The 1,051,755-nt window shown below is 45.6% G+C and overlaps 3 protein-coding genes and 1 pseudogene across 8 annotated transcripts; 2 read left to right on the top strand and 2 right to left on the bottom strand.

Annotated features, from left to right (window-relative positions):
- Window positions 1-94,910: 94,910 nt before the first annotated feature.
- On the bottom strand, window positions 94,911-591,926 carry SPATA6L (spermatogenesis associated 6 like). 5 transcript variants are annotated; one of them, XM_085632931.1, is made up of 15 exons: window positions 591,761-591,926; window positions 538,731-538,868; window positions 524,044-524,092; window positions 473,613-473,654; window positions 395,669-395,793; window positions 325,508-325,585; window positions 252,979-253,230; window positions 248,087-248,350; window positions 172,911-173,180; window positions 169,166-169,277; window positions 167,969-168,012; window positions 141,333-141,526; window positions 128,430-128,523; window positions 115,892-115,995; window positions 94,911-95,079 (listed from the first exon to the last, which is right to left on the bottom strand). In XM_085632931.1, the coding sequence occupies exons 1-14, from the start codon at window positions 591,797-591,799 to the stop codon at window positions 115,912-115,914; spliced, it is 1,785 nt and encodes a 594-aa protein (XP_085489057.1). In that variant the 5' UTR covers window positions 591,800-591,926; the 3' UTR covers window positions 94,911-95,079; window positions 115,892-115,911. The 5 variants fall into 5 exon arrangements, with proteins under 5 accessions (XP_085489057.1, XP_085489058.1, XP_085489066.1 ...); XM_085632932.1 differs by lacking the exon at window positions 591,761-591,926 and adding an exon at window positions 581,838-581,926; XM_085632934.1 differs by lacking the exons at window positions 248,087-248,350; window positions 252,979-253,230 and adding an exon at window positions 274,145-274,414 and having other exon boundaries at window positions 94,916-95,079.
- A 595-nt stretch (window positions 591,927-592,521) lies between these two features.
- On the top strand, window positions 592,522-853,061 carry CDC37L1 (cell division cycle 37 like 1, HSP90 cochaperone). Of its 2 annotated transcripts, XM_085632930.1 has the most exons (8): window positions 592,522-592,660; window positions 666,166-666,447; window positions 693,573-693,666; window positions 737,488-737,603; window positions 751,636-751,758; window positions 783,904-784,068; window positions 850,354-850,422; window positions 851,940-853,061. In XM_085632930.1, exons 1-7 carry the CDS (start codon window positions 592,583-592,585, stop codon window positions 850,417-850,419), a joined length of 924 nt encoding a protein of 307 aa, XP_085489056.1. In that variant the 5' UTR covers window positions 592,522-592,582; the 3' UTR covers window positions 850,420-850,422; window positions 851,940-853,061. The 2 variants fall into 2 exon arrangements, with proteins under 2 accessions (XP_085489056.1, XP_085489055.1); XM_085632929.1 differs by lacking the exon at window positions 850,354-850,422.
- Window positions 853,062-918,560: 65,499 nt separating this feature from the next.
- AK3 (adenylate kinase 3) lies at window positions 918,561-1,019,071 on the bottom strand. Its single transcript, XM_085632928.1, has 5 exons — window positions 1,018,430-1,019,071; window positions 983,787-983,906; window positions 954,753-954,925; window positions 929,991-930,109; window positions 918,561-921,487 (listed from the first exon to the last, which is right to left on the bottom strand). The coding sequence occupies exons 1-5, from the start codon at window positions 1,018,575-1,018,577 to the stop codon at window positions 921,364-921,366; spliced, it is 684 nt and encodes a 227-aa protein (XP_085489054.1). The 5' UTR covers window positions 1,018,578-1,019,071; the 3' UTR covers window positions 918,561-921,363.
- On the top strand, window positions 985,180-985,741 carry LOC146865959 (serine/arginine-rich splicing factor 9 pseudogene; annotated as a pseudogene).
- Window positions 1,019,072-1,051,755: the final 32,684 nt, after the last annotated feature.

Here is a 1,051,755-nt window from a genome sequence, read left to right as displayed (position 1 = left end):
GCCAGGGGCGAAGCAGGTGCCCACTGCCGTTCCTCTTAGCTGTTGAAACAGGTCCACGCCAAATAGGAAGATGTTGTTTTTCAGACACCATTTAAGCATGTCTACCAGCGTTTCTGTGTGCCTATACAATTAGAGCGAGCGTGAATTCAGATAATACTGCACCGACCTTAACCCTCCTCATGAACAATGCTGGTTTATAGGGAGGAGACATCTAATATTATCATAATAAAATTGCCCTCCCGATTGATGTCATACACTTTTAAAAAAAGAAATCTCCTGTAACCTTTGTGTAAGATGGCAAATTCCTCACATAATCCTGCAGAAAAAAGTCTAAAAACCTACATGTGTTCTCAAGTAGACTTCCAATTACCGTAATTATCGGATGGCCTGGTGGTTTGCACACATTTTTATGTACCTTCGGTATGAGATATAAAACCGGTGTTACTGGTGAATCTAAACAAACTTTATTGAGTACCATAAGGTACTAGCAAATTATCTTATCAAGAACAGTATGGTATTTTCATTTTTGTTTTTCAATCATATACAAATATCAACTTTGTACAGACTAAAAATCAGGTTGCACATCTCAATGTACCATAATACAGTTAATACGATCATGAGACATTTAGTAGATGCATATAAAATACAATTAGAACACTTGAGACGGTTGTATTCTGTAATTTGAACAATTCTAATAACGTAAACCCCCCCTCACTCCCTCCACCCTGCCTAGTGGTCTGCCATTTCGTGTGTGATTGTCAGCCTAGACCACCTATTAAGATATCAGTTGCTACCAGTTGCTGCTGGTGCGCAGTTGAATTATATATAGGGCCTCTACAGGCCCTGCTGCCTGTGCGTTTTGTTTAGAATTGGGTATGTTATGGTGTAGGGTTGATGTGTGTAGGTAGGAGATCCAGCTGTTTAAAATCTTCTAACATGAGGTCCCATTCCATAGATATGGTGTTTTTCCGTAACCCTCGCGCTTCCTCTCGCCTAAGTGCCGCACTTTCGGCACTGCACTATTGAATCACGGCTTCTTGCCACATGGGTAATGGAGTGCCTCTAGGGGATTTCCATCTCATTGTGATCGCTCTTATGGCCAATATAAGGGTAAGGTCTAAAAAGCGCAATTGGACCTTCAGGGCACTGGTGCGCTTGCGGAGACCCAGCAGGCACTCCAAAATGTTATCATGTATTGTTAGGTGCGTGACTTCCCCCAGTGCATTCTGGATCTTCCCCCAATAGTCTTGGAGATGAGGGCAGGCCCATAGCATGTGGATGAAGCCCGCCTCTTCTACTTTGCATCGTGGGCAGCAGTGTTAGGCTTCTGGGAACATGCGCTGTATTCTCTTTGGGGTTAAATGGGATCTGTGTAGAACCATATTTTGTATAAATTTAAGTTTGGCCTTGCGGGAAACCCGTTTGGGATGTTCTAGGATGCTCGCACATGCTTTATCAGTTAGTGCCGCATCAGCAGCCCCAGTCCATTTCGTGTGAAGGTCAGTGAGTGTAATAGAAGCTTGCGTCCGAATGCCTGTGTATAACCATTTAACTAACTGGCAGCCCCCCATGCAATAAAGTAAATGTACTAATTCATGTTGCGGAGGTTCATTGCGTTGAGGCGCCCATGTTACCCTAATGTGGTGAGCAATTGTTGTGTGAATTAAATAGAGGCGATCCGGTGCGCCAGTGGCTTGTACAAAAGAGTCATGGTCTAATAGGGTGCCATCCCCAAATAGTGACCCAACCTCCTCCACGCCAGCTTCCGCCCAGTCATGTAGTCTGGTCTTCGTGAGCCTGCCCTGGGGAATGGTATTCCTAATAATGGGATATTACACGCGTATGGGATCGCACCTGAGGTGTAGAGGAAGGCCTTCTTCCAACAATGAAGTGCAGTTATAAGCAATGGGGGCCCATCCGGAGGAATTTTTATTTTTGGGAGGAGCATGTGGTGTAAGGTTCCACGTTCTAAGTCGCGGGTTTGATAGCCTATTTCCTGCAGGTTCCTACCTGCCATCTACTGGGACAGCCACTGAAGCCGACATGCATAGTAGTAGGCCCTGAAGTCGGGGACTCCCAGTCTGCCTTTATTGGGTTCTAATTGTAATTTCTTGAGGCTAACCCTACATCGGCCTTTCCCCCAGATGAGCTCCAAGAGGAGTGTGTCTAGGGCATGAAAGGTAGTTTGTGGAACTATCAGGGGTAGATTTAAAAAAATATATAAAAGACGGGGTAGCATCACCATCTAGGAGATGGCAATCCGCCTCATTATTGATAATGGTAGGGATGTCCAGAAAGACACGCTCGAGCGTATTGCAGTGATTGGTTACCGTCAAGTTGATCAGTCTGTGCCCTGTATACTTGAATTCCCAAATATTTAAATGTATTATGTGCTATAGGCAACCTGTAGGTGCCGAACTGAAGCACATCAGTGTGGGGTCCGTCCCAAAAGTAGAAGGTGTTAGATTTTCCCTCGTTAATGGCCAGGCCCAAGAAGCGCTCAAAGGTGGCGAAAATGTTGGGAAGGGGTTCCGCCCGGGCTGTCAGGTCGCGTAAGTAAATGTTACTGGTAAATCTATTTTCAGGAACATATGCTCTGCCTGGGATATGAGACCCACAGATCTCCAATGGTCTAGCTGTAGATGGAAATTGGTGGTAGTGGTCTTTAGTGTGCCTTCACCAACCTTCTGATAGCACTGTCTATCCTTAAGTTGTGACCTCGCTTCTTTTTGGTACATGGCAAGGGTCCCAAGGACCATATTGCCACCTTTGTTCGCCTGTCTGACCACTATGTCCGGCCTGGCTTGTAGCTTCTTCACTAGTTTCCCATAACCCATATCCCTTGCATAGGTGGTACTCTAGGCCTGCTGATCTGTATATAGCTGCTTCAAATCATGATTAACCAACTCATTGAAGGAATCTATAGAATCTTTAGGGACCATGGGTATTAATTCCTCTTCAATCCTGAGGGTCCCTGGGGGCCAACTAGCCCACCAGGTACCTCCAGTAAGCGCCACAGAGCTGCGTTGCAGAGTGGTGTAAAAAGGGCCGTGGCCTCTGAACACTTCTCTGCAACACAGCTCCCTGGCACATACAGGAGGTACCTGGCGGGCTAGTTGGCCCACAGGGACCCTCAGGATTGAAGAGGAATTAATTCCCCAACTTAAAACATGCCACAGGGCGTGTTTGCACACATGTCACCTCAGGCCCCGCCCTCTTCCTTCACCAGTGTGCAAACGCGCCCACTGGCGAGTTGTACGTTGGGGAATTAATTCCCCTTGAATACTGAGGGTCCCTGGGGGCCAACTAGCCCACCAGGTACCTCCAGTATGTGCCAGGGAGCTGCGTTGCAGAGAGGTGTTCAGAGGCCACGCCCCTTTTTACACCTCTCTGCAACGCAGCTCTGTGGCACTTACTGGAGGTACCTCGTGGGATAGTTGGACCCCAGGAACCCTCAGGATTCAAGGGGACTTTATCCCCCAACTCAAAACGCGCCATGGGGTGCGTTTGCACAGTGAAGGGAGGGGGCGAGCCTGAGGTGACATGTGTGCAAACACACCCTGTGGCGCATTTTAAGTTGGGGAATTAATTCCTCTTCAATCCTGAGGGTCCCTGGGGGCTAACTAGCCCACCACTTACCTCCAGTAAGCGCCACTGCACTGCGTTGCAGAGAGGAGGCGCAGGCCATGCCCCTTTTTACACCACTCTGCAATGCAGCTCTGTGGTGCTTACTGGAGGTAAGTGGTGGGCTACTTGGCTCCCGGGGACCCTCAGGACTCAAGGGGACTTAATACCCCAATTTCCAATGCACCAGGAGGTGCGTTTGCGCAGTGGTGCAGGGAGGGTGTGTGGCCTGATGTCACAAGTGTGGAAACGCGCTCTGTGGCGCGTTTTAAGTTGGGGAATTAAGTCCCCTTGAATCCTGAGGGTCCCTGGGGGCAACTAACCCACCAGGTATGCTTTGAAGGTGTCTGGGCGAGATTTTTAAATCTTAAATTTCTAAGGAAGAAATTTCCATAACCGCGTTAAGCCGAAGAAACTCACCGAATCTGGCATTAGCCGAGACTTGAGAATCCCTGGTTAACAAACCCGTTTTTTAGGTCTCGCCTGAGCCAGCGCTTTAGCGCTGCTCTGGCGAGACTTTTAGTAAGCGAGTTTTGGAAGTGCAAACAGTGGCTTTTCAGGCCTCCAGCTTGCGTTCCCGATGGTTGTGCACGCGCACAGCTGCAAGCCTGAAGCTCTCGCATGGCAGACTTTCCTCTCCCTCTCCCACTCGCTCCTCCCTCTCTCTCGCATGGCAGCCTTTCCTCCCCCTCTCCTACCCGCTCTCCCCCCTCCTTGAAATTCCTCTTTGCGCGATTTAAAAGTACTCTTTCATTGTTATGCACTCTTTTTCCCCGTTTCTTTATGAAATCCTTGTCCAGGACACGTCATGGGTCTCACACATTTTTTGCATCACACACTTTTGTTGGCATTCAGTAGAAATTCCGCTTTGCGCGCTTTCTAAGTAATCTTTCATTGTTTGTCATGCACTCTTTCTCCCCGTTTCTTTATGAAATCCTTGTCCAGGACACGTCATGGGTCTCACACATTTTTTGCATCACACACTTTTGTTGGCATTCAGTAGAAATTCCGCTTTGCGCCCTTTCTAAGTAATCTTTCATTGTTTGTCATGCACTCTTTCTCCCCGTTTCTTTATGAAATCCTTGTCCAGGACACGTCATGGGTCTCACACATTTTTTGCATCACACACTTTAGTTGGCATTCAGTAGAAATTCCGCTTTGCGCCCTTTCTAAGTACTCTTTCATTGTTTGTCATGCACTCTTTGTCCCTGTTTCTTGATGAAATCCTTGTCCAGGACACGTCATGGGTCTCACACATTTTTTGCATCACACACTTTTGTTGGCATTCAGTAGAAATTCAGCTTTGCGCGCTTTCTAAGTAATCTTTCATTGTTTGTCATGCACTCTTCCTCCCCGTTTCTTTATGAAATCCTTGTCCAGGACACGTCATGGGTCTCACACATTTTTTGCATCACACACTTTAGTTGGCATTCAGTAGAAATTCCGCTTTGCGCGCTTTCTAAGTACTCTTTCATTGTTTGTCATGCACTCTTTGTCCCCGTTTCTTAATGAAATCCTTGTCCAGGACAAGTCATGGGTGACACACATTTTTTGCATCACACACTATTGTTGTCATTCAGTAGAAATTCCGCTTTGCGCGCTTTCTAAGTAATCTTTCATTGTTTGTCATCCACTCTTTCTCCCCGTTTCTTGATGAAATCCTTGTCCAGGACACGTCATGGGTCTCACACATTTTTTGCATCACACACTTTTGTTGGCATTCAGTAGAAATTCCGCTTTGCGCACTTTCTAAGTAATCTTTCATTGTTTGCCATGCACTCTTTCTCCCCATTTCTTTATGAAATCCTTGTCCAGGACACGTCATGGGTCTCACACATTTTTTGCATCACGCACTTTTGTTGGCATTCAGTAGAAATTCCGCTTTGCGTGCTTTCTAAGGACTCTTTCATTGTTTGTCATGCACTCTTTCTCCCTGTTTCTTTTTGAAATCCTTGTCCAGGACAAGTCATGGGTGACACACATTTTTTGCATCACACACTATTGTTGGCATTCAGTAGAAATTCCACTTTCCGCACTTTATAAGTATTCTTTCATTGCTTGTCATGCACTTTCTCCCCTTATCGTTTTTAAACCCTTAGCCAGGCAGCGCCAAAGATACCCCGTGCACCTCTCCCACACAGCATTTCTCGACTCAATCACAAACACAAAAGACAAGATGGGCACCGGCGCTCGCCATCAAGGCACTTTCATATGACCCATCTTTGATTTTTTTCTAAATTGAGGTCAAAGTATATGCTTACAATGAGGACCAAGTGCCACACACACATTTTTTGCAATCAGTAGCTATACATTTAACGTCACATTTTTAGCAGTCAGTACTTATACCTTTAACGTCAGCAGGCAATAAAAGCGCAAAATAGGATGGTTTGTTTTAGGGTTTTAAAGCTGGCCTCGCATGGCAGTCTTTCCTCCCCCCCTCTCTCACATGCTCCTACCCCTCCCTTACTGCACGGAAAAGTTCTATCACACAACAGACAACAGGCGCCACTGAGATCGAAACCAGACCGAGCCTTCAGGCTTGGTTAATGGGCCATTCGCAAGTGTTACAATTACAGACAACGTGGGCGCCAGGAGAAAACAATGCCAGACATCCTTCCGATTTGTAGGTGCTAAGCCGTTTCCTGTTCTGCTTATAACACAGGATACAGTGGCCAGATTGAAGGATTTACAAAACTATATTACCGCTAGGACAAATTTGCAATGCAATAGGTCTCGCATTTACGCGATTTTGAGCTATTAATGTTGCAAATAATAATGTCTTTTTATTAATTATTATTTTTATTAACATAATTAAAAGGCATTGTTATTTACAATGTCAATAGCGGAAACTCTCATAACCGCGAGACCTATTGCATTGAAAATGCTTGTCTTCATTGAAACCTCTTTACGAAACTACCCGCCCTGAGGAAGCCCCAGGCCTGATGGCCTTTTAGGGGGCAAAACACGTGTTGGCTGTGCCATCTCTTCCTTTATTCACACTTGACGAATAAAGTACGAATATATGACTAAACATCATCGGATCTATCTGCATTGATTTGGAAATTTCTTCCTTAGAAATCTAAGATTTAAAACTCTTGCCCAGACACACCTTCAAAGCTCTCCTTCAAATTAGGGGGATAGGGGCCTCTCCCCCTGTTTCTGGGCCAGAACCAGCACGAGAAGGATCTATGCTTATTATATGATTAGTAAGGGATTATGACCTTCTTCCCCTCACTCACATGAAATAACCCACCAGGTATGTCCAGTAAGTGCCACAGATTTGCATTGTAGAGAGGTGGTCCAGGCCACGCCCCTTTTTACACCTCTGTGCAACGCAGCTCTGTGGCGCTTACTATAGGTACCTGGTGGGCTAGTTGGACCCCAGGGACCTTCAGGATTCAAGGGGACTTTACCCCCCAACCTAAAACAGCCCAGGACGTGTTTGCACACATGTAACCTCGGGGCCCCCCTCCCTTCACCAGTGTGCAAATGCACCCCGTGGCGTGTTTTAAGAGGTAGTTTTAAACCCCCTGCCCTATTATGTACTAGGGTCTTACAGAGGAGTTCATGCTAATCACAGGGGTACCCCAACGCATAGTGTTCCCTAGTGTATGTAGGTGTTTTCACTGTATTCTAAGTGTCTTTTAGAATAGCACTGGCTCTAGGCCTGGTTAGTCAGAGTCAGTTACCACCAGTACCCGTCTGAAAAAGTTGTGGGCACAGGAGGACTTTCTGCTCCTCTGTTGGTTCTTTCTGCACATCTCTTCTTCTTCCTGCACTTTTCTTCGTCTTTGTGCACTTCTGTTGCTTCTTTCGGCATTTCTTTTTTTTTTCTTTCTGTGCGTTATTTCTTCTTTCATCACATGTCCTACATCTGTAGGCATAGTTAGAAACTAGCATTTAGAAAACCTTTGAAATTCACTGAAAAAACCATAGGTTTTAGGGAAAGTTATAGTTAGTTGGACATTTCACCGCGCCCCCGCAATGCACTGCTGATGACGTCACATATTACATCACTCTTGACATGGTCAGTGACATCACTGATGACATCTCAAATGACATCACTGATGACATCATCCACGTGATAATTTGATGCTTCTTCTCACACCCTAATATAACCTTTGATACACCCACTCTAAATTACAGACTGCCATTCTCAAAACTATAGACACTCCAACACCAATAACTACATACCCACTCACTGATTCTTAGGTTTACACACACATCTACTCACTCATCCGTACAGTCACTCATACTTATGGTCACTCAGTACAGGACTATCATATGTACTCATACACCTATATAGACACTCACACATCACCACACATTCATAGAGGTACTCACACACCTAGTCAGTCATGCAAATAATTAATCACACTGCCATTTACTCATCTATACAGTTATACGCACACCAGCTCACTTACTCATACAAATACTAGCACATTCTTATGCTCTTATACAATCACTGATACAAGCACACACTCATCCATACAGCCACTCTCACAATTACACACTCTCACTTATAGCCATTTATATACTCCAACACACATATACACTGCCTTTCACATATGTAGTTACTCACACATGTACCACTGAGATATACATTGACTCACTAACACACCCATACACACACACTCACTTACCCATACAGTCCATCACAGATGCACTCTTGAAACCATGCACCCAGTGAATCACCCACTCACACATCACTGCACAGAGTCACACACACCCCACCCACACAAACACTCAGGCACCCATACAGATACTCAGACAACCAATCAATAACCCATATAGACACTCATGTAGCTATTCGCAAACCCATGCAGCCGCTTACACACCAACAGACAGACGGATACAGACATTCACACAGTTTAGTCACTAACCCATGCATTCAGTAAGATACGTTTAATCACTCACTTACAGAGTCAGGCACCTACTAAATCATCCATTCAGACACTTATACACCCACTCGTTCTTCAATACGCCTTCCCTATATATATTAAACATATTTAAACTTTACAGAAACACACAGTCACTCAGTGATGTCATCAGTGATGTCACTGACCATGTCATGAGTGATGTAATATGTGACGTCATCAGCAGTGGATTGCGGTGGTGCGAGTTATAGTTAGCTGAACTAACTATAACGGGGGAATTTCTCTGGTTTTGTACGAGTGAAATGTCCAACTAACTATAACTTTCCCTAAAACCTATGTTTTTTCAGTGAATATATATATTGATGTGATCAAGACTGCCGTGGGGCAGTCGAAACGCGTCAGGCTGGGCACTTGCTTGTTAAGACTTTTTGCACAGGCACGTTTTTAATCAACAATAATAAAAGAAAACCCTTTGTTTTTGCGCCCGTGACTGGGATTGCTTCAGGATTGTGACTTTTATATATATATATTGATTACATAGCGCCATGCAGCACTGTGAATTTATAGTTAGTACGCAGTTTCCATGGGAAGAGCATTTTTTGTTTCACTAATTACATTGATTTTGTTTCACGAATCTTCATGAAACCTTTATATTTAAAATACACCTCAGCTCCTTCATGGAAAGTTTTACACTGATCCATAAAGCGGGGACCAGGAAAAAGGGGGTCCCAAAACGCCTGTTTCCTATTCCCAAGGGAAAATTAGCTCTCTGACACAGAAAAACAGCAGACCATCAAATTTGGCAATAAGTTAGAACTTGAATATTAAAGTGTGCTTTTTGTGATTTGGTGCAAATCTGTTCAGCTGTTTTTGAGGAATTTGAAGAGGTGCTCGGTTGTTCATGAAAGGGTTAAAAAGTTAAGCATATCTAGACAGTTGGTCACTATTACAGCCACTATTACAGGACTTGGGTACTCAGTCCTTGTGTCCTACAAAACATTCAAAAATAGAGTATAAGGGACAAGATAAGGGCACCCACTCCATGTGGGTGGGGGCCTGGTGAGACCTCCACTCTCAGGTGCCAAAAAATAAAAAAACAAATCTTCCCGTGGGTACTGCAGTACTCCCATGGGAGACACTGCCAAGCTTCACCCCAATGGTACTGTGGTTCCCTGACGATGTTTGCATGGCACAGCAGTGCCAAGGGGGTAAAGCTTGAGTGACAAATACCATGAGCATACTGCAGTACCCTTAAAAACTATTTTAAAAAAATTAAAAAGCAAAATGTTGGTAGAGCACCCTCAGGGGGTTGGACATCTAAGAGTGGGTGGGAATCCATGGGTGGGTAATCGCCTGGAATAAAGCTTGAGCCGTGTGGCCAACCATATGCTGCCCATGGCAGAAGGCCAAACACAGGTTGGTGTTGCCCACCCATTCAGCTTGGGCACAGGACCTGGCCAGACACCAGGACTTGTCCCAACTGTCCACTGTGCACGGCCAAAGGTTAGCAGCCTTGCACAGCGTGGGGTTGGGTGCCTCGAGTGAGAGATGGGCACAGAGCCTGTAGGAGTGTTGGGCATAGGGCCTGACCAGAGGTTAGCCTGCAGCCAAACCCCTGCTGCACACAACCAAAAGCAATACACAGTGAGGTGGCCTGACTATGATTAATACAAAATAGAAATTCACTGAAAAAACTAAGTTTAAAGTGATGTTACAGTTAGTTATGGTAATAAGATCATAGCTTACGTAAAAAAAAACATTAGAAATTCACTGACAAAATCAAAATTCACCAGTTTCACGACTGATATGCATATGGCCAGGTCTAAACTGGGGTGGCATGGTGAGCAAAAGAATGATGGATTTAACCCAGATCTCTTGACTGGGGGTGAATGTTTTGATTTGTTCTGCATTCCATCCATCAATTGTGTGTCTTTTGCTTTCTCGCCCTAAGTGCGCCAGATATGCCCAGACGTGGGTCCTGGGCTCACTGTGCCACTGGAATCAAGCTATCCTGGCTGAAGAGGGGTGAAACCCCGAAACCGGTCCTAGGATTCTTATTTTTGGTCCAGGGAGGACCGGGCTTGGCAGTTCGGGCTGGACTGTTCCCATGAGGCACAGGGTCAAGACTGATTTGCATAAGGCCAGGTCTAAACTGGGGTGGCATGGTGAGCAAAATAATGATGGATTTAACCCAGATCACTTGACTAGGGGTGAATGTTTTGATTTGTTCTGCATTCTGTCCATCAATTGTGTGTCTTTTGCTTTCTCGCCCTAAGTGCGCCAGGTATGCCCAGATGTGGGTCCTGGGCTCACTGTGCCACTGGAATCAAGCCATCCTGGCTGAAGAGGAGTGAAACCCCGAAACCGGTCCTAGGAGGCTTTTTACCAGTCCAGGGAGGACCTGGCTTGGCAGTTCAGGCTGGACTGTTCCCATGAGGCACAGGGTCAAGACTGATTTGCAAATAGCCAGGTCTAAACTGGGGTGGCATCGTTTGCAAAAGAATGAGGGATTTAACCCAGATATCTTGACTGGGGGTGAATGTTTTGATTTGTTCTGCATTCCCTCCATCAATTATGTGTCTTTTTCTTCCAGTGAGTGCTGGGCACAGAGCCTGTAGGAGTGTTGGGCATAGAGCCTGACCAGAGGCTAGGCCCTGCAGCCAAACCCCTACTGCACACAATCAAAAGCAATACACAGTGAGGTGGCCTGACTTTGATAAATAAAAAGTATAAATTCACTGAAAAAACTAAGTTTAAAGTGATGTTACTGTTAGTTATGGTAATAAGATCATAGCTTACGTAAACAAAAAACATTAGAAATTCACTGACAAAATCTAAATTCACCAGTTTTAGTTTACTGAGCTAACTATAACTTGCACCCTAACAATGCACTGCTTAATACCTCACATATCACATCACTAATGAAATCATTGATGACATGTCAAATTACATCATTGATGGCATCACTAATAGCACTCTAGTCATATACAGCATAGTTACTGTGTGAGCACGTGTGGGTGCTTAGCATGGAAATAGTGTAAGTTCTGGAAGCAAGTCTGGGTGCCCATGTTCAAAGTTCTATGGTGCCCCATTTACAAATCCCTCAAATTTAAGGTACAAGTAGTACTTCATTATAAACAAGGTAGAGGCTGAGCGAACCTGATGTGGGTTGCACCAATGTTTCAAAACAGTTTGTGGCTTAAAGCCAAAGCCCAGTGCAAAAAATCTGTGAGTAAGGCTACAAGCTTCTGCTGACGATAGATTATCCATCAGTGGATATATAGGCATGTGTCCATGGTAAGAAAATTCTATGTAACAAGGCCATTTATAAGGTGGGATGTTTATTTCTAGAACTTTGCTGATGATTTTGAGGCATCATAGATTGTTGAATAAAGTAGAATATAGGGGTGCCCCACTTAGAGGTGTTTCACCTCACACTTGTGTTATAAACATGTCTGCCAAGTTGTAAGCCATTGGGCACATCTTGGGAATGTGTGTAGTGTATTTTACCAAATTACGGAGGGCTGTCTAAAGGGCCTGGCAGCAGGTGTCTTTTCAGTGAAAAATGCTTATCTGTCAACCTCGTGACTTAAAATTGAAGGTCTTTAGAAGCTTTTAAGAGGGTAATCATGTTAAGGTGAATAGAGTACGAACTCTTTTTGGGAGGGTGGTCAAGGTTTAAAAAGGGCAAGAGCCCATTAAGTCTATGGAGGCAATTTGCTTGTTAAGTGGGTGAATTCTAGTAAAAATTAGGGTAACCCACCAAATGTGACTGACTTGACAGATCTGCTATTTGTCCAGGATGTGGTCAAAGGTTATATCCTGAAGTAAAGTCCCTAAGATCTGACTCCATCTTATGTAGGCTCGAACTCCATCTTGACTAAAGGTGGTCACCATCTTCCTCTCTCACACAATCTTTCCTGCATTATGCAGGATCATTGTCATGTCTGTCATTCAACGCAGATGTCGCAAGACCTTATCTTTGCAAGAGCTGCAAAAGCATCCACACATTTTATTAATGACATAGATACGACCATCAATGCAACATTTCTCTGGGTCAAATGTCTACTTTCCACCATGTCTATATCAGATCAGAAGTACTTTATTTTCAAGAATTAAATTCTTATAAAAATATTACACACAGTTTTAGTCCATAAAAAGCATAAAAAGAACACAATTTTAGTAATCTAAAACAAGAATTTCTAGGATATTTAGGAACACCTACAGAACATATAACCATCAATAGTGTAGTCTGAATTGATGTCCTTTTACCTTTCATGTTCATAAGGAAACATCTAGGACGCATACCTTGATGCACATAATCTATGTCAGACATTCTTAAACTTATGTCAGAAATTCCAGTTTCTGATATGTTTTAGTCTATAAGGACTGCCACTTGACCACTTGTTAGGAGAGGACCTTCGCCCGATTATCGCTCAAGATTTTGCCAGACGGCCTCACCTACTGCCGGCACACTTCTCACTTCACAGATACTACATCTCCCCTGAAGCCTAAAGATGATAACACTGAGTCCCAGAGGAAGACCGACTGACTGCTACAGCAGTGTGTGTTTGCCCTTCGTGGGGAATGCTGTCTTCTCATCTTCGCTGATAAAGACAGCCTTTGTTTTCAACAAGGTATGCAGTGTATCTCTTCTCCCTACAAAACTCTAGATTGCACATTAGTCTGCCTTCCATGATTTCTTAGTATAGCGCATAGCAGTAAAACATTAGGGTGTTAGGTTCTAGATGACATTCTAACAATGATAGCAATATTCAATGTATTCTTATTTGTAACATGCCTTCTTGCTGCTTTTTATAATATTCAGTGTAGTTGTTTTAGATGTACTGAGCAACAGATTGTTCTTGAAATAATAATACTTTTAACTTAAAAGTGTTCATTCTTCTAATAACAGTGTGTGTGATGCTGTCAATAATGTTATAGAGTTTGTTGCTATTTCCACAGTGCCCCTGATTCCTTTATGGGATTGTAAGTAACCCAGAAGCAATACGTTTATGTCAATTACTCATTGAATAGTGCCTTGCGGAGCTGCAATAACTTGTTTTTCACATTAATCGCTGGTGCATTGAAACAAGTTCACCCATGTCACTCGTTGGTGAGAAAGCAAACCCTGTAGATTTACGGCAAAGTCATACTTACAGCAACAGTTGGTGCCCAATGTGGAGCTCTTATTTTATGGTTACGCCTTGAGTAGTTTACACTTATCACACACATCTGAACCATTATTACGTCATTATGGAGACGTCCATAGTAATCATGGGCATGACCTATTGGGGATAAGTTAGCACCTATTTCCGTAGATTTGTTGAGCTTGACTCAATGTTTCCCATTCTGTGGGTGTTAAAATTCTTTGGTTCCAAATATAAAATGTAATCCATTCATTGGTAAAAAGACAAAATATTGAGTTAAAAGTATCGACCTACCAGAATATCGATGTTGGAATATCGTCATGCCAGAATATCGACAGTCAGAATATCGTTGACAAGAATATCAAGTTGAAGGTAAGAAATATTGTTTTTTAAAATATCGATGTTAAAAATATTGTTTTTTTAGTTGTTATGTATGTGAGTATTTAATTTAAATGTATGTGTTCTATATTTTTGTGTAAGTATTGCTTTTGTGTTTTAATATATGTGTTACATTTTTATAATTAATTAATTTCTTTTAACAACATTTTGCTTTTTAGTTCAGTAGCAGGTTGTGGGCTTATAGGGGAATGGGGTGGGAAGTAATTTAATTATAATACATTTATTAATAATTTTTAGAAGTTATTAATTATTTCTTAATAACATTTTGCGTTTTATTTCTGTAGCGGGTCATGGGTTTATAGGGGAATAGGGTGGGAAGTAATTTAATTATTATTAATTAATAATTAATTTTGATTAGTTAATATTTATGTATTTAATAATTTATATTGTTAATTGTGGTACTTAATTTAATATTGATGATTTATTAATTGGTTATTAATAATTATTAATTAATTGTTAAATATGTTAATTGTCTAATTTTTTAGGAGTGGGTTGTGGTTTTATAGGGGAATAGGGTGGGAAGTAATTTAATTATTAATTAATTAATAATTTTGTATGGATTAATATTTATGTATTTAATATTTCTGGAGTGGGACTACTAAATGATTCCCCTCCGCTATCCATACTTTACCTACTGTTGCATTTGCTGGAGTGGGACTAGTAAATTATTCCCCTCTGCTATCCAACACTTTCTCTACTGTAGCACTCACTGGAATGGCAATAGTAATTTTTACCCTTCTCCCCACTATCCAACACTTTCCCTACTGTTGCACTTGCTGGAGTCGGAATAGTAATTTTTTACCTACCCGCTATCCAACACTTTCCCTACTGTTGCACTCACTGGAGTGGGAAAAGTAATTTTTACCCACCGACCCCCCACTATCCAACACTTTCCCTACTGTTGCACTTACTGGAGTGGGAATAGTAGTTTTTACTCTTCCGCTATCCAACACTTTCCCTACTGTTACACTCGTTGGAGTGGGAATATTTATTATTACTTCCCCACTATCCAACACTTTCCCTACTGTTGCACTCACTGGAATGGGAATAGTAATTGTTACCCCCCGCTATCCAACACTTTCCCGACTGTTGCACTTACTGGAGTGGGAATAGTAATTTTTACCCCTCCGCTATCCAACATTTTCCCTTCTGTTACACTCGTTGGAGTGTAAATGTTTATTTTTACTTCCCCGCTATCCAACACTTTCCCTACTGTTGCACTCATTGGAGTGGGAATAGTAATTTTTACCCACCCGCTATCCTACAATTTCCCTACTGTTGCACTCGCTGGAGTGGCAATAGTAATTTTTACCCACCCGCTATACAACACTTTCCCTACTGTTGCACTTACTGGAGTGGGAATAGTAATTTCTACCCCTCCGCTATCCAACAGTTTCCCTACTGTTACACTCATTGGAGTGGGAATATTTATTTTTAGTTCCCCGCTATCAAACACTTTCCCTACTGTTCCACTCATTTGAGTGGGAATAGTAATGTTTACCCACCCACTATCCAACACTTTCCTTACTGTTGCATTCACTGGAGTGGGAATAGTAATTTTTACCCACCCTCTATCCAACATTTTCCCTACTGTTGCACTCACTGGAGTGGGAATAGTAATTTTTACCCTTCCGCTATCCAACACTTTCCTTACTGTTGCACTTACTGGAGTGGGAAAAGTAATTTTAACCCCTGCACTATCCAACACTTTCCCTACTGTTACACTGGGACCCAGACGACCCGAAGAACTACCGGCCGATCTCCCTCCTCCCCTTCCCGGCCAAGGTCATCGAAAAAGTCGTCAACACCCAGCTCTCCCGCTTCCTAGAAGACAGCAAGGCGCTCGACACCTCCCAATCCGGATTCCGAAAAAATCACAGCACCGAGACCGCACTCATCGCTGCCACAGACGACACAAGGATCATGCTCGACAAAGGAGAAACCACAGCACTCATCCTGCTGGACCTCTCTGCTGCATTCGACATGGTATGCCATCACACCCTCCGCACACGACTCCACAACGCCGGAATCCGCGACAAGGCTCTCAACTGGATCTCATCATTTCTCACCGGCAGAACCCAGAGAGTCCGCCTTCCGCCATTCCTGTCTGAGGCCTCCAAGATCATCTGTGGCATCCCTCAAGGATCCTCCCTCAGCCCAACGCTCTTCAATGTCTACATGGCTCCTCTCGCCAACATCGCTCGGACACACCACATCAACATAGTATCATACGCAGACGACACCCAGCTGATCCTCTCCCTCACGAAAGACCCCACTACTGCCAAAAACAACCTACACATCGGACTACATGCCATCTCTAACTGGATAGAATCAAGCCGCCTCAAGCTAAACACCGATAAAACAGAGATCGTCATCTTCGGCTCCAACCCCTCAGCATGGAACGACTCCTGGTGGCCCAACTCCCTAGGCACCGCACCCTCACCCACCACCCAGTCTCGCAACCTGGGCTTCATCTTGGACTCCACTCTCAGCATGACTCAGCAGGTCAACGCAATCTCCTCCTCCTGCTACAACATTCTCCGCATGCTCCGCAAGATCTTCAAGTGGATCCCCGTCAAGACCAGAAAAACCGTCACCCACGCCCTGGTCAGCAGCAGATTGGATTACGGCAACGCCCTATATGCAGGAACAACGGCCAAGCTACAAACCAAGCTACAACGTATCCAGAACGCATCCGCCCGCCTCATCCTTGACGTCCCACGCCGCAACCACATCTCCCCCCACCTCAGAGACCTACACTGGCTACCCGTACCAAAAAGGATCACCTTCAAGCTCCTGACCCACGCACACAAGGCTCTCTACAACACCGGTCCAGCCTACCTCAACAACAGACTTTCCTTCCACGCTCCCACATGCCATCTCCGCTCCGCCAACCATGCTCTCGCCACCATCCCCTGCATCCGCTGCACCACCGCCAGAGGAAGATCCTTCTCACACCTCGCCGCCAAAACCTGGAACTCTCTACCACTCCAGCTACGCCAGACCCAGGACCTCCTGACTTTCAGGAAACGCCTCAAGACATGGCTTTTCGACCAGTGGCATCCCCCCTCCCCAGCGCCTTGAGACCCTAACGGGTGAGTAGTGCACTTTATATGTATATTGATTGATTGATTGATTGACTTCTTGGAGTGGGATAGTAATTTTTACCTCCCCGCTATCCAACACTTTCCCCACTGTTGCACTCACTGGAGTGGGAATAGTAATTTTTACCCCTCCGCTATCCAACACTTTCCCTACTTTTGTACTAAATTATTATTTCAAATGTAATTAATATTTTATATATTAAAATTATAATATATATTTTTTTATTCATAATATCTATGTTACAGGTGTTTGTGTATATATATATTTAATTGTATTTTTTGATATATTTTTAATATGTTATAATTAAATAAAAATATTATTTATTAATTATTTTAAAGTAAATATATATATTAAATTGTAAATATGTATGTTTATTTTTTAAATTACATTTAATATTCATACATTTTTACATTTACAAATAAATTAAAATACTTTCTTTTTAAGTTAATAGTGTTTTTTCCTTATTTTACAATATTTTTTAACATTAAAAAAACCTGATATATTCAACCATGTTGTAGATAGTATGCCGATATTTCGGACATCGATATTCTTGACACGATATTCTGGTAGGTTGATATTGTTGTCTTCGATATTATGTCAGTGATCACCATTCTTTGTTATAGGGACCAATTCCAGGGAAGCAGTTACTCAACACTTCAAAGCTAGTGGTGTCCCCGATAGGGGGAGGCAGTTATTTTTGCAATAGCTGCATTTCCAGCGTATGCCTTTGAGATGTTTTACTCCTGGGTAGAGTTCAAGGGCAGCTTCAAGAATATACAGCACATTATATTGCTTACCAAAATTTGGAAATCCCTTTGACTTATCAGCAAAACCTAAATTGGTTTGGTGGTCAATTGCCGCAGACATGTCCATTTGGGGTCTCTGAGAAATGGTGAATATATGTGGCAAGTCATGGCTGGTTACATTCCCATTCATCCCACAAAGCACCCACACCAAACTCTTAGGTGATAGTACTGCACAACATTCACAAATACATGCCCTGCTACTTCCATTACAAAAGACTGACTCATCAATTCCCGCACTCATTGTGAGCTTTTTGTGTGCACGGCTACAATGTTGATTTGCAGCATTAGAGATTGGATGGATTCAAAGGGAAAAACCTATAAAAAATAGCTTTGAGGAAACATATTTGTCTTACAAGACAAGCGTCTAATGGTCAATATGAGGCACACTTTGGAGGGTCAGGGCAGTGGCATTCATGCTAACGGGAACTGTGCAGCTGACCTAGTGGCAAAAGCTGCAATTCAGACTGTCTGGGTAGCAGTCCTAACCAGATTTTAAATGAAGATTGACACAGATATTTTAACAGCCATAAATGCAACCAAGCAAGCTGGAAAACCTCCTGCAAGGTTTACTCCCAAATACACCTACACCTTTTATTCAGAACATTCCTGTAGTTACGATACCAAGGGTGGGATAAAAAAATAAGACCTAATAGTCTGTACACATGCAGGAATTAATGCAGCTCCAGCAATGCTACAGCAATGCTACTGGTGGCCCAGTTTATAAAAAAACAGACTAGGGACTATGTTAGACAGTGGAACATTTGTTAACAAATCAAACCCTTCACTGTAAAAAGACCCTTGCCAATTCCCCATACGATTTGAAATTTCCCCTCCTGGGTGATTTACTTGGACCATATCAATCCCCTAATTCAGCTAACTGATATATGTACATATTGGTAATTATTGATTCATGTTCTTGATTCCTATGAGTTTAGCCACAGAGAAAGCAGGCCCTTCAGCAGTAGTAAAAGATTTGCATTGCCTATTGATGTTGAGGCTGCTGGATTCACTGCAGGCATTGCTAAGTTAGCATAGGTTAGCACAAACTTGGCTGCCATTTTGCTGCTGTTGCACACGTTACCAAATGACTTTGTTTTCCCAAAAACCTCTACTTGTGCTTGTTCACATAAGAACGGTCTGCGTCTCACGTTCCTGGCTGTACTCTGTGGTTTTTGTCTGCACATGATGTTCAAGGTCGAAAACCAATTTCCCTTGTTACTCTGCTTTGGTCAGTCCTCCGCGCAGACATAATACAATAACACAGCTGCACTGCTGAAAATCGAGTGCTTTTAATATTTGCATGCATGCATGTTAGACACACTCGGAGAAAACCTTTCCAGTTAGAAAAGCTGTGCTTGTCCGGAGATGTAAACCTTTGCATCTAGACTTTGAGGTATGGGGTTCCCCCTGACAAAGCCCAGAGGTCTTTTTTTATAATAAACTAGTTCCTAGTACGGGGAGGGTGGTAAGGTACAATAGGTCTTTTTCCACTGTCTTTATAAAATGACATCCCCGTTTATTTTCTATGGAATTGTAACAATGCGGACTATATTTTGTTTATGCATTATGCTGATAGTCCTGGCACATGTACAGCATTTTAGAACACGTTAGTTAAAATAAACATTTTAAACTATACTGTGTCTCTGATTACTCATGTTGTGGACAAGTATGAGTGAGTGAGCGAAAGAGTATTCTTGCTCCCTCGATTCCTGAGAGAGTCGGAGTGACATGTTATAGGATGTCTAATCATTGGTAGCTTCGCTGTAGTACGGAGAACAAATGAGACACTATAGCGAGTCGGATTGGGGTTCTGGACACTAAGGTGGGTAGTTGGTTCACCCCTATCCACCTAGGTCCTGGTTTCCTGCGCATAGTTCTGTATATGGGCAGAATCCCTGCAACATGGCGTCACCAACGGTTTTTGGTCTGCTTTTTATCTGCGAGAAGCTTGAGTAGTGCTTGTCCACAATACCCTCACTTCTGCTTCCGGAAACAGTTGTGACGGTGTAACCTCCTATATTGATGTTTTTATAGGTTTTTCCAAGCTTTATATTATTAAAAGGTGTTTACTCTTAATTGTTAACCCTTTATTGCGCTGCCACGCATTTGGTTGTGTTATGTCCTTTGTCTACATGGCTGATATAGATATTGCAGCACATAGCCGTGCAGCACTCCGTCGACATTTGACCGCGTATGGAGTGCCAGACGCGGGTGTAGATCTTATCTTTGTAGTGGAAGCTGATCCAGCTCAACACTTTGAAGTATTTTACTCTTGGGTCACTTTCCCGGGAGTGAATGGAGACGATGATTTGTTCCACACTTACACTGTCTAGCCCCTTCCTAATGTTTATCGACCTTATAGAACTCTTGAAGTTCCGCTAACGGCATGGCAACACCTGAATTGGTTTAATGGCGCCCTCCCCTACCCAGTGACTCCGATCCGTTTAGGCCCTTTATCAATTGATGGGGCCACTTCGCCAGTTTTGGCTGGGTACATCCCACACCCATGTTATCTGCCAATTCCAGTGGATGAGGTCCGCGTGATGCACACCTCTTTGATACGGGTGCATAGAGCTGTTGTACGATACGTCCTGCGCAACGTTCAAGTGGGACCACCTGGGGTTGCTGGTCAACCGGTTGTACCTGGCCGTGTGACTATCAGTCCTGTCATGGTTAATTCGGTAATGGGCAAGCGTCCTCAGAATAAGGATGATTTACCTTATTGGCTTGCTGAGAAATTTGACAAGCTGGAGGCAGTATTTCCGAATACTTCTCCTGTGGAGAAACACAGGATTTTTTACTGTTAGTTTGTAGAAGGACTTAATCCCCGAGTTAACCGATTGTAACAATTGGGTTAAGGTGTTAGAGGCAGTATATGTGAAGTGTTTCGGCACTCCATCAATGACCGTACTCCCCTCCGTGATTAAGCGTGTTCAAGATGAGCACGGCCCTGAAGCGGCAGTTGAATTGGGGAAGAGGTTGGTGGGGGTGTTTGACGTAGTTGCTGATCTCATCCTTGCAAACGTGAAGGGAGATGCAGTGAACTTTCAAGTAGCTAATGCTTTGTTTCACGTCCCCGAGTGTGAGAAGCCATGCAAATTGCCAAACATTATTGCACAGGCTTATAAAACCATTGGCCGCAATAGTTTGGGTGTTGAACCTTTTGATAAAATACCACCTCAAATGCAAACACAACAGAAGTCTCAGTCTGATAAAGACAAGAGTCCAATATTTTCCAATAAAAATTGGAGAACTAAAAAACAGGGAAAGCAACAACAGAAACAGGGGTCGCGTGCTGCGTCACCGACTCCCGTGTCTTCTGAGTGCACCTGTGATTTGCCCTACCGCACGAGAATTAAGTTTCCTGATAGGTTTCAGGTTCCTGATCAGCTTTCTCCTCGTTCTTTGCAGGAAACATCAGGCTCACTAGCCAGTGGAGGGGAACGCCAGGATCACGGCAGAGGTCGGGGTGCACCAGAAGGACGTGAGCAGCCTCGTCAGACTGACGGAAAGGGAAAACAAGACGAATTTCCTCATCAGCGCCCTCCGTTTCAGAAATAGAAAGTTGCGGCTTTAACAGCAAGATATGCCACAGACAGTGAGAACCCGCCTCGTGAATTTAACATGGGCAGTGATTTTGCTCGACAGCGCTGCGGAAGGTACCATAATGCGGCAAGCACTACGTCCATTTCTGGAGGCAACAGCAACTGAAACTTTCATTACAGTTGAAACAGCTGACACTCGAGTGGCTCCCCCTGACAGACTATATGACATAGTTCTTTTAATTGAAGGTGACATACAGCGTGGGATTAAAGGGATTTTTTGGGAGAATGTATCATCTTCTTACGACATTATTTTGGCGGAGGCTGATTGGCCCCCACCTTTTATTTTGAACGCTCCAAAAGGGAAGTAGGTAATACTTCCGAGTTTTTCACATAACGCCTCCAAGGAGCATGCTGAAGCTTTTGCAGAAGAATAGGCTTTGATGCTTGCACCGGCTGTGTACCATACTCATGTGGGCTGGGATAAGGATTCTCCACCCCATGAAATACCATTGCGGTCCATGCCACAGCCTCAACCCCAATATCCCTCCGGCGGGAAGCTAAAGGTCCAGTTTCTGAGATTCTAACCCAGTTAGAGTGTCAAGGAGTGATTGAGACATGTGTGTCACCTATGAATAATCCTCCTTTTACCGTTACCAAACCTGATGGGTCGTACCGCATTGTTTTGGATTACCGGCATTTGAACTCTCATTGTCAAACTTTTGCGGTACAGAATACTCATAGTTCTGCTCTTGCAGACAGTCTTGTTCATAAAAAATACATTTCCAATGGCTTCTTCAGTCACAATCTGTCCCCTGCATGCAGTCAATGGACCGCTTACACTTCCGGCGGAAAACAAAAGCAATTTAGGCGTTTAACTATGGGCTATAAAAACAGCCCCGGAGCTTTCGCCGTCCGTGTTGTCTCTTTGCTAGACAGCATAGACTCAGATGCGTACTTGTACGTTGATGACATTTATCTCACGGACGACGAATTATGGCTGCATCTTTGCTGAGTCGACCGCATTATTATTTTGTTTCCGGACTACGGTTACAAATTTAACTTTGCTAAATCACACATTGCAGAGTACACAGTGTTGTTTTTGGGCTATGAGCTCAATAATGAAGGTAGAGGCTTGGTGCCTCACTTCCTGGAGAAATGCACAGGTTTGCGACCTCCAAAAACCCTGGAAAAACTTCAATCATTGCTGGGATTTTTAAACTTTGGGCGTTCTTACATTCCTGAATTTGCCCAGCGTATCAAGCCTCTTTATGCTTTGATACAACCTACATTCTCAAAAGCCTGCTGGCTTCCAGAACATTCAGCTATCCTGAAATCTTTGCAGTCTGATCTTCTTGAATCGAAATACTTGTTAACCCGTGATAACCACACAAACCTGGTGATTCGAATCGTGCCAGGCTCAGTGGGTTTCACTTACTTGACGTTTAATGAAGGTGACACAGTACCTATTGCTTACAAATTACATTTATACACTTCTGCCGAGTTGCGGTTTTCCACTGTTGAAAAGGTCTTAACTGCTATACAGATGGCGATCCTGAAGGATCGTGCACTGGCACAGGGGAAGGCATTCTGGTGGTTACACCATACCCTGCACTTGAGGCAGTGACAAAGGCAAGTTTACCAGACTCTAAGGCTTTGCATCCTCGTTGGATACAATGGGCGACTTCTTTGACGTCTCCGGATGTCCCGTTTATCTTTGACCCCTCTCTTCAGACTCAGGAGTTCTTGCAGTATGAGTTTGTTCATCCTCCTCCTCTGTCAATGCGCCCGCTTGAAGAGTACGATTGTATCATTTACACCAATGGTTTGGCGCCACCGGGTCTAAGCATGCTTATTTGGAGGCTTGTGTTATTGTGGCAGGTTACCAAAGAAAGGGGGGAAATAGAGGTTTAAAGGTTAGGTTCACCCTCCATCTTGTACATAGATCAAAAATAACCTGAATGATCAGGTAAAAAGAACCTAACCTGGGGGTGTCAGAACAACAATTGGATTCCGAAGGTCACCCAAACAAGGAAGAAAAGGGGCAAAACTTTGCCTTTCTTGAGTCCCCTCACTCACCAGGGTTTCCCCACGGTGACATGCTTCATCATTGGGGTCCTCTCAGTCCTCTACGGACTGAGGCGTGATGCGACTTGCGGATTACGTAGGAGCACTTAAAACAGATTATGTGTAGTGAAAGTGTCGTGAAATGGAGTGGGACAAAGTGAGTTAAAATAATCAACTAGTGGGCCAAATATATTTTATTCTTCCTCCTAGTTAATTGGTTAAAAACGGGGTAATATGCTAAAAGGCCCCAACTATAATGGATAGGTGTACCTAGCATATGGTCAACTAGTTTCGAGCTTCCCCAGCTCTTCTTCAGGACTACACCGGGACCAGCCCAGTGCAAGAAACCACTCCTAGTAGACCTAAATACGGTGAAGAAAGTGAGACGCTGCAGCTAATAGGCATGCGTTAAAATTAATACATACGTAAGTAAGTATACGTCTGATAATATATTTTTAGAAGCAACAATATGCCTCATGGTCAACGGAGGGGGTATGGAGATCTCGTACTTGGGCTCCAGTAGGTGTATCCGAGTGTGGTTTTCAACGTACAAGTGTACGAGATCTCCACACCTTACGTATGTATTAATTTTAACGCATGCCTATTAGCTGCAACGTCTCACTTTCTTCACCGTATTTGAGAGGACCCCAATGATGAAGCATGTCACCGTGGGGAAACCCTGGTGAGTGAGGGGACTCAAGAAAGGCAAAGTTTTGCCCCTTTTCTTCCTTGTTTGGGTGACCTTCGGAATCCAATTGTTGTTCTGACACCCCCAGGTTAGGTTCTTTTTACCTGATCATTCAGGTTATTTTTGATCTATTGTGGCAGGTACCATAGTGAATGGTGAGTTGAAGTCCAGTGTTGTTCAAATGCAGGCGCTAGGTGACTGTACCACCCAATTGGCCGAGCTGCACGCTTTGGTGCTTGCTCTCAAGTTTGCAGATCCTAATGTGACTACTCTCATTGTAAGTGAATCTTATTACTGTGTTCAGTCTTTCAATGACAACTTGTTCTTTTGGTCTCAGAATGACTATTGTGATTCGAAAGGCAGTGCAATTAAGCATAAAATGCTTTGGGTTTGAGTGGCAAATCTTAAAGACAACTGCCTCTCACATATGTGATTCACACTCCTGGCCACCAGCATGTGGGGGCACACACTGTCCGTAACAGTTTGGCTGATGAAGCAGCCAAAATCAGCAGTAACCACGTGTTTAGTTGCAGCCGTTACAAGATCCATGACTCAGATTGATAATGACATTTTGGCAGCTGCTGCTGTCACAGACAAGGGTGGAAATTACCCTCAAGGGTTCCCTTCAAAGTACTCCTATCATTTAAGTCCCGACAAGTTTCCGTATGTAAGAATTAATTTCGTTGGTGAAAAGTTGATTCCCAATGCGGACCGCAGACTCTCTTTGCTAACAGCCGCACATGAAGGCTTTGCTTCAGCCCATGCTAGCGTGTCTGCAACAGTTTCTATCTTGCAGCAACGTTACTGGTGGCGTGGTTTATATAAACAGACTCGTAATTATGTACTATCTTGTGACATTTGTCAGCAGATTAAACCTTCTACAGTTACACGTTCACCACAAACACAGCTATGCATTTCTAATAAGCGTTTTGGCTGTGTATATCTTGATCACTGCGGTCCATTTTCTTCAGATACTTCTTATAAGTACATTTTAGTTGCCGTTGATTTGTGCACACGTTTCATTTGGGTTTGGCCACAACGAAGTGCTGACGCTCAAAATGTCATCAGGGATTTTCGTGTCTGTGTGGGAATTTTTGCCTGTGGCACCTTCCATTCTGTCCAAGGTCCATCGTTCACTTCTAAGGCTAGATAAGGATGCGATAAAGTCTTTGGGGGTGCTGGTGCTGGTGCAGTTTTCGTCTCCATACAGGCCTGAGGGCAACTCAGTTGTGGAGCGAATGAACCGTGACTTAAAGCAATCCTTGACAGCTAGAGTTTTAGGTGCTGGCAGGAACTGGTTGGCACACTTGTATGGTGTGCAACATGCACTTAATAACCTCCCTAGAAGATCTCTGGGAGGGCGGACCCCATACGAAATGCTCTTTGGCATAAAAATGTTTGTGTCAGACCTTGATGGTCTAGACATGGCGGCGGAAGCCGCAACCTTTGACGTAGATAATCATTCTACTATGTTACAGGACTTACAAGAGATCTGTGACAGTCTTGCAAATGAACATTTACCCTCTGCCACTGACGCTGTACTGCAGATTCCCGTAGTTGGCTGGCTACTCAAAGTTGGAGATCTGGTCTGAGAGAAGGTGGAGAACAAAAAGGAGTTTGGCCCCTCTTATTGTGCACCGGTTCCACTGCTTGGCGTGAAAAGTACTTGTACAGTCATTTTACCACCACTTCCTGGTAGCAAAGACAACAGATACATCTCAGTGGGCAATGTCAAGCTACAACATCTGGCCGATTCTGTATAGTATAACACCGGCTGCATCATGTCCAACAATTTCAAGGAATCCTGTGATTGGCGCATCTGACACCGCGCAAAACGACACTGTCATCGAGAGGGACTCTGTTACTAATCCCTTGCTAATCCCCCCAGCTTCCCCCTGTAATGAGGAAACTGAATATGCTTATCCCACAAGCGAGTCTTTGCTTGGCTTGCAAACAACTACACCCAACCAGTCACGTTTTTCTTTTGACTCGAACTTCACCTCATCATTTGGCCCTACAAAATACAGTATTTTTGTCTCCTGGTTTAAACAGACTTCTTTGGTCCCATCTTTGACATACATCTGGTTGGTGCTGATCCTAATTTTTTTGTTCATGTCCATTGGTTTTGTCAATGGTCACTACTTGCCAGAACGCTCTGCTGTTCAGTTGGTTACTGGAACTTTGGCTCCACACTCGTCTTCTCACATCATGAAACAAGACCAGACTCTTGTTAACATTTCTGCTTTTCCAGTGGCTGGTGGCATCGTCTGGGTTGCAGTGAATTTCCAAATTCATGGTCCAACAGAGATTATTAATGTACCAAATGTACTTTGTGTTTCAATGGGAGATGTAGTGAAACAGAACATACGTTCAGATGATTGGGATGTGCAGACAATACAATCTTTGATTTCTGATTTAAAGTAGTATGCTGCCTTTGATGCTGAAGATCTGTATTTAAATACTGCTAATTATGCCGATTTATATTGTTACAAGCATGTTGGGTACCATTACCTGCATAAAGCTAATACATTTAGAAATGTTTTAATTACACACAGTGGGAACATTGCCCAACTCCATTAGAAAGCAGCTTGAATACTCTGTTAAAGAAATTTACATATTTTACAGATTTTGATATGTCCAACCCGGAGTCCTATTATTTTAAATTAAACATTTCATCTACTCCCAAGGTAATGTTAACCCACACAAAACTATTATATTCCAATTTGTTTATTCATAAATTGTCAGTTGGTGGCTATGAGCATTGGAAGGCCACCGTTGATTTAAAATCTGTTTGGGATTCTAGATCCTTGCAGGTTCGCGGCACTAAAGCTTTACATCGCTTGTGCCTCATTCTTACACAAATTCTATTTTTAAATGATTTGATTTATCAAACAACTTGTTTTGGATTGGCGACTGCCAAACAGATGAATGCCACTACCATCCCTACTCTGGCTACATATAATAACTGGAGCTTGCATACCAATTATTCCATTAAGAAACTGCAAGCTTTATTTCAAAATATGACATTTAATGTCTCTAGTTTAGACCCACTTGGATGGTTAGTTTGGCAGACAACTTCTGATGCCTGCCAATTATGTTTCCATAACGCAGTCCCTGGTTACAAACAGGTTAGACCTGATCCACGCTTTGCAAATACACGTTCGGTTACTACGTATTCTGTGGGTAAGTTATGTCAAAATTGGCTACAGCACTCATCCCCATCATCCGTGAAACAACATTTATCATTGTTATCCAATAACATTGATTTGGCTGACTTTATCAAGGGACATCCTGGTCCTAGAACAAAAAGATTTATTTACGCAGCTAACAATGAAATATGGAAGCTATCTCAAATTGAAGCTGCATCACATTTAAGAGAAATAGATCAGGCAAATCTAGAAAAAGTACTTGCTGTTGTTGACAATAGTATTAACACACTGTCTTCCCGCATTTACACCTTAGATAATATTGTTTCATCTGTTGTTGATATTGTTCAAGATGATGTGTCTGTGTTATATCATGATCAAAATCAATTGCGTTTAGTAATGCAGTTAGACTCTGCAGACTCTAAAAATGGGTAAAGTACCATGGGATTATTTAAACACATCTGCTTTGTTTTTGCCTTTTAATTTGACAGAGAAACAGCAGTTTATGTCCATGACAGATGCAACATACACTCTTGGCTCCGTGGCTGAAACTGGCTCTGCTGTTTGGCTCATCCACGGGGTTATCTCTTTACCATTCTCTTTGTTTAAATTGAGCTCCTGCATGTAGCATTACCCGCTAGGTCGCTATGAACCCTTAGGTAGCGCTTTCCTGCATGAAGTGTGGTCCTTGCCTTTCACTTACAGATGCCTGCGAGATGAGAAGGAGGTATACCTAACTGGGGAATCCTGTGATTCTACAATGGGTCGTTCCCTTGTTTGCAAAAATATACAGTTACACGGGCCTGCAGTCTTACTGTCCCGAACCTTGCATGTGTTTTAAAAGGTATTCCAGTCCCAGCTATAAAACCCACTTTCACCCTGCTTACTAGCGGTAGCTATCTTCTTTTAAATAACGAAGAATGTTGCGGTTTGCTGGCTGGCATACCCTACATTTTGACAGTTTCATAGCATTTAGTTTTCTGTAAAAATTAGCTTTTTCCGCCCCTGCATGGGAAGCTCGATAACTCGATTTGGCCTTCCATTCCAACAGTGAAAGCAGACTTCAATAAGTTGAGCAGAATAAGAGTGCTATTATTCCAAAAGGAAGTCCCCCTTACTTCTGCGCATGAGACATTCGTGCTCCAGGTGGCGAGCACCAATTCTGAGATTCAAGTCCTTCTAAATACTAACCTCCCACTACATTTTGGTGAATTGATTCATCGTATTTTCAATGCGTCTGATACACACGGCCTGGCACATTTTTTTAAAGTTGTGGGCTCCGGCCTTGTGGCCTCCTATCAGACTATATTTGGTGTGGTACAAGTCTTTATTCATTCAATTTTTTCCAGCGTCTTTGGTGGCTTACCTCTGTTAATTGCCATAGCCAATGGAATAATTCTATTGATTTGCCTGCTACGCAATGGCTGCACCGTTTGTGGTCCTACACAGCCCAGACTAGCTGCAAATGCTGCATAACCGTGTGCTTGAATGCTCTTGGACACTGAACTTGGCTACACTCAGCGTGGGATTGTGTTCCCATTTTGCGTACTACACTTGCGTGCAACCCGTCTTCTCATGTCTACAATGCTCCTTCTCATGGGCGCTGGATGTCTGCCTCTCCAATACAACATGTTCGGACCCGGCTTGTTAATGGGTGCTTTAATGGCCCATGAACAAGAATGTTCCGGAGTTGCCCAAATGGCACGTGCGGCTGCACTTGCAGTGTTGGCACAATGGAATGTCTGTGTAGCTGCGCAGAATCTCCTACAACACAGCTACATTGCATATCACGCAAGTTGTCCTACGATGGACATGGAACATACATGCTCATTCAGCTTGCTGAATTGGATGGCATCACTTTTTGCTACTGATGACAATGATTTCCTTTTGGAGGTTGTTGTGGTTTATTGCGCATACACTCTGCTGGATTAAGATGGCTGACTCACCGTGCACTACTGTGCCAGATTTATTTTTTGGGGGGTATTTTTTAGCGAAATATTATTTTTTTGGCCTGGCCCCTATTTACAATTTTTTTTTCTCTAAAAAATTCAACAAATTCTAGACGCTTTTGAACTCTGCTCTCACTTGTCGAACTCTGTTTTCATCCTATGTCTACATCCAATGGACTTACCAGGGGAGGGTGTAGTGAGGCTGCTGCATTCACTGCGGACATTGCTAATTTAGCATAGGTTAGCACAAACTTGGCTGCCATTTTGCTGCTGTTGCACACATTACCAAATTACTTTGTTTTCGAAAAACCTCTGCTTGTGCTTGTTCACATAAGAACGGTCTGTGTCTCACGTTCCTGGCTGTACTCTGTGGTTTTCGTCTGCACATGATGTTCAAGGTCGAAAAACAATGTCCTTGTTAGTCTGCTTTGGTCAGTCCTCCGCACTTAGACATAATACAATAACACAGCTGCACTGCTGAAAATCGAGTGCTTTTAATATTTGCATGCATGCATGTTAGACATACTCAGAGAGAACCTTGCCAGAGAGAAGAGCTGTGCTTGTCCTGAGCTGTAAACCTTTGCATCTAGACTTTGAGGTATAGGGTTCCCCCTGACAAAGCCCAGAGGACTTATTTTTTATAATAAACTAGTTCCTAGCACGGGGAGGGTGGTAAGGTACAATAGGCCTTTTTCCACTGTCTTTATAAAATGATATCCCTGTTTATTTTCTATGGAATTTCAACAATGCTGACTATATTGTGTTTATGCCTTATGCTGATAGTACTGGCCGTGTACTGCATTGTAGAGCACGTTAGTTAAATTAAACATTTTCAACTATACCGTGTCTCTGATTACACATGTTGTGGACAAGTATGAGTAAGTGATCGAAAGAGTGTTCTTGCTCCCGCGATTCCTGAGAGAGTCCGAGTGACAAGTTGTTTTTATGTTCAATGGGGGTGCGCAGCTCACAAAGTCCAGTAGTCAAAAGGTAGATGAAAAAATAGTTTCTTTATTTCAGATTGTGTTAAAATCATCAAACATAGACACTCCAGCCAACGCGTTTCATTCCCATACTGGGAACTTCATCAGGGTTGAAAGAGTAACAAACAACATGAATATTACATTCAAATAGTGAGACACAGGACTTAACAAAACTACACATATATGCACATAATTACATATAACCCTAATATACACACTCTTATTTGTGATAAATTAAGACTCAAATACTCACAAAGGACTTAACACATTGAGCACGTAAAAATTCCATGTAATATAAAACGAATTCTAAACTTAGAAAAGACCTAGTCCTTGACACAAGACACTTCAACATCATTTGATGACACGTTTTAACATAGATCGACAGTAATTCCAGAGGTACATAGGATCAGTACCAATTGATGGACTGAAATGCGCCAGTAACCAATTTAGACAGCCCTATAAAACAAGAGAGAGGTGTAAAGGCACAATTCTTACCAAATGAAAAAAGTAGTGCAAAGAGGCTTGTGTCTACCGCCTCACATTGGCAGGTTTTCGAATACCACAATCCTAACTGAGGTAAATTCTCTCAAGTTGAATGTGCATCTTTTAATATGCCTAACGGGTGAAATGCAGGATTTCAAAACAGGGCAATGCAAGTTAAGTTATGCTTCGTCCGTGTTTAGGAGAGGGCTAAAAAATATGCAGAAATACGCAGAGAGGTTTAAAATGCACAAATCTTACCAAATAAAAAGAGTAGTCTGAGACGGCTTGTATCTACAATCTCACATTGGCAGGTTTTCGTGTACCACAATTTTAACTGAGGTAGATTCTCACAGGGTGAATGTGCATCTATTAGTACGCCTGGTGGGTGAAATAAAGGATTTTAAAACAAAGTAAAGCAAGTTTATCTTATACTCTGTCGGTGTTATAGATGGGCTAGAGATATGAAGAGAACAAACGGAGGAGGAGAACACATGGGGAAAGTAAAACCAATCGTATCATGTTGCGCCAGCTCAGTTATTACACAATAAAGTTATATACCAGGAAAGAGAAATACTGTGTTTATATAGCCACATATCTTTATATCCCCCAATCAGACTAAACCAACATATCAAAGTCCATAACTTGAATGCAATATATTTAATAAAGACATACCTAATTGGCCACTTGGTCCAAGTAGGCGTAATGTGGATTAAGTTGAGACCCAACCAAAAGGAGTAAGTGGTCAGGCTAGATCTGTAATCGAAGGAATAGGGTTGAGGATAATAACGCTCCTAAGTGAACATGTCAATAAGTCAGACTGGCATGTGGTCTTTCCCCAAATAGTCACAAAACAAAAGTCCCCACCCCCAAGCCTCTTGTCAACCACCTTATGTAACCGGACAATAACATGAAGGATCGTACCTCATAAAACGTCCAATTTATTAGACGCTGTCCATAAATTATTATCTTACACGGTCCCGTGTGTTGCACTGGTGCCCAGCACTGTGGTCACAGGTATGATAAATCCTGTAAAGAGGGAGAAAAAGGAACCCGTTATGATGCTCAGATAGGCATCAACCCCACTGACAATATTCACAAGCCAATTCCCTATTATTCCAAGACCGATTCTACCGGTATATACAATGCTGTGCAGAAGGACCCTGCACTGCGCAAGAATTACCTACAATGCTTTCTAATAAACGTATCACGTAAGTCCTAAAACGTATCCTCCTGTCTGCCGGCCCTCTCCCTATTCGGGAATGATGGAACTGTCCCTGCGCATTTCACGTTCAAAATACTGGTCTATAAGTCTGCTCCATATGCAAGCAACATGATGGGTTGCCAAGTTCCCAAGTTAGTAGCTAGGTAAGAAAAAGTGTGCTCCAGGCAGAAAAAAATTATTAACAGATGAGACGCTCCAGCATTCTCAGACTAATTACCATAGCTCAAAGCTTACTACACCCTTCAAAGATAGCCCACATTGTATATTTAGCCTTCGCAATACCAGCCTCCTACTTCCTATCCATACTTTGGAACCAGAGAGCCACTTCCCACAATGTAAAGACCAAAGATAAAAAGCGCTTCCCTGCCTAGACCCTCTGACCTCGAAGCGGTACGGGTAGTCCTCCCTCTTCGTGCACAAAATCGAAGTTCCCACCACCACTGTAAATACACGGGGCTCCACCCTCATCCAATTACCAGCATCCAATCTGCGACTGCCATTCCCGGAACTAGAATTTCACCCATGTAGGTTTCCGAAAGAAGGTGGAAAACACCGTTGCCATTTCTTAGTGGTATACTACGCCCTTAGGTCGGTTAAAATCAACACTCACGCCCGAATATTAAATAAAACAAACAAATTGCCATTAATGTAACAACTCCTTATGACTGAATCAATCCAGTGCTTAAAGAGATACCAAAAAATGACGCGACGGAGTGTACAACATAATGCTCCACTGTGAGATTAAGAAAGCGAGTGGTCGCCAAACACAAGCGATCTAACTCCTCCTCAAGTTGAATTCATTTCCAAACACGTATTGGAAACCGAATGAGGAAAAAACAACTGTTGTTATATATCAGAGAGCGATATATCCCAAAGTCAATCAAAGATTTACTAAAGTGTGGCGACATGCCATTCATAACAATAGACCTCCACGAAAATAAGGAGGAATGTCCGCCATAGATGAGCGGTCTGACAACTTCTCGAAATAAATGAATTACCAATCATATATTGGAACCGATGGGGGGAAAAAAGACATCACTATTATCATAATTGAGATCAAGTCAGCCCCCAGATCTGTAGGTATACATGCACACATTTGAGACCCTTATATTAAAGTGGCGGAAAAAGAGGGGCCGGGTAGGTGGTGCAGCGTGGAAAGTATGATAGTGGATGATCCCAGGTGGCTAAAAAAAGGGGATGCTACAGTGAATGCACAGTTATAATCTATCTCACAAATAACTGGCGATATACCAACAGCATTAAGCCAGTGTTTCAATGCAATCGCATCTCCGGCACATCCTGGAATGGCATTTCGGAAAAAGTCAATGTTCAATTGAACCTGGTGCATTTCTCATATGCTAAAGGTACAAACAAAATAATCTCTAGGAGGTCACAGTCCAGCGGAGGTTACGTATCCCAGGCTAAACACAATAAATGTCAACATTAGACACCGCTAAATGATAATTGTTATCAGAATCTACTCGATGGCTACTTCCCATACTACAGTAACACAACATTTGATAAGAAGGAACATTTAAACCATTTCCTAGAAAAAAATGCATTTCATGATCAGTGTTAAACCCCTTATTGATGCTCCTAAGTCACACTCTCTTAAGTTAATTTCTCTATCTCCACCTATTGCTCCCATCTCAACATGTTCATTGGCATGGAACCAGAAAGTGGCTAGGCCATTATGGTTTTTAGCAAAATGGTCTGTCATTGGGTATCGCAAATCTCCTTTGAGAATGTCCCTTCAGTGTTTCTGAATAAGAAGTTTAAAACTACATTTGGTGCTGCCCAAATAGATAAGCCCACATGGACACCCAATTACATATACCACAAAGGTGGTGTAGCAGTTAATACATTTTGTGATATGGAAATTTGTAGAACCATTATAGGTGAAATTCTTAGTCTTATTTATACCCAAATTGTAGATATTGCACGAACTGCACATGTAAAAACCCTTTGGTTTTGTTGGTAACCATGTTGCCCCCTTTCCAGTGACAGTAGCCACGTAGCTTGGACAAAGTTTGTTTCTTAGTGTGTTACCTCTTCTATACGTAACAGATGGATTGTTCCTGATTGCATTACAGAGGCTGGGGATTTCATCCAGCAAGTGTCAATTCTGTTTCAATAATTTGAAAATTGCGTCACTGTACGTGGTATACTGTGTCACGAATCTAATGTCTAGATTTTCCTTCTTGTTTCTGGCCCTCCTACCTTTCGTCAATGGGGATTCTCTAGTCAGTGTGTGTGCTCTGCTTTCAGCTACGTCCAGGACCCCCTTTTCGTATCCTCTAGCTAGAAATCTGCTCTTTACTTGTTGGATGTTATTGTCAAAACTGTCATCTCCGCTACAGTTGTGCCTCATGCGGACCATCTCCCCATATGGGATATTCCTGATGGTTGAACTTGCATGTGCGCTACTGGCGTGTAGTATCGCGTTGCAAGCAATCTCTTTGCGATGCAACGTACTTTGTATCAGCCCATCCTTAACATAGAAATGTAAATCTAAAAAGTCAATGCTCTCCTTGTGATACTCCATTGTAAATTGGACATTGCAAGGATTGGTGTATAAAAACTGGGAATATTCCAGGAGCAGTGTCTCAGTTCCCGACCATAGGCAGATGATATCGTCGATGTACCTCCCCCAGAACACAATGTGTTCTGTCCAGGGGGAGGCACACTGTTCCAGGCATGCTCCCTCTCATACCACCCCATGAAGAGGCAAGCATAAGAGGGAGCAAACCTGGAGCCCATGGCCGTGCCCCCTCTTCTGATGGTACCATGTGCCATCATGTAGGAAGTAATTCCTGGTGAGGATTAGCTTCATCATCTCGAGGACCATCTGATTTTTTTCATAGTGGTCAGCCTCCTTTCTATCCAGATAAAACCTGGCAGCCATGAGTCCAAAGTCATGTTGTATGCACGTATACAGACTTGTTACACCAAACGTCACAAAAAAAAGCTCGTCAGACCAAATGAAGTCCTTAAATTTGGATAAAATATCCTTACTATCTTGGATATATGACGGTAAGTCAAGGACATGTTTGCGCAACCTGAGGTTAATGAATTCTGAAAGCCTTTCCGTGGGTGAGCCCAACCCTGAAATGATCGGTCTCCCAGGGGGAAAGCCCCCTTTCTTGTGTAATATGGGAAGAATATAGATGCAAGGGAACCTGGGGTTGTCAACTCACAGATATCTATATTCCTGATCACTCAGTAGACCAACACTCTGTTAGTTTCACATTAATATCCATAGTCAATTCGTTTGTGGGATTGAAACTCAATTTGTCATAGCACTGGACATCACCCAGTTGTCATTCCATTTCCCCAAAATAGTCCACTCTATTCATTACAACAACGTTTCCGCCCTTGTCAGCTTTCCTTATGACAATTTCTTTGTCATTTTTAAGCCTTTTAAGTGCTTCTCTCTCTCCCAGTGTCAGATTGTGCTGTGACCTCTGTTGTGGTCTGCCTTGCTTCTCTAGTTTGTATAGGCCCTCACTTACTCGTTCAGTGAATATATCAATGTTGTGATGGTACATATTTGATGTGAATTTGGATGTAGGTCTTAGCCCACTTTCCCCTGCAACATTCTCACTTATGCTTAGTTCCTCCAAAACGGATTGTATGTCCACTTCTACCCCACCACACAAAGGCATCAAGCATTGCAGGTTCCTAACCTCAGCTATGGTATAATCAGTTTGTTCAGCATTGTTACTAGAAACATTACTGTGCAGCAATTTATCATTGAAAAAATCTTTTAATTGTAAGGTTCTTGAAAATTTAAAGAGGTCCACATGTACATTAGCAAAATGCCCAGCCTCGGTCAGGCAGAAGCCCAAACCCTTACAAAGTAAACTTCTTTCATCAGAGTCCAATATTTTACATGAGAGGTTAATAATTTCCAATTCTAAGTTGCCCTTGTCTCCTCCCTGTGTGGAGTGACATGTTCTAGGATGTTTAATTATTGGTAGCTTCGCTGTAGTAAGGAGAACGAGTGAGACACTATAGCTAGTTGGATTAGAGTTCTGGGCACTAAGGTGGGTAGTTGGTACACCACAATACACCGAGGTCCTGGTTTCCTGTGCATAGTTCTGTATATGGGCAGAATCCCTGCAACACTCTGTTAGTTTCACATTAATATCCATAGTCAATTCGTTTGTGGGATTGAAACTCAATTTGTCATAGCACTGGACATCACCCAGTTGTCATTCCATTTCCCCAAAATAGTCCACTCTATTCATTACAACAACGTTTCCGCCCTTGTCAGCTTTCCTTATGACAATTTCTTTGTCATTTTTAAGCCTTTTAAGTGCTTCTCTCTCTCCCAGTGTCAGATTGTGCTGTGACCTATGTTGTGGTCTGCCTTGCTTCTCTAGTTTGTATAGGCCCTCACTTACTCGTTCAGTGAATATATCAATGTTGTGATGGTACATATTTGATGTGAATTTGGATGTAGGTCTTAGCCCACTTTCCCCTGCAACATTCTCACTTATGCTTAGTTCCTCCAAAACGGATTGTATGTCCACTTCTACCCCACCACACAAAGGCATCAAGCATTGCAGGTTCCTAACCTCAGCTATGGAATAATCAGTTTGTTCAGCATTGTTACTAGAAACATTACTGTGCAGCAATTTATCATTGAAAAAATCTTTTAATTGTAAGGTTCTTGAAAATTTAAAGAGGTCCACATGTACATTAGCAAAATGCCCAGCCTCGGTCGGGCAGAAGCCCAAACCCTTACAAAGTAAACTTCTTTCATCAGAGTCCAATATTTTACATGAATGGTTAATAATTTCCAATTCTAAGTTGCCCTTGTCTCCTCCCTGTGTGGAGTGACATGTTCTAGGATGTTTAATTATTGGTAGCTTCGCTGTAGTAAGGAGAACGAGTGAGACACTATAGCTAGTTGGATTAGAGTTCTGGGCACTAAGGTGGGTAGTTGGTACACCACAATACACCGAGGTCCTGGTTTCCTGTGCATAGTTCTGTATATGGGCAGAATCCCTGCAACAATATCAATCCCCTAATTCAGCTAACCGATATAAGTACATATTGGTAATTATTGATTCATGTTCTTGATTCCTGTGGGTTTAGCTACAGAGAAATGCAGGCACTTCAAGCAGTAGTAAAAGATTTGCATTGCCTAGTGTCAATGGGGGCAGTTCATTCATTTCATTCAGAAAACGGTCCAGCATTCACCTCCAAGGCTTACAGGGATTCAATGTCTGCTCCGGGAATTTGTCTGCAATTGAGCAACCCGTTCAAAGCTGATTCAAACAGCATTGTAGAGATGGCCAATGGCATGTTTAAACAAACTTTGACTGCTAGGGTGCTATGTTCAGGACTTTGTTGGTACCATAATCTGTATGGAGTTCATAGAGCATTAAATAACTTGCCTAGACAAGTATAGGGAGGGGACACTCCATATGAGGTACTCTTCGGAGATCCTACGTATGTGCATGGCTTAGTTAATTCTGGGAAGGTGGCGGCTGACGATAAATTTGACTTGGAGAAACGTTTCAATGTTTTACAGAGTATCCAAGAAGTCAGAGACAAGGTATCTAAAACAAACCACTTTGATGCCACCACCTTTGAAGAGAGGTTATTTCTGCTGCTGACAGGTGGGTTCCCACAGCTGGGGACATAGTTTGGGATAAAATCCACAATAAGCAAACATTTGAACCATCTTACAGCCCTTAGTGTCTAGTGAGTTAGAGATGATGAGACCCTTTCGGTTCCTGACGCACTCCGTATAACAGTGACATAAGTGCGTGGGTGATGAAATTCATATTGTAGAATGGTCAGTTAATGTTACATGCTGAGGACGTGTAATACCAAGCTCCGTGTGTGGTGCGATCATAAAATATGTACCTGGGCTGGGTAGGATGAGACAGAGGATTATGTAAACCCTGTGACCTGAGGAACCAAGAGTGCTCCCCTGGAGAGTTTGCTGTGGTCCAGCAAACTGCTCATGCCTGCCACATGGGCCTCAGTCAAAGTGAAAATCGACAGTTGACGTATGTGGAGTCAAAGTGCCAATCCAGCCAGCGCTCGGTCAATGAAGAAATTAAAGGCCTTACAGAAAGTTTCTTTACCGTTGGCTAGAGATTTTCTGATAAAGTTCAAACAAGAGGTACTGCACCATGGCACGACACAGAGCCATCATTCATACAGTACAGAGAAGTGCTAAAGGCAGTAACAACCAGGTACGAAAAGCACAACGAGCGACCACAACCAGATGCAAGAGAATGCTGTGAGCAAAAGCAAGCAAACTCAAGGAAACGCAGAAGGCAGTAGAAACCTGATACAATGCAAAGAGGTGAGAAGGGTGACGAACCCATGCAAGAAACAAAGCCACTACTTACCACCAAGAAGAAGACAGCACCGTACAACCGGAGAGCGGCTGCGACGACCCAAATGTCAGCGTGTGGCTAGTGCATGACGAAGGTGACAAGTACAAGCAGGCAACAGGCACCGCAGGAGCAAGTTCTGCTCCTGGTAGTAAGTAGCACCACAGGTTATGATGCTGCCGCATTCCTAAACCCACCTCTTCCCTTCGACACTGCCATAAAGCAAAATACTTATGACAGATGGACCACCTGGATCGAAACCTTTGATGATTTCATTGATGTGCTGGGAGAAGCAAATGACAAAAAGATCATTAAATATCTAAAGTATTTAGCTGGGGACAGTGTAAAAGAATTGATAAAAGAAAATACCACAATATGATGATGTGACTTACCATCAAATCAAAGAGGCGTTAAATATCAAGTTCAATCCCATGCCGAATGTTGACTATGAAAGGTACATTGTTAGTCGGGAAAGGCAGAGAGCTGGTGAAACGATGGATCAGTTTGTAGAAAAACTTGATTCGCTCATAAAGCATTGCAAGTTCAAAGAGTTCAATGATGAAGAGGCCATGCATCTTAGGGTAATAGAGGGTTGCCTCTCTGATTCCGTCAGATGACAAATGCTGAAATAGAGGCACTCAGCTTGAAGCAAGTACTCATGGCTGCCAAAGCGGAATAAAGAGCTGACAGACAAGCCGCTAACATGGAGACTGGAACGGGCCAAAATAAATCAGCGCTGAGTTTGAAAAGTAAGGCAAAAGATAAGGCCATAAAGTAATGTCTGCAAAGAAAAAGAAGTTGTGTTTTCTTTGTGGATTTTCCTATCCACATGCGGATAGATTTCCCACCATTGGACAGGTATGGAAAGGCTGACGTTAAGCCAACCACAGCAAGGAGGTCATGTCGAGTAAGTTCCAGCAGGCTATGTGAGACAATGTCACCACTGAGTCGAGAACAGGCCCCAAACTGAAGAAAGAATTTTCCTTGGATGTCAAGTTAAGCTTCTTTTTACCAAGAGCCAGTGTACTGCCAGACGACAGAATAGAAACTGCAAAAGCTAGCTCAGTCGGGAACGGCAGGGAACCGTAGAGACTGGTGGACTCCAAAGGGAGTCGAAGACGAGACAGGAGCATCGTGAATGGAACCACAGGGTGCTAAGAAGCCAGGAGGTCACAGTCACCACGAATCGCCCCACCACTCTCCTGGAGGAGCGTGGCTTGCTCGTATCCTGGGCCCTTACGAGAGGAGGGGAAGGAAGCAGCGAGAAACAGAGCACTTAGCTCTCCATACTGCATTACGGAATACTAGCATTGTGCTTATTTGATCGAGTTGGTTCTTTTTGAGTTGCTTTCACAAGCTTAATTGAGACTAATTCCCCTTGCAAGAGTATTCAATGCAGCACCCACTTGGTAATGGGAGCACTATTTGATGGCATGTAGGCACTAGTGAAAATTCCTCACATTCCACAAGCTTGGTATCATTCATACCATTATAGAAAATCTTACCTGAGCCTTTTGTCTTCGTCTGAGGGGCATTCTTTGGATCGGTGGTCTCAACTTCCCTGCATCCAAAAGAAAGAGGAACTGACGTCTTCAAATCTCCAAGATTTTTCCTCTGACCCCATAAAGCTACAGTGAATACATAAATGACACCTGATTGAAAGCTTGTTGCCGGTGGTGGGGGCAGGCTTCAGGCCCCAGTTCTCCCTGCGGCAGGAAGCCATCTACGCTACTGCAAGTGCCCAGAGTCACATACTTATTCCTGAGCAAAGACTGGGCCAAGTACGGGCCCGTCTGCACCCGTCCACGGCTGTTCGAGGCTGGGCTAGTCCTTCCCTCTTTCATTCATTTTTTCCCCACTGCAGTCTATCTGGTGAGTGTTTTTATCCTACGCTGACAATGGGTAAGCGGAAAGGAGCAGGGGGTCCCAAAGTACACCGGCCGGTCAAACCACCACCATTGACAGTATGATGGAAAGGGCAATGGGGATTGTGGAAAAGGATATTACATTAACAGAAAGCAGGTCATCCTTGGATTATGGTTTCAATCAAGGATCCCAACTGGCTGAAAAACCTCTGCCTGAGGGCACTCCTGTACTATGTCTAACCAACGATTCACTGTAACAGGAGATCCCACCCATTTTGGAGGAACCAACAGTAGGCAAAATTGGTAACCGTTCATCACCCTTAAATTCTGGCAGCTCTATAAGTACTTTACCTGATCGGGGATCCAGCCGTAATAAAAAATGTCATGCCATAAAGTCATCAAAGGGTACTGGGACAGGGAGTGCTAAATCCACATGCCAGGGGCAGTTGACCAATTGGTGTTTAAAACCGCCCTTGTCACAATCAACAAAGACTGTAGACAGTTCTTTTATGGAGTCGTCAAATGTTAATCTATTGTATGAAAAATTGGGTGTTGTCATTAATGAAAACCTTCAACCAATTAGGGCTCAACTGTCTAGTATTGAGAAATGTCTGCTTGATATTGCGTCAAGGCTATCCATCCTTGATTCATCTAGATTGTTATCCGTGTCCGCACTCAAATCTCAATCGCTCATAAAAGTGAATAACTATGCCCAAACTGATCACCCAGTTGATGTTTTAGACTCTTCTACAACATCAACTGCCACTACAATACAGGAGAAATTGATGGCGTCTGCGAGCCTAGGAATATGTAAAACTCAGAAGGAAAAATGCGTAGGCCATCTGACGGATGGGCTAGTTAATCCACCCAAACATGAACCTGCCCAGTTAGCGGTTAACCTAATTAAGCCTAATCAGAACACTCTTTCTGTCCTTCCTAACAAGGACAAACTGGCTTTACCTCCAGCCTCATGCCCATATGTTCTAGTTCTTTCTGGAATCCCCACTTAAGGACTCCCAGAATGGCCAGAGATACGTAATAAATGTCTCAATTGGCTACGGAAGCATAAACACTTTAACAGCTCACATTTTCATGAAATCTTGATGGCCAGAAGGGTAGGGTGGGCTGCACAATCTAGGAAGGACATTGCAGGAGACTGCATCATTATAAACTTTCGTATACCAGCTATAGGAAGATATCTGCTGGGTTTGAAGAAGGACAGAAGCTTGTTCCACACCAACATATGCGCTCTCCCATTAGGCTACTTTAATAAGCCAACTGGGCAAGAAATCTCCTCTGGAAGCACCACTTTACATAATCCTGGGCCTCAGTTTGTCTTTCAAAATAGATATGCTCCGTTAAATGAATTTGAAAACCTAGACTGAATGGGGGATAAAAAGAACAAAATATCCTTAACTGCCCAATTAAGACCTCATTCCCAACCTTAAGTCTAATGTGCGATTATCCCTCTGGTTCCCCTCTCCCCTCCTTCAACATTATTGAGACCAACGAGGACGATAGGTGTCCAAAGCCATCTGAAGCTGATAAGTGTCCAAAACTGCATATTTTAAGTTGGAATGTGACCGTCCTTGCATCAAAATTATTGTTACCCGAGTGGGTAATGTTTATAAAATAATTTAACATATTATTGTTCCAGGAAACATGGCTTGTGAACGATATTCATGTTGATGGCTTTGATTGTTACTATGTTCCAGCTATATCATCGCCCAGCCTACATATAAATAGGTTGCTTTAAGATTGAAATGGAGAGATATTGACCAAGTCCAACTCTTCCACACTATAGTCATAGAAAATACAGCCCTGGTTGAAGTATGCTTGAGCAATAATGGTGTGAGTCAAGGGGTGGTTCCAACCTTAACTCAATTATGCCTAAATATTAAAAGCAAATTGCTACGCCCCACTCTAAACATTCTAAATCAAGGTGGTTTGATCATGAATGCTCAATGGCTAATCGTAATTTAGGGAAGGCACTCAAATCTATCCCTAGGGATCCTTTAGAAGTGGATACAAACAATAAGATATATAAAACACAACAGCAAGTGGAAAATGGGTAATGCTACAAAATCAAGATTCACTTGCAATACTCATGGCATCAAAAAATAGTAATTCGTTTTGGAGTGAGGTATCTGCACAAAGGAGAGGGATACAATTGGAAACCCCGTTAAGTTGTTATATTGCTATTGCAACTTGGTAGGCACATTTTTCTAAAATCTATGCTTCTGTTGATGATCCAAGTACAGAAAAGGTGAAGGGCCATTGCAATGAATTTTGTATCTCTATAGATGAAGAGGAGGAAGGAAATGCTCAAAGTCTGGGTGGGAAGGCTCCCGTACCAGATGGAGTTCCAATAGATCTTTTAAAATATTCCATTGAGTTCTGGGCACCTCTGTTAGTGAATGTTTTTAATGGTTTGACTCACTCCCCTCTACCTGAATCTTGGTCAATGTATATCATCATGCCGCTTTACAAAAAGGGAAACAACACCCAACCTAGTTGCTATAGACCGATCCCCCTTATCGACACTACAGAAAAGATTCTAGGGAGAATCTTATACAACCGTATTACGAACTGGGTAGAAGCAACGTCAGTTTTATATCCCTGTCAATCTGAGTATAGGAGTAATGTTGGCACGGACGAACAATGCTCAAACTTGACACTGATGATAGGAAAATATACAATTGCAATAAGTCACCAATGTATTTAGCATTCAAGAATCTATCCCAAGTTTTTGACTGTGAAAAATCTGTCTAAGCGTTAGACAAACCTTTTAGCGCAGGGACTGGACGAGGCACTAGTGCCCTTTCTCATATATTTGCACAGACATGAAGGACAAGGTTAGGATCACCACAGATGGTGAGGTTTCATTTCCAATAAATGTTTCTTGAGGAGTGACGCAAGGTTGAATACTGGCACCACTGTTATTCATATTATATATTAATAACCTTAACCCGTTTTTAAGGATCATGACCACAGACGTACCTCTAATCAATGGCTCCCCTTTACCTACACTTTTATATGCAGATGATGCAGTTTTAATGGATTGCACGCCGAATGCTGTACGACGCCTGGTACAGGGCTTTGTTGATTTTATGTTCACCTTAGATTTACAAATTTTAACAAATCTTTTATTATGGCCTATGACCCAAAGAGACATCATGTATCCTCTATATTTGAAGGCAACAAAAACAAGCTATACAAATTAGTACTTTTTCCTATTTCGGAATATCATTTGCAGCCACAGGCTCATGGGGCCCACAGGTTGTGCAAAGCAGGCAAAAACTAACAAAATCAATTTGCGCACTATTTTCCGTACTGCAACCAAAGGGTGGGGGTGCACTACCCCCTTTATTGCAAATATATAAAACAGAATGTTTGCCTGCAGCCACGTATGGCGCTGGTGTCTGGGGATTTCAGAATTGCAACCCAGTTCAATTGGAAGAGAACAGACTTTGTAGAAAGGCCCTTATTGCTCCTGTTTCGTCTTCTACTTACATTTGCCCTAGAGAAATAGGCATCCCATACATCGAGGATTACATAAAGTCCTGACCGCTGTTATTATGGCTTGGCATCTGGAAAAATGAAAAAGCTTGTTTAACCAGGAACATCATTAAGGATTGCTTCAGTTGTGAGAAGGGGATTGAAATTCCACAGCTAGCCAGTGTAAGATCCATACTATGCTCCATCAATCTTGAACAGATTTTTAATGATCCATTTAACAACTTAAATATTAATTTAAAAAACTGTTAGGGCAGGCACTATACGACCAGGCAATTTCCAATCGACTGCGTAAGGAAACTGTGAAGGAGAGCGTTTCAAATTACATGTTGCTCAGCCCCTGAGATAACATGGCAATGTACTTAACTAGAGTAAGAGGGCGGTGGGAACGAAGCCTTCTATTTCTGTATAGGGCTGGTACAGCAAAATATCTGTAATGTTTTCTGCTGGGTTTTAACATTAATTTGGATTTTACCCCATGTCCTTGTGATGCAACTTAGGACAGTCGACGTCACATTTTATGTTTTTCTTATTCAATCCAAACATTCTCTGGTGCCTTTTTTAAAGAAATTAGGAGTTACACATTTAATAGAGGAACGTGAATTGTTTCTTCACCTGAATGATGAAGCTGAGACAACTTGTTTGGATGCCTTTTTGAAAGCTGCTGTAAGAGTACAATTGCTCCATGAATACTGTATAGCTCTGATGCACGATTTTGCCCTTTATGTACTTTTAAGGGGACAGGATCTCTAAACTTTTTTATTCATTATACGTCATATTTATGTATGTTTATGGTTTTTTATGTAATTAATTGGATGTATTTGTATTGTTGTGCTTTTATGGCTACAGCATGTATTCAAATAAAGTTATATTGAATTTGAATTTGACAACCATTTTGTGACAGTCTGCAAAGTAAAGGAAAGATCAATTGCGTCATGTAGAAAAAGCACAATGGAGGCAAGATCAACTGCGTCGCGTCAAGAAAATAAAATGGATGCCAGAACGTTCCAGGTGCGATGTTCTTCGCACATCCACAAGGCAACATCAGGTGAGTCAATTAAAAACTGAGGGACATTAATTGCCATCAAATTCTTCATCTAAAAGTTTGTCACCATCATTGTCAAGCGACAGTGAGGAAGATGGGTGTGCGATGTCAATGTTGACTGCTGGATGATGTGCACATGTAGGATAAGCTTCTTGCAAGAAAGAATGCAGTCAAAGCTAGGCCGAAAAGTGAAAGTGTGAAATTCATTTGGACACTGTCCCAAGATCACACTGAAAGTGATAAGGTGTTCCATACCTTTTATCATAGACAGTGGTGCATCGATAAACATTATGCCAGTGGAAATGTACAATGAGCTGTCTCCAGTGCCCCGCTTAATTCTGTCGAAAACCACAGTGTACACGTGGGCTGTTTCGACGCCACTGCAAAGTCAAGGTTCATTCATAACAATTATAAAACATAAAAATTCAAAAGTACAAGTGCCAATTCATGGCTTGCCAGGCACTTCATTGAGCGCATGTTTACTCAGTTTCAGTACTGCTGCTGCTGACATGGAGCTGATTTCTGTACACCACAATGTCAATAGTGAATCCATTTCCATCTTTCTTTCATGGATTAGGGAAACTTGAGACCATGCAAGTGCAACTTCACATAAATGAGGACATCGGTCCTGTTGCTCAAAGACATGGTTTAGTTGCATTCCATTTACAAGAGGCTGTTGAGAAATAACTTGATACCTTACTAAAACATGACATCATTGAGCGATCCATTGGTCAAGCGCCATAGGTCTCACCCATAGTGGTACTGCCAAAAAAGGATAGTGCTGTGTGCATCTGCATTGATATGCGTCAAGCGAACAAGGCGATTGAAAGAGAATAACATCCAGGTCCACACAGCGCCGTCATGATTACACAACTGAATGGAGCTAAAGTCTTTTCCTTCCTTGATTTGAACAAAGGGTGTCATTAGCTCGAACTGGCAGAGAATTGCAAGTACATTGCTACCTTTTTGACTCATGTTGGTTTATTTAGATACAAAAGGCTAAGTTTTGGAGTGCCATCAGCTGGCAAACGTTTTCAGGATGTCATTCATCGCATAATACAGCCAGTCACAAATGCTTTCAATTACAGTGATGACATCGTTTTTGGGGCCACTGGCCACACCAAAGTTACATGATAAAGCTCTTACACAAGTGTGTTGTATACTTGCTGATATAGGTCTCACTTTAACTGCAGCAAAGTGAGAGTTTCATCAAACCAAACTCAAGTTCTTTGGTCATATCTTTTCTAATGGGGGAATGACTCTGGATCCACATAAAGTACAGGCCTTGTCATCAGGTTCTACTCTCCAAGATGTAACTATCCTGAAATTCTTCTTTGGTATGGCCAGTTACTGTTCAAGAGATATACTTGACTTTGTCACTGTAAGTGCCCTATTGAAAGACTTAACAAAACAAAATGTCCCATGTCAACGGTCGAGTGAATGTAGAAAAAGCTTCAAGAAAATCAAGAATGAAACTGAGAATGCAATTGAAATGTCATACTTTGATCTGAAATTGTAGACAGAGGTTGTTGTTGATGCGAGCCCAGTGGGTTGGATGCCATCCTTGCTCAGCACACTGGACATCCCAAAGACCCACAACGCATTGTGGCTTATGCTAGGCAAAGTTTGTCGACAACAGGACATGCCTTTTCATAACCTGAAAAAGAAAGCCTCACTGTGTTGTGGGTTTGTGAATATTTTCACATGTTCCTATATGGAAAATATTTCACAGTTGTCACTGATCACCAAGCATTGCTCAACTTTTTTGGCAATGATAAAGCCAAGATTCTCCCTCCCATTGAGAGATCGGGCTGCGATTGCAGGAGTATGATTATAAGATTTGCATTTTCCAGGAACTGATCAAAATCCTGCTGACTACTTCTCACATGTGCCAATACAGTGACATGGCACTACTTCTAAAGCGGCTGATGCCTATGTTATCTTCATTGTGAAGTCCAGTACCCCTGCAGCCACATTGGGAGAACAAATCATTGCTGCCCGTGTACTGACAGGAATTTGCTAATACTCAAAGACATTATTACACACCAATCGTGGTAAACACATACTTGACTGCTTCATGATGACCTTGAATACCAGAAATTTAAAAAAGTGCAAGAAGAACTTTGATTTACCCCAGAAGGTATCATCTTATGAGGGTCGAGGATTGTCTTACCAGAAAGTCTGAGACAACAACTTATTGAACTGGCCCATGAGGGACACTGTGGAGTTGTTGCTGTGAAACAAGCTTAACAGGACCAAGTGTGGTTTCCCCGTCTTGATGAAAGAGTTGAAAAAAAAGTGAAAGGCATGTCATTTGTGCAACTGCTTGTAATTGAAGACAACCCCACATCTGTTAAACATGTCTAATTTCCCAAAGCATGCATGGGAGAAGATTGCAATTCATTTCTTTGGTCCCCTCGACAATGGATATCATCTACTAGTAATTGTTGATGAATATTCCCACTTTGGGCATGGAGGTAGTCTCCCCATGCCCTGCCATGTTAACTTAATGTTTGGGAGAGCCATGGGAACCAAACTACCACAATGGACCACTGAGAGATCTATTGACATTAATAAACTTTGAATCACTGATTCGTCTCGCAAATGCAAAATCAAGACCTATGCGGACAGATGTTGCTGTGCTTGAAGCGCTATGTTCAACAGAGGAGGTTATCGCCAGGCAGAAACGGAAATGCAAGTCCGATGCTCCTTTTGATTCTGACCCTCTGAGGGTTGTTACTAGTAAAAGATACATGGTGACTGCTCACCGTCCTGGAAAGTCCAATACATGAGATTCTTTGCATTTCAAGCACCTTCGTCGATCTTCACCAACGCCAGATGCCAGGAGTGAGACTTGTTCATCTGAGAATCCAGAAAGCCCTAGTACTGTACTGATGTCTCCAATGCCAGTCATGGACACTTCTCTGGAATATTCGCAGCCTCACACGACCAGATCGGGACAACTGATTCAAGCACCAAAATGCATTATTAAAGAGTTGTAATGTATATATTTATTATTGGAACTTTTTATTTAACAAAGGGGGAGATGTAGTGTCTTGTGAGTTTGAGATGATGGGAGCCTTTTGGTTCCTGAGAGACTCCATAGAACAGCGACCTAAATGCGTGGGTGTGGGGGATGGAATTAATTATGTAGAATGTTCAGTTAACGGTTACACATTGAGGAATAAGAACATGTAATACCAAGCTCCATGTGGCGTGATCATTCACATGTACCCGGGCTGGGTAGGACGTTACACAGCCAAACCGTCACTGTTCTTGGGATAAAAGGCAACAGAGCTGTTATTCTGCCTGGCTTTAGGAGAAACAGACAGTGTCAATCAACCACATCAAAAGCACTATGTGACCAGTCCTCTACAGTCAACATCTGCAGACCCTGTTGCAGGGATTTTTTGCAGGGATTCTGTTTGGGAACAGAATTTTGCCTGGGATCACAGGATGTCAGTATGTAGAGACCATACCACATCAGTACCTATGGGTTCAAATCCTGACTAGCTCATCATGCTTTACCTGCCCTCCTAACCTTTCCAGAGTAACAGGCAAGTTAGCACCCCAGAATAAAACACTCTGGTCCCCTCAGGTAACTGATGTAGCAGGTCATCACCTTGCATTCTCTCACTCATGCATGTTCATAATAAACAGAAAAGAGATCCGAGAACAGTTTACAATATTTATTGAACCTAATGTGCTCTATTATGAAGCAACTGTGCTGCAACTAGAAAACATACAAAACTAAGTAATGAAAATAGCATCACTAATAAACTGTACCCAATGAAAAGCCCTATCATGGTCAATGGTATACCTGCCCATAGCCTAGCCTCACAATAATATAATAAAGATCTCTGGGATGGTACCGGGCTCCAAACTTGGCATTTACCGGTAGCCGGTCTGCATCCCAGATGGCGCAAAGTTGGTGCTCCCGTCCCGTGACCTTTCCTCTGCTAGAAATCTCTCTTCTCTGTTTTCAAAATAGCAAGGCTTATACTGTAAAAAATGCTCTACTCGAAAACAGCAGTTCAGCTGGATCTTTTTATTGTGTCAAGGTGTTAGTGTCCGACCACAGAGAAAAACAGGGTACAATACTGTTTGATCTTGTACTGAATGTTCAGTCTGAATCCCAGCAGAAGAGCTGAAAAATAAAACATATGCTGTCTATTTCTACAATAATATCTTGTCTCAAAAACAAGCATGTTACGTCGTAATGTGAGCAAAGTGAAAGCAGCCTACAACTTGTGCAGTTAGGCTTACATAGAGGAAAACTACAGTGGGCCCTACAGGGGAGCCACAACATCCCTACTCTGAATACCTTACCCATCCAACAAAGCAGTGACTTTTCTAGCTCAAGTTCCCCCTTGGAAATATCAGAGCTTATCACTCTACTCTATAGTGAGTGCAACATACAAAGCTGATTCTGCCACTATGAAAGTGGCTACTGTCCAACGCAATTCCATGGTTTACAATGTAATTCCACCTGACGCTACGCCATTTGAATGGGTACGCTTTCGAGAATCTTGAGAGACCAACGATGGTGAAAATGATTCTGAATATTTCACAGGAGACTTTTCAACCCCTTCTACAGTCACTCGCCATAAGAGACTGCTTGGTGCTAGTCAGTAGTTTCATGACAAGTACTTGATTCCTCTGTGGTCCAATGCCTGGATCATTTAGGAAACTTTTCCTCTCATCAAGTGGTTGTCAACTATATTTGTTGTTCTACTGCTACTGCACCTGTAGTTCATCAAATGCAACCATACTCCTCATCCCAAGGAATCTGAAGAGGTCTCTGTACTGTGAATATTACAGCTTATCCTGCGCCTGAAGGCATAACCTGGGAAAGGATTCCCTATCAGATTATGGGGCCCACTGAGACTCTGCAATTGCCTTATGTGATAAACATTTCAATGACTGATATTATAATACCAGGTTCTATTTCAGATGATTGGGATAAGACTGTTAAAAGAATGATGTCTGATTTACAGGCATATGCTACGTTAAATAATGAAGATCCTTATTTAAACTCGGCAAACTACAAAGAAATGTATTGCTATCACATTATTTCAGAAATAGGACTAGTTATCCTAGAGAAATTCCCAATTATACATAATAATTTTACTTTTTGAGTGCTTATAGAGTATACCCCTCAGCCTTCTATTTTTCACAGAAGCCAAAGCAGCTTTCCAATTCACTACCAGCAAGATGAATTACCCCACTGAGATTAGTCAAAATCTAGCTATTCAAGGATATGAGTATTGGAAAGTAAATGTTGATAAAAACAGCATTTGGGGAACCAAATTCTGGCAGATTCAAGGCAAAGAAGCCTTATTTCAAGCCGGCATAATACCGAAAGAAATGGCCTTTCTAAACAAAACCATCCAGCCGACTACTTGCCTGGGATTCTGAATGATGAAGGACTTAAAGAAACCTTCTAAAAAGTCAACCTCATCATATTCAGCAATTGGCAATTTCACATTAATATGTCTGAATTAGACATTAATAATATGATACAGAATAAACTTATAATTCCATTCAATGTCCTGTTAAAGGTTTGACCTTATGCCCTATGATTTTGATACCCTCATTCAGCGTTTCCTTTCCAACACTCCATTACCTAAAATGAATTGTCTTGATCCAAAGTATAATACACAAACACCTGTAATAGTTACCACATATAGCGTAGGCAAGCTATGCCAATGATGGCCAGAACATTCTAGGCTCTCAGCAGTAAAAGAATACTTTTCTTCTATTAATTAAAACATGGATGTTTCTGATTTTCTACTGGGTCCACATCCTAAGAGATATAAAGAGTTCCTAGCTATGGGAATATATGCTATTTATGATTAACTAAATAAATGTTCAGAGAAAGAAGTTGCAGAAAGAATTAGACAAATAGGTCAAGAAAACATGCAAACAGTTTTCAAAGTTATTGACAATGTAATGCACATACTTTCTAAAAGAGAGCACTCATTAAATCACATTTTGTCCTCAGTCCTAGACCTGAATCTATGACAACACAGGTGGCTCAATTACAGCGGCAGTCGGCTTGGCTCATGGGTGGCGAGGGGGTAGATCACAGGTGGCAATGGGGTAGGTCATGTGGGGGTCATGCATATTTTAATATTTAAATAATAAATAAAATAAACTTACCGTTGCGCCGGGTGCCACGTCTCCGCTCTGGCTCTTCTCTGTCTCGGATGGAAGCACAGCCAGGTCCCACTGACCACTCACAATGCTGCAATGCAGAGTTGTGATTGGTTTTGAGCGTCCTGGTTGGACGCTCAACCAGGGAATGGGAGCTTGGGCTTGTTCTCCATGCAGGCATTAATGCAGCCTGCATGGAGAATGGAGAATGGGGAAAGTGCGCATGACTGGTTTCGGCATCCCGAGAGGGCCAACCAAACAGTCATTTAGCACTTAGGAGTGGGCAAACCACTCCTCCCCTGCCCTGCTCCGAGAGCAGAGCAGCCCCGTGCAAAGCAGCAGGAAGCATAAAATGATAATAATTTGAACTTATTATCATTTTATGCTTCTTCTTCGCACTGCTTAACAGCAGTGGGGCGACGCTCCTCCGCCACTGCTCAGTTAAGAGCAATCAAACAACTAAATTGGGCATTACTAAGTTGTTACTTAGGCATTAATCCATTTTCACATAATTTGTGAGAGAAAATTGGCCACAGGCAGCCCATGTTGAGCATGGTTGGACCAGCCTTCTATTCCATCTGGCATTTCCCGGGTGGATTGCAGCCCAGTTTTGAAAGCCCAAGGCCAATTCTGGTGCAAATCACTTTCCTCAGCTCGCACTGTTAAATTGCAGCAGGCACTGGGAGCTTAAAGTGTGAGAGAGAGAGAAAGAGGGGGAGAAAGAGCTGGATAGGCAGTGAGCAATCAAAGAGAGAGTAGAGAAGGAATGAGATGGAGAGAGAATTGATGGATGGATAGAAAGAGAGGGATGTAGGTAGAAGTGGAAGGGAGTAGGACTGGCTTAAGCATTTTTGCCCAGGGTTGTTTTAGGTTTGCCAGCCGGCCCTGATGTTGAATTACTTCAAGACCGCAAACCCTATAGGACACTGTCACTATGTCTGGGTGATGTTTTCAGTGATATCATCAATGATGTTGTTTCAGATGTCATCAGTGATGTCATTTAACATGTCATTAGTGATGTGATATGTGAGGCCATAAGGAGTGCATGGCCCGTGGGGTAGGTATAGTTATCTGTAAACTGTAACTCAAGAATGTCAGTGTGTTTTTTAAACATTTATTTCAACAGTTCACCATAAAATGAATTTAACCTTTGGTTTCTCCAATGAATTTCTAGGCTTTTTTAACATAGCAAAGGGCTTTTTATCATACCTAACTATAACATCACTCTGACCTTTATTGTTTTCAGTGAATATATATATATATATATATATATAAACGTATGTATGTAAACACACACATTTTTGGGTCAATGGAAAGCATTTGAAGGCATTTTAGTAGTTTTGAGGACGAATATGAGTCCAAAGAGTGACTCTTTGCAAATGAGGGTCACTAGTAAGGTCTCTGTGTGAAGAGGACTGACATGCACATTTAATTGTGAAATTAAATCTGGCCACACACTGGACAACTCCTTAAACTGCTCGTCAAAATACTACCATCCCAGCACCTTGTTGCATTGCAAAAAGGCCAGACCTCATGGAACTCTGGTGTCTGCTGATCTGTGCACCGGTGGGGGCGTGGCGTTCTGCCCTCCACCTCGAATCAAGGTCAACCAACAAGTGTCTGGGAAATAAATGAAGCCTGCAGAGCGCGTGGCTGTGCGCCGTGGAGCATCGAAGAGAACATAAAGAGTTCTGCTTTTGTAATAACATCTTCATTTCTATAAATCACTCCCTGCAGCAGGCTGATGCGGGCAATCATTCAAAGCAGCAATTTTCCAGGGAGATTACTTTGATCTTTCGCCGAGAGTCCCGACGTAACTTTCACTTAATGATTTTTGGAGTCTCGTAGTGGAAGATTCCAAGGTCAAAATGCCTTATCTGCGCTGAAGCAATAAAGGGCCGTGACAAGGTCTGAGCCGGCCACTAAAAATATAACTCTGCTCCCAAATAAATTCCTGCGACAAGTCTTAAAGAACCGAGCCTTCTGCATTCTCGCCGCTGTAACGCGTCCTGTTGTTCCGCTGACTCATGCAGGGACGTGACTGACGGCCGAGCACTCAGGGGGGAAGATAATAAGCGGAGCCCCTGTTGCTACCGCATCTCTCTCTGACGTATAGGAGAGCATAACAGAATGTGTGAAAATGAAGCATTTTTCTCGTGCGTTGTTTTTTAATCTTTTGCTTAGGTTCTTGCACCTTCTCTCGAACAAAAAGGAATTTGTGATTCAAAAATGAGTTGAAGAGGAATTGATGACTTCGTACGTTATCAGAACTGTTCACAAGCTCGCTGGTAACACGGCTCCTGTTAAGAGTGCATTAAACGATAATTTAGACAATTCCCTATAACAGCCCTTGGAGAAGCTTAAGCGTTTAAGATGTAGAGGGCCGGTCCAGTCCTTCTCACTTTCAGGCAAGAAGCAGCAGGCAGCAGCCAAAGCAGGTAGCAACGTGTTAGTCCCTCCTACAGCACTTTCAGGGAGGAGTTCAGCTCCTCCCCCTTATCCTGCTCAGGCACACCTACCCTTCCTTTGTGTGTGGTTGTCTAGAGGGAATGCAGGAAGCCAGCTGTCACCCACCCCAGATGGGCATTACAGGAAGACAGCACCAAACGATTTAAGTAAGAAAATTCCAACTTTCTGAAAGTGTTTTTTTCAGAACTGCAATCTAATTAAACAAATTCACTAAAAGATGTAGCCCAGAGCCAGCAAATTTGGTTTTCCTATCTTTTGCCAATTGGAAGCTACACTTATAAAATGTTACTAGGCAGCTTCAATGTTATCCTAGGGAAGAAATAGGCCTTGCAATAGTTAAGCACACATTTAAGAGTATTTTACAACCAGGACATGTAAAACTTCAAAGTACTGTTCTAACCTTTAAGTACACTGTACCTGCCCATGAGCTGTCCATGGCCTACTCTAGGGTTTACTTATATGTAATAAAAACGAAGGTTTGGGGAGCGCTAGGTGGCGCCTGACCGGCATGGCTGCTCTGCCGTGAGGCTCCGGCTGTAAGACCCCGCCGATCCTTTCTTCCTCGCCTGATCCTGCCCTGGCCGGCTGATTTCAGCAGTTTTGGGGCCCGGGCCCGCCTGGCTGTTCCTGGTGCGAGTTTGGGGCGCGACCGCCCCCCCGGAGCTGTGATTGCTGCCTGTTATCGGCGCCCGGCGGGAGGCGGCTTTGATCCCTGACGCTGGGTGCGGGCGCGCAGCTACTCGAGACCGCGGCGCCCACGAGGGTGCTGGGCCTGGGAATCCTGGAGGCCCGGTGAGATCGTCGCTGCGGCAGTGGCGGCCCCCCCTCGGTGGGGCCCCGACCTGGGATCCTGTGGCTGGCGGCGAGGTGCTGTGGGGCCCATTCCGGGCTGTGGTGCTGGACGGAAGGCCGGGCGGTGAGTGGGGCACTCCCTGGTGGGACGACCTGAGCTGCTGTGGGGCTGGAGGTGGTGGGGGCCCTCCCCTTCGGGCCGGGTGTCGACGGCCGGGGCCCGGTCTCCCCCCACTCTCCCCCACCAACGCTGCTGGACCTGCCCTGGTGTCCCAAGACCTGCGGCGGCGAGTTGGTGCACCGGCTGGGTGCTGTCCTGCCTCGCAGCTGCAGCCTGAGGCCCCCTGGCATGCTGTGCTGGGACCCCCCCCGAGCGGAGCCTGAGAGCAGGAATAGGCGGTGAGTGCGGCGGCGGAGGATCGCTTCACCGGGGCGGCTGCGGGGGTCGGGGGCGGAGGGGAGACCCCCCCATCGGGCCGTGCGTCGGCGGCCGGGGAGACCCGTACCCCCGCTCCCCCCCCTCCCTCTCTACAACCTCTCCTCCTGGCTGCGGCGCTGCCCCGGCCCCGCGGCTCAGAGACTGGCCTCCGGTCCCGGGGGTGGAGGGGTCCTCACTGCTTCGGGCCGCACATCGGCGGTAGGGGGGTGTCGCTGCTGTTTCCCCCCCCCCCTCCCCCCCCTCATCGTCGTTTGGGGCCCCGGATCCGGCAAGTCGACAGGCGACACCGTGCCCCCCCCTGGGGGTGGTGGAGGGACCGCTCGGGCGAGGTGTCCCCCCTGGAGAGGTGGGCTATGCCCCGGAGGGCTGGCCCTGGCGATTCCCGGCGGCGGTGCCCTTGAGGAACGACCCGCCGCCCGGGGACTGTGGGCTGCGCTGCTGGACCTTGCTTCGCTGAGAGAGGCTCGCGGCCACGACTGAGGCGAGGGATCGGACTCGTTGCCCCGCTGGGGACCCCGCCGGAGGCTGACCGCTGGGCCTGGCCGTGTCGGACCCTGTCCGGCCGCGGGTTCCCCCCGCCGCCCCCGTGCTGGGCTCCTGTCCGCCCGAGCACCCCCTGACGCTCTGCGGGTGTGACGTTCGCTCGTTGCCCTGATTCACGGACGGCCGCCACAGATATGGGCAAAGACAAAGCCAACAAGCCAGCGTCCGGGGCCACCCAAACCAGGATGGACAAATTTACGACTACCGACAAGGGGCCCGGCTCCACGGCCGCGCCGGCCCCGGCCCCTGCCACGGACCTTGCTGCCATCCTGCAGGCCATCAACTCCTCCCGCGCCTCCCTCGAGGGCATGGTGGGAGAGGTCAAAGTGGACGTTGCTCTTCTCCGACAGGATCTGCGGAATGCCACCGCCCGCATTTCCGAGGCCGAATCCCGGATCTCCACCGCCGAGGACGACATCCGCCACCTACAGGACCAGGTTCGGGAGTTGACCACCCACTCTAAGGAACTACACCGCCGGGTCGAGGATGCAGAAAATCGCGCCCGGCGCAACAACCTGCGCTTAGTGGGATTTCCGGAGGGAGTTGAATCGGGCCGAGCGGACGACTTCATGGAGCGATGGTTCCGGTCCTGGATGCCGGCGGACAGCCTATCTCCCTCGTTCGTGGTGGAGAGAGCCCACCGCTCCCTGGCCCCCAGGCCCCCAGGTGCGCCTCCCCGGCCGTTCATCCTCAAACTTTTGAACTTCCGCGACCGGGACGCCATCCTCCGCGAGGCCCGCTGCCAGGGCGCCCTCCATTACCAGAACCACAAAATCATGATATTTCCGGACTACACCCGCGAAGTCCAAGAGCAACGCCGCTCCTACACGGAAGTGAAACAAAAGATGCGCTCTCTGGGACTCCAGTATCAGCTCCAGTTCCCGGCCCGCCTCCGGGTCGTCTTCCAGCACAAGACTTTGTTCTTCGATACCCCGCGGGCGGCCTGGGCCTGGTTGACGGAGGAGCACCCCCTGCAGTGCTCTGGACGCGGCTCGCCTATGGGTATGCGGGGGGGACGAGAAAGGCCCCGGACATCGAAGACCCGTCGGCAGCACCGCACGTTACCCCGGGAGCGCACAGCGGAGGAGGTGATCACCACGCGCTCTGGGAGAAGGTCACGCCGAGGGTCGAGAGCCTCCTCTGCCTCCTCGGCCGCACACGCCAGTCCCGGGGCAGATGGACGGCGGACCGTGCCGCCCCGGCCCACGGGCCCTGCAACTCAGCCGGTCGAATTGGTGGACTCTTCGGACCTCTCTCGCAGCCCCAACATTTGACTCTCTTTGCTTCCTTTGGGGGAGGGGGGGCTGGGGATGCCTGGACGGGGATGGGATGCTCCGTTATCAGTGTTGCTCTTGGCCAGGGCAGGTAACTCAGGTTTGAATTTATCGGTATCAGGGGTCCACTAGCGCTCAAGCCCAAGCGTTTTAGCTTGGTGGTTCTTCCATTTGGTTCGGGCGACAGATGCTTCCGTTTTCGAAGTGTAGGGTGGGGGGGGGGTTTGGGGTTGGTTTGGGGTTGTTTCTTCCCCGTTGGGAAGACTTTGTTGGTGGGGGATGACTCCCTCTTAATTGTTGTACTAATGCATCATGTGCTGTTTGGCTTGCTCTCCTGCCCGATGTCCCGTTGTCCTACCTCTCTGGGGGCCTGCTCAGCCGCGCCCCTACTGGCCCCCTCTCCTGTCCTAGACCATGGCTGACCCGCCTGTCCCTAGGGCCACCATGCGCATACTATCCTGGAACGTCAATGGTCTTCTGGACCGTTTTAAACGTATGGCGGTCCTCAAATACGCGCAACGCGCTGAGATCGATGTACTCCTCCTCCAGGAGACTCACCTGTTGGGTAACAACTGCCCCTTCCTTGGCCGCTACGGTTATGACAGGGTATGGCATTCCGGTTTTGCGCGGGGATCCCGAGGGGTCGCCATTTTGCTCCGCAAGTCCTTCCCCTTTGTCCTGTCCCGGGTGCATTTGGACCCCCAAGGTATGGTAGTGGTGGTTTCTGGCAATCTGGAGGGGCGACCCCTTACCCTGATGTCCCTTTATGCGGCGCCATCCCTCTTGCAGTCGGCCCTCTCCCACGCGGCGGGTCTCCTCCCGACACTTCCGGCGGGCTCCCTCATTCTCGGCGGAGATTTCAACGCTGTCTACTCGCCTCCCCTGGACTCGACGGGCCCGGTCTCCCTGTCCCGCGTCGCCCGCGCAAAACAGCTCTCATCCTGGGCTGAATCGCAGGGCCTCTGCGATGTCTGGCGGATCTGGCACCCACAGGCACGCCAATACACCCACACATCGGCGGCCCATCACTCCCATGCCCGGATCGACTTCATCTTCGTACCATCCACCGACTGCGCGGGGGTGCGAGATGTATGCATTCTTCCGAGGGGCCTTTCGGACCACTCGCCTGTGCTCCTCGCTCTTGGTCCCCCACCCCTCTCTGCCCGTCCGATGTGGCGTCTGAACGCCTGGTTCCTCCACGACAAGGCTTTCCGGAAGGCGGTCGGGGGCGAAATCGCCGACTACTACTCCCATAACGAGGGCTCTGTCACCTCCCCTGCCGTCTTGTGGGAGGCCGGCAAGGCGACTGTCCGGGGCGCCGCTAAGGGGCATCTGCAGCGCCAACGGCGGGCCCACTCCCAGAAGCTCGCGGAATGCGAAGCCCAAGCCGTGGAATTAGAGCGCGGTCTGGGGGAGTTGGACGATGCCGCCCGATCTCGTCGATTGGCCTTCCTGCGGGAAGAGATTCGCCTCCATTCCCTGGAGGCGGCGAAGATTCTATGGCGCTCCTCGGTGGCCCGGGTCTACGGGTGGGGAGACAAAAACGGCACTCTTCTCCACCGGCTGGCGACCTATCCCCGGGCGGGACGGATCATTCCGGCCATCGCGGACCCAGCGGGTGGTACTCACGCAGCCTCGGTGGCAATAGCCCAGGCGTTCGCTGACTATTACTCCCAGCTATACCGCCACAGGCCGTCCACGCTCTCCCTTGAGGAATTGCTGGGGACGACCGCGGTGACACTTACGCGGTTGCAGCCCGAGGTTTCCGAGACCCTTGATTCGCCGATCGAGCTGGGAAGACCCCGGGACCCGACGGGTTCCCCCAGGAGTACTACGCTCACTATCGTGAGATGCTGGCCCCGAGGCTTCGGGACCTTTTTGCAGCCGTGGTGGAAACGGGCTCGTTCCGGCCCGAGACGGACACGGCAACCATAGTTGCCCTCCCCAAGACTCAGCCTCCCTCGCGGTCCTGCTCCGACTATCGGCCGATATCCCTTATCAACACCGAACTCAAAATCTATGCTACGGTCCTGGCACAGCGGTTGCGCCCGTCACTTGCCTCCTTGGTCCACCCGGATCAATGCGGCTTTATGCCGGAGTGGGGGACCAGACACTGCCTGCGGCGCCTGCATCTTGCGATGGCGCACCGCGGCCGCCTTTCTCCCTATCTGGCCCTCCTCCTGGTTGACTTTGAAAAGGCCTTCGACTCCGTGGGATGGGCGTACTTGGCCGACGTCCTGGAACGCATGGGTTTCGGCCCCCGGTTCCGTGCCATGGTAGCGGTCCTGTACGCGCACCCGCGGGCCCGGGTGTTGGTCAACGGGGCTCTCTCTCGCCCGTTTCCCATAGGTCGGGGGACGCGCCAGGGTTGTCCGCTCTCGCCCCTCCTTTTTGCGTTGGCCATGGAACCCCTGGCAATGCTGATTCGCGCGGATCCCGTTCTTCGCGGATGGGAATGGCCAGCTGTGGCCCCCGATAAGATTGCCCTATACGCGGACGATGTCCTCCTCTATCTTTCCGACCCAGCGACCTCGGGGCCCCGGGTCCGCCGGATCCTCCATCGGTTTGGCCAGGCGTCGGGTCTCCATCTGAACCCCAAAAAATCTGTTCTAGTCCCGCTACACCCGTCGCGGGAATGTTTCGACTGGCAATCAGATATTCCCCTCCGGAGACTCTCCTTTAAGTACCTGGGGATCTGGGTCACCCTCCTCCCGGAACTCTGCTGGGCACTCAATGTGGCTCCAGTAGTAAACAAAGCCAGATCAGATATGCTCCGGTGGCAGGCCCTCCCTTTGAATCCGCTAGGGAGAGTCGCCTTATATAAGATGATGATCCTCCCCAAGTTTCTTTACATGCTGCAGAACACTCCATGCCCCTTTCCGCGCCCGTGGTTCCGGGACCTGGATAAGACGGTGACCAAATTCCTTTGGGGCGGTGGTCGACCTCGGCTGGCCTTAGACCGCTGCAGGGTCCCCTCCTACGACGGCGGCCTAAGCATGACCAACCTCTACCTCTACTATCTGGCCACCCAACTACTGGTGGTCCACGATTGGTTCTCAGGGGGCTGGGGCGACCCGGCTTATCGACTCGAGGTGAACTGCCTCGGGTTCTCCTCCATCCAAAACATGCTCTATGGCACAACGATCCCCCTGTCGCTCCCCGGCGTCGTGCGGGCTCCCTTTCTCGCGTGGCGCGCGGCCTTGCGACACACCAGATGGTCGGGGACGTCCACGCAACTCACTCCGCTTTGGCACGGGACGTGGCTGCGGGAGGTGGTGGGACTAACGGGCTTTCGGCAGTGGGATCTTCTCGGTATCTCCTGTCTGGGCGATATATGGCGTGGAAGCCGCATGTGTTCCTTCCAGGAGCTTCGGACCCGCTTCTCGCTGCAGCCTTCTCAATTCTACCGCTACCTTCAATTGCGCCACGCGGTTCGGGCTCACGTCCCTCTAGATTCCAGACTGCCTTCCCATAGTGCGCCTGAGGCCCAGGTGATGTTGGGGTATCTTGGGAGGGGGGGCATATCCCGCATTTATAAATCCCTAATTAACAATACACCGGTGGATTGGAGCGGGCTAAAGCAGCGATGGGAGGCTTGGGTGGGACCCCTGGATGAGGCGGACTGGAGGGACGCCCTTATGGGCCCTCGATCGCTTACCACCTCCGCTAGGCTGCGGCTTATCCAACTTTATTACCTCCACACTGCCTATTTGACCCCGGACCGCCTGTATCGTGCGGGCCTCCGCGCGGACGCCTCTTGCACTCGCTGTGGGGAGGTTCCGGCAGATTTTTTCCACATGGTGTGGTCTTGCCCTCGTCTGGGGGACTACTGGGCAGCGATCGAGGCCGATCTAGCGGAGGTCCTGGGTTGGGAGGTCCCCCACGAGCCTAGAATGGCCCTGCTGGGCATCATGGATGGGATGGACGGGTCCCGTAATGAGAAGTACTTCCTCACCACTGCCCTTCTGGTGGCTAAGAGAGACATAGCGGCAGTGTGGTCACAGCCAGACCCGCCCAGAGTGGCTACCTGGAGTAGAGGGGTGGATTGGTGTGCGGCTCAGGAGCGGTCGCTATACGCTGCACGGGGCTGCCCAAAAAATTTCGCAAGATATGGGGGAAATGGTTGGGGGGCCTGTTTTGAAGGGTGGGTGCACAGGGGGGGGACGGGGGATGGGAGGGGGCGGGAGGGTTTTTGCACTTGCCTGTTGATGCTTTCCTGATTGCAGATACTGATGCCTTGTTCACTGCACTGCTGTATATTATTCCTGATCTTGTTCTTTATGCCGCAAAACACAATAAAAAGACGTTTATCAAAAAAAACGAAGGTTTGGGCCTGGCAAGTAGATTAGCTTGCCTTGTCGACCTGGCAGTTTAAAACTGCACATACAGCCTCTGCAGTGACAGGGATGAGACATGTTTAAAGGGCTACTTATGTGGGTTGCACAATCAGTGCTACAGGCCCACCAAGAGCATTTGATTTATAGGCCCTGGGCACACGTAGTGCACTGTACTAGGGACTTGTTGGCAAATCAAATATGCAAATCAGGGATAAACCTTTAAGTACACTGTACCTGCCCATGAGCTGTCCATGGCCTACTCTAGGGTTTACTTATATGTAATAAAAACGAAGGTTTGGGCCTGGCAAGTAGATTAGCTTGCCTTGTCGACCTGGCAGTTTAAAACTGCACATACAGCCTCTGCAGTGACAGGGATGAGACATGTTTAAAGGGCTACTTATGTGGGTTGCACAATCAGTGCTACAGGCCCACCAAGAGCATTTGATTTATAGGCCCTGGGCACACGTAGTGCACTGTACTAGGGACTTGTTGGCAAATCAAATATGCAAATCAGGGATAAACCAATTGTTATCACATTTTAGAAATAGAGCACATGCACTTTATCACTGGACAGCAGTGAAAAAGTGCACAGAGTTCTACAATCAGTAAAAACGTAGTTCTGTAAAACAGTCAAAAACAGGAGGTCAGAAGGCAAAATGTTAGGGGAAACCATGACAAGGATGCCAGGTTTAACAGACCGGAACTGGACAGTCCCTTCAAAAGACGCGCTACTAAACTATCCTTATCCAACAAATTCTTCCAAGGACCTTTGAATATTTGGATTGCTGCCCCTGTACTCTCAAAGTGGCCACTGTCAAACCCAATTTGGAACCATCATGCAAGAGTTCCATCACATCAGCAAACTCACATTAGTAGGATCAAAGCCCCGGACCCCACACCATTTGGAAAAAGACCTCCAATGACTGTTATAAGAGCATTGATGAGACCACTTTCTATATGCTTATACGGTTGCCAGAAAGACATCCCAAAAATCCTGACTTTTTAATTCCCTGCTTTCCACCTCCAAGCCATCTAACGGAGCATCCATAGACTTTCAACCTTCAAACTGGGGAAATCCTAAGGGGACTGAACCATAGGGAGAAGCCACTCCGGAGACCTCTGCATCTTCAGCAACAGGGGAAACCTATTGGCACACAGCCACCGGAGAGCCATCAGAAATACCTCAGCTCTCATCCTCCCCACTCTTACCAAAAACAGCTTGATGAGAGAAAACGAAGGAAAGGCATACACTAGGCCCTTGGGCCATTGACATGACACAGCCTCGATCACCCATCCCAAGCCTGTCTCTCCTTGGCACAGAACCTTGGAAGCTTGGCATTGCTCTGTGATGCAAAAAGATGCACCAATGGAAGACCCCACCGGTGAGCCAAGTGAGAAAACGCCCTCTGATCCTGAGAAAATTCCCTCAAGGAGGGGATGTCCCTACTGAGCAAATCATCTGTAACATTTGATAACCCCTGAATGTGAATGTCTCTCAGAGGGAGCAGAGACTCCTGAGCCCATGAAAACATTTTGCGAAACATCTTGCCCAGACTTCTGGAACTAGTCCCCATTTATCTGTTCACATAGGCTTTTGCTATGACATTGTCCATTGTCACCCCTCCGTTCCCCCTATAAGTGGGAACTGAACACAAGAAGAGCCTTTCTTACTGCCTACAGATTTATAGAAAATGTCTCCCAATGGTTGAGGAACCCATAAGAATGCAGAACTGCCAGCACCCTTTCTGTATGAGACAACATCACCTCCACCGAGAGATCCTGCACAAACCAGCCCTCTAGATTCGGGTGCACAAACATATCCTCTGAATGTAGAAGCACCACCAAAGGGGCAATCACTTTGGTGAACACCTGCGGGGATGACTTGAACCCGAAAGAAAGGAACCAGAACTGATAATGAGTGTCCCCTAGGGCAAACCATAGGAACTTTTGATGAGAAGGCTTGATGGAAACATGGAGACAAGCATCCTCCACGTCTTTGGATGCTAACTAGATTACTGTCCTTATCAGAATAATAATCAACTGCAGTGTTACCATCCAAAAGTGAATAGTCTGGGCCCAAGTATTGACCCATTTCAAATCCAGCACCGGCCTTTATGCTCCCGACACCTTCTGGACAAGAAAAAGAATGGAATAAGTGCCCGTGCCTCTTTCTCCTGGAAGAACATGAATGATCACCTTCTTCTGAAGCAGCAGGTCTACCCCTGGAGAAGTGCAAGACGTTTCAGACCCCGTGCTGGCAGATGGGTTACTATGTTGCCTGTGCATGGAGGAGGCCTTTTGAACTGCACTGCATAGCAATCACTGGCCACACTGAGAACCCACTTGTCTGTGATGTCTTGATGCCAACCCTCCACAAAATGAAGCAGTCTCATCTATCTGTGAATCCACTATAATTGTCAAGAGAGCTTCTGCATTGGGCCCTTCTTATTGAAATCCTTCTTTGGTGTAAAACATTTTGGCTGAAACTTGTGCTTGTTTCTGTGCTGGAAGGGGGACCTGCCTGTACATAAACAATCTTTCCCTACTCGCAGACAACCTTGGACTATGGTGCAAGGGTGCCTGCGTTAGCGCTAGGCTGCTAAGTGTAGCGCCACCGCAGTAGAAAACGTAGGGCTGCAGCATATTCTTGTAAATATGGTGCAGCCCTGCATTTCTGAAGTGGAGGAGTGAAGCGTTAAGCCTGGAAGGCTAACGCCTCATTCCGCCACTTCCCTTGTAAATATGCCCCTAAAAGCCTAAAGAAGAACATGACACTTGTCGTTTGGCCCAAATTAATTGTCTTTTTCCAGTAGCATAGCAAACATGCCATGGGCCCAGAGGCAAGTTAGGAAAATTACCCCTTTGACCGCTGTTGGGAAAGTAAAATACAACAATTATCTCGTTTTTTCGGAGCAGAATTGCCAAAAATAGTCAACCTAACACATTTGACGTTAGTCTTGTTGTCATCTCTCCACTACTAATTGTCCCCAGAAAGAAAAATACAATGGTAAGTAACAATAGTCAAGGAAAAAGAGGATAATAATAAAATGAAAAACAGAACTTCCCCAGTTAGCAAATCTAAGCATGCCCACTGTTTTATGTCCTCTTTAAAGTCGCTGCTTAACCAACACCGCTACAGCACAGAATCAACTATTCCTTTTCAAAGGGAGTTTCCTTTCTTTTTTCTGGGTCAGGATTCCCCCTTTTAGTTGTGCAGATATGCCCTACTCTGATAGAAAACCATCTTTGCCCTTTCCCAACCAGCTTCTGTGACTGAGGCAAACAAATGAATATGAGAATAGAAAAAAACTCTACTCCTTGCCAAATATCCCTGCTCCCCCAACTTTTCTTGTCTCGGTGGACTCTGAGCCATGCACCTGGATAAGCAATGACCCTCTGGGGTTAAGGCAGGATGGAGAGTCTCAAAAGTGTTTAGCTGATAAGAGGACATTCTGGTTGGTGTAAGCCACCTCTACATCTTCGTGACTGTCTGCTCTCCTCTGCTCTGCTCTGCCATCTTCCTTCTCTCACTGGAAAACAGTCCCATTGAGCACGAATCCTGGCGTCTCTTGTTTCTTTTAATGCAGGTGAGGTTCTTCCAAGAGTGTTGCAAGAGCCTGTCCCCAGTCCAGCATCCAACTTGCATGTGTCAGTGTCCACAGCCTCTCAGTCCAAATCCTCCTGTTGAGAGTGATGTAGTCTGTTATCTCTCTTTTGTCCTGCTCCTCCCTCTCATCTTTTCTTGCCCCTCCTTATCCATACTCTAAGTCTTGCTTCCCTCTCTCTCTGTTTTAAAGATAGTCCTCTCTAACCTGTCCCTGGTTCTTACAGGTGTTGCATTTTCCCTGAGGAAAGTGCATTGTGGGAACCCGTTCCAAGCTACGTTTCTGCCCACCCCGCCACAGGAACTTGAGATTAGGATTTGAGCTTGTATGTGAACGTACCTCTCCTGAACCACTTACATTTGATCAAAAACATGGACAGCAGTTTCAGTTATACTAATCGTAGTTGCCCTCTTCAACTCATACTGCCAACATTGGAAAGGCATTTTGGTTTCTAGGGATGAGGAGGCAACCATCTTTAATTCAGTCTTTGCCTCTTATGAAGTTACAAGTGCAATGATGATTTAATTTTAATGTTACAATCTTGGGATTGCCCATGCTACATGGTTGTGGGCCTTTTGTAGCTTGCATATGTTTTTTGCTGGTCACCAAACATAGATATATTTACAATCATCCAACCTTAAAGTCCCAGCAACCAGGAACATGATGATAAGGATCAGTAGAACCAACAAGGGGATGATCACAGGTTGTGTAAGGAATTCTCAGCCACAATTTTTACTTAGGGCATGAAGGACAATTGTAGGAAAGTCATCCTTTTTGCCCTGAGCACCCCTGTTTTTTGACTGACACTGGTGGTTACGGACTCTGAAAGTGCCCTGGGCTTGGCTAACCAGGACCATGATCAGTGCTCTGTCCTTAAAAGGTATATGGCAATTGGTATCATTCTAAACGGCCAAAACAACCTACCTGTAAGCCCCTAGTATATAGTAGGGGATGTAGGTTTGGAGACCTCAGTGAACGTAATGCACTTACATGTGCACTGCTGTAGTATCTGATGTCATTTTAAAGCCAGGCTTGCCTTGCAGATTGGTTTTAACATAAAACAATGTCCACATTCGACTTTGAAATTGTAAGTACTTCCAAAGTCGAAAACTACATTTTTGTTACATATAATTCACCCCTAGGGTCTGCCTTAGGTGCCCCAAGGGTAGGATGCTTTGTTATAAACAGCAGGAACATTATAAAATATGTTTTATATGCCCTAGTGGGGAAAACAGCCAATGTCGTTTTTCCCCATTGTAGTGTTGCTAGCTCCATTGGCTAACATGAGACAGGTCTATTAAATTTTAATAAAGTATAACTTTTTATTGGAGTTAGCTAGCAACATAATTAAAAGTATCAAAATAATAGTCACAATAAATCCAACTACTTGCCAAGGTCAGATTTATTATAACTATTAAAGTAGTTTGAGAAATTACTATTCTGAAGTTAACTAAAACAGCAGTGTAGCAGCCTCTTCTGATTGGCCAGTCTTTGACAGCCTGAGCAAAGCTGCTCCCTGAGTAAATATGAAGAGGCCTGGGGTTGAAACAATACAGCCATTTGGTAGGACAGACAGGAAGGTAGCTGGGGAGATAAGCTGGACTTCAAATGCAGGAAAACAGATGTCAGAGGACCAACCCCCATTTTCTTGATCCCCAGCCAGATGGGAGCCCCCCTAATTAGATTAGGAGAGGGGCTGGAAGAGAAGTGAAGTGATTTGTTAGCCACACCTGTGGGTGGGGTTAGCAAGACACACACTACAAGGAGAGAATTTCTCCATCTTGATTTTTGGGGAACAGTGCATTCTGGATCACAAATATGCCACACTCCCCAGGAGATAGTCATAGCAGAGGGTGGCAACTTGAGCCCTATTGGTTGGGGTCCCTCTCTTGCCAGCCCAGATTGGGGAGTAAATACAGGAGAACTGCAGGAGCCCCTCAGATCGCTGCCTGGAGCATCTGGAGAAGAAAGACTGCCCTGCTGGACCCTTGGACTGTACCACAGAAGGCTTGCACTCAGAAGGACTCCTACTGCTGCACTCTCAAGGCTGCACAAAAGACAGTGCATGTTTCAAGGAAAGGGAGTGGACTCCCCAAGCAGCAATGGGTACAAAAGTGCTAGAAGAAGCCACCTGCAACACGCACTATGAGGATTATTCCAGCTGACCAGCTACAACTGGGCTTTCTGGGACAGATCATGTGCACTGTGAGAAATTGAGTCCCAGATTCCCAGAGACAATCAAGAGCTTCTGAACCCTTGGCTGGTGCTGCTAGACACTTTTTAACCCAAAGGAAACTACTCTGAAGAAGTTCTGAAAGTTAGAGAACTTTTTGCAAAATTATGATAAAAACCTCCAGAAGAAGACCGGCTTACCGTCGAGAGTCAAGCCGAATTGGCCTAACTGCACTGGTTTGTGCCTATGAACGCTCCAGAGCTCCCCGTCATCGATGTCGAGGCCAAAGACCTCAGGAGGCTCACCGAGGCATTGCGCTGCAGCAGGCCGCTGTTGTCAAATTGAACTTCGGATCCGAGAGGCACAAGAACCCACTGATGAGTCCATCGATGAGAGAAAAGCTCCAAAAATGTGTGTAAGCGCAAAGGTAAAATCTTGCTGACACCTAGTTCTCAACCAATCCAATCCACGCTCCATCGCAGTTGACCTAATACTTTGACTTTGTTCCGGTCCAGTGCAACCAGATAGTTGCGAGTGGCGCTGTAAGCTCTTTGGAGCTAGAATGCACATTTTTATATTTAATCTTTAATATTAAATCTTTAAAAATTCATATCTTCGGTCATTTGAAAGGCAAAGCTATTCTCCACTTTAATAAATTTGTGTTGGATTTTTATTGTGTTGTGTGTTTTGCTTATTTACTGTCTTGGTGATATTAAATACTTTACACATCTGTCCCCTAATTGAAGCCTGACTGCTCGTCTGCTAAGCTACCAAGGGTTAGTTTATTGAGACTGGACTGGACCATATTAGAGATTGTGGTATTATTACTAGCTGAAGGTACCTGCCTCCACCTACTAATAACCCACCTTCCTATATATGGTTTGAAGAGGTGGGATCCAGAACTTCTTTTTGATAACACCGTCCGGTACTTAAGTGAGGCAATTAAAGAGCCTCTAAATTGACCTAGTGCAAAAACTGTTTTTTATTTTTTTAAGTTAGACCAATATTACTTAATCCCTTATTTGGATTTTTCTATATTGCTTTAACCTCGATTTTTGCAACATTTTGTGTGTGACCCACAACTAGGGGATACCATGGAATTTGGTCAGGCTATCCTACTCACTCTTACAGTAGCAGAGCTAATGGACCTGTGTAATGCTTGGGGATTACCAGCACCCTCCAATTCCAGAAAGACAGAGCTGATAAAGCCACTTACAGCCTAGGTAGAGTCCCAGCTAGAAGATTAGGCCTCTGATACAGAGGAGGCCCCGGAGATAGAAGACCAGGGAGAGGAAGACCCCCTAAACCTCAGTGATAAGGAAGATCAATGCCTCTCCACAAACACAGTGACCAGCGCCCAACCTGGAGCTAGTGGGGCAAGAGGATCCACCAATGGAGAAGCAGGACTGTCCCTCAAAGAAAGAGAGCTTGGGGCCCAGTTAGCTTACATTGCACTAGAGGCAAAGAAGTTGGCCCTGGCCAAAAAGAAGTGAGGAGAGGAGAACCACAGGAAGTGGTAGAGAGGAAGATGCTGGCAGAAAAGAAGAGCAAGAGGTGTCTAGAGGTGGTGGGTCCGACCCAAGGCTGCCCAAGGGGATTGTCCATAGGTACTAGGAGGGTGAAAACATAAATGGCTGACAGCTTTTTAAAGGGCCCTTACAATGAGGAGGTCCACACCTGGGGAAGCTGATACCTGTGGCAGGGAGAGACAGGCTCTTGGCCCTGGAAGGAGAGGACACAGGGTCCTACCCCCACATGAAACAGAGCTTAGTCAGAAGGCTTGGTCTCACCCCTGAGCAGTACAGGATGAAGTTTAGGGACACCCAGAAAGTCAGTACCCAATCCTGGGTTGACATTGTAGACCTATCTGTGAAGGCACTAGAGGGCTCGATACAGGGTAACAAGGTAGGTACCATTGAGGGGTTAAACAATTTGTTCATGAAGGAACACGTATTGGCCAACTGTCCCTCAGAGTAGTTACACCAGTATCTAGTGGTCTCTAAGTTGTCTAGTCCCAGGGAACTGGGTGAGACACCAGATGAGTGGGTTTGCACCAACAAGAACCAGGGAGGTGATCAGAAGAAAGGAGGACAGGTCCCCTCCCAGGGCAAAGCCCTGTGTAATCCAAATAAAAAACAGAAGGAGTCCTCAAAAGGCCCCCAAACCCCTGCCCAAGGAGGGGGTTCCTAAAGCCATTCCACTTTCAAGGCGAATGGGGGTACCCAGGGAGGTTTTCTGACCCTACAAAGGCAGGGAAGTGACACAAAAGAGGAGATGCAGTTTGCTCAAAGAAGCACCCCACTGGTGGACAGTCCCAGGGGATTGTTAGTGTGAGTGTGGGGCTGTTAGTTGGCCCAGAGATGGGGAAAGGGTATATAGAGGTGACCTTAGTTTCCATAGGTGGGGTGGAAGTTGCAACCCTAGAAGCATTACCTCCAAGCATGGTAAAGTGTTGGCAAAAGACTGAGATCACCAGGACTGAGGTTGAGGCTCTGAGGGATACAGGAGTCAGTGTTACCATGGTGTCGGACAAACTGTTTCCCCAGAGCAGTTCCTACCTGGTGAATTCCACCAGGTTACCTATGCAGACAGCAGAGCCATGGCAATGGTGAACTTGGAATGGGGAGGTGTGACTGGCCCTAAGAAGGTAGTTGTGCCTCCTGCCCTCCCAGTAGAGTCTCTGCTGAAAATGACTTTGAAGCTTCTGAATGGGCAGGGGTTTGAAAGGCAAGTCCATGCTCAGATGCTGGACCACCCTGAGTGGGTGTGTACCTATGACCAGGTCACAGGCTGCACATCAGGTAAGTACTGGACACTTGGTTCCTCATACAATGGGCCAAGCTTCCAGAAACTAGAGACAGGGCAAAGGGTCCAGTGAGCCAGCCCAAACAGCTCACGAGGTCCAGGAAGAATCCAACCCTGAGGGGGGGAGGATCTGGCCCTTGAAAAAGGGACTCCAACCCTGCAAAATCTGTCAGAATTGAAAGGAGCTGGTGGACCCACCAGACAGAAGCTGTGCCAGGGGCAAAGAGATTGTCCCACTTAAGGGTCCTCAGGTAAACAGCCTCCAGGCAAGAGAAGAGCGGTGTCAGCGGTTTTCACTCGGTCTATTATGAGGATGGAGTCCTCTATACTGAGGCCAGGGCCCTCAAACCAGGGGCAACCAGGAGAGGGGTGGTCCCTCAAAAGTATAGAGAGTTCCTCCTCATCTTGGCCCAGGACATCCCCTTGGCAGGTAATTTGGGACAGGGCAAGTCCTGGAACAGGCTGGTCAACCTTTTCTATTGGCCCCATACGTCTGCCAAAATGAAGGAATTTTGCAGCTCCTGTGTCACCTGTCAAGCCATTGGCAAGACAGGGGGCAATACAGAGGCTCCCTTGATACCACTGCCAGATGGTTGGGACTCCCTTAGAGAGGATGGAGTCAACATTGTTGATCCCCCTAGACCCACCAACTGCCTCTGGGAACAGATGTATCTTGGTGGTTGTAAACCATGCCACCAGATATCCAGAGGCAATACCCTTCAGAATGGCCACTGCTCTCACAGTGGCCAGAGCCCTACTTGGCATTTTAAACAGAGAGGGCTTTCCACAGGAGGTGGTCTCAGACAGGGGGGACTAACTTTATGTCTGCCTGTCTGATGTGGGATGAATGTGGTGTTACCTACAAGTTCACCACCCCATATCATCCCAGACCACTGCTCTGGCAGAAAGATTCAATAAGATCCCGAAGGGCATGATTTTGAGCTTAACTGACAAGCTAAGGAGGAGATGGGATGTTCTCTTCCCATGCCTGCTATTTGCTTACAGAGAGGTGCCACAGAAGGGGATTGGTTTTAGCCCCTTTGAGTTACTGTTGGCCACCGTGTCAGAGGGCCATTGCGTTTGGTGAGAGAAGCTTGGGAGAAGCCTCACAAGGAACTAAAACGATGTGCTGTACTATGTGCTAGGCCTGCAATCCCGCATATCAGAAAACATAAGTAGAGCAAGCAACAATCTGGAGGCCAGCCAAGAGTTTATTAAGCTCTGGTATGACCAGAAGGCTACTATGCCTAAGTACCATCAGTCAATCAATCAATCATTCAGGGATATTAAATTAAAGCGCGCTACTCACCTGTAAGGGTCTCAAGGCGCTAGGGGGGGGGGGGTGAAGCTCCGGATCAGCCGAAGAACCAGGTCTTGAGGCTCTTCCTGAAGGTGTGCAGGGTAGGGGAGCGTCTGATGTTGACTGGGAGCTCGTTCCAGGCCTTTGCCATGACGTGGGAAAAGGCTCTTCCCCCTGCTCTGGTTCTGCGGATGCATGGTGTTTCTGCAAGGGCGAGGTTGGCGAAGCGGAGGTTTCTTTTGGGTACATGGAAAGATACTCTTCTGTTGAGGTATTTGGGTCCGATGTTGTGGAGGGATTTGTAGGCGTGGGTGAGTAGCTTGAAGGTTACTCTCTTTTCGATGGGGAGCCAGTTAAGGTCTTGCAGGTGTTGGGTCATGTGCTTGTGTCGTGGAGTTCCGAGGATGAGTCAGGCCGCGCTGTTCTGGATGGTCTGGAGTTTGTGAAGGAGGGATTTGTTGATTCCTGTGTTGAGGGCATTACCGTAGTCCAGTATGCTGGTTATGAGTGCGTGAGTGACAACTTTTCTGGCTTCGGGGGGGATCCACTTGAAAGTATTGCGGAGGATGCATAGGGAGTTGAAACAGTTGGGAGTCGACAGCGTTGATCTGGCAGGTCATGGTGAGGGAGGAGCTTAAGAAGATGCAGAGGTTCTGGGTGTGGTCCGTCGGGTGGGTGGGTTTCCGAGGGCAGAGGGCCACCAGGTGTTGTCCCAAGCAGAGGGGGCGGGTCCAAGGACGAGGACCTCTGTCTTCCCCGAGTTAAGCTTTAGGCAGCTGTTGCTCATCCAGGCTGCAGCGTCCTTAATTCCTACCTGGAAGCTGAGTCTGGTGTCTTCAGGGTTCTTAGTGAAGGAGAGGATGAGCTGGGTGTCGTCGGCGTAGGATACTATCCTAAGCCCATGTAGTCTGACGATGGCGGGGAGTGGGGCCATGTAAATGTTGAAGAGCGTGGGGCTGAGCAATGATCCTTGGGGCACTCCACAGTTGATCTCTGTAGGTTCGGAGAAGAAGGGTGGGAGTCTGATCCTTTGGGTTCTGTCGGCGAGAAAGGAGCGGATCCAGTCGAGGGCGGTACCATGTATGCCCGCGTCATGTAGTCTGGCTGCAATAGTGCGGTGGGAGACAGTGTTGAAGGCTGCGGAGATGTCTAGCAGGATGAGGGCCGCGTTATGGCCCTGGTTGAGCAGCATGCAGATGTCGTCTGTGGCGGCAAGGAGGGCGGTCTAGGTGCTGTGGTTGCTACGGAATCCGGACAGGGAGGAGTCGAGGATGGCATTCTCTTTGATACAGGCGGTCAGCTGGGCATTGACGAATCTCTCGGTGACTTTGGCTGCGAAGGGAAGAAGAGAGATGGGTCGGTAGTTTTTCAGGTCCATCGGTTCCGCCAAGGGTTTCTTGAGAAGGGGTTTGACCTCTGCCCAATTCCAGTTGTCGGGAAAAATGCCAGATTCGAAGGAGGCGTTGATGGTGTGGCAAAGTTCGGGTGCTATGGCGGCGGCTCTGTGGTAGATGTGCGGCAGGCAGGGGTCCGTGGGGGGCTCCTGAGTGGGTGCTCTTCATGGTCGTGGTGGTATCTTCGGTGGAGACCGGAGTCCAGGTGCTGATGGTGGGATGGCTGTCATTGCTGGGGATGGCGGTGGTTTCAGGAGTCTGTTTGCTGAAGTTGTCGTAGAGGGCTTTGATTTTCAGGTAGAAGTAGGAGCTGAGCTTGTTGCAGAGGTTTGGGAACGGTGTGACGTCTCTGGCATCGCTAGGGGATCTGGTGAACTGCTGGATGACGTTGAAGAGTTCCTTTGAGTTACTGGCGTTGGTGTGGATTTTGTTTCGGATGAAGGTTCTCTTGGCGGCTCTTATGCGTTGGTGGTATTCAGTCATGGCGTTCTTGTAGGTGTTCAAGTCTCCAGTGGTTTTGCTGTTTCTCCAATGTTTTTCGAGACACCTGCAGGCGCGTCTGGCTTTTTAGAGGTCAGTGGTGAACCAGGCTGCCTTCCGGGGGCATTGTCTGTCGGGGTGGCGGAGGGGTGCAAGCTTATCTGCGCAGCTGGTGATCCAGCGGTGTAGTTCTTTGGCTGCGGAGTTGGCATCGGTTGCGGTGGTGGGGGGTCATGGAGGAGGGCGGATTTGAAGTGCTCCTCTGTGACCTTGCTCCAGTTCCTAAGTGGCTGGCGCGGGGCAGGCTTGGGTGCGGTGGTGGGGTTGAAGGAGAAATGTACGCAGTGATGGTCTGTCCTGAGGGGCTGCAAGGTGTGGCTTAAATGGATGTTGAACCATCCTGCGAAGATGGGGTCGAGGATGTGTCCAGCCTTGTGGGTAGGGGTGGTGATGAGCTGCTTCAGTCTGAGGTTGGTGAGGTTGTCCAGGAGGGCAGTGGAGTCGGGGGTCGCTGCGGTTGTCGAGGTGGAAGTTAAGGTCTCTGATGAGAGCATAGTCCGTGGAGGCGATGGCGTGGGGTGCAATGAGGTCAGCGATGGTGGTGGCAAAAGAGGCGCGGGCCCTGGAGATCTGTAGGGTAGTGTGCTGCATAGCGTGGTTCTGGGGCTGGTCTGGATCTGGTTCTCGGTGTTGGAGAGGGTGATGCTAGTGCTGGAGGTGGAGAGTCGGAGGGAGCTCTTGTGTGCGATGGTGAGTCCTCCTCCTGGGCAATGTGGGTGGTCCTTCCTCTGGATCTTGTGTTCGTCAGGAATGGCGGTGGCGATGTGGGGGCGGAGGTGGTGTTGGTCCACTTTTCCGTGAAACAGGCGACGTCTGGCGAGAGGGTGTCGAGGAGGTCCCAGATCTCTATGGCGTGTCTGTGCAGGGAGCACCTGTTGAGGGGGATGCACTTCAAGGTTTCCGTGGTGCGGGCGTCGGGCGTGTGTGCGGCGGTCATGGGGGTGCTGTCAATGCTGAAGGATTGTCGGCAGTATCGGCAGGAGAACTGGCCGTGGGTGGTGGTTGATGTCGACCGTTGGCAGTTGTTGTTCCTTCCGGGGTTGAGTGCGAGGAGGACAGCGACTTGTAACGGTGAATGGTTGTAGATCCAGGATCCCTGGCGCTGGTCGAGGACGGGCGCAGACGGGCTTGCCTTTGGTGTGCCTTCGTCACGCTATCGGCCGCCATTAAGAAGGGAGGGGCTCAGAGGCGGGAGCAGGGAATCGGCAGGGGGGGAACGGGGGCAGCAGAAGCGGGAAGGCTGGGAAGACAAAAAACAAGTAAAAAAAGGCAGAAAAAAGGTCGGGGGGAACAGATAACAGGCACAGTCAAAACAGCACAGCACAATACAGTGGATACAGCAATAAAAAGGCAGAGAGAAACCTGAGCAGCGAAAACGGGTACAACACAGGGCCACAGGCAGCAGCACTTAACAGGGGAGCTGCAGGGGGAGAGAGCAGGTCCCTGGAGGTCAGAGGTCTTGCTCGTGCTCCCTCACAGCTGCCGCCATTAAGTCATTAAGTAGGGAAGGGGGAGGGACTCCTAGCTGGGAGGCGGGAGCTGGGAATCGTCAGGGGAGGGGCTGCAGGGGCAGCAGTGGCGGGAAGGCTGGGAAGAGAAAAAACAAGTGAAAAAAAGCCACAAAAAACGGGGGAAAAACAGATAACACGCACAGTCAAAACAGCACAGCACAGTACAGTGGATACAGTAATAAAAAGGCAGAGAAAAACCTGAGCAGCAAAACGGGTACAACACAGGGCCTCAAATCCCTGTCACGACAGAGCATGGTACTGCATGGCACCGGAGTTGCAGGGGAAGAAAGCAGGTCCCTGACCAGGAGGTCCGTCCATCCAGGACAGTTGGTGTGGGTGTTGGTAGCTATTGTTCCCAGTGCCCTCCAGGACAAATGGATTGGGCCCTGTCCCATTCTGGTGAAAAAGGGTGAGGACACCCACTTGGTGGACCTTGGCACCCCCAGGAACACTCACAGGGTACTTAATTTCTAAACTAAAACCTCACCATGACAGGGCAGACATGACCATGCTGATGGTCACAGATGAAGGAGGGGAGGAGGAGAGTGACCCTCTGCCCGACCTCCTTTCCACTAATGTGCAAGATGGGTCCATGGAGAAAGTAGTACTCTCTCCCAAGTTGACAGACCAGCAGCAGAAAGACTGCAGACACATATTGGAACAGTTTGCTGGGCTGTTCTCTCTGATCCCTGGACTTAACACTTGGTGTGTCCATGATGTTGACACTGGTGACAGCCTATCTGTTAAAACAAGTTGTACAGGTTGTCTGACCAGGTAAGAGCCAGCATTAAGGTTTAAGTAGCCAAGATGCTGGAGTTGGGGGATAATGAAGTCCTCCGAAAGGCCATGGGCTAGTCCAGTGGTACTGGTGCTCAAACCTAATCCCCAAGGGTGAGGAAAAGAGTGAGGTTTTGTGTGGACCACAGAGGTTTGAATGCCGTCACCAAGACTGACGCTGACCCCCTAGAGCTGATGAGCTCATCGACAAGTTTGGGACTGCAAAGTATCTTAGTATATTTGATCTGACCTCAGGTTACTGGCAGATTGCCCTCAGTCCAAGAGCACATGAAGGGTCAGCGTTTGCCACCCTAGAGGGACACTTTCAGTTAACAGTGATGACCTTTGGCTTGAAGAATGCCCCTACCACCTTCCTAGCATTGGTGAACATAGTCCTGTCTGGGTTGAACATTTTCAGTGTAGGGTATCTAAATGACATAGCTGTATTAAGTTCCACCTTAGGGAGCACCTGGTCCACCTGAAGAAAGTGCTTCAGGCCCTGCAGCAGGTGGGCCTGACTATCAAGGCAAACAATGCCAGATAGGGCAGAGATCAGTGGTGTACTTGGGCCACCTTGTAGGCGACTTAATGCACTTAGATGTACACTGCTGTGGAGTAGATCACAATTGTGGACTCTGACAAGGCGAATGCGACGGGCCTGTCCCAACTCACCGCTCCTGTTCCCTTTGGCAATAGAGCCTTTGGTGGTTTTGGGTCAGCGATATTTGGCAGATTGGGGAATACGACTGGGAGGGATTTTGCCACACAATATCGCTATATGCAGATGATGCGCTTTTATACATTTCATTACCACGTGAAGACATGCCCAAATTACTGCAACTATGATAGGAATTCAGAAAACTTTCTGGCCTTCGACTGAATCGTGCCAAGTCCCTGATTTACACCCTGGCATCCCTGGCTATCACACCGTTGGGGCACCTCCCAAACCTAGGTTTACGTTGGGAACAAGCACATTGTAGGTATTTAGGTATATAGGTGGCATGCACTGAAGCATAATAATTACATTTAAACATACTCACATTTGGAATTCTATTACGGCTGGAGTACTCTCCGAGATACGAAATTTATATATACTATACGTTCCTTGCTGGAACAGACCTAACCACAAGGACCAACTCTGACTGTTTGAATGACCCTGTTTCTGCAACTGTATACGACAATTTTTCTTCTGGAAATAAAAGTCCCACTGAGACCCATGCTGAATGGGACCCTGAAAAGGTTCTGCCTGGATGTTGGTGGGACCACTTTGTAATTATTAGCTGCCCTGAGGAAGTCGATGGGCGATATACCCAGGACAAAACACGTGTTGGCTACATTTTGGCTATATCAGCTTTGCACTGTGATGACTAAGAGCCACCTGTAAAAAACCTACGGCTCTGAGCGAAATGAGAGAATAAAGAAGATCTTGAATATTTAAGATATGGACTGATATTGTCTTGGAGAAATTGTTGGAAATAACAATTGCGTTGTGATCGGGGATGGGACTTTGTTCTTGTAATTTGCTCTTTGTGTGCCTTTTGGACGCAGGGGCCTTTGGGATACGTGGGTGGCCGTTCCCCTACTGTTCCCTTTGAGCACTTACTAGATACTGACACTGTAACTATTATTAATGGCTTTGCGCAAGGTTTGACCTAGCCACGCTTCTTTATTGTACTTAACATAGACAGGGATCCAACAGCACTATGAAAGTCAGCGGCCGTCTGAAACACACTACCACTCTTGTTGAGGAGCATGCTTATATGTTTTGCAGAACTCACTCTGTTCCAATCCAAGGAGGATTTTCAAGTAGTTAAACTCTGCACTAATTTCATCGGGCTGGACACCGCAGTAGGGTAACCTTAACTGCATTGATGTTCAGGTATGAGGAGGGAGGGTTGACGGTAACAAGACTGGACTTTTATTATTACGCTGCACATCTGCAGCATGGGGACAGATGGGTAGATGAGGGGGACCAATGGGAGAAACGTCTATTTGAGGGGGTTTAATGATTACAGAACACTTGCCAGTAGCTCAGATGGAGGGTTTAGGGGCTGAGGGGGACTTGCCCTATATTGTGCGACATGCCACTCATATATGGCAGCAATTTGTAGAGATGGTCCTTGGACATGCCCCCTTCCATTGTGAATTACCTATATGGGCGTTGGCGCCAGTAGGACTGTCAATGAAGAATATGTCCGTTCAGACATGGAGAGAAGGCGGTTGTACCCAGCTGGGAGATTTGTACCCGAGAGAGTATTTCCTCACATATGAATAGGCTTGCAAAACCTTTACCCTGGGACAAGGTCAATTTTTGCAATACGCTGGCTTGAATGTGACTTGGCCACCCTATCCCACCGCATCACGGGCTACGCAGACCTTAGATATCCTGCTGACATTCGGAGCTGGGCAACGACTACTCAGATATACAGAGCAATGAGGGAAGATGCGATGGGTTTAACGCCCCAGAAGCGTGAGGCGTGGGGGATGGATCTTGGGACTCCCTTAGATGACAAAACTTGGACCACTATTGGTGGGCTTATACACATGGTCTCTTGCAATGCTCACTTTAAGCTAGTGCACTACAGCTTCCTCCATAGAACTTATATAACACCCAAGAATTTACACAGCATATCTCCCTCATGGCCAGAAGACTGCCCACGCTGCAATGCAGGCGGGCAGATTTTTTACATCTTACATGACATTGTCCCAGGGTGCAGACCGTCTGGACACAGGTGGTGATTGAGTTGCAGAGGGCTACACATATGGGGATTGATTGCCAGCCCCTTTAATGCCTGCTGGGGTATATGAAGAGGGCAAAGGGGTGCAAGGTGAGATACAAATTCCTGCAATTGGCTTTCATACTAGCCCGATGTATGGTAGCCATCATGTGGATGGGACAGCGTGCTCATGAGTTGGAAAACTGGCATAGAGATTTGCAGGAGTGGTCTCTAGCTGAGGAATTCCATAAGAAATTACATAGACAGAATGAGAAATTGGAGGACGATATGCAAATGTGGAGATGTATGTGATGCGCTCTTAGAACCTGAAGCATATACGGGGTCCTCTGATGATCCCCACACAGATGTGAGTGTGGAGGATGGTGTAAATGTCAAGGGCACTGGGATGTCGATGTGAGGACAGCGGAATGGTGGGTACACAGGCATGAAGTGTATGTAGGTAACCTGGCACACTATGCGTTGTTATTGCTTGTGTAGTTGCTAATTGGAAAGCAATGATCCTATCCCTGTAATGTAAAGTGCTATGTGCTATTTCAATGCCACTGCTATTTGTTGTTTCTCAAAACTAAAAATTAAAGGTTATATAAAAAAAAGTGTGCACTGTTGTGTTGTCTGGTGCCATTTTTTTTTTTTTTTTTTTTTTTTTGAAAAACCTTTATTGATATTTCAATCGTTAACAAGTATGGGCCTACAACCCCCCGGGGCCGGCCGCTAAGCAATCAGAGCAATAAGAGCAAATGTAAACACAGGCGGCACCTCGGAGAGCAGGATCTTCAGTCCAATATAGTCCGGCCAGTGAGCCGCGCAGGTAGGACACCAGGAGAAAAAGGGGTTTTCCATTTTATAATGAAACAAGACAGTAGGATCAGGTGCCAAACAATTTCCCAACAGCGATAAGGGGCAAGAATAATAGACGTAAGCAATAAGCAGCAATCTATTGGATCAATGGCGCAGACACAGGAAAGTCCGGATGGGGAAGAATATCAAAAACAGTTGCGCCTGCAGGCCCCGGTACCTAACGCCCAGAGAACACCCCGGAAACTGTGGCACACATGAAGAGGCGACGATTCACAACAAAGGAGATGTACCGCGCTGATCCCAGAAAAGAAGAAACAAGAAGAAGCGGAGAAGAAAAAGGAGGCCATGGAAAAAGAGATAAAGACTAAAGAGTCCCCTCCCCCAACCCCCACCCTGCACCTCTGCAAATGAGTATGGCCCCCCCCCCCCAGCAGTGTGCCTGTCGCCCTGGAACTAGACCCGAAATATAGAAGAAACAGGGAAAAAGGAGTAAGAAAGAACCCCACCAGACGGGGGGGTGGAGAAAGTATAATAAATTCAAAACATACCCCCGGCTTCTCCCTCCCGCACGGTGAAGTCTCCCCACAGCAAACAATAAGCAGCACCAAATCGACCATATCAAAAAAGGGAAATGGGGAGCATTATGCACCAACTATGCTAAGAACCATGAGAGTACGCAACCATGAGTCCGCCCGTCTACTAGATGACCACCCCCGAAGGATCAGCCTCATCCTTGACCACTCTTTGCAATTCTGCCCATGCCTACCCCTCGACCCAGCACCATGTCCGATGTTCCAAGGTAAAGGAGTGTCCAAAAACAACCGGGAAGCGACGCACACAGGTGGGGTGGAAGTCTCTGAGTACCAACACAGTCCGCATCATGGAGGGACGTCTTTCCCAGTGCTGCCCCAGGATCTGCACTGCACACAAGGTCCAGGAAGGCTAAATCAGCCAAAGTAGACAAACTTTGCTGGAATTGTCCCTGGGTCGCTGGAGGCCGTGCGCGGGACAAGGCCACCACCTTCCACTCAGGTCCAGTACCTCCGGAACAGATCAAACCCTCAGTTAGCAGATCACACGGTAGCATATTGTCCGGAGTGTCCGGCTGTGCACTAATCGCAGGGGTGGCCGCAACATTATCCTCCTGTGTGCAGTGTGGGAAGCCCCTATGTACCTGTGGACCAGCATGCCGCCACTGTCCCAACGCTGATGCCACACCATCGAGCTTGCTCCCCAAGACCCCGGCGCCACGAGCCAAGGAGAAATGAAGGGCACCAAGGGCCTCTAGGAGGTCGCCGTACCCCAGCACAGCTCTCTGCGATCGCTCCGCCACACTCCCAAAAGTCACACACTCCCAATCCTGCTGCGACCCAGTGGACAGGATGGTAGGCTGCATAGCCACAAGATGGCCGCCAGGAAGGCCCGACTCGTATTGGGGCCGGGACCCAGGGACAAGCGCCTCGAGGTCCACGTCGCTGAAGACAGGGGTCCGGGGGCAGGCACAAATTCCGCCGTTGCGTGGTCACGGGCAACAGTTGTCCCCGCCACGGACCAGCTCCCGCGAAAAGCCGGGAGCAGCCCGCAAGGATCAGGGCAAGCTAGGGGCGGCGTCCGGGCAGCTCACCGTCAAAGGCAGGGGCAAGCACCGAAGAATCTGAGAATTGCACCCCCGGGCATGTCCTCGGTCCGCTACTCTTAGCAGTGGGAGCGACTACGGCAAAATGCGGGCCGAGGGCAGCACCGCTCCGGTGGACCGGCTCCACCAAGTCACCACAGGCCGCTGTTGTTAAACTGCCACCCGGCCAAGGCGTCCACTCGAGGTCCCGGCTCCGGGGCTGCACGGGCCGCAAAGTTCAACTGCAGATTTCTCCGGCGGTACGGCAGCCAGAAACCTCGGAGTCACACAATCGGTTGCCACTCTCATTCACAAACACGATCTCATGGCGCAGACTGAGGATCTCGTGCAGGATATCCGTGCGGGATGCGGAGGTTCACGGAGCCGGGAATCTACGCTGCCGTCCCGGTCGCCATCTTGGCTCCTCCCGTCTGGTGCCATTTTAGCCGGGCCTGCCTTGCAGGCTGGTTTTAAAATAAAACTATGTCCAGATTCTACTTTGGAATGAAAAGTAATCCCAAAGACAAAAACTACCTTTTTATTACAAATAAGTCACCCCTAAGGTCTGCCCTAGGTGCCTCATGAGTAGGGTGCCTTGGTATAAAAAGCGGGGACATTATAAACGATGTTTCATATGCCCAGGTGGGGGAAAACAGCCAAAGTTGTTTCTACCCATTGTAGTGCTGCTAGCTCCCTAGGCTAACATGGGAAGGCTTAATTAAATTTGAATAAGGTCTAACTTTTGATTGTAGCTAGCCAGCAACATAATTCAAACCATAAAAATAATAGTTGCAATAAGTCCAACAGCTTGTCAAGGTCGGATTTATTATTACTATTACAGGAAAGTAGTATTAGAAAGTACTATTGTTAAGTTACCTAAAACAGCCCTGTAGCAGCGCTTCTGATTGGCCCGCCTTTGACAGCATGAGCCAAGCTGCTTCCTGAGTAGGTGTGAAGAGGCCAGGGGCTGAAACAATTCAGTCATTTGGTGTGAGGTGATTTGCTTCATGGAGAAGCCAGGGACAAGAAGGGGGTTTGAAAGATAAGCTGGACTTCAAAGGCAGGAAAACAGATGTCACAGGACCTAGGACAGCCCCCAAATTCCTTGATCCCCAGCCAGATAGGAGCCCCCCTAATTAGATTAGAAGAGGGGCTGGAAGGGGAGTGTAGTGATTTATTAGCCACACTTGTGGGTGGGGTTAGCCAGGCATGCACTCGAGGGAGAGAATTTCTCCATCTCGATTTTTGGAGAACAGTGCCACACTTCCCAAAAAGAGGTCATAGCAGAGGGTGGATCCTTGAACCCTATTAGTTGGGTTGTCCCCCCACTTGGCAGCCCAGAATGGGGAATAAATAGGGGAGATCTGCAGGAGCCCGTCAGATCCCTGCCCGAAACATTTAGAGAAGAAGGCCTGCCCTGCTATACCCTTGGACTGCACCACAGAAGATTTGTACTCAAAAAGACTCCATCTGCTGCACTCTCAAGGCTCCACAAGAAAAGGACTGTGGCCGATTCAAGGAAAAGGAGTGGACTCCATGAGCAGCAACAAGTTCAAAAGTGGTGGAAGAAGCCGTCTGCAACATCCACTGAAAGGATTACTCCAGCTGACCAGGCACAACTGGGTTTTCCTGAACTGACCAGGTTCATTGTGGGAGATTAAGTCCCAAACCCCAAGAGGCAATTCAGAACTTCTGAACCCTTGTCTGGTGCTGCTGGACACTTGTCAACACAAAGGAAACTACTCAGAGGATGTTCTGAATGTTTGGGCACTTTTTGCAAAGTTTTGGTGATAAGCTACAGAACAAGACTAGCTCGACGTTGAGAGACGGGCCCCGGTCATCAACTCAAGAATCGTCCAGACCATGCTGTTTGCCTCAAGAAAGCTCCAGAGCTTCCCTTCATGGAGGCCAAAGACCTCCAGAGACCCTCCAAGGCATTGCGCTGCAGCAGGCCATTGTCATCAAATTCAACTTTGATTTCTGAGATGCCCAAGAACCTGCCAATGAGCCCGTCTGTGAAAGAAAAGCTCCAAAAAAGTGACTATGTGCAAAGGTAACATCTTGATCAGGACATAGAACTCAACCTACCCGATCCGTGCTCCATCGTGGTCAGCCTAAAACGTTAGCTTTATCCCGTTCCAGTGTGACCAGATAGTCGCGAGTGGTGTTTTAAGCTTTCAAAATTCCTAGCTCTAGTTCCCTGCATAAGATTTTTGTCATTTTGGTGTAATTTAAAAGATAAATATATTCTCTGTTGTATAAATTGGTATTGGATTTTTATTGTGCTGTGTCTTTTACTTATTTACGGTTTTGGTGATATTAAATGCTTTACACACGTCTCCTAAATTAAGCCTGACTGCTCGCCTGCCAAGCTACCACGGGTTGAGCAAGGAAACATTTATTGAGACTTGACTGGACCTTATTTGTGATTGCGGTATTATCACAAGCTTACGGTACCTACCTCCACCTCTTAATAACCCACCTTCTGACAACAATTCAGAATCGAAGATCACCATGTTTCTCATCACCTTCTAAGAGGACTGGAAAGTTGGACAACTGGATGTTGGTTAGCTGAGATGGAAGCCTTGGTGGATGGCTGGACGAAGAATCGGGTATTCCATATTTAATCTGATTAGGTTTTTTTTTTAATTATGTAAATGTTCCAAGTCATCAGTTCTGTTTTGGCAAAGGTTCTCTGAGTACCTAAGTACTGCACCAAATTTCCAACACATCCATAAGGACAGGAATTTATGGGTTCATGTCCACAGATTTAACTAATATTTCATGAACATACATACTTGTCTTAAATCCTTCAGACATACTTTAATCAAGAGATCCTTAACATGACAGTCTGAGACTCAAACTACGTGCAAAAGCTGGTGACTGTGCTGCCAGGGATTTGCATCAAAATCCATGGGTGGTTGTGTAAGACATCTTTTTCTAATTAACAAATAATGTTTCCTTAGTTTTGTGAATGCTTTGCATTAAAAACAATTTCATTGTATTTCACAGAACTAAGTTTTTCTAATCTTGATCAAATGAAGCTCTTGTCCAAATTACGCCAGACCAGGCACTACTCCATCTGGATATTAAAAATGTCTGTGTTTTCATTTTCTCCTACCTCCACATGCAGCAAAAGGTGCACTTATGAAATATTTTGTTATGATGCTATTCTTGGTGAGTCTCAAAGGAAACTTTCCTTCCAGGCCGCAACTGTTCATGGTCCTTCCTGTCCAATCTCAGTGGGCCTGTCATTGTTTTATTTGCAACTAGATTTGTACTGTCACATGCAATGACATTAGGTCATGAGGGGACTAATTAATATTCATTTTGATTGCTTGTATTAGGATGGTGTTATGTTTTGTTGCATTTATCCAACATTGTGCTTAGCTGATTCAATGTAACATTTTTCTCACCTTATCCTGACTCTGTGATTTTTACTGCGTAATTTCCTATAAAAGAAGGCTCATTTGGAGGAGGACCAGGAGTTGGTTTTTCCGAATCCTATAGATAAGACCCTTGCCAGTCTATCTCATTCTTAGGACTTTAAATATTTTTAATATTCTCTGAGGCTTGATTCTATGTCACACCTCCTGCTGCAATCAATTGAGCTTTATGCTGATTCCCTACTTGCCAATGATTAACTGTATTTTATCTTCTGTAATGACTTCAGAACAATTAGTAAACCTTCATGGTTTTTAATTTATATAGGACTTAAGAACTCGTATATAACTGCCTGTGCTACTTGATCTGTTGCTAAAATTGATCTTCTCAGAGGCAGAGGCACATTGCAGCATACATTCTTGAGGCTAGTAACGGTCCGATCCACCTAGCACCGGCCGGATCCTCCCCAGGCACTTTATCTTATTTCTTATCAGATTATCAAAGATAGTGTCAAATGTTTCATGGGAATGCTAATGTACCACCCACCCATGGAAATCACCCTTGAGGCAAGTAGTGCATAGTGCAACTTTGCGTTACTTTCAAACACAAATCCTAGTTTGCGTTGTATAGTAAATTCCACCTCAATGCTCTGAGCCGTGTGAGTGTCAGAAACGTGACGCCAACCCAGTGCAAAGCCTTAGTAAATCTGGGTCCCAATGATACGTTCATGTATATTTTCATATTTAGTGCAGATTAAAGTTCTTGTATTTAACTGGATTTCCATGGACCACATCAGCTCCCACAAGTAACCTCAAATGAAACCGTTCTAGGTTTTCTCTTCATTGCCTAAGTGATCTACAAACGCAAAAGTGTTACAAAAACTGTCATTGAGCTATGACTCATAATAAATATTACTAATCCTCATGAACGAAATCTGGTTGACATCCACCCAATGTTTTGGTAGGAACATTGGGAACATAATGAATAGTCTAAATCATTTGTAACAACAGGACAATAGTTCATTCTTGCCTTGCAAGAGGGTGGGGGCATTTTCATAAATGAACAAAGTAGCCTAGAGGGGGCCCGACGCAGATTTGTTGACATTACTTATGTTGGAGATGGCCCTTTTTGCGGGGTTATCCCTAAACTTTTTGCTTCTTCCTCCTATTTTGTCCTGACCTGGTGCTGTTGGTTTTAGGACTCTGGGCACTTTACCACTGCCAATCAGTGCTAAAGTGCATTGGCTCTCTGTGTAAAATGTGTTATGGATTGGTGTTTCCATAATTGGCCTATTTGATTTATGTATCAGTCCCTAGTAAAGTGCACTGCGTGTGCCAGGTCCCATAAATCAAATGCTGTTGGTGGGCTACAGCACTGGATTGTGCCATACACGCAAACAGCCCGTAAAGTGTAACTCTGGCCTGCCATTGCAGAGCCTGTGTGCAGTCTGGGACTGCCATGTCGACTTGGCAAGTGCACCCACTTGCCAGTCCCTAAACCTTCCCTTTTCTACACGTTAGCCACCCCTAAGATAGGCCCAAGGTACCCCTGTGGGCAGGGTGCATTGTACGTGAAAGGTAGAACATGCCCTGGTGTGTATGGCATGTCTTGATAGTGAATTACAGCCAATTCCGTTTTTCACTATTGCAAGGCTACCTGTTCCCATAGGCCAGAATGGGCAGTTTGATTATAACACCTTATAATCCTAACTGACCCAGGGAACATGGTAGAAATTCAAGTTTAGTATGCCTGAACTCAGAATGATAAAATACCTCTTTTAGTGAAGTTGGTTTTAACATTTTAGAAAGTTGGTATTTTCTTACCTAACCATCCAGCCTGCCTCTGCTAGCTTGTGTATTGTCTGTCTGGTTTGATAGTGACAGGGGCTGGGGAGACTCCAGGAGACAGGGTGAGTCAGCACAGGGCTGAATAGACTTATCTGCATGTAAAGTGGTGAGAGGAGTAGCACCTGGGTCTGAATAGGGCTGTACCTGCCTTCCACAATGCTGGCTCCACCTCCTGTGGTGCGCCTGAGGACCCTGGCCCACACTGACAAAGGAAGAAGGTGTACACTGGCAGAATGCACCCAGAACTGGTTTGGACTAAGTACAGGACTCTCTGCCTTCAGAGAACAAATGATTTGGTGGTATTAATATCAGAGCCCAAACCCCAGAACTTTAGAACTCTTTTGGATCAAGAAGACTGCCAAGAAGAAGAGCTGGAGAAGCTGTGAGGAGGAACTACCAATTTGCTGTGTGCTTTGCTGTGTTGGCCTGCAGTAGCTGCTTCTGTCTTGGGCAGTGAAAGGACTGGACTGAACTTTCTGCAATCTACTTTTGTGAGTATCTCCAAAGGCTTGAGGTAGAGCTTGTCCCCTGTTCAAGAAGTCACAGGAACAGCAAAGACTTCAAGCTCGACGCCGTCTACAACGCCGCTGCCAACTCCAAGTCCTGAAGGCACCGCAGAGGGCACCACCGCAATGCCGCACCACGACCCTGGTCTCACCGACGACGCCTGCTGACGCCACCACCGAGACGCTGCTCGCACCGCGACCTGTGGGCACTGCACTCCGCACCGCCTTGCTTCACGACGACGCCTTGGTATCCCTGCCGACATCGCTCCATGCCGGAATCGGCCCCGCTGCTTGCACCATGGTTCGAGGGCACCGCTCGTAAAGTTACACGACGCACTGCCCTCATCCCACACCGCAGCCTTGGCCTACCGACACCGGTGCCATCGACTCCAGTTCGTCAGCCGACGACAGAGCTTCAGCAACGATGACGATGCTGCTTGCACCGTGACCTGCCAGCACCGTGACGAGCACCGCTTTCATCTCGCTCCGTGACCCTGGTCTCACCCACAACGCCATCTGACGCCACCATCAAGCTGCTACTCGCACCGCGATCTGAGGACACCGCACAGCTGCACTTCGTACCACAGCACCCGACGCCTGCCGACGTCAGCGCTCCTGACTCCATCAGAGAGGAGATCGACCTGCAACGCATGTAACTTCGAGGGCCCCGACGACTCCTGCACCGACCTCCGGAACCGACACCTGTGGATGCCGTGCTTTCGGAAGCTCAACGAGAGGTCGCCGACGCCCTGCATTTCTAAAAGGTACTGTTTGCGAGTCCTCCCAACACCGTAGCTGGCCCGCGATGCCGCAGTCAGCCAGAACTGTTTGGATTTGTTTGCTCACAACGCCGTGATAGCCCCGGATGGAGCTATCGACGTCAGGGAACTGTTTTTCAAGAATATTTTTGATAACTGAAGATTTTTAAGTGCTGTATTGTGGATTTTTATCATTTTTGGTCTTGTCTTAAGTATATGAAAATATTGGATATTTTTTTTAACTGGTGTGGTGTCCTTTTGTAGTGCTTACACTGTATTACTGTTGGTTAAGTGCAAATGCTTTACACACTGCCTCCAAGATAAGCCTGACTGCTCGTGCCAAGCTACCAAGGGGGTGAGCAGGGGTTATTTTAGGAGTGTAACTCCCTTATCCTGACTAGAAAGAAGGGTCCCTATTTGGACAAAGGTGCTAGCCTTTGCCAACTAGAGTCCCCCATTTCTAACAACTTATAGAACTCAAGCTTTACAGTATACAGATCATCCATATTTCTGTTAGCTACATTTTTGATTGTAGAGTCCATCTCTATTTGGGAGATTATGGGACACGATAGGCCTTAATTTGTTGCTGTGACCTAAGAAGAGTGAAAAGGTTTGAATAATAGATTTGCCCTAGAATTAAAGGTTTCTGCATAAATGTCAGTATAATTTCTGGACATATTTTCCAATCTCCTTCTGTTCAGTGAATACTGTTTAAAAGGATATTTTATTTTTCCATTATTAGTTATATTTTGCTTGTGAGATGGTTTTATAACAAGACGTTTGCCACACACTTCTTCAGACATAACACAGTTAGACACAAGGAGAAAAGGCAAATGTTTTCACTTTCAAAAGAATTATTGTTTAGGAATTGTACTTTTCTCTTTTGAGCAAAAAACATTAACTATCATGCTATAGAGTTTGCTTTGCATTCACACGGAACTGTAGAAAGTTAAAGAACCAGGCCATATGCAAATCAGTCTTTACCCTGTGTCCAATGGGAACAGTCCAGCCCAAATTGCCAGGCCAGGTCCTCCCTGGACTGGAAACAAGCATTCTAGGACTGATTTCAGGGTTTCACCCCTCATCAGCCAGAATAGCTTGACTCCAGAGGCATGAAGAGCACGAGACCCACGTCTAGGCATACCTGTCCCACTCGGGTGACAAATGCAAAAAAAACAATCGATGGACAGAATGCAGGGCAATGTAATACATTCACGTCAGTACAGAGATCTGGGCCTAAATCCATCGTTTTTTTGCTCCCTATGCCATTCCAGTTTGAACACGGCCATATGCAAATCAGTCTTGACCCTGCACCCAATGGGAACAGTCCATCCCGAACTGCCAGGCCAGGTCCTCCCTGGACTGGAAACAAGCATCCTAGGACCGGTTTTGGGGCTTCCCCCCTCATCAGCCAGGATACCTTGTCTCTAGTGGCATGGAGAGCGCGTGATTTAACCCAGATCTATTGACTGGGGGTGAATGTTTGATGCATTCCATCCATCATCTGTGTGTCTTTTGCTTTCTCCCCCTACGTGCGCCGGGTATGCCAAGACGTGGGTCCCGGGCTCACTGTGCCGCTGGATTCAAGCTACCTGGATGATGAGGGGTAATGCCCTGAAACCGGCCCCAGGATGCTTGTTTTGGTCCAGGGAGGACCTGGCTTGGCAGTTCGGTCTGGACTGTTCCCATGAAGCACAGGGTCAAGACTGATTTGCATATGGCTGGGTATAAACTGGGGTGTCGTGGTGAGTAAAAGAACGATGGATTTAACCCAGATCTATTAGGTGCGGGGGAATGTTTGATTTGCTCTGCATTCCGTCCATCATCTGTGTGTCTTTTGCATTCTTGCCATAAGTATGCCAGGTATGCCCAGACGTGGGTCCCGGGCTCACTGTGCCACTAGATTCAAGCTCGCCTGGCTGATATGAGGTGATGCCCCAAAACCGGTCCCAGGATCCTTGTTTCCGGTCCAGGGAGGACCTGGCTTGGCAGTTCGGTCTGGACTGTTCGCATGAAGCACAGGGTCAAGACTGATTTGCATATGGCTGCGTCAAAACTAGGGTGTCATGGTGAGCAAAAGAACGATGGATTTAACCCAGATCTACTGACTGGGGGTGAATGATTGATTTGCTCTACATTCTGTCCATCATATGTGTGTCCTTTGCTTTCCCGCCCTAAATGTATTTTACAGCAGGAGCGGTAGCCAGGAAAATGTAGTGGGGGGGTTACAAAAAGATAATAAGAAAAGAAAAGCTCACTTACCCGCCAGCCGTTGCCTCTCACCCGACCTCCTCTTTAGTCTCTAGAAAGCACACAGGCTCCCAGACTCCCCTAGCCAATCATGACCCTGCTGTCACCAGCATGACCAGCACTTTCGGCTGAGAACCTGGGCGCTTCACTCGTCCGTCACGAATTACTGGGTGGCGGCAGTCTTTCCGCTAGCCTCCCGATCCAATCTCTTTCACTCTGGCTAGCCTGACTCTCCGCATCCAGGTGCTGCTTGCCTCCTGAACCATCGGATCCCCACTTGGACTACCGCAATCCACGGATTCAGGTCCCAGTACCACTTTACCTACAATCTCCGAACATCGACTTCCCCTGTTGGAGCGCACACAGTGGTCCCTCTTGGATCCCCTACTTTGCCAGAGCCTTACGGCCATTCCCCCCTGACGTCTGGATTGTTGCAGTACTACCATCTCAACACTATACTGGATTTAGAGACCATTGTCCTGATGATGACCTGGAATTGAACAGGTCGAAACGCCGTCGACTATAAAGCGCAAACCGTGGTGTTAATGTGGTCAATCAATTCAGTCCAAATCGAAATACTTACCTTGTATGTATCTGCATTGTACTATTGACCACATCATTACTCGCTTTTACTGTTTTTTGCCATTCACACTGTTTCCTCACCCCTGTGTCACTGCGCCAATCACCGTCACTAGCACGTTCAGTGCACACTTGTGTGTTATGGTTACTTTATGTAAAATTGTACTGTAGTGCTGATACAACTACTTACAAATTCTACTACTTTATACTCTATGAAACCTTTTTGTGGTCTCCCTTTCTTCTCCTCCTTTAAGTGATTTATACAATCTTTGTAATTGTCCTCGCTAATGATTACCGGTTGAGACTCTGTTGTTTTGTTACCTCCTCCACCTGGTCTCACCATGGTTAACGGATTTACTCCTGTACTTTGAATTCCCTTCACCAGCATGACAGCAGCGTTGTGATTGGTCAGAGCACCCTGGTTCAGTGCTCAGACAGGGGAATGGGAGGCTGTGCATGTTCTCCCCCCAGCCTTGAAATACAGCCGGGTGGAGAACATGCTAAGTGTGCATGACAGTTTGGCTGGCCCTAGACGGCCGGACAAACCATCATGCAGACTTATGGTGCAGTAGCCACTCCTTCTCCCTGTGAGGACAGCCAAGCCCCACCCCACACTAAGATGGCTCAGGATCCGTACAAAAAATAAAATGATAATAACGTAACATTATTAATGTTGTGTTATCATTTTATTTTTCCTTTAAACTCAGTGGGGCGATGCTCCTCTACTTTAGAGGAGGAGCCGTTGCTGCTTTACAGTGTATGCAAAGAACAAAGATCAGGTCGTCACCACTACGAGACAATCAGTCAATACTACCCCAAATGAAGAATATTAGAAAAGCTGCATCTTTAAGTTTACTAGCTCACCAATTAAAAACAAGCTCTGGAAAAGCATTGTGTTTTGTCTTTTGGCCACCAATGTGGACCTATTGGCTCTGCCAATACTGCAAAGAATCAGTAAAAAAAGAAAGAAGTACAATGATGTTTACGGTAGCATGCATCAATCATACGTATGTTTCATAATCCTACAGTAGTCCTGCGTGATTACGTGTACAAGCACATGCGTCAACACGCATGGTTGCTCACTTGCCATGACGTAGCCACCATTTTTTAATTTATCGGTCCAAAGATGGCAGACGGTAGTCTTGTAGGGATAAATAAAAAAAATTATTGAAATATGCATGAAAACGAGTTTTGAAAAAAGGAGCAGTCAGTTAGAAAATGGCAGCTGTCAGGCCTTCCAAAACAGTTTTTAAAAAGCTTTTTTTTAAAGAACTTTAAGATCATGTGTGAAGGGCAGGTAACCAACAGAAAAGCAGGCTATGCGAGAAGTAAATGCGGGTAAAGGGCAAAGGGTAGTAGGGTGGGGGCAGGGAGCAACAGAGCCACTTGAAGTGGAGAGGGAGGAAAAATGAGTCTGGCAGGGAGAGCCAGAAGAAGTAAAGGACAAGATGGGAAACTGAATGAGAGAGCACCATGGAGTCTGGGGCAGGCATCTGAGGGGGGAAGCAGCACAAAAGGGAAAGAGCAAAAGAAAGCACATGCACTCCCATGGAGGGCTGAAGAAAAGGTAGTGAATGTGATAAATGGAAGGATACAAGTCACTGAAATAAAAGAATGACAAAGAAGCTGTTTTCCTGGAGTAGGATAAACACATGAAGAAGCAGGAAAACCATCGATCAGAAGTAAGAAAATGAGACTGACAGGAAAGCCAACCAATAGTAAGCAATGGGCTGACCCAAAGCCCAGTGTAAAGATAGATATTATCCACAATAGGTTTTCAATAACGGAGAGCTAAAAGCTTTCTGTATGAGAGACTTAAAAGGCACTTTTGATCCACCTATTATTATCTCACTCCACCGCACTACCTTCAAGAATGGAGTTTTCAATGCAAGGTGTATGTATGTTTACATTGTATTGAGCACTGTACGGAGTCAGAGGCAAAGATACAGACAAAGAGTAATTGGTGGAGTGTTCGTTTTTTTAAAAATAAATATATGTAGTATTAGTATAGAATGAAAATACAATAATTTCAGAAATAAACCACAGATGGTTTCACGTGATTTCATTTATTGCTTAAAAATGTTTTTACAAATAAACATAATTAGAAAACACACATAATAAAATAATTCATTCATCAAAGGTTATAAAAACACACCGTATATTTTCTCACATTCAGAGAAGCCTTCAAGCACCACTTTGTAAACGAGGCACACGTTATACTCCATTATTATCTTCTACATGTCACTCTTCGATCAAACAAATGTATTCAGTAGGTGAACTATGAAACACCTCACTGTCTACTGCCAAAGGAATATTACAAGATGTTGTCAAGAGTGTCAAGCCTTTTAGAGAGCTTCACTTGCAGACAGCATGTGATTTGCAGTATTCAGGAAGTTAATAAAAAGTATGTACTGTGTGGTATCACCTATTTGTATGTTAATATGGTCATTGGGGGGGTTTGGGGGGCTCCATGTCTTCTTGTGCAGAAAGCATCAGAAAGCTTCCTTTTGGCTATAACTTTGAGGACAGATACAAAGTTATCATTAGAACACTGGAATATTGAGAGCCACATTGAACAAAATGGTGTTGTTCTGGGCCAATAATGGCTTGTACAGACTATCTGTTCCCACATTCCAATGTTTGTCTTTCTGTTTTTCCCTTTCTGAAATAGAGCTTAATTAATATTCAACACATGTATCTTGCTTGATACAGACAGGGCCGGCTTTAGCGCTGCTGGCACCTGGTGCGACAATCATTTTTGGGGCCCCACAGCTCATCACTGCCTCCTCGGATTCTCTGACTACCACGGGGCAAAAGTGCCCCTCATCTCTCCTATCATAAGACATTGCTAAACACAGCGCCCCCTAAGTCACAGCGCCCCCTCCACAGGTCAGCGCCCAGTGCAGCCGCACCAGTCGCACTGCCCTAAAGCCGGCCCTGGATACAGATGCCCTCTATTCAGGGCTTTAAGTGGGCCGGGTCCTGCCGGTGCTCAGCATTGGAAGTTCTGAAAAGCAGGTGCTGAGACGGGTCCCTACCTGGCCCTCCATTTTGCCATCACCTCATGGTGAAAAATAATCTTAACTCTGCAGCAGGCCCACTCTTCCCTGCCTTTGATGTAACTTCAAAGAGACTTGTTATAGTTCTTTCACAGTCTCATTTCCGAACGGAAGCATTTTCAATAATATATACAACGAAGCCACAGTTGTTGCTTATTTATCTTATGCAACTAACAACCATTGACAAAGCCAATAGTTCTGGCTTGTTGTAGGTGGATTGTTACTTGTTGTATTATATGTCTGGGTGCAATGACAGAAACAGCAAAATACCAGTGGGACAGGACACTAAGCTCAGCTAAGATTTTTAGCTTAGGTGTTTTTAAGCAAAGCCCTTAATTATATCGACCATGCCCCTTTGAGAGACCCCCCCCCCCTCCCAGTTAAAGCCCTGCCTCTATTAAAAAAGAACACGATGACAGGAGGCAGCCGTTGGTGACCTAATTAAAAACAGCTGGATTGCAACCAATGCACAAGGACTACCGAACAAAAAAAACACAGCCCGACCCCTATTCCGTCGTCGTCCGTTGTTTCTTGTCCTTCTGCCCTCAGTGATCTCCAAATCACTCCAAGCATGGGCAACGGCTACCTGATACTCCAAGCTCTAGCCTTGTTTCACTGTCTGCCAGATATTCGGATTAATGTCCAAGAAGACATCCCAGCTCGTGTAAGCGCTGCGAAATGCTGCGCTTTGAACAGCAAGGCCACACTAGGTCTAGTTCTAACTCCTCATCTTCAGAGCTACGCTTCTTGGGCAAGAATACTTCAATGCCCAGCCAACTGGAGCATGCCTTTGTGTGTGGAAGGGGAAAGCACAAGGAATGAAGAAAAAGGCGCTTAAATAAATGTTATCAAGCGCAGGAAGCTCAGTTCAGCTCCACAGGTTTGACCGGCCGACCTTTGGGGATTCTTATAGCAACAGAATGTATTAATCTGGCCAGGCACGTTAGGAATGACAAGAAAAGCCTAGGTCAGGCAGGATTACTTAAAGGACGCAGCTGGGAGAGGCCACGGTAACAAAGGCAAATTATCTGAGAATCCAGACCAGGGTACAAGTTCAGATCACATGCCGGTGAGGGAAGGACAAGAATGTCCCAGCTAATAACCAGGAGAAAAAACGTCACTTATTTTATAAATGAAGCAAATCAAAGCCTGGAGGAATATCCAAGTGACCAGTTACAAATATTTGTTATTGATTTTAGTGGAGACATGTAGGGTTTTTGCTATTTATTTATGTATTTTATAATTTTATATAGCGCTGAATTCTATTGGCATATATATACTTTTCCAGCAGAAAAAAAAACCAAGGAAAATTCTATTGGTTAACTAAAAATGGCAACGGAAACCGATATACAGAATTACAAGAAAATAACCCATACACGGTGTAATTGGAATTAGCTGGGATTTTCTCCACAGCCGTTCAGTAATATCTAAAAACGTATGACTGCAACTGGATCTAAACGAAACCATTTGTAACTGGTCTATTGGAATTTCAAACAGGGGAAAGAATAGAGCCTCAACAATGCTCAGCAAACAATGTTAGGCAGGCAAATTTAAAGCCAGTTCTCCATGTCATTAAATGCTGGTCGATTAATAGTAATTTGAGGAATCCCTTAAATGTGCGGGCTGATTCGCCAAGGCCTTAGTTAAGATGTGAAGTGTGCATAATTTATGTTTATGTATGTCTGCAATTTCCTGATTTCAAGTATTCTAATACATTCCATTGAGACTCGAAATGATGCACGTCAAACCGTGCCTTATGCCTGTGATATTTAAGTAAAGTTATGCCTGGTATTTACAAATAGTGTACATAATGCATACATTTTGCACACTGGGAGTGGCGAAACGTAAAATGTACTTTCCTTTGTACAGTAAGATCAGGTTCCTTCTTGTTACAATTTTCTCACGGCCAAAAAAACTGCATAAATATAGCAATTTGAGACCTGCAGACCTGCAGGCGAGCTACGCCAGATACGTCTGGTTGTAACTTAGGTGCTCACATAAGTGAGGGATGAGGATTTATGTAGGTCCGCGAATATCCAAAAAGTTACATTTGCGAATGGAATCCGAACTTGAAGTCCCCTGACAGGCCCCTGAGAACGGCAGCTTTTGCACACCCGTGAGGAAATGACATGTTCTGCATACAGCACAGAAGTCGAATAAACGGAGGGATCCGTGCGCTTTGTGACACACACATACTTACACATCCGCACAGTATTACTTTTTCCAGCCTCGTGTCAGATGTACGCCAGGAAAAACGCTGAGAATTGGGCCCACAGCGTTGGTACTCCTGACTACATCCCTCATGCCTGTTTGGAAATGTGCGCCAAGGACCCAGGTAACTGCGCTACCACTTGCCTGTCAAGACTGTATTAGATCGCAAAAATGTGAGCTTTAATTTGCACCCTTTTTGGTAAATAACTGACTGAGCACGGCATCGTTTCACAAAGTCTTGTAATGATTAAAAACACAAAAAGCAAAACAATCCAACCCAAGTACAAGAGGGGAGATGCATGTTTCACCCTTTCAGCACAGCACACAAGACTTTGATTGCAGGTCACTTGATGGTTCTTCAAAATGGCGGTCAGAAGTCCGGACGTTTTCCTCCTGAAAGAGAAATGGTACCAGTTGGTAACCGATGATGGCAAGAGAATACATCATAGTGGTATACCCACACTCTAGTTCAGCATCAAGCCTTCACAAACTAATTTCCAGTTATTGAGAGGCAGATGGAAGAAGCGGGGGCAGGACAGGAGCTGCCAGGCTCCTGGTCCTGGGGTCATCCCCCACCTTTCATTTTCGACCTGAAAGTCTATCTGGTGGCGAGTGGTGGGGGCCTTAATGTGCATTTCAAGCTGGCCCCCGTAGATTAGATTACAAATAAGGCTTCATTTTTTCCGTTTTTACAGATAAATACAGACAGAAAACAATGTGTTTTTTGACTGCATATACTTTAAAAGTGAATAAATACAGAAAATTGTGCTTCTTTTCATGGACTCTCCGTACTGTCTTTCATGAATTGTAGCCCAATAGCTGAGCAGATGGACAGCATGGGAAATTTAAAAAAGGCTGAATTTTTAAAAACAAATTGGCACATTTCAACATATATTCGTGGTATAATGCTAATATTTAGTGGATGTATCATTACGTAATATTTGGCAGCTTCAATAGCTAAACCATGACAGACATCAGAGTGCGTGTCGATCAGTTAAATATATATGGAAATGTACAGTTTTACAACTTCCTTTATACACAAAACACAAAATAAATATGTAAGAATGCAGATAAAATGGGCCCCAAAAAAATATGGATAAATACAGACGGAAATATTACAAAAATAAATACCATAACACCGGGAGCCCTAATTACAACCCTGGGAAGTGGTGGAAAATCATTACCTAGATACGATTTTGTTGGTGTTGTGCATGAAAAAAGTGACTTAAAAACAATACATTTATTTAAAACAAAATCATCTCCTACGCTGGGAGGAGCACCTGCAGCAGCGACCACCTCCTTGAGAAGCAGCAGAGGAAACACTGGAGGAAATAAGAACGCGCAGCTTTTGAGGCGGAGCCAGTGGGAGTGGCAGGCTGGAACAGGATAGCCAGTTCCACTAAGAGAAGGGACTGAGACTTGGCGCTCAGAAAAGTGTTTGAAAAAGAGGATTTCAGGGTTGTAAATGATGGAGAGCAGTAAGTAGGAACTGCTTTGTAATCATGCTAGCTGTCGGTGCCGGGGAGTACTGGAAACACATTTGGCAAAAAAGTTTCAAGCGTCCCCACAATGAAGGAGGACGCGACTAGAATTCAGGAAGGGGAAGGAACATGGAAGGATCTTTGCAAGGTATCCAGCTCTGAAAGAAGGATCCAAGCTGCAGACCACCAGGGAGATGCCAGAGTGGCAAAATGGCCAGTTGCGCTGTGTGTAGGTGCCTGACTTAGGGAAGCATATGCAGGGTTGAGGGTTCATACCAGAGAACACAACAAACAGGACAACGTATGCTTGTACGTTCAACATGCTGTTTGAACCCATCAAAGGCGATGTTTTAGGGGCCGGCCCCAAAGTGGCTTTAATGGTACAAGCCACATGTGCACTAAACAATAAACTTGTAAAATAGCATTTGACTTAAACTTTAAACAATGTGGCATGGCTGTCCTCAGAGCATTCATAGAAGGGTTGGGATATAGAAAGTGCCACTGGTATGATGCATACAAAAAAGTGATGGGTGGAATGCTTGAATTAATCTCAGCCACTAATAATTGCTAGGGCCGCATCCCACTCCATTGTTTCTGTGCATGTCATGCCACCTCAGAATGGACCCAGCTATGTGCAAAGCATTCTTAACCATGCTCCAATTGAAATAGTCCAGCCCAAACTGCCAAGTCAGGTCCTTCCTGAATTGGAACACAAGCAATTCATCACCGGTTGTTGCCCTAAGTGGGACGGGTATGACCAGATGTGGGTCCAGTGCACACTGTGTCAGTGGGACCATGCTGTCACCCAGCTGATGAGATCATAACTGGAGCGAAACCGGTCCTGGGTTGCTTGTGTTCTGGTTCAAGGAGGACCTGGTTTGGCAGTTTGGGCTGGACTATTTCAACTGGAGCATGGTCAAGACAGATTTGCATATAGCTGGGTCCAAACTGAGGTGGCATGGTGTGCAAAATAATGATGGACTGGGATGTGGCCCAAGTAATTACCAGTGTCTGAGATTAATTGAAGCATTCTATTCATCACTTTTTTGTATACTTTAGTTTGCTCCCCTAAGTGGAATGGGTATGACCAGACATGGATCACGTGCACTCTGTGTCACTAGAACCAAGCGGTTCCCAGCTAAGCCCATAACCAGGGCGAAACCGGTCCTGGGTCTCTTGCTTTCTGGTTCAGGGAGGACCTGGCTTGACAGTTCGGGCTGGACTGTTCCAACTGGAGTAGGGTCAAATGTATATAGCTGGGTCCAAACTGTGCTGGCATGATGGACACATAAATGATGGACTGGGGATGCGGCCCGAGTAACTTTCAGTGGCTGGGATTAATTCAAGTATTGCATTTATCACTTTTTTGTATACTGGTAAAACGCAGCAATGAAAGACCAAATTATGAAGCAGAGTTAAATAAATGCATTAAGAAAAGGTAAAATATGCAGCATAATGCAGCACAATATGTATTTTGTAAATTTAACTAACATTGATTCTGTGTGGGTAAAAGTTTCGCCTCCTTAGCACAAGTTCAACATATGAATACAGCAACCATCACCTGAAAGGTGAGGGGAGCGATTAACTTTTGCAAAGGGTCTGTGTAGCATCCCGTTGCATCTTTTTAGTACTTTTTCTTCCAACTTAGCAAGAAACATATTTTTTGCTAATATCTGCAAATTATACAACAGATGGTGGATTATGTGATAAATGTAGTAAATCCATGATGATCCGAAAAATGCAGGAGCCACAGAATCACATAATTCTAATGGTCCTGGAAATAGAGGTACTGAATGCTGCAGAACAACTCCAATGGTAAAACGCTCAGGGTTGTCAAAAGGCAAGGGTGTAGAAAGGGCATTATACCACAGTACTGCACTTTCCAGGGACCTGTACTCCTTCAGTAAAGTTATTTATACATTTTTAGTTGCAAGCAAGCCTTCTTTCCTCATTAATAATGAGGCAGCTCACATGGTCATTAGATGAAGCCATAATCCATGTTTTCTCTTCACCCGGAGAACATTAATTCCTAAAACATAGAAACAGGTGCCTATGGCACCTTTCCTCCAGGTGGACCCCCATCAAGTTTTGGTCTAGGCCTCACAAAAGCTTCTGACAAGCCTGAAAATACTCCAGCATTTGTGGGAGCGCTCACACAAAGCAGCAGATAACCTTTCATGGGTCTGCACCTTCGATCTTGTCCCATAATATTGTGGTAGAAGGAATTCTTGCATCTTGCATTCCTTTTTTCATTCCTAATATTGGTAGTAAAATACAGATCAATTTGCCATGAAGTAATCACCCTTCATTTAATCAATTTGTATAATTAAAGCAGACGACATGCAGCTATATACCTTCTTCCACACAAACTTGTGCAACTAGGAGAACTAACAGAAGAGTCCTGGAGGAAACCAAGAGGTACTATTGCATTTCCAAGGAAAAAGTCAACTGGACACAAGGACACCCAGATGGGTGCAGGAAGGCATCACTAAGTAACAATGAACCAAAAAAGAACAAAGGAGTCAAATATGACATAGCATCTTTGTGAACATGGGACAAGTGCAGTACAGAGATTGCTTATAGTAAAAGTTGGGGAGAGGATGTGGCCTAACAGCTCGGGCAGTCGACTTCAAATCTGGGGAACCGGGTTTGAGTCTCAGCCCGACGCTCAATATCCTGTGATTCTGGGCAAATCTCTTAATCTCCCTGTGCCTAAAAAAAAAAAAAAAAATGATTGTGTAAAGCAACTGGTGCTCATGTAAAGCGCTCTGATACCTTCAGGTTAAGTTCACGCTATATAAAACTCCAAAAAACAAACCAAAAAAGTTGATAGACATAGTAGCTCTCCCTCTAGGATTACAATAAGCTTTTCTTCCATGACAAATAAAAACAAGCATTGAAAATGCAATAGGTCTCGCCTTTGATTAAGTTAAAGCCATTTGCTTTGCTAATGGTATTGTATAGCAAAGCAAATGGCTTTAACTTAATAAAAGGCGAGACCTATTGCATTTTAAATGCTTGTTTGTATAGCGCTTTATACCGCCATAAGAACGCTGACAGCGCTAAGTGGAACAAGCCATACGGGAATGTAACCGTATTTCATAACTGTTGTCATTAATGCAAAATTAAACTGCTGTTTTACCTTTGATCCTACAGCCAGAGCAACAATGCCTGCTCTGCGGTTGCAGCAAGAGTCCACATGGTGCCCTCTTTAAACCTTTGTGAATGGTACACTCTACCCTGGAGGGGTAAACGCTGCACCGCTGAACTTTTTTTCTTTTGAACTTTTAATTCAACATTGACCATATAAACAAGCGGGGTACCGCAAAGGCAGCCGTGTGTTTATGTTCGCATCGCGCTTTCACTTTAAGTGAAAACGCGATGCGAAAATAAACACGCTGCTGACTTTGCCAAAGCCGAGGGAGAAGAAAAAAGTGCGTGGGGACTAATGCAGGAGAGAGTGTCACGCCGCCGGTAAATGAATCAATCCCGGTAGGCGGGGCCAAAAGGAGACAAGGCGGCAACAAGGAGGGACTAAGAAGCCTCCTTTACAATCAGAAGACAGCGTTTTGCATGTAAGATGAGGCTAGCCAATTAAAAAGATGGTCCGTTGCATCCCTCACAAAACAATATGGCATGATGGACACTGAATACTACCGGTACCTCCAGATCCGCCATGCGTTATTAGCGCAGGTCCCTAGGGACGCGACGCTGCCAGAGGCTTCTCCACTGGAAGCCAGAGTGTTGGACGGGCATATCCCAGAGAAAACCATTTCCCTTATTTACAGGAAGTTAATTAACAATATGGAGGATCCGCTGGTGATCCTTAAGGGCAAGTGGAACAGTGACGGCCTCGAACTGGATGATGAAGACTGGCAGGAGGCGGTCTCCTCCCCGAGGGTGGTAGCAACCCAGGCCAGGCTTAGGCTAGTGCAGCTTAACATACTACATAGGACATATGTAACGGGACCCGGACTGGTTCGCATGGGGCGGGTGGAAAGCGAAGAGTGTAGGCGGGGGTGTGGAGACTCAGGGACCTTCATACATATATTGTGGAGCTGTCAGCGGATAGAAGCGTACTGGAGAGGCATACATCGCATCATTCGGGCTGTAATGGGGGTCGACATTCACCCAGAGGCGCGGAGGTGCCTGCTAAATGTCTGGGAGCCTACTGACCTCAACACATACACTAAGCAGTAGGCTACGCTGGCGTTCATGATTGCAAAAAGGAACATCGCGCAGTTGTGGGGCGCTGCTCAGCCACCCTGTTTGGGGAGGTGGAGAGAGGATTTAGATTGGTGCATGTGGAGGGAAAAGTCGGTGTTTGTAGCCAGGGTATGCCCTGGGAAGTGGAGCAAGGTATGGGGAGCCTGGAACCATTATAGAGGTGATATATGCCCCCCACCTTGTAGGCGAACTGATGACGAGGCTCATGAAACCCCCTAACCACTAGGGAACTATGCTTGTAACATATATTGAAATGTGTAAATTGCTGCTGATGGGAACTGAAGTCGCCTGCCAATGTGTAATTGCTGTATGTCAGTCGAATTGGTTTAATAAAAAAAAAAAAAAAAAGAATAAAAAAAAATAAAAAAAGATGGTCCGGGCTTCAACTCCGCCTCCGAGAGCTTTGGAATCTGTATTGATTCCAAGAAGCCCTCGTATGACGAGAGCAGCGCATGCGCGCTGCTTTCGCCAGCCGAGACCTAAAAATAGTAATGTCTAACATAAAGAGTTAGAGACCTGCGGTATCACTCATGGGAGTAAAATATTTATATTCTCTTTAGCAGCTATTAAAACTGAGGGATTAGTGAAAAGGAATAGAAACGAAAAAATGCACCCCAGTCCATTTGCCATTGCTGGGAATTTTTAAATCAGTCTGAGAAGACAGGTTAGCCCTGTGGCCTAAAGTCATAAATCACGACAAAAAAACATAGACTGGTGGAATGTGATGCTGCTGTGCAATAGAGAAATTACTTGTGTTACGGGAATTCATATGCACTGTGATCATAATATGCGAAAATTTAAAGTTTTTTCATGAGAAAATCTGGATATAGATCATGATTTTACAGTGTGTTTGTGAAAAATTTGGTAGTTCTGTTTCAAAAATGAGGCTATTTTAACAGTGAGCAGCAATGAGGCAAGATGAGAGTAGGCGATGGTGAGAAAAGATGCAACCGGTGCCATTCGCAGGGGTGTACCCAGAGACGTTTTAAGGCATGGGAAAGGTGGGCTCTGGCCCAGGGCCCCAGCCTTACAGGAGGCCCCGATACAGTCATCTCCCTTCTGCAGAGTCTTGCCCTGATGACCTTGAATAATGCTCAAACAGATGTCGTTTTCCTTGAATTTGTTAATGTAGGTGATGTGTGAGGATCCATTACAGACAATTTGCAGACAAATGTGTTTGTTTCATGCAACATCCATGAAGAAAAGTTTCTTTTAGATCACAACAGGATATCACATATAAGAAATGGGAGGATGTCACAAAGATTATTTGCAGTAATATTAGTGAGCTGCTGCTATGCTACAATATTGAAAACACACACCACAATCCCCGAATATTAGATGTAAACACATTAAGAATTTGACCAAGTGTGCTAGTGCGCTGTCCAAAGAGGGCATGCAAGTGCTGACACTGGATCATAAATTCAAAGCTGTTCCTAACAGGGGCCCCCAAATCTGTTTGGCCCAGGGCCTCCAAAATCCTTAAGATGTCCCCGGGTGTACCTGGGGAGCAAGTAGGGGCAGGGGACACAAACATTGCCAATATATATATTTTTTTAAAACACATTTTATTGATTTTATACATCAAATTCACAAATAAGAAAACGGCATCCAATTAGCATAGTATTTATACAGTGCGTGTCATATGAGTTTTCATCATATATAAGCTGATCTAGGCATTATCTCTGAACACCTCCCAAAGTTCTTAAATAACTTTGCGACATTTCTTGGGTACATTAGCATGGGTCCATGATTGTAAAACAGTGTGCGCTCTTATGACTCACGCGCATCCATCAGAAATCAGCCAAGTTATACCATTTTAGATAAACAAAATCAAGTTTTCTCATTTTATATCGCATCAAACTTGTAAAGAATTATCATATACTCAAAAAAGGAAACCAAAACATGCTGGTAACACTTCATATTATCCATAATCTCGTCACATATAGTATTGGTTATTTACACAGGTAATTTCTTATAGGGAGCTACAGTAATTCACCTCTCAAATTGTCAAAGTGCCAGGACCCTCAAACCAGGGCACGTATCCGGCCCTTAACTGGTCCTTATGGGTTAGTCGCTTAGGTCCGGATCGGATTCTTCTGCCGGGGGGGGGGTACAAATATTGCCACGGAAAGAGTTCCACTTGCCCCACACCCGCTCCCACTTTTTAGGGCACCCTCTGTGTGTGAAGACTGCTTTTTCAGCCACCATTGCTCTATCCATGTCTTGACACCAGTGTCGCTTCAGGGGGGCCGTGGGCGCACCCCAGTGGTGTGCGATGTTGCGCTTAGCTAACATGATCCCCAGGGTTGCCCAGTCCTGTGTAGCGTGATTAAGGTCGGTTGGCTCTCATATATTAAGGAGGCATCTTTTTGGCTCAGGGGAAACTTCAAAGCCACACACCCGGGTAATGGTTTCCATGACCGTCTCCCAGTATTGTGCTATGTGAGGACAATCCCAAATCGTGTGGAAAAAGGTGCCCCGTGTCCTGCATCCCCGCAGGCAGAACGGCGTCTCAGCCCGACTGATTTTGTGAAGCATGGTTTTGGTATAGTATGTCCTATGCAGGATCTTCAATTGCACCAACTGTAGTCGGGACGGGATTGCCACCTCACGCGGGGACGCCAATGCCTCCTGCCAGTCCTGGTCATCCATGTCCCCTAACTCAGCCTGCCATTTTTCTCTTAAAGCTTGTGTGGGATCTTTCTGATTATTAATGAGCTTACGGTAGGTGAGAGAAATGGCTTTTTTGGTTAGATGATCGGTAAGGAGGCGGTCCTCGAGTGGTGAGGATTCGGGGAGAGCGGTGCCTCTGGGTATGCTCCTTGTAAGTGCATGCTTGATTTGCGTGTAGCGAAACTGTTCTGAGTCAGCCATTTGATATGTTGTTTGTAGTTGGGCGAACGTCACCAATTCTCCCTTTTTCCAGGGGTCCCCAATTTTCGAAATACCAATATGGTCCCATCGTGCAAAGCCTTTGCTGTAACGGAACATGCCTAGCTTAGGCGTGTCCCAAAGTGGTGTGAGTTGGGTGAGGACTCCCTCCCAGCCGAGCGTTCGTTGCGCAATAAACCATATGCTTATTGTGTGTGCAGTGGGGCCGATCCATGTGTCCTTTTTGTTTTTGCGGTAAAGTGCCACTAGGGGTCCGTCGGCCCCGTGAGCGTGCCAGTCAAGCCGAAGAGCCGGCTCCCCCTGCGGGGCATGGAGCCACTGGTTCACTATGATGAGTTGCGAGGCCCAGTAGTACAATTGTACGCTGGGCAAGGCGATTCTGCCATCGTACCAGCTTCTAGTGAGCTTGGCCAGGGCTATGCGGGGGGTTTTTCCACCCCAAAAGAGCAGTCCCACCTCAGCCTCAATGGCTTTGAAATAGGTGTTTGGGACCAAGGTAGGTGTATTTTGCAGAGCATATAAAAACTGCAGGAGAGCCATCATTTTGAACTAGGCTGCGCGGCCCAGGAGAGTCAGGGGTAGTGCATGCCAGTGTTTTACATAATTTTTAAGTCTCAGGAGGGGGGGCACAAGATTACGCTCATAGAATTGATCGTGGTCTGGGGTAAAATGGATGCCCAGGTATTTAAAACCACCTTTCCCAAGCTGTATCGTCACTCCCCTGGGTAGGCGTGGGGGGGGGGGACCGTGGAGGACAAACAGAACCGATTTCGCCCAGTTAATCATGTAGCCCGAGTATCTGCCATATGATGCACAGATATCTAGTAGACAATTAATGGAGCGGCTGGGGGAGGACATGTATAGTAATATATCATCTGCGTACAGTGATATACGATCTTCCCACCCTTCCGTCCATTTCAGACCCCGAATCACTGGGTCGCAACGAATCCAGGTCGCGAGGGGCTCAAGCACCTGGGCAAACAGGAGTGGGGACAAGGGGCATCCCTGTCTGGTCCCTCGCCCTAAAGGAAAGTCCTCGGATATGCGACCATTGACCACCACGTGTTCCACGGGTTGTGTATATAGCAATTGGACCCATGCACGGAATTTGGGCACAAAGTCAAAGTGTTGTAACACTGCGAACATAAAGGGCCATTCCACCTGATCAAAGGCCATGCTTGTGTCCACTGATAGAATGACTGCCTCTTCCTGAATGAGGGACTTTCAGGCCATCACTCCGTGGAGCCGTCTTAGGTTCATTGCCGTATTGCGCCCAGGCATAAAGCCGGACTGATCCGGGTGTATAAGAGATGTGAGTTATGGTTGAAGCCTAGAGGCTAATACCTTCGCTAGGATTTTCGCCTCCGCATGGAGAAGTGAAATTGGGCGGTAGGAGGTGCAGTCCTGAGGGGGCTTGCCCGGTTTTCTGATTGTTACAATAGTCGCTATCCTCTGATCTCTGGGAAGTATTCCCTTATCTAGACTATCCTCATACATTGTTAACAGATGAGGCACCACCCTTTCCGCTTCTGCTTTGTAGAGTTCTACTGGAATCCCATTGGGACCCAGTGCTTTGCCTGCTTGTAGCCCCCTAAGTGCAGCAGCAATCTCGTCCACCATGTGCAGCTCGTCTAGTGTGGCGGCGTCTTGAGATGTCAGGGTTGGAAAATGGATGTCTTTGAGAAAGCCCAAGTTCTCTTCTACTGTGGCATTTGTGGTGGGCGTATAAATTGCCTCATAGTGCCGTGCGAAGGCTGTTACTATGTCTTGTGGGTATGTTACGTCCTCCCCAGAGGGCATGTGTAGGTGAGCCACCCAGCGACTGGCGCGCTCTTTTTTGTTGAGCCAGGCTAGCAACTTACCGGCCTTGTCTCCTATCTCATATACCGTGTGTTGCGTTTTTTGGGCTTTTGCCTTTGCGTCCTCCCATGTGTAGTCCTTGTATGCTTGCTTTGCCAAGTCCAGGTTATGCGTCGTCTCATCTGTCTGCGCTCTTGTGTGTTCTTCTTTGGCTAGGCTAACTGCGCTCTCAAGTTCCTGCACTTGTAGCGCCTTGTTGCATTTGTGTGAGGTTATTATGGATATTGCCTGCCCTCGCAGAACCGTCTTCTATGCCTCCCATAGAGTACCAGGAGAAGCAACGGAGTGTGTGTTTTCTTGGAAGTACTGTGTCGTGGTTTTACGCAGGTGTTTCCTGATATTCGGGACTTTTAAGTACCCAGGATAAATTGGATAGATACGTTTACGTCCTGTGTATTGTGATGTGTAAGTTACTGACAAGGGAGAGTGATCCGATATACCTCTAGGGAGGTGTGTGATCTCTGCGATGGCTGCAAGGCTAGTCGGGGATGAAAGGATATAATCTATCCTTGACAAACTATTGTGTGCCCCTGAGTGATACGTATATTGGCGCGTCATGGGGTGTCATGTACGCCAAACATCTACCAGACCCATAGCTTCCGTGAAGTCATGTAGATATGCGGGGGCGCTCCCCTGGTCTCGTGGTGGCAACCTATCCCAGGAGGTGTCCAGAACAGCGTTAAAATCGCCTTCCACAACCAACTCCCAAGGTGGCAATGTGAGCAGGAACTTACCAAGAGCCGGGAGGGCCAAGCTATGGAGCGCAGGGGGGACATATACGGCTACTAGGTTATAGGCCCGTCCCTCCCACTGACAGGACAGTGCCACAAATCGCCCCTGATCATCCGTCTGGGAGCTATTGATTATAAGGGGGCAGCTCTTTCGTAACAATATACCCACCCCTCTTGATCCCGTAGTGAATTCAGAGTGTACTATCATTTTGAACCCCCACCTATCCAGTGCCTTAGTGGCGGTTCCCACCAAATGAGTTTCCTGTAAGAAGACTACGGATGGAGTTTGTCTCTTAAAATACTGCAATACCAGCCCTCTCTTAATTTTGTTACCTAGTCCGTTAACATTCCAAGAGAGGAGGGTGAGGGGGGGGACAGGGCTTGCGAATGTCGTCCGGACTTAATTGTGAGGGGTCAGGAACTGTGTCATTCAAGGCATTGAGACAACTTTGCGACATTTGAATCGTGTGTGTAGGTTGATGGGTTCCCTGTGTGTAACCTTGAAGTGTGTGGTACCAGTGTACAAACAAACATCACTAAACAAAAAAGGCATGTACAAACTCTAACCATACACAAAGCAAAAACCCCCCCTTACACCCCCCTCCCTGCCTCCCTGCTAGGCGGATTTCCAACTACCCGCCACCCCAACTTGGCAGAGCGCTTTAATCCCATGAACAGTACTTGCGTGTGGGGGGGAGAGGACCTCCGGAGCACTCCGAACATTCCATCACTCCAAGACGTTGAAGAAGCCAGGATATTTCGCTAATTATGACATCGAAGTTAAATGTTCAATCGTAATAGTAGGCCTTCGAGATGTTCCTGTCTGCACGGCCACAGGCGACCCGAGCCGCAGCCACACCCCCCAACCCAGGGCGAAGGAAGGGTTAGTCTACAAAGTCCCACCGTTGCCAAGTCGGCGATTGCCATCCATAGCTTGTCAGTCTTATGTGTCCGCTTGGCGTTGCTCTTCTCCTCTTTCCATGTGTCTCCGTCCCTGTGATGTCGCTTCCGTAGAGTGGTGTTGTTGTCGTCCATTGCCATTTTTAACTCTATTGATCTGTCGCCATCCCTCCAGCCAGTCGTGAGCGTCCTCCGGCCTCTCGAAGAACCAAGTCTTACCGTCCACTACCACTCGCAGCTTCGCGGGAAAGAGCATGGAGTATGTAAGTTCCCTACGTTGGAGTTCTTTCTTGATCTCAAGGAAACTTCTTCTCTGCTTGGTGACCGCCGCCGTATAATCTGGGAAGAAGGAGATGACGGAGTTTCCTATACGAAGAGGAGGAGCCACTCTTGCCGTTTGGAGGATGGCGTCCCAGTCTCTAAAATTGAAGATCCTGGCCAGGATCGGTCGAGGGGGCGCTCCCAGCTTTGGCTTACCCCCGGGTATTCTGTGCGCCCGTGCCACTGAAAAGAAGCCAGAGAGACCCCTTGGCTGGAGGTGATTCTTGATGAGGTCCTCTACGTAAAAATCCATGGCTGGCATCCCCTCGGACTCCGGGACTCCCGTAATACTGACGTTGTTGCGTCTCAATCTACCTTCTTGGTCATCCAGTTTGGCTGCCATTTGGCGGTTTTGAGCTTCCAATTGTTGGACCTGGCGCTGGAGGCTGGTTGTGTCCTTCGTGAGAGATGCCGTCGTAGTTTCCACCTCTGTCATTCTAGAGGCCATTTTCTGGAAGTCAGCTCGGAGGAATGAGACATCTGAAGAAATGGACCCCACTGTTGTTTGGACATTCGTCAGGGCGGACATTATATCAAGCAATGTAACTTCTGGCTGGCCTTCTGGCGTGGCACCGACCTCCGCGTGCATCCGCTGGGAGGTCGTGTCTGTCATGTCTTTGGAAAAGGCATACTTATCTAATTTGGCTTGCTGGGTCGTTTGCTGGCCTCGGACCCCCATTGGGCCCTCGTCGCGAAAATGCAGGTATGTCGCAGTACTCACCGCCGCCTGCCACATGACCGCGGGTCACTGTGCGGCCTGTCGGGTTTCCTGCACGATTATGCGGGGGCCTCCGATCCCGACGTGAGTTGAGTTATTCTCTAAACAGTAGAGCCAATGTCCGTTGCCTGCAGTATTTTGCAACGCGCTCAAGCCACACACAAGGGGCCCCTAAAGGCACGCGGGCCACGAGGCTTCCCCATGTGTATCGGCGCAGTATTGATATGAGGCAGCGGGCAGCCTGGAATTGCGCTGGGAGATTCCGGTCTCTCTCACCCGTGCCCACTTGGCCTTTCTTTGGGGGTGCGGGAGCTCCGCAGTGAACAACGACGCTAGGCTGCCTGGTATTCTATACCTTCCAAGTGGAATTGGTCAGCGTGGCCAGGTTATGCGGGGCCCCTCAGCACCTCAGGAATTGCACCGGAGCTCGCCCCGGGGTACGGACCCCTCACTTGGGCGTCGTAACGTTGGAGGCTGTGCCCCTTTTCTGTCAGTTGTGTGGCTCACTATTTATATCACCAAGATAGTCCCCCGGGGGCCTCCGGCGCTTCGTATCTCACTGCCTCGTCATCCTCAATGTCAACTGGAGGCCTTAGTCATTTAGCATCTCGGCTTGGCTGAGGAGGGGGCACCGCCAGCTCTGGAACTCAACCGGTTCCCTCCCACTCGTAGATGAGAGGGCCTGTCAGGCGGGGACTGCAGATCTTAGCCGGGCGTCTCCCAGTGTCCAGTACCCTCGTTGTGTTGGCGTGGCCCGCGAGGCCCCTCCTGGCGTCTAAAGGCCGTATACAAAGCAGCCGCTCACGCGCTACCCTTCCAGCAATGCAGCACCTCCTGTCTCCTACCGCCACCCCGCCGTAGCTTCGGGCCAGACGGGCCGTGGCTCGTCTGATCACGCGAGGCCGCGGCTCCGTGCATGGCTGCAGGCCGCTCTTCTCCTCGCGCCCGCAGATTGGCAGCACAGCGTCGGATTTGTTCCAAATTAAATCCGTGCAGTCCTTCAGCGCTCCGATGTCAGACAAGGGTCTTGGGTGCAAGTTTTGCATCGGATAAATGTCCGGATTCATGCGGGATGTTCTTGCGCTAGCCGGAGCTTAACTAGGTTGTGGCCATTAATCTGGGCTGCAAGCCATGCCCCCGCCAATTGCCAATATTGATTTCCCCATCAGTCTGCAAGGGTGCTCCCAGGGCCCCATACGTAATGTTATTTGTAAACGGTGCTATAGTTGTTATAATGTGGTGACTTTGGAGTTTCACCAGCAATGCACGCCTCACCTTGTACACAGTTGTTTCTCTCAGTCTGGCTCTGATCCTTTCCTTCACTCCTTGTCAGCAGTGAAACTGTATTAGCACAGGTGAACTTTGCGCACCCTGTGCAGCATTCCAGCTCACTTCTTGGCAATTATCCACAAGGTCAGTGACATTCCCTGAGAGTGCTCCCGAGCCTACGTAGCTCAAGCCCCATGAATGGCATGCGGAGAAGTGATGAAACTGCTGGCCTCTGCCACTGGGTGGGGTTCCCAAATCGCCCCATGTTGACACTGCACCATGCCTTCAGTGCTGGGCTTGCATTTAACATTTAACAACCCGATGCACTCTGGGAGTTCTAGTCTTTGGATTCTTGTGCAATGAGTTGTGATCAGTGTGCCAGTGAAGTTCAAGCGTGGTCTGCTGTCACTTGTTAGTGAAGCTAATATTTAGCCATTCCGTTTTTGGCCTGACGTGCGTTTTGGTCCCGTTAATGCTTTTATAGAGTCAGCCAATGGCTGCTTTGCTGTGAAAAAGCCCACAGGGATTATGTTTTAGGTGCCGATTAGCTACCTAGTCATAGTGTTAAACCCACTGGATTAAATTAAGCACGCTGTGACTTGCACACTAACGTGTTTAATAGGAAAGTGAAACTACAGCTGCCAGTAAGCCCACAGCCGTTTGTGAACCAACTACTATCAAAAAGTCTACCTGATAACAGCAGTGTGATGTTGGACAAGTTAGTGTTTCTTATCGTGGCTGTGCTGCTGTACAGTCAGTATCTAGGTGTCTGAGTTGGTTGTGCACTCAGCGCTTGTCACTGTTGTTCACTTGTCACTGTTGGATATATAAACCCCGTCCTATAATCCTCACCACATAATGGTCTCTCACCAGTGTTCCGGCTACCAGACACCCGAACATGCCTGCAGCTGATTTTGCAAGAATGGGCTTAGCTGTCGAGCCAGAGATCGACCGGAGGTGCCACATAAGTTTCCAGAAGGGGCAGGAATGCAAGTCCACCCGCACCATCAGCAGTAAACCGTGGCATTACAACCACAAACGCTCCAGCTGGTTGGCAATGTAGAAACATGATTGGCATATAAGAGTAGTTAATTGGTCTCCAATGTTCAAGGCTAACCTTGATTGTGCAAGCAGACCTTTGTGTACCTATCAAAGGGGCGGGGTCAGAACCTCGTAGTGGGTAAGCAAACGCTTGTGTGTAGGGGTTTCATTTACCTGATGGTCCCGGTGAGCGCTGGAGGCAGTCGGCACCTCTAAAGAACACTATTGAAAGAGTAAAAAAAAAAAAAGGAAATCGCAGCAAGGCATTGTTGCTTTTCAACATAAGCCTGTGGCACTCACTAGGGAGTTCATCATTTTATGGAGCTCCGTCTATAAATTTGTAGGAGCAAAAGAAAAATATGTGAATACCCACTAGCAATGTTCTTGGCACACAAAGCGCAAAGAAGAACTGTCTTAATGAACTGACTCACACAAAAATTACCTGTTCGCGAATGACCCAGCAAACAAATGGTTATAAGCAGGTGCTGTGCATACTTTATGCCTGTTGTCCTCCAGTCTCCTCCTCCGGGTTCCCTCGTCGAGCTGACATTGCCACAAATCCAGTGAATAACAGTGGCCAGGCGCACTGGCGTAGCTAGGGGGGGGCGGAGGGGGCGGTCCGCCCCAGGCGGCACTATTATGGAGGCGGCGGGCACATGTGCGGCGGCTGTTGCTGAGCAGCCAGTACACCACACGAGTAGAAAGTGCAAGCGCACCTGCTTGGAGGCCAATCCTGCACCACCTAGTGTAGTGGTGGTGTGGCACCGGTGCGCCGCCCAGCGTACCATGCATGTGGGTCCCAGGGCCGTCAATCTTGTAGCGCGCGAAAGCGCTACCAATGACGGCCCTGGGCATCTGTTTTTGGCCAGCCCATGCGCTGCTGAAGTGACGCCTCGAGTCAACTCTCGAGTCAAAGAGAGACACTGCTTTCACTTTCGTGAGCTCATGGGCAGCAGCTGAAGTCGGAAATGGCTCGTAGCTTCTGTTAATGAGCTCACAGCCAGTGAGGTAATGAATCCGGTGGACCGCTGCATGACGCGCACCCGACGACCCAGCCTGTCCCACCATAATGGCCCGTGTAGCTGAACCAGCCTGTCAGAACGAGCCTGATGTGGGCGGCAGGTCACAACAGGGAGAGAGAGGCGAGCCAGGCGGACGGCATCTCATGAAAACGGAGCTGCTCTCGAGATGTCACGTCTGCAATTTCTTTTCAAGTAAGTGTGTGCTTAGCTGCCCTGGAAGTTAGAGAGGGGCGTAAGATAAGAGTCCTTGCTGGCAAGAATGTTCCAAATGATCTGTGCTCCCGGCACATCATTAAAACAATTATGATTGGTAATGCCAAAGTGTGTAAAAGGTGCAAGAGGGCAGTACAATGGACCTAAATAAGCTTTACCAAATTAATGTGAAAATATGTGAATGAAAAAAATGTAAAGCACTTTGACGTTGAAGGCCAGTAGGAGGGAATGCTATTGGAACATGGAGGCGAGGGTTGTGTTATGGAGACTAAAAAAGGGTGTGTTACATCCTACCCACCCAAAAAGTAGTAATTTGTGATTTCGGTCTTTTGGATTTTAAGACTGTTATTTCACAGCACGGCATGCTTCCCTTTTCCGAGTTGAATGAAACCCCTGACGCCACGGCGCCTGGGACCTCCACAAGGCTAGCGTTATTGTCGAGGTGCCAAGGCTCCTCTGTAAAACACGAGAAAGCACTTAATGCTCTTTACATAATGAAACCAAACAAAAACATATGACCGGCTGGCACCGCGAACTGAAACCAGAAAGGCCTTTACCGCGTCATAATTGTCATACCGTGTTGAGCATACAATATATTTTTTCATTAGGACACCTCAGACTTGTATTTGCGATGGCAGGACACTGATTATTATAAGCACGCACAGACTCGAGGCAATTTTAGACGTTTTCGATGAGCAGGATTATGTGAAATGTGCAAGGGGTTATTTAATGCAATGTATCCGCGACGGCACAATGCATCTGTTGGGCGACTGTAACAACACACCAGCACGAACAATCAGAACGGGCCCATCCTTCCGAATACATCTTTTTATTTTAACAGACCGTAATCCGACACTCCGTCCCCTTCTGATACAGTCGAAGCATGCCTTTGGAGTGCCTTGACAATCGCTGCCGCGGCGGCCTCATTACTAAACTTTGAATTTTAGAACCTAGTGGAGGCACAGTGGGAAACTATGCGGTCTCAGACTATGGGATAACATCCGATTTAGTCGGCGAACTGCAAATATTTAGGCAGGATTAAATGGATTTGACAAAACGTATATCCTCTTGCAGAAGGTTCTTCATCCTCACAGCGTGGGCTGGCATCGGAGAAGATATGACGGAGGGCAGACGTTTGTGATCGTATTGCACATTGTACTCTTGTCCCTGTGTGCCATGTTTGGAGCTTGTGACAGACGAAGACTAAAACTAGGCCTTTTTTGCCAAAGTGATGGCAAATGGTGAGCTATCGCCAGCGTGAGGTTTGCTTTCAAGCAGTGCTTAATTTGTAAACAAAATAAGTGGCAGGGCTCTCATCAGGAGGCCACTGCAGCTTGCACCACACATTGCCCCTGCTGTGCTGCCAATGAAAGTGCTGTGAATGATAATGACCATCACACTCCTACAAGTGTGACAATTCAGACTAATTCAGGCCCCAAAGCCATAAAAATGGCTTGGGCGGCAGGTAAAAGTCATTTTAATGTATATTGATTTAATAATTAACTGTTGTTGTGGTCATCTCTAAATTATCCAGACAGCACCAAATTGTGGCAGGCTGTCACAAGCACCGTGTTGACAGTTAAGCCAGCACCGGAAACCACCTGCTCAAATTAAGCACTGCTTTCAAGCAGATGCTGGAAACTCTGGAGTTACATTTCTAAGAGCACACATAGAGGGTCTACTGCTCATAACCATTTGAGAGTGTACAGGATTTGAAATCTGATGGTATATGCTGTATTGATGGGTAAGGATTCTACCATACAAGAGCCATGATGGACTACATTAAACGGTTGGCCCCCTTTCTATTTATTTAAAAAATATATATATTTATTTGTTTTTATTGATTTCACATAACAGTGAGCCAGACATCGTATAGCGGTATATGGACATAGAAGTACATGGCATAGTTCACATGTTTTCAACCAATTTAGGATAACACATATTAAGAGTGTCAGACATCCATGATGATCCCTGTATGACGTCACTCAGTGGTCTAATATCGTGAATATGCATTTCAACGGCTATCAAATACGTTAAGTTTTCAGCATTTTCGTCTACACCAGGAGTCCAGCCAAACATGTAATAATTAGTCAAATCTATCAGGATCTAATACAGTTATAATATTCTAACAAAAACTCTTACCCAAGCCCCCCCCCTCCCCTTCCCGCATGCTTGCCCATAAATATCTAACAGTAGTATTTGCACATTTTCTATATCTGCAGTTGTGTGTGTCTTAATTCCAAAGACTAACATAGGCAACTATACAGTCCTGCTAACTTACACAGTATAACCCACAAGGATTGTGAGGAGCCCATGTGTCCCACAGCTGTTGAGCAAACCCCCATGCAATATTCCGAGCCCGCCTCAGTAAGACAAAATGTCTATTGCAGCGTATTCCTCTATCATTGCATTCCAGCTCAACAAAATCAGTGTTTTTTCGTAGGCCTCTATATTCCTCTAGTTTTAGTTCAGCCCCCTCCGCCTTACCCCACCTCAACAATTCCGTGTGCCAGTCCTGTAGGGACGGGGCCCTAGTAGCTTTCCATCTTGTGGTTATTGCTCTCTTGGCCAGAAGGAGCGCAATGACACCGGGACAAGTTCAGCATATTTCTGTGTGGCCGAACTTCTTGGCAGGGTGGACGGCGTTCGCCCTGTGAAAATAGTGGGTAGACCCACGCAGCACCTCCGCTCCGACCTTTGCTTTCACCTGCAGTGGAGTAGAGAGTTGCTCTTGTAACTTAGACCCTGCCAATCCACCCCCGCTGCTCGCTGTCCTTTTTCCCCAGTCCCCAGCAATGGGCGGCAATCTGAGGGATAGTCCCGGGCGCCAGAAGCTCTAGCTACGCCACTGGCCAGGCGGAAGAACCACCCTGCGCCAGCGGCAAACTGAAAACATTAAACAACTGGCCAGTTTTCCCCCTGACGTCCACTGTCAGTGACGTGGAATCCCTGCTATTGGCAAACAAGAAAGGCAAGTATGTCAGGAAAACAACGCACAGGAACTTCCTGGCGCCTGCGTCCAAGGTAAACAAAACTGTGGCCAGTAAAAACCTGAAGGGTACGGATTGGGGGATATCAGGGAGGAGCACGTTTCAATCAATTGCTGTAACTTTGTGCAGTAATGTGAGGAAGTTAATTCATGAAGATTCAAAGAAACTTCACCAGCAGATTATCCACAGTTTTTAATAACAGTAAGTGCATGAACCTACTAAGCTCTTACCAGTATTATAGGATGCTTGCTGGATATGCATACGTAGAACCAGTATTAAGAAAACAAATCTTTTTTATGAAGGACGTATGGGCAGGCGGAAAGCAAAACAGCTGCACCTGAAGTCGTGGCGCTCAAGCTGTCGGAGCACAGGTGTGCGTCCCGCCGCAGCAGCCACCACCATGTGCGCTGCTGCTCAATCCCGTGGCAAAATTCCAAGGGAGTGAACTCTAAAAAAAAAAAGGTGGGACTTGCGCCCACCATTAGCCATTTGCAGGCTACGATTTTTTAGGGACACAGACAAAACCCAATCCAAAGCCTGGGAGGAGTCGAGTCCCCACAAAGTACCTATAACAGATCACCTGACAGCGCAAGCCCGGTATAGGCTCGACCTAAAAACGAGGAGTAATAAAGACATTTCTCCTTGTTACACCTCCCCTGGAAAAGGTTAGCATTTCGATGCATTCACAGGTCTACCACTAACTGTAAATCTGGGAATGTCCCAAAATCCATGGGTGTATGCGTGGGAACACTCACGCTCTACCCATAGATCGCCTACCGGGGCAGAGTAATGGAAGGCAGCGACTTGTGCTGCCTTGTGTTACTCCAGATTTACCAAGTTACGCAGGTCCACGCAAGGCGGCCTGGTGTGGTTTGGTAAATCTCATTCTAGGTTTTGCGTTGCCCTTTGCGCGGTGCAAGGGAGACACAAAACCTTTGAAAAATATGCCCCCACCTCTCTTCTTCTGACCACCCGTAGGCTTCGGAGTAAGGTCCAAAAGCAGCAAAAACCTCACGTAGTGCCAATTAAAGTTAATATCAGTGGGACTTCACGCAGACATGGCACGGCTCTCAGCGTGCATGCCTGCTTTGTCGCAGCACTGGTACAGACCATTCGCCTCTGGGTGCTGAGACCGTTCAAAGCTGTTAGCAATTGACAACTTATTCCGATTAGAAATACTTCACGGGGACGAGGCTCCTCGTTAAAAAGAAAATAAAGACTGCTGGAGATTTTAATTCATACATCCAAATATTACCTGTTTTCGTGTGTGATTCTTATTGAACTACCAGTGCGCACTTGGGCCCGGAGTGTAAGTGGACTATGCAAATACTGCACTGATCCCTTGACTTTACAAACTCGCCCACATATTTCTCTATTGTAGAACTCATGCTGCACAGGTAGTCAAGTCCAATTGCTTTCATTTATATCACAACACATACTTGTCATTTCTTTTTACAGTAAACGTTTTGAAAGTCGAATCATTACCACGACAACATAAACAAACACATAAGGGTATTCAGGGCTGGTACATGTCACTCACCACAGCAAGGCAGGCTGGAGTTAGCCTATGGTGGGGTTGGTGGATCTTCTTAACTCAATGGACCTCCTCTTGAGCACATCATCAACTTCAGAACTTGAGGCCCCCTAAAGAAAGCGAGATTCATTATTTTCCATCTTTGATTGTTCATGAAAGCATGACATTCTGATGTGTTTGAATTTATAATCTTTGTTGTGTGTGTATCCTTGGTACAGTTCGCAGCCATTGCTTCCATAACACAGCAAATCGACCCCCACAAGTGCATCCACACTCTCCGCTCTGACAACCAGACACTCCTGTTGGGACCCCAGAGTTTCCTCTTCACCTTTCACTCTTGGTGCTACGAATGCTGCCCGGTCAGGTCTTTTGTGCCGGAATGCACTTCTGACAATCTTGGGACAAGGACAGGCTTTTCAGGTCCATGCCCAAGTAGCTCATCCAATCCAGGCTTCTTCTTTTAAATCTGGTACTAGTGGTCCAGTCGATCCCATTATAAATTCAGGACTACAAGTACCATAATGCAAAGAAGAAAACCTGAAATGGATGACCGACTTACGTTTGGACCCTGGGAGCTTCAAAGCTCAGCAAAGCTCGACTATCCCCCGAATAGAAAATGCGGATTTTGTGCAGGCATTTTTCCAGACATCCTTCTGTAGGAAATATAGATAAGCCATTGTCATGATGTGAGCCCCCTCACTGCCCAACTGGTTAGTCCCCAGCGGTAATAAGGTTTCACCAAGGGTACTTTTGCTGACCTCTGGTAGCAAGACAAAGCACTAAGGACATCCCTGAAGAAAATGTGTGCAGTGTGTGCAACAAGCTACCACACAGCAATTGAATGGCAGGACCAAAGAATTTTGAATGTTCGCATCTAGTAAGTAAAAAGATAAATAGTTAATTTAGGAAAATAGCACAAATAATGAACAAAGCACTGGGTATAGCATTCAAAAAGTGAATTCCATTGGAAATAATGCAGGGCGTTGGAAAGCCATTTTTTATAGCAAATGTCAAGAATGTCAGTCAATCAAAAAGCTGCAACTTCGAGGACGGAAGAGCGCTACAGATGTTCACCAGCAACTCTTGGGGGCCCCATTGCCTCCCGCAGGATAGTGGTCCAGGGGAGAGTCAGACCTTGATAACTGCAGAGTGTCCACCAGTGCACATGTGTGGTGAATGTTCTTTTTAATTTGAATTCATCAAGATTGTTTCCTCCAGATACCAGCTCAGTGTTCTAACATTTCCCACGTGGTTCTCTCCTTTGACCTCGAGATGATTTCAGCACACCGGCTGCCAGACTCAGAGCTGCCTACTTGATTCCCCGTGGCAATCTCTTCTCAGCCTTAGACTCTAGCTCCTTAAAGGAAAGGTCTCCCTCTGCGTAGCTGTCCTTAGCACACCGAGTATCTTCACACAGCCGGCTCAAGAAAGCCCTGTGTTCCTTGCAAATCCTGCCTACTCAGACCAATGCTTCCACTAGGTGCTACACCTTCTGAGACCCTCTGCACTTGCAGCTCCTGCAGAGATCAGTTTCTCTCCTCAGCAGACAACTGTTCTCCTCAGGGCTGTAGGCTTCGAAGGTGAAGGTGGCTACGGTCTGGGAACTGGTGTGACCAGTTTTGCATACGTCTTTGGAGCAGGGATTTACAGGAGGCAGGTGCAATCTTCCTCTCCGCTTTTAAAATCAAAACTTTTGCCAAAGAGGGTGGTAAGATCAGGCCCTAAATTTGTACTCACCTACTGCCTGGGCTTAATATCAAATTCAGAGGCAGCTAATTTATTGCAATTTATTTTTCATCCCTGTCCGTAACAGAGTGTCAGGATGGGGGCAGGCTGCTGTTGCTGCTGAGTGACAGCAGTAGGGAGGGTGGGCTGTCTATGCACTTGTTTAAGGTGTGCATGTCTTTTTGGCCGACTGTCTTCCGACGGCCAGCCATACTTGCACACTTTAAACATCTCTAACCCAGCTTAAGGCAGCTTGGTTACAGCAAGTGCAGGCCTCCAGAGCGCTGTGGAGCGCCGAGTGAATGTGCCTCCCTCCAATCAGGGTGCTGCTCTCATGCTGCAAGAGAGCAGCACCATGATTGGTCAAGGGAGTTGCACAAATTCAGTTACGGTGGTGAGAAGAGGACAGGAGCGGAGGACGTTGCGTTCAGGTACGTTTTTATAAATTTTTATTTTATTTTGTGCATGCGCATCTCCCCGTAGATGCCAGCCGTCACTGATCTAATCCTTTTGTAATTCCTTAGCAGGACAACCGCAGGGATGGTCAAGGAGTGGTGAGAGAATATGCGAGTACAGGAGCAATGTGAAGTGCAAGAAAAGTACTACTAAAATGAGTAGTCACTTCCTGGAAAAAAGACATACAGTCCCCGATCTACAATGGGTAATCCTAGAGACCTTGACGACTAAAAACCACAATGTATAACAGGTACTCTTTGAGAAAGAGCAGAGATGGGTCCACCGTCTAAAAATAAATGTACACCGGCTGAATGATAATATTCCGTGGCTCAGTATCAAACAATAAATCAGTAACTGTGCCACGGTTATTTGAGATCTGAAAATACAACATCTATGAGGCATACATACATGATACATATATCTTATAATTCCATTCCTTCCTTAATGCAGAATTCTTCATTTACATCCCGCATTTACTGATTATAGATATCTTTTAGCCTCACTCAAGAATAAGGAAAATATGACCCCAGAGTTAGTCCTCTTTCTCTCTCCATGAATACTCTATTTTAACCCCACTAAGCTGCACCCGGAATAGAACCGGGTCACAAGAGGAAGAGCCAGCACAAGTCGTGCCACAATGCCACAGAGGTATACGAGCAGAACACGAGGACGCCGACTAAACCGTACCGTATCACTGAATAATGCTTTTTACGAGTACTTTCTCCCATTATTCCAAGAGCGGAGATGGCTTCCGTAATACCCGATGAAGCCCGAAACCGGGTATTAAAGGTACAGCTGACTTTGAAGATTGGCTGCTGAAGTATATATTACGCATCATTACTAGCATGCCGCACTTATGTGTATTCACAAACGCGTTATGACTAATATTTCCTCACTGCATCGCACGCCATATGAATTCCTAAACAGTTAAGCCTATATAGAGCATAACGGCTTCCGTAATACCCCACTATAACACGCTAACTGAGATGGGTATTACTATTTGTAGTGAATAGGGGGCTGCAATAAAATACATTACGCATCATTGCTAATATGCCATTTGTATCTATTTTGCAATAACACGCTGTGACTAACCATATTTCACGGTACCGCACGCCGTACAAACTCCAGAATTAATGGCAGACAAGAGACAATGAAGCCTACGCATAGTCGTATTAACGCATTTTTTGATGACTATGTCACAGACTACATCGTAAATCTTTCACCATATGCTAACTAACATTATTGTATCTGGTGTCTACATATCGACATTGCCACTATTATTAGGGAAAGAGGCGGGGAACTGCAACCATAACCCCAGTTTGAACCCTTTATCCCTATGAATTATCACTATGCCATCACGCTCTTTTCTAATTCTGTGAGACGCTGATCTCTCTGTAACTAACTGCCACAATGTTAAACTGTACGTGGCCACATACTTATGGCCACGTTACCATAATCATTTCGATTAATATTCTCGAAGATGATGATTTTTTTCAGGATGTAACACCGCAAATACTCGTACATAGTTATCTCCCTGGGCACTCGCCTCAATATGACAAAATGGATTTAACTGTTATATCTGAACTTGCAAAATGAGGGTATAGTTTGCCATAACAGAGTGAAAATAACTGCTGTAAAAGAATTGCCATTTTTTAGTTGTTGCATTGTTTGATGCTTTTATCCTATTAGCATTAACATAGCATAACTAAGAACATAACAAGGAATGTTTTCTTCTTTCTTTTTACTTTTCCCTCCCCCTTTTTCTATTAATATAGGTTCTAATTGAACAAATACAGGTGGAGTAACCTATTTCCACCTTTTCACTGGAGACCCTAATAACAGAGGGCCCCCCATCACTTTTTAGGTCCTGAAGAAAGCCCATGTGACCCCTAGGGGCAACTCAAAGGGCTGAAACATGTCGACCTTTTTACGGACACCCCACAGTGCATTAGACCATAATTAGTCTTCCTGTGCACACCAAGACAATTTAATCATCTCGAATCCAGTCTGATTAAAAAGCACGTTCTGGCTATACGAGATTTTTAGAACATTTCACTTCACTTCACCGAACACAATCACTTATCTCTAGATCACTACTGAAATAACCAGTGGGTCAACCTCCAGGTGGAGGAAGCACATAACTAACCCTATGATGATGCTGTCACGTTGTTAACAACAGAGCGGAGAATCAAGATATACCGCTTTTTCCAACCTGTTAAGGTGAAGGAGGGTTTTTTATCGGTACATTGTACGAATATTGCAAACCCTGGCTTTTCAGGTCAAGTGACCCACTCCCCATTTGATTTTTTTGATTGGACTTTAGATCTAGACATGAAAATACATGGCCTTCTAGTCCAGGGACACCATCTTCTCTTTGATATCCAAGACCTGCAGAACCTGAACAAGCTTTTCATCTTCTCTTTCTTGAATAAGAACATCTGGAGTCAAATGTTTAAAATTAATCTTAGACCCTATCATTCACAGGTGGCAGGAAGTCCACTATCACTGCCTCTTGTACAATATTGATCACACACCAGTTCTCAACCTTAGACTGGAGGGTGAACTAAAGAGGTTCACAACAGTGCCTGCATAACAGAAGGATGGAAAGTGTTGCTGCTATTCTTGGCTTCATCCTTTGGAACCTCACTTACCTCCACCACCAGGAAAAGTCTCTTTGGGTTGCTAAATAGGCTGAGAGGATTGTCAGTGGCGATATGCAGGACCCCTTGAGTATCCACTGTACTTACTGTGTAGTAGATAGAGCTGGTAAAGAAGGGAAACACCCACAGTGGGTTGTAGCTCTGCAGTCTATAAATATCTCCAAGGCATATCAGTATTCTCACCAAATAGCCCATGTCCATCAAATGGCATATCCCGGACTCGATGACTCATGAGAATCCAGTGAAATGCATGCAAGCATATAATTTAAGGATGGCATTGGTTCCAATGTAAGGAGTGCTTGATGTATGTATGGTAAATTCACCAGTTATATCAGCATTATGGAATAGGTAGAGCAGGTGTAGATTGTGGTAGTATATTCAGTCCTGATGAAAGCCACGAGCATTTGGGAACATAAAAGGCAGACACTTGTTGACCCAAAGAGGATGTAGTGGTAACTCGAACCTGGGACTTCCTAACTTTTCCAGTTTTTAATCATGCTGGCTGCCACCCAGATTAAAACGTTAGAGCTATCAGGCAGGTATTTTTAAAGAATAACTCTAACCCCACTCACTACCCTATTCTTTTTCCAATAAAGTGATCCAGTGCATCTCATAGGTTGTAGCACACCCTGTTCAGCAACGGAACGAGAAGGAACTCTATGAGGAAGCATGCCACCAAGGGGTACCCCTGGTGAGTGAGATTTCTTTAAGGCAAAAGTATTCTTTTTTCCTTAGGTCAACGGGAGGGTACTTAGATTGATCCAATTGAGTTGGGCGCTATGGTGTGTGTAAAGTTCTGTGTCAGAGGAGGGTCAGCTCATGCTCTACAGCACCTTTCCACTCCCCTTAATTTGTTTGTGGACACTTATAAGGGGATCCGGTAAGAAGGAAGAAGCCAACTCTATATACAAGAGCAGTGTCTGAATTGAGCGTTTTGGCTGGCAGAGCTTGACACTGACCTGACTCACTTCTCTTGAAACATCTTGTGCACAGTTGCACTGGAGCCACATATAGGAACCGTGCTGTCTAACCAATGGTAGTCAGCAATGGCTGAGCTGTCTGAGACTGCTGGCTGCCGGGGAAGAAGCAGAAGCTCCAGGTTGCAGTGGGAAGTTCGTAAGTGGTAGTGCTGATATGTATGGACCTTGCTGCACAAGACCAGTGTTCACAGGGAAATGTTCACAGCGGGAAGGCTGGTGGTGCGGAATCAAGGTCGCACAAGGGCACTACTGTCAGATCAAGACAAGTTGCATGGCCATGCAGAGGACAGGCCCACATAAATAATTGCGGATATCTATGGTACTTGAAGACATTTTTTTGACACAATTGCAAGGTGCAGGCACTCGGCCTCACAGGGACACAAATGCCACCAAAGGAAGGCACATTGCAATGAAGGCTGAAGGCACACAGATCTGAAACAGATATCAGTGCAAAAGAAAGATGAATAGCAAAGTAGGGTGCAGACACACAACCTTCACCTGGATATCAGCACCACACAAAGCAAGGCACATGGTAATACAGGATGTAGACCTCAAAACACATTGATTTCTCACATAGAAAAGCATAAAGCGATGTGGCACATAGGTCTCACACAGTCATCAACACTACCTGAAAGAAGCTGTATGGTAATACAGAGTACCAGTATATTTTCCTCGCATGGACATCAGTTTTCACTGCTCTGCTTTTTTGCAGCAACAGCAGAGTAAATCAATGGGCTTTGGGTCGCTTGCAAGGAGAATGCACATTGAGTTGTGCAGCAATTGCAGGTTCCCAGACTCCTCAAACTTCCTCACAATAAGGTTATAAACTCTGACTCATGCTCACAACAGAACAGTACAAAATATTATACTCGAAGGAGATTTACTAAGACTTTACTCCACAGTTGTGTCAAAAGTGATGCGAATAGGAGCAAAATAATTTTTTCCTTCTTACTTACAAGCGCTAAACTTGTTTAAAGCTGGAAATAACATGAAAATAACACGAAGCAGCACATATTGCTGCTTTGCATTACTTAGCACCAAGGGGTCATACCATGGGTGGAGTATGGGAGTCCCCATGCAACCACTCAAGATTTCTGACACTAAAACCTATTTGCTAAATAAAGTAGACCGGGTTTAGCATCAGTAAACTGTGCCCTTTTGAAGAAGGCGCAACGAAGGAGAAACGCTTTAATTTCTCCTTCCTTTTCCGACTGTACGTGTGCTACACTTTACAGCACACATACAAAGTCAGTCTATGCATAGGATTTGTACTGGAAGTGTAACCTCCGAGTACAAAACCAATACTAGACGCACAGAGACATCCTTGCACTATGCGCAAAGGTGTCTCTGTGGCACACGGCGGCTGATTTCAGCGCAGGCGCAAGGGAAGGGAAGGAGAGAGTCATATGGCACTCTCCTCCTCTCTCCTTTTCACGCAGCGCAGCATTTGTGGCTGTAGCACTGCGAGCGATGAGTAAGTGCTAAAATTGACCTGAAGTGTCTAGTCAAATTCAGTGTTGGTCCTAAACCTTTGAAGGGACTATTGAGGAAAAACTGCACTTTCTCTCAGAGTCCCACATCTCCATAGCAACTAGCTACATTTAAAACTACCATTTTCACTTTCTGTGCTGCTCCTAGTCAACTACTCTGGCCAGCAGCGCAAAGCACAGTATGTAAGGGATGGGCAGGTAACTAACTTCTCTCTATGTTTTGTGTTGTTGTGGGTCTGCCTCTGGACCGCTGCACTATTTATGTGTTGCTCTTGTCAGGCCACAGGCCTCATATGCTAGAACTGCCATTATTCAGGTCCTATGAGAAATACAAAAACCTTTCAGCTTCTTTCTCTAGGATAATGATTAATGCTAGACATTTGCACATGGCTTTAGATAGCATTCTTTAGGCTATGTGTGATTGGAGAAACAGCGTAGAGGGTCATGCAATGAGGAGAGACAGCAGCATTAACCCTATACAGTATGGAACACAACACAACCTTGGTGACTACATACAACTGCGGGGCCTAAACATGTGCATACCACCGTTCGTGCACGTCAATGGACCAGTCATCCTCATCATTTTTTCCATGGAGGGCCAGCTGTAAAGGCAGATACCCCACTACAATTATCAGCTGCCTCCGACAGTACTATCAAGGGCTAGTCATGGGGACAATGGACACCCACCAAAAAGGAGTAACATTTTTGGGGAACTGCTGTGACCCAACAGAGTTTTGCAATCTGTTGGTGTGTAACATAATCATGTTAAGATCTTCTCAAGAGACTCATGGCACAGGTATCCTGCAGTAGAAAACATACTGAGTCTGCCACAATGACAAAATAGGGAGCAGGTTGCCACACTGGCCATACAGTCAGGGACCTTCAAAAATACAGCCATGGGACAGGGCATAGTCCCCCATCCTACAAGATTTATCAGGGGCTTTGCAACCTCTATAATAAACAGAACAGGCCTTTTCAGTGCATAAACTGGTCGACTACTGCAGTGTTGGTGCTGGAATAGTGCCACCAGCTTGTTTCAGAAACAGAAAAAAACAATACAACACACAATAATGACCAATCTGCTTAAGCTTGAATATAATAGACATTATTTTACAGATATTCTCAACATAGTTACATCAATTGCAACATGCAGGGTTCCCTTTTGTCTAGTATGATTCTCAATTAAAGTCCCACAGAAAGAGTAGGAATTCCAATAAAAAAAAACACACTAGTGGTGAATCATACATTTTTTTGTAGCAGACCCCAGTGTCCTCTAGCCAGGCTGTTGAGGATGACAATGGTCTAGGTGTTTTTCATCTATCGGAAGGGTCTCTGGAACTAGATGGGCTCAAGAAAGCTATTCTTAAATCTCACATCCCATCTTCAAAAGGTTTGCTATCCCAAACCTAACCAGTTTCACCCTTAAAGAGGGAGGCCTCATAGACCACAACCACAATGTTGCATTATATTATGTTATTTTGTGTTATGTTAAACCATACATAGTACATGTACACCAAAAAGTCTCATCACGTTAACATGTACTGAATTCACAACACTGCCAGTTGTACCTTAGGAACAGGCCTATGGGTAATTTATTCTAAAGGCAGCGAAAGCAAGTGCATCTACACATCTGGCAGCCAAGTACTATACAAATTAAGAAACATAGCAATTCCTCTAGGAGTTACATTAAACCTTCATACTAGTTTAGCATGTGGGTACTAAAGAGCATGGACTGAAGAGCGGTGATCGCTGTCATACGCCTCATGAAGATGATTCCACTGAGCCAATTCTTATCTTTTGAGTTTTGTTAGAAAATAAGGATTAGACCCAAGCTAAGGCAGTTCCAAAACATGCCTGCCCAATTTTTCAGCCCTACCAGGAGGATTTTGTGGTCCTCAGTTTCATAGGCATTAGAGGGGGTAAGAAGAATAAAGGCTGTTTTTTTCGTCCTCTTCCAAGGAAAGGATGAGAGCTTCTATGATAGTGGCTGCAGCAAATTGTGTGCCCCTGGTAGGACAAAATCCTGACTAGAGATCATGGAGGCAATGGTTCTGTTCCACATACTCTTAGAATTGTAAAGAATTTCCCTTTCATAACCTTGGTGAGGGAAAATATGTTGGAGATAGCTTCATTATTTGCCAAGATCTTTAGATCTGTGGAATGTTTGTTACAAGAGCGGATCATTGCGGCATATTTTACAAGGACAATAATGACTTCATGGGACAGTGATGTGTTATCAAGTTTATAACACCACTAAGGAGCAAGGCGAGAATTGTTTAACACATGAAGGCTGGACTTGGTTACATAGCCAAGGTAAATCTGTTTGCCTTAGAGGCCAGTTTCAGCTCCTCATCAGCCTCCAACAGTCTGGGGCTCATGAAAATGGATTGAGGCATAGAGGGAAGTGTGGAGAATGACAGTTAGATGGTACAGGGTTGTGAAGAATCACAGATGGTGCTAATTTTGAACAAAAAAAATCCAGAAGTTTGTCACAATATTGTTGTGATGCACAGGGGTTGTTCTTCTGGGCATCTGGGTTAGACAGTTCTTGAAAAATGCTGAAGATTTCTCTTATTCTGTCAGACCTTGAGGATGAATTTTGTAAATGAAGATGTTTTGGCTCTCTTTGTGGCACTATGGAGGCCTTACTGGTATTTCTTAGAGAGGGGCTATCTTCAGTTAAAATAGACTTGTGTAACTTGCATTAAAGGTTGAGACTAGTTTGTTTCAGCAACACTGGCACCACACTGAGCCATTTTTAGTGGATTTAATGCCAAATTTTGTGTTTCTTGTTTTGGCTGGGGCCAACTCGCAGAGAGCGGTGGATGTATTGTGGTACGGATTATCCAGTAAGGCTTCAGAGTCATCCGAGTTGAAAAAGTTAGTTACTTGTTACCTCAATCTCTTCTGTGCTGACATATCTGTAACACCTGGATGGCATGATTTCATATCTCTTTCTTTCAACCAAACGCAAAGCAATTCTACAAACCGGTCTCCTAGTCCATTCATGTATATCATATGGATTAATCTGGCATGAATGGTGCAAGTGTCATCAAGTCAAACCTAAAAAGGTAGCTGACTTAAGATGTGCTGAATGCTAATCGTTGTGTAAATGACATTTATGTTTTTCAAAGGCAGATAGGAGCTTGGTGGATTGAGGTCAAAGATGACAAAATGATTATAAATGTAACACAATATGCACTTACTGGCTCCCTCCATGGTCATTATTTGCAGCCCAACACAAGATGGCATCAAAGTTCGATTGCCATGAAATATATGATCCAATTTAACTTCAGCACATAGTATTTGAATCAACTGAATATTTGAATCCAGGACTGGAAATGTTCCCTGGCGTTACATCGGGTGTTACAACATCAGCATTGGTTGTTATTAGCACACCAGACTTTACATTTAACCACATAAGGCTGATTCATGAAGGGGTTTTATGGTCACAAAGGTTATAGTTTTCTAAATTACAGGCTTTGAAATTAAAAACAAAAGTTGAGCATCACAGTATACACTTAACGTCTCATAATAAATCATAAAAAGGGGGTGTGAAATGGACATCCTCCTTCCCAGCGATTAGCAATGTAATGTATCAATGGTTTTTGATCTTAACTGTAGTTGACAACGAAGACTTGGACACCAACCATGAAAGGATGTGCTATCCATTGGCAAGGTAGATTCTGTCCAGTGCAAGGTCCCACAATGTGAATGTTGGCATTGGGGTTAGCACAAAGTGGTCCAGATGGCAGCTGCATACCCTCCCTAATACCCTTCACACTGTGTCATTCTTATTTTTTGATTAAAGTTAATTTTAATTCAAGGGGAATATTACCAAAGTAAAACAGATTTGAGGTACTTATGACATTTTTCTCAAAATGATAGCCGCCAAAGTCCCACTTAAGCAAGCAGTCTGCATTCCAGAATCTGTTCAGTTGTGTTTCTACATCTAGATGATTACGATTGCATAATTGAGGTTTTGTATTTACATTGCAAAATAATACACTTCTTTTCCATCAGTAACATTTCATAAAATTCTCACTAGGCAATAGGCTGCCAGGATTGCTTCTATGTATAGGTCAGCTGCCCCCCTCCACCCCCAACGCACAGAAAATACATCTGCCTCGAACGCCACTTTGTGAATTTTATATAGAACATGGGTAGGCTATATAGAACAGGATTACCTGTCAGATAAGATCTTGAACGTTTCTACCGTGAAAATCCTGTCCTATTAAAGGGATAAGCAGACCAGAGCACACCCAGCATGACTATTCAGTGTAAAAACAGGAATGATGTAAAAACTAGATGAAGCAATTAAAGGGGTAGATGTCGCCCTGTGGGCCTGCTCATCCCTTTGATCAGCACAGCTCCTACCAATCACAGAGGGGAAACAGAAAGGTAGAAGAGACTTTTCCTTATTTATTCGCCGCTTTGCAGAATATCTTACCTCTTCCGAACTGTCGTTACTCATCGTTTTCAAGAAAAATCTCCCAACTTTTCATCCAGATAGTTTTTGATCCTGGGAGTCATTATTTCCTCTCCAACACTGTTCCAGTAAGCTAATCAGTCCATTTAGCAACAAGAACGTATATGGCTATTTCATGGTGCAAAATTGGGTAAGCACTTGACTGTTTGAAAATGACCTATTCACAGTGTGCATGTCGACCAATAGACATTTATGAAGCACAGAGTATTGCACACACTAGACAAATGGGAGCGTGGCTGCCCACAGCAGGCCATGTCTTTGTATCGCCCCTTACAGTCCAACTAGGGCATGCACAAATCACCACAACTCAGCAAGAGCCCCTGGAGGACACCTACCTCCCCTTGTACAAACTACAAGTCCCCAAACAACTGCAAATGGTGCAGTAACTGAGTCCCCGCAGTGGTGTAACGAAACTTGAGGGGGCCACCTTGCAAAGTGCATGGAGGGGGGCCTCAAGCTCCTGACCCAGTCAGGAGGTCTGAGGCCTGCCCGTGCACGGTACTCGGAGGGGGCCCCCTGGAGCACACCCTCCCCTTGCTCAGCGTGGGCTGCGGGGGTTATTGTTACATCACTGAGCCCCCGAAAAGGAAATGTGCACTGAAATGTAGGTGCTCTCAGAAAAAGGGAACCTTGACATTAAGGAATCCATGAACATGCACATTCAGTGACCAATAAACATATATACACTCCAGTGAGAAATACGCATTCTTAGGGGTACAGTTCCAGTTTATTTCCATTACTCACGCTTAGAAGTCGCTGCTTTGCACGGCTGGACGTTAAAAGATTCCTCACTCTCTCATGAATGGACTCCCACGTGTTTGATTGATCTGTCTGAACCCTATTGATGGACTCACAAATAGTTTTGTTTTAGATTAAAGTTTGTATGCAAGCCATGACACAGTGCAAGCATATTAACAAAGGAACACAATACAAAGAAAATAGCATTTTGTTGAGTTACCTACATCTGATGGTGCACAAAAGCAAAGAAGCACATGCAGTTCATATTCTTTAAACATATCTACAGGAGGCCAACCATACCTTGTTGACAATTCCTAAACTTCAGCCAAATGCAATGCAAACGCTTGGCTAACTTTTGTCTTGCAGACTTGTCGAATTTGTCCTAAAAGTATCCATTTCAGCAGGCCTTCTGCAGTGCATCCGTGGCTTCATGGAAGGCACTGAAACTTTGCTGAGGGGTGTCATGTTTAATGCTCTACACAGCAAAGTTTTTGTTCTTCAAAAGCAATTGTCCAGAGTGGGAGTTATTTTATTGGAAAAAAAAAAAATGTTTCTAACACAGTTGGAGTTTTCCAAGCGTGTGGGGGTAATTTTGTTGGTTTCTTGGTCAGGATCACCAGGCTTTTCCATGAAGTCCCAAACACCCAAAAAGTATGTCAGAACATCTGTCCTAAATATGGTGAACGGTTTGAGATGCTTTGGCTGACGACTCAATATTTGATGAGCCATCTCTCAAATGTTTCTGCCAGCATAGGCATCGCCACCGAAGATATAGCAGTTCCTGCCACTCTAGATACAGCGGTGGAAACATGACTTTGGCAGATAGGATATCTACCAATTTTTGACAAAGTATCCCACCTGTACAACTCTACAGGGGCCCACAGTAATTATTCAGCAAAAAAAACAAACACAGACAAAATTATATTAAAATCACTGCCACATTGGCCATTATCCAGCGAGAAAGAGAAAGGGAGGCTGGAAACAAAAGATAACGGTGGGGCAGGCAGTTTAGCACTTGTAGATAATATGCTCCATAACAACACCACAGATAACATAGGAGGTGATTTTACTAATCAGATTTGGAAATTTCAAGGTGTTTGATTCATGCCTGTATGGTTGTTTTTGTGTCACTGCATGGCTTTACTACCAGAGGATTTAAGTTTTAAATTTCAACATGCAAAAAAATCATGACAAGAATACGGACTACCAGAATATTGAGCATATAATATTGAGCATATATGTACCTTGACGTGATATACGTCTTCAAGGTACATAGATGTGGAGTTACAAATAATACATCTATAGTTACCAGCATATACTTGCCTTCACAATATTCTGGTAATCAATTTTTTGGCCAGGATGTTTTGCATGTCAATTTTTTTGTACTCTATATTCTGACATAAAACCATTGAATGTGTAGTACAAAACATTTTTTTGAGCCCAGCTGCCAAAGTTACCCAGATATTCCTCACAGAAACCAGCTTAACCTTTATGAGTTACATTGATTGTGCTTTGTATGAGCTCAATCACAGCTCACAAAGACTACGACCTTTCCCTCAGATAGCTTAACCATTATACTGTTACTATACTGTTCAGTAGGCTCAGAATATCTGCTGCTCAAATCTGAGTCCACCATGCAAGCAAACGTTTCTAATATCAGAACCTTCAGGCTTTCATATTTAAGTTTTCAAAAATCTCTTGTCATTTGCTCGTGCTTTTTCCTTTTTTCTGAATTTTTTGTTACAATCTTGGCTGCACTTGGCTTATCTTACACCACCTTAAAATGCCTATCAGTTATTTGCTTTAGCTTCTTTGGACCACTACTGAAACTAGTTTTGTACAAGTACACCGTGTTGATAGTCCAGGTACATGGAAATAGCCAAGAGAAATCATACATATACTGGCTTTAGCAGCCTTTTGGATTGCATAAAACATACACTTCACTTTGAGGGTAGACTTCACAGCCCACTTGACTGGAAATCTTGGTGGACAAGCATTGATTGGGTCATCTATCGATATTAAATGTGACACTCTCAAATGTAATCTCTACTACAATGGCAAAATGATGTTTCTGAAAATAACACTATTCTGGTATTTAATGGCTGCATAGGGTCAAAGTAGCCCCTGCTATAATAAAGTGCCAGACAGTTATATCCGCTCCTCCTAAGATGGATTCTCACAACCACTGCCATTGATCACCTTCAAGACTGTCCTCCATGCCTTCTACTTGGACTTAGAAATTCTCACTTATAATGGCCACCCGAAGAATCTCCAGCAATGTCCCTGGTAGTTTTTCCAAAAGCTTTTCCACTGTACATCAAGATCTCCTCCATTGAAGAGATAAAGACAATGAATCTAGCTCTGAAAAGACCGTCCAATGGCTAACGACCAACTTCCTCAAGCTAAACTCACAAAAAAACAGAATTTCTTTTAATCTCCCCACCTAATAACACCACGGTGACAAAGGCGTGGATCAAAATGATCACTGCTCTGAAACTACACGCCGACTCTGGTGGACTCCACCTTATCACTTGGAATCACACTGGATAAGAACCTTAACATGCAAAGTCATATCAACCTGTTGGATAAAAATGCCCACTTGCACCTCAGCTATCTCAGAAAAATGAAGCCATTCGTCGAGAAATCGGATCTCAAAACTGCAGTTCAGTCCTTAGTCATCTTGAGGCTGGAATACGGATGCACAACCCTCTCAGGCTTCCCAAAATCTCAACCGCCCCTCTAAAAGCCTTTCTCGGTGCAGCAAGACTCATAACAGGATCTAGGAAATATGACCACATATCACCACACCTGAAAAGGCACTCAACTGGCTACCCTATGAAGCTCGAATCCACCTAAAGATGGCTTGCATCACTCACAAGGCGCTACACCACAACACCCCCCAGTACTTGCCCAAAAACTTACCTTATCGGGAGGAAACCGACACTCTAGGAGCGCAGACAATCTACTTCTGAAACCCTCACGTTTCAACAAGACTAAAACCTCCAACAGAGCATTTTCCAGAGCAGCAACATGAATATGGAACTTGCTTCTGCCATACATCAGAAAAATCTCCTCTACGCCTCTCTTCAAAAAGGAAGCATATTATTCTTGATGAGCAAATTCCTACCTTAAATCTGCACAATTACGACCCCAGCTATACAACCTCCTAAATTCCTCTACTCTCGAGTTACTGAGACCGCGAAGTGAAGACCAACACAAACTCGATCTTGTTTTTATAGTTTCAGAACAATTCCCACTGCTGCTATTCACCCGGACCCTTTTCCTATATGCTGCTACTTTTGTGCTATTTTTTTTGTATACAATGTGTTTCACTAATTTGTTTTACACCTTGCTCTTTATGTAAAGCGCTCGGATACCCTACTTTGGGTCTGGTTCGCGCTATAGAAATCTCTAAAAATAAATAAATAAAAGAACTAGTTGAGCGCCTGCTCATCCAACTATACCATAAAAACCAGACCAGCAGATGATACCAGCTGCACCCTTGAGACCTGCAAAACATAGTTCTCTTCCTGCATATCCTCCACCTGCCACTACAAAACCCCTTGAATCCATAGGAAAACGTAGGAGTACACCACTTATGTATGCTACTCGAGGCACTGATGGTACCCTCTGAGGGATTTTGCTAAATGCTCAGTCTCATTGAACATGATCAACACTATCTATGATATTACCACTGACTAGTTTACTTCCTAGATATCACATCAACCTGGTTCTCCTATGAACATGCTCCTATCCACAGTGATCTTCTATCACCTTGCTACAATATCCTTTAAAAAAAATAGAGAAATGGGTAAGTGCTGAAAAGTTGCTACCGACTTTCAGCACATCATGATGTAGTTTACAACCAGTCCTACCACTTCCCTCTTAGAAGGAATCATTTATCATCAGGTGTAGAGCAAAATTAAAGGTAGAGCTCGAAGAACTACTGCATCCCATGCTACTGATCTCTAATCATTCTTGCATTTCTTTGGAAGCATATCATCTTGCCTAAAGACTCGTTAAACTCTACTACACAAAAAGAGATCGCAGACTTGGGCTCAATAGGCTTAATACATCTTGTTTATTAACTTGCTCATCACATTAGCCATAACCTTTAACTGTCATTTTAATGAATACTGATGGAAATTTCTCAAACTATCAGTCTCAAACTAAATGCCTCTCTCCCAGTAGGCCATTCCCTCATTCCCTATAAAATGACAAATGAACCCCAGTGGAAGACCCGTTTGATTGGGATTCACTAAGGCAGTTCTATCTTGTAACCATTAAAAAACTGATTCGGCTTCAACAATTTAGACCAAAAGAATTTCCACACTCCACTCCTACTGATGGCAAAATAGAGAGTGTAGAAGCATGCTAGGAATCACTGATGAGGGCATTTCTTCCATAAAAGGAGAGATTCCTTAGAGTGTAGTTTGGTTTCTCATCAATCTTTATGTATGTGATACTGAAGTTAGGGAGGGTGGTTGATGAATAATTATCTCTCACCTCCTTTCGTTTTAGAGAAGTTGTTTCATTTCTTGCATTTTCAGAAGCGTTTTGGGTGGTTCTCTTTTTAAGTGTCCTCTCCAAGTTGCTCTCCAGGCACAGCCTTTGTGTAGAGTGATGCTCCTTAATGCAGGGTGGTCTCCAGCTTGGAGAATCCACAACAGAGGCACAGAAAGGTGTGCATTCCTACACTTGGTTGTCATCAGCCACATGAAGAGTAATCAGGGGAAAGATAAAAGGCTGGCCTCATTTAAGAGGTTCATTTCAACTGAACAACAGAAACAGCAGTTCAATCTTTCATCCCCACTATTTACTAAATAGGAATCTTCCAGGAAGACTAATCAGCATTACTCTCAGCAAAAGTCCTAATATAATTTCTAAAGGAGTCTTCTTTCCTCTTTTGCCACTTCAATGTCTAGGTTCCTCCCTCCAGCTTCAGGAATGTCAGAAGGACACATCCACCTAACCTTCATCTTGTACACAAGGCCTGGCTAGGGGTATCCACGCTTGATCCCTCAGGCCTCCATTACTCTACCTCACTCATAAACAGCATTCATGTACCATGCAGGTGGCATACACAAATTACACTTGTAATATTAGCACTAGGATCTGGATTATACCTGTATCTGCCTCTTCATTGGTGCTGGGGTCAAATGTCACGCTCCTCCTTGTTGGTTCTATTGCAGGGAGGTGCCTTGCAGGCAGGTCCCCAGAGGAATCAGTCATCTCAAAAGGGCTACCTGGCAAATACGGTGTCAGGTGGCAAAGTTAGTGTCAGGAGTTGCACTGGGGGCAGTAGGATCTGCAATGGGGACAGCGGGAACTGCAAAAAGAAGTTGAGAACTGCACTTGCAGAGGTGGAAGCTGCACCAGGACTTTGGTCACAGGTGTCACTTTGAGCTTCAACTTTGAGCTCAGAGTTTTCAGAAATTATCAAGGACAGTATGGAGGCAAATCCTGCAGCAAAATCTACAGGAGGCTTGAACGGATGTGGGATCACTCTAGCTGGTCATGGCTAATAGAAATAGACAAGTCTCATTATAAACCAAGTAATCCACAATTTCAACGGGATTTTAGTGGGGAATGAACATCGGACAGACAGATTACCACTGGTACCGAAACAGACTTTGGGCAGAGGCAAATGGTTGTGAGGGTGGCCGACTGCACAAGGAACACACCCAACACCCACCGACCAAGCACGCAACCTAGGTGTCATCCTCGACTCTACCCTCTCCATGACGACGCAGGTCAATGCCGTCTCCTCTTCCTGCTTCAACACCCTCCGCATGCTTCGCAGGATCTTCAAGTGGATCCCCACCGAAACAAGAAGGACGGTCACCCAGGCCCTCGTCAGCAGTAGACTGGACTACGGAAACGCACTCTACGCAGGAGCCCCGGCCAAACTCCTGAAACGGCTTCAACGCATCCAGAACGCCACCGCACGCCTGGTCCTCGACATCCCGCACCGCAGCCACATCACACCCCACCTGAGAGACCTGCACTGGCTCCTTGTCAACAAGAGGATAACCTTCAAACTCCTCACCCACGCACACAAGGCACTCCACAACACCGGACCAACGTATCTCAACAGCTGACTCAGCCTCTACACCCCCACCCGCCAGCTCCGCTCCGCAGACCGCGCCCTCGCCACTGTCCCCTGCATCTGAAGAGTGACCGCCGGTGGCAGATCATTCTCCCACCTAGCCGCAAAGACATGGAACACCCTCTCCATCCGCCTACGGCAGACCGAAGACCTTCTGTCCTTCAGAAGACTTCTCAAGACCTGGCTCTTCGAACAATAGAAGATCACCCCCCCCCCCCCAAACCTTGAGACCCTCGCGGGTATGTAGTGCGCTTTACAAATGCGATGATTGATTGATTGTTGTCAGGTCCTGCTCCTGATGTAAATAGACTAGCAAAACAGGATCATGACCTCCTTGGTATGGTACACCATTGGTGTTAAAGTGATCTCTTATCTGGTGCAGGAAGGTTTCCAGGGTAGCTACCTTGATAGAAACCAATACTTCCTGTGTATTTGCTTCTTTTTTTGCTTTTTGTGCTACTCAAAGAACTTTGGGTGCTGAAGAGCAAGAACAGTGATCAGCCACCTGCCCTTCTTCCTGTGCTAAGGCTTGCTGCTTGGTAACTGGTAGGCACTCCCTTCTCAACAGCCACTTGCACAGTGGGTGAGCAGAACTCAATCCTGGAGTGGCGGCCCAGTAAGGAGACAAGAACAATGTCAGAAGCAGCCCAAACGAAGAGCCGGACTCAACTCTCCAGTGAAAGAATCTGCAGTCACCGGAACAGACAGTCAGAGTCCCAAATCTTCACCAAAGGAATGAGATAACCTCAACCTTTCACTGCTACATGCCCTTAAGGAGAGACTGGCTTATTATTAGAGTGCACTTGCAACTTCAGGAGCTTGGAGACTCCATGCCCAGAGGTGGGACTAGGCTTGACTCAAAGGTGTAACACCACCCCCCAAAGAGGAGGTGTTTCTCCTGAAGGATTCTTTTCTCCCTATTCTTTGTGGTCTTCCATTGGACTGTGGTAAGAGTACAAGCTGAAAGTAGAGTTTGAGACCAGTGGTCAGGCAGGTCAGCTGATGCCAACTGGAAGTGTGGACTGCCACGACATAAACTGTCGAATCAGCAAAAACAGACTCATAACACTCAATAACAGGTGATAGGCATGGCATAAGGAAGTTGCTCTATGTGAGAGAAGCTGGTGCCAACCCACCCAATGAGTGGACAATGTAAGCAGGAGAAGCTATGCATATGTTCTGGGATGAAGTTATCAGTGCTCTGATATATGCATGCAAAAGCTGCACTGATGCACAAAGCTCTGTGTCTGAATAGCTCTAAAGGCAGTTCTCGTCCCACCTTTAGGTGGAAGGGTCATTCACACGTTAACAATGGGAATGAGACAGGATGTTAGGGTATAGTAGTTTTACTTCTGCAAAGCTTCGAACATAAATACGTGTTTTTTTGTATTTGAGTTGAAATCTTGATAACCAGGAGTCATATTAATAACAGTACACTAGGATCGCAATGGGCAATTGTGAAAATTCATGCAGCTTCTGTGTGAGTAAATATCCTGTGGGTGGAGAGGAGGCTTTAGAAAGTAGAAATGCCGTGGGGTTTCAGAATAACCACTTATACACAAATTTCTGGATACTTAAAAACAATTTTCTCAAAATATTTTACAATCATTTCCCTTAGAATTGGCACTGGAGATTTACTCGCAGAACTGCATCGCTTTCCAAGGTGGAAAGAGGAAGGGGCCACTTCCAAAACTAGTGGGAGCTTAGAAAAAGCCTCACCCCAAAAATATTTTGCCAGTGGGGAGAAAAAAAGATACAAATGTTAGTAAGAAGGTTTCCACTTCCTCTGCTACTTTTTCACTTACACAAACAAGAGTCTGTGTATGTGAAAAAAGAATTCCCAAACCTCTTTCAGGATTATGCCTGCAAGCTGAGATTGACCTCTAAGCCCATCCAGGAAAAATGCCCCCATGCAAGGTCGAAACCTTCAGGTGCAGCTACTGTTTGTAGCTGGGACCTCAGAACTGGAGTTATCAAACTGGCCTTCCAGCATTGTAGGGTAAAAGGCTTCACCCTATAATACCGAGTTGGGAGGACTGGAGATATAGATCTGAAAATTGCAGAATTAATACTGGAGCTCTCAGGGCTGGAGCTTGAAAGAAGGATTGGAAGTGAATAATGTAAGAGCTCAAAAGAACAGGGGGCACGAGTTGTGCTGCAATGAAGCATGATCACAGAGTGGCTATAAATGACTGAAATTATTGGAACTGGGAGCTCGAGGTGAAAAGAGGAAGAGCTTCAAAGTAGTCGAACTGGCCAAAGCTCCTGTTCAAGTGTGAGTCTCATGGCAAACAGAGTACCAGCAAGGAATGAAGGGAGAAGGAATCATTTAGAATGGTTGGGACCATGTACAGGTAAGACAAAACGACCCATCAGCAATCCAACAATCACAGTAGCAAGGGCCAATACTAGGAACAATCCTGGTAAGCCTAAAATAATAGAGTCCGTGAGTAGTTTGAGCATCTACCGGTGGACAATTGCAAGGATAAAAGTAACAGAAAGGTTCTGAGAAGATATGAGAGTGAAAGACAGAAAGAAACGTTGGGAGACCCACGCTCCATAGAATCGGTCTTCCAATTCCAGAGAGCCACAATCTGCTGCAGAAAGACAGCAAGCTGTGGGAAGCAAGAGGTGAGTAGCAAGAGGTGAGTGGTATCTGTGAAATTTTGGCAAATGCTACATTGCCACCCACCAATAAATGCAGTCTTTAGTTCCAAAATCATAGTTACCAGCCATCACATGCAGAACTCGAAGTATGGGGCACAAACTGTCTATAGGTCTATCATGTGACCCTCCCATTTAATGTGTTTGTTGTATTTATTTTGACCAATCACAAATCAGCAAAGTTGTATTAAGTTGCAATCATCTACTTTGGCTTGTTTCTCATGTTGGCATGTAATGCTATGTACTGAATGTGGAACTGATATACAAAGTCATTTTACGATCTCACACCCTGCCATTCGGAAAATCAGAGGGTTTGTAATCGCAAAACGTCTCTTCTATTTACTAATCCAATTTTGTGAGTCGGAAATGCCTTGTTGACTTGCAAACCACATTTCGTGACTGTAAGAAAGTGGTTCTGTATATACTGCACCAGGGTAAGGTACAGTGTGTACAGAGTCCAACAGTCCCCAGAGGTTTGGCAGAGGCTAAAGTTAGATATAACCTTACTCTCTAAAGTGGTAGCTTGGTCGAGCAGTAAGGCAGTATCAGAGGACAGTGTAAAGCATTTGTTGTACACACTCAGTCAGAAAATGGTCTCACACACTCAAGAACTGAACTCTAGGCCAATTGTTTTGTATATAAAAATATATAGTTGTTTTATTTTAGAACCACAAGTAGGTATCAAAATATTTTCTCACAATGAAATGCTCTAGTTGTGTACTTTCAATAAGCAATAGACTTTTAAATGCAATAGTTACAGTTGTTGCAATAGGCAACACAAGTTAAATACAATTATAACATTGAGCTCAATGGGAATTTTTAAGTAAAGGCAATATCAATTACTTTGCATAGGTTTTTCTTACTCAGGGCTGGATCCTGGATTCAGCCCTGGTGCATCTCCTGTAAACAGTTGAAAGAAATCGTTTTTGTTACACAGGCGATTTTTAAGGAATATTTGTAAGTTTCAAAAATCGACAGAAGAATTTCTGGCAAAAACCTGGCAATGTTATCCTATGGAGGAAAGTTTGGTTATCAGAAAATCACAGTTGTAATTACTTTACAGGGTCAGTGCTGGGCACCAAGATCCAGGACTGGGAGCTCTTCTGGTAACAGGTGAGTAATTTCGTTTTCGTTGATCGGGTGATTTTTAGTGAATATTTTAAAGTTTCAAAACTCGACACTTAGAAGAATTTCCAAGTGAAACCAGTCAATGTTACCCTATGGAGAAAATGTAGGTTATCGGCTTTCAGGTAAGTACTCGACTGGCAGAGTTAAGGTTCGGGGCATAGACTCAGGGGTCTCCCAGGGTCAGGTAGGTACAGTTGTTACACCCTCAGTGGCACAGGGGCAGCCGGGTGCAGACAGAGTTAGGCCCAATATTAGCCTATGGTGGGCAGGGGGCCTTTGGTTGGTGGCTGCTAGCAGGCAGGCCACGCGGCTGTGGGAGCTGGGCTCCTGGTCACTTACACAGGGCAAGTGGGGAAGTAGATTAGGACAGATGCTGCATTTCCAGGTACACTCGGGTGGCTGGGTGCAGGGTGCTTTTGAGCCGTCGGGCGCTCAATGGGTTTTAATAGAGAAGCTGCAAGATGAACAAAGGCTGCAAGCTCGGGGACAGAGATTCTTCAGGTGCGACCACCACAAAGTTGGGAAGCTGTAGGTTAGATAGGCACCCAAGAGTTGGGCACAGGGGGCCGCAGGGCGCCGGGTGCAGGGGTGTCTTTTGGCGTCGGGAAATCTTACTCTCTGCTGGTCGCAGTTGGGGGGGTCTCTGGAGTTGAGGCTGCAGGCGTCGTCGGGAGCTTTGAGGAGGGTACTTGGGTGCTGGATTCTTGGTCACAGTCGCCGGGGGGACGTTCTCGTGGTCTTTGTTCACTCAGGCACAGGCCGGGCTCGGCGGGTGCAGTGTGTGCTGGATTTGCGGTTCCTGGCTGGCACCAGGGGTTGTTGCTGTTTGAGCAGAACCACTGCTCGTGGGAGTCCCAGTCTTTAGATGAGCAAGGCAGTCAGGTCCTCCGGGGTTTTCGAGGTTGCTGACCGCTGGAGACGCCGGGGTTTAGCAGGAGCAGGTTCGAGGGTCGACAGGCCTGTAGGGCTGGGCCCAAGCCAGTTGGTGTTGTCCTATTGTTAGCAGCTGCACGGCAGGTCTTTTTTCTTCTTGTTCTTCTACTTGTTTCGGAATCGGGATCTGAGGAAGGAAGGTTCAGGGTGCCCCTAAATACTAAATTTAGGGGCGTTACAGGTAGGTAAAGGTCAGGGACCAATGGGTCCCTTCCCTGGGGTGGGTACACCCCCTAGCCTGCCACTCTCCAGTGGGAGGGGGGCAGGAGCCTAGTTCTGATTGGGTATGGCTCCCCATCCTCAAGATAGCGAAAGCCCAGAGTTGTGCTTCATCTCGCCTCCCCCACCTGAGGGGTGGGGTTGGCAGAGGCTGACACACCCCCTTTCCTCACTTAGGCTTTCCCGCCGACCTTCCCGCCAGAGTGGGGGGCAGAACCGATGGGGGCCAGTTGCTGAGTACAGCAAGTGGCCTGGAGAAGCTCACAAAGACGGCATGCCTTTGAAGCTTCCCCTGCCCATCCTGGGGGAGGAGACCTAGCACCTCGCCCAGGATGTGCATTGTTGCAGGCCCACGAGAGCGGATGGCTCCCTACCCAGGGGTCCAGCAACATGTCTGCTGGGTGGCAGCCTAGGCAGCCTCTCAGTCAGGACGCTGGTTGTTGGTTAGTTTCAGGGGGCATCTCTAAGATGCCCTCTGTCGTGCATTCTACATTAAATCCCGCACTGGCATCAGTGTGGGTTTAATGTGTGGAAAAGTTTGATACCAAACTTCTCAGTCTTCAGTGTAGCCATCATGGTGCTGTGGAGTTTGTGATGACGACCTCCCAGCACCATATAATCTTAATGGCAGCACTACACTTACAGTGCCCAGGAAAGGACCTGGGTACTGGAGGGGTACAAGGCTCATGCACCTGTACCCACACCACTGGCATAGGGCACCCAGCTAGAAGGGTGACTGAGGTATGCCAGGGCAGTGTGTTGTGGGCATGGCACACAGGGATGTGTGCCATGTCGACTCTTTGTTTTGTTTTGTGCCAAGACACTCAGTCTGCAAAGGCAGTGTGTGTGTGTCAGGGTACAGGGCCTCTAAGGGTGGCACAATAAGTGCTGCAGCCCTTAGGGACCTTCTCTGGTCACAGTGCCCTGGGTACCTATGGTACCATTTACCAGGGACTGACATGTGGCCAGAGATGCCAATTGGGTTAGGCTTCAATACAGTATTTAGGGAAGGAACACAGGCCCTGGGCACCTGATTGGCAGGAGCCCAGGGCACACTCAGTCAAAGTACATCAGCAATTCAGCAAAAAGTGGGGGCCTACCATGCAAGAAAGATGGCACTTTCTCACAGTGATCCATTCTGAATTGCAATTAGGTGGGGATGTTAAAGGGGCATCTCCTCCTAATTATGATTGCAATGGTATGTATCAATGGTTTGTGACTACAATTACTCCTGCAAATCAGTGCTCTGTTAACGATATTTCAAAGCAGTAACTGATTGGCAAAGAGGAAGGTATTCCTAGGATATATATCCTCTTATGAATGCTGTCTGCAGCCGTAGGTGAGAAGTCAGCTGCCCAGGGTGACCAACCCCCAGAGTGGCCTAAGGATGCTTGTAGAAAAAAAGGCAGGCACGTCTTGGTGCCTAGGTAGTCTAATGGCTTGCAATGGGCAGTTCTTCCACTCGTTGTTTCGAAGCCTTTCGTTTTCATGGAACCTAATACCTCCTGAAATCATGATTTCCTTTATTGCCAAATTTGCTTATTAAAAGTGAGAGCTGGAGGTCCTTTGTTCAACGAATACCAGTAATTGGCCACGAAAGAGTGATCATTTATATGCCATTGGATGTTGGTTTCTGTAACCCATTCCTGTTTAGCGTGTCCTCATCTTTCTTGACAATTGTGTACTTACTTCCTCAGAGACTGTGCGATGCTGATCAGCTGCAGAGCCCTTACACAAAGAAGTTAAAACAGATTACAGAGGGGAAGAAACAACACCAGCCAATCAACATGACCAGCTCAAATGACCCAAGACACTCCTAATTCAGCTTGTCAACATACTTCAGATACACTGCTAACCTTGTGGACAGAGCAGAACGGCTCAGAATTGGACTTCTTGTCTTCTCCCACTTCAAGTCGGAAGGTGAAGATGTGAGTTGGCACTCTGGTGCTTCTCCAGTGCTGGTATTTCCCGGAAAATTCATAAATTCAAACGAATCAAGATATGAGGACCCATATTCTGATGAACTCAATTCTCTTGAGTCACCTAGAACCTGCAAATCAGGGGAAAATGTTCAAGAAGTTAGGCACAGCAAGGTTTGCAGTAGCAGAAACATACCTTACATGGGTTGCAGAGCAAGCGACAGAAAGAGGTGATTGTTCTAGTAGTATAGATGTCCATGATCATGTTGACTTCCCGCAGAGAACCATACCCAAGATCATACAAGTGTTTCTAGGTTAAATCAGTGAAATAGAGGGTCAGAGTATCACTGTACCTATGCCTAGAGAGGAACAGCAACCTAAAACAAGCATTTGGAATGCAATAGGTCTCGCATTATTGAAAGTTAGAGCTATTGGCGTATTACAAATGAATCACGGCACCCCGCATGAGAAGCCAATAGCCTTTGGTAAAAGGAGAGACAGAATGACGAAGAGGCAGCCAACCTGTGATGAGCAGTTGGGAGAGTGTGAGATGGGTGGGGAGAATGAAAGCGTAAGATGAAAGGAGGGATGGGAAGCGGAAGGGAAGCAAGAAGTCTTGTGGTGAATTAAGAGAGCTTAGGGTAAGGAGAAGCAAAGAGCTCGCACAGATTGGATGGACAGGACGAGGGAAGGCAGAGAGTGCCTTTGGAGAATGGAGGGGTAGTGAAAGACGGACAGAATGAATGTACACAGTAAAGGGACACGGTGAAAGATGATGAAGGCCTTCAACGTCGCGTCCGTGGTACTATGTGCTATACAGATGCAATTTGAACCTAAGTAATAGAGGGGCAGAGTGAGGAGGGCAGATTTGGAGAGTGAATGGGCAGGGAGGACAGAATAACAGCCTGCAATAAATGACGCAACAGAGTGAGGAGCAGAAACGCGTGGTGAGTGTGGGCACAGGGAGGTTGTGTTGAATGGAGAGTTGGGGAGGAGGAGAGACTGAGGCTCTGTTTTGGTGGACAGACATAATAAGAATGACATGAGAGGGAGAGAGTTCATTGTTGATGAGTATCAAGCAAGAAAGAGATGGTCTGCAGCGTGGAAAGAGACATGGTACGAGTGGAGAGATCACCTGCAAGAGAGTACAAGAAAGAGAGACAGGGTCATTATTGGGCACAGGTTATGGTGAGCAGGAAAGAGCGCCACCCAGCGGCGGATGGAGAGACAGTGTGAGAAGAAACTGATGACAGCCCCAGCCTCAGGGGCGCACTCCCTCGATAAAGCTGCAGGGGGCAGGGCCATGGCGTTCATCCCTAGGAATGTTTCATCTAGCGTTATGGGCGCCTGACAGACCACGCAGGGCACACGCACATGCACCGCACCTTGGCTGCTCTGCTGAGACTGTTGACGTGGCCCAACCTACAAGGGCAAAAGGTTTTGCAGGGTTGGGAGGGATGGGACTCTCTGGACCCTGTGCCTGGCACCTGCTGAACACACAAAACCAAGGGGCAGCCAGTGTGTCATGTGGCCTAGAGCAAAGTAGGATGTGGCTCCCTGGCTGTTGTTTAGACTGTGAAATACAGCAGTAGTCAGGGTTCAGTGGGCCCCTGCCACTGTACCTGCGGTACCACTGGAAGCTACTTCCCTGGGGGTGGGATGTAAAACTAACAACCAAAGAAAGCACAGAAAATGCATAAGGTGCACCAATATTAGTCATATTGTTAAAAATATATAAAATTCACACAAAAGAAGCTGTAGTAAACATGCTTTTCAACTGCGACAGCATTAAACACAAAAAACATGGAAAGCTTGAAGACGGCATTAAGTACAGGCTAAAGAGAACAAGTAACAGAAAGCGGCTCACAACACGCCAAAGCACATCATTGCCTGCAGCATGTAGGGGAATGGAACTGAAAATGAATCAACAAAAGGATAGCGTAAAGCATCCACTACATTTAACCATGTCATACATTTTCCTTTTGTGAGGGGAAGAAATGTCTAAGAGGAGTTAGTTATAACAGCAGGTTCAGTCGCAGTGGGGACAGAAGCTCGGTCCTGCTGGGCTCCCTTGTTAAAAAACGTTCAAAGTCTGATCAGCAGCAGCGGAAGACGTGCAATGCCAGGAAGGGGATCTGCAGCGCCGCTGCTGCTTTTTTTTTAAGTTGGACCAAGAGGGACTACATGAAAGCGGGTGCCATGCTGAAACAAAGCACAGCACCCGTGCACATTAAAGGTATTACGTGTTAGTGGCAGTGGGGATAAAAGCGCATTCTTGCAGAGCTCCCTCCCACCTCACCCAGCTCTTAAAATGTATAAAGTGTGATCGGCAGCAGCGAAAGACGTGCAGAACCAGGAGGGTGATCGGCTGCGTCGCTGCTGCTTTTTGTGAGGTGGACCAAGAGAGATATTAATGACAGCCGGTGCCGTGCTGAAACAAGGCGCCTCAGCAACATCGGCATCCAGGACAAGGCGCTGGAATGGATCATCTCCTTCCTCGACGGAAGAACACAGAGAGTCCGCCTTCCACCGTACAAGTCAGAGGCCTCCGAAGTCATCTGCGGCGTCCCCCAAGGATCATCTCTGAGCCCCACCCTCTTCAACGTCTACATGAGCCCCCTCGCGGCCATCGTACGCAAACACAACCTCAGCATAATCTCCTACGCCGACGACACCCAGCTGATCCTCTCCCTGACCAACGACCCCGCCGCCGCCAGAGCCAACCTGCACGAAGGGATGAAAGAGGTAGCCGAGTGGATGACAACCAGCCGCCTGAAACTGAACTCGGACAAGACGGAGGTCCTCATCCTGGGCTCCTCACCCTCCGCCTGGGACGACTTCTGGTGGCCTCCTGCCCTGGGCACCGCACCCAAACCGACAGACCATGCACGAAACCTGGGCTTCATCCTGGACTCCTCCCTCTCCATGACCAGGCAAGTCAACAACGTCTCCTCGGCGTGCTTCAACATCCTACGCATGCTACGGAAGATCTTCTGGTGGATCCCCACCGAGACCAGGAAGACCGTCACCCAGGCCCTCGTCACCAGCCGACTGGACTACGGCAACGCCCTCTACGCCGGTACCACCGCCAAGCTCCAGAAGAGACTCCAGCGGATCCAGAACGCCTCAGCCAGACTCATCCTCGACATCCCACGAACCAGCCACATCTCCGGACATCTGAGAGACCTTCACTGGCTCCCCGTCAACAAAAGAATCACCTTCCGCCTCCTCACCCACGCACACAAGGCCCTACACGACCAAGGCCCGAGCTACCTCAACAGCCGAGTCAACTTCTACGCTCCCAAACGCCACCTCCGATCAGCCAACGACGCCCTCGCCGCCGTCCCCCGCATCCGAAGAGCGACTACAGGAGGAAGGTCCTTCTCCCACCTGGCCGCCAAGACCTGGAACTCCCTCCCGACCGACCTGCGCCTGACCCAAGACCACCTCTCCTTCAGGAAGAAGCTGAAGACCTGGCTGTTCGAGCAGTAGCGGCACCCCCCCCCCCCATCCCCCCAGCGCCTTGAGACCCTACGGGTATGTAGCGCGCTTTATAAGTGTCACTGATTGATTGATTGATTGATGGTTGCAAGTGAAGCGGGTGCCATGTTACTAAATAGTCGGCGCCCGTGCACATTAAAGGTATTGGGTGGCTGCGAGTGAAGCAGGCACCATGTTGGTAATTAGTCGGCGTCCGTGCACATTAAAGGTATTAAGTGGCAGCTGAGTGAAGCGGGCGCCATGTTCATAAATAAGTAGTCCCCAATAAAATACATTAAGACCTACAGTGTAAGGAAGCTTTAGTTGGCCGGTGCTCCTCGCCTAAAAACGGAAGTGATGTATGGGGAGCACCAACCAATAAGGAGCCAGGAAATAAAAGCGATACACAAGTGAACCAATGGCAAATGGCAGGAGGGATTACACTCCGTGCGAGTGATTACAGCAGGTCTTGCAGTTAGCGCATGTGTACTGATGCTCGACCTATAAACAGCAAATGTCAAAAGGGGTGAGGAAAATGGTAAATTAATGTTTCTAATGACCTTATTAGAGACATTACACAGCTAACAGAAGTTGGTTCCAATGAGACAAAACATTTCTTTATTACCATCTTGCATGAAATGCTATAATAGGTCATGGTCAGGAAAACTCATACTTTTGAGTCACAACCAGTGCTTTATATGGAAATTTAGAAGTGCAGGTACTCACTATTTAGAGTACCTGTTAGCTTCTGAGAAGTGCTGGTACTCTATATAATTAAATGTAGTGCAGCAGAGCTGAAAAATGCAGATACTCTCCCTTTGAAATTAAAGAAGTGCATATGTACCGGGTAATACAGAACATAATGATTTTTAAAAATATACTACTTAAAGAAAATGTGTTTCTAAAAGACATTTGTGGTTTAGTCCGACCTTCCTTTTACTGTCCCATTCAGAATATTATCAAATGTTTATATTACATTTTACATTCCAGTCATCTCAGATGTATCAATGTATGTTTGAATTTGAATCACTATAGTTAACGGATATGGAGACATTCATTGCTGCCTCTCAAAAACAAGCAATGGCAAAGCTAATAGATTTGGCTTGTAACTGAGAGTGTCTCCTTACTGATTTGATGGCTATGTTTATCCATGATCTTGCACATCCATCCATGAATGTAATCAATCGCTTATCTATAGTCACTCATGGGTACATTCAATATAGCCATTAATCCACATTACATAATGTTAGACTTGGGGGTCTCTAGTTGGCACAGGTATGCACTTGTAACAAATAGGGACCCTCGCCTCTAGTCAGGGTAAGAGGGTACACTCCTAAAATAACCCCTGCTCACCCCTTTGGTAGCTTGGCACGAGCAGACAGGCTTATCTCAGAGGCAGTGTGTAAAGCATTTGTGAACACATACAGTAATCAAGTGACAACACTACAGATGGACACCACAAAGATTTTATATCAAAAATAAGTATTCTTTATATAGATTTACCACAAGACCATTAAACGACAAAAATACACAATACTGTTACTTCAGATGGTAGAATATTGCTTAGTTCTCTTTAGTTCTTAAATGTGACACTTTAAGTCAATGTACCTTTTAGATGCGACACACAGGGTAACAAAAGTATAGCAACGATGCTGATGCGTTGAAGATTTTGGTGCAAAGAAATAAAGACGTAAAGATCCTCCAGATGCGGTAAGCTTCCCCGATGTTGCGAGAAGACTCGATTCGATGCTCAAGCTGCAGCGGCGACACACTTTACGCGATGCGACGACAGCGGCCTTGGCAGCAACACTCTTCTCCGACATTGCGAGACGCTTCCGCTCAATGCGATGCTGCAGTGGAGACACCCCTTTACGCGATGCGACGACAACAGCTCCGACGGCGGCACGCTTCTCCGTGGATGCGAGGCGCTTTTCTTGATGCGGTGCAATGCGACAACAACGATGGTTGCGATGGCGACACGCTTCTTCCTCGATGCAAGACTCTTCTCTTGATGCGGTGCAATGCGTCAGCTGCGATGGCGACACGCTTCTTCCGCGTTGCGAGACACTTCCTGGATGATGAGAGATGCTTCCGCTCGATGCGACAGCTGCAGCGGCGACACACTTTATGCGATGACAACAGCTCCGACGGCGGCACACTTCCCCTTCTTGAGTCGCGCTTCCAGCTCCTTGCGACATGCAGTCCCTCAGAAGGCCCAAAGACAGCAGCAGGCACTTCCAAAAAACTCTGGGGAGCTGGGGGTTGAAGTCTGTTATTCCTGAGACTTCAGCAGGAGGCAAGCTCTTTTCCAAGCCCTTGGAGATCCTTCACAAGTTGAGCAAAAGTACACACAAAGTTCCTTTCTCCTCTCTTTTGCAGTAGGCAACCCCTGCAGGCCAATCCCCCAGTTTCAGGGATAGTCTCTCCTCAGTTCCTTCTTGGTTCCTCTCCTCAGCAGAGTTTCTTCTTGTTTCCCAAAGTGATCTAAATTCTTGGGATCAGGGTCCCAATATTTATACTCCAAAATCCTTTGTCCTCTGAGGGCAGAGGGGCCTTTGCCTTGTTCAAACCGGTTCTGGTCAGTCCTGGAGCACTTTGTTTACCTGACTCCTTCTTTTCTTTCAGAGTGCAGGGCAGAGACATCAGACGCACCACAGGAGGTGGAGCCAGCATTGTGGAGGGAAGGCACAGCCCTATTCAGGTCCCAGGTGCAACTCCTCCCACCCATCTAGATGCAGATCCCTCTATTCACCACTGGGACACCTCACCCTGTCTCCTGGAATTCCCCAGCCCTGTCACTCAAACTCCAGACAAGGAATACACAGCCTAGCAGAGGCAGGTTTGAATGGTTAGACAAGAAAATACCTACTTTCTAAAAGTGGTATTTTCAAACACAGAATGTTAAAACCAACTTCACTAAAAGATGTATTTTATCATTCTGAGTTCAGGCATACTAAATTCGAATTTCTACCACGTTCCCTGAGTCAGTTAAGATTTGCTTCCAGGCGTCCACAGAGGGAGGGTGAGTGTTGTTTGCTCCGGTGGGGCGGCGGGGGCCTTTTGGAGTGTATTGAGGCATCGGGGGAGAGGAAAGAGTATTTCCTCTCCCCTGATGTCTCAATACAGGGCATTCCTGCTCCACGATCGCGCACAGCGTCGCGATCGTGGAGCAGGGATGCCCCACTAGACACCAGGGATGTGTGTTTTGTTTATTTTGGAAGCGACCCCTTGGGTAAGGGTCGCTTCCTGGGCACATAAAGTATTTGAAGACTTTTCTGCCCCCTCTGGGGGCAGATCGGTGTTTTTTTTTCGCCGTTTCTGCTCCCAGGGGGGGCAGAAAAGCCCACTAGACACCAGGGATTTAAATATTATTGTAGGAAGCGACCCCTTGGGCAAGGGTCGCTTCCTTTGGCCCATTAATTATTTGAAGACTTTTCTGCCCCCTCTGGGGACAGATCGGTGTTATTTTTTCACCATTTCTGCTCCCAGGGGGGGCAGAAAAGCCCACTAGACACCAGGGATCTAATTATTATTGTAGGAAGCGACCCCTTGGGCAAGGGTCGCTTCCTTGGGTCCCTAATTTATTTGTAGACTTTTCTGCCCCCTCTGGGGGCAGATCGGTTTTATTTTTTCGCCGTTTCTGCTCCCGGGGGGGCAGAAAAGCCCACTAGACACCAGGGATCTGATTGTCATTGTAGGAAGCGACCCCTTGGGCAAGGGTCGCTTCCTGGGCCCCCTAATTCTTTTGAAGACTTTTCTGCCCCCTCTGGGGGCAGATCGGTTTTATTTTTTCGCCGTTTCTGCTCCCAGGGGGGGGCAGAAAAGCCCACTAGACACCAGGGAATTAGTTCAATTAAAAATAGAAGTGACCCCTCGCTTCCAGGGTGCAATTTGTTATATGTATTTGGCTCACCCGCCCTGGGACTGAGTAGCCTTTTTTTCCCTGCTGTTTTCTGCCCCACCTGGCACACAACCCGATTGACCATTTGGGTAGTGATATAGCATGTTCTAATGTTTATTGTTATATTTTTTGTGAATTGCAATTGTAATGTTTTTTTTTTTACTTTTTTGTTCTAGGTGAAGGCTTTTCCTCTTTTCAGTTTGCCGTTTTGTTACTGGTGGTTCTGCTGTTTGTGTAGTTTGGTAAGAGACTTTTTTTTGTACAATGTAAATGTGTTTGATTTCTCTGCCTGTTTTTTTTTTGCAAATGGTGTAATAATAGCAGTATGTTTGGTTTTTGAGTGTCAAAAACTTTTTGCATTGGTGCTGTGTATTTTGTTGTCTTGTGAGTAATTTTTTTTTTTTCTTCTTTCTAGTTTGATATCGTTGGTTTTTGCTGTGTCACTGCAGACTTGGTTTCTGGTGAGTGCAGCTGTCTCTTGTAATTGGATTGTATAGTTTTTGAGTACATTGATCTTTGTGATAAAGGTACACATTTCTTTACTTACTTGGTTTGCACATTGTTGGTTGTTGTTGACTTGTTTGTGCAGTCTTCTATCTTAGTAAGTATAATGGCTAGCCGCAGGATTACTGCTCAGCAGGTTGTTGGTTTGCTGTTTGAGTCTTCCTCTGAGGTACAAAAGGGGGTGGTACAAAAGGGGGTGGTGATGGACGGAGCATTAGAACCAATCAAACACTCACACCCAGTCAGCAGATCTGGGTTTGATCCATCACCGTTCTTTAGCCCACTCTGCCACCCCAGTTCAGACAAGGCCATATGCAAATCAGTCTGACCCTGTGCCTCATGGGAACAGTCCAGCCCGAACTGCCAAGCCATGCCTTTCCTGGACCGGAAACAAGCTTCCTGGGACCGGTAAGACTGACTCTGCATCTGAGGGAGAGGAGGCAGGGGACGATTCTGGCAGTGAGTTTTCTCTCCGTATGGGGTCATCGGATGATGAAGATACTCTTCGTGCGGATGAAGTGCCTGTGTTAGAGGAGGAGACTGATGTGCCGATAGTGCGGCAAGAGACATCTGGGCTGCAGCCTGGGGCTGCAAGGCTTCCCGTTGGTGTAGTGCGGCAAGAGGCTTCTGGGCTGCAGCCTGCGGCTGCAAGGCTTCCCGTTGGTGTAGTGCGGCAAGAGGCATCTGGGCTGCAGCCTGGGGCTGCAAGGCTTCCCGTTGGTGTAGTGCGGCAAGAGGCTTCTGGGCTGCAGCCTGCGGCTGCAAGGCTTCCCGTTGGTGTAGTGCGGCAAGAGGCATCTGGGCTGCAGGCTGGGGCTGCAAGGCTTCCCGTTGGTGTAGTGCGGCAAGAGGCATCTGGGCTGCAGGCTGGAGCTGCAAGGCTTCCCTTTGAAAGTGATGACCTCTGGGTTGCCCCTGGCATGGTGCAGCCGGCATTGCCAGAGTTTACTGGTGTTTCGGGGTCTAGAGTGAATACTGAAAACTTTTTGCCGGTAAATTTTTTTCAGTTGTTTATGGACGATGTGTTTTTGGCAGAGATTGTTGAGCAGACTAATTTGTATGCCGAACAGTTTTTGAGGGACAACAGTGCCAGTCTTAAGCCACACTCTAGAGCTACCCGGTGGACTCCCACAAATGTTGAAGAGATGAAGAAGTTCTTGGGTTTAACTTTTTTGATGGGCTTGCTAAGGAAGCCATCACTGTCTTCATATTGGTCTAGCAGTCCCTTGATGGCAACGTCTATTTTTCCGGCAGTCATGAGTCGTGACAGGTATTTGCTTCTGCTTCGGATGATGCATTTTGTTGATAATGGTTTAGCGTTGCCACGAGATCACCCTGACTGTGACCGTCTTTTTAAGATTAGGCCTGTCCTTGATCACTTTGTTGATCGATTTTCTGAGATTTATGCCCCTGGGAAAGAAATTGCAGTGGATGAGTCTTTGGTGTTGTTCAAGGGCCGCTTGGTTTTTAGGCAATACATTCCTAGTAAGAGGGCACGCTATGGAATAAAGCTGTATATGCTGTGTGACAGTAGGACTGGATATGTCTCTAATTTCAGGGTGTACACCAGTAAGGAATCTAGGATTAACCCCCCTGGTTGCCCGTCCACTTTTGGAGTGACTGAGAAAATTGTTTGGGAACTTGGTAGAGGATTTTTTAACAAAGGCCACCATTTATATGTAGATAACTTCTACACTGGTGTGCGGTTGTTCAGGGAATTGGCCAAAGTGGACACTCTTGCTTGTGGCACAATCCGCTCTAACCGTAAAGGTTTCCCGAAAGAACTTGTTTGTCAAAAGCTTGGGCGGGGACAGTGCAGTGCGTTGCGTTGCCAGGAGCTTCTTGCTGTGAAGTTTACAGACAGGAGAGAAGTCTACATGCTGACTACCATCCATGATGAAAGCACTGCACCTGTGACTGTTTGGGGTCAGGTCGCTGAAGCGCGCAAACCTGTGTGCATTTTAGACTATAATAGGCACATGGGTGGTGTTGACAGAGTAGATCAGAGGTTGGAACCTTACACTGCTCTTCGTAAGACTTACATTTGGTACAAGAAGTTGGCTATCCATCTTTTCCACTTGGCAATGTTTAATGCTTTTGTTGTGTTCCAGGATCTTGCCCTGAGTCAAAGATGACTTTTGCTAAGTTTCAGGAGTCTGTAATAGGCAGCCTTGTTGTAGTGGAACAGGCAAGTGTTCCTAGAGTTGGAGTGGTGGAGGATGTTGCTAGATTGAAAGAACGCCACTTTCCAGATCACATTCCTCCCACACCCGCAAAAGATTTTCCCAGTAGGAGATGTAGAGTCTGTTGGCGAAGAGGTTCGCGGAAGGAGAGTCGTATGTACTTCCCCGACTGTCCCTCTCATCCTGCACTGTGTCTCCCTGCTTGTTTCAGAGCGTACCACACGCGAAAGAATTTTTGGGAGCATTCATGAGTGGTAAAGTGAACTGCCTGGTCTGTATTCTTTGGATAATTTGATTCTGTTTCAAGGTTGGTGTTAGTGCAATGTATTTAGTTGCTGATTTTCTGTTAGAAGATTTGTATCTATTTGCGATTTGTTTTTGTTTTTATTTTTTTCTAAAAAAATCCTAAATGTGATGGCGGTGTGTGTAGGCTTGCGCTTGGCTGTTGGTGTGTGCGGACTGGCACTTGGTTGGTGGTGTGCGTGGAATGGTGCTTGGCTGGCGGTGTGCGTGGTCTGGCGGTGTGCATGGACTGGTGGTCTGCGTGGACTGGTGCGTGGCTGGTGGTGTGCGTGGACTGGAGCTTGGCTGGCGGTGTGCGTGGAATGGTGCTTGGCTGGCGGTGTGCGTGGACTGGTACTTGGCTGGCGGTGTGCGTGGACTGGTGGTGTGTGTGGACTGGTGCTTGGCTGGTGGTGTCCGTGGACTGGAGCTTGGCTGGTGGTGTGCGTGGACTGGAGCTTGGCTGGCGGTGTGCATGGAATGGTGCTTGGCTGGCGGTGTGCGTGGACTGGTACTTGGCTGGCGGTGTGCGTGGACTGGTGGTGTGTGCGGACTGGTGCTTGGCTGGTGGTGTCCGTGGACTGGAGCTTGGCTGGCGGTGTGCGTGGACTGGCGATTGGCTGGCGGTGTGCCTGGACTGGCGATTGGCTGGTGGTGTGCCTGGACTGGCGCTTGGCTAGCGGTGTGCGTGGACTGGTGTTTGCCTAGCGGTGTGTGTGGACTGGTGCTCGGCTGGCTGTGTGTGAGTAGTGACTTTCTGCTGGTCACTACACACACTGCTAGCTGAGTGCCACTCCACGCAATCCATCAGCCTGTGTAGTTGCTGTGTCTGGATTGTGGGCGTGTGAAAGTGATGGGCCCTTGAATGGCGCTGTGTGCTGGTGTGAGTTTTGTTATGTGATGGGCCCGCGGCTGGCGGTGTGAATGGTTTTGTATGTCTCACACGTATGAAAGGTGTATGAATGGCCTGTAAAGAGGTTGGTGCCTTGTCGTCGCTTTACAGCTCACGAGCTGTGAGTCAATGGTTCCGTTTTTCGCCCTTTCAATTATTACCAGTGCATTTCATTTATGTGAAATCACTTTCTAATACAATTGTATCTACTGAACCATCACTCACCCTCCTGCCAAATCCAACCAGTATGTGTGTGTGCTTGCGGATTAGATGGCTGTGCAGTAATATTTGTCTTTCTGAAGCAGGGTGTACCTTGTCCCTTTTTGGTGAATTTTGTAATGTGTTGCTTTTGTGCCTAGTGGTGCGAATGGTCTTGTTTGTACACGTATGAAAGGTGTGTGAATGGCCTGTAAAGTGGTTGGTGCCTTGACGTGGCTTTACAGCTCACGAGCTGCGAGTCATTGGTTTGGTTTTTTGTGAATTTAATTATTGACAGTGCATTTCATTTTTGTGAAATCTCTTGTTAATAAAATTTAATACACTGAACCATGACTCGCCCTCGTGCCAAATCCAACCAGTATGTGTGTGTGTTTGAGAAATAGATGGTTGTGCAGGAATCTTTGTCTTTAGTTTCTCTGCCAAGGTACACTTTCCATGCAAGAATAACCCACCAACTGTAGATATTGTCGAAAACCCATGGGAGTTCATGGTGATGTCTCTCTTGTGAATTCCCAAAAATGTTTTATCCCCAATGTCCTGCAAACCTCAAAATGTCTGCCACATTTTCTTTGCAATATTATTCCAAAATTCTCACGCTGTAGGAACAATAGTTAATCTGGTTTTGCAAGGGGGGTCACTTTGGTTTTTGGCCCGGTGCTCGGCGGCCATCTAGGGAAACCTACCAAACCCACACATTTCTGAAAACTAGACACCCGGCGGCTTCCAAGGAAGTATGGCTTGCGTGGATCCCCCAACGTTTCCTTACCCAGAATCCCCTGAAAACCTCAATTTTAGCTGCAAAAATCACTTTTTTCACACATTTTGGGGTGGGAAAGTTGTGGCATCACCGGGCTCACACAAATTTACCACCACCCAGCGTTCCCCCAGGTCTCCCGGTAAAAATGGTGCCTCACTTGTGTGGGAGGCCCAAGTACCCGCGGCAGGCAAGGGCCCAAAACGTAGTGAGGCGACATCAAAATGGCCTATCGCAAAACCACCTGGTTTTGCAAGGGGGGTCACTTTGGTTTTTGGCCCGGTGCTCGGCGGCCATCTAGGGAAACCTACCAAACCCAGACATTTCTTAAAACTAGACACCCGGGGGCTTCCAGGGAGGTATGGCTTGCGTGGATCCCCCCACGTTTCCTTACCCAGAATCCCCTGCAAACCTCAATTTTAGCTGAAAAAATCACTTTTTCACACATTTTGGGGTGGGAAAGTTGTGGCATCAGATGTCGCCTCACTACGTTTTGGGCCCTTGCCTGCCGCGGGTACTTGGGCCTCCCACACAAGTGAGGCACCATTTTTACCGGGAGACCTGGGGGAACGCTAGGTGGTGGTAAATTTGTGTGAGCCCGGTGATGCCACAACTTTCCCACCCCAAAATGTGTGAAAAAAGTGATTTTTTCAGCTAAAATTGAGGTTTGCAGGGGATTCTGGGTAAGGAAACGTTGGCGGATCCACGCAAGCCATAACTCCCTGGAAGTCGCCGGGTGTCTAGTTTTCAGAAATGTCTGGGTTTGGTAGGTTTCCCTAGCTGCCGGCAGGGCTAGGGTTAAAAAACTACAGCTAGTCACTTTGCCAAAAAAGGGTCATTTTTCACTGCAAAATTGAGGTGTGACCACGTTGCGTTTTGCGCCGTTTCCTGTCGCGGGCACTAGGCCGACCCGCACAAGTGAGGTACCATTTTTCTCGTAGGACTTTGGGGAACGCGGGGTGGGTGGAAATTTGTGGATCCACGCAGATTCCATAACTTTCCATCCCAGAAATGTGGGGAAAATGTGTTTTTTTTGTCATTTTTATATGTTTGCAAGGGATTCTGGGTAACAGACCATGGTGGGAGGCAGTCAAGTCACCCCATCCTGGATTCCCCTGGGTGTCTAGTTTCCAAAAATGTATAGGTTTGCTAGGTTTCCCTAGGTGCCGGCAGGGCTAGGGTTCAAAAACTACAGCTGGTCACTTTGCCAAAAAGGGTCATTTTTCACTGCAAAATTGAGGTGTGACCACGTTGCGTTTTGCGCCGTTTCCTGTCGCGGGCACTAGGTCGACCCGCACAAGTGAGGTACCATTTTTCTCGTAGGACTTAGGGGAACGCGGGGTGGGTGGAAATTTGTGGATCCACGCAGATTCCAGAACTTTCCATCACAAAAATGTTGGGAAAATGTGTTTTTTTTGTCATTTTTTTACGTTTGCAAGGGATTCTGGGTAACAGACCATGGTGGGAGGCAGTCAAGTCACCCCATCCTGGATTCCCCTGGGTGTCTAGTTTTCAAAAATGTATAGGTTTGCTAGGTTTCCCTAGGTGCCAGCAGGGCTAGGGTTCATAAACTACAGCTAGTCACTTTGCCAAAAAAGGGTAATTTTTGACTGCAAAATTGAGATGTGACCACGTTGCGTTTTGCGCCGTTTCCTGTCGCGGGCACTAGGCCGACCCGCACAAGTGAGGTACCATTTTTCTCGTAGGACTTTGGGGAACGCGGGGTGGGTGGAAATTTGTGGATCCACGCAGATTCCAGAACTTTCCATCCCAGAAATGTGGGGAAAATGTGTTTTTTTTGTCATTTTTTTTACGTTTGCAAGGGATTCTGGGTAACAGACCATGGTGGGAGGCAGTCAAGTCACCCAATCCTTGATTCCCCTGGGTGTCTAGTTTTCAAAAATGTATAGGTTTGCTAGGTTTCCCTAGGTGCCGGCAGAGCTAGGGTTCAAAAACTACAGCTAGTCACTTTGCCAAAAAAGGGTCATTTTTCACTGCAAAATTGAGGTGTGACCACGTTGCGTTTTGCGCCATTTCCTGTCGCGGGCACTAGGCCGACCCGCACAAGTGAGGTACCATTTTTCTCGTAGGACTTTGGGGAATGCGGGGTGGGTGGAAATTTGTGGATCCACGCAGATTCCGGAACTTTCCATTCCAGAAATGTGGGGAAAATGTGTTTTTTTTGTCATTTTTATATGTTTGCAAGGGATTCTGGGTAACAGACCATGGTGGGAGGCAGTCAAGTCACCCCATCCTGGATTCCCCTGGGTGTCTAGTTTCCAAAAATGTATAGGTTTGCTAGGTTTCCCTAGGTGCCGGCAGGGCTAGGGTTCAAAAACTACAGCTAGTCACTTTGCCAAAAAAGGGTCATTTTTCACTGCAAAATTGAGGTGTGACCACGTTGCGTTTTGCGCCGTTTCCTGTCGCGGGCACTAGGTCGACCCGCACAAGTGAGGTACCATTTTTCTCGTAGGACTTAGGGGAACGCGGGGTGGGTGGAAATTTGTGGATCCACGCAGATTCCAGAACTTTCCATCACAAAAATGTTGGGAAAATGTGTTTTTTTTGTCATTTTTTTACGTTTGCAAGGGATTCTGGGTAACAGACCATGGTGGGAGGCAGTCAAGTCACCCCATCCTGGATTCCCCTGGGTGTCTAGTTTTCAAAATTGCATAGTTTTGCTAGGTTTCCCTAGGTGCCAGCAGGGCTAGGGTTCATAAACTACAGCTAGTCACTTTGCCAAAAAAGGGTAATTTTTGACTGCAAAATTGAGATGTGACCACGTTGCGTTTTGCGCCGTTTCCTGTCGCGGGCACTAGGCCGACCCGCACAAGTGAGGTACCATTTTTCTCGTAGGACTTTGGGGAACGCGGGGTGGGTGGAAATTTGTGGATCCACGCAGATTCCAGAACTTTCCATCCCAGAAATGTGGGGAAAATGTGTTTTTTTTGTCATTTTTTTTACGTTTGCAAGGGATTCTGGGTAACAGACCATGGTGGGAGGCAGTCAAGTCACCCAATCCTTGATTCCCCTGGGTGTCTAGTTTTCAAAAATGTATAGGTTTGCTAGGTTTCCCTAGGTGCCGGCAGGGCTAGGGTTCAAAAACTACAGCTAGTCACTTTGCCAAAAAAGGGTCATTTTTCACTGCAAAATTGAGGTGTGACCACGTTGCGTTTTGCGCCATTTCCTGTCGCGGGCACTAGGCCGACCCGCACAAGTGAGGTACCATTTTTCTCGTAGGACTTTGGGGAATGCGGGGTGGGTGGAAATTTGTGGATCCACGCAGATTCCGGAACTTTCCATTCCAGAAATGTGGGGAAAATGTGTTTTTTTTGTCATTTCTTTTACGTTTGCAAGGGATTCTGGGTAACAGACCATGGTGGGAGGCAGTCAAGTCACCCCATCCTGGATTCCCCTGGGTGTCTAGTTTTCAAAAATGTATAGGTTTGCTAGGTTTCCCTAGGTGCCGGCAGGGCTAGGGTTCAAAAACTACAGCTGGTCACTTTGCCAAAAAAGGGTCATTTTTCACTGCAAAATTGAGGTGTGACCACGTTGCGTTTTGCACCGTTTCCTGTCGCGGGCACTAGGCCGACCCGCACAAGTGAGGTACCATTTTTCTCGTAGGACTTTGGGGAACGCGGGGTGGGTGGAAATTTGTGGATCCACGCAGATTCCGGAACTTTCCATCCCAGAAATGTGGGGAAAATGTGTTTTTTTTGTCATTTTTTTACGTTTGCAAGGGATTCTGGGTAACAGTCCATGGTGGGAGGCAGTCAAGTCACCCCATCCTGGATTCCCCTGGGTGTCTAGTTTTCAAAAATGTATAGGTTTGCTAGGTTTCCCTAGGTGCCGGCAGGGCTAGGGTTCAAAAACTACAGCTAGTCACTTTGCCAAAAAAGGGTCATTTTTCACTGCAAAATTGAGGTGTGACCACGTTGCGTTTTGCGCCGTTTCCTGTCGCGGGCACTAGGCCGACCCGCACAAGTGAGGTACCATTTTTCTCGTAGGTCTTTGGGGAACGCGGGGTGGGTGGAAATTTGTGGATCCACGCAGATTCCAGAACTTTCCATCCCAGAAATGTGGGGAAAATGTGTTTTTTTTGTCATTTTTTTATGTTTGCAAGGGATTCTGGGTAACAGACCATGGTGGGAGGCCGTCAAGTCACCCCATCCTGGATTCCCCTGGGTGTCTAGTTTTAAAAAATGTATAGGTTTGCTAGGTTTCCCTAGGTGCCGGCAGGGCTAGGGTTCAAAAACTACAGCTAGTCACTTTGCCAAAAAAGGGTCATTTTTCACTGCAAAATTGAGGTGTGACCATGTTGCGTTTTGCGCCGTTTCCTGTCGTGGGCACTAGGCCGACCCGCACAAGTGAGGTACCATTTTTCTCGTAGGACTTTGGGGAACGCGGGGTGGGTGGAAATTTGTGGATCCACGCAGATTCCAGAACTTTCCATCCCAGAAATGTGGGGAAAATGTGTTTTTTTTGTCATTTTTTTACGTTTGCAAGGGATTCTGGGTAACAGACCATGGTGGGAGGCAGTCAAGTCACCCCATCCTGGATTCCCCTGGGTGTCTAGTTTTAAAAAATGTATAGGTTTGCTAGGTTTCCCTAGGTGCCGGCAGGGCTAGGGTTCAAAAACTACAGCTAGTCACTTTGCCAAAAAGGGGTCATTTTTCACTGCAAAATTGAGGTGTGACCACGTTGCGTTTTGCGCCGTTTCCTGTCGCGGGCACTAGGCCGACCCACACAAGTGAGGTACCATTTTTCTCGTAGGACTTTGGGGAACGCGGGGTGGGAGGAAATTTGTGGATCCACGCAGATTCCAGAACTTTCCATCCCAGAAATGTGGGAAAAATGTGTTTTTTTTGTCATTTTTTTACGTTTGCAAGGGATTCTGGGTAACAGACCATGGTGGGAGGCAGTCAAGTCACCCCATCCTGGATTCCCGTGGGTGTCTAGTTTTCAAAAATGTATAGGTTTGCTAGGTTTCCCTAGGTGCCGGCAGGGCTAGGGTTCAAAAACTACAGCTAGTCACTTTGCCAAAAAGGGTCATTTTTCACTGCAAAATTGAGGTGTGACCACGTTGCGTTTTGCGCCATTTCCTGTCGCGGGCACTAGGCCGACCCGCACAAGTGAGGTACCATTTTTCTCGTAGGACTTTGGGGAACGCGGGATGGGTGGAAATTTGTGGATCCACACAGATTCCAGAACTTTCCATCCCAGAAATGTGGGGAAAATGTGTTTTTTTTGTCATTTTTTTACGTTTGCAAGGGATTCTGGGTAACAGACCATGGTGGGAGGCAGTTAAGTCACCCCATCCTGGATTCCCCTGGGTGTCTAGTTTTCAAAAATGTATAGGTTTGCTAGGTTTCCCTAGATGCCGGCAGGGCTAGGGTTCAAAAAGTACAGCTAGACTCTTCGCAAAAAAGTGTAAATTTTCAGTGTGAAAATGTGGTGTGTTCAGCTTAGGTTTTGAGCCACTTTCTGTCGTGGGCACTATGCCTACCCACACAAGTGAGGTACCATTTTTATCGGGAGACTTAGGGTAGTTCAGATTTGTAAAGCAACTGTTATTACCTATTGATTTTGGATGCATTTCTCCCTTCCAAATGAAAGACATTGTGTAAAAAAAAAGTCATTTTGAAAAATGACCAATAATTGTCATGCAAGTATGAGTATTCCCAATTTCGAAAATGTGCAAATATGCACTGTTTCTAAACTCTGTAATTTGTTCCCATTTCAGAAATACATAGGTGTCTTTCATACCGATTTTTCCATGTATACATTTTCCCACAATAATTGCATATACCCGGAACAAAAAAAAAACATTACAAAATGCTGCTCAGTTTTTCACTCTGGGTTCGTTGGGCTCTTGGTGAACCTACAAGTCCTATATATCCCCACAACCAGGAAGGTCCAGTGGATGTAACGGTACATTGCTTTCTAAGAGATGTGATAATTAGAAGAAGTTACAGGTGAAAACGTTGACTCAAAAGGTTGCTTTTTTCAACTAATTTTTAATTTTTCCTATATTTAACTGGTAGTTTCTATAAAGAAACCTTGATGGATCTACACAAATGACCCCTTGCTGAATTCAGAATTTTGTCTACTTTTCAAAAATGTATAGCTTTCCAGGATCCATTATTGTTTTTGTACCCATTTCTACCATTAACTGGAAGGAGGTTGAAAGCACAAAAAATAGCAAAAATAGGGTATGTCCCAGAAAAATGCCAAAACTGTGTAAAAAATGTTGGTTTTCTAACAAAATTCTGTCTTTCCCTAAAAGCTGGAGAAATGGTGATGTCAGCCCCACAAACCCTTTTTTGATAACATTTGCAGAGAAAAACCCAGAAGCTTTCATTTGCAGCCCGTTTTTCCCATTTTTCACAAAAAAAACAAAATTTTGCTGTATTTTGACTAATTTCTGGGAACCCTCTAGGAGAATCCACAAACCCTGGGTACCTTTAGAATCCCCAAGATGTTGGAAGAAAAGGACGCAAATTTGGCGTGGATACCTAATGTGGTCAAAAAGTTACAGGGGCCTAAGCGCGCACTACCCCAAATAGCCCAAAAAAGGCTTAGCACAGGAGGGGAAAAGGCCTAGCAGCGAAGGGGTTAAGAAACATTTGCAAAGGCCAAGTTTTGTTTTGTTTTGTTATTTGTCAATTGATTCGTGAGATTTTGAAGCTTTGGCCAATGCAAAACAGAAGTGTACCATGTCAGAAGGGTCAGATACAAATACATCGGAAGCAAATCTGACAGAGTAAGTGCTTCAAGTTCTTGTCAAAGCTGACTGAGGCCCGACCAAGATGGCGTCATGTCATTTATAACAAGATGGCCTATGATAAAAACTAAACGTGCGTCACTCGAGGTGCAGCGTCGGCCACAATACAGGGCACAGTAATGAATTTTAAAAGCAGACTGTGCATCGATATGTTCATACAGAGACAGAAAAATTTGGAGCCAGCAAGAATGACGATTGCTAAATTCACTTAAAACACAGAGAGTGGGATATGAAAAAACACAAAGCATTCTGGAGTTGAAGTAGGTTAACTGCGAAGAAACAGGAGAATGGACAGAGTAAGAACTGCAAAATCCGGGCCTACTTGCCCTGCTCAGGTATAAAGCAAGACGCACATTAACAAAAACAAGAACCAATAATTCCGAATGTATAGCAGCCACATGCAATGATTTTGTGCTGGGATGGTATTGCTTTTGTTGTTTTGTTCTTTTATGACAGAATATACGTTCAGTTGACCACTGGCGTAGCTAGGGGGGGGCGGAGGGGGCGGTCCGCCCCAGGCGGCACTATTATGGAGGCGGCGGGCACATGTGCGGCGGCTGTTGCTGAGCAGCCAGTACACCACACGAGTAGAAAGTGCAAGCGCACCTGCTTGGAGGCCAATCCTGCACCACCTAGTGTAGTGGTGGTGTGGCACCGGTGCGCCGCCCAGCGTACCATGCATGTGGGTCCCAGGGCCGTCAATCTTGTAGCGCGCGAAAGCGCTACCAATGACGGCCCTGGGCATCTGTTTTTGGCCAGCCCATGCGCTGCTGAAGTGACGCCTCGAGTCAACTCTCGAGTCAAAGAGAGACACTGCTTTCACTTTCGTGAGCTCATGGGCAGCAGCTGAAGTCGGAAATGGCTCGTAGCTTCTGTTAATGAGCTCACAGCCAGTGAGGTAATGAATCCGGTGGACCGCTGCATGACGCGCACCCGACGACCCAGCCTGTCCCACCATAATGGCCCGTGTAGCTGAACCAGCCTGTCAGAACGAGCCTGATGTGGGCGGCAGGTCACAACAGGGAGAGAGAGGCGAGCCAGGCGGACGGCATCTCATGAAAACGGAGCTGCTCTCGAGATGTCACGTCTGCAATTTCTTTTCAAGTAAGTGTGTGCTTAGCTGCCCTGGAAGTTAGAGAGGGGCGTAAGATAAGAGTCCTTGCTGGCAAGAATGTTCCAAATGATCTGTGCTCCCGGCACATCATTAAAACAATTATGATTGGTAATGCCAAAGTGTGTAAAAGGTGCAAGAGGGCAGTACAATGGACCTAAATAAGCTTTACCAAATTAATGTGAAAATATGTGAATGAAAAAAATGTAAAGCACTTTGACGTTGAAGGCCAGTAGGAGGGAATGCTATTGGAACATGGAGGCGAGGGTTGTGTTATGGAGACTAAAAAAGGGTGTGTTACATCCTACCCACCCAAAAAGTAGTAATTTGTGATTTCGGTCTTTTGGATTTTAAGACTGTTATTTCACAGCACGGCATGCTTCCCTTTTCCGAGTTGAATGAAACCCCTGACGCCACGGCGCCTGGGACCTCCACAAGGCTAGCGTTATTGTCGAGGTGCCAAGGCTCCTCTGTAAAACACGAGAAAGCACTTAATGCTCTTTACATAATGAAACCAAACAAAAACATATGACCGGCTGGCACCGCGAACTGAAACCAGAAAGGCCTTTACCGCGTCATAATTGTCATACCGTGTTGAGCATACAATATATTTTTTCATTAGGACACCTCAGACTTGTATTTGCGATGGCAGGACACTGATTATTATAAGCACGCACAGACTCGAGGCCATTTTAGACGTTTTCGATGAGCAGGATTATGTGAAATGTGCAAGGGGTTATTTAATGCAATGTATCCGCGACGGCACAATGCATCTGTTGGGCGACTGTAACAACACACCAGCACGAACAATCAGAACGGGCCCATCCTTCCGAATACATCTTTTTATTTTAACAGACCGTAATCCGACACTCCGTCCCCTTCTGATACAGTCGAAGCATGCCTTTGGAGTGCCTTGACAATCGCTGCCGCGGCGGCCTCATTACTAAACTTTGAATTTTAGAACCTAGTGGAGGCACAGTGGGAAACTATGCGGTCTCAGACTATGGGATAACATCCGATTTAGTCGGCGAACTGCAAATATTTAGGCAGGATTAAATGGATTTGACAAAACGTATATCCTCTTGCAGAAGGTTCTTCATCCTCACAGCGTGGGCTGGCATCGGAGAAGATATGACGGAGGGCAGACGTTTGTGATCGTATTGCACATTGTACTCTTGTCCCTGTGTGCCATGTTTGGAGCTTGTGACAGACGAAGACTAAAACTAGGCCTTTTTTGCCAAAGTGATGGCAAATGGTGAGCTATCGCCAGCGTGAGGTTTGCTTTCAAGCAGTGCTTAATTTGTAAACAAAATAAGTGGCAGGGCTCTCATCAGGAGGCCACTGCAGCTTGCACCACACATTGCCCCTGCTGTGCTGCCAATGAAAGTGCTGTGAATGATAATGACCATCACACTCCTACAAGTGTGACAATTCAGACTAATTCAGGCCCCAAAGCCATAAAAATGGCTTGGGCGGCAGGTAAAAGTCATTTTAATGTATATTGATTTAATAATTAACTGTTGTTGTGGTCATCTCTAAATTATCCAGACAGCACCAAATTGTGGCAGGCTGTCACAAGCACCGTGTTGACAGTTAAGCCAGCACCGGAAACCACCTGCTCAAATTAAGCACTGCTTTCAAGCAGATGCTGGAAACTCTGGAGTTACATTTCTAAGAGCACACATAGAGGGTCTACTGCTCATAACCATTTGAGAGTGTACAGGATTTGAAATCTGATGGTATATGCTGTATTAATGGGTAAGGATTCTACCATACAAGAGCCATGATGGACTACATTAAACGGTTGGCCCCCTTTCTATTTATTTAAAAAATATATATATTTATTTGTTTTTATTGATTTCACATAACAGTGAGCCAGACATCGTATAGCGGTATATGGACATAGAAGTACATGGCATAGTTCACATGTTTTCAACCAATTTAGGATAACACATATTAAGAGTGTCAGACATCCATGATGATCCCTGTATGACGTCACTCAGTGGTCTAATATCGTGAATATGCATTTCAACGGCTATCAAATACGTTAAGTTTTCAGCATTTTCGTCTACACCAGGAGTCCAGCCAAACATGTAATAATTAGTCAAATCTATCAGGATCTAATACAGTTATAATATTCTAACAAAAACTCTTACCCAAGCCCCCCCCCTCCCCTTCCCGCATGCTTGCCCATAAATATCTAACAGTAGTATTTGCACATTTTCTATATCTGCAGTTGTGTGTGTCTTAATTCCAAAGACTAACATAGGCAACTATACAGTCCTGCTAACTTACACAGTATAACCCACAAGGATTGTGAGGAGCCCATGTGTCCCACAGCTGTTGAGCAAACCCCCATGCAATATTCCGAGCCCGCCTCAGTAAGACAAAATGTCTATTGCAGCGTATTCCTCTATCATTGCATTCCAGCTCAACAAAATCAGTGTTTTTTCGTAGGCCTCTATATTCCTCTAGTTTTAGTTCAGCCCCCTCCGCCTTACCCCACCTCAACAATTCCGTGTGCCAGTCCTGTAGGGACGGGGCCCTAGTAGCTTTCCATCTTGTGGTTATTGCTCTCTTGGCCAGAAGGAGCGCAATGACACCGGGACAAGTTCAGCATATTTCTGTGTGGCCGAACTTCTTGGCAGGGTGGACGGCGTTCGCCCTGTGAAAATAGTGGGTAGACCCACGCAGCACCTCCGCTCCGACCTTTGCTTTCACCTGCAGTGGAGTAGAGAGTTGCTCTTGTAACTTAGACCCTGCCAATCCACCCCCGCTGCTCGCTGTCCTTTTTCCCCAGTCCCCAGCAATGGGCGGCAATCTGAGGGATAGCCCCGGGCGCCAGAAGCTCTAGCTACGCCACTGCAGTTGACAGAAAACGTTACCGACACTTTAATTCAAGGAACGGCTCATGGGTCTGCATCTGTGTATTGTTCACAAGGGGTGTCTGGATTAAGCCAGACAGAAACAAATGTCCTAATCATTGTACGCTGTAACTATACAGCCTACAAGCCAGGTAACATTTTATATAGGACAACTAGGCGAGGGTCGGAGCATGAACTGCTTTCAGAAGCATATTTTCTAGTTGTATTGACGTTTTAGAAGCAACATGTTCTTCTTTTGGTCAGCATTGAAGGAGCCCTGTGGCTCATGAGTGTGGCTTCTCAGGACAATGATCTTTCATTTACACATTTACAAATTTTTAATTTATAATAATATATAATTTATAAAATAATTATCTCTATGCCTTCGTGTCCGAATGTGTTTTTTTACGTCTGAAAATTCAAAACTTTCAAAATGATGGCCTAAACTAGTTGTATTTGCCTGCATTTGCTCAGCAATTACAAGGTGGACACGATGCAGTGTATTGTTCAATTTTATTGTGTACCCTACATTCAAAATCAATAGAACTATTTTAAAAGCAGAGATGAGGAATCAAAATAGCAGCAGAGTAACCTTCTGAATTTGTAACATTGTTTATCTTATGTTTGATTTTGCTGGGAGGGGCGCCAGGTGATATCTGGCTCTAGAATGAGGTCTGGCATCCAGCATGTAAACGCAGCAGCTCATTACCGCCTGTTGCGCAAACAAAAAGTACATGGGGCCAGTGCCGGACAGGCCGTAGTGGGCACCAGGCATTTTCCCAGTGGGATGGAAGGGTGGGCGGCGTTTTTTGACCCATGGGGGCCGGTTTTGTTACAGGGGGCCGGTTTTGCAGCACTGCTGCAATATCTGCCCCCGTAACAAAAGCGGCAGTGGTGCTTGACACTAGCACCTCCCCCTCACCACCCCACTCCCATGGGCTGCGCATCTCAGTAGCATCACCCCCCCAAGGCTGGTCGGGTGGAATTGCCAGGACTGTTTTCTGTTTCCAGTCGAGCCGTGTTGAGGGCTGTGCTGTCAATGGATGTTAACTGGCATGCACTATTGCAACCAAAACTGGTTGGAAAAAGGGGCAGAATACAGGTGAAATGACCATCCGAACAGGAATTGCTCTTCCCGTGCAGTAACGGATGCATGGAATGAGGAATTCTTATGCCGTCCTGCACTGTCAGGGGCCAGACACTGCCATTACCTTAATGGCAGTTAAATGAGTTCATTACATTTACCTGTGTTCTGCAGAAATAGGGTTGGATTATATTTTTGGCTACATTAAATTATGCCCACTCCTTTAATGGCTAATGTTTTGGGGCAAAGCAGCAGACCAGTTGTAACCGCTTTTGCGGCCATATTACAAATAGGGTGCATTTGTTCTGTTTTACCACAGCACTTCTTTAAACAGGTGCACTGGGACAGGGACAGTGTATCCTATTGCGATTAATGTGCCGCCCTCTGGGCAGCCGAGAACACGCACTGTTCAGGCTCAGTGAAATAGGGAGCAACTGATCTATGTTTCTCTATGTACACTTTGAAGAGGGAAGACAGGGGCAGCTCCTCCCTTATGGAGGGGAGAAACGTCGCCCCACTGAAAACTAAAATGATAATAAAACCGGTTTATTAACATCTTATTTTTCTTGCTGAGCCAATTGCCAGCCTTAGGGCAGAGGCAGGCCATTCTGAGGAGGGTCACTACTGAGCTGCAGGGTGGAGGAGAGTGGTGCACTGTAAGTGTGCATGTCGGTTTTGCCGGCTGTCTTAGGACGGCCAATCCGACATGCACACTTACATTTTTCCACCCAGCTGTGTTGCACAGCCAGGAGGAGAAAAGGCACAGACTCCCAGTGACTGAGTGAGCGTTAGTTCAGCCCTCTCAGGCCAATCACAACACTTCTCTCACGCTGGTATTACCAGTAGGAGAGCAGTGCCGCAATTGGCCCCTGGGAGCTGTGCAGTGTGCCCAGTGTCAGAAGAGGAGCAACAAGGCGGAGACCGCATCCGCAGGTAAGTGCTTATAATTTTGTTAATTCCCCCTCACCCCTGCCCCCCCCCCCCCCACCATGGTGTTCGCGTTGCCACACTGCTAAGAGGAAAGAGCAGCCATCCCTGAGGGAAAAGAGATGCCGTCGCAGTCAGGTGCAGTGAGTGCCTTCACAGGCAGGTGCAGGAGAATTGCGAGGGAGTCCATGGGACTCGCTACAAGTCCTCCAGGTGGCTGCCCTCACAGGACGCAACAATAGTGCACCATCTTTTTGTGTTGCACCCTCAGTGCGCCTCCAAAGGGCCTGTAATATGGTGTGGGCACAAAGGCAAAAATGATTCCATCATTTGACTGGGGCCATGCCCCTTGCAAATGAAAAATGCCCACTGAAAGAGCTGACGCTACATGTGCACCAGCACTCTCAGTATTACAGAAGGGGTCGTACAAGCGTCTGCTGCCCCTTCTGTAATACCAAAGTGCCCCGGGGGTGTCCAAAGCAAACGCACAAGCTTGTTAGGCCCCCGGGGCACTTTCCAACAAAATCACAGGTACTATCGGATTGCATCAAACTGGATAATGAAATGAAAATCCCATACAAGGAATGCAAGCTATTGTCTACATATAACAGAATTGTTTGTTAACCCAGGGGATCTGTCTCCACTTACAAAAATGGATTGTAGGCTTGGTTTTGGCCATGTGCAAGAATGCTAGAGATCAGATTGGATTCACAAAGCACACACTAATAATTTACAGACTAATTATACAGACACGCTATGGTCTTCATCCAATCACCCTGAATTTATGGCTGCAGCTACATTCATTCAGAATGCAATCAAAAGGAGAAATGCACTATGAAATGTTTTTCATTGCCGATATTTGTCCGTTTATCGATTGCATTATTTGTACTTTTTTGTACAAAACATGTTTATATGGGCTATTAATATTGTATCCACAGTTGAATACATTTTTCTCTTGACTGTATATATTTAAATCAATTTTAACTGACATTTCAGTTATGAATTGTTTATTTTGACGCATTATTGTGTCTTTTATTGTCACTCTTGACAGAATAAAGAAATTTGATGATGATGATGATAGTTAATTACACTGCCCGGCCTATGAAAGTGTCTCCAAAGCAACTTTCCCAGCAGGGGAGCCTATGCTTGGTGCTTGCTTGCCAGGGCTCCAGAAGGGCCTTGCTGGTAGGCTTGGAACGCAGAGGTCCCTGCTGGGGAACTTGCTTCGAAACGCTCAGCCCCTCACAGTGCTTCTAAAAGGAACTGTGCTTTGGGTCTGGGCTTTTTTTTTGCATTTTATTTTTACCTTACCACGGAGCAAGGGATCACCATCCATCAATTGCATAATTGCACTACACGGGTGAAAAAACGACAAGAATTTCGCTTGTTTTGGGAAATCGTCCAAAATTTTCATCGACCCTTACATCTAAGGATATACATCGGGTTATTATGCACGAAAGCAGGTATATGATTTCCATTAAAGCACGTTTGCTTGGGCTTTCATAGGTGTCTTGATATGTAACAAAGTCACCGAATATCAAAGGAATACATGTAAGATAAAAGCAGCATTTTGAAAAGATTAATGTACCTTTCTTGAATCGTTTGAGTTTTCAATACTCTCAAATGATAATGCTGGAAAGACAAAAAATGGAAAACTGTAAGTTTTTTCAGTTTTGTGATATAAAGTTACCATTTCAACAGTAGATCCAAAATAGAAATGAGATGACTTTTGATAACTTCTGGATTTCAACTTCACATACTCAGCACCAGACAGCACAATCGGCAATACTCTTTCACCGGTACCACACAGGATCCTATTCCAATAGACCTTTCCTATGCCTTCTTTAGAAGCTGTTTCTGTGCATGTGAACATACATTTATGCAAAACACTATGTGCTATTTAAGTGACCGTAAACAGACATGTTCCTTTCTCTCTTCATAGAAACGATTAATTCATCCGTTACTTTCTAGACTGGAACAAACTTTCATACCCTATCAAATTGTCTGCACTTTCCAGTTTGACTGAGGTCTTGCTGAAAAAGCCTGCAGTCACACCGCATGAATTCTTTTACTTGTATTAGTGTTTGGTAGGATATCTTTTTTTCCTATAAACTTACCCTCTAACAATCCCTTTCAAGGATGTACACTGAAACAGATAAGCCTATTTTCATACTCTTTCCCTTAGTCAATTAGCATCACTTTTTTTGTTACCATTAGTGACTTGGTTTAGGGCTTTTCTTATTTTTGTAAAATGTTATCATATGATTTGTTGATCCTTGCGCCCCGAACACCTCTCCTAGAGCAAGTCTTTCGCATGACCCATACCACCGAAGACTTTTGCGAGCATACATTCAAGAATCCTTTGGTTTGTGTGATCGACCTGAAATAGCGTTATGGGAGCTTTCCTATAGCATAAAGTAAATGTGTTAATGTATTTGACCCCTTACCTGCCACATCCGTATCTGTCTGCACCTACCAGGATTGCTCATGCTGCTACCTTGCCTACTGTGGAAGACTCTAGATTGACCCTCCGGTAAGGTTTCTTGCACACCCATCTAAGGATGCTCTGATCGCAAACTGTCTAACCCCATATACTTTAAGAGGATTCACACTAACCCTAGTTGATGGCAGTCGACCACATACTGTGTTTTATGGTACTCACAAAAGGTTTTAGCAATGTTTGGCTCCCACAAACACTGATTTTGTGAATTATCTTTTATAAGTAACCAAAAGAAACGCACAATAATTCAGTCTAATCAACGTATTAATTCAACATTCAACATACCTCTCTTTACTGGTCCTTCAAATGAGTTGCTCCTAGACCTAGAGCGGTTTCTGGAACTATGCGGCCGCAATTGTGATGAAGATTTCTCCCCAACTGGTTTAGAACTGTCTACCTAAAATAATTAAATTGCACACACTTACTATATAAGCTCTATTCCAAAGAAGTAATACTATTTTGCAAATAAGCCATAACAAAATATGTACTGACAAATGCATATTGAATGAAAATTGGAATCTTGTGAAATGGTTTATTTGGAAGTACCATAAATATTAAAAATAACTATTAAGCAGAACCAATTACAATTTATCCCTTACGTCACATTAGTTTACATGGTAATATCATGTTTACTGTCTGTAACTGTCCTTAGACTTGCAGAGTATGCAGTTTACAACATTTTAAACCTGTTCCACTAACAGGAGTATAACTGTTCTATTAGCTATTAACATGGACGTAAACTGTAGTCAATGGAAAACTGGTCAGTCAAGTGGCTCGTAATGGACCAACAACAATGTGAAGTGCATGCCTGCGTAATGCATTACAGCAGTTTGTTCCAAATAAATGAACATGCACTGCGTATAATGTAAGGATTGCGCTCCAGTTCTAGAGGTATGAATTCCAACGAGATTTCATAACTGTCATGTTGTAAAGCACTCCAGTGCTTGGTGTGGAAGTCTGATCCTGATCTAATGTACATATCAACCACAGGTATAATGTATGCAGGGTGGGCGTTCTCCTGTAAAAAAGGCTTGTAGAAGTGGTGCAGTAAAATCTATGAGATTTCACTGCGTCACTTCTACGAGTTCACTGCGCCAAATCCTTACGACTGCTTCACAGCAGGCGTAAGGACTGATGCAGGCCCTTTTACATTGGTCTCGCCCATGTGTAATGACACATTGCTGGAGTTGCGTTTGTTTTGCGACACACTCACGCAATGCATCATTACTGCGCCTCCAGATAAGTCAGGATTCCTGACGTATCTGGTCAATCCTTGCAACATGGAGCACCATACTGTAAATACGGCGCATCCAATGTGTCACAAGGAGGGCGCAATGAAAAGTTTTGCATCGTGTTTTCAACCAGCGGTGCAACACATTTTATAAACAAGGCCCTAAAGGTTGTAGGGACTGTTATCCTAGACTGAATTCATGTGTACAGCTCCAGTGGAAGCAGGGACAATAATTATAGCATGTATGGATGTAACATGTGCCAGGAAGAACAGCTATAAAATCACACTGTTCCAAAACCACCGGATCAATGATAAAGCTCTGCATGCATGAGCTTTGTGCAGGGATGAAACCATGGCCTCACACTAATCCAGCTCACTGAGTGCACTGCTAAAGCTCTGTATCAAAGAGACGGATTGCTGTCGCTCTCGTGGAATACAATCCCTCCAGACCTTTACATTGTGAAGAGCACTTTGCTGCTGTGGAGTCTGTCCTTCTGACTGGTGTTACTAACAATGGACTCACAAAGCAATATGAAGTTCTTATAAACATCTAGGACCAAATAAAACGAGTGACCACCTTAATGATGCTGCATTCCCACTAAGCCCAGGTTATTCTTCTCAGGTAAGTGGGGAACGTAAAAGCAAGCAAGCCATTGGCTCTCCCTCTAATTTATGGAAACCAATTCATTTAAACCAGAAAGAAATATTCATGGTCTGGGGACACAATGAATTGACACTGCAAGTAGAAGCGGGAGTTGTTGTTAAATGAGCAACTCATCAAAGGAGAAGAACTAGTGGTGCTTTTAAAAGAATAATTCTTGATATAGAAAATGTCTCTTTGATGTGACCAAAGAATTAAAAGATCCACTTTAAGTGATACATTAGAACCTAAGACGTATTGGAAAGAGGGGTCAGAAACTAAGTAATATTTTAAACAAGTACAAGAAAAACAATACAAGTACAAGCTAAAACAAAAAAACAGATCAGAATGTAACTAGATACATCTCCACACTATCATAAGAATCTTTAAAAAAACACAGTAGAGCAATCTGTTAAAAGCTGTCTTTAAAAGAGAAGCTAAAAAGCACCTTAAATAAGCATTGTTTATCATGTGCTGTCTACTGCAATAAAAGTCACAGCACATGATGAGATGAATGCCCTTCCACTTTCCTCGGTTCATTTCTGCTAGAAATGTGGTCAACCTTTCCAACAGCTACACAATGGTTCCCAAAGAACAAGGCATAAAACAATCTTCAATTGCTTCATTCTCTGATGGTTCATCATATTGATCTTAACAAATGCCTGTGAGCTGGTATTAGAACTTCACACATGAACATGAGTTGAGCAGCATCATGATTCCTAGATTACGTGAAATACTTGTTTTTAAACACTCTTTAGGGTAATTTTGCTGACACAAATAGACCACTGTATCACAGGGTTTTCAAAGTTTTCTTCAGGTTGACCCTCCCAACAATCACTTGGAGAATCGAGTTTGCTTGGTACACCATGAAGGCAGCAAACACATTTGTGTCCCTTTAGAACCGCCTCTAAGAGAAATTGCTTTGTAGCCAACTTATTTTAAACTCATTCCTAGCTAATGTGTTTCAGCTATGCACTTACGCTGCTTATAAAATGGATTTATCTGTAAAGACTTTTGTTGGATTTTAATGTCTACGAGTTTCAAGTCAGAATTTCTCTTTGGCACACATGGCCATGTACTGTCAAGAAAAAGACGCGACACCTTTGTATATAACTCGTGTGTTAGAAGAAAGAGACACTGGGTTATCGAGCTTTAGTTGTAAATGGATAAGTATTTTTCATTTTTAAGGCTAATTAAATAACTGGAACTGGCCTCCTAAAATTAGGTCATCTCATGATAATTATTTTTTGTTTTAAAGAACACAAGATCATTTTGTTGTTGGGGAGCACTTGAAAGTTGAAGTTAGCCCTTTTAATTCTGGTATTCAATCGGGTAATTGAATTCCTGCACTTAAAGGCTCCAGATTTTAACACAACACGCGTTTAAAGTTCAAATCAACACATAGTCTTCTACGGTAATTGAAGGGAAAGCTGCAGGCAATGTCTCTGTAGCCATAAAGTGATATGTATGCCTTGCTTTTTCTCTTCTGACAATATTACCACAATACTCCCACAGATAGACCAAACATTCTTTGTTCCCTCCAGATGACTAGATGGCTATGCTTGCAACCGTTGTTTACAATCATGATCTATTGATTGCTATTAAAAATGTAAAAAAACAAGTAGCTTAAATGCCTCCTTTCTAAGCAGAAAGGCAGGGGGATGCATTAACAAGTGAGAATGGAGAAAAGAGGGAGGTGAAGTAGAGGAGTTATTATTAAATCAGCATTAATATATCAGAATGTAACAATTCCAGACTCCTATAAATTGTAGTATCCTTTAACTTGATTCAACTCATTCTTGCTACAGCCAAAGGAGAAAATACAGAGTCATTTTTCCAGGATTCAAACTTATTACTTAATGACTACACTTACAGCACTACAGAAAGATCATTAAACAACAGCAATTTTGTTGGCTAATTAAGGGGAGTCTCTTCACAAATGGGTGATGGACTAGCAACACAGGTTGCTAATTTATAGAAAGAATTTCATCTCAATTACTGGATGAGGAATCTCAAAAGAACTTTACAATTAAGGTTATCAAAAGAAGTCACTTGCCAAAATAAGACTATTTGGACAAGTTGTATTTGATTGATTTCTTCTCATTCAATGTACTTCTGCATTTACAGGATAGGCACTGAAAAACGAATAAAAAACTTACATGTCTGACTACAAATGGAGGCCTTGCATCTATATCAGACTTGAACTCAAAGTTCCCCACACTCAACTGAGAGAGCCGTTGCTGGTTATCATTGCTAAGTTCACACATCCGCCTTCGGGTGTACGGCGAGGGAGACCGGGATTTTGAGGATTTTGTAGCCTTGGAAAAATGTTTGTCTTTAGTTTTTGTTGTGCTGTGTTTTCTGGGAGAACTACTTTTTTTTCTTCTCGACGATGATGCATCTCTTCGGCAGTGTATTTTGCTTTCCTCCTATTATAAAAAGGCAGAAAGAGAAATATTGTTAGGAGGCCTCTCCACAAGTTGCAATTCTCAAGGGTAGTCGTAAGGATCACGCTACTTGAGGTTGATTCACAACAGAATACTAAGAGATAAATTAATTACAGATATTGGTTTAATTGAATACCATTCTTAAGAGTGGACGTGAATAGCAATTTTACAATCAATTTTCTGAATTAACTAGAGAGCTTATAAATATTCTTCTTAAAAATGTACACTGCTACTGAAAGAGCTTAACAATTCACCCAGTAAGGAGCTGCTGCTTGGTATATTTGACATTTCGATGGTCCACTGGTTAATTTGTGGTAAGGCAGCTTCATTGTGGTATAGGTGATGGCAACCGTAATTTGAAAAAAAACTGAAACAACTGTACTGTGGTAAATGTTATTCTACAACAGGATTTCTCATTGAATTCACTGAGTTTTCCTTTCATGACCCATGCTGCACAGAGTAGTGCCCATGCAACCTTATTTTCCAAAGTTATGAATTTGGTAATGAAAGAGTATTGATTATCCAGTGGCTTCTGGACAAGAAGATCACAGAATGCAGACAATAAAAGCATTGCATCCAAGCAGTAGAAAAGCCTCAATCTAGGCCAATAAAGGTACCTGAAGTCAGTGGCGGCCTCTACAAAATCAAAGTGGGGGGGCAAATGGGAGGACTGCTCTTCTCTGGCTCTCCTCCCAACAGTCACTGGGGCACAAGCACATGCTCCCCACCCAATCCCGGCGCTGCTCTCATGCTATACTTAGCATGACAGCAGCACCAGTATTGGCCTGAGTGGCCTGGTTTGTTGCTCAGGCAGTGCCTGGGAGCCTGTGGCTTTTCTCCAACCTGGCTGTGCAACACAGCTGGGTTAGAGAAATGTAAGTGTGCATGTCTGTTTGGCCAGCCTAAGACGGCCAGCCTAACTGACATGTGCACTTTACAATACCCATCACTCTTCCTCCTTGCCATGGTCCAGCCCTGCTCGACAGAGCAATTGGCAGTCCGTCAGCGGAAAATAAAATGATAATATTGTTTTATTATCATTTTACTCTTCACTAACTGACTGACAAGTGGGGCAATGCTCCTCCGCTATTACAGAGAAGCAACCCCTGCTGAAACTTTAGAAGTCACACATGCCTTGAGATGTTGTAGTAATGGGCATCTAATTGACAAAAGCAGAGGTACATAATTTAAATGTCTCTTTGAGGCACACGGGGAGCCCGTTTTTAAAGGGTCTCATGCACATGACAACCACTTTTACCAAACATCTGTTACAAAGCTATAGAAGAGGTTATGGGGTAACAGACAGCGAGATATTTCACCAGTGTGTCTCAATCTAGTCTATGCAACCCCTATCCAGTCGTCTTCTTTATCCTCAGTATAGCATAATCAATCCCAGAGAACTGCCTTACAACATCTATGAAGGTTCCAAGAACACTCTGTTTTGTACTTTTTGTCATCCGAGTTGTGTGTCTCAATCTAGTCTATGCAACCCCTATCCAGTCGTCCTCTTTATCCTCAGTATAGCATAATCAATCCCAGAGAACTGCCTTACAACATCTATGAAGGTTCCAAGAACGCTCTGTTTTGTAATTTTTTTCATCCGAGTTTACAACCCTCATCCAAGATGATACCTAGAAACATATAACCATTCAAATCTCAATCTAAGGTAGGCTTTTTGAAATAGAATTATATTTATCCTCTGTTTTATGAATTCTTGTATACACCGTCAAAATGAATGTATTATTAGTTGCCTCTTTAGCTGTCACCACTTGCAATTTATGATGATGGGACACTTTTACCATTGTAAATTCTCATGAGTGATCTAGAATAGAATCCCCCATAAATCATATTAAACTTCAAGAGACCCATAGATTTAGTGAGTGTCTCAAGCTATATTGTGGCCAAATTAGACTTATAGTCAAGTGTTGATAGTAATATAACTGTAACGGCTGCATCTCTTCATTTATATATGCATTCCTAGTCTTGTGGAACAAATGGAAGGTATTCATCAAGGTGAACATTCCCTGTGGCTATGCTTGTAAGTGCATAGAAATGCTTTGCAGAATGTATCAACAGGTAGCTTTAATATAAATGTTTACAGTGCATACAGTAATTCATGCTGTATCATTTTACTGTGTAGCTGACTAGCCATTTTGTTTTCATTTTGGTGACAGCCTTCAGAGATGGCTTTAACTAGCAGTCTGCTGCTTGTTCATCAAATCTTTTTCCAATGAGGCATAAGCATACAACCCTTTATAGCTATCTGATTGTAATTTGTTTTGTATATAGTGCAGTCAGCTTCTTTCTAGCCTGCTAAAGGAGTTGCAGCATTACAATGTGGTAAATAATTTAATTACCGGAACTTAATTTGATGCGGAAAATCTATAACAATAGCTCAGTAAAATAAGAGGCAGAATCCGTGGTATTAGAGGTTCGGAACGGGCTTTATTCCATAATCAATTTAAATCGATGAGCTCCAGATTCCATCACCACGAAGGTTCAGGAAGTGAAGACCGTACTTTATTGATAGGTAATCATTTTTATACAATAGGCATTACAGTGAAACAAATGCAGGAGGCGTAACAATTGATAGTAAAGATAAAACATTCATGCGTAGCAAAAGTGGGTGTAACTGGGCGTAACTTAAAGAACGTCATCAGGTATGATGTCATAATAGGGTGGTTCCATGAAAGAATTTCGCAATGTCAGCAGAAATACTTGGCAGAAATGCGCGCGCAGCAGCATGACGTGTGATTGACGTGCAACTAGGGGGTGAAGGGGACTTGACATTTAGCTCTACATGTGGCGACAGAAGTCTGGAGGGTCAAGTCAACCTAATCCCAAATCATATCTAACATCCTATGTTTAAAGAACTATGTTATCCAAAAGAGAGGCCTTCTTGGAGTAGAATCTTATTCTATACTGACTATACTGACTGTGAGTGCGTGTACAAGCGTCTAAGTGTCTACACTAGATGCGAGGGCAGGAATCTTCCATAGTAACAGGGCTATGAATTACTTGCATAATGACAGAGAAGCCGGGTCCTTTGCTCGGTAGCTGGAAGAATGTTTACTTAAACTACTAGACAGGAATGCATTGGGTAGGGAGCGGAGCAGATAATTTCGAAGGTGAAATACAGTTTTTGGCAGGCAACAGGCTGATGTCAGGCACCGTTAGCTGCGCAGAGAATGAGGACAAAGTTCATGGATACAGATGCGAGCTCAGACTGAAGCTTTCAGAGGCAGAAGGCAGGAAAAGCTTGATGGCAGAATCAGGGCCTACTTGCCTGGACTGTAAAATGGCATGAGTGAACCATATAGAGCCGGTGGCCTTTCATACTTAGGAATGGAATATCCGGCCCATTCATGGCGAATCTGAAAGAGGACATGTTGGCGGTGGACACACATGTGTTTGCGTCTTCATAACTGGAACTGGAGGGAACATACATGTACTTGTGATTTATACATGAAACCGTTGGGGTCCAAGATAGGGGACATAACTGACCAGAAAAATCCCTATTTCCACAACAAGCTAACCTTTTACCTTTCTCATAGGAGTCTTCTCTCTGTTAACCAAGAAAATAGGAGCTTGAGTAAGAACTACTGTAGACAGAAACTATGGTGGTAAGACGAACAACGCACTTTTTTACTTTTTTTGTGTGGAATATTTCTTTACTAGTTTTTAGATCAACAGCAAAGTCAGTAGCAAACATTGCAATTATGATAATGAACAATAGGAGAATAAATGTGTGCCTTCTGTACATGATTTCCAGAAGGCTATGCAAGCCATCCCTTCGGAACGGGAAGCCCAAGGCCTCGGAGAAAATTTCCATTACACCATCCCAGTAAGTAGCAAGCTGGGGACATGCCCTTACCACGTGGTTAAAATTAGCCGTATTGTCTTGGCAGTGGAGGCAAGAGTTAGGGGTCCCTGGGTACATACCCGCCGGTCTCTTGGGGGTGAGGTAAGTGTGGGGGAGATAGTTGAACTGTATATATTTGAGGCAAGAATTCCAGCAAACATGTTTTGGAACCCCCAGGCACCATGCACATTGCTTGCCTGTGAGTGTGGTGGCAGGTGCTGTGTCCTAATAAGCACGGAGGGAATGAAGTAGTGTCCCCCTTTCCATGCGTAGGGAACTGTACAAGCGTGTGATTGCATGATGGTCCAACTGTGTGTCACAATCACATGAAAGCATATCATGGTTTCCAGTTCATCGTATGTACTGTCCCAGACCCTGTGCAAATGCCTAGTAAGTGAAGCATAGGTAAGGAAGGATCCCGGCGATATTCCATAGTCGTCCACTAAGCTCTCAAACAAGCGTACGCTCTTATTTTCAAACATGTCGCCCCAAATTGTAAGTACAAACATAAAAGAAGTAGGTTGCCTTCACCAACACAGTGAGCAAGAACCCAACGGTTGGATACGGATGCTTTCTACTGCATGTCACGTGGGGTCTTTTAGACCAAGGAGGCCATCTTTAATGGCAGAGACACAATATTGTGTCATGTTTCATCATAGGCATTCTCTCCCCACTCTGGTAAGATGGTACTACCAGAGAGGACTCAACCTCCACGAAGACTTGGCGGAAGGAAGGAGTTCTTACATAAAACTTGCAGGACAAAATCGGGATCCAATAAAAATAAAAATACCTTCAGGAACCTCGGTTATCGCCTTTATTATTGAGGACCTGAGGTACACTAAAAACAAATCAAATGATGTAACCATAAGAGAGTAATGTCACTAGTCCATCTTACTGTCTGCCAACATGTTTCTGCCCATATGGATAGCCTAATAGGTCTGGGACATTCGTCAGGGCTGTCGGATCCCTATAACATTATTGGGTGTCCCCTGTGTCCCAACATGCCAGTGTGGGGGAATACACCTAATAAATAACCCAAGTAAATCCTCCTTGGGATACTCCTATGCTCAATTCGTCGTACACCTGCACATGGGAAATCATAATACAGAGAGAAAGGTAAATGAACATATACTGGTGTGCTAAACACAGATATGTCAGAGAGCACAACTTAGTGAACCACATGTCTTTAGTCGCAGGCATCCTTCTCATGCTTATTTGCCCCACCCAATATGTGCACTTAATTGAGAACTTCTCGTGAGCGCGGGTGGATCATAAAACAAGGGTCCCCCCTCTCTAGTAAGATGGGGTATCACAAAATTATAATATATGTAGTAAAAGCTCCAAAAGTCCACACAATGCATGCTAACCATAGAACCTTCTATGTGGATTTCGGGGTTCGGTATCCAGCACTATGAACTATGTCAGCTAAGATCATTAGTGACAGTAAAGGATTTCGGGGTTCGGTATCCAGCACTATGAACTATGTCAACTAAGACCATTAGTGACAGTAAATGTAAAACGCCTACTCTTACCCTAGACTTTAGGGGATAACAGAGACTCGGTCAAAGGAGGGGTGATGGCCTTCATAGTCGCACACTAATGTAGCAGGGGTACATAAAAAAGGAAGGAGATCATAAATTGAACAAACATGATAAACAGAGCAACTTACAAGGTACACAGTCACCAGGTAAGGATTTTTCCATTCAAGGCACGACTATGGCTGCTGTATAAGAATACAACTATAACAGAATTTTAAATAGGGGTTTCAAGCAATCACATGGTTGACGGCAAAGGCTCCATCTGCCAACATTATATGCATACATAGACCCTGAGCTAAAAGCTCATAAAGGACCCCTTGCACATGGTAGCCCCTCAGCCATTCAAAGGTACTGCAAAGTAAAGGTTCATAATTAAAAGTTGTAACACAAGGTACCATTATGCATTGTGTTAGACTGTGCCAGCTCTAGAGGTAAGATGGCAGAAACACCAACAGTTTCTCAGGTAGAGAGCCAAACTGCCCCGTTGCAACAGTTCTGTGACGATTGTTTGTTTGGGGTGATTATCCCTTGATTTAATAGATCGGCTGTTTGCAACTGCAGAGCAATATCATTCATACATGTTAAGTATAGTAGATTAATGGTCTGCATGGTATTTTATTTGATCATATGCAATCCTGAACCGTAAGATGGCCGGTGGGTCCCTCGTGTGTCGTGTATATGCCTTGTGACTATCATTATATTTTCTGAACTGTTGCAAAGGGGCAGTTTGGCTCTCTACCAGAGAAACTGTCTATTGTCTCAAAGATATACTAGGACGTCATCTTCGTACATAGACATTATATGCCAGTGGTTGTCATCTTCGTACATAGACATTATATGCCAGTGGTCGCCGGCGCAGATTCCCAATATCGAGGCATGCATCTAGGTGCGAACACGCAAGTGGCTCCATAGCTAGTGTAAAAATAATTGGGGACAGGGGACAACTCTGACGTGTGCCACGTTCGATTTAGATAGGGTGTCTGTTTTCACCCAGGCAAGAGGCAAGTTATACAGTAAAGCTATCTATTTGAGGAATTTGTTTCCTATCCCGAACCTACCAAGGACCGCCATCAAATACTCCCACCCCAGGGTATTGAATGCCTTCACAATGTCGAATGAAACAACCCAGGGGTGAGTGCCCGATGTTCAAGCCCAGGCCAGAAACATAAAAAGGAGACGTAGATTTAGAAACGTGTTCCTGCCGGGTATAAACCCCTTTTGATCAAGGTGTATTACATGTTGCACATTGGCAATCAGGTGGTTGGCCAGCAACTTGCCAAGAATCATATAATCTATATTTAGTAATGAGAGAGGGCAGTACGACCCCAGGAACAATGGATCTCTATCAGACTTGAGCAGTACTACCAGCACTGCCTCTCGTAGGGTGGGGTGAGTATACCCGCAGTATAGGCCGCGGCATCGACCTTGAGTAGCAATGGGGCAAGTTGTGATTAAAAAGCAAAATAGAACTCGGCAGGCCAGCCATCTGCACAAGTGTCCTACCGCGCGTCTTTTGTTTGATCATGTTGGAGATTTCGGTTTCCGTAAGGGGAGCCTCCAAACCTGTATGCGTGGGAGAGTTAAGTTATCCAGGAAGGATACAATCTGTGTTGGGTCTATCGACTGTGGGGCCATCTATAGTTTTCCACAATACATACGATAAGCGGTGTTTATGGTATCTTGAGAGTTAAGGATAAGGCCTATATCATCTCGTATGGCAGTGATTGGGTTCCTGGGCGAATCTTAGCACAGAAGCCTCGCCAAAAGCCTACCCGCCTTGTTGCCCTCTGCATGTTTCCTTGCCAAATATTCTCTGTAGTCTAGTGTGCACAGCCTCTCTAGTGTGGACCTGTATGTAAGACTTGCCTGAGCCAGCAGAGCAGTAGATGTCTGATTCCAGGGCACTAATTGCTTGTATCGCTGGATATCTGTTTCTAGTGTGTGGAGTTCTCTGTGTAAATTCTGCTTGGCTCGGTATACTCCTTTGATAGTATGGCCACAGAGCACAGCTCTGAACGTGTCACATTCGATACCAGTACTCGTGACTGAGCCCTCGTTGTCCTGGAAATACGATGGGATTTTATCGGTCAGGTCAGAATGAAATGCCACATCACGCATTGCTTCCGAGGGAAGGCACCAGGTGGGTATACGTGAGCGACTACACCCCAACACAGCTGAAGCTGCAGAGGACAGTGATCTGAAAGGGTGTACCCGAGGTATTCAGCACGTTTAACCTTAGAGAGAGCGTCAGGACTTCAATATCAAGATCAATCCTAGTAGGCAGGTCATGGAGACCCGAAACGTAGGGTACTCCCTGGTCATGGAGTATAAGCTGTGCCAGGCATCCATAATGGCCCGATGTTGTAAGTGATGAGTTAGGGAAATGGATTGCGCCTCAAGTTGTGGGGGCAGGAGCGGTCAAGAACCTTGTCTGGTATACAGTGAATGTCTCCTCCCCAGTATCAGGGTGCCAGTGAATCATGTAATAGTACCAGAGAAAGAGAATGTAAGAAAGGTGCCTGGTTGGTATTGGGTGCATTTAGAGAGATGAGGGACAATGGAAGTCCGTCTCACAGTCCCTCCAGTAGGATGTACCTCCGTTCTGGGTCGATTGTAGTCGACAACACCTCAAGAGACACCTCTGGTGCCACCCATATGAGGACCCCTTGGCATACCTAGAATATGTGGTTCCCTCCAATGTGGCCCTCCAGCACCTACACAAAACTGAGATCAAGGGCAGTAAGGTGGGCATCCTGGAGGAGAGCTACCTGGATTTTACGTCAACGTAAGTATTGGTAGACACAGTATCTTTTCGCAAAGCTAGACAAATCACGCATGTTCCAGGTCATGAGGAGAAGGGGGTCCCCGCTAATGTAACATTAGTACCCATTGTAGCCTATGTGAGTTGTCAATCTCGCATCACCCCCCCAAGGTGACCCCCCCCCACCCGCAGTCCACCTCTGCCCCATTTCACGTCACACACTCCAAAATAATAAAAGAAAGAACATTGCAATAAACAAAATATAAAAACAGGAAACACCAAACTCGCTCTCCCAAACCAGTACGCCAATGAACGACTGGCCATTAATACTGTAATGCAGCGGCGAACAACTATATGCACCAACCTACATTTGTTTTACTGCTGAAAGTGGGGGGGCAATGGTTGTGCATTAATAACAGTAATAAAGAGTGTGTGCCCGTCATCCACAGCCATCGTAACAGTATATCCGTACATCCCACCCATATCTTCATATATTCAAGTACATTCAGTAATATAATGTTACGAGACTAAAACTAACAAATTATATCAAGTCTTCGACTGATTGAGGGGTGACAAGTGGTCCACCCCCTAGCAGTGCGTCAACCAGCGAATCAGCCGCTTCCGATGGTCTATCGACGAGGCTCTCAGTTTCTGACCCTGCGGATGAGAGAGTAGCAACATGTTGCTCCACGTCTGAGACCACGTGGTCCCTTTCTTTGGCAGCCTGTTCCCTGGAAGGTCCAATAGTGATGCGTCTTTTGCAAGGTCTGCAGCGTCTCTGCATTTTCCAGTCAGTGGAGGGAGTCTAACCCCGGTAGAGGGAGTTGTGATGCCTCTGATGTCCAGCCAATCAGGCATCCTCAGGTGTTGGGTAAAAAGGAGTGGTGTCCTCATGTATGATCCTGAGGGTAGCATGGAATTGCAGTGCATATTTAATGCCATGGTAGCGCAGGCACCTTTTCACAGCCAAGGAGGAGGATCTGGGTCATTGAACTTCCATAGTAAAGTCAGAGAAAATGAGGACATGGGAATTATTAGCCATCCACGGACCCCCAGCACATGTCACCTGTGGTAGATGATCTGTCTCTATGATTAAAGAGGCAGGCAACCACTAAGCGTGGAGGGGTTCCTGGGTGGGAGGAATCAGACCAGCACCCTGTGGGCATGCTCAATAGAGAAGAAGGTGGAGTGTTTACCCTGTAAAATCGTAGTTAAAATCATTCCTCAAGGTACAGTTCCATGTTTGGACCTTCCATGTGTCCTGGGAGGCCCACAATCCTCAAAATGTTACGTCTGAATCTACCTTCCTGGTAATCCACCCTTCTCCTGAGGTAATTAATCTCATCATGCAGAGCTTGAAGGTGTTTCTCGGCATCTGTGACCGTGTCCCCGATGGTGGCTAGTGCGGATTCCGTATTACCGACTGGCTCCTTCAGTTTCCTATGATCCTCCTGCATGTGGCCCATAGCAATCCGTAGGGCATCAATCTTTGTTTCTAGTGTGGATTTGATGTCTAATACAGTGGTCAAGAGTTCATTGAATCAATGTGAGTGCTCCAATAGCGTAGTTGCCAGGGACATGTCTGCAGTGCATGTATTGCCTTCAGCTCTCCCGCAGACCCGCTTCCCAGACATCACTGCCGGGGCCTTATCGTTCTTCGTGCGCACCATTTTAAACAAGCCATGCGGTAGACCACTGTGCGCGTAGCAGAAGCCAGGTGGAGCAGATCTGATCTTCCAACAGGGACACAGGCTGTGAGGAGGTCAGCAAGTGGCAACACGTGGGGGGTCAGAGGGGGTAAGAGTCCCCCACCTATTCTTCAGTGGCTCAAAGCAGACCCATCCACTTGCTCCCTACTCCATAGTCACCATTCCAGGACATGTTCCTCAAAGCGGGCTGCAGGCAATTGAGGAATGCAGGATGGCCCAGTGCAATGCACCAGCAAAACAATAAGTCACTATAAGCTATGGGAGGAGGGGGGAGAAGAATTCTAGCAGTCAAGAGTGCCTCCGGTAGTGCAGGTACGTCACTGGATACCAGGGTGGGGCCTCCATGACTCAGTTTGGCCCAACATGCATGCCCCGATGTCCGCTCGCCAGTGCAGGGTAAATCGCCAAAGCGGTCGCAGCGAGGCTGGGAAGAAGCAGTCTAGATGAAATGCGCTGGGCGTGCCCAGCTGCCAAGGGGGCGCTTGATGTCAGACACTCGCCACTCCTCCTACAAGTCTGTTTAAGTTTACCTCTGGCACTGGTGTGAGGCCGCAGGCTGTGCAGTCTAGCGTGCATCCCACAATGACAGTCCGTGTGCAGGGATTATCTTTCATGGTGCCGGGGCCCGTACGGAAGCCGGCACAGCAGGTCACAAGTTAATCCTCCCCAGAGCTGCCCAAATACGAAGTGAGCAATAGCTGGGTCCCGATGGGCCCCCGCACCTCAGCTGTGGCCGGTCTAAGCGAGTAGGTGCTCTGATGGGTCGGCCAAGTAGGCAGATGCGGTCTAGTGCCACAGCCTGGTAGGGGAATGATAGGCCACGACGGGGAAACAGCCATAAAAACGCATGCCTTACATTGCATGACTTTACAACGTGGTTGTTACAATGACTGCATTGTTACAACGCGAACCATTACATCGCAAGTCGTTTCAACAACTTGCTGTAGGGGGCGCACTGGTGTTGGATTTACAATCCAACACCTTCCCTGCTGTTGCACTAACTGGAGTAGGTGTGAGAAGTTGGCCTGGTATATGCTGCCCACTAGTTATAGTGGGCACCTTGCACCAGTCCAAACAAACCCTTATTGATGATGGGTTAAAGACAACCTTTATTGAAAGCTATCCTAGTGGTAGCTATGGAGAGCCGCCTTCAGACTAAGTCTTGAAGGAATGTAAAGCAGCTTGTTTTACCAGTCTATAATCTCATGAGTGACCAAATGAAAGGCAACCACACCAGGTATATATATAAAATATATGTATTTATTTCTAAACACACTCTACTAGACTCTTTATGAGGCTAGAGGTCCAAACACATAAGTTACACTTCAAATATTACAGTAAAATAGCACAAATAAACGTTAGGCCCTAGGGGCGAGCCAAACCATATACTAAAATAGTGGTATAAGAACCACGATTTAACTAGACACAAGGCCTAGAGCCTGCAGAACTGCTGGGACCCCAAGGAACCACCCAAGGTAGTGACACAGGGGACCCACAGGGGCCGTGTGCAGTGTGAGAACACAGCTGTGAGCTCCCGTTAGCTTCTATGGGGAAAGTCGCAGTTAGATTTTTAAAGATTAGGGACACTTAGAATTGAGTCAGGACCAAACCCTTTGGGACTTAGGAAGTTCTAGGGTCCACACCCATGGGAGCACCGGAGTACTCAAGTTACCTTACCCAGGGAAGCCGGGTGCATAGGTGTCAAATGGTGTCGGGTCGTGTCGTCGTTTTCAATGGGGGCCGGCAAAGAGGTACTGCTGCCGGGAAGATGCGAAGTGTCCAAAGAGATCCAAGCCTGGATCGAAGTCGAGAAGAACCTGAAAGCAGAGGGGACAGAGTCTCGGTCACTAGCCAGTGACCAGGAAGGCGATAGGCAGATGCCCACCGATGTCGGGTGATTTCAGGTGAAGAAGGTGAAGCTTGACTCTTCAGCCACGAGGACCAGGAGGCGTCGAGGACGACCAGGAGCTGGATTCAAGCTGTCCCACAAAGGATGTCGAGTGCTGCAGCGTCGGTGCCCGGATTGGACACTACAAGCCTTGGCAACAGCAACCCAAGCAGAAACGAGAAAGATGCTTTGGTGCAGACCAGCAAGGTCTGAGGGACTCACCACTTGGTAGGGAGTCAGGGCATGCCTGGAGCAACCAGGGAAGCCCAAGGAGATTCAAAGTTACCCCCTCAGGGACCCACCAGTTGATGGACCAGGGATCGCGAAGGGACCTCGAGACGAAACACAAAATGGCGGCCCACAGGTCACTCGGGGTGTCTAGGCCAACAATCTTGGCTGGATTCTGTGCTCGAGGTGTGGGCTGCAAGTCAGCCCAAGCACGAATTCAGGAGACATCGAAAAGTCAATGCACTTGCAAAAGTGCACGGTGACCAGGAGTTCCGGTTCCACGTTACTCACGAGGGCTGTGGGTCTCAGCTTTGCTGGGGACTCAGGTCGACCTCTGAGATGTCTGGAAATCCTCTTCCTGGGCTGCAAATACTTCGGAGTCCGGCGGGAGCTTCGGAAATGCAGACAGGCAAATTGCTTCATTGGTGCCTGCCAAGCAGGGGAGTCACTCCTTAACCCCAAGGGAGATTTCTTCAGTCCTCTAGTCTTGAGTAGAGCTTTGAAGTTCCAGGATTCAGCTTCAGAGTTTCATCCAGGGATATCTAAAATTCTGGTTACGGAGGTTCCTTACTTATACCTAAGGAAGGGGTTGGACTAGCTCTGGGGACCCACCTTTGGGAGGGTTTGGAAAGAGGGGTGGCTACACCCATTTTCTTTGTCCAGTTTCACACCAGAGCAGGGGCTGGAAGCCCCTGAACCGGTTTAAGCTGGACTAAGCACAGGGACACCAAATGTGCCCCTAGTGCAGGACTTCCAAGCACTCTGAGAGTGCCCCACCCAGCCCCAATACACATAAGCCTGTCTGGGAGGTGGTTACACCTCCCTGTGACAGGAAACCTATTGTCCAGGCCTCCCCTGCTGGAGTTTCGGTCCGCAGCAGGAGGCCAGACCCGTGTCTGTGGCTGCAGCATCCATTTTGTGATGCCAGGGCTCTATTAGATTTCTACCGGGTATACCAGTACTGCCATGTCTCTCCCTCTAGAAGGGTGGGATCATATCCTCACATCAAGAACTGATGGGGGGGTATGATTCCAAGGTGTTTGACACCAAACACAACATGTTTCCGTGCAGCCAGTCCAAAGTTAGCATTAACCGTTTAAGATATAATGCACTTAAGAGTATATGGTCAGGCTGCACCACTGACAACCCCGGAGAAGAGATTCCGAAGGCTGCAGAGGGGCTCAGCTCATGCCTGGGCACCATCTCACATATATCCAAGCACCCTGCCTTCAGGATTGATAAGGCCTGCCATAGGGGTGATTTACTATGTGCAGTGATAGGTGAGGTATAGTGAACCTATACCTCCGTAAGGGGTGCATGCACCACCTTACCCAGGCTGCAGTAGCAGACCTGTGGTGTCATTTTGCATGGCTTTCCAGGGATGACACAATACATGCTTTAGCCCCTGGTAGGCCTCTGGGGTACCTATGCCCTGGATACATAGTATACCATATACAAAGGACTCAAAAGGGTACCTCAGGATCCAATCTGTGGTGTACCTAAAGTACAGGCAATCAATTTATAAGAGAATGCAGATAGGCTGGGGACCTGAACAGCAGGTTCCCAGCCAAACTAAGTCAAAAACCTTCAAAACACCAGGAAAAAAGTGGGGGCAACCATGCAGTCAGATTCCACCTTCCTACAGGAAGAAAGGGGTTATCCCAGTGGCGTAGCTAGCCCTTTGGCCGTCCGTGGCAGTCCCCGTGTTTGCTGCCCCGCTGTGACTGCATCAAAGAGTGGGGGTGGGTGCTGGTGAGGTTTTTTCCATTTGCCACCCCCTAGAGGCTGATTGAAGTGCGGGGTGTCTACCGCCCCCAAAACCCATGCCGCCTGGGGCGCACCCCCCCTTGCTACGCCACTGGGTTATCCTGGCAGGGTTTCTTTACCAGCCCCCACTCCAGTTACATGTACTCTTATTAGAGAATCAGGTGCATATACAACCATACTTACATCTAAAAACAGATATTCACTTAGGCCTGTTAAGCAGAAGGCTCCTGCAATTTTCTCAGAGTCAACTTTCCAAAGAGTCACCTTACCTCAGTCACACCAGGCTATATTAGCCTGCAAATCAGGATCCCCTCTTGATCCTTGCTCCCCTTGTACACATCATAAAGTTATTTACTGCGTAAACCCAGTGATCAATGAAATCTTGAACACTTTATTAGCCACTGCTAAGGTCCAGAACGACTGGAAATTAGCAGTTGTTAAACCACTACAGAAAAAACAACTGGCAGATCCCACTACTCTTTCAAACCTCTGCCTGATTTCACTACTTCCTATTTTAAGTAAAATCATCGAAAAATTGGTTAATGATCACCTAACGGTTTTCTGGAAGAGGCTTAAATCTAACATCCATGGCAGTCAGGTTTCCGTCCAAGACACTCCACAGGATCAGCTCTGAAGGAAGTTTCAGCTACATTAAAGTTAATGTTGGATGCAGGAAAAAATGCAGTGCTGATTTTATTAGACCTATCAGCTGCATTTGATACCATCTCCCATGACATCCTGCTGCAACGTATCATGGATTGTGGAATCTCTCATCTGGCACTGTCTTGGATTAAATCCTTCCTTTCAAATCGTAGACAAACAGTTATGTTAGGATCTTTTCTATCCCTCGAAAAGACTGTCACTTCAGAGGTACATCAGGGCTCATCACTTTGCCCGCATTATTTAACATCTACATGGCCCCCTTGATCTCGTTGATAATTTCTTTTGGTATTGAAGCCACATCTTATGCCGACGACACACAGCTGAACTTGTCATTGGATAAAGATTCTATTTGCTCTGAGTTCAACTTTAAAAACTGTTTAACCGAAGTCATCCGGTGGATGCAATAAATAATCCTAACTGCAATACCAACAAAACGGAGATTATGACACTCTGGAAATTTAATTCCTTTCATCTGGCCCTTGGTGGCTTAATGCCACTCCCCCCCCCCACCCCCCCTCCCCCCCACTCCCTGCCCCACCACTGGCCATAGTCAAGGTCACAGAAAACCTCAGAGTCAAATTGGATGCCTCTCTGTAATTACGCCCACAAGCGATAGCAGTAGCAGGAACGTGTTTTAGTCTCATAATATCATTGCAAAAGTTCTTTGAGTACCTCCCACTAGCGGCAAGAAAGACAGTGACCTTTGCATTAATAACATCTAGACTGGACTACTGTATGCAGGTTCATTTAAACAAACTATTCAGAAATTACAGGTGGTTCAACATTCCGCTGCTAGACTGGTACTAAACCTCCCCCGACGTTCCTCTGTATCAGCAGCCCAGAAAGCTTTACACTGGCTGCCAGTGCACAAATGGTTCTTTTTTAAAATCCTTCTATTCACTTTCAGAGCTTATAGAGTGCTGGGGGCAAAATTATTAACCTCCAAAGTCACTCACCATAAAACTCTACGGACGTTTAGGTCCTCACAAGCAAACTTGCTTAAACCTTCTACCTTCAGACTTAAAACGCGAGGAGGACAATTCCCTTACAGTCTTGGGTACAAAGGCTTGGATTCATCTCCCTAGCTATTTGAGATTTCTTCAAATTAGAAGGCAGCTCAAGACATGGCTTTTAGGCATTTGTGATGCACTGTTATTCGCTCATCCTCTGATGTTCACTTCCCTCAGGTCACTTCAGATTATGTAGCCACACTCATAGCCTCTCAGCGCCAGGGTGCTCCTTTGGGAGTGGCAGTGCGCTCTATAAGTGGACCCTTCAATTCAATTCAAATCAAGGTCTGTGAGGTAAGTGTTGTCACTAAAGTCTGTCCAAAGAAAAAGCCTAAATGGAATTCTTTAAATATTCAATCCAAATTGGGGGGCACAAAAGATTTGAGGCATGAACTGTAATTTAAATATTTCCAAAAGAGGCCCTCTCCCTCATTAAACTCCTTTTTTTTAAATTGTGGAAAATAAAGGCAAAAGCTCATTGCATCAAGTGGTTCAGTTAGCTGGCCGAGATGTAGATATCATTTCCTACTGTCCCTGTAATTAACACATTCAAAGTGCTGGCTGGTGTCATTTGCATGGAGCAGTGTTTCAAGCTTGACATCAACCAAATCCCAGAAACAATAGGCCTCTGGACACACTGAGGATACTCTGCTATCTGGCCACTATGAGCCTCAGGCCAGTGACAGTACCTCTGTAGCGAAACTTCTTTTAGACCTGAAATCTAAGATTATGCAAAAATTTGAGACCGCAGACCAAATCAAAGAGAGATTCAGGGTATGTATCAAGCGCTGGGGGAAAACCTGACAATCTAGCAGAGTGCACAAAACTCTTATAGGAGAGGATGGATCAGGTGAGTCAGGGGTTGTCTAAAAATGCACAAGAAATCGATGAGCTGAGGCAGCAGGGCAGAAAACTAAGGGAGGATATGGAGAGACTTGAGATCCCATCTAGGAGGAACAATTTGAGGATCTTAAATATTCTAGAAGGAGCTGAAGCATCCAATCTAAAGGGATTCATCATTAGTAATCTAAGAAAAGGACTTTTAAAGAACAGACCAGATATCAATCTGGAGGGCAAAATTCAGAGGATCGATAGAGACTGCGTCAAGTGTAATGCTAATCGTAAGGTACCTTGGAAGATACTGGTGAATTTTCAGATCCATTTAGGATCAGATCCTTTCTACTGCTTTAAAATCGAGATTGTCATCCCATGACTCCTTTCCTTACCAGATTAGGTCAGATGTAGAATCACAGCGCAGCAACAATGGAAGTTGGGGGGGAAAGGGGGGGTCTTAGAGGCCTGAGAGCTACTGTTCAGTTTAAGTTTCCGGCTATATTGAAACTGATATGGAGGAAGCAGATGATCTCATTAAAAAAAAAATGTCATCCTCGTAGGTGCCTTCGCCATACAAGTGTCAGGTGGGGATGGAGTTGGACTTTGGTGTACAGGTGTTCAGATGCGAGCAGTCTATCAATGCTGATGATTTTGTATTCTTGTTCTTTCTATGTTTTTTTCCCTATGTTTTCTCTCTTTTTCTTTTCACCTCTTTTCACTTTTATTATTAAAAAAAACTTTAGTCTTGTAGGCACATAGGAATCACTCCTGGGGAAGCCCTTAAGGCGAGACGATGGCACCATATATAGTTGGGAGGATTCCTTAGAGTGGGTACATTAGAGTGGGGAGCAGATGGGGAAAAAATGTATAAATCATCATTGTTTGCCGAAGATGGAGGCGATGTCTGAGATGTACAAGCCTCTGAGCCTATGAGGGGTGCAAAGGGGGGGGCATCTTTAAATAAAAAATGGGTACCTTGGTAGAGATGATAACATGGAATGTTAACAGCTTAAGAACAAGAAAGCAGCAAAGATTGATTCTCTAATAATTAAGAGACATAAAAGCTCAGATTACCATGCTGCAGGAAACACATCTAGAAAGGTTAGACTATAAATCATGTTTTAAAAACTGCACCTGGGTACAAGAGGTATTCAGTTCAATACAAAGGGAGGGTCTCTATAATTATTAAGAGGAACTTTGGGATAAGTGTAGTTAATTATAAAACTGATAGTTCAGGGAGATGGATAATTGTTGTTCTAAGTATTGGCTCTTTTGATTGGACCAGTGGAGGCTATTGATCCGGATTGCCTTGTTGATCCAAAAAGAGTCTTGAATATGAGAGAGGGTCGATTTTATATCATAGCGTGTCCCAGGCCCGTTCTATTCACACCTGAGGTATGAGACCCTTGTCCTTGCCCTGCCAGCCTAATTTGTAGGCCGTGTTAAATTGACCAGAGGGTCCTGTGTTACTATATAACAAATACCCTGGGACATCCTTACCACTCAGCCAGCATGAAGCCCCTGTGTAGGCCCTTCTATTCAATATGTAGGCCTCTTTGTTAAATTGACCATAGTTCTGCCATTTTCCTGTATAGCAGGCTGAAGGCAGGTCTGACCCAAATCATATCCAGCTCCTCTTTCTGCGAGGCCTCCTGCTCCAAACTAGGAGACCCTACCCATGTGCTAAGTTCACTGTCTCAAAGTTCAACAACCCCCTGAATCTTTCGACATTCAGTGGGCTGCATCCTGCGCTGGTACATACTTCCTGGGCTGGTACATATTTTAAGGAAGTAGCCACCGCAGATGTGTCAAGCTAAGGAACACAGGAGATTTATATATGTATATATAGAATCCCTTTACAATACCCATTTTTCTGCTTGCCCTATGCAATTTACGACGAGCGCTTGGCCTGAGAAACTGACCTTTTCACCTAGTCTAGATGTCTGATAAAAGTTGCAGACCAAGCTTTTTAGGGTAGACTGACGTAGGTAGAAGTGGCGTGAGATGACGTTATTGTAGGCGCTTCTCATAACCTAAAACCATACAAAAGGGGAGCTCACACAGTCCTCGGGGGACTACCCCACCCGTCTGTTAGTAGATGGCAGGCGGGTCTGGGTGGTTCCCAAAAGCTTTTGCTTTTTGTTTTTAAGATACAATTTAACTTGCCAATATATTTGCTGTATATGCTATGTATTCTATTTTTCTATGCTATTTTGTCCCTAAATTGGTGTTTTCTTATTGAGCATTCCAAACTTATATTACATTTGCAAAGTTGCTTTCTTTTAGGTAGGTACGTAAGTATTCTCAGTATTTTAGATCAAGTGTGTTTTACATTCTGATAATATTTTCCTTGATGTAACTCATGTTTCTCATAATGCATTTATAAATGTGTCTTTGAGGTTTAGTCTTTCTCTCTCTCTCAGACATTGCAATAGTTTTAATACAGAAATGCCATCCTATCCATGTGAATATCTGGATTCTGTATTTTGTATTTGTATGCCTTTGTCTTGCAGTTTTTGAAGTTGTACCTTCTTAATTAAACTGCTAGACCTCTCAGTATCAGTTTCCATGGCTCACATGTCTGTTTCCTTCATTTTTAGAGCAAGCGTTCCCAGACACCCCGGCTCAAATTAAGGAGCCCTTTTTGTCCCTAACTCACTACCTCGATCACTCCGTGGAGGCTCCAACAGCTCTGTGCTCAGCCCCCTGCCCTCTTGACCCTTAATAAAGCTCCCTCCAACAAATACAGCAGAGGAAATTAAATCTGAGATGTTCGGCAACCTTAGCACAGTGTATAGAAAAAACATTGATCCTGACACATTTAAGATCTAAGAATGGCTCTTGGATAAAAACTTCTGCACCTTTCAGATGAACAAATTGCAGACCTTAATGCAGAAATTACAGAGGAAAGGATTAGAAATCAGGTTGAAGGGCTGAAAAATGGGAAAGCAGCAGGTCCAGATGGCATTCCTGCAGAGTTTAATGAACAGTTGATTAATTATTTGGTTCCTGTTAGAAGGTAGTTCTGACACTATGGGCCGCCCGGATTTTTTGATTTTTGAGCACCTAATTGTTGAGCTTTTACTGTGGGGGAGCCTCATAAGTTGGGACTCACCCACAGTGAACTCAGGATGTAAGAGACTGCATGGGTATTTTACTGGTGTTCCCCTGGCTTGACCAGGCCACTGCGCAGCAGCTGGAGTAAGGGACACCGGTCTGATTACATGCAGACACATGTGTACATGCGTGTGCACACGTGTACGGGCAGCTCAGGGGAGATTCCTAGCGTGTGCAGTCCAGGAGCAGCTACAAAGTGAATGGTGTGGCAGGACTTATGCAGTATTGGGTGGAGTAGGCTTTATACACTGGAAACATGCCAGGGAAAGTCAGTGTGTCTTACTGTGTTTTCACTTCATTATTTCCCTAAGGGAATGTGGGGCCCATGGCTAAATTAACTTCCACAAGGCCTACAGTTTCCAGACATGCACTAAAGTCCATTGTATTGGAGGTGAAAAGAAGTATTCTGCAGAGTCCAAAGTCATATTTGTACTGCTTTTGGGTCATCCAGAACTGTCATATTTCTGTGAGCCAGCCAGGACCAGACCAAGGCTGAGGGCTGACCTCAGCTGGATGGATTGATAACCTTTCTTCCACAAGCTAGGGCCTCCTCTCCACGAAGAGAAGATGGGAGGGGAAACAGGTTCATCAATTAGCAGCTGTCACTGGGTGCCAGGCACCAGGCTGCACTAAGGAGGGAAGGCAGAGTGGGGGATGAGGCTTCAGACATGTGGCCAGAAACCCTGGACGACCCCATTTTGAACAAGCTCAGAGGCTGGACACGAAGGAGGGAGCAGGGGCAGGGACGTGATGTGTCGCTGTTTGATAGGACCAACAGAGACTTTATGCCAGCCCCCTACTCAACTTTTAAAAAGTGCTTGCACAGGAAGAGAAGGGCTCTCTGGGGTGTGGTCTGCTGAGGGTGAAGGTGCTGGAGCCTGGCGCAATGGGCAGTTGGAAGGAGAGACCCCCTGACTGCCCCCAGGACCCTATCAGCACCAGAAGAAGATCCCAGGACTGGTGCACAGAAGCAGGGGCCTGTGTGCAGGAGAACAGGGTCCCAGAAGGAGAGCCTGGCGAGAGGCGGGCGCAGGGAGCCAGTGAAGACAGCACCCTGCTGAATCAGAGACCCTGAGGGAAGAGGAGAGTGTTTCCAGTGGCGGGGGCTGGTGAGTCCCAGAAGGAGAACCTGGCAAGAGGCTTGCGCAGGGAGCCAGTGAAGACAGCACCCTGCTGAATCAGAGACCCTAAGGGAAGAGGAGAGTGTTCCCAGTGGCGGGGGCTGGTAAAGAGGAGCATGAAGTGCCCCATAATGCCTCGCCAGGAATTTGGAAATCTGCTGTTTTGGTGCTTTGTGGCCCCCAGAGGAGAGGGGCCACCCTCACTTGTGAAAAGGTGCTGGGGGAGCGGCTGGGGGAGCACAGTCCTTCCCCCCCCCCAGCACGAAGAAATCTGCAATTTTTGTGCCTGGTGGCCTCCAGAGGAGGGGGTCAACCTCATCTGTGAAAAGGGGTGCAGGGGGGCAGCAGGAGCACCGCAGTCTCCCCCAGCATAAAGAAGAACAGTCCACCCCTAAGTTTCACGGGGCATCTGAAAGAATAACCCCTCAAGGGCTCAGCAGAAGGGCTGAGTTGGGGATGTCTGGAGAAGGGCATCCCCTGGAGGTGAAGTGGTGTAATTGCACCGAAATGCATTTACTATTGGTTATTTCTTTTTAGGTGGACTGAAAGTCACATGTGTAAAGTGAAGTACCTGTGTAAGGTGATGTTAAGCTAAATGGAGTTATGTTGCTGGACCCTCCTGCTAGGGGGTCTGGCTGTATTTACGTAATCCCATGCTTTTGTGATTCCTTTTAAAGTGAAGAGGCACACTGCAGGAGAAGTGTAGTTGACAGGAGTACTTCTTTTGAAGGGACTGTAAGTCACATGAGTAAGGAGATGTCATAGGCCAAGTGGGGCTATGTGGCCAGACAGTCCTGCTAGGGTGTCTGGCTGGATATGCGCAATCCTGTGATTTCATCTGTGATGCCCTTAGGGGCTGTAATTGCAATGCATTCAAATGATCAACCAAGGTGATGAGTACTGTCATTCTAAAGTGTGCGTAAACATGGATTCTTGCTGCTGTGCTTAGGTGAAGACCCCAGACTGCTAGCCCTTAAGATATAGAGGTGCATACTTTATGGTCAGTAGGAGATGCTCAGTCAGGGTCATGTGTCACCAAGGCAGGTTTACCCCTTTTTAATGCTTGTTGAGGTAATGGGGTGGGTCGCCACTGGGATGGTGTCAGTGCGCAGGGCCCTCGCTCCAGGTTATGTTCAACTAACTGCATTGGGGGCAAGTTGATGTGCATACATGGGAGTGGTGGTACTAGACCCCACCCCCCCTGCGGGAGGGGTGGAGATGTTATGCAATGTCACAAAGTAATTCCAACAGCTTATGTATATTTGTAAATTGGTGCATAGTATTGAGTGGTGTGTGTGTTTAATAAATGTACTCTTACTTTTATAATGCAAAGTACAGACTGGACAATCAATTATTGAGTGTTATTTTTGTGCACCTGCCAATGGCGATTACTAGCCCACACCACCTCCCTTGAGTAAGCCTCAGACTGCTCTGCAACGCTACCCTCTGAGAGTCAGGCGCTACAATTGGGTGTTTGGTTCCCAGTGAAGGACAAATGTAGTCATGTTATTTGTGCAGGCCTCACAGATGCTGCCTCGTTTTCCAACATTGGTGGCAGCGGTGGGATACATAGTATCCCATTCTGGTGTGCATTTATAGCATTTGATAAGTCCAGTTTTGCCACACATTACCTATGCAGCAATGAGCAAATGGAAGAGCGCAAGGCTCTGAGAAAGGTTCAACGTTTTGGTTATGTGAACTAAAGGTATGGGAAAGGAAAGCCCCGCGCCCATATGTGTCATGTGAAGTTATTATGGTTTAAATGTAAGCTGTATTGATATGACCGTGCTATGTTGATTATAATGTGCTAGCGGGATGGTGCTTTCCAGGAAATGATTGCATACAAATGTTCTGAGCCATATTGTACACCTTTGAACCCTAACACTACATACACTACACCTGCATGAGGAGGGTGTCTCCTCAAGAGATAGGGACAGCAACTGATACCTACATCCCAGGTGGGGGTGTAGGAGTGGATTGACCTTCAAGGGGGACAGGAGAAGTAGGGGTCCTGGGAGGTTCCCGCGCTTTTTAAGGGCAGGGAGGGTTTCCACAGGAGGGCCCCAGATATCCTTCCCCCACCTGAAGTTTCTTGCTAATGGCGCAGGCCAAAACCACTGGAAGGGTGGGGCAGGAGGTTTCTTTACCCCAGGTAGTAGCGCCCCAGTGGTTCCCATGGTGGGGGCCCCCAAGAACCTTTTCCCACAGTGGGAGGAGGGTGTGGTAGAGTTGAGTGTCCGGCAGGTCCCCCCAGGTTAACTGGTGGGGAGGTGAGCAACCCAGGGGTGGACCCTGGTAGTGGGTGGCCCCAAGGAGGGTAGTTCTTGAGTGATGGTGTGTAGTGGTAGCCCCTAGGTACCCTAGGTGGGCTAAGTAACTGACCCAGTGGAGATCTGAGTGGGGGCGATGTGCTCCCTAGTTCAACGTGGAGGGTTAGTGGTGGACCCTGAGGTGTCAGGGTCGGGTGGCTGGTGACCAGTCAGGTAGGCCCTGTGGGTCTTGAACCCCAGGACCAGGAGCATGGGGGTGTTCCTTAGCTCGAGGCAGGAGGTGGACTTCTGCAAGGTAGTACCACCCTGGACACAGGTGGGACCCAGCTTAAGTGAAGGGACCCTGTGTTTCCCCAAAGGGGTGGTGCAGGCCTAGCCGGGATCTTTAGGGTCCCTGGCTGATGGAGGTAGTACCGCCCTGAAGCCAGGTGGGGCCTATCTTAAGTGAAGGGACCCTGTGTTTCGTGAAGGGGTGGTGCAGGCCTAGCCGGGATCTTTAGGGTCCCTGGCTGAGAGTGGTAGTACTACCCTGAAGGCAGGTGGGGCCTATCTTAAGTGAAGGGACCCTGCTCTTCATAAGGGGTGGTGCAGGCCATCCAGGGACCATGTAGGTCCCTGGGCGGTCTCCCAAGGCGCTGCAGGGAGACCAGGGAGAGCCATGAGAGGTGGGCCTGGGTCTAGCTAACTCGGGGCCCACAGGCTCTCTAAGGGTACTCCGGGAGGAGAGCGCACCTCTCGGAGGGAAGGGTACATAGGCCCTGTTCTCACAGCGGAGAACAAGGAAGGGGTCTAGGTTCCCGGGGTAGTTTCCGGGTGGAGCTACTGACGGGGGGAATGAGCTGTAGGATGTCTGATGAGGCACCCTCAGTGTTCCTCCCTGGCACTGCCAGTGTGGTGGTGAGGCCGGTCTGAGGTCCTATCAGGGAGCCAGGCCAGTGGCCAAAGGGTGCTTTTCTGTGTGGGGAAGCACAAGTGGCTGTGCTTTCTTTAGGGAAGACAGTCATCCCGAAAGGGTGGTGGCAGCAGAATGACCTCAGCGGCAGGCTGAGGGTGAGGGTCCAGAGAGATTGCATCTTTGGGGTGCAAGGACCAAACGGAGAGAGGGTACTGGTTGGAACAAACTCTGGAAGGGAGACCAGCTAGTGACCCAGGGGATGGGATTTAGACCTATCCCAGAAGACCGCATCGGTGCTGAAGCACTGGACCCTTGTCCAGAGAAGTGGTAGGCATAGTGTTGCATGCCCAAGGGCAAAGGTGAGCATAGTTAGGCTGAGTCCATGTAGACCAGGAGTGACCTAGAGGTATCTAACCTAGAGCCCGGAGGGTTCTTAGGGTAGTCTGGGATCCCTGTCATGGGTGGAGATTTCATGGATGGGAGGAGTAGGTGGTCTAAGCGGATAACTGGTCAGTAAGGGGGGTCTGGTCAGAACCCCTTATAACTAGTTATCGCTGACTACGGGAAGTGTACCCATGTAGAGTGGCTACTTCTTCCCTGTAGGAATCAGCTGGGCGCGGCGTGTGTTAGAAGGTAGTTCTGACACTATGGGCCGCCCGGATTTTTTGATTTTTGAGCACCTAATTGTTGAGCTTTTGCTGTGGGGGAGCCTCATAAGTTGGGACTCACCCACAGTGAACTCAGGATGTAAGAGACTGCATGGGTATTTTACTGGTGTTCCCCTGGCTTGACCAGGCCACTGCGCAGCAGCTGGAGTAAGGGACACCGGTCTGATTACATGCAGACACATGTGTACATGCGTGTGCACACGTGTAAGGGCAGCTCAGGGGAGATTCCTAGCGTGTGCAGTCCAGGAGCAGCTACAAAGTGAATGGTGTGGCAGGACTTATGCAGTATTGGGTGGAGTAGGCTTTATACACTGGAAACATGCCAGGGAAAGTCAGTGTGTCTTACTGTGTTTTCACTTCATTATTTCCCTAAGGGAATGTGGGGCCCATGGCTAAATTAACTTCCACAAGGCCTACAGTTTCCAGACATGCACTAAAGTCCATTGTATTGGAGGTGAAAAGAAGTATTCTGCAGAGTCCAAAGTCATATTTGTACTGCTTTTGGGTCATCCAGAACTGTCATATTTCTGTGAGCCAGCCAGGACCAGACCAAGGCTGAGGGCTGACCTCAGCTGGATGGATTGATAACCTTTCTTCCACAAGCTAGGGCCTCCTCTCCACGAAGAGAAGATGGGAGGGGATACAGGTTCATCAATTAGCAGCTGTCACTGGGTGCCAGGCACCAGGCTGCACTAAGGAGGGAAGGCAGAGTGGGGGATGAGGCTTCAGACATGTGGCCAGAAACCCTGGACGACCCCATTTTGAACAAGCTCAGAGGCTGGACACGAAGGAGGGAGCAGGGGCAGGGACGTGATGTGTCGCTGTTTGATAGGACCAACAGAGACTTTATGCCAGCCCCCTACTCAACTTTTAAAAAGTGCTTGCACAGGAAGAGAAGGGCTCTCTGGGGTGTGGTCTGCTGAGGGTGAAGGTGCTGGAGCCTGGCGCAATGGGCAGTTGGAAGGAGAGACCCCCTGACTGCCCCCAGGACCCTATCAGCACCAGAAGAAGATCCCAGGACTGGTGCACAGAAGCAGGGGCCTGTGTGCAGGAGAACAGGGTCCCAGAAGGAGAGCCTGGCGAGAGGCGGGCGCAGGGAGCCAGTGAAGACAGCACCCTGCTGAATCAGAGACCCTGAGGGAAGAGGAGAGTGTTTCCAGTGGCGGGGGCTGGTGAGTCCCAGAAGGAGAACCTGGCGAGAGGCTTGCGCAGGGAGCCAGTGAAGACAGCACCCTGCTGAATCAGAGACCCTAAGGGAAGAGGAGAGTGTTCCCAGTGGCGGGGGCTGGTAAAGAGGAGCATGAAGTGCCCCATAATGCCTCGCCAGGAATTTGGAAATCTGCTGTTTTGGTGCTTTGTGGCCCCCAGAGGAGAGGGGCCACCCTCACTTGTGAAAAGGTGCTGGGGGAGCGGCTGGGGGAGCACAGTCCTTCCCGCCCCCCCCCCCCCCCAGCACGAATAAATCTGCAATTTTTGTGCCTGGTGGCCTCCAGAGGAGGGGGTCAACCTCATCTGTGAAAAGGGGTGCAGGGGGGCAGCAGGAGCACCGCAGTCTCCCCCAGCATAAAGAAGAACAGTCCACCCCTAAGTTTCACGGGGCATCTGAAAGAATAACCCCTCAAGGGCTCAGCAGAAGGGCTGAGTTGGGGATGTCTGGAGAAGGGCATCCCCTGGAGGTGAAGTGGTGTAATTGCACCGAAATGCATTTACTATTGGTTATTTCTTTTTAGGTGGACTGAAAGTCACATGTGTAAAGTGAAGTACCTGTGTAAGGTGATGTTAAGCTAAATGGAGTTATGTTGCTGGACCCTCCTGCTAGGGGGTCTGGCTGTATTTACGTAATCCCATGCTTTTGTGATTCCTTTTAAAGTGAAGAGGCACACTGCAGGAGAAGTGTAGTTGACAGGAGTACTTCTTTTGAAGGGACTGTAAGTCACATGAGTAAGGAGATGTCATAGGCCAAGTGGGGCTATGTGGCCAGACAGTCCTGCTAGGGTGTCTGGCTGGATATGCGCAATCCTGTGATTTCATCTGTGATGCCCTTAGGGGCTGTAATTGCAATGCATTCAAATGATCAACCAAAGTGATGAGAACTGTCATTCTAAAGTGTGCGTAAACATGGATTCTTGCTGCTGCGCTTAGGTGAAGACCCCAGACTGCTAGCCCTTAAGATATAGAGGTGCATACTTTATGGTCAGTAGGAGATGCTCAGTCAGGGTCATGTGTCACCAAGGCAGGTTTACCCCTTTTTAATGCTTGTTGAGGTAATGGGGTGGGTCGCCACTGGGATGGTGCCAGTGCGCAGGGCCCTCGCTCCAGGTTATGTTCAACTAACTGCATTGGGGGCAAGTTGATGTGCATACATGGGAGTGGTGGTACTAGACCCCACCCCCCCTGCGGGAGGGGTGGAGATGTTATGCAATGTCACAAAGTAATTCCAACAGCTTATGAATATTTGTAAATTGGTGCATAGTATTGAGTGGTGTGTGTGTTTAATAAATGTACTCTTACTTTTATAATGCAAAGTACAGACTGGACAATCAATTATTGAGTGTTATTTTTGTGCACCTGCCAATGGCGATTACTAGCCCACACCACCTCCCTTGAGTAAGCCTCAGACTGCTCTGCAACGCTACCCTCTGAGAGTCAGGCGCTACAATTGGGTGTTTGGTTCCCAGTGAAGGACAAATGTAGTCATGTTATTTGTGCAGGCCTCACAGATGCTGCCTCGTTTTCCAACAGTTCCACTATGAAAAAACCTTATTTAATACAATCTATTTGGACAACAATGAAATTCCCCTTTCCTGGTATGGAGCTATAGCTCTTATGATTTTGAACCCAGCAAGGATGCGAAGAAGGCAGATTCTTATAGGTCTAACTCTTTATTAAACTGGGACTATAAAACATTTCCGGGCATTTTAGATAAAAGGTTGTTGAATATTATATATACAATCATCCATCCTGACCAGAAGGGATTTAACCATGGTAGGCAGCTCCATGGGTTGGCCCATCTTCCCATAGGAGACATAGACACATGACTAACACTTTCAAACTCTCCCTGACGATCATAACTGTGTATGCCGTAAAGACATTCAAAGGGGTAAATTCAGTCTATCTATGGGAAGTATTGCGGAACTATGGCTTTAACAGCAATGTCATCAAGACAATACAATCGTTTATGAGGTGCCTATAGCCAAGATACTGATTAATAGTGATTTTACCGCAACCTTCCTGATATCTAGAGGCACCAGGCAGGGGTGTCTGCTCTCTCAGTACACTTTGATCTATATATTGAACCTTTTGCTCAGATGATTCAGCTAGATAAGTCCATGTTCCCGTTTAAAGTTTCTGATCTACCAATTAAAATTGCATCGTTTGCAGATTACATCATTTTGTATACTTCTAACCCAGGGCATTCCATTCGAAGACTGAAATAGCACACTGAACAGTTTGGGAGAATATCTGTCTATGCAATAAATAGGGAGAAAACGGAGGTTATGACATGAGCAAGCGAGAATGTTGCATATCAGGTCAAAAATCAAATTTGAGATCTAAGTGTCCTGATAACACAGAATCTCAAAGATCTACTGGGAAAAAGACCTGCCTAAGATTTGCAAAGATACAGAAGCCCTTCTCAGAAGATGGGAGAATGCCATTAGTTATCTATGGGAGGGTAAATATCGTTAAGATGTTTGGATTCTTCCCAAAATTACCTTTTGTTTAATACCATACCATTGACATTCCCCCCAAGAAAACAGATCCAGAAACTCCAACGGAGGGTAAGTCGTTTTATAGGGGCAACTAAAAGGGCTAGGATATTCTGGAAAAAGCTAAGCAAGAAGGGGGCTTGGCTCGTTCAGATTTCCAGATATACTGTTATGCTTTCCAGTTCAAGAACGTTCAGGTCCTAGGTAGGAAACCAGATAAATCTTATTTGGGGCGATTGTATATGGCTCTGCTTGCAAATGTCGGATCTGAAAAGTTTCTATTTAAGTTCAGGGACCTGACATTTTTCAACTGAGCAAGAATGAAGGTACTTCTCACAGCTCTTAAGTTGTGGGTTTATTTCGGTAAGAATCTTTGAGATACCCTGTTATGTAGACCCAACACCTATTTGGGATTCTCATAGGACACCAGAGTGGCTTAAAAGCAAGCTCAACGGAACTTCAAGTAATGCATATGGACGATAAGTAGCCGTAACAGCAGCTCTCATAAATTCATGTAACAAATTATCATTTCAATATACTGCTGGAAATGTAACCCAAGAATAGAAAACCTCCAAAGCGAAAAGCAGGGTCCGATTTCACAACAAAAATAATGTTAGCCCCAGCATTGGGGACCCCGTGTTGAGTCAGGAAAGCTGTAATGACCGCGCGGTTATGTGCCGCAATAGCGACTGGTTGCGCCATATTAGAAATGGGACAAAGAAACTGAGAAAACTGTAGTGCAAAATAGGGTAAAGAAAAACTTTTTAAACTTCAAGCTTGAAAAACCTATAAATATACAAATATAGGAGGATAAGCCCCCCCACCACAGACGTCTCCGGAAATCTGTGAGAGGGTATTGTGGACAATCACGAGCGCTACTCAGGGGTGTCGTGATGGTGCCATTTTGCAGGGAATCTGCCCAAAAACAGAACTATGCGCAGGATTATAGGACCTTGGTGTATAGGGACTGAGTCATCCTACCACCTTAGTACCCATAAGCCCAGGACCGACTAGCTAAAGTGTCTCACTTGCTCTCCTACTCACTCACAGAGAAACTAATGATTAGACACCCCAGAAAAAAACACTCGGAAATCTGTGAGAGGGTATTGTGGACAAGCACGAGCGCTACTCAGGGGTCTCGTGATGGCGCCATTTTGCAGGGATTCTGCCCAAAAACAGAACTATGCGCAGGATTATAGGACCTTGGTGTATAGGGACTGAGTCATCCTACCACCTTAGTACCCATAAGCCCAGGACCGACTAGCTATAGTGTCTCACTTGCTCTCCTACTCACTCACAGAGAAACTAATGATTAGACACCTGTACTGCTCGATTTTTCCGGCCTTTTCTTGCGTTAAAGAATAACTAGTGTGACTTCAGTCTCTTTCCATCCAAGTCTAAGGGTTAGAGTAGTGTATAGAGCCTATTTATTAGGCACTTCGACATGATCCTGTGTCCTTCCCCATAGATTAGGGCTTGCACACATATCCTAGGGGATAGATTCGTTAGTCTTAGGGATAGCCTGCCCTGTAGTGAGGGTATTTCATGGAGCCGTGCTGAATTCAGGCCTGGTAGGCCTCAAACGGGGGAGACTCCATCTTTCTTTCTGCTCCAGCAGCTTGAGATGCTTCTAGGTTAAAGGGGATGTTTTAGTTATGAGGTGTTATTCGCTTGGAGAGAACCGGTTCAGACCGGCCCTTATCGAAGGATTGTATTTTTCTTCATGCCGAAGACGCTACATCAGGCCGGCCGGCTGGGAAAGTGTCCTTGGCACGGGGAGGTACAAGAATTTGGTGGGCGGCAGGTTACGGGCTGGAATTTTCCATGAGAAAATGCACCTCTATATTAGTGAAAGTCTGAGGCAGATACTGGCACTTATTCTTTCAATCCATAGGCGGCACCTAGCCGTTAGCAGAAAAGCTACTACTTATTCCAGGGAAGACAGATGACAAACTTGAGGGCGGAGAAAGACCAAGAGACAGATACTCTTCTAGCAGAATTGCCAGAGAGGAGAGAGTAGCCGATGAGGAAGAGGTCCCAGTGACTCGGAGAAGGGAGCTACGGAGGTGTGATCTCCAGGCGAGCCGAGGCACAGACGAGAAGGGAACCTAGATGACCATTGAGTGCAGGCTACACACGACTAAGGTGATGTCGACCCCTTTCTTATTAGAGTGTACAACCTAATCTTTCACTTTTCTTTACAGGTTATGTGTTACACAGTAATGTTATGTGCTTGCGTATATGATATATAATAAAGTCAGTTTGTAGTGAATCAACATGTGCTGCGTGTTCTTGTATAAGAGGGTAGCCTATTCTTCTAGTCAGCTGTGACTTGACATGAACAGATGTTAACCCTGATCAGGTAAGTGGTAACTGAATAAGGGAGAGAGGAGCCCCTCGAACCAGAGAACAGGTTGTGCTCAAACTGGCGGTTCTTGTGTGATCTGATAAATAGTAACACTGATTCCCTTGTTGTATGTTATGGTGATCATAGGATGAACTCGTGCTAAGGCTGCCGTCTGGGTAGGAAGTCCTGGGTCCGTTTGAGACCGCGAGGCTAAGGCTGCTGTCTAGGCAGGAAGTCCTGGGTCCGTTTGGGACCGCGAGGCTAAGGCTGCCGTCTGGGTAGGAAGTCCTGGGTCCGTTTGGGACCGCGAGGCTAAGGCTGCCGTCTAGGCAGGAAGTCCTGGGTCCGTTTGGGACCGCGAGGCTAAGGCTGCCGTCTGGGTAGGAAGTCCTGGGTCCGTTTGGGACCGCGAGGCTAAGGCTGCCGTCTGGGTAGGAAGTCCTGGGTCCGTTTGGGACCGCGAGGCTAAGGCTGCCGTCTGGGCAGGAAGTCCTGGGTCCGTTTGGGACCGCAAGGCTAAGGCTGCCGTCTGGGCAGGAAGTCCTGGGTCCGTTTGGGACCGCGAGGCTAAGGCTGCCGTCTGGGCAGGAAGTCCTGGGTCCGTTTGGGACCGCGAGGCTAAGGCTGCCGTCTGGGTAGGAAGTCCTGGGTCCGTTTGGGACCGCGAGGCTAAGGCTGCCGTCTGGGTAGGAAGTCCTGGGTCCGTTTGGGACCGCGAGGCTAAGGCTGCCGTCTGGGCAGGAAGTCCTGGGTCCGTTTGGGACCGCGAGGCTAAGGCTGCCGTCTGGGTAGGAAGCCCTGGGTCCGTCTGGGACCGCGAGGCTAAGGCTGCCGTCTGGGTAGGAAGTCCTGGGTCCGTCTGGGATCGCGAGGCCGCCACTTGTATTATAAGAGGTCTTGGTATATATATATAGTAGGAATTCCCTGTCCTTAGGTGGTATAGATATATGTGGTTACTTATTGTGAATAGGCCCTAGGGAGGGGGTAACGTTCTGGCTGGGTTAGAAAGGCTCTGTTGAGCGGGTTCTATCTGATCCGACAACCCAAGCAGAACATTTGGCGTCACGAACCGTTTTCGAAACCTGTGTGCGTCGTGTTGTCTCGTGTTTGCTTTCGGCGTGTGCGTGGTTTTGTTTGTATATTATTTGTAGTATAATTGTGTGTATAGTTTTTCTTCTTCTTTCTTTTCTTTTTCTTTCTTTTCTTCTTTCTTTTTCACAATGTTTTCTAGAAAGTCAAAATCTACTTTTAAGTTGCCCGTTGATATTCCCGGATGGGATTCAACGCCTTATGAAGCCTTAGCACGTGAGTGGGCTGATTCTACTGGTTTGAGTGAGAATTGGAATTCTTCTTTGGAGCTGGCGGAGCCGGCTAATGTGATTACTTGTTTACAGAAGGCACCCATCTCGAAGGGTGAGGAGATTCCCATTTTGGGGCGCAGAGGTTGGATTGTTCTGTCTGCGTACAGGATTCTGTATGAGAGGTTGTTGAAGCTACAAATCTCTCTTAAGGATGTTGAAGCGCACTTTGTTGAGATTCAGAATTCTCATACTTTGTTGCGGTGTCAAAATAAGTTGCTTGCTGACAAACTTGAGACTTACCAGACTATTGCCGAGAGGGCGGCTGTGCGAATTGCCCGTTATAAATACAAAAATGGGCGCGGCCGGGTTTCGACGCGAAAGGTGCGTCTGGTCGTGGCGAAAGCCGGACTGGATTGGAATCCTGATGAATGGGATGGTAATATCTGGAATTCGAGTGATTCTTGTTCCTCGGGTGAGGAATCTGTTAAGTGCGAGTCCTCCCGCTCCCGCCATGATTGTAAGCCTGCTTCTCGCACCCCTGATGGTGCACCCCGTGATTGCGCTCGTCCTTCGAGTGGGGTTGATGCTTCTTCCACTGGTTGTTCCTCTACGTGTACTGGTCGAGCTCCTTGTGATGCTCACCCCGCGGTCTCGGTGCATCCAGTTTTTCGTCGGAAATTGCAGCAGTCTCCTGCTGCTCCGCAGGGTATTTCTTTAGACTCTTTAGAGGACTTTACTCAACAGGAAATTAGTGATATTTTGCAGCGATTTCGGCAGCGAGCTGGTGAGACATTACTCACATGGATGGTGCGCCTTTATGAACTGGGCGCTGCTGGCATTATGTTGGATAATGGTGATTGTTTGAAGTTTTGTTCCTTGAGCTCGGATTCTACTGTACAGGATCATTTTCGTAACTATAATGGTGGTGGTCAAATTTCTTTACTTCAATTGGCGACTGAGGGTTGTAATATAAAGTACCCTACTGAGTCTGATTGGCCTGTGAATGACAAACAGTGGTATACTTTGCGCGACGCTGCACAACGTCTCAAAGAAGAGGTGATGAAAACGACGATTTTTCTAGGTACTGCTGACAGGTTGCTTGATGGTTCGTTGACATCTTCTGTGCGGAATCGTATTATTCGTTCTTCCCCTGTTGCTTATAAGCAGGTCATGATGACTTTATTGATTAATCAAACTGGTAACGTGTTATCTACAGTACTGGAATCGGTACGTCAACTCGGTGAGTTAGGCGAGTGGTTTAAACCTGAACGTCAGTCCCGGCCTGACACTCGTACTCCTGGTGACAATAAACTTACTAGACGTGATATCTTTTCTGGTCTTCTGGCCGATGGTGTGCGGAGGGAGGACATTGACGGTGAGACAACTACTCGTTTGTGGGAGTTGTTTCGCAAACGTGGCTTGGATCGGAAGGAGGGTGCCCGGCGTGTTCGGATGTCTGAGTGTGATCGCGGTGGTTCTGACGGTAGCGGTGATGACGACCGCCGTGGGCGCTCTGTTCGTCGTGATGACCGACGTTATGTACGTGATATGTGCCCCCGTCGAGAGAGAGACAGAGAGAGAGAAGAGGAAAGAGAGAGGGGAAAAAATGATTATATTTACAGCAGACGTAGAGATGATAGGGATCAATCCCCTGAGTTGAGGAGGAGAGAGGATCGTCATAATCTGGCCGATCGAAACCAGCACTGTACTGCAGAAGACACAAATCCATTTCGTACTGGGAATGGATATGAACAGGAGGTACCGATACCTAAGAAGCGTGAGAGTCTTTATCCTGATTTATCCTGGTACACAGAATGCAGTAAACATGACTAGGAAATAGGTCAAGCTCCAGTACACAGATGGGCTCACAGAGATAATAGACCCTATGTAGATATTGAAATTTATTGGAGACATCGTAATATCCAAAGGGCCCGAGCATTGGTAGATACAGGAGCGGAGGCCACTCTTATTCATGGTAAATCAAAGAAGTTTAAAGGTCAGCCTTTTACAATTACCGGATTAGGTGGAAAGGAAACTCCCGCAATTCAAACATTACTTGAAATGAGAATAGGTAGAATTCCTAGAAAAGAATACTCTGTACTAGTGGTGCCTCTCTTGGAATTCATAATTGGAATAGATATTTTGAAAGGAATGACTTTGCATTTAGATGATGGATGTTACCAATTTGGAACTACGCATTATATATCGTCCAGGCCTATACGGGTTGGTCGTTTACGAATGCCCCCCATAACAGTTCCTCAGGCGACAAAAGTGGTTTGTCAGAAGCAGTATCGTATTCCGGGTGGTCATGAGGAGATTAGTACCACTATTCAGGAGTTGGTGGATGCAGGTGTTATAGCCCCAGTTACTTCTGCTTGGAATAATCCTGTTTGGCCTGTACGTAAAAGTGATAATTCTTGGCGTATGACTGTTGATTATCGAGAATTGAACAAACACACACCCTCTTTGACCGTTGCAGTACCGGATGTTATTACCCTAATTGAAAGAATCCAAAAACATCCGGGTACATGGTATGCGTCAATTGATATTGCTAATGCTTTCTTTTCGATTCCGATTGCCCCTGAGTGTCAGGAACAGTTCAGTTTTACGTGGAATGGGCGTCAAATGACGTTTAGGAGTCTTCCTCAGGGCTATGTGCATAGCCCTACTATATGTCACCGGCTGGTGGCAGAGCATTTGGCTGAGGTACCGGTTCATCCACAGGTTCAGATGTGTCATTATATTGATGATGTTTTGATCCAAGGCGAAACACAAGAGGAAGTTCAGACCCAATTGGACAGAGTCATTGGGTGCCTGCGTGAGAAAGGTTGGGAAATCAATCCGGATAAACTACAAGGCCCGTCCCAGGCTGTGAAATTTTTGGGTATTAATTGGCATGAAGGGCACCGTGAAGTGATCCCTCAGGTTAAACAGAAAATTCTTGATTTTGCAGTTCCAAGGAATAGGAAAGAAGCCCAAAGCTTCATTGGTTTATTTGGTTTTTGGCGTCAGCATATTCCTCATTTGAGTCAAATATTGGCCCCCTTGTACCGTGTCACCCGTAAAAAGAATGCGTTTGATTGGGATACACCACAGCAAGATGCGTTCGACCTAGCAAAAGAGGCAATTCAACATGCTTTGGATTTATGGCCCGTACGTGATGGGGAGGTAGATTTAAATGTGTCTGTACAGGGCCTTTATGCGAATTGGAGTTTGTGGCAGAAGCAAGGCAGGAGTAGAGTGCCGTTGGGTTTCTGGACCAAAAAGTTACCTGATGCTAGTGAGCGTTATACACCCTTTGAGAAACAGTTACTTGCATGTTATTGGGCTCTGGTGGATACCGAGCAATTGACTTTGGGACATGATATAGTTTTGCGACCTGAGATTCCTATTATGCAGTGGGTTATGAGTTCGCCAAAAACTCACCGCATTGGACACGCTCAAGAGGCGAGTGTGATTAAATGGAAATGGTATATACAAGACAGGGCACGTGTGGGACAGAAAGGAGTTGCATCTTTACATGAGCAGGTGGCGCGAGCGCCATCGACTGAGACTGAGAGTGTATGTTCCGTACCTTTAGTACAGGAGTCTCCTGTCAAGTGGGGTAGACCCTTTGATGATTTGTCCGCGGAGGACAGGAACCATGTCTGGTTTACGGATGGTTCAGCAAGGTTCATAGGGCCGAAACGGCACTGGAAAGCGGTGTCCTATAATCCGGTCACACAGAAACTGCTGAGCACAACTGGTGAAGGTAAGAGCAGCCAATTTGCTGAATTGTATGCTGTTTATCAAGTCCTGAAACAAGAATTACCCGGCACATGTCATATTTTCACCGACTCTTGGTCTACTGCCAATGTACTGGCAGTTTGGTTACCGACTTGGCATTCCCATAATTGGGAATTGCATTCAAAACAGTTGTGGGGAAAAGAGTTATGGCAAGAGATTTGGGAGATGCTCCCACAGAGTACTGTTACAATCTTCCATGTGGATGCTCACACCCCTATAGATTCTCTTGACAAATTTTTTCATAACATTGCAGATGAGAAATCTAAAATTGCTGAGGCAGTGGTGGACAGGCAAGATTCTGATATGGCGGGATTGGCGAAATGGGCCCACCAGAAGGCAGGACATTTTGGAGAGAAAGCCACTAGCAGGTGGGCTGCTGATCGAGGAATTTATATTCCCTTAGATTTGATCAAGAATGTTATTTTACATTGTCCCATTTGTCAGCATATCAGACAGCGCAAAGTGCCCCAAATTGTTAAAGGTCATTTACATCGCGGGAAACTGCCCGCTCAAATTTGGCAAATTGATTACATTGGTCCACTTCCCATGAGCAGGAATTGTCAATATGTTTGCACTATTGTTGATACATACAGTGGCTTGTTGGTAGCCCTTCCCTGTAAGCAAGCTACCCAATTGAATACCATTAAAACATTGGAATTGATTATCATGTATTATGGTGTGCCATTCCAAATTCAATCTGATAATGCATCCCATTTTCGTGGAAGATTGGTACAGGAATTCTGTGTGGAAAACAATATTGACTGGGTGTTTCATGTCCCGTACTATCCACAGGCCTCAGGTCTTGTGGAGAGATTGAATGGTCTGCTGAAGGGGCAGCTGCGTAAACTAACTGATGACAAATATAAGAATTGGCGAGACTTTTTGTCCCAAGCACTATTAATTTTGAATAATCGTCCTTTTCTAAATGCTGAATCTCCACTTATGCGTTTGTTCCCTCCGAATGTTAATGCTCAGCCAAATGAAATCAGAGAGACTGTGATGTACTGGGAGATTACTCCCGGAGCTTAGGCTCCATGTAGAGCGACCCCAGGGTCGGCAGGTTTAGACTTGCATGCCATGGATGACACCGTTCTAAAAGGTAAAGATCGGGTCATCATCGCGACCGGTGTTGGTGTTCATATACCACCCGGGAATTTGGGATTAATCGCCCCTAGATCGGGGCTGGCTGTAAAAGGCATTCAGGTACTTGGAGGGGTCATTGACAGCGATTATCAGGGAGAGATTAAGGTGCTCCTGCTAAATAGCAGTGAGGCTGATTTGCTGATCCATCGAACTGACCGAGTGGCTCAATTACTGATAATGCCTGTCTTCAGTGGTGGGATGGTAAAAGGCACTGCCCCAACTTTGCTAACTGTACGAGGCCAGAAAGGTTTTGGCTCCACAGATAACCCTGGGGCCAGGGTTTGGGTGCAGTCGCCTAAGACTCCCCCTGAACAGGCAGAGGTCATCGCCACCGGTCATGATAATACCATTTTAGTTATGAGACCAGGGAAAGATAGCTGGGAAGCGGTCCCGGCTGACAAATGTTACTTACGAGAATGATTAATGCCTGTATTTGATTCTCTTTCAGATCATTCTTTGGACTGTCGCTGCAGGATGTGTCGTCGCAGGACTATTTTCGGGTTGGTTCGACGAGAGAGGAGGACTCCCGTCAACCCCGGATGAGCTACGCGCCAGAGTGTCGCGTTCCTTCGCTGTGTGGGATTCGTCATCGAACTTTTGGACACTACTGGCGAAAAGGGTGACCGATGCCCCTCACTTTTGTTTGACGCCGATGAGATCTGTACATGACATCCTAGCGACCTGTCTGGTTGCTGTCCCTGCTTCACTGGAAACCCTAACTAATATTTTCAACATTTCGAAGGCTCGCCCCAATGTTCTTCTGGGCGATTTTGCCACCCATACGTATTGCCCCTTATGTACTGAACTACCGGACAGGATACCCCCCGTCCAATCCCAAATAGTTACCTATAATATCACACAAGGTGATATATGCTTTTTTCTTACATGTAATCCTAGTGCAATTTCTGAATGTCTACATTTGAAATTGAAAGGTGCTACTTCCTTCACCTTTCATGAGCGAACTTTGTGCTTTCAAAGGACACCGAAAACATGTGCTTCGGTCATGAACAATATGACTTGCAAGAGTTTGGTAGTTACCCCTAGTCATTATCGCACGATGTTGCTACCTGCCGGATGGCTTTTCTCATGTGGTAATACTTCTTGGCCATATGTCCCCGCGAATATTTCTGGTGGCCCCTGTGCTATTACAAGACTCAGCTTACTAATGTTCTCGTCACATCCGAATGCCAATTCTCGTGTGATTCGAGATGCAGTGATGTTACAGGAGGATTGTGACTCATCTTTGCATTTATATTCCAAGTCTGAATACCTTAGCCTGGCTATTTCAATTATTGGTGTTCCTGCTTTGGCGGTTTATAATGCTAAATCTATTGAGAAAATGGCCTGCTGGATGGTAAAATCCATTAATCATACTTCTACAGTCCTATCTGACATGCTGTTAGACGCCCAGGGTGAACGAAGAGCCATCTTGCAAAATAGAGCGGCCATTGATTATCTTTTGCTTAAACATGGACATGACTGCTCTGATTTTGAGGGTCTTTGTTGTTTTAACTTGTTTGATCATACACAATCTATTCGCGCCCACATTGACAGGTTACATGATTTGACGGAGGAAGTTAGAAAACACATTGACCAGGGCTGGTTTGACTGGCTCTTTAATTGGTTACCTGACCTGTATCTGTTACGTCGAATATTAGGAGGTATTCTAATTACCATCGCTGTTTTGATTTCTATTTGTTGCTTTATTCAGTGTATCCCTTCACTACTTCAATTCTGCACACTTGGTACTAGACATAGATCAGTTAGTTTTGTTTCATATTATTCTTCCACCGATGTTAGTTCTGTTTAATGAATGTATAATAGACTGAAGTCAAGGGTGAAATGTACTGCTCGATTTTTCCGGCCTTTTCTTGCGTTAAAGAATAACTAGTGTGACTTCAGTCTCTTTCCATCCAAGTCTAAGGGTTAGAGTAGTGTATAGAGCCTATTTATTAGGCACTTCGACATGATCCTGTGTCCTTCCCCATAGATTAGGGCTTGCACACATATCCTAGGGGATAGATTCGTTAGTCTTAGGGATAGCCTGCCCTGTAGTGAGGGTATTTCATGGAGCCGTGCTGAATTCAGGCCTGGTAGGCCTCAAACGGGGGAGACTCCATCTTTCTTTCTGCTCCAGCAGCTTGAGATGCTTCTAGGTTAAAGGGGATGTTTTAGTTATGAGGTGTTATTCGCTTGGAGAGAACCGGTTCAGACCGGCCCTTATCGAAGGATTGTATTTTTCTTCATGCCGAAGACGCTACATCAGGCCGGCCGGCTGGGAAAGTGTCCTTGGCACGGGGAGGTACAAGAATTTGGTGGGCGGCAGGTTACGGGCTGGAATTTTCCATGAGAAAATGCACCTCTATATTAGTGAAAGTCTGAGGCAGATACTGGCACTTATTCTTTCAATCCATAGGCGGCACCTAGCCGTTAGCAGAAAAGCTACTACTTATTCCAGGGAAGACAAATGACAAACTTGAGGGCGGAGAAAGACCAAGAGACAGATACTCTTCTAGCAGAATTGCCAGAGAGGAGAGAGTAGCCGATGAGGAAGAGGTCCCAGTGACTCGGAGAAGGGAGCTACGGAGGTGTGATCTCCAGGCGAGCCGAGGCACAGACGAGAAGGGAACCTAGATGACCATTGAGTGCAGGCTACACACGACTAAGGTGATGTCGACCCCTTTCTTATTAGAGTGTACAACCTAATCTTTCACTTTTCTTTACAGGTTATGTGTTACACAGTAATGTTATGTGCTTGCGTATATGATATATAATAAAGTCAGTTTGTAGTGAATCAACATGTGCTGCGTGTTCTTGTATAAGAGGGTAGCCTATTCTTCTAGTCAGCTGTGACTTGACATGAACAGATGTTAACCCTGATCAGGTAAGTGGTAACTGAATAAGGGAGAGAGGAGCCCCTCGAACCAGAGAACAGGTTGTGCTCAAACTGGCGGTTCTTGTGTGATCTGATAAATAGTAACACTGATTCCCTTGTTGTATGTTATGGTGATCATAGGATGAACTCGTGCTAAGGCTGCCGTCTGGGTAGGAAGTCCTGGGTCCGTTTGAGACCGCGAGGCTAAGGCTGCCGTCTAGGCAGGAAGTCCTGGGTCCGTTTGGGACCGCGAGGCTAAGGCTGCCGTCTGGGTAGGAAGTCCTGGGTCCGTTTGGGACCGCGAGGCTAAGGCTGCCGTCTGGGTAGGAAGTCCTGGGTCCGTTTGGGACCGCGAGGCTAAGGCTGCCGTCTAGGCAGGAAGTCCTGGGTCCGTTTGGGACCGCGAGGCTAAGGCTGCCGTCTGGGTAGGAAGTCCTGGGTCCGTTTGGGACCGCGAGGCTAAGGCTGCCGTCTGGGTAGGAAGTCCTGGGTCCGTTTGGGACCGCGAGGCTAAGGCTGCCGTCTGGGCAGGAAGTCCTGGGTCCGTTTGGGACCGCGAGGCTAAGGCTGCCGTCTGGGCAGGAAGTCCTGGGTCCGTTTGGGACCGCGAGGCTAAGGCTGCCGTCTGGGCAGGAAGTCCTGGGTCCGTTTGGGACCGCGAGGCTAAGGCTGCCGTCTGGGTAGGAAGTCCTGGGTCCGTTTGGGACCGCGAGGCTAAGGCTGCCGTCTGGGTAGGAAGTCCTGGGTCCGTTTGGGACCGCGAGGCTAAGGCTGCCGTCTGGGCAGGAAGTCCTGGGTCCGTTTGGGACCGCGAGGCTAAGGCTGCCGTCTGGGTAGGAAGCCCTGGGTCCGTCTGGGACCGCAAGGCTAAGGCTGCCGTCTGGGTAGGAAGTCCTGGGTCCGTCTGGGATCGCGAGGCCGCCACTTGTATTATAAGAGGTCTTGGTATATATATATATAGTAGGAATTCCCTGTCCTTAGGTGGTATAGATATATGTGGTTACTTATTGTGAATAGGCCCTAGGGAGGGGGTAACGTTCTGGCTGGGTTAGAAAGGATCTGTTGAGCGGGTTCTATCTGATCCGACAACCCAAGCAGAACAACACCCCAGAAAAAAACACTCGCAGATCTCTCAGAAGTCGCGGTAACAAGACGCACCCTTTCGCTCGCACTCTTGTACTTGTCCACTATAAGATCCGACAGAGACACGAAACAGTTTAGAATATTTATTTCAACTAACGTGCCATAACATGCAGTATACGTGCCACAACAAGCAAGAAAATGCATAATACAAACACAGTCAGCATAGCAGCTAGTCCATAAATCATGAAGGGAGATGTCATCATGGAAAGAGAATAGAGCCTAACCTCCCTCCCCTTGCTAAGAAGTAGTAGTATTTTATATTAGAAGATCTCTGGCCTTTGTCAGCAGACCGCATTCCTTAGCCTATAGATGGTAGATCTACATCATAGGTGCTGTCTCGCTCTCTCTCCAAATGTGTCCCACCTATACGTGTATCCCCATAAAACTAAAGTACCTTGTCCAAACAACAGCGACAACGGTATGTTTTGTCTAGGTGCTAAGGTCTGGCCAGAACAACATAACAAGTGGCATTGTTGCTTGACCTTCTCATAATGGTCAGTCTAAATCCCAGGAACATGCAGAGAATGAACACAGAGATGAGTTCTCATGTGAAAATAGCCATAGAAATTATTGCAAAAAATAAAGATGTGTAGTAACGTGTGCAAAGTAGCAGGCAAGCTGCATCGTGCTCATGCTAAGTTAGTGAAGAGGACAATGTCCCTAGGGGCCATGTGACACTCTCTCTCTCGTGTAATATATTTGCTTAATAGCTCTTCTCATAACAGTGTGGGGTGTCTGAGCTTTTTACATCACACACATATACAAAGACAATGAATCTGCATGTGTAAATCAATATATAAGAAATGTTACATAAGGCAAAGGGAGTACAAGGTGTAGGATTAACATGCCATCCCTACTGGTAGGCACTTTTTAGAGTGCTCTGTCTGGAGAAGCAAAAACTCAGGATACAGAACATAACATAGTGGTTAGGGTTAGTAATACGAATTTATTTCGACCCAAACAAAACTTTTTTTAGCAACAGTAGGAAAATGAAAGACTGGGAAAAAAACATAACTTTCTAACCTGTACCATGCAGCCTGCATGCAGCTCTTTGACGGCAGTTCATAACTCACTGTGCTACATTGCGATTGTAACTTATGAACTACACAGTAACAAAAGAATCTCTGTGACAAAAGCAGTAATCCGTTTAGCTATGCACATAAAATATTGTTCTTAGATATGCATCGTACATGTTCTTTGCAGCAGGCATATTAACCCTCTGCGCTTTCCTAGATGAGTCAAATGTGCCACTAGACAACACTCCCATCTCTCTCCAGCTGGAAAATTAATCACCAGAGTTAACCTGACACTTTTATTGTTGCCCAAAAACTGCTGATTATACAAGGAACCATACACTGCTTTTAAAACTGCTGCACTGCTACAAAACCGGCCCCAACTAACAAAACCGGCCACAACCCTTTCAACATCCCGGGGAAACACCCAATGCTCGGTACAGCCAGTCCAGCCTTGCCCACATAGAGAATGGCTGCAAGCAAGGCCATTTCTCCTTTAAAAATTTATCCTTTCATATTTTCTACCTTTTCTCTTTTCACTCCCTTCTTCCAGCACTCACTTCCTCTAACCTCCCTTTTCATCACTCATCCCCCTTCCTCCTTCCCACGTCTCCTTTCTCCTTATATCTCTTTCTTCCCTCTTCCATTTACACCCCTTCCCTCCAATGTTTGTCATACACCCCTTTCTTTTCACCTCTCTCCTGCCTGCCCCCTTCCTAATACTACTACCCCTTCTGTCTTGCCCAATCTCTCACTTCCAAACACACATTTGCCCCTCTTCTCCTCTCCCATCCATATTTCTATTCCATTTCTGTTCCATTTTTTCTCTTCCCTTTTCTCACCTGTAACGCTTCTCCCCATTTGTCCCTTTCTCTCCATCACACCCCTCCATTTAGCCCTGTTTTTCCCTCTTATTCTTCGGCTTTCCTTTATCTCTACCTCTTTCCTCTCCCTTTTGGACTGTTGAAATAATAAACATGTTTTGGTCAGTGTGGTGCCCTTGATTTGTGCCATATGTTTACAAATTTAGACTAAAAAGTAATGCGGTTGATCAAATAAAAGCAAGTTAGACAAAATAATGGCATGTTTGGTATGTTTCATACATAAAGGGGAAGTGTTATATAAATATTAAATACGAAAGATTAGTCTTGACAGGTACAAATGAAGTTCCAGCACGTTCTACAGTAAGCTATAGGCATTTCTGGTGTTATAAAAAAGTGAGTGATATAGTTTCTACAGTCCTAAAATCCTGGTAGTGAAAGAAGTTTTCCGTCTTATTCTCTGTTCTCATTTTCAACTTACTAATTACGTAAGTATACTTTTAGTGCTTACAAAGAGCAGAAATATTTTTGAGCCTAAAGGAAACAGGTTAAGTATGTAGGTCAATCTTCCCACATGGAAAAACACTCCCGTTGATACACATCATTAAAGGAGTGGAGGGAGAAAAAGGCATCTATAGTCTCTCTTTCTCACTCCTTAAAAAACAAAACTTCTTTCAAACAGTGGTGCTAGAACAATTTTCAGAGTGGGGCTGCTGCCATCAATGTTACATCACTAAACTCATGCAGATTGTGAATGATTCAAGTGTCACACAAAGACCAAGGGGTCCATTAGAATGTCGGGCGGATCGCCACCGCCCGCATGTCCGTGGCGATCCGCCCAACATTCTCCTCCGCCGGCATGCCATTTCCTCCCCGCCATATTAGTATGGCGGGGGGACCCCGGCGGAGAGAAAGACCGCCCGCCGGTTTCCCGGCAGTCACACAGGTGACCGGGCGGAAAAGGGGCCTGATATGGTGGCGGTATCTGCTAGACACCGCCATCCATATTATGATTGCAGCGGGAAGCAGCCTTTCCGTGGCGGAAAGGCATGCAGTTTCTTCAGTTGGGGGTGTGGGTGGGGGCATATGGGGGGTACCATATAGGTACCCTCCTGCCTTGGCACGGACAAAGTGGCAGGCACTGCGCAGTGCCTGTCACCTTGTGCATGCCAAGGCACGACGTGCATTCCCAGCATTGTGGCGGGCGGTGCTCACAGCACCGCCGGCAACAATGCTGGGAATAGAGGATGCCACCGCCACAATGGCGGTGGCATCCTAATTGCCGGTGCGGGACCACTGGCGGCCGGTCCCAGCACCGCTAGGGTGGCCCGCCATCCTACTCGGTTCCCAAGTGTAGAAAATGAGCCACATCTATTCAGCTAAAAAGTGGTATGGGTCTGCTATGTAGCTGGCAGTGTGTTTAGGATCATACTGTCACACATATATTATTACACCATAGTGTGGTAGCACACTGTCATTTATGGACAGCACATTCTCCATTGAAATAACCACTTATTTGCTAAAACTATATAGCGCACAAATGATAATGTGTGGAATTGGGTTTCGGCAAAAAATGGTCATAAGCGCAAAACAACACCAAACTACAGCCTTCCATTTCACACCAGGAAAATTGCAATGTGCTTCAATTTTCAAAATCCTCCAGCTTTGCAGTCAAAGAAAAGTAAATGCCAAACTGCCTGTTCAAAGAATAAACATCAATTTGTCAAAATTGCCCGACATTTGACTTCTGTCTTCTGTACAGCAAACATGAAAGGAGAAAACTAACATCTGCCAGCTTGTTCATTGCTCATTCACCTTCGGAACGCAAGCATGATTGTTTAGGGCGTGCTACGGGATCGTCCTACCTTCCAGTGCTTATGGTATTAAAATAAAGCAAAACGTTGGTGACGCAAGCCGAGACAGTTTTGGCTGTCATGGAATTTGTATTGTGGTTTCTCTAGGGAGACGAGCCAGTACTTATCTGGTGGTTGTAGTTCTACACAGGCAACCCTCCAAGGAGAAATATGGGCCTGTACACTAAGCTCCCCATAAACCTCACTCACTGCAACGAGCGACCAAGCAGGAGCTTTCGGTCAGTGAGTAGTTCCTCTCAGCAGGGGCGTAACACAGGCCCCCGCAGTTTTGTTACGCCACTGCCTCTCAGTTGGGCGCAAAGTGCTTCTGTGGGTCCAGTAAGAAAGAGCAACAATTCTCAACAGGTATTATTACGCTAGACAATTAAAATTGTATGTCCAAGACATCAGACCGGAAGGAAAAAGGAAGACTCTTTGAAGAATTTTAAAGAATGTATTTAAGTCAAAACATCATTTAAGCGTCATTCGTGGAAACATGAGAAAGTAATTTTACAGTTGTATCAGCACTGTAGAAATGCATATTTGAAAAAACACAATAACAACCCAAATTGCACTTGGTGCTGGATGTGAAGGTGAAAGTGGCGACACAAGTGACAATTGTGAAAAACAGCGACGGCGGCGCAAGAGAAGTGACAAATAATGTACAGTGAGAACAATTTATATAAAATATACTGTGGTCGAGGAAATAAATTGATTATTTTGGTAGTTCAAGACAATCGTTTGAAAGGAGAAAACCACAGGAGAAATGTTGCGCGATTAATGGCGCTGAACGGTCGACGGCGTTTCGATCCTCTAGGTTAGGATCATCTTCAGGACCGGGTTGTTTGATTTACAAACGGTGCTGTACAGGGGGCAAGAACAGGAGGACGTAAGGACAGAGAGGGGGAAGGTATGAGAAGAGGGAAAGGACCACAGTGGGCCCGAGTGCAAGGCGAGTTGTATTTGAAAAAAGCGAGGTAAAAAGGGAGAAAAAGAGGAAAGGGCATGGTGGAGTAAGGAAGTAATGAATTAACCTGAGGGGGCGTCGGACAATAACGTAGGAGGGTCCGCATCAGAAGGAGAACGTTGTGTGCTGCAATTAAAGGGGGACAGAGGATAAGGTTAGGGTGAAGGAAGGATGAACGGGGGACGAGGTTCAAGCGAACCGGAGTGAGGGTTACCTGGTGGTGGTCGTCAAGTTAATCTAGAGACGCGGGGCGCGTCTGTGGATGAACGTCGCCGGGCGGTCAAAGGATCTTCGGGGTTTAGCCAGGTCCCGTCAGGGGTACTCCTAAATACAAAGGCCAATGAGAAGCGATCCAGGGACAGGAAGTGGTGAACCAAATTGGAGGCCATCCACAAGTAACGAAGCACTTACTGGAAATGCGGAATGAATCCGGAGCATATCGGGGGTGCAGCTTGTCTTCGTGTGGCAATTCGAATGAGGAGGCCTTAGCGGGGAAGTGTTGAAGTCAAAGCCGGTGGGATCACGTGAGCGCGACTAGGGGGCGGGGCTTACTGGCTGAGTTAGCCCGGTGGAAGACTAGAGAGCGGAAAAAGGGAAGAGGGGCGCGCGGGAAGAAAAGGTACAACTCAGAGAAGACAGACTAAGGTAGAAAGATAGGTCATGTGTAAAAAACATTTGGAGATGATAATACATTTGGAGACAATAATTTTATAACACAATGCACTATATTAATGAGAGTAATTCTACATTGTGATTAGTAAAGGGAGGAGAAAAAAGGAAAGAGGAGGGGGGGGGGGGGAAAAAGGGGAAAGGAACGGGTGGAAGAAGGGGGGGAAAAAAGCAACAATGAACACAATATCTCAGTTATGGAAGTTAGTCACAGGGGTGCGAAGGGTCAGGACAAGGTTCAGAGTAGAATGGTGCTATTCCATTCATCAAGTGTGTTCAGGCCAGCATGGACTGAGTTACAAGTGGAAATCCATTTACATTCGCATTTATTGAGGAGTGCTTTGATGTCGCCCCCTCTCAGCGGTAGTGTGGGTTGCTCTATTACTTGCCAAATCATATCAGTCTCGCAGTGGTTTTTGAGAATGTAATGTGCAACCAGGGGCGCAGTAAGGACCTTGCAGTGGATTCTACTTTTGTGTTGGATAATCCTTTGTTTGACCATTTGGGTGGTTTGTCCGATATAAATGAGGTTGCAAGGGCAGCGGATGGCATAAATCACATTTTGAGATTTGCAGTTGGTGAATGCTTTGAGTTTGTAGGTGAGATTGTCGGTTTTAAACTCTTTAGTATTGACTGTAAGGTCGCAGACACTGCAAGACGAACATTTATAGTGTCCGATGGCAGGAGGTAGGCCCCACATGGACGAGATGGTGTTTATTTTGGGGTCTGTAGTGGGCCATGTAATAGCATGTACCAGATGGGTAGCCAAATTACTCCCTCGTTGGTATGAAAACAGTGGAGGTTGGTCAAAGGTTTCAAAGGGTTGAAGTAACTTCCAATTACGCTTGATGATCTTATTGACTTCGTTACTGCAGGGACTGAACTTAGAAACAAATGGAATCCTCGTCATAGTTTTTTTGGGTTGTGGCATGAGTAAATGTTCTCGGTGGCAGTACCAAGCTCTCTTGCGGGCTCTGGTAACGAGGCGTTTAGGGTAACCCCTATCGAGAAGTTTCTGGATGAGAATGTCTGATTCTCTGAAGTAATCTTTGCGCCACTTACAGTTCCGGCGGATCCGTAGGAATTGCCCATATGGGAGGCCATCTCGGAGACTGCGGGGATGATAGCTGGAATATTGAAGTAAAGTATTTCTTTCAGTCGGTTTCCTGTATAGACTTGTGCCAATTTTGTCATCTTCCGCGTGTATTAGGACATCCAAGAAGGGCAGGTCATTGGATTTGGACTCATGGGTGAATGTGAGATGGGCCTGAGAGTGATTTAGCCATTGAACAAAGTTCTCAAGAGTCTGGGTTGAACCTTTCCAGAGGAGGAGGACATCATCAATGTAGCGACGCCATAGGCTAATTTGGGTGATAAATGGGTTTTTTGTGTTGAGAATGAGGGTCATTTCCAGATTGTGGACGAACAGGATGGCAAAATTAGGAGCAAAACAAGCACCCATAGAAACTCCCTTAATTTGGAGGTAGAATGTATCACGATACAGAAAATAGTTATTTTCTAAAGCCACTTGAAGTAGATCCATGATGAATTCCGTGGGTCCAGTAGCATCCTCCCCTCCCCTGCTTAAGCTGCTGGAGCGGGGGGTTCACCAGACCAGTGTCTATCACTATCATGTAATAAGCTGCGCAAAAATTATGAGGCATTGATTTTTTTCCTGATGTTCCTGGCAAGAAAGGAAATCTGTAGGAAATGGATCGCATCAGATTCACTTTTGATGTTAGACTGGCTCAAGTCTGTTTGCTATGTCAACTAATCATATTTGGCTTGTAAGGTGATCTCAGTCGAGAGAAGATGGAATCTCTTCTTAGTCTGGCAAGCAAACGATAAATGCCCTATCATTTCACCTTAGTACTGCTGAAATAAGTGCCGGTCCCCAGAACAGTACGAAACATTCAGCAAGTATAGGCATCAATTTCTCAGTGCAGGAGTGCATATAGATAATTGTTTGAGTTGGATATAAACTGATGGTGGAATGAGGGAAAAGAATATATAAATAAAAAACAGACATACAACCAGACTTGCTCTTCATGGTTGGGGATGACATGGCTCCAGTGTTGCATGAAGATGTTCCTCCAGGCTATCAAACTCTCACACATAATTTCATTGGAAAAAAAGGAGGCGAAATAGCTGTTATATTCAAGGAAACAATTAATCTCACCACAGCTGGGGATGTTTCCATACAAGGTTTAAGGCCCTCACCACCTGGTGCAACCCTACACCAACTTTCTCCTGTAACAGGACATGTTGGATTACTATTTAAACCAAAGGAAAGCCACTAATGACAAACCTTTTCCAAACCTCCCCCCCCCAAGGGTAGGTTAGCCCACCCTCTGTATTCCTTCAAACCACTATCAGAAACTGAATTTATGTATCTTGTTAAAACACGCAGGCCAACCAGCTGAACCTCTGACCACTGTCCACCACAAATCTTCAAGAACATCCTTTTAACAACCTCTTCTGCCACCCCAGTCAGAAAAATCATCACTAATTTCTTGACAACAGAAATCCCCGAAGTCTTAAAAAAGACATACATATGCCCATTATTAAAGAAAACAAACTTGGACCATTAAGACCTAAACTAAAGACCTCTTGCAAATGGACCAGTCTTCGGCAAACTAATAGAAAGAGCAGAATTCACCCAGATCTTTCAATTCATTGCCGATAACGCCATACTTTGTGACTTCCAAACAGGATTCCATCCAGGAAGAGTCACAGAATCTGCCCTAATCGCCATCTGGGAAAACCATAAAAACACATTAGACCACAACTGGGCTGCACTGCTTCTCTTGGACCTTTCAGCTGCCTTCAACACAGTTGATCATGACACTCTAATTTAAAGACTTCGCAAATTCAGCATAAAGGGGACTGCTCTCAATTGGATCACATCCTTACTTCTAAACCGGACAAAGGTCATCCATACTCCTTATTTCTCATCCAAACTCTACATCATAAAAGCAGGGGTCCCTCAAGGCTCTATCATCTTGCCCATGGTTTACAACATCTACATGAAGCCATTACCGGCACTGATCAATGGATTTCAGCTCACCTGCTATACCTACATAGATGGCACACAAATAGTTCCCAAACTGGAAAGCCCTAAAAAGACAGTAAAAACTCAAAAATCTTCAGTTGACTCCAAGCCATTGTTCAGTGGAAGACATGGAGCCATCTCAAATTAAATGCATCCAAAAATGAAATACTCGCCTGTGGCGACTGAAAAAATTATGACCCACTCTCTGCCTGGCCTGACGATCTGGAGCCAATCCTAAAGTATCCAGGAAGTAAGAAACCTATTGATTATGATTACACATTCCACAACATATAATCATGATTATACAGAACGTATGTGTATAGGTGAATTATTCAATACACCTATTTAAAAAAATCATAAATACATAAATCTAAAATAATTCAATTATAAAAACAAATAATGCTAATTAACTGATTCATGGAAATAAAATCCAACCAACAATAATGATATGAGTATGTATCCATATATATCTTTATGCAAACTTCTTACCATCTTTACCACTGTATTATTAAGCCTTGAAAAAGTCGTCGACACGACGAAACACGTGTCGGCAGTCTTCAACAACACTTCATACTTCATGTCAACACAACCAAGATCATTTGTGTTTTTGCCTTTTGTACTCATATGGTTACATATTTCATATTATTGCATGGTGCGGTGCTCATAAAAATGTAACTGACAACAAGGTCGGTTGACTAACTTGTGGTTCTGCTCCGTAATCAATATTTTATATATATATTTATAATTACAAGAGAAATAAAAAAAATCAATTTGAAAAATCATAAATAAAAGAATGAATAAAAATATTATATAAATATATATATATGTGTATATATTACCTACTGGCGGTCGCCAGTAGGTAGTTATAGTTAGGACCACGTTTCCATAGGAAATCCGCAACATTCTATTTTGAATAACTTTGGCGCCGGTCGACGAATCCTCGCGAATTTTTCAAAATAGGTGGGGCGCTACGCTCCGCTCCTACCCTGAAAGTCTCGGGGGGGATTCGTCAAGTGGGGGCTGAGATAAAAGGGGGGTCCCAAAACGCGTTTTTCCCATGCATTTTTCCATAGGACCTTTAGACACAGCTACAGCCCGAACGGCTGAACAGAATTACTAGAAATTTGGCAGAGAGGTAGTCCTCAGGTCAAGGAAGTGCCTTTTGTAGGTTTGGTGTAAATCTGTTCAGTAGATTCTGAGAAAATAGCCTTTAAATCAATATATATATCTGAGCCAGCTTACGGTGCGCTTACGGTACGCTTACCGTACGCGTACGGTGGCGTGCACGAGCGCGATTCTGATTGGCTCTTAGATCTTAGTAAACATTCGAATCGGCCGAAACCAGGAAGCGGCGGCCGCCATTTTCTCTCTCGCACTGAGAGTGTGGAATAAAATACAAAGCAGAAAAACATGTAAAGGGGCTGTTTGGACAGCTCCAAAACACCTAGCCTTATTGTGGGAGTCCCCAATGATCCCCCAAGGCCAAAAACCGAATTTTTATTTTTTCGCTAATTTCGCCGATTACGCTTACCGTACGCGTACGGTAAAAAAATATTACAAAAAAAAAATTATCCACACTCTCCCCACCCCGTGTGCAAATGGTGCCCGAAGGGCACCATTTGTGCATGGCTTATAAGTGGTGTGAAAAATTTAAATATAACCTTTCAAAACGAAGTGCATCATATGTCCTCAAGGTGCGAACGGTGCGCGAAGCGCATCGTGCGTACATGGCCCATCTAGCGTAACGTGGGCACGCGGTGCGCGTAGCGCACCGCGTGCCCACCGTGCGTGCACGGCACTAACTGCGTAAAGTGGGCGCGCGGTGTGCGAAGCGCACCGAGCGCGCACGGAATGAACTGCGTTAAGTGGGCGCACACGCCACGAATGGCGTAAAGTAACTTAGCATTTAAAAAACCGTACAAATTCACTGAAAAAACCATAGGTTTCACACACGTTATAGTTAGGAATTAGCATTTAAAAAACCTTGCAAATTCACTGAAAAAACCATAGGTTTCACACATGTTATAGTTAGCGGAAATTTTACTGATAAAAAACCAATGAAATTCCCCCGTTATAGTTAGTGCAGGCAACTATAACTCACGCGACCGCAATCTTCTGCTGATGACATATGTGTCTTTATGAAAAAAAAATATTTGTAATATATGTATAGCTAAAAATTTATGGAAGAAGACATGGGCAAATAAGTGTCTAAATACAGTATTAGCATCAGCAGAGGATTGCGGTCGCGTGAGTTATAGTTGCCTGCACTAACTATAACGGGGGAATTTCATTGGTTTTTTATCAGTAAAATTTCCGCTAACTATAACATGTGTGAAACCTATGGTTTTTTCAGTGAATATATATATACACATATATATATTCACTGAAAAAACCATAGGTTTCAGGGACGTTATAGTTAGTTGGACCTTTCACTTGAATAAAACCAGAGAAGTTCGGCTGTTATAGTTAGTAGAGCTAACTATAACTCGCGCCCCCGCAATGCACTGCTGATGACGTCACATATTACATCACTCATGACATGCTCAGTGACATCACTGATGACATCTCAAATGACATGACTGATGACATCATCCAGTGACTGAGTGTTTCTAAAAATTTCAAGAATGTTATATCTATATATGCCAAGGTATATTGAAGAATGATGGGTTCTGAGAACCTGTATGGGTGCCCGAGTGCCTGTGGGTGGGGGGGGGGGGTGACTCCCTGCATGGATGTGTGAGTGGGTGATTCACTGGGTGTGTGTGTGTGTGTGTGTGTGTGTGTGTGTGTGTGTGTGTGTGTGTGTGTGTGTGTGTGTGTGTGTGTGTGTGTGTGTGTGTGTGTGTGTGTGTGTGTGTGTGTGTGTGTGTGTGTGTGTGTGTGTGTGTGTGTGTGTGTGTGTGTGTGTGTGTGTGTGTGTGTGTGTGTGTGTGTGTGTGTGTGTGTGTGTGTGTGTGTGTGTGTGTGTGTGTGTGTGTGTGTGTGTGTGTGTGTGTGTTAGGGAGTGTATGGGTGAGTGTACGTATAGCTGTGTTGGTGAGTGAAAGGATGTTAGTGGTATATGTGTACATAACTACATATGTGAAAGGAGTGTTGGAGTATATAAGTGAGTATATGTGACAGTGAGTGATTGTGACAGTGGCTGCATGGATAAGTGTGTGCTTATGTCAGTAATTGTTGAAGACACTACGTATCTGTATGAATAAGTGCCGTGGTGTGTGTATAGCTGTATAGGAGAGTAAATGGCAGTGTAATTAATTCTTTGGGTGACTGACTAGGTTTTTGAGTAACTCTTTGGGTGAGTGGCAGTGTGTGAGTGTCTATATGGGTGTATGAGTGGATATATCAGTGGCTGTATTGATGAATGACTGCGTAAATCAGTGGCTGTATTGATGAATGACTGTGTGTATGAGTGACTGTATAGGTTAGTGGGTAGATGTGTGTGTAGACATATGAATCACGAGCGGGTATGTACTAACTGCTATTGGTGTGTCTAGGATGTCGATATTGGTAGTCTGTATTGTAGAGTGGGCGTATGAAAGGCTTTATTAGGGTGTGAGGAGGTGCATCAGATTATCACGTGGATTATGTCATCAGTGATGTCATTCGAGCCCCCCCACACAGAATTGAGGATTGCCCCCGGGACCTGGCCCACCCGGAGGTTTAAAAACGAAGCGCGGGAGTCCACGCTTCATTTTTTTTCACTTTCGGCGGGGTTCGTTCACCCAGCGCGACCTGACCGAAAATGTAAAAAGAAGGATTTTTTGGGGCCTGGGGGTCCGGGTGTTCCTACCCTGCCTCCTTTTTTAATTTTTTTATGTTTCTGTCAACTTTTTCCCTCTCCCTTGGTCCGAGGCACAAGATGGCTGCCAACAGTTCCTGGTTGAAGTGTTGGCAGCCAATCAGAGGCAAGCTCGTGCTCCGGAGGGCTCAGCCAATCAGATCTCACAATTCTCAAATATCGATATCTGTAAATCTTGAAATATCTCAAAAACTACTGAACGGATTTACACCATTTAAAAAAAACGTGCTTTCTGGACCAAGAGCTATCTGTCTGCTACATTTGGTGTCATTCTGTTCAGCAGTTCAGGCTGTAGCTGTGTCTAACGTTTCCTATGGAAATTAACGTGGACAAAACATGTTTTTGTACCCCCCTTTTTTCTCGGTCCCCCCTTGATGAATCACCCCGGAACTTTCAAGACAGGAGCTGATCTGAGTGAAGAATTAGTTTTGAAACTTTTGTGAAGATTCGTCAAACGGCGCCAAAGTTGTTAGGAAATCAAAAAACGCTTTTCCTATAGAAACTAGGTTCTAACTATAACTACCTACTAGTTATATCATCCATATATATCCCCTACGCCAGTAGGGGATATATGGATGGATGGATGGATGGATGGATGGATGGATATATATATATATATATATATATATATATATATATATATATATATATATCCAATCCATCCATCCATCCATATATATATACTGCTCCAAGGTTCACCAACTTGCCCCGCCAATCTGTTGTGGCGTAGTGGTGAAACCATAACAAACACAAACAATGCAGAAAGAAATACGCAGCACTCGCTGGGTCTCTAAATCCTCATTTTATTCTGCAAGTAACGCATTTCAGCGCTTGCCTTTATCAAACTTGCTCTATACAGCGTCTCAACATAAATTCCTATTGGATCAATGTTCATGATACAATTTAAAAGAGAACTGCTGCGTTATGTTCTTAATTTGATGTCCATTGTCTTAAAAAATGAATGTGATGTAAATGATCCCAACTTAACAGCATGCGTTCCATGTAAGTACACCATTCAATTCAAACTCTTCAATGAGTCGATGAAAAATTAAACCGCAATGGTGACACGGCAGCACAATGCTGATCCAATATGATTGAATTACTTGGCTCAGTCTCTTCTGGATTGTTGTTTCACATGGGCTGTCATTCACTGTTCATGATGATTTCTTCAATGAGCCGGCCCCTCGTCTGCCATGTATGCCATGTATGCCCTGTATGTATGCAGGAGTTGGTCAAATGGCCATACTACCAGCAGTTTGTATAACTGCTAAACTTTGTCAATGGGTGCGTCTCCTCAATCCCCACATGGCGATTCTGGCAAAATGGGCTCTTACATTCTGCTCCAAGGTTCACCAAATTGCCCTGCCGAACTCAACTATGGGTGCTGTCATTGTGTGGTGGTGAAACCACGACAAACACAAACAATGCAGACCTTGTGAGCGGCTCCAGAGGCAGGCCCCGGGGGACAAATTTAAAAAAACATATTATTTTGGTTTTCCGTAATCCCATAGAAGCCAGCACAGCTTCCTGGACTCCCACTGGAGTCCCACAGGAGCACAAGGGCTGGGCTGTCTATTGCGAGATTCTCTTGGGATCTGAATTCGGTTTTCTTTTTTTTTTAAAGGGAGGGGTAGGGGGATGACTTCCTGCGGTGGGTTGCTGTCAATGGGTAAAGACAGTGAGCAACTGGGGGATTGGCTGCTCGCAGGGGTTGGACGCAGTGTGGTTGGCTGCCCACAGGATTTTGAACCTGGCCGGAGGCTGGAATTGGGTCTTACATATGGTAATAAAATATTACTTTACCTTAAAAAAACATAGAAATTCACTGAAGAAAACAAAGGCTAAACTGCCATTATTGTTAGGTATGAACATAATATCTTACTTCGCATTACAAAAACTAGAAATGCACTGAAAAAACAAAGGTTAAAGTAACGTTATAGTTAGGTAAAAATGGCAGTTTAAAGAAACGTTTTAAACTACTGAAAGTTAATAGTTATATTTATTTCAAGTAATTATAACTCACACCCTCGCCATGGGCTGCTTATGACCTCTCTTATTACAACACTCATGACGTGGTCTGTGACATCATTGATAACATTACTGATAACAAATGAACTGACATCATTAACACTGTGCATGGTTTTGTTTTTTTAAAACAAATAAAGCTGCCTTACAGTAGCTTCAAACAGAAAAACAAGACACAGCACTTACTGCATCTGCGTACATGCTACTCCATGCTTGGATGCATACATCATGTCTTTATTGAGACATGCAAGGACAAGTTATAAGATTTAAGTATTGATAGGAAAATGTTTTGCCACCAATTTGAAAATATTCCCAAGAGTGAAATTCCGGGATGCTTACATGTAATCACTGAGTGTCGTGTCGTCTCATTGGTTATTAAACCGATAGTCACTTCACCTCTTACCAGTTCTCTCAAACTTTAAAGGCTTACCAGGATAGACAGGTTTCCAAAACAAAGCACCCAAACAGTTGTAGGACAAAGCAGCAGATTTTGAAAGAAGCGCAAGGTCTCTGATTCTTTTACTTCTTAGAATGGAATCTACTTGATTAACTTTAGGATGTAAATGTTCCTCGTTTCATTAATAAGCATGCAGCCATGATTAAAAATTCATGGACACTATTAACACATGATTCTAAGGTCCTAAGGATGATTCTAAGAAGTTATTCCTTTCATTTTCCTCTGGAGCTGCCTTCACCTCCCCAGAATATCAAAACTGCATGTCAAAGTTTCTCCAGAATATTCAAAAACATCTACTTCTCAAATCTAAAGAGTTGGTTCAGAATGAGCAAAAAGGCAATGGCTTTAACTACTAGAATACCATAGTCCCTAAGAAATTCTGGGGGGGGGGGGGGTGAAATCTCAGTAGATTGAAACCTCGCAGTGCCCTTATCAGCTCCCCAACCCTTTGTGCAGTGCACCCCTGATATATTTTTCATACTCCATGTGGCGATAAAGGCTCGCCAAGCATTCACCCCTCACATACACATGATGGAGCGGGTCAGCTTTTTCCCTCACTTTGCACATGTACAGCAAGCCACTGCAGATCTTTAGTTTTTCCACTTGTGTATGCACACACCTGCTGGTGCTCTTTCATTGCATTGTGAGCTGTTTTAAAATTTCCATGAGGGTTTATAGATCACAGCAACAGGAAATGGCTGAAATTAAAGCCTTGAAGTGTGATTGAAGGGACGTCATGAAATTCCTATTAAGCCTCAGGATAACCTGAGAGTCGTCATCTAAGCGAAAAAAGTGACATTAAAGAAGTGAATCAAGAAAGCTAGGGAGACATATAAAGATTAAATAGCATTGTACTAAGTGAAGACAGTAGCAGCTGCTACCGACCTGGGGTGGTGATGCGGAGAGGCTGGGGGACGGAACGAGGGAGGGGGGCAATCATTTTTTTAAAAAGCACATACCTTTTTACCGCTGATGGCCATCTCTTCTTTCTCCGTCCCCCTCTCGGCACAGCAGGAAGCACAGAGCCTCCCAGAATCCCCTAGCCAATCACAACACTGCCTTAGCAGCGTTGTGAGTGCCATGGTTCGGCGCTCAGAAAGGAGCTGGCAGGCTGTGCATGTTCTCCACGCAGGCTGTAATACAGCCAATCTGGCACGTTTAGGGAACAGTAACTGGTCACCACCACCTGTGATCTCTTTCAATCCACTGGCGTAATGCAAAGGCTGAATGCTGTTCCTTTCAGGTCAAGATATTCACCTCTGGGAATTTCCAAAATAAGTAAAGACCTCTAGCTTAACATAGGCTGTAATTGCGCATATGCCCCATCAAATCCTGAGGAGGAGTCGCTTGTCACTGATATTGTGCCACTTACTTGCAGCAGGTTTAAATAAAATTGGAGAAAAGTTCTTGACGTTCTTGTGTATCTCTGTAAGCTTTGGTAACTGGATGTGGGCTCCCTGGATTAGGACGACTTGGGGGGAAGTGCATATGGCACTCATAAGTGGTAGTATCCACAAACTTACATCTCTCACTGTTCAGTTACCTGCATAGTCTATTATACTCCAGAGAAATTACAGAAAATGGGGAGAAGCCCATCTCCCAACTGTTTGAGTTACATGGAGATAGCTGGACGTTTTACACATATGGTCTGGTGTGGGACTGTCCTAAGATATAGATTAGAAGGGCAAACAGCACACTCTGATAAAGATTTTGGGTAGCCCCATTGAATGGAGCTCCATGACGGCGATTCTGGGGCTAAAGGTAGTTGATGGGAAGATCCCAGGAGTTCTGCAAGCTGGTGGCCCTTCTCCCGGCTAAACATGTCGTCGCTCACCACTAGAGAGCAGAGCATGTCCCGCCTCCCTCCGATGGCTGAGTGGCTGCAGTGCCTGGACGATTTCTCAAACAGAGGAAACAGTGTGTAGGGAAGCATAATAAAACATAGAGTCCATGATGGGATCACTTCCATTGCCTGGCTCCTTAACGGGTGTTGTCAATACATTTCTTCGTCATTTGTTTGCCAAAACAGACCTCACATAAATGAAACACTTGTGTGACATAAATCTTTGTATGCTCACTTTATAAAATTGTAATGACTTGCCTTCTCTTTTGTTATATGCATTAAGGAGCAGTAAATTGGTTTATTAAAAAAGTAAAATTCATGGAGAAAATGTATGGCCTCCAAGGGTTGTCACTAAGATGAGGGATAAATAGGCTCATTTCAGGGTAGGCCTCCTCCAAAGGGGGTGGGGCAGAGCATTGGGCAAACACTTATTAGGGAAGGGGCAGGATTCGAGGTGTGAGTGTGTGCTGCAGACCATAAACTGACACTGATGTGTCTTTCCCTCCTCATAATGATGCATGGGCAGAACAGAGCACATTTCTGTGGCAGCAGCACACATTCCAACAGCTGCCTCAGCCATTTACTGACAGTGAGTGTCGTCACCCTACACACAGTCAATAAATACCCCATATCCCCAAGCAAGTGCGGAGAACTACTCTAAGCCAGTCAGGTAGTCACTGTGACTGTAACAGATTCCACCCACCTCCAAATGTACTATTGCACCATCTACTGGACAATATGGCCCCGGTTGCTTAGGCATGTTAATCCAGATAGAAACTGAAACGCATGATCAAGTCAGGCATATAAATAGGATGTAAAGCGGGCCGCACGACTCCCTTCAAATGGTGTGTGGGGCTCAATCAGATTTACAGTCTGGGGGCTAGGCTAAATCAGGTTTGTAATCTGATACGAAGATTATGGCTGTTCCTTTCATTTTCTTTGTTGTCTCTCTCCTGAATTAGGGAAACTCTAAAATAGGGTGACCTTATGTATGGCTCTGGAACAGACTTTACTGTGCATTCCACACTGCACTTCACATGCAGGCAATGTAAGTTATAACTGCCATAAGGCATACCACAGATGCAGAAAATAAAACTGCATAAAAGAGACCTAATGAACAAGTTACTTACCTTAGGTAACGCTTTATCTGGTAGAGACTCTATTTAGCCGCAGATTCCTTGCCTTAGAATTATCCCCAGGCATCAGACTGGATCTGGAAATTTCTCCTGAGCAGTTCCCCTGCGCCCCGGTAGGTGGCAGCACCCCAGCGAGTTGATGTCAGTTACTTTTTGTGACTTTTCACAGCAGGACCGCAGAGCCTCGAAGTACACTACCCATGGTGTGGAATAATAAGACCCTGAAAGAGGAAAGCTCTGTCCCTTGAAATCTGTTCGTTGAGAGGGGAGGATGGGTAGATTGGCAAGGAATCTACAGCTAGACAGAGTCTCTACCAGATAAGTCGTAACCAAAGGATAGATACCCAAGCAATACCCCAGGGGAGGTGGGTCTACAGACCAATTTAACATGAGGAAGTCCTACAGGACTGAAAGGGAAAAGTGCCCATCCATACGGACATGGCTGTCCAGGCAGTAGCGTTTGGTAAACGTGTGCAAGGAAGCCCACTTTGCTGCCTGACATGTCCAGGACGGGAACTCTGCATGCTAATGCAGTGGTTGCAGCTTTAGTTCTCGTAGAATGAGCACGCAAACCCTCAAGGAGCTGCTTCTTAGCCAATGCATACAAGATTTTGATACAGAGCATGATCCTGCGTGAGATGGTCCTCTTCTGTATGGTCCTTCCTTTCTTCATTCTAACATACCCCACAAAGAGTTGGTCATCCACCTGGAACTCTCATGTGCAGTCAAGGTAGAATGACAATGCTCTTTTGGGGTCCAGATGGTGACGTCGTTCCTCTTTCTTGGAGGGATGCGGCAGAAAATAAAAAGTAGCCAGATTGATGGATTGGCCTACGTGAAAGGGAGGAACCACTTTTGGAAAAAGGAAACTCCCATACGGAGAACTAGTTTGTCTGGGTAGATGTTCAGATAAGGGCACTTGGATGACAATGCCTGAAACTCACTGACTCTCCAGGCAGATGTGATAGCCACGAGCAAAGGCCGTCTTTATGGTATGGAGTCTGAATGAACAATTGTGCAGGGGCTCAAAGGGACCGCACATAAGGAAAGTAAGGACGAGATTTAGTTCCATTGGGGCATAATGAAAGAAGAAGATGGAAACAAGTGTTGTAAACATTTCAGAAACCTGGTCAGGCAACCGCAGAAAAGCTGATAGTCCTTCCGAGTGCCCAGAGCAGAGCCCTGCTGGTCAAGAGAAAGGGTGAAAAGGAGAACATGAGCAAAAAAGGGGATTAATCTGTCTTTCTGTACACCCTGCCACACATTTTCCCCAATGGAAGGAATAAACCATTTTGATGGATGGACTTCTGGCTGCCAAGATAACATTACAGACTTCGGGAGGAAGGTTGAAAACTGTCAACTGTCGTAGCTCAATCTCCAAGCAAGAAGGCGGAGCATTGACAGGTTTGGGTGGAGAACCCGCCACTGCTGCTGCAACAGAAGATCCTTCCGAAGAGGCGGTCCGATTGGAGGGCCAATAGCCGTGCTTAACAGCTCAGGATACCAGACTCTCCTTGCCCAGTCCAGCGCCATAAGGATGACTAGGCCCCGGTCGATCCTGATCTTCTTGAGAACTCTGGACAGGAGTGGTATGGGCAGAAAGGCGCACAGGAGTCTAATCTCCACTCAAGACGAAAAGCTACTCCGATCGAGAGCCGCCTTGGTGCTAGTGCACAGACCTGCTGACATTGCGCATTCTGAGTGCCGGTGAACTGATCTAACTAAGGTGTTCTACATTGCTGAAAGAGACCTTGCACCACCCCCAGATGGAGACGCCATTTGTGATCTGCTAGGCATCTTCGGCTGAGTTCATCCATTCTGGCATTCAGAAAGCCCCCCAGGTGTTGAACCATCAGCGAAATGCCCTAACATTCCAGCCATGTCCAGAAACACAGAGCTTCTTGACAAAGGATCCACGACCCCATCCGCCCCGTTTGTTGCAGTACAATATGAAGGTGGTGTTGTCTATGAACACCTGCCTTAACCTTCCCTTGATAGAGGGTAGAAAGGCTTTCAATGCCAGCCTGATTGCCTGGAACTCCAACAGATTGATTTGGAGTCTGGATTCCACCGGAGACCATAGGCCTCTGACCTTCACCTCTCCCAGATCGCCACCCCATCACAGGAGTGATGCATCTGTCACTACTGTCAGATCTGGTTGGGGAAGGCAGAGGGGTCTGCCACTGACCCAATTGTGATTTGTTAACCCCCAATGCAGATATTTTGCAGTTCGGATTCCCTTGAAGTTGTGCCCACTGGAACTTCAGAGCCTGAACATGCCAAAGGGCATGCTTCACCAGCAGGACACAGGCGGCCATGCAGCCCAGCAGCTTCAGAGTCAGTCTTACAGAAATAGAGGATAGAGGCTGAAACAGCGGTATCATAGCATGAATATGCTGGACTCGTCATTCGGGAGGATAGACCCAAAACTGCACCGTGTCCATAACAGCTGAGCTGAAAAAGAGCACCTGAGAGGGAGTCAGGTTTGACTTTGGCACGTTGACAGGGAACCCCAGTGAATGTAGGGGGTCTGCCATATACTGAAGGTGGGAGATGGCAGCCTGGGGTGAGCCCGCCTTCAACAGCCAGTCGTCGAGATAGGGGAAGACTGACACCTCTGATTTTCACAGATGAGCTGCAACTACTGCCTTCACCTTAGTGAACACCTAAAGGGTGCTGGTAAAGCTAAAAGGAAGCACAGTGAACTGAAAGTGCTTGTGCCCTACCGCGAACTGTAGGTAATGTCTGTAGGCAGGCAGGACGGGGATGTGAAAATATACCTCCTGCAAGTCCAATGTTACCATCTAGTCTACTGGGTCCAGGGCAGACAGGACCTGAGCAAGAGTGAGCATCTTGAACTTCTACTTCTTGAGGAAGAAATTGAGAGTGCAGGTCGAAGATAGGACGAAAGCCTCCATCTTTTTTAGGCACCAGGAATAGCAGCCAAGACCCACTTCTGGCATCGGCACTCTCTCTATGGTTCCCTTGGCCAAGACAGCCATCAATTCCTGGGGGAGAGGGGATAGGTGGTCGTCTGCAAGCCTAAGCAGGTTGCATGGAGGGAGGGATAATCTCGAAGGGGAGGGAGTAGCCCCTTTGGATGATCTGCAAAACCCACTGGTCTGATGTTATAGACCACCAGTGAGGGAGCTGATGGCGGATCCTGCTCCCACTGGATGCCCATGTTGATAAAAAGGGAGACTATAAGGGCTTGGAGACTGTGGCTGCCAGAGGACTGGTGGGATGGCCCGACCTCTGGCTGCCCAAACCACGTATTCTGTGGGTAACGCAGCCACCCAGAGGCTGGAAAGCTTGCGCACCCCGGTGGCTGGGCGGGTAAAGACATAGCTGGTAGCCCCTTCCTTGGCCACGAAAGGAGTGATCGAGGGATTGGGGGTGACGAGAGGCCATGAAAAGGTGCCAGGACCAGGCCATAGTCCTGCTGTCCTTAAAGTGCTTCAGCAAAGAATCCACCTTGCCTCCGAAGAGACAGGAGCCATCAAAGGGCATAACCATTAGTGATGAATAGATATATCCAGAAAAGCCAGTAGTCCTCAACCAGACGTAGCATCGTAGGGCCACTGTCGGCAAAACTGCTCTGCCCTGTGAGTTGGTGGTGCCCAGTCTACATAGAATGGAGAACTTGACTGCATCCCTCACATCAGCAACAGCCTCAGAGAGAACGGGCCAAGCCTCCTCCGGAACTGTTTGCAGCACCTGCACAACAGTATCCCAAAGAGCATGGGAGTAGCCCAAAAGGTATGCAGTGTTCACAGACTGCAATGCCAGGCTGGTGGAAGAAAACATTTTCTTACCTATATTGTCTAGCTTCTTGGTTTCCCGATCCGTTGGTCCAGTTGGGAATGTGGAAGGATTTACATGGGAAGTGGCGGCTTGGACAACCAAGCTCTCCAGGGTAGGGTGTTCTGTGAGGAATTTGGGCTTCCCTGTAGCGGGGAGGTGTTGGAGGGCAATTATTCTGTTCACAGGAGTCCCTGTGTTGGGCTTGGACCAAGTCCCAAGCAGGACATCAGTAAGTACTTTGTTAAATGGGAGAAGAGGTTCTGAAGCAGACACTCCCGGTTCAAGCACTTCCATCAAGACATTAGTCTCCACTGCCACCAAGGGCAAGCAAAGGTCAAGGACCTCAGCCACCCTTTGCACAACCACTGCAGATGAAGCTCCCACCTCCATAGCCAAATTGGGGGGAGAGAGCATGGCAGTATCTGGAGAGGTATCCAGTCTGCTGGCGTCCGCCAAATGCTTACACCAGTCCATGGTGGTATCATAAGGCTGGTATTCTTCTGGGTTTAGTGACCTCTGACATTCCTCCCCAAGTCCTAGCCCGTAAGAAAAAGGCTCAGGCTCTGGCCTCAAGGCATGGCTCCAGTCTGAGCTGGAGTCAGCCTCAGGCGACGCCTCTCTGGCACCGTGACGGAGTCAGGGATGTAAATGGGAAAGGCATCAATGGTGAGCGCACGCAGCATTGGCCTGGGGACCGGTGCTGGGGAAGGTTGACATGGCATGACTAGCGCCAATACGGATCTATCTGTGGATCTCTGGGGCCGGAGCCACAGTGTAGATCTAGTAGGGGCCCAACAGAACCCATGGCGCCCAAAGGCACACCAGAGGGAATGGGCCACCCAAATATGAGATGCATAGCCTCATAAAACTCTCTCAATTGGGCGGGGGTCACTCTTGCTCCCAGACACTCAAGGAGGCGTGGAGCCAGCCTTGGTGTTGGCTCAACCGGGGAGCCAGGCCTTGAATGATGCTTTCTCGTCTCGTCGCCCCATGGATGAGGTGAACTCAAAGCACGCTTCCACTTCTTCTTCTTCTTGTGGTGGGACTTATCTGAATGGCCCAACGACTTCAAGTGCGACTAGCTTCTCGGACTACGTGACCACTCCCTAGACCTTCCAGGAACTGGATCGTCATGGCGTTGCATGGCGAGCTGCCAAGAGCCTCAGTGATTGCTCACTTAAGGCCTACGGGTGTATGATGGGGCAACCATAGCAGGCCTTTGGGTTGTGGTAATGCTTGAGGCACCAAAGAAATACAAGGTGTGGGTCTGTCACAGACATCGAGTGGTCACAGGCCCCGCAGGGCATGAAGCCAGCCTTTGTAGATGATATTCCTGCAATAGAAGGTGGATAAAACCTCAAAATACTTCGAAAAAACTGACCTCGGAGCACTGAGGTGGCTCCTATATAGGTACTGTGCACGTTACTTCCGATGGGGGACAACGCCACTCGGAGCCGAATGACGCCACCTACCAGAGACCTGGGGCACTACTCAAGAAAAATTTCCAGGTGCGGCCTGACGCCTGGGGATAATTCTTTTTTTAATGTTTTTTTAATGTTTGTTATTGATTACCCAGAGAAGTCCAAATTAACGGTAATTCAGAGATATATGACAATCGTACATATAAATCCAGATAAGATATAAATACATGCCACTTATAAACTTATGGTAAGAACACCGTATATATAAAAAAAATTCATCATTATTTACATTAATGCAAATACATATATTTCTAAAAGGAAGCTGGGTTGAGCCACCCCCTCTTGACTGCCTTATGATGGATTGGAGTCTTATTTAATAAATTAATACTACAATAGGTACAGACAGCCGGCTATCAGAGTAGTGGGGCAGTCAGTATCATTTTTCCAGTTTATGATTGGCGACCAGAATTCCCCCCCCCCCACCCCCCCCAACTTCTTGGCCTACCTGCCCCTACATGCATATAGAGCAGCCTCTTGATTGTATACACCAAGCGGCCATGTTAACCATATCTGAAACGTGGGGGCTCTTGGCCCTTACATCTAGCGGCAATTATTATCCTAAAAACAGCTACACAGGCAAATACAAAACACATCTGGGCAGTGTTCAGGCCACTACAGCGATCATAGCCCAAAATCATCAGAGTGGAGCCCAAGTTAATCTTGCGCCCAAACAAACCTTCCCGCAAACACACCAGCCCATTCTCTGGGGGAAGTAGTCTGTCACAGATGTAAAATTTTTCGGCTCCACGCTACTGCCTGTACTACATCAATGTTTTTACCGAGATTATCAAGATGGGTATAGTCACCCCCACAATGACGGAATCCACTATAACCTTGATTCTGAAGCCCTAGTGACTGTAGGTCGTGTAGGCCACTCTCCCTTCTCAACACGCACACTAAAATCCTCACCAAATAGCTTCTCTGAGACTCATGCCCCTAATGGAAAATCTGATCCATCCCAATCAATCAGGCTTTATACCGGCATGACAAGCAGGCAACTATACAAAGAAGACCCTCCACTTGCTGGACATCTGCTCCAGGAGAGCCAAGCAGTCTGGTATGGTTACCCTGGATGCAGAAAAAGCATTTGACAGAGTGGACTGGGCCTTCATGATAGACATGTTGAGAAAGATGGGGCATACATTTATGTCCACGCAGGATATCAAGCCGACAGGGCAAGACTTGGGTTAATGGGCGACTCCCCCATTGGGTCAACATAAGGTGAGCCAAACATCAGGGCTGCCATCTTTTACTCCCTTGTTTGCCCTTACATTAGAACCAATGGCACAACTCATTTGCAATAACCCCCAGATCAAATGCATTTTGTTCCGCCAGCAGGGACTAAAACAAACAATGTTTGCTGACGATATTATTTTTTTTATTTTTTATAAATCTTTTTATTAACATACATCGGTATCAGACATATAAAACAGAGGAATCAACAAAATTGTGCACGGTGATGACATATGCGAAAATTGTTTACAGCATTACATAATGAGGGGATGCTACGGGATGAGGAGATCATCTTGTTCAATACTACGAGGTGGTTGACATATCTCTCCACAATATATGTTCCAAGGGCTCCAAATGCGGGACCACTTTTGGGGCAGCCCCTAGCCAAATACACCGTCTTTTCCCAGTGCATGCATCGATCAAGGTCTTTCTTCCAGGCTTCTATCGTGGGTGTTTGAGCTGTGCCCCATAGCTGTGCGATATATCTTTTGGCAAGCATGAACCCCCCGCGACCCATTGTGCCTGATGAGTGTTCAGGTCTGTAGGTTCCCATACATTCAGGAGGCACCTCCGTGCCTATGGGTGAAGACAGACCGGGAGCACTACATTGATTGTGTAGTGTACTTTGTGCCAGAAGGGACTGATGTGTTCACACTCCCACATGACGTGCATGAACGTTCCTATGTGGCCGCATCGTCTCTTGCACTCCCCTCCGTCAGCCCTCCCCGTTTGTATTAGAAGGGGTCCTGTGATACATACCCTGTGGAGGATTTTGAGCTGTACTAGTCTAAGGCGCACTGGAATGGCGACCACTCTAGGGGAGGATACAGCTTCCTGCCAGTCCTCGTCATCCATTTCGATAGCATGCCTTATCCATTCCTCCCGTAATAATTGAAGGGGATCCCCATGTTATTTATCAATTTCTTGTATATTAAGGAAATCGTTTTTTCGAGTAAGTGGCCGTCTAATATTCTGTTCTCCAATGGTGAAGATTCTGGAGGAGTAGAACCCCTTGGTAGAAGGGACCGAAGTGAGTGTAGAACCTGTGCACACCGAAAATGTTCAGTGTCGGCCAACTCATATTGTGTTTGCAGTGTGGTGAAGGACTTAGACTCTCCCTCCCCCCAATGTCTTTGATCTGTAAAATCCCGATGAATTCCCACTTGTCGAACCCCTTTGACCTCCATAGGTTACCCAGTTTCTCATAGTCCCACAGTGGAGTCGCTAATGTCAGTTTATGTCCCCATCCAAGACATTTAGTGGCATCATGCCATACTTGGACTGAGTGCTTAGTGGGGCCTGTTAATGTGTATCGCCTAGGTCTTGAGTATAGAGCTGTTACAGTTCCCTCCAGGAAGGAGCCACCTATCCATGTTATAGCCAGGGTCGTCGGGGCACCCACAGGTGCCATGATTGATGGCTGCTAAATGCGCCGCCCAATAGTATTTTTTGATGTTGGGGAGGCTAATGCCCCCATCGTACCAGTTTAATGTCAGCTTATTCAGGGCGATGCGTGGTCGTCCATCCCATAGCAAGCCTCTCTGGAGGCCCTCGACTCCTCTAAAGTATGTCATTGGAACAGGGTGCAGGGAGTTCTGCAGGGGGTAGAGGAAACGAGGCAAAGACATCATTTTAAACAGGGCCGCTCTACCCAAGAGAGAGAGGGGAAGTGACTTCCAGCTGGTTATGTCCCTTTTGAGCTTGTGCAAAGGTGGGAGGAGGTTGCGGGCATATCAGAGTGAGGGGTCAAGGGAGCTAATATCCCTAAGTACTTAAAACCCACTGCGTTAACTTGTATTGGACAGTCTCTCGGCAGGATGGATGGGTCCCCTTTGAGGACGTACAAGAGGGACTTGCTCCAGTTGACAATGAATCCAGAAAATCTACTGAATACTGCCAGGATATCTAGTACAGCCACCAAGGATTTCCTAGGGTAGGCGAGGTAAAGCAATCTGTCGCCCGCATAAAGTGAGATGCGGTCTTCCCAATCTGGGGACCATCGCATTCCTCGCATCATTGGATCTCTCCGGATCCAAGCTGCTAATGGTTCTAAGGCTAGGGCAAAAAGGAGAGGTGAAAGTGGGCACCCCTGATGGCTCCCACGGCTGAGCATGAACGTGGCTGACTGTTTGTTATTGACTACCTCTTGCACCAAGGGCTCGTAGTACAAGAGGCGTACCCATTGGATATATTTTGGCCCAAATCCCATCTTTGCCAATACTGCACAGAGATAAAGCCATTCAATAGTATTGAATGCCATGGTCGCGTCCAAGGATACGATCATAGCTGGCTCTTGGATGGTGGTTGCTCTACCCAGCGATCCATGGACTCTGCGCAAATTCAAGGCTGTATTTCTATGGGGCATAAAGCCGGATTGGTCTGGGTGAACTAGGCCCCCAATTATTTTGGCCAGGCGATTGGCCAAGAGCTTGGCCAGAATTTTGGGCTCGGCATTCAGGAGGGAAATCGGCCAGTACGAGGCACAGTCAGTCTTAGTTTTACCTTCTTTATGTATAGTGACTATGGTGGCAATCCTCTGTTTCTTGGGTAGTGTCCCACCCTCCCTGCATTCCTCAAACATAGATTTTAAATATGGTGCCAGTTTATCAGGTTGAAGCTTGTACAACTTGATGGGGATTCCATTGGGACCAAGGGCTTTCCCAGAGTTTAAAGATCGGATTGCTTGCGCTATCTCATCTGTTGGCAAGGTACTTTCCATAAAATTACTTTCTTCAAAGAGAGTTTGGGGAGCCTAATGTCATGTAGTAATTCAAGAGAGTCCTCTTCAGTGTGAGGGTCTACAGCTGTATAAACAGTACTGAAATGACTGGCGAATTTATCTACTATTTCCTGCAGACCAGTGAGGGGAATGTCTCCATCATCTCTGAGCTCAGGAACCAGTCTGCTCACCCACTCTTTTTTATCATGCCACGCTATGAGTTTCCCTCCTTTATCTCCAAGGTCATATATTCTGCCCAGTCTTTCCTTACCCAGAGTTTTAGCTCTATCAGTCACAAGTTTCTTATATTCGTGCTGTTGTAGGCTCAGTAAGTGGAGCTTCTCTGGCGTAATTCCAGTTTCTAGGTCGCTTTCTAATCGGTAGATCTCGGCCTCGATGTCCGAGACTTCTTTTTGTTTATCTTTCTTCATTCCAGAGATCAAAGACAAAGCCTGACCCCGGATTACAGTTTTAAAAGCTTCCCATAACATCTGGGGTGAGGACATGGACCCTTCATTTTCTAAGAAGTAGTTATCCATGGCTTTGATGAGGTCTTTACAGATTTTCGGATCCCGGAGGTACCATGGATTAATTGGGGAGAGTCTTCCTACTCTAATCTGGTTGAGGACTATGTGGATCCATACCGGCGAGTGGTCGGAGATGCCCCTGGCTAAGTGCTTGATTTCATGGATGTGGGTAACTTGTGAGGCGGGGACTAGGTAGTAATCTATATGGGAAAGGCTATGGTGCACCCCGGAGTGAAAGGTGTGCTGTACCCTATCTGGGTGATATGTTCTCTACCCATCTGCTAACCCCATGGCATCAGGAAAATCAGGCAGCCAGCGGGAAGATGGCCCCACATCCCACGGGGATGTCGGTCCAGTGTGCCCGAGACCACCAAGTTGAAATTGCCCCCGAGGACTAACAGGCCTTCTGGTATGGAGAGTAGAATAGCGCCTAGAACTTTAAAGGTGGTGCTTTGCAAACCTGGTGGAACGTAAACGGTCATGAGTGTTATAGACCGCCCCTCCCATGTGCCCGTCACCCCTATGTATCTGCCCCGATCGTTCGTCCATGTGGAACTTACAGCAAGGGGGAGTGAGTTTTTCATCATGATACCAACACCCCGCGAGCTGGAGGTAAACTCTGCATGTGCTACCATTTTATATCCCCATCTGTGCATCGCTGTACACAAATTTCCGACCAGGTGTGTTTCCTGAAGCATGACAATATCAGGGGTCTGCCGTTTAATATATTGGAGAACCACGCTGCGTTTGATCTTGTCTCCAAGCCCGTTAACATTCCAGCTCAATATTTTAAAATTTTTGTCCCCCTGTGCACTAATTGGATAATGCGTAAGTCTCAGCGTCCTCTGCGATACAATCAAAACAAATTGCTGATGTTAAAACCATAACAACAAACTAACATAAACCCCCAACCCAACAACCCCCCCCCACCCTGCTGCCCGGCACTCTGGGCATAGAACTGCCAATTTGAAAACCTGCAGAGTGCCTTATTGGTGAACTAAAAGTAGAAAGTGTAGGGACACAGCATACCGTTTTCCTGTCCTCCCCCTCCCAGACTGTAACCATGAAGTCACCAAAGAGAGTCACGCACCACAGTTCTGGGTGTCAACCACTGGGGGGAGCCCCCCCCGGAGATCGGCCACAGCGTGGCCAGTTACCTGTCTCAGTATATCCCAGGAGTCAGTCCATTCAGCGGAGTAACAACGTCGATTCCAACCTCATCAGCCGTGGGGCTGAGAGGTTGTCTCATCACCATCACTGCGGTTACGTGGGGCGTGATCCGTCCGGCGCTCAACCCAGTCAGCCGCTTCCTCCGGTTGTTCGAAGAACCAGGTTCGTCCCTCTGCCTCAACACAAAGACACGCCGGGAACAGCATGGAGTACTTCAAGCCTCTCTCCCTGAGTTTCTTTTTCACCATAATTAATGTCCGTCTCTGCCTCTGCACTCTTTGCGTGAAGTCCAGGAAGAAGGAGATGTCCGCTTTGTCGTAACGGAGAGCAGCCCCCAGTCTGGCATTCTGAAGGATCACATCCCTATCCCGGAAATTCAGTACTCTCGCTAGTATCGGGTGCAGGGGGCCCCTGACTTTGGACAACCCCCCGGGACCCTATGCGCCCTTTCGATGACAAAGAATTTACTGAGGTCCTTGGGCTGTAAGTGATTTAGGATAAGGTCTTCCACAAAGAGATCAGGGGTCTGCCCCTTGGCTTTTTCCGGCACCCCTAAAATACGTAGGTTATTGCGCCGTAGGCGCCCCTCATAATCGTTCAACTTGAGCTCGGTGAATTTACAGAAGGTCTGTATGTCTTGGATCTCCCCCTGGAGCTGGGCGACATCTCCCACCAAGCTAGCTGCGGTGATTTCCACCTGTTTGACTATTCATTAAGTTTGGTGAGGCCCGCTCGAATCAGGATTACATCAATAGCAATGGTATCCATTTTGTGCTCCAAGGAGGTCTGCGTCCATTACATCCTTTAGCGACAACTCCTGATCTTCTCCTCCCTGTTCACTGGTGGAGTTGCCCCTGGATTGGCAGCCCTATAGCAGGTCTTTGGGGAGGGCATAGCGGTCCAGTTTATTGGATTGGACTGTTTTGGGCCCTTTCGCGCCTGTGGATTTGCCCTTTTCCATTACTGCTCCGTTGTATCTTCAGGACCTCCCAGATTGGCATGCTTCTTTTCATGGCTTCAGCAGCAACCCACGCGGCACGGTGTTGTGTCCCAATCTCAGGTCATCGGTCACCAGGCGAACCCGAGGCAAGGGAGCAAGAAGGAATGATGGTGCAGCCACCCGTTGCACAAGCGCTCAACCTCCCTCATGGTAGACAAACCTGGTGCACGGATCCGGTCACACCTAACTCGGTGTGAGATGGACACACCACAGTGTAGCACACGATCGTGGCTTTCAGATGCAGGCGAGTCGCCGCCCGGCTGCCTAGGAGACCCCCAGCCCCACACAAAGGGTCCAAAATGCAATGCACTATTCGCGGCCTCTACCGCTCACTGCTTTACTACTACGTCCCTGGGAAGGTGGGGGAGGGGCGGGCTCCGCATTTTCAGCCTCTCGCTCTCGATGAATTGAGGCAGTTCGAAGAGGAAGGGAAATGGGGGGCATGGGGGCGAGTCCCGCGCCTCCAGCCACAACACTGGGGGCCCCCCGCCACCTCACCGCATCTCTCGGCGTGCACAGCCAGCCGGAGTACCGTAGCAACAGGTTGCGGCCTCCGCTCCTCCCCTCTGACTCGGTAGTCGCTGGCGGATCTTGCTGGGGCCTCCAGTGTAGTCACAAATCTCCCGGTGAGCTCCGCTATGCTTTGGGTGCCTAATGTGGGTACCTGCACCGGACGCGCTAGTCACCAGAGTCTATGGAGGACTTGGAGCTCACACGTAGCACTGGCCGAACCTCCTTGTCCCCACAGCGGCTGTGGGTGGAAACTTAGCCCCGGCTTCGGCACATCTGCAGGCCCTCGGCGAGCGGGACCCGCAACTTTGGATACAGGCAATCCTCGATGTCAGGAGTTGGTGGAAATTGCCTGGTTCACTTTCTGGTGTGTTTCCCTACCGCGGAGAACTGGATTATTGCGTCCAATGGATGTGGGGAAGACAGTTGTTACAGAGCTAGTAGATTAGGCGGCCATCTCGCTCCGGTGCTTAGCCATGCCCCCGACGATATTCTCTTATTTCTGATAGACCCCCATAGTTTCCCACCCCCAAGTACTCACAGGGCTTAGCAGATTCCATGGCATCCCAGGGAAAAGTCAATATCCCCAAATCTGTAATCTTGAGTATCTCCACCCCCATATAGTAGTACAACAAGTACAAGCAGTCACTTCTCTGAGTTGGGCCAACACGCACATAGAATACTTGGGCTTGGCTCTGCCCCTCCACTCTAGCTAGACCTAAGTACATAAACCTTAAACGGCTGAAACAAGGTATTAGTTGGGAACTCAATAGTTGGAAACATAAATCATTCTAACTCCTTGGTACGATTGCGGCATATAAAATGGAAATACCACTAAAAATATTATACCTCTTTCAGATCCTCATGATGGGACGAAAGCACTCTATGTCTTCCAGGTCACAAGTGCCATGCTGAAGGTTTGAGTCAAAGGGGGGGTCAGGCTGGGTCTTACTACATGGCCCTTCCCTTTTACGCCCCTTTGGGGTAATCGTACACTCAAACCCAGACTGACCAGGGCCCAATGCCATAAATGGCTGGAGAGAAGGTGTAAAACATTGAGGGACATACATTTGGAAGGCTCCATCAGAACGTTTGAACACATAAAGGAGGAGTACCATATTCCTGAGACAGAACAGTATCGCTATCTCCAGCTACGCCACTGGCTCCTCCACCCCTGGATTAAGCTTGGAGGGTCAAGGGCCCTTACCCCATTTGAAAAGTATCTCCTACATTGTACTGATGACAACCACGCCATATCCGCCATATATAACATTCTGAATACTTCATGCAGCCCCATCAAACATACTTTTCAGAGGGAGTTGGAGAGGGAACATGGCATTACCTTGGACCACAATCATTGGGGGAGATCTTGATTCAGTCAAACAACTACACATCACACTTGGGAGAAGAGAAACTACACTCAAGATACTGTACCGCTGGCACTATACCCCAGCATGCATAGACAAAATGCAGAACATGGGGCACATCTTTTTGCTGGAGGAGGGTGCATGAAAAAGGGAACCCTTACTCAAATTCTATGTAACTGCCCCAAACTCTAACCCCTTTGGACCACAATACAATCTACAATCAAGCAAATCACTGGGTCGGACCTGGCCAGAGGTGCTGAGGTGGCCCTGCTGAGATGCCCCATACCAGATGTTTACCCACAATATGGCATGCTAGGTAAAATGATCTCCCACCTCATACTTGCGGAGAAACAAACTATTATAAGCCTCTGTGGACAACAAACTCTACCATCGGAACATAAATTGATTGATCGCTTGTGGTGGATTCTCGGCATGGAGAAACTGTAGAATCTAGCACAGGGGAGGAAAGGGCTTTCACCAAACACTGGTCTCGCCTTTTAGACTACTTTAGAAGAGACTTTAGAGAGCTAACATGCCCAAGGTGGCTGCGAGCTCTACAACTCTCACTTCACTCAAAGCTAGAGGATTACTACACTACCATTCGTGAACATTACGGACAGCTATGAGACCCAAATGGGGCTGCCTGTGGAACTCAAGAACACTATAACTTGGTCACTGCAATATCTGGATTAACTGAGGGAGCCAGGTGGGATGTGGGGGGAGAAAGGATGGCTAGAAAGGGGAGGGGTGTGTCAGGGGTAGATAGAACGTTGTTCATCGCAAAGCTTGTCATATCTGCATACGATGTACACAGGATAATTGACTGCGGTAATGAAATATGAATGAAAACGCACTCAAACCGAAGTATAAACGAAGGACAAATGTCTGTAGTATTATAGAACTACAAATCAGTTTCAGCTGAGGATGCGATAAATACATGATGGAATGGGGCAAGGGTGGAATTCAGAAATGGTGAGAGAGTTGAGGAGAAAAAAAACAAGAAAGAGGAACGTGTAAGTATAGAGGTGTGAATTGAGGTGTATGGAGACAAAGGGGTTGAAAAAGTTATGGGGTAATGGCAGAAAAGGTTGAAGAGGTGGGAATATGGTATATTAAAGAAGGGGGTGTCAGGACAAGAGTGGCCAGCAGGTGCAGTGAAAGAGGCCCTCGACTGTGTGGGGCACTCTGCACCCAGTTAGGACTGTCTTTTATTGGCAAATTTAAGGAGTGAGAGTCCATTCTCTTTGCTTGCACAAGGGCCCATGACACCTTTGCTGCACCACTGGTCATAATGGAGATGGGGATATGAAGGAGAGAAGTCAGAAAGTCAGATGGTGGGAGGATGAAAGGTGGGAGAGTGAGGATAGGGGGAGCAGAGAGGAGGAATATTTGCACAAGAGTGAAGATCAGATGCAGGTATGAAAGAAAGAATGCCAGGGAACAATGTGGAAAAACTGTAGGTAGAAAGGAACTCAGGTAGAATAATAACTTACTGGACAGACCATATCTTGTAGAAGGGCACTGATCTTTTGTAATACACCACTGATGAATCCTACTCTGCAGCACAAAGTCCAACCTTTAATTCAGACCATTTATGAAGTCTGCAGCTCAAACAAGGAACTTGAAGCCTTCCAACTCTTTCCTATTTCAAAAGGGTTGACAGGATGATTTCACAGAGCCCACGCATGTAACAGAATCAGGGCCGCGCCACTGGCTCAGAGCCAGCAGCTCAAATATAAAATGGTATTTTAACATTGTTTTATTTTTCAGCTGCTGGCTCTGAGCCAGCGCTGTAGGGAGGGGCAGGGCCAGGGCTTGGGCCATGGGATGAGTGGTTGGTGCACATATAAGTGCACATGTGTGTTTGGCTGGCCGTCTTAGACCGCCCAAATACACATGTGCACTTAGGTTTCTCCAACCAGGCTGCATTGCACAGCTGTGTTTAAGAAAAAGCACAGACCCACTTTCCTGAACGAGTCAAATGAGCTCACTCAGGCCAATCCCTGCGCTGCTCTCATAGAATGAGAGCAGTGCGAGGGTTACACAGGGAGTCAGAAATGCTGTCCCATGGGGTGCTGGGACCAGGAAGACCACGGTGTGACACAGGAGGCGGACGGCAGCTTCAGCCAGGTAGGTCTCTTTTTTTATTATTATTATTAAATCTCCCTCCCCGTGTTTCCCCCGGACGCCCTCCAGCCGCCTCACCACTGTTTGTTTGTGGTGGCCGCCACTGAACAGCATGAACTTTTGTCAGGATTTGATTGTTCCTTGTATTATGATTAAAAAAAAATTGCTGGAGACTGCCCAACGCCAGAGTGGGTCAATCAGTAACGGAAGTATGTGGCATTCTTGGATAGGCGCTGATTTATGAAATCATCTATTTCACAGATACCAGTGCCAAGATCTCATGTGATCTATATCACTGCTGTCTAATGTACACCTGTTAGCTGTGCTGGGTCCAGCTGGAGCATTTCCTTAGATTTAGAACTATATTTAGCCGCTTCCTCATAAGCTGTAAAGAATGTCTAAGATGGCAGAAGGCCTAAATATTTTATTCTATGGACAGTTCACTTTATTTTTCAGCTTTATGGCCTTTAATCCGAAGTTAGTGAAAACAGAACTACAAAGTGGGTAACATTTTTCAATTATTTTGATAATTCGGATTTTAGTCAGTGACAAACCCCAGATATCCAGAGTAAGGAAAATAAAAGGATGAGTATTACATGATTTCTTCTTTCAGACACAACTTGTTATTGCCAATGGACAGCTATATATTTGAAAAACCATATTAACAAAAAGAACTTACATCTCTCACTACCAGTGGAAGCTTGGAATCTATATCTGACTTGAGCACACAGTCTCCCTGGCTCACCCGAGACAGCCGTTGGTGGTTGAGAATGTTTGGCTCACACACGCTCCTCTGGGTGCATGGTGATGGGGATCGAGATCTAGAAGATTCTGCAGCCTTCTCAAAATGTTTCTCCTTGGTTTTGGTGGTGCAACTGTTATCAAGTGAAGAATTTCTTTTTCCTATTGATGTAGACCTTATGGGAAGCTCTTTATTTTCTCCCTGCAATAAAAAATTCAGTTCGGAAAAACATTACTAGACAAGAAGAGCTGTCCAACCAAAAGGGAAAGTTATATAGGCATGTGTTAGATATATATATATATATATATATATATATATATATATATATATATATATATCCCAAAGGAACACTCTCAGGTCTGCAACATTTCCATCACTTTAAATCTGGCAAACGTGTTTCGGCGTCAGTGCCTTTCTCAATGTCAAATGATTAATGAACATCCATGTACATTTAACACTGCTTAAGAATGTGCAAGAAAAACACACCGGATGGTGGACTACCCTTCCTGCACCTCTATACCAGTTTGCTGTTTTGTAAATTTCCCACGCTACAAACCCAGACACCAACCACCCTATGGTGCCACTGTTATCCAGATCATAGAGCAATGCTTAAATGGTGTGCGCAGGGATATACAAAATGTCCAGGAATTTGCTCTGAGAATATCCAACGTTTCTTTATTGTTCAAATATAAATGGTTCACAGGAAAACAGGGAATTTCAGCCAACGCGTTTCGTTCTCGTGGAGAACTTCATCAGGGCTTCTCAGGGGAATACCCTTCTTGAAGGAGAGAACATGTAAGCTCTCATAGATTGCAAGGACACAATAATGTTGTACAATGGACCTGGCGAAACCTGAAAAACAGCAGTATTCCAACTGTAATTGTACTCCTGGACTTATGTGAGGTGATCAAAAAACAGTATCTTCCATCAACAAGGTTATGACCACTCTATATTCAATGGGATAATTGGATAACTGCCACTGTCCACGTTGCTTTAAAAAGTGAGATCAACAACCGCTCTGTATAACGGAAAGTGGCAGATCCCAACATCAACCCGTATGAAGACACCTTTCTGTTATAGGGCATCCAAATGAGGAATCCTTGTTCAAATTAAATTAATCTGCTAGCAACTCTCGCGTAACAACAATTATTTCAGACGACTCCAGGTATTATCGCGGAAGCTAATAGGGAACTACCCCAATGGCCACGACCAGGCCTGCTAATACATCTCACGTAAAAACAATATTTTCGAGACGACTCCAGGTATTACCTCTGCAGCTTTGAAAGGGAACTAACCCAATAGCCACGATCAGGCCTGACAACACCCAGGACAGCGTTCGAATTGTCGAACATCCATGTACATTTCACACTGCTTAAGAATGTGTCCTGGGAGGGTTCCCACAGGTGGGTGATGTGTGGACACATGTTTTAAGGAAGCTATAATACAGCTGCCTGAACCACAACAGGAGATGGTATGATTCTGACTGGCGCCGAACAGGCGAAGATTATTCAGTCTGAGGACTAGGGGGTTATTGAGCCTACCACTCCGGGAATTTTCTACGTCTTTAATTACAGCCATTGCGGCATGGGCAAAGAACGACGTTCCATCTCGGATACAGCATGTGAGGTTATGTGCAGGGAAGAGTAGGATGAAATACGTCTTCCCTGACACAGTGGAGCGAAGCCCCCCGAATGGGTGAGGGACAACTCATACAGAGGTTTACGAGCCAAATCATATGGAGCACTGCATAGGTCATAATAATGTACTGTCCACCTGGGCACCATTGGGACATCATTTAACATAGCAACCATTGAATGCAATACAAATCATTTAAAGATGGCGGCTGCAATACAGCACTGAGGAGATTGGAACAAATAGTCCTTTCCTTATGTCCACACATCACCCACCTGTGGGGACGCTCCCAGGGCATATTCTTAATCAGTGTTAAACGTACATGGATGTTCATTAATCATTTAATATTGATAAAGGCAGTTACGCCGAAACGCGTTTGGCAGATTAAAAGAGATGGAATTGTTGCAGACCTGAGAGTGCTCGTCTCTTCCCTTGGGGCGTTTTTTGATGTAGTGTGAATTTCACCTTCACAGGCGGTGCACCCGCCCAGAGTGCGGCAGCTTTGGTGAAAAAACATGTAAGGATTTTTTTTTGCCCAGGTGATGGTGTAAATTACCAAATAGCTAAATTTGAACTTTCAATGGGTAAATCAGGGCACAGGAATATATCAAGTTGGCATGATGTAATTTCCTTTTTAAATGACAATATTGCTAATTTATTTTTATGGATATTGTTCATGGGTAGACATGACGTAGATGTTTACTCCATACAAATACTTGTCGCTAGTGAAAACATTCCAAGAAGCCAACAGTAACGGTTAACCTTTTAGCGTACACAATGATTGTCTTTAATAGCTCCATTGCAAATTAATGGAGTTTTACATACTCTATGTATTTAGACTGTTTAGTTTCAAACCTATCTGACTCTTTTAGAGGAATGTGATGTGACACAAATGTATGTCTCTTATTCAGACAATCTTTAATATCTGCAACTCAAAACTGTACCTGAACCTATGGGCGTCATTACGATGACGGTGGGAACGCTACCGACAACCCGTTGGTGGCGGCCCCACCACCACCGTAATACTGATTACTGCCCGCCACATTAGGATGGCGGGCGGATGGTTGGCGGGCGGAAAGACCAACCGCCACGCATGGGCCCCTGGGGGGCACCTATGGTGCCACCCAATATATCCCTACACCATGTGCCATGCACCGAATGTTGCCTGCCACATGGTGCAGGGATATGCACGGGGTGCATATTTTGTACTGCGGCGTGTGCTGCAGCACCGCAGGACCCGCAGCAATACAAAAAAACACTTTGCGACCGCCTTGAAGGCTGTCTCATCATGATTCAGGGTGCAGGCTGCCAACAGCTTGTCGGACGGTCCAGTTTCCACGTTTGACCGCCATTCTAATCAGGGCCCTTTGTCACGGCCAGGTTGATTTGAGAGAAGTTGACCGAATTTTTCAGGTTCCACAAAGACAAGTTTATTTTTGTTTATTCCTGCCATGTCTACTCTCCCCTGTTGATTAATCAAAAATTTCAGAAGCAGACTTATCGTCATGGCAGGGATTGCACCAACAGAGGACACGTGATATGTTTGATGAGACCACGTTCTCTTCTGCTGTTAAAGGAAGCACATGGTGGCAGAAGTATGTAAAGACGGTCCCAAAACATGATTACATATTGTTCAAAATGATTTGGACCAGTGTTTACGTTTGCAATGGGCTTATGCACTAAACGTTCGCATTTCAAAATCTCCAGTTACAGGGGGCAGCAGAATGACCTGCCTAAAGAATATTAATTAGGCAAGTCACTATTTGGACCCCCTGTGATTGGCTGCTAAAACAAGGTTGATGACCTGAAAGGCAGAGCAAAGCACTATAACTATGCTTGCATTCCCAAATGAGAAACGATTTTAGCAGTCTGTGTTTTTTAAAGGAACTGCCACTCCTTAAAAAAAAGTTCCAGTTTGATTATATATTAGGGGAGCAACAAGTGATCACTTTGACTGCTGCCTAATCGCCCCCCTAGGAATGGAATGTGGTTGTAAATCCCCTCAACCATACCATTCTGAATCACAGTTCGCACCCCTTCCTAATTGCGAATCGGAATGGGTCAATATTTTTGACTCGCTAAATGAGTTTAATAAGGAGCACAAAAGAATTTTGCGGTTGCAAACTCTGGGCTAGATGTGAGAAGCATTTTCACTTTCGCAAACAGCCCGATTAGCAGAACTGGGCCGTATGTGACAGGAAAAATGCTTTTTGGTATGTACAAACCCAAATTGGAATTCGTTAACTTGTTATTGAATCTCAATTTGGGTTTTATGATTTGATATTAGTAAGGGGCATGTTGAGGGCACCCCTTCCCTAATATGGAATCGGAATAGTATTTTCAAATGTTTGCGAACTAAATGAGGTTGCAAAACTTTCGCAATTTACCTCCAATTGAAAGTCGATTGTAACCTATTTGCAAATCATAAGGGGTTCCCAAGGCACCCTTTCCCCTTTGAGCAGAGTTGAAAAAATATTTTTTAAGAGCAGGCAGTGGTCCCACGTACCCCTGCCTACTCTTAAGACATAAAACTTCCAAGTTTCATTCTCTTCTTTTTAAATGAATGCTTTTTTTTCTTTTAAGATAAATGGACCGCGTTTTTTTAAAAAAAATTGCTTTATTTAAAAGCAATCACAGACATGTCTGATGACCCCAACAGGCCACATTCCCTGTGATGGCTGTGATTCCTAACAGGTCGCAAACCTACCTCATTAATATTTATGAGGTAGTCTATTTGCCACCCACTAGGAATCCCTAATGAAACTCAAAATAGTTTCACAGATTAGAAATCGCTATTTAGGACCTTTGTACATCGAGCCCTCTGTGATTTATTGAATCTTAGGGTTTGCCACTGCACGTTTGTACACCTGACCCATAATTCTTGGTCTTCATAAACACCCCCAGTTGACCCAGTTCTTTATACTTGTGTTAGACTTAACTTTTGTTTTACAACAGAATGTAAATCAAGGGCCTCCCAAGACTATATTCTATCCCCCTTTACTGGGAAATACATTCACGTGGTGTCATTTTTTTCCAAGCAGCCCTTTGAAAATGTGAATGTTGACGCGTCATCAGTGGTGGGAGTAACCTGCAGTCTGGAGAGTTGGAAGAACTCGGGACTGCAGAGTGTCGTATGGCAACACTGTAGGCACTAACTGGCTTATCAACAGTAGCTTCGAAAAATAAAGAGAACTTACACGCCACGCCTCTATATCTGACTTCACCATATTGGATTCCTGACTCAACTGCTCCAGCCGCTGCTGGATGCCGCTGCAGCGCTCGCACATGCCCGGCCGTGTGCACGGGGAGGGTGATCGGCGCCCAGAAAGTGCTGTAGCCTTCTCGAAAGGTTTATCTTTTGTGCTTTCTGTCCTACTGTTTGCCGGCGAAGAACTTTTTTTTCTTATTGATACTGGTGTGGGTCCTGTTAAATGCTCGTTATTTTCTTCCTGAAATAAAAATGCAGTTCAAGACAACAGTATTAGAAGAGTTTTTAAAGGGTTGCCATTATGTATTTCCAGAGTATGGCTCCAGCATTGACCACTAGGTGTAGCTCATGAGCAACATGTTCCTACTGCACCCTAAAATGTTGCCTCCCTATTCCATTTTTTGTTACTACTCACCCAGAGCTTCCTGCTTTGCCTGATGGACTGCTGGGCTCTGCCCCATCAGGCTCGCAGCAGGAAGATGGTACCCTAATTCCTTAATGAACCAAGCGACTGGACTCCCATTTGTGCATATGAGCATCTGTGGTCCTGCACTGGCCCTCAGCAGGCAACAGGGAAAGATGTTTGCGCTACACTCCTGTCCTCAATGGAGCCCACTGATCTCTTTCCGCTGAGGTCACCTGCCTTGCTTGATGCAAGATGGGGCCAGACCATGGCCTCAACTGCCTGATTTTCACATTCAGGAGTGAGTGGCTGTCTCTGTACTTGAGTGAGCAGAAGTAGATGCCATCCAGGGTCCATAGTACGTAGTAGAAGAACTAGACTAGTCAAAGCGGAGGCCATCACTTATACCGGCAGCTGCTGGCTTTAACACCACCATTTGCAACATCAGCAAACCGAGGTCGGTTTGTTGTGAATGAGCCAGACTCAAACAGTCAACATACCTCAGATCTGCTGCAGCATAGACATAGTGTATTAGCCAGCAGACAGCTGGGCTGTACGACTCCCCAGCATATACTTAAAGTTTCTTATTTCTTATTCGCAAAACGTAAGTTTGTACTGATAAATGAACCAACTCCACTTAAAAATACACTATCGTGATGTAATTTATGTTTGAGAAAAGCTTGCACTAGGCACAGGTTGTAGGTGTTCCAGGGACAGATGCTTAAGTAGGTGTGACACACACACAATCTTTGATGTTTGTGGGTGCTAACAAACATTTGAAAGGCACACTTACACCTTCAATGTGGTTAGAAATGTACTATTGTAAAAAAATAAAAAATCCCATCCAGGGTGGGAATGTGAAGGGAACACCTTAAATTTATGAGGGTGTCTCTGTCGGGAGAAATGTCTTGTGAAGAAAGGTAAAACAAACAATGTTTAGCTAATGCAAATGTGCCGCACTTCTAAACATGTGCAGAGGTACACTCGATACATCTAAACATGCCAAAATGCATTTGATTGGGAAAAACCTTGGAATACACAAAGAATTCCAGTCCTACTACTTGCAATCAAATATTGTTGCAGATTCCTTGGAGGAGCACTGGAACGCTCTGAGACTTCCACATAGTGGATTTGTTTCTACTGTATATCTGTTTCGACCTACAGAAGTCGCATTTCTGATCACGTTTTGTAAACCAGAACCCTAATGGTGCAGCTAATGTGCTAAACTGGGTCAATCAGCAATGGATGCAATTGCAGCACTTAATGGAAACCTCTGAAGAGAAGATGGCTACTTGTTTCAGGCATTTTACAATCAGTGAAAAGGTAATAATTGAGGTTGGCATTTTTTATATTGAGAAATGTGTTGACTAAGGTTAAATCGGCCAATATATAAAATTGCAAAGTGCGAAAAGTGGGGCACTATGGAATCTTGGCCAGTATGCTAACTGAGAAGTCATCAGACATTGTAAAATATTGGAAATTAAATAATTTGGTTAATGTTTTCCCATATCAATAAGATTTCAAGTGGAACCGTGATTAGCACATTTAGGGTGTCTCTGGTTCATTTAAGAGTGAGAAGCCCTTGAAAATAGTTTTCCACAATTTGCCATTATCTTTCCTAGTACGATCTGGAAGAACTACAACCCCTTCGGTAAAGTTATTTTTTAAATATTACAAAGTTTGCAACAATGTTATTAACGAATTTTGCCTAATAATGTCACATTTGGCATTACATTTTAAAAATATTTCTTGAGGAGGACCTCTCTGTAATCCATAAAGTGGACTTTAAAACCTATTGAAAACTGACCAATGTTTTTGGCCTAACATGCTTACAATTGCAGGATGTGTCAGCATATTTCCTAGAATAATTCCTTGTGGAGAACACTTCTATTATGTTTTATTTTAAATCAACCAGATTTAGGCAAATATAACTAGTCGAGTGTGCTTAAAATGCGCCAGTTTCATAAAATTCCCCTTTCTTGTGGTAAAACTCTAACCCTGCCTGGGAAACAACTTTCAAAGCTTGCTACATGTTGGTCAACGTTACTACACAAATTTGCTCAGAAATGGAGTAATAATTACCCTGTAAGATGGTAGCCCTTGTTTAATGACCAGGGCCGGACTGCTCATTCTGCCACTCAGAGCAAACACAAAGGAGATGATGGACGGAGCACTGAAACTTTTTAGGCACTCACCCCCAGTCACAGATCTGGGTTGAATTTATCATCATTCTTTAGCTCACTTCGCCACCCCAGTTCAGACCCAGCTAAATACAACTCAGTCTTGACCTTGTGCCTCATAGGAACAGTCCAGTTCGAGCTGCAAAGCCAGGTCTTCCCTGGACCAGAAACAAGCCTCCTGGGATCGGTTTTGGGGTAACACCCTTCATCAGCCAGGCTAGAATTAATCCAGTGGCAAAGTGAGCAAGGGACCCACATCCGGGATTACCCTGCCTACTTAGGGCAAACAAAGCAAATACAAGGAGATGATGGACAGAGAACTGAAACTTTTCAGACACTCACCCCAGTCACAGATCTGGGTTGAATCCATCATCATTCTTTAGCTCACTTCGCCACCCCAGTTCAGATCCTGCTATATGCAAATCAGTCTTGACGCTCTGCCTCATGGGAATAGTCCACCCCGAACTGCTAAACCAGGTCTTCCCTGGACCGGAAACAAGCATCCTGGGACTGGTTTCGGGGTAACACCCCTTATCAGCCAGGCTACCTTGAATTTAGTGGCAAAGTGAGCAAGGGACCCACGTCTGGGCATACCCTGCCAACTTAGGGCGAACAAAGCAGACACAAGGAGATGATGAACGGAGCACTGAAAGGTTTCAGACACTCACGCCCAGTCACAGATCTGGGTTGAATCCATCATCGTTCTTTAGCTCACTTCGTCACTCCAGTTGAGGCCCAGCTTTATGCAGATCAGTCTTGACCCTGTGTATCATGAGAACAGTCCAGCCCGAACTGCCAAGCCAGGTCTTTCCTGGTCCGGAAACAAGCATCCTGGGACCGGTTTCGGGGTAACACCCCTTCTCAGCCAGGCTAGCTTGAATCCAGTGGCAAAGTGAGCAAGGGACCCACGTCTGGGCGTACCCAGCCAACTTAGGGCAAACAAAGTAAACACAAGGAGATGATGGACGGAGTACTGAAACTTTTCAGACACTCACGCCTAGTCACAGATCTGGGTTGAATCCATCATCGTTTTTGAGCTCAGTTCGCCACCCAAGTTGACTTCAGACTCGGCTATATGCAAATCAATCTTGACCCTGTGCCTCATGGGAACAGTCCAGCCCGAACTGCCAAGCCAGGTATTCCCTGGACCAGAAACAAGCATCCTAGGACCGGTTTTGGGGTAACACCCCTTCTCAGCCAGGTTAGCTTGAATCCAGTGGCAAAGTGAGCAAGGGACCCACGTCTAGGCATACCCAGCCAACTTAGGGCAAACAAAGTAAACACAAGGAGATGATGGACGGGTGGTCTTCGACACATCGTATTCAGCTCCCATTAAGAAGACTATCGTAGGAGGCAAGATGGCGGCCGATGCTTCGGTCGAGTGAGCTGGGCTGAAACTCTCCCTGCTGCTGGTGTTCCCCCACTGATACTGCTACAGAGAGGACTGACTTTTGGCAGGACGATGCGGATTCTATTGATTACCAGTGTTTAGGAGGTGATACTGTTCGCAGCTCCTTGGTGATGATCTGGCTCGCAGCTGCATCCCTTCTGATTCCGACGCACAGAAGCAACTAGCGTCTCGGAGCTGTCGGTGCTTTCCACCTCTCCGCTCAACGTTTTTTCACCGCTTCTGTCTCCGTGGCTTTTGGCAATCTTCAGGAGACCTGTGGAAAGATGCCGCCTAAACCGATCGTCAAGGCTTCTGCCAGGAGTAGTAAGCTTCATAACGCTCAGTCGGCAACTGGTATTGACATTCCTGGAAATCCCGGGGGGCTCCCAAAGACGCAGAAATCTCCCTCTGGAAATGGCCTAACAGATTCTACGAAGACATCGGCTGGTAAGACTCCCTTTGCTCCTGCAAACGTAGCAAAGAATACCGCCCCCCTGTTTGTAAAACGCTCTCTGAAGAGCTCGATGCAAAGTGTATCGAAAACTGCCAGTAACTGGGCCCCCCCTTGAGGCGTCCTCAGACCCTCCCCTGATTGGCAATCAATTGAACCAACTGAATCATTCTCTCGGCCAAGCTTCTGAGCTAACGGCAGATTGTCAACCTGCAGGATGCATTATGGGATCCGTAGTCCCTTCTATCCCTACTATCCTTTCTTCCCTGGCCGGTGGGGCTATAGAGGCGCCAGTTGATGTCCTTGAGGTTGAGCCCCTGACGGGGGCTAGTGGGGGAGGTCCAGTGGTTAATGACACTGGAAGAGCTGAGCCCAATCACGATAATGACGCGCTGGATAACTTCTTTTCTCTCTCAGATGCATCATCGACCACTGATGATGATGATGACGATGACGCTACTAGCAGAGACTGGGCTGAGTATGAGGCTAGGTCTGCGAGCCAGGGCGAGATCGATGATTGCTTGATGGGTGGTTATATGAACTCGGCTGCACTTGATGGTACTGTCCGGAAAATCAAGTCATCAAGCAGACAGGAATTACCTGAAAGCTCCGCACCAGTCAACAACACCTCTGACCCTCTGGTGGAGAATCTGGCCTGGGACTATTCGTTTTCAACCACACACCCACTGGGAATCGGCAATGACGGGATGGAGGGGATCTCAGCTACCGCCAACTCTTCAGATCCTATAAAACCGATCACCTTGGAAATGATTTATGACACAATGCTTTCACACAGGGCTGAGTCTAGACTTGAGAATGTCAGAATGCAGGCGGCTTGCCGCAAGCTGCAAAACGCAATTAGACGCATAAGCAAGACATGCTCTGAAATCGGCACTGGAGTAGGGGAGACAGAATCTCGCATACCTATCCTGGAGAATGAAGTAGCAACACAGAGAGGAGTAGTCAACGAGCTAAGGACCCAAAAAGAAGATGTCTCCTGGAAATTATCCGAATTGGAAAACCGGATGAGACGTAATAACCTACGGGTTTTGGGTATTCCAGAGGGGGCGGAAGGGGGCGATACGAGACAATTTGTCATCCAGCTGTTTGTAGAGGCCTTCCCTGAACTCTCCCACTGGGACTGGGAGGTTGAGATTCAGAGAGCTCACCGCTTTCCCTTTCATAGCAAATCGCAAGCTACTCGTCCTGGTCTAGAGACCCCATACTCCCGTGCCATTCTGATCTCTATAAATAATTGTCTTGCACGAGAAGCCGTCTATGATCTAGCTAGACCTAATCAGAAGAGATCTGCCAAAGGGGTCAATTTTTTTGTTAGGCCTGACTTTTGCCACGAGACAGTTGTTCGGAGGTGGCAGCTCCGCCAACTAATACCTCTCTTTCAAGCTAAGGGAGGGCAAGCTTTTCTTCTTAATTCCGCAAAGTTAAAAATTGTGTATCAGGGCCAGAATAAGGTTTTTTTTTTCTGAAATTCAGGCTAAAGAGTACTTACTTAAGGCTGGCTCTTGAAAGTAGGAATGGCATAAGCTGGGCATACAAATAGGTTCTCTCTGTAGGCTATCTCTCTTTTGTATGCTATGCTGATTTTTTTTGGGGGGGCACCGCAGGGAGCGTCACCAGCTACCATCACAGGGAGGGGTGGGGGTGGTCGAAGGGGGAGGGTTCAGGGGGGTATATGAACAAAAAATGTGTTCCACAGTACATTTTCAGATTTTTATTCTTTTTCTGTTTTTGTTTATCAGGCTTACTTGTGAAAAGGCTTAAATTTATTGGTAACTTAATACACGTTGGATTATGGCTAACACGAGGATAAGAATAGGTACATATAATGTCTGTGGCCTCAATAACTATGATAAGCGCAAGAAGATTCAGGCTGAAATTTTTTTTATCAATCCTATTATCTGTATGCAGGAGACGCATATCTCTTGGTCTTACAGGCAGAAATTAGCTGATCTGAGATATACTACACTTGCTACCTCCAAACAATCTGATAGGACGCGAGGGGTGGCTATTTTAGCACGACCCTCTCTAGTCCTTTCAGGGCGCTCTTTGGTAGATATTCATGGCCGGTGGGCAATTCTCGAATGTTTAGTGGGGGAGACAAGATTTACTCTTTGTACTATATACGGCTCCAATTTAGACGAACCGGACATTTTTAATTACCTAAATGGGGAACATGCTCTTTGGCCCACTCCATTAATACTCTGCGGAGATTTGAATATTCACTTATCTGGTGATTGGGCTTGCTCTTCCTCGTATGTCTATAAGGGTCGTAAACCCAAAGTTTTTCAAGCTCTTCATAATTTAATGGGCGACCATGGGTTAGCGGATGTCTGGAATACGATTCATCCGCAAGATCCTGGGTATACTTTTTTCTCTCCACCTCATAGTAAACTATTTCGCTTAGATTACTTTTTTGTACCGGTTGCTTGGGCTCCTAGCACTCAAATTCAAATCTTCTCGAGATTACTGTCTGACCATGCCCCCTTAGTCATTTCCCTTCATAATGTTACTATTTCTAGAGGTGTTAAGCCCTTCTCCTTTGACAGGAAATTGTTATATGACCCTCTTTTTTTGGGTCATATGAAAAAATGGATTCAGAATATTTTTTTTGTGTAATCGTGGCTCTGCCTCCCCCGCGGGTGTATGGGATGCCTTTAAGGTCTGTTTTAGGGGTGAGGTTCTCAGTTATGGATTATTTGTTCAAAAGTCACTTAAACAAAAAATGCTAGAGCTTTTTTCTCATCTACGGAACGCTGAATTGGACCTCGCTACCCAGCTACGGGCAGCAGTGGATCCTAAGGAAAGCCTAGCAAAGCTTGCCCAGTGCAAAGCTAATATTAACCTTGTATGGGCCCAGGAGATCGCACTTAAGCACCATCTTTACCGGAGACAGCTTTATGAATTTGGAGAATCCTCAGGGAGATTTTTAGCCCAAACAATACGTGCTAAAAGTCAGGCTTCAAAGATTAACGCTATCTATGATGCTCAAGGTACACTAGTTCATGATCCCCAGACTATTATGAAGGTGCTTCACCACTTTTATTCTGAGTTATATAGCCAACCGAATATTGGTGACCTTCCTCTTGATCTGGGGTTACCCGCATTGACTTGGGAACAGCTGGATCCGGTAGATGTAGAGAAAATGGATATGCCGTTCACTTTTGAGGAAATTGATCAGGCATTACTTAAAATGCCTTTGGGTAAGGCTGCTGGGCCAGATACTCTCCCTATGGAGGTTTCTAAGGTATTTTTCCATGAACTGCGAGATGATATGTTGAACACTTTTAAGGCGGCTAGACTAGGATCCCCTCCTCAATCTTGGGACGAAGCGCACATCGTTATATTTCCTAAAAAAGGGAAGCCTCTTGATCAGCCGGGATCCTATCGTCCCATCTCTCTGGTTAACTGCGACGGTAAATTGTATGCCAAATTCCTTGCCAATCGAATGGCCCCACTTGTCGCTGGATTGGTTTCATTGCAGCAGCATGGGTTTGTTCCTGGTCGGGGTACAGTTGACCATGTTAGCCGGGTTGTTGCTCTTCTCGACGTCGCACAGGTCGAGTCCAGGTCTCTGGGTCTCGTCCTGCTCGACGCCGAGAAGGCTTTTGACCGGGTCGCATGGAGTTTTCTCTGGGAGATAATGGTGCGTATGGGGTTTGGGGGTGGTTTCATTCGCGCTCTTCAGGTCTTCTATCAGGCTCCTACTGCGAAGATATGTTCAATGGGAATTAAATCGGAACCGGTTCAGATCTGCAGGGGGACCCGTCAGGGTTGTCCCTGCTCTCCTCTTCTTTTTGCGTTGTATATTAATCCCTTTGTGAAAATGTTGGAATTAAATACCCAGATCCCCCCTTTTGTTGTTCAGAATTTGCCCTATATTGTTTTTGCTTATGCTGACGATATCACAGTGGTTACCTCCAACCTTGATACCGCCTTGCCGGTCATTGAACAGCTTGCCGACTCTTTTGGTAGATATTCTGGTTATAAGTTGAATACTGCCAAGACTCAATGCCTTTGTACAAATCCAGCCACAGTATTTGATCCTAGGGAAGTGGAGGAAGTAGTGTACCTTGGCATCAAGATTAGATCTAATTTGGATGACATGATTTCAGTTAACTGGAATGATATCTTGGATAAAACTAAGTCTACCTTGGATTCTTGGCAGAGTCTCCATCTTACTCTTGTGGGCAGATCCAACCTGCTAAAAATGGTTATTTTACCAAGAGTACTTTATTTTTTTCGCGCAGTTCCCTTATTAGTCAAAAAACCTCAGATTCGGCAGCTTCAGTCAGTATGCGAAAAGTATTTGTGGGCTCCTGGAAAGATTCGAAGAGCCTCCCGTTTGATGACGCTACCTCTTGCTCGTGGTGGATGGGCTGTCCCTGATTTTGCGTTATATCAAATGTCATATCTACTCTTGAAGATGCGCATCCTTCTCACAGGGGAAGAAGTTGGTAATCCTGCAGAAGCCCCTACTATCTACCAGATGGCTCTTGGTTGTTTTGCTAAGAATTGTTTGCAAATTGAAGTTGAAGGCAGTTATTATAAACGCACACGTTTTAAAATTATTGCCTCAGCTTTCTCTGTTTGGAAAAGCCTCAAAAAGATGTTTCAGATTCCCAAATACACAGTTTATACTCCTCTTGCTGCTCCTCATTTGTTACCTCCAATTTTTTGTGACTCAATAGTGCGCCAATGGCATACTGAAGGGATTATTCGGCTAGGGGCTTTTGTTTCCACAGAGGGTGTCTGTCTTTCTTTTGATGAACTTAAAAAGAAATTTGATTTAGTTAACATCCAATTTTTTAAATTCCTTCAGATTTGGGATTTTTTGCAGAAACACACCTCTCACCTTGTTCCCATTCTTATTATAGATGCTATAAGATCTCAATTACGAATAGGTTCCATCTACCACATATTATTGGATTCTAGATTAGATGACCTCGATAAAACAAATGCGAAGTGGAGGACTTGGCTCTCTTCTCCCTCTATCCATATTGAAGATTCTATTAGTATTGCTCTTAAGATCTTTTATTCGGCTTTGTTAAAAGCCCAGCACTTTAAAACTGTATTTAATTTATATCACACTCCTGCGGTTATCATGAAATGGGGCAATGCCTCACAAGCTTCAAAATCTGGGGAGTGTTTTCGTTGTCAAGAAGGCAATGCCGATATAGTACATATTTTCTTTTGCTGCCCTTCATTACGTCCTCTTTTTAACCAAATTGAAAGTTTTCTGTTGCACATCTTAGGTAAACCTATCTCTGTTTCCTCAAGTATGATCTTACTAGGGATCGATGGCGTTTTTTCTGTGGGACAACCTCCTTGTAAATTTCGATATTTTTTGTTCATTATTGCTGCTGTAACGCGACTTTCTATTGCTACTGCTTGGTTACAACCTGAGGCCCCGAGTTTTGATCTATGGCGGGCCAAATTATTTAATCTTTATAATCTAGAAATTAGTATGTATTTGCTGAAAAAAACGCGTAAAAGGAAATTTGGTATGGCTATTTGGCAACCATTAACTGATTATTTTTCTGATTAGTTTTTTCTCTTTTTATTTTTTCTTAGTCGCTGTTGGAAAAGTCAACCGTATTGTATGTTTTCTCTGTTTTTGTATATTTGTACATGTGGAACATCAAAAATAAAGATTAAAAAAGAAAAAAAAAAAAAGGAGATGGTGGACGGAGTACTGAAACTTTTCAGACACTCACGCCCAGTCACAGATCTGGGTTGAATCCATCATCGTTATTTAGCTCACTTCGCCACCCAAGTTCAGACTACGCTATTTGCAAATCAGTCTTGACCCTGTGCCTCATGGGAACAGTCCAGCCTGAGCTGCCAAGCCAGGTTTTCCCTGGACTGGAAACAAGGATCCTGGGACCAGTTTCGGGGTAACACCCCTTATCAGCCAGGCTAGCTTGAATCCAGTGACAAAGTGAGCAAGCGACCCACATCTGGGCATACCCTGCCAACTTAGGGCATTTCCTATGTGGGCTTTGGCTTGGGGGCTGCTTTCTGAGCTAGATGGGTTGCCATAACCCAGCCAGGACTGATTTTGAATTACAGTGTGGCCCTGCTATTGAACTGCAATATCTCCTTCTATTCAATCTTTTGATTTTTCATTGGATTAGATGACCCACTGAGTCTATTGAGGTTTATCAGCACAACAGTGTGAGAACCTACAAATGGTAGTTCATTGAACCCGAGTGCTCCCCAATACTACTCTGCGATACACCACAACCAGCCTCACCCCTAGAAGACCCTGATCTAGCCTCCTCGTTGAGCCACTTCACATTACCTACAAAACCTCAGATTTCCATAAGGAAAACTAAAGTGTATCATGTGAGCTCAACCCTCCAGTGCAAATCAGTTCTCATACAAAACTGGTCTTCATCAATACTCATCCTCAACAACAACCTTAGAAGATGATACAAAATCATCCACAGAGTGAAAGAGAATGGGGGGGTGGCTATAGCCCATAGCGCTGATGCATCTAAGGTGGACTACCTTGACCTAAACTTTCCAATTAGTGAGTGCTTACTCACATCCTACACAGTCAGAACAATGCAATCACCACCATGTCGCTCTACCACTCTGGGTTATCACTACTCATTCCTGGCCCAAGTTCTGCAAAAGACCACTCTCTTATTTTTCTCCACCTCTCAAATGTGCTTTTGAGTGTATCAACCATAGCATGTCAGTCAGACACTATACAAATGTACATGTTCAAGAGTTCAAGGCATCCTACTGTACTATAAATTCTAACTCTCAGAATGCATCCCATTTAATACAAATCCAGAAATCAGCTACAATACATCAATCACACTAGACAAAAATGATACGCTCAGATCTAGATAATAAAGGACCTTCATCAAATTCACCAAGCGGTACAAAAGGAATATCCACAAACTGAGTGCAGTTGCCATAACTTTGAATGGCAATGGTGCATATTAATGGTGGAGGGTACCAAAATCTGCAGCAAGAGGCACAGGAGGACCTATAACAAGGCAATGAAAATAGCCAAAAAGACTTACCACGTGCAGAACTACGGTGATTTTAAAGAACAGTGAGGAGATGGCATACCCAGATACTTTGAAAGATTTTGCCTGTGTGGCCCAACAACCCTACAAGGGCCTTCTAATGTTTTGGACCTAAATGTAACCAAAATTCACAGGTCCTTTGTAGTAACTGAAAATCTTTCCCTTAACCATTGGTTGACCCAACTTCGCTTCATTAGCTACTTATGTTCTGGAAAGCTACTTATCATGTTGACTGACTAAGAGGGAAATATCTAAGCTGGCTCAAAAAATTAAAGTGTCCAACCTGCCTGCAAAGCACTAGAAGCCAATTCATCCTTGATCTAGAAGAGGCCCTCACCCCATGATTATACCTCCCTATTAAATTAATTTGTTTCCACTTCGCTGAATGACTCTTTTGGGGAAATCAAAGGCTGACCTGAAGTATTAGCTAACTACCAATGCCCAACCTTCAATACCCAGGCAAAATCTAGGAAAGGTAGGTTGCAAGACAGTTTTAGGATTACATGGAAATTAAATACATCCTGCATGATCATCAATCTAGTTCAGGTCAGCATGTGTCACTACATCTGTCCAGTCACTATCAGAGAAGAGCTCTTACTCTTGCTTGATGACATCAAGAAATAAGCCCTCATACTAGAACTTTCAGCAATGCATGACATGGTGGGCCACAACACGTTGCTAAGTAATCTGAGAAATGGGCTGGGTATTCTGAGCTGGCCAAGGAACGATCCATTGTGTCCAGTCCAACAACATCCATTAAGTCCAGTTCGGGTCACTACAGCACAGAGGTCACCACTTTTCTGCCTGCTCTTCAACACTCACACATTTCCACAGTACCTGGTGACCCCCACTCTAACTGTACAGTGAGCAGGCCCAATTCCATGTACCAGTTAAAAAAGAGGTTAGCAAACTAGGAAAAAACATCACCCGTGTGAACCAGATGCTTCACTAAATTAAATACAACTTCTTATGCATGAACTGAGTTCAAATTGGGAGCCTGGTGATAGGACGAGGACCCTGCTGTTTCTTAATTGGCTAGCTAATCCTAATCTTTGGGGATATGTTGGGTAACTGAATCCTTATTTTGATATTTGCTACACTTCCCAATTCAATGTGCTGTTATAGGGCATCAGGATGTAACGTTACGTTGGAAATTAAATTTTCACCGAACTATTACGTCACTTTCATCTCTGTTTTTTTCCAATGGATTTCTAAGGTTTAAACAATAAAAAAAGATATATCACACTTAAACCTTTGTTTTTTTTCAGTGACGTTTTTAAGGTTGTTTTTAATGTAAATTAAGATATATTGCTATTGTTTTTGTCAATTAATTTTAAGGGTTTAAAAAAATGGAGAATAAAATATACTGACAATTCCTAACTATAGTGTCTCTCTAACCTTTGCTTTTTTCGGTGAATTTCTAGATTTTGTTTTATGTAAAGGAATATTTTGTTACAGTACATAAAGCCAACCCCCGCCACACTTGCCATTTAGTTGTGTGTGTGCCATGCGCAAGGTGTGTGGCCAGGACCTGACACCAACCCCCCCAGCCCTAGAGGCAGATAACCCCATGCCACACATAGCCTTGGGGATACAAAGTTTCAGGGAGGGGTGCCCTATTTTATGACTTATAAATATATTTTAAAATGGCAAGCCACCATTTTGTTTATTGTTGCTTTTTCAGCAATCCTGTGGGATTGCGACAAACATTCCAGATTTTTTATATTTTGGCCCCAGGGTGATCCCTCTGGGTCCCCTCCCCCCTGCCCCGATAGAGCCTAAGGCAGCCGGGTATCCCTACCCCCTTGTATTATTACTTTCTTTTAACTTCAGGACAGGGGACTAAGTCCCTGACTCCTTTAAAGGCAGCCAGCAACATTTTTCTCAAGTTGCTGGCAGCCAATCAGAGCGCTCGCTACTGTGGAGAGCAAATTGCATCAAGGGAAAAAAAGCTCCCCAGGCCAATCACTCTCTATTTTTGAATTGGCTCCCTCGTTCTCGTAGAAGTCCCTTGGACCCAACTGCCTATATATTCATATATTTGTAAACCTTAATTTCTCAAAAACAACTGAACGGATTTACATAAAATCGCACACTTTCTGGATCCAGATCTAGCTTCCTGCCAAATTAGGTGTAATTCCGTTAAAAAGTTTTTTGCATTAGCACTGTCTAAAAAAAAGGTAATAGAAATAGCATGGGGATTTTGTGTTTTGGTTCCCCATCCCCTTTTTCTACCCTCCCTCCCTACACCTGACGGATCATCATGAAACTTTCCATACACACAGTAGTCAAAAATGAGCACTTTTTTGGAGCGTTTTATGAAGATTCATCAAATGGCATCAAAGTTATTAGCAAATCAAAAAATGCATTTCCTATGTAAACCCTGACCAATCTATCTATCTATCTATCTATCTATCTATCTATCTATCTATCTATCTATCTATCTTATATATTTTACCCGTTATGCATTCTTCATATTACATTTTTATTTTAGAGTAGTTCACTTTTAAAAGGGTGATGTTCAATTAGAAAAATGTTTATTGAAAATATTAAGAAACATAGTGTACCATGCTGTTTGGTTAGCTGCAGTAACAAGAGAAAAATAACCCAAATATCCATTTCAAAATGGACCATTTTAGAAACATAAATTGCGTTGTTATAATGCACATTATGTCTGTAGGAGGGAGAGAATATAGAGCAGTTGCCTTGAAAGTACAACTAACAATTAACACTGACTGAAATTTGAATGTTTAGGTTTTGTTCACCTTTAATAAATCAGTTGTTGATAAAACAATGGTCAATAGTTCATGCCAGCGTAATTATGTGATTCTGTGGTGGGGGTGTTTTTCCGTTTAGTTATCGATTTACAGCACTCACTACATATTTCACCTTACTTACAAACTTCCCATTTAAATCAAAACTCGCACTCCAAATGCAATGCTTGTGACCTAGATTAATACCAGAAAGGCTCTTTACAAGTTGCCCAGATTCATGTATGAAGTCGCTGGGTGCCTGGAGTCTCCGATTTCAGACGGCATGCCCACACCTGCATCCGGCCATTATTAGTTGCTGGTCCCATAATGGGGACAAACCACATAGGCCGAGAATTACTGGGTTCTTTTCTGCTGGGTTTCCACGTTCCTGGAACAAACAGCTGACATTTACTAGCTCCTTTGTGCAAGTTGTATATGTCAGTGGGGAGGCCGGTGAGGCTTCTGGGGTGGGGACAGTGGGAGTCTCGAGCAGGGGGAGGATGTGACCTAGTTGGAGAGAGTGTTGTCTGCTCCCCTTTGGTCTGGTTGGTGAGGCAGGGGTCATACTATGCCTCTGCCCCCAACCTTTCCCCTTTTCCAGCCATTGTTTTACAGAGTGCAGACCCGCACCCAGTAAAACTGGGTCCAGTGCTTTCAGACCAAGTAATTTTGACCCTGGAAACAATTGATCATTTGTAGAATCACAGAGCAGTAAACCTTGCCTCAAGCCATTAATTAAGATTCAACTGTGGCATCACAAAAGATTTGGGAGGGAACATTTGTGTCAAAACTTTAATAAACTGCATCACAACAGGCTGTTTGGTATGGCAAACTTAAAAAGGCCAAAAGGACTGGCAAATAACCTTTAATGGTATCAACTGCAAGACCTTGCTGGGGCAAGGATAAAACAACAGTAAAACACCCAACAGTTTAACTTGTAGGGGGTCTGTGTTGCGGATTTATTACCAGGGCACACATTTTTCCCAGTGTCCTGTGTAAATAGATTTTGTAAAGAGACGCCTGGTCAGGAGAAGGACATCCACAACATCCAGAGGTAACTCGCAAGCAGTCAACTTGCACCGCTCAATCTCCACGCATGGAGGTTTAGATTGCACAGGGTTGGGTGCAAAACCCTGCAATAATGCAGCAACAGAAGATCCTCCCACAGCTGTAGTCTTATAAGAGGAGAGATGCTCACACCCAGAAGTTTTAGTTATCACCTTCTCATGGCCCAATCCAGAGCCACTAGAATGACTTGGACCCAGTCATTCCAGATCTTCTTTAGAACTCTGGGCAGGAAAAACAGTGGAAAAAAAGGCATACAGGAGTCCCCTGCTGCACTTTAGCCTGAATGCTTCTCCAGGACAGAGAGCTTTTAGGAACCGCGACATGCAAATGTTTTTGCACTGCAAATTCTCTATGCTGGTGAAAAGATCCAGTCAAGGCTTTCCACACTATTGGAAGCTGTCCTGAGCCACATCAGGATGCAACTGCCATTTGTGATCAGTTAGGTGCCGCCATCTGAGCTCATCCGCACTGAAGTTTAAAGATCCCATCAGATGGTTCACAATCAGGGAAATGCCCTAACACTCCAGCCAGCTCCAGAGGTACACTGCCTCTTGGCACAGGACCCATGGACCTCACTCCACACTGCCTGTAGCATAACCACATGTAGTGGTGTTGTCCATGGGAAAGCCAGGTGGCTGTTGAACAGATCCAACAGATTAATGTGCAGCCGGGTTTCCAACAGAGACCAAAGTCCTCTGATCTTCATCTCTCACAGATGTCCCTATCCAGCAGGAATGCATCCATCACCATTGCCAGCACTGGAAGGGAAAGGTGAGGGGTCAGCTGCTGGTCAGGTTAAGGTCTAGTAGCCCAGTGAAACACTTCAGATCCCACTGCAGAGCCTACATATGCCACTTGGTGGAGTGGGCAAGCAGGATGTATGACAGCATCAGGCCAATTAACTTCATAGCTGTTCTCACCAAGATCCAGGATAGAGGCTGAAACATCGGGATCATAGGCTGAATGTCCTGGACTAGTGGCGAGTGAGAAAAGGCTTGTAACTGCAGTATTTCTAGAAGAGCTCCTATAAAAAGAAGCCTCAAGCAAAGGAGTCAAGTCTGACTTCGGGTCGTTAATTGAGCACCTCAAAGATATCAAAAGGTTTGCAGATGTTTGTTGGTGGTCTATGACTGACTGTGAAGAGCCTGCCTTCAACAGATAGTTGTCACGAAAACCAGTCTCCCCCACCTCCAAAGATGTGTTGCGACCACCACCACCATCACTTTCAAGAACACAGAAAGGGTTCTTCTAAGGCTAAAGGGGAACACAGTAAACTGAAAATGTGGCTGGCCAACCTTGAACTGCATGTGACATCTGTGGGACTGCAAGATAGGCACATGAAAGTATTTGTCCTGCAGTGCAGGCAATCATCCAGTTTCCCATATCCAGGGCAGACAAAACTTGGGCTAGAGTGAGCATTTTGAATTTGTTTTTCCATATTAAGGCATTAAGAGGGAGAAGATCTGAAATAGGACAAAAGGCTCTATCCTTCTTCAGCATGAGAAAATGGCAGGGTAACAACCTATCCCTACCTAGAGCCAGCACTTCTTGCAGCATGATACACAGTTGCTCCTCTGAAAGACACTGTGATGCGGGAGGAAGTTGAGGAGGGTAGGAAAGGATTGGAAGGACATAGCCCTGACGAAGAATTTGGAGTACCCATCTCCCAGATGTGATGGCCTGCTACTCTGGAAGAAAATGTCTGATTCTGCTTCTCACAGGGTGGCTGTGTGCTGCTATCGTCAAACTAAAGTGGCTTGGCGGCTGATACTGCAGGGGCGGGGGATTCAGTGGGACGGTGTCCATGGTGACCTACAAAATGTCTGCTTGATCCCCATCCCAGCCACAAAAGATCTGGGGTGACTACCGTGGTGGTAGCAAAGCCTGGTGGTGTCTACATTTCAGCCCTCTGGAGTAACCTCAAAACGATTGAGACTCCTGAGGAAAATGACAGGTAGAAGGCTCAAGGAACGTATTGTGGTTTTACCTTCTTTAAAGTGTCTGAGGGCAGAATCTGCCTTTTCACCAAAGAGGCGTGACTCATGAAAAGGAATATCCATTAGAGACGCATGCACATCCCCAAAAAAGACAATGGATTCAATTGACGAAAGACAGTGGAGCACCACCCAGGTGTAAACTGCACACACCAAGAAGCCAGTAGTATCCGAGCCATCCTTAATGATTTATTCTGCTACATCCTCACCATCCTCAATGGTATGAGCCAAAGGTCCCAAAACTCCCCTGGAACTACAAGGAAGAGCTCACTGGCCATGTCCCAGAGGGCATGCACATAACAGCCCAACAGGCAGACTGCACTGGATGACATGAATGCCAAGCTGGCAAAAGAGAACATTTGTTTCCCGAACACTTCAATCCTTTTTGACTCCCTGTTTGGAAAGGTGATGAGAAACACACTTGGGTTGAGTTTCCTGATCAAAGCTTGGACCACCAAACTCTTAGGAGTTGGGCGCAGTGTAAGAAAGTCTGGCACCTGGTCATCTGCCTGTTCACTAGTTGGCAAGAGCAAGATGATGCCCAGCTGTCTATAAAGGGGTCAGTCAGGGCGTCATTAAATGGAAATAAGTGATCAGAAGAGACTGGCCCAGTGTGCAAAACCTCAATAAGGACATTTATCTTGACTTCAACTGAATGGAACTGTAGGTTCAAGACCTCAGCTGCATAACTTACCACAAAGGCAAAAGATGCACTCTCATTCCTTGGGGATGCAAGGGGCAAAACTAACCCTTTACAGGGGAGGTGTCTAGTCCACTGGCCATCTGCAAGTCATGAAGATATCAACATAATCCCAGTATTTGGGAGAATTATCCCAATCATCACCATTGTCATTATCAGGTTGATCAGAATCCAAGCCAAAAAGGTGATGAAGCTTCTGAGGAAGGCCTCGTGGAAGAGGAAGTGTTTTGTCTCAAGGCATGACCTTGGTTAGGGTCAAAGCTCATTTGCTTCAAGCAATGGTGGAAAAAGGGACCAGCGTAGATTTTGGAACAAGAATAGAAGTGGCCACTGGAGTCAGTGCGGATCCTGAGGTGGGCTCTAATGGCACTAAGGGCAGATTTGCCAGTGGTAACCTAACTAAAGGGCCCTGCGGATCCTTGGAGGTTGAAGGCCAGCCAGTAGGAACTGGAAGAGTGCCAAAAATATGCAGCATGACTTCCCTAAAGGCCTCGACCTGCTGAATCATTGTATTTGGCTTGGGATATTTTGGGGTGCAATGGGACCAGTTGTGTAATTGGCTGCACAGTTTGGATCAGATCGATTGGCACACTCCTGAATTCTCTATGTACAGAGACTTGCAGAATAGGGTTGAGTCACACTTCAACTTCTTATGATTCTTCTTAGATTTGGACTTTGATTTACAGGACAACTTCAATATCGAAGATGACCAGTTGTGGGAGCGGCCAGTCACAAGAGTGGGAACAAGTATCCACCCTCGAGTTGGAGCAAGACTTATGTGAGGTCTGCAACTTTTTTCGGTGCTCGCCGACTTACAAGTTTGCTTCATGGCCCCGTATCGCCTGCGGGTGAATGAGAGCACATTTTCTTTGTGACTTGGCATTATGCTCGAGTCAAAACACCAGAGGTACACCTTGCGTGGGTCCGTCACTGACATTTGTTTTAGCCCTTCCCAGCCTGGTGTTTGACCGTCAATGAGGATATCGTTCCCCCTGCACACTGGAATAGAATTTGGAAAGAATTTGTCAACCAAGAAAAAAGGAGCAGAGCTCCGGATCCTCGTTCGAAGGAGCGGAAAGAAAGGAATTGACTTTGGTGTCGGAGTGGCGCTGATGTGTGACTCCACTCTGTTACTTCCCGGGCCTACGGAGGTCATCATGGAGCTGCATGATGCCTCCTAGTGGTGCGATGGGAGCACTGCTGTGAATACATCGGGATCCAGTCTGGTGCCTGGGGAATATTTTACTGGTGAAGAATCAACATCATCAGACAAAACACTGACATCACTGGTACCCACAGTGACAAACCCCACATATCCGATCTTGGTACTACTATCAGTCACTCACTATCAAATTTCTAGTAAACAAAATGAAGTCCTAAAAATTCAACATCTATGTTTGATTTCAAAATATTTGCTTTAATCATGAACTCGCGTAACTCAATGTCTTCAAACATCTGCTTAAATTACTAAAAAAACTTTCTATTCACTGGTACTTATCTATCCTCCCTAAAAATGGTCTAAACCTTCCTTAGGATATGCAAGCATGACCTTGACAACATCTACCAGTGTCACCAATTCACTTGTTTACCCTCCCTTGGAAAACGTTTTGAACACTATCATCAGCCAGCTCTAGGAGCTTGATTGGGATCAGCTACTCCACAGAACTATTAATCTAGGGGTTGGCACTGAGGATAACATAGTTCAGATGAGTAACCTTCCCCTTGCCCCAGCCTGGAATTCCAAGTACTGGGAGGCAGCACTAAATACCCCCGGCCCTATTAGCGACCTTAGGTTCAACATACATGCCAAATAAATCTATTCACAAGGGTATAATTGCAATCCCGATTTACAGGCTCAGGAATGGTGACATTTTCCTCTTGCAAATGAGAATTGAAAGTGCAGAAGTTCCACTACTTTTATGAAATTGATGCATTCAGACATATATATGGATATTCTTGGGTGGGCCTACCTGCAAAAGTAAGTGAACACCTACAAACTTGCAAATTTGTGGGTGTTCACAGTAAGGATCAAGACAGATACTTTATTTTTAAAACACAGCTAGTTTCTTCTAAAGCTTTGGTTTAGCAGGTATTCCTTTTAATGTTGTTAGTGTTTTACAAGAAAGGCTTCCAGGCTTAGCCTCTTATAAAATGCAAGCAAAACATCTCAGTATATCCAGGAAAATAGGCTGATGCACAGCTCAATTGCCTGTAGGGCTTGCCATACCTTTAAAAATTTCCCAGTTAGCTTAAACCGTTGTAATCTCATGAAAACATGGAACTTTATTCATAAAAAAGTTCAGAATGTTGTGCAAAACTAGTATTGAATCCAGATGCAGAACTATTGTTAATGGACATCTCCTCGTTGTTTTATAAAGTACTCTGCTACGCAATTGGGCTGAGTATGCAGTATAAAAATTCACCCAATAAAATAAATAATCATTATCTGTTACAGGAAAAGTTACAGAAAATTATACTTCTGTGAACTTCAAGATATTTATGAAATGCTTGAGGTCAATTGAAAACTTTAGAAAAGATCAATGACAAACGGCTGTTAAAGGTGGGAAACATACCCTATGTGGCCGAGCCTTTTACCAAAAACTCTGAGTTGCGAGACATTGAGAATACAACTTTAATCTGAAACACCACATCATAGTCTAAACTGATGCTGCTGGGAAACAAGTTGGTTATGTTTTGTGAATGTATATGACTTTCGAGATAACTTATTTTTTCAGAAACGACATTGAACATCTCATTCATACATGGCTGAAGGCCCTGTCGTTGGTAATATCCCCTAATACAGCAGCTGAATCGATTTTTATATTTTCCGCTGTCCTAACTTGTATTCCAGTTGTCTAATTACAAATAATTTTAGGATGAAAAAGATTCTAGGGAGTCAAATGAATGCTGTGTTTACATACTTGCACTCAGTATATTCCTAATTTTGAAGGAGCTTACAATCATAATAGGAGTTAGCCGCTAGAAAGCCTATGTGCAAAGTGGAAAAGTGTTATTGAGAGCAGATATGATGAGGAACAACTGAGCCAACCAAAGATTAAACTGTATTTGGACAGGTTTCATTATATTGCAGGTGTCTTGCTTATTTCTGCATCTCAATAACTGTACATTTGAAAAGCAAATCATTAACTTACGTGTCTGGCTATTACTTGAGGCCTGGAGTCAATATCTGACTTGAAGTTCAATGTTCCCTGACTCAATTGAGACAGCCATTGATGATTATCTTTGATACGCTTGTGAATGGATTTCTGGCTATATGCTGAAGGAGACCTGTGTCTAGAAGATTCAGTAGCCTTCTCAACATGTTTTTCCTTATCTAATGCTATTTGACTCTTTGTAGGCGAACAGCTTTGTCTTTTAGGTGACAGTGAAGTGGATTTTCTGCGACACACTTTACTTTCTTCCTGCAATACAAATACAGTTGAGGATAACGTTACCATTACACTTACTCAACATTTATGAAACGCTATTGCTGTATTTCCAATGGAAGGCCTAAAATCGGGGTAATCCAGTGAAGGTCAGCAAGGGCTAGATCAGTTCCAGATTTTCAGAATAACCCTTTTGATGCATATAGTTGCCAGTGGAAGTGAAGTTTACGTGGATATCCAGAAAATCGTTCCTGGTTCTAGCCATTGCGGAGCAACGTTGGAGACCTCTGACCAAAACGATCACAGTGCTAGACATCCCCTTGGGATAGGATCCTTCTAAACAGTCTCTTAACAGTACAATGCTATCAATGTTCCCAATGAGTATAATATGTTTCTCTAAATGTATACTTACTTGGCCTGCATGTGTGATATACTGTTTGGAATTTCATGTTATAAACGTAGCAAAACATGGTACTCCAGCAGTGTTATCATTCTACCATCTATTGACATGAAGAAGTACACTTTGCACTTACAAAATTGAGTGATAGATGCCTAATGGAGTATGCCATAGGGCACCACATGTTAAACATCTGATCCAGACACATAAGGACACCCAGTGAACAATTCTTGCAGTCTTGTTTTTCTTATTAAATGTAATTTGTTCTAACACCTGTTGGCAACCCACCATCATATCCAGATGGAGTGTCTGCATTCACCTACGGCTGAAGCCACCCAACAGAATCAGGCCCTTATATGAATTTCGTGATTTGTAATCCACAAAGGGTTGGCCTTGATCCCCTTACAGTAGCAATGTTTCCCTATGACACTTTAAAGTTCTTCAGGCAAAGAGATTCCTAAATATTCTCTTACTGGAGAAAGTCAGATTAAATCAGATAATGTTTGGAATAAACGTTGACTTTGCATGTAAAACATACAATAAAATGCAAATTTGATCAGCTAAAAAGGCTCAACCTGTACTAAAAATTGTAGAACAGACGGTCACAAAAGAAGCCGTTTTGAAAGTTCATATTTAATGATAGTCACTACGAGGAAATTTAAATATGAATGAGTAGGGAGTTCTCAATAAACACCGGAGCACACCAGGGACGAGTAACAGCTCCCGTATTGTTCAGTGTGCTCATAAACGATCTGGGGCACATTTAGCACTGTTTGGAATATAGATGCCTCAAAAATAGGAGACAATAAGGTTGCCATACTTCTATTTGTTGAGGACGCGGTGCTACTAACAGATAACCTGATGGATTACTTACTCAAGGGCTTAGAGACTGGGGGAGGGGCTACCGAGGTTAACAGCCTCTAAGCTATTACTAAAAACAACACAAGGTTACCTGGGGTCTTTTTAGGAGATGTGGAGATTTCTTAGGAATTTCCAGTGGCCAGGTAATCACTTACATTAATTCATATGTCAGGTCATTAATAACAATTTAAGGCAAACCCTCACACACTAACCTAGGTGTCATGCATCATCATAGGGTTGCCTTACACTCCCATCAGTCTGATAGGGGGGTGGACGGGCTCATCAGATTGATCAAGAGTTCTTTGGTGGTCATGTTGTGCTTATCTGTCAATGAGGGCAGAGATCAGTGTAATGTTAAAAATCTCTTCCAGTGAAACCTTTCTTCCATATTTTAGTAAGGGATTTTTTACTGTGGGATATTAAAAACAAGGTATATGGGCTCATACGGGTTGTCACAGTTTCCTTGTCCCTGTAGTCAATGTGTTTCAGATATCGCTATGTCCCATAGAGGGTCCAAAGCCTTCCTCAGGATTGAGATCCCTGATAATGCAACTCTCATTCACACTCATGAATTCATATTATAAATATATATATATATTATCTACTGGCGGTCGCCAGTAGATAGTTATAGTTAGGATCGTGTTTCCATAGGAAATCTGAAAATTCTATTTTGAATAACTTTGGCGCCGGTTGACGAATCCTCGCGAAATTTTCAAAACTAATGGGGCGCTCCGCTCAGCTCCTACCCTGAAAGTCTCGGGGTGATTCGTCAAGCGGGGACTGAGAAAAAGGGGGGTCCCAAAACGCGTTTCCCCATGCATTTTCCCATAGGACCTTTAGTCGAAGGTACAGCCCGAACGGCTCAACAGAATTACTTGAAATTTGGCAAAGAGGTAGTCCTCAGGTCAGGGATGTGCCTTTTGCATATATGGAGTCAATCTGTTCAGTAGTTCCTGAGAAAATTGCAGTTAAAAGTACATAAATATCTATAGGCGCGCACCGTGCGCGCACGGTGCGCGCACCCTAACGTGCGCGAGCGCAATTCTGATTGGTGGTTACATGTCAGTCAACATTCGAATCGGTCGAAATCAGGAAGTGTCGGCCGCCATTTTGTGTGTTTAGTGTGTGACAGTAAAAAAGAAAGGTGGAGAACGTGAAAAGGGGGCAGGGTAGAGAGTTCCTGACCCCCTAGCCTTTGTCAGGGGGTCCCTGAAGGACCCCGAAGGGTGAAAAAAACATTTTATTTTTTTTTCAAAAATTCGCAGGGTGCACGCACGGTGAAAAACCTTTAAAAAAAAAAAAAACATTTTAAACTAGCCATTCCATATTACAGGATACAGTCGATCTATAACTATATACATAGGTAGTTTATTGAAAAATAAATATATAAAAAATATAATAATACATACATAACTTAGCATTTAAAAAACCTTACAAATTCACTTAAAAAACCATAGGTTTCACACACGTTATAGTTAGGAATTAGCATTTAAAAAACCTTGCAAATTCACTTAAAAAACCATAGGTTTCACACATGTTATAGTTAGCTGGACATTTCACTCGTAAAAAACCAATGAAATTCCCCCGTTATAGTTAGTTCAGATAACTATGACTCGCGCGACTGCCACTCTATCACAAGGATGATGTCATGAGTGATGCCATTGACCATGTCATGAGTGATGTAATATGTGACGTCATGAGCAGTGGATTGCGGGCGCGCGAGTTATAGTTATCTGAACTAACTATAACGGGGGAATTTCATTGGTTTTTTACGAGTGAAAGGTCCAGCTAACTATAACATGTGTGAAACCTATGGTTTTTTAAGTGAATTTGCAAGGTTTTTTAAATGCTAATCCCTAACTATAATGTGTGTGAAACCTATGGTTTTTTAAGTGAATATATATATATATATATATATATATATATATATATATATATATATATATATATATATATATATATATATATATATATATATTCATGCTCGTGCTTGCCCCCTCCTCGTTAGAAGCACTCGAACACCATCACGAGCTTTCAAGCCACAAACTCATTTATTAGGTATGGAAGTCATCATCTCGCTGATCTCTTTCACAACCAATCACCAGTATTGCCTGACGCGTTTCGAAGTCTTTCTTTTTCAAAGGCTGCTGGTGAAACGAAGCACAGTCCGGCACTGCCTCTTAAATACACGTGATTGTGCGCACTTAATGGGCTGCTCCTGATTAGACTGCGCAGTGTGTCCTGGTAGTTGCAGTGCCAGAGAAAATACGTTCCCTAAAAAGTGCGATAATGGTCCTGCTGACATGTAAAAACCCGCAAATGGGCCTCAACAGATAGACACTTCCTCAATTCTGTGATAGTGCCCCACAATAGGAGGCCGGTAATTACCAACCCCCGTGGCCCCATCCATATGGGGTGGTGCATTCCTGGCGGCTGGGTCACCGCCAATATATTCATGCTCGTGCTTGCACCCTCCTCGTTAGAAGCACTCGAACACCATCATGAGCTTCCAAGACACAAGCTCATTTATTAGGTACGGAAGTCATCATCTCGCTGATCTCTTTCACAGCCGAACACCAGTATTGCCTGACGAGTTTCGAAGTCTTTCTTTTTCAAAGGCTGCTCGTGAAACGAAGCCCAGTCCGGCACTGCCTCTTAAACACACATGATTGCGCGCCCTCAATGGGCTGCTCCTGATCAGACTGCGCAGTGTGTCCTGGTATTTGCAGTGCCAGAGAAAATATGTTCCCTAAAAAGTGCGATAATGGTCCTGCTGACATGTAAAAGCTCGCAAATGGGCCTCAATGGATAGACGCTTCCTCAATCCTGTGATAGTGCCCCACAATAGGAGGCCGGTAATTACCAACCCCCTTGGCCCCCTCCATATGGGGTGGTGAATTCCTGGCGGGTGTGTCACCGACAATATATTCATGCTCGTGCTTGCACCCTACTCGTTAGAAGCACTCGAACACCATCACGAGCTTCCAAGCCACAAGCTCATTGGAGCTTTGATTTACATGCGGCCTCCCAGCCGCGGGAGATGCACCACCCGGAAATTCGGGGCCACGGAGCTCAGTATCACAGAGTCTCAATGTGGAGGCATCCATGGAGGATTGAAAAGCCGGATGTGCAAGTGAAGGCCCATTGGTGGGCTTAAAAGGTCTCAGACAGCGGCACATAACTGAGGTACACACCACAAGACCCACAAACCAACGCGCCACTGAAGAGTGTAATGAGCACAAAACGCGTCAGGCGTGAATCGACAGGCATGCTGTAAACTTGATCCACCCGCCGATCCAGCTTTTACCTCATGAAGGTTGCTGCAGTGGATGTCAGAGTGCGTCTCCACAGGTGGGAACCTTGGAGCTTTGATTTACACGCGGCCTCCCAGCCGCGGGAGATGCACGACCCAGAAATCTGGGGCCACGGAGTCTCAATGTGGAGGCATCCATAGAGGATTGACAAGCCGGATGTGCGAGTGGAGGCCCATTGGTGGGCTTGAAATGTCTCAGACAGCGGCACATAAATGAGGCACACACTACAAGACCAACAAACCAACGCGGACTCATTCGAGTCGCCCATTGGAGGGCTCATATTTCTAATGGGAGGTGTGGTCTCTATGCCAAAATGACTGTCGCACCTCTGAAGAGTGCAATGAGCACGAAATGCGTCAGGCATGAATCGACAGGCATGCTGTAAACTGGATCCGCCCACCGATCCGGCTTTTACCTCATGAAGGTTGCTGCAGTGGATGTCAGAGTGCGTCTCCACAGGTTCGTTGTTTTCTCTCTCTCTCTCTCTTGATTACTACCTACATCCATAACATAAAGGCAGATCACCAGCTCTCTACGGAGCAGGTTGGTGAGATTTGGGCTGATAAAGAAACAGAAAAATCAATTTTTGGGACGTTTCTTGCAATAAAGTTGGGTCACAACATTACATTTTTCAAGGTTTGGGCTGGGCCTTCATTGCATATAGGCCAAGATTTTATTATGTCATGCTTTAATTTTGGTAAGGCTCCAGAGGGGCCACTGAGCAAATGTATACCTGAGGACAGCTTTAGGAAGTGTCTCTGGCTAGGTCACCCGGAGAGCAATTTAAAATGGATGAATCCCACATTAATAAATTACCTAATCACTAAGCAAATTATGAACATATATTGGCAATCCAAACTAGAGGCAGTTCTGAGTTGGGTTTGGGTAGCTCTTTATTATCTGGATCTCTTGCAAGCAAACCCAGTGTGGCTTCAAATTATATCTTGATGAGATAGGGCCCAAAATCCACTGTACATGGCATGTAAAGTTTAGACTTGGGGTTCTTCCTGTGAGGGCATCTACCACAAAACGGTATCAAAAAGAGAACAAAGACAAACTCAGTAACTTCAAATGTTGTGGAATTTAAACAGTCACACACTTTTTTTTTAACATCCTTTTTTGCACAAAACAACTGGTACGCACAAGAAAGAAATGCTAATCTGTTCAGGGCTCAACGTATCTTAACCTACAAGGAAACTACAGAATTGATCCAACAAACACTGCCAGTTGTGGGGAGGGAGCCTAAGGGATGGTGGCTTATCTCACTAAATGGTTGGTCTAGGATAACTGGAAGTACAACCAGAAAAGGTGGCTGGACCAAGACTGTAAATTCAGTGACGGGGGTGGGTGGAGGGGGGGGTGTTACGTTAATGGCTCAGGGGGTGCTATGACAATACCAAAGGAAAGGAGCAATAGTGACTTTCCTGGTCTTCAGTTTGGCACTTAAGATATCCAGAAATTACTATAAACTGAGGTAGGATGAAATCAGGCTGGCAAGTATTGACCTTAGACCTGGGGTCAATAAAGTTAATGGTTTGGCTGTACATGTACCAATTGGTCAGAACAAGTCGACCTGTTTGACAAACAGCCTATCATTCCAGAGAGGAAAACAACCAGAAGTTCTGAGGAAACGAACAGCTGGAACCAAATGTGACACCCAAGGGGCAGGGAATTTGGGTTTCCTCTGAGAACACTTGGCACATTTCCTTACTCTCTAGAATTTGTTGCAAGATGGAGCAATGTAGTCTTTTGTAGTTCTGGGGAGTCAGGCTTCTACTTTCTTTGTGACATGGTCACTAGCTCATTGGCTTTCTCCTTCTCAACAACCTCCTTCACGGAGTTTGATCAAGTCACAACAGCATGGGAGGAGGAGATGTCAGGAACTGTCGGGCATCGTAACACTGGGACTGTAACAGAGGGAACCCACAGGAGGGGCATGGATCTACTCCTCAGTCTAATCCTTAAAAGTCACTGAAGTGAACTGAGATGGAGTCCCCTAACGTGTGCCCTGGGTAGATGACATGCTCAAACACTTGATTCAACTAGTCAGTAACACTTCCCCTAGAAGGGGAGACCAGATTGATCCAGTTCAGCAACTGCATGGCAAAGACATCTCTGCAGTAGGTAAGGGGCTGGTTGAACACTCTGCTCCCAGACACTTGGTACTCCACTGATGGATCTGGATTTGGCTGAAACAAGAAAGAAAGACGGTCAGACTTGCCGGTGCATGTGACCCCTACATGGGAAGAGAATGGCCTTTGGATGAGCCCTTGTACTTACCACGACTAGGTGGAATAGGAAACGCATCCCCTTTAGTGCCCAACTCCTTCCCTAAATTTATTTAGATTGGTGTTGGAGTAGTAAATGTGATCCCTTTAGTGTCCAACACCGTCACCAAAATGGTTTTGACTGGAGTTAGAACAGTAAGTGTGACTCCTTTAGTCTCTACCACCTTCTCCAAATTAATTTTGATTCCAGTTGGAATAGTAAATGTGACCTCTTCAGTGTCCAACACCTTCCCCAAAATGGTTTAGGTGGGAGTGGGAATAGTAAATGTGACCCCTTTAGGTGTCCAATGCCTGCTCCAAATTGGGTTTGATTGGAGATTAAAATGAAATTGTAAATGTGGCCCCCCCTTTAGTGTCCAAAACCTTCTTAAAATGGTTTCAATTGGAGTAGGAATAGTAAGTGTGACCCCCTTTAGTATCCAACACCTTCTTCCAAATGGTTTAGATTGGAGTGGGAATAGTAAGTATGATCCCATTTAGTGTCCAATGCCTTTCCCATATTGATTTAGATTGAAGTTGGATTAGTAAGTGTGACCCCTTTACATTCAACCAACACTTTTACCGTAATATGTTATATTACAGTGCGAGTAGTAGATGTAAAGTTTTTAGTTCTCAACATTTCCCCCCAAATTCTTGTTTTCTAAAGTCAATATTATGTTATTTATATTAAAATGTATTTATATTTTTTATATTTAATTTATATGTTTACATTTATTTAAACACATACATACCTTTCTTTAAGATCTAATATAAAACTTTTGTTATGATTTTGGTACAAAATGTATTAGATTTTTTTTTAATCAAAAATAACAAACGTAATGTCTTTCTTTAACATTTTAAACATATTTATGTTTTTAACTATTTTAAAAAAAATTACATAATTATTTTTCACATATACATTTGTTACATGTTTTTGTTTATACAGGTTTTATATACTTTTTTTTAGAATATAATGAATAGTCCCATATTATATGAATATTAATTTTTCATAATCTAGTTTGATGATATATTTATGTTTAGCTTAATTTTGTTTATTGTACAATATAAATGAGATTTTTATTTTATTTCATAAAATTTTGGGCAATTGTACTGATATTATTGTAGTCAATATTGTGTTTTTTGATATTTTGGTTATTTTATATACTTATTTAAAGGCAACAATATTTTTGTTTCAGATATTTGTGTTTTCGATATTGTTAAAAAGCTATATTTGATAAGAGTGATATTTTGGTCATCAATACTTGTGTTTTTGTTAATTACATATTGGATGGCGATATTTTCATAACCACTATGTTTTAGCTATATTTTTGAGTTGATATTGTTTTCCACAATGATATTGAATGATCCAAAATGACATATCCAATTGCCATAATTCTCTGTTATTACACCCATCGCCCCTGATATTTGGCAAAGGGGATTCAGCTCAATGATCTAGTGAAGCCCCTTTGTGTAACCTTCTCTCAAGGAAGATGTTCAGATAAGGAACAGCTTTGTCACTGCTCAGCCGTTTCAGAAATGGAGATACTGAGGCATTCTCTTGAAGACATGCCTTATGCTCCACCTTGTGCCCAGACACCTGACTCATATGCTTAACAGCTTCCCAAATTTGAGTATAGATCTATTTGGCATTAGATAGCTGCTTTTGGAGAAGCACTGTTTGGTCAATTCATTACATTGAAGTGCAAAAGCATTGGAGCCTTCTGAATCTTCTAACAGGCCCTTACACCACACAACATATAGCTCTCCAGAATACAAGAACCTAAGACCCTGAATCTATACCAACAAATCCCCAAAAGAGCTGCTTTTTTCATCTACAAACCTTGTCTCACGGAATTGGCGGCAGCTCCACCCAGGCACATCTTTCAAGTGCCAATTAACTTAAATTCCTAAAACTCTGCCCCATAAAGTGCCTGTGATATTACTTTCTCTCTAAGTGACCTTAAATTGGAGTGAAGGAGAGGCCTCCAAAACAGTTAACTAACTGATGAAGCCATTAAAGGAAAGTGTATTGACTGTTATTGCAACAATATGTTCATCCCACTTCAAGCTATACAAACATAAGAGGCTTAGGTATTTTTACTGGGATATCTGTGCAAGCTTGGATCCGCCTACTCACAATCTGAGTTCAAAATAATTACGTGAAAAAGTCAAAGTCTTTGGTTTATCAGTGAAGATGAGCAGCTTGTTTAAAATCCAATACTTGTGAAGGATAACCAATTTACACAGAAAGCCAAAGGGGCATGTAGAAAGGGGAGTAATTCTTTTTGAAATCATTTCTTTTAAAAATTGTGTACCTTATGTCACAACCACAAACTAAATGCCATTCAAAGAAAGGAAAAGGAGAGTGGAGGAGTCATCTTTTTTCTTCCTGAAGTGGCCAATACAATGTAACTTTGCTATGCAAGCTAGCAGCAAAAAAGACTGGGCTAACATTATTCTGCTTAAGTTTTGTTGTTTATGGATGTCACTAAAATATTGTTTGTTCTTCCTTATGCTTTATTCAGTTTGTTGGTCTTTGATCTAAAGATACAGGGTTTAGAAGCATGTTTAGGTCTTGTTTAATTATTTTATAAACCACAGAGAATCAGGAAATGTCAAAATTATACTTGATATTTTGGCTGCGTTTGATTCTTTCACTGATAGGTAAAATGGCTGGTTTCATAAGAATCTTTCCCAATATGTACTATCACATTTACCCACAGAGAATGGGTAAAACCCTTGATACATCAGCCCCCAGTTTCTAGTGAGTCAGTATTGATAGTAGGTGAATTGCCAACACCTCAGGCTTTAAACATTTAATGCAAGGTATAGTGACTAGTATATGTGAAAAGAGTGCTATCACAAAGCATCTGGGATATTGGTAAAAACATGACACCAGACTTTTGGAAAACATGGAACTCAATTTCACTTGGAATGCTGCTGCAAAAAAGGTTCTTTCCAAGTTCAACAAAGATTGGAGTGATATTGTTTGTATTTGCAGTGATTCAGCTACATTTAGGAAAAATTTGTGTGATGGCCTGTCAAACTCAATACCTGAGCTGAAGTGCTTCGCTGTAAGAGATCCTTGCCACTTGTTAGATGGTATGCTGAAAGCATTTTTACAGTCTTCAGTTAATGAAGAATGCATTTGACTTTTTAGTCCATTCTGATGCACGGTTTTGTTATGTGCGGGAACTAAAACGCAAATATTTCTCATTTTGTGCTTTGTGTGGCATCAAAGAAAGAGTCATCCCAACTGTGTCACTTAGCTGATGGTTCTCAGTACAAGGGGCTGTGAATACTATCTTATCCATTTGTTAACCGTTTACAGAACGTTTGCTGAGTAATGATGCCAAAGGCAAGAAATGTGAGGATCTTTAGTCGCATATTGATAGTGATGTGAAAGAAAATACACTCTACTGCATGCTTAGATTTTTACAAGAAAACATAACTGCTGTAGTGGACATAATAAAAACACTGGAGTCTGCCAACACCCTTTCCTGACAAGTGTTCAGCATAATTAGTGTAGATGTGAAACATCTCCTTGAGAGTGGACCTCATATACACTGTACATACAAGGTCTATATACTATGCACTATCAGTGCAGAAAGCAAGCAATAATAAAAGCAAAATGTTCCATAAACACCGGAAAAACACTGTTTCTGTTGTTTTTAATGGTGCGAAAATGTGTAACCACTGATAACCACTGTTTTCTTAAGGTATTAAAATCACTTGAAAACACTGAAAAAACCCCACCAGAATTTACCAAAAATAGAAACTGAAAACAGGAAAGCCTACTTATGTGTGTACATTAAGCAATGATTTAAGTATGTTTGCTCTAAAATCTAGGTATTGAATGTGAGATTTTGGTGCCGATTACAATGTGGCTCTGAAGGCTCCGACCAATGATCGGAGTCTTCCGAGCCGCTTCGTAATGGGCCAGTCGGATTCCTTTCCGGCCACCTTATTTTGATGAAGGCGGTGGGAAAGGAATTCGACCAGTCATTCCGGCTGGCTTCCGACGGGCTCAGAGAGCCCGTCTGCCAGTCGGAATGCTGCAAGTAATCTCAAGGGTGGATCTTTCCGCCCTTAAGATTACAATGACTGTTTCCGACAGGGTTTCCATGCCGGTCTGTCTGACATGGAAACAATGTCAGAAAGCGTCTTTGGGGGGGCCACAGCAAGGCCCTCTTGGGTGCACGGCCTCTAGTTGGAGGCCCGAGGGGGCACCTATGGTGCTTCCCGTTGATCCCTGCATGGGGTGCAGGGAAAAACCCCATCTCGCATTTTACTATGGGAGCATGCATTACGGCCGGAATGCATGCTTCCATAGTAAAATATAAGAATGTGACCAAACAGTGTTCGGTCGCATCCTCATGGGGCAGTCGGGACCTCCGACCACGTGTCGGTCGGTCCCATGTCCGATGAGGTGTCAGGTGGAAGTGATTCCGCCTGAAATCATAATATCAAACTTTGTGCTTACGTGTTGTTAATGATAACTGTAAAAAGTTTCAAGAAAATGAAGAGTCTTAGTTTTTTCCAAGAACTTAGCATGTTAGTTGTTGACATTTTGAGAAATAAACAGTGTTGTCTTAGGACGGTATATGTGGACAGTGTGTTAATACTTCACCATTTACTTTGACAAGAGACTGATTAATGACATAAATACATCAACCACACTAGAAGCTCAGGAAAATTAAGTTACCTAGTCTATCCTGCACCTGTTTACCCTGACATCTTTTCTGTACCCCCACCCTGGCTACCTGGATGTGGGCTTATATCACGGTCAAGGTTTATATGTAAGCCCCATCTTATGAACAGGCAACAGGCTATAAAAACCTTGCACACAACTTCTGGAGAGTACACCAGCTAGGTTAAGATATCTAAATTGCTACTTGGGGGCACCAGAAGTACATTTAATAATGGCGCATGTGTGCCCTATTTTACCTCTGTTGAGGGAGTGTGATTTGACATCTGTAGGGCCTGAGGAGATGTGGAGAGAGAGCATACCCGGCATCACATGCAATAAATATATGACAAGTTTTTAAATGGGTCTCTATGTTACAAGTAATACATCATGCCTACTAACATGCAGTGGATGTGAGGGTAATGTGTGTGTATTGTGTTGTTGTAATGATAGAATATATCAGGGATACCATCCCCAAATGCACATGTAGGCCCTATGTGAGGTGTTATTCCTCACCAATTGCCATATATCACCGAAATCCCCAGAAACTAAGCGACATGCAAGAGGTGACTGTTAGAAGACGTGGCTATCGTGTGCACATAAAGAAAAGGCAGCATACTCGAGTGAAGCAGCTCGTGGTATCGCAAATAGAGAGCACATTAATGGAGTGCCTGCAGTGTGTGTTATGGTAAAGATGTACTGTGTGGTAAGGGGGCTAACGTGCCACATAGGTGCACTCAGTGACATCTACCCCATAAGGGAAGTGGGCAAATGCTCATCATTTCCTTGCCACCCTTTGGCTTTCTGCAAGTGAGTGTGGCATGGTGATAAAATGGTGCACTCTTCTGTTGATGCATGTTAGTACCTGATGCAAGAATTGAGCTTGTGAGATAAGAGGATGTCTGAACTGACACACTGGAAAGATCCAGAGGCCATGAAATGGAATGCAGATAGTATTTTGAGGTGAGTAGCTGTATCAGGCAATTACAGGTTACTTAGTCATGCCAAGCATGTAGTTCCTTTACCGAAAAACCCTCTCTTTCTTCCTCCTGCTATTGCCCCATCAGGGTAGAGATATCTATGTCTTAAAGTATAGGGAACTAATCCTTATACTTTAACATTACTTTAGGGAAAAGTGAAAAGTTTTATTAAATTGCTTAACTGGTAAATCTGCAAATGTAAAGGCTGCTTGGGAGCCACCACAAGCATTCATTGATGGAGTGACTTGAAGCTTCCTGATGGTAAAGACATTTTCTTTTGAGAGGTACTGTAAGGGTGTTACAAACTGGGCTGTGGAGTGCATGCTTTTAATGGACAGTCATACAAATGTTCGCACTAGGCATAATCTACATATTACTGAAATCTATACATTGGAAGCACTTTTACTTTAAGCTAAATGTATATGCGCATTTTGTGGCAGCCTATAATATACTGTGCAATGCATGTTTAAAATAATGCCTTACACATTCACAGTGCTTTCAGGGAACTGGCAGCACTTAAATACACAAGTCACTTCTCCCTACTGCACCAAACAGGATTCAATTCTATTGGTTTCTGGTTGCACACAGACGTCCCTAGCAATCACATTAACCAATAGAGATTTCAATACATAAAATAGTGCATTTTCCACTGATTAGTTTAACTTTAATTTATTTTTAATATGTGCGTTATTTTATATGTAGTTACTTGATGGTGAAATAGTAACAGAATAGTTATAGAATATTTTGTTCTTTTTAGCCACGCCTTTGATTCTGCTTCCACGCTTACTGACCCCATCCCCAATGCAGTATCCATATGGTTTTTAAGACACTTTGACAGCTGCAATGAATAGCTATGTAATGTCTGAAATAGTCAGTGATATTAGAATTTGGTGTCCTGCCTTTCCTTCATTTTGTACCTTCATCTTTTTTAGATATTGTGTCATATTAACCTTTTGATTCTTATTTATTTAGCACAGTGCACTAGTCATCTTCCAGAATTGTACAAAAACACCGTCTTCTGGTTTTAAAAGAGATTGAGAAAAATAAATTAACCTAGTCAGTCGCTTAAGTGCACGATGTCTGACAGGGAAGCCTGGGTTCAAATCCTCGATTCAAGTCAAGTTACTTCATGTGTCTAATTTACTCGATAGTGACATATGAGAGCACTTTCATGTAATTCAGTTTAAAATGGACTATGTACAAATATTCTAAATGTACTTTGGCACTTAGGGATGAGCCAAATCACTGGTTCGGTACCTTGGCTTGACTGCAGAACCATTTTAAGACATGGACAGAGTGGGCAATTGCCCAGGGCGCAACCTCCCAAGGGATCTGGAACTCCTCACCCTTCACAAGCATGACCAGCTCTATTGCGCAAGAAGAGTTTGCCAGGGTGCGTGGGTGCTGCTTGTTCAACCACTTGACAGTGCCTCTTCTGTTTCTCTCCTCTGCTGAGACAACTCCCCATGTATGCAATACTTTATGATAATCATGGCGAGCCCATCTTGTCTGATTTTAGGAATTGTACCAGCTTGTTCTTCTCTTCCTTATTTGTCAAGCTCTTAGCAACAATTAGTTGTTGTGGATCTCCCATCTGATCTAAATTTCATCCTCCTCTTTCATCGGTAGTCCGGGCTCCCAGTTCTGAGATGAATGTAGAGTCCAGGATGCACACTCTAGTGCTACGAGACTACAGCCAAGTTGTGGGTACCTCACATCCTGGCATTAGGTGTAAGACTGTTGCCAACACCATCTGCTCTGCCTCATTAATTATTTTTAAGTTTGAAATCCACTGGAGATTGAGGTAAACTAGATGTTTTTGTTCAACTTGTCCAAATTAGCAGAAGGTCACTCACCTTAATGTTTAGAAACATAATCAGAATGTTGCTGTTGCTTTCTCTCCAAGAAAGAGTAGGTACATTTGGGGAGGGGTGATGGCTTGACACCAAGCTCAAGGGCATTAATTTACTAATGATCAAGGACATAATTTGCCACCTGTATAGCATACTTAGAGGCAACCATAAAAAGGCCATAGTTAATAAATAGTGTGATGTACAAAAACAGTAAATGAATTCAGTGATAAAGTAGTGGGGTACGGCCTCCCCTTGGATGTGTCCGTAAAACTGACCTTTCGTCCTGTATTTTGACGCTTTTTCCTGAATTTTGACCCTTTGTCCTTTTTTTTTTTTTTATGGTCATGTCCAGAATATGCCTCCATGTCAGGTTGTCACTTTAGTAGAAAATGAAAACTGACCATCTTCGCCTTTTAGACTTATTATGCCAGAAGGTTAATCAGTGTAATGCTCAGCATCAGAAAAGATAATCAGTGAAGAAAAGAAAAAGAATAATCATTTGTGTCAAAGACTGGTAACAAATTTGCATGATGGACTTCTCCTACCCAATGCACGCAGAGTCTACTCACAAGTGTACCGCTCGGACAGGCTTATTAATGAGCTGGGATTGGTTTCGTCATGGGTCAATAAAACTAGTGCCTCTCACAATAGGAGAATCACCAGGAACTGTCATCATCCTACCAGCACACATCCCTAATTACCCACAATTGCTTGAGGAGGTCAAATTATAGTGTAAGCCCAGTAGTATGTTCACTACTAGAACGGCTTGTGTACTGCTTGTTATAATTTTGTGTTCAGTGTTAAATGGCTGTGCTGTGTTATATCCACTCCAGAAGCTACACTGGCTTAAGATGGTAGACAAGTCCAGCACACCAACACAGATAACTACCAAGGATCGCTGTCAAAATAAAGTGAGAATCTTTGGTGCAGCGCTTACAACCATCATACCTGCTAGCCCCTAGTCCTTCCGGTCATGTTTTGCACTAAACAACCTACTCATTATCAGGTACACTAAGAATCTTTTTTAAAAGGTGAAGCCATGTACTGGAATCTTGTACCCTGCATTATGTGTTATTTATGGCTAGCTTTCTTTTACCGAATAAGAGAACAGTTCGCTCTACCCGCCTAGTCACCTGGAAAATGTCCTCAATCAAACAGGACTGCAACGATCAGCACCAGCAAAGAACAAATGCGACGCTCATCACAAAACCACTCACTGTGTGCACAAGAAGGCAGAACATTAGTCGTTCTCTACAGCTGACTGACTGTGGGTGTTTCTGTTTGAATACCCGCAAGCTTTTGAAAATGTATGAGTCGTGAGTGCCATTAAAGGTAGCCACTGCTAGCCCTATGTTGCTGCTTTCAAGCCCTTCGATAGGACCAATCTTGTTGCCTCTCTTTAACAAGGAAATATGTATCGTACTTGTTCTAGTTCTAGTAGCCATGCGAGTGTCGGTCATCAATCAATGTTTATTTAACACGCAGCAAGCTCAACTTTTCAATAAGGTAAGAAGGCCTACCTCACCTCATCATGGTCACAGGTGCTATGTCATTTCTTTCGGTGTCATCTGGGAGTTAATTGACAATTAATGTCATTTCTGGGGCTACATAAGCGGGTAACTTGCCAAGAGCAGGGAGTGTACAATAAATCTTTAAAACACCCCGACCCGTGCCCTGCTTAAAGGTGTTGCTACTACGCGCGTTTCGACAAAAGGCCTTCACCAGGAAGCCGTCCAGAAGGATATCTGAGTGGAATCACTGATGTTACCAATTATGGCTCAATTCCACGTTGGGGTCACACATGAAGTCAAGCCAAAATATGAGGACAAGAGCACGCAGCGCAGAAAGAATGTTAGCCAGTGCCTGTGGGTGCACGACTTGGATCAACTGGATGGCTTGTTTATTAATAGAGCAAACGCAAGGAGATGATGGACGGTGCGCTGAAACTTTTCAAACACTCACCGCCAATCACAGATCCGGGTTGAATCGTTATTTCACTCACTTCGCCACCCCAGTTCAGACACAGCTATATGCAAATCAGTCTTGACCCTGTGCCTTATGGAAATAGACCAGCCTGAACTGCCAAGCCATGTCTTCCCTGGACCGGAAACAAGCATCCTAGGACTGGTTTCAGGCTAACAGCCCTCATCAGTCAGGGTTGCTTGAAGCCAGTGGCAAAGTGAGCAAGGGACCCACGTCTGGGCATACCCTGCCAACTTAGGGCAAACAAGGGGATGATGGACAGAGCGCTGAAACCTTTTAGACACTCACCCCCAGTCACAGATCTGGGTTGAATCCATCATCGTTCTTTAGCTCACTTGTTTATTAATAAGTCAGTGTGAAAAAAAGAGGCCGCAGAAACAAAAGTACTAGTTTAATAAGTAAGAATAGGCACTTCCTGGAGTGGATAAGGCCTCAACGAGGAGGGATTTTTCGTATTTGGGGTGAAACACGGGGTCAAATTCAACAATAAGTTTCGGCATTCAGCCTTACAACTCGAACAGGAGCAATCCTGGTAGGTGGTCCAGCGGCATGGCAGCACTCCCGCCTCCTAGTACAATATTGTATGGTGATTATCCACCTATGAATCAATACCATTCTATATAGGGGATTCAATGTCTAGTGGTTAATATTATGTTCAGCTGTTAGCAATTTAATTATATATTTTCTTGGTGCTACAGCAAGTATCCTAAAAATGCTGCAGCTTCTTGATACACCCTTTTTCCTAACAAATGTAAACTCAATGTTGTCCTTTTCCCCAGTCCTCACGTATATTCACATCTGCGCCAACAGCAAGTATGTAAGATTAGCAGTGAGCTCTGGTTCACTCCAACAGAAGCGTCTTACAGTACGAGAGCCGCACAATAGCAAACACATGTGCATCATGTGCGTGAGGGAGAGTGGCGCGAGTGTGCACGTGCATGTGTTCAGGCAAGAGTTAATTGCAGACGTCAGATCGGCGCCACATCCCTTCTCTTGCTGAACCTTACAGAAGTTCACACAAAAAAAGAAGATGGTGTGATAATGGGTGGGAATATGAGTGTATGGTAGGTAGCCATTACTGTGTGCACCTGTATCAACCCTCTCTACTTCCTCCTCTCTAACAACAGCCACTCATGTCTTACCTTCCTCAGCTTGCTTGGAGTCTAATACACAGCCCTTCAAAGGACTGAGGTAAAAGAGAGTTGCTGCACCTCTCTGTCCTAAGCCTTGGACAGCGCTCGCATCATGCAGTGTGGCTGAGCAGACCCTGACGGACTATATTGGCTTCTCCACCAAGTCTCTTCCATCTTCAAGACCAGCTGCAAGTCCATTAGAAATGTCACCCCTCAGGGGCGTGGCTTATGTGCCTAAACAAGATGCAACAATTTTCTGAGCTCCGTATTTCACGGAGATAACGAAGATAATTTCAGCCGTGTCGAGACCTCTTTTACTGCTTGCTCAGCTGGTTTCATGCCTGGGAATGTAACGGCACACCATTGAATCGGCAGGTGAGCTCACGAACCCGCTCTTTCTGTGACTTTGCTGCGACGGTGTTTTCATCTCATATGCGAGCGGCTGCCATTTTGCTAGCACGCTGCTCGTAATACTTCTCGTGAGAAAACCACAGACGCTGAAAGAGTCCATGCCGCCTACTTGTTAATTGTGACCAATAATGAGCAAAACTAGAGAAGTGCACATCAGCAAAACCGTCACAGGCTCAATGAAGAACTTGTTGCTGCGATCAGAAATGCATGGAGTTGCTGGGGTTATTCAAGCACTCGTCTACACACGTTCTTTTGTATTGAACATTAAATGAGGTCAAAATGTGTATAATTCATCTGTTCTCTCGTAGAATACAATAAGAGAGAGCTCAAACATGTAACTGTAAACCGAGCCGCTCTTCCTCCTGCACACAGCGGATGGCAGCGGAATGACACCAAGGGGTATGCAGGAGATGCCTCTTGGCAAGGTAAAGAGGCATTTCTGAGACCTCAGAGCGAGCATTTATTTTAAGCTTCTCAGACCATTTGTTAGAAAAACAGAAAATGGGCATGAGTCTGATGAGATTTGGCCTCTGTTTAAGTTAAGTACTTTAGTTTCACTCTCCCTCGCTGTGGATTACCAGGAGCAAAAGGGCAATGCATAGGGAGTGACTTGTGCGCCTAAACAAGATAGCAGTGATTTGGTGAGCTCCGTATTTCAGAGATAACGAAGATAATTTCAGCCGCGTCGAGATCTCTTTTACCGCACCCTAAGCTGGTTTCATGCCTAGGAATGTAACGGCACACTATTGAATCAGCAGGTGAGCTCACGGACCAGCTCTTTCTGTGACTTTGACGTAACAATGTTTTCCTCTCACATGCAAGCGGCTGCCATTTTGCTAGCGCACCACTCGTAATACTTCTTCTCAAGTTCTTCATGCTGCAAACAACGCTTGGTGCGCTCATTTCCAACTTTCTTCATCAACCATTTCCTCTATGGGAGCTAACATAAATTTCTATATTCTCACCTGAATGTCCTTACGAGACAACACAAGTAGGTTGACCTCTTCAGAAGATACTTCTTGCTGCGCAAATGCCATAATTTTACTGATAATAAGAATTATTTACACAACTTTGCAGATGTTCCTGGAACACCTTTCATAGTGTAAGCAGCAGTGCCTGTCCGCTGTATAATAAACATGGGAGGTCAAAACTCCAAGCTTTCCATTTGCCTATGATGGTCAACTGAAATGTCAGTGTTCTCTATGAAAGAAGCACCATTTTGCTGAAGTACTGCCCATACTGCTTCTCCTTTCTATCTAAGGTGGCAACCAGTACATGAGTTTTCTGGAAAGCAGTATACATATTATATTTTTGTCACATTTTTTCGTCATGACGGCACTACTGTTTCAATCCCACTCTTTCCTTCATGTGCTCGAGTCTGAAGGATTGTGAATGCGATCTTACCAAGTTTTTGAAGCAATATTTTGAGGGTCATCCTTCAACTTATCTACTTATGGACTTGCAAGCCGGTGGAACTTCCTACAATCTTCTGCTTTATTGCCCAAGAAGTTGTGTCACACGCTCGCCACAGATAACTGATTGGCTCTCATTACTATAGTGTGTGTATCACTGCATAAATATATTGAACCTTTGTCTTATTCATCACCTATTGCATGGGTAGGCTTACCACTATTAAAAAATTACCTCATCGACAGGTACATATCATCAAGATGGCTAGTGACTCTCTTTACCTCACAAAAGCGTCTTCATCCAGCACCAAACCCAAAAAAGTCAAAAATGATCCTCCATCTCCAGTCCAGTCATTTCTAACCCAGTCCTGGATTCTATTCTTGATGAACTTCGTGCACTAAAACCGTGCATGAACACTACTAATGAAAAATTACAACAGATTGAAGACTGATGGATCAATATGGAAGGATAAATATTTGAAATGGAACAGCGTATGGGTCAATTGCAGGACATTGCCACTAAGGTACCTTTGCTGGAACAAGAAATTCATAAACTTAAAATTCATACTGAAGATATCGAAAATCGCAACAGGAGGAACAATCTTCGACTTTATGGTTTGCCTGAAAATGTTGAAGGTACTGATCTTCTTTCCTTCCTAAATAAATTTCTGCCTGATCTTCTCAATATTCAGTCTTCTACTCCTCTTAATATCCAGCAGGCACATCGTCCTAGTGGTCTTCAACCTCAATCTACTAGACCACGTGGTATTATAATGCTCTTCTTAGAGTTTACTGACCTGATGCGTGTATTAAAATCTGCCAGAGTGAAACGTCATCTTACCTGGTCTGGCCATAACATTTTTATCGTGCAGGATCTCTTCAACGCAACTAATGCTAGACGTGAAGAATTCCTAGCACTTCGTCCTCAACTAAGATCTATGAACATTCATTATGGTATATTACATCCTTGTTTATGAAAAATTACTTACGATGGCATCTCCCACTTGTTTGAAGACCGGTCTAAACTAAAAATGTTTTTGCAAACCATCATTAGGATACCTATGGACACTAATACTCATTGTCCTTAAACTGTTTAATTGTTATTGCTTCCTGTTTTCTTGTTTCCGGTTGTAACCTCCAACTTTTACTTTTCAATATGAGATATGCGGCCTGAATTTCTTCATTCTTTATCCTTTTAATTTGCTATTTCTCTCTCTGTTGCTCTTTTTGTTTCTGGGTGCTTACATACCCGGTTCATGTTTCTTACTCTTTTTACTTCAGATCTGGCTTTATGTCCTTAATCGGGCCCTTTTTTTCTTTATCTCCTTTATTCTTATTTCATTCTCTCTTTTCCTATACTCTCCTTTTCATTCTTTTGTTCTTTTTCTAGTCCCCTTCTCCTTTTTCTATATTCGAGTGCCTATTTGTTTTACCCTTTTATGTTTACATGAATTTTATCATGTTACCTGATTTTTTATGACTGGTGTCTTTGTTTTAACTGTTGTCTTTGCAGTTTGTCATCATTGTGCCTGTACCCTTATTTCTAAACACCAACATGTTTAATGTTGTACCGTGGAACGTCCATGGTTCGGTCATCCTGTTAAGTGTCAAAAGGTAATTTCTCATTTATCAAAACTTAATAGTCAGATTGCCCTTTTCCAAGAAACCCACTGTAATCACGTTGAATCACTCAAACTCAAACGTCAATGGGTGGGTCAGGTTGTTTTTTCTCCAGCTGTCAACCGTAAGGGTGGTGTTTCCATCCTATGTCATAAATCTCAAAAACTACAAATTTTGTCAACTGAATGTGATACAAGTGGACGATGGGTAATACTTAATGCTTTGATCTTTAATAAACTGATTACCTTCTTTAATATCACTAGGCCAGTTAAATCTGATCCGGATCTTTGGCATACTATCAAATTCAAATTATCTTCCATTACTAATCCTAATATTATTGTTGCGGGGGATTTTAACAATTGGTTGGATCCTTTTTCTGGTAGAAAATCAAATTGTAAATTTAAACCAGATAAATCACATCAAGCATTTCAATCTGCTATTGCCTCTCGCCCCCTCTATCACGCATCACACCACGTCTCGCATTGATTACATTTTGATTTCAAAACCTTTACTCCCTTCCCTCCAATCTTCTGAAATTGGTTCCATTTTTATTTCTGATCATGCCCCTGTTTCAGTCTCCTTTGATTTGTCCCTTGTCTCCCCTAAACATGCTAATTGGAGAGTTAACAATTCTTTATTATCTGACCAAACTTATATCTTAGAAGCTACCTCCTTTATAAATGATTTTTTTCAGTTCAACAAATCAAATGATACCTTTGTTCACAATAATTGGGATGCTTTTAAAGCCTCCTTTAGAGCCTTTACTATTTCTTACACTGCCAGAAAGAAAACGTTATTAAATTCCCAATACCTCTCCACCCTTCAACATATTAAGACTCTTGAACACTTCAATTACACCTCTAAATCCCCTGTTCATCTCCGAGACCTTATTAAGGCTAAATCTGACTTGAAAAAATTAGCCACAGTTGATGCTTGTAACATCCTACTTAAAATAAAATCCAAATACCACGGGAGACAGAACAAAGCTGGCAGAATGCTGGCCAATTATCTAAAAGGCAAATCAGAAAAGAAAACTATTGGACCTATTCGTAATGTCCTTACTAATACTTTATTACACTCCGACTTAGACATTGTTAATGCTTTCCAGTCCTACTATCACTCACTATATATGGAAGACACCCATCCTCCTGAACATGATATTAAGACATTCTTTGATGGTCTCCCCTCTCTCCATACTGGATGATATGGCTCTCCTTGAAAAAGATATAGCTCTTCAAAAGATTTTGGATGCCCTTAAATCTCTGAAGCGGTATAAAGCTACTGGTCCCGATGGTTTTTCCAACAAACTCACCTCTTTCTTTTTCATCTACCTTTGTTCCACACTCACTTCAGCTTTTCACTTCTTTTCTATCTAACTCCAAACCTGACGGCTCCTTCCTTGATGCTCTTATTGTGATTATTTCTAAACCTGCTAAAGATCATTCCCTTTCTCAAAATTACCGCCCAATATCATTAATCAATTATGATTGCAAAATGTTTGCAAAAATCCTTGCCTCTAGGCTAGATGATATACCTTTACTTATTAAACCTAATCAATCTGGTTTCATAAAAGGTAGGCTTACTTCAAATAATGCTAGGATGTTTTCCAATACCCTTGCATTGGGAAAGGGATATCCTGATCCTCTGGCTGCATTATCCCTTGACGCTGAAAAAGTGTTTTATCGTATAAATTGGCAATTTATGTTTAAAACTCTACACTGGTTTGGTTTCGGCCCCAAATTCATTTAGTTAATCAAACTATTGTATTCAGAACCACGTGCTTGTGTCTCTGCTAATGGTTTTTTATCCCCTTAATTTAATTTGCACAGAGGCACCAGACAAGGCTGTCCCCTCTCTCCTCTTTTTTCTTTTATGTCTCAAGCCCTTTCTTGAAAACATCCGTCGTAACCCCTTGATAACTGGCTTCCATTACAATTCCCATGAAACTAAACTATCTGCCTATGCACATGATATTCTGATCTACCTCTCCAAACCCTTAACCTCCCCGTCTCCCTTCTTACAAGAGATTGATTTATACTCTAAAATATCTGGCTGCAAATTGAATTTCTCTAAAACTGAGATTTTACCCTTAAATTCTTCATGCTATCAATTCATGTTTTCTGACACTAACTTTAAATGGCGCCCATCTAAAATTAAATACTTAGGTGTTTGTTTTTCTCCTATCATTCCTCAAACTCTTGCTCACATTTCTCAGCATTAAAACTTAAGATGCAATAATCTCTCTCTTATTGGTCTCCCCTCCATTTATCCTGGTGGGGTAGACTAGATACCATCAAAATCATGATTGTACCGCTCATTTTATTCTTGCTTTCTATGTTACCTTTTTGAAAACTCTGATTACTATTTTAACACAATTAATTCTCTTTGCATTAAATTTCTCTCGAATAACATGCCTGCCCGTATTGCTCTATCTAAATTGTTTAGACTAAAAAATGAGGGGGGTGTTCGATTTCCTAGCTTTAAATTTTATCATACTGCTTTCCTAATCAGACAAGCTTATGCATTAAACAGGCAATATCAAGACACACCGATACCTAGCTGGATCAATATGAACACAAAAGAAAGAGGGCAGAGGCTATAGAAATCCGCACCCAACAAATGACAGGTGTCTTTGAGTCCACACGATAGCGCAACGAACCAAGGAGTACTCCCCTCTATACTCCTTATTTAGGAACAAGTCCTATCATAAGCACAAGATACACAAAGGGTTCAGCGCTATATAATGTACATTTGTTATTCCAGGTTCATGTTTCCAATCAAAGAATAAAATATTCAAGAGTCTTCATTTCTTGATAAAATAAATTTCTTCTTTATTTTTCTTTAAAATGTTTTCTTTATTTTCAAGAAGCCAGAGATCATAGCCAACGCGTTTCGTCTCACATCGAGACTTCTTCAGGGCTATTCAGATTAAAATGAAAGAAATACATTACAAATCCAAAATTTGAAATTTTACATCTTTCACATACAAAAAACAAATGCAACACATTCAGGATCACAAACAGTACAGATTTACAATATAAGGGTCATGATTTGATAATTACACCTTAAGGCATAAATTGCTTTTAGATTCCATTGTAACAGTTTTTCAAAGACAAGAATCAAAAATTATTTTTAAACTCAATCGTAATAAAAAGGTTTTTTTTATCAAAGACAAAGATCGAGAAAATATATGTGCAAAAGGTTATAGGCATACCTTGGCAGTGAAATATTGCGTGATCTCGTCAAATATATAATTGTTTCATGTGTTCTAGACTTCTTCAGAAATTCAGAAACTCTATGCGGTACACAGTATCTATAATGATTGATATATATAATCAAATTAGGAATTCCTGTCAGCTATTTATGTATACATTATGAGCATGAGAAACCATCACACATTTCTAATATCTATCTTGTTATACCAATAGAACATTATGCCAAGGTATGCCTATAACCTTTTGCACATATATTTTCTCGATCTTTGTCTTTGATAAAAAAAACCTTTTTATTACGATTGAGTTTAAAAATAATTTTTGATTCTTGTCTTTGAAAAACTGTTACAATGGAATCTAAAAGCAATTTATGCCTTAAGGTGTAATTATCAAATCATGACCCTTATATTGTAAATCTGTACTGTTTGTGATCCTGAATGTGTTGCATTTGTTTTTTGTATGTGAAAGATGTAAAATTTCAAATTTTGGATTTGTAATGTATTTCTTTCATTTTAATCTGAATAGCCCTGAAGAAGTCTCGATGTGAGACGAAACGCGTTGGCTATGATCTCTGGCTTCTTGAAAATAAAGAAAACATTTTAAAGAAAAATAAAGAAGAAATTTATTTTATCAAGAAATGAAGACTCTTGAATATTTTATTCTTTGATTGGAAACATGAACCTGGAATAACAAATGTACATTATATAGCGCTGAACCCTTTGTGTATCTTGTACCTAGCTGGATCAACTTTGAACGCTCCTTATTACATGAATGTTCTTTTTTTGACATTTGTTATATGGCGAATTGTACTTTAATTTCCAAGCATCCTATCTTAAAATATTCTCAACACCTGATACATTCACAGTTCACAGACGGTTTTAACTTCTATCAATCTTTTCTTAGCTCCTCTATCTGGCACAATAAATATATTAAGCTCCGTCATAAATCATTCTATTTAAAACACTGGAAAGAGAAGAATATTATATATGTTCACCAACTTGTATCCAATAACTTTGTTACACCCTTTAATGATTAAAGGAACGCTATGATTTACCCTCTTCCTGTTTACTCCAATATTCCCAATTATCACAAGAGCTTCAATCATTTGTATTAACTAAAATCTTTCATGCCAGTGCTAGTTTACCTACTCACTTAACTTCTTTGTACAATATTCCCTCCGATTCTAACCCTAAAGCTTCTTTTATTTATAAACTTTTATCTGTTCCTATTTCTGAAAGATAAAAATCCAAAATAGAATTAGATCTCTCACTGACCCTTTTGGTTAAAAAATGGGATAAATTATGGCAAACAATCTTTGTTACCTCTAGAGCTGCCGACATCACTCAATCCCTATTTTTCCTTTACAATAAAGCAGTTTGAACACCCATTTTTATCCACAAAATGAATCTCTCTGCTTCTCCCCTTTGTTGGTCGTGTCTCTCTTCCAATGGTACACTACTTCTTTTGTTATATTACTGTCCTAATGTTTTTAAATTTTGGAAATTTATCTGGTTCAAATGTGCTAAGATATTTCACTGTTGTATTCCATTATCATTTCAAAATGTATTTCTTGATTCAATGTCTGTTGATTTTCATGACACCTCGTCGAAGTCGAAATTATTTGATCTTTTTATTGCCCTTGCTTTTGAAGTTATTCTTACTTGCTGGAATGATCATTCCAAAATATGTACGTTAACTTGGTGGAATCTTATTTGAGACAAACACAGAATCTCTATTGTTTCAACTTCATTGTTATCTCAAAAAATTTAATCTGATTTACTGTGGTTGCCTTTTACTACTTTCTTATCTACACACTCATCTTCACACGAATAACTATTTACTTACCTTCCCTTCCCTTCTCCTCTTCTTTTCCTTTCCTTCCTTTTTCTTATTCCAAAACTATTTATATTAGCGAATATATTTAACAGGTACCCCAACTTCTTTCCTTTTAGTCTATAGCACAAGGTTGTATTTTATAGTCTTTTTACACCTTACATAATATCATATAATTTCATTGCGATATCTTTTGTTCTTGCTAATTGTTTTTTATCATGATGTTTCTTTTCCTTATGCTGATTTGTATTTTATATATGCCATGGTAAACATTATTTTAAAATTTGTTTTTGAAAAAAGAAATGGCACCCCTCAGTGGCGTAGCATGGGTGCCACAGGCCCTTAGCCAAGCAGTGAAATTCTATCATTACAGACTGTTAGCAAAATACAGCCCTAATTGGGGGGGTCACAACCCTGAGCCCAGGTGCCACTCCATCTGTTGCACTATTGAGCACTACGCCCCATTAAACTCTTCATACTTGGCTGAGAAATTATGCATTTCAGACAGATAGCCCCAATCAAGAGCCAGGAGATTGGCAAATTGCTTTTTCAACTTCAGAAAAGCCCTCCCTTTCTTCAACGAGTACCAAACGAGCACACAATAGGAACCTGTGTATACCCTGCCTTGTGTAATAATCTTGAACTATGCCCTAGCGATCACGTCCGGTCTTTAGCACTCAGCCTAGTATGTGCACTGGAAGTACCTTTATATACACGCTCAAACAGGTGGAGTGCCCACCCAGCCTCTACTAGGAATGAGCAACGTGCTGTGGTGGTGCTATCATGTCTGCGGGAAGCACCGTGAAGCCATCAGCAGCTGCTGCAAAAGTATATATGAGTTGGGACTGGGAGTGAAAGGGCGTTGAGTGGCAAAGTATCTTGAGTATGCACATGCGTAAGCTTGTGTGCGCTGAGGAGTGAGTGTGACTGTGTGGTTTTGTGTGTGAGTATGGACTGATTGATGTATGTCTATCTGCATGGGGAGATGCCCAGCCCTAATGGTGTTCCAGTTGTACTGTAACCATCCTTAGCAGTGGTATAAAGGTTACCCTGGCATACTGTGGACACCCTTGGCATTTTGGAGGCTGTCTTGGCACTCTGTGAAGATGTCCTGGCAAGACAGGAGTAATTTTTGCATAATGATGGGGGCCATCCCAGGCATAGTGCTTGCTATCTCTAGCAAAGTGGTGGTGGGAAAACGGATTACGTAGCTGAAAGGTCACTGCTTACAAATGTGGTGTTCAGGAGGTATGATCTTGAATCCAGGCAAGCCAGATCCTGCCTTCCATGCTTCTGAAGTGGATAAATTGAGAACGATAAACTGGCTTATAGTACTGTTTTTTATTTAGAGCACTTAAAAATAACAGAAGTATGCAATTTAGAAGTATATATAAATACGTTACCATTATTATTATTTTTGGGAATATTGTGATCCAGGCATGGGGCATCTAGCCTTGGTACTTTGTGACCCTTCTTGGTATTATAGTGACCACTCCTCTGTATAATGGTGGTGCTGGCCAGGGCTGGACTGGAAACTCAAAGCAGCCCTGGCAAATGTGGTCAGACCAGCCCCGTACAGTGTGTTGTGAAGGAGCATAGTGAGCCGCCTGACCCTGCAAGTGGGTTTGGGTGGGGTTTCCCCGCAAGAAAATGTGGGGAAAAAATAGTTTAAAAAGTGCATTTTCCAACACATTTTTTAGTATATATTCAAATGTATTAACTTTTAAAACATAGCAAATGATAACCCTACAGTGCACCAGGATACCCAGTCGTATCCACAGATATTCTTACAGAGAACAAAAAAGAAAAAAAATGCAGACCTTGGTACATTATGGCACTTCTTGGTATTGTAGTGACCTCTCCTTGTATAATGGTGGCACTGGCCAGGACCGGACAGGGAACTCAAAGCAGCCCTGGCATATTTTGCAAGATCAGCCCCATACGGTGCGTAGCGAGCAAGCGCTGCGAGCGAGAATGACCCTTGTGAGAGGGACTGGGGGGGTGTTTCTCTCCCCCCACCCAAGAAAGGGGAAGCTACTCGCCCCAAGAGCATTTGGAAAAGATGGTGCATTTTACAACCTATACTTCATTATATATTCAAATGTATTAACTTTTAAAGTTTAGTAAAAGATGACCTTACACTGCACCAGAATACCCAGTCATAGCGATAGACATTCTAACAGAGAACACCAAAAATAATATAGACCAGTCTCCATACAGTGTGTAGCGAGCCAGTGCAGCAAGTGAGCCTGACCCCTGCACAGGAGGTTTGGGGTGGTTCTCCCCCTAAGAAAAATTGGGAAAAAATGGCAAAATGGTGCATCTGAAGACACATTTCTCTTTATGTATTGAAATGTATTAACTTTTAAAGTATATTAAAAGATGGTTTTACAGAGCACCAAGATACCCAGTCATACCCACAGGCATTCTTATAGTAAAGGAATACTGTCATTCTGTGCCACGCAGCACCCACACAATTCATGCGAGGACATCCCGTATGCCCATGACGGAAAGGCCTTGAATGGAAATCCCCTCTGCTAACTTAAAATAAACAAATCAACAGTGAGCTAAGAGCGCCTCGTATGGCTAACTATAGCAGAGGTGAGTATGCGGTTTAATTCTGCTTCGAGAAGGGGTGCGTGGCCTGACTAATGGCCGACTCTAACGCAGATCCAGCGAGCTCGCAACGTAGCATTTCATCTGTGCATAATACTGCAGCTCCCTGCATCATCAAGTGCCACGAAGGATCCCCCTGAGTGGCGGAAACGCTTCCTCTTAAATAGGAGCAAAGAAAAGCAGCTAAATCAGTGAAGTCGTAAATAGAAACCGGGCGAGCACAACATCCAAGATGGTGGCCCGGCGTGCTTGAGGCTCTTCCGTTCGCCAGAGATCACAAGAGAGTGGGCCGACAGCAGAACAAAGATCTGGGCAACACCGGCAACCCGCGGTAGGACGAAACCCCGGGAGCTCCCTCCTCTGACAACGCGGTACAGCCGGCGGGCGGAAAGAGAAGACCGAGCGACGTTGGGGAGCAGCAGGCCCCCACAGAAGCAGGACTAGACAGGCTGCTACGGAAGGCGGAAGGCAGGGCCTGACCCGGGACAGTCCAAACCATGAAAACGGAAAGTCGGAGACAAGAAAGCTGGGCTGCAAGGACCCCCGAGTCGGCTGAGTGGTGTCTATCCAGGGTAAGAACAGGAGACTTGGGAGACGGGTCGCGACTCGGGGAGGAGACCGCAAGCCTATGGGGAGACCAAGCAGCCGCCGGTGGGCCCTGCTGTAGATACGGGCTGCGGGGGAGGGCCAAAGCCGGGACCTCTCTCTCCCCCTCCCCCCTGCCCACGAGCGTGGTTCTGTAGAAGGCCGGGCATGAGACCCTAAACGGAGGACCCAAAGGGAGGAGAAAGAGAGGAGAACCAAGCCAGGAGCAGGGAGAAAAACCTGATAACTGCCTCACAGCGTCAACCGCAGTAGTGATTCGGAGACCAGAGACCATTAGAAGTGCCGAAGAAAAGAGGCATAAGTCTGCAGCGGTATGCCACATAAGTCGCCACTAGCAAAACACAGGCCGTAAACTGCGGCAATGGGGTGGAGAGGGACAGGTGGGAATGTACACCAATGGAAGAGATGGGCAGGCCCGATACAGTAACTGGTCTGGGTCTTTAGGAAGTGACAAGAACTGGCCAGGATCGAAGAGGCAGCAAGGCATCACTGGCCTCGAATAAGCATAACACAGGCCTGCCCCACGAAACGAAAGTACCCGAAAAAAAGGCCCAGGATAGGAGAACTTTAACCTGTACCCCACCCCCTTGCAACTACAGACCACAGAAAGACGAGGCCCCGAGAGCCCTGGTGCGTTCTAGCCCTCTAGGGCCTGAGAAAAATGGAGAAAATAGAGTCCTGTGCCACTACACCTGGAGGGCAAAAGGCGGAGGCAATTACACAGGATGATGGCCAAGGACAAAGATCCAAACACCCAATGCAAGGGAAAATAGACTGTTACACGAAAATACTGACAACACAGGCGGAGCTGGTTGAGTACGCAACCTCCATCAGACACTGCTGTACTCCTTCAAGTGATACAAAGTTCCAGCGAATCCCTGGAGGGTAAGATCGGAGAGAGTTCTGCTTCGAAGTGACACTCCTCTGTCAAGACTTGTGCAAGATGTCTGAAAGAGTGACCGAGGTAGAGACCTGAGTCTCAGAAGTGGAAGACGCAGTGAAAGACCTCCAGAAAGGGATGAAAGAATTGCCTAGCACTACCATGGACATACTGTGGTGAATTGATGACGCAGAAAATAGGGCCAGGAGAAATAATCTCTGCTTCGGTGGCTTTCCGGAAGGGGCGGAGGGGACCAATACACCAGCATTCCTAGCGACCTGGCTCAGAGACATCATCCCAGCAGAACACTTCTCCACCTATTTCGTCATGGAGCGGGCACACCACGCACTGAGCGCAAAACCTCCCCCTGGAGCAGCGCCAAGACCGATCATTGCAAAGCTACTTAATTTTATGGACAGAGACATAATCCTATGCGAAATGCGTTGCAAAGGAGAGGTCAGATATGAAAGCTCAAAGATAATGACCTTCCCAGGCTACAGTCGCAAAGTGCAAAGACAGCTTTGAACATTCGATTCAGTTAAGTCTAAATTCAGGGCCCTTCATATTCAATATATGTTTCTTTTTCCGGCAAAACTAACAGTGATTTATCTGGCAAAATCATATTTTTTTCAAACCCCAGAAGAGGCCTGGGTAGAAGGGAGACCAACCCTCCGGCCCACGAGAGAACTGACAATGGACAAACACAAGGACCGGAATATGGAAGAGAGACACCTGAAACCACACCGAAATAAATCGAATGCCGGACAAGACGAATAGGGGACTGGTGATGCAACTCATCAAAATGCTCCACCCAGATATAGCAATGCTCCAAGAAACACACCTTAAGGGCACACATTGTAAATTTCTCGACCAGGGCGCATACACGGTGTTGGCACATGCGGGATGCACCACAGGGTCGATAGGAGTAGCCATATTGATCAAGAAAACCATTCCTTTCCAAACAACACACCTTTGGCAGGACCCTATGGGAAGATATGTGGGAGTTACTTGAAAATGGGGAAGAAAATAGGTAACACTGATAAGTGCATATGCACCGGCCAGACTCCAAGCAACGACCATGAGCAAAGTTGTAGGATACTGCTTGAGTCGCCCTCTACCATTCATATAGTGAGGGGGGGTTTTATTGACCTAATGGATGCCGCAGTAGACCATTCGGGGTGGGGATGAGCCTACCAAATCCACACCCCTGTCGAGGTTCACCAGCATCATGGGTTTGGTGGATACGTGATGCCACAAACATCCACAGACAAAACAATTGTCATACCACTTTGGAGCACACAACGCATATTCCAGATTAGGCTACGTCTTTATTCCCGGGGACAAACTAAATGAGATTGGGCAGGCTTAATACGCGGCGAGGGGTCTTTCTAACCACTCCCCACTTTTTGTACAAATAGGAGTATGAGGCCCGGACGGTGATCAGGGAAGGCGTCTTAACGCCTGGGAACTATAGGTCAGTAAAGTTTTGGGAGGTATTCGGACGGACACAGATATATATATTTCCAAGAAAATGCGACCTCGGTCTCTTCCAGGGTGATAATGTGGGAGGCATACAAGACAGTGCTGTGGGACAGAGCCCAAAGTTGTACCGCCTGGGAAAAGAAAAAGAGGAGTAAACGTTTAGAAGACATGGAACACAAGATATTAGTGCTTGAGGAACAAGCGATTCTAGGGAAAGACTCCACACTAACCCGTAAACTGAACACCTTGAAACAGGAATACAGGGATATGGCCATGGACAATGCGAGAAAACAAAGCCACACTCCATCACCTCTATGTGGGAGGCAGGTAAGTTACTGGCCTGGATAAGCAAGAAAGAAATGCAAGCTAGATGGGTAGGAGAAATTGTTGATAGCCAGGGTATCACTCATACCACTTATCAAAAAAGGTACCCCTTATGTGTACTTTGAGGTCCAAGCGCAAGGGGAAAAAAACAACAATTACTATAGAAATACTCTTGTCAGACCTATATTGCTTTTCTAGTGGCCTACAAAAGGCTCTTCACCCAGGGACTTCCACAGCATAAAGTCTTTCCAACATGAATTATGCAAAATTCATTAATTGTTTATAAAAGATTTTATCATATATAATCAGCATTTTCTAATTTTTTTTTATAAGTTTTTTTACTTTTCTTAAGAGATCAATCTGTGCAGACATATACAATTAATTGCAAATATCGAGTTGGTAGAAAACATTTCATATTTCACAGAAACAAAGTTATATTATTTCCAGATAAAATAAATAAGAAGAACATGAAAAATCACTATGTGGAGTCATGCATATGACCCCACAAGCAACCATCAAGCAGTCACTCTCACCAATCAATACACTCTCACACAGGCAACACACTCGCACACAGAGAGCAATCCTAGGGAAACTTCTGTTTCTTCATATGACATACACTGTTAGTAATTCTGTGGATTGATTCAATCTCAAAAATGTCCACTATTATGTTGTCTTTAGAAGGTTTTCCCTATATGGTCAATGTACGTTTCGGTGGATAAACACTACTACCACCTTCCTCAGGACCACTCTTGGTAGACAGCAATTGAAATGGGTGGCATTGGCATTGGCTGTGGCATATGCTGACTACTATCAGGACTTTTACACAGCCCGCCACCTAAGTTCCCACACAGAAATAGAGGAATACCTATTGTCAGTCAAGACCCTGACATTGGCGGTGGGGGGGGAGACACAAGAACTGGAGGCTGACTTGACTTTGACAGAAATTCAGCAGGCAGTGGCAAAACTACGTCCGGGGAAGACACCCTGGCCCTAATGGGTTATCGGCCGAACTCTATAAGAGCTGAATTGACCTTCTAGACACCCACGCATGACAGCACTACACAGATGCACATGAGGAAGGCATCCTACCCCCAGATCTCAGATTGGCAACTATAGTTGTCATACACAAGGTAGGCAAACCCCATGGCCAATGTGGCTCATACAGACCTATCTCATTAAACACCGAAGTGAAGATACTGGCCACAATCCTAGCAACACGCCTCCTCAAGCACATCACATCACATCACTAGTCCATGACGATCAATCAGGTTTTATGCTGGGTCGGGCCACCCGACTGAACCTCTGAAGGACACGCAATTGGTTGATGAAGGCAAAAGACAGAGACACACCCCACATTTTCCTATCACTAGACGCAGAAAAAGCATTCAACGCGGTACATTTGCCTTTTCTAGAACATACTCTGGCCAAATTTGGGATAGGTCCAAAATTCTGTAGTTGGGTAGCACTCCTCTACAATCAACCCAAAGCCACAGTGAGAGTAAACGGAGTACGATTAGCAACATTGCCCATAGGACAGGGGACGAGACAGGGATGTCCCATCTCACCACTTCTCTTTGCGCTTACCATCGGATCCCTCAACCTGTAGTATCCAAGGCCAACCAGGGCTTACAAATGGTTCCTACTGATGAAGAGGAGGAAAAGATTTCCCTTTCTGCTGACGACATTCTCCTATATGTCCCCAACCCAGAGATGGTAATTCCACCTCTATTCAATACCATAGTAGAATATGGCACTCTGGGTACAAAATTAAGTGGAACAAGTCCACACTCTACTGTCCTAACAACACTCAGATATTCTGGCAGTTGCCCGGCGACCTGAGAGTCATTCAGGAGGGCTTCCAATACCTAGGAATCTTTATAACCCACAAAGAGAGAAATGTAGGCTTATAAACCTTGTAAAGGTCCTACAAAACTTTAAACTAGACACGGATGAGGGAAAGACCTCTCCCTGCTCGGATAACAGCCATCTTTAAAATGATCACCTTGGGGGCGTGGCCAAGATGGCGACCTGCTAGGATGTTCCGAGCTGCCTCTCCCGCTGGCCAACAGCTAAAGCACTAGCTTCCGCTACCATCGGCAGCCGGAGGGCCGTAATCCAGGGTCTGGCGACAGCGGAGGACGCAGCGGTGGCAGCGGAGAGGTGAAACTGCGGCGCTCCTAGCACTGGAGAGCCCACGCGGTGGCAACGCCGGACGTGGCTTGGGGCCGGAGTGGCCTACTTCTGCGGCGGCCCGCGAGGAGGTGCGGGCGGCCGCGGGAGAGACCCGAGAGGCGACACGGCAGAGGGGGCGCCGATCGGGGATCCAAGCTTCCCGAGCGAAGCGATCGCTCCCTACCTGCATGACACCGCGGAGGAGATTGGCGGCCTCCAGCGATGACTGCTCCGCCCGCTATATTGAGGTCAGGCGCAGCAAGGCCGGGGCCGAGTGCTGACACCACCGGACAGCAGGCAAGTGACCGCCCCACCACAAAGTCGCAGTGCGGTCTCGGCACTGGGTGTATGAGGGGGGAGACGGCAGGTGCCACTGGCTGGCTTGCGCACCCATTGAGGAGTGTCGATCTGTCATAGACTGCGCAGGCCATGAGTGACTGCTGGACGGGCCTGAGGCGGTTCTCGTGGACCTCCTGATGCCTAACTGAGGTCTGGGACAGTGTACTGGTGGGGTGCGGCGGCCGGGGTCGGCCAGATCCTGTGGCGACTTTCTTGATGGCGCGGCCCCGGCGCCGGTGTGACCTGGCCTGCCGTGGGGCCCCGCGGGCAGAAGCAGCGGTTGCCCCGGGACCACTGGGATCCTTCCACACCCCCCCAGCAATGCAGTAGGGCCCGTCTTGCGCCCGCAGCAGCGATCCTCGCATTGGCTTGGTGGCCCATCCGCCATCCTTGGAGGTGCTCCGGAGTCGGCCGGGTGTCCCTCTGTGGGCCGGGCCGTCGCCCCTTTTATTGGGCCCCGGGCGCAGCCCTACCCAGACAGTGAAAGTCGCAGCGCACAATCGGCACTGGGGGAGAGTGCAGCGGGGGCGCCGGGGGGCCGGGCCTGGGTCGAAGACCGCCTGAGGCTTGGAGAAGGATCTGCCGTTCACCAGGGAGGACCCACCGACGATACTTGAAGCCAGCGTGGGGCCTGGGATTCCGCGGTGGGAGTCGCCCGGCGCCCGGGGAGAGTCTGGCGGCCTTCACTGCTACACCGGCCCGGGGCTGCTGGACGGCTGGCGTCGGGGGTGTGACCCCATTAGCGCCGAACCGGAACCCGCTCCTGTACGCGGGACCCGCTACCCCTGGACCCCATCTCGGGACACACCATGGCGTCCTCCTCCCGTGGGAAACGGGAAAAAAACCTAAAGGACTTATTTGCCCACGTACCGTGCGGTAAACAGATGGGAGACACCCCGAAGGGTGGCAAACCAACTACCCCAGCGACCGCCGACGGCGAAGAGACCATCTTGAAGGCCTTCTTGGAATCCTTGTTCACGGCCTTGAGAGAGGACCTGCAGACGCTCAAAAGAGACCTCACAGCCGAAATCAAGGAGGTCCGGAGGGATGTGGACAGCATTGGGGAGCGGGTTGCAGTACTGGAAGAGAAAAGTGATGGGAGAGACACAGAATTTTCGGCACTTCAATAAGAGATCATCCACCTCCAAGATCAACAGGTGGACCTGCAGTCCCACCTCGAGGACTTGGAGAACAGCTCGCAGCGCCACAACATTAGAATCCGGGGGGTGAAGACCGGCGAAGAGGCGGATGACATCTTCCAATATACACAAGACCTCTTTAATCATGTCCTGGGCAACCCTCCGGACTTCAAATTGAAATTGGACAGGGCGCACAGAGTGGGCCCTCCACGCCCCAACACAGCTACGCCAGCCAACATCCTGGTCTGTGTTTAGGACTTCTGAGCCAAAGAAAACATCTTGCAGAAGGCTCAGCAGATGCATCCTCTGGAATTCCGTGGGCAGACTCCTGTCCCTTATCAAGACCTAGCGGCCCTCACCCTCCATAAGGGGAAGATTTTCAAACCTGTCACCTCACACCTCCGTCAATGGGGCATTTCTTACAGCTGGGGCCAAACATTCCGCCTGGTTTTTCGCATGGACGGCAAACTTTTTCAGCTCCGCTCTCTTTCGGAGGCCTGCCGCCTACTGGACATTGACCCCCCTGCGGAGGACAGCGGGTGGAGAACCCGGCGACCGACGGGGACAACGGGAGACCCCGCTGGAGACAGCAACGACGTCAGAGACAGATCCGGCGCCCCAATCCCACTGAAATCTCCAGGGGGCGGTGGGAGGCTCTCGAGACCTTGTCCGCAGAACTAACAAAACCGTTGCCGCGCTGAGGCATCCGAATCTGATTGAGCTCCTGGGGGGCCCTTCTACTCCACGGCCGGCTGGCGGGGGGGAGGGGGGAGCGACCACGATACCTACCCCATGGACTTTCCTTCCCGATCGTCCCAGGATGACGGACTATCCCATATCTTCTATGGTTTTTCTCTACTATGCCTGCTTGCTGCTGAAGGACTCTCTATGTTGATTTGTTTGGGGTTGATTTTGAGGGGTTTTGGGGTTTCTTGTCCATCCTTTTTAACACACACGCGAGTGCACACGGGAGACATCCCTGCGGGTCACTTCCCTCTCACGACACTCACAACCCTGGATCCACGCCTCTGCTTTAGCTTGCATCCTCTCCGGCCTGACTGAATGTCCCCTACCATGCTTAAAAATCCTCACCCTGAACGTACAGGGCCTTAACAACCCGGTGAAACGTAAAGCGGTGCTGTCATATTTAGAAAATGCCCAAGCAGACCTGTCTTTTACAGGAGACACACTTGCTACCTAAAGATTGCCAATGCCTTAAATCCAGCTGGTTCCCAACCCAACTATTCTCTTCTGGCCCCACTAAATCAGCAGGAGTAGTCATTCTAGTTGTCCAGAGGTTCCCGCGGGAGGTTCTACACAAGGAGGCCGAAATCAAGGTCAGGCTCTTTTCTTATCGTTTTGCGGTGGGGGGGTTGACATTCACCGTAGGCACGCTATATGCTCCTAATGAGGGGCAAGAAAGATTTCTCCACACCGCACCCACCGAGGCGACAGCCACAGCGGAGCGCAGGATTCTTCTGGGGGGGACTTGAACCTTGTACTTGATAATGATACAGACAGATCATGTCAGCGTAGCACACAGGCGGGGCGCTCTATCCGCTTGCATGAGTTAGATCTTAGAGACATGTGGCGCTGTTTCCACCCCCACAGCCGCGAATACTCGTTCTACTCTAGTACACACAAGACATACGCTAGGCTTGATTACATGCTGGCGTCAACTCCTCTGCATGCACTGACTACCGGGGTGGAGATTGCACTGGGCTCAGCTATACGAAATATATTAACGCTTTGGCGCACACCACACACGCCCACCATCACGAGATGGTTTCATCGTTTATGGCACGTCCTGGGGATGGAGAAGATGACACTGACACTAGAGGGAAAGGGGTCGCTGTTGAATGAGCTTTGGCAACTGTTCTTATCCCTTATCTCCTCTAAATTTAGGGAGGTCACCTGTCCCCGCTATCTACGTTTTTTACGACTATCGGACTCACCACGCGCCGGAGAGTAGCTATTAAGGTAACACGGCGGGACATGGGCGACCCTTGAGGCGTTTAGTGGGCGGACAAGAAACGGGGTGGGGGATGGCGGGGAGGGATTATTCTGGTTTCCTTTTTGGATATGTTATTTCATGTCTTGTTCTCCACTTTGACATGTTCTCTATTCACTTTGCCATGTCCAATGCCACATCTGCGCACTATTGAACATGTTATATGTTTAAAACCTTCAATAAAAGATTTAAACCATAAAATTATCACCTTACTCCAATTGCTATACGCCCTCCAGAATACATATCATCCACTCCCACGGGGAGCATTTCCCGAACTGGAAAGTGGACTCAGATCCCTACTATGGCAAGGGGGTCAACCCAGAATTGCACTTAAAACATTGCAGCGAAACCCCTATAATGAGGGGATTGCGCTACCAGATGTAGAAGCCTAATATTGGACCTCCCACCTCGTTCCCATAAAAGAATGGTTACATAGAGCCAGAGGCCACCCAACATACCGCCTGGCGAAGGAATCAATGGCACCGCATACACATTACACTATCGTTACGGGGTAAGGGAATCTCCCACTTACTGCCCGCAACACAAGTCGCTTTAGAGGCATGGGCAAGAGCAACAAAAACTATAGGCTGGGCGAGCCGGGTTACAAAGACCACACCGATCTGGGATGGGGGAGGATTCAAGGAGCTATGCAAACTAAAGGGGTTTGAGACCTTGGACCTCTTGGGCATTTCCACGATAAAGGATGTAATGGACAAAGGGCAACTCAAAACCTGAACTATGCTTAGTAAGGAATATGGCCTACACAAATCTCAAATCATCAAATTTACGCAGCTGCGCCATTCATGGTGGGCAGAGGGTATACAGTGGACGAACTTGCTGGAGTGTACCCTATTAGAGGGAAGATTACTACAGGAAGAGCTTATAGAAAAGGCTGTCTCTCTCACATACAAAACTATTAACAATAACATGCCAGACAGATTAGGGGGATTGCAAGGAAGGTGGGAAAAGGATATTGGGCCCCATAGACTAGGAGGCGGCACTAATGCACCCCAGAGAGGCATATATCAAGGCAAGGTTGTGCCACATACAGTATAAGATACTGCATAGAATGTATTATGATAAAGAAAAATGACACAAGATGGGAGGTTCAGAAACGCCATATTGCCCCACCTGTAAAACTGTCAAAGGCGACTTTTTCCGCAGGATATGGGCCTGCCCTGTGATACAGGCATATTGGGAGGCCATAATTGAGACATTGGGGACAATATTGGAAACGACACTGCCGGTCGAACCTGGATTCGCCCTAATGGGAATCCCAGGTGAGGTAGACATTAACAGGGCCCAACTACTTTTCGCCTCCCTAGGACTGGCAGTAGCCAAGAAAGATGTGGCCAGGCGATGGGGAGTAGTAGAGAATTCTATGATTCAGGAATGGACAAGAGGGATGGACCTCTACATTGTGGTAAATTTTAATTACCTAGACTTAATTTATGCGGTAAAATACAATATGAATAACTCAGTAAAAATAAGAGGCAGAATCCGTGGTATTCGAGGGTATAATAGGGAATTTATTCCTTACAAAGGAATGATGGTTCGAACCAGGCAATCGAGTTCCGTCACCACGAAGGTTCAGGAAGGGATCAGCAATACATTATTGACAAGTTGTCATATTTATATTAAAGTGCATTACAGTAAAGACATATGCAGGAGGCGTTACAGCTGATAAGAATACACATACGTAATAAAAAGGCGTTACAATAGGCGTGCATAGAGGCGTATACTAAAAACGTCATTATGATGATGACACAAGTGGGTGGATCCATAAGAGAATCCTGCAAAGTCAGCAGAAATACATGGCAGAGATGCGCGCGCAGCCGCATGACGTGTGATTGACGTGTAACTAGAGGGTGAAGGGAACTTGACATTTAGCCCTACATGAGGAGACAGAAGTCTGGGGTGTCAGGACAACCTAGTCCTAAATCATATCTAATATCTTGTGTTTAAGGAACTATATTATCTGGAAGAAAAGGTCTTCTCGGACAGATCCTATTCTATACTGACTGCTAGTGCGTGTACAAGCGTCTAAGTGTCTACATGAGATGCGAGGGGGCATGGGCCTACCATGGTAACGAGAGTCATGAATTACTTGCACGGAGACAGTAAGGCCGGGCCCTTTGCTCTGCAGCTGGAGGGATGTTTACCTAAGCTACTAGACAGGAATGCATTTCTTGAAGAGCGGAGCAGATAACTTGAAGGCTGAATACAGTTTTGGCAGGCAACAGGCCGGGCTAGGCACCGTTAGCCGCGCAGGAAGTAAGACAAAGTTCATGGATACAGATGCAGGTCCAGGCTGGAGCATTCAGAGGCAGAAGCAGGAAAAAGCTCGATGGCAGAATTCAGGGCCTACCTTGCCAGAGCTGGAAAACGTGAAAAGTATACCATATAAAGACGGTGGCAAGGCACACTTAGGAACGGAATATCTGGCCCATTCATGGCAGATATGAAAGAGGACATATTAACGTTGGACACAATTGTATTTGCGTCTTCATAGCTTGAAGTGGAGGGAACATACATGTACTTGTAGCATGTACATGGAGCCGTTGGGGTCTAGATAGGGGACACAATTGACCATAAAAATTCATATTTCCTCATTCCCTCCTTGTCCCCTATGGACCCTCATGAAATATCGATCTTCAGGAATCCATCAATCTGTTCATGTAACATCATTTGCTCTTCTTTCTTCTTCCGGGATCTTGAATGAAAACTTGAACGTGGAATACACGATGTGGCACACAGGCCGCAAATCGCTGGTCCACATTGTAGACATAGGCAGCAACTGAATATTATTAGAAGGCCAATACCTAGGAAGGATAGGACTTTCCATCCCCAGGCTGACAACACGCTCCAGAACCAACCGGACCATGTCCAGGTGCCTGCATTCTGATGTATCTGGTTTGCAATCTTGTGAAGACGAGTTATAGCTTTATATACGGATGGCGCGTTTTCTGGGATGAAAACACAGCAACTTGATCCAATGACCCTACAAGCTCCGCCCCTATCTGCTAGGATGACGTCAAGGACAAGACGATTTTGAAGAACAACAATCCGCATCGCAGACTGCTCCTCGGTTAAGTTGCCTAGGGCAGAGGTAGTTTCATTCACTACTGCTTCAAGGGTTCTGGTTAATCTACGTATCAGTTTACTATTTGAGACCACACCTATGTAAGGAAAGAGACCTTTATTGAAGTCTGTATATTGTTCCCATGCTGTTTCAGTGTAGTCAACAATCGGGATATCTCTCTGGGGTCTATGGTGTACTAGATTGGTATTTCTATGATAATCAGGAGGGGCTAGGAAAACAGGTGGCAGAAGGAATGCAATGTAACAGGTACCATCCCAGTCTGGAGGTAGGCGTATATATGCGGTATGACCACATATGAAGTAGGAATGACGGGAAGCTCTAAATGTAGACTTGCCTTTATCACTGAATTCGATCACAGTAGTACATTTACTATGACCCAGGTGTACTGAACCATTCTTTCTTACACAGAATTCACCTTTGACTGGTAATACGGACATAGCAGGCAAGACTAGTGCAGCTTCAGATTCAACATTTAGAATCATGAGGTTAAGTGTAAAATTACCTAATCCATATACTTCATTTTCTAGGTCAGTTCCTGTTCTTTTGGGAAGTCCCTCCTTGTTAGGATAACAAGCTTTAAGCAAAACTAAGTTCAGGTTTCCCCATACCCAGTTGCTCTGGTAAACTACAGTGTTTGAATCTAAAGAGTTAATCAAACTAAACCATGCTCCACAGGAACCATTGTGTGTAAACGGGTACGGAAAGAGAGGCAGAACTCCTTTGTACTTCTGATAGGGAGGGAGTCGGCCACATATCCAACAATTTGTAGCATTGCTGGTCTGATGGGAATGATGTAACATACTAATGAATGTGTTGTTGCGCAGCGCAAATCTATAGGACAACTCATGTGGAGGTAGTTCACTAAAAGAATGTTCGGCTGTAACATTGTAAGCACGCTTGAAAATAGGATAGTACATGTGCAACAGTATACTTGCAGCAATAATAAAAAGACTTAGAAAAAACATAATCAACAATGTCACTATACAGTGACTATGAAGTGATTTACAGTATGCATGTTTCTTGAGCTGTTTCTGTCTATTTCTCTCTCTCATTCGGTCTAGATGATACATGTCAAAGACTTAATTCAACCGATTCACCTTGGAGAGGACTTAAACAATCGAATTGTCTGACTTGCTAGACCTTAGTTTCAGTTTGTATTCCTGTGATTCGGTCTTTTCAACCAGGGGGAGTTTTGAATCAGTCTCTGGAAGGGGGCAGGGCTGAGAGTTCAAATCCGATAGTAGTCCATGAAATTTCTTGATATGACTCGAGTGTAACCAACCCTTGCGACCCTCGACCTTCACTGCTGTCCTCGTCGTTAGAAGAACCAGCTTTGGTTGTTGCCAGCGAGGCTCCAACGGGCTCCTCCGGTCGAAGTTTCTGATGAAAACTAGATCTCCAGGAACCACTTCATGGGGCTTTACCTCGGTGTTGTCGGGAAAGGCTGCAGCTACCTGTGAACGGCAAGATTGTAGTGCAGACATCAAGGAAGCAAGGTAATCTGTCAGCATATTACAATCAACATCAGTTATTTTACGAGGTATAGGCGTCCCCCACATATTTGGTGGCCTACCGAAGACCACCTCGTACGGGGATAGCCCTGTGCGAGAATGTGCTACCATTCTCATGTAAAATAGTGCAACCGGTAAGGCTACTATCCAGTCGACACCTTTCTCTCTACAGATTTTAGAAAGTCGTATTTTCAGGGTCTGATTATAACGTTCCACGAGACCTGCTGCCTCGGGATGTCGGACACAGTGGAATTTCCATTGATAGCCTAACAAGAGTGAAATGTGTTTCATTAGCTCGGATGAGAACGGCTGGCCATTATCTGAGTACACGATACGGGGCAAACCATACCGTGGGAAGAATTCACGAACTAATTGTTTGGCAGTAGTCGGGGCAGTGTAATCTGAGACGGGATACGCCTCTGTCCAACGGGAAAGAGCGCATACAACTACGAGGACATATTTGAATCCTCGACATCGTTCCATCTGGATATAATCCATCTGGAGGACTTCAAAAGGATGATCGGGAGGTTGAAATCCACCCTGCTCTACAGGTACGCCTTTACCTGGATTGAACTGACAACAAATCATACAAGTTCGGACTTTCTGTTTAGCTGCAGCTCGTAAGTGTTTGTTGAACCAAAAGTGTTGAATACTGTCTAACATAGCTTTTTCTCCTAGATGTGCTGGACTATGTATTGTGTTAATGATAACTTGAACCATTGAGTCGGGGAGAAACCATATAGATTTTCCCTTCGTCATCCATCCCTTATCTGTTTGGATCCCTCCTAATTCAGTCCATTTCTTTATTTCCTCTGGTGTAGCATGTGTTTGTATGTCAATTACATCAATGGCGGGATCCTTAACTGTCATGCAGTGTGTTGGCGTCGGAACTATTGTCTTTGTCAAGTCAGTTGCATGAGTCCGATTCTGTGCTGTTTGCTTAGCTGTTCGGTCTGCTAGGTCGTTACCCTGAGAAATGATATCGGTGACCTTTGTATGGGCTTTACACTTCATGATAGATATTGAAGTAGGCAGATGTATTGCATCTAATAGAGCTTGAATGAGGGGACCGTGTTGAATGTTGGCGCCGTGAGAAGTCAAATAACCTCTCTCTCGCCAAAGGACTCCGAAGTCGTGTACAACTCCGAAAGCATAACGTGAATCTGTGTATATGTTAACTTTTCTATTCTTGGCTTGAATACAGGCTTGTGTCAGAGCAATAAGTTCTGCTGCTTGAGCTGATAATGTGTCAATACAATTTGTTTCAATGACTTCGGTGTCTGTCGTGACTGCATAAGCAGCCACTAACTCTCCTGTACTTGTTCTCATACATGAACCATCTACATAAAGTGTCAGGTCTGGGTCTGGTAATGGGACGTCTGTCAAGTCTTGTCTGGGTTTCGTCGTAATAGTAATGACTTCAATACAATCATGTGCCAGTGGGTCTGTTCCACTTAATGGCAAAAGTGTGGCAGGATTTAATGTACTACAACGTCTGATTTCTATGTGTGGCTGAAACAATGTGAGTTCGTAACCTGTCAGTCGTGCTATAGTCAAGTGTTGTGTTTGTGTCCGGTTCAAGAGAACCTCTACTGCGTGTGGTACTTGTACTGTCAATTGATGTCCTAATACTATGGAATCACTTTGTCTGATCGCTAAAGCTGTTGCTGCAACTGATTTCAGACACGCAGGAAGAGCTTGAGCTACGGGATCTAATGTGCTAGAAAAGTAAGCACATGGCTTGTGTGATCCTGCTTGTTCCTGCGTGAGTACTGACAAGGCAGTACCTTCACGTTCTGTAACAAAGAGTGTAAAAGGCTTACTGTAACATGGTGTCGCTAAAACAGGTGCTTGGCATAAAGCTCTCTTTAAGTCTTCAAATGCTTGTGTATGTTCTGGAGTCCAAGGGAGGACAGTCGATGTCGCTGCCTCCTGGGTTGTCAACTGAATGAGTGGTTTTGCTAAAAATGCATATTGGGGAATCCACTGCCTGCAGTACGAAGTGAGGCCTATAAAGGCCCGTACCTCCTTTTGGGTCTTGGGTGGTGGCATGTTTACAATTAACTGGATGCGGTCAGGTGTGAGCTGTCTCCCCCATTTGGACAGCAAGTGCCCTAGGTACACAACTTGCTGGGCACAAAATTGCAGCTTTGAAGGGGACACCTTGTGCCCCTTGTCGGCTAGGAAATGTAAAACCGTCAGTGATGCTTTTTCACATTCGGGTTCGCTTCGGGCGGTGATCAGCAGATCATCGACATACTGAAGCAGTGCAGTGTTAACTGGCATGTGGATACTGTCAAGTTGTCTTTTCAGTGCTTGGCTGTAGATGCTAGGACTTTCTGTAAATCCTTGAGGCGCGCGTGTGAATTTAAAACTTCGTCCATTTAAACTAAATCCGAACAAATCCTTTCCGGATCGATTGGGACGCTGAAGAAGGCGTTCTTGAGGTCAATTACAGTAAAGAACGTTGCCTCTGAATCAATAGCTGTCAGTAATGAGGAGATATCTGGGACCACGGGATATTGTGGTACAATGCATTTGTTCAATTCGCGCAGATCAATAACTAATCGATATACTGGGGGTGCTTTTGGATCAGTTCGTTTAAGAATCGGAATGATCGGAGAATTACATATATTGGAGTCGGTTTCTACAACCACTCCTTGTGCAATGAGCTCGTCAATGATTTGCAGTAAAGCTACTACAGCATCTGGAGGTAACTTATATTGTCGCATTCGTGGTAATACCACTCCTGTTTTGAGTGTAACTCGATATGGTGTAATGTGCATACAACCTACATCAGTGGGGCCTTGTGCCCATAAATGTGCAGGTAGATTCTGTAACCGGTGATCCAACGGCTCCATGTCTCTTGACACGTAGTGACCTTTAAAGTCACGCACAAATAGTCGTACTCCGTCCGGAGAACAACATATTATAGCTCCTAGAGCTTTCAATGTTTTTATACCTAACAAGTTTTCTGGGCATGATTTCGTAAGCAATAGATCTGTAGTCCGTGTCAATGGACCAACTGTAAATGCAAGTGGTTGCGATACTTCGTTAATAGTAGGCTTTCCTGAAAAACCAAGGGAAATATTTTGTGAGCCTGAGAGGGGTGCCCCTGGGACTTCGTCGTGACTTATAGTTGTTCTGCTTGCCCCTGTATCAAGTAGAAACTTTCTGTCTTTCCCTAATACTTGACTCTGTACATAGGGACCCTCTTGATCTACAGGAACCTCAATAAGGGGTAAGCCAACTTCCCTCTCTAGGCTATTTCATGTGTATCGCTGATACTCTGGATAGTCATTTTGTGCATACTGGTACATCTGTTGTGTCGTGTTTTGTGTTGCAGCAAAAGGCTGTGGCTGTGGTTGTGGTACCACTACGGTCTGTTGTGGAACCGGCATAGGCTGTACATGTTGAGGTGCTTGTTGTTGGATCTGATCCTGTCTAGGCGGACGTGGTCTCTCCTTTGTTTTACCCGTGGAGATATTATGTTTCAGAACTGCACAGTCGTTTATATAATGACCTGGCTGTTTACAATAGTTGCATGTCCCTTTAACGGGAACCGCTGAATTACTGGACTGTGTCGCACCCTTTTTATGACCGTCAGCTGGAACTGACTGAGCGACGAGCATTTTCATTTTCGTGTCTTTCATACGTCTTTGTTCGTGTTCTTGTTCTTCTCTAATTCTATTCTGGTGATACTGTAACATTTGTAACATTTGTGAAGGAGTGTTAGCTTGCCAAGTGCTTTCAACTTTCAATACTCTGTTTTTAACCTGTGGCAGGGAATTCTCGACTAGTTTTGTTACAAAAAGATGTGGATATGAATCACTACTTGCTTTCAGGCCGCTATTAATACCAAAACATTTTTCAAATCGGGAATAAAAATCACTAGTGTCTTCATCAGGTTTCTGTTTACAAGCTGAGATTGCTCCCCAATCTTCCTTTTTCGTAGTTAATAAACGTGGCAATACTTGTACTAATAATCCTGGCAATGCTTTTGTTTTGGCCCCAAGCCCTACGCCTGCAGTTCTGTTATTTTCTTCGGTTTCTAATGCGGTCCAATCAATCTTTTGGTCACCCACTTCCCATTCTTTTTCTTTGAGTTTCTCGTAAATACCGGCAGGCAATAATACTTTCAATATTTTCATAATGTCGGGATAGGTATAGTCACCCATGAGTAACATGTCCTTTAGTTCACGGTGAAAACCTGCTGGATCTTTGTCATGGCTGGGCACTAATTTTTTCATTTCCAATACTTCTATTTTAGTTATGGGCGTGTACACAAACACGCGTCTAAATGTATTGTCATCATTTCTGACTGGGTGCACCTCGCGTAAGGGATTCTGTCTGTCTATGTAATACGTTTTTCTCTCCATGGAAGGAGCTGAATCATGTTCTGGACACAAAAAGGCACTATATCTATGTCGGTATTCTAGAATTACTTTAATTAGATCGGTACCTAGACCTCTCCATTTATTCATGAGTAGTTCTATCAATATATCAGGTAGGGGACCAGGATCGGAGTGTTGGCCTTTATATAATATAAGGAGATGTTGTATCATGTATATACTAGCTAAACGCTGTTCGTCTGGGGCGAGATTCAGAAACGTGTGTGCTAGCGCATCATCACTGTATTTTTCAGAGCTGTCAGCCCATTGTACTGCTGACCTGGCTAATTCTTGTTCATCCATAGAATCGAGCACATGGTACCCCCTTCGTTCTCGAAGTAATTTATCAGTAGCCTGGAATAAGTGTTCAGGGGTCCTAGGATTTGAGATAACTGTTTGAAAAATTCTGTTACATTCTGGACGTATCGGACGTATTGTTTTATTAAAGGATCTTCCTTTTCCTACATAAGCTATCATTTGTTTAGCTGGTAATTCAAATTGTCCTGTGTTCATTTCTGACTGTTCCTCCTCCTCTTCCTCTGATTCAGTTTTATCTGCTTCTACTCTTCTTTCATGTATTCGTTCTACTTCTTTTCTGATCCTTCGGCACATGACTTCTATACACTTCTGTTTATCATGACTCCCGTCTGTTATATTCTGACCCCATTTGGTAAGTACTTGCATTTCCTCCGAATCTACCTCAGGCCTATCTCTGTTTCTGATCAAGCAGTTTATGAAAAAGCGTAACAATAATTTTTGCATGTCTACTTTCTGGTATTCCATGGCTTCGGCAATACTTTCAGGACCTTGCCCTGTTTGGATAAAGCAATATATTTTGTCTAGATGTTCAACCATTCCTGGTAACGTCATTAAATAGTTTGCAGCTCGTCGTAAACGTACTGAAGATAGCAACATTCTGTCGTGTTTACCTGGCACTGGATCATATCTACAATCTGTAAGAGGTTCATTTAATATATTGTCATTAGCTCTTTGGGGTGTACGTTGGTATGCTAAATCCCTATAAGTCAATCTAGTTGTTGGCGGTGGCGTGGAAAAACCTCCTGTCGCACCTCCTGAGGTGCCAAGTCCAAAAGGATTTGTTGGGTGTAGGGTAGAGAGTGTGGGTGCAGGAAGGACTGTAGAAACAGATGGAATATTTAGAACGTGAGGAGTTTGTTGCTGCGGAGGTGGGTGCAGCTGATCTTGGGGTTGAGCGTCGTTAACAGGTGGTGTGCGTGGCTGCGCACCATTAGCATATTCGGGGGCTGCATCATCTAAATAGGAAGAAAGGAAAATGTCCTTTGCGGTCTTGGGATGTACTTTAATCGGGAGTAATGGAGGTGGCAGATCCTTTGGTACCTCCAAGGTGGCCTTAGGCAAACCCTCGGCCAGAAGAGGATACATACCATTCATAAGAGTGTTTCGTTGTCTGTCTACTTGTTCTGTTTTTACTCGGATACCTTCGTCAATTAATATGTTTTCTCGGGCTTTTTCTGAATCTTCCCTACTTTTCTCTTCCTTTCTGAGCGCTTTCTCTGTGCGCCTATGCGATTCTTTACGCCATAGTTCAATGGCATCTTTCTGTGACTGTCTGGCTTTCTTTTTCCATAAGGCTTCTTCTACTCTCATGATGCAATCTGCATCCCATGTTCCAGCAGCGGGCCATCTCTGACTCTCTGCTAAATCCTTGGTGTAGTCCACCCATAGATCAAGATATAATACGGCATCTAGGCCATGTTTATGGTACATAAAGTACCCTGGAGTGTCCCTAGGTGGGATGGGAACAGCTTCCTCGAGTATCCCTTTTCTAGTTTTTATCTGTCTTAATTTTGAAAATAACGGCATCTTGAACCTTGCTACTTAATTCTTACTCGGTTTTGAACACAATAATTACAATAAACACAATAATGAAGATCGAACAATCACTCATACCACGATATTTAAAACATATCAAAACATTTAGAACGAACAATGATAATTAGAATAAAACTAGTTAACTGCATAATACTAAATATACTGTATGTACTGCTAAACAGTACAGATACACTGCTAAAACAGTGCAGACCAGGTCTGTGTACCCAGACCCGTATTGACCGGCACAAACTAATGTGCACGTCTAGATGCGTCCCCAGCAACGGTACTCACCGGGAAGCACGGAACGGAAGGCCTCGGAAGTCTGGACTGGACTAGACCAAACTGGACTCGACTCGACTCGTGACTTAGATACTTCGGAACTTCGGAATCTGGTGGGCCTCTGTATACCTCGGATCTTGCTCTCTCAGCTAGGCTCTGGTCGGGATTCTCCGCACTCCTCACCGCCTCGTCTGGGTGTTGATCGCAGCCTCAGTCGCCCCCGTTGGCCTGAGGGAGATACAGGAAATCCTGCGGGTACGCGTAATTGTCCGTCCGGCTGTGGCAGGAGACCGGGTCTGCAACGCACCTCCGGCGCGTGGGGTGTGAGAGGTGTCCCTATTCGGGCGCCAATTATGTGGTACATTTTAATTACCTAGACTTAATTTATGCGGTAAAATACAATACGAATAACTCAGTAAAAATAAGAGGCAGAATCCGTGGTATTCGAGGGTATAATAGGGAATTTATTCCTTACAAAGGAATGATGGTTCGAACCAGGCAATCGAGTTCCGTCACCACGAAGGTTCAGGAAGGGATCAGCAATACATTATTGACAAGTTGTCATATTTATATTAAAGTGCATTACAGTAAAGACATATGCAGGAGGCGTTACAGCTGATAAGAATACATATACGTAATAAAAAGGCGTTACAATAGGCGTGCATAGAGGCGTATACTAAAAACGTCATTATGATGATGACACAAGTGGGTGGATCCATAAGAGAATCCTGCAAAGTCAGCAGAAATACATGGCAGAGATGCGCGCGCAGCCGCATGACGTGTGATTGACGTGTAACTAGAGGGTGAAGGGAACTTGACATTTAGCCCTACATGAGGAGACAGAAGTCTGGGGTGTCAGGACAACCTAGTCCTAAATCATATCTAATATCTTGTGTTTAAGGAACTATATTATCTGGAAGAAAAGGTCTTCTCGGACAGATCCTATTCTATACTGACTGCTAGTGCGTGTACAAGCGTCTAAGTGTCTACATGAGATGCGAGGGGGCATGGGCCTACCATGGTAACGAGAGTCATGAATTACTTGCACGGAGACAGTAAGGCCGGGCCCTTTGCTCTGCAGCTGGAGGGATGTTTACCTAAGCTACTAGACAGGAATGCATTTCTTGAAGAGCGGAGCAGATAACTTGAAGGCTGAATACAGTTTTGGCAGGCAACAGGCCGGGCTAGGCACCGTTAGCCGCGCAGGAAGTAAGACAAAGTTCATGGATACAGATGCAGGTCCAGGCTGGAGCATTCAGAGGCAGAAGCAGGAAAAAGCTCGATGGCAGAATTCAGGGCCTACCTTGCCAGAGCTGGAAAACGTGAAAAGTATACCATATAAAGACGGTGGCAAGGCACACTTAGGAACGGAATATCTGGCCCATTCATGGCAGATATGAAAGAGGACATATTAACGTTGGACACAATTGTATTTGCGTCTTCATAGCTTGAAGTGGAGGGAACATACATGTACTTGTAGCATGTACATGGAGCCGTTGGGGTCTAGATAGGGGACACAATTGACCATAAAAATTCATATTTCCTCAACATGACCGCTGAACACACTACATAACTAAGCTGGGGCTGCCCCAGAAATTTCAGCAAAATATGGGGTCTGTGGAGACGACCCTTTGGGATTGATCTATGGGAAGACACGCAACAGCTCATGTCACAATCCACAGGGGGTGCCCTTATAGTTAGAAATGGAGAACTGCCCAAGTACAGAATGTACCTTGTTGTACCTCACTGCCGGGCCCAGAGGGGAGATTGGATGTCATGAAAGAGCAACAGTACTGATTAAAACTAATGCGATGGTATAGGAATGGGGGGATTCTGTCGAAGATGGCTGGGTTTTTATGCGACCAACAGTTGTAGTATTGTCTGTTGAATGTATTGAACATATACAAATAAAGAGATTTTTAAAAAAAATGAATTCTGCTGCCAGAAAGTTCTCAGGAAGCCATTTTATAATTATCCCTTTAAAACTATATGGAGGAACTAATAATTTACAAAGGGAAAAGGTTGAGTAGGAGTTTAACACCCAAAGAACGTATTTGTATCAATTTTCTACCACTGTAGAAAAATGTGTACTGTTAAAAGAATTGCTTGCTTAGTGAATAACCAAGCTAAGATAGAATCAATAAAAATGAAACTAACAGTAAAAAAAAAATGCTCACTGTTCACAATACGACCACTTTCAAGAGGTTTCTAAGTTGGGTGGGTTGAAATTTCTAACACAAACTAGTGTTCTATAGCAAATCGTAACACATTTAATTTCAAGTCTCGTTAGCTTAACGGAACTTAAAGTGAGTACCACGCACAGAAGAAAGCTTGAACAGGGTCGGAGTCACACAAAAACTGCTGCAGTAATTGGCCTCTGCACAGAAAATTCAATTACAAAGTGGTTTTAGATCACAAAATGCATCATAATAATACATTCTCTTTAATTGCAATGTACTTACACGTGACCTTTTCATCCGATCAGCTGAAAACTCTTTTATGGCTGTTCGTGTAGAGAATTCTATCTTTGGTGCAATCCCCTTAAAAATTAAACACAAGTGCAGTAAGAAGAGGCCGTTGTCCACTGTTAAAAGCTAGTCGACTTGAAAAATATGTCAAGCATAGTGAATCTAAAACTAACGGTATGATGACACATTAACTCTAGCTACTTTGCAATACCAACCCCATATCATAATCTATGGTAAGCAAACACTGGCAACGCTAATAGGACTGGCTTTAATCTGTGGTAAACAAACACTGGCAAAACTAATAAAATCTGGCTTAAATCTGTGGTAAACAAACACTGGCAAAGCTAACAGGACTGGCCTTGAATGCTAAGAAACACAAACAGCATTTGTGCATACCTGTGTTTGCATTTTGCCAATCACTGACACAGTCAATAAACCTGAGCTGAGAGCTTGGACTGTGGGTGAAATTATGAATTATGAATTTATTTAAATGTTTTGCTGAGAACATGTCTGGCCACTTTCTGGAATCGGAATGCTTTTTGTCCCTCGAACACTTGGGGTAAGATGAAAGAACATGATGAAAGAGGAGGTCCCGATCTAAAGAGCCTCCGCAGTCGTGGCGGAGGCTCTGCAGTTGTGGCGGAGTCCCCACACTCGTGGAGGAATCTCCCCAATGAGAATTGCAGTGCAGAGATTCCTCACGGCTGTGGAGCCTCTGTGACAACTCTTTGTGAATCAGGCCCTCAGTGGGAAGATACACCATAGCCCGCTACAGGCAAATGATGATGCTTCCTGAATATAACATACAAAAAACGAACTGGAGGCTTACATACCCAACTCACTGCTTTCTAATAAACACAAAGCAAACTAGGGAAAGAGTACTCTCCACAAGACCGGTCTTGCAGGACCTTCTCAGAAGGAGAATAGGGTTGGTATTTACCCAATTGCCTAGGAGGAGGTTGGCTTGCCAACTAGAAGAGCCATTGAGTAACATGTATTCAAATGTAAGCGGAATACATTAGATGTCATCACTTCCACACCTCCCCTTACTGCTGAAAGAGTCTAAACCTGTTTTTTCAGGGAGGTCACCGCTGAAGAGACTGTGCACGTGTCTTTGGAAAAACCCAGAGGAGCTGCCAGCATGCCACTTTTGGGAAATATAAACATTTGGCGCTATCAGCAGGATGTCTACCATGTCTACAACATCAGCAAGGGAGCACTCCATGTCAAATTGTGCATCATCTTTGAGCGTTTATCAGCTGGGTAAGGAGGCCCTGCTCAGTCCTGCATTTAGTTTTCAATATCCTACCAGTCACTGGTCTTCTCCGAGACCCCAATTATTTGGGACCGGGGAAAATATTGAGCCTTCTCATTTAAGGGAGGCAGATTGAAATAAAGCACCCATTGCTTGGTCACTCACTTTAACAATGAGAGACCCCGACAGCTTCTTGCTGCTGCCGCCATCTCTGTAAGAAGCATAGGCGAGTATCTGTGTGCAGGCACACCCACAGCAGCAACCAGATCACACACACTGGGAAAGAGAACAAGCATTTGCAATGCAGTAGGTCTCGCCCTTGTGAGAGTTTGAGCTATTGGCGTTGTAAATGACAATGCCTTTTATTTATATTTTAAAAACCAAAACATATATAAAAGGTATTGTTATTTACAATGTCAATAGCTTAAAGTCGCGTAAATGCGAGACCAATTGCATTGCAAATACTTGTTATTGTTCCAGCATTTTCTGAACCCCAAACCTTATTTTTGTGGTGCTGCAGCCACCCTACTTCCTTTGCCCATACCTAGTGTACGTAGCTTAAGTCTGATCTGGAGGTGCCCTCTTCTTCACAGTAACACGCAGCAGGCACCTCTCTTTGCTGTCACGTTAGAGTGTTACACGGGTCCTCCGCTCTCTCTTCCTTGAGGCTACTCCACGCTGTCTCCCGCTCAGATACATACTGACTTTGCTTTCCTGCCTCAGTGCCGTGACGGTCACTGTCTCAAAACCGTTTAGCTTGGCGGCACGCTCTACTCTGTGTTCTTCAGCACTCAAGCAATCAATCAATCAGACATTTATAAAGCGCACTACTCACCCGTGAGGATCTCAAGGCGCTGGGGGGGGGGGGGGGGGGGAGCAGCTACTGATCAAACAGCCAGGTCTTGAGGAGTCTCCTGAAGGTCAACAGGTCCTGGGTCTGTCATAGGTGGATGGGGAGGGTGTTCCATGTCTTGGCGACGAGGTGGGAGAAGGATCTGCCGCCGGTGGTTATTCGGTGGATGGGTGGAACGGTGGCGAGATCAGCGGAGCGGAGCTGGCAGTTGGGGGTGTAGAAGGTGAGTCGCTTGTTGAGGTATGCTGGTCCTGCATTGTGGAGTGCTTTGTGAGCGTGGGTGAGGAGCTTGAAGCTGATCCTCTTGTTGACGGGAAGCCAGTGCAGGTCCTTCAGGTGGGCGGTGATGTGGCTGTGGCGGGGGATGTCGAGGATGAGGCGTGCGGAGGCGTTTTGTTTGCGTTGGAGTCTCTTCTGGAGTTTGGCCATGGCTCCCATGCAGAGGGCGTTGCCGTAGTCCAGCCTGCTGGTGACTAGGGCCTGGGTGACCGTCCTTCTGGTTTCGGTGGAGATCCATCTGTAGATCTTGCGAAGCATACGGAGGGTGTTGAAGCAGGAGCAGGAGACGGCTTTGACTTGTTGGGTCATTGAGAGCGTTGAGTCCAGGATGAATCCCAGATTGCGTGCGTTGTCGGTGGGTGTCGGCCCAGTTCCCAGCGAGGCTGGCCACCAGGAGTCGTCCCAGGCAGAAGGGGTGGAGCCGAGGATGAGGACCTCCGTCTTGTCCGAATACAGTTTCAGGCAACTGCTCTTCATCCATTCGGAGACAGTCTTCATCCCTGCGTGGAAGTTGGTTTTGGTGGTGGCGGGGTCTTTGGTGAGGGAGAGGATCAGCTGGGTGTCGTCGGCGTATGAGACTATGTTGAGGTCGTGTGATCGGACGATGTTGGCGAGCGGTGTCATGTAGACGTTGAAGAGGGCCGGGCTGAGGGATGATCCTTGGGGTACGCCGCAGGTGATCCTGGTGGCTTCGGATCGGAATGGAGGGAGGCGGACTCTCTGGGTTCTGTCGGTGAGGAAGGAGATGATCCAGTCCAGGGCTTTGTCGCGGATCCCCGCGTTGTAGAGTTGTGTGCGCAGGGTGTGGTGGCAGACAGCGTCGAAGGCGGCCGAGAGGTCCAGGAGGATGACGGCCGCTGTTTTGCCATTGTCCAGCAGGGCCCTGATGTCGGCAATGAGGGCGATTCTGGTGCTGTGGTTGCTGCGGAATCCAGATTGGGACGAGTCCAGGGTGTTGTTCTCTTCGAGGAATTGGGTCAGTTGCCTGATGACGATCTTCTCAATGACTTTCGCCGGGAACGGGAGCAGGGAGATGGGCCGAAAGTTCTTGAGGTCCTTTGGGTCTGCCTTGGGTTTTTTGAGTATGGCGTTGATCTCTGTGTGTTTCCAGCTTTCCGGGAAGGTGGCGGTCTCAAATTAGCTGTTGAAATCTTACGGAGTTGGGGTGCGATAATGGAGCCTGCTTTATTGAAGATGTGGTGGGGGCAGGGGTCTGATAGTGAACCGGAGTGGATGGTGTTCATGGTCTTGATGGTGTCTTTGACGTTGAGGTGGTTCCAGGAGGTCAGGCGTCCGGTGTGACTGTGGGGCGGTGAGTCTGGGGTGTCGGTGGCTGTCGGAGAGGTCTGGGTGTTGAAGCTGTTGTGGATGTCTGCGATCTTGCGGTGGAAGAAGGTAGCTAGAGAGTCGCAGAGGTCTTGTGACGGCGGGATGGCGTTGGAGCTGGAGCTGGGGTTGGCGAGTTCCTTCACGATGTTGAAGAGCTCTTTGCTATTGTGTGCACTGTTGTCGATGCGTTCCTTGAAGGAGGTCCTTTTGGCCATTCGAATGAGTTGGTGTTGTCTGCGACTGGCGTTCTTGAGGGCTGCATGGTTGTCCAGTGTTTGCTCGTGGCGCCATTTCTTCTCTAGTCTCCGGCAGGTCTGCTTGGATGTCTGGAGGTCGGCGGTGAACCAGATGGATCTTCTGTCGGTGCGTCTGTTTGTGGGTATCTTGATCGGGGCGAGAGTGTTGGCGCAGTCCTCTATCCATCGATTGAGGTTGCGGACGGCTGTGTCGGTGTGGTCGGTTGGTGGGTCTTTGGGCGAGGGTGGTGGTAAGCTGGTCTTCGGTTACCTTGTTCCAGCTGCGGTGGGGGATTCTTTGCTGGTGATTGTGTACGGTGGTTTTCTTGAAGGAGAAGTGAATGCAGCGGTGGTCGGTCCAGTGGAGTTCAGTGGTGTGGCTGATGGAGACGTGGCTGCTGGCGGAGAAAATGGGGTAGAGCGCGTGTCCGGCGGAGTGGGTGGGTGTCGTGACAAGCTGTTTGAGGCCGAGGTTGGCGAGGTTGTCCAGTAGTGTGGTGGAGTTGCTGTCATTGGTGTTCTCGAGGTGGAGGTTCAGGTCTCCGAGGAGGATGTAGTCTGTGGAGGCCAGGGCATGCGCGCTGACGGCGTCTGTGATGGAGTCGATGAACAGTGGCCGAGGTCCGGGGGGTCTGTACACGAGGGTTCCTCTGAGGGTGGTGGTGGGATCGATGTGGATCTGGAAGTGCAGGTGTTCGGTGCTGCAGAGGGTATCTTCGGTGGTGGTCAAGATTCTGTGGGTATTTCTGTGGACAATGGCGATTCCTCCTCCGGGTCTGTTGGTGCCGTCCCTGTGGGTGATCTTGGAGCCATCTGGGATGGCTATGGCAACATCGGGTGCCGATGAGGAGTTCATCCAGGTCTCCGTCAGGAAAGCGACGTCCAGGGAGGATGAGTCGAGTAGGTCCCAGAGTTCAACGGCGTGCTTGTGGACGGAGCGGGTGTTGAGCAGTATGCATCTGAGGTGGTTGTGATCCGCTTTGGTGTGGTGGGCAGGATGTACAGGTGTGCGCTGGCAGGTGTAGCTGCAGTTTCGGCAAGTGAAGGGTCCGTGGGTGAGCTTCGGGGTGGCCCGGAAGCAGGTGGAGGATCGGCCGGCGTTGCGTGAGTGGAGGGTGTTGGCGTCGTAGCGGCGTCGTGGTGCTCGTGGGGGCCAGGGGGTCTGGTGCTGGGCACGGTCCAGGCATGGACGGGCGCAGACAGGCTTGCCTTAGGTGCACCCGCTGCGCGCACCCGCTGCACAACCGCGCAGCAGTCACTATGATCTAGGGGAGGGGGGAGGTACGAGGAGGCGGGAGCGGGGCGGTAGGGGGAGGGTCAGTGGCAGCGGAAAAATGGAGGGGAGACAAGGGGGGACACCAGCCCACAGCAAGGGCTGAGGGGAAACAGAAAAACAGAACAGAAAATGGAGCGAAAATCAGCCAAGGACACTACAATACACTGGAAGGAACACCAAAAATTAAAACACAGTCACAATCACTATGCGCCTGATGGAAAGCTGGACCGGGGCAGTCTTGAACCCTGCCGAGGAGAGAGGCTGGCTTCAAGGCGGAGCGGAGCACCGCAGAGCTGCTGCGAAGAGTGCGTGCCTTAGACCGAGGTCTGAGGACTCGCATGCGCTCCCCCGCAGCGGTCGCCATGATGTAGGGGAGGGGGTAGGGACGAGGAGCTGGGAGGCAGGAGCGGGGCGGTAGGAGGAGGGTCAGTGGCGGCAGGAAAATGGAGGGGAGACAAGGGGGGACACCAGCCCACAGCAAGGGCTGAAGGGAAACAGAACAAGCATTTGCAATGCAATAGGTCTCGCATTTACGTGAGTTTAAACTGTTGGCATTGTTAATGACAATGCCTTTTATTTATGTTTTAAAAACGAAAACAAAAATAAAAGGCATTGTTATTTGCAATGTCAATAGCTGAAACTTGCGTAAGTGCAAGACCTATTGCATTGCAAATGCTTGTAGCTCAGTGGGCTATGGTGCCTGCTGCAGAAATCCGCACTTAACCTCAAGGCCACACCTCTTGAAGTTATTTAAATGAGTTCCATTGTTAACGTCAGAAAACTCAGACCTCTCTCTTGCACCTGAAACGTACCACACTGCCAGGGTTGCCACCTTCCCAAAGGAAACATACCAGTCAGGTGTTGTTGTGTTAAGAGTCTGTGAAAGGCCCGGGCATGATACTAAATGTGACTTTAAACAAAATCGTATATATTAATTAATAGCATCACTTTACTGTCTCTGTTTTCTTTAATTATTAGCCCGGGACCGTTAGCGGCTCCCTCGAACACATACAAAAAAGTGCTTTCTACTCATGTTTGCTGTTTCAAGTATGTACAGGCAATGGGGAAAATACCTGCTTTGGTTATTTTGCTTATTTTTGTACCTTCCAAGGCGTTAAACTACCGTCGGTGCCAATAGAAAACCGGACGTGGGCAGCCCTACATGCTGCCCGCTTTGATCAGGTGAGGGCGGCTCCATAGCCCGTGTCAGAACCGCTCCGTATGTCTTAGGCTGTCCTCGAAGCTATCACCGCTGGAATAAGTAATATCAAACCCTGGCTTTAATATGTGGGAAAAGGGCAGCATTGAGGTTTGGGTGGACAATTTCTTACTGCGAGTGAAACGGCGGGCCCCCAAATATAAAATCACAATTAACGGCTAAGACTTCGAAGATGAAAACAAGTAAACCGCGTGTATGTTTTTTTAATTTTTACTTTTGAGTTTGTTCGCGTTTCACTTTTCTAGTTATTTTTTATTTTTACAGATTATTATAGAATTCTTTTAATGTTCCTCTGGTCTTTCTCGAACACGCGACATCGAGAGGTAAGGAGGGGGTGAGGGCAGGAAAGCGAGGGAGTGAGTGGAAGGGGACTGTTTAGGGTGGGAGAGCAATCAAGACAAGAGTGAGTAGGTTAATGAGAGCGGTGCGGGAGAGACAGGGAGAGGTGAAGAGACAATGTGGGCGACAACGGAAGGGAGAAAGATTAATAGACAGAGAAGCACAGAAAGGACCCAGGAGAGGAAGCGAGGATTACAGGATAAAGAAAGATAATTATGGTGTGTGTGCGAGAGAGTTGAGAGCGAAAGATACAGGAAGAGAGAGAGCGGAACACACAGATGTTGAGAGATTGAGGGGTGACAACGAAAGATTGCGTGAGAGACAGAAAGAGGAAACGTGAAGATGAGAGAGAGTCTAGAGAAAGAGAATGGGAGAAGGAATCAAGGGGGTAAGAATCCAATGAGATAGAGAACAAGCGCTAGTAATGTTGCCAATTGTGGGTGTGCCGGCAGAGGAGGATGGGTCTGCGCAGCAAAAGAAAGTGATCGCGATCGCGATCAAAGCGAAAGTGATCGCTTGGACGGGAGCGCTGCGTGTGGCAACTGCAAGCACGTGAGTGGTGCGCGCGCAGCAGTGATTGGCGGCTGCGCGCGTGCACGCTCACGTGCACTGTAGCTTTAGGCCACGGCAGCACTTTGAAAAGCCCAGTTATAAAATGTCTCTTCGAGCCTTTGGCACTCGTGGTGTGTGTGTGGGGGGGGGGGGGGGGGGGGGGGCACGGTCTGCTAACAAGATCTAATCTGCAAGATTCCCCGAATACTCGGAGAATAATGCAGGATTGTTGTAGGGGCAGGAAACAGTGTTTACTTTGTGCAAGAAAACACCGGTGTTTATTTTTGGGACTCAGGCTTAATTTCTCACCAGACTTTGATTCAGAGTAAGCGATAGAAAGGCAGAAAAGAGAAAGAGAGATTAAGAGAAACCCAACATGACAGAAAGTGGGAAGATAGTGATGAACGTGAACATGAAAGAGATAAAGAGTGCGTAGAGAGGTGTAAAACAAAGGCATAAGGTGAAATAAAAGAAGAAAACTAGGCAGCTTTAGTATTCGGCAACCCTGGCATTCAGTAGCCCCGAGATTGGGCTCCTTGGAAAAACATTTCGCCCCAGCACTTGCTTTATTATTGTGTTCATTTGTCTGGCAGCAAGAGGGGCGGGTGCGTGGGCAGAGCGCCGAGATGCCAACAGATCCACGGGCTTGGCTTCCGCTCCTCTGGTGCTTCCCACCCAGAAACACCCGAGGTGAAGTACCATTTTGAGTGGGACAGAGGGCATCAGAAATATGAAGTTGCTACATAAATTTGAGATCACGTAGGCAAAACCAGCAACAGGGTGCAATATGACCCGTGGGAAGGCAAGGTGGGGGCATAACCAGTATCTTCTGTCACTATGGTAACTAATTATGTTTTATAAACAAAATGTGACCGTTTTAAAATAGCACTTAGTAACAGATGCTTATCTACTGATGTTTAGTAGGTTTAGAGTACCAATCTTAGAGGTAGGAAAGGCTTCGTCGGTTCTGTCAGGAACCTGAGATTATCGTGCGTCGTGTTAGAAGCGAGCCCTTAACCGGCCCAGCCCAGGAAGCAGGTGACAATGTCCATGCCTTCCCGGGCAGGTCAAAGGGCAGCACAAAGAAGTGTGTGATTCCAAGCGAGAACTGGCAGCTCTGACTGAATTTTAGTGACATGGCTGCCCTGCTGTGGAAGGATCGCGATCCCCCAAAAAGAACACAAGACATTTCAGAACAGAGACACAATCCACCCATTTTGCGCTAGATGCACTTTGCTCGTTTTCCTTCAGCTTGTTTCCAATTCGTGACGCTTGTGTGCAATGGCAAGTATAGAAATAAAAAACAGTCAAATGCTTCCACGCTCGCTTTCAAGTCAAAATTCCCACACAGTTGATACTAGGTTTTATTTAAGGACTAGTGCTATAAACTGGAAAATCATCCCGTGCCTCAAGTCCACAGATTCGTGGGCACCAGTGCCCGCACCAAGTGTGCAACAGAGCGATGCAGCTGCAAAATGCTCCTTCCCAAATATAAACGCGGGAGGCGTTTTCCAGCTCAAACTGCAGCACTCTTAACCGTGCTAAGTCTGCCGAGGATCAAACCACGGCGTATACAGGCAGCACGAAAGACTTAAAAGAAACAGCATCTGTTTTGAATTTGTCATTTGGAAAACGAAGTTCGTTCACACTAGCTTCTGTTTCCCCGGAGCAACACAGGAACAGGTTCAGACTGCTGCACAGAGGTTCTTATAGACAGAAAGGTTGCTGTGGAGTCGGCGGATTTAAGAAGGGGCGCAGGCCTCGTCGCCATCCAGCAGAACACATGGTGAGGTTTTACCGACACAACTGAACCACAACTGCCGACAAAAAACAGAGAGGTGGCACGAGTGCAGGTTCGGACGTCCATGTCCGAAGTGATGGAGTCGGGTTAGATGGACGCCGGTCACAAGTAAGGGGCCGCAGTTCACAATTTGCTAATGTAGTGTTGAACAACCGATGAATGAGTGAATTAACACGTGCCAGTAACTTGTGAGCGGCGACGAACCGACAGCGTTTTAACCAGGGTTTGCGCTACACTGGTTAAAGGTTCGTTGTAACATTGTATCCATTCACTTCATTAAAGGCAAGGCGGGGCCACGACCACAGTGTCTGTTTTGTGGATGGTCTGCACAGCAGCACGAAGAAATGCAAGAACCAGACGTGCAAAAGCCAGCGTCACAACTTGTCACTAATTCGACTAACACAGATTCCACGTGTGGCTGTACTGTCGGTGTACACAAGGTACTTTCCTGTTTAGCGCCCTCTTGAAAGTCCCCCTGTCACGCGTTATACTGGGCGCTTTCCATGTAAAATCCATTGTTAAACCTTTAACGCACGTGCGCACCTTTGTTGCCCCTTCCCGGGATGCCTCACACGAGCCTTCCAGACGGGCAGCGTCTGTAATGTTGAAAGTTTGCGTCCAAGAGCCGTGGGAGAGGTGGGCGTGGTGCGTGCGGCAAATTACTCATTAATCTGTTAGAAACATTATGCAGATGCACTTAAACAAGGGCCGTCCATCTGGGCATTCATTTTAACACAAACAAACTCTCACACACAATAATCGCAATGAAAGACATGAGATATCTGACAACAAGTGAGCTCAGCTGTCACACTGTCACCCACCAGCAGCAAAAGAAAGTGATCGCGATCAAAGCGAAAGTGATCGCTTGGACGGGAGCGCTGCGTGTGGCAACTGCAAGCACGTGAGTGGTGCGCGCGCAGCAGTGATTGGCGGCTGCGCGCGTGCACGCTCACGTGCACGCTCACGTGCACTGTAGCTTTAGGCCACGGCAGCACTTTGAAAAGCCCAGTTATAAAATGTCTCTTCGAGCCTTTGGCTCGCGAGACCTAAAAACGGAACAGAAAACGGAGCGAAAATCAGCCAAGAACACTACAATAAACTGGAAGGAACACCAAAAATTAAAACACAGTCACAATCACTATGCGGCTGATGGAATGCTGGACCGGGGCAGTCTTGAACCCTGCCGAGGAGAGAGGTGGCTTCAAGGCGGAGCACCGCGGAGCTGCTGCGAAGAGTGCGTGCCTTAGACCGAGGTCTGAGGACTCACATGCGCTCCCCCGCAGCGGTCGCCATGATGTAGGGGAGGGGGTAGGGACGAGGAGCTGGGAGGCCGGGGCGGTAGGGGGAGGGTCAGTGGCGGCAGGAAAATGGAGGGGAGACGAGGGGGGACACCAGCCCACAGCAAGGGCTGAAGGGAAACCGAAAAACGGAACAGAAAACGGAGCGAAAATCAGCCAAGAACACTACAATACACTGGAAGGAACACCAAAAATTAAAACACAGTCACAATCACTATGCGGCTGATGGAATGCTGGACCGGGGCAGTCTTGAACCCTGCCGAGGAGAGAGGTGGCTTCAAGGCGGAGCACCGCGGAGCTGCTGGGGAGAGTGCGTGCCTTAGACCACACACTCACAGGCAAGCACACTGCTCTCGTCTCGTTGGTGCAGCACTCCCATTCCATTCCATGAGCCTCACTTTCCTGGCCCTTGGCTGTCTCGTCAGCTCCTCTCTGTGACTAGGACCCCGTGGGGAGCTTCTGCTGATGCGTTAATCGCATTCAGCAAAGATGCTGCTTGAAATGTTTCAACCATTGAAAAGTAAAGAGTGGTAGATTGAAGAGTCAATAGCGTGGGCCTAATATGTGCAATATAGAAAGGTGGTCAATATATCAAACTGCAAAATTCAAAGCAAAGCAATGAGGAATAACTGATTAGCTTGAACCTCCACCCTATTTTCTTCTTCCCGCCACCTCTTATTCCCCTCCCCCAAACCATGGCCTGAGCACCCGTGCCTGTACTGCGAACTTCTCTTTTGCAAGCTCAGCTTTTTATTTTATAGATCATAACGTGCCACTTTCCCACAGCTGCATCACTAGCGATTGCTATTGAAACAACCTGAGTAAACGTCGTTGTTCGCGGCCAAAACACTTTTCACATTGTGGGCCGAGCCCAGTTCCAGGCTAAAAATCTGAGGGCACTTATGAGGCACAATCGCCGAGGATGGATTGGCCATTTATATCAGCAGGCATTTCCCGGCAGGCGTGGTGTGAGTGGGGTGGAGTCTGGGTCACTGGAGGCCAGTTTTTGAAGGTCGACGACCGGTGCCTCTGTCCACAGATCCCCGGGGTATATGGCAGCCGGCAAAAAGAGAAAGCGTAGAAAAGACATATGAAGAGAGAAAAAGAGACAGGAACAGAGAGAAAGACAGGAATAGAGCGGAAAGACAGAAATAGAGAGAGAAAGACAGGAAAAGAGAGAGAGAAAGACAGGAAAAGAGAGAGAAAAAGACAGGAATAGAGAGAGAAAAATGCAGGAACAGAGAGAGAAACACAGGAACAGAGAGAGAAAGGCAGGAACAGAGAGAGAAAGGCAGGAACAGAGAGAGAAAGGCAGGACAGGAACAGAGAGAGAAAGACAGGAGAGAGAGAAAAGCAGGGAAAGAGACAGGAAGGCAGCGTCGCAGAGCTGTAGTGCCAAGTGTTTGAATTTGGAAGCCACTATTGGAAAACAGACTCTTATTGCGAGTGTCCACACATGAGCGTGGCACTACAGAGCTGTAAAAGGAGCAGAGAGTGAGGGCCCACGGAAATGAATTCCCACATACTTAAAAGACATGCTCGTGATCACTGCAGGGGCGTGCACCACAGAAACAAAACATACCCGATTCTGATAATGTCTAAGGGGGAAGAGCAATGCACTGAAAAAACACATTCCCGCGTTGGACCCCAAAACTGCGGAATGTTCTAACGGAGGAAATAACACTCAATAATAACTCACTGCCATTCAGGACACACTTGACGGCACTCATCTTAGGCAGATATTGCCAAGGCAGGTCAATAATTATGACATATACACGGTAACCCTTCTCCCCTATGCTGCGAATACCCGGCACTTTCCAAACAGTCGCAGTGTAATGCACTGTGCTTGTTATCCCACCTTACCAGGCTGTAGCCCGTCTGAAGCTCACGTGGCGCGGCCTGAGGAACAGTAATACATTTAATACATAAATACATTTAAAAAAAGATTGTGTGTGGGGACTCATGACAACTCAGATGGACAAGCATGGCATCACTATCGGCGCTCTCATGGGAGCACCATCTGGGCTCGCTCGGTGCAACCTGCAGTTAGCAGAAGCTTTTCCAGATCTCCATTTCACTTCCAGTGCAGCTCCACCGCCACTTTATAAGTTAACTTTCCAGACACATTTTGTTCCCCTGACGTAGGAAGCAGTTTTCTAGATGTATCCTTGATTTCAAGCAGTTTCCCAACAAACTAACGATTTCCAAGTCGGAGTAAAGTGTTCAGTGGTGAGTAAGGCATCTCATCTGCACCTACGGAGAGCGATAACCACAAAAAAACTGCCGCGAACGGCTCCAGATTGGCTGGCTTGGTGATTGTTTTCTAAATAGCAATCTACGAGCTTGCACAGTAAAACTAATTACGAACTGGCTTGTGGTGGTACTTGAGCCAAGATGGGCGCGGCGGTGTGTGGAGAGCTAGCAGGCTGCCTTTTAATTTATTTGGTTAAAGCCCAGGCCTACCTGACGGACAGGCAGGAAGAGGCGCTACAGGGACGGCCGCCTCGGCCCAAGCAAGAGACCAGTGACGTGGTGCCAGTAGAAGCATCGATCTCCTGTCTTTATGGGGCCATGTGTTTCTAATTAGAAACACATGGTCCCATAAAGATTAAGAAAGTGCTTTGCGACAGCAGCAAAGCAGGGGACCCAGTCCGGATCGGATTCGAAGGGGCGTCAACAAAAAACCCTCATTTCCAATGGCAAGCCACCGTTTAGCATATACAGTGATGCCAGCCAACGGAAATGAGGGGTGGGGCTTCTAGTCCCCTTCTCAAATCTACTCTCCTACAAAATCTCTCACCCAGTCATCCCTGCATTTAGCATATTAGATCTGATTCACATAGACATTTGTGCATTTAAAGTCAACGTACGTGCACAAATTATTTGAGTTAAACGTGCAAGCAATTCACAAATGGTTAATTTACGCTTTTACACTGATTTACCCACATACAATATTATCCTGCGATGGATTAATTTTGCGTTTGGGAAAATCCTACGGCAGGCAGTAGGTGTTCCAGTAGAGGGATGTGCTAGAAGTTTAAGAGCACACACACACACTTAATCATTTATTGGAATTTAAAGCATGTTCTACCTATTCCCCACCTTGGCAACTGTCAATAATTTACTCTTGACTACAGCAGGAGTAAATCCCTTTGAAGGCAGAGAATGGGTTAAGAGCACCCAGTAAATTGCTGGGGTTCTAAAGAAAAAGATTTCCACTTTGAGGAAAATATTGTCACTGTGGAGAATACTAACCCCCAAAAATTGCAATTGCACAAATGTGAAGGATTATTCATGTTCTCATTTGCTCGTTAAGGAAAACTACAAAGCCCTTCACAGTCACAGAAATTTACAACGGATTTCCACAAGCACTCTTGGAAACCTGCAAATGGGAATTCCCTAAAAAATCTGAAATCTGCACTCTTTCATGGCTGATATAGGGCAACTAATAATTAAATAAATCATCATAGAGTAAATTAGTCAAATACATTCAGAGGTAGTGTAGAGAGATGCCCACATAAATCCTAGTAAACTGAAGAAAATGTACAATGTTACTTATTCTGACAAGTGATAATCGTAGCAAATCAAGAGTTAGAAAGAACTTAGCTCATATAATAATCAATGGACAACAGTTCACCTAAAACACAACCAGGTCATGTGATCATTAGTTCATACAGAATCATTCAGGAGTTTTTAACTAGTTTATTTCAGTCAGGTTGGTCCATCTTTGCATGTACTCCCTTATTTTGAGCACTGGGCAGCAAGGAACGATCTCCCAAGAGGAAAAAGGATACAATATAATTTAGAAAGAATCTTCTTAAAACATCCAAAGGGGTGAAGGGGAACAGGGAAATAATACAATTCCAGTCTTAACGTTACCAAGTATTACTCTGATCATGGGGCAGATGTGCAAACAGGACAAAAGCATAACTGCAATAACAAAGAGGTGACAAAGTCCATGGGTTTGGGTTTTGAATGAATATTTTTCCTGTGCTAGTGAATAAAGATTTTGTATTCAGTGCCAAAAAACTCTTTGGGATGGATTTGAGCTTTACAAATAGACATGGAATGTTGAGGCCAGTATACAAAAGAGGATCCAAGTCAAAAAATGTTTTGGGGGGCACAAAACATGCCATCTGTTATTCATGGCAAATTTTCTTACGGTATTAACTTATATGTGTTGTTAATGTGGGTGCTCCCAGGGGAAGAGAAAGTATGAGGGCATTCAGCAGGTAGGCAAAACCCTCAAAGTGGTAGCTATGTGGTTGTTCATAGATCTTTTCAATTGTTACCCCCACCCAATTCCTCGAGAAATTTCCTGAAGAAAATTGTGCAGTCAAAAAAACACCTAGTACAATTTGCTTAGAATCTGTGATTTAAAATTGAGAACAAACAGGGTTTAGGGACAACTGAAAGTCAATCTCCAATCAGAAGGATGCTGTAAATGTTTACAGAATCACTACAGGAGAGACAGACTCCGAGGCGTGATCAGCACAGATCAAAGAGTCTGAGTGAATCTGGTAACAATGTAGTGTAAAGTCCGAGTCCACAAGACAGAGTGGAAAGATAACTGACTGGGTTCACCTGACAAGGAGAAGATAGGGAACAAGCAAGATGTCTCAGCCGGGGTTCCACCTTTGCAGGCTAGGGCCATGAAATTAACTTTCAACACAGTGGATGGCAAAGCTATGGAGGACATGAGGATTTTGTTCCTTGCAACTTCTCCCTCAGATTGGTGGACTGCATACGCTGCATGAGGTTAGAATCTGGGTGAAGACGGACATACGTGGATCTGTGTGATGAGTTGCGGGACTCTGAAACAAGGATGGTGTGTGTCCTCTCCCAAGTTATCCAATGTGATGGCCACCTAAAATCAACCATACTTTGCTCATTCTTGATGGTTGCTTATCAGCCACTGGTATTCTAGATGTTCTGATGTTTATACTATGTAAGTGTATAGCTTCAATCTGTGTAAATAATTATATAACCGCCATTCCAAAGACACAACAGTCGCTCAGAGGACATTCCAAAGTAATGAAACCTCACAGCACATAACCTTTAAAAGAATGAAGGCAGATATTATAAATGCACAAATTATAATGCAAAAGCCAGAAATTAGACTACTAATTGAAATACTGAGGAATGTATATATGCAAGCATGTATGTAGTTGCTATGAAATAAAGATTTGATTGTATTAGGAAAACAGGCTCCATGGTTTCATACCTCTCTAACTCATAATTTGAAACAGACACAAGACTTCGGCCCAACCTAGAGTTTGCAGAAAGGGTACTCTGTCTCAATAGTAGCGAAGTATCCTCTCTGCCAAACCTCCGATCTGATTTAGTGTTGGGCTGATCACCATGTTTCCGCTGACGAAGCAAAACATACTTTGTCAGTGTAAACCTTCCTCTGATAGCCCTACGGAGTGTGGGATGTTGGAGGAAGCATGTAACACCATCTGCCCTGTTTAAGCTGAATGGCGTTATGTGTTTTTTTCCTGTCTGTCTCCACAAGGTTTTACATCGCTGAGAGGGATAGGAAAAAACAATTGTTGATCCCCACACCAATGGAGAAAACTCAGATGGTGTGAGGGTCAGAAGACTTTTACAAATTTTCAAGAATAAACTCCCACTTTGGAAATTTGATTTTGAAAATAAAGTTTGATGGCTGGCCATCATGTTTGGGGGTGCAGTCCATCAAACGTTTCCAATAATGACAGGAACTGCCGTGACGGCTGCACCTGCCAATGTATAGCAATGTTTGTGGGGCCTATGAACATCTCTACATTTGGCAGACACAGTAAAAGCAGGGACGGAGTTGAAGTCTCCGCCACCCTATCTGCTCACCAAACCCTCAATCAGGCTCTTAATTTTGAGTAGGTTTTACTGCGTACTAGACTTATTGCTTACAATGCGTGGTAAGAAACCCAGGAGCACAGTGACCCCTTTGTATTCATTGCTACAATGTACGCCAAAATAATGATTGCACTCAAATGGCAAAATTGTAGTGCACAAGACTTTGCTTAATGGTGTCAGGAGATGGTGAAAACTAACAGTTTTGAAAGGTGGGTTGATTTCTCAAGATTGTATGAAAAAATATTATGATATTTGGGAGCTCATGTACAAATACTGTACTTCATTTTAAGGTCTACTAAGAAAAAGTACTTTCATACTGAAAAATATTTTTATATGACCAACGTCCTTAACATTCTGATACTCGATATGTACAGTTTATGTGATTCAATGACAAAATAAAACAGACAAGACCCTATGGCTCTGATTACAAGTCAGGTGGAGCAGAATTAACTCATGGAATTCTGTTCTGCCTGTAAGATCACTGTAGCTGACACAGAAGATGCACTTATAAATAGGAGGTGGTCATATGTGCTTATGCATATGTTCTAATGCCAGATATTGGGTGCCCACGCCCTGTTCTGATGATGAGCTCAGATTGCCAGAGGTCAAAACCGATCATCTGATTTGCAGACCAGCCCTTGTACAGGTACCTGCTGATTAAATCATTTCCCTCCTAGAAATAGCTCTAATAAAAAACTATTTTCTATTTGAGGGTAATACTACAGTCAACACAAAGGTACATCCATGGGAGCGGTTTTCGCACCGAACTTTGCCTTACTGTTTGTTGACGCCGTGGAGACAAAATATGTCCAAAACAGTACCAATCAATTGTTTCTTAAAATACGCCTATGGAATAGATACCCCAGAAGGCTTGGAAAACACTATCTATAATGTGTCAGGTATTCCCACAGGCAATTACTGTTACAACGCAAAGACAAAACATCTTGAATAAAATCAGCTGTGTCTCCATCTTTTGCCCCATAAGCAACAAACTGACTTAGAGTATTAGAAATCACTGGAACGTTTTACCCACAACAACTATCGATAGAGCCACCTCTGTTCTCATTCAAACGAGGACGTAACATCAGAGACCATCTTGTTAGGGCACACAAACCCAAACAAATTGACAACACCCTACATCCTCTACTGAACCTTCAGCCAGGGTCATTATAAATGTGGAAACTGCATAGTGTGAAATTTGACCACAAACACGAAAACATTCCACCATGAGAACATTCTTCAAGATCTGAATTTCTTTTTAAACTGTAACTCATGCAATATAATTTACTTTATTTGTTGCTTTTGTGATTTGATCTACATTGGTCATGAAACCAGAAAGTGAAAGTGAGGATTTCCAAACACAAAAGCAGAATCCGATGCAAAGTCACCACGGCTCCTTTGATAGAAAAAAAAATTCTACAAGGCCACATTGAGAACGACTTCTTGTGGCAAGTGATCGAGATCATCAAACTCCAGCCCAGCGGGAGCAACACTCAACAGCTGTTCAACAGAATGGAATTTAAATGAATTTTCAAATGCCAGTCAGTATCCAATAGATTGAAAACACAAGATGAATGGAACGGCATTTTACAGACTTATCCTTGATCTGCCCCCCATGATAGATTGCCTTGATGAACATTAAAACATAATTTGTCTATGTGTGTCTATCACTCTGTGTGCCCATATGCACTCTCCCTTGATTCTTATGCATACTTTTTAAGTCCAGATATCGGGTGCTCACCCCAATCCTGATGATGACCTCACATTGCCAGAGGTCGAAACGCCGTTGACAATAGACCTATAAAGACTCCATATATACGAAGGATAAGGAAAAAAATTATAATAAGTCATATGGCTTTTTATGTGTGATGCACGTTTCTTTCACCTTTCTATCACCTATCACTGCACCGCTCTTCACTTAAGTGTGAGCACTGGATTTTTCTTAAGTAAAAGAAAATGCATAAAAGGTGTAAAAGTATGCAATGAATGAATACATTGCTATACATATATATTGATTACCTGCCTTCTTCTTCCTTGCCTTCGGTAATTGGTGTTAAAATGTCTCTAATACTGAAGACATATTGTTCTTTTATTGTGATTGATGCCCCCAGCGAACCAATATATAAAAATAAGGCACCCTACATGTTGCAGCAAGTGTGCTCTCATAGTGAAATAAAACCCAAAAGCTATGTCATTGTGTAGGCCTTGCTTGACCTTTTACTGAACAGGCCTAGATGGGATTATAATGTTTATTTGCTATCTTCGCCTGAGTAAATACGAGAAAAATGCTTCAAAATGATTATTTACTGAATTAATAAGCTCTGATTTAATGGTGAAATCTGATTTTTGATAACTTTTTTTTTTTTTTTTTTTTTGAAACCTTTATTACAGAAGTCAAAAGAGTTACAAAAATGGGCCTACAACCTTCGGGCCGGCCGCTAGCAAACGATAAGAGCATAGAATACAAGTGGGAAACACACGCTGCGGCGTGAGAGAGATCACAGGAGTTGGAAAGAAAAAACATTGGCGGCCACACCGTCCGGACCCCCCAGATGGCAGTTCCATTTTTATGTAAGAAATAACAAACAAATCCACAAGGCAGCAAAAAAATCGAAGCAGCAGTATGCGCTCCCCCGGGGAGGACCCTACCGATACACAGGAGAAGCGGGGGGGACAGGCCAGAGCGGAGACAAAGTGGACTCCGTACCCAGAACCAAGGAGACTAGGGAGACGGGGCCAGTGCCAGTTCAGGCGTCAGCGGCGGGGTACAAATTCCGCCACGGTAGGAGTTCCAGGGGCCCCACACTTTCACCCATTTCCCAGGCTTACCTCTCGCAACATACACCACTTTTTCCCGAAACATACACCAATCCATGTTGTCTTTCCATGCCGAGATCGTTGGCGACCTCTGGGAGCCCCACAGTTGCGCTATGTCACGCTTTGCCACCATATAGCCCAGAGTCACCCACCACGTCTGCGGCACTGAGTAATCAGTCGGCTCCCACACATTTAGCAGACACCTCCTCGCCTCAGGAAGCAGCGGCACATGTGTGACCGCCTGCAACACCGCATGCACACCACGCCAGAATCGCGCCACCTCCGGACATTCCCACAAAATATGGACGAAGGTCCCCAATGATCCGCACCCACGCTTACACAACCCATCCACGGAATATCCCATACGGAGCAAACCCGGCCCCGTAACATAGACCCTATGGAGTATTTTGAGCTCGACGAAGCGAAGGCGGGCCGGTATGGCCACCTCTTTCGGGGAGGCCACCGCAGACACCCAGTCCTCGTCGTCCAGCTCCAATCCATCGGCGACCCACGCCTCACGAAGGCTAGTCAACAGTCCCGAGCGATCATTGATGAGCTTTTTGTAAATCAAGGAAATCGTGCCATCCGGCACATGCCCATCTAGCACTCTATCTTCCAGAGGGGAGTACTCCGGAATGGAGGCAACATCCGGGAATACGGAGACCAGCGCGTGACGGACCTGTAGATATCGAAAGTACTCCCTGTCATGCAACTGGAATTCCGTCTGCAGCACATCGAATGTTTTGAATCCCCCCCTCGTCCAGAGATCGCCCACCCTGCTGATGCCTATCATGTCCTACTTCTCAAAGCCCTTCGAGGTCCACAGGGAGCCCAGCCGCTCAGAGGCATACAGTGGCGTCACCCGGGTCAATCGATCCTTCCACCCCATCGCCAAGTTTGCCGCGTGCCACACCCGTACCATGACCCGCGTAGGGCCCGTCAGACGCGCGTCGAGCGATCGAGAATAAAGCGCCCGATTGTAGTCACCACCCGGCAGTAATAGTTTATCCATCTCAAAGGCCGGGTTTAAAGCAGGCCCGTAAAGGCCGTGGTTTATCGCGGCCAGCTGGGAGGCCCAGTAGTACCGTTTGATGTCTGGGAGGGCGACCCCCCCGTCATACCACGGGAGTGTCAGCTTCGCAAGGGCGATACGCGGCCTCCCATCCCAGAATAGTTGGCGCTGCAAACTCTCTACCTCGCGAAAGTAGCCCGCCGGGACAACATCCATCGTGTTCTGTAAAGCATATAGGAAACGTGGCAGCGACATCATCTTAAACAATGCCGCACGGCCAAGCGACGAGAGCGGCAGGCGCCTCCAACGCGCCACGTCCTCCTTCAGGCGCTGGAGGGGGGGGAGCAAATTTTGTTTATATCGGGCCTCAGCATCCAGGGTAATAAAGATACCCAGGTATTTAAATCCCTGCGAGGCGACCTGGATAGGGCAGCCCCGCGGTAGGATAGGAGTCTCCCCGGAGAGGACACACACACAGGATTTAGCCCAGTTGATGACTAGGCCAGAATTACGGCCAAAGGAATGCAAAACATCCACTAATACAATCAGCGATTTACGCGGGGAAGCAAGGTATAAAAGGATATCATCTGCGTAAAGAGATACGCGATCCTCATACTCAGGGGTCCAACGGAGACCACGAATGGAAGGCTCCCACCGCAGCCACTCCGCCAGGGGCTCCAAGGCAAGCGCGCAGAGGAGCGGCGACAGCGGGCAGCCCTGCCGCGTACCCCTGCCCAGCTCAAACGGAGCCGACACTCTACCGTTCACCACCACCTGCGCCAGAGGTCCGGAGTATAACAGTTTCACCCAGCCAATGAATCCCGGGCCAAAACCAAACTTCGCCAGCATCGCCCAAATATATGGCCATTCAAGCGTGTCGAACGCCATAGTGGCGTCCAAGGACGCCAAAATGGCTGGCTCTCCTATGAACGGGACTCGCGCGAGCACCCCGTGCAGACGCCGCAGATTAAGCGCGGTGTTGCGATGAGGGATAAAACCGGACTGGTCCTGGTGAATCAGATCGCACACCACGCCAACCAGCCGATTTTTGATAACTTAAGTGAAAAACTAACTTGATAAAAAATGCACTTAAGGAGGTCTGAACCACAAATGGCTTAAAATTAGTTCTTGAAAGAGAAGGGAGGGTGGTACCGGGAGCCGATCTTTAAGTAGGTCCTGCACACAGGGCTCCTAGAGAACTGTGTTATGAAAGGGTATGCAGTTCCTAGAGTGGGAAGGGAGGGGTAAAGACAGGTCTTTCTTCATGATGCCCTCACACACCCCGAGAGGTGTCATGCTTCATCACTGGGCTTTGCTCCTCGTCGGGCCGGCGCTGCAATGCCCAACAGGCTCGCCGTAAACGGGGCTCTTTGCCGGAGATCTTTTTGAAGAAGCCGTGGGGTGCATGCAGGTAAGAGGGCAAGGGGAGTGTAGTGCATGTGAAGTGAAACTTAAAATAAGTCTGGATCCGTCCTATTCATAAGCAGTTTTAATGATTTAGGTAGATCCAGCCTAATTAAAAATGAGTGGACGCCCTATGGGGATATAATGTTCCTAATGGGCAGTCACAGTGTGTAGGGTCGACATGTTTCGTGCCTTGTTGCTCTTAAAGAGTCGTGTGGCACTTCTTCAGGACCTACGTGATGGTGTGGTGCACAACTAATGACAGGTTCCTAATATTTGGGATGGTAGCCTGGCATGGGGCCCTAGTAGATCTGTACTGGGCGGTTGAAGACCTGTGGAGATAAAGAAGACAAGAAAAAACGGGGTATTTTTAAGGGGGGCTACAGAGCGCATAAAACGCGGTATTGTTTAAAGGGGGTGACGACGTCCAATTGAGGCTTACATAAAAGGTGTCATGTGCCAGTGGTTATTTAAGTAAAGTATGCCTATGGGAAGGGCCGTGCTGTTGGCACTGGAATTGGTGGTCAGCCTCTTAGTACTGTGATTTAAAAAACGATGAGTGAGATGGTTAGGTCAGGTTTGACAGCAGTGGAACCCTCTTTAACCAAAGGCTATGGGAAATGGAATGGCCTATATTTATAGTGCGGTTTACAGCGTGGTGGGCTTACCATCCTATCGTAGGGTATTTTACATGGCTAACCACTTGCCTGATACCAGACGGTCGTGGGGGCGGTTAGAGTGTTGTTGGGATTATGAACAAACCAGGTGCCCAACACGTGATGTGGAGCGGTAATGTGGTCATAAGCTTGCGGACATAGAGGCCTTGCCAGGGCTAAAAGGGGATGATATAGTAGCCCGTTTTGGGATGCAGGCTACCCCGTACTGAGGCAGGGTCCAATCGCCACTAGGAATGCAGGTGGGAATTGCCTTTGAGTGTCGGGCATAGCTGCGGCATGCACAATAATAAGACCGGTATTGTCAATGCATCGACAGAACACTACAACAATCAAGGTAGGTTTGCGGACATGCAACTCTTGTGGGTACTGACTTCCTGGGCTCCAGGCATATCGGCGGCATGCACAGTGAAATAGAACGATATTGTGAGAGGCGGCATAAACACCTAGATTACACCCAAAAATCAACGATCAATCTGCGGATAGGCGACTCACCCCCAGTACAAAGTCTACAGCCCGACGGGAATGCGACAGAGCACGATGTTGCTCCGATCCTTAAAAAGAAGAGAGCCGGTCTAAACATCAAAGCCCACACATGGAATTACTCCTGTGGCTAAAATTAGTTCTGCCACTCATCACACTTCTAGAGATGAATTACACATTCTTGGTTGGAGGACAACAGCCAACACTGAAACCAAGAAGGGCGAATGGGTGTTAACTGCTGATCACTGAGCAGGGATTAATTACCTGGTAGTGCTCACAAACAATTCGTAGAACCATGGGTGGCTTCAGCACCACATCATTTGACTTGGAGATGCAAGGAAGATCTTCTCCTACTCATTCCATGGACCTCCCAGACACAATGATTCCAGTCAGAGTAAGGGGGAGAACTAGTTCCGACCATATCAGATTGGAAGAGGAGTCCCCTATATAGGAGAGCGATTAAAGAGCTGAAGATAGGACTGCCTGAGGGCAGCTGGGTCATACAAGCTTAAAACAGTGGCTCCACTGTAATTTTACAGTAAGGGAAATACCAAGTGTTCCAAAAGGGGGTGGGGGACTATTAGAATATAATTTGGATTGAGTGGTAGAATTTCTCCAATCACTGGCTAGTGCACATGATACATTTGGCACCTCAACTACCACCTGTCAGGAATAAGGGGGTTACATGGACTCTGGCTTTCACTTTTAGGACTGGTCACTATATAGTCTGAATAGAAAAATCATCAAATCAAAATCACTTTATATCAGTTACAAAAAGTAGCCATAAAATCACATAAATACAAGACAAGTGCAAATCCATATCATGAAAAAGAAACGGCAGGCAGAGTCGCGTGCAACATAGTCATGGCTAACAGGACTAATTCACATTGAGGCAAAACCTCTATTCCACCCTATACCAATAAAGCAAATATATCAATGTCTGTCCTTCTTGCCTAGACACTGGTTACAGTAAAAATTAAAAAAATCAAATAGCAAAAAAATAATAAGAAACAACCCATAAGGGAAAACACATACTCAACCAAATCACAATTCATCTGAGATTATCAGTCACCACAGATCCCTTATTAAAACCAAGATTTTGAACCCCTAGAATATTCAATTTTAGTAAAGCATTAAAGATTTCCTTCTATTGAGGGCACATTTAAGAAAGGAACAAATATTGAAACATTTTTTATGAGGAATCCAGTTGCTGCAGACAGACCAAGGCTAGTCGAGAACTTCTGATTCCATGCAACTTGATAATAGGAATTAAAAACTTTTAAGTGAAAACAAGATAAAATTGGTAGAAGAAAGTAGAATGCAACAGGCTTTGTAGGGGGATTCATCAGAGGCACAAATTAAAACTTTAGATGAATCAAATTGGCCAAGGGGAAACCTGAGGTGCCACCTCATGAATCCCAGCCTAAACCTGGTTAGTAGTGATCTGTCCCACGAACCATCGATCCAAACCAAATATGGTTCCAAGGTTAATGAGCTGTGCAAATCCAAATACTCCATAATAGTTGGTTTACTTAATTCTAATTCCTCACTACTGACTCATATTTGTCCTGAAAGCAGTTTTAACCCAGATCAAGGGCCGGCCATCCCAGCTTCACCAGTCCTGACTTAACATAACTAAACCAGGAGATTTTCAGGGCTCTCTTGCACAAAAGACAATCCTCAATAACATCCTTATTAAGTGAGGTGTGTGGATTTTCCAAAAGTGAACACCACAGAAGTATGGAGGCCAGCTTGATAATATTCTCAACGTAATCCATCCCCAGCACCAAATGCGTAAAATAGGTAAAGCAGGCAGGGGGAACACCCAGAATTTGCCTAAGTACCCTAAGGGGAGCTTGCATTAGAGTATCCCCAGATACCTGAACCATATGTAAGAACTGGGAGACACTTTCTCCTGTAGATCTCCAAAAGGGGGGCATCAGGTTTTTTTTACAATGCGTTTGGCCAAGTTCCAAATATTCCCCACTGAGCTTAAAAATTTCAGCTGCACACTGGCAGTGTAGGGTCCTCAATTACCCTTAGCGTCCATGACTACCCCTAAGTAGGAGAAATACTGGGTCTGCGCAATGGTTTGGCCTTGTAGAAATAATACCCGCCTCTTATGCTGTCTAGGCTTGCAGTCCATAATATAGGTTTTTGCTTGATTAGTGACCAAATCCAATTACCCCATAAAGGAAATAAAGTCTTGAAATAGAGCATTTAGGCCATTATGAGTTCTCGAAAGTAAAACTGCATTGTCTGCATATAAAATTACTGGTACTTTTTACCTACCAATTGAGGGTGCGTCGGAGACAACCTTGGATAGGGCTGTGCCTCAGCCATTAATATACAAAAGGAACAATAGAGAGCCAGGACATAGCCCTGACGAGCCCTCTCCCCAGCCTAAAGCAGTCCGTTCACCTGAAGCGCTGTACCTGGCTGAGGCTGATGGGTCATAATGTAGGGCTCTCAAAAACTGTGCCAAATCATTCTCAGCATCTAAACCAGCTAAGATCTCTCAAAGTTTGGACCTAACTACACTATTAAAAGCTCAGGAAAGATCCATTAAGGCCAGACAGACACTACCCTGCTTAGCAGTGGTGTACTTAGAGACTAACAGGTGTAGGTTTCAAACATTGTTCCAGCATGCCTAGTCCCTTCCGGAACCCATACTGCACTCCTGAAAGCGTGTTACTCTCACTCACCCAGGTTAGACTTAGAAGATGCTCCAATACGGCTCTCCCTGCCAACTTAGCTGGGGAATCCAGCAAGGATATTGAGTGATAAAACTCCGGAAGATAAGGGTTGCCCTTCTTAAAGATCGGCACAATAACAGCAGTATGCCATTATTGTGGAAGTCCCACCTTGCAAACGGTGCTCAAGCAATTATTTAAGAGAGGGGCCCATAATTCAGGTGAAGCTTCATACAAATCCATTGTCACACCATCAGGTCTGGGTGCCTTGTGGGAGGAGCTCCTACCAATTGCCTACGTGACCTCTTCAATGGTAAATTCCAAATCTATGGGGAATGACCTCTCCTTCTCAACATGTTGTTTAGATGCGCTATGTCCGTAAAGTGTTTTTAAATGGTTAACCCAAGCTTCTGGGCTAATAGTAGTTTGAACCGTGTTGGATTTGGTACTCAGAGATTTGGTATTATTGGCTTTCAGCCAAAAGGCCCTAGAATCTTTCAACCTACAAGCACTGACCAGCTTCCCACAGGATTCATTTTGTAGTTCTTTTTCCCTGTACCTTAGAGCAGCCTTATACTCTGCTCTGCGCAATTTTAATTTACTAATATCACTGGGTATCTCCTTTAAAGCTTTATGTAATTAGACCGAGACCTTCCTACAATGCTGGTCGAGACACTCAGCCTTGTTTGACCATGATTTACTAGGTTTCATAAGCTCACCACTGATAATTACATTCAGCTAGGCAAATTGATTAGCCACCACCCGGGGGTCGTCATTAATGGTGAGACATTTTAACATCATGGACAGATGGTTGATCAAAGTTTTGAAAAAAAAGGTCATATCAACATTTCTCCATGCCAAGCACAGGCATTGTGACTTGACCATTAATGAATTTGTGGCCTCGTACTTAGCCCCCCTGCTCCTAGGTAGACATACGTCTAGGCTTACGGGGTTGTGGTCATTGTGTGCACTAATAACAATGGCAACCCTATGAATCCTGGGCAACAAATCACAAGTTACAAAAATATAATCAATAGTAGAGGAATATTCCGCCCTTTCAAAAGTGGCCTTACAGTGAAAAGTAGGATCCCTAAATTCAGTCACATTAGTCAGATCAAAAGCCTTAATCAAATGAATAAGAGCTTTCCCACTCTAGTGACTAGGGAAATAATCGTGTCCCGTACCATTGTTGTTGAACATGTTGCACTCAATATCTGGCTGTGAGATCCCAAGTTTGGCATTAAAACCACCCTCCCCCCCTAAAATTATTTTACATCCTTTATGCAAATTAACAAATTGAACTTCCAGATCACAGATAAAATCATGTAAACTTTTAAAATTGGCAGTAATATCCGTATCAAAATACCCATTATAGAAATTATTAAAACCAAAATGTAATCCATTGGGTCACATAAGTAAAAGTGCTTGACATAAATTGCAACTCTTCCTGTCTAAGATTGTGAATGGGAGCTTCCTAAAACTATTTCAGAAACATACAACACAGTGGGCCAGGATACTTTAGGTTTTTGAGCTGCAAAACCGTAACAAAACAAAACATGAGTCTGAAGTTCCGGTAAGGAAAGATTCTAAGAAAAAACAGAAAGCTAAAAAGAAAATCAGGACTGGATCTTCTCCACAGCAGGAGTCTTGTAAGGGTGGACGAGTATGAGGAATCCTGATTCAATTAACAAGCCAGATTGGTATCAGTATTCCGATAGCTGTTCTTACCAACCCCTGCAGGATTTTATGTCAAGTCAGGAGGCTAGCATTATGCATTAACTTTTATTTCCCACTTCTGAGCAGCACCATTAAAAGCTCATGGAACCTTAAATCATCACAATCAACAAAGAATCTTCAAGTCCATAAATATCATGCGACCACCATCTTCTTCTTTTGTTTGCTGCTTCTGAGCAGATAAGTATTGGTCAATTTTATTGTTATTATTATGAGTGTTTATGTTGCATGGCTGTATTTGAGATGTACTGTGTAATACCCAATTTCGAGGTTATGAATCAGTATTGTTTATATGGGTTAACCGCAGGCCTGGGCGGTAAATTCCGTTTCGCTCGCGGAATTTGGGTAATGTTGCGTTCCGCGGAGAAAGCGGAATTGCCAATAATTCTGCGATCCGCGGCTTCGCGGAATTCTTTGCTTGTTCGCGCTTTCAAAATGCGTGTTTGCAAGATATTTCTCCCCGAGCACGCAAACAGCATTCGCGAACAGGAAAAAAGTATTGCAAACAGGTGGAACAAGCAATTCCGCGTGTTTGCGAAACTTTTGCGTGCTCGCAGAGATTTTTTACCGTTTCGCGGAGCTTTGCGCAGTTAACTGTAATTAGAATGACATTTTATATAGTTGGAAATTCGATTTTGTTTTGAATTTAGGATACCTGGTAGTCGAATTAAGTGGTTTTAAGTATTTTAGCACTGCGCAACGCATTTTGGGTCGCGAACGGGTTTAAAATGAATTTTAACATAGTATTTTGCTTAGCACAAGCGCGTGATGCTGTGTGAGCTAAACTGTACTATTTTTATTTGAATGAGGATCGCGCTTACCGTGTTCTTGTCTGCGTTAGTAATAGGGAGAGCAAGCTGCATGACGCGCGCGCGTCGAGCAGGCTCTCAGATTGGCTGACGCTGGGACCTTTTTCAAGAGGAATTGGAGCTTGTTTTCAAACAATCAAAATATTTTCTAAAGTGAGAAGCTCTGCGAGGCCGTTCCCTTGACAACGAGCCATAGTTTATGCTTCGTGTCAGAGGGATGGCAGTTGATAGTTGGTGCAGAGCGTTTAGGTGAAATTAAAGGAGTTTAAGTAAAATATATTTAAGACAAGTTGTTATAAGAAGGAGTCTAGATAAAGTGAGGTATTTTTAAGCAAAAGAAAGATATTTTTGAATGAGAAAATGGAGAGTAGTAATGAAGGACAGGAGAAAATGATAAGGGAGATTATAAATAAAGAGATGAAGGAGGCTATTTAGGAGTCAGTTAAACAGGCACTAGGGAAGAAAAAATAATGAGGAAGAAGAGTATTTCTCTGTTTCAGAGGAAGACAATGAAAGAGGGCCAGGAGGTAAATGTTTGACAAAAAGGAAACATTTAAATGAGAAACAGGGTCAGAGTGGAGTTCCAAGCGGCTCGCAATGGAAAGGTATCCAACTCGATTCAGAAGGAAGCCATTTTAACACTGGGAAGCATGGTAAAGCATCGGGTGATGCAAATAACAGTGATGATGAGGTGGATGAATACATATTGGATTTGAAGTATAAAGATGGATTAGGAGAGGAGATTGAGGATAGTGGTAGAGAGAGAAGCAAGGAATCAGTGGTGGATCCTTTCGGGGAGCTATTGTTCAGTCCCAGGGACATTAGACATCCGAGGGGTAAGGACTGGTGGCCACTGGACCATGTGGCAGCATACATTAAGTCAAGAATTAGGAAGCCTTTAGAGAAGCAAGAAAGGAACATTATGAGAGCAGAGAGCTCAAGGCCTGTCATTGAAGACAAAGTGACTATGACTCCTAATATAGGTCCGGAGCTCATTACTTACCGATTTAAAATGAGTAAGGAGCCGAGAAAGGGCTTGGATAGGTCATTAAAGCAGTGCCAAGACAAGCTACTTGACATTGTGGGGCCATTGGCCAAGATTTGTGATGCCATTGAGGAGGTTTACCTAAAGAATTTGGAATTGGATCTATCTTTATTATGTGGTTGGTGCCAAAGGGCAAGATGCTTTTTAGATAATGCTAATGCTGACATTCTATCAGAGAGAAGGAAGACTATCCTAATGCAAATTAACCCAAAATTGGGTGATTTGGCAAATAAGGAGTCCAGGGATGAAGCTCTCTGACTTTTGTTTGGTGAAGGGATGCTGAAATCCTTAACCAAGTACATTCGTACTTTCACCTGTCTGGATAAGGCTCATTATTCTATGCGCAGAGTCTTTAGCAGCAGTAGTTTTTATGGATGGGCCGGTAGAAGGGGGCAAGCTATCCGCCAAGCAAATTTCAGAGCCTTATATCAGGACCAAGGAAGTGGGTATTCCAGCGGTCAAGGAAGTTATAATTGCTTTCCACAAAGAGGTAGAAGTCGGGTTCGCACCAACAAAGGAAGAGGACAAAATCAGGGACAAGATCAGAACCAGGGTGAGTATGAAGACGTGTTCTTTTTCTATCCCCAAAAGTGATGGAGGAAGATTGAGGTATTTCAAGGAAAAATGGAAGGAGATAACCCAGGATGCATGGGTTCTAGAAACTATAGCAGGTTTTCAAATAGATTTGGACTCAGTCCCAGTTCAGAGAAAAGAACCACACAAGTTGGTTTTTCAGGAAGAGTTATTACTAATAGTAGAAAATGAAGTGTGTTTGATGTTAGAGAAAAACGCAATAGTGCGAGTGGGGGAGGAAGACCAAGGCTTTGTAAGTACTTTGTTCCTTGTAGAAAAGAAGGACAAAGGATGGAGACCTGTAATAAATATGAGGAGTTTGAATCAATTTGTGTTTGCTTGTTTGTTTTATTAAATTAGCACAGTTAAATAAAACCATTGCAATAAAAAGTAATCGTAGCATTGTTACCACATTAAAAACAAAGCGAACCAAACCATTAAATTCATACACATATTTCTGACGAGGCAGTTTTGTAATTACTGTTGTACACACGTTACAGGCTTCAAAAACCAAGGATAAAATAATTTGATGCAGAGACATTAGGGTAAAGTGCAAAAATAGTCTGTGATGAGTTTTTTGGGGAGGAGGAGCCAGTTGGACAGGGGCAGGAGAGGGAGAAAGCAGGTTGTCTAAGAGTCTCACATATTTTCCGGACCTTGCAAGCGCTGGAATATCTGAGGAAGTGAAACAGAGAGCAGATGCCTCCCAACATGTGCTGATGCCCCTTTATAGATATAAGGGTTTTAAGAAAAGTCTTCTGGGAGCGTCAAGGGCGGGACAACAGCAAAGAAGTTGCAGCCATGATTCGGACCTGTAATTGCACAGTCTACAAGCTCCCTCCTCACTAGTTGGAGCCCGTCGGTTGAAGGCAGTGGAGCCCAGCCCTAGGAGACGCATAAACATTACATTTTTGCAGGCCACTGCGTTCAGACTATCTAGAAGGTAAGGTTGTGGTACTCCAGGGAGGTATGAATCGTTCAAGGGGAGCAGGATAGTTGATGTTTTTAAGACCCGAATGTCCATCTGGTAGGAAATTTGTCTAACCTGCTTGTTGATAATCCTTTTCCAGACTGTGTATGAAATAGAGTCTGCAGTTAGTGATGTTTCGTCAATATGTAGCATTCTTATGGCTTTTACAATTTGACGGTTCAATGGATTCCCAGAGCTGGCAAGAGTTTCTGTTAACCGGGCTTTAAGCATATTATCTGTGGCTTTTAGTGCCCTTATAGAGTACTTCAGGGTGTCAGCCTCACAGAAAATCGATTGTCTTTGAAGGCCCAGCTCCAGTCGTAGTCTTTCCCTGTGAATGTAATTCGGGAGACAAAATATTTTTTTTTATAAATGGTGAACTGGGCATGGTCGGAAAGGCCTGGTGCCGGTAACTTAAGGCAGGAAGAAGGGTAGCTTTAATCACCTTCAGAATGGGTTCAGCAGAAGGACTACTCAGGGACTGGTTAAGTCGAGTCAGGCTGTATGTTGTTGCTCCAGCTCTCTTTTTCAAGGCAGCCAAGTGGACTGATGGTCTGGAAGACTCGCTAAGCCAGACCCCCAGGTAGTTGTATTTTGATGTTGTTTTAATCTTTGCGGGCCCAATGTTCCACGTTAGACTTTTATTTTTCTTGCAACGGCCAAAAATCAAGACCTTGGTCTTATCCTGCTTAATTTTAAGAGCATTAGCTGTGTTGTATTTGTGGAGCAAATACAAGGCTCTTTGGAGGCCAGAGTCGGCCTAGTCCATTATGACAATATCATCAGCGTATTGCAGAATGTGCAAGTTCGTTTTTGCGAGGCCAAGTTTTGGCGGAAGGAGACAGCTTTTCTCCAGGAATCTCCCCAGGTCAGCGGTGTAGAGGTTGAATAAGAGGGGAGCAAGAACACATCCTTGCTTTAGGCCGTCTGAAGTTGGAATTTTTGCAGAGACTGTTGTGGGGCCAGTTCTAACTCGTACCCATGTGTTCTTATGCAAGGAGATAAGGGCTCCGAGCAGGCTCTGTGGGATCCCCCACTTATCCAATTTCCTCCATAAAGTGTTACGAGAAACTTTATCGAAGGCAGCGCTGTAGTCTATAAAGCAGCAATAGAGGTTGAGTTGATTTTTTTGCGCTGCTTGTTGACTCAGGATGGCTAGGGCAGTGATGTTGTCAATTGTGGAGGCAGAAATTCGGAACCCAGTTTGAAAGTATGGTAAAGGAGTAGTTTCTTACCTGTAACTCCAGTTCTGTAGTAGGGGTATCTCTGTTATAGTCATAATCTATGAATAATCCCCGCCCATGTGCGGGGACCCCGGAGCAATCAAAGATATCTCTTAAGCTGTCCCGCATTTGCAAACCTGCAAAGACACTTAAGAGACAGACAAAATAATACAGCCTAATCACCACAAGGCTGCACTGGCCAGCACTTCCTCTGAAGTGAACACAAAAGCCAAAATAAAGTTGAAATGTCATTTTTTATTCACATTTGACATGTTCCTTTATTATCACACACTCCCTTCACCAAAATCCCTTTAAACAATAGAGAGGAAGGGGTGGACAGACAAGCCCTATAGGCTGTCATTATGTGTCTGCTAAAGGGATACCGTGCCTTTAAGAAACTCTCCAGAGACCCCCGGTATCCCAGGATGCACAGCCAACACAAGTTACTTTCAGTTCTTTTTGAAGGTGTATAACAACAGGCCTGATACCGTCAGGTTACTCCACCGGGGAGGAGGGAGGGTCGCTTATGACTACAACAGAGATACCCCTACTACAGAACTGGAGTTACAGGTAAGAAACTACTCCTTCTGTAGTAGGGGATCTCTGTGTATAGTCATAATCTATGAATAGAATGGCAAGCCCATCCCAACCAACAAGAAGCGGTGGAGTAAGACCAACCACCAACAAATCACTGTGCAAACAAATTCCTTAGCGAAGCCTGTCCAACCTGCGCATCTGCCCTAGCATCAGAGTCCAGGCAGTAATGCTTTGTAAACGTATGGACTGACTTCCAGGTGGCAGCCTTACAAATGTCAGCAATGGGAACATTCCTAAGCAAAGCGGTGGTAGCCGCCTTTCCTCTAGTCGAATGTGCTGTAGGCTTACCCCCTAATGTTTTATTAGCTTTTTGGAAACAAAGCTGAATACAGGAAACAATCTATCTGGAAATGGACTGCTTTGAGGTAGCTAAACCAGTTCTTACCGAACCATAATTAACAAACAGTTGATCCGACCTGCGGATATCTTTTGTCTTATCCAGGTAGAATTTCAACACCCTACGCACATCAAGTGAATGCAGAGACCTCTCCGCCGGAGAGGAAGGATGCTGAAAAAACGTAGGCAAAGTTATCATCTGATTCACATGGAAATCTGATATCACCTTAGGCAAAAATTTAGGATGGGTACGCATCACTACTTTAGAAGCATGGAAAACAGTATACGGCTCTTGGCAACACAGAGCCTGAATCTCACTCACCCTCCTGGCCGATGTAATGGCTACAAGGAAGGCCGCCTTCCAAGACAAATGCTGCAACGAAGCCTTATGGATAGGTTCAAAAGGCTCCCTCATCAATCTAGATAACACCACATTCAATTCCCAAGGTGGAGAAGGCCTTCTAACAGGGGGAAACACCTTACGCAAACCCTCCAAAAAATCCTTAATCACAGGGATTTGAAAAAATGAGGTTTGAGAAGGGCCCTTCCTATACGCAGTCAGAGCTGCGAGATGAACCTTAATAGATTGAAAATTAAGCCCAGACTGAGCTAACTGCAGCAGATAAGGCAAAATAACGTCTTCTTTACAGGATGTAGGGTCAAAGTCCTTCGCCTTGCACCATAAGCAGAATCTCTTCCACTTATAGGCGTAGGAAGTCCTCGTAGACGGTCTCTTTGCCTCTTTCAAGATCTCCATACAGTCCTGAGGCAGGTTCAAGTGTCCATACTGCACTAGCTCAGGAGCCATGCTGCCAAACTCAAGGACGAGAGATTGGGGTGAACCATCTGCCCTCCGAACTTCGTGAGGAGGTCCGGCCAGCACGGCAGGCGCCGGTGTGGCAGAACAGACCGGTGAAGAAGGTCGGTGAACCACCATTGTCTCGGCCACTCCGGAGCAATCAGGATCATTCTGGCTCTGGATTGCGACAGCTTGATCAGCACCGCCGGAATCAGGGGAATGGGTGGAAAGGCGTAGAGAAAGCTGTTGGACCAGCTGATCCATAGTGCATTCCCCAGCGTCCCTGGTTGGTAGTACCTGGACGCGAAGTCGCGGCATTTGCTGTTTTCTGCCGTAGCGAACAGATCTATATCCGGAGTGCCCCATTCTGCGAAGACGTCTCTTAGCACGTCGTCGTTTAGCACCCACTCGTGGTTCTCTTGGACGAGTCTGCTGAGCGCGTCTGCTTGGGCATTCTGCACTCCCGGCAGGTGGGTCGCCGTGATCGTCAGATTCCTGGCCACCAGCCAGTTCCAGATCGCCTGTGCCTCCCGAGACAGGGTGCGTGACGGGAGCCCCCCTGCTTGTTGAGGTAATACATGGTCGTAGTATTGTCCGTCTGAACCAGCAGGGAGGACGTCCTGAAGGAGGGATGGAACGCCTTCAAGGCCAAGTGTACTGCTCTGAGTTCCAAAAAGTTGATATGGTAGGTAGTCTCCATCTGCGACCATATCCCCTGAATCTGAAGAGGGCCCGAATGCGCTCCCCAGCCCTGGAGAGACGCATCGGTCACTATGGTCTGGGCCGGAATGTCCTTGTGAAAAGGAGTCCCCTTGCAGACATTCTCTGGGGAACACCACCATTTCAGAGACTGCCGAGCGTGCTGAGACAACTGGATCTTGTCCTCCCAACGCCCCCTCCTCTGGTCCCATTGATCCTCCAGACATTCCTGCAGGGGCCTCATATGCAGACGTGCATTGGGGGTGAGGAAGATGCAAGAAGCCATCGACCCCAGTAATGAAGACACCGTCCTCACCGTAGGAGAGCGGGCTGAGATGAGATGCAGAGCCTTCCCACGGATCGATAAGCGTCTCTCCTCCGAAGGACACACGCTTGCGGTCAAGGTATTGACTGAAGCCCCCAAGTACTGGAGACACTGCACAGGGATCGGCACTGACTTCGTCATGTTGATGTGCAGCCCCAGACGGTGAAGCAAAGCCGCCGTCCTGTTGAAATGGCACTGGGCTTCCTGATAAGTGGACGCTTTGATCAACCAGTCGTCCAGGTAAGGGTACACAAACACCTTGGTCTTCCGCAGGTGTGCCGCGACCACTGCCATGCACTTGGAGAACGTCCGTGGTGCAGACTTCAGGCCAAACGGGAGTACGGAATACTGGTAATGGTTGTTGCCTACCAGAAACCTCAGGAACTTGCGATGCTTTGGTGCGATCGGCACATGAAAGTAAGCGTCCTGCAGATCTATGGCGCACAGCCAGTCTCCTCGATGCAACTGAGGGTAAATCTGATGCAGGGACAACATACGGAACTTTTCTCGGCGGATCCACCTGTTTGCTTGACGCAGATCCAGAATAGGCCTGAACTCGTTCTTGTCTTTTTTTCTTACGAGAAAGAACCGTGAGTAGAGACCTTTTCCTTTTTGCTTCAAAGGAACAGCTTCTATCGCCTTCTTTTTTAACAGAACGTCCGCCTCCCGCTGGAGCTCCCGCACCATGGTGGAAGAGTGCACTGGTGGAATCTGTGGAGGCGAACTGGTGAAACGAAGACAGTAGCCATTGCAAACAATATTCAGCACCCACTTGTCCAGTGTTATTGTCCTCCACTCTGCCAGGTAGTGTTGAATACTTCCCCCCACCGGAGCGGGTAACGGATGAGGGGGAAGTAACTTTTCAGGGCTTCGACCCGGACGGGCCTTTGTTCCCCGCCGAGGACTGATGCTGGCCTCTGCCCCTCTGGCGCTTCTGAAAGGGCTGCCTCTGGTACTGCTGCTGTTGCTGGGGCTGTTGCTGGGGGCCCGACTGACGCCCTTGGCCCCTCTGCTTGGTGTAGCGCCTGCCCGAGGAACGGAAGGACCTCCTCTGCTCCTTAGGCCGCTCCAGCCCCACCGCCTTCAGAGTTTCCGCCTCAGCCTTCATGCGGGCCATCTCGTCATCCGCATGCCACCCGAATAGCGTCGTGCCAGAGAATGGTAGATTGGCGATCTTCTGCTGCGCTTCCGGCTTGAGCGGAGTCAGCCGCAGCCAGGAATGCCTCCTCATATGTATGCCGTGGCAGTACCCATGGGCCGCCAGCAGCGACACGTCCCCCGCCGCACTGATGATCTGATTAGAGACCATCATGCCCTCGTTCAGCACCTCTTGAAAATCCTCCCTCTTGTCTCTGGGCAGGGAGGCCGCGAACTGTTGCAGGGAGTCCCAAAGAGACCTGTCATAGCGCCCCAACAGAGCGGAGGCGCTAGCGGCCTTCATCGTAGTAGCCGACGTGGAGCACATCCTCCTCCCCAAGGAGTCCATTTTGCGACTCTCCTTATCCGGGGGAGCCGTGGAGGAAGGCGTCGTAGAGTGTTGCTTACGAGCCGCCGCCACGATAACAGAATCCGGTGGGGGGTCCACTCTGAGGAACGCCGGATCCGAGTCAGGAGCCCTGTACTTCTTTGACAGTCTCGAGGGCGCCGGCTTCACCACGGCCGGCGTTAAGAACACCTCCATCGCAGGTTCCTCCAGTCCTGGGACCAGCGGGAGGAGGGGGCGCGACAGATGTACTTTATGCAAAGTCTCAAAAATCACAGAAGTAGTGGGAATAGGGGTAGTCACTGATATCCCCAACTTCGCAGCCCCTCTCAGCAACACCTCCTGGAACGTGGCAATGTCATCCACTGGAGAGACGCGGGTAGGAGGCGTCTCCGACAGCGAGGGCGAATACTTGCCAGCCCCCGAAGAGTACGTGCCCCTCGACCCTCTGGAACGAGACCGATACCTCCGTCGACCATGTCCAGAGCGAGTGGAGGATCTGCGCCTACTCCGTGATCGCCTGCGAGGGCGAGAGCGAGATCTCTGCCGGCGAGGAACCCTCGGGGGAGGAGGCGGTGGCTGCGGTGGTGAAGCAGGCAGCTGAGGCACGGGCAGAGGCAGCGGAGGAGGTGGAGGAGGAGGAAGAGGAGGAGGAGGAGGAGGAAGAGGAGGAGGAGGAAGAGGAGGAGACGGAGGAGGAGGAGGCAGTGCAGGCACCGGTGGAGGCGCCGGTGGAAGGTCGGGCACCGGAGGCAAAGGCGGCCGCTGGGTACGCAGCGGGGTCAGATGGTCTGAAGCCCCATCACTTCTAGCCGGAGAGCCCCCATCATCATTGTCCGGGCTCGCGGCTACTCTCCTCTTCTTGGCGGGCCTGTCCCGCGGGGAAGCCACCGAAGGCGAACGTCCACGCCTCCCCGATCCCCGACTGGAGATCGTAATCACCGAGGACGTATTCCCCGATGTCTGGGACATCGAACTGTACGTCGACCTCGAACGGCGTCTCTTCGCCCTCGACGACGAGTGCCGCCCCGCAGTTGATCGTCCTCTCGACGTCGAACCAAGTCTCCTCGATGTCGACCCATGCCTCCTCGGCGTCGAGCCCCGCCTTGATCGCCGTCGCCGGGGTGTTTGCCTCGACGTCGACTGTCTCCTCGACGTCGACTTCTGGCGTCTCGACGTCGACCGCCGGTGCCTCGGCGTCGACCGCTGCGATCTTGACGTCGATCGTTGGTATCTCGACGTCGATCGTTGATGTCTCGACGTCGATCGTTGATGTCTCGACGTCGATCGTTGCTGTCTCGACGTCGATCGTTGGTGTCTCGACGTCGACCTGCGTCTCGGCGTCGACCGCCTCCGCCTCGACGGCGGGCGCCGGGATCTCGGCGTCGACTCCGTCAGCGTCGAGCCGTGGGTAGACGGCGGCGAGTGAAGTCCATGGGGCTCGGTACGACGTCGATGTGTTGTGGACGTCGACCGTGACACCTGCGACGGCGACCCGGTCCCGGGTCTCGCCGGCCCCTCCCTCGACGTCGAACGCCGAGGCTGCCGTGACCCAGAGCCCTGGATCGACGGCGAACATACCGGTGCCTTCTCTCTCGCCGTCGACGTCGTCGCCTTCGACGTCGAACGCGACCTACCAGCCGGTAGGCGCCGTCTCTGCTCCTTGCTCTGCCCGGAGGTCCCTCCAGGGGCTGAAGCATGGGCGGAGGAGGGGGAATGGGACCCTCCACGCCCTGAAGTCTCACCGGTCCTCTGCTTCTCCTGTCCCTGAAGGCGAGTCTTCTCCCTGTCCCTCAGGGTCCTTTTCGAAAAGGTGCTGCAGATGTCACAGGCAGCTGGGACATGTGAGGGCGACAAGCAGAGGATACACACCTCATGTGGGTCCGTCTTAGCCTTCTTCCTCCCACACTCAGGGCATTTATCGAATAAAGCCATGCTGAGAGTGGGCCAAAACTGCTCCAGATTGCAGGCAGTAGTAGACAAAGGCTTTAGACGTCGAATGAAACCACTTTCATTTTATCCAAAAAAATCCGATTTTAATCAATTAAACCACCCAAAAGGGTAGAGCTCAAGCTCCAGGGTCCTGCTAGCAGGAGCCGGAAAAAAGAACTGAAAGTAACTTGTGTTGGCTGTGCATCCTGGGATACCGGGGGTCTCTGGAGAGTTTCTTAAAGGCACGGTATCCCTTTAGCAGACACATAATGACAGCCTATAGGGCTTGTCTGTCCACCCCTTCCTCTCCATTGTTTAAAGGGATTTTGGTGAAGGGAGTGTGTGATAATAAAGGAACATGTCAAATGTGAATAAAAAATGACATTTCAACTTTATTTTGGCTTTTGTGTTCACTTCAGAGGAAGTGCTGGCCAGTGCAGCCTTGTGGTGATTAGGCTGTATTATTTTGTCTGTCTCTTAAGTGTCTTTGCAGGTTTGCAAATGCGGGACAGCTTAAGAGATATTTTTGATTGCTCCGGGGTCCCCGCACGTGGGCGGGGATTATTCATAGATTATGACTATACACAGAGATCCCCTACTACAGAAATATTATTTTCCGCTACCCATTTTTCTAGCGACTTGAGAAGACACCGAGCATATACCTTAGCCTCAAGATCTAATAGGGCAATGAGTCGGTAATTAGCTGGAAGGGAAGGATCTCCTTTATTGAAAATTGGGCATAAGATCGAGCGTTTCCATGAGTCTGGTATCTGAAAGGTAGTAAATGCATAGTTGTATAAGGGAAATAATAGCTCAGCCCATTCTTCCAGCGCATATTTGAATACAGCAGATGGAAGGCTATTGGGCCCTGGAGCACCATCGTTTTTCATGAATTTCAGACACGCGCAGACCTGGACCGAGGTAGTCAGCTCATGGGTTTTCATCAGCGTAGTGTCAGCAGGATCTCTGATTTCGACCTCAGCGAGGTCCAGGATATCACAGCAGTATTGTTGAGTCACATACTGAGACCAGATTTCTTCAGAAACTGCGTTCCCCCTGCTCTTGTTGGAGGAACGAAGTTTGTTTATATGGTTCCAAAAGTAAGTCAGGTTTTTTTCCGTTAACAGGGCAAATATATTTAGCCAGTCGTTCTGTTCTTTTTGTTTCCTTTACGTAATAAGGCCATATTATTGACAGTAAGCTCTGTACCTTTTGATTTATGGAGGCGCACAGCCCTCCTCAGGGCTCTTCTTTGGGTGACTAAAACCGGATCAAAAATCCACTGCAGGAGAGGCCTGGGGAGTCTGTGATGAACTTCAGGGCCTATTAGAAGGTCTCGTAATTAAACGATGGCAATGTCCCACCAATGGTGATAGCCTGTGGGAGGATAGTGAGTGAAATTTGGAGTTATTTCCATGAGCCAAGTGCCCACCTTATCGGCACCTAAAGAGTCCCATTTGATTCTTCTGACTAGAGCGTGGAGTTCGATCTGCGTTAAATGCCCCACTTCGATTACTTTGGCAGCAACAGGAACTTGCAGGTCCATTGTTACGGTCAAAGGGTTATGATCGCTCTCTGTACGAGATCTCCATTTTAACTAACTTACTTGCCAGAGATGGTGCTAAAAAAATATAATCAATGGTCAAGAGATTCTCAAATGTTGGAGATAGATGGACACTGGGATCCTGTTCCAATGCGATTTGCTTCGCTGAATGTAAATTGTAATTGATTAAAAAAGTGAACATGGCTTCTTGCTCTTTGGTTTTCGTGACTAAATGAGCGTTGGATCCCAAATCTCTGATGTTGAAATCGCCTAATAACAAAACTTCAGCAGAAGCGAACTCAAGTAAAAGCTCTTCCAGATGCTTGACCAAAAGAGGTGTTGCCAGTGGCTTTGATGTTTTAACTGTGTTGTGGTAACAGTTGATTAAAAGCAAAGGAAAGGCCCTGGTTGGAGTTGAAAGACCAGTGATTAATGCAATTTGCCCTGCCATGGGGTTCCGATAGAGGCGGGTAGCTGCGATCTTGCACTTGTGTTTAATGAAAATGGAGAGGCCCGCGGAAGTTCTACCATAAGAATGAGGCTGGGATGCTGGTTGAAAGAGTTCACAGTAGCCCTGGAGAGCCGATGGAGACAAAGACCAGGTCTCTTGAAAACCGATGATATCACTTTTGCTCAAATAGTCCACTGCTGATTTGGATGAAAGAGTTAACCCAGTTTGTGACTTACCGACATTTCAAAATGGAGGGTATTTACCTTCTGAGAGATATTCCACAAGAAGGGGATTGGATGGTGAAAATGGATCTGAAGGATGCGTACTTCACTATTCCAATAGCGAAAGAAAGTCAAAAATATCAACAGTTTAGGTGGAAGGGTCAATTATTTCAATTTCTGAGTCTTCCCTTTGGACTTTCCTCTGCCCCTTGGTGTTTCACCAAGATTATGAGGTCTGTGGTAGGTTTTTCAGGGAGAGAGGTATCAGGATGATAATTTATCTCGACGACATTTTGATTATGAATCAGGATATTGGGTTTCCAAAAGAGCATTTGAATTTTGTAATGAGCATGTTAGAGAGTTTAGGATTTGTGATACATTTGGAGAAGTCACTTTTGGTTCCAGTAAGAAAGGTGAACATTTTATGTTTTGTAGTGGACACAGTTGCGTGTCAATTGTGTCTCCCAGAAAAAAAAGTGAAGAAGATAAAACAAGAGATTCAGAAGTTTATCAACAGGGAGAGAGTATCCTTGAGAGAATTGGCAAGTGTGATTGGTCTACTGTCATCGTTACTTCAGGCAATTTGTCCGGGTCCTTTACATTACAAGGCATGACAGCGTTTGAAAAGATCAGGGCTGTCAAAAGCTTTGTGGTATGGAGACATGGAGTATGTAGCTATGGAAGGGGAGGAAGAGTTGATTTGGTGGAATGAGAACATGGATGCGTGGAACGGACAAGCAATTTTTGGAGTATCCTCAGAATTTGTTTGGAGACGGATGCGAGCAATCTTGGCTGAGGTGCGTCAGGTCTGGGGAAAGAGACTGGGGGTGCTTGGTCACCTTGGGAAAAAGAGAGCCATATACATTTTCTGGAGATAAGAGCAGGCTTGTTTGCTTTGAACAGTTTCAAGAGAGGTTTGGCAGGCAAGTCGGTGTTGCTCAGGATGGACAATGTGTCTGCTGTGGCTTACATAAACAGACTAGGGGGTCTCGGTCAAAGGGATTGGCGGAGTTAGCAAAAGAAATTTGGGAGTTTTGTTTGAAGCACAAGATAGGACTGAAGACAGAGTCATTGCCGGGTGTCAAGAATGTGCTAGCAGATGGGAACTCGAGGAATATGATAGATTGGAAGCTGAAGGAGGACGTTTTCAGGCAAGTGATGGAGAGAATGGGCCCTCTGGAAGTGGATCTTTTTGCTTTAAGGTTAACCTACCAGTTGGAGAGTTATGTGAGTTGGAGGCCAGATTCAGGGATAATGGCAGTGGATGCATTCCTGCAGGATTGGAGAGGGGTGAAGGGTTATGCCTTCCCCTGTTCTCTATGATTCAGAGGGTTCTGGTTCAGGTGAGGAAGCAGGAATGCAAGTTAGTTTTAGTAACTCCTTTTTGGAAGAGTCAACCTTGGTTCCCTTTTGTGGTGGAGTTGGCAGTAAGAGAGCCTCTTTTGATTTTGGCATTCTGAGGTATTTTGAGAAATGTGGAAGGAGGAGACCATCCCTTGGTGGAGTTGGGTTCTCTCAACCTTCTAGTTTGAAAGATATCAGGAGTTCAAGAGCATTCATGGATCTTTCTGGAATGGCTGCAGAGTTATTATTTGAATCCTGGGCACCAGGAACAAGAAAGATATAGAGGGGCATGGAAGGTTTGGCTTAGTTGGTGCTTGGAAAGGGGTTTGGATCCCTTGGAAGCAATTGACATTCAAGTAGCTAATTTTGTGGCTGTTATTTTTGAGAAGGGAATGTCCTATAGAACTGTGAACTGTTATAGGTTGGCGATTTCTGCTGGCCATTCTCTAAGTCATGATGTTCCTATTGGAAGAAGTCCTTTGGTTTGTAGAGTAATGAAAGGTATTTGGATTAAGAGGCCTCTGGAATCTAAGTATAAGAAGTTATGGGATGTAGACATGGTTCTGAAGTTGTTTGTGAGTTGGCCAAGCAATAAGTATTAGGGATTTGTCCTGGAAGTTAGCTACTTTATTGTGTCTTATTTCTTTCAGGGGGGTTTCGGATGTCAAGGCCTTGGAGATTTCACATTGGTTTTATCAACCTAATGGTGTTCTTTTTGAGTTATGTAGGAGAACTAAGACTATGTCAAGTTCTGTTTTTTATCCAGTTTTTGATGACTGTCCAAGCTTGTGTGTAGTTTGCTGTTTAAAGGAGTATGAGAGCAGGATGTTGGAGAAAAGGGGAGCAGACGTAGATCAGGTTGTGAACTCTTATGTGAAACCGTTCAAGGCTGTTTCTAACACGACTATTGCGAGATGGGTTAAATGTTCCATGAAGAAGGCTGGTGTTGATGTGTCTAAGTTCTCAGCGCATTCAGCGCGTGGGGCTATGGCAAGTAAGGTGAGTATGTTAGGTGGAAGACTAGAGGATATTATGAAAGCAGCGGATTGGTCATCTGTTTCTACGTTCAGGAGATTTTATTTTAAGTCAGCTGAACATGTTTCAAAATGTGTTTTAGAAAGCTTTGTACATGCATAATGCTTGCCTCCTGTCTTGACATAAAATTGAGATTCTAATAGTTTTACTGATTATAGAATCAGGATTTTATTAAAGACAAGGAGGCTAGCATTATCCCACCCACCCTTCCCTTGGGTGTGGCATAAATCTTTGTCTTAAAATTGTTTAAGAATTCTTTGTTAAGAACTTAGTTTGGAGTTTTTTTGATGCAAGCATTACGAGGTTGTTTATGCTTGCTAATATTGATTATATGTTTTGTTGTACAGAATTAAAAAAGGTTAATTTGGAGTTTTGTTGGAGTTGGAAATAAAAGTTAATGCATAATGCTAGGTTTCTTGTCTTTAATAAAATTCCGATTCAATAATCAGTAAACCTATTAGAATCGCAATTCTGCGGACAGTAAAAGGAAAGAAAAGGGCAGTTAGACTGAATATTGCAAAGGATCAACACTCCAACAGAAAATTGATAGTGTCAGCATGCGAGGTTTAGGTCAGCATGAAGGAAGAAAAGCAAGGTTCAGACTCAAAAGCTCATTTTAAGAAAATAAAAAGCTGGTTTAGCAAAAAAGAATGCCTAAGAAATTTTGGATACCTCTGCTTAATGAGACTTGGGCAATAGCGCTCCTAGAAAGCACAGCAGAAGTGATAATAGTTTGCTAGTCTCAAACTGTATCTGGTAGTGACTCCAGCTAAAGATTATCGGAATTTAAAAGCACACACATGTTGATGACAACCTAATAAGGAAAAAATACACAACAAAATTCGATATTTCAAATGGATTCTTTGGCCAAAATATAGCACCTGAATCCCAGTACCTAATTGTGTTTGTACTAGGGGGTTATCAATATTCAAATACAAAATTGCCTATGGGACATACGACTAGCCCTGGGCTAGGGGCCATGTTCTGCAGTGCAAGATGGCGGTTGCAATGTTTTAAGCACTCCCACGGCAGCACTAACAATCCTGCATCATACTGAGGCCACCTTGGAGCCCCACCCTCTGGGTTTAGCAGAGACCTGGAAGAGGGTGCAGATGCCGCCATTTGGGATGTCATGAGCCTGGTGTATTGTTTACAGGCACAGCGGTTAATCTGATGTGGCTCAGACTAAAAAGCATGCCTGTCTCACCCTTGGCTGTGAAGACACTGACATTTGGGTAGCACCGGAAAACACAGGTCGCACTCCGGGTATCCTGATCCAACTGTCAGAGGGGGAATGGAGCAACTGAGCCTAGCGGAAAGTGAAGGAAACCCTGCTGTAAAATCCCGCGGGCCTGGGGGTCGAGCAGCCTTGTGAGTGAGGTGCTTGGGTGAATCGGCATATTGGGTTAAAGGGACCATGGGTTAGCAACTTGAATGTTTAAGACACAAGACTCAGGAGAGGTGTATGGATCTGAAGTACATAGCCCGCCTGTCCCCCCCTCCCTCTTGCATCTTGCAAAGATGGAGGCATCATATTGGAATATACATGTCTGCCAAAAGAAGTAACATTGGGCAGAAGACCACGATATGAGACCCAATCATTTGGGGCCTTGAGCGGCTACTTACCCTCCTGGCAGTGAGCACAACATAAAAAGGAGCTTTAACATTTTTGGCTGGTAAATCAGATTTCCTTAATTTTCGAGTGGGCTCACCACACCATTGCGCAGAAAACACTGCCTGGAGCCTCACTTAGACCCATGCTCATCCGTTTCCTCAATTACAGAGACAGCGATCAAATGCTTCAAACAGCAAGGGATTGGGTGAGGTGATGCATGGCTCGCATAAAATACTAAATTGCCAGACTACACCAGACTCGTACAGAGGCAAAGGTAGTCCTTCGAGCTGATAAAGCAGAAGCATTGTGTGCTGAAGATAAAATTCATATTTCCGTACCCAGCAAAACAAAACCATTTCTGTTAGTCATTGTTCCTTTTGCAGGGTCACCCCCAGTGTATTGCCTTATGTTGCTGAACCCGTTTTTGTTGTTGTTAGGGCTCTGTGTACTTTTTCCCTGCTAACTAGTGCTAAAGCGTATTTACTGGCTAAGAAAAAGAGGCATCTATTCCAGAATTGTTCCCTCAAGAAAAAAATCAGAGGGGCAAACTGTCACAGACATGCTGCAAATTGCAGGGCAATTTATAGACTACTGCATGGATTTGTACTGGATGCGCTTGCCTCCTCAGTTAGAAGCGGAAAACCCATCACCAGTGATTTTAGGTATCCAGGTGCTCCCCCACTGACTAATATGAACTAGACCTCTCACTCTCTCTTGAGCAAATACAGTGAGCATATTAGAAACACCCTCCCGCAAGAACTCGGGCCATAATTTATGTGCAGTTATGCAGCACTCTGCCACAGCGACTAGAACACACCCACATACAAGTAACTGGAGAAGATTTTAAATATTTAAGCATGAATCAGCAGAGGGCCTGTGATCTAAACATCACCCTCTCGTAGGGATCAGGATTCATGGTCCTCTTTGCCTATATCTATGATAGGCATCCCTTACAAAATGATCACTTTGCCATGTTTTCTGTAAGCGTTAAAGAACTACCTTTACATTCTTCCATCAACCTTTTTTTTTCTCTGATGTGCAATCAATGCTCACAAACTGTATGTGGGCAGGCAAACCCCCAAGTGTATCATATCCGAAAGACACCCTGAAGGAGGAATGAGAGTTGCTGATATTCGTCTCTACCATGAGCATCACAACTTATTCAGATACTGAACGACTGGCTGTTTGGAGATAGACAGAACTCAGCCTTGTGTCTGGAAGTGGAGGACCTAGAGGATTTGGCTTTTTGCACTTGTTGTCTGGCAGTGCCCCACCTGCATGTTCATTTCACAAATCACAAGGCTAGCAATCTTCTGTTTCGCTTACCAATGTATGTACCCAATCTTGATCTCCCCAGAAGTGGCAGAGTCAAAGACAGATTTACTTGACAAATGCATTTGCTGCACAACTTTCAGGAAATTAGGAAAGGTTCACCCAGCATAAAAGGCTCTGTCACCATGAAAAATAAAGCTGCTAACAAGTGGCTCCCAGAAGTGAGAGAGCTAAGTTAGGAATGTATCCTTGACAAGCAAGTCTTTGGACAATTATACAGACCACCTGTTCCAGTTCTTCCGCTAGAATGCCCATGCACTTTGATCCTGCTGCCACTTACTTACTGGTGCCAAGAAGAAAAGAAAAACGTTGATCAATCACATCAGAAAGCACTATGTGGTCAATTCTGTTCCGCAATCTCCACCAACACCAAAGTGCCGCCAGATTAGACCTTATTCTGTAGTTACCATAAGAAGAGGACAGCCAAGTTGAAATCATTGACCCCGTTCAAGGGACTGATGAGCATGTTGTGAATCTGCAACCACAATTCACTGTGGCCCACTAAACAAATCAACCTCAACTGAAATGATACCAGAGCAAGATACTTCACTTTATAAAAGTGACTCTGATTCAGATTTTGAGACTGATGAATTACAAGAAACCAGAGAGATTGTTTATTCCTCTCCTTGTCTGATACTACAGATGGCTTCTCACATGTTGCTGGTTCTGTGACCAATACAGTTATCCATCATGATCTTACATCTGGATTGCCAGTGCAATAATAGTACTCCATATGTGAATTATAATGCGGATTGTAATCTTGTTGTTACATGGAACTATATTCCTGAGAAGCCAATGCGGTCTTCTGTGATGCAGGAATTATAACTGCATTCTTCTTCAGAAATAGCCAAAAGGGTTTTCCAGGCAGTTAATATCACTGTGCATCCTGTACTTGACAGCGTCATTTGGGAAAAGGTTCCTTATCAAATTTTAGGTCCTACAGAAATGATTCAGATTTATTAAATTGCAAAAATGTCTTTTGATGACATTATAACGCCACATCCTTTTTCAAGTTCATGGGACACGAATGCAGTTTAAAAACTGAAGGCTCATCTAGGTTCTTATGCTTCATAGGACAATGAAGATCCTCATATCAATTGGAGAATCATCAGTAGCTGCTTTGTTTTCATCATTAAGAACACAATGACATTCATCGAACAGACAGCCCAAGAGAAATATACAATTGCACACAGTGGGGACATTATAAAAAGCTCTGCTTAACAGTCCTAAAAGTTTCACAAAATGTTTCCTTATTTTATCAGTGATGACAGATCTTATCAATCTGAATTTTATTATTCTCAACAGCCTGAAAAGCTGAAAAAGATGTTGATTACCAATCACATCTTTATCTATTCACCACAGTTCATAAATTCGTTTTTAGAACAAAGGTATGTATACTGGAAAGAAAATATTAATGAGATGAAAAGAGTGTCTGGAGAAGTACATTTTAGCATATTCATAGAACCGATACCTTGTTCAGAGCAAACACATTTCCTAGAGAAATTATATTTTTAAATAAGGCGGCACAATAGACCACTTCCAGATACTTGCATCTTGCAAAGATTTAAAAACACCAAATTATGTGACACATTTTACAGGTTGAAAATGGAAATAAAATATAATTGAAAGTGATTTAACTGAAATAGTGTACAATGGTCCATATAATTTAACATTGTTTGGTTTAAATGGTACAGCCTTATGGTCGACAGACACTAACATATTATTAATGGATTTCTGTCTAAAACTGCTGGTCGAGTAGCAAACAGACCATACCTTACATATAACACATATTCTCCCATGACTATAGCTACTTATAGAGTAGGGAAGCTATACCAAAGATGGCTCTCCCAGTCTAATTTGACTGCTGTAAAACACCACATGACAAAGCTCGGCGAGGTTATGAATGTAAGTGATTTTCTTCTGGGGCCACAAATGTGAAGAATAAAAGGTTTGTGTCTTCACTCACCTATGTTATAATAGGAGAAAAGCAGGCATACTCAGAAGAGAAGCTGCAGAAAGAACCGGAAAGGCTGACAGAGAAATAATGCATACCACTTTTAAAGTGATTGACGTTGGTTTTCAAACTCTTTCCAAACATATATTCACATCTCCAGCAGCACCATTTCTATATTCAGTCTTTTGAAATAAGATTTGAATCTTTTGCAACAAGAGCAGGGCCAAATGCAAGTAGTAACACAGTTAAATTGGGGATTACAAGAACTTGAAGCTCCTAAAGTACCACAGAAGTTTATAAACAAGACTCTCCTGTTTCTCCTATATAATCTCACATATAGACAAATCACAATATTCAAAACAAAGCATCATAAAATCTTGTATCAATTAAGATGATAGGAAAGACTCCTTTGTCCCTTGCTGAAGACCTACAACTTATGTGGTTCTTGCATGGAGTAATCTCCTTACCAGTCACCTCCTTTCATTTTTATGACTGTCAAAAAAATGCATCTCTTAGCTGATATGAACGCATTTACAACAACTTCCTGCAACACAACACACTTGAAAACTGCCTTTTGCAGACAGTTGTAGGACAAAAGATATACTATTTTCATTAGCACATCAGCAAGTACTATTCCATTAGGACATTCTCTCCTTCATGACTCTATTGTTATTCATGGGGCTTGTAACCTTTGAATCTCAGACTTGCTTGTACACTCCTTGCTGCACCAGTTTCTTTCATTCATTCTTATCACACACTTCTAAGAAATGGTTCTTATATAAGTAGAAGAAATGAATCCTGTTCTGGGATGACCTCAGGTTTTGTCTATGTGTTAACAGTTCAGAAAATGGTAAAATGCTGTGGCATTTCCTTTTATCCTCTCCCAACAAAAATATTTGACACTATTACTTGGCCAAAGGAAGACATGATAAATATGTGAATTAATAAATTAAATATGTTAATTGTGATTTTAACACAAAACCTCTGCGACAGGAACTTTTGAGCTGGAAACAGCCCATTCTGCATCTGAAATTCAGCTACTTCTGCAGACTCAATTTCCGACACAATTTGCTCATCTTTGGCACACGATCTATCATGCTTCAAACACAACTGTCATTGTTCATGTTTTTGGGACTACTGAATCAGGCTTGTTGACTGGCTTTTAAACATTTGGATTCAGTTCATCTCTCTCAGGTCATTGTTTTCAAGTTGTCTGTGGAACATCAACTATATTTCTCATAGTTGGCTGCGCAATTGTTTTTATTTCCTAGTGAAGAAATAAGAATGACATGGATGGAAACATCATAAACGTGAATACAGCTGCATCCTATCCGACTGAATACCAATTCTGTGAAACTATGATACTCTGCTTTGCAGTGGATTTCCTTGCCATGTGAAGCCAAACTTGGACTCTGTCTTTTCACAGATTTTGAAGATACAATTGGTGTCACTCTACAAAATGCTTTGGCAAGTGGAGTTTTACCATCAACTCAGCCTTCGACATCATGTTCACCTGCAGTTCTACAGTTTTAACATCTGAATTCTTTGATTTGGCCATAGCTTCATCAGAATCAACATTTGTTGAGAACCATTATCATCCCATTTTTATGATTCTTCGATCTCTTTTGTTGCAAAGAAGAATGTGTAAACAATGTCATCCACACATGTGAATCTTTCTTCAATGCTGCAGGTTTAAAAGTTCTCATTTGTAACAAACTCAGTGCTGTAAAGAGAAACACAATCAGAAGCAGCTACTGTTTTTCTGTATAACCATCAGAAAGGGGCTTTTTGAACTTATGTTTTTTGGATTGCTTTTTGGAATTAGTTGCAAACCGCATTGTAAGATTCAGCACAAGACATCATTGCCTGAGCTTTTTTATTTTCATCATGTGCATAAGATTTCTACACATACATGTACTCATAATGTTTTCATAATTGCTTCACTATTAGTCTGGGGTTAATGTAGTCTTTGCTTTTCTGTTTTAAAATTCCCCATTGCATATTATATATTTATTTGATTGCATCTTTCATAATTCATAATTATAAATGCATGTTGCATTTATTTTGTTTGGTTTGCACAAATATGGTTTGCTCTAGTATGATTTTATAGTTTAGCAACTACGTGCCAAAGTGTTCACCACTGCACAACATTGTTTAACATTGTTTAATGTTCATTCACACCACTGTTCATATCTACATTTCAACAGTCAACAATGTGTCACAGAGTCAGTAAGTAAGTGAAAGGTCTTACTGGTTGTTTCTCATATTGGTCACATTCAATAAGAGGTGACATGTTGATTGTTATTGCTAATAACATCTAGTAGTTGACCCCTTAAAGGTATATAAAAACAATGCAAACATGAGATAGGGAGAAAGGAACGTTCAGGGGCTGAGAGATTGAGGTTGGCACCTAAGCTGAAAATCTTCTTCTTCAAAGACAAGGACACTGGCGGTTGTCTTGAGAAAGCCAGGCTGTCTTATTGGCTTTTGCTAGAACGATAAAACCGCTGGGAGCAGGGAGAAACACAGTAACTTCCTTTGTGAGAAACAACATCTTCGTTATTCCATTACAGAATACAGGTGATAGGCGAGGCCACCTAACATTTCTTATGAGCTCCTTTTGGTGCTACTGCAGTTTAGCTAGAGATAAGGAATGGCTGGAGGAGAAATACAGTGACTTGTTTAAGTACCATTATGATGTTGCAATTTTTCCCTTTATTCAGCCTGGTAGCCACTGTTAATGCTGCTATTTTGTTTGCTGTTTTTGTTGTTACTGCTATGTATATTTTACAGTCTAGAATAAGAGTTTGATCTTGGTATTTTAAAAACTAGTTATAGAGATATATACTTAGTTTGTGTTCTATTGACGGTGAAAAATAGTTTGGATCCTACGACTGACATGTACTCCTGTGAGTCTCATCGGACTGATCATTGCCATCTTCATTTAGTGTGCCGATGGTTTGTGGGGTTATAGTACACCGGGTTTTATGTCTCAGGATTGGTACGCTGACTAAGTCCTTGCTACAAAAAGGGTCTATGGGTCCTCAACTTAGCCCGTATTCAGATAAATCCAGAAAAAGTATCATGGGGTGTTCTGTTTCCTATTCAATTTTGAAAATAGAGGTATTCCTGCCCCTGATGGAAGTAAATCCACCAATTTCACATTCAGAAATCATCTGCATAAGCTTATGAATACAGAGAAACCTGTGAGTTTGGAAGTGTTCTCCTTTTGCAGTCAACCTTAGGATGACTCACACACAACCCATCCTGTGAGTAGATTTACTTGCACTCAAAATGAAGGCTTACTACTGTAATATTATGTGCAAGTAAATCTGTTTACGACCACAAATTCATGTTTGCTGATATAAGAACTTGAATTTGCACTGGTAAATGATGCTATTTTCCCACCTATGGGAGTCCAGCAGAGGGAATCGTGGCCAGTAAATTCATCCAAAGTAATTATTGTGGGAATACCGCAAGGTTCAGCATTTTCCTGGTGCCAAATCAAGCCCCCTTTTCAAGTATAACAGGTTGAAATGGGGAGAAAACAAGAATGTTATCCTCAGAATAGGGAGGTTTTTCTCCCACACATTTGTAAGTAGAAAAACATGTGCAGGAAAGACCACAAGGTGTGGAAATGTCCTCTGCACAAATTGTAATCCCAAAACGTAGAGAAACTCTGGTTTCTGCCCAAATCTGGATTGCAACAGGACTTGTAATGAGCCCCTAGGTATCACTAAGGTGTTCGTGCAGTTCTGTGAATCAGAGTACAAAGTCCTAAAACCACGTTGGCTTGAGGGTCCCTGTTCAGATACAGGACCAGGTGAAAAGCAAAACAATTCATAACCAAAGCAAATATAGAACACTTTCGCAACATCTTTGGGATTCTGGAAAAACACAACTGGTTTGTTAAGGTAAAATTCGGAAGGTACCTTGGGAAGGAAGTATGGGTTTGTCCTCAGAATGACACTGTCATCACGGAATTGCATGTATAGTTGTTTAATTATAGAGCCTGAATTTTGCATACTCTTCTTGCGGACGTCAAAGCTAATAACAAAGCTGTTCTCCAAGATGGGTATTTAAGTTCTACCTTGTGAATAGGCTCATACAGTCAGACAAAATTATATTAAATTGCCATGAAAGTGGTGGATTTCTAATAGGATAAACTCAAGAGGAACTCTTCAATAATTCTATTTGACCATAAAATAATTGATTAGCTGGCCTCGTAAATTGTGAGATTGCCGCCAAACAGACTTTGATTCAAGCATGTAAGCGGCCTGAACTTGTTAAGTGTAATAAGCATGGTACAATCTGTCCAGGAAGGGAAGATATAGGATGGATATTGTGATTGGAACACCATAATGAAAAACATTTCCATTTAGATTCATATGTTTAATTTGTTGATTCTGCTCTGGTGTAGAGAAGTATTTCTCTACAATCTTCCGAATATTTACAATATAGTTTTCATTGTGTTCAGGAGTCAAGAAGATAAACTGAGAGACTTCATCTTTGGATGCAGAACTTGTCCTCTGTGCTGTCAGAACATTGCCTACTGGCTTGAGGGGAATAAGGTCCTGCTCTGAAAGGAGAAGTAGCTCTGTGTACCAGTATTTTCAGGGCCATGATGGTGCTAGTAAAATGAGGCACCATTCCCGTTTCATTTTGCTTAGGACTCTCGTCATTATGGGGAATGGGGGAAACACATTGGCAGAAATTTCTGATCAAGCTATGAGGAAGGCATTTTCCCACAACCCTTTATGTGAGAATCTGCTCATGTAGAATGAGCATTTGTACATCTGGTTGCTTGCAAACAGATGCTGGTTTGGTGTTACCCATATTTGGAAGTCACTTGCCAACCAGTATTTATCTAACTACCATTTGAGGCTCTCCTTCGTTGTCCTGCTTAGAGTGCTGATACTTAGTACATGTTCCACTCTCAGAGTAATCTTATGCCAGATTGTCCATTTCCAAATCTTCTGTGGCTCTATGGAAAGTAGAAGTGATTTTGTTTCTCCCTGTTTGTTTATGTAAGACATGGTTATTGTGTTGTCTGTATGTAACAGTGCGGAAGATACTGCAATGCTTGGGAGAAATTATTGAAGGCCCAATGCCACCACTCTTAATTCCAAAAGATTGACATGCAGGTGGAACGCTTGATGCATTCTGTTCCTAAGTCCACCATGACATATTATCTTTGATTCTGAAAGTTAATCTGTCAAATCGTCAAATGAACCTGACGTAAAGGAACATCAAGCTCCATTTGCCTGATTTCTTTTTCGCAAGTAAAATAATCTAATACAAATCTGTGTTTTTCCTGGTAATAAGATACTTGTTCTATTGCTTTTTTTTTTAAGGAGAAAATAAATCTCTAGTTGTAACAGATGAAGATATTTGTAGGACCTCCTTTGGGGTGGTTTGGAGGAAGCAATTCTATGGTGTCTACTTTGATCACCAAGTCTAGAACCCAATGATCTATGGTAATAGATTGCCAATGTTTCTAATAGTTTGAAAATCATCCTCCAATTGAATGGAGAGGAGAAAGTGTGACCGGTGCCAAGAAATATCACTGACAACTATAAGATTTCTGGGACCTTTTTGTGCCATAGACTTCTTGAGGCATGCCTGTCTAGAGTAGGCTGATGGTGAAGGGCACTAATAAAACTGGTAAGCTCCTCTATAGGGAAACTAAACTTCTTCCTCTAGCACCATGAAACAGGTGAGGTTACCTCTGTTGAAGAACCCTTCATGAACTTGCTGTATCAGTGTCAGATTTAATAGACTACGAAGCGTCATTGACATGCTTTCAGAACATAGCCTCCCCATCATAAGGCACATCGAGTATTTTTGTTTGCACTTCTGGACTAAAAGAAGTTTCTTTAAGCTATTCCCAGATTCTAAGGACAGTTGCCCCAGCAAGTTGATGAAACCCTATAAAGGTTATGTCCTTCGCTGTATCGATGATCTCAATAGATGTTCTCTCACTGCCTTGAAGAATTGTCCTTGCTTCATTTCTTTTGCCTTCTGGGAGGAATTCAGGAATACATCTTAAGTGAGACCACAACTGCCTTTCATATCTCCCAGAATTGTCAATGAATCCGATGCTCTTGCTGTGGTAGCATCCATTTCAATAAAAACACTTGCCTATGTGTCAAATCTTCTACCTTCCCTATCAGGCAGGGTAGAATAAGGAGTAGAAGGATACCTTGATCTTCTATATGCTGCCTGCATCACCACATAATCCAGTCTAGGATGTCCTATGAGGCAAGCGGAATAGTTTTCAGGCGACATATATATATTTTGTCCAGATGAGTGACAATGATTCTACAATGACTGGGTTCTTCATTACCTTCCAATCCTCCTGCTCATATGTAATCAATAATTGAAATGGCCTTTACTGACTTGCGAGCAGATTCCTTAAAGTCACACAGGAAGCATTACAACACTTTCATGGCTAGAGGTAGATTAATTTAAACCTCTAGGACTCTCACTCCAGCAAAGCATAAAATTGTCCAATGTCATCCAGTGGAGAATTTGCTGCAGGCGGTGTAAGAAGAGCTGATAATTGTGGCACATAATCATCCCATTCAGAACCCACAGCCTGTGGGCCATCATCAAACATCCCACCTTCCTCACAGTCCTCATCAGAGTATATGTCCTTGTGAGTTGGACAAACAATTGGTCTTGGAGGAGGAGGTTCAACAGATTTACTAGGTATTTTTGGGCTCCATAGAAAAGATATCTTTCTTAGGGTGTGAGGTGTTGATGTTAGAGGTGGACGTCCTGGGAACGTTAGTTGGGCAGACTGTTCGGAGAATCTTTTATGGTAATCTGCAAACATTAAATGCATATCTTTAATTAATGCTCTGCGAACCCACATCATAGATTCTCTCCTGATACTGATAGTCCTCTTAATAATACTGTTCTTCGAAGGACTCTTTGGCTCTTGTTTGGGCATTCCTGTCTGACAATCCCTTTATTTGATATTAAAATTACTTTAGTTGACATTAATGATGATATCGTCAATGACTGTTTCTTTAGCTGGACTGTAGTTGTTGACTTTTTTTTTTTTTAGAGATGACGTCGTTATTGATGGAATTGTCATCCACAGAGTCCTTTTTAATGATGTCCATTGACAATGAATGTGGTTTTCACCTTTGATGTGGCAGGCGTAGGTGTCTCAGTCAAGAAGTCTCATCAATGTGTTTCGTCAATGATTTTTTTGTTGACATAGGATCCATCAAGAGTGATTTCAACTTTGATTTAGAAATGTCATGAGACTGTATCTTTAGGGATGATGTGGAAGTTTCAGACAGTGGTCTTTCTAGCCCTGAGGGAACGTCGTTATTTTTAGGACGTGCCAGGGTGTCTGAAGCGGAGCTATGGATCTCAGGTGGTATCAGCTCAATGCCCTTATGCATCATCCTCATAGGTCCAGCAGAGGGACCCGCTTCTGAGGAGTGTTCAAAAGAACGCACTCTTTTGTGAGCCTTTTTAGAAGCCTTTGACATACCTTCCTTTTGTTCTCCTGATGATGGGGTTTCCTTGGCCTTGATTTTCTGTAGCCATAGTAATAATCTGCCTCATTTTTCTCTCAGTGATTTTACACAGATGTTATGACAGATCTTGCCACTGCAAGGCAAGGTGGATGCTAGAGGGTCAAGGTAACCTAAGACACATCCATTCTGCAGGACATGCTGTCTATTCTGTGGCAGTGCTATTCAGGTGGGCACAGGGGACAGTACCTTCTGAACCAGGTAATAAATTTGGCATATAAACATGTGCTGAATTTACTAATGAAGATTGTTGCAATGTGTTTTATAAACATCCTTGATATATGTTGGGTCGGTGGGTGTTTACATATCATGTTTATACTACATGTGTAGTTTATGAAATGTGTAAACAAAATTGCAAAAACAGTAACAATACTTTATGATATTGAATATACTGTTTTAGTGCGTACACATAGGGGTCTTTTTAGGTTTTAAAGTATTGTGTGCATTGCATACTGTGGGACGATAGTGCTGTCAAATTGTAATTACGGGCATTGGGATGTGCTTAAATGCACAGTTGCTCATAAAGGGACTCATAGGACTTCTTCTTTGCAGGGAGACAAGTATGTTAAGTGCCTGTTGAAGGATTGCTAACAGAAACATTCCTTTACAAAAATATTTTAAAAGGTTTCTTTCCATAGGTTTACATTCACAGATTGAATGCAAACAATCTTCACCAGCTAGATTCCTTAAAATCCTGCATGTAAACTAGACCTTGAATTAAACGTTTACTTACCTTTTCTATTCGTTGTTAATTTTGAATGCATCTCTGCTTCCCTTCTACCTTCTGTGCTCCTCTTCTGTATACAAACTATTATAAATCTCATGCCTGTCTGTCTCCAGTTCCTTTTTTTGAAACCACAATATCTATTTAAGCAAGCATTTGCTTCTCACATAGCCCCCTCTAATGATCACATCTAAGTCACTAATATACAACAAAGAAACTGAAGTAAATGCATGGAATGGTTTCCTTCTGCATGCAAGGCTAACCCCAATAAGCAGTGGACTGATTAATCACTAACATCAGGCTCATGGGTAGAGTGCTACTCATCGTACACCATTTCAATGCCTCGTTAGGGGTAGTAAGCACTATATAAATGCAATTTCAATGTCAATCTTACATTCCTTGGTCTTTTGTCTGGGATGAATACAGTAGATACATTGTTTGTGGGGATCTTCAAAGTATAGTCTTAGTTCCCCACAGTAGCCACAAGGTCTAAAGAGACCTTTTTTTTAGAAACATCTGACATATATTCTATCGGGAAAAAACACCAAAAGATGGGGTAGATTGGCGGTGATAGACGTAGTAGTCAACTTGATGATTACATTAAAGAAAATTCTCTCTCAGAGAAACAAAACTGAGCGGAGCTCAGACAGTCTCTCTTTACATGACATGCAGTAAGAAATCTGAAGTATGGTGGCCCCTGAGGGGAGTGGTATTCACTGGTCTGTCTCCTGATTGACTAAAGTTTAGTTCTTTTCAAATGGTATGACTAGGTTAACAAAATGGTCATTTTTTAGTTTTCCTTTTCGACAAAAACATTCCACAAAGTAGACAGGAATTAAAAATCTACGATCTTGGCAATACATGGGTTGTTGAGTACCCTAGCAAAGCATTAACTTGCAAAGTCACCATTAGTGAAGGCTAGAAATACACACTGGTTACGTTATTTTATCTATCAACAGGGTTGGTAGGATCTTGCAAAGACAAAGATGAAACATGTGGGATGCCATGTCACTGTACGGCAACAAAGTGGTTTTAAGTTTTTATAGCTCAATATAGTATTGTACTACTTACTACATTACTATTAAACCCGCTTTTTCTGCTGACCCTATAGACACCTCTAGTGTGCACTGTGAGAAGTTAGCAGAATACTTCACTGGCAAAATAGAAGTAATTATCAACTTTCCTCTTAGATGTTCCTGCGGCTATCCTCGACACTACCGCGCTGTCGGTACACCGGCACTCAATTATTTTGCTCCGCTTTGTCTGCCTGAGTTGATAACCTCTGTAGGCAAGTAAAATCTGGCTCACCTGCAGATCCGCTTAAACCTGTTCTGTTACTCAAAGTGTGTGACTCTCTCCATCCACTCTTCCTAGAAGTGATGAATTTCTACATTTCTGCAGCTCACATGCCTAGTCCCTGGAAGAATGCCACGGTCATCCCTCTTTTGAAGAGACCCTCTTTGGATGCCTTCAAACCTGAATATTTTCATCCTATTTCTCTCCTCCCTTTTCTTGCAAAGGTAACAGAGAGACACGCCAATGGGATTTTGACCAAATTCCTGGATGACAACCACATCCTGGACGTTTCCTAAAATGGTTTCAGGACTGGACACAGCACGGATTAAGCGCTTCTTGCAGTCACCAAACAACTCCGAAGTGCCCTTGATGAAGGCCATTCTTCAGCCCTGATCCTATTGATTCTGAGTGCCACATTTGATCCGGTGTCTCACAAAATCTTATTGCAGCGCCTACAAAGCATTGGGATAGGTGAGGTGTCATAGTTTGCGTCTTTTTTTCCTGAACGCTCCCTCTAGGTCATCCCACCTACCCACAGCTCTCACCTTCATTCCCTACCCCATGGAGTCCCCCAGGGCTTCTCTTCGAGCCCCACCCTGTTTAATATTTACATCCACCTCTGGCACAGATTATCAAATCTAAAGGGATTGCTTTGATATCGTATGCCGACGATACTCAGTTGGTGTTCTTTTTTACAGATAACCCAACACTGGACAGGTTTAACTTCCAAAGAGGACTGCTAGCAGTTGAAGAATGGATGAAGTCTAAGTTCCTCTGCCTGAATGCTAATAAAATGAAAGTACTTCTACTGGGAAAGGACACTCTTTATTAGGGCAACCATTGGTGCCCTTTTTCCCTTGGGTCCCCCCACCATACCCAAGTCCTCGATTAAAAACGTAGAAGTCATCATGGACAGTACCCTGGCCTTTGATGGCCAAGCTAAATCAGTTGTTGGCACCTGTTTCGGGCTTATAAGAAGCCTCAAACCAATCCTCTACCACTTTAATTCTAGCACCCGACAAACTATCATTCAAGCAGTAATTCTGTCCCGACTTGACTACTGTAACATTTTATATCTTGCCACTAACAAGTCAGTCGTCAGAAAACTTCTGCTTGCTCAAAACGCGGCAACCAGGCTTTCCAAGATTTGCCCTGTTTCTTGCCTTCTTCTCAAACTTTTGGCCTCAAGAAGCACATATACTTTAAGACCTTTTGTACGGCTCACAAGATCCTGTTCTCCCAAAGAGCTCCTATTTTGTCCAATCTCCTATCTTGCTATAGACCCTCCCACCACCTACGTTAATCTAATCTTAATTTGGCCACTGTACCCCTAGTCCGGAGGGCCCGAGCTAAAGGCCGCTCATTTTGCACCAAGGCTCCCATTCTTTGGAATGCACTTCCTCTCTCCATCAGGAACATTGAAAACCATCCGCACTTCAGGAAATCTTTGAAGACATGACTATTTTCTAACAAATTTTGCCTGCTTCTCCTTTTAAAAGGCTGATTGCGTCAGCAACCTATTTTCAAGGTCTAGCGCTGGAAAGGACCATTGTTGGGGCATCTATATGATCTATAAAACCCCTTAACATAACATACCATAACTACAAATTACTGTAAGAACCCCAGCTTGACGATGGGAATAATTCAAGCATGTGAATCTATGGAAGATTTAATACTGGAGAACTGTTTCTTTGCCATTTTGTTATTAATGTTTTAAACTACAGATTGTGTTCTGGATCCTGGTGATGGAATTAAAGTCTGGATTGTTGGACACTCCTTTACAAAGTGAGCAGCTAAACAGGCTGTGGCTACTGCACTTGGAATACAGCAGGGATTGAATGCCAGGAGGATTTCAGTGCAATGGTAGGATAAGGGTGAAATTAGGTGGGATCAATTATTACCCACCTTGGCAGATTATTTAAAGGGCATAGTTGCACAGATTTGTTAGTTATGCATTTGGGGGGAAATTACTTTGTGCATCTATCTGGTATTGTATTCCTTAAAAAGATGGGAAAGAATCCAGGCCATCTGAAAAGTTTGTGATCTGGCACTTAAGAGATATGTGTGGGATTTGTGCAGAGAAGGGTATGGAGAGGAGCTTTGAAGCTAGAGGCAATTGAAAAGCAAGAAGGAAACAACAGGGGGAGGAGCCTAGCGCGCAACCAAGATGGCCGCGTAGGCTTGTGGCTCCCGAGGGCCTCCGCAACCTCCCACGTCTATCCTGTCATAATCCTGGTTTTTTAGACGGGCTTTTGTCTATAATCTTGCGCTAAGGTGCCACTCGTTTTCCAAATCGAAATTGGACTCCGGGAACCGGACTGGTGGCGATCTGAAGTTTGCGGCCTTCTCCGGCCTTGGTCCCGAACTCGAGTTGGTGAGGTGCCCGGGTGCGAAGTGAACGACAGCGGCATGCCAGTCTGGGACTGCCCCGGACCCCGTGCTTTCACTTTCGGTTTCGAGTTGATCTGCGGAAACTGACGTCGGGACTTTGGGTGAGCAGTGCCGAGGACGGAGTGCATAGCCTGACTCTCGAACTGTAAACGGGCCTATTTCAGTTGGTGGCCCGGATCTCCTGCACTTGTCGCCTGCCTTCCTACGGGTGCTGGAGGGTGCTGACCTTGGTGGTCGCTGATGATGGCGGCGAGAGTGGACGGCGACAAGCTGAAACCCAAGTCTACCCGGAGGGGAGCTTATTCCCCGGCCAATAACATGGACCGCTATGCGCAGCGAAAGGGATCCCCTAGTGGATCACATAAATCGCCTGAGCCGCCCAAGGAGGCCTCGGGCGCATCATCCGAATTGACTCTGCTGGATGTCATGGGGGCCATTGAGGAGATGAAGGCGACTGTGAACCAGCAATTTGATACCTTGGCTAATAAATTGGACTCGGTGTTGATTGATGTGACTTTGGTCAGAGCGGACCTGTCCAAAACAAATGACCGGGTCGACTCATTGACTCAAGCGGCGTCGAGCCTAACTGTAGATGTGGCCGCTTTGCAGACGGAGGTGCGGAGGTTGCAGCTCGCCAGTGACCTGACTGATCGTCGCCTGGAGGATTCCGAAAGCAGGGCCAGGCGGAATAATGTCCGTATTATCGGGGTGCCCGAACGATCGGAGGAGTCTGCTGCGGATCTTTTTGTGGAGGATCTAGTGGTGACTCATCTAGCACCCAAGGGGCTGAGCAAGTTCTTCGCCGTGGAACGGGCCCACAGGCTTCCAGGTGGTGCGCCCAAGGTGGGTGCTCCCCCGCGGCCTATCATTGCCCGACTTTTTAACTTTCGGGATAGAGATGCTATCCTTCAGGCATCGAGGGTGGCTGGGCCATTAAAGTTTGAGAACTCTAATGTTAGCTTTTACCCAGACTTCACGCAAGCGGTTCAAAAGCAACGGTTGGAATTTTTGGCCATCAAACGGCGCTTGAGGGACATGGAGCTGAAATATGCGATGCTATTCCCGGCTAGACTGCGGGTTGAGTTAGAGGGTCGCTCACATTTCTTTGACCGGCCGGAGGCGGTGGGAGAGTGGCTGAATGCCCTACCTAGGGGTCGAGGTCGGGAAGGTCGGATGGCGGAGAGCGGAGAGTGTTCGACGGAGTAGGAATGGAACTGGGATCCTGGCTATGGACCGGACTGGTAACGTTTTGCACCTGTGGCTGCACTGGACTCCAGTTTGTAACACTTTGCCCTTTGGTATTTGGAGGTTGCGGGGGGCTTGCTGGGGCCCTTTCCTCCTTCTGGGGTTTTTCTTGTCCTTTTTGTAGTGAGTTTCGTATTGGGGCGACAGGCACACTGCACGTTGGAGGGGCTGTTTGGGCTCACGCAGGGGTGCAGGGAGGGGAGAGTTTTGTTGGGGTTGATGGGGTGGAGTTGGGGTTTGTTTGTTTGCATCACAAGGCGGGGTAATGTTTTCTGTTGTGCTATTATGATTGTGCTCTCCGGGAGGGGGATGGTTTGTGCTGGGAGGGATGGGGGGTAAGGGGTTGAGACTTCTTTCATGGAATGTGAATGGGCTGGGGGACAGGATAAAGCGGGGGGTGGTCCTGCAGTTCTTGAAACGTATTTCGCCTGACATTGTGTTTCTGCAGGAGACGCACCTCATAGGGAACTCTTTCCATGCCATGAACAGGCGAGGATATCGCCTTCTGGCCCATTCTGGTTTCACCTCTGGCTCGAGGGGAGTGGGCATTTTAGTTAGGACCTCTCTCCCGTTGGAGGTGGATGAGGTGCTCCACGACGACAGAGGGCGCTACACTGCGCTGGTGGGGAGATGGGAGGGTAAGTTGATTTCGCTGGTTACTGTCTACGTTCCGCCGGGCCTGCAGACGGCCACCTTTGCTGATTTGGGGCGCCTGCTACTTGGGCTCCCGGGGGGGGGTTTGGTCTTGGGGGGGATTTTAACGCAGTGGTTTCCGGAGTTGAGGATCGACACCCCCCTAGGGACCTCCCTCGGGCCCAGAACTGGCTGGGGGACTTTCTGGATACCCTGGGACTGATAGATTGCTGGCGGTTGAAACACCCTGGACAAGCGCAATATACCTTCCACTCCGGGGCCCACGGTAGTCTTTCGAGGCTTGACTATATGCTAGTGCCTGCGGCCCAAGCTGGGATGATTGGGGAGGTGCGACACTTGGCCCGCGGTATATCTGATCACTCCCCTCTTTTGCTACACTTAGATATCGCCTTGGGGGCAGAGGGGAGGGTTGCGCCGATCAACCCCTGGTACCTACGAAACCCCACGATCCGTGCAGACCTGGTTAAGTCCCTGGACCACTATTTTGACGACAACGTGGGGTCGGTGTCTTCCGCCGTCTCCCTTTGGGAGGCCTTTAAGACGGTGCTCCGGGACCAGGCTCTGTCTCTCATCTCCCATACCAAAAAATGCGAGGCGAAAGAGGTGGTTCGACTAGAAAATGAGATCACCGAGTTGGAGATCGATTTGGAGCAAGGTGTTACGGATGACAGACTGCATGTGCTGGGGCTTAAGCAGGCCGACTATAAGGCGCTGGTTACTGAATCTGCTAAGAGTATGAGCAGGGAGCAACAGGGGCGTTTGTACGATATGGGTGATAAGGCGGGGAAGTTGATTGCCTGGTTGGATAAGAAGGAGAGAGCGAGTCGAGTGGTGCCGGTTGTTGAGAGGGTGGATGGTGTGTGTGTGACGGACCCCGGTGATATTGTTGATTGCTTTGCGGAGTATTTTCACGGGGTTTACTCTCCGGTCTCTGAGCGATCGGAGGAAGACTCTCGACTGCTGCTTAAAGACATTGCTCTGCCATCTCTATCTGATGAGGATAAATTATTGATGGATGCGGCCCCGTCGCCGGATGAGATTGCTTTGGCCATTCGCTCTATTGCTTCTGGCAAGGCCATGGGTCCTAATGGCCTTCCCATCGAATTATATAAGTTGCGCCCAGATAAGATTGCGCCGTATCTCCGGGACATGTTCCTGGAGGCACAGGCGGCGGGCTCCCTCCCCCCTGACCAACGTCTTGCTACTATTGTTGTTATCCATAAGGAAGGGAAGCCGCGGGACCGGTGTACTTCTTACAGGCCTATCTCTTTGTTGAACGCGGAGCCCAAAATCCTTGCCAAGGTACTGGCCAATCGCCTGATCCGGGTCGTGGGCGACCTGATTCATCAGGATCAATCCGGTTTTATACCTCATCGCAATACCGCTTTGAACCTGCGGCGACTGCATGGCGTCCTCGCTAGAGCGCCATACATCCGTGAGCCGGCCATTTTGGCGTCCCTGGACGCTACCATGGCGTTTGACACCTTGGAATGGCCGTATATTTGGGCAGCATTGGCTAAGTTTGGGTTTGGCCCGGGGTTTATCGGTTGGGTGAAATTGCTTTATGATAACCCACTGGCACAGGTGGTGGTCAACGGACGGGTGTCGGCTCCCTTTGTTTTGGGTAGGGGCACGCGACAGGGATGTCCGTTGTCGCCTCTTCTCTTTGCGCTTTGTTTGGAGCCCCTTGCGGAGTGGCTGCGGTGGCACCCTTCGATGCGTGGCCTTAGATGGACGCCGGAGTACGAGGATCGTGTCTCCCTATATGCGGACGATATCCTCTTGTATCTTGCATCTCCGCGCAAATCGCTCATTGTATTGGTGGATGTGTTGAGCTCCTTTGGTCGCAACTCCGGATTGGTCATTAACTGGGCTAAGTCTTGTGTGTACGTTCTCTCCGGGGAGGCCACCCCCCTTCCGCGGGGGTGCCCCATCCGGGTTGCGCAGTCGGGGTTCAAGTATTTGGGAATCTTTATAACCCTGGACCCGGTGGCCCGGTATGAGCGGAATCTTCTCCCCCCCCCTTCAGCGCCTAAGGGCGGATGTGGCGGGTTGGCGGCGGCTGCCGCTCTCGCCGCTCGGCCGGGCGGCGTTGTTCAAAATGATGTCGCTGCCACGCTTTTTGTACGCCCTACAGAACACTGTGGACGTAGTGCCGGCCCGCTATTTTCGGGAGGTTGAGTGTCTTCAGCGTCGATTGTTTTGGGATGGGCAGCCGCGGATTGCTCTTGCCAAGCTAACTCTACCGTGGTATGATGGGGGGGTCGCTCTCCCTGATATTAAACGATATTATTGGGCCTCCCAGTTGGCTGCTGTCAATCACGGGATGTATGGGCCTGCTTTGAACCCGGCTTTTGAGATGGACAAATTGTTATTGCCAAGCGGGGATTATAATCGAGCACTATACTCGGGGTCCCTTGATGCGCGATTGACAGGCCCGACGCGGGTCGCGGTGCAGGTGTGGCATGCAGCAAATGCGGCGATGGGGTGGAGGGGTCGCTTGACTCGGGCAACGCCATTGTACGCCTCCCAGCGTTTGGGTTATCTGTGTACTACGAAAGGCTTTGAGAAATGGGATATGATTGGTATCAGCAAGGTAGGGGATCTCTGGACGAAAGGGAAATTTAAGACGTTCGACATGCTGAAAACTGAATATCAGTTGAACGATAGGGAATACTTTCGGTATGCTCAGGTTCATCATGCCTTGTGTTCCGTGTTCCCGGACGTGGCGGCTATTCCAGAGTCCTCCCCGTTGGAAGACAGAGTATTGGACGGCTATGTGCCGAATAGCACCATTTCGCTGATTTATAAGAAGCTTATCAATGATCGAATGGGTTTGCTGACCTCATTGCGGGAGACATGGATTGCCGACGGTTTGGAACTTGACGACGAGGATTGGGTGTCAGCGGTGGCCTCCCCGAAAGAGGTGGCTATCCCGGCCCGCTTGCGTTTCGTCCAGCTTAAGATACTTCATAGAGTGTACGTCACGGGGCCTGGTTTGATGCGTATGGGGTATTCGGTGGACGGTCTGTGTAAGCGAGGCTGTGGACTACTGGGGACTTTCCTCCATATCCTGTGGGAGTGTCCAGAGGTGACTCGGTTTTGGTGTGTAGAGTGCATGCGGTGTTAGAAGAGGTCACGCATGTTGCCTTGTTGCCGGAGGCACGGAGATGTTTGCTGAATGTCTGGGAGCCGACTGATTACAATGTGATGCAGACGCAGTGGGTGACTCTGGGCTATATGGTAGCGAAGCGTGACATTGCACAACTGTGGGGCTCTCAGAGGCCACCAACGGTCTCAGCGTGGAAGGAACACATGGACTGGTGTATGTTCAGAGAGAAAACGGTGTATGTGGCGAGAGGCAAGCCTGGGAAGTGGATTAAGGTGTGGGGTCCCTGGAACTCCTATCGTGGAGGTATTTGCGCCCCGCCCCAGACGCGTGAGATGGATGCTGCTCTGTCTCCCTAGCCCGCGCATTCCTCTATGCTCCTGCGACATGCGCATTTGGTTTCTTCTGCCTGCCCCCCCCCCTCTTTCTCCCTGGGTTTGTTTACTCCTTCGATACGGGGAGCACATGTTACTGCTATTAACCTCCTCTGCCTTGTGTGTGTGATGTTTTTCGTTTTCTTCAAAAATATGAAACCTTTCTTTGCTTGTCTATGGACTGCGGCTGCGGCCGGCTGAGTTGATTAGCACTCCAGTAGCTCTCTTATTGCTTCATCGATGTGGTTGTTAAGCTGTGTCTAGGCTTATAGTGTGCATTAGCGGCCGGCCTGTTGGTTGTAGGCCCATACTTGTATGTCTCTGAAACTGTAATAAAGGTTTTTCAAAAAAAAAAAAAAGAAGGAAACAACATATGGGTGTTATTATGCATTGAGAAATGTTTTACGAGGATCACACTCCGGATCAAATTCACTGTTTTTTATAGGGAGATTAATATTTTTTGTTAGGGTTGAGTGTTAGAACTGTGAAGTCTTTATGTGAAGTAATATGGTGCTAAGTGGTGCTCTAGGAACAATAGGTGTTGCAGTGGTTAAAATATGCAAGAACTGTACAGTAGGGTTATGCAGGGCTTGTCTTGATTGGAAAGATGGAGAACAGCCTCATGAATACATACCCAGGTTTGGAGCACTACTGATTAGGTAAATCCTGGAGGGTGAGGGGTGTTCTCGATGTACTGTACAGATATTTGAGGATAGTTAAAAGAAATGTTGAGGGGCAAAGAGTGGAGAAGGATGGCAATAAGAAAGACATTTTGGAAGGACTGTACAACAGCTAGAGGACTTAAGCAGAATACAGCAAGGGATGTGCTTTGATTTGGGGGGATTTGTGGTTACAGGAAGGTTTATGGGTGGGATTTTAGGAACACCTACTGAATTAGAGAAGTGGGTATTCAACTAGGCTTTTGTGAGGGTATTGTATTCGCAGAGCTGCTCTATTAAATTAGCCTTTTTCACTCAATCAATGGCCTGTGGTCATTGGTGCTGTCTCGCTCAATGAGAGCCGTAGCAGAGTTTACTTGGCTATATGAGCGGGAGGGCGAATCTACACAATGAAATGGGCTAGAATTGGTTGAGACGTTTAGGGGACAGGTTTGGGAAGGGATTAAGGTTTAAGGGGTGAGATGTTAGTAGAAGTTGATGTATTAATAAGGTGGGGATTTGCCAAAAGATTGCATGGATATACCTGTTCTATTAAAGCAGTCCTTTTCATTCACTCATTGGCCTGTGGTCATTGCACACAGTCTTAATTGATGCATTAATATTAAGAAATACCCAGCCCGAGAAGAGGCGATGAGAAAGAGGTCATCATAAAGAGCCCTGTTACAAGAGATAGCTAGGGTATGGATTTGAAGGAGAACAATCCTTCCTTATTCTAACAATTTAGGTCAATTGCGAACGGTTTCGACAAGCATGTACCTCCGGACACCAAGCAGGAAATCTTACATTAATGGTACGAGGTTATGTTACTTTTGCAGCTTCAGCTACTTATCACAGTTGCCCATCAGAGCACTTCTGGTTAGAATTTGCATAGTGATATAATGATCTGTCATGTTAATGACAATAGGCAACAATATGATGCACTTCTTTGAGGATTCAGTTATGCGCGATGTATCCAGCTGCTTTCCGCTGAGGTGTCCAATACCCATTCCAACATGCCACCCTAGTGGTGCTGTAAGCATAAACAAATTTGATCTTGGCCATAGAGGTGCTATGTACGTGAAGAACAACGAGGCTAAGGACTTTCGTTTTTCTCAAGTCCTTACAGTGTACAACAGAATAAAAACACTTCTATAAGACACAGAGTGGAGGATATCAGGAAGACATCAATTTGTCTCTATGGGTCTAAAAGATTATACCCCGGTAGAGATAAAAATGCACCTGTTGGAAGTTTCACCACAATAGAAAGCAAAGTAGACACAGTAAAAGCTATGTCTCCACCCACAACAATAATTACCTTTATATAAACATGTTTACAGACACCCCACAAAGCAGACAACGGGACTGAAATTGGTGCCCATCAGCACACTTCAAGCAGTCTCTGTTAGTATGTTCAAAATAATAACAAGACAACACAATCAGAAAAAATACATAAACGCTCTATTTGCAAAAACAAACCAGAAGTTGCTTGAGTTACTGGATAAAACAGTACCCTCTTAATGAGTAAAGTGGACCAAGCCCCATTGAACTTAAAAGGAAAATTCTACAAAAAACACAATGTGTGAGACACTAGGTTTGTCTATTACACAAGCGTAAACAGAATCAAACATATAAGGGGAAGAAAAAGGAACAAACTGATTCAGTGACATACAAAAATTGACAGGGCTCCAAACATTGTGCACTACTCTATGTTTTAGAAGCAGATGACCTAAACAGACCATGCATATTTAGAGTGTGCAAACCCCTATAAGATGAATGCAGAGTAGAAAATGACAGCTGGAATAATTCTGAAAGAGGAATTTCTAAATGCCATTGTTTCAATAGTAATAAACATCAGGTACAGAAAGCCAAACACGACCATTCCACTATATAATTTGAAGATTTACTTATTCAGCGATGTAATCTTTTCTTCTCTTTTGGTGGTAGTAGGATATAACACACACTAAATATCTGGTGCCACAGTAAAACTCAGAAAAGACCTTGAAGAATGTAGTATCTATCAACCTAAAACACCATTGGATTTCCCATCAACATATACATGATCACACTGGCCAACATCATCTGTGCATTTGACATCAACATGCTCTCCTACGCCAATGGCACGCAACCTATACGGTGGGTGACCTTTTCTACGCGGCCACTACTTCGGATTGCCTTTACTTCGCATCGTTAGTGCGCAGAAACCATTACTTCACATGGTTTTACTGCGCATGACCGTTACTTCGCAGGATATCCACATTGTTGTTTTTATTTAGGCGCTTCCATTTCTAAAAAAAGTAGTACGACTCTGAAGACGCAGGAAGCTGGAGCAGTGGAAGGTGATCCACGAGGAGAGAGAGGTAAGTGAAGCTGTGTGTACGGTTGTGTAGGTGTAGTGTAAAGTAGTGTATTTGGGTGTAGTGTATTGTATGGGGTCGTGAATGGTAGTGTTTGGGAGTAGGAAACGGACTGGGGATAGGGGCAGGGTCGTGCTGGAGTTAGTGTTTTAGGGTAGTGTTGTGGGGATAGTGAAGTGTAGGGTAGTGTTTTAGGGTTTAGTGTAGTGTCGGGGGTTGTGATGGGTAGTGCATGAGTGTAGGAGTAGGGGAATGTGTATGTTCGTGCAGGGGGTAGTGGTTTTGGGTAGTGTAGTGGTGTTTCAGTAGTGTAGGGTAGTGTAGTGTTTTAGTGTATTGGTAGTGTTTTAGAGGTGTAAGGTAGTATGATACGTTATTCCGCATACCATTTTTATTACTAGGTAAGTTTTTACTTCGCATACATTAACATTTTCATTGTAATGGTATGTGAAGTAAAAACGTGTGTAGTAACGGTTATTGCTAAGTAATAAGCGCATAGTAATAGCATGCGAAGTAATGGCATGCAAAATAACGTCTAATTTTCGACCTATAACCTCCCTCTCGGACAAGACCCCCAACACAACAAACAATTTCACCCCCTGCATGACCGAAATCACAAAACTGCATGAAATCCAACTGTCTGGAGCTCAACACCAACAAGACAGAAGTAGTGATCTTCGACAAGAACACCTCACTATGGAACTGCAATCGGTGGCCAGCCGACCTGGACCCACATCCAGCATCCATGCTAGGAGCCTTGGAATAATCTTCAACAGCAAACTGGACGTTACTGTAAAGGTCAATGCCGTCACTGCATCCTGCTTCCACACCCTGAAGATGCTGCGAAAGATCTTCAAATGGCTTCCAGGAAACACTAGAAAAACTGTCACTCGTGCCCTAGTCACATGCGAGGTGGCATATGGAAACACCCTCTATGCCGTGATCACCAAGCAACACAATAAAAGAGTACAAACCATCCAGAACTAAGCAGCCAGACTCATCCTCAACCTCCCACACAGAACTTACATCACACAATACCTCAGGGGGCTCCAGTGGCTGCCGATACACAAACACGCTCGCTTCAAACTGCTTACACATTCAAGTCACCACCTATCTAAACAGTCGCATCTCCTTCCACCAACCACCTAGACACCTCCACAGGACGCCTACCTGCACACATCCAATGCATGCACAGAACCAGATCAGGAGGATGGTGTTCTCTTACATAACTCCTACGTGTGGTACAGTCTCTGACTCCACATCAGAGCCTATTCCGCTCCTCTTGAATTCTGCAATAAACTGAAGAGCTGGCTTTTCAATTAACTGACCTACCAGAGGTAGGGCAAAGCACACAAACCTGCTCAGTGCCAGGATACCTTCATGGGTGTTAGTGCTCTTTACAAATTCACATGACATATGCAACCTGGGTTAGATTTCCAATAGCTTCCAGGTCAGAATTCTGGATACAGTTCTGCACTCTCTAGTCAACTTTGTTTGGGGGGAGACAAATGTCTAATAACATATGTAAAAAGAATTGGTAGAGCCAATGTGCATGGCTTGCCTGCTATACACATAGTACACACAATGTAGAGCCATTATTCGATGTATATGATATTGTGAAGCAGAAAGTTACTGCAGTAACTTTATCTTCTACACAATATGTTCAATGGCACAATGTAAACTTCTGCAACATGCTAGAGAACGGAGATGGGTGAGCTTTTTTTCCTTGTTTCCCCTATCTCTCATTTGATGTGATATACAAATTGAATAACTATTAATTAAACTTCATGTTATGATAAAAAAAAAATATGACTAAAGAAATCAAGTTCCATTCAACATAATGCATCACCTGGATGTGGTTCTCAAAATGTAAACTTAAAAACCCATAACATCTGATCAACTGTGCCAGATATTGCACACAGAGATTAAACAAAATAAGTGAGAGGAGAACCCATGTGGAATTTGACATTTCAAATAATATGTAAAATCACTGGTCAGATAAAAAGTAAGTTAATCAATCATGGTGAAACCAGTGAACTCACAGCATGCCAGGGGACTGATAAATAGCTATGAACAACAGTGGGAAGAACAACTGAAAATAGTACAAGACCACATCATACACCACCAACTGTTACTTTTCAGGTCTGATAAGACAACTCCCTCTGAACTTCTCTCCAGACTAAACCCTGGACTGGAAGGGGTCCTCCTGCATGTCAAGAAATTCTAAACTAGCATAATGTACATATATGTATGTGTGTGTGGTGTATATATATATATATAGAGAGAGAGAGAGAGAGAGAGAGAGAGATACAGACAGATATATATTATATCTGAAACAATCAATAAATATGTTTCATCATTAAAAAAACATGAGCACTGTGTTCTGCGCAAAACACTTACAGGGAAGTTTCGAACAGTATTCATCAACAGCTCTCTCCCCACCCCAGGGTGTGAAGGGGTCAGCTTTGGTTCTGGGAAGAGAAACTCTCGAGTGTTTTCTTCAAAGAAAGCCAGAAACTCTCCCACTGAAAAACAGAAAAAGAAATCATTAATTTTAGAATGTGTTCTTAAGGAAACCACATCTTCAGCTGCTAACTGTGAAGTTGGAGCATTTTTTTAAAGTTGCCATTCCCTGCAGTAAAAAGACCAATGGATATCTCCTAATGCAAAGTTACATATTTTCAATTAAACAGTGTCATGTGCTCTCCTCCACTCCCAACCACCAACACACCGCTAACAAATTAAGAGTGTCACAAGTTTAATTATCATCAACTATAAGCATATTGGCAATGGTTTGTATCATTAAATTTTAGCATGATTTGAGATCTATTATAAAAGTTTTCCTTAAAACTGGGGCCATTGGCTTATTGTTCTTAACTGGTAAATTAACCAAGACTGGTTGAAAAAACATACAGATAGGAGATTCACATCTGTACAAATATTTAACTAGTACATGAGCCAACATATTATTAAGAAATTCTAAAGTTTGAGTTTGTAGGTAAAAAAAGTTACAAGTTTTTTTTCTCAAAAGATGGTTTAAAAAGTTTAGAATTATTTAAAAATCTTTTTGAGATTTTATTAAAAATCTGGTGTCCAGAATACAAAGTGTTACAATGATTTGCGAGCCTTAACATTTCTACTACAATGTTCTGAAGGTGTCTTTTAAACAAAGCGAAATGCTGCAGGGGTTTTAAACTCCAACATCAGTGTCTTACTGAACAGCAGAAGTCACAGGTTCCTTTCCAACTCCATATTGTATATAGTCAAAGTGAATATTTAAAATTCAAATCAATACGTATTCTGGAGTCACAGAGATAGGAAAATTAACTTCATGGTGATTACCGTACTCATATTGAGTGGGAAACGTACCTCCATACATAGGAGCTCAACTCCAAATTCATGTTAACATATGCAACATCCAAGGTCGATTTAAAAACCACGTGTATGGAAGATTGCAGATAAACTTTAACTAACAGGGGGACGAGACGATGGTTGTTTGGATTTTGTAAAATAGAGAATAAAAATAAGCATAATGAAATCGCTATGAAGGTATATTTTCGTATAGTGTCATCATGGTTACCCCAATTCCAAACTGGTTGTCCACTTGATTTTTGCAATTTTTTTCTGTTCAGCCAGGCGAGACATGATATGCCGAATTAACCCTCGAGTAAACAAGTTGTTCAGTACCTACAGGCTAGAACCAAATTTTTCCTAGGGTGCGTCCAGCATAATGTCTGCAAAACGTATGCACCGAATGGCCCACTTTACTCCTCTACAGAAATGTATGTAATGGGAATGTGTCTTTAAAATGGCAATGACGCTACCTTTGCTTCAAGGAAATAAGCAAAGAGCCTCTTTGAGGCTGATGACTTTTAGAATCATATGGCTTTGAAATGAAATCCAGTCCTGTCGCTTTATGGCTGTGTGAAATATCACAATAAAACCAGATATTCTGAGTGCCTCGTCAACTTAATATATATTTGTTATAAAGGATGTAATCATTAAGCACGCAGAACTTCAAAACAACTACACATATACAAAGGGCACGAGTGGATTAAAAAAGACATGTCATGTAGATGTCGACATGTAATTCCTGTTGTTAAGTAGTAATAGTACAATACATATTCACTGCGGTATTTTGACACAGGATCACAAGTGATTCAAGGGGTTCAGGATACATCACATTACAAGCTGGCCTTTTCCAAAGGTCTAAATCTTCCTGTAGCTTTTGGGCCCTCACAGACACTTTGTAGCTCTGGAAGTCTGGCCATATCTGCTCCCAATGATGCACCTCTATATTCCCCTGATGTTTTGAAGACTCAGAAGTAGGAGTTTCAGAAAATGAGCCTCTGAGTGGAGATAGTCAGATCAGTACCGGAGCCTTTTTATTCCTTCATCCTCAAATGCTACACACACTTGAAAGCCCATTATGTTTGGTGTGCTGGTAATGAATTTTAACCCTCTTAGAAAATCCCCTAATGGCTTAATTTCCTAGAAGCATGTTTTGCTTTTGGACGTAAAATGTCCCAACTCCCAATGGTGCAGTTTTGCACCATTAGGGTGTTTAAGGAACACTGAACCCCATGATCTTGGTCTCCTCCATGGTTTTCATATGATCTCCATGAGGGTTACGTACTTCATTCCTGCTTACAATTTCAGCATCCATACAAATGTGACCTTAATTTTCTTATAATCAATGCGATTTGCCAGCATCCATAATCTGAAGTAGAATGGGGAATCTGTCTCTATATTGTCTGAGCCCCAGTAGGCAGATAGCCTGTTATGAGAGGCCACTGTTTTGATTTGAGCTGTGCAAGAGCTCCCACAGGGGCCTAACTATGTGACCCACATGGATAAATTATTTTTGTGAAGAATATCTGAATTATAATTGGTAGCTTTGTGATGCAGCATAACGAGATATGTGTGTGACAACTAAAACAATACCAATATTGTTAATAAATAACATTTTAAAAAGTCCAAACCACAAAAGGTACAAAGACAAAGAAAATACCACAAAAATGAATAAAATAGAATGGCAGATGAAAAATGATAAAGAAAACAAAAACACCACATGAGAAAGCATCGAGGAGAACCATTCAATGATATCCTCTGAGAAATGCACAGCAAATCTGAAACAAAAGCAAAAATCTACTCCATACTATTGTCCATAACCTCTGCATTTTCAGACGACGAATGAACGAGGTTGAAAACAAATTGGTGACTGATACCCACTGAGAAATTTTACCTTCAAACTTATAGATGTTTCTGGATGAAAAGTAGCTTCAGCGTGCAAACGTGTAGAATGTATTTTGCATAGGCATCAGAAGATTGGATACAATAATCAGGCATTCCTTCAACAACATCAAATCTTCCAACAAAAACGGGAACAACCATGAATTTGAGCACGCCAATGCAGCCCCTTTTTCAGGGAAACCGACAGGTTACAACCCATCCGCAAGACCATATTTTTAAAAATATACAACATTGTGCTCACATTCTGGAAGTGCTGCTACCATTTTCAAAAAAGTAGCAAATCATTAGGGGACCTCCACAGCAGCAAACAGGCTTCAAAGGCAGGACCTTGACTCCTTCAGCAAGAGGCTGCTGCCACCAGACCTGAAGTAAATGCTAGAAGCACAAGCCAGGTACAGCAGAAGACTCCAGACACCTCTCTGCAGACATGAGGGAAGTCTTAAGTACAGTAGAGAGGTCTACTTTTAGGATCCAGGCAGATTCTCTCCTTCAGTAGGCCAACAATGTTTTTGCACTCATGCAGCGGTGTGGGGGCAAACGGGGGATCTAGCCAGTCCAAATAATATTCTTGCTTCCTACTTTCTGTTTTGTTCCAAAACTGTGTGTTTCCTCTCCTGAAAACATTCTTTGCAGCAACGTTATATACATTAAACCCATATCTTAGTTGTGCAGAATTCTCTCCTCCCTCCCTACTTCACCTCTGACCCTCCTATTTCAGTCCCCTAAAGGAAAGCTATTACCCAAACTGGAGCTTGGCCTACAGTGCATGGTTGTACTTAGTCTCCTTGGCCCGTCTTCTAAAGGGAAAGAGTGCTAGAGATTCTACTCAGTCAATGATGTCATACTTGACAGGACCTCAGATACCAGACATCTTGGCCTGGTTGAGCAGTTCTTTGAGTTTGAATACAAAGTCAACGTAATTTGTGATGTGAGTGCAGTTCTAGATAGACATGAGTACACCATTGGAACGTACTTTAGTTGAGCTCAGGCAGAATATATTTCATATATAAAAACTACTGTAAGTGTATTTGCTAACAGTTTTACTTCACCGCTTTTTTTAGCTCACGTTCCAACATGATGCAAATGTGGTTTTGATAAAATGTTCCAATCAAACATTACATGTAACATTACATCTTTTTAGCCCTTGAGGTATATATTGCAGCAATAGTTGCTTGGAAATTATGGAATCTAAAATCACATATTAAGGTTTTGAAGCAGAGGGTACAAATGAATCCTTCACTCTTGCTTTCCATATCTGTACACCTTGCAATTGTTCAGTGGATCTACACAGGTACCCAATTGATGGTTATGGCATACTGTAAAGACAAATGCCAACCAAAATAAACAGAAACAATGGGGCCTTTTCAGCTGACTGCAGATACTACAGATCGAGTTGCTCATAGCTTAGGAATGTGGGGAATAGAGGACACATATGGATTCCCTTACAATCGCCCTCTATGAGGTTCCTCTCAGTGGGTATTTTTCTCTGTTTGTCACTATTAGGCTGGAATGGGAAGTTCTGAAACCTGTCTTGACAAGTAAGATAGGGTGAATTTGTATGGCACTTTCATTGGCTTATGAGCACACAGGAATGCTTTTTCTTCTCTTAATCTAGGGTGGTGGAGTGGCAGCTTTCTGGGTCAAGAATAGTGCTGTTTCTATGACTGCCATTTATCAGACAGCTATAGGGGCCTCCCCAGTACCTTTATGAAACATTAATGACTGGATATGAGTACCAATGAGGCTGAGTTTGTAAGAATGGCTCTCAGGGTAGGTGACGTTTGAACAATAATTTTTGTATATATCAGTGTAATTTATACAGGTAATCATAGGGCAAACTGAGCTTACGCTTTATAATTCACAATCAATTAGTTGAGATCCAAATGACTTAAGGAGCGGTAAAAGGTTGAGGGATGAAGCTGTAATGTCCTGATCATTTATTAGCAACATTCATTACACTGGATCCTACTTCCACACCCACGAGAATATTATAAAAAAATATTTTCTGTTACTGAATCACCTGTTAAGTCTTCACAGTAGACTTTATGAGAAAATGTCTAGATGTTTCCCTTCCCCCATGAGAGCCTGACTGCAGCATCCACTTAAGAATTAAGGGCTGAGATTGGGAAAGGCAAGACTTTGTGTAATGAAGACAACTGTCCTGTTACCTGTTTTTGTATTACTCTCCCGGACTCATATGTCCTCGAATTGTGAGTTTCTTCCTGTTTTGTATTCTTACTTGGTGTCGATATTGCATTTATGTCCTTCATTTCATCCTTTTGTAAGCTGCTCTGATATCCTTCGGGATCTTGTTCGCGCTATACAAAACTTTATAAATAAACGGATAAATAATCCTGGGATTTCTAATCTTCAAAAACCTAACAAAGACTGCACAGTGCTTTCTGCAAATGAAATTAATGAATGGTTGTTCTGCAGCAACAACAACACCATTGTTGTTTGCCTCCATTCATCCTTTTTATTGCCATTTGACTAGGAAGACAGGATGCTGGTCTGCTAAGGTCATTGCTTTTATATTTTGATTAAGAAATGTAATTGGCAGTATTTTAATGTGACCTTTTGGTAGGTACACTACCTTCCCAAAAGATTAATGTTTGTCTCTTGCTTAAAGATGGACCTAACAATTTACTAAGGTGGCCTGCCACCTTCCAGCATGGCAACTGCTTTGCAGATGTCCAAGTCGAATCATGACATCAAAGTGCATATTCTAGAAATAAACATAGTAATGATTTTTTCACAATCTATTGCACTTCCTAAATTACAAACGAGGTAGTTTATGCATCGTAATTCAAAAAAGAAACATTCTGAAATTTCAACTTTTTTTGAATAGTTAACTAATTAAATGTTATATTACTATAATTTGAATACTCTTACAACAGTCTTACAATTAAAAAGAGAAGGTTGATGGTTGGAAATGTCAATGTATTCATAAATGGCAAATGGTGTATTAAAAGACTAGGACTGAGGTATAACGCTTCCAGAAACAAAACATCGCTCCAGAATATTTTGAGCCACAGGAAAACCACAGAAACAATGCTGTTCATGTTGAGACTTCTGGACATCTCATTCTAGACTAAGTCACTCCTGGTGACTGTTTCATAGTTTCAAACTCGAAGCAGTGCAGAACTGACCCATGCCAAATATTTTACATTACATGAAAAATTCTAACTGAGTACCAAAGTACCATATAAAATTGAATAGCTCTCAGAAAATGGACATCATATTACTTCTATTGTGTGACGTCAACCACTTCAGAGCAAATGTAGATTATATAACTCATACACCAAAGAAACAAGAAGTTAGTGTAACTTTAACTTGTCTTGGCTAGAATTGTATAACCATTGACAATAAGAGAACGTGTCTCAGGCCAGCAACTCCACCTGACCCATCCAACAAAGGACAAGATCCTCCACTCCATCTTCTGCCAGTTCAGCTGCCTGACCATTCTCTTCTGTCATCAATGCTGTACTGCCACCATTATCCTTTTAAACCTGTCAACAGCTTTTGACACCGCAGATTAACTCACAGATGCTTCCAACTGGGTAGCCCTAAATATCTAAAAGTTTAACTTTAAAAAGCAAAGGTTTTCATCATGGTCAAACAGTTCTTTGTTTTGAAATCTGCCTGGTGCCCCTCTGTTCTTGGCACTGTTCCTACTCCTATGTAGGATAAGAATTGTGGTATTAGTATTGGCTTTGCATCATCATTTGTACATCACATTAAAAAATGTGCTCAGATGGTTTGTCCTTGTTTTTTAGTCTTATTAAATTTTCTGATTCCTTACTACCAAAGGTAGATATCGGATAGTTCACGCATCCATATTATCACACCAAGACTATGTTAATCCTACCCTATGGGGCCATTCAGAAGGAAGCGGAAAAATCTTTTTTACAATGTTCCAAGTTGTACCTCAGCCAAACCGTACTTGCACTAGCTTCTCTGGCTGCACTTTGATTTTGAATACATGTGTACTCTACACTAAACAATCATGGGTTCCGGTCTGCAATATATGAGACAAAAATGTCAGCCTTATATGCTTGCTTACGTTTTAAGGACTACTTTATGCAATCTTCTGAGAATGCCTAGGATTCGGCTCTCCAGTGTTGTAATCCTTTTTAGGTCTCTTCTAGGCAGCGCACACTTGCTGTTATCTACAATTTTCATTCGTTCTTTTGTGTGCCATTCTTAAATGCTGACTTTTCAGTGGTGCATTGGATGTATTTGTCCCTGCTTTTGGTGCTTGGTTTCCCTACCATGGCAACTTGCCCTATTACCTGTACTCGTTCGCTCCTGTCTATTTTGGCGCAATATTTTATTTCTTCTCAGATCGTGTTTTCAGAATGTGGTGTTCCTGTGCTTTTTGAGCATAAGGTGCTCAGGTTGTGGCATTTGCATTTTCCAACAAGAAGGTAGCGTGTGTAAACAAACATTTCTTAATAAATTACTTTTGGAACTCATAAGGCTTTTGTTTGAACAGCACATGTGACTTTAGTATGATCAGCACGTTACTTTGAGTGCCTTGTTTTTCCTGTGTTACTGCTTTCCCCTCCCACCCACCGTTTCTCCATGTGCTGTCCCATACACCTAACCCCTACTCCGTCCTTGCTTGCGGGGGTCTGGGTTTTCAGGTGCACACTGTATAAGAGTGACTGCATGGCCACTGTTGCTGTCCCATCCCTGCCCATCCGGGCAGGCTGCATGCACCCTGCTCATGGGCTGGCACTGACCAGTGAATGGGGCATTCCTCTGGTGATTTGTAATGTAATGCACCTTCCTACACCAGGCGAGCACCAGAAACCATACATGTACCCTGGCGGTATATATATGCAAAGATTGTGAACATGCACTTTTACAGAATGTGATCCAGGCATTGCAATAGTTTCACCATGGAGGCGGTTTAACCCTACGCCTGTGTGTTTGTACATCTGTGTATATGTTTGTGTGTGCATGTTTGTGTGTGTGTACGTGTTTGTTGGGCATGCATCTGTACCTGTCTGTGTATGTGTGCGTGTGTCTGTACATATGTTTGTGTGTGTGTGCATGTTTATCTGTATATGTTTGAGCTTCTGGTATGTGCTTGTTTCTGTGACATTTGTGTGTGTTGGTGCACTGGCCTGTGTGTATGTGTGTGCAAATATATCTGTATATGTTGGTGTGTGTGCAAGTTTGTCTGTATATTTTTGAGCTTCTGGTGTGTCAATATTTTGTCCGTGTTTATGCACCCGCATGCATGTATGCGTGTGCAAGTGTCTGTGTATATATTGGTGTGTGTGTTTGTCTGTATATCTTTGGGTTTCTGGTGTGTGAGTGTTTGTTTCTGCATATGTGCGTGTTTTGTGTGTTTGCATACACCTCTGTATCTTTGTGTGTATGTATGTGTATTTTTGTGTCTGTATATGTTAATGTGGCTCGGAAGCTACAGATCATCTGCAATTAGAGTGATGTCATCTTTTGGCACATGAAACGTGCAGCTAAATCCATACCTTTGTTGACAGCAGACAGGGGCCCTAGGTCCTCTCTGCCCATCTCCGGCTACTCTCCAAAGCATATGGTCACCATTCTCCTCTGCTGCCCTGTGCTCTTGTGTAAACTCTTTTACTGAGCGTGCCTCCTCTGCACCACTCCACTCCACACCACTCTACTCTGCACCACTCTACTTTATACTACTCTACTCCATGCCACTGCATCACTCTACTGTACCCTGTACCACTCTACTCTATGTCAATGTACTCTTCGCCACTGCACTCTACACCACTCCGGTCTAGGCCACATCAATCTACTCGTCTTAACTCCACTCTACGTCACTGTACTCTATGTCACTCTGCAATACTGCACTCTACGGCAATGCACTTTACTCTGTAACACTCAACTCTATGCCCCTGCACTCTACGCCAATCCACTCTATGCCACTCTAATCTACTCTTCACCATTGCACTCGACACCAGTTTAGTCTACGCCATTACATTCTCTGCCACTATATGCGCGTGCAATCTACCCTGCAACCCTTCACCCTACGCCACTTCACACTACACTGAGAACAATCTACTCTACGCCACTGCACTCTTCACCACTCTACTCCACTATGCGCCACTCTACTCTATGCCACTGCATCAATCTACTCTGCATCACTGTACTCTACGCCACTGCTCTCTCTGCCACTCTACTCCATTCTACACTACTGCACTCTGACATTATACTATGCAACACTACACTCTCTCCCACTGAACGCTGTGCTACTCTACTCTGCACAACTCCACTCTATGCTACTCCACTGTACATTACTGCACTCTATCCCACTGCACTGTATGGCACTATGCTCTTGTTGGGGGGATTCTGCACCTACACGGAAATATGCGCAGGAAAACAGGACCTCAGTGTATAGGGGTGTACCAACCTATCATCTTAGTACCCAAAATCCCAAAACCGACTAGCTATGGTGTCTCATTCGTTCTCCTCCAAAAATCACGAAGCTGCAAATGATTAGACAAGCCAGAACACAACACTTCCGACTCTCTCAGGAATCGCGGTAGTAAGATATACCCTTTTGCTCGCTCACTCGTACTTGTCCACAATAAGAATTGGCAGTCACTATAATAGTTCACCAGAGGTCCGTGACACATTCCCAGGGTGTCCGCAGGCAGCAGTTTTAAAAGCACTACAAAGTTCCTTGTACCATCATCAGTTTTTGGGCAGCAATAAAAGTGTCAAGATAACTCCCGTGATTAAAGTACCTGCTGGAGAGAGATGGGGGTTTTGTCCAGTGGCAGCTTTGACTAATCTAAGGAAGCGCAGATGGTTAATATGCCTGTTGTGAAGAATGTCTACAATGCATTTTTTTAAAAGCAGTGTTTTGTTTTGTGCATAGCTCAGAGGGTGAGAAGATGAGAGGCACTGTTGGAGAGTAGTAGTGAGGGAATCATTGAATATTGTCAATCATTGAAGATTGCCAAAAGATTGTTGTATTCTGGTGCGTAGTCAGCTCATTATTTACTATTCTTTAAAAGCTAATACGATTTATTATATAATGACAAATGAGTTGTAAAATGCACCATTTTCTCCCAAATTTTCTTAGGGGAGAGCCCACCAAAGCCCAGTTTGTAGTGGTCAGGCTCACTCGCTGCACTTGGTGTGCTCTGTACAGTGACTGGTGTGACAGCATTTGCCAGAGCAGCTTTAGGTTTCCAGTCCAGCCATTGGCAGGAGCAGGAGCCGGAGCCTCGGGCAGCGAAATAAAACCAAACAATGATAAGTTAGTCGCAAGATGCGGCACCAACCTTCCCAATAAGGTTTTTCGATTTTTGCAAATAGTTTAAATATAAAACTACTAAAACCATTAGTAATTCAAGTCTAGTCTTTGTTTGATGTACACACGTTTGTGTTTATTCTTTCGAATTACAGTTTTAATGTTTGACATTTAGATTATACAAATTGCTTGGGGGTCCCCGGCTTCCAATAGTGACTCTATGGAGGTCCTCAGGAGTGAAAAGTTTGGGAACCAATGCTCTACAATACAGTATACGAGTCACTACCAGCAGCAAAATGCATAAACTCAAAACAATTAGCATTGTTACAATTCCATAGAGTACAAAGGGGGAAGTCATTATATAAAGACAGTGGAAAAAGGACTATAAGGCCTAACCACCCTCCCCTTGACTGGAAGAAGTTTATTTATATAAAAGAAGATCTCGGGGCATTTACAGCAGAACCCATACCTTAAAGCCTGGATGTAAGGTTTACATCATAGGAACAGCATAGCTCTTCTCCATGGAAAGGCTCTCTCCAAGTGTGTTAAAACATGCAACCCCGCAATATCAAAGCATGAGTCTCCAGCATTGCAGCTGTGTTTAGCATGTTATGTCTAGGTGCTAGAGACTGACGAGAACAGAACAACAAGGGGCATTGTTTATCGACCTTGCACATCGTGTTCAGACTAAACTACAGGAACTTAGAAGAGAACGCGTAAAGCAGGCCGTTCTCATGCGAAAGGTACAAACAGAGTCTTGCAAAAACAAAGTCATGTAGTAACCTGCGCAAAAGCAGCATCATGGCATCAAAGCTCATGCTAACTTAGCAATGTCGACAATGTCCCAAAGGAAAATATAACACTCTAAGCTACTCTATTCTGCACAACTCTACGCCTCTGCACTCTAGGCACTCAACTCTACTTTGCACTCTACGCCACTCGACTCCATTCTGCACCAATGCCCTCTGCATCACTCAACTCTACATCACTGCACTCTGCGCCACTGCACTCTGCGCCACTGCACTCTGCACCACTGCACTCTGCACCACTGCACTCTGCGCCACTGCATCCTACTATGCACCACTCTGATCTATGTCACTGCATTCTATAATGCTGCATTGTACCCCACTGAATTCAATGGCACTGCACTCAATGCTACTGCACTCTACGCCTCTATACTCTGCAACACTCTGCCCCAATGCACTCTACACGAGTCCACTCTACTCTATGCCACTCCAGTGTATGCCACTCTACACAACTCCACACTATGCCACGCCAATACATGCCACTCTCTGCCACTCCACTCTACAACATTCTAATCCACTCACACCCCATTCCACTCTACGACACTCCACACCACTATCCTCTGTGCCACTGAAAAGCAGCCACGCTGGTGTGCAACATGGCTAAAACACATTGGCAAAGCAAATATTTCTTGCATATGCAGGACCTATTGACTTTGCCAATGCTTGTTGTTTGGGAGCTCCCCATTCGGACCAATCATCCTTGGGAACTTTCGCTTCTGACTAACTAGTCAGTCCTCATGATAAAATGTAAAACTTGTTTTTATATATACGCGATTGAGCTCCCAGTTCTTTTATGTCCTGCTAGTTTTCATTGTACTGTTTCTGTGTTTTCCTCAAGAACCTTTGTGCCTACAGATAGCTGTTGCGCTTTAAAATGTGAAATTCATTCAGTCATTAATCCCATTCCACTTTTCTTCATTAGTCAGACAAGCAGATCAGTGTTCAATCACATCACTGCATGTAAAACTACACTTGGTTTTAGTTAAAGCCAAAACCTATGCTACCGAATTATAATAATCCATACATAACACGACAAACAGGGCAGTGGTGCTGTTTCTGAACCATGCTTTCTAATGAAACTATTTAGGTTCTAACAATATTAAAAAAACTATTCAGAATCAATAGTACCATTTAACTTCACAAATTCCAAGGCAAAGGCTTGTTACCTTTGAGAGAAAAATAAAATGGGGGCTGGGTGGATTTGTAGAAGGCACAGAGTAGTTACTGTAAATAATTATTCGTTGTTGAGCTTTCTAGAATCAAGAAAAAAGTTTCACTTTTCTCTGAAAGTGGTAAGGTCAAATCCCTAAAAGAGACAAAAGGGGTCCAACTAAATTATACCCTTTTGAAGCTGTCATCTTGAGTTGCCATGCCACCACTTAATTTGTGATGTCATGTAATCAAACTTTTGCACGAACTGTAGCGAGAATCCATATAAGGCCACCGTACCCTAATACCTCCAGACACATGTATGTCTCCAAGTAAGACCCCATTAGCTTTGACTGGTTCCAGGGCTCTCTGCTTTTCAAAGTTTTCTGAAAGGCTTAGTGCTTGGCATAGGCTATATAATATTGGTCCGTTGGGCCCCATTGATTGGAATAACCTATTAATGGAGTTACTTTCAGGTGGCATTGATCGATTGTTTACTCTAGTTTAGCTACATGGGTGGATTCCTTCTGAGTCTCATAAAAGGACGCCTCCCAACATTACCTCTCAAAGGACGTGGTTGGGCCTAACTCGCGGGTTTCTGGTGTGCAGCTTATACAGCATGACTTGGTCTTGTGCTCTTGGGAGCAGCATTCCATGTGACTCCTTTCCGAGGGTGCTCCACTCTATCATTAAGCTTTGTATGTTCTTGTCAGATATCAGTAGACTGGTGGCAAAATAGGTGCTAAACACTTCAGAGGCACTCCTGAATCTGTGGCCCTGCCAGTAGATCATTAGGATCCCCAGATCACAGTGGAGGAGTGGATTATAATATTACGTTTCTTGTCATGAGGCAATAGTTTGACTCATTATATAATAAAGGGAGAGAGTGAGAATTCAAAAATTAAAATCCAGACAGCTTTACTCTCTGGACCTATCAGAAGGTATACCCCCCTTGGCTTATTGACCTAGGAAATGGGGAAGAAGCCAAGACACTGACTCTCACAAATATAAGAAATGCAGGAAAGCTTCTCCTCACTCAAAGAAAAGTTTACAAGGGTGAAAAGTTCTATTAGAGTAGCAACTGATAGGAAAGTACAGTAGTGGCATCAAGGGAGACGTCAATGATCTCCCCATACCACTGTCCACTTTCCCCGGGACAAACAGATCTACACTTCCACCGCTTTTAATCAAATAAGACATCATTGACCTAATATGTACTTTATGTTGGCAGTGATCCAAAATACCGTACATTTTCTTTTCATTTGCTCATCTCTAATCTTAGTCTGTCGTAGATTTATCAAACCAACCTTTTTAAAGAAACTATTTTTTAATATAAAGATGGTAAGCAGGTATTATATAGACCTACTTTGGTCAACATAGGTTATCTTTTGCATACATTTTTAGAACATTTTTGCAATGGATTTCTGTGCATATGTGTCAATTTATTATATGTGTTTCCGTGGACGACAGTGAATGATCAAATACAATTCTAAAATAAATATCATATAAGATCAAAAATAAATAAGCCAGGAAGGAATTGATTTTTCAGGAATGGGAGATGCCGCGTCAGATCTTTATGCCAAACTTAGTTGTTTCAGATAAATCCTCTTGCAATGGCAGAAACTAATCTGTTACAATACCGCAAGGTGGATTCGATGGTAACTAATTATCCAGGCTGTGTTCAATGCAAGTGGGTGCCGGTGGCACTAACAAAATCTATGTTGCTTCACATTTGGCCATTAGGGCTGGTATCCAACTCAACATACGCTGCTAAATCTTCGTTGAAACATTGGCAGGTCTTTCCCTCTGCTATTCAGAATCAGATCAAATGCACAGAACGTACGTAAAACAAACTATGCAAATACAGAAATGTTTCTTGCTTCATCTTCAGCAGGTGAGAGCTAAGCTGCCAGGAGTAGGTGCTACTTTTGTTGTGAGAAGGCAGCTCTACACAAGAGACTGAAAGGCTTTAGAAGTGGAGAAAAGCATGCTCGTAGGATGACATTGCCAGCGAACAGCCTCTTTGCCATCAGCTCATACATCTGGTCCATGAAGTACTTAAACACTGCAATGACAGCAGTTCTTCAGTCACTCCAGTCAATATGAGAACAGATGTGCTTTTTCCACAACACCTCAAAGAGACAGGACAGGTAAACCTACAGTGAGCTCTTTCTCAATGTCCTCACGGCATTCCTAAGCATGCAGTGGCGTGAAAACACAACGTCTCAGTTGGAAGGTATTTGCACTTCTTGCTTCGTATAAAGGGTGATCACAAACTGGTGGGTTCAAGAGGTTATCACCACCGGATACTTCATAGACTTAGCACCAATTGCACTCTAAGCGCAGACATACGTGAAGCTCTATAAAGTAAGGGCTGCACAAGGCATTTGGAGTCATAGATTAGGGTTTGCTTCAGAAGGATGTCATTACTCCAGTGCCAAGATGGATACATACGGTCAACTTCCTGGGGCCCTATTTTGTATAGTTTGCATTTTCCCTGTCTGTGCCACGGCTCACCTTCAAATAGGTGCACTGTGCGCTAACAGGGAAAGTGTGCCCTGTTAGGTTTAATGCCCTGCCCTCTTGGCAGTCGCAAACTCATGCAGTCCTGGGGGCAGCGCATTCAAATGAAATACAAAGCAGCTGCTTCAAAAACGCTCCATATTTCACTGTTCAGGCGGCACCCACCTGCACTTTAAAGAGGGGAGAGAGATCCACCTAGCAGGTGGGTGCAGTGAGTGACTGAACCTGCCTGTAAGGGGATGTCGGAGGGGTCCACACCCTTGACCCCTTCCAGAGGGTTGCTATCAGGTGGCGCACTGACAGTGCATCACCTTTTTGTGGCGCTCTGTCAGTGCAGCTCCAGCTAGTTTCTTTAACTCAGCGCCCACGTGCATAATACGGCGAAGGCACAGTAGTAAAGAGACTCCTTCATTTGCGTGTGCCACGCCCTCATGGAAATGAGGGAACGCCCTCTTAAGATAGCGCAGGCGCAACAGGTATGCCAATGCTACCTTTATTACAGAAGGGGTTGCACAAGCGTTACTTCTGTAATACGGGCCTTGGTATCAGATGGGTTTTGACTCATAATGGACTTACAATAAAGCAGTCAACAGTTTTGAGCCAGTTCAAATTCAAGGTGAGCACTTGGGTGTGAAACTGCTTGAACCAGCCTACTCTCACTTGAGAAAACATGTGGAAATCAGCTCGGAAACACCATTTTCCAGCTGTAAGTCCCTTTATTTGGTAATTCTGGGGAGGGGAAATAAAGGGAACTTTTCCAGGGGACTCATAACAGGGGCTTATGTTGGAAGAGATCAAGCATAAGGGGCATCGACAAACAATAGAGCTTAGTTAGGGCAACTTACAACTCATAACAACAGAGAACATTTCCAGCAAAAATCAAAAAGGGGACCTGTGAAAGTATTTCATGGCAACAAAATAAATAGAGAAAGGAATAGGCAATTGCCAACCACAGGTGCTGGGGTTATGAGGAGCCCATGGGTATATGAAAAAGTAGCAAATGATGCGGATGTGTACAACAACACAAATCAATGGGAATCGTTTAGACAAGAGTGCCACAAGAGGACAGGTGCAATATCACAGCTCATTGAGGACACTTCTTCATCCTGGAACTAAGACATGTGCAAACACTGCAATTTAATGGACATGTAGAAATAAACTACACAGCAAACATAGTTATGCCAGTCAAGACAAGGATGGTAGGTGTGGAAAGAGGTCCAGCTGGGTAAAGAGGCAGTGGCAAAGGTCATATGGACATCTTTCAAGCAATGGGGTGGAAACCCCAGAAGTCAGAATGGAGAAACGAGCAGAGGCAGAAATTAGGATATATGAGAACATTAATTATGGGAGATCCGGGAAAAAGAGAAAGTAGAAATAAGCATATTGTGTTCATAATCGGTCTGTGTGGACCTTGACACAATAACAGGGTACCTGAGGAATTCTTTTCAACAGAGACCTAGCTAGAACAACAGTAAATTGGCCGTAGAAATCAGTGTCCCAGTGGGATGCGTGGAAACTAGATACCAGGAAGGCTGTAGGTTCAGATTTATCTAGAAGGACTTATGTTCTTTTTGCAGACTTACGCAGAGCACTTTATGCACATGATGGGCTGTGCTGGGAAGTAGCTTTCTACTGATTAAAGCCCTTAGGAAACAAAACACGGTTGAAAAACTGAATGGCCAATATTTAAGGCCAGACTAAAATAAACTGAATAGTAGCAATGTGCGACACCGTGTTACTCACTGCCATCAAAATAACAACACATTTAGGGTGGCTTATCTGCTGGGTGTGATAATGCTTCAACGGGTCTACCTCACGTGACTGCCTAGGTACTCACGTTGTTGCCTCTCCTCGCCCTAGGTAGGCTCATCATTTCATCTGAGGCTCATTCCTACAGGTCTGGAATCCAGGGCCTGTAAGTCCAGGCGATCAGCGACTACTAGGGCAACGCAATTCTCCTTTCGGCTAGCAGCAGCAGCAGATTCATATATCTCTATTGTTCACCATTCGTCATGGGTAATACCCAAACCTGTAATCTTAAGGCTGTTTCACTGCTATTTCAGAAGCAGGCATTCTCCTATCAGGCGGCTAACATCTGAATGTCCTACTCCTGTACCTAAGACTGTGCACACCCCACCTCCAGGTCAACAAGGAGCTAAAATCAGCAATTCCTTCACACTCTATAAACTGCTAAGGATGCACTTCTGCATCTAGCACTTTGATGCATTGCAATACGACACAAGTTTATTATGAATGAGCGGTGTATACCAGGTAATTGAATTGTAAATCCTGCAACTATGGAAAATTGCATGTGTGTGCATGATTACATTGTATATCAATCTGACCTTCTTCTATACAGTGTGTCAAATGGGAAAATGCGTTTTTAAAGGGAGAATTACCATAAAATGCCTCATCTTTCCTGTAGAACTATGCTTCAAGTAAATGTCTTAACCGATGCACTATGTTGTTTATATAACAATGCAATAGATGTTCTCTGATACATAACTAAGAAGTGGCAAAGATCTAAAATATAGGATTATCCTACCACCATGAGCCGGATTACAAAACATTTTAAACTGGCAGCAGTTTCAAGTGTTTAGTGGTAAGTTAAGGCAGTGCTCACTCCCAAAAACATTTACCGCCGTAATATGGAAACAGGATTTGGGAGGTGGTTGTGTGTGACAAGAATGCTTGTGTACATTTCTTGTGTGGTATTTTGTTGTGACGGTGAATTGTTCTGCTTCCTCTTGTGCTCCTGTATTTCTGTGCTGCATTGCTGCATTCGTAGGCTGTTCTGTTGTACTGTGGTTGTTGTGATGTGATTTGTTGTGATGTGCCCTGTTATGTCTTAACTGTTATATTATGTTCTGTGTTATTCTGTTATGTTCTGCTGTTTAATTTATATATGTTGACAAAGCCTGCTACATTTCCAGCCAACAGCAGCACATTCCTTGGGAGTTCATGAGACAAGCAACCATTTACCACTGTCTAAGGGTTTAAAATAGCGCTGCTCCAGCTCTTCAACTATTTAAGACACCAGTCAGTCCAAACATTTGACAGAGACTGAGGGCCTTATTTAGAGTTTGTTGGACAAGGTACTCCGTGGCAACAGCGAAGGAGTACCCTCTTCGCCAAACTGAAGTTCTGCGTCATTTAGAGTAGGGCGGAACTTAAATACGTCAGCGGCAGAGACTACTCTATCTCTGCTGCTGACATACTCCTCTGACGGCCCTTACACTTCTCAGGCCATCTGAGGTTTGGACACTTGTCTGGGCACCCTATTGAGAGTTGGTGGACAAATGGCAACGTTTTACCTTCACATACTGCCATCCAAAATGTGGGGGTAGGTGAAAGTACAAACATTTTAATGAGCCTCACGCAATGGGAGAAAACTCCCGTGGCATGGGGTTCATTGTTTTTTTTATTTAAAAAAAAAGATAATCTAACTTTGGGATTTTGTTTTTGAAAATTAAAACAGATATTGAAAGCTTGATGACGGAACCACACGCACACATTTAATAAATTAACTGGAACGACTGGGACAGCACTTCCTGCCAATATAAGAGATGCCTACTGGGGCTGTGGACATCTCCATATTCAGAGTGTGGTTACTCTGTCAGGGCAATGGAGTGCCTACTCCATCGCCCTGATGGAGTAAAATTCGTACTCTGATCTTCAAATAAGCCCAGTGTCTTAAATTAGCATTCCCATTTCTAGCTTTATGTGATACAGCTCGATGTTCCAATTTGTATTCAGTGTACAAAGGAGCAATTGATGTGAACTATTTTTCTCACCTCTATATAGAAAGCATTGCCAAAGCCAATAGGTCTGGAATTTGAGGGCCTGTGATGATTTATTTATTTATTTTTGCAAACATACATAATATGCAAATAAAAATGGCAAACATATGAAAATAAAGAAGTGGGCCAGCACACAAGTGACACCAGCCCTGGTAAGGGCATGCACTACTTTTTAGTCGGCAGTGCACATATGATCTGGCAAAAAGCTGTAACTTGCTATGCAAGACAGTAACTGGATGAAGTGGGCCGACCCACTGCTACATGCTGAGGTGGGATGAAGTAAATACTGTTAATGGCATTTGAACAGATCAATAGATTAAGAGAGCTGACTAAACGCTCCCCTGACGTTTTTATATACGGATGTTTGTTTATTATTACTTTTTATAAAACATGGGATGGGAGGGAGAGCTAAATACCAGACTTAAAAATTATAAAACCGTTCCCAGCAATTTATGTCAAAACATTATTCCAGTTAAATCCAATTCAAAACAAATTGTAGGTGACAAGCGATAGCTTAATAAGGACGTAAACCAATATTGCTTAAGCAGCACTGATCTTTTCACACCTCTGTGTCAATTTGAAAAATAAATGGGTACATTCAAGGAATATTGTGGGAATCAAAAATGGAATTTAGTAAAGATTTAACTAAAAGCAACTTCAGAATTTAAATCAAAGTGGCAATTATACTACAAAGTGCTAAACGTTTGTTTGGTTGAATATGATTACTGTTTGAAGTCTGTTACTCATGTAGTTACACTTCAAAAGATTACCCTGATTTTCCAGTAAGCACATCATGACCAGTTAGACCTAGTTAGGACATCTTGACTATTTGCCATATTGCCCATTTAGCACAACATAATCAATTGCTGTTATCACCAATTAGCATATCATGAATACTTGTATTAATATCCAGTTAGATCAATGGTTGCCAGATATTGGCACTCATTACAAGCGGGCTCTTAATTCCGATGGATGGATGGATGGATGGATTCATTGGAATGATGAGATCCACATGAACACGGCAGATCTTGTAAATTTCACCCGGAGATTTCATCAGATAAAGACAGCTGAACCTATCTGCAAAAGTCAGTCACAAAATGAGGAATTTCCGGGGGAATTGGACCCAGAATTTCTGATTCTCTTATTAAATCCTGATTTCTAAGGGGACCTTCGAGGTCCAACTCATAATGAGCCAGATATACTCCACCCTTGGAGCTACCAGTACTCCCGGTATGGGATAACTCTAAGGGTGGGTGAAATCCGGCCCACTTACCAGGCCACTCATATTGAGGGTCGCTAACCTGTTGCCATTACGCCTAGATAGCAGATAGCAACCTGTTGCCGCTATGGCCCAGTGAACACACCATGATCAGTTGACATTTAGGTGACATTAGCTAACCAAACACACTTTCAGTTATATCCAGTTAGCACATCACTGTCGTTTTACTCCATCGCTGTTATTGTTGCTTATCCTCAGTTCAATAATCGTTGCAAGTTACTATTATCTCTGGTCTGCACACCAGTGCCATCATAGCATTTTCCCATTGCATCGACAGCATATCATAGTCAGTTGACATTATGACCAAGTGGCATTATGCCCAGTTAGTAAATCACAACCAGCTGCCTTTAGGTCTAGTTAGTGCTGCATGATCAGTTGACATTATACCTATCTAGAAAACTGCAACCGATATTAATGATGCCCATTTAACACATCACTGTTGTGCGTGATTTTGACAGTTAGTAGATCTTGACAGGTTGCTATTAAGCTCAGTTACCACACCACTGCCACGCTCCATATTATTTATTTACTGAATCCCAGCCAATTACTCTAGAAGGTTTGAACCCTGAGGTCTTAGGAGGTGACATGTTCCCTTGTACCCTAGAAGAATTTAGAAGTAAACATCATAGGAAATAAATCTCTTCAAGAAGTCAGAGCTCTGGATCTGGATCTAAAGGCGCAGAAAATAAGGAACTAATGCCAGCACACATGAATGGCACTGATACACGGCTCCTCTGCTCGTCACTTTTGGAGCAGAACGGAGTCAACACAGAGTTACAGTGTGTCACATATCAGCGTGCAGGAGCACTGCTTTTTGAGTTTCCAAATCCAGTCTGACACCTGGGGATATTCGCATGGTGAGGAATCTGCTCTTAGAAGATCAGAAAATCATGTATGGATTGTTACTTTACCACAACTCATGGAACCAGATGCTGCGTCATAATGAGCCTGATGTAGTTGTCTTTTTTTTTCTTTTTTCTTTCCACACTAAACTCGGTTAGTCTTCCCACACAAGGGAGTACCAGGGTTAAGACAAGTTGTTGGGACCAGTTCTGAAGAATGCTCCATATAGGGCTGTAATCGGAGGCAGAAAAATGTAGACTAGACTTGGTGGTTGCAACATACAAGCTCCTTAGTCTATTGGTTTTACCTATGTGGTAGGCAGGTAAGACAAGGTGGTTTATGACATACCATCCCTCACACATTTTTTGCCATTTAGGTCCCTTACATAATACCTTGCCACTACCATTTAGGAGGTATATAATACCTCAGTTTGAGGAACTTTTTTGACACTCTGTAACCTAGTGGCAACTTATAAACACACCTTAACCTAACTAAGTGCTCCTGTAGAAGCTTCAGTGAGGACCAAGATGAGGAGGGACCCAATGATGAAGCATGCCACTAAGGTGGGCGAAGGTCACGTCTGTTTTTTGGGAATACTCCAGCTAGTAACAAATTAATAATTCCACTCATCTCCTTAAAGTATATTGGAATCACTGTATTATTATTGCTGTATTTGATTGATGCATGTACCTCGATTGGCAGGATACATCAGCAACCCTGCAATTTGACTGATAACTTTTCAAGATTTTGGGTGGGACAAATTGAACTGCTAACAAAGTTGAGACCAATGCTACATATATTTCATGAATAATTAATTAGCTTACTTATCATGTTGGTAAAAGTATTCAACATGATGCACAAAAGAAATAGAGCGTGATGTTCTGTATAATTCAACAGTTCAATCACAACATATCTATTGATGAAGGCAAACAATAAAATGTGAAGTCCATTGAAACTGAGCAGAAACTGCCTTTATTCAGTAAAAGGTTTTTGCATGGGATACAGGTGGATCTCATTAGTGGACAACACACATCCTGCATATCAGATGTTGAAATGGTATGGCTTATTGTACTAGTGGGAGAAGCCATCATTAGGGTTGGGTCAAAAACCCATATTCACGAGGTCTTGAATGTGGCAAACTTCATGTGGGCAAAGGCCCAAAAATGGATTTATCTCCGTAAAATGACTTTTGAGATCTAAGTATTTTTTCCAATGGCCAAAGTAATCTCGGTCTCTCTGTTGAAGTTTGTAAAAGGAACCAGGTACAATTACATTTATACGTGGAATATACCTGACATGGTATCCCCGTCCACAATTTCTTAAAGCAGCAGTACAATAGCGTCCAGTGAACTTTAGCATCCAAACTACTAAACAACGTATCTGACTTGTCATTTGTTGTTCCTATTGCCAATAAATACAGACTTGGCTTAGAAATTCAGTGAGTTCCATTTAGTCATTACCATTCTGGACACCTTTAAAATTCGCCACCTAGATTGCACAACTCATCTCGATGGGTTTCAATTTTGGTACTGTAAGGTGGTGTTCCACTTCTTTTCCCACTCTACAATTCCATCTATGTGGCAAACTGCTATAATTAGTCAAATTGTAGATGATTTAATGTAGTATGTGAGTGAAACAATGTGAAAGGTTAAAAAGAGTAGATGTTGAGGGAAAGAGTTATGTTCAAGTTACTATCTTAACTCAAGAATTTCCTGGGAGTGAGGCCAGTCAAGATGGCGGAGTAGATGGGACATACCAACGGCTCCACCACGCATCAGAATCCTGCCACAGCCTGCAAAGTTTCCATAACATGACAAAAATCTGTAGCTGAAGAGCCATCTGACTGGCACCGAACCCACAGGCTTACAGTTGGATTTGCACAGTGAGCGAGGTCCCTCTGCTACCTGTTGACCAGAGAAAATGCCTGCTCGAACCAGTGGGGCCTGTTTGTGACACAACGGGGAACGACAGAAAAGGCAGCTTGCTGTGATAGAAGTGGTGATAGGACAGAAGATCAGCATACCAAGGCCCATAAGCAGTGTAGTAGTAAATATTCGTTTATTAGTCAATAAAAACCATAAACATCATAAAAAGCATACAAATTTGGGCATATCAATAGATAAATGTCTAGGGTGTAATTATCAATCATATACAATTGGTGTGTACAGGTGCAGTTTAGCGGGCTGTATAGCTTAAGTCCTATCTGGCGCCCCATAGCAACCTACACTATAGTAAACAGCTGAGGCCAATACGATGTGCAAAATTGTGCAAAGAAACAGTTTGGCTGGTTCTAGTGCTACCTGCGTGAACAAGGTGATGCTTAAAGTGCTAACATGCTAACTTTCTTTCTCATTGGGCAATGGCCATTTGTACAAAGTTTGCTGGGCCTACACAGTCAGCAAATTTAGCAGCATGTGCAAAAATGCGAATATTTGATTAGTAGGGCTGGCAAAGGCCTATGCAATGTGCACGTTTGGGCAAAATAAGCTAATGTTTAGCCAAAAGAGCAATTGGAAAAGTGTCAAACTGGTAGTCAACCAGATGGGATAGGAAACAACAGGGATGCACGGTCCCTAGCAGCCCGCCATAGTATAAATACATTAAAGTGCAATCATGTGAACCTGCTTTCTTGTTTGGAAAATGGCCATTGCTACAGAATTTACTGAGACTACACAGTGAGCAATTTAAGAAGAGGGTGCAAAGGTGCTGATATTTGATTAGCAAAGCTGGCGAAAGCCTACGCACTTGAACAAATTGGGGGACTATCAAACTGGTACTTAACCTGATGGATTAGGAAGCAACAAGGATGTATGGTCCCTAGCAGCCCGCCAAGGTATAAATACATTCAAAGGATCTTGTCGGGGCTTCCTTGACCATTTATCTTGACCCCACCTATGTCCATGGATCCCCTAAAACAAATGATTTAAAGATGTCCAGGAACTGTACCAGTCGAATGTTCAGAGTTGTGTTCCTTGGATCCAGTCACTCAATTTGTGCTGATCTGTAGGACCTGATCCCTAAATTAGTAAAAAATTTTTCAGCAAGCATCTTCGCTGTATGGCCAGAACAGGGCAAATACATATGACATGCTGCAAGGTTTCATCTGGCTAATGACACAGGCGGCATTTCTGGTCTACTCTTTGGCCATTAACCCTCCACTTTGGAAGAAAAACTAAAGTTGGAATATCACCGAATCTTAATGCCAGTAATCTCTGTTTTATCTTCAAGTGGTAGGTGGCTTCCAGGAGGGGTGACTCTCTTTGGACTTCATAAGATTTTAGCCACAACCACCCGTGCGACTGCTTGGACACTCTTTCTTTATCGTTCATCCAACTTTGCAACTTAATGGATTTATTTACGGCTCTTCTGAAAGCTTGACCTGATATATTGGTGTTTCACAGGTCGCCCAGCTTTTTATATTCACCGTTCCACCTTTGAAGATTGATTTCGGACCAGACTAGATTAGCCAGAGTACCCTTGGCGGCTGACCGTAGTTTATGGCAGCACTTGATAAATGCAGCAGGCCTGGCGAGTGACTGCTTTGTCAATGAGAACTCCAGCCTAACTTGGGCAGACGGTGCCAATCTGGGTAGCCGAAAGACTTGTTTATAGGATCTAATCATGATTTTATCAAGGAGGCTGGCCTCAGCACCTGTCATTATTTCCGATCCATATTAGAGGATAGATAACAGTTTACCCTTCATTACTGCTACCAATGGCTTAAGGTTATGGCCCGAATGGAACTTGTTGATGTTGTAAATGCATGATTAAGGGGCTGCAATTTTCCCATAATCACCTCTCTTTGAGGTGCATACGTAGCTCTTGCATCTATCTGAACTCCTAAATACACGTATGCACTACGTCCATTTTTATGAATGTAACTTTTTTACTGCAATAATGCTTTTGTAAGATGAACTGTTTTAAATTCAATCATGACAGGCGGGCTCTTTTACGGCACAAATATAGGACTCAACCTCATTCTTTGTCAGCTCCAGTACAGGAAACTCATGCAGATACTGTACAAGGGACTGTATTCTGACAAACTTCCAAACAGTCTCAACGCTGCAAAGATCTAGTTTCCGCATTAGGAAGAAGTTGTGCGTACCCCATGACATGCGTCGTAAGAAATGTATACTCTTTTGTCTTTTAGGACTTTTAACCATATTTTATGCTTGTCTGTTCTTCTGCTTTTATGACACAAGCTGTCAAAATAAAGCTTATTATTGTTATTGTCGTACACAGGTGCCTCATCAGTTGTGTTTCCGCTAAGATGCCATTTGCGTGGATTTAAAATACGGCAATTGAAGGAGATCACTTTCGTCATTTTGAGATTAATTTCCAGCTCGTCGTCCTCTGTATATGATCCGAGGCGGTTCAGTAATCTCTGTAGGCCTATTCTGGTGTTACTAAGTAGTAGCAGATCATCTGCATACATAATGTTTGACAATTGTTGGCCACCAAGGTTCGAGTGTGAGATGTCTGGCCGTCCAATTCTACCACGTATAAATTAAATAGGAGAGTTGCTAAGCAGTGGGGATCAAGGAGAAGCACTGGGACATGTGCTCAGACACCGAGCTCCAGTGCAGTGAAATGGAGATTGCCAGAACCGCAAGGGGATGCCTGAGCAAAGTGTCCTATGCATGATGGGAAACTACAGCAGGCCAGCTGCTGCCGATGCTTGTGAGCGGCGCACCATGGAACCCACCAGGAACCAATGCCTTCCTTTAATACCTGCCTATAAGCTAATATTTAGACACTCACGATTATACAACTGTCAGAATTCATCAGTAATATAATTTCCAACATATTTTGTACAAATCAATAAATACAGCGCTATAACTGCCAATTTCAGTCAAAAATCTTGTGGGAAAAATGTTCTCTTTTCACTGAAGCAGCCACTCAATACCAAGAGAACAAACCCTGAATGCACACATAGGTCTGTCTCATATTGCTGGCATCTTGGGGGGCTTAAAAAAAGTTTAATCTCTGCTTGTCCCTCGCCATATTCAAAGTTTTACACCCAAAAACATTTAAAATGTTCTCATAACTAAAACCGCCCATATAAGTGATGGCTGTGAAGTAGTCATCCAGGATCTCTAGATCCACAAGATGTATTGAGTGGATCTCCTCACTGTTATACCTACCACTGGAGGTGCATGGAAAGTCCTCAGTAACCACCATATGCTCAACATGGAACCTCCAGAGTAAATTATATCAGCCAGCTAATACAATCTGAGAGCGACATATCTCATGCATGTTGTCCTTCATCAACTGGTTAGCGCTGTAACCCAAAAACGATAAGAACACCACTCTGTTCATCTAAGCATGACACAAAGAGGCTTCCCACATAGAACCACAGCAAATATAACACCTTCCAAGCAAGCACTCCCTCAGTGTAGCAGACTACCCATCAGATATTGCACCTCTGGGCTTTACATTAAGATATAAAGTGCGGTACAAATTTAATTACAATTCAAATAAAGGCAGAGAGCACTTCAGTACAGCACCATGAAAAAGCCTTCTGTGTGCAGGCTCAATTAGAGTACCATGGTAATACTTTTTAATGAAAAAATGGTGTGGTAACCTGCTTACAGAATATTGCTCCAGTCTACATACAGTTAGAACAGCACCACTAAGGTCCTCATTATGAGTGCCCCATTAATATAGTGCATCGCGGATATTTAATCCCGGAGAAAATCAATGGTTATTTCCATAGACTAGACTCTCATTGTCCACGGTGCGCTCTTGTGAATGCAGACATTTTACATATGCTCTGGTCCTGCTATAAGCTTCAACAATTTTGGGATACAGTGATTGAGTATCTGGATGGGTGCACTGATAGGCAACTTCTGCGCTCCTGGGAGTCATGTTTATTGGGATTGTTTCCTCAGGGGAAAACACACAGGGCCACGAACAGGTTTATTGATCTCGGCTATGCAGTGGCTAAAAGACTCATCACAAGGTGTTGGAAGGCTGGAGAACCTCCTGCCTTCTTAGCATGGGCCCACTCAGTGCTGAACTGGGCGGCAGCCGAAGGTACGTCCCTCAGGAGAGAGGACACTCTGGGTCTGCGGAGGTTTCCGCTGTCGGAAAGCTGGGGCACAATCCTCACGACACTGTATGTATGTATGTATGTATGTATGTGCGGTCTTATATAGCGCTCAAATTACCCTTGGGCATCTCGGCGCTTGCATTGGGAACCCGTCCTGGTTTTTCCCTGTGCGATAACCCGTACTGGGCATCCCCAAGGTGAAAGCCAGGCATCCCGCCGCGGGGGGCCGTTGTGGAGATTAAGCAAGCTTGTTGCCCAGAGCTGCATAGTGTGAACTCGTGCTTAGAGCAGGCACCGAAGCGAGAATTATCGAGTCCGTGGACAATTGGGCTCCAGACCCTGCCGCGTCGGGAATCGAACCCTGGTCCCGGGTCTGACCTCTGCTTCAGGGTATGCCTCCTCTAACCAGTGAGCTACACTTCTCCACACTGCAGCTAAAAGTACAACTAGACCCTGATAGCTTATACATGCGGCAGGATAGACTGGGGGTGGGTCAGGGTTAGGGCTGGACATGGGATGAGCGCAGGATGGGACAGCTAATGCCATACTAGCGACATTTCAGTGGAAGGGGATAAAATCTTGACCAGGGATAAATAATGTATATGACACTTTACATATGTGTGCTGTATGTATATGGGGGATGCCTTTGATTAATGATGTAACCTGTGGAAGTTGAAGTTGTTGGTTAAATATATATTGATCTACGAATTACACTTGAGATAATGCAATGACAGTGTGGTAAAGGATGCAAAGAACGGAGAGAACTGTAGAGTTAATGCAACGGGGGAAGACGAAGGCAATTGTTCGTTCTCACTTTAAACGTTAAAATCTCTGTGGCTTTGGATGTGCTAATCTATGGACCGTGCTGCTTTAATTGATTATGGTTGATTGCAGAATCGTTAAATGTGTAATGTACATGGCAAAAAGTATAATGCTGAATCTCATATTGCTGTTATGGACAATATAAAATAACAATAAAAAGATCAAACAAAAAAAATGAGTGCCCCATTAATCGTCCAGTAACTTCGGGCCTCTAGGGTGACCAATACCGGGGGGGCCATTAACTCCAGAAGCCTGGAATTACGGAAAACTTCAAGTGGGGCCTTCAGGACCCCCTTAAAAAAGTGTACTTCCTGCGGGAATCAGTAATTCCTGGTTCAATTACCCTGGAAATTCTTCATATCGGTCTGGATCTTCACACAGCGATTTCAATCACATATCAAAAAAACCAGGTCTGAGGTGTTTTTGTGGAACTCTTAATTTTGAGGGGGCTGATATATGCTGTCACCAGCCCCATGGGATTTAAAGGTGGTGACGGTGTGGAGAAAATGCAAAAAAAAGGAGTGATAATTGTGTAATTGCATATTATTCCAAATTTTTCTAAAATGTCCATAAATCAGGAGAAAATACCCAGCCGCAGTTGTAACTTGACTACTGCCTCTGGGCCTTTACCTCCAGTTTCAGCCGCACACACATAGGCCCTCATTACAAGGTAGGAGGCATACTGTGAGGTATTTACTACACATGGTATATACCATTACCCTGGGAAGAGATGTTTATCAAGTGTGGTAAATATCTTCTATTCCAAGTTTTCTACTTGAAAATGAGGCATAACATGTGGAACAGGTGTAGAACACAAAGAATATAGCATGTTCTGGCTATTTATAGGCATTTTACACTGGTATATTTCGGCAAAATTTGTCAGGGGAAAACTGTGAGGGTGTTATAGTTATCCAACAACTCTTAACTCCGAGCCCTCTGCAAACAAGCGTTTGCACAGTGATCTGAATTCAGCCCAGCTCTTGTAATGGAAGCCTAAATGTGTAAAACAAATGTGACAGAGTTCATCTAAGAAACTGTCATGTTTCCACCAGTGAACTTAGAAAGCCAACCTAACAGCTCATATAATTTATAGTCTAAAGAAACACAACCCTTAATGATGTACAAAATTAAGAAGATTTTACACTACTGTAGTGCTAGAGACACTCCTATGTTTTGAAACCATGTGTTGACCTTTGACTAGCATTATTTAATTGACTTTCGGTGATTTATTTTACCCTTGAAGATTTATTTTACCCTTGAAGATTTATTTTGTATCTCTTTGTAGTTTTAGCAGAGTGGGAGCTTTCACTGTGTGTGTGTGGGGGGGAGGGGGAAGAGGAGAGAGAGAGAGACAGAGACAGAGACAGAGACAGAGACAGAGACAGAGAGAGAGAGAGAGAGAGAGAGCTAGCTAGCTAGCATCTTGGTCTTGAAGTGCAGTGTTATAAGTAGTGGTGCTCAAATGTGCATTATGTTGTACATTGGGAGATGAAGTGTGTGATGCTATCGGCAGTGTTGTGCATGCTTTGAAAAATGCACAAAAATGCATTTTTCAAAGTGCCATGTGGAGCACACATGCCCTCACATGCCCCTTAGGGCATGTGTGTGCTTCACATGTACCCAATTACCTTTCTTAGGGGGGGGGGGGGGGGTTCAGGGGACCTTAGGGCCCTAGGCACCATTGACTTTGCATATGCAATTTGCGATTGCCAATTTGGTAATCATAATTTGTGAATGCATTACCATTCATTCGTATGGGCCTGTAGGCCCATAGGAATGAATGGAGTCACATTAGCTAATAGCGAATCGCAATTTCTGAATCGCTATTAGCTAAAGTTAAGGAATCGCAATTCTAATTGCGATTCCTACATGGATAGGCATTTGCGATTACCAAATAGCAATTCCTGAAAAATCACTTTTTGGTAATCGCAAATTCAGATGTTGATGCATGTGCCCCAATATCTTTTTTTTCTTTATTTAAATCTTTTTATTGGCATTTATATATTTCAACAGACTAGCACAGCAATATTTCAATAACAATAAGAGCTCAGTAGCAGTGCATTAGCATAACATAGACTGAGTTGATAGTAGAAATGGCTTGAGTATACTGTGGCTGCTGTGGATCAGCATGGATGTATGCAATATGTTTGCACCGCTGATGTGTCGCTAGTCATGATGCTTTTTTGTGCTATGTAGAGCAACCATGAACAGCGGGCGGAGGGTACAACAAAATGAGGGCAAAATAACTTGACTGAGGGGTGGGGTGATTGCCCGTGACTTAAGACCGAAGAATGTGAGTACCGGTGAATAACTGCTTGTGACGCATGTTAGGGTACTATAACCAGACAAAACGAATAGGGGTTCGGAATCGCCATCCCAATTGCAGCTTCCTTTTGATGATGTTGAAATGTCAATTTGGTGCTACTAAGATCACCGCATCTGTCTGTGTGTCTTCAGCGGGCGTAATTGACTTCTGTAATTCTACTACAATGGCCTCCCAATCCTTAGCTAGGGGGTACTTGCGGAGCCCCAGCAGGTCCTCATTCTGCAGGGCTATACCTTCTGCCCTGGCCCAGTTGAGAAAAGAGTGGCACCAGGCTAGTGTATGGGGCGCCGTCTGAGCTTTCCACCTTTTAGTAATCAGGCGTTTCGCCGTGATTAGACCTAGGTTCAAAAACCGTGTGGCAGCTTGGTGTTTTCTGCCCCTCATGAAGAGATGCAAGATATACACTTCCCAGTGAAAGGGAATTTCACGTTTAGTGCAATAAGACAGGGGGGCCGCTATGCCCATCCAGTACTCCCCTAGGGCAGGGCAATGCCACAGCATATGTAGGAGATCTGTGTTGGGTAAGCGACACCGGGGGCATTCAGCATCCCCCGATAGAAGTACTTATTTATCAGGGCAGGTGAGAGGTAGGCAAGGTGTAGGATAAAATACTGAATCTGACGGAAGCGCTGATTGCGAGGGATATGTATTGGACTTTCTAGAATTGTCAACCATTCCTTCTCAGGCAGGGCCCGTCCCAAGTCTTCCTCCCAGTGCTGTCTCAAGGGGGTCAGTGGAATCGCAGTATGTTGACGAAGGGAGGAGGCAAACCAGCGTATCAAGCGCCCCCCTGTGCCCATTATGTGGCGGTATTGCAACAGGTGGTGTGTGGGAGGTTCCATTGTGATATTACCCCACTTAGATGAAGGTGAGGCTATGAGCGCTCAGTGTAGTAGAAACTGTCCCGGGCGTAGACCGTCCGCTGAGATTAGATCTGTGTAGGGTATCAAGGCGCCATCTCTAAAAAGGACTGCGGTGTCATATATATCTGCCGCCTCCCAACCACGCAGCCCTGCTGTTGTGATGCTTGAACAACCCCTTGGTGACCACAGCAGGGGAATAGCAGGAGCATATGGCGTGGTAGTGCGAGTGATGTATAAGCTTCTACGGTAGCATTTGAACGCTATGGAGAGCAGTAAAGAGTTAACCTTACTGGGCCTAGCGCAGGGGTGAAACATGCAGAGTAAAGCGTGAAGTGACAGAGGAGGTTGCGAGGGGGCGTGGCCAAGCCGGCTACCATGGCGGCTGCAGCTTGCTAGGGCTCCGAGACCGGGCCGAACAACTGACCATCTCCAGGCGTTGCTCCTGCAGAGAAACGCAACCCTGGGCACCGGAACGGCCCTGGCGTCTCCTGCTGTGTAACCGCGGGGCATTGAGGTGAGGAAGAGCACCGGAGGCGCGATGAAATTTCGGACCGGGACTCGCTGACCCAAGATGGCGGCGAGCGAGTTCGGAGGTCCGCGATAACGCACCCGGGGGACGGCTCCGACACGGACATCACAGGTGCAGCTCCCCCGTGCCTCAAGCTTGCAGCGGCAGCAACGAGAGATCAGCGCTGGTGAGAGAGTGCACATCCGCCTCCTGGTATCGGCGCGCAGAAGATGGGCGGCCATGACAACAACGACGCGCGCCTCGCGCCGTGACCGGCTCCACAGGTGCAGAGGCGAGGCAGTACAGGCCCGGGACAATTCATCCCCTGCAAGGCGCTTAACCGCTGGGACTTCTGTGGTGAGAGCAACACGGAGGGGGAGCCCTGGGGTGTCTTGGATCGGGGCGCCTGACCCTAAGATGGCGCCCGGCGGGACACTGCAATAACGGAGCCTGGAGCTCGAGGCGAGGGGGAAAAAGACGGTTAGCACTGGCGAGGAACGACCTGCGCTCCCCCCTTATCAGGCCTGGGACACCTCACCTTACAGGGAGACACGAGTTCGGTGGACACCAGGCATTAAGGTCAACACAGCGCCCTGCAACCAGGTGAGGAGGCGCAGCAGTGCAGGCACGGGACAACTCATCCCCTGCGTTGAGAGCGGCACTGAAGGGGAGGCCCAGCGTGTCTTGGGGCAGGATCGGGGCGCATGACCCCGCTCGGCTGACACCAGGCTTCTACATTCATTCAGCGGCCCACGAGCTGACGAAGGGCAGCCCCCTGGCAACCTACTGGAGAGCGCCGGGCGGCGGAGTGTCCGCGGGACCTGGGGAGGCCCGCCTCGCGAGGAGCCACGTGGTGGAACGGTTCCTGACCTGCGCTCTGCTTGCTAATCCCTGGAGGCGGCGGTCGGTGGCCTCACTGTGACCCGCGGGCAGGGGAAGAGCAGCGGAGTGTCCGTGGGGCCTGAGGCGGCCAGCGGCGGGGTACAGACGCCCCAGGCGGGGACGCAGATCGCTGGTGAGGGCAGGACTGACAACGAGGTGTCCCCTAGCCTACCTGAGGGGAGAGGGACCCCGCGAACTCGGCGGACAAGCTCAAGGCACTGACGTACCCGGACACCAGCAATGGGGAAACCCCGGGGGACCCAACAGACGGCGGTTCCCGAGACAGCCCCTGAGAAGATGCCCAAAACCCGAACATGGGCGGGTGCGGTGGGGACACAGCCCGACTCCTCGGTCTCCATCAAGTTGGACCAGGTTCTAGCCGCTATTGAGCATTCCAGAGTTTCGATGGAGGAGCGGCTCGGGACGCTAGCGACGGACATCAGCCTTATCCGCGACGACCATCGGAAACTGGTGGATAGAGTGAAAGACGGAGAAAGGAAGTTAGAGGACATACAGCCGACGATTGATAAGCACCAGCAAACCCTCCAGGAGGTGCTACATCGCCTGACACTCATGGAGGAACGGGCGGATGATTTAGAAGGACGCTCACGACGCTGTAACATTCGCGTACTGGGGCTACCCGAAGGAATTGAAGGCACGAACCCCCTACAGTACTTGGAGACATGGGTGAAATCCTTCACTCCGGAAAAGGATCGCTCCGCATTCTTCTCTATGGAGAGAGCCCACAGGGTCCCGGCCCGCAGGCCACCCCCTGGGGCGCCTCCACGGCCGATGCTGGCAAAGTTCCTCCATTTCCGGGACAGGGATGCAGTGCTGCGTGCGGCACGAGTGGCGGGCGCCCTGCAGGTCGACAATCAACGGGTCATGGTGTTCCCAGACTATGCGAGAGCTGTTCAACAACAACGGGCCTCCTTTCTGAGTGTAAAACGCCGGTTACGCGAGAACAATATTCAATACTCCCTACTGTTCCCGGCTCGCCTCAGAGTAGTCCACGCCGATTCCACTGTATTTTTCACAAACGCCTCGGAAGCACAAGATTGGGCGGACTTACATTGCACACGACAATCTAGAGCGGAGATCGCAAGAGACCCACACCCTAAGCCCTCACGCTCTGGAAGGAGATCGCAGCGGCGCCCACGCAGTGGAGGGGGTGGCAGAGCCCGTGCACGCACCCAGGACTCTCCCGATCTAGAGCAAATTGTGAAAGAGCGGAGGGAGGCCCTACAAGCAGTGATCGATTTGCAAGCGTCTCCCCTGCCGGACGACATAGACCGACCACCGCATATCTTTACCTCGGAGGGGGAGAATGAAAGTGATGGAACGGTGTCGGGGGAAGACTCGGTGACGCCTCCCATGGTCACTTCTCAGACGGCGGACCTTATTCTGGACGAACAATCTGGCTCCCGAGCGAAATGAGACGGGACTTCTGAGACTGGCATAGAGCTAAGCACACTGTCTCTCCAACTATCGGACATAAACATCAGTCTCACTACTCGCTGAAGCAGGACCAACGCCCATTTTCTCTGCTAATGGCCCGACTCGTTTCTAGCCCAGTATGCATGCACCGCCGCCCCTTTCGTATATAGTTGTACCCCCCTTCATTGGGTGAACAGGTTTGGACGCATCGTTTTCGACGATGGGCCCTAAGCATTGGGAATGTTTCCCGACCCAGATTGTTCAGTTACTTGCCCCAGTTCAGCACTTCCCTATCCCCCTACATGGAAGGACATGGATCCAGACGTCCGCTACTCATGATTACACAGAGTCGGGGGAGGCAGGCGCCCTTAGTCAGATAGCTCGACCAAGCTTTACACACCTCAGGAGACGCAGCCCCGCGCATGGTGAAGAGACACAAAGACATGACACCTCATACGCCTCACACTGATGTCACCATCCTCACCCTAAATGTTAGGGGGCTTCACACTCCGCGCAAACGATATGCGGTGTACTCCTATGCAAAGCGTCACAACGCCCCGATAGTCTTGCTACAAGAGACACACCTCATTGAGAAAGAGGTTGGGAAGCTACAGTCAAAATGGAGGGGTCTCATTTGTGCCACGACTTATTCTGCATATGCACGGGGGGCGATGATCTGGGTGCGACCGGGAATCCCCTTTCAGGAGCTTCGGAGGGTGGTAGACAAGGAAGGTAGATATACACTACTGGAGGGTCTTTTGGATGGGCAGCTTGTACTTCTCGGTAGCATTTATGCCCCTAATGTAGAACAAGATAAGTTCTGGGACCATCTCACTGGGGTCCTTGCCCCATTTGCTTCCATACCCTGGGCCCTGGGAGGAGACTATAACTGCACACTCGACCTGAGACTTGACCGCTCACACCCCCCTCCAATACACTCCCCGGCACATAGGCAGACTGACAGATTCCGGGCTTGGATTACACACTGGTCGCTCACCGATGCTTGGCGCATGCGTCACCCTTCGATCCGATTGTACTCCTTCCACTCCATCCCACACAATTTGCGCGTCCGTCTTGATCGATTTTTATGCTCGGCGACTATATTACCCAAGATTGCCCACACAGACTACTTGGGCAGGGTCATATCCGATCACGATGCTCACATCCTCCAGTTACACTGGCAGCCCCCACACCCGCCGGTTCCCACCTGGCGCTTGCCGCGGGACTGTCTATCGGACCAGGTCTTTCGGCACGAACAGGAGAGTAGTATCCAAGACTATTTCCTCCGCAACTCGGGCACAGCATCATCCACATTGGTGGAATGGGATGCATTTAAGGTGGTGGCTAGGGGAGAGTGCTTGAAGCACATAACAGGAGCTAGGCGCGTGCTAGAGCAGGCTCTTACCACGGCGGAGCAACACTTGGCTGCTCTCACCAAACGGGATTCCACGTCCGAGGGGGAGACGCGGCGTATAGCCGAAGCAAAAACCGCCTATCATGCTGCCTCCGCGGATTTGCGACGGTACAACTTCCGGTCGTACGCTACACGGATGCATAAAGAGAGGGACAAAACGGGCACTCTCTTAGCATGGCTGGCCAAACAGGACACAGACGTCAAGCCCATTACCGAGATAGTGGATCCTGAGGGGGTACTGGTGCGTTCCCAGGCAGGGATTCTCGGGGCTTTTCGCGACTACTATGCAGCGATATATAGCGACCCTGCCTCTACCCCACAAGCTGTAGTGGATCGATTTCTCGGTCCCCTACCTATCCCAATCATTTCGAGGACAGAGAGGGAGGCTCTAGACGCCGTAATCACCGCGGCAGATGTGACACGGGCCCTGCGGGCCCTAGCCCGAAATAAAGCTCCGGGGCTCGACGGGTTTCCCTTAGAATATTACACGACATTCTCGGTGCACTTGGTTCCTCGATTGGTAGAGATGTTCGCGGCGGCACTGAAGAAGGGGGAACTACCAAAATCCATGCGAGAATCCGTAATCGTGACGTTCTTGAAACCCCATAGGGACCCGCAGCAAATGGCCTCCTATCGCCCCATATCGCTGTTGTCCGCTGACTGCAAACTCCTCGGGAAAACTCTTGCAGACAGATACGTGCAAGTCATACGCTCCTTGGTCCACCCCGATCAATGTGGATTTATACCCGGCAGACGCACATCTCAGAACATACGTCGGGTTTTCCACATTCAGGATCAGGTGAAGGGGATATACCCTCGAGCGGCCTGTCTCATCCTGGATCTTGAGAAGGCCTTTGATTCCCTCACGTGGCAGTTTCTGTTTTCAGTGCTACAGAGAGCGGGCGTCGGGTCTACCCTCCTAGCATATACACGCCTACTGTACACCGGGCTGACATCGCGGATACGCCTGGGCCGGTATATATCGACGGAGTTTGCGGTTCAGAGGGGCACGCGACAGGGCTGCCCGCTGTCCCCTCTACTTTTTGCTCTGGCGGTTGAGCCCCTCGCCATACGACTGCGGCGGGAGGGGGAGAGTTGGGGTATCCCGGTGGCAGGCACAGTGCATAGCGTTTCCTTATACGCGGACGACCTGTTGATTTATGTGCGGGACATTACGGACGACCTGACTCCCCTTTGGGAGACTTTGACGGAATTTACAGCGGCCTCGGGACTGCGGGTGAACTGGGATAAGTCCACGATATACCCACTGCATCCGGGTCTAACCCCACAGGAGGTTCGCCTGGGTGCTCAGCAGGTGCCCTGGAGTGCGGAGGCCCCTCGATACCTCGGGGTCCGCCTATACCACTCCTCCACAGATATGTTTGAGGGTAACCATAATAGGGCGTTGGCGAGTATTAGGGCTACAGTGGGATTCTGGAGGAGCCTTCCGTTGGCTCCAATTGGGAGAGTGGCATTGGCCAAAATGATCATGGTCCCACGATTATTGTATTTCTTTACCAATTTGCCAGTAATTCCACCCAGAGCCTTTTTTCGGGATCCTAGACTCCCTCCTCAGTGCGCTCATCTGGGGGTCCGCCAGACACAGAATAGCCCTGAAAAAATTGCAGTTGCCTACCTCACAGAGCGGCCTGGGAGCCCCCTCATTCGAGGCCTACTTCCTAGCAGCACAGCTGCAGTGGCTGTCGCACTGGACGGCAGACAGGTATACTGTGGAAACTCACACCATCGCTGGACGGATAGCGGTCCCGGAGATCCGCCGCCTACTCCTCCCTGGCACCAAACCAAAACGCACATACCCTCTGCAGGTGTCAGTGGCACGTAGGTGCATGCTGAGGATACACCGCATGTCCCCGGGGACCCCGTTGTACTTCCCTCTACTCACCCTGGCGGGATGGCCCAAACAGGAACACTACTACACAACAAACGCGGTCCGCACGTGGACATCGTGTGGTATAACGGAAGTGGAGTCCCTTTTCGAGGACGGGCAACTGAGACCGTTCCACAGCCTTGTGGCAGAATACGATCTTCCCCCAGGACAATTCCTGCTTCACCGCCAACTCCTAGATAGCTACCGACCATATCAGGACCTAATCAAAGGGGAACCATGCACACATCCAGTTCTTCACACAATCCTACACATGGGAACAGGGCAACATTTAACGACATGGCTTTATAAAGCCATTCGGGAACTGACTAATAAACCACTGGAGACCCTGAGGGCTACCTGGGAGGTTGAACTCGGGCGCGCACTACATGATAGGGAGTGGGAGAGGGCTTTGGAGTACCCTAAGAAGGTCTCCAGAAACGCACGCTTTAAGAATATCCAATATTACATTCTGCACAGGGCCTATTTAACACCTGCACGCCTCCAACGATTCTACCCCGACACTCAGTTCCTATGTCCCAGATGCCTCGAACAGAATGCAGATTTCCAACATATGTTTTGGAATTGTTCCGTCATTAAAACTTTCTGGCACCATATTCATACTGCTTTGGGTACCCTCACAGGGCTGGCCTGCATGAACACGTGGGAGGCCTGCGCCATAGGCATCTTTCGCACAAGTAAGCAGCACAAGGTGCGGACCCGTTTTCTCTCCCTTGCGGTGCTCTTAGCCAAACGCAGCATCGCCATGCACTGGCGCTCCCCCACCGGTCCACCGCTGGCGGCTTGGGTGGGAGCTACACACAAATGGGCGGCGGCTGAGGAGGAGACATTACGGGAGGAGGAGGTGAGAGGGGTCCGCAAACACCCAATATCTATGGAATGGGCCATGCTATTATATCAGTTCAAGCAGCTAACCCCGGGGGCAGATCCAACAGACAGCCCACCCGCATTGTCAGCCCTGCACTAGCAGTCGCAGACCCCACCCAACCAATCTTTCGAAATACCGACCGCATGAACTCCACACAAACACCAGCATCAGGTGTGATATCGTGGCTTCAGGTCGAATCGAATATGTTAGGCAACCGTGAGTCACAATGGTGCCTTCCCATACGACGGTCCATACGCTCGCTAGCGATTCTGGAGAGGTTCTTCCATGCCCGTTCCCTAGGTTCTGCCCCGTTCCACCCCAGTTCCTGTGCCAGGTCTGGAACCTGAGATAACTGGGTACACACATCACAATATATCTGTAAGTTGTTTAAGCTCTCACTTGATGTATCACCAGTATATACAGATATTATGTACCACCATGGAATGTACAGTCTAACTTCACTGTTCGAAAACTGTGTATGATATACGATGTGTGAAATATGAAAATGGCAATAAAAATATTTAAAAAAAAAAAAAGAAGTGACAGAGGAGGTTGCAGTGTGGCGGTGTCCGACAGGTGCCGTGAGGCCAGCCATCTTGCCACCCATTGTAGTTGGGCCATTAAATAGTAATATTCGAGGTTAGGCACCGCCAGTTCACCCTGTCCGGCAGGCAGGTATAGATTCCTGATGGAGACCCTGTGCCTGGACGCGCCCCAAAGAAAGACCCTAATTTTAGTCTCCAGCTTGTTGAAATAGGAGGGAGGAATGTAAAGTGGCTGGGTGGCAAAGTAATAGAGAAGACGTGGGAGAACCACCATCTTCACCAGGACCACTGTACCCCAAATAGACAAAGGGAGAGTCTTCCAGAATGCCTTCTGTGAGTAAATAGAGGAGGTGGCTCTAGTAATGTTTCCATCAGACAGGTCAAATTTGGAGTGATATACGTGAATACCCAAGTATCGGAAAGTACCTGTGCACCAGGACACCGGGACCTCCCCCAATGAGTACCCTGAATCTGGAGTAGACAGCGTGAACGGGAAAAGAGTGGACTTCGTTGCATTAACCCTGAGACCTGAAACTGTGGCGAATTGTGACAGTGCTGCGTCTAGTGTTTGGGGGATAGCGTGAAGATCTCTGGCGTACAATAAGAGGTCAAGGGCATATAAAGAGATTGTGTGTGTGTTGTTGCCCATGGGAATGCCCATATCTACCCGGGCACGTATAAATGCTGCTAGGGGCTCCACCGCTAGGGAGAAAAAAAGTGGGGAGAGAGGGCAGCCCTAACAGGTCCATCAGCCCACCCGGATGGAGTCCGATATACAGGGTCCCATTTTAACACAGATAATTGGATGCTTGAATAACAGGCGAACGATGCTGAGAAAGTAGGGGCCAATGCCAAACCTCGGTAGCACAGCGAAGAGATAGTCCCACTCCAGGGAATCAACTGCTCTCTCAAGGTCAAGCACAAGGCATCCTGAGGGGGGCCAGTTCAGGGGGGCATACTCAGCTATTCTAAAGTAGTGGCGGAGATTGAATGCGGTGTTCCAGGCTGGAACAAAACCATTTTGGTCAGAGTGTACCAGGAGGGACACAAGAGGGACAAGCCGAATAGCAAGTGCTTTCCCAAGGACTTGTGGTCAGTGTTGGGGATCACCAGTGGTCTATAAGACCCTAAGGTTGTGGAATCCCTGCCCGGTTTCAACAGGGAGACAATGTTGGTTGTACAAAGAGAGGGAGGACTAACTGCATTTTCAAGCACTGCTGTATAGAGTACGTGTAAACGGGGCACTAGTGCCTCTGCATAGGTCTTGAAAAACTCTGTAGGGTACCCATCAGGGCCCGGCATTTTATAAGATGCAAGGGACACTAGCACCTCCCTGACCGCCTCCGCCGATAAGAGGGAATCCAACTCTAGGAATTGGTCAAAGGTTAGAGAAGGTAGCTGCACAGAGTCCAGGAACGAACCTATTTGTTGGGCTTTCCCGTGAGCGCTAGATGCGTATAATGTGGTGTAATGTTTAGTCATGGCCTCGTGTACTTCCCTCTGCCTGTATTTCATCTGACCAAGCTCATCCCTAATGGCTTGTATGGGATGATGTGGGTGCTCCTGTCTGATAAGGTACGCAAGCAGTTTGCCTGCCTGTCTGATGTGGCATGGGTGCAGGCAGAGTGAGCCAGGTAATTAGGACAGCGTAGCTTTTCCAGCAGTTCTACACGGTCTGCCTGCAGGGCCGCAAGCCTGGCCTGTGCCGCAGGATGAGTGACTGACAGTGTTTCCCAGCGAAGGAGCTTCCGTTAAATGGAGGCAAGCGAGGTATCTACTTGTTTACGGATGCACCAGGTTAGACCCAGGCAGTGACCTCTTGTAGTGGCCTTAAAGACCTCCCACTCTACAAGGGGTGAACCTGCTTAACCGATGTTATGCGCAAAATATTGGACTACTGCGGTTTCCAAAGATCAGCTGTAGGACTGGTCCACCAGTGCAGCCGTCTGTAACCGCCAGACAAAGGTGGTCCTGACTCCCAACAGAGCGACATGATCTGTGGATTATGAGCTGAGTGAGTGCGGCCTAAATAGCTGGTGTCACTAATCAAGGGGAGTAGGGCTGGTGATGCCACAATGTGATAAAGCCACACATGGAGATCGTGGACTGGCGAATAAAAGTTATATACTGTCAGGTCCGGATGATGTGCACGCCAAACATCTATTAGGAATCAGGGATCAAGCCAGGTGCGCAGGGCCTAAGCATTAGACGTAGCATTGGTACAAGTAAGAGGGGGGAAGGAGCGGTCAAGTGAGATATTGAGGACCGAGTTTAAGTCCCTGCCTAGTAACCAAGGGATACCCCCCCCCCCCAACTAGAAAGGATGGTGGAGAGGCTGCCAAGGAACATATTTTGGTCTGTTTTTGAGGCAATTATGGAGCCTAACAGAAGGAACTGACCATTGAGCCTACCCTTGATGCACACATAGCGCCCCACTGGGTCTACCACCACCTCCTCCCATGGGGTCCCCGACTTCACCCATATCAGGGTGCACCTGGCCTGAGAGGAGTAGTTAGTGCTGGATACATGGCCGCGCTAGCGGTGCCGAAGTCTGCCTGCTTCTAGGCTTGTCAGGTGAGTCTCCTGTAGAAATGCGATCCTGGTGGACCTGCGCCGTAATTAAGCATATATGGCATACCAGCGCGCTGGGTTATGGATTCCCCTAACGTTCCAGGAAATTATGTTGATGTCTGTCATGTGTATGATGAAGGACTGTAGAACCTAATAAGTGCAGCAGTTAACATGTGTTGCTGCAACAGCAGCGGCCCTAGGTCCCAATGTGGGGCAACATATACGGAGGGAAAAACAATAATATTCAACCTAGGCGGAAGAACTACATAAGAGCGAACCCCAAACGGAGATTGACCCAAACTAATACGGCCAACCATGGCGATTAACATGTAGTTGGATGTAGACTGCTGAGGGGTATGCAGGAGAAGGGGATAGCCTCTAATGATTCATCCCCCGACTACATAATACTAGAAACTGGTATCCGAGGGTGCTCCTAGGGATGTGTAAATTGGCGCGTGTGTGCGGTGTAGAATGTCTGAGTGCGGGCGTGGGTGGCAGTTACTTAACTACAGTAAGGTACAGTTACACACTATGGAGGTGATTAAGGCCATCTACTGATCTATACAATATTGTCCGATGTTTGAGGCGTGACCACTGGAGGGTGAGGAAAGTCCGGATCAGCAGACCAGGCCTGCAGGGAATCTGTGTCTCCTCCAGAACTGGATGGTGATGAAGCGAAGCGGGTTCGGGTGACGATCTGGTGGACTGGAGGGTCGAGGCAAGGTGCAGCGTGTCCTGGCATTCCGATAGGATCTGGTCTGGATCTGGGGCGCTGAAAGGTGATGGCCGACGTTTCGATCCTCCACCTCTACCCCTCCGACCTCGCCACCTGTGTCTCTTCTGGGACACTACATCTTCCCGTGGCCTAGAGTCCATTTCCAGCCCATTCTCTTTGAGCCAATCCCAAGCGTCGGATGGGGAGTAAAAAAAACACGCTGCGCCGTTGTGGGCCACCGGGAGGCGGACCGTGAACAGCAGTGGGTAGCGTATGTCTTTGGCTCTCAGTTGTTGTTTTACTGCTCCGGAATTGGCACGTCTCCTTTGTACTTGGGCAGTATAGTCTGGGAAGAGGAAGACCGAGATATGTTGTACCTTGGGTTCGGGGTGTCATCCGACTTCTCTCAATATCACATCTCGGTCTGGGAAGTTCAAGAGACGAATCAGGAAAGGGAGACGGCGAGGCCCAGGAGGGGGTTTATGAGCAGGGACCCTGTGCGCCCACTCAACAACAAATTGGGGGGAGAGTGTTCCAGGCAGGAGCAGCCCCCTCAGCCAGGACTTAGCGTACCCGACCGCATCGCACCCCTCCGCCCCCTCCAGCTGGCCAATTACCTGCACATTGTTGCAGCATGAGCGAACTTCTGCGTCATCCAGTTTTTCTTCAAGGGAGCAGACACGGTTGAGCAGATCTTGCAGCGTCGCAGTGTGGTTGCAGGTCTTAGGCTGGAGGTCTGCCAGTGCAATCTCCACTCCTTGTACGCATTCGGACAATTTTTGATGATCTGCGTGAAGAAGCATGAAGTCAGAGGTGACATTGTCTATTCTGCCTTCAAGGGAGGTCCGAGTTTGATCTAGTGCTGTGCCAGTCCATTCTACCGCAGCCAGTACTAAGTCCAATTTTGTACAGAGGTCCGCCTGGTTAGGCCTGGATAGTTTCCCCGCACCCCAGGTGTACTCCCGGCCACGCCCTGAGGGGAGCCACACTGGGCGGAGGCAGAGCGAAGGCGGCCCATGGGCAGCTGTTGCGCACAAGGCATATGGGACTGGTGGCTTAACAGCCCTTTAATATACTGGCGAGAGGAAGAGGAGGGTCCAACCAATGTTGACCACTGCTATAGCACACTCCAAACACACCATTTGATGCCGCCGGAACTCTCAGTTACAGGGAACCCCAGTGTCTTGGCAGGTGTTGGGACAGCCTAGGCCCGATCTGACCCCATGCTGTCCAACCGTGTATGCGCGGGAGGTGTAAATTGTACTATCACCTCTGTACTGCACCGCTTAGGGGGCCCCAGGCTCGAACGACCTCCGCCCCCCCCCCCCCCAGGTTGGGCGTCGCTAGTGTATTTGAAAGGCCTACCTTGCTCTGTCAGCCCATCCTCAATCAACCAACGATCCAACTGACGCAGACAGGGAATGACCGCCTGAGGTGTGACGGTGAGGCCCAGCAGAAACCACCTACCTGTGTCCCAGTAAGGCTTGGTTGCAAAACAGGCAAGGGGTCAAGTGTCGGCACCGGGCCCGCCACAGGGGGTCAGATGTCCTACAGGGAGCAGGCCGCAGATGAAGTCCTAAACGCCAAGTGCTAGTGGGCCTGCTTTACCGTCCACTGGGGCCGCTCCAGTCTGAGCACACCTCCTGCCCCTCACCCGTGACCCCTCTGTGCGTCACCACATGTGGCGACCGCTGATCCACGCGGGAGGGGGCACGACACGCCCCAGCCTCCAGTAAGGGCTGTCAGGGGCAACAGGTTGCAGAGCCCACCCACGATCCCCCACCAGTCCCTGGTGGCAGGCAACAACACCGAGAGCTGGTCCACACAGGGTGGGTCTCTTTTCACAACGGGCAATCACCCATGTCTTCCGCCGACCAAGGCCGCTGGATACGCCTGCAGGCCGGTGCCGTGGCGGGAGAAGCAGAGCCGCCACACAGCGGCCAGGCCGGGGCTCGCGGCCCCCTTCCTCTTTCTTATCGGGCCCAGACTGCCTCAGATGGCAACTGCTTCAAGGGCACTCCGCCACCAGCCCGTCCCATGCGAAATCAGCAGGACCTCCTGGTGCACAGTTGTGAGCCGGTCTCCGACGAGGTGTCCAGCCGGAACCCCACCTCTGTAGCAGAAGGGCGGAGGGCCTCTTGTGTGGAGCCCAAGTACACAGCCAAGATACGGGGTCCAGCGGCAGTGCTAGTCGATCCCAGGAGCAGCCCCTCACTGCCATGCCAGATCCGCTGACCGCACTGGAGCCTGATTGTCGCGAGGGCCACAGGGCAGGATCCGGATCTTCTAAGAGGACTGTGAAGGCGCAAATAGGTAGGCCCGTGCCAGGCTCTCCCAAGGCAGTAGGCCGCGTCCCTCGAGGCACAGCTTCCGCACGCAGTTTGATCACAGGAAGCGCCGCGGTGGTTGCGGTAGACTTAAGCGCTCATCCTGCGTGGGGTTGATGTTATTTTAGGCCCTCGGGATGCCAGGATGCTCAGGATAACCAGGGGATAGGATGTGGAGAGCTCTCAGTGTGCGTCCACGATCTTAGGTGCTTGGCAACGCCCCACATGTGTCTCAATATCCTTTTCTGTTAAATGGGAAACTGAAGAAAAAATCCATATAGGCTAAAATACACAATGCATAACAAGGAAACCTGGGCTTGATTCCCATCTTCCTCACTTTACCAAATTGTGTGATACAAATCTTTTAATTTCACTGTTTCTTTTTCTTTGAGTAAACAGTTTGAAAGCACCTTGGAGTAACTCAGATCAGGATGAGCTCTATAGAAACAAACCCATTTATATATGGTTTGATAGGTAGCAATATTGCTAGAAATATCGTGAGCTTGGCTATATACAGTCCAGATGACAAACCTATTTGTTTGTTGACTCATGGGAATGTCATTAGGGTATTGAGGTTTTCTTTAATGGTTCTAAATTCATTTTTAGAAACAAAATACAGTCAATACACGGCTATTCAAACGAAACACTGTTAAAAAAATAACTTTTTCTAATTATGAAGAATATTATATTTGTACATGACGAATATTTCGTAGTTTAGAAGCAAAATCGTTTTATGGCTTGGCTCGTGTTAGGGTTCTTAGACCCCTGGCTGGGGTTTGGCTCGGATTTCGCTGTGCATTTGCTGGCCTGACCACCCTCTAGCCAATACCTCGCTTAGGCGAGACCTATTGGCTTTGCCAATGCTTGTTTACAATTTTGTGAACTAAACCTATAACTAAAAAGACTCTTTGAAGCAACTTATTATTGGATGCTTATTGTTTTTACAAAATACTCGGAGCGCACCTTGCAACAATCATGGCAACACAACTCTTGTTCTCAAATGTGCTATAACTCAGATTTAACTTCTTTAATCTCGGTTGGTTTTTAAATACTTTTTCCTCATTTTAGCTTTTAATGAGGGATGGTTGAAGGAATAATTTACCTCACAGCCAGACTGCTTATAAAACGAATCACCGTAAATTAGGATCCCGGCTCTCTGGACGCACATTGCTGGCGCTCCATTTATCGGGAGGTTTGCTTCAGACAGAGCAGAAATAAAACCAACAGTAAATCTGCCCCACAATGTTCTCGACGCAGTTTTGTCCTGAGTGCTGTCAAGCCACTGCCAATCAGTTCTGTCTTTAAAGATTGCAAGGTCACCAGAAGAATCGTTTGCTACCTTACTTTAAGAAAGACCTAATTTTAAATATCACAGGCCAGTTAACAAAGACTGCACAGAATAGTGCACTGCTGTTAAGTAATTGTACATCGCTCGACCAGTGCATAAAAACCATTTGCACTAAGTTGTGGTAAATATTTAAATTACCTGTACTATTTTTTATGCGGAAAAGTCTAGTAAGAATAACTCAGTCAAAATAAGAGGCAGAATCCGTGGTATTAGAGGTTCTGAAAAGGGCTTTATTCCTTACAAAGGAATTATGGTTCGAACCAGGCAATCTTATTCCATCACCACGAAGGTTCAGGAAGGGATAGGCAATACATTATTGACAAGTAACAATATATATATGAAAAGCATTGCATTAAGACAGATGCAGGAGGCGTAACAGCTGATAATACAGATAAGAATACACATACGTAATGAAAATAGGCGTAAATACAGGTGTATACTAGAAACGTCATTTAAAATGATGTCACAAGTGGGTGGATCCATAAGAGAATCCTGCAGTGTCAGCAGAAATATTTGGCAGAGATGCGCGCGCAGCCGCATGACGTGTGATTGACGTGCAACTAGAGGGTGAAGGGGAATTGACATTTAGCTCTACATGTGGAGACAGAAGTCTGGGGGGTCAGGTCAACCTAATCCCAAATCGTATCTAATATCTTTGTTTAAGGAACTGTTTTATCCAAAAGGAAAGGTCTCTCGGACGGACTCTATTCTATACTGACTGTTAGTGCATGTACAAGCGTCTATGTGTCTACATGGGATGCGAGGGGGCAGGAATCTTCCATGGTAACAGGGGCTATGAATTACTTGCATAAAGACAGCGAGGCCGAGCTCTTTGCTCGGTAGCTGGAAGGATGTTTACCTAAAACTACTAGACAGGAATGCATTGGATGAGGAGCGGAGCAGATAACTTGAAGGCTGAGTACAGTTCTTGGCAGGCAACAGGCCGCGTCAGGCACCGTTGGCCGCGCAGGGAGTAGGACAAAGTTCATGGATACGGATGCAGGTCCAAGCTGGAGCATTTCAGAGGCAGAAGCAGGAAAAGGCTTGATGGCAGAATTCAGGGCCTGCTCGCCTGAACTGTAAAACGTGAAAAGTGAACCATATAAAGTCGGTGGCCAATCATACTTAGGAATGGAATATTCGACCCATTCATGGCGGATCTGAAAGAGGACATGTTGACGTTGGACGCACATGTATTTGCGTCTTCATAGCTGGAACTGGAGGGAACATACATGTACTTGCAGCATGGACATGGAGCCGTTGGGGTCTAAGATAGGGGACACAATGGACCATAAAAATTCATATTTCCTCATTCCCTCCTTGTCCCCTATGGACCCTTATGAAATATCCATCTTCATCAATCCATCAATCTGTTCATATAGCATCATTTGTTCTTCTTTCTTCTTCCGGGATCTTGAATGAAAATTCGAAGGCGGGATACACGATGTGGCACACAAACCACAAATCGCTGGCCCACATTGTAGACATAAGCAACAACTGAATAGTATGAGAAAGCCAATACCTAGGAAGGATAGGATCCTCCATCCCCAGGCTGACAACACGCTCCAGAACCAACCGGACCAAGTCCAGGTGCCTGGATTCTGGTGTATCTGGCTTACGATCTTATGAAGTCGAGTTATGGCCTTATATACTGACGGCGCGTTTTCTGGTATGAAAACACAGCAACTTGATCCGATGACCCTACAAGCTCCGCCCCTATCGGCCAGAATGACGTCAAGGACAAGACGATTTTGAAGAACAACAATCCGCATCGCAGACTGCTCCTCTGTTAAGTTGCCTAAGGCGGAAGTAGTTTCATTCACTACTGCTTCAAGGGTTCTAGTTAATCTACGTATCAGCTTACTATTAGTGACTGTACCTATGTAGGGAAAGAAACCTTTATTGAAATCTGTGTATTGCTCCCATGCTGTTTCGGTGTAGTCGACAATCGGGAGATCTCTCTGCTGTCTATTGTGTACTAAATGGGTATTCCTATGGTAATCAGGCGGGGCTAGGAAAACAGGTGGCAGAAGGAATGCAATGTAACAGGTACCATCCCAATCTAGGGGTAGGCGTATGTATGCGGTGTGACCACAGATGAAGTAGGAGTGACGAGAAGCTCTAAATGTAGATTTGCCTTTATCACTAAATTCTATTACAGTGGTACATTTACTATGGCCCATGTATATTGAACCATTCTTTCTTACACATAATTCGCCTCTAACTGGAAATACTGACATAGCGGGCAAGATTGGTGTAGCTTCGGATTCAACATTCAGGATCATGAGATTTAGTGTAAAGTTACCTAATCCATATACTTCATTTTCTAGATCAGTTCCTGTTCTTTTGGGAAGTCCCTCCTTGTTAGGGTAGCAGACTTTAAGTAAAACTAGGTTCAGGTTTCCCCAAACCCAGTTGTCTTGATAAACTACTGAATTTGAATCTAGAGAATTAATCAAACTAAACCATGCTCCACAGGAGCCATTGTGTGTGAATGGATACGGAAAGAGGGGCAGAACTCCCTTGTATTTCTGATAGGGAGGGAGTCGGCCACATATCCAACAATTTGTAGCATTGCTGGTCTGATGAGAATGATGTAACATACTAATGAAAGTGTTGTTGCGCAGCGCAAATCTATAGGACAACTCATGCGGAGGTAATTCGCTAAAAGAATGTTCGGCAGTAGCATTGAAAGCACGCTTGGAAATAGGGTAATACATGTGTAATAATATACTGGCAATGATAATCAGAAGACTTAGAAAAAACATAATTAACAATGTCACTATGCAGTGACTACGAAGTGATTTACAGTACGCATGTTTCTTGAGCTGGTTCTGTCTATTTCTCTCTCTATTTCGGTCTAGAGGATACATGTCAGAGACAAATTCAACCGATTCACCTTGGAGAGGACTTAAACAATCAAATTGTCTGACTTGCTAGACCTTAGTTTCAGTTTATAGTTTTCCTTTTCTGTCTTGTCAACCAGGGGGAGTTTTGAGTCAGTCTGTGAGGGAATGCAGGGCTGATAATTCAAGTCGGATGATAGTCCATGAAACTTTTTGATATGGCTCGAGTGCAACCACCCTTTACGTCCCTCAATCTTCACAGCTGTCCTTGTGGTCAATAAGACGAGTTTAGGCGACTGCCAGCGAGGCTCCAGCGGGTTCCTTCTGTCGAAGTTCCTTACAAGTACAATATCTCCCGGAACCACGTCATGGGGCTTCACCTCAGTGTTATCGGGAAAAGCTGCAGCTACCTGTGAACGACAAGATTGTAGTGCAGACATCAAGGAAGCCAGGTAATCTGTCAGCATATTACAATCAACATCAGTTATTTTACGAGGTATAGGCGTCCCCCACATATTTGGTGGTCTACCGAAGATCACCTCATACGGGGATAGCCCTGTTCGAGAGTGTGCTACCATTCTCATGTAAAAGAGCGCAACCGGTAAAGCTACTATCCAGTCGACGCCTTTTTCTCTACATACTTTGGACAGTCTAATTTTCAGAGTTTGATTATGTCGCTCCACGAGACCTGCTGCCTCGGGATGTCGGACACAGTGGAATTTCCATTGGTAGCCTAACAGAAGTGAAACATGTTTCATTAGCTCGGATGAGAACGGCTGGCCATTATCTGAGTACACGATACGGGGCAAACCATACCGTGGGAAGAATTCTCGAACTAACTGTTTGGCAGTAGTCGGGGCAGTGTAATCTGAGACGGGATACGCCTCTGTCCACCGGGAAAGAGCGCATACAACTACGAGGACATATTTGAATCCTCGACATCGTTCCATCTGGATATAATCCATCTGGAGGACTTCAAAAGGGTGATCGGGGGGTTGAAATCCACCCTGTTCTACAGGTACGCCTTTTCCTGGATTGAACTGACAACAAATCATGCAGGTACGTACTTTCTGTTTAGCTGCTGCTCGCAAGTGTTTATTGAACCAAATGTGTTGAATGCTGTCTAGCATAGCTTTCTCTCCTAGGTGCGCTGGACTATGTATTGTGTTAATGATGACCTGAACCATTGAGTCGGGGAGAAACCATATAGATTTTCCCTTCGTCATCCATCCTTGATCCGTTTGGATCCCTCCTAATTCAGTCCATCTCTTTATTTCTTCTGGTGTAGCATGTGTCTGTATGTCAATTACATCAAGGGCGGGATCCTTAACTGTCATGCAGTGTGTTGGTGTCGGAACTATTGTCTTTGTCGTGTCAGTTGGATGAGTCTGATTCTGAGCAGTCTGTTTAGCTGTTCTGTCAGCTAGGTCGTTACCCTGAGAAATAATGTCAGTCACTTTTGTATGGGCTTTACACTTCATAATCGATATTGCAGTCGGCAGATGTATTGCATCTAACAGAGCTTGAATAAGGGGACCGTGCTGGATGTGGGCACCGTGAGAAGTTAAATAACCTCTCTCTCGCCAAAGCACGCCGAAGTCATGGACGACTCCGAATGCATAACGTGAATCTGTGTATATGTTGACTTTCTTATTTTTGGCTTGAATACAGGCTTGTGTCAGAGCGATGAGCTCTGCTGCTTGAGCTGACAAGGTATCGATACAATTTGTTTCAATAATTTCAGTGTCTGTTGTGACTGCATAAGCGGCCACTAACTCTCCTGTATTTGTTCTCATGCATGAACCATCTACATATAATGTCAGGTCTGGATCTGATAATGGAATATCTGTCAAGTCTTGTCTGGGTTTCGTCGTAATAGTAATGACTTCAATACAATCATGTGCCAGTGGGTCTGTTCCATTTAATGGCAAAAGTGTGGCAGGATTTAATGTACTACAACGTCTGATTTCTATGTGTGGCTGGAACAATGTCAATTCATAACCCGTCAGTCTTGCTATAGTCAAGTGTTGTGTTTGGGTCCGGTTCAAGAGAACCTCTACTGCGTGTGGTACTTGTACTGTCAATTGATGTCCTAACACTATGGCATCGCTTTGACTGATTGCTAAAGTTGTTGCCGCGACTGATTTCAGGCACGCAGGAAGAGCCTGAGCTACGGGATCTAATGTACTGGAAAAATAAGCACATGGCTTGTGTGATCCTGCTTGTTCCTGCGTGAGTACTGACAAAGCAGTACCTTCACGTTCTGTAACAAAAAGTGTAAAACGTTTGCTGTAACATGGTGTTGCTAAAACAGGTGCTTGGCATAAAGCTTTCTTTAAGCTTTCAAAAGCTTGTGTATGTTCCTGAGTCCAAGGGAGGACAGTCGATGTCGCTGCCTCCTGTGTTGTCAACTGAATGAGTGGTTTTGCTAGAAATGCATATTGAGGGATCCACTGCCTACAGTACGAAGTGAGGCCTATGAATGCCCGTACCTCCTTTTGTGTCTTGGGTGGCGGCATGTTAACAATTAACTGGATACGGTCGGGTGTAAGCTGTCTTCCCCCCTTGGACAGCAAGTGCCCAAGGTACACAACTTGCTGGACACAGAATTGCAGCTTTGAAGGAGACACTTTGTGCCCCTTGTCGGCTAAGAAATGTAAAACCGTCAGTGATGCTTTTTCACATTCAGGTTCGCTTCGGGCGGTGATCAGCAGATCATCGACGTATTGAAGCAAAGCAGTGTTAGCTGGCATGTGGATACTGTCAAGTTCTCTTTTCAGTGCTTGGCTATAGATGCTGGGGCTTTCTGTGAATCCTTGAGGTGCGCGTGCGAATTTAAAACTTCGTCCATTTAAACTGAATCCGAACAAATATTGGCTTTCCGGATCGATTGGGACGCTAAAGAAAGCGTTCTTAAGATCAATTACAGTAAAGAACGTTGCTTCTGAATCTATGGCTGTTAGCAATGAAGAGATATCTGGGACCACGGGGTATTGTGGTACAATGCATTTATTTAATTCTCGCAGATCAATAACTAATCGATATACGGGTGGTGCTTTTGGATCAGCTCGTTTAAGAATCGGAATTATCGGGGAATTACATACATTGGAGTCCGTTTCTACAACCACTCCTTGTGCAATGAGCTCGTCAATGATTTGCAGCAAAGCCACAACAGCATCTGGGGGTAACTTGTATTGTCGTATTCGTGGTAGTACCACTCCTGTTTTGAGTGTGACTCGATATGGTGTAATGTGCATACAACCTACATCAGTGGGGCCTTGTGCCCATAAATGTGCAGGTAGATTCTGTAACCGGTGATCCATGTCTCTAGACACGTAGTGACCTTTAAAGTCACGCAAAAATAGTCGTACTCCTTCCGGAGAACAACATATTACAGCTCCTAGAGCCTTCAATGTTTTTATACCCAACAAGTTTTCTGGACATGATTTTGTAAGCAATAGATCTGTAGTTCGTGTTAATGGACCGACTGTGAATGCAAGCGGTTGCGATACTTCGTTAATAGTGGGCTTTCCTGAAAAACCAAGGGAAATATTTTGTGAGCCTGAGAGGGGTACCCCTGGGACTTCGCTGTGACGGATAGTGGTTCTGCTTGCCCCTGTATCGAGTAGAAACTTTCTGTCTTTCCCTAATACTTGACTCTGCACATAGGGACCCTCTTGATCTACAGGAACCTCAATAAGGGGTAGGCCAACTTCCCTCTCTAGGCTATTTCATGTGTAGCGCTGATACTCTGGATAGTCATTTTGTGCATATTGGTACATCTGTTGTGTCGTGTTTTGCGTTGCGGCAATAGGCTGTGGCTGTTGTTGTGGTTGTTGTTGTAGTTGTGGTACGGTCTGTTGTGGAACTGGCATAGGTTGCGCATGCTGAGGGACTTGTTGTTGGATCTGATCCTGTCTAGGCGGACGTGGTCTCTCTTTCGTTATACCCGTAGAGATATTATGTTTTAGAACTGCGCAATCGTGTATATAATGGCCTGGCTGTTTACAATAGTTGCATGTCCCTCTAACAGGACCTACTGAATCATTGGACTGTGTCGTACCCTTTTTATGACCGTCAGCTGGAACTGACTGAGCAACAAGCATTTTCATTTTCGTGTCTTTCATACGTCTTTGTTCATGTTCTTGTTCTTCTCTAATTCTATTGTGATGATATTGTAACATTTGTAACATCTGTGACGGTGTGTTACCTTGCCAAGTACTCTCGAATTTTAATACTCTACTCTTGACTTGGGGCAGGGAATTTTCAACTAATTTTGTCACAAACAGATGTGGATACGACTCACTACTTGCTTTTATGCCACTATTAATACCAAAACATTTTTCAAATCGGGAATAGAAATCACTAGTGTCTTCATCTTGTTTTTGTTTACAGGCTGAAATTGCACCCCAGTCTTCCTTTTTCGTAGTTAATAAGCGTGGTAGTACCTGCACTAATAATCCTGGTAATGCTGTAGTCTTTTCCCCAAGTCCTGAACCTGCAGCTCGGGCTTTTTCTTCGTTTTCTAATGCTGTCCACTCTATCTTTTGGTCTCCCACCTCCCATTCCTTTTCTTTGAGTTTCTCGTAAATACCGGCAGGCAATAAAACTTTCAATATTTTCATAATGTCAGGATAAGTATACTCTCCCATGAGTAACATGTCTTTTATCTCACGGTGGAAACCTGCTGGGTCTTTGTCATGGCTAGGTACTACTTTCTTCATTTCTAATAATTCAATTTTAGTTATGGGCGTGTACACAAACACGCGTTTAAAAGTATTGTCTTCACCTCTGATTGGGTGTACTTCGCGTAAGGGATTCTGTCTGTCTATGTGATACGTTTTTCTTTCCAACTTGGGGGGAACTGAAACATGTTCTGGGCATACGAAGACAATGTACTGGTGTCGATATTCTAGAATTTCTTTAATTAAATCAGTACCTGAACCTCTCCATTTATTCGTGAGTAATTCTATCAGTATATCAGGTAGGGGACCAGGATCGGAGTGTTGGCTTCTATATAATATAACGAGGTGTTGTATCATGTATATACCAGCTAAACGCTGTTCGTCTGGGGTAAGATTCAAAAACGTGTGTGCTAACGCATCATCACTGTATTTCTCAGAACTGTCAGCCCATTGTACTGCTGACCTGGCTAATTCTTGTTCATCCATAGAATCGAGCATATGATACCCCCTTCGGTCTCGGAGTAGTTTATCAGCAGCCTGGAATAAGTGTTCAGGGGACTTCGTATTTAGCATAGGGGCTTGAAAATGTCTGTTACATTCTGGACGTATCGGACGTATCGGGTCATTAAAGTATCTGGTATTGTTACAAGGTCTTCCCCTACCTACATAAGCTATCGTTTCTAATTGTCCTGTGGGCATTTCTGATTCTTCCTCCTCCTCTCCCTCTGATTCAGTTTTGTCTGCCTCCAATCTGGCTTTATGTATTCGTTCTACTTCTTTGCGGATCTTTCGGCACATAGCTACTATACACGTCTGTTTATCATGTTTTCCCTCAGATATATTCTGACCCCATCTGGTAAGTACCTGCATTTCATCCTGATCTACCTCGGACCTATCTCTGTCTCTGATCAAGCAGTTTATGAAGAAGCGTAACAGTAGTCTCTGTACATCCACTTTCTGGTATTCCATGGCTTCGTCAATACTTTCAGGGCCTTGCCCTGTTTGGACAAAGCGATATATATTGTCTAAATGTGTAATCATTCCTGGTAGTGTCGTTAAATACATTGAAGCTCGTCGTATACGTAGTGATGATAGCAGCATTCTGTCATTTTTACCGGGCACCGGATCATATCTACAATCTACAAGATGTTCCTTAAACATGTCGGACGTTGCTATTTGGGGTGTACGTTGGTTTGCTAAATCTCTAAGAGACGATTTACTTCGTGATGGTGGCGTGGCAAAAATTGCGGCCGCACCTCCTGTCGCACCTTCTGAGGTGCTAGGCACAAAAGGATTTGTGGGATGTAAGGTAGAAACTGTGGATGCAGGAAAAGCGGTGGAAACAGATGGACCTATTGGAATGTGCGGAGGAGTTTGTGGTTGCGGAGTTGGGGGCGGATGATCTCGGTGTTGAGCACCATCGACAGGTGGCGTGTGTGGTGGAACATTAACATATTCGGGAGCTACATCGTCTAAATAGGAGGAAAGGAAAATATCTTTTGCGGTCTTGGGATGTGTTTTAATCGGGAGTAATGGAGGTGGCAAATCTTTCGGTATTTCCGGGGTGGCTTTAGGTAAACCTTCGGCCAAAAGAGGATACATACCATTCATAAGAGTGTTTCGTTGTCTGTCTACTTGTTCTGTTTTTACTCGGGTACCTTCCTCAATTAATATATTTTCTCGGGCTTTATTTGAGTTCTCCCTACTTTTCTCTTCCAGTCTGAGCGCTTTCTCTGTGCGCCTATGCGATTCTTTACGCCATAGTTCAATGGCATCTTTCTGTGACTGTCTGGCTTTCTTTTTCCATAATTCTTCTTCTACTCTCATGATGCAATCTGCATCCCATGTCCCAGCTGCGGGCCATCTCTGACTTTCTGCTAGATCCTTGGTGTAGTCCACCCATAAGTCAAGATATAGTACGGCATCTAGGCCATGTTTATGATACATAAAATACCCTGGAGTGTCCCTAGGTGGAATGGGAACAGCTTCTTCGAGTACTCCTTTTCTAGTTTTAATCTGTCTTAATTTTGAAAAGAACGGCATCTTTAAACCTTGCTACTTGATTCTTACTTGAACTGGATTTGAACACAATTAATACGATAAACACAATAATGAACACTCATTCATACCACAATTTTTAAACACTGTAAACATTTAACATTTAACGAACAATGATAATTAGAAGAAAACTAGTTACTGACATAATACTAATACTAGATAATACTGAATTATATACATGAACATACTAGATATACTGCTAAACAGTACAGATACACTGCTAAAACAGTGCAGACCGGATCTGTGTACCCAAACCCGTCAGGACCGGCACAAACCAATGTGCACGTCTAAATGCCTCCCCAGCAACGGTACTCACCGGGTAGCACGGAACGGAAGGCCTCGGAACTGAACTGAACTGGACCGGACTGGACTCGACTGGACTCGGAACTTCGGAACCTGGTGGGCCTCTGTATACCTCGGATCTTGCTCTCTCAGTTAGGCTCTGGTCGGGATACTTCGCACTTCTCACCGCCTCGTCTGGGTGTTGATCGCAGCCTCAGTCACCCCCGCTTGGCCGGAGGGAGATACAGGAAATCCTGCGGGTACGCGTTTTTGTCCGTTCAGCTGTGGCAGGGGACCGGGCCTGCAACGCACCTCCGGCGCGTGAGATGAGAAAGTGTCCCTGTTCGGGCGCCAATTTATGTGGTAAATATTTAAATTACCTGTACTATTTTTTATGCGGAAAAGTCTAGTAAGAATAACTCAGTCAAAATAAGAGGCAGAATCCGTGGTATTAGAGATTCTGAAAAGGGCTTTATTCCTTACAAAGGAATTATGGTTCGAACCAGGCAATCTTATTCCATCACCACGAAGGTTCAGGAAGGGATAGGCAATACATTATTGACAAGTAACAATATATATATGAAAAGCATTGCATTAAGACAGATGCAGGAGGCGTAACAGCTGATAATACAGATAAGAATACACATACGTAATGAAAATAGGCGTAAATACAGGCGTATACTAGAAACGTCATTTAAAATGATGTCACAAGTGGGTGGATCCATAAGAGAATCCTGCAGTGTCAGCAGAAATATTTGGCAGAGATGCGCGCGCAGCCGCATGACGTGTGATTGACGTGCAACTAGAGGGTGAAGGGGAATTGACATTTAGCTCTACATGTGGAGACAGAAGTCTGGGGGGGTCAGGTCAACCTAATCCCAAATCGTATCTAATATCTTTGTTTAAGGAACTGTTTTATCCAAAAGGAAAGGTCTCTCGGACGGACTCTATTCTATACTGACTGTTAGTGCATGTACAAGCGTCTATGTGTCTACATGGGATGCGAGGGGGCAGGAATCTTCCATGGTAACAGGGGCTATGAATTACTTGCATAAAGACAGCGAGGCCGAGCTCTTTGCTCGGTAGCTGGAAGGATGTTTACCTAAAACTACTAGACAGGAATGCATTGGATGAGGAGCGGAGCAGATAACTTGAAGGCTGAGTACAGTTCTTGGCAGGCAACAGGCCGCGTCAGGCACCGTTGGCCGCGCAGGGAGTAGGACAAAGTTCATGGATACGGATGCAGGTCCAAGCTGGAGCATTTCAGAGGCAGAAGCAGGAAAAGGCTTGATGGCAGAATTCAGGGCCTGCTCGCCTGAACTGTAAAACGTGAAAAGTGAACCATATAAAGTCGGTGGCCAATCATACTTAGGAATGGAATATTCGACCCATTCATGGCGGATCTGAAAGAGGACATGTTGACGTTGGACGCACATGTATTTGCGTCTTCATAGCTGGAACTGGAGGGAACATACATGTACTTGTAGCATGTACATGGAGCCATTGGGGTCTAAGATAGGGGACACAATTGACCATAAAAATTCATATTTCCTCAAAGTCATCAGTGAAACAAGCATTTGCAATGCAATAGGTCTCGCATTTGCGAGAGTTTACGCTATTGGCATTGACAATGCCTTTTATTCATGTGTTTTGCAAAACAACACATATATAAAAAGCATTGTCATTTCTAATGCCAATAGCTCAAAGTCTCGCAAATGCGAGACCACTTTAATGGTGGCTGCAGCCCTTTCTTCAGACACTGCTCGCCGTACTCAGGTTACAGCGAGCCATGTCTAAAGAAAGGGGGGCAGCCACTATTAAAGTGAAAGCACGGCATGGGGTGCTTTTACAAAAAAAAAATGTTGTGATGTTGACGTACAATTTTTTTTTGTTGTAAAAGCGCCTCATGCTGTGCTTTCAGTTTAATGGCGGCAGCGCCCCTGTGTTTAGATGCGGCTCGCTGTAACCTGAATACGGCGAGAAACGTCTAAAGAAAGGGGCATTGCCACTATGAAAGTGAAAGCAAGTTGGGGAGCTTACACTGAAGAAGAAAAAAAAGGTTTCGTAGCGCAGCCACTAAAGATAAAGCAGGCTGCTCTGACAAATACAATAAATAAAGAAGTGCGGCCATAACAGCGGACCGTGCCAGCAAATTAAAAAGATGTACAAAAGGGGGTGGTGATGGACGGAGCATCAGAACCAATCAAACACTCACACCCAGTCAACAGATCTGGGTTTGATCCATCACCGTTCTTTAGCCCACTCTGCCACCCCAGTTCAGACATGGCCATATGCAAATCAGTCTGAACCTGTGTCTCATGGGAACAGTCCAGCCCGAACTGCCAAGCCATGCCTTCCCTGGACCGAAAACAAGCTTCCTAGGACCGATTTCTGGCATTTCAGCCGTCTTCAGCCAGGCTTGCTTGAATCCAGTGGCAAAGTGAGCAAGTGACTCACGTCTGAGCATACCCTGCCAACTTATGGCGAACAAAGCGGTACAAAAGGGGGTGGTGATGGACGGAGCATCAGAACCAATCAAACACTCACACCCAGTCAACAGATCTGGGTTTGATCCATCACCGTTCTTTAGCCCACTCTACCACCCCAGTTCAGACATGGCCATATGCAAATCAGTCTGACCCTGTGCCTCATGGGAACAGTCCAGCCCGAACTGCCAAGCCATGCCTTCCCTGGACCGAAAACAAGCTTCCTAGGACCGGTTTCTGGCATTTCAGCCGTCTTCAGCCAGGCTTGCTTAAATCCAGTGGCAAAGTGAGCAAGGGACTCACGTCTGAGCATACCCTGCCAACTTATGGCGAACAAAGCGGTACAAAAGGGGGTGGTAATGGACGGAGCATCAGAACCAATCAAACACTCACACCCAGTTAACATAGTATACTTAAGTATACTTAAAGCAGACCGCGCTGCCAAAGTACATAAATAAAGAAGCACAGTCGCTATAGTTAAAGGGGACAGCCATTACTAATTAAAATATAAAATGAGTCATTATAAGTAACGTAACATGTGAGGTCATACGCATTGCAGGGGCATAAGTTATAGTTAGCTCAGGTAAATATAACTGCTGAATTTCACTGGTTTTGTACGAGTGAATTCTAAGTAACTATAACATCTCTGTAACCTTTGGGTTTTTTTGCAGTGTATTTCTAAAGTTGTTTTTGATTCTATTTCCCAACTATAAAGTCCCTGTAAACTTTAGTGACTATATATAGATATACTTATTTTTCAGTGATACGCATTATATATATATAGCTGTAAAGCTTGCCAGTTTGGTATCAATAAAACCTCATACCGAACAGCTTTTAGTGGCCATACACATATGGAGCCTGCGCTTCGTTTTGTTTTTGTATAATTTCGGCAGGATTCGCGACCCCAACGCAACTTTATTTTTAAAAAAATGCTTTTTTTGGCCTTGGGGTCCTTGTGGGACCCCCTGAGCAGGCCTGGGGGGTCAGGGTGTTTCTACCCTGCCCCCTTTTCTTGTTTTTCAACACTTCCTGGTTTGGATTGTTGGCAGCCAATCACAGTGAAGCTCGTGGTCGGGAGGGGTCGCGAATCCACCGCATCCCTGGATATCAAAACTACTACTGAACGGATTTACACCATTTAAGAAAAAGGACGCTTTCTGAACCAAGCACTACCTTTTTGCTAAATTTGGTGTAATTCCGTTCAGCAGTTCGGGCTGTAGCCTTGGCTAAAGTTTCCTATGTGAAATTGAGTTTCCAACCTCTAGTTTTTAGGTCTCGCCTGGCGTAAGACTGCGCAGACATGCGCAGTCTCGCTGGCGAGATTTAACGTTTTAGGGTAGATTTCTCTAGTGGGCTTTAAGCCCCGCCCCTCGTTTCCATTGGCTGGAGTCACCGTTTATGCTAAACGGTGGCCAGCCATTGGAAAAGAGCGTCTAGTGACGTACACTTTTCTCTTTTAGAGCCGTCCCAGTTGGACTGGCTGCCCCGACTTACTGCTGGCGTAAAAGGTTTTCTTATCTTTATGGGGCCAAACACATGGCCCCATAAAGATAAGAAACCAGTCATGCGAGTCAGTCCAACTGGGACGGCTCTAAAAGAGTGAAGAAGTGTTTGCTCCTCTGTTTGTTGCTGAATGGAGTGAAGATTTCCTTCAGCTCGCGGGCTCACAAGCGCGGATGCGAGCCTTACCTTGCCTTCAGATGCAGGGTGAATCCAGCAAGCCAGGCAATTCTCCTCTCCGAGACCCTCCCCAGTCCCAGGCCGAGTCTCACTTCTCTCTTCGAGCGTGGGAGAGCCCTCTGGGCCGGGGACCAATCCCAGCGTGGCACTGGGATGACGCGGCAGGAATCCTGGAGGGCTGGGACCAATCCCAGCGCGGCTCTCGCGTGGAGCGTCCAAGCTCAGGGAAACACTCTCTCCCGCTGGGCCAATCCCAGCGCAGCAGAGAGATGATGTCACGGGGACTCGGCCTGAGGCAGTGAGCTTAGGAGCGGCGATCTCGGGGCCTGAGCCAGCGATGGCAGTGAATTTGGAAACGGCAATATTGTGGAATGTAGCTATATAGAATAATAATGTTTCAATTTGTATTTCATTTATTTGCACGCATGAAATTCGCACATATTGCCACGCGGCAGCTTAATAAGACAAAAGTAACTCCTAAGCATCTGCCAAGTGCGAGTTATCCTACCATCCGCCTCCTAAATTGTTTAAATACGTGTAGTTCATTAAGGATTGGATGACCTCCACGGCATTAACCGCAGCCTGTGACTAAACGGCTGCTCATCTCACTAAAGGGTTACTCCAGCGCTGGCTTTTCCCGCCCCCTCAAGCTCCCACCCGTTCGTTCCTCACTTAACCGCCCTCTGCCTCTCTGCTGTCCAATCCCACGCCATCGATCCACCCCCTCCTCTCTCGCCGAAATCTACTATCTAATTGAAGAGCCGCGATTCCTCACGTGAGAAGTTGATTTGTAGTTTGAACACGTGGCTCATTGAAAACAAGCATTGAAAATGCAATAGGACTCGCCTGTTATGAAGTTAAAGCCATTTGCTTTGCTATATAATACCATTAGCAAAGCAAATGGCTTTAACTTAAAAAAAGGCGAGGCCTATTGCATTTTCAATGCTTGTTGAATTTCTCAGGAACTACTGAACGGATTTACACCATTTAACAAAAAGGACTCTTTCTGAACCAAGGGATACCTTTTTGCCAAATTTGGTGTAATTCCATTCAGCAGTTCGGGCTGCAGCCGTGTCTAAAGTTTCCTACGGAAAATAACATGGAGAAAATACGTTTTGGGACCCCCCTTTTTTCTCAGCCCCCGCTTGGCGAATCACCCCGAAACTTTTAAGACAGAGCTGACCGGAGCGCCCCACTAGTTTTGAAAATTTCGCGATGATTCGTCAAACGACGCTAAAGTTATTGGGGAAACAAAAAATGCTTTTCCTATGGAAAATAGGTCCTAACTATAACTACCCACTGGCGACTGCCAGTAGGATAGATATATATATATATATATATATATATATATATATATATATCACGCTCCGTGGGGAGTCCAACAATAGAGCAGCACTCGAGATCACAGACCGCTTATTCCCCAAAAAGCCTTTATTGGTACGAGCAGTTCACACAATCCAGTCCATTAAAAAGCAGCCGACCGCTGCCTGACGCGTTTCGAGATCAACTCTTCCTCAGAGGCAGTAGCGGTCGTGAGAAGGCATGGAGGACTGCAACTTCCTGTTATGAGAGATCGTGGGACCTGATTGGTCCGCTCTGAATGAGCAACACGTTGCAGTCTGGGATATGCAGTCCTGAATATATCCTCTGATGGATGCCCTCTGTGATGTATGCTCTGATAAAGCCCTCAGTGAGCCCTGGGATATGCGACTGCTCTCAATACAAGATCTGTGCTCCACAATTGAGTCCCGTATCATCGAGCTCTGTGGCCCCCTGTTTCTGGGATGGTGCTTGCTCGGCGGCAGGACGGCCGCCAAATACATCACGCTCCGTGGGGTGTCCAACAATAGAGCAGCACTCGAGATCACAGACCGCTTATTCCCCAAAAAGCCTTTATTGGTACGAGCAGTTCACACAATCCAGTCCATTAAATAGCAGCCGACCGCTGCCTGACGCGTTTTGAGATCAACTCTTCCTCAGAGGCAGTAGCGGTCGTGAGAAGGCATGGAGGACTGCAACTTCCTGTTATGAGAGATCGTGGGACCTGATTGGTCCGCTCTGAATGAGCAACACGTTGCAGTCTGGGATATGCAGTCCTGAATATATCCTCTGATGGATGCCCTCTGTGATGTATGCTCTGATAAAGCCCTCAGTGAGCCCTGGGATATGCGACTGCTCTCAATCCAAGATCTGTGCTCCACAATTGAGTCCCGTATCATCGAGCTCTGTGGCCCCCTGTTTCTGGGATGGTGCTTGCTCGGCGGCAGGACGGCCGCCAAATACATCACGCTCCGTGGGGTGTCCAACAATAGAGCAGCACTCGAGATCACAGACCGCTTATTCCCCAAAAAGCCTTTATTGGTACGAGCAGTTCACACAATCCAGTCCATTAAAAAGCAGCCGACCGCTGCCTAACGCGTTTCGAGATCAACTCTTCCTCAGAGGCAGTAGCGGTCGTGAGAAGGCATGGAGGACTGCAACTTCCTGTTATGAGAGATCGTGGGACCTGATTGGTCCGCTCTGAATGAGCAACACGTTGCAGTCTGGGATATGCAGTCCTGAATATATCCTCTGATGGATGCCCTCTGTGATGTATGCTCTGATAAAGCCCTCAGTGAGCCCTGGGATATGCGACTGCTCTCAATCCAAGATCTGTGCTCCACAATTGAGTCCCGTATCATCGAGCTCTGTGGCCCCCTGTTTCTGGGATGGTGCTTGCTCGGCGGCAGGACAGCCGCCAAATACATCACGCTCCGTGGGGTGTCCAACAATAGAGCAGCACTCGAGATCACAGACCGCTTATTCCCCAAAAAGCCTTTATTGGTACGAGCAGTTCACACAATCCAGTCCATTAAAAAGCAGCCGACCGCTGCCTGACGCGTTTCGAGATCAACTCTTCCTCAGAGGCAGTAGCGGTCGTGAGAAGGCATGGAGGACTGCAACTTCCTGTTATGAGAGATCGTGGGACCTGATTGGTCCGCTCTGAATGAGCAACACGTTGCAGTCTGGGATATGCAGTCCTGAATATATCCTCTGATGGATGCCCTCTGTGATGTATGCTCAGATAAAGCCCTCAGTGAGCCCTGGGATATGTGACTGCTCTCAATCCAAGATCTGTGCTCCACAATTGAGTCCCGTATCATCGAGCTCTGTGGCCCCCTGTTTCTGGGATGGTGCTTGCTCGGCGGCAGGACGGCCGCCAAATACATCACGCTCCGTGGGGTGTCCAACAATAGAGCAGCACTCGAGATAACAGACCGCTTATTCCCCAAAAAGCCTTTATTGGTACGAGCAGTTCACACAATCCAGTCCATTAAAAAGCAGCCGACCGCTGCCTGACGCGTTTCGAGATCAACTCTTCCTCAGAGGCAGTAGCGGTCGTGAGAAGGCATGGAGGACTGCAACTTCCTGTTATGAGAGATCGTGGGACCTGATTGGTCCGCTCTGAATGAGCAACACGTTGCAGTCGGGGATATGCAGTCCTGAATATATCCTCTGATGGATGCCCTCTGTGATGTATGCTCTGATAAAGCCCTCAGTGAGCCCTGGGATATGCGACTGCTCTCAATCCAAGATCTGTGCTCCACAATTGAGTCCCGTATCATCGAGCTCTGTGGCCCCCTGTTTCTGGGATGGTGCTTGCTCGGCGGCAGGACGGCCGCCAAATACATCACGCTCCGTGGGGTGTCCAACAATAGAGCAGCACTCGAGATCACAGACCGCTTATTCCCCAAAAAGCCTTTATTGGTACGAGCAGTTCACACAATCCAGTCCATTAAAAAGCAGCCGACCGCTGCCTGACGCGTTTCGAGATCAACTCTTCCTCAGAGGCAGTAGCGGTCGTGAGAAGGCATGGAGGACTGCAACTTCCTGTTATGAGAGATCGTGGGACCTGATTGGTCCGCTCTGAATGAGCAACACGTTGCAGTCTGGGATATGCAGTCCTGAATATATCCTCTGATGGATGCCCTCTGTGATGTATGCTCTGATAAAGCCCTCAGTGAGCCCTGGGATATGCGACTGCTCTCAATCCAAGATCTGTGCTCCACAATTGAGTCCCGTATCATCGAGCTCTGTGGCCCCCTGTTTCTGGGATGGTGCTTGCTCGGCGGCAGGACGGCCGCCAAATACATCACGCTCCGTGGGGTGTCCAACAATAGAGCAGCACTCGAGATCACAGACCGCTTATTCCCCAAAAAGCCTTTATTGGTACGAGCAGTTCACACAATCCAGTCCATTAAAAAGCAGCCGACCGCTGCCTGACGCGTTTCGAGATCAACTCTTCCTCAGAGGCAGTAGCGGTCGTGAGAAGGCATGGAGGACTGCAACTTCCTGTTATGAGAGATCGTGGGACCTGATTGGTCCGCTCTGAATGAGCAACACGTTGCAGTCTGGGATATGCAGTCCTGAATATATCCTCTGATGGATGCCCTCTGTGATGTATGCTCTGATAAAGCCCTCAGTGAGCCCTGGGATATGCGACTGCTCTCAATCCAAGATCTGTGCTCCACAATTGAGTCCCGTATCATCGAGCTCTGTGGCCCCCTGTTTCTGGGATGGTGCTTGCTCGGCGGCAGGACGGCCGCCAAATACATCACGCTCCGTGGGGTGTCCAACAATAGAGCAGCACTCGAGATCACAGACCGCTTATTCCCCAAAAAGCCTTTATTGGTACGAGCAGTTCACACAATCCAGTCCATTAAAAAGCAGCCGACCGCTGCCTGACGCGTTTCGAGATCAACTCTTCGTCAGAGGCAGTAGCGGTCGTGAGAAGGCATGGAGGACTGCAACTTCCTGTTATGAGAGATCGTGGGACCTGATTGGTCCGCTCTGAATGAGCAACACGTTGCAGTCTGGGATATGCAGTCCTGAATATATCCTCTGATGGATGCCCTCTGTGATGTATGCTCTGATAAAGCCCTCAGTGAGGCCTGGGATATGCGACTGCTCTCAATCCAAGATCTGTGCTCCACAATTGAGTCCCGTATCATCGAGCTCTGTGGCCCCCTGTTTCTGGGATGGTGCTTGCTCGGCGGCAGGACGGCCGCCAAATACATCACGCTCCGTGGGGTGTCCAACAATAGAGCAGCACTCGAGATCACAGACCGCTTATTCCCCAAAAAGCCTTTATTGGTACGAGCAATTCACACAATCCAGACACCGTGAAAACGACCAGCAGTAGGCGAGGAAGATAGATGCAGCGAGCGGATGCGAGTGACAACAGAGGCATCACAATATTCAGCAAAGAGGGAATGGCAATGAAAATAATACATCAATGTGGAATCAGATGGTAATAGAACATTGCATTATGGGACACCGATGCTTTTCCTGATTGCCATACATATTGTCTATACATGTGAGTGCCGCCTCATAATTGGTCCAAACTCCACCAATAGGGAACATGATGAATAATTAAAAGAAAAACGCAAGCTGCACCTAATTGAAATGGTTTCACGCACTGAAGAAGGCTCACGCCGAAATGCATTTGCGCAAGAAAACCACCATATACTCCCGAGAGTGCTCCACGTTTTTCGAAGTTGTTGTGTAACAGTTGCGGTCCACACCCCGCCATTGGAAGCACCCGCAAAGTGTTCGACAAGCCTGGGTGAACGAAAATGTTGTTATATATATATATATATATATATATATATATATATATATAGTCACTGAAAAAATCACCTTAGCTGAGCTAATTATAACTCGCGCCCACCGCAATGCACTGCTTATGACCTCACCTATTACATCACTAATGACATGGTCAGTGACATCACTGATGACATCATTCAGATACTGTGAGTGCTGGTAAAAAGTTTATCAGTGTTAAAAATATATACAAAGGTGTATTGGTCAACCAATGGGTGTATGAGTGTCTGTATGGAAGATTCAGTGGCTGCGTGACTGACTGTATAAGTGAGTGATTCGGTGTCTCAGTAAATGTATAGGTGAGTGACTGGTTGTGTGAACGTCTGTTTCAGTCAGTCAGTTGGTGTCTAATGGCTGTATGGGTGTGTGGATGGGTATGTGACTGGCTGTATTTGTAAGTGATTGGTTGTTTGAGTACCTGTATGGTTGGCTGAGTGTATGTGTGGATGAGTGATGGGGTGGGCGACTACCTGCATGGATGAGTGAGTCAGTCAGTCAGTGGTTACATGGGTTAGTGAGTGCATGTGTGAGGGGCTGTATAGGTCAGTGTGTGTGTATATGGCTGTGTGGGTGAGTAAGTGGATGTGTCAGTGGCATATGGGTGAGTATGCTAGGTATGTGAAAGGCAGTATAGGTGAGTGATGGGGTATATGAGTCACTGTATGGGTGAGTGAGTGAATGTGAGAGTTGCTGTATGGGTGAGTGTGTGTTTGTGTCAGTGACTGTATAAGTGAGTGAATATGTTAGTATCTGTATGAGTACGTGAGTGGGTGGGTGGGTGTGTATCTGTATGGGTGTGTAGGTGGCTGTGTGATTGACTGCATGGGTGAGCAACTAGGTGTGTGAGTAGCTCTATGGGTGACTGACTCACTGTGTGAGTGGCTGCATGGGTGTATGAGTGGATATGTCAGTGGCTGTATGAGTGACTGAGTAGATGTGTGTGTAGATTCATGAATCAGTGAGTGGGTGTGTAAGTACGTATATGGGTTTGTGAATGGTTGAGTGGGTGTATGAAAGGTTCTATCAACTATCAGTGATCCTGTGGATGATGTTATCAGTGATGTAATTTGAGATGTCATCAGTGATGTCATGAGTGATGTCACAGACCATGTCATAAGTGATATAATATGTGAGGTCATAAGCACTGCTAACATGCAGCTCCCTGTGTGTAAAAGCAAATTGTGCCCCGCTCCAACCAAGGGAGAGCAAAATGCTCTAGCTTGCTGAAAGCAGAGCACTGTTTGATATGGTGGGAGCGGTGCCGCCATGACATAGCAAACTGCAATGTACCGGGGGGCGGGGGCACCCCGGGACATTGCTGGAGCCGGCCCTGGAGGGTGGCGGTCCCCAGGGCCATATAGGGTTCCACTAGGGGGGGGGCACCCTCCTTTGTTCAAATTTGCCCTGGTGACCCCCTGCATACATCTAATTTGAGCTCCAGGGAGGTGGTGGTCCCTGGGGCAGCGGAGGGCCTAGTGGGCCCCCACATTTCTATTAGTGATTGCCCTGGGGAGGTGGCGGTCCCCAAGGGGGCTGGGGATGCACGTGGCCCCCGCATTTCTGTTAATCATTGCTCCGTGGAGGTGGCGGTCCCTGGGCTATGGTGGGCTTAGTGCCCCCTGCATTAATACATTACGAGCCCCCGGGAGATGCAGTGCCAAGGACTGTGGGGGAGGTCGTAAGGCTGCTTCACATTATTTTTAATATAAATCTGTGCCCCAGGGAGGCAGCGGACCCCAGGGCAGACGGTGAGTCACGAAACTCCCCCACATTATATCTTGATACTGCAGCGGGGAGGTGAGGATCCCTGCCCCCCCCCCGCATTAATACATTATGAGCCCCAGGGAGGTGGCGGTCTCGGGGCCTGATGCCAAAGGGCCTCCCCTGCATTAGATTTTTTATGTAAATTTGTGCCCCGGCAAGGTGGTGGTCCCTGAGGCAACAGTGGAGTCGCAAGGCTCCCCCACATATAATCTTGTTACTGCTCCTGGGAGGTCCCCGGGGGTTTGAAAATCCTCAGGAGTGGGACCCGTGTATTCCCCTCCTATGTTTCCACAATGCCCCCAGGACCTGGCCCACCCGGGGCCTATACTTAACAAAGCATAGGAGACCACGCTTCTTTTTTTGTTTACATTTTGGAAGAAGACGCAGATCTAGGCAACTCCCTCTGAAATGTTTTGGGGTAAAAAAGCTTTTTTGGACCTGTGCCCCCCCCCCCCCCCCAAGAGGTCTAGGGGGATAGGATGTCTCTACCCTGCCCCTTTTTCTTTATTTTTAATGTTTTTCCTGTGACTCAGTTCAACCGAGTCACAAGATGGCTGCCAACACTTCCTGGTTTGAACTGCTGGCAGCCAATCAGATCTCAGAACGAGACCTCAGGAGCGGTCGCGGGCTGTAGCCGTGTCTAAAGGCCCTATAGAAATTAACATGGGGGAACCGTGTTTTTAATCACCCCCGGTTCTCAGCCCCCGCTCGATGGCTCACCCGAAACTTTCAGTATATGCCAATAACTTTGGCGCCATTTGACGAATCTTCCAAAATATTCAAGCTTACTTCAGCTGCCATCCGTCAAGTCAGTCCACTTCCGTGTTTACTTTCAATGGGATCCTTGTCCTTACGTCTCAGCGTCGGTTGGCGTTGTGACAGGGCTGCACATCGTGTAGCGGGACCTCCCTCGCGGCTCAGAAGTGGACTGATAGCTGCTCTTTCAATAAAGAAACGGCGATACTTACCTCCTTGTGTGGGCCCCTCTCATTGCAGGCAACTCTTTGTTTGGAATTTAGCGGCACTGCCTGAGCCGCGAGGGAGGTCCGGCTACACGATGAGCAGCCCTGTCACAGCGCCAACCGACGCTGAGACGTAAGGACAAGGATCCCATTGAAAGTAAACACGGAAGTGGACTTATAGCTGCTCTGTACTCTGCAACCCACTGTGGACAAATTTTGTTTAAAAGATGGAAGCGGCATGGTAACTCACTGGAGTAGGACTTAAGGCACCACATGTGCCAGTAGGCCACGAGGGTGGCCACGCCCACATGGACGGAGATCGTATTTGAACTGTGTCTTAAATAATCAACATCGTTCTCTGTGCCAGAATTACTCATGGAGTTGGTGCCTGTTTGTTAAAGAGACGCTCAGGTTGTTAATATAGATATATGTATATATACCATGTGAAATTCAGGATACTCTGTTGGCCTGGGAATCAGTAGACATGGGACTTAGAGATAATGATAAAGCAAAGAGCAAGAAAGGCAGATGAGACGTCCCTGCCAGCAGAAGTATACATGAGAGGAATAATATAACAATGAAATGCAGAGAGAAATCATTCTCCTGAACATTCTATGGAAATTCGAAGGAGGCAGGCTCTGGTACTGATAACACAGGGACAATTAATGCCAGGAGAGAAACTGAATCTAGGCATTCTAATGAATAAACTCTGTAGCTTTGAAAGGAAGAACCGACTGGAAGTTGGGAAAGTTCCCCTTCCTGCATGTAGAAAGCACACATTTGCTGGTCTGAGCTGGTCTAGCTTGGAAACAACTTTAACTTGACTCCATAAGACCAGGTAGGAGTGTTACCCAATGGACGCCCAGGGAATATGGCTTCACTTTAGGGACAGGGCATAGATACATCAGAAAGATCTAGTTTAGGGTAGAGCAACAGCAAATACAGAAACTATGCATGTGGTAAGATAGGAAGTAGCGTAAGACAGTACATAGTAGGATAAGAACAAGCATAGGGATCAACTCAAAATGTGGAGGTGGAGGGGCAGCAAAGAGTGTGAAAGCACCTGCCCGGATTCATTCGTAATCATGGCACATAAGCCAGGGGAACTGGGTGACCAGAAGGGTAGCTGTCAAGTCCCCAGGGGAGCAGGAATACTGCTCCTGTAGGAATAGAAAGAGGGTTGATTTGCATATTCCCTATCTAAGTCTAGAATAACACAGGGGATGAAAAATGATGGACTGCAATGCAGCCCAATTGATCCAGTGAATGAGACTAATTCAAGCATCCCTTCCTTCACTTTGTTGCTAGTTGCGGTTGGATTGACAGATGGAAGTGGATTAATCATATTTAATTCTATTTGATTGTAGGAACAACACTCTATTTGATTACTAGGCTAGCTAGGGTGGAGTTAACAGGGGTGGGGTTTAAAACTGGTAAGCAGGTTGGTTGTTTTCTTCCTCATACATCAATGATCGAAGAGGTTAGTCTTGATTGCAGCAAGTGAGGAATTGGTAAAAGGATTCATTACTGACTGAACAGCAGGTACTCTAAGAATTCACATAGTTAAAAGACGCAGATAATTGGGCATTTCTTACAATGGAGGAAGGTTCAACTAGATATGCTCCAAGAAATGCACAGCTCCCAGGAAGATAATGTAAAGCTCAGGAAAAGTTAGGGCATGATAAATGTTTATCCTGTATTTTACAAACAACGTCAGTGGTGAACTGGCATGGACAAAGCCAGGACTCAATACTGCATATTGCATGAACATATAGACTGATCTGGCAGATTCACTGTGGAACACAGTATGCTACAAAGGAAACTCCATAATAAATACATACGATAGATTGGATTTGCACTTGGGGTGAGGACTCGTAATCACAGAATGGCTAGACCCATCTCCCTTTCATCACCGTCCTAGCCTACTTACCAAAATTGTACTTGATATTTTTAAGGATTACGGAATTAAAGTTTTACAGAACCCACTTCGACTGACTAATTAGTTATGTTTGTGCTCCCATTCCCATAAAATATTCATCAGACTAGACATGATCCTAACTAATGAAGTGGCTTTGGAGTGGAGCACACAGTACTGAGAGAAAATGATTGCTGATCTTTCTGCTCTGAAAAACATAACTTTATTCAAATATATCACATGAAGAAGGAAAGGAATACATAGTACAAGCTTTACTAAAATGTGATGAATATGATGCAAAGAAAGTTTTCTTAATGCAACTTTTAGAAATTGTTCTCAAATACAATATCTATCAGTGGCAGATTAAATACTTCCATGGAGTAAGTGGAGCATTGATGAGCTCCCATGCAACCTTTTTTTTCAATAGCCAATATATTAATGAAATACTATGAACAACAACATATAGTGGACAATGAGGATTGGAAAGATAGATTAACTTCTAATGGACGATACATAGACAACATCTTCTAGGTCTGGGGTGTGGTCTGGTACGTAAACATCCTAGCAATCAAAATAAAGAACACAATGAAATCCCTTCAAAAATTTCTTTATAAAAACATACAGAAATAAAGAACAAAATATCTTGGTGTGCAAGTAGCTAAGACAAATGAACAGTGAAAAACGAACATACACACAAAACCTAAAGATTAAAATAGCCTTGTTATTGACTCCAAATTTCCATTCAGAAAAATTAAATAACAACCTGCCGTATAGTCAACTATTAAGAGTCAGAACATTTTTTTTGACGAGGAAGAATTTCAGTACAAGAAAAAGTGTTAAAAGAGAAGGTTTAACAGAGATTATGTTAAAATTATTGTGGATAAAACTGTTCAAAAAGCCACATGGGTGAATAGAGATGGCATATTAAGGTGCCAAGAAAAAAATGTAAAGCCTTTTCTTATCTATTATACTAGATATTCATAACAGTATAAGCAAATACAATCAATATTATGATGGAAATTGGAAAATACTTGATTATGGTGAGTTTTTGAAAGCACTTTAAATAACAAAAAACGGTAACATTTCAAAATGTAAAAATTATAGGAGCAGACAAGTGAAGTGGCAAATACACAAAAAATCCTGTATCACAAAAAGCAGTAGCATTTCCCTGTCTGAACTATACAAACTATAATTTCATTTTGAAAGGAGGGATAGTGTACTACCTCTACACTGGCAAACAAATTACACAGAAGCATTGTACAAAATTTGAGAGTAAGGATCCACATGTTTTTTACTATGTGAGAATGACATTAGAAAGATCTCCCTCGAGGCTTAAGAATCGTAGACCATCACTGGTAATCACTGTGTGCATTTTAGACACCAAATTGCACAACTGAAATTTCGGGTGTTGAAAAAAGTTAGTAAAGTTCCCAGATGTGGAGCTCACAGGGAAAAACAATTGTGAAGAGAAATTTATTGGATGGAATTCTTGAAAACAATAAAGCAAAAGGAATGCAAAGTCATCAGGCTTTAATTTGCTATATTTAAAATATGATGGGATAATCTAATATGAAGCTGTCACATAAAGAAGTAAAGGTTGGGTGGACGTTTATTTGCAACTTCAACTTTTTACAAACTGTTCTTTTGGATCAGGCAGGTACAGCTATGGAGATACTCATGTGGACCTATAGATTAATAAGAGCCTGACAAAGTTTTCTGTTTTGAATACTAGAAATATAGTACGACAATGGAAGAGAATGGATTACCCGTCCACAATGACATAATGAGTACAGTTTTTACATTTTGAACATTAAGGTGGAAGAAATATAAGCAGGCAACTATTGCAATCAGGAACTTGTTCAATTAGATGAGTGACCAGAACATGCTGTTGATGTATGAGGGGAGAAAACGCAATTGCTAAACTGCCATTTTGGACCTGCAAAGAAACAGAGAGGCAAAGCACACTAGGCAGATGTTCATCTACTTGGTAAAAAGAATGGACATCGAAGCACTTTGGATTAGGACTCTAAATGAGAGCAAATGAAAACTCTATTCAGATTGAAAACTTCAATTTAAAATGCAGTATAAAAGCAGGGTAAATGTATTAAATACTGCTTTTTTGTTGTAGGTTGTTTTAGAGATTTTAACTTGTGATTCCCTGAAGAAGAAATAAATTCTTCAAAATGCATTGGGAATGGATAATTAGACTCTTACTATTAGTCTACAATTCAAACGTTTAATGATATTATAAAAGCATCAAAAACAATATATTGTATCTGTTTCTATGGAGTTGCAGTAGGACTAGGTCCAATACACTCATTAAGTTGCAATTGGCCATTGTATCCTTTTAATATCTGGGTCATAAGGTACTTCATAAGTAATCTAATCTATGACAGTACAATTTTATTTTAATAAAGGGGGGGTTTGAAAATTCTGTTAGAAACACCTACTGAAGCGATGACTGCCCATTTTAAAGAAGATAATATTTCCATTCCTTCAGCACCTGTATTGATGTAGTCCATCTTCAAAAAGTTTGATGAACTTCCGTTTGCATTACTATGGGTAGTTAAGTCTGATGTTACCCTATGACAATATGGGGGAAAGAGCACAGCATAGTGGTTCCCAAACTTTTTTGATCTGTGGCTCCCTTGACCTATTGGCCGCTGGCCTCGGCTCCCAATTAGATTACTTTTTTTAGGCGGGTGGGCGAGATATAAGCTCGACCTCAGGAGCACTTCCATTTTTCTCCCGGAAAATTATTGTGAGGAAGCCAATAAAGGTATTATAATCGTATACGCTTAAGAGCGTAGGAAAACGCACAGTGCCATGGAATTATGCCCACAAATCTAAGACCACGTAAATTTGCGACCCTGGGTAAGTCCTAGGGTTGAGCACAGGTGCATCTGAGCAATCTAGTCTCTGTAGGGCTACGGTGTGGTGAATTCATCCCTCATTTAAACACACCAGTCTCTCGATTAGAATGGTTCGTAATATTGCAAACTAGATGACTTTCTCTTTTCGAATCCTATGCTTTGATGAAGAACCAATAATCCTTATAAAGCTGATCACACCCAACACGTTTTACCACTGTCTTGCAAGATTTCTTTAACTGCCCAGCTAAACAACTCTAAGAATTACTCAGAACGCACCTAACTCATTTCTTACCAAAGTGACGTGAGATTTCTGTCATTATCCACCAGAACAGCTCAACAATCTTGTATCAACATTTCCTTAGAAAATTCTTTTAGTTATGTACCATGGGACGTGACATGGAGCTCCTTATTTTTTTCCGTTCATCTTTTTGCTGCAGGATCAATGTTCACATTTTCTTTGACGAGCAACGCTAGCGTAGAATTGCCTTGTGCAATGTGCATATAATCAAATGTATTTCTCAGTTATGAGACCATGACATGTTACATACAATTGCATTTCAGCAAGAGAAGAGTGGGTGCCGAAGTTTACATGCAAAATATTTTAAGCCTGTAACCTCATGAAAGAAATTGTCTGACCAAAAACGTACGAACCAAATATTGAAACGGTTAGTGATGCCGTCACATAAATAAGTGGCTACTAATGAAACAAACAGGAAAATCATGAATCTGCACACTACCTACTAGCACTTTTAAGGAATCTCAGAGTGCAGATTATCTTCTGTGCCGTGTGATGGACAAAAGACAGTAGTAAAGACAGTGTTGCTTGCCAAGAGGAAACAAAGGGAAAAAAGTTGGGCAAAAGAACCAGTCAAGGAAGCAAGATATAATATGCGACTGGGAAGTATAGGCAAGGCAGAAGAGGTGGGGCTGGGAAGACCGAAAGAGATATTTGGGAGAGAAAAGAGCGACGTTGGGACAATGTGAGAGGGGTACAAAAGAAAGTTCACCTAGGAAAGGAGGACTGGATTGCCCTGAAAGTTTTTAAAGTTTTACTAGGACAAAATCATAAACAGGCATATACAGAGGGGTGTATAAAACTTACAGTACCCCTCTTGTTTACATAGCACGCATGCAGCAATAACCAGCGCCTACCTAACACGGCTCCTGGCAATGAGTAAAGACTGGCACCCTTGCTGACCCCTAGTCAGAAACGATAGCGCTGAGGCTAGCTGGACTGCTGGAGAGTGCAACCCCTGCCTGCTACTCTTCGTGACAAAAACTTCCAAAATGAAGAAACAAGTCCCCATGAATCCCGGGTGCCCCAAAACAGATGGGCACGCCTTGTTTAACATCACAAAATGAATGGCATTCACAGGACTCAGCCGGCAGGTCTGATGGAAAGGTACCACAGCCTACTTCACATGTGCAAATCTAAAAATAAGTATGTCACCACTGAACCACGCCCGCCTCATCACCGCCATCACGTGCCTGGCTGTGATCCTGACATGCAATAAGTTTCTGGGTTTTCAGCAAAAATAACAAGCCATACCAGGCTTCCAGGCTATTACTTGAATTGAACAATGGAAACTACAAGTTCCATTGTGGTTTGTACTATTGGCTTAAGAACACAGAACTCCATGGATTCTATTGGCATCCACGCACCCACTGAATTGCTGAAGCTCTAGTGCCATGTGCCAGTGGGCCAAGAAGTCAGGGGTGAGTTACGCAGTGGTTCCCTATTGGGTGCTTGGTGCGTGGCACCCCTGGCTAGTTTTGACGGCACACCGGGGTGCTGCTGCGCACAGATTGGGAACCACTGGAGCATTAAAAAAACTACTACAGTGAATCACAGCTTCAAAATGTGGCTGACTGGTCAGAAGGACATCAATAGGTGAGAACAGTGGCTTGGTTACAGAAGGAGATATCTTTCTTAACAAATGTATTGACAATCATATACATCAAATAGATGTACTAATAAGGCAAAAATATGCCAATACAGACTACATTGTTTGGGTTATAAATGTCATTTGACCTTGGAAAGGGAACCTGTTTTAAACTACTGTCATAAGAAGACGTGAGCTGCTGTTGTACATTGTTTTAGTTGTTAGACTGTTGGAAGGACAGCTGCCCAGTTACAGAATGGGGAGTATAGCACTGTTTGTATAACTATTCGGGGAAGCACTGAGAATAGCACACAATTGGCATCGACGCTGGTGAGCGGAAGCTCTCCACTAGGGCTGGGGCCATGACGATACGAATGGAGATGGATTTACTTATGACCTAACAGGTTATACTTTGGGACACAACCGGTTACAGTACACCTAACGTAACGCACCATGTTTGTATCAGCTGTACATTGGCGCCTGACTAAAAGATTTCTGTAATAATGCTATTTGATGAAGTATGATGTATTGTGTGGTTTTACCTGCAACGAAAACTCTAATAAACAGATTTCTAAATAAAAAAAAAAATAAGTGGGACTTTGATTTCTGTCAGTACCAGGAGGATATGACAACTTTCATATGTCACTACTGTGAGCATACAGCATCTTTTGTACGTCACCACTGGGGGAATATGATATCTTTACACATTAGGGTCAAACGGATGGGACACATTTACAGGTCAAAGGTTTGTGTGACATATATGTTTTCCCAGGAAAGTAAAGACCAGCATGTTTTAAACTTAAGAAGTAAAAGGTTGCCATTTTGCAAGAAGGCCTAAGATAAAAGGGAGTCCCAATCAGGGACAAAATGGAGTCGGGCCATAGGGTTTACATGACAGCTAGAACTAGAAATCCTCAGACCATTAAGAACAAAAAAGTCATCAGTGAATGTCGAAATCCAAGAGGAAGCAGAAGCAGGTGACACTGAGGAGGATGTTGCACAACACTAAGAGTTGGCAGAAAACATACGAGCGTCCAGACGAGAACAGTAAGGAATGAATGGGCAGGAACCAGGTGACCAACAGAGTCAGTGAAGAAAAGTTACTTTTCCTGAGAGCCCAGGAGATGACAGCCCTGTGGAAGAGCATGAGACAATAACACTACACTCTAGTGCCATAGTTCTGTGGCTTCCAGCAAGTGTCTGGGGTACTTTTCCAATACACATTTGGTGGTGAGAGGGTAGATAGAACGGCTAACATCACAGGCCAGAAAGTGAAGGTAGAACACTCCAATGAAACCATAGGCACTCAAGCTAAACCTGTATTGACACCGAGCAGGGTATTGGGCCCCTACATATATTTTTTAGTAAGAAAGTAGAAGCAAAATTGCTTAACTTATGTTTCACATTCCCCGAGGTACCATTACAGTACTCCATTTCCTGAAACGGCTGGTGTAATAAGGCGAAGACAAGAACCATATTGAAGAAGACCTCTAACCTTCCCGGAAAAAAAGACTTCAGTTTATGCAAACTGTTGACAATGGGAAAAAAAAAAGAAAACAAACTTGATTGATACCCAGAAAGAACAAGGACACTGCGTTGGACCAACACTTAATTTTAATTTGTTATATTTTTTTCTATTTTGAGGTGACTTATACTGGAACACTTTACTATTAGCTAAAATAAGAGATCACTTTAATGATAAAACTTCAGGATTCCTGAGTAACTGGTGTACAAGACATGGATAAAATATAAGCATATTCACACCAGTGCTGACAACTTACCTCCATGCTAATTAGTAAAAAGACGAGGAATGAACACAACACCTTCTTCCTATTCAGATCAATAACAGACTATGCTATGGTAATAGCAGTTTCCAAATGTTTTGTCACTCCAAGGATTAACAGAACATCATCAATGTCTCTCTTACAAATGCATCCTATCCCTCCTGAAACAAAACAACCTGGACACTGACAACCTCGTACAATAGTGCTAGTCACACACCTTCCCTATATAGAAAGATCACTGAAAGCACAACATTGTTAACCAATGGCAACCTCCTCCTCTACAATTACCAGTCAGGTTTTAGGTGGTAGTGTAGCACAGAGACAGCCTCCATTCAAGTAATGGATGTTATCCTCAAAATCTCTGCCAGCAGCCACCTATGTCTACTCATCATTCTTGACCATTCAACAGTCTTTGACAACGTTGGCCACCAAGCTCTGCTCAATGTCCTCTTGAAGGTCAAGTGCTAAAATGGTTTGTGTCTTCCCAAAATAAAAGAGCACAGTTCATCCAGATACACTCTACCGAATCCAAGACAATGCTCATAGATTGCATTATCTTACACGACTCTTTACTCTCAATACTACTGTTCCATCTGTACTTGGTACCTCACATTCCTCACAAGACAAAGCCTACAGAGAAAGACTTCTTAGAAACCCATGGAACTGTCCCAACTCGACAGACACATTGCCCTGTTGACCATTGTATCTCAATCCTACCTCACCCTATTGAAGAGGGCCCTTCAGGCTGCAGTGTGTCGGATCAAAAGGCTACGAAAATTTGATGAGATTGCACACATGCTTTGAGAACCCCACTGACTCTGCATGATGTGTATGGCCACATTACATGCATAGACCTAGCCTTTAATACCTTCAAGAATAAGATCTTCAATAGTATCCACAAATCCAGCATCAGCAACATCACAAGACTAGAGAACTGAAAATGCAAGAAAGAGATGACCGTATAGCAAGACTTCTCTTGTTATGCTCCAAGAACTTGATCTCCCAGTATAAATCCAATCAGTACCTACACCACTACAGTGCCAGAAGAAGCTAAACATTTTTAGGTTCAGACATCTCTTCTCTCCATGGCCACCACAGCACTCAGCTCATTATCCTACCACCTCTCTTTCCCTATATTTATTTGTTCCCTTGCATAAAAGCTACATTTGTGCTTTGCAAATCCCCTACATTCATATATACAAGTTAGCTAAAGGTAGCGTGATACTACCCCTGGATCAAAACTCCTCTATATTTAATAGAGGAGTGTGTGCTGACTGGGGAACTTTAGTGACAAGAATAATGAGTCTATACAAATTTGTGAATAGCCTGTCCATGATGTTGCTAACCCCCATATGGATTGAAGCTGTACACTGAGAAGATTCCTTACACAACCTGTGAACTGATGGAACAATGGATCTCGGATATACAAATAGAACTTGCCTAATAGGAATGGACTAGGGCTTGTAAGCTAAAATTGAGAAAAGCACAAATCAAACCAATTCAGTTTGGAATCCTTCATTGGCCTTCTGTCAGACAGTAACTGTTTTAGATAAATGGACACATAGGTTGCTAATCCTATCTTTCCTATAATATAAAAGTCAGGTTAAAATGCACTGAATAATCCGGAAAATGGCTAATTTTCAGGATTGCCACAGTGAAATGCTTTCGGGTTACAGGAGAAAAGACCCAAATGATGCACAGCCAACATTCTGAACCTCTCAGACAAAATTATGATGTATGAGAGTAATTTCTAGATTACCAAAGTAACCAAAAAAACAAACCATGGTGGAGAGAGCTCAAAAAGGGAGACGGGGCAGGTAATCAACAATGTGGCTAAGTTACTTGAGCAACGTACGGTGCTTTTCATTAATTAACATATATCTGCAACTGTATGAGTTTCATATGTTCTTTAGAAACTTAATATCATATTATATTAAAATACGCTGACAAAAAAAAAGGCACAGGTTAAAAAAAGCAAATCTTACCTGGAGGAGTGAGTTGTGTTAATTCAAATTTTACTATTTCACCTGAAAAGCATAAATGAGAAAGCTTTAGGTATTAATATAAAAGAATATAACCATATGAAACCAAGACCAATACAGATTAAGGGGCAACTACAAAGAAAACATTTGACATTAAAGATCAGACACACTGCCTTCACATCTGCAGGATAATGCTAAAACCTTCCTAGTCTGTTTCTAACAACTTCTATGTATAATTTCACAGATAATCCTTTTGCTATCAGATTTTTAGGGAGTTAAATTATGATGACATATGAGATTGAAGACACTGGTCTTGCCGCACATTATATTGAAATGTGTAGGTAAAATGACACTTTGCAATACTATCTTCCAATGTGCATGTGACCAAGCTTACTTTAAATAAGACTACCAGATGTTAGTGAGCTGGTGCGTCAGAGCACATGCGCACTCAGCCCTTCTCTGTGTGCTCAAACTGCACAGAAGAAATCAGAATGAAATAGTAAAAGTACTTTCACAGATTTAAAAAACTGAGACTTATGTAGAGGTCAACAATGCTTGCAAATGTTACCCTTGGGCAAGCGTTTTCTACCCTTCACACTCAATTATGGTTCAGGGAACCAAAGCGTAGTGCTATAGCTAAAAAATCAAATGGGGTCCCAGAGTTTTCAAAGTACAAGGTTTACACCTATTGGACATAGTATGGGATTCACAGTTATATTTTAATGAGCTGCCAGTCTCCTTTTCTGTTTCTTGGTTTTGCCGCAGTAACTTTTAATGGACCATTGCAAAACCAAGACCATGGAGCTAGCTGTCTCTCGGGGCACAGAGAGCAGAGGAGGTCCCAGATTGTGGGCTATGCAACTGCTAATATTGGTTTTGCCAATTTTTCTTAAGTAAGAGATTGCTGCTTTCGAGAAGGGAATAGATTGCTACTGACAATGGTAAAAACAAGTATTTGAAGCCACATATCAAGGGAAGATGAAACCAATTGTCACCAAAAATTAATCAGTCTGGCCTTCAAATGTGGAGAAAAGTGCCTTGAATTACATATCTTCATACGTTCTTCAAAAATGCTTTGGAGGCTAAAATCCCAACACCCTGTTGAAGGATGCCCCATAAGTCTTGCATGTTTCATGGCTCTCAAGCGAGCCTCACATTACCATTAAATTTAGTCAAAGAATCATCCATTTCCCGACTAAACGCTTCTATATATTTATCCAATCAAATTCATTTTAACAAAAATTCTAATAGGACCAGAATTTCCACTTCAAAGAACACTCATTACAACTCTACCAGGTTGACAAGCTATGATGGTTTGACCTACACAGTAGTGTTGTTGCTGTACGGTGAACTATTCTATATAACACCCCTCCCCCCTTTGAAAGGAGAAACAAGCATGGAACTGATTTTGTGCATAGCGTGCCTGGCCTCTAGGTGCACCACATTTGTCACAGGCAAAAGAACTAAGACACAGGGCAATAGCAATTTTCCTACAGTATTGCCAAGTAGAAAGCTGGGATTTTACTCAGGTCTCCTGGTTCCATAGAAGGGACGTTGTAACGGAAATGGGGATATAATGAACAGAGGTGCTATAAATACATAGCGTTGACTTTCAATTTTATTTTTACAAAATCCATTTTCAAACCCCTGACCACCAAAAATCCTGCAGTTCCCTAAGCGTTTTGTGCTCATAATCACTCTTCCTTAGAAGAAGCTGCGAGTTATGGCACACCTGTGCTGCCTCCATGATTGGGCTCCCAGAAGACCACCAACACTAACTCCTATCATCAGGCAAAAGACATCCTTAATGCAGAGATTGGGGGCCATCTAGGGCTGCGCTTATGAAAATGTGACATAGATGTGTGATGGGCACATGGGATTGTACCGGAGCAGATTTCTTTTTATGTTCAATAGTTAAACAGACAGCAACACTAAAGCCCAAAACGAAGACATTACTGATAAAATCAGACACATACGCAGTCCTTCAATTATAAACTTTGACCCTGTACATGGACATTTGAAGCTGTGATTGTAGATCTGAGGTTGTAGATGCCCATATTAGGTGATGGCTGCTCATAAGATGGTTGTGTCTGAGCATTTGAGATTTTGCCTGTCTATCCCGGCATATCATGGCTGCATGCCTGGCATCTCAACACTATACCCTAGCACCCTAGTAAATATATGCACACAAAAAAAGACCTGCATCTGTATTCATAACTGTTTTTATTATTTTACTGGTCTAATACTCACTGGAGATGTTTACTTCAATAGTTTTAGTTTCTGTGATACCATCATGGCCATAGAACATCATTATATGGGATGAAATTTGAATCAAAAGCAATTTGTTGCTGATTCAGAGTTAAAAATGCAAGAGATTGAACTTATATGAGACGTTATATAAGGGTCATTAGTGAGTCACTCAGGAATGATTAAATAATGTATAGACAATGTTAACTTTCTCAGTTTATCAAAAGATGAGAAGATTAACTTAGTCTATAATGTAAGTAAGGAAAAACGTATGGAAACAATTAGCTTCATTGGATGGCTTTCGAATTCAATCTTACGATGTCTTTTGAGAAATACTAACATGCCACTGATCCTGTCAGAGTTGCTCATTCTCGAATCAAACAAAGATCGTACTAAACACAAATGTTAGACCAGTTTTATCAATACATTGAACTTTTATCAAAAACTTTTGGCATGCGACTGAAAAAAAGAATTCCAAGTAGTGTATACTCATTAAAAACAGGATTCATTAGAAGTCGATATGTAAGTGATAATACAAAAGAACGGACTGAAATTAGCAATTTATACAAATTGAAGCATGAACCTTTCGCTGCTACTAGTTCTGATCCTGAATAGGCTTTCTGAGCCATTCAACTAGAGGTATTTACAACTGATTTATTCTAAATCTAACTTTGGCGATCAATTTATATTACAGTTTAAAAATCTACGCTTTAACAATAAAGCCAGTATTTTAGCAAATGGGATCAATTTAGAAAAGACTGCACAAATAGTAAAGAGATGTGGCAAGACAAGTCTTTTGCCCCTTTTTCAAATGTGGCTATCCAATGATTTTTTGTGGCCACTGAACTACACGCTCATGCTAATGGTAAAATTAATAGAAAAGAGAAATTCAAAACATTGTTTTAAGAGATGTGTGCTGATTTTCTATATCCAGCCTAGATTAATCAAATCTTATTTTACTAGACTTGCTCTATAATTTTGGGAGGGTTTCTGGCCAGAGAATATACTAGGGAAGCACAGAGATCTTTCCAAATGCACATGGTCCCTCCACATAATATTTTACAGCATGGAACGGTAAAGGATCAGAGCATGATTTAACAATTGGGATGTTTAAGCCTAGCTAATCTTGACAAGCAGCATGAGGCATTTACATTATATTCCATATTTCAGAGATTTAATGATGACAAACGTAGTGCTCCAGGTTGGTGCAAGAGTGAATTATCAGTGTCTACTTCCCCCACTCAGGACTTGCTTTTCTCTATGGATAATTAATCTGCTCCTAAGAAAGTCACCCAAACATTTCCAAACGTAACAACAGTACAGAAGGATATGATGAGGATAACATGTAGTAACGTTTAAATTTATATGCCAAAAAAAGCAAAGAATTGCCATTGCTGATAAACTGCAAAATCAAATAGTTTTGTGTGAAAATGCTGTAGTTGACTTTTCGTTTATAAAATGTAAATACAAGCTACTAAATAGAAAAAGGGCAGATAAGATAAGCTGAAACTATGTCAATTTGACATCTTTGTTTGTGGACAGCGAACCAAATCCTCCAAATATTTACATAGCAATGAGGAACAAGTTACTTACCTTCGGTAACGATGTATCTATAAGAGACCTAAGTTAGTTATAGTTTCCTTACCTTAGAATTACCCCCAAGCGTCAGACTGGATCTGGAGAATTTATTCTTAGCAGTACCCCTGCACGTTGGTAGGTGGCGTCGGTCAACTCCGCGTCTGTCGTCGGCATCGTGTTCACCGGGATGACATCGCGGTGCCTATTTAGACGCTGCCTCTGCACGCAGATGTCAGTTCTGACATGACTTTCCATGCCAGAAGCGCAGAGCCATGCAAGACTCTGACCACTACTGCGCTAAAACTAGGGCCCTGCAAGGGAGTACCTGTCCCTAGAAGTCAGTACGCAGAGCAGGAAGATGGGTGGGGCGGTAAAGAATCTATAACTAACCTATGACTCTTACAGATACATCGTTACAGAAGGTAAGTAACTAGTTCATCTTACAGAGACAGTTAGTTATAGCTTCCTTACCTTAGAATAGATACCGCAGCAATACCAACCCCGGAGGAGGGTCTGCGAACCAAGTTCATACCACAAAGTCCTGGAGGACAGAACGGGATAATTAGCTGTCCCTCCGGACTTGGCTGTCCAGGCAGTAATGTCTGGTGAGCGTGTGCAAGGATGCCACATGACTACCTAACAGTTGTCAAGGAGTGGAACTCCACGTGCAAGAGCAATGGTGGCAGCCATAGCTCTGGTGGAATGAGCTTGGAGCCCCACTGGAGGTTCCTTTTTCACCAAAGCGTAACAGATTTTAATACAAAGGACAACCCATCTAGATATGGTACGCTTTTAAACAGCCCGACCTTTCTTCGCACCTACGTAGCCAACCAAGAGTTGATCATCCACCTGGAAATCTTTCTTGTGGTCAAGGTAAAAGTACAGTGCTCGTTTTGGGTCCAGACAGTGGAGTCTATCCTCCTCCTTGGAAGGGTGCGGAGGTGGGAAAAAGGTGGGCAAAGTAATGGTTTGTCCCATGTGAAAAGGTGTAACCACTTTTGGAAGGAACCAGGGTCTCGTTCTAAGCACCACTTTGTCCAGGTGCACAGAGAAGAAAGGGGGCTTAGAATAAAGACCTTACAGCTCACTCACCCTGCGAGCAGAGGTGATGGCAACAATGAAAGTTGTCTTCAGAGTGAGGAGCCTGAGAGGGCAGTTGTGAAGAGGCTCGAAGAGAGCCCACATAAGATAAGTTAAGACTAAGTTCAAGTCCCACTGGGGCATTACGAAAGGAGATGGAGGAAAGAGATGGGTAATGCCCGTAAAAAATCTATTTACAAAAATGGCTGATCTGGTAGCCGAAGGAAAGCAGAAATGGACGCAAGATAGCCTTTAAGAGTGCCCAGGGCAGAGCCCTGCTGGGCCAAAGAACGCATATACAAAAGGACCTCAGAAAGATGGGCAGAAAGGGGATCCACAGCCTTTGCTGTGCCCCATGCCACAAACTTATTCCATAGGCAGGCGTATACTGTCTTTGTGGAGGAATGTCTGGCTGCCAAGATGACTTTACAGACTTCGGGTGGAAGGTCAAAAGCTCTCAACTGTCACCACTCAACCTCTACGCAAGGAAGTGAAAGCTAGACAGGTTTGGGTGCAGAACCCTCCCCTGCTGCTGCGACAGAAGATCCTCCCTAAGAGGCAGTCTGAGTGGGGGATCGATGGCCATGCTCAGGAGCTCTGGGTACCAGACTATTTGTGCCCAGTCCTGACCCACAAGAATAACTTGGGCCTGGTCGCGCTTGATCTTCTTCAGCACTCTAGGCAGAAGTGGTACAGGCAGAAAGGCGTACAGGAGGCCGCAGTTCCACTCACGATGAAAAGCATCGCCGAGCGAGTGCCAGCTTGGAAACGCCAAAGCGTAGAATTGCTGACATTGCGCATTCTCTTCAGTGGCAAACAGACCTAACCAAGAGTCTCCCCACTGCTGAAAGAGACCTTGCACCACCTCTGAGTGAAGACGCCATTCGTGATCTACCAGGCACCAGCGGCTGAGTTTGTCAGCCATGGCGTTCAGAGAACTTGCCAGGTGTTGAACCACCAGGGTCATGCCCTGATGTTCCAGCCATGTCCAGAGACAAAGAGATTCTTGACATAGGGTCCACGACCCCACCTCGCCCTGACTGCAGCAGTACCACATGGCTGTGGTGTTGTCCCTGAACACCTGCACCACTTTCACCTTTAGAGAGGGAAGGAATGCTGGCGATTGCCGGGTTGAAAATTGAAATTTAATACAATCTGTTTTTTAAAAAAATAGAGAGGGAAGGAATGCCTTCAGTGCAAGGCGGATCGCCTGGTGCTCCAAAAGATTGATATGGAACCCAAATTCTACCAGAGACCAGACGCCGCTGATCTCCGCCTCTCCCAGATGTCCGCCCCATCCCAGGAGTGATGCATCTGTCACCACTGTGACATCTGGTTGGGAAAGGGAGAGGGATCTGCCTCTCACCCAAGCTTGGTTCATTAGCCACCACTTCAGCTGTTGTGCAGTTCCCTCCGAGGGCTGTACGTAGTCAGAAAGATTCCCCTGATGCTGCGCCCACTGGAACTTCAGGTCCCAGTGCCAGCATGTTCGGTCTTGGACTGTTCCCATGAGGCACCGGGTCAAGACTGATTTGCATATGGCTGGGTCTAAACTGGGGTGGCATGGTGAGCAAAAGAACGATGAATTTAACACAGATCTCTTGACTGGGGGTGAATGTGTGATTTATTCAGAATTCCGTCCATCATTTGTTAGCGTAGCACTTTTCACCCTATGTGGGACGGGTATGCCCAGACGTGGGTCCCTTGCTCACTGTGCCAATGGATTCAAGCTAGCCTGGCTGATGAAGGGTAATACCCAGAAACCAGTCCCAAGATAATTGTTTCCGGTCCAGGGAGGGCCCGGCTTGGCAGTTCGGTCTGGACTGTTCCCATGAGGCACAAGGTCAAGACTGATTTGCATATGGCTGGGTCTAAACTGGGGTGGCATGGTGAGCAAAAGAACAATGGATTTAACCCAGACCTCTTGACTGGGGGTGAATGTATGATTTATTCAGCATTCCGTCCATCATTTGTTTGTGTAGCATGCATATGCCACTTGGCATGTTCCATCAGCAGGATGCAGGAGGCCATGAGCCCCAGCAGCCTGAGGGTCATTCTCACCGAAATCCGGGATAGAGGCTGAAACATCGGTATCATAGCCCGAATAACCCGGACTCGCTGCTTAGGAGGATAGGCCCAAAACTGCACTGTGTCCAGAATAGCTCAGATGAAAGGGAGTGTCTGAGAGGAGGTGTGACTTCGGCACATTGATAGTGAACCCCAGCGAATGCAGGAGGTCCGCCGTAGTCTGGAGGTGGGAGATGACAGCCTGGGGCGAGCCTGCCTTCAACAGCCAGACGTCGAGCTAGGAGAAGACTGGAAACCCTGATCTACGCAGATGAGCTGCGACTACCGCCATCACTTTCGTGAACACCGGAGGGGCACTGGTAAGGCCAAAGGGGAGCACGGTGAACTGAAAATGCTTGTGGCCTACCATGAACCGCAGGTAGCTTTTGTGGGCTGACAGGACGGGGATGTGAAAATAGGTGTCCTGCAAGTCCAGCACCACCATCCAGTCTCCAGGGTCGAGGGCAGACAAGACCTGAGCCAAGGTTAACATTTTGAACTTCCCCTTCCGGAGGAAGCAGTTGAGGGCCCTGAGGTCTAGAATAGAATACAATACAGGCCTTTGTCCTTCTTGGGCACCAGAAAGTAGGGAAATAGCAACTGCGACCTACGTCTGGCGAAGGAACCCTCTCGATAGCTCCCTTGGCCAAGAGGGATGAGACTTCCTGGCGGAGAAACGACAAATGATCCTCTGACATGCGATCGAAAGATGGTGGCATGGAGTGAGGGGTAGTCTCGAAGGGGAGGGAGTACCCCCTTCGGACTATCTGCAAAATCCACCTATCCGATGGTTTGCCAGTGGGGTAGGTGATGGCGAATCCTGCCACCCACTGGCCTTTGTTGGTCCTGAAAGGTCAGACTAGGAAGGTTTGGAGGCTGCTGCAGGGGAGGAAAGGGTAGACTGGCCCGCCTGCTGGCTCCCAGACTCGCGTCGCTGGGTCCACGTCTGCGGCCACTGGCTCCATCGCGTGGGTGAAGTTAGGGACGGCGTCGTCAGTGCACGACCGACTGCGGGGGTGTTGTCATCGGCACCAAGGAAGGTCGAGTAAGGTCGACCAGCATCGATCCGAATCCAGGCCTGGATCCTTGGGGTTCCGCCAGAGCCGCCGGCATTGAAAGCCCAAGACCCTCGACCAGCTCCGTGGGGCACGAAGGCGCGCCAGCGGAGTCAGGCTGCCCAAAGATGGAGTGGAGGGCTTCGTAAAATGCACAAAGCTGGCAGGGGATGCTCCGTCTCCCAGAAACAGAGGGAGGTGCTGAGTCATCCCAGAAGGAGGCACCAAAGACGGAGCCTTTGAGCGACGACGCTCCGGGACCCGCGTCGCGTCAGCCGACCGATGGGGAGAAGGCGAAGAGCACCGGTGCTTCTTCGCCTTCGTCTTGGGCCTCGACTTACCCGAAGACTTGGAGGACTTTGAGTGCGACGATGTGTGGGGGCTCCGCGACCGGTCTCGTGACCTTCCTCTCGAGCGAGACCGGGAACGACGCGGAAACCGGCTGTCAGGTATTCGGGACCGCTCCCACAAAGACTTTGGATTCATGGCCCATCAGTCGGAGTATGACTTCGGGTCGTGGTTGCACTCTAGGCACCAGAGGCACACGAGGTGCAGGTCCGTCACAGACATCAGTTTGTGACAGGCCTCGCAGGGCTTGAAGCCGGTCCGACGATGGGACATCCTTCGTGCACCAGGAGTCGAAGACTCAAAAAAGAAGTTGACAAAAGTAAAAAAAAAAGCTTAGTCAAAAAATGACTAAAGGGGTAGCTCTCTAAGGATCTGCGCTAGGCTGGTGCGGAGAAAGAAAGAACTGACATCAGCACGCAGGGGCGGCGTCTAAATAGGCACCGCAACGTCATCTCGGCAAACACGACGACGGACGCGGAGTTGACCGACACCACCTACCAACGCGCAGGGGTCCTGCTATGAAAAAATTATCTGGATCCAGTCTGATGACTGGGGGTAATTCTAAGGTAAGGAATCTATAACTAACGGTCTCTTTTAGATGATTGGTTACTTAAAGACTTCTATAATTAAGAGTATCTACCTCTCTGTACCAGTGAAACACAAAGAATGAAACTTTAAATACAATTGAGGAGAAACTTTTGGGCGAATTTAAGACTGGCAACACTTTGTCAAAGGTTTTACAAACACAGTAACTGCACTTCATGGAAGCGGCTACAACAGATCAAAAACTGTGTAGTTTTCTCCTGTCCCTTCACTCCAACCTTCAGCATCCACCCTGTGCTCACAACTCCAGCATTAATGCCTCCTTCTCCTACCTCAGTCATCAACTGCCGTGGCATCTTTTCTCCACATAAGACTGGCCGCGAGGAGGAGAAGGAAGAGGCTTGTCCTTGCACCTATCAAAGCATCATCCCCTTTGGCGATTGAAACTGTGTCTGTCCTTGTCCTTGCTAACTGCTACTTCTCAAACTGCTGCTATACCCTCTGGTTCTGTAGTGTGTGACATTTTCTGGAGGAAGATGCCAGACCCAATGAGTTTGCCATTGCACATCTTTGCTTAAAGTGATCCAAATGATACATCTGCCTTTTCTTTCAAAATGCATTGGACATCACACAGAATGTTAATAAATTGTGGTTGAACAATCTGAAGGAAAACAATTATACTCATCCACGCATTTTTCCTGAATCCATTTACTGTACCACAGCATCCACAAGGTCCAATCCGGCTGTCAGTGTGTTTAGAAGAGCCTCTACCACCAATGGAGAAATATTTGAAAAAAGGTCTGAGGAGGTAACCTAGAAGTGGTCCATGCCGCAAACCTCAGAATGACATGGGTGTATAGGACCATAGAAGAAGCAGCGTTGGACGATCACAAGGGCAGAGTTTTTACCAAATGCATCAAGATTTTTGGATTCCCTATCCGGTTGGTTTGAAGGAATAGTATTTTGTTTAAGCTTGCTAAAAGAAGTCTGGACTACAGTGCCCAAAAGCTAAAGGGAACCTAGGAGCTGTGGGTGGTTTGGCCCAATCATTCACTTGTTCCAGTAATGTCTCGACGAAGGAGACATCCTTTATTTCAACTATGTTATTGTCATTTCACATTTTAAGTAACATACGGTAGTATAAAGATACACACACTTCATTCAACGTATGGCGCGGCAGTTATCAAGTGGTTAAGCCAAATACATAAGAAGATCTTAAAACTTACTACAGAAAGGTGAAGTTAAGCGTCGGTCAGCAAACATCTTTAAAGGACACACGTCTAGTGCAAGAGTTTGTATGGCAACTTGTGAAAGTTTCTAAAACCATCTCATGGCATCTAGTAGGGCTCTAATGGCTGAGTAACGAATAACAACATCTAAACGCACACAGGAGGCTGCCGAGTGCAGAACAGTAGTGGCCAATTATTTCACTGTATCCTGTTTCCAAAATAACAGCAGAGTCTCGTATTGAATGCTGGGAACAGAGGCGCCGTCTTCATGAACATGCATCTTATTAAGCGCATTTGCTCAGATGCGAAGGTGTAAGTAAGTGAGTGATGGCAACCACCCACGCACCAACGTTTCTCTTTTTCAAGGTCCCATTTTACAATTATTGGCCCATATTTAATATAATAGCCTAATCAGTCACAGCTGTCATCAATTAAAAAAGAAATAGTAAGGTGCATCCTGGGAAATGAAGTTCACAATGGGAGATGTGATGTGAATTACAATAAACTCAGTCAATTCAGTAATCTTTAAATCTTATTTTGTAAGTGAGGATATAATAGTATCAGTAAACAATTATAAATGTGGCCATTTCGGAGATAGTTCATACCAGCATTCGTTCAGCTCCATTTTTGGAAATAAAGCATGAACGTCTTTAAGTGTATATGAAACATGTTTATATCCAGAATTATATAGTTTCACATTTCTTACAGATTCATTATTAAAATATGCTGTGCAGATAAAACGATTAAGCATAGGCTACAAATGGCGAGTATCACCTAATAAGACGGAGGAGGAGAGTACATCGTCTGGGACTCCAACATATATTTTCTCCCAGATGCTGCATGGTAAACGCAGTGCATGACAGCACTCACTTTAGTTTGCTCACAGCTACAGAGACTATTGAACTACTGCAGAACCCTTCCTGGCCATCTAGCGACCCATTGAAGCTGGGCGGCAGGTTCATACAGTTCAGAATCTGATGCAGCCAGCCATCGCCCCTTTGGAAGTTTGAATGTGCTCATAGCTACCCTGCCTGCGTCACACATTGGGCCTGACAGTTATTCATTCAGCTCCCACATGAAGGACTTCGGTATCGACACCGGTAAAGTAGTACAATAACTGATGCTTCCATGATCGCTCTTTCTAGATGGTGCTTTAGGAATCATGGTTGACATGGGCCAAGCTTTAGAACTCTACGCAGCAATGTATGTCTGTCAGTGACCTGCCCACGTTCCATTCCATCAGCTCATTTGCCATATGGTGGACTTGCGCTCCCAGATGAAGGAGCTTGGCTCCCAGGATATGCCCACGTTTAGCCACGGAGTGTGCTCTGCTGAATCGTTCAGGTTGCTTGTTTTTTTTTTAAACGAACTTTATTGGCATTTCGCAAATACATGTTGCTGATGGCATTGTCACAGTTCCCATGCAATATTTGGTCGACCATGCCTAATGGGCTTACTTTACAATGTGGATAGACATTTGTCTAGTGAGAATACAGCAGTTGCTATTGTGTATACAATGCCTATATTTTAAAGGAAAGGAGAGGCTACACGTGTTGCATTATGTTGATTTACACAGTAACCGCATTGTACAGTTGAATTTTAAGAAAATGTTAATAACGTCAATAACTCCCTTTAATTCACAACCCCCATCCCCCTGATCCACTGGTGGTCCCACACGTTGCTGTTTTTCCTACTTTACTGTGCCCTCTTTGAATGGCTGGGGCTGAGATCTCTGGTGATCAAAAGAAGGTGTGTTTGGGAGGGGGGAGTGGATATGTACCCTGTTGCTTTGACGCACATTTTTATGTTTGCGTGTCTTTCTCCGGTACCAGGTGAGGGGCCAATTGTGCTGCTGTGTATGTTAATAAGGACACAAGTGGTCCTTCTCATGGAACCGGTAGGTCCACATTTGTGAAAGCTTCCATTAGAGTATCCCATTCCTTCGCTAGTGGCTTCCTGCGGAGGCCGTTGTATTTCTCTCTACGGAGTGCTACGCTCTATGTCCTACCCTATTCCTCACGCCAAGTTGTGATATTCGGGGAATATGTGGTCATCAATCGCCTCGCTTATTTGACGTTTTGCCAGTAGAAGGGCCAGGTCTAAAAGTCTAGCCTGTGCCGTGGGGTGTTTGGGGCGGGCGTATAGTCCCAGCAGAAATCATTCTACTGAGTATTGGTTAGAGCCCTCTGTTGTCTCCCGTAGAACTACCATGATTTGTGACCAATAAGTTGACAGGGCGGGGCTGGTCCACTGCATGTGCATTAGCTTTGCATCATACTAGTGGCATCTGGGGCATGCCGAGGAGGTTGTGGGGAACATGGTGTGCAGTCTGTGCGGTGTAGGGTAGGCTCTATGCAAAATCATAAATTGTATTAGTTTAAATCGTGAGTTACGTGAAACCTTTTTGTGGTAGGCTATAATTGTTTCCCACTCCTTACCCTGCAGGGGCTTCCCTATGTCTCGCTCCCAAGCATCGCGCAGGGAAGTCAGAGGAATTGCGAGGTGATCTCCAATTCCGCGGTATAACCAACGTGCCAAGTGTTTACCGTTGCCCATTAAGTGTACTGCATGTATTAGTTTTTTTTTTTTTTTTTTTAAATTTAAACAATCTTTATTCAACATTTAGTCACATTACACAGCTTATGCTTACAACCTCGGGGGCCGGCAGCGTGAGAGGAGAATGACATGTAATGTTGTACACAGCGGTTCATCCACCACCCGCAAGGGGCCGGCCGCGTCAATGTGTTTAACAAATCGTATAATGATTAAACGAGTGAAGGCCGTCCGGCTTCTTAATCACTGACTTGGACAGACCCCGCCGTGCAACTAATATTGATGGCCACCCCACCCCGTCTCATGTCACAGTATCTTATTATCTCCCCCTTCAATGCGTATCTCCCAGTGGCGTATGGATTCAATGAGGGATCCCCTCCCATCTCCACCTCCTGGTGTTCCCCCTGCCCGAGTCCCCGCAGCGTGGAAGCTGTATCTCTAAGCCGTCACCGCTGGAGGCCTTCCTATATGTATGTAGTGGTGCAGCTGTATCTGCCCTATCCCGTCTTCTAAGGCTATCGTGTATACAGGGTAGGTTCATTGGGTGCGGTGTCTCATGACCTGTTCAGTGGAGCCTTGAATGGTGTGTTATGTTATGGGGTGTGAGAGCAGGTATGTCGTGAGAGGGCTCCATATGTCCAACGGTCGAGAGGCCGCGGGCAGCAATTCCGCGTATAGGAGCAACGTCTCCTGACATTTCACCATGTTACTGATCCAGTCCTTGAATTTCGGGGCTCTTCCCCTGCCCCATCTGCAAGCTATCAGTCTCTTAGCCATAAGAAATGCTATTGTGGCGAAGCTGCGTTCAGACTTTCTGATAGTTTTTGTGTATCCCAGTAACGCCTGCAACGGAGATGGTGACAATGGTGTATTTATCATCTCTGATATGCCCGAATATACCAGGCCCCAGTATTCAGTCACCTCCCGGCATCCCCATGCCACATGTAAGAAATCTGCCGCGGGTGCATGACAGCGCCAGCAATGGTCATCCTCCCGAAGGCCGAACCTATGCATGCGGGCTGGTGTCCGATAGAGTCTATGCAGAAACTTGTAGTGAATGACCCTGAACCTGCAGCTGGAAGATATTTGTTCGGTTTGCGTGCAGCAGAACTCTCAGACGTCGTCAGCGATGGGGTCTCCCAGTTCTTCCTCCCAGTCACTGCGCGCCCTGCAATGTACCGGCTCCGGATTAGCGTGTGTTAAGTGATAGAGGTGCGAAACCGCATGCGCAGGGGTAGTGGCTTTGAGCAGCTGATGTAGAGGGGCCAGTGTGGGTGGCTCGGCCGGATACTCCGCTGTTAGCGCTCTAATCCCGCTCCGAAGTCGTATATATATAAATGTATCCATAGGTGTGGGTGTAAGGTCAGCGAACATGTGTGCCTGCGATCTAAACCGACCATCATGGTATAGGTCTCCCCATGTTTTGATGTTGAGTTTGTTTAGGAAGATTTTGAATATTCGTTCCTGCAGTAGAGGTATGTCGGGATGGTACGTCAATGGAAGCAGCGGAGAGTATGGTAAGGCTGTATTAGTTTTTTCCGCGATGCGACGCCACGCCATGACTGTGCTAGAGACCGTTGTAGCGTCCGCAACTTGGGTCACGGGTGCACTAAATAAGGCACCCTCCAGCGGAATCGGGTCTGCCAACCAATGCTCCACTGCTACCTGAGGCAGAAAGGGCGTGGGGCGGATCCAATAATGTATATAGTGTGCTTGGGCACTATAGTAGTACAGTTCGAGTTCCGGTAGGTCAAAGCCGCCTTGCGCGAATGGGCGAGTCAAGACCTCCCAGCGCAATCTTGGTTGTTTTCCCCCCCAGACCAATCTGATGAGTTCAGAACGCAGCATTTTGAAGAAGGGCCTACCTGGGTAGTATGGAATGTTGAGAAAGAGATATAGGAGTTTAGGCAGGATCACCATCTTGATGAGGGACGCGCGTCCGGCGAACGAGAGTGGCAATGTGATCCATCTGGTCACGCAGCTTTGGATATGGTCAAGTGCACGGCCATAATTCATCCGCATTAGCTCGTCCCGATCTCTAGTGAGCTCTATGCCCAAATATCGGACCTCTTCTGCGCACCATTTCAGAGGATAATCGAGGGTGAATGGTTGGGCCGCTGTCGTAAGCGGGAAGATAGTGGATTTTCCCCAATTAATGTGAATTCCTGACATTCCGGCGAACCGGATGAACTCTCGCAGCAGGGGGTTTAGGTTATCGCAGGGGTCACGTACATATAGCGTGATGTCCTCTGCATATAAGGAAACGAGTACCTCTCTCTGTAGGCAGCGTAGGGCCTTCTCCCTGTGGTGCTGACGGAGTCTGGCCGCCAGTGGTTCTATCGCTAAGGCGAACAGTAATGGTGATAAGGGGCACCCCTGACGTGTGCCCCTGGATATTGCAAATGCGTCCGATATCCGACCATTTACTCCAACCCGGGCAACTGGTTGACTGTAAAGTGTATGTATCCACTGTGTGAAGCCTATCGGCATACCCATGTTCCGTAGTATGCATAGGAGGTAGTCCCATTCTAATGAGTCGAAGGCTTTAGTGGCGTCTAAAAACACCGCAACCATTGGCAAGCCGGGGTCCACATTTTGTAATATGGAGAAGAGCGTGCGCAGATTATATGAGGTGGCTCTGCCCGGGATGAATCCAGCCTGGTCCGACAGCACCAGCCCCCCCATCAGCAGCTGCAGGCGATTGGCCAGGACTTTGGATAGGATTTTACTATCACAGTTGATTAGGGACAGAGGCCGGTATGAGTCACAACTCCCGGGCGGTTTACCGGGTTTCAGCAGGGAAATGATTAGGGCTTCTTGCATGGATGGGGGAAGGATTCCCGACTCATGGGCTTCAAGGTACACCTCACGGAGCACCGGTATAAGGATATCCGCGTAAGCCTTATAGAAGTCCATAGGCAGCCCGTCTAGTCCAGGGGCCTTCCCAGGAGCCATCTGGTTAATAGCATCCCTTATTTCGTCTTGACTTATGGGTTCTGCCAGGAATTCTCTATGCCTGTCCGGAAGCCACCCTAGAGTGATCTCCCTCAGATAATCATCCATTTCTAGGAGTCCCGTTCTGGTAGTAGCATATAGTGCGGAATAGTGGCTGACAAAAGCGCCTAAAATTGAGTGTGTATCTCTTAATGGTTGCTGACCGTCTCCCTCCAACTCCAGGACGAAATTGGAGCCGCGTCGGAGACGAATGGCACCCGCCAGGAAACTCCCGGGGCGTTCCCCCTCTCCATAAGCTCTAGCTCTGGAATGTTTTCCCCGAAAATTCACCTCCCTGTCTGCAGTGGTAGTATATTCTGACAGCGCTTCTCGATATCGGGCCTGAGCCACGTGGTCCGTGGGAAAGTCCGGCTGGGTTTCTAGTGTGCGGAGTGTGTTTTCCAATGTGTGTAGCGTGTTGCGTAAAACCCGCAAGACGCCCGAGCCCTTGGATATGCAACTGCCGCGGATCGTAACTTTCAATGCCTCCCACAGTGTGGCTACCCGCTCTACCGATCCTTTGTTATGGGATATAAAATCTTCGATGTCTTGACGTATTTCATGGCGGAATAGATCATCCAGCAGCGCGTTGGGGGGAAGACGCCAGGAAGGGGGCCCTCCCAGTATGTCCGGCAGTTGGAATCTAGACAGCACCGGTGAGTGATCGGAAAAAGTGCGGCTAATATGTTGAGCGGCAGCCACGGAAGGGGCCAGCCCCCGAGACACCAATATGTAGTCCAGGCGGGACCAGGTGGCATGAGCCATGTTCCAGTGTGTGCCCTCCCTATCGGTCGGGTGAAAGTGTCGCCATGTATCTACCATCTCCTGATTATCACAGATGTCACGTAAGTACCTATGTGTGTTGGTGTAGTGGTGCGGGGAAGGGTTAGACCTGTCAAGAGTGGGATCTAGGACCGCATTGAAGTCTCCTCCCCATATGAGATGTGTCGAGCCCACCTCCCTGATCTTGTTCCAGAGGGCAATGAAACTACTCGGGTCATCGCAGTTCGGGCCATAGGAGCATGCAATGGTGATGGTATCTGCACCCATCCTCCCCCAGGTGACGCAGTATCGACCCTCTTTGTCCGACGCATCCCCCAGTGGAGCATAGGGGACACTCCTTTTTATCAGTATTGCGGAACCTCGAGCATAGGATGAGTATGCTGCGAAGACCGAGTGTGCCGCCCAACGTGTAGCAAAGGCGCCTCTACGGAGTGGGTCCATGTGGGTTTCCTGCAGGAGTGCTACATTAACGTTGAGTCTGTCTATCGCTCCCAGTATCTGTCGCCTTTTTCTCGGGTCGCCTAGGCCTCTGACATTCCAGGAGATGACTGACAGCCGTCCCCCCTCCCTGCTATCCATCTGCGCCCCCCGGCTCATATCTTCGTTTAGTTAATCGGGAGTTACCGGTGTGGACGAGCTCCCACTTGCTCCTGGACCCTGTCCCCACGGATGCTTCAGAAGGTGAGTATGATATGCGCAATGTGGCTGTATACATGCTGTGTTCAAACAAAATAACAACTATCCCGTAAACCTCCCCACCCCCACCCACAGCGACATCCCAATCATGCCGAGCATCTACCCCCACCCACAACAATACAACAACCCAAATCATAGTCTGTTGGGGAATACCCAAGTGGGAAACGCTAGGGCTCCAGACCCGCCACCCCGACTCCCCCGATTTTGCACCCGCCGTCCGCTGGGTTAGCAGCGGCAAGCTATGCGGGAGGGGGAAGGGTGTGCCAGGGCAATATCCAGTTGTAGAGCTACAGGCGCACCCTGGAAGCAATCGGGGCATCAATATATTTATCATAACTCCGAGTCCCTAGTGTCCAACAAGGGAACCTACAAGTAGCGAGGGTAATCTGGGCGGTACAGGCTAGATAGATCTATGCAGAGTCAGTATAATGAGGAGTAAGCATAACAAACCTACCCTTCTAGTCAGTCCAGCGCTGATGTGGGAGAGCGAGCACCTTCTCTCCCAGGAGAATTCCGGGCAGGTTCGTGAGCACGCTTGTGGTCTTTTAGGAACAGTTCCACCTGGGACGGGTTCTGAAATATGTGCGTCTTACCATGGGTGACCACCCGCAGGCGCGCCGGGTAGAGCATGGAGTATCTAATATCGCTTTGTAGTAGACGCTTCTTGACTGCTCCATACTTGCGGCGTGCCTCCTGTACAGCCTGCGTGAAGTCAGGGAAAAATGAGAGCGTAGTGTTTTCATACTGTACAGGTTGTTTCTCTCGTGCCAGGCGTAGTAACGTATCGCGGTCTCTGTAATTTAGGAAGCGGATAAGGATTGGTCTCGGGGGCGCTCCGGGAATGGGACGAGGTCCCAGGGAGCGATGGGCCCGCTCCACCACAAAAACATGGGGAAAAGGCCTCCGTGCCAAATAGTTCGGATAATAACTTCTCTATGAATATTTCCATTTTCCCTACTATTGTCGATTCTGCCAGACCCACAAGGCGCACGTTGTTTCGTCGCGAGCGCGCCTCCAAGTCCTCGTTCTTATCGGCTATCACTTTCAGTAACCGTTCCATCTGCGAGACTGTGTTGGCATGCGCTACAGCGCCATCCTCAAGCCCCGAAATGCGCTGCTCCGTCTCCTTGACCCGTTCCTCCTGTTGGTCCAGTCGGAGCACCACAGAGTCCAGTCTTCTGGACATGTTATCGATCTTTGAGTCGATGGAGGAGAGACTCGTCTGCATGTTGAGAAGGAGCGCCTTCCAATCCACTTCCTCCGCCTCTGTCCCCTCCGAGTCCCCTTCTCCCGTCAGTGGGGTGCGGGTTTTCTTCTTTTGGGTCTCGAAGGGGAGCTTAGATTGTTTATGATCTGTCTTCCCCATGACTCTGGCGTGACAGGCAGCTTCTTCCCCCACCCCAAAGCACCAGAGCAGGCCCCTCCGATCAGCGCAGATCTAGGCAGGTATGTCGCGCCGCAATACTGCCGGTCCGTTTTCCGCTTCAGACTCTCTAATTCCCTCGTGGCGTTTCAATCTGGCGTTAGAGACGGCCTCCAAGGTCAGGAGCCGAATCGCGGCATCATGTCAGTTCGTGCGTATGCCGCCCGGTCAGTGGTGGGGTAACGATGGACACCCCTCACCGCCCCGTGTGCAAGACCCTGCTCGATAGGTTGACGTATTTATGGACTCCAAAAGCAGTGTGCGTGAGGCGAAATGTTAATGGGGAGCCCTCCACCACCTCACTATGCACCCTCTCCAACCAAGCAGCGACTCTCCTCACCTAAAGCATGTGGCGGGGTCCGGCAGGGCGATAGAAGCCTGCGGGGCGCTCCTGTAGTAGGCTCTCCTCCTCTGGACGGGCTCCCGGGCGTCTGGGTGCTCCTCTTTCGCAGATAGGGCGCATGGGATGCCGTCCCCTATATGTGCGGGCCTCACCGGGGTTGCGCGCTGTGGCAAAGTGCTCCTCCGGTACACCCGGGCGGTAGGATCGTCGGGCGGCTGTCAATCCAAAACTCACTGCGCCTTCGTGTCCCTCTATCTCCTTTGCCTCGTGTCGGCTGCAGGCTCCCCAGCGCTATCTCCGGCAGTCCGGCGATGCTTGGTGCCCCCGGCAGTTCCGGGCCTAGGGACCACGTGTGAGCCCCGGAGTCGCGTTACCTGCCCGCCGTCTCTCCTGCGCCGGCGGCCAGCAGTGTCTCCCGCGGGGCCTGTCAGGGCAGATTGCGTCGCCGTCTCCGCACCAATCTCCGCCAAACTTGCCCCAGATGTGCAGCCACCTCTCAGGGGTCAACGAGTGTCGTTTGTACCAGTGGCCAGGGTACAGGATGGGTATGGCGGATGTTTGAATTGCCCGGCTGGCGAGAGCCTCACATAAGTGCGGCCATGTCGGTCTGGCGCCCTCTAGCGCCCCTACTGCATGTATTAGTTCATGCGTGGTGGGTTCGGTATTGTCAGGAGCCCAGTGTAGTTTTACGTACCATGTTATGTGTGCGAGTGTGAGGAACAGGGAGTCTGGCAGGTCATATGCATGCGTAAAGGCCATGTGGTTTAGCAACATACCATACCCAAATAGTGTCCCTAATGTGGATACTCCAGCCTGTTCCCATATTTGTAAGCTTCGCAACGTCAGTGGTCCTGTGGGGGTGGGGAGGCCCAGGAAGGGTATGTTTGGGGCGCACAGGGTAGCATTGACAGTATATTTGAGGGCTTGTTTCCAGTATGTGAGGGCAATTTTCAAAAGTACTGGGGCCTGAGTCGGGGTGCGCACTCAGGGGTGTAGCAATGAATGCAATGCACTGAGTTCAAGTTTGCGGGGTGTATATGCTATCTCGAGGAGGTTATGACCTGCTAACCAGAATGATAGCCATTGTAGTTGGCATGCTAAGCAGTAGGCTTTGAAGTCTGGTGCTCCTAGATCTCTTTATCTGTTGGTAGTTGCAGTTTGGTTAATCGCACCCTCCTACAGCCATTTCCCCGAATCAGTTCCGTTAGTAACATGTTCAGTGTTTTGAAATATTACTACTGGTAGATTAGTGAAATAATACAGTAATCTTGGGAGCATTACCATTTTCGATATAGCGACACGTCCTACCACTGAGAGGGGTAGAGATGTCCAGAATGTTATTTGTGGGCGCAGGGAGGATATAGCTTTCAGGAGGTTCCCCTCCAGTAGGTCCTGTGTATTTCTGTATATCTGAACCCCTAAGTATTTAAAGGTTGTGGGGGCTACCGTGATAATTTTGTCGCTGAGAGAGACTTCTGGGGCGTGGGGGCCTTCTCTGAAGAAGAATGCATGCGATGTATTAGCGTTTATGGGTAGTCCCAAGATTTGCTCAAATTTTGCGAAGGACTGGGCTATGTGTTTCATATTGTTGTGCAAATCTTTGACATATAACACTATATTGTCTGTATATAGCGACAGTACATGCGTGGTGGGTCCTATAGGTATTCCCCAATGTAATGCTTCCTGTCTCAGCAATTGCGCCAGGGGTTCTAATGCAAGGACAAACAATATTGGGGATAGGCGACATCCTTGCCTCGTGCCTCTGTGTATCAAGTACTGCTGTGAGATGTGAGTTCCTGTACATGCTCTCACAGTGGGGGATGCATAAAGTAGACGGACCCATTTGGTATATTCCAGAGAGATTACAAATTTATTGAGGGCAGCAAGCATATACTCCCAACTTAAAGAATCTAACGCCTGCCGCAGGTCAAGTGAAATGCATCCTGCCACTTGAAGGTCGTTGGGGGTGGCATACATTATATGGTACAGTCTCCTTATGTTTAGGGACGTGCATCGGCCAGGTATGAAGCCACATTGGTCTCCATGTATAAGTTTAGGCAGTAACAGAAGTAGACGATGGGCCAGTATTTTAATTAATATTTTGTACTCAGTGTTTAGTAATGATAGGGGTCTGTATCCAGAGATGTCTGTCTGGTCCCTGCCAGGTTTAGGTAGCGATGTCACCAGTGCTTGTGCTGTGGAAGGAGGGAGTTTGTGTTTTTGCTGCGCTCTTTGGTACATACACAGCAGTTGGGGGGGGCAAGCAGTTTGCAAAAGTGTAACATTCTACAGGGAGGCCGCCAAGGCCTGGTGTTTTATTACAAGGGAGTTCCCTAATAGCCTCTTTAATCTCTGTTTGTGTTATTGGTGCTTCCAGGTTGGTCCTATCATCGCCCGCTACCTGTGGGACCGTAACGCTTTCGAGAAATGAAGTTGTCCTCGGTGAGTATGGCGCATGAGGGGCTGCATACAGAGCCTTATAGTAATTTAGAAATGCGATATTGATCTCTCGCTGCGTAGTGACATGAAGTTTAGTTGGTGTATTAATTTCTAGTATAGGGGTAGCTGGTGGAGGCTGTTTAAGTAGATGCGCTAGTAATTTACCTGGCTTGTCAGCCTCTGTGTGTATTTGTTGTGTATACCCACGTTGATCTAGTACTCGAAGCCTTTCTAGTAGGTCAGCGTTCTCGACACATGCTTCATGAAGTTTCGGCGCCTTTCCTGTGTCTTGTGCTGCCTCCTGCTCTAGACTGCCTAGTGCTTCCTCAACCCGCTTTAGGTCGCCGTTTATTGCTATGGATGTCCCCATAATTACTATTTTAAAAGACTGCCATTCGGGTAGGGTCGAGGATGCCCGAGTTCTCTTGGAAGTACATATCTATTGTTGTGGCCATTGTATCTTGGACCACAATGTCCTCCAAAAGACATGGATCAAGTCTCCAAGTGGGTACTGGTGCAGGAACTCGACCCCATGTTATGGATAATTCTAGGGGATTATGGTCCGACAACATTTTCCCAGGTCGGTGGTGTGCATTATTTGGGGTAGGAGCGCAGATGTGCATAATATACTGTCTGAACGTGTGTGTAATGAGTGTGGAGGGGAGTAGAACGAGTATTCTCACATGTGACTATGTTTACTGCGCCAGGCGTCCGACAGTGACCAACCCTGGACCCAGGAGCAGGGGTCTTTAGCATGACAGACTGATGCTGTGCCTGGCAAGGGTGGGTGTGAGCGGTCGAGAAAATTATCCATCACTGCATTGAAGTCCCCTCCTATTATCCAGGGGCACGTATACCAGTCTGCTAGTCCTAAGTTGAGTTGTGTGAGGAATTTGTCTTGTTCCGAGTTTGGGCATATATGCTTACTGTCTATTCGCTGTTCTAGCACTTCAAACGGGACCCCAGCCCTTATCCAAATCATAGCCCCCGATAAAAGGCAGAGTACGATGTATTGTACACTTGCCCTCTCCAATTCTTTTGTAGCTTGTAGGCTTCTGCATTGATTATGTGCGTTTCTTGTATATGTGTGAATTTTACGTCGGCGTAGTTGTGCATAGATCCTGTGTCGCTTATGAGTGGAGCCCATGCCCCTGACATCCCACGTGGTTGTTATATGAACCCTTTGACTCCATGTATGTACATGTTGTCCTGACATACTGTCCTATAGTACAGGTGCTAATAAAGATTGTGTGTATTTCGTGTTTAAGGGGAGCCAACCAGTGGATTTTTAATGGTGGTGTTGAAACTTAAGAACTCCCAATATTCGGTCCGACATCAGAACTTCGTCCGACCAAACGATCTTAGTAAAACATGTGAACTTTGCAAAACTGTGTATCAGCTATCCGGGAGTCTGCCTAGTAGTTAATTCGGAATTTGTGGTGTAATTTATGGGAATAAAGTCATGCTATTTTCTGAGTTGGAGTGTACCGTGGTGTCCGCAGATGAGTCATCTGAGGATATATGGTGGGCCTTGCGAAGCGCTACTGCTGATTTAATCGCTGCCATCTACCCTCGAGTGCCTGTTCCTGGGGCGGGGTCGTTCCAATTTTCTTCCGAGATATTCTCTCTTATCCTTTTGACTTGGTTGACGTTCGTGATCAGGGCTGAGTGCTCTATTTGAGTCCATTTTGTGCTATTTTGGGCAAGTTGTGCTCTATCCAAACCAATGCCTCCTTGGGGTTATCAAAAAAGTGGATTTTCTAATCGTACAGTATTTTCAATCGGGCTGGGGATAGCAGAGCATAATTGACATTGATTGACCTGAGATATTTCTTGAACTCTTTGTAGGAGGCCGTTTGACGTTGCACCCTCAAGGTGTAATCCGGGAATAGGGATATGCGTGCATTGTTGTACATAATGGGTGCATTCTGGCTGGCACAGTGAAGGAGGACGTCCCGGTCCTTATAATTGTGTATGTGGGCTACTATGGGGCCTGGCAGCGCTCCTGGTGCTGGTCTCTTAGCAGGGACTCTGTGGGCTCTTTCAACACAGAACAGACTGGTGAGCCCCTCCGATGCCGCCTCTGTTTGTAGCCATGTTTCTACGAACTATATTGCATGGGTACCTTCGCAGTTTTCTGGCATGCCCACTATTCGCATGTTGTTACGGCAGGAGCACCCTTCCGCGTCTTCCGCTCATTCTTGTAGTATCGCCACTTGCCTTTGGAGTTGTGTGATTTTATTCTCTTGTTTTTTTTGTTGTGGGGTGATTACAGCCAGCCCCTTTGTGTTGGTTTGTACTGTATCAGCTAGTTTTCTGCGGTCTGCCTTGAGGAGGGTGAGGTCTGAGGTCAGGGTTCCTAATTGTAATTCCGTTGTTTGCATTATTCGTGTATTTCTTGCAGTATGACATCTAGTTTGTCTTTTGGTGGGTCTGCCATCGTGGGGGTCACATATTCTTCCGGGGATGTGATAAGAGAGGCCTCTGTTTCTTCATTCCTCAGGCGACTACCTTCTACTTGATACGTTGTCTTTGCCCTTGTGCACCCCATCTTGCCCTGTCACAGCTTCACTTTGCGATCGAGAAATACCCTTCTGTGGGGGTACCCGGTGGCATCCAGGGGTTGCAGGCCCATCCCAGTTCTGCGCTCATGCCATATCGTGTTCACGCTATGTCACCTTTAGAACTGCTTCACCTCTGGGGTGCTTGGTACTTTGCTGCCAAAGCCGTCTAGTAGGTAGGGGTTCATGCACTTGCTATGGGAGGGGGAGTGAGAACGAGAATTTTGATGGTGCGGTTTTATGGCACCAGCCGCCCAGAGAACCCGCAGTGTCCTCTCCTTTTAGTATGCCTCGAGGCCTCCTCTGTTGTCCGCCATATGTGGTTTAGCAATCTTGTAGCATAGGTCCATGAACAATAAGCCAATCTTTATGCCGTGGGGACCGTTTGATAAGTCAGTGTGCCCCCATGTGGTGACTGCCGCTTCGCAGCGCACACTGCACTGGCCTGCGTCTTCTACACGGGTTGACTGTGGCCTAGTTCTTGGTTGTTGCCCAATTTCAGGGTATTTAGCCCAGATCTTGTCTCAAGACCGGACCTCAAACCTGGCAGTTATGACTTTCTTGTCTTTGGGCCATGAGTGTTCTTGTATACAGCTTGTAGCTCAGTCTATGTATGCCGTCTTTCACCTCAATTCCTCAACCCTCTGGAAATCGGGTCTTCCCCGCTGCCAATGGAGCTATCTGACTGGAGGCGAGTTACCCCCCAGGGAGGTCTTCGTCATTAGGTTTTCCTATGCGCGGGGATAGGGCAGACCTGCCCACTCAGTCTCTCCCCCCCCCCTGGACGCTGGTACTCACAGCTTTTCGTCCGCTTCAGGGAGGGCCTGTCACGTTGATTCCGTCTCGTCGTGCTAAGGGGAGAGGGTTGCTCGGGCCGGAGCCGCCACTGGTAGGGTCCCCGCAGGAGTCGGTGCTTCTGGGGCACTGCTGTCGTGGTGCTCCACAGGGCCCGACAGGGCCTCCTCACACTGCCACGGTCGGATCGGTGCGCGTCCAGACTAGGGGCCCCGTTATCACACAGGCCGCCCAGCCATGGTGGGGCCCGTCATGTCGCACAGGGCGATCAGTTCGCCACCATACGGGCACCAGTTGTTCCGGTGATCTCTTCCTCTGGCTAGTTACGGCCACGTCTCACGCAGGCCAGACAGCATGCATCCGACCGCAGGGCACCCCACGCGGTATCCTTAGATGCCGCCAGTTGGATTCCTTTCCACCAGGTAGGTCCCGGCAGGATTAGGCGATTCTTTTCCGCCCTATTTTGACCGTGAATGGCTGCCACAACACAGGTGTAGGATCGGATAACGCAGTGCAGCCTGGGAGCTCTTGCCCTGTGCATCCACCATCGTCAGCCGCTTGGCCACGCCCCCAGGAATGCGCAAGTTTTGGTCAAGTTCACTCGAAGTAATTACACCTGTCCAAAGTCTGTTAAAGCACTAACTGTGTTATCGAGTCTTATGTGGCCGTCACAGAGGAACAAAAGGAGGTCATCTATATAAGGCAAACCTATGTGTGAGCCATCCACCAGCAGTATGCCCCTCTCCTCCCTCTACTCTCATTACTTCAGCAAAAGGTTCCATCGCTAAGGCGAACATCAGGGGAAACAGGGGGCGTCCTTGATACTTAATCCTATGCACCCTAAATCAGGAAAAGATTATCTGGCTTGTGCAGGTACTAGTCATGAGGTTAACGACTAACAAGGATATCCAGCGAAGAATGTTTCTCCCTAGACCCATGCACTCTAGCACTGTAGACACATACTTCAAGGTAACGGAGTCGAAGGGCTATTCAAAGTATGAAATACCAATACTGGGCACTCCAGCCTCTGCAGGGTTTCTTCAAATACTTTGAACAGGAGCTTGATATTCAGGGCAATTTTACGCTTTGAACAAAACACGTTCTGATACAGTTGAGCCAGCGAAAGTGTTAGATACATTCTTTGTGCTGAGAGTTTGATATGGTTTTTATAGTCCAAGTTTAGCATTGACAGAGGACTATAAAAGATCTGTTTTGTCAGGTCTCATCTGGGTTTCCAAAAAAAAACAATCAAGTTCTCTATTTGTATTAGGGAGGTACCCCGATTCAAGACTGCAGAGTAAATCTTCACTAAATGCAAGACCAGTAATTACAGTAGGTCAGATAAAGTTTTATAGGTAGGACATCGGATTCCGGGCTTTTTTCCAGGGCCATATCCCAAATGGCTTACTTCAAGTTTCTTCTATTATAGGTAGGCTCAATATTTCCTGGCAGCTCAAAAGTGTGCAGGTCAGTACCGTCTTGTCTAAGTTTGAATCAACATCAGTCTGTGATACTGTGTCTGCTCTCCTATATCAGTCAGTATATAGTTCATACATTTTCTATGTATCTGATTCTTGGTAAACAGTATGATTTCATTACACAAGACCGGAGCCTACCATTATGCATATTCATTTATTTGCTACTCCTGGTTTTATTTGCTACTCCTGCAGCAGCACCTTCAAAGAACTTTCCAACAAGAACAATCCAGAACTGGAATCTCAATAAACATTAAATGTCTCCTGCATAGAACTCTCTTCCTCTTTCAAATGCTGCACCTGTTCCGATAAGTACCTTCTTAGCTATGTATAGTTAGGTACTATATTAGTGTGCGAGTATTTGGGATGATTGGAGGCTTCTATTTTCAGAAGCGGTGTATTTTGTTGATTGGTAGTAAAATTCTGTATGTATGGTGGTTGTTTAGTGGAATGTATAAGTAATGCCTTAAGGGGTTTTTATGGTATACCTTTTTACAAGGGATATGTGTGTACCGAGTAGTTCACAAGAAATGTAGGTGTTTGGGTATTGGAAAAAAAGATTTTGTTATTTAGTTCTAAGATTTCCTGGTGCGCGTAGGCTTACCGTTAGGTCAGTGCATGCGTCAACCCAAGCCTGGGGGAGAAGAGGCTGCTTTAGCAGTAGGCTTATGGTTCAGCCTGTGCTCGTGCAGCCATCCGAGGTCCGGTAGCGTGGCGGTTTGATGCTGAAAACCGCACTCGATTGGAGTCGGAGAGAAGAAGGCCAGTGATTGGTTTGCTGTGATCTCGCAAGATCGCTGCAGCCATCTTGGATGGGGCTGAAAGACTTAATGTCAAGTTGGGTTCACGCTGCCGTTTTTGTAGTAGGAGGCAGTGCACAATGTTATTAGGCACTCGCTAATCAGCTGAGGAAGTGGTGCATTGAATTATCTAGCGAACACCTGAAAGAAGTTTTGGATTGGTTAAAGAATATATTTTAGAGAAAAAGATCAGGTTACGTCTTTGTTTGAAGGTTTTTTTGGTTTAAGAAAAAAAACATGTCCACGGAGGAGAGTGGCGCTCAGCCGCAGGTGGTTGAAGGTAGAGTCAGTGAGGAAAGTTTAAGAAGATTAATTCAAAATGAGGTGAAAGCTTCTGTTAGGGAAGTAGTAGAGATTGTTTTGGATAAAAAGAGAAAGGAGAGTAGATCAGAAGATGATTTTTGGTCTTTTTTGCATGAAGAATGTAACAGAAAGGAGAATAAACAAGGGAAGAAAATGAGGAAAACTAAACATATGGATAAAAACAGCAAGGATGGATTTACATCACAAGAGTGGGTGCCCATGGCGGCATGCAGAGCAAAGGTGTCCATGGCGGCATGCAGGATTTATCCGATGATGATTATTTAATGAAAACTAATGACACAGTTTTGGAAGGGTCGGGTAAAGGGCATGATGAGTTTATTTATGATGTATACTAAGAGGATGATTTGAATGATGATTTAAAGGCAGAAGCTGCGTCATCATCTAAGACGGCAATTAAAGATCCTTTAGGGGGAGGAAATGTTCAGTCCATATGATTTAAGGCACCCGAGAAGTGCTAATTGCTGGCCTTTGGATCATGTCAGCAAGTTTATTAACAAATGGATTAGAAAGCCTCTTGAGATGGAGGTAAGAAATGTTCTAAAGGCGGAATGTTCAAGTCCTCAGATAGAAAATAAGGTATTTTATACTGCTAACCTAGACCCTGAAATGATTAAGTATCTGTTTAAGATGGGAAGGGACCCTCCCAAGGGTTCTTTAAAACAATAATAAACAAACCTTTTAAGGAGGGTCTACGGGAATATTTAAAGACCTAGCATGGATATACTTCCCTAAGTGTACTTATATAACCAACAAACTATCCATGGGTCTTGAAAGTGTAGAGGGTGTAAAAACCTATTTAGATGAAGAGAACCCAGTGTGCTGTGTGCAGAGGATACTACCTAGTGAGAGGCAAAGAAACACATCTTTAAAAAGGAAAATCCTTTCAAAAGGACGGAAACCCATCACTCACCGAGGTGACATGCTTCATCATCTGGGTTCTCCTTCATGGTTACTCACTAGTGTAACCAGGGGCTACACCCTTCTCACTAAGAAAGGGGAGCACACAGATATTTTCAAACAGAGAAGGTAAGTGAGAAACTACAGATGTGAAGACATATTCTGTAAATCTGAGTGATGGACACAGTGCATGAATGTGAAAAGTGAAGATAAAACTGGTAGTAGAAGAAAACAATTTTAATGGGTATCTTCTACTAATCCAAATTAAAAACAGTGCAAAAGCAGTTGGAACAAATGAACTGCTTAGATGTAACTGGTTCTGGTCTACATGTTTCAGCCTACCTGGATGTGTTTTAATCCAAGGCCTTCCTCAGGACTACTATAAATGTTTGCTACTGCGTGGTGAAAAAAATAAATATGTGAATGAAAACTAACAAAAAGGTTGGAATCAATACAACCTAAAAACCTGATCTGCAGGCGTGAAGATCCTCCGCAAGTCACAGGATATTATTAGATCCAGTGTCTTCCGGGAAATGGACCTCACCTCGCCTGGCGACAGCTCAGGAATGGAGGCCCCGCTCTGTCCGTCAGTACCTCTGGGGGCTGCTGAGCTGGGAAAGGAAAACTGTTACGTGGTTGGAGCCAAAGAAATATGGTGTTTCTGGGGAATGCTAGTTCCGGTTTGTTGGCAGAACTCAGGGAGTCTGTGTTGATGAATATAAACTCAAAGTTGGGTGAGATGGCAGACAAAGAGCCCAGTAGTGATGCAAAAGGGTTGCTTTTTAGTGAGGGCATGGTGAAGAGTTTGGTCAAACATGTAGACACTTTTACCACTCTTGATAAAGCTCAGAATAATATGAGGAAGGTTTTTGGAGGTGTTTTTGGAAGGGGCAGCAGACTAGGACCTTATGCTGGCTGGGGATTTCAAAGTTTCCAATGCAACTACATGTATAGAGGAACAGGAAGAGTTCAGTTCAGTTCAAAAATAATGTTTATTTAGACCAATTGGTCTTTAAACCACAGCATTTACAATACCATTTAAAAATGTCCACATTGCTAAATTATGTTCTTAAACATTAAGAGTCATAAAATCCTTAAAATCATTCTTAACAATTTTAAAACAGTTTTATAACAGATAATTTCATTTACAATTGGAAGGCACTAGCTACTCTTACGCCTCTAATGGGGCGGGGAGCTTATATATACCTTGCATATATTTCCCAATGGCTATTGCTATATCTAAATTTTCCATGTCAGCAAGAAGCTCCCATGCTTGTAAGCGCGTCCTTACACCATATTTTAAGAATATCGAACGGAGGAATAATTTACGTAAATTTAAAAATCTTCGACAATCTAATAAAATGTGTAAAATGTTGCATTTCAATCCTATCTTGCACGTACACTTGCCATCAGGTTGCATTAAAACTGATTTTATTGCGCAATTTATTATGGCTGGGTTAATGCCAATTCTAATCCTAAGTACTTCCATTCTTAACCAACGGTTTGGTAGTAAATCGAGATAGGGAAAGCTGATATTTTTCTCCCAGCTAGAACGCATGAATTTTACAGAATCTTTCCTAATCAAATACTCGCGATCTGTTACTCTAGAAAATTCTTTACCCTGCATTTTAAGTACACTCTTTATTACATTTATTTGTAGGGTCAGGGGGTCAATTTTCACATTCAAGTGATCACACATGGTCAAGAGTTTCCTTCTTGTGGCCTTAGCCCTCCCACTTTAACTCACTGGACTGGATTTCTTTCATACACCATTGGGACACCTTTATGACCTCCCCAAGACTCAAACGATTCCAAAATCTAAGAAAACTTAATTGCACCTGAATGTTCCATGCAGTTAGGCCTAAGTCCATTCTGATTGCCTGAATCATTGCCGAGCTGGGAAGTGACCATAATGATTTCAGACATTTCCCTTCTTCTTTATCCCAGGAGCCTTTACCATCAATACAAATTACTTCTGAGCCATATTGGAATTGCGGAGGGATCATGGCTTTATAGGCCGTCAAAAGTGGCTTATGGGACATATCACCATAACTATGATTGAATCTTTTCAGCCCACATACCGCTTGATGAGCTTTTATTTTCTGTGCCTCCAGATGTATGCCCCACTTCAAGGAATTCGTAAACCATATTCCAAGGTATTTGTATTCATTTACAATCTCTAGTTTAGTTTGGCCCAAATACCAATTAAACTTCGTATTCCTCTTCCCAAAGCACAACATTTTTGTTTTGTCCATGTTTACAGTAAGTCGTTTTGCCGTACAGTATTCGCTGAATATATTCAGTTTTCTTTGAAGTCCTATCTCAGTTTGATCCAGTATTACTAGATCATCGGCATACAACAAACAGGACAAATGCTTTCCATTTACTTTTGGGCTTGCACCTCTGGAAGAGCACAAGGTAAGAGGCAAGTCTGCTAAGAATATTGCAAAAAGAAGCGGCGCCAAGACACAACCTTGCCTTAATCCATTGTTTATTGCTATCTCAGGAGTTAGGCCATCAGAAGTGTCTTTAATTACCTGTGCCCAGTTTTGGCTATGTAGCTCCTGGATTACCAACAATAGATCCGCAGGGACCTCATCATTTCTCATGGTTTCCCACAAGCACTCCCTATCCACCAGATCAAAAGCTGCGCGAAAGTCCACGAAGCAACAATACAACTTGCCCTGCAGCTCCATGGACTTCCGCGCTACAGCCCACAGGGCAAAGCTGTGATCGGTAGTAGAATGTCCTTCCTTAAAGCCTCCCTGCTCTATTGGGACTATCGATCGCTGCTCCACCCACTCCTTCAATCTACCAAGGATTATTTTTGAAAAAACCTTTTCTCCAATATCCAATAAATTAATGAATCTATAGTTCTTTGGGTCCTTCCTTTCCCCCTTTTTATGTAGGGGTCTAATGATGGCCCCTCTCCAGGATTTCGGGATACAACCTGAATCCAGAATGGCAATGAAAATATGGGATAGAAAGCCTGCCCACCAATCTAAATGAGTTTTAATTAAGATGGCAGGAAAATTATCAGGGCCTGATGCGCGAGATAAATTCAACTTCTTTATTGTTTCTTTTACTTTCTCTTCATTAAAAGCTGGTTTTAAACCTTCTACACAGGCAGTCCAACTTGGTTTTTCCTTGACTTTTCCCAAAATCCTACTGGCTTTATATAGATTTCCTAAATAATTTACCCATGCCCCCTCTTCAACACAGCTCATATTACCCGGAGACCTTCCCACGGCAACCTGTATCAACCTCCAGAATCCTTTTATATTTCTATTTTCTATTGTCTCAAGTAGATTTGCCCAACATTTTTCTTTAAAAATCCTTTTCTGCTTCCTTACTAGGGATTTATATTCTTTCTTCAAGTTGAGCAGGGTCTCTAAGTTCCCATGATCAAAACATTTCCTCTGACCTCGCTCTATTTTACGAATAGCCTTTTTTTATTCAGACATTCAGGGTTAAACCACCTCGGCCTTCCTTTACTCTCTTGTATTTTTACTTTTACCGATTTGTTTTCTTTTTTTAGATATACTCTAAGACATTGCACTGCCTGCGCAATTTTATCCACATACCATGCTACCTGATGACCTTCGGCACTGTCCTTCGTTAAATTTTGTTGAAAGCTTACCAATTTCTCTACATATTCTTCCGTCAATTTTGTAGTCAAGCGCTTTGGGTATTCCACATTTTGGGGATCACCCTTTCACAAGTACTTATTGACCCCACTAAATATTCACAATACAAAGCCTTGTGATCACTGTCCCTATGCTTAATTACCCGGAACTTTTTTACCATTGCATAGTTCCAGGCCTGAACAAAAATATAATCTATAGGACACTGTTGATTGCCCATTCTAAAAGTCTGTGTAGCCGGTCGGTCTGGGTCCTTCCTACCATTTAAACATATTAAACCCTTAGAGCCCAGAAACTTCCCTAAGGCTTCGTCATGACTGGTGGTTAGGCATGAGGGGTATTTTGCTGCCCCTATATTTTATGAGCTCAAAATGTCTTCAAACCAACGATCAAGCTTTCCAAAGTTTAATTTGTGGTTAAAATCACCCATTATCACCATTGTGTCCTTCCCATATATTTCTATTAAATCAGTTATATCCTTTTTGAATAACCTCATTTCTGTTACGTATTCTTTTTGGGAACCCCATTGTATATATACATTTATGAGGATTAAATAATCAACCTTCCCTTCAATACATGGATAGGATGCCTTACAGACCAACAACCATTTACATAATGTACTAATTGACTTGACCTCTTTCACTAACCTGGTTGACATAAGGGTCAAAATCCCACCCGAAGCACGTCCAAATTTTTTCATTTTTCTGGCCGGTTTATAAATTTGGGCAAACCCTTCGACTACTGGGGTATTGCCGCATAGCCATGTCTCCTGTAGACAAATGATATCAACATATTTTGCGACGTGATTTAGACTATCCACCTTTGTTTGTCCTACCAACCCATTTATATTCCATGAAAGTAATCTCAGGCTATGCGGCAACACGGAATCCTAGTCGATCTCACTAAGACATCCTGACTCATTCAAACCCCATGAGTCTGAACTTAGGATACTATTGTCCGATCCCCAAATGCCCCCATTTTTATTGGGCTCTAGGTTCTCTACCGCTATGTTGATCATAGTCTTCTCCCCACCCCCCCTGTTATTAACCTCACCTGCCTTTCCCCCAACCCTGCATGGAATCTCAGAAAACCTCCCTCTCGCTGATGCCCTTCTTCGACTTCTACTTCAGAGATGATCCTTATACCCTCTTTTAATATCTCCTTCTCCGCTTTCAGAATAGCTGCCTTAACAAGACCTGAGCAAACTAGGACCTTTGTGTATTCGATACCTTTGGTATTACTGCTGAACCCTACCTGTCTCAAATCCTTTGTGCCAATTTCTTTTAAACTTGGACATTTTGAAAAAGAAAATAAGGGGGCTATCTTCCATTGTTTTTTCCTCCCCATCACTTGATCAGTTGGTTTAAGATATATCCACATTTTATTCTTATTGCTCTTAACTAAGGTTTTTGAGACCCAATCACCTCTTCCCTGATATTCATTCTTTTTTGGGAATATGTTCGCTCTACTTCCTCCAACTACTGGACTTCTAAGGGGTTCTTTCCCTCCTAGCTTATTTCTGTTAATTTTGGGGCACACCACCTCCCTACAAGCGTTACGGATATAATTGCGTGGTTCCCTTTTCGCTTCAACCTCGGCTTCAACTCCTCCTGAGTCGTACAGCCTCGCTATTTGCCTTCTTTCCCTTTTCTTATTTTGCGGTATTCCATTTTTATAAATGTGTTCACTATTCTGGAGTTCCCTGCCCTTCACTTTTTTTGGGCCCTTCTTTCTTCCATATCTATAAGTAGATCTTTTATGAACGTATCTAAGGTTCTGGTAATTTGGCCGATAAAAATCTCTCCTCCTCCTTACTAGCATCGGCCATCTGGAAATATATATATCATGTTGGGCACAACCCTCCTTAGTAGTAGCCTCTGTGTTCCCTTCATTAAAACCTTCTTTTAAGGGGTCTTGTACTGGTCTAATCATTGTAGGCATCTGTCCCCTTATCCCCTGTAGTTCTTCTATCATTTTTTTAAATTGTATTTCATGACTATTTAATAGGGAATTATTTAACACAGAGACTTCTAACAAGCCTTGCAACATTTTTTGTAGCATCAGCATAATGTCCAGCATAGAGGCAGAAGGCGATGTCGTAATATCTAGGCCCAACGTACCATTCCGTAATATTTCATTTAAGGAGTCTATAGGCTTTGGGCTTTGATTTACTATAGGATCCGTACTTCTGTCAAGAGCGGTTCTTGTAAAAGAATTTGACAAATCAATGCGGGCCCCCCCGTCCTTGGACCTATACCCTGCCAATATCTCATTCTTGTCAAGAATTCCTGTCATACAAGGGAAACACGCCCTTATGTAAACAGGAGAGCTGTTACATAACTCAAGGAAAACACGCCCTTATGTAAACAGGAGAGCTGTTACATAACTCAAGGGAAACACGCCCTTATGTAAACAGGAGAGCTGTTACATAACTCAAGGAAACACGCCCTTATGTAAACAGGAGAGCTGTTACATAACTCAAGGAAAACACGCCCTATAAAGGGAGGAACCGGGAGGTACAACGCTGTCGGATATTGTGTTCACACCGACGTACCTGCTTCGTGAAGAGCAGTGTTCCGGAGTGGTGCTCCAGTAAGGCAAGAACGGAGGTAGGTCGAGTCGTTACTCCCTGGGCCGTGTCTTGCCCCATCGTCACCTGTGAAGGACCCGGAAGCTCTACCGGTCAACCATTGAGCTTCGCTTTTTGACTCGGCTGAGTCCAAGCGCAGTGGCGCTTTTGCTGGTTGGAGTCGTAACTCCCAGCCCGACCAGAGACACAGGGACTGCCAGCTGTAACGCACACCAGGAGGTGTTTGCCGCGTTACAGACTCGGAAGTCCACAGGATCGATCGAGCGGCTGCTCTCGGTTCAGTCTTCTTGCTTGTGATTGGGGTATCGGTGACGCATCACCAGGAGGTGACTCCGCGTCCCGGTGCAGTCTGAGGAAGAGGTTGAGCGGCTGCTCCCTTCAGGTAGAGACCCCGGCTGGGTGTTTCCCTGACTCCTCGATTCTCCCCAACACTCTTCGTGCCCCTCACAGCCTACCGATTGGCATTGTCGGCCATTTCATTTCTGCCCTCTGTTGGCATACGCCGGGACCGGCGTATATGCAGAGGACGGTTAGGACCATCCGTGCTGTGGGCTGGTAACGTACTTAGCCTGGAGGATTCCAGTGACTATAACTTTTGTTTATTCTTTGTATTATATCCGACCTTAATAACACTAACTGTCTCCCGGTCGATAACAGACATGGCAACACTTGATGATGTGCTGGCTGCTTTAGCGGCCATGCAAGTTGAAGTGGCTGCCTCTAGGCAAGAAACAGCCGATGTAAAAGCCAGACTGGATGCTATCCAATTGGACCCGCTCACGCCCAGCACCTCCCTCACGAACCAGACCCCTGCGGTAGTAGTGGAAATGCCGGTAGCCATCCCCTTGGCAACACCAGAGAGGTACAGTGGGGATCCTAACACAGTGCAGGTATTCCTCACACAAGTGGCGCTACATTTATGGTGCAAACCAAAGGCGTTCCCCACGAGTCAGGCTCGTGTGGCTTTCCTTATATCCTATTTGGCTGGAAACGCGGCACAATGGGCCGTACCTCTGGTGAGCAGGGACGACCCCCTCTTATGTGATTGGCGTGCTTTTCGCGAGGAATTCCTGAAGGTATTCGACAGAAGGGCTGACTCGTACACGGCGGACCGTGAAATGCTTGAGTTGAGACAGGGATCCAACGACCTGGTGCAGTATCTCAACGCGTTCCGAAGGCTGGTTGCGGAAACCAAGTGGCCTGTTGCTAAACAGACGGCGCTCTTCCATCAAGGGCTGTGCGATGAGCTCAAGGACGCCGTGGCTCATATTGACCCTCAACCCAAGACATGTGAGGCCTTATCAACCTGGTATTACGGCTGGAACATAGGCTAAGTGAAAGAATGAGGTATTCAGAGAGGAGTTGGATATCTACGTGGTCGTATATATCGACGACATCCTCATCTATTCGTCCAGTGAGGAGGAGCACGTACACCACGTCAAAGCTGTGCTCCAAAAGCTGAGGGAAAACATGCTGTTTTGTAAACTCAGCAAGTGTGACTTCCACGTCACATCCGTGGAATTCCTCGGAGTGATGCTGAGTCCAGAGGGACAGGAGATGGCAGAACGAAAGATCAAGGCGGTGAAAGAATGGCCGGTGCCCCAAAGCGTGAAGGACGTCCAAAGTTTCATTGGCTTCGCCAACTTTTACAGGCGGTTCATAGATGGATTTTCAGGAGTGGTGGCCCCAATCACACAGCTACTGAGGAAGTCCAAGGAGTTTGTCTGGTCCCCTGAAGCGAACAAAGCCTTTGAGGCCCTGAAAAGCGCCTTTGGTAAGGCGCCGGTGTTGGCTCACCCCGATCCGGATCTCCCCTACGTGGTGGAAGCGGACGCGTCGGATGTGGCGCTGGGGGCTATCTTGTCCCAACGCAACCACGACACAGGGGTGCTTCATCCCGTTGCGTACATGTCCCGCAAACTCAACGACGCCGAACGCAACTACCATATTGCGGAGAAGGAGCTTCTCGCAATCAAGGACGCCTTCACCGAATGGAGGCATTGGTTGATGGGGGCAAGACATGTGGTATCGGTGTACACGGACCATCGGAACCTACAGTTCATGACGGCCACTAGACACCTTTCTCCCAGGCAGCTGCGGTGGATGATCTTCTTTGCGGGGTTCAACTTCCGCATCACATATCGGCCGGGGACGGAAAACCGAAAGGCGGACGCCCTGTCCCGTCAATCTGCAGTTAAGGAACCATTGCCTGCGACCGAGCGTTCCATCATTTCCCCGAGGATGGTATTGGGGGTTATCCAACCGGATACTTTCCTGAGGGGAATAAAGAGAGGGATCAGGTCATTCGCATGGCGGAGGTGGCTCCTCAGTCACAGAGAATGGCAGCTGAAGGACGGGATACCCCTGAAGGGCAGGTGCCTATTGATACCCACGCCTAGGCTAAGGAAACAAGCATTCATCTGGTGCCATGACTCTCCATGCGCAGGTCATTTGGGCTTTGAAAAAACGGTGGCTAGCATGGGACGGCATTTCTGGTGGCCAACCATGAGAGTGGATGTCAGGAGGTGGGGACAGGAGTGTCCTACGTGTGCTACCATGAAGGCCGACCATGGCCGAACCCGAGGGCTCTTACATCCACTTCCAACCCCGGATAGACCATGGGATAGCATATCACTGGACTTCGTGGTGGGCCTACCGGTAGACCAGGGGATGACGGCAATACTGGTGGTGGTGGATTACTTGACGAAAATGGGGCACTTCATCCCCGGCAAGAGAGTCCCTACGGCCGGGGAATTGGCGTCACTACTCCTAAAGAATGTGGTACGACTGCATGGATTACCTGGGGTGATCGTGTCGGACCGGGGGTCGCAGTTTACTGCGCAATTCTGGAAGACTTGGTGCACTGCGCTGCATGTTAAGACCGCCCTGTCCACCAGCTACCACCCTCAAACGGACGGCCAAACCGAGCGCCTGAACCAAACGCTCAAACAGTATCTGCGATGTTTTGTGGACCAGGGCAGGGAAGAATGGGTCGACTTGCTATGGGTTGCAGAGATAGCCTATAACAGCCACTCACAGCTCCACACAGTCATCTCCGTTCTATAGCAACTATGGCCAACATCCCAGGTTCTTGCCATTTCTACATCCGTTCAGAGAGGACAGGATTCCCGCCACAGCGGACAGGGTGGCACACATAAAAGACACATTGATGCGCTCAAGGGCTGTCCTAATAGAGGCCAAGAGAAGATACAAGGCTGCGGCAGATAGGAAGAGAAGGCCCGGGCCACTGTACCGCACTGGAGACTACGTCTGGATATCCACAAGAAACATGACGTTTCGAAAGAACAGTGTGTTCCATCCCAAGTACATGGGCCCCTATCGAATTACCAAGTGTATGGGTCCCGTGAACGTGAAGGTGTGCTTGCCCCAGTCATTGCGGATACACCCTGTCTTTCATGTATCATTGCTCAAACCAGCACCCTCCAAGCCGTCTGGGACACCTCTGCCGGTATGCGTGGAGTCGGAGGTGGAGTATGAAGTGTCGGGCATACGGGCGTCCAAATGGCGCAGGGGGAAGCTGTGGTACCTGGTTGCGTGGAAAGGCTATGGCCCGGAGGAGCATTCATGGGAACCGGCTGAAGGGGTTCATGCTCCGCGCTTGGTCTCCTTGTTTCATCGGCGTTTTCCTGCCAGCGCTGGACCCGTGGGGAGCCGCTGAGAGGGAGGATGTACTGTCAAGAATTCCTGTCATACAAGGGAAACACGCCCTTATGTAAACAGGAGAGCTGTTACATAACTCAAGGAAAACACGCCCTTATGTAAACAGGAGAGCTGTTACATAACTCAAGGGAAACACGCCCTTATGTAAACAGGAGAGCTGTTACATAACTCAAGGAAACACGCCCTTATGTAAACAGGAGAGCTGTTACATAACTCAAGGAAAACACGCCCTATAAAGGGAGGAACCGGGAGGTACAACGCTGTCGGATATTGTGTTCACACCGACGTACCTGCTTCGTGAAGAGCAGTGTTCCGGAGTGGTGCTCCAGTAAGGCAAGAACGGAGGTAGGTCGAGTCGTTACTCCCTGGGCCGTGTCTTGCCCCATCGTCACCTGTGAAGGACCCGGAAGCTCTACCGGTCAACCATTGAGCTTCGCTTTTTGACTCGGCTGAGTCCAAGCGCAGTGGCGCTTTTGCTGGTTGGAGTCGTAACTCCCAGCCCGACCAGAGACACAGGGACTGCCAGCTGTAACGCACACCAGGAGGTGTTTGCCGCGTTACAGACTCGGAAGTCCACAGGATCGATCGAGCGGCTGCTCTCGGTTCAGTCTTCTTGCTTGTGATTGGGGTATCGGTGACGCATCACCAGGAGGTGACTCCGCGTCCCGGTGCAGTCTGAGGAAGAGGTTGAGCGGCTGCTCCCTTCAGGTAGAGACCCCGGCTGGGTGTTTCCCTGACTCCTCGATTCTCCCCAACACTCTTCGTGCCCCTCACAGCCTACCGATTGGCATTGTCGGCCATTTCATTTCTGCCCTCTGTTGGCATACGCCGGGACCGGCGTATATGCAGAGGACGGTTAGGACCATCCGTGCTGTGGGCTGGTAACGTACTTAGCCTGGAGGATTCCAGTGACTATAACTTTTGTTTATTCTTTGTATTATATTTGCCTTCATTAAAACAACTAACCCTTCACTAGTGGTTGCGTCCTCATTGTCGTGTCTGTTAAACGATCCTGAGACGTTCAGGGCGTTACAATTCTCATCTTCTGTCGAGGAGAAGATCCGGGGCGAAGATGAGTCTTGGTACTATGAGGGGAGTAATATGGCTTAAGTCACTCTGTATGAGGGAGGAATCAACGGTCTCCGCAAACTCCTCTACACTTGGTAACTCTATATTACTCTCTTGGTCTTGGGTTTTTCCTGGAGTAAGTGTTCTCTTAAAGTGCTTCCCCACGAAGTCCTTTATTGATTTGGACACTAAGCCACAGCCTTGTAATTTATTAGCTGCAGTGGGTTTCTTTATAATTTTCCTCAGCTCCCTTTCATCATTTTTCACCGGAGTATTCAAGTCCGCCCCACCTGGCCCTTCTTCTGCTGGCGTCGTCTCAGTCTCTACAGTTTGTTTTGGTGCTTCTTTGCAGATTTTTCTTGGTTTTATCTTTCGTGGCGCCATTCCAAAGTCCTCCTTATATATTCAGTACTATTTATTACGTCTATCCTTGGAGATGGCCCTGGCCGCGATTTCAAAGTACTCGCGGCTCGCAGCTCCACTGCTGCCTGGACTCCTTGGTGGACTGAGCGCACTGACTGATGGGAGCGTTACCAGCAGCCCTACAATTCGCACGACTTACTGCTCTTTTCCTACAGCAAGCAGCAAGACTCTTCAGAGCACCTCAATCAGTGGCAGTGGCAGTAAGAGGGTTGAGGATTATGGTTTGTACAGTGTTAGTAGCAAGAAGACAAGCAAGCCAGCGAGTGTATAAGTATATTAGATTAGATCTCTCTCTATATAATAAATGTAAGCGGAAGCTGACGTAGCTGACGTAGGTCTGACATGATGCAAACGTGGGGCAGAACGGTACCTGTCGGGGACCTTAAAAGGTTTCTAGATTTCCGGTGAACTCCCGTGTCTGCAGTTACACCACTTGGACTGCCACAGCTGACCGTGACCGCACTGGCCACACCCAACAGCCGCACCCGGTCCACCGAGCCGCTTCCGTGGGGGCGAAGTGGGTGATGGGGGTGGCAGTAGCTGTTCCACACGCTGCTCTCTGTTCTCTGTTTCCTGCTTCACTCCCCCTGCTCACACCTACCAGCGGTGACAAGAGCACAGGGGCACTGCGGGGGGCCGAAACACGGTCGGACCCGACCACTTGTCCGCACTTGGCTACCCGGCTGTCCGGGGCTCAATGATGAATTTATTGAAGCCCCTCTGTGTAGATGCAAGGAGGCAAAGAACCGCACGGGAGCCACAAGCTGGGGTTGGGAGCTGTGAACCGCGGGGGTGCGAGGCAGCAGTTTTGGCGTCATCCGCATCTTCCTCGATGCTCACTGCAATCGGTCTTCCTCGATGCTCACTGCAATCGGTCTTCCACCGGTGTGCTTCCGGAGGACAATGTTCTACACCGCAGGAAGAGGTTTTTAGGGTTCCTCTGGATTTTTTTCACAATGAGGACGGTTCAGCAGAACGAGAAGTAGTAGTCAGGGAAGATGTCAATCAGCTTCCAGTGCATAAGGCGAGTATGAAGAGCACTTTTGGTTCTTCACTAAAAAGAGTAGGCGGACGTTTACGTTTGTTTCTGGGCGAATGGAGAAAGATAACAATGAACCCGTGGGTTCTGAATATGGTCCAGGGGTTCGACATAGAAATAGTAGAATTACCAGTTCAGGAAAAAGAACAAAAATAGTTAAGTTTAACTCAGGAACAAATAAGGGTCGCAGACATAGAAATAGAGGCAACGTTACAGAGAGGTGCGATATGTCTAGTAGAGGACCATTTGAAAGGCTATGTAAGCAGTTTGTTTTCAGTAGAGAAAAGGGACAAAGGATGGAGATGGGTAATAAACTTGCGAAGTTTGAATCAGTCTTTGGTTTACAGACATTTCAAGATGGAAGGAATCCATCTATTTAGGAACATATTACAGTCAAGGGACTGGATGGTGAAATTGGATTTAAGAGATGCTTATTTCACTGACCCTATGAAGGAAGAAAGTCAGAGATTTCTGCAGTTCAGATGGAAGAACAAGGTATATCAGTTTTTGTTCTTCATTTGATCTGTCTTCGGCACCGTGGTGGTTCACAAAGGTGATGAGAGTAGTAGTAGTAGCTTATTTGAGGGACAGAGAATTTAGTTTTATTGTTTATTTAGACAACATTTTGTTAATGTCTCAGGATGTGAAGGAATTGAATTCATAACTAAAGGAAGTGATTCATCTTTTAGAGAAACTGGGATTTTTGATAAACATGGACAAATCAATATTGGCTCCATCTCAGAGTATGGAGTTTTTGGGTTTCAAAATAGACACGAGTGGGAATGTTTTGTTGTTGCCAGAGAAGAAAGTATGATAAACAAAGAGGTTATATGAGTATTACAGAAAGAAACTTTAACCTTGAGAGATTTGGTAAGGATTTTAGGGTTGTTTTCATCATCAATTGAAGTGATTTTTCCAGGATCCTTACACTACTAGGCTCTCCAGAGAGTGGAAGAAGATGCATTGAGGGTACATTTGAATCAGGAAGCAAAGGAGGAGTTGAGTTGGTGGATGCACAATCTGGAGACATGGAATGGAAGAGCCATTTTTGGCTGTGTGCCAGATTTTGTTTTGTAACAGATGCCAATGGATTAGGTTGGGGAGCTCGGTTGAGAGTAAAAGAGATAGGTGGTACTTTGTCAGGCCTCCAGAAGGGCCTACACATAAATTGTCTGGAAATGAAGGCAGGTTTGTATGCTTTGAGAAGTTTCAAGAAGGAGTTACAGGGTCAGACGGTTTTTATAAAGATGAACAATATATCTTCTGTGTCTTACATAAAAAGGTTAGGAGGTTGCAGGTCCAAGGGTCTTTCGTACATTGCGAAGGATTTGTGAATGTTCTGTCTGGAATACAAGATTGCATTGAGAGCAGAGTACCTGCAGGGAAACATGAATTTGGTGGCAGATTGGAATTCAAGACATGTGAAAGATTACAGCGATAGGATGCTGAAGCGATAGTTTTTCACGAGGATGGATCCGATCTTTGGGCCCTTGGAGGTGGGTTTGTTTGCAACAAGGTTAACATACCAGATTCAAAAGTATTTCAGTTGACTACCAGATCCGGGTGCAACATCAATAAATGCGTTTCAAAAAAGTTGGTCGGAGATGAGGGGGTATGCGTTTCCACCTTTTGCAATAATTCAGAGAGTACTTCTGAAAGTGAGGAAGGAGAAGTGTCAGTTAATACTGGTAACGCCGTTTTGGGTGTCTCAGGCGTGGTTTTCAGCAGTATTAGAACTGGCATGCAAAGTCCCATTGTTTATGTCGGCAGAAGAAGGTCTGTTATCAAACAAGGAAGGAGAGAAACATCCTTTGGTGCTGAACAGAGTCTTGAACCTTCTTGTCTGGAAGGTGTCAGGAGTTCTAGAGCATCCAAGGGCCTTTCGCAGGGGGCTGCAGAGTTGCTCGAAGAATCTTGGGCATGGGGCAATAGGAGAAGTTATAAAGTAGTATGGGACTTTTGGGTTTCTTGGTACAAGGAGAGGGATTTGGATCCAGTGGAGGCGTCAGTAGTGGAAGGTGTACATTTTTTAGTAGAGCAATTTGAGACGGGTTTGAGCTATCGGATGATAAATTGTTATAGGTAAGCTATTTCTGCTGGACATGCCTTCGTTAGGGGTAAGTCGTTAGGATGTAATGATTTGGTTTGTAGGATTTTGAAGAGCATGAGACTTAAAAGACCTCCAAATGCAAGGTATGACGTTCTGTGGGATGTAGATTTAGAGGTCGAGTATGATGCCGTCCAGAAAGGCTCCAAACGGGATCCAGCTAATCTGATTCGGAACCTAGGTTTCTGATCGAATTGACACCAGATGACAGATTACGATGCAAGGAAACGGTTCCGGTTGTCCGAATCAGTTCTGAATGGCATTCGGACAGACCGAGTCGTGGAGCCGATTCGTACAGCTCTATGGACACGGTTTCCAAACGAGCTGGGATGCAATATTTAATTTAGTAATGCTATCTTCATCTAGGAAACCACTAGAAATTAAATTCTTGGACTCTTTGTAATATTTATTAAAAGCCCAATTCACTGGTAAAGTCAGATTTGTAAAAAATATTAGGAAAAATGTACTTTTCAAAAGTTACATTTTCTCTGCCGGAAGCCTCTGGAGGCTATTCTGTGTTAACCTTCAGTTGCAGCCCTCTGAGTGCTCAACCCTGAATGAGGTGTGAAAACTGCTTCCAGAGCAGAGATAAAGGCTTGGGAGTGGCAACGTGTTTCTGTTCCTATTTTAGAATGACCACTGGAGCAATGCCCAGCAACTTAATTAACTTCAAAGAGGTCTCTCCTGTCACACGCGGATGTCAGATGACACCTGACCAGGCCCCTACTTTGTTTACCCAGCCAGGCAGGCACCAATCCCAGTGGGAAGGGAGCTGACCCCAGAACTGGTACAAAGTGACCACAGAGGAGGGGTTGCTCATTTTCCTGGCCACACCTCTCGGGTGGACACACAGGTTCTGTACAAAGGGAGAAAAGTTTCACCACCATCTTGGATTTATGCAGAGAGTGGTACTGTGGGATTTTTTACAGAATGGCACACATGAAGTGCTGCAAAAGTGGGTACGGTAGCCACTGGGAACTTTTACGCAATTGGTTAGGGAAAAGCCAAAAGTCACACCCAGGCACAACGGGTACCAGGCATAAATGTGGCATCTCTAATACCCTCGTCAGAACACTACTGGACCTGAGGAAGATTAAAAGAGAACAGAACCAGGTGTTTGTGATCTTAGAAGAGCTGTTCAAGCTAAAGGGACACAACAAGCATCAAGAAGCTTTTCCTGCAACTACCCAGCTGACCAGTTTTAACTGGACCTGACCTGACCCTGCTTCTGAAGTGAGTCCTGATCCTGAAGTGCTGTTCCCGGAGGTCCTGGAGCCTTGTCTGAGTCTGGATGGACTTCTTCAACCACTTATGAATGAATACCTGGGGCTTAGAAACTCTTTGGCTCCAAAGACCTCCAGAGGACCAGGAAAAACCGGCCAAACCGGTCTGACCTGGGTTGGGTGCACGTGAGCTAGAGATTCAGGTTTCGCCTGATTAGAGCTTTTCCGTAGCAGCGAAGGTGATTTAGTGGCACATCATAGAGAAGGTTATAGTCTGCAGCATTGCCCTACTTGAAGAATCGAAGCTCAAAAAAAGTGACACAGTGTGAACTAAATCTTGACCGGCGAAAGCGCCAAAAAGTATGTGGCTGGCGAGGGGCCATCACTGTGTGCAAAATTTGAATTTCCCCCACTCAGAGCTTTCCTGCCAAAACCCAACAGCTTTACTGGCTATCCAATCTCATGGAGCCCTCCTTGGCTGTAGCTGCTGCCTAACTCCAATGAAGATTTTGGACTTACATTTTTTAGACTTACTGCCTCATTTATATATTGGTGGATGGCCAGTTGTTCCGCCAATGTGACAGAGTAAATTACTCCGTCACCTGGATGGAGAGACCATCTGGCAGATTTATAAACGACTGCTAAGCTGACGGTCATTTATAAAGCATTGGCAGGAACCATCGTCACCGTGGTTCTTAAAAATGCATTTTTCTGTTTGAAGCAGGGCTCCGTCAGTGTTATGGAGCCCTATACCAAACAGATTCCTTTTCTTTATTTAAAAAAAGAAAATCCTGAAATGGAATTTTATTTTTGAAAAAAAAAATGCTCCTCTTGCAATGGCAGTCCTTTCCTATGATATGGTGAGCATCTAGCACTTTGCATTGGCTCTTACCACAAGGGTTTTCCTGGCGGTGACGGGCAGTGAAAACTGACCTGTCCTTCCACCCATCTAAATTAGGTGGTCAGAATGACAGGTCAGCCTCCGACGACCCTTACTCTGAAGGGCCATCAGAGGAGATTAATCATGGCGGCTTAATGCTCCTTGGTGCAAATTTATTTAAAAATGTACACATTTACATCGCTGGTTACCTCTATTGGACTTTTGTCTTTTTGTGTTATTTAATTTATTAAAATTCACTCTATTTTTCAACATTAGTTTAGGATTTTTCAAGTGTTGTGTTTATTACTTTATGATATTATTACTGTGTTGGTACTATATAAAAACTTTACACATTGCCGTTAAGTTTAGCCTGTCTGCTCTGTGCTAGAACTACCAAGGGATTGACTGGTTGTGCAGCAACCTCCATTAAGTAGCAGCTTTGATATCTGAAAAACCTGAGGCATCTGGAGAGATAATACTTCAATAGGTATGGGCCATGAAACAATACACAGTGATCTTGATACTCTGGGAGACAACATCAGGGATGAAGGGAATTAAAAGAGAGTTAATTTCTGTACATGTGCACCCAACCAGGCATATTTAGGAACAAACATGGTTCTCGACTACTTATCCCCATGACAGGGGTCCTTGCCCATACTTGTATCCCTACTTCTTATACTGGAAAACACAATTCGGAACCCATTCAGTACGGAAGAACCTGGTGGATTCGCTTAAGTTACATGGCTGTATGGGCAAGGAAAAAGGAAAAAGCATAGCTTCAGATGAATTTGAGCAAGAGGGGTATTCTTGAGGCAGCACAGATATTCTGCTGTTAACAGAAACCTGGCTAACACAGGACTCCTCCCCTGATATTTTAGCGGCTCTACCCAGTGACTTTTACATCCTCCAAGCCAACCGCCCTCAGGGAAAAGTGAAGGGGGGGGGGGGGGGAGTAGCAGCCATAATGCACCAGGATTTTAAATTTACAGCACTAACTTCTCTTGACTTACCACTAGTAGACAACCTGGTGATCAAATTGGAATCTGATTTTGCCCCTTTGGTCTGTGTCCTACTCTATAGACCACCCCAGAACATGCCACTGCTCCCACAGTCCTTGGGTGAACAGACAGATGGCACATTTAATAACAAACCATGCAAAAATATTGCTGATTAGTGATTTTAATTATTGGGCCAACGAAACATCAGGTGGTCCCCATTCAGCTGAACTAACGGATTTACTCCCGGGACTCAATCTCAATCAACATATTACCGCTGCTACACATATTAAAGGGCATATACTCGACCAGGCATGGTCATCCAACCCAGCGATGACTAACCCAGCGGTCACTCCCTGTATATGGACCGATCATCATTTAATCAAATTTGTTATTAATAATCTCACCAGGCCTAAAACACCCTCACCTGAGGTTGGATCAGTTAGGAGTTGATAAAAGTCAATTCTTCGAGACACTGACCAACACAATTCCGCCTGCCCAATCTTCTATCAACCATAGTGAGAAAGACCTATCTGATTGGCTACTGACAGCTAGCAACAAACATGCCCCACTTAGGAGAGTACATCGAGCACGTCGTCATGAGGCCCAGAGATGGTTTTCCCCTGATTTAAAGAAATCAAAATTAGCTCTGCGACAAGCCGAAAGGAGGTGGAGAAGTACATACTTGCCTGATGATAAAAGCACCTACTTAGCTGCACATAGAAATTACAAAAAAAACATCCTGATCACAAAAGCTGCATATTTTTCCTCAAAAATTGTTACCTCCACAAATCGGTCAAAAGAAATGTTTTTGATAGTTAAGGAACTATCTAACCCCGACAGAGTGACACTAAAACTCACACCCTCGCAGACACTATGTGACTCTCTAAATAATTTCTTCATCGATAAAATCAAAGCCATTAAAGCCAGTATCCCTATATGTTCGAGCCCTGCATGTCCTACAATACCTAAGAACTCCTGTACCTTGGAACAGATTCCAGTAATAAGTCAAGAAACATTCTTGGACTTGTTGATAAAAGTAAAATCCGTCTCACCTAGGGATTGCTGCCCCCCTTGGATCCTAAGGGAAGCCTTTACTGCTCTCCCTTGTGCAGCTATGTCCCTTCTGAACGAGTCATTGTACCAGGGCTATATACCCAACACCTTTAAGTAGGCTATTGTCATCCCCCTCCTGAAGAAATCAGGAGCGAACCCTAAAATTCTAACTAAATACCACCCTATTTCCTTGTTACCTTACCTGGCCAAATTACTCAAAGCCCATGTGGCCAGAAGTCTATCTGCCTTTCTGGAGCGGTCTGATTATCTGGACGCCCATCAGTCAGGGTTTCGCCCAGCCCACGCCACAGAGTCAGTTATACTGACAGTATTGGACACCCTTCGGGAGGAGGCTGATAGGGGCTCTCCAGAGGCCCTGGTGCTGCTGGACCTTTCTGCAGCATTTGACACGGTCGATCATAATATACTGGTCGACCGTGCCAAGGAAGCAGGAATCCAAGGCTCAGCCCTTGAATGGCTCTGCTCCTTTCTAGGAAACCGATTTCAGGCAGTCCGCCTAGTCCAGTTCACAACCCCCAAGATGAGTAGTACATGCGGCGTTCCACAGCGCTCCTCACTTTCCCCTTATTTGTTCAACCTATACCTTCTTCCTTTGATGTATGCCCTGAAAGAAAGGAAAGTTCACACTTTTAATTACGCAGACGATTTCCAACTGGTATTTAACATCAGTAATTCTCCTACATCCATCCATGAATTCCAGACCACAATGCTGTTCATCTGTGACTGGATGAACAGCAACCATCTGAAGTTAAATCAAGATAAGACGGAAGTGATTCTAACAGAAGGCCCTTTAAATCCTTAGAGTTCCCGTTTCTGGACTAAAGAGCTGGGACAGCGCCCTACCCCTTCAACATTCAACATCTGCTAAAACACTGGGGGTCATAATTAATAGTGACCTCACAATGAAGACTCAAATAGGGTCTGTAATCTCAACGTGCTTTTTCCAGTTGAGTAAAATAAGGAAAATCAGTAGGTTCCTTACACAGGAAGCAAAAATACAGGCAGTCCTCACTATGGTGATATCCCATATAGATTATGCCAATTCTCTATACTTTGGCATTCCTGCTTATCTCACCCACCGTCTTCAATTGGTACAGAATCATGCAGCTCGACTGATTCTTCAGGAAAATAGGCGTCAACATGTCACTCCCCTACTGAGGAAGCTGCATTGGCTCCCCATAACTCAGAGATGCACCTTTAAGGTGGAATGCATTATCTTCAAGTTCCTGAATGGTAAAAGCTCCAAATTCACTGACAATCTCATTGAAAGATACACTCCGACCCGCAATCTGCGATCTGCCCATATGCATCTCCTGACTCTACCTTCCTTCAAACTGAAGCGTCTCGGTGGAACAAGGTTTGTCATACTAGGCCCCAGATATTGGAATTCCCTGCCTCTGGAAATCAGATCCTGTACAGACCTCATGCGTTTTCGAAGGCTCCCAAAGACATGGTTATTTAAACAGGCATACTAGTAACATCCCAGGACTAAGTACCCTTTAGAGTAGCGCCATGAAACCAATCTGATGTACGTGCGCTTTATAAATAAAGTATAACACAACATAACGTACATGATTGTGAGAATGAAAGAAAATGTACCCCAACACAAATGGAGACAATGTAGAGCAAGGGGGGAATAAAATGCTTATTTTTTGGTCATGCTTGGTTTTGCAAACGTGTTAGAAGGAAGTACTAGGGGCCTGCACCCCGCAGGAAGACCACCAAACTCGTAGTCAGACCGCCCGTCCGATTATGAATTGAATCCCGGTGGGTGGTGCATGCTGCAGCACATGCATTTCTTCCCGTGCAGGAACAGGGGATGCAGAAATACAGGGGGACACACCATGTGTCCTCCCTGCATGCACCACCATGCACAGAGGTGACTTGGGGCCCAGCTAGGGCCCCCTTAGTTTCCTCACCGCCACCCTTTTCATGGTGGGCTCACCGCCATGAAAAGAAGGGCAGAGAGGAAACTCGTAATATGCTCGGCAGTGCCGCAGTGGCACCGCCAGCAAATGACTTACAAGGACCCCTGAACCACCGCCACGAGATTACAGATCCCCGGTGGGAGCAGCGGTCCAATGGCGGTCCAACTGTTAAAGTCGCAATAAGGTAGGTGGACCACCAGTCTACCGGTCCACGGACCACCACGGCGACTACAGCGGTCCAATTGTCACATCAGATGGACTCTGGGATAGAACTTGTGGAATACTCCATCCATTATTCGGCCCAAGAATCTAGAAGGTTTGTCAATCAATGGTAGAGCCCTTGTGACAAACATGCTGCTAGCAGCAAAAGCAGGTGATAGCAACTAATTGGAAGAGAACTTCTGTTTAGTCCAGAAGACGAGGATCACTTACTTTATCGTGTAAGAGCCATTGGGATCCCCGATTTATAGTAATGAACGTTTGGAGGTTGGGGGCTGTCTCACATTTACATGAAATACAATTCCATATGGCGTATTGCAATTTACCGGGTGGGTGTGAATGCTCTGATTTTTCTGATCTGGGGTAAAGTGTGGAGAGAGGTTGGACATCCAAAGGAAAGAATAACCTGTACCCTAGGAGCCAATATGTATTCTTGCATGTACCAATGTCGATTTATTTTTAATGACTAAAAATGCCTTGGACAGAAAAAAGATCATCATTTGGAAAAACTTCACTGGCTCCTTTTCAACAAGCAAATTATCCTCAAGTCACTGTGCACAGACACTAGGAGGAGTTGGTCCCAGCAACTACTGTTCTCACTTTGCGCTTTACTCTCCTGGACATCATCTAAGATCATCATCTAAGATCCACCTCAAAATCTCTGCCATTCCAAAGAAGGAGGCAGATCTTTTCCTTGGCGACACTTTTTGGAACAGTCTCCCTCTCAATCTGTGCATTCTAGCCAATCACCTAGTTTATTGGAAAAAAATAAACATAAAACCTTTGCATAAACTGCTTATTTCTCAAGCACTCTCACTAATGGTCTGATGTGTTTCCAGCACCAGGAAACCTACTTTTTAAATCCAGGATTAATTTATTCACAAAATCCCAGGACCTTCTGACAAAATATCGAGGAATAAATATCGTGTGGACAAAATATAGTGTCAAGAATATGAAGGACAAAAATATAGTGAAAGTAAGTTTCTCTGGGAAAGCAAAGTTTTACTATACTTAACTATTTGGACTTACCTTCTCGATTTTTTGCTCCTCGATATTTTTTACTCAATATTCTGTCCACATGCTACTTTTGCAATCGATAGTCTATCAGAAATCGAATCCCAGAAGGAAATTACTAAACCCTTTGATGTTCTCATTTGGAAAAGTACCTCCTAGGAGTCTTTGGTCGATAAACTTTTCATAGTTTTATCAACGATATTTAAGTTATAAATGTCATGCTCAAACAAGATTTAACTAACATCATAACCTATATCACTTTAGTACGTTCTCCCACAAAACATATTCATTTTTTTACCCTCTGTGTGATACATACATTCTAGCAGTTCTGCTACAGCAGCAGGGTCAGTGACATCTTCAAAAACCTGCACAAAAGAAATGTAATAACTCAATTACAGCAAGCAAGTAAGTTACAAAACCATGCCAACATTTGAACAGAAGGTCATGACCATAATTGTATTACTAATGCATCATACAGGTCAGATGTTACCATTAATGGATGCTCCAACACATGATCTCTCAAACCTTTGAAACATGTTTACAAACATTCACAGATCTTTAGATGCTAATACAAAGTGGGCCACTTGCTCCAGACTCAAACTGTAATTGGGGGTGTTTGATAACAAAATCATGCAATAAAACTTTAGAGTGACCTCACTTCAATTTGCCACACTTACACATTGTGTAGCAACTGTTAACAATAGAATCACATTTACAAAGGCAATTAACAATGTTTTAAGAAGGGAAACCTTTGAGGAAGCATTCGACTAACCGAACACCCTTATGTCCAAACTGAAAGTTCCTAAATGCCTTTCGATGACGAAGGTAGAAAACAGTATACAACTACTGTAAGAGTCAAAAAATTGTAAGAAGAATTTGCAGGTTTCTTCTCATGAAACGGTAAATGTATTTGGGTATAAAGTACTCCTTTAATTACATTTCTAAGCTCCCACTTGAAGGCCACTTTAGATTGACTTTTTTGATAATCTAGGGCCTGGATACTTTATCACAAACGTGACTGGCATCCTGTCCGCAGTATTACAAGTTCCACAGGACATAATGGAATTGTAATACAGCAGATGGGATACCCGTCACATTATCCCATCCGTCAAACTCATAATCAGACCCTAAATCTCTACATAATCACATGCAGAGGTTCACTTCAACTTTCAGTACTTCTATTAAGGCTTTCAGGGACCCAACTTGCCACCATACCTAACTCCAACCTAATCGCATCCATACTACGTGACTGTCTAATGACTTGCTCTATCCTCCAGAATCTTCCTGAGAGAGGATTAAAACCATAGCCAGATTGCTGGAGCTAGAGAGAATCTGTCAATTAAAAATGTATCAATTTACCTTAAAAAAGAGAAGTAGCAGGCTATTGGGATGAGCATTTTCCTTGCAATGTGTACGAGCGTTTTCACTTGACCCGAGTGCCTGACTGCAAGTGACTTACACTGATCTAGCTTGTGCACAAAGGTCAAGACCTGTCCCTGACCATGCGAGTTCCAGGTCTTGTCCTGTGCCCTGGTGGGGTGCACCAAATATATCCTCATTCTGGCCAGGCTGTAGCACATAAAGTAGTGGTGGCAGCATACTATGTTCTGTAATTTATAGTGTGATCAGATCTTTGTATCTGTGTCAGTGATAATGTGGTCTGCTGACCCCTTTTGGGTAAAGTTCTTCTATTATGGCTGTTATGTAGCTCTTCAAAACTTGTATTTACATCATGTGTGTATGTCAAGTGCATGTACAGTGAGTGTCTGATACATGCATAGTAGTAGGACTCTGTGTGTGAGTCTAGGTAATGCAACCACTAGGATCCATATTGGATGTTCCTTGTTTAGCATGGCTCAATGTGCAGGATATGGACAGCTTCCCCAGACAGTGGAAGTGTATGGCCTTCATTCCTGTGGCTGGAAGGTGGAAATCCAGTCATTAACTGAGAAGGTTGAGGATAGACAACCTTCAGAAATTCCATGAAGAGTTTGTTAGAAAGAGGCTAATGATTAGTTCTTCCTGTGGACTACAATTTCGTGGATGAGAGAGTGAAGGGTCAGACTGCAGTTTCTATAGTTCATGATGAGGACATTTCTAGATCAGTTGTGCACCATTGCCACTGATTACTACTTTAGAAAGGCTGATGACTGCCAGGAGCAGAGATATCACACTTCATTGTGCTCATGTGATGGACGCTCCTCGTTGGAGACAGCCCCAGTGCTACCTGATTTGCAAAGCATCAATTTCCACAAGGGTTGTGCCAAGAAAGCGAGAAGGGCACTTTAGGGAGAACCACCGAAACCAGCTCTGAAACAGGAGACAGTGCATTACATTGCCTTTCCAGAAAATGTGAATAAAAGTGCCACCCACTTTATTACAGTCCCAGGTTCTGTTGGGTAAAGGAAGAGAGTACTCCACAGACTACTGGAAGAACTGTTGTGTAACCAGGGCTAGTGTCTGTCTGGCAGCCAGGCTCCCAAAAGTGAAAGGATACCACCTGAAGTCAGCGCCTCCTTGTCTAGACACTGGGCAGCTGAGAGTATATATGGTGTCTACAAACCTGACAGCCTGCTGGCTGAGAGAGAGAAGGAGCGTGCCTGGCCCTGAAGGAGGAGAGATTGTAAAGGAGGAGAAACCCAGTGGGTCCCTAGTGTGTGGCGCACCCAGAAAAACGAGATGCTATCATAGTGTGGGGCCAGGAACGAACTGCATCTTGAGGGGGCCCCATGGACCCTTGTAATCTCGTTATGGTTCCAAGCTGAGAACTGCACCAAAGGCTGTTTCAATCAGACATGGCTGTATCTGGTGTCCACTGTGGCTGTGACTCCAGTTTGCTGCCACTGCAAATCACCATTGTGAACCTGATCAGCCTGGGAGACTGCAATTGCACCTCACCACTGTAAACTTGACTTGCCTCAGAAGCCGCAACTGTAGCTCACTTCTGTAAGCATGATCAGTCTAGGAGGCCACAACTGAACCTCACTGCTGTAAGCCTGATCAGCAATCAAGGGAACAACTGCAGCTCCCCCATGTAAGCCTGATCGGCCTAGGATGCAGTAACTGAACCTCACCACTGTGAAACTGATAGGCCTGGGAGGCAGTACTACACAACCCTGCAGCTAATCCAGTTGTCCTGTGAGGCTGTACCTGCATGTCACTGCTGTTAGCTTGATTGACTGAAGAGGCCCCCTCCACTGCCTAGGCAGGGCTGTGACATCTGAACATGAGCTGCATCCACCCAGTGAAATCAGCATCCAGGAGCAGCTACTGCTAGCACAGGCTGCAACCGTCTTACCATCCGACCTGCAAGGACTGGCACGCAGGCATCACAATGACCAGAGCACAAAGATTGAGATGTGCTCGAAGGAAGATGATTGCATGGACTTGAAACTTGCTACCCGAAGTAAACCAAGGGTGAAATTGAGTGACTGAGTTGTGCTGCTTGACAAATCAAGTTATTCATCTTTCATTCCTCATGTTTACATCAACTACACTCTGACCCACATGTGATGATGAAACAAGCCGATTACAGTTTCAGACAGGCATCAGGAAGATTTATCCTGCGAATGTTCTCAATGGTTGCTGGGAAAATATGCCCTTTCTTCATCAACAAAACTCAATATAGTGAGGAAGAAGTGGTTGCTGCGATCTGTGGGACAACCATGGATGTCAAGCATGAAATCAAACCAGGGATGACTGAATTATATGGATTACTATTTTTGTATACTGGCAAAATTACTGTGTCTCAGCTCCCTCTTTGGAGGTGACAGTTAACGTTGAAATGATGCTCAGGGATTGGAATCTGTAAAACTATGTTTAGTCAGTTTCCTTATCAATATGAGGGTGCACCTCAACTTGGATACATTGTCCTGTTCTTATAACACAGGGCCCTGAGTAAACTCAAACAAGAATTGGAGCACTCAGAAGGAAGTAGCAGATATTTAAGAATGGAAACTAAAAAGTAGGTATGGCATACTACTGTCCAGTTGAGTCTTGCCATGGCAGTACTCAGTACCTCTGTCTGTAAACATGTCTGAAAAGGAAGCCGACAAATACGTGGGGTAGGACAACTATTCCACCAGGCCGTGCTTGGTCAGTGTCTAAAGCAATTGATTATTTGACCACTTTACTTGGCTGGGCGTAGGAGCATAGAATTAAAGATGCTGCTCCTGTTGATGTTAAAACATGTAACATGAATATAGTTAGGAGGAAGGAGTGCCCTTATGAGTATTTAACTGGGCTCATGTCATAAAGGTATTTTAAAAATAACATCCTCATTCTGGAAAAGGGATAAGGCAATTGATATGTATTCAAGGAAACCCCTCGATCAATCGTGCTTATAAGATACTCAATGTAACCATAGCAACTGATTAATACTTTAACACTGTGCTCTCTTTGTCCGAATAAAAGCTACAATTTCTGGAGCATCAGTCTCCACCATTCATGTCCTTCCATTTTGATTCAAAATAACATAACCCATTCTAACGTAGTGTACTTCCAGGTACGGCGCATGGTATTGCTACTTGGTTTGCATCTCATTCTCCATTCTTATCCTGTCGTGTTTTTTAGGAGAGTTCATCATATACCCCATTTTACATACATTGTCCCATCCACACGGCAATAACGATTCAAAACAGGTGATCTTTTACTTAGTAGCTTGCTCCGGTCTCTTCAACGCCAGGCTCTAAGTATTCTACCACAATCCCTGTACCTGACGCCCACAAACATGTCCCCAGGCACGGCAGATTTATTCTGTATAAGGGTCACCACTTTTTTTTCATCCTTGGCCAACAGCCAGCTGTGAATGATCACACTTGTTTAGAAAAGCATTGGTGATTGTTTTCAAAACATTTATGATTGTTTTCAAAACATCCATGGTTGTTTGAAAAACGTATCGATTCTAGAAAAAACCCTGGAGTGACCACTTTAGTGTAAAAGACCCTCACTCCCCCGACAAATTAGAGGAGAATTCCTTCTAAGCTGAAGACAGGGGTCCTGCATGCTGAATCTTCGACACGCAGCAGTCTGACATCCCATGCGGGGTGTCATCCTCGAAGCAGATACGGGGTCCTTCGTTCTCAACCATCAGGTGAGGGGGCTGGTTCATCCCTGGGGATTTCTTGGCTATAGATAGATACCTACACATATGCACATACATGCTACACTCACAGGTCTAGGATAGGTACAGTTAGGCAAACTATTTTAGGTCGTGCATTTTAGGAATATGCAAGTGCTACTGTTTTTATCTGAGCTGCTCATGTTCATTTTATTAGCACTATGGTAGGAATGTATCTACTATTTACTATAAGGATACTTGCCATATCATTTATATGCTTATGTCTCCTTATTGTCACAGCACACATGTTTTACACAAGATTGACGCTTGAGCAAGAAATACTTATTGAAAAGTCCTAATTGCTATCTTGTGTATTTTCTGAGCACAAGAGACCACGAGTGTCTGAGCGAAATGTACTGTCCTGTTTTCCACGATCCCTGAGGAATCAGGGCTGTCATGTTCAGTGGTTGCCAGAGACTACCTACACCACTGTAGAATACATGGGGGTGGTAGTGGCACTGTAGATAAAAAGTAAAACAAGTCCCTAAACAAAAAATAACACTCATAGCTGCAGGAATCATGTACTATTTAGTGATCCTAGGGGATTACAATAATCAAGTTATATTGTCAAAATACGTTACTAGTTCAAAACGCACTATTCACATATGAGTCCTTAATACAAACACCTATATGTAAAATATTTCAGATATCAGAATAAAAAATTGTTCATATAATATACAAATTCAAATTTTATTCATAGTCGTGGATTAAAATCAATATACATATAAAAATTACAATCAGAAACAATCCATTCTTTCTGTGCAGATGATTACAATTAAAAATCAAATGACTACAATCAATATATATTAAAAACAAGAAAACTACAAAAAGTCGATGCGGCGTTTCGGTGCAGTGAGATCTACCACCTTCTTCAGGACAGAAGTTTTCTACTTGAAATATATCAATGCTTACTTTCTATGATTCGACTGGTAAGCATTCTTACGGATACATATGTGGATAGAAAAACATGGAATTGCCTATTACGTCATACAATTCCTTAGAAAAAACGATCCAGAGAGCCACCAATAGGTTGATAATACTATAATGGTGTCCGATAACAAGCCCAGCCCTTTTGACCGGAAATCTGATGAGCCTTGATTCAGCTTCACCTCTTTCATGTCTATACGATCTTTTTTATTCTGATTTGGCTTGGAGTTTTCTATGTAGATGACATCTATATGACGGACGATGAATTACTTGAACACTTGTGCAGGATGAACAATGTAATTGTTGGATTCGACAATTTGGGCTACAAATTTAATTTTAAAAAATCAAAGATTGCCCATCTCAAAGTCCTATTTTTGGGATACGAGCTGTCAAAGTGAAGACAGGAGAGTGAGTGGCAGTCAACCTTTTAGAAAAGTGTGCGTTGCTCCAACCTCCAAAGAACTAAAAGGTTTGCAATCCATATAACGATTTCTAAATTTTGGCAGAACATACATTTTAGATTACGCAGAAAAAGTACAACCTTTCTACGACTTAATCAGACCTGATTTCACACCACATCACTGGACACAACAACACACATGCATTCAGTTTTAGGCTGACATGATAGCTTCAAAACATTTACACACACGTGTGAATACCACTTACTTGGTGATCCGGGTGGTCCCAGGTTTATCTGGGTATACTTACCGCACGTTCAATGAAGGTGAGACTGTCCCAATTGCATACAAAACGATCCAGAGAGCCACCAATAGGTTGATAATACTATAATGGTGTCCGATAACAAGCCCAGCCCTTTTGACCGGAAATCTGATGAGCCTTGATTCAGCTTCACCTCTTTCATGTCTATACGATCTTTTTTATTCTGATTTGGCTTGGAGTTTTCTATGTAGATGACATCTATATGACGGACGATGAATTACTTGAACACTTGTGCAGGATGAACAATGTAATTGTTGGATTCGACAATTTGGACTACAAATTTAATTTAAAAAAATCAAAGATTGCCCATCTCAAAGTCCTATTTTTGGGATACGAGCTGTCAAAGTGAAGACAGGAGAGTGAGTGGCAGTCAACCTTTTAGAAAAGTGTGCGTTGCTCCAACCTCCAAAGAACTAAAAGGTTTGCAATCCATATAACGATTTCTAAATTTTGGCAGAACATACATTTTAGATTACGCAGAAAAAGTACAACCTTTCTACGACTTAATCAGACCTGATTTCACACCACATCACTGGACACAACAACACACATGCATTCAGTTTTAGGCTGACATGTTAGCTTCAAAACATTTACACACACGTGTGAATACCACTTACTTGGTGATCCGGGTGGTCCCAGGTTTATCTGGGTATACTTACCGCACGTTCAATGAAGGTGAGACTGTCCCAATTGCATACAAATCACATTTATACACAAATGCTAAATTGTGGCAACAGAAAAAATACTGACCGCAGTACAGACTGCTGTAGTAAGAGAAAGAACACTAGCACAGGGGAAACGCATAATCACTGTAACCCTGGTACCAACTTGAGAAGCTGTTACCAAAGCGAGCATTCCAAATGCGAAAGCGCTGCATCCAAGATGGCTACAATGGGCTAATTCTCTCACTGCATTAAGTGTAGATTACAAATACGATCCAACATTAAAAACACAAGCATTTCTGCAGTGCGAACAAAAATACCTTCTCCCGAATGAAATCTTGCCTCTAGAGAAATATGAATACAACATTTATATTGATGGATCTGCTCAGCCTGCCATAGGAAGTAAACAGCAATATAGCGATGCGTGTGCTATAGTGAAGGGACGTATGCGGGACAGTAAGTTCCATCCCAGCAATACGACTACACAATTTCTAGGAGATTGTACAGCACAGTTGGCAGAGCTGAAAGCCCTGATATTGGCTCTACAGTATACGGATCAGGAATTTCCCACACTGATAGTGTGCGATTCATTCTACTGTATGCAGTCATACAATGAATATCTTCATTGCTGGGGCCAGAATGGGTTTAGAGAGTCTAAGGGCTGTACAATCAAACATAAATTGTTATGGGAACAAGTGGCAAAGCTGAAAGCATGCCTGCCACAGGCTCAAGTTATTCACACCTTGAGTCACCAGCATGTTGGCATACACGTTTAAGGGAATTCACTGGCTGATAGGGCCGCCAAGGCGACAGTGGGAACTGCTGCCGTTGCTGCACTCACTCGTTCTAGTACGAGGATAGACGGAGACGTATTGATAGCTGCCAATGCCTTCAAGAATGGCTCTGCAGTTCCTAAAGGTTTTACACCCAAATATTCCTATAAATTAATGCGCAAAACACAGCATATGCTCAAATTCCAGGAGTGGGGGATAGAGTTATTTCAAACAGAGGTCGCAGATTAGATTTAATACTAGCTGCACATGAGGGTCTGGGCTCTGCACATGCAGGAGTCACCGCTAGGGTCTCGCAACTAAAGTGGCGATTCTGGTGGCCAAATTTGTCTAAACAAAACTATGTCTTGGAGTGTGACATCTGTCAGCAGATACGAGGTTCCACAGTAGCACGGCCACCACAAACAATTACTAATTTCAGACAGACATCTCGCCTGTGTCTATTTGGATCACTACGGCCCTTTAAATTCAGACGGGGCTTACAAGTACATCTTTGTGGCAGTGGATTCATGCTCCAGATTTCTATGGGTTTGGCCTCAGCGTTCGGCTGATGCTCTAACTGTTATATAGGATTTGTGAGTCTTTATCAGGAGATATGCAATTGGCACGTTACATTCCGACCGTGGCCCTGTGTTTAGCTCTCGGGCTTACAAGGAAGCCATGGAAAGTATGGGCGTGGCCTTGCGGTACTCCTCCCCCTACCATCCCGAGGGAAATTTGGTGGTGGAGAGGAAAAAACACGACCTAAAGCAATCCTCAACAGCAAGGGTATTAGGTGTGGGTGGTAGTTGAGTCAATCACCTATATGGGGTCCAGAGGGCACTGAATTATATACAAAGAAAGTCCTTGGGAGGACGTACCCCCTCTATGCGATCCTGTTTGGGACAAGAATGTGGGTACCTGACCTCATTTGTACCAGCACAGTAGCGGATGTAAAACCATTTGAATTGAATGACCGTTTGGCTGTTTTACAGGAACTCAATGAATTCCGAGCATTACAAAGTCACGTCCAAGTAAAAGGCACCGCCACTGGGAAGCGAAACCGGTTCCGGCAAGGCCTGTCTTGGTCCCGACAATATGGGACATGGTGAGAGAAAATATTGTGGACAAAAAGGAGTTTGGGCCATCCTACAGAACACCTGTACCTGTCCTGGTGGTTCAAGGAACAAGAACACTATTTCTTCCGCCTCTTGCCGGCAAAAAAGAAAAAAGATGTGTCTCCATTGATCTGATCAAACCACACTATGTGGCCGATTCTGAACAGCAGGCCACGTGGAATCCTGAGTAGCTGCCAAACTCCTCTCACTACTATATAGGAGGTTCAGATGGAAAGAATGATAACCTTTCAATTCTCCACTGCGCAAACTGAAGGGGCATCAAATAACAGAGTACAAACCACACCTGTTGAACTTGAACAACATCCAAAAGAAAATGAAAAGCAAATTGCAATTCAGCCCAACAATAAACTTTACATCAACATGCATTCACAAGAAGCAACTGCAAGTTCTACAAACACTGCTGACCTCCCAAGGATAGATCAAACTGCAGCTGGCTACTTCATCAACTTCGATGACTTTTCTTCAGATCCACGTGAACCTGAGCAAACGCTACCCATCTCTAAAGAAGAACAACTTCGACAATTCTATCTCTGGCTAAAAAAGACTTACTTAGCATCACCTTGGCTGCATCTATGTTTTGCAATAAGGATTCTGTTCCTGTTAATTTAGATTGGTATAGTAACTGTATTTTTCCTACTACTGAATGGACATTACCTCCCACAACGCTCTGCAGTCCAACCTGTGAACTTGGTCTTAAAACCTCATATGTCATCACACCGTGAACAGAGAGACTTATCCCTAGTGAACATTTCAGCAATTCCAGTACCGGATGGTATAGTATGGGATAGCGTTTCATTATGTTGCTTGATTGTATTGTAATTATACTTTTTTCTTCATGTCAATGTTAGTTTTCCTCTTTGTACAGCGCTCTGATACCCGTCTGGGTCTTGTTCGCGCTTTATAAAACTTTTCAAATAAAATAAATAAAATATGATGTATTTGGTCCTACAGAACATTTGAAAAGTCCACACGTGTTTAAAATTTCTATGAATTACTTCATTACCCCGAGTACACTTTCTGATGATTGGGACATTGAGACTGTAAATATTATGCTTTCAGATCTAGAACAATCGTCTGCATTTTCTTACAGGGAATTGTATGAAGATACACCTGATTACGACAGTATTTGTTATTACCAGCATTATGGTCATCCCTTTTTGCACAGAGCTAGTGCTCCACGTGTTGTAAACACTTACCATCAATGGGAACATTGCCCAACACCACCTAAAGGTAGTTCTAACACATTCACACAAAAATTTGCATACTTTTCAGGGTTCAACACATCAGACCCAATGTCATACTATTATAAGTTAGTACAGACTAATGCAACTTTTTTTTTTTTTGCTGAGTTTTATAAAGTGCAAACTTGACCCGAATCGGGTATCAGAGCGCTTTACATAGCACCAGTTACGTTACATGAGGACACACATTCATTTTTTGTTAGGCACGGGGAGATTAAGTGATTTGCCCAGAATCACAGGATGTTGAGCGTCATTACAGAGTCTCGAACCTAGTTGCCCAGGTCGAGCGCCCTAGCTGTTAGGCCAACTCCTCTCCTCAACTGCGAAGAAAAGGATGCTGACAAACACCAAGCTCATTTATTCAGCACCTTCCATCTCCCAACTGTCTATACAAGGTTTCAACTATTGGAGGGACATGATAGACACAAAATCCATCCGGGGGATGAAAGATTGGCAGGTTCAGGGAACAGAGGCTTTATTTAGAGCTTGCCTCATACCATTACAGATAATATTCCTCAACAGAACAGTGGAACAAACTACCTTCTACAGGTTTGCAATAATAAAGGACCTGAAAACACCATGCATCCCCTTACCCACACCTATTGAAGGTTTATTAAATGACACACTGTTAAATGAGGAGATTCTGGATGAAATGGTAAAGAATGGTGCATACAATTCCTCAACTCCCAATTGGAAGGGATGGTTGGTTTGGCCTATCGACACAAATAGTTGTCAAGCAAAATTCAAGGGTACCAACGAAAGGTTTAGTATCCATAGACCTGACCCACGCTATGTGCACACAGACGATCCAGGGGTAGTGACTTCATATAGTGTTGGGAAGTTGTGCCTAGAATGGCTAAAAACCTCAACACTACAACAGGTGAAACAACACTTGTCCCTTCTAGCAGAGAACATGGATCTTAGGGATTTCTTGCTCGGTCCCAAGAAACCACGTAAGAAATGCTTCTTATATGCCATCTACAATGAACTGTGGAAAGTCTCCCAACAGGATGCTGCTGGGAGATTACGTGAAATTGATAGGATTAACCTAGAAAAGGCCCTAGCTGTGATAGACAATGGTATGACCACACTTTCTTCATGTATTTATTTACTAAGCAACATTGTGTCCTTGGCATTTGACACAATGGAACAGGATTTCTTTAATCTACAACATGGGCAATCTCAATTGCGCTCCATTATGCTTTTAAGCTGGATGCTGCAATCATTGTGTTCAGGCCACATGACATGGAAAAACATTAATTGCACAATTTGTTTTCGGTTTACAATCTGACCAACAGACAATTGACTATGGCACGCAGAGACGCAAAGTACACCATGCTGCTCACTGAAAAATTGGAGAAATGACCCTTTACTGTTGCAGAATCACCGTCTACAGAATGGTTAATTCAAGGCTATATCACACTGCCAATCACGACATTTCAGTTCCAATACTGCCTAAGATACATCCAAGCAGGCAGGTATGAAGCTTTGGGTGAAGGGTACATACAAGAAACGTGGGAGTTACCATATAGATATAGGTGCAGGAATAAAGACACTGAAGTTTTCCTAATTGGCAAAGACTGAGGGAAGGCTTCAAGTGGGTCTTTAGTGTGCAAAGAGGTGTCGCTTTTTGGAACATGTAATGTGTCAAAGGCAAACTTATCTTGCTACTTGAAGGGCTCCCCAGCTGCAGTGATTCATCCGGTTTTTGAATTACTTTTGAATGGAAGTTATTTAATGCTGAGTGATCAAGGCTTCTGTGGAATGATGCCAGGTATCGCATATCTAGTCACGGTAAACTTCAGGGTTGTTTGCTGTAAGCAAGTATTGTTTCCCATGGCTCACACAGTCAGGGAGGCACCACTGTGGCCTTCATTGAATGTTTCCAGTATTAGGTTTGATTCGCTGAGCAGGCTGAAAGCTATGTTGTTTCAACAAAATGTGGCCTTAACTTCAGCCCGAGAGATGTTTGATCTCCAGGTTGCAAGGTCTTCAGCAGAGATACAGGTTCTGTTCAATACGAATTTCCCGATCCATTTCAGAGAAATTGTTCATCGCATCTTTAACATGTCTGATACGAGTGGGATAGTACACCTATTTAAGCAGCTTGGATCAGGTCTCTTAACAACATTTCAGACAATTTTTGGAGTAATTCTAGCTTTCATACACTCCGTACTTGGAAGCATTTTTGGAGGGCTTCCTTTGGTCCTGCTTTTGGTTGCGGGCATCCTGATTTTAATACTCTTGCTTCGCAATGGATGTCGCAATCCCTCATGAAATGGAGAGAACACTGCTGGAACAACACTGACGTGATCACATGGTGTTCTATCTGACTATGCCTCGGCTTCAAGAGCTGAGTGAGCATTGGTTCCTGTCTTTCAGAATGGTCTGGCTAGACTGTGTCCTGACTGTGTTCCGTTGCCTCTTCTGCGGATTCGGCTGCGTGTTGGACCTGTGTCTTACACTTCCATCGGTTGAGCCACCAGACATAGATGCGCTACTGGCGTCTTTGCAGGCCCACACACGCAGTTGTCCACAGAGTATTCCCATGCTTATGACAGCATTTCTAGAGCCACTAAAGGATGCCTTCGCTCCTGTTGGAAGGGATATTGGCTCTGCTCCAGAGGTTCAGGCATCTGTATCAGGCATGCAGGCACCTACCTCTTCCCCGGTGGCTACCGTGGGAACCAGAGATGACCATCTTTGCTCATTGGATATGATATTGGAAGTTCCTGAGGGACTGCCATCTGCGGATATGATGTTCAGCGATGTCGAGTCTTCAGCGCAGGATTCTTAAAACAATCTGGCCTCTCCTATGCTAGGAACCGTTTGGCAACTTTTTAAACATTAACCATATTGAAGGTCGAATGTGACTTTGTTTTATTCTTTTCTTGGCTCTAACTCAGCTTCATGGCTTTCAAGGTCTCAGTGCAATAACAAAAACATATACAAGTAGAGAGGAACTTTAATGCTTTTTAGGGAAAAATTACTTTGATGGACATTTTTTCAGGATTTTTTAGAGTGCTTTTTAGCATGTTTTATTATAAATGATTTTTACGCATTTAAAAATTTTAAAAAAGCCTTCAGCTTTACCATTTCCTAGCTGACCTTGTGGACCTTTTGATGAGTTTGGGTTTCATGTCTTTTAGAATAGCTCATCATGTATACCCTATTTTACATACATTTCCCATCCACACGACAATAATGATTCTAAACAGGTAAAAGCTATTAGCTTTTACCTAATAGCTTGCTCCTGTCTCTTCGACACCAGGTTCTAAGTATTCCATCACAATCCCTGTCCCTGAAGCACATACACATGTCCCCAGGCATGGCAGAATTATTCTGTATAAGGGTCACCACATTTTTTTCATCCTTGGCCAACAGCCAGCGGTGAATGATCACACTTGTTTAGAAAAGCATCGGTGATTGTTTTCAAAACATTTATGATTGTTTTCAAAACATCCATGGTTGTTTTAAAAACATATTGATTCTAGAAAAAACCCTGGAGTGACCACTTTAGTATAAAAGACCCTCACTTCCCCGACAAATAAGAGGAGAATTCCTTCCAAGCTGAAGACAGGGATCCTGCATGCTGAATCTTCGACACGCAGCAGTCTGACATCCCTTGCGGGGTGTCATCCTCGAAGCATTCTCAACCATCAGGTGAGGGGGCTGGTTCATCCCTGGGGATTTCTTGGCTGTAGATACTTACACATATGCACATACATGCTACACTCACAGGTCTAAGATAGGTACATTTAGGCAAACTATTTTAGGTCGTGCATTTTAGGAATATGCAAGTGCTACTGTTTTTATCTGAGCTGCTCATGTTCATTTTATTAGCACTATGGTAGGAATGTATCTACTATTTACTATATGGATACTTGCCATATCATTTATATGCTTCTGTCTCCTTATTGTCGCAGTACATATGTTTTACACAAGATTGACGCTTGAGGGATAAATACTTATTGAAAACGTCCTAATTGCTATCTTGTGTATTTTCTGAGAACAAGATAGCAAGAGTGTCTGGGCGAAATGTACTGCACTGTTTTCCATGATCCCTGAGGAATCAGGGCTGTCATGTTCAGTGGTTGCCAGAGACTACCTACACCACTGTAGAATACATGGGAGGGGGTGGTAGTGGCACTGTAGAGATAGCTGGTCTAACGGCTGACATAACCTGTGGGGGTGTCCCTCAGTTTAGGTCATCCAAAACGCGCAGGTCCTGGGGGGCTCCTAGCAACTACACGATAATCCAGAATGTTTGCAAAACTTACTTACGAATGAGACTGAGATATTCAAGCTACCACTGCACCATAGCAAATATTTTCTCAATTATTGTGTTCAATATGCAACATAATATGGAATATATATTTCAAAATCTTCATCTCAACTATATATTAGTTGCATTATTACATTCACCTTTTCAAATTTCATCTTTTCGTGGAACAGCAGTGGAAACACCGGAGGAAGGCACTCTGTTTCCTTCCATTGATCTAACATAGAGACACTGAGATAGATGTCATCTTTTTCTGGGAGGAAAACACCCGGACAGGTGACCTGAAACAGAAAACCAACATATAGCATGAAATCAAAAAGCGGTTACGTAGAATATGAGCCTGGCAGTATTTCAACTCAAATGCATATGATACATAAACATATCGCTTTTTTATATTCATATTTATCAAAGTTTTCCGTTTAGGACTTTGAGCACAGTTGAGCACTTTGCACGCCTAAATGTAACTTTGATGTGCAAAATGTTTAATCTGAACATGGGATTTCTCCATCCTGAATCCGTAATGAGGGCTAGAGGGGAAGTTTCCATGCACCAAAGGACTTCAGGAAAGTGGAAATGACACCTGTATGGAGGGTTTTATGCATTCACAATTGCAGGGGTGGGTAACATTATATCGAGGTTAAACATATTGTGATTAAAAAAACAATCACAGCAAACATATTGACTTTACATACTTTCTATGTAAAGTACAATATTGTCAACTACAAGAACATTGTAGACAAAAATATCAACAATACAGAAGTATATGCATGTAAAAGTATGTAAAATTAAACTAACTTTGAGAACTATATTACCATTAAACAATTATATTTCAAAATACATAATACTAAGAAGTAATCATAAAGACAATAACACAAAAATAAAACAAATGTTACTTCAAAAAGAATTCAACAGAAAATCAACATATATACACCAGCAATAGATAAATTATTTAAATAAAAAAAATAATGTAAAAAAACAAAAAACAAAAAACTATAGAGAATTAATAAAGTAAATCAAATTAAAATGTTTAAATATAATTATTGAAACGGGAAATTAAATATAAAAACCATTACTAGCAGTAAAGTTTCTCAAAAATAAAGCACAAAATATATACAATTATAAAATTACAATATATAAATACTTTAAAAAAATTACTAAATCTACTAAAACAAATACAAAAATGTAAAACATTCAAGTTAAAGAACAATTTACAAATAGTCACAAATACTTGTGCAAAAAAAACCTAAAATGAAAATAAATTGCATATACTTGAATACAAAGGAAAAATTATTACGGATCAAACTCCAATTTAATAAGCAATTAAATAAAAGAAACAACTATTATAACTCACTGGAAACAAATGTTACAACAAATACGCAAAGCAAAGAAAACGAAATTTGCTACTCAAGTTCCAACCTAAGTATTTCACTTTGTAGGTGATGAATGCACTATTACCACTCCAATGCAAGCAATATTATGGAAAGGTGGTTTTAGAGGGATCAAATGTACTAATACCATTGGGGTGGCCAACTGCCGATGGAGTGAGCCATGGTTTTGGGCGCTCCCCGCGGGATCCTTGTTTCGACCTTAACCTATCGCTAATACTTGCCCCCGGGGGCGTCTGACCCCATCCGTACCAGCACCTGAATGACTGGGGAACACCCCCACCTGCTATTTGGGGTCTGAGTTGATACCACTGAAGTGCATCGGCTGCTGACTTTTTGGCCAAGCCGTACATGCGCACACAAGATGGTGGCTTTTCCTGGCGAGACCTGAAAGAAGCCGAAACCAGAAATGGATGAAGGAGTTTGCCGACAGAGCGGAGGCCGTGCAGGTGGACTGGAGCAATTGCCTGCGCTCGGAGGGTCCCCACTGATCGGTGAGGAGACTTGCTACCTTTTGCGGGAGCCAGCACGCAACTGCGGTGACTCCTGACCGTGAGCCGCGGGGGAAGCGACTCGCTGAAATCACTGCCCGACCTACACATCAGCGATCTGGGGTGCTGGGTGACCCCACTGGCCTTTCTACACCCTCACTAGAGGCTGCCTGGATGCTGTCCACCTAGCGCCCATGCTGGGCACTCCCACATCTAAGATGGCGGCTCTCTGCCATTGATTTTCAGTTGCAATAAACAACGGAATGCCTGAGATCGCCAATCCTCTGCTCAAGACACACTTTGGATGAGGCGATCTCCTGCCTGCCTGGAGGGCCTCACTTGGCACGTGGGCCTCAGAGTAGCTCCTCTGTAACACCAGGGCTCGAATTCTGACTCTGGCTGTGGACTACCCTGACAGAGTTCCATGAAGGCAGCACAGGCATCCCCTGTGCTGCCGTGCTGAAGGTGAGGAGTGCCCTAAAAAGGGCTCTAGGCTAATTGACTGTGGCTGGCCGACTGGGTGGTGGATACAGGCTCCATCCTATTACATTGGGAGCTTCAACTCTTTCAAAGGCCCTCACTAGTATCGTTCTCTACTTTCTACCTCCTGAGAGACCAGAGGGACCCAAGGGAAGCACTTCCATACCTTGACAGTTGCTTATGGCCTTTACTATGAGGAAGGGGTCCTCCCATTGACACTTGGAACCTGTAAAGTGCTGCATATGGCCTTTTGACGCACTTATTGAGCTGGGCCAAATGCGTGCCTGTCCCCTGCCCTGCAGCCTACTTCCCCCCTCTTGTGGGATGGGCCTGGAGATGTGCAGACGGTGCTGATATATACCCTCCCTACCTTGTTTGACAGCTGAGGACTATACTTGGTGTTGATTCACTACCTCCTTCAGCTTTCCCACCTTGCCTGTCACAATACCATGCCCTGGCCGTGGGAAGGAGCCCAGGGCCAAGGACATGAATTATCTCCTGTACTCAGCGAAGAATCAAACACACACTTCAACTCAGTGTCAGTATCTCAGGACAAGTTGGATTCTATTCTTATGGCCATTAAAGACTCCATGGACTTCCTTGAGCACAAGATAGACATGGTGGAAGTGGATCTTGGCATTCTAAGGGCTGATAATAGTAAACTGGGGGATTGCACAGCAGCCATGGAACTTACCTTGTAGGAACTGGTCCCCATGACTGCAGATCTGAAAACTCAACTGGGGGAGGTGGTTGACCGGGTCAGAACTCTTGAGGCCCGTGCGGAGGATTCTGAGGGCTGAGTCTGCAGGAATAACATCCGAGTGGTGGGTATGCCTGAAAAGTGAGAGGGCACAGACATGTTAGCCTTCCTTGAGGCATGTCTGAGGGAGAAGGTGACAGTGGAGGGCTTGCCCCCCTTCTTCGCACTGGAGGGAGTCCACAAGGTGCCAGCCCGACCCTTCCACATCGGTGGGCCACCTATGCCTATCGTTGCACGCCTTCTACACTTCTAGAACAGAGACCATATACTTAAATGTGCCAGAGACCTTGGGAACCTCCAGGTGGATAAAAGTCGGATAATGCGTATCCCGGATTTTACACTAGCGGTCCAGAAACAGAGGGCCTCTTTCCTAGAGCCCAAGCATAAGCTCTGAGAACTTGATATCCAATATGCTATGCTTTACCCTACATAATTGTGAGTGATCACTGCCTATCGACATCGACCTAGACATAGGACGAGATGGATCAGTGCCCCCTAGTCAGACCAGGCCCGTAAGGATCATCTGAGCGCTGTTGAGGCAGCAGCTAAGATTGTTAGTTCTACCTCTGGGTTGCGTTCTCCCGATAAGAGAGCAGCTTCCATTGGCCCTGACACAGGCACGGAGCCAGATTCTACCCCACACACTGACTGGAGTTGGGATCCACCTGAGATCAACCCGCAAACTGCGGAAGGACTGATGTAACATATTGGGCATGTGATGTATTCCTTTCTACTATGCTCTCTGCATGCTTGGGCCCTTTCTCTTTAATCCCGTTGTGCTTGCAGGTAGGATCTCTTGCTATTTCCTTGCAGTGGAGATGAGGGGTTCTCTCCTTACGTCTGGGAGCCTGGGGAATCCCCGTGTTTGTTATTTGGTATGTGCCATGGGTTGGGGTTGTTTGTCGGGGGTCCCTTTCCCTTTAGAGGGTACTGTGTCTTATGTCAGTCACCTCTCTGCTTAGAATGAGCCTACTTTTTGATCCACAAACTTGTTTAGTCATATTAGTTACTCAGTTTGGATGGGGGGAGTTACTGCCGTACCTTTGACACTGCCAGCAGGTAGGTCGCCCCCCCAGCCGCCACATGGTCCTCCTATGCTCTGCTGCTTCTCCTTCAGGAGGCACCTCAAGACCTGGCTTTTCGAACAGTAGCGCCCCCCCCCCCAGCGCCTGGAGACCCTCGCGGGTGAGTAGCGCGCTCTATAAATGTTCCTGATTGATTGATTGTCCTGGGGAGGGGGCGCTGGTTTGTTTAATTGTTTCTTGGATTAACTGGGGTCCTGCAGAGGCCTGCTTCTTTTCCTCCCCCCTCTTGGCATGGCTCTGTGGCTCTCCTCAGATGTGCCCACATTCTAAAGATTGGTTTTGGGCTCTGATACTTTCATGAAGGATAGCGCACACACTTATAAATTCCTCACCTGGAATGTATGGGGTCTTCACAGCACAGTCAAACGATATAAGGTGTTGTCATTCTTGAAATGCAGGAGTGTCTATGTGGCTTTCCTACAGGAGACTCATTCGAATGCTGGAGAGGGGGCAGCTCTGTGTAATATGGGTGAAACCGGGAGTCCCGTTTCAGCCAACTAGCAACATGATTGACACGGAGGGGCGATACTCTGTTCTGATGGGCCGGTTGGATGGGTGAGATATCACCTTCGCTAATGTTTACACCCCTAACGCTGATCAACTCTTGTTCATGGATAAATTGTCCCGAGTGCTGGCTCTTATTGTCAAAGCACTGTGCACGGGTGGTGGGCGCCAGGCCTGCATGCTCCTGATTGGGTCCAGAGAGTGTGGGCCCCCTCCATGGACTTTGCATGGGACCCCCTTAAGTTTCTTTATGCCACTGTCGGAGGTGATTTTAAGTGTATGGCCAACATTGATTTAGACCGCTTCCAACCCCCTCAATTTGACTCCTCTGCTGTTCGCCTGGCTCAGAAATGTGAGTCTTGGCAGGAGCACTGGGGTTTGGTTGATGGGTGGCGTCCCCGCCACCCCCTAGATTGAGAGTATTCCTTCCACTTGACCATATACACGCTACATGTACGGCTTGACACCTTTTTATGTTCCCGATACCTTCTGGGGGGATTTCGTCCATTGAATATTTAGCCTGCACCATCTCTGATCATAATCCCTTATTTTTGACATTACACTGGGGTGGACCACACGCTTGCATACCCAGTTGGCGCCTGAAAGCGGAGAGTCTGGAAGACCTCATGTTTCGGGAAACTGTTCGGTAGGGTATTCAGCCATATGTTGACAAAAATGCCAGCTCAGCTTCTTCTCTGCTTGTGGAGTGGGAAGCCTTTAAAGCTGTGATTTAGGGCAGTGCATATCGGAATCTGCGGGGGTCATGAGGACGTCGCCCACAAGCGCACCCTCCGAGACTTAGAGCGCTTATGCCAGGAAAGCCGGATCTAAAGCGAGAATTGCTAAATGTGAAAGAAAGGGTAGCGGAACATGTGGAATGTCTCCGATGTTTTGACCATAAAGCTTATATGGTTAGGTCACACTCAGAGGGCGACAGGTTAGGTCCTCTGCTGGCTCGGTTGGCTAACCCGTTACATCGAGGATACTCAATTCTATAATTAATAGCTCCAGACAGCACCAGTCTATTCACTCTGGGAGACATTGAACACTCCTTCGCAGACTATTATTGGTGTCTGAATGCAGAACGGGAACCACCTAATGCCTCCATTATTGGTGAATAGTTAACTGCCTTGCCGCCTATTGGGATGACCCAGGAGGTCGTTGATGCTTTAGGGAAGATATTATGGAAGAGGAGATCCAAGCTGAGTTTCGGCACAAGGCCTGTGGGAAGGTCCCGGAAACCGACGGCCTCCCAGCGAAATTCTATGCTGCTTATCTTCATATTCTCACCCCACACTTGGTGACGTTATACCAAAGTGCATTGGCCGCCAAGGCTATGCCCCACACTATGCTAGAGGCACTTATAGTCCCCTTGCTGCAACCGGGTAAACCTGCCTCAGATATGGCTGCCTACAGACCCCCGTCAATGCTAAACATTGATTACAAAACCCTCAGGGGAATACTAGCACACAGCTTACTCCCCCACATGCCCAGATTGATTCATGCCGACCAGTACGGGTTTATATCGGGCTGGTGCATGGCTCTAAATGTTAGAAGCCTATTGGCACTAATGGGAGAGGGACATCTATTGCCGGAATTGGCAGAGTGCATGTTTGTGGACATTGAAAAGGCATTTGAAAGCCTAGATTGAAACTTCCTCTGCACTGCCACGCTCTGGATTGGTCTGGGGCCATGCTTTGTCTCTTGGGCTTTTCTATTATACACTGACCCTGTTGCCAGGATTTGCACTGGTCGCACGATATCGGACCAATTTGTTGGAAGAATTGGGACATGCCAGGGTTTCCCACTCTTCCCGCTGCGCTTTGCCATTGCGGTGGAACCACAGGCTTGCAAAGAGCGTTGTGGCCTTTCATATGCTGGTATCCGGGCTCGGGCACATCCCTTTCTATTTCCCTGTATGCAGATGACATGGTGCTTTACTTGCACGACCTACGCCCAGAGCCTAAGACAGCAACAGACTTCCATGTTGCCTATGGCGAGGCCTCTGACCTCCAAATAAATTGTCAGAAAACCAGCCTGTTCTCATTCCATGGTGACCAGGAAGAACCCTCAAACTTGGAAGACATGCCAACAGAGGTACAATACCTTGAAGTCCGCATATACCGAAACCATCCCTGACCTCCTGGAAGGTAATAAAGGAATGGCAGTGGCTGCTATGCGTGCAACGTAGCATTTTGGAAGACCCTGCTCATATCGGTGGCGGGCCGCATAGCGATGGCCAAAATGGCAGCACTACCTTGCCTGTTATACTTCTTTGCAGTACTCCCATTAGTGATACCGCAATCTATTTTCTGAGACCTTGATTCTATACTTATAGATCTCATATAGATAAAGAGGCAGTGAAGCATTGTTGTGCACAGCAACTGATGGTAGGATGAATGCATCGGAGTTTAATTCCTACTACTTGGTGGCGCAGCCGCCATGGTGTATGGGCTGGTTCCTGTAGAGGGAGACCCTGGGACTGATGCAATTGCTGGATCCCCTCAACGCATGACAGCTTTGGACCCTTATACTTAACCTGAGGAAGGCAACCACTGGTGGTTAACAAGACCTTGTTGCCCTTCAGGCGTATTAGATAAAGATCCTTGGGCGGGAGAAGGTGTGATCCCCATATTTCCTGGGGACTACTCTACAGGTGCTAATCTCGCAGCTACCGGAGGTGGAAGAGAGATATTATTGGACTGGGAGGAGGTTGGGCTGGAGATGTTGGGCGAGTTGTTTTCAGAGGGCATAATGAAGCCTTTTCCTGATTTATGTGAGAAGTTCGATATTTCTGCAGGTCAGTTCCTACGCTGTACCCAAAATTTAGGGTGGACGTGGAGTGGCGCCTCAGCTCCTCCAGAGCTGCCGCTATATATGAGACACGGCTAATACCCACTGGCTAGTCTCGGAATTGTATAGTGCATTGTGTGGTGATATTTCTTGTTGTTGCAAGGCCGCTGGGAAACTGTCCTGGGTTCTCCTCTTTCAGACGGGGATTGGATCTCGCTTCAGACTGATACACTTTTATCCTCCATAGGGCTTACCTAATGCCCCTAAAGCTCAGCATCTATTTTTCGCCAACCCCTCCCGATTGTCTGTGTTGCCATGTTGCCGTGGGGGATCTTCTTCATATGCTCTGGAGCTGCCTCCAGTTGACCTCATATTGGACTGAGGTGGTGCGCCTCTTAGTGGAAGCCACGAACCGTACACCCATGCCCTGCTTTTGCCTATTGCTTCTATTCCCTCACCCTGTTAAGCATAGCATTACTACTCGTTTAATTGAATTAGCCCTCGTACAGGCGAAACATTGAATTACTATCATTTGGAAACGTGCTGAGGTACCTCGCTTGGAGGGCTCAAGGGCAGATGTTCAGCACTGGGCGACATGGGAAGGAGTAACATTACTCCAAGAAGCACATCAGGGTGGAACTTCTATGGACTTCGCCAGGTCATGGAATGCGGAGCTGGACGATTTCCAGGGAGGTGAGAGTGATGAGGAGGGCCCTGTTTGAGGACCACACAAATGCTGCTCCTGCCCTCATACTGAGCCCCCCACTTCGACGATGCCCGACTTCTGATTCTGGGTTTCACCATCCCTGTGCTCCTGCCATTAACAGGCATTGATGTGGGGATTCCATACCCATAGGAGAGGAATTGCTATCCTCTCACATTCTCTTCCATTGGGTCCAAGTTTTGCTTGCTCTGGGGGGGAGGCCACAGGGTGTGGGTAAGGATAGGGGTTTTGTTCGACTGCTTGTTGTTCGATATCCTATGATGGCTTTGAGTATTTTCTAATATTGACCTATGTTGGATACTGGATGAATAATCAGCCATGTGATTACTTTTTCTTCCGTTTTATTATCTTTGAATGATGTGCTTAGGTTTCATATGACTTAATTTAATGATATGGACATCCCATCATGGACAATGTACTGCTGTCGGTCCTCACTGTATACTGACTTGATTGCTCAAATCAGTTTCTCCTTCCTTTAATTTCTTGTAAGAACAACAATGCTACTGTTGGTTATTTGATCCAATAAAAATCTGTTTACAAAAGAAAATACAAAAATCTGATTTACTAATGCCACTCCAACCTAAGAACAGTAGAGGACTAGTTGGACCTTGGATGGATCAGATTTACTATTCCAACGCAACACATACAAAAGTAGTTGTGTTGCATTTTTGAGGGGTCTGATTTGCTATTGTCACTACAACGTATGCAGCAATAGGGAAAGTGTTGAACTTTGGAGGGGTCAGATTTACTAGTACTACTCCAAACTGAGCAACAGTAAGGAAATTGCTGGACTTTGGAGAGGTCAGATTTACTATTTCCACTCCAGAATGAGCAACATTGCTGAAGGTATTGGACCTTGGAGGAGTATGATTTACTATTTCCTCTACAACCTAAATAACAGTAGAGAACGTTTTAGACTTTGAAGAGGTCAAACTTACAGTTCTCATTCCACCTTGACCAGCAGTAGAAAAGGTTCAGCCCTCTAAAAATCACATTTACTAGTCCCAACCCTAAGTAATCAATCAATTACATTTAAATATGTACAACAAACACTAAATTAAGTAATAAAAAAGATATCAATGTAAATGAAATTTAAATGTAATATTACATTAAAATTAATATTACAAAATGTGCCTAAAAATTTAGATAAAATATAAACATATAGACAAATGTAAAAATAAGCATGATAATTTAAATGAAGCATATTTAAAAAATGGATAGAGATATACAACATAATTACAAAAATGAATAAAATCAATAGAAATTATTTAAACACTTAATTTACACATTTAAATACCAAGTACGTAATGAATAAAATGTAAACATAATAAAAATGCCCTGCTATCCAAACAACCCACCAAACAGAAAAATAAAAAATTATTATTATAATTTTTATCAACCATAATGAACATAAAAATAATAAATAACACAAATATAAAAAATGTATATAACAATTTTACAAACATTGAACTATTCATAAAATGTGCTTATTGGAAAAATAATTTAATGAATTAAAAATTAACTAAAGAATTTAAAACATTAAAATATACACATATAATATATGTACTTCCCTGCTCTCCTATAAATCCAACACCTCACCAAAAAAATTAACATTTTCTTAAAGTTCTGATAATATATAAATTACATAACATTAGACAGAAAATTATAATTAATACAAAAAAAACATAAAAAACTGCATACAAATATGAATATTAAAATTAACTAATTAATTTACATACTAATATAATCAACCAATTAAAATGTAATACATTCATTATAACAATGTATAGATATTATAAAATATACATTTTAAAACACCTCCCTTCCCATTCCCTTACAAGTGCAGCAGACCACCAATAAATTTAAATAACAAATATATGTCTAGACACAAAAAATAAACGTCACTAAAACATATTTACAAATAACATTTAAATCATAATTACATATAACACCAAACTACTAAAACAAAAAAACCCACAAAAAAACAATTATTAAAAACAATATTACATAAAACAATTTTGAATACATGAATATTTTTAACAAAGTTGTTGAGGGACTATGATCTTGTAAGTTTGAGGTACTCGCCAACAACATGTGGCTAGTCTCCCACATTGGAATCATGCTAATTTACTCCTGGTAAAAGCAGGAGTAAGTGTGTTCTCAGTTCAGGGTGGGGAGGGAAAATCACTATATTTAAAGGGGGTGTAAAGGAAGGGATTTTCCATAGGCACAAAGATTTTTGCTGTTAAAAGACCTGATTCCATTTGGTTACCATTCTGCCTGTGGACATTCAATGTACTTCCTTGAGAATTCCATAAAAGGCAAAAATGTGTTTCAAACATAGGAGTCAATTCCTATGTTTTCTACTTAGGTTTTTGTGAAACATATGTATTCAGACAGGAAAATGTTATACAATTCACATATTAAGGAATGGAGATGAGCATTTCTGCTTCAGCAAAGCAGGAGCTAAGAGTGTAATTCAAAAAACAACATTTTCTATCAGTTTGTCTGGTAAATAATAACAATTTATAGAAAGATAATGAAATCATTAAGTCTGACAGAGAAAACGACCAGCTGACTGCCTTAACATCAGATATTTACTAGGAATAAAAAGGGTGTCTTGTTCCTTGTGATAGCATACATTGCTTGTAGATGGGTAGCATGCTACGCCACAGGTTGGAAGAGACAGAGAGCGAGAGCGAGAGTGTGAGTGTGTGTGTACTCCTATTGCAACATATTGCTATTCTTAAGTATGCTACTAAACCAAAAAAGGAGTGAGGGATAGGAGGGATAGTAAAGATGGTGAATAAATTCCAATCAGCATGCATGGTGCGTGTACGACATGCTGACATCACTGAGGGCAAACTGAAAGCTTCGAAGCCTCCTGACTCCATTAGATTTCAGGTATGGCAGGGCATGGGAGCCCAGCTCCGTCACCGAGCACTGACTAGGATGGGAGAGGTACCATTGGAAAAGGGAAATTTTCCCATTTCCAGCATTACCTCTCCTAGATTGATTCTTGCTTGGACGAGCGGAATTTTCAAGCCGGAATCCATCACTACAACGCCTGGAGTTTTTTTTCTCAGGGGGGGTGGTCTATGTGAGAAGCATTTTGATGTAATATGTGTAAAGCCGAGGAGGCTAAACTCAAGTCAACTCAGCAGTGAGATTGCGCATAAGCAAGTGTTTGGAATGTCGAAGAATAGACGTGGCCATGCACGCTTACAGAGTCCTCCCATGGCAGAGTGCTCCGAATGACGCTCTAAGACCCTGCTTGAGTATGAACTGCCCCTTGGTGCTGCGTGCTTTCATTGACTTCACTATGAGCTCCAGAGGCCGCAAAGACAGGTCAGAGGAGCAACCCATGTCAACAGACATACAGCCAGTATTACTGCATACTCTGGCTGTTTCTGGCCGATAAATACCAGTAAGGCAACGAATGTGAGTGGTAATTATGCCTCCAGCTGTTTATCTGCTCTGGGGAAAGAGGGAACTTGTGAGATCTGCTCTGGAACCCACGATGGGGCTGGGCAGCCAATGGGAATGGAGATTATACCATCAGCTAGGTCATTTTCTCTGGGGGGAGGCCGGAGAGTCTTGGAGGGGCCGTCAATGTGAATAGGCAGTATATGATCAGCCATAGTATATGGTCTCTGTGGTCAATCCAGAACCAACTGAAGAGTACCCTTTTATATACTCTGACGTGTCTATGTGGGCCAGAGTGGTACATGTTTGATCACTACACCCAGTCTGACAACGAGTAATTGTCATATACTCAATTTAGCAACTGTAGTATAGAAGGTCACACTTTATGGCAGAGGTTGTGTTCCTCCAAGAAAAGACAGAACCGCAGTAAGCTTCCTTTGGACTAGTCTGGTAATCCCCGCAAGGCGTGTTAAAGATGGATCCACAGTAATGTGTATTATACAACCATTGTTTAGTATATGCAGTAAGAACCAGGAAGTGAGATAAGCATTCCAAGGTTGATTGGCAGGAAGCAGTGCAGCCCAGGGAAGCATGGCCGGCAGACATCCATTGACCACCTGGTAGTCCTAGCAGTATTACAGCCTACAGTTCACTAGATCTGCACCGATCACATCAAGAATAAAAAATTAGCTAGCATTCGCGCCAAGAATTTTCAATTCTATTAAGGACACGGAGGCGAGGATTATGCTTCTCTTTCTATTTATTGCTACTCACAGCAGCCAATGAAAACTTTTCTTTATGCAAAACAAACTACATTTCCCATGATGCATACACCACATCACTTCCTGCAGGGCCCCATAAGAGCCAGTAACACCGGAACCAGTCCTCTTTCTTTGCTCCGAACAATGAGTCCAATAAGTATAATAAAGTTCAACAACAGCTTCCAACGTGGAAGAAAACCAGACCAGCTGGGAAGAACGTCAATCTGCCAACAGGATTAGTCCATCTTCTTTTCGGATCCTGAAAAAACAGAGATAAAACAACCCGTAACTTCTGTATAATCAGAGTATGTATACTAGGGGTGGGCAAAAATTACAATACTGTAATTTAACCGGGTGGGATAATCCTCGCCTCCGTGTCCTTAATAGAATTGAAAATTCTTGGCGTGAATGCTAGCTAATTTTTTATTCTATAACAGGACCGGAGGCTTCGTATTATGCTAGTTTAACACTGATCCAAAAACAACAGAGGATATATCACCCACCGGTTTATAATAAAACTGTTTAAACGTTGATTCAGACGACCAGTCTGCAGAATGCATAATATCTTGCACAGTGGAACCCAACATGAAAGTCTTAGAGGCCATAGCGCCTCGGACAGAATGTGCACCAAAGACCTGAGTATCAACACCTGCTTCTTGCATGACATCTTTGAGCCATCTGGCTATGGTAGCCGCTGTCACAGGTTTGTACGGTTTCTGCAGAGCAATTAATAATTGTGCCACCCCCTCCGGCCTGGTACATTCTTCATAAGACTTGAGGCATTGAACCACACAAAGTTTGGCATTATCGGGAAAAGCATGATAATCCACACTGCGTGACATTGTCTTAGTTCTAGAAGTAATAGAAAACGAAATTCCCTCCGGAGTAAATACTCTACCTGCAATATCAAGAGCTTTAACATCCGAAGAACGTCTACAAGCTGCTAGGCAAAGCAACATGGCCAGCTTGGCCGACAATTGTTTCCTGGACAACCTATTGTTGTCGGGCCAGCTATTAAAGAGTGACAGAACCAGTGAGACATCCCACCACGCTTGGGAGAAGTTGCCAGTCGCTGTAGTCCCTGAGGTGGCGAGAGTTCCAATCCGCCACCACATTGGACTGACCCGGAATGTATTCTACTATCACGGAAATCTGATGGTTCAGGCAATAGTGCCAAAAGGCCTTTGCTATCTCTACCAACATTGAGGACCTCGTGCCCCCCAATTTGTTGATGTACCGGACCGCCGATATGTTGTCCATCCGAAGAAGAATGCAACATGAGATCTGCCTGGGAGCTAATGTCCGGATCACAAACGATCCTGCGAGGAGCTCTAGACAATTTATGTGAAGATCTAACTCCTCTAGGGACCACCGTCCCCCTGTGGAAATATTTCCGCAGCGCGCTCCCCAACCCCAACGGCTGGCGTCAGATTCTATGACCACCTCTGGAAGAGAACCAAAGATTGCTCTGCCGTTCCACGCCTCGACGTGGGCCAACCACCATTGCATCTCTTCCCTCACTTCCTGGGAAAGAGGGACTATGTCCGTGTAAGAAAGGCCCTTCTGCAAGTGTTGGATTTTGAGTCGCTGAAGGGCCCTGTAGTGTAGGGGACCCGGAAATATTGTCTGAATGGACGACGCGAGAAGTCCCACTATCCGGGCAATCCCCCTGAGCGAGACCATCTGTTTGGTCAGGAACGAGCGAAGTTCCTTCTTGATATCCCGAAGTTTGGAATTTGGAAGGCTGAGTTGGGCCGTCTGAGAGTTGATGACGAACCCCAGAAAATCTATCGTCTGTGTGGGAGATAAGACCGATTTTGGTTCGTTAATCACGAACCCCAGATTCTGCAAAATATGAATGGTCATGCACAAGTGTTGAGCTACCAACGCCGGAGATTGCGCCATAATGAGCATGTCGTCCAGATAGACAATCATGCGAACCCCTTGTTCTCTGAGGTAGGCAACGACCGGTTTCAGAACCTTGGTGAAGCACCACGGTGCTGAGGAAGGTCCGAAAGGAAGGACCAAATATTCGTACCACCGGTTGCGCCATTGAAATTGAAGGAATCTGCGATGGGGACGATACATGGCAACGGACAGATAAGCGTCCTTCAGGTCCAGACGGACCAACCAGTCCCCTTGCTTCAGCAAGTCTGCCAGCAGATGGATGCCCTCCATCTTGAAATGCTTGTAAGTCAGAAAGTGATTGAAATCCTTCAAATTGAGTACCAACCTGTAACCACCTCCTTTCTTCTGCACCAGAAAAATATTGCTGCAGAAACCGCGAGGGCCCTCTTTGCAAGGAGCTATCGCGCGTTTCTGCAGCAATCCTTCTATTTCTGAATCTATGAAATCGCACTCTAGTTGGGAAAAAGAAAGCTGTCTGGGACGATGTACCTGACAGGGTGCCTGAAAAAACTCTAGGTGGAACCCCTGAACTGTCTGCAAAACCCATGCGTCTTGTGATATTTGCACCCAGTTGTGATAAAACTGCCGAATACGTCCCCCCAACGGAAGAAGAAATAAATCTGGAGCGCTCACCTGAAGACTCAGTGGCGTGGAACCCTCCACGATAGGATCCTTTGTTAAAGCGCCGCTTGTTGAAGCGCTGTCTGGTGGGATAGAAGGTGCCACCGCGGGTGGAGTCCCACTCTCCTCTGCCCCGTCCGAAGTCTCCACGTGGAGGACCTTGGGAATATTGACGGCCAAACGAGCATCCCCGGCCTCGTCCGGCCCTGTTGAAAACCCCAGCTTGGAAAACACGTTTGATCCCAGCCTGGACCTTGTCCAGGGTAGTGAAGGTACCCACATATTTCGCCACATCTTTGACGAATCGATCGCCGAAGAGCTTTCCGTCCGCCAACGGACCCGGCTCCGCCGCAGCCAACTCTGTAAAGTTAGAGTCCATGTGCATCAGAATAGATTTCCTGCGCTCCGTGGAGATAGCGCAGTTGGCATTCCCCAATAGACAGATAGCCCGCTGGGTCCAGCCAGCCAAAACATGAGAGTCAATGACGGTGCCCGATTCCTGCGCCTATAGTGCCATCTCCAAAGTTTTTGCTAGGGGTCCGACCACGTCCAAAAGCTTATCCTGGCACTCTCGCCATGCGCGGTCTAAACCCTTCTTGGGGTCTTTGGCAAACTTTTTCAGAAAGGTAAGCAAACTCGGGTCAATCTCCGGCGTTTCCGCCACCTTATCCGAGAGATCTGGTCTGGGACATTGAGACCGCAGCCTGTTGCGCACCTCCTTATCGAAGCTCTTGCGCAAATTCTCATGCAAGTATGCAGCTACCTCCGGGGCAGGCAACCAATCGGAGGATCTGGGGTGCACGATATCCGAGGGGTTGAATGTAAAAGGCGTGGGAGCCGGTGGAGAAGTCTCTGCATGTTTAACCTTCCGAGACTTCTTTCTGGGAGGAGAGTCCTCCGGGGTGTCCGAGGAGGTGGAGGAAGACTTCGTGTCAGTGTCCTGCACCCTTTCTCTCTCCCTCGCCGGGCGCGGCAGCGACTTATAGGAATCAGAATGCGGCCAAGACTTAGGCTGCGGCTCCCCCGCCGGAGCTTCATTTGGGGTAGTGAAGCCATGCTGCTTCGCTAACCTCTCCAGTTGCCTGGTAATAGGCTTCAATGCGGTCGCCAAGGCCTGCTGCACCGTTCCCCGGACCGCCTTCTCCAGGGCCTTGTTCACAGACTCCTGCACGGAAGCGTCCAGGGCCTCAACAATGTTATCCTCAATGGCAGGTGTCTCCACCTCCTCCTCCTACAAGGCGTCATCCTCCTCATAATGCACCCAATTCTCCATGGTGGAACTAAACTTATAAACGTATTTGCTCATAAGGCAACAGCAAGGAGGTATAATCAAAGGGGGAGCCAACCCAAGCACAACAGCACCGGTACCTAGCTCCTCCGCAACAGCTGTGATTCTATTATTACAGCCCTTCAGGGCGTCGTGGAGCCAGAGAGCAAGAATAAAGATTCAAGGAGTTGTGCTCCCTCCAGGCCCAGGTCGTTCTTTCAGCCAGCCAGGCGTCAGCAGTGCTCTCAGATGAAAAACGCAGCTTCTAATACCCAAAACGAAAGCAAAACACCTAAAAACGGGCCGTTTCGACGTGCGTAGCCCAAATCCTACCAAAATAGCCCAATTGGGCTACGCACGTGGAAACGCGACCTAAAACCGAAAGTAAATGGCTCCCGGCGTCTTTGGCATACTAGGGAAGTCGTAGCGCCAATATTACACTCAAGGACACCCGCCGAAGGCGGGGCGGTACCGTGTGCCACAGGGATGCAAATGAAGCGCTCGCGCGCTGTCCCGTCTCCCGACGAGTCGGCTGATCGCCGCGTCTAAGTGAAGGAAGATCCACGCATATGCGCTTCGGATCGCTCGCTGCCACAAATGCCCCCAACACCTCCCCGCTCTCAGCGGGGGTCACGGAGCGTCAAGCGCCGCGCTAGGTCCGCCCAACCCCGAAGGGTAAATACAATTGTGGCGCCTCAGCAACCGTTGCCACAACAACAACTGTAATAATAAAACAGTACACATAGATCGCCAATACAATCAATACTCAAATCAATACAATCAATAATCAATGCCAATAACGGAGCTCTCAACTTAACTGTCTGCGTGAGCAGCAAAGAAAGAGGACTGGTTCCGGTGTTACTGGCTCTTATGGGGCCCTGCAGGAAGTGATGTGGTGTATGCATCATGGGAAATGTAGTTTGTTTTGCATAAAGAAAAGTTTTGATTGGCTGCTGTGAGTAGCAATAAATAGAAAGAGAAGCATAATACGAAGCCTCCGGTCTTGTAATAGAATCAGCAGTGTAAGAATATATTTGAAATCAGATGATGTAAAATCAATACATGGCATATTAAAAGTAGCCTAACTACCCTCTTTATTGTAGTGGCATTGATTATAGCAACGTATACATCAAACAATTTCAATTTGAGTCGCCGTCAAGCAAGTGTATACAAACGTGTACATCACACACAATTTCAATTTACGTGGGCTGCAAGTGGGTTAGATAGTGCAGTAACATTTCATTAATATATTGTGGTTCAAATGAGGTTTAAATCGATTAAATGATGCAGCAATAGTAGCACAGCTGATGACACCAAGGAAATGGATTTGTTTATACGAGCATGTGCCCATCAAAAAATAATTTGAGTTCAGCTTGGGAGCGAGCAGGTGCATACAAACATTTGATTTTCAATAACATTACGTTTCGTTCTTTATAGTACCAGGTCCTAATTTGCATTGGGAGCTCGAAACGGCGCTTTATCAGTAGAAGGATTGAAGCTTAGACGCTTGTGCATTACGGATATCACGGATGTGTCTCTTATAAGCAGGCAGGATTCGCTCTAGAGTGTGCTCGAGTGGAAAATAAAATCACTTTTTCCTAGCGGAAGCTTGACCTTTGGTGATGTCGGCAGGAGCTTGGTAACATCTTATGGCTGGTGAGGGCTTCAGAGGTTACAGAAGCAATGGACGTCTCCCTGTGCTTATCCAGGGACGGACAACTAAACTGGAATTAGTCTTGGGTAATTAATTTCGGGTCGCTATTTTTATGATTATTCTTCCATTATTAACACTGCATTAAAAGCACGATTTTATTTAATGTTAATTTCATTATATCCAGTAGATGGCACTACTGCTTCATCTACAAATATATTTCCCTTCTTTAATTATACCCAGCCTACAAATTACAATTACAGAAAGGTCTTCAAACTTTTTAGGCGCATGGACCCCCCCATACACACACACATTTCTAGAACTTGGTACTGGCTGGGGTCACAGGATCATGCCAATTCACCTCTTACTCTTTTGGTTTTTGTTATTTGTTTCCGTCTTTGGTAACCGTCTTAGCCAAGTGAACTATAACTTTTGAAGACCACTGCAAACTGATGAGACTGGCGGCCACCATGTCTAGTCGCCTGAACAATAATTATGCTCAGGTGGAGAAGGGGCGGCCATCAGGTACCGTATGCCCTTGTAATGTGCGCGCTTGGACTATACACAGAGGTCATCTTGAAGCAGACCATCTATGCCACGGCGCATCTGGTGTCCTTAGCAGGTGTCGTGTCTTCACTCTCAATGACGACAGACACAGAGGGTTCTATATTCTCGTTCTTTATTTCATTCCTTACACCAGCATGTCATTCCCTCTACTGCCGACCTGACCTCCTACTCCGCCCCTTCCTGTCGCTCCTCGTCCTCCCCTATCTCCGCCCATCCTGCTCCGCCCATACAACCACTAGACCCCACATCTCCACATCTCCCCCTTTGTTAGCAATGACCGGGGTCACTAAAGTTACATCTCCTCAATCAGCCGCTTGGGCTGGCAGATCGTGTGTCGTGGACGGAGTGTTCGGCCTTCAGGCACTGTGTTAGATTCTGTTCTGGGTGGCTGCCCCACTGGACTGTCACCCTTGCTCTGTGTCGCAGGCTGCAGAGTTTGTGAAGTTGTGTGTTGCGACTCTAGAGGCTCTTGCAGAGCCGGGCTGCACTTCTGAAAGTGAGACACATTCCGGGTTACCCGCCTGGTGTCTGACTCTGCTGTCAGCATGGTGCCTTTCTGACGAATGACCGTCAGAGGTTCCGCTCTGAACTTGCTGTCTGTCTTCTTGGACTGTTCTTGTTTGACGATCACGCAGTCCCCTTCGTGGAACGAGAGAGAGCGAGCCCGCCGTCTCCCATCGGCGTATGCTTTCATGGTGTCCTTGTGAGCTTTGTCAGTGGCTTCGACCTCTCGATGAGTACGGTTGGGAGAAATGGGTCGCAGCGCTCCCTCCCAGGTGGGTATCCGGGTCCTGACCGGGCGCCCCAGCATGAGTGTAGCAGGGCATTTGCCCGTGGTGGCATGCGGCGTCGTCCGGTAGGCTCGGAGCACATCATTGAGGGCCGCCTGCGGGTCTCTTTTGTCCAGAGCAGCCTGTTGGAATGTCCTTTTTAAGGTGGCCATGAACCTCTCCGCTGTGCCGTTGGCCTGCGGCCATAGGGGTGTGATCCGTCGGTGTCGCACATTCATGAGCGTCAGGAAATCACTGAACTCCCGGCCATTGAACGGAGGCCCATTGTCTGTTTTCACCTCCGCAGGTAGACCCCAGGCTGCAAATACTTCATCCAGGATGGTGAGCGTGGCAGCTGCGTTGGTGGATGGGACAAACCGGGCGATGGGAAACCTGGAGTACTCATCTATTATAACTAGCACGTACTTGCCCGATGACATGGGGCCGTAGAAGTCCATGGCCAGCTCTTGCCATACTCCTGGTGGCAGGGGTGTCATCTGGAGTGGAGCGGGTGGGTCTCCTTGCCTTACCACTTGGCACTGCAGGCAGTCTTTTAGGGTGTGCTCTACCGTCTTGTCTAGGAAGGGGAACCAGACACGTTCACGAAGCGCTCTTTTCGTCGTGACTACTCCTCGATGACTTTCGTGTGCCAGGTTGACGACTCCCTGTCTCAGTTGTTGGGGTATCACAATTCGAACGTCTCGCAGCAGTAGGCCATCAGGTGTGACGGATAGTTCTTCGCACACATTCCGGAATGCTTGCCACTCCTGACGCCTTGTGGTGTCACCTTTTTCGTCCTCCCCCTCTTCGTGCCGCCATCTGTTCGTTCGGACCCTTTGCATTACCTGCTGCAGCATGGTGTCCTGCTGGGTGGCTTCCAGGATGGCCTCCAGGGGGACCGCCGGTGGCCGCGCTTGGTCCACCACAAAATGGACATACTCGTCTGCCATGGACGGCGTGTCTCGCTGAGAGTCTTCTGGGTGGCGCGACATATAGTCAGCCGGGTTAGCAGCTTTCCCTGGCTTGTGCACGATCGTGAATGTGTATTCTTGCAGACGGAGTCCCCACCTCTCGATGCGGGGTGGCATCTTGGACCGGGGGTTGCCATAGATGGTGACGAGGGCTTGGTGGTCTGTTACCATGGTGAAATGCTTCCCGTAGATGAACACATGGAAGTGCTCACACGCCCACACCACCGCAAGGCTCTCCTTTTCCGGCTGGGAATAGGCTTTCTCCGTGTCGGAAAGGCTCCGGCTGGCGTGTGCCACAATGTGGCGGTGGTCTGTGTCCTGGTCATATTGAGCCAGGATGGCTCCTAGCCCGACGGGGCTTGCGTCCACTGTGATTTCAGTCTTGCGATCTGGGCTGAAATAGGCCAGGCTTTCCACCGAGCCTACCGCACTCTTGATGGCCTGAAAGGCATGCTCGCATTCGGGAGTCCACTCAAAAGCCTGTCCTTGCTTGGTGAGCGTGCGAAGTGGGTGACTTATTGTGGCATAGTCCTTGATATACCTCGAGCAGTAGCTCGCCATGCCGAGGAAGGATCGCACGTCACTGACGTCAAATGGACTCTTGGTGCTGTTCAGAGTACTCACTTTGGCAGGGTCTGGTTGCATTCCGGCTCCTGAAAAGATGTGGCCAAAGAATTTCAGTTGCGACTGATGGAACTCGCATTTCTCCTTGTTGAGCGTGAGGTTAGCCTCCAGGAGAGCATGGCAAACCCTGTCTAGAGCCGTGTCGTGGGCCTGGAGCGTCGCCCCATAGACTAGAATGTCATCGCTGTAGTTCAGCGTATTTGGGATGTGATGTATCGTTTGCCGGATAGCTTCTTGGAATATTTCAGCGGCTGATGAAATGCCGAAATTCAGTCTCTTGTACCTGAACAACCCGAGGTGCGTTGCAAACGTTGTGATATAGCGGGAGCTCTCGTGCAGTTCCAGTTGATGATAGCCTTTGTTTAAGTCCAGTTTGGAAAACACCCTCGCCCCATTGAGGGCGGCAATCATGTCACTTAGGTGAGGTCCGGGATGGCGTTCTCTCTCAATGGCGGTGTTGGGCATTCTCATGTCCACACAGAGTCGCACTTTCCCGGGTGTGCCTTTCTTTGGGACGATCACGACGGGAGATACCCATGGTGTGGCGCCCTCCGTCCGTTCGATGATGCCAGCGTCCAGCAGGTCTTGTAGCTCATCCTCCACCGCTTGCTGAAGGTGGAACGGGACCTTCCGCGGGTGTTGGGCGACCGGGCGGACCTTGTCATTTATGTGGAGGCGGATCTGACCTCTGTTCATTTTCCCGAGTCCAGAAAACAGTTTTGGGAACTTGTGCACGGTGTCATTTTCACCAGTAACGCGGTACAGGATTTCCACCAGTTTCAGCCGTTCAGCGGTTGGCAGACTGAGGAGACAGTCGGCTTCCGGTCCCTCGATGACGTGAATCACGGCCGGAATGGATGTTGTCCGGTGCCTTAGCGTCGTCGAAAACTTCCCCAGGCATGGGAGCGGCTTCCTGGACATCCAGGTGTAGACACGCACATGTGCGGGATCGAGCCGAGGCCGAGGGTTCATTTTCTGATACTCAGTCACTGGGATGTAGTTGAGGGATGCCCCGCTGTCCATCACGAACTTTGTGGGATGCGTGCCAACGCAAATGTCCAGCCGAGGGTATTTTTTGAGCTGATCGGGATCGGCAATCATGTTTGCATACTCTACAGAGTATTCGTGTTCACTCGAAGGTGATTCGGAGTCTCTTGACGGTGATCTTCTAGACCATCTTGACGACCGTGACTCCCTGCTCGACTGGGAGGATTTGGAGGAGGACTTCCGGCGGTCGCGTACCGCCCGCGCGTGGTGGCGGCGTGTCTCACCTCTTGGTGACCTCGTGGAGGCTTTGTCCTTCTCCCGGCGATAGTCGCCGCACATGGTCTCAAAATGGTTGTTGCGACCACACTTGTGGCACTTCTGTCCCAGGGCCGGGCACGCTCCGATATGAGGGAAGTCGTACCCGCATCGGTAGCATCTTCTCAATGGCGCCTTTTTTCCTTGATCCTGGCGCCTGCTTCTCTTCCCCGAGTCAGGTCGTCGATGACCGGGGTGACGGTGGTGTCTTGATGGCGGCCGAGCTTGTCGTTCCCGCTCTCTCGACCACCGGCGAGGGCGGTCGGTGCGTACTTGACAGACTACCTCCTTGCGGTCCACGCGTCCTGCCTCCATTGTCTTGGCTTGCTCTTCGGTCTGATCATGGAGTCTCGTGATCTCTTCAATTTCATCCAGCGTGTGGCTCTTTTTTAACAACTTCCTGCGTAGCGTCTCCGACTGGCAGCCGTCGATCACCCGTAGGCGAATGGCGTCATCCGTTGAGAACTCATCGAATTCACAGTGGCGCGCCAGGCGCCGCAACCTTGTTATGTATGAGCCCATGACTTCATCCTTTTCTTGTCGCGCTCTTTGGAATACGTAGCGTTCATAATCTACATTCTTCTTGTGCACAAACTTCCGATCCAGGGCGGCGCGCACATTCGCGTACGTTCCCGCGTCCGCGGCGGGGAGTTCCTTTATCATCTTGCTGACATCCTTGCCCACGAGGTTCCGAAGTGCGATCAGTTGATCTTCGTCCCCTGTCACCTTCGAGCCCTTAATGTAGTCCTCGAAGTCTTCAATCCACTCTTCCCAGCGAGGGCCCATGCTGCTCCCGACCACGAGCGCTAGGGGTTCTGGGGGGCGCAGGTGCGTCATCCCCATGATGATTGGTTTCACATCTTGGCGCGCTGGAGACTGGGCTGGGGACCCACGATTCGACATCGCGGTGTGCGCGTGATGCGTGCAGCGGCAGCGCAGAGCAGGTCCAGGGGGTCCCTCGTGGAGTCTTGCTCAGTATTTAGGGAGATCCCCACGTTTCTTTTTTTTTTCTTTTTTTCTATTGTATTTGCCTGTGCTTGATGATATTTCACTGTTGCCTGACTTCAAAATGGCCGCCCGGGCCTTTTTACATGGAGCGTCTGAGAGTCCGCCTGACTTTAAGATGGCCGCCGGTTGGGGAGCGTGTGCAGACGTCCCATGTGTTGCCGGGCTCTCGAGTCATTCATTCCAGAGGCAGCGCGCTGCTTGAACGGCTCCTCTCACGGTCAGTTTCATTTACTGTTATTTCTTTCACTCACGGCTTCATAGGCAGGCGGGCAGCCCTCACGTTCGCTGCTCCGATCAATCTGGGGAACACGCGCGCCGGCGCTTTCACTTTTCTTCTTGCCTGTCACGGCGGCGGTCCTCCTCACCACAGGGCGCTCACTCCCTCAGCGGCTTGCCACGGCGGTGGTCCTCTCGCACTCGCTCAGGCTCTTCACACGCTGTCGCGGGAGACGGCGCTTTTGCTGGTTCCTTGCTACCAGCCTCTCATCAGCTTATTCGGCGTGCTGGTGTTTCGGGAGAGCATCCAGCTCCATCCCACCCTCGTCGCCAGCTGTCGTGTCTTCACTCTCAATGACGACAGACACAGAGGGTTCTATATTCTCGTTCTTTATTTCATTCCTTACACCAGCATGTCATTCCCTCTACTGCCGACCTGACCTCCTACTCCGCCCCTTCCTGTCGCTCCTCGTCCTCCCCTATCTCCGCCCATCCTGCTCCGCCCATACAACCACTAGACCCCACATCTCCACATCAGGTGACCCACGGCCTTGTTCACGTCAGTGCCCCTGGAAGTTCCCTTTCCTGCAGGGCAGAAGTTCAGTTGGTATCTGGAAGGAGAATGGTATTCATTGTGAATGTAATGTTAGAGGGCTGACGGTCTAGTCCGTCAGCCCAGACTTGCATACACGTAATCCTCCGGTCAGGCGTGGCCTTCAGGGTTAAAATAAACGGGGTGAGCCCGCACGCGGGGTCATCTTCCCTACTTACGAACTGAGAGCGTGTCCAATATTTCCCTGTAGTCCACAACGATCCAGTATTGTAGGCCTACCTCTATATTGCCGAGTCCGGCCAGCACAGTGAACATGTGTATGCCCGTGTACTTGGTGCAGGTGGAGGTCAACATGTTGAACATTCAGACTGGCTCACCTAAGCCTTCGTCTTGGGAGGGCCTTTGCAGGGTGAGGGTCAGAAGAAAGGTTGTGAAAAGTAGCAAAACACACTCGTCTAGAGATGAAGGCCAACAGACACCAGTCGTTTCGTTTTTGTGGGTGAAGTTCATTGTTCCCAGAGTCAGCTACCAACCACAGATAATCTAACGGGGCATGGTGGATGAGGTGTAGAAGAGGCAGCTTGCCTAACAGTTCTGGGAAGCTTTGGTTGCCTTGGAAACAGCAAGAGAAATAGCAAGGAGATCCTAGTGCAGAGGCAGCCACGAAGCAACCACAAAGATGAAGCATAAAAAGTATAAAAGTATGAAAAGGAGGTGACGATCAAGAAAAGCAACAGGACAGAGTGGAAGGCAGCAGTGATGACGTAGAATATTGCAGTACTCCCTCGAAGTCCAGCCCGCATTCCAAAGGTGCTGGTGCATCTTTATGGATGCAGTTCACAGGCATTTCCTGGTAACCATGTTGCAGTTTCTCTGATTGGAGGACAGTCTGGCTTGGCTCTAACTGCCCCTACACGAGCCACGCTTTCTCTCTTCAAATTTAAAAAAGTGTCTTTCTTTAACATGCCAGAGCATTTCACATTAAAGCATCAGATTATATCACTTACAACTATTTGAGTTATTTATTAAAATTGATAGTTTTTAACATGAACTGCTCCCCCATCTTGATGACACTGCAAAAGTGAACTAAGAGGCAATTCAGTTGTCATGTGAACCCTACATGTGGGTGTAATTGTAAATGCAAATTGGAAGCGGCCAATGTCACACCTGTATCCAAGGCTCCTAAATGTTAGGCGCCAATTGTCAGAACGCCGTCATAACCGAAATAAGATGAACTCCGACCCAAAGCAAAACACTCAGAACACAAGAAATAGAAAAGCATGAAAAAATAACAATATAAATGCATGCACAAATGACAAGTAGAGCTGTGATACACAACTTGAGAATATTATGCCACTCTCTAAAATCCAACCTACTTAATCACGACTAAGCCTTAGATGACAACATTTCACCCTTCAGAAGTCCGGATAAAGTGCTTGCGCAGACATAGTCCATGAACATTGCAGATGATTTTCTCTCCTCTTCCAATTTCAGGCTCCTTGCATCCACACCCAAAGATGAGAACTTGCCCTAATCAGTAAGAAGGTCTCCCACCCCTCTGTTTGGACAGTTTCTTTTTGTTCCACCGCTTTCCAGGACACAGTTTAACCACCCTATCCTAGACACACACAATTAACTTTGGGTTGGAAAACTTTGACTGTCCATTAGATATTATATCAGGCAGTTCACCTTGACCTAATCTCCAATTTTAAAAATCATCTGTTGTCTCCCTTTCTTGCTTACATATTTCCCTTGCGCTTTCTCACAACTGTCCTTTACCTGTCTCCATTTCTCTCCAGACACCTTCAAATCACACATCCAGGGTCTGACTAGCTTTGTGGCTGCCAACCGACCCTTCAACAACGTAAAAATGTTTCACTAGTCTGGCTATTAATGGCTGTCATTCCCACATGTCCTTCATGTGCCAGACCTAGCACTTTGCTCTGCATACCATGTGGAACGATCAGCAAATCTGTTCTTCTCATTACTCCCTCCTTTACATCAACTCTGAGAGCTCAAGTTTAAATGCAACCACAGCTTCCCTCGCACCTTCAGACACCCAACCATTGCTTAACATATTGGCCACTTCCTGCAACTCCTCACCTTCCTGCACAGCAGCCTTCCATTCCTCCCCCGATATACATCCATAATCGGAACCTACCAATGCTGCAACAACACAGAAATCAACATTCAAATCCTTTACTGCCCCTTCGTTCTTGAGTGGCAACCTGGACAAGTAGTCAGAGAAAACATTATTTGCACCCGGTGTATATTCTAACTGTTACTGAACTCTAGCAGCCTATAATGCCATTTGGCAATGGGAGGCATGGCTTTGCTGGGTCCCAGAGTAGTAAACAAAATCACGAATGGCTTGTGGTCTATCCAGGTGGTAAACTCTGTTCCCCACAGACACTTTTTAAAGTGGTCCACACCCCACCAGCTAGCCAGAGCCTCAAGCTCAATTAACAAGTACTTTGATTCTCCACCACGGAGAGCCCGCAAGGCAAATGCTATCACCTCTTCTCTACCTTACCTTTTCTGCAACAAGACAGCTCCTAAGTCATGCTGACTGGCATCAGTCACTACTATTGACAAATCATGTTTCAAATGGTTTGGCGGGAATAGCATTCACCAGTTCACATTTGACAGCATCAAATTCCAAATTCAAGTTTTCACTCCAAACAATCTTTTAATTTTTCTTCATGAGGGACCTGATAAGATTAGTTTTCCCACTGCAGTTGGGAACGAAATGTGCATAGAACTCTAGTATACCAAAAACGACAGTGATCTTTATTTTCTGGCACTGAGAACTCTTTGATTGCTCCACCCCTTGGGCAGACAACCTGCAGCCAAGATAAACTACTGACACCATAGCAAACTTACATTTACCTGCCTTCATGGTAACACTTCTCCCTCTCAAGATAATCAAAACCTGTCCTAGCATTTTGTCCTGGGTCTCCACATCTTTCCCATACACCATAATGGCATATTGGAATCACTTTTCAATGGGAACCCCTATAAACATAGCCTGCATCACCCTCTGGAAAACAGCCAATGCTGACGCCAAACCGAAAGTTATTTTTTTAAAATCTATATGCTCTACTTTGGGTGACAAATTATGTTAAATGATAACTCATGTTCTGCAAGGTGATCTGGTGATAGACAGACGACATGTCTAGTGTTGTAAAAACTCTAGCTTCCTTCAATGAACTCAACATTTCCGTGATGTTGGGCAACAGATGTCAATCTACCCATATTCATTAGTTCAAATCCTTAAAACTATGCACATCATTAAAGTTCCATTGCCTTTCCTAGCCAAGACCACTGGTGACACCCATTCCGAGCTTTCTATGGGATCGATAATACTTTGTTGACACAACTACTTCAAGTCTTGATCCAACTTCAACTCTTGATCCAATTCCTTTCTCAAGGCGAGAGGCATCCGTTTAGGTTTATGGACCACAGGACTTGCACCCGCTATCAAAATTATATGGTAGGAAAAACCCTGGATTCTCCCAAATTTTTCATTAAACACTCCCACCCTTCTTTATCAACTCTCCTTTCAGACATGCACTCATACTTCAACATAACTTGTTCAGGGCTGTTTGGGTCTACGTAATGCCCACATTCCTTTGCTCCCAACAACCCAACAGGCAAGATCCATCTTTAGCTACATAAAGAGTGGCTGGGGTACTGTTCCCTTTGAAACTGAGGGTGCCATCAAATTCACACAAAACCTTCACCAGCATGCGACAGGAGGTCTCCTCAAATTGACATTGTCAAATGTCTTCCACTTATCTGGACCAATAAGGGTAAAAACTGAACCAGAATCCCCCATCATGGAAACTGGAGTACCAGAAATTTCAATTAGACGGAATAGTCTTTTGATGGTGCTTGGGCCCACTTTCAACATCTCCCTCTCACCGTGGTCTGTTTCCCGGGCATCCTTCTATTTAATCACCTATCATCATTGCAAGATTCCCCTCATCAGAATCAGAATCTGCATTCACTTCAGGGAAGCTCTCAACTGAGAGAATTTTCTTGGGTTGGGGTCTAGTGCTAGCTGATTCAGATTGGCAAAATGTCCCTTCCTTTTACACTTGGCACAGTTTTTGTCTACTGCTGGACAAGAGGAAGCGTTACCTAAATCATTTCTGCTGCCACATTTATAATGTTCTAATGACTTCTTTTTTGCATCTACTTTCTTTTCTCCTCTTTTCAATACGTTCTCTGAAACCACAACATACACTCACGTCTCTGAAGCCACTTGTTTCATGAATACTGCTGTAGTCGCCACACCCTTGGCTATTTCGGGAGATTTTTCCATGGTTAAGTCTTCTGTCATTAATAACTTTTCATGGATTTTCTTACTATTTGTCTTGTCTACCAGTTGATCCTTTATCACCTCGTCCTCAAACGTTTGGTAACCATACGTTGCCGCTAACACTCATAAGATCACTCACAAAACTCTCCACAGGCTCACCCGCAATATGTTTCCCTCATGCAAAATTTATGAATTTTCATAATGATGTTGCATTTCTTCTTAAATTGCATCTAAAATCATTTTAATGGCAGAGGCATAATCATCCACAGCATCACCCTGTCCCATAACAATGGCAACAGGTAAATTAGTACCTTCCTGCCCTCTGTGCTCAAAGAGTGACGCAATAATACTACCTTCTTCTTCCAAGTAAAAACTTCCTGCTCAGTGGCCTCTATATAGACCGTAAACCCTTCAAACAATGGCTCCCAATCCACTTGGGGATTTCCCGGTGATGACAAGAAAGGAGGTGGTGGTACTACTCTTTGTTGCATCTTGTTGTGAGTTAGCAGACAGGAATAATAATGTAGTAGTCTACAAACAATGTAAAGTGACCCAATGACAATTACACAAAAGTATCTGCACCTTAATGTACATGTACCCTGTACAGATATATGTGTATAAACTATTCTAATGCAAACAGACTTGTGCTATTGCCATGCATATGCAGGTATCAAAAGAATGGAGTATGTAGAGTTAAGGCAAATAATACAGATAGTAGAAGTATAGTGCGTGTATCACCGCTGAAACACACACAATTGATAAAATATATAAAATATGAAATATATATTTATCAAATATACATAAATGAGATACCAAAGTACTTATGCTAAATGCATGCAGCTAATAGGTATGCATGCCTGCTGAAACACATATGAATTTATCTCCATACTTGAGGTGTGTGCATCACCAAAAGTGGACGCCTCAGCCCAACTCACACAATAGTTGCATGTGTGCCTGTCACTGCGAAATGCGACACGCTGAGAAGCTCCTTGTTCACAAATGACAGTAGCAGCACTCCATGCCACTGTCGCTTGAGTAGCCATTCTTAGTTGTACTGTTGTAGGCACATGACCATGTGAACATGCAGACACCGCAGACCGAGCCTCTTCAAAGATGGCACTCGGCAAGGACTACATGCACCGATGCGTGTCAGCAACACCACTTGCTGTGGGCAGAACCTCTTCAACGACAACTCACGGAAGGGACTCCATGTGCCAAAGCACGTCAGAAACACTTGCTGGTGCAGAGCCCATATGGAAAAGATTCCATGCGCTGATGTGCATCAGGACACTCCTGCGAAAACGGACACGTCACCAACCATTGTTACGGCCCCCGAACTCGGTAAATTACTATCACGCCCACCGGAATGGGTAACACAGCTGCAGAGGGTCTTACAGGAAAACCATTCACTGCTCCAGGGACACCATTCCAACATCAGGAAGGTGCCTTAAACTCCTTCTGTTCCATTCAGCTGGTAGGACCGACCCAGCTGAAAACAGCCTGCTCTGCCGGCTGCAGGGCTCGTAGACCACTCGTCACCACTGAAAGTTCTCGAAGGAGGACATGACTCAGGTAAGTTTTGCAGGATTTATTGTAGTAGTACTCTACAGAACTGGCAGGACCAGCAACAGTAAGCAACTGCCTTTCATTTTCAAACCATCATTTTACATTTCATGGGCTTTGTCACTGTTGTCATGGTGGCATTTTACAGAATTCAGAACCCAAAAGTGTTCAATAGGCAGTTCCCGGAGTCCCACTTCCCACTCACTAGCAGTAGTGGTCATTCCTCATTCATAGGCAACATTCAGGTGAGCACCCACTAGTAGTCTGAGTCTCAGAAGTCCCGCTCCGACTCTGACAGAGGTCAAAAGTGTTCCAGAGCCTTAGGCTCTAATTGGCAGAACAAGTTCCCCCAGGTCTTCCGGCCCTGTATTCAGTCTTACTCAAACCAGCAAGGATTGCGTGACTGGAGACTCCATGGGGAGCGGCTGCTGTTGGTGAATAGCACTTGTGGCTCTACAGGGGCAGTCACTGGGCTTCCACTGCGCTTCCTCCAGAGAGACGGTAAGTTCCTTTTATCCTTCCCACAGGTGGAGGGTGGGTTGCTCTGGTTACGATCTTCAGTCAGGGCTCGGGCCAACATGGGTCGCCATGACAGCCTCTCCTCTTGATCATGGCTTGAACCAGTAAACTGTCCTTGTCCTTTCCGGTGACCCCACCGGCCTTACTCCGCACACAGGTGATGGCCCGATCAGCACAGAAGTAATCTTCACTGTGGCTCCCTCTGGCATATGGGATTGCCGACTTCACTCTGCACATGGGCTACGGCCCAATGAGCACAGCAGTAATCTTCAGTGCAATCCCTTCTGGCATACGGGATTGCTGACCTCCCTCTGCACACAGGCTACAGCCTGATCGGCATGGCAGTAATCTTCATGGTGGCTCCCTCTGGCATTTGGGGTTGCTGACTTCACTCCACACATGGCCCAATTGGAACTGCAGTGATGCTGACCATGGCTAAATTCACAGCGGCCCCCTCTGGCATACGGAGTCACTGACTTGAACCTGACCATGTCATGAGTGATGTAATATGTGAGGTCATAAGCAGTGCATTGCGAAGGAGTACGTTATAGTTAGCTCAGGTAACTATAACTGCTGAATTTCAATGGTTTTGTACAAGCAAAATCTGAGACTAACTATACCATCCCTGTAACCTTTATTTTTTCAATAAATTTCGAAGTGTTTTTTTATTCTATGTCTTAACTATATAGTCAATGTAACCTTTGGATTCTTCAGTGAATTTCTAAGGTTTTTTAATGTTATTTCCTAACTTAAACGTACCTATAACCTGTGTTTTTTTTCAGTGAATGTCTAAGGTTTTTCAAATTCAATTTCTAAAGCATTATGTCACTGTAATGTTTCATTTTTTTAGTTAATTTCTAGGGTCTCTCTTTAATACTAAGTATACTACAATTTTTTTTATTTTTAACTGAAATTGTTTTTGAACTATAAACATTATTTTTTTATAAATATACTTTATATACGTTTTGAAAGGGAAAAAATCACTTACTGCAACATATATAATGTTTTATTAATGTAATTAAACAATTTTTTTTCCAAATAATTTGTGAGTTCCATGGTACCTCTGCAAGTCCGAAAACATAGACGGGACTAGTACTCTATGTTTTTTTTATCCCGATCACATGATCGGAATGAATCTGCAAATTCGTTGAAAATTCATACATTATTTTGAATATATATACACCCTTCCATTTTCATTAAGGAAATCAGTGTGAATATATTTACAAGTATATATAAGGCACCCCATATCTGTTTTTCAAGAACGTTACCCATTTTACGAGTTTTGCAAACCCGCGAATCTACGGATCGGATTTGTGAATTCAGTCGATTACACACCCAAACATTCCCTTTTGACTGGATATATTAGGACCACCCATGTACATGGAAAACCACATCCAAAAACAGTTAGTTCTCCAATGAAGTCTCTAGAAAGACTATTGAGAAACAGTGGTGCTCTGCTTTCAGAGAATAGCTAAAGATACATCTTCTGTCCAGGATGAACATCCAGAACCTTTTGAGGATGAGAAGGAAGATATACCATCACGAAGAAAAGAAAGTTATGTCTGGAAGCACTTTACAATACCTCCTGGAGAAAAGAAGGTAACAGCAAAATATGTGCAGTGCAATGTTTGTGGCAAGTAGTTATCCAGAGGCACTGCAAAGAAGTATTCACATGGTACAAGTTCAATGTGGATGCACTTAAAAACAATTCATGAAAGGGTCTACAACCAGATGATGCAGGAGAAAGCAGGTGCAGCAGCACAGTCCATCTTTACAGCATTCTTGGGAGAACCATCATCAGCTGCAGTCATTACTATACCAGCTGCCTGCGAAGAATTAAGTGAGATGGTTACTTACTGTACGAAATGCCACATGCTTGTCGCTGTAAAGATGTCTTCTGTGGGTGCATTCTTGGATACAGTGAAGAAGCATCACTGTTAGTTTTGAGGGTTTTTTTGCTTACAGTTGCCAATTAATGTTTTTTTGAACACTAAAGCCAATTGCTTCATGTATTTCCGTTACCTTACCCTTTTACTGCCCTGTTTACTTTCTGTTGAAAAAAATAATCCAAGAAACATTTTACAAACTGTTAAAAATGCCTTCTACAAAAAAACTGTTATTTTTAGAACCACCATCTGGTCAAACATAGAGCTGTGTGCGTGAGGTAGAGCCAGCTCATCTATATTGAACCCACGTGGTTCTTTACTGTCTAGTTCCAATATAAAGTAGGTTTCCAGTCTATGCAATTCTTTCTATCACCCCATCTTTTTCTCTCAGGGACACGTGCTAAGCAGCTGTAAGTCAAATCAGTAGGATCACTTTGGTGGACTTTTTCAAAATATCATGCAACAGAGTAACTATGATCCTTATTGGAAATAGCTCTTAAATGCTGTAATATGTGATTATGAACTGGAAGAGTTGTGCTCCCCACATATTGTTTTGCGAACAAGCATTCAAGTACATACACTGCAAAGCCCGTTCGTACATGCTTTATATTTAGTGCATTTTAAAAAACCTTCTTTGCTTGTTAATCATGTAGCTGTTCTGCTTCCAAATCACTTTTAACTAGGTGGTCTCTTATAGACTCAGATTTCCTAAAAGTCATCTGTAGAGGACTCGTTATCACAGATCCAATAAAAGGATAATTCCTGATAAAGTGCCAATGTTTTTGTAAGATTTTAAGTACTTTTTGATGCTCCATATTATAATTTGTAATGAACCTATGGGGTTGTGATTCAGACTTTTTAAGCTTGGTGCGGGTTCGGTCAAAGAGGGCTGCTTCTCTTGTTTGTATTTGTGCTCTGTTGGATGTTACATTTAAAACCTCCTCTAAATATATCCTCTCTGTTTAAAAAGACTGACCATCTGTTTTACTACCGCATCATAGTCTGTGTCAGAACTGCATACCCTCCTGGTTCTATACAGTTCCCCAAAGGGGATACTCTTAATCAATGGGGTTGGATGTAAACTCCCGGCATGCAGAATGGTATTCCCTGCTGTAGGCTTGCGATACAGTGTGGTCTCCAACTTTTCATTCCCTACTCGCACCATTACATCTAAAACCTCTATGGAACTATTGCTAGCTTTACCAGTGAACTTCATATTAAGCTGGTTGTCATTTATATAATATATGAATTGATTAGCTTCCTCATCAGTGTCCCTCCAGAGCACAAAGAGGCCGTCAATGAACCTCAGCCATAATGCTATATGTTCTGTCCAACATTCTATCGTATGGTGGTTGAGCACCTGCTCTTCCCACCAGCCCATATGAAGATTTGCATAACCGGGGGCGAAGCAGGTGCCCGTAGCCTTCCCTCTCAACTGCTGAAAAATCTAATTGTTAAAGAGACATTTTTATTACGCAGGCACCAATTCATCGTTTCCAACAACATCTTATTATTCTCATTCTTAAAAAGTACTGAGTAGCCCTCAGACCATCCTGTTGCTTAATACTTGTGGACAACATAGATACATCTAAAGTCATAAGAAGCATATCGTTCTTCCTTTTGATATCAAATATTTGTCGCATAAAATCAGTAGTATTGCAAATATAGGACGGTAGGGTCTATATATTTGGATACATTTTCAAACAAACTGTTCTGAACTACAATGATGGGTCAACCTGGCAGGGTTAAAGCATCTTTGTGGATTTTACGTATTAAGTATTATGTAAAACACCGGGAGTGTGGGGTGATCTTGCTTAAGGAAATTATATTTGCCCCAACTTAAAAGTTCTTGATCTTTCCAGAGCTTAACTCTGTTCCCAAACACTTCCTTCACTGTTGAATATTCATCCTCAGTGATGGGTTTATAACACTCCACTTCGTTACGTTGGGAATAGGCTTCTTATAAATATTTTTCTTTGTCCCACAATATGACATTGCCTCCTTTATCCGAGGGTTTCGCAATAATGTTGTTGCTTTTCTTTATTTTGTTCAAAGTCGCAAATACAGATTGTTCTTTATTTTCTCTGAAGTCCCTTTTCTTACTGGATGCTAGGTTGATTCCCCTAAGGTCTCTAGTTACATTATCTGAAAAAAATCAATGTTATATTTGACCATCTGTGGTATAGATTTTGATTGGGGACGGAAAGGTGTAGCACATTCTGATTGAGTGTCCACCATTGTCAATTTTCTGTTCAATTGAGTTTGTAGTGATTCTTGTGGAAGAGACAGGTCACTCTCACTTTCAAGTTAAAACAAATTTTCCATTAGATCTTTATCAGCTAACACAAGATTAGTTGGTCTAGGAATGTCTATAGCGCAAGTGTTCAAATTTATTTCTTGCCGATTCCTTTTCCTAAGAGCATGTATTTTGGTCAATTTCAATTTATGTGTAAATTTGTTCAGGTCTATTCGGGTCTTAGGATAGTTAAATAGACCTCTGTGGCAATAGGAGAGTACCCCTTTATCTTCGTGGGTGAGGGAAATATTTGCTAGATTAACTACTGTAATTTCCTCCTCTACTGGCTAATCTGTACCTTTTTGCGGTTGGATTGGGTCGATCTTCCGGAAGATTCTCCTTGTTGACCTTTTTCTTCCTTGGCCTACTCTTCTTTGTTTCCTCCACCTCGAGCTTTGCCTCGTCTCCTTTGTGGCCTGTATTCTGTTCTTTGATCTCTTTGTAAAAGATGTAACTCGTCTGTTACTGAAAATTGTTTTACTCCACTAGCACCCCTTAGTAAATTATCTTGTTCCACTTCTGAGCCAGTGTCAGAGCTGAGATCGCTACACGTACAATCTTGTTGAGTTTTATTAATGTCTTGTCTTTTTTGCCTTCTAATTATATCAAATCTTTTTGCAAAGGTATAAATTTGGTCTCTCTGGTGATCTAAATCGATCACGTAAAAACGTGTTTGTTTTTTTTCTTTTATGTGTTGTTCATATTTTGCCAGATGTTCCTTTAGTTCTTTTTAAAATTTGGGCACTTTTTCTTGAATGCTGGCTTTGTCAATTAAAGCATTTAATTCATCGATCTTCTTGAGTTTGTCAGGTCTCTCTATTTCAGTGTACTTTATTAAAATATGTAGCATCCCGTGATTAAACGATAACCGTTATATTCAATGTAACCGCTATCAGGCTACTGGGCAAGAAGAAGTTTCTCTAATAGTATTATAGATGAATTACCTGAGTTTATGTCAATTATGCCCATATATGAAGAATATTAATTTCATCTTTAATTTTTGGTAGCTTGAAAAATGGTAATCGTTTAATCAGGCACTTGCCATATAAAGTGAATATGTGATTAATATTGCCCTTTGGAACAAATGAAATGATTTTCATCCCTTATGAAGTAGATTTGTGTAAGCACTTGCACTTTACGAATTTTGATCAGTAACTGTTCTTTGTCTTGAAATAATTAAACATGCATTTATTGTTTTTGCCATATTGCAAGGATGCGCCCCCATTTTGCTTCGTACAAGTATCAAACATATAATAGTGTGTGTTTGTTGAAAGTATATGTTACAAGATGGGACACAAAAATGTAATAGTGAAAATGCAGTACACCTTTGTTTGTTTCCATGAAATTTTGTCTCATCACATGATATAAGCACTAAGAGTAATGGCCCTCAAGGTTTTATGTGACAATCGAAACACATTGACTAGCGCTCATCCCCCAATAAAATCCTTTGGGAACCACGTTGGAGTGCTGCGCTTGATTTCCTCCATTGGAAAGTCGAGATTTTATATATACGAGTAGTCGGTAAACACCTCTTTACAGCGGCACCACCGGCGTTCTGGCAGCACGCCAGCATCCACCAAAAGGAGGACATATATTTTTGCATAATGCCCTCGGAACCTATTACTTCCACCTCCTGCTTCTGAGAAGAAACAGGTATTGACACCGCTGGGATCCTTTTTTATCCAATTCATTTATTCAGATCTTTCTATGGCATGCTTTCAGTGGAATTGATTCCCCGACCAGTAGTGCACCAGGAGGCACGTTTGCAGAGTGGTGGGGAAAGGAGGCGTCGCCTCCAAAGACCTCTCAGGAATCCTTGGAGCTGCGTGGGGGGGGGGGATCCATGCAGCCCATAGCATTGATTTACAATAAAGCCCCAAGGAGATGGCTGTCGCAAGGGCTGGGGTGGGTCCGAGAGGCCCCCCTCATTTAAAACAAAATACATCTCGGAAATGTGGTGTTCTCTGGGGCAGCGGGGAAGGCCATACAGGCTTCCCCCGCATTATTATTTGAAGAAGCCCCGGACAGGTGGTGGTCCCTGGGGCATAATAAGCCCCAGGAGAAAAGGGCCCGTGCGCCCCCTCCTTTTTCGGTCGAGCCTAGTGGCAGCTCGCATGGGCTGCTCGCTCTGCGAGGCATGCTGTAATAGAGTATATAGTGGAAACCCCGCCCACTCTCTGCCCACATTTTTAATTGGCTTTTGTCATTGTCTTTTGTAAACACTGGCTTCTGACTCATTATGAGGCTTGTTAGTCCCTCCTGGATACCGCCTTGCCTCAATTTGTTACCGCCCATAACGACTGGACCTTTTACTTGGCTCATTACACGGTCACCTTTATCTAGTAGGTAAGCACGATTTTGTTTATTGACACTAATGGGGAAAACGGGGGCTGCTTTGTTGTATTTGCATGCTGAGCGTGGCGCCCGCTTTAGGGACACTGAGCTCAGTTTACATTTTATTTTTAAAAGTTTGATGTTGAGCCTGCTTCAGGGACCACGGTCTGTTTTTTAAATTTTTTATTTTAACTTCAATACCGAGTGCGGCGCATGCTTCAGGGACACCGCGCTCGGATTTATTATTGTTTTTTTTAAACTTTACTACTGAACGCAGCGCCTACTTCAGGGACACCGTGTTCTATCTTTTTTTTTACTTTTTCAATGCCAATAGGCACTTCTGCACTTCTTTCTTGTTCCTTTTTAAGGTGCTGGCCAAAATGAAGTTGGTTTCCTAGCAGAGCAAAGGCGGTAGGGCTTGGACAAAGTTTACTCGTCTGCCCTTGAAAAACCTTAAGTGGAGGCAGTGTTTGACAAGTCCGTTCTGCAAAGTGGGTATGCAAGGGTGGATCAGTTTTCACCTTTAGCGCCAATAGGGTTGAGGTAAGGTCAGTCACATGGCTGACTCGGAACTTTAATTTTAATGCTTATTATAGTGTGAAAGACCTCGGTGACCCTCTTTAGTTTTTACAGTAAACCACAAGAAACCTCTCTACGCTTTAAAACACTCTGCTGTTCGATGAAAGGCTTTGACTGTGGTTTGTTATTCAAAGCTTGTACGGGGCCGGATATTGGATGGAGGGAGGCTCGCAGGCAGCATGCCACTGGTGTGGCCGGTTCTTGTGTTCTGTCAAAACCTTTTCCAGTAGTTTTACTGTACAGTGGTGGCCACAACTCCCGCATTGCGTAACATATTTAGAGCTGGTCATGAGGTATAATAGTGTGCTAAAGGGCTCCCTAAACTACTCCGTTATTCTGCATTTACAACATATTGCTCTCAGAGGTAGACTTGTAGGTTATGTGAGTTAGAGTCTAGGCTTCTGATATGGAGCTTGGAAAGGTTGGTAAAGTGGGGGTAGAATCAATCCGGTTTCAGCCCAATTAACAACCTCTCTTGTAGAGCAATCTACCTATAGGGAATAAGTACTGTATCTGCCATTGGTCTTCTAAAGTTGGCGGGTCTGGGACAGACTCAGTAAGACTACTTTTAAAGGCCCCTCCTTTTCTGCAAAAATTCCCATTTTCCAGTAAGCAATAGTTAGTCTGGTTAGAGTGACTATGTGGGTTTCTGTGACTTTACAGGACTTCAAGAAAGTTCAATATAGGGGAAAAACAAAAAAGCGCTGTAGACTTTAAACAAGGAATGATTTTTAGGGGCAACTTCTTCAGTCATGGACGCCCATGTTGAAAATCTTTGGACATGTCTGCCTTTGTTCTGGAGACTTGAGCAATTAGTGATGATGAAGAAATAGCCTTTAAAGAAAAGAGATGTAATGTAGTTTTGGTTTACTGTCGATTTATTATAATTCTCCATTAGAAAACCCTGTACTGTCTGCCTGGTCAGCTTAAGGGGACATTGCACTATGTTCTTTACTGCCTGATTTGTGTGTTAGGGTTTTGCTATACCTGCTGTGTAAGGAAAAAGCGGTCTGTTGTTTCTTTTAGTCTGTGACTCGGTACCGTACTATTTCTCAAGCTCCATCCACTATTTACACATTTGCTTAAAAGGTAAACGGGCTGTTAATGTAGTTTTTTGGGGCCGAGCCTGGGCAGCACATGCGCTGCTCTGTGGGCCATGCTGTATTGGAGAATGGAACAGAAGCCCCGCCCACGATCATCCCATATTAGTCATTAGTTTGTGTCATTGTCCTTCGTAAATGCTCCCTTCTGATTTGTACATAGGCTTGTGAGTCCCTCGTTAGTACTGCCTTCTCTCTATTCATAACCTTCCATGAGCACTGGCCCTTTTACTTCGGTTGTTACACAGTGAGTCTTTTTTAATCTGTAAGCACTATTTCTTTAAATGGTTTCTCCTATTGCAGGCACGGCATGCTTTCCTGCAACGTTCAGCGCGTCATGCGCACTTTCACTTTCTAAGCAGCCCGGGACAATGGTGGCCACTTCTTTGAATAGGTCTTGCGTTTACAAGAGTTTGAGCTATTGGCATTGTACATGAAAATGCCTTATATTTATGTGTTAATTATCAAAATATACATAAAAGACATTGTCATTTACAATGCCAATAGCTTAAACACTCGCAATTGCGAGACCTATTGAATTGCAAAGCTTGTTTGCATAATGCCCCCAGGACCTGGCCCAAGGGCTGATAATGAACGAAGCGAGGGAGCCCGAAAATGTTTAAAAAAAGCTTTTTTGGGCCCTGCGGGATCCCAGTGGTATCCCCCTCCATGAGGCCTAGGGGGTCAGGGTGTTTCTGCCCTACCCCCTTTTCTCTTTTTTTTTTCTTTTTTTTTGTGAGACTCGGTACAACCAAGTCCCAAGATGGCTGCCAACACTTTCTGGTTGAAGTGTAGGTGGCCAATCAAATTTCAGTCGGGTTTCAATAGGATTTTGGGCTCCCAGATAGCAATATTTGTTAAACTTAAATATCTCTGAAACTACTGAACGGATTCACACCAAATCACAAAAAGCACGTTTTCTGGACCAACGTCGAGCTTTCTGCGAAATTTGGTGTAATTCCGTTTTCCCGTTCGGGTTGTAGGTGTTTTCAAAAAATGAAAAAAAAAACATAGACATGACATGGGGAAAAGGAGTTTTTGGGGCCCCGACTTTTTTCTCAGCTCCCGCTTGATGGATCACCCCAAAACTTTCAACACAGCAGCTGAACTACAAAGGGAACTTTTTTATACATTTTGTGAAGATTCATCACACGGCGGCAAAGGTATAGGCAAAACAAAAACTGCTTTTCCTATAGAAACTTTGATCCTCCTCTGGGTTCCCCGGGTCCAAAATCTGCCCAGGGAAAGGGGGCCACGCAGCTCCCACCTTCCCTAAAACAACATTTATTTTAAAATGAATTAAGAAGACGGCAAGTCACCGAGGCCCCGTCCCCTTTCTCCATCACTTCGCAACCGCACCACCTGGCGCACTGCTGATTAGGGAATGAAGTCCCCTTGGATGCAGAATGTCCTTGGGGACCAACAAGCACCCCTGTTACCTTCGGTAGGTCCCACACAGTGGGATTGCTGCGAGATCTTGTGAGACCACGCCCCCTTTCCCCACAACTCTGCAAACGCGCTTCCTTGCTCACTGAGCCACTGGAATCAAACTATACCTGGCTGATGAGTTCATAACAAGGGCAAAACTCGACCTGGGTTACTTGTTTTCTAGTTGAGGGAGGACCTGACCTGGCAGTTCGGGCTGAACTGTTCCCATTGGAGCAGAGTGCATTTGACTGGGTCCAAACTGAGGCCCTCATTATGATGTCAGGCGGACACCGTTGTGGGAAAGGAACCGCCCGAACATGGGGCAGCGGTTCCGCAATCCCAATTGAGATGCAACCGCACGTAGTGCGGCGCAGGACATTTCCATTTTTCAATGGGAGCTTGTGCTGGGTGCTGAAAATGCCTGCTGCACAACCTCCAATTGAAAAATGGAAGTTTGTAAGCATCACTACTCTGTGTGGCAGGCACTGTGCCAAGGTGCAGGAATGATGAGTGCTCCCCAGTGCAATATGCGGAGGGCCAGAGGGGACCCAATGTCGCTTTCCGACAGCCTTTCCATGTTGGAAGGGCTGACATGGAACGGCAGTCAGACACCGACATCTTAATCCCAATGGCGTAAACACCATTATATTATTATTATATTATATTATAGAGGCTTTTGTAACGCGCTCTGCTACTAAATAGTATAGTATCCTGGCGCAGAGAGAAAAGGAAGGGGGCAGATCACAGTAAATGCAAAAGAGGGACAGCCATTAGGCGTTGGTGTTAAAGAGGTAGGTTTTTAGGCCTTTCCTAAATGCCATGATGGAAGGGGCTGTTCTCAGTTGCAGGGGGAGGGCATTCCAAGCTCTCGCTGCTCTAACAGAAATGGATTGTCCACCAAGCCTACTATATTTGAACTTTGGTACAGTCATTTGATGAAGATTGCTTGATCTGAGAGGGCGGTTGGGGGCATAAAGGGAAAATCTTTTTTTCAAATAGGTAGGGCCTGTTAGGTGGAGTGCACGGTATGCTAACACAAGGATCTTGAATAAGATCCTTTGAGCCACTGGAAGCCAGTGAAGGTCTCGGAGAGGTTGGCGGACGCTAGATTTTCTGGGGATGTTAAACAGCAGCCGGACCGCAGCATTTTGGATGACTTGAAGGCGGTGGATCAGATAGGCTGGGAGTCCGCAGTAGAGAGCATTCGCATAATCCAATCTGGATAATATCAGAGCGCGAATGACCGTCTCCTTAGCTGCTCGCGGGAGCAAAGGAAGGAATCTGCGTAGAGTTTTGAGAGTGGAGAAGCAGATTCCGATGAGTTTTTTCAGGTGATCTTCAAATCTTAGATTATTGCTAAACCAGATTCCTAGGTTTTTTGCAGGTCCACCTGTGGATTTGGGGCTGGGAAAATCGGTGGGCCAGAGAGAATCATAGAAATTATCTGGGAAGGAGCCGTACAGCAGAATTTCCGATTTGCTCTCATTACACTTGAGTTGAGCCAAGGCCAGCCAGCGGAAGACCGATGATAAGCAGAATTGGACTCTCGTCGTGTCCAGGTTGTTTTTGGGCCATGTAAACAAGAGCTGGGTATCATCGGCGAAGGCCATAATTTTGGCCCCCAGCTGTTCCGCTAGATAGATAAGGGGGGTCATATAGACATTAAAAAGCAGGGGGCTTAAGGTGGAGCCCTGTGGTACGCCAGTTGAAAGTTTTTTGGGAGAAGAAGAGAAAGGCGGCATCCACACTTGCTGGGACCTGTCATCTAGGAAAGATCTTAACCATCCGAGAGCAGGGCCAGTTATGCCTATGTCTGCTAGTCTGGTAAGTAGGAGGGAGTGAGGAACCGTATCGAAGGCGGCAGAGAGGTCCAATAAAATCAGCGCCGCTCTGCCACCTCCGTCTAAGCACTCACGGATAGCCTCAGAGACCTCAACTAGGGCCGTCTCTGTACTGAAAGCAGCTCTAAAGCCTGATTGCGCAGGGTGGAGAGCTTGAGAGTTTTCTACGAATCGGTCCAGCTGTAAAAATGCAACTTTTTCGCATATCTTTGTTAGAGCTGGCAGTAAAGAAATGGGTCGGAAATTAGCGGGAGTTTTTGGATCTAGGCCATTTTTCTTAAGGAGTGGTAGCAGTTTTGCCTGTTTCCAGCAAGCTGGCACTGTGGCGCTGGAAAAAGAGAGGTTCACAATATGTGTCACCTCTTGGCCGACTGTGTTAGCCAGGCCCGCAAGGACTCTGGCTGGGCAGGGGTCCGCAGGGGAACCCGATTTTAAGGTAGCCAGAATTTTCACGACCTCGGTTGTATTCACTGGAGTGAAGAGGGCAAACTGATCCGTAGAAGCGGGCATAGTGGGGATAGGAGTAGTCATGGAGGATGGAAAATTGTTGCATACGGTAAGTAGATCATCTTGGATTTTATCAATTTTTTCCACAAAAAACACAGAGAGTTCCTCACACCATTTTGCCGATGAGGCTAGAAGAGGGTGAGCGGCGCTAGGAGAGACAAAGCTTTTGACAACAGCAAAGATTTCTGCGCTGTTGTTATTGGCCTTGGAATACCATCCTTAAGGGATTTTATGGCACGACACGGAGGCCAATATTATGCAATCTCCTTTTATTGCCAGCTCACAGCAGCAACAATAGAGAAGAATTGAGAACATTGAAAACATTCTGAACATTAATGTAGTCCAGCGACAGGCAGCCATCTTCCTTCTTTTATTGCTGCTTCTCACCAGATAAATACACTTTGCTCTCTCTTCCATTTGTGCTATCCAATACTACTTTTGATCATATTTGGGTATTAATTTACTTTATATTATTTATTATAACTTGGAAATTATTTATTATGTATTATTTAGAAATGATTCACTATGTATTCACCACTTAACCTATTAGATTCTGTCTAATCTTGATTCCCATGATCTGAACTTTATCACCTCATTCCACTCTACCCCCCCTCTTTGTCCCCTAGTCAATATTCCCAATCACGGACACACCCGTGTCTTTCTCGCGCCTTTTTCAGACATCGACCTTTGCCCAAATCGAAAAGCATTTTTCAAACGCACGTAGCGTTTAACCGGAGCTTTCTTTCCTTGTTGGCATTCCCCAATACCGACACCTGTGGCTGTCTCCCACTGCCCGCCTCATCAACCACTGCCCAAGTGGTTAAGCATTTCAAAGCATTTCGGGTGCACCAGGCGTCTCTCACACGGGCATTATTTGAAGTCTCTACTCACGCGCGCATCGCGCTGCAATGCTGGGGTACCGATCTCGGCGCCCTCGCCTTGAATGTTGGGTCTCCCGCTTTAGATACCGATTAAATAATATTTAGATTGCTTCTGGCTCACCTACCGAGGTAACCTCGACCCGCTTTCTCCCGGTGCGGCCTCTCTTCTAACGCGACCTCACCGGGAAGAAGAACAAACTCCAGGAAATAAACCCCTCCTCTCCCATTAGAGGAAAGAACCTTAAAATGTCACCACTTTTCACTGTTTGAGCTCTTTTAAAGCTCAAACGACGATTCCACTCAGCAAATCTACCAACTTCTGCCACATTTAACCCCTAGAACATCCTTTTGGACGCAAGTACCTACCTGATACTATTAACCCCCGACTCCATCAATTCCCCCTTCATAACTTTATTTATAAAAAATAAAAAAAAAAGAGACAATGTCTCATAACTAACCTGATTTAGACTCTTTAGTACAAAATAGAGGACATAATTAATAAGGCATTAGGCAAATTGATGGGGTCGCTCGATGAAACCATCAATAAAAATTAGAAACTCTCTCTAATAATCAACCTGGATGCTCTTACTGGCCCCAAACCTCTCACAAAAAAAGGACATCAAGCGAGTTACCTCTAAAAAAATCCCAAAAATCTAAAAGGGTCTCAGAGGATCTACCGGATAACGCCAGTGATAGAGTGAGTGTACCAGACACTGTGGATGGGCAAGAAAGAGGTCCCACTGTCCCCATATCTAGCGACTCTGAGGATGATGAAACCTATGAGCCAGAAATAGACCTATCATGCTCATCAGAGTTCGAATCTGATTGTGAAGATTCATCCACAGCCAAACAAAAAAACTCAAATGAAGGTTCCAAGACCTATGGCTCCAAGATGGAAATCCTCGACCCCTTTGGGGACATGATGTTTGACCCGCTCTTAATAAGACACCCATTATCACCTGAATGGACCCCCTCCCGCCACGTTGCCGACTATATCACCTTTTGGCTCAGAAGGGAGATTCCTAAAGAAGTAAGATCACGATTACGCTCAGAATGCCCCCGACCTTCCCTCCCAGACAAAATTACTACCACACCCGAACTCAACGCAAAGGTGGTCTCATTCATTAATAAGGGAGGTAAAGATCCAAGAAGAGGCCTAGACAGAGCCCTGAAATCCTGCCAGGATAGACTCCTGGATATTACTGGTCCCCTTACAAAGATATTTGAGATGGCAGAGACGGCCTACTTGAACGACTCAGGTCGACCCGAAAGAATTACGTGAATGGGTGCAAAGAGCTGTGTGTCTCCTTGGCAACGCCAATACGGCACTTTCAAATGAAAGAAGAAAGAGCATCCTTATAAAACTTGACCCTAAACTCATTGAACTCGCCAATAGAGAAGGAGGGCCTTCTTCACATGGACAACTTTTTGGCGACGATTTTTTTTAAAGAAATGGCAAAATATGTCGGAGTTTTCAACTCAATACAAAAATCACAAAAAGATATAAGAAAAGTCTTTCGTGATCGAATTTTTGCGCGGGCCGGGCGAACAAGGGGTCGGTTCCCCGGCCGAGGTGCACCTTCATCCAGACCCTATATGGCACAAGGAAATAGGAGCTTCCATCAACCCTTCACATCCTACTCCAACTTCTACCTCCCAAGGCAAAGAGGGCGGTTTCGCAACTCCAGAGGCGACAGGAGACAAAGAGGCTTCTCTTCAGGTATGCTACTCCAAACACCATTCAGATTCCCCCATAAAGGTGGGTGGGAGGTTAGCCCTATTCTCTGGAAACTGGAAACTCGTGACCCAAGACCCCTGGGTAATACAAACAGTCAAAGGTTACAGAATAGAATTTTTACACACCCCCTTCCAACACAAACCCCCAAGAGAAATCTCTTTCTCACAAGATCACTCAAAGTTAGTAACCAAAGAGGTTCAAGACCTTTTATCCAAAGGCGCCATCAAAGAGACTACAGACTTAAATCAGGGATTTATCAGCAACATTTTCTTGGTAGAGAAAAAGAACAAAGAAATGAGGCCAGTAATAAACCAAAAAGAATTGAACGAATGGGTAGTCTACCGTCACTTCAAAATGGAGGGTATATACCTCCTAAGGGACATCTTAAGAAAAGGGGATTGGTTAACAACACTAGACCTAAAAGACGCCTACCTCACTATTCCCATTTGGCCCCCACACCAAAAATATCATCATTTTACATGGCTAAACAAAACTTGGGAGTTCTCAAGTCTCCCATTCGGTCTTTCTTCAGCACCCTGGTGCTTCACAAAGATTCTCCGACCAGTAGCAGCCTGGCTCAGGGCCAAAGGTGTAAGATTAATAATTTACCTCGACGACATCCTTATAATGGGTCAGTCAAAGGACTTAGTATCACTACACACCCAATGGGCAATAGAAATACTAGAAAGACTAGGATTTGTAATAAATATAAAAAAATCATGTTTAACACCATCACAAGATACACAATTCCTAGGCTTCATCGTAGACACCCTCCAGACAGAATTACGTCTCCCCAGAGACAAACTAAAAAAATTACGAAAGGAAATAAAAAAGATCTTATCAGAGAAGTCTATATCTCTAAAAAAACTTAGCCAGAATTCTAGGGCTCCTGTCCTCAACCATCCAAGCCATCTTTACGGGCCCACTTTACTATCGGGCCCTACAAAGACTAAAGAAAAGATGTCTTCACAAAAATCACTCGTACTCTCAAATGCTGTCTTTAGACCAAGAATCGAGAGAAGAACTAGAATGGTGGCTCAAGAACACACAAGCTTGGAATGGAAGGGCAATCTTCGGGAAAAATCCCGAACTGGTGATAGATTCAGATGCGAGCCTAGAGGGTTGGGGAGCGATATGCGGAAACTCTTCCACAGGAGGTCTATGGTCAGATCAAGAGAGAAACATGCACATCAACTGTCTGGAACTCCTAGCGGGCTCCTTTGCAGTCCGGAATTTCACTCAAGAGAGAATGAAATGTTGTGTGATGCTTCGCATGGACAACATTTCAGCAGTCCAATATGTGAGCAAGATGGGCGGACCACACTCAAAAGACTTGGCAGACCTGGCAAAGGAATTTTGGGGATACTGCTTGGAAAAAGTTATCTCGGTTGTAGCCCAACACATTCCTGGTCTGAGCAATGGAGTAGCGGATTGGTTCTCCAGGAACTTCAGAGACTCCAGCAACTGGAGACTGAACAGACAAGTCTTCCTACACATCCAACACCTATGGGGTCCCTTCAATTTATATCTGTTTGCAGACAGACTCAATACTCAACTAACACGTTTTTTCAGCTGGAAACCAGATCCTCTAGCTGCTGGCATAGACGCTTTCCTCCAGGACTAGAGAGGTCAGAAACCATATGCATTCCCTCCGTTGGTCATGCTACCCAGATTTCTATTACAAGTCCGGAGACTCAAAGAAACTGTAGTCCTAATAACTCCACTGTGGAAATCCCAAGCTTGGTTCCCCATAGTGCTAGAAATGTCAATAGACTTACCCCTTCTCCTACCCCATTTCAGAACTCTCCTCCTAGGCCCTCGAAGGGAAATACATCCCCTCCTCGAAGAGGGATCCTTCACACTGATAGCATGGAAGATTTCCGGAGACAATGGGAAATCCCTGGCCTTTCGCCAGATGCTTTCAGACTCATTTCCGAATCCAGGGCTTCAGGCGCTAGAAAAGCTTATAGACTGGCATGGAATAAATGGATTTGCCGGTGTCTTCAATGGGGTATCAATCTCATTTCAACAGATGTAGTACACGTGATTAACTACCTCTCTGAGCTCTTTGAGTCAGGCTTGTCCTATAGAACTATTAACATCTACAGATCAGCAATTTCTGCAGGCCACTGCCTCATAAACGGCCTCCCTGTCGGCCAAAATTCATTAACAAAGAAAATTATGATAAGCATTAGGGTCCTCAAACCCCCATACCCAAATACTCTTCCCTTTGGGACGTTAAATTAATACTTCAAGTTTTAGAAAGCTGGGGTGACAATCAAACCTTACCTCTTAAAAAACTCTCCTATAAACTCACGACCCTCCTTTGCTTGGTTTCATTTAGACGAACATCCGATGTTAAGGCTCTGGACATCACCAGTAGGGCATACCAACCTGAAGGAGTATGTTTCTACATTAAAAGAAGAACTAAGACCCCTTCCTCGGCCATCTTCTACCCTTATTTTCTGGGAAACCCAAGATTGTGTGTGGTGCAATGCCTGATAGAATATGAAAAGAGAACCAATATTATAAGAAATAATGTCTCTCAACTACTAATTTCTCACAAAAGCCCTCATAAAGCCATTTCTTCCCCCACCTTAGCTAGAAGGGTGAAAGACGTAATGATTGAAGGAGGGGTAAACACTTCTATTTTTGGGGCTCACTCCCTTAGAGGTGCTTCTGCCTCCAAAGCTTTTATCCTAGGCGGAAGTTTACAAGATATCTTAAAAGCGGACGACTGGTTCAATGAAAGCATGTTCAAAACTTGTTACTTCAAGCCTACATCAAATGCAATTGATAATGTATTAAATGCACTTTGAACTTGCATAATATCCCACCACTATTTCCCATCCAGGTGGATTAATCTATCTTATATTTTTTATTTCAGAATGACGGAGATTCAATTTGGAAACTTCCTCCTGCTGACTCGTTCTTTTGCTCTTCAGAAAATCGTTTGAAATTTACCTTGTTCGCAGCGCACTTAAAAGAAGGAAGATGGCTGCCTGTCGCTGGACTACATTATTGTTCAGAATGTTTTCAATGTTCTAAATTCTTCTCTATTGTTGCTGCTGTAAGCTGGCAATAAAAGGAGATTGCATAATCTTAGCCTCCGTGTCCTTAATAAAATCCAGATTTTCTGCTCATCTGTCTGTGGAAAATCTACATTATGCTGTCTTTCCGATGGACCGACGGGCTCAACCGTCGAACCGCGCAGGTTCCCCCGCAGGTTTCAACGCTGACTGCCATCATGCTAATACAGCGGTTGGACTTTACACCTACCCTGTCAGGCGGAAGATTTCTGCCCGATATCGTAATAGGGCCCTGAATTGGCATGGTAGGCAAAAAACTATTGATTGGGATGTCGCCCCGAGAGATTACCAGTGGTACAGATTAATTCCAGCATCCCATCCATCGCTTTGTTTTTTGATGCCCAAAGTAGGATGATGAAGTAGGAAGGAGCTGGAGAATGATGAGCAATGTGGTCGATGGGAGTAGGGTGATGGGTAGGCATGTAATGAGGGGGCAAAAAGTGACTAGAGAAAGAGGAGAAGGAAAAGGGTGAATGAGGAGGATGAGGCTGCTGAAGGATGAGGAGGATAATGAGAAAGGAATGTGATCAAAGACAAGGATGATGAGCAAATGATAAGTGAATGGGAGGGGCCAGAGATGGCGGATGAATAGATTGGAGGAGAGTGGTAGAACCAATGGGAGATGCGAGTGTTGTAATAGGCAGGGAGAGTGATAGAGTGAGAGACGGTGATGGGAATAGAAGAGACTAGTCAGAAAGATGATGAGAACGGGAAAGAGGCAGGAACATGCCAGACACAATTTAGATGAGTCAGCTCAGTTTTGAGGCACTCACATGAGCTGTTCATTTCCTATTTGTTCCCCTTCAAATACATCCTGCTGCAGAACCTGGCAACAAAATATTGGTTGAGAAACTATCCACCAAAAGGGAAGTCCAGTTATCAACCTCGGAAGCTGTACTCTTTTCACAGTGAGCCGCTATGGGTAGAACAGACCCACATTTGATGTTTGGTCATTTCTGGTTAGGTTGCCAACTATATTTGCTCTTCCAATTGTTTCATTTGTTTCCATGCCCTCTTGGAGTAAATAAACAGCAGCGGGCAATATCCACAGCATACACAAACTTGTTACCCAATATGTAGCAGCAGTGAAGGTGAGTCTGGCAGAATAGGGAGAGGCGGTGAGAGTCAAGAATGAGGTGGGGAGAGAGGTGGTGAGAGGAGAAGGTGAAATAGAGAGAAGGGCGCATAATAAAGTAGGAGAGTTAGGGGAAGAGGGAGGAGAGTGAGACAGAAAGAGTGAGGAAGACAGGAAGAGCAATGAAGAGGTGAGAAGGAGCGAAGGTCCGAAAGATAGAGGGGGTGTGGCAGAGTAAGCGAGGTGAGGTGGAGAGAGTAGGGTCAGATAGAGAGAGCTGGGTGAGTTGGCAATAGAAGAGTGAGGTGGTGAGAGAGGAGGATGAAACACAGGGAAAGGATGGCAAGATGGAGAAAGAAAGGAGGAAAAGGTGAGAGAAAGACGAGGAAAGAGAGGAGGGTAAGTTGAAGAGAGAAGAGGGTGAGGTAGAGAGAGAGGAGGGTGCGGTGAGAAGGTTATGCAGAGAGCGATGAGGAAAACAGGTAAAAGAGTTGGGGGAGAGGGAAGAGGGTGAAGCAGAAAGGGAGGATAGTGAGTAAGAGAGAGGGAGGAAAGAGAGATGGGAATAGGAAGAAGGATACGTCAGAAAGACAGAAGAGGTGAGGCAGAGAGTGAGGATGGTGAGGCATAGAGTGAAGCGTGAGGTGGAGACAGAAGGGTGAGGTAGAAAAAAGATGCAAATTGAGAGGATGGCGAGGTGGAGAAAGAAAGGAGGGATAAATGAGGGTGAGACAGAGAGAGGAAGGAAGCCGCAGTAGGGAGAGAGGAGTGTGAGGTGGAGGGAGGGTGAGACAGCGAGAGAGGAGGATGAGGTGAAGAGGGACAGGTGGGAGGAAGCAGAGGGCGAGTTGGACAGTGGCACAGGGAAGAGGGAAGGGTCAGGTGGAGAGAAAGGAGGGTGGGGTGGAGAGAGTAGAAGGGACTGATAGAGTGCGATTTTGCTCTTTCATATGAAGGGGTGCATTATAATCAAGAGTAGTTCGCACCCACATATAATCCTTTGTTGTGTTAACATTTAGTTATGTACTGTAATAACGTGTAAAGTGAAGTGTTAAGCATTCTTTCATGGAAACGAAGAATTAACGTTGTAGTTACTCGTGTTTAGATGAAATCTCAATGTGTAAAAGTGCATTGCTACCTAATTAACATTTTCGATGTTAATGTGTTTATGTAACATATCAAATTTAATGATTTATACATGTGTGTGCTTTCTAAAGCTTATGTATTGTCCTTATGTTGGCCAGATTCGGGAGGCCTAATGTGTATTTCCCCTCGTTCGCTCTCACGTTAAAGTTTGCAATTAGAATTCATGTGCATGTGGAATTTGTCTTTCTCACATTTCTATTGCAGGTGGAGAATTTCATCCTTGCTAGTCAGAATAACGCTTTTGTTTTAGGAGGTAGGCTAAGGGAGAAGGAGATACATTTGAACAAGAAATGCCGATAATGCAGGATGGATCCTCTCTCACTGGGGAAGGCCTGGGAATTAAGGTAATCGAGAAAGAGCCTGGGAGCACCGCTGCTGCATGGAAAGTTACCTACGAGGAGGTGTCTAGCTGGATGGGGTGATCTTGTGATGTGTTGAGGGGTGTGACCTACAACTTTTGTGTTGGGGTTAGGGACAGAGTCTGGGAACTTCTGCAGTGCCTTGAGAGGAGAGAGCATCATAGAACGAGCTCTCTATTTTTTGCTACTTTACCCATTTACTGTGAGTGTACTTCTTAGGAAGCCTTCAAGTGCTGAAACCTTTTTTCCGAAACTTCACTGGGAAATCCTAAGTAGAGATGTCACGTTAGTGGTAGTGTAGGGACAGACCAATGCTTTTCACTTACGACCCGTGAATGAACGGAGCAATTGATGTCGGGCAGTGATCTTCTGTGTTCTGATTCTGTCATTGGTCATCCTGTACATGTTGCACCGCCTAAATTTCATTCGTAGATTTGGCTTTGTTTTAGTGCCCATATACTTTTACACCCTCGTCTTGAGGTGTTTGTATGTCCCACTTTTTTTGGCTTTGTAATAAATTACTAAACTTTGCATCTGGAGTCTGTGTTTCTTTGGCGACATGGGCTATTGTAATGGTACTGTATAATTGGCTAATAATTTTCTCTCCCCTCCACACTTACAAGCAGACAACAAAGAACCATCGGCCAGGGGTTCCAGAGTAAGTCTAGAACGTGGAACCTGGCTCCTTCAGGATAAAGTTCACAAGTATAAACCCCAGAAATACAGAATATAACTACTAAACCATCCAGCATGCCTACAGTCAGGTCTCAAACAACTGGGAAACTCTATAGTCAACCCCATTCATCTTCATGGCCCACCCATGCTTTTTCATGGCCCTCCCAGATCCCTGGATGGAATAGCGAGGACCCTACGGATGCCCGGAAGACGCTATTGACACTAGAGAGACAGTCCCCCACAGGCCCCAGGTGGTCCAGGAATAGGACGCCAGGACGGCCAGGTATAAGGATGCCTGTTCCCCACAACCAAAAGACCAGGTTCGCACTCCTAAAGAACCCTCAAAGAGGATAAGAGACTTTATACAATATTGCGAACTTATATATTTGTCCATTGTTGATTGGCTGACTGTTTTCATTATACAGGTGGTAAATGATGTAGTGTGGCAGGAGAGGCAGAGTAATAACCAGGCATGAGTAGGTTGTTATTTTGTCAGATGAGATGTACTGTGTTACAAATCAGGTACTTCGAATCTAACACTTTTGGTGCATGTGTGCAGTAGGAAGCGTGACCAGAAGCCTGGGGCGAGAACAGAAAGCCTGGGGCGAGATCAGCAGCTACAGCAAGAAAACAAGGGTTCAAAAGGGATACTGAGAGGCTCTTACACTAGCCAGGGATGGAGAGGCCGACCTTGAAGGTGGGGAAGCAGTTTTTTTGGGGGGGGCAGATTTATATAGCACAAACTCGACCTGAAGGTATTTGAACGCTTTACATGAGCACCAGTTACCTTACACAAGGACACATTCATTTTTTTTATAGTCAAGGGGAGATTAAGTGATTTGCCCAGAACCACAGGATGCTCTGCCGAGGCTCAAGCCTGGTACCCCCGATCCAAAGTCGGCAGCTCTGGTCGTAAGGCCACATTCTCTACCCAGGTTCGAGTCTTGGCAGGATATTCAAGCATTCTGGGCAAATCACTTTATCTCTCCGTTGCCTAAAAAATTAATGTTGGAATCCAAACAGTGGTTCAAGTACAACATTAAGAGTGAGAAAGGATTTGAAACATAAGAGACTAAATCCTGAGACGTTAAGTTGAAAAAAAAGAAAAGAAAAGACAAAGAACTAGTGCTGAACAACTAGCAAACCACCCAAAACCCATCCACAGATAATCACTTTTAAATTTGTAAAATGTGTTATCAAAAAGTCATACAGAAAACAATAATGGCGCTCACGAGGTTACACAAACAGTGTTACAATTGAAAACAATGCCATGTGTAAGCAAACAAAACGTGGCTGAGGGAAGCTACAAGAACATGGTTCAAAACAAAACACACAACAAAAAATGTATGCCCTTCATTTAGAGCCATATATTAGCGTTGACGGCGTTTCGACCCATTATTAGTTCAAGGGTCATCATAAGGACAAAACATCAGACATGAGAGCATCCACTGGATATCAATAAAATATCTGTATCTTCAAGAGGCAGTCCTCCGATTAGAGGGTGCATTAAGCACACAACCTTCAAAGCAGCAATCGCGAAGCAAAAAACTATAGGCAATATTTGGCCAGGTTAGGAGTTGGAGTCCTTAATTCCCAAGGCTTATAGAAAATTTGTTATGAGCTAATCACACAAATACAGGGAGTCCAACGGTCATGTTGGTATTGGTAAACCAATCGGTGTGCTCATTTAAATGCCAAATTTATGCCGAATCGTTCCACCAGCATCCCGATCCGGATCACAGCCTGCACTGAAATCAGAAATTAATGTGTCCGTCTGTAATGCGATTTTTAAGTGGTACTTTGTAGCCATGGCTGTGTGTATAGATGGGTATATGTGCAGTGTAAGTGAATGTCTTTATGTATTGGCGAAAACAATGTGACTGTAATTATGTGTGTATATTTGCTCATTGTTTAACACATTGTGTTACAACGTATGTTAGCAGTGTATGTAGCTGTCTTGGCTTACCGCCTGTATTTGAAGTTCCACCTGCACTTTGAGCGGCATTTCTGTTGCTTTGATGTAGTGTCCGCCTAGTGCCGGTGTTCGCGGTGCGTCCGGTGCTGGATCGGGGCTCCTCCTCCTCCCTCGGGCTTTGGGATACAGGGAGCAAGCAGCGTGGGGAAGCGTCCTGTTGCCATGGCAGCTACTAACAGTGACGTAAAAGTCACATGACGCAGCTGGCTTCTACAGAACACGAGGAGGGTTCCACTCTGTTGCGTAGCCCTGAAGACTGCTTTCAGATGTTATGAAAACGTCAGTCTTTCCCTGCTGACGCTTTCACATTACAAGTTACTTTCCTGAAGACAGCTTTCAGATGTTCTGAAAACGTCAGTCTTTCCCCGCTGATGCTTTCACATTACAAGTTACTTTACCAGACCCATTAACGTCCCAGGGGAGGAGCGGTATGGCACTTATTTTTCTTTAACGGCTTTCCCGCACCTAAAGACCAAGTGGACGTTTTAAGTGCGATGAATGTTTAAAGCATACGTGTCCAGTTATAAACTACCGGCCTATGTTCTGAAAGACTGGTTCAAGCACCTCAGAAAGATAGAGGAGGGAATGGCTCGTAACACTAGCTGTAAAAGACAAACATAACTTCGTCGATTCTGACGTTTAGAAAACAGTAACAACTTTGCCTGACTTTAACATGTCGTCCGTAGTGGCGCCAACGTCACAATGCAGGAAGTGGCGTTGATGAGCGTGACAACAGAAACGCTTTCAGGGGGGGAGGGGTCCAGAAAGAACGAGGTGGGGATTGGCCTCGCGTCTGCAGTGCACTTTCGAGTCATGGACGAGTCCTGGGGCTTAATCGTAGGCTGTGACGTAGCGGTTGATGAAAGCGACCAGGAATTGGCTTCTCAACAGGTACAGCCTCTCTACTCACCATATAATTGTTGGGCTACACACAGAAATACCCATGTGCTGGGTTGTGTAGTAATCCTTCATTAAAACACCTCCAGACGTTTGTTGGTGTAATCTTCTTTATTGAACATACAATGTAAAGCCAAGTAATGAATACATACCAAACCACATATATACTACAGGTTGCTTGCAAAGACTCATGTGACAGTGCGGGTTAGAAATGACATGGATTGTTTTTAGGCCACAAACTTCCCGGCATGTCGCCGCTTTTAAAGTGTTCATGTAGCACATTAGACCAATCTTCTGACAAGCATAACAAGGGGGCGGCCCATCGTTATTATATGATAGAATTACCCATGTCTGTTTTTTTTTTTAACCCCAAGACCACGCCGCTGTTTGGGATTTATAGTTTCGCTTTTAATATCACAAAACTGTCTAAAAAAAAAAAATCCCAATTTACGAATTATCAATGGTTGACTCCGATCTCTCGGAAATTATCAAATGTGCGTAAGATCAATTTTGCATACGCTATGCTAAGGCGGACTAGTTGTGTTGTTTATGTTAATGCACGCATCCTCTACCCTAGAACAATGCACTGTTATTAGAGTTTCCACCATTTTCAGAGAAAAATAGTGACCCATTTTCATGTTTTCAGATTTTAATAGAGCCAAGAGCTTGTACTTTATTATTATTATTATTATTATTATTATTTGGATTTGTAATGCGCATGGCTGCCACAGCAACGAGGCGTCCCAGCGCAGCAGTCAGAACCCCAAAAAAAAAAAAAGAGAGCCAGGTCAGTTGTCGGGGTTAAATGGTGGGGATGGGGAAAAGCCATGTCTTCAGGGCCTTTCGGAATGCTAGATGACTAGGAATAGTTCTAACTGAAAACGGGAGAGAGTTCCACAATTTGGCCGCTAAATGTCGAAACGAGCGCCCCCCAGGCTGTGGCTCTCCACACTCGGGTGACGCAGACCAGGGCATGTTCAGCGGAGCGCAAAGAGTGCTCTGGTACATATGCCTCCAGTAGATCTAGAAGGCCCGACGGGGTCTGCTTTGCTAGAATCTTGTGAGAGATACACAGTGCCTTAAATTGAATCCTCTTACACACTGGTAGCCAGTGAAGTTTAGGGAGCAGCTGGGCAACCGAACAGTACTTAGGTAGTGAAACCAAGATCCGTGCCGCTGCATTCTGGACCCTCTGGAGGCGGTTTACACTAGCCCGTGTGGCTCCCAGGTAGAGGCAATTTCCGTAATCTAGTCTAGCGAGAACTGACGCTTGAATAATAGTCTGCCGCACTGGGGGGGGGGGGGGGGGAAACCCAAGCAGTGGCTTAAGACCTCGCAGGAGGCCAAAGCAGACGCCGGCAACGGCCTTGGTTTGTTTTTCGAAGGTCAGACCTCGGTCAAACCATATCCCGAGATTTTTTACAGAGTCCCTAGGGACTGGGGCAGGCTTCAGACGGTCCGGCCAATAGAGATCCGTCCATAACTCCCTATCCTTTCCGAAAAGCAGAATTTCGGATTTCCCGGAATTTAGCTGAAGGTAGTTTGCTGCCATCCAGTTCGAGATAGCCAACAAATCGTCCCTGAAGTTAGTTAAGTTGGTAGGGCTTTTCTTGGAGAAACTTATCATCAGTTGGGTATCATCAGCGTATGATACCAGTGACAGCCCCCTTCCCTGCGCCAGCACCGCCAGAGGGCTGACGTAAAGATTGAATAAAAGTGGGCTTAATATAGAGCCTTGTGGAACTCCATGGTGAAGTGCACATTTTTGTGAGGAGAAGGGAGGTGCCAAGACCTGAAAGGATCTCTCTGATAGAAATGATGTGATCCAGGCCAAGGCCTGGTCCCTAACCCCGATGTCCTGTAGGCGTTTCAAAAGTATTTTGTGAGATATCGTGTCGAAAGCGGCACTTAGATCCAATAGGATCAAGGCCGCTGAGTCGCCTACATCTAAATGACCTTTAATCGTTTCTGATACAACCAGGAGTGCAGATTTAGTGCTATGCCGAGGTCGAAAACCATGTTGGGTGGGGTCAAATAAGGCGTGTTGCTCAACATAACCAGCTAGGATGGAGTTAACATGCGCCTCCGTAACTTTGGCCAGGAAGGGTAATTGCGAGATGGGGCGGAAATTACCTGGATCAGATGTCAGCTGCAGAGCCCGAATTAATTTTTGAACATAGGGCCACAAACTCCAGCGACGTAATAGGAGGAAATACCCCCAGACTATAGCCGTCCATATTCACGCCCTCAACTGAATCCACCTCTGCAGACAAGGGAACTACTTGTGGGAGTCCCTGATAAATCAGTTCCACCTTATTAATAAAGTATGTGGCTAGCTCATTACATTGATTATAAGAGGTGATTGGAGAACCCCCTTTACCACCGGAATTCTTCATATCACCCAGTATGGAAAAAATAGTTTAACTGGGTTGGTGCTCCCCAAAATTTTGCTGGCCACAAAGTCAGCCCGGGCTCTGCGAATCTCTTTATGGTATGACTTAAGAGCTAATTGGTATTCCAGTTTGGCAGTCACATCATATGTACGCCTCCAAACGCGTTCCAGCCTTTTGCAACCCTTTTTGGCCAAGGAGAGGGCTTCGTTAAACCACGGGTTAGATGGTCCACGTCCTTTCCTTCCCCATTTCGCAGGGATAAAAGTGTCCAGGCCCGCCGTCAACCAGTCCTGGTAACACTGATTCGCTGCGTCTGTGCACATGGGTAGCTTTGGTAAATGGCTGGATAGCCAAGCGGAGAGGATCTCTGGGTTAAACCTTTGCCACGCGCGTTTAAGGGTCTTCAAAGGGCAGCTGGACTCCGCTTTATTAGGAGATTTAAAAGAAAAGGAAACCAGAAAATGGTTGGTCCAAGCCTGAGGGATGGGAGAGCGCATTGTGATTTGAGGGAGGTTAGAGATGACAGGGTCCAAAACATGACCGGCTACATGGGTAGCTTCGAGCACATGCTGCTTTAATTGAAAGGCTTCCAAGTCAGCCAAGAAACTGCCAATATCTGCCTGATCGGTGCTCTCAAAATGGAGATTGAGATCACCCAAAATGGTGAAATTGGCTGTTACTAGCGAGGTGACCCACTTTATTTAGTAGGTCTTCCCTAAAGCGGCTGTTACTAGCGAGGTGACCCACTTTATTTAGTAGGTCTTCCCTAAAGCTAGTAGCTGACCCAGGGGGTCTGTAAATCAGGAGACCAGTCCATGAAAAGTTGTGTGTTAGACTGATTTTGAATAGAGCGCATTCACAACCCGTTATGGGTTCACTCTCCAAGCTAGTTCGATAAACTTCCTTATCTATCATTGCCACCCCACCCCCTCTTCCCACCTCCCTGTTCACGGACTTCAATATGTAACCAGGCGGGAGAGCCAACCAGGGTATTGCTACGACATCCTGGTTAAGCCAGGTCTCTGTAAGAAAAAGAGCGTCTAGGGACTCGTCAGTTAGAAGGTCGAGGACCTCGGCATGATGTTTTACCAGAGAGCGACAATTCAGGCTCAGAAATTTTAATTGCTGAGGCCCGGAGGGGCACTAAGTCCGCTGTGCTAGGGACAGTTCGAACGGGCAGGACTTACAATGAAAAGACTGCTCGTGAGGAAGCCAGGCAGATGCCGGACAGTTAGGGGTAGGGGCCAGAGCAAAAAGAACTTCCCGTGAGTATAGGATGGAAGCTGGCATAGTGGAATCCACAGAGCCTGCGGCCTGCGCTGGCCCGGCGCGGACGGGCGCAGACGGGCTTGCCTTAGGCGCGCCAGCGGCGCGTCCGCAGTGCGGTCGCGGCAATGTGCTAATTTATGTCCGTGTGGGAGGATCCGGCCGGGCAACTGTACCGTCGACTTCCCCCCTGTCCAAGATGGCGGAGCTGCTCCGACCGTCTCGGGGAAGCCGGCACAAGGAACCCAGTCTCTCCCACCGCCCAAGGAACACTACAAGCTGATGCAGGTAAGCTAAAACAATAGAAAAGTAAAACCCTGCGCCTCAGTTAAAAGAACTGTAATATCGCGAAATAGTAGTAAAATAATACCAGTGACTGGCGTTATCCCTTGCTCCCGGCTCAAGCCTCAGGAGCTGACTATATTGTACTCAAATATGATTTTGTATAACATTTTCTACATTCTTTTTGGATCTGGATTGATGGTGCTGCTGTTTTCAGAAGTAATGTGATCAACATAAAGCAAGCATTGGCAAAGCCAAAAGGTCTCGGCAATGCCCAAGCTATTGGCTTTGTCAATGTGAATGTCTTTAAGTCATGATGTCAACAGAACATGTGCTGTTAAGCATAGCTGAAAGTTACTGAAAGCTCAGAATCACAGGATGTTGAGCTGACGCTGAGTCACTTCGTGCTAAAAAAAAAATTAAAAAAATGCAGCGACACAGGAGGTAGTGGGGGCGGGTTAAGCAGGGAAGCAGGAGGAGATGGGTGCAAGCAACAATCGGAAAAAAACTTTAATTGAAGCAGGATCATTGCCAAAAATGAATGTGTCATTGTGTAATATAACTGGTGAGTACTTAAAGTGCTTCAATACCATCGCCTTGTGTTTGCGCTATGTGCTTCAGTGCCATCGCCTTGTGTTTGCGCTATGGCAAGATGGATGACTGAACGAGCGTTTCAATACCAACGCATCGTGCAACAAAAAAAAGGCGCGTTTGTGTTTTAACACATTTTTTAAAAATGCATACGTTTATGTACACATGCATTCATTTTAGTGGTATGTGTGTAATTGTACAAAGGGAGATGGCCTGAAAACACAAGTACTCCTATAGAGTGCTTGGAAACAAACAAAACAAGCATTTGCAATGCAATAGATCTCGTATTTGCGAGAGTTTGAGCTATTCGCATTGTAAATGACAAACCTTTTATCAATGTGTTGGTTTTGAATACAGATAAATAAAAGGCATTGTCATTTACAATGCCAATAGCTTAAACTCTCGCAAATTTGAGACCTATTGCATTGCCAATGCTTGTTTATATCACCAGTACAATTTTTTCCAGTTTCATTGGTAACCGGCAGGTAATGAGTGCTAGAACCAAAGTTCTGTTTGCACAGAGAGACCGAGAAAGCAAAACAGCAATCAAAAAAGTGCAAATCAATACAGAAAGAAATGCTTACCTATAGCATATGTCGTCTCTTTGTGTAGGCTGAAAAAAAGCATTAGGTAATAAAGTCCCCAGCAGCAGAACTCAAATTGAGTTATACCACCGTTTTTTATTCAGTGGGCAGCCGCATCTGTGAGTGGAAAATTTGCATGCCATATGGAGGGCTCAGGTTATATTTACAGGCAATGCTTTAAGAAGAAGAAAACCATTTAGTGGAACGCAGTTATAAATCGCAGCCCTGAGAGGGGGTCGCTTTGCCAAAATATTGAGGCTGCGTGATTTTGGGTGGGAGCTGGCACAGCAGGCAAGCTCCAAAGTGTTTACATACACACTATTATTGTCTTGGTTATGACTAACATTCAGTAGTTAATTGCGTAACTTCCAACTCTCCTATATTAAGGAAACAAACAATGAAAAATAAACTGAACCATGAAGCGGACCCTTCAGCCGTTAAAAAACACAAGCTACACGAAGGGCATGGATAGGGGGGGAGGGGGAACAATGGAGGAAACATCCAGAGATTTCTCACATTAACACACCGCTTTCTTCGCGCATCGTCCGTGCAGGGTGGGAGAGGGGAGTATATATACCATGTGAAACAGGTTCCAAGTAACCAAATATTTTTGAACAACAAAGTTAATTAATTCAATATAAATAAAAATACCTGCTATGCATGCAAAAGTCTTCCGCGTGTACTTTTTAGTTTAATCACGTTGTGACTGCGCCTCAGGGAGCTTCACTAATCATTCCTTTTCATTCTCCCCCTCGACATGAAATTGGTGACGGTGGGTGTTGGGCAGCTGCATGAGCACTGGATAAAACTGGTGAAGAGGCAGCGTAGTGTCTGTGCTGTGGAGGACAATTTAACGGAGTGTGAGGGCTGCCCATTATAGCAAAAAAATGCAAACGCCATATAGCGGACACAGCGTAAGTTAAAAAAAAAAAAAAAAACCACAAGCTACACGAAGGGCATGGATGGGGATCAATGGAGAAAGCATCCAGAGATTGCTCTAATTAACACAGCGCTCGCTTCTCGCGGCGTCTGTGCAAAGAGGAGTGGCATATTTAAAAGTTAAACCAACGCCCATTTAGCGAGAGAAAAAGCACGCATAGTGCACTGCAAATACCAATTTAAAAAACCTGCTAAAGCTGTCCCACCAGTGCTCTTTAGATTAATTAGGCAAAGAGTTCTCCCGAAGGGCTAATGCAAGCAATACCGTAAGGACACACGTAAAAGGTCCAGTCCTGATGGAAGGTTACAAAAGAAGACATGGAGGTATTAAGGAGGGACTATTAACAAATCAAAAGCCAACATTTACAAAAGGCAGTCACAGCAGCCAATAGAGAAGATGGGTGTAGCTTCAAGGCCATAACTGAATACAGCATGCTTCGTAGAGCAGGGCATGTGCTGCCCAGGCTCGACCTAGAAGTAGCTCTGCATTTCGGGAGCAGTGTAATGAGACATATACTTGATTCATGCGAAACACAAGAAGAGGGCATGACGTCCGCATGCCATGACGAATGGCATTAAAGAAAATGAAAGTGAAGCTGAAGTTTACCAATGGTAGGTGATGGGCAGTCCGTAAACCCACAAATAGAACATAACACATCTCTTCAAGACAGCACATGCGCTGTCTAGCCGAGACCTAAAAAAGTTTTCAGGAGCACTACAGAGAGGGGCTTGGACTCTGCCCACAAGAGTACATGTTTTGATTGGTCAGAAGTTGTGGGCTTCCTAGAAAGGAAGTGTTTCCCCTCCACGCTGGTGTATTTATTTGCTTTGTTTCTCAAGCTGCCTGAGCCAGCAGCAATATGGCTGCTTGAGCTTTCGGGGTATCTGTGCGCGCTACAAGTGCATATAACATAACATAACATTCACATTGTAATGTCATGTTATTAAAGTATCCTATATACGTTGATTATTAACAGTGTTTGTTTTTCTCTGGCAGCAGCACAGATGAGAGGAGAACAATCATGACAAATGTATTTTAGTGTCAGAACCTTCCCCTTCCATCATTAACTTTAGACTTAGTTTTGTGTTTGAGAGCAGCATGGGATGCTCAGAGCTACACTACTCTACATGGATTTTTAGTTCTGCCTTGACAAAAAAAGATTTTGGTGTACTAGTATGTGAGAGGCTTAGGGTCCGCCCACATGTTGGTTCCCCTGAGTCCAGGATTTGATTAGACTGAATTTGTGTGCTTCTGCTAGAAAGTTTGCTTGTATTGCACTTTTTGGCTTGTGGCAAAGCTTTTACTTGATACAGTAAGACTGAGCTGGTTATAGTGTCATGCCAATAATCACAGCTACAGGCCTGATCTGTTTATGAAATGTTATCACAAAGCAACTAGGCCTGACATATTTGTGAAAAGCATATGTTAAAATAATTAGCGTGTTCAACCTTTATTTCATCTCGAGGCCCTAAAAGCACACAAATAAACAATAATAAAACATTAATAAACGAGATGCAATAAATGCATATTATAACAAGCATTGAAAATGCAATAGGTCTCGCCCATTATTAAGTTAAAGCCATTTGCTTTGCTAATGGTACTGTATAGCAAAGAAAATGGCTTTAACTTAATGAAAGGCGAGACCTATTGCATTTGTAATGCTTGTTTTGTTTTTGTTGCAATTTTATTTAGCGTAGCGCGAACTCAACCTGAAGGTCTGCTGTGCTTTAAATGAGCACCAGTTACACTACACAAGGACACATTCCTTTTTTTAGGCGCGGGAGATTAAGTGATTTGCCCAGAATCACAGGATGTTGAGTAGATGCAGAGACTCTAGCCAGGTTCCCTAGCTCCAGAGCTGGCAGCTCTGGCCCGAACCCCTGGGTGACCGGTGAACAGTGCTTTGCTTCAATCAGCGCACCCCTCAGGTTCGAAGCTAGCCTCAAACCCGTGGGAGTCAGTCTGCCCTTCAGGCATGCCAACTTGTGCAAAACTTTCACCTTTGGAGGAGGGGTGGGATTGTGTGCCTTTCATAGCCTGGGGCACGTTAAATTCATCACCCCCCCCCCCCAACCCCCCTTCCTGGGGAGATCTCACACCTCCTGTGCACGTCAGCTGCACCGAGCCTCGAAACAATGAGCTGGAGACCGGCTCCCTGCAGGGGTTTGCAGCTCATTGTGTGCACACCCTGTGATAGCGCCTTCTCGCTGCGTGACCCTGTGATAGCGCTCCTGGTTCTGTTTTTATTAATCTGCTTGCCACTTTCCTTCCCACGGTTTGTGCTTTGACTTGTGGCACTCAGTCAGTGTCCTTCCTTGGGACGCTCCGGAAATAGATAAGTGTACTCCCGACCCCCCCTGCAGAGCTCCCCACCACACACATCCTGCACCCGACAGCAGAGCTCCCGAACTGTCCTGTCTTGGGCAGCCACCCTCCTGCATTACTGAGGCACTCAGGCAAACGCACAACTTCAAGTACCACAATGCAAAGCAGAAAAATAAACACAGGCTCGGATCTCGCTCTGGTGTGAATGCTGTCGGGGGGGGGGCGAAGGGGGTGCAGGACTTTTCCTCTGGATGGGGCCACGCTCATGTGACCTCCCTCCCCCTCCACTGAAAAACTGATAATCATCTCAGGTTTCTTATCTCAGCCTCTTTCAGAAGTAGAGAAAGATCCCATTGGCAAACTAGGGAGGGAGGCGCCAAGCCTTTTCTTAAAGGGGCAGGGCGGGTGAAATTCGGAGCCTTTGACAATCATCCACATATCTCCAAACATCAGGGAGCTGCTAAGATGGGAGCTTTAGTTAGCGAGGGCAATTAAACATACAAAACTAATGAATAACAACACAAAAGAAACAAAGGCGCGTACTGCCAATCGCCCAGAAACCAGGGGTTTTAACAAAGAGACCACAATGGGCATGCGATTGTCTCTCACTCCATCCCCCAAACCGGACCCTACCGGCTTCACGATAGCCCCCCCGGCCCTGTATAAAGTGGTCTAGAATGCCACTGGTCTCTTCCAGGACTCTCTCCGCCCAGCCCTACCAGCCTTTCTCAAACAAGGTAGCATACATATGACCCCCCTCCCCCCCCCCCCCATAGTCCTAGTGGAGAAGTGTGGCTCACTGGTTAGAGTAGGCAGACCTGGAAGCAGAGGTCAGCCCGGGACCAGGGTTCAATTCCCGGCTCGGCTGGGTCTTGAGTCCATAAATTGTCCATGGACTCTATAATTCTCGCTCCAGTGCATACTCGATTCATGGGTTCACACTCTGCGACTCTGGGCAATAGCTTGCTTAATCTCCACAATGGCCCCTCGCGGCGGGATGCCTGGCTTTCACCTTGTGGATGCCCTGCTGGGTTATCTCACAGGGGAATACCAGGACGGGTTCCCTAAGCAAGCGCTTAGAGACCGGTTGGTGATTTGCGCTATATAAATATCTGTACATACTGGCCTAGCCTGTATAAATTAGCCTAGAGTGTAACTAATCCTTTCCCGCACTGATTCAGCCCCAGCCCTGCAGTCCTTTCATTGAGAATTCACTGACATGGGACGGACTCCTGCCCAGCCCTACTACCCTTGGCGAAAATAGACCGAAAAACGATTGGCTCTACCCCCGCCCGACCACCTTTTACGGAAGCAAGCTCAAAGCGTGAGCGGCTCTTCCCAGCCTTAGAGGAGTGATGTACCTAGCCAGACTAGCCTTTCAGATATCAGTCGGGCTTTTGAGTGAGTCTACCCCAGCCTCCGAGATTAGAGTGTCATGTAACTGACTTCCCAGCCCCCGTGGACCTTCAGCAAGTAATCTCGTGAGTGATTGACTGAGAGTGTCAGTCAAAATCCTTTATTGCTTAATTAATTAAAATAATTTGCAATTAGAGTACAGACACACAAATATAGGTCAAATAAAATTATATACGAGAATTTAAAATATTGGTCAGTAAATAATAATTAAACAAGAGCGGCGCACGTTGTATTTATATTCTCCACGGCCGCTGCCATACACGCACTTTATGAATTCTCCAAGGCCGCTGCAATACTCTAGTTTACCTTTGTTTACTCTGCCCATGTCTCCCGGTTCTGTTTTTAATCTGCTTGCCACTTTCCTATCCCAACAGCAGCCACCGTCCTGCATTACCGAGGCACTCAGGCAAAAGCACAACTTCAAGTACCACAATGCAAAGCAGAAAAATAAAAACAGACTCGGATCTAGGACAGCCTGGCGCGCGCACGCTCTCTGGTGTGAATGCTGCAGAGGGGGCCGGCGGGGGTCAGGACTTTTCCTCTGGATGGGACTGCGCTCATGTGACCCCCCTCCCCCTACACTGAAAGACTGATAATCTCCTCAGGTTTCTTATCTCAACCTCTTTCACAGAGCTTCTGAATGCCGTGCAATACTCCGCGCTGTAGCAGTCTCTGCAACTTCTGCACACACACGCCAGTGACATGCCCTTCCCAGGACACAGTGAGAGCCACTGCTGGTACAGCACACGCACATCACTCTCGTGGATCCGATCCACTGCGATGAAAGCGCTGTGGCCGGCCGTGAAGCGGGGAGGAAGCATATTTGAAAGACAAAGCACAGAGTCCATTTCGGGCACGCAGTGGCATAAATCAAGTAATTAAAAAGTATGTAGCACTGAAGCAGCATAGCACTGGCAGGAGTGCCGCGCTGTGCAAAAGTAATGAAAGGCGTGTGCTTGCTTAAAGAACAAGCGTAGCCAAAGGGGACCGCGCTCAAAATGAAAATAAAGAGTGCTTATGGCCTTTTAAAGGAGAGTCTGTTAAGCCGCAGGTACGATCCAGTCCGGGTGGGCGTGGAAAAAAGTAGACGCGATGGTAAGTAGGAGAGACAAAAAAGCCTCCGGGACAATCCTATCAACCCGTTTAGCATAATTGGTGACGCAAAATGACGCGCACCAATAGGAATTACAGGCGGTTAGAGACACGACTTGGAAAACCGTATTGATTCCAAGAGACCCTCACATGGCGAGAGCAGCGCATGCCGCTGCTAACACCAGGCGAGACCTAAAAAACGAATGCACTTATAAACTACCTTAAAAATATGTGCAGAGAAATAGGACTCAGGATAAAAGAGTACAACGTTAAGCGTGCATGTTTTGTTGTATTTATACACATAAACACAATAGCACCAGATATGTAGCCGTTTGAGACTCAAAATTTGGCCCGGTTTTCCACATAGCCAGGAGGTAACGGGACAGTGCAAAATTCAATGGTTTAAGGTTGGTTTTTAAAATCCTTAGGGAAGACTTATGCTCTCTATTCCCCAGATTCTGACTAAGTGGTAAAATCCAACACCGCCTACTGAGTAGGATGGGCAGAAAAACAATACATGTTCTGAAATCTCCTTGCAGTCGTTACACACTGGGCACAGCTATTCAGTAGGGGATTTGGCCCATTTGGCAGTGAACAAACAAAGGAGCAAAGTCCTATTGGGGAATAACCAGAACAAGTGCCTCGCTTGAGGGGTTCAATCTCATCCATGAAACCTTCTCTAGTGAATGAGCCTTTTAATCAAGAGAAAGATATCGGTCAGAAAGCTGTGCCTGGCGTTGCAGTGAATTAAGGACTCTTGGTGCTGCCAAATGCTAATTTGATGTTACTCTTATAAATTGACCTAGTCTCTTTTGGGGCACTCCACAATGACGGTAACCCAATCTCTCCCAAGGTGGCTTTAATGTACTTAATCCAAGGTATGTTACTTGCACCCACCAGCCTCAGTATTTCTTCTATTGCGTCTTGGTATGACCGGAGCTCTGGAGTGGCCCAGATCCTCTTCCAGAAGAGGATGGGATGGAGACCAGCTTTGCCTGAAGGGGGTCTCAACCCAAGATTAAGCCTAAGAGGCAGCAAAGGCGTACTTATAGGGACACCCACTAATGTTCGCATGAATGTTCGCATGAATCAGATTTTCACCAATTCTAGCGAAGAAACCTCATTATGGCCCCATAGTTCCTCTCCATACGTGGCCACCCCCAGAGCTTGGTGGTAGTAAACGTGCAGTGCCGTTCAAAACACAGAATTATGGGGCAGATTTATAATACCTCTGCTACTTGCTCTAGTCTTAATCTGGGCTGCATATTATGTGCATGCCACGTCACCAGCTCTGTTAATGAGATAACCAGATTAGCAAAAGTTTGCACTCTCTCTAGGGGTTTCCATGCCAATGTCGACTTTGCCCTGGATGCACGACCTGAGGTTATTACCATAAATTTGGTTTTGGGCACATTTATTTCAGGGCCCGTGTTATGCACTTTTTTTCAAAGTGGTCCACTAATATTTGAAGGCCCATGGGTGATTTGGAGAGGAGGAGGGTGTCCTCGACGAACATGAGGGTAGGGATCCTCATGTCCGCTGGTTTAGGAGCATCATTGTCACCCTGGTCTAAGTGCTTTATAAGGCCATTGTTGTAGAGTGAGAATAGCGTGGGGGCAAGTACACACCCCTGCCTCCCCCTCTATTGCCAGGAAGTGGCTCTGTATGTTCACCTAACTTCCTACACCTGACCTGTGCATAGTTATTGTTGTACAGCGTCACTGTAATCTCTTGTAAGTAGTTAGACACACTCAACTCCTGCAGTATCCGCCATAAGGTTGGCCTATGGCTTAAATCAAAGGTGGAGCGGAGGTCTACGAATACGGTGTACAGGCAACCTATCCCTGGAGTGACAGTTTTCCAGATTAGCATCAGGAGTCAGAACACCTGGTTGACCGTACTCATGACCTCCCTAAATCCGACCTACAGCAGGGACAGGATGTTATTTATCTGTCATCCCATCCTGTAGTCTGCCCTGTAAGATGTTGGTAAATAACATTTGAGTGCTATCGTGCAAGCTAATAAATAGGTCTATAGTTGATAGGGAGTTCACGGGGCCCTTTTTTATAAATGGGAACATTTTCAGTCCCGGCCCATGTCAAGGATAGAGGTGCCCCTTACGAAAAAACTGTAAACGGTGTTGAAAAGTAGGCTCCCCAAATGTCAACCTCACCATCAACAAGTCTCCCGGTATTTTATCCAATCATGGCACTCTATTAGGAACGATGCATCTAATGGCTGCACAAAATTCCGCTGCAGATATTTCAGAAAAGCTATGGTCAATGCTAAACTACGGTGATTGTGGCATACGTACCCCCAGTAACACCTTCTACCTTCTCTAGGCTACCGCATGTCTGCCTTAAAGTTCCTGGGCTCAATGATTTACCTGGGTTGGTTGCTGTTTCTCCCAACTGTACGTACAAATCAGATCAATGTGCAACCCAGTTACTGGCTGGAATATTAGTTGCTATGGTACAGTGCCCCTCCCTAGTACCAAAGGACATTACATTCCAACAGGTACATTGATCTTTTTGCTTGGCAGCATATAAGACTCTCTTCCACCTTCCCCATTCCCACCCTTTTGTAGTTAAACTGCGCTTTTTTATGAGCACCTGTTGCTGACTGAAATAGGTCCTGTCTTGCTTATTTATGGCTACAACTAAATTGGATTTGGCCACTCTACACTGCTTATTATACCAAAACAGAGGGTGCTTTCTCTCTACTGCTCGCATGGCCTCCTTCTTTGTCTGTGTTGCCTCAGCCCTCACCTGCCATAATTGGCCGTGTCCTATTGCATTTTTTTTTTTTTAATTAAACCTATCATGCCAGGCTCCAGTCCCTCTGTGGAAAGCGCACACTTGCACCTTAGATAATACCACTCTTATGTACTTAAATCCAAAGGAGTACAGTTAGTCGGAGGTAAAACAGAGTAGTTTTATTATGCTTGAGCGGGTACAAACCAACACGGGATTAACATGTCCGTGAAGGGAATAAACAACTGCAACAATTTTCCTTTTGTATTTATACTGTATAACAAACAAGTCTGTGTGCAAACTTCACTACCCCTCTCATACATTTGAAAATGTTCTTCTAGTTATGCATACAAAGAAAATAGCTAATCACACTACATTTTCAAGGCAAGCCATGTGAGAGAAACTGCAAATTAAATGGAAAAAGCCTGTGGTATTTTATCTTACGATAAGCACAAATGATTAACAGTGTGTGATTATTTTAACAATCATTCGGTACTTTCCAAGGGCATGGCGAACAAAAACATGCACAAGTCAGTACGTACTTTGAAAAACTCTGCGGACAATGCTGTACAAAAATGTCACGTAGATACAAAAATGGCTGAACTCGTGTTCTTATCATACAACCTTTCCTCAAATGGTCCTTGAACATAAGTTCAACATTTTGTCATTACCTGCTATCACAAACCTATAGTATCAGTAGTAGGTCATTCGGATTGGTCCCTCATATGATAGTTCTTCATGCCCAGATATTCTCCATTATAGTGTTGCAGCAGGGGAAAATGGGAAACAAATGGGCCTTGGTAAGTAGGCTAATCTGTGAGGGCAGTAACACTAATGTTCATTAAATCCCGTATTTCTTCATCTTGCATCATATTCTGTTGGGGACAGAAAATGGAGGGGGCTTGTAGGCTGAAAGGCTCATGGTGCAACACATGGGAAATAATCAACACATAGACAGCTTCCTAAAACAATCCCACCTATAATCAAAGCTATCACTAATAGTTTCCCCACTCCATGTGAGCAGTACTTGTCTAAGCCAACCTGACCAAGTCCAATCTCCAGTATCCTGATGTATTGCAGTAGCAATTTTGTGAAGTTTTTGAATGGCCAAATTGACATTAGGGGCTTTATCGGGTATATACACAAAGCATGAGCTGCCAATTATGCAGCATACCCCTCCCTTTTCTGCTAATAGGATGTCTAAAACCATACGATTTTGAAGGGAAACACGATGGGTGGCTTGCATTTCTACAGTAATGTTAATGAGGGCACCAGCAATCTCATTGATAACAGCTTCCACTACCCTGGTCAATCAGCGGACCTGATCACTATTGGCCATGGGACCCCAGAAAGGCACCAGGCCCTTCATTGCATCGGTAAATTGCTGTAAGGTAGTATATGTCTGGTTAACCTGTACTTCCTGTTTATTAAGTCGAAATATCTTGTGATAATCGGAGGGTGCGAGGTAAGTGGGAGGGAGAAGGAATGCGATATAGCATCTGCCTGACCATCCTCTAGGGAGCCAGACATAAGCCTAGTTACAACAAACAAAATAGGTATTTTGCGAGGCCACAAATGATGGGGAACTAGTGCAATTTAATATCGCTATACGGGAGCAAATACTATTCCCTACAGCGAGGGGCCCTTCACCTTGAACACAAAAGGGGGCTCTATTGGCATGCACAGGTATGGGAAGCATAGCCAACTTGGACATCTTTCTCTCATTAAAGAATTATAGCATAGAGGAGTCATTATAGCCGGTGAATTTCTCCCTCTCCTCCATGGTACCATAGATCCTAACAGCATTTGGCCAGTATTGATAATTGAGGTGATCTCTAAATTGACTCTGTACAGTCTTATTAGTTACTTTGATATAGGACGCATAATTCAGTTCCCAACAGGCACTGCAAGACCCATTGTAGGATAAAGGTTGGGGAAAGAGGTGCCTTCCTTTCGACTGAAGACTGCAGGAAGCCACATATCCAACAATCCGTAGCATTATAGCTAAGATGGGCATTATGTAAAACCTGAATGAATGTATTATTCATATAATGCAAGCGGTGTGCTTGCTTATCAGGGGCGAGGGTCATGTAATGATGCTCTGGTATTGGTGTGGTGACTGGTTTAACTGGCTTGGCAACTGGGTAGTTTTCTTCTAACCGCCAGAACAATCCTAGCATTCCTAATATTATCAGAAGACATAGACACACCACAACTTTCACTTTCTTGGTCCAGAATTGTTGTAACTTAATAGGGATACCAGATACTGGAGTCTTCCCCTCCTACCACAGATCAGAGTGTGACCTCCCAAACGGTCTCAGTTCAATACTCCTAGTGTTACCCATAATGTATTTATCATGTATTACATACAAATACCTGTTCTTGATGAACGTCTGATGCTTCTCCTAATACTTGTCTTTATGCGCAGACCTTTCTTTTTCCTACCCTTCCTTTCCTTGGATAGATAACCTTGTTTCCGCAGGCCTCTTCTTTTTTTACAAAAGTGAAACAAATCAAGAGCTCCTAACAGCCAAAATCTACTCTACCAAAGAACATCAAGAGTTCCCAGTGTGCTTTGCTTCAAAGCCTCACTGGCAAGCTTATGTACAGGCCCAGACGTTGGCAGTCTTGACCACCGGCATGGGTTGCTATCTCTCCAGAGATAGTTTCTTCAATCAAAGTCTATAGTTATTGACAGTCCTAGATCTCAAATTGTACCTAGACGAATCACAATCTGGATGCTCAAACAGTGGTATTGGTATCAATTCAGGCTCAACAGGAGTAAGATTGATCAATCAATGCGCTACTGCTCCTTCTACGACCAGTTCACCATCACTAAAAGGTACTTGCTGTAGAGTTTGTTCATATTCAAAATCAGGAATCCCAGCAAGGGATATTCAAATTCAGAAAATGTCTTTGGTCTAGGTGCACCCCACACATTTGCAGGCCCCCCATGACTACTTCATATGGGAGTTGAACCCATTTTCGAGTGTGCACTGGTGCGAATAGAAAGCAATGCTATTGGTAAGGCGTCAGGCCATTTAGATTTACTTGTTGCACATGTTTTTGGCAGTTTGTTTTTCAATATACCATTGTATCTCTCCACTAGGCCCACAGCCTGTGGATGGTTAGCACCATGACATTTTTGCTTTATTTGTAGTCATTACAGACCAGTTCCATTACTTTCCCATTAAAGTGTGGCCCGGTGTCACTCCAGAGGATCCTTGGCAAACCAAACCTCGGAAGTACTCCTTGAGGAGCACTTTTGCGGTACTCAAGGCTGTGTTATCCTTCATGGGACAGGCCTCTACCCACCTGCTAAAGGCACAGACCACACCCAAACAATATTTTAGTTTGCCTACTCATTCCATCTCAATGAAGTCCATCTGGAGGCTCTCAAACTGGTGAGTCAAAATGTCCTGGTGGTGCAACGGTGCCTTTACCTATGTTGTGAATTGCACAAATCATAATTCTTGACCAAAGATACAAATGTTTTGGCTTTCAAGGGATTCCACCAAACATCATGTAAGGTCTTAGTTAGTCCCTTCGCGCTGATATGAGAAGGGCTATGAGCCATAGTGACAACTGCCTTGACATAATAATTTGGGTGCATCCATCTCTGCTTATCTGACAATTCTACCCAATATCCAGTATCATCTATTCTACCATACATCTGCCATGTCTCTTTCTCTTCTGTGATAGCTTCCTGTTGTAACTCTCTAACACATTCTGAGGTATTGTTAAGCATTGGTACTTCAGGGACCCATCTAGCTGGTCCTGCAACATACATTAGACTGTATTCAGACCTGGCGGTTTGCTTGGCTGTTTCATCTGCAAAACATTTCCCTGACCTATCTCATCAATAACCTTTTTATGGGCACCATTTAACAATGGCATCTTTTTTTGGTAACATCAGGGCATCCAATAGCTTTACTATTAGTTCCCCATGCTGTATCTTAGTACAGTGTGAGGTCAAGAAGCCTCTTTCTTTCCATAATCGCTCAAAAGCGTACTGTCAGTACAAATATTAACAATCAGATCTTTGCTCAATTCACATGCCCTTGTGAGGGCAATTATTTCTGCTGTTTGGACTGACATCTGAGGTATTTTACATGACTCTACCACTGTCTTCAAAGTGGTGATGGCATATGCAGCAGTGTTTGTACCATCAGGTAAGTTGAAACATTAACCATCTACAAACAACTCTCCCTGTGGGTCAGATATGGGAGTACATGTCAGCTCTACCCATCCCTTGGTCTCTTCTTCAGTGGTGAACACACAATAATGGTGTTCTTCCCTTGAATAACTGGGGAGGCGTAGCACTGTGGCCGGGTCCAAAACATTGCAACGTTTCAGAATGATATTTGGAACAAAAAGTGTTAACTCGTACCCTCTCAAACGTGCACTGGTCAGGTGCTGGGACTGAGTTTTGTTTAGTAGTACGTCCTTGGCTTGTGGCACCATAAATGTCAAATTGCGACCTAGAACATACATTTCAGATTGTCTGACTGCAGCAGCTGCTACTGTGCGCAAACAATTTGGTAAAGCCTCTGCTACTGGATCCAATGTGGTGGAAACATAGGCACAAGGTCAATTCCTACCCCCCTCCCCCCCCCCCATTGGACCGTGTCAAAACAGACAAAGCACAGCCATCTTTTTCATGCACAAACAAGCAGAATTTCGTGGCATAATCCGGGTCACCCAAATTAGGCACATTGCATAAAGCATTCTTTAGTTGTTAAAAAGCATGCTCACACTCATCTGTCCAAGGGAGTGGGTCACCAATATCCTTTGATGTTAGAGTAAGCAAACGTTTTGCAATTAAAAAGAAGCTCTGTATCCATTGTCTGCAAAAGGAAGTCATACCTATTAAGGCACGAACATCATTTTGAGTCTTGGGACGTTTGATTTTCTGTACTAAATGAAATCTTTGTGGGTGCAATCTCCTACCCCCCCTTCGACAGGAGGTGACCTAAATAGGCAACCTCCTGTTGACAATATTGCATTTTAGATTACGAAACTTTGTCCTAAGAGTGCTAAATGATATAACAAATTAACTGTTGTCTCTTTACAACCTTCCTCTGTACCTGAGGCAATCAACAGATCATCGATGTATTGGAGTAAAACAGAGCCCTTAGAGGGGGTATAAAGGCTTATTGCTTCTTAAAAGCTTGACTGTATATACTGGGACGTTCTGGGGTGCTCTAGTGAATTGAAAGGAATGCCCTCTGAATGAAATTGAGGGTATTGACTTTCTTTAGCAATGGGCACACTAAAAATGCATTTCAAATCAAGCACAGTAAAATATTTGGGTGAAGACGAGACCATGAGAAAATAGAATTCATGTCAGGAAAAACAGGATATTGGGGTACTGCAACTTTGTTAATGGCTCAAAGATTAATCACTAATCTATATTTATCAGGTATTCCCTCTGTGTTTTTTTTTTCTTAAGAACAGGAAGTATAGGACAGTCACATGGGATACCTTCGATTTCTTTTATTATACTCTTATATATTAAATCAGAGATAATATCTTTGAGATCTTCCTCTCCCTCCCGGGATAATTTTATTGAGGAATGCGGGGTAAGGGAACACCTTGTTTAACAGTTCTTACTATGGGATATATGTCCATTTTACCAACATCATTCTCTCCTGAGGCGTGGCCTAACAAGATGGGCAAGTAGACATCTCTACCGGCGCTCCCGTAGATGGCGAAGTAATTCGTCGTCGTCCTACAAATATCCTGCCCAATCTACCTACACCCACACAAGATAATCACAACTGCTCCCTCCTGGAGGAATTTGAATATCGGAGTCAGACGCTTTGGAGGTGAAATTGAACACACAAGGGAGACGATACGCGGGCCTGGTGGCACCATGCGGTGCAACTCAAGCGCAGGGCAGGAGGAGTCACAGGAGACTGCAGCCATGGCCTGCCACAGGAAAACAAGCAGAGGGAGCCGTAGAAAACGTGGGCCATTCCCTGGAAGGGAGTCGGAAAAAGCTGGATGGAACACAGATGAGCCCGCAGACTACAAAAGAACCCAGCGGAAACAAAGGTGTTGCGAAATGAAAAGAGGCTTCCTCCTCTTACCCGCAAGAAGAACGAAGGTGCGGAGGACCCCCACAATACCATAGTGAGAGTGAGATAGGTGACGTGTGAGCTAGGCAGCTTGGGCCCCACAGGGCTCCTCCCTGGTGCTACCCGACGGCCCCTGGGGAAAGGCCGAGCTGCCGGAATACGAGGTACGGGGGCGGAGCCAGAGGATGTGAATTGGCCTGATCCAACCGTTGGGTTGAACCTGGCTGAACCCGGCCCGAATGCTTCGGGGCAAGGTAAGACCGTGAGGAGCAGATTAGGTGGGGCTATTTCTAGAGGACTGGATTGTTCAAGTGCTGGCCCCAAAAAGAATTTCAAAGTTTTTTAATGTGGAAAGAGCGCACAGAGCGCTGGCTCCCCCACCAAGACCCGGGGCACTGCTGAGAGCCATTATTTCCTGTTTTTTTAATTACCATGATAGAGACGCCATCTTGAAGTCCACCCGTATAAAAGGACCAATACTATTCGAGGGTCATCCCATTTCAATATATCCTGACTATACACAACAGTTTCAGGATCAGAGAAAGATATTCCTATCAGTTAAACAGTGTCTCTGAGATCTAAACATGAAATATAGTTTCATGTTTCCAGCAAAGAGTTGAAAACACGAGCCGAACTCTGTTCATCTTCTCCGCAGCCGAGGCCAGTGATTGGCTGGACTCAAGCAGTGAACCAGGGGCATGTCTGGTATCATCGTCAGGGTCCTCCAGAGTGTCGACGGCGGGGGGACAGGTCCATGACCGACGCACAATAACGCAGCAGAAGCCACGGAATGGGAGCAGTAGCCCGGGACGTATCCGGGTCCACCCTGATGGAACTATACAAACCTCAGACACAGATGGTGCTGGAATCGGAGGGGGCAACCCAGGATGTTGTCATAGACTCTAACGGACCAGACGATGCTGCCAAATGATCACTGAGAAAAGGGTCGCTACGTGGTATGTACAGATAAGTGTTCAGGGACTTGAAACCAGAGGAAGGGAGGGAGTAGAAATAAACCACAAAAGGTAAACAAGGTACTTTATTGAATAGAAAGGGTATCCTGTAATTTATGGTTCACGCTATCAATGGGGGGGCTTCTCTGTCAGAGGTCGCAACCCGAGTGGGGAGCTGGAGGACTTGATCTCACACCCCACCGGCTGCCAGACCACTGGTGCAGCAACATTGCAAGGGACAATCAGCCACACACCTAAGACTGGTACCGAAAATGTAGACACATACAAAATTAAGATGCTGTGGATTGTTATTATTTTCTGTTTACTGGGAGGGTGGAAAATGAGGCAGTTTGTGCAAGTTTGTATTCTTCACCAGAAGGGGCGAATGGGACCCCCACGACTGCCCAGAGGGAGGGAGACAGAGGAATGTATTATAGTTGCTTGGATCTGGAAAAGTTTTAAGATGTTACTCATGATGTGTCTGGTACCTGGGTCTGAAAGACCATTACAGTGGACGTGGATGGGGAGGAAAATGAAAGGAAGGTGATGTGGGGGGAAGATGAGCGGAAATTTATCGTAGAATGGCCGCACAAGTACTGAAACTTATTCCCTGAAATGTCTGGGGTATGGCAAACTGTGAGAAAAGACTTAAGGTGCTTGCTTACCTGAAGCAATACCGAGTGGTGATAGCATGTTTACAAGAGATGCACATATGGGGAAATGCTGTTCCCTGTATACCCCGACGGTGGAGAGGGCAACTATATGCCACGTCTTACTCCGGATTTGTATGGGGAACACCTATTTGGGTGGCACCCAGAGTGCTCTTTCAACACCTTAACCATTTGACATATCCCGAAGGGCGCTGTGTGATTTTACTTGGAAAATGGGAGGGAAGGGAGCTATGCCTCATCAATGTCTATGCCCCCAATTCGGATTGTTCTGTCTTTTTCCCAACAGTCATGAAAGCAGCAACCCCATTTCTTGGGGAGGGGATGATCCAAGCGGGTGACCTTAATTACATCTTTGAAGCAACGTTGGACCGAGAGCCCCCTAGAAAAAACAACAAACCCCGAATGACTGCGACACTATTAGATATTATGCAGGGCATGCAGCTCTGAGACGAATGGAGAGCGTGTAACACTTTGAAACGAGTATTCTCATGTCACACACTGCAACTAACCCCTTCAGTCAACTGGACTACTGTTGTCTTTCACCGGTGTTGTCCCCTGACGTAAACTGGGTGACCTATATGCCCGGCTATTTATCTGACCATTCTCCAGTCCTGCTAAGCGTGAAAGGTGGTGACGGCTGCCCGACGATACCTCTATGGCAGCTCTGGGCAGTGTCCCTGACAGACCCTCCGTACGCAGCTACAATCTCAGGCGCCCTATCACACTACTTCGAGGTCATATGGGGGATAGCATCCAGTAGATCAATGGAATGGGAGGCCTTGAAGGTGGTTATAAGTAGGGGTTTGTATTAAAACATCATGTGAGGTGTGACATCAACTAGAACAGGATATCTAAACACAAGAGCAGCGGTTGGGTACCATAGAGGCAGACCTGCACGCACATGGTGGAGTGGCATACAGTCCGAGAAGTTCTGCTGGATTCTTGGCGTAGACTGGAAAAGTTCACGTACACAGCGTATCGACAACGCCTACTTATAGAGGGAGATAAAACTGGAGCCCTACTAGCTAGACTTAAGTCAGAGACCTCTGCAACTCCGATACTGCTACTACAAAATACCAACGGGGACACAATATGCACCCAGGGTGCGATTAGTAACACATTGGCCCAACACTTAGCTGCCGTCTAGCAAAATAATCTCTCCCCGCCACTAGATGTAATACAAACTTTCCTAAAGCAGATAGAACTGCCCCAACTAGATCATGATATCGTAGAAATGCTAGTGGCCCCCATTACCAAAGAAGAAATACCAGCAGCCATAAGATGTCTTAAACCAGCCAAATGCCCCGGAAGCGATGGACTTCCGGCTGAGGTCTACTATTGATTCACGCTGTTGCTAGCAGATAGACTACTAGAAGTATATAATGAGGCCCTAGAAAGACAGACTTTGCCCGCATGTATGCGAGAGGCGTTAGTAACTATGATATTGAAATCTGACAAAAACCCTCTCTTGTCCGAGTCCTACAGACCGAACTCACTCCTAAATCTGGAAGTTCGCTCCTGAGCAGGATCCTAGCGGCCAGGCTACTGCCCCATATGCCCCATCTTATACACCCAGACCAGGCTGAGTTTATTCCACGGAGGAATCAACGATTAGCACATGTTTGGCACGGCCTGTCCCTTAGGATCGAGGAATGCATGTTGGCAATGCTTGATATTGAACAAGCATTTGATTCAGTGGAATGGGAGTATGTCTGGGCAGTTCTTCGAAGAATGGGTATGGAGCGGGGGCTTATTCAATGGGTCCAACTGCTGTATGAAAACCCAACAGCCCGGGTCCGGCTCCGGGGGCTTGTATCGGAACGGTTCACACTGACACGGGGCACCAGACAGTAACCATGTAGTATCCCTATACGCCAATGATACATTGGTTTATCGAAGTCATCCAACCCGGGCGGTGCCAGTCCTTCTCAGGAGCTGGAGAAATTTGGGGCACTTTCTAGACTCCATATTAACCCTCGGAAATCTAAATTAGTCCCTATAGGGAAATTGGCAGAGGAGTCACCAGATGATCTTCCTGCTGTGGGCCTGCCATGGGTAAATTATGGTACAAAGTACCTAGGGATCCGCCTGATGAAAACAGCCCCTTCCTCACTGGAACACCATATAGGGAGGGTAATGAAAGGTATCTGTACCTCAATACGTTTTTGGAAAGATTTACCTCTGTCCCTGATGGGGAGGGTAGCAATTTATAAAAATTATTATTTTGCCCTTCAGCACTCCCTATATGGATACTTTGTAACTTTAGGCAGTCTGCTGGTGGAGATCCTATGGGGTAACAAGCGTAAGCGCATACGACTAGGAACCCTTCAAAGAAAATGGGAGGATGGTGGCTTGGAGGTGCCTCACTTGGAGTTGTACTATAATGGCTTCACAGCTGGAGCATGCGATCCATTGGTTGGAGGAGAATGACAATTGGGAAGAGCAGCTACTGGCTGGCACATATGGTGGGGCTTCCCTCTCGGAGCTACTTAAGCTGAGTGTGGGATTCCCCAAAAATACCCATATATAGTATGGCACGTGGCGGAGGTATTAGAGGCCACAGTCAGGAGGGTGGTTCAGTACGCACCTTATGCCCTGGACATGCTGTTGTAGAATAGCAGGCTCTGTCAATCCGAAAATGGATGGACGGCAGATGCTTTATAATGGGGGACCTTTATAGTACTGGGCAGTTTTGTCAAGAGAGGAAGCTGCGATCTCATTTGACCTGGGAACTGGGCAGTTTCTCCAATATGGGAAGATATCAGTGGTTGTCCGAGAGTTATGATGCTCATTTCCCCAAGAGCCCCCCAATACATCGGTACTAACGGTAATGTTATATAAGACGTTTGATTTCCTACATTTATAGAGCACTTCGCGATAATCTCCCCACCGGTGTTCTTCCAATGCAGACTAAATGGGAGGAGGCGCTGGATGAACGCATATCAAGCCGGGAGTGGACCAAGATACATGACGTGGTACGAAGGGTGAGCTCTAACGCGTGATTTAACCTAATGCAATACAATATCGTGTATCAAGTATATCTAACACCGCAGACCGTAAGCAAAATATACCCGGGACGCTCCGATACCTGTCCTAGATGCGGTGAATCAGACGGTCACTTTATACATATGACGTGGACATGCCGAACAATAACACAAAACTGGGTGGGTACACTAGAAAGACTACTTATAGCCACGGGTTGCACAATCCCTAAAAAAAAATACGAGTCGTGCAGTTGGGCTTACTGCCCACCCCTAAGGAAACAAGCATTTGCAATGCAATAGGTCTCGCATTTATAAGAGTTTGAGCTATTGGCATTGTAAAATTACAATGCCTTTTATTAATGTTTTGGTTTCAAAACAAATAAAAGGCATTGTCATTTACAATGTCAGTAGCATAAACTCGCATAAGAGCAGTGTGCGGCGTGCAGCAGTGTGCGGCGTGCAGCAGTGTGCGGCGTGCAGCAGTGTGCGGCGTGCAGCAGTGTGCGACGTGCAGCAGTGTTTCGTGTAGCAGTGTGAGGCATGCAGCAGTGTGCGGCGTGCAGCGGTGTGCAGCAGTGTGCTGCATGCAGCAGTGAGTAATGCAGCAGTGTGCGGCGTGCAGCAGTGTGTGCCGTGCAGCAGTGTGCCGTGCAGTAGTGTTTCGTGTAGCATTGTGCGGCGTGCAGCAGTGTGTGGCGTGCAGCAGTGTGTGGCGTGCAGCAGTGTGTGGCGTACAGCAGTGTTTCATGTAGCAGTGTGTGGAGTGCAGCAGTGTGTGGAGTGCAGCAGTGTGTGGAGTGCAGCAGTGTGTGGCATGCAGCGGCATGCAGCAGTGTGAGGCGTGCAGCATTGTGAGGCGTGCAGCAGTGTGCGGCGTGCAGCAGTGTGCGGCGTGCAGCAGTGTGGGGCGTGCAGCAGTGTTTCGTGTAGCAGTGTGAGGCATGCAGCACTATGGCGTGTAGTGGCGTGCAGCAGTGTGCTGCGTGCAGCATGTCGTGCAGCATGCAGCAGTGAGTAATGCAGCAGTGTGCAGCAGTGTGTGGCGTGCAGCAGTGTGCGGCGTGCAGCAGTGTGTGCCATGCAGCAGTGTGTGGCATGCAGCAGTGTTTCGTGTAGCATTGTGCGGCGTGCAGCAGTGTGCGGCGTGCAGCAGTGTTTCGTGTATCAGTGTGAGGCATGCAGCACTATGGCGTGCAGCGGTGTGCAGCAGTGTGCGGCGTGCAGCAGTGTGCTGCATGCAGCAGTGTCGTGCAGCATGCAGCAGGGAGTAATGCAGCAGTGTGTGGCGTGCAGCAGTGTGTGGCGTGCTGTGGAAATATGGATTTTTATGGTCGGTTATGTCCCCTATCTTGGACCCCAACGGTTTCATGTATAAGTCACAAGTACATGTATGTTCCCTCCAGTTCCAGTTATGAAGACGCAAATACATGTGCGTCCACCGTCAACATGTCCTCTTTCAGATCCGCCATGAATGGGCCGGATATTCTATTCCTAAGTATGAAAGGCCACCGGCTTTATATGGTTCATTTATCCCATTTTACAGTCCAGGCGAGTAGGCCCTGATTCTGCCACCAAGCCTTTTCTTGCCTTCTGCCTCTGAAAGCTCCAGTCTGAGCCTGCATCTGTGACCATGAACTTTGTCTTACTCCCTGCGCGGCTAACGGTGCCTGATCCAGCCCGTAGCCTGCCAGAAAACTGTATTTCACCTTCAAGATTATCTCCTCCGCCCCTCATCCGATGCATTCTTGTCTAGTAGTTTAGGTAAACATTCCTCCAGCTTCCGTGCAAAGGGGCCAGGCCTCGCTGCCCTCATGCAAGTAATTCATAGCCCTGTTACCATGGAATATTCCTACCCCCTCGCATCTAGTGTAGACACTTAGACGCTTGTACACGCACTAACAGTCAGTATAGTCAGTATAGAATAAGATTCTATCCTAAGAGACCTCTCTTTTTGGATAACACAGTTCTTTAAACATAGGATATTAGATATGATTTGGGATTAGGTTGACATAACCCCAGACTTTTGTCTCCACATGTAGAGCTAAATGTCAAGTTCCTCTCTCCCCCTAGTTGCACGTCAAATCACACGTCATGCTGCTGCGCGCACATCTCTGCCAAGTATTTTTGCTGACATTGCGAAATTCTTTCATGGAACCACCCATTTGTGACATCATACCCAATGACGTTCTTTAGTTACGCCTAGTTACACCCATTTTAGTTACGCATGTATGCCTTTATCTCTGTTATCAACTGTTACGCCTCCTGCATCTGTTTCACTGTAATGCCTTTTCTATAAAAATGATTACCTGTCAATAATGTATTGTTCCTTCCTTCCTGAACTTTCGTGGTGATGGAATAGAAGGCCCATAATTCGAATTATGTTCCTTTGTATAGGAATAAAGCCCGTTCCGAATCTCTAAATACCACGGATTCTGCCTCTTATTTTTCTGAGCTATTCTTATTAATTTTCCGCATCAAATTAAGTACCGGTAATTAAATTATTTACCACATATATGGCGCCCGAATAGGGACACTTTCTCATCTCACGCGCCGGAGGTGCGTTGCAGGCCCGGTCTCCTGCCACAGCTGGACGGACAACAACGCGTACCCACAGGATTTCCTGTATCTCCCTCCTGCCGAGCGGGGGTAACTGAGGCTGCGATCAACACCCAGACGAGGCGGTGAGAAGTGCGAAGTATCCCGACCAGAGCCTAGCTGAGAGAGCAAGATCCGAGGTATACAGAGGCCCACCAAGTTCCGAAGTTTCGAAGTATTGAGTCGAGTCCAGTCCGGTCCAAGTCCAGTTCAAGTTCAGTTCCGAGGCCTTCCGTTCCGAGCTACCCGGTGAGTACCATTGCCGGGGAGGCGTTCTGACGTGCACATAGGTTGTGCCGGTCAAGACGGGTTTGGGTACACAAATCCGGTCTGCACTGTTTCAGCAGTGTATCTGTACTGTTTAGCAGTATATCTAGTATGTCTAGTATATAATTCAGAATTACCTAGTTAGTGCCGAGTATTATGCTTAGTGACTAGTTCCCTAAATGGCCATCATTGTTGTTCATTAAATATTAAATGTTAAATGTTTTAAATACGTTCTGCATATTGTGGTGTGAATGACTGTTCATTATTGTGTTTTGTTGTATTAAACGTGTTCAAAATTAGGTATCAGATCAGTTCTCAATATGCCGCTCTTTTCGAAATTAAGGCAGATCAAAACTAGAAAAGGGGTACTCGAAGAAGCTGTTCCCATTCCTCCTAGGGACACTCCAGGGTACTTCATGTATCATAAACATGGCCTAGACGCCATATTATTTCTTGATTTATGGGTAGACTACACCAAGGAATTACCAGAAAGTCAGAGGTGGCCCGCAGCTGGGACCTGGGACGCAGATTGCATCATGAAAGTAGAGGAAGAATTATGGAAAAGGAAAGCTAGACAATCATAGAAAGATGCCATTGAATTATGGCGTAAAGAATCGTATAGACGTACAGAAAAAGCACTCAGACAGGAAGAGAAGAGTAAGGAGAATTCAAATAAAGTCCGAGAAAATCTATTAATTGAAGAAGGTACCCGAGCAAAAGCAGAACAAGTAGACAGACAAAGAAATGCCCTTATGAATGGTATGTATCCTCTTCTGGCCGATTACCTAAGGCTACTATGGAGATACCCAAAGACTTGCCACCTCCGTTGTTTCCGATAAAATCACATCCCAAAGGGCATCCCAGAACCGCAGAAGATGTTTTCCTTTCCTCTTATTTAGACGACGCAGCTCCCGAGTATGCTAATACTGCACCACATAGACCGCCTGCCGAGGGGGTTCAACGCCAAGACCCTCCGTCTGTACCTCCGCAACAACAAACTCCGACACAAGTTCCGGCAAGCACATCTGTTTCTACAGCTGTACCCACACCTATGGTTGCTATATCACATTCAACGAATCCTTTCACATCCAGCACCCCAGGCGGTGCTACAGGAGGTACAACAAACATTTTTTCCACGCCACCCAGAGTAAATAAACTTTCCTTTCAAGAATTAGCTCACCAACGTACGCCCAAACTAGTAACTCCCGACATGCTTAAGGAACTTCTAGTAGATTGTAGATATGACCCTGTGCCCGGCAAAGAGGACGAAATGCTGCTGGCATCATTACGTATCCGACGAGCTGCAATATATTTAGGGAGGCTACCAGGAATGACTACACACTTAGAAAATATATATCACTTTGTCCAGTCAGGGCGAGATTCTGAAAGTATTAATAGAGCTATGGAGTACCAGAAAGTGGAGATACAGGGGGAACTGTTACGTTTCCTCATAAATTGTGTGGTCAGAAATCAAGACCGACCAGGGGTAAATCCGGAAGAAATGCGAATTCTTACCACATGGAGTCGGAATATATCAGAGGGGAGACATGATAAACTACTATGTATAGTAGCTATGTGCCGAAAGATCCGCAAAGAAGTAGAACGAATACACGAAGAAAGATTAGCGGTAGACCAGCCTGAACAAAACGAGGAGGAGGAAGAATTAGAACTGCCCACAGGACAGTTAGAAACCATGGCCTATGTAGGTAGAGGAAGATCTTGTAATAATACTAGATGCTTTACTGATCCGATACGTCCGATACGTCCAGTTAATAACAGAGATTTCCAAACCCCTATAATAAATATAAGGTCCCCCGAACATTCGTTCCAAGCCGCTGACAAATTACTTCGAGAACGAAGGGGTTATCATATACTCGATTCTATGGACGAACAAGAATTAGCCAGGTCAGCCGTTCACTGGGTTGACAGTCCCGGAAAATATAGTGATGATACACTAGCGCACACGTTTTTGAACCTCACCCCAGATGAACAGCGTTTAGCTGGTATCTACATGATTCAACAACTCCTTATATTATATAAAAGCCAACACTCCGATCCTGGTCCCTTACCTGATATATTAACTGAATTACTCACGAATAAATGGAGAGGTTCAGGTACTGAGTTAATTAGAGAAATACTAGAATCCAGAAAGCAGTACATTCTTTTTGTATGCCCCGAACATGTCTCACTGCCCATCAAGGAAAGAACGACGTATTATATGGATAGACAGAATCCCTTACGCGAAGTCCACCCGATAAAAGGTGATGACAATCAGTTTAAACGTGTGTTTGTATACACACCCATATCTAAAATGGAACTATTAGAAATGAAGAAAGTGGTACCCAGTCATGACAAAGACCCAGCGGGTTTCCACCGTGAAATTAAAGACATGTTGCTCATGGGAGAGTATACCTATCCCGACATTATGAAAATATTAAAGGTATTAATGCCTGCGGGCATTTACGAAAAACTCAAAGAAAAGGATTGGGAGGTGGGAGACCAAAAGATAGATTGGACAGCATTAGAAAACGAAGAAACAGCTCGAGGTCCAGGTTTAGGGCTTGGGGAAAAGACCAAAATACTACCAGGTTTATTAGTACAGGTACTGCCACGTTTATTAACTACGAAAAAGGAAGACTGGGGTGCAATCTCAGCCTGTAAACAAAAGCAAGATGAAGACACTAGTGATTTTTATGCCCGATTCGAAAAATGTTTTGGTATAAATAGTGGAATAAAAGCAAGTAGCGAATCGTATCCACATCTGTTTGTGACAAAATTAGTTGAAAATGCCCTGCCCCAAGTTAAGAATAGAGTATTGAAATTCGAGAGTACCTGGCAAGGTAACACTCCGTCACAAATGTTACAAATGCTACAGTACCATCACAATAGAATTAGAGAGGAACAAGAACATGAACAAAGACGCATGAAAGACACGAAAATGAAAATGCTAGTTTCCCAGACAGTTCCAGCTGACGGTCATAAAAAGGGTATGACACAGTCCAGTGTTTCAGCAGGTTCTGTAAAAGGGACATGCAACTATTGTAAACAGCCAGGTCATTATGTACACGATTGTTCAGTTTTAAAACATAATATCGCCATAGGTAATACAAAAGAAAGACCACGGCCACTTAGACAGGATCAGAACCAACAAGGAGCCCCGCAGCATGCACAGGCCATGCCAGCTCCGCAACAGTCTATGCCAGCTCCACCACCGCAGCCTATTGCTGCCACACCAACAACGACACGACAGATGTACCAGACCGCACAGTATGACTACCCTGATTATCAACGATACTCATGAAACAGCCTAGAGAGGGAAGTTGGTTTACCCCTTATCGAGGTCCCTGTAGATCAAGAAGGACCTTATGTACACAGTGAACTATTAGGCCAAGATAGAAAATTTTTACTTGATACAGGGGCAAGCCGAACAACCATAAAACGTAGTGAAGTTCCAGGGGCACCCCTCTCAGGCTCACAGAATATTTCCCTTGGTTTTTCAGGAAAACCTATCATTAACGAAGTGTCACAGCCTCTTCCACTTACGATTGGTCCCTTGACACGAACTACAGATTTATTGCTTACTAAATCATGTCCAGAAAACCTGTTAGGTATAAAAACATTGAAAGCTCTAGGAGCTATAATATGTTGTTCTCCGGAAGGAGTAAGACTGTTTTTACGTGATTTCAAAGGGCACTATGTGTCCCGAGACATGGATCACCGACTGCAGACTTTACCCACACATTTATGGGCACAAGGCCCTACAGATGTTGGTTGCATGAACATTACACCATATCGAGTCACACTAAAGACAGGAGTGGTACTACCACGAATGCGACAATACAAGTTACCCCCAGATGCTGTAGTGGCTTTACTGCAAATCGTTGACGAACTTATTACCCAAGGAGTGGTTGTGGAAACCGACTCCAATGTATGTAATTCCCCGATAATTCCGATTCTTAAACGAACTGATCCAAAAGCCCCGCCAGTATATCGATTGGTTATTGATCTGCGCGAATTAAATAAATGTATTGTACCACAATACCCCGTAGTTCCAGACATTTCTTCATTACTGACAGCCATTGATTCCGAAGCAACATTCTTTACTGTAATTGATCTCAAGAATGCCTTTTTCAGCGTCCCAATAGATCCGGAAAGCCAATACTTGTTCGGATTTAGTTTAAATGGACGAAGCTTTAAATTCACACGCGCACCTCAAGGATTCACAGAAAGCCCCAGCATCTATAGCCAAGCACTAAAACGAGAACTTGACAGTATCCACATGCCAGTCAACACTGCCCTGCTTCAATATGTCGATGATCTGCTGATCACCGCTAGAAGCGAACCTGAATGTGAAAAAGCTTCACTGACGGTTTTACAATTTTTGGCCGAAAAGGGGCACAAGGTGTCCCCTTCTAAGCTGCAATTCTGTGTCCAGCGAGTTGTTTACCTTGGGCACTCGCTGTCCAAGGAGGGAAGGCAGCTTACACCAGATCGCATCCAGTTAATTGCTAACATGCCAATACCCAAGACACAAAAGGAGGTACGGGCTTTTATAGGCCTCACTTCATATTGTAGGCAGTGGATCCCTCAGTATGCATTTCTAGCAAAACCACTCATTCAGTTGACAACACAGGAGGCGGCCACATCGACTGTCCTCCCTTGGACTCAGGAACATACACAAGCTTTTGAAAGCCTAAAGAAAGCTTTATGTCAAGCACCTGTTTTAGCAACACCATGTTACAATAAACATTTTACGCTCTTTGTTACAGAACGCGAAGGTACTGCCTTGTCAGTACTCACACAGGAACAAGCAGGATCACACAAACCATGTGCTTATTTCTCTAGTACATTAGATCCAGTAGCTCAGGCTCTGCCTGCGTGCCTGAAATCAGTGGCAGCAACAGCTTTAGCAATCAGACAAAGCGATGCCATAGTGTTAGGACATCCATTGACAGTAGAAGTACCACACGCCGTAGAGGTTCTTGTGAACCGAACGCAAACACAACACTTGACTATAGCAAGACTCACCGGTTACGAATTAACATTGTTTCAGCCACACATAGAAATCAGACGTTGTAGTACATTGAATCCTGCCACACTTTTGCCAGTAAACGGAACAGACCCACTAGCACATGATTGTATTGAAGTTATTACTATCACGACGAAACCCAGACAAGACTTGACAGACGTCCCATTGTCAGATCCAGACCTGACGTTGTATGTAGATGGTTCATGTATGAGAACAAGTACAGGAGAGCTAGTGGCCGCGTATGCAGTTACAACCGACACTGAAGTCATTGAAACAAATCGTATTAACACTTTGTCAGCTCAAGCAGCTGAGCTCATCGCTCTGACACGACACAAGCCTGTATTCAAGCCACAAATAAGAAAGTCAACATATACACTGATTCACGTTATGCATTCGGAGTTGTACATGACTTCGGCGTGCTGTGGCGAGAGAGAGGTTATTTAACTTCTCACGGTGCCCACATTCAGCACGGACCCCTCATTCATGCCTTATTAGATGCAATACATCTACCTACTGCAATATCAATTATGAAATGTAAAGCTCATACGAAAGTTACTGATATCATTTCCCAAGGCAATGACCTAGCTGACAGAACAGCTAAACAGACTGCTCAGAATGAAACTCACACATCTGACATGACAAAGACAATAGTTCTGACACCAACACATTGCATGACGGTTAAGGATCCCGCTCTTGACATAATGGACATACAGACACATGCTACACCAGACGAAATAAAGAAATGGACTGAATTAGGAGGGATCCAAACGAATCAAGGATGGATGACGAAGGAGAAATCTGTATGGTTTCTTCCCGACTCAATGGTCCAAGTTATCATTAATACAATACATAGTCCAGCGCACCTAGGAGAAAAAGCTATGCTAGACAGCATTCAACACATTTGGTTCAACAAACATTTACGAGCAGCAGCTAAACAAAAAGTTCGTACCTGTATGATCTGTTGTCAGTTTAACCCAGGTAAAAGCATTCCCGTAGAACAGGGTGGATTTCAGCCTCCTGATCACCCTTTTGAAGTCCTCCAGATGGATTATATCCAGATGGAACGATGTCGAGGATTCAAATATGTTCTCGTAGTTGTCTGTGCTCTTTCCCGTTGGACAGAAGCATACCCGGTTTCAGATTACACTGCCCCGACTACTGCCAAACAGTTAGTTCGAGAATTCTTCCCACGGTACGGTTTACCACGTGTTGTCTACTCAGATAACGGCCAGCCGTTCTCATCCGAACTAATGAAACACGTTTCACTTTTGTTAGGCTATCAATGGAGATTTCACTGTGTCCGACACCCCGAGGCAGCAGGTCTCGTGGAACGACATAATCAATCTCTGAAAATTAGATTGTCCAAAATATGTAGAGAGAAAGGTGTCGATTGGGTAATAGCCTTACCAGTTGCACTCTTTTACATGAGAATGGTAGCGCACTCTCGAACAGGGCTATCCCCGTATGAGGTGATCTTCGGTAGACCACCAAATATGTGGGGGACGCCTATACCACGCAAAATAACTGATGTTGACTGTAATATGCTGACAGATTACCTGGCTTCCTTGATGTCTGCACTACAATCTTGTCGTTCACAGGTAGCTGCAGCCTTTCCCGACAACACCGAGGTGAAACCCCATGACGTAGTTCCCGGGGACCTGGTGTTAGTGCGCAATTTTGACCGGAAGACTCAGCTGGATCCTAGGTGGAAATCGCCTCAACTTGTACTGCTCACCACGAGGACAGCCGTGAAGATCGAAGGTCGCAAAGGATGGATACATTCAAGTCATATCAAGAAATTTTATGGACTACCATCCGATATAGAGACTAAACCCTGTATTTCCTCAAAGACAGACTCAAAGCTCCCTTTGGTTGAGCAATCGAACTCAGAACTATATAGACTAAAATTGAGGTCCAGTCAGTCAGACAATTTGATTGTTTAAGTCCTCCCCAAGGTGAATCGGTTGAATTTGTCTCTGACATGTATCCTCTGGACCGGAATAGAGAAAGAAATAATCAAATGCAGTTGAAAAAACATGCGTACTGTAAATCACTGCGTAGTCATTGCACAGTGACGTTATTAATTTTGTTCTTCTTATGTCTTTTAATAATCGCTGCAAGTATATTGTTGCACATATATTATCCTATTTCTAAACATGTTTACAATGTTACGGCTGAACATTCTTTTAGTGAATTACCCCCGCATGAGTTGTCCTATAGATTTGCGCTGCGCAACAACACCTTTATTAGTATGTTACATCATTCCCATCAGACTAGCAATGCTACAAATTGTTGGATATGTGGCCGACTCCCTCCCTATCAGAACTATAAGGGAGTTTTGCCCCTCTTTCCATATCCGTTCACACACAATGGCTCCTGTGGAGCATGGTTTAGTTTGATCAATTCCCTAGATTCGGATTCCGCAGTTTATCAAGACAACTGGGTATGGGGAAACCTGAACTTAGTTTTGCTTAAAGTCTGCTACCCTAACAAGGAGGGACTCCCCAAAAGAACAGGAACTGATCTAGAAAATAAAGTATACGGATTAGGTAATTTTACACTTAACCTCATGATCCTGAACGTTGAATCTGAAGCTACACCAATCTTGTCCGCCATGTCCGTATTCCCAGTAAAAGGGGAACTATGTATAAGAAAGAATGGCTCCATACACATGGGCCATAGTAAATGCACCACTGTGATAAAATTCAGTGATCAAGGCAAGTCTACATTTAGAGCTTCTCGTCATTCCTACTTTATATGTGGCCAGACTGCATATATACGTTTGCCTCTAGATTGGGATGGTACCTGTTACATCGGATTCCTTTTACCACCTGTTTTCCTAGCTCCTCCTGATTATCATAGAAACACTCATTTAGTACACAATAGGCAGCAGAGAGATCTCCCAATCGTCGATTACACTGAAACAGCATGGGAAAAATACACAGATTTCAATAAAGGTTTCTTTCCTTATATAGGTACAGTTACTAATAGTAAGCTAATACGTAGATTAACCAGAACCCTCGAAGCAGTAGTGAACGAAACTATTTCCGCCTTAGGCAATTTAACAGAAGAACAGTCTGCTATGCGGATTGTTGTACTTCAAAATCGTCTTGTCCTTGACGTCATCCTGGCCGATAGGGGCGGAGCTTGTAGGGTCATCGGATCAAGTTGTTGCATTTTCATACCAGAAAACTCGCCGTCAGTATATAAAGCCATAACCCGCCTCCATAAGATTGTAAGCCAGATACACCAGAGTCCAGGCACCTGGACTTGGTCCGGTTGGTTCTGGGGCGTGTTGTCAGCCTGGGGATGGAGAATGCTCTCCTTCCTAGGTATTGGCTTTCTCATACTATTCAGTTGCTGCTTATGTCTACAATGTGGGCCAGCGATTTGTGGTCTGTGTGCCACCTCGTGTATCCCACATCCAAGTTTTCGTTCAAGATCCCGGAAGAAGAAGGAAGAGCAAATGATGTTATATGAACAGATCGATGGATTGATGAAGATTGATATCTCCTAAGGGCAAGTAGGGGACAAGGAGGGAATGTGGAAATATGGATTTTTATGGTCGGTTATGTCCCCTATCTTGGACCCCAACGGTTTCATGTATAAGTCACAAGTACATGTATGTTCCCTCCAGTTCCAGTTATGAAGACGCAAATACATGTGCGTCCACCGTCAACATGTCCTCTTTCAGATCCGCCATGAATGGGCCGGATATTCTATTCCTAAGTATGAAAGGCCACCGGCTTTATATGGTTCATTTATCCCATTTTACAGTCCAGGCGAGTAGGCCCTGATTCTGCCACCAAGCCTTTTCTTGCCTTCTGCCTCTGAAAGCTCCAGTCTGAGCCTGCATCTGTGACCATGAACTTTGTCTTACTCCCTGCGCGGCTAACGGTGCCTGATCCAGCCCGTAGCCTGCCAGAAAACTGTATTTCACCTTCAAGATTATCTCCTCCGCCCCTCATCCGATGCATTCTTGTCTAGTAGTTTAGGTAAACATTCCTCCAGCTTCCGTGCAAAGGGGCCAGGCCTCGCTGCCCTCATGCAAGTAATTCATAGCCCTGTTACCATGGAATATTCCTACCCCCTCGCATCTAGTGTAGACACTTAGACGCTTGTACACGCACTAACAGTCAGTATAGTCAGTATAGAATAAGATTCTATCCTAAGAGACCTCTCTTTTTGGATAACACAGTTCTTTAAACATAGGATATTAGATATGATTTGGGATTAGGTTGACATAACCCCAGACTTTTGTCTCCACATGTAGAGCTAAATGTCAAGTTCCTCTCTCCCCCTAGTTGCACGTCAAATCACACGTCATGCTGCTGCGCGCACATCTCTGCCAAGTATTTTTGCTGACATTGCGAAATTCTTTCATGGAACCACCCATTTGTGACATCATACCCAATGACGTTCTTTAGTTACGCCTAGTTACACCCATTTTAGTTACGCATGTATGCCTTTATCTCTGTTATCAACTGTTACGCCTCCTGCATCTGTTTCACTGTAATGCCTTTTCTATAAAAATGATTACCTGTCAATAATGTATTGTTCCTTCCTTCCTGAACTTTCGTGGTGATGGAATAGAAGGCCCATAATTCGAATTATGTTCCTTTGTATAGGAATAAAGCCCGTTCCGAATCTCTAAATACCACGGATTCTGCCTCTTATTTTTCTGAGCTATTCTTATTAATTTTCCGCATCAAATTAAGTACCGGTAATTAAATTATTTACCACAGTGCAGCAGTGTGCGGCGTGCAGCAGTGTGCTGCATGCAGCAGTGTGTGGCGTGCAGCGGCGTGCAGCATTGTGCGGCATGTAGCAGTGTGAGGCGTGTAGCAGTGTGAGGCGTGCAGCAGTGTGTGGCGTGCAGCAGTGTGTGGCATGCAGCAGTGTGAGGCGTGCAGCAGTGTGAGGCGTGCAGCAGTGTTTTGTGTAGCAGTGTGCGGCGTGCAGCAGTGTGCGGCGTGCAGCAGTGTGGCGCGTGCAGCAGTGTGGCGTGTGCAGCAGTGTTTCGTGTAGCAGTGTGAGGCATGCAGCACTGTGTGGCGTGCAGCGGCGTGCAGCAGTGTGCGGCGTGCAGCAGTGTGCTGCATGCAGCAGTGCCGTGCAGCATGCAGCAGTGAGTAATGCAGCAGTGTGTGGCGTGCAGCAGTGTGTGGCGTGCAGCAGTGTGTGGCGTGCAGCAGTGTGTGGCGTGCAGCAGTGTGTGGCGTGCAGCAGTGTGTGGCGTGCAGCAGTGTGTGGCGTTCAGCAGTGTGCGGAGTGCAGCAGTGTGCGGAGTGCAGCAGTGTGTGGCGTGCAGCGGCGTGCAGCATTGTGCGGCGTGCAGCATTGTGCGGCGTGCAGCATTGTGCGGCGTGCAGCAGTGTGCAGCGTGCAGCAGTGTGTGGCGTGCAGCAGTGTGTGGCGTGCAGCAGTGTGTGGCGTGCAGCAGTGTGTGGCATGCAGCAGTGTGCGGCGTGCAGCAGTGTGCGGCATGCAGCAGTGTCGTACAGCATGCAGCAGTGAGTAATGCAGCAGTGTGCAGCAGTGTGTGGCGTGCAGCAGTGTGCGGCGTGCAGCAGTGTGCGGCGTGCAGCAGTGTGTGGCGTGCAGCAGTGTGTGGCGTGCAGCAGTGTGTGGCGTGCAGCAGTGTGTGGCGTGCAGCAGTGTGAGGCGTGCAGCAGTGTTTCGTGTAGCAGTGTTTCGTGTAGCAGCAGTGTGTGGCGTGCAGCAGTGTGAGGTGTGCAGCAGTGTGAGGCGTGCAGCAGTGTTTCGTGTAGCAGTGTTTCGTGTAGCAGCAGTGTGTGGCGTGCAGCAGTGTGCTGCGTGCAGCAGTGTCGTGCAGCATGCAGCAGTGAGTAATGCAGCAGTGTGCAGCAGTGTGTGGCGTGCAGCAGTGTGTGGCGTGCAGCAGTGTTTCGTGTAGCAGTGTTTCGTGTAGCAGCAGTGTGTGGTGTGCAGCAGTGTTTCGTGTAGCAGTGAGGCATGCAGCAGTGTGCGGCGTGCAGCAGTGTGCTGCGTGCAGCAGTGTCGTGCAGCAGTGAGTAATGCAGCAGTGTGCAGCAGTGTGTGGCGCACAGCAGTGTGTGGCGTGCAGTAGTGTGTGCCGTGCAGCAGTGTGTGCCGTGCAGCAGTGTTTCGTGTAGCATTGTGTGGCGTGCAGCAGTGTTTGGCGTGCAGCAGTGTGTGGCGTGCAGCAGTGTGAGGCGTGCAGCAGTGTGAGGCGTGCAGCAGTGTGAGGTGTGCAGCAGTGTTTCGTGTAGCAGTGTGAGGCGTGCAGCAGTGTGCGGCGTGCAGCAGTGTGTAATGCAGCAGTGTATAATGCGGTAGTGTGCGGCGTGCAGCAGTGTGCGGCATGCAGCAGTGTGCGGCATGCAGCAGTGTGTGGCGTGCAGCAGTGTGTGGCGTGCAGCAGTGTGTGGCGTGCAGCAGTGTGTGGCATGGTTTGTAAACAACAAGAAAAGCGGACATCAAAGGAAGGGTGGGAGGGAACGAGCATATGGGGTGTGAGTTATAACGAAAGTTAATTGTTGTAAGAGGGGATGCAGGAAGTGAGGCCGAGCGCACGCTGGCGAAAGCAGTCTGCTGCTTTCAAGTCCGATGCCAGCTTCGCGCTTGAATGCCTCACATGCACTGGCCATAAACCGCATTCCTAAGGTCTTGCGCCCCTTACTAAATCTCTCTGAATGTGTGAGGCGGCGCACGCGCAGGAAGTAGCTGGTGGCAAATGGAATGCACGTGGTTGTGCGCGTAACCGCCACCCGATCCGCCTGGGAAGCCTTTGGGAGCATTTTCTTAAGCCCCTACATAAGTCTCGCTGAGCGATCGCTTACGCGAAAGCCAGGCGAGACTGTAAAAAATTAAGCAAGTGGTTTGTGCTTCTAGGGTTGGTATTGGCAAAAAGACGAGTGGCAAGCTCGTGGTTAAGTCCTGTCCCGCCGCTCATGGACAGATGGCTGAGAGATATGGGAGAATGGGCGACAGCAGAATTAATCCGTATGAAACAGGTTAGGAAAAACGCGAAGACGACGTACAAGCATGGGCAGCTATGATTGCGGATTTATTAGACCCACAAGCCTCAAATGCAGGGGAGGATGAAGGTAGCGAAGGGAATGATCGATGATTTCTGATGGGGGAAGATGAGTGGAAACAACTTTAGGGGGCAGTATACTCACGTGGATGTTTTTTCGCCCCTATGACACGAACACAGACTATTGAGACTAGAACACGGACAGGGTGGGAGGGAGGAGGGGGAGTTATTACTGTTATGATTGGCATGGAACTTATAGTATGAATATGAAAGTGCAGAATGCATATGTATACGTTTAGGCAAGCATTGGTATCACCACTTAGTACAATTTAAAAACGTGTAACTTAGGTTGGGTTTTCCAAATTGGTAAAGAAGGCAACCTTAACCATGAATGCAACCAAAATGAAAACGAGTCATAAACAAACACATCCTTAGTGCATGCTGTAACATTTATAGGTTGTATTCCTAAATAACACACCATACTCATACCATAATATGCTATACAATAACAGACTATGATAAATCCACCCCACACCATACTAAACAATAAAACACCATATTATACAACAGCACACTAAATTATAACGTACAATATCATTACCATACAATACAACAAGCATTGGCATAGCCAATAGGTCTCGCCTTTGGGAACTTATAAGTATTTAGTTATGCAGCACAATATCATTGGTACTACAGCATCAACTGTTGCATGGCTAAACACTTATAAGGTCCCAAAGGCGAGACCTATTGGCTATGACAATGCTTGTTTTTCAATGTTGTTCAGAATGAATTCCACAGAATTGCGCAGAGTTTTACGGTGACTCCATAGAATCCCAGGGAGTACAACTCCACAAGCTCTGCCGACCTCTAGGCCCCCCCTGCTGGAGGTGAGTTAATATTTTCTTGGAACCCCAAGAGCACAACTCGCCGGAAGTGAAATGAAAGAAATCAGAAGCCACATTGTTTTTGTCATGCATATTCTTGCCCCTTAAACTATCTTTTGCCAATGCTCCGGATCGAGTTGAGTATTGTCTATAGAGGCCATGAAAGAGACCTGCATCCCCCTCTGCCCGGTCGCCGGCAAGACGCAGCTCTTCTATCATCAGATTGTATATCAGTTAGTTTATCTACAAGTTCTGCACATTCATTCGCATCTTGTTGAGTCATAGGCTTTTCTATCTCATTGTCGTCCTCATTCCTCTTCTAATAATACCTTGAACAAGTCCTACTTGTACCTACGCCCTTCCCTTGTTCTATCAGCCGTCCCCCAAAGGATGTTATTAAGCGCAGGGGCGGTAATGGTAGAAGATAAGGATCTTCGAATATCTGGGGCTTATTTACAAGCCCCTTGCGCCACTTTTGCGTCACTTTTCCCATGTTAAAAGTGAAGCAAAAGTGGTGCAAGGGTCTTGTAAATCGGCCCCTCTGTGTCCAGGGACGTCTATGTGTCACACAGGAGGGAACTCCTGTGTCTTCCTGTGAACACTGGCGAGTGAGATCATATAGGGCTTGATGTGCGTCTCCCACGTCACCATGAGTGGTCTCAAACATGTTGTACAGTGTATCCTCATGCATTAAAAGCTGCCAGTCACTTGTGTCGAGTTCCTTATCTGCTAATTGGGAAAATACATCCCCCACATTCCGTTCTGGCACCCTCGCATCTGCTAAATCTCTTGAATTTCACTGCTTCATTTCCTTTTGTGTCTCCTGAGGTTGGTATTTAAAACCGGGAGACAAGAATAGGTCGGTGCATATATATTATTTTATAATTGGAAGCATAAGAACTATCTATTTTGCGTTACAAACCATTCAATCACTCTGACCACAGTGGAGCGGAAGGAAGTCGGTAAACTAACTCTACCGCTCATACCCCATGTGACAGTGGGGGAACGAAAGAACGAATGTGATGACTGAACATCACAGTCAGGAGTGCCTCCAGCATTCAATGAGCCAGCAGCCTGTGTTGTTACTTGAAGCAGAGTGTGCGATTCTGCATTCAAAGGACACTTCGTTTGCTATGAGTTCACAATTAAACGCTCACAAGTGAGAGGAGAGAAAAGAGCTGGTAGGTGCCAGGTAACGGCGTCACCGGGGTCCTTTCAGCAGAACATATGAGAGGACAGGAAAGTGAGCATAAGTGCAGCATTTGAACTCCCTGGCGATACCCCCCCTAAAGAGGGTTTGCGGCTGAATGCAAATGAAGCTGAACAAATCCACACCCAGTGTCATACAGGTTGTGTAGATATGGGTGAACTCTGCATCCACTCATGGATTCATATACATCAAATACAGAGAAGCGGAGAAACTTGCCTTAGCAGTCCCGGTGCAACCTACCCTGACGCCGTACCCAGGGTCCGATTCCCAAGAAAGGAGGACTGGTAGCAATAGGAGTGTGATGGAGACATCGGTCAATATAAGACCAACCATGCAGGCCATGAGTCCTGTGCAATATAACATGAAAACGAAGAAGTCGTATAACAAGTCAGGCATTATATGCTGACAACACATGCTTTGATATCAAAATAGCAAATGTGCTGATGATGCCGGGGAACACTGGCCAAACGACACAAACGTAAGGAACAGTAACAGAAACGAAGATCATATCAGGGAGACCAAAAGAGGAAAGACAAACTTATTGTTAAAAAAAAAAGCAGCACATGGTCGTCAGTCGGCTAAAGTAACCAGCATTGGCCGTGCGGCCGTAAAAGTAATCGCAATCGCAGTGAAAGTGATCGCGATCGCGAGGATGCGCTCTGTGGTAAGCACGCGAGTGGTGCGCGCGCAACAGTGATCGCGCTGGAAGGGAGGCAGATGGCAGCTGCGCGTGTGCATGCTCGCGTGAATGCAAGCGCTAGGCCACCAAAAGCCTGTGGCAGCACTTTAAAAACCCACACACTAAACTTTCTTGCAGCGCATGCGCTGGCTCAGCAAGACCTAAAAACAGACCATACCATACAATACAGTAACAGACTATACCATATTATACCATACTATTCAATAATATGCCATACCATACAGTAACATACCATACAGGCCTTAGCATACCATACCATACCATGACAAGCCGTACTATATCATACTCTCCAATCAAGTCACTCTCACTTCCTTTACCTCAACACACCCCTGAGCCCTCAAGCCATCCTCACCTCCCTTTACCTCTATCTATCCCTCAACCCTCTAGTCACCCTCACTTCCCTTTACCTGTACCCACCTCTGAGGCCTCAAGTCGTGGACCAGGGTCAAAACGGACTCGATAATTCTCGCCTCGGTACCTACTGTAACCAGGAACACACTCGGCAACTCTGGGCATTAAGCTTGCCTCATCTCTACAACGGGATGCCTGGTTTCACCTTGTAGATACCCAGAAAGGGACCATCTCACAGGGATAGCCAGGATGGGTTCCCCAGCGGTCTACAGCGCCGGGACGCCCCGTTGCTGGGGTAGCTGTGCGCTTTACAAGTCTACAACATTTACATTCACATTTACTTCCATTTACCCCTACCCACCTCTGAACTCTCAAGTCACCCTCACCTCCGTTTACCTCTACCCACCCCTCAACCGTCAGGTCACACTCATCTCCCTTTACCTCTACCCTGCCCTAAACACTTAAGCCACTTAAAAAAGGTATGGAATTTCAAAACAATATTTACCTATGTGGTACTTAACTGCATGGTAAAGACTGCGTTGTAAAGGTTCTGTATGGTAAGGTCAGCGAGGTAAAAGCTGTTTGGTCTCAGGCAGGATACCAATATTTTGGGGGCACTTTTGGTTGTTTTATGCCCTTCAGTATGTTTAGTGGGCACATTTACCATTTTAACAGTTTGCCCTCTAGCTCCCCATCTCCAGCCCACACCCTATACTGTAAGTCTTACCTGCGACAGCACATGCTCTGCCGCTTGCAAAACATTTTCTTTACTTAGGGCCTGCCTATTGCTTACCATTGGTTGGCTTCATTATCTCTGTGATTTCCTTGCTTCTCTTTGGTCAGCAAGTGCCAGCTTTATTTCCTCTTCGGGTGTTTTGTCCCTAACCTGGAGCATGGCTCAAGTATTCCTTCCATTGCCCAGTGTCTTTACACTGCTCACCACTTTCTGAGGTACTGTTTTTTCCCTTTGCTTGCACCCCTTTTCTCCTCCCTCCATGCATTGTTGCTTGCCCTGCATCCACCCTCCTCCTGCGTTAATGCTCGTCTGGTCCGCCCCTGTTGTTGCCTGCCCTGTCCACCCACTTAACCCCTCCCTCTTCTTTGCTTACTACCTTCTGTATCTCTAGAAAATAAAGTGCCTGAAAGTCACACCTAAGGGTGTCAAGATGCTACAAAGAATCAAACGGCACTCAGCTCACTGCTCTGCATTGCTTTTTTTGGAACTGTCTTCATGCGTTACCAAACCGCCAAACTACAGCTGGGACCTAAGAAAATTACACTTTTTTTTTGTGAAGGCATAGAGAAATTCCATACTTAGAAAATGAATCACTGCCCCTCAAAGTCAGCGCTGGCTGCTTAACAGTGCTCTTTTTCCCTAACTTTCAGCCATGCTGCTCAGCAGTCTCGCTACTATACAACGTTGCTAAAAGGAGTTGACAAAGCTGATAGCTCTCTTAGGTGGGACATATTGAGTTTACCAAAGCTTGTTTGATTCGAATTTAGCTTTTGATAACTCGGAAGTATATGCTCCAAATTTTGCAATAGCTTGGAATAGTCAGCTAAGGCTCGACATGCCAATTTTTGTACAAATCTGTGCAGAGGGAATAAAGAAGCTTTTCCACATTTTTAGTTCCCTTATTAATTTTGCTTGCACCTACTTCCAATCAGTTAGTTATACCAAACTTGGCATGAAAGTAGAACTTTACTTATCAACTGTGCTTTTGTTGGTTTGTAAATGTGTTCAGTAGTTTTTAACGTCTAACCATTACAAAATTTGCAGAGCAGAATTTCAAGGTTTAACACTTGCGTACATCTTTGAAGCCATTAGGGATCCGTAAATCATCTGTGAGACAAGATATTTAAAAAATAAAGGACTCCTATTGCACAGGGGAGCCTTGTCTCACATTTTCCTTTTCAAATCTGCTGTGGGTTGGCTACAGGGTTTGGCCAGAGGCCAATCACTGCGACAAAACCATGCTGCGCACGGTCTGACCTTGTGCTGCAGGAATTCGCTGCCCTTTATGAATTGGACTCAGGGTCTTACCAAGGGTCAGGTGCTGCTTCCAAAACCTTTGGCATCCCATAGTCAGTTGAGCTCCGTGCCCTGCCAAAGGCTAAGTTGTGTGGTTCTAACCCTATGGAGTGCCCACTCCATTATCAACTTCCAAACCAACACACCGCAAGTCAACACACCCACCAGCATCTACACAGCCGTAGCTGGGGCAAAGTTTATGAAGCAGACTGGCTCAACGCCCTCAGCACAGATCAACCTAACCCCACAGCCAAACTCAACAAGGACATCACCCTCTTCAACAAGTGGATCAAGAACTGTGCAGATGCCCTCGCACCCATCAAACCGAACAAGCAAAGAACCAACAAGCTGGCCATCTGGCACTCAGAGGACCTTCAAGACTCCAACCTACTCTGCATACAGCTAGAAAAAAAATGGAGAGCCAGCCACGAAACCACCGACAGAACCCCTACAAGGCTGAACTCGGACACTACCAACGGAGAGACCCCAAGGAAAGAGCACTAGCAGAAACCACCGAAAGAAGCTCCAAAATCTGCAATGAGATCTTCTCAATCATCAAGAACTTTACCACAACCCCGGCCTCCATCAACAGCATCACCCTCTCCCAAGAACTCTGCGACGACCTAACAAACTTCCTCGACAGCAAAATGTCAAACATATACAGCGACTTAGAACACCAACTAGACCCTAGCGATAACATCTCAAACCTGCCCATCACAACCAAGAGGGCCACATGACCAAATGGAAAACTCTCACCAGAGAAGATACAGCAACGATCATGCAGACCATCTGCTGAGGAGCCCAAACAGACCTTTGCCCCACCACTTCTCCAACCTTGAAGCATTACCCATCAGCATCACCCTCACCCACATCATCAACCCCTCCATCACATCCGTCACATTCCCGGAAGACTGGCAGCATGCAGTGGCCAACACCCTCCTCAAGAAGCCGTCAGCCGACCCAAGCAAACTGAGCAACTTCTGTCTGATCTCCCTGCTCCCCTACCCAGCCAAATTGATAGTGAAGATCATCAACAAGCAACTCCCAACCAACCTTGATCAATATCACCTACTGGACAACACTCAATCGGGATTTAGAAAAAAGCACAGCACTGAAACAGCGCTCATCGTAGCCTGGACCGAGGAGAAACAACGGCCCTCGTCCTGCTCGACCTCCCCGCTGCATTCAACACAGTCTCCCTTAACACACTCATCAGAAGACTCCACGAGTTCCGTACCTAGGGACTTACGCTCATAAGAATCTGCTTGCAGCTCAGCTCTTACAAGATGTAAATGCTGGTATTTGGAAACAGGACATCCCTGTGGGATGCCACCTGGAGGTCAACAGAGCTAGGACCAACAATCACCAGCCAAGTCAGAAATCTGGGGATCATCCTGAACGACAAACTCAACATTATGGCACAAGTCAATGCAGTGAGCGCTACCTGTTCCACATCCTATGCATGCCATCAAAGATCTTCAAGTGGCTGCCACAGAACACGAGACACACTGTCACGCAAGCACTTATCACAAGCTGACTCCACTATGGCAACACACTCTATGCTGTAATCTCTAAGCTTCTCCTACACAGACTTCAGACCATCCAGAACACCACTACAAAACTTGTACTCAACCTCCCGCACCCATATCTCACCTCCCTTCCACTGGCACCCCATTCACAAATGCAGCCTACACTCGCACATACAAAGCCTTGTACAACTTTGGACCAGTATACCTGAACAGCCGCATACACTTTCACCTGCCTTCCTGACACATACACTCCGTGTCACTCGCATACAAGTAGAGCAGGAGATCACACCTAAAACGTGGGACGACCTCCCTCAAGAAGCTGAAGACCTAACTCTTCAAGAAATCACCCCAAGCCTACCCACTTGCTCAAGGCCCTGAATACCCTTACGGGTGTTTAGTACACTATACAAATAGACATAAAATAACATGTGCACGCTAGGTAGGTCTCCCACGATGGTTGGGCACAAGTTTTGGCTGCAGCACAGGCCTTCTAGGTAGTCCCTGCTGCGCCTGGGCAAAGACCATATGCAGAGAGGGTTGATCGCTCGTGGCCTTTAGGCGGAGGCCTTGGCCAGAGGCTAGGCTCAGGGGACTATTTACTGCTGTACACGGCAAAAGGCTGAGAACAAGGGACTTAGCTAAACGGTCTGGCTGGTGGCCCTTCCCAGGGGGGCACCCCCACTGTACCAATCATTTCCTCATGTTTTTGCACCCTCTTTGACTCTCTCACAACACTATTTCACTCGCCCATCTCTTTCAGTGTCCACCATTTGCATCAGCTTATTTGATCACATGCACATGAAAAACAAACTTACATTTTTAGCGTTTTTTTAAACCATTAAAGTTCATTCGGAAAAGTATTTTTTTTTTTTTTTTTACCTTTTAGTTTTTTTGTGTTTTTTACTTTTTTGAGGAAAAACAAAAATGCAATAGAAGCATTGGGTAATGAAATTGGTAAACCAATGTTTCTCTTTTTTTTTTTTTATATCTTCTAATAGAGAGGCACTTCATCTTTTCCACGCTCTCCTATTTGGCTCTCCAAAAGAGATCTCACGGCACACCAAGCAATACAAGCAGATAGGTGAAAAGCATTGATCAGTCTTGTCTTCCTCTTGCTGCAGTACATCTTCCAATGACCTCTCTCCAGGAGCGATTGTATGTATCCATGCTGAAGCAGATCTAGTCTCCTCTTCTGCGTGCTCTTTCCTTTTCTCAGTATTGAAGTGCCATTCATATCACACATTAAGATGCTGGTGCTTCAAAGAGGTTTCGAAACTGATCTCCCTCCTGCTACCCCTGATAAGATTTTTGTTGCAAAAAGTGGGTCTCTTGTGTTTTGAGGTCAATTTATTTTTACCAGGTGGAATAGTAAAATAGTGTCCAAACAATGGATTCTGGTGGCGATTGTGACTCCTCTTTCTGAACATCTTCCAGTTCTTCATTCGTCTTCTCATCATGTTCCTCTGGATTCTCCCTGCCATGTTCTTGCTTTCCAGAAACCGTTGCAGAAGAGCAAAGCATTTTATATCCCAAAAAGAAAAGCACAACAAAAAAATAGTCGACTTTGCTGCAGAGTTCTCCTCTTGTAAGGAGTGGATTGATGTGTGTTAGTTGCAACAATTATTTGAATGTGAAACAATACATTCTCAGGATCCAATCAAAGCTCTTTAATGGTTTATAAGGATCTGTGGTACCTGGAAATAAGCGAGGGTGGATCAGGAGTGCCCTGGAACCAGGAAGTAGTAAGATCCTGTCAAGGACCATCATCTGCTGGGCTACAACAATAAGGTGATATAAGGGAAGTGGCAACAATGTCAAGGGTGTTGGTTCTGATCATTCTGGGCAAGAATCTCTACTATTGAAATTGTCACACCACAGAGAGAAGAAAGCCAATGCCTGAAAGGTGACGTGCACTCTATGCAACCGGGTCCTGCAGTGCAGACATGCTGGCATGTAGTCATTTGAGAAGTATGAGATTATCAGACTCCTATGAACCATGTGCCCAAACATTTACTCCCAAACAGAAGTGTAAAAGCAGCATCAGGAGGAAGGGGAAAAGAACACCGCTGGAATTGCTACAAGCAGCGGAAGAAGACCCAAGGTAGAATATTTTCTCCTTCCATGTACTACAATAAATGCAAATTAATAATCTATTCTGGGGAATGAACAAGCACCTTAAAAAATGACAGAAGGCCTTCTTTGCAATGCTTAACATAAAACAATCACCCGAAAATGGTTCCAATCAAAGAAACCTATTTTTTTTTTTAAAAAAAGCTGAGGTTGTCTGCCCATGGATGAGCACAATACCTTGCTGGAAGCCACGCTCTGTGCAGAACCCACTGCTGCGCACAACCGAGGTTCGTGCGCGCCAGGGTTCATTGCCCTTCGTGGGTTGGGCAAGCCATGTCCTACGGGCTGTGTAAAGGGATTCATTGTTCGCTCTCCTTTGAGTACCAGACCTGCTCACAGGCAAGGCCCTGTGGACATGCCCTGCCGCATACTGCACAGGGCCTGGGTAGAGGTGAGGGACTGAACCAATCCCAGAGGCAGTGTGCAGTGGGTGTTCGCCACCCACAGGTACCATGGCACAGGGCCTGGCCCTAGACAAAGTCCTGCATACAACACCGCTCCAAATTCCGTGTTCAATGGTGGTTGTAAATTAGATACAATTTTTTTTTAACTCATGAAATTCACTGAAGAAACACAGAAACTGAGTTATGGTTCTGGCGCGGACTTGACAGACCGTGGAAATTTGTTATACATGGTCCAACCATAATTCGCTTCACTCAGGACATCATTTGATGATCTCAACAATGAAATTGATGACATCACCACTACCATCACTGATTTTTTTTTTTTTTAAAACCTTTATTGTGCACATTTATGTCGTCTTACAACGCACAGTCACCGTCCAGGTGGTACAGCAGTTAAATAAAGTGTACATCTCCAGATATGAGAACACAGCCATTTAGCCGACAACCCGGAGGTCCGGCGGCATTATGCAGGATGACATGCGCGCAGAAGAGGGGGTGTGCGCGTTGTGAAGGGAGTAGGCGCGGAATGTTACGTATGGCCACTACCATCACTGATGACATGACTGCACCTATCAGAATCAATTATAAATCGTAAAAGCATAGAGATAGATGGATTGAATTGGGAACAGTCCTGGCTGTAGCTCAGGCCATGTGGCCAGTGCCTGCTGCATAAAACTGAAGGCCGTGTGAGGTGGGGTTGGCAGCCTGTGGCCAGTTGGGTGCAGGATTTGGCAAGAAACTAAGACTGATGACTGTGTGCAACTGAGTTTGGCTGCATTCGCTTGTGTACTTTGGAGCATTTCTGTGCATACCCTCAGACGCAATATCAAACCTGCAAGTGGAAGAAAATGTTACACTTACAATCAAATCGATGTATCTGCATTTACCACTCGTGCCATCATGGATGAAGGAACAATGCCCAACAGGGGTGCATTGTCAAGAATTACTTGTGATACAAAATCAAGCATTTGCATCTGGCGGAGCAGATTTTCTCCATATCATGAGTTATCGCATATTAGGAGGGGCATGCGTGGATAGCCCATGTCAGTATGTGTGTATTTCATGCAGATGTTTATGTATGTCTGGGCCGATTTGGGGGCCAGTGCAAGTAACTGTCCCATTGTGCCCTGACCTGCGCTTAACTCGCTTATTGTTTTTGGAAATACCAGAACGTCATCCAGTGACAGGTGGGCTGGCAGGCGGGTATGGCTTGGGTCCTCAAGGGGGTCTCTCACCTGTTTTCACAGTTAGGTTCTCTATATATGTATCCCACACATCCCACTGTGGGTTCGTCCCCTGTCAAATTGACAGTGAGCACTATGTCCAAATTTCCGCATTGGCCTACTTTAATAGGTCGTATAGCCAGAGTCGCAGAGGTGGATTGATGGAAGATTTCCACGCCATTGCTGTATGCCATTTGAGTAGGGAATAGGCTAAGTCTATAGATTTTGTAGTGTACGTATTCTTGCATGTGCGGGGCAGTATTCCCAGTAGACATGTCAGGGGGTCTACCAATAGAGGTTGACCTATAATTTCTGACTTGATGGTCATGGCCACTGACCAAAGTTGCCCGATCTCTAGGCAGGGTCTTGCCATGTGGTAAAAGTCGGTTACCTGACATGTACATTTAAAGTATTTCGGGAGTATCCCAGGGAACATTCTGTGGACCCGTTTAGGGCTAAGATATGTATGATGTGTGTATTTGAATTGGTTGTTTTTCAAGCAGGGGTTTCAGAACACTCTTTGAACTTATTCCAGTGCTGGGGCCCTTTGCCTGTCTGTAAGGTCTTGTCCAATAAGTGGGGACCATTTGTCTTTCAGGGCCATCATGGGCACCACATGTGCGTGCAGCAGTGCCCCATACAGCACCATGACTGCTCTCCTATTGTGTCAGTGGCTAAGCAGTAGTTGCAATGTCGGGGACACTTTGGGTTCTGTTCGATCTGGTCCCCATACTGTCCTTCTCCGGTTAGCCAAAGCATTGTAAGTCAGGAACTGTCCATCATCTAGTTCGTATTGGTCCCTATTCTCTGGGAAGGACAATAGGTTGTAATGCATATATAAGTCACCCAGCTTGAGGCTGCCTGCCTCCATCCATGGTCTTGTATTGTGCCTGTCAGCCACTGCACAAAAGGCTAGGTGTGTCCATAATGGAGTGTTCACTACTAAGTAAGTTATGGGGGTCTTTCGGGACTGCACATACTTATGCCATTAATGTTTAGACCTTCTGGCTAGGTGTCCTGAGAGCAGGGGTCCCTGTGAGGGTCTAAGACCCAGTCTATGATCCTATGTCCTGCCTCCATCCATCACAACTACCGCCTTCTCGGAAGAGGGGTCTTCTTAGAGCCACCCTAAAGGCCACTGCAATTGTGCCGCTGCATAATAAAGTTCATAATGCAGAGCTCCCAGTCCTCCTCCTCTCCAGTGGTGCATAGAATTTGTGAAGCAAAAGCAAAAAGAACAGATGATGGACAGAATGCTGAACAATGCAAACATTCACCCCCAGTCACAGATCTGGGTTTAATCCACCGTTTTTTTGCTCACCACGCCACCCCAGTTTGGACCCAGCCATATGCAAATCCGTCTTGACCCTGCTCCTCATGGGAATAGTCCAGCCCGAACTGCCAAGCCAGGTCCTCTCAGGACCTGAAACAAGCATCCTGGGACTGGTTTCGTGGCATCACCCTGTAGTCCAGTGAGGGGGGCATGGGGAACAAATGAGACAAAGTCAATGTCCAAAACCCAATAATAAGGTGTCAAAGTCTTTTTTATTTATTTTTCCAAAACTTTCTCTATTTCTGTTTTTTTAACCGTGGAAAAAGTGACACAGACTAATAACGTCTCTCCTGCTCTTGTCTTTTCTTTCTTTCTTGGAGTTTCTTTAAAAGGTGCCGTCTTTCTTCCTGGATAGGCTCTCTCCTTCGTGGGGTGTTTTAAAAAAACCAACAACAAAAAACAGGATTGCACCTCAAAAAAAGAAATAAAAAAGATTATAGGTCAGGGACCTTGGTTCAGTTTGTGCACTTTTTATTAAGTGTACCACCACCACAGCCCGTGTTTAGTGATCACACGGAACTTTGAATAGGTACTCAGTGATTTGGTGTGGACACCCCTTTCTCAGCGACCAAAAAGGAGAAATAGGCACCTGCCGTTGGCCATGTCCCTCCTGGGGCATGGCACGGTATATCTTGGCGCTCTCTCCTGCTTGGGGCCAGTCGTCTTGACCACTAGCATTCCTGGTCCAGTTTTGGCCCGTCCTCTGCTTCCCTGTCTCCTCCTTCCTTCTTGGCGTTGCCTTCACGAGTCATCGCTCCGTCTACTCCCCTTGTTCTGGATGGTTCCCTTCTCCTATGTTCTCAGACTCTGTTTTCCCCGACGTCTTCCTCTCGCCTGCTTCCTCCTATCCCTTCACAGGTCTATCCGACGATGTTCCGGCCACGTGTGATAAACCTGCTGGTACGCTACCTTTGGCTCTCTGCGGGTTGCCTGTGGTTGCCACCTTGCGATTCCTGAGAATAAAGTACAGGATCACACACCCCTCATCAGCCAGGCTAGCTTGAATCCAGAGGCACAGTGAGCAGGGACCCACGTCAGGGCTTATCCTTCCCACTTAGGCTGACAAAAGCAAAAAGAACAGATAATGGACGGAATGCTGAACCTTGTAAACATTCACCCCCATTCACAGATCTGGGTTTAATCAATTTCTTTTGCTCACCATGCCACCCCAGTTTGGACCCAGCCATATGCTAATTGTTCTTGACCCTACTCCTCATGGGAACAGTCCAGCCCGTACTGCCAAGCCAGTTCCTCCATAGATCGGAAACAAGTATCCTGGGACCTGTTGGATTTAGGCATATGTCTGTACTGGGGGTGATTGTTTGACATTGTTCAACATTCCATCCATCAATTGTTCTTTTTGCATTTGTCACCCCAAGTGGGATGGGTAGGCCCAAATGTGGGTCCAGTGCTCACTATGCCACTGAGTCAAACTAGCCTGACTGATGAGGGGTGATGCCCCGAAACTGGTCCCAGGATTTTTGTTTCCGGCCCAGGGAGGACTTGCCCTGGCTGTTCGGATGGACTGTTCCCATGGGGAGCAGGGTCAAGACTGAGTTGCATATGGCTGGGTCCAAACTGGAATAGCATGGATTGAACATAATGCTCTATGAGATCATTCACCTTCGTTATGCTTGAGGGTGGAGGAAGCATGTTATTCCTAATAGAAGTTAGATTAATATTTCACAGGTCTCTAAACCATTGTTTGGGTTTGAGCGGTTGTCCCATTCTAGTCAACACCATAGCCAGGATGAGGAAGGCGATTTGATAGTGTTCAGCCCAATCACATGATGTTATGGAATCCAGTTGAATGGCATTGTTCTTATCGAAGGTAGCACTTCTAATGTGAGTTGGTTCATTGAGGGAAACGTCAACCTGAGGCGGAGAAACAGAAGCAAAATTACCTTTCCTCGTCCGGTTCACCACCCCATTAGCTGGCTCTTTATAGTGAACCAAAAAAAGATACACTGTGTAAAGAGTCCAGGCAACCCCCAAAGGAATTACAGAGGCACCAATGACACCCCAAATGCTCTATTTTGTGGTAGTGTGGGCGAGCAGTTAGGCATATCAGAGGGTAGTCCTAAGCATTTATTGCATACACAATGCAATAAATGAGACACACAATAAAGAAATCCACCACCAATTTAAAAAAATAACACATACTTTTATATGAATTTTAGATACCAAGATCATTGAAATTGTGTAAGTACTTTTCAAGTTAAGAATTTGTAGTTTTCAAAAGTTGACAGTGCAATTTTTGAGAGTGCTAATGTTATCCTATGGGGGATATACATGTACTGCATTCGGACACTTAACAGCGAGTTACAGGACTGTTCTCCGGGACTTAAGGTGAGTAAAAGGCAAGGTCCAAGGTCACACCCACAGGTTACCTCAGAGGCTGTGGGGCACCCGGGTGCAGAGGTGTGTCGCGGCATCAGGTGTCCCATTCACTTTAATTTGTTTGGAACGGTCCGATTGGAGAGAGGCTGCAAGCTGGGACTGGAGGACCAGTCCAGAAGAGCCACACGGGGGGCTTGATCCTTGAGATGCTCGGGCACGTAGGAACACCTTTGGTCCACTTCTCCTCGGGCTGTGGGGCTCCGGTGCAGTGGTGTCTTTAGGCATCTGGTCCGGTGCTGGAGTCTCTCGCTGTTGGAGGGGGCCTGCAAAAAGAGGCTGCAGGCTGCAACTGGAAGTCTAGTCTGGCTAGACTAAGGGATGGGCTTGGCTCTTGTGGGTCTGGGGACCCCATTGGCACCGTCACCTCCCTTGAACTCAGGCTCTGTGGCGCAAGTGCAGAGATGCTTTAGGCATCGGGTGGCGGCGGTCGCAAACTCACTCTGTCTTTGCAGCAGAGGGCCAAACAGGACAGCTAGACCACTCTTGATGTGTACCTCACTGTCCCAGAACTCCCTGGACATGCAGGTCAGTCTTTCTCAGTGCTGGTGTCGGACTGGACACAGCAAGCCTTGGCTGCTGCAAGGGGTCCGTTATCCCAGGTGTTGGTACTGTGTGGCTCCGATCGTTCCTGGCATCCCCACACTTAGAGGGAGGACAGATCTGGCCTGTAGCAGCACTGCTACCTCTTCCTGGGCGGCTTCTGCATCAGTAATCCCTGTAGGCAGCTGGTTGGTGTACCTGGCATTGCTTCTTTGTTGCCTGCGGCTGCAGGGGAGTAGCTCCTCCACTCCAAGGGAGTTTCTGTGGTGATTGGCAAAGCACTGGCAGCCCTCTTGGTTTATTGGAGTCTGCACAGCAGCAGGACGAGTTGGTTGCCCCACGAGGTTCGGTGTAGCAGGCAGGCTGGCAGGGTTGGCGCCTAGTCAGTCGTGATCCTCATTTCTTGGGCCAGCAGTATTCTTCTTTCTCGACTTTTTCTTTTTGTCTGTCGAAATCTGAAATCTTGATATCAGTGTCCCCTAAAATACTTAATTTAGGGGCATTAAGAGGATTGAGGGGTAGTAGCCAGTGGGCTACTTACCCATGGGGTCACTACATCCCCTAGATGACCACTTCTTTTTGGGTGTGGGCATCACCCTATCCCAGAATTTCTAATTCCACCACACACAAGATGGTGGAATCCCTAATTTCATGTTCACTTCAAACTGGTCATCCTAGAGGTGTGGTCATCCTGGGAGTGTAACACGCCTCCTGCATAGCTAACTTTCCTGCCTGTCCTGGTGCCAGATGGGCCTAGGGCAGGGGGTGGCATTTTCCCTGTCTGGGGAGGCCTGGGGTCGCATATCCAAGGTGACCGAGGTCTTTGGAGCCTCCTGCTTTGATTTGCTGATTAAACAGCAAAACCTCTAATCTGCCTCCTGAATTGCCAAGCCTGGTCTTCACTGGACCGGAAACAAGCATCCTGGGACCGGTTTCGGGGTAACACCCCTCATGAGCCAGGCTAGCGTGAGTCCAGAATCAAAGTGAGCAAGGGACCTACGTCTGGGCTTACCCTGCCAACTTGGGGCAAACAAATCAAACACAAGGACATGATGGACGGAGCACTGAAACTTTTCAGACACTCACCCCTAGTCACAGATCTGGGTGGAATCCATCATCCTTCTTTAGCTCACTTCGCCACCTCAGTTCAGACCCAGCTATATGCAAAGCATTCTTGACCCTGTGCCTCATGGGAACAGTCCAGCCCGAATTTCCAAGCCTGGTCTTCCCTGGACTGGAAACAAGCATCCTGGGACCGGTTTTGGGGTGACACCCCTCATCAGCCAGGCTAGCGTGAATCCGGTCCTTGAATGCTTGTTTCCAGACCAAGGAGGACCCGGCCTGGCAGTTCGGGATGGACTGTTGCCATTGGGCACAGTGTCAAGACTGCTTTGCATTTGGCTGAGTTCAAACTGGAATGGCATGGGGAGCAAAAAACAATGTCCATCAATTGTTCTTTTGCATTCTGTACTAGGGGCAGGCTAGGGTGAGCCACCCCACCCTCTTTTTTGTTTTTTTCGCATATGTTTCCCCCAGCGTCTAGTGGCCTTTCTGTTCCCTGGGGGCAGATTTTGGGTAAATGCTCTCAATCCACCCCCAGTGGAGCAGAAAGATTGATGCTCCTATTCTGGGGTGGGAGCACGGTGTGATGCCTGGGTAAGCTCCCCAATCCCTTTTTTTAGGTCGAGCCTTTAGCAGCAGCGTGCATGCGCTGCTTGCTTTGTGAGGCATGACGAAATGGAGTATGGAGTGGAAGCTCTGTGAAAGCTCCGCCCACGTTTTTAATTGGCTTGTGTCATTGTATTTCGTAAATGCTGCCTTCTGATTGATTATGAGGCTGGTAGTCCCTCCTTATTATGGCCATATCGTCATTCGTACCCTCCCATGGCTACTGGCCCCTTTACTTCGAGTGTTACACAGTACAGTACGTGTTCTTTAGACTGTGAGCACTACTTTGTCCATGCCTTCTCGCCCCCTTGTCCCCCTTCCCCCTCCCGCACTCCCGTTGTCCGTGCTCCCCCCCCCTCCCATTGTCCGTAATGCAATGCAATAGGTCTCGCATAAATGCGAGTCCTATTGCATTGTAAAGGCTTGTTCTTGGCCACCTGTGGGCTGACGATATGGGGAGTTTGTGCCTGACATAAACATGGCAGCTTCTTTTAGACTTACTTGGAGCCTGGAGGAGTTTTGAAGACGTATACTAAGTTCATTTGTAGTTTGATAAAGCTGAACAGAAGTTAATTGGTAAGTTAAAAGAATCGATTTTAAATCTATTGGGGGCTCGTAGAGATGTCGCTACGTTTTTGTTTCCGCGTGTTCCAAGTTACCGCTGTAGTGGTTAGCCCAAAATCCTGTGACTCTGGTTGGCCCTCAGTCCCGTGATGCGCGTGTCACATGACATAGTGGGAGTTGATTGGCTGCATTCTGGTTGCTCCAGGTGAATCGGTTGACAGTTGAGGCGGTGGCTAGGTCATATACACGTTCTCGAGCAGATGGAAGACAGCGAAAGCGGGGCGGCCCGAGGGGCTTATGGAGCGCCTAGTGGTGGCGGCAGCTTTGACCTTAAGAGGTTTCTGTGGCAGCCACAGACCGTGACCCGAATCATCAGCGCGGTGAGGAACCATGAGCTTAGAGAATCGTGCTACAGTCGAGAGCGAAACAGGGAACCTTTACGCATTTAGAGCCGTACAGTTTCTAACTGTGTCAGCAAAGATAAGTCTTTGCTGACATAGTTAAAAACTGTACGTTTAATCACACTTTCACTTTCCTGTTTCCTGTCATGGTCCGAAGTTAGAAACAACATTTAAAGCTGAAGGTGGGGTTACGCTCTGTCTCAAGCTTAGCCTGGCACCTGCAAGCGGTGTGCTGGCACAGCCGTGGAAGGCATTTTGCAGCAGGCTCAGTCGGCATCCCTTTGAGTTGCAGCGATTAAGAGGGTCAGTTTTAGGAGCCTGGATACTTAACTAAATTATGGTGGCTCAGACTGACCAAACTCTGCCCACCACATGATTTTAACCAGCCCTAACTTACTCAGTTGTTGGAGAATTAGCTCTAAACAAATAGGGGTTCAGTATAGATAGTGGGCAGTGACATCATTTCAGCGCAGGAAGAGATGTCTCATCAATATAATTTGAAAAGACCCTTTCTGATGCCACCAAGACTGTTGCTGTCTATCCCAGCCGCTGAGAATGAAGAAGATCGTTGACTGATATTGTATTTCCAAAATTCAAATAACATGCATATGTTAGAGTCCATAGAATGAACTGCGCCTAAACGGCCACTCTAAGTCATGTGGCGTAAATAGAGATTTCTTTTTCTATAACACATTGGCTATATATGTATTTGATTACAGTGTTACACATCCGCATATGCTGCAGAAGGTACTGCTTCAAGTCCTTTTATCGCTCCATTAGGCTTCTTTTCTAGGTGTTCTAGATGTACATAGGTACCATAGATTGCTAACATCATGACTCTTCCTTGGTCTGCAGTTCATTTTAAGATCAGGACTGGAGTACGAGCAGCCCCCCCTTGCCCCATATCGGAGAAGCAAAAAATTAGACCATGGTCACAGGTGACTGCGGACAATCTAACTGCTGCATTAGGATGTTCACGTCCTACCCATAGCGGAGATAACTCTGAGGCGGCATTGCTCTTCAATAGATGGCTGGCGGCCGCCGTTGACAAAGTAGCACCGGAGAAGCTGCTTGGCATGAGGAGAACTAAGCCATCCGCGCCATGGTATAATAAGGAACTGAAGACCCTGAAGTGCAGATATAGGAGGGCGGAGCGCCTCTGGTGAGTGGACTACAGCACTGAGGGTAAAGGCCACTACAACTGTGCCCTATTAGAATATAGAGAGGCAATAATTGCAGCTAAAAGTGCTTTCTACGCGACTAAGATCAGGGAAGCCGGTAATTCGGCCAAGGAGCTTTTTAAGACAATAGCTGCTCTCTCTAAGCCCCCTCAGGATAACACTTACCGGCCAGACCAAGAAACATGCCAAAAGCTTGCCGTGTGCTTCCAGGATAAGGTACAGGTAATTTACAAGGATTTTATGAGCTTGGACTCTAGTTTGGAGAGTCGTGGCCAGTGGCAGACAACCAGCACCAAGGGCCATATTGGCCTTAGGAATGTTGCCCCTATTACAAGAGAGGAAACGTGTAGGCTGGTTACTTTAACAAAATCAGGTTCACCCATGGATCCCTGCCCCCCTTCAATTATGCATCTTGCTGCAGAGTTGAGTGCAGAAGAACTGTCCCCGCTAATCAATCAAGTAATCGAGTCCGGTAGCTACCCTTTAAGCTGGAAGAGGGCAATAATCAGACCGCTGTTAAAAATACCCACACTGGATCCCCACATATTAAAGAACTACCGCCCAATCGCCGCATTGCCTATTGCTGCCAAAATTTTGGAGAGGGAGTTAAATCGATCTCTGACTGAATATCTAAGCTCCCACGATTTGCTTGACTCCTCTCAGCACGGTTTCCGTGCACAACATTCTACGGAGTCAGCACTTCTTGTGGCAGCAGAGGAAATTCGTAGCATAGTGGATGGGGGAGGCAAGGCAATCCTTGTGATGTTGGCTCTGTCGGCTGCCTTCGACACCGTAAACCATGCGGTGTTGATCCAAAGGCTTCAGGAAATTGGTATTCAGGGGGCTGCGCTGTCCCTCCTCTCTTCTTTTTTGGAAGGCAGGGAGCAAAGCTTGCTATGGGACGGCTTGCAGTCGAACAGTTTTCATCTGCCATGTGGTGTTCCGCAGGGTTCAGCATTATCACCGACGCTATTTAATATCCATGTGACTCCTCTGGCAAAGCTCATTAGGAAGCATGGCTTCACGATCGTCTCCTATGCTGATGATTCCCAGCTCATAGTCTCCGCGGTTAAACAACCTAATGACATGGCTTTTAAATTCCATAGCTGCCTGTCAGAAATTATGAGCTGGATGCGGGATAGTTTCTTGAAGATCAATACCGAGAAGACGGAAATTATCGAGTTCGGCCAGGGGAGTCCCCTGTGGAACGGATTATGGTGGCCGGTGGAGGCCAGGGAGTGCCCCTGCCCCGTGCCCAAAGTAAGAAATCTGGGCGTGTTGTTTGACAACCAGCTCAACTTTTCAGCGCACGTCAATAGCCTTGCGTCATCTTGTTCCTTTTTAATAAGGACTTTGCGGAAGGTTTTCCCTTTTATCGAACCAGACCTTCGCAAGACCGTTGTAGTTGCCCTTGTGCTGTCCAGACTGGACTATTGCAACGCCTTGCTGTTGGGGATAGATAAGACACAGATAAAGAGGTTGCAGACTCTCCAGAACGCTGCAGCGAGACTATTGCTGGACGTCCCAAGAGATCAATCCATCTCAGCGGGAATCAAAACACTACATTGGCTCCCTGTTCAGCAACGTATAGACTTTAAGTCTATAAGCCTAGTACATAAGGCTGTTTTTGGGGGGGGGGCCAAGGATGTTCAGAAACTCTTTATCCCCTATACTTCGGGCCGGGTGCTTAGGTCCAGTACTCGGAGTATTATCAAGATAAATCGGGTTAGGAAAGTCAGATGGGGCGGTAGAGCTTTCTCTTTCCGTGCCGCCGGTCTCTGGAATAAGCTTCCCTGTTTTCTGAAACTAACAGAAAATCATCAAGTTTTTAGAAAACTGCTAATGACACGGCTCTTCCAAGAGGATCGCATTTGAGGACTGTGTCTTCCCCCTGTGCTTACCAGCGCCAAGACGCTTCGGCATTCGTGCGCTATACAAATCCTTATCCTATCCTATCCTATATGATTTGCAGTTTATTTGTATAGTACCATATACCTTACTATAATTTATTCTATCCTATACATCGGCACTGTCGTGCCAGCCTCATTTAAAAAAATATATATAAATACTTGGAGAGGATTTCAGTTCAATGACCTGTTGAATTGTCATTCACACTTTGCTTATGCTCACCACAGCATTCAACATGGGACAGTGGCTCGGCTCAGCTCAGCTCAGCTCAAGCATTGGCTGTCTCGTACTGTTAATGGCAGTACTTTTCCTGATCACATGTGGACAGCAGCCTGAAATCGAGGCTGGTGTGTCTTCGCTGCTGAACAACTCCTTTACTTGTCAAACGTGTTAGTTTATTGCGTATTTTTGAGAAAAAAAAATTGCACTGCCATAGCCAAAGTAATGAGCCTTTTTTGGACCCCCTTATCCCTGGTTGGCCCCTCACACTATTTGGCGACGGCGACACTGTGCCTATTGAACTACTTGCAGCTGTTTACGGCTCTCTCTCCACCTCCAGTCTGTCCCTACTGACCCCCCCCTCCCCAGGCTCTGCTTGTGCTGCTGCAAACCCACAGCACATAACTGCCGCCTCCCCCTTCACCCCATTCAACACCGGCACCAGCTCACGAGAGGCATAACGTTCTATGCAGCGTAAGAATGTATTTCTGAAAGAAAAAGGGGGCACAGCTTCACTCGTGCTGCCTGTCCTTGGAAGCTGCATATCGCGTTGCACAAAAATGTCAACTTCGTTTATACTTATAACGTCTCAAAGGCGAGACCGATTGCATTGCAAATGCTTGTTTATTTTTGGGCCTATTTTTCCCTGGTGTCTACTGGATTTTCTGTCCCCCGGGGCATATTTAGGTAAGCACCCTTAATTCATCCGTTGGGGGGAGGGGGTACGAAACACTGATGGACCCAACCTGGGTTGGGCGCACGGTTTGTGCCTGGGAAAGTCTCTCCCCCCACCCCCCGCACACACACCATTGTTTGTTTTGTTTTTTGGGCCAAAAAAAGGCGTGGGGTGGCTCACCTAGGCATTACACCGTGCTCCCACCCCAGAAAAGGTGCATCAGTGTTTCTGCCACTTGGGGCCTCTAGACACCTGGGGAAAAATAGGCCAAGAAAAAGAAAGGGGGAGGGTGGCTCACCCAGGCATCGTACTGTGCTCCTACCCCAGAATAGTGTATCAGTCTTTCTGCCACTTGGGGGTGGATTGAGGGTGTTTACGCAAAATTTGCCCTGTGTGACAGAAAGGCAATTAGGGAACAGGGATTTCAACATGGCATCAAAAAAAGGCTAGGGTAACCTACTCTGGCATCGACCTAATACTTCTACTCCAGAATGGCCAGTAGAGTCTTTCTGCCTCTATGGTTCTATAGCGACTACAGCATCCCCGCCCTTGTGGGAAGAGGGGATTTATTGTTTTGGTATATTTTATTTTTATGTATACATATGGGTAGCGGAGAAGGCTAAGTCTCAATATCGTCCAACTTTTATGCTGAATGGCTGCGTGTTTAGGGCTCAATTCAGCTACCACCTGGGGGAAACCTACCCAATCCATACATTTCTGAAAACTAGACACCAGGGGCAGTCCAAGATGGTGTGTCTCATTTGGATCCAATGATATTTCTTACCCACAATGCCCTGCAAATCTCAAGCTTTGACTAAAATCGCGCATTTTGCTTGCGTTCCTGTGACCGAAACTTACGGAAACCACAGGGTTCCACAAAATTCTTACCACCCTGCGTTCCCCCACTTGTCCAGATAAAAGTCCTACCCTACTTTTGTGGAGGTGCCTAGCGCCTGTGATACAAAAGGCCCCAAAGCACAAAGGGGAGAAATCAGAAATAGGGGTAGCTTTGGTGTTTGGGCCCGGCAGCCACCCAGACAAACCTACCAAAACCAGAGATTTCTGAAAACTAGACATGCGGGGGAGTCCAGGGTGTCATGCCTCGAGTGAATCCCACAATATTTATTATCCACCATGCCGTGCAAATCTCAAACTTTTACTAAAAACACACATTTTCCTTGTATTTCTATGACCGTGACAAAAAACTCCCGAAATCATCTGGAATGCACAACATTCTTACCACCCAGTGTTCCCCCACTTGCTACAATATAAATGCTACCCCACTTGTGTGGCTGAGCCTAGTGCCTCCAACAAGCAAACATCAAACTAGGGTCAATGAGATTCACGCCGCAGGAAATGCAAGGAAAAGGCACAATTTTAGGTAACTTTATGGGAACCACGCGAGTCACACCATTCTGGACTCCCCTGGGTGTCTAGTTTTCAAAATATGCTGGTTCGCTAAGTTTCCTGAACTAGGGCCTAAAATCAACAAAATAATGATGGTTCATTTTCAGTGGGAAAAATGCCACTATTGCATTTTGGGCCCTTTCCTGTCGCTGGCACTTTGCCTACCCACAACAGATTCCAGAACTTTTCCTCACAGAAATGTGAAGAAAATGTTTGTTTTTAGTTTAAGTTTTACATTTTCCTAGGGTTCTGAGTAGAAAAACATGGTGAGAGCCTCAAAAGTCACCCCCACCCTGGATTCCACTATGTGTCTAGTTTTCAGATATCTACAGGTTTTCTAGGTTTCCAGATTACATAAAAAGGGTCAGTTTTCTGTGGAAAAATGTGATGTGTCTAAGTTGTGTTTTGGGCCCTTTCCTGTCACATACACTAGGCCTAGCAACATAAGTGAGGTGCCATTTTTATCGGGGGACTTGTGGGGGAAACAGGATGGTACAACATTGGTCATTATCAATTATATTTCTCTGCATTTGTGCCTTCCAAATGTAAGCCAGTGTGTAAGAAAGAAGACGTTTTGGGAAATGCCCTCTTAATCACATGCTAGTATGGGTACCCACAAATTCAGAGATGTACAAATAACCACTGCTTCTAAATTCTGTATCTGGTGTCCATTTCAGAAGTACATAGGTTTCCTTGATAACCATTTACGCTTTTTATATTTTGCCATATGAATTTCTCTATACCCGGTACACAATGAAAAACTATTGTAAGGTCCAGGTCATTTGTTGGCTCTGGGTACCTCAGATTCTTGGAATACCTACAAACCCTATACATCTCCACAACCAGAAGGGTCTAGCAGACATAGTAGTATATTACTTTTGTAAATCGGCCATCATGGCAATAATTTACAAATGAGTGTCTCAAATCGATGTTTTTTCCTACTCATTTGTAATATTTTTTATTTCAGTGGTTAGTATCTTGGGAAACCTTTGAGGAATCTACACAAACTCTTGCTGAATTCTGAATTTTGTTTACTTTTCATAATTCTGTTGCTTTCCTGGATCTCCCACAAACTAGTAGTAGGTTGAAGGGTTGTGGAATTCCTATAGGCCAACTCCCAGCACCCATTGTTTGGGGTCAAGGACAACACGTTTTCATGTTTATTTTGTCCTTGAGACAAGTAGGCCCAACCCCCTGCAGCACAAACCCTTTGGCTGCCAGTTTACAGTGCCACATTATGGATCAGGGAAGGGCATGTCTGAAGTTAAGGCACTATTTGTGTCCATATGTTAATGCTGTTTGAACTTGTATTTATGTTCCATTATTGAAAAGTCTTTAATATTAGGGTGAGTGATCAAAGGAAATGCTGTAAGCTTGAACTGCACTGCTGACAGTGTTCCCAGTATAAAAATGTGTTCACACTTTTGCAAAGTTTAACAATATGAGGCTACGTATAATGCTCCCAGAATGCTCTCTGATTAGATGCAAATAGTTGCAGAAGCTTGAAAGTAAGATTGATGAGTCTTTGCTTTCAAAATGAAATGTTCACTAAGAAATGCAACTAGGAAATAAATATTATTGCTAAACTACTATGAATTTGTAGGTACCATTTCTTTGAAGCATCATCTAGTAAAATATGTTGATGCATGCTAGTATTCCCAAAAATATTCAGAATGGTAATCAGTGCAACCAGTTTTAAGAAGATTATGGGAAACCTAAAAATGAAAAAATGTATTGGCAAAGCCAATAGGTCTGACATTGGTAGTCAGCCTTTTGGTTTGTCAATGCAGGTCTTGTTTTGACATGTTTTTTGTAAAACGTTATTGCTGTGGGAGCTGCCAAACCCTCACCATTATAACAAACATTTGCAAAAAGCAATTATATGTTTTGGTCTCAAAACACACACATTGCTACAGTAGTTCCTGGCACTGAACAAAATTACTTAGTGTGCCAATGTGTTCCTTGTGAAAGTGTGGAACAGATTCATTTTAATCTGCTTGGTGCAGGGTCACCACTCTTGCCACGGGTCCTTATCAAGTAAGGAGTAATCAACAGTGGAGCGAAGTACAAACCATAGGTAATTTATTAAGCATTCAGAATGGGTCTCCATCCAACGAGCACCATGGAGTTACTCAAGGAAAGGAGCACACTTGAACAATGGCTACATGGGTTTTTATAGGGAAGATCACAAACAAGGAATGCCCAGAGGTAAATAGAACTTTGGAAAGAACACACGAATGAGCTAAGGCAAGAATCTGACAACCTCAGTGTCTTCTGCAATTTCTACGTTTTAGGACTGAACAACAAAATGTGCTATTCAGAGTAGACTTTACTTAAGGATTAACTATTGCCTGAAAACCTTCGAGCAAGCTGACTCTGCATGTTTTCACAGCCTACAATGTCCCAACCTGCGAATCTTTACCTAATGTTTATACAGATGCGGTGTCAAGAAGAGAACCAGACTGAAAGTAGGGCAGGGGTGAAGAATGGATGAAGCATGGCTTAATCAAAAAATGAAAGAATCAGATTTTACATTTTCACAGCCCTTACTTTTCAGCTATGCTGAACCCATTTTAAAAGTACATATATTAATCTTGTACATTTAATATTCATCAATTCATACATTTCCGTATGCATGATCATTTCTATACTTAATTCATAAACATTAATTAGGGAAGGCTTGATACTGTTACAGGTAGCTATATAAGCTGTACATATCACAGGGAGACACTGAATGCAGCAACAGCAAGTGAGAAAGATGGCTCCTATAATCACTATTCCCATTAATAATTTCCAGCCTCAAGCAGAAACAATACCTCAAAACCATTCAGACCAAATCCATGTTCCTTTTTCCTGGTGTATTGCTGCAGTTATTTTGGTGAAGCTTTTGTGTGGCTCAATTAACATTAAGGGCGTTTAATGTATTTGACAGTGTGAATCCTCAAGGTGAAGTGATAATGTTCAGATGCGGTAGAAGTAGGGGGCACTTAGGCTATGAACAGGGTAATATGTTTGAAGTCTCCATAATAGACCCAAAAATCCCAATACTAACAATAGAAAACATACAAATATCCCTATTTTTCTCTTTCTAATCCCAAATGGTCAGCTTTTAGCGGGGGCATTCGGGGCAAGTACTTCTATTCCTCCTAATAGGTCAAAAACACCTTCTCAAAGGGCCTTAATGACAGATCGACAACTCTACCCATTTCAACCTAATCTATATACAAATACCTATTTCAGAAGAACACCTAACACTATTCCCTATACTGATCTTTTATATCCAACCTGTATGTTTCTTAACCTTCCTTCCTTTTTCTGTAGTATTTGTCGTTTGATTGCCAAGGTAACAAAGAGTAGCGTAACGATCAGCCAGAAACAGAGCAGTGTAATCTCAATTCTCCTAAAATTCCCTCACTACACTATCAAAGAGCATTAAGTCCCAAGTGTCTTTTACTTCAAAGCCTCACTTGCAAGCTTATGTACTGGTCCAGACATTGGCGGTCTTGACCACCCGCATTGGTTGCCACCTCTCCAGAGATAGTTTCTTCAATCAAAGTCTATAGTTCTTTTGGCCCTTGGCCACACTTAGTATCAAGGCTGAACAATGTCAGGATGTTCATCTTGGTCAGGCATGATAAATCAGGTATTCCTCTTGATATCCACTGATCATATGGCAAAGGAAGTGGCGCTTGCTTTCTCCACATCACTGACATGGATCTGGTGTCTGTGCCCTGTGCACTTAACAGCAGTTTGGGTGGCGAAGAAAACATGCACTGGCCTCTGAAACTGTTGGGTAAAGACACCGTCTCTAGGCCTCAGCTTGTGACCTGGACCTTTAAGACTGGTAGAGAGACTGGCCTTCACCTGTGAATGGATCAAATGCAGATCTTTTAGTCAACACAGTAATCAACTAGAATGGTAAATTCAATGTCAGATTGTCCTTGATCTTGGTGCACCCTATACATTTGCTGGCCTCCCCATAACCATCTCAACTGGTTGCAAGACCTTCAAAGGGCAGGCCAGGGGGTGCAAAATATCCTGTTGAAACAGGGTACCTTTTCCTGTGCTATAAGTATGGCACATCATGCACCTCTTGACATAGAACTCTGCCACCCTGGGAATCAGATTATTGAACCATACATGATCTGACGTGGCCACTATTCCTTTAGCACTGATATGGGCTGAACTGTGGGCCATGGTAACAATAACATTCAGTGGAGAAGTGTGGCTCACTGGTTAGAGGCGGCAGACCCGTAAGCAGAGGACGGCCCGGGACCAGGGTTCAATTCCCGACGCGGCAGGGTCGTGGACCAGGGTCAGCGGACTCGATAATTCTCGCTTCGGTGCCTACTCTAGTCAGGGACCACACTCAGTAACTCTGGGCATTAGCTTGCCTCATCTTCACAACGGCCCCCCCAGACCACCGGGGATGCTTGGTCGCACCTTAGAGATACCCATTAGGGACCATCTCTCAGGGTGAGCCAGGACGGGTTCCCCAGCGGTCGAAGCGCAGAGATACTCCTCCGGGAGTCGATTCTAGCGCTATATAAACCCACAATTAAATTAAATTAAATTAAATTCACATAATAATTTGGTAGCATTCATCTTTGCTTTCCTGACAGATCTATCCAACATCCTGTCGCATCCTGACCCCCATGTCTTTTCCACTGTTCCTACTGTTCCTCCGTAGCTTCTTCCTGTACTTCCCTAATGAAATCTAGAGTCTGATTAAACATAGTTACGTCTGGTGTCCATTTAACTGTCCCTACAATATACATTAAACTATACTCTAAATAGGCTGTTCGTTTAACTGGTTCATTGGCAAAAGTATTTCCCTGTATTACCTCATCTATCATTTTATTGTGGACAAAATATTTAACAATAGCAACTTTTTTTGTTAACATCAAGGTATCTAGTATCTTTACTATTCATTCCCCTTACTGTATCTCATCACTATGCAAAATAAAAAGTCCGAATGAATGGGCGACTCCAGCTCTAGTCAAAGCTGTCAGCTTCACAGATTGCGTTGACATTTGTTGTATTTTACATAACTCAACCACAGATTTCAAGGGAATAACTAAATAGACCGCTGTACTATAGCCATCAGGTAGTTTGTAACATGCACCATCCACGGACAGTTCCCCTAGTGGGTCAGATATAGGGGTATCTGTCAGGTCTACCCGTCCCTTAGTCTCCTTCTCCATAATAAATATGCAATCATGCTTCTCATCTTGTTGGGACTTAGAAAGGGGTAGCACAGAGGCTGGATTCAAAATGTTACAGCATTTCAGAGTGATGTTTTGGAGCAAAAAGTATCAACTCATACCCTGTTAATATCGCACTGGTCAGGTGCTGGGTCTGAATTATTTTTTTTTTAGATATCCACTAAATGTGGTACCATAACTGTCAAATTGTGACCTTAAATATACATTTCAGATTGCTTTATCGCAGTGGGGTCCAATGTGTAGGAGAAATATGCACATGACTTATTCCTTCCTACATGGGACCGTGCCAAGGTGCAACCATATTTTACATGCAAAAATTTGTAATAATCAGGTTTTACCTGAAGCAGGAGCATTGCATAAAGCATTTTTTTCAATTACAAAAAGACAGCTTCACACTGATTAGTCCAAGGAAGCAGCATGCATACGTGCTTTAATGTTAAAGCAAGCAGGGGTTTTGTAATTAGTGAAAGATTTGGTAATAAACGCACAGATATTAGATTTGAGTCCGTGGTTTCTGCAAATTCTGCACTAATTATATCCTATGTTGGTGTAGCGTCTTACCCCCTTCGACAGGAGGAGACCTAAATAGGTAACCTTCTGTTGACAATACTGTAATTGGAAAAGAGATACTTTGTCCCAAGAAGGTTAAGTAATGCAATAATTTCACCGTAACTTGTTTCAAACCTTCTGCTGTATTGCTATGTCTCCAATGAGTAGCTTTTAAACTACCAGCAGCTCACCAGTGTACGGTCCAACCTGTATTTTAAAAAATAAAACTCCGGCATTCAAGACAACATTTCTTTTGTATTTTCACAACTCATAAACTGATGCCTACAGAGAAAATAGGTGACATTTTGAAAATGTGTTTAAAACTATTATTTCAGTTGGAGATATTTATTACTCATTTTTATACCTTGGAGCAAGGGAGTATTGCAGCTATTGTTTGCATCTAGTACCCATGTAATATTTCAGTTCAAATTGTCAAAGCCTCTTTTTTTTTCTCTTTTTTTTTTTTCATTACTGTTGAAAATCCTGGCTAATACACCAATGTGATCACTACTAATACTCTTGGATGGGGTACTCATTTTACATTACTAGTAACGTTTGTTACAGAAAATATTGGAGACCCTTGTACTAACATTCAGTTGTTGTGAAATAGGGTTTTGAACGGGGATGCCAGAAAATCCCACAAGTGTATTAATTTTAGCTGAGAAAAAGCAAGATATTGAGAGACTACTATCTTGTTACTTTTCTCTCAAATCAATCACAAATTTATAAACTTTTATCCTGTATTCCATCCCCCCTTTTAAGGACAGGAAGAATAGGGCTATTATATACATTAGAGGAAACTTCCTCAAAGCGAGTAAAGAAATCAGGGACAGCCTCTCCCTCTTTGTTTACAAAGCGATACCAAAGGGGATGATGGACGGAGTGTTGAACATTGCAAGCACTCACCCCCAGTCAACTGATCTGGGTTTAATCCATCATCATTCTTTAGCTCACTCCACCACCCCAGTTCAAACATGGCCATATGCAAATCAGTCTGACCCTGTGCCTCATGGGAACAGTCCAGCCCGAACTGCCAAGCCATGTCTTCCCTGGACCGGAAACAAGCATCCTGGGACCGGTTTCGGGTCCATAACCCTCATCAGCCAGGCTATCTTGAATCCAGTGGCAAAGTGAGCAAGGGACCCACGTCTGGGCATACCCTGCCAACTTAGGGCGAACAAAGCAATACCAAAGGGGATGATGGACGGAGTGTTGAACATTGCAAGCACTCACCCTCAGTCAACTGATCAGTGTTTAATCCATCATCATTCTTTAGCTCACTCCACTACCCCAGTTCAAACATGGCCATATGCAAATCAGTCTGACCCTGTGCCTCATGGGAACAGTCCAGCCCGAACTGCCAAGCCATGTCTTCCCTGTTTACAAGCAGTAAGGAGTGCCCAATCTATTTTCCTAGCTGGAACCATCGTTTTTATATAATTAAGTATGTTACCAGGAAGATCCAGAATGAGCTGACTAGGTTTCTGACCAGGTTTCCTTTCTCTATCAGCTGTTATTATGACAACCCAATCTCCTCCCAAATCAACAGCATGATCCTGTTTCTGGGTAAGTCGCCACATATCTGGTGGCAGGATCATACCAAAAAAAACATCAATATCTGCTAAGGTCATGATACAAGAATCAATGGCTACCTGTACATCATCATAAAATCCCCTAGGATTTTTCCTTATGTCTGGTAAGAAGGCTTTTAAAGTAAGTACATCCATCCTTTTCCAGGGCGTATATATCCAATTGTATAAAAAATGGGCTCTAGCATTGGGTCCATTAGGGTCATCGTTATCTGCATTCCCTTTTTCAGGAATGAACTGTGGCACAGCTTCCCTCATAGATCTTATTCGGGGAGAGGAAGAGAGTTCATTCCGGAATCCAATTATTGTTGCTTTGGCAGCATTAACTCTACTTACAGAGAAGGTCCCTATCTGACATTGTCGATTAATAGCTCTAACATCATCTGGGCCATTTCGCCCTGTAGTCATCTCCCATTGAATCATAAGTTGATGAGAAAGCTTACTTATAAGACAAAGAAGCTCACCCTTAGAAAATCCTGTATTTGATCTATCATTTCTCCTACCTCCATTTCTAGATTACTCAACCAATTTAATACCATCAATCTTATCCCGTCCTAATGAAACTGAGGTACAGTAGAGCGAAGAACTCGAGGGGTCTGGACAGATGCAGGAAGTACAGAATCCTTAGTCATTTCAAATGCAGTGGCCTGAGGTGGAGGGGCAGAGGCTTGGGATGGGTGTGCAGTAGCCTGGGTTGGAGGGGGTAAGGAATGTACCGGTATTGGTTGGAAAATAGGGAGCTGGACAACCCTGGGCAAAGGAGGGGGAGACGGGGATACAAGGGGGGCAATATTTAGGGGTCCAGGGGGAAGAGTGTTAAAGGTACATATGGGGGTGGGGTCGTTCTATCAACAACCAATCAATATCTGAATCCACATCTTCTTGGTGGACCTGAACTGCTACAGTTGGTCTAACTATATATTCCTTAGATATTAATAAACAATGCTCTCTATCTAAACATTCCTTTTTCTCCCTAACTTCCTTATCCTTCAATTCCTTATACTTCTGATACTCTGTTTTCCTTTCCTGATTCCTTCGTACCTCCTCTGCCTTGAGCTGCCGCTCCTTCACTTCTTTCCTCCACATACGCAATCTGTCAAACATAGCTGGCCTAACTTTCTTTAAAAACAATTACTCGAGTTTGTGAGGGTCCATGGTTCCCTCTAATGGCCATTCTAACTGGGGATCCCCTTTTGTATATTTGTTCCACAATGCATTATACATGATTGGACAAATACCATATGTGACGTACATCTCAAAATTCGGCGTACCTTCTGGTGGCGCCGGCTAACTTGCTGCCAAAATGCTCTGCTTATCGCAGTAGCAACAACAAAACTTCCAAAGAGTGCTAATAACAGGCATGTTATATAAGATTAAAAGAACTTATAAACAGAGTGAAATAAAAAATATTCTCACATTACCTGTAAGAAAAAATGTTAGCAAAAACAAATAGCAAGTTCCGAAACAGAGTCTAAGTTTCAAAATACCAAACAGATTCCGAACGGAATACCAATTCCGAACGGATTACCAAACAAATACCAAGTCAAGACGAATATCAAGTCAAGCAAATACCAAACTAATCCTAACCAAATGAACAAATGAACTGGTTCAATGAAGATTTACCTCATGCGTAGTCTTCGCCTCCCACCTGTCGATCGTCCCTGATCCAGAAATGACCGTCCGAAGGTCCTAGTCAAGGCCAGCAGCCGCCAGGAAGATCAGAGTCGGAGAGCTGAAAAATCACCTTGGCCCATGAGCAACACTAATCTCATCAGGTGGTGCGCTCCTCAGCGAAATTCGTCTTACCGACCTGATCTCCTCCCCAGTCCAACAGCAGGCCTTTGATGGGGCCCCGCGATCGGACGCCAGTTTGTGGAACAGATTAATTTTAATCTGCTTGGCGCAGGGTCACCACTCTTGCCACGGGTCCTTATCAAGTAAGGAGTAATCAACAGTGGAGCGAAGTACAAACCATAGGTAATTTATTAAGCATTCAGAATTGGGTCTCCATCCAACGAGCACCATGGAGTTACTCAAGGAAAGGAGCACACTTGAACAATGGCTACATGGGTTTTTATAGGGAAGATCGCAAACAAGGAACGCCCAGAGGTAAATAGAACTTTGGAAAGAACACACAAATGAGCTAAGGCAAGAATCTGACAGCCTCGGTGTCTTGTGCAATTTCTACGTTTTAAGACTGAACAACAAAATGTGCTATTCTGAGTATACTTTACTTAAGGATTAACTATTGCCTGAAAACCTTCGAGCAAGCTGACTCTGCATGTTTACACAGCCTGCAATTTTTTACCTAATGTTTATACAGATGCGGTGTCAAGAAGAGAACCAGACTGAAAGTAAGGCAGGGGTGAAGAATGGATGAAGCATAGCTTAATCAAATAATGAAAGAATCAGATTTTACATTTTCACAAAAGAGCAAAATGTTGTCACTCACAGTGAAGCCAGCCTACAGCTAGAGAAAGAGAGAGAATTTTAATAAAAACAAAAGGTCTTGGTTAACATAAGACCTAATTAGGTGCCCAGTTCTTAAATTAAGTCACAAAAGTAAACCAATGGTATATATGTCCTTGCAGTAGTGCAGGTTTACTCCTTTCATGAATTCACAATGTTACAGTAGAGGGCCTGGAAATCGTACTCCTATAAAATATTTGCAAACTGCATTTTAGCACAAGCAAAAATGCATGTGTAGATTTGCAAATGCGAAAATCTGTTGAGCATCTAAAAGTTCACTTTCTCTCAAACCACTTTTTTCCCAACCCAGGAAGAAGTTTTACTTCTGCCCTTGTCTGGAGTAAATTTCCAACCTTTCTTTATATGGGGAAAGATTAGAGAAGAGCTGGTGAAAACCCCTAAAATGTGCAAGTTAGTAGGTTTACACAGACTCAAAAGCACATTCCAACCCTGAAACAATTTCTTAGCGCTACCTCCAGCCCCAGTATGTAGGTCTGTAGCATGGTGGCAAAATAAGGCAATTGCTGGAATTCAAACCCTACTGTAGTATTCTCCTTGGCATAATCGGAGAGTATATTATCAGAGCTCATATATGAGATTGCTGCCATAATTTGTAGCCGCACTACGTGGCACCAAAGGAACAAGTGGATTTTTTTTTTAACAGGACAAGTAGATTTATGAAGCAGCCTGTCACATGGACAGTTGGATATTTTATTACATTTCACACCCCTGATACACAAAAGTGAGGAAAAATGGGCTAGCTCTTTGAAAATTGCCAAAAGTGTGGTTAAAAAATATAGGTTTTTTGATTCAGGTCTGCATGTTCCTGAAAGCTGGGGAGGTGGTGACTTTAGCACAGCAAACCTTTCGGTGATGCAATTTTTATGGGAAAAACAGACACTTTTTGGCGAGTAAATTTTCTTATTTTTTCCCAAAACCCCAAATGTCTCCTCCAGGGGAATCCACAAACCCTATGTACCTTTAGAATCCCTAGGATGGTGACAAAAACAGGACGCAAATTTGGCATGGATACTTTCAGTGGAAAACTCTTATGGAGGCCTAAGCGTGAACTACCCCAAATGGCAACAAAAAGGGGCCTAGCATTCTCGGGGGGGGGGGGGAGGGGGGGGCGGTGGGGGAAAGGCCTAGTAGCAAAATGGTTAATAAACACAGGAGATTACAAATGTTATAAATAGTCTTGAATATAATATTACATATCTCGTTACAATTACCAATTTGACAGTTATGAGTAGTCTCATTAGTTGATTTGATCATGTGTTGTTGTTTTGTTACATTTTGCGTTTAGGTGTTATTTCTTAATCTAAATATTGCAAGGTTCTAGGCACTGTATTTGTAGTGCAGTGAAACTGCTTTCTCTGGGCTCCATTGCCATAAGGCTAGAGAGTGCCATCCCAAGAGTAATGTATGAGGGGAGTGGTCTTGGGTGGTAAATAGTGTTGCGCTTAATCTACAGTGTGACTCCCAATCCATCACACAGTATATGCTAAGCAATGCAAAAGCATAGAAAAAGACCGGTAAAGGTGTATAGTTCATGAAAAGAGCTGTGCTGCCAACATGTCTTTGTAACTGCATTATGATTACTACAAGACTGCTGCAAATTGAATATATGTTTGAATTAGCATTCTCAATTTGTCAATTACAAAGATGTATAACAGAAGTTTGGAGCAGGAATGCAAAAGACAATCCGAATGTGTTAAGAGTTCAGTGGAGTGCAAGTGGAACCTCGCTGAAGCCCAGCAGAAACTTTGCAGCTTGGCCCTGCATAACTCCGAGTCCATGGACCAGGAGCAGGCCAAAGTACAGACGGAAGTGTTTAAGCTGCAGCAGGGTGAAGAGGCGTGGCGGCAGAAGGAGGAGGAGCTGCTGGAGGAAGAGGGAACCAATCACTGGAATGTGGATGCAGTTCGACAGTATGGATTCAATAAGGTAGGTCCTGGCCACGTTATGTGCCCAGTTAAAAATGTTATATGATGCAGTACTCAATCCGAGGTTAAGCCTTTCTAGGTAGCCTTCTCGCCATCGATTTTTAGTTATGGAACGTTATAAGGAGAGATTGGTGGCTCATGGAAAAAAATATTTGAACTGTAAAAAGGTGGCTTTTCAAGTCATGGCTTCTCAGATAACCCCTCCAGTGAAACATCTACCTGTGTCATTGTTGTGGTCAAAACAACTCCAGTAATGGCAAATTAGATAAGTTGGTCCTGCCTAAACACTATATCCCAAATTCATATTTTATGCTGAATTCCTTGTAATGCAGTTTGTGCTGTATTGGCCGATAGATCTGACATTTGTGCCCTTTTTTAACAACTCTGTATTAAACTATTATTTTTGACTGGCATGCAGCTAGCTCCTCATGGCCATACAGTATTAGGTGATCTAGTTTTTGAGGGCTGTAAAATCATTCAAGCAGGTCGAGAGAGTGAGCTAGGTGATGTAGTTGCCATACTTTATCAGCTACAGATAAAACTGTGTAATTCTTTGACTGTCCAGCATTGTGATACCCAGGTTCTACAAGTGGATTTTTAAGTACACTCAGTCACATTTACTCTAATGTATCTCTTGCTTTAAGCTCCTTCTGCCGCACTGGAACAGTTAACTGAAGAGCTGAGTTCCCTCTGCCTTCTAAATGACAATTCAATTTTCCTGGGTGACATGAATCTGTGGCTGGAAAATCCAGCGAGACAGACACCCCATTCATAGCTGCCAAGGTTTCAGATTGCCATGTGTGACATTTTCATAATTTCAGTGTAATTATGAGTGACATTTCAACGACTATGAGTGACACTCGTGCGAGCAAAATCAAGCAATGAAGACGAAGGAAAAATAGATATCAGAAATGAACCCATATGAGCATCTGGGTCTGTGCCTGGGCTTCTGTTTTTTTCCAAGTATCCTACATGGTTTATGTTTGCTGAACTCTGTTCAAATACTAGTCTTAACATTACCCTGTTTGATTAATGTGTAATTTATCGGTTTGTCTTTAAGCTAGCCTCAGTCCCATTCAGGCCAAGCCAATTGGTATTGTCTACAGATGCCATGCTTAATTTGGAAACAAATAGAAAACATAAACAAGGAGCTCAAACTTATTCCTACAAGGCCGTCACTCATACTGCTGAATGTAGGGGTTTATGAAAACCAAGGCTTATAAATGTTGATTCCACGTCATACTTCTTTCTTCGATCACCCTACGTTTCCTTTCTCCTTATCTCACTCTTGTAGGCTATTTTTCATTCCTGCTATGTCCAGTTGTCGCTGTTCCCTTATCGTCCTCTGCCTTCTTCTTGCTCCCTTTCAAAAATTCTCTCTTGCTCTGGACCAAAATGTGGAGGAAGAAAAATTATTCTCTCTGGCCCCCAAAAATGAATTCCCTCTATACCAACCACCTGCATAAAGTAAGCACTGCATACAGGACATAGATGAGTCACAAGATGTGGAAGGCCTCCTGCACTTGTACCCTGCCCAGCCCCGCAGCCACTGCCAGTAGCTGCTCGCTGCTGCTGCACAGAGATGAGCTGCCTAAGTAAAGGACAGCTGGAGCTCTTGGCTGGCCGAGGGTGAAGTATAGTTCATATATACTCCATACACTTCCTCCTTATCGCTCTATGCTCCCCTCTTTCTGCCTTACCTCCCCTTCTTCCAACACAGAGCACTGCTGCCACTAGATGTCTTTATGTCCCTCCTATACCACTTCCTTATTCCTCCGCCCATCCAGCTCACCTGCCTGCTGATCTGTCGCCCACTGCTGCAACTGATGGCTTTTCCTTAGCCATTAATGGAGGGCGGGCATCTCAGAATAGTGTAAGCATGTTATGTTGTGTACTTATTGGTATACCGTTCCAGGATGGCCATCATGTTGCATAAAGATGTAACGTGACGGCCATCTTGGAAGTTATACTAAATAACATTCCAAGATTACCACTTGCTGCTATTGGCTTTGCCACAATTCTGCAAGCAGTGACAAAGTCAATATCGGCAGTGAACAGGCATTGATTGATAAAGCAATAAAACAAGGTCTATTGCTCAGTTTTGGTACGGTAACATCCCGATATGTAAAAGCTTACAAAGGGACTGGGAGAATATGCATTATGCTGATCCCTTCTAGAACAAGGCTCCTAATAGCGAGTTGTAGAACACTACTCCTGAAAAGAAATAGGGAGCAGATATATCCTGAAGTAGAGTACTTTGTTCACTGACAAAAGGTGTTTCAAAATTAAAGTTGGGCATTCGGTCAAAAAAGAATTTACTGAGTCTCTGCTGAACTTGTTAAACTTAAACTAGAAGTTCACCAAAGAGAGAGTGTACATACAGAGAAACAATGTACTGGACTCCATGCTGGTTTATACTGCGTTAGCAAATTTACTATTCCAAACGTATTCACAGTGCTCCCAACCTTTCTAACGAACTTTGGGTCTCATGTACACAAAAAAGTTTTATGGTTACAAAGCCTGCCTGTAATTTGAACAAGCATTTGCAATGCAATAGGTCTTGCATTTTCGAGAGTTTAAGCTATTGGCATTGTAAATGACAATGCATTTTATTAATGTGTTTTGAAAACCTGCAAGCGATGCTTAAACACGCACTTTGTACTTATTGTGCTTGCTTACGAGAAGCAAGGCTGGAAGTAAAAGAGGCACAGTTACTGCCAGCCTTGCTTCTCGTAAGCAAGGACTATAAGTACAAAGTGCGTGTTTACGCACCACTTGCATGTTTTCAAAACACATAAATAAAAGGCATTGTCATTTAAAATGTCATGTAGCTTTCTTTGGCCTTAGTGAAGCTTGGCAAAACATTTGACTGTAAAAAAATCTCAACAAATGGCTTTATTAATGAATACAGGTGGAGGGCCAGGTGTATAGCCTGACACTCCATGCTCTGGGGTCAATTTCGGTGCATAGCTGCCACGTGACACCTTAAGCCAGTCTCTGCAGGGTTTAACATGTAATATTTTGCACTAAAAGACTTGTAAGCCTATACAGCTTAAAGAAAACAAAAATTGCCATTCCCGATATATAAAAAGTGGCTGGCTTAGTTTAAAAAAGTAAATAAATAAACCGTGTGCAGCTAAAGAAATCACATCACAAGGAGAGCGGAGAGATCTGATGCCCTGGTCCTGCCTTATGATCTAGTGCCAATGCATTACATTTGCATAAAGAACAGCGCTTCCTTACTTTGTGCAGGGAGACCCAAAACTCCCTTTTTCTATATACACACAAAACCCGTTTAGAAATCTCTCTCGAGGAGATTAAGAGATTTGCCCAGAATCACAGGATGTTGAGCCCCCACCGAGACTCGAGGGGTGATTTATAGTAAGGTTTAAATAATATATCTACTAAAGAGCGCATATATAGGCATTCCATTTTTTGTATACACTGAAACTAGTTCTGTGTTTTGTCTGTTTGCAAACTCTACAAATTTGGTTTGTATGTAAGCCCAAACAAGGAGTAAAGTGGCTGGTCCAGGGACACATAATTTTATCATGTGGGTGTGCCATGATTGGCACTCAGGATTTCAGGTCTTTTAAGAAAACAGTTAGCTCCTGCCAGGCCCCATTATTTTAATGGCGCAGTGACATATTCTTCTAAGTTTACATTGCATATGAGAACAGCACATTTTATTGGCCAAGTCTGTTATTTAGATAGCACTATATATGCAGCATGTGACATATTTGTAAGTACTCCTAGGGCTGGCATACAGGGACAGAGGAACACTGAGCTTATGTTACTTGTCCAGGATCACAGGGTGTGTGGCCATGTGGCAAAGCCTGAGCTCGCACTTAAGCCTGGTGGATACACATCCACACATTAGCCTCTAGAGCATGCCATGCATGGGAGTCAAAGCATTTTATTTTTTTTCTCGTTGCTAAATTCTGTCAAATAAATACACTTGGATAGTAAAAATGAAATATCTTGGTGTGAAAGAGGGGGTGCCACGGACGATTCGAAACAAACCCCATGCTTGTCACTAATGAGCTTTTAATCTGGATAAAAGGCGGCTTAATCGGTCGAATCCGCAATTTGTAGTTGGGGGTGAACGAAGCAGTGGCATATTGTGCTCTCAATATCAAGCAAAATGGCTCTGCGAACTAAGTGTTATTATCTACTAAACAAGTGCAATGTTCAAGTCACAAGCTCTGATCCCGTCCGGAACAACCCGGAATGTCACCCGGGAGTCCTGACACAACCCTATTTTAAAGGCACCATCGTAAGGGTGGGGGCATGAACGGTTCATGTTTAAAAACTAATAATGTCAAAGCTTCCACGTGTTAAAGGCAGTTTTTTTTATTTTGAAGAAACTTTATTAATGTTGTCTGTATGATTTAGATGGCAAACATTTTCTAGGCTCAACTCGTGCGTGGGCTCTAGGAGCCAAATAAGACCCTTGGCTCGGCTCGCCCTGTTAATGTGTTGGCTTGCTCACCTCTGCATCAGATACGTTTCACTAGACTCAGATACAATGAGTTTTTCCAAGCTCGGCTACAAGCAGGCATCTTACTGGACCTGGAGCTGCTGTGCCTCCTGTTCCCATTTCCACTACCAGTGACTTAAAGTGCAACATGAGCTGTGGTCCTGTGAATAAGTCCGAGGCTGTGGAACTAGGATACGCGAATTCTAATCCCAGCTGCTCCGCTTGACTAAAACGGTATGATCCTGCGCAGTTCAAATAGTACCACTTGACTTAATTTCACGTTCGAGGCATGTGGGCTGCTGAATTCATATCTGTGCATAGATCGCCGCCTAGTGTTGGGTCCGGATGTTTGCACGTTGTTGTCCTGGAAGAGTCTTCGAAGTATCCTGAGATAGGTGACTCCTCCCCTGGACTACAGTGCACATGGGCATCCTCTCCATCCTCAGATTGTTTTTTTCCGCCATTGGGTTCGGATCTGCTTATCTTGACTCAAGTTAGGAAAATCTAGTTTCAGGCCAAAAGGCCTTTAGTTTTCGACGGTACTGTTCCCGATCGGTATCGACAGTTTACAGGCTAGTTTACAAACTTAAACAACTTTCCGGATCCATTAAATCCGACCATCGACCGAACTTTGACGATGGAATCGAGGACCCCATTCAAGCGGTGTCCTGTTTGCCACGCCAAATACCCCCATATCGACGTCCACCCGGTGTGTAACAAATGCCTCTCACCGGATCATGACGAATCGAAATGCATGGCCTGAGCCCGATTCCGATCCAAGAAGACTCTACGGAATCGACGAGCCGCGAGACTTGAAGCGCAGCAAGCGGCACCGGCCCCAACCAACATCTTCAGCACCGAAGATGAAGATGTCGAAAGCGTGGAAAATATACCCTCCAGCCCTACTTCCGAACACGGTTCCCGATCGGAAGATGTTGATGAAGAGCTTTTTCACAGGGAAGAAGCCGACGATGAGGTAGGAGACTACGACGAGGCCTTAGGGGCCGAAGAAGGTAGCTCCGGCGAGGAGCAAGGCCTACCCGTCCAAATGGAGGATATCCCAGTGAGTCCGTCAACGGCTCCGGTCGAGGGATCGCCTTCGGGCCTTACCCAAGACCAATCCCGCAGTTCCTCGGCCCCGCCCTCTGGCCCGGCCACGGACGTTCAGCGAGAGCCATTGTTACCTAAAAAGACTGGTTTCCCTACCACGAAACCGAAACCAATCATCGCTCCGGTTCAACAGAAACCGAAAGTGAAACTGACACTGGTCGGCTCGAGGACTTCCACACCTTCGACGCCAGCCAAACCCGTCGGCTCCGACCGCACCAGAAGGGACTTCGGTGCCGCACTCGCTGCAGCAGATGTCGGCGCCGACCCGAAAAGAAAATCCATCGGTGCCGTCAAAGCACCAAGGACCCCGGCGCCGAAGCACTCAGCACCAGCCATCAAGGTGAAAATGGCCACTGCATCGCTATCCACCTCGAAGGCACCTACTAAGGTACATTCATCGACGCCGTCGACAACTACTACCCCTCCTCAAGTCGATGACCCGGAGACCTCGAAGTAGTCCACACCTGCCTCGACGGAATCTCTCGGCGCCAAAGAACCGTCGGCGTTCCAGGTGCAACAAGTGGCAGCGTCCTTGCAACGCATCAGGGACAAGGCAGCCCTCCAGGCCTCGTCGGGCTCCGAACCGAAACGGGCACAGAAGGCACCATTGGCACCGGCCAACATCACCTTTGGCTTGCCACCGCCCACGGCGCCAAAGATGTTCGAAATCAGAACCCGCGTTACCCAGACGAGGTCCCCATGTACCGAACACTCTACTACTGGGACATCGCCGTCCCACTTCATCGACGCCGACACCGGCAGGCTTATGCTCCGAAAGCGAAAGATCACTTCGGGGCACGCTTTGGACTCTTATAGGATCCCACTAAAACAAAAACTGCCGGCGGAATCGGAACCAGTTCTTTATGAACGCATCCACACCTCTTACACAGATCCATCATTCTCTCCAACGCACTCCGATCCGGATGCAGTGGAGGACTACATGGGTGACAACACCACCTACCCCGAAGACATGGACCCTGAGGGCCAGCAAGACCCTGATCAGGTCTGGGATGACCCAGTGGAGCCCGGTGCCGCTCTGGATACACAGGACACGCAACTTTATGGCGCAAAAACGTCCCCCACAGAGGACACTGCTGCATTCAACGCCCTCATCGAACGGGCCGCAGCCAATCATGGAGTGCAACTCCACTCAGACACTATCGAGGATGATTTCTTGGTGGACACCTTCGCATCCTCCGAGAGGACTGTAAAAACTCTTCCCATGTTGAAAGGTGTCCTCAAGCCAGCAAAGGACATTTTCAAAGAGACCACAAGGGCACGAGTAATAAACCCCAGGATCGAGAAAAAATACAAATCCGCACCTGGGGACCCCACGTACATTAGAAGCCAATTGCCTCTGGACTCCATTGTGGTTGCCAATGCTCGCAAACGGGCACACTCGCAGTCAACTGGTGATGCTCCTCCCCCGGACAAAGAGTCCAAGGTTCTAGAAACCTCCGGCAAACTAATTGCAGCCCAGGCAGCAAACATATGGCGCATCGCCAATACCCAGGCCCTCCTAGCTCGCTACGACCGCTCACACTATGACACGTTAGAGACTCTACTCCAACACCTGCCAGACGAGTGCAAAGAGGCAGCGGAGCTCCTCATCAGGGAGGGACAACTGCTCACAAACGCATCCATCAAGTGTGCACTAGATGCTGCAGACACTGCTGCTCGGGCACTAAACACCAGCGTCATGCTACGACGACACGCCTGGTTACGAATCTCCGGATTCAAACCTGAGGTCCAAAATAACATCCTCAATCAACCGGTCAACCCCGACTACTTATTTGGACCGGAGGTTGACGCCACCTTAGAAAAGATAAAAAAAGACACAGACACTGCGAAGTCAATGGGGGCTCTGCAAACGCAGACATTTCGTTGTGGCTCCTTTCGTCGCCCCGGAAACAGAGGTGCAGGTAGAGGACAGGGAGCACAGCAAACCTACAATAAAGGGGGCACACAGAGTTCCTACGATAAAAACACCCGAGGGGGTTATCGTGGCTCCAGCACCAAGGGCAGAGGACGTGGTTACGGCAATACCAGGTCCTCCCCTAAGAACAAACAGTGACGCCCTCTCCCTTCCCCCCGACCACATAACACCTGTCAGGGGGAGACTCCAGCGGTTCCTGTCCACGTGGAATTCCATCACCACAGACAGGTGGGTGAAAGATGTTATCCAACACGGTTACTGTCTCGAGCTAACCTCCACTCCACCCACCATACCGCCAAGGCACCGTCCTATGTCCTCAGAGCACTTAGCGTTATTACAGCAGGAAGTGCTAAGTATGCTGCAAAAAGGCGCAATAGAGGTCGTGCCCGTACACCAGCAGGGAACAGGGGTGTACTCTCTGTACTTCTTGATACCAAAAAAGGACGGGTCACTTCGACCTATCCTAGACCTGAGACCCCTCAACCAATACATTCTCTCGGAACATTTTCACATGGTCACCCTGCAGCAGGTTCTCCCGCTCCTCAGACAGGGAGATTTCCTAGCCACGCTAGACCTCAAAGATGCGTATTTCCACATACCCATACATCCATCACACAGAAAATATCTCCGGTTCACAATTCAGGGTCAGCACTATCAATTCAAAGTCCTCCCCTTCGGAGTACAACAGCACCCAGAGTTTTCACAAAGTGCCTAGCTACCGTGGCTGCACATCTACGGAGGCAACATGTTCACGTCTACCCTTACCTGGACGACTGGCTTGTTCAGGCAAAGTCAGCCCAGCAATGTGCCAGCCACATGTCCCGCACCATTCAGCTTCTTCACAGTCTGGGATTCTCACTAAATTACCCAAAGTCACATCTCCAACCCGCACACGTACAACAGTACCTAGGTGCGACCATAGACACTCTGGCAGCCACAGCTCAGCCAAATTTAGTGAGGATCAACAGCATACAAATGCTGATCTCCAAGTTCAAACCCCAACACTCCCTTCCTGCGCGAGTGTTCATGCAGTTGATAGGCATGATGGCCTCCTGCATTTTCATAGTCCCACACGCGAGACTACATATGCGCCCGCTTCAGGAGTGCTTAGCACGTCAATGGAATCAGGCTCACGGGAAATTAAAAGACCTAGTGTTGGTGAGCGGTCGGGCATACAACTCTCTGCATTGGTGGAATCCACAAAACCTTTGCAAGGGCCGACCGTTCCAAGAGCCTGTTCCACAAATAATACTGACAGCGGACGCGTCTCTCCAGGGATGGGGAGCTCATGTACTCAATTACACAGTGCAGGGACTATGGACAACACAACAAAAGAAGATGCACATCAACCTTCTAGAACTGTTGGCAATCTTCCTAGCCATGAAGGCATTCAAAGTACATCTGTGCAACAAGGTTGTGCTGATCCGGACGGACAACATGACTGCCATGTACTACATACAGAAACAGGGAGGAACACACTCTCCACAGTTGTCTCATCTGGCTCAGAGCATGTGGAAGTGGGCCATTCAGAGGAACATATTCCTCATGGCGGAACACCTCCCAGGCAAGGACAACCAGATGGCGGATCTGCTCAGCAGACACAGCCACCAGATGCACGAGTGGGAGTTACACCCATCAGTACTCCAACCGTACTTCCAGCAGTGGGGTCATCCAGAGATAGACCTATTCGCGACAAGCGAAAACGCAAAATGCCAAAGCTTTGCCGCCAGGTTCCCACATCCACAGTCGCAGGGCAATGCGATATGGATGAACTGGTCCGGCAGATTTGCGTACGCTTTTCCCCCAGCGCCATTGATACCGCTGGTGGCACGCAAACTGCGACAGCACTCAATGACACTCATCCTGGTTGCTCCAACATGGGCACGCCAGCCATGGTACACAACCTTTCTGGAACTTTCCATGGTGCGGCATCAAAGGCTGCGGATCAAACCCGCGCTTTTGACGCAGAACCATGGAGAAATTCAGCACCCAGATCCGCAACAGCTGAACCTGGCAATCTGGCTCCTGAAGTCCTAGAGTTTGGCTACCTAAACCTGCCACCTGACTGTATGGTGATCATTAAGGAGGCCAGAAGACCCACTACCAGAGCTTGCTATGCAGCTAAATGGAAGAGGTTTGTCATTTATTGCAACAACAATTACATTAACCCGCTAGACGCATCCATTCAAAATATAATCTGTTACCTCTTACACCTATACCGATGCAATCTGGCATACACCTCAATACGTATCCATTTGACCGCAATAGCAGCCTATCTCCAGAACAGGCAGCACCTCTCTTTATTCAGAGTGCCTGCCATCAAAGCTTTCTTGGAGGGACTTAAACGAGTAATTCCCCCAAGACACCCACCAGCACCGGTGTGGAACCTCAACTTGGTCCTCACCCGACTGATGGGTCCACCCTTCGAACCTCTCCACTCATGTGAGATTCAATTCCTCACCTGGAAAGTAGCTTTCCTAGTGGCAATCACTTCGTTAAGAAGAGTTAGTGAACTCCAGGCACTAACCATTCAAGAGCCATTCATACAGGTTCACGCAAACAGGGTCGTACTACGTACCAACCCCAAATTCATGCCTAAAGTAATATCGCAGTTCCACATGAATCAAACTATTGAACTGCCTGTCTTCTTTCAAAATCCACAGAATGTAGCAGAGAGAATGCTCCATACACTAGATGTAAAGAGAGCCCTCATGTACTATATAGACAGAACTAAGGTCTTCAGGAAGACAAAACAACTTTTCGTTGCCTTTTCTCCACAGCACAAGGGCAACACCATTTCCAAAGCAGGTATAGCCAGATGGATCGTTAAATGTATTCAAATTTGCTATCAAAAGGCTAAACGCACATTAACGATTCCCCCACGAGCCCACTCAACACGTAAGTTATGGGCGTCCATGGCTTTCCTGGGAAACATTCCTTTACAGGAAATATGTAGAGCAGCCACATGGTTCACTATACATACATTTACCAAACACTACTGTGTAGATGTACACTCAAAACAGCAGGCAGCTGTAGGACAGGCTGTTCTCAAAACTCTTTTTCAGACCGCTGCAGCTGGCACTGGTAGCCGCCGCTAATAGGAGGTACTGCTATGTATTCTATGCACAGATATGAATTCAGCAGCCCACATGCCTCGAACTGAATATGCTACTTACCAGTATGCATCTGTTCTTGGCATGTAGGGCTGCTGACATTCATATCGCCCACCCTCCTCCCCGGCGCCTGTAGCAGCTGCAGCTCTCAGAATTACTGTATAGCATGGTCATCACTTTCTGTATCTACTCCATCACTGCCACAATGGCGAAAAACAATCTGAGGATGAAGAGGATGCCCATGCGCACTGTAGTCCTGGGGAGGAGTCACCTATCTCAGGATACTTCGAAGACTCTTCCAGGACAACAACGTGCAAACATCCGGACCCAACACTAGGCGGCGATCTATGCACAGATATGAATGTCAGCAGCCCTACATGCCAAGAACAGATGCATACTGGTAAGTAGCATATTCATTATTTGTCATACTTGGAAGGTCCTAGAAAAAGGCTGAGTCCCAGAATTGATAGCTATCTATGTACATTAAGAACTGCACGAATGAACAATCTGCAAAGAATATTGACTGAAACACTGTGGTGTAGTACTTAGCATGGGCTATCTGTTCAATGCACTGTCCATTGTCACACAGTAATCTATTATTTCATTTAAATGTTGTGGGTTCTTTCATGGCGTGATGTGTGTTTGATAGGAGGCGGAGCGTGACAAACGAGTACTAATTAATGGCGACTGACCCTTGCCCATGTTCCCTCTGTCCCCAGCTTGTGGCACACCTCATTCGCTTCAAAGATCAATGAATACCCGAAAGGTGGGAGAAGGGAAAATGCTCTACCACCCCTAGTGTCCGAGACAGCGCTCCGTTGAGACTCCACCAACAGGGGGCAGTAAAGAGGGTCGATTGCAGCCGAGATCTGAAAACGCCACTATTTGAGCGTGCGTCTGGAATGATTCTTTAATTCATGATTCAATTTTCATAACCCTTCTTCCCCAATAGTTCTTGGTCTCTCCACTGAAACAAAAGCCAATCAATTTTCGGATGTACCAAGTTGGCTTGGGGAGGTGGGCCGGGGGCGGGTAACGGTAGCAGATTATTTTCCATCAGGCACAGCACGCAACGTGGATGCAGACACCAGCTCTCTGCCTGTTTACTTAAAACAATTAACTGAACAGTTTGGGATCCGAATAGTGTCCCGGAAAGTCAAACCCTACGCCCCCATCTTCTCACAACCCCCTTTATATGTAAAACTCCATGCAGCTGGCGATAGACGTAGGTCGAAAAGCGAGGCCTTGCCCTTCAGACTCCGCCACCCGGGACTCTTACCTTTCGGTCCCGCGTCAACTAATTAATCTGGTAAACCCAGCGCGCGACAGCCTTCGACGTCCCAGCTGGCTGCCATGCACGTCTTCACTCCTTTCTGCACAAAAATGCCCTTGTGCGTCGAGAAGCAAACGTCGCCAGCTCGGGGGACTCCATGGGAACGTTGCAAACTGGGCGGCTGGTGTAATGAGAGAAGGCAAATTCTGATCAATAAACACCAGGAGCCTGCAAACTGCAAAGACCCCAGGCAAAGAGGATTTCCGCAGGTCGGCACACGCAGCACAGAAGAGCCTTATTTCCCTGCAACGGGTAGAATGTGCAACTGAAGGCAAACCCCCGAGAGGCCGGGAGCCCCCACTGCTCCCAAAACAAGCGCGGTCCCGAAAGTGAAAGAGGACCGCGCTGCAGCCAGAGCATGGGGATGTCTTGTCTTTATGGGACCATGTGTTTAAACCCATGGCCCCATAAAGATAAGAAACTGCTTGGCGACAGCAGCAAAGGAAGCCACCGAGTCCGGCTCGGAGGCGAAAGGGCGTCTACAGAAAACCCTAATTTCCAATGGCAGGCCACCGTTTAGCATAAACGGTGACGCCAGCCTATGGAAATGAGGGGCGGGGCTTAAAGCCCTCTTTTGAAAGTCCTTGTTAACAATAAATCTCGCGAGGGGAGCAGCGCATGCGCTGCCATGCCACGCGAGACCTAAAAAGACGAGGGGTAGAGCCGCCTGATAATGATGGACACTTGAATTGGTGCATGCTGCAATCCCCAGAGTTAGGGGTAACCTTCCAGGAGGATGTTCTCTCAGGGGCAACCTGTTTTGAGATATACATATTTCACTGAAAAAACCATAGGTTTCATGCACGTTATAGTTAGGAATTGGCATTTAAAAAACCTTAGAAATTCACTGAAAAAACCATAGGTTTCAGGGGTGTTATAGTTAGCTGGACATTTCCCTCGTACAAAACCCTAGAAATTCCCCCGTTATAGTTAGTTCAGCTAACTATAACTCGCGCCCCCGCAATGCACTGCTGATGACGTCACATATTACATCACTCATGACATGGTCAGTGACATCACTGATGACATCACTGATGACATCTCAAATGACATCACTGATGACATCATCCATGTGATAAATTAGTGCATCTTCTCACACCCTAATATAACCTTTGATACACCGACTCAAAATTTCAGACGGCCATTCTCAAAACCATAGATACTCCAATACCAATAACTACATACCCACTCATTGACTCTTAGGTCTACACATACATCCACTCACTCACCTGTACAGTCACTCATACTTACAGTCACTCAGTACAGGACTATCATATGCATTTATACACCTATATAGACACTCACACACCGCCAATCATCCATAGAGGTACTCACACACCTAGTCAGTCATGCAAATAATTAATCACACTCCCATTTACTCACCTATACAGTTATACACACACAAGTTCACTTGCTCATAAAAATACTACCACATTCTTACGCTCTTATACAATTACTGATACAAGCACACACTCATCCATACAGCCACTCTCACAATCACACACTCTCACATATAGCCAGTTATATACTCTTACACACATATATACTGCCTTTCACATATGTAGTTACGCACACATGTACCACTGAGATATACATTCAATCACTAACACACCCATCCATACACTCACCCAACCATACAGTCCATCACAGATGCACTCTTAAAACCATGCACCCATAGAATCACCCACTCAGACATCTATGCACAGAGTCACACACACCCCACCCACACAAACACTCAGGCACCCATACAGATACTCAGACAACCAATCAATAAACCATTTAGACACTCATTATAGCTATTCACAAAATCATGCAGCTACCTATACACCAACAGACAGACAGATACAGACATTCACACAGTTTAGTCACTAGTCTGCAGTAAGATACGTTTAATGACTCAATTATAGAGTCAGTCACGCACCTACAAAATCATCCTTTCACACACTTATACACCCACTCATTCTTCCATAGGCCTTTCCCTATATATATTAAACATATTTAAACTTTACAGAAACACAGACTCACTGGATGACGTCATCAGTGATGTCATCAGTGATGTCATTTGAGATGTCATCAGTGATGTCATCAGTGATGTCACTGACCATGTCATGAGTGATGTAATATGTGACGTCATCAGCAGTGCATTGAGGGGGCGCGAGTTATAGTTAGCTGAACTAACTATAACGGGAGAATTTCTAGGGTTTTGTACGAGGGAAATGTCCAGCTAACTAGAACGCCCCTGAAACCTATGTTTTTTCAGTGAATGTATATATATATTACAAAGGTTTCCTCCAGAACCCCCGCAGTCCATATGTGTGTGTGTGTGTATATATAATGTGTGTGTATATATATATATATATATATATTTTTTTTTTTAATCTTCCAGAGTGTCAGAATTTCCATAGGAAGAGCGTTTTTGTATTTTGCTAGTGACTTTGGCACTGTTTGGTGGCTCTTCACGAAACATTCCAAACAAAACATTCATCTACCTCAGCTACTTCCTGGAAAGTTTTAGGTAATCCGTGAGACGGGGGCCAAGAAAAAGAAGGGGTCCAAAAGTATTTTTTCCCAATGTTACTTTCTATAGGGAAGCAACACCGGAAAAACGACTGAACTGAATGACACCATATTTGGCAAAAAGTTAGAACTTTACTCAGAAGCGTGTTTTTCATTATTTAGTGTAAATCCGTTTGGCCCTTTTTGAGAATTGCCTTTAAATTATAGTGATATCTGGACAGTTGGTCCCACAGGACTCGCGCAGCATTCCCACGGTACCACGATGTAAAAATAAAAAAACAGAGCGCTCTAGTTGGCTGAGAGGGTTTTTTCTCCATTGGCTGTCAGATTGGCTGGCTGCTAGATGAACAATAATGCTGCAGCTGCCATTACAGTACAAGGGGGCTTGGCTCTGTGCCCTGAACTTGTTAAAAAATATATATACAAGGGGGCACTGTAGAGAAACCCTAGATACCCAGAGGTATCCTCGTGCCAGCTACTCCTGTGACATTTCTCCTGTCCAGCTTGCCCGCACAAATCTACCCTCTGCTTTCTGTCTACCTGCTGCCTTCTGTTTATGCCTTCTCTGCTCGTTTCTTGCTCTGTTTTGCCATTTCTGCTCGTTTTACTGTCCTCTGTTTTGTCTTTTCTGCTTTTTTTCCCTCCTCCTGCCACCCAGTGATCCGCCGTCCCCCCAGGACCAAGTTAGTGGAGGCTACAGCACGACCCTATTGAGTAGGTCCTCGTGCCAGCTCCCCTTGTGACAGTTCACCTGTCCAGCTTGCCTGCAGTCTGCTACCCTCTGCTGCCTGTTTACCTGCTGCCAACTGTTTGTGCTTCCTCTGCTCATTTCTTGCACAGTTTTGCCTTTTCTGCTTGTTTTTCTGCCCTCTGTTTTGCCTTTTCTGCTCATTTTTTTGCCCTCCATTTTGCCTTTTTCTGCTTATTTTCCTGCTCTCTGTTTTGCCTTTTCTGCTTGTTTTTCTGCCCTCTATGTTGCCTTTTTCTGCTTGTTCCTTCCCTCTTCTCACCTTTTCCTCAAGACCTGGCGTTTGGACAGAGACCTTGCACCCCAGCACATAGATACCCCCAGGGGTGACAGTGCTGTGCTCTACAAATGCTGATTGATCCCCATGGGCCAAAGAGTTAAAAAACAAAAAATGTGCCGCACGTTCCCTAGTACTCCTGCGCGAACCAGTGAGGCCCCCGCGAGGGACAGCCCAGCACATAGATACCCCCAGGGGTGACAGTGCTGTGCTCTACAAATGCTGATTGATCCCCATAGGCCAAAGAGTTAAAAAACAAAAAATGTGCCGCACGTTCCCTAGTACTCCTGCGCGAACCAGTGTGGCCCCCGCGAGGGACAGCTGTATTCTCACAGGAGTCGATGTACTGCAAGACTGCACAAGCTTCAATAAGTGACACTTGTGCAGGGTTGGCTGCCAGCAGGGTGGGGAGGTTGGACACAGGCTATGTCCTGTGGTCAAGCCCCCCCCCCATGCACAGCCAAAAGTCGTACATAACAGGGTATAGACCGTTCGCAGGTGAGTTGAGCACCGGGCCTGGTCACAGGCCCAGCTCTGTGGCCATACATATGATATGCACATCCAAAATCTGTACATAGCGGAGAGTTGGGCAGGCTGAGCCAACCCCATGCCATGCACGGCTGGGGGTTGGCTGCTCGCGGAGTGTTGTGCACAGGACCTGGCCGCAGATATTGTCCTGTGACCAACTCCACACACCCTAAAGCTGTGCTCAGTGAGGAAGTTGGGTGAACATAATGGGAAAACACAGGAATTCTCTGAAAAAAGTAAAGGTTTAAAGTGATGTTATAGTTAGGTATGGTAATAAGATCTTATTTCACAATTTAAAAAAAAGACCTAGAAATGCACTGAAAATAGCAAAGATTAAAGTGAAGTTATTGTTAGTTAGGTAATAAGTGTTTAGCTTGTTTAAAAAAAACAGAAATTCCCTGAAAAAAAAACATAGGCTACAATTATGTTCTTGTTGGGTGTTGTAATAATACAGAAATTCGCTTGTAAAAAACAAAAAAAAGTTTACTGAGCTATCTATAATTTGTCCCCCTGCCATGCACTGTGTATGAATTCACATATTACATTAATCATGACATGTTAAATGACATCCTTGATGACATCTCAAGTGACCTTGATGACTTCATCTTCTGAAGGCAGAGGTACTCCTGTACCTGGGAGGACTGCACTTCACTTGTACTTTCGTACTTCAACTTTACCCTCATCTTCAAAGCAGTTCTTCATTGTACAGTCATGCCAAGAGAGTGGGCAATTGGAAAGCAGGAATCAATTGAACGTGTTAGTCAACGCACGCCTGCCCCTACATGTCGAACAAAGCAAATCCGACAGACTGGGTCCATACATATGACTATCAGGCTCATTCTGTGGACTCCCAATAGTATAGTGATGTGATCTCAGTATAGGTGCTACCCCACTCACACAGGCATTTCTTTCTCCACTAGGCACTGCACTTCTGTTTGTCCCTCCTGGCCTAACAATTATCTGCGGTGACTTTAATGATCTCGCAAGCGCTGCATTGGACAGGACTGGGCCCCCACTACTGACTGCCTCGTCTCAGATTTTACTTGAGTCCTTCATTGCAGCACTTGGCTTATGCCACACATGTTGCCACTATAATACAGGCGAGGGATAAACCTTCTTTTTAGAGACACGTATGTCCTTTTCTTGATTCAAATATTTCTTTGTCCCCACACTAATACGAGGCAGATCGCAAATGTGATACTTCATACACGGGAAGTATGAGATCATGCTCCACTTGAAGCTTCATATATGAAACAAATGTCCTCACACGCTTTCACTTTGGAGGCTTAATTGTTTCTGGTTGACCAAAAAAAACATTTTAGGGAAGGTCTGAGGGACACCTCCACAAAGTAGTTTCAGACTCTTTGGTCTCACCAGGAACATTATGGGGGCATGTTGGGCAGTTTTCAGGGAAGGTGTGATTTGAACCTGGCCTTCCATAGGGATGAAAAATTGTTGAAAATCACCAACCTAGAGACTCAGTACATGACGCCCAGCACAACTACTGAATAGACAATTCGGACCTACTCCTCCACAATCTCAATAGTCACGCGCGAACTCAAGCCAACTCCGCTAGATGAAACACAATATGGGAGGCCTCTTGAGACCATTTCTTAGAACACAGCAATAACACTGGAAAGTTATTGCATTGGCTAAGCCAAAACGATGATAAATGCAAACACATAGCCCAGATTGATGATGAAAACTTCATCCTTCACAAGAATCTAGATGCTGTGACGGAGGCCCTGACACAATAATATGCATCTCTACATACAAACTCCTCAGCCTTATCGACAGATAGCTTACATCACTGTGGCAATACTCCAACGTCCATGACTTAATAGTGTACAATAAGACACTGAATGAGCCCATCACAACAGATGAAATAGCATGAGCCATGTCCCCACACTCGACTAATAGATTTTCAGGCCCTGGTTGTCTCCCAATGGAGTTCTTTAAATGCCAGGCAGACATACTGGCCCAACCCCTCTTTGACCTCTATGAATAGGCCAGGGATGTAGGCCATCTCCCTCAGGATTTGGAAAAAAACAACGCACTGAAACCTGACAAGCCAACACATATCTGCTCCTCCTACAGACAGATTGCCATGATTAACAGTGATGTCCAAATACTAGCCAAAATCTCATCCATGAGACTGATCAAAGTAATTACTGATCTGGTACATAAAGACCAAAGTGGTTTTATGCACCACCGCTCTACCAGACATAACATATGCAGACTATACAATGCAATCACGACAGCCACCTGGCTGCAGGAACCCTTAGCCGTACTACAAATAGACTTTGAAAAAGCCTTTGACAACATATCTTGGCTGTACTTGGACCTACATACCTCTTGTATCTTAGGCTCCTCTACACAGCACCACTGTGGGGGGATGGTATCTCAGGCCTTCTTGTTTTCTCGTTACAGAGGATCATGAGACTGGACGGTCTGCCTCGACCCCTATTATTCACTCTGACAGTGTAGCCCTTGGCGTACTTAATCAAGACAGACAGCCATATCAAGAGTTTTGAGTGGTCTGACATTTAAAAGGATAAGATATCCCTTTATGCTGATGATTGTCTCTATGGTGATCAGCCAGAAAGGTCTGGACCAGTGATTACGGTGACTCTTGCCACCTTCTGGAGTTTTTCAGATCTTCAGGTTAGCTTGAGTAAGACAAAGCTCTTTCCAATGGGTAGGCAGAAAACACAATAACATGGACAAACCTAGCCTAGGTGACTATAACTCCATTAAGGGTTTTGATATCTAGGATCCATACAGCTGAAATGTAACAAAAGCCTGGACAACTACCATAGTGCCTTTGCTCACCACCATTCAACGAGACATGCAGTGATGGGCCACATTGAAATTTCTTTGCTTGGACTAGTAACATTAACTAAGATGATTATCCTCTCCAAAATCTTATTCATACTGCAAAATTACCCCTTTTACATACCGGATACCACCATAGCCTCCGTTAGAACAACACTTACCATCTTAATTTGTGGAGGCAGCCGTAATCAAGTGGCGTTGACGAAGAGCTGCAAATCGGCCCTGCAATGGAGGGCTGGCCATGATTGATAAAGCTTCCTATTAAAGAGCATTTAATCTCTTGGTTAGTAATGACTGAGTATATGGTCTCACCAATGACCCGGCTTATATATTAGAGAGATGGCTCATAGGTTACAAATCGCCCCCTACGTTATTTATATGGTAGAAAACCACCCACAACATACCGTATGCCACGGACTGTAGTGAAATTGTGGAGGGCCTTCATTAGGAGTATTAGATGGACAGGAAGTTTACAGGCGAGACTCCGATATCGTGTGGTACTCGACTGCCCTGGAGGGATTCGGGGAATTGGATTCCCTGGGTATACCCTCCTTAGGTCATGGTATTGGATCCACTGGCTTGAAATCATTCGACGAACTACAAACTGAATTTGGTCTTGAATTTTCCCAATTCTTCAGATATCTACAACTCAGGCATGCACTCAGACCCTACTCTTTAGCAACTGCAAATCTGGCAGAACTCACTGTCTTGGAAGCTAACTTAATTAAGTCCCGCTTGTCAAAATGCAACCTAGGTTCTACAATATATATAACATTAATTATTAATACTCCAGACTTGTATCATGACCTAAAACAATATGGGAACAGGGTCTTGACCCCCTTGAAGACTTCAAATAGACTGTAGCACTGATGGCCACTTCGCAAGGTGCTGTTCTTCGTGTGGTCCTGACTGAATCATTTTAAGTTTTGCACACTGCAAACTATGGAAGATGAACAGGTTTGTGTTATGAACAGGTTTGATGGTCCCAGACGTGGCGGGGTGGAAGATGACTTGCACCTCTTCCATACCACATCGACCTGTAGTGTACTTAGACCTTTCTGGGGCACTATTTATGATACATTGGGGGCAGTCCTGGGAAGACCGCTCGACCTTACTCCAAAAATGGCCTTACTAAATATAGTAGACTGTTCAAATGTACTTCGTGTAATTCTGGTGTGACTTAGGAATCGGCTGACTTTGTTATGTATTATTATCTATGCTTTGTTATGTTTTGGGGAGAAAAAATACAATTAAAAAAAGAAGTAGTATAACTTGAGCACATTCCAGGATTATACTTCAAGACATGCCTTCCCCAAGTTTGCGTCCAGGGAAAGACAGCAGCCGCACCTCCGGCAGGTCCATGCCGATCCCCTTCCTGATCCGCGTTGTGATCTGCAACATCCACAGTGGTCCACCTCTTTGCATGGATGCACCATCCAGCAGACTCATCAAGCCTCCAACACGCTGCCTATTATCATCACACCCACTCATCATCCATGTGTTTGGCGAACATGAAACAGTGATTGCCTGCTGGTCCATTTGAAGGGTTCAGCAGACTCCAGGCGCTTACCTATTAAAAAGCCCCATCCTTTGTGAACAGGGCTCATGTGACTCCTAAGCCTATTTCTCTCTCTCTCTGCCTTTGACCTCCACTATATGCATTTTAACAGGTAGCTTTTGTGTCCTTGAGAGCCCAACCAGGTGAATATCTGAAGTGGCTGTCATGAGGTACCATCTGTTTTGGATCCCCACCCCAGAGATGATTTATATGTGACTCCAATAAACTCTGTCCCAGAACTTGATATCATGTTTTTTGGATGTTGAGATGTAAGGCTAAAACGTCAATAATTAATTTTTTGACTAGTAAACAGAACTCTGGCGAAGAGTCACACCTAAGTTATGCTGAAATTACAGTGACACTATTTAATATGTCAAACAGTGGTGACATTGACAGGTACACAGTTGCGACGTTCAGCCTACATCTGCAAGCAGAAAATAAATGCTGTGTGCTGTGGCAACTAAAACAAGCTGAGGAGATTGAACTCGGTCTTTCAAGCAGAAGTGAATTTGCGTACACTGGTGACGGGATCCGGGTGGAGGTCCTACTAGGGTGGGGCTAAGACAACAATTGCTGATGAAGCCCGCCATTTCATTTATCACCATATTGGACACTGTACATATGCAGACTGTTGGTTTCCGGTTCTCATGTAGAATGTTTACCAACATAAAGTAATCGTCATGGGTGTCCAATGTACGTCTGGAAGGGCTGGTTGCATGCCAGATTTGCAGGATATCCGTGTTAGAAATGTTTTACATATAACTAATCTAAATGGGAAAACGTTTTTTTTTAAAAACATGAATTGTCTTTAAAATCTGGCATTTATATGACCCTCATGGGCCTACGTTGGGCATCCCCGAGTCAATAGTTGAAGGCAAGTAGAGGTTTTCCACACCCGTTAATATTCAGGCACTCACTGTCTGCTCAATTAAACAGAGTGAACAAGGGACCCCTATTTTCGATGATTTGCATTCAAACCAATCAACATGAGGCATGGCCTCATTTTCTTCAAAATTCCTTACTTTTTCATTTCCAAAAGAATACAAACAAGGAATAATTTAATTCAAGGTTTGGTGATCCATCGCCCTGGCAGAGAGCTATATATTGACAGTCAACCAGAAATAACTGGCAATCGTTTCGGGTGCAGGAAGTGAAAGTCTGCAGGATTTTTCACCTCCCAACCACAGTCCATCTAAACGTATGCTGAACAGCCGCCATCCTGCCCACCAACATCAGCTTGCACACCATCAACTTGTGATAAGACAGCCATGTATCATTCATTCTGATGGCAAACACCAATGCGAGTGACCACACCAAGGCTTCAGTGTCGCCCTTCCTCACCACCTCAGCCCCTGCAGTATCTCTACGGGCCACCACCTTGCTGAGAACACAAAATACTGGGGTTGATTATATACAGTGCACTGGGGGTGCGACTGGCATGTGTACCCATTTTCTGCACCCTCTGGGCACTTGTGCAGTTCCTTATGTTATACAGTTAACACCAGGGCACTTTTTAGCGCTGGTGCTGTCTTGAGGGGGCGTCGCCTCATGCAAATGAGGGAAACACTTTGATCCTGCGCTGCATTGTATTATGGATGCGGGCACATTGACAAAGAGTCCGTCAGAAAGTGCACTTGTGTTCCTCTTGAGGACATCCTCTAAAGGAGGGAAGGGATCCAATGGAATCCGCCACCCCCCGGCATCCCACTGTAGGTGGGTGCAACCACTCACTGCACCCGCCTGCAGGGGGTTCTGTGCTTCCCTCCCACTCCCGTTTGAAGTGCATGTCAGGTGGTGCCTGCACTATGAAAGGGAGAGCACCTTCTTCAAAAAACTGCTCTGCCTTTCTCTGCTGTGCTGCCCAGTGGCACAACAAAGGCCCCTGCGGTGCGGGGGCCCCCAACCTCTGTGGGCCCCCTCTGGCACTGGCAGGCTCCTGGCCTGAGAGCTTCAGACTGGATCCGGAGTGTGGGGGACCACCTGCATGTACTTTGCAGGGAGGGCCCTTCAGGTTTTGTTAAGCCACTGGGACAGCCATAAGTTGGCATCTGTCCTGATGGTAGAGATTTATATGTAATATGGCGCACTGTCGCTGTTTGCGCCTGTTTTACTTAGTTAAAGGTGTGCCGCAGCACAAATAGCTGACAGTAATAGAATAATCCCCTTGTTGTACCCCTAAAGGGGCGCCTCACCCCATATATCCAGCAGCATAAGCTTGGGTTGCAAAGGAATCAAGATCTTATTCACCTCTTCCAAACTCAGTCGAGAAGGTTTGAACCACTGGACATGGCTATATGGTATGGAAAAACGTGCCAGAGCTGCTTACAACCCCAGAGGCATCTATCACTACTCCCTTTCCTGTTAGGATTTGTCAATGTTTACTGTTCTACTTGACAGAGATGGCAACAAAATAAAGGATTCTGCCTTGATCAAACTTCCGGCAATGAAATGAGTTTCCAATATGAAACCACCACGACGTACATTTTGTGTCTGTGTTCTTCAGCTTCATATTTCAGGTACAACTACCAAGCCTCCGAAGCACACCTATCACGGACAAAAGGTGTATTTGCTTTCTTTTCTTTCTTCTTACCTAGAAAGTGTAGGAGATGCTTCTCCTGGTGTCTAGTGCTGTGGAATTCCCTTGACCCTTTGCGGCAGGGTGATGCGACAGAACCATACTGGCAGTGACAAAGGGAGTGCTAATAACTCCCATGTCTTTTTACCTTGTGTATGAGAGGTCTCAATAAATAATTCTATTGCCTTCCACTATACAATCGTAACTGATGGCCGCAATAAAAACTGACCGTTTGCTTTTCAGGATAATCTATATCCACCTGTCTTGCTCCTGATGAGCGTTACAACAAACAAATGATGGACGGAATGCTGACAATGCAGACATTCTCCCCCAGTCAAGAGATCTGGGTTTAATCCATCGTTCTTTTGCCCACTACGCCACCCCAGTTCAGACATGGCCATATGCTGGCTGAAGAGGGGTGAAACCCCGAAACCGGTCCTAGGATGCTTGTTTCCAGTCCAGGGAGAACCTGGCTTGGCAGTTCGGGCTGGACTGTACCCATGAGGCACAGGGTCAAGACTGATTTGCATATGGCTGGGTTCAAACTGGAACGGCATGGTGAGCAAAAAAACGATGGATTTAGGCCCAGATCTCTGTACTGGGGTGAATGTAAGACATTGTTCTGCATTCTGTCCATCAATTGTTGTTTTTGCTCCTGATGAACCAATCTTGGACATTTTGTCCCTTTTGAGGAGCAGGATCCTATGATGAGGAATGTCTACTTGGGTGGTGAGGGGTCTAACATTCTTTTAAAGAGAAGTCCAGCCCTAACACTATCAACCTTTTAGACACCAGAACTAACAAACAGGATAGTATTCCTGATTTGCTGCCAGGACCAAATATTTCTATGGTCTTGTCTCTTAGGCATCCATTGCGAGTCAATCCTGACCGGGATACCGCAGTGGGTAACTCTGAATGGTCTGGTAACTCCAGACCTGAAATTTCCAATTTCAGAAACAGCAGGCCCGTTTTACCATTGCGTATGTGGACCCCGAAAAACTGTGTCAGGGAGTAGGGCAGAGGCTGTGGTAGAGGAACAGCCCGGCCCCCACCCAGCCACTCCAGGCAGTGTCACCTCCACACCCCCAAGAGAGTGCACAGCTTTCCATCCCTCAGATGCCCTCCCAGACTCCCACCCATCACGCCCTCCCCACACTGCAGATATTTACCACCTGCAAAGAACAGGTGCTAAATATCTGCTTTACACTATCCGTAATTGAGGAACACCTTCACAAAATAACTTGGTAATCCCAGGGTCAGCGGGTTATTCCACGTCACAGCACCTTTAACTCATACCTGTTAGTACGATCTTCAATCATTAATTCCTACCCAAGTATCTCCCTGGAGAATTAACTTGTAGTGGTGGCCTAAGTGTTAAAGGCAGCGCTACTTTTGATTCTCTAAATCTGCCTCAACCATCCACCTTTTTGAAAGTATGTGTATAACACCAATCCATGCCTGCACAACAGGCCTCCGGTGTTTGTCGCTTCCCACTAAACTAGGCCCTCTCAGTATCACTATGTGGTACCTCCATGCCAGGATCATTCATAATCCTGGTTACCCTAGGTCAAAGCACCTCACCCCATTTACCCAGCAGCGTAGGCTTAGATCGGTTCTAGAGTAATTAAGATCTTACGCACCTCCTCCAAACTGAGAAAACAAGATAGCCTAAAACATTGGACTCGACCATATGGTATGAAAAATGTTCTGGGGCTGGTTATAACCCCAGAGGCATCTGTTAATGGTTGCCCTTTTGAATTTCAACTTCATGGAGTGCAAGAATAGTGAAGTATGTGCAGAGTTGTGTCCTGTATTAATGGAAAACATGATGTAAAGGCTACCTCCCTTGGGTATCCCAGGGCCTCCTCCCAGTGGGTGTCTTCCAAAGTACTTCGTTCTGGCTCCAAATTAGTTCTGAGTGCGGTTTTATTAACTGGATATTGGTACATTTGGCAGACAATATTTGATTTCATCTGGGCATTCTGTAATCTGTATTCCAGGGGAAAGCCATCTTGTACAGTGGAGGCTGCTATTCACATATTTCTTGAGGGCGTGTGTGGACTAAAGGTATCTTTAGTGCTCAGTAGGTGTCAATTATTTCTCTGATTGTAAATATTCACAGATCACTGTACATAAACTTTTCCAAATGTCACCAAGGTTCTTATTTCCCATGTCCCAAAGCTGATAAGGGCAATCAAATACAGCAGCATGGTACTACGCCACTACATGTTTTTTTCTGTTTAGGTTTGGGTAAGGACTTTCCCATTTCACATATTGCAACGCTTCCTGTCAAAGCTGAATTACCATTGCAGTTGTTGAAGACAGACTGCCTGACGATATCCCTTTATATAGCGCCTGTGGAAATCTCTTAGCACTCATGACACACCTCTCCATATTCAGATGGATCATTCAACGGAGCAAACAACCATTTGGTAATACTTATTTATGGGAGAGCTTGTAGTACATTTAAATTCCAAGGACGATATTCCACCATCATACACGTTTCATTGTAGAGTTTCCAGTGAGCTGTGTGGTGTGCCACAATCCCACAGTGGTCTGCACAGCAGGGATCCAGTCTTACAGAAGAATTGCTTTTCAGTCTCTCAAGAAGTAGTCTGCATAATATACAGCAATCTCTGAAGAGTAATTATTTAATGTAGGGTATCTCGTCCCTTTAGGTGAGAGGGGGCCTACGCATGTGTTCTAAATTAGAGCTAATCTGGTTTAGAAGCTTACCAAAATTCATGAACGTCGTCTTAGCACAAATAGCAAATATTCCCTAAACCCTTGTGGCCTTGTCTGTAGTTGGCAACAGGTGAATGGACCCAGGGACCAAGTCTGCGGATATAGTGCAGAGTTAGTGTGAAAGCCAGAGTATTTACCAAAGGTTTGGTTGATGTCCAACAGATCAGTTATGGTTGCTGCAGCTTCAGTCACATTCAAAAGGATATTTCTCGTCCCATCTGTCAGTACAGAGAATCTAAGAAGAAGGTGAGGTCAGAATAGAAATTTGAACTCTTTTTCTCCTTATTCTACAAAACCTAAAAACAAGACCGTTTAGACCAATGGTTCTTAACCTTATGATGTATGTGCACCCCCACTTAATCATTACTGGAACCCAAGGACCCCCACTGGATCGTTATGGAAATCTGGAGACCTCCACTGAGTCATTGCTGGAAGCCGGGACTCTCGGCGTTAGCACATAGGATTATTTGAACTGCAAAACAATGCACAAAAAATCCATTTTATTTAATTCACAAACAAATACAATTGTTTTTTATATTTTAATGAGGTTAGAGCTTTTCTAAATTCAATTGAGGTCTCTCATCGTCCATACTGTATTCTGTTAGATGCACTTGGACTGTTCCGACGAATCCATCTCAGAATGCTAACTTAATTTTTAGCCTCCTATTTCAAATTCCTTCACATTTACATAACGTTTAAAACATTGCAGTTATATTTATAAATATTTTTATTAATCTGTCAATATTGTTTAATTGTCTAAGCAGTCGTGGATCCCCGGACCAAAATTGAGGACCTCCAGGTATCCCCGAACTACAGGTTAAGAAACACTGGGTTAGACAATGGTTTGATGAACGGCAAATTGTTTTCTCCCATATAGTGGCATTATCAAATGTTTATCCTGAGATGACTGATTGTCATGTACTTCGTTCCCTTTATTATCTCTTAGGACTGACGAACAGCCTGTGCCCAAAGTGGGAATTTGTATAGCATAATGATGTTACAGGCTCAGTAGCTATTGGTAAGGAACCGTCAATGTAATTGCTATTGTGAGCTCTACAGTAATGTTGTCACTGAAGCAAAATGTGTGCATCCTGTAATGGCAGAGAATGCACCCATGTACAGAAGACCTTTGTTGCTCATGAACTGAGTTGTGTTCTCAGTGTTGGGGACAGGGGAGAGGAATTTAAAAAACTTTTGTTGTTGAATCTATGTACAGAGTGTCTTCAGTGTTTGGGTACTGTTAAAGTAGCATTTAGTTGGAGTGTATGTAATGGTCTCTGTGCATTTTTCTGGCTTAAAATGACTACAGTAATAAGTTCCTCGTTGGTCTACTGTGTACACACCCTGAAATATTGTTTCTACTCTTAACAGACATTTATCAACCAGAATAAAGAAGACCAAGTTAAGGAGGAAGATGCATCGAAAACCTTCATCCAAAAATATGAGGTCAAGATGAGGCATTTTGGTAAGTTCCTATCTGGTGATATTCATTCTGTCTTGTTTTGGTGCATTCTGCTGTTGATAGCAGAGGCCACGGTTCTCTCTCTAAGCGTGTTCAGATTAGGTAACCTATTTGAATGCTTGTGGAAATGAACCAGACTGATAAAATGGGCAAAGGACATGAAAGAGCTCCAAGAACCCTTGTATGTATTCCAGCAGCGCTCAAAGTATTTAATTAACATTCAGTTACAATTCTTCAAGGATGATTATAGTAATGTTCATATGACAAAACTACATGACGATGCCAGTCGTCCTGGGAAGAACTCTTGTATGGCTAGTAAACCTAGACAAATGTGTTAGATGATCAAAACAGCAGTGCTTCGATGTACGATTTGATCAGGTAAAAGCAGATTTTTTAGAAATTGTACGAAGGATTGTAGGCTGATTAAATCGGACTAGATCTAGAACGAGTAGTTTATCTTAATGAATCAAATATTCTGATATTTTCCAAGGCATCGTCCATTATAATACATGGTAGCTTACAATCACTATATAAAAGTGTGTCTCTGATTTCCGTATTATAGTCAAGTTTTGACGTCTCTAGTCACATGTAATAAGAAAATGACAGAGCTTCTCAATCTTTCAGAGATTCACATGCTTGAATCATTCCCCGTCGTCGAGATGGGAGTGCAACGGTAAAATAATCAAGCATTATCTAACAAATAACATAGGCTATAATGACCCTAGGCCATGTTTTTATAGCCTATCTATGTCCTTTCTTCTTTTCCTAAGAAAAGTTATTACAGTTGAGTTTTGAAGTTATTATGCCTGCTGTCGGTGGCCAAGGTGAAAGGCAGGCCACAGTGCATAATTAGAGCTGCAGTTTAAATATAGACAACGAGAACTCACTTTTCATTCTATTGATCTGTTTTATCAAAATCCACATAATTAGCAGAAAGGAGATCTTTTTGGCCAAGTGTTTACTCTTTCCATGCTAAAGGTAATTACACGAAAGTCTCCATGCTTCTAAACATTCTGAGCTACAGCTAGGTTTTTAATCTGACTTGCATTAAATAGATTCTGATATATTTTTGCACCAAATCACTAACGGCGATTAGGTGTGCTTAACTTTCCACTAAAATTCTACTCTTATTCTTCATGTCTACATATAATACTATCTCTTTCATAGGAAAGACCAACGCGCCAAGCAGTTAAGCAGTTTTTGGGAAGGGTGATAGTGTCACAATGTATTGTAAAGAATAACATAATCTCTGCTGTTCTTTAAAAGGATAAAGCAGATCACCTCGGAGTTCCATGGCCTTATATTGACATTTGTCTTCGGCCTCGTTCCTCTATTATGGCCATGGAATGTCTCTGTGACTTTCAACATCCTTCTAATATATGTCGGGGGATAATTTCTCCCAGATATATAATTAACTGGCATTTGATGGGCAAACTGGAAAGTTGTAGGATCTTGGAAGAGATGCATTTTATGAACTATATATTGATTTGTATCTTGACCTGTATGTTCCAAACTGTTGGCATTATGCAATGTGACTCTGGTGATAGGGAAATTCCCATAATCGGTGCATTAGGAATTGCTCACTAAACTTGAAAATGATCCTCAGGAGTATAGGCCCCCACACTGCTCTACTTGATTGATGCAGACCCCAAAATAATAGGTAAAAGCCCGATTTCGTAGGCTTGCTGGAGTAATCAAAGTACTGATTAATAAAGATCAGACATCTATAGCCTGGCCAAGCACCAGCCTAAATATTCATCAGTTGTTCTTTCTAATGGAAAGGCTAAAAGGGGATCCAAATAGCCAAATCCACAGGCAGTGCTTAAAAATTATAATAAATAAAGCTTTTATTGATTTAAAAAAAATACAATAAGATTTTCAAACAACAGTAATCTAATCAGGGCCTTAATTTCAAATTATAATATACAGGGCAGAATGAGGCATACTTGAACAACATAATAAAAGAACAATTGCAGCTAAGTCAACGTATAGTGAAGAGACCATGCGCTGTTGTAGTCCAGGCTGTTTACCCTTATAGGTCACCATCTATCACAAAAATTGGAAAAAACGTTGCTCCCACAACAGGTATCATTCTCCCCTCCATGCAAGACTCGCGCTAATAATCATCAAGTTACATTGGAAGAGATGTCCCCCTCTTCCTGTTGGTACTCTAGACTGTCGACTAGCTCTTCCGTGTTTACAGATTTTCATCTAGTTTCTCATCTGAAATCATTTGGACTCTGGTCATGAACCGTTTTTGAGCCAGAGACTGGTCACCTATATCTCAGTACCATAATGCAGTGACTGGACCAGTGCTTAGCAACCAGTTGTTGTTTGCCTCTTGACTAATAGCAAGGAGAGGGCCACAATTATTTTTAACTGATTTCTTTTGTGGGTTATCAGTAAGTAAACAAGTAAGTACAGGCATGAATCAAGCATACACTGTAGGCACAGAGCAGTTCTGTTATCAGGAGTACATAATCACTCTTCTGGAGTGTTATAAACACAATAATGATTAAGGATGTAAATCCAGTCATCACGTGCACAGTGACTGACTGGTCTGCAATGTGAGGCATATCAAAACAGCTTCTACATAAAACAATATACAGCACTTATTCGTGGATCTCATGGTGTGTGGCGTTAGGCATGAACTGCCACATAAATTGCATTTCAATCAATCAGGGAATTGTGAAGCACGCTAATCACCTGTTAGGGTCTCACGGCACTGGGGGGGGGGGGGGTGGCGGGGAATGCAGGTCCGAGTCAGCCGAAAAGCCAGGTCTTAAGGCTCTTTCTGGCTCTTCTCCTACATGACCCTTCTTGTGCAGCCATTATCATCAGGCCGACTATCTAAATAGTGTTGGAGTGGTCTCCAAATGTGTTTGGCCATGCTTGCGGCATCTGTAGCCCTGCGTACACCTCTTGGGGGAGAAGGGGTCTTCATCCACGAGTGTATGCTTCACTAGTAGTATTAATACAGCCAGGTGTGTCATTTTGGGAAGTAACTTAACATATTCCAATATCAATGTCACAGGTGTACGTTCTATATATGCATCCATTATCTCTTTACACTCTGATACTTCCATCCAATGCGTACTGACTGGTGGGCAGTTCCACTCTAAGTGGAAAGAAACCAGCAGGATCCCTCATGCATCTAGCAAAGTGCGAGGGCTTAGTAGGGTCAGTTTAGTGCAGACAGTTGGGGGGGTAAGTACAGTCTGTTCTGAAATTTAAATTGAAACAACTTAAAACTCTAATTTATGGGCACAAATTTAGTTTGAGCACAATGGTACTTCCAAACCCCAGCCACTATTGTCTCTCCCAAGTCCAGCTCCCAGATCTCGAGAGCCATAGTATCAGCTACAGCAGAAGAATCAGTGTATAACCCGTACAGTGTTGAGGCCCATCCCATCATTTCAGGCACCTCAATAATATGGGTGAGTGGAGGGAATTCAACAGGCTGATCTGAGAACAAGGGCCATATAACCAACACAGCGTGTAACTCTGAGAAAGGTGAATGTGACCAAAGCTGTTGTCTCTAAACCCGGAATTGTTCAGCTTCATTAACCTACTATTTATAGCCAGTTGACCTATTTGTGTCAGGCCCGCGTTCTCCAGGCTGTTTATCACCCCATTTTCTAGTGTCGGGGAGAGCAGGATTATTCATGAGCTGGAGCCTGAGGAATGGATCTGAGCTAGTCAGACTGCTTTGACAAGGGTCCATATCAACCGATTTGTGGATAGGGCCGTTTTTATGAGCTGGATTGGCTTGGTTAGTTTAATTATAATGATTGTTTTCAACTCTCCTGCGTCTGCCTGGTTACTTACGATTGGGAGCTGAGGCATGCAGCACCGCGAGTTGAGCCAGTATACCACATAATGCGACTGCACTGCGTGGTAGTACCTCTAGGTCAGGGACCACAAATACCCGTTTTCATATGGCTGCATGAGAGCCTCCCAATTGTTTTCAGGTCGAGCCTAGAGTCAGCGCACATGCGCTGCTCTGCGAGACTTGCTGTATCGGAGTATGGAATAGAAGCCCCGCCCACTCTTTGCCCATAATTGTCATTGGCTTGTGTCATTGTCCTTCGTAAATGCTGGCTTCTGATTCGTAAATCCATCAATCAATCAGGGGCTTTTAAAGTGCGCTACTCACCCGTGAGGGTCTCTAGGCGCTGGGGATGGTGCAGCTCCAGGTCAGTCGAAAAGCCAGGTCTTGAGGCTCTTTTTGAAGGTGTGCAGGGTAGGGGAGCGTCTGATGTTGACTGGGAACTCGTTCTAGGCATTGGCTGCGACGTAGGAGAAGGCGTCTCGCCTGCTCTGGTTCTGTGGATGCACGGGGTCTCTGCTAGGGCGAGGTAGGCGGAGCAGAGGCTTCTTTTGGGTGCGTGGAAAGAGATTCTTTCGTTGAGGTATTTGGGTCTGATGTTGTGGAGGAATTTGTAGGCGTGGGTGAGTATCTTGAATGTTACTCTCTTGTCGACGGGGAGCCAGTGGAGGTCTCGCAGGAGTTGGGTCATGTGCTCATGTCGTGGGGTACCGAGGATGAGTCTGGCTGTTGTGTAGCAGGGATTTATTGATTCCAGTGTAGAGGGTGTTTCTGTAGTCCAGTCTGCTAGTTATGAGTGTGTGGGTGACGGTCTTTCTGGCTTCGGGGGGGATCCACTTGAAGGTCTTGCGGAGGATGCGGAGGGAGTTGAAGCAAGTGGAGAAGACTGCGTTGATCTGGCGAGTCATGGTGAGGGAGGAGTCTAGGATGATTTCGAGGTTCCGGGCGTGGTCCGTCGGGGTGGGTGGGTTTCCGAGGGCGGAGGTCCACCAGGTGTTGTCCCAAGCGGTGGGGGAGGGTCCAAGGATGAGGACCTCTGTGTTCTCAGAGTTGAGCTTTAGGGAGCTGTTGCTCATTCAGGCTGAGACGTCTTTCATTCCTTCCTGGAAGCTGAGTCTGGCATCTTCAGGGTTCTTCGTGAGGGAGAGGATGAGCTGGGTGTCGTCGGCGTAGGATACTATGCTGAGTCCGTGCTGTCTGACGATGGCGGTGAGGGGGGCCCTTTAGATGGTGAAGAGCGGGGGCTGAGCGATGATCCCTGGGGTACTCCGCAGTTGATCTCTGTGGGTTCGGAGAGGAAGGGTAGGAGTCAGATTCTTTGGGTTCTGCTGGTGAGAAAGGAGCGGATCCAGTCGAGGGCGGTTCCCCGTATGCCAGCGTCGTGGAGTCAGGCTGCAAGAGTGCAGTGGGAGACTGTGTCGAAGGCTGCGCAGAAGTCTAGCAGGATAAGGGCCGTAGTTTGGCGGCGAGGAGGGCGGTCTCGGGGCTGTGGTTGCTGCGGAATCCGGACTGGGATGAGTCGAGGCTGGTGTTCTCCTCGTTGAAGGTTGTCAGCTGGGCCCTAACGAATTTCTTGGTGACTTTGGATGTGAAGGGAAGGAGATAGATGGGCCGGTTGTTTTTCATGTCCGTTGGGTCAGCCGAGGGTTTCTTGAGGAGGGGCTTGATCTCTGCCCGCTTCCAGTCGTCAGGGAAGATGCCCGATTCAAAAGTGGCATTGATGGTGCGGCGTAGTTTGGGCGCAATGGCGGCTCTGTGGAATATGTGAGGCGGGCAGGAGCCCGTGGGGGCTCCTGAGTGGATGCTCTTCAAGGTCGTGGTGGTGTCTTCGGTGCTCTATACAAAAAACGGGGCTAGGTTTATCCTTCTTTTGATACGTAACACACAAAAATCGAATACTTTGAAGAAAACCTGCCCAAGGGAAAAAAGGAGAATCCACTGTGATCGTTAGCCGGAAAAATCTTTTTTCCTGGAGACCCCTCACGCACAAGGGTTGCCCCTAGGTGGCATTCTTCGTCATTGGGGTTCATCCCAATCCTCTACGGATTGAGGCATGCTGCCACTAAACGATGACGCAGGAGCACTTACTGGTATTTACTAGACATGGAAGAGGAGGTGGAAAAGATTCTATCAACGATTTCTCCATTTAATGAGACATCGACCTCTGAAACAAATGCAACAGGTACCAGCTGGGATGAACTAACAGAATTGAAACGCAATCAGATAAAAACTATGATTCATGGTATTATGATGACTGAATATCTATGGGTCAATGCAGCACCACGTGGTCTAATTGTACGCAATGAACCGTTCATCTTTCAACATGACAAGATCTTTAACAAGCATTGGCATAGCCAATAGGTCTCACTTTTGGGACCTTATATGTATTTAGTTAAGCAGCAGAATATCCTTGGTGCAACACCACCAACTGTTGCATGGCTAAACACTTATAAGGTCCCAAATGCGAGACCTATTGGCTATGCCAATGCTTGTTGTTTGAGTATCAGAGGGTCTTCCTAATAGACATTCACATTAAAGCAGTACCACAGGCAGGTCGGTGTGTTCAGGGGACCATACGCTGAAGCATTTGAGCAGCACGCGGATATGCGTTGGGTGTGCACTGGCGCGTGAACATAGAACCTTGAAAGGATTGTACCTTATCTGCACAGCAAAAGGGGAGGGAAGCAGATGTCCTTCTGGTTGGTGTAAATCTGACTTCCCAATGCATCACTCCTCAGTTTAACATAGTCCCTTTGATACAATTGGGTGAAAAGACAGTACTACCTCTGTAACACAAATGTTCATAGGTGTGCAGCGCATTATTGCTGATGTGCAGACAGTTTACTTGTAGGCACTATATTAAGTCCAAGGTGAAATATTTTCCAGGGTATGTTGACCTGCCTTAAAATATTGAAAAATGTGACAAGTTCTGCCGGTTTTCCTGCAAACCCCACTGCGTTTATTAAAATTTGAAAAATGATGCTGTTAATTGTACGATTTTTTTCGAAAGCAATTCTCGGGTAGGAGCTTCTTTGTCTTGTGCACTACATTGTGGGGCTGGTATATACTTTTCTTCCGATGGTGGTTTGTGTCTAAATTCAGCCCTGGTAGCTCTTTCATTTTATACGGCTGTCATGAACATGTTTAAGTAGGTTTCTAGGCAACCAGTGTGTGTGTTTAAATTCTGCTCGGAAGAGTAGAAACTGTGTTCATGCACTACACAAACCTGCTACAAGAGGGCGCTCCTCCCCAGTACAAACTAAGCAGGAGATTGTCTGCAAGGATAATTGTGCAGTGAAGCACGACATTTACGTAGCTTGACTTCGGCAGTTGTGCCGTTTCTGTGTTGTGAATAGCAGCTGTTAACTTTACTCAGCTGATAGTCCTCAGAAACAGATACGCTTTATTTGGCCCTGCTGGAAATTTAGGACTTGCACATCACTCACCCTAGATGTGGGCAACAAGTTCATAATTTACAGTAACATATTTCCACCATATAGCACCAAGTAGTGAACTTATTTACACGTTTGTATCTAAGCATTGAGCCATCCATAAATTAATTACTTTCTGCCGCTCAGGAGACTGAGCAAAAGGTGTTTACTACTACTCCATTGTGTAATTAGAGAGCATACCTCTACACCAAAGAAGTACAAGATGCAATTACTCTCCATATTGTGATAAAGATATTATTTCCAAGTTGTGCATAATTATTGAGCTGGAGGGGAGGAAGGCGTCTTTTATATATTTAAGCAGAAAAGATAAAGCCGGTGTGCTATGACAGAACATTATAGTGCGCAAGAGCTATTAACAACCAGAGAGACAAATGACATTAAGCCATTAAAGAACAAGCATTGGAAACAATCTCTCGGCATGCTGTGGCGGGGGCGGGGAAGTGCATTCCAGGCAGGGGAGCGGACCCTTTGAAGTATGATGCCGAGGCTGTGGCTACACGTGCACGCGCCAGTGGGCTGAAGCACTTCCCCAAACGGATTGCATGGCGGCACGATGCACGTGATTGTGCGCGTGCTTGCCATGCAATCCACTTTTGGGAGCACTTTGAAATGCCCCTCTTACTAGAGTCTCGCATAGCGATTGCGTAAACGCAATAGCTAGGCGAGACCTAAAAAGGACTGGTCCCTGATATCATGGCATTGCACCATGGACTGGTTAGTCCTGATAATTAAGGCAGCTGCACGCCTATCCCAAGAAATGAAGGAAGAAATTCACACCATTGAAGTGCGTTCAAAGTCCTTCCTATCTGTGATGGAATTGAAGAAGAAACTGGAGGAATTAAAGAAAACAATGCGGGAATTTGAAGACCCACTGAAAGACACGAAATTTCAGAAATTCAAGAAGGACGCGAATAACTTTTCGCATGAAAAAGTATATCCTTGCACTAGGGAAGACTACAATGTGATGGGTAGGAACCCGGGATACAACACTGATACTGTCGGATCAGACACCGGTTCTGATAGTTCAGATTCCAGCAGCAACAGGAGAAGGCAGTAACAAGAACAGAAGGAACTTCAATACAAGAATGGGACCCCAAAGTGGACAGGGACAAGGTTGTTTACCATTTCAAGGACCACCTTTTTTTCCAGGCCCCTTCTATTACGGTCCACCACCATTCCAACAACAACACTACGAATTCTGGAATTCAGCTCAAACACAATTTGGCTATTCTGGACCACCCATGCCTTTTTTAGGGAAAGCAAGGCAGAGGACCTCAGAGGAAGAAGGGACAACAAGTACAGTGGTCGAACCAACTGGAACAGGCGAGGATGACAACGAGGAGTATGGACCCACCCAACAACCCAGGAACGAGCAACCAACCAGTTTAGTGGTAAACCTGAGGGATAAAGTCTTATTCCCAACCAAGCGCAGAGTTTTGGAAAAAGGCCTGGGGTTCGTACCTACAGCAAGCCTGGACAAATTTAAATTAAACTGTGGAATTAACTAATTAATTCGCAAAATCAAACTCAGGGTTTTTTTGGCTGACAAGCCAGCCTCCGGTGCCAACAGCGGGGACAGAGGACTACATCCACAATCCACCTTCATATCACTCTCTTCAGCACTGCCGGCGGAACTCCTAGCTTTTGAAAAGGTGGTTCTGAAAGACATAGGGGACATCAGTCCCAGGACTATCAAGATCTTCCACAATACCACCAAGGAAGAACAATATGCCATCCAGGAACTGGCTAATGACGCCAGTATAGTGATAAAACCAGCAGACAAAGGGGGTGCAATTGTCCTACAAACCAAGGAAGCTTACCGCAGGGAATGCCTGAGACTACTGAACGACGAAAGGAACTACCAGCGGATCAGAGACGACCCCACTGAACGCAAATGAACACAGATAACAAGCATGGTGGAAGAAGCAGTATCACATGACTGGATCACCAAGAAGGAAGGGGATTTCTTGATTAACAACCACCCAACTACCCCTTATTCTACACAATCCCTAAAATGCACAAGTCATTGGAAAAAAACCCTGGTCGTCCGATAGTATCGGGCATCGATTCGGTGTTGTAACCACTTTCCAAATTTGCTGATGCTTTCCTACAACCCCTCATTCAGGGAACGGATACATATTTGCGGGACACCAAGGCAGTCCTATGCCTTCTCCAAGATCTACCATTCAATCCTGATACCAGTGTTTTAATTGGACTGGACGTCGAGAGCCTGTATACAAGCTTCCCGCACAAAGAAACATTGGACATCATCTAAGAAGTCCTGTTTGAAGCAAATTGGACCTACTATACACCAAGACATCTGGTTCTTGCATGTTGTGAATGGGCTTTAACAGAAAACTTCTTTCGCTCTGAGGCCAACACAGGACCAGCATGGGGGGAGTACCTTCGCCCCGAGTTTGGCGGGTTTGTATGTACATCATTTGAAATCCCCCAAAATCCTGGCAGAGACCAACCCATTCCTCCACCACATCAAACAATGGAAAAAGTATATTGATGATATTCTGCAGATCTGGGAGGGAGACGAGACCGCTGCCAATGAATTCATAAGATGGCTCAATACTCATGACAGCTTTCTGAAGTTTACCCACACTATGAGCCGACCCAAGTTAGTATTCCTGGATCTCAACATTTTCGCAGTAGAGGGGATCCTTAAGACTACTTCCCATGAAAAACCTACGTCAAAAACTGTTTATTGCTGTATGACAGTTTCCACCCCAGACACTTGAAAGCAAATCTCCCTTTTTGACAATTTCTTAGGTTAAGGAGGAACTGCACGTAAATCAAAGACTTCAGGACAAGCTGCGAAACTGTCTAAAAAACTGGTAGCAAGAAACTACCCTAAAAAGATAAAAATGCAAGCTAAGAAACATGCAAGTAACAACCACAGAGACTCCCTGTTGGACAAACGACCACAACAGAGCAAGGAAGAAGACAAGAGACCCATCTGCATTACTACCTTCAATATAGCTTCAGACCGTGTTTCCAAAATCATAGGAAAACATTGGCATATCCTGAACAGTAGAAAACTCAACATCCCAAATCCGATGTTCTCCCACAGAATAGGGAGGAGCCTGAGAGACATACTAGTCCACACCCGCCCAAAACCCAATGAAAAAGAGAAAAAGACCCAAACCGTGATGAGCGTGCCACCAATAGGCCACTATACCTGCGGGAACTGCAGTGTCTGCCACTTCACTAGTGTCACCAAGACTGTGTCCTTTAACAATGGCAGGAGTTGGGAACTGCACAGCTTGACTAATTGCAACACAACAGGGGTAGTCTGCCTTATTACATGCCCCTGTAATTTACATTACGTGGGCATGACCACTCAAAGTGTGCACTAGGATTTGCAAACATCGCAGTAACGTTCGATGTCAACGCATCACCACGAAGATGTCATCACACTTAACTGAACTCAAACACACACCTAAAGATCTGAGATGGGTTATCCTGGAACACATAAGGAATGTAGACAATCTGGAACAACGACTTCTTAAAAAAGAACAGCGATGGGTTTTTAAGCTCCGAACAAATACCCTGGGACTCAATGATAATATCCCGTTGGGCCTCTTCAGTTAATCCTAGCCTTGTCGGAGCCTCTCGAAAATAACCTCCATCTTCCACACGCAAATTAAGACAATTACCTGTTGTTATTTCTTCAAAAGTACACCTGGTGTCTTGATGGTTTTTGGATCCAGGAACCTTAGTCAAAGGCGTATCCAACTATGTTTTTAATTTTGATTTTTGGATATGACCGGAACTCTGTTTTCCTACAATTAAGCTTTAGGAGCCTGATAGTCGACGCTTTCAAAATCACCTGGTCTGCCTAATTTCTACACAAAAACTATGAGGCTGACTCATGAGGCAGCATGTAGTGATTATTTACAATGATCATCGACTAAATATTGTTTGATTTTGGTCAAAAAACGCCCAACTTATACTATTGATAGTATTACCTAAGGTCCGTCTTACTTAGCATTCTTTTGTTCAAAGAAACAACTGTTATAGGAATTTTTCATAAAATGATTGAAGCATAGCTAATTTACTGTCCTTTCCCCCGTAAGTCATATCCCCAACAGGGCTCCTATGCTACGCCACCAGTACCGGCCATGTTGGAAAATCTGCGTTCCAAACGTTGGGTCCTGACACTCTGGTGCCGCATAGGCGCGATCTGAATCATAAAACAAGGACCGAGGCAGTAATACGCCAAGATAAGGTCCTCAGGGTTGAGATTAGGCGCATTGCCGGAGGCGGTCTTGGCGAAGTAAGTTACGGGAAAGTCTTCACAGGATATTTTTCCTCAAAACGGCAGCTGCCTTGTTTAAAAATACAGAGTTGTACGGCCATCTGCGGTACAATTTCTTGTTTGAGATATTTCTTTCTTTACCAACAGGCTGGGACTACAGACCCCTCGACCCTGGTTTAGACCATGACGCTATAGTTTAGCGTATTTTAAGTATGTGAAGGACTATTTAACTTTATTTAACTTCCTTTATGTTATATGTATTGTATTGTTTCACAAGTGTATTTTTCGCCAACCACTAAGTTTGACAACAATTTACATGCTACAGAGTGATCATTGGTTAGACCTATTGCGCACCCACAATATTTGGGTGAAACACAATCCTGGTTCTAGTTGAACTTTGTGACCTGCCAGCCTCGCTGACAGGCCTGTGTCTTTTTAATGTATTTTTCTTTCTTATTACAGATATGGGATATTCTGAGACAGCCGTACTTATATTAAGTGCATGCACAGTGTGTATGTATGTGAGGGTCCTTATTTAAGGATTCATTAGGAGTGGAGCCAACGGGATTGGTTCCCGTGTGGTCCTGAGGAAGAGCCAATAGGGGAACGGCTCGAAACATGTTGACTATTACTTATTGTGACAACTAGACTCATTATAGTCCCAGTTTTCAGTAATAGCCCCTGATTTTAACCCTACCAGCTTGGGGCGGGAATAAAATAGTAGCCCACTACTTAGGTATTTTTAACTTCACTTTTTTCAACTCCCCCCGTTTCTAGTAAATACCAGTAAGTGCTCCTCCCTAATCGTTTAGTCGCAGCATGCCTCAATCCGTACAGGATTGGGATGAACCCCCAATGATGAAGCATGCCACCTAGAGGCAACCCTGGTGGGTGAGGGGTCTCCTGAAAAAAAACAATTCCTGCTAGGTGATCACAGTGGATTCTCACTGTATCCTTTTTTCCCTTGGGCAGATTTTCTTCGAAGTATTCGATTTTTGTGTGTTCGGTGTCTTCGGTGGTGACTGGTGTCCAGGCAGTAATGGTGGGCTGGCTGTCGTTGCTGGAGGGGAGGCTGGTTTCTGGAGTGTGTTCGCTGAAGTTGTAGTAAAGGACCTTGATTTTCAGGTGGAAGTAGGAGCTGAGCTGTTGCAGAGATTCTGGGACGGTATGATGTCCGTGGCTTCATAGGGGGGGTTTGGTGAACTGCTGGATGATGTTGAAGAGTTCCTTTGAGTTGCTGGTGTTGGTGAGGATTTTGTTCCGGATGAAGGTCCTCTTGGTGGCTCTTATGGGTTGATGGTATTCTGTCATGGCGTGCTTGTAGGTAGTTTGGTCTTCAGTGGTTTTGCTATTTCTCCATCGTTTCTCGAGACGTCTGCAGGAGCGTCTGGCTTCTTGGAGGTTGGTGATGAACCAGGAGGCCTTCAGGGGGCGTTGTCTGTCGGGGTGGCAGAGAGGTGCGAGCTTGTCTGCGCAGCCGGTGATCCAGCGATGTAGTTCAGTGGCTGCAGAGTTGGCGTTGGTCGTGGGTGTGAGGGGGGTTCGTGGGTGAGGGTGGAGTTGAGGTGCTCTTCTGTGACCTTGCTCCAATTCCTTCGTGGCGGGTGCGGGGCGGACTTGTGAGTGGTGGTGGTGCTGAAAGAAAAGTGTATCCAGCGGTAGTCTCTCCAGAGGGGCTGCAAGGTGTGGCTGAAGTGGGTGTTGGTTCCTCCTGCGAAGATGGGGTCGAGGATGTGTCCGTCCTTATGGGTGGAGGTGGTGACAAGCTGCTTCAGTCCGAGGTTGGCGAGGTTGTTCCAGAGGGCGGTGGAGTCGAGGTTGCTGTGGTTGTTCAGGTGGAAGTTCAGGTCTCCGATGTGTATGTAGTCCATGGAGGCGATGGCGTGGGGAGCGATTGAGGTCGGCAATGGTGGTGGTGAAAGGAGCACTAGGCCCTGGGGGTCAGTAGGCGAGGGTGCTGCGAAGTGCTGTTCTGGGCTGGTCCGGATCTGGAAGTGGAGGTGTTTGGTGTTGGAGAGGGAGTTGCTCGTGCTGGAGGTGGGGAGACTGAGGGAGCTCTTGTGTGCGATAGCGAGTCCTCCTCCAGGACGGTGGGGCGGTCCTTCCTCTGGATCTTGTATCCATCAAGAATGGCGGTGGCGATGTCGCGGGCGGAGGCGGCATTTGTCCAGGTTTGCGTGAAGAAGGCGACGTCTGGCGAGATGTGTCGAGGAGGTCCAAGATCTCTACGGCGTGTCTTTGCAGGGAGTGTACGTTGAAGAGAATGCACTTTCAGGGCTTCAGTGGTGTGGGCATTCTGTGTGGGGGTCATGGGGGTGCTGTCGATGGTGAAGGAGTTTCGGCACTGTCTGCAGGAGAACTGGCCATGGGTGGTGTTCGGCGTCGACAGCTGGCAGTTGTTGTTCCTTCCAGGGTTGAGTGCAGGAGGGCAGCTGGGTCCTAGCTGTGGACGGTCACAGAGCCAGCGTCCCAGGCCCTGGTTGCAGACGGGCGCAGTCAGGCATGCCTTTGGCGCGCTTTCGGCGCCATTAAATAGGGAAGGGGAGGGAAGCGCAGCTGTGAGGAGAGAGCGAGGACCGGCAGGGGGGAGGGGCCGCAGGGGCATCAGCAGCTGGAAGAGAAAAACTGCCAGGAGGACCAGACAGTAACAGAGAGAGACAAGGAAACAAGAATTAAGACAAACAGAAAAGGACAGGCACAATGACAAAATAGCAAGTTAGAGAAAAACGAACGAAAGAAGGGAACAATGCAAAGCCAGAAAAACGACAGGAAGACAGGCACAATGGAGCCCAGGCAGCGCTCGGACCCCTTCCTGCTCAGAGAACTGCACAGAGCAGCGTCACTAACAGCGGAGCTGCAGGGGAGAGAGCAGGTCTCTACCAAGGTGGTCAGAGGTCCTGCTTGCACTCCCTAGCAGCTGCCGCCATTAAATAGGGAAGGTGGAGGGAAGTGCAGCTGGGAGGCGGGAGCGGGGACTGGCAGGGGGGAGGGGCCACGGGGGCAGCAGCGGCGGGAAGGGAAAAATGGGAAGGATGACCAGACAGCTAAAGAGCGAGACAAGGCAACTAGAATTAAGAAAAACAGAGGCACAATACCAGAAAACAGAAAAAGACCGGCACAATGACAAAATAGCAAGTTAGAGAAAAACGAACGAAAGACGGGCACAATGCAAAGCCAGGAAAACGACAGTTAGACAGGCACAGTGAAGCCCAGGCAGCGCTCGAACCCCTACCTGCTCAGAGAACTGCACAGAGCAGCGTCACTAACAGCAGAGCTGCAGGGTAGAGGGTAGGTCTCTGACCAGGATAGACTTGTTAGTCCCTCCTTAGTACCGCCTTGTCTTCATTTGTAACCTCCTATGGTGACTGGCCCTTTTACTTGGGTTGTTACACAGTACAAGTTATTTAGTCTTGTAAACACTATTTTCTTTATTGACTTTCTCTTACTGCAGTCACGAAGTACTTTGCTTACATTCAGTGCATCATGCGCACTTTCTCTTTCCAAGCAGCCGGGACAATGGCGACCACTTCTTCTTCTTGAAGACACTGGGAGAATAGGGGGATTTGCCCCGCATCACAGGATTGTGGGTGCCAAGACTCGAGAGGATCCCCCTCGGCACAGCGAATTCTCCAGAGAACCACACGCTGCCAGCTGCGTTCGCTAAACAGGCAAAACGTTCTCTACCCCTGCTCTACCCGGTGTTCATTCCCACTCACTGCCTTACGGCGTGTTCACATGCCACTGCCCTACCAGGTATTCACTTACCCGATACTGATTTACCACTGCCCAGAAAGTGTTCCCATGCCCAGCTGGGGACGAGGCAGACGTTCTGTTTTTAAGAGAAACGGTCCAGGGGCAAGGCACGGGGCCTTGAACCGTGGTCTGCAGCGATCCGAGGCAAAGCACTGCTTGGGTGATCTCATAGATGTGCTGCTCTGGTCATACGTGTGCAAGTCCCCTAATTGTGACTTCTGTACATAATTGTGTGTTTGATCACAGGCCCTCTGATACTCCAAGACGCACCTAATATCTGTTTCATGATTTAATCACATCTAATGACGTTGTTTCTATAAAACGTGTTATGACAAAAGAAAACCGTGATATTCAGTATGAAAAATCATCAATGGGTGCCTTCAAGACAACACGTGGTTGTTTAGTTAAGTAATCGGTACTGCATATGTAACGTACCACTATTAGCACAAAAAAGAGGGGACCAACACTGTGCCATGACTGAAACAAATTACACAGCGGTGCACACTTTGTTCTAGGAGGCAAGGTGCACTGAGTATACGAGGGACCCCGAATTAAACCGTTCAGACTCAGCAACTGGAAATAACTTCTTGATCCCAAGATGCGCCTAGCGGGCTATTCCAGAGCTGGGAGCTACCCAAGGAAGGTGAGCGCTCTCTGGGTGCAGGAAAGGACAGGGCTGGACGCTGCAGATTTATTCACAGTGCGGGGAAGGGGCAGCGACTTTACAGAAGCCCCTCTTGCACGGGAACGTGTGGGCGATGAAAGTATTCACAACGGAGAAGTGGGTCGAGCTTTGCCTGTGTGACCTGGTGGTTGAAGTGCTTAATTTGGAACCCAGTGGCGCGAGTTCCAGTCCCGGATGTTACACAAACGTGTGATCCTTGACACATCACCTTATCTCCCTGTGTTTATTTTTCTAAAACAGTTTCTTTGCTGCACAGTGCATTGCGGCAGACTCGGGCAGCTGTAGCAATGAAGCTCTTGTTCCAAGACTCGCCCGGGAGCCTGATCCAGGCTGGGAAGGTGGAGGTGAAGTCAGATTCCAATCACTGTGCCCCGCCCGCTTGAGCCCCCACATCCCTCCGCTTGGTTCCTGCGGGCAACCCGCAGCACTCCTTAAATCCCACTCCTAAAGGGATTTACGACCGCTCGGCCTCCAGGCAACATGCCCGCGCGGGCCGAAGTGTTGGCGCCAACCCCGCCTCCAAGTATTACAGCAGAGGGGGAAGCCACACGCCCCCCCACCCACGCAACATGCCCATGTCTGCCGAAGCACCGCCGGACAGTAGAGCAGCGGAAGGGGGAGCCCCCCCCCCCCCCGGCCAAGGCCCTGACCCCAACTCAGCCGGAATAGGGAGGGAGCCCCTGGACACTCACTCACCTCCCCCCCCTAACAACCACATGCCCGCACGGACCTGTGGCCCACGAGTCAGCGCGGCCGGCGTGATAGAGCACCGGATGGGGGAGCTGCGCGTCGCTTTCTGCCCCCCCACCCCTGCATATACAGGCCCACTAGTGGTGGCAGGCAACACTGTCCCTGCCAAGCCAACGCTACCAGAGGTGGGGGCTACACGGCGCCCGTTGCGCTCCTCCCCTCACCCCACGAATTGTGCTTCTGCCCCTTGAAGCAGCGGGAGGGGAGCCTGGCTACACTCACTCACCCTCCCGCCCCCCAGCCCAAAGGGGTCAAGTCCTGTCCAGAGCCCCGCAGCCTGGCCCAGTGGCCTAGTATCGGGTCGAGGGATGCTGGCCTGAACCCACCGGGAGCTGCCCCAACCTCCCCTCAAGGCGGACAGCCGCCTCGGCAATGGCTGGGCTAATCCGCTCTGCCTGGCGGACTGCCCCTGCAATAGGGAAGGAGGGGGGGGTTAACACACCGAGTAACAGCTCCTGGAGGTCGGCGCACATCCAAACGGCATCAGGGCAGCGGGAAAAGAGGGCGCCCAGTGGGCGGGAGAGGTATATGTACCTCGCCCCCCGCCCACTCCTGCCCAGAAGTGACGCGGGCATGCGGACCCTTAGGGGGTCGCAAACACTGGGCGGATGCCTCGTGTGCCATTGTGTGGCCCTAAGGGTGGCCACCCTCTTAGGAGGGTCCAGTGGCGTAGCTAGAGCTTCTGGCGCCCGGGGCTATCCCTCAGATTGGCGCCCTTGGCAGGTAATGGGAGGGGGGGGGAGGGGGGGTGCGTATTTGCTCTGGAATTTGTTTGCCAACCTTCAGGATGTATACTTTACTCAATCAAACTTGACTCCCGGCCTGATCTGTGATGGTAATGGGCCAACCGCCTTTCTACCACGGAATCTTTGGTTTATTTCTATGACTTTCCTTTAATATATAACAAAATAGATTCAGATATCCTATGACCAATTTTTTGCTTTTATTTTACATGTCCTCTTTCAGGGAATAGCTCATGCTCCTTTATACTCTCACTATGATGGTGTTATTCTTTCTATAGATTTCCGCAAAAATTATTGCTTTATTCTTAAATCAGCTTTAATAATCTTCGACTTTTAGGTGTAAAAGATTTGTTCCCACGTTCAACCAATGAACGGGACCATCATCAGGACAGAAGAAGTGAATTAGGACTCGTGTATGAAGGAAGGTTTAATACTTTGTTATATGACTAAACGCCCATTAATATCTTGGGGATGGGGAAGCAGAACACTGTCCTCTTCAAACCATAGAGTCAAGCAATGACAGGAGCAAACTGCTGCAGCTAAAGATACCAACCAAACCTATTCCCGATTTCGCTGCTGCTGAAACTAGAGGCACTTGGTCTGAGGTAGTTGGGAATGGAGCTCTGTGACACAAACTTTTTTGGGGTAATGTTCAGGGGAAGTTCTAAACCCCAAAATGAGGAGGCTCACCGAAGATCCTTTCCTCCCCTTATGACAACCATTTTTAGCTCTTACTTCAGGCTCTTGTCGGTTGTGTGTAGAGTCCACAGTGGTGGCAGGGCCCCTACCGGTTGTTCTGTTGCAAATTGCCCAGCACTCCCATAGCTGCTACGGTTTCAAATTGCTAAGTGTGACATTTTCAGAATTTCTGTGTAATTATGAGTGACATTTCAACTATGAGCAACACTATCTCTGTCACCACTGACCAGAGTCACCCCACCGTCACCAGCTAGTTAAGTGCGACTTCAACTATGTTGCGCAGCTCAGGGCTCCTGAAAAGTACTGTGCATTAGTACTGTACAATAAACTAAGTTCTAATAAAATGTGAATCTGTCTACTGAAGTGACTCATCAGCTGAGCTGAAGCCATTATGCCAGTCTCTACGGCTTGTATTTATAACCCTGCACCCTTTAAAAGGGGCCTACCCCTATCGATAGATTACTTGAATGCACAGACACATAGAAAGTGTGGGGTGTGATGTGATCTCTGATAACCAAAGTTTAGTAAAATGTGGAGCAGGGGTCTAGGCTGTCAGGGTGTTTTTTAGCCAGTTCCAAACACTACAAAGGCTGTGATGTTGACGTTTGTTCAGTGCAGTTTTTACAGTTGTGCACTAGCGGTGTCATTATTTTGAACCATAAGCACACTATAGCACCACCAGAATTTTCGGGGCCATTGCTCTCAACCTGTCAAAGTTGTGAGTCCCCTGACAATGAAATCGCAGGCCAACTCAAAATTAGGATTAAAATGTTATTGTCAGCGCAATGAACTTTTAGGACCTTGAAATTGTTTTAGTGGAGCCAGTCAGGCCCTCAAATGAAGGTCATGTGATTGCAGACCCACACAGACAAACGGGCGCAGGTGCAGGGTATCGCGGTTCACTCAGGGCACAGAGACAGCTTCACTCCGTCCACAAAAGTACCTGCAGTCCTCATCGAAAAAAAGTGCACTGTGTAGTTGAATTGACTGCCAGTCCCAGTCACCATGGCTGCTACGACTCCTAACGTTGCGGCTGCATGATTCTTTCTCGCTCAATCCTGAGCAAACAGTCTCAGGTGCGGCCCGCGGGGGGTCAGGTCTGGTTATGGATACCGCATGCCAGCAGCTCTCTGCCATATTGCCAGGGCAGAAGTGTGTGCCACGGCAGGTAAGCAAAAGGCCACGGGGGTCGAGTCTGTGACGTCGCAGGATACTGTGGCTTGGCGAGAGCTGGTTAACATTCCCCTTCAGCACTTACACCAGTGCAGACTATAAAAACATTAGGAATACTGCCCGACCCTGCTCGTATCTCAGGAGTGACGTTGCTGACCAGTGTAAATTTCTGTTACAGGGCACAGGCAGCATAGCTGCCAAGGTTTCAGATTGCTTATGTGTGACATTTTCATAATGTCAGTGTACTTATGAGTGACATTCAATGACTGTGAGTGACACTTTCTCGTGAACAAAACCGGGCAATGAATGGAACGGAAGGGATTATTTACTGGAGAAGTTCAGTTTGCGACCATTAGCTTTGCTAAAATTAAAACAAAGCAGCACATCTCAGGCACCTGTCTGCATCTATCTGCTCCTTAAGGCTTCCCAGTCAGCCCCACTATTCCTGCTTGATGACGCAAACCAGGGGGTACCATTCTTTAAACATTCATCCACTGTAAACGTTCTATTTTGACATCAAAACTATTACAAATTGTCCTTAAACTTATGAATAGTTTGATCCCTCTTCATTTTAGTAAGAGAACACCAAATCATATAGAATTGCTACTGGTTGTTTACTGCGGAGTTGCCATTAATTGATTTTTGTACATAGATCTCCGAATGACTATCACCCCATTTTATTTACATATGATGTTTAAATACAGAAAGCAGTCTATTCTATTGTGTCATAATGTGGCTACGTTGTAAAAAAATAAATAAATAAAAGCGTAAGGGCAAACTAGGTAGGTTTACGTTTAAAGTCTTAAACGCCATTTTATTTCACATTTATACTTGCATGTGTATGTACAAGAACACCTCCCGGAGCATGGTGCTACAGCAGTTTCTGAGCTGCAGTGCGCTTAACCTTGTAATCTCTCAAGCCTGTGTACAGAAAATAAAATTTCGTGCCTCCCAGATAATTAACACTAATTTGTTTCGAAACCTCTGCTTGTGTTTTCCACGCAGCGTTTCTGTCAGCCGAATCCCTCTGTTTCTACTGAACAGGGTAAGGGCAGGCCGCAGAAAACCATCCCTCATTCAATCCACATAGAAACAGCTGCCTTTAGGATCTGGAAGTAAGGCCGCTATCCTGCATTGCTCGTGATTTCTATTGTTTCTATACTAAAGCAGCACACATGAGTCAGTAGTAAGTTAACACCACACCGCATGCACTTATTTCTTTGCATCGGCAACACTGCACACTTGCTGGTAGCTGGAGCCCGCAACTCGGACTCAGGGCAGCAATCTGAGGGCTGCTGTTGTGATCTGGGCTTGCTGTAGCGGAGGAAGCACTCCCAGCGACCAGGTTCACTCCGCCACCGGTGGGGGTTGTCGACTCTGATCAGGTGGCGGACTTCATCATGATTAAATGTCTTAACAGTGCGAGCAGTGCCAGCCAAAACTTTCTCAGGACTGCGGCTCGGGCGGCAGGAGGATGCGCCTATAAAGACCTCACTAAATTCACGCACACTTACTTTGCGAGGCTCATTTGCAGCAATTCGGTTCCGGCCCGGCCGCCTCGTGGCCGCAACAATTCCTGCTGTAACTCAAGCGCGCCGCGACCTGCCGGCCTGCGCAGTCTTTTCAATCTCCCCAGACTCGATGCCACTCCCAACGAGAGTGCGTTAGCGGTGGCGCGCGTCTGTGCTGCATTTTCAGCGCGGTGTGGGGGCTGGCCCAAAACGATGCCCAGGGCCGTCATTGGTAGCGCTTACGCGCGCTACAAGATTGACGGCCCACTGGGACACTGACACAACTGTCCCCCAAATAAATTATAAAAGACCGCCGGAACGGGCAGCCGCCTCCAAAATAGTGCCGCCTGGGGCGGACCGCCCCCACCGCCCCCCCCCTAGCTACGCCAGTGGGAGGGTCCCCTTCGTGGACCCGTGGCAGCCTGCATTCTGTTCCCTGGGGAAGGAGGGTAACTTTCCGTTTGATCAGAAGGCACTTGAAGCGGTAGCAAAAACATGTGCGAAGGCGCTTGTTTACTAACATTCCTGCCTCCTTACCCACAAGCTTCTTGCTGCGCTTTGGAATGAGGTTTTTCTGGGGAAGGATGTGGTGCAGATGTGCACAGAAATTGTTCCTATGTGATGCCGCAGTACTTCTACAGTGAAAGCCAAGACTAATGCTCAAATTGTGAAGTTTTCTTTGCCACTGTGCTTATACTAACGAGAGAGAGACAGAGAGACAGAGACGCGTGGATGGTCCTCTGCGATACACATTAGTTACTGTGGTGTAGGTATACAGCTGTTAGAGGGATAGATGTAAGTGTACCGTAATGGAATACATAGTTACAGGCAGAGGTGAGCCCATCCATTGTGGTACAATATAGCAACATTACAGTAAATATTGTGGTTTGCAGTGCATTGTCACAAGAACGGTAGTTATTATCCCATAGGCTTCAGTGTAGAATGTCTGCAGCCCAAGGGCACACTATGGATTGCTATGATACATAGTTTAATACAACGCAGTGTGATAAAGCGCAGTATGACACAGTAGTAATGACAAAATCCCCATTGAACAGTAGTGTATCTCAGGGCCGGCATTTAGCATGGAAGAGCTGGGCCCAGGCCACCAATATTGTGAGGGGCGCATGGAGCTGTCTGTATCAAGGTGTTGCCTACACCAGCACCCCTGTCATCTTGCTCCAGCCTTGTCCTAGTTCCTGAGTGCTCGTTTCTGTCTTATTTGCCAGCTTAAAGTGGTTCTAATCCCTCATTATCACACAGTGGGCACTTTTTGTACCACCCCAATACCCCCCCTGTCATCATCAGCGTGAAGAGGCAGCTAAGCTATCGGTGATTTAGGTGTGCTGGGGAGGTCTGGAGAGGTGTTTTTTTTTGTTTTTTTTTTTACTTTAATGGTGAGCATGGCACCCGCTTTAGGGACACCACGCTCTGCAATACAGTAGGTCTCGCTTTTGCCAAACTTTGACCTATTGGTATTGTAAATGACAATGCCTTTAATTATTATAAAAGGCATTGCCATTTACAATGCCAATTGCTCAAAATCTCGCTATTGCAAGATCTATTGCATTGCAAATGTTTGTTTCGATTTGTAAATATGCCCTTATACCTAGGTGATTCCTCACACCAGCGGAGTGGGTACTGAACAGTAATTCTTTCACATCTGTGAGGGGGAATACCTCAGGTTTTCCCCAGTTAATTTGTATACCCGATAGGCCCCCGTATCACATATCTGTTAATTACCTCAAGGTCTGCCTCCGGATTCTTCACTAAGAGTATGATGTAATCTGCATATAGCAACAGCAATACTTGAATGTAATGCCCCTGTGTGGTTGCAAATGGCTGTATGGCTAGGGCAAAACGAAGGGCGACTGGAGACACACCTACTCTGTAACTGTGTAGACTGGCAATGATTGGGAAGTGTACCCATTGACGCTCACTTGAGCTGTTAGCTCAGAGTAAAGCTTCTCAATGAGCCCTAGAATGTTGCTACTTATCCCTATCCTGCACAACACAACCAGAAAGGGCCACTCCAGTGAGTCAAAAGTCCTGTAAGCGTCAAGAAATACAAAGTGAGCCTTACTATCTGATTCAACCTGATTGATGAGGGCAAATAGTGTCTACAGATTGTTATAGTCAGACTTTCCTGTGTGAACCCGGACTGCTCTGGCAGTACTAGACTCTTTTTCAGTGGGTTTGGCTTGTTAGCAATGACTCATGTGAGGATCTCGGTGCCTTGATTCATTAGGGATAATGGTTTGTATGATTTGCAGTCTTTTTCATCCTTAACAGGTTTTAATATTGACGCGAGTACTGTTGCTTTGGCTATGTGTGGGAGTTTACCCTTTTTCAGGGCTTCCTGGAATAGGTCGACCAGCCGTGGGGCTAACAGCTCCCTGATCTCCTTATAAAATTATGTAGTGAACTTGTCACAGCCTGAGCCCTCCTGCCCACACTCCCCTCCAGCATCCCATCAGGAGCATTTATGATTTCCTGCTTAGCAGTGGCCACTTGCTGGTAGGATTGAGTGCCTTCCTCTCACTAAGCTAGGACTCTACCATCCAAGTATTCTTCTATATGGGAGGGGTCTACTATCGACCCAGGTGTGTATGAATTTTCATAGAATGCTTTGAGCTTGCTAAAGGCCATTCATAAAGAGTGGATGATATTTGGCAGATTGTACTAAGCCTTTCCCCCCCCCCGTTATATTTGTGCTCTAGAGCACCACAAAAAGATGATGGACGGAATGGTGAACATTGCCAGCCATTAACCCCCTGTCACAGATCTGGGTTAAATCCATTGTTTTGTTGCTCACCATGCCACCCCAGTTTGTACCCAGTCATATGAAAATCAGTCTTCACCCTGCTGCCCATGGGAACAGTCCAGCCCAAGCTGCCAAGCCAGCTTCTCCCTAGACCAGAAAACAAGCATTACAGGACCGGTTTCGGGGTATCACCCCTCATCAGCCAGGGTAGCTTGAATCCAATGGCATAGTGATCATGGGACCTATGTCTGGGCATACTCTTCCCACTTTGGGCAACTATAGCAACACAAAAAGAAAAAATATTTGTGCACTAGCACATCTTTCCAAAGGTATTTATTTTCCCTGTTTGAAAGAAGTGTCTCGTTTAATGTCAAGTGTCTTTGGACAATAGCCTGTTTAATATCCTGCGTCTAGTCCAACCAGGGTTTTTTCAAGCATTTCAATCTCTGCCCCCAGTGATCAGAGTGCACCATTATGCTTACTGTAGGAAATCCACCTTTTCTGTGTGTTAACCTGTTTTTTTTTTACCTTTTGCTGGATCCTGTAATTTTGCTGGTTTTAGAACTCTGTGCATTTTTTACCCCTGCTAACCAGTGGTAAAGTGTATGTGCTCCCCCTTTAAACATGATTGAATTAGCAAATTGCTAATTGGTAAATTTAGCTTACAAATGAGTCCCTAGTATATGGTACAAACTGTACCCAGGGCCTGTAAGTTAAATGTCACTAGTAGACTGCTGCACCTATTGTGCCTTCTATTGCAGTGACGATGTAAAAGATGGCTTCAGGCCTACCATTATTTCCTGACTAGCAGTGTAAAAACTGCAAATGGAACCTTTTGACCATTCAAAACCTCCCTTTTAAATATTAATAAGTTACCCTAATATAGGTCTTATCACTAACAAGGAAGACTGCATGCTATGTAAAAGTTTGGCTTGTAGAGGTTTAATGTTAACATGTCCTTTTATTGACTAGCACCCAAAAGCTATTTTTCATTGTGGCAGGCATAGCTCTACTGGGTGGAAAACAAGAATACAGATTAAAAATCCTTATATCTGAAAGAGACCACAGTTTTAGATTCCTTACCTTAGAATTACCCCCAGGCGTCAGACTGGATCCGGAGAAATTTTTTCTTAGCAGTCGGTAGGTGGCGTTGGTTAACTTTGTGTTCGGCGTCCTGGTCGCCGGGATAGCGTTGCGGTGTCTACTTAGATGCCGCCCCTGCGCGCTGACGTCAGTTCTTTTCCGCTCCAGCCAGCGCTGATCCGGAGAGAGCGTGCCCCTTAGTCACTTTCTGACTAAAACTTTTTCGACTTTTGTCAACCTCTTTTTCAAGTCCTTCGACTTCTGGTGCACATAGGGATATCCCATCGTCGGACCGGCTTCAAGCTGTCACAAGCTGATGTCTGTCACAGACCCGCACCTCGTGTGCCTCTAGTGCCTGGAGCGCGACCATGACCCGAAGTCTTACTCTGACTGTCGGGCCATGAACCTGAAGTCTGTGCGGGAGTGGTCCCGGAAGCTTCTGGAGGCCCGGCAGTCGGCTCCATGCTGCTCGAGGTCCCGGTCAAGAGGAAGGTCTCGGGACAGGTCGCAGAGCCATCACCACTCGTCATCGAAGTCCCCGCACTCCTCGGGTAAGTCGAAGCACAAGAAGAAGGCAAAGAAGCATCGTCGCTCTTCGCCTTCTACCCGTCCGTCGGCCGATGCGACGTGTGAAACGGAGGGTCGTTGCTCTCCGGTTCCGCCTTCGCAGCCCGCTTCGGGGACGACTTGGTGCTTCCCTCTCTTTCCGGGAGCCGGAGCGTCCCCTGCCCAGCTTGGAGCTTTCTACGAAGCACTGCATAGCATCTTTGGGCAGCCCGACTCCGCCGGCACTCCTTCGGGCCCGTGGACTCTGCTGGGGCCATGGGCCTTCGAGGCCGGTTGCTTCAGCTCCGGCGCCAGAGGGCCCCCGAGGATTCAGGCCTGGATCTGGATCGGTGCCGGTCGACCTCACGGTACCTTCCCCGGCACCGATTCCAGTGACGACGCCCCGACACCGGTTGTGCCCCCAACCGGGGTCGACCCCTGCCTCACTCCTGACTTGGACACGGAGACGGACTGGCGTCAACCGACGCCTGCGCCGACCAGTACTTTTGTAACACTGTTCTTTCCTGGCGTTAGTCTTCACCCAGACTGGCAGCCAGAGGAAGTTAAAGGAGGACTGAGAGGGGTCTGTTGACCCTCTAGCAGACCAGCTTGAAGAGCCGAACTGAAGAGCGGAGTTGGGTGATGCCAGTTGTCTGGATACCTCTCCAGACCTTGGTATGCTTTCTCCCCCTACCGTGGCTGTGGTGGAGGGAGCCTCCTACGCTGTGGTGTTGCGTAGGGCGGCTGAGGCCTTGGGCCTTGAGCTTCCTACGGTGGCTGTTAGGACAACCTCCTGACTGAGGTACTTCAACCGGCAGCAGCCTCTTCAGAGCTCCTACTGCCTTTCACTGAGGCCCTTACTGACATCCTACTGGGCACTTGGTCCAAGCCCAGCATGCCCCTGAGAGCTTGGTGGTCCAAGCCTCATCATCAAACGGAAGCGCATTCCCTACAGCTCCCCAAGATAGGGAAACCAAGAAGCTGGACCATCTTGGGAAGAAGATGATTTCTTCTGCCAAACTTAGCACTGCGGTTGGTAAACACCGCGTGTCTCTTGGGCCGTTATGCACACACGCTGTGGGACACGGTTGCCAAGTGCTGCCACAGTGCCCGGAGGAGGCCCGGGCCGTGCTCACCCGAGCTGTTGCTGAGGGTCGAGAAGCAGCAAAGTTCACCACCCGGTGTGGGCTAGATACCGCCGACTCAATGGGTAGAACAGTTTCCATGTCAGTAGCCCTGAGGCGATACGCCTGGTTGAGGATCTCTGGCTTCTCTGGGGATGTCCAATCTACCCTTTTGGACATGCCCTTTGATGGCCGTTGCCTTTTTGGCGACAAGGCGGACAACCAGCTCTAGCGTTTCAAGGACTCTAGGGCTACGGCCAGATCCTTGGGCCTTGCAGTCACTTCTCGCCCCTTGCAGTCTGCCTTTCGCCCCTTTCGGGGCTACGGTAGGGGTGCCTCACCAGGTTCCACCCAGAGCCACAGGTCCACTTCCTCCAGAAGGAGAAGTTTAAAATGTTTACCTTGTCTCAGGTCCTATCTGCCCTCGACCATGGAGACTGGATGGTAGCGTTGGACTTGCAAGATGCTTATTTTCACATCCCCGGTGCTACCTGCGGTTCACGGTCGGCCGCAAGTATTTTCAGTTTACGTGCTCCCCTTTGGTCCTACCAGTGCCCCCTCGGGTGTTCACAAAAGTGATGGCAGTGGTCGCAGCTCATCAGCGCAGATCAGGGGTTCCAGTCTTCCCCCTATCCCGACGACTGGCTGTTGAAGGCGGGCTCGCCCCAGGCTGTCGTCTCCCCCCCTCCAGACTACGGCGGACCTCCTTCATTCGATGGGGTTCACTATCAACGTGCCGAAGTCACACCTGATTCCCTCTCTGAAGCTTCTTTTCATCGGAGCAGTTCAAGATGCAGCTCAGTTTCGGGTCTATCCTCCCGAGCAGCGGGTCCGGGATATTTGGGCTATGATACCAGTGTTTCAGCCTCTCTCCCGGATTTTGGTGAGAATGACTCTGAGGCTACTGGGCCTCATGTCCTCCTGCATCCTGCTGGTAGATCATGCCAGATGGCATATGCGGGCTCTGCAGTGGGACGTGAAGTTCCTGTGGGCGCAGCATCAGGGCAATCTTTCCGATGTCGTCCAGATCTCGGAGGGGGCTGCAAGTCAATTGCAGTAGTGGCTAACGAACCAGGATTGGGCCAACGGCAGATCCCTCTCCCTTCCCCAACCAGAGTTCACAGTGGTGACAGATGAGTCACTCCTAGGACGGGGCGGCCACATGGGATCGGCGGAGATCAGAGTAATTCCTGTGGCTCCGGACTTGACACGAAGAGTCTGGTACCCCGAGCTCTTGAGCATGGCCATCGATCCTCTGATCAGACTGCCTCTTCGGGAAGATCTTCTGTCGCGGCAGCAGGGGACAGTCCTCCACCCGAACCTGTCCAGCCTCCACCTCCCTGCGTGGAGATTGAGCGGCGACAGTTGACAGCTTTCGACCTTCCTCCCAAAGTCTGTAATGTCATCTTGGCATGGTGTACAGCAAAGGCTGTGGATCCCCTTTCTGCCCCTCTTTCAGAGGTTCTCCTCTTCATTCTTTCTTTGGCCCAGCAGGGCTCTGCTCTGGGCACTCTTAAAGGCTATCTGTCGACCATTTAGGCCTTTCTTCGCCTTCCTGATCAGCCTTCTCTTTTCAAGTCCCCGATTGTTAACCGATTTCTGAAGGGCATTACTAATCTCTTTCCTCCTTCTCCTTTCGTAATGCCCCAGTGGGACTTGAATCTTGTCCTCACTTATTTTATGTGTGCTCTCTTTGAGCCGCTACATAATTGTCCTCTTCGTCTCCTTACTTTGAAGATTGCTTTCTTGCTGGCCATCACCTCTGCTCGCAGGGTGAGTGAGCTTCAGGTATATCTTTCAAACCTCCCTTTCTGGCTGTTCATCTGGACAAATAGTTCTTCGCACTTGGCCCTCTTTTCTGCCCAAAGTGGTTACCTCTTTCCACATAGGTCAGACCATAATGTTGCCCACCTTCTTCCCACCTCCGCACAATTCCAAAGAGGAGGAGAGATTCCACCGTCGGGACACAAAACGTGCACTGTCCTTCTACCTTGACCGCACTAAAGATTTCCGGGTGGACGATCAACTCTTCGTGGGTTATGTGGGCCCCAAAAAGGGTAGGGCAGTGCACAAGCGTACCATCTCTAGATGGGTTTTCCTATGCATCAAGATCTATTATTCTTTGGCTAAAAAGGAACCTCCAGTAGGACAGCGCGCCCACTCTACCAGGGCGACGGCAGCCACTACTGCTTTGGGACGTGGAGTTTCCTCAATTGACATCTGTCAGGCAGCCACGCGGGCATCCTTGCACAACGTTAACCAAGCATTACTGCCTGGACAGCCAAGTCTGGAGAGATGGCTTTTTCGGATGTTCTGTTCTCCAGGGCTTTCTGGTGTGAACTTGGTTCGCAGACCGACCTCAGGCGTTGGCATTGCTGGGGTATCTATTCTAAGCTAAGGAATCTATGACTACTGTCTCTTTCAGATGAACAAGTTACCTTTGCTAAGAATGTATCTGTAAGAGACATTAGTAGTTATAGATTCCTTACCGCCCCACCAATCCTCCCAGTTCTGCGTACTGACTTCTAGGGATAGGGACTCCTTTAAAGGGCCCTAGTTATGTGCCCAGGTGGTCAGTGTCTTGCATGGCTCTGCACTTCTGGCGTGGAAAGTCGTGTCAGGACTGACGTCCGTGTGCAGGGGCGCCGTCTTAGTAGACACTGCATTGTCATCCTGGCGACCACGACGCCAACAACGAACACGGAGTCGACCGACGTCACCTACCGACGCGCAGGGGTGCTGCTAAGAAAATAATTCTCCAGATCCAGTCTGACGCCTGGGAGTAATTCTAAGGTAAGGAATCTATAACTACTAATGTCTCTTACGGATACATCGTTACCGAAGGTAAGTAACTTGTTCATTATATCTTGATAATTAAACAATTATTTTTACTAGTTATTAAAAATCCAATTCAGTGATGAAGTCGGATTTTTCATAAATATTAAGGAAAAATAACTTTTAGAAAGGCAACTTTTCCCTGCCTGGTGTTCCTGGAAGCGAAATTAGCATTTGCTACTTTTGTTGTGCTGCATTTAAATGGTATAAAATAGCAATAAACAAATATATCAAAAAGTTGCATTTGCTCTTCCACTTCTGCCAGCCAGTATTTAGCAGTTGAATAAGTGCAATGGGCAGACATCACTCCTCTAAACCTGACAAAATATGCAGACTGGGCTGTGAGCATCCTTTTTTACATTACATTGTCAAATCCTGCTGGAATGTCAAATCCTGCTCAACAGGTCTGCTAAGTTTATATATAACACTGAGAAAGGAAGGGAGCCAAGATGCCAAAATAATTCTTGTGTATCCACGGTCTATTTTCTGGAAAACCCTACCTTTGTTTTACCAGACGTCCATCTCAGGGCCCATTGAGAGTACAAGGACCGCCTCAAACTGGGTTGTAGTGTTAGAAGTTAAAGTACATTACCATAGTACACCCCCACACACATCTAGCCCTCAGAGACCAAGTTAAGTGTGGCTGACGATGTTCATCATTTTGAAAATGTCCACAGTGAATAGGGTTGGCCCCTGGAGCTTTACCCCATTGGTTAGGGCTTTCCCAGGAGTCATTCTCACACACCAGCACATGCCAGGCCTAAATTTGGCACCTCCAGGCACCCACTTCAGAACACTCCTGGGCCTGAGGAAGATCAAAAGTGAACTGAACGTGCTAGCTACAATCTGAGAAGAGAAGAGCAGTGAAGAACTTGATTTCCTCTCTTCTACGCAGGACAAACTTGTGAACCCCAGGGGTATCATAAGGTGGACCTCCTGTTCAAGCTACAGGACACAAAAAAACTACAAGAGACATCTACCCAGCTGATCAATGTTATCGGGACCTGGAGGGGACCCTGCTGTTTGACCTGTGTCTGACACCCTGTGAGTCTCTAAGTGCCCCCATGAGGTTTTGAGTGACCTATAGAAGTATACTCTTGTGATAGACTAGAACTTAAAGCACTAAAGTCACAAGGTAAAATCTTTTACCAGGGCAAACCTAGTTTGTGCATCCGACCCACGCTCCATCACAGTCGATGTCCAATAGTGTCTACGTTTCCAGTCTACCTTGGCTATTGACTATCATGGCACTTTATGCTTCTTGGCACTATTCCTACTTAAAACATTTTTTTCAAGATTCATATCTCCAGTTCCATTATTGGATTTTTGTTTTTTAAATTTTACTCTATTTTTCTAATTTGGTTTGGGATTTTTATTGATTTGCATTTTGATTTTATACTGCATAAATACTTTACTCATTGCCCTAAGTTAAGCCTGTCTGCTCGGTGCCATTGCTACCAGGGGGTTGAGATCAGGTTAATTTAGTAACTTTGATAGTTCAACCTGACTAGGATTGTGATTATTCCTTGAGTTGGGCAGACACCCAACCTCTAATTATAACACAATTTCTTACATTGGTTTTCAGATGTGGGATCCAGGACTTGTGTTGTGCAGTACCAGTCAGTGATTTAGGTTAAAATTAAAAATGTCTCATTAAAGTGACATCAAAAATCAGTTGTGATTACTCCATGAGGTGGTTGGTAAACCACCTCAAATAATAATAATAATCCAGTTTCTTGTACTTACCAATCTTAAAGCCTCTAATGTAGACATTAAATATCTCCCATACTATTGAAAATTGCTTAACAGACCGAATGTTTTTTTTAAAAAAATATGCCCCCATGGGGAAGTCTCGCACATGTTCTTGTCACAGTGGTTCAGGGATCTCTAACCTAAGCATAACTGGGAGTGATCTGGCAATGTCCGTGGCAAATATTCAATGTCAACAATCCACAGGCATGTCTCAGCTTCTATACATGAGTGCATGTCATATATCATGAAATAGTTAGAATATACTCTATTCTCACCCCTCTTTCCCTTCATACATCCCTCAACCTGTCCATGTCCAAACTATGGCTATGTGTCCTTGTGGATCTGGGATAATGGACTCTATAGAGAATATTGAGATCCACCCTATGCCGCTCTTTTCGGATGCCGAACTTCGGAGGCAATTCTTAGCTATCTCGATATCCCGGCACCCATCAAAGTGCCCAACATAGGGTGGATATTCCCCTAATGAAATGCTTGTTTGATTTTTCGAGCCCGACATTTGGATGGCTACTTGAAAACCCTGTCCATAAAGTGTGCATCCTTTAAACACACTACAGATACCGCTTTGGAAATGGCTCACATATAGGATGCATTTCTCACTAGTATGAGGATATGACTGGAATTAACTGATGCCAGTGAATTTCTGCCCTGAAGAAGTCCATTTTCTATTGGACGAAATGTGTTGGCTGGTCTTTTATAAACTTCTATATGAAGCATTAATTAACAAAGAATATCACTGGCCTATTCAAGAATGATTGTTATTAGTTACGAAACATTCATGTGTTAACATTGTTCTATCATTCATATGTGGTGCAACTCTGGTCTCTGTTTTTGTATGAATCTTTCCCCGTTGTGGGGAGCACTTTATGGGCAGAAAGTGTATACAGAGTGATGGACACAGGATATAGGATATTATCCAACTTCTTTCTTGACCATAGGAACACAACAGTGTGAGTGCTTTAGCTGACCTTAAGTCCACTGCTCAGTTCTTAAAAAACTCCAGAATGTCTACACAAGGAGTGTACATGTTTATCAGAGTAACCGGGTACTCTGAAGTGTTCCCATCATATAAAAAGCCTACCGTGAGCAGAAGTGTGCATGTAGAATCGTTTAAGGCAGAGATGCCTCTTCACCAATACAGCCACACTGCTAGAGTATTTGCTGATGAAGGCACAATATCTGTTCTGCCTCACAGCCTGGGGTGAAGGAGTGTAGGAGAGTAGGATCTGCTTCACAAGTTTACCTCCACTTTTTGCTGGTGTTTCACTGTTTTTCGACTCTAGTCTGGCTGGGACCCTGCTCTTCAGGGCCCCAGCCTAGCTGCTTCCTCTCTCAAATGATTCCATGTAATTTAGGTACATTACAGATTGGATCTGAGGTGCCCTTATAAGTCCCTAGTATATGGTATATGTACCCAGGGCATAGGTACCCCAGAGGCCTACCAGGGGTTGAAGCATGTATTATGCCACCCCTGGAAAGCCACCCAAAATGACACCACAGGTCTGCTACTGCAGCCTGAGTAAGGTGGTGCATGCACCCCTTACTGAGATATAGGTTCACTATATCTCACCATATACTGCACATACAAACCTATCAGTCACCCCTATGGCAGGCCTTATCAATCCTGAAGGCAGGGTGCTTGGTTATATGTGAGGAGGTGCCCAGGCTTGAGCGGAGCCTCTCTGCAGCCTTCAGAATCTCTCCTCCGGGGTTTTTCAGTAGTGCAGCCTGACCATATACTTTTAAGTGCATTATAACCAAACAGTAAATGCTAACTTTGGACGGGCTGCACGGAAACATGTCGTGTTTGGTGTCAAACACCTTGGAATCCTACCCCCACACCAGTAACTGGTGTGGGAGTATGATCCCACCCTTCTAGAGGGAGAGACATGACAGCACTGGTATACCCGGTAGAAACTTAATAGAGCCCTGGCATCATAAAATGGATGCTGCAGCCAAAGACACGGGTCTGGCCTTCTGCTGCTGACCGAAACTCCGGCAGCGGAGGCCTGGACAATAGGTCTCCTGTCACCTCCCAGACAGGCTTATGTGTATTGGGGCTCGGTGGAAGCACTCTCTGAGTGCTTTGAAGTCCTGCACTAGGGGCACATTTGGTGTCCCTGTGCATAGTCCAGCTCAAACCGGTTTAGGGGCTTCCAGCCCCTGCTCAGGCACGAAACTGGACAAAGGAAATGGGTGTAGGTACCCCTCTTTCCAAACCCTCCCATAGGTGGGTCCCCAGAGTATGTCCAACCCCCTACCTTAGTATAAGTATGGGACCCCAGTCCTTAGGACTTTAGATTACCCTGAACGAAACTCTGAAGCTGAATCCTGGACCTTCGACGCTCTGCTCAAGACCAGAGGACTGAAGAAATCTCCCTTGGGGTCAAGGAGTGACTCCCCTGCTTGGCAGGCACCAACGAAGCAATTTGCCGGTCTGCATCATCGAAGCTCCTGACGGACTCTGAAGTATTTGCAGCACAGGAAGAGGATTTCCAGACATCTCAGAGGCCGACCCTAGTCCCCAGCAAAGCTGAGACCCGCAGCCCTCGTGAGTAGCGTGGAACCGGAACTCCTGACCACCGTGCAATTTTGCAAGTGCATTGACTTCTCGACGTCTCCTGAAGTCGTGCTTGGGCTGACTTGTAGCCCCCACCTCGAGCATTGAATCCACCGAAGATTGTCAGCCTGGTCATTCCGAGTGACCAGTGGGCTGCCATTTTGTGTTTCGTCTCGAGGTCCCTTCGCGATCCCTGGTCCGTTGACTGGTGGGTCCCTGAGGGGGTAACTTTGTATTTCCTTGGGCTTTCCTGGTTGCTCCAGACGTGCCCCGACTCCCTACCAAGTGGTGAGTCCCACAGACCTTGCTGGTCTGCACCGAAGCATCTTTCTCGTTTCTGCGTGGGTTGCTGTTGCCAAGACTTGTTGTGTCCAATCCGGGCACTGACGCTGCAGCACTCGACATCCTTCGTGGGATAGCTCGAATCCAGCTCCAGGTCGTCCTCGACGCATCCTGGTCCTCGTGGCTGAAGAGTCAAGCTTCACCTCTTTCACCTGAAATCACCCGACATCGGTGGGCATCTGCTCCTCGCCTTCCTGGTCACTGGCTAGTGACTCCTACTCTGTCCCCTCTGCTTTCAGGTTCTTCTCATCTTCGATCCACACTTGGATCTCTTCGGACACTTCGCATCTTCACGGCAGCAGTACTTCTTCGCCAGCTCCCATTGAAATCTACGACGCGACCCGACACCAAAAGACACCTATGCACCCGGCTTCCCTGGGTGAGGTAGCACGAGTACTCTTGTGCTCCCGTGGGTGCTAGCCCTAGAACTTCCTAAGTCCAAAAGGGTTTGGTCCTGACTCATTTCTAAGTGTCCCTAATCTTTAAAAATCTAACCGCGATTTTCCCCATAGAAGCTAACGGGAGCTTGCGGCTTTGTTCACACACTGCACACGGCCCCCGTGGGTCCCCTGTGTCAGTACCTTGGGTGGTTCCTTGTGGTCCCAGCAATTCTACAGGCTCTAGGCCTTGCGTCTAGTTAAATCGTGGTTCTTATACCACTATTTTAGTATGTGGTTTGGCTCGCCCCTAGGGCCTGACGTGTATTTGTGCTATTTTACTGTGATTATTGAAGTGTAACTTATGTGTTTTGACCTCTAGTCTCATAAAGAGACTAGGAGGGTGTGTTTAGTAATAAATACATATATTTTATGTATATACACCTGGTGTGGATATCTTTCATTTAGTGACTCAAGAGATTATAGATTGGTAAAACAAGCTGCTTTACATTCCTTCAAGACTTAGCCTGAAGGCTGCTCTCCATAGCTAATTCTAGGATAGCTTTCAATAAAGGTTGTCTTTAACCTATAACCAATAAGGGGTTGTTTGGACTGATACAAGGTGCCCACTATAACTAGTGGACAGCATATATCAGGCCAACTTCTCACAAGGAGTGAGCGGTCCTGCCCCCAAATAGATTTCTTGTGACCTTTCCATTTCCACACCTTGTCTATAAGGTGTGCCAGAATCTTCTATCTTTGGGTTGCCTTACCCCCTAATATTTCATGTCATTACTTTAGGTGCTTACATTTCCCTACCTCCACTGCTCGTCCGTAGATGCTATGTCACTGTGAATATCCACTTATTGTGGCTCACTGGTAATGCTTCTGGCCTAAAACAAATCACAGTACATCTTCCTGAATACTCTTAACTTGAAATCAGCCTTCACCCACACTGATCACACCAACTTTAAGCATAATAACCCGGCAACTTGGTTTCAACAAAGGTGTCAGGTTTGCCAAAGTCACTGGATTCTGGGAGCCCAACTATGCCAACATTGTTCCTGCACGATTGATATTCTTATTCTTTGCCACAATCCATGCCAAGTCATTTTCCATTTGAACAATAAAGCTTGTTAGTTCTGGGATGGTTCTTCGTGGTCTGAGATTTTATGCTCAGTCAGCTTCATTGATGCCATCACTGCTTGTTAAATTGATCCCTTAACAGGTCCATGCATGCTGGGCGGTGGTCAGTTTTAGAGCCTATAGCGCAAAAACTTGACTTTATATCAATAAGAATTGCCTAAATGTCCATTTCGACTGGCTCATCCAGATTTTTAGCGCCCTGTTCCCTGGGTGGGAAGAAGTTGTAGAAAGTGACCCCACAGCTATTCTCTGCTTGAAGGATAGCTTGCTATGTCTCACATCAGTTTTCCCATTCTTGCAAGAGATAGTGGTGTTGTCAGTTGCAGATGTTTTGTAGTTATGTGCATTGGTAGAGGATAGGGTCCCACTCCCTCTGAACTATCCTACAGGGGGCTCTCACCACCCTCTATAAGATAGTTCAGTTTCTGTTGGCACTTCCTGGCCTTCCCATATTCCCTAGCAGTTACTAGCAGAGCCTAGGCCCCATGGTCACATTTGTTCTCACTGGTTGTTAAAGAGGTCTATGTAGCCACTACCGGACACTTTTCAATCATGTTGTATGTATTTGTCCTTTCAGCTGTTGTCTCGTCCACATGCTGGTGGTTATTTCAGAGCTATTTCATGCCCAGATTACATCAGGCAATCCGCCCCTGCCGATGAATGTTAAGGCACCCATGCTTCAGGTTCCGCAAGCCTCTACTGGTCAAAGAGGCTATGTCGTCCCATCCACTGGCTGAAGGATTTCAGAGCACAGAAGCTAGAGCTCCACAGCAAGTTAGCCATCTTGGACATTGGCTGGTCACACCATCCCCCACTGGGTCTCAATTTTAAATTGCATTTTCATTTCTTTCCGGTTTCGGGTAGAATCCCAAAAGGCATTCTTCTAGGGAGTAATATTTTATGGAAACCATTGATCTCTGTAACTCGGAGACTACCTGCTTCCAGTCTGCCGGCAGCACCAGATCACAGGAATAAAGTCAGCCCCTCCAAAATTGCATCAATGCAAACATCGGGGTATATTTTGTGATTAATAGTGAGTGTCTTATAGAATCTATTTATAAATTGAAACTGCGCTGTCTGTACCTTTTTTAGGTATAGTTGTGTACTCCATCACTTCCATGATCTGAGGACCTCCCTCTTTGCTTCAGCCTCCCACTTGGATCGTATCTTCTGGGTTTTCATTGGGTGACCAAATAGATGGCACAAACTATAGCCACTGGACTTCCCCCTCTCTTAATGACTCTAGTGTTACGTTTAGCTGCTCAGAAAGTCTGTGGTAGTCTTGATTATCCGAGTGGACATGCTCGTGAAAGTTGTGGGAGGCAAATTCATTGCAGATATCACTAGTGTACAGTACTTATTGGAGCCGCTTGCTCCATGGGAATTTTAACAGTCCTGATAATGACTCATTAGAAGGGTAGGGTCGAAACTTTGTCGACGTAAAGGGCCAGTGGAGCCTATATGATGGTATGTATTGATGGGACCGATAATTGAATAGATGTTAAGGAACATAGATTATATACTCCTTGGGTTCCTTTGCTCATTTCATTTATGTACACACTGCATTATTATTCATTTATCACTGTGTGAACACTCACGAGCACTGAGCACTTTTTATATAGCAGTAAAGATTTGGGTTACTTGTTAATGTGCCTCTCTGCTTCATTAATTGTGTTTTGAAGTATTCAAAATCTTATCTATTGATACTTGTTGAATTCTGTAAAAGAACACATTTCTTATTACATGAAATATTGTTGTTTGTCTAGCTTATAACATGATGCAACAGTTATTCAGTAGTCAGCGTTTTTTTCTGTCTGCGCCCATTGCAACACACTTCATTTTTTCTTGTGTGCAACTTTTGGATTATTGTACCCTCTTGCTGCAAGGGTTAGCAGGGTTACATGACTAAGGGGAGTATTGTTACCTGCATTGCATGTGTGATATCCAGTTGAAGGTTTGCAGCCCATTCTCTATTCAATCTAAACACAGGTATGTGTGTAACACACATTGCCAGCAAACTCCGGATTGTGCTACCATTCTTATTGTTATAGGTGGAAGATCTTTATGGTACTAGCAACCCACTTCTGTTATGTTATGTTAGTGGGTTTTATAAAGCGCAGCAGCTGCCCCAGAAAAGGGGTTTCCCGGCGCTGAACAGCAATGAGGTGACCAGGATCGGAGAGGGCCCAGGGAGACCTACTGAGAGGGAAAGAGAGAGGTTTTCATGGCTTTCCTGAATTTGAGGTAATAAGCCCCCAAATGTGGGCCGGCAACGAGTTCCAAAGGATGGCTGTTCTGTTCCAAAAAGAACGATCTCCGACACGAACCCTCCTGACTCGTGGGACCACCACCAGGTGTTGTCCCATGGAGCGAAGCTGGCGGGAGGGAACATAGGGTAGAAGTAAGTTGGTCAAGATATTCGGAGATGCAAGTTTCAGGACTTTAAAGGCTATACAGAGGGCCTTAAACTCAATTCGCCTAGCCACAGGCAGCCAGTGGAGACAGCGAATGGCGCTAGTCACTGAGCAGGCTCTACGCAGACCGAGGCGAGATCTTGCGGCCGCATTCTGGACTCTCTGTAGCCTCTGTATTTCTCACTTGTTCACACCCAGATACAGTGAGCTGGTGTAGTCAAGTCTTGACATAATCAGGGCCTGTATGATGATCTGCCTGGTAGGGGCATCAAAGAAGCCCAAGATGGGTTTGAGTCCTCGCAACAATCCAAAGCAGGTTCCTGACACCTTTTTAGTTTGAGTCTGGAAGTTGAGCGAAGCATCCATCCAGACCTCTAAGTTCTTCACTGCCTGCTTGGGGGCGGGCGCAGTGCCTAGGCTCTTGGGCCACCAGAGCTCATTCCATAGGCCATGGTCCTTTCCCACCAACAACACCTCCGACTTGTTGGCATTCAGTTGGAGACAGTTGGCGGTCATCCACTCGGCGACTGCCGCAAGATCACTTTGAAATTTAATAGCGTCCTGCTTGGAGTCGCTCGAGAGAGCCACCACCAACTGTGTGTCATCGGCATAGGAGACCATGGTCAGCCCTCTGCTCTTGGCTACTATGGCCAGGGGTTGTACGTAAAGATTAAAAAGCAGAGCACTCAGGGAAGAGCTCTGTGGTACCCCTTGCCTGATGGGAAGGATGCCAGATGTAAAGGATGGAGCTATTACCTGAAACATCCTATCCACAAGGAATGAGGCCAACCACTTCCAGGCTGAGCCAATGAATCCAGTCTCCTCCAGGCGACGCAGCAGGATGGCGTGGGAAACGGTGTCAAACGCGGCACTGAGATCCAGAAGGATCAGTGCCGACGTCTGCCCAGCGTCTAAAGCTGTCCAGAGATGTTCTGAGACAGCCAAGAGCACTGACTCTGTGCTGTGGCCAGGGCGAAAACCATTTTGGGAAGGGTCAAGCCTGTTGTTGGAGTTTAGGTGTTCCGTGAGGAGGGAGTTTACATAGCCTCCTTGATCTTTCCGGCCCAAGGTAGCAGGGAGATTGGCCGAAGGTTTTCTGGCTTTTTTGGGTCTAAGGAAGGTTTTTTGAGCAGCGGTATCACCCTGGCCTGTATCCAAGCTGTAGGCACGACCGCTGTGCTCCGTGACCTATTGATCACCTATTCTAAAGGATGTAGGATAGTGGGTAGAATTTTCCGAAATTGGTCGGGCTTCAGTAGATCGGCTGGAGAGCCCGACTTGATTTTGGAACAAAGGGTGAGTAAACGATCCGGAGGAATAGAGGAAAAAGCCTCTAGTGTACCATTGGGCTAATGGCGAGATGCCTTAAGGGGGCTGAGTTGGACCATAGGGAAGCATTTATAAAAGTCTTCTACCTTCCTGATCAGTGGACCTACAGCGTCTTTCTGAGTTTTAAGGCCTGAGACTATCGAGAAGATACTCTACGCCGGGTTAGTACTCTCTTGATTTGCTCAGCATAAAATGCTGCACGCTCAACTTGGATTGCCCTGTGGTATCTCCTTACGGCGACCCGGTAGTGATCCTTAGAGGTCAGATCATAATCCCTTCTCCAGATTCTCTCCAGCTTTTTACAGAATTTACGCAGAGCAGCTAATTTAGTGTTGTACCATGGATTGGATTTAGATTGACGATTCATGGACAGCTTAGCTGGAATCAGGCTATCCAAGGGCTGGCTAATCCAGTTGGTGAAGACCGAGTTAGCCTTATTAGGGTCAGCCGGTAAAGCAGGGGAGGTAGCGGAGAGGTGGATTTGGAATTGGTCCCAATTCAGTTTATACCAGGGGTGTTTGAGAGAAAGCGTTTTATCTAAGTTACTCGCAGTCGTGATGCCCTGAATGGACATGGGGACCAGATAATGATCCGACCAACCCATCGGGACAGGGGTCGGACAGTAAGGGAAGGTATATTAGTAAAAACTGGGTCCAACAGGTGGCCAGCTGAATGCGTTGGACCTGAGACTCGTTGATCAAGCTGACAAGCCGCAAGATCGGTCAAAAAATGTGTCACTTCGGAGTCAGAGTGGTTATCCAGATGCAGATTAAGATCACCTGTGACTGTAAAATTAGAGGCATTGACCACCAAGGAACTGACTGTCTTGCTAAGAGCTTCCCTGAAGACTTTTGAGGGACCCGGAGGTCGGTAGATTAGTAAGCCTGTCATAGTGTCGTAGGGATTAAGGGTGATTTTAAAGCGGGCACATTCGCAACCGGCAACGGGTTGCTTTATAAAGGTGCAAAGGTAGTCGGTTTTAAGAATGACCGCAATAACCCCACCTCGCGTTTCCCTGTTGAGGGTATGTATCTTATAGCCTTCCGGGAGTGCGAGCACCTGCTCATCAACCATGTCCTCTGAGAGCTTGGTCTCTGTGAGAAACAGGACTTCGGGGGACTCAGCTTCCAGGAGATCAAAAACATTGGCAAAATGTTTGGCTAGGGAGCGGCAGTTTAGGTGGAAAATGGTTGTGTGATTACTCAGAGATGGGGGGGTTGGCGGCTGCTCAGTGTTGCCGGGATGACAGACACGAAGCCACAACATTTGCTGCCAAAGGGACCCTCTAGACCACCCAAACCAGATTGTTTGCACCTGTCCACCTGCATCCTGATTGCAAACATCTCATTCCGGGTGTAAGTGTACCCCATTTTATCAAAATTGGCAGCATGTCTGGCGTCTGGCGACAAACTGGCGTGGATGGGTGCAGACGATCTTGCCTTTGGCGCGCCTGCTGCGTGCGCCCGCTGCGCGGCCGGGCACCCATGTTGTTCATGTAGTGCCCCCGGTCTCACATTTTTAGTGAGGTATGTGGAAGGTATTTTCACAGTGACATTCCTATTAGAGGTATTCATGTTCAGTTTGAGGGCCCTGTTAAGAGAGAAAGGTATTGTGGTCAGTTAGCTTGTCTGTCTGCCTCTCCGTTCCTTTTAGGTTTGCTGCTGTGCATATATGGCTGTGCATATATGGCTCCCCGGTTGAAGGTTCCTCCCCTTCTTTCTAAGTTTGGTTCTAACAGACAGGTAAGAATGATCCAGCCCTTTGTAGTAACATCTAGTTGTTTTGAAGAAAAGGTATTCCTGGCCTTGTCCTGCCTCTCTTCCTTTCTGCTTCAGTAACATGGCAGCCTTCTGCCTCGGTTCTCGGAGGCCTGATGTGACTTGATGTTATCTTTTCCTGTAGTCAGGTGAGGGCTCCCTTCTCAACCTTTACCAGCTACTGTTGCATCCACATGAGCCACCAGATATTAGACCAGACATATATGTGGTCATGTTCATTGCTCGACCATGGTGGTGACTTTATGTGCGTACCTACCGAGTAAATTTGGCATGAGTATGCAGGGTGAGGTATATGATCTGCTGAGCCTCTTTGTTTTTGACTAATACAAGTGGCCTTGTTTTCCAAAATCATCAAAACCATCATACTCAGTTCCTGGACTCTAGAAGGAGGGATCCTTTCATGGAACTGCCTAAAAATGAAGAGAACCTAAGGGGACAGGTTTGTGGCACTATGTGATATATTTGTGAGGAAGCACACCAGTTTGGAAACTTAACTGACGTAAATGTTCCTGAAGATGACATAAGATACACGAAGGTCTGATTAGGCTCTTGGGGCACTTTATCACTGGGGGACTGGTGATCAGAAAACGAACTCAGGAGTAGTGGTAAAGGGAATCTCGATGTGTCAGAAGGAAGACAGAGACCCAAAGTAAGTCCGGTTCATAGCACGTTTCCAGAGGACAAAAAAGTATAAAAAACGGGCCCATGTCATGCTAACAATTGTGCCTCAAGCGAGTAAACGAGCCCTGCAGCATTTATGCCTGGTTCATGGTTTCCTTGTTATGGGTAGCACAGCCGGGAGCCACTTGAGGCAGAAGATGCAACTGTGCCAACTGTGCCTGGCGAGAAACAAGGCACCCATGTAGCAGCCCATCAGGAGTGACCGACAGCTCATCCGTACCACAGCTGCTAAGCGTTGGCACATAAGTCAAAAGTCTGCGCATCAGCCGTTTATAGACAGTATATCTGGCCGTTCACACGCAACCCTTGCAACGGATGGAAGAAATCTTGCAAGAACACAGATGCCATCTTAGGCATCTACAGAAGCCGTCTTCCAGTTGCCTGCATTGGTTTTCAACAAGAACTTGTTCCAATGCTGATAGGGGATACATTGTGACAAATTCTATCTACATGCTATGGGAATATGTTGTATCCTGAAAGGATCTTGCAGTGAACTAATCTGATGCCAAATATTTACTTTAAATCTACAGGAAATGTCAAGAAATTAATCTTAAAGTTCATTTAAGTTTTTTAGTTTAGTTACGCTGCTGAGGGTCTTTTCAGTTCATGCTTCTTGCAAATGAGTTTTTTCTGTGTAATATACTGAGGAGTGCTTCCCTGGATTAAAGAACCTGTTTATATATTTACACCTGGACTTAATTGATTATGTTCATTACTGCAAGGGTCTACATTGTTTGGACAATTGATAGTCTATGGGCCTGTTTACGAGTTCGGCAGTCCATGCGACCACCAAACACTTGGTGGCAGTCCGCCCGCCGCTGCATTGGCGGTCCAACCGCTGTATTTCTAGTGCGGTGGTGGGACCACCACAGGACCACTGCAACTGCGAGGATCATCGATCCCACTGCGGTGGCCCAGCGGTCTGAGACTGCAATATGCTAGCGGTGCCGAATTAGCACCGCTAAGCTCGGCAACCTTATCCCCAGCGGTGAGCCTGCCATGGAATGGGTACGGGTGAGGCAACTCAGGGGACCCTTACATGGCCCCCTGTTGCCTCTGTGCAGAGGGGTGCATGCAGGGGTGCCCATGTTGTGCCCCCCTGAATGTTAGCACGCCCAGTTCCTGCTCAGGAAGAAATGCATAACATGGTGCATTTCTTCCCGTGCAAGAACCTGCTTCGGCGCTCCCACGGCACTGCCTTTCAACGGCTCTTCTTTGAGCCTTAGAAAGGCACTGCCATGAGACCACCATACTAGGACTGACCGCCAGGATTCAACTTGTAATCTGGCAGGCGGTCTGACTACGGGTTTAACGGTCTCGCAGTGGGGCACTGATGTGGCAGCCCGCTGTGAGACCGCCAAACTCGTAATCAGGCCCTATATCTACAAGTATCGGCAGGTGAGATGGGTTTACTGTTCCAATGTAAAGTAGTTACCTGAAGGGTGGGGTATCGAAGAGACAGCAATTTAAAAAATATATTTGACATTATTTTTATGTTGCCAACTATAGGCTTTTAAAACGTGCATCGCAAATAAATGTGCTCAAGTTTCTTTTCCTATAAAACAGAAACATATTGTGAATTCATTTTCAACTAGTCGTTGCTAGTCTTTGTAACTTTTCTTAGCTAATACTCAACTCCCTTTCTGCTATGAAATCTACCCATAGATTGTGAATCTCTGAGAGAGAGCCCAGATGAGGGTTAGTAAAACTTGTCATCGCAGTTGAGACCATTAATTCTAAGTTTCATAAGTGCTGTCCCATTCTCAATATCCTTCTGCCAAACCTTTAGCCACTGGTCAAACAATAAATTCAACGTCTCCTGCTATAGACATTGGAATTAATGAGGGGGTGGACTTGTGACCACAAATGATGCATGTCAATGTGTGGGATACAAGGACACAAGGCTTTGGTCCATCACTAGATGGTACGTTGAGAATAGGAAAAAGTCTACAGAGAACGAGTAATGTAGCCATCATAGAGGTACTGTTACCGCAAACGATCAGATTATTCAATTTTTAATGTTACTTCTGCTTTAAGAAATACCACTGAAGAATCACAGAAACCTGTGTATGCGACGTTTCTCTAAATTTCGTTTACTGGACTGTCTTGAGTTCCTTTTCGTTGGTCTGCTCTTAGCAGTTTTATCTACTTGCAGCCTTTCTAAATCCTTGTGTTTTTCAATACTTTATTTAGGATGGTTGTGTTGTATTTTCCAGGCATGCTGAATAGATGGACTGATAGCCAGAGGTTTTTGTCGGAGAATCCAGATTTAGTTTGTGAAGAGACGTCTAAATATCTCCTGTTTTGGTGTTTTCTTCTAGAAGCCGAGCAGGTATGATGCTTTGTGTCACCTCGTGTATCTCTAAAGAATATGTTTTCATGTAAATATTTGTGCTTACACAACTAATGTCATGCGTTTTTCCTTAAATCTATTATAGCAGTATTTGAGTGAATGTTTTTAAAGTATCACTTTGTTTCTCGAGTTCACCATAGGTATCATACGTGTAATATGGCAGTGTTTTGTCTATCTTGTATCTCCCACACGTGAAAATGTACCCCGCCGTGTGTCTGGAGAGGAAATGGCACTTATGTAATTTTGCCTTATGCTTAAAATTTCCCCATCTCTTTTACATGTTCTTTCAATTTAGTTGTGTTGTGGATATTTTGTGTGCGCAGCAGAGAGCAGAGTAGAGAGCTGCGAGTCCAATCTTGTGCTCCTAAGACACATGTCCACTTTTTCGACATTATGGTACTGGGTGAAAAGTGTTGAAACCCCTTTTACCTTAGCTTCTCTGTTCTAGAGTCCCAGGAATGGCGGGATTCCCTCACAAAGGTAGGGAATGATGTTCATGTTGAGGATTGGACGTGTGAATTTTTCCACAGACTCTGGCAAATTTCCCTTTCCAAAGCCATGATTGACACAGTAGTCTTTGATTAATTCCATCCTTCTACATGGACCCTCTTTGACCTTCTGATTTTGTGCGTACAACCAATTTTGGGACCCAACTTGCTGCGCAAACCACAGGATTTTATTTTTCTTGAGGGCCTCCCGTGGATAATGTGTTTCAGTCTTGGTATTGTTATTATGATATTCCACCTATCTTGAATTAAATTTCTAATGTTCTCACTCATCACTATAGGCATTACTTGCGGAATCTGCCTGCACTTACTGGTGGATTCAGGCTCTGGTGAAATTCTGGGGCCACAAAGGTGTATGTGATAGTTCCTGACAGATTTTTCTGTGGGCAGGTGGGGTTGAAAGCTCTGCCCTTTATTTGATTTGATTTCAGATTCTGTTTGGCCAATTGGATGACTTCTCTACAGCATCTGCCATGGTCTGTTTTATTTTGTTTCCCGAAGATTGTTTCTGCTCTGTCTATGCGTGCTTTCTTTTGGGTGATGGACACATGATTTCCCCCGATTTTCACAACTCCTTTTGAGTCACTTTTAGTTTTCCACGCTTCAACCAGTGTCATTAGCTCCTCATAAGGGTGTACCCCACTACTTTTAGGGCACAGCGTCGAAAGTCAGTACAGTGCGATCCCTACATCGGGAGTCTGTACATCGTAAGTAAGATTTTAATTACATTGGAAGGCTACTTCTGTGCAGGAGATCAACACACATACACACAATTAAGGACCTAAAAAATAGGAAAAATGAAGAGAGCGACATAATTTAAAAAAACAATTCATGTAAAATAGTCAATTAAAACATGTTAACGTGTTTAATCACTTGCAAAATTTTTCAAGCAGATTATCAAAAGTACAGATTATAAACATCCAGATCTAGTTATAATCCTTGCCGAGACAGTATAAAAATGCAAGAGTAAAAAATTGTCTAATGGGTCCGGTAGCTTAAAGTCATGCCCCCTTTGTACTCAGTAATTGCTTCCTTGTCAGCAAGGTTTTTGTGCATGACAGCATACTATGTTTCAAGTTCTCATGGCCTCCAGCTCACAATTACAAAGTTCTGAGCAATCCTTATTATTAAACTACTTTTTGTGTAGGCTAAGACTGGTAGGACTCCTAATCTGAATTTTATGTAAAGATTTCTCTTTATTTAAGGTTATATATGGTCCATGTATTTTTCCTAGAATATAGAAGTATTTCATTTCTAAATGGCATATTCGCAAGCGCACTCCAGTTTTCCAGCATTTTTTCTGTACATATTCCAAGTGATCTCTTTTGGGATTTTCTCACCTCCCATTGTTGGTATGTCCAGGCCCAACTCAGACAGGATTATCCTACATCATTTATGAATGTTAACTAAAGGTGGCGAATGAACACAGCCTTGTTTGACTCCTTTGCCCTATACCCATGACCCTAGCTGTATTCTTATGATGAAGTTTATTGGTCTGGATTTTTTCTGGTAATCCCTTCTCTTTCAGGGAGGACCGTAGGAGAGTTCTGTCGACAGAGTCAAATATGTGTTTAAAATTCTATGAATACCATGAACTGGGTAGATTTTTTTTCATCTTCTTTTACTTGATGCATGTAAAGTAGAATCTCAGCTTCTTTTCCTAAACCTTTCTTGGAGGTTGGATAGATTCTGGTTGTTTTCAGCCCAGTCCGATTGCGGTTGATAGAAAGTATACCATAGATTTTGCCTTCCCCATCCAGCAGAAAAATCGGACCATAGACCCCAGGATCCACGGAGGTTGTATCGGGGAGGGGGTCACTACCTGGAAGCTCAGTTGCCAATCTTGCCCTACTTATCTGGGTAATCTGCACCATTTTTTCTTGCTCCCTTGGCCCCACTTAGAAACTCCATTTTATGCTAGCGAGCGCTCTAGTTGTTGAAGACCAAGCTGAGCTGTTAGTGCCATGCCTGCCATAAAATACAGTCTGCACAGTGGACACACAGCCAGTAGGTTGCTTTAGCCCAATTTTTTTTTTTACGTCCACTTTATGTTTTTTAAGATATTTTGGATAGTGATGGTGTGGTCCTTAATCATTTACTTTTATGTTGGTTTTTTTTTAATCCATGCTGATTTATAGGTTGATTGGTTTAAATATCAGTTTTAACAGGAGGTTGTGTTAGGGGAAAAATGTTTCACTGGGGCAATACCTGGGGCACTAGAAGCTCAGTTGAACGAACTCTGAATAGATTTAAAGGATGTGTCTGTTTCACAGGTCAGTCATGCACTACTTATCAGGGTAATCGCCGTCATTTTTTCTTGCTTCTGTCTCACCTAAAGACGCTACTTTGGTTATTGAGTGCTCCAATGGTTGGAGACGAAGGTAAGCTGTTGGTGCAATGCCTTCCTAAAATGCGGTCTGTTCCCGTTCACTTTCAAACCGTAGCTAGCGCCAGCTATGCTGTCTCTACCTACTCCCAGGGCCAGGTAAGAGCTGTCTGGGATAGGGAGGCACTTCTAAAGTAGTCTGTGATAAAGACTGTGTCTGCCGCCTTGATCCTTTGGCCAATCTGATTTTTTTTTTTAATATGCGAAAAACTTCATTTTAATATTATACAAATAGGTGGTAGGGAGAAGTCAACAACGGGGATTCATAGCTGATTTGGTAGGGCATTTTCAATTGGAGTTCCTAAAAAAGACCTTAACTGGGCTGGGCTAATAAATATGAGATCCTTTCCTAAGCACAAGTTGGACATATGAAGCCTCCAGAGCATTAACGTCTTCCTCACAGAAACATGGCTTGGTGCTTCCTCGGAGCCAGACATAGCCCTTGCCATCACTGAGGGATATTCCGTCTTGCACATAGACCAAGAGGGCTGCTCAGGCAGGAGCATCTGTGATTTTCTGCATATGCTATCAAGGCTTCATTACTAAGTTAGGAAGCCTAGGCAGTGTAGAGGGGTTAGTTTTCTCCCTCAAGGTTTATGACAACTTTTCTTTTTCAGGGGCTCTGGTTTATCGTCCCCCCTGATTATTTTGTAAATGTTGATGAATTGTTGCTAAATCCCCTTGTGCCTTGGTGTCAGCGATATTCAAATTTTACGATACATGGTGATTTTAATGTACATGTGATGTCCTTGATAATATTGCTGCTGGACATCTAATGGAGCACTTGCGTGACCTTAATCTTGTCTCAAACATCACCGGGCCAAAACATAACATGGGGCATACTCTGGACTTAATTGTTTCAAGTTGCTATTTTCAGAAGCACCATACCTGGTGACCTGGAGTGGGGAGATCTCACATGTGTTCATGCCTTGACGCACACACAAAGCATGATGTGACGCTATAAAAGAGGCAAGAGAAGACCCCTATGAAGGTATAAACTATATATTCTTTTCTAACTTCCTAGATAATACAGATGAAAAGGTATGCAATGGTCTGTATTTTGCATGCATGCTTCATGCTTGTATGTGTAATAATGAGTTAGATTTTGGTAATGCCATGCAACAGTTTGTAGAAATTAAATATATATATTGGTCCTGAAGAAAACCTACTGACCCTTATAGGCACACAGAAGGCTGAAACATGTCGACCCACTGATGTTACAGGTCATCATACCCAGATTCATCTTGTTGCTTTTAACCATGCCGAAGTAAACAAGGAGAGGATTCAGAAGGCATTTTTAGTTCTCACACAATTTTTCTTTCTTAGTTAATTGGGCCGCGAACAAACTGCATGGAGCCCACCCACTCACACTAGGAGCAGTGGGTGAAGATCCGGCAATAAAGCATGCCACAGGTGACACCTGTGGGTGATGATCCTACAAAAATATCTAGGATATGCTAGGATCCCATTAATTACCTGGGTGAGGATCCTTCAGATATCCAAGAAATGTCCGCATCCCACTATAATCTTTCAGAGTAGAGGGTTCTACCCTGAATTCACTTATATGAAGGTTCCCTGATACGCGATAATGAACAAAAAATGAGGCTCAGTGACAAATTATTTGCCTAGAACCACACAACTTGGTGAAGCAGAGATGCCGGAATTGATCCCAGATGTTCCAGTTTCACACTGGGTAATTCAGCCACTAGAAGTTATTATTTCTATTATTTGTATTATTATTATTATTATTATTATTAATAAAATAAATAATATAAATAAAATTAATTAATACAATTTTTTTAATACAATTAAAATTAATTAATATATATATTTTTTTTAAATATGGTTAACCAAAGCATTATCCATCGGCCATAAAATCTAGTGTGTGTTCTATGTTCTTGTTTTGTTTCCATCACATGATCCATTGCATTGTCTTTCACTTTAAAAAATGGTGTAATGAAAAATAGGAAATTGGTTGTGAATAATTCTAGGCAAAATTTTAATAACACCTGGGGAACTGGCAACAATCTTCAATTTCTCTTTACGCACAATTTCATGAAATTACACTTTAAGTGATTTTGGTGCAATTTATTCCCATATTTACATCCTGCATCAAAAGTACTTGCGAGATACCAGCACGAGACTGTTTTGCACAAAAAGTTCCTCGCCCACAAACAGTTTCTACTCAAACCAGGCTCCTGCCGGTATCTTGCAAGATTTTCACTCGAAGTGCACTCTTGTGTGGGGGCGAATAGATATTTTGCAAATTATAGTAACTATGCACGGGGGACAGCCATTTTGATACGCAGCACAGTTCCATTCTGCTTAAGCTCCTGTCAACAAGACTGCGAGGGATGCTACTTGATAGCTACTGGGACCCTGTTTGGTAGGAAAATCACACTATCATGCATATATGCCCCTAATGTAGATGCCCCAGAATTTTTTCATGCTCTGTCATCACAGCTCGATAAACTTGACCCGCAGACTTTGATAATTGGCGGGGATTTTAACATACTCCCTGACCCCATCACAGACGGTACCTAATGGGCACAAGACACTAAACCTTGAGCTCGGCGGACACTATTGGAGATCTGCGATCGGTTCTCCCTACTAGACGTATGGCGTAAACGGAATCCAAACACGACAGAATTCACACCCTATTCAGGCCAATACAACACATGGACGAGTATCGATTTCTGGCTGCTCTTGCCAGACATATACGGTTGGTGCTCGCAAGTGGAGTCCCTCCCTCGGACCTATTCAGACCATTCCCCGGTGAAGCTGCAGTTACAGTTCCCCCACCTTGAGGGCTTTTAGCACCAATGGCGCTTCCCTAACCACGCAATACAGGATGAGGTATTACGGGCTGAGATGCAAGATGCCATTGAAGATTACTTCGATATAAATGCTGGCTCGGGCGGTCCTATGGGAGGGCTTCCAAGCGGTCCTCAGGGGCACATGCATTGCGAAACACGCCGGTGTACTTAAAGATCTACGTAACACATTGGCGAGACATGAACTAGACCTCAAAACGTTAGATGAGGCCGATGCACAACACACTACACCTACATATGAACAGAGGCGATTGGTGCTATTAGAGGACTAGAGACACAGCAGATAGGGAAATTTTATTTCTGGAAAAATACCAGACTGCCAGACGGTACGGAGAGGGAGAGAGACCTGGTAAAGTCCTTGCTCAACTGTTGCGCCCACCTTATCACAAAACATACATTACTGAACTGCGAGCCTCAGACGCACACAATTTCACCACCACGAAAGACATTCAGAATGGCTTTCTGGGGTTCTTTACCAAACTATACCCCTCTACGATTGGAGATGATAAAGAAGCGCAAGAGGGTTACTCGGACGAAGTCGCATTGGTGTACCTTGAAAAACCTATGCAGGACTTTTTAGCTGAACCCATTTCAGTTGCAGATGTTCTTCTTGCCATAGACACTATTCGGGGCTCATCGGTGCCTGGGCTTGATGGATTTACTGGGGAATTTTACAAAACATTCAAAGAAATCTTAGCTCCCAAACTCATTGAAGTCTATGCAGAGGCCCTCGAACGGCAGACGCTCCCCCCTACTCTACGTGAGGCGGTCTTAATTCTGCTTCCCAAACCGGGTGGCTCTTATCGTCCATTATCCCTCCTAAATTTAGATTATAAAATATTGGCGAAGGTTCTTTCCAACAGATTGTCCCAACTGATGCAATTTATAATCTCCCCAGCTCAATCCGGGTTTGTGCCGCATCGCTCCACCTCCCTGAATCTCCGCACGCTATTCTCGGTCATCCATCGGATAGACCCTGCAACCCCGGCCGCTGTCATACTGTTGGACACAGAAAAGGCATTTGACTCCCTAGAATGGTCCCTTTTTCTCTCTATAATGCGCCGCATGGGCATGCCCATAAACTTTATTGCCACAACAGCCCTTTTATATATTAAACCGACTGCCCGGTTGCGTTTAAATGGTACACTCTGTAGCCCATTTGAACTAACACGAGGAACCACACAGGGTTGTCCACTGTCCCCTTTATTGTTCATATCAGCCATGGATCCCCTCATACGTCATTTCCAAGAAAAGTATCTTCACAGGGGATTACAATTCAATACCGGGCCCCTATTGGCATCACTATATGCAGACAACACGATTTTATATGTCAGACACCCCCAGGATAACCTAAAATAATTGATTAGAGAAATCATCAGATTTGGCAGTTTTTCGGGACTGGGCATAAACTGGCACAAATCGGTCATATTCCCATTGACAACTAGCACACAACCATGGGAACTTGAGTTCCCCCTTGAATGGTGCACAGAGTCGGTAAAGTATTTAGGCATACACGTTCACCTAGATACAGCCCAGATACTCCGTCTTAATTATGGTAGAGCGGTGGACACGCTCACTGCTCAAATAGAGAAATGGTTGAAATTGCCTTTGTCGATGGCAGGCCGGGTCGCCATTATCAAAATGGTTGTCCTCCCCAAATTTTACATTTATTCAACAACATACCGATTCCTCTCACTAATCATTTTTTTGGCACACTCCGCTCTCTCCTGAGTCGTTTAGTTTGGGGTGGTAAACACGCACGGGTTCGATGGGCAGTCCTCACATTGCCATATGAGAGGGGGGGTTATAATGTTCCAGATTTTAAGCTTTATTATTTAGTGGCACAGTATAGCTATGCTTATCACTGGTACCATCCAGACGCCCTGATCCCCTATTTGAGGCCCGAGGCAGATCTGGTACTACCCGGACACCTCTCGGCTGTATTACCCTTAGGTTTTCCAAGAGACCCGCTAGATATTCAGACTGTATCCTCCATAAGCTGGGCATGGCATAAAATATGCTGGATCACTGGAGTGGAGAGGCTATATTCCTCTGCCCTACCTGTCATTAATCCTCGGTTAATTCCCATCACGTCGGAACGACTGGTGCAGCGCACCTTGGCGAAGCTAGACTTGACCAAACTGGGAGACTTGTACCCCGATGGCCACGTCTTCTCACCCTCGGAAGATGCACGTTTTAACGCAATAGATTTTATGGATAAATTTGTATTAAGTCGCCTCCACTCCGCATTACGCCCCGTCTTCCTGACATTCCCACTGGAGTCAGCTTTGTTCCTTCCGCTAACGATACTTGTAGAAAAAGTAGACAGCACGCACCTGATATCGAAACTTTACAGGGCATGCGCCACACTGACACCTGTACAGGACAATAAGATTTGCAGTGCATGGGAACACGACCTGGGTATCACAATCACTGATAAGCAATGGGCTCACTGCTGCTTGGTCACGCAAGACTTTTCGCTTAACAGCAGACACAAACTCCCACATTTTAAATTTCTACGCCGCATCTATTTTACCCCAGCACTAGCACATAAAATAAACCCATCTACGCCGCACAACTGTCGCAAATGTTCTGCCCCACATGCAGACTTCGCACATCTCACCTGGACATGCCCGAAACTACAAGACTATTGGACGCAAGTACATCACACGCTTGGGCAAATGTTGAAAATCCCATTGACTCCAATTCCAGAGGTTGCCCTGTTAGGCTACACTGTAACTTTCCCCCCAAAACGCCGTAAGTTTGCAGCACTAGGTCTTTTATTAGCTAAACGGGAGGTGGCACTGCCCCGAATGTCCAGGGCTGGTTGCATAGTGTCGCTTATTGCAATGTTAAAAGTGAGCTCTATGCAAGTATGATGCCCAGCACGTCCCGTCCCAAAGATATATGGGGACACTACAAGAAGTATGTCGAGACCATTAGACAAGCAACTGAGTCCCAGCTAGAGCAGGGGATTGTCCCGGGTGGGGTGGGGTGGGGTGAGGTGAACCCTTCGCACCGTTTGGCTTAAATAATTTTTGCAATTGTACATTGTGAAGTATACAACACTGAATGGCGGGTTCGTTGTATGGGGGGGAGGTGTGGCTGATAGAGGTGGATTGTCTTTTTGTTGCTCCTGTGAGTGGGTTTGGTTCATGGACCCTACTGTTATTAACAATGATTTACGCCATTGGTCTTCTCATTAGATGCCACTTCGAACATATTACCATGTTACTTATGACTTCAATTCTATATGAAGAGACAGCCTGTGACTGTGGATTGCTGCACGTACATTTATGTTTGTTTTTTGTATTGATGAAAACGCTAAATAAAGTTGTTGTTTTTTTTAAAGTACACTCTTGTGTAACTACAGAGACGTGAAATACTGGCAAATCACATTTCACTACAAAAGCCAAATTTTCATGAAATTATGCAAGAAAACAATATACAGTTTGACCCAGCCCTAGTCATGAGCAAGGCTCCCTGCGCTGAAATGCGACGTCATTGTAAATAATCTCATTTGGAGCTGCTGGTAGTGCGCTATTTCTTAACTGTAGGATTGTTCTTCATGTTAAAGTAGGATACTTAGTTCCTCCTAGTAAGGTTGTGCATAGCCGGGGTCTGCTGTTGGAAGGAGGTTGAGCACAGGGCCTGGCCAGAGGTTAGGATGTGCACCAGGGCACAAGTCCTATAAAAAGAAATGGGGGGACTGACCAAGACAATAAGCAAATGACCTCATGACGTCACGACGTAGAGCTATAAAAGAAATAAAATAGTGCTACTTAAATTATTTGTGCAAATACTGGGACAGACTAACCCATCTGGCAGTCTTACAGTGTCTGCATTTATATAGAGGGACAGAACAAAGGCAAGAGCATGCTTCTCTTAAGTACCTGTGAAGAGAAGACAAGCTGCGTGTCTTTGTTTCCCTCTATGGCATTTACATTTAAATGTAAGGTTCCAGGCGGCCCCCAGTCAGCATATACAAACAAAAGAAGGCCGATGGCCTCTTAACTTCTGCCCAACTGGAGGTGGAAAAGGCTCCCTCGCTGCCTGCACGTTGCTGCTGGGAATGGAAAGCAGGCAACGTGCAGGTGCTGCTGAACGTGTCCCGGTGTCTGAAAATTACACGGGGACAAGTTCAGCATATTTCTGTGAAGCCCAACTTCTTGGCAGAGGGGACGGTGTCCACCCTGTGAAAAGAGTGGGGGGACGCCGTGTACCTCCAACTCGAGCCCTGATGTGCACGCAGCTGTAGGAAAATAGGTGCATCATAAAAAAAACACAACAGAATTCACTGAAAAAAGTTTAAAGCAGTTTATGGTTCTGGCTAAAACGCAGCAATCACAGAACTTCAACAATTATGTTTACCAACACATACCCCCACACATGCCATAACTTCTGCCGTCCATCATGTTAGTTTCTTGGTAGATTTTCTTTTGTTTCTGAGCTTTTCACAAATGGTGTTTTGAGCATGGTGGGCGGCACAAATCTGACTTTTCTTTTTCCATGCATCTGGGTACCCCTGACCACTGCCCTGGAGTCGGAAACATCTGGGGATGGGCTCCAATGACTGTGGAACTGTTTTTCACACCTTGAAAGTGGTGATTTGGAACCGATTCACATGTTTAAGGATGGTTAAAAATAACATATTTTTTCCTTAATCAAGCCATACCATTACCTAAAAAAGAAGTGTGATTGATAGGTTTTGCAAGTCATGACTCGTGAATTAAATTTGAAGAGTTATACAAAAGTGTTCACCCTTTGAAGCCCACTGTGCAACTTTTTTTTAAATGCTAATATCTCAAAACTACTGAATGGGTTTACACCAAACCAACAAAAGCATGCTTTATCGGCAAATTTCTACTTTCATGGCAAGTTTAATGTCAATTCATTCTGCTGTGCTGTAGACTCAAGCTAAATTTCCTTTGGGTGCTAAAATAGTAAAACTCTTGTGTTTTTTTCGCCCCCTCCCATCCTCTAAACGTTTTCACGGTGGCCAGATCTTCACAAAACTTGATATGCCAGACCTTATCTGACTAAGTAGAACATTTCGCGCAAATCCTTCAATGAGAAAAACATACGCAAATCAAAAAAAGCCTTTTCAGTGGAAACACTGTCTAAACTAGGTGTTTTCAACTACTTGATCACAAGCTACAGTAGCTCGCAGACACCTTCATAGTAGCTCACAGCCTTGAGTTAAATTTTAAATAAGCAGGGGCGGCACTTTTTCCTTTTAAAATAAAGGGAAAGCTGTATTTATTTTACATTATCATCAGGCTGCAGATAGCAGGGCCTGATAAGAGCAATGCTCAGTCAGATTTATGACCCAGGCCTGTGAGCTGAGGCTAAGACCTGAAGCACTGAGCTATTTAACTCTTACATAAAAGTCCTTGTCAACTCAATATTGCAGCGTGAGAACAAAATGGTGTTTCTGAATGCTTTTCAATGGGGGAAAAAAATTGAAAAGCTACCTTAATGATTCAGTTAAGAATTTATTTTAAATGTTTCCCATTTCAATGTGTTTCATATACAAACAGCATGCCTCTTGCTCCCAGTGGCCATTAGACACTGTGCTGTATATTCTGTGCTATATTTATAACTGAAAAATATAGCCATTATTATTAAGTGGATGAAATTTAAAGTGCAAAAAAAGTTTCATATTATGAACATTTTTGCGGAACATTTTTCAGCACTTAAAATTACTCCCATTTAAAAAAATGGTTGCATGTTTGTGTTATACTTGTAAACAGGCAAAATGTATGTCCTGTTCCACAAGTACATACGGCACGAACTATCAGCCACCCATACGCATATATACCATTCATGCGCACACATGTTCATACATCCCCAAAACCACGCTCTCACTGACACACTAGGCAACCCTGTCATAATGCCCCTAGTCAAAATATTTTGTTTAAACCATTATATCTGGCTTATGGACATTAGGCTTGAAGTAAATGAAGCTGGACATGGGGGTGGCTGTTAACACTGCACACGTTGCTTGGCCTTCTTCAGCTCACAATGATTTTTACTGATCAGAAGTAGCTCTTGCTACAGAATAGGTTAAAGACCACTGGTCTAAATCATAACTACTCAGTGGTGACCGCCACTTTTTAATACATAACAATCATTCATATGGTGAGTTTTGGGTGGGTTAACCTGATATGGTGAATGCCGATGTTCCGATTCCCAGTGTAGTGACATAGATGGTTGTAAACGGGCTTGGTCACCAATGAAGCCAACTATTAGACCTGACACCACTATCTCTTTCTCTGGTATAGCTTTGTACAAAAGCCTCCATGTCTACTGCTGAACTTCTCCAGAATCCCATAAGATTGAGAGAGAAATCCTTGCTTTCTTTTTAGTTGTTAATCCTCTAGCAAATCTCACCTCCATTCCCTGGGTTCTGGGAGAGGCTGATAATGCCACAGACACTGCTAACAAATTGATATATGTTGAAGACGGCATGGATGGTGGGGAGCAAAGCTGATGTTTCTTCCTCATTGTTGCCTGGCAATGCTGATAGTAATTTGAGTAAATGGAATTTACCACTGCTGCTCCTCCGTACATGGAGAGCAGGCTTGCTGAGCCAAACCTGACTTGCTGGAATCTGACTTTAGCTTCTTGCGTACCAGTATTTGTGTGATTTTTCCTTTATTTCAAGTCCAAAGGAGTGGGAATGTCAACTTGGAAATTGGGTTATATAGGAACTTGACAGGGGTGAATGGAGGAACTGCCCCATATGTGGTCTTGTTGCCCCTCTTAAGCCCTGCTGCTGGCATATTCGATTCTTGAATTACTCTTATGGCACAATGATTTATGTTTTGGAGAGCCCAACATGGGTAATGACGTCAGTGGGGGATAAGGGACAGTTGAAGGTACATCATATAGATAGGTAAGCCGAGGAGAGCTGTTTGTTGAGGATGTACCACACTGATTTAACTGACTTCAATTGCGCCTCAGTTTTCTAGTTCTGTCAGGCATCCGATCATCAGCAACCACTATGCAGACAATCTGGCTCATCTAATCACTTTTGATTCTCTGCCCCTTGCTCAGACATATCTTGTTTCTTTTTTTTGTGTTCCAACCTCTTCATCCATGTTTGTGCCATCCAGGCACTAGGTTAATGTCTTAACTTCCCACCAGCATTCATCAATTCTTTCAGTGTCCTGTTCAGGGTTGACTGTGAAGCACTGCTGCTTTTGTTATTAGGCGCTGATATTACAGTACTGCTGCAAAACCGGCCCCCACTAAAAACAAAAAGTGGCTTCCACCGCTGCAAATCTGGCCCCCACCCTTCAGCCTCCTGGGTAAATGTCCGATGCCCGCCACGACCAATCCGTCCCTGCTGGCACCTACCTGTTGACAATAGCACTGAAGGAAAGAGGCAGAAGAATATTTCTAAGTTGCAAGACCACGTCTTCTGGCCCATAGGCATTCTGCACATCTGGTCATTTTTCTGTGGTTTCCTATACCCCGAAGTTACCCAGGTCTCTGCAAGGTCCCGCTCTGTCTGGCAGTGAGAATTGTTATTCGGTATCCTAGCCAATGCCTTATTTAGAAATAAATGTAGTGTGTGGGTCTCGGAATAAATCATTCTCTAGTCAAAACCTGCAGCAAGGGCCAAGGCAGTATTTTCGGTCAGAGATTGGCTTGGTTGTAAAGAAGGGGGTGCTGGGCATGGGACAAGCTAATCTGAGTGTAAAATTGCTCAATGACTCATTTTCCCATATACTTCTTAGAAGCATAAGAGTTAAGAAGTTTAAGGGAAATGTAAGGCACATCACTAGATACAGGGTCATCCCTTGTCCAAAATGGCAAAGTTGCATTCACTGCTTACAGTTTCCTACTCCTTTTTGCTAGTGAGTCCCTCAGAAGTTGTTGATATGGCTGGTTATTCACTGCGGGGTGGAATCTTCAGGAAGGTATCTTCCAACAGAGCACTGTATAACAGTAGCATCTGATATCCTGAGCACGCCTTTGAAGGTGCCCTAACAATACGTATGACACAGATGTCAACGTGTACATCTTTACATAAAAGTAAGTGTATTGTTTATCCTACTTTTATTAGAATTCTCCCTAAGAAATCCCACCTTTTGAGATTCTAAATGCTGGAGGATAACTCCTCTGTGCCTTGTTCTATCAGAAAGGTATGTTTTATCGCGTTTAGCTTCTAAATGGTTGTACGTCTTATGCACAGCATTATGAATAACACATTTAGTTGCATTCTCCTCACACATTTTTCTGATGTGCTTCTATCTGTCCCATCATTTTCTTTGCAGAAGAGAGCTCTGATGGAACAAGTGGCCCACCAGGCAGTCGTCATGCAGTTCATTCTAGAAATGGCTAAAGCTGCTAATGTGGACCCAAGAGGCTGTTTCCGGTTGTTTTTCCAGAAAGCTCAAGTAGGTGAAACTTTCCTGCGCAGTTAAAGCCAGTGCTTAGGTCAACAATGGTCACACTGAAATGTAATTATTTGTGTACGTTTCTTTGGTGTCTGTCTATTATGTCTCTGTATTCTTGATCCTTCTTACCATAGCCTGTTCTTCTTCTGCCTTTAACAGATCTAACCACCACACTCTTTGAGCCAAGGCTGCACTCAGTGTAAGGATCTTCATGAAAGTACATTAAAATGAGGCTTGCTTTTCAGGACACATTAGACCTTTAATTCAGACTCTCCTTCCTCCCTTCTGCTTGGGGTTAGCAGAGTGGGTTTAAATGTGGAGAGTTTCCTCTTGCTGCAGTTCAAAGGGGCAATGATTTGACAATATGGATTAGTGGGGGTATAGAGGCAAGTGGTGCCTGTGGGGAGAGTGATGAGATCTTGACTCAGTGAAGATCTATGCGCTACATCAGATGGATCATTGCCTCCAGCAGCTCTGACCATGCACGGTGCTTTGTGGAGGAGAAGAAAGACTTCTGTATATAGTTGGGTCCAGGCCGACTGTCGAGATGCCACCGCTGTAGAGCTTTCCATCCCTGCGCTTGGTGGAAAAAAGGGCCTTGCCCCAACACGTCTTCCTGGTCTGGGAAACAAAACAAAATAGAATCTGGGATTCTGTTTTGTTTCCTTTCTGTATGAAACTTTGGTGCAGGGCTCGATGTCCCACCAAGACCTCGAAGCTCCGACGCTCCATTTGTACCATTTGCTGTTTCTCTCAGCTTTCTTTGCTGCATCTTGAAAGATGAGTCGTTTCCATGTTCCAGTTGCTGATCCAGAGCCTTTACACATAGCTATGACTTGAGACCAGACGCGTTGCTAGTCGGCCTCAAAATGTTTATTATGCAGTCACTAAAAACCATAGCAATAGACATAAGAATAAGATATTGCAACAACATAAACAAAAACAATACAAATGTTAATAATTACATGCTGGTTTAGGGTGCACCGCATGAAGTTCAATCTGAACCTGTATTCCTACTACTTCTTGTATCCCACCTCTTGTAAAAATAGTCTGTAATCTTTTAATCAATAACTGTTTGAGTGGCAGCACAACCAACCAGTGACGTCTTATATTTCCCAATTAAGGGGTTCCTCCAATGTGAACATTTTGCAACAAGACAAAATTTGCACAAACCAATGTATCCGATCTTCGTATATATGTTGGGTAGGATCTCATGCTCCTAGAACGTTACAATTGTCTAATCCTCAAAGCCACTAAGCGATTGCACTAGTTTTGATTCTCTGATCATCTGCAACTTGTTTATCTGCCAACCGCGTGAGATCTTTTCTTCCTGTGGCCAGTCCTCATGTTTCGGAAATGGAGACAGACCTCCAACCCTTCATTCCATCTCTGCCTTAAGAGGGTGGTTCCAACCGAATTTGGTCTGCCAAAGTCCAACCTAGAGGGCACATTTGCGTGATTGCAATGTGAGATAGGCTGGCTTTCTGAGTTCAAAGTCCAGAAAAGGGGACAAATCCGCTCTCTTGTTCAATCCATAATGATGTGATGGCGCCAGGCATCCGGTGACTACTTGCTTCCTCGAAGCCTAGAAGGACAGACCTAGATAATATATTCTCCCCTCTCATAGGCACATGAAACGCTGATTTACAGGACGGCTTTATGCGTTTCTTGTGGAGAGAGATTTCTCGATCTTGTACCTTTTGAACCCCATGACTTTTTGTAACTTCCGTTTGCTGCTATGGAAGGCCGCCTCCCCAGTCACCAGTCAACCAGGAGAATGTGTGAAATCCATAGCTATATTCATCTGAACCTTAAATGACTTTTCTTCGAAACAAGAAGATACTCCGGAGAGGCACATCATGTACTTCGAACCCCAGATACCTCATTTGTGTAAAGAAACCTGTTAATTGTATTCGGTACTCGTTCTTTCATAGCTGAAGGGACTCCTCGCGACTTGGGCGTCATACTGGCTCTGAAGTTCTACTATGGCGGGAATTGTGCCCATCAATTTGTCACTTATGCTGGCACATAGTGCCAATATCGGCAACAGTTATCACAACACACATAAGTACATAAATAAAAACACACGACACTGAATGTAAGTGGAGAAATATTGCTGCAGGTTTATTAGCATAATAAATATGCAAACACGGTGGGTTATCTTACGGGCGATCCCAGGGCAGGCCAGCCCCAAGCCGCCTGCCCGTCTGATAAGCCTAGAGTCACCATGGCAACGCCAATTGGTGTATACCAAATGTTGGGAGGGTCCCCCCCTCCCATCCGTGGACCTCCAGTCCACATGCTTCACACGCCCCCCCGTGATGGGTGGGCGGAGCATACATGGCAGCCCCCGGTTGCTCAGACCCACAACCGCCTGTCGGTTAGCGGGGCGCCGTAGGTCTTCCAGTGGACACGCTAAAGATCCCTGGGTATCCTGGCTTAGCACCACACGGTGCTGCTGCATGCTATACCCCTTGGTATGTGCAGACCCTGGATCGCCCTGTAACTCCTCCTGCAACACAAAGTGAAAATTGTTAGAAAAACCTGCCCCCCCCTTTGTCCCTCCGGATGCCGGGTAAGCGGATGGGCGGGCAAGGCGAACGAGCGGACAAGAGGGCGAGGAGGGGGCGGGGACAGCATATGTACCCCCCTTTGCTCCTCCCCGCCGGAAGCAGCTACCTGTCTGGGGTCTCCCCTGGTCAAACCCAGGGACACGACCTCCCACCCCTGTGCCTTCCTGTGGCACTAAGGCGGCCGCCCTCAAAGGGGCGGGCCGCTGCGCAACCCCCCCCCCGGGCAGCCTTACATAGTGCCAATATCGGCAACAGTTATCACAACACACATAAGTACATAAATAAAAACACACGACACTGAATGTAAGTGGAGAAATATTGCTGCAGGTTTATTAGCATAATAAATATGCAAACACGGTGGGTTATCTTACGGGCGATCCCAGGGCAGGCCAGCCCCAAGCCGCCTGCCCGTCTGATAAGCCTAGAATCACCATGGCAACGCCAATTGGTGTATACCAAATGTTGGGAGGGTCCCCCCCTCCCATCCGTGGACCTCCAGTCCACATGCTTCACACGCCCCCCCGTGATGGGTGGGCGGAGCATACATGGCAGCCCCCGGTTGCTCAGACCCACAACCGCCTGTCGGTTAGCGGGGCGCCGTAGGTCTTCCAGTGGACACGCTAAAGATCCCTGGGTATCCTGGCTTAGCACCACACGGTGCTGCTGCATGCTATACCCCTTGGTATGTGCAGACCCTGGATCGCCCTGTAACTCCTCCACAGACTTGGGAGTGGCCACCGTCACTACCAGGGCCCCCCACCAAGGTAGACCTATTTCCTTACAACCTGCTGCAGCCAAAGCTTCCCCTAGGTCCAGTAGGAAAAGAACCGTGCCTAAACTAGAGAGGTGCACCCCATCTCCCTCCCGGCACCCTGTGGACTTGGCGTGTATAAGACCATGCCTGATGAAGCCCAAAACCTCTTTGCTCTGCGCAACTGCGCATGGCTCCAGGTAGACCTTTTTACCTACAGCAACTGATACCGGGCTTCTCCCAGGTCCAGCCAAGACAATCTACGCCCAGCTGGACCGGCGGGCGGCCTGCCCCTCAGGACAGGTGCCCTCATCCTTTCTAACTCCCCCGTGGAATTTGACTGAAACGACCGTAAACCTAAAACTAGGCGTTGGTCCAATGTAGCCTTTGAATGGCTGAAGAACAATCCCCTTGACAAGACACTCCTGCCTGACAGTGCCAATGCGGGAGGGGTAAGAGTTGACAAGCCCGCCTTACCTCCTCCTTCACTCAGTTGGAGTATGTCCATCGCCTTCCATCAGTCACCACCAAATGAGAAGCCTTGCCCTCCCAAACTTTGCTAGTATACCAGGGAGAGACAGGACTGAGTGACCACAGAGGAGGACCAACGTGTAAAATTCTTCACTATCTTGGATACTGGGTACGCCAATTGTTCTCCTGCTAATTGGTAGCCCAAAAGCGTTACCCCGGGGTTTCCCTCAATCATGTGGACCATATCGCCCCCGAGGAAGGCCACTTCCACAACCTGCATAGCTGCCAGCCAGTGCTGAAGGGCAGGATACGTTACCCGGTACCGCTACTCGCATCCATGGTACCTGTTTCGTCGAACTCAAGGACGGGCTACTAAGTGAGCAACCAGGCTCCGCCCACTCCTGCCTGGCAGAGCCCATGCGGGAGGAGGTAAGGGTTGACAAGCCTGCCTTTCTTCCTCTTTCACACCGTTGGAGTACGCCCATCGTATTCCATCAGTCACCACCCAATGTGAAGCCTTGCCCTCCCAAAATTCTGCTAATATACCAGGGAGAGACAGGACAGAGTGACCACAGAGGAGAACAACGTGTAAAATGCTTCTCTATTTGAATACTGGGAAAGCCAAATTGTTCTCCTGCAGATTTGTAGCCCAAAGTGTTACCCCGGTGTTTCCCGTAATCATATGGACCATACGCCCCTGTTGGAAGGCCCCTTCCACAACCTGCATGGCTGCCAGCCAGTGCTGGAGGGCGGGAGAAGTTGCCCTGAACCGATACTCGCATCAAGGTACCCGTTTCGTCAAACTCAAGGGCGGGCTACTAAGTGAGCAACCAGGCTCCGCCCTAGTATCCAGAGGTCAAACCCAAGCCCCTCCAGGTTCTGCTGCTTCACCTGCCTGTTAACAGGACACCCAGGGCAGACCACCGGTCTATAACCCATGCTTGGCCATGCCTGAGCTAAAACACCTTGAACAGCATGACAACAGGCTAACCACCAGCATTGCGTTCTGAATGTTTCTGGCACTGCCAAGAAACATGCGCATAACTAAAGCAACTGGCACCATGCCATAAAAGTATCCATTCAGCCTCCTATGAGTGCAAAATGTGCTCTTGTGGCGATCCGTATTAGTGTTCCCTCCAAACCAGCCGCCCTAACCAGGCAACTCGCACCCTCTTGGCACTGGCACACTCCCGCCCCAGCTGCCCTAGAGTGCCTGGTCGTGAGTGGCCACAACCTACGTTTTATCACTGACGTTATATCGGGGTAAGATGACACTCAACTAACTCTACTGCTGAGTGCCCGTTGCACCATCGCACGTATGTCTTTTGCCTACTCAGTGGCTGGATGTAAAGTTAAATGACATTGGCAGCCCAGCCCGGGCGAACCTAGCAGCTTACAGTTTCTGGTGCTATAGACAGTACCTGTAGCATGATGAACCGAGTGCAATTCCCTTGCTCCTGTTGAGCACGGAACCCACAACAACTTCTCACCATGGTTCAATACCTTAATGCTGCTCATCGTTTCCTAGCAGAATGTTGACAAATCTATGTTCTGCAATGGCACTACATTGCAGCCTGGACCATTCTGCCAGCTTCCGAAAGACCTTTGTCCTGCTGCCTGGCCTAAGCAATCTTGCCCTGTTCTAGAAGCGCCCGCTTCAGCCCTAGAGCTAACAATTCACCAGTAACCCCAAACTGGCCCTGATGCGAAACAAACCATGCCAAGGCACACAGGTGTGTGTAATAACTAATAGCAGGTCTAACAGCGTCAACAGGCATCCTCAGCTAACAATAAGCATGAAGGAGTAAGGGTTTCCAGTGGGAATGAGATGACAGTAAATACAGCGGGAGGAGCGGCCAATGACCTGCCCAAAGACTCTTCGAAATCCTCCTACCGAATGATGTGGGAGCCCGCCACCAACCTCTGTCCAAGCCTGCCAACCCCACAAGTATTTGGACCCCTATTGCACCAAGGATTGGAGGGGCGGGGGAGGGGCAGTCCGGTCTGAGGAAGTGTGTGATGGAGGACCTGCGTCCTAGAGTACCTATAGTTGGGTTCCACGAGTACCTGATGTGTTAATACTAATAGCGTGGTAGCAACTCAATCAGCACAGGGCAGATGCCCAACTGTCTTACAACCGTGTGAGACACACAGGGAGATAACGGAAGGCTAACCCCAGTCCGACACAGAACAAACCCACCATGTGACTGTGCTCAAAGAAAACTCCATCCCACATCAAACTGAACCAGTGCTGTGCCTGAAAATTACAACCGATATTAGAACCGATGCTACCTCCCTGCTTGCGGAAGCATAACATAGGGGCCTAAAAACCAAATCACCAGCCCTTCGCTACACGCCTGGTATTACCCCTAGCAGCACTTCTCAAGCAGTAACCATTCTGTATTATACAGCGGCGCGCCGACCCCCCACAGCCATCGCCCAGAGGGGTTAGGGAACAACGCTTGCCACTGCATGATTATGTTACCCCAAGTGCGTAGAGCCTCGTTTAAACATGAGCAGCTGCAAAAGTATTCCTAGCTGAAACTAAGTGGCAACAGAGGGACTCGGACCAATGTATTCAGAAGCTGAAGATGTAACGCCTATCGAACATACCTCCTCACCTTTGCACAAGAGGAGAGCGGCGCAACCTCGCTGCCCGCCCCACATCTCTGCATGTTCGACCCCCAGTCCTAGTCGCCCGGTGATGGCATGTGCTGACATAATATCTGTTTGCTCCAGGCCCTCTGCTACGCCCTGGAGGATGTGGCTGTGAGGGACAATAATGCAGCTGGGTCGAGTAAAACCGCACCAAGCAAAGGCAAACTATGTGGCACAATACAGCCATCTTGTAATGGTATACTTCATTCTTTTCACATTTTATTAAAACTTGGTACACTTTCTGGGTACAGGTTGCACTTCATTAGTACCAGCATAATACCTAAATACCGCAATAAGCTGAAGAAAGGTGACCAGTGCAGCTTTGCAGGGCTTTCCACTGCTTGGCAGCACGCAAACAAGGTGGGTGGATGAAAGAATCTATTTCAAGTGTGCGGGGACATCTTTCTCTGAGAAGACTACGGAAAAAACTCTGATAACCGAAACAAGGAAATAAGCTGAATCGTTTAGTGCCATAACTGGCGAACCACTGAGGTAGCACTAAATACCACTGCCAGTGAGATACCGTTTGTGTACCGTGGCAGTATAACGGGGGACTATCCTGAAAATTTCAAAACAACCCATAACTTCTAGATGCCCCGCATACTGCACGCTCCCTCCGGGCTCAACCCAGCTCCTCCGCTTAGCGGCCGAGGGGCCCCTAAATTTGTGTCGGAAACACACTAAATAACAGATTGTTCCTGGTGCCCAACTCAATTGTACTCATTTAACGACCTCAAGTGGCTGACACGCTGAGCCATTGGTTAGCCTGGTACTAAATATCAGATGCCACTAGTTACCCAGCTCAAAGGTACTCATCTTATCGAGCTCATGTGGATGAAAGGCCGAGCAGAAGGTGACTGGGCACTTAATAGCAGATGGTTCTAGCGACCCAACTCAATGGAACGCAGTTAATCAACCTCAGCTGGAAGAAAGGCTGAGCAATCGAAACAGTGACCCAGAGTTCAGACACCGGTCCCTGTAGGGGGGGGGATTAGCTCACTGCGCCACCGGACCCGGTCCTATTACCACCCAAAAGACCACTTTCTAGAAGAAACCGATAATACTTCATACCGTGCTGCGTTGCAAATCCTATAAGAATAATGGAATTATTAAATGCTGGAACATTAATTTTCCCTCTGTCACTCAAGCATGTTACAACTGGATTAGTAAAAACTTCCGCCTATGAGTTTGACTCTTGCGCATGTGCAGGGGGCTTCCCCACCCTTGCTGAAGCCTGTCTCGAGACTAGGGAATCTATTAAAACATTTCCTTGAAATGCAAATCATAACTGCGTGAAAATGCCGTTTTTTGACAACAAATTGCCCTTTTGTGCCTTCTGCCACGAACTTCCTTGTGCAAGAGTGACAGCCTTATCAAAACCCGCGAGAAGATAAGAGATCTGCCTAGGATGTCGGTAAGTGTAAACTCGACCTAAGGCTCGGTCCCTGGTCTCCTGCGCCAAAGTCAGCAGCCTGATCCTCGGCGGACGTGCAACCCGACGCTCCACCCCCCAACTACCGAGCAATGCCCCACCCTCCGGGAGACAAGGCAACCAAGGGACGCCGAGGGAGCGCGGCCGCGCAATCCACAGCCATGCTGACCTGTCCTGGCCCGGCAACCCAGTTTAAAGATTACTTTAGAATGACTCCGCAGTGGAGGGAGCGGGAAGCGTTGCGATATGAACGCGTACTCGGCCCGAAGGATAGGAGCGCTGGCGTGCGCACCGAGTAACTACATATTCAGTCACAGCGATAGTGAATGTTATGCCCCAGGAATACAGGATGCGGACGCGACTCCGAGGCTCGATCCCTGGTTTCCTACCCAAGCCAGCAGCTTGTGCCTCGGACCACTGCGCAAACCGGCGCTCCATTCCCCCCACTGCCATGCATGGCACCTCCACCCCGCGATGCCTGGCGACCACGAGAAGCCGAAGTAGGCGCCGCCCCGCAATGCACCGTGAGGTCTGGAGGCGCAGGGAGAAGTGGGGGTGCCCCACGCGACTGCCCCTGCTCACCAATACCCGTACCGCTGATGAACAACGACGGAGAGCAGCCGCCGGACCTGCAAGACTCCCAGCCGCCGAGTGTCCCAGTGTGCAAAGACCCGGGACTCCATGTAGAAAATTAAAACCGTGCTATGTGTATTATTATTATTTTTTTTTTTTTTTTTTTATCTAATTACTTTAGTCCACGATGGGGCGAATAAGCGTGTCAGATGAACCCCATGACTTTTTGTAACTTCCGTTTGCTGCTATGGAAGGCCGCCTCCCCAGTCACCAGTCAACCAGGAGAATGTGTGAAATCCATAGCTATATTCATCTGAACCTTAAATGACTTTTCTTCGAAACAAGAAGATACTCCGGAGAGGCACATCATGTACTTCGAACCCCAGATACCTCATTTGTGTAAAGAAACCTGTTAATTGTATTCGGTACTCGTTCTTTCATAGCTGAAGGGACTCCTCGCGACTTGGGCGTCATACTGGCTCTGAAGTTCTACTATGGCGGGAATTGTGCCCATCAATTTGTCACTTATGCTGGCACAGATGTGAGCTAACCAGAATGAATAACTGCTTGTGAGGGAAGGATGGTGCCCTGCACCAACTGTTGCAGCAAACGCCTCAGTTCTAAACCTCTGCATGGAACTCGTGCATGTACCGCTATGTTAGCCAAGTGGGCAGCTGTGCTTTTCGATATTCAGTATTCTTAATGGACGTTTGAAGGGCAGCAATGTGAGCGTCTGTGCACGCGCTCTGCAGGCACTGTTCTTTACATGCAACTTTCTGAAGTATTCATCGGTTTGTTCTCTGCCTGAACTATGATTATTACTAATAACCACATCATTGTATTCATTTGATCAGCTTTGTAACAATGCACGTCTTTGACTGGCCCCTCGCTGAAAAGTTGCTCTGCTCATGGATGTCTGCTGTAGATGATTTAAACGACACCTTCCCACACCTGGAACCCTATTTACCCGTCCAAAGAGCTTTTGCAGGGAAATGTAGAGTATGTAGCCGCACTGGTATACGGCATCTGACCTGTAGCAACGGATTCATTGCGTATGAAATATTATTAAGTATTTATCTTATGTAGTGTGTTTAAAAACCACGCACTGAAGATCAATTTCTGGCCTGGCCACACGGTGGCACCAAGTTTCCACGAAGCGTATTAGAGCCACCAGAGAAAGATAATGATCTTGTTGAAGCGCGTTCTTTAAAACGTACTGTACGGCATGCTTAACGTCACTATACATTGAACATGCATTGTGCGGGTGACTCACACGGATTTAGAAATAAAACCAGCATTGCCAAAGTCAATAGATGTGTCTTTAATTTAACGTTTTACGTTTCTGTTTGGTAATGTGATTTGTTTTGCAAGTAATGTATGTAAGTATCAGGCCCGGCTCCAGGAATTTTTATTTGGGTGGGCCAAGGGTGCATTTGGGTGGGCCACTGCGGGCTCGATTTGTGGCATATATGTCTAGGCAGGCCTGCTTCAGGGCCCTCCTTTATCTCTTCTTAGTCTTACATGGCCCAGTAAAACGCACGCTTTTCCAAATCTCTTTCTAAATATTATCACTCTCAAAAACTGTTTTTTCTATGTAATGTTCCTTTGATGGGAAGAGGAGGTTTCTGAGGTGGTAGTATCAGGCAACTGACACTTCTCGGGCTCCCTCTGTTCGAGCCTTCATGGAGGATCCCTCTTCATTACTACCTCCACCTGACCCCGGACTCGGCAACGCTATCCCTTACAGGCTTGATTACCCACTACTCCTCTCCAGTGCACCTTATCTCACAGCTGACCTTGGGCCCCAGCCCCATATCAGGCACCATCGGGCTCCACTTTAATTTTTCCCGGTAAAAACATTAGTAAAATCACCTTCAAACTTAAAACATTGAATATAGCAGTAAATATAATTAGCACACACTTTAAAGTATGTTCTACAGTAGCCCTTATGACCTGACTGCTAATTAAATAAACAAAAACAGAAAGGCCATGACAGGGCCGGCTTTAGCGCTGATGCGAAAGTCTTTTTTGGCGCCGCACCAATAATCACTGCCATACGCCACAAGTGCCCCTCATCTCCCCATAGCCCCTCCCCCTCATGACCTCCTCCTCGGATTCCCTCACTGCCACCCTCCAACAGTGCCCCTCATCGCTCCATAGCCACTCCCACTACCTCCTCCTCGGATTCCCTCACTGCCACCCTCCAACAGTGCCCCTCATCGCTTCATAGCCCCTCCCACTACCTCCTCCTCGGATTCCCTCACTGCCACCCTCCAACAGTGCCCCTCAGGTTTACATAGCCCCTCTCTCATATGCATTTCATTTGTTGTGTAGCGCTACTCATATCAGTGTAGTGTGTGTCAGTACTTTACACCACGCCCACATTATACAGAGACAACGAATCATACAAGTATGTAAATCAGCCTACAGGGAATGTCACATAAGCCAATGAAGAATACAAGGTGTATGAATCACATGTCATCCATACTGGTGGGCAGTTATTTTAAGAGGGTTTGGTCTGGAGAAGCACAAACTCAGGATTTAAAGAGTACTCCAGTGGTTAGGGGTTGGCTTTACTGATAAAATTGTATATCTGCCCAAAGATACTCATTTTAGCAACTTTAGAATAATGAAAGACTGGGGAAGTTCTAACTATATCACAAAGCAAAAAACGCAAAGTTCTAACTATACCATTCAGGTTTGCATGCAGCTCTTTGATGACAGTTCATTGGTCACTGTCCTATGTTAGGATTGTAACTTCTGAACTAGAAGTAACACAAGGATCTCTGTCACAATGACAGTAACCCACTGAGCTTCCACATAAAATACAGTTAATCTGCACTTAACTACTAACAGAGAAATGATTGCTCTCCAGCAGGATCATTAATAGCCAGCGTTATCTGGGCATTTTTTAATTGTCCTATTGTTGTCCTGCATCAGCCATGATAATGATAAAAACTGATTAAATGAAGCACACACGAAGTACATGTCCTGCTGGGCCTGTGCAGATTTTAAAAAGAAAAACAAATAGTGACGCTTTCTCCTACGTCCTCCATTAGTCAAACTTAGTGTCGCATCCTGACGTGATAAGCAGCTGCAGGGGTTGGGAAAGGTGAATCAAAATAAACAAACTTATTTTCTCCTGCGCTGCATAGAAAAAGAAATATCCACGCAGCAGGACAGTCGGCAAAGGTTACCGCTGCCAAAGAAAGGATTTGTTGCCTTTCGCCATGCCCCTGTTGGAGATGAAGGGGTGAAAAAATAAACAAAGCCTCGTTAACATGTAAATGGTCTTTTAAAGACCTGTGAAGTACTCAGGTGCGGCAATAATCTCAAAAACTGTCTGTGTGCGCTCGCCCGGGCGCACACACATGACGGGGGAGGTGGGGGGGGGGCTTTGAAGCACTTGGAGCCCCATGGCGTTGCGCGCCTCCCTTCAAGCCCTCACTGCAAGGGCCAAGGCTCCAGTTTGGGTGGGCCAGGCTAATGTTTGGGTGGGCCTGGCCCACCCGCTAGAACCGGGCCTGGTAAGTATCTTTACAGTCCAGGTTTAGTACTCGTGTATTTTATCATGAAAGAAACAGTTTTTTAAGCATTTTGCATCGATTAGGGCAAAAAGATTTTTAAAAAAAGAAACAGTAACATTATTGACTCTTTTCTAGTTCAGCCTGCTGGTTGTGCCTCCTACTTGTTATTAATCAAAGCTACGAGCGTCATATGGCCTGGTACTACCTATACCCCCTCCTCCCTTGTCCAGACCCACACAATATCAAGAACAAGAGTTTAGTTGGAAAAGGGGGTCGTAGATAACCCCCGGCAAATATTATATTACGACCTCCTAGCGAGGTCGCACTACAGGCTGGGGAGCGCGGAGGGCAAAGAGGAAGATTCCTCTGCTCCCCAGCCTTTTATCGGCAAGTACTCACCCCCCAGAGGGGGGGGACTGGCAACTTGTGTGACCCGGAAGTGATTCCATTTAGTTCCGGGTCACGACCCGGTCTGCCAATGAGAGAGGAGGCGCGTCTGTCGCGTCACTGCTGTGCGCGACAGGCCCACCTCCTTCAGTCGTCGGGGGCCGGCAGGCCCGCCATATTATCGGCCGGTCCGATGCCGGCCCACCGTTTCTAAGTGCTCCTGTCGGGCCAACGGCAGTCGCGAGCACTACCTCCGTAGTGCTGCGCACGTCCAATGGCCGACGCAGCCCCGCCCACTGATTAAAACCGCCAGACCGCGGTGGAATTCAAACCGCGGTTAGTACATTTCCTAGTCAGGTACATTTGAGTTTGTGTACCATTGTCACCCACCCTGCAATTGCAGCTGTCGGTAATGTTAGTTTAAATGTTAATTTAGTTTAGTTTTACTGTTGGTGTTGTACAGTCGGATCACTTTGCTGTTCTATTTATTTTCTCTGATTCTGCACCTTCTTTTGTTCCCGCTACCAGTCCAACTTTCCATATTACCCTACTTTGACGTAAAGTTAACCATTTCAATTTCAAAGATGCTTTAGGTGCCTTACCCAGTCCTTCCAAAGCCAATGTTATCTCTTGACCAGTCAATCCATTGATTTTAATTCTTGAATTGGGGCAACTCTGGATGCCATTGCCACTGACTTTTCTGCAGTGACCCCTCTCTCTCAAACTCTGTTCCCCTCTCTAATGCTCAAGTCAAAACCATTTTTACTTTCACTAAGTCCAGCTTGCCTGTCGACCCTTGTCCTCCTAAAGTACCCTCAGTTGTTACAGACACAATTTTCCCCTCCATTATTCAGCATCTGCAATCTATCGTTGTCAAAAGCCACAGTCCCAGTGCACTGCAATAAAGCATAGATCATCGCTTTGCTTAAAAAGCCTTCAGCCGATCCTAACCAACTTGGCAGTTTTAGACCTGTTTCACTGCCGCCCTTCGCCTCTAAAATTGTAGATGGTACTAAATCTGCTCTGCTCCCCATCTCAGATGACGGCAGAACCATCCTTGACATTGGCAGATCCGCCATTTTTATGCTTCTGGCCCTGTCCGCTGCCTTTGATATGGTCTCACATACTATTCTCCTCTCTTATCTTAGTTGTCTGTAAATTAGCTCTGAAATGGTTTCATTCTTTCCTCTCCGATCACTCTCAAGCTATTTTCCTACCACCCATTTAGTCTGCCCCACCATTCTAAACTATGGTGTACCCCAAGCTCTTCCATTAGCCCCAACCTATGTAATATCTCTGTTTCTTCTCTTGCCGCCTTGGTTCGCTCTCATGGATTTGAGATCCGATCATACGACAATGATACACAGTTACTCGTGTCCAATCCTACCAATACTCTGGAAACTGAGATCAGGGTTTGGAATTTCACTGAAGATGTTTCAAAATGGATGAACACAAATTGTCTCAAGCTCAACAGAAATAATTATGAACTGTTGGTCTTTGGCAAAGACACATCCATCTAGTCTGATTCTTGATGGCCTTCCTCTTGAGGACAGGCCCCTTTTCCCAAGTCCGTGGTTAAAAGTCTGGGAATCTTTTTTGATGACTAACTTCCTTTTCAACGCCAAGTCAATCATGTCTCCGCCATTTGTTTTCATTTTTTTACATATGATACGTAATATTCTCTTTTCAGGCTCCAGTGACTTCAGGATTACAGTACGGGAGCTTGGCTGCTACTTGGTGCCCCTAAATATCTCTCCTATAGTTTCCAAGTCATGCAAATTTCGACAGACCAACTGTTCATGCCCAGGCCTGCCTCCGCACCCATCTCCCACACTTTGGCCAACCTTCATTGGTTCCCATACAGAAATTAATCATCTTTAAGGCACTTTGCCTTCCATTTAGAGCCGCAACCAACACAGGTCCGACCTACCTCCGGAACAAACTTAAAGTCTTCAGGCATCCGCTCACAGTCAGATCTTCTTCCTTGCATCTCAGAGCCTTGCCTCGTGTTGAGCTCTCTAGACAGGGAAGTCGTTCTTTCTTATTCCTCACAGTAAATAAACCTTTGGACTTCTCTTCCTGTGAATACCTCCAGCAGCTCTAACTTGACCTACTTTCTAAAACAAAAAACGAAAACCTTGTTATTCCTGCAGTCCAGTAGATTTGTTTTATCCTGCACAGGAAACTCTTTTGGGGTCAGGGACTTTCTAAACTGAAAGTTAATCAACAAAACTGTGAGTAGCTAGTGCTTCAATACTTACCAGACTCCTTCTATTTCACATTTAGTTTAGGAATAATATCTACGAGATAACCTCCTGTTAATGCCCACAGGTATAGAACAGACAATCTGTAAAAGTGAGATTAACTGTCAAACGTTATCCAAATTGGATACAAATGGTATCCTAAGTGATGGGAGGATTTACCAATTTGCTGCGTCAAACTGCTAGAAGTAGGCATCCCGAGAGCTCAAAGGTGGCTGCTTTGTAGGGCAGTTCCCAAGACACTGGAATAACCTGAGAAATCCAGATCTTTGGGCTGAATGAAGTATATTGCTGCATGATGGAAATCATTCCCAGCTTTGGGTCCCAAGCACCGGACACATGAGGGATGTGAAAAACTGCTGCTACAATTGCTAGAGGTTTAATTCTTATGTGGATACTAAGTTCTCGCCATCTTTCTGCACATTTCTTCATCCATCTCACATCGAAGCGCTGTGTCTGATTATAGGATAACTGCACCTCGGTTGTCATCATGCACAACCTAGAAATACTTTCCACATAAATTCAAATTGAAGACAGCCCACTTCCAGCCACACACCCTACACGGTGTACTGTGCTACCCAGGCGCGCAACGCCCATTGGGCTCAAAGGGCTTCAGCCCCCTGTCGTACCCCCCCTGCTCCCCCTCTCCCCATCCGTGTGTGTCAGCCCGGGCTGAGACAGCTTCCCGGGCACACACACAGCCGCACCTGAGCACTTCACAGGTCTTTAAACGACCATTTACTTGTTAACGAGGCTTTGTTGTTTTTCCACCCCTTCTGAAAGCCCCTGCATCTCCACTCTGCCAATTGCTTTTCTACTGCAGTTAGTTGTCTCTGTTTGATGGATGCACCATTTTAGGCCGATTCTACTAGACAGCGCATGCGCTATCTGTTGCAAGGCATATTGAGGCTTTCCAACAACACAGATGGGCTTAGAGTGGGCCGATTGCTTACCATTGGCTGGTTTTCCTTGTCCCTCTCATTTGCCTGCTTCTTGGGTTGTCCCCCCATGGAGCATTGCTTCTTTAGAATCTCTTTGATTGGCTGGCACCTGTGCTTCCAGTGCTTGCTTTTCAAGCATTACTTTTTCCTTTTATGTTGAGCACTCCATCAGAGTGCATGTGATGTTGAGCTGTTTCCCTTGTGGACTTTTGTGTCCTCTTTGTCGCCGATCTCCCTTCCTGTTTCTCTCACCTGTGTGCTCCCTATTTGCCCCCTCTCACATGCGCCTTTCGTGTTGTATACCCATACCCCTGAATTGCCACCCTGTTCCTCCCGCCCTCCCCGTGTTGCTTTCGAGTCCATCCGCCCCCGCCCTTCCCATGTTGCTTGTGCGTTTGTCGCCCCCACCCTCCCCTGTGTTGCCTTTAACTCTTCTGTTGCTTCTGTTCCCCACCTCGCTTTATCTGTTTTTTGGTACTGGTCATGTTCTACTCTCCCCCTTCTAGCCAATGATGCTCTCCAATGGGAATGAGAGGAGGAAAGAGAGTCTGCAGTAATGTGTCATGACAATACCAGGCCCACTGGAATTATGCGATTGTGCGGCTGCAGTGTTTTTCGCATACTTATGGATCTGCTGCATTTGCCACATAATCCATAATCTGCTGCATAATCTGCATATTTTATGTTTAAAGTATTTTATTCATTTAGTCAGCCCGACACTCCAAGCTCGTACAACGCAATACAAAGTCAGCAAATGAAGAGAGGCAAGAGCCTTGCTTAACACAACATTTTGGTACAAACATCCCCCGCCACCCCAACACCCCCGGCCCCACCCAACTCCCCCCCCCCCCCCCCCCACCCACCTCACCCACTGTCCAGTGCGCCATGAACATACAGTCCCACTCTCAAAGCCACAGGTAAGTGCAGAGGAAGGTCTTGTCTTTCTCACTGATCGGGCACTAGCGGGCTCGTAAGCCTCAGGAAGCGAAGGTACCTCGGACAGGTGAGCTCCCTGAACTCTGTGAGCAGCAGAGAGTGGAAAGGTTGCCACAAGTCGTCAAATTGCATTACATCCCCAGCCGCCAACAAAGACAACTTCTCCATACCCAGCACATGCCAAAGACGGTGGAGCCAGCCTATCAACGTGGGTACCGTGTCTGTACGCCAATATATCAAGATGTTCTGCACCGCAGATCCAAGTGCAATGGCGATCTGCCTGCCCCGTCTGGACCTGAGGGGATACATGAGGTCATTTGGGAGTCCTAGCAAGGTATATGCCGGGAAGCGAGGGAGATCTATGCCGAAATGGGAATCAATTTCATCCAGCACTTCCTTCCAATAGCCAGTTAATAAAGGACAGTCCCAGAGAATGTGCGTGAGCGTGCCCCGTTGTCCGCACCCTCGCCAGCAAGTGTCCGGCTTACTATGGTCAAACTCATGAATCCGCTCAGGCGTATAATACCAGTAGGTGGACACCTTAGTAAAGGTGTCAGTGAGGCCCATATGATACGCTGAGTGGCGCGCCCTATAGGATATGCGTTCCCAGTCTTTGGGGCTCAAGACCCTCCCAAGCTCCCGTTCCCATCGTAACCTCCCAGGATTGTGGAAGTGTGTCGGAGGCAATTGCAAAAACTTATACAGGTCAGAGATGAGTTTCGAGTCCGACGTACGGGACAACAGCCATCTCTCACACGGCGAGAGCCGCCTGTCCGCCATATCCCTGACCTGTGGCTGAAGGGCCCAATGCCGGACCTGCATATAGCGGTGTCTCTCCGTTTCGGGAAGGGAGAATTCCAACCGGAATTGTGTGAACGGGATGACACCCTCGGGGCCATACAGGTGACATAAGGCCCTGCACCCTGCCCGTCGCCAATGTGTAAAGGCTCCCTTCTCCATCCCAGGGGTGAAGGCGGGATTGTCCACCAGCGGCGAAAGCGGCGACGGAAAAGTGGTAAGCTCATATCTAAGATAGGTCGCATCCCAGACCCGCAGAGGTACTCTAGTGACGAAAGAGGCGTAAAGATTCTTAGGCCGGTGGGACCGGTGCAGGAACGGTATCTCCTGCAGAGGCCGCCCTGCCACCGCCTGGTCCTGGAAAAACCAGTGCTTATCCGACTCCCACCTGCACCATTCAACCAAATATCTCAATTGCGTCGCCTGAAAGTATTTACGGAAATCAGGAATACCTAGACCTCCAGCTTCAGGAGACAAGAGGGAGAGGGCCCTGCGCAACCTAGGCTTTTTCCCTTGCCAGACAAAACGGGCCACGTCCGACTGCAGTTGCTGTATCCACCCCTTAGGCGGCGGCAGCGGCAGAGCCCGAAATAAGTAGAGCACTTGTGGCAAAATCGTCATCTTAACGGCGGCGATCCTACCCAACCAGGCCAGAGTGCCGCGGTTCCAGCGGCCCAGCTCACTCTTGATCTTGGCGCCCAAAGCCGAGTAATTGGCTAAGACCATGGCCGGCAGCGTGGGGGCAATTTGAATCCCCAAGTACGGTATCGCTTCCGAGGACCAGAGCAACGGGAACCTGTTCTGCAAATACGCCTTGGTAGCAGGCGCCAGGGAGATATCCAAAGCCACCGATTTCCCCATATTTACTTTAAAGCCCGAGACCGCGCCGAACGCTGCCAATTCCTCCATACAGGCCGGAAGTGATGTCCGGGGGGCAGCCAACGTGAAGATGACATCGTCCGCGTAGAGACTGACCGCATGGGTAAATCCCCCCATCCGTATCCCCTCCACCGCCGGTCGCGTCCGCACTCTTTGCGCAAACGGCTCCATGTAAAGAGCAAAGAGCAAGGGCGAAAGTGGACAGCCCTGCCTGGTGCCTCTCTCTATGGGAAAGGCTGCGGAGGTGTAGCCATTCACTCGGACCACTGCCGAGGGTCCCTTATAGCAATTGAGGACCATAGTGCGAAACCGTTCCCCAATACCCGCCTTCATCAGCACTTGCTCCAAGAAGGGCCAATGCACGCGATCAAACGCCTTTTCCGCGTCAACCGTGAGCATCATCCTCTAACCCGGGATCCTGGAAGCCTTTTCCAGCAGGTGGACCACCTGCTTTATATTATCCACCGTCTGCCGCCCCGGAACAAAACCCGCCTGGTCCGGATCAACAAGGCCAGGTAGATGGAGCGCCAGGCGGCTCGCCAAAATCCCAGTATAGAGTTTCAGATCTACATTTAGGAGAGAGATTGGGCGATAAGAGCCACAGTGTTTAGGATCTTTCCCCGGTTTGGGTATGACCGTGACGGAGGCCCTCAGGAGGACGGGCGGGATGGCGCCCGGTTCCGAAAACGAGTTGAAAAGGCGGGTGAGGATAGGAGCTAATGACCCACAGAACGTCTTATAAAAGAGGGCCGAGTAGCCATCCGGGCCCGGTGCTTTACCATGCTTGAGTCTGGCAATAGCTGTCACCACCTCCTCTACAGTGATGGCCCTATCCAGCCGGTCCGCCTGCAGGGGGTCCAAAGAGGGCAGAGTAACCGAGTCCAGGTAGGAGGACATGGCCGGTACATCCGGCGGGTCACCCGCATAGAGGTTTCCATAGAACCCTCGGAACGCGGCCGAGATGCAGGCATCGTCCGTCACCGCACCGCCCCTGGGGTCAGAAAGCTCTTTCACCAACAGGCTTTGTCGAGTGGCCCGGAGCCTGTTGGCCAACAATTTGCCACAGCGATCCCCCCCGTATAGAATGCGTGGCGCAACCGTAAGGCCGCATATTCCGCCCGATCCATGTCTAAGGCGGCAAGCAGTTTCCTCGCTGCCTTAAGCTGTCGCCAAATCCTCGGCGCCCCAGTTCTGCGGTGGATCAACTCCAATTCCCGGACCCTATCAGTAAGCTCATCCCTCTTGATCTGGCGCTCTCTATTTTCGGCCGCGGGGATCGACAGAAATTCCCCCCGGAGGACTGCCTTCAAAGCCGCCCACTGGGTGGCCCTGGTGGTATCGGAGTTATCATTGTGTGCCAAATATTCACGAAGGACCCGTGTAATACGGTCCGTTACCGTTTTCCTGTGGAGCAAAGTATCTCGGAGGCGCCAGACCCTCGCCGGGGCGACAGACGGCGGCAGGCAAAAAGTAGCCTCAACAGGAGCATGATCCGACAAGGAAATAACCCCCATGTCTACGGCAGACGCTAGGGCCTGCACCGGGGAGGTGACCAAGAGGTGGTCAAGCCCCGCATAGGTCTTGTGTGCATGGGAGTAGTAGGAGTAATCCCTGTCTACAGGGTGTTTATGACGCCAGAGGTCCTGGAGGTCCACCTCCGCAAGTCTAGCCTTACAACCAGCCGAGAGTTCCCCAACTTGCGGGGAGCGCTGCGCCGACCGGTCGATAGCTGAATCAAAGACCATGTTAAGGTCTCCCCCGAGGATAATATGTCTATCCGACGAGGCCGAGATCTCCTCCACCGCAGACTGCAGGAACCGCTCCTGCCTATCATTGGGACTATAGAGGGAGCCGATCGTGATTGTAATGCCTCCCACCCGAAACCTATGCGCCAACATCCTCCCCTTGATTTCTGCAAATTTATGGACGTGCTCCCCCCTAAAATGTCGAGCCACTAGGATCGCCACCCCTGCAGTCTTGTTGGGGCCGGGGGAGAAGAACTGCAGCGGAAACTTACAAGAGCGTAGCCGGTGTGTGTCCTGCGGTAGCAGGTGGGTTTCCTGAAGGAGGCATATGTCCGCGCGAGTGTGTTCCAACAGGGAGAGCACCGCACGCCGCTTCACAGGGTTGTTCAGACCCCGGACATTCAGGGTCACAATCTTAAAGGTATGAGGAGGCATAGTGGGAAATATGTGTTAAGTCGCGAGCGTCCGAGGTGGCCCACGCGGGCGGACCCACTCCCCCCAGCTCAAACCTCGAAGCATTCTCCCAAAGGCAATATACCAGGCCTCCCCCCCCAGCGCAGCGCCACCTCTTACCAGCCCTCAGCCTCAAAGTGCCCCAGTCACCCACCACCCCTCTGCCAACTCCCCAATCCTCCGCCCCATGCATCTCTCCCTCAACACAGAGCAAGACATGGTGAAGATACACAGACCAGACAACAAATCCTAGCAGCGCACTGGACAACTTTCCCCCACACCCAACTCCCACAACCCCTCCCGGAGCCCCAACACCCCAAAAACCCCCCTCCCTCCAAACCCAAAACACCGTCCTCGTCCCCCGGAACAGGTAGGCAAGGAAACCATTGTCCAAGACCGGCCCAAAAGGCAAGTCTGTGGAAAAGTCCCAAAAGTGGACGTCCAGCCACCACACCACCTCTGCTCCCCCCCCCACCCACCAGGCCCCCGAACCTGTAGAAGAAGCGAAGTCGATCTCCCCCCGGAGAAATCCTAGGCAGTCAAAGCGGCCAGTCCTGATGCTGTGTCCCTGGCGACCTCACGCACCGCATTATCCCTTTCCGCCCGGATAGTAGGCGAGTCCGGCCGCACCGAAGAAGCCGGAGACCCCCGACCCGGGATCGACTGCCAGCCATCCCTGGTGATCCGGCGGCGACGTGGAGTGGGGGCATCGTCGTCAGTCGCTGTGATGCCCAATACGGAACAGGTGTCGTGAAGAGAACGCAGCTGATGCAATATTCCGTTCCAGCGGAAAATAATCCAGAAAGGGTGACCCCAGGAGTATTGGGTGTCGTGCTCCCGCAGGAAATCAGTCACAATTTTAAAGGATTTGCGTTTCTGTAGAGTGACCACCGAGAGGTCCTGAAAGAGGGCCACCCTATGGCCCCTGAATTCCAAAGCCTGCTTAGTGCGAGCCACCCGTAGAATCCGTTCCTTCAGAGGGTAGTCCGGCAGGTAGGCCAGAAGATCGGGGGAGGCGCCGGGGCCCTGCGCCGCTGGCCCACTCTATGTGCCCTATCAATCCTGAGAGGAAAGTCCGTCGGCTCCCCCAGTACCTCCCGGAATAAATCCTGCAGGTAAGTGGCTGCATCTTCTCCCTCTTCTCCGAGTGGAACGCCCCGGACTCTGATGTTGTTTCTCCGGGAACGGTTCTCGAGGTCCTCCACGTGGGATTGTAGATCAATTTGCTGGTCCCGAAGCCTGATCCCTTCCTGCTGGAGCTGTGCGATTTCCTCGTCCCGGGCATGTCCCGCCTCTTCCACAGAAGAGACCCTTTCCCCCAGGCCATCAACCGCTCGCCGGACCTCGCGCATCTCCCCTGCCACCTCCTGCTTGAGAGTCTGGAAGTCCTCGCGTAGGGAGCTGAAGAGAGACTCCAGGAACGATCTGGTGACCGGCGGCTCCCCTCCACTCGCCCCCTGCGAACTGCTAGCCGGGCCCGGGGAGGGCTGCCCGTGGTCCTGCCTTGCGCTGCCCTGGTGCAACAGTTCCGGTAGGGTGCGTTCACCCTTCTTGCTCCCCTTAGTGCCAGCCATCCTGGGCGCCAAATGAAAAAGTTCAAACCGCACCCAACAGCGGCAGTGATTCTTACACCGCCCAGCCACCCGTCGGGCCCGGCCTCCGCCCGCTCCTGCAATACAGTCCAACACTCAGTCCCCACCTCCTCGGGCTCCCCGGGCGTTGCTCCTGCCGAGGTGTCGTCCACGAGCCGTAGCACTCCTCCACACAATGTTCACCCCGGGCGGCTTCCAACCCATGCACCAGACGGGGGCCAACGGGACACCAGAGTCAGATGTTGCAACGAGTCCTGAGGCCGACAGGGCCCGAGGCGCACCTCCAAGCCCGCACCACCTCCCAGGCAGCTTCCGTGGGGGGGGACGTCCCGGTGCCCCGAGCCAGTCCAGGCAGGGCCCTCGAGGACCACGGCTCCGCTCCTAACCCGCCCACGGCCAAAGATCCGCCGGTCCACCCAGCGGGGCACCGACCGCTCGCTGCCTTGTCAGCTGTCGCACATCAGCACACCCAGCGGCTCCACTCCAGGCCTCACCGCCGGCCTCCGCGCGGCGCCCCAGGCTCGCGTAGGTACGGAGGCGGATCCAGCAGCACTTCCGGTCGGCCGCAGCCTCCGATGTCGCGGCGCGTCAGCCCCAAGCCGCCGGCTAGACCATCCGGGGCACAACTCGACCTCTCAGCTAGGTCCGCGAGTTCCCCACTGCACCCGCCGTCGCCGGCTAGTGCCGATGGGGGGAGATCAGTGGTACAGAAGGCGCTCAGGGGCCCGGGCCGGAGGAGCTCGCAGAGGTCGCGTCCACCTACGCCGCCATCTTGGCCACGCCCCAATCTGCATATTTTAACCCCAAAAATTGTCTCAAACGGTTCAAAAGTTACTAACATCGCACCAACATGCATTCTCGCGCATTGAAAGTCTATTTCCAAAGTTTGACTGGTCATATTTCTGTTGCTTACTATGCGTGTTAAACTGGTAGTAATGAGTAATTTATGCCCAGACATTGTTAACACGTGTATAACCAAATAATGAAGTAAAACCATCAGAAAACATGCATTATTACACCGTATAATTTGCCTTTTCTTGCCACATACCCTGTCGCAAAATTTGGCCCTCACCTGTCTCATAATTCCATTTTACCATCCAGCTTGTTGTTTCATAATTTAAAGGGCAATAAAGATAAATTACTAGGTCAGTGTTTTTTAACTTGTGGTCTGTGGACACCAGGGCTGCCTGCAACACCTACTCAGGTGTCCCCAACTGCTCAGAACATTAAACAATATAAATAGATTAGTAAAGTGTGTATGAATGAAAAACCAAAATTTAAAATATTAAAACGTACTATAAACATCAAGGCATTTTAAAGTGAAACTAAAAAGTGAGTTACCATCCTCAGATTGATTCAAGGAAGCAGTCAAACAGAATGTAGTATGGGCAATAGGTTGCCTCAACTTAATTTATAAGAGTTCCAACATTTCCATTAAAACTTTCAATTTTTCACATTTGTTTCTGAATAAAATATTTCATAATTTGTGTATTTGTTTGATGAGTGCTTGTTTCCATTTTTGTGTGCATTGTTTTGTTTTTCACATATTCAAAGTCGCTTAGGCCAGCGTCCCCAGATTCCAATAATGATTCATAGGGGGTCCCCAGGTTCTAGTAATGATTAAGTAGAGGTCCATAGAAGAAAAATCTTTCTCAAATATCTTGCAACAGGGTCATGTGGCCGCAACTTGCACATCCATATAACTGTGTGCGAAAGCTTGCAGTTCAGCTTAACAAAACCCTACACAGTATAAAATTGAGTGTTTTAAAATTTCTTATCAGCGATTTCACGGCTAACAGGATACAAGTTACAACATGAATCCCATCCAACGAGGTACCAATGGCGGCTGGTGACATTTGAAAGTGGTGGGGTGTAAAAGTTCAGGATGAGTGCCCTGTGGCGAGTTGGCCCGACCGTCATAGGGAAGGTTCGGGAGGGTTTTCCCCTTGGGAAAATTTTGAAAAAAGAGTAGTTAAATGGTGCATTTTCAAGCAAATTTGAGAAAGCAAGAAGGTTAATAAAACAAATAAAATGTTTCAATTCTGAGATTAGAATTAAACATTACTGAGGCCAGTGGAAGGGGTAGTGGTCTTAAAAGTGTCCCAGTCATGCCTGTTATGCTCATTCTACGTTAGACACATGCACCCTTTTCCCTCCACATCTCGTCCATCTGTATAGCTTATCTTCAGTAGCTTCTTTCACTGACTTCTGAATGCACTTCCTCACATCTCCTTCACTTCACAACACACAATGCACCAGCACACCTGTAAGCACTGTATTTTCATTCACTTTTGCCTTATCAATATTTTGGCAACTGTGTACCTCCTTCACACACAGTTGCAAATAATCACAATTGCCACTTGAATAAGTGAGCTTTGCTCTGTTTGTTCAGTAGAGAGGCCAAGGATTGAATGACCAAGTAATCTGAACACTTTTTGACCCACATAGTAAACGCCTGAAGATGACTCATTTCAAAGTGTGCACTGCACAGGAGAAAATAGATTGCATGGCACGCCGAGGTCTGCACCTGACAATTTCTGGCCACAGAAACACCTTGATTTTTTTAATCTGCTAAACACAACCTTACTATATACGTGTGCTGACATGCATATACCTAGATTCTGATAAAGGGAACACCAATCAATGGTCAATATTGAGGGAAAGAGCAGTGACTACTGTTCCTCATGTATAAGTCATGATTGCTTTGAATTAGTCAGACAGAACTCCTGTTTAATATCATGAAGTCTTTCAAGAGGGATGTCCTGCTGAATTTGATGAATAAGTATTCTTTGACCATCCTGGGCAGTGCCTTGAGTTAGATCCAGGCAATAATGGCAGAAGAAACCAGAAAGACCAGATCAGGCAGGTGAACCCAGTGCTCATTCTGTGTACAGGGGCCTGCGGATGCCCAGAAAGTTGTAGAACTCTAGTGCGCATGTCGGACTCATCGCAGAAAGGCTGTCGGCCAACCTGACATGCTCACTTTGAAGTGTGTGTGTGTGGACACCAGGTGGTGAGCTTGCATTGTATTTTTAAGCCCTACCCACTCATCACTAAGCAACCCGGCTCATGCCCAATAAAAAAATTAAAAAACAGTGCCTGCGGCTGGAAAAAAAATATTTTAAAGATAATATATTAACATTAAATTCATGGGCTTAGGGGCCAAATATAGGGGGTCACAGGCCCAACGCTGTAACAAAGGAGCCGCAGGTGCGAGGTACCTCAATTTAAAAAAAAGTTGTAAATATTTAACCCGCTCAAAATAGCAGCTTTCAGCGAGAAAAAGATAGCCAGTCAGGATAAAGTAAAATACACCAAACATTGATACATGCGTGGATCGGAAAATGCTATGCTCATGCGCAAAAGTGAATGGTTAATCACAGTGGGCAGGAGCCGCTCTCATCCAGTGACCTCATCGAGCTTAGCATAAAGGCACCACCGTCTCCAATCAGATGATCACCACCAGCAAAACAGGATTTAACAAGAAATCTCAGCATCAATCTAAAACTTGACCACAAGTATTAGAAACGCCTGTCTGCATCCGCCTTTATTGAGTGTATATAACATTAAACTATAATAGGCAAAAAAAAGACACGTCTTTTTACAGCACACATTGATCTTAAAACAAAACGACTGCAAAATGCTCCAGCAACATCAAGGCTGAATTATGTTCTTCTCACCCCCATAAAAAACAGCCAGGCATTAAGGCTCTCTCTTCTCTGACTGCCTGCTTAACAAACAGCAAGGGCTGAAAGGTTGCCACCCACTGCCCTTGTAATGTCCTCTGGGAGTACTACTGTTTATGACACAAAGAACAGCAACCCCAACACGTGTAACCAGGCAATCTTCAATGCCGCAAAACACACGGACCATTTCTAGATCGCACAAAAAAATACCCGCAGTTTAAAAGCGGGTAGATAAATCTGTGTTATAGGAGCGATCACTTGTGACAACTGTGTTCTGGAGGTATGCTCCGATAGTTGAAAATACAAAGTCCGCAGCATGACGCAATCCACCCACAGCTCCTGGTCGCCAATTCCAGAATTGTCTTGTGGGAGGATAACTGGTGTTCATGAAAGAACACCGACATGCGCACTGCCAAATAAACATTCATGACCAAATATGTGAATGATAGACCACATAACGCATGATGTACATCCCTCTTGCCCTATAACAGAATGTTAGTAAACATCGAGCATTCCTTCTGGCTCTGTTAATAGGAGAGTTATTCAAGAACAGAAATCAGTAGTTAGGGTATGAGATATGCAACAAAATGACCCTCTGAACTGTGATCTTTACGGCAAGCTACAATAGCAGGAGTCATGCAACAAACAAACCTGGTTCAATATCACTCCTCATTAACGTCTGTGAAAAATGAGTTGTAACTCGAACACAAGCGAGACTGCAAATTTGCAACAAAGCACAACTTTCATTAGAGTTCCATACAAGTGCTAGTCTTCTCAATAGCTTACCTGAATACAGCTCCTGTTCTTGGTCGCCATGCTATCGTCGTTAGCTTGGGGTTGCCTTGGAAACCAAGAGGTGGGTGTAAGGCTGACAGTCTAGGAGTCTGACATTGGGCAGTAGAAGTCACATAATGATAACCAACGTTCAGTTCTTTTGAGTTTGTTGTTGTTTTTAATGGAACTGCAGCTACTGGGCCTACAAATGAACTGTGCGTTTCTGAAAACAAAGGAAGATGTCCAGCAGCTGACAAAGGAAACTAACTTGAGGGCATATTTCTACAGCTGTTTTGTAATGCGTTTGCGAACCATTCTTACGAAACAGGATACGTTTGCAATCGCTAGTTTTGATGAATGAATGGGCACGCCCGCTAGCCGAAAGAAAGACTATGCCAGCACATGCGCCACGACATGGCACTTTCAGACCGCCCTCAATGTTTCGTCCATAGACGAAAACCCGCCCTCTTCTCCCCTAAAGCGCCTCAGTCTTTCAGCGCAGCAACCGCCCGTGCTCTAACACGATGACCTGCCAGCACGGTTGAGAGGAATACAAACATGCAACAGAGCAGGAGGTGCAGAGGGGAAGAAATAGGGGCGCCAAAGCTGAACACCACCCACAGTGTAACACGAGCAGGAAAGAAATTAAAAATAGTCCCCCAAACAGATAAACAGCCAAAATGTAATGATACAGTACTTAGTCCCAGCACCGTGGGAGGAAACGAAAGAGAACAAGCATTGGCATAGCCAATAGGTCTCGCCTTTGGGACCTTATAAGTGTTTAGCCATGCAACAGTTGTTGTTGCACCAAGGATATTGTGCTGCATAACTAACTACATATAAGGTCCCAAAAGCTAGACCTATTGGCTATGCCAATGCTTGTTTTTCTTTGTTGCAGTTTTGTATAGCGTGAACTCGACCTGAAGGAACTGGAGGCTCTCTGCATGAGCACCAGTTACATTCATTTTCTATTTAAGGCACGGGAAGATTACGTGATGTGTCCAGAACACAGGATGGTAAGCTGACGCAGAGACTATTAGCACCGATAGTGTTTTCAAGAGAGCAAGCATTGAAAAGATGCATTTGTTTATAAGCTAAGCCTGTTATCCAGAGGGGTTTTATCAGTATTGGCAGTTAAAAGTAAAACGGACAAGAACGCAGAGCTCAGGCGAACCTAGCAATTTTCGTAGTGATATTTTTCTATTCCCTGCAAAGTAATCATTTCTCTTGTTAAAAGAAAAACGTTTCCAAGTGTGACAGTTAAATTAAATATATCCTTCACTGAATATTCTGCAGTAGTGCCTGTTTTTTGAGTACGTTACTTATACATACAAATATATCTATACTTGAGTAATGTTTTAAATATAAACATGAGGCAACATTGTTGCAAAATAACGTATTTGGAATATCGCCTGAGCACAATGACAAAAGAAACACACTGATACGCAAATATGGCGATCGAAGTTATAATAAAGTGTGGCTGAGGCTTTGCATAATCGTCCCTTTTTAGTTTCAATTTCAGGCAGGTTTAGACGAGGGAGGTGGCGGGGATGGAAGAGACGAACCGGAACTCGCCTTTACGAGCGAATGCTGAAAGGATGTTGAGAAAAGGAGGAGAGGTGGCAAGAGAGAGGTTCTACACACCACTGCAGCCTGTTGCAGCATTCAGCATCCTCTGCTGTCCAAGAAAAAGACTTGAGGGGAGTTATTAGACTAGAGGGAACCAATCAGTTTAAACCATGTTTTGAAATAATAAAACATGAAACATTTATGGCGTAGACATAGATTAGAAAATAATATGTTTACACATCATACACGCTAATACATAGTGGTTCTGTGTAACACCTTAATTTATTATCACCTTTTTAGTCAACAAAATGGCGTTCAAAGACTCACTTCTGTGGGCGCTTTTTACCATTAAAAGGGCTGATGGGATGGAACGGTGTGAGTCCCAAAGGACGAGCGCTCTTAATATAAAAGGAAATCCAGAGAACCCACATAGGGAAATTCACAAAGGAAAACCGCAATGGAAAATCTACACAGGTTAAGGTTCAACAACAGACCGTGAATGTTTATTTAAAAATTAGAAATTGTTACAAAAGGCATGGGTTAGTCAATTCAAAATACTAAAAATGCATCTGAAGGTGAATCGGCATAGGCAGTGAAGCTATGCCTTAATCTAGTTAATAGCAGTAACCAAATATGGTCTAGCGCAAGACAAATAATAAAGAAAAGAGCAAATAAAAATAGGAACTACTCAGTTTGAAGCTAGGATAGAATCATGACAAATCTCTATGTATTAGATCAACAAGAAGACTAGTATGGAGTCTGTCTCTGTGAATAAAGAAACAAGCAGCAGCTGTTTTGAAGCACTCGTGCTTGTGCTGGCCTCCGCCTTATGGGAGCAAGCAGCGGCGGCTCGAGAGCCATATGTTTTCAATTAGCATACGCGCCGCTGCTCGCTCCCGCAAGGTGGATGCCAGCACAAGCACGAGTGTGTGGAAAAGGGGCGGACATATTTCAAAAGGTCATCTCCTAAAGCAGCGCATGCGTGCTGCCTAGGCTAGACCTAAAAAGAAGGGACAAAGAGGCAGGAATGACTACTATCAAGGAAGGGTTTTTAGAGGGCACTGAAAAAAACAAGTGAAAAGCATGGGGGTGGCTTTAACCCCACTAAAGTATATACAAGCAGTCTGGAATGTTTGACCTAAAAAAAGTTGGCAAAGCCAATAGGTCTTGGTGTGTTAATGTTTTTTTTACCATGTTGTACAGCAGCGCAGCTGAAGTGCAGCATAGCCAAAGTCATACAGCTTTGCCATTGCTTGTTTTAATTTTCTGGCAGATTTGCTACCTGCTGCTGTACCTTTATAGTTGTCTCCTTTATTTTGCCAGTGTTCCTTAATTATCTGTGGCGCTGTCAGGCACCAGCTGTTTACGCAGTACATGACTTGACTGCACAATGGCAAAAGTAGACCACTGGTCCCAATACTAAGATCGCATCTAGTGCTAAACCATGAATGCCTCACTAAAACATGTTGTGTTCAGGACTACACAACTGTACACATGTAGGGAGGTTTTCTTTTTGTTTGTTTTCCTCCTATGTGACAAATGATGGACAAAGGTTACAGCTAATGATAAATATGTATTTAAATATGAATAATATTTCTCTGGACATACACCATTACCAGACTAAATTACTTTCAACAAATGGCAAGTATTGTGTTTTTATGTTGCCCTAAGGATGTTTTCCTGAGAGTAAGTGAAGTGAAGGAGGAAGGCTAGGATCCTACTTAAGTGCATTACGTGTATTGTATTTCAAGTGTTTCTGGCCCTTTCTACGCCTTTCATTGCACAAAAAAGGGAAAAGGATAATTCCAATATTACCCTGTATTACACAGGCACAGCTACTATGTTTGGCTTGTGATTAAGTGTCAATCATTAGGCAATGAAATGTCACACATAGGCACACTCCAACCATGGAAATGTTACACATAAGCAACCTGGAAACTTGGCAGCTATGGCGCTGCATCGTCTCACAGATATTTAAACATTGTTGCCTGCACCTGTGGGCTAAAATGATGTTTGATTTTCTTCCCAGTTATGTGCCAAAGCCATACAGGGTGGGGAATGGTGGGGGCTGTCTAACTTCAACAGCATTAAGTCTTTTAGCACTCCCGCGCCCACTTCAACCAAAGAAGAAGCGCAGCTGGAGATGTCAATCATTCGGAGCGCTGTAAAAATGGCTTCTCAACCCTGTGATGCTCCTCCTTCGCACCCTGCAACCACTGCAGCGCAGGGGGGACCCCAACCCTTAAGGGGGCCCTCATTCAGCCCATAGCCAATTAATATCTATGAGATACGGGAGACTCAGGGGCTCCTCATTCCATTTTGCCCCGGGGAGCCCATCATTTTGTGTTTCACTACTGGTGGCGCCTCTTTCCTCTATCTCGCAACATAAGCTCTTGTTACAGTGTCCAGCTCTTCTCCTTTCCTTGTTGACGGCAAAGCCTGAACATCCACAGAAGAGTGAGCGCAAATAAACTGTCATGCTTGTTTCTGGTCACTTTCTCTCTCTACGAGACAGCGGGCAGAGGAAGCTGAGGGAGAAAGAGACAAAAGTGTTATGTTTTGTCGATTTGTACAGCACACTGATCACCAGTGAGGGTTTCCAGGCGTTTTGGCTGGTGTGTCGGCGTGTGGTCCCATCAGTGTTTAATTGAAAAGCCAGGTCTTCAGCTTCTTGCGGAACTCATGAAGTGAGGAGGAAGCCCTGATGTGTTGAGGGAGGTAATTCCATGTTTTGGATGCCATGTAGCACTGACGGGTTCCAGATGTGGTGACGGGCAGAGGAGCACTGAGGCTGAGGAGCTGTTTTTCAAGAGCACCACATGAGTAATAACTGTGTATGGTGGTTTGTAAAAGCAGAGGAGCAAGGGGGGTAGGATAATTAATTAGCCCAACCATACCAAGCATACTGGAGGGACGGGCACCATGGGAAGCTCCTTGACCGGGCGTATAATAGTACTAATAGCATGGAATGGGAGCATTCTGATTGGCTGTCCTGCTTCCAGCATTCCATTCGGAGAACTACTTATCGTTATAGGCAACAATGATAGTGTTCACAAGAGGAGCAAGTGTAATGCAAGTAAAGTAGTTGCTACATATCAGAAAATTCCAGCTGCAAAGTTATATTTCTTTCCCCATAACAAAATATTTGCAAACCTTGAACACAGAACCTGCAAGGTTTTCATGTTTGTCCATATTTATAAACAAAGCATGCTTTCAACTGGTCTCTTTTGGTTTGCTTTTCGTAGGCAATAGTTTTCCTGCACTTAATGGTAGCTGATGTTATTTGTTGATTTCCATTTCCGATTTCCATTCACGACTAACCTACTTTTGTAACTGTTTTATCTTTTTTAATTAGTATTTATGCATGTATTACACATTATGGTAAATAATGCTCTTTTGTACAGGCTTATGGTATTTTTCGTTGTTTGCTAATGTCCGCTAAAACATATTCCTGTATGTTGTAATGCTGGTATGATGGCTCACTGAACTAATCTCCTGTGTGCAGTGCCTAGAAACTGCAAAGATGCGATATGAAGCTCTATGTAGTTATCCCTCACTGTTGTCTCTGAGCAGAGATCATTGGCTGCAGTGTTGGAGCTACAGGTTTCATTTCCAATCACCACTGCAGAATGTAAACATCTGCAAAATGCAGAGGGCTGATCCATAATGTGAAGGGCGCTTCAAATAAGCAGGGTCTGAAAGCGACTAATCCAGATATGCCAGTGACTGAAGTTGGCTGATCCAAAGCCCAATCTCTGGGAGTTGTTTGTAACTAAGATCTTGCCGCACCAGACATACTCAATCGATTGAACTAAAAATATAAATAAAAACCTAAATGCAAAAATATTCATCATTAAAACTCCTAATTGTGGTTTATAATACCAATGACAGAATTTAATGTTCCTACTTTCACCCTATTTGTTTTTATGTGTGCTTATTAAAATAAAAAAATGTTGACTGTTTGTGGTGGACCTCCCAAACCTAATGATCCTTTGGGTGTAATGTTGTGGTCCTCTGCTTGCGTTCTCTGCATTTATATCTCTTTTGAATGATGTTGCATAGTCAGGAGGTTAGGCTTAGCTAAATGCTTACTTAAGGAACGAGCCGCACGTGTTTTCAGTAGTCCTCTCTCCTCTTAGGCTGGGGATGCTGGCTATTCCGAGGCCTTCAGAAGTGAACTGGAAGCCTTCAAGGAGCGAGTGAAGCTCTTCTCTGGTCCCAGCAGATCTGGCCAAGAGGCTCCTCCGCATCCTGTGTTCTGCTCCAGCCTTGAACCACCCGGCATAGTTTGTTTGCAGCCAAAGGTATGTTGTCTACATTTATCAGAATTTTTAGTTGTAAGCAGGCCTGTTTGTGTGACATTCGGAGCTCTATTAAGAGTTTGCAACTAACCAGTGGGGAGAACTGTTCAACAAAACTGATTTAGCTATCGGTTGAAGATTAATACTTCTCCATAAATTATAGGTGAAGAGGGAGCACATAAGGACTACCGGACGTGGCAAAAAACTGAATGCCACTCCATGCCAATTTACTCCACTCTATTATATGACACAGTACTCTTAGCCACTCCACTCTGACAATCTACTCCGCTCTACGCTACTCTGCTCTACACCACTATATGACACTCTATGCCACTCCACTTTATGACACTGTACTCAACTCTGACACTGTACTCCACTCTACGCCACTCAACTCAACGCCACTCTACTATCTCCATGACACTGTACCCTACTCCATGACTCTCCACTTCACTCCTCTCCACACCACTCCATAACACTCCACTCTACTCCACTTAATGACACTCCATTCTCCTTTACCCCACTAACTTTAAGCCATGCTGAATATCTGCCATTCTGGTGTACAACATTGCTAAAAAATATTGGCAACGCCAAGAGCTCTTGCATAGTCAACACCTATTGGCTTTGCCAATGCATGCTTAACTTTCTAATTTACTAATTGGGGGCTACTTTTATTTTGGTGCCCGGGTCTTTTTTCTGTTCCAGGTTGACCCTCTCAGTTGTATGTCAATAATAGATTCATTACATTTGGTACACCAGGGGCCAGTTTCCTTCAGTTTGCGGGGATAGTTGAAGGATCTAGAAATACATGGAGTGTATTTTCTAAAGTTCTAGATACCCATGGAGGGTATGTGGCTATTCAATTGCTAGGAACGGGTGGAAGGCACATAGCTACACTGTACTGTGACCTTGGACCCAAATGCCACCAGTCACTAAAACAGGCATTTGAAAAGCCAGGTGTGGCCTAGCAGTAATGTTTTTATTTCTGTTTTGTAAGCATATAAAATAAACATTAAAAGTATAAAAACGAATACATTAAAATGCAGCCATCCAAAGGTGGCATGCATATCTTTGAAAAATAATAATATTAGTAATAGAGTAAAAAAATGTCTTTGGGTCCCGATCACTGAAGTGGACTACTTTTTAGGCTTAAATCTTTTTATTGATTTGGGTACTGATAACAACAGTAACCACCTACATCCACAGGCTGGTGGGGAACAATAACCAGCATGAAAATAATAGGAATGAAAAGGAATAATGGAGAGAAGGAAAGGAAATCATAAGAAATTATAAATAGATGGAAGTACTCGACAGCTTAAGCAAGGAACACAACAGAATATAGAGCTACTCCTGTGTAGGCACAACACCCCCCCTCAATAGACAAATGATGCATTTACATGGACTGCTTGGGTGAGGCGAAGGAACCGCAGATACATTGGGCAAGCCATTTCGACAAACTCAGTTGCTAAAAATGTAATAGTTGAGCCCCATGTATTATCAAAGTGTGGCAGTGTGTGTGACACTTGCCATCAGTTTCTCCACACTGACAATTTCCCACAATTTATGCAGCTAGTCGGAACATTTTAAGTATCCCAGCAAGACAGCAGGATCTGTTTAGCAGCCCCCAAAGCCAGAGTGATGGCTTTTGGGAGAGATTTTAAATGGTAGGTCAAAGCATTTGGCAATCCCAGTAGTATGTAACTAGGGAACCTGGCTAGCACTGTATTATAAGTGGTGTCAATATCGGACAGAACGGTCATCCAGAAATGCTAGATTTTCAGGCATTCTTATTCATCACAAAAGAGCTGCTCCTAGTGTGATAACCCAAACGAGTTACAAGAACGTCGTAAGTGTGGGCATCTCACAAAAAGATACGGACTGGTCTCACACACCACCTGGTGTCATGCTTCATCATTGACCAGTCCTCGCCCTCCAAAACCTTCGTTTGATGGAGGGCGGGCATACACTTGACGACAAGGATGCACTTCTAAGTGATTGAGTGGGGGCCCGTGACTATGTGAGTGAGGTTAAAAATCATTATAGTAATCAGTAGCAATTCTTTAATGTGAAATGAAAACTATATGACAAGTGTGACGGTGATTGGGACGGTTATTGTTCCCAACCGTCTAGTGAATGGTCTAGTGGATGGTCGACATGTTTCTGCCTGGATGGCCCCGAAGGGTCCGTGGCATTCATCAGGACCTAGATAAGAAGAATAAAGGGCTCCGTTCTTACCAAATTTGGTAATGTGTAACCACTGCGGGAGTGTGGCATAAGTCACACTTCACCGTCTTAGAACTGCTTCCAATAGTGAAGCCTGAAATAGAGATTATGGAAAACAATAATGTAACTCGCTGGGTTATTTGTACCTGTAAAGGAAAAAAAGGGAAAAAAACAATGCATGCATTGGTTGTCGTGCGTGATAAAAGTGTGTACGTGACTTGGTGGCACTCTATTTGTGTACACTAGTGCGGAAATGTGGTGGCAGACGATGCTGCTACCAGGCTTACCCTAGTAATTTGGGCAACTTGTCCCATGGGGGAAGGGGCGGAGGAGAAACCACAGTTGTGTTTCCTCTGTAAGAGAAAACATGAAAGAACAGTTCCTTGGTAAAGGCGTTTAGTTGGAAAGGAATATCACAAAACGAACTAAATCATTATCTTAACTAATCTCATAAGGTGAGTCAACATTGTTACATCTTTTCACATACCCATACTATCTTACTCACTCCACCATTCACTTCAGACACACTCGTACTGTAAGGAGGGACTAAAGTATGGACCGGGAGCGGACGTATAGGTTTCGGGACGCATTGATCACAAGTTACAGTAAGAGTAAGGTCATTTTAACCGCTGCTAATCTACCTTGCCAGGGCAGCGTGTATTTTTTCCAGGTCGAATGTTCCGTTCTGGCAGTGTAAAGGGGGAGGAATAGTTTTCTGGATATGTGCGCTCAGTCATGGAAAAGATCAGGAGTCCCAGGTATGTCACTCCACTGGTCGCCCAGACAAAGGGATACCAGTCGTATCTGGTCAGCTCTGGGTATAGTCAGACTGAGTGCCTGCGTTTTCTGCAGGCTCATCCTAAAACCAGACACTATGCCAAAGTCCTCCATTTCAGGCAAAAGGGGGGCAAGGAGGTAAATGGTTGTGTTAAGATAAGTATAACATCATCAGCGTAAAGCAATCATTTATTCTCTCTATTTCCCATGAGGATCCCAGCGATAGTGCTGTATTGGCGAATACGCTCTGCAAAGGGCTCCATGTAGAGTGCAAAAAGTAAGGGGGACAAGGAACATCCCTGTCGGCTGCCCTGTGAAATCCTGAAGGGACGGGACGAGATACCATTAACTTGGACCTTGGCCTCTGATGCAGTATAGTTAGAGCTCGCCAACCACCGAAATCTCTCCCCCAACCCAAATCTGGCAAGCATCAGGTGCAGGTAGGGCCAATGTACCCGGTCAACGGCCTTTTCGGCATCTACTGACAATAGGAAGGCTGGTCTTTAGGAGCGTTGTGATTTATCAAGGAGGTGACAAACTGCTGTGTGTAGTGCGGAATAAAAGCGTTCAAATTCTTCCGCTATAAGGACGTCGGTCTGCTGTCTCGTCCCCTCAATCTCTCAGACCAGTTGGTGAGCAATCTGAGCCCAAAGTCTACCAGCTTTGTTGCTTCCCTCATAATATCGTTGTCTAGTGCGTAGGAGCAAGTATTCTGCCCTGTCTGATTCCTGTGCTCTCAGCTGTTTTCGAGCTGCTGTTAGTTGGCGCCTAGCTTGGAAGAAACCTGTACACAAATGAACTTCCTCCAGTTCCTTAACCGTCCCCTCAAACTGCTCACGTTTACCCTTCCTGCCCCTGTTCAGCCTGGCCGCTGTAGCAATAAATTGCTCTTGTATCACTGCCTTTAATGTGTCTCAGAGCAACACTAGAGGTGTAGTGCCGTCATCATTGGAATCCAGAAAATTCTGAATAGATTATTGAATCTCTATAATATTGGAGTCGTATACAGCTGTTGATGAAATAACCCCCAGGTAGGCGCAACATGAGAGTAATCAGCGAGTGATCCGATAATACTGGCAATGCAAGGTGATGTCATAAATCTATTTGGGCATATGTCTGGTGTGCTGCAGAGAAAGAAGTGTACTCCTTGACGGAGGGATTGCACTGGCCCAATATGTCCATCAGGCCCACATCCGCTAACCATTTCTGCATGAATCTGAAATCGCCCCAGTCCGCACATCCCTCTGCACCGATCTTTCCAATTGGGAATTGCCAACTATATTAAAATCCCCTCCATTCAAGAGATCTTCGTCCGGCGACGCCAACACACTGCCCAGAGCATTCCCGAGGACGGTTTCCTGTAGATCATTTGGGGCATATATAGAAGCTAAAGTATAGGTGGGGTTCCCAACCTCAACCCGCAGGGAAAGCAACCTACAAGGGACTTGGGCTTGAATCTTAAGAATCTTCCCCGGGAAGTGTGTCGCAAACAGAATGGCCACCCCTGCCCTTTTCCCTGACATGGATGAAAAATATTGGCGGTCAAACTACTGCGATCTAAGAAGTTTCCAGTTGGGGCTGAGTAAATGCGTTTCTTGTAAGAAAGAAACATCACATTTGGCCTTCCTGAGAAATGTGAGGAGTGCCTGCTGCTTTGCCACGGTATTAAGGCCCTGTACGTTGAGGCTCAATTTCTTAGTCATAAAGTTAGGTATAAGTAGGACGTATTGCTGGCAAGTAGATGAGGGGTCAAGCCCCCCCCCCCCCATTGTTGGGTCTGGAGCAGAGAGACACAGGAGTCAACTCGTAGCTGAAAGAGGAAGGCTGTTGAGTTAAGAAAGGTGAAGCCCAACGAATCCGGGGCAAATACACATACCTAATGGCATGTCACAGAATATGCAATGAAAATCATTATCAAGCCCTTCCTAGAGTAAAACCAAGCAAACATAGACATTCCTAGCTAAGAGTACTCCCCACAGGTGGTGTGTGATAGCATTAGAAAATAGCAAAGTCAGAGGGGGGATCGTATGCAAAGGGTCACCGGAGTTTGTCATTAACAAAGCATGCAAATAAACCCCCATTGGTAGACCTCAAGAAGTAAACATGGCAAGACCACATGCAGGTCCTTAGGGTAGCCAGTGAATGCACTTCCTGCAGACTGGATGGGAAAGGAGATAGAAACGCAGAAAAATATAACAACATCCGAGATCTCAGCATTATAAAAACAGTCCCATTCCTGGGGAACAGTGTCACCATTGAGGAAGTGTGAGAGGCTGGCTTAGTATATGGTGCTCACTTATGTAAGTGTAACAACCTGCACTAATGCAGACAAACCTTATGGTGATTTTAGTGGTCTTAGACAACCTTAGAAAGTGGTAGCTGTGAAGAGAAGCCTTCAAGCTTAGTTCAGAAGGAGTGTAAAGCAGCTTGTTTTACCAGATCTTAATCTTATTGGTATAGGTTAAGTGAAAAAGAACCACACAGTGTATTTATAAAAATAGGTATTTATTATAAGGCACTCACTAACACATAATATCTCCTACACAGAGATTTAACACAATGCACATAATACTTTGCAAATAAAACCGGTAAATAGCACAAATACACAATGGTCTCCAGGGGGAGACCAAACCATTTACCAAAATAGTGGGATGCGGACCACGACTCAAGTCAAGACTGTACCCAGAAGACGTAAAGTGCTGGGGACCCATGGAACCACCTGAGGTAAGTACCCAGGAACCCCATGGAGGCCGTGTGCAGAGTAGGAACACGACCGCGTGCTCAATTCAAGTCAATGGGTAAGTCGCGGTTGCAATTTTTAAATTTCTGAAGCAGTCCTAGCTTGCTGTCCGGTTCTGGAAGACTGGTAACTGGAGCACTGAGGGCCTCCCGGAGGCGCTTTACAGTGCATGGAATTATACTGATTCCAAAAGGTTTTGTTACGGCCAGTTTGGAGATGGTTATCACGTAATGATGCGGGCCACTCTATATGTCGTAATGGCTGATGCACTTACAACCCAGGAGAATGGACTCCGAAGGTTGTAGAGGTATTCACTCATACACCCTCATGCTTAGAACCGAGCACAATGCCTTCAGGATTGAAAGGCCTGCCTTAGGCATGACTTATAGGGTTTAAGTCTAGTGACCTCCGATATAAGCAAGCTTTTATCTGTCGTAAGTGATGCTTCCATCAGCTTACACAGGCTGCACTGGCAGGCCTGTAGTCACAGTTTGAGTGGTCTCCTTTGGATGACATAATACATGCTTTAGGCAATGGGAGACCCCTGGTGTACCTATGCCCTGGGTACCTTCGTACCATATACTACAGTCTTAAAAGGGTACACCTAAGTACTTACCATACCAATTTAGGGGAGAAAGCACAGAGACTGGGGTCCTGATTAGCAGGGTCCTAGTTAGGAACAGCATCACACCAGGCAAAAAGTGGGTATAACCATGAAAGCAGATCCTACTTTCCTACAGGAAGGGTCCGTCTGCCAGGCGTCCAGTCATCTCAGCACCACGAATAAGAGGAAGGAAGGGGAGCTCCGCCAGGGAAGGATGCTCTGAATGGAGCACCCCGGCATCCCCATTCAGGGAGGTGACAGATACACAGAGCCCATGCAAGTCCCAGGGGGAGGTCCTATATGCCCACAGCATCTGAGGCTTCCTCACATTGCTGAAGTTGAAGCAGAAGCTCCTCCCTTTCCCTATGGCTTTCGGAGTCCGAAAGTTTCGTCAGTAGGTCATTCCCGGTCTGGAGCCGCCGTCTCGACTTGGCACCAGGCTGGGTTGAAGATTTATGTTGCTAATGGTTGGGCTCACCATCAGAGGCCAGGTCAAAACCCAGCATGGAGTGCGCTTCCTCCTGTGAACGCATGGGTCTCCTGGTTCCATATAAAGATCAACCGAAAGGGATGACCCCACTTATATCGAATACCTTTCTTACGCAGGAAGGTTGTGGCCGGTTTCAAAGCTTTATGTTTGTGGAGGGTAGGTGGCGAAAGATCCCAACCTGGATCCTTCGATGGCTATAACTGATAAGTCTCGAGTAGCTGCCATAATCATCTGCTTTTGCTTGTAGGAGTGGAGACGGGCATGTCCTGCGATCGCCCTGGCCCCATGGATAGGCACCCAGCTCTATGGGTACAATCAAGAGGGATCTCTTTGTCTCCCAACGCCGGAGCGATATGTCTGAAGAGCCGCACTACAAATTCTTCCAGCTTTCTGGCGTACACTTGAAGAGGAACACCTTTCATACGACTGTTGGAGCTTCTGGACCTAGGGGGAGTGCAGCTCCTTGTTCTTGGCTCTCAGTTCCAGCAGCTCATGGGCATGGCGTGGAGTTTCTCCTCCCGTCGGTCCCCAGCTCTCTCTAGGGAGTCCACCCGGTCCCCCAATTCAATAAGGTTGGACCTGATGTTCCTGATGTCTGTGGTTTCGTCCTGTTGAAGAGCTGCGAAGTCGTCCTGCAACATACTAAACAGTTGTTGTGGGTGGCCGGTTCTTCAGTGCCAGTCTCCTCCACCGAAAGGCCCGCAACATGCGCGGAGGCCGCCGGTGGGGAGTCGGGGCGCACCTCCTTCTTTCTAGCACTGGGCTTGTCCAATATGTCCTTTATGTAAGCCTTGTTTTTGGAGCGGTTGGACGACATCCCGGGGGAGACCGACTCCCCCGGAGGCAGTTTAGCAGCACTTTGGGGGCCGACCCTTACCTGTAGACAGCCACAAGGCAAATGTCGCCTCTCTCTATGGATCTTCGTGCTGGGGGCTGCACGTGGCGGTAGGTGTAGTGAAGAGAAAGTGCTTCTCCAGTATGTGCAGAGTTTCCTTTGTGTTTTTAACAGAAATGGGGCAGTCTAGAGTTCAGTTTCTTGGGGGGGCTCTTCCGCTCCCACATCACACCAGGGCAGACCACACTTCCCCAATCTTCGCAGGAATCCAAATGGGGGGTGCTAGTCCCTGCACCTCTCTACCGTGTGCCGCGCCATTGGAGGCCTCCTGGACCTCCGAACTTACCGTGGCCCTCCGCTCACCTCTGCCTCCAGAGCCGGGGGCTGGAAGGTCTTCGTCCGCGCTCCCAACACCACACCGGGTGTTGGCTTTTTCAGGTGCTGTCCAGGGCTCACGAAGGTTTCAACAGCCTGCACCCTCTGACGCCCTAGACAGGGGCCGCCGTTTCCATGGGCGCGGGCCTCAGACCACACTGCGGCCCCCTGCTCACCTCTGCCATTAGATCTGTGGTCCGCGGTCTCCGCCTGCACTGTCAGCACCACTCCGGCTGTCGGCTCCTTCAGACGCCATCCGGGGCTCACGTTGGTTTTGCCAGCCTCCGCCTTCTGGGGCCTTAAGCAAGGGCCCCCATCGGGCAATAAATCACATCGCAGACTGATGGGGGTTAAAGGGTCGCTTTTATTTAGCAACAAACCAAACAGAATCATAATGCAATCAATGACTTTCAATGAAAGATACCCCGCCCTCGCCACCCCTCAATGATCCCCCAAGAAAAATCCCCAAACCGATCCCCCAATGAAATTTCCCCCATATCGATCCCCCAATGAAATTTCCCCCATATCGACCCCCCAATGAAATTTCCCCCATATCGATCCCCCAAGAGATTTCCCCCATGAAATGTTCCCCCACATAGATCCACAATTCTCCCCCACCTGGAACCTCTACCCCAGCCCCTTATCTCTGTTTCCCTTCTGTCCTAAGCTATTCTGCCTGAGCCAACCCTTCCTACCTGCCTCAATCCCGTCCCAATCTGCCTCTAATGGAAAAAAGGGGGGGGAGTGACAAAAAACCCAAGGAAACCAAAAAGGAACATTACAGGAGAATGCACATATAAAATCTGCAATAAAATAGGGAGGGTGGCTGGGGCACAAAAACGAGCGCGCCTCCTGCCTACCTGCTTCATGGACCCCCAACTGACATTAATTAGAACGCGGCGTTTGAAAACGCTGCGTTCTAAAGCAGGCGCCCTGCCTGCACGCGCTCGGCCTAGGGCGATACCACACACCCGAAGCTGCCCGGGGGTGGACATTCTTTGAATGCCACCCCCAAGCCCCCAATGGTCAATGAATCACATCGCAGACCGATGGGGGTTAAAAGGTCGCTTTTATTTAGCAACAAACCAAACAGAATCATAATACAATCAATGACTTTCAATGAAAGATACCCCGCCCCCCCAATGGTCCCCCAAGAAAAATCCCCAAACCGATCCCCCAATGAAATTTCCCCCATATCGATCCCCCAATGAAATTTCCACCATATCGACCCCCCCCCCGTGATATTTCCCCCATATCAACCCCCCAAGAGATTTCCCTCATGAATTTTTCCCCCACATAGATCTCCAATTCTCCCCCACCTGGAACCTCTACCCCAGCCCCTTATCTCTGTTTCCCTTCTGTCCTAAGCTATTCTGCCTGACCCAACCCTTCCTACCTGCCTCAATCCCGTCCCAATCTGCCACCAGGAAAAAAACCCTGTAAAGGTGTTTTTCCTGTCAAAAGCCCCCAAACCCCCCCCCCCCCTTCCCCCCCATTCTTTTTTTTGTTTGTTTTGAATGATGAGATATCGTGCTACAGCACTTCCCCCAAAAATGATAGATTCATCATTGCAAGAATAACCAGAAGTTCTTTAATATCATATATGTTCCCCAAACAAGAAGGAAAGCCGCTTCTGCAAACCTTCAACCCCACGGATGCAATCCCAAAATATAGGATAACTTATCTTTGATATTTACAATGTACAATTCATTTGCAATGAAAGTTAAATGTACCACATCCGATCTGAAAAATTGAAAGTCATATTTACTGATGTCCTCATGTGCCAACCATGGAATGTCATTGATGAGGTAGAACTGTAATAGTTCTCTGTTAATTTTACACCGGGCTCTGTCGATGGCAGAAAACTTCTCGACGCCCCTCCAAACCCGCCTTCGTACAAGTGCAGTAAAAACAATTTTCGTATTGGGCCAGGAAAGTCCTATTTTGGCTAAGTCAGCTTTAACCTCCAGAAGGAGTCCCAGGCCAGACAATTGTACTAAATCATTTTCGCTCAAATGAATTAACACCTTGGGTAACGGCGTTGAAGAAGCCAACTCGTTTAAACTGGATAACAGTTGACCCCACTTCATTCCCCTCTTACCAAACCAGAAAATGTCTGTCTTCAAAACTAAAACCTAAATTTACACTATAGTGGCTGCTGTCTGCTTGTTTGGCTGCCCATTTGACGAAAGAGTGTCCTACAATCCATACATTCACCATGGATGTTTTTTTTTTTTTTTTTTTTTTTTTTTTTTTGCGGTGGTGGGGGAGGGATTGGCAATTTATGCTTCATAAAAACAAATACAAATACAATAAATCAAAGATAAACAAAAAGAGAATACATGACAGTATATGACAAAAACACATTATTAATTTGCTAACCAATCCTGAAATGGAGCCCAGTTTTTTGAGGCAATTAAACGTCTTCTCCTTCCCTGAAACTTACGTACAGCAGTTTCTAATTTGAACCATGCCAACATCCTGGCCTGCCAGTGAAAAAAGGTGGGAGGTTGAGGGTTTATCCAAATAGAAGTAATACAAAGTCTAAACATTGCCATTGCGATAAACAAAAAAGAATGTAAATGTCTTGATCTTGTGGAAACCATAGCATATTGATAACCGGTAATTACCATTTCAGCGGAAATTTTGATTGAAGATTGAGTAATTTGTGTGAGAAACGTTTCAATTTGGTTGATAAAGAGTGATAACTCAGGGCAGTCAAAAAACATGTGGAGAGAATCCGCAGATGGAAATTTGCATCTTGCACATGATAGGCTTTTGCCTCCGGCAGCCATCCCCCATCCGACTAGTTTTGCTGGGGTGTAATAAAGATTAAACATAGCCATATAACTTTGGGTACGAAGAGTACCAGAGACAAAAACCGTCTTGGCGAACATCAGTGGGAATTTTAAATCTATAGAGGGTACACCAAATCTGACCGCCCATTTATTATTAAAATCAGAGAGATCATCTGGAAGTTGAGACAATAAAGTTTGATATAATGTACCGATTTTGGCTTTCTTTTTAACTAATTCAAGTATCAAAATCTTGTCAAAAAGTGCAGGGTTTTCTGAATTTTTTTTATCGAGGAAGCTTCTAATTTGAAGGTATTTAAAAAAATTATTGGATTGCAATTCAAATTTGTGTTTCAAAAAAGAAAAAGATGCCAGCAGACCAGAGTCAGCTAGGTCGCGTATATCAGTCAGGCCTTGTGAGGCCCAGATAGCAGTTATTGGATCTTGAAATATCACTGGGGGTAGCCCAGAAGCATTCAATGGTGTATAGTAATTAAGTTTGTAATTGGAGAAGAGACGACAAATTTTTTGCCAGATCGTGAACAGGGCCCATGCTACCTTGAACCGCGTTTTTTTGAAGTAACTTGGTTCTAAAATGCGTGTTAATATCCCTTGTGTAGCGTCACCTAATGAAATTGAGTATATTGAAGGAGCCAAAAAAGGCGGTAATTCCACCTTCTTTCCAAATAGTGGAAAAGCAAAATGTTGGATCATCGCAACCCAATAATAATAAACAAGATTTGGAACTGACCAGCCCCCGCGTTCTTGCGGGAGATAGGTCCATTTGGCAGCTCGTCTTGGCTTGCGGTATGCCCATAAGAACCTCTGACAAATTCTTTGTGCTTTTATTAAAGTAGCATTAGAAATTAATAACGGGATGGATCTAAATAAATATAAAAATTTTGGAAGTACCAACATTTTAAGAACATTGCAGCGCCCAAATAAAGAGAGATGAAGGTGGTTCAGCCGTTCTAATTTATTATGAAGCTGATCAATAATAGGTAGATAGTTCAGATCTGAAATTTGATCAACATCAGCCGAAATCTGAATACCTAGGTATGTCGCTTGTGGGGTAATAAGAGCAGTTGATATTGGCATAGCTGACGATTGCAAGATTTGAGTTTTAGTGATGTTTAGCTTATAACCTGAGATTAGACCGAATTGTACTGCTAAGGTCTCCAATGAAGGAAGAGAAACAGTGATATTATTTGTTAATACTACTATATCGTCAGCATATGCCAATATTTTATACTCGACGCCATGAACAATAAGTGGAGAAATGTTTTGGGCTCTTTCTATTAAAGATAGAAAAGGATCGATATATAAAGCAAAAAGAAGGGGAGAGCAGGGGCACCCCTGTCTGGTGCCGCGTGTAATAGAAAAATAGCTTGATTCCTTTCCTGAAATACGGATTTTGGCAATTGGGGAGATATACAATGTTTGCAAAGCCAGAATAAATTCAGGCGGTATCCCTTTCCAATGAAGAACGGCCCAGAGATAACGCCAAGAGACCCTGTCGAACGCCTTCTCGGCGTCCAACAGGATCACACCAAGGGGAGAGTTTGTCACCTGAGCCCAATCTAAAAGAGCAATAACACGCTTGATATGATCGGTAGTATCTCTACCCTGGATAAAACCGTGCTGGCGGATGGAAACTAACGGGGAAATAATTTGAACAAGACGAAACGCTAGAACTCTGGAATAGATTTTACTGTCCGTATTGATTAATGCTATGGGCCGGTATGATGCTGGATTTAGTTCGTCTTTACCTTTCTTTTTAAATAATACGATGGTCGATTGTCGCCAGGTTTCAGGAATGACCCCCCTCTGAGCAAGTTGAAAAACTTCAAGCATCTGCTGTTTAAATAAGTGTGAGAAAGTTTTATAAAATTCGAGATGTATGAGATTGGGTCCTGCCGCTTTACCAGTGGACAAAGATTTTATGGCAGCTTCGATTTCTTCCCAACTAATAGATTCAGCCAGAATTGAGTTCTGATCGGGCGAGGACTTCCGAGTTTCGAGGGATTTAAAAAAGTAATCTAATCGTTTTTGTTGCTGCTGGGATATGTTTAGCTCCTCAGTATATAAAGTTGAGTAGAAATCCACAAAAGTATTTAACACTCCATTGGGTGAGTCTTGTAATATACCAGATCGATCTTTGACCTTTGTTATATAGCTAGCTATTGCCCTTTGTTGTAATCTTTTTGCTAAAACCTTACCAGACGCTTCACCAAACTCATACATTGATGTACGAAATTGAAAATACTTGGTAGCTATATCAGCATACAAAGGATCCAAGAGATTAGCCATCAAAAGTCCAGGGTCTTATATGATGCGGAGGTCGGTCCCAGGGAAAACTAAAAATTATGGAATTATGATCAGATATAGTCCGAGGGTCAAGCCGAACCTTGATAGATTTCAAAATTCCAAAAGAAGTGAAAACGTAATCTATACGAACCAATTTTTGGTGAGGTATTGAGTAAAAAGTAAATCCATTATGGGCTGGATTACTAACGTGCCATATATCTACCAAACCATGTTCAAGTAGTAATGTACGAAGTGCTTTATAGACCTGGGGTTTCCGACCAACATAATCGGTAGATTTGGTGAAATCTAACCAGCTAGGAATATTAATATTGGAATCTCCACAGAAGATTAACGGGCGCGGCCAATTAGCTAGTTCTACGTTTAGATCCATCAAGATCTGTGGATCATCCAAGTTAGATGCATATATTGAGCAGATCGAAAGTACGGATTTATTAATAAGCAATTCAACTATTAACCATCTACCTGTGTTATCTTGCTTAGTTCTTTTAACTTGGGCAACCCCATCACCATGGATGTTGATGAAGATAAGTGGGGGCCTAGAAAGAGATACATATTAGCAAAAGCGAAATGGATGTTTAGCAATCATTATAATTTCTAACATATTTCAAACAATTAGATGACCAACGGCCGAGCCTACTCAGCTGTTGTAAAGAGAAACCCCTTCTGGCGGCCTCCGAAGCAGCTCCTATGCGAAACAAATGTGTACCAAAATCTAACTGATTTAGCCCTAATGCCAACAAAGATTTCCTCAGTACCGCCAAAAGCTGAGAAGCAGTCAGCTCAGAGCCATCCTGGTGTTGAAAAATGCAGTTGCTATTAGGACAATGAGGACATTCTTGAAATTTTAACCAGGCGAATACCACAGTAGCCCCTTTACCTCTTTGATCTGTTTTGGATGACTCTAAATGAATTTTCAGTAAATCTGGCAATGTAGATACATTTGAATATCTAAGACCCTGAATAAATGGCTTTCCTAAAAGTTCAGATACTCTAAAGGCACCAAAAAATAACCATAACATGCAAAGAGCGCAACTTCAAACTTGGAATAGCAAAGTGTGGGCAACGTTGTTATAAACCCTTCCAATAAGTTAAGAGATATGGGCTTGCACAGTATTGTCCCCCGTTTCTTTACCTTTGACCAACCTAACAAAATTCTTCTACCCATCTCTCCCAAAGACGGGTCATAACCCCAAAAACATTTTCCGTAAAAAGATATTCCTGATAGTTTTCCTGCAATGGTGGCAGCTGCTATGCCCTTATCAATGTTGCTCAGCACAAAACGCAGAATGTCATCATTACGTAGTAAAGAGCCTGTATGATCATTGTTACGACAAGCCGCACCTGACTGTAGAAATTCCGCCCATGCCCTCCTGTAAGCTAAGCGTGTGCTGATAGCTAGACAGTGCTCCACCAACATCCTAATCGTCAGTCCGCTAGCAGCCATAGCTCCTGAGAAATTGGAGTCTTTTCTGCATCTGCTGTGGGTGCCAAACCACGGAATCTCTGCCACTGGGAACGAGATAACGCATCTGCTATATTATTGCCCATACCAGGAATATGCTTCACTCTAAAAGTTATATTCAACATCAAGCAACTCAGCATGAAATTCTGCAATAACTGAAGCAGGCGTATATCCCTTGCTTTCTGACCACTGACCAGATCGACCACGGTCCTGTTATCAACATGAAAAAGCACAGATTTGTTAGCTAGGAACTTACCCCAGACTGACAAAGCTACTATTAAGGGAAAAAATTCAAAAAACGCGATACTGCGCTTTTCCATGACCCAGTGTTGAGGCCAAGGTTCAGCACACCATTTCCCATCCCAGAAAAGTCCAAAACCGTTAGATCCTGAAGCATCAGAAAATATCTGTATAGACCACAAATATTGTGCGTCCACGGACTTAATAGGAACCCCATTAAAACTGTCCAGGAAAATCAACCAGACCTCAAAATCCGCTCTCATGTGAAGAGATACTCTGACCCTGTGATGTGGTAATGACACGCCAGCCATGGCAAAACCCAATCTCCTGCAGAACGACCTCCCAGCTTTTACTACTCTGCAGGCAAAATTCAAATGTCCCAACAAACGTTGCATCTTAAATAGAGTCAGTTTTCGTGTCGCCTTAGCATAATTTAGCAACTGCACGATTTCTTGCACTTTGGCCTTTGGTAACCTAGCTTCCATTTTTACAGTATCAATTTCTATGCCTAGAAATATTAGACAAGTCTCTGGTCCCTCTGTTTTCTCTGCCCCAACGGAACACCTAATTCCTGCATCACAGTTTTGAAAAATTGGAGGGCCTTACCACATAAACGTGAGCCCTTTTTACCAACAAAAACAAAATCATCCAAATAATGCGAAACTTGCATGTAGCCAGACCTGAATGAGAAAAGCCATTGTAAAAAAGAACTGAAATCTTCCAACAGGTGACAGGAGACTGCACATTCCATAAGTAACACTTTGTCAACAAAGAAATGACCTTGAAAATGAATGCCCAGTAACTCGAAGTCTTGAGGATGTACCGGAAGCAACCTAAAAGCTGATTTTATATCACACTTTGCCAACTCCACTCCTGAGCCGGCCTTTTGAACTAAATCTAGAGCTACATCCACTGAGGCAAACTGCACTACAGTATCCTCTTTAGCTATGAAATCGTTTGCCTTCAGCAATTTCAGAGTATAACTTGTTAGCAATAACTTGTGGGAACTGCTTTGCAGATTTTAAATTTTGCACAAACCTACGTTGCCTATGACCCTTATAACCGAGTTTGAAACCTTCTTTAAACCCCCACTCCAATTTTAAAGCTTTCTCCCTGAGAGGGTAACATTTAATATCAAAACAACAAAAGAGTGTATCCTTATGAAGGAAAAAAGTATCCGGAAAGGAAAGAGTCACTTCATAGTGATAAAAGAACCCTCACTCACCAACCTGGTTGGTGACATGCTTCATCATAGGGTCCCCACCAGAGATACCGAATGTATCTCTGGTGTGCTACAACGCTTTAGTATAGCGGAGCGTATTATTCAGAGATCATAAATCAGATGTGACATGTGCAGGGATAGTGAATGCTAAAAGGGGGCCTTTATCCTCCAAATAGTTTTATTAACGGACAACAAAGGCACCGATTAGTTAAAAACAGGTGAAATGAATGTCGCTAACTGGAATTAATTGGACCAGATACATCCTGGAAATCAACAAATGGTCAACATGTTTCAGCTTCTGTTACATGATTTGGTGAAGCTTTCGTCAGGACCAAGGGAACGCCACGGCGGTATAAGCACGCTAAGGCTTATCCTAACCTGTGGCGTTTCTATGTACCATAACTCACGGTTGTGTAGTAACCTTCAAGAATTTCTCAAAAGTTCACGGAGTCTGAAATAACAGAAAACAACAAAACAAGTGTAAGTTTTTTTCTTTCAAATAGAAGTGATTCAGCCCAATTCTGACATATTTTAAATGCCACTGAGCATGATCTGGGGGAACTAATTATTGACAAATAAACCTCTGCTTTGAATCTGCAACGTAATATGTGTACTCGTGTTAGGTTTAAATATCATCAAAGGCAATATTAGCCTGCAACACACCAGCAATTATCATGCTGGTAGGTTTATAATAGTTTAAGAACATGACTCAATCAGGCAGCGATTTTAAACGCAGACTGAAAAAATAGCAGAAGCAAAAGTTTAAAGTAAGGTTAACAAGGAGAAACACAGGGCTTACATCACGGTTCCGTAGACTCCACTCCTTAGGTGCTGCCGGGTAGCGGGAGCCTCATTCAAATCTAGCACAATCGGTAGCAAGCAGAGAGAATGGTATTAACATCTCCGTATATAGTAAAACGCTTGTAAATCTACCAGTAAATAAAGCGTAACATCGAGGGTACTCACTTGGCAGAGGGTCAACCGCCGGCCGTTGAACCTAGTCAGTCCCAGCAGGCCTGGAGATAAATAATGTCTCCCAAGTCAGGGAATAAATACCGTAGGGACTTTGCCGAGCGGCGCCAACATTTTTTAACATACTTCCGGGTTATCGCGGACCACGTGGCTTCTAGATGATTAGTTAGCGCACGTAAGCGCCGTTACAGGAAGTGTGAGATCTAGTAAGAAAACTAGAACGCTAACCACAAAAAGCGTTGATGTTGTAAAACAACTTTATTTAAAATGAACAAGCTCGGAACCGACGATAGCACAGAGTATACAAGTGTGTAATTGCTTGATCTTGTGCAAAAATGGAATTAAGGACAAGAACCTCTCATAGTTTTATCAGAAAATAGTAATTATTTATATATGTATGTATATCATCGACCTATTCAAAAATTAGCTTATAGGCGATGGACATAAAGCACAAGGCGTCACTATTTGCAGCAAAGTCAAGGATTTTAAGAACAAAAATGTTAGAGACACAGAAATCATCACAGAGATTGTTAGTACAACATAGAATTTAGCAGGACACGTATCTCTCATGGTGCCAACAGTAGTTAATATTAACTGATCACAAAAGCCGTTTTTTTCTTTCAAATAGAAGTGATTCAGCCCAATTCTGACATATCATTTTAAATGCCACTGAGCATGATCTGGGGGAACTAATTATTGACAAATAAACCTCTGCTTTGACTCTGCAACGTAATATGTGTACTCGTGTTAGGTTTAAATATCATCAAAGGCAATATTAGCCTGCAGCACACCAGCAATTATCATGCTGGTAGGTTTATAATAGTTTAAGAACATGACTTAATCAGGCAGCGATTTTAAACGCAGACTGAAAAAATAGCAGAAGCAAAAGTTAAAAGTAAGGTTAAAAAGGAGAAACACAGGGCTTACATCACGGTTCCGTAGAGGGTAACATTTAAGCCACTTATATAAGTTGGGAATATCAATTGGTGTAACCGCCTTTGAAAGGAGGCTGGACAGGGGCACAGGGGCGCCTCTTCCTCTGCCCTGACCTGTATAATAGCTGCTGGTTTGTTCGATAAAACATTGTAACACGGCATTCTTACTGCCGCATTTTGAACATTCGTGCCTATATTTGCATGGATACTTCTGACAGAAACCCCTGTTGAAATTCCAGCATGCACCCTTGGCAAAAGCTGTGTTCTTAGCCCATGACCCCACCCCTCCCGGAGTGGGTCTATTAAGAAAGGGCCATGGGGTAACAGCCAATCCGCTGGGGGTATGTAATGCAGGAGGAGGCCTCTGGGGATACATCCACTGGACCCACAACTTGTTATCTACCTCACCCCAGGGTTTTTCGGGAGCTAACACTAAACGAGCTCGGAACTCCTCATCATAGTGTAACCATGCAAAGCCTCCAAAATCTGCCTGATCCTTTCTAATAGTATCCAAATATCTTAAGTATTTTAAAAGTGAGACCGAACGGTCCGGAAACTTTTCACAGTAAACGCTTGCAAAAATCAGAAAGGCTAAGGTCCAGGAAACTATGTTAGTGGGAACCCAGAGTCTCGTCGCTAGCTCCCATGCCTCCTCCCTGGAACCTTCTTTAGATTGAAGCTCTCTATGTAGTAGTTTAAAAACATCTACAAATTCCCCGCTCCAAATCTTATCTTTAGTATGCTTACTTAAATGTGAACCCAAGGGCATGGACAACCCCATATAAGGCAGCCTCTTTAAGCCTGTAGTTTTTCTTTGGCATCCTTTTCTTCTTGAGAAATTGAGCCAGGCACCTTAGCTGTAACCGTATCTGTTTTAGGGGATACCTGTTCCTGCAAACTTGCAAATTTACAATGACAACAGACCTTACCACCTGTGATTGACTCAGGAACTGTTATTTCTGTAAGTTTTTTAACATTAACTAGGGAGGCGCTAGGTGGCGCACAGCGGAATGGCTGCCTTCGGGTGAAGCTCCCGCAGCCCAGCGACGAAATCCTTCATAATCCTCCCTGACAGTCGACTTTTGCTGCCTGCACGGACCTGTGTGGACGGCCCGACATCCCTACCGCAGCCTGAGCGCTGTTTCATCCTTGGTGGTCCGGCGATATCGGACTGGGGAGCCGCTGCGAGCTGCGCCGGCTGTGGCGGACGTCCCATTGGAGCCGAGACCGGGAGGCTGCCGTAGCGTGAGGCCGGTGCTTCCCACGTGGGCGACAGGCCTCGCCTCCGGATCCGAGGCTGCGGGCGGCGGCCCTGCGGCGTGCCTGCGGGGGTCGCTGTGGCCCACACTGGATACCCCTGGCCGGGGGCAAAGGGACGACCTAGGTGGCAGCGGGGTGCCCGGCGGGCGCTGGCGCTGGTGAGGGGCGCGTCCGGCTGAGGTCATGGCCGCGGCGGCCGCCTTCCCGGCCCTCAACTGATCCTTGCTGCGGCGTGGTGCTGCCTCGCTCGCCCCGGTTTGTGCGGATCTCTCGCCCCCCCCGCTGGTGCCTGGCTGCCTGCCCACTGGGGGCGATTGACTGACCGACGGATCGGCGGATCGGCGGAGGTGCGGGGCCCGGAGGGACTGCCTGCCTGGTGCACTGATTGCTGGCCCTCCTGCGCCGGAGCCTACGTTGTGGAGCCCGCGCTGGGGAGAGACGGGACTGAGCAGGGAGCCATTGGCCTGGAGGCGCTGGACGGCGGTGCGTGCTGTCTCCCCCTGACTGGCGAGTCACGGTTGCGGGACCTACGTGTGGGGCTCGCCTTGGATCCTTCTTCCCCCCGCCTGCCTGGCTCTTCCCTCCTGGCGATCCGTGCAGGGGTCGCCCCGGACGCTCAAGGTGTGGTGCTCCCTGCTGCGGAGGTGAGGGGTACGCTTGGGTGATCGTGATCGGTCCCGGGCGCGGGGGCTGGTCTCCAGCGGGGTCCCACGTAGCAGGTGGAGGGGGTCGAACTGGGTGCTTGTGGTTGATCCTGTGACCCGCTGCACGGTCTGGAGGTTTCCCCCCTCCCCTGCACCGCCGCACTCCCCCTTTGCTTCTTGCCCTCGTGGCCGGACTCGCGGTCCGGACGCGCCCTCGATCCTGCTGTGGGCAGCTTGACAGCGCCGCCATGGGGAAGCCGGACAGTCGTCAGCCTCGCCTCACTTTCGAGCCCAAGAAGCAGACCAGGTCGCAGCCGGAGGCCGCTGCGGGGGGGTCGACGTCGGTGGAGGCCCCACCGGGGGAGGACGTCAAGTCCATACTGCTGGATATGCGGCAAAGTCTAGCGACCATAGTGGACAAAATGGATTCCATGCAATCCCGCATGGACTCGATTGTGCATAAGGTTGACAGCCATGGCGACCGCCTCACAGAGACGGAGAGGCGTATCTCAGACACCGAAGATCGCACAACGGAACTGTCTGCCACTGTGGCGCGCATGGACAAAGTCCTCCACGTAATAGCAGCCAAAAAAGAGGAATTGGAAGCGCGCAGTCGGAGGAACAATATCCGTTTAATTGGCATTCCAGAATCGACCCACACGGGCAAGATGGAGGACTATGTGGAGGGTCTCTTGCGAGAGGTGGTGGGCACGGACTCCCTATCTCCTCAGTTCATCGTCGAAAGGGCACACAGATCTCTGGCCCTGAGACCGCCGCCGGGGGCTCCCCCCCGCCCTATTATCGCACGCTTGCTGAACTTCCGTGATCGAGATGTCGCGCTTCGGACGGCGAGGGAGAAGAAGACCCTATCCTACGGCGGCACAGCCTTCACTATATTCCCGGACTTCACCCCGGTGGTTCAGGAGGAGCGGAAGAAATTCGTCCAGGTCAAGCACAAACTGCGAGCTGCACAAATTGACTATGCGCTTCTTTACCCGGCCCGCCTGCGCATCACTCATCAAGGGAAACAAATTTTTTGCACTAAACCCCAACAGGCGGAGGAGTTCTTGAAGCGACTCCGGAAACGTGACCAGGACTGCCCCTCTTCGCCGGCATCAGGATGACGGTGCTGGATCGTTGTCCTGTCGACTCTGAGACTGTTGTCAGCTGGTAAGGTGTTGCGCGTGTCTGCCATTGTGGGACTTGACATGGGGACCCATGGACCTAGCTGTGTTCACTGTGAGGGGATGTTAGCGGAGTTCAACACTTCTTTAGTTTGCATTAGACTCTCAGGACTCTATCGTTTCGCTGGGCGCCCTTTTGTCCATGGAGAGAGTCCGGCCCTCGGGCTGGGCGCACTCTTCTGGCTCGAGGGGTTACTGTGTATTCACCTAGACTGTCCTCCCAAGGGTATTACCCACTTGACTTTAAGTTTACATGTTGCTCCCATATGGCACTTGCTATAGAGGGGATTTGCTTCGGGGTGGGGGGGAGGGAGACTGTCCAGATAGCATGTTTGGGATGCTGCTGTGGGTGGGGGGTGGGGGGGGGAGTTGGGGATTTGGTGTGTATGCTAGTTTTGAATGGTATGTGGCGATGTTGGCATTGTCTTCTTCACATTGTTCGGGGGGCGGTGGTTGTATTGTATTGCTGTGTTTGAGTCTTCTTCTTTTCCATGAGTGATCCGCAGACACGTAGGGACTCTACTGGGCAGCTTAACTTTTTGACCTGGAATGTGAGGGGCTTGGGAGACCACAGAAAGCGTAGACACGTCCTGGCATACCTGGATAGGCATCACATAGGGGTAGCCTTTCTTCAGGAGACGCACCTGGACCCCTCCAGGCCTGTGTTGTTTGCGTCGCGTTGGGCTGTGCACCGTACCTTCTCATCTTACTCCACCTATTCGCGTGGGGTGGCGATCCTCATTAGGAAATATACCCCTTTTGTGCACATGGGTGAACGGATTGATCGGGAGGGCAGGTATTGTGTGGTCTGGGGGCGCATGGGCGTGGACACGCTCACTTTGGCGTGCTATTATGGTCCCAACACAGATGATCCGTCTTCCCTTCAAACGCTATGGGGAGAGATTTTACGTATCGGTTCCACTTACCTAGTGTGGGGAGGTGACTTTAACATAGCTGTTGACCCCGAGAGGGATAGGGCGAATCCTGGCCCACACCACTACTCCCGCTCGCAGGCATATGTGCATGACCTCCTTACTGAGCGTCATTTGCTGGACACGTGGCGTTCTAGGCACCCGGCGACAAGGGAGGGCACGCACTGGACTGCCGCGCAATCCACGTGGGCGAGACTGGACTATATCCTAGTTTCCCCGGGGCTTGCTCCCACGATAGGCTGGGTAAAACACCTTACTCGTACATACTCCGATCATGCCCCGGTCCTGCTGAGCGTTGAATTGACTGACCTCGCTGGCTCTCCGATGTCGTGGAGACTGCAGCCAACTGCCCTGCTGGACGACGTCTTCCGGTCCGAAATTGCACAGGAAATTGAGAGCTTCTTCCAGCGCAACGGTGGCACGGTGGATAGTGTTGCAGTGGTGTGGGAGGCTTTTAAAGTCACAATTAGAGGACTGTGCATCTCGAAAGGGGTGGGGGTCCTCAGGGTTCTGCGTAGTACCCTTCGTAAACTCGAGACTGACCTTAAAGACTTGGAGACTGCCCCCACGTTTCACACTGATGCGGGGGCGCAGGCCCGATTCCGCGAACTGTTGTCCGACTATAAAGAAACTGCGGACAGAGAGGTTCGGTTCAGGGGGAAATACTTTCAGGCTCGCAGCTACGGGGAGGGGGAGCGCCCGGGTAAATACCTGGCTTGGGCAATCCGGCCGCCTCGTTTTAACAACCAAGTCCTCGAGATCCAGGGTAGCTCGGGGGAGCTCCACAGGGACACCCGGTCTATCATGCAAGCATTCGTTGCTCATTATACTGAACTATACTCCTCCGTTCACACTAAGCCGCCGGAGTTGGGTCCCTATTTGGGGGAGATCACATTGGGATGGCTCTCTGATGCACAGAGGAAGTTCCTCATGGCACCGCTTGGGATTGATGAAATTCGTGAGGCCATCATGCAAATGGCCTCGGGGAAGGCCCCAGGACTCGACGGGCTCCCGATCGAGTTTTATAAATCGTACATAGATATCCTTGCCCCGATTTTGAAAGTGGTGTTTGAAGAAGCCCACACGCTGGGAAAACTTCCCCCTACCATGAGAGAGGCCTTGATTACCTCCCTCTTGAAGCCGGGCAAACCGGCGACCTCCCCTGACTCCTACCGGCCTCTGTCCCTCCTTAACTGTGACGCAAAGATCCTCTCTAAAACTCTGGCTAACCGGTTGACGCTCCTTATGGAGGGACTGGTACTCCCGGATCAGTCGGGCTTCATACCAGGCAGGGCAACGTCGCACAACCTGCGCACGCTGTTTGCAACTTTACAGAATGTGGCCCCCAGCCTCCAGATGGTGGCAGTCTTTTTGGACGCGACGAAAGCGTTCGACTCCCTAGAGTGGGATTACCTGGTAGCGGTGCTGACTAGTATGGGTTTTCCCCTGGTTTTCCTGGGCTGGATAGCTATCCTCTACGGTGGCCCCTGTGCCAGGGTCTTAATCAACGGTAGGACATCGGAGCCCTTTGGAATCGCCCGTGGGACCAGGCAGGGGTGCCCCTTATCCCCTCTCTTGTTTGCGCTGGCGCTGGAGCCCCTCGCCTCGAGGTTGCGACAGCGTCATCAACACAGAGCACTGTTTTGCGAGCAGCGGCAGCTTCTGCTGTCGCTTTACGCAGATGACATTACTTTGTATGTGCGTGACCCCCAAAATAACCTGAACCCGCTACTCCGGGAATTCATAACGTACGGAGAGATGTCGGGCGTACGAATCAATTGGTCAAAGTCTCAGATCCTCCATCTGACGGATGGATGTCGGACGTTCTCACTTGACTATCCCATAGAATGGTGTGAGTCTGACGTAAAATATCTCTGCATTAAGATTTCCCGTGATAGGGAGGAACTGATGCGATCAAATTATGGTACGGCGTTGACACACGTCTCCTCCTGTGTGGACCGCTGGATTACGCTCCCCCTCTCGATGGCAGGACGTGCCGCCTTGATTAAGATGGTAGTGCTCCCTCGCCTTTTATATTTGTTTATGAACATTCCCTTCCCCCCGGGCCGGCATTTTTTCACTCGCTTACGCTCTGAATTGATTCGGCTTGTGTGGGGTGGGAAGAGACCTAGGCTGAAGTGGGCTGTGAGGACCTCTCCCTACTCGCGGGGGGGTTTGGATGTCCCGGACCTGGAGTTATATTATTATTGCGCTCAAGCGCACTATGCGTTTTACTGGTTCCACCCCGTTGCATTTATGCCCCAACTCGCTGCGGAGGACTGGCTGGCGGCTCCTCTGCCCCTGCGCGGCCTGCTGTATAGTACTCTCCCTCATAATACCACGAATTATAACGCCTTGCAGGGAACAGTGGGGGCGTGGCTGGAGATATCTAAGCGAGTGGCGAGCTCGTTCCTGTACTCGCCCCTCCTCCCCATTGCCTACCACCCGCAGCTGCCCCTTCTACAAGACAGATTGTTCCAAGATTTGATTCGCAAATTGGGGATTCAGAGGTGGGGAGATCTTTTCTCAGCTGGGCGTTTCCGCGACCGGGAACACTTCTTCGACGGGTACACGCCTACCCCTCTGGAGCTTTTCACCTACATGAGACTGAGGCATGGAATGCGGTCCATATTGCAGACATTTCCGGCGGAGCCCGACATCACTGGTCCATTGCATAGAGTCCTACAGGCGTCCTCGCCCTCCCACTTGGTCTCCATACTGTACCACACAGTTCGCTCTGACACTGCACTTGACACTTCACGGGCCCGTGGGGAGTGGGAGCGGGAGTTGGGGCTGGAGCTGGGGGACGACAGGTGGTCGTATTGTTGCATACAGACAGAGCAGATTTCTGCGAGCAGTAGACACCGTGTCATTCACTTTAAGTTCCTGAACCGCCTGTACTGCACACCGGTCACCAAGTACAAATTTCAGCTGCAGAACTCGGATAACTGCGGGAGGTGTCGTGCCCCTCATGCAGACTTTCTACACTTATCCTGGGATTGCCCTGCAATTCAGACTTACTGGACCCAAGTGTACTCTGCCGTTTCGCGGATGGTGGACCTGCCCTTGAGCCCGAACCGGTGCAGGCGCTATTGGGTTATACCAAACATATCCCGCGAGCGAGCCGCAAGTTTGTCACAACGGCGTTGCTGTTGGCGAAACGGCGTATAGCATGCCGGTGGGGTAGGGGGAGGGCCCCGAAATTTAAGGAATGGCTTAAAGACCTTGTCTACTGCCAAGAGCAGATACTGACATACTCCGACCTGCTCCCTGCTCGATCCCGTCCTGCTGATGTTTGGGGACCATTACAATGTTACCTGCTGCAATACCCGGGAGCCCTGACGGAGGATGCTCCCCCTCCGGCCCATGACGACACTACTTCTGGTGCTCTTGACGCACATCCTGTGCAAGGTGACGGATGAACTGTTGCAGAACTGTGGGGGTGAGGGTTGTGTTCCCATGTCCCCTGGCTTCCCCTTCTCCCTGGGCAGCCACTCTGATCCCTCTTCCACGATCCCCATGCCAGGTTGATTGGTTTGCAGGCCTGTTACACGTGATATATGGGTAGCGGTCACGCCTTGGGTGAGGTATAATGCATGGGGGAGCTCCACCCGCGGGCCCCCCACGTCTACATTTAACGCTTAACTTGTGTATTGCCCTGCTGCCAGCTGTTCATGCCCCCTGTCCCTGCGCCAAGACTCATGCTACTTTATGTGTTGCTGTTCACGTGCCCCCCGGACACGCAATGGATGTGCTGCTGTGATGATTTCGAACTTGAAATGCCACTGAATATCGCTTATGGTTATTGTATGATTGTAATGTTTTGGTAAAAATTCAATAAACAAAGTTTAAAAAAATAAAAAAAAATAAAAAGTTTTTTAACATTAACTAAAAAAGAACAACCATCACCAATTTGCCCACCTGTTTGAAGGGGCTTGTCCAAAGCTGCGCGCTTCCTTGTGTGTATTCCTTCCGAGGCCTTGGAAAATCACTCTAGCCGCTTCCAACTCCTTTCGGATTCTTGAGTCTGTAAAAGATCAGCTCGAGAAATCTGATTAACAAGCACCCCCTGTTTTGAAGGAAAACAGTCATTAGAAAGGTTCTCTTGATTAGGGATCTCACCCTCCTCCAGTTCTGATAAATCGTCATCATCATTGTCATAAGAGCTCTGCACGACACCACTACCTGAAGGCCTAGCCCCATTCCCAACACCACCATCGAAAAAAAACCTCCAGTTCACTGCTTTTTTAAACTGTGAAAGCCTATAATCGGGTAAGGAATTTGGAAAAATCTCTTCAACAGCTTTTTCTTGCGTGGAAAAAGGCAAGCAAGACGCTTGAAACTTGCTCAATGGCTGTCCGCTGCCCTTTTGCAGCATTGTAGAAGTGTCAGCCTGCAAGCCGCTACTACTTGCAGACAAATGGGGTCCTTGAAAATTTCCAGGCACCGCGTGAAAAGGTGAGCAAGACGCTGGAAACTCGCTGCACCTGATGCCCTTCTGCAATCTGTACGCAGGGTTGGCCTGCAAGCTGCTACTACTTGCAGACAAGTGAGGTTCAGGCACCGCAAGACTGCCTTTATTCTCCCCCCCCCCCCCACCCAAACCCACCCACCTGCACCAGGAGGCTCACTCGCTGACCTAAAGCGGTTAACGTCTGCTCCGCCAACATCAGAAGTAGAACAAACATCCTTATTTAATTCCCTGACCGGAAAAGCCAAAGAAGTCACACCAGAAGACACAACAGGATCAATATTCTCTTCAACCCTTGCAATGGGAACATTTGGCAAACTTGGACAATTCGCTGACAAATTACTGGTATCAGAAGACATGACAGGAGAAAGAGACCGGTCACAAGAAACAGAATTCTCAACTGTTGATAATAACATTTTTGTATTAAAAATAGGAATATCCCCCGTGATTTCCACTGCATAAGCTAACTGTATTATGATGTATACTGATTCTTGCGGTAACCTCCATATTGACTTTGTGATACTATGCCTTGTTGTCGAGTCTGTTTAATAAAAATATTTATAAAAAAAAAATAGGAATATCACGTCTCACAGACAATTTTCCAAAAAATGTCTTCACAACATTGCCAGAATCGCAAAACTGAACATCGCCACTAGATGGCGCCAACACCTCATTATTAACAGTGTCAACAACATCAGACACCTTGGCTATCCCTTTAAGAAAAGCAGGTTTCCTAGCCCCTCTACCCGTCACGGAGTGTGTGCGAGCCCTCCCCCTGCCTTTCACCACAATAGGAGGAGCTGAATGCTGAAAAGAAGTAAGCAGGGGAGCCTCCCTAGATAATTTATTCAAAGATTTAATATTTTCCTCAACAACCACTTCAGGGAAGCTGTCTGACAATGTGCAGGCAATAACTGCAGCAGACACACCTTCAGAGGAAGCCCTCTTCTTAAGGGTTAACCCAGTCCAAGCCTGATTCAAAACACCAGGGGCCAATAAATCATCCCTCCCTGCTTGGCACAACACTCTAAGCGCCTCCCTGACCTTCTCAGCTGCTTCAGCCATTGTAAAAGGCTGTTAAAAAGCCTCCCAGAGCCCTATAAATCAAAAGGAGCGGCACAAAAACGAGCGCGCCTCCTGCCTCCTGGACCCCCAACTGACATTAATTAGAACGCCGCGTTCTAAAGCAGGCGCCCTGCCTGCACTTGCTTGGCCCTCGGGGATACCACACGCCCGAAGCGCGAGCGGTCGCCCGAGCGGTTCTGCCGAAATCAACCTGCGACAGCGGTTGCGTGTTTTGTAGGTTGCCCTCCGTGATCCGGCGTTTGTCACAGCCCCTGGCAGGTCATCAGGAGCCTCGGGATGCAGGGTTCAATGCTAGATGTGGGCATCGCCCGGTGGAGCTCCATTGACTAGTTGCTACACCACCGCCAACTTGGCCACGCCCTGTGGATCACTTTTTAGGTGGATGTTCACATGTGTAAAAAACAAAATATTGTCACTCACATTGAAGAGAGCCAATGGTTGATGTGTGCTGACCCATTGATTCATGCTGTGTACTGTCATGGGCGGCAGCAAAATGCAAAGGGCACTTGAAAAAACCAGTGGATGAGGATGGCTGAACAACAATCCCTCCTTGTACTTATTTATGGATATTTTTTGGAAAACACGAGACTGGCAAGACCGCAAGCTGTCTCTAGGGCAGACCTGACGAAATGGTAAGAAGACCATGGGTAGCAGGTTTGGATGCAGAATAATATGGCCACATAATAAAACAATGTTCGAGGCATATGAGCTGCAGATCACACACTTAGGATAAGATCGCCATCTGGTGTTGGGCTCGGATGATTGCAGGTTGTTGTTGTCTTCGGAAGAAGCCTTTTGGTCACGAGATAGGTGACTCCTCCTCTGGACAACAGTGCGCATGGGCATCCACTCCATCGTCCGATTGTTTTTTTCCGCCATTGGGTTCGGATGAACTTTTTTCCGCTCCAGCAGAAAACTTCTAGCAATCACAACAACTCTCCAAATTTACAAATCGACGTCGAAATCCCATCGGACCGGCTCCGGATGCGGCTCATGGAAAGGACACCCTTTAAAAAATGCCCCCAATGTGGAGCAAAGTTCCCCCACAGTGATCACCACGAGGTCTGTAACCTGTGTCTCTCGCAGGACCACAACAAATCCAGCTGTCCAGCCTGCGACGCATTCCGTTCGAAGAAAACCATCCAGGACCGAAGAGCTCGACGCCATATCATGGCCAAACCGGCTTCAGAACCAGACGACATCTTTGCCCAGGATGTCCCTGACGACGATTCCGAAGACCTCCACATCGTGTCCGAGGCCGATGATTCTGATGACCTCATCACTCCGGGGCACCGTGTGAGTACCAGCTCCCCTACCCCAACCCCACCAAAAAAGACATTGGTCAAGACTCTGCCAGCTGGGCCCAGTCGCGACCGAAAATCATCTTCAGAAGCCCCGCCCTCGGGCCCGGCTCCGAAGAAAAATAAGCCTGCAGGTGGCTCGAGCAAACCTCATATTATTGTGCCTACAATACCTTCGACACCGAAGCAGGCTCCGAGGCCGAAATCTCCATCAACACCAAAACGTTACTCGGCACCGAAGTCTCCACCGGCACCGAAAGGTTCTTCGGCACCGAAAGTTCTTCGGCACCAAAACTATCCTCGGTGCCGAAAAAAGTCCACAAAGACTCTGCCGATCTCCCAAAAACCAGATCGGAACCCAAAAAGTCGGCGCCAAAGCCACCTTCGGACACTGAGGAACTTTTTCGCCCAGATCCTACGCAAAAACGAATTTACATCAATCCTAAAACCGGACATGTCACAGCTGTGCCATACAAGAAAAGGAAGCTGGACACAACACCTCCTCCAGCTCCTCTAAAGAAGAAGGACTGTGCCACTTCACCCATACGTCCTTCCTCTCCTATATTACCTCCCATCCCATCCCCCCCACCCCACCTCCTCCTCCTCTACCATCTCCTTCTCATACACCACCTCCGCAGGATGATGATGATTTAGGGGGAGGGGGAGACCCGGATTTCCTTAATGATCCTACTGATCCTAATGATCCCTTTACACTCCCGGACACAGCGCCCATAGATGACTGGGCTTACCCTATACCTGACATGCCTGATCCCACTCTATACCCCTCCAAACCCTCCCCTCCGGATGACCATTTAGGGTTTGGTCAGCTCATAAACAGGGCGGCACTGTTCCATGGCGTCACCATGCACACAGACACACCTGAAGAGGACTTTCTCCTCGACACATTTGAGCAGTCGCAAAAAACCGTTCACATTCTACCCATGATTACAGGAGTTATAAAGCACGCCACTGAGGTTTTTAAAGACCCTGTTAGGGCCAGGGTTCTTAACCCCAGCATAGAAAAAAAATATAGACCGGCCCCACAGGATCCCGCGCAACTCCCCTTAGACTCTTTAGTCGTGTCAAATGCCAGAAAGCAGGCGAACTCCCAAACAACTGGAGACACACCGCCCCCAGACAAAGAGTCTAAGCTCTTGGAGGCCTCCGGCAAGAGGGGTGCCGCACAAGCTGCTAACCACTGGCGTATTGCCAATACACAAGCCCTATTGGCTCGATATGATAGGGCTCATTATGATCAGCTAGAGGACCTTTTGCAACACCTGCCTGATCAATACAAATCCCAGGCCAATTACCTCATCCAAGAGGGCAAACTAATATCAAATGCCTCAATCAAATGTGCATTAGACGCAGCGGACACCGCCTCTAGGGCAGTCAACACAAGCGTATTAGACGCCACGCATGGCTCCGTATTTCCGGCTTTAAGCCGGAAGTACAAACAACCATTCTTGCTCAACCCTTTAATCAGGAGCAACTATTTGGACCCGCAGTAGACACTGCATTAGAAAAGATGAAGAAGGATAATGAGACTGCCAAATCAATGGGAGCATTACAGTCTCCTCAACCCAGAGGCTCCTTTCGACGCTCCTTTTATAGGGGAGCTTCCAAACCTGTGGGAACAGACACCTCTTCCACTTTCAAAACATCGGGACAAACATCCCCTAACAGAGGATATTTTAGAGGGGGATACAGGGGAAACAATACCAAGGGCCGAGGGCGGGGCAACACCAACACCCGCACCTCTCCAGCCACTAAACAGTGACTTTTCCCCACTCCCCCCAGACCATTCCACTCCGGTCGGGGGAAGACTCCAACAGTTCCTATCTGTCTGGAATTCCATCACAACAGACAGGTGGGTAAGACAAATTATCCAGTTTGGCTACTGCCTCGAACTCATAAACACCCCCCCAAACATACCACCCAAACACCGTCCCATGTCATCTCACCACCTCACGCTCCTCAAACAGGAAATTCGGTCTTTGCTTCAAAAACACGCAATAGAACCAGTTCCACTCCAACATCAGGGCACAGGAGTATATTCTCTATACTTCCTCATTCCCAAAAAGGACAAGACCTTAAGACCCATACTAGACCTCAGACTACTAAACCAGTATATACAATCAGATCACTTCCACATGATCACTCTCCAGCAAGTCCTTCCATTACTTCAACAAGGCGACTTCCTTGCCACATTAGACCTCAAGGACGCATATTTTCACATCCCTATGCATCCCGCGCACAGGAAGTATCTACGATTTGTGGTAGACGGTCAGCACTATCAGTTTACAGTTCTCCCATTCGGAGTAACAACCGCACCCAGGGTATTCACCAAATGCTTGGCAGTTGTGGCAGCACATCTCAGGAGACAGCAAATCCATGTCTTCCCCTATCCGGACGATTGGCTCATAAAAGCCAATACTCTCGACAAATGCGTTCTCCACACTCACCGCACTATTCAAACCCTACATAACTTGGGATTTACCATCAACTATCCCAAATCTCAACTGCAACCCTCCCACATACATCAATACCTGGGAGCCACCATAGATACATCCAAAGCCATAGCTTATCCCAACACAGCCAGGATAGCCAACATACAAAATCTCATCAAACAATTTCAAACTCAACACTCTCTTCCAGCAAGAGTGTTTATGCAACTCTTAGGCATGATGGCGTCATGCATCTCCATAGTACCCCTCGCACGCCTTCAAATGCGTCCCTTACAGGAATGTCTAGCACAACAGTGGAACCAGGCTCACGGACAACTTACCGATCTGGTGTTGGTGGACAGCCGCTCACTTCGTTCACTGAAGTGGTGGAACACCATCAACCTGTCCAAAGGGCGGCCGTTCTTAGAGCCTCTTCCACAAATTTTGCTGACCACCGACGCATCTCTCACGGGGTGGGGAGCCCACCTCCTTCAACACACCACTCAGGGCAGGTGGACCACTCAACAAAAACAGCTCCACATCAATCACCTAGAACTTCTGGCGGTGTTCCTTGCACTCAAATCCTTCCAAAGGCATCTAAAAAACAGAACTGTCCTCATCCGCACAGACAACATGACCACAATGTATTACATACAGAAGCAGGGGGGGAAACATTCTCTCCAACTGTCCCAACTTGCACAGCAAATCTGGAGATGGGCAATTCCCCAAAACATCTACCTGCTAGCAGAACACCTCCCAGGGGTTCAGAACCAGGTGGCCGACCTCCTAAGTCGCCACACACAGCAAATACACGAATGGGAATTACACCCCAAAGTCCTACTCCCATTCTACCAAAAGTGGGGTCAACCAGACATAGACCTGTTCGCCACACAAGAAAACGCAAAATGCCCAACCTTCGCCACCAGGTTTCCACACCCACAGTCAAAGGGCAATGCAATATAAATGAACTGGTCAGGCAGATTTGCGTACGCTTTTCCGCCTCTCCCACTCATTCCATTTGTGGTATGCAAACTGAAACAGTCGCTAACACTCATCCTAGTAGCTCCCACTTGGTCACGTCAACCCTGGTTCACCACACTTCTGGAACTATCTCTAGTTCCACAACAAAAATTGCGCCTCTCCCCGGCTCTATTAACCCAGAACCATGGAGAAATCAGACACCCAGATCCTCAAACACTGAACTTGGCAATTTGGCTCCTGAAGTCTTAGAGTTCGGGTACCTCAACCTTCCTCCAGACTGTATGAACATCATAAAAGAAGCCAGAAGACCTACTACTAGGGCGTGTTATGCGGCAAAATGGAAAAGATTTGCCATTTACTGCACTAACAATGACATACGTCCACTGGATGCTTCCATCCAAAACATCATTCGCTATTTACTACACTTGCAAAGATGCAATTTAGCAGCATTAGCAGCCTACTTGCAAAATAGACAACACCTGTCCCTCTTTAAGGTACCAGCCATTAAAGCATTCATGGAAGGTCTTAAAAGAATTATTCCTCCAAGATTACCACCTTCCCCAGTGTGGAACCTTAATATTGTTCTAACAAGGCTCATGGGTCCCCCATTTGAACCAATGCACAAATGTGAACTGCAATTTCTAACATGGAAAGTGGCTTTCCTTGTCGCAATCACATCCCTGCGAAGAGTAAGTGAAATACAAGCCTTAACTCTTGAAGAACCATTCCTACAACTACATCGTAACAAAGTGGTTCTTAGGACAAACCCAAAATTCCTCCCTAAAGTCATCTCCCCTTTCCATCTTAACCAGTCAGTCGAACTGCCAGTCTTCTTCCCTAATCCAGACTCAGTAGCTGAGAGGGCACTTCATACTTTAGATGTTAAAAGAGCCTTGCTCTATTACATCGATAGAACCAAACCTTTTCGAAAAACCAAGCAACTGTTTGTTGCTTTCGCTCCACCACATAAAGGCAATCCTATTTCCAAATCAGGCATAGCCAGGTGTATAGTTAAATGTATCCAAATATGTTACCAAAAAGCTAAACGTACTCTTACAGTTCCCCCTAGGGCGCACTCCACGCGTAAAATAGGGGCTTCTATGGCATTCTTAGGGAACATCCCCTTAGAAGATATTTGCAAAGCAGCCACATGGTCTACCACACACACCTTCACTAAACATTACTGTGTTGATGTGCAATCCAAACAACAAGCTTCAGTAGGCCAAGCTGTCCTAAAGGGGAGACACTGCTATAAAGTCTATCCTAAGTGTGTGATCTGCAGCTCATATGCCTCGAACGGAATATGCTACTTACCAGTATGCATCTGTTCTTGGCATGTAGAGCTGCAGAGCCACACACGCCCACCCGCCTCCCCGGGACCTGTATCTGTTCCAGCATTCGTCTTAATTAAACACTACACATGGACATCCTTTCTCTCTATTTCTTCTACACTCCATCATTTCCCTTCATGGTGAAAAACAATCTGACGATGGAGTGGATGCCCATGCGCACTGTTGTCCAGAGGAGGAGTCACCTATCTTGTGACCAAAAGGCTTCTTCCAAAGACAACAACAACCTGCAATCATCCGAGCCCAACACCAGATGGCGATCTTATCCTAAGTGGGTGGCTTTGCAGCTCTACATGCCAAGAACAGATGCATACTGGTAAGTAGCATATTCCTTATTGCAGTAACATAATGAGCCAATGCAAGTGTCTAAAACACAGTAACTCTTACTGCACTCCACGCTGAATTCGGGGGCAGTGCGGGCAGTGAGATTTCTGGTGCATGTGGTGCACTTGTAATGCGATTTGGTTCTAATGGGTATATGTGGGGAAACACCTTGCTGACATGCAGCAAAACTGTTCTTTAGATCTGGCCTTTGATGCAGCTTGAGTTGTCTCACCAAGTTAATTTTTTTCAAACAACTCATACATCATATATGTACATTAAGGGGCTTTTGGTCAGCCGGCTTCATCTACAGATCTATTAAATTGTCGTTCACATTTTGCTAGCACGGGGGAAGAATGTTTGCATTGTCAGCATTCCGTCCATCATTTGTTAGCTGTAACACTTTTCACCCTAAGTGGGATGGGTGTGCCCAGACGTGGGTCCCTTGCTCACTGTGCCACTGGATTCAAGCTAGCCTGGCTGAAGAAGGGTGACATACCCTGAAACCGGTCCCAGGATGCTTGTTTCTGGTCCAGGGAGGACCTGGCCTGGCAGTTCGGTCTGGACTGTTCCCATGGGGCACAGGGTCAAGACTGATTTGCATATGGCTGGGTCCAAACTGGGGTGGTGTAGTGGGCAAAAGAACGATGGATTTAACCCAGATCTTTTGACTGGGGGAGAATGTTTGCATAGTCAGCATTCCGTCCATTATTTGTTTGCTGTGGCACTCACTGCAGCACAGAGCATGGGGCAGTGGGGCAGCCCAAATTTACATTGGTTCCCTTCACTTTGAATGATTTGCCCAAAGCCTTGGCACAATGTTCACATCTGCCTAAAAATCCTCTCTTGCTCTTTAATGACAAAGCTGATTCAAATTGTGCTTTTTTATTTTATTTATTTTTATATTACATTTAGATACTGGCTGTTTATTTTGCATGCACTTTAGATGCCCAGTTAAATGGTACTTATTTTCTGCCTCCTTTTTATAGTTGGTGTTTTAAAGTATTAAAGCGACATTGTAGCAACCTGTGATTGGCATGCTTGGATAGGTGAGGATTTATTCTTGTTGCCTTCACAAATGCTAATTATAAAACACATGGCACAGCAGAAGCCGAGCTGTTAAAAAAACAAAATCACTAGCGAAGCAGGGACTGCAAAGAACATTTTAAATGTAAAAAAAAGCAAACATGACAGCTGCGTTTAAGTGTTGACTTGTTTTTTTATTTTTCTCCCATATACTTGAAATAAAAATAGCAATTGTACCAAACAGCTTCCCAATACCAAACCCGTTAGCTTTGCCAATACTTGTTGCTAGGAATGTTGCTTTTAAAGATGACAGGCCATAACTTAGAATTTTTCACTGCGTCTCATTTTGGCTAAATGTTTCAGAATCATGACATGGTAGGGAGTCACGTGCTCCCCAACCCTAATTTGGGTCAAAGACATGAAAAAAATTGTTCAAAGTGGGAATGGTGCCTAGAAGGAATTATTCAAGTCACTACTGATGTGAAACCTCAGGGGCAAGATGTACTGCGTGAATATCTAAAGAGGCCTCGAAGAGGTCAACACATTAAGACTAGGGTCTGCAATGAGAATTCGAGAGTCAGTACAATGACCATTGAATTCTCGATCGTGGACCAACATGGAATGACTCAATCATCCACTATCACATACTTGTTTACTTGGTTTTACCACTCTCAACACAGGTGTTTTAGATACAAATATGTGTTAGTCATTCCAGTCTATGTAAGGGACAAGTGAATGACTTTTGTATTTGCAACAAACTATTCAATTAAGTAAGATGTGATAGCATATATGTAGCTAAAGAACTACAGATAATCTGAATATTTGTCGTCCGCATTACTGTTGTGCTATGCAAGTGTCCCTGTTGCTGTATTTAGACTTTTTTACAATTTAATTAAAAACAAAAAGTAGAACCTGACAGCACGTTGAGGTTGCATAAGTGCCTTTTCTAGGCATTTTCCAGTGTATATAGATTTTGCATCCTAGATGCCATCACTGCAGTTGCCTAGTACAGCTGCTTTCCCCATCCTCTTTAACTAGGGTTTATGTCATTACATGTCGAGGTTTAAATTAGCTCCCAGGGCAGTAATAGTTTTTTTGCTTTTATGCTGGTATGTTTAATGTCCATGATCATTCAAGTGCCACACTGTTGATTTTTGTCCCTTAAGATGGCGGCCACAAAGTACTGTCAGTCATTTTTTTGTTTTCAGTTCTGTGAAAGTTGGTGATCATTAACATGAAAGATTAGAAACATTAATTTAAAGTATAGGTGATACATTAATCCCGCTTGTTGCTTTAGTGACTGCCTCAAGCACAGGGGTTCATTTACTTTGAGTGAGAGTATACAAAGTTTGGGGTGAGGACATCATTACCCGTTTCCACCGTTTGTAACAAATAAGAAAAAATGTTGAAGATATGTGAAAATCTGCAACATTACAGATTTTAGAAAATTTCAGGGATATCTTAACTGCTCAAACCATTCATGTTGCTGTTGGTACCCTGGTCTTGCTGATGGCGATAGCGAACCTTATATAGTTGTAACCAATCAGAAAGCTATGTTTTTAATGTTTCTGATGTTCACTATCTTCTTAATGACATGTACATGATGCTTTCCGTTTTTTCGGGGATTCTAGTTGATACTGAGAAAAATTAATACAGGATTGTCCTTTCACTGAACTGGGATAATTTTTATAACTTTGATGTCAATGGGTCAAACCGAGGTTCGTGCCTGTTAAGGTTTACTGTTCTCAATATTCCCCTCAGTAAATGTCATTAAATAAACTCCAAAAGCCTTTTTATGGAGGAGATCCTATCTCAAATCCAGTGTACTTGTCTGGATGCTCTACCCTGCAACATTAAGAAGAAAGGGCTGTCAGTCCCACTGCTCTCCCTCTCAACTGAGTCTTCCTTCCCTTCTTATACCACTCTAAGCCCACATTTTCTACTCCCCTACCTTCTATGTGTGCCAGTTTATAAGTGCATCTAAATTCTGTTGGTTTGTTGTTCTGTGGGTAGATTGCTGGTTAGTTCCGCCCCTTGTAGTCTGTCTTGGGGTTCTGTACCCTCCCTCTTCTTCCCACGTTGTCTCATCACATTGCAGAGCCCCTGGTTTCTGGAATCACCAACTTCCCATCTGCAGAAAAGCCATGGCCTAAATACATCTGGGCCCCATTTATCACTTACCTGACGCTAGGGGCGGAGGCCGAGATTGGGGAGGAGGTGCCTGACCCCATACTACAACACTCTGGGGCTGTCCTAGTGCCTGATTCGCTTTTCCTTTTGGCACTCGGTATCAGTTCCATGTCGCTGTTTCTTTCTCTGAGCCACATTTTTCTTAGCCTGTTCTCTTTCGGCCATAAATATGCCTGATGAGCCACTTTTTCCTCCTATGTCCCCTAATAATCAATCTGCACCAAATGTAGTATTAGCAAAATAAGTCTCCTTTACGTTTTTCTTGCATCGTTTGGTTATGTTGTTCAAGGGTGAACAAAGTTACTAACTCTTTCTATGGAGTGATGGGTCAACCTCAACCTCAGAGGCAAAGGCTGAAGTTGTAGTCACGGTTGATGACTGGGACTTTAAATAGAAAAAGACTTTTATTTTTTATTTAAATTATGGAACTCTTAGAAACAAACGCACCAAATCTGGCAGGGGGGTGCCCCATTTGACAGTGGTTCTTCTTTAGGTCTCGGGTAGCGAAGGCTGCGCTTGCGCAGTCTCGCTCGCGAGACATAATGACTTGGAGAAGAGGGGCTTGAACCCGCCCCTCTTCTCCCCTCTTCTCCATTGGCTGGCCTCTTGAATGCTGGCCAGCCATTGGAGAAGAGGTCCGTCACTCCGAACAGGCCCCGTCCTTTTCGGATTCGGGGGCATGTTTTTTTCAACTTTTCTAATTATCTCCTCCAGCCAATGGCAAGAGGAGAGAAAAGCAAAACACGCCCCCGAATCCGGAAACGCCGCTGCCTTTCTCCGAGGCATTTCTGCTTCGCCTCGGAGAAAGGCGGCGGTGTTCATGGCGTCATCCACTCCCCCTGCTATCGGCGCTCCTCGGTCTAAACTACTTTCAACTGAAGCTTTGGTGCTGCGGCTGCTTTAGGGGTCCCACTCTGCCTTCTTTTCCTCTGATTCTTTGTTTCCCTTTGTCTCATAGGAAAGAGCCCTTTCCCTTAATTATTTAGTGATGATTTTGCTCCCATAATCTTTCAGCCTGAATGTCGCCAAGGGCAGAAGTCTGCGCAGACCTCCACCCCTTCCGGTTTGCACTGTAATGATTTTTTTAAAGACAATGTCTGCCAAAATGCTGCCCCTGGTGGGTGGCGCGGCTGGGGGTGGCTCTGTCGGGGGTGCCCGCCTTCTACTCCTACGGCTCCTCCCAACTCCTTCCCCGCCCCCGGAGCCCGAACACAGACACACCGCGGCGGCCGCACTCCAACCGGACCCGGCTCCTGGCCCCCCTTACCCTATCGCAACGGCTCCAGCAGGTTTCCGGGGCCCAACCCCCCGTCCAGCAGGTAAGAACGGCACCCCGGGAAAGAAGGAGGGAAGCGGCAGAGTGGCCTACTCCAGGCCCCGGCTGCGGCCTGTTCCGGCCTTTGTGCCCCTCTCGCCGGGGCCTCAGTTGGGGACGGGGTGCAGCAGGCAGGGGGCAGAGAGAGTGGAGGTGGAGGAAGGCCGCCGTTTGTACAAGACGTGAATGGAGGATGGGGGAAATCAAGCCGTGGGTATGATAAGGGGCTGTCAGGGAAAATCATAATGTTCCTGGTTCAGTCACCGGTACTTCTATACACAGCCTAGCATCCCCTAATACATCCCTTTCCCTCCTACTGATCCATGACTCGTATACAGCTTTGCTTTTCCTTTTCCCAAATGCATTTGCTTTTCACAGTCATATTATACATGCTTATTTATGCCAACGGCGCCCCTTTAGCCACCCCATGACTCCCCTTATCTGGCCCTTCCCATTTGTCCCTTCGACAGCCCGATCCAACCCAATCACTACTATAGCCTCTGCTGTTTAAACATTTACAGGTTTGTGTCGGGTCAAGTCTGACTACCCTTACGATTTAAAAGCATTTCTTTTCATTTCCTGTCTGCTCAGTGCAGATTCTTAGTTTGTGGTACCAGCCTCCCTCTGCACTGTACAGGCTGTAACAGGCCATGAGCTATCTGTCCTGGCATCCGCTGCACAGGTTTAAGGAGGCCTCTGGTTTCAACCTGTCTCTGCTGAGTACAGGTTCTATGGTGCATCTAACTTCAGTCCCTGTGATCTCTTCCAGTTTGTGAGATTCACCCCCCCCCCTCCCCCTATTCAACAATGTGCCAGCTGAGAGACTTCTGGTTTTATAATGTGCCAGTTCTGCTGGGGTTCTGAATGGCACAGAGGTGTCAGCCGCTACCATAGCTGTACAATATTTTAGGCTGCGATATTGGGTCATACTATTGAAGTCTCAAACTCGGTGCACTTAACATGGAGTCAGATTCATTGAGAACAATGAGGCGTTCAGCTTTATGTACCTTCAAGCCCACCCTAGCCAATAACATTACCTCTGTATGTGGTTCATGTAAAAAAAAAAAACACTTTGTGGTTGTTTCTACCTCCTGTTGGTTATCACTACTCAGTACTTATAAACTTTGTAATAATTATGCGCCTGGTGAGCATTGAGAACCTCTATTTTCTCTGTCAAATGTATATCTCCGTTTATGTTATGTGTATTTGTAAAAAGCATGATCACCCCTGAGGGTATTCTGATGCTGTGACTCTCATATAACTGTATATTTACTAACTAGACGTACAGAAACGTGTCCTGTCCAGGTTTTTGGGCTTGTTTGTTAAAGTTGAGTGGATGTTGTAGCGCGGGTATATCTGGCGAGTGGGTGTAGGATATTATATTGTGTTTTAGTGGTGATTCGGTGTCCAGGTAACAACTGCAGTGAGTGTTTAGAGCCTAGCTGTGGAATTATGGGTTGGGATATTGGTGAATCTGAGTAAATTTGTAACATATTGCATCTTATAGACTGTTTTGTCAAGTGGTATTTCAGTGCGATCAACAGCAGTCCGGTTTGTAGCATAGAGTCATGGCATGATGCAGAACTGGGTTTGTGATATGGGGTGTACAGAGTTAACCTGTGTGGATTCGTAGCTAATATTGCTAGTTGAAATAGTGTCTTGTCCTCATGTAATGAGCGGTGGAGAGGCCTGGCTGGGGGTGGCCGGTGAGAGGGGAGGTAGTGAAGAGTGAGGTAATGGAAAAGTGAAGAGGGAGTGGAGTGTGGGGGATGAGGTGAAAGCTGGTATCTTATGTTGAGGTGTGTAGCTATTCCTGCAACATCATACCAGTAATACCATTTCCTGGATATTAGCGGATTGAAGTGTGTAAAAGTGCAAAAAGTCTTGGGGTGGTTGTTGTGATGTGAGATTCAGTATCATGAAAAGGATTCTAACCAAACACAAAGGCAACCCTAGTCAATAAGAACCAGGTCATTTAAGCAATATCAGAACAACATCGGTTCTTATTAGAATTGTAAATGGACTGCAGTGGCGAGACTGGATCCCTGCAGCGCGCTTTGATTTATCTAGCCGGATTTTATTTCTGCAGCGCGGCCCCTGGGCAGTACATTGGTGCCAGACCATGAACACCTTTCATGGTGCACGGCTCCAACTATCTGAAATATCTCACTCAAGTCTCCTTCCCCTTTACTATACGCTTTGGTGGTGTTCTTTGTGTTTATTTTATAATTTGTTCAGTTCTCCCCAAAATCCTTTGGCCCTTATAAGACCCCATATTACAAAGGGGGTCGAAACGTCATCGCCCTACTCAAACAAACCACTTATCCGACCCCTTTGATTGTCGACAGGGCTCTCTTGCAATTGATAATTTATTCATTTGATCGTTTGCTACAATTTTGTAACTTGTACTTTCTATTTTGTATTGTTTGTATAATTGCACTATCTTGTATGGTTTGTTTTTCGGTTCTCTTCCACATGGGACACTATGCACCACGTCACACGTTTGCATTTGTGAAATACAGTTTATTTTTTGACACAACCAATGTATGACTACTTTGTTTTGTTTGCCTATCTACATACTTGAACATCTTAATGTGTGATTGGGCTTCTCCTACCATCAAATATCCACTTACAATTTTAATAAGAACTGCTGTTTTCTGATATTGTATTATTAAAAGGAGCAGTGCTAGATGGGGGTAAACTAGGCGTAGTAGTTGTGGTGAAATTATTGCACGGCAAAGTCGTAGCGGTCGGCAAGTAGAGATACTTGTCATCTGTGCTTTTATGCTTTCTGCCCTGAAGTCTTGAAGTCTTCTAAGTCGCTGGTAGTGGAGAAGTTGGAGTCAGCGATTGCAGAGCGGGAGCAGCTGGGGTTTGCAAGTTCACAGCGGTGGCATCAAGCCGCCATCTTCCTTCCCCACGTGACCGTGTACACCCTTCATAATTCTAAAGGTGGCTGAGAGTATATTTTAGCAATTTTCAGTACAACGTTCAACTTAAAGGCCATGATACTGTCTCCTTCCGTTTTCTCAGATATACAAGAAAATCACAGATTGTCTCTCATGCCCCAATCTACTAGGTCAGTTATCTTCAATCGCACTTACCAATGATCTCCTCTTAGTCTATTGCATTTACTATTTTTTTCTCATCGCTTGTCAGCCTATCTTCTGTTGTTGTGAGGCAGGAATTGAATGCAGTGAGATCTGACCTTATTGAGACAGTTTCTGTTGAGGGTTTAGTCTTAGTTTCTTCAATAGAAGCTGTTGATGTTCTCAAGCGCTGCCTCATGTGGCATCTTTCCTTGATTTTTCAGAGTGATTAAGCTATTGACATTGTAAATAACAATGCCGTTTCTTTAAATGTTTTAAAAACAAAAATAATGTCATGAGCAATGCCAATCAATAGCTCTAACTTTAACAATGCCGAGACCGTTGCATTGTAAATGCTTGTTTTAAATATGACACAGATTGGTCAATGGGGGTGAACAACATTTTGGGTGGTGTATGTAAATATTCCCAATGTTCAGTTTTGATCTGCAATTTAGCCCAAGCTACTAAACAGATTAACACCAAATGTGGCACTAGGGCAAATCATTTTCCAGATATGGTCCTTTTTTTGATCTGGTGGAAGTCCATTCAGTATATTTAGAGAAAATAGCAATTAATAATCGGCAATCCACACTTTGAATATTTCATCATATGAATATCTGTTGCATTAGGATCTGCTGTCTGCCCTCTCACATTTTCCGTAAAACCGATTGATTTATTGATTCATTGATATTATTTGTAGTCTGCAGACCTGCCTACTTTCTTCCTGGACCTTCACAAATTTAATTGCTCGTTAGCGCTTGTGTTTCTTTCCTCTCTACCAGCCATATTGGATCTGCTGACTTACTAAATCACCTGTCAATACTAATATATTTTTTCTAGGGCTTTATTTGGAAACCTCAGACAAATATCTCTTACCTTACCTTCCTGTGTGTCTGGTGTCAACTCAACTGTAGTACTATCTGATGTTGGTATTCCCAGAGAGTGCTCATACTCTGGAGTAATTGGGCCATGAAGAGAGCTCATGTCAAAAACTTGTTAACGAAGACTCGTTAATAGAATTCAACTCGAGCAAAGATGAATCTTAAATAAGATTTCTGGTTTTGGAATAGGTGGGTATATGGTGCACACTTGATGTACCAGGCGGTCTTTTTCTACAGCCACCTTCCAAGCATCTCTTCATATTGAGTTGATGAAGGTCATTGTACATGATAAGAAAACTTCAAGATTCTTTCGAATTCCTGCTTGAGATGAAAAATAGGTGTCCAAAACCTTTCTATGGCTTTGTGTGGAAGAACAATAACTGTGGAGGGTGCCATATTCCAAATGCCCTATCGAGAGAATTTTGGAAATTTCTATATGCTATGTTGTCTAGATTCCACAAATACAGAGCCTTTTCAGCCACTTTTTAACCAATAGTACGACAGCAATTTGCGAGAGTACTTGGAGACAAACTTCCCAAATGTTGCAGGCTATGTGGATGGGGCATATATTTGTTTACCCCATCGAACATCGAAGACCAATTCCATTTACGCAAACATGATGCTCCAACGCTCCCTGAACATCCAGTTGGTGTGCACTGTTGAGTAGCATTTTATCACGTGAGCATGCATGACTCACAAGTTCCTCCACTCTACCCTTTTTTATCAAGTACACCATTTGGTGGTGGTAATGACAAGTCTGTCTGCAAATCAACCAGAGCTCTGTCGGTGAATGGCAGTATGACTGTGGTGGTGCCTGTCTGCCACATGTAAAGCCCCCCAGAGTAAAGTGCATACACATTGCGGTGTTAGGGTCTCAAAACCATTGTTCACTTTGAAGTTTAGATAATCCACCCTTCCATCCAAGTCCTGAATTACTCTCAGTTGCCTTTAAAACACTTCTAGCGTTTACCTTTCCAGCATCCTAGTCTCCCTCGCTGGAGTAGTACCTCCATCATCATCATCTGCTGCCAGTAATTGCTTTTCCCTCATGGCCCTGTATCACTTGCCTAACGGCGGCTGGCGTTGGATTTTGTCACATCTGGTTCTTTGGCCTGTTGGATTGCAGGGGACAAAGATGGCGCTGCTGACGAGGGTCCTTGGGGTGTAGATCCTGGGCTGGTTGTGGAACTCATATTGGTGGTTGTGGTATATATGTAAACATTTCTGGAGTCTCACTTATTGCAGTCATTTGACTGCCCTTTTCTGTTTGCATTACAACAGCATCATCATGGGCTGTTAGGCTGGTTAGATTTATAAAGAGGGAGTTCAGGGGGTATGTCAGAGGGCCAGGCAACTTTGCACAGATGACGCTGTCCACCCCTCATGACTGTATTTGTTGACACACAAATCATACATGTGTTTAACTCTATGGACTTGTATGTTGGTACAGAAGTCCCTGCCATGTGATCATGGGTGGATGTATCGATACATCAGGCATTACTTTAGGTACCCCAGGGAACATAATTTGGCTACATGTCCCATGGTGCAATGTGTGTGACTGATGTGAGCAGGAATGGGTTAGTTTGTGCAGTACCGTTGTAAATGCTACCTGCGTGGCACAACACTTAATTGGAGGTGTATAATTGTAGTGTGATGTATTTTGATCTTTTTTCGACATATATTTAGTTTTCAACATGAAGAAAGTGTTCACCTGGTACAGTGGGTGCAGTAGATGTGTTGACTTTGCTTACTAAAACGATTGCCTTGCATTGGAATATGCTTCGTGTGAGCTGTATGGGGGCTGAGTGATTGAGCTTTGCTGGACCTCCCATCTTTAGCTGCTACCCATTTGTCTTTTAATGGTTACAGTCTCTTTCCTGTGCAGCGTTTACAAATCTCATCAGCTCTATAGTTTGTCACCACAACAGTGTTTATCTTCTGTGGGATGTGCTTGCCCATATTTGCTTTTTGCCTGCTTCTGAGACAACTCAGATGGCTTGACCAAAGAGCTCATTGTTTTCAACAACTTATTGTTCCACGAGTATCTATTTTCAGTTTAAATATCAACTCACTATGTGAATGCAGCGAACCCTTGCACTTTTGTGATCCATTTCGAAACATTTACTCCCATTATCTCATCAGAGGCAAAATCACCACTTGTTTACCTGGAAATGTAATGCTGTTTTGTGCAGGTGTACAAGTGTTTCCTTCAGACCAGTACATAAACATACAGTGGCCTTTATCGTGATCATTTCCTTGACAGAAAGTTAGGACTTCTGATGGAAATTTTTAAGCACAGATTCCCCACCTTGGAATACTCCCCAGGTGCTAGACTGGATATAGAAAATCTTTCCCTGTCAGTGCTCCTATGCAACACTAGGTGGCGTCATGAATCACCACGCTGACTCCACACTGCCCTGGATGTGACGGAGTAGAACCGCATAAAAGCACCACCCCTATACGATGACTTCAGTTCCTTTCTTTCCACCCTTACCGATGCCAATCCGGAGCTCTGATCCTGTACTATTGTCATTTTTCTGACAACGTCTAACGGTTTTAACAGTGTGCCAGTGTGGTAAGGAACTATGTCCGCACCATAGCAGCAGATTTCAAACCATGCCATGATTGCAGGAAGCAGATGTTGGTCAGAGACCTACACAGCATGTCTGTTTGGGATCTGGGCTCTAGACATGACTCTAAATAATGGAAAATGTGCAGGTCATGCACCTGAAGGCGGTTCGAGACCTGGAGGCACAGCTGTATGTAACCAAACACAGGACGTTGTGGCTTTCAGGCGAGTCACGCATATGCACCAAGTTGTGGGCTCAGACTCTGTTCCGTTCCGAGGCAGCTCCAGTGACCATTCATTTAACTTCATGCTTTAGTCCTTCAGTCAGTCCAAGTCTAAGCTCAGGCATAAAAATGGAGGCCATGCTGCAAATTTTCGTTGCAGTTCAGGCTCCCTCTAGTGTGCTTCTGGGTCCCATGAAAACTCAGTATTCTCCAGTTGGGTTACCGCTAGGGGGCCCACCCACAGTGCCCGTATTGCCCATATTGACAGTAGTAAAGACTCTGGCCCAGGGTCAACACCGATCCATGCTACCCCGGTGCAGAAACCAATGTCGGCCCCAAATCAACTTCAGCTCGAGCCCGACCGATGCCTCGCTGTGAAATTACAAAACCAGTAATTCCCCATCTTGACTTTAAAGCAGTGCCTCTGCCATTCCGAACCTCTCAGGATAGGCTCCTTTATCTTTGTGATTCTGGTTCTGATCTTATGCCCAAGCGAGGGACACCCCAGGATGTTGACAGTGATAAGTATGATGGGGAAGGCTTGCTGCCCTCTTATTATGTTAATGATACCTTATACATAAATTTACAGAATGCTTGTGGTTTTGACACCACGCTTGGGACAGAGCTTTACTCACTTCTTGGACCACCAACGCAAGTGTGTACCTCATTTGCAGTGGTGATCTGGAGGAAAGCACTAGACGTGCAGCTATTGTCCATTGAGACCAAAACAATTGTCATAACAGATATTTTGCAGCCTGGGCCAGTGACATCTGAACCCTTGTTTACTTTTTATGATGCCCTCACTGATACTGTGATTGCTACTTGGCCGAACTGTGTTCTTCAGCACCTGTGAATAGGCAGGTGGCCAGACATCACAGACTGGTTCATGGTGATCCAGATTTTCTCACCAAACACCTCAACCCAGAAAGCTTCATTTTATAGGCTCTTACCAGTAAGGTGAAACCTAACTCCTTTCTAGTCACTCCTCCAGCTAAGGAATCCAAGAGGATTGACTCTTTTGGTAAGTATATGCCTTCTTCTTTCAGCCTAGCACTGCAGTCTGTAATTTCTGTTTGCATGCTGGGCCATTACACACGTGACCTTTTGGACATGGCCAGCGAGTTTTACTGGCCTCCTTGGAAGATCTTGGGGCGTCTTTGGCCCAGACATTTCAAGATGGACTTGACGTGGCCATATACTTTATCTGTGCAGATCTGCAGACTAGATTGCCTGGGAAGGGCAGTCAGTACCAGTGTTGCCCTTCAACGGCACCTGTGGATGCGATCTACAGGATTCTCCGGCGATGTACAAGCCTGCCTTGTGGATATTCCTTTTGATGGTTCCCACTTTTTTAGTGAGAAGGAGGACTCTGCGTTGGAACACTTTAAAGAAGGCAGAGCTACACTGTTTTCCTTGGGGCTGTTGTCCCCTGCCAAACTGTTTCACATCAGGTCTGAAAATTTGGAGGCTATTCCAGAGGGCTGGTGTACAGCTAGAGACACCTCTGTCCTTTCGAGGACAGGGACGCGAGTCTGGCAGGGAGCATGCGAGCCAGCAGGGCCATCAGTCCTCCAATCCCTCATCATTCTCCTGCAGCGGCTACCAAACTATTTTAGTTTGCCCCTTTTGGCACATACCCAACAAGTGGGGCACAGGATTAAACATTTCTTCCCAGGTTGGCGAGCCATCACGTCTGACAAATGTGTCTTGCAGATCGTTCAAAATGTCTGTGCCCTGCATTTTCTCTCAGCCCCACACACAAGTCCTCCAACACTAGAGTGAATTTTAGACAAGCCCATATCTGTTCTGCTACCAGAGATGTGGCTGTTACTCCCCAAGGGTGCTATCAAGAGGTTGCCTGCGTTGAGAAGAGGTGGCGGTTTTCACTCTCAATATTTCCTCATTCTGCAGAAGGAAGGTGACCTCAGGCGTATTCTGGACCTTTGGCCTCTGAATACCTTCCTGTGGAAGGACAAATCCTATCTGCTCTGGATTGTGTCCTTGGACCTGCAGGACGCATATTTTCATATACCCGTACCGCAGTCCCACAGAAGTTATGTGCAGTACAGTGTGGACCAGAAGCATTTTTAGTTTGCTTAGCTCCCCTTTAGCCTCACCAGTACCTCTTGAGTGTTCACGAAAGGGATATAAATAGTCAAAGCAAATCTTCAGAGATCAAGGATACCAGTATTCTCTTTCCTAGATGACCAACTGTTGAAGTCAAGCGCGCCAGTCAGTCTTGGACCACCTCCAGACGACGGCGGATCTCTTGGTATCTTTGGGCTTCTCTGTCAACAAGCTGAAATCCTTTTGATATCTCCAGGTCCGACATGCCATATAGTCATGTTTTCCCAGGGGATCCACTCCCCCACAACACACACCTCGAGGATAGACTACTCGACGGACATCTACCAGAGAAAACAGTCTCACTCACATACAAGAAACTGATAAATAATAATGGGGCCTCCCTTCAAACAGTGCAAGAGAAATGGGAAAGTGTTGGCCTAGATCTGGATGATGAGGAATGGCAGGAGGCACTCGCCTCTCCGCGAGAGGTGGCGATTTCAGCCAGGCTGAGGCTCTTTCAGTTGAAAATATTACACAGGATATATGTCACTGGGACGTGCCTGGTTCGCATGGGGAGGGTACAGGGAGGGGAGTGCAGACGACAATGTGGATGGGAATGCACATTCATACACATCATATGGGAGTGTGAATTCATCCAGACATATTGGCGAAGGGTACACGCTATTATTGGGAAGGTGCTAGAACTAGACATCCGGCTTGAGGCGAAGAGGTGCCTCCAGAATGTGTGGGATCCCACAGACCTGAATAGGATGGGCAAGATTTGGGTTACCTTGGGTTTCATGGTGGCGAAGCAGAATGCCCCCCAACTATGGGGGGCCACAACCCCGCCAACGGTAACAGACTGGAAAAAGCACATGGACTGGTGCATGTTCCGTGAAAAGACAGTATACCTCGCTAGGGGCTGCCCGAAGAAATGGTCATTGATATGGGGAGCTTGGAATGCTTACCGAGGGGAAATTTGTAACCCACCCCGAAACTCTTCTAGTGAAGACCGGCCATCGCCATAATTGGAATGTTTCAGGTTTTGTTGCACCACGGCTCACCCCACATTATGATTAATATTGTGAATGATAGTCATTTCCTCACATGTACGTAATGTCAATCTGATACGCGCTATGTTGCTGATAAGTTTTGTGATCAATAAAAATAATTATTAAAAAAAACAAGCTGAAATCCTTCCTGACTCCTTCACTGAGTTTTCCTTTCATTGTAGCAATACTGGGCAGTGTGGAGTGGCTTTCCCTGCACTGCAATGGACCCATGATATTCGGGCTATGATCCTTGTGTTTCTTGCTCGTTCCTTGACCATTTTAAGAGCATCTCTGAGGCTTCTTGGCCTCTTAGCCTCTTGCATCCTCTCTTCAGCTACGCCAGGTGCATTCTCTGCAATGAACTTTAAAGTTCCAGTGGGTCCAGCACAAAGGCAAGCTGACTAGTGCCATTCAAGTCTTGGGGAAACGTTTTTAGATTTTTAGTGGTGGCTGCTCGAACGCAATTGACCCAGCTACAGGCCCCTCTCCCTTCCCCACCCATAGCTGATCGTGCTGACGGATGTATCACTGCTGGGCAGGGCTATCATTTGGGGTTGGTCCAGATTCAGGGACTCTGGACTCCCACAGACAGACTGTTTAATATGAATCTGCTGGATTTGCGGACCATCCACCTGACTTTGAAGACTTTCCTGATGGCGACTATGAGAACATTGGTGCCCTTTGTCACAGGCAGCATCACTGCCATGTGGGACTGCAGTAATATATGGAGAATGGGGGTCCTACGTCAGGAAGCTCTACATCTTTGGAGGTGGTTAGCCGACCTGTGTATTTTCCAGATAGCGAACCATCTAGCAGGGTTCCTGAATGCCAAAGCTCACAAACTTAGCTGGTGGCGTCCAGCAGATCACACGAGGCATCTGCATCCTGAGGTGCTGCAACAAGTTTTCCAACAATGGAAAGAGTCCTGGCTAGATCTGTCGAACATGGAGTGTCGACAGTTTTAAGTATTGGAGTTTCCGCATGAGCAATTGTTAGGGGATGCATTCCAGCTAGAATGGAACACAGGACTCCTGTATGCCTGCCCACCCCTGCATTTCATGCCCTGAGTTCTGAAAAGAATCAGAAATGGCTGGGCCCAAGGCATCCTAGTGCCTCTGAATTGGGCCAGAAAAGTGTGGTGCCCAAACATTCCAGGCATGAACATCTGTCCTCTGATCAGGCTGACATTTTGCAAGCACCTCTTGTATCAGCAACATGGCGCGTTCTCCACCAACACTACGCAGTCTACACCTATATCCCTGGAGATTGAGTGGATTCATGGACTGAATTTGGTTTGCCACCTGAAGTGATGGATGTAATCCTTGCCACCAGGTACCCTTCCACAAAATTCATTTATGGCAGATGCTGGGTCAAATTTTGGGTCTGACGTTGCGTTTATAAACCGTTACACACAAGCACAGCTGCCGGACAGCCTCGTGTTTGTTTTGTCTAAGGCCTAGCAAGGCCTTGCAGTACTATTGACTGTTGTGAGGAGATTTATGAAAGGGTTTGTAATCCTTCCCTTCCAAACCATTTGTGATGGCACCTTAACTTGGTCTTGGCATTTCTCATGTGTATGCCCTTTGAGCTAACACATAGTTGTTTTCTGTGTCTCTTGAACTTAAGATTGTCTTCCTCATTGCATTTATGGCAGTTTCTTACATGAGGGAACTTCAGGCATTTTCAGTGCAACTAACCTCCACCACCTTTCTCCCCAGACAAGTTGATGCTGAGGACTAGGGCAACCTTCTTACTGAAAGGCGTGACTCTCTCACTCTGCTGGTTATCTTGTTCCCTTACACCTCTCAAAAGAGGAGGAGGTGCTCCTCCAGTTGGACTCCAAAAGGGCTTTAGTCTTCTACATTCAACACACCAAGGACCATAGAGTGAACAATCCAACTTTTTGTGGTTCTCTGGAATAAAGAAAGGGAAGGCTTTGCAGAAGAGTACCCTGTCAAGGTTAATAGTCCTCTGCCTTATGTCCTGCTACTCTCTGGCCAAGAAGCAACCTCAGAATGTCTGAGAACCCATTCCACTAGGTCTAAGTGTGCTACCACTGCACTGGCATGCAGAATGCTTATTCTTAACATTTACCAGGCTGCAACCTCAACATCATTGCATAGATGTATGAAGCACTTCTGCCTTGGCCTTGACAACCAGATCTGACAAGAAGGACCTTTCACCCGCTTTGTTCTGAAAGACCTTTGGTCTGAGCCCACCCTCCATCTGGGGAGGTACTGCTTTGATATCTATTCTAATGTGAGTAATCTGTGGTTAGACATATTCATCAGAAGCACAAGTTACTTACCTCTGGGACCATTGTTGTTGTGGATTCTTGATCCATCTGCAAATTGCTCAAGGCCTTCCCCCTTCTGTGGAGTGGCCTATTTTTAACATATGAAAAAGTCCCAAGTTAGTACTCAGCACATTAATACCAATGATTGTTCACGCTCCACATTTGAGGGCAGAGAAAGGCTAAAAGATAACTCACGTCAGCACGCAAGGGTGGCAGCTTATATATAGCTCCACTCCATTGCAGTGTGGATTTAATGTGGAGCTACATGACCCCACCTAACAGTACACAGGAGCACTGCTAGGGAAATGTTTTTCAGATCAAGTCGGTTGCCTGGAAACTTTCCAAGGTGAGGAATCTATGGTTAGATAGAGGATCGACTGGTAGGAGTTTTACCAAAGGTAAGTAACTTATTCTTCATGCTCTGTTAATTGACAAATCTTTTATAGCTTTCATCTGGATAATGTTTTAGAGCCATGTAGGGTTCTTCAAAGGTTTCTCAATGATATATCTGACGATTTCTGTGCAGTTTTGTTTCCAAAGCCTTTGAGCTACACAGCAATGCCAAGTGTAAATGTTGAACACGTACTCTTATGCTAACTGTATGCAACCGAGGACAGAACCGTTCTTTGTGGTGTTCGATGTTTTTAGTAGAAAGTAGATCATTGTATTTCGAATTGGATGGCCTCGTGCAGCAAAAGCTGGTATTAACTGCCACATATTCTGTTCACTGTTGCTTCCTACTCTTGTTGTGCAGTGTTATATTTGCGACAACAGCCTTCTTGGGCAGAGTCAACAATGTCAAAATCTGAAACTCTTCTATTTGGAGATCTATCTTAATAATTTGCAAGTATCCATTTCAGGAATAGCACTTAAAAGCAGCCCCCTAGACTAAACAAATACAATTCCAACTGATAGGCGAGCAGTACAAATAACACACTTAGGAAAGTAACAGAAAAGCGGGAGCGCCTCTGCTACATTTGTGTGGATGGCATAGTTCTTCCGGCCTCTGCTTTGGTCATGGGTTTCCTGGTGATGTTGTTGGAAGCATGGTTTTGTATCTCTTTGTTGCTGACTCTTCTTGCAGAGCTTTGTAAGTGGATGAACTGTAATCAGCAAAAAATGTATGACAATAAGACTCCAGCTATTGTAGTTGGCCCAAATGTGGATTACAAGTAGGCAATGTCTTTTATTTGGAAGTGATATCGGATTAAACATCTGTTCGGAGTATTGATGAATTTACCTTATGTCGAGCTTTCAGAACTAGGTCTAAAACCAAATAGTGCCATTTGCCATACTCTACTTAACTCAACTAGTGCATCAGTGTTTATATTAGATGAATTAGATCATCTAGGATTACCTTGTTATATCGGAACAGTGGTTCAAAAGCAGTAGCCAGCTTGGCCAAAAGAAATTTGAGCTTGATCTGGTTGCCTTAGTTAGTATTAAAAGCAAGGGGAAGAAGTAAATGGTATTTGAACACACTTCACCGAAGGCACCAGCAATTTGATTGGCAGAAATGTTATGTCCACAATGTATAGCTACTGGAGAAAGCAGCCAAAACATGCTCAGTCAAAGACTTCTTCCAGTTATTTATTGACAAGGTGGGTTGTGAACTGAGCACTGCGAAGAACTCTTACCCTAGTTGATGACATAGATGAAGTGCCAATTGGGAGAGGTGTCTTTGGAAATCTTATTTGTTGGGCAGGCGGCAAAAAAGCTTCACTTGTTAACCGTGAGCGAGTAGTTGAACAATGGATTCAAATACGAAAAAAGGCGTGTCTTTTTCTGGTTTAGTAATTGGTTCACCTGTGTTATAGGATGAAGTCTTGTGCTGTTACTACCTTTCTGATTGGAAGGCTTTACTTGTGTGGTTCTTGAGTCCAGTGTTCTTTCAGGTATGCATTGTGGTGCAGTTTGTCACAGGCCAGGTTCCCTTGACACCATACAAGCCGGCAAGGGCAGTTATAGAGCACCCAACGCATGCTCACCCTCCTACACGTATCCCTTGTTAGCTTCCTCTAAAATAGGATGGTTTAAATTACGCTAGCAAGTTGCAGTACCAAAATACTATGGGACAGACTTTAAATTTGAATGCATTGCAAACATGTATAATCAGTGTTAAAAAAATAAGACGATGTGAGTAGAACACAGGCTGGAAAGATGGTAGGTGGTGAGAAAGACCAGAATTGTAGGACACGACGCTCAGACCAAGTGTTACCCCTTGTTTGCAGAAGAGATCCCTTTCCAGGACTGAGACCGGGGGAATGTCATCTTTGAGGTTCTTCACCCCTTTGTCACCAAATGACATCAAATAGTTAACCAAATGGTTCATAGTCCTATACTCTGGGATGCTGGTATCATGAGATGTTTGTGTAGTGGTCATGAGCGTTCTACTCAGTTCAGCCCCTGCTACAACTACATTATTACTGAAGAGAATACATTATTTTTAAAAAAAAAATTACGAATTCAAAACCTCAAGGGCATGGTCCGGAAAGAATACGCTCTTCTTATTACATATAAGATGCTGCTGAATGGGTGTCTGTAATTTAGGCCTAGCCTGCTCGGTAGAAACCAGAATCGGCAATTATGAAAAATAGTTGGGCATGATTTCTGAAGCTGTTGTCGTGGGAAAGAAATCTCGTTTAGCCCACAAGATTCTTTCAGTGCCATGGTTTACCCCAGAATTAGCTGTTATTAAATGTGTGTAAACACTCAAACTCATTTGGCTCAGGGGCTACTCTAGCACTCCTACATCTGCTTACATCCACTTTCAGAAGGTATTAGGAAGATATTACGCTGGCCTTAGCTAAGTTTTATATTGCATGAAGCAGTGTTGCCAATAACTGCACTGAGGCCCGGATTATAAACGTTTTGCTAATTTAATTTCAGATACACACTTCCCAGTCAGGCGATATTTGCCCATTTGTCTGCCTGCCCCGTGCTATTTCCCCATAGGTTTTAGCAGGTAATACCAACCAGCACCCCCAACAACAAAGCAGTAAATCAACTACAAAATGGCAACTCCGCTTCATAATGCCCACCACGAATGAGCTCCACAGAGCTCCGGATCAAGTGAGCTCCTCGCTGCTCTGGATGCCAACTCCGTGCCCACATGTCATAGGTGAGGACTTTGATCCCCCAACTCAAACAAGCACGGCTCTGTCACACTACACCTGTCACACTACAGCTCCTGTTTTCTGGCTCTGATGCAGTGCAGCTCAGTGCGCAGTGCAACCATAATACAACCACCCTGATGGACAACAATACACTACCAAACATGACACAATGTAATGTGGGCAAGGAACACCGGTACTTGCTCTGGTTCACACAAAGTAAGGAAAACGGCAACAGACAATTAAAGGTGCCCCTGACACCCTGGGCACCCATGCCCGGTCTCCTTGGGTCGCACCCCTCGAGTCGCACCTCACGAATTACGAAGCAGCGCTCACTTTAAAGCAGCTTACCGCTTTTCTATCAATCAAAAGTACGCTTGAGGAGAAAACGTTATGTTTTTGTTATTGAAAGCACGAAGCACTTTTTGATTTTTATGGACTGCAATCATTGGGCCGCACTTTAACTGCATGGACAGTCCTAAATCACCTTAAAAACACACACATTGTAGTGTTTATATTATGCTCTGCTATTGTATGCTTTTACTTTGCTTTCATCCGCGCTGCCTTTTATTTTTTTCTGCTGGGATGTAATGAATTTAAATAATTGAACACCAGTAAACTATTTTACGCCCATATTGACACCATGACACTTAACACTGGGACACTACAGCTTTAGGGCTTCAAAGAAAACCCTTCATGAATACACTGTACGGTCAATATTTCTGATGAAGCAACTGTACACGAACAGGCATATTCTGATAGCCTAAGAATGTGAATACCTGGCATCCATTGGTTCTCCCAAGCCAGACACTAGAGAGTAACACACTAAGAATTTAAACTTGCTGCATTATTGACTGCTTATTTTTAACTAGAGGTCGTGGCTTTCGATCAGATGAACATAGGTATGGAATGTTTGTCCGGGGCAGCCTGGACTCTAAACCAACTACAGCACAATGGTGCGGTTCCCAACACCACAACAGTCCATAACAAGGCTGATACTCCAAATACCACAACACAAAGCCAGACTATGGATACATTCCACAATTCAGAACAATGCAGGCACTTCAAAAGACCACGACCTTTCTACTCTGACCCCAAGTCAACGTAAAACACTATAAAGTCCACTATAGCATTACAAGTTTTACCGCAGCACTATAATCTCAATAACTAACAAGACTGCTTCACATCTGCTTACTGTTTCCCACAGCAAGTCAATTCCTGGTACCCACTGTGTCTGACTAACTACATTATGTACACCACACGTGAACATAGCACTAAAATAACCATGAAATTGCATTTGTTAATGCTTGTTTCACAACACCAGTCTTATGATTTTCCTCAAACAAGGATCAGTGTTTTTCTGTGACCGCATGGAAAATGATGCCACAAATTATGGCTATGCTTTACAAAGAGTTCTTTGCCTTTTTACATTCCACAGACATTTTGATAGTCATGGAACCTCCAGTCTTACTAACAGACTAGCTGCTTTTGCTAATACAATGACTTGTCAATTTTACCAACTCCCTATCACCAAACTGCTGATCCTACTCCCTATCACCAAACTGCTGATCCTACTCCCTATCACCAAACTGCTGATCCTACTCCCTATCACCAAACTGCTGATCCTACTCTCTATCACCAAACTGCTGATCCTACTCCCTATCACCAAACTGCTGATCCTACTCTCTATCACCAAACTGCTGATCCTACTCCCTATCACAAAACTGCTGATCCTACTCTCTATCACCAAACTGCTGATCCTACTCCCTATCACAAAACTGCTGATCCTACTCTCTATCACCAAACTGCTGATCCTACTCCCTATCACAAAACTGCTGATCCTACTCCCTATCACCAACCTGCCAATCCTCCTCCCCAGTTCCTTGCACCGAGCCAATCAATCTACCCACTGAGCAAGCCACATGCATAGTTGAAAAGTGTCTTTTTCGTCATTGCAGCAGAGTACTATTCTAGCACCTCTTCCCTAGTGGCTTCTGCCATGAACACAGGGTTCTTGAGTCTGAGACTCGCCCTACACCCGAATCGTTGAGTGCTATGTGTACAATCCTTCACATGGAAATTGTACCATCATTGAAGGGACTGAACAATGCCACGTGTGTGCACTAACAGCATCCTTTATGATTACTATGGTTTATGCATGCAGCTGATAGATTTCCCCTAATTTGGAAGTCAGAAGGAAATTATTCATTAAGAGAAGCTACATGTGTCAGATATTTGTCACGACTTATCGCAGTGTTGCCATCACGTTTCACTATACAATAGATACCAATGAAAATGAATAGGAATCATTGGGCCATGCAATAGGCACAAATAAATGGCCTGTTTTATCAGGATCTGTGATAGCCTGAGGGTGATGTTTAATGAGGCGTGTCCCTTGCAAACATATGAGATGACTGTGATAGTCTGTTACTGGCCTAGAAGCAGATCACGTTGCTTGGTTTCAAATTTGCTGTGTGATTGTAATAGCACTTGAAAAGCAGGCTTTTAATCATCTAAATCAGTGGTATGGAAGCTGGGAATGATTAACGAATACAACAAATGTGAGTTTGTAGAAGAACGGCACAGAAAACCAGGGCTCGCTTGTTCCCTCATTACCTCTCATTTCAGGTTGTAGAACAAAGATAAGGACAGTGTGATTTCAAACTCCAGCCTTCAAGGCGTAAGAGGAGAATATGGGGTATTTCAACAGAAAAATTTGAATCGAAGTGAAATCAGAATTTTTTATTGAAGCTTTTCAACTTGGATTCCTCATATTTTATAATATCCTCAGGCACTGGACTGGATCTGGGGTTATTTTTCTTAGAGATCCTGCATTCCGGCATGCGACAAGTGAGCCCTACTGCACCAAAAGTCAATCTTAGAACGGGAGGTGAAACTCTACATCGTCAAACACAAGAGGTCTCAAGTCACAGATCCCGGCTTAGTCCAGATTATGAGGCCACTCCTATGAGAAAACTACTTAATGCTCAAAGTCTTCCAGTAAGTTGAAGTCGAATTCCCAGCGTAAGCAGACAAAGCAGGACTCGAACCCCTGCACCCCCTGCCTCTCGACATCCCACAAGAAGGTGCAAGGTGTGCACCCTAATTAAGTCCTCAGAGTCTGAACCAATTGGCCCCAGTGTGACCCTAGTTTCCCAGGCCATCATCGACTCCGCAGCAGATTGCGGCCTTCAAAAAGGCTATGATACAGGTTTGTGGTGCTATTCTGGCTCCCTCTGGCATGCTTTCGGGTTCCATGGAGCCACATGGGTCTCCAGTCAGTGTACTCCCAGTGTGTCCATCCCCATCACAGTCTGCCCCAGGGGACTCGTTACAGAGCCTGTACTGACTCTGTGCAGACTTCCACACTGGTTTCAAGGTCTGTGCCGGTTCCTGCTGCACCCACACCAACCTGGTGCCAATGTGAACCTGGCCCCAGTCTAATATATGCACGATCTAGAGAAGTGACGCTCTACAAAATTACTAAAGCACATTCAGTTGTCATACAGCCTTTCTGTAATCTGAGGTCTCTGCCTCGACACCTACCAGCAGCGACTTCACTTTATGTCAAGACAGGGGGCTAGCATTATTCACTCGTTTTGAGCAGCAAACTATTAAAAGCTCCCAAATAGAACTTTTGAACATCACTATGAGAAATAGAATGTTTGATCCCATATATATTGTTTGTCCTCCCATTTTCCTCTTCTTTTGTTTGCTGCTTCTGAACATATTCATATATAGAGTACATTAAATTATTTTTAATGTATAGTATGTTTAAGATTTTTTGACTAGATATTACCCAATTTATGGGTATTTGAATGATTGTGTGCCGAAGCTAAAGTTTTTAAGTGTTTGTAATAAAGAAGAAATTAATTTTAGTTTTTTAAACAATATAGATTTCTTTTTCCAGTAAGTACAGGGAGTAGGTGTCTTTGTATTTAGAGTAGACTTGGTTTCAAAAACGTATTTCTTACTTGGGTGAAATAAGCGATGGGAAGCGTGTGGCTCGAGCGCAAAGATCTGTTACGCTTCTATGTAATTTCATGTTGCGACGGCATTTCCCATGCAGGTATATGCAGCAAGGCCGTGCTGACGTCAGAGTGTACAGTGTATTATTATGTTGACGCTCTGCGTCTCTTTACAACACTAAGCCCAAATTTCAAGGGGGATTGGCCTTGTTAAGGCAATTCAGCTTGTATCTGGCACTCGCTGTTAACAACACCGAGGCCAATTTCTGCAGGAATTAGGCCCTGGTTAAGCATTTTTGCTTGTTTTTGAGGGTGATAGGCATGCAAGGCTGTTACCTAGCCAACGAAGCACTTGTAGTGCGTTCATTAGCCAGGAGCAGTTAGTCATGCATCAATACAGCTGAGGTGCATCAGAGATTTTTTTTTTTTAAGTGCAATTTGAGGAAAATTTATAAAAAAATAGAATTTGAAAGAAGGTGAATAGGCATATATTGTTGGTTTACAATAGAAAAGTGTGTTAATATTAATAAATTAAATATGGATGCAAATCCAAGTGAAGAGTGTAATGAGGAGGAAATGTTGCGTAGGGTGGTGAATGAGGAAGTACAGACAGCTGTACAGGAAACAAAACATGCTTTGGGTTAGAGAGAAATGAGAAATGTAGTTGAGAAAGAGTAATTTTCTGTGTTGGATGATGATGAGTTGAATAGAGGCCCTGGAGGAAAATACCTCAGGAAAAAGAAGAATATGGATGAAGCATCCAAATATAACAGGGCCCAGAGCGGCTCGCAAAGAGCAGGTGTCCGAAGCGGCATGCAGAGAGGTCAGTTAAACACTAAAAAAGGAGGAAATCTCAGCGATGAGTTGGCAATGCAAAGGGACAGATCACGTGAGGGTCTGGATGATTATATTCTAGATTTGGAATATAAAGACGGATTCGATGAAGAGAGCGAAGTGGGTATAATAAGAGATCCCAGGTGCAAAGAGTGGTGGCCCTTAGACCATGTCTCAGAATGTATATGGGTAAGATTGCATAAGTTCATAGAGAAGGAGGAACGAAATATCATGTAGGCTGAGTGTTCTAGACCCATCATAGATGAGAAGGTGACTCTGACACCAAACGTACCCTGATTTGATTACATGTATGTTTAAGGTGGGGAAAGATCCCAGAAAGGGACTAGAAAAATCTCAAAAAATTGTCAGGATAAAGTGTTGGAAGTCCTAGGGCCCTTGGCAAGGATTTTTGATTCTGTGGAGGAAGCATTTTTAAAGGGCACTGATGTAGATGTAACTCTTTCAAGAGGATGGTGTCAAAGGGCAGTTTCTTTTCTGGGCACTGCAAATGCAGGCCTGTTGGCTTACTTATGCAGATTAATCTGAAGTTAAGTGAATTGGCCAGAAGAGAATCATCTGAAGATGCAAAAGGTTTACTATTTGGGGATGGTTTAGTGAAGTCTTTAACCAAATATGTGAAGACCTTCATGAGCTTAGACAAGGCACAGTATTCCATGCGCAGAGATTTTTCAAACAGTAGATTTTATGGCAGGGCTGGTAGGAGAGCAGGCTTCAGAGCCCAGTATCAAAACACAACATAACATGGGTATGGAGCATACAAGGGAAATCCTGGAGGCGGACCATTCCACCCGCAGAGTGGCAGAAACCAAGGAAGAAGAGGAAACCACAGAAAGGGACATACCCTTAATCAAAGTCAAGGACAAGGGAAGTACGAGGATTGTTTCTGGTTTCATCCCATCAGGTGTGGGAGGAAGATTAAGGTATTTCAGGGATCAATAGGAGTTAATAACAAGGGACGCATGAGTGTCACATGCAATAGAGAGTTATTGAACAGAGTTCGATTCGGAACCATGCCAGTCATCCGAGCCGAACGAGTTGGTGTTTCAGAGAGATTTGAAGACTCTCTGGTTCAGGAAGAGGTGAGACAAATGTTAGAGAAGAAAGTAACAGTAGTAGTAAGGGAGGACGAAAGGAGATTTGTTAATACTTTATTTCTAGTAGAAAAGAAGGACAAGGGCTGGAGGCCTGTAATAAACTCACGGAATTTTAATCAGTATGTGACATATCTATATTTCAGAATGAAAGGAATTCATTTATTGAGGGATCTACTTTAGGACTTAGATTGGATAGTGAAAATAGATCTAAAAGATGCTTATTTCTTGATTCCATTTGCGAAGAAGAGTCCCGGATACTTACAGTGTCTGATGGAAGTGGTAATTGTATCAGTTGCAAAGTATACCTTTCAGATTGTCAGCAGCACCTTGGTGCTTCACTAAAGTGATGCATTCAGTGGTAGGCTTCTCAAGAGAAAGAGGAGAAAGAATAATTGTCTGTTTGGACAATATATTGATAACGAATCAAGATGTAGAGGAGTTGCAGAAGGAATTGGATGTGGTGGTAGGTTTACCGCAGAGTCTAGGGTTTGTGATAAATTTGGACAAATCAATAATGGTACCATCTCAGTCGATGGAGTTTCTAGGTTTTGTGATGGGCACAGTGACAAGTCAGTTACGGTTACCAGAGAAAAAGGTGAGGAAGATAAGACAGGAGGTGAACTCAATGTCAAAAAAGGAATCCGTGAAGTTGAGGGAATTGGTTCGAGAGATTGGCCTCTTATCGTCAATTCAGGCACTATTTCCAGAGCTATTGCATTACAGGGCCTTTCAGCGGGCAAAGACTCTTGGGCTATCGAAGGGTTTATGGTACAGAGCTATATGGTTTGTCTGAGCAGAGATGCTAGAGAGAATTAGCGTGGTGGAAGGAAAACTTGAAAGCCTGGAACGGGTGGACAATATTTGGAATGAAACCAAAATTTGTGTTGGAAACCAATGCAAGCAATAATGGATGGGGAACCAAGATCAGGCCAGTGTGATTTCAAATTCCAACTGTCACTACTAGCCTCCTTCTCTTTAATAAAATCTTGATTCTTTATTCAGTTAACCTATAAGAGTTTCATCCTCTTTTTGACTCCGATTCCGTTCCAGTGCAGCAAGCTCACATGGCCTCTCAGGACACTGATGGTAATGGGGATGGATATTGATATTTCCCCCGTCACATTGATGATGCTCGGTATCTAGACGTGCAAAATGGCAGTGGGTTAGATACATCTACTGAAACAGATCTCAACTCGCCAAATAAGACCTAGAGAGGAAAGTGCCTTGTTTGCAGTGGTGGTTCGAAGGGCTGCTGGGACACCAGAACTTTAGGTGCTAACTATTGAAGCTAAAACAAATATTCTGACGGAGATTCTCCAACCATGGCCCGCTTCATCTGAACCATTACTGCTATTTAATGAAGCTTTGACCGATGCCCTTATGGCTCCATGTTCCAAAATATATTCATGTACACCAGTCTGTAGACCTGTGGCTCAGCGGCACAGATCTGCCTCGGCTCAACCAGACTTCCTTACTAAACACTACAGTGGAGAGCCTGATTGTGCAGGGCTCAACAAGTAAGATCAGTCCGAATTCCTCTCTAACTACTTCCCTCGTATAGGCAATCCAAAAAGAATTGATTCTTTCAGGAACATAGTGGTTTCACCAGTTAGCCTGTCCCTTAGTTCCATCAATGTGGTTTGCATATTGGGCAGGTATACAAATGCATTGTGGGACAGGACCAGCAAGTTCTTGCCAACGATCCCAGAGGCCAGGAGGTACCATAATAAGTACTTTAGGCTGGCCTGGATACTACTAACTGTATTGGCAGAGATATCAACACAGCTGTCATGCTCAGAATGTAAGTCTGAAAGTGGGTTTGCTGGTGATGTGCAAATATTCCTAATGGTTATTCCCTTTGATGGGTCCAGGCTCTTTGGATAAAAAGGCTGATTAGGCGCTAGAACGATAAAAAGCAGTCAATACACTTAACAATCCTTGGGACTATTGATGCCTGCAAAGCAATTTCACACACTTTCAAGAAATTCAGAGGTTACCCAGAGGGATAACTTACAGGCAACACGAGCCCTCACAGCCAATTGTGCAGCAGCCAAACCAGCCCTTTGCAAGGCCATGTATGTGGCACCAGTGGGAATCATACAGGCCGGCAGGTTCTGCATTCCTCCATTTTCCCCATCTCTTCGAGTGCAGCTCTCAAGCAGCATCAATTTGCCCGTAACAACTCGTGCCAGGCCAGTTGGAGGCAGGATCCAACTTTTCTTCCCTGGGTGGAGATCCTTCACGTCAGTCAAATGGGTCTTACAAATTGTTCAAAAGGGCTAGGCCCTACACTTTATTCCCTCCCCACCTCACCTTCCTCCGTCAAAGCAGCAAATTTTGGAGGGTACTCTGCAATCCTGAAGCAGGAGATCAATTATTTACTCTTCAAGGGTGCCATTGACGGGGTTTCAGACACTGAGAAAGAGGGGTGCTATTTGCTATACTTCCTTTTTGTACAGGACATGGGGCTTGAGGCCCATTCTGAGCCTCAGCCTATTGAATGCCTATCTGGCAAAATGACATATTCAGAATGCTTGTCCTGCTCTGCACCGAGGAGACTGGATGGTGTCCTTGTAATTGCAAGACGTGCGTTTCCTGCTATCCCACAGGCGTTGCGTGCAGTTCAGGGGGGGACAAGACAATTTTCAGTTTGCTGTAGCCCTGTTCAACCTCAACTCAACCACTTATGTGTTCAAGAAAGGTCACTGTCCATTTTCGGAGGTCAGGGGTACATGTATTTCCACACCTCAATGACCCACTGCTAAAGGTGAGCTGGCCGCAGTCAGTTGTAGACCACCCCAGTGCAACTGACGAAATCCTGATGTCATTGAGTTTCACCATCAGTGAGACAAAATCCCACCTGATCCCCACACGGAGGCTTCTGTTCACTGTGGCATTTCTAGGCACATGGGCATTCAGGGCCTGTCCACTGTTGTAGCAACCTGAGGCCCAACAGGATAGGATACCAATGATTTGGGAACAGTCCTGGGTTCAAGTGAGAATGGCTCTAACGCTTCTTGTTCTGCAGGCTTTGTGTACCCTCAGTGGTGGCTGTTGGGGAGATGTGGCGATCAGAAGCCTCTGTTCTCTAGAGGAGAGCTGATCTGCCTCTCAAAGCATTCCTGCCATCTATCAAAGGGGAGCTAGTGTAAGTCCTTATGGACAACACGTCTGCCACGTGGGACTGCAGCAAGCAACAAGCAGGATGGATCCTGTGCCAGGAGGCCCTATGCAGATGGCTGGAACATCTTCATGATGGTAAGCCAGTCACAGGGTCCCTCAGTCTTAAAGTGGACGAACTAAGCATGCGTCATCTGACAGGTCACAAGCAGCGTCTCCACAACGAGATGGTGCACAGTGTCTTTGATCATTGGGGAACGCTCATGCTGGATCGATTCATCACTGTGAATGTGCATCGTATCAGCGATATTGCACACTGACTTTTCCTTTGAGGCCTTCATTAGGAGACTCATTCTGTCTGGAATGGATCAAGGGCCTTATGTACACATTCTAATTGCTATTTCTCTTTCCTTGGATTCTGGTGAAGATCAGGATAGACTTTGCCCAAGTCATTCTAATTGCCCTGGACTGGGACAGGAGAATGTGGTACCCAGAGATTCTGAGCCTATTTATTTGTCCTCCGATCAAGCTACCACTTTGGGAGAATCTTTTATCTCAGCAATAGGGAAAGTCCTGCATCCAAGTCTCTACATGCATAGAGATTGAACTGCGGCACTGAATGAGTTTGCTTGGCTGACCGTGTTGGTTGATGTCATCCTGGCTGCAGGTGCACTTCAATAAAGTCCACCTATGAAGGGCGCTGGGGAGAACGTGTGCCTGGGTCGAGCCTAAAATACCAACCTTTTACGGGGCAGACTTTCAAGATGTCCTTTCGTTTGCCCAGGAAGGTCTTGCAGTATGTACAGTGAAGGATTATTTATTGGCCCTTTCAGCTTCTCTGTGCTTACTGGCCCAACCATCCTTGTTAAAGTCACTGGTTGTGATGTGGTTTATTAGGGATTTGGCCCACATGCTTCCTCCCCAAACAATTTGTGATGCTTTTACCAGATTTGTTTTTATTACGTAAGGTTTCTGTGATGTCTTGTTGGGCCTTCAGAAAGGGTTGGGGGAAAGAGTGCATTATGCCCCAAGTCTAGCACTTTACTGGGCACGGCTCCCCTTCAGCAATATTTATAGACATCTACTTGCAAGCTAGCTTGACGTTTTCCTTAATAATGAGGGCGCCTACTTAGCCAGACCACTGGATAGCACCAGACGCAATATTTTCATTTTCCTGGAAGTCCGTTTTTTTAAAATACTTGGAAGAGATGCTTGTGGCACCTGCCAAAACCAGAAAAAGCTGCTGCAGGACCCCGCATTAAGGTTTGACCTCAGGTGTCGCACTAACATCTGAGAAGGTTGGTTATATAAATATCGTTATTAATAGTATGTGGACTGTTAACATGCCAAGCATCAAGACCACAGTGAGTTTACCGGTGTAATGGCATAATAATACCTTGTTTCTGTTATTGGAAGATCATTAGCAAAAGCTATTGGTTCTTGCTACTCAAAGTATTTTTTCGAAGTGGAGAAGTGTAGGAATGCTGTGATAGTTTTAGCAAATACAATGTAAGATGCACCAGGACAATGTACGAATCCTTATAGTTCAGAACCCCTTGTCATTCACAGGAAGGACAAAGAGCTGCTAGTGCCTGCGTGGAGTAAACGCAATTCTATCCTAGCAACACAAAGCAAGATCATGAACCATGTCTGTATGGATGACCGCATAGTAAATCTTTTATCCAAACTTTTCCCTGAGCCTAGACTTCTCCCTGTGTACCAATGTGGCAGCCTCTTATGTAACAGTGCGCCATTTAAGTAGGTTCTTAGAAGCGTGTTACCTGTAGGAAAGGAGTATTGTTACAAGGCTATGCTATATGTGCAGATAGTGCTGAGATGCAATGGCATGACATTTAAGCAATTCTCATTCACTTATATTCCTCAGGATACCTCATTTGTGTCCCACAGGACAGCAAATGGTGTGATGGGCAATGCTTGTACAATATGTAAGAGAGCAGGCTCTGCACGCAAGCAGAAGAACAATCACATACATGCACACATTAGCTTGTAATCCTTTTGTGACAAAGTGGGGCTCGAACTAAACTTTGCATATTGCGACCTTGAGTTGAGTCACGGAGGTCTCAGAAAAGATTAGGGTTCACAGGAGTCTCCCCAAAGCCGAAATTGAGGGGCTGTGATTACTAGACAGAATGAGTGGTGGTTGAAGTAGCCAAAAGGCTGGTTAAAAAAAGAGGTCAGTTCAGTTCACAGATCTTTATTCGGTTAAACAAGTAGCCATAAAAGTACAAACATACATAAAATAGTTAAAATAATTAAAAACATGTTTGTGTTCTGGATCATGTCCATACTAAAATATTAAAATCCGTGCAATCATCATAACATTATGCCACTATAACTGAGCACTAAAAGACAGTCATGGTTTGTCAGGCCCTCACCGCAGTTTTCAAAAACAATCCAACATGAAAGATGCATTCCTCATTATTCAACTGGAGCAGGATGTCATAAGCTTCTCGAAAATCTGTGATACAATGCTTCTTAATTAATGGTAATAGAGAGCTTTTGGTGTACATTAAATAGAAATCACAAAACAATAAAAAATGTAGCATTGATTGACCCGACTCCCCGTTGCACGGACAGGGGCGGGAGTCTAAGTTAGTTTGAAAACCTGATGAGAAGCTTAGCAGATATTTGTCCATGCCTTCCCTGAAGCGATACGTGCGCAGCCACTGCCCCATCGGGCTCGTCATGTACCTTTGAATTCGACCGCATCCATCAGAGCTCAACTTCAGATAAACTACCGCTCTTGATTTACCAAGCTCATTCTTCAGTCTCTCCGCATGCGTAAACTCAAACAAGGCAGTGCGCAACGGTCTTTTGCTAATGATATGAGGGTCATCCGGTTTCTCGAACAGTTGTTGGAGGCCTAACTTACACATACGGGATTCTACGTACACCAACCACAGAATATTTCTACCTTTGTCCCAGAAGAGTCAATCTAAAAAGTTTGCTCCCACTATGTGCTATGTGGGCTTGCCAAGAGCCACTATCGAAAAAATCATACCGAGGTAGGAAAAAGTGCTTGTGCGTTGAAGAGATGAGTTGCCCACTTTCAGGCTTGCCAGTTTATGCTTTTTTGGACCACAGGACATTATAAAAAGAAGTCAGTATGGTGGCAAAAAGAAAATGTGTGGCACGGATCAGCGATGGCTACCCACTAGAGAAGAGAAGTGTACGACTTTAATATATTCAAGCTGTTCTTTATGAGCGATTTAAATTCTGGATGTATGTCCAAGGGCAGTTTTCTCCACCACAACTGATATTCCTGGCATTGTTTATGGTTATGTTGCATTTTTGCGATACTGTCTTTCCCAATGCAGTGTCATGTACAATCTGGTTTGTTGATTTATCACACAGTGAGTCGTAGTGCTGTGACAGTGGTTACGTATGTGAGCTTTGTGTGTTTAGTAGATGTTAAAGCATTCTTCCTCTTCTCCCAGCAATTGTCCGCCCAGACAAGCTATCGAATAAAACACAATCATATGAGGATGCTGACTGCTCCATAGAAGGTAAAGTGCATGTCTCATTAAAGTGACAAGGGCTTTGCAATTCTCCAGTGAGGTGCCACGTGATATCTAATCCCACTCACTGTCATGTAATCGTATACATGCATGGCCATGGTTTGGTGGTTTTGTGGCTTCCCTTTTGTGTCTTCAATTTTAATTTGCATCACACAGGCTTTCCCACTTTCCACACTCTTGAGGATACTCATTTATCACCAACACTTCCATAATTTCCTCTCAATTTTTAGTTCTGGTTAGAACCCCCAGCTGCAGGCCATAATACCACAGATCGTCTGGAAATCTTTTGAAGAAGGCTTTTCTTCCGGCTACATACGGGAGCTGACAACCCACCGAGAGCACACCATCCTTATAAAAACTGAAGACGTTTACACGCAATGTGAGACAGACTGCTTCATGGTCAAGCGATTCGTTGACATGTATAAAAGCCATGAGCAATACCATTTGCCAGCAAACATAAGCTTGTCGTGAACTGAATGAAAGTAGCAACCTTCTACTGGGGGCACAAAATCTGTGATACTGTAGCTGTACCCATAAGGATTTTATTTGCCTGTGAAAATTAAAGAAACTCAAAATGATCAACTTTACCATGACACCGATGCATCATGGTAAAGGTACAAATGGAAACCTTGTCTCGCCCTCCTACCAAGACATTGTCACATAGAGGAGTTTTCTTTTTAGAGTAAAGTTTATTTACAGAGTGCACTGATATGTCCATTGTGGCTCTTGTCCCTTGTGTTTTTAAGACAACCAATTGTTATTGAATCCATATTTTATGCAGCGTGCTATTCTTCCTTCCTCACTTACAAATGCCCCTCCATGAAGGACATTGTTTTATTTTCACTGACTGACTTCACTGCTGAAATGTGTTTGTAGTACAAACATGTTTGGTTTTGATTTGAGTGATTGATGGTGTTGGGGTGGGTACTGTTAAATATGGTTGGTGCACTTCTTCCATTTCGTTTTTTTGTGCTAATGTGTTGTAAATATATCTATGGTTTTCTCATTGATTTACTTACCATTTGGGCTTTACTGCCTATGTAGTTTGCCGGATTACTTGGAGGTCCCTTTGATAGCCATTTGCTTTTACCTATCAGTGTGTGCTTTTATGTTGTGAGTGTAGATATGTACATTTCTGTTGCAGAAGCTTCTGTGCTGCCCCGACTCAATATGAATTGGTCATTCAGTTCGTGATTTTCCATTTATTTTATTCCTAAGCATCGCTTCACAAACCTGTAGGAGCGTGATGTCCAATCATTTTCGCTTGTTCAGATGAGCCATTCAAACTTAAAAGAATTACAAATCTTTGAAAAGTGGATTGCAGCTGGACTTCTCTAAACTGAATTTTCCAGTCCTGACAACCCTGTTCAAGAAGGGAGTTGGGTAAATCTCATGCAGAAAAGGGAACATTTATGTGTGAGCATAAGGGTTGTCTGAATAAATGATTACACGGCAGCCCCTCGTATTTCATACACACTTTAAAGTATTGTTTCCCTTCCTTCTAGAATGCTGATTCCAGTCTGAATGCGGAGTTTTACAGTTGCAGTGGAGTGATTTACCAAGGGGAAGAAGAATCCAAAATGATGGATATAGCTTAGATCATCTCATGCCAAGACTTTTGTGATGCAGAAAAAGGAATATTTTGGCTAATTTCCTAACGTAAAGCACCATTTATGATGTATGGCCAGCGGTTGGTGAGACATAGCAGGATCTGCATCATTGACCCTAACTGTGCCTTCGAAAAGTCTGGAATGTGAAAATATGGGTCTTATTTCAAGTTTAAGGCAAGGATTGGATTTCAAGCTGGTGTGGGTTATCATTTGGCCAACCGTAGATCCACAGAACATGTAATTTGCAAAAATACCTCATCCAGGAAAAAAATAACCTGCACACTCTAAATACTGGGATTGTTTTAACTGTGTTGAAAGACCTTCCTTGTATATTTTCTTCCTTCTTTGAAGGGTTCTGCGCCATCGGGGACATCAAGCACTTTGTCTTTGTAAAATTAATACATCCTCTTATATTAAAATTCTTAGAGGACGTATTGTGTTAATGGTAATGTGGTTGTTGACCTACGCCAAAGCTGAGTTCTCTCACGCGTCAGCCACTACAGTCCTCTCCAATCAGTCTTGCTTGATGGTTCTTGCCTTTTTTTTGTGCCAACTTGGTCTCTGCTACTATTCTTCCTGCGCAGCTGGTCTGAGGTGGTGAAAGATGGGGCTAAGACTTGTTAAACTTTAACCTCGATAGTATGTTTGGAGGGGGTCAGCCCACTCTCATTGATGCTGCACTTTAATTTTCTCTGAATAACAGGCCAAACATTGAGCTATTTTAGCGTGTAAGAAATTCAGTGTGTGCTGCTAAGCTTTGTGCATTTTTCATTCAAAACTCACAAGGGATTATGGTGTGGCTATTTGTTCTGTAACAGCATTAGATTTGCTTTAAGTCTATTATTCAGTTTTAAGAATAAAAACACTTAAAAATTGAAAATATGGAAGCTGAGTTTACAAATGTGAGTGGGTTCCTATGCATCATTCATCACCTTTTTATGTGTGTGTGTATGTATGTGTAGCATTCTATTTTATTATAGTAAAATAATCGGAAAAAATAAAACATCTGTGCCAGGACTGAATCTGTGAGCGTGCGTTACTTTTTACATGTCTTACTCTGTGGCACAATTAATTTGAACTCCTAGCCTTAGCCAAATACCTACTTCAAACTCTAGCCTTCCTAAATTTGCTGATTCAAGAAAATTCTGTTCTGACAAAGAACCTGACAAAAAACCTGAATTAATAACGCCTTTTTTCTGACCTCAAAGATAACAGTATTCTGCTCTGCCGTTTCCCTACTGCCCTCAATACAAACACACACATGACCACCAAGCTGTCCCCTACGTTTTGAGCTGAGAACACTCTTCCTTCTGCCCTTACATTATTTCCCATGTATCAGGCATGTTTTATGGGAGCACAGTGTTTTGTGACAGTTCAGACTTCGGGGATGAGAAGCCTGCATTTGAGAAGTGTGATTCTTAATGTCTTCATGTCACTGATAATAATGTTGCTTAGCAAAACTCAAAATCTTAGAATAGTACAATATTGTTAGAAATGAGGATCTCCAGTTGGCAATGGTTTGCACCTGTGTCCAAATAGGGACCCTTGCTTCTAGTCAGGGAAAGGGGGATACACCCCTAAAATAACCCCTGCTCACCCCCTTGGTAGCTTGGCATGAGCAGACAGGCTTATATCAGAGGCAGTGTGTAAAGCATTTGTGAACACATACAGTAATACAGTGAAAACACTACAAATGGACACCAAACCAGTTTAGAAAAATAAGTAATCTTTATTAGACTTAACACAAGACAAAACGACAAAAATCCACAATACAGTATTAAGAATATGACTTTAAAATGGTAGAAATAGCTTAGTTCAATGTAAATGGTAAATGGAACACTTTACTCTCAAAGTACCTTGGATGCATCACGCAAAACAAACAAAAGGGCCGCAGGGAAGGTGATGCGTCGGTTCCTTGCTTCGGGGGAGGTGATGCGTCGGTTCGTTACTGCAGCGCAGGGGAGATGATGCTTCGGTTCCTTACCGGAGAGGAGGTGATGCGTCGGATTCTTACTGCGTTCCGGTTATGATGCGACAAGATAGCGCCTCGATGCGATGCGACGATCCGATGTGACAAAATGGTGTCTTTGATGCGATGCGTGCACGCCCAACAGCCGTGCGACGAAATCGATGAATTTTGGACCTGCGACAGGCCCTGCGACGTGCTTCTCCCGTGATGTAACGGCAACTTCTGCGGCAATGGTACACCTCTCCGGTGATGCAACACGCTTCGCCTTCGATGCGACGGTGAACAGCTGCGGCGGCGGCACGCTTCTTCGGCGATGCAACTGCTGCGGCGGCGACACATTTCTTCCTTGTTGCATCGCGCTTCCAGCTCCCAGCGTCATGCAGTCTCCAGAGGGCCCAAAATAACAGCAGGCACCTCACTGCAGGTAGAATTTCCAGCAAGGGAATTCAGGGGGAGCTGGTGATGAAGTCTTTGTGGCCCTGAGACTTCAGAACAGGAGGCAAGCTCAACTTCAAGCCCTTGGAGATCTTCCTCAAGATAGTAAAAGTACACACAAAGTTCCTTTTCTCCTTTCCTTGGCAATAAGTAACCACTACAGGGCAACCCCAAACAGCAACCAGCACAGGGGCAGTCTGCTCCTTCAGCTTCCTTGGTTTCTCTCCTTGGCAAAGGGTTTGTCTTGATTCCTAGAAGTGAGCTAAAGTTCTGGGGTCTGGGCCCCAATATTTATACTGCAAAATCCTTTGTCCTCTGAAGGCAGAGAGTGTCTGTGCCCAGCCAAAAGCAGTTGTGTCCTCCCTGGTGCAGCTTCCTGGCAGGAGTTGGAGACAGCATTGTTGAAAGCGACCTGGCCCAGGTATCTGAAAGGAAATCACCTCCTCGTACTCTTATCTATGAAGGCTCAGGCAAGTGAAAGGAAGTCTCTTCCCCATACTCTCTATTCAATGCAGGGCCTATTTAGCCCAGCCCTGACCCATCAGACTGCTGGAGCCAAGGCCCTCTCCAGCCCCCTGTCACTCACAAACCAGACATGGAATACACAAACCTAGCAGAGGCATACTGGATGGTTAGGCAAGAAAATACCTACTTTCTAAAAGTGGTATTTTCAAGCACAGAATGCAAAAATCACCCATACTAGAAGATGTATTTTAACATTCTGAGTTCAGGCATACTAAACTCGAATTTCTACCTTGTTCCCTGGATCAGTTAGGATTATAAGATGTTCTAATCAGCTGCCCATTCTAGCCTATGGGAGCAGGTAGCCTTGCAGTAGTGAAAAACAAAATTGGCTGTAATTCACTATCAGGACATGCCACACACATCAGGGCATGTCCTACCTTTCACATACAACACACCCTGCCCTTGGTCCTATCTTAGGGGTTACTGACATGTAGAAAAGAGAAGGTTTAGGGACTGGCAAGTGGATCCACTTGCCAAGTCTACATGGCAGTCCCAGACTGCACACAAGCTCTGCAATGGCAGGCCTGAGCCATATTTTACAAGCTGCTTCTGTGGGTGGCACAATCAGTGCTGCAAGCCCACCAGAAGTATTTGATTTACAGGCCCTGGGCACACATGGTGTACTGTACTAGGGTCTGACAAGTAAATCAAATAAGCCAATCATGGAGACACTAATCCATTACAACAATTTACAATGGGGAGCAACTTGCACTTTGGCACTGAACAGCAGTTGCAAAGTGCCCAAAGCATATAGACCAGCAAAAACACAGGAGGCAACAGCAAAAAATGGAAGGGAGACCCACGCCAATGGTGCCAGGACTAACATGTGTCCCCTCCAGCTGAAATGTGGGGGAGAACTACCCACCCCTTGGGAGTTCTCTTAACTAAGGCTGAAAAATCTGGACAGACCATCAACATTGGCGTGTTCTGTACCAGGGCGGTGTTCCACCGTGAAGTCCATCCCCTGTAGGGAAATGGACCACCTCGACAGCTTTGGATTCTCACCCCTCATCTGCATGAATAATCTGAGGGGTCTGTGGTCTGTCTGAACCTGGAAGTGAGTCCCAAGCAAATGCCTCATGCTCAATTGCACTCCACCTCTGTTCCCGTGGAAGTAACCTACTACAACCTCCTACTAATGAAGGCTACAGGTTGGTCTAGGCCCTTCTCATTCATCTGTGAAAGTACAGCCCCCACACCGTGCTCTGAAGCGTCTGTCTGCACAATGAATTCCTTTGATAAGTTGGGCGCCTGAAGCACGGGCACCGTGCACATGGCAGTCTTCAGGGCATCAAAAGCTTTCTGACAGGTGTTAGTCCAGTTCACTTTCTTGGGCTGCTTCCTGGAAGTTAGCTCTGTCAAGGGGGCAACAATGCTGCCATACCCCTTGACAAACCTCCTGTAGCACCCTGTGAGTCCTAAAAAGGCTCTAACGTCTCTCTGGGCCTTGGGGGGGGGGGGGGTTCCCAAGCCAGGATGGTAACAATCCTGGGCTGTAGGGTAGCCACCTGGCCGCTCCCAACCTGGTGTCCCAAGTACACCACGGAACCCTGCCCGATCTGGCACTTACTTGCCTTGATCGTGAGGCCTGCTCTCCGCAGCGCCATCAACACTTCCCAGAGGTGGCGCAGATGTTCTTCCCAACTGGCGCTGAACACTGCAATGTCATCCAGGTAGGCGGCACTGAAATCTTCCAGTCCAGCCAACACCTGGTTAACCAACCTCTGAAAAGTGGCAGGGGCATTCTTCATCCCAAAGGGCATAACCCGGAATTGGTAGTGCCCATCTGGTGTGGAGAATGGTGACCTCTCTTTTACCCCATCAGTTAAGGCGATCTGCCAGTACCCAGATGTTAAATCAAACATACTGAGGTACCATGCAGTCCCCAACCGATCGATGAACTCATCAGCTCTGGGGATGGGGTGCGGGTCAGTCCTGGTGACTGAATTGAGCTCTCGGTAATCCACACAGAACCAGAGTTCTGGTGTGGCACCCGGTGCGGCAGCCTTTGGGACCCAGACCACTGGGCTGGCCCAAGGACTGTTTGAGTACTCAATCACCCCTAATGCAAACATCTTGAAGACCTCCTCCTTGATGCAAGCTCTCACCCTGTCAGTCACTCTGTAAGTTTTGTGATTTATAGGAGGACTGTCCCCAGTGTCCACATCATGGACGCACCACTCAGTGACACCCGGAGTCAGGGAGAACAGATCAGGAAACTGTCCCAACAGTTGGCGACAACCATCTTGCTGTTCAGGGGTCAGGGCCGGAGAGAGGTTCACACCGTCTACTGACCCATCTTCCTCTTTTGCAGACAGGAGGTCAGGAAGAGGTTCAGTCTCCTCCATTCCATCAGCTGTCGCTAGGAGCATGCCCACTTCGGACCTCTCGAAGTGGGGCTTCAGGTGGTTTACATGCAGGACCCGCAAAGGGTTCCTAGGAGACCGCATGTCCACCAAGTAGGTGACATTACTCTTGCACCCCACCACATCAAATGGTCCATTCCACTTATCCTGGCGCTCACAAGGCTCCACGGGGGCCATGACCCACACTTTCTGTCCAGGCTGAAACTTGATCAGAGTGGCATTCTGATCATACCACCGTTTCATCTCCTGGCTGGCTTCCAGATTCACTTGAGCGAGTTGTCTGAAACGCCTGGTTTGGTTTCTGAAGGCCAGCATGTAGCTATATACATCCTGGGGAGGTTTACTGGGAGCTTTCTCCCAGCCTTTTACCAAACTCAGAGGTCCTCTTACAGGGTGACCAAACAGCAGTTCAAAGGGGCTGAACCCTAAGGACTTCTGTGGCACCTCTCTGTAAGCAAACAGAAGGCATGGCAAGAGGACGTCACACTTACGCCTCAAAGGTTCCTTATGACCCATAATCATGCCGTTTAGGGTCCAGTTGAATCTCTCAACCAGCCCATTACCTTGGGGGCGGTAAGGAGTGGTGAACTTGTAGGTTACACCACACTCCTGCCACAGGGACTTCATATACTTGGATATGAAGTTGGTATCACGGTCTGACACCACCTCTCTGGGGAAACCCACACGGGAGAAGATCCCCATCAACGCACGACCCACCACGGGGGCCGTCACAGTCTGGTGGCTTCCGGGTGGCATGGTTCACCAAGACCAGGATGAACCTATTGCCCATGGCTGTCGTGGGATCCAGAGGCCCCTCAATGTCAATGCCCACCCTTTCAAAGGGGGTGCTAACCACAGAGAAAGGCTGGAGAGGAGCTTTGTGCTTCTCCCACTCTTACTACTTGCCTGGCTAGTCTGACAGGTCCTGCAATGAGTATCTGAACTCTTGCGCATCTGGGGCCAATAAAAGTGGGTGACAAGCCTTTCAAAGGTCTTGTCTTGCCCCAAATGTCCTGCTAAAGACACATCATGAGCCAAACCCAGTAGGAAGGCTCTGAAGCGCTGGGGTACCACCAGCACACGGGCTGACCCAGGCTCAGCAACCTTAGGCTCGCTTTATAGAAGACCATTCTCCCAGTAGATCCAATGTGATTCAGACTGATCACCTGCTGCCTGGTTTGTGGCCTGTTGCCGCAAACCCACAAGAGAAGGGCACTTCTTCTGCTCCTCACAGAACTCTTCCCTGGCGGGTCCTCCTTCCTGCTGCTAATGGGTCAGCTCAGGCAGGTTCCCCAGTTCAGCTACTTGCACCCCTGTAGGTTTCGGGGCATACCCCTCAAGTTCTGCCTCCTCCTGGACCGTGGGAACTTCGGGGTCGGTTTCCCGCGCCCCCTGCCTCTTCTCTTAAAGGCAGGCACCTGAACCACTCTTTCACGCTCCAGGTCCTCTTGAATACCCTTACTGGCTGCCATTGACCGAGTGGTCACACACGCCCACTCAGGCAGACCCAACATCTCCAAATGAGTTCTTCGATCCACCTTAGCCCAAGGGAGCTTTCCAAATCATTGCCTAGCAGACAGTCACCAGACATGGCTGGCCTCACAGCTACTTGAAAGGTACTTGAGACCCCCCCCCCCCTCAAACGGAACCTGGGCCACCTTGCAGTGGCTCTCTGAGTTGTCAGCAGCAACTACAGGGTAAAATGAATGAGGAATCACCTGCTTTTCAGACACCAGTCTACAACTGACCGCTGTCACACTGGCTCCGGTGTCTCTCAGAGCCTCCACCCTATGGCCATTGATGGTCACCCACTGCCTGTATTTCTTAGTGTTATCAGGCAGCTGGGTCCTAGGGACCATCTCACTGTCTCCTAGAGAAACTAGGGATATCTCTGCGGGACCCCACCCAACTCCTCCCCCAGAGCTACACTCGCCATCTGCCGGGACGATGCACCAGTGGGCACTGCATTCGCTTACATGGGACACTTAGGATCCCAGAAGCAGTGGCCCACCTGACCACAATTATAACATTTCCTGGGCCTCTTCTGAACAGGCTTATCTGTCGGGCCCCTGGCTTCTTCTTAGGGGGAGGCTGGGAACCCTTCCCTTGGTTCCCTTGAGGATTACTCTGGGGCCCTTTCTGGAACTCCCTCCGTTTACCCTTGTCCCCCCGCTGCTGGGGACCCTGCCCACCTTTGGGGAAGTCTCCCACATGACCCTTGTGGACCCGGGTACTAACTCAGCGGTCCGCCTCCTCAGCAAGCTTCCTAGGGTTAGTCAGCTTACTATCAATCAGGTGCTGGCATAGTTCTGGAAAACAATTATGGGACAAGTGCTCCCATGCAAACAAATCATAGAGCGCCTGATAATCATTCACTTTGCTACCCTTCACCAGACCATCCAATGCTCTGCAAAAAAAAAAAAAGTCACATATTCCACCCAAGTACTCCAGTTTCCTAGAATTTCTAAACCTTTATCTATAAAGCTCTGGGGTCAACCCATACCTGGTCATTAAAGCTTCCTTCATGTGGACATAGGAATTCTGGTCCTCAGAGGGCAAGTCTAACAAGGTGTCCCGCCCCTCACTGAGAAACCGCTCCCACAACCCCGCTCCCCAATCCTTCTCAGGGACCCGGTGGGAGGTCATAGCTTCTTCATAGGCCTTAAACCATTGCCCAATATCGTCATGCTTTTGGAACTCCTTAATTACATCTTTGAGGATGAATACTTTTTACAGGCACAGATGGTGTGCTGCCACCAGAGGGACTGATCTCTAAACTTTTTGCTTTCAGATCCAACTCCCTCAACCCTCTTTCATGCTCTAAAAGCATCTTTTTCTCATCTAGGGCTAATTTCTGTCTCTGAAATGCCAACTCCTTATCCTCCTTCTGCAGCTTGAGCTTTGTAAGCTCCAATTCATGCATCCTGGTTCTCTCCCTGTCCTCCAGCTCTTCTGGAGACCGGCCCTTAGAAGAAACACTGCTACCCACCCTGGAAGGTGCTTTCCCCCCAGTCAGGCCCAATGGCCCCTCCAGCTGCCCATCCACATTCTCTCCCTCCATTATAGGCTCTTCAGGGTGCTCACTGGCATCCCTAGATTCCAACCAGGCCTTCAGCGCCTTTTGGTATTCCTCTTTCTTGGTGAGGCCACTCCTGGAGATTTTGAATTTCCTAAAAACAGCTTTAAGGTGTGGCACAGTATAGGTATCAATCCTCTCTTCTTCAAAGTCTAAATCCATAGATGCATTGGATGCTGGTCTACTCATGGAAAGTATTGGCAGTTCTAAAAAAAATAGTCCCAGAAAAAACTCTGCCAAAATGTATGTGGTCCCGTAATGGTCTGCACTCACTAGTAGTGTACACCAATCACTGTATGTAAGACACAAATGCATGTCCAAATCCTCACCGCTGACCACCAGTGTTAGAAATGGGGGTCTCTAGTTGGCAATGGTTTGCACCTTTGTCCAAATAGGTACCTTTTCTTCTAGTCAGGGTAAGGGGGATACACTCCTAAAATAACCCCTGCTCACACCCTAGGTAGCATGGCATGAGCAGACAGGCTTATCTCAGAGGCAGTGTGTAAAGCATTTGTGAACACATACAGTAATACAGTGAAAACACTGCAAATGGACACCTCACCAGTGTAGAAAAATAAGTAACCTTTACTAGAATTGATACAAGACCAAAAGACAAAAATCCACAATACAGTATTAAGAATATGTCTTTGAAATGGTAGAAATAGCTTAGTTCAATGTAGATGGTAAATGCAACACTTTACACTCAAAGTACCTTGGCTGCGTCACGCAAAACAAACAAAAGGGTCGCAGGGAAGGTGAGGCGTCGGTTCCTTGCTGCGGGGGAGGTGATGCGTTGGTTCCTTACTACAGCGCAGGGGGGGTGATGCGTCGGTTCCTTACCGGAAAGGAGGTGATGCGTTGGTTTCTTACTGCGTTCCGGGTAAGATGCAACAAGATGGCACTTCAGTGTGATGCGACGATCCGGTGCACTGCGACAAAATGGCGTCTTTGATGTGATGTGACAACTTGGAAGCGATTCATGTACGCCCGATGGCCGTGCGGCGAAATCGATGAACTTTGGAGCCACGACAGGCCCTGCGACACGCTTCTCCGATGATACGACGGCAACCTGTGCGCCGGCGGCACACTTCTACGGTGATGCGACACGCTTCGCAATGCGACGGCGAACAGTGGCGGCACGCTTCTTCGGCGATGCGAAGGCAACTGCGGCGGCGGCGACACGCTTCGTCCTCGTTGCGTCACACTTCCAGCTCCCAGCGTCACGCAGTCTTCAGAGGGCCCAAAATAACAGCAAGCACCTCACTGCAGGTAGAATTTCCAGCAAGGGAATTCAGGGGGAGCTGGTGGTGAAGTCTTTGTGGCCCTGAGACTTCAGAACAGGAGGCAAGCTCAACTTCAAGCCCTTGGAGATCTTCCTCAAGATAGTGAAAGTACACACAAAGTTCCTTTTCTCCTTTCCTTGGCAATAAGTAACAATTGCAGGCCAATCCCAAACAGCAAACAACACAGGGGCAGTCTCCTCCTTCAGCTTCCTTAGTTTCTCTCCTTGGCAAAGGGTTAGTCTTGATTCCCAGAAGTGATCTAAAGTTCTGGGGTCTGGGCCCCAATATTTATACTGCAAAATCCTATGTCCTCTGAAGGCAGAGGGTGCCCAGCCAAAACCAGTTCTGTCCTCCCTGGTGCAGCTTCCTGGCAGGAGGTGGAAACAGCATTGTTGAAAGCAGACCTGGCCCAGGTAGCTGAAAGAAATCTCCTCCCCCTACTCTCTATTCTATGAAGGCTCAGGCAAGTGAAAGGAAGTCTCCTCCCCCTACTCTCTATTCAATGCAGGGCATATTCAGCCCAACCCTGCCCCATCAGACTGCTGGAGCCAAGGCCCTCTCCAGCCCCCTGTCACTCACAAACCAGACATGGAATACACAAACCTAGCAGAGGCATACTGGATGGTTAGGCAAGAAAATACCTACTTTCTAAAAATGTTATTTTCAAACACAGAATGTAAAAATCACCGACGCTAAAAGATGTATTTTAACATTCTGAGTTCAGGCATACTAAACTCGAATTTCTACCTTGTTCCCTGGGTCAGTTAGGATTATAAGATGTTAAAATCAAACTGCCCATTCTGGCCTATGGGAGCCGGTAGCCTTGCAATAGTGAAAAACGAAATTGGCTTTAATTCACTATCAGGACATGCCACATCAGGGCATATCCTACCTTTCACATACAACGCACCCTGCCCTTGGGCCTACCTTAGGGGTGACTGACATGTAGAAAAAGAAATGTTTAGGGACTGGCAAGTGGATGCACTTGTCAAGTCGACATGGCAGTCCCAGACTGCACACAGGCTCTGCAATGGCAGGCCTGAGCCATATTTTACAAGCTGGTTCTGTGGGTGGCACAATCAGTGCTGCAAGCCCAGCAGCACTATTTGATGTACAGGCCCTGGGCACACATGGTGCACTGTACTAGGATCTGACAAGTAAATCAAATAAGCCAATCATGGAGTCACTAATCCATTACAACAATTTATAATAGGGAGCACTTGCATTTTGGCACTGAACAGCAGTGGCAAAGTGCCCTAAGCATCTAGACCAGCAAAAACACAGGCGGCAACAGCAAACAAGCATTGGCATAGCCGAAATGTCTTGCCTTTGGGAACTTATAAGTGTTTTGCGAGAGCTATTGGCTTTGCCAATGCATTTAAGCTATGTTGTAGAGTTATGACTGTAACATCATACTGCACCTGGGACACTTGTGCAAGGCACATCACTACACAAAGCCTGTAACATCATACTGCACAGAACCTTGACAGTTTCCTGCACTAACCGCCCCCTCACAAAACGTGCTGTTCGCACACATCCACCATAGTGCCAAAGGCAAACCTGTATATTAATATGCCAACATTAATGTGACGTCAAACTAACAAATACACAATACTTTGTGGTGTCACTGTCCAACATTGTGCCTCAAACTCCACAGTGCACAGCGCTTTACCGGGGATCTCACAGAGCAGTTACTTAGAAAACGACCTTACCCCACTCCGCTGTGACCTTAAAGTACATCTTCTATATGACAAACAGAATAAGGTTGAAAAAATTATTTCTCAACTACAGTAAAAAAAAAAGCAAAATATTCCACTCACCGAATCCAGAAGTGCACATTGCACAATCCCCCGTGCGAGCCTGGGGGGGGGGGGGGGGTGGGAGACAATAGAGGCTGATCTCACCTCTCAAGGAGGGGGAGACTGGGAGACTGCTGCAGAACCGGGGGCTAGAAGAAGACCGCATGAGTGAAGAGAAAAGGTGGTGAAGAGAGAAGAAAGTAATGAGGAAGTTACTATGAGACTAGCAGAGAGGGTAGGGGGGCAGTGAGAGAGAGAGAGGGAGCACAGCATGAGCGGCAAGAGGGGAGAACGCTCACAGGTGAGTTACATGAGTTTGAGGGAATAGGAGTGGGGGAAGAGGGAAGAAAGAAGGAAATGAGACCTTAGAATACAGAAGGAGACATAGGGGGAAGATGAAAGGCGCAGAAGGGGGATAGCGTGGGGGAAAGAAGGGTCAGGAGGACTTCAGGGCAATAACGGGAGAGGAAAAGTGGAGCCTGGAGGGGGCAAAGGGCATGACCTGGTGGAGGCGGGGGGTGAGGGGGAGCAGCCTAGCACGAGAGAAGTTCGTAGAAGCAGAAGAAAGAGTGGGATAGCTTGTGGTAGAGCAAGAGAGGGGTGACCGGGCGAGCCAAATGGGGCATAACATGAAGTAGTGGTGTGGCCACAACAATGAACACGCAGAAAGTAAAATCAGATGCATGCGACAGTCTGTGGCAGTACTAAAGTAACGTGGAGGGAGGGGTGAAGGACGAGGAGGGGAGAGGGCAGCAAGCAATGGAGTGGGTGGTGCGGCCGCAATAATGAACACGCTGAAAGCGTAGACAAGCCCGGGAGTTGTGCGTGCTCGCTTGCGCGCTAAAACGAAATAAACAAGCTGCAAGACGCGCTCTGTGGTGGGGAAGGGCATTGAAGCGAGGCGAGCGCGCTTGAGAGGAAAGCCAGATGGCGCCTCTGCTCGTGCCTGTGCGCGTAACCGCACACTGTATGCCACACAAAGCTGTGGTCGAACTTTCAAAAGCCCACACACTAAATGTCTCTCCAGCGCATGCGCTGGCTCAGGTGAGACCTAAAAATGGAAGGGAGACCCACGCCAATGGTGCCATGTCTAACAAACATCCAGTAAATAAAGACATTACATATGGAGACCACATATTAATGCACAGGAACCAGAGCGGAGTATGAGAGAAGGAAGATCATAATGATCAGAAAAACGCCAAAGACTGAGGCCCATTGAAAAGAGATACGATCTAAATCAGCACTTCAAAGGCTCACATGTTACGACACAGAAACAAGCAGTCTAATGAAAGAAGCATAATATTCAACCTACTACAAATCACCAGAGACTCCAGTAATCAAGGTAGAACGACTTACATGTCCAAGTAAATTGGCCAATTGTCTAACTTCTCTAATAGATTATGCCGATACTCTACTTGAACAGTCGTGTTGTACATGTTCACCTTGGCTGTCCAGAAAACAAACTTGGGAGATTATGTTCTCAGGTTCATTTTATGTTACTAGAATAAGAGCTCAGCTCTGCAGTCTGGGACCTGAACTTGTGAAATGAGCATAACCAGGGAGAGAGAACTATGTGGGCTGTTTCAAAAACCTTTATGCTCTGTTTAAAATGACCTATAAATCTTGAAGGGCGACTCTAACAAATCCTCCTAATATGTGAAAAATAAACTGGCAAGATTGATTTAATGAACATGAAATGCAATTTGGGCACCTACAAGCTAACTTCTGCAAGCTCTGCACAGACCGTGGTTTGCTATGTTGTGCAAGCACATGCCTACAAAATTAATTAAACACAAGTCTAGCTTGCTGCTTAGAAGTGTACTAATATGCTCTCTTGCTACCTGAGTAATAAGTAGGTTGGGTGACCTAAATTAATCAGCTGAAATAAGTTACTCACCCAGAGGTAGCTTTTCTGCCCACAACCATGACGTGCTGATCTGTGTAACTAAGAGAATTGCCATTGCATGGTGCTACACCTTAAAAGGCAAGTACTAATTGTAGTAGCATTACAGCTACGTTCTCCTGTCCCCGTCCCATTCATTACTTATGAGGTGTTACACCTTTAGAAACAGGAAATGCCGCGGGGAAACCCTACCATGTAGGATCTTGACCTATAGGGGTATACCCTACCCAGCATTCCTCCTGTTCTTTTTTCTGTCTCTATGAGACGATGAAGGAGGACATTCGGCTTCTGCCAGGTGGGTGCCCCCTTTCTGGAAATGTTTGAAATTAACTTACCTGTTGGAAGCCTCTTCCGGGATTAGGCGCCCCTGGAAGGTTTCTGGATGATGAACTCTGCGTTGGCATGATTGGTGCAGTACATGCACCCGTCAGCGTTTGCATTTGGCCGCATACTGATTGCCGGGTCTGGGCACCTGTGACAATAGCGGTCCAGTTCTCAGCTGGAGTGTTTTTCTTTTTGTCCACAGCCATTAAAAGGAAAGAGCAGGTATTCATCTGTGGCTTTGATCCAAACAGGCCGTTTGAACTGGAGCCACAGTTTCACAGCAGCACATCAGCGCTGTTGTAGCAGCTGGCGGTAATGACACAAGAGGAGCCGGGCTTCTTCCTGGTTTGGTCTGGCTCATGCGCGGGCCCCAGGGGGAGCGTGCATACCTGATTTGATGACTTCACTGCCCAGTAGGCTTCAGGAGAGAGGTATACGAAGTCGCCTGTTCCATGCAGGTCCACATAGCGGTGTTCAGATCTATTGTGACCTTGCTGAGTCGATCTGTGTTTTTGCTGGTTTTTTGCTTATCATGGGGAAACCTCGCAAGAGGAGGCATGCTGTCTCTTCCTGCAGTGAGTCCTCTTCATCCTCTCCTAAAGCGTGCCAGGGAAGGGGAAGGTGATCGCTTTCACAGGCTCATTAAAGAAACATTATTGGATCTGAATGTAAACAAAGCTCCTTCCAGGCTTGGTGTGGAGGAAGGTTCTGCTGATGTGGCCTCTGGTTCGAGGAGGAGCTGCCAGCTTATGTGGAGGAGCAGAACGGAAAGGATATTGGAAAGGACTTTCTCCCTTAGCTTCTAACCCATGTTAGCAGAATATGGGTTGTCAGAATGACAAACCCCCTGAAACCTCTTCTTCGGGTCCCTAGCAACAGTTCCAGCAGTCATGCAATTGGATTTTCCAGTGCACCCAGACAATATGGGGGTTCTGCACTGAGAATGGAAAGATCCTGCTAGGATTATGATGCCTTGCTTCATGTCTAAACTATTTCCAATCGCAGACATGCAGAAGGTACCGTCTGAGTCGATACCTATGGTTGGATTACTTTGTGGCCAGTCTGGTGGGACGCACATCTCTCACAGAGGATTCTGGGATTAGAGACCAGACATATAAGAATGTAGATTCTTATTTTAAGAAGGTTTACTTTGGGGCTGAGGGCTGGCATCTATAGTTCATCAGCATATTTCCTTTATTTCTGTTCATCAGAACAATAAAAGGTACAATGTAAAACATTTATAATAGAGACAGTAAAAACATACACATTCTTTTTGTTTTTATTCTAGCAAATACAAACTTGTTTAGGAGATTCCAGTCCAACAATACAAGTCTCATCATATTTTAAGATCCAAAATATTAGAATAAAAATTAATAAATGTATTAAAAGAAGCATTCCAAAGCTAAAAAGATTTTCAAAGAAGTCCAGTGAAATCCTGCAAATAAATTTAGGTAAAACATCAATTTAAAAAAAAAAAGGATTCAAAGCTTATCATGAATACATTTAAGACAGGATATTAGTGTGCAAAAGATATGCTAACAGTTTAAAAAAAGCATTTGACCTAATATGAAATATTGCCGACAGATATCTCGCGATTGAATACACCACTTAGTCTCTGGTGTTGGTTTTACTTAATCTAAGAGCTTTGTGGCGATCCTTAATACCAAGAAGTTTACAAAAGAGGAATTATCCAGCGTGATTGCTGTTTGGCATAGGCCTTGCCAAAAAATAACATGTCGTCAATATTCTCAGTTACTTGACAACCCATCGGACACAGATTCAATATGTCTCCCTTTTTCGTCCAGGAACGATTGAATGTGGCCAAAGGTAAAATACCCAATCTAAATTTTACATAAAGTGCACGTGCAGCAGGGTTGATAACAATATTCACGTATTGCTCATACTCAGGTACACACTTAAACATCATGAAGGAGTCTACCGGGGTACCAGGGGATGCAACGGAAAGATTGGCTCCTAGGAAAAAATTCCAAAAGGGTGTTTTCAGCTTGTCCCGAGCTCCTTAGGGTAATGAAGAAGGCTGCAACCAAAAACCTTCCAGACCCAACTTGAATTGCCAGTTTTTAATAAGGACAAGCCAGGGAATCTTCCCAACATGATGGTCATCTAATACAATCCCTATAGGGTCCTAAATCCTCTTTGGTACAGAGCCTTATCCAATATTGGATAGGTCTCAACATAGCAATGTCAGAAATTGATCTTAGGTTTAGGTCAAGTCTAATTGGCAGCATCGGCACACTGGTGGGAAGTCTCAATAGGGTCTTTATAAAGGCATTTTCAGCTTTTTTAAGGGTACTAAGGTTACAGTGCCCCATAAGTCTGCCCCATACATGGCCCTCCCACAAGCTTGAATCTTTTATATAGCTCCAAGGAGGAGAAAGAAGCAAAAGTGGGTGATCTATTGGCAAATCTTATAATAGACCCTGCTGTTTGTTTTAGAGTCATAACACTTTTCTGTACCTAGACTACCCATCTATGAGAAGCTTCCAATCTTGCAGCCAAATAGTCAAACTCATGTACCCTATCCAATGCCTCCCCCCTAAGAATGCGCTACTCTTGGATGTTTACCTCCAGGCACCAAAGACCATATACTTAGTTTTGTTGCTGTTAATTTCCAGGCCATGCTTTGAACAAAATTTATTAAATTTGTCGAATGGAATAGATAGAGAGTCTTCAATTACAAAAGAGTGTCATCTGCAAAAAGGAGACACAGCATTTGTTCATCCATTACCTTTGGGTAGTCATTTTCACAATTGAAAATATAGAGGATGCAGCCACTTATGTACAAAAGAAAGACTGTAGGGGCTAAAACACACCTTTGTCTTACTCCTCTCCTGATTGCAATGTCTCAGTTAAATTCCCCTGTAGGACCCCACCTAATCCTAGCAACATTTTCCATATATAAAGCCTTTTTTTGGGGACAGTTGTCCCTGCGGGACCGCGATCTTATGCAGAAACACCAAAGGTTTTACCCTCGGGACCGTATCAAGCGCCGCTCGCAGCTCGACAAAGGCGACATACAGCAACCCCCATCAAGGTCTACTATCTTCCTCTTAATAGACACAAACCTCACAATCTTATCAATAGTACTAGTGTTGGATCCAGATCCCGCCTGTAAGTGGGATAAGACTTTAGTTTGAGAAATCCAGTCCCGTAACCTAGATACAGTTTGCATGCTATAGACTTTCTGAATGTTGTCACTCGGACTTATGGGTCTGTGATTTTCTGGTGTCGATTTGTCACCCTTTTTATGAATGTAAACTATTTCCACTCCTTTCCAGCAACTCTGGAACAGTGCTCCAGCCATCAGTACATTAGACAGGCAATTTATATAAGGTTCCCAGATCTGAAGTTCACTCTCTAGTTCTTATGTCTCCCAGACGTTGATATCTGACTTGTGTGGTCTTGCCCTCGTCTGGGGGACTACTGGGCAGCGATCGAGGCCGATCTAGCGGAGGTCCTGGGTTGGGAGGTCCCCCACGAGCCTAGAATGGCCCTGCTGGGCATCATGGACGGGATGGACGGGTCCCGCAATGAGAAGTACTTCCTCACCACTGCCCTTATGGTGGCTAAAAGAGACATAGCGGCGGTGTGGTCACAGCCAGACCCGCCCAGAGTGGCTACCTGGAGTAGAGGGGTGGATTGGTGTGCAGCTCAGGAGCGGTCGCTATACGCTGCTCGGGGCTGCCCAAAAAAATTTCGCAAGATATGGGGGAAATGGTTGGGGGGCCTGTTTTGAAGGGTGGGTGCACAGGGGGGGGGGACGGGGGATGGGAGGGGGCGGGAGGGTTTTTGCACTTGCCTGTTGATGCTTTCCTGATTGCAGATACTGATGCCTTGTTCACTGCACTGCTGTATATTATTCCTGATATTGTTCTTTATGCCGCAAAACACAATAAAAAGAAGTTTATCAAAAAATAACTATTCAAAGCTGTGGAAGATGGTACTGAGTGTTCTTCCTTACTTGAGGGGATTGAGAGGCAGGTGAAGTTCATGTTAGGCATTTCCCTTGATGTTGTCAGAGCCTCAGCACTGTCGCCTGGGGCTTCAATTGCGGCTTGCCGCATCCTTGTTTTGAAGGATTGGTGCACAGACTCTGGCCAAAAGTCCTCCGCTCTGCGATTTCCTTTTGAGGGTTCCCATCTGTTTGATGAAGAAAAGGAGTGTAAGCTACACAAGCTTTTAAAGGAGAAGAAACACTGCTCTTCATTGAAACAACCTTCTTTCTCCTGTCCGGCTATGTCTTTCTCGGTGCGCAGCCCTCCCAGCGTCGGTTATCAGGCCATCACAGGCGGTTTAGTCCCAGGAAGGATCAGGAGAAGAAACCAAAGTCATCGAAGAATCAGCATTTCTGACTATCTCGGAGATGGTCTGCCCTATCTGGTCGGAGGTAGGCTGAAGTTTTTTCTACTGGCATGGCTCAGGTCCACTTCAGATTCTTGGGTGCATCAGATAATCTGTTACGGTCACCAGATTGAGTTCATGCCACTTCCCCAGCATTCACGAGTCTGACCAACTCCTTGGCCATCTCGCAGGGAGAAGAGACTGGCGATTCAGGAGGGTGTGGTGGCCCTGAGGATCCCCTGCTGTCCAGCAGTTGGGGCTTCTACTGCTTCATCTTTCTGGTCCAGAAGGTCACGCGGGTTCCATATGGTGTTGGACCTCAGTGTTTGAACAAGTTCATCAGGTCCATTCCATTCAAGATGGAAACACTTCAAAGGATTATACCTTTGGTCTGCAGTGGTCATTGGATGGTCACCCTGGACCTACAAGACACCTACTTCCATATTCTGATCCAACCAGAGTACCATCAGTATCTTCGGTTCTGTGTGAACAACGTCCATTACTAGTTCTGTGTCCATCCCTTTGACCTGAAGTCAGGCCTTCGGGTTTTCACCAAGGTGGTTGCTGCTCTCTTGGCCCCTCTTCATTACACGGGATCTGCCTTCATCCATATCTGGATGACTGACTTCTGCATGCTCCTACCGAACAACAACTTTTGCAGATCCTGGTGTCGGTGCGGAGTAGGTCCAGGACCACGATTTTCTGTTGAATTGGGCGAAATTTCAACTTCATCCTGCCCAGGAGAGACTCTTCATGAGGGCATGTTTCAGGACAGCCTTAGAGTATTCCTCCCGGAGAACAGAGCAGAGACACTGAGGGGGCTTGTATCCCGGGCTTTGCTGAGTCGGTCCCTATCTGTTCGTCAGTGGCTACGCTTTCAGGGACACATGGCGGCCTCAGTGTTTGCTGTCACTTGGGCTAGGTTCCACCTTCGTCAGGAGAGCTCTGTTGCATTTTTGGATCTGCTTTTGGGGCGGCATTTGATGGTCAGGTCAGACAATAAGGTGACGGTGGCCTATGTGAACACCCAGGGGGGTAAAAAGTCCCAGCCTCTGAATTTGGTGGCCAGGCAATTTTTGGGTTGGGCGCAAGTCTGGCTTCTGTCTCTTTTGGCTGTGAACATGAAGGATGTGGACAATGTGGTTGCAGACTCTCTCAGTCACGTTTTGCCTCCCTCTCAGGAGTTGTCCCTGAAAGTGTACATATTCCGAGAGACCTGTCCGCGATTTGGGGTCCCCTTTCTGGATCTATGTGCTACCCGGTGCAATGCCCAGCTTCAGAGGTTTTGTACAAGAGCCCTGCAGGAGCGAGCTTGGGGGGTGGATGCTCTTCTGATTTTTGACCCAACCAACTCCTTTATGCTTTCCTTCCATTCCCTGTAATTCCCAGGTTGCTGTACAGGCTCCAGAGGGAGGATAGGGTAATGATTCTTGCAGTTCCCTTTTGGTCCAGGAGGGTATGCTTCCCAATTCTCAGACCGGTGAATCCCCCCCCCCACACACACACGGGTGTGCAGGTGAGGTCCACTGGGAGTCTTTCTGTTTCTTGGCTGAGGCAAAGGGTGTGTCCATTGCTGAAATTTGCAGAGCGGCTACCGGGGCTGGTCCAAATACTTTCGTTCACCATTATTGTTTTCATAATATTATGCATGGTCATAGGAATTGTGGGCTAGGTGTGCTGGATTACGCCTTTCCCCTATTTCTTCTTCTGTATGTACTGTTTCTCTTGATTAAACTTTTTTGTGCTTGCAGAATTTTGGTTTGATGGTGTCACTTTTGTTTGGGGCTTCTACAGTCTGACGGTATAGCTGGGAAGCTTTGGTATTCCTCATACGTAATGAATGGGACAGGGACTGAAGTACTAGGAGTAATGAAGATTAAAGGTAAGTAATCCAGGCATTCCCTTCAATACCGCCACATTCTGGAGAGAGGGTGGACCACCTACATAGCTGGATTCCCTGCTGTTGAACATCGACAAGCCTCTGGCAATCTTCTCACCAACATAATACACTGACAGAGCCACGCCTGGAACACAACCATGGACCAATCATACCCCTTCCTCTGCAGGAGCTCCTTTACCATACAGCTCCCTCAAGCTAGTACTTCACTGTTGCTCTTCAGGAAGGAATGTGAGGATTGAGATTAAACGTCAAGGGCTAGGAGGGAGGTGATTCTGGAGAACGGGCCAGTAGAAGTTACAGCGGGGTGTAACACTAGACTGCTAACTTTAGTGTAGCAGTAGTTAATCACTTCCTGTGTTTGGGTGAATTCCATGTGAAGACGGGTAGAGCACTATTTAGGCACACATACATAGTTCTGCTTTGCCTGGCGATGAGTCTCGTATTTGCATTGGCTTTCCGCTCGCGTACTAGTCCGATTCCCCTGGTTTGGTTCCTTGTGTTGTGCTGTCTCCTTATTAGGTCTCGCCTAGGCAGTGCTTGCGCTGTATATTCGAGACATGCTGTGTTCTGAATATGGGCTAGAAGCCCCCCCCCCCATCTTTTCTATTGTTTCCTCTTGCTGTATTTAGTGAATACCGGTTTTTCATTGATGAAATAGCTTACTAGTCCCTCCTATTCAAATTTTTTAACCTCCCATACGGACTGGCCTTGCTACATGAGCTCTTAAGCTGCATGTTATTTTTTACACTTTGCAGCACTATTTTCTTTGCTGTTCTCAAGCAGCGCTCTCGCTCAGCTCTCCGCAAGCAGCCCTCGCGCTCAGCTGATGGCTTCCTTTCCTTTCTCGTTTACATAGGCTGGGCTTGTGTGCTTGGAATGTTGTTTCTTCAGGCCCCTCACTCATCCCAACACAGCATGGCCGTGCACCTTTATTTAATATCAGTGGCGCAATCACTTTGGGCTTGTGTGCTTAGAATTTTTTTGTTGGCTTTCCTACAAAGCAAACCCCTCCCTCCTTCCCACACAACATGGCCGTGTGCCTTTAATTATTTATTAACATTGCCGCAATCACTTTTCAGCGTGTGTGCTTCAAATGTTTGTTGGATGTCCTCCAAAGCAAACCCCTCCCACCTTCCGACACAGCACAGCGAAGCGCCTTTATTTATTTATCAAGGGCGTTAACTTAAATTTAAGGAACAGAGCTAAGCATCCGCGTTTCAGCACAATCAGCTCCCACTAGAGAGGGGCTGTTAGTGCTGCCATCCATCCGCTCCTTAATTGTTGGTGTTGATACATTGTTAAAACTTGTGTACTTGCAATGTTATTTCTTCAGACCCTTCCCACGTCCCAAGATAGCATGGCTGCGGTCCTTTATTTATTAATTGTACCACAATCACTTTTAGGCTCATATGCTTCAAAATATCTTGTTGCTTTTCCTACAAAACAGACCCCTCCCACTCCCCTACAGCATGGCCGTGCGTCTTTATTTACTTAATAGCAGCGCCGCAATCACTTTGAGCTTGTGTGCTTGGAATGCTGTTTGTTGGGTTTCCTCCAAAGAAAACCCCTCCCGACACTGCATGGCAGAGTGCCTTTATGTATTTATCGAGGGTGTCACTTTAAATTTAAAAAACACAGATACACAGATAAGCGGCATGCTTCAACACATAGCTGTATTCCTCAACAGTAGCGTGAACTGTTCCCCTGTTGTTGGTTGCTTCCTCTGTAGCTCTCTCTACACAGGGACTGTGGCTGCTGCCTTCCATCCGCTTCTTAACTGTTGGTGTTGCTACACTGTTGATATTCAAAGGGTGACATCACCCCCGTCAGCATCCCTGCAAAGAATAGGAAAACACTAAGAACACAAATGCCGCCTTGTCTTCTGTTAGCTAACCAGCTCTGGCAGTAGCCTTCCCTGATAGCGGTATGTGGGTCTTATTTACTTGCTTTGTAAAAAAATCCTTAAACTAAATAACTACTTTTGTTTTTTAAAACCTTCAAAGCATCGGTTATTAATTCTTCACGGGGTGCTTCACTTCAACTGCTTTATTTACCCTTTTCATCTGTGTGGCGAGCAAGACTCGCTAAATGCATTGTCTAAAGTTCCCGACACCCAGTGCCGCTTTGCAACACTATTCACTTTGTCTACAAGTCTTTGTTGTTGTGGTCTTTTTGCACTTGGAGGCTGCCAGCTTTCCCACTGGTCCTTTGGTCCACTTATACCTTCTGATGAGAATAGTTTCTTCCTATAAGTGTTACTTGTCTTACTTGTCATAATACAGCTCTCAAATCCTGTTCAGTCAGTTCCCATATCAATATGTTTCTGTACTTATGGTCCTCCATGCATCACTATATAGGACCTCCACAAATAGACAACCTACATCCACTCCACCACAAACAAAAAACATAAGTAAAAAGAACAATATTATTTACAACACCAATAGCTCTAACTTTCACAAATGCGAAACTGATTGCATTGCAAATGTTTGTTCTGCAAATCTTGATGGGTGTGTTGCTGCAGTATGGTGGCGCCTTCCGTTTGTATCCTGAACAGCTTTAGGCTCATAACAGCATCACCTGCTGCTAGATCTGGTTGGCAGAATTGCATCCGCGCTATAATGTTTGGTTACTGACTGGACTACTTACTTACCATCACCTCCAAGGGCCTCTAACATGTCCATCACGAGCTCCCAGTAGCTCGCAGCATGCCTCTGAGTAGCTCGCACGTAATTGCCTGTCATGTGAATTGAGAATATGCAACTGCCATTTCGCTAAGGCAGCGCTTTAAAACATTCATTCATTAATTTTTATCCCATTCTTGCTTTCTTTCATGTCTCATTCTTTCTTCCTGTCTTTCTTTCTCTACTCTTCCTTCGGTCTCCCTTTTTCTTTCTGTCATTTTTCATTCTCTACTTTTTTCTTGCATTTCCTTTCTCCCTCTACTTTTTTCTTGCTCTTTTCTTTAGCCACTTTTTGTTCTTTATTGGTTTCTTTTCTCCTGCCTCATCTTTCATTCACTCAATTCAGTTTTTTATTTTATCCACATATTTCCTTTGTCTGCTTCATTCTTTCTTTTTGTTTCCTTTTTTGTTTCATTCCTTTTTCTTTCTTTTCTGACCGCTTTTCTTTTTCTTACTTTCAGCCTATTTCTTTTTCTATATCTTTTTCTATACTGCTGCTTTTTCTTTCTTTTCTTGCCATTTTCTTTCCTTTTTCACACTTTCAGCATTTTTCTTTTTCATTCTTACCTTTTTTTCTTTCATTCTTTTTCTGCCCTTTTTTGTGTTTTTATCTGCTTCTGTCCTTTTATTTTTTGCTTCCTTCCTTCCTTTTTCTGTCATTATATCCTTTCCTTTTAACCCTCTTAATTTCCCTCCCTTCTTCCTTCCTTTCCATTGTACCCTATTTCAATTCTTTCTTCCTTCATTTCACTTCCCCGTATTCCACTTTATTTCTTTATTCCCTGTTCCTTTTCTCTTCTTTCATTTCCTTTGTACAACCCTCCTTTCTTTTAATTCCCTCCTTTCCATTCTTCCCTCCATCCTTTCTCTTAATTTCTTTCTTTTTTGTTAATTCCTTGCTCTTTTCTCCCTTTTTCTTCCTTCACTCCTTTGGCCAATGACCCTAGTTAAGTATGCAATCTGTGTGCTAAAAAATATGTTTTGGTTTGCTAAATTGTGGACATCGACCAATGTTCCGCAGGACAATTAGGCAGATATTGAAAATGTACCTGACCCTGGCTCTCAAATGAGAGAAGGTTCATTATATTTATTGCATGACAGTGAGACTACAAGCCTCTAGGAACCACTCACTTCACATACATGCGCAAAACTGATCCTTTGGGACCCCACAGAAAACCCTTTTGTTATACAGCTGTGACAATGATGTATGCTCACTGGAGGAAAACTGGGGGTACATAAATGGTGGTATTTAAGTTGTGTAAGTTGTGTACCCTTTTCGATTCTTTATGTTGGGCAATAGCTCAGGAAGGTTTTTAGTTGTAAGATGTAGCACTCACTCTAGAAAAGATTGGAGTCCTCTGCTGTAGACCAACTGTTGCCGTCCATTGAAACAGACAAACATTGAAGGAGTGTGGGTGCCAGTTCAGGCCTTCTCTTTCACTCCCTTCCCTGTTTCTATCCCAATTCCTACGTCTGGTGGTAAGTTCCCTCCGTTCACCAGTGTAGGTATTCAGGAATGGCAGGGACTTTCGACGAGGCTACAACTCCAGAATCTGACAAGGAGCTGGTAAACCTTCTCATCAAGCAGTACTTTTTCCACTTGCACCCCTCCAGATGATGACCAAGCTATCAATTCACCTTGTCCTTCATGCATTCCTTCCTTCATCCCCCTTGTTCTTTAACACCACTTTTGCATAGTGCCCCCTTGCTTTGTAGCCAAATTTGACCTCTTTAAAGCCCATGCTTGCCTACTAAGGGATCTTCTATCCCAGTACCTTTTTCTGGTTATGGTGATATTTTGCCAAGTGAGATGCTTTAATTTGGAATCCACCCAAACCCCTAACGCTGGCGCACATAAGCTGCTCCATCTGTCTCTAAATTCATATCTCCACTCCGCTCTCTTTAGTTGCCACTGGATAGCTGATTCAGTTCATGTGGCATGGGCCAGCCTTTGAATTCTCAGGATCTGGGGACCCCTGCTCTTCCCCCAACCTCCTTCCTATGCAGCAAACTTCAGTCTCTGGCAGACATTAGATCAGAGTAGCACTGCCCCCCTCCCCAACCACCAGCAAATAAAACGATAATAAAACAGGTTTTAACCCCGTTTTATTTTAATCCCCTGGACCAGCGACCAGGACTCAGACGAGTCTTGGGGCGATCTAGGGGATAATACTGCTGGTGGGGGAGTTGTGGGCACTCCCTTCACTGAGCATGAGGTGTTTGGCCGGCCGTTTCAGGCTGGAGAGAGCAGTCACAGGCTCCCAGTCCGCCTGGGAGTGCAAGTTACCGGCGCTCAGGCCAATCCTGAAGCTGCTCTCGTGCGAGAGCAGCTTCCGGATTGGCCGCAGGGCAGGCTGGTAGCCTGTGTCCAGAGCCAGAAGCAGGAAGAGCCGATGCACGGGAGACGGCGGCATTAAGGTAAGTTCATTAATTTTTATTTTTTTGGCCCGAACCCTCCCCACCTCCCTCCTCCAGTCCGGTCCGGTCCGGCCTTCTACTGTGGCAGGGGAGGGGCCTTAAAGTATCTGAATCTCTGCGTCCCTGTGACTGGAAGGAGCTAGCAGAGACTAGTGAGAAAGTAGAAGGGCATTAAAGCAAAGGAGTGAGACTGCTGGGGCTTAAAGAAACGAGTGCGCAGAGAATTGAGAAATCCACACATTGGGCCATGGAAGCTGTGAAAGTTAGTGGGCAGGTCAGTTCACAATCATGGAGCGAAAATGAAATATTTGTTTATGTACTATAACGTTTTAAATTGCAATGAAAAACGACAATGTAGAAAAATAAAACACTTTGTTGGCAGCAGAAAATGTTGTAATCACTGTTAGGAGCATGATGATTGATTACTGTTGTATGTTCTTTTGGTCAACAAAACCCTGTTGCTACTTAGCGTTTTGTTTGTTTTTTGTGTTGGCTGCTCAAATAAAAGTGGCAAGATTGAAACGTATTAAGTGCTTCGGTGTAGTTAATGAAACCAGGACTTTCCTGGCCCAGATTAGTTGGGAAAATCCACACTGCATCTCTACGGACTCACATTCTACATGCAACCATGCATGCATTTTCCCACAAAATGTTTGTGTGGCCATTAGGAGTATCCTTGAAACTCAATTTAGTAGACATTGTGGCCTAGGAGAAATAATGACTTAGCCATGCCCATGTATTCTGCAGCAATATATCTTCAAGGGACATAGATGTAAGGGCGGACTATTTTTAAGTCGAGCCTAGAGCCAGCGCGCATGCGCTGCTCTGCGAGACTTGTTGTAGTGGAGTATGGAATAGAAGCCCCGCCCACTCTCCCCATATTTGTCATTGGCTTGAGTCATTGTCATTCGTACATGCTGGCTTCTGATTAGTAAATAGGCTTGTTAGTACCGCCTTGTCTCCCATGGCGACTGGCCCGTTTACTTCGGTTGTTACACGGTACGTGTTATTTAGTCTTGTAAGCACTATTTTCTTTATTGGGTTTCTCTTACTGCAGGCACGACCTGCTTTGCATACATTCAGTGCGCCATGCACGCTTTGTCTTTTCAAACAGCCGGGACAATGGCAGCCAGTTCTTTCCAATGCCATAGGTCTCGCATTTAAATGTGAGAGCTATTGCATTGCAAATATTTATGTTATTAGTACTTGTCCTTTTTACACCCTTACTGCATTCTTTCGTGGAGTTTGTTCTCAATGGACATTCTCTCTGTTTGGTTTTTGTGATTTTGCTACATTCTGAATCTGGAATTTCACGTTTTCTGCAAATACATTGGTAATGTATTCTTTGGCACCACTGAACCCCAGGATTGGATGAGCCCTTTCGAGAGGTGAAAGGTAGGGCTCCGGTGTGAAGCACTGCAGCCGCCTCTGCCTTCAGCCCCCCCCCAGGGGCGATAAACACGCCTTACGGGCACTTAACACTCTCCCGAGCCATTAACGGGCCAATTAGAGGACCGCAGTCTACAATGGTCCGGGCGGCTGCGCCACATCACTGCAGCTTTTAAGGTAGGTGTCAGTTATCTTCATTTTTAATCATCTGGATATTGAATCATGACGTGATCGAAATCAATATATCTTTCTATACTGGAAAGTTAAAAACAAAGATATTTTGTGGTCAGGAGTTGTGAGGGACATGCTCCAGTCCCGTTTTAAAAGTAACTAGCAAAGCACATTTTAAGAGGTAACTATGTGAAAAAAGTATACGCTATCAGTCTGAAAATCACCTAGAAGAAATGCATGCCTGGGCCCTAATCGCCCTGTTCTTTTTTTACCCCCTGGGTAGGTGGGACACGTCTTTTGGGGCCAGTCGCCATCTGATTTATTTATTTGAGTATTTATAATGTCTTGCGTTTATATTTATCTGACATCTTGCACTCTGAAATGGCCTTGTAGACGTGTAGCGCTTTGTAAAACACACAATAAACCATGTGTTTCACATAGCGCCAAGGCCGCCAAACCATGACTGGACAGGAGATCACTGTGAACATACTATGTTCTCAGCCCAAACTCCCTTCTTTCGATGTATGGAGACTGGGGATCGGTTTGCTGTTGTGTTTTTGTCTGAGCAGTGTTCCTACTTGAGTGCAGCTGAAGTGGCTGCCCATGTGCCGGGTGCGTAAATATCCTTCTGTAAACCACACTGGGCCTACGTACAGGCCCTCCATATCCTGCACCGTGACAGCGTTGACGGGACGCACCTTGGCACTGGGGCACCTCCTGCTAAGATCTGGCACGGACAGGCACAGCCAAGGCTCCACAGACCGTTTTACAGCCCAGCTCGAGCTGGTTTTCAGTGATCTTGTGTTTGTGTCACGTGGTTGCATTTGGTGTGGGCAGAAGGTCAGATAACAAGAGAGGTGTCTACAAAACTCCTCAGACACTACTGCATCGTGTAGTCCCATTACAATAATATGATGACGTCATAAAAATGAGCCCAGCACATCTCCCTGGCTGATAGGTCTGCAAAGGGGTAACTTGATGTGAAATGTGCAGTCGTGACTCGCATGACTCGCATGTGGGGGAGTCGCGCGGGGCTGCTTTCCTGTTCTCCTGCCTCCGGCAGGAACAGGAATCAGGCATCCTCCCTCCCCTACCCTAAGCCAATCATAACGCTGCAATGGCAGTGTTGTGATTGGTGCGGACGGCACCCAGCGGGACGCCTGTAGGGGGGCCATTTTCTCTATGTAGGGTGCATGCAGCCTACATAGAGAAAATGCAGTGTGCGCATCAGTAGTTTGGTTGGCCCCAGCGGGCCGTCCAAACAGTCAGGGACCACAGCATTGGGCAAGTCACTCCTCCCCGAGCCCCCTGCCAACCAGCCATACCATTCTGCTTTCTCGCAGCACGAGAAGCAGAAACATAAAATGGTATTTAAAGTACCATTTTATGTTTCTGCTTCTCGCACTGCGAGAAAGTAGTGGGGCGATTGTCCTCCGCCCTAATGGAGGAGCCGCCACTGGAAATGTGCATACGGTGCGTGACACCTGGCCATCCAGACCTGCCATTTAAGAAAGCAGGCACTTTAATGTTGTAGTCCCGCTTCAATGCAATTGCACAAACTGGACTACTTACATATGTGGAAGCAATGAAGATTAGAAAATCTGTGCCCTTGTGACTTGAGGTCATGCCAACTGGGGCCACGAGGATTGCCTCTAGTCAGTCCTAGCTAGGCCTAGATTTGTAGCCAACCACACTTTGCATGCATCCGATACCTGTAACTGAAATATAAACTACAGGTCCAAAAATCCAAAGTGCTCTAGCCACGGCCATCTGAACGGAACCCTCATTACATGGGGCCCTTCTGCAGCTATGACTGATGCGCACACAACACCTCTGTGAAGTACGATGTCACTCAATTTACCTCATCGAAGATTGCAGTCTCTTTCAAGTAGAATGCTCAAGTTCCCAGGGTCCCATCCCTGAGTAGGGCATCAGGTCTAAGCCCTGAGCTTTACCTGTCCATTCAATCTAGGAAAAAAACTAAAATGTGCTGAAAAAAACACAGTGGGCACCACTGTTACAATAGATATCTAGAAAAGGGCCTGTGCGACACCCAGAGCCAGTGCTGGCACTTCGATCAGCAGCCTTGTGCCTGCTGGGGCCTGGAAGTATTGAGGACAATGAAACTTCAAATCTGAGAATACTAAGTGCTGCTGGGGAACAACCTTTACAACGCAACTTTTACAACGCACTACCATTACAACGCATTTTTTACAACGCATAATCCATTACAACGCATGACATTACAACGCATGACACTACAACGCATTTTTAAAAACTACCTTTACAACGCATTCCATTACAACGCATACTACCATTACAACGCATACCATTACAACGCATAATATTACACTACACTATCCAACACTTACCCTACTGTTGCACCCCCTGGAGTTAGAATAGTAATTTTTACCCCTACACTATCCAACACTTACCCTACTGATGCACCCCCTGGAGTTAGAATAGTAATTTTTACCCCTATACTATCCAACACTTACCCTACTGTTGCACCCCCTGGAGTTAGAATAGTAATTTTTACCCCTATACTATCCAACACTTACCCTACTGATGCACCCCCTGGAGTTAGAATAGTAATTTTTACCCCTATACTATCCAACACTTACCCTACTGTTGCACCCCCTGGAGTTAGAATAGTAATTTTTACCCCTATACTATCCAACACTTACCCTACTGATGCACCCCCTGGAGTTAGAATAGTAATTTTTACCCCTATACTATCCAACACTTACCCTACTGATGCACCCCCTGGAGTTAGAATAGTAATTTTTACCCCTATACTATCCAACACTTACCCTACTGTTGCACCCCCTGGAGTTAGAATAGTAATTTTTACCCCTATACTATCCAACACTTACCCTACTGATGCACCCCCTGGAGTTAGAATAGTAATTTTTACCCCTATACTATCCAACACTTACCCTACTGATGCACCCCCTGGAGTTAGAATAGTAATTTTTACCCCTATACTATCCAACACTTACCCTACTGATGCACCCCCTGGAGTTAGAATAGTAATTTTTACCCCTACACTATCCAACACTTACCCTACTGTTGCACCCCCTGGAGTTAGAATAGTAATTTTTACCCCTATACTATCTAATACTTACCTTAAATGTAATTTAATATTATGCGTTGTAATGGTATGCGTTGTAAAGGTAGTATGCGTTGTAATGGTAATGCGTTGTAAAGGTATTTTTTAAAAATGCGTTGTAGTGTCCTGCGTTGTAATGTCATGCGTTGTAATGGATTATGCGTTGTAAAAAATGCGTTGTAAGTGCATGCGTTGTAAAAGTGTGCTTTGTAACGTCATACATCCAGTGCTGCTGGCTTAAAGCCAGGAATGGTTCACGGTGTCACACATGACATGGATCCCTTACCAGCTTTAATCACAGTGTCTGTTGAGGGAAAGCCAACATCTGAACTCCAACTCCTTGACATAGGTGTGTCTGGTTCCTACTTCCTTTCTTCTCTCTGAGTAGAAGGAAATGACATGTTTCTGCACAAGAAGTACTTTCTGCTCTTGTGTGACAAGGGGGCCTAGCTATCAAGAGGCCCCACCATGTCATGAAGGAGACTTTCAGACAGTCTTGGGTATTCTACCATCAGCACTAAATCTGCACTGCATAAAATGAAACTACTAGCCACAGAGGAGGGGCCTGAGAAAAGTGGCGCTATCACCCATCATGTCTCAAAGTCAGGCCAACCCTTCGGAGGAGGGGCCTGGGTCAGGTACTGACAATATGTTAGATGTGTTTGATTTTACAAACAAAATGCCTGTTCCAATGAAAATGCAGCCTATAGTTGAGTGCAAAAATAAATGTATGCAAAACATTTCAGTAGGTTCTAGATGGGTTCCTTAACATTGCCTTGTTGTTACTCAGTCGTGCTTGCAAAATTGGATATCTCTGGTATTTAGCTTTACCTGGCATGGCACTGAGACAAGTAGTTAGTAAGTAATAATGCAGGCTAGATTTTTATTTTTTATTTCAATGGTGAGCGCAGTGCCCGTTTCAGGGATACCCCGCCCTGTTTCTTTTTTTTTATACTTTAAAATTGAGCGCAGCGCCTGCTTCACGTACACCGCGCTCTAAAATACGATAGGTCTCGCTTTTGCCAAACTTTGACCTATTGGTATTGTAAATGACAATGCCTTTTAATATTATAAAAGGCATTGCCATTTACAATGCCAATAGCTCAAAGTTGCGCAATTGCGAGGCCTTTTCCATTGTAAATGCTCGTTTATTGAGCCGAGAAGCCCACCCACGGCATGTATCTGTACTAAGCCTAAGGAAACAAGCGTCAGTTACTGTTCCTTAATCTAAATTTATGTACCATGCAGGCCTACCTTCAAGGTGCATAGACGTAGTGTTAATCTTTAATCGCCTACATATGCTTACCTTAACAATATTATGGTACTACATATTCTAGCTGTGATATTTTGTAGGACAATTTTGTACACGATGTTCCACAAAACCACTGTCTTGCATCTTCCCTGCAAAATTATGCTGAGCTCACAGCTTTGCTCTCATACCCAAAAAAGTTTTAGTTTCAGGAGCATTGCTCAGCTTTCCCCACCACCACTGGAACACAAGATCAATCTTCCAAGAAGATCAAACCCACACATAGGGTTTATAACCGGAAACTGAGCAGCTGGAGCAGTTGAAAGAGGAAGGAACTGGAAGTGAGAATGCAAAAAATACCATATCGGGCTTTGTGAGAGCCTGTCAATCACCAAAGAGGTGGGTTATTTTGGTTTTAAATCTGTGACGTGCATGGTACACTGAGTTTCGGGACGATTGCTTCACGTCTGCCACCCCTTCTGTACAACTGTATTCTTAGTGCAAAGAATACAGAACATTGTGGGTAACTGTGAAAAAGTGGCTCTGTATATACTGTTCCCAAACAGGTACAGGGGGTACAGAGTCCACAATCCCCAAGGGTTTGACAGAGGCTAAAGTTAGATATAACCTTACTCTCTAAAGTGGTAGCTTGGTCGAGCAGTAAGGCAGTATCAGAGGACAGTGTAAAGCATTTGTTGTACACACTCAGTCAGCAAATGGTCTCACACACTCAATAACTGAACTCTAGGCCAATGGTTTATATATAAAAAAAATATATGCTTGTTTTATTTTAGAACCAACAATTGGAATTAAAATATACTTTCTCAGAATGAGATGCTTTATATAAATACTTTTGCAAGATGTAATTGACTTTTGTAAACAGTTACAAGTGGTTGCAATAGGCAACACTATTTTAAACACAATAATACATTGAGTTCAATGGAAGTTTCATGTTATTTGCCACAGATTACTTTTAGGATTACTTTTGGAATTCCAGGACTGGATCCTAGATTCAGTCCTGGGTCAGTACTCAGAATCAAGTGATGAAAGTCGACTTAATTACTGTAATGATTTTTAAACAATATTTAGCTATTTTAAAAGTTGACACTTAGAAAATATTTCAAAGAAAACAGTCAATGATTCCCTATGGAAGAAAATTCAGGTTACAGGTACAGTATGTTCTCGTTAGTTTTGTAACCCAATACTGGGTGCCTAGACTCAGTACTGGGACCTTTATCCAAAACAGGTAAGTAATTAGATTTTCAGATATTATACGATTTTTGAAGAGTATTTAAAGATTGCAGAAATCGACACTTAGAAGAAATTTCACAGAAAAACAGTCAATGGTTTCCTACGGAAGAAAATTGAGTTAAGGGTAAGTACAGTTGTAAGTATTTTTCAGAGTCAGTGCTGGGCACCAAGATCCAGCACTGGGAGCTCACCTAAGAGCAGGTGAGTAATTTCGTTTTCGTTACTCGGCTGATTTTTGGTGAATTTTTTAAGATTTGAAAAGTCCACACTTAGAAGAAATTTCAGGAAAAAGCCAGTCAATGTTACCCTATGAGGAAAATAGAGTTTGCGGTTTAAGGGTAAGTACTCGACCGGCAGAGTTGAGGCTCTGGGCATAGACTCAGGGGTCCCCCAGGGTCAGGTAGGTACAGTTGGTTCACCCTCAGCGGCTCTAGGGCGGCCGGGTGCAGAGAGAGTTAGGCCCAATGTTATCCTATGAGGGATAGGGGGGCCTTGGTTGGTGGCTGCTGACTGGCAAGCCACGCGGCTGTGGGAGCTGGGCTCCTGGTCACTTACTCAGGGCAAGTGGGGAAGTAGGTAGGTGTAGAGTTTTCACTGCCAGGGCCACTCGGGCGGCTAGGTGCAGAGTGCTTTTGAGCCTTCGGGCGCTCAATTGATTTCAATGGGAAATCTCCGGTTTAGAAAAAGACTGCAAGCTCGGGGACGAGGACTCTTCAGGTGCCACCACCACTTCGAGAGGTAAGTTGGGTAGTTGGAGGATAGGTAGGTACCCTGGGATTGGGCACAGGGGGCCGTGGGGCGCCGCGTGCAGGGGTGCCTTTTGGTGTTGGGAAATCTTACCCTCTGTTGATCGCGGTTGGGGGGGGCACCTTGTTCTGAGGCTACAGGCTAATTCAGGAGTGTCGAGGGAGGTCCTTGGGTGCCGGCCTCGGGGTCACAGTCGCCGTGGGGTCGTCCTCAGGGTCTTTGTTCACTCCGGCACTGGCCAGGCTTGGCTGGTGCAGAGTGTACTGGGTTTGCGGTTCCGGGCTGCTGCCAGGGATTAGAGATAGGTTTTGAGTAGAGCCTCTACTCATGGGAGTCCCAGGGGCTTAGAGCCAAGAGGTAGCCAGGTCCTCCGGGGTTTGTGAGGTTGCTGGCCACAAGAGATGCCGGGTTGGAGCAGGTTCAATGGGTCGACAGGCTGGTAGGGCTGGGGCCAAAGCAGTTGGTGTCTTCCTCTGTTTAGCAGCTGCAGGGCAGGTCTTCTATCTTCTTGCTCCTCTTTGTAGTTTGGAATCTGGAATCTGGGGAAGGAAGGTTCAGGGTGCCCCTAAATACTAGATTTAGGGGTGTTACAGGTAGGTGAAGGGCAGGGGCCAATGGGTCCCTGTCCTGGGGTGGGTACACCCCCTATCCTGCCTCTCTCCTGTGGGAGGGGGGCAGGAGCCTAGTCCTGATTGGGCAGGGCTTCCCTTCTTCAAGATGGCGAGAGCCCAGAGATGTGCTTCACCTCGCCTCCCCCACCTGAGGGGTGGGGTTGGCAGGCTGGCACATCCCCTGTCCTTATTTGGGGTTTCCGGCCAAGCTTCCCGCCAGAGTGGGGGGTTGCAGTGGCCTGGGGAAGCTCACAGAGGCGGAATGCCTTTGAAGCTTCCCCCTGCCCATCTTGGGGAAGGAGATTTAGCACCTCGCCCAGGATGTGCATTGTTGCAGACCCAGGAGAGCAGGGGCTCTCCTACCCAGGGGTCCAGCAACATGTCTGCTGTGTGGCAGCCTAGGCAGCCTCAGAACAGACGTGGATTGTAGGTTTAGGTTTCAGGGGGCCTCTCTAAGATGCCCTCTGTGGTGCTTTGTACATTAAATCACACACTGGCATCAGTGTGGATTTAATGTGCTGAGCAGTTTGATACCAAGCTTCTCAGTCTTCAGTGCTGCCATTATGGTGCTGTGGAGTTCATGTTTGACAAGCTCCCAGCACCATATACTCTTAGCTGGCAGCACTGCACTTACAGGACCCAGGAATGGACCTGGGTACTGTAGGGGCACAGGGCTCCTGCCTCTGTGTCCACACCACTGGCATAGGGCACCCAGCTAGAGGGGTGGCTGATGTATGCCAGGGCAGTGTAGGTTGTGGGCATGGCACACAAAGATGTGTGCCATGTCGACTCTCTGTTTTGTCTTGTATCCAGACACTCAGCAGGCAAGAGCAGTGTGTGTGTGTTAGGGTACAGGGCCTCTAAGGGTGGCACAATGAGTGCTGCAGCCCTTAGAGGCCTTCCCTGGTCACAAGGCCCTGGGTACCTAGGGTACCATTTACCAGGGGCTGACATGTGGCCAGGGTTTTCAAAGTTGGGTTTTGGCTGTTAGGCAGTTTTTAGGGAAGGAACACAGGCCCTGGGCACCTGATTGGCAGGAGCCTAGGGCACAACAAGGAAAAGTGCATCAGCTATTAGGCAAAAAAGGGGGGGTTACTGCAACAGAAACCCACTTTCTTACAGTAACTTGTTATATTTGAAACTAATTTATATGCTTCACTTTATATACTGAAGCCGGGTCTCCGATTCGGAGTGCGAGTCCTCAAGATAACAGTTGGTCAGCGGCCGAACACCGTTCAAACAAAGCTACCTACCAGCTTTACTAAGCAAACCATCCGTGACCTACACGAAGCCCAAAAAGAACCCGAAGACTCAAACCCTAACCCCAAGAAGGCAAATGCTCTGCTTCATTCTGAGTTATTTTACCTTACATAAACAGTCGACTGGATACTGGCATCAGTGTGCTGATATATGTGGCCATGCGTGCCAGTCTTGAAACTGGCACAAGCCCTGCCAACAGTGGTCAAAGTGCCTTAAAAAAGTACAGAAACTGTGATATTGTGGGCAAAAGGGGCGGGGTCAGTGAGCATGAACGGAGGCTAAAAAATATATTCTGATACTTTTTTCTGTCTTTCTGCTTCATGTCGCTACATATAAAATAAGGCACAGCATAAATGAAGAAATAAATGCAGTGGGAAATGCACCGTTTAAGCAGCGTGATTTAGGCTCCATCCTTACTCGTCACAATACTGCAATATTTGCGTGCAGTTGACACCATATACCTTGTGTATCTTAACTTTAATAAGGTGAAATGAAGCACTTAAACTCATTATCGAGGTGTATTCACTGTAGAAACTAGAGATTCATATATGTATGTATGCTAATGTTTAGCTTAAACAAGGACACTTGTAATTCACATTAACACTTGTTTTCAAGTTATACTGCATGTATTGAAAGTGCATTGCACATGCAACTGTGAATTAATTTATTCTCATTTTGCATTTATTTGGAAGCTATACTTGCACATATAATCGCATGCCCGAAGTGCACATTGAAATGCTCAGCTAAAGGAAACTTGACTAAAGGCCTTAATTTTGAAATGCATTTTGCTTGGTTTGTGTATTCTTTCTTTTGCAGGTGTGTTCTGGTTTCATAGCTAGAGAAAGGAGTATTGTTGTATTATTGATAGTGAGGCCTGAGAAGAGAAATCTTGGCAAGAACGTGAAGATCTAATGAGCAGAAGGAGCCACCTATTCATCGCATATCAGAAACGAAGGGATGTTCAAGGTTACAGCTTATGTCCAAGTTCTATGAGATGGGAAAGTTTGGTAATGATACAGATGCATACAGTGGGCTGGAAAAATCATTGGTTTCTGGTGACATGGGGAAGGAGATATGATTGTTGCCGAAGTTTCTGTCTATTTAATTTAGTGTTCACACTGTAAAAATTAGAGCAGATTCCTTTAGACTTTGAGAGGTACATACCTCTCTGCTTCCTCTTATTCTTGCAAGTGTGTAGCTTTATGGTAAACACCTATTCCCAATTTAGAAGACTTCTACTGGAGTTTTCCCTATGCTGACACCTTCCTGCATTTCTCCCTGACCTTTCCTTATGACCATTCGTATTTTAGATTTGCTTACTTTAGAATCTATTCATGTTTAGGAAGGAGGCTCAGAGCTTCTTTAAAGAACATCAAGTTCTATTTCTCAGCATCTGTATTGCTGTTACTGCGTTCATTGCACGTCTTATATTATCAAGCCTGAGTCTATTTCGACGTTTCAGCTTGCTAGTCCTAATCCTGTATCTTTATAATATGGTTTTGATCTGCAGATATATTGGATTGATTATTAGTTTGTAATAAATCCACTTAAGTTCCTCTACTGATTCATGGTCCTCTTTGTGTGGCCAAATGGGCTACTCGAAAGCTGAATCGTTTATCATTGCTGAGTCCCTTGGCTTCTCAGCCAACGAAAAAGATTAATCAGAGGAGAGATGGTAGTTACTTCCCTGCGTGCTCTCACTACCGTACACTGTGAAACCTCTGTTAATGCACTACAGGGGTCTCGGTTTCTAACTAGAGAGCCACCAAATTGAATCCTGGTTGGTGCAGTGGAGAATAGTGATTTGTGCATGTTTAGTGCTACGGGGTCCCAGTCTGTGACAGGAAGGACTGTGAATATTTAAGTCATTATTTTTCTTACAATACACACAGTATAAGAAAGGCTGCTACAAAATGGTTTAAGATTAAAAAAAAGGGCTTCAAAAATATAGATTTTGGTAATACCTAGACTGTACATAGTACAATTTTGTTTTATAATTGACCGTTAAAAACACACACTTCACAGCTCAGCTGGTAACTCCCTTGCAATAACACTCAAAAAGAATAACGCTGTGTCATCAGGAAGCTTCAAGCGATTCCATCAATTAAAGCGAATACCAGCTTCCAAACACCATTTATTTTTTGCAGATTAACCAGTTGTGCACCTTTACATTTCTTTCAGGCAAGCAGGCACCCTGGCATGAAAGCTTGCTTAGCTGTCTGTCCCTCCCTCGGTATCACAGCACAGGAGACTCCCTGCCTTACACTTCAACTGAAGCATTTCAGTTCTCGGAATTAATGTCCCTGAACGATTGTTTTTCACAAAAAGCAGGGGACTGTTTTTCTTAGATTAAAAAAGCATGTGCACGTTGTGCCCCTCAGATCCCGCCCACTTCGACCATGGCCTGTCATTGACAATAGCACACGTTTTTAGGTCGAGGACTACCGGTCTGCCGAAAGGCAGAACCGGAAGTCGGAGATTTAATGACTTGGAGAAGAGGGGCTTGAACCCGCCCCTCTTCTCCCCTGTTCTCCATTGGCTGGCCTCGTAAATGCTGGCCAGCCACTGGAGAAGAGGTCAGTCACTCCGATTAGGCCCCGTCCTTTTCGGATCGGGGGGCGTGTTTTTTGCGAGAAGTCTCAAGGAGGAGACAACAGCAAAACACGCCCCCGAATCCGAAAAGGACGCTGCGTTTCTCCGAGGCATTTCTGCTCTGCCTCGGAGAAAGGCGGTGGTGTGCTTGCCTCTCCCGCTTTCATCACATTGTTTGCAAAGTGGAAGTTTCAGAAATGTTGAAGATGTGGGCATGTAAATCGGCGATCGCTGCACTGTAAAATAATTGGCATCGAAAAGATTAGAAAAGCGCTACACGAATGTCAATACCAGATTAATTTCAACTATCTTGAAACAAACCGAGACAATATTCAGAGGTAGAGAAAACAATGTACGCACACAGAAGAAAAGCCCCCTCTTGTGTTCAAACATGGAATATCACACAGCTAACTGCAAAACCCACGCAGCATTTCGTTCTGCACACTAACACAAGGGCACATGACATTTTACAAAACGTCTGCATTCCGCACTGGCCACATACAGTTCTCTGGAAATAACAAAGTGACACATGAGCAAACAAAGGGCCCCCCGGCGCCAACAGAATTAGCTTCCCTGTTAAACCTTTTGGACGTTGATGTTCGATATTTTACAAACATTCGGACCTTCGCAATGACCAAGCATCTTTGCACAGCCCAGTGTACATGCTCGAGTTGCCGTTCCGATATTTTACAAACATTCGGACCTTCGCAATGACCAAGCATCTTTGCACAGCCCAGTGTACATGCTCGAGTTGCCGTTCCGATATTTTACAAACATTCGGACCTTCGCAATGACCAAGCATCTTTGCACAGCCCAGTGTACATGCTCGAGTTGCCGTTCCGATATTTTACAAACATTCGGACCTTCGCAATGACCAAGCATCTTTGCACAGCCCAGTGTACATGCTCGAGTTGCCGTTCCGATATTTTACAAACATTCGGACCTTCGCAATGACCAAGCATCTTTGCACAGCCCAGTGTACATGCTCGAGTTGCCGTTCCGATATTTTACAAACATTCGGACCTTCGCAATGACCAAGCATCTTTGCACAGCCCAGTGTACATGCTCGAGTTGCCGTTCCAGCATGATAACATCAGCAGAGCAGCCCAAACGCATCGCTTGATGCCGAGCAACGAGCCGCACACACGATATTAGCTCGAGTGACCCGCATAAAAAACACCTCCACGGACCAACTGCGCAGACTGGAATAAACAGACGCGCCGCCAGTCACTCACAATTTTGCATGCTCAGTTATCTAGTCTCCACTGCAAATATGTTTGTGTGGATAGCTTGAAATTTACTTTAGGATTAAGCGAGATTAACTGGACTAACGAGCATCGCCTATTAGGCCTATGAGCTTGGCAATCGTTTTATAGCCGTGTTGTACAGCATCACGGGTGCTGTGCGTCATGTCTATTAAAACAAGCATTTACAATGCAACGGTCTCGGCATTGTTAAAGTTAGAGCTATTGGCATTGCTCATGACAATGCCGTTTCTTTAAATGTTTTAAAAACAAAAACATAAACAAAAATAATGTCATGAGCAATGCCAATAGCTCTAACTTTAACAATGCCGAGACCATTGCATTGTAAATGCTTGTTAGAATGGGAATCACTGACCAGAAAGTGATGCAGAGCACAAAGCAGACCTGCAGAGTCAGAGCTAGAGAGAGCCACCCATGCAATCACCAAAGATTCACTGTATCTTTATCAAACATACCAACTGTATTTTACTGAATTTCTGGTGTAAGACAAACCGTGTCACTGTATTGTTTGTTCGGTATAGGGCTTTGGGCATGCATTGCTTGTATTTGCATCTATCCACTCCGTCGTCCTTGCTCTAGCTATCCAAAGCCAAGAAAATAAAAATAAACTTAAACAAAAGGGACCCGTGGGATGAGACGTCCCTGCTGGGTGCGTATGTATTTGCTGAGGATTTGATTTGAGGGTTGTGAAATTGGGAACAGAAAACTTCAAGGATGCGATAGTTGCTCTTCTCAATGTCTGGCTGACAGAGCCATGTAAGTAAGGTACATTTGGAAACTGCAGGCAGGGTCCTTGTCAAGAGGCCGCTGCAGCTCGCACCACCCATAGTACCTGCCACTGCTACCAATGACGGTACCTACACCACTGCTACCCATCACACTGCTTCAACTGAGGCAATTCACACTTAGAGGCCCCCAAAGCTCAAAGAATGGCATGGGCGACATGCATTAGTTCTTTTCAATTTGTTGCCCTACTCCTTTCTCAATTACACAAACAGCTGGCAGCTGTCACAAGTGCTGGTGTGGACATTAAAGTGCTGGTGCGGAATGGAACAGAATATAGGTCCGGGCACCAGAACAAAAGTGGCCCCTATTAGTGAATTAGATAGTTTAAAATGTTAACCATTTTGTAAATTGAGGCCGTTTTGAACGTATTAAAACATGCTGTATATGTGTTTCGCAAAGTATGGACGACTGCCTGGATTTGAGCTTGCTGCGGGCAAAGTTTATTTTAATATCAAGGAAATTAACAGGCAAACAAAGCTGCCCAGTAGGCCAAAAACAGGCAAAACACTGGTCCAGACACTGGCCTGTCAGTCCAGCCCCTTGGGCACTGCAGGAGTGCCGTATAGGCCAGTCTGACTCTGGTGGCAGGTAACATACCTCATGTACCCCATGCGGGACTGAGAGGGCGGCTGTGGTGGAAGGTAACATACCTCATGTACCCCATGCGGGACTGAGAGGGTGGCGGTGGTGGAAGGTAACATACCTCATGTACCCCATGCGGGACTGAGAGGGCGCCTGTGGTGGAAGGTAACCTAGTTCATGTACCCCATGCGGGACTGAGAGGGCGGCTGTGGTGGAAGGTAACATACCTCATGTACTGAGAGGGCGGCTGTGGTGGAAGGTATACGCCGAGATTGGTCTGCACAGGAGCCGTGAATCTTTCAATACAGATAACCTGGGCGGTTAGCTGGGAAGGCGTAAGGCATTTTTTATTTGGACCAGTTGAATTAAAGGTGTCTGAAATGAAACGCAGCCTTCCTCCCACAAACCTTAGATCTACACATCAAATCTCGGGTCAGTGCTTGGGTACAAGGATGCCAGTTATGTTTTTTGTTCACCGAGTGCGGTCGTAAAGGAACGTTTTGATTGCATTCGAATTTTGATGTAGTGCAAATTTTAAAGCAAAATGTAAAGAAATGACGGTGAACGCTTTGTTCAACTCAGTGGTAAAAGATACATAGTTTTATACAAAAAAAGCGCCATCGCCCCTGGTCTCACTCCCCCTATTCTTGGCCACTTTTCTCTGCCCCTGCAGTCACATGATGCTGCCTAAAGACGCATAGGGAGTCATGCTGTGTTCAAGTCTTTTGTTTCACAGAATCAAAAGGTCGAACAAAGTACAGGCATTCAAAGGAGAGGAGGAGCAAAGCCTGGAAGGATTAGGCTTGAATTCAGAGCGGCCCAGTGACATTGCACGAATGACCCGTGACTGGTCAGGTCACACCAATTGTGCTAATGGTCTCCCCCCCCCTCCCCGCAGCGAACTGCAACTAGTTGGGGTTGACCTTTACGATGCTCTTTTACACTACCAGACCGGAGAAGTAATTATCAGCAAATAATGCATCACAGTTATTATACCAATTGCTTTCGTGTGAATGGACTGGGGCTCAGGAGAGAGCGAGGGCATGAAATTAACACTAATTACGCTTTTCTCCTCTTTCGGAAGGAGCCATGCCGCCATTTCCTGTAACTCTACTGTATATACACCTTTTTGGGTTGAGTCTACAAACGGCTGCAAAAGACCTGTTGTCTGTTTACCAAGAACTTACAGTAGGCTTAAAGCCCTCCCATCGCTTGCCATTGGTTGGCTTCATTGTCACTCTCATTTATTTACTTCTTATTTGATGGCTGCCTCCCTTGTTTGCTTCTCTCCCCTCTCCCGCAACTTATTGCGTCTCTCATCCTTGCGCTCTTCCGCTGCGCAGCTCTGTCTCGTCCTTGTGCTTCTCTCCACCACTCTCCACTTGTGTTGCTCTCTTTCCTATGTGCTACTGTGGTGTTCTCTCCCTCTTGTGATTCTCCGCCCAGCCTTCCACTGTGCTACTTTTCCCATTTCCTCCGCCTTCTTCTCTCTTACCCTGTCATCCCTCAACACCTGAAGTCATTTTTTTTTTTTTTTTTACACTAAAAATCTTTTTTTTTATTCACCAATCTAAGTTGGGTCTGCTGTCTTAGATCAGTAAATAAAAAAATTCAGCAAATAGTGCCAGCATAGTTCCACTGACGCGCTCATGTGTACCAATGCATGCACGTGTCAGTTGAATGACATAACTGCCATAGTGCAAAAAATAAAAAAACCAATACATTTTTTTTCCATGCTGCACAGTGTCCCAGTGCTGCACAGCAACACCAGAAGCATTGGCAAAGCTAATAGGTTCAAAAGACAAGGTCTATTGGGTTTGCCAATGCTTGTTTTGTTTTTACCTCTACTATAGACAGATGTGTTTGTTTATTTTTGTAGGTCATATAAGAGATTGAGCTTTGAATGGTTTAGTACCACTAACATGGTTAGTGGTGTAACACGAAATATAACACAGTGAACAACTGTCCTCATGAATGAAGAGTGGACCTCCCGCGCCTTGCAGCCTGAAGGCCAGAAAAGCCTCTAAGTTGCCTTCTGGACTGCATGGGCTTCCTTGGCCTTTGTGCAGAATAACTAGGTCGCCTCTCCCGTTCTGGTCTGTTTTGGATTTAGGAATTGATAAGGATAGAGAGCCCTCCTTTATTTGCACATTCCCAAACTAGAGCTCACCATGCCAGTCTTGTTTGTTACCCGCCACTCATTCTCCAACCTTGAAGGAGCCATAGAAGGCGAGGGAAAAAGCAGCCCTGAAAAGTTGAAGCTCCCTGGTGGATGTACATACATTCCCTAATACCTCCAGGACAGCTAACAATGTCTCAACGCTAATCGGGCGCCGGACATCCGGTTGGGAACCTTGCAGACGCTGCCACCCTTTCAGTGCCCTTTGCACTATGAAAGCGCCTGTGGGATCCCAATGCCCCCGCATTTTTTTGAATAAGGAGATCACTGCCATCTGGCGCACGCCACAGAACGCCCCCTGTCTCTCAATTCCTTCACGAACGATATGACAGCAGAGTACTCATGCCATGCCCCCCCCCCCCCAGTCGTCTCCAAGAAAACTGCAGTAGGCGCTTAAAGCCCCCTCATATGCCCGCCTGGTCCTGGGTGCTAGGCTAGCTGCCACAAGGTCCGATAGGTTGGGCACCATGTTGCCATAGCTCCTCTGGAAAAGGCGTTGGACTTCCCGCTGCTCATGGGTGGTGTGACCTGAAAACCTGCATCTTAAAATGAGACAGAGCATCAGCACCGTGATTCAGCAATCCTGGGACATGTTCGGCCCTAAACAGTACGTTTAACCTCATGCATTGGAGTACTATTTCCTTAAACAGGAGAAGCATCATTTTACATTTAGCTGACTGCTGATTAATGCACTCCACAACTGACATGTTATCAGACCAAAAAAACAAGGATTGATTGCGGAACTGGGGTGGCCAGATGATTAAGGCCACCAAAATGGGAAACAATTCTAAGAATCCGATGTTACCCGTCAGGCCAGCCTTCACCCACCAAACTAGCCAACGTTGTGCAGCCCACTCAGGGACCAGAATGGCACCAAAACCCTCACTTCCTGCAGTGTCTGTCATCAGGCCAAGCTCTGCTGGACTTAGCAGGACTGGGCCACACCACAGTGCCATTGAAATCACGCAGGAATGCCACCCAAATCCGCATATACTGCCTAACCTCACTGGACAACCGAGTGTGGTGGTGTTTCTCTTTTAAACCTGACATTGCCTGTGCAATGGAACATGAGAATGGACGGGCCATGGGTATGATTTGTAGTGCAAAATTGAGCTGTCCTACTGCCTTCTGTAGCTGGTGTAAAGTGACCTTTACTTTGCTCAGGAATTCCTGCAATGCTAAGGTGAAAGCCCTCCCTTTCCCTTGTGGGAGTCGCAATAACCCGTTCACTGAATCCAGTTCTATGCCCAGAAAATGTATTTGTGTCCGACCCTACAGTCTTTCCTGGTGCCATAGGGACCCTAAATCTGTGCATGAGCGTGCAAAAAGCATCCAGAGCTCTGCCACACTCCTGAGACCCCGGTGCCCCCCACAAACAGTAATGCAGCACCTGCTGGTGCCCCGTCACATGCCTGAAAACCCATTCAAGGAAAGAGCTACATTTCTCAAAATAGAAGCAAGAGACCGAGCACCCCATGGGCATGCATTTGTCCATGTAGTACTTCCCCTCTAATAGAAAAACCCAACAGATGGAAATCTTGTGGATGAACTGGCAGTAAACGGAAGGCGGATTCTATGTCAGACTTCGCTAGCAATGTGCCCGGTCCTAGCCCCTGCGGCATTGCAATCGCCTGGTCCAGAGATGCGTATCTCAAGGTGCACAGGGCCCCATCAATAGAGTCATTCAGTGATTGGCCCCTGGGAACAGATAAGTTATGGATCAGGCGGAACTCCCCCGGGTCTTTCTTGGGTACCACCCCCAGCGGTGAGCAAATCTTTTACCGGTACATTGTCGAATGGGCCAGCTAACCTCCTTAACTCCAGCTCCTTCAAAACTTTGGCTACTGCCACCAACTTATTATCCCTAACCGATTGCTGATTGCGGCGGTAAGAGACCTCCAGGTAGCCAGGTACAGGAATCCTGAAACCATCCCTGAAGCCTTATAATAGGATCTGGGCTGTATTTGGGCAACAGTATTTATTCAGCCAGGGTATCAATGCCATTGTCTTTATCGAGGAGTGAGCCTTGGTGAGCAATACGTCTTCATTCCTGCTTTTTTCCTCCTTTTTCCCTTGACTTTTTGAAGAACTTGCATTCTGGATGGGAAGAGAGGCCACAGAAGGCGCATACATGCCTCAACCTGCATGGACCCATGGGCCTGGTGCAAGTCGGCCTGTTGAAATCCCAACATGCCCCTTTCTTTCCTCCACTCCCCGCGCTAAGCGGTGTGCCTGATCGAAAGGACTGCACTCGTGAATTATCCTGTCTTAAACAGTTTTCATGTGATGCAACCATATGATGACGCCAATCTGATCCCAGGTTAAGCCCGGAGCAGTTGCCTTTGCCCCTCCTGAACTCCTTTTCATATTCCTTTCATCCAACTCCCCCATATTCATCATGCCCACAGGCAATTCTATTTTGATAGCACGCCATCTGCGCGCCTAAACCAGGGAAATGCTCCACCAGTATTGCATGATAATTGGAGAACTCTTTCACCCAATTCACCAGAGTTTCCTCAATCTTTTTCTTCTGAGGGCAATTGCCCCCAATCCCTGGGATGAGCTCACTGCCTAAGCTTTTTTGCCTCCTCCTTCTGATCCTTATTAATTAATAAAGAAAACATGTTCACATATTCACCTTTCCATATTTTTTCTTTTACCTCCTTTGAGATGTGTCTACCCAGATGCTCTCTGGAGGACAGCAACTCTCCCATGCCTAAACTCAGTAACACTTGCACCATACCTGCTGCCATAAAGTCCTGTTTCTTGGCATGTTGAGCCTCCATAGATGCGCTCGCTTTTTGAAGGTCGGGTCCACCCTTCTCTATCACTGCTCCGCATTGTCCTGCCCCGCTGGTAGCTCCCATACCTGTTGCTGTGGGGCTCTCCACTACTGTCTGCAGCCCCACCTGCTTTGCCCCTTCCACCTGTGCCACCAGTTTCCTTGCCCTCTCCAATACATCTCCTGCATCTAACAAAACACCACAGCCTGTAGAAGGGGTCCATATTCCTGCCTTAACTACCACAGCAGCACTGTCGCTAAACTGGTCACTAAGTCTGGTTGCCCAGGCACTCTACCTGCTGGGGCCTCACAGGGAAGCAAAACTGGCTGACTGCGGGCCCCTCCTGAACCGGGAACCCCCGCTGGCACTGCCATGACCAGTTGATTGGGCCTCCCTGAACTTCCTGGCGTAACCCCAGCTGGAGCTGCCCCGTTCCCCTCCTTGGGTGAGGATCCCCCCAGCACTACTTCCGGCAAGTGGTAAGGGGCGCCCACCCCCACCCTGCTTGGATTTAGACCTCCAGGGTGCCGGAGGAAATTCTGCCCTGGGGGCCACCCCCACTTGCCTAGGCCTGTCTTCCACTCCCTCATGTCCTTCAACCTTGTTCCGCAAGTCTGTCAGGGAGTGCCCCATATCTTCCATCCTACGCATCATTGCCTCCATCCATTCCTCCATCCTTGAGGGCTTCTACCCCCTCTTCACCTTAGGTGCCATAACCACTACAAATGTTGAGGTAAACCTGACCCGCAGCCAACCGATGACACAAAACACCTACGTTAAGTACTCGACCTATAATATACTAATAAAGTTTAGGCCAAGCAACCCAGAATGCTGCCCTAAATGTAAGCACACCCCGCAAATGGAGACCGATAAACTTTAATCAATCGCCAAAAAATGAGGCCCTAAAAACGATAACCGCAGGCCTAACAGGCCAATATTCCGGCCTCTTACCTCACTGCCAGTACCCCCTATGCCTAGGCAATGTTGGCCCCAGACAGCACCCAAACAGCCGGAGCCACTCCCGCAAATCCAATCATGCGGGGCAAGTGAGTATACACTCTAACCACCGTGGCTCCCGGCTGCTGTGCTAAGGGATAGACCATGTCCCTTGATCTGACAATCGCCTGATGAATGCCTGGAATGCTAATTGTGCAGCACTTCCTGGTTGGCACATAGTTAGTAAACATCTTGGGAGGCCCTTTGCCCCAGCATCCTGCAAGAGACAGAAACAGAAAAATGAGAAATCTCCGTCTCGTGTATGGTGTTGCCTGCGGGGTGCGGAGCGGCGAGGAAAGAGACCGTCCCTCCGCTCCATGGCTCCTTTAAAGGGAGGTTGTCCTCCCCAACCTGCTTGCCCCATGTGAAAGGACACATTGCTGTAGTAGAGTCTGTTTTCAGACACACCCCAGCAATGCGTCACTTTTGTGCCTACAGATACGTCGGTAATACTGACGTATCTGTAACTCCTTGCGACATGATGCGCTGTACTGTAAGTACGGTGCATCCATGGTGTCGCAAGGAGGGTGCACTGAGAAGTGTTGCATCGCTGCTTTGTCGCAGCAATGCAACACTTATAAATAAGGCCATTACTTCTCAAACGAGATGCAGACTTAGCTTCCACTCAAGCTTCCTATTTTGGCTGTTAATCTCCTACTTAGGGGAAACAACCTTTACAACGAGGACACTACACCGCGATACCTTCACAACGCGGTTGTTACAATGACCGCATTGTTACAACGCAGTGCCATTACAACGCACGTTGTTACAACGACTTGCTCTAGATGGCGCTCTAGACTAAGGAATAGTATGATTTACTATTCCTACACCTTCCCTAATGTTGCACACCCGAGTTGGAATAGTAAATCGTTGTAACGACTTGCATTGCAATGGTACTGCGTTGTAACAACTCGGTCGTTGTAATGACTCGCGTATTAAAGAGTCATATTCGCTTCTTAGTCCGGGAAATTCATCCAAATTGCCTTGTGTCCTGCTTTCACACATTATTAACATGGCTCTTGTCAATTACATGGAAATGAATACTAATTAAGGCATTAGTTCCTTCCAGATTTATGAATGCTCACTCGACTTGTGAGCAGAGTCCAAACAGCCCTCTTACAACCTCCAACTCTGCTTTTCTCAGGACCTGGAACTGCACGGCCAATCGAATCCCCACATTCTATGACTTAGATTATTTTAACAGCCACCCATCCTTTGAAATCAGAATCATGTACTCAGCCCCAGTCTTTCTTGCCATCCCAATCCAAGGGCTAGTGCAACAACTCGACTTTTGAGGACCTGAACCTGATTAACAGCATATGTCAAACTTGATTTGCTTTTAAATCCCCAAACAGTCTGGGAAAACAAGTCTTTTTTTTAAACTACAAGACCAATATTTACTCCGAGATTTGTATTGGGCAGTTATGTGGAATTTTCAGTTATTTCACCAGCTGTGGATTATTTGAGAGGCGTTAACCCCTCAACAGCAGTATTCGAGATATAGCAGACTTTATGTCTGTCTTTGCAGGTCTCGGTTTTAATTTCCAACCTCACCACCTGTCTTATTTAATTTTGCTTCTCCATGTGCATCCATGTAATGTCCGTGTGTCTGTATGATGTGCCAAACCTCCTTGCATCATTTGGTTTAGTCCTTATGTCAACAGCATTATGTCATTCTACCAGGTATTCTAAGACTGGCAGGAGCATCTGGACGCTGGCCAGATACTTGATTCTAAGGGTTGTGCACACTTGCACCTGCTTTTTGTGCACCTACCACCTCTTCTGCAATACCCATGTAGTATGGACTTAATTTGCACCTACCCAGTGCTGTGTTGTTCCTTAATGTTTCTGGGCACATGGTCCCATGCAAATAAGGGAACATATTTGCCTGTGTGTCTGAACCAAATTACTGATGTGGATGCTGGGGCAAAGCGCCTCCCAAGAGGTTTACTAACTATGTGCCAACCAGGAAGTGCTGCACAATTAGCGTGCCTCCTCCTATGTAACAGCCCTTTGGATAACGGCATAGACTATACCAGGGGACAACGGGCATCCTCCAGTGGCGGCTGGTGACATTTGAAAATGGTGGGGCGTAAAAGTGCCCCGTAACAAAGTCGCGTCAAAACGCGCACTCAAACTAGGACCAAAACACCCCTTCCCCTCCATGGATTTTCTTCAAAACACTTGCAATCAAAATTAGACCTTCCTAACTCTGATCCCAGCTAAGTACATCCACTCGGAACCACCTGCAACACCCTACAATCCAATCCCAAAAACATGTAAACACTCACATTTAACATGGGCTCCTATGGCAGCTCCTTTCTTCCTCGACTTTGACGAAAAACACCCTTCCCATTGATGGATTCCTCCCAATCTTCCTGCACACCCATGAATTCCCCCTCCCTACCACTCACAGCAGCCCCGTTCCTCTCGAGCAACTGGAACACCCTAAAAACCACTTCTCCACCACCTCAAAAACGCCCATTGGATAACATTGCATTTCGAGCCTTCAAAAAAAAAAAAGCGTTTTTTTCGCACTTCCCCTACTTCGATCCTCTTGAAACTCACTCGGACAGTAGTTCTAGCGAATCTCACCAAGAATTACACAAATCCATCCAGTGGAAGGGGTACGACTTTTCGATCAAACACGCGCCTCCCGCAAACCCACCCCAAAATCAGCCAAATCTCGATCGAATTTTGCCAAACCACTGGAAAACCTTCCCAACACCAACCCAAACAAATCCAAATCAAATCCAGCCAAACCTTCCCAACCCCAACCAAACCACCCTAAAACTAAAATTAAGACACTTACCTGACCACCTCTTCTCCTGGTCCGCGTTGGCGCCTCTCTGCCCCTTCAAACCGGTCCGGAACACCACGTGACGCAAGTGACTGGCAACCCGGCCCTCAGCCAATCCTGGCGCTGCTGCAGCGCCAGGATTGGCTGAGGGCACAGCCTACTCCTCGCCCACCGCCTGCCCATTAGGAGACCGAGGGGCTCCTAATGGGCATGCGCAAGGCAGTAAAAACACAAGTACGCATGACTGGGCACGGGCTAAAAAATTAAGCTCCATGCCCACTCATGCGCACTTGTGCTGCCTTTCCCTGGCGTCTGACAATGCATGTCAGTCAACATGACGCCGGACCGCCCACGGTCCGACGTCATGCTGACTGACATTCACGAGGAGGGAGCTGCGGGCGCGGGCAGGTGCGGGGGGGCTACGCCCCCACGCCCCAATGGACGCACCGCGCCAGGCATCCTCTGCAAATTGGCACAATTCTAAATGCACCCCTTTTGTGGGATGAGGGGTCGCCATCCATCCCTTCCGCAACCCACCCACCCAAAAGCAGGCAGTGTCTACCAGCACTGAAATAGGCTCGAATGCGGAGAGTTTGTGGTTACACCGTAGCAATAAATCCTTTTTAGGTTGACCCTGGACAACACATGCACTGCTCTGCGAGGCATGCTGTATTCAGGTATGGACTTGAAACTGTGGCTGTTCATTGGTCGATAGGCTTAGTAGTCTCTTCTTAGTAGTCCTTGTCTCATTTTGTAACCTCCCATGGCAACACCCCTTGTTACTTGTGTTGTTACTCTGTAGGCTTTAATTACAGCCTCCGAGCACTATTTATCAAATAGCTTAGGACCCGCTCTCTCTTAAAGCTTTTTAAAAAAAATGTTCATTGCATGGTCACCGAACGCTTTTGCAATGCAATAGGTCTCGCATTTGTGAGAGTTTAAGCTATTGGCATTGTAAATGACAATGCCTTTTATTTAGGTGTTTTAAAATCAACACAAAACAAAAGGAATTGTCATTCACAATGCCAATAGCTCGAACTCTCGTAAATGCAAGACCTATTGCATTGCAAATGCTTGTTTAAAAAACAAATCCAGGCTTGGTTCTGGTTTGCGATTTGTTCACAGAATGAGGGTGTGCACCAGCACAGACAGGGAACATGTCCTTAATGGGGGCCAGTGTGGAGTCTGGGAGGCCATGGAGCAGGGCGTTTGCACCATCTAGCTGTTCAGAGTCTTGTACTATTGTATATGAATGGTGCCAACATCCCTTCTTTATTTTTTAAATGATCTGTAAATGTGAAGGAATTTGAAATTAGATACTAAAAATATGGGGCATATATATGTGAGGGATATGTCAAGTTTGCACCACGCAGCGTGATACATGTGTGACGCAAATCTCTAAGTCAGATTTTTAAAGCCGCTGCAAGGCTTTGAGTGGTTTCAAAAATCTAGAGTAACACAGCGCTAATCACTGCATTGCGTTACTCTGCCCTGAGAAGGCATTGCATGGGTGTTTCTACGCAACTCCCATAGATTTTGACGTATCCCCAAATTTACAAGAACTTTTAAACCTGAGGATGCGCCAAAATCTTACACCTTCCCGGGGGAGGCGTAACGAAGAGAAATATCGCTCTTTCTCCTCGTTTCTTCCTCTTTAAATGTGTGCTGGATTCTGCAGCACACATAGAAATAGGAATATGCCTCCAAGGATTGTTTTTGTGCAGGAGCACAAAAACAATCCTGTATACAATGCAGGCACTCTTGTACCATGATGCAAGGGTGCTAGCATTGGAGCTAGTGCTAGGGAAGAGACAGGAATGAGCCATATTGCCATAAATACAGGGCATTACTGCCCTTTCCCTGCTACGCAGTGCAGCGCAGCAAGGTGACTTGCTGTGCTGCACTGCGTGACTTGGCCTTAATTATGGCCCTTTATCCCCAGATTGATTAGTTGGAGCAGTGCAAGTGGATCAAACGGAATACAGTATGGACAATGGGTGGCCTCAATTGAATTTAGAAAAATTCCAACATTCCCACTAAAATCATAAAAATTTAGATTTGTTCATATTTGTTTGTGAACTAAATAAAATATTTCACCATTTGTTTTATGTGTTTTTGTGTAATGGTTTGCCATTCAAATCATGGAAATTGCTTAGGCCGGAGTCCCCGTATTCTAATAATGATTCAGCTGCAGTCCCCGGACTCAAGTAATGATTAAGCGGGTGGTCCACAGTAGTCAAAAGGTTAAAAAAAACATTGCTTTAAATCATTGCCTTTAGACTTTTTAGGTGTTGGCTTGCATTTGTGAACTTGTGTGCTTATTTACAAGCCCCTTGCGCTGCCATTTCGTCACTTTTTTTTGACGCAACAGCGGTGCTTCATTTGCTCCATATTTACATGGATGCAGATGCGTAACTTTTTCAGGCTGCGCCACTTTTTAACTGCTTCGGAATCGACCGTGCCAAGTTAGATTTCAATTTATACAAAATATGTGTTCTGGCAGTGGTATTTACTACTTTTTTTGTTGTTGCCTTGGGCCACTGCGCTGCCAATAAATCACAAGTGGGCACTATGCCCCCTTGTATGCGTCACATTCAGGACCAATATGTTTGAGCACAAAGTGAGTTTGTCACCTTTTTACGCTCTAACACAATGATCCCCAATCAATAGACAATAAATAAGTCTGATGCACCGCCTCTGTATTGTGACGCATTCCTGGAGTTGCATCGGTTTTCCCTTCAACTCCAACAATGCACCAAAAAACCCTGCGCCGTAATGTAAATAAGGCACATCTATTGTGGCATAAGGGTTTCTACCGCAGGTGCAAGTAAACTGGCACATTGCTGTTTTAACGCAGTGATGCGTCAGTTCCTTGTAAATGAGGCCCTTGGTCTGTACTGTATACACGGGAATCCCTTGTAGGTGGGGATTTATGTTTGTCCCCAAAACAAGACACATCCTCCACACCACAGCACATTTCATCAAGGGCCTCAAGAACTATGACCAAATTACCCACACATGACCTAATGTAACAGTTTTAAGAGCAGAGCATCTGTGTAGGCGCCAAAAGGGAACTCGGCACGCCGCAACTATGGCTGTTGTGTCGGTCCCCTGAGGCGATGTGGGGGCGGGGCTAGTGACGACCGATGGCGTGGTCAGCGCTGGCCCCCAGATGACGACTCCCGGATTGGTCAGTAGGGGATGCCCCGGAAGCACTCAGGTGCCTGCGTCACCCTTCCGCCTGTAAGGTTTTGACGCAATGGCGTCCTAGAAGTGGCGCACTGAAATATTTTAGATTTCAATGCGCCACTTATATGAGGCTTTGAAGCTGGGGAATGCTCACCCTGCACACATTATACCCGACGCAGGTTTAATGTACCGCAGTGGTTTACGAAGTGACACATCTGCCTAGATGGGTCACTTTGTAAATATAGATCAATGGGGCGTATTATTTACGCAGCCGCAGCGTCACAAAAAGTGACGCAACGGCAGCGTAAATGTGACGCAGGGCTTCATAAATAAGGCCCATAGTTTAGGGGGTTTACCCTATGGATGGCAGTTGTGGAACAAAGTGTTGGGTGGTGGGAATGAATCGTTAGCAAGGTTTCAATAGATACGTTTGTAGAGTGGGGTGGGTATAAATCCTTGGCTGCAGGAGGTATTTTTTAACAGAATATTGGCATGGTCCTGTAAACAGCCATGGCTGCTTAAGCAAGCATGGGGAGGGAACAGGAGAGGGCGGTGCAGCAGTATTATGTGCTTATAAGATTTTCTAGTGCACCTCAGAAAGTTACAGTACAAAGATTGAGCAATAGGAGGGCGACGAGTACCCACAAGACTATCAAACGTACATGGATGTATCTACCAACTTAAAATTCACGGCTCTTAAATAGAACTCAACTTGTGACTTCTTCCAAGGGCAGAAATAGCGCCATGCCCACACACTATAAGACCTCCACAGAGATGCTGAACTGTGGGAACTAACTTCCTAAGCTACAAAGGACTGGCCAGGCTTTGGAAAATTGCCCTTGTAATTAATAAATGATTATTTCACATCAGATAAGGGGGCAAACGTGTTTACTTGCGGACAGTGTTCGCACACAAGCACATTTGAAACCGTAAAGTTGAGATTCAGCTTGAAATCGATCTTTCACTTATTCAGAATCCTAAACATGGTCACATGGGTTAAAGCTATTTCTCGTGTTAAATCACTGCCTGTTACATTCTGAATCCTCAAGAACATTTTCTCAGAAGTGAGCTGCACACAATATTTCAGCTTTGCTGAGTATTATCTAACACACTAGAACATTTCAAATGTAATAAGATATGAAAAAGCAGCTTATGTGCTTAATAATGCACTTTATGACATTGAAGATGACACTATATTCAATTAGTCACCAGAATGTCGAAAATCAGGGGGGCAGCGAACCAGGAGTAACTGCTCCCACAAGGGACTCCGAGACCCAGCAACAACCACAACAGGAGGCGCCACTGCAAGACCGGGGTAGGAGGCAGACATACCCCCTTCCAGTGCTTCAAAGCACATCACGGGATCCCGCTGCAGGGTTGCGCCTCAAACCAGGAGTAACTGCTGCCACAAGCGACTCTGAGCCCTATCAACAATCGGACCAGCAGGTGCCACTGCGAGACCTGGGAGGAGGCGTACACACACCCTTCCAGCGCTTCAAAACGTGTCGCGGGTTCCTGACGCCCATATGCGTAAGTCAGTGACTGGGTTGCCCCCACCCCTTCTGGGCCCTGTGTTTTGACGCCCATTACTTGTAGAAGGCTCCATCTGAGAACATAGGGAAAAATTAAAACTGTATTCAGTGCCACTGCGGGGAACACAATTTTCACCATCGATTTTTTTCCTGGTGCACGCAGCTGGGGTACTCTCAAAAGAGATTGAACCATCTGAAAAGTGCCTCTCTTTGGAGGAGGAAAGTCACCTACTCCTGTGTGTTTGGCTGATTGCCAGGGAGCCCTTGTGTAGGAGGACTCTGTCTCGTTGTCTTTTGTTGGGTCTCTCCTATACAGAATCAGAGGTGGACGCAATTCTAGCCGGCCCATCCATGTTTGCAGATCTCGCAAGCAATCACACACACCAGTGAATGGGGAAAAACTATCAGAACAGAAATGAAACAGAATTAGAACAATCTTACATGGGATTATTCTCACTGAGTACCTTCGCACGAACACAGCACCTAGAGGGCTCCTGGTAACGAATGCACCACGAATCTTCTTAGAGGATGCAATATTCAGAAAACAGTAGGCTATGATCGCATGGCATTGCACGCGCGACTGGCTAGTCATTATCATCAAGACTATCAGAAGGTCTGATGGTCGAGATCCAACAAACCGAAAACCATTTTAAAACTACTTTGACAGGATTCAAGAAAAAACTAGAGGAAATAAACAAAGACATAAGTGAATATAAAGATGGCCTAACTCAGTCCAAAGTGACTAAATTCCAGAAGGACTTGAAGAGATTTGCCTTCAACTAAGTCTATCCCTACGCCGATCCTGCATACACACCTCCCATCAGGAGCAACCCCAACTCAGACCTCTCTGACGATAGTGGGTCTACTAACAGTGGGTCCAGCAGTGGGAGTTTCAGACATAGACAAAGGGGTGGGACTAGGGGCACACTGAGACAGAACTATGCCCAACCCATGTGGCCACACTTTCCTACACCAGGACCCGGTGTGCACGCAATGCACTTTCAACAACCCACCTTCCCCTACATGGGCTGGAATCCAGCCTACATGCCAGCTCAGCCCCTCCACCCAGGGCCGGACTGGCCGTAGCGGGCACCGGGCAATCCCCCGGTGCGCTGCACGGGTGGGGGCCGGTTTTGGGCCCCTGGGGGCCGTTTTTCTTACAGGGCCGTTTTTGCAGTATAGCTGCAGAATCGGCCCTGTAACAAAATCGGCCGAAAACCGGCCCTGGCAAAGAGCTCGGCGGCACCCCCAACCCCCGGGGGGGCGGGGGCCTGCCGAGCACTTTGCCAGGGGCGGTTTTGGTTCCCAGTCCGGCCCTGCCTCCACCAGATCTCCTATCACCCTCATTTTTTAGAGAGAGGCCGCAGAGGCAGGAGGAGGGGGCAGAACCAAGTGTGGTGGGAACAAGAGAACCCAGTGGGCAACCACACACGCAGCAAATCCCAGGACCAACAGGCGGGCACGAGCACCAGGAGAGTTTAATAACCAATCTCTCCGATGTAACCCTGTCCCCTGTAGAGAAACAGGTCCTTGAAAAGGGCATAGGTTTTGTTCCCTCGGCACGTTTAGATAAATTTAAACTGCATTGTGAGCTAGCGGAATTTTTCAGAAAGCTCAAATTGAAGGCTTACTTTGAGGGCAAAGAAGGTAATGTACCACATGAGAGTCCAGTCAACACAAGGCTTAGGTTGAAATCATCTTTCACCCCTCCCCCTTACGGGGTCCCTGCTGAAATTACGACGTTCGAACAGACGGTTTTCCATGAAATTGAAACATTTGAAGAGGGCAATACATTCAAGAATCTGAGCAAAAAAGAATTTCTAGCACTTCAAGGATTACAATCCAACACTGTAATCACCATCAAACCAGCTGACCAGGGTGGAGGGGTGGTAATTCTGAATACCAGGGATTATGAATTGGAATGCCAACGTCTTCTTGACGACAGGAAGAACTACACCCCCCTTACCAGTGATCCCTCACCGGAACTGAAGACAGAAATTAAGACCATGGTCAAAGAGGCAGAAGAGAACGGCCACATCACCAGAAATGAGGCAGCCTTCTTGACTGAAGGAGGTGGCATTATACCTTACTTTTATACGCTGCCTAAAACGCATAAGAACAGGACACCTCCACCAGGACGCCTAATCGTTTTGTGGATCGGCTCCATTCTTGAGCCGTTGTCACGGTTCTGTGACTTCTTTCTGAAACCACTCATACAGCAGACGTCAACGTACCTCAAAGACACCAAGAGTCTTCTACATCTTCTACAAGAAGTGACCATCAATGAGACTACAAGCGTACTGGTGACCCTTGACATAGAGAGTCTTTACACCAGCATTCCCCAGGACGATACCATCAGGGTCCTGGGTGAGGCACTGGATGAGATTGTCTGGGATTACCAGACTCCAAGAGATTTCATTTTGAAGTGTGCCACCATGGCACTCACACGGAATTACTTCGAATACAAGGGCAACCTATTCCTCCAAACAACTGGAACTTCTATTGGCAGCACCTTTGCCCCCAGTGTGGCTGGTTTATATGTCCACGATTTCGAACGCAGATTCATCCTTTCAGCCAACAACCCATATACCTCTTCCATAGCGCTTTGGAAGAGGTATATTGACGACGTCCTGATGATATGGAAAGGACCCGAAGACGTCTAAACCAAATTCCTTCTCTAGATCACTACCCTCGACCAAAATCTCGACCATGAAAAGTGGTTCCCCTAAAGACCCTGCACCAATGAAATATCTTAAGCAGGTAGCCCCTACCATCGGTGGCCCAGTGACGGACTTGATAAATTTATCTTTTACCCAAGGAGTGGTGCCCCCGAGTTGGAAGGGAGCGGTTGTCAAGGCTCTCTTGAAGAAGCCTAACTTGGACCCCGCTGACCTTGCCAACTTCAGGCCTATTTCCCTGCTCCCCGGCCTTAGCAAGGTGGCGGAGAAGTTGGTGAATCGTCGCCTCTCGGGCTTCCTGGAGTCCAACTCCCTTCTGGGTGACTCCCAAACGGGCTTTCGCCCCGGTCAGGGGACCGATACTGCCCTGCTGGCAGTCGTGGAGAATGCCAGGAGCATTTTGGATTCAGGGGGATTGGTGGCAGTGATCCTCCTGGACCTCAGTGCGGCATTTGACACCGTAGACCATCAGGTGCTTCTCCAACGACTGTCGGGGGTGGGGGTCTCTGGGATGGCCCTGAAGTGGTTTGCGTCCTTTTTGGATGGCCGGACATTTGAGGTATGGGAAGGCCACAAGAAATCATCATCGGTCCCTCTCCAGTGTGGTGTGCCACAGGGCTCATCGCTGAGCCCTACTCTATTTAACATTTATATGGCCCCCCTGGAGAATGTGATACTGCCCCTGGGTATCAAGATTATCAGCTATGCTGATGATACTCAGCTGGTGGTAGGTCTTCCCCAGTCGGCTTACCATCCCGACTGGCTGCACACGTGTTTGGATAAGATCTTCACGTGGATGTGTAGCTCAGCACTCAAGCTTAACGGCTCCAAAACGGAACTGATGATGCTGGGGAATTCCCCTCCCTCCTTATCTCCGAGCAGCTGGCCTAGCTGCCTGGGAGCGGCTCCCACCCCCAAACAGGAGATCAAGAGCTTGGGGGTGTGGTTGGAGCAGGACCTTGCCTTTAAGACACACGCTAAAAAGACCGCAGGCGTGTGCTTTGGTCTGCTCCGATCAGCCCGGAAGATCTTACCTCTCCTCCCAGTGGACTCCAGGAGGTTACTCATCCAGGGGCTTATCATCTCTCGGCTGGACTTCAGTAACGCATTGTTTCTGGGGGCTCCAGAGTCCACCCTAAATAAACTGCAGCAAGTGCAGAATGCGGCCGCTAGGCTCCTGATGGACCTTCCCAGGCGTCAGTCTGCTCGACCTGCGCTGAAGGCGCTGCACTGGCTCCCCGTTAGGGAGAGGGTGAAATTCAAGGCGCTTTGTATGGCCCATAAAATCCTGCAGGGGAAAGGCCCACCTATCCTACGGGATATGGTTCAACCCTATAAGGCCTCCCGTTCCCTCCGTTCAGACCATCAACATCTGCTGCAGGTCATGAGGGTAAGGAAGGTAAGAACTGGGGGCAGAAGATTTTCTATCAAGGTGGCCATCTTGTGGAACTCCCTCCCTCTGTACGTGCGCTCGGAAACAAGTTTCTTACGCTTCCGCAAGCTGTTAAAAACTCCCCTGTTTCCTGCTTAACTCCGGTGTTTTCGTGTCATGGCGTCTCTCTCTGGATGAGCGCGGGGATGCCCAAGGGTAACCAGGCGCGTTATAAAACTCCTTAATAATAATAATAATAATAATCTCAAATTCACCCACACCAGTATCCAACAAGAGGTGGTTTTCCTAGACGTGGTCATCTCAAAATCTGAGGAGGGCCTCACTACTAAGACGCATTACAAACCGACTGCGAAGAACAATTTACTGGAATTTTCCAGCTTCCACCCCAGGCCCCTCCGGGAAAATCTACCATACGGGCAATACCTACGGCTTAGGAGAAATTACAGTAAATTGGCAGATTTCCGCAATCGGCTGACCTTACCTCCAGACTGAAAAGTCGAGGGTACCCCGAAAGAATCCTGAACAAGAGCTACAAGAGAGCCCGGAACCAACCAAGGGAGGCCCTCCTGGAAGATAACCCCAAAGAAAAGAAAAAAATCCCCCTCACCTGTGTCACTACATACAGTACTGCATCCACTACAGTTAAGAAAGCGATAAATAAACACTGGATGATACTTACAAGCAACAACAGGGTTTGGGAAAAAAACACTTTTTTCATTTAGAAAGGGCCGCAGTCTTAGAGATTCTCTGGTTCACACACGACCGAGAGTTCAATAAACCTTGGGTGCCCCGTCCGTTACTGTAGCTTGGGGCCTACCTAGAGTAGTGGGCCATTATCCCTGTGCAAACTGTAGCGTATGCCATTTGACTACATACACAAAGGCCCTTGAACTTGAACCGGGAAAAACCTGGTCACCATGCACCCACACTAACTGCAACTCCACAAACGTGGTATATCTGATCACGTGTCCTTGCGGGTTGCGTTATGTAGGGATGACTACCCGGAAAGTTAAGCAACGCATGTGCAAACACAGGAGTAACATCAGATGTAGGAGGATCACGACCAAATTAAGTGAGCACTACATACAACAAAATCACACCACGAATGACTTGAAGTGGACTGTCATTGAACAGGTGAACACAGGCAGAAACATCCAGCAGTCCCTGTTTGAGTAGGAACAGAGGTGGGTCTACCGACTGGGCACAGACAAAGATGGGCTTAATGATAATATCCCATGGAGCACTTTATTAAGAGGATAATGAAGCGACACCCTTGAATCTTATACATGCCCCTGGAAAATAAACTTAGCACATGTGCGCAGATAGACTATCTATGGCCACAAGATGCTCCAGGTAGGGGTCTCCCTCCGTACCACAGATTTTACCCCTTAGACTCATAGATTCCCTATACGGGCAAACCTAGGTTGACTGACATGCTCCAGTCACTCTTGATAGTTTTACCATTAATGCACACTTGGCCAGCTTCATCGAGCACCACCAGGGACACACAAGATAGTTACACACCACCGTTGAGTGACTCTAGATAATCATATGTGACAGAGCAAACTGCCACGCAGCACCACTGCCAGCACGCTCTGACCATTGGAAATGTCGATAAGACATCCGAACCATTACATTGTACTGACGAGAGAAAGTATGTACACCCATTCACACAAGAATACATGCCTGTTCTGTGAGTAAACCTTTCCCATTCACTGTAAAATATTCCCCTCCTTCCTTTTCTCCACCGTGATGCATCACTAGATGGTGATGCATGGTGATCAAGAAAACAAAACGCTTGCCAATAAAACTTTGTTGAGAAATTCAGAAGGGACAACAGGGGTCAGCGTTCTAGTGTTATGCGTGCCGCTGAGTGTCACATGATCCCAATCCCTTGCTCTGATTGGCCGATTGGAAGCCGCATATACGGAATGACGTAGGCACCATGACGCCACCCCCCGCCCCTCTGGGACGTCGACACGATTACCGAGAGCCCCTGATCGGCTTTCACAGCCTTTATAAAGAACATGTGTACACAGGCTTTCCTATCGACGGGGTCTGGTTTCTGAGGGTGTGATCAGGTACCGACCGGGTGCCTGGCTTTGCTGGCGTGAGTAGAATCCTGCAACCACGCAACAATACAGATAAGTAACTTGCCTGAAGAGTGGGACCATTACCTTGACTTACCGCGTTCCTCTCCCTTTCCCCACAGGGTGTGCCAACTAGCCACCACCCCCCTCCCGAGACCCATGGTGTGATCAATGATCACTCCACATGTAAGACTTTTATCCTTTCTGTAATATCACTGTGCTTTCAGCCACCCGCCACACTGCACCAGGTGAGTCCCTGATAGTCACGTTAGCGTGTGTGACACTGACGCACCCATACCACTTAACGCCCGAGTAGGCGTGCAGCTGAAATAGCGCTAAAAAAATTTGGTACCATGACATTAAGAGTGGAGTCTAGCACCACCACAAACTATAATGTGTAAACTATGTGCACATACATATCTCACCATACCGCACCATAGCTCCGTGAGATATATTTGCAGTGCACGTTGAAAAGAGCATGAGTGCATGATCAATTTTGGAACAACAATCGCCTTGTGACTACATCCTTAATGATCGTTTTTATCTGTGTATGTCTTTTTGTGTCTGTTCTTCCTTTCAGATAACTGCTGGGTTCCTACAAAGAATCAGGTACCCGCAGGAACAGCAGGTTTTAATCAATTTTCTCCTGTTTTTTCACATATATGACCTCCTGGTTAGGGTGAGCCTTAGCGTGCTCATACCGCCGGGGTCTACAAACTGGTCCTGAAGAATGCCTAGCTAGTCACAACATATAGGCAGAAACATGTTGACCACTCACAGTGAGACATAGCTGAACAATCTCTCCAGCATATATATCGCTCACTTCGCTTTTAACCGTGCCTGGTTGGCCGACGAATAAAATTATTTTTGGACACAACCCAGACACTTTTAAACTCACTTTCACTTGCACTTGTAAATCAAACAATATCAACCAGCTCCGCAGTAACTCTGACGTTGAAGCACACCGGGGAGGTACTCGACCTTCCTGGTGGGGCCTGATGATGAAGCATGTCACCAACTAGGTTGGCGAGTGAGGGCTTTCTAAAGAATCAAATTTGATTCTTCATGCTCGCTCTTAAGAAGGCACACTCTTTTGTTGTTTTGACTCCATTGTCTGCCTCCCCAGCGAGGACCGAGAATCTATGCATAGATCATGCTGACAATTCATTACCCAGTAAACCCCTGTTAAAAAGAAGAGAGGAGGGGCACTGCATAAGAAGCCCATTCCAGTATCTAAGAGGGCCAATGCCATGCAGGACAATGTGCTCTCTATGCCGCCCCACCTCAAAGCTGATGAAATTCATAGCTGAGTTGGAAATATGATGAAATTGCATACAAAACCATTAAAGGACCGCCTCAACACAATAGAGGCAAAAATGTCCAAACTGCTTACTCTTTGCAATACCACCCCCACCTCTGAGGTAGTACCGGTTCCATCTAATTCCACTAGAAACTTGAGTGGTTCTGGTAATACAGATAGATGTCATTGTTATCCTCAATCAAGTGTTAGCTGTGGGTCTGAGACTGGGGAGGGCAAAGGACATCAGCGAACCGATCTGGGCCCTCCCCTCTGCCACATCGGACCACGTGTGGGGAAACGTCGCATCCAAGCACCTGACGAACAAGCACAAAGACATCGCCTGGATCGATATCCAAGGAAGACTTCCCGTGAGAGCCTTCATGCATGCAAGAGGACTCACCCTATACAGGTCCTGCCCGAGAGGGTGCACAGTGAACGAGACAACAGACCATCTCTTCTGGAAGTGCACGTATGTGCAGGACCTGCTGAAGGCCCTAGGCACGGAGCTAAGGGCCTGGATACCTACTTCATGCATCACCGTGGACTCTGTGATGTATGGTTTGTTCCCAGGGACACATGCACTAGGTGACCTCTAGGGCTGCTGGAGGCTCCTGTGCTGTTTGAAAGATGTTCTTCTGTTTTCTAGAAACCGCCTGGTAGTACGGAAGAAGGAAACATCGATCCTGGTGTGCCGCAAGATGATCCACAGCCTCCTGCGTGACTACGCTGCACTGGAAGGATCAGAAGAAGACGATGACGACGACTGAGGACCCAAAGGGGTCCCCTTACATGGGGGTGGGGACCCTGCAGGGGCCACTAACCTGTTTTCGTCCTTTTTTCTTTAACCCAGGAACCGGTCGGCGACAGGGGAGAGGAGAAGGCGGATGAAGACAGGTGGAGTAAATGTAGTTATTTACTATATGTATTTGACTAACGTGAACTTTTCGCTTCACAGGTAAAAGGTCAATTGATGGGCTTGCGCACTTGTTGCCAAGTTTGTTAACAAGGACTAACGAATAAATAGGGTGTTGTGAAAGATGACGATTGATGTATCTGAACCAGAAACTACGCCCGAACAAGAAAAAAAAAAGATCAGCCCCCCCCAATCAGCACATGCGATGTCATCTGACCACGCAGGACAGGGGGAGCATGTTCACAGTAACAGTAACGGCCTGATAAATACGCCTAACTTCCCATGGATCAGTGGTAGGGAAGTTCAGGTATTGCATTTACCTCCAACAGGGTGCCCATATGTATTAATTCTGGAAAATGTACCTAGGCTTAAATTTGCCCAGACTGAGGCGACTGAACAGTTGATCCTAAAAGATCTCCGCTGGCTATGTAAGTCTATGGGGTTTTATCACTCTCCATCATCTCAAATTCTTATGGCCAGGAGGGTTAACTGCGTGCGGCCATCCTCTAAGTCAATACCTGGCGACTGTTTAGACGTCAATTATAATAACCCATTTACTGTCTCAAACCTCCTAAGGCATTCAAGAGGCTCTTTGCTAGAGTTCTCCCAGATTGTTGTTTCTCCTCTGGGTTTCTTTTACAAGCCCTGTAATTCTTCCCTCCCACCCCGTAACTTGGCACAAGTTACCCCTGTGGAACACAAATATGTAAATCAAGTTGTTAGTGCCCCGGGGTGACGCTCTGTAATAGATAAATGCCTCTGGAAAGGTTGGAGGGCTGTGATTGTCTGGTAAATTCCTCTGATACGGAGAAGATTTACCTTAGGGGTGGCTCGCAGAGTTCTTTAATAACCAACGTGCTTGGCATTAACTCTGATTCAGTCAGGCTCATATCATAGAATATAGCAGGGCTGAGGTATAAGATAGGAGCCTCACTGACTAGAGTTGATGGCAAACTGTCATGTTATATGCTTGCAAGAAACCTGGGAGGTGGACCCGAGCTATATTGCCGGCCAGCCCGTCAAATGTGGGCAGGGCCAAGGGGCGATTAGTTACTTTTATTGTAAATACTTTCCCTGTGGAGGTGATAACATTTGTTTAATGATTCAGTCAGTTTCCGCTGCTTGTTATGTGACTTCTCGAAGGATTGGAATGTGTTAATAATTAACTTCTATAAGAACTATTTTGATGGGAAATCATCACAGGTGGTGGCAGCTCTGGAGGCACTCATCGTGCTGATATGTAATGATCATCATAAGCCATTGAAGTTGCTCTGCGTGGGGGATTGTAATGCCCATTAGTGCCCTGAGTCCACAAAATCGGTTTGTGAGTTGATAGATAATAAAGAGGACCCTGGTGCCCTTTTTACATGATGATTATGGTAATGCCCTAAATAACCTTTTGGTGAAGTTTAACCTTGTGATGGGGAATGAGTTGCGGGAATCGGCAGTAGGTCTTGTCCCTACCTTCATGGGTATGGAAATATCATCTACGATTTGATTATATTTTAAGCACGGAGCATACAGGTGCCCTGGTGACTGTATTGGAGTCATAATTTAGGGGTCTCAGTGATCATGCCATGTCGTCCTGTAGGCTGAAGGTGGAGTTTGTGAGCAAGCCCCATCCCAGAGTTGGGTCTTAGCAAGAAAAAATGAGTTCACCATTAAGTGGGATATGGTGAAGTTCCTACCCACAGTCCTCTGCGATATACAGGCTGAGGTCGCTTTATGTTTGGACGCGGAAGCTGAGTTCACAAATTATGGTGGCTTTCTTGGAAAACACGGCGAAGTTAAGGCAAGCCCTGACATGAGAAACCTGCCTAGCAAAGTCACATCTCCGGGGTTGGTTTGATTCGGCCTGCACCAAAGCCCTTGCAAAGCTACATGTGGCCTTATGCAGTGCGCCGAGAAACAGGCACTTATCAGGAACGCACGGGCAGTATAACAAGAGGCCAGGGAGGCAAGTCTAATGGAGATCAAGGAGTATGCATGGGATGTTCTTTAGACAGCTGGTTTAACAAACAACGGTGCCACGTTTTGGAGGGTGCTAAAAACGTCTTAATTTAGGGAATCTACAGACGCTTCAACAGATGTACACATTCAGGAATCAAAATGGGTTAAATACTTCTCCAGTATTTATTCAAACAGGTCAGGGACTCCTGATGAAGTACTTCCCCCCCCCCCAATGGGGATGAATCTACTCCCTTAATCTTTGAATTAGATAAGGTGCTAAGGGCATTAGGGAAAAGCTGTAGAGGAAAGGCACCCAGGCCAGACGGGGTTCCTGTTGATGTCTTCTTAGATGGTCAAGACTTGTGGGGACTCTTGATCACAAATGTTTTTAATGTTGCAAGGGTTAGTTCCCCTGCCACCTGGAAACAATCAGTCATAGTCCCAGTTTATAAAGAAGGAAAGAAGACCCAGCTCAAGAACTATAGGCCAATTTCTCTCTTGGGTGCCAAGGTTATGGGATGCATTCTGCTGCACAGATTGGAGGACTGGACCAGCTCAAATAACATTCTGGCAGACAAGGAAGGTTTAGGTACAATTGACCAGTGCTTGAAACTGAGTCTGCTAATAGGCAAGTATAGGGTCGCCAAGAAGGGCTACATCTTCTTGGCATTCATGGACTTAATCGCAACATTTGACTGTGTCGCACTCTAAACTTTTGCTAATTATGTCCAAGATGGGCATAGAGGAGGGTATTATTAAATTTATAAGGCAGCTATACTCGGAGGCGAATGCAAGTGTACGTTATGGAAGGAACGGGGAACACACAGAATGTTTTGAGATAAAACAGGGAGTGAGGCAAAAGTGCATTTTTGCCCCCTTCCTTTTCTCATTACACACAAATAGAGTTGAATCTGCACTTTACTGAGTTCCAAAGACACTCCCCAAGTAGGAACTTGCCTCCTTCCAAGACTCTTCTATGCGTATGATGCAGTGTTTGTAGCAAGAATAGGAAGGGCGCTGCAAGGGTTAATTGATGATTATATCACCTTCAAGAGAGAGCTAGATTTACAGGTTAATGAAAGTAAAACCTTTACTATGTCTTGTGGAAGGAAACACAAGAAAAGACCAGCGCCATACAATACCAACATCCGGGTAGGAGAGGCCGCTTCTTTTGCCTATTTGGGCGTTCTTTTTAATAGCAAATATCTATGGAAACTGTTAATTTCAAATATAATTGCCATGTTGGAAAAAATCTATTCTGGGGCTACAGAATTTATGTAAAACAATTGTGTTCCAAACCTGGGAAAGAACTTATGACCATCTATGTAGCAAAATTGGTGGTGATTTCGACATATGGGGCAGGCATATGGGGCATGGTTGATACGCATGTATACAACTGGTGGAAAATGCCTTTTTCAAACAACTTCTAGCAGTCCCTCGTAGCTACCCAAATACTATTTACCATGACGAGTTGGGTACTCCCTACATTGAGGATAAAATAAAATTTGCGCCACAGCATGGCACTCCATCTGGTCCAGGGAAACGGTACCATCAAATTGAATTGTCATAGAGGAATGCCAGAAACTGCACACAGCACTTGATATACCTTGGCTCGCTTATGTGAAAGCAACATTGGAGGAGATTGAGTGTACTGAGTTATATTCTTTTCATTCAGTTCCTGCTCGGACTGTAGCAAGGCTGAGCTGAGATGTTTCTAGCGAAAGCCACGGCAAACAGACATAAAGTAGCAGTGTCCTTTTATAAATTGGTGTGCTTGCAAGAGGGTCCTCAAACTTACCTATCCTAAATTCAGAACCAGCAACGCTGTTACGTTTTAACTAGATTCCGTTTTAATTACTTATCCCTCATGGTGGGCTATCCAGTGATTTGTTATTCCCGGTCAGATTTCGATCCCTGCCCTGTGATGGACTATCTATCCAATCTAATTTACAAATTGTTTTCTTTTGCCCTTTTTATAAGGGCCCTAGAAGAAATGTGATCTTACCACTTTTTAAAGTTTTATAATTTCGACAGTGCAGACCGGCACTGCTCTTTTTACAGCAACTGCATTGTCCTTTGGTCTGTTACTCTATGGTGCTGTTTATATGGCAGGTTTTAAAACTAAGGAGGAGCGTACTTTGCCGTAAGGGGGAGGATGGCCCTACATTGTAAGTCGATTGCTATCTTATGGAATATTTTTGCAATCATCTTTTTGATTAGTGTTGATGTTTATGTAATAACTTCACTCCTCCTTGATCTGTAACTCCATTACTTTTTAATGTGTTTTTTAATGTATGGCGAAGTGTAATAATATTGCGATGATCTTTTTTGTTAGTGTCGATGTTTATGTAATAACTCTGCTCCTCCTTGATCTGTTATTCCATTACAGTTTAATGTGCTTTTTAATGTATGGCGATGCGTAATACGTTGATAGCTGGTATGATGGCACTGTATTGTAAATGAATGCACTGCACTTTAGAGAATTTTATTGTATAGATGCTCTTAGCTGAAATGGCCTCCCCTTTTAACCTGTGTAGTTGAGTATGATTACTGAATGCATTCTCGTTTTTATCTGTGCTTTTATGCTACAGAAGTGTAGCGAACAAAGATAATTTGACTTGACTTGTCGAAAACCAAGAGAAAAGAAAGCATTAAAGCATGGGCGGTACCATCTTTATTGAGACAGCTTTTTTCATTGGCACAATCAGATCAAACATGTTTTTTTGATTAATAAAATGTGATCCACTTTCCACTGTGAATCCTTTTAGATACAGTAATGTTTAAAAAAATTGTTTTTTTTAAAACAAATACATTGATTACCTACTTACAGGTAGGAAATTTGGTTTATAAAAACAGAGCTAGTGGGTTGAGTCCTTCATGACGTTCTGATACTGTGTGCACCATATTAAAAATATACATTACAAATTAGTGCTTTACTATGTACACAAAAAACATTCTGAAATCGGGTAGCAATGCTTTGCTAGAAATGTATGGTTATGATACTCATGTAATAAGTCAGTATATGAAATGGAAGACACTTTTGACTTCCGATAAATTCCATACACACCCATCTGCGTTTACAATATTTCAGACATATTTTACATGTACAAAAACAGGGCAGAATTAGTGTGCAATGTTCATCATATTCACAGTTTTTAATTTAACAATGGAGAGAAAGAACAGATACCAGATTCAAAATCTTTGTCTACGTGTCTCAATTGTAGCAGCAACCCCACTAAGTTGTCTGTAAAAATACCTGTAGGTTGACGAAAAGCAATAGAGTAAAAACCTATTCAAAGTGGTTGTTTCATGAAACATTTAAACCTGTATTAAAAGAAAACGTACCAGATTCAGAAAGTCAGACCAAGCAATAAACTTGAGATACCTACTTCATAAGTGCTTGCAAAAAGAAATACAAGCGATCAAGAAGCATAGAAAGTTTAAAGAATTCCTTAAATCAAGTACACTCTCAGCTACTGAAAAAACAATATATAGTCATCCTAAGTCGGCCTACAGGAATTTGGATGTGGGCTACCTTCAAGTCAAAGTTATCCTGAATTGGCATGCACTATCAGTTCTTCAGCCCTCACTTTTCAGATGCAAGGTGGAAAATTATATTTTAAATGCTAGCATATTTTAGGGTTATTGTAACATATTCTGACAATTGCCAAATAGGCCTATAAAAATCTGCCTCTTATAACCAAAGTACATGCTCTGCATCACTCATTTTGTGGTACAAAAGACTGAGGCCACAGTTTTTATAGTTGTACCTAATCTATACATTAATAATTCTATCTGTTTTAGAGTAAGCAGACTTGGTTAGGTTTTTACTTAAAGTACAAACCAAACATAATTCTTAGTGAAGTTACAGGCAAAGGCACACAATAGTATTGATGTTCAGTTTTGCTAACTGAATATCTACCACTAAGGACACTTTCTCACATTCATGTAGGTCATTTATATGTAATTAAAATAACTGAACAAGGCTAATAATGTACAAAGGCCCATACGTACTAACACATTTTCAAATAGATACAGAATGGGTAAAAACCTTTCGTACAACAGGCGCAAAGTTCTTCCCTTCCACAAATTGGAAAAAAATCATAGATGAAGGAGGGTGTCTTCCTTTTTCAAGAAAATGTAAAATTAAGCATATTTCAGAAGGGTCTCATTAAAACATGTTCTAGAGGGCACAAGCCGCTAGAAAAAGAAATCTTGGTCTATCTATTCACATACCTAAGAAAGTCGATTTAATACCAGAAATCAAAGAGTGTAACTACACCAACATCCTCATCGGATATATACACCTTTGAAATTCATAAAATCAGAACAAAGAAGGTGCAAGTATCACATCTGCCCATCGCCTTACATACTCAAGCTCCGTTGCAGAGCTCTATTTCCTTGTAATCATTGTTACAAGCTAGTGTCTACACTGCCAATCTGTAGGATTTCCCGGGGGCCTGTAAGAGTTACAATGGCCATTTGGCAATAGGACTTGTTCAGATGTAGGCATACATAGGCTTGCAATATTCACAGATATGTATTGCCACATGGAATCCATGAGAAAGTACTCTTTCTTTCTCCAGAAAAACCATCTCCTGTGCTAGGACATTTTGAATTGCAGCTTTGCAATGTCAGTGATCACACTATAATCAATATGTCCGTCAAGCACATCATTATTATGAGATCTGATAGCATTGCAGGAAATCTGAGGGAATAGTACAGGTGCCTCTTACACACAGCTGAGCAAAATAAACTGGAAAATAGCAGAGGGGACCTGGGCAGACAACATTAAAACTGCAACACAAGACACCCTCATATTAAATTTCGTAGCTGTTACTGACCAAGTCATAAAGGACAGCCATAACTTTAATAGGTCAGTGTCATTTCTTCTTTGAAGAAGCACACTTGCGTCCCTTTAGTTCACTCTTAGCTCCTGAATTCGGACCAACATTTTTTTCATCAGATGTATGCCGAGTCATTAATTTCATTTCAAAATGCCAGTCACAGGTGTTAGATATAGCTTTAAATTTTTTAAAAAGTGCACACATTTAATAATTTCTCTGAAATCACAGTAAGAAAACCTTCCACCTTATTTTCTAAAACATCTTGGGCTTGCATATTCAATAATTTCGTAAACTCATGGATATTTGGAAAATTGATTCATATATACATAAGGCTCCTTTTGCATTCAGATCTACTCCTCTCGTCTTTGTTCTTTGAATCTGTAAGAAATATGTATTTAAAAAAAAAAAAAAATCAAGAGATTTCAAATGTTTTGAGCGGGACCAAGTCTGCAATTTAAAATGGCACGGTTAAAAAGGTGCACCTAGCTAATAATCCATAGTGCAGGTGATTAATAGCGAAATGTATTAAAATGTTCCAGATCAAGAGCATAATGTTCTGAAGGTTTTAAGCTTGTTCCAGCTTAGTTTATCATCGTCGATTATTTTATGCCCTTCATCTCTGACTGGCTGCTTCTTTCTGGCTTACTTCTGGTAATTTTGTTTGGAGAAAAGCATACACGTGAGGCCAGATCTTGTTTGTCTCTGTTCCTGAGAAAGTTTCCAACACCCCTTTTTCACTAAAAAAAAGCAGAGAGATAAGAAACTCATGGTGAGGGAATATTTGGTATAGCAGAAGCAATATTGGCAAACATTTTGATGCAATAAAACCACACATCTCGACCATTGGCTGACCTATTTTTTAACAAAGACTCATCCTGTGAAATCCCTTATTGGCAACAAAAAAAAACTTTAACACACGTTTCTCGTAGTTGGTTTTCATCTTAGAAATAATGGAAATCGTAATATCATTATTATTAGAATCCTGTAACATCCATATTTTAGGGGTTTAATAGGCTTCCATATTTTCTTTCAACGTTCCAAACGTTTTTCTTAAGATTTTAAACAGCTCACCTTAACAATTACAACTTATTCAAAGTTTTTACATAGTACTTGTTAGGAAATCTGTCAACAAGGTAACAAGTAAGACTAAATAGCACTTAGAACGTTACGAAAGCTCGTAAGGGGTCATAAGGAGAATATTTTTTCTGTGAATAAAACTTTGCTGTCACATGTTCTCAAATAGGGCACCGGATTGCCAATGGAGCAGCCATGGCTCTTTAGGGGTAACTCGAACTATTTGGAGATGAATAAGGATTTCCACTGTTCCCTTTCACGAACTCGAAACAATGAGATAGCATGGCTACACATATTCATGTTGAAAAATCTTGGATGTTGTTCCACTGGTTCCCCCTCCTCCAAAACACAAAGTTCCTCTTTTAACAACTACTGCCTAAATGGCATTTCTACATTTGTAGGTAGTAATATGGTCAGTCCTGTGCAAATGAAATTACAGTGTGCAAAGGTTCTAATTTGCAAGTGGGTGCCCCGTTAAAGGAGACGAGTACACCCTTCTCCAAACAGCCCAAACTTATTACACTCTAAAAGTGTAATTTTGTGATTTGTTTTAACTGACTTTCACACCCAAACAAATTATGCAGTTTCGTCCTCCCCTAGTTAGAAGGTGCTAGAAACGAGTGAAAAGTTGGGACCCTCAAACGCCAATTGATGCATATGAGTAATAAAAGTCACAAACCACTTCCACTTTTATCACACACTTTCAGATGATTTTTAACATTTAGGTGTTTCTTGTTGCCTTGCTCTCATTAGGGCCATCTTCTTTTCTCTTCATCTCTTACTACCCCACCTATCCTCTTAACACTCGTCCTCCTCCTCTCAGATTGAAAGTACCCCACCATCAGTGCATCTAACTAATCTTACACCCTCAAGTACCTTTTCCATATCTTTAACCTTTCATTGTCGCTATTTCCAGCACTTATACCACTTTCCCCACGGCCGCTTCTAACTTTTTAAATTACAGCTCCTTACACATAACACATTCTTTAAAGACTAGTACTCAGCAGATTTATTCTCCACCTTTCTATATACCTCTAGCATCAGCTAAAGGCTTGATTTCACACTCTACATACCACTCTCTTTGAGTTTTTTATTTTTATAACTCAAGCCATCTGTTTTCTATGCTCATCCATCTAAGTCTTTCAGTAACCTTTAAAAAGGTTAATCAAATCCTACTATTAACTCTGTTTACTTTAGATATCACTAGCATGGTGCTCCTCTCGGTCACCTGGAGCACCTTCAACCTCTCATACCTCCACGTGGGACTCTTCTAACTGTGCCTACTGCCTTATCACTAGGTGATTATCAGGGCTAAGTTTTGAGATACATTCTCTTCATGCCCTACATCACCGCTCTTGGTAATCGCCCCCTCCACTGGATTAGGTGACTAGCTGTTCACTGTTGACATACAAATCTTCATTTCCATGTACTCCTTGACCTCTTTGTGGCATTTGTTAATAGGAAGACTAATCTGGGTCCACATCTTGTTTGCACATTCTTATAAAAACTCATTGTATATGTGTACCTGTTGTGGTTTCTAGTTTAAAACTAATATTTCTAATGCAGTCCACACATTTGGGTTGCACAACTGAGGCACTTAAGAGAAAGCCAGTGCCTCCATGAAAGTCAATTCACCAAAATGCCAGGGGTAGCAGAAGTGACATCACATGCCCTTTGACCTTCAATTTCACTCACAAACACATGGTTACACAAACACACACATTCACACACACTCTCTCACGTAAACACACACTCACCTGCAACCATGCACACAACATACATTTAAAAGCATTTGTTTTTGCCTATATCAGCTGCCAGGGGAGGTCATTCCAGCTAATTTCACTACATTTTTTTATTACACTAATAGTGAATGATAAAACATTATTCGCTGTTAGTGTAATAAAAGAAATTGAGAGGAAATAAAGAGAGTGAAGCCCCAACTGATGTCCATAAGGAGGAGCTGCACTGTGGATCCCTCAATTTGTTTGTATTTTCTTCCCCATTATCCTTTGCTCATCCCAGACGTTGGTCTGCGCAGGAATGTTGTAGCGCCCAATATAAAGCATGCCACTACGAGCTTTTTGAAAGAGGAATCCCGGTTGACACAGAATGGACATTGGGTAATGTGGCTGAGCGTTGGAGACACAGGACGGGACTTTGTTTGAACTGCAGTGTTATGTGCTTGTCAACCGGGATTCCTCTTTCAAAAAAGCTCCGTACCATTACTTCCAGTGCTCACTATGGGATTAAGCCATGGCGGGATACTTACCCAACTAGCCAGGTGCCTGCTGGGAACTGTGGTTCGCCGATGCGAACTGCAGTGAGGTTCCACCAATTAATATGGCTCAGCTTGACTGCGGTAATTAACGCGGGAGCAATTTGCATATATAAAGGAGGAGGTTGGCGGGACATTTCATTGAAATATGGCATTTGAAAAAGGCATTGCGCCGAAACGCGTCATGCCATTGTTTACAATAAAGGTACCTTTCCTGCGTTCCCCGTTGAGTCCCCTTCAGTCCCTTCACCAGAAGAGACTGTTCTTGTTGTATCTTGCGCCCTGCCGTGGCGCATTGGGGGACCCGCTCAACAAGAGTCTGATTGATATATATATATATATATATATATGTCTACAGTTCCTCTCTGCCACAGAGGGGTGTGAGTTGCACTCCTTACGGTAAGTGAAAGCGACGCTGGCGTTTCTTGTCCTAATATATTTCGGTCACATTGACCTTCTTCAGAGGAGGGGCCAAGACATCTTGAGGCTGAACAACACACCTGCACTCCACTTGCAGCTTTATTGAGTGTTTGCCCCCTGGTGGGCGTCTCAATAGACGGAGTTAAGCATGCTGGGTCATGTAGTGCGTTCACAGTCTCCCAGTTATTACCCTTCGGTGGGTGATGTCTGTTGCTTCACAAACGCCGTAAGCCCCACGCAGTCCACTTTTTCTTGCTGCTGGGGTCCATCCAAAGTCCAGTCCTTGGTGGCTGCCAACTGCCCTTGTGCTTTCGCGGGAGAAGAATTCGGTCCGATTTCGGGCAGCATGTTTGGCGCTCTTTTTATCGGCGGTGCATGACTCCGGCAGGACCAAGCCATTTTTATGTCTACAGTTCCTCTCTGCCACAGAGGGGTGTGAGTTGCACTCCTTACGGTAAGTGAAAGCGACGCTGGCGTTTCTTGTCCTAATATATTTCGGTCACATTGACCTTCTTCAGAGGGGGGGGCCAAGACATCTTGAGGCTGAACAACACACCTGCACTCCACTTGCAGCTTTATTGAGTGTTTGCCCCCTGGTGGGCATCTCAATATATATATATATATATTGTTAAGAACTCAATCAGTGACTTATATAGAACACTTGAACATGACAATAGAAATGTTGGAATACTGCCTAACCAACAACATGTTCCTATTTGATGGAAAGTGCGATCTGCAAAATCAAGGGACGGCCATGGTGACATCTGAGTCCGTTTGGACTGGAAAAAAATAGAGCTAAGTTGGACAATATCAAAATGTGGACAAGTTTCATTGATGATCTGTTCCTGACCTGGGAAGGGGATATAAAGAGCCTGGAAGAATTCATTCTATCATTCAACCCGAACACATACAATCTAAAAATTACACATACAATCAGTTCAAATCAAATAAACTTCCTGGACATTGAAGTGTACATAAAGGAGGCCAAACCAAAATATACAGTAAGGTTATTTGAAAAGCAACTGCCATCAATAGAATACTGCATGCCAACTGTGGACACCCTAAGACATTAAAGTGGAGTGTCCCGTTTGGAGAAATGCTGAGAGCAAGAAGAAATTGCTTAAAAACCGCAGATGAATTGTTCAGGAGATTTGAGGCCAGAGGATACCCCATGGAAGTCCTACTAAATGCAAAAAAATAGAGCAATGGCAAAAAGGAGAGAATTATTACTGGTAATCAGAAGGAAAGAATCCAAAGAGAACAATGAAACCAGGTTGATCATAGATTATAAGGTCAGGCACAAAGAAATCATAAGAAATGTATTCCGGAGTAATTGGAAAATTCTATTATGTCATGGGCCTGGATAGAAACCATATCAGAATACCCAAAAATAACAACGCAAACACAAGGAGATGATGGACGGAGCGCTGAAACTTTTCAGACATTCACCCCCGGTCACAGATCTGGGTTGAATCCATCATCGTTCTTTATCTCACTTCACCACCTCAGTTCAGACCCAGCTATATGCAAATCAGTCTTGACCCTGTGCCTCATGGGAACAGTCCAGCCCGAACTGCCAAGCCAGGTCTTCCTGACCGGAAACAAGCATCCTGGGACGGGTTTCGGGGTAACACCCCCTCATCAGCCAGGCTAGCTTGAATCCAGTGGCAAAGTGAGCAAGGGACCCACGTCTGGGCATACCCTGCCAACTTAGGGTCAACAAAGCAAACACAAGGAAATGATGGACGGAGAGCTGAAACTTTTCAGACACTCAGCCCCAGTCTCAGATCTGGGTTGAATCCATCATCGTTCTTTAGCTCACTTCGCTGCCTCAGTTCAGACCCAGCTATATGCAAATCAGTCTGACCCTGTGCCTCATGGGAACAGTCCAACCTGAACTGCCAAACCAGGTCTTCCCTGAACCAGAAACAAGCATCCGTGGACCCGTTTTGGGGTATCATCCCTCATCAGCCAGGCTAGCTTGAATCTAGTGGCAAAGTGAGCAAGGGACCCACATCTTGGGCATACCCTGCCAACTTAGGGCGAACAAGGCAAACACAAGGAGATGATGGACGGAGCGCTGAAACTTTTCAGACACTCACCCCCAGTCATACCCAAAAATAACATACAGGAAAGTTACTTTCTTAGGAGGCATACTGGTAGAAAGTCATCTACCGATCATTAAAAAAAAAAAAAAAAAACCTGATTACACCAACTTGACTTCTGGAAGTGTGCTAAATGTAAAGCATGTGAACATGGAGTGAATAGAGCTACATATAAAATACATAATGGAAAAGAACAAAAAATTATGGAACATATTACCTGTAAAACCAGTTGTGTCTTTATGCACTACAGTGCACATGCGGAAAATCATATGTGGCGAGCACAACAAATAAAGTAAAACTGAGAATCCTGCAACATCTACTAGCAATAGAAAAATCTGAATTTTTCTTATCCTATTGCAAAACACATTTGGGAGAAACATGAACGAAAAACACAAGGGTTAACTTTCTTTGGTGTGAAACATTTAAAGGCTAGAGAACGAGGAGGCAACCAAGAGTTGGTTCTGAGAAGGACGGAATTGAGACTGATAATCTCATTGGAGACAGAGGCTCCTCTCGGCCATAATCTGGATGCAGAAGTATAAATTATTCTTTGAGAAACATTTCAGTGTGCACTGATTATTAATAACTTTTTAAATCCCCAAAAATATTTTAAAGATTTTAGAACTCTGTAACTTTGTGATTTTGGGGCTCTTATCCTCTCCTTCTTATGATAAATGTACCTCCTTGAACCATTATGCACTTTACTGAAAATGTTTTGAGAGCTCTGAATGATATCTTAAGAATGTAATAAGCTCTTTACTTTGTGATTAATGATAAGCACACTTATTTGCATTAGCACATTTTTATGGAAATATTGGAAAATGGTAATTATAGGTACAGTAAATGAGATTGGCCCCTCAAATTCACTTTGGGTAGCAAACACACCGATTTGTACCAACACTTTTTAGGCCTTATGGGAAAAAAAGGCAATACAATATAGGTTCCTGATTGGATCATCGATGAGAGGCACTTTATCAACATTAGCACTTTAGGCTTTATGGAAAATTGGAAATATAAAATAGGTCCCTGATTAAACCTTTAGTGACTGGCACCTCATTAGCACTTTATCAATTTTAGTTCTACATTATCAATATAGAGTAATGAGAATAGGAGGGGATCAGCTAATGAAATCTGATACAATTATGGATAGTGGAAATCCTATGTTGGTCCTGTCTCTTTAGGACACTACCCAAATATAGCAAATGATAGTACTTTACATTTACTGCATATTGAGGATGATCGTGTCATTGTATATTGGAAGGGACATGAACCCTGAATAATATTTTACACTCCGAGGTAAATACTAACTCCTCTGTCTTCCTCAACGATACTGTGTAGTCACATGTAGTTGTGCTGGTCGGAAAATCTGACTTGCACTTTTTGGATAATGAACCAAAATGGACCTAAAATGTATAATATGTACTTTTGTATTCCTGCATTGAAATATCCCTTCCTCTCAGAAAATCATCTCATATTGTATTCCTAGAAGGATGAATCAGTGGATCTTGAGCATGGTCATGATATATTACCTGTTATTCTTGTAAACACATTTTCTCAATGTTTTTCTCTTTTTAATCACTAGTTTTTCTGGTACTTTAAACAGTCTCTAAAAAGTACCAAGAACAAATGTCTGCCATAAGTTATGTTCCGGAGCATGCCAAATGCAAAAAGTGTTTTGTTTCAGTTTTTACAATGTTTTAGATCTAGAAATGTGATCAATATTGTACTTTACGGTAATGAGACATAATTGTGTTTTATCTACACCTTAAAAACATGTTAGCGTTTTTTGTGCTTCAGTGGTAAAAATGGTGGTATGCTTCTGAAGAGCGAAGTTAGAACGTGATCGCTCTAGTTGTTTTAAATGAAATCAAAGATGGGCTCACACACAGGCTGTTAAAAGGAGTGTCTTTCACGCTAGGACTCTATGATCCAGCTGAAGGCGGAAACACCGAAACGTGCGAGCCGTCTTTTACCTTACTCGCATTTTGAGGATGGTTATGGGATGGAAAAACTGAAATAAAGAAGAAACCTTAGCACCTTGATCATGCGCCACTCTCCTTTTTACGTCCAGGCAATCTGTGTATATGTATATATATATATATATATATATATATATATATATATATATATATATATATATATATAACAAATATAAGGCTTTATACTTACCTGCGAAATACAACATACTTATATTTTTGTGGTAATGGAAACTTGCTAGTAAATTTTTGAGAGGTAAAGATGTATGCGTTGTAAAGGCATTGTTGTTAAGGCATCAGTGGTAAAGGCAAACGTTGTTCCGTCATACATCCGCCTAATGTATCTATTTGCCATAATACCCTGTGTTTAAACCAATAGCCTGTTAAACCTCCCTCCATCATTACCCCCTTTCCTTTAGACACCTTGGGGTCCACTTTGACAGTCACCTCCTTAACCTCGATCTCTGTTCAGTTCCACTACATGTATGTCTGCAAGATCTGGTGCGAACTCTGATTCCACCTCACAAAGTACCTCATAGATACTCAAGTTTTGAGCAAGCTTGAGTACGGTAATCGCCCTTGGAAGTTTCCTGCCAATAGGTACACCTTTAGACAACTTTCAAATTGTCCTTCTTACTAGTGTATTTTTTTTTCATGCGAGTGTGCATTTCAGATATAAAAAAGTCTTGTGAGATACTGGTAGGAGACTCGTTCAAAGAAAAAAAAGGTGTCCGTTAGTGAGATCATTTCTGCGCGCACGAGTCTCTAGTGTACAAAAATTGTGCAAAATTGCCCAATGCAAAATTTCAACCTTTTTTGGCTCATTTTGCTTGATGAAATACTCTGGAGTTATGCAAATTTCTCCAGCGTAAATAAATTTCTCAAGCCTACTTCTTAATATTCTTATCCTGTCTTTTCTTGAAGTGTTTACTAATCATATTCTCATTTACTTGGTGCTCCTCATGACATTAAATTTGACAGAATCAAGTGTTCCACTGCCCATGCAATTTAAAAGACAAAGCAATCTCCGCTCATTAAACAAGCTACACAGAAACCACGAGAAAATTACAACCCAACAAAAGTATTTAGTTCAAGGATGTCTAGCCATAAACGATGACACACAGTGCCCACAAGTGTATGTAACAAAGGCAAGAACCTTAGGTTCATCAGTTCATGGTTGGCTACTGGTAACAGCATAACAAAGCCCCATCATTACCCATCTCCAATAAAAAATGAGAACTTGTAAATTGTACAAAACTACAATATTTAGTTGCAAAAAGTTGCACAAGAAAGCAAGGGCATCAAAGTAAATGAGTTCTTAAATATTAATGAGTGGCAATATGGACAGTGCACGCAGTAGCGGACATTAAAAGTGAAATAAATTACTCACCGATAATAATTCAGAACTGGTCTTGTGAGTACCTCATAAGCCTTGAGTCTCTTCATAACCGTTTCTGGCTTGTCATCATCACGTTGAACAAGAGGTTCACCAGTGAGGTCGTCAATACCCTGTTCAAATAGTTTTTAAAATCTTAGTACACCATATTTGAAACACTGAATAATGGACACTCCCACCCATTCCGAAAAGACCCGTTTGGGCTCTAATCCCACACAGAGTCCTGCAAAGCCTGCATTGCAATACTGACTTAAAATGTTGCCTGTATGATTCGATCTCTTTATTAGGTTTCTACAACAACAAAAAATACAATATGGGGCACATCATTGTTGAGAGCGTGCATCCCTCAATAGTCTTAGCAAAGGAATGAAAACACACAAAAAACACCTTAACTCCCCCCTCCCTAAACCCTGGAACTGCAATATTAAACAGAAATATGTTTATAAGGGCCAAGTCCGCCATGACTCTCCTATCTAGGGATCGCTCTTGCAAGCGTGGGCGGTGGTTGCTTCAGTATCTGGAAAGCGAAGTAGGCAGCATGTTGCCTTTAAAAGAAGCCCTTGCAACCTTTTCATTCCTTTTTCAGAAAGTGTTCCAAATATTTAATACCCACGTGCTACTTTGATGTCCATCTTATTAGACATTCAGAGGGGACGTGAATTCTCAGTGAATTAATGTGAGAACTCCCAAGCATTGAATACATTTTTAAATCTCTTTTTGGCTGTATTGTACAGTTAAGGAAATAGCTAGAACCCATTTATGAAGATAAAACTTGCACAACAGGCAAAAGCGAAGTCTATCATTTCTATGTCATAAATATAGAAACACGCAAAGTTTACCAAGTGGAAACAGTAGGAGTCTTGGGCCCAATACACTAAGAGCTCATCCGTGAGAAGGAATTTATTACTGCTGGTAATTTGCAGGAATAAGTCACACTTTCTCCCAAAATAATGTGTGTTTATTAGACCTTAAAATCCTTAAAATCAATGCTGTATAATGAACTAACATCAAAGGCATTCTTATAACTACATACCATTAAAACAGCAATAAAAAGAGTTGGGTAATACCTCACTACTAAATGTAGTAGCTATACAGTGGATAAATATAGATTGCTATAGTCTGTGTTATAGAGGTGTTTGAGTGCAATTCAAATGCAAGGAATACTTAGGAATATTAGTTCTTTAATAAAGTAGCATTCAAGCTTTATCACTAGAAACAATAATAAATACAGAAATAACAATGAGCAGTCATGAGAATGCGCAAACAAGATGTTGGAAACAAAGCAGCTTTAATACAAACAAACACTATGAAGAGCAAAAGTGTTATACTTCAGAGAAGCACCTGCTAAGCGCCTGTGCACGCTAGGATGCAAGTAGGGAGATTAATAGTTCCTTCTTTTCAATTTCAGTATATCCCATGCACCACATTTAATCTCCATAACTGGAGGGAAATTCAAATGATAGAGAATGAGATTCAATAAGTGCAGCTTCTGAGGGCACGGCTCATGAGAAGGAAACCAGTTACTTACCTGTAACAGATGTTTTGTGGATAAAGATAGTATGGATCCAAATGCATTTGCATATTCCGACCAGTCAGTGGTTGCCTGAGATAATCATGTTCTTTTCTTTGAAATGTTTTATGATCAAGATGGGTGTCAACCAGCAAGTGTAAGAGCAAGAGTGCACGTGTATGTAAAAGAACAAACTGCAGTCTTGAAATTTAAGCAGAATATGTTATCATTGGTCATATTGTTACATCCCTTATTCAATTAGCCTAGATTCAGTCAGTTTGTTATTCAACAACGTTTCAACCCTGGTAAAACTATTCCACGGTCACCATCAAGACAAAATAGTTGGAACACAATTGTCTTCAGAGATAATCTCATGAATGAGGGAACAGAGAGAACCAACATTTGAAAAAGGTCCCAACACATACCACCAGCGATAATTCAGTTGGCTCTTGACGTCCTTTCAATGTCACTCAGAAACCCATGGCGTGAAACATCCCCCAAATTCACAGTTGCCCATCTATAATTCTTTATGTAAACTCATGCATAGCGAAATGGTGAGGAAGATTCAGAACACAAATCTGGAATTCATCCCGCACACCAAACCAGTCTGGAGAAAAAGCTGAAATTTACATCAGAAACCAGTTTCACTTCTCCATAAATATACCATGTGGGCTCCCCATCCAATTAGGAACAATCCCTTGAGGTTATAGGTCCAAGAAAGTCCTTCCACTCCACAGGTTGTCTGCAGTCCAGTTTCTCAAGTACCTCTGAACCTTGTGTCCACCACTAGATCTTCTCAAGTGCTTTGTGATTGTTACAATTCCTAGAGGATTCTGTTATGCATCTACATGTTTGGGACTAGATAAATACAAGATGCAATTAGAATTAAGATCCATATTGCATCCCTCACTCTTAAAGACTGATGTTTGGTAAAGGGGTAATTTCTCTGTAAAGAGAACATCCTCTTCTTTCTACAAACACCACCACCCACTCGCTTACTGGAATTGCCACATGAAAGGTCTCTGTTGGTTTGGAACCAAGTTCACCTTAAAGTGATGGTGAAACTGAAAATATTGCAGGTTTATTTGCCTGGTGATTTTTTCAGGGCAATATTGATACACCTTACCCTTTGCCAGCCAATCATGTGCCATAGGGGTTGACATATATTTCCTTGCCTCCTCAAATGTAATGCACCCACAAACAGACATTTCATAAACACTCTTGGTAATGATTTATTCCAATGGGTAAAACTTTGTACTGAAAGTACTTTACACTTACCCTGCATCAGAGATACTTTGTATGCTTATGTGGAAGGTATGTGGAAGCAAGCATCCTTTTCATGGTGCAAAGGAATTAATCTACCATCATCATGGATAGGACTTCCTGTGATGTGGTCATCCTGAAGATGTGTGCCAATCCGCCCGTCTAGTGTTCTTGAGTCTAATACAGGCTGCACGTTTCATTCTTCACTGGTACCAGAAAATACAGGGAGTGCACCACTTGTTCTCTAAAGTTTATTGCTACTGCGGATTGTGGTTTGTTATGTAAATAACCATATAATGTTATTTTGCAACTCTTTAGGAAAAAACAAGTCTAATAATAGCAGTCCGGAAGTATTGTGTGTGTGCTGGCCCTGGGGAAAATATACTTATTGTCTTGGGAAGTTTTGTCTATTCTTAATGTGGATCATTTCTAGGTCAGTTTGGGAGATTCATGGGCCACATATCAATTTTCCAACTCCTGAAATTAAGTTGCAATACCTGGGGCTAAGGGTTATCTACCACATGTGACCTACACTGACTTAGCAATGTAACATTTCCTTCCTTGGGAGTATTAGGTGGACGTTTCTGTATAGCTTCCTAACATTTTGTGGTTTTTGTACAAAGTAGATACAATAATCTTGTTGTACTGTATTCAGCAATCATTTGACCAATCTGATAGGTTTCCGCTAGTCTGTGTGGAACATGAGTGTTTCAATGATCGTGGTGATCTGATGAATAGAAGTTGATTTGGGCGAGTGGTGGTGGAAAGCGCAATGTAGAGTCACCCTTCCCTCAATCACTCAATGCTCTTTAGTTTTCTTGAGGATGTTTCCACTTGGTAAACTGCTGTGGGTGTGGCTAAGCCAAGAGAAAGCAAAAAAGAAAACATCACTAATCTATTGTGCTCCGGCTGCAAGAACACTTGTGGAATGTGCAGTCAAAGATACCTTTTTTCTCTGTTATACAGTCTCATCAGTTCATTTTCCAAATACAATGACCACGTTAACAGGTTTTATATATTATAGGTGTGGTTGGCCCTGAATTTCAGGTATAACGCCATACAACCATGACCAGAGGAATCTATGCAATAATGTACCCAAAGGATAAATCTTCAACCTCTATAAGGAACACCCAATTACGCTACTCATAGTTGACATCAGGATTTATCAATACGAAAATCGCACACAACTATAACCCAAAATAACCTCACTGAACAACATTCGGTGACCTAAAACATTCTGCAAGCTAATTCAAAACTGGATGCCAAGTGCTTACTTTGAAAACAGTCTGAAAATGACAATCTCCATGCTTGCACACCTCAAAGGCATCCTAAACACTACAGATTCCGTTATCAAGGGGACTCCAGGTCTCCATCATCTTCATGACTAGCGGCATCACTAAGAGGGCCATCAACACAAAACCCCAGCATGCTTGCATAAGAAACTAGCATAACTGGCCAGACAATGGCTCAACATGTGCCAAGACATCATCATCTGGAAACATGGAAGAGCAGAAAGAGTAGGAAGGAACAGACCAGAAGACAAGGCTTCTCAGTCTATGCACCCAGGATCTAGATCATCATCTCAGTAGACATCAGAACTGATCCTACCATCCTACATTCAATAAGAAAATGAAGACACACCTCTTTAATGAACAATACTACCTCAACCATTAGGTATCCTCCCTCTCCTAATGCACTTAAACATTTGTAATTTGTGTTCAGCACTACACTGCTTCCTAGCTAGATTTGTAGTACAGGGGTCTACATGCATTCTAAACTTGCTCTAGGCATGATAATACTGTGGTAATTGCAATATTCTGGCACCCTTAATTAAACAGCCTCTGCTACTTTCCTGTAATGGTTTAAGATGTGATCAGATACATAATCTATATATTTCCATTGAGTTCTGCCTTACTTAGTCAACACTGCCATAGCACTGGCAATCCACATGTTATAGACTGCATTGTTGTTGATAAGTCTGCCCACAGCTTCCAGAGTTTTGTTCTTCAAAATTCCATTTATTTTCACTGGGCCCAAGAGGCCAAACCTGCTATTTTAGGTCTTGCGTAGGCAGAGCATGCGCTGTCTCTTTGAGACATGCTGTATCTACAATGTGGGCTTCGAACACCTTCCATCTTTTTGAGTGGTTCCTGTTAGTGCCCTTCGAAAATGCCAGCTTTGGTTTACTGAATTAGTCCCTCCTTTTGGTGTTTTGTAACCTCCCATGGATACTGCCCGTTACATGTGGTCTTACTCTTTTTGTTATTTATGTTACTTTGTGTGCACAATTTTTTTTTTGCCTCTGCTCGTGGATTGTAGTGATGTGTTCATGTTTTGTTTACTTTGTGCGCTGGCTTGATTAAAGAAACATCCACGGCCACATTTCATCTTTCTTCCCGGTCGCCAATCTCTCTTGTTTACCTTGGGTGCCGTGTTGATAAGTGTTTGTGTTTTGTTTACTTTGATTCACTTTTTTTTTTGTTAACACTACATACATGGGAAAGACTATGCCGAAACCCCAATGATGGCATCATTTTTAGTCAAACACACTCAGCTTTCACGTTTGTTTTCTTAATTAACATTAAATATATGGGGAGACCCCGCCCACACACCCCCACAGACACCATAATAAGGCTCTATTTACAGATCCTCGGTGCGGATGAGCTGAGTGCCGAGCACAAGAAGCAGGAGCTCACCTTCCTTTTAATTCCGCTTGTTTCTATTACAAAAGTAGAATTCTTGAAGCAAAGCATGTTTGTGATCTGCAAACGTAAGGGCAGCAGTGGTATTTATGAGTTTCCCTCTGACAGCAGGGAGGGCACAAACAGACAGGGATGCGCAAATGGTTAGAACACCAGCATGATGCCCACTTGCCCATGGCATGGCCTCTGCACATCTTGTAGCAGTGAGGTATGCAATTCACTTGGGGTCCCAGTGGGTCTAGAAACACATTACCCGCTCGCTGCTGAACCCCCCACCGCACACCATCGTGTGCTTGAGATGACTCGAAGAGCATTCCTTCAAGTTCCACCCTGGCTCTATAAAGCATGTGGAAGAAGGAATCCTCATTTGGCATGAAGAGCGCCCTCTCATTTGGCTCAGTGCCAGTTTACTGCCTGCTCGGTCATCTATCAATCTCGCAGTGATGAGAGCAGAGACAACACTTTTAGTGCAATCCCCGCTCAACTGTTGCAGCTTGTGACTTGTGCAGGACGTTAGCAGTGCCAGCCAGCAATAAAATGCGAGGCTGTTGATTCCCAGCAGTGGTATGAGTCAGAGATCGATCGCCTTTCCTTCTGCCGTGGGGAATTATCATAGCCTATGGCCATGTTGGCAATAAATCTCTTTTTGGGGCTTCGACTACAATGTTGTTTAATTTCTGAGGTAATTCCATCTACTTCAAAGGGTAGCGTTGAGTTTAATCTACAACAGAGGCCAACATCCCCGATCGGAGCTTCTCACTGAATCTTGCATATCCACCTGCTGCCTCTTGTTGGTATAGTGCTCCCAGGCTGTTTCAGTGACAGAACAGATGTGTGTATCGAATAGGGGTTAATCAAGTAAAACAAGTATTTTTTAGTCTGTAGCCTCAAAGCATGTTGCACTTTTCCTTACCGTTCAGAATGTTTTACAACCCGTTTTGCTTGCCCTCAAATTTGTCCCCACCCTCTTGCGCTTTCACGTTGCTGTTTTCATCCCCACGCCCTTCCTCGTTTCTGCTTCACCCACCCTCCCCCACGTCCATCCCTCTTCCCCTCTCCCACCCACCAGTCATTACTTGTTACTTTTTCCAACGTTCCAATATCAAGTCACTCCATTTCTGTACAACTGGGAGTTGTGACAGAAAGGGAAATGTGTCTGTTATCATCAACCTGTACAGGTTTTCTACGGGTTAGCTGAATAAAAAAATATAGTGTGACAAACAGTTTCCATTCAGCCGGGAAGCACACCTTCAGATCGCTTACATCGTGGACACAGTAATGAGCAAGAGCCAACAATCATCATTTTCTGCTGCCAGCTACGCAAAGTCCCTGTCCAATGCCAGTCAAGCCCGCTTTCAGCGCTCATTAAATTATCAAGCAGACCCAAATGACCCCTCAAGGTCATTTCAGTTCCGATTCCGAATACGTTAATCTATTTAAATGCCATCCCTAGGTTAAAAAAGAAATACAATCCAATTGCAAGTGAGAAGTAAGAATTGTGTATGTTGTCTTTCAGAAAAGGAGGTTAAAAGAAAGCTACAAAATGCCCACAAGGCATAATTACAAATATGTACGTTGATATGAGTTTTGTTAAAAAGGGTCCTGTTTGGCAAATGTATCCGATTTCCTGAGGGCTGATTGTCATTCATATATACCACCATTGAAGATAGACTAAGTGACAAGCAGTTTGGTTGAGGGGGAGCACAAGCAGCCATTTTAGAATGCAAAAACGTTTTTAGACATTGTTAGGTTTCGACTAGGGAGCGAATATGCCGATTACTATCTAAACTTTCACGTTCAAAGAACAGTAGATGTTGTAGTACCCAGGATAATGTGCTGAATGACAAAAACGTATAAGGTCCTAGAGGCGAGACCTATTGGATATGTCAATGCTTGTTTTTGCTTATGATCAGGGTCTATGACAATTTAGATATCTATTACCTCAAGTCTTTCAAATCAAAGATTTGGATGGATATGGTCTCTCAGGGAACATCTGTTCAACTGATGTGGTGGATTGTTTATATGTCTGAACAGGGCCCTTCAAAGACATTTGTTGAGGCTTAGCGAAGTCAACCTCATGATTACCTTCACTTTGGCACAGATCTGCTGTTTTTCTGCAAATGCTTGGTAAAAGTGCCCACGTTTTAGGAATCAGTTGTGTGACACTTAAAGAATTCCTCATCAGAATATAGCACGTCCATCCAACAAAAGTACTCCTCCTTTGCAGATTTCGTGTTTTCTGAGCAAGCTCTCTTCTCTGAAGACATGGCTCCCCTACTTCAACATCTCCAAGCATGAAAAATCCTGGATCAGAGTTTACTGCAGACCATAAAGTTTTGTTCCAGATGATCTCTTAATGCACACTGTTTACAAACTTTGCACTCATCTACCCAAGAGAACTTGTTCATGTGCGAAACTTAAAAGTTGCATTCACGACTGCCCCCCTGTCCACGTCCCCCCCCCACACCGAAGACCTCAGCCTCAGGAGCCGCACAATTTACAAAAAAACAATATGCATTTTCATACAAATTGCCCGCCATAATCAATGTTCGTAAAAAATTATATTTGGCGCTGTCCTCTTGGTATGGCAATTGATGCTCTGCGACAATTTCCATATTCTTTTGTACCTGGAAAATCTTCCACTCCTTCAAATTGTTAAAGAACCAGCTGGCGGAAAGAGAGATCTAAAAATACCTTAGAAAAGTGCAGCAAGGTGGTTTCGCATCTCGATGTTCTAGTCGTCTCATTACAGAGGCACAATTCGGTCTATGCCCACTTTGACTAAATAGAATTTTGGAAAGAAAAACACTTGAGAAAAAAATTCCACATACCCAATAGATGGCAGTGGTATGCACACCATGTGAAGGTATACCAGATTCATGTTGCAAAACTGGTAACTAATTTCTACTTACTGTGCGCAAACACAGAGGTGTACAATCAAGATTCACAAAATTATGATTGATGAATCCTATATTATAAAATTGCACGTAGGAAAATGAAAAACGGCCAGTGTGGTTGTATTGCTGCATGTGCAAGTTTTGGTAAACCGCTGCGACTGTGACCAGTAGAGATGGAAGTGCAAATTGCAGTGAGCATCGACCAACGCCGACATTTGTGGGTATTAGCATCAATTTGCGGAGAGGTCCCACACTAGCTAAGCACATGCACTCTTACGTATGTCTTTTAGAAGCAGGATGATGGGTCTTTCCAGAGTGGGTAAGGAAAAGGAACACCCCCACATTTAATGGGTGTACAGAAGAATATATGTTTCTCCACAGAGAAGCAAAATTGTCCCTGTGGTGAAAGAAAACGTTGCATAAGCTAAAGCATAAATTGCTCACGAGTTGTTCCAAAATTTAGAGCCCTTGTATTCTCTTGTCGCCGTGGGTCTCGCCAGATCAAATAGCGTATCACGCAATAGATAATTTCCGAAATTAACCAAGAACGCCCTGGGATATTGCGATGGTTTATCTGAGCGTTTAGGTAGGAACAGAGGGAAGCTGTGTGCTCTACAGACTTCTCTGTCTATATCCCAAGAGCTAAGCTCCGGGAATGCTGATTTTAGCAAATTGCACATAAAGCCTCTTGGGTCGTTTCCCTCTGAGCCCTCTGGTATCCCAAGAAATCGAATATTATTCCTTCTAGCTCGATTTTCTTGATCTTCCGATTTTATCATTGGGTCCTTAATTAAACCTTCATGTTCTTTAATCTGTTTTTGTAGTTTACCCACGTCTGATTCCAGATTTTCTGCCCGGGTTTCAACAGAGCACATTCTGTCAGAGATCTCCAAACATGTGGTGCCCACTTTGTTGATAGCACCTTCCAGCTTTTTGATGGCAATATGGTTCCTTTGACTATCTTTTTTAACATCGTGATGAAAAGTTTTTATTGAATTAAGAACTTCGCTAAGTAAGGGCTCTCTTTGTTTCGTCTTCTCCGAATCTTCCCGTATAGCTATGGAGTTGTCGAGTCTTTTGGATTCAGGATTTCCTTTCCCGTGTAGGCTTTTTCGTGTTGGTTTAGTTCTACCTATGATTTGTTCGGTAGTACTACCAGGATCTGTAGTTTCATCATAGTTTAATTTTGGATTTCTTTTATGTCTATTCCTTTTTTTTCCTGATTTTTTTATTGTTGAAATGTCATGTATAGTGATATCTCTTTTCTCGAGATCTGTAATAGAGGATCTTTTTCCGACTAGTTCATCTAAACTCAGCTCATCACTCATATCGCTCTCCTCGCTCGATTCACTTGTGATGGATACTCCTGTTTCATATCTCAGATTCAGATCCATCGGAGATTTCTCTTGTGACAGGTCCTTCCTTCATTAATTTTTTCGTTGAATACGCATCCATGTGAGGACCTGGGCTTAATTCTTTTCTCAGAGCGTCCCTCTCAGGATGGTCTTGAGTCTGTATTACATGGTTTGCACCTTGCTGATCCATTAGCGTCGGTACTGTATCATTGAGAGAGCAAGTCTGAGATTTAACTTTGATCGCTGGACTAAATATGTTTGTAATTCTTGGTTGAGAGTCTGGTATATAGCCGGAAGTTTTGGCTGAAATTTTTAAATTCTTAATCGTTTCTAATCTTTTTTTTTTCTTTGCCAAGAGGTCAAGATTCTCATTACTCGTTTGCTCTATTTCCGTATTTTCTTCCTTTTCCGTCTCTTTTGCATTTTCTCTTTCCAGAGCTTTTCTTTTTGACTTTTCTCTTTCTTTATGAAGTTTTTGTTCATACTCGAGGGCTCTATCTTTTCCTTCTTTTCCTTCTTTATTGCTGACTCTTGAGTTGATTTCTTTCCTTTCATCGTTGCTTTCCATTGGCTTATAACCCCTGGTTTCGGGGCGTCTTAGCGATTCTTTTATTTTCAGTGGTCCTTGTATATTGATTGTTTCTTTAGTATTTCCAGCGCCGCCATCTGAGCTCTCTGCTCTCTCTTGATTATTTTGTTTCCGGTGTTTCTCTTGGTCTACCAAGACCTGAATTTTAGTTTGGACCTTTGTATGAATTAGGGTTTGATTATGGATTTGATTTTGAGTAGCATCTTCCAGACCAAGGATCTCAGGAGTTAACAAAATATCTTTTCCGCTGTTAATATTTGCCTCTCCTTGTCCATCAGACCCTCCATGAGTATCGTTTTCTGTATTTGATAAGTCATTCCGACTTGCCATTGCTGTTTTCAGTTTATTCCCGGCCATCCTTGCTACTGATGAGCGGTACGAGATCTGTGCTACCTCTTCAGCCCTTTTATTTGTTTTACTCACTTTCCTCACTTTCCTTGTTCTCGCAGTTATTATAATTATTTGACAAAGATAGGATGAAGGGAGAGATCCGGGTGAGGAGCTAGATAAATTTGTCGTATTTGAGATACCTTGAGTGATTAATGTCTCTGGCGCTGTCAGAATCTCTGGTTTAGGATAGATTGCTGTAGGAACAACCACTGGCAGTACGCTAGAATTAATAGGTCTAATATAGGAATTGATGCCGGTACCTTTTGTGGCTCGTAGTGAATACAAAGCAGTATTAGTTTTGTTTCTCCCAGATAGATTAGTTATTTCCGCTTCTTCGCCTTTCCCCACCTTTATTTTGGTTATTTTAGTTGTTTTGGTTAGTTTGGTTATTTTGGTTTCACCAGCTGTGATGAGATACATGGAGCTTGACAAAGCTTGAGAAAGCCGATTATTGCTCAACTATGCTCAACAATGCTGTTGATACCGTCAGAGTGAGTGTGTATTTTAGACGCGCCTAGAGAGTTCGCAGATGACGTATGACGCAAAAACCGGGCCGAGCCAGACCGCGAAGAGACCAGTGGAGACCAGGCTAAGGAGCGGGAACGCACAATCCGGGAAGCGGACCGGGAGAACCACAAGTCGATGCCGACCTGTACCTGGACCCGATAGAACAACAGACAGACAACGATACACACATAGGTAAATATCTTACGGTCTTGTAGTCTTTCGCTTGTTGTCGAGTTTTCTCCCCCCTCGCTGATTTCACGCTGATTTCACGCTAAGCCGCAGAATCCACCAGAGTTCCTGCGTGTTATGGAGATAGAGCGGAGCTATATGACTCGTTGACTTGCTAACTTGCTCGCTTGATGACTTAGTGATGACTTAGTAATTTGGTGGATTGACGATTAGCTTGATTTGATCAGCCAGCCGGATCGTCCCCCTGTGTAAGTCGAGGTCGAGGTGAGACAAGGTGAGACGAAGTGAGACAGAGGTGAGGCAGAGGGCATAGATAGAGTTGAGTTGAGTTAACACTTTTCAGCGGCTTTTCGGCTTCTCGGGTAATAGCAAGCTACAGCAAGGTAGTGTTAGTGCTCTTCTGTTCTATTCCTCTGGTCCCATTAGCTCCTGTCAGCACGGAGAGCGCCGGTCCTTTTTCCTCTCCGTTCCATCTCCATACAGCCCGGTTATTCAGAAAACGCCCAAAAATCCATATTCCTCTCATTTAGAGAAATTAGACATATCAAGTCACCTAGAGTCAGCTAGCTTCCGGGTATTTTCGGGGGGTATTTTCCATAAGTTAAACAAGCCGCAGACGACAGCATACGACAGAAGAAATCGACATCAGGGCAAGAGCAGCAGTAGCGACCTCTCACAGCGACGCCATCTTGCCTCCTAATGCACCCAGAACAGTGCTTTCCTAGTGGTTGAATCACTTTGTAAGAATGAATGAATACCAGAGGTGTCTATATATATTCTTTAAAGAAAGAGCCTTTTTTCTACTTTTTTCCAGCATTGCGAAGCCAATAGGCCAGGCTTTAATATGATAAAACTGTTTGTGACTGCAGTGCCTGTAAATTGCATATGTGCATTCCTGAGTTTACTTGTGTTGGCTCATCAGATCTGTTGGTTTTGCCACAGTTTTGTTGTTGTTCACGCCAGCATAATGGAGTGGGCGGTAATAAACAATGATTTGAAGACTGCTTTGGCCATTTCAAAATGAGCCAGGGCTAGTACGTTTTACAGCATGTGGTTGTAAACGCTAGCAATACATCTCATGGCTTTAGGTGGTGAACTGCGGGCATTCGAGTGCCAGCTTGCTGGGTAACTTACTCCCAATTTGTTTCTTTGGACTTGATCTACTTATCACGAGTAGAGGTAAAAGTATCAAGTGCTTTGGTTGGGTGCCCTCTGGCAAAGTGAAATAAGCAATCTAAGGCCTCCTGTCCAAAGGATGATTGCGTTTTCATTCCCTCTGATTTGGTAAATCAGCTTGCAGATGTTAAAACTTTTTTTTTTTTTTAAATGTACTAAACCCATTTAACGATGCAGAAGATATTTTCCCCATCTCTTAATGGGTTTAGGAAACCATAAGAAGTCCTTAGTTGGAAATGGCGTCCCTTCCAAGTACAAACAAAATCCGGTAGCAAAACATTAATATTTTACCACCACCTCAAAGGATGTGGTAACCCATTCGCAACCGAGAAGGGGCCCGCAAAGTACCCTTTCTCTTTCTAAATGTGGACATATTATGAGGTGGGTCGAATTGCGACTCAGTACGATTTGGTAATTTGTTATTTGACCTATTAGTACATAGGTCGGTTTGCAAAATACAAATGCATTCAGTAAACTTCATTGCACAAATTGCATCCACTTTTATCTTATCTATATTTAGTACATAAGGCCCCTAGTCCTTCATAATTAACTTCCTTCCCTACGACTTATGTGTGTGTCTACCCGAAGGACGTTAGTAAAACTGTCTTTTTTTTATTTTCACCATTCAGGAGTCATTCGCTGGAGTCTTTTGTCCATTAAGTTTTGCCCATTAAAGTGACCAGATGTACTAATGTTGTTGGAAAAGACCAAGATGTTTTTCTAGGGTCTGATTAACAAAGCTCAGTGTTTAAAATGTAAGATCTCTACTGCTGTTGGTGTACTCCTAACTTTGGAGTAGATTGCAGACTTACCTTGGTTTCAGGAGTCTCAGGAATACTCCTTGAAATTTCCACTTTGAATACATTTGCAGGTGAATTCCACTGTGCAACAAGTGAAAAATATCTCATGAGTAAAGAACAACAATTGACTGTGAGGCCCTATAGCTACTAGCACCTAACCTGCTATCCCCAAAGAACAGTAAATAGAGGGAATTCCCCCAAGAAAGTATGTGTGCACCCGATCATAAACACCCACTGTCAAGGTGTGGTCCTCAATTGGACTGCACAGTGTTCAACATAAAACGCAATTGGTGCACCACTATATATCAATTCCACAAAATACAAGATCTGTATCCAATGTCGTGTTCTTCAAATTCTCCTTTTATTTCGACTCACAAATTATTCTAGTGTGACATACAACATGTAGAGTGGTCAGCCAACGCGTTTCGGCCATTACAAATAGACTTCTTCAGGGCAGTCGTGGAGCCCAGTAATGCAGAGGGCTGCTGTATCCAAGACAAGACATGATATGTCAGCAGTGATATGCAACTACGCGGGAACAGATGAGTCACTTTGGAGCAATTGTAGGCACCTTAATCTTTCTAGTGACCGTAGTGTTGGTGTGCGACACACCTAAACTTAGCAGTACACTGGGTCCCACACAATTAAAGGCGGCCCAGGGTGGACAATTGCGTCCACTCAGCACCTTGATACGTGCTGGACAACTAAATCAAAAAACGATCCTCCTGGTCCGTTGGAAAAACTGGGCGCTACTGTTTCCCTACAGAATCCGGCACGTCTAAAAGTAATCTACAAAGGCTCCACGAGAACTTTTCTAAGTGAAATCGAGGCGGAGGCATACCTTAAGGATCTCGGAGAGAGACTGAAACAAAGCAATGATAACTGAAGTGACAAGGAAGAACATCATGCAATAGATAAGATACAATTATCTGTTGATACCTATAAACTCTTTATATAAATGACATGAACATAAAAATGACATAATATGATTTAAATATTCGGCAATGCATATCGAAATAACAAAATAAACGAATATGCTGAGTATCTACTATTAGTTAAGATAGGGACGACAACCTAGATATTGTTACAGAATCAGGCAGGGGGCAAACTCAGGTGCACGGACCACACGGCCATCCACCACTGGGTGAGTCAAAACCCAGGCTGCCTCATAGGTGGGGAAGGGGTGGGGGGCTAGCGGGTGGGACTGTGAGCGGGGGGGGGGGGGGGAAGGGGAGGGAGCTAAAAATTAAAAAAAATATGGGTGGACACAGTTGCAAACATGATAATAAAAATAGAAAAAGGGCTATTAAAATTAAAGATGTTAGGACTTTTCTTATTTTTGTGATAAGTAGACTTGGCTCGAAACTCAACTACAATGTAATATGGCGAAAATAAAACTGTGTTCATGGAACGTGGCGGGGTTAAATAACAGAAAAAAAAGGGATGAAATGTGGGGGTTAATAAGATCCAACTCATTAGACATAATTTGTCTCCAGGAGACCCATATACCTTGGGCAGAGCGAGAAGCATTAAAGGCTCCGGGGTATAACCTATTAGTTTGTACTAGCCAAACTACAAGGACAAGGGGGGTCGCCATATTAGCAAGAACCTTTTTGGGAGAGTCAACACGCAAATTGGCAGATCCTCTAGGTAGATGGGCAATTGTCGAACTCAAAAGTGGAATGACAATATGCTCTATCTATGCTTCTAATTACGACGATCCCACAATGTTTAATGACCTTGAGATTGAACTCTCAAGCTGGCCCAAGGAGCTGATTTTTTGTGGAGACTTTAACATTTCTTTCCCTGGAAAAAATACATTATTGACACAAAATCAATTAATATATGCTGGTTATAAGCCAAGGGTATTTAATGCCGCCGTCCAATTAAAAGAGAGCCTAGGCCTTGTTGATTTATGGGATTTGAAGCAGGGGTTAGACCCTGGATATACATATTTTTCTCATCCTCACCAGAAATATGTTCGCATTGATTATATTTGGATATCAAAAACCCATGCGAGTACTGCACAAATTAGTAAATTACCAAAAACTATTTCGGATCATAACCCTCTTATACTTACTGTATATATAAATAACATCTATAGACCCCGCTCAAATTGGTCTTTTGACAGGAAACTACTGGTAAACAACGATTATGTAGCCTATATGAAAAACTGGGCGCAAAGATTTATTGAAGATAATCGGTATAGCACATCCAGAGGAATGGTATGGGACTGTTTCAAGGCTGCAATACGGGGAGAGACACTTAGTTATGTAGCCAGACAGAAAAAAGAGGAGGTCAGCTATAATGATTTACAGCTACGAAAATTAGCGGAAATAGAAGAGAAACATATCAAGATTATTGCTCAAGGTATGGATGGTGGTCCAACTATAAGGGAAATGGCGATACTTAAAGCTGAGATAAATACCAAACTCACCCAAAGGCAGGCTGAGCTATACCAATCACACCGAAATAAGATCTATGAAACAGGGGAGAGGGTGGGTAAGCAGTTGGCACTTCGAACTCGCCAGACTCAATCTATTAATTTTATTGCATGTATCGAACAAGAAGGCCAAAAATACACTACGCCAGAATCGATTCTAGAAGTTTTCCAAAATGATTATGATAAACTATATAAAAATGAGGATTCTTTGAATTCTCACACAATTAAAGAAATCTTATCTAGATGGGCAATTGAGCAGGAAACTGGACCAGCTATAGATAATATCACGAGGCTTGAATTAGATCAAGATATAACGCAAACTGAATTGGAAATTGCCCTAGCAGAACTCGCAACGGGAAAGGCAGCCGGGCCGGATAAAATACCCCTTGAGTTCTATAAAATTATGGGCAATAGTATAATGCCTCTATTACTCGATTTATTTATTGGGACTCAGGTAAGCGGAATTCCACCTAGATCTTGGCAAGAAACGAACATAGTAGTCTTCCCAAAGAAAGACAAACCGGCCCATCTTCCCTCGTCTTATCGACCTATCTCCCTTATAAATTCAGATTCGAAACTTTATTCTAAGATTCTGGCTAATCGGCTCAGGGGGGTCGTCGAACGCTTGGTCTCCCCGTGGCAACATGGCTTTATTCCGGACAAAGGTACTACAGATCACACCCGACGTGCTATTACGCTATTCGATGCCGCAAATGCTACGGGAGATCAGGTATCGATGATCCTCCTAGACGCCGAAAAAGCCTTTGATAGGGTATCATGGGCTTTCTTGTGGGCCATATTAGAACAAACAAATATTGGACCATGTTTTATGAAAGCTATTAAGGCTATGTATGTTTTACCTAGAGCAAGGGTAGTGGCAATGGGGCAAGAATCAGGACTCTTTGAAATATCTCGCGGGACTAGGCAGGGGTGCCCATGCTCACCTATCCTCTTTGCCCTCTATATAAACCCTCTTATCTTGAAATTGCTAAAATCAGAAGCTATCAAACCGGTAATATTGGGTCAACATCATACAAAAATACTAGCTTATGCTGATGATGTTGCAGTATTGACACCACAACCAACTGAGGCTATACTTGCAATAGAACATATTTCTCAAATATTTGGTAAGATATCTGGCTACTCCTTAAATAGGGATAAAACGATGGTTATATGTACCAATAATGTTAACTTTGCTGATTATAGAAGGGTCGATTCCGCTGTTTATTTAGGAGTTCGAATAACCGCCAAAATAGAGGAGATAATTAAGATTAATTACGAACCATTGTTACAGAAAATAAAGATAGATTTGAAAAGGATTGATGTACTACATTTATCGATCATAGGAAGGGGTAATTATCTTAAAATGAATATTCTGCCACGGATTCTTTATCTTTTTCGTGCGGTCCCTCTTTTAGTTGATGACATAATCTTAAGGGGCTTCGAATCCCATCTGGGTAAATTCATGTGGGGCTACGGGAAGATTAGGAGATCTACCAAGAAACTTTCCCTACCCGTTATTAGAGGAGGGTTAGCAATTCCGGATTTGAGCTTATACCTATGGGCTGCACTTCTCCAACAGATGAAGACCAACTGGAAATGAAGGAGTGACAAATTATATACCTTCAATATTTGAATTATCTATTGGAGAAAGGGCCAATGGCTTGTTAGTCAAACAGATTGAACCCTCCTACTTTAAGAAAGTGAAATTTAAGGTTATAAAAACGCCTGGTTTTTATGGAGAAAAATTATGAGATACATGAAAATATCAAAATATAATAGATATATTTCCTTATGGCATTCATCAATATTACCACCTCATATGTATGACACTATCTCTAGACTCTGGGAAAATCTAGGAGTATTAACGTTAGGAGATTTTTTACTTACCCCACATGGGCCTAGATTTCAACAACTACAATCTAAATTTTCGATCCCAATGAATAGTGTATTTAAATTCATACAAATTAACTCAATCTTAAATTTGAAAGCCGCTGATATATCTTTGGATACTATCCCTTTAATTGACTGCATGTTGAGATCTAAGTCAAAGATTGGCAACTTGTATGATATTTTAATAGAAAACAGACAAGATGATCTGGAACCCACCGAAGTAGGTTGGTCTCGGAAATTAAATAATCCTAATGTTGATATTGATTCATCTCTGACCTTATCGACCCAGGTGTTTATGGCATCTAATTTGAAGGCTCAACTTTATAAAACCATCTTTGACTTATATTTTACTCCGGCCAAACTTCACTCCTGGGGGAAAAGGCCTACATCAGATTGTCCAAGGTGTGGTAGAACAGCAGCTAATTTAATACACATGATATATGAATGTGATAAATTAACGACGTTGCGTACAATGATTGCTGATTTTTGGCAGAAAGTGTTTGGGCACCCTGTAGCGGAATCACCTACATTATATATTTTGGGTAAAGATAACACACTCAACCATACTAAAGCAGAAGAAATTTCTCTTTTCCTCGGTACATCAGTGTATAGAATAATAATTACTGCCCGCTGGAAAGATATCGACCCTCCTAATTTTCAGATCTGGCTCACTAGGCTTTTAGGGATGTGTAATCAGGAAATGGCGATTTTTGCCTGTAAAGGTATTAAAGCAAAAATACGCGGTACCGAAATTTGGAAACCTATTGAGGATTGGAAAAATCGATAATACAAATTGTATATAAATAAGTCTAAATTGGATGTAGTTAAGTCATATTGTACTTTCTTTAAATACCAGTATTATATTGTATATTGTATGTACTGAACTTTTTTTTTTTTTTTTTTTTGGTTACTGTATTATGTTCCTGCAACTGTGATCCCCAAATAAAATACAATTAAAAAAAAAAAAAGGAAAGCACTGTTCTCCTTTCAGTAGTAAACTACTTCACGTTTCCGGCCTTGTTTTCGATTCTTTCTCTTTTCATCCGAACTATATTTACAGGATTTGTAGCATGCAGGCTGCTAACTTAATCGGCTTTAAACACTACATACCAGATGGACAGACAAATACCAAAAATAGATCATCATTTGGAAGCAATTATATGTTGTTTCTGATGGCAGGTAAAGAAGGTGGAGTTCAGATACGGTAAGGGTGGCTGGGTCACGTAAGCTGGAAGCCTATCCTGTGAAACAAAGGTTGGTTTGGTTTACAAACATGGCCGTGGGAATATTATACCTGTGGTGAGGCTGGGCAATATCTAGAGTCTAAGAGGAAGGGTTCATGGGATTATTTCTTGTTGATGAAAGGAGGGGACACTGTACGGCAAGCCTTAGTATGCAGGGGCTGCTCCTTCGTTAATGCGGAGGAGCATCGCCCCTTAAGAAAAATAACATAATAATAACGCCATGTAATTATCATTTTATTTTTCCTTAGCGGCTCTGTAGATTGGGGCGGGCGCAGCTGGGCTGCCCTCGGAACAGGGGAGAAGTGGTACGCACTCTCCAAGTGCGCATGATGGTTTGGCCGTCTGTCTTGGGTCGGCCAAACAGTCATGCGTACTTTGCATGTTCTTCACCGGCTGTAGTGCACAGCCTGGGTGAAAAACATGCACAGGCCCCCAGTTCCCATCTTAGCGCCGAACCACGGCGCTCAGACTAATCACAACGCTATCAGGAGCGCCGTGATGGGGTCGCCAACCTTTTGTGAAACAAGAGCTACTTAGTTAGAAGGTGGTTCTGACACTATGGGCCGCCCGTATTTTTCGCTTTTTGAGCACCTAATTGTTGAGCTTTTACTGTGGGGGAGCCTCAGAAGTTGGGACTCACCCACAGTGAACTCAGGATGTAAGAGATTGCATGGGGATTTTACTGGTGTTCCCCTGGCTTGACCAGGCCACTGTTCAGCAGCTGGAGTAAGGGACACCGGGCTGGTTAAATGCAGACACATGTGTACATGCGTGTGCACACGTATACGGGCTGCGCAGGGGAGATTCCTAGCGTGCGCAGTCCAGGAGCAGCTACAAAGTGAATGGTGTGGCAGGACTTATGCAGTATTGGGTGGCGACATGGAATAGGCTTTATACACTGGGATGAAACATGCCAGGGAAAGTCAGTGTGGCTTACTGTTTTTTCACTTCATTATTCCCCTATGGGAATGTAGAGCCATGGGCTAGATTAGCTTCCATTAGGCCTACAGATTCCGGACAAGCACTTAAGTCCAGTGTAGCAAATGTGAAAATAAGTATTCTGCAGAGTCCAAAGTCATATTTGTACTGCTATTGGGTCATCCAGAACTGTCATATTTCTCTGAGCCAGCCAGGACCAGACCCAGGCTGAGGGCTGACCTCAGCTGGATGGATTGATAACCTTTCTTCCACAAGCTAGGGCCTCCTCTCCACGAAGAGATGATGGGAGGGGCTACAGGCTCATCAATTAGCAGCTGTCACTGGGTGCCAGGCACCAGGCTGAACCAAGGAGGGAAGGCAGCGTGGGCGAAAGGGGCTTCAGAGACATGTGGCCAGAAACCCTGGACGACGCCATTTTGAACAAGCTCAGAGGCTGGACAAGAAGGAGGGAGCAGGGGCAGGGACGTGATGTGTCGCTGTTTGATAGGACCAACAGAGGCTTCCTGCCAGCCCCCTACTCAACTTTTAAAAAGTGCTTGCACAGGTAGAGAAGGTCTCTCTGGGGTGTGGTCTGCTGAGGCTGAAGGTGCTGGAGCCTGGCACAATAGGCAGTTGGAAGGAGAGACCCCCTGACTGCCCCCAGACCCTAACAGCACCAGAAGAAGAGTCCAGGACCGGTGCGCAGGAGCAGTGGCCTCTGCGCAGGGAGAAGAGAGCCCAGAAGGAGAGCAAGGCGAAAGGCTGGCGCAGGGAGCCAGTGAAGACCGTTCCCTGCAGAAGGCACCCTCTTGGAGACCCGGAGGGCGAAGGAGAGTGCTCCCAGTGGCTGGGGGGCGCCACCAGAAGCAAGAGGACCCAAAAATGGAGGAGATCGGACCCCTGGGGGCTGAGATATGCCCCCCAGAAGGTACACGACCTTTGATGGGACCGACGACGAAGCACGTGGGGCTCCGCCGCCGGTCTGGAAACTGCCCCCGGGGTGGGTCAGGTCCCGGGGGCTGCCCCCCAAGGAAGGAAAGTCGGGGTGCGCCGTCGTGCACCCCGTGAAGGTACCCCCGCGGGGTGCCAGGAGCCCACCCTTGCCCCCGCCGAAAAAGGAGGATGGGGAGCGCCGTCGTGCTCCCCGTGAAGGTGGCCCCAGGCAGGGGGCCAGGAGCCCACCCTGGCCCCCACTGATGCGGAGCGAGGGGTAGCGCCGTCGCGCCCCCCCCGAAGATGTTCGGGGGCCCGGGACCCCATCCCTGGGCCCAGAGTATGGAGAAGGTGGGGGAAAGTGCCGTCGCACTCCCCCCCCGTAGAACCGCTCCATGGAGGAGGCTGCGTGTCTGCCCGCTGGAGCGGGCAGACGAGAAGAGTCAGGCCAGCTCCCGCGGCAGCACGCGAGGGTGCTGGCCGGGCCGCGAGCCGGCGGGGGCAGCCGGGGGTGGGCTCCCCGGGCTGCCCTCCATCATGGAGGCAGGCAGGGGTCCCGGGTGGGACCGGGACCCCGAACAGGAAGTCGGAAGGTGCGAGTGGCCCGGGTGGAACCGGACCCCAGAAACCGGAAGGAGCGGCAGGGGGTGGGCTCCCCGAGCCACCGAACATCACCTGGAGGTCCGGGTGGGACCGGGCCCCCCACCGGAGGGAGAAGAAGCGGCGAAGCCGCTAGCAACACCAGCGCGGCTCTCCCCGGCACAGAGGGAGAGCCGCTCATCTACTATGTGTAGGAAGGTGCTCGAAGCGCCCCATAATGCCTTACAAGGCATGGGGAGAACATCGTTTTTGGCGCCTGGTGGCCCCCGGAGGAGGGGGTCACCCTCATGTGTGGAAAGAAGCGCAGGGGGGCTGCCGGAGCACCGCAGCCTCCCCCAGCATAAAGTAGAACAGTACCCCTATAAGTTTCATGGGGCATCTAAAAGAATAACCCCTCAAGAGCTCAGCCAGCATTTATCACCTTCTGGGTTGGAACTTATGTTCTACAGCTGAGGGTGTACTACAAAGTGCATCATGGAGTGAAGGGCTGAGTTCGGGATGTCTGGAAAAGGGCATCCCCTGGAGGTGAAGTGGTGTAACTGCACCCAAATGCATTTACTAATGGTTATTTCTTTCAGAGGGACTGAAATTCATTTGTTTAATGTTATGTGCTGGTGTAAGGTGGTGTCATAAGCCAAGTGGGGTTATGTTGCCAGACAGTCCTGCTAGGGTGTCTGGCTGTATATGCGTAATCCTGTGAATTCATATGTGAAGCCTTTAGGGGCTGGGAAGTCCCCAGACTGCTAGCCCTTAAGATATAGAGGTGCCTACTTCATGGTCAGAAGGAGATGCTCAGTCAGGGTCATGTGTCACCAAGGCAGGTTTACCCCTTTTTAATGCTTGTTGAGGTAATGGGGTGGGTCGCCACTGGGATGGTGCCAGTGCGCAGGGCCCTCGCTCCAGGTTATGTTCAACAAACCGCATTGGGGGCAAGTTGATGTGCATACATGGGAGTGGTGGTACTGGACCCCACCCCCCCCTGCGGGAGGGGTGGAGATGTTATGCAATGTCACAAAGTAATTCCAACAGCTTAAGTATATTTGTAAATTGGTGCATAGTATTGAGTAGTGTGTGTGTTTAATAAATGTACTCTTACTTTTATAAAGCAAAGAAGTACAGACTGGACAATCAATTATTGAGTGTTATTTCTGCGCACCTGCAAATGGCGATTACTAGCCCACACCACCTCCCTTGAGTAAGCCTCAGACTGCTCTGTAACGCTACCCTCTGAGAGTCAGACGCTACAATTGGGTGTTTGGTTCCCAGTGAAGGACAAATGTAGTCAAGTTATTTGTGCAGGCCTCACAGATGCTGCCTCGTTTTCCAACACTTAGGTTCAATGAAAATCATACCGAGCTACTAATGTTAGTGATGTGATGGTGACCACCCCATCCAGGATTGTCAACAGGGATCACATCAGTGCATTGGGTGGGGTTGCCAGCAGTAAAGATATAAAAGCACTATCAATTTTGAATGCATCTACATGGGTAATACAGAACGATCATAGCTGCAACCCCCTTGGCACCAAGGTAATAATATGAATAATCCATCTCTCCAATTCAAATAATAGCTTTAAATTCATTTTGAAAATGTAATCATTTTCCTCAAACATCAGCTTATGAGTTCTAAAAATATACACATTTTCATCTCGAATACATGGTTTTTGATTCTGGTATACAAATAATAATTCAGCCAAACTAAAGCTCCTACATTAGTAGACTGCACACAGGTGAGCTACTCACAGATAGCTGGAGATCTACTGGTAGCTCACGAGCTACCAGTCGGAGACTACTGGTAGCTCATGAGCTACCAGTCGGAGACGCCTGGGTGCTTCCTGTTCCTGCGTTGTGGCAAGAAGGACGGAGGTGAGGCGGTAAGTTTAATTTTCTCCATGCCCCCCTTTTTTTAAGCCCCTCCCCCGTGCTGTACCACTGCTGTACCAAAGCAGCTGCTACTGTTAGTATGCAAGGCAAAGTATTTAAAGGTTTAACACGTCACAGAGAACGAACTACTGAGGGGATCTAAGCAAAGGGGAGACGAGGTTATGACTAGTATTATAACGTTTGGGGTGTTAGTTAGAGATAAGGTTTTGTTTATGATTGGAGTTCAGTTTAGAGTTAGGTTTAGGTCTAGGACTCTGGTTATTGTCAGGATTAGGGCAACAGTTAAGGACAAGAGTAGTGTTATATTTAGAGTTATCGTTTGGGTTAGAATTAAATTCAAGGTTTAGGGTACTGTTTTGCTAACGGTTAAGGCTATGCGCTTAGTTAGAGATCTGTTTATGGAAGTGGGTAGGCAACTGTATGGGGTAAGGTTGTTGTGAAGAATTTGCTTCATTCTGACTTTTTTCATATGTTTGTTCAGAACCGTCCATAGAATGTAACATCCATTTTTGTTTTATGATTACTTCTTTCTAAAGCATTTCATTGTTTCATGCTTCTATAGATCTTATATACTGTAAATCATGGGGCAGGGTTCTTGGACCATAATATGGTCTTACTTGCATCATAACAGGCTATTCAACTGGTTCGAATTTAATGCTGGTTGAAACAAATGAAGTGTTTGAACTATATGCAATGGATTGGATGAAATATACTTGTCCTTTCACCTATGTTTTAAGATCTGACTTCGTCAGGTTAAGCCACTTAAGTAACATACTTTTTGAAATATGAATTCTCTTACATTTTAATGAAATAACACATTACATAATGTGACGGATGCACAAGACATGTTGTGAGCTCTGTAAGTGAAAATACTAAAAAGTATAACTGGTGTAGCTTTCTCTGTGTTACTATTTTATATATTATTTTTTGGCTTAGCCACGCCAAAGGCATAAGGCACCGCACCAACATCTCTTCGAACTATAGCAAATGTATTTTTGTGACATTTAGGAGCGTATTTTCGAGTCTGAAACATAGTACTACTGTGGTAGTATTTTAGGTATCCTTACATGCCTTTGTGAACTGTCCCTAAAACATTTAAAATGGAAATACAATGTGATTATACATATACAATTAGTACATATAGAAAGAACCGTAAATCTTTGCACTTTTACTAGTAGGATGTTTGACATTTCGAGACTGGTTCATCGAATGTATGTTGTACCATACTCATAAATGCTTTTGTGAATTGGCTCCCTAGTGTGGTCCCATATAATATACGGTGGTCATTTTCTAAATGCTGACAGTTTAGTGTGGGGCAAACACAGACATGGCTCCAATGTTGTTTCTATGCTCTCAGTAATGCACAGGTAACACCAAGTACATTTAAAGCGATACAAGGCAAAGTCCCAAAAATATACACACATCGATTTTTTATGAAATGCTAGGTTCAAGAAAAGTACTTACGGCGACTTTGGGGGGACTGAATTCAGTGTTGTAGACTCTTCCACTAGCAGGGTGAATCCAGCGTGCAGTGAGGCGCTGTTTAATGGTGTCAAATGGTACATTTAAATCAACCACAGAGTCTATCTGGTAAGCTTTATCCAGCGCTTCTGCTTGTGGGACGGTCCTTGGAAAACCTTTTCAATGGGAATTAAGAAGCACATTTCAGAACGGTATACTACAATTTAGAATGCATTCTTTCATTCTCTTAAACATACTACTAAGACTAGTAATCAAAATGCATTTATCTATGTAATTAGCAGACCTAAACAATCATTGATAAAGCTAACAGGTATGGCATTTAGGACCTTTTGGCTTTGGCAATGCTTTTTAGAGATGCTGCCAAGTAGTTCAGGGTGACATCACCTGCAACAGGGAAAACCCGCTTTGCGCACTTGATCATTTTATCCCTGCTTGACCACTTTGTAATAAACTTGGTGTATGAAAACGTATGTACATAGAGGTAAAGGGTTTCAAATGTTATGAGACTGGGCTAACAGGTGCAAGTTTGCAACTTAAAGGGGGTTTTCATGGATCTAACAGGGTTTTCTCACAGTACACTTAGGTTATATAAAACCTCTCAAACCGCTAGAAAGTTCACTATATTTTAAAGGCACAAGTCATTCAGTGCTTTTATTTATGGTTAATGTATCATCTTTTATTCCTAAAGTAAGTCAAAGAGTGAGCATCAAATGTGCATGAGCCAACGCAGCACCATATTGGGGGGGGGGGGGGGGGGGGGGTGATAAAATAAAAGCGGGATTAAAAAATAAAAAGGCAAACAAAGGCATCTCAACAAAAGCAATGAATAAAAAAATATGTGCATGCACCACTACACTCTCACATGTATGGGCATAGGGAGGGAGAGGGAAAAACTACTTGAAGAAGTAGCACACTGGGACAGTCAATGTTGTTGTATAGCCTTTGCCCACCCCTTTCCGCAGATCTCTCCTTGGGCTGTAATACAGGCTAGGAGAGATGGAAAATAAACAAGCATTGGCAAAGGCAAAATGTCTGGCTTTAGCGTACCAACGATATGTAAGCAGGAATTCACAAATGCCTTTTACATGCATTGCATGCATACACAATTGCTGGATATAGCATTAATGCCTGCACTATTGGCTGGGAAATGTTAAAAAAACATCCTCTTGCTGTGAATAAAATGCATCTAGATGATAAAGAACAGAATAGGACCAACAATATGATGCTTGAGTTTACTTTTCAGATGTAAAGTAGCCCCTAGCGCGTTGCAATGGATGCACCTACTGGAAGATGGATCAATCTATTTTAAGAAATTGGTAATAATACGTCTTGTATGTAACTGCGCTGTCAAGGCAGACCTAAACAAGCATTGGCAAAGCTAATAGGTCTTGCCTTTTGGACCTATTGCCTTTGCAATGGTTTTTAGAGGTGGACAGCATGCCCAATTTTGTGCAGAATGGCTAAATAGAAAAAAACGTCTCTTTAACGTGGACACTTTTTTCTGTTTTTATTTACCGATTTAAGGTGGATCACTAATTAAAAAAATTAAAAATGATGCGAAAGCATTTTTAGTATGGGCACATGGAAACAACATACATGGCGGGGAGCGGAAGCGACAGAGGGTGGGGGAAAGCACAGGACACGCACAAGAGAGGAATGAGAAGCACAGGTGGAGGGAAGGGAAGGGAAGCACACAGGCGAGAGAGAGCAACATGGTGCTGGTCGGAAAAAAGCAGACTGTCGAGAGAGGGCTAAGTGGCTGAGGATAAGGGTGAGAGAGAGAGCACCGAAAAGGGGGGTAGAGAAGTAAATGAGGGAGACAACACTCTTGAGGAGTGCTTAAACAAAAAGAAAAACATAGTTCCCTAACATTGAGCTGTGGAAGGACATAAGTAAAGAGGCTATAACCCAGGAAGGGAGAGATATGATGGACAGATCAAGCCATTGAATAAGAAGCAAACACATGAGTGACAAAGCCAACCAATGGTAAATAAATCAATGCATGTAACATTGCGGTGCATTATGGAACATGTACCCACTTAGGGAGGTATCCTGTAATTAAGAAATTTTGAATCCGTGTGCACTGGGATTGGTTTATTGAAGTAACCAACAACCAATGGGAGTGTTTCTATGTACATATGAGTGAACTTGTAATTTAAGACCCCTTGAGGAAACCAGCATTGATAAAGGTGAATGGTCGCCGAAACGCGTCTGCCTGGTACATTAAAACATTCTTTGGTATTCGTTGTGTGCTCCTGAATGTTCCTTTGGAACGCTTTTGGTGGAAGTATTGATACGTGCAGCCACTCTCACGTCAAGGAGGCACCCAATCTGACAAGAGTTTGGCTGTTGGAACAGTGGCATTTTGGTGGGGGGAAAAAAAAAATATTTATATATTTTCACCATGTGTGTGTGTATATATTTCCTCCTTAATGTACTCAGGAGGTGATGAGCCCATTCTCACCAAAAGGCCTTGTGGAAAGGGCATAAAGATATATGTGAGTTGTGGTGACTCTTTATTTGGCGATAGAGCAGTTTCAAAAGAAGTCACAGTATTAGCCTGTTGTATTCAACGAAGCATGTTTATATAAGCCCATTTTAAACAATCTTCCCATAATAATGGACTATTATATGTATTTTTTTGGGGGGGGGTGGAGTTTTATATTGCGTAAACTTGACCCGAAGATATCAGTTATCAGAGCGCTTTACATGAGCACCACTTTGTTACAGATGAACACATTCATTTTTGTTAGGCAGAGGGAGATTAAGAGATTTGCCCAGAATCACAGGATGGTAAGCGTCGTTGCTGAGACTGGAACCTGGTTCCCCAGCTCCGAGGTCCACCGCTCTAGCCGTAAGGCTACATCCTCTCCCCTCAAGAAACTTGTTAATCACATCAAGTTTTAGGTTTTTAATCTGTGATATGAAAAACGTTGCTTCATTCAGAAGCAATAGCCTGGCTAAGGGTCATGTGTATTTGTTGCATAACTGGGGAGCCTGTTTAGACTGTGACTAAAAGGAGTGACTTACTTCTGTTAGAAAGATAGGAGCTCCAGCCTGCTCCCGCCCGCAGTACAGCACTTCAGACCCCTCGTTCCTCCCACAGTACAACATTAATGCCGCATTAATGGGACTGAAATCACTCAAACCGCCCCCACAGCCACTTTCTTCCCCATAAAACATCTGTGCATTTTTTACATCAAAAAGGCCGACCAACTGCCACCAGTGGCTTAGTCACGGATGATTTGATTCGGCTATATTATTATAAATGCAGGGTTTCGTTTCATAAGGTAAGTGAATGAAATCCTGATCAGAATCCGACATGTCACCTGGAGTTCAGACATGTGCCTACGACCAAGGAGGGCAGACAGAGCGGTTTCCGTGTTTATGAGAACAACTCTCCACATTGTAAGGTTGAATGCTAAATATTGTGTTCCCAAAAGGGTCGTCGTACCCAGGCTGCACAAAGGCAGGGCGTGCGGCAGAGACTAGATGGCTTCAGAAGAGGAAGAAACTGTCCCAAAGGGATCTCAAATTACACTCATCTGTGTGACATCTGCCTCGTGTGTGGGAAAAATGAGCCACTGGGAAGGTGCTGTTTTCACGAAGGAATCCCTTTTTAAACACGTTTAAAATTAAGATCCAGCAGCCAAAGAATTGCCTCTTGGATTGTTGAAGCAAAACTGCTCCCAGCCATCAGCTACGGCCATCTGGCATTCCCAGGGTCACTGGACGCCTTCTTAAACTCTGCCAAAGCATATAAACCAGTGCTCCTCATCCCGAGGACAGCCAGGAAATCAAGGCTGAGATTGGAGTTAGGACTCGCGAGGCCAGACCTGATGTGTCAGGGGGAGCTCATAAAGTTACATCTAAGGATTCTAAGGGCTCCAGCTGACTCCTTAAGACACCAATTGAGATCCATTTCTGAGGAGACAGGCTTGGCCTGGCACACAAGCCTTGGCAAAGCCATCAATATACTGAAGATAGAGGAAGCAAGTCTACATTCATCGGAAATCCCACTGAATGCTTGGAAAAAAGCGATAAATAGGTGCGAAAAATATCTTTTGATCAAGACTAAGTCTCTCCGTTCAAGCTCCCACCTTGATCCATTGAACAACTCTTACATGGCAAGAAAAGCTTAACCCTACCTAAGCGAGGCCCTCACACCACAAGCCTGAAGCAAAATATTCTTTATGAGACTAATCACACTAGGAATCGCTGATTTTAACCATGTATGGGCCCGCAGGGGGGAAACCACAAATTGTAGGCTTTTGCTCCTACATGAGGGAACCTTGGTTGCACCTCCGATGCTGCTGCCCCAACCTCCACAACGAACGTCGGTGGCTCCTGCGCCCGATCTGTATTGTTAACGGAATAAAGACTTGTAGCAAAGCGTCAGCCTTGTGCTTTTCCAAAACAGAAACTATGACCTTAGCAAGACTGGGGATATTCACACATCAGATCAGGGTCGCCTTAAAGGCCGCAAATGAATGCAATCAAATTCTGGCAACGGGTACGTCAAACCCTGCGGAAGCAAGCAGACTCGTCTCCGATAAGCACTGAGGAACTTGCCCCCCTTTTTAGGTCTCGCCTGACCCAGCACATGCGCTGGTCTGGCGAGACTTAAAGTAAGAGCTTCAAAAAATGCTACCGCCGGCCACAGCTTGCAGTGCATGTGCACGCGCTTGAGCAGAGGCGCCATATGGCGTGATTACTGCTGCGCACGCACCACTCGCGCACATGCACTGCAAGTTGTGGCCGGCGGTAGCATTTTTCCCCCGCCACGGCAGTCATTTCTCGAAGCGGGCGCATGCTTTTTTTCTTCTGTCTATTACTTCTATGTAGTAATGGCGGCACCCGTGCTTTAGCTTAAACATCTTAGGCTAAAGTCGGGTGCTAAGATTGCTTCAAAAGTAAAGAAATCGACAACCCTTTACTTTTTTTTTACCAAATATAAACACGAGTCTTTCTTTTAAATTTTCTATTCTTCTATACAGCGTTCGCTTTTACTGTAATGGTTTTAATTAACTGAACAGATAATAAAAAAAACAATCATTCATTCATTCATTGGATTGTGAAGTGCTCTCGTTTTGCAAGCATTTCACAACAACCCAAGATAACCCATGGCATTTTGGCTACAAGAGCTGTGCTTCTGTGCTACAGAAATAACACTTCCTGGTCCCGTTTTGCTGAAGCCACAAAACGCAAGGCACAAAACAATAAATGCTGCTGAGGGCCGCCTTCTCTTCTTACGCGCACCCACGGCCCGCCCATGGCCTAGTATCACGGTTGGGTTGGGACAGAAAACAGGGCCGGGCCCCAAAATAAAACGGCCACCAATAGTGAGTTCGAAGGTAAAAAGTGGGCCATGTTTGCACATTAGGGCAGTTTTGAACTTGTAGTAAAGACATGTCGAAGAAGTGTTATTCAAGGCACGGAAGAAGGACTGCTAAGATTTGTGCTCGCTGCCTGCAATGTTTGCCCTACAGGCCGGTACTACCCTGTTTAGCATCTGAGACACCAGTCAGTGTCCGTAACATGTGCTGCCTTCTCCATGGCAGAGTGTTTAGGCTTAAGGGAGCATTCAGTCAGCCAGTTCTTGTGTGTTACGGTAAGGTTCTGTCTAGGATGTTCGGAACCATCTGAAGCTAGGATGATTGTGTTTCTGAGGGCTGGACGGGCTTTGAGGATCTAGGGACTACCACTTAAGAGGGGATAAAGCATATGGACTTAAGGAATTACCTGTTTTCAGGCTCATGTGCCTACTATATGTGTTTAACCAGCCAACACATATAGTTGGTATGGTTTTCTAGCTAAAGGAGTCTACAGATTATCCCTCCTAGGTAAATAACGAAAGAGTTTCATAGAATTATGCAATAGTCACAGCTCTCGTTTAGATTAGTAGGTGACAAGACCACAATGGCAGCAAGCACTACATGAAATCAAGCCCCCCCACCAACAATTGTCATTCATGCATATAAATCAAAAATCTCACTTACTACAGGACCGACCACATGCTGTAGTGGTGGGCCTACTGTTCTTCCGATCTGTAGGAAAGCAGTTTTGGCTTTGACTGCAATATAAAGTAGGTGCCACAGGCCAACTGCTGTGGTCCTGCATGGCTTGGCAATGTGGCTGCCTTTTGAAACACCTCTAGGCCCACATTACAAGTTGGCTGGACTTTGGTGCGGAAAGTACGGCAATGTCAAGCTTATTTCCCCAAAGGGGTAATAACCTCTCAAATTCAGAGTTACTGGGTCCTTTACGGGGCAGTTCTCTCCCCTACCCCGATTGTAGCAAAAAAGCTGACATCAGCTGGCTGTTCTGAGCAGGCAGAAAGTCAGTAGCGACTGCTCTGTTGGTGCAATGTTTCCCCTAATTGTTTTTCTCATTGTGCGGCAATGTATGTGGGCACACTTTCGCTGGCACAAGAACAAGAAACAACCATTATGCAGCTATCGTGGCATGCAAGCTGTCATACCTGAAAACTGTTGTTGGTAGAGGAGCAGGATGTATGTTTCCACTATCAAAAACAAGTACGTAAAGAATTACATTTTGGTGCATGCTGCTTTTCCCCAGGAGTGAGTCAACAGTGTTGATCCTGATCCGCAGGAGAAGGTGGTGGAGTGGGATCTTGCGGTGTGGTGTGACAGGCTAACTTGATGTATGGTTCACCCTGGCATTTGTAGTTGTTAGTGGTAGTGGGTACGTGTTGAGTGTCTCAAGCCTGCTTGCAAGGGGGCTTCTGAGTGCGCTACCCCATTCTGTTGGTCCTTAGATGGCACTTACTGGCTTCGCCAGGTGGGCCCCTGCAGTCATCCGGGTTGCCCACTACAGACTGTTGGGGATAGTGGTCTACCTGGGACCCACAGAGTATTTGATGCTGGGCATTGCAACCAGATCACCCACCACCTCTATTTCAGATGTCTAAGTATGTAAGCCACTTCCCAAATCTGTACTGTCTTCACTACCAAGGTGAGGGAGGTACAACACCACTGAGAGAAGGCTGTGTGGACGGGCATACATAATTGTACATGAATGTGTGGGTAAAGTAGGGCTCTAGGACCGACTAATACGGTCACAAAAGATATGTGATTTAGGTTTCTTTAAGTCTTCTAATTCCTTTAATCTCTTTTGAGATTTAACCAGGTTATACAAGTACGGGGTTGAATAATGAACACATAAGCACTGCACTGCATACATCTAAAATGTGCACGCAAAACTTGCTGTGGAAATCTCTTGTTGCTCTTTAATTCCCTGAATTAGAAGGTAAAATCTCACCTTTATTTCAGTGTTTTTGTTTATGCGCGGTTGTGTGAAGGTGGGAGCTTGCAGGTGGCCTAGAGCAGTCTGATAAGGAGTTGGGACATGATATTTTATTTGGGTTTAAGCCTCCTGTTTTCATGAAGTTCTTGCTAGGAATCTAACCATTTTGTGGCAGCTGAGAGTGAAACTGAGCAGCACAGAACCATCACCTTCCACTCATCTAGAATGGGCATGTAACACTTTAATTACTTCAGGTAATTCCCTGGTCCTCGTGTCTTGAAATAATTTCATTATTTAGAGTGAATTAGAAAGGCAAAGAGTAATTTGCCACTGTTTTTGGTTTCTACTCAGCACAGTGCTAGTTACAAATAAACACATGCTCCACGCACGTTCTAACCACTTCCAGAGATCTTAGGTTTCCTGGCTCCTTGTGGAAAATTAACTCATCCTGCCCATAATTTTTCTTTCCGTTGATAATGATACCATGTGTCCTATATGGTGCATTATACCGCACTGCTGCCGTTTCTAAGCTCTGTCAATTGACAGATGACAACCCTAAAGATGATAAAGATATAAACAAGGCTACAATTGCCAGAATACGAACAAGAAATATCTGAACTGCATTAAGTTATTCTAACATAAAATCGGGAGACTTGAGAGCTTAGTACCTGATCCCCAAACACTTGCTCCTTGGCACCCCACATTCATTCTTTCTCCTCACTCTACACAGGTCCGCTGTCCAGGTCTTACAATTGTATGTTCATAAAAAATACAAAATGAATAATGTGGCACTGTGTTTTTTTAATGAATTTCGGCTCTTGCTTTGTGCAGAGAAAAGTAAGATGGTGGGACAAGCAGATGGGGATGTTTTTAGAGGCTCAGGCGAGATAACGTTTGTGCAGCCTCCACCTACATTGTGAAACTGAGGGGGTATGGAGCTGCCTCTGACAGATTTTCTTTAGTTACACCATCTGCGCCCCTACTCAGAGCAACATCATGTTTCGGTACTTCTCTCCCTGCTGTTGGACTATTTATCAGCACCGTTGGCTCCAGAGGTACAGGGAATTTAGTCGAGGTCTCAAATACAATATTCCCCTCCCCAGTGACTTGGCTCGTACCCAGACCCAGTTCTTTTTCTGCATTAGCTATTTCCTTGTTTAAAGCTCCCACCGCCGAGGTTAAGTATGAGATGATAGACGCAGGCTTCCTTGGGATTTTTGCTTTTAGCCCCCCCCCCCCGATCTTGGCTGCATAGTTGTGTCTGCTTACCCATAGTTGATGTTAGGAGGGTGGCCCAGCCCAGCCTCTTCCTGGCTCTGACTGGCATGGATGGGCCTGCCCTTGGCCCGGGCTTTTCCCCGGGCACGGCATGGGCCTGCCCGCGCGCATCCCATGCTGCAGGAGGGCCTCTGTGTTTTTATCGCGCCCCTGGCACGATGTCAGCTTCGCGGGAATGCAAAGGCCTCTGGGAAGTGTAGTCTTCGTCGTACCGTTCCCCTCATGGCCAGGGATGGAAGAAACCAGCCGTTCACCTCACGGCAGCAGCGGAGGCTGCTTGTCAGTGCACCAGTCAGGTAAGCGTCCTGTGCTGCGGGAGAGCCGCTCTGTTTTTATGGCGCCCTCTGTAGTCTTCGTCGTGCCGTTCCCCTCACGGCCAGGGATGGAAGAAACCAGCCGTTCACCTCACGGGAAGAAACCAGCCGTTCACCTCACGGCAGCAGCGGAGGCTGCTTGCCAGTGCCCCAGTCAGGTAAGTGTCCCGTACTGCGGGAGGGCCGCTAAGTTTTTATCACACACCCCGGCGCGATGTCAGCTATGCGGGAATGCAAGGGCCTCTGGGAAGTCTTTGCCGTGCCGTTCCCCTCACGGCCAGAGATGGAAGAAACCAGCCGTTCACCTCACGGCTGCAGCGGAGGCTGCTTGTCAGTGCCCTAGTCAGGTAAGCGTCCCCTATAGGAGGCCGAGGGCAGGCAGGAGCAGCAGCACCAAAGCGGTCATGTAACAGGCAGAACTCTCGGTACATCTAGATCTCTTGTGACACTAAGGAGGATGAATGTCATCACAGACAATGGGGTAGGGCTAATCCAGCAGGGGCCTAGCTTTAAACCAGCACGGTTCTACTGGCCCCTACATACTGCCAGCCCTGCAGACATGCACTTAGTAACGTTAATTGTCATTATGTCCCTGCAGGCAGGGCTTTAAGTGGGATGAAAAATCTGTGGTTCTCACAAAGAGGCGTGGCCAATGTAATCAGGGGCGTGGCTTAAAACACAAACTAAAAATCTTAGCATACTTGTATTTTGCTGTTTCTGTCATTGCATCCAGATATATAATACAAGTAACATCATAACTACAACAAGTCAGGACTATTAGCTTTGTCAATGGTTGATAGTTGCAGAAGATAAAAACGCAGCAACTATGGCTTGTACATAATATTGAAAAAGCTTCCACTTGAAGCCCTGGTGACACCACATCAATGTTGCTGCACCCGAGTTTCAAAAAGAGAAGGGAAATCAAGAGAGAAAATAACTTTAAAGGATTTCCCTTCCCTACAACGCTCACCTGGCATGACGTCATGCCGTAACTTCACTAGTGAGAACGGAGCAGTGTGAGCAGCGCACATCGATGTGCCTGCCGTCACAGCAGGACCGCCTGTGCCAGGGCACAAAACAGAGCCTGATAGAGACCCGTTTCGAGGCCCCCTTTAAAAAGCTGCTGGTGCTCAGCACCGGTGAGACCCGGCCCACTTAATGCCCTGCCTGCAGGCTTGTAAATGTCGTCTGTGTATTCTGTACCTTTTCATGCATGCTCTGAACCTCTCCACGCAACATGAAAATTGGGAATTAGTGGGTGTTCAAGCCACACGCGCTGGAAGTAGGGGTGCTGCAACACTAGAATAACCATGCATAAGTTCAGAAGACAAATATGCAATAAAGACGCGTTCACATTTTGATTTAATCTGGTCATATTTGCTGTGCCTTCAAAGACAGAGGTCCAATGACAGGCTGTGTCTTCTGACAAATTGTTGATTATTCTTTTAACATGGAGAATGGTGTTTACTCTTCTTTCTCCAACTACACAGTGAGATGATTTTGTAAAGATAACTACTCGACAATCCTGCTGTTGTACAGAGAGTGAGAAACGAAAGGATGTAGGACAGCTATTTTTTTCATAACACACAACAAAATGTAAATGTCAGTATATGAACTCTACAATTATCCCAAACTTTATCAGCAGATGGGAAAACACAAATGAAGCACAGTTTTTTGTAATTCTGAAGCGTGATGGAAACAAAGGTTTAAATACGATCAAAAAAATCAAGGCACTTTACTTGGTGATGTGCAAATGATAAACAGTCGCTGACACTCCACACATTATCTATGGTGTGTGTCCTATATAGTTTTAACCGTAAAACTCCATGTCTGTACAAATTTAGTAGCCACATTGATGGAAAATGTGCTGTTTGGAAGTGACAGTGCTCTACCATGCCATGTGGTAGTAAAATATTAGCAACAGTGTGCTTTAAAAATTACCACTGACTCCATACCACATCTTTACCATTTCTCCTGCTGAATGGGCGTGGGCCACTTGCTACCCGTGTTCTTTGCATGATGCTTGGTGTTTTCACAATCTCTATTTTTTCAGTAATGTAACATCGATGGCAGCACCCCCACTCTGAAAATTGTTCCAGCACCACTGGATCAAGCACACAGCTCAGGGAGAACGCAGGTCTGGCGTTTTGGGACACAATCATTTCAGACCCAGACACACCTGAAATTACAACTCGTGTTTTTTCACCCAGAGTTACTACTCCAGCTTAAATACCATAACTCGTAATGAAGGCCTCAATGTGTGGTCTTGTGCCCACCCATTTTTATTGGTGTCCAAAAGATTGCATGGTTTGGTTTTATAACATCATGTTGTGTGATTTCACACAAAAAGACTACAGAGGAAGTAGGTAATAGGGCCTGCATGAACAAATAGAAACCTAATGGGTCAGATGTACAAAGCTCTTTTGCAGTCGCAAACCCTGCAATTCATAAAATCACACGCTTTGTGACCATAAAAGTGCTTTTTACAATGTCGACAAGCCCTTGTGCAGCTGGGGTATTGGCGTCAGATCGCCCCAGGGAGTTGAGCACATGCTCAAATTTGAATAGGAACAAAAAAAGAAAAAGAATTTCACTGAAAAAAACCCAAAAAGGTTGAAGTGGTACAGTTAGACGTTGAAATGGGAAGAAAACAAATGTGTCCAGAATATGGTCGAACGCTATGTCCATTATCATGTGACTGGTGAAAAACACTTGGCCACACGTGTAGCTTATTGAATTACTTCCAGTCTACCAACATTATAGGATGCTCTCACAATGAGTGGATAACATAATCAGTCATATCATCAGTGAGGTCATCAGCTTTGCATGGCAGGGGCCCGCACATGTTATTGTTAGCTCAGTATACAATAACTTGTGAATTTCAGTATTTTAATTTTTAAACGTTTGTTTTTATCTTATTTCCACATCGAACTATAATGTCACTTTAAGCTTTGTTTATTTCAGTGAATATATAGTAGATAAAAAACTATGAAATTCACTGAAAAAACACTTAAAAACAGAGTTATGGTTCTGGTCAAACACATAAAACCACAGAAATTAACGAGTTATGGTTATGAAAGTATACAACACATCATAGCTCAGTGTCTGCCATGTTGTTCTCCCTGTAACTGTTTTTGTGTACCGGTGCCTTTGGCAAATTGGTGTTTTGTGCATAGCGAAAGCCATGCCTTCTAGGTTTTATGATGTACTTAATTTCCAACTCATCCTCTGCACAGCCTTCAGACACTGGCAACCAAACCTTACTGTGCACTACCTTTGGCCAGGTTCTACACAGCTTACCCAGGTCCTGCATTCAACTTGCAGCGGATACCCAACGCCCCCTTCGACAATGCTCTGCCCCCAACCATCAGTGTGTGCTGCGCAGTGGGGATTAGCAGAAAACCTACTTCCCAACATCCTGCCGTCCAAGCAAAGACAAATACTAATTTTCATATTTAGTTTTGCTTGTGCTTCTTGTTTTTTTAAACAGTGCCAGAAACTCGTGAGTTAGGCACAAAATGGCAGTCGAATCCGGCACATAAAATGGCAGCTGGCGAGCTTGCGAGGCAGCTCTGACTCATGAGTTGAATGCTGTTTTAGGCACTCTTTTTTTCCTCAGGAGTGGTTTTATTTTTCCATTCATCTGGTACAACTGACCCCTGCTGTGGGTTAGATCACCTTTGTGGTTGCCACCACCCCATGTCTATGGATTTGTTTTTCAACAGCATGAAACTCGCAAGTTTCAGAGATGGTGGGGGGGGGGAAAAAACTTCAGCCATAATCCAGCCTATTACATTTTTGAAAAAATACAAAATGTGGTGACAGGATTTGCAAGTCAGGATTTGCTTGTGCTTCTTGTTTTTTTAAACAGTGCCTGAAACTCGTGAGTTAGGCACAAAATGGCAGTTGAATCCGGCACATAAAATGGCAGCTGGCGAGCTTGCGAGGAAGCTCTGACTCATGAGTTGAATGCTGTTTTAGGCACTCTTTTTTTCCTCAGGAGTGGTTTTACTTTTCCATTCATCTGGTACAACTGACCCCTGCTGTGGGTTAGATCACCTTTGTGGTTGCCACCCGCCCCATGTCTATGGATTTGTTTTTCAACAACATGAAACTCGCAAGTTTCAAAGACGGTAGGGGAAAAAAACTTCAGCCATAATCCAGCCTATCACATGTTTGAAAAAATACAAAATGTGGTGACAGGATTTGCAGGTCACAAAGCACAAGTTAGAACAGCAGATTTATATGAACGTGTTACCCTTTTAAAGATGCTCCAGACCTTTTTTTGTAAACACTTTCATCTCAAAAACGATTGAAGGGATTTATACCAAACCAAAAAAGTGTTGTCTTCTGAGTAAAGTTAAACTTTCACACTAAGTTTGGTGAAAATTCTTTCAGCCATTTGGACTGTAGATATGAGCACAATTTCCTATGGGAAACCATTTGTTTTCTCACACACCCTGAACCCCCCCACCCCTTAACTTTGTATTCACTGGATGTATCGTCAGGAAACTTGGCATGGCAAAGCTCCGGTGGCTAAGTAAGTAGACAGACAAGTTTCGTGTAAATTCAAAATCCCTTCTCAGGGGCAAAATTTAATGGCAAATCAAAAAATGCCTTTTCAGTGGAAACACCATCTAAACCAAAACTACACATGGGGACAAATATATATAATAAAAAATACATATATGAAATACATTCATAAAATATTGATATTTTATGTATGTATTTATGCATTTGTTTTAATACACGAGTCTGCTGAGGCAGCTATAGCAGTCTCAAGGCGAAGTCTAAAATGTGTATATATTTTCAAGCTTTTCTCGCTGCATCTGCAATAACGTGGCTCAGTGAGCAGCTACCTACAATCAATCATCAGCTGCCGTAAACAACTTAGTTTATAAAATGGAAAACACTCCGCGTTGGAGGATCCCGAGCACACACTTACCTCTGGCAGTATAGCTAAGCAGGCCCAATAAGTGTCCTTCTGACATCTGTATTGCTTGTCCCAGTTAAACGTCCTTGCTCAGTGACACTGGGCTCATTAACTCTGTGCTAACACACTTATCTCCATCCAGCAGGTTTTCAAACAAAGCGCTGCCAATTTATGAGAGGCGCAAACACAGAGGCCATAACACTGCCCTTGAGTCACACTCACAGCACACGTGTCCCTTCAACGAAGCAGGTTCCCACCGTACCTGGGATACTTTCAACGGCAGAGGCAGGCTAGTGCAGACACAGTTTCCCAAATCTCACACACACATTTTCACTTATCCTGCTTTACCGCAAACATTCACATTTCCAGGGCAACCCAAGGGCAGAATTTTGTGATCTGCAGTTCTTGTCAGATTTCAATTCTATACAGTAATTTCACTGCTGCCCAATAAGTGTGGTGGCTAATGCTGCTGATACTCATTTTTAGGTCTCGCCTGACCCAGCGCATGCGCTGGTCTGGCGAGACTTTTTGCGAGGGCTTAAAAAAATGCTGGCAAGGCCAGCCTAGAGCTACAGTGCATGTGCGTGGGCGCGCACTTACGAGCAGAGGCTTTCCTCCTCATGCTCATTAAGCGCATCGCTCGCCGCGCTGGATCGCGAACGCGATCACTTTCACTTTCGCGGCAGCGCGTTTACGTTCACGCGGCCAATGCTTGTTATTATGAGATGATTTGAGGTAAACTGGAGCTCCTTGTACATCAGTTTGATCCTGTGGAATAACTTATTGCTCTTTCAGACTCACACGACTCAGAACAAATTTAAAAGACATTCCCCAGGGTGCAAGGAATAGTTAAAAGATTGTTGTATAGTAATGCGATGGAGGTTGAATGTTCAGCAAACTCTGAGGCAAATTAAGAAGACATCTGTGTGATTTAGATGACACCACCAACCATTTTCATTAAGTATTTTTGAAGATAGTGGAATGAAGAATATACAAGGGGTGGTGTCTGTAGTTTTATTTGAGTTTAGAGGACATGGTGTGTGCTTCGTAGATTCTGGCATACTATTGATTGAAATATGTGTGGTCAATGTATCTGTAAATGTAATAAACAGACAAAATTGTTAATTGAACAAGTCTTTGAAGCGTATAATGATTCAATTCGGAATTCTGGGATGATCTCTTCCTCCCGAGAGGTGGCGTCCTTCACTCCGTACACGAGATCTAGGAAATGGGTTGCTTATTAAGAAGAGAGCTCTTTTAAAGTCCTGGTACCATAAAATAAAAGGCCTAATACCCCAAATATATTGGAGCAAAGATTCCACTCACAACCCAAAAAATCTCTACATCTCCAAACTGGTGTTACACAGGCACATCTCTGCGTCATCTGCATCAGCCCAATATCAGCAACAATTACAGAGCAAGAGCCAGCCACATGACATACACATTATTAAATGAAAACTTCAGATTTGAAGCCATGCTGTACAGCAGTGCGGTTGCTGTGTAGCATGGCTAAACATCTTTTATTTTTTTGAGTGCGTCCTGCTGTAATGTGTTGTTTTTTTTTTTTTTGATAGGGGAGGTTTAAAGCTCATTAGTGCTGGCTGCATCATAGCCATGGCCTCTACCCCATCCACAACTTCTTCTCCTGCACCTCCTCTGTGTTGTCTCTTCCCTCAACCCACTCGCTTGGAGCTGCACCGAACTTAGAACCTCATTCATTTGTCTACAGCTGCACTGAACTAGCCGTGAGGTGTAGCGGCCAGGACGGCTGACTTCAGAACAAGGGGGTTCACCGTTTAATCCCCGGCGCCGGCGGCAGGTTAACCCAGCACCATGCGACTCTGGGCAATAGCTTGCTTAATCTTCCCAACAGCCCCGGGACACCTCTCCGGAGGTAGCTGTGCGCTTTATAAATGCTAATATTTCATTTAATTTCATTCATGTGGAACTGAGTTGAATAGAACTACTGATTCCTGCACATGGATCTGAAAATAACTAGAACACGATTTATGTGCAGGGGTTGCACAGAATTAAAGGTAGATCTAAGAACTAGTACCCCAACCGCAGACTAGCGCTCCCTCCTCGGTTTTCAATTTATGCGAGTTCTCGTTTTGGAAACTAAGCTGTCCTAGCTCCTTGTTCTGTTCTGAATTCCTTTTGACTAGGCTGTTGGGATCTCCAGTACAAAGAAAGGTTGTGATGGAGGTGACAAGAAGAGAGATTGGTTCCTCACTTATGCTAGTTTTCCCGCACATCTTATCAAAACATACTTAGTGACTAATCCAGGTGTTACCTATTGAGAGATACTGAAGTATACAAGAGTACAGATGGGACAAAAACGAGAGAAAGGGAAGTCTTGACTATGTAATTACCGTCAAGCAGGAAATGAGATTCCACAAATACTGCATTACGTGGGAAGGTGTCTATTAGGCTAGAATGTACTACCTCCATAAAGGTCAGAAAACACTACCTCCTTTTATTACAGCTTCCATATATTAGTTAAAGGATAACCGTGTATGTGCTTGTTTCAGTGCACTGCTAGTGCAATTCAAGGGTTGGTGCCAGCAGCAGAAGTGTGAAAGGGTGAATGACCACACAAGATATTGCAAGTGAGGTATATCCAAATGTTTGTGGAGATACCAGAGCAAGGGCGGCTGTCTGCTTCTGGGAATCTTTAGGTGCTGTGTAGCAAGCATATATTTGGAGTTCTTGCCTTAGCTGAATAGGAACTGCGAAATTTGTGATCTATTGCGTTACCCAAAGTGTCACCGCACGCAACAAGTGCAGGTCACTATAGTAGAGAAGGATACCACCTTGTGCCTTCGAACATCTGCCTTAGTCTGTCCCAGTGCACTGTTACATTCACTGCTAGTGATCCAAGTTGGTGCACGGAAAAACTGGCACTTTTCTCCATGGGCCAACTTTGTGACCAGGGCTGCAATTCAAATATAGTGTCCAGCACGCACAAGTGTTAGTAGCAGCCTTGGGGCACAAGAGAGATTGGAAAACACAGAATAGAAATCATCCCATCTACTTTCATCACCTTTCCTCTCTTTTCCCTTCTTAATCACTCAGAATCACCTACATTTGTTGGAGGGGTCTGGAGCACACCAGAAATGGGACCGACAGAAACATCACATTAACAAAATGTGAGTTACCTCCAGAGAGGCCTCGCATAACTAAACAACTCTGCATATGTTGTGGTTGTCAGTGCTTCTATGAAATCATTGAATGCTTGATCTAGGTGCTCCCTAGAAGGAACTTTGGACAGGTATAGAAACAATTTTTACCTTGAATATACATCACAGGGAAATAGGATTCTTATTGGCCTAAAGAAAATGTATTATACTATTGGCTTTGAATTATTGTAACATGAAGACATAGTTTAAACACACAAGTAAGACTAAAAACTATTAAAGTTGATGGAATGGAAAGAAATAGGCATTTGCACATTAAAAACCCAGTAGCCCTGCATTAAGGTGCACTTCATTTTAAGTGGGTGCTCAAGTGATCAGGAAAACTCCCATCCCTCACAGTGCAAGAGAGTCAAGGGTTGAAGTGGACTGACCCACTGTCGCGTGTATGTATTTTTAGGTCGAGCCTAGAGCAGCACATGCGCTGCTGCTCGACTTTTAGAAAGGGGCTTTTCAAAGTGCTACACTGTGGCCTAGAGCTTGCGTGCATGTGCGCAGGCACGCGCTTACAAGCAGAGGCGCCATATGGCTTTCCTCTCTCGTCATGGGTCATCAGCTTTCAAGATACGAGAGCCTTCTTTCACTATCCTGAAGTCGATAGCTTCCTTGTCGCTCTTTGTTACTACAACTGTTCACAAGGTGGTGGTGTTCCCACATTGTATATAGAAGCTACTTAATATAGACAACATAGAAGTTAATACGGCATAGTGTTGCTTCCTGGCCAGTATTGTATCGACACGGCTGGTGTTTGTATGTCACGACCATTTAAAAAAAACAAGCATTGGCATAGCCAATAGGTCTCGCTTTTGGGACCTTATAAGTATTTAGTTATGCAACTGTTGCATGGCTAAACACTTATAAGGTCCCAAAGGCAAGACCTATTGGCTATGCCAATGCTTGTTAGGTCTGCCTACAGACCGCTTTAGCAGTCTGTTGTTCAAGACCTATTGCGCAGGGGCGGCTGGTGTTAGTGGGCGAAAGGGGCGTTGCCCTGCCATCCTGCACCTGAGGGGAGAGGCAAGAAATGAATGTAAAAAAACACCAAGCAGCCAAAAAGAAATGTCTACATGTTGGCTGCTCTATTTATTACTTTTAATGAGGCAGCTGTAATAAATGACAGACGTCCTGCTGCTCATGTGCCTGTCAGGGTGAGGTCATCTATCGACCTGCAGGCACAAGCTACAACAGTGATATCATGGCGGGAGGGGGGTGGGGGGTGCAGAGTGAGAATGCTGTGAATCTGGCGATTACAAAATAGCCCAGGGCCGGCTTTAGCACTGGTGGCGCCCTGTGCGACAGTGTTTGTTGGCGCCACCGGTAGACTCCCTCACTACCACCCTGTGCCCCCTCAAGTCTCCATAAACACTCTCTCTGCGCTTCCTATACCAGACAATCAATCATATGTGGGTAAAATAGGTTATAGGAAATGTTACATAAGCCAGAAGACTACAAGGTGAGTCAATTTCAATTTCAGCTTTATTTCGACCTATTTTGTCATAAAAGCAACATACATAAATTAAAACATATATAATACACAGTCCAAAATTTCCAGGCAATATAAATGGAGGTCAGTCACATTCAATTCTATCACAGCTGTGCTAAAAACATATAAATTAGTTAAGAAGCCAGATAATATATAAAAGATTATTATAATACATTTTTTTTTTTTTTTTAAAAGGGGGGGAAGAGTAAAATTCATAATGTCGAACCAAGCAAGAGCGTTATCTAACCAGCCTTTAAGTACTATAGCTTACATCCTTTCTTATTCCTTATGAGATATACATTGAATAGGAATCTACTTAGACCAAAAACTATTAATTGAGAAGTATTTGCTTTGAATGTGCGTTCTGCCTCTTTAAAAAACCTAAACCCCAAATTTATACACAGGGGTTTAATCCATCGAACTCTTGGCTTTTTATAAGCTGGGCAGAAAAACAGTACATGAGCATCATTTTCTTTTGCTTTTTGTACGCATAGGGTACACAATCCACTATCATCTTCATTGCCCCTCCAGCTACTGGTATTTGCAGCAATCTGTAAAACTCCATACCTGTATTGTAGATACAGTGTTTTAGCTAATGGTGGTCTTATCTCATCCATGAATTGTTCGAATATAGGAATATCCTTAACAGATAAAAATTTCTGTGACAATATACCCAGTGTAGTACTAGTGGATACTTCGTTATTTACGTATACCCAAAAAGCAGATTTCAAAAGATTTTTTGAGATTGGTAACATATTCTGGAAAACCCAAGCTTTTTGAACCACTGGGAAATATGTTTTAACCAGGGGATACTTTTATATTCGTCAATCCTGATTATTTCTAACAGTCCATTCTTATAGTCGCTCAACTCAGGGGTTGTCCATAATCTAATCCAATAGAGTAATGGCCTTAGTATGGCTTGATGATCAGTTCTTTTAAGATTGATATCCAGAAAAACTGGAGTTATCGGTGTTCTTACTGGTATTTTAAGTAACCTGCGTATGAAGGTATTCTCTTCCTTCCTGAAAGTGTTGTTGCAGGAGTAACCCCAGACCTCAGCACCATAAAGTGCTGCCGATTGGGCCTTTGCTTTGAATAATTCAAGTGCCGGCGTGATTGATTTAGATTGGCTACTGCCGTGCACCTTTAGGATGGGCATTGAATTTTGTTTTAAAATTAAATTACTTTTTTCTAATTGCCCTTTCCAATTGGGCATACTATCCAGCATAATACCCAGGTAATTAAAACTCTCGACATATTCCAACTTCTGGTTGTTTAGGGCCAAGTTCTTTCTAAAGGATTTCTGAGGGTTTATGGACATGTACTTTGTTTTGGATGAGTTAATTTCTAATCCCTTTTCCACACAGTAATTATTAAAAGTGTTTACTAGGTTTTGTAAGCCTTGCGGGGTTTGCGAGATGAGAATTGTGTCATCGGCAAAAAGCAATGCGGTGACTACCTCATCTGCTAATTTCGGGGAGTCATGTTTACAATCTTTTAGATAATTAGGTATATTGTTAACATATAGAGCGAAGAGTGTGGGCGCCAGCACACACCCTTGGCGGACGCCCCGATCCACAGGGATCTCCTTTGAGATTTCTCCTCCCTTACCCCATCTAACTCTAGCATAGTTTCCTGTGTGGAGTCTAATTATTTCCTTGAGTAGCTCACTGGGGACTGCCATATCATTGAGAGTAGACCAAAGTAATTTACAGGGTACAAGGTCGAAAGCAGCCCTTAGATCGATAAATGCTACGTACAAGCTTCCCTTTCTTATATTAATATATTTCCAGCAAATACACATAAATCTAAATACTTGATCTACTGTGCTGGTTTTTAACCTAAATCCTGCTTGGTATTTAGTTAAAATCTGTTCCCCCTTTATCCACGATAAAAGTCTATTTAAAATATGTCTGGCGAAAGTTTTTTGTAAAAGATCAATTAAACTTATAGGGCGGTAATTTGCTGGGTCGTAACGATCCCCTTTCTTAAAAATTGTAACAATTTCAGCCCCTTTCCATGATTCGGGAATTGGTGTCCCGGCCACTATAGAATTACATAAAAAATTGATGTAGGGTCCCCAAATTCCTGCATCATGCTTTAGCAAGTCACCGGGGATTTTATCGGGGCCTGGTGCTTTGCCCGTTTTAATAGCCTGTAGTGCCTCTACAGTTTCTTCAAGACTAAAATGTAGACGGGTATTTTTATCAAATAATCTATTTATCTCATGGTCATCCATGGCCATCTCCTCATTTATATTACAATATAATTTAGAGAAGTGATTGCACCAGGTTTCTTCGTCAAGATATATATCCCTAGATGATCTGCCTTTTTTATTCCCTTTGGAGATTAGATTCCAAAATGTCGCCTGTTCTTTCTGGTTGGCTGCAATTAAAAGGTCATCCCAGAGAGCATCATCCCAGGCTTTTTTTGCTTGGGACAATGTCTTTTTATATGCTAATCTACTATCTTTAATTCCCTGGACGTCCTTTACTTTTACAGCCTGGATCAGGTCAATTTTAGCATTACGACAATCTTTATTGTACCATTGGTTTGTTGTCGCTAAATGATTATCTTTCTGACTCAAATCCTTTTTATAGATTTTACTTAAATGGGGAGTCAGTGCATCTACAAGTTTATAATGTAAGTTAAGGACATCCTGGGTTCCTAGAGCAAGCATATGACTTCCCTCCAATATGTCAGCAAAGGAGTTATATATGTTTATCATCGTTTCATCCTTGGCCAGAATATAGGGCCACTTAATGGCACGTCTATTATTGGAGACCTGCTGATCTCCTACAGGGCTATTTAACATGGCTATCATGTTTATTTTTTGTACGAAAGGTTCAGAGTGTAACCATAATTGGAGGGGGAAGTGGTCGCTCTCTGTTCTATGGTCTATTTTGAAATCTATTATTAAATGCCATAGGCTCATGGAGGCCATTAAAAAGTCTATATGAGACCTATAGTTTCCCCTACCAAAAGTTAGAGCCGCTGGTCTATCAGACTGGAAACGGCCATTACACGCCCTTAATTCATGGTTTACTGTAAGTTGTAAAATCTGTATAGCTGCTCTTGAATTTTTTACCGTATTATTGGACTCTAAAGGAAGGACATTATTAGCTGTATCCTGTTCTTCAAATAAAGTATCCAAGCCCAATATCGGCTCATATTGACAGTTAAAATCTCCTCCAACAATTACCTGCTTACTTGGACTTAAAGTATTTAAAAAGGAATCAAGGAGGACTATCACCTGTGAATCTTTACTATGGGGATGCGGTCTGTTATAAACATTTATTAAGTATATTGTTTCTTTCTCCGTGGTTACCATTCTTAATCCCATTATATCAGGGGAATCAATCGGCAGTAATGTGATTTCTGCCTCCACAGTAACCCTTATCCAAATCACCAAACCCCCAGATGCTCTTCCTCTCGCAGATGGCACTGCGCCACGACTAAAAGTTCTGTAACCCAGTCTATGAGGTATGTCTATAGCCCAGGTCTCCTGCAGAAGAATGATGTCAAAGTTTTCAATATAAGAACACCAACCCTCATCCTGCATATTCCTGGATACCCCTGCTATGTTCCATGTTATTAATCTAGCAGGTGGGAATTCAGCTGCACCGTCCGCAATGATATGTGGAACATTATTTCCATGCGACGGTGGATTTACGATGGTTAGCCCCCCAATCTTAGTGTGCTTGATACCACATTGACTGTTCTCACCCAAGCTAGCAGTAGTTACCCTTGGATTTGTATAAATCTCCATAGTTTTCCTAGGATGGGGTGTCTGGGTTTCATGTACAGTTACGGGGGCCTCCAACATTATTTGGGCAATTTCAACATTGGGTTCCACTGTGGTCAGAGTCATGTTTCCACCTTGGGATGCTAGCTTAGTCTCCACATCTGACACAGAAGGTGGTATTAGTCAGTCATTCATATCCAAGGTGCTTAGTGCCAAGTACCTATTATTTGTGTTAATCTGGAAAGGTAAACCTTGGATATCGTTTTGGGATATGCTTGGAGTGTTAATCTGCTTGCCCCTGGCTAAATGCTGATAGAAGTAGCCTAAAGGATGTACACCCACACTATTCTCTCTCGGTGCCAATGATGCTGCTCTAAGTAGTACGGTCGCCACGTGTTGAGGGTATTTGAAATTGACAATTATGCAATCACCTTTACAAGATTTCCTGGCACTCCCAATCCAGGGGACCCGTCTAGTTGATAGAATCTGATCTGAATAGTTGACAGGGAACCCACAATTGTGATTTAGCCAGGAAACTGTTTTCCGTTTGAGGGAATCGTGTGATTCATTTTGTGCCTTAGACTGCATAATGTCTAGAGGTGGCACATTTGTAAGTACTACAACATAAGGTTCACGTTGTGGGGGTAAATTAGTAGAGCGAGTTTTCTTGGCTTGGACCGTTGTCCAACCTGTAGAAGGTAGATCTGCATCCGGGGCATTGATTTTATCCAACGTCTGATTGTTTAGTGTGGAGTTAGATGGAAGGATATTCTCCTTAGTCGGGACTTGTACATTTCTTCCCTCTTGCTCATTTGTCCCACCCTGTGATTTAATCTGAGTGTCAATTAGTGAGGAAAGGGAGCCACCTAATCTAAGCACTTCTGCTGATAATATATCTATTTTTTCAGCTAGTGGTTTTACCACTGCCTCTAATTTGTCCTCAAAGGCCTTAATAATACAGGATATAGTATTTGTTGTTGAAAATATATCATTGCCACAATTTTCAGTCATAGTCCCCTTTTGGCAGATGGAATTTTTGGGAGTAGCTTCACGATTCGATTTATGCTGTGCCCCACCTCTATTTGGTTTCATTTTTCTGCACTCCCTTACAGCCCTTTTTTTTGGGGAGCATTCTAAATGATGGTCAATTCTAGTTTCGTCCAACAGATTCAGGGGTATGGTGTTGGGGTCTACAGGCGTAAGTAGGGGGCACTCTGAGACTACAGGAGACTCAGGGAGCGCCATAAACTCTGTTAACAAACACTCAGTCGCTAGGACATTAGGTGCCACAGTATTTATATTGGTATTACCACCATTACTCAAAGAGCCTGAATCAATAGGAGTAGTAATTTCGCGGCCCAATGACTTCCTTCTGTCTTTATTAATTTGACTTACTACTTTCACAAGGTAGTTATCCATAGTGGAATAGTTCTTTGCCATAGATTGGCAATATGGGGCACAGTTAGGTTCAAAGCCCGATTGCTTAACTATCTGTGGTCTCCCTAATTGCCCTGAACTTAGGGATATATTACTTAAGATGTTTCAGGCACCACATTTGCAACGCAATAAATAGTGAATTATAAGTTGGGTCACACACAAGAAAGGGCCTAACGGCTATCCTCTTATTTAGTTATAAATTGTGTATATTGGGCCAGAGTGGTAGCTGGGAGCACTATCTAGATCTAATTGCTGTTAGTAAGTCAAAGCGTATCCAAAAGCCTCTGCCACCGAAGGATGATGAGAACACAAAGCAAGCCAGCAACCAATTAGTCACCGTTTAGTATATGTCCACTAATGAGGGCAAAAAGTGTTTCTAACGGGCTTGTAGCCAGCCAACTCTCAAGATAGTGCAAGACACAAACTTACATGCGTAAGTAACTAAAGTACAGCAGGTGATATGCTACGGGATATATCCAAGCTTGAAGTGATCACTTGCCTTAGAGAGGTGGCCCAGCCCGGCCTCCTTTGGCCCCTGACGGCCACAGACGGCCCGCCCTCTGCCCGGGCTCAGCCCGGCGTCGCCCGCGCGCGTCCCGCGACGCGGAGGGAGCCTCAGTATTTGTAGCGCCTCCGGGCGCGGAACAAGCCGGAAGGAAGTCCTGGCCGGCGCTAAGTCTGCCGGGAGCTGTAGTCCCCCCCCACTGCGGCCAACGATCACGGGTGGCGGCGAGGGGAACCAACAGCGTGTGCGTCCCGTCCCTGGTGGTCCAGCGGTGGTCCTGCGGTGGTCCTGCGGCGTCAGCAAGGCAAGGTGAGTCCCCCACTCCACCGAGGGAGCCTCAGTATTTGTAGCGCCTCCGGGCGCGGAACAAGCCGGAAGGAAGTCCTGGCCGGCGCTAAGTCTGCCGGGAGCTGTAGTCCCCCCCCACTGCGGCCAACGATCACGGGTGGCGGCGAGGGGAACCAACAGCGCGTGCGTCCCGTCCCTGGTGGTCCAGCGGTGGTCCTGCGGTGGTCCTGCGGCGTCAGCAAGGCAAGGTGAGTCCCCCACTCCACCGAGGGAGCCTCAGTATTTGTAGCGCCTCCGGGCGCGGAACAAGCCGGAAGGAAGTCCTGGCCGGCGCTAAGTCTGCCGGGAGCTGTAGTCCCCCCCCCCCACTGCGGCCAACGATCACGGGTGGCGGCGAGGGGAACCAACAGCGTGTGCGTCCCGTCCCTGGTGGTCCAGCGGTGGTCCTGCGGTGGTCCTGCGGCGTCAGCAAGGCAAGGTGAGTCACATGTCATCCATACTGGTAGAGAGTATAGTTTAAGAGTGTTTGGGCTGGAAAAGCACAGACTCCGAATTTAAGACATAACCCCATGGTTGGTGGTTACATTTAATAATACGTTTAAAAAAAAACAAAATTAACCCTTTTTAAAGCATTATAATAATAAAAGACCGAGGAAAAAAATCATAATTCTCTAATCTATACCTTGCAGTTTGCATGCAGCTCTTTGATGACAGTTATTAGCTCACTGTTCCATGTTAGGATTTTAGTAGTAACAAAAGGATTTCTCTGACAAAAGCACCAACCTATTTAAAATATATGCACTTTGTGATGTGCATGGTTCTTTGCAGCAGGCATCTTAACCCTATGTGCTAACATAAAAGGAGTTAAAACTTCCACTAGACAAAACTCCTTCTCTTTCCAGGGAGAACATTAATCACTGTGTTATCTTGGCATGTTTATTTTTGCATGATAATTGCGGAGGCCAGCAATGCAGCAGCAGGTGCTTTTAACACCATAAAATACTTCCAAACGCGGCGCCCCCTGAAAGAGTCAGCACCCGGTGCGGTGGCACCGGTCGCACGGCCCTACAGCCGGCCCTGCCTGCTACATTACTTAAGGTCATATTTTTTAAGGCAACAGAAGGCTAAGTGATTTGCCCAGAATCACAGGATATACTTGGGTCAAGCGCTGAGAGTGACCTCACAGTCTCCAGGAGGCCGTTCGTCTGTTCTGTCAATATAATCTCGCGCTCTACGTTTGGCTGTTTGTTTCTGGGCATGAACGCTTGCTACTCTGCTGTGCACATTGTGTTCCTGTAATCCTGTTTCATTGCTGCGCACATTGTGTTCCTGTAATCCTATTTCGTTGCTGTGCACATTGTGTTCCTGTAATCCTGTTTCGTTGCTGTGCACATTTTATTGGTAAAATATTTAGTCCGGAGATGCGTCTTTATTTTTCATTTCCTACCCAGCCCTCGCCCCCTTCATCCTCCCCCGCCTCTATCATCCCTGCAGTTGCACATTTATAGTTTTGGGATTTTCCTCGTAGTTTACAGCCACAGCAAGTTAATCATTCAGATGATCTCTCTGACGTAAGGGGACGCGCCTTTCTGTACTTGGCAAACGGGCCAAGGCTAGATGCAGTAAAATGAACTGTGCCACTATGTTGTTGTTAGAAAGTCTTAATTCGTCATCTCAGGTGCTGAAGGTCAAGGGTTTGGTGTACTTTTTTACCAGCAAAACAGAAAAGTAAAATGTGATGTGTGAGGGAACGAAAATGAGAAGGAAGCTGCAAGCACGTAATAAAATAAGTAACCCTTTAGAGGTACCACTACACGTGTCATTTGAGTCCCACTCTCCGCTTTAAAAGAATTTCAGATTGATTTAGCTTTAAGAACTAACCATTTTCATTTTGTTAGTGTATTGTTAAGGCTTCCGTTTCTTATGTGGATGAATTCAAAGTGATGTTTGCCTCTAATTACATAACTTCTACTGGGAGCACACACCATTGTCCTGCAAACTACCTGCTCGCCAGGGAAAAGCCTTATTTAGAAAATACGTGCGAGGGTAGTATTACCCCAGTACTCGATTTGTAGGGTGCCAAGGACCCAAGTTTTCCTCAGAAACTCTGCAGTCAGTGCTACTGAATATCAGTGTGCTAAATACCAAGGATTTGTAGTCTTGATTCAGCCTCATGCCTCTATAATCCGCCAGCAGGCACTCCCGGCCCATTTAACTAATTCTTTCAGGTTTGACACGTTTTTTCATTTTTCTCCTCTTCTTCTCCTTTACTCTTGTCTGTTTTACTCTCCCTTGCTCTGGGTCAAAGTCTGATGACGAAAATTAGTGCCAGTGGCCCCCATCTGCAACCACTGACTCCAATTAAGCACTTTCTACCCCTACTTGAGTGGTGGAGTTAGCACAAGCAAATAGGTCCACACAGACAGGGGCTTAGCCTACTGTGTTGGATCCATTAGCCACCTACCAACGGCAGCCTATGGAGAGATGCAAAGTCCCTGCGGCTCATTTGTTTGCACAAACTGTGCTGTAAAATGCACCTCTGTGTGCTCTCATTTTCAGCATTGTCTTGCAAGAGAATGCCCCAGTGCCCTCTTGAAAATACTGGGCTGGTATGCTTCGCTCACTAAATCCAATGTGGGGGCATGCATTTACGCCTTACCATTTGTAAACTGCACCAGCCGCCACTGCCTATTGCGTACAATACCAGTAAATTCGTACTCATTACAAGTTCAGGGGTCTCGAATTGCATGTTTTGTGATTATTAGCACATCCTTGTAGATGTCCCCCAATAGATTCCAGCAGATCAAACCTGCTCAAATTTACTGGAGGAAAGGTCTAGAAAATGGCAAAACGCATGTAATTTGGTGTGTTAAAAACAATACTACATGTTATGCCACATTTTCATCTGTAAAATTTGGAATAGGAGGTGTTTACCAGACCTAGTAAATAGCTCAGCTAGGGGTAATGGTATTAGCCATTTGTGGTAAATACAGCACCCTTCCCCACCCAGCTCGTAATATAAGTAGAGGCTTAAAGTGGGCTGCGGGTTAACCAACTGGCTTATCGTTGGTCAGCGTTCTTGTCAGTCACATGTTCTTGTTTCATATTCAGTGGCTGTCCTTCCGCTCCTGTTTGTTCCTTGAGTGAAGCACAGCAGTTTTACTCATCCAGTTTCGACTGGATGAGTTGCATCCTTCCACTGCTTACAGTCAAAGAACTACGTTATTACTTTCAGCACAGCAAGAGAATGCATGTGTTTTTCTCTCTTACTTGTGTGCCAGTTTTATTTGATATTTTTTCCCAACTTTCCAGTGTGCATAATGCTTTCTCCCCATTGCTCTCCTTTGCCTCCCCGCTCTTCCCTTGCTTTTTGACCAAGTACCAGTTCCTTCATTGCTTTGCACCCCCTCCCATTCCGCCACTGCTTTTGCTTCTATGCTTTACAAACAAGGCTTTTCCGCTTACCCTAGGTAAAGATCTCATTTCTCATACACCCTGGTGCATAAGGAGTGTGGATGATGTAAACCCACTGCATAGCCCATCACACAATGACATCAGCCAGCATATAATGGAGGCATTTTAGAGGACGAGGCCTAGTTTTGATTTAGTACCACTGTAACAGCTTGTTGGGTTTCATGCTCATCCACGTAGAGACATGTGGAACACTGCAGTTAAACAGCAACCTCCTTTAGTTCAATTCTCGAATAATTTTGAACATACTACTCAGTGTAAACTGCAGGAGGGCAGACAATAGTGTCTCAAAGAGGCAAATTCCTCCCACCTTGTGAAATGTATTCAGCAGAGAGACATTACGAAATGGATCCGGATCAGGCATGTGAAGCATGGAGACGTGCACACACTTTCATTCTGATTAACCAACAGTGTCCTGCTTTACTGGCACCAAGGCAGGTCTTTGATTCCTGTTTCACCCTTCTCCCGCATCCATCAGTTTTCAGAGTATCAGACTGATGCTCCCCACCGTCAGCCCTCCCACGGCAGTCTAGCCTTACACTTTTGGGCTAGGTCTCTGAGACAAATTCTAAGCCCTCTGCAGCAACTCGAGGGGTGATGCATTATGCCTTGGACTAGTGGAACCAGAATACAAATACAATTCTGGGGCTTCCAGAGAGGGGCTGAGAGGTGCAGGCTATATCCGGGAATACATCAGGTAGAATGGCAGTCTCCTCGCTGTAACTAGGACAGATATGTGGACCTGGAGCAGGAGATCCTCCGTTTGATCAATTAAAAACGGATCTGTACGTTCGATATAGAACTCATATCACCAGTATAGTTACATCTTGAACTTTAAATCAACATTGTTTCACTCTCATGGCATAAGATCAGTGAGCATGAACTTGAAAAGTTTCACACTCTGGAATGCTCCACCCATTTCAGACCCGATAATTGTTCTGAGTGTAGCCCCTCGCTGTGACCTATAGGCATACTCAAAGGTTAAGAAGAAAAAACAAATAACACGCCCACAAGTGTTAGAATGCGGCTCAAGGCACGCCTGCAGAATGTGTTCCATTAGGTCTCACAGATCCATTACTCAAGCAGACACAATTCCACTCACCATCCAGCAGCCAGGGGTGCTGGTCCAGGTCTTTGAGCTCGTGCAGGATCAGCCGTGTAATGACGTCATCCGGAACCAGCTGCCCTTGAGCGATGAAGGTTTTGGCAATAAGACCAAACTCTGTGGAGGCAAACAGAGCATCAACGCTGGGTTAACGTTGGTTTGTTCACATGATCGCTATATAACTATCCAAGAGAAGTGCCAACTCAAGCAGGATTTCAGACGCCAGCTATCCAGTCCGTTAATACACAAAGACACTAGTAAAGCAGTAATGTTTCCAACATCAACGATCAAAAGGACTGCAGGGCAAGTTCAACTTCAGCACCAGGTTTGAAAAATACATCACACAAACGGCGAGCAATATTAAAATCAGGCAAACAACAACTGGTGCATCTGCACATTTAGCTGCTTGGGGCGGCCAGAGTTGAGGGGACTTTAAAGATGCTCCAATGAATTCGCTGAGGTTGATAAAGAACCAGAAATACCTTAGACTCCCTGGTATTATGGCGAGGAGGCTGCAGCACGTGGGGGGCAGGTCAGTTCTCGTGTCCTTGGATTTTCCAAGCTCAGTTTTATTAACCTCTCATCTTTCTTTTGGATGGAGAAGGGGCTTTGACTGTCTTTTTTTGGCCACATCTAATTATGGATTTCGGACTCGCACCTTCATTTGGGGGGCTGCTGCCCTTACAGTCATGTTGGTTGATCCTCTCTACCTGATGATTCAATGGTTTGTACTCTGCTCTTGTACCAAGTAAAACTCCGCAGTCTGGTTCATTTGGGTGTGTCCTTCTAGGGCTTCAGACTTGGTTGCACCTTCAAAACAGATACACCCCTGATTTGTGCTCTCTGTGGTACCAAACTATTGAGTTACCACCTACAGGTATAAGACTGATGTGCCCTTGATTGCCCCCTGTGTGTAAAGTCAGAGTCAGCATACAGCCATGGAAGGAAATGCACCTGCAACAATTACAACGGGGTGAGGTTAATGCAAGAATCCCATGCGGGAACTTATATTTCTTTAGAAGAATCGTCTATCTGCTGCATTCCAGCCAGGAGAGGCCTGTACGCTGGAGAGGCGGGCAGGAGGGGGGGGCCCCTTGGGGTCACGGGTGAATAAAAAACAAACGTACCTGCAGCTGTCCCCATCGCGCTCTTCTTCACCCCCTTCAGGAAGGCACGTGCTCCCAGAATGCCCAACGGCCAATCCTGAAGCTGCTCTCAAGCATGAAAGCAGCTTCAGGATTGGTTTGCGCGCCCTTGATTTGTGCTCCAGAACAGACTGAGTCTGTGCCTGGTCTGTCCAACCCAGCTGCATTGCTGGTTTGGATAGAGCTTGCACTGCGCATGATGGTTTGGCTGGCCTGAGACGGCATGAAAACCATCATGCGCAGTGATGGGAGTGCACTACCACTCCTCTCAGTGCCTGTCACTACCAGGCCCCACCCCAAGACTCGGCAGGAAAGGACAAATAAAAACGAGTGGCGCTCCTTCCCGACGCTCCGAGTACAGAGTTCTTGTTTCAGGACTTCCTCCTTCTGGGAGCTGGCAGGATCTAAAGGATCATATGCGAGAAGCTGGAGAAGTCTGTTATGCTGATGTGCAGAAAGATGGGATGGGAGTAGTTGAATTTCTTTCCAAGGAAGATATGGAATATGCACTGCGTAAATTGGACGACACGAAATTTCGATCTCACAAGGGTGAAACTGCCTATATCCGAGTTTGTCCTGAGAGAAGCACCAGCTATGGTTATTCAAGGTCGCGATCTGGCTCAAGGAGTCACGAGTCTCCTCCATACCAAGGCCGTGGCTCCCCCTGCTACTCCTCTCCATTCAGGCCCTATTGATGCCGCTGACTGGACTTTTCTTTTACATGTGACATGAGCGCCTGATTGGAATTTACATTCCTGACCTGGTGGAGTAAAAGTGTCTGAAATTTCCTTTCCCTTTTTAAATAAAAATGTTATAAATACATTTTTTTTTAAAAACGAGTGGCGTTTTATTTTTTGTTTCCTGCAGTTTTTGGGGGAGGCGAAGCTCCTCTGCCATAGCGGAGGAGCCGCCGCTGGGTTCCAGCACATGCTCTAATCAAGAACTGTAAATGTTTTGTGCAGATGACATACTATGTCACACTGTATTAAGAATATTAAGAAGAATCGCAGCATGTCGACTGTGCATGTTAGAAGCTGTGTCAAAATGTACCATGTTATGAGCCCGCCAATATTAAATCTGCTTTTGTATAATTCATTATTATGATAAATCTGTGGAAAATTCTAATAAACCCTGTAGGTACACTACGTTTGACAAAGTTTCCAGTCGATAACCTAGCATTTTGTGTAATCGGCTTGCCTGGAGCTTCAGTGCCAAGGGCTGTCCTCTTCTTCATGCAAGCAGGGAAACAAACCCTACCGAGGTGATGGTAAAACATTCTTGTTCACAGAGAAGTCTCTCAAATCGGAGAGGTGGGGTACCGGAGCCCCGGCACACAGGTGTCATGAATGCCCTTGTTCTCTGAAAAGGAATGACAAGCATTACTAGGACATTTTTCCAGCAAACATTTGCTGGAAGCCAGTCAGGAAGCAGGTTCTGATTTTTCTAAGGAAGGAAGGTGTACCTTCTCAAATCTACCTTACTTAACTCTGCCATGAAAGTGGAAAGGCCCATTTCAAGGTGAAAAACTTCCTGGTTAATTTAGGGGTTCAGAATCTCAACAAGTAGTATTAAGGATTTCACCATTAAAATGCTTAGCTGTGAACCACCTTAAATAATATCTTGTATCCTCCTAGCCAACTCGACAGAGAATTGCCTCCGCGACAAGAATGCAGGTTACCTTACTTATCCAGAAGACTGGGGTGATGCATTCTACTTACCACTGGCTTCCAAAAGTCAAGATAATCCTATAACTCCGATTGCCCAGATAATTATTAGAGCAACGCTCAGTAGATTTGATGCAGCTCTAAGGGGAGGAAAAATTTGTTAGTTCAACCCACGAGGCCTCCACAATAAACCATCAGAAGTGCTAAGCTATGGTCTCTTTAGACTGGTGCTGGAATTTGAAGTCAACTCAGCTGGCTCTAGAACAAGTACTGTGCTAGGCTTTGGTGGCACAATTATTTGTAAAAGTAAGTCTGATAATATGTAAGTAGCTAAAAGAGCATTTGGATAAAGTTAAAGATTAAGGTTGATGAACACTAGAAATCCGATAATTAGACTGACATGGAAGATGGATGTGACTAAGAAAGACGCAGAAAATTAAAAAAGTAGGATGATTAATATTTTAAAGTGGGCAATTATTAGCATTATTAAAACTAAGAGCCCAATTCACAAAGGTAAGCATACATGTGTATATTTTTACTCCCACCTAGTTCTTCTACAACATGCACGAGTAACTTTCCATCCTTTTGCTATTCATTATTTCAGAAGTTTACACCTAGATGTAGACTTACTTCTTCCCAATTCCTCAGTGAGTAGTGGAGCATCCTACAACAGAATTTACAAGTGTTATTGATTAAAAACTTCTCCTTTGTTGGTGGCGCTCTCTGCTACCGGGGCGGAGACCTTCCTATGGTTAAGTATATGGAAATTTACCAAAGTTTATTATAAAAAAAAACAAAGTTTAACGTCTAATGGATATGCAAAATAATTCAAATATGTATTATTAACATGGAACTACATAAACAGTTACAGCACATTAACTCAAATTAAATGTGTATTAAGTAAACAAAATGTAATATAATAATTTAATTTATAATTATTAAATGTAAACAGATACCCACACTCACTAAGATTTTTCTCGACATTTTTTTTATGTGGTTGAATGTTATGTATTCAACTAATTTACCTACTTTTTTAAAAAGTTTTTTTTTAAAGTTGATTATTTTATTTTTCTTAAACTAATCCCTCGTTATTCACTGAAAATAAACAAATGTTATAGTGACGTTATAGTTAGCTGAAAATGTCAGTTAAACCATAACATTTTGAACAAAAACAAAAAAAACTTACATTTACCAGTTATAGTTAACTCAAAACAACTATAACTTGCGCCCTCGCCATGCTCAAAGATGCAATTTGAGTTGTCATCAGTGATGTTATCAATGATGTATTCGAACATATCATAAGTGTTGTAATATGTGAAGTCATAAACAGTGCATGGCGAGGGCACAGGTTCTAGTTAGGTCAATTATCTATAACTAGAGAATTTCAGTGTTTTTTTTAATGTTATGGTTTAACTAACATTTCCCTGCCTTTACATTTGCATAATAACTAAATGCACACATTTACATTTCTGTGAGGCAACAGTTACCCTGGAAAGAAGGTTTGTATTTTGTTTAGCTGTTTGTTCTCCCTCTGCTTCACAGCACAGGAGACGCCCTCCCTTCAATTTCAGCGAAAGCATCTCAACTGTTTGAATTAACCATACTTGGATGGTTGCATTTTAGAAAAAAGTAGGGGAACTGTTAAATATGGGCACGTTTTGCCCGACAGATCCCACCCACTTCGACCTCTGCTTTTACGACTGTAGTAACTTTAGAATTTTACTTTGTGAATTTTAATTGTCTTTTGGGGGTGTTTGTTTTGTACTAACATGCCCCTTCTAATCACCTCCTTAAATTTTCCTTAGTCACACTAGTTTTTTAGTCATTAGTCCAAATTTTCCCACCACTCCCCTGATCTCTCCCACTTTTTCTACAAGCTAGTATACTTGTGTGTAGAGATCACCACCACTGAGGCAGAGGTTTATGCAGAGGAAGGATAGGAGAGGCAAAGATCTCAGCTCTAGGTTTGTGAATTACTTTTTGTAGTACATGAGTAGGGCTACTCTAATACTGCTCTACACACTACAAAAAAATGCAGTTTGTGAATTGGACCCGAGGATATCAAATAAATAACATTCAGTATTAGGCAAATCATATGTTGCAATAAAGTGGTAAGAGGCCTCAATATAAAACATCTCGAAATTTAATACATGGCCTTTTTAGTGGCAGAAGGACGGTTGCATGTCATTATTACAAAATTATTAAAGTTATTAGATATGAAGATGAGAACCTTCAGAGTGCGGTTTGATCCATTAAGTGGTAGGCTCCATAAAGTTATAAGTGATTTAAACAAAAATAATAACCGTAAAAAAAGAAAACTAGAATCAGGAGTTTTTATTTTTATTTAATGGAAAAGAAGAAGACTGATGCACCGTGACCAGTTTGGTGCATCTGTTGGAATCTCATGTAACCCACTAACTCTTTCCGCATAGGATAATCTGCATCCACACACTAGAGCAAACAATGTACAAGCCCGGACAGGGACCAGAGTGAGAAAGCATATCAAGCTGAAGTCTGGCTGACTCCCACTTTCCCTAAACACCACCACGCCTTCTCACGGCATCATGTTTACAGCATCAAGTTCAGAGCTCTCTCTGCCCGTGTGCTCTCCTACAACACATGGAGGAATTAGCCTGCAACAACAGACAGTGCTACAGAGCACTATGGCGTAACACTAGGGTCGGCAATGTATTATACAAACCGTGGTAACAGCAGGGGTGGCCCCTCCGCTAAGGCGGAGGAGCGATTCCCCACTGAAAAAACTGAAAAATAAAATAACCTGGTTATTATCATTTTATTTTTTTGTGCTATGGGGCTTAGTTAGGGACAGGTCTGAGGTTACAGGGGGAGGAGTGGTTTTCACTCTTCAAGCGGGCATGACTGATTGGCCAGTCGTCATGGGCCGGCCAAAGAGTCATGCGCACTTTGCATCTTCACCACTAGGCTGTAATGCACAGCCTGGTGAGGAACATGCACAGGCTCCCTGTCCCAGTCTGAGCGCCAAACCATAGCTCTCAGACCAATCACAACACTGGCTAACAGGAGCCAATTGGAACCCTGCACTGTAGCGTTGTGATTGGCTATAGGGAGCCTGGATGCTTCCTGGTTCAAGAAAAGTGGCAATGCGACGTAGAGACGGCAGCCATTAAAGGCAAGTGGGTTTTTCTTCTTTTCATTTTTTTCCAAACTCGCCCTGCCACCCCCATTCCCTGCTAGCCGCCACTGGGTAACAGATCATATCAGTTCATAACGGTATCAGGATTCTAAAGGAGGAAGGCTCAAGGCAAATGTGACTTAAGCATCCGATTGCATTGGTAAATAATAATGTATGAAAATGTTCCGAAATCGTAGCGATCTGTTCAATTAGAGTGTTACAAAAATTGATTTTATGTAACAGATTTATGAAAGCCGGAGAGAATCATTAGTTCACATGCATTATTGTGAGCAATACACAAAGTAGCCCAGGCACTTTAAATTTGCTATAGAGAGTTCTGATACTAAAAAAGTTGCTATAGAGAGTTCTGATACTAAAAAATTGTTTAACTTCAGTCACTGGCAACTTTGTAGAGATTGAAATATGAAATTTCAGTGACTATAAGATCGTTATAAGCTACTCGCAGAAAAGAATTTTGGAAACTAATGCATTTCATAGAGAGGATGACTTTTTAAAGTCACGATTTACATAGGTATTTGAACAGCTAGGGTACACCTTATGCCATACCAATGCAGATATCTTCATTTAGAAGTGCAAATCCAAGGTATGGATTAATTAGGAATTTGCACTTGTAAATGGTTTTTTGGCACAAGGACTTTTCCTCCCGTTTGCGGATAGTCACCCACTTTGGCAGGTTACATTTCACAGCAGTAGTTCTATTCTTCAAAATGGTAACAGGGTAAGTCCTCCCATACATGATTACCCTGCCTGGCACACTGTAGTCCAGGGTTCTCCACAGTCAGTCCTGGAGGGCCGGACCCATGCCAGATTTTTTGCATATCCCCATTTAGATAAATGTAGTTATCTTAAAAATCTGGCATGGATCCGGCCCTCCTGGACCTACTTTGGAGAACCCTGCTGTAGTCCATGGATTGTTGGCCTTCCACAGACTGATGTCTCAATGTAAAGGTGGCATGTGTTTTTCATGTTTTTCGTTCCAAGAAGACAAATTACTGGAAAGTCTACCACAAAAGATTCATCAGGCCTGTTCCCCATATATATTCAAACAAAAGTGAAAATGTATTAGTCTGGCTCTGACAGATCGCCACAGAACTCATTCAGTACTGTAACAGTGCAGAACTGTCATGCACCAAAGGGAAGTCATGTTGCTAGTATGTCTTTAAACCTTCCTGCTCTGAGTTAATGCAAAACTGGCAAAAAGCAATAAGAAAGCGAGCAAAACTCATTTGTATGGATTATTCCTCATTCTTTGCATCAAACTGCATATCAGGTGCAAAATGTCTGCAAAAAGATAGCACCAACTGCTTGGGTGAATTTTTTGCACCTAAATTTAATATTGGAGTATATTTGTATGTTTCAAAAGGCCAGCAGGCATACTCCTCTCTCAACTCCACCACCCCTGCCATGGCCTTCTCTTGGAAACTGGTGAGCTGGGTGATATAATCCTCTCGTCTCCTCTGCCATGCCGCGGCACTCCCCAACCCAGGCCTGAAGGAATACATAATATCGCCCAGGCTTGATGGAGGTCTATTGGCTTCCCTTGCCAGCCCGCACCATCTTCTAAACCAGATGCATCATTTGAAAAGCTATCATGGCCACCACCCCTGCGTGTCTTACAGTGGAGTTCACCTTCTCTGGTGCTTCTCAGCACACCTGCGTCCAGGACACCATCAGACTGCAGACTCAAATGAGTCAAAAAGGCGAAACAAGGCAGTGGGCCTTTCCCATCTATGTTTCCAGGATCTGGAACATCCCTGTATTCAGCAGGAGCGCCTCATTGCTGCTCTAATTTAGGTAAGAGTTAAAAACGCGCCCCTCTAAAAAACACTACGCCACAATGCAGTAGAGCACACTTCTGCTCCCAGATACCGTCTACCTCTCCTATCACTAATTGAGTCTACGCTTCCCTCTGGCCCTGGGCAGCGCCCTGCTGCCTTCGGCAAGGTTCACGCTATACATACACGCCACATCTGGGTATGTAGAGCACAACCAGACCAACAATACTTGGTCTCACTTTCGTACACGAAAATCACCTGAAGGCCTTCCAATTCTCAGAGGTCACTTTTTTTTTTTTAATCGTTGCTTATCTAGAGTTGTTTTGGACCCGACAGGAATATACACTGAAGCGATGCTTGGAGCTTCCTACACACGAGGCCCTGTGAAAAGCTGTTGCCACGTCACCACAGTGCGTCTGCTGCAAGCCTTCACCAAGGTCGCTTATCTAATCGTACGCTGTCACGGGGATCATGGGGTGAGCACACGTCTGGATTCCAGGTTCATGCACGCAGGCTTCTACTGGAATGAAGAATAAACACGATAAGGAGAGAGCGCAGCCCTCTGTGTTCGTGCTACCGTCCTTTCACTTTTCTTTCCCTAAAAGAACTCGTGGCAGTCAAAATATACAATCGACGCGCCAACAGGAGTCTGACGGCGGGGAGCGAGAGCTCACAGCGCCCCGCCCACATATATACCAACATACATAGGGAGGTCTGTTTCGCGCGCCACCATTTCATCACCCCATTCGGTATCCTGTTAATATAGGTTTAACGGCAAGTGACAGTGAGACCAACGGACCATTACTTTTCTGCCAGCAAGCACAGTTATGGCGTACAAAACATAACAACACGGACCGGCTAACAACACAATCTGATCACAGTTTAAGGGGCCGAGTAAACGATAACAGCCTTGATGGCAAGTAAATGTTGTCGGCTGTAATATGGTAGGAGAATGTACGACCCTCTACATAGCATTTGAAGTCTACATAGGTAACATACACTCTGGTCCCGATTATACGTCACTGGTGCTGGTATATTGCACCAACATGAGGTATAGCACTACATTACCTATTCCAACATGTCATAATGGTCGATGCCTGGGCAAGGGTCGAGAATCTGGAACCAGTTAACCCCAACTTGAAAGCGGTACCAAACCCCAGAAGTCCAGGAAACTCCTGAAAAGTGAACTCATTAGACTTGCCCTCAGTTGAGGTCGACACAGGCCACGTGTCCCACTTCAGAATGTCAGTCATGGTCACTCAGCGGCTGAATGGACAATAACTTCCCCTTGCAACAAGCAAACTATCAGCGCTCTGATGCTACCGAATGCCAACTAATAGCCCCCCTTTCGAAATTGTTCCGTTATACATTTGCAAGAGCAAAACTAACACACAAAAAACAATGTCGGTTGTCTACATAGACTAAATGTAATTTATGTGCCGAGATAAAGAGAGGTACAGTCAGAGGAAATGCTACCCAAACAAGAAAATGGCTTTAGATTGATTTTGCTTGACCATTCTACTAAACAAAACATCAAAAGAAAAGATTTGAAAAATGCAACTTTTATACAGCCATACTGGGCCGAAGTTATAAGGAGACTGGCATCGTGCACAGAGCAGCCGCTAGACTGGACATGGGAGGTGTGCATCCTGGGTCTTTATCATAGATCTAAAAACATAAGGTGACATCCAGATACACTGATCTAGGCCTCATAGTAGCTAAGCGATTGCTCACACGCCGTTGGAAATCACCTGAACCCCCAGTGGCCAAGGCCTGGTATCCCTCTCTCTTGTGTTGGGCACAGGCGTGTTGCACTCTGCCACGAAGATGCGATTGGGCTACGTAGGCAACCACTGGCACCAGCATGGGATGCAAAATTGTTGGACTTTCGCACACTGGAACAAGATCAGGACATAACACCAGATACAGCACTACATGTGGATGAACACACCACAAATAGTGCCCCCACCCAGACCCATTAGTACATAAGTTCAACACACCTGGCTACTGATAATCCCTGACATTTAACCTTACTCAACAGCCACGCAGAGAGAAGTGTTTATATCTGCTCTAACATCTGCCACTAGGCTAGCAGTTCTTTGATAGATTGGATCTATACTTTTTAACTCGTGTTATTCAGACAAATGGAGTGTATTACTATCCAGCATAATTCCATATATAAGCACCGGTTGAGATTCTCTACCTATTTTATCCTTTTGCCCCCCCCCCCCCTTTATTCTCACATTTTCTTTCTATATATTTTGGACAGTACATCACCTTAACCTATGGTGGAGTTGCAACCTTTTATTCAGCATACAACTGTAAACTGTCCACAGCCATGCTGTAAACTGTAATGGACACTTGTATCGGATGATATATAATATGTATGCAGGCTATTCTAAATTGTTTTGTTTTTCAGAGTTCTATAAAACTATAAAAAACAATAAATAAATTAAAATAAATAATAATGCAAGGCTGGACTAATGCCTCTATCCGAATCTGACATGGACGAGGGACAGCCATAAACCACAATTGATGGCAAGCACGAAATTGGGAGCAGACAACATGCTTAAAGTCAATTACAACCTCACCACATCTGCAGTAGCCTTAACGAGAAGGGTTCAAATAATACAGAGACAATGAGCCATGAATTTATATACCAGATAATCTTTGCCAAATATCAGCATTGTCCAAGGCAAGTTGAAGGATGGTAAGAAACCGGATACATGGAAGAAACTCTCCTCGACATTACAATGATCCAGGAAGTCTCTCATTAGGGGTGATCCTTCCAAAAGACAGTTAACTATTTAATAACGGGTGGATACTGCTATAGGGCGGACACAGCAAAATATTCCGACAGCCTTAGACTGAGTACACAGTAAATGGTGTCTTTGTCTCAACCAATGAACAATATGTAAATTTATTGAAACTAGCACTTGGAGTTCTTTTTTCTAGGAAGGAAAAGAACGTGGGACATCAGTGACTTGATTTTAAGTGGGTCTGAAATGTCAAAAATTAGCTGAATGTCTGTCATTCGGCATATTCTGCATACAGCGGTTAATAATTGCTAGGCTGTTATCACATTCATTCATGCTTCTGAATATTGCATTTGCAGAGGAATAGTTGCCTGTGTGCATGGAAGCACTTGTAACTAAAATTACACAAGATATCCACTGTTGCTTTCTCACCTAAAAACTGTCACACCCACTTGCCAAAACGGCACCAAAGGTTGCCAGAATCTTGAAGCTATGGTCCACTCACATTTACTGGGCTCCCTTATAGGGATTCGTATGTTGAGGGAATGTAAAGCAACTGGCAACTTCCTTTAGTGCCTTCCCACTTTGGCCCTGGACAGGCGTTGGTCTAGAAAAGCTGGCCCCTCGCACTACACCTTCACCCAAGTTGGTCCGTGTGTATTACTTTTATTCAGCACCTATTTGTATGTAGTTTTCCTTACATGTACACAACTCCATTCCACCCACATAATAACCCTGATATCAGGGTTATCAGCCTCACAGCCCTCAACTATTTAGATCCGACATCTAAGGTGAGTAGCCAGGGCAGTATGTATCCATATTGGTACTGTAGGAGAGTAGGACCTGCACTTATGTTGCCCCCACTTTTTTTCTGATGTTAACACTGGTTTCTGGCTGTAGTCTGGCTGAGTCCCTGCTAATCAGGGCCCCAGCCTCTCTGTTCTCTCTAAACAACTTGGAGTGCATATTAAATGCACTAGTGATTGGATACTGTGGTACCTTATGAGCCCCTAGTATTTGGAACCTTAGGTACCAAGGGCATAGGTACTTCACAGGCCTACCAGGGGCTGAAGCATGTATTATGCCACCCCTGGGAAGCAGACTAAATCTGACACCACAGGCAGCTACTGCAGCCTGGGTGAGGTAGTGTTAGCACTCCTCACTGACGAATAGGTTCCCTATATCTCACCTTACACACACATATAAACCTGTCAAGTCACCCCTAAGGCAGGCCCTAACAATCCTGAGGGCAGGGTGCTTGGTTTCCATGTGAGGGGGTGCCTCTGCCTGAGCAGGGCCCCTCTGCAGCTCTCAGAGTCCATTCTCTGTAGCTGTTTGTGGATGCGGTTAAACCATATACTCTTAAGTGCATTATAACCTAGCTGTAAATGCTAACTTTGGGATGGCTGCATCAAAACATGTTGTGTTTGGTGTCAAACGCTTTGGAATCATACCCCCACACCACTAACTGGTGTGGGAGTATGATCTCACCCTTCTAGAGGGATAGACATGTACCCACTGTGGAAACACAGTAGAATCCTGAAGAGCCCTGGCATCACAAAATGGATGCCACCAGCACAGACACTGGGCTGCCCTCCTGCTGCTGACCGAAACTCGCAGTGGAGGAGGCCCAACAATAGGCTTCCTGTCACAGGGAGGTGTAACCACCTTCCAGACAGGGTTTAGTGTATTGGGGCTGGGTGGGTGCACTCCTAGAGTGATTTGAAGTCCTGCACTGGGGGAGCAGTAGGCTCCTCTGTGCATGGGCCAGCTCAAACCGGTTCAGGAGCTACGAGCCCTTGTTCTGGCACGAAACTGGACAAAGGGAAGTGGGTGTAGCCACCCACTCCTCTGACCCTCCCATAGGAGTGGTCATAGAGCTAGTCCCTCCCTTCCTTCTAGTATAAGTTAGTGAACCCTTGCTATTGCAAACTAGATATCCCTGGACGATGCTCTGAAGATGAATCCTGGACCTTCGACGTTCCACTACCTTTGGAAGACTGAAGAATCTCCCTTGGAGTCAAGGAGTGACTCCCCTGCTTGGCAGGCACCAAAACTTTGCATCAACGGTCGCAAAATTTCCAGCCGGAGTCTGAAGTCCCTGCAGCCCCGGAATTGGATTTCCTGACTTCTCCAAGGTCATCGTGAGTCCCCAGCGAAACTGAGGCAAGTGGACCCCACGAGTGACGAGGAACAGCAATAGCCGGGTACCGTGCACTATTGTCGAGTGCAACCCCTTCACGACGTTCTACGAACTTGTGCATCGGACCACGTGTGGTCCAAGCCTCCAGCAGGATTTCCTCCAAAGATCAGAGGCCTACCTCGTCCCGAGTGACCCTGGTGAGTGAATCCTTCTGAGGCGTCTTCGCGATCCCTTGCCGGTTGGCTTGTGGGTCCCCAGAAGACTTTTCTACAGAACCAAAGGGCTCCCCTGGTTGCTCCAGGCCTGCCCTGACTTACCCTCGTTGGGTGAGTCCCTCAGACCTTGCCGGTCTGCACCGCTGACTTTCTTCCCTTTCCACGAGAATTGCTGTTGCCAAGGCTTGTTGGCTCCAATCCGGTTGCCGACACCTCAGTAAGCTGCAGACTTCGTGGGACACGCCGAATCCAGCTCCTGGTGGTCGTCGACGCCTCCTGGACCTTGTGGCTGAAGAGTCAAGACACCTGTGATCACCAGTCTACTGTGGGCATCCAGCTTCCTGGCCCCGGGTCACTGGCAAGTGACTTTGAACACTGTCTCCTCTGCTTTCAGGTCTTCTTTCTTCTGAATCCAGCCTTGGATTCCACCGGACACTTCTGTCTTCACAAGCAGCAAGTCTTCTTTGGCTCCCATTGAAAACGACGCCGCGACCCGGCACCAAAAGACACCTATGCACCCGGCTTCCCTGGGTGAGGTAACTCCAGCACTACGGTGCTCCTGTGGGTGTTGGCTCTAGAACTACTTACCCTGTAAGTGACTTGCTTGTAGACTCTCCGGAAGTATCCTAAAACTTTAAAATTCCAACCGCGACTTGCTCCATTGAAGTCTATTGGGATCCGCGGCTGTGTTCTCACACTGCATGCGTCTCCTGTGGGTCCTTTACTTACCTGCCTTGGGTGGATTAGTGAGGCCCCAGCGCTTTTGAAGGACCTAGGCCTTGTCTCTTCTCAAGTCGATATTCCTAAACCTCTTTTTTAGTATATGGTCTGGTACGCCCCTGGGGCCCCAGCCATATTTGTGCTTAACTTGTTGTGAAATGTTGATTTGTGCATATGTCCTTGACTTCTAATCTCATAAAGAGATTAGTAGAGTGTGTTAGAAATAAATACATATATATACCTGTGTGGTGTCCTTTCATTTGGTAATTCAAGAGATTATAAGGTAAAACAACCTGCTTTACATTCCTCTAAAGACTTAGCCTGAAGGCTGCTCTCCACAGCTACCACTAGGAAATCTTTCTTAAAAAGGCTGTCGTAAACCTATCTACCATAAGAGTCGAATTGTACTGGTGAAAGGTGGCCACTTTAACTAGTGACCAGCATATACCAGGCCAACTTCTCACAGGTACCATTACTCTGTACCCTATTGGTTGGTGTTGGTATTTTATTACCTAGGTGTCACCTTGACAGAAAATCTGGAGTGGGGGCCGCAGATGGCCAAAGCAAGTCTTAAGCTAGCCCAGACTGTGGGGGGAATTGCAAAACTGTATAGAAACTCCTCCTACAAACCAGACGGGCCAATAGCAGAGATTTACAAAGTGCAAGCAAGGGGTGCGACAATGTATGGGGCTGAATTATGGGGTCATTGTTCTTCTGGTAGCTTGAGCAAAATAGAGAACAATTTTATGAGGCAGATGCCTCCCCCTCAGCACTCCCCTACGGCTGGATTTAGGAATCAGACCAATTGGGGATGAGATTGGACTTGGACCCATAACTTTTTGACGCAGATTGTGGGTGACCCCGGAACTGGACGTTAATCGGTCGCAATTTAAAGGAGCTATGAGTTTTCCGGGTGTAGGTAAAATACCATGGTTTGTACATGTAAAGGATGAATGTTGTAGGCTGGGAAAATCAAGTCTATGGAGTTATCCTGAGGAAACGTGCCTTGTAATTTCATGCTCAAAATTGGTAAGCTCTTATAGGATGCACAAACTTGCAGATATCCAGGGGAATTCGGCCTTAAGACACTGACAGACGAATTCTTGAGAATCAAAGACGAGTATATAATAGAGTCCTTCCTGGATGACATCCAACCAACCTTTGCAAGGAAATAATATGTTCAGTTTAGATTTGTGACCTTGCCGCTCCGTGCTTTCCCTAACAAATGGTTAAAAATTACATCTCGAGGGTGCCCTGTCTGCAACTGTGAGGAAGAGTCAGAGCTCCACGTTTTTTATCTTCTGCCCTGCCTAAAAATTAGCTAGACAGCGCTGGCTTATCCAGCTGTGCAGGAACTTAGGGTTTGTGCATTGGGAGGAGGCATTTAGAGTTCTGAAGTACGATACCCATATGCCCATCGTCTTTGCTGTATCTTGATTCCTAGCCTCGATGGGGTGTATGCGCTGGATGTTTCTATATTCGTTACTGCGGTCTTCAAAGTATATATTGTCTGCATCTTTTCACTGTTCTACCTATATTTTTAGTCTTTTTAATGTTTTAACGTTAAGTCCGCGGATGAAATGAGTTTTTACTTTTAAAAAATTGCATGCGCAGTTGCTTATGCCCCATGTGGGTTTTACATAGGGAAAACACACATGGTAGTTGGATGAGGACGGGTTGCAGATCTGAATTTCACAGATCTACCACCCTGTGATGCACTTTAACGCTGTTAAACTATTAATTTGTATATCTAATTATGGGGACTGTTTTATAGTACATGGTTTTATGTGTGTGATCTTTCTGTATATGCACTTTTATGGTCCACGATGACCAAAATAAAGTTTGTTGGAATGGAATGGTTGGTCCTTTTGGAGTTTCTAGCCTGTGCATCATCAGACAGTTTGTATTTTGCATCTGGGCGGCCCCTTTGGATGGTCAGTAGCACAAGTGCCTCCGGCCTGCTCTGTATTCTGCATCTGTTTCTTGCTCTGCACCAGGCATCAACTACTCCAAGTAATCCCTGTCCATTGCTGGGCTCAACCCCAGCACAAGAACCTCTAGAGGCTTTTCAGCAGTCTCAATACCCTAATTTGTCTCTCTGACTACCCTCAGCTTACCTTGCAAGTGGCAGTAGGAGTAAATCTTCAAATTAGGTCATCAAGTAATCTCCTGCGTGTTCTACTCATCTGCCTCCCAGTCCGACTGCACTGGATAAACCTCTCTGCAGCCAGAGTCCTGATTATCAATCCCTGTCCAACCACCAGGGATTCATTTCCCACTGACTACGTTCCTGATTATGTCTTGTTTTCCTAAACTCTACTATTACCTTTCCTTCTACTACTGCCACACAATACCCTTTGCTTTCCGCCTGTCTTGTAGTTTTAATTTGGTCTGTGATCTACAAACTGTAGCCTTCTTGCTGCTAGCACTAATTTCTCTTTTTTTTATATACATGTCTATTTATTAGTTTTCCAGCAAATACACATAACCAAACATAACGGTGTCTTTAGTGCAGTCAAGTCACAAGCAGTACAATTTCTATTATACAGTTGTTCATTATTCCCCTCCCCCCACTGCCTCTATTACTTGGTGGCTGGTTGGTACTCTTAAGAATGGTGGTCCTCCCCATATTCTTGTACCTCTTCTATTAAATAGGAGTTTCTTTAAGAACCTTCAAACATTGCTGGCCAGACTTATCTGGCTTGAAGATAACCATGGATAGATTGGGAGGTTATGATGCTCCCATATAAGAGAGTGGGGTTTGAGGGGCCACATTTGAAAACATTATCTAGTGGTGCAGTGCCACTTCTCAAGGCATTGGTATCATCCAGCTGGTGGGATCCTTTACCTTACACCAGAGAAAGAACAAACAGATGATACTTCACTGGAGTCCTTGCGGCTGAGTGGTTTGCCCAGACCCAGAAAGGGAGAAGCCGCAATAGTTACTACATACTGGGCATTGAAGGCTGTAAGCCAAAGATCAGGCGCATCTTTTTACACTCATCAGCGATACCCTTAGCTCAAAACCTACTGTTTCCACTCACCAAGGAAAATAGGGTGATATAGACCCTGTCCAGGACTGGCCTGGCTATGCCTGGACACCTCTATGCTGAGGGACAATTTCTTACACTGGTGCAATCTAACGCTAGATGTGACCCCTTCCCTCTGAATGTGTTCACTTTAGACTAAGGGATACTGGACAAGATGTGATCTCTGGGTTACCAGAAGCCACTGGAATTCGGGCCACTACCCCAGATAATCAGATCCCCAAGTTCCACAACATGGGTGACTAGGCCATACACTGCGATACAGCAAACTATCCTGAGAATTAGATATTGGGGCTGGGATGACAAATGCAAAAGGGCTTACTGCTGTTTGCAGACCAAGATGATACCCGGGAACTATCAGCACAAGCTGCTTCTTTTCAAGTTATTGCACTGATCTTATTTTACTGCTGAACACCAACACAGGATAGATCAGCTAGGTCCCGTTATTGTCCACGATGGAGGCCAAAACATAGTGGGCTTATCTACCTGGCTCGTTCCTACCCGCCTACGCTGGATTTCTGGTGAGATCACCTCCACTGCCTCAAGTATGATGGAAGGCGGATTGAATTGCAGCCAGTCAATTGTCCTGCTGGTCTCCGTCAAGTTGATTCCACCTGGGACTAGGTAATTCATAGCCCCTGCATTACTATTAGCCAAGTGCTGGGTCGCCATGAATTGATGCACAACCACTGGAGCCAAGAAAGAGGATTGTTTAAAAAAGTGGTTCTTATGCTGTGGTTGGTTATATCATATTAGCATTAGTGGGGCGGAATAATAAACAAACATTAGCTAATACGGGTGTAAAAGAAGCTTGGTTTTAGGTAGGCTTAAAAAGAAAATCTATAATTAAAATATTCATAACACTGGGCTGCACAAGTCAGTCACTTTTACATTATGTCTCCAGGGTAAATAATCCAGCCATTGAGGGACTGGGCCATGGGGGATCCAGCAGAAATAGTTAAACGTCCTGTAGATTTTAAGGCCCCTGGCAATAGATAATAAAACATGTATCCCATCAATAGTTTATTTCAACTACAAAAAAAGTAAATAAGTTACAATATTTTGGATATCATTTTGAAAAGAAAAAAAAATGTGAAACCTTACCGATACCCACAAACAAAAGTCTCTAATTCTTAAATAGTCGAATATGAAAAAAGCAAGCGCAAACACAAATTATTGGATGCAATCTCTGTACACTTCTAAATCGGTAAACATCACATCAGAGGAAAAAACAAATGTTTATATGGATTCCAAGCTTCATTCCGTGCCAATAGCAGAAGAGACGAAGTAACATGGTCAATGTAAACACAGTTATAAAAAAATAAATTAAAAAAAACTGTAGTCAGCGTCCGGAACACTGCAAACAACTAACCGGCCAAACCAAAAATAGAACAAAACATAAAAAGAAACATTGTTTGAAAGGTACACTTTGTGCAGCGCGCCTGCTGCGGAGGAGGAAAGCAGAACAGCAAACAGGCGGCCGCTCTTCAGGAAGAGCCAGGCGCGTTTTGCAAAAGAGGAAGGCTGAAGGAAAACGCACCCCAGATCTCGGCTGTGGAGTTCTTGTTTTGTTGTGGTTCTGGCGCGAGGTGGAATCAAGACTGCGCAGTCTCAGTATTCGACACCCTGGCCTTTACTTGCGCCGGCATCGGGCTTCCGTGTAAAAACTTCGGGCCCTGGCGCTGATTCTTATACAAGTTAAAGCGCTGTGTGTGGAGCATAAACATGGGTGGAGACGTTCTGCAGAGATGTGAATAACCTTGCATCAGCCACACACAGCCGTACAGGTATTTACAACCGCCTCTGATGGCGTGCACGGTTTTAGGCGCTCAAGTACAATATTTGGCAATGCACCACATGTCTCCGCTGCTGACAGTCACAGAGAACTCGAGGGAGCTACGCAGACGGTACCCAATCAGAATTTGGCACGCAATTTCCCATAACATATAACACTTAACCGAACAGTAATAACAAGGTAACCTTCATATCAATGCCTGCATCTTCATGGCTAGAATGAGACAGCCAGGCTGATATCCTGCAGCAGGCGCGCACTAGGACTCCTCATTGCTAAGCAACCAAGTGAAGAACGCATGTGATGCACATGATCACCTCGGTCTGAACATCCCTTGTGATGTGAAAGGTGAGAAGAGGTTTCTACAACGACTGAGGGGAAATGTGGTATTTCACACAAGTTGGCCACTTTCCACCAAAATGCGCATAATCCTTTAATGTTTTTGAGGTCTCGCATACCAGCTGTCTGTACACGAAAGTCTCTAGATGACCATACTAAGAAACCTACCATGGGATTAGAACACACCTGTTGCTTTCCATCCTCATCTTGTATTTGCCCTCCCCTAAACCATGCCTTTTTACCCGTCTTTTAATTGGCTACTGCTCACATCTGGGGAACTATTTTTTTCTTTTCCATTCAGCACTCACAAGAGTATATGTGTTTTCTTGTTCTCTCCCTTGTGGGATAGTCCACCCTCAAATAACAAAACGAACTTATAAAAAAACATTTGAAAAGCCAATGGCTTGGCTCTATCACTGTAAAGGCAAGACCTATTGGTGTTGCAAATGCTGGTTTCCGGGGGGGGGGGGGGGAGGGATGGGGGGGCGGAGAGACAAAGGTGTTTTTGGAGAGAGTGGAAGGGTAATGGAGATGGTTTTATTTTGAGAGCAAGTCTATGATCATGGAAAGGGGTGGATGTATTTGTGGGAGTGTTACTTGCAGAAGTTTGAGGTAGGCTTGGCAGAGGGGCTTTAAAGTATGGTGAGGAGCTAACTGTGACTGAGGGAAACCTTAAGCACGGTCAAGGTTGTCCCTCAGGCCCTAAAAGATGGGGTGGCAGTGAGGTGTCCGGTAGGAGGGTACGAGTCTTAGAGTAGTTTGAGAGCGGAGGCCTTACTCTAGGGACAAGGGTACATGTTGGGTGCAAATGCCAGGGGGGGGTGGCTCTTTTTTTTAACTTAATGGCAGCTAGGGTTGGGATGGCTGACATTCTTTTGTCCTTAGGTTGGTGGGATATGTGTGAATGTGAGGCAATACTGCATATAAGCCAAGACCCAGCTGCACACTCATCTGTTTGCAGTGGTGTTCTGTAAGAGAATAGTACTTTAAACTTAAATAGGTGGTTTTCTGAAACAAGATTTCTATGTGAGGAAGACCTGGAATAAAAAATATATAAACTAACAAAAAACAGAGAGATTATTCAAATAAAGGTTCATTTACAGAAATGATGCAACTCAATATCACTTTGCATTTTAAAGTCTGACTGCAGCTGCTCGTACACGTCATACAGCTGGAGCCTAAAGTGACAGTGTTATTCTCAACTCTCAAATATATACCATCTTTAGCATGTAAAGCACATCACCCCTCATAAATGAGCCACAAAAGATAAACTCAAAGGTGATTTACAGCAAAGACGAGCTCTTCCGCTGTTCAGAGTTATGAGTGACGGAGAAACGGGATCATGTTTGCCATTTGTGATTATGCCGGGGTGTTGCTGCCACGCCCAGGTCATTCTTTGCTGCCCCAGTGGACGGCTCTGCAAACACCGGGTTTTATTCAATCTGTGATTTTAAAGTATGTACAGAGGCCTTTCATAAAGATTCTTAAGTCACGCCCGCTCCTGCAAACACAAACTGGTGTCAAAGGGCATTTGAGGTCACTTCCTTCCCCAAAATGATTTTGGAGTTAAAAGTATTTTAACTTTATAAAATGAAATAATACTAAAATACAAAACAGTTTTAAGGCAAACTTCATCTGAAGGTAAAGCTTGAATAAAATATGCACAACACACAGCATTAACAATCCTCCATTAGGAAGTCTGTGCAACCATCTTTTTAGGCAAGGATTACTGGACCAGCCAACGCGGCTGTACCAAAAATCAATTCAATTGGATTGATGTAAAAGACAGCCCTTCACCACAGACTCCCCTGTCCCTCGGTAACACAACTCAGTCAAATTCATATTTATTTTTCCATTTCTACCATCTGGCTTGATAGCGCAGTTGTCACCAGACAATTATGGTAGCATTACTAGAGAGGAGGTTTGGCTCCGCACACATGTTGGTAGCTTGGAGTACATGTTTTGATTGGACAGAAGCTGTGTGCTTCCACACAAAAAGGGTGTGCCCTCCACACAGTTGAGACCATTTTATTTATTCAACTGCCTATGCTTGAACTTTCAGGGGCACACACGACTTTAGAATCCTATTAAAGTTTCTTTTATAACTATAATATGTATGTTGTTTTCCTCTGGCAGGAGCAGAGGTGCGAGAAAGGCCATGAATGTTTAGGTCTGGCTTGACAGTGCAACAGTCACCTGACCTTTTAACCCACACCAACATGATTCTACAGTTCTTTGCTTCCACACAAATACATATCTATTCCCATGCATTAATGCTTCACATTACCATACGACACTCCTTTAAGGCCAAACCTATTGCCATTGCCAATGCTTGTTTGTCTTCTTTGCACGCCACTGAAACAGTCTGCGCGTTGCAACTCAAAGGGCAGATGGCCCTTAACCTGATTTGGAAATCTCCCTCTTCTTCTAGTTCAGCTTCGTCAGAGGTGCAGTGACGAGTATTATGTAATGAGGGTCTAAAAAGGACCGCTGGTGGGCAGGGTGCGCGTGCCTGAAGAACTGACGGAGGAAGCAGGCGCACATGACAAACTGTGCTCCTCAGAACGCACATGCACACACCGTGCCACGTCACAGATGCAGGAAAGACAAGCCTTTGCAGAAAATACACGTGTGTTGGGGGAAAGAAAGCCTGCACCCCCTTAAGAGTGCACAAATATGCGTCTTCGCCGTTGGTGTCGCTCCGCTTGGAAGAAAGAGTAACATAGACGCGTAGGCCCAGGTGAAGTGCGAGTGTGTGCCAAGGAAGCGACAGAAGGGCCCCTGGTGCGAACAGGCTCAACAGAACATACCCCATAACTAGAAGGAACTCTCTGGGAAGGGGCAGGCTAAAGCGTGGCAGCGAGGACGGCGGCAAGAGGGTGGCCGACTTTGGGGAATAACGCCACCCCTCTTCCAGTCAAAAAAGATACCCCCAGTAAGCCTTGGGATGCTAAACGTAGGGGAGCTGCAAAATGAAGTGTGGAGGGACCCCAAAGCAGACACTGTACTCACAGATAAAGCCTGGCTGGGGGTTGGCTAGAGGAACGAATGTGCAGTACCAAGATAGGCCTAGCTTTTGTGGGGGTTACCCCAAAACAGCTAAACACTGACTGCCAAGAACTGGAAACCCCATCATTTGTTTGCATGTGCCTTCATGTACTTGAACTACGCTGAAATGGCGGGAAATATTTGACCATAATTTTGCTCAAAGCAACCCGCCCGCAAGCAGTGACCAAAGTATAGATAATGAATAGGCGACTATTCGAACCCCTTAGAAACGCGGTGTCTGGTAACTGGTTACAGGATTATTAAACCAAACAACGTTTTCGAGAGTGTTCGTGGGTACACGGAACAAGTGCTCGGGTCATTCACTTGGGAGTTTACTTCCTTTACACCCCCACGGGTCTACGGCGTGCATTTTAGCACCCCTCGTGGTCGGCATCACATGCATTCCCTCGTTTACACAGCTGCAGAGAGCTGCTGGGGGGGGGGGGGGGCTCACTTTGCATCATAAATAGAAGAACTCTGTGGGTGGGAGGGGAGGTGCTTGGACGGGGGGGGGCTGCAAGTAGACAAAGCGATGGAAAGTGGAGTTACAGCAACAATACAGCGTTGGTCTCTTTCTTTCTATGCGCCATTTTTGAGGACGAACAGTTTTCATCGAGGGGTAAGTCCTATATATTAAAGAGGTAAGTCCTATATATTAATGAAGTGGTCTAAGAATGCAAAGAATTGTGTAGGGCAAGCATTCAGTGGAAGGTAGTTCCTTCAAATTATAAATCTACCCTGGCCCGGTTTTTCATGGTTAGTCGTATGAAAAAAAAACACTATATCGGTGGGGACTCACTGGGCAGATTCCAGCGTGAAGTGTCGACTACAAGAACACAACAACTGCTCGCGCCACATCTCACAAACAGTAGCGGCTGAAAGGGTTACTTCGGAGCAGCGCCGCTCCTGCTGCAGGCTGACCTCTGCTGCTGGGCCACGGGCAATGCTAAGTGACTGGTTCAACTACAATGCCGTCTCCACAAAAGCCCGGCAGGCCCGGAGAGCGATCGCTCTCAAACCACAAGATGTCACAACAAAGACCCCGAGACAATCCGTCAGGATTCCTGGGGGCAGAGGGTAGCGGGGGATGGGGCAGTGGGAGGAACGCGTGAAAGAGCAGAGAGAGGCCTGGAAGCCAGAAGCGGGAAAGGAAAGCACGTTTTTCAACAGTGGGCGGCTCGAGGTACAGTCACGTGGCTGCAACGTTCTGCATAACCTTTTGTGGCTGCGGGCGGTTAATGAAACCCACACACCGAGCATGGCACGCGGCCAGGTGCCCCCTTCAGACACGTGTAGCACGGACGCCTCAGAAATAAATACCTCCACGGCTTCTAGTTTTAGAGCCGCTACTAACGACAGCGTCATGGAACAAACCACTGGCGGGTGAAAGGCAAACTTCGCACCGAGGGTAAAGCAAACATCAAACAACGCGGGCAAACGAGGAGATAGGCATTATATTTTATCAGGCACAGTCCGGAGCACGGGCTTTATTTCTACTGGTGCAGTGGCACCGGGTCCCAAAGGCTCGAGACACCTACTAATCCCTTATTATTGATGTATTTTATAATTCAAACAGCAATGGGGAGGTGGGGGCGGCATTTCCTGCCTGCACTAAGGCCTATGACACACTGAAAATGCTACTATCCGGAATGATACAGCCACAGAGGAATGTAGAAGTGTGAGGCTGTAGTACGACCTATGTGGGCAGAGTAGGGTGTGTGAGGTTCTGACACATGGTCTGGTCGCGTTGGGATGAACGTAGCTCAACTGGATGCATGCTCATGTTTAAAGGACATGCGAGACAGACAGATCTCTCTCTATTTTACCTGAAAGATGTTGAGTTCTTGTCTGCAAAATGTATTATCCCGACTTGCCTTGTGGTGTACTGGTGTTGTGGCTGACGGGTGTTTCCCCGGAGCTGTTAGGGTATCGCTAGGTGCAAGAAAATGCAAAGATTGACGTTTTTACGACCCTTTGAAATGTCAAAGGAGCAGTCCTTTTCCATATTTCCTCAGGCCTTGTCCATAACATTAGTGGCTGTAAAAATACATCTGGATTAGAAACTTGTGGTATGTGCTAGGGGGCGTCGTGGCCCTTACACCAGTGCAATAGGACTGGGATCACACAGGCAATCTTCTAGAAGTCCATAAATCCTAGATGGGCCCAGGGAGACTAGTGTGTAGGTTCTTTGAGGCGTCCCAATGTTTATGGCTTCTACAAAGCTTCATGCTGGTCACAAAGAACTTGCTCCATTGACTACCTGCTCAGTTTAGGTCAGATTGACCAGGAAGATGATTGGACTGTACATGCAGGTTAGTCTAGGTCTAATAGATGTGCAGTCATGTTACTAGAGGCCTTAAGCCGGTGAACAGATCAAGAACCCTTATGAAAATGAGGAGGAAGAATCAGAACCCATCCTCTGCCCATCATAAAATATATTTAAAAAACATATCACCCCTCTGTGTTGACCAGGCAGAGTATGAATTTGTATCATTCAAAGGAGGGACCGTTGGCCAGTGAGCCTGTTTGCAGTTTCATTGCGACTCCACTCCTAAACTGCCTGTGCTTTGATGTGATCATGGACCTAATTTTCTGTTTAATCCTCGATTACCCATAGGAATAAGGTTTCCCTCATGCTCTCCTGGTCCACCGTATGCGGGTCAATCTGCTAGGCCAAACTACGAAGAGATTGCCACGACAAACCCAATAAACAAGAATGGAGTAATCGCTAACAAAATAATACTCTGGCATTGTGTTGGTAGTATACAGTTCTCAATTACCACAGCTTAAGGAATTTCAAAAGCTTTCTTGTGGTCTCCAATGAGATGTGGACTATTGTGGATCACAGATTATGATGACGGTGAAGGCCAAGTTTATGTCTGAAATTTCATTTGTTGGGTTGAGCCCAATGTCTCTGGCAACATGTGTCTTGGTAACAGCCCAAAGAGATGTTCACATAAGGTACAGAAAGATTGTTCAGAAGAGCTACTTAGCAAGGCAGATGGAGAGCAAATGTCACTTGGGTAACTATTGCAAGTTTTGTTACATACGTCCTTCAGGAAACATAAATACGCCCACGGATTCAGAGGAAAACCTATGTCTCCAGCTTAGAGACAGTTTTTTGCCAGGAAGAAAGCAAGGTTTTCCAATAGCCCATTTACTGTCAATGTGGCGTATTTTAGCAAATTTTGGGGTGGCGCATAATAGTTTCAATTCTTCTTCTGCCACTCTGATGACATAGATATTGAAGAGGATCCTTCTGGCCTATGCCAAAGCAGAAGAAGACACAGATCAGTTCAGGCCACACCAACCATGGGGATGGTGCATCTCTTTCTGACATCTGTAGGGCCCTTACCTCGTCTACTCCTTCAATCCTGCCTGGACGTGGGAAACATGGGTGCATTAGACTTCAGGTCCAGTTTCTTTCTGCGGTACTGAAGTCTTAATCTGACTTTACTTTCCTATTTGGTTTGGCAGCAGCTGCAATCTGAATCTACCCAGGGTGAAGAATATTTCCTGTAGCTGGTCTATGGGACTGAGACGAAAGCATGCACCTTGGCTTATCTTTAGGGAAACAAATCCAGAGACAAAATTGTCATAAGGAGCTAATGTCTCATTCTCTTCTTCATTTCTCCGAATGTTTCCTCCTCCTCCGAGTCCTTTCACCCTCCTTACAATCCATTGGCGGTTATCATTTTTACTCCTGTTGAGCTGGGGTATACACTGGAGGATATATGGGTATGGTGGTCTCTTTATCTCTCATAGAAGGGCAGTAGGATGTTTTGAAGGACTGGACAATGTAAGCATCGTACAGCTGTAATCGTCCTGCGAGGGGCAGATTAACTTTAACTGAGTAAAAGGAAACAAGAATGTAATGAAGGCCACCAGTAAGCAACCAGAGAATTTCTTACAAGATTGCTGGTCTTAATTTGCCAGAGAATTGCCCATCATATATCAACCGAAAGGGGTAAATTGTGGTATTAGGTGAAGTACAAAGAGGGGAAAGAAATTCAACCTGCTGTGAAGCAACAAAATGACTTTCTAAAATGGCTTCATTGTACATAAAAGTGTGTTCTGATTAGAGAACCTGAGTTTGTGGTAAAAGATGTACATTTTTCAAAGGAAGAAATTATTTCAAAGCGGGGTGGTTTGCGTAAGATACACCTTTTATCATTTAAAATGGTCCTAGGTCTGCATGTTAGCAAGGGCTACTAGTACTGGGGATGTTTAATAAGTACAGTAAAAAAGCAGCCAGCTGGCTTACAATCGGCCGGCACCATCTTTAATCACAGGAACTTTCAGGAAAAAGTCCCTGTAACTTGAACGTTTTGATCCAGACCGGCCCATCACAACCCTGCATCAGGTCACACCAGTATCAATGTCTTTTCATACTGGTTGTGATTAACGTACTAGTGGACAATAAAATGTGCAATCCAACCATACATCAGTGTTGAAAGTAGAGTACCGAATTTGTCAAAGCCAATAAGTTTGGTTCGCATCTGAGTCTTGGCTAAAATAGTTTAGAAAAGACCACTGCAAAAAATTATCGCCCGTGTTATTCTAGGTAGAATACACAGTTGGATTGACGATAATAAGATTTTATCTATCCTCCAAGTAGGGTTTCGTGCACGCATGGGGACACTGGATCAGGTTTTTAAATTTGTTTTAATTTACTGGAAGGAGGTCTTGTTGGGCAAGGGTCTTATCTTTGCAGCTTTTGTGGACCTAAAATCCGCATTTGACCTCGTCCCAAGATTCAAACTATGGGAAGTCCTACTCAGGCTAGGGATGCCCAGGGAGTTAGTCGACTTCGTGGTCAAGCTCCACAGCTCTAACTATGCTCAGGTTCGGTGGGGGAACCCTGGCGAAGTCACTAATAGATTTAAGGTCAAGAAGGGAGTCCGGCAGGGGTGCGTCCTGGCACCCACACTGTTTTCGTTATTTATTAACGGTGTAGTACACTACTTTGAGGACCATCCCACTGACGCACCTAAACTAGATGGACAAAGGGTCCCTCTACTCATGTTCGCTGATGACACCCTGATATTATCTAAAACCCGTCAGGGATTACAACGGGCGTTACATCGATTTGAGGCTTTTTGCAGCGAACATGAGTTAGAGATTAATGTGGACAAAACTAAATTTATGGTCCTTCATGGGGCAGGTGATGTTGCAGCAAAAGTGTCTATGGGGGGGAAGCCACTAGAACAGGCCAAGGTCTTCACTTATCTGGGCATAACCATTGGTGAGAAAATGAGCTGGGCCCCCCAGATGAAGCTTCTGGCTTTAAAACATTCACAGTTGGCGGGAGCTTTATTAAGAGAACACAGGCTATCCATCACCAAACCTATAGCCCCAGTAATCAAGTTGTACTCAACGAAAATCGCCCCAGCCGTTCTATACGGTGCAGAAATCTGGGGGAATTGCAACTTGTCAGACCTAATACTGGCCCAGAACAAATTCTTTAGATCGCTAGTAGGACTCCCACAATCGACCCCACGAATTCCCTTATTGTTTGATCTTGGTTGCAACCCAATTGAGGAAGTCGTCAAGTTAAAAATGTTATATTTCTGGAGAAGGTTGTGGTCGAATCAGGAATTAGTCCAATTCTCTAAGGCCCTACTCGAAGTAAGGGGGTTGGACCATTCCAATAAGATTTCATGGCTAAAACCATCAAAAACCTCCTTATAGATATGGGCATGAGAGACCTCTGGTTTTCCCCGTCATCTACTGTAATCCCATCAAAATCGGACTTAAGAGTGGCTTTCTGGAGTTTGGTCAAATCAAGAAGGATCAACATACTATTGGACTCTCCTTTGACCAGAGCCTTTTTGGATTTTAAAGACGAACCCTCTCTTGAAGCTTATTGGGACCTGATCACAAAGCCCAGAGATCGTAGGCTGTTTCACCAGTTCAGGGTGGAAACGCTCCCTCTAAGGGATTTTACCAGAAAATGGAAAACAGGCCTGGGAGACAGGTGTCCGTTCTGCCCTGAGCATTCTGAAAACATAAGCCATCTCCTCTATGTCTGCCCAGCTTACCAATTACCTAGGAACACATGGCTTAAACCCCTGTGTCGCTCACTGGGCACAGCCTCTGCCCTGTCTGCTAAAAGGTTGTTAAAAATTGGTGACAAAGACTTAATTATTGTTGGTGTAGCCAAATTTCTTAGTTGGTCTTGGGCAATCAGGGAAAGGAGCGGAGGATTGTAGCCCAACTTGCTTCCCTCCATTTTTACTTATAAAGCTGATTTTATGATCATTTTACATTTTATGAATTGTGTCACCACATTTTAATTATGATGTATTAACTTGATTGCTGCTTTTTAAATTGATTTGTATAGTATGTCTTTTAAGATGAATAATCATAAATAAAGACTTTTTGAATGAATGAATGAATGAAAAACAAAACTAAAAAATGATAGGTTTGCACCGTAAAGTGCATGTACAAGATAAAGAGTTTAATGTGAGATGATTCAGTGATATGTAAAATAATCCCTCTTTGCAATGCTAGCACTCCACAGGAGTCAGAATGCTTCACCACACAACCAATAGCATCAGGTGAAAGACAACTCCTTATGTAGATGGAGCCAAGGCCCGCTTTATGTACAGTTTGAAGAACTGGTAATAATATGTCAGGAGAGAGCTGCGCTGTCAGGCCAGTCCTAAAAAGTAATGTGTTGCCTCTTAGAAACAAACACTCTTGTTTTTTCATGGAGAAAGGCTAGCACATGTACCTAAAGGACCAGACCACCTCCGATACTCACTGAACTTGAAGAGTTGTTTGTGTAAGTAGAGAGAATGTACTTTACAGTCACACCGAGGACATTTATGCACCGAACAGGTCAAACAACCAATAAACATGGCAACAGAACAGCCATAGAAATGCCTAATATTACCACGATGCCTCAGAGCCTAGCTATGTTCATTAGTAAAAGCCCATAGCTGGAAATTACATTACTTGGAATGTGCTTTGGCGGACCTGGATAAGAGTGGCGATGAAGTCCCATAGGCCATACTTAAACACAATAAAGTGCCTTCCATCCAAATTAAACACTGATTACTGTTTATAGATGCCTCATAAAAGAATGAAGGAAGGGGCGGCCAGCACACGGTGTTACTGTGTCCCAATTAGGGACCCCATGGCCCCACAGTGTTTCCAGCCCTGAACTTTTCACCTACAAATCATTGCCACCGGGAGTATGTTTGTAATTAGTTTAATGGAAGCAAGTCAAGACTACAATGGCCAATACGCATTTAGCGGACACATAAAAGCCCAATGTTGGAAACTGTGTTTGTAATTATAGGGTGTGAGGCGGTCACCCGAGTCACAAAACAACCTTCAATGAGTGGCACAAGCAACAGATATTATATTCTGTGCCCCAGCATCCATGCAACCCTCACTAATATTCCTCCAAAGCTCACTTCGATTTTTCTTTTTACATTTTCACCCTTAATACCCTAGTGACCTGGTTGCAGACTCTACTACTGCCTCTCCGTTTCTTCTGAGAGACAAGAAAAGAAATCACTCCCCCAGAAATAGTGTTTCCTAAGCACATAAATGCATAGGAAACCTTTCAATACAGGGTCCAACCACTCTGGCTCATGTAAATAATAATAATTAAAAAAAAATACAAAGCTTGTAGCTGCTTGAGAGACATAAGCACACAGACAGAAATACACTTGTGTGCTCGTGCTACATGACCAATTGGACATGGTTCTTCACGGCAACCTCCGCCATTGACCTCAGCAACCCAAATGCACATGACTCCCCCAGAAAGTGTTTTCGCAGGTCAAACATGAGATTGCCCTTTCAGAACCAAGGATGGTCATGTGCAGCATACATCCAAAGGTCCACCCCCTAAATAAATTCCGAGATGTCTGACGTCATTACTCAAGCATTCAGGAGACATGGGATTGTCATCCATCAATAAGTCAGTGACATCCAGTTCAATCTGAAGGTCACCAGGCACCAGGATAAAACAATGATTTAATAGGAGCCAAAGACCATTGTTACAACTGCACCACGCTCTTTTTTTCTGTTGAATTTTTTGTATTTGCCAATTTGCAAGGAGGCTAAAAGGTGATAGAAAGTTCCATGCTGAACCAACTGGAAAACCACAGCACTAAGAGACTGCTTCCACAAATTCTCTGCTCTGTCAATTACCAATGATCAGAAGCTTTTCTTCTGGACATGCACGGATCAGCCCATAGCAGGGTGATCGCAGGCCTTGAAATCTTCCGCCACATACGAGTGCGCCATCCTCACTTGATACCTTTTCTACGCTCTAATCCATGAAGCTGGTGACGGCTCAAGATTTACTGAAGGAAACAAACCTGCAGCAGAGCAGCTCTCAATGGCAGGCCAAGAGTTAGAAGCTCTCAATGGCAGGCCAAGAGTTAGAAGCTCTCAATGGCAGGCCAAGAGTTAGAAGCTCTCAATGGCAGGCCAAGAGTTAGAAGCTCTCAATGGCAGACCAAGAGTTAGAAGCTCTCAATGGCAGACCAAGAGTTAGAAGCTCTCAATGGCAGGCCAAGAGTTAGAAGCTCTCAATGGCAGGCCAAGAGTTAGAAGCTCTCAATGGCAGACCAAGAGTTAGAAGCTCTCAATGGCAGACCAAGAGTTAGAAGCTCTCAATGGCAGGCCAAGAGTTAGAAGCTCTCAATGGCAGGCCAAGAGTTAGAAGCTCTCAATGGCAGACCAAGAGTTAGAAGCTCTCAATGGCAGACCAAGAGTTAGAAGCTCTCAATGGCAGACCAAGAGTTAGAAGCTCTCAATGGCAGACCAAGAGTTAGAAGCTCTCAATGGCAGACCAAGAGTTAGAAGCTCTCAATGGCAGGCCAAGAGTTAGAAGCTCTCAATGGCAGGCCAAGAGTTAGAAGCTCTCAATGGCAGGCCAAGAGTTAGAAGCTCTCAATGGCAGGCCAAGAGTTAGAAGCTCTCAATGGCAGACCAAGAGTTAGAAGCTCTCAATGGCAGACCAAGAGTTAGAAGCTCTCAATGGCAGGCCAAGAGTTAGAAGCTCTCAATGGCAGGCCAAGAGTTAGAAGCTCTCAATGGCAGACCAAGAGTTAGAAGCTCTCAATGGCAGACCAAGAGTTAGAAGCTCTCAATGGCAGACCAAGAGTTAGAAGCTCTCAATGGCAGACCAAGAGTTAGAAGCTCTCAATGGCAGACCAAGAGTTAGAAGCTCTCAATGGCAGACCAAGAGTTAGAAGCTCTCAATGGCAGGCCAAGAGTTAGAAGCTCTCAATGGCAGGCCAAGAGTTAGAAGCTCTCAATGGCTGACCAAGAGTTAGAAGCTCTCAATGGCTGACCAAGAGTTAGAAGCTCTCAATGGCAGACCAAGAGTTAGAAGCTCTCAATGGCTGAACAAGAGTTAGAAGCTCTCAATGGCTGACCAAGAGTTAGAAGCTCTCAATGGCAGACCAAGAGTTAGAAGCTCTCAATGGCAGACCAAGAGTTAGAAGCTCTCAATGGCAGACCAAGAGTTAGAAGCTCTCAATGGCAGGCCAAGAGTTAGAAGCTCTCAATGGCAGACCAAGAGTTAGAAGCTCTCAATGGCAGACCAAGAGTTAGAAGCTCTCAATGGCAGGCCAAGAGTTAGAAGCTCTCAATGGCAGGCCAAGAGTTAGAAGCTCTCAATGGCTGAACAAGAGTTAGAAGCTCTCAATGGCTGACCAAGAGTTAGAAGCTCTCAATGGCAGACCAAGAGTTAGAAGCTCTCAATGGCAGACCAAGAGTTAGAAGCTCTCAATGGCAGACCAAGAGTTAGATCTTTGGAGCAGCCATCGATCAAGACTTGGCCATGACATATCTTGAAGACAAGGACCATGTGAGAGACCCATGCAATACAGCAGAGCATCCATCTTCTAATTTTATATATGTTTACATTTTAGTGGAGCGATGTATGTCCCATTACTACAGCATCAGTACAACAGGGGATACAATGGAAACGGAAAGCGCGTGCCATATGACATTGTCCCAACTGTACAGCACATGATCGACTGATCGAGTATGGACGCCTGTAGATATGAGAGGTCAAGACACGTGATGATTTTTCCAAGCACGCAGCTTTGGCCATACACAGTGGAAATAACTGAGACAAACTGTCAAGAGGGAAGAACTCAAGAGACGTTCATTCAAGGGCTTGCAGGGAAAATACGTGTAGACAAAAACTGCAATCCGAGGGATTTCTCCAGTGCAACTGTTGTAAACCGATGTAAATTATTCCAAAATGTTTAATCAATAAGGAGAACGAAGGATTCGCAACACAGTAACGGCACCCAGAAGGGTCCATGTATTGACTGAGACTGAAAGTTGACTGACCCCCACCCCCCACCCCGGTTGACATTTTTCCCGGCCTGCCATTGGTAGCAGGTTGCCTCGCACTATATATGCCCATGTGCAACCTGACGGCATTGATTTTGATTACGTCCTATGTTAAAAAATAACGCATTTGTGAAGAAGCAATGAAAGCAAGCGTCGTGTTTACCGCCGTCTGCAAACGCCACTTAGCCGTTTAACTCGTTTGTCTGGAAAAACGCAACCGTTTCCCAGGGGGAAAGTGCATGAAAACAGTTATATGTTTTTACACCCACGAAAGGAAGAGGTCAGCGTGGCTCTTCAAGATTTCCTCACAGAGGCTGGAGGGGATGTCACGCAGTCTTCCTTTCCCGTACTGTATTAAACGTGGCATCTGAGCCTGTGGGACTCGTCTCCTCCACCCAGACACAGACCGCTAGCGGCGCAATCAATACTCCCAGTTTATGGGGATATTTTAGATGCCATTAAAAACGCAAAAGTGGAAATAAGGGGCGAGGGTGTGGGGTAAAGGCCAGAGCTGCTGACTTTGGAACTGAGGAACCAGGTTGGAGCCTCAGCTTTGGCCCAACATCCTGTGATTCTGGCAGATCACGTTATCTCCCCGCGCCCACCATCAATGAATGTGTCCTTCGGTCTATGTAAAGCGCTCCAATGCCTTCGGGGCGAGTTCGCGCTGTATCAAACTGCAAACAAAACAACGCGGAGTCCTATAACATGAGCGTCCATTCTTAGGCGAGTCCTTTCACCCCACCTGAAACCCTGCATATTGTAATCTGTAAAATCTAGTTTTTGTAATAAAAATCCCCTGCTGTTCAACTTTAGTTAAAAGTATATAACTCGTCTTTTCACCTGGCTTCTGTCCACTGTCCTGGGGTCAAACACTAACCTTTTACGTCTGTGTGATAACAGGAAGAAAGACAACACACACTCCACGCACAGGACATGATGCAGGTTTACAGAGACTTCAGTGGCCTTCTGACACCTGTTGATTCCAGGCACCTTACTGCTACTGGGGTATTTTGCAACCCATGGTTTGGGGAAATGTTTATTTACCCCGACAGAACTCATTCCCTCCCAGGAAATGGCTGTTTGCAGCCACATACCACACGCAGAACCCAGGGAAGAACCTAGAAACCAAAACAAGCCTTGGCAAAAACATTCAAACCGGCCCCGCGCTGCAGGAGGCCGCGACCAGACTGGGAGTGCTGGGTCGAGCAGCCCACCTTGCTCTGAAAGCAGTCACTACCTGGAACTCCACCGGAAACTGGCAGAGTGGTCAGTCCGGCCCTGGCCGCTCCCTCCATCCTGGCAGAGCTGTGCACGTGGGAGAAGCAGGGCGTCCACGTGTCACTGCAGCACGGTTCCTCATTACCATTACCTCTCTTCAGAACCTCTTGGTGACACTCGGTTCGACCTTTCCAGTGAAAGGTGCGTGGATGTTCTCTGCCGCGAGACTCCGTTCCGCTTGGCCAGATGCACGGCCCTCAGTAGGGGCAGCCCCAGATAGAACGGAGGGGTGGGGGGGCTACTCGCATCTGGGGAAGAATGGCAGTGCCCAGTCTCAGACATCCCTGCCACTTAACCCTTTCCCCAGTCCTTCTTCCAACACTTTCTCATTCTCCACACGCCTACTCCGTCCGAGGAGCCCCTACCTACCAAGTTCTGTTATCTCACACAGATCACAGTAATACCCACCCCCACTGGGTTGCCACACTACTCTCCACCCAGTGTCGCTCTAATATCCAACTTGTACTTTCATCCCACTAGCCCTAAGCACTCCCCTGTTCTCGATCCTGTGCCACCTCCAACCCTGTGCCACCTCCTATCCTGTGGCACCTCCCACCCTGTGCCACCTCCCACCCTGTGCCACCTCCCACCCTGTGCCATCCCCCACCCTGTGCCACCTTCCACTCTGTGCCATCCCCCACCCTGTGCCACCTTCCACTCTGTGCCATCTCCCATCCTGTGCCATCTCTCATCCTGTGCCAACTCCTATCCTGTGCCACCTCCCACCCTGTGCCACCTCCCACCCTGTAGCATCCCCCACCCTGTGCCACCTTCCACCCTGTGCCATCCCCCACCCTGTGCCACCTTCCACTCTGTGCCATCTCCCATCCGGTGCCATCTCTCATCCTGTGCCAACTCCTATCCTGTGCCACCTCCCACCCTGCGCCACCTCCCACCCTGTGCCACCTCCCACCCTGTGCCAAATGCCACCCTGTGCCACCTCGATCTGAACTCTTTGAGAACTGCAGTCTGCAGCAGCACAGCCCTATGCCCAGACAACTCTCTTTTCAAAAGACTGCATTGCCCTTCGTGAACTTAAAATCGTGCTTTCCTTCGCCAACGTCATTCTTTTACGCAGTGGAATCAGGCCCCTTGCTTTTCATTAGGGTGCAGGGGGAGGTGAGGGGTGCATGGGAAGGTGTGCGCGCAGCTGGTCCCGAGTACAGTCCGAGAGGCCTGGTTGTCCACAGCTCACCCTCAACCCTCACCTGTGCGCCTCTGCATGTTGGTTCGCAGCAGGTCCCCGCTGGAGAGATGCTTAAGCCCGAAGTGCTTGACGATCCTGTCGGACACGGTGCCTTTCCCGGAACCCGGGGGACCCATGATCACAGCTCGGAACAGCATGCGAGTGGCCATGACTTCAAAAGGTAGCCAGGAAGTGGCCCGAGGGACAGAAGGCCGCTCGTACAAGAGGGAAACACCCAGCACCCAGCTGGCCCAGCGCCCAGAGTGCAGGACTTAGTCAAGAGGCGCGCGCCACTACCCTGACTGCCCGACCCTCCCGCCTGACTGCCTTGCCTTGCTCTCTTTTTCTCCCCTCCCCTCCCCGCTCGCCGCCCTCTCCTGCCTTATCCCCGCCCTGTTCTCCCTTTCACCCTCCCCGTCTCTCCTCGCGCCGCTCTGACGCTGCGGGAGGCGGTGTTTTTCTGGCAAAGTTCCAGGAAATGAATACACGCGGCGCATATTAATGCATACCTTTGGATCCAGCCGTACCCCGACGGGAAATAATAACACAAAAAACATTACCCTTGTAACCCCCGGTAGCTCCCTCGCCTACGCGAGCTGGTTCCCAGTTGATGTCTTCCTGCCTATCTGTTGTCTGTAGCAGGACTCATTATTTATCACAGCACGAGCACCACGCACCACCCTTGGGGTCACGTAGCTGCCCCTGCCCCCTCGCCCCATAGGAATGTTAAACAAGCATTTGCAATACAATTGGTCTCGCATTTGTGGGAGTTAGAGTTATTAGCGTTGTAAATGATCGTCTTTTACCCATGTGTTTTGGTTTGGAGAGGATATATGTGGTTTGCAGTGGAATTATGTGGGTTGAATTGGGGAATTGTTAGTTGTGGAATTGTGTGGGGTGTAGTGTATTTGTGTAGTGGAATAATGTGACTAAAGAAAGACAGACCTAAAAAATGGGGCTGCTACCAGTAAACAAGCTTAACTAAAAGGGAAAACGCAACAGATTTCACTTAGCGAACATGAGAAGAATTCCTGCTGAACCTTTACCAAGCCCAAGTTTAGCTATCTTGAGATGCTTTTTACTTTTTCTGGAACATTTTTAAAGCTTCTCAAAGCACAATTTATCATGGTCATATTTCGTTGTTTGGAAACGTGAACGAGCTAAAGTGCCAAAACACAAAGGCCACTAAAATGTCTCTGCACTTTTTATAGAGCCTGCAATGCTTTAAAAATGGCCACGTTGAATCATGTTACTGGCTGCTCACGGGTGAGACTGTAACTCTGGACATGGAGCATTTTACTGTCCTAGTGAATTATGTTCTTAGGTCATAAACACATAACTGAGTGTTATAAGTGAAACTGATCAACTTTGTGGACAGAACAGGAACGACATAGGGAGATTCTTGGACGTGGAAAGGTCTGTAGTCATCACATGTGTCTATAGTTTGCAGCTCTGGAATACACTGGTAAACAGTACATGGTTTAACAAAGTACATTTGAACCGGTGTTGAGAGTTTTGACTGGCATATCCATACATCTTTATGTAAGAACTGGGCCGGAGATTCCCACAGCCAAGCACTAAAAGCAGTACAATGAGGGAAACGTCCATCCAACCCACACACAGCCAGGCAGATTTAATTTGAATGTATAATTTATGAAGTTCAAAAACACTAAAGCAATGCAGACGTGAGCTACAAGGATTGTGAAGCAGTTTATACTGTAAAGGGCAAATTTATAAAGTGAAGGTGACAAGCTCTCCGTTCCCTGCATTTATCTGCCCGGCCAACCCACTCCGGTCATGGGGAGGTTACCGGACGGAAGCTGCTGCTTCAAACCTAGACCTGCTGATTATATGCTTCCGTGTTCAAGGTGCTCTCCTGCTCAATTGTATTGTGAAAACCCAAAATCGGTCTCAGAATGCTTTTTTCGTGACCAGGGAGGACCTGGTCTGGCAGTTCAGGCTGGACTGTTCCCATGGGGAGCAGATTCAAGACGGATTTGCATATGGCTGGGTCTAAACTGGAATGGCATGGCATGCAAAAAAACTGGATTTAACCCAGATCTGTGACTGGGGGTGAAAGTTTGATTGGCTCAGCATTCCATCCATCATTTGTCACCCTAAGTGGGAAGGGTATGCCCAGACGTGGGTCCTGTGCTTGCTACATCACCAGATTCAAGCTAGCCTGGCTGATGAGGGGTGAACCGTGAAACCGGTCCCAGGATGCTCCTTTCTGGTCCAGGAAGGACCTGGCCTCGGAATTCGGGCTGGACTATTCCCTTGCGGAGCAGGTTCAAGACTGATTTGCATATGGCTGGATCTAAACTGGAATGGCATGGGGAGCAAAAAAATGATGGATTTAATCCAGATCTGTCACTAGCAGTGAATGTTCGATTGGCTCAGTATCTCATCCATCATCTGTTCTTTTTGCAATTATACTGGCACCCAAGCAGCCTTTCCATTTGCTGATTACCAAGATACTACATTTATATTTCTTTCAGGTAGCAGAAGGGTTGTTTCTTTTTCATTTATCTCTCTGTCTCTTTGTTTGGTTCCACAGCAGAGGAGACCTCCTCCCTTTCTTTTTCAGCTGAGGCATCTTAACAGTTCAAGGACAGCTGATTTTTAACAACAAATAGGGGAACTATTTTTGGGAAAAAGTAAAAAAGTATGGGCACATCGGTCTTCACAGATCCCTCCCACTTCGACCTCTGCTTGTAGCCTAATGTGGCTATACAGATGCGCACCGTTAATGGCAGATTTGAAACAAATTGCTGGTCATTGTTGTCGGAAATAATAGCTACGTTTGTGATAGTAAATCAGACCATTGAAACATTGAAAGTGAAGAAGTGTGAAAAATATATTTTGGCAAAGCCAATAGGCATGGCTTCGTTGCAATAATGCTTATAAACAACATTTGTTCATGCCTGCAGGTGTTAATGCCTTAAAGCTAGACCTCTTCTCCGGCATTGTCACAAGAATCAAAGCTTGGTCCTGGTTCCACATCCAATACCATGCAGTTTGTTGAAAACACCATAAAATGCTAAATGTCTGGAACCACCAAAAAGAAGAGTTAAAGTTTTAACAATGAGCCACAATATGTGTTTAGCGGCACGCTGTCCCTTCCACAGAACTGCAATAGATCTAATAGACTTAAAAGGTATAATTACAAAAAGACTTACAGAAAATATTTGTATCCACTTACAAAAATATTTGTAACCACTCATTTCTTCCAACATTAGTTTTACAGTCCATGTGATTAATGTACCAAATCTCTCACATCGAATCACATGTACCATTACATATCATGACATAGGCAGACAACCCACACCTTGTCCCCTCTAGTGCACAGTAAGACCAAATGTAGACAATATTTATCCAACCAATGTTCATGCTTCCTACTTCTCAGATACACTAACCTGGGATTGCAGTCAACAAGTCACATTGAATGGATGCTAAAAGATATATAAGGGATAAAGTACCCCTGCTGTACATTATAAGGATATTGCAAGTCACTGAGGTGTTCCATAAGCATATAGAGGAACGAGGCCGAGGTGAATTGCAATTTCCTTATCATGTACACCAGGAATTACTCCATCCCATATAACACATGGTCATAACATCACCTTTCACACAAACCACTTAAAACCTTGGTGCGTAATATTTCATATGAAAGAGCAAGCATGTTTGCAAACATGAAGAATAAAAATAAATCCTTTAGTGCAAAATTAAACACATCAAACACCTGTTAGATATTTGTTGCAAACATGTATTAGAAACAAATCAATACAAGTCTGTTTTTTTTAATAAAAAGAAACAGCTGCAGTACCTCCGAGTGTATAGAAACATGCAGAAAAAGTTTAGATTTTCATTATCTAATGAGTGCAAAAAATCAACTTCTTTCTGCTTGTCATTGTAAGCTATTAAAATAGAGCAGAAGAAAGAAAAGCATTGTTTCGTTTTTTGCTCCTAGGGTAACTAGGACAGACCAAACCAGAAAAAGTCCAGAAATTCACATGTTTTCTGCAACACACAAGTCATATGTATTACATAAGAAGTACAAAAAAAGGGCTTTCACAACTACTGAAATATACGGACGCGTGGAACACCATGACAACGCAGCCGTGAGGGGAACGGCCAACACTGCCCTTACTGCCACCAACCTGCTGTGAGGGGAACGGCCAACGCGAAACCACAATCCCCAGAAGCCCTGCAATTGACGCCTGCCTCTGACGCTGCGACCCATGCCTGGAAGCGCGATAAGATCTCTACCGGCCTCCCGCAGAGCGGGATGCACAAGGGTGTGTCCGGGCCAAGGGCGGGCCCGTCTGCGCCCATCAGCGACAGGAGGCAGGGCAGGGCCCCATTTCTTGGTCTCATCCCGCGGCGATTGACTCAATGGGTAAGCACCCATTTGCTGAGGTTAATATAGCTTTAGCTTACTGTTTTGAGCTGACATTTGAAATATCCATCTTTAAGGAAATAGCACTGACATTTGGTACCATCGGCCTTTTGAACATCTCGGACACTAAAGGAAGATATACATAACCCTGAGTGGGACTACCTGGCTAATTGATATTCCACGTCACACTTCTTGCTGCTGACCTTTTAGGTTATTGAAACATATCTGCAAAGAGTCCAGAGGGCTGATTGTGACATTTTAACCTCATTTGGGCAGCTTAGCTTGGAATGCTTAACTTTGGTCATAGGTACAAGTTCCACAAAAACCTAGAGATTTGTACTGCTATCTGCTCAACGGTTGGCAACTATTAGTCTGTTCCCGTCTATGTGGGTTTATGTAGTCACACCCTTCACCTACTAGTTCTAATCATCTGTATTGTTAATTGCCCATATAAGTATATAAAAGCAACATTGTGCGGGGGTGGGTTAGCCGTTCACTTGCAGAACTAGATTTAGTAGGTTTTAAAATGGGGAAGCGCTCATGTGTGACAAAATCGAAAGCTCCTAGCTCAACAGCACTCCCTCCAACCTCGATTGATAAAATGTTGCAGAGGGCTATTGGGGTGGTTAATACTGAAATAGAGCTCACAGAGAGGCGCTTGTCACTAACCCCGGACCTATGTATTTTAGTGCCAGATTCACAAACTGTGCAAAATGATACCCATGTGCCTCCTGAAGAAGTACTATTGTCACCATCCTTGGAAGCCCCACCAAAAAAACAGTACTCAGAGGTAGGAACACCACTATTATTCCAAAGAATGGGAAGCACAAACAATCAATCGAAGCGGGACCCAAAAGGAAGAAACTGTGTGAGGATATTGCATCTAGCGCAGGGGAGGGGGAAAACCAGGATCATAACCCTAGCGCTGATAAGAACTATCCTACCTGGGCACTGAATCTCCTGACTGATCTAAAGGCTCAATTATTGGATATCGTAAGAGATGCGTTGACTCCCCTACTCACTCGTTTAGATAACTTGATAGTAGCTGGGGAAAATAACAAACTCATCCCAACACAACAGTAAGAGGGACCGACTTTGGATGCCAGGCAGACCTTTCTGATGTAAAATCTCCGGGCGGGTTGGGTGGGCAGACAAGTGATGGTTCCACCACAACTCAAGAGGTAAGGCATCCGAATGCCGCCAACCAACAGCCAGGTATGAGTACAAATCATGAGAATGGTGGTAACAATGTAGTTCCCTCCCAAACAGGTAGGAATAAATCCAGTCGGCCTCAACACAGGCCCAACGGGATGTCGAGTATGCAGGCGCTGGCAGAACGCCCCAATGATAACCTAGAAATAGCAAATCTGCAAACCATAAATCTGCCCCCTGCCTGCTCCCCGTACGTAATTATATTGACTGGTGTCCCCAAAATTGCTACCAATCAGAGGGAAACTGATCTTAGGAATAATTGTCTTTACTGGCTAGCAAAACATAGGCAGTTTGACTACTGTAGGGCAGGGGAAATTTTAACGGTTCGCAGAATAGGCTGGGTGGGAAATCGAAAAAAAACAAATCAGGGAGACTGTGTAATCGTAAATTTTAAAAATCCTAAAACTGTGAGCTACTTACTCAGCCAAACCGCTCGTCACCAGGGCTCAGTAACAGGAATTGGGCTATACCCTCTGGACTTTTTCTACACTCAACATCAATTGATGTATAGGGGCCGTACTACCCCTAACACCCTAAGCTGCCAATCAAGACCTCTAATAGAGGGTAGGTGGGATGCCCCCCTCAGGCCTCTACTATACAATCTGCCAGTAAATAACAGATTTGGAATCCTGGAAGAGGTAGATTGACACAAGGCAAGTCTGACTCCTGGTGGGGACTCTGAGGAACAGGGGTTAGATATCAAATTGGAGGAGTGCAGTGGGCTGGGGGCAGGCCCGGACTGGCAATGCCGGGCACCGGGCAATCCCCCGGGAGGCTGCCAGGGGTGGGGGCCGTTTTTTTGGCCGGGGGCCGGTTTTGTTGTTGGGGCCGATTTTTTTGTACACAGTCACTAGTACAGTAGTCAGTGACTCGTCACTACTGAACTCTGCTGCGCGGCGGCGTGCGTCTGCGTGACTCTCACTCTTTCCTCGCTCCGCGCAAAAACTTAATCAATCTCTGCTGCTAATCAAATAATGCATTGGAGTGCGAGTGCCATTTTATGGGGTGGGTCGTGGGCGCACGTGCAGCACGCAGATGTTTCCGCCCGGCGCCCGCCGCCGCGTCTGTGTGGTCTCTTAGTCTTCTTCAGTTCACCCACCTTAGGGGGGTGGGGGTGGGGCGGGCGCGGCTGTTGGTGACATGCGCATTAGGGCTTGCTCAATAAAAAGTGCGCGTGAGTGACCCGCATTCCAGAGAATTAAGCCAGACGACGAGAGAGGCCCTCTCTTGGCACCGTCCCCATAATTTAATTATTTCTAGCCCTGGCCCCTGCCTGTCCCAGTGTCCCTGCTGCCGACTGTCTGCTGCCCGCAGGTGAGTGTCATTTGCATTTTTGCACATTGTTTGCATTTGCAATCAGATAATATATTACACAATACCACATCAGAAGCCAGAAGATGCAGTAGGAGCGCGGGGTCAACGCGGGTAAATAACCGTAGGATTGAAGTACATGTAGGCAACTGCGGGAGGGGCAGAGCTGAAGTCTTAAGACCAGAGGGCCACAGTGGGGCAGGAACAAAACGTGCATTGTTTTTATTAGCTCCATTGTCATTTATGGGGGGCAGCTTATTGGAGACATCATTTCACATCGTGTGCGTGTCTGCTCGTTTTTATTGCTTGCCTTTGTAACATTAAGTTGACATTTCATCAAGAATGCTTTTTACACAAAGACGGTGCACCAAGGAAAAAAGTCTTTTCAATAAGTCCAATTTGTTGTTCTTTTATTTCCATTCAATTTTTCAAAAAACAGACTCAGCCAACGCGTTTCGTTCTCTACGAACTTCGTCAGGGCATGGATTATCTCCAAGGAGCGGCCACCATATATTCCAAAAGAAACACTGCCGTCCTTCAAATGTAATACGAATATATATGACCTCTGCAAATGTAGAGGTTCTTATTAAGATATCACCGGCTAGTCCAACATTCAATTAATCAAGTCCCTTTATGTCCGGTTTATATGTTTCACGAAAAGTAGTAAGACGACCTTGTTGTCGTATATTTATGCCCACAGTACAGGCTCCATCATTCTTTCAAAAAAGGGGGGCGCTATCTCGTGTCACCAGTGAAAAAAAAAAAGCTGTTCAGGTTATGTGTGGAGTTATTAAACATAGCGCTAAAATGACGAGGCCGGCGGCTTTTTCTGCACAGCCGCATCGCCCCATTTCTGTTTTCTCTTTCCTATGCGCTTTGCTGAGAGTGCCTCTACGCCCTGGTCTCTGGGGCTGCCCTGTGGGCCGGGCAGGGATTAAACAAAAGGTTTTTCCAAGTTTTGCTTTCTGCACCTCATGAGCGAACTGACAAATCTTACCTTTCTTGGAAATGTTGTACATTAGCGCATGTGCTGCAGAAAGTGTGATTACATTCAGACACAGGTGCACAGCTCTGATCTGGACCTGCGCAGGCGTGCAAGCGAAGGCCCGCGGGGCTTTATCATGAACAAGGTGCCGTGCACAAGAGGAGAAGAGAACTGTATTATGCCTGTTTTCAGTTAAACTGGAAGAGTTGTATAAATTAGAACATGAGCTGAACGACAGCATAGCTCGGAAGTACGTAGGTATGATTGCTATGGCGTTATTTTTATTGTATTTTTTATTGCAGTTTTCTATAGCGCGTACTCGACTCGAAGGTATGAAAGCATTTTACATGGGGAGATTAAGTGATTTGCCCAGAATCACAGGATGCTTGAACGTCCAGCCAAATTCAAAGCTAGTTCCCCACTGCCACGATTTCTTCCAAACTGTGCTGTGCTACCTGCAACTCATTTACTAATTCAGAGTTTCAGCGAGTTTCTGAGTCTGGTATGCTCCTTACACAGGGCAAATACTTTCAATAATACGCACAGCGACACAATAAGCGAGGCAGCCCTCTTTATCAGCTGCTGCACTTCATAAATGTAAAAAAAGATTTGTATGTTACTGAAGAGAAACTATTCCGAATAAAAAGAGCCCTTTATGTACTTTGCAAAACAGGTGCACAAAACAATTCAAAGAATGACGTTCATCCACTTGGCAGGCCCTCTAAAATGTATCATAACATCAAATTTGTTGGCACGTGTTGTTGACACTATCAGCTTCTAAATGGTATCGTATATCCTTCTGCTTCAGAGGAATTCTTCGAATGAGCAGGAAGTCGGTTACTTGTTATTGTTTTGCAACCCAAATGTATTGGAGCCCTTTACTTGAGCACCAGTCACATTACAAAGAAACACGTTCCTTTTTAGTAGGCACGGGGAGATGAAGTGATTTGCCCAGAATCACAGGATGTTGAGCTGACGCCGAGGCTCGAACCCGGTTCTCCAGCTCCAAAGTCGGCAACTCTGGTTGTTACGCCACATCCTCTCCTTTGACACAACAATGATAGACATCCACTGGGAAACAGCAGATTTAAAGGCGCTGTCCAGGAAATGATGTCAAGATAGGTCTCAGATCCCCATCAGACGTCAACAAACAAAATAGCATTCTAAAATGGCTACGTACGGTTGGTGCGGGTTAGTGATGCGGACTGGGTCAATAAAACCGTATTTTTTCCTCTTCTTTGGGTGGCCCGTTAAAATAGGCAAAAAAGCAGAATGGGAGTTGACAAAATGAAATGAAAGCAGATGGTGATCTGTTAACAAAGATTCTAGGCGGGAAATGCATGTTAACACTCAATTAAGGCCCAGTCTGGGCCTTGGCCTATAACTTTTTGTTTATTCCCCGGCCCAGTTTTGTGCCGGCAGCACAGGCGCACAGCACACTAGAGCCCTGGACCCTGAGTGTGGATTTATTTGTGAGCAGGCCTGCCTGCTTTGGTTCCTCCTCCCACGGGCCCCCCGCTGCCCCCAGCAGTGCAGCACTGAATTCAAACCCTGATGCGCTCAGGTCAGATTCTGTAAAAATAGGTTTTCTTTTCGTCAGGGTCAGGTGTTGTCTGTTGTTCGTGTGTGTGTCAGACTCCGAGTAGGGCCAGGCCAGCTGAAATGTTCCGAGCCAGCAGGCAGGATACATGTCGTGTGCTCTCTTTGGTGGCGCTGTGCTGCTTGACTCTTGGGGGCTGTAACTGGGGCAAAGGTTGGGGTCAGCAAGTCTGTTTAAAATATATTTTTCAGCACAAGCCCAAACTTGGGGCTTGTGTAGAAAAATATATTTTAAGCAGACAGCAGGGCTTTCTAGTTTTTTTTTTTCTTTCTTTTTTACACGAGTGAGTCGTTTTGTTTTGATTTCCACTGGCCACTGGTGTTGCCGCTGGCACTTGCCGCTTAGGCTAACGTGTACATTTCTAGGAGCCCTCGGTGCGTTCCCTTGATGCTGGCTCAGTTGGTTCGTGACTTACATTTTTTTTTAATTGTTCGGACTTCAGTCCGAATTTCACAAGAAAGGAGTTTGTGCTGTTAAAATGCGCACTTGTGTGTTCACTCTTCAGTGTTCGCTGTTCAGCGGATGGTTCACTTCTACAAGATGCAATCGGGCCACAGTGACGATAGCTGCAGTTCCCAGTGTTCAATCTGACAGAAGTTTTCGAAAGAGACTTGCTGTTTCATAATACCCAATCCCTGTGTGTTCTATGATGTTTGTATTTCAATGTCTAGGGAACACAATATCCAGCTGAATAATATTCGTGTTTTTTGGCCTCAGAAAGCTGAAAAGGCAGGGCCTGCCTTTCATCGATTCCAATCTGTAACAAATTTGCTGCACAGAGTTCTCTACAGAAGGCGCAGTGTTAGGCAAATGACATCACCAATCCTCTGATGACATCACAGAGTTGATCTCTGATCCCAGCCCAAGCCCTTCAACAGCCTCCTACTTGCTCCTAAGGGCCCAGGGGCAGCAAGGGCAAGATCAGATGTGGAAGCTAGAACTGCTACCTCACACGGTGTGAGCGTGTGTCACACTATTAGCTCCCTTCACATGGTCGGCAAGAGCTGTTATCATAGTGCTAGACAAGGTGAGCTGGAAACCCTTGCACAAAGCAGCCTTCCAGCTTGTGTGTGGAGGCTCTGCATTGCTGACGTCCATAAAGGGGTTGCAACCTCCCTAGGAAATTAGTGGTAGCCTCTGAAGCTTTTGCTAGAGTTTTAGGGGAGAGGCTCCTTGTTTATGCCCCCTCCTCCTCCTCCTCTCTTATAGTGAAAAGTTTTTAAAGTCGTCAGGTGTGGGGCACTTCACACACTAATAGGTCCTTTAAAACCCTCCTTAGTTTCTTTTCTGCTCCTGCCTTCTCCATTAGCCCTGATGCAGGGGTAGAAACCAACAAGTGCAGTGCCACCACGAGTACCCAAGGGCACTTTACCACCACTAACCAGTGCTAAAGTGCTTGTGCTCTTTCCTTTCAAACATGGTCAAATTGGCTTACACCGAATTGGCAATTGTAAGTCCCTAGAAATGTGGTTCTACATGTACCCAGGGACTGTACATTAAATGCTGCTAGTGGACCTGCAACACTTATTGTGTCACCCACTTAAGTAGGCTATTTAAAGATGTGTCATGTCAAGGCCAGGGCCTTTGTGTTAATTTTTCATGCTTTCTGGCCAGGGTGCCATGCCATTTGAGAAATTTCCATGCCTTCTGTCAGCCTGGGTGGTTATGTGTGACATTTCCATGCTTTCTGGCCTGGGTGCTTAATTATGTGGACTATTTCCTTAGTTTCTGGCCTCAGTGACCTGGAGCTGGAGGCTCATGTGAGACATTTCCATGCTTACTGGCCTGAGTGCTTGCTCGCTACACACCATGTGGGGGGGCTGGTCTCACTTTTACTTTTTTCTCTCTGATTCACTTCTTGGGTCTATTTTTGGTGCTCTCTGAAAGAATGTCTATGGGTACATATGACTGGGTGGGTAACCTGGTGCTCTTTAAGGTCATCACCTACTACTTACTGTGCTTTGAAAGTTGATACAATTGAATATGTAATGATAGATGTGCTGTAAAATTCACCATTTTGATCTGCCGTTTTCCAAAATTTTCTTGGGGAGAGATAGTGGTCGGGCTCGCGTGCTGCTCGCGCTCGCTACGCGCCGGACGGGGGCTGGTCTGCCAAAATTTGCCAGGGCTGCTTTCAGTTCCCAGTCCGGCCCTGCAAAGAAGAGGAAAAAATACGGTTTTATTGACCCAGTCCGCATCACTAACCCGCACCAACCGTACGTAGCCATTTTAGAATGCTATTTTGTTTGTTGACGTCTGATGGGGATCTGGGACCTATCTTGACATCATTTCCTGGACAGCGCCTTTAAATCTGCTGTTTCCCAGTGGATGTCTATCATTGTTGTGTCAAAGGAGAGGATGTGGCGTAACAACCAGAGTTGCCGACTTTGGAGCTGGGGAACCGGGTTCGAGCCTCGGCGTCAGCTCAACATCCTGTGATTCTGGGCAAATCACTTCATCTCCCCGTGCCTACTAAAAAGGAACGTGTTTCTTTGTAATGTGACTGGTGCTCAAGTAAAGGGCTCCAATACATTTGGGTTGCAAAACAATAACAAGTAACCGACTTCCTGCTCATTCGAAGAATTCCTCTGAAGCAGAAGGATATACGATACCATTTAGAAGCTGATAGTGTCAACAACACGTGCCAACAAATTTGATGTTATGATACATTTTAGAGGGCCTGCCAAGTGGATGAACGTCATTCTTTGAATTGTTTTGTGCACCTGTTTTGCAAAGTACATAAAGGGCTCTTTTTATTCGGAATAGTTTCTCTTCAGTAACATACAAATCTTTTTTTACATTTATGAAGTGCAGCAGCTGATAAAGAGGGCTGCCTCGCTTATTGTGTCGCTGTGCGTATTATTGAAAGTATTTGCCCTGTGTAAGGAGCATACCAGACTCAGAAACTCGCTGAAACTCTGAATTAGTAAATGAGTTGCAGGTAGCACAGCACAGTTTGGAAGAAATCGTGGCAGTGGGGAACTAGCTTTGAATTTGGCTGGACGTTCAAGCATCCTGTGATTCTGGGCAAATCACTTAATCTCCCCATGTAAAATGCTTTCATACCTTCGAGTCGAGTACGCGCTATAGAAAACTGCAATAAAAAATACAATAAAAATAACGCCATAGCAATCATACCTACGTACTTCCGAGCTATGCTGTCGTTCAGCTCATGTTCTAATTTATACAACTCTTCCAGTTTAACTGAAAACAGGCATAATACAGTTCTCTTCTCCTCTTGTGCACGGCACCTTGTTCATGATAAAGCCCCGCGGGCCTTCGCTTGCACGCCTGCGCAGGTCCAGATCAGAGCTGTGCACCTGTGTCTGAATGTAATCACACTTTCTACAGCACATGAGCTAATGTACAACATTTCCAAGAAAGGTAAGATTTGTCAGTTCGCTCATGAGGTGCAGAAAGCAAAACTTGGAAAAACCTTTTGTTTAATTCCTGCCCGGCCCACAGGGCAGCCCCAGAGACCAGGGCGTAGAGGCACTCTCAGCAAAGCGCATAGGAAAGAGAAAACAGAAATGGGGCGATGCGGCTGTGCAGAAAAAGCCGCCGGCCTCGTCATTTTAGCGCTATGTTTAATAACTCCACACATAACCTGAACAGCATTCTTGATGAAATGTCAACTTAATGTTACAAAGGCAAACAATAAAAACGAGCAGACACGCACACGATGTGAAATGATGTCTCCAATAAGCTGCCCCCCATAAATGACAATGGAGCTAATACAAACAATGCACGTTTTGTTCCTGCCCCACTGTGGCCCTCTGGTCTTAAGACTTCAGCTCTGCCCCTCCCGCAGTTGCCTACATGTACTTCAATCCTACGGTTATTTACCCGCGTTGACCCCGCGCTCCTACTGCATCTTCTGGCTTCTGATGTGGTATTGTGTAATATATTATCTGATTGCAAATGCAAACAATGTGCAAAAATGCAAATGACACTCACCTGCGGGCAGCAGACAGTCGGCAGCAGGGACACTGGGACAGGCAGGGGCCAGGGCTAGAAATAATTAAATTATGGGGACGGTGCCAAGAGAGGGCCTCTCTCGTCGTCTGGCTTAATTCTCTGGAATGCGGGTCACTCACGCGCACTTTTTATTGAGCAAGCCCTAATGCGCATGTCACCAACAGCCGCGCCCGCCCCACCCCCACCCCCCTAAGGTGGGTGAACTGAAGAAGACTAAGAGACCACACAGACGCGGCGACGGGCGCCGGGCGGAAACATCTGCGTGCTGCACGTGCGCCCACGACCCACCCCATAAAATGGCACTCGCACTCCAATGCATTATTTGATTAGCAGCAGAGATTGATTAAGTTTTTGCGCGGAGCGAGGAAAGAGTGAGAGTCACGCAGACGCACGCCGCCGCGCAGCAGAGTTCAGTAGTGACGAGTCACTGACTACTGTACTAGTGACTGTGTACAAAAAAATCGGCCCCAACAACAAAACCGGCCCCCGGCCAAAAAAACGGCCCCCACCCCTGGCAGCCTCCCGGGGGATTGCCCGGTGCCCGGCATTGCCAGTCCGGGCCTGCTTCTTTGGGTGGCCCGTTAAAATAGGCAAAAAAGCAGAATGGGAGTTGACAAAATGAAATGAAAGCAGATGGTGATCTGTTAACAAAGATTCTAGGCGGGAAATGCATGTTAACACTCAATTAAGGCCCAGTCTGGGCCTTGGCCTATAACTTTTTGTTTATTCCCCGGCCCAGTTTTGTGCCGGCAGCACAGGCGCACAGCACACTAGAGCCCTGGACCCTGAGTGTGGATTTATTTGTGAGCAGGCCTGCCTGCTTTGGTTCCTCCTCCCACGGGCCCCCCGCTGCCCCCAGCAGTGCAGCACTGAATTCAAACCCTGATGCGCTCAGGTCAGATTCTGTAAAAATAGGTTTTCTTTTCGTCAGGGTCAGGTGTTGTCTGTTGTTCGTGTGTGTGTCAGACTCCGAGTAGGGCCAGGCCAGCTGAAATGTTCCGAGCCAGCAGGCAGGATACATGTCGTGTGCTCTCTTTGGTGGCGCTGTGCTGCTTGACTCTTGGGGGCTGTAACTGGGGCAAAGGTTGGGGTCAGCAAGTCTGTTTAAAATATATTTTTCAGCACAAGCCCAAACTTGGGGCTTGTGTAGAAAAATATATTTTAAGCAGACAGCAGGGCTTTCTAGTTTTTTTTTTTCTTTCTTTTTTACACGAGTGAGTCGTTTTGTTTTGATTTCCACTGGCCACTGGTGTTGCCGCTGGCACTTGCCGCTTAGGCTAACGTGTACATTTCTAGGAGCCCTCGGTGCGTTCCCTTGATGCTGGCTCAGTTGGTTCGTGACTTACATTTTTTTTTAATTGTTCGGACTTCAGTCCGAATTTCACAAGAAAGGAGTTTGTGCTGTTAAAATGCGCACTTGTGTGTTCACTCTTCAGTGTTCGCTGTTCAGCGGATGGTTCACTTCTACAAGATGCAATCGGGCCACAGTGACGATAGCTGCAGTTCCCAGTGTTCAATCTGACAGAAGTTTTCGAAAGAGACTTGCTGTTTCATAATACCCAATCCCTGTGTGTTCTATGATGTTTGTATTTCAATGTCTAGGGAACACAATATCCAGCTGAATAATATTCGTGTTTTTTGGCCTCAGAAAGCTGAAAAGGCAGGGCCTGCCTTTCATCGATTCCAATCTGTAACAAATTTGCTGCACAGAGTTCTCTACAGAAGGCGCAGTGTTAGGCAAATGACATCACCAATCCTCTGATGACATCACAGAGTTGATCTCTGATCCCAGCCCAAGCCCTTCAACAGCCTCCTACTTGCTCCTAAGGGCCCAGGGGCAGCAAGGGCAAGATCAGATGTGGAAGCTAGAACTGCTACCTCACACGGTGTGAGCGTGTGTCACACTATTAGCTCCCTTCACATGGTCGGCAAGAGCTGTTATCATAGTGCTAGACAAGGTGAGCTGGAAACCCTTGCACAAAGCAGCCTTCCAGCTTGTGTGTGGAGGCTCTGCATTGCTGACGTCCATAAAGGGGTTGCAACCTCCCTAGGAAATTAGTGGTAGCCTCTGAAGCTTTTGCTAGAGTTTTAGGGGAGAGGCTCCTTGTTTATGCCCCCTCCTCCTCCTCCTCTCTTATAGTGAAAAGTTTTCAAAGTCGTCAGGTGTGGGGCACTTCACACACTAATAGGTCCTTTAAAACCCTCCTTAGTTTCTTTTCTGCTCCTGCCTTCTCCATTAGCCCTGATGCAGGGGTAGAAACCAACAAGTGCAGTGCCACCACGAGTACCCAAGGGCACTTTACCACCACTAACCAGTGCTAAAGTGCTTGTGCTCTTTCCTTTCAAACATGGTCAAATTGGCTTACACCGAATTGGCAATTGTAAGTCCCTAGAAATGTGGTTCTACATGTACCCAGGGACTGTACATTAAATGCTGCTAGTGGACCTGCAACACTTATTGTGTCACCCACTTAAGTAGGCTATTTAAAGATGTGTCATGTCAAGGCCAGGGCCTTTGTGTTAATTTTTCATGCTTTCTGGCCAGGGTGCCATGCCATTTGAGAAATTTCCATGCCTTCTGTCAGCCTGGGTGGTTATGTGTGACATTTCCATGCTTTCTGGCCTGGGTGCTTAATTATGTGGACTATTTCCTTAGTTTCTGGCCTCAGTGACCTGGAGCTGGAGGCTCATGTGAGACATTTCCATGCTTACTGGCCTGAGTGCTTGCTCGCTACACACCATGTGGGGGGGCTGGTCTCACTTTTACTTTTTTCTCTCTGATTCACTTCTTGGGTCTATTTTTGGTGCTCTCTGAAAGAATGTCTATGGGTACATATGACTGGGTGGGTAACCTGGTGCTCTTTAAGGTCATCACCTACTACTTACTGTGCTTTGAAAGTTGATACAATTGAATATGTAATGATAGATGTGCTGTAAAATTCACCATTTTGATCTGCCGTTTTCCAAAATTTTCTTGGGGAGAGATAGTGGTCGGGCTCGCGTGCTGCTCGCGCTCGCTACGCGCCGGACGGGGGCTGGTCTGCCAAAATTTGCCAGGGCTGCTTTCAGTTCCCAGTCCGGCCCTGCAAAGAAGAGGAAAAAATACGGTTTTATTGACCCAGTCCGCATCACTAACCCGCACCAACCGTACGTAGCCATTTTAGAATGCTATTTTGTTTGTTGACGTCTGATGGGGATCTGGGACCTATCTTGACATCATTTCCTGGACAGCGCCTTTAAATCTGCTGTTTCCCAGTGGATGTCTATCATTGTTGTGTCAAAGGAGAGGATGTGGCGTAACAACCAGAGTTGCCGACTTTGGAGCTGGGGAACCGGGTTCGAGCCTCGGCGTCAGCTCAACATCCTGTGATTCTGGGCAAATCACTTCATCTCCCCGTGCCTACTAAAAAGGAACGTGTTTCTTTGTAATGTGACTGGTGCTCAAGTAAAGGGCTCCAATACATTTGGGTTGCAAAACAATAACAAGTAACCGACTTCCTGCTCATTCGAAGAATTCCTCTGAAGCAGAAGGATATACGATACCATTTAGAAGCTGATAGTGTCAACAACACGTGCCAACAAATTTGATGTTATGATACATTTTAGAGGGCCTGCCAAGTGGATGAACGTCATTCTTTGAATTGTTTTGTGCACCTGTTTTGCAAAGTACATAAAGGGCTCTTTTTATTCGGAATAGTTTCTCTTCAGTAACATACAAATCTTTTTTTACATTTATGAAGTGCAGCAGCTGATAAAGAGGGCTGCCTCGCTTATTGTGTCGCTGTGCGTATTATTGAAAGTATTTGCCCTGTGTAAGGAGCATACCAGACTCAGAAACTCGCTGAAACTCTGAATTAGTAAATGAGTTGCAGGTAGCACAGCACAGTTTGGAAGAAATCGTGGCAGTGGGGAACTAGCTTTGAATTTGGCTGGACGTTCAAGCATCCTGTGATTCTGGGCAAATCACTTAATCTCCCCATGTAAAATGCTTTCATACCTTCGAGTCGAGTACGCGCTATAGAAAACTGCAATAAAAAATACAATAAAAATAACGCCATAGCAATCATACCTACGTACTTCCGAGCTATGCTGTCGTTCAGCTCATGTTCTAATTTATACAACTCTTCCAGTTTAACTGAAAACAGGCATAATACAGTTCTCTTCTCCTCTTGTGCACGGCACCTTGTTCATGATAAAGCCCCGCGGGCCTTCGCTTGCACGCCTGCGCAGGTCCAGATCAGAGCTGTGCACCTGTGTCTGAATGTAATCACACTTTCTACAGCACATGAGCTAATGTACAACATTTCCAAGAAAGGTAAGATTTGTCAGTTCGCTCATGAGGTGCAGAAAGCAAAACTTGGAAAAACCTTTTGTTTAATCCCTGCCCGGCCCACAGGGCAGCCCCAGAGACCAGGGCGTAGAGGCACTCTCAGCAAAGCGCATAGGAAAGAGAAAACAGAAATGGGGCGATGCGGCTGTGCAGAAAAAGCCGCCGGCCTCGTCATTTTAGCGCTATGTTTAATAACTCCACACATAACCTGAACAGCATTCTTGATGAAATGTCAACTTAATGTTACAAAGGCAAACAATAAAAACGAGCAGACACGCACACGATGTGAAATGATGTCTCCAATAAGCTGCCCCCCATAAATGACAATGGAGCTAATACAAACAATGCACGTTTTGTTCCTGCCCCACTGTGGCCCTCTGGTCTTAAGACTTCAGCTCTGCCCCTCCCGCAGTTGCCTACATGTACTTCAATCCTACGGTTATTTACCCGCGTTGACCCCGCGCTCCTACTGCATCTTCTGGCTTCTGATGTGGTATTGTGTAATATATTATCTGATTGCAAATGCAAACAATGTGCAAAAATGCAAATGACACTCACCTGCGGGCAGCAGACAGTCGGCAGCAGGGACACTGGGACAGGCAGGGGCCAGGGCTAGAAATAATTAAATTATGGGGACGGTGCCAAGAGAGGGCCTCTCTCGTCGTCTGGCTTAATTCTCTGGAATGCGGGTCACTCACGCGCACTTTTTATTGAGCAAGCCCTAATGCGCATGTCACCAACAGCCGCGCCCGCCCCACCCCCACCCCCCTAAGGTGGGTGAACTGAAGAAGACTAAGAGACCACACAGACGCGGCGACGGGCGCCGGGCGGAAACATCTGCGTGCTGCACGTGCGCCCACGACCCACCCCATAAAATGGCACTCGCACTCCAATGCATTATTTGATTAGCAGCAGAGATTGATTAAGTTTTTGCGCGGAGCGAGGAAAGAGTGAGAGTCACGCAGACGCACGCCGCCGCGCAGCAGAGTTCAGTAGTGACGAGTCACTGACTACTGTACTAGTGACTGTGTACAAAAAAATCGGCCCCAACAACAAAACCGGCCCCCGGCCAAAAAAACGGCCCCCACCCCTGGCAGCCTCCCGGGGGATTGCCCGGTGCCCGGCATTGCCAGTCCGGGCCTGCTTCTTTGGGTGGCCCGTTAAAATAGGCAAAAAAGCAGAATGGGAGTTGACAAAATGAAATGAAAGCAGATGGTGATCTGTTAACAAAGATTCTAGGCGGGAAATGCATGTTAACACTCAATTAAGGCCCAGTCTGGGCCTTGGCCTATAACTTTTTGTTTATTCCCCGGCCCAGTTTTGTGCCGGCAGCACAGGCGCACAGCACACTAGAGCCCTGGACCCTGAGTGTGGATTTATTTGTGAGCAGGCCTGCCTGCTTTGGTTCCTCCTCCCACGGGCCCCCCGCTGCCCCCAGCAGTGCAGCACTGAATTCAAACCCTGATGCGCTCAGGTCAGATTCTGTAAAAATAGGTTTTCTTTTCGTCAGGGTCAGGTGTTGTCTGTTGTTCGTGTGTGTGTCAGACTCCGAGTAGGGCCAGGCCAGCTGAAATGTTCCGAGCCAGCAGGCAGGATACATGTCGTGTGCTCTCTTTGGTGGCGCTGTGCTGCTTGACTCTTGGGGGCTGTAACTGGGGCAAAGGTTGGGGTCAGCAAGTCTGTTTAAAATATATTTTTCAGCACAAGCCCAAACTTGGGGCTTGTGTAGAAAAATATATTTTAAGCAGACAGCAGGGCTTTCTAGTTTTTTTTTTTCTTTCTTTTTTACACGAGTGAGTCGTTTTGTTTTGATTTCCACTGGCCACTGGTGTTGCCGCTGGCACTTGCCGCTTAGGCTAACGTGTACATTTCTAGGAGCCCTCGGTGCGTTCCCTTGATGCTGGCTCAGTTGGTTCGTGACTTACATTTTTTTTTAATTGTTCGGACTTCAGTCCGAATTTCACAAGAAAGGAGTTTGTGCTGTTAAAATGCGCACTTGTGTGTTCACTCTTCAGTGTTCGCTGTTCAGCGGATGGTTCACTTCTACAAGATGCAATCGGGCCACAGTGACGATAGCTGCAGTTCCCAGTGTTCAATCTGACAGAAGTTTTCGAAAGAGACTTGCTGTTTCATAATACCCAATCCCTGTGTGTTCTATGATGTTTGTATTTCAATGTCTAGGGAACACAATATCCAGCTGAATAATATTCGTGTTTTTTGGCCTCAGAAAGCTGAAAAGGCAGGGCCTGCCTTTCATCGATTCCAATCTGTAACAAATTTGCTGCACAGAGTTCTCTACAGAAGGCGCAGTGTTAGGCAAATGACATCACCAATCCTCTGATGACATCACAGAGTTGATCTCTGATCCCAGCCCAAGCCCTTCAACAGCCTCCTACTTGCTCCTAAGGGCCCAGGGGCAGCAAGGGCAAGATCAGATGTGGAAGCTAGAACTGCTACCTCACACGGTGTGAGCGTGTGTCACACTATTAGCTCCCTTCACATGGTCGGCAAGAGCTGTTATCATAGTGCTAGACAAGGTGAGCTGGAAACCCTTGCACAAAGCAGCCTTCCAGCTTGTGTGTGGAGGCTCTGCATTGCTGACGTCCATAAAGGGGTTGCAACCTCCCTAGGAAATTAGTGGTAGCCTCTGAAGCTTTTGCTAGAGTTTTAGGGGAGAGGCTCCTTGTTTATGCCCCCTCCTCCTCCTCCTCTCTTATAGTGAAAAGTTTTCAAAGTCGTCAGGTGTGGGGCACTTCACACACTAATAGGTCCTTTAAAACCCTCCTTAGTTTCTTTTCTGCTCCTGCCTTCTCCATTAGCCCTGATGCAGGGGTAGAAACCAACAAGTGCAGTGCCACCACGAGTACCCAAGGGCACTTTACCACCACTAACCAGTGCTAAAGTGCTTGTGCTCTTTCCTTTCAAACATGGTCAAATTGGCTTACACCGAATTGGCAATTGTAAGTCCCTAGAAATGTGGTTCTACATGTACCCAGGGACTGTACATTAAATGCTGCTAGTGGACCTGCAACACTTATTGTGTCACCCACTTAAGTAGGCTATTTAAAGATGTGTCATGTCAAGGCCAGGGCCTTTGTGTTAATTTTTCATGCTTTCTGGCCAGGGTGCCATGCCATTTGAGAAATTTCCATGCCTTCTGTCAGCCTGGGTGGTTATGTGTGACATTTCCATGCTTTCTGGCCTGGGTGCTTAATTATGTGGACTATTTCCTTAGTTTCTGGCCTCAGTGACCTGGAGCTGGAGGCTCATGTGAGACATTTCCATGCTTACTGGCCTGAGTGCTTGCTCGCTACACACCATGTGGGGGGGCTGGTCTCACTTTTACTTTTTTCTCTCTGATTCACTTCTTGGGTCTATTTTTGGTGCTCTCTGAAAGAATGTCTATGGGTACATATGACTGGGTGGGTAACCTGGTGCTCTTTAAGGTCATCACCTACTACTTACTGTGCTTTGAAAGTTGATACAATTGAATATGTAATGATAGATGTGCTGTAAAATTCACCATTTTGATCTGCCGTTTTCCAAAATTTTCTTGGGGAGAGATAGTGGTCGGGCTCGCGTGCTGCTCGCGCTCGCTACGCGCCGGACGGGGGCTGGTCTGCCAAAATTTGCCAGGGCTGCTTTCAGTTCCCAGTCCGGCCCTGCAAAGAAGAGGAAAAAATACGGTTTTATTGACCCAGTCCGCATCACTAACCCGCACCAACCGTACGTAGCCATTTTAGAATGCTATTTTGTTTGTTGACGTCTGATGGGGATCTGAGACCTATCTTGACATCATTTCCTGGACAGCGCCTTTAAATCTGCTGTTTCCCAGTGGATGTCTATCATTGTTGTGTCAAAGGAGAGGATGTGGCGTAACAACCAGAGTTGCCGACTTTGGAGCTGGGGAACCGGGTTCGAGCCTCGGCGTCAGCTCAACATCCTGTGATTCTGGGCAAATCACTTCATCTCCCCGTGCCTACTAAAAAGGAACGTGTTTCTTTGTAATGTGACTGGTGCTCAAGTAAAGGGCTCCAATACATTTGGGTTGCAAAACAATAACAAGTAACCGACTTCCTGCTCATTCGAAGAATTCCTCTGAAGCAGAAGGATATACGATACCATTTAGAAGCTGATAGTGTCAACAACACGTGCCAACAAATTTGATGTTATGATACATTTTAGAGGGCCTGCCAAGTGGATGAACGTCATTCTTTGAATTGTTTTGTGCACCTGTTTTGCAAAGTACATAAAGGGCTCTTTTTATTCGGAATAGTTTCTCTTCAGTAACATACAAATCTTTTTTTACATTTATGAAGTGCAGCAGCTGATAAAGAGGGCTGCCTCGCTTATTGTGTCGCTGTGCGTATTATTGAAAGTATTTGCCCTGTGTAAGGAGCATACCAGACTCAGAAACTCGCTGAAACTCTGAATTAGTAAATGAGTTGCAGGTAGCACAGCACAGTTTGGAAGAAATCGTGGCAGTGGGGAACTAGCTTTGAATTTGGCTGGACGTTCAAGCATCCTGTGATTCTGGGCAAATCACTTAATCTCCCCATGTAAAATGCTTTCATACCTTCGAGTCGAGTACGCGCTATAGAAAACTGCAATAAAAAATACAATAAAAATAACGCCATAGCAATCATACCTACGTACTTCCGAGCTATGCTGTCGTTCAGCTCATGTTCTAATTTATACAACTCTTCCAGTTTAACTGAAAACAGGCATAATACAGTTCTCTTCTCCTCTTGTGCACGGCACCTTGTTCATGATAAAGCCCCGCGGGCCTTCGCTTGCACGCCTGCGCAGGTCCAGATCAGAGCTGTGCACCTGTGTCTGAATGTAATCACACTTTCTACAGCACATGAGCTAATGTACAACATTTCCAAGAAAGGTAAGATTTGTCAGTTCGCTCATGAGGTGCAGAAAGCAAAACTTGGAAAAACCTTTTGTTTAATCCCTGCCCGGCCCACAGGGCAGCCCCAGAGACCAGGGCGTAGAGGCACTCTCAGCAAAGCGCATAGGAAAGAGAAAACAGAAATGGGGCGATGCGGCTGTGCAGAAAAAGCCGCCGGCCTCGTCATTTTAGCGCTATGTTTAATAACTCCACACATAACCTGAACAGCATTCTTGATGAAATGTCAACTTAATGTTACAAAGGCAAACAATAAAAACGAGCAGACACGCACACGATGTGAAATGATGTCTCCAATAAGCTGCCCCCCATAAATGACAATGGAGCTAATACAAACAATGCACGTTTTGTTCCTGCCCCACTGTGGCCCTCTGGTCTTAAGACTTCAGCTCTGCCCCTCCCGCAGTTGCCTACATGTACTTCAATCCTACGGTTATTTACCCGCGTTGACCCCGCGCTCCTACTGCATCTTCTGGCTTCTGATGTGGTATTGTGTAATATATTATCTGATTGCAAATGCAAACAATGTGCAAAAATGCAAATGACACTCACCTGCGGGCAGCAGACAGTCGGCAGCAGGGACACTGGGACAGGCAGGGGCCAGGGCTAGAAATAATTAAATTATGGGGACGGTGCCAAGAGAGGGCCTCTCTCGTCGTCTGGCTTAATTCTCTGGAATGCGGGTCACTCACGCGCACTTTTTATTGAGCAAGCCCTAATGCGCATGTCACCAACAGCCGCGCCCGCCCCACCCCCACCCCCCTAAGGTGGGTGAACTGAAGAAGACTAAGAGACCACACAGACGCGGCGACGGGCGCCGGGCGGAAACATCTGCGTGCTGCACGTGCGCCCACGACCCACCCCATAAAATGGCACTCGCACTCCAATGCATTATTTGATTAGCAGCAGAGATTGATTAAGTTTTTGCGCGGAGCGAGGAAAGAGTGAGAGTCACGCAGACGCACGCCGCCGCGCAGCAGAGTTCAGTAGTGACGAGTCACTGACTACTGTACTAGTGACTGTGTACAAAAAAATCGGCCCCAACAACAAAACCGGCCCCCGGCCAAAAAAACGGCCCCCACCCCTGGCAGCCTCCCGGGGGATTGCCCGGTGCCCGGCATTGCCAGTCCGGGCCTGCTTCTTTGGGTGGCCCGTTAAAATAGGCAAAAAAGCAGAATGGGAGTTGACAAAATGAAATGAAAGCAGATGGTGATCTGTTAACAAAGATTCTAGGCGGGAAATGCATGTTAACACTCAATTAAGGCCCAGTCTGGGCCTTGGCCTATAACTTTTTGTTTATTCCCCGGCCCAGTTTTGTGCCGGCAGCACAGGCGCACAGCACACTAGAGCCCTGGACCCTGAGTGTGGATTTATTTGTGAGCAGGCCTGCCTGCTTTGGTTCCTCCTCCCACGGGCCCCCCGCTGCCCCCAGCAGTGCAGCACTGAATTCAAACCCTGATGCGCTCAGGTCAGATTCTGTAAAAATAGGTTTTCTTTTCGTCAGGGTCAGGTGTTGTCTGTTGTTCGTGTGTGTGTCAGACTCCGAGTAGGGCCAGGCCAGCTGAAATGTTCCGAGCCAGCAGGCAGGATACATGTCGTGTGCTCTCTTTGGTGGCGCTGTGCTGCTTGACTCTTGGGGGCTGTAACTGGGGCAAAGGTTGGGGTCAGCAAGTCTGCTTAAAATATATTTTTCAGCACAAGCCCAAACTTGGGGCTTGTGTAGAAAAATATATTTTAAGCAGACAGCAGGGCTTTCTAGTTTTTTTTTTTCTTTCTTTTTTACACGAGTGAGTCGTTTTGTTTTGATTTCCACTGGCCACTGGTGTTGCCGCTGGCACTTGCCGCTTAGGCTAACGTGTACATTTCTAGGAGCCCTCGGTGCGTTCCCTTGATGCTGGCTCAGTTGGTTCGTGACTTACATTTTTTTTTAATTGTTCGGACTTCAGTCCGAATTTCACAAGAAAGGAGTTTGTGCTGTTAAAATGCGCACTTGTGTGTTCACTCTTCAGTGTTCGCTGTTCAGCGGATGGTTCACTTCTACAAGATGCAATCGGGCCACAGTGACGATAGCTGCAGTTCCCAGTGTTCAATCTGACAGAAGTTTTCGAAAGAGACTTGCTGTTTCATAATACCCAATCCCTGTGTGCTCTATGATGTTTGTATTTCAATGTCTAGGGAACACAATATCCAGCTGAATAGTATTCGTGTTTTTTGGCCTCAGAAAGCTGAAAAGGCAGGGCCTGCCTTTCATCGATTCCAATCTGTAACAAATTTGCTGCACAGAGTTCTCTACAGAAGGCGCAGTGTTAGGCAAATGACATCACCAATCCTCTGATGACATCACAGAGTTGATCTCTGATCCCAGCCCAAGCCCTTCAACAGCCTCCTACTTGCTCCTAAGGGCCCAGGGGCAGCAAGGGCAAGATCAGATGTGGAAGCTAGAACTGCTACCTCACACGGTGTGAGCGTGTGTCACACTATTAGCTCCCTTCACATGGTCGGCAAGAGCTGTTATCATAGTGCTAGACAAGGTGAGCTGGAAACCCTTGCACAAAGCAGCCTTCCAGCTTGTGTGTGGAGGCTCTGCATTGCTGACGTCCATAAAGGGGTTGCAACCTCCCTAGGAAATTAGTGGTAGCCTCTGAAGCTTTTGCTAGAGTTTTAGGGGAGAGGCTCCTTGTTTATGCCCCCTCCTCCTCCTCCTCTCTTATAGTGAAAAGTTTTTAAAGTCGTCAGGTGTGGGGCACTTCACACACTAATAGGTCCTTTAAAACCCTCCTTAGTTTCTTTTCTGCTCCTGCCTTCTCCATTAGCCCTGATGCAGGGGTAGAAACCAACAAGTGCAGTGCCACCACGAGTACCCAAGGGCACTTTACCACCACTAACCAGTGCTAAAGTGCTTGTGCTCTTTCCTTTCAAACATGGTCAAATTGGCTTACACCGAATTGGCAATTGTAAGTCCCTAGAAATGTGGTTCTACATGTACCCAGGGACTGTACATTAAATGCTGCTAGTGGACCTGCAACACTTATTGTGTCACCCACTTAAGTAGGCTATTTAAAGATGTGTCATGTCAAGGCCAGGGCCTTTGTGTTAATTTTTCATGCTTTCTGGCCAGGGTGCCATGCCATTTGAGAAATTTCCATGCCTTCTGTCAGCCTGGGTGGTTATGTGTGACATTTCCATGCTTTCTGGCCTGGGTGCTTAATTATGTGGACTATTTCCTTAGTTTCTGGCCTCAGTGACCTGGAGCTGGAGGCTCATGTGAGACATTTCCATGCTTACTGGCCTGAGTGCTTGCTCGCTACACACCATGTGGGGGGGCTGGTCTCACTTTTACTTTTTTCTCTCTGATTCACTTCTTGGGTCTATTTTTGGTGCTCTCTGAAAGAATGTCTATGGGTACATATGACTGGGTGGGTAACCTGGTGCTCTTTAAGGTCATCACCTACTACTTACTGTGCTTTGAAAGTTGATACAATTGAATATGTAATGATAGATGTGCTGTAAAATTCACCATTTTGATCTGCCGTTTTCCAAAATTTTCTTGGGGAGAGATAGTGGTCGGGCTCGCGTGCTGCTCGCGCTCGCTACGCGCCGGACGGGGGCTGGTCTGCCAAAATTTGCCAGGGCTGCTTTCAGTTCCCAGTCCGGCCCTGGCTGGGGGCACTAAGTAAGGAACACAAACTGGACTCTTCGCAGACCACCTGCCTACAAGTGTCTGGGGTACAAGCAGGCGGACTACCTGGCGCTCTTAATTATGCCATTTCGATTGAAACTGCCAGAGTAGGCATCTGCTTGAGGTCCTCAGATACTGATCACATGGCCGAAGTGAGGGACACTCAAATTACTACTAGCAGTGCAATTGAGGTTCCAGAAAGGGAAAGGGATCGCAGTAGCACACTGAGAGTTCTATCCTGGAATGTTGCTGGGCTTAAAAGCAAACTTGCCTGTCCTGATTGCAGACTTTTTGTAGACAAACAGAACATATGCATGTTCCAGGAAACCTGGGTTAGGGAGGTTTATAGGAGGGTAGGCTTTGCATCATTTACCATCCCAGCCACCTCTGGGGGGAGGGGCAAACCATCAGGGGGTCTATCCATTTGGGTAGGCTCACATTTGGGTTGTAGAGCTGAGCACATATCCACCCCCAGAAACTATATTCAGTGTGTCCTACTTACCTTCCCTACAATGACAAAAAATGCTTTTAATAATGTCTACTTACGACCGGTTGCCATCAGTTCAGAATCTACCACCATAGACCACTTGGGCCTCTTTATCTCCACCATGGATCCAACGGTATGGCTGATCATAGGGGGTTACTTTAACTGTCAATTTGAACCTCTCATTGACCTGAGCAACACCACCCCCAGTGAAGAAGGCTCTTACTGGCAAATCCCCGACTCACAAACTCAACCCATTAAAGCTTGGTCGCCGCTGGCATTACAGATTAGCTCAATTACACTAGTCCATTCATTAAGAGCGTATAACAGCAAAACAATATCAGATACTCCGGGGCAGCTAACTTTTAATAGAACAGGTCAAGAGTCTCTGTTGGATTATATTCTGGTGGAAACTAGACTGTGGCAAAAGGTCCATGACTTTGGTGTCATAATGAGGCAGGATAGTGATCATAATGCCCTGGCTTTGGAATTGAAGATGCTAAACTTGGGATACACTAATACTAACTAACAACAGAAGGAGAGCTAGGTGGTCGCAAATTAAACAAACACCTGATAAGATGGTCAAGGTCTATCAGTTGGTAACCCCAATACTTGTAAAAATGGGGGAACTTGCAGGTGCAAAGGGCTTCCCCGCAGCTAATGAGGAAGTTGCAAAAACACATCTAGAACTAACAACAAAACGGGAAGATATATTTCACCCAGTGGCTCCAAGGAGGGCTGAAGTCCAGCATAAATGCAAATGGTTCAATGTAAAATGTCGTAATGCTAAACAGGCCCTATTGGGCGCTGTTAAGGCAAAGGACAGGAATGGAACCAAATTAAAACGGGCACTGTACAAAGAGGCCATCCAATTGGAAGAAAAAGAACTGGGAACTGGAAAGGTGGGAAACCCTTAAAATTGCACTAACTAACAAAGATCTGAAGACCTTTTGGGCAACAGTTAATGCAGGCGACAACCAAGGGAGGCCAGCCACTGAACCAAATATATCGTCTGAAGCTTGGGAGAATCACTTCTGCTCTCTGTATAATAGCATGGCACCTATAACCGTAAATGATGATCCCTTGCCAGCATCCGCCGTGCTTGCTGAGGAGGTAGCCACAGAGATCACCCTGTCTGAAGTCCTAAATGCCATTAACAAGCTCTCTAGCAATAAAACACCGGGCCTAGACAAAATACCAGGGGATCTTTTTCGGGAGGAACCGAAAGTATGAGGACCGTATTTATGGTCCCTATTTAATGCAATCATGAATGAGATGGATCTCCCTGACACCTGGCGAGGGGCAGAAATCCTCCCGGTCTTTAAAAAAGACTTTCCCCTCCTACCTACTAATTATAGGCCTAATTGACGTATCCCAGAAACTTTTTGCCCGAGTACTTCTTGACCGCATACAGGCGTGGATAGAAGATGAGATTCTGAGTCCATATCAAACCGGCTTCAGAAAGAACACTTCCACCGCTGACCAGCTGTTCAGGCTTCAACTCCTGTTCTGGAAAACGGTGACCATAGAGGGTGGCAGCCTCTATTTAATATTTGTAGATCTGAAGTCGGCTTTAGATCTTGTTCCCAGGAGCAAACTATGGGATGTGCTTAGAGACTAGAGGATCCCACCTTACCTCCTCAGTATTTTAGTAAGGCTTCATGAAGATAACTTTGCCCAAGTAAGGTTTGGGAAACACAGCGAGTTAACACCTCGCTTTCCTGTTGGTAAGGGAGTGTGGCAAGGCTGTGTGCTCGCTCCTACCCTGTTCTTCCTCTTCATTAATAGACTCATTGAGCAGCTCAGGGAGGTGAAGGACAATGATGCCCTTAGGCTAGCTTCTGGTAGGGTCCCAGCGAAGATGTTCGCTGATGATACCCTCCTACTCTCAAAGTCACCCATGGGAATCCAGTGTATTCTTGACAGCTTCGATGCTTTTTGTAAGACCTAGGGGTTGGAGATTAATACATCAAAGACCAAATATATGGTCTTCAACCCTGCCAACAAGTCTCGCTCCAACCCATCTTTACACGGTACTCCACTGGAAAGAGTGTCGGTTTTTGATTACCTGGGTGTTACTCTTACAGAGCATCTGGAATGGGGGCCGCAGATGACTAAGGCACGCCATAAGCTAACGCAGACAGTGGGAGGGCTTATGAAACTTTATAGAACCTCTACATTTAAACCTGCAGGGCCAGTGGTTGAAATCTACAAAACCCAGGCTAGGGGGGCTACAATGTATGTGGCGGAATTGTGGGGTCATTGCTCTACTATCAGCTTGAATAAAGTTGAGAACAACTTTATGAGACAGTTGTTAGGTCTCCCCCCAGCACACCCCTCATCCCCCTATGCTTGGACTTGGGCATTAGGCCTATTTGTGAATAGATAGCCCTTAGACCCCTAACCTACTGGTGGCGGTTATGGGTGACCCCGGAACTGGCCACATATTGAGCTGAGCTTAAAGAGATATTGAACAACCAGGGCTCTGCAAAGTTACCCTGGTTCAAACATATTAGGGTTCCTTGTACTAACCTGGGTAAAGTAGAACTTTGGAAATCACCAAAAGAATCATGCCCATCAACTTCACGGCTGGAACTGATAATATCTTATAGAACGCATAAATTATCAGTTATCCAAAGTTCGTCCCGTGGTCGTTTGACGGCCGATTTTTTCCAAATTAAAGACAAATATTCAATGGAGTCCTTTTTGGATGACATCCAACCTAGTTCGGCTAGAAAACTGTATATGCAGTTTAGAATGGGAATTCTGCCGCTTCGCGGTTTCACCAATAAATGGTCCAAAGTTGATTCTGATGGATGCCCTGCCTGCAGTTACAAGGAGGAGACAGATTTACCTGTCCTCTTCTTCTGCCCCGCCTGTAGATCAATACGCCAGTGCTGGCTTATCCAATTATGTGAGAATTTAGGTTTTACACAATGCGCTGTGGCATACAGAGAACAAAACATATTTTCCCTACATCCAGTATCTTGTTCCTTTAACTTCAAATCCAAAGACCTACCCAAAATTTTCAAGACGGCGATGCCATGGTTCTAACCCCCACAACCTGCTTGCTTGTATTTCCTTCATCCTGATTGCTACCATCCAACCACCAGACTTTAATATCACCCATATATTAGTACCGCATGATTGACTCATATCCAATATTAATTCTTATACCGTCAGATTTGCACCAAATCATACCTTTCACCCAACATTACTTAATGTTAATGTGGAATAAATTTCCCTATCAATGTTCAAATCATTCCCCACTGTCTGTAGTTCATTTATCCACCATGTCTCTTTTTGTCTTAAACTGTGTTCACAGTCTTTCCCTCTTTGGTTCAATTTAATATGATCCATACCAAGAAAACTGATCTGTCTTCTGGCATCAAGTTTGGGCATAACCTTAAGATGCATGTATAGCGGGTATTTTCTACCACAATTTCTGACTGCATACAAGTGTTCGTTCCACCTCTATGTGGACCCTACCAATTGACGTTTGCAACCACAAATAATCATATATACATAGTTTTTTATATTGTAGTTTATGTAATACCTGCTACTAAATTCTTTAGTACCATAAAATCCAGTGAAACCTTTAGGTTTATCCTTCACAGATTTACAGCAAACACCACCACCACATTTATAACACCCTATCAAATGATCTGATAATCAGTTCATGGTCATTTTCTTTGCATATTGACTAGTATTGCGGGGGCTCAAAATGTTATGTAAAGTCTCTGCCCTTTTGAACGTCACCAAAGGTTTCCTGAGTAGGATCTTCTCAAGATCTGAAACAGTGTGTAATTCTTTCCAATATTTAGACAAAGCATTACAACTTTCTTCACTTTCCTGTTAATATTTAGTGAAAAATCCTACATTCTAATCAAACTTCTCTTCTTGGGGGCTCTCTTATTCTCCTCTGATAGTATTAACCTCGTCCTGTGTTCATCTTTTCCCTTTGCATCCATCAATATTTTAACAGGATATCCACTACTCTTAAGTCTGTCACAAACACCGTTTACCTCTTTCTGATATTCTCTATTATCACTACAGTTTCAGAATGAGTGGATGAGTGGATACATGTATTTTTGTTAAAGGATAATAATATTTTCTGCAGGTCTGGTTGTAATTAGATTTTTTGTGTAGGACCATGCAAGCCCCAAGGAAGTGGCAGTACACCGCAAAACACATGTTGGCTCTTTGTTAAAACCCTGGCTATACTTTTTGGTTCCTGATATAAAATCATTTATGTGGTTTTAATGAACTGCATAGACTTGGATTTGAACCAGGACTATGCTTTGGTTCTCGAGGCAAACTTGGAGAAGAGATTTCAAACAAATTGGGAATATTACAAAACAGTGCTGTCAATGGATAGAAGCCATGATAACATATGGTGTATTTTAAGGATTGGGTTAGCAAATGGACAGAACATCGTATGCACCCATTCATTTTAATTCTATAATCTCTCTTTGGGATTACTATTTATAAGAACTATAAACTTGGGTTTCTTTAAGAGTTGTTTTTATGTGACACACTGAGAAGAATCTGAATACATTTTGAGTATATATTGTATGATATTATGTAGTAATGTGCTTCATGAAATGCTTCCTTTTTTTTGTACAATGTAGGCCAAATGGGTTAGGTGGCTGAGTGGGTTTGAGCAAGTGCAGGGCCATAGTACCTGAGTAACCTGACCTGTATTTAGGGCTATTAAAGCTAGACCTAGTGGCTTTGCCGCTCTTGTTAACTAAGTATTCATTACACTTTGTCCGCCCCCCTCTTGACATTCGATATGGCTTGAGGAGAGGTCTGCCCCGGGTCAGCTTGTTACCTATGCTCCCAAAGATATCAACTATGCATTGCATAGTCTTTCCTTGCTTTACGTCGTAACAGGCATAACCATCCCCTAGTAGTGCAACATGCACACGAGGGTAAAGGTTTGCACAAGGTTGTTTACTAAAAGGTCTCATTTAGTGAGAAGGGAGTTTTTAAGTAAGCAAACTTTATAAACGGAACCACTGCATCTAGCGTGGACTGCCTTTTTCAGCTCACGACAGAGAACAGAAAGTGCTTGGACAAGAGGCACAATATCCAATGAATTAGTAGAGAAGGACTTTCTAGAGCTGATTTAGAAAATATCATTGAGGAAGCTGTTGACACAGCCCTGAATGAGCCACAAGCAATGAAGCAACACATTGCCCAAGATTTGGATGAGGATCAAGATAGTGGTCCTAAGGGCATATGTGTGCAAAGTGCATATTCACAAAAGCTTCCAACACATAGTAAGGAGGTTAGGGGTGGAATGAAATCCCAGAAGGAAGATGATTTCTATGCTCACTATAGTGACCCTTCAGTGACTGACTTACCTCTACATGATGTGATAAAATATATCTCATTAAAAGAATGGAAGGGTATTAATAAAGCGGGCACCCCTAGATTCCTAACTAAAAGATATTCCTTAGAAACGTTTGATGAGCAGTTCCCGTAGGTTCCAGACGTGAATTCATTTCTATCCATTCTGGCTTCCACATATTTCTTATCAGAAGAGTTAACAATGCCGAATGTAGTTGGACAGAAAGAAAGAAAGTGCTTTCAAGAGATCTTTTATGTTATCAAATCTCACTATTAGAACAAACACTTACGCTGCATGTGCTACTCAGGTTCTGTTAAAGAACTTCCTGTCACTGTCCAACTGCTTGCAAAAGAATTGAGACCCAATTTCCTTTCTTGGAAACATGGAATTTTTAGCCCAGTTCTTTTCAGAAAAGTCTTTTGATATGTTGTGGTCAGCTGAAGCATCTGCAGGGACTGCTGGTGCAGGAAAATGAACTCTTTGGATGAAGCTCTGAAGTTGGATATGAGGCAAAGAGTTTTCATTTGTCGCCCCTTCATCAATTTAAACATTTTTGGATCACAATTGAATTAAATAGTTTTCAGCAGGGAAAATGTCTTTCATCCAGAAACATTCAGTCCAATTCTTTCGAAAAAGTAGACATCCCTTTTGTGGCTCAGCCCCAGGCTCGAAGGTGGGGGCATGGTGTCAAATAAATTACAAAAAGAACAAATGATGGATGGAATGCTGAACAATGTCAAACATTCACCCCCAGTCAGAGATCTGGGCCTAAATCCATAGTTTTTTGCTCACTACGCATTGAAACTGCTCTCCATGGGACAAATCCAGCCCGAAGTGCCAAGTCAGGTCCTCCCTGGACCGGAAACGAGCATCCTAGGACTGGTTTTGGGGTATCACCCCTCATCAGGAAGGATAGCTCAAAGCCATTAACATGGCGAGCACGAGACCCACGCCTGGGCATACCCGTCCCACTTGCGGTGACAAATGCAAAAAGAACAATTGATGGATGGAATGCTGAACAATGTCAAACACTCACCCCTAGTCAGAGATCTGGGCCTAAATCCATCGTTGATTTGCTCACCAGCCATATGCAAATCAG

Source organism: Triturus cristatus, chromosome 2_1 (genome assembly GCF_964204655.1).
Source record: "Triturus cristatus chromosome 2_1, aTriCri1.1, whole genome shotgun sequence".
NCBI lineage: Eukaryota > Metazoa > Chordata > Amphibia > Caudata > Salamandridae > Triturus > Triturus cristatus.
The sequence above is the reverse complement of the archived record's forward strand: the minus strand, read 5'-3'. Positions and strand labels throughout refer to the sequence as shown.

Coding starts and splice junctions, on each gene's coding strand:
- SPATA6L (XM_085632931.1), bottom strand. CDS start 591,799: ATGCCGCTCAAAGTGCAGGTGGAACTTCAAATACAGGCG. Junction 524,093..538,730: donor AAAAGATGAAATTTGAAAAG/GTGAATGTAATA, acceptor TCTTTTGTGCAG/GTTTTTGAAGATGTCACTGA. Junction 168,013..169,165: donor TGAAGGACCAGTAAAGAGAG/GTATGTTGAATG, acceptor TTGTCTTTCCAG/CATTATCATTTGAGAGTATT.
- AK3 (XM_085632928.1), bottom strand. CDS start 1,018,577: ATGGCCACTCGCATGCTGTTCCGAGCTGTGATCATGGGTCCCCCGGGT. Junction 983,907..1,018,429: donor CAACATGCAGAGGCGCACAG/GTGAGGGTTGAG, acceptor TTGCCTCCACAG/AGTTTGGTCTTATTGCCAAA. Junction 930,110..954,752: donor TCAGTCCCCCCAAAGTCGCC/GTAAGTACTTTT, acceptor CTATTTGAACAG/GGTATTGACGACCTCACTGG.
- CDC37L1 (XM_085632929.1), top strand. CDS start 592,583: ATGGACGAGTCCTGGGGCTTAATCGTAGGCTGTGACGTAGCGGTTGAT. Junction 666,448..693,572: donor GACAGTATGGATTCAATAAG/GTAGGTCCTGGC, acceptor TACTCTTAACAG/ACATTTATCAACCAGAATAA. Junction 737,604..751,635: donor TTCTTCTAGAAGCCGAGCAG/GTATGATGCTTT, acceptor TTTTCTTTGCAG/AAGAGAGCTCTGATGGAACA.